The sequence below is a fragment of the Chlorocebus sabaeus genome, chromosome 3 (genome assembly GCF_047675955.1).
Source record: "Chlorocebus sabaeus isolate Y175 chromosome 3, mChlSab1.0.hap1, whole genome shotgun sequence".
Classification (NCBI taxonomy): Eukaryota; Metazoa; Chordata; class Mammalia; order Primates; family Cercopithecidae; genus Chlorocebus; species Chlorocebus sabaeus.
Genome location: NC_132906.1, coordinates 26,974,707 through 28,128,139, shown reverse-complemented (window position 1 = coordinate 28,128,139; position 1,153,433 = coordinate 26,974,707). Strand labels below are relative to the sequence as shown.

The window sequence follows — 1,153,433 nt, the reverse complement described above, 5'->3', positions numbered from 1 at the left end:
TATTATACGATATACACACAGGGTGTACACCCACTGTGATATTAGGAGTGATATCTCCTTTGATATTATGAGTAATATTATCAAAGAACATATATCCACTGTGATATTAGGAGTACTATCTCCCTTAGATATTATCAATAATAATACAGTGGGGTGTACATTCACTGTGATATTAAGAGTAATATCTCCCTCAGATATTACAAATCATATCACAGGGTGTATACCTACTGCAATATTAGGAATAACGACTCCTTTAGATATTATGAATCACGTAATCACAAGGTTTACTCAACTGTGATATTAGGAGTAATATCTCCCTTAGATATTATGAATCATATAATCACAGGGTGTACACCCACTGTGATATTAAGAGTAATATCTTCCTTATATATTATGAATCATATCATGACAGGGTTTACAGCCAGTCTGAAATTAAGAGGAATATCTTCCTTAGATATTAAGAATCGTATCATCACAGGGTATCCCCCCACTGTGATATTAGGAGTAATATCTCCCTAAAGTATTATGAATAATATCACAGAGTGTATGACCACTGTGGTATTAGGAGGAATATCTCCCTTAGTTCTTATGAATAATAAAATCATAGAGTGTACATCCTCTGTTATATTTAAAGTAATATCTCCCTGAGACATGACGAATAATATCACAGGGTGTAAACCCACTGTGATATTAGGAGTAATTTCTCTCTTAGATATTATGAATAATATCATCAAAGGGTATACACCCACAGTGATATTAGGAGTCACATCTCAGATATTATGAATCATATCATTACAGGGTATACACCCACTGTAAATTACAAGTTTTTTCCCTTAGATATTATGAATAATATCACAGGGTGTACACCCACTGTGATATGAGAAGTAATATATCCCTTTGATATTATGAATAATATCATCTACTACAGGCGCCTGCTACCACAGCCGGCTATTTTTTGTGTATTTTTAGTAGAGACAGGGTTTTACCATGTTAGCCAGGATGGTCTCGATCTTCTGACCTCGTTATCCACCCGCCTCGGCCTCCCAAAGTGCTGGGACTACAGGCATGAGCCACCACGCCCGGCCGCCCCTATACTCTTAAGTATGGTTTTATTTCGTTGTTTTGAATAGTTCTCAAGATTTCGGTTAAATTTATATCCAGTCGAATTTCTGTTTTTCTCCAGTAGAATACTTCTCTCATTTGATGATGAAATCCAGCATACTAAATAAACCATAGTAACACCAGTGTTTCTGGGTTCTTCCACGTCCATGTGTCCGTAAGAACACAATCCTTTGTTGACATTTATTGAGTCCTCACTCTCAGCTGGGCACTGCAGAGAGTTTATTAACAAAAAGAGAAGGCGGCTGGCTGCAGAGGCCTGTAATCCCACCATTTTGGGAGTCCAAGGCAGGAGGATCGCTTGAGCCCAGGAGTTTGAGTCCAGCCACACAGTTTGAGTCCAGACAGGGCAAAACCTTGTCTCTACAAATAAATTAGTTGAGCATTGTGGTGTGCATCTGTAGTACAAGCTACTCAGGACGCTGGTGTGAGAGGATAATTTGAGCCCCAGAGGCAGAGATGAGGTAAGATGGCACCACTGCACTCCAGCCTGGGCAACACAGCCACACTCTGTCATAAATAAATAAATAAATGAAGGCAGTGGCTCTTGTTCTTCAAATGCTCCCGTTTGTGATGTGTGAGTGTGGGACAGACTCCATCAGAAATCTTAATAATTTTCTCAACTTCTGCTCTGGGTAAAGACCAGGCCCCTGAGACTGTATTAAAGGGAAGCTTGTCATCCAGACACTTCATAAGGAAACAGAAAACCTCAAGAAAGCTTCCCTCAATCAGTATCACTGTCCATTTTACTCCCTGAGTCATAGCCTGGATGGGTGGGAACCAGATCGTCACTGGACCATCCGTGTGGACAGCACAGGAACTGAGACTGGAAATGAAGGAAGTGAGTCCTTTAGGTTGTTGGTCTCCACGGAAGAGGGGCAGAGGCTTCAGCATCTTACAGTCTCTGCTGTTTCCTAAAATAAACCTTTTTCAGGACAAAGAGCTATTTCATGCTCTGTTCCACTGTCTGTCCATTATTAAGGCAATAGGTCTTTGGCTTCATCTTTGGTGGAGGTGGCAGTGAGCTGAGATCGCACCATTGCACACCAGCCTAGGTGACAGGAGCGAAACTCCGTCTCAAAAATAAATGTTTATACTGATGGCTCAGAATGCAGTGGTCTAGAATGAAGAATGTGGCACTTTTACTAAAGGTAAAACTGCAGATGTGTCACTAGAAGATAGCTCTAAAACGTTGTGGCCTTTTAAGCCAGGCATAGTGGTGTGCACCTGTGGTCCCAGCTACTTGAGAGGCTGAGGCTGGAGGATGGCTTGAGCCCACGAGTTTGAGGCTCAGGGAGCTATGATCATGCCTGTGAATCGCCACTGTGCTCCAGCACAGGCAACATAGCAAGACCCTTTTTCTAAATCAATAATAAAAATTTTAATAATTGTGGTCTTCTTAGTTATTACCAGTGGCTGAGCCACCTTCTTTTCTCCCCCAGGTTACTGTAGTGGCCTCCTCACTAGAGGTCTGGCACTGAATCTGGCCCCTCTGAGTTAATAAGTGAATGTTTGATGTGTCTCTTAAGACTTCAACTCAATCTGTTGACTATAACAGGTATTTAGTGCAACGTAGTTAAGAAAAGCAAATATGGGCCAGGTGCAGTGGTTCAAGCATGTAATCCCAGCATTTTTGGAGGCCAAGGGGGGTGGATCACCTGAGATCAGGGGTTTGAGACCAGCCTAGCCAACATGGCGAAATGCCATCTCTACTAAAACTACAAAAATTAGCCAGGCGTCATGGTGGGCATCTACCCAGCTACTCAGGAGGCTGAGGCAGGAGAATTGCTTGAACCCAGGAGGCGGAGGTGGCAGTGAGCTGAGATCGCACCATTGCACACCAGCCTAGGTGACAGGAGCGAAACTCCGTCTCAAAAATAAAAGAAAGAAAGAAAAGAAAAGTAAAGAAAACAAAATACGATTCTGATCATCACCAGACAGAAACATTTTACTTTATTTGACATGTTTTTCTTTTATTAATCAGCTTTCTCAGGTTGAAGGAAACATTTTCATGAATTTGTTTCCATCCATCTGATGACTAGTTTTTGTTTGTTTGTTTGTTTGTTTGTTTGTTTTAGCTGGAGTTTCACTTTTGTCATCCAGGCTGGAGTGCAGTGGTGTGATCTCGGCTCACTACAACCTCCACTGGCTGTGTTCAAGCAATTATCCTGCCTCAGCCTCCCGAGTAGCTGGGATTACTGGCACCCGCCACCATGCCTAGCTAACTTTTTGTATTTTTAGTGGTGACGGGCTATCACCATGTTGGCCAGGCTGGTCTTGGACTCCTGACGTCATAATTCACCCACCCTGGTGAATTCCAAAGTGCTGGGATTACAGGCTTGAGCCACCGCTCCTGGCAGACCACTAACTTTTGCTGAGCCTCTCCTGCATTCTGTTTTCTTCACGTCAAGCACCGGGCAGCTCCTGGTATGTAGGTAACTTGGTAAGACATGATGCTCTTTGCCTCTGAGGAGCTTACAGAGTGATCAGGACAAGAGATCTGTGAAGAGATCATTACAGCATGACTCTACAAAGAATATGTAATGGGAACACGCAGAGGGAACAATTACCTGTTCTTTCTTGGGATGGGGGAGGAATAGAACTATTTTTTCAGAGATAAACAGCATAGTCTCAACCTAAAGAGACACACATTCCAGGCAGAGGAGGCAATGTGCACAAGCACAGGCCTGGCCAGGGAACAGTGAGCAGTAGGCAGGGGCGGGGGTGAAAGGAGGCTGGGGCCCACAGTGGCGGGTCTCATATGTAGGCTAAGGAAGTAATCCTTTATCCTCTAGGAGCCAAAGCAGCATTCTACATAGGCGGATCTAGTAACTCCAGCAGTAGGGTAGCTGATGGTTTGGCGTAAGGAGAGAGCAGAGACAAGGAAACCAATAGGAGGCTGTGGCCAAGGTCCAGGAGACATTGAGAGTCTGAGATAATGTCTTAAATCTTGTGAAGTGGGCCGGGCATGATGACTGATGCCTGTAATCCCAGCACTTTGGGAGGCTGAGGTGGGAGGATCCCTTGAGCCCAGGAGTTTCAGACTAGCTTTGGCAACATGGTGATACCCTGTCTCTACAACAACAACAGCAAAATAAACATTAAAAATTAGCCAGGGGTTGTGGACTGTGCCTCTCATTCCAGCTACCGGGGAGGCTGAGACAGGAGGACTGCTTGAGTCCAGGATGTCAAGGCTGCAGTGAGCTATGATTGTCGCACTCCACTCCAGCCTGGGCAACAGAGCAAAATCCCATCTCAAAAAAAAAAAAAAATCTTGTGAATAAAGGGGAAATAACCAAGGCCTTCTCAATTCACTGAAAGGAAGATTTATTTCTCTGTACCTTTCAAGAACACTCTTAGTATTAAATGAAGAGGGTTTTTAAAAACGGGTAAAAAAGACCAGCATGGTGGCTCCCGCCTATAATCCCCTATATTCCAGCACATTGCAAGGCCAAGATGGGCAGATCACTTGAGGTCAGGAGTTCAAGAGCAGCCTGGCTGATGTGGTGAAACCCTGTCTCTAGTAAAAACACAAAATGGCTGTGAATGGCTGAACTTTGAGCTTGACCTTAGTGCTTAAGCTATCAGAAAAGTAAATAATGATTCTTATATGCTGTGTCAGAGACTGCTTGTTGTCTTCAATATCTGTTCTGTTTTACTCTTCTTTGGTAATGTAATTTTTTGTTTTTAGCTGACCACGTGGCTATAGGGAATAATGATGGTGATTTTTAACCTCATTTGCAGCTAGATACACTATGTTGTTTATTTCTTCTGGCCCACAGGATGTGAGCAGATGTGTTATGTGTCATTTCCAGGAAGTATCATTAAAGGGTGGGATGTGTACCTTCTTCCTAGCTTCCATCTTCTTATGTCCAAAATGAGAAGGTAATGCCTACCACCTCCGCAGCCACTTGAACCACAGAGTGATCTACAGAATGGATGCAATGCACAGCAGAGCAATGAAATAGAAGGTTTCTTGGTCCCTATCATCATGAAACTGCCCTGCACTGTTCACCATCAGACCTATACAGTAGAAGAACTAAGTTTCTCTCTTGTACAAACCATTTTTTATTTTGCACGCAAACCTAATCCTAACCCTAAGTGACTTAAAATGAAACTTGAAAAGGAACCTAAAAGCTAAGCTTCATTTCAGCACTTTTTAGACTCAAATGATCTCAAAGCCCTTCGTGACTTAACCTTGAGGAGCTTCATACTTACTTGTCCATTTGCTGCTGCTATAATAGAATGCTACAGACTAGGATGTTTACAGATAATTCAAGTTTATGTGACTTATAATTCTGGAGGCTGGGAAGTCCAAGATCAAAGGTCTGCATCTTGTAAGGGCTGCCTTGCTACATCATAACATGGTGGAAGGCAGCACTTGGCAAGGAAGTACATGAGACAGAGAGAGGAATGTGGCTGAACTCCCAAATTAATGAACACACTCTTGTAAGAACAGCATTAATCCATTCATGAGGGCAGACACCCTTATGACCTAATTGACTCTTAAAGATCTTACCTCTTAGTACTCTTACAATGGCAGTTGAATTTCAACGTGAGTTTTGCAGGGAACATTCAAACCATAGCATTCATTTGTTTATCTAGTTTGGAAACACTACCACAATTTGGGAAAGGAAAAAGGAAATAATTGAGATGGCCAATATCACACAGCTTTTGGATTATTGTTGTTTCACCACAAGCTCCAGGAATCTGCCACCCTTGTTGGAGTTGCCTGGGCACGTCCACAGGGAATTCAGAGGTGTCTCATTTCCTCCAGGGAAGCACTGTTCTCCGCCCCCTTGAGCATGGGGGGTGCAAGTTAGGTTGTTCTGAAAGTGAATGTGCTGCTGTTGGCTGTTCTAACATGTCTGTCATAAGAAGCGACAGAGTGAAATCTCATTACTGAGGACTACACTTCTGTAACAAACTCAAGAAGAAATACATTTCCATAAAAGTTAATGATGCTATAGAAAATTTTTTTACAGTGAAGAACAACTTCCATGAATAAATTCTCAACTAGTTCAAAAGAGCAGGAACACAATTTGAAATGCATGATGATTAACAAAACATCAGGAGTTCAGTCTAGGTCCTGCTGCTTACCCCAAAGAAAGCCAATCACTGAGACAATGATTGACTCAAAGATCACCCCAGAGTCAAAGTGGCTGCTGAGGCTCTAGGCATTACCTCTTGCCGAGGAAGAAGGCTTTAATCAGGTGCTGCAGCTGAGAAGATGGAGATCAGTCTCAACTCCATCTCCCTGGACAACTAAAATTAGGGGTTTATATAGCAAGGAAGAAATGTAACAATGTGTAGGAAAATGGGAACTCTTGAGAGGCCTAAGGAAGAAATCACAATGAATGAGGGGTCTGGCATCTTATCGTCTGCATGTGGTGATCTAGTGAGTTTCAGTTCTTTATACTTTTTGAGAAGTCTGGGATCCTTTACTGAGGAAGGAACTCAGATAAAACAAATATAAGTTTCAGGCTTTAAGATGAGAGGGGTAAATTTCTATCTTCATCAGAAAGAACTGTCTTTGGGACTACTGGGTGCGTTTCAGTCCCCTCTTTTATCAATTCCTCATTTTTGGGAAATCTGGTCATAGATCTTTCCGGCTGCTCTTTGGTAATATCTAAGGCAGATATTACTTCTAAAATCACAGGGTATACAGCCTGTAGTGATATTATTCATAATATCTAAGGCAGATATTACTCCTAATATCACAGTGGGGGTACACCCTGTAATTATATTATTTGTAATTTCTAAGGGAGGTATTTATCCAATATCACAGGGGTGGACATCCTTTGAAAATATAATTTGTAATGTCTAAGGGAGATATTACTCCTAATATCTTCTTTTAGATATTAGAAATAATATCACAGAGTGTACACTCACCCTGTGGTGATATTAGGAGTAATATCTTCTTTAAAATGTTACTAAGGTTTTACATGACCTTGTGGCTTCTGCTGTCTTGAATGGCCTTTGACATCCCCTAAGGGAGCTCACTCTAGAGGCCTTCATCAGAGGCCACGTAAAGACAGAGGCTCTGATACCATATTAACCATGTTTTTTAATGTGTCCTGACGCTTTGACATCTAGGGCCTTGCTGACCTTGCCAGGCCTGTCCCTCCCAGGGTTAGCCAATTCCTAGAGACAGTAAACAACTTGCCCATGAGTGTGCTTTTCACACACAAGCTAACCAGTCCAGAGCTTGTGCCCCCAGTTACCTACTCCATCAGCCTTCCACAGGACTCACACACTCTAGGCCACTGCTCCTCTGCCCTAAGCACCCCAGGGCCAGGTACTAGACAACTAGGGACAGCCCCTATACCCAGAGCCTGCTGAAATTACTCAAACTTAATAGCTAACCTTAACCCTGCTCACCTTGCCTCACTCACTCCTTCCCGTGGAAACCACCATAAAGGCTCTGCCCATGTTTTTCCATCACTCCTGCCTTCTCGCTGACCATAGTGCCTCCCTATATGGTGCTGCATGGCACAGCACTTTCCCTTCTCTCGGGATCTGTGAGTAACAAACTCTCTTTTCAGTGGCAATCGACACTTGATCTGTCAGTCTCTCCATACCTGAAGAATAATGCAACCCATATATATTTTTAAATCAACTAAAATTTATTTAATTAAGCATAAAGTTACTTTCACATTTGGCTACAACCACAGTAAATACAGTTCTTGGCATAAGGCCATGGCCTTTAAAATTTAAAGCCTCCCCACCCGCAAAATTACATATATAAAACTCCCACTATTGTTTAGATAATAGTGGATTTGTTAATCAAATTAAAATAGTTATACTATCTAGAATAAAATAAAATGGAAATAATTTACTCATAAGATTCATATTTAAATCGTCCTTATTTACAATATACTATCCTGAGAATTGTAATTCCATTAAGTTTCAATTTGAGCAAAGTGTAATCATTGAAGTAACAGCAGTTACTTCAACTGAAATGAGAACAGTCAAAATGACTTTTGAAGAGAGCAAAAATATTGTCAGTTTTCTTGCCGTGGTTCTGGATCTTCAGTAGCAGGCTCATTTGAAGGCAGACTCAACCCTGAAGGGAACTCGCTCTATCTTCAGAATGTGGGGGTGGGGGGGGGCAAAATCCAGGTCTTGGGGTAAGGTAAGGAGGAAAACCCCTCGGTGGATAGACATTTCTCATTGCAAATGGAGCACGTGGTGTACCTGGGACATCCCTTGGTGGACCTGGGAAATCCCTTGGTGGAAAATAATCTGGAGAAGCTCCAAACATGGTTCCTGGAGGAGGTGGAGGGAAAGGAGGTCCTCTTCTCGTGAACGGGCCCCTCATATCCACTGGCAACAACGGACCTCTAATTGGAGCGAGAGCTGGAGGAACAAAGCCCAGGCCAGTTGCTTCATTTTCAGCGGGGAGAGATGAATCAGACACATTTAAATTACCAAGATTATCTTTGGTATCATTTCTACTGGATTCCATTTCTGAAGGCATTGACCCATCCATTTTATCCGAAGAAGGCATATTAAAACTTTCGAGTTCTGCTGGTCCAGAGCGTCTAGCAGAATTAGAATAAAATGTGTCTTGCCTTTGTGGAGGAAGAGCTGAATCAGGATATGACTGTCCTGGTGGAGGAAACATCATCCTACGGTCCTGTTCCCACGGAGGCGACAGGGGCCCAGTGTCAGAAGGAGCCCTGCGAGGACTGGTTAACCTCTCACAGCTTGATTCTCCTCTTTCATTGGTAATCTGATGGTCCAGGGGGTTCCCTGGGCCTCTTGGGCCTCTTCCTCCTCCCCCTGGAAGCGAAGGTGAGAGTCTCAGTGGACCCTCCGACAAAGTTGGAGGATAGAGAAAAGCTCTCGTTTCAGATGAAGGCCGACCCAGTGGAGAGGGACCATATGAGGAATGCTGTCTGCCAAATGCTGTATTTGGAACATCAAGCGCATAAGGATCTTTTTCTAAAAGTTTCATTTTAAACTCTGCTTCAGCTAATTTTTGTCTGTTGTGAGCATTTTCTTTCCTTAAATCATTGAGGTTTCTTTCAGCAATCCAAGCTGCCAAACAATTACCATCTACTTTTTTCTTATAGGAAATAATCTTCCCTTGATAAAAATGAAGAACTCTCTCAAATTGTTCTTCCAGATCTTTGGCTCGCTTTTTGCAGGTCTCCAGCTCTCCAGTGCCATGGCTGATCGTTTCGTCTACTTTAGAAAGTTTCTCTTCTTTCTCTAACGAGTAATTTCCCTCTACTAGTAATTTCCTGTATAGCTTCATTCTATTTTCTTGATATAATTCTGTCATTACCTTTAGTTTCTGTTGAAGCTTCTGATTCTCACTTTCAAACTGTGTGTTTTCCGACTGCAAAGATGCTTGTTCCGTCTGAAGGTTTTTAATATGCTCTCTGAGTTCCTTCTTGGTTTCATCAACTTCAGATAACTGAATATAAAGTTCGTTTCTTTCTCCTTCTAAGGTTGTTAAAGAATCATTTAACTTAGCTGCACGAATCAGTTTCTTCAAAGCTCGTTTTGGAGGATTATCTAAGTTAGCACCATCTTCTAATTCACCGTTCATTTCGAATTCCAAGTTACCATCATCCGTTATGTCTTCTCCAAGTATAGCACCCAGATCTTTAATCTTTCGCAAGCGTTCAGTCAGAGTCTTGATGTGATTTTCTTTACCATTTAGAACTTGTTCTGCATGTACTTTGGAGTCTTCAAATGTTATTTTCTGTTTATTAAGTTCACTCACTTGTTCTTTCCATACTTCGGCTTCTTGCAAAAGCTGTTTCTGGCTTTCCCGAAGTTGAGAATTTTCATTCAAAGCATCTTGTATTGCTATCTTCAGTTGTTCTTCATTCATTTGAAATCTCTTCAAGGTCATTTTGGCTTCAGCTACTTGGGATTTGAGGGATTTTGACTCATCTTCTAGAGACTGTATCCTTTTGGAAATATCCGCCATCAATTCATCTTGTTCAGAGTGTTTCAATTTCTCTTCTTTTAACTCTTTTTCTAGACACAGTATTTCATGCTCAAGTTCAGAATTGGACCGGTTCAGCTTTTCACAGGTGGCCTCCAAACTTTGTGCTTCTGTTGCCTCCTCCTCAGAGCTGGCATCCTCTAAAGATGACTCTACTTCATAGGCTTCATACTCTTTTTGAACAAGGCTAAACTTTTCAAGTAATCTACATTTTTCTTCAATTAGTCCAGAAAGCGCTTCAGCAAGCTTTTTCTCTCTTCCCGCATAAAGCCAACTCCTAACTGATCTAAAACTTCTCCACAAGAAAAAGGGAGCAGCAAAAAATCCAACGACAGCTGCACATATCACCAATTCCCATGGAAAACCATAAGGAGTCGAATCTGGTCTCCTGCCTTCAGGCAGTGCTGCCACAACCCTGCGTGGCTCCTCCAGGAGCAGCCCCCAGTAAGGCTGAGGGGTAGCCCCGGGCTCCTCCATAGCGCCAAGGCTGCTCTGGCGGTGGCCACCGCAGTAACCCAGGCCGTCCGGGCCACAGTTAGCCGCGAAGAACACGCAGGCTTAGGTTAGGAACAGAATCTGCACCTGGCAACCGGAGCAGACCACTGCGGTTCCGGCTGTGGGGGGAGCTGGGGGACGCGGGAACCCACAGACCTCACAGGCCCATAGAAAACGTACAGTAAAAATATAGCATTAAAGATTTTTTTTAAAAGATATCCTTCTATAGAGTACTTATCATAAATAAATGGAGCTTGCAAGATTGAAAATTGCTGTGGATTAGTAAGTGGTGAGTGAATGTGAAGGCCTAGGGCATTACTGTACACTACTGCAGCCTTCACAAGCACTGCACACGTAAGCCACATCAATTAATTAAAATTGTTTTATTCAATATAAATTAACCTTAGCTTACTGTAACTCTTTTACTTTATAAATGTTTAATTTTTTTTAACTTTTTTACTTTTTTGTAATAACACTTCACTTACAACCACATTGTATAGCTGTACAAAAATATTTTCTTTATATCCTTACTTTGTAAGCTTTTTTCTATTAATTTTTTTTTTTTTTTTTTTTTTTTTTACTTTTTAATAGTTTTTTGTTAAAAACCAAGACATAGACACACACATTAGCCTCAGCCTACACAGGGTCAGGATCATCAATATCACTGTCTTCCACCTCCACATCTTGTCCCACTGGAAGGTCTTCAGGGTTGATAACACACATGGAGCTGTCGCCTCCTATGATAACAATGCCCTCTTTTGGATACTTCCTGAAGGACCAGCCCGAGGCTGTTTTATGGTTAACTTCTAACCGTACACTCTAAAATAATGACAAAAATTATAGTACAGGTTGGTCCAGTGATAGTGGGTTATCACAACTTACAACATTTAGTGTCACTAAAGTTGGTATAAAACCCTCCACTGCTAAATTTAAATGGTTTACAGTTTTTGTGTGTTTTTTCTTTTTGTTTTGTTTTTTGAAAAAAATAGGCTGGGTGCGCTGGCTCATGACTGTAATCCCAGCACTTTGGGAGGCTGATGCAACCAGATCACTTGAGGTCAGGATTTCAAGACCAGCCTGGCCAATATACTGAAACGTCTCTATTAAAAACACAAAATTAGTTGGGCATGGTGGTGCACACCTGTAATCCCAGCTACTCAGGAGGCTGAGGTAGGAGAATCACTTGGACCAGGAGACAGAGGTTGCAGTGAGCTAAGATAGCACCACTGCATTTCAGCCTGGGCAATAGCGCGAGACCCCATCTTAAAAAAAGAATAATATAGTATATACATAAATATCAATTCCTCATTCATGAGGAATCTTGTTGATCATTCCAGTTTCTTCATATTGAGGAGGGACATCCTGGGCAACCTCATACCATGGGTAACTATGTTGTCCCCCAGGAATCACAGGTTAATCTAATACTGTCCTTTTCTTCTGAAACAATCTTTCTTTTTCCAGTCCCCTACTTCCACCAAAGACAAATGTCAGCAAGACAAACCTACCTGCAAAATAAGCTGCAGTCCCATAAACGTGGCCTGATTACCCCAGAAAGTGCAGTAAGAATTACTGTCCACATAGGCTCTCCTAAATTGGCCTTGCTGGAATCTCTCACAAGGTCATTTCAGTCAAAGACCTGGGTAAATAGCCAGTTCATCCACCTGTGTCACAGTATAAAATACAATAGATTCTTATTGAACTTATGCAAACAAACACATTGCCATTAATTAAGAATACTCACAAATAATTTACAAATTATGAAGAAATTAGGCATATAGAGAACTATACCTCAGATTCTGTGTGAGGAAAGCACAATGTATTCAATATACTTAAAGTATACTCAGAGGCAATAAAAGCTCCAAAGAAAAAAAATTCTCCAGGCTCTGAAAAACAAAACAAAAAAAATCAGCAATATTTCAAATGAAAAAACCATTAATTCAGTCCATGCAATCAACTCCTGGTATGCTTCATATTGAGTTAGCAATCTTTATGAACATATCAGCACTTCAATTAGTGTCCTGGAAGTTTTCTCTCTAATCCAATGGCACAGTATACAAAGTTATCAGAAACCTGCATTCGAGAGGCTGAATTTTTCATAAACTTCCCCAAGGAAGAAAGCCCTGGACTGTAGCTGATTATAAGTCACTTTTTGAGAAGGATCAAAGCAAAACTACAATTGTGGATGACTAAAGTTTTAAGACAGCCATAGTTAAAGGCACAGTTAACGAGGGTATTTTGTTATTCCTGTGGCATACAAGTTAACATAATAATAATAATAGTGTGACAACATATATTAAGACGTATCAGAATTTTAGAACTCTCATATCATCCCGGAACTTCAGGAGGCCAAGGTGGGTGGATCACCTGAAGTCAGGAGTTCAAGACCAGTTTCGTCAACATGGCAAAACCTTACATCCACTAAACATACAAAAATCAGTTGGACATCATGACTCATGCCTGTAATCCCGGCTACTTGGAAGCCTGAGGCACAAAAATCACCTGAACCTGGGAGGCATAGGCTGCAGTGAGCTGAGATTGTGCCACTGCACTCCAGCCTGGGCAACAGAGCAAGACCCATCTAAAAAATAAATAAATAAATAAATAAATCCCAAAGGAAGCTGAACACTACCTCTGATTGACAATGCTTCCCACATAATTCTAACATAACAAACAAGTCAAATAAATGTAATATATCCCTCTTGGACTTCAGGGAACCTTATACCCAAAAAAAGTTAATTTGAGGTCAAAAAGACTGAATTTAGAACTTGAAATTTTGCCATTGGAAAGTTTGTCAGAGATGAAAGTTTTGAGACACTTGACATCACAAAATAGGATTATACAGGTCACTATAAAATAGTCATTCATTTAGCAAGAATGATAATACAAAACAGCTTACCCTTTGATAGTGAGGAGACTCAGCTTCCCAAACAATAAGCCCTAATAAAGACAGCATGAGGCCAACTAAGAGGGAGAGACTCTCTTTTTCTGTAGTTTTACTCAAAAATCTCTTATCTCTTACATGAACATTTTGTTGAAGAGAAAACCAAATTTTACCTTTATATGGTATATTATTAATGTTAAAACTAATTTTAATAAAACCTTATAAACAAATCTATCCAATTGTAATCAGTTTGATCATAAGGTAAGATTTCCATAAACTTTTTATAATCTTTTACAATTTTCTATTAAGGAGTAGATTAATGCTCCAGAAAGGCCCAGATGCTGGCCTTGCATCAGTGTGGTTTTGGTGTTAATGTTTAATTTATAGAAAAACTGACATAATTTTTTTTTTTTGAGACGGAGTCTTGCTCTGTCACCCATGCTGAAGTACAGTGGCATGATCTTGGCTCACTGCAAGCTCCGCCTCCCAGATTCATGCTATTCTCCTGCCTCAGCCTCCCGAGTAACTGGGACTACAGGTTCCGCCACCACACCTGGCTAATTTTTTTTTGTATTTTTAGTAGAGATGGGGTTTCACGGTGTTAGCCAGGATGGTATCGATCTCTTGACCTTGTGATCCACCCACCTCAGTCTCCCAAAGTGCTGAGATTAGAGGCGTGAGCCACTGCACCTGGCCCTGAACTAATCTTATCCCTCAAAACCAGCCCTTACAATCTCATGTGCCTACCTCTTCTGCAGTAGTCCCTGAGCCTAGAGAGATTGAATAGTTTTAATTCTGGCCCTGTGTCTTTTTTTTTTTCTGAGATGGACTGTGGCTCTGCCACCCAGGCTGGAGTGCAATGGCACAATCTCGTCTCACTGCAAACTCCGCCTCCCAGGTCCAAGCGATTCTCCTGCCTCAGTCTCCCGAGTAGCTGGGATCGCAGGTGTCTGCCACCATGCCCAGCTAATTTTTGTATTTTCTGTAGAGATGGGGTTTCACCATTTTGGTCAGGCTGGTCTCGACCTCCTGACCTCAGGTGATCCACCCACCTCGGCCTCCCAAAGTGCTGGGATTACAGGCGTGAGCCACTGTGCCCAGCCAGCCCTGTGTCTTTTGAAAGCAGATCACGGCTGGGCACAGTAGCTCATGCTGGCAGATCACGTTAGGTCAGGAATTCAAGACCAGCCTGACCAACATGGTGAAACTCCATCTCTGCTAAAAGTACAAAAATTAGCCGGGCATGGTGGCACATGCCTGTAAGCCCAGGTACTCAGAGACTGGAAGCAGGAGAATTGCTTGAGCCCAAAAGGTGGAGGTTGCAGTGAGCCAAGATTGCACCACTGCACTCCAGCCTGGGTGACAGAGTGAGGCTCCATCTCAAAAAAAAAAAAAAAAAAAATCATTTTGATTGTCAGCTTCTCCCGGGTCTGACAGCAAGGCTTTGACTGGTGTCAATGCTCAAGATTAAGCAGGAGTCGGTGCCTTCTTCAGACCCAAGAGTCAAAGCCCTGTAATTTAACAGCACAAGGATTAGTTAATAGATATTTTTACTGCAGAAAATCCAATCATTCTAACACGTCACAAATTAAAGCACTGTGATTTGGTGTTTAGGAGCTACTGCCTGCAGCACTTCAAACCACAGTATTAAAGTAGTTAGGCTATTCATTGCATATGCCTAATTGCTAGCATTCTAGTGACAGAATTGTGGCTAAAAGCATAAAAAATGTGATAGGTCCTATGCCGAACTTATCAAAGTAAGACAACTAACATTTCTCTCTATCACTAAAATATGGTAAATACAAATACCAGTTTTGGAAATTCAGTATGAGAATAAATAATCTCCTTTCACTTAAATGCTATACAACAAAACAAGCACAAAGTAAGAACAAGCACACAATAATTTCTTTTCAGCTATTTAAAAGAGCATCATTGTCAGGTATGGTGGCTCACACCTGTAATCCCAGCACTTTGGGAAGCTGAGGAGGGCATATCACCTGAGGCCAGGAGTTCAAGACCAGCCCCGTCAACATTGTGAAATCCCGTCTTTACTAAAAACATAAAAAAATTAGCCAAGCATGGTGGCACGTGCCTGTAATACCAGCTACTTGGGAGGCTGAGGCATGAGAATCATTTGAACCCGGGAGGTGAAAGTTGCAGTGTACCCAGATCATGCAATTGCACTCCAGCCTGGATGACAGAGTAAGATTCCATCTCAAAAATAAAATAAAATAAATAAATAAAAGAGCATCATCATACATTTCCAAGATTGGTTTCTAGATACAATACTGTCAACTGACTAGGTAACTTTCACCACTAAAATTTTCAAACCAATGCAACACTTGTGGATATTTTGTTTTCAAGTATACATAGGAAGGCCCATCAGTGATAAACACCTTGGGATCAAAAATCACTAGAAAGTCTCATATTTGTTTTTGTTACTACTTAATCCGAGTCGATGCCACTTAATGTTTTTTTTTTTTTATTGTTTTTTTTTTTTTTTTTTTTTTTTTTTTTTTTTTTTTTTTGAGATGGAGTCTTGCTCTGTTGCCCAGGCTGGAGTGCAGTGGTGCAATCTCGGCTCACTGCAAGCTCTGCCTCCCGGGTTCACACCATTCTGCCTCAGTCTCCCGAGTAGCTAGGACTACAGGCACCTGCTACCATGCCTGGCTAATTTTTAGTATTTTTAGTAGAGACAAGATTTCACCACGTTAGCCAGGATGGTCCTGATCTCCTGTCCTTGTGATCCGCCCAACTCAGCCTCCCTCAGTGCTGGGATTACAGGCGTGAGCCACTGCACCTGGCACTTAATGTTAATAATAGTAAACACAACTAAGGTGGTTTGAAAAAAATCTCAATCAATATAATTTCCGTAAGGACAAGGCCAGTTTTTCCTGAGCATTAAAATTTTGTACCCATATTACTGTTGTTCCTCATTAAAGGAAAACATCTGAAACCAACTCAAATTATTGATTTCATTGAATTACCTTGGAAATAGGCTAGACATGGTGGCTCATTCGTATAATCTCAGCACTTTGGGAGGCCAAAACGGGTGGATCATTTGAGGTCAGGAGTTCAAGACTAGCCTGGCCGACATGGCAAAACCCCGTCCCTACTAAAAATAAAAAAATTAGAGGTGGTGGTGCACGCCTATAATCCCAGCTACTCAAGAAGTTGAGGCACGAGAATCGATTGAACCCAAGAGGGCAAGTTGCAATGAGCCGAGATTGTGCCACTGCAGTCCAGTCCAGCCTGGGAGACTAAGCAAGACAATATCTCTAATATTAATAATAATAAGAAAAGAGTCACCTTGGAAGTAAACACCATTTAAACATTTTAATTCTCACCTATCTTTTCAAACAGCAAAATAAATGTACTATCTGCTCAAACGTTATAAAAAATGACTTTTATTTATTTATTTATTTGCCAAGAACCTTAAGGCTCTCATAGATCTCAAGATCATCAGAGGTAAGCAAAACCAATCAAAACAATTGTTTTATAGTTTAAATTCTGGGATACATGTGCAGGACATGCAGGTTTGTTACATAGGTATACATGTGCCATGGTGGCTTGCTATACCCATAAACCCATCATCTACATTAGGTATTTCTCCTAATGTTATCCCTCCCTTTTAGGTCTTATGTTTAAATATTTAATCCATCTCGAGTTAATTTTTGTATAAGGTGTTTCAGTTTTCTGCATATGGCTAGCCAGTTTTCCCAATACCATTTTTTAAATAGAGAATCCTTTCCCCATTGATTGTTTTTGTCAGATTTGTCAAAAATCAGATGGGTGCAGATGTGTGGTGTTATTTTCGAGGCCTCTGTTCTGTTCCATTGGTCTATATATTCGTTTTGGTACCAGCACCATCCTGTTTTGGTTTCTGCAGCCTTGTGGTATAGTTTGAAGTCAGGTAGCATGATGCCTCCGGCTTTGTCCTTTTTGCTTAGGATTGCCTTGCCTATATGGGCTCATTTTTGATTCCATATGAAATTTAAAGTAGATTTTTCTAATTCTGTGAGGAAAGTAAATGGTAGCTTGATGGGAATAGCATTGAATCTATAAATTACTTTGGACAGTATGGCCATTGTCACTATATTGATTCTTCCTATCCATGAGCATGGAATGTTTTTCAATTTGTTTGTGTCCTCTCTTATTTCCTTGAGCAGTGGTTTGTAGTTCTTCTTTAAGAGGTCCTTCAAATCCCTTGTAAGTTGTATTCCTAGGTATTTTATTCTCTTTGTAGCAATTGTGAATGGGAGTTCACTCATGATTTGGCTCTCTGTTTGTCTATTATTGGTGTATAGGAATGCTTGTGATTTTTTTTTTTTTTTTTTTTTTTTTTTTTTTTTTTTTTTTTTTTTTTTAGACAAAGTCTGGCTCTGTCTCCCAGGCTGGAGTGCAGTGGCACAATCTCGGCTCACTGCAACCTCCGCATCCCGGGTTCACACCTTTCTTCTGCCTCAGCCTCTCGAGTAGCTGGGACTACAGGCACCCACCACCACACCCGGCTAATTTTTTGTATTCTTAGTAGAAACGGGGTTTCATCATGTTCGCCAGGGTGGTCTCGACCTCCTGACCTTGTGATCCACCCGCCTCGGCTTCCCAAAGTGCTGGGATTACAAGCGTGAGCCACCGCGCCTGGCCATGCTTGTGATTTTTGCACATTGATTTTGTATCCTGAGACTTTGTTGAAGTTGCTTATCAGCTTAAGGAGTTTTTGGGCTGAGACAATGGAGTTTTCTAAATATACAATCATGTCATCTGCAAACGGAGATAATTTGACTTCCTCTCTTCCTATTTGAGTACACTTTATTTCTTTCTCTTGCCTGATTGCCCTGGCCAGAACTTCCAATACTGTGTTGAATAGGAGTGGTGAGAAAGGGCATCCTTGTCTTGTGTCAGTTTTCAAAGGGAATGCTTCCAGCTTTCGCCAATTCAGTATGATATTGGCTGTGGTTTGTCATAAATAGCTTTTATTATTTTGAGATTCGTTCCATCAATACCTAGTTTATTGAGAGTTTTTAGCATGAAGGGGTGTTGAATTTTATCGAAGATCTTTTCTGCATCTATTGAGATAATCATGTGGTTTTTGTCATTGGTTCTGTTTATGTGATGGATCATGTATATTGATTAGCATATGTTGAACCAGCCTTGCATCCCAGGGATGAAGCCAATTTCATTGTGGTGGATAAGCTTTTTAATGTGCTGCTGGATTCAGTTTGGCAGTATTTCATTGAGGATTTTCTAATTGATGGTCATCAGGGATGTTGGCCTGAAATTTTCTTTTTTTGTTGTGTCTCTGCCAGGTTTTGGTATGAGGAAGATGCTGGCCTCATAAAATAAGTTAGGCAGGATTCCCTTTTTTTCTACTGTTTGGAATAGTAACAGAAGGAAATGTACCAGCTCCTCTTTGTACCTCTGGCCAAATTCGGCTGTGAATCTGTCTGGTCCTGGGCTTTTTTTGGTTGGTAGGTTATTAATAATTACTACCTCAATTTCAGAACTTGTTATTGGTCTATTCAGGGATTCAACTTCTTCATGGTTTAGTCTTGGGAGGGTGTATGTGTCCATCAATTTACCCATTTCTTCTAGATTTTCTAGTTTATTTGCACAAAGGTGTTTATAGTATTCTCTGATGGTAGTTTGTATTTCTGTGGGATCAGTGGTGATATCCCCTTTATCAGTTTTTATTGTGTCTATTTGATTTTCCCTCTTTTCTTCTTTATTAGTCTTGCTAGCAGTCTATCAATTTTGTTGATCTTTTCAAAAAACCAGCTCCTGGATTCATTGATTTTTTTAAGGGTTTTGCGTCTCTCTATCTCCTTCAGTTCTGCTCTCATCTTAGTTATTTCTTGTCTTCTGCTAGCTTTTGAATTTGTTTTCTCTTGCTTCTCTAGTTCTTTTAATTGTGATGTTAGGGTATCCATTTTAGATCTTTCCTACTTTCTCCTGTGGGCTTTTAGTGCTATAAATTTTCCTCTTAACACTGCTTTAGCTATGTCCCAGAGATTCTGGTACGTCGTGTTTTTGTTCTCATTAGTTTCAAAGAACTTATTTATTTCTGCCTTAATTTCATTATTTACGCAGTAGTCATTCAGGAGCAGGTTGTTCAGTTTCCATGTATTTGTTCAGTTTTGAGTGAGTTTCTTAATCCTGAGTTCTAATTTGATTGCCCTGTGGTCTGAGATGTGGTTTGTTATGATTTCTGTACTTTTGCTTTTGCTGAGGAATATTTTACTTCAAATTATGTGGTCAATTTTAGAATAAGTGCTATGTAGTGCTGAGAAGAATGTATATTCTGTTGATTTGGGGCAGAGAGTTCTGTAGATGTCTATTAGGTCTGCTTGTTCCAGAGCTGAGTTCAAGTCCTGAATATTCTTACTAATTTTCTGTCTCATTGATCTGTCTAATATTGACAGTGGAGTGTTAGAGTCTCCCACTATTATTGTGTGGGAGTCTAAGTCTCTTTGTAGGTCTCTAAGAACTTGCTTTATGAATCTGGGTGCTCCTGTATTGAGTGCATACATATTTAGGATAGTTAGCTCTTCTTGTTGCATTGATCCCTTTACCATTATATAATGCCCTTCTTTGTCTTTTTTTATCTTTACTGGTTTAAAGTCTGTTTTATCAGAGACTAGGATTGCAATCCCTGCTTTTTTTTCATTCCATTTGCTTCGTAAATCTTCCTCCATCCCTTTATTTTGAGCCTATGTGTGTCCTTGCATGTGAGATGGGTCTCCTGAATACAGCACATCAATGGGTCTTGACTCTTTATCCAGTTTGCCAGTCTGTGCCTTTTAATTGGGGCATTTAACCATTTACATTTAAGGTTAATATTGTTATGTGTGGATTTGATCCTGTCATTATGTTGCCAGCTTGTTATTTTGCCCAGTAGTTGATGCAGTTTCTTCATAGTGTTGATGGCCTTTACTTTTGGTTTGTTTTTGGAGTGGCTGGTACCGGTTTTTCCTTTCCATATTTAGTGCTTCCTTCAGGAGTTCTTGTGAGGCAGGCCTGGTGGTGACAAAATCCCTCAGCATTTGCTTCTCTGTAAAGGATTTTATTTCTCCTTCACTTATGAAGCTTAGTTTGGCTGGATATGAAATTCTGGGTTGAAAATTGTTTTCTTTAAAACTGTTGAATGTTGGCCCTCACTCTCTTCTGGCTTGTAGGGTTTCTGCAGAGAGATCCACTGTTAGTCCGATGGGCTTCCCTTTGTGTGTAACCCAACCTTTCTCTCTGGCTGCCCTTAACATTTTTTTCCTTCATTTCAACCTTGGTGAATCTGACAATTATATATCTTGGGGTTGCTCTTCTCAAGGAGTATCTTTGTGGTGTTCTCTATATTTCCTGAATTTGAATGTTGGCCTGTCTTGCTAGGTTGGGGAATTTCTCCTGGATAATATCCTGAAGTGTGTTTTCCAACTGGGTTCCATTCTCCCCATCACTTTCAGGTACATTAAACATACATCCCCTTTAGGTCTTATGTTTAAATATTTAATCCATCTCGAGTTAATTTTTGTATAAGGTGTTTCAGTTTTCTGCATATGGCTAGCCAGTTTTCCCAATACCATTTTTTAAATAGAGAATCCTTTCCCCATTGATTGTTTTTGTCAGATTTGTCAAAAATCAGATGGGTGCAGATGTGTGGTGTTATTTTCGAGGTCTCTGTTCTGTTCCATTGGTCTATATATTCGTTTTGGTACCAGCACCATCCTGTTTCGGTTCCTGTAGCCTTGTGGTATAGTTTGAAGTGCAATCTCCACCTCCTGAGTTCAAGCGATTCTCCTGCTTCAGCCTCCCAAGTATCTGGGATTACAGGCACCTGCCACCACGCCCAGTTAATTTTTGTTATCTTGGGTTTTTTTAAGTAAAGATGGGGCTTCACTGTATTGGCCAGGCTGGTCTTGAACTCCTGACCTCGTGATCTGCCCACCTCAGCCTCCCAAAGTGCTGAGATTACAAGTGTGAGCCACTGCATCCAGCTAACGATTTTTTTAAATAGCCAGGACTTAAGTAAGAAACTTAAAGTTAAATATATAAGTATTTTTTGCCAATAACTCAGAATATTCAGCTAACAACATTAAATTAGTCTCATTTGACAAAGAAGGTACACAAGCAAAGATTATTTTGTTTATTTAGGCTGGGTTCAGTTTTATAACCTTCTATGCCAAACCCTGACACCTCAAAATATCTAGCAGAGGCAAATATAAAACCAAGAAAAAAATGTATGCTGACAATTCTGAAGACATTTCTCCTTTTATTTTATCAATAATTTTAAAACCGGTTTGTTTATTAAAGGTTTAAGTAAGTCATGTGAACTTGAAAAGGACTTTGGACTTAATGTATGAGTGTTTTTTTATTTATAAGCCAATTTGGTAGACACAACCTATAATGTACATACATAAACGTATATAGACATGTATACACATATATAAACAAAGATACAATAGCCTTTGCCTTTGAACTCTGGCCCTGAGATAGCAATACAAATCACCAGTTTATGTGGCTATACTTTGTTTGCCTGGATAGGCAATCCAGTGAAGGCTGTGAACCAAAATTGTGGGTAAAGCAGTTTCCATGGCAATTTGTTTTTTAAAGGCCAGACCTCTCCAGACTCCAAAGAACGCTGAAACCAAACAGCACCATGGGAGAACATCGCATAATAACCAGACCCAAGGCTGGGCATGATGGCTCATGCCTGTATTCCCAGCACTGTGGGAGGCCAAGATGAGTGAATCACGAGGTCAGGAGTTCAAGACCAGCCTGACCAACATGGTGAAACCCCATCTCTACTAAAAATACAAAAATAAGCTAGGTGTGGTGGAGCACACCTGTAATCCCAGCTACTCGGGAGGCTGAGGCAGGAGAATCACTTGAACTCGTGAAGTGGAGGTTGCAGTGAGCTGAGATCATGCCACTGCACTCCAGCCTGGACAACAGAGTGAGACTCCATCTCAAAAATAAATAAATAAATAACCAGGCCCAACCCTGCTTAGAACAGCAGCACAAAAGCCTGGATACACAGAACTCCATCCCACTTTCCCATTCAACAGCAAAATCCAGATTCCAAACAATATTGGGGTCAAACAGTATTACAAAAGAATTTCAGGGTATTGAATTTTAATTTCCCATGGCACGCACACAATCACCAAAACACAATCCAAATGCTACAGCAACAAACAAGCCCCAAGAGTGTCCAAGCTGAAACATTTGGGGTGCTTCCTTTCTATTGGTTGGGCTTGATCAACGTGCAAATAAAATTCCTTTGAAATTTCTAAAATTGAGAGGATCCAATCCTGCTGTGTGGTACCCTCAAGACACTCACTTACCTGGACACACACACACACAAACACACACACACAAAACACACAATTACAAACAAGCACCCAAGAATGTCCACACTGAAAGAGGGTGCTTCTCTCAAGTCAGTTGGGCTTGTTCAACCTGCAAATGGAAATTCCTATAAATATTTCCCAAATTGAGAGGAGCAGATCCTGCTATCTGGACCCACAAAGGACACTATCTTATGTGGATGCAGATGTCAAATTTCGAAGGGTGCTCTTTCTAGGCAATCAGGAACATGTTTGGGGCCAACAGCAGGACCAGGGGGAGACCAAAACTCACCTCCAGGCAAAATTGGGTGGGCAGCTGCTTAGGAGGGCTTCTGAGATTCCTGGCCTGCAGCAGCCAAATCATGAGCGATGTGTTCCTGGTCAGGGAACCAAATTCTGTTACCAAAACAGCAGGGTTTGGTTTAGGTCCTTCTGCTCCCCACACAGAAAGCCAATGACGGAGATGATGAGTACTGCCAAGGAAGAAGGCTTTAATCAGGTGCTATAGCCAAGGAGATGGGAGGTCAGTCTCAAATCCATTTCCCTTACCAACTAAAATTAGAGGTTTATATGGCAGGGAAGAAATGTAACAATGTGTAGGAAAACAGGAACTAGGGAGGAGTAAGAAAGCAATCATGATGAATGAGAAATGAGATCATCTCATTGTCTGCATGTGGTGATCTGGTGAGTTTCAGTTCTTTGATACGTTTTTTTTTTTTTTTGAGATGGAGTCTTGCTCTGTTGCCCAGGCTGGAGTGCAGTGGCGCAATCTCAGTTCACTGCAAGGCTCCGCCTCCCAGGTTCATTCCATTCTCCTGCCTCAGCCTCCCGAGTAGCAGGGACTACAGGTTCCTGCCACCAAGCCCGGTTAATTGTATTTTCAGAAGAGATGGGGTTTCACCATGTTGGCCAGGATGGTCTCCATCTCCTGACCTCATGATTCACCTGCCTTGACCTCCCAAAGTGCTGGGATTGCAGGTGTGAGCCTCTGTGGCCGGCCATTATCAAAGAAATAAAACAAATACAGTTTAAGGCTTTAAGACCAGAGGGGTAAATTCCTGTGTTTATCCTAAAGAACTGTCTGTGAGACTATTGGGTCGCAGATTGTCAGAGAAAACTGGAACACAGACAATGTCTTACCTAAAGAAGAATCACTGTCATTGCTATCTTTTAGAATAGAACTTATTTTATTCTGATTATAAAATGTTATAGAATTAGCCATCAGAGAAACACAAATCAAAACCACAATGAAATACCACTTCATACTCATTACGTTGGTTATAATCAAAAAGGCAGATAATAACAATTGTTGTGAGGATATGGAAAAAGTAGAACCCTCATACACTGCTGGTAGGAATACAAAATGGTACACTGCTTTGAAAACACAGTCTGGCAGTTTCTCTATGTTAACAAAGAGTTAACATATGAGCCAGCAATTCTACTCCTCAGTATGCACCCAAGAGAGATAAAAATATATGTCCACACAGAAACTTGTATATGAAATGTACATAACAGCATTATTCGTAATAGTCAAAACTTTGAAATAATTCAAAGGTGAATGGATAAATAAAATGTGGTGTATCCAAATCAATGGAATATTTTTTGGCAGTAAAAGGAAATGAAGCACTGATACCTGCTACCATATGGATGGACCTTGAAAACATCATGCTACATGAAAGAAGCCAATCACAAAGAACCACATACATATGATTCTAGTTACATGAAATGTCCAAAACAGACAAATATATGGAAACAAATAATAGATTAGTTGTTTCTAGCCGGGTGCAGCGTCTCATGCCTGTAATCCCAGCACTTTGAGGAGCCGAGGCAGGTGGATCACTTGAGGTCAGGAGTTCGAGACCAGCCTGGCCAACATGGTGAAACCCCATCTCTACCAAAAATACAACCAAATTAGCCTAGTGTGGTGGTGCACGCCTGTAATCCCAGCTACTAGGGAGGCTGAGGCTGCAGAATCACTTGAGCCCAGGAGGCGGAGGTTTCAGTGAGCTGAGATGGTGCCACTGCACTCCAGTCTGGGCGACAGAGAGAGACTCCATTTCAAAAAAAAAAAAAAAAATTTGTGGTTTCCTAGGGCTAGGGAGGTTGGAAATGAGAGGTGACTGGTAATGGGTATGGATTTCTTTCTGCTGCGATGCAAATACTCTAAAATTGTGGTGATGGTTGCACAACTCTGTGAATATATTAACACATAAAACCATGGAATTGTATTTTTTTTTTTTTTTTTTTTTTTTTTGAGACAAGGTCTCACTCTGTTGCCTAGGCTAAAGTGCAGTGGTGTGATTACACCTTACCATAGCCTGGAACTTCTGGGTTCAAGTGATCCTCCCACCTCAGCCTCTCAAGTAGCTGGGACTACATGCACACACCACCACCATATCTGGCTAATTTTTATATTTTTTGTAGAGACAGTTTCGCCATGTTGCCCAGGCTGGTCTGGAACTCCTGGGCTCAAGCAATCCGCCCACCTCTGCTTCCAAAGTGCTGGGATTACAGGCGTGAGCCACCACACCTAGCCAAATTGTAGTCTTTAAGTGAGTAAAATGTATGGCATGTAAATTAGATATCAATAAAGCTGTTGCCAAAAACAGCTGTTTATTAATTGTGGAAAGAGAGAGAAAATTACATAAAACTAGTATGGCCTTCTTTGTCAATCTGCAATATGTAACAGTCCATCTCTTATTTCTCCAGGTGATCATTCCACTCCCTTTGAGACCATGCATCCCACCAAAAAAGCCCTGGGCTTGCACATACAGAAGGGAGCCCTCCTTCCGTCACCAGAGCTCCAAGCCGTCACTCTTCCCTGCTTCTGCTCCTGAGGCTGGAACCACAGTGTCACGTAACGCTGGCCATGGAGGTGCAGTGTGGTCAACACAGAGCTGCCCTTGAGGAGGTCACAGTTTAGAGAAACCACTCACATGTCCTTCCACAAAGGACTGCATCATACGAAAGGAAAATTGATATAATAATGTTATTATGCATAATTTGATCTTTTGAGATCATGTCTATATTTGTGTATGTTTATGAAGCCATAACATATTCCAGAAGAATGCAAATACTATATGTATTAGTCTTGAAGGGAATGGTGTAACAAATTGAGTAGCTCAAACAACAGAAATTTATTGTCACATTCCCAGAGCTAGAAGTCCAAAATCAGGGTGTTGACAGGCCCTTCCTGAGGGCCGTGAGAGAAGGATCTGGTCCAAGCCTCTCTCCCTGATGGTGTCAATGGTGATTTGTCCTTGTCTTTACATTGTCTCCCCTGGACACATATCTGTCTGTCTCTGCATCAAATTTCACCGTTTTATAAGGACACTTGTCACATTGGATTATGGCTTACCCAAATGACCTCATTTAACTTGATCATCTACAAAGCCCTTATCTCCTAATGAGGTCACATTTCAAGGAATTGGGTATTAGGACTCCAACATATATTTGTGGGGGACTCAAAAGCCAACCCATAGCACTATTCAAGAAAATAATAAAACAGGCCAGGCGCGGTGACTCACGCCTGTAATCTCACCATGTTGGGAGGCTGAGGCGGGCGGATCAGTTGAGGTCAGAAGTTCGAGACCAGCCTGACCAACATGGCGAAACCCCATCTCTACTAAAAATACAAAAATCAGCCAGGTGTGGTGGCACACGCCTGTAATCCCAGCTACTCAGAAGGCTGAGGTAGGAGAAATTCTTGAACCCAGGAGGTGGAAGTTGCAGTGAGCCAAGATTGCACTACTGCACCCCAGCCTGGGCAACAGAACAAGATTCCATCTCAAAAAAAAAAAAAAAGAAAAGAAAAGAAAATTATAAAACAACATTTTTTTCATGGAACCAAACGAATAGTTTAAGGTGTGAGGAAAAGGGATAAAGCAAGAATATGCTCACTTTTCAAATGGCTTTGATTAACACTGAAGGTATGGTTCTTACCCCTGGATGCCTATAACAGCCCAAAGCCAGGGCCAAATTCTGGACTAGTTAAATTTGAACCTCTGAAGGGACAGGGGGTGAATTCCAGGGAACAGTATATTTTTCTTTTTAATAAACTTTAAAATTTTATCAGCACCACACTTCAACCGATTGAGCTAAACAGCCGCTGAGAAAACTTTTAAATTTTAGAATAGCTTTAGAAATCTAGAGAAATTGCAAAAGATGGCACAGAGAGTTTCCCATATACTCCACACCCATTTCCCCCAAGTATTAATATCTCACATTAGCAAGGCAAATTTGTCACAGTTAATCAATGTTGAAACATTACTATTAACTAAAGCCCATACTTTATTTAGACTACTTTTTTCCTAACATCCTTTATCTGTTCCAAGGTCCCATCCAGGATCCCATATGACATTTAGCCATTATGTCTCCTTAGGCCCTTCGTGACTGTGACAGTTTCTCAGGCCTTTCTTGTTTTTGATGGTCTTAAAACTTTTGAGGAGTATTGGTCGAATATTTTGTAGAAGATCCCTCAGTTGGGATCTGTCTGATGTCTCATGATTAGACAGGGCCATGGGCTTTTGGGAGGAAGACCACAGAGGTGAAGTGCCATTGTCATCACATCATGTCAAGAGTACATACAATCAACACGACTCACCACTACTGATGCTGACTTGAACACCTGGCTGAGATGTCTCCATTGGAAAGTTACTTTTCTCCCCTTCCCATCCTGTAATCCTTGGAAGAGAGTCACTGTGTGCTACTCACACTTTAATCGTAGGCAGTTGTGCTCTAGCTCCTTGAGGGTGGAGTATCTACATATATTATTTGGGATTCTTGTGCACATTATTTGGAATTCTCCCACCACAAGTTAAATAATTAATTAACTTAATTGTATATTTATGTTAGTATGGACTCATGGATATTTATTTATATGTTGGGTCTAATACTATTTTATTAATTTTGTTGCTTGAATCATCCCAGCTTTGGTTATCAGTTTCAATCCTTTATAAAGCTAGGTGATTCCAATGTGCGACCAAGCCTGAGAACCACTGCTTTAAGTAAAACGTTGCTTAGGATTATGCCACCATGAAGGTCCCGATTTCTCTCAAGTTAGGACAAATTCAAACTACAAGTAAAAAAAAAAAAAAAAATCACCCATCTGGGCTGCAGACACTAATCTACACCCACAATGGACAGTTCATTGGGGGTTCCTCCCATTCTCCTCCATTTCTAGCAGAGACTACAGGAATACACAAAATAATACTTGTTTCTTGATTGGGACAAATTTTAAATAAGAGCCTGTAGACTGTTTAAGTTGAGCAGTTCTTGAATCAACAAGCTGAGAGCAGCTCAGCTGCTCAGAAAAAGTTAAGACGGTGAGCCTCTGGTGCCCACGGTGACTAGAAGCCCAGATGTGCATCTGCAGGAACAGGGTGGTCATCTGGGATGCCATTTTTTCCAGCTTGGGAAAGCAAACTTGGCCTCAGTAACTTCACTGCCAGGGAAATCCTCAATACTGACTTCATGTAGGCCAGGACTTGATAGGGTTTCTCCAAGGATTCCTGAACCCTCTCTGCATACGGAAGTAATGACTCAGGAAGTGACTGCTTCGTTATTCTCAGGTAATTACTTCCCCAAGCCGCAGCCCAGCCAAAGGCATAGCTCATTTCTAGTCCTACAATTATTCAGGTTTGCGATGGAGACAGCCAGTCATTTCAATCTTCCAGTAACATCTAATAAAAATGGCTGCCATATGGGTCAGGATGGTTGGTTAAGGAGAACAAATGAAAGAAAGGGAATATTATTAGACCAGCCCTGGCATAAGTTTCACAGGACAGTGGGTCTCAAAGTATGTCCCTGGACCAGTGGTATCAGCATCACCTGATAACTTGTTAGAAATGGCAATTATCAGGCCAGGTGTGGTGGCTCACACCTGTAATCCCAGCTACCTGGGAGGCTGAGGTGGGAGGATCAATAAAACCTGGGAGTTCAAGGCTGCAGTGAGCCATGATTGCACCACTGCACTCAGCCTGGGCAACAGAGGGAGACCCTGCCTCGAAAAAAAAAAAAAGAAAGAAATGTCAGTTATCAGGCCCTGAACCAGAGCTACTCAACCAGAAACTCTACTGGTGGTGGAGTTGGGGGGTGGCAGCAACTTATGTCTTAAGAAGCCCACCAGGTGATTCTGAAGCCCATTCAGGTTTGCGAACCAGTGCCTTAGAATAAATCCAAGCAATGTTCGCAGTTCAAGTTTCCATCTTTTTCTGGTGATTTCATGATGAACAAAATAATGAATCAACCAATCTCAGTGTCTCAAGAGCTCCCAAATCATCCTGGAACAGGGCAAGACCCACCCTGTGTTCCCAGAGCCCAGCCAAGGGCTTGGTACATGGCAGTTGCTCAATATATGTTGGGTCCAAGAAGTAAGAAATAATCAACTAGTGATCAAGTCAACATCACCCTTTTTTTTTTTTTTTTTTTTTTTTTGGTAGAGACAATGTCTTGCTATGTCTTCCTATTATTATTATGTCTTACTGCTATCACTCCAATCACTCCAGATTGCAACTCAGTGTCCCATCCCCACTGGCTGACAAGGGCTTTCCATGGAGAGGCCACCAAGGCCCCTTCCCTGGGTTTCTTTCCCTTAATTGCAGGATAGGTTGTGTTGGTGCAGGGGAGGATGAAAGTGAAGCAACTAATGAACTATTCTCTGTGGCATCTACCCTTGCTAATGACAGAGTAGTCGACAGAAGCGCTCTAGTCACAGGCTTAGTTCTTGCACAGTGTCTCAAACTCAAACACCCATGAGGGCAGGGAGACACCATAAACAATGAGGCAGAGGGCACATGCATTGGCTTAGTCCTGTGAGTTGGGGGAAGTGGGAAGTGGGAGGCCACCAGGTCAGACATTGCCCAGACCCCAACCCAACCACCAAGTGCAGGTGTGCGGGGCAGCCAGTGCTGAGCTGAGCTGAGCTGAGCTGAGCTGAGCAAGTCCCTCTCCACTTCCCCAGTATCCTGTACAATTTCCACGTGTGCTCGGAGGGAAGCAGGTGGCCCTTGCCCCCATCTCAAGGGCAACTACCTCTCATTCACAGGTTCAAGAATGTGGGCTCAGAGTTTCCAAATCATTTCCCAAAAGAAGCCAGCTCCTGCTTGCTCACTCTCTCTCTCCCCCTGTAAAATATGCTGGTTTCAAAGTATTGGCTCCTGTGTATAAAACTATTCAAGGCCATACAAAAGGTATCTGCCAATGGTCAGGTTGCAGCATCTGTTGGAAAAAATGGAATTTTTTTTTCTACTTCATACCCATTAAGAAGGCTATTATCAAAAAGTTGGAAAATAACAAGGAATGGCCAGGACTTGGAGAAACTGGAATCCCTGTGTGTTGTCTGTGGGACTGTAGTACAGCTGCTTTGGAAAACAGTTTGGCAGTTCCTCAAAAGAGTTAAAAATAGAATTGCCAGCCAGATGTGGTGGCTCACGCCTGTAATCCCAACACTTTGGGATGCTGAGGCAGGCAGATCACCTGAGGCTGGGAGCTCTAGACCAGCCTGGCCAACATGGAGAAACCCCGTCTGTACTAAAAATATAAAAATTGGCTGGGCGTGGTGGTGCATGCCTGTAATCCCAGCTACTCGGGAGGCTGAGGTAGGAGAATTGCTTGAACCTGGGAGGCAGAGGTTGCAGTGAGCCAAGATCGTGCCACTGCACTCCAGCTTGAACAACAGAGCAAAACTCCATCTCAAAAAAATAAATAGAATTACTATATAATCCAGTAATTTCACTAGGTATATACCCCCAAAGAATTGAAAGCAGGCACTTAAAGGGATATTTGTACACCCATGTTCATAGTAGCATTATTCACAATACTCAAAAGGTGGAAGGAACCTCAATGTCCATCAACTGATGAATGAATAAACAAAGTGTGGTGTCTACATACACGGAATTTTATTCAGCCTGAAAAAGGAAGGAAACTCTAATTCACACCGCAACCTGGATAAACCTTGAAGACAGATGCAAAGTGAAATAAACCAGTCTCAAAAGAACACATATTGTATGATTTCATTTATATGAGGTGCCTAGAGTAGTGAAATTCATAAAGACGAAAGTAGAAGAGAGGTTGCCAGGGGTTGGGAAGAGGGGCAATGGGGAGTTAGTGTTGAATGGCTTTGAAGTTTCAGTTTGGGAAGATGAGACAGTTCTGGAAACAGGTCGTTGTGATGGTTGCACAACATTGTGAATGTATTAATGCCACTGCTTTATACACTTAAAATGGTTGAAATGATATTTTACCACATATAAAATGGTAAGTTTTATGTTATGTATTTTGCCAGAAATATTTTTCTAAAAAATAGCTAACATTTATTGACTGTCTATACGTGCCAGAGACTATTCTGAATGCTTTGTGTTCTCACCACAAGCCTCTGCCATGATTACGACTATCGCCCCAATTTGTGTGTGGGTGTGTGTGTGTGTGTGTGTGAGACAGAGAGACAGAGAGAGACAGGGTCTCAATCTGTCACCTGGGCCGAAGTGCAGCGGCCCTATCACAGCTCACTGCAGCACTGAATTCCTGGGCTCAAGCAATCCTCCCACCCCCAGAGTAGCTGGTACTATAAGTGTGTGCCACCACACCTGGCTAATTTTTTAAAAATTTTTTGTTGAGATGGAGTCTTACTTTGATACCTAGGCTGGTCTTGAACTCTCAGCCTCAAGCAATCCTTCTGCCTTGGCCCCCCCCAAAGTGTTGGGATCACAGGTATGAGCCACCATGCCTGGCCAAATTATTTTAGAGACAGAGTCTCACTCTGTTACCCAGGCTGGAGTGAAGTGGCGCAATCATAGCCCACTGCAGCCTTAAACTCCTGGCCTCAAGTAATCCTGCTGCCTCTGCCTCCCAAAGCCCCAGGTTTACAGGCTTGAGTCACCACGCCAGACCTTTGCTAAGTTCCGACATATGTATAAATCATGAAGCCATCACCACACTCAAGACAATGAACATACCCATCTCACCCGAAAACTTTCCTCCTGCCCCTTGGTAACCACTGTCTCTGCCCTTTCTATCCCACCTCCTTTGTCTCTTTGTCACTACAGATTAAATATAATCTTCTAGATTTTTATATAAATAAAATCACACTGTACATACTTCTTTGTAATGGAGGGGATCTGGCTCTTTTCACTCCACATAACTATTTTGAGATTCACCCATGTTGTGGTACATATCAACCATTCATTCCTTTTTACTGCTGAGTAGTATTTCATTGCATGGATGTATCGCAATTTGTTTATTCACCTGTTAATTCATGGATATTTGTGCTCTTCCCAGTTTAGTTATATTACAAATAAGGCTGCTACGAACATAGGCACACAAGTCTTTGTGTGGACATATGTTTTCATTTCTCAGGATAAATACTAGGAGGGGAATGGCTGGATCATGCAGTAGGTGTACATTTAACTCTTACCAAACTGCCAAACTGTTTTCCAACATTTAACCATTTAATATTTACACCGGAAGTATATGAGAGTCCAAGTTCTTTCATGTCCCTGTCACAGCTAATCATGGTCAGTCTTTTTAATTTTCACAGTTTCTGTGTGTGGTTTCAGTTGCATTTTCCCAATGACTAATGATGTTGAGATTTTTTCATGTACTTGTTTGCCATTTGCATATCTTCTTTGGTGGAGTGTTTGTTCAAATTTTTTGCCCATTATTAGGTTGTTGTTCTCTTACTGTTGAGTTTTGAGTGTTCTTTATGCAGTCTGAATTCAAGTGTTTTATCACATGTATGCTTTACAAAGTACTTTTCAATTTTTTTCACATTTTTTTGTCAAAAACATGTCAAAAAAATCTTAGGGGCCATGATAATAATTGTGATCTCACTACCTTCATAGTTAAGAAATTTTATTTTATTTTATTTTATTTTTGATACGGAGTCTCACTCTGTCACCCAGGCTGGAGTGCAGTAGTGTGATCTCAGCTCACTGTAAGCTCTGCCTCCCAGGTTCATGCCATTTTCCTGCCTCAGCCTCCCAAGTAGCTGGGACTATAGGCACCCGCCACCAAGCCTGGCTAATTTTTTCTATTTTTTGTAAAGACAGGGTTTCACTGTGTTAGCCAGGATGCTCTCGATCACCTGACCTCGTGATCCACCTGCCTTGGCCTCCCAAAGTGCTGTGATTATAGGCATGAGCCACTGCACCCAGCCAAGAAAATTAATTGTAAAAAGATCTTCAGTGATTTAATAATCTTTCTAAATTAATCTCTAATATATCCACCACAGCAGCATGTATCTCCCTCTTAAGGTGTCTCAGTCCATTTTTGTGCTGCTATAACATAACACCTGAGATAGGGTCATTTATAATAAATAGGAATTTATTAGCTCACAGTTCTGGAGGCTGAGAAGTCCAGTGTCAAAGTGCTGGCATCTGGTGAGGGCCTTCTTGTTGCATCATCACATGACAAAAGGCAGAAAGGAAAGAGAAGACAAAAGGGGGTCAAACTCTCCCTTGTATAACACCACCAATCCACTCATGAAGATGGAGCCTTCATAGTCTTACCACTTCTTAAAAGTTCCACCTCTTAATACTGTTATGATGGCAAATAAATTTTAACATGACTTTTACAGGGGACAAACACTCAAACCATAGCAGGAGGTAATCCAACATGGTGGTTAAGGACTAGCGTTGATCAGAAGAAAAAAAAGTCACACGTAGCCATTTACAAGCTTTTAACACTACATATTAGGAAGGTGCTCAACCCCTAAGCACCTAAAGCACTGCTTCATCACTAGTGGTTTCTTGGAGAGAAATTGCCAGGACACACATTGTTGGGTCTGGTTGCCACTGTCACCCCAAGAGTATCTTCAGGCTGAATCCCGTCCAGCCTCCATCCTGTTTCCCAGTCACCCCAACCCACCTGTTTTTGTGTTGCCGTATCTGTCCTCCAATATGATACAAGTACTGCCTCTCCGACACCTCACTGTGTTCTCATAAGCTCCTTTCTGTGATCTTAAACTCTCCCACATCCTCCATTTCTTCTCCTGCCCTACCTGAAACATGGCTGTCCCCAAGGCCACTGTGGCACTTAGGCAGTGTCCTCATGGCTTGCAGTTGCAGTTTCCAATTTCTATTCCTTCCTCCAAAACATCCAGCTCTTCTGAAGATCAGGTCATCTAATTCCCTTGACCTTCTCCTCCTTGAAGCTGTGAGCTACTTTTTGGCCATGCCCCTCCATGCAGGAGGGACTCGAACTTAGCTTCCTGCTTTCCCCTCCTCCCCAACTCCTACCATGTCATTTTTACCCATTCTTGTGACCTCAGCATTGATTGTTTGGAACCACCTAACACCATGTAGTTGAACCATTCAATGCTCTGGCTTCTTAGGTCTTTAACAGACGTGTCCTCAATGATCTTTTTCACCATTCCACCTCAGCTACACACTCACACAGTCACTTCCTTGGAATCAACAGAATTGAATGCACTTGTGAAATCTTTAAGCATCCTACCTTCTGACCACTACCTCTTTCCTTTCAATTCACTTACTCAAGTGCGTCCGCTACCATACTTCTTCAGCCTGTTCAAAATCTTCAACCCAGTGGCCCACCCCAGCACGGCTTGACATCCATCAGCTCCTATATGACTTCATTCTTCTCCTCGTCTTGCCTAGATTTCATGGGCTGAAGTTTAAATTGAAGTAAAACATGCTTGTAGAAAAGTGTAGAAAAGCAAAAGCTCAGATGAATGAGGAGCAACTGCTTGATGGGTATGGGGTTCCCTTTTGGGGTGAGGAAAATATCTTGGGACTAGATAGAGGTGGTGGTTGCACAATGTTGTGAATACACTAAATCCCACTGAATTGTCCACTTTAAAATGGTTGATGGTCAATTACATGTTATGTGGATTTTACCTAAATTTTTTTTTTTAAAGTTGGCTAGGCACGGTGGCTCACGCCTGTAATCCCAGTATTTTGAGAACTCGAGGCTGGTAGATCACAGGGTCAAGAGATCAATACCATCCTGGCCAACATGGTGAAACCTCATCTCTACTAAAAATACAAAAAATTAGCCGGGCGTGGTGGTGCGTGCCTATAATCCCAGCTACTCAGGAGGCTGAGGCAGGAGAATTACTTGAACCCAGGAGGCTGAGGTTGTAGTGAGCCGAGATCTCACCACTGCACTCCAGCCTGGCAACAGAGTGAGACTGTGTCTAAAAAAAAAAAGTAAACAGTTTGATTAATTACCACACAGTGAATACACATATTTAATCACCACGTAGTTCAGAAAAGAGAACCTTACCAGCACCCCAGAAAACTCCTTGATGCCACTTCCACTTGCAACCTTCTATCTTGCCCAAAGGCAACCACTATTTTGTGTCTGGATTCTTTTGTCCAATGTTTATGAAATTCATCCATGCTATACATAAATTATAGTTCATTCATTTTCAATGTTGTAAATATTCCTTTTTTTTTTAGATTAAGGTAGTTACTTTATTTTGAACAAGGAAGTAGCATAAGCAACTCAGTGCGTGCCCTTAAGGTGGGGGTTCTTCCCCCATATCACTCCCCACCCCAAGGAATAATTTTGGGAGAAAAAAAGAGTTTTCTATCTGGCTACCTGTGTTATCTATGATTGCACCTTCTTATATGGCAGGCACGTCATCATGTCCAGACGAGCATCTAAGGAACTGCATTTTGGGAGCTGAAACTTTCATTTGGGTCTAAGATGAATGCATGAACTAACACAGGGCCATCTCCCCTTCACTATTTTGCATCCTCGTTTAATTTCTGACTGCTTTTCTTCCATAATCTTTTATTCTTTTTTTTTTTTTTTTTTTGAGATGGAGTCTCACTCTGTCACCTAGGCTAGAGTGCAGTGGCATGATCTCGATCTTGGCTCACTGCAACCTCTGCCTCCTGTGTTCAAGCAATTATCCTGCCTCAGCCTCCCGAGTAGGTGGGATTACAAGCACGCACCACCATGCTGGCTAATTTTTGTATTTTTAGTAGAGACAGGGTTTCGCCATGTTGGCCAGGCTTGTCTTGAGCTCCTGATCTCAAACAATCTGCCTGCCTCGGCCTCCTAAAGTGCTGGGATTACAGGCATGAGCCACCATGCCCAGCCATAATCTTTTATTCATTTTTAATAGCTATTATGCTTTTACTTTTCTTTGAGTATCTTAAACATACTTATTTCAAAATCTTTGTCACACTACCCCCTTACTATAGGTAATGTACTCATGAAGAAAGAGAACACCCAGGAGGAGTCTGGAATTGGGAAGCCTGGTCCCTGACTCTTCCCTGTGCATTGAACCCCACAGCCAATGAAAGTAACACCCTCTGCTTCCCATTGGACATGCCTTTGCATGGGCTGTGGCCTGAGGATTGAGTCATATCATTGTACATTATCCCCTCAGCCTCCATACTATCCTATCTGAGGTGGTGTCTACAGTAAATGACAGATTTATGCTCTAGAGCTGTAACTAAGAGTGACAAAACTCAGAAGTTAGGTCCTGATTCAACATTCATGGCTCAGCAAGATTTCTAGTATTACTAATGAAATACACTCTAAGTGAAATTCAAAGGTAGTTAAAGGGGGTTTAAAAAGAGCTATATTGCCAGGGAACTCCAACTTTGGCAAAAAAAGATTGAGTCTGTGATTATACAATTCCGTGTACCATCTATCTGTGGGACATGAGCTACCAAGGCAAAAAGCATGCAGGATCCTCGCCAGTATCCCTGTAAGGGTACTGCAATGGTTTGAATGTTGCTGCCAAAACTCATGTTGAAATTTAATTGCCATGGTAATAATATTAAGAGGTGGGGCCTTTAAGACCCTGTTAGGTCATGAGGGCTCTGCCCTCTTGAATGAAGTAATGCCATTATTGGATTATTTATCTTGAGAGTGGGCCACTGATAAAAGGAAAAGTTCACCACTATTCGCTCTCTCTGTCTCCTGCACTTGCTCACCACATGATGCCTTCTACCATGGAATGATCCTCACTAGAAGCCAGCATCGCACTCTTGAACTTTCCAGCCTCCAGAAACACGAGCCAAGTTATTGGGGGAACCTGCCCCCAATATTTGAGCGTAGGTTCTTTCTATTTTCCATAAGTGTTGGCCGGCTGAGAAATAAAGAGTGACAGTAAAAGAGAGGAATTTTACAGCTGGGCCACCAGGGGTGACATCGCATATCAGTAGGACCATGATGCCCGCCTGAGTCTCAGACCAGCAAGTTTTTATTAAGGGTTTCAAGAGGGGAGGGGGTGTAAGAACAGAGAGTAGGTACAAAGATCACATGCTTCAAAGAGCAAAAAGCAGAACCACTAACAAGGGTCTAACAAAGATCACATGCTTCCGAGGGAATAGGACAAAGGGCAAAAGCAGAACCACTGATAAGGGTCCAACAAAGATCACAGGGCAAATGGCAAAAGGAGAACCACTGATAAGGGTCTATTTTCAGTGGTGCACATATTGTCTTGATAAATATCTTAAACAACAGAAAACAGTGTTCGAGAGCAGAGAACTGGTCGGACCACAAATTTATCAGGGTGGAGTTTTTCCCCACCCTAGTAAGCCTGAGGGTTCTGTAGGAGACCAGGGCATATCTCAGTCCTCATCTCAACTGCACAAGACAGACAGAGCAGCTGTTTATAGACCTCCCCGAAGAAATGCATTCCTTTCCCAGGGTATTAATATTAATATTCCTTGCTAGGAAAAGAATTTAGCAATATCTTTCCTACTTGCACGTCCATTTGTAGGCTTTCTGCAAGAGCTAAAATATGGCTCTTTTTGCCCAACCCTGCAGGCAGTCAGACCTTATGGTTGTCTTCCCTTGTTCCATAAAAATCACTGTTATTCTGTTCTTTTTCAAGGTGCACTGATTTCATATTGTTGAAATACACATGTTTTACAATCAATTTGTGCAGTTAACACAATTATCACAGTGGTCCTGAGGTGACGTACATCCTTAGCTTATGAAGATAGCAGGATTAAGAGATTAAAGATAGGCATAAGAAATTATAAAAGTATTATTTGGGAACTGAAAAATGTCCATATTAAGATGAAATCTTCACAATTTATGTTCCTCTGCCGTGGCTCCAGCCAGTCTCTCCATTTGGGGTCCCTGACTTCCTCCAACACCAAGAAAGCTTCCTGTCTTGTCTTGTCTTGTCTTGTCTTGTCTTGTCTCGTCTCGTCTTGTCTTTTTCTTTTCTTTTTATTCTCTTTTTTATTCTCTCTCTCTCTCTCTCTCTCTCTCCCCCCCTCTCTCTTTCAGGTGAGGTCTTACTTTGTTGCCCAGGTTGGGGTACAGTGGCACAATCACAGCTCACTGCAGCCTCAACCTCCCTGGCTCAAGCAATCCTCCCCCCTCAGCCTCCCAAGTAGCTGAGACTATGGGCACATGACAGCATGCTCAGCTAATTTTTGTATTTTTTGTAGAGACAGGGTCTTGTCATGTTGCCCAGGCTGGTCTTGAACTTCTGGGCTCAAGCAATCCTTCCCTGGCCTCCCAGAGTGCTGAGATCACAGGTGTGAGCCACTCTGCCTGGCCTAAACTCTTTTCTTATGAATGACCCAATCTGTGGTCCTTGGTTATAGCAGCAGAAAAAAAAGAAAATGACAGGTACAACAGACAAGGAAGATCCTCTCACATGGGTGAGAGGGTGGTTATTTTGGCTGACTGAAGAACTCAGCATACTTCCGGAAAATGAGAAAAGGTGATATGGTTCATGCTGTTGACCCACACCATATTTGTTGCTTCTCCACTCCCATTTTCACAACTTTATGGGAGTATAATTTTGAATAATAAACTGCATATATTTGAAATGCACTATTTGATACGTTTTGGTACATATATGTAACTATGAAACCATCTCCACAAACAAGATGCTGAACATTTCCATTGCCATTGAAGGTTTTCTCATGCCTGTCTGCAGTTCATTGCACCTTTTAACCTGTCCCCAGGCAACCACTGATCTACAGTCTAGCTACATAAATTAGTTTTTATTTTCAAGAATTTCATATAAGTGAGATAATATAATACATATTTTTTTGTCTGGTTTCTTTCAGTCAACATAATTACTTTGAGATTTAATCAAAATCAGTTTTGATTTTGCTCAAGTGATCCTCCCAACTCAGCCTCCCAAATAGCTGCAACTATAGGCACGCACAACCCTGCCTGGCTAATTTTTAGAATTTTTTGTAGAGGTGGGGTCTTGCTCTGTTGCGTAGGATGGTCTTGAAATCCTGAGCTCAAGTGATCCTCCTTCCTTGGCCTTCCAAGGTGCTGGGATTATAGGCATTTTGGGTCTCTCGCTTCCAATTCTGGCAGGGGAAAAGCCCGATTTCTTTTTCTTTTATTTTATCAGCATTCTTAGAGCCTCTACTGATCAAGGCCAAATTCAGTAACAAAGCATACTTTTAACTGGCCTATTTAACAAGTATTTTAAAGAGCAAAAGTCTTTTCTATCAACTTCCACAAAGGTATCCAAAGTCATGCTTTTAAACTGGAAAGAGTTCTTAGGGAATTACACAATGGTATGTACAAACCTGAACAGGCTGTACTCATGAGGACAAATATGTGATTTATCTAAGCATAGTAAATACTTCAGAGTTTAGTTTTCAGGGTTGGAATGTCTACTGTAAACAGTAGCAATGACTATCTCTGTAGCAAAATTTCCAAGCATAAGAAGAAATCAAGTTTTTCGAGAGAACATTTGCTCAGTAATACCTTTGCCCTTCTATTTATAGGGTAAAAGAGGGAAGAAATATGAGAAACATGCTTATAATACTTTTTTCTTCCCATATCCTTTTCCTTACCATAAAAAAATGTTCTGTGGACTGAAATTCAAGATCAATGATGCATCACTGAAGCCATGAAGTCCTGCAAGTTTACATCATGGTGATTCAGTGCTCCTGGACTGGCAAACCTTCCTCTCTGTGTGTGAGCCTCCCTCAACAATCCCAGGCCTCTGTGTCAGTACTGCTTCTGAACAACTCACTAGTAAGCCCTTGAAAGAATGCAAACCTCTTTAATATAGTCAAATGAAACAGATTTGTGCTCTGTCAACTCAGTCTTGACTTTTGCCTCCAGATTGTGGATTACTTGAGATGCCTGAAATACATTGTCTTTAAAACTGAAAGGCAGCTCCATCATTTCAAAGCAGATAGTAGAGCGTTTACCAAGAAAAACACAGCCAAAACATCACATTCCAACCCATAGGCAGTGAAGATTAGATTTTCCTGTTATCTTCCACCTGTTTTTGTTGTTGTTGTGGCTTTTTGGCTTGTTTTCATCCCTGCTGTAATCCCTGATTAACTCTTGATTTTTCAGGTTGTTGTTTCACGTATTTTGGCCCACTACTTCCTGCCAAAACTATCTGCTATCTGTACATCTCTAGAGGGTTCTAGCAACTATGCTCTTCTTTTTTATAGGAACTGATTCTTTTTTCTTTTTCCCACCCACTGAGCTGATTCTACTTGAACTCAATGAACTTTCAGTCTCCATGTTTCTTTATTTTAATTAATTGAGCTTTCTATCTAAATTGGCACACTAAATTCTGAACAATCCAGATCTGCATGTTTGGTCTAGATTGGTTAGCCACACTGCAAGTCACAGAGTTAGTGTGGAAAACATATTCCAATTTCTAGACCCTTGTGAAAATCAGAATTAGCCAGAAGCACCAGTTTGTAGAATCATGGACAAATCTGGAAAAACCCAACAATTTGGAGGATGTTTAGTCCCAGATGCACAGGATTGAGTTAGTTCTAACCGACCAGACGCGATGGCACGAGCCTGTAATCCCAACACTTTGGGAGGCCAAGGCAGGTGGATCACCTGAGGTCAGGATTTTGAGACCAGCCTGGCCAACATGGTGAAACCCCATCTGTACTAAAATTACAAAAATTAGTCGGTCATGGTGGCACACGTCTGTGGTCCCAGCTACTCGGGAGGCTGATCCAGGAGAATTGCTTGAACTCAGGAGACGGAGGTTGCAGTGAGTGGAGACTACACCACCCGGCTCCAGCCTGTGCAACAGAGCGAGACTCTGTCTCAAAAAAATAAATAAATAAGCCAGGCACGGTGGCTCACACCTGTAATACCAGTACTTTGGGAGGCCGAAGTGGGCGGATCACGAAGTCAAGAGATCAAGACCATCCTGGCCAACATGATGAAACCCTGTCTCTACTAAAAATACAAAAATTAGCTGGGAGTGGTAGTGTGCACCTGTAGTCTCAGCTACTCGGGAGGCTGAGGCAGCAGAATTGCTTAAACCCGAGAGGCGGAGGTTGAAATGAGCCAAGATCGTGCCACCGCACTCCAGCCTGGCAACAGAGCGAGATGCCATCTCAAAAATAAATAAATAATAAAATTGAGGATGGTTTCTTTGCCTTTATTATTTTGAGAATACCATACCATTCCTCCACCATTTTTTTATTTTCTTTTTTATTTTTCTTTTCCTTTTTCCTTTCTTTCTTCACTTTTTTTTCTTTTTTAGAAATGGAGTCTCGCTCTATTGCCCAGGCTGGAACGCAATGGTGTAATCATAGCTCTCGACAGCCTCAAACTCCAGGGCTCAAGAAATCCTCCTACCTCAGCATCCTGAGTAGCTAGGCCTACAGGAGTGCACCATTGTGCCCGGCTAATTTAAAATATTTGTTTAGAGATGGGGTCTCACTATGTTGCTCAGGCTGGTCTCAAACTCCTAGTCTCAAGTAATCTTCCCATCTCACCCTCTGGAGTAACTGGGATTACAGGTGTGAGCCATTATCCCCAGCTCATTCCGCTATTTTCTTACATCACTTGTGGCTGTTAAAAAAATCTGATGTCAGGTCAGGCATGGTGGCTCACGCCTATAATCCCAACACTTTAGGAGGCTGAGGTGGGCAGATCACCTGAGGCCAGGAGTTCAAGACCAGCCTGACCAATATGGTGAAACTCCATCTCTACTAAAAATACAAAAAAAATTAGCCAGGCATGGTGGTGGGCGCCTGTAGTCCCAGCCACTTAGGAGGCTGAGACAGGAGAATTGCTTGAACCCGGGAGGCGGAGGTTGCAGTGAGCAGAGATCATGCCACTACAGCCTGGGTGATACAGCGAGACTCTGTCTCAAACAAACAAGCAAACAAAAAAATCTGATGTCAATCTGACTTCAATCCTCTTTTTGTGATGTTCTCTTTCTCTTGACAATCTTTTAGAATTTTCTCTGCTTCTTTGAAATTCTTTTTTCTTTCTTTTTTCTCATTTTTAAAAAATTTTTTATTTTTAGGTGATGTCTTGTTCTGTCACCCAGGCTGGAATGCAGTGGTGAAATCAGTTTACTGCAGCCCCAACCTCCTGGGCTCAAATGATCCTCCCACCTCAGCCTCTTGAGTAGCTGAGACTACAGGCATGCATCATCACGCCTGACTAATTTTTAAAACTTTTTGTAGAGACGGGATCTCACTTTGTTGCCTATGCTTGTCTTGAACTCCTGGGCTCAGGTGATCCTCCTGCCCCAGCCTCCCAAAGTGCTGGGATTACAGGTGTGAGCCACCATGTCCAGCCTAGAAAATTTTAATTTTACTATTAAATGTTCTTATCTTTTCTCTATAACCTTTTTAATCTTTCTTTCATCTTTTTACAGTTACAGAAGATCATCTCATTTTTCTTCAAATATTTATTTCTGTTCATTTTTCTTCTTTCTAGAATTCTTATTCCCTGGATGTTAGTACTTCTGTCTTCCACATAACCTAGTTTTTTCTTTATATTTTATACGTCTTTATATTTTATACGTTATTTCCTTCTCTCTTCTGAAAGATTTCCTCCACCTGTTCTTCCAAGTTGACAATCAGTTTTGCAAATTGTCATTTTGTTATTTTTTTATTTTGTTTTATTTTTTATTTCTATCCATTTTGTTATTTATCCATGTGATGTGTTCACTTCAACTATGATATTTTACATATCTAATATTTCTTTTCTATGTTTTCTTGTTCTTATCTACATTGTCATTATCTTCTTTTATCTCTTTTTGTATACTTATTAGGCCATATTACATTATCTATGTAACTGTTTTTATATGCATAGTTGGATTCTGTAATCTAAAATGCAGTTTTTCATTTCACTTAGTTGTGATTCTGAAATCTGCCACTTTGACCTGTGAATTCATGTTTTCCTTTTCTGGGAAGTGCATATAGGGAAAGGCCAGTCCTAATTAGCTCATTCCCAGTCAGCCCCAGTTAGCTCTGAGGGTGGGAATGGATGAAGCCCAGAGGGGAGAAACAAGCCAGGGCACAAGGAAACCACTGTCATTTACTCTCCACCTCACAACACAATGGGGTCAGAGCTTCACTCTGCCTTCCAGGGCACTCAGCATTCTGAGGACACCTTGTTGGACTGTCATTTGCCAGCTCTGGGGGTTTGGTGGGAAGGGGAACTGATACCCCAAGGTAATTCGTCCTCACTTCAGGCACAACTATTAAATTTAAGGTTGTGAATGTGATTTGATGCCCTTATGTGGTATCACTGGGAGGCAAATCCCTGGGTGATTATCCATCACTGGGCACTATTTGCACTAATATTCTCCCCCAGTGGGTACCATGAAATCCCCCTTTTCCAGAAACATCACTTTTTCAAGAATTCCCCTATTCCAATCCCATTCCTTTGTACTTCTTCCCTTGTGATTCTTCTCCCTTCTTTTCTTCTTCAGACATTTGTTAAGGGCCTAATGTGTGTCATGTACTAGGTTGTGAGTCTGACAGGTGTGAAGAGCAGATGTGTTTGAAGAATAAGAAAAATAGGCTGGGCGTGGTGGCTGACGCCTATAATACCAGCACTTTTGGGGACTGAGGCGGGCAGATCACGAGGTCAGGAGTTCGAGACCAGCCTGGCCAATATGGTGAAACCCGTCTCTAGTAAATATACAAAAATTAGCTGGATGTGGTGGCATGCGCCTGTAATCCCAGCTGCTCAGGAGGCTGAGGCAGAAGACTCACTTGAACTCAGGAGGCAGAGGTTGCAGTGAGCCGAGATCATGCTACTGCACTCCAGCCTGGGCAACAGAGTGAGACTCCATCTAAAAAAAAAAAAAAAAGGAATAAGAAAAATGGGAACCAAAATGGAGCCAAGGTTGCAGAACTAAAGACAAATTTGGCCTCCTTTCCCTGGCAGCGAAGCAAGGAGAGGGAATAGCCTTCCTCTGAGGCGGAGCCTATCAAATGGTGATGGGAAGGTGCTCTAGTCAATGGTTCTAATCTCGACCTCTCCTTAGAACCACCTGAAGAGTTTTGTTTTAATCCCAGCATCTAGGCACATTTAATTGGCACAACTATGTCAACTATGTGCCAATTAAATCGTAATCTCTTGAGGTGAACTCACAACCATATATATATACACATATATATGTGTGTATATTCACTTCTTTTTTTTTCGAGACAGAGAGTCTCACTCTGTTGCCCAGGCTGAAGTTCAGTGGCACCTTCTCAGATCATTTGCAACCTCCGCCTCTTGAGCTCAAGCAATTCTCGTGTCTCAGCCTCCTGAGTAGGTGGGATTACAGGCATGTGACACCACGCCTGGCTAATTTTTGTATTTTTAGTAGAGAAAGGGTTTCACTATGTTGGCCAGGCTGGTGTCGAACTACTAACCTCAGGTGATCCACCTGCCTTGGCCTCCCAAAGTGCTGGGATTACAGGCATGAGCCACCACTCCCGGTCCACAAACATATATTTTTTTTAATTTCCAGGAAATCCAATATATATCCACGTTTAAGAACCACTGCTTGGGCCGGGCGCGGTGGCTCACGCCTGTAATCCCAGCACTTTGGGAGGCGGAGGCAGGTGAATCACGAGGTCAGGAGAACGAGACCATCCTGGCTAACACGGTGAAACCCCGTCTCGCTCTGTTGCCCAGGTTGGAGTGCAATGGCACAGTCATGGCTCACTGCAGCCTCAATCTCCTGGGCTCAAGCAATCCTCCCACTTCAGCATCCCTAGCAGCTGGGACCACAGGCGTGTGCCACTATGCCCAGCTAATTTTTTAATTTTTGTAGAGAGGGGTCTCACTGTTGCCCAGTCTGGTCTTGAACTGAGCTCAAGCGGTCCTCCCTTCTCAGCCTCCCAAAGTGCTGGGATTACAGGCGTGAGGCACCGTGCCCGATCTTACTGAGAGGTTTAAATGGGTGAAGTAAGTGAAAGCATCCTGCAGAGATAGGAACGTAGTAGGTGCTCAGTAAATGTGCGTTAAATCTGAGTCTTTCCTGCCTAAACAAAGAAACTTTTCCAGTTTAACCCACCGTGGTCAGTTCAGTAGCCTGAAGATGCAGGCTGGTGCAACCGGATTCCCTCTAGGGCTCCCAGAAACGATGGAACAGCCTTTGTCCACTCTGGTAAAGGGAAAGGGAAAGGTAGCCCCCTTTCCATGCTGTCCATCGGCTTAGGGCGCCCCAACACTTTTCATTCAGCCTTGTCTTTGACGCAACTTTTGAAGTCGGCCACTAGAGGGCGGACTGTCTCCACAACCCGCAGCGGCGCTCGGCGGCGCTCAGCCGCGCTGGCGGGAGAAAACGCGGAAGGCGGCTCTGGCCGCGGGCGGTGCTCGCCCCCTGTTTTCTCCACCGTCCCCGCAAGCCGTTTCCAGGCAGTAATCCCGGGCGGGCGCGGTCCCCTGCGTGCCGGCGCGGCCCCGAGTGTGCCCTGACGCCCAGTGTGCTACTTCACTTACTCCGAACAGTCCTATTGTTCCTCCCAGGTGAGTAAATTAAGGCTCAGAGACAGTAAGCAAATGGCCGAGGGTCACACAGCTGTGGGAATTAAATCTAGGCAGTGACAGATGTCTGCTTGACTTCAAAACCAGCAACACACTTGTGGTCAAAATGAGCCCCAATGCCCAGCCCTCCACAGGAGGGCAAGTGACTTGCAGAGCTACTCAGAGGCCCAGCAAGAGACCCCAGAAGCAAGGAGGGTCAGAACAACGTCTGTTACCCTCCCTTCTCTGCCTGGAACCCCGCTGCCGCTGCCACGCTGCCGCTGCCACGGCCCTGAACCAGTGTTTGCCTCCACTGGTCATCTTTTTTACTGCCCTAACCTAGTCTGAAGATGAAGATGTTAAAGTAATTCCTTTTGTTTTTCTTTTCTCCCCCTTTGTATCCATGAGGATGATCGATTTTTGCAGCCACTCCAAAGGAGTACTTAGGATGATTTAGAAGCGGGTTTTAATTGCTTACTGGCTCTCCATTGAAGGAGCCAGGACCTATTAAAAAAACAAAAACAAAAACAGTGGTAACTACATGTACTCGACTGCTGGTGTCTAGGCTGCAGGGCAGTGGGAGAGGTGTTCCCCCAACACATAGCCTTTCATACCAGAAAAACTAATTTGATGTTCTGTGTCACTGAACTTGTATTTGGAGGCGGTCCAGGGGATATTCTGCAACTTCTTCCAGCAATCACCCATCCCTCCCTCCCTCCATCCCTCCCTCTCATGCAAGGCTCTGTGCTGTGGCTGTGGAGAGATGGCCCCAGCCAGACGTCTCTCCACAGGACATTTGTGATCCAGCACAGTGAAGCTCACTCGCAGGAGAACTGGTACCAAGAGCATGATCAGAAAACACTTTTTTTTTTTTTCCGACAGTCTTGTTCTGTCACCCCAGGCTGGAGTGCAGCAGCACCATCTCGGCTCACTGCAACCTCCACCTCCCGGGTTCAAGCGATTTCTCCTGTCTCAGCCTCCTGAGTAACTGGGATTACAGGTGCCTGCCACCAGGCCTGGCTAGTTTTTTTGTATTTTCAGTAGAGACGAGGTTTCACCATGTTGGCCAGGCTGGTCTTGAACTCCTGACCTCAAGTGACCCTCCCTCCTTATCCTCCAAAAGTGCTGGGATTACAGTCATAAGCTACCGCACGCGGCCAGAAAACATTCTTTATTTTTATTATTGATGTATTTATTTAGAGATGGGGTCTTGCTCTGACACCCAGGCCAGAGGGCAGTGGCATGATCATAGCTCACTGCAGCCTCAAACTCCTGGGTTCAAGTGATCCTTCCACCTCAGCCTCCCAAGTACCTAGGATTACAGGTGTTGGCCGTCGCGCCTGGCTAATCTTTATTTTTGTAGAGATGGGGTCTTGCCCTGTTGCCGGGGCTGGTCTTGAACTCCTGGTCTCAAGCGATTCTCCCACCTTGGGTTCCCAAAATACTGGGAATTAAAGGTGTGAGCCACTGACCCCAGCCGGAGAAGTCTTTCATGAAGGCCATGCTCATGCAGAAGATGCCAATTCTTCCTGGAGTTTGTGTTGTTTGGGCGCGGCAATTTTTTTTTTTTTTTTTTTTTTTTTGAGACAGTCTCACTTTGTCGCCAAGGCTGGAGTGCAGTGGCGCGATCTCAGCTCGCTGCAACTTCCACCTCCTGGGTTCAAGTGATTCTCCCGCGTAGCTGGGACTATAGGCGCCCGCCACCACGCCTGGCTAATTTTTTGTATTTTTAGTAGAGACGGGGTATCACTGTGTTAGCCAGGATGCTCTGGATCTCCTAATCTCGTGATTCATCCTCCTCGGCCTCCCAAAGTGCTGGGATTACAGGCGTGAGCCACCGTGCCTGGCCGGCAGTTCTTTTTAAGAGGAATTAAAGCCATTGAGTAACACATGGGGAGGCTGGGATTCTGTTGCGCTGAACAATCCTGGGCCTGGAGACAAGGCCCTCGGTTTCTGTGTATATGAGATAGGGAACATGGGCTCCTTCCTGGCTCAGCCCATCTCTCATGTCACATGCTGGTGTCATCAACTAGCACAGCTTTGAAACTCCTCTAATCACTCTCCTGCCTGTACCAAAGTTCACAAGGCATAATGCTGTTCGTGGGTAAAATGGGCTGTATTAAGACCCCTGGAAAAGAGATCCCAGGGCTGTGGCAGCCTCCTTCAACTCCCTCTGCCCCCATGCATTTTTTCTTTTGTTTTGTTTTGCTTTTTTGAGACCGAGTCTCACTCTGTCACTCAGGCTGGAGTGCAGTGGCATGATCCTGGCTGACTGCAACCTCTGCCTTCCAGGTTCAAGCAATTAACTGGCCTCAGCCTCCCAAGTAGCTGGGATTTCAGGTGCCTGCCACCAGGCCCGGCTAATTTTTGTATTTTTAGTAGAGAGGGGGTTTCACCATGTTGACCAGGCTGGTCTCAAACTCCTGACCTCAGGTGATTTGCCTGCCTCAGCCTCCCAAAGCACTGGGATTACAGGCGTGAGCCACTGCAGCCAGCCCCTCTGCGCATTTGTTCTATAGGTTAGAGGACGCAAGGAGCCCACCTGCCTCTGGAGCCCTCCCTGGACCCTTAGTTCTTCCATCATCTCTGTTGAAACGTTTCACCACCAAATGTCTAAGCAAATAGTATTGGGTGCCACGGAAGGTTGAGACGTTAGAGAGCTGCTTGTGAATAAAAGTCATAAGAGCAGAGCAGAAAGTCCACAGAGCAATTCGTGTGCCTTGGGTAGGGTCAACTGAATCTGATCCTCAAGCCCCAGCCTTCGGCATCCTTTCCTTGTCCAGCTAAGCTCCTTTTCCCCAGGCTTGATGCCCAATGCCCTGACCCGGCCCATCCAAAGCTGCTTGCAAGAGCAGGGAGACTACAGCATCACAGGCAGACACAGTCAGGTGCTGGCTCTGCCCTCCACGAGCTCTGCGAATTTGGTTAAGTCCTCTGGTCTCTGAGCCCAATGTCCTCACCTATAAACTGAGCATAGCAATATCTAGTGCACAGGACTCCTTCAAGGCATATGAAATAGTGACTATGAAACACCAGCACGTAGTACGCAGTAAATAAAAGGCAGGTATCTTTTGTAGAGTGTTACCATTCCAGGGGTACTGCAATTTTATAGGCAAAAGGTCCAGTCAAAGGATTGACCTCATACAGTGAATTGAAAGCCATAACCAGGAAGGAAAGTGTGTTTAAAGGGATTGGTCATCTTTCTACCGCCATCACATGATAGCAGGTGGGCAGCTACCAGCAAGAAAAGCAGTTTTGGTAACAGAATATTAGAATAATTATTAGACTGTTTGGAATACTGCCTTATATTGAAAAAATTTTAGAATTACGAATAAATTTGGATTTGCATTGGCTCGTTTGGCTCTAACAGTGTTCCCTTTAGGTAGTTCAGGCAGATATTATAATCCCAGTTTAAGAAGTGCAGAAATGGTGGGGTGTGGTGGCTCACACCTGTAATCCTAGCACTTTGGGAGGCAGAGGTGGGTGTATCACAAGGTCTGGAGTTTAAGACCAGCCTGGCCAAGATAGTGAAATCCCATCTCTACTAAAAATACGAAAAAAGTAGCTGGGCATGGTGGCAGTCACCTGTAATCCCAGCTACTCGGGAGGCTGAGGCAGAGAATTGCTTGAAGCCAGGAGGTGGAGGTTGCAGTGAGCGGAGATCATGCCACTGCACTCCAGCCTGGGCGACTCTGTCTCAAAATAAATAAATAAATAAATAAATAAATACAGAAATAAATACAGAAATAAAATAAATACAAAAATAAAATAAAATAAAATAAATGCAGAAATGGGCTCACACAGGTGAAATGACTGCGGGAAAAGACTTAACCCCAGGGCTGATTCCTCTGGATTCCAGGCTCAGTGTGCTTTCCACCATGCCCTCAATTGCGAGTGTGTAATATTGGCAAGCTTAACTGGACCACAGACAGCTACCGTGTGTCATTGTCACACCATGTCCCAGAGCCACCAGTGCAGCTTTCCTCCAAGAGCGTGTCTTGCATTTCACGTGGGGAACTAGGGCAGAATGTGGTTCTTGCCCACAGCGTTACTTTCCAGCCAGCTTCTGTGGAACACATGTGCCCCATGCAGTGGACAGAACAGAACTTTTGATCTTGCCCTGCCCCTTGGCTCCTCCTCCAGCCTTCCCCATGCCTTTGGGGTACAGGATACTCCCAGCCATCCACTTCCTCCTCCCAGAAACCTGGCGCTTCCCACTCTTTCCCTGCTACACCTTGCTACCCTGTCCTTATTCTTCCCCTAACAAGCTGTAGCTTCATCCACTCCCTCTCCACTGCCCTAGTCCTTTCACTTCAGCTTACCTCAGAATCACTGGGGGAGCTTGTTAAACTCCAATGGTAGGGCCCCCCCAGAGTTTCTGATTCAGTAGATCTGAGGTGGGGCCCCAAAATGTGCATTTTTAACAAGTTCTCAATGATGCTGATGCTGCTGGTCTGGGGTCCACCCTTTGACAACCTCAGTCTTAGTAACTGTAATAGCCTCCTAATGCCACTGAACCTCCCTCCAATCTGTTCTCTATATAGTAGTCCGAGAGATCTTTTCAAAATCTAGCTGGATCGGACTTCCTTGCCTAGAACCCTTCCTTGCTTAACCTACTTCACTTAGGAGGGAGACTACGTCTGTCTTCTATCCCAGTGCCTTGTAGATGCTGCACAAAGCTCCCTTGAAATTCATGCCATCAGACGAAAATCCTGCCTCCCTCCTGGTTGCTGTCACCTGCCAGTACCCTGGTCATTCCTCCTTGTCCCTTAAGGACTTGAGCATTGGGCTCGCTGCCTTCATTTTCAACATCTACTAGTGTCACTCTTTGGAGAGTGATCTGTCTAACACCTTGGTCTCTCAGTTCCTTGACCTTTGTGCCTCAAATGATCTTGAGCCTCCTACTCTGGAGGTCACATGCTTGACCTTGTCATCGCCAATGACCGTGTCGCCCCTTATTCTCACTTTCAAGCCCCTCACTTCCTGACCACCTTGTCCTCTCTTTCCAGTTTAGTGGCTCTAATGCTCCCACACCAGCAATTATTTAATCTCATGAAGAACCATGATTCATTGGCCTTGTGAACAGGTCTCAGTCAATTTACGAAGTTAATTTTGCCAAAGTTAAGGACGCACACCTGGACACAGCCTCAAAAAGTCCTGATGACATGTGCCCAAGGTGGTCTGAGCACAATTTGGTTTTGTACATTTTTGGGAGGCATGAGACATCGATCAACATACATAAGATGAACATTGCTTTGGTCCAGAAAGGCAGGACAACGCGAAGAAAAGGCAGGACAACTCAAAGTGGGGAGAGGGCTTCCAAGCCACAGGTAGACAGGAGACAAATGGTTGCATTCTTTAGGGTTTCTGATTAGATCAGATATGCAGTGAGCAGAGGGGTGACTTTGAATAAAATGGGAGGCAGGTTTGCCCTAAACAGTTCCCAGCTTGACCTTCTCCTTAGCTTAGTGATTTGGGGGTCCCAAGATTTGTTTTCCTTTCACAGCCCCTATCACCATCCATCATCTCTTAGTTTTTCACTTCATTCCTGACCCAGCTGAGATTACATGGTACATCATTAAAAACACTTCCTTTCAAATATTACTATCTCTGTGGCTCTCCCTTCAGCCTTGATTAAACCCACTTACTCCATCTCTGTGGCCAAGCAGCAAGAGAAAAACACCAGCTGGGTGAATGGACTCACTTTACATTGAGGCCACAAACCTCCAAGGTCCATGCTCGCAAATCCTATGCACCTCTTGTCTCAGTCTGTTTGTGCTGCTATGAAAAAGCCACAGACTGGGTGATTGATAAGTCACAGGAATTTATCTCACAGTTCTGAAGGCTGGAAAGTCCAAGATCAAGGCATTAGCAAGTTCGGTGTCTGGTGAAAGTGGTTCTCTCTGCTTCCAACACCACCGTCCCTTGCTGCTGCATCGTTTAGAGGGGATGAATGCTGTGTCCCCACATGGAGGAAGGCAGAAGGGCAAAAGGACCCAGCTAGTTCCCTCCAGCCCTTATATAAGGCTACGAATCTCATCCATATGAGGGCTGAGCCCTCATGACTTAACCACCTCCTGTAGGCCCCACCTCAATACTCTTGCATTGGGGATTAAATTTTAACATGAATTTTGGAGAAGACACATTTAAACCATAGCACTTCCCTTCCTAACCAAAACGTGGTGCTGGACCAACAGCACAGGCATCACTGGGGAGTTTGTCACAAATGCAGGAGGCCAGGCCCCACCCAGACCTACTGAATCCGAATCTGCATTGTAACGAAGTCCCCAGGCGCCCAGGTGATTCATTTCCACAGTTAAAGTTTAGAAGCACTGCCCTAGTGGTTTGCTTTTTGGATCATCAGGACAGTCATTCATTCTCGTCTTTTTCTTTCCCGCTCAAACCTTCTGAACCCCTGTGGCCATCACCCTGAGCCTCAGACTCCATTGAGAAACCAGAAGCAGTCACACAAAACCCCTTCACCTTCCAATCACCACATCTCCAACCTGCTTCCATCTGCATCTGCATCCTGCCTTCCCTCCTGCTATTTTATTTCTATTTTTATTTTATTTTATTTTTTTGAGACAGAGTCTCACTCTGTCACCCAGGCTGGAGTGTAGTGGCACAATCTCGGCTCACTTCAACCTTGCCTCCCTCATTCAGGCAATTCTCCTGCCTCAGCCCCCTGAGTAGCTGGGACTACAGGTGCCCACCACCACACCCAGCTAATTTTTGTATTTTTAGTAGAGATGGGGTTTCACCAGGGTGGTCTTGAACTCCTGACCTCAAGTAATCCGCCCGCCTCAGCCTCCCAAAGTGCTAGGATTACAGGCATGAGCCACTGCACCCGGCCCCCTCCTGCTGTTAATACAATGGGAGATGGGGCCCAGCTCTGGTCAGAGGTCATTTCGTTTCATTGGTCTCTGGATTTCACCTCTCTCCTGCATCCCTGAATCACGAGTTGCTCCTTGGCAATAGACACATTCTAGTCCCATCTTGTTCTAGTCCTGTCTTGAAAGACTCTCCTGATCTCGCATTCACTCCTCCTGCCATATATATATGGAAGGAAATATATATGACTACATATATAAATATATATATGACTACAGGCACATGCCACCATGCCTGGCTAATTTTTCATATTTTTAGTAGACATGGGGTCAGCCGCATGTCTACTACTAAAAGGCCAGGCTGGCCTTTAACTCCTGAACTCAGGTGATCCACCGGCCTCAGCCTCCCAAAGTGCTGGGATTACAGGCATGAGCCACTACACCTGGCCCTCCTGCCATATTCTTGTGGTTCACTCCCTCTCTTCATTTAGGTCTTGGTGAAAATGTCACCTCTGCAGAGGGGCCTTCCCTCACACCTTCTGTAAAATAGCACACACATACTTATTCAGCTTGAATTATGTTTATAACTCTACCATCTGGTGTGTCCTGTGTTTCTTTGATATCTGTCTCTCCTTACTGAGGGTAAGTTCCAGGGAGCAGGGACTTTGTTCGAGGCCACATCCCTGAGGCCTGCTGCTCAGTCTTGTTGTGCAGATGAGTGGGAGCCAGCTGGAAATGCCACATACCAGGAAGAAACACCAGGCTACCAAGAAGACAAGGCCACAGAGACCCCTATGTTTGCTAATAGGAGATGGGACCAATAATAGTGTCTTTTTCTCCCTTCATCGCTTTCTTAGGGTCTGTCTGCTCCAAGGACATAGAAATGTGCTTATAGACACAAGGGAAAAAGGGAGGGGGGTGGCTCTTCTAAGAGCAAGCAGGGTCTCCCTGAATCCCTTGCAGGAAGTTCACAGGGGCCTCCCAGGCATTGGAAAGTCACCAGATGGCCTTCAGTGATTCTCCCCTCCCTGTATTCGTGCCTGGTGTGGGGCCCTCCTACACAGGATGGGCTTGGCCTGTGTGTCACCAATAGGATTGTGGAAACAATGGCGTGTGGCTTCTGAAGTTAGGTCTTCAAGGACATTGCAGCTTCTGCCTGCTCCCTCTTGGAGCCATGAAAGCATCTAGAAAGATCACTTAGCAGAGGGAGCTAGTTTTCCCAATAGTGGCCCTCTCCTTCTCACATTGGAATACAGTTTTTATTTGGGCACACGACAATCCAAAATAAAGACAGCATTTTCAGCCTCCTTTATAGCTGGGTGTGGCCATGAGATTCAGGTTCGTACAATGGGTTGGGTGGAAAAATAGTATGTGCAACTCCCAAATTATACCCTTAAAGAGAAATGTCCCAGCCCCTCCTTCCTGGTTCTCTCCCTCTATTGTACTGCTGAGCCCGCGTGGACCACATAGATGAGAGTAACCACCCAGGGCTGCATGATGACTTTCTCTTTGAGACGGAGTCTTGCTCTGTCGCCCAGTAGGCTGGAGTGCAGTAATGAGATCTCGGCTCACTGCAACCTTTGCCTCCCGGATTCAAGTGCTACTCCTGCCTCAGCCTCCTAAATAGCTGGGATTATAGGCATGTGCCACCATACCCAGCTAATTTTTGTAATTTTAGTAGAGATGGGATCTCACCACGTTGCCCAGTGTCTGGAACTGCTGACCTCAAGTGATCCACCCGCCTTGGCCTCCCAAAGTGTTGGGATTACAGGCGTGAGCCACCGCGCCTGGCCTGCATTATGACTTTTGGGAACCCTAAGCACCTTTGCCTTTGTGGGCCCCTTCTTCTGTTAAAAAAAAATATATTAAAATTTTGATTTTACTACTGTATTAGTAAAACGGCAAAAATAATTCAGCCGGGATTTATCATTATATTCATTTTTTCCTTCTGATTCTAAATGAAATTAAAACATTTTCATGGGCCCTAGGCACTGTGTCTGCTGTGCCTCACGGATAGGTCGGCACATAGAAGAGTCCAGGTACTGGGAGGGCCTTCACTGGGCAGGACTCTCCCTTGGAAGAGAATTAAAGGTTTGCCTTTTTTCTAAGTTGCTATTACTTTGGGTCTCTCTGACATCCATCTGAACCTTCACTGGGGACCGGGAGGCTTCCTGTAGAGGTGACATCATGAAGGTTGAATAGAATGTGACCAAGTGGGCGGGGGACAGTAGAGGAGCGTGTTGCTGGCAGATAAAACAGCTTGAGCAAAGGCTGAGAGGAGAAAAGGTGAGAGGAACTGGAGGAACTTCATTGTGGATGGAGCTTAGAATGCAAAGCTGTGTGTGTGTGTGTGTGTCCTTTGATCTCTTCTTGGAGCCACTCTGGAATTTGGCCACACCGTCTAATCTCTTTACCACCAATGTCTGCAGGAGCCAGCCCAGGCATGAATAAGTGAAATGGCCACAAGACAGTGACAGGGACTCTCCTCCCCAAAAGGAGAGTGAGCGTGTATGAGGTCTAAGGGGCCACCACTGCCTGGCTGCTGCCTTTGGCATGTGAGATTGCCAGTTCAGGGGTGAAAGAAAGAGCTACCCATTTTTTCTAGAGAAGCCAGACGTTTACTTGTGAAACTCGTTTTAAGTGTAGGCCATTAATTAAAATAAATAACAGACACTGTCTGCCCTGTGAGTCCCTGAGCCACCACCTGGCACTGTGGCTTGTTGAACCCCTTGGGCCCCTGTGATGGGTGCCACCCTTTTCTCTCCACAGTCTCCAGCGTCAGCAGCTTCGGTTTGGGATGGGGAACAAGGCCAGATTTGGAATCTTTAAAGGGCTAAAACAGCCGTTGCCTGAGCTGTTTTATCTGCTTTGATTCAATCTGGATTAATACCATTGTTCAATCTTATGCCACAAGTTTCAGTGACACTTAATGGAAACTCTGAGTGAAAACAGAAAACCAAAACACAAACGCTTTGAGGATCCAAAGCGATGACTGTGCACATGGAGATGAAGGGGAAGGTCAGCGAAGATTTATGTATTGCTCACCATAATATTTGAGTTAAGTCTGTCTTCTTTCTGTAGCCAGACATCATGTAGTTGGGTTTCTGGTACTTAGAAGGGCAAAAAGCCTTCTTGTCATAGAGTTTAATTTCAATAGTTCTCTTCCAAGGACAGTTGACATGTAACCTTGAAACTAGGCATATTTGTTAGAGAAAATTGCATTTGTTGAAATGTTTGTGGTAAAGAATGTATTTCTTGACCGGGCACGGTGGCTCACACCTGTAATCCCAGCACTTTGGGAGGCCGAAGCAGGCGGATCACGAGGTCAGGAGATGGAGACCATCCTGGCTAACACAATGAAACCCTGTCTCTACTAAAAATACAAAAAATTAGCTGGGCGTGGTGGTGGGCACCTGTAGTCCCAGCTTCTTGGGAGGCTGAGGCAGGAGAATCGCTTTAACCCAGGAGTCGGAGGTTGCAGTGAGCTGAGATCCCGCCACTGCACTCCAGCCTGGGTGACAGAGTGAGACTCCGACTCAGAAAAAACGTATTTCTTAAGCCAGGCATGGCGGCTCACACCTGTAATCCCAGAATTTTGGCAGGCTGAGGCGGGTGAATTGCTTGAGCTCAGGATCTCGAGACCAGCTTGGGCAACATAGTGACACCCACTCCTGTCTCAAAAACAAAACAACAAAAAAAGAATGTGTTTCTTCACTTAAAATGACCACCACTGTGGTTTTTCTAGAAGGTTGCATTTGCTCCCCAGCCTTGTCATAAATACCTGCTGAGAATGACCTCATTAATGTAATTCAATTATTATATAAACTGTCCATTTTCGTATTTAGTTAGGCAAAGTGTGTGGAAGCCTCTTTTCTCTGCAAAGGGAATTTCTGCAAGTAAAGCCAGTCAGGGGCTTCAACAGATTTCTTTTTAAAGCACAAAGCAAACTCCGATCCTCCCATGTCATGTAGATAGTTGTTGAAACCGTGGGGTGTGTAAGAGATTGCTCAGAAAGAGTGAAGACTGAGAGGAAAAGAGAGCTGTGAGAAGGGCCCCAGTGGAGGGGAGCTCAGCATCCCAGAAACCTCTGGGCCTGTCTCCCGCCCCCGGCCCATCCTTTTTAATTTTGTTTAAACTTCAGTTATTGCTGTGGCAATGGGTTCAGCTGATACCCCGGCCATCCCTCCCCTCAGCCTCCTGTCGAATCTCTAGCATCTATTGGGGGCTGGAGATCCTTGTGGGGACCCACTGAGCCATTCAGATTTGTGTGAAAACCTGGAAGTACTAGAGAGTTCTTCACCTTTGGGCACACCTCGAGCAGTTGGGGCTGTCAGACAATGCTGAGGGCTGTTCTCCCCAGCGACTCAGCGTCCCCAGTGGGATGGCGTCCTAGGGCCCACAGCAGTACTGGCTTGAGAATACTGCCTTGAACTCACTCTCCCTCCATCCTGCTTTTACTCAGACACCACTGCCATTCCTGGGGTCCCTTCCTAATGAAACAGTTCTGTCCAGGGCCCCACCAGTGAAGTAGACAGCACTGAGTGTTTTAAACAAAGAGGATTTATTCAGATAAATGGTTACATATGTGACAGAAGAAGTTGAGAAGCCCACCAGGGGCAGGGAGACCCCAGTCAGAAGTCACTGACACCTCCAGGCAGGAGAGACAAAGGACAGGGGTGATGTCACTAGAGCCTAGAAGAAGGCAGAATCACAGCGGTGGGTGGGGGGGCCTGTCCAGCAGGCCCTGGAGCTGCGTCTGGAAGTGCTACCCCCACCTCCAGCTGGTGCCGCACTGGCCTGGCCAGAGTCCAGCCAGCAGCCGGCTGACCTGGGAACCTAGGAGACGTCAGGGATCAGCTCCCTGCAGGAGGCCGTGGAGCAGAGGGAGGGCAAGGAAGGGATTCAAGGACAAACTGGTCTGGACTCGCACGAAGAAACAGGCACTGGGAAAAGGAAAACAAAAGAGACTGAGACTGAGCAGCCGGAGAACTCTAAATTGGTCCAGTTTTTCAAAGTGTGCTTTGTAAGATTAAAGGAACCTTCCTGACTATTACACACACATATATTTTCCTGCTCTGTCAGCTGAGAGGGCCTGGAATTAATGACACCCCAGTGGTAATGACACAGCTAGAGCCCAGCTCTTCGTTCGTAATACCATTCTTCACGAAAAGGAACTAGGGCTTATTGAAGAAATGGCTGACTCTAGGACTGGGTGAGGAAATACACAAGGTGAGCCTGGAGCATCTTTAGTGCCAGAAAGAAATAAACTGTTAAAACAAACAAACTGAACCCCACCCCCAACAATGATTGGGGTATGCCAAAGGGACACAGAAACCAACTGACAGAGCTCCCAGTGGCCGGAGCTGGGGAAATTTGAACAACAAAATAAAGCAGTACTAGGCTGGGCGCAGTGGCTCACGCCTATAATCCCAGCACTTTCGGAGGCCAAGACGGGTGGATTACCTGAGGTCAGGAGTTCAAGACCAGCCTGGCCAGCATGGCGAAACCCTGTCTCTACTAAAACTACAAAAATTAGCTGGGCGTGGTGGCACACGCCTGTAATCCCAGCTACTCAGGAGGTTTAGGGAGGAGAATCGCTTGAACCTGGGAGGCAGAGGTTGCAGTGAGCCGAGATCCTGCCACTGCACTCCAGCCTGGGTGACAGAGTGAGACTTCATCTCAAAAAAAAAAAAACAAAATAAAATAAAGCAGTACTGGATGATGACCCAAAGTATAAAGCAAATATCCATGAGTCCATACTGATATAAATAAATGATTGAATAAATGAGAAAGGATAGACGAATCCCCAGGGCAGAAGAATTCCAAATAATTTATGTTGGTACTCCACCCTCAAGGAAATAGGGTATAAACCACCATTCCTAAAATGTGGGCTGCACACAGTGACTTTCTTCCAAAGCCTACAATATGGAAAGGGGGGAAACGAGCAACTTTATAGTGGAGAAACCTGGCAGACACTACCTCAGCCAGGTGATCAAGTTCAACATCATCATGGTAAGTGATATTGATAGTACGTACCCTTGATATGATGTGATCCCAGTGGCACTTTAACTATCTGGTCTTCCTCCCCAAATCAACCCCAGTCAAATCAGAACAAGAACATCAAAAAAATTACAATTGAAGAACACCCTACAAAATGCCTAACCAGCATTACTCAAAACTGTCAAGGTCATTAAACAGAAGGAAAGTCTGAGAAACCGTCACAGCCAAGAGGGGCCTAAGGAGACATGACAAGTAAATGTAATGTGGGATCCTGGAACAGAAAAAAGGACATTAGGTAAAAACGATGAAAATCTGACATAGTGTGGACTTTAATTAATTATAATGTATAAATATTGGCTCATGAATTATGCCAAATGTACCATACTAATGTTAGATATGAATCATACGGGCACTGGGTGCAGAGCACATAGGAACTCTAGGAACTCTTTGTGCTATCTGTGCCATTTTTCTATAAATCTAAAACTGTTCTAAAATTTAAACTTTGGCCGGGCGCGGTGGCTCAAGCCTGTAATCCCAGCACTTTGGGAGGCCGAGATGGGTGGATCACGAGGTCAGGAGATCGAGACCATCCTGGCTAACACGGTGAAACCCCATCTCTACTAAAAATACAATAAAATTAGCCGGGCGTGGTGGCAGGCGCCTGTAGTCCCAGCTACTCGGGAGGCTGAGGCAGGAGAATGGCGTGAACCCAGGAGGCGGAGCTTGCAGTGAGCCGAGATAGTGCCACTGCACTCCAGCCTGGGCGACAGAGCAAGACTCCACCTCAAAAAAAAAATAAAATAAAATAAAATAAAATAAAATTTAAACTTTTTTTTTTTTAAAAAAACCGACACAAATGTAATTTTTTTTTTTGAGACAGTCTCGCTCTGTCACTCAGGCTGGAGTGCAGTGATGTGATTTCAGCTCACCGCAACCTCCACCTCCTGGGTTCAAGTGATTCTCCCCATCTCAGCCTCCCCAGTAGCTGGGATTACAGGCTCCCACAACAACCCGGGTAATCTTTGTATTTTTAGTAGATATGGGGTTTTGCCATGTTGGCCAGGTTGGTCTCAAACTCCTGACCTCAGGAGATCTGCCCACCTCAGCCTCCCAAAGTGCTGGGATTACAGGCGTGAGCCACCATGCCCAGCCCAGTTGTCTGCATTTCAATGACCACTCACCACACCCATCCATGAGTATGGACTTCTCTCAGCCTCATCTGCTTCCTCAGCTGCCTGCTTTGCCTCAGCTACTGTGTGTGGCCCACACACCTGCTCCCTATCTGGGGTTATGGCTACTCCAACCACCTCCAGACTCAGATAAACAGCCAACCCACAAGGCCTGGGAGCTAACCTCCCTAGCGCCTGCTAAAGAGGCTGCATGACACCACCCAGGAGGAAGGAGTTCTCGACTCCCCATGGGACAAACTTGGGCCAGTAGAGACAAGAGACAGGGCAGAGAGGGCAGCAAACTCCCTCTCCCCTTTTCTCTCCCATGGATCATTCTGAGGTGTGATTTTTCCACACAGCCAGTGTTCCCTAAGGCCAAGAAGCCATTCCTGCCATGAGACCAGGTGTGGTGCTTCGTGGCTCACAGTAAAGTGGTAGCCAGTGTAACATCAGCAAGTTGTCTGGCCCTCCGTTTCCTCATCTATAAAATGAAAGAAATAATAATACCTAATTCACAGAGATTAAATGAAATGATTCATGTAAAACACTTAGGTCAGTATTTAGTATATAGTAAGAGGTTGATAAATATTAGCTATTGTTATCTAGAGCAACCTCTCAATCTTACAACTGCAGCTTATAAGGTTCAGAGAGCCTGAGGGAATTACCCAGAATTACTTAGCAGTCAGTGGAAGAAATAGGATGAGAACCCAGAGGGTTGCACTTTTTATACTTGAATGAACTCAAGAACACAATTGTATTAGTCTGCTCTCACGCTGCTGTGAAGAAATACCCAAGATTGGGTAATTTATAAAGGAAAGGAGGTTTAATCTCACAGTTCCACATGGCTGGGGAGTGCTCACAATCATGGTGGAAGGTGAAGGAGGAGCAAAGGCATGTCTTACATGGTGGCAGGCAAGAAAGCATGTGTAGAACTGCTCTTTGTAAAACCATCAGATCTTGTGAGATTTATTCACTGTCACTAGAACAGCATGGGAAAGAAAACCTGCCCTCATGATTCAATTACCTCCCACTGAGTCCCCCACCCTCCCATGACACGTGGGAGTTATGGGACCTACAGTTCAAGATGAGATTTGGGTGGGGACACAGCCAAACGTATCAATAATACTTACAGACATTACACATTATAAACATAATACATTATAAGTGATATAATGAACATATAACAGTGAAGGCTGGGTGTGGTGGCTCACGCCTGTAATCCCAGCACTTTGGGAGGCTGATGCGGGTGAATCACCTGGTGGTCAGGAGTTCGAGACCAGTCTGACCAATATGGTGAAACCCCCATCTGTACTAAAAATACAAAAATTAGCTGGACATGGTGGTGGGCGCCTATAATCCCAGCTACTAAGGAGGCAGAGGCAGGAGAATTGCTTGAACCCAGGAGGCGGAGGTTGCAGTGAGCTGAGATCACACCACTGCACTCCAGCCTGGGCAACAGAACAAGGCTTTGTCTAAAAAAAATAAAATAAATAAAATAAAATAAAAACATATAACGATGAACATAATACGTTATGAGTAACATAATGAATACAGAACACATAACCATGAACATAATACATCATGAATAACAATGAATGTATAACAATGAACGTAATATTAATACATTATGAATAACCAAATGAACATCTATGACAATGAACAAAATAATGAATATTAATGTTCATAAACTATTGATTTTATATTAACGAGTAGGTCTTGACTTTGCAGCTGTTCCGGTGGGGCACACAGTGTAGACGTCAAACTGTGGTACCCAGAGCCCTCCTTGCAGGCATGCTCAGGAGGAGATCAGTACCATTTCAGGGATACTGGGAAGGTTGTTAATACTCTCTAGAGTCTTTTCTCATCCATAATTTGTTGCCTAAAATTTGACCTTCAGTATTTGTTTTTCAAAAGGCTTTAACTCTTGTTTATGCAAATCCTCCAGGGACAGATAATACTTTGAGGTTTTTACCTAATGGTTAATCTTTTTTGAGGGAGGTGGGGGAAACAGGGTCTTGCTCTGTTGCCCAGGCTGGAGTGCAGTGGCATGATCAGAGTTCACTGCATTCTCAACCTCCCAGGCTCAAGGATACTCCCACCTCAGTTCCCTTAGTAGCTGGGACGACAGGCACACGCTGCCATGCCTGGTTAACTTTTTTCATTTTTGGCAGAGATGGGAGGGTCTCTCTCTATGCTGCCCAGGCTGGTCTCCAACTCCTGGGCTCAAGCAGTCTTCTCACTTCAGCCTCCCAATGAACTGGAATTACAGGTGTGAGCCACTGCGCCCGGCCTTCTAATGGTTAACCTAACACAACTGTTTGTACACAGAAAGCCCTACGGAATAAATACTACTGAGTAAACAAATTCGTAAAAGTGCCTACCTGCACTTTGGTGGCTATGTCATATAATAATGATCCCGTGGGGATAGCTTAGGTGAGACGAAGATGCTTCAGAGTCCTGAGAGACAGGGTCTGAGGAAGAAGTAGGAAGGTCCAGCAATTAGAAAAAAGGTGAAGATGGAGCAAGCCAAGGGTCTGGAATTTTATCTTACTCTTCAAAAATTTTTCCTAATAATGATAGCAAAATTCTCTATTGCAATAAAACTCTTGCAGATATTGTGGATACCTAGGGAACTGAAGGAGTTTCAAATATAGAACTGCCAAGCATGAGGGAACCCCCCTAGTACAGAGGGAGCAGGAAGTGGCATGAAGAGGCAGTGACAAACCAAAAGCAGAAGCGATGGGGGTGTCAGTTCTGCTAACTGCTGCCAAGGAGAAAAGTCCTCAGGGACTAGTGGATATAATCTGGGACAGATCGCAAAGATGCATAGGATTTGGTGTCAGGGACCTTCGCAGGTTAAATGACATGTTCTTCTGGTTATCAACTTAACATAAGGATAAGGATAATGATAATAATAATAGTAATACTTAATTTATTGGGTTGTGTGGATTCAAATATCCATCCTAATTTCTATCATCATTGGTTTCCAGTTTAGATACTGGAAAGTCACTTTACTTCGAAAAGTGTCCTTTTCACAGGAACTCCTTTTGCTGAAATTTGTCTTAGAGTCAATTTACTGCAGGCAAAACCTCTCCATCCTCAGTCCTCCGAGAGGACAGCCAGCAGGCTGGCTCTGGGGATCAGGACCAGGCAGAGCACTAAAGATGCCCACCTTCAAACAGCGGGCTAACACTTGGATATTGTTTTCATGTTATTTGATAATGATTCAAAGGACCCATGTTTGAGTAAATAAATGGGGGAGGAGAGAGAAATCTCCCATGCACAAATCTAAATAATTTCTGTAAACACGTCACCTGTAAGGATGTGCAAATGACTCCCACTCCTAGTGTGGACTGTCATAATGACTTCCTTCCAAAGGGTACAGTGTAGAAAGGGGGACAGGAGAATAACTTTACCGCAGAGAAACGTGACAAACATCACCTCAGCCAGATGACCAAGGTCGACATCAATCATAAGTCATAAATCATGTCAACAATATGTACTCTTGACGTGATGTGATGAAAATGTCATTTTGCATCTGTGATCTTCTTCCCCCAAATCCATAACCCCAGTCTAATTATGAAAAAAATATCAAACAAATCCCAATAGGGGGCCTTTCTACAAAATACCTGACCAATACCTCTCAAAATTCTCAAGATCATCCAAAAAAAAAAGGAAAGTCTGAGAAACTGTCACAGCCAAGAGGAGCCAAGGAGACATGAGGTCTAAATGTAACGTAGCACCCTGGAACAGAAAAACTAAGAAAATTTGAATAATGCATAAACTTTATTTAATATTAATGTATCAATATTGGTTTATTAAATGTAACAAATGTACCATATTAATGTAAGGTGTTAATCATAGGGCAAACTACATAGGTATATGGGAACTCTATTTTATCTGTAATTTTTTTGTAAATCTAAAACTGGCTTGAAAATCAAGTTTGTGTTTTTAAAAGTTTAATAAGAAAAACAAAATTAATTTTAAAACAATAGTGGAAGAGATGTCCCAGTGCCTAATACAATTAATTGACAAATTAATTATAGGGAGAATAATTGTTCTGAAAGTTCAGTAGAGAGAGAGAGAGATCACTTCAGGCTAAAGTTGCCAAGGAATGCTTTATGGATACAGCAGGATAAGAAAAGTCTCACTCTGTAGCACAGGCTGGAGTGCAATGGCGCGATCTCGGCTCACTGGTACCTCCGCCTCCCGGGTCCCAGTTCAAGCAATTCTCCTGCCTCAGCCTCCTGAGTAGCTGGGACTACAGGCACGTGCCACCATGCCCAGCTAATTTTTGTACTTTTAGTAGAGACGGAGTTTTAACATGTTGGCCAGGCTGATCTTGAACTCCTGACCTCGTGATCCACCCACCTCGGCCTCCCAAAAGTGCTGGGATTACAGGCTGAGCCACCCCGCCTGGTCAGAAATCTCTCTTAATGATTGATCAAATGTTTACAAATAAAAATTGCACCAACTATACCTTATGAGTGTTTGCCATATCTGGATTAACTAATTGATGAATTGTTCTATAAGTCCAAAAGTAAATTTAAACACTACCAACACTAGTTAGCTATATGTAAGTACTGGTTTTAGTCCGTCAATTTTGAGACCAGCCTTTGAATGCAAAGGGAACTTGTTCATGCCCTTTCTAAAAAAAAAAATAGAAATTAAAAAATTTAAATTAAAAAATGGGAAACAAAACAAGTAACAAAAAGAACATATGAAACTCTTTGACCAGTCTCTACGTAGATAATTTAATAGGCAATATCTACTTCTTCAAAAAGCAATTAATACTAAAACTATTTCAGGATAATTAAAAGAGATAAAATATGAAGCCCCTTGAGAATTTGCATATTTTTGCATATTCAGTGACCAGAATAATACTGAGCTCTCCTGGTTGAACGCTAACCTTTTTGACTCTTTTCTCAATCTTTTTTACTGCATGTTCCTCTATTTACTCATGAGGATCCAAAACAGATGTGGAAGAGATAAAGAGAACTAAAAGAAACTATTCTGTGCAACACTCTAGAAATGCATCTGAAAATAGAGGAAATTGATACCTTCCTAGTAAAATATAACTTAGCAAAACTGAGCCAAGAAAAGGAAGAAAATCTAAACAGATCAATGCCCACAGAAGAGACTAGAAAAGCAATTTAAATCTAACAGTTGAAAAAGCACCAGGCTCTGGTGGTTTTTTATCTGTATTCTGTTACCCTTTACTGCAGTGCTACTCAGGTAGCTAGTTACAGAACTGTTTGCTACCAGCCTGCAAAAAGTTAAGGAGCTTGCACTGGAACATAAATCAGTATATTGCTTCCTTCATCAACGAAGTCTTTGCTAAAAACAAACAAACAAACTCAGCTAAATAGTACGTTTGAACTAAACAGTATGTTTGATTTATACTTTAGTGCCTGCAGAACACATTTTGAGTAGCATTGCTTTATAAATAGATAATTTCTGTTATGTAAACTCTTTCAGGCTATAGGAAAAAAAACACTAAAAATCCCTAAAACATTGTATGAAGGCGTCTCAATCTAAAAATCTAATTAAGATACTAGCAGAAAAAAAGGAAAGAAAAGAAGAGAAAAGGAAGGAAAATAAATACTCTAGATATTGGAGATCTCACAGAGAACAAGACAGAGTGTTGGCTCGAGGAGATTATGGTTTAGTGGAGGGAGACTGGGCACAGCATAAAAACAAAATGCTGACTAGTACTGCTAAGAAGATAAAATAGGGAAATATGGTGGTGAGTTACTGGAGTGGGGAAAATCCACTTTAGCTGCTGTAACAGAGATCATCATTTTTTGAAAATATAAAAATGTAAATAGTTAATACATGCACTTTGTACAAAATTCAAAAGCTGTAAAAGTCAGGAGAGGCTGCCAATTTGGGGGAATAGGCGGAAATTCCAAATAGTTCAAAAGGACTGAGACACTTGAGAGAAGGAAGAGCTGGGGGTATGTGTTATGACACTTCTGCCCAGCAGCCTTCCAGGTGTGCAGTCCCTAAGAGCCTACAGGCAGGACCTAGTGATATCGCATTCAGAAACAATTTAACTTGCAGGAAACAGTTCGTTGCCAGTTGTTAATTTATTGCTAGATGTTACTGTTTTTTAAAAAATGTTTGGGGGAATTGTTCTTCCTCAAAGTGAGAGATGAACATGTGTATAGGGTATAGAACTATAGCTTTTCTGGGCTCATCACTGAAAAGGGAGCACTGGGAGAAAGAGAAGAGGACCCATAGGCATTGCACACCTACTGTGTACCTGCATTTTGCTTGTGTTGCTTCCCTTCATGCATATTTGGAAGCCTCTCTTCTGAACAGAGCCCCTTATCCCACTGAAGATCTAAACCAAAGCCGCCTTTCACAGGAACCACAGCAAGAGGCAGCCAGTCAACTGCTCCTATGGGAGAGAGAGAGGGAAGGGGCAAAAGAGGGGCAACAGCATGGGCTCTCCAGCCTCAGTTCTCCCGTGTTGCCACTCACTACATTGCCTCCTTGTTGAACCACCTAAAATTCCCCTTCACACCATTTAATTTCCCCCTCCAACAAAGACTCTCTCCTTGACCCAACCTGACTCAAGCTCCTCTGAGCCCTCTTCTCCACTAAGTCTCCACTAAGACCTTGGCACCTGTCCTGTCTTTGGCCTCTCTAGCCCAGTGTGAACAAGAATATTGCTACGTCAGTTTAGGGAGAATTCCCTCCATTTTGTCGTCTGATCACCACTGATACCTGAGCAAGTTCCTCATCCTCCACCTTTGATGTCTAAGTCCTTGGCTTTCCTTCAGTGAGAATCCTGTTAGTTCAGTTTAGCAAGAATCTCTCTACCCTTGATGTCTCCTCCTAGTAATTTTTCACCCACCAACCCCCTCACTCTGCTCCTTGACTATAAATACCCATTTATCCATGCTGTGTTCAGAGTTGAGCCTGATCTTTCTCTCCTATTGCAATAGTCTTAAACAAAGTCTTCCTTACAACATTTCAACAAGTGTCAGAATGACTTTTTGGTAGTACCCCTACACCTTTGTACACCAGAAACCCCTAAAATGAGCCTTTGTCATTGTCCTACCTTCAGGCCAGCAAACTGATCAAACTTGATCTTCTCTGCAAATTTGCCATCTTCCTTTCCCCTTACTGTTAGTCCATAGCATAGCATTTACCTCTCAGATTGTCTATGACAGCCTTTAGCACAACATTCCATTATCCATCTTTCTTTTTTCCTTTTTTTTTTTTTTTTTTTGAGACAGAGTCTCACTCTTGTTGCCCAGGCTGGAGTGCAATGGCATGATACCGGCTCACTGCAACCTCCGCCTCCCGGGTTCAAGCAATTCTCCTGCCTCAGCCTCCTAAATAGCTGAGATTACAAGCACATACCACCATGCCCGGCTAATTTTTGTACTTTTAGTAGAGATGGGGTTTCATCATGTTGGCCAGGCTGGTCTTGAACCCTAACCTCAGGTGATCCACCTGCCTCAGCCTCCCAAAGTGCTGGGATTACAGGCGTGAGCCACCGTGCCCATCTGCTTTTTTTTTTTTTTTTTGTGAGATAGCATCTCATTCTGTTGCCCAGGCTAGAATGCAGTGGCACGATCATGGCTCACTGCAGCTTGGACCTTCCTGGAGTCAGGTGATCCTCCTGCCTCAGCCTCTCAAGTAGCTGGGACTACAAGCATGCACCACCATACTTGGCTAGTTTTTGTATTTTTTTTGTAGAGATGGGGCTTCGCCATGTTGTCTATGCTGGTGTCAAACTGCTGGGCTCAGTGATCCACCAGAGAGCCCCTAGACTGGGGCTTAGCCTTGGAGAATTCTTGACTTCACCCAGGAAAAAATTCAAAGGTGAGCGGGTGGGGTTAGACAGCAATCTTTTATTGAACCGTACTGCTCCTTGCAGGGCAGGGCTAACTCATAGGCAGTGCACCCAGACTCAGCAACATGTGAGCACTTGGAAACTGTATTTATACTCACTTATATCCACTTTTAAGTACACGCAAATTAAGGGAAGGTTAATGCAAAATGAGATGGGTTGTTTAGAACTTTCTTGGAAAGGGATGGTAACTTCTGGGTCATTGCCATGGCATTTATAAACTGTCATGCCACTAGTGGGAGTGTCTCACACTAATAAGCAAGGAGGACAGATTGGGAGCACTTTTGTTGCCATCTGCTGGTTTTGGCCAGTTTCTTCACATTATCCGGTCTGAACTAGATCCTATTTTCGTCAGCAGGGTTGTGACCAGAAAACAAGTCCTAGCAGTCTCCTACCTCACTTCCCCCTTAGAAATTAGATACACTTCCTAATCTTTTTTATTTATTTATTTATTTTTTGAGATGGAGTTTTGCTCTTGTTGCCCAGGCTGGAGTACAGCGGTACAATCTCGGCTCACTGCAACCTCTGCCTCCTGGGTTCAAGCAATTCTCCTGCCTCAGCCTCCCAAGTAGCTGGGATTACAGGCGAATGCCACTACGTCCGGCTAATTTTTGTACTTTCAGTAGAGATGGGGTTTTGCCATCTTGACCAGGCTGGTCTTGAACTCCTGACCTCAGTTGATCCACCTGCCTCAGTCTCCCAAAGTGCTGGGGTTACAGGCGTGAGCCGCCACGTCTGGCCAAAGCCTCCTAATCTTAAGGGGGCTGCAGAGGGGTGAAGGTCCATCTTCTGTAACTACTTCTTGCTGATTTTATGGGCATAGGCCCTGCCTAGTGTTGGCAGTGTAAAAATCTCTGGATACCTGACCTAAGGGGACCAATGGCAGGATGTTTTTCTTTTCCAGGTCAGAAGACCGGATGAGTTGGAAGCCTTGTGCTGGCATCACTTTATGTGGAATCTAGAAGATACAAACTTTACGAGGGAGGCTAAACAAGAAAATTACAATTAAGGAGGAAGAGAAAAATTAATACTCCTATCCCCACCCACAGCATCCTGTTATTTATCTATGTGCTTGCAAAACAACAGCCTTAAGTTTCTAGGTTTATAAATGTAGGTGGTGGTGTGCTCCTTTTATGCCTGTGGGGACTCATAAGACACAAGTTTAATCCTGGACAGGTGTACCCAGCTAGTGACTCTCTGAAGCTTAACATCTGTGACAGTACTTATCAATACCTGATGGGGCCCTTCCATTTTGGTTTTAACTGATGCTCAGGGGGTCTTTCTTTTTAAGTTTTTAGTAATACTAAGTCTTCTGATTGAACCGAGGAGCTTTTTTTTTCTCTGTGGGAAAGGCGAATACTTTATTTTCATAATTTTGAAAGACCTTTTGAACCTGGCCTAAATTCCAAGGGAAAGGCATAGTGAGGCATCTGACTCTCTGTTTCCTGTCATGGCCTGAGTTACTTTTTCCATTTTTTGGCGGGGGGAGGGATTCTCTTTGGCCAACAGACTTAGAGTCCAATGACTTGTAACCAATTAAACATTCTAGGCCAGATGGAAGTGGAGGTGGGTACGTACTCATTAGCCCTTAAAACCCTTTTAAGCAATATAAGAGTCAAAAACTAGCCGGGAGTGGTGACTAACACCTGTAATCCCAACACTTTGGGAGGCCGAGGCAGGCAGATCATGAGGTCAGGAGATCGAGACCATCCTGGCCAACATGCTGAAACCTCGTCTCTACTAAAAATACAAAAAATAGCCGGGCGTGGTGGCAGGTGCCTGTAATCCCAGCTACTCAGGAGGCTGAGACAGGAGAATTGCCTGAACCAGGGAGTCAGAGGTTGCAGTGAGCCAAGATCGCGCCACTGCACTCCAGCCTGGTGACAGAGCGAGACTCCGTCTCAAAAAAAAAAAAAAAAAAAGAAAACGAGTCAAAAAACTAAAAGCCAAAAATAAGGTTATTTGTCAAGGAAAACCACAAGCATAGAATTAAGTTGTATTCAGGAAAAACACTGGTCTCACAGACCTTCAAGACAAAACACCTTAGCATCAGGCCACAGCAACTGTCAGACTGGAGGAGACAAAGTCACAGGGGCTGATGAAAAAGCTGAAGGAGAGAGTTACACAAAGTTGAGAAGTTTTCAAAAGAAATAGGTAACAGAACTGAAAACCAAAATTTCTGGTAATTTAGCAAATGAATACCTAAAGAAAACCCAGTTTCAACACATAGGCCATTTTTTTTTCTTTTTTCTTTTTCTTTTTTTTGAGACAGAGTCTCACTCTTGTCACCTAGGCTGGAGTGCAGTGACACAGTCTTGGCTCACTGCAACCTCTGCCTTCCTGGTTCAAGCGATTCTCCTCCTCAGCCTCCCAAGTAGCTGGGATTACAGGCGCAACCCACCACCCCTGACTAATTTTTGTATTTTTAGTAGATATGGGGTTTCACCATGTTGACCAGGCTGGTCTGGAACTCCTGACCTCAGATGATCTGCCCACCTTGGCCTCTCAAAGTGCTGGGATTACAGGCGTCAGCCACCACACCTGACACATACACCATTTTCTAGAAAGTCCACCACAAACAATTCCCCCATCAATCATAGCCAGCTTAGTCAAACACTAAACTCCCCTCAAAAATTCCCCTTCATGAGCCCATCATGACCCACATAGACCATCCATGACATGTCTGGACCCTCTGACCCAACCTATACCACCTCCCTTCCAAACACCAGTGACTTTATTCTAGGACAAGAATCCACCACACAAGATTCCTCATTATACAAGATGATTTAAAATATGTATATTCCTCCCCACACACACACAAAAAAGTCTTCTATCCATAACTCACCTCACATCTCTCTTTTTTATTCACACATTCCTTAATATTTTGAACCTCCCTTTTAATAATTTCTGAATTGAACAAGTTGTTCTTTTTCACAATAAAGAATATATGTTTTACCTGGCACATTTTATATAAATTTAGAAAGCAAAGAATCCTGAACTATCAGATATTGACATTCTATAGATGAGAACCATTCTATAATTTTATTTATTTATTTATTTATTTATTTATTTTGAGACAGGGTCTCACTGTCACCCAGGCTGGAGTGCAGTGGTACAGTCTCAGCTCACTGCAACCTCCACTTCCTGGGCTCAAGCGATCCTCCCATGTCAGCCTCCCGAGTAGCTAGGACTACAGGTGCATGCCACCATATCCAGCTAATTTTTGTATTTTTTGTATAGATGGATTTTATCATGTTACCCAGGCTGGTCTCAAACTCCTGAGCTCAAACAATCCGCCTGCGTTGGCCTCCCAAAGTGCTGGGATGACAGGTGTGAGCCACCATGCCCAGCCAATTTTAAGATTTTAAACTATACAAAAAGTTCAACATTTAAAGCCATGTTAAGCATTCTAAAGCCTATGAAAATCAGTATTTTATCTAGGCAAAAAGCTTAAAGTTAAATTTTAGATGACACAATATTCCCTTCCAACTAACAAGTTTAGTCTTATTTGTTTAATTTATGAGTGCTGTTTTATTTATAAGCCAATGTTTTTGTTTTGTTTTGTTTTTGTTTTTGAGACGGAGTTTCACTCTTGTTGCCCAGACTGGAGTGCAATGGGATGATCTCTGCTTACTGGAACCTCCGCCTCCCAGGTTCAAGTGATTATCCGGCCTCAGCCTTCGGAGTAGCTGGGATTACAGGTGCGTGCCACCACACCCAGCTAATTTCTGTGTTTTTAGTAGAGGTGAGGTTTCACCATGTTGGCCAGGCTGGTCTCGAACTCCTGATCTCAGGTAATCCACCTGCCTCGGCCTCCCAAAATGCTGAGATTACAGGCGTGAGCCACTGCGCCCTGCCTATGAGTCAATTTGATAGCATGCTAGACACAACACACAGCACACAAATCAAGTGACCTGTGCAAGACAGCTGGATCTGTTATTTATAAAATTGGGACCTGTCTACTTGGCCAAATATTGTTTGCTCCAATAGGTATGGAAGACAGGAAGAGGCAGGGAAGGGGATCTTGTAGCATCAAATAAAGAAGGGAAGGGGCAAAATCCATTGCTAAAGGGGAGACCTCAGAGTCCCTGAGCTGCCAGAGAGGTCACCCAGCAGCAGAGACACGGAAGAAAAATGTTTGGGTGACTGCTTGTCTGCCACTGTGGGAAGCTCTCCATTGGATCAAGGGTCCGGGACTTGATCCAAAGGTTCTTTTTGGGACCATCATCTTTCCTGGCAGATGGTGGAGCTGAGTGGACAGATGAGCAGCCATAGCGCAGGGATTCAAAGCTCTGGCTTACCTGAGCAAGGCAGGTTGTTGAGGCTAGTGGAAGAAGGTTAGTTCTAACATCGACAGGGAGCTTTTTTGTCTCACGAGGGATGATTAAGATATTCTTATTGCTGATTACCCTTTTGCTTATAGTAGGCACACTGATTCTGTCCTAGGGGCTGACAAGTTGGGGCTCTTGTCTAGGTATCCTGAACACCAATGTTGAGACACTTTCTGAGGATGGGTAGCCCTGAGGTCGAAGGGCACTTACAGCATCACCAATAATTGTTCTTTTTGGTTATTTCTTTTGGTCTTTTCCATTTTTGCCCCATCTCTATTGTTATAAACTTTAAAGGCCGTGTTTAAGACTTGGTTCATAGGGGATTGGGGTCTCACTGCTGGTTTGTGTAGCTTCCTCCTAATGTCAGAGCAAATTGAGTAATAAAATGCCTCCCCAGGAGAGCTTGTCCTTCCAGGCAGTCTGAGTCTGTATTAGCATATTTCCTGAGTTCCTCAACCAAACTACCCAGAAAAAGAGTGAGATTTTCATCTTTACCCTGAATTACGTCTCTAACCTTCTCATAATTGAGAGGCTTAGCCACACACTTTGCTCTGCTTTTTCTCTATGGCATAGCAAGTGGGCAACAATGCCTGCAAGTCATACCAAGCTAAAGAACATGGTCAATTTAACAAACTCTTCTATAAACTTTAATGGATTCTCTGAAAATTGGCAGAATTTTTCCTTGCATAGAGCCAAATTAGACACAGAAAATGGCACGTGTATTCTAAGTGTCCTCCCATCTCCATGAACTACCTCCCACAATGGACACAGCTTTGATTTCAGGGCTGATATGGAGCCCCATTTCCGGGGGAACAGGGTGGGCTACTTTCTCCGACAGCAGAGGGTTTAGGCTGGGACTAGTTGGATAACGGGGAGGAGTGCGTGATGACCTTGGGTGGAATCCTGTGTTAGAGAACTGGCAGGAACCCCTCCAAATTGGGAGACTGGGGAGACTCTGGGGAGGGAGTAGGCCTTCTAAGAGAAGCAGCTAGAAGGAGATCCCTTAGGCGTGGCTTCCTGGTGCCTTGAAATAACACTGAGTCAGTAAAGGGCCGTAAAAGCCTGTACATAAGAGACCTCGCCCTATTTTCCTTCTTTTTAATGTTAATTATAAAATAGCATTATAATGTACAGAACCATGTTTAGGCTAGATCTCTTGGTCTTCTCATTTGTATTGGACCCAAGTGCCTCAGCCTCCTGAGTAGCTGGGACTACAGGCACCCGCCACCATGCCCGGCTAATTTTTTGTATTTTTAATAGAGATGGGGTTTCACCGTGTTTGCCAGGATGGTCTCAATCTCCTGACCTCATGATCCGCCCGCCTCGGCCTCCCAAAGTGCTGGGATTACAGGCGTGAGCCACCGCGCCTGGCCGTTTCTTTTTCTTTAAGCCAGAATTGAATTTGCTCCAATAGCCTAAAAGGCATCCTAATGATGAGTCCTTAGGTATACTTAGCATTGTCTCCATGTCTAACAATGATTTCTACTGGACACAGAAGTTCTTCTGAGTCTAGTGAGAGGGAAAGCAACAGGGCCCTTTCTATTTTCCTTTCCAATTTCCACTTCCTACAGAGAAGGTGTAGGTATAGGTAGCAAGGTGTTACAAAAGTGGCTTATAAAGTGAATGAAATGTGACAAAAGAAGTATTTTTATTAAGCAAGTTATAGTGGGAAAAGTGTAAATAAAGTGGCAACAACAAAAGGAAAGGTTGTTATGGGAAATTATAACTTTAGGGTAGAAAATGAGAAACGGCAAGACCAAGAGTCCCCTTAGGTGGTCTTCTACCCCACAATCCTAGAGGGAATGCCAGTGCCAAAAACCCCAGAGTACCTGGGGTGGCCAACAATACCAAATGCTGAAAACCCAGAGTAACCGAGTAGTGGCCAATGAGAGTCCCCACACCCAATGCTGAAAATCCCAGAGCATGCAGGGAGCGGCCAAAGACTAAGTTGGGGTCACAGAACAACATGACTCTGGCATCCCAGGGTCAACAAAACAGGGTACCTCTCACAACCAAGTGTTCAGCCTTAAACAACTGCCCAAATAGAGTTAGCAGGAAGCCAAAGCAAAAACTGCAAAGAAAACATATATTTCAAGGTGGAAATTAAAATAAAATGGCTGACAGAAAAATAAAATCGTGTTGGAGGAGAAACGACCTAGTAAAGGGGCAATAGGGATGTAATCAGGTATGCTATGGGGGACTTTGAATTGACTGTCTAAGCCAAAGGCCTTATTTTCCTGGCTCACCTGATATTTGGGGGATGAGTCAAAAGGGATACTTACCTGTCCACAGGAGTCAAAATAGGGCCAACTGGTCTCTGATGTACGGTGCAGGTGAAGGTTTACTCCCCAGGTTTCCCAGGCTTGGGCAGGCTCGGTTGCTGCGAGGGAATTGGCATGTGATCCTGCAGCCTCCCAGCCAGAGCTTTGAATCCCTGCGCTATGGCTGCTCGTCTATCCACTCAGCTCCACCATCTGCCAGGAAAGATGATGGTCCTGAAAAGAACCTTTGGTTAGTGTTCCAGCTCTCTGCAGCTTTGATCCTTACAGGGCTGACTGACTGCCACATCACCACCTCTCTCTGATTGCCGCCTCTCACCATCTCGCTGGTCACCGTCTTGCCATCTTGCTGTCTCACCATTTCTCCAGCTCTCAAGTATTTCTTATCATTTGGCCTCTTTGCTAATTGCCACTGTCTTGCCATCTTGCCGCTGATGACTGCCATTTCTGCTGTCTCAATGCCACAGTGGTCACTTCCTCCCACTCATTATCTTCATCCCTTTGTGGCCACCTGATGATGCAGGACAGGTGAGCCCCAAGACTGGGGCTTAGCCCAGGAGGGTTCTTGGCTTTGCCCAGGAAAGAATTCAAGGGCAAGCCAGTGGTGTTAGATAGCAACCTTTTCCTGAACAGTACTACTTCTTGTGGAGCAGGGCTAACTCACAGGCAGTGTGCCTAGAATCAGCAAGGTATGGGCTCTCAGCAACTGTATTTATACTCACTTTCAATTATTTGAAAAATTAAAGGAAGGGTTAATGCAAATTGAGGGATGGGTTATTTAGAGCTTTCTAGGAAAGAGGCAGTGACTTCTGGGGCATTGCCAGAGAAAAGGGTGGTAACTTCTGGGTCATTGGCATGGCATTTGTGAACTGTCACGGCTCTGGTGGGAGTGTCTTATGCTAATGAGCAATGAGGGCAGCTAGGGATTGCTTTTGTCACCATCTGCTGGTTTTGGCCAGGCTCTTCACTTTGTCTCGTCTGGAGTAGGTTCTGTTTTGGTCAGCGGGATTATAACCAGAAAACAAGTTCTGCTGGTTTTCTATCTCACTATCACATGATAGGTACCCAAAAAATGCGTGCTGAATTGCATAAATGCTCTCACTTGATCCTAACTTAAGACTAAAGTAGCCATCAGTGTCCCACATTACCAAAGAGGACATTGGTTCAGAGCATTTATGTAATTTGCCCAAGGTTGTTCCACTACTATGGCAGAGCTGGGATTCAAACCCAGGTCTTTCCCACTCCAAAAGGCCACCTCTCTAGAAGTGCTGTTGATAGGGAAGGTCCATGAAAAGAGAGATAAAGTGAAGGGCCTGCCATAAGTGATCGGTGATTTGGCTTTAACTAATGAACATCTTTCCCTTTTTCTCTTTATTTCTTTTCTTCCATTCTAAGCTCTCTTTATTGGAAGTCATTGATATGGTTTAAACAATTCTAGACTGGACAACCAGAAGTCTTAACAACTAGAGAGAGGTTGCATCCCAGAATAAAATTTTATTAGAACTAAATCCTAAATTCAGGCTGACCTGAAGCCATGCGGCAGCCTCCAGACATTTCCCTGAGAATAAACCAAGTTCTTCTCTGTTCCTCACTCCCCACCAAGAGGGCAAAAACAGAGATAAGGTGTCAAAGTCCAAAAGCCTCCTGACTCTGCCCCCACCTTTTCCTGGCTTTGAATATTTGCCCTTTCTCCCCATCCCATCATCCCCTCCATCCCCCTTTAGAAAAATACAGTCATTGTTGAGAATGTGCATGAATTTGACACAACCCTTCCAGACAGAGAGGAGACTCCTTAGCTGGCCTCCAGAACCTGAAGTGAACTTCTGGTGCTTTCTAAACAAGCACACTCTCACATCTCCTAATGGTATCACAGCTAGGGTGTAATTCTCTAAGTGTCAGAGAACTTAAGCATTTCACAAGTTCTTTCAAGTGCAGTTGTTTCTGGGTGTCTGTTCAAACTCTCTTTATCCTCATCCCCTCTGGCTTTCAAGCCTCCCCTAAGAGATAAATATACTCCTCCTATAAAAGCATACCCTTCTTCACTTTCTATCTACAATAACTCCTTGGAAAGCCGAGATCGATCAATCAATCAATCAGACAGTATTGATTCTCTACTAAAGTGCTTTCTTCAGTTTTTTTTTAAAATAAATATTTTGAATAGATGATTCATGCACATTATTAAAATGCCAAAACTACAACCAAAAGGTATATGGTGAAATGTGAGTCTCCCTTCTAGCTCTATACCAATCTGTTATAGATTCAAACATGTTCTGTGCATATTCAAGCTCTTTTTCCCTTTTACACAAATGATAACATAATAAATACTGTTTTCTACCTAATCTCTCTAGGAGATGGGTCCACATCCATTCAGGTAGATCTAAAGATTTCGGTGACTACAGAACATTGTTATTTTGTGATGTACCAGTTGGGTTTGAAGTCAGGGACTCATCAAACCACAATTTAGAAATATCCCTTGATATTATAAAAAATAAAACTTGAGGGGTCAAAATGCTTGATAAGAAACCATACAATCAACAACTGTTTGATTACCAGAGTGCAAAAGACACCTGTAGAGAAAGGATGTGCTCTTCTTGTATTATACATAAAACTTCATTAGACAAAGGTAAGTGTCCCCCAACCCCCTACCTCCTTGGTTTTGGGAACCCGATAGTTTTGGGGCCCTTATAACCAAAGGAAAGAGTGTAGGCTATTCATGTGAGGGAATTAGACACGTTCCACTAAAGAAGAGATCTGTCTCAATCTTCACCTGTATCAAAGTGATAACTGTTTTCAGTTATAGTCATGCACCACATAAAGATATTTCAGTCAATGATGCACCGCATATAGGAGAGTGGTCTCATGAAATTATTATTATTATTATTATTATTATTTTGAGATGGAGTCTCGCTCTGTTGCCCAGGCTGGAGTGCACTGGTGCGATCTTGGCTCACTGCAAGCTCCGCCTCCCGGGTGCATGCCATTCCCCTGCCTCAGCCTCCTGAGCAGCTGGAACTACAGGCGCCCACCACCATGCCTGGCTAATTTTCTGTATTTTTAGTAGAGACAGGATTTCATGGTGTTAGCCAGGATGGTCTCGATCTCCTGACCTCATGATCCACCCGCCTCGGCCTCCCAAAGTGCTGGAATTACAGGCATGAGCCACCATGCCCGGCCATGAAATTATGATACTGAATTTTTACTGTACCTTTTCTTTCTTTCGTTTTTAATTTTTAATTTTTAAATTTTTTTGGAATTTTGCTCTTGTTGCCCAGGCTGGAGTGCAGTGGTGCAATCTCAGCTCACTGCAACCTCTGCCTCCTGGGTTCAAGCGATTCTCCTGCCTCAGCCTCTCAAGTAGCTGGGACTACAGGCGCACGCCACCACACCTGGCTAATTTTTGTATTTTTAGTAGAGACAGGGTTTCACCATGTTAGCCAGTATGGTCTCGTTCTCCTGACCTCGTGATTCACCTGCCTCGGCCTCCCAAAGTGCTGGGATTACAGGCATGAGCCACTGTGCCCAGCCACCTTTTCTGTATTTAGATATGTTTAGATACACGTATACTTATGATTGTGTTACAATTGCCTACAATATTCAGTACAGTAATATGCTGTACAGGTTTGTGACCTAGGAGGGATAGGCTATAGCATTAGCCTAGGCATGTAGCAGGCTGCACAACTAGGTTTGTGTGAGAACATGACGGTGTTCACATAATGATGAAATCTCCTAATGATGCATATCTCAGAACACATCTCTGTCATTAGGTGACACATGACTATATTATGAGTTTCCTTTAGCTATCAATCTTTTGTTCCCTTGTGGGAAGTCTGGGACAGTGAAGTGTTGGGGAAAAAAGTAGGATCAAATGAAATGTGAGGGATGTGAGGGAGAGGGTTCCTAGGTAGGGAGGTGGCCAGCTCTGTGATTGTGGTTTCTAAATCCAATTTGTCACTAAAGGGAACCAGGGCGTCCTCGGATAATCACTGATTCCAGAGTTGAGGCAAGATATGGACATTTTGGGCCTTGCTTGGTGGCTCACGCCCATAATCAAAACACTTTGGGAGGCTGAGGTAGGTGGATTGCTTGAGCCCTAGAGTTTGAGACCGGCCTGGGAAATTTGGCAAAACCCAGTCTCTACAAAAAAAGAACTGCATTGGGAGGCTGAGGCAGGTGGACCACGAGGTCAGGAGAACGAGACCATCCTGGCTAACATGGTGAAATCCCGTCTCTACTAAAAATACAAAAAAATTAGCCGGGTGTGGTGGCGGGTGCCTGTAGTCCCAGCTACTCGGGAGGCTGAGGCAGGAGAATGGCATGAACCTGGGAGGCAGAGCTTGCAGTAAGCCAAGACGCACCACTGAACTCCAGCCTGGGCGACAGAGCAAGACTCTATTTAAAAAAAAAAAAAAAAAAAAAAAAAAAAAACTGCAAAAATTAGCTGGGCATAGTGGTAAGTGCCTATAGTCTCAGCTACTTGGGAGGGTGAGGCAGTGGGAGGATCACTTCTGCCCAGGAGACGGACGTTGCAGTGAGCTGAGATTGAGCCACTGCACTGCAGCCTGGATGACAGAGGGAGACTCTCTCTCTCAAAAAAAAGAAAAAAAAAAAAAGAAAAAGAAAAGAAAAGAAGTAGACATTTTGACATACTAGAAAGTAAGGAAGATTTCAGAGATGACTCAGTTGTGTCCTAAATGCTTAGGTTAGGAACCAATAGAAAGAAACTCACTGTTCAGAGATGGAATAATTCAAGCATCTGTACTGGATTGAAATACATCAAATACGTTAAAATCCATGAGTTTATAATTATACCAGAAAAAAAAAATCCTCATAGGTCACCTTTACAGGTTGCTAGGAAACCAACTCATTACTCTGAAAACTGGTTTAAAAAGGGAAAGAATCGAGCATTTGTCTTTTGTATATGAACTGTATTTCAGGGTAACTAAATTGTTGTTGAGGGAGAGGTCTTCTTTGAGAAGCATTTCAGCTAATAGATGAAGGAAGAATGATAGAATTAGAATATCATAATTTTGCAATCATAGAAATAATGTATCCAAGCACTGGTCATCAATGGCTGTTAAAACTATTAGGGGAAATGCTGATGGGGAACTCTCTAATGGATGGACTAAGATGGCAATACCCAAACCCACTAATTAATCTTAACATTACAAAAATGGGAGAGAAGCAGACATGTGCCGCTAATGAGATGCAAAAACTCACACCACCACCTATGAAATAACTTTGTCGAAATATCAAGCCGGAATTGATCAAGGCTATAGATCTAACAGACACTTTTCAGGAAATACAGGGCTTAGGGAAACAGGTTGAATGACACCACAGGGATGCAATCAGCAAAATTCAGAATGTGGGAAACTCAACAGGACAAATGGCCCAGTTTCTTCAACAAATAAATTAGAAGAAAAAAAAAAGAAAAGAAGGCAGGGTAGCTTGTAAATGAAAAGAGAGCCAATAGACATATTAGCCAACTGCAGGTGTGGATCATGCTTGGATACTAATTTAAACAAATTGTGGAAAAAAATTAGAAAATTGGAGACAATTGAACTCTGAATACTTGTCAATATCAAGGAAGTTTCTTAGGTGTGATAAGGATGTCATGGTTATGTTTTCAAAAAGAAAATTTTTTTTTTGGAGCTACATACTAAAATATGTATGAATAAAATGATACGAAGTCTGGGATGCATCTCAAAATAATCCAGAGAAGTGGTAGAAAACAAGGGAGGGAACAAGGGTTAGAGAGAAATAGATGAAATGGAATTTCCGCACGTTGATAATTGTTGAAGTCTAATGATGGCCCATTACATTATTTTCACTATTTTGTATATCTTTGAAATGTTCTATAATATAAAGTTTTTTAAAAGTGGATATGAGGGTGGCCAGGCGTGGTGGCTCACGCCTGTAATCCCAGAACTTTGGGAGGCTGAGGCGGGCGGATCACTTGAGCTCAGGAGTTTGAGATTAGCCTGGGCAACATGATGCAACCCCATCTCTACCAAAAATACAAAAAAAAAAAAAAAAAAAAAAAAAATTAGCCGGGTGTGGTGGCAGGCGCCTGTAATCCCAGCTATTTGGGAGGCCGAGGCAAGAGAATTGCTTGAACCCAGGAGGTGGAGGTTGCAGTGAGCCAAGACTGCACCACTGCACTCCAGCCTGGGTGACACAGCAAGACTCCATCAAGAAGGAAGGAAGGAAGGAAGGAAGGAAGGAAGGAAGGAAGGAAGGAAGGAAGGAAGGAAGGAAGGAAGGAAGGAGAGAAAGAGAGGGAGGAAGGGAGGAAAGGAGAAAAGGAGGAAGGGAGGAAGGGAGGGAGGGAGGGAAAGAGAGAGAAAGAAGGAAGGAAGGAAGGAAAAGAAAGAAAGAAAGAAAGAAAGAAAGAAAGAAAGAAAGAAAGAAAGAAAGAAAGAGAAAGAGAGAAAGAAAGAAGGAAAGGATTTCTATGACAAATGGGAATAATAATCCCTATTTTCTAACTGCAGGGCCAACAGACAGGTCACCCTTTAGTACTATTTTTCCTTTAGTAGCCAATAATTTAAGGCAGACCATCAGGAACTAGTTCAGGGGAGATATGCTTCTTTTCAAAAACAAAAGGGCCCTCAAACCAAGGCTTGTCCTAGAATCTGATTAGCTGAGGTGTGGGGGGACTTTTCAGGTATCTCAGCAATGAGCAGGGCAAGCACTTGACTGGGTGATGAGGTCATGAGAGAGGCATAGCGGGCTCCCATGTCACCCTTCCCCTCTCTCTCTCAATTCTTCCTGCCTCTTTTGTGCTGCTTTGCCACTCCCAGGAGCAGGGCTACTTTGTATGGTTGTGCAGGCAGTGCACTGTACAACTCCAGGGAACTATAGAATCTGTGTGAATGGAGCCTCCTGGACTTGTGCAGCATGACTGCCTCCAGCAGAAGCCTAGTCTTCTGCGGTCTCTAAGTTTGGACTTCTTAGTCCTAGACACAGCTACTTCCTCAGGACCCAGGCTTTAGTCTCTGCTAAGGTCAATGGATAATAATGGCTTAGATCATATTAGAATTTTTTTTTTGAGATGGAGTCTTGCTCTGTCACCCAGGCTGGAGTGCAGTGGCGCGATCTTGGCTCACTGCAACCTCCGCCTCTTGGGTCCAAGCGATTCTCCTGCCTTAGCCTCCCGAGTAGCTGGGAGTACAGGTGCGTGTTACCATGCCCGGTTAATTTTTTGTATTTTTAGTAGAGACGGGGTTTCAGCATGTTGGCCAGGCTGGTCTCGAACCCCTGACCTCGTGATCTGCCTGCCTCAGCCTCCCAAAGTACTGGGATTACAGGCGTGAGCCACTTTGCCCAGCCTAGATCATATTAGAATCTTTAAGTTGGTATTTGTCTAATATTTTTACTAATATCTTTCTCATAATGGTAAAATGCATTAGTCAGGATAAGCTGACAGACAAGGTCCAGATCTCAGTCGTTTAACATAAGTAACACAAAGGAAGGATGATCTTTTGCTTGTGTCACAATCCAGTGTGGAGTGCGGGAGAAAGAGGATCTGGCCCCTTGGCCATCTGAGGCCTCTGTCAATACCTCAGAGAAGTCCTTCAGTGAGTCTGCTGAAAGTGGGGAAAGGGCATGAAAGGCATCCCCATCTGCATGGCCTCTGACTGGAGGTGACACACATCACCTTCACTCATCGTCCATGAGCAAGGACGAGGAGATAAGGAGAATGTCAAGGAAGGCAGTATTGATGTTTAAGCTTAAGAACAACCAGCTAGTCTCAGCCACAGCATGGGTAGTAACAATGCCTTATTCTAGCTAGTTAAGTGAACGTATGTCCACCCCAGAGTGCTGATGCTAACATAGAAATTCTGGCCTCCCAGAGAGGTGAGGGAGAGGGAGATATATGGCCGGACGCCTTCCTGGTCCTTCTGTAACTCTGGGCAGGTAGACTCCTTACTTCACCGACCGGGTGGTAACTGCTTTCAGAGCAGGAATATTTGGATGGGGAAATATTCAGCTATGTCTCCTTCATGTAAAGGGCTGGAGGCCCAGGGGTTTTTAAATGAAGGGAGGGAGTCCATGGATTTGCTTCAAGCATTTGGTGACTCCCTGGAGACCATATGTAAAATTTTGTGTTCATGTGCAATTTTCTAGGAAGAGGGTCCCTAATTAGGCACATAGAAGACATTCAATAAATATTCCTTCTAAAAACTCACAAAAGGGTCTTTGTTAGTCAGTGTTGTCCAGAGAAACAGAACCAATAGAATGTGTCTATAAAGATATTTATTTTAAAGAATTGGCTCACGACTGTGGAGGTTGGCAAGTCCCAAACCTGCAGGGTGGGCTGGCAGGCTGGAGACCAGGAGGAGCCAAGGCTTAAGGTCTGAAGGCTGTCAGGCCAGAGAATCCCCTCTTGCTCAAGGGGAGTCAGTCTTTTGTTCTTTTCAGGCCCTCAGTGGATTCAATGAGACCCACCCATATTAGGGAGGGCCATCTGCTGTACTCAGAGTCCACCGATTAAAATGTTAGTCTCGCCCAAAAACACCCTCACAGAAATGTCCAGAATAATGTTTGACCATATACGTCTGGGCACTGTCACTTAGCCAAATTGAGACGTAAACTTAGCCATCACAGAGTCCTTGACCCAAACAAAAGGCAAAGGTTAGGAACTACTGTTTTAGGAAGTTTCCGCCATTCTCCCTACTTCTCATCAGCTAGTCTCTATGCCTGGTCCAGCTTACTTACTCCGGTGGCATGTAACCACTCCCTTCTAGCAACTTTCCATCTATTCCACACTGAGAAAATTGGAGCAGGAATACTCAATTGAACGTTTATAAATGTTAAAGAAAGCATTACTTTTCTCCAGGATATTTTTGTTTGTTTGTTTAAGTTTTGACAGAATCTCTAGAAACGTTGCTTAATCAAAACATTTTAATCTTCCTTTTCTGTATGTGTCAGTGATCGTATAATTGGCTAAGGTGTACATCTTTCAGTTTATATTTTACATCACTGCTTCTAGTCATTTGTGTTGAAGAAATCCTCCAGCAAAATGAAGTTCCTTGAAATCACAGATTATACCTTATTTCTTTGCAATTCTCTACAGCGTTAAAAATGCTACTGGCACAGGCACAAACACTCATTAACTTGTGGTGTTGTCACATTCTGTTTTATTTTACTCCACTAACAGTAAACCACCAGCTACCCCTGGTATTAAAAATAACCCACATTTATCTTTCGGGTTGTCACTTAACTTGGACATCTCTACCTTGATTTCACAGAAGGAGCTGCACATACAGAAGACAGAGGCAAGGCTGGGGCAAGAATCATCTTACTTTCTGGTTATTTCTTTGCGTAAGTAAAGTCCAGGGATTTAATGCAGATATTCTCTTCCATCCTCCTTTAGCCTAACTTAATCCTCATCTGAAAAAGTCCAGTGAGGTGGGTTTGCAAGAAAAAACTCTTTCTGCTCATTCTTCTGCAGGGCCCCTACTGGTGCTGTAATGTGGTATGGCTGAGACTTCCCTTCCTTACCCTGAGAAAGAAAGGATGTTCTGTTTCGTGAAGTATTAAGGGACCTGGATAGGTCAGTGCTGCTCTATTAATATAAAATGAGATTATTCACCAGCTGTTGTTTCTTTGCTTTCAGCAGAGCCATTGAAACGTTTGCAAAATAGCAGAGGGTTCCAGATGGGAGGAGCCATTGTTCAAAGTCCAGACCACCCAGCGGGCATGTCAGGTAATGGGCTTCACATCTGACCCCTGCAGAAATTTGATAACACATTAAGGGTGTCATATGATTGGTCTGTACCATTGGGGAAAATACCCTCCTTTTCCTTCCTGCTGACTTCTTTTTCCCCATTATCTTCCCTCTCCTCTTGTAGGACCACAAATCCTCCTAAAAATCTATTCAAAAGAAGTTACTAGATTAAGTTAAAGTTAAACTCAGTTAAAAAGATAGTAAATGTTGTTTTGCTGTCAAATTTGTCTTTTGCAGCTCACAACATGACCTGCTTATGTGTTTGATTTTCAGACCCGTAAGACGTTATCCCCAACGGAAGAAACAATGGCAGAGAAAGGTATTTACGTAGAGCAGCAAGCCCCTCAGATTTAATGTGCATGCAAATCAACTGGGATTCCTGTTCAAATGTTTCAGTAGGTCTGGAAGGGGCCCAATAATCTGCATTTCTAGCAAGCAACCAGGGGATGAGGAACTCTTTGAGTGGCAAGAATGTGGATTGGATGTTGTTCAACTGCTTCTATTTTGTAGCACATCTGTCAATTTGACTAAGCTATAGAAAATACAGGGTGACAAACTTTTCTCCTTAAAACTGAATTCCTTAATGCTTTGTTACAGAAATATATGAGGATAGAGCATTGTTCATTATCCCTTTTTTTAAAAAAGGTTCTTTCTACTGATGATCATTCAACCTTCATTACCATTTTTGTTGCTTTTCCCCTGTGAGCACAGGACACTTATTCTCTATCTGGATCTAGTATACTAAGCTATAACCATCTCTCCCAGGAAATCATGTGTTTGCTGGGAGTGAATTTTCCAGAAGGCACCTTGGCCTCATGACACAGAAGGTCTGATTTCAACTCTGCCAGTGAAGAACTGAGAGACCCTGGACAAGTTGTCTCGCCTTTCTGATCAATTGCTATACCTAAAATAGGTACACTGTGTGGGGGGAAGCGATTAAAATTTTTGAAAACATTTTAATTTTTTGGTTTATTATTATTTTTTATAGAGATGGGGTCTCACTATGGTGCCCAAGTTGGTTCAAACTCCTGAACTCAAGCGATCTTTCCTTGACGGCCTCCCATAGTGCTGGAATTATAGGCATGAGTTACCACTCCCCACCAAAAATTTAAAAAACAGTTTTGAGTGGGAAAATAGAACTATCAACTTCACAGGATTATTTTAAGCTTTAAATGAGATAGTGTATGCAAATTACTTACTATATTACATGAAGTAAGAACTAATCCTCATAAAGTCATGTGAAATGCTCCATAAAGCAGGCTTAAAAACAAACAAACAACCTCTGAAATTTACATTCAGAATTGCTACAATGTTTTCCTGTGATCCATATTGGAAGGAAATCTTTCCAAGACATCTCCCATCCCTGCCTTGTTTAATGGTGTCTCCTGAATTCACTTTAGCTCTTTCCTCATGACTCAGGGTCCCTGTTTTGCAACGAGTGACTGTACTGTCCTAGAACATAGGGATGACCTCAGTGAGGGGTTTTTCTACTGTCCACCCTCCCCTCTCCCTCCTCCACCCACACTCTCACAGCCGTGTTCATAGTTCCATAATAGCCCTTACCACACTGTGGCAAAAATATCTGTTTACTCAGCTTTTTGGCCTGGGACCCCCTTTCTTGGGGCAGGGGTCAGGTCCTCAGTAAATGTTTCCCCAGGCCCCATTTAAAGGGTTGGGTGTCCAGAACTCAGCAGCGTGGCTTGTGTTCAATCATTCCAACACTTTAAAATGCCCCCATGTCCTCGGCCAAGTACTGAAAGCACTGCTCTGTTTTATCTTTTCCAGATAACCAAGGACAGAAATTACATTCCTCCGTAGAACCTTGTAATGGTTTTAAGTAACTGAAGGACCAAGAAGATATTTACTCTTCGGCTAAAATGTAAGCCTAGTCTGTCTTCTTTGCTTTTTCTTTTGGGTCTTTGTTCTGCTTCCATTGACGGCAAGGACATTGGAACCAGACAGCCTTGGGTTCAAATATTGATCTACGCTTTAGTAGCTATCTGACTCTGAGTGAGTCACTTAAATTCTCTGCTACTCGGCTTCCATATCTGCAAAAATGAGATAATTCTCAGCCTGCAGAATTGCTGTGCATGTGGAGAAGCAGTAAAGGTAGAAAGATGAGTAAAACTCCTGTAAGGACGGAGTTTTGATTCCCCTGGCTTTGATAACCTTGCTAGGATTGAGGCAGGAGTAGGACTCTAAAGGGCCTTCCTGAGTAATGTTAGATGGCTCTTACCCAGGCTTCCAGAGCATCGCCTAGTCATAGTTGGGCATTACACTTTGCAGAGCACACAGGTGAGTAGGACACCAAGCTACTCAGGGTGGCTAAGTCTGGTGGTTTTCTTCCCAACAGTCATTCTCTCCTCACCTTTCATCCTTGCTCTCAGAATCCACTTTCCAACTCCAGAGGCTTAAAATGCCAATAAAGTTTGAACATCCCTAATTTCAAAATCTGAAATCCAAAATGCCTCAAAATCCAACGTTTTTTGAGTGTCAACATGGTGCTCAAAGGAAATGCTCATCAGAACATTCAGGTTTTGGGTTTTTGGATTAGGGATGCTCAATTGGTAAGTATGCTCAATTGGTAAGCTCAATTGGTAAGTACTCAAAAAGTAAGCAAATATTTCAAAATCGGGAGGAAAAAAAATCTGAACTCTGAAACACTTCTGGTCCCAAGAAGTTTTTGAGTATTTTGGGATACTCAACCTGAATAACTTTTTTTTTTTTTTTTTTTTGGAGATAGAGTCATGCTCTGCCGCCCAGGCTGGAGTGCAATGGCGCAATCTTGGCTCACTACAACTTCTGCCTCCTGGGTTCAAGCGGTTCTCCTGTCTCAGCTGAATAACTTTTATTATTAGGGCATAAGCATGTAACCCAACCCCAGTGGAGGAGTTTAAAGGTAAGTCTTCTGAGATGTTTCTGTGAAAGTTTTTCCTTTATGAAGTGGGGAGGAGGAATAATGGTCCTCTTCCTATCTTTAGATGTAGCTATGTGTGAACATAATTCCTGGAGCTATGGCAGCCTACTTGGGAAACTCTGAGGATGCAAACCAACATGCTGGGGATAGCACACAGGAAAGCAGAAAGCACATGGGTTGAGTGCTTGATGATATTGTTGGGTCCCTGAATTCACTAAGCCTGAAAATGATACCCCCGGAGATAATAAACATTATTTAAGCTTTATGTAGTTACATATTCCATTATTTGTTACTTCAGTATGCATTCAGCATACAACTGAGACGGCTAAGCTTCGAGGTGTGGGGAGAAGGAGGAGGATTGATGGTAGCGCAGCAGAAAAGGAAATTAGAGAAAGGCCGCTTCTATTGGGTATGCACTATAAATCTCTACTCCACTCTTTTGGGGAAGCCTCAGTCAATTCCACATGGTTCGTGAATACTTCTGGTGTTCATGGATTGTTCTGGGGCACTTGAAGAAGGGTTGAGATCTATATCAAGAATGATGCCTGATGAAAACAGAGGCCCAGCTGGAAACAGCTGCACTTCTGGGATACATAAGAATTTGAGATTATATGCAATAAATGATAGATGCTATTATCACTATATGAAATAAATGACAGATGCTATGATTACTATATTATCCGTATTATCTTAGCCCCTGACTGGTAGGCAGAAAGGAGGTAGAAACTAGATGCTCGTGGGTGGGGATGTACCTGGAGCAGACCCTGTAGTTGTCCTTGAGAAGAAGCCTGTGACCAAGGCTATATGAAGACAGCAAGGGACTGAGCAGCAACTGGCAGCAGCCCCAGTGGATGAGCAGTAGCAGAGCTTCTGTAACTCTACAGATGGGACCAAAGACTGGATCCCAATTAGCGGAACGAAGGTCTGAAATCAGAGCAGGCTCAACACAAGTCTTACTTATTGTTTTGGAACATGGTTTCCTGAATTCTCCCTGACTAGGAAAGAACTGGTTCTATATCTCAGGTTGGGACTGACCTTCAACCTTCCACACAGAAATGAAGTTGCCTTAAGAATGTTACACATCAGCCAGGTGCAGTGGCTCATGCCTGTTATCCCAGCACTTTGGGAAGCTGAGGTGGGTGGATCACCTGAGGTCAGGAGTTCCAGACCAGCCTGGCCAACACAGTGAAACCCCATCTCTACTAAAACTACAGAAAATTATCTAGGCGTGGTGGTGGGCGCCTGTAATCCCAGTTACTTGGGAGGCTGAGGCAGGAGAATCACTTGAACCTGAGAGGCAGAAGTTGCAGCGAGCCGAGATTGCACCATTGCACTCCAGCCTGGGCAACAAGAATGAAACTCTATGTCAAAAAAAAAAAAAAAAAAAAAAAAAAAAAAAAAAAGAATGTCATACACATACCACACATGTAGAAATACATATAAATTCTCCTTCTTTGTCTCGGTCTCTCTTTTTCTCTGTACGTGCATATCTCCTTATCTTAACCTCTCACAAAGGGCCTTGGGTGCTAACCTAACATACCCAGACAGCTACAGGGAGTCCTCAAAGCCAGGGATTTGCTTTGGTCAGTGGGGTATCAAAGGACATAACATACACCATATTTGAACTGAGGCTTTAAAGGGCCATTGGGTATTTTGCTCTTTTCATTCTGCCACGGAGATGACAGGTCTTGCTTGACTGGGGGCTCCTGCTGCAGCCTTGGTCCCCGAATGTGAAAACACATGGAGCAGAAGCAGAGCATTCACTGATGTGATGGCAGACGTGTAACGGCAGAGTGAGGAACGTGGGTTGTTACAAGCCCTTGGGATTTAGGAAGTCATTTGTTACTGTGGTAAAGCTGACTAGTAAATCCAGACAATCACCCAGATTGCCAAGCCGAGGGACATCATAAATTTTTGTTGGTTTAAGTCACTACATTTAGGGTCTTTGTAAGGCAGGAATAGATAGCTGGAGGCTGAGTGACTTCAGACACTGAAAAGGTTCAGGACTCAAATGATGCCCACAGGGTTCAATGTCCCTGCTTCTCTTAACTCCACCTTCACCCTGGATGGGCTATTACTCCAGCTCTGTGCAGCAGACTCCAGCAGCCTTAGATGATGATGCAGTATTTCCAGGCTCATATCTTTCCAGGTTCAAGTCCAATAGAAAGAGAGCTTCTTTTCTGGCCATGCCTACAAAAGCCCTGAGGTTCACTCGGAATAAACAGACAGGCTGAGGTCATGGTCCCCCCCGGTGAGACACTCACTGTGGGGGTGGGGATGGCGGCGGCTGGAGAAGGGAGTGTATCTGTTATGAGTCTTTCAGTTGAAACTCAAACGGCCATTTTAAAAAGGGAATTTATTTAGCCACGTAACTAAAAAGAAGAAAAATTCATGGATGGTTCCAACTTCAGGTGTGCTATGATTTGGAGCTAAAGTAATGTCACTAGGACTCACCTCTTGACTTTTCAAAATTACTGACAGACAAAATTACGGAGATATGTTCCCCACCGGGAATTATGAAAACTAAGGATAAGTGGGTTTTGATGACGGTAATAGGTTCCATTCAAATGTTTGGGTTCTTCATTTAATTTGGTTTCTACAAGTAACCATAAACTATAAGATGTTAGTTTTGATGTATGATCGCAGGTTTTTGTGTAGCAAGGAATCAGTGTCTGGGTAAGTGCATCTTTGTTTCAACTGCCAACAGAGACAAGAGTGTAAAATGGAGCCGGATTGCCCAAGCTCAGATTCTGGCTCTAATACTTATTAGCTGGGTGACCCTGAGCAAATTATTTAACCTCCCTATGCCTTGGTGTATTCATCTGTAAAATGAAAGATGATATTCTCTACCTACCACATAGGGTTGTTGTTAATACATGTGAATCACCTAGAATAGGCTTTAAACATATTAAATGCTCAATGAATGCTAGCTATTATTATTCCCATTTCTACAGAAAACAAATGATTACTAATAAAGACATTTTTCAAAAATGACCATTTTAGATGGCAGGGGTTGGCTTGGTTCAGATTTTTTGCTTAGCAGAAAGACAGGGACTAGAACTGTATTTGCTCATATTGTGCATCAGAAAACATTCTTATATTGTTCTGCTGTGTGTTTTCACCTGCCCCTGCATGTTTTCATCGGTTACTCAGCTGTAGTCTTTCAAGAGAGATATTTGTGCTTCTTTGTATGAAAGAAACCTTACATAAAGCTCAACTAAAGCTATAGGGAGGAGACAAAGCAAAGATTTCTTAGATTAGTGTATTTTGCAATCTAGCTTTGAATAGTAAGGATGAAGCATTGATTTCTTTTTTTTCTTTTTCTTTTCTTTTTTGAGATGGAGTCTTACTCTGCCACCCACACTGGAGAGCAGTGGCGCGATCTCAGCTCACTGCAACCTCCACCTCCCGGGTTCAAGCAATTCTCTGTCTCAGCCTCCCGGTTAGCTGGGATTATAGGCACCCTCCACCACGCCCGGCTAATTTTTTTTTTTGTATTTTTAGTAGAGACAGGGTTTCACCATCTTGGCCAGGCTGGTCTTGAACTCCTGACCTCATGATCCAACTGCCTCCACATCCCTAAGTACTGGGAATACAGGTGTGAGCCACCGCACCCGGCCCTGGGGCATTGTCTTCTATCTCCTTTATCTTCTCATTGCATAATCTTGTCTATTTTTTTGGGCAGGGGGAGCAGGGGGAAACTTGAAAAACTTGACTGTCCAAGTGTGGCATTAGCAATTATTTGAACTTCATATCACGACGAGTTGCAGGTTACTCATCGCTTCTCAGGGTTATTTTTGTTTTAGTTGTATTGTGTAATTGTGGTTGATAAAACAATCGTTTGATTAATCTGAACTTATCCTGGCTCTGGTTGCACACATTCCTAACTGTAATGTGCCCCTCTGTGAGATTGACAGGGATTAAGCTCTGCAGGCACATTATCCACAGCTCTGTCTTTCAGCTTTGGATGTTTTTACACAAAGTTCCATATTGAGATGAAAAGGGGAAGAGTGGGTGGGGCTAGAGAGATGCTTAGATAAGTTGAAATGCTTTTGAAAGGACTGGTATGTATAACTTGAGTAGGTTTTATCTTCAAGTTAAAGTGGGGTAGGAAGATGGGAATTTTGCCTCATTGCTCTTCAAGTCAAACTTAGATTGCTGAGAGACTTCGTGTACAAACACAAGCGTTTGCTGAACATGTTCCTGAATTAAATGTGAGGGACGGTTTGGGAATTAGAAATCTTCTGGGACAGTTTATGAGTTTAAACAGCTACCTGAATCTAAAGTTTCTCCAGAGCAATTCAAGTTATTTCTCTCCTAGAGAAAGAAAAAAACGTGTAAGTATTCTATGACATTTTTAATTTAAATTTTTGGTAGTCTGCAAGGTTTATTGAGTACTCAAGGTATGACGAAGAAAATATTGATATCTAATAAAAGCTTTTTTTTTTTTTTTTTTTTGAGAGACAGAGTCTCGCTCTGTCACCCAGGCTGGAGTGCAAAGGCACGATCTCCACTCCCTGCAACCTCTGCCTCCCAGGTTCAAGCGATTCTCATGCCTCAGCCTCCCAAATAGCTGGGACTACAGGGGTGTACCACCACGCCCAGCTAATTTTTGTATTTTTAGTAGAAATGGGATTTCATCATGTTGGCCAGGCTGGCCTGGAACTCGAGACCTCAGGTGATCCACCTGCCTCGGCCTCCCAAAGTGCTGGGATTACGGGCATAAGCCACCACACCTGGCCTCAAAAGCTTTTTTACTTTGGATCAAAAAGGGAATGTTTGATCCCTAAGCACTAATAATAATAGTTTTATAAAGCAATAAAGTGTGTTGGATATTATTGACCACCACCACACAGGTGTAGGTATATTTGTATTTCTTTTTTCTTTTCTTTTCTTTCTTTCTTTTTTTTTTCTGAGACAGAGTCTCATTTTGTCACCCAGGCTGGAGTGCAGGGGCGTGATCTTGGCTTACTGCAACTGTTGCCTGTGTTCAAACAATTCTCCTGCCTCAGCATCCTGAGTAGCTGGGATCACAGGCGCCTGCCACCACGCACGGCTAATTTTTTGTATTTTTAGTAGAGATGAGGTCTCACCATATTGGCCAGGCTTGTCTCGAACTGCTGACCTCAGGTGATCCACCCACCTTGGCCTCCCAAAGTGCTGGAATTACAGGCATGAGCCACCGCACCCAGCCATATTTCTATTTCATAGTTTAAATATCTGAAGCTTTGAAAGTTTAAGAAACTTCCCATGGTCACAAGTCTAGTAAAAGATTAAGGTGGGAATTGAAAAGATGAAGGTCTGTCTGTTGCTAAACATGTGTTTTATTCTTTCTGGGGGTAGGCATAGAACTTCCTGTGATAATGTTCTATATCTCTGTTACCAATACAGTCCCCACAATATGGTGGCTATTGCACACATAAAATGAAACTAGTGTGACGAGAAACTCAATTTTTTTTTTTTTGAGACAAGTCTTGCTCTCTGTTGCCCAGGGTGCAGTGCAGTGGCGCAATCATAGCTCACTGCAGCCTTGAACTCCTGGGCTTGAGCAATCCTCCCGCCTCAGCATTCTGAGTAGCTAGGAGTGGCTTAAATGTAAAAATTTAAAATAAATTTTAAAAGAACTTTTGTAGGGACAGGGTCTCATTATATTGCCCAGACTGGTCTCAAATTCCCAGTTTTAAGAAATTCCCCGCCAAGGCCTCCCAAAGTGCTGGGATTATAGGCATGAGCCACAGTGCCGGCACTAGAAATTTAATTTTTAGTTACATTTAATTTTCACTAATTTAAATTTAAAGTTAAATAGCCACATGTAGCTAGTGGCAGCTGTATTGGACAGCATAGCTATAGGACATCACACTACCTTGTCTATAAATGCTTAAGCTACCGTGATCTCATGTATAGGACATCTGGGTATCAAAGACAGAAAAATGTGAAAGTGTAGTTGGAGGAAAAAACACATTTTATCCAAAGCAAAGTTACTTTTCTTTTCTTTTCTTCTTTTTGAGATAGAGCCTCACTCTGTCACCTAGGCTGGAGTGCAGTGGCATAATCTTGGCTCACTGAAACCTCTGCCTCCCAGGTTTAAGCAATTCTCTGCCTCAGCCTCCTCAGTAGCTGGGATTACAGGCACCCGCCACCATGCCTGGCCAATTTTTGTATTTTTAGTAGAGATGAGGTTTCACCATCTTGGCCAGGCTGGTCTTGAACTCCTGACCTCGTGATCCACCCACCGCAGCTTCTTAAAGTGCTGGGATTACAGGCCTGAGCCACCGCGCCTGGCCAAAGCAAAGTTACTTAAACTGCAGTATTTAAAGGGAAATAGACCTAAAAGTTATAAGACTCATACAAGTTAGGTAAGAAAAATTTCTTTTAGAAAATGTCTATTGGCCATTTCACTTAAGGATTATTAATGTATTGGCAATGTTGATTATAAGGGACACAGCAATTTGAAATAGGGGGAAACAGTGTGCCCAGAACTCTGTTGTTCACTTTGGGAGACCGAGGTGGGCAGATCACCAGAAGCTAAGAGTTTGAGACCAGCCTGGCCAACATGGCAAAACCCCATTTCCACTAAAAATACAAAAATTAGCCAAGCATGGTGGTGCACACCTGTAATCCCAGCTACTCAGGAGGCTGAGGCATGAGAATTGCTTGAACCTGGGAGGCGGAGGTTGCAGTGAGCTGAGATGGCACCACTGTGCTCCCACCTGGGCAACAGAACAAGACCTTGTCTCAAAAAAAAAAAAAAAAAAAAAAGAAAAGGCCGGGTGTGGTGGCTCATGCCTGTAATTCCAGCACTTTGGGAGGCCAAGGCAGGCAGATCACCTGAGGTAAAGAGTTTGAGACCAGCCTGGCCAACATGGTGAAACCTTGTCTCTACTAAAAATACAAAATTAGCTGGGCCTGGTGGTGCATGCCTGTAATTCCAGCTACTTGGGAGGCTGAGGCAGGAGAATCACTTGAACCCAGGAGGCGGAGGTTGCAGTGAGCTGAGATCACACCATTGCACTCCAGCCTGGGCAAAAAAAGGAAATTCCATCTCAAAAACAAAACAAAACAAAACAAAACAAAAAAAACACACATTGTTACTGCAATTTTCAGTTCTTTCGGCATTTTCCAACCTGGGGAATCATAAATTCCTCAAATAGTAGGGACTGAAGAGAATGTTTACAATGAAACTAATGAACCAGTCTTTTGGATGGTTACTTTCAGGTGTCTCCTGCCTCCTGTTACCTTGTTTTCCAGGAATGACTTTAGAGCTGAATATTTACAGACTGGAGTCTTTAATGCTCCATAATTAGTAAGCAGAGTATGTCTCCTCCAAACAGCAATATGCAAAGAATAAAAAGGTATCTACTTAATACAACTCTAGATGACAAGCCCTTTTTTGTCTGACTTCTGGATTTAGTGGTTTGTCTGAGTCCTCTCCTAGACCTGCTGACTTGACGATAAAAATCTCTTTTCAGTAGAGACTAGCTTTTCACACTTGTTTAATTCTCCCTCTTTTGGTAACCAGTTTACCTAGACCTTTTTTTGTTTGTTTGTTTTACAACTAAATATAACATCATTGTCCTGTGGAAACCCTTTTGTTTATGCTGGATCAAGAAGGTATCTCTAGGTGTTGTGACCCAGACAGGGCACATGGCTCTCCCTCATCTCTCTGTGTGCCTGCCTGCAGAAAACCAAATTACAAACATGGGCCCTGCAATCAAGTTGCATGGACCCTCTCTCCTCCTGACTGTGCAAGAGTTACTTAGCATTTTTTGCCCTCAGTTTCTTCCTGTATAAAATAGGGGTAAAAATAGTTTCTACCTGATAATACTGTTGTGAGAATTAAAAGAAGTAATCCCAGAAAAGGCTTAATGGTGCACACTCAGTAACTGTCATTGATCATTTTTTTCCCCTTATTTACATCTCTACATGTTGGTGATTTTAAAAAATCATTATTTTATTTTTTTCAGTTCCGGGGTTCATGTGTAGGATGTGCAGGTTTGTTACATAGGTAAACATGTGCCAGGGTGGTTTGCTGTTCCTATCAACCTATCGCCTAGGTATTAAGCCCCGCATCCATTAGCTCTTTTCCCTAATGCTCTCCCCCACTCCCTGCCATCCCCCGATTATGTTTTATTTTTATGTATGTATGTATGTATGTATTTTGAGACAAGAGTCTCCCTCTGTCACCTAGGCTGGAGTGCAATGGCATTGATCCTGGCTCACCGCAACCTCTGCCTCCTGGGTTCAAGCGATTCTGTAGCCTCAGCCTCCCGAGTAGCGGGAACTACAGGCACCCACCGCCATGCCCGGCTAATTTTTTAGAACTCCTGACCTCAAGTGATCCGCCTGCCTCGGCCTACTAAAGTGTTGGAATTACAGGCATGAGCCACCACAGCCTATTATTATTTTATAACCACAATCCCCATCTTCACCAGACTATAATATGACTTTTTTTATGCAAAAAAGAAACATGCTCCTCTTTTTTTGGATGGAGTCTCACTCTGTCGCCAGGCTGAAGTGCAATGGCGTGATCTTGGCTCACTGCAACCGCCGCCTCTGGGGTTCAAGCGATTCTCTTGCCTCAGCCTCCCGAGTAGCGTGCGCCAGCACACCCAGCTAATTTTTACATTTTAGTAGAGACAGGTTTCACTGTGTTGGCCAGGATGGTCTTGATCTCTTTTTTTTTTTTTTTAAGAGACGGCGTCTCGCTCTGTCACCCAGGCTTGAGTGCAGTGACGCAATCTTGACTCACTGCAAGTTCCGCCTCCCGGGTTCACGCCATTCTCCTGCCTCAGCCTCCCAAGTAGCTGGGACTACAGGCGCCCGCTACCAGGCCTGGCTAATTTTTTGTATTTTTAGTGGAGACGGGGTTTCACCGTGTTAGCCAGGATGGTCTCCATCTCCTGACCTTGTGATCCGCCCACCTCGGCCTCCCAAAGTGTTGGGATTACAGGCGTGAGCCACCGCGCCCAGCCTGCTCTTGATCTCTTGACCTTGTGAACTGCCCACCTCGGCCTCCCACAGGGTTGGGATTGCAGGCATGAGCCACCGCCCCCGGCTGCTCCTCATTTTTATTATACCAAACATTTTATAGATTCCTCTCCAATGGGTAAGGTTAATGTTTGTCTCTACTTGAGTTTCCACCTAACATTTGTTGAGGCCTCATCATGTGCTATGTACCATATTAGACACAGAGAACCCAAAAACGATTGAGACATAAATGCTTTCCTCCAGGTCCTCATGTTTACTGGACAAGATGATGCAGAAACAGATAACAAATCTGGCATTCATTCAAAGAGGTCACTTCCCAGTAGGTCTAGTATTATCAAAATAACTTCCAGCAGGGATCAGCTGAAATTGGATGCCAAAGGGTTGCTTTTTGTTTTCTTGTGTGGGGAGGGGAGGGTGGATGTTAATAATAGGTTAGATATATCAGACATTCCATCTGCTGGAGTTCATATGGTTTAATAAGGTCATTCATACCTTAATGTGAATGAATTATTTCTTATCTGAGATAATGATTTATCTTAATAACTTTTAATTTAATTTTCTTTTTTTTCAGATATGGGATCTCATTCTGTCGCCCAGGCTGGAGTGCAGTGGTGCATTCACAGTTCACTGCAGCCTCAAACTCCTGGGCTCACGCAATCCTCTTGCCATAGCCTCCTAAGTCTCTGGGATTACAGGCACGAGCCACTGCACCCAGCCTATCTCAACTATTTTGAGAGTGAAAACTTTGGTTTGAGGGTGATTTGGTGGCCTAATGCATTTGAGACAGGGAAGACACCTCGTGGGTTGAGCACAGTGGCAGCTTCTGGAAAATCAGAAGGCCCATGAAGGACTGGATATGAGTGGAAAAAAATCAGAATACTCAACTTCTGGTCCGTTTGACAATTATGATCATTTACTGTCTTTGTACTTCTCATCTATAAAATAGGGAGAGACAGGGGAAGAGACGCTGCTGGACTGGAGTGATGGGCTCACAGTCTCAAAGCATTATGCCTGTGCGAGGAGCCTTCGAGATCACCCAGTCCAACATGCTCATTTCACAAGTGAGCAACTTGCTACTTATATGAAACAACCTGTTCAAGGACACACTGCTTGTTATTGAAAGAACCGGCAAGTTACTAAACTTTCAGGACTGTGTTCATCTCTAAGGTACCATTTCATTCTATATCTAGTATTGTACAATTATATTTTTACATACATGTACTATAATATCTAGTATTTTAAAATTTTATTTATATATGTGTCCTACAATATATAGTAGTATAAAATTATATTTTACATATATGTAAAATCATGTAGATTTTACATATGTGTAAAATCATGCAGAATCATGCATGACCTTGAGACCGTAAGTATATTCTAAATTATGCCCACTACTATTTTAACAGTGTTTATTTTATTGTAGTCTAATTATTTGAAAATGATATTGGAGGTACAATGTGTGTGTCCCAGGCCCATTAGCCCATTATTATGCCTTGAGGTTACCTCATTTGTGTTATCCACATAATTATGTATCAGTGCTTACTGGCCAGACAGTAGCCTCGCTTGAGGTGTCCCCAATTATTTCTGAGGATTTATCTGGTTCTTCCTCTCTGACTTTTCGCCTTACTGCTACAATGCTGTGTCTGCTGCTACTGACTAGCATGGGTCATGAGATGGTTGCCCTGCTAGGCACACCTATTTCCATGACTGGTGCTCCCTGGAAAGGGGACACCCCTTGGAGAGGAGACTTTGCTTTCCTAGAGTCTAAGGACTGTATTTGTTCTTTGGGGAGAGTGGAGGTCTTCATTACTGCTGTTCTAGACATTGGCCACAACAGAAACCACTTGGCTTTGTGTGTCTTTTTGCTTCCATTGTTCCTGCCGACACCACAGACCCTCACCATGCCTTGGAACCAGAGCACCAAGCTCCGCCTGCCCCAGAGAGAGATGGAGATGACAATTTCAACCATACAGGGCTTTCACAGGGATTAGAGATGATGTATACAAATGCCTGGCAGGAATTCAGTAAATGAAAACTCTTATTATTTTAGATTTCTTTACCACTGAGGTAAGAGCACTGCTAGGTAGCTGGGTTGATGCATTTGGATGTCATTTTCTTCAATTTTCAGTATTTGCTTTTTGCTTCAGGTGTGCTTCGAGTGTGGTAAATTAGCCAAAAGGTGATCATGAGGGGAGGAAGGAGTTTACTCATTCACTCATTAATTCATTTGTTCATTCAGCAAACATGTATGATAGAACATGCTGCTAGAAGAAAACACCTGAGACCTGATAATTTATAAACAACAGAAACTTATTTCTTTTTTTTTTTTTTGAGACGGAGTCTCTGTCGCCCAGGCTGGAGTGCAGTGGCGCGATCTCGGCTCACTGCAAGCTCCACCTCCCGGGTTCACACCATTCTCCTGCCTCAGCCTCTGGAGTAGCTGGGACTACAGGTGCCTGTCACCAAGCCCGGATAATTTTCTGTATTTTTAGTAGAGATGGGGTTTCACCGTGTTAGTCAGGATGGTCTCGATCTCCTGACCTCGTGATCTGCCCATCTCACCCTCCCAAAGTGCTGGGATTACAGGTGTGAGCCACCACGCCCGGTCAACAGAAACTTATTTCTTACAGTTCTGGAGTCTGGGAAGTCCAAGACCAAGGTCCCAGCAGATTCTGTGTTTGGTGAGGGCTGCTCTCTGCTTGTTGCTGTGTCCTCACATGGCAGGAGGGATGAACACTGTGTCCTCACATGGTGGAAGAGACAGAAGGGCAACAGGCACTACGGTGCTCCCTTCAACATTTTTTTTTTTTTTGGAGATGGGGTCCTGCTATGTTGCCCAGACTGGAGTGCAGTGGCTGGTCACAAGTGTGATCATAGCCCACTATAGCCTTGAACTCCTGGCCTCAAATGATCCTCCTACTTCAGCCTCGCAAGTAGCTGGGACCACAGGTCCACACTGGTTCCAGTCTCTTTTATAAGAGCACTAATCCATTCATGAGGGCAGAGGTATGATGACTTCATTACTTCCCCAAAGACCCCACATCTTAATACTAGCACATTGGGTATTGGCTTCCAACGTATGAATTTTGGAGGGACACAGACGTTCACACCATAGCAATAGGTGAGAGAGAGAGAGATAAGACTACACAAATTGCAGCAATACAAAACTGTAAGTAAAGTTCTTCTGAGGTTCAGAGGGAAAGATATAACTCCTGGCTGGGAAGATAGTAACAACTAATACTAATATAGCAATTTCAAAGAACTTCCACGTGTATTTTAGAATTTGATTCTCACAAAACCCCAGTGATTCAGGATCCTCACTTATAGATGAAAAGAGGATTCAGGGCAGATTATTGACTTGCCTGGGCTTGATCTGATAGGATTCAGCCCTGAGACCTGAGTTTTCAGATTCTGAAGATCCTTCCACAGCACCATGCTGGGAAAGCTTCATAGAGAAGGTGACCGCATGGGATGAGTATTCAAAGAGGAAGCGATGTTGACAGGCAGAGATGGGGCAGGGCCATCTGAGCAAGTCAAACAGCAAAGATGTAAAAAGTGGAAAGGTTAAGATATGCTTGGAAAAAGGTGAGCAGAACATGTTAGCTGAAGCGTGAGTCACGTGCAGGGCAACCAAAAATAAGAAAAAGTATCAGCCAGGCACGGTGGCTCACGCCTATAATCCTAGCACTTTGGGAGGCCGAGACGGGCGGATCACAAGGTCAGGAGATCGAGACCATCCTGGCTAACACGGTGAAACCCCGTCTCTACTAAAATACAAAAAAATATATATATATTAGCCGGGCATGGTGGTGGGTGCCTGTAGTCCCAGCTACTCGGGAGGTTGAGGCAGGAGAATGGCATGAACCTGGGAGGCAGAGCTTGCAGTGAGCCGAGATCGTGCCACTGCACTCCAGCGTGGGCGACAGAGCGAGACTCCGTCAAAAAAAAAAAAAAAGAAAAAGTATCTTGCACTGTGGCTGCATCACATATGATCTCAACCACTAGACAGTTTATTTATTTATTTTAATATATATATTTCTTGAGATGGAGTTTTGCTCTTGTTGCCCAGGCTGGAGTGCAGTGGTGCGATCTTGGCTCACCACAACCTCCCTCTTCCAGGTTCAAGTGATTCTCCTGCCTCAGCCCTCCAAGTAGCTGGGGTTACAGGCATGTGCCACCATGCCCGGCTAAGTTTTTGTATTTTTTTTAGTAGAGACAACATTTCACCATATTGGTCAGGTTCGTCTTGAACTCTCGACCTCAGTTGATCCACCTGCCTTGGCCTCCTAAAGTGCTGAGATTATAGGCGTGAGCCACCGAACCTGGCCCTAGACTGAGTTTAGAAATGACTTGACAGACAATGGCAGAGGGGAAGGGTATGCTGATTGGGAGCAGAGGTGAAGTCTGGAAGATCTGGAGAAATGAGTCAGATTGCTGTGGAGGGATTGGGGAGGCAGGCGGACTGCCTAGGAGGTGTTAAGGTAGTCTTGTGGGTGGCATGGGAAGAAGAGAGAGATGCCAGAAACACTGAGTGGTGAATTAACATGGTGACTAGTTGAGGGAGTTGAGGGAGAGACAAGAAGTAAAGATGGCTCTTAGCTTGGAGACGTGTCCCTGGAAGAATGGTTATGCCAATAACAGAGTGGTGAGTTTGCAGAAAGAAGCTGACTTAGGAGGCAAATCATGAACTCCTTTTCCCGTCTGTTATGCTTGTGTTGCCTATGGCATACTGCTACCTGACTGACTGCTGGCATGACTCCCCATGCCTTGGGAAGGTGGAGAGCGAGTCAGAGGGTTTGACTGACCCCTGGGCTGAGGACCCTTCCTTCCTGTCTCCCCCGAGACCCCCTAGTCCTTCATACATGTGCCTGATGAATACAATGCTTGGTATATGGTAGACACTTACAATATGTGTGGAAAATAAATTCATTTAAAATAAGAGCTGTCGAGAAGTTTCAGGCCAAGAGTGATGATTAGGGTGAGGCAAAAGAGAAGGAGATAGTTGCTAACAATGAGAAACACCAAATTTGAGTCCCTGGAGGTGGTCAATTCCCAGAGATTAAGGTCTCCAAGGTCTGGTGCAGGCTTGCACTTTTTACCACTTGAGTGGTAAAAAACTTGATGAAGTTAAGGATGTAGAAAGACTGTGGTGTCAGGGTGCCACATTTGTGGATGCTGAAGTTACCAGGGATACTGGCAAATAATAAAAATGACTAAACTAGATCCAGGCAAAAGGGCGGCCCTGCTTTGGACTGGGCGTGAAGAGAGGTGGCATAAGGTAACCTGAAAAGGGAATACCTACTAAAAATAATAGAGACCGAACAACAGTCTGAAATTTTCTCTTACATTTAGTCAAGGAGAATGGCAAACACACAAGTTCTGTTTCCTTAAAACCCAGAGTTGAGCTAATGTATTCTTTCTTTTTTCTTTTTTCTTTTTTTTTGAGACAGTCTCGCTCTGTCGCCCAGGCTGGAGTGCAGCGGCACGATCTCAACTCACTGCAACCTCCACCTCCCTGGTTCAAGCGATTCTCCTGCCTCAGCTTCCCGAGTACCTATGACTACAGGCATGCACCACCACGCCCGGCTAATTTTTGTATTTTTGTAGAGAAGGGGTTTCACCATGTGGGCCATGTTTGGCCAGACTGGTCTCAAACTCCTGACCTCAGGTGATCCTCCCACCTCAGCCTCTCAAAGTGCTGGGATTACAGGCGTGAGCCACTGCGCCCCACCTAGCTAATGAATTCCTTCTAAACTCATAGCTGGCGTGTGTGCGCGCGCGCGCTTTTCCCTTCAAATGAGTGGTTAGACTAAGATCAGGTGTTGCAAACTGAGGACCTGATATTCTGAAGTGACTGAAATGCTTAAGTCTATTAACAAAATGTGAATTAACATTTAAAAATAAAGAGAAAAAGAATCTACCTTTTTGGTGTTCCTTGAAAAGTGGAATCTTCTGGCAACACTGGGCCACGGTCCAATATGACTAGAGTATCTGAAGCCTGTGTTTATCAAGAGGCCACACCCCACCACTCACAAGACGAATGCCCCTGGACATAGCTTTGCCACCAAAGGCTTCTGAGGGCCTCAGGCTCTTTAAGGCCCTTTTGGTTTAAAGATTGTCCTTTTTGATCCCGTCATGGTATATTCCTACCAACTTTTGACTTCAGTTCAATTAAATTATAAGTACTACAACATTACATACCTGCTCATGTCTACCATAGATTCTGAAAATTAATTAACATACAAGCTAATGAAGCTTACCTGCTCCAGAAAGCAGCTTTTTTGTTTGTTTTTCGTTGTTTTGTTTGAGACAGAGTCTCTCTGTGTCACTCCAGGCTGGAGTGCAGTGGCGCGATCTCGGCTCGCTGCAACCTCCGCCTCAACCTCCGCCTCCCGGGTTCAAGCGATTCTCCTGCCTCAGCCTCCAGGCGCACGCCACCACGCCCGGCTAATTTTTGTATATTTAGTAGGGAAGGGGTTTCACCATGTGGGCCATGGTTGGCCACACTGGTCTCGTTCTCTTGACCTTGTGATCCGCCCGCCTTGGCCTCCCAAAGTGCTGAGATTACAGGCGTGAGCCACCGCACCCGGCCGAAAGCAGTTCTTTATCAGTGCAATCCATCCAAATTTCCCTGTTTCATTCCTTCGATGCCCCCGGAGGGAGTGGGAGTGCTACACAGGAGAGTGTGCGGACCAGGGCTTGGCTGCTGCCTGAAGGCTAAGATTATGTGTGGTGGTAGAACAAGAAGTGTTGGGGGCATGGAAATACAGGGACTGCCAGATTGAAGGTTGCAGAACCGGGGTTGGGAGGATGATGAGAAACTGGGCGACACTAAAGCGCCACTTCAACAAGTATTTATTGCGTATCTACGACGTGCTAGGCATTGTTTTGACACTAGAGATTCAGCAGTAATTCAACCAAAGTACCTGCTCTCATTGAGCTGAATTCCCGTGCAGGCAGCCAGGTAACGTACGTAAACACTCGTATCACGTAGATACACATGTACATGTCAGCTAGAAATAAATGCTATTTATAAAACTGAAGCAGAGCATGGACACAGCGAATGAAGGTGGCTGCTATTTGGGAAGACCTCCAAAAAAGCGAGACTGCGAAGCACCCGCGGTTGTTCTTTTTCTGATTTTCTACCTACCCGCAGCGAGGTGCGCTCCCAGAAAGCTCCGCCCTCTTCCTCCTGATAGGGCGCAAGGTGCCAGGGAAGCTCCCCTCTCTTCCCCGCCCAGAGGCGGCCTTGTGGGGGCGGAGCTTTGCGCCCAGCAATCTGAGCGCAGCGCGCAAAAAGCCGCGCGCGCAAGGGTCCCGGCATTCTCCTCGTTCGCACTAGGCGTGGAGAATTACCCCAGGCGAATCGTGGCATGCTGGGAACTGTAGTTGACGACCGCTTCCCCCGCGCCTGAGGGGCGGTAAAAGCCGCCAGGTCCGGCTCCATTTCTGACACCAGACTTGCAGCACTCAGGGGTTGTGGAGTGCCCTAGCAGGGGAAGAGGGCAGGGTCATCCCGAGAACCAACCGGCACGTCCAGCCCGGCGAACGCCCAAGCCGGTCGCCGCCCCCGGTCACGTGTCGCCAGCCTCCACGGGCGCGCGCCGCTCTCAGCACCGTTCCCGCCCCACCCGGCCCGGCAGTCGGCCCGCGCCTCCCCCGGCGCTACTGCCACCTCGCGCTCGGAGGCGTCACGGAACGTGCTCTCCTCTCACCCTCCCCCCTCCTGCTCTCCTCCTCCTCCCCCTCCCGCGCCGAGACTCGCCGCCGCCGCCGCAGCCGCAGGAGTAGCCGCCGCTGGAGCCGCGCGCAGCCATGGCCGAGAACCCCAGCTTGGAAAACCACCGCATCAAGAGCTTCAAGAACAAGGGCCGCGATGTGGAAGTGAGTGTGCTTCCGTGGTCTCGGCCCGCCTGGCCGCGCCGGGCCGGCGACGCGGGGAGGGGCGGGGGGACGGCGCCGGGCTGGTTCTCGTCGGCTTGTGGTCGGCCAGAGTTGGCCGCCGCCTCCCGTCACCGCGGCCCCGGGTTGGGCGGAGCGGGCGGTGAGACGCGGGCCGGGCTGCAGTCATCCTCCGAAGCTGCCGGCGCGGCGACCGGGAAATGCCGGGGTTTTCGGCCCCGTCACGCGGGCGCGGCCTTGTGTCGGCGAGGAGGGGATGTGGAGCTGAGGCGGGGTCCGCGGGCCGGGGCCGCCCGAATGAACGGGGATGCTGCCGCCCCGGCCCGCCGACCGCACAGCCGAGGGGGCGGCCGCTGCTTGCGCCCGCCGCTGGTGCAACCTTCCGCCCGATGCAGCCCCCTCTGCGCCTCCCGCGCGGCTGCACATGGAGCCTCGCCTCTGCCAGTCCCGGCTGCTACCTTCTGCTAGCCGGGCCCAGGCGGGCGGTGGCGGCCCGCAGAGGGGGGTGGGGACCAGCCGGGTAACTGACTTGTTTGAGGGTGATAGATGGGGGAGGGTAGGATGCGCCAGGACCATTTTCTTATATTCCAGTGCTCGTCTTTGGACTAGTCGTGCCGAGCTGTTCTAGCTCATACTCCTGCAACTGCTGGCATTTGGAGCGAGCTGAAGGTGGACAATAGTTTGCCATCTATTGTGTTCAGGCTTCGGAAAAGAGGTTGTTCTGACCTCCGCTCATAGGAGTTGTTTTCTTAGCCTTTCTTGGAGTGGGGTGTGCATAGAGTGATAATTTCTTTGACACGTTTTACTAAAATAAATTGGATACATAGGGTTCATACGTCCTCTTACGTATCTCTTGCTCCAAGCTAGTAGAATTTCCAAGTGGTTGCAAAACTAAACATTCATCGCGGTCACTCAGTTAGTTGCTACTCAGCATGTTGCCATTGTCTCATTAAGGTGACATTAGCAGGTACTATTTGCAAACTCGGCTTGTTGAGGCAGCGCTAGAGGTCTCTCTGCAGCTACTGGAAACAGTAAGTATAATGCACAAACTTCACTGGGACCGTGACCTTTGGATTTGTTAGGGGGAAAATGGTTTTAAGGCCACAGCCTTCTTTTCTAATACTAGCCGACATGATTTGCAGTTTTGTAATTTTTGGTAAGAAGCTGGTGTGATTAAAAGGTGTGTATTTTATCCTATCTTAAGGAAGATTGTGGGGGTAAATACACCATTCAGCGTTCTATTTTGTAGAGAAACAGACAAACTCAGGCCGTTTTTCAGAGCTACAAAATTAAATACTAGTAGGAAAAAACCTAGGTAGATATCCGTGGAATTCCCATTTAAATGAGTCAAAGATCATATATTCTTTCCTGGTCATGGTTAAATATCCTTTGTGAGAAATACATCTAAGCAAAAGTAAAACTTGGGAATAGACACAAGAAATTTTGGAACTGCCTCCTGTTATCGGTCCGCTTGATGACAAGTGCTAATTTTGAACTTTTCCCATTAGGAGTTTTTCTTGAAGCCTACCCTGTTCCAAATAAAAATGTATTGAAAAATACTCATATTGTTTGTACAGAAGAACCAGTAACATTCTTCCTTCTCTTGGATATTGGTACAGGTTTTTGTTTCATTGTTTACCTCTATTATTGTGTTATGGTAGCTCAGTGATACTTAGTAAGGACTCCTGCACATAATAGGTACAAAACAAATATTTGCTGATGATAAGAATGTAACCAGTGACTTTTAGATGCATGAAAGAGAGCATGGTTGCTAAGCCATTCAGCCTGGTGTTGGTCACAACATTACATTTCTCCGGACTCTACAGGGTAACTAACACATGAAATAGACATTCAAATGGTAGTTCTAATGTGGCAGACACTGTGTTAAGAGCTTCATGATACCTTATTTAATCTGTGTAACAAGTGTATGAGTTAGGTGTGGCATTATCCCCACTTTACATGAGGAAAGTATTTTTTGAGACGTAGTCTTGCTGCTTTACCCAGGTTGAAGCGCTCAGGCACTCCTAGCTCAGCTGCAAGCTCAAACTCCTAGGCTCAAGGAATCTTCCCACCATGGCCTCCCAAGTAGCTGGGACTACAGGCAGACACCATCACACCTGGCTAATTTTTTAATCTTTTGTGGAGACGGGGTCTAGCTTTATTGCCCAAGCTTGTCTTGAACTCCTGGGCTCCAGTGATTCTCCCACCTCAGCCTTCCAAAGTGTTGGAACTACAGATGCTAGCCATCGCACCCAGCTGGAACTTTAGGTACAAAACCTCAGTGTACTTATGTAGCCTATGCATGTCACTCAGTGGATATGGGTATTATTTATTCACTGATTGTCTATGGGTATCTATCAATGTTAGGTCTTGGGGATAAGGAATAAGATGCAGTCTGTACCTCAAGGAGTTTACAGTCCAGTGGGGGTGATAATTACAATGCAGAACAACAATTGTTACAGTGTAGTATTCCGAAAATGCATGCCCAAAAAACTACTTGGAGGTGAGCAGAAAGGGAAGATACTCTGGTTGATTTCTAATGAATGAATGGGAGTGAGCTGATTGTGAAGGATGAAAGAAAGGTGGCCAGGCAAAGAGCGGGAGAAGGCCGGTGGAAGAAAGGGGCATTCCAGACCAGAGGGAGCAGTAATTGAAGAGTCCTGAGAGAAATGTAGGAGAGAGAGAGACTGAAAGGTAAACTGGGGTCAAATCTGATGAAGGGCCTTTATTGGGGATTTAGGCATGTCTAAGAGTAGATAACCATGCTTAGTCTTGTCCATTAGAAACATAGTACAACTTAGCTCTGTAACTGAGTAGTTGTGGTTATCAGGCTGTTCTAAAACAGTGAGATGCACTTTGATAAGCTGTGATGCCTATTTTTTCACATACAGGATAGACAAAAGCTGAAACATGTTAGAAATTGTAGAACCAGCTGATACACAAGATGTTAGGTGCAAGAATAAGATACATACTTGTTAAAGAAAATAAAAGGATAGAGTTATGCCAGGGGATTGTGAGTAGAGACAGGGTTGAGGAAGAAAATTTTTTTATCGTTCAACCAAGAGAGACTTTAAGAGATTTCTGGAGAGGAAAAAAAAAATGAGGTTAGTGAATCTTATAGGAAGTATGTACCAAACTTAAAAGGGGCATGTTAACTGGTGAATAAATATCCAGGTAAAAAAGAAGAGTGATTATATTAAAGAGAGGAGACTTCCAGATGGCCTGTGTTGGTCCAAGAATATCTTGTGGCAAAGAGTTGCTTGGAAGCTTTTTTTTGATAGGGAGATCTGAAGGAATTTATTCCAGAGCAAAGAGGAGGTGTAACATGATTAGAGCAATGGAAAGGGTGACAGGGCAGTAATACCTAGAATTCATTTTGGATAAATAGTGCTGCTGTCTGGTCTGCAAGGAAGAGTTTTCCAAAAAATTAAGACTGGGAATGGCTACAACCTGGAATGAGGATTTGATGATGCTGTTCTTCCTCCCTCTTCCTCCTCCTCCACATTCACTTTGTAAAGATCACTGAAGAGAAAGGGGGAAAAGGTTATTCTGAGGTTTATAGATGGAGGAAGGGAAGGAGTAATTATTATCACTGATAGAAATTTGGAGCTTGGGTAGGGGAATGGATTTTGTAGCTAAAACTAGGAAGTACATATTGGAAGGGAAACATTTCCTTTTATTTGTTCTGGAATGTGCTTTTTAAAAAAACAAAACAAAACAGGGTCTGGCTCTGTCACCCAGGGTGGAGTGCAGTGGCCCAATCTCAGCTCACTATAACCTCCACCTCCTCCCGGGCTCAAGCCATCCTCCCATCTCAGCCTCTTGAGTAGCTGGGACTATAGGCACATGCCACCACACCCGGCTAATTTTTGTGTTCTTTGTAGAGATGGGGTTTTGCCATGTTGCCCAGGCTGGTTTCAAATTGCTAGCTTAAGTTATCCCCCTGCCTTGACCTCTCAAAGTGTTGGGATTAGGGACATGAGCCACCATGCCCGGTCCTGGAATGTGCATTTTAATACTAGACCTTTTCATGTAAGGCATTGATTCTTAAAAACTTTTTTCCTGTTTTCAAAGATAACTTGTAGAAAAGTGTGCAAAACAGAAACGTTCTGTTTAATGAATACTTACAAAACAAATGCTCAGGTAACTGCAGTCCGGGTCAGCTTCTCATTTTCTTGCTCCTGTATATCTCAAGGATGTGACATTTTCATTAGTAACAGTAATTAATAGTCATTATTTTAAAAACCTTAACATTTATTGTTTATAGTATACCAGTGCTAAGTACTTTATATAGATTATCTATTTAATCTTCACAACAGTCCTATCAAGTAGGTACTATTGTTATCCCCATTTACTGTTGAGGAAATTTGAGGCCTACAACTCTTAAGTGGCCCTGAGTCTTCCGTTGGGTGTTAAGTGGCAAAGCCTGGACTTATATCAAAGCTTGATGCTAAGCAGCCGGGCGCAATGGCTCACGCCTGTAATCCTAGCACTTTGGGAGGCTGAGACAGGTGGATCACCCGAGGTCAGGAGTTCGAGACCAGCCTGGCCAACATGGTGAAACCCCATCTCTACTAAAAATGCAAAAATTAGCCAGGTGTGGTGTCTCATGCCTGTAATCCCAGCTACAAAGGAGTCTGAGGTGAGATAATCACTTGAACTGGGGAGGTGGAGGTTCCAGTGAGCCGAGATCGTGCCACTGCACTCAAGTCTGGGTGACAGAGTGAAACTCTGTCTCAAAAGTAAACAAAGCTTGATGCTAAAGCCAGAACTCTTGCTTACTGTGCTGTACTTCACCGAAGGGAATCTAAGACTTGACTTGTACAAACCATGCCTGAAAGTTAGTGAATGGGGAAAATATCAAAGAAATATTGACTATCAATCTCAGAAATTGCTATTTCTTTTTTCTTTTTTGAGACGGAGTCTCGCTCTGTCGCCCAGGCTGGAGTGCAGTGGCCAGATCTCAGCTCACTGCACGCTCCGCCTCCTGGGTTTACGCCATTCTCCTGCCTCAGCCTCCCGAGTAGCTGGGACTACAGGCGCCCGCCACCTCACCCGGCTAGTTTTTTGTATTTTTTTAGTAGAGACGGGGTTTCACCGTGTTAACCAGGATGGTCTTGATCTCCTGACCTCGTGATCCACCCGCCTTGGCCTCCCAAAGTGCTGGGATTACAGGCTTGAGCCACTGCGCCTGGCCTATAAATTGCTATTTCTATATTTTAAAACCTTGCTAATAATTTTTGATGAACTTTATTATTAGATTTATTTGCCTTTTTATCTTTTTACTCTTACAAAGTTTTCTTCTTATCAGCAAGGAGCCAGTTAGTTGGTTTTACCAAAAAATGATAATCCATAATGGGCTTAGCACTTAAGCTTTCTGCTTTAGTTTCCGATATTAGGGCTAATATATATTTTCTCACCTGCAAAATTCAGTTAGCTCTACCAGACTTGCTTCTGTCTCTCTGGAACCTCCAATGGTAAGTGGCAGTATCTGATTGTCCAAGTTTAAAACTCTATCCTTGACTCCCTTCTCTTCCCCTCCTTCATCCTTTTCTGTATTAGTCATCTGAAGAACCCTCATGTTTGTACCTGTTACCAACCTTACTTCCACTGCCCCTAGTTTAGACCCTTACCTTTCTTGCCTGAACAAGTATAATAGTGTACCTAGCTCGTCTGTGTTCAGTATCTTCTCTCCCCAGTGTATCTTGTGGATTGATCTTTCTCAGATCTTTCTGTGTTACTTTCCTGTTTATGATTCTTCCCATTGACTTCAGGATAAAAGTCCTTAGCATGCCACACATAGTTATAAGACTCTACCTTTTTTACCTCACCTTGCGCTGTTTCTTATATCTCCTTTGTGCCAGCTGTGATAAAGCTGGAGATGCTTGAGTAACCAGTAGTTTCTTCTTCATGCCTTTGTATATGCTGTTCTTTGTGCTTTCTTTTGGCTCTCTGTTGAGTTGGAGCTCACTCTGGCAACCTATCTCTTCAGTGAGACTCCTTCATATATCTCTGGAACAACAAGATTACAATTCTGCCACACCATATCATTCTGGTTAAAAACAAAAAACAGACCTTTAAAAATTCTCCATGAGGCCTTTCCTGACTTATAGCATACTTGGTGCTATCAGTTCCTATTCTTTTCCTCCTCTCTAGTGTTTTCCTAGGTGAATTTTCCTTCACCTATTTGGGATAAATTGCTGTGATATACAACAAATTCTGTTTGTGTATAGCTGTTCAAGTATTTGGGCTTTGTCGAGAAGCTCACTGAGAATAGATAACCTTGGATGTAACTTGAAACACATGAAACGTAATAGAGAAGAGAGACTAGATGGTATACCTGGAAAAAAGTCTACATTTGGGAATGAAAGGTTCATTATTATTCTAAGACATTAATTTTCTTTTGGTGTTGACTCCATGGCATCGATACTGCTGCCTAGCCCACCTTGAACAGCCTGTTCTCCTATAATGTATTTCTGTAACATGAACTCACTCATACTTGAATGATAAATAAAAGAATGTTAAGGCAGGCCGGGCACGGTGGCTCAAGCCTGTAATCCCAGCACTTTGGGAGGCTGAGACGGGTGGATCACAAGGTCAGGAGATCGAGACCATCCTGGCTAATCCGGTGAAACCCCGTCTCTACTAAAAAATACAAAAAACTAGCCGGGTGAGGTGGCGGGCACCTGTAGTCCCAGCTACTCCGGAGGCTGAGGCAGGAGAATGGCGTAAACCTGGGAGGCGGAGCTTGCAGTGAGCTGAGATCTGGCCACTGCACTCCAGCCTGGGCGACAGAGCGAGACTCCGTCTCAAGAAAAAAAAAAAAAGAATGTTAAGGCAAAATTCATATTAGTTCATATGTGATTTTTAGTGGCATGTTAATGTTTAGCACTCTCAAATAACAGCAGTTGAACATAAAGTACAGAAACACAGTTGAACGGATCAAGTCCAGGAATATGCATATTGGCCATGCACCCGTGTTCTGCCTCTTGGCTCTATTTAACCATGTGCAGTGTCTAAAGGTGCTTACGACCATCTGTCCTATACATTTCCCTCTTTCTTCCTAAGTTTGAAGAGCGTTGAGTGTTTCAAGAATCTATATGTCGTAGAGCAGACAAACTATTTTTTTTGTTGTTGTTGAATTCACTAATGGGGCATATACTGCTTCCTGGTTCTTGGAGTACTCTTTTTCAGTCAGCTTTGCTAAGTCGTCTTCTACCCTTTGAATGTGGTAGGCATGGCTTGGGATTCTGTCTACGATTCTTTTATCTATAGACTGTTTTTCTTGCTCATATCAGCAGCTCCCTTGGCTTTAATCATCATTTCAGTGTGGGGGGACTTAAATTTCATAAAATCATCATCTGGAAATTATTCACATGAGCATCTTTGTAGCTTCTCAAGCTCAAAGTGTTTAAAGCCATGTTCTGCCTTTGTTTTTTCTTTTTTCTGTTTATGGCATCGTCACCCTCACTGTGACCTGAATTTGAAACTTGAGAGGCTTCTTGGACTTCTTTCTCCTCTTCCACATTCAGTCAGATGCCAGTTATGTAGCTTGAATCTCTGTGCTGTCTCTGGATTTTGGCCCTGCCTCTATATTCTGCTGCCTCCAGCCTACTTTAGGCCTTATTACCTGTCACCTTCCTGTTTAAAACTATCTCCAAAGTGGTGTTCTTCCTCTAGTTTATGAGATTTTTCAGTGAGCCTGATGCCTGATTATTTCTCCAGATTCAGCCTTCTTCCCCCACCCCCTTAAGCCCTAGCAACACTGAACTTCTTATATGCTTATACATAATCTGGAATCCCGCCTGCCCCTCCTCGCCAGTGCTATTTCTATTCTCAGGGCCATCTTGCTGACTGGAATATCCTTCTCTGCCTCCTGTTGCCTGGCTAATTCCTACCACTTTTAAATACTCAACTCTGGGTAGGTACCATTCTTTGCTCCTGGAAGAAGTCTGAGTGTATCTTTCTCATTGCAATTAAGATAATGTATTCTAATTAGATTTTATTTTTCTTACTAGATTGTGAGCTTTTTGAGGGCACAGACTATGTATCTTCATTGCCTACCACTTAGTACAGTGGCTAGAACCAAGCAAGCACTAAAATATTCCTTGAATAAATACATCCTAGGCACCACAGACACGATAATTTTCTCATGTATTTTTTAACCGAAACATTTACTCTTTTAGTGCCTTTTTCTACTGCTTCCCAAATCAACTCCAAGCTTTTTATTATGACAGGTGAAGTTCTGGGAGATTAAGGCATGTACATAGTGAATGAATTAGTGATTAAGGCTAATTTATATGGCTAAGTAACATTCCTTTATATGTATGTACCACATTTTGTTTACCCATTCATCTATGGATGAATACTTGGGTTGTTTCCAACTTTAGTCTGTTGTCTCCCAACCATTTAAAAATGCCACTAATTTGTTCAGGTCAGTTTTCTTATATTAAATTGCACTATATGAAATTGCCTTTTTCCAGGTTTGTAACAACAGCCAAGTATTGGCAATTTCATATGGTTTAGCCTAATAGACTGTCCTAATTACTGGGTTTGTCTGTTTCCTTCTGGTGGTGCTTAACTGGTTCGTCTTATTTTTTTTTAATCACCCTTTGGATTTTTTGTTATCTGGCAGTTTTTTAAAAAAAAAATTTTAAATATTTTTGAGACAGAATCTTGCTGTTACCTGGGCTGGAGTGCAGTGACATGATCATGGCTCAAGCAATCCTCCTGCCTCAGGGTCTTGAATAGCTAGGACTACAGGTGCACACCACTGTGTCCAGCTTATTTACTTTTTGTAGTGATGGGGTCTTGCTGTGTTGCCCAGGCTGGTCTTGAACTCCTGGCCTCAAGCAGTCCTTCCTCCTCAACCTCCCAAAATGCTGGGATTGTAGGCATGAGCCACTGAGCCCAGCCTAAACTGGAAGTTTGATTTAAAGGCTTGATTAGCTTCAAGTTAAGCTTTTATTTATTTATTTAAACTTCAGTTGGTGATAGTGTGTACTTCAGAATATATCTCAGTAATGATAATAAGATTCGTCATAGGGTTCAGGTGATAAAGAACAAATAGTTTAATGCCATGAATGTGAAAGTTATTTAACAGTTTGTGAAGTGAATTTTAGTTATTTGGGTGAAATGCTGCATGAACTGGGTGAAATGTGACATGAACTGGATGACATTTCAAGAAGTGGAAAAAAAAGTAACTTAGTATCCAGTAAAGGAGTTACAAAGTGTATTTCTAGAACTTCTAACTTCAGAGTCAGTAGGATTTTCTTTCTATGACTGACACCACTCCTCAGTTGACTTTTTGTTTAGTTAGCATACGGTTTGGCTGTACAGTTGGCCCTTTGTAACCTGTGGATTCGTAGGGCTGACTATACTGTACCATTTTATAGAAGAGACTTGAGCATCTGCAGATTTTAATATCTTTGGGGGAGGGAGCATCTGGAGTCAACCCCCCGAGGATACTGAGGGAGGACTGTATTCTCATTTTCAAGTCTATTCCTTTATCTTGGAGGTAAAGGAATATTAAAAGTATAAGGAGGATGTAGCTATCCTTTTTGCAGTTTTACTATTAAGAAAAATTTTGTTACAGCATAGCCAACATCAGCAGTTAAAATGTGGTAAAATAAATCTTGACTATATTTACTTGGAATTAATCATTCTCGGTTTTCTGGGTTTGGGAGGTTGTATATATACAAGATTTTACTTTATTTTGACACCTGCCTTCAATCGAATATAGTTTAGCTGTTTTCTTGATTCTTGAGAATCACCATTATGCATGTGGATATTGGGTTTTGCTTTTATATAAGTGATGCCTTCAGGTTGTTAGATTAACAGGATTTTGTCCTTGATTTTTATGCTTGTGGAGTTTTTGCTCTTCATAATTTTTTTGGCATGTCCTTCCCTTGCTTTTAGTCTATCAGCTTTCTCTTTGATACTGTCAGCGTGTTTACCTGTGGTAGCCCCTATGTTTCTTTTTATTTGATGCTTTACATATTCTAGTGACTTGGGAAACAGATTATTAAACATTTATTTAGCTTTTTTTTTCTTTGAGACAGGGTCTTGCTCTGTCATCCAGGCTGGAGTACGGTGGCACAATCACGGCTCACTGCATCCTTAACCTCCCAGGCTCAAGTGATCCGCTCAAGTAGCTGGACAGGTGCATGCCATCATGCCCAGCTAATTTTTATGTTTTTTGTAGAGACAGGCTGTTGCCATGTTGCCCAAGCTGATCTCAAACTCTTGGGCTCAAGCAATTCATCAACCTCAGCCTCCCAAAGTGCTGGGATTACAGGCATGAGCCCCGCGCCCGGCCTGTTTAGTATTTTCTACATGCTGTGTAGACATCATTAGGTGCCAAAGATTATAAATATGAAAATATTCCCTGATCTAAGGAAGTTCAGTTTAGTGGGAGAGACTGATACTTAAGCATATGGCTAGTGTACAGTGTGATAAATTCTATGATACAGGTACATAATTTGTAAAGTACTATAAGAGCATAGAAAAAGTGTGACTGTACCTGGGGAAATTTAGTAAGGTTACACAGAAGGTCATACTTGAGCTAGGTCTTGAAGGATGAGTTTGCCAACTCAGAAAGAAAAATAGCATGAATAACAGTGACTGTGTCATGTAGTCTGAAGGCTTGGCATGTTTAAACTGCAGCTGATATGGGGGGTATCATATCCATTCTCCCTGCTTTTGGAAACAGCCTTCTGATTTGGCCTTGGGAAGCTACATTTCTGCCATTGGATATCTCATGGTGGGATTTTTAATGTAGGTGATCCTGCCTCTGGTTAATTAATGTACCTCACACTTTTCTGGCTAACACAAATTAGGCTAATTCTGTCTCTGGCATTTAAATCTTGAGTGAGCTGATACTGAGACCTAATTGATTCATCCAGACGGAAGGACTGTGAAGGTAACCATCCATTAATTCCTGCCGGCTAGATATGTGGGAGTTGCTTACATAGGCTTGATTCTTCAGCTTTGCCTTGGTTTTGTGAATTACTCTATATTCTACCAATAAACTCACTCTTCCCTTTTTTTCTTCTTAAATTAACCCAAGTCAGTTTCTGTTGTTTGCAACATAACTCTAAGGTAATCAACTGTCTTGGTTTGCCTGGAACTGAGGTAGTTCCCAGTATACAGGATGTTCAGTGTTCAAACAGAGAAAGTCCTGGACAAACCTTAACACGTTGGTTGCTCTAATTGAAACAGTTTGGGTGTAAAGATAATGAGTTCTCGGAATCCAAATGTTGTTCAGATGAAAATATTCAGTATGCAGCTGAAAACGGTGCAGAACTAGCTTGCTTCAGTTATGTCACTCAGCAGCTATTCGAACTCTTTACTAAGTGTGAGGGATAAAACAATGAAAATAATGATAACCAGTAATTGTTGAGCACATAACTATGTGCAAGGAAGGCACTGTGTTTATATGAATAACCTTAAATAATCCTCACAAAGTTTACATTATACAGAGGAAGAAAATAAGTTCTTCATTTCTTCATTTTCTTCTTAATTTGTTAAGAACATACGGTTAGGAAGGGGCAGAACTTGCATTCAGTCCCAGATTTCCGACTTTAAAACTCCATGCCCTTAATAGCTATTTTCCTACTTTACCTCAGGGTTCCTGCTCAAGGAATGTGTAGACTAGTATGCAGATTGTGTGAAAGCAAGTAAATATTTCCTGTAATGGAAATACGTACCTAGTAGAGCGGGCACATGGGGAAAGAATCACCTGAGTTGGCCTGGGTGAATCACGGAAGGCTTCATGGAGGTGATGGTGCCTGAGCTGAAAGTAGAAAAATGTGTAGGTATTTGTGGTAAATCTTGGGCAAGCCTGGAAGTAAGAGACAGTGTGATACGTTCTGGGGAACTAAAGTAATTCAGTATTTCTGGCCGGGCGCGGTGGCCATACACCTGTAATCCCAGCACTTTGGGAGGTTGAGGTGGGTGGATCACCTGAGGTCAGGAGTTCGAGACCAGCCTGGCCAACATGGTGAAACGCTGTCTCTACTAAAAATGCAATAATTAGCCAGGTGTGGTGGCGTGCCCCTGTAGTCCCAGGTACTCCAGAGGCTGAGGCAGGAGAATCGCTTGAACCTGCAAGGCAGAGGTTGCAGTGAGCTGAGATTGCACCACTGCATTCCAGCCTGGGTGATGAAGTGAGACTCCATCTTAAAATAAGTAAATAAATAAAAATAGAAAAGAAATATTTGTTCAATATTCAGGTGGAGTAATTGGAAATTTGGGTAGAACAGACAAGAGCTAGATTGTGAAAAACCTTTTCTCTGGGGAACATTTTAAATAGTGAAATAGCCTTGTGCATTTAGGAGCATTGCTTTGGTTATACCATAGGGGATGGATTGGTGAAGACGAGAAGAGAGTTTGGGTGTAACAGCAAACTCTCAAGGTCTCAGGTAGGTGGCCTGACTATAGCATTGGCACTGAAATTGAAAAGCAGAAAAAGTTATTAGGACTAATCTTTTGGCATATTTTACCTTACAGAATAGAGGTTGGCAAGTTTTTTGTAAAGAGCCATAATATTTTTTAAAAGCCTAAATATTAAGGCTTTGAGGGCCATTCTGCTTGTATTGCAACTCTTCACCTGTGCCTTGAGCAGAACAGCAGCCATAGACTGGAGGCAAACCAGTGTGGTTGTATTCTAATAAAGCTTTATTATGGAATCAGTTGGGGGTCTGGATTTGGCTCACAGGCCCTTCCTTCTAGGCTAGTGTGGCCAGTGGTGAAGATTAATAGTTCAAAGCAATGACTAGAGTAAGATGATAATATAGGTGAGGGATTTTAGGGGTAAGAAGGAAAGAGGAGCAGGGGAGTAAACAACCCTGAGGAACCAAATCATATTAGGAGACAAGGTGAAAATGGTGCTGAGGGAGTCTGTAGGAAGCTTAGCAGCAAAATGGTGTATCAGAACTTTAGGGATGAGAGTTTCCTGGAGGAGGGGCAGTAATTGCAGTATCAAATGCTACAGAGAGGAGAGGCATGATGAGATCTTAAAATAAGCCTTTTGTCGTATTTGCTCATTGGGGGCCAGTGAGAAGTGGAAAACTGAGAGAGTGGTGGAGGCTGAAAGCTAGATCATGATGAGCTAAGGAGTGAGTTGGAGTTGAGGTAGTTAGACTAGTTAGAACTTTGGTTTAAATATTTGGTAGTCATAGGAAGGAGGAATCACAGGTTAGCCTGAGGAAGAAGTAGGATTGAAAGAAGCTGTTCGTTGTTTTTTATTTGTTAAGAAGGGTGGGGTGGTGTTGACTGTAGGCTAAACTGAAGAAGCCAGAGCAAAAGAGACCTGAGGACTTGGTTAGAAAAGGAACAAACGACTGAGCCTAGATAGAGTAAGTAGGGAGTTGTTAGGGAAGGCAAGTAAGAGATGTAAGAGGTGTGGAGAGATCTTGAAGGAGCCTCAGGTGGAAAGGACTTGAAGTACAGACAGAAATGAGGATGGGCTGCATTAGGGGTGGGGAAACTGGAACAAATTATACTCAGTGGCCTCTATTTTGTTTGACAACATTATCTATAGAGAATGACGGGTTTAAGAGGTAATACTTGAAGGAAAGGTGTTTCAGGGAAAGCAAACTAGGATTTATATAGGAATGAAGGCCCAGCTGAGGTAAGTACTGTACTGGATTGTTATTTTGGTAACAGTAATGAACAGTTTTCAGTTAATTATATCAGATTTAGCTATGAATGCATTCTGGATTTTAGTTAGAATTGTTAAACCAAAATCAAAGTGTAGAAGTCATATTCAATTGAATTGTTAAAAAAAAAAATGGGGCCAGGCGCGGTGGCTCACGCCTGTAATCCCAGCACTTTAGGAGGCTGAGGCGGGTGGATTACAAAGTCAAGAGATCGAGACCATCCTGGCTAACACGGTGAAACCCCGTCTCTACTAAAAATGCAAAAAATTAGCTGGGCGTGGTAGCGGGTGCCTGTAGTCCCAACTACTCGGGAGGCTGAGGCAGGAGAATGGCGTGAACCGGGGAGGCGGAGCTTGCAGTGAGCTGAGATTGCGCCACTGCACTCCAGCCTGGGTGACTGAGCGAGGCTCTGTCTCAAAAAAAAAAAAAAAAAATGGAACTAGCAGGAACGTTGGAATTTATTGAGTCTAACTCCTTATTCACAGATGTGAAAATTTAAGGCATAGAAAAATAATGAATGCTGTCCACTCATCTAGTTGGTAACCAGGTTTTCTGATTTCAGAAAATCAAAAATCACTTGTTTTTAATTATGTGTTTTAGCATAACACACTTAAAAACAAAAATTCTGGCTGGGCACAGTGGCTCACACCTGTAATCCCAGCACTTTGGAAGACAAGAGGAGGGAGGATTGCTTGAGGCTAGGAGTTAAAGACCAGTCTAGGCAATATAGTGAGACCTCACCTCTACACAAGATTTAAAAAGTAGGCAAGCATGATGGTTCACAACTGTAGTCCCAGGTTGGGAGGCTGAGTTGGGAGGATCTCTTGAGTCCAGGAGGTGGAGGCCACAATGAGCTGAGATTGTACCGTCTCAGAAAAACAACAACAAAAAAACAAAAGCTCTCTTTTATAAAACTTTCAAACATATGTAAAAGTAGAGAGAATAATATATTGAACTCCCATGTGGCATTTTAAAACAATTATAATTTATGGTCGTTTTGTTTAATTTATATCTTGTTAAAAGAAAGTCCTTAGCCAAATTAAAGAGTTTAACTGAGCAAAGAATGCTTTGTGAATAGGGCAGCCTCCTGAGCCACAGTATGTTCAGAGAGACTCCAGCACAGCCAGGTGGTGGAAGATGTATAGACAGAGGTGCAGAAGCAGTCAGATTGGTTACAGCTGGGCATTTGCCTTATTTGAACATGGTTTGAACAGTTGGCCCCTTTTGACTGGCCAAAACTTGGTGACTGGCACAAAAGTAGGTTACAGTCTGTTTACACCTCCATTTAGATACATTTATAGTTCACTATGTACAGAGAAACCTTTAGACTGAACTTCAAATATGTAAGGAGACAGCTTTAGACTAAACTGGATTTAACAATCTCTACCCACTTCTACTCTTCCCTGTATTGTTTTGAAGCATAATCTATCAGTATTATGTTTCATCTGCCAAAATTTTAACATATATGCCTAAAAGGTAAGACATACGGTAGTTTCAGTGTTTTTTCCCCTTTTAAAACATAACCCACAATATGGGTTAACGTGGGTTGTGTGGGCTAAGCAGGTTGATGTGGGTTAATGTGAGTTCTGTGGGCTAAATAGGTTGATGTGGTTAACTTTTAATTTCCAAAGGTGTTTATAAGTTATTATGAGTGGACTTTTTGGAAATAAAGGTTTCCTCGTATTGCAGTATTTTGGAAAGTGATTTTACTAAAAAATAATACAGGCCAGGCATGTGGCTCATGCCTGTAATCTCAGCACTTTGAGAGGCCCGGGTGAGAGGACTGCTTGAAGCCAGGAGTTCTAGACCAGCCTGGGCAGCAAAGTGAGACCCTACCTCTACAAAAAAAAAAAAAAAAAAAAAAAAAAAAATCAGCTGGGTGCATTGTCGTGTGCCTATAGTCCAAGCTCCTTGGGAGGCTGAGTCCCGAGGATTGTTTGACCTGAGGAGATCAAGGCTGCACTGAGCGTTGCATCACTGCACTCCAGCCCACGTGACAGAGCGAGACCCTGTCTCTCATAAAGAAAAAAATAGTATGACAACTGTTTATGTGGCATTTATATAATATTAGGTATTATAAGTAATCTAGAGATGACAGGTTATATGCAAATACTATGCCATTTTATATAAAGGGACTTGTGCATCCTTGGATTTTGGTATTAGGAGGTCCTGGAACCTGTATACTTTCTTTGCATTTCCCATTTCAGAATCACAAAAGGAGTACAGATCCAACTCTTCAGCATATCTTTGTGGTGTTTACAGAGGGTGTTAAGACAGATACTGTTGTTATTTTTCGTTATTCAAAATGATAATGGGGACTGAAAGGTAGAAAGCTGAACAGAGTATGGAGGAAGGTAACTGAGTAGGCATTGAAATAATTAGAGGGATTGGATATTGCATGTGCATTCCTCAACATTTGAATCAGCAAGAAAAAAGGAATTAGGTAGACTGAGAAGGATGAACATGTTGGCTAAATATTGGGCTACAGATTGTAGAGATGCATATATGGGTGGTAGAGAAAAAGTAGAAATTAGCTTTTGTTATCCTCAGCTAGCAGAGAGCAATGGACTATACAGTTAGTATCTTTTTATAAATTTGAACTGACTATAAGTTTGAAACTACTTCTCATGACTATATGTATCTTGATTTTGAAATATATACTTGGGAATGCTTATTGAGGTGCTTTTTTTTGTCTTTAGATTATGTAGAAATAATTTTAGTTAACTTTAGCATGTGGTATTTTAAACAAGGGTCAGAAAAACATCAGAAATGGATAGAAGCATTTTTCAATAAATATTTTGGGAATGGTCCTTGTATAACTTAATTTGTGTACTAATTCATATTATGTATTCACTTATAGTTACATTTCTGCTTATTCTACTTACTAGTAGTTAAAAATTAAGTATTTTTTAAAGGGAAGGGGAAGATGAAAATAAAATTCGTGATTCTAAATAAAATCTAAGCATTCAGATAGATTCACAGATTTTACAGAGAAAATTTACAAGCTGGTAATTCCCAGTTAGGATTATCATACTATTTAATGATAAAATGCATATTTACTCCTGTATAATAAGAATACATTCTATTGGCTGGAATCCTTCAATAGATATGAAAATAATTTAAAATACTTCCTCATTGCTCTTGGGCAATTTAAAGTTACTGTCAGGGACTATGGCTGGTAACAACAGTGTGGTTTTCAGTTATCCGTTAGAGTTCTGGAAACGTTGTTTTTGCTTGGAAGAAAGAATTGATACTTGGATGTTAAAGTTCTGTAGGGGCACAGCTGGGCGTGGTAGCTCATGTGTGTAATCCCAGCACTTTGGGAGGCTGAGGTGGGCAGATCTCTTGAGGCCAGGAGTTTGAGACCAGCCTGGTCAACGTGATGAAACCCTTGTATCTACTAAAAATACAAAAAATAAAAAAATTTTGTTTTCTAAATTTTGTGGATGTGGGGCTAGTGCAAACAAACATTTTTGTGTATCCTGTTGAACTCTTGAAACTTTGGAAAATTTGGAATATTTGAGAGGCTTGGAACTAGATAAATCCAATTTCGGAATACAGAGGAAGAAAGTACATGGGCTATTGTAGTACAAAAAGCATTGTCACTGAATATGACCCACCCCAAGTCAGATTGAACAAACATTGGTTGTACAAACTCTTTTTTCAATATTGTGGAGCTAGAAGGAAATAAAAATGAATGAAACAAGATCCTTGTATTCAAGGGACATATTTAATTTAATAAGGTAAATAATAACTGAAGGCAACTATAAAACAGAACGTGATAGTTTGGTAAGAGTAAAGGAAGTTTGGGAACACAGAGAAAGGATAGGTGTGAATTACAGCCTTAGAGATTTGTGAGGGCTTCTTGGTGGAGATGAACTGGGCCTTGAATGTTTCATGGTTTGACAAAGATTCATAAGTTAGAAAAGCAGAAACAAATATTTTTTAAAGCTGGTTTGTTTGTGACGGTGTACAGCCATATGGATGAACTTCTCCCTAGTTTGTCTCAGCGACCCAGGGCATTAGCATGAGAGCCTGTTAAATCAGTGTTTCCCATCTGGTGCGCTGCCCTAGGGGTGGCCACCCAGGGACTTGGGTGGTGGAGCCTATGTAACCTTGTCCTTTTATCTCAGTATGCTGTATAAATATTTTCTGTGAATGTCGTGATGTGAAAGTGGCTGGGAAGCACTATTTTAACTTACTAAATATTTCTCTCCTGGTAATAAATTCTTCAGTGTATTGTTTAGTGTTTGTCAAAAATAGCTAGAATATTTTCTTTTTTCTTCCTCTTTTTTTTTTTTTTTTTTTTTGAGACGGAGTCTCGCTCTATTGTCCAGGCTGGGGTGCAATGGCATGATCTCCACTCACTGCAACCTCTGCCTCCCAGTTCAAGGGATTCTCCTGCCTCAGCCTCCCAAGGAACTGGGATTACAGGCATGTGCAACCATACCTGTTAAATTTTTGTATTTTTAGTAGAGGCAGCGTTTCACCATGTTGGTCAAGCTAGTCTTGAACTCTTGACCTCAGGTAATCCACCTGCCTTGGCCTCCCAAAGTGCTGGGATTGCAGGCATGAGCCACCACGCCTGGCTGAATATTTTCATAATGAGAACACATTCCTAATTAGTTGTTTTAGTTACCAGTGCAGGAGTCTTCTGATACGTTAGACATAGCTCCATGCAGCAATTAGGGGGCACAGCCAGGTTTATAACTTTCATTCTAAGTTTTTGTATTTGTGAACGTGATGGTATTATGTGAGGACATGATATGTTTGTGGTCATGGCTAAACTTTAAATATAATTTAACCAACATATCCCTCCCTGTGCTTTTCTTTTGGTAAACATAGTAAATACTGGACCTATTTTTGAGAAAACTGTACACTGTTTACAGCAGTGCAGGTATTAGGGAGGAAGGGATATTGGACAGATCTGTTTAGGGTAAAGATAGCCTTGAGAGGAGGTCCAGAGCTCTCTTGTCTAAAAGGCAGAGAAGGGAGAATGAGCAAAAGAGAAACCTGAAAGTTCCGAATTTACAATCCAGAGGAAACCAGGCAGCTGGACATCCAGGCCTAGGTGTTATAGGAGACCTCTAGTTATGACTGCTGCCAGGTGTTGAATTCGGGGTATAACTGTAGATTCTTGGGGCTGTGGCTCATGTGGCTTTAATTAATCTTTCTCTCTTTTTAAAGAATATATTAATTGTATTGAAGTGGTGAAATTGGAGTCTCTGCTGACTTGTATCAAGGAAAAGGACCAAGACCTGGTGTGGTGGCTCACACCTGTAATCCTAGCACTTTGGGAGGCTGAGGCAGGGGGATCACTTGATCCCAGGAGTTTGAGACTAGCCTGGGTAATATGGCAAAACCTCGTCCCTTAAAAAAAAAAAAAAGTTAGCCTGGGTTTAGTGGCTCATACCTGTGGTCCCAGCAACTTGGGAGGTTGAGGTGGGAGGATCCCCTGAGTCTGGGAGGTTGAGGCTGCAGCAAGCCATGATCACTACTCCACTCCAGACTGGGTGACAGAGCAAGACCTGTCTCAAAAAGATGACTATGAATGGGTTAGTCTTGGTGCTGTAGACTTTCAGAATGTGGTTACTTCTTCCTTTCTTTTTTCTTTTGGTGAGGTGGGAATTATGTGGTGCCTAGAGGTGTTTTAGGGACCTTCAGATAATGTATAGCACCTTCCTGCTCTTCTTGTTCAGTTCCTCTGCCTAGTAGACTTCAGCAGTGTAAGTTTGGTTTTATAACTACTGTAAAGTCATTTTTACATGAACTCACCACTTAGTCCTAATAATCATTGGAACATAAAATGAACAAAACATTAAAATAGGTGTCATGTAAATGTTATTGTAAATTTTATTTATTTATAACACTCTTGAAGGTTTATTAGTTTTTGACTGCTTACAATTTTTTTTAATTACAGGGAATATTTATCAGCTGCCCCAAGTGTTGATAAGCAACACAGGTCCAAGTGCATAATATGGTACTAATAGGATAAAAAATTAGGACATTGGTAATTAAATCATAGAAAAAATAATCTCTGAGGCAGACTAATTTAGAAAGGGCTTTAAATAATTTAAGTACTTCTCAGAATAATTAACATTAAAAAATTACAGAAGTAATACACATCAGTATTTAGCATGATGAGTTTTGACAAATGATTACCGCCTTGTAACCACCATTGCAATCAAAATGTAAATATTTCTGTCTTCCCAAAAGTTCCCCCATAGCTCTTTGCAGTAACCCCTTCCTGTCCCTCACCCTTAGGCAAATATTAATCTGCTTTCTTTCATTGATCAGTTTGCCTTTTCCAGAATTTCGTTTAAATGTGGTCACAATATATACTCCTTTTGTGTCTGATTTTTAAAAAATTTAATATTAACATTAATATTTTGTGTACCTAAAGTTCATTCTTCTTAATTGCTGAGTCATATTCATTACATGAATATATCACAACAGTAGGCCATTTACCTACTGTTGGCCATTTGAGTTGTTTCTAGTTTTTGGCAACTGTAAGTAAGACTGCAATGAATATTTGTTTATAAAGCTATGTGTTTGTCTTTTGGATCAATATAAGTCTGTGTGTTTCTCTGTTGGATCAATACCTAGGAATAGAATGGCTGGGTCATATAAGTGTGTATTTAACTGTATTTATTTATTTTGAGACAGAGTTTTGCTTTTGTCACCCAGGCTGAAGTGGAATGGCACGATCTCGGCTCACTGCAGCCTCCGCCTCTTGGGTTCAAACAATTCTCCTGCGTCAGCCTCCTGAGTATCTGAGATTACAGACATGCGCCACCATGCCCTGCTGATTTTGGTATTTTTAGTAGAGATGGGGTTTCATCATGTTGGCCAGGCTGGTCTGGAACTCCTGACCTCAGGTGATCCACCCACCTCGGCCTCCCAAAGTGCTGGGATTACAGGTGTGAGCCACTGTGCCTGGCCCAACAGTATTTAGAAACTTCAAAATTCTTTTCCAAGGTGGTTGTACTATTTTACATTCACCAACAGTGCGTGAATTCTACTTGTTCTACATCCTCACCAAATCTTTGTTTTGCCAGTCTTTTAAATTTTCATCATTTTACTAAGTGTGTAGAGGTGTCTTACTATGGTTTTATTTTGCATTCTTCACATTCTGTTGATGAAGTTGAAGAGCATCTGAAAAATCCATAGCTTACATCATATTAATGGTGTAAATGTAAAGCTTTCCCCCGAGATCAGGAATAAGACAACGGTATTCATTGTTGTTCTTCCTATTCAGTATTGTACTGGATTTTCTAGCCAACACGATTAATTAGGCAAGAAAACAAAATAAAAGATAACCAGGTTGGAAAATAGGAATGAAAACTCACTATTTGCAAATGTGATCTTCTGGATAGAAAATCCTAAAGAACTCACTTAAAAACTATTAGAGCTAATAAATGATTTCAACAAGGTTGCAGGATACAAGATCAGTATGTAAAATCAATTGTATTTTAGTATACCAGCAATGGGCAATCTAAAAATTAAAACAGGCCAGGTGTGGTGGCTTATACCTATAATCCCCAAAATTTGGGAGGCTGAGACAGGTGGGTTGCCTGAGCCCAGGAATTCAAGACCAGCCTGGGCAACATGGCTAGATCCCATCACTACAGAAAAATACCAAAATTAGCCTGGTCTGGTGGCGTGTACTTGTAGTCCCACCTACTCTAGAGGCTAAGGTGGGAGGATCGCTTGAGCTTGGGAAGTCAAGACCACAGTGAACTATAATTGTGTTACTATGATGAGCAATAGAACCTCCAGCCTGGGTGAGACTGGATAAGCAACAGAGTGAGACCCTGTCTCAAAAATCAAAAATGTAAAAAGCTGGGTGTGGTAGCACATGCCTGTAGTCCCAGCTACTTGGGGGCAGAGGAGGGAGGATCACTTGAGCTGGAGATGTTGAGGCTGCAGTGAATGGTGATTGCGCCACTGCACTCCAGCAGGGGTGACAGAGTGAGACCCTGTCTTAAAAAACAAAATAACAATTTCATTATAACAGCATTACAAAGAATAAAATAGGAATAAATTCAGCAAAAGTGTAAGACTTTTTTTTCTTTATCAGGAATTCATTGCTTACTGAAAGTTTATGACTTGTACGCTGAAAACTACAACTTCATTGAAAGATCTAAGTAAATGGGAATATATTTCATGTTCGTGGATTGGAAGAGTTATTGTTAACCTGCAATATTCCCCAAATGACCTAAGAGATTCAATGCAATTTCCCATAAAATCCAAGCTGACTTGCCTTTTTTCTTTTTTTTGATTCTTTTCTTTTTTTCTTCTTTTTCTCCTCTTCTTCTTCTTCTTTCTTCTTTCTCCTTCTCCTCCTCCTCCTCCTTCTCCTCCTCCTCCTCCTCCTCCTCCTCCTTCTTCTTCTTGAAATAAGTTGATTCTGAAATTTGTATGGAATTGCAAAGGACCCTGAATAACCAAAGCAAAACTTGAAAAATAAGAACTAAGTTGAAGGACTCATATTTAGCAATTTCAGAATTTACAGAACAAGCAAACCTATAGTAATTAAGACCGTGTGGTACTGGCATAAGGATAGACATATGGACCAATGGAATAGAATTGAGAGTCCAGAAATAAACTTTCACATTTACCAGTTGTATTTTGGGGTTTTTTTTTCTTTCTTCTTTCTTTTTTTTTTTGGTAGGTGGGTAGGTCAATTGATTTTCAACAAGGGTGGCAAAACAGTACAACAAGGAAATAATCGTTTTGGTTTTCTTTTTTCAACAAATGGAACAAATGACTATCCACATACAAGAGAATATTGGACCCTTACCTCACACAGTATGAAAAACCAACTCAAAGTAGATTAAAGATATACATGTAAAAACTAAAATGTGTAAACGTCTCAGAAGAAAACATCTGTATAGATCTTTGTAACCTTGGCACTGGTTTCATAGTACCACCTTAAAACCACAAGTGACAAGAGGAAATATAGGTAAATTGGACTTTATCAAAATTAAAATATTCTGTACTTCAAAATACGTCATCAAGGAAGTAGAACAGTGGCCAGGCATGGTGGCTCGCTCACACCTGTAATCCCAGCACTTTGGGAGGCCAAGGTGGGAGAATTGCCTGAGCCCAGGAGTTCGAGACCAGTCTAAGCAGTGTAGTGAGACCTCGTCTTTATAAAACATTTAAAAATTCTCCTGGTATAGTGGAGCACATCTGTAGTCCAAGCTACTTGGGAGGCTGAGGTGGGAGGCTCACTGGCGCCCAGGAAGTTGGGGCTGCAGTGAGTGGTAATCACGCCCCTGTACTCCAACCTGGGTGTCAGAGCGAGACCCTGTCTCCAAAAACAAGAAAGGAGAAAAGCAGCCCGCAAATGGGAGGAAAAAATTGCAAATCATACATCTGATAAAGATACTACTTAACCTCCAGAGTTTGTAAAGAACTACAACTGAACAATACAAAGACAATCTAGTTTAAAAATGGGCGAAGACTTGAACAGTTCCTTGAAGAAGGCATACAAATGATCAACAAACACATGAAAAGATGCTTAATGTTATTAGTCATTAGGGAAGTGCAAATCAAAAGCAAGAGATACCATTTCACATACACTAAAATGGCTAAAATCAAACAAATAATAGCATTGGGAAGGATAAGTAGAAATTGGAACTCTCATACACTTCTGGTAGGATGTGCAGCAACTTCAGAAAATAGTTTAGCAGTTCGAAATGTTAATCATAGAGTTCTCATATCACCTAGCAATTTTATTTTTAGATATGTGTCCAAGAGATGAAAAACATGTACGCAAATGCTTGTTATAGCATTATCATAATATCCCCAAAGTGGAAACAACCCAAATGTCCTTGAATGGAAGAATAGGTAGATAAAATGGGGTATGTCCATACAGTGGAATATTATTCAGCAATAAAAAGGAGTAAAGTATTTATACTAGCTACGGCATGGATGAATCTCAAAAACATGCTAAGTGAAGAAGCCAGACATGAAAGTCCATATATTATATGATTCCATTTATACGAAATGTCCGGGCAATCAAATCCATAGATACAGAAAGTAGATTAGTGATTGCCAGGGGTTATGGGAAGGAGCATGGGGAATGAATACTAAAGGGTATGTGATTTCTTTTTGTGGTGATGAGAATGTTCTAAGGTAGTGGTGATGGTTACGCAACTCTGTACTAGAAACCACAGAACTTGTCCTTTTCGGATAAATTTTATGGCATGGGCATTATATCTGAATAAAGCTGCTACTAAAAGAAAAAAGGAAAAATATACCTAATAGTAGCGTAAATTACCTAAGGAAGGCATTTTCAGAATGGAATTTATGTAGTAAAAGTAGCGTGGCATTCTGGCTTCTAGTAATGATATAATACTGTAGAGTTACCCTCCCATAGATAACAATGATAATATCTGGACAAAATATATTAATTTTTCTTTAAAGGTACTGGAGAGTGATCAAAAGCAGACAGAAACTGGAGGAGAGCCTATTCTTAAAACATAACTATCTTGTGAAATTTATGAGTTGGTAGGTTTTTGTCTGAGGGTGCTCTGTAATCCTCCTGCTACTTGGTGAAGAATACCACAGCCTTATTTGCATGAAATGTAAGAGTACAGAGTTCTGGGCTAACAGAACAGCAAGAAACTTAGTCGGTAAATCCTGGAAGAGAGGCAGCTAGAAAAAAAGTGAGTCCAAAAATTCTCATATAAGATCTGTCCAAATTCTTGGCAGTTTTTAAATACTATGCATGCAGTGGTAGCATGTGTGGTACATGTATGTGTGTCACACAAGCTGGGTTCTTGACATTTAGTAGGTAGAACATTAACTCCTAATAGATTGTTTTAAGAAAGTCACAGTTGTGATCCCTAGTGAGAGATCTCAAAATTAAAAGGTGAACCTAAATGCCAGGAGAGGAATATCTAATGGAATGCTAGGAAAAAAAAAAAAAATGTTAACCCAAATGAAGACAGGCCAGCAGAAACAGAGAAATAAAAAACAAATGAGTTGATAAAAAACAAAAATACCATAATGAAATGCCCGATTCCAGCAATATCAATCATTATGTTACATTTAAATTGACTAAAGCACCCCAATTAAAAGGCAGAGATTGTCAGACTGGATTAAGAAGCAAGACCCAACTGCATACTGTCCATTTTAAATACATTTTGCACTATGTAGTGCATTTTGGTTACAGTGCACATTGACTTCTCTGTAGTAGCATTTTTTTTTTTTTGAGACAGAGTCTCTTGGCGTCGCCCAGGCTAGAGTGCAATGGCATGATCTTGGCTCACTGCAACCTCAGCCTCCCAGGTTCAAGTGATTCTCCTGCCTCAGCCTCCCGAGTAGCTGGGATTACAGGCATCTGCCACCAGGCCCAGCTAATTTTTTGTATTTTAGTAAAAAAACTTTTGTATTTTTAGTAGCTAATTTTTTGTATTTGTATTTTAGGGGTTTCACTATGTTGGGCAGGCTGATCTTGAATTCCTGACCTCATGATCTGCCTGCTTTGGCCTCCCAAAGTACTGATATTGTGTAGCAGCATTTTAAATACAAAGACATAGTTTGAAAGTAGAAAGATGAAAAAATATAATAGTGGTATGTACATTTTGCACTAGGTAAGGTAGATTTGTTTGTTGTTGGTACTCACATTGTAACTTAGTAATAAAGCACAAGTTTTAATAAATGGTTTGTACAGGTATACTTTGTGCAGTAACCAAGTCATATTTTGTAGATGTTCTGTAAGGACTTGTGATGGAAGGCACTTTTGCCATACTGTCCCAGAGAGATAGATTGTGATATCCTTGTTTCTTAAGTGGGGACTCTGGGGTTCAGATAGGTTAAGTAATATGTCCAGGATCACATAGCTAGTTAGTGACAGAGCCACTCATATGGTCTTTCCATTGTATAACTCTTGTGGCTTTAATACCTAAGAAGGTACATAGCAATAGATTTTTTTGAAATTTGAATCACATTATTTTTTAAAGAATCTTTAAACTGTACACAATTTGATACTCTTTCACACACATATATACACTGATGAAACCATCACCACAATCAAGATGATGAAAATATAATTTGTAATAGTTCTTTTTATTCTAATTTAATTGATATTTTTCTTTTTTTCTTTTTTTGTTTGAGATGGAGTCTTGCTCTGTTGCCAGGCTGGAGTCAAGTGGCGTGATCTTGGCTCACTGCAACCTCCACCTCCTGGATTCAAGCGATTCTCCTACCTCAGCCTCCTGAGTAGCTGGGACTGCAGGCACCCGCCACCACGCCCGGCTAATTTTTGTGTTTTTAGTAGAGACGGGGTTTCACCATGTTGGCCAGGCTGGTCTCGAACTCGTGACCTCAAGTGATCCGCCCACCTTAGCCTCCCAAAGTGCTGGGATTACAGGTGTGAGTCACTGCGCCCGGCCTAATTGATGTTATTCTTGCGTTAAATTATTTGATGGTATTGCTCTAAAATTTTAAACTCTTGGAACATAATGTCTTGTGTTTAGTCCTAAACCTATACTTTCAGTCCTTTTTCAAGTTCCAGTCAGAACTTAAAAAAAAAAAGAAAAAAAAAATCCTAACTTGATTACCTCTGTAAAGAGGAAAAAAAAGGAATCCCATTTCAGTTCTTTGTAAAGTGAAAAATCTCACTCCCTTCTTAATTTTTAAAAAAAATTCTAGTTGATGTGTTGTAATATTAATGTAATGGAATTTTCTGTCTGCAATGGAGTAAGAATAGGCTTTTTTGGAAGGGTGAAACAAGCTTTAATTTTTGATGTTAGATTTATTAATAAACTTCTCCACCCCCTGCCGTATCTTTTTAAACTGTAACTAGCAGACCAGTGGGACTGGATAGAGGAGGAAGTTTGAAGTTTCCTATTTATTCTTAATTTCCCATACTAGACAAGACTTTTTAGATCAAAATAATGCTTATCTTCCAGAGAGAATGCCATTCAAATAGCAAATTTAATATAATTTCTGGTATTTAGGTTCTAAGTTATTTGATTTTTAGTTACTACTATAGAGAGGCTAAATGTTTCAAATTTTTGATGGTCTCACTAGCACAGGAAGAGAACAGGTTCATAATCCAAAATTATAAAACAAAGGAAGAAATATATCACAGATAATACAAACACCAAAAACATCAGTCTTATGTCTCCTAAGAAATTCAGCAATAGAGGTCATCAGAGAAAGACTATAAAATAAATATTTTTAAGATGATTGAATCATTTTAAGAAGGACCTAAAAACATTAAGAAGTAAAAAGTACTACAAAAATAAACTATTTTGCTAGAAGTGAAAAATAAATCATTAATGTTAAAACCTCAATGGACAGGAGAAGTAATGGCATTTAATACTGGAAATGGAGATTACAACCTGTAGACAGAAAAGGGAAACAAACATTGATGACTGCCTGCTTGGTGACACGAGCTGCTTTTATTAATGTCTATTTTATTTAATTATTGGAACTACTTTTTGAGGTAGTTGAATATCCGCTTTTAGAGAGTGCTGTTATCTACAGATAAGGTAAAAACAGTAAATTAAGTAAGACCAGTGAGGAAAATGATAAACTCAGTTTTGAATGTCTTAAGGAACATGTGGGGTTTTCTGGGGAGTGATCCAGGAGATACTTCAGTTCAGGAGAGAGATCCGGGCTTGAAATTTTAAGCTGCTTAAATTCCCAAGGCTGTGGGACTTGCAGAACACACCAAAATCTGTTTACTTAGAAATATAGCAGTTTACTTAAAGGATGCTGTCTGAAGGGAGCTATAGTTGGAGGGATGATTCACATCTGACATCTGACATTTTATGTCAGCATTTTCAAATCTATAGAGACAAAAAGTAGATTAATGGTTTTGTAAGACTGAGGTGGGGAGCTGGGTGGAATGGGAAGTGACCGCTAAAGGATAAAAGGTTTCTTTATGGCTGGGCGCGATGGCTCACGCCTGTAATCCCAACACTTTGGGAGGCCGAGGCGGACGGATCACGAGGTCAGGAGATCAAGACCATCCTGGCTAACACGGTGAAACCCCCTCTCTACTAAAAGCACAAAAAATTAGACGGGTGTGGTGGCAGGCGCCTGTAGTCCCAGCTGCTCCGGAGGCTGAGGCAGGAGAATGGCTTGAACCCGGGAGGCAGAGCTTGCAGTGAGCTGAGATCGCGCCACTGCACTCCAGCCTGGGCGACAGAGCAAGACTCCACCTCAAAAAAAAAAAAAAAAAAGAAAGGTTTCTTTATGTAGTGATGAAAATATAGGCCAGGCGCGGTGGCTCACTTTGGGAGGCATAGATGGGAGGATCACTTGAGCCCAGGAGTTTGAGACCAGCTTGGGCAATATAGTGAGACCTCATCTCAAAAAAGAAAATATGATAAAATTGATTGTGTTAATAGTTGTATAACTCATTGAAATATACTAAAAACCATTGAATTGTTTAGTTTAGGTGAATTATTTGGTAAGTGAATTATATCTCAAAGCTGTTATGACAAAAAAGGTAATGGTTGCACTTTGATGTATTGATTAATCATAACCTAGAATATATACAGGTGAGCAAAATAATAAATAGTACTGTTTTAGATGCCAGATACAAATATTTTTCTATATTTAAAGATTAACTAGATTTTTCCTTATATATATTCTGTTTATAACATGGAAAAGTTACATATTACTGCACAATTCAGAATTCATCAGGAAACAAATCTGGATTATCCAGAGTTATTAATATGTAATTGGTAATTGAAGCCATGGAGATGTATATGATAACCTAGAAAGGGTTTGTAGAGTAACTAGATGAATAGGCAGAACCTTGGGAAGAGCAACATGGATAGATGAAGGAGGAAGATGAAAGAGGAGGAAAACCAGGAATGTGGTATTATGGAAGTCAAGGAGTTGAGAATGAATGTTCTCCTGCAAAGATACCGTGTAATTAAGGATTGTGTTCCATGAATAGAAGGTTGCTGATAATGTTGGCAAGAGCAGTGCCAATGGCATTTTGGATGGAGTGGACTAAATAAGTAGAAATGAAGGCAGTCTAGACTATTTCAAAAATTATGGTGAAAGAGAACAGTAACTAGTTAGAAGAAAATGTAAAAATGTAGGTTGAGAAAGGGCTTTTTTTTTTTTTTTTTTAAATGAAAGACATGGGCATGCTCATGATACGGGAAATAGAATACTTGAAAGATGGGGGAGAGGAGATGGATAATTGGTGAAGCAAGGGGACAGTTAATGAGAGGATATTAGATTCACTGCACAGCCAACCACCTCTTGCACTGTCATTGTGACAAGATGAAAGGAGACAGGGATGTTGGGATTGGGGAGGAGATTTAGATGTGCACATCAGGAAGTTGAGGGAGTGCTACTATCTGATAGTTTATGTTTTCTCAGTGAATATGAGGCCTGGTCTTCTACTGAGAGGAAGGAGGATTTGGAAGGGGGCTTGAGCAGTAGCTTTTTGTGCAAAATCTAACTAGGAAAGCCTGGAAAGATTTCTAAACAGTAAGCATTGAGATCTTAATTGAGGTTAGAGACCTAGAATTTGTTATACCTATAATGGAGGTTGAGTAATTTGTTTTTTCTCTTGCAACACTTAGCAACTCAGCTTTTGGAGTGAGAATTGAAACAACCCAGGGTTAACTTTTCACCAGGGCAACAGGATAGAAGTACAAGAGTTAGAGTTGATGAAGTATGAGGACTATGTAAGAAGGAAACAAAAACAGGAAGAGCGAGATTCTGTCTCAAAAAAAAAAAAAAAAAAAAAGACCAACAGACTAAAAACTGACAAACTGACTCTTTTTTTTTTTTTTTTTTTTTTTTTTTTTTTTTTTTTTTTGAGACAGAGTCTCTCTCTGTTGCTCAGGCTGGAGTACAGTGGGACCATCATGGCTCACCACAGCCTCAACCTCTTGGGCTCAAGTGATCCTTCCATCTCAGCCTCTGGAGTAGCTAAGACTCCAGGTGCTCAGCACACACCCAGCTAATTTTTTTTCTTTTTGTAGAGATGTCTCATTATGTTGCCCAGCCTGTTCTTGAACTTCTGGACTTAAGCACTCCTCCCACCTCAGCCTCCCAAAGTGCTGGGATTGCTGATGCCCACCACCTTGCCTGGCTAATTTTTGTATTTTTAGTAGAGACGGGATTTCGCCAAGTTGGCCAGGCTGGTCTTGAACTGCTGACCTCAGGTGATCTGCCTACCTAGACCTCCCAAAGTCCTGGGATTACAGGTGTGAGGCACCATGCCTGGCCAGTTTTTAGTCTGTTGCTTTTTGAAGATAATCTGTTTTTCGCTGGCTCCTTCTAGGATATTTTTCCCCTGGGAAAAGAAATCTTTTTATTTTCCCATTTGCAGTTTGCTGGGTGTCTTGAATCTGTGGTTTATTGTTTTTTATCAGTTCTGGAAAATTCTTGGCTATTATCTTTTCAACAGTTGCCTCTGTCTGGAGGAACCCAAACAAATACTGTTTTGTATTTTTTGTATCCTCTGTGTTTCTTACCCTCTCTTCTGTATTTATCGTCTTTGGCCCTCTTTTATTTCATAATTGACAGTTTCTTCTGACCTGTCTTAAAGTTCATAGAATCTCTTAAACTACTTTAAATTTGCTGTGAGAAACATCTGTTGAGTTCTTAATGTTGGTTATATGTCTCACTTAATAATTATTTTTTCATATCTCAAAGTTCTGTTTGATTCTTTTTTTATTTTTCAGATCTGGTCATTTCTGATCATTTCTTCTGGCTTGCTGATGTATTTTAGTTCCATTTTTCTGTTCCTGAAATACTTGCTGTAGTTATTTTATATTGTATAACCTAAGTGTTAATTTAGGTTTAACTCTCCAGCCTGGCATCAGGGGTCAGGACTTAATTTCTGTTCCCAGTATGAATTAGGCAGCTACCCTCATAGTTTTCATTTCACTTAATTACCTTTTATGACTTCTCCCGTAAGTTCGACTTGACTGATCTCTCCTCCTCTTTACTACTTATATGACATCAGCAATGCATTAAAAAATATTTTTTTCTGTTAATAGCCAGGATCCAGTTGTAGTAGAGCAGGTAACCTCCCAAATATGAGGTCTTTCAGAAGTAACATATACTGTTTCTGTCCTACTTTTTTTGTTATTAAGAATATGTGTGTTATTTAAAATATAGGAATTCTTTTTAAAGACACGATACCATTATGACACTTGCTCATGTGATCATGGGGAGAAAGGGCGGCAGTGCTGATTCGAGTCCCGGAATCCAAAGACCATAGAACCTGGAGTTCTGAAAGTAAAAATTACTCTTTGCTCCTCTTTTTGTTCCATCTGGGCCCCCAGCTTATTGAATGCTGCCCACCCACATTGAGAGTGAAACTTCCCCTATCAGTCTACTAAGTCAAATGCCAGTCTCTTCAGGAAATACCCTCACAGGCACTGGGACAGCCCAGTCATTCTCGTCAAATGCCTGACCGCGTGGGTTTTCCTTTCAGCAGAAGAGGGACGAGCTCAGTGCCTTCTGAACCACTGAGGATAATCAGTGCTTTTACCAGCTTTCTGGGTATCCCTTAATCCAGTTAGGTTGACACCTGGAATCAACCATCACAAGGTTCACACATTGTGATTGATTGATTGATATGAGTTCAAAGTCTCCTTTTTAATTTATGGTCTCTTAACCTCACCATCTTTGTCTTTTTCTATGCACTTGATTGTTGGAGAAACTAGGCATAGAGGTTCTCATAATCTGAATTTTACTTTTTTTTTTTTTTTTTTGAAATGGAATCTCATTCTGTCACCCAGACTGGAGTGCAGTGGTGTGATCTGGGCTCACTGCAACCTCTGCCTCCTGAGTTCAAGCAATCCTCCCACCTCAGCCTCCTGGGTAGCTGGAATCACAGGCATGTACCACCATTCCTGGCTGAGTTGTTTTTTGTATTTTTGGTAGAGATGGCATTTCATCATGTTGTCCAGGTTGATGAACTCTTGAGCTCAAGCACTCTGCTTGAATTGCTGGGATTACAGGCATGAGCCATTGTGCCCAGCTGGATTTTACATTTTATCGTGTCTCTTGACATGTATATTGGCCCTCTGTATTTCCTGTAAATTCAAAGTGGAATCTAGAAGCCTTATTAGATTCAGATTATTTGGGGGAATTGGGGAACAAGACTGCATCAAATGTGATGGTTTTCTCTTCCATCAGAAAGGCACATAGTGTCTGACTGTCTCTTTCTGTTATGTTGACAACCACTGAGAAACATTGTCTAAGTCTGTTATTTACTAGGATTTGTAAAATGATGATAATCTGTCATTCCTTCTTTAAGTTAGACCAGGTTGGACCTCTACCAGTCGGTGGCCTGTTAGGAACTGGGCTGCACAGTAGGAGGTAGGCAGCAGGCAAGCAAGTGAAGCTTCATTTGTATTTACAGCTGCTCCTCATTGCTTGTATTACCACCCGAGGTCCACTTCCTGTCAGATCAGCAGCTGCATTCGATTCTCAAAGGAGCACAAACCCTGCTGTGAACTGTGCATGCGAGTGATCTAGGTTGCATGCGTCTTATGAGAATCTAATGCCTGATGATCTGTTAACCATCTCCCATCATCCCCAGATGGGACCTCTAGTTGCAGGAAAACAGGCTCAGGCCTCCCACTGATTCTACATTATGGTGAGTTGTGTAATTATTTCATATTACAATATAATAATAATGGAAATAAAGTGTACAATAAATGTCATGTACTTGAATCATCCTGAAACCACCTGTTCTACTTCCTAGTCCATGGAAAAATTGTCTTCTGTGAAACCGGTCCCTGGTGCCAAAAAGTTTGGTAACAGCTGAGCTAGACTACATCTATTAAGAGAAACCTTCCCCTCATCTATTAATTGGTTAGATTACCCCATGATAAAAGTTGTGTAGAAACAGTGAAATGAATGCTTGATTCTCTCCCCTTATCAGTTTTCAAAATAATTAGGTAGTTCATTATCATCCTTCAATGATGACCATTTAGTTGTTTGGGTTTTTATTTCCATTTACTGGATTTACAGATTGAAATCTATGTGTATTTGAATTCATTGTCTTATTAATAATTGATTATAATTATACTGTCTTTGAACATTTGGAGCCTCTTCATGTTAGCTCCTGAGTCATTTTTACAAGACTCTAGTCTTGTAAATATCTTTGATATTTGGTATGTTAAGATATTGCAGGCTTATCTTATACCTTTTCTGCCCACTGGTCAGAATGAACCAATTCTCTCTGTTTGCTATTGGTGGTATTTTTGAGAGTATTGTCTATGCACTCACTGATTTGGTCATTGTTTCTAGGCGTTGGAGATACACATCTCCAAGTAGACATCTTGGAGTGGATAGATGTAGGATTAAAACAAAATTTTGTGTGTGTACATATGTATATAAATATATGTGTATATGTGCATATTTATATGTATACATATGTATATGTGTATTTATATACATACGTGCACGCATAAACACACACATGTAATGCATATATTGATATTCCAGTTCAAATTCAGGACTATGGGTTTTACTAAACTACCTCTATCATATGTCTGTCTTTGTCCTAGGCCAAACTTCCTGTTTTTTTCTAACACCAGGAATAATAGAATATGACAATTTTACTCATTTGCTTTATTCCACATAGACACATAACAATCTCAGAATAACAATACTGGCAGCGCTGCACCCAGTAATAGGGTTACTCAGAACAGTTTGGAGCTCTCCTGGTAGTTCTCTTTAGGATTGACTGGGGATGCAGGGTTAAATTGCTATGTTGAAAAGTTACATGGGATAGTGTGATTATGCTACCAAATGGATACACATTTATGTTCATTTCTTTTTTTATTTTTAGGGATTGCTTTTCTTGTTAAATTTGATTTTGTCATATACATATGCAGTTTATTTTCATGGTTTTAAAGTCAAGTCCTAGTTTCCTTGTCATCACCTATATATTTATGTATAAAAGAGTCATTGAATGTGATCTGTTTTATTTTTTCTGTTTTATTATACTTTTGGCCTTTAGGAATGTTTGTGGTTTTGTTTTTGTTTTCTTTAGTGCTCTCTTTCTTAGTTATTTTCTATTGATTCCCCATTATGTACATTATTGAAATTAGTTGTGACTTTCTCTTCTCCTTCCTCCTCAGCATCTGATGTATATCCTTTAACATTTTTATTAAAAACTGACCTTTATTTTGAGGTGATTGTTGATTCACATGCAGTTGTAAAATATAACACAGAGAGATCCTGTTTATCCTTTCTCCAGTTTCCCCAGTGGTAACATCTTGCAAGATTCTTATACAATATTTATGTTCGTTGAAGTTGTTACTTGTATCAGCAGTTTGTTCCTTTTAATTGCTATATAGTGTTCCATGGTATGAATGTACCACAGTTTAAGCTGTGAAGGATACCTGGGTTGTTTCCAGGTTGTAGCTATTAAGAATAAAGCTGTTGTAAACATTTGTGTACAGGTGTGTGTGTGTATGTATGTATGTAGATAAGTTTTCATTTATCTTGTATAAATGTCCAGCATGTAGTTGCTGGGTCCTATGGTTGTTACATGTGTACTTTATTTTTTTTTTTTGAGACGGAGTCACGCTCTGTCACTCAGGCTGGAGTGCAGTGGTGCGATCTCAGCTCACTGCAAACTCCGCCTCCCGGGTTCACGCCATTCTCCTGCCTCAGCCTCCTGAGTAGCCGGGACTACAGGCGCCCGTCACCACGCCCAGCTAATTTTTTGTATTTTTAGTAGAGATGGGATTTCACCGTGTTAGCCAGGATAGTCTCGATCTCCTGACCTCATGATTCGCCTGCCTTGGCCTCCCAAAGTGCTGGGATTACAGGCGTGAGCCACCGTGCCGGCCACATGTGTACTTTAAGAAATGGCCAAAGGTGCTATCATTTTACATTCCCACAAGCAATGTATGAAAACTCTCCATACTCACCAGCATTTGATATTATCACAATTTTAAATTTTAGATGTGTAGTAAGATCTCATGGTGGTTTTAATTTGCATTTCAATTTCCCTGATGGCTAATAGCATTGAACATCTTTTCATGTGCTTATTTGCCATGTGTATATCCTCTTCCGTGAAATATTTTTTCATTTCATTTGTCCATTTTCTAATTCCATTGGTTGGTTGGTTAACTGTTGAGCTTTGGGAGTTTTTTTTGTTTTTGTTTTTGTTTTTTAATTCTGATAGTAGTACTTTCTTGGATATGTGGTTTGCGATTTTTTTTTGTTTTTTTTTTTTTTTTTAGTCTCTAGCTTCTCTTTTTGTCTTCTTTACATGGGTGTTCACAGAGCAAAATAGTTTTTTATTTTGATGAGGTCTAGTTTACCAACTATTTCTGTTACGGATCATGCTTTTAGGGTCCAGTTTAAGAACTCTGCCTAGCCCCAGATCCCAAGGAATTATCTCATGGTTTTTCCCAAAAGTTTATAGCTTCACACTTATTTTGAATTAAATTTTCTTTTAAGGTGTGAGGCTTGAGTCAGGGTTAATATTTTTGTCTCTCAGTATCTATCTGGTCCAGCACTGTATGCTGAAAAGTTCATTGACGTCCTCCATTTAACTGCTTTTGCACCTTTGTAGAAAATTAGCTGGATGTATTTGTGTAGGTTTATTTTGGGTTCTCTGTTCTTTTCAGTGTGTATATTCTTCCACCGATATCACACAATGTTTATTACTGTAGCTATGTAGTATATCTTAAAATTGGCTAGATTTATTCTTTCCACTTTGTTCTTCATTTTCAGAATTGTTTTAACTATTCTACTTACTTTGCCTTTCCATATGAACTTTAGAATAATACTTTCTGTCTGCAAAATATATTGCTGGGATTTTGATAGGAATTGCATTAAACCTGCATATCAGTATGAGGAGAATCAACATCTTTACCAAGTTGAGTCTACCAATCTGTGAACACAATATGCCCCTCCATTTTTTCTCTTTTTTAAACTAGAAACAGGGTCTTGCTCTGTCACTGAGGCTGGAGTGCAGTGGTGCAATCATAGTTCACTGCAGCCTTGAACTCCTGGACACAAGTGGTCCTCTTGCCTCTGCCTCCCAGGTAACTAGGACAGTAAACACTTGCCACCATACCTGGCTAATTTATAAATTTTCTGTAGAAGCTGAGTCTCACTATGTATGGTCTTGACCTCCTGGGCTCAAGCAATCCTCCCTCCTTGGCCTCCCAAAGCGTTGGGATTACTTGAGCCATTGTCCACCATTGTTTGTTTGTTTTGAGGCAGGGTCTATCTCTGTCTCCCTGGCTGGAGTGCAGTGGCACAGTCTCCATTTACTGCCTGAGCTCAAGAGATCCTCCTACTTCACCCTCCCCAATAGCTGGAACTACAGGCATATACCACCATGCCCAGCTAAATTTTTTTTGTTTTTGTTTTTGTAGATATGAGGTTTCGCCATTTTGCCCAGGGTAATTTCAAACTTCTGGGCTCAAGCAGTCCACCTGCCCCAGCCTCCCAAAGTGCTGGGATTACAGGCGTGAGCCACCGCACTCAGCTGTTGTTGTATTTTTAATTTCAGTGTCTACGTATTCATTGCTAGTATGTAGAAATACAGTTGATTTTTATGTTATATTCTGTGACCTTGTTGAACTCACTTAATAGATCTGGAAAGTTTGGTATATTCCTTGGAATTTTTAAATCATGTTTTCTTCAAATAAGGGATTGTTTTATTTCTTTTTTTTATTTTATTTTTTATTTTTGAGATAGAGTCTCCCTCTTTTGCCAGGCTAGAGTGCAGTGGCGCGATCTTGGCTCACTGCAACCTCCACCTCCCAGGTTCAAGCGATTCCCCTGTCTCAGCCTCCTGAGTAGCTGGGACTACAGGCGTGCGCCACACCCAGCTAATTTTTGTGTTTTTAGTAGAGACGGGGTTTCACCATGTAAGCCAGGATGGTCTCAATCTCTTGACCTCGTGATCCGCCCACCTCGGCCTACCGTAGTGCTGGGATTACAGGAGTAAGCCACCGCACCCAGCCAGGATTGTTTTCTTTCTTCTGCATCTATATGCCTTTTACTTTATTTTCTTGCCTTATTTTACTGGCTAGAACTTCCTATGTTGAATAATACTGGTGAGAATGGACACCATTTTCTTGTTCTCAATCTAGGGAAACAGTATTCAGACTTTCACCACTAGAATGTTAACTCTAGGCTTTTATTTTTCTGAGTGTTTTTACTGTAAATGGATGTTGAATTTTGTCAAATTTTTATCTGCATTGAATAATATAATCCTTGATTTGTCTTCATTAGCCTATTAGTATGGTTTATATTGACTGATTTTCAAATACAGAACCAGCCTTGTATCCCTAGAGTGAAGTCTGGTAGTATAGTGAATTCTAGTTGGTAACATTTTGATAAGAATTTTCGCATCTACAGTCATTGAGATATGGGCCTGCAGTTTCTCTTCTTCTTCTTCTTCTTCTTCTTCTTTCTTCTTTCTTCTTTCTTCTTTCTTTTTCTTCTTTCTTCTTTCTTCTTTCTTCTTTCTTCTTTCTTCTTTCTTCTTTCCTCCTCCTCCTCCTCCTCCTCCTCCTCCTCCTCCTCCTCCTCCTCCTCCTTCTCCTTCTCCTTCTCCTTCTCCTTCTTCTTCTTCTTCTTCTTTTCTTCCTCCTTGTCTGGTTTTGTTATCAGGTAATTTTGTAATTAGCTTCATAAAGTGAATTGAGAAGTGTATCCCATCTGTTTTTTGGAGAGATTATATAAAATTGGTGTTAGTTCTTCTTTAGGCATTTGGAAGAATTCTCTAGTTAAACCATCCAAACCCTGAAGGGAAGTTTTAAAATTATAAATATAATCATCTTAATAGTTACAGACTTACTCAAATTAGGTATTTCATATTGAGTGAGGTGTGATAGTTCTTGCTTTTTGAGGCATTGGTCCATTTCATCTAAATTGTCAAATTTATGTGTGTAGAATTGTTTGTAGTTTTCCCTTGTTGTTTTGATGTCTGCAAAGTCTGTAGTGATAGTACCTTTTTCATTTCTAATATAATTTCTGCACTTTCTCTTTTTTTTGGCCAGTCTTGTGTTAATTTTACTGATTTTTTTTTTTTTTTGAAGAACTAGGTTTTTGTTTCATTAATTTTCTCTACTTTTTTGTTTTCAGTTTCATTGATTTCTGTTTATTAATTCCTCCTACTTGTTTTCGGTTTGTTTTGCTTTTTATGTTGTAGGCTGTCGAAGCTGGGAGTTTTGATTATTGGTTTGACTTTCTCTCTTTCCTAATGTTTGCATTAGGTACTTTAAATTTCTCTCTCAGCACTGCTTTAACCTCTTTTCTGCTCTACTCTCCTTCAACATCTGATGTGATGCAATTTCCTTTTCTCACCAGTTAATAGTTAATAAGGCAATCAGTACACTTTGTTGTTTTTTTGTTTTTATTTTTCTTGAGATGGAGTCTTGTTCTGTCACCCACTCTGGAGTGCCGTGATGTGAATAGCCTCCTGAATAGCTGGGATTACAGGTGCACACCACCACACCCGGCTATTTTTTGTATTTTTAGTAGAGATGAGGCTTCACCATGTTGGCCAGACTGGTCTCAAACTCCTGGCCTCAAGTGATGCACCCGCCTCGGCCTCCCAAAGTGCTGGGATTATAGGTGTGAGCCACTGTACCCAGCCCACTTACTCTGTATTTCACATACATGTTTTGTCTTCCTCTTGAATTTTGTGTCTACATCGTCAGGGCATGTAGCAGTTAAATACTATATTTTATCCCTTATAACAGTGGTCCCCTACCTTTATGGCACCAGGGACCATTTTCATGGAAGACAGTTTTTCCGTGAATGGCTGGTCGGGGAGGATGGTTTTGGGATGAAACTGTTGCACCACAGATCATCAGGCATTCGTTAGATTCTCATAAGGAGCGCACAACCTAGATCCCTCACATGCTCAGTTCACAACAAGGTTTGTGTTCCTGTGAGAATCTAATGCCAACCCTGATCTGACAGGAGATGGAGCTGAGGCCCTAATGCTCACTTCCTGCTGCTGTGCAGCCCACCTCCTAGTAGGCCATGGACTGGCACCAGTTCGCGGCCCAGGGATTGGGGATCCCTACCTTAGTTCTACAGGTAAATAAATTCATGCTCATCGTCACCTTGTATCAGTGTCTCTCCAGTTATTTTGGTTGTGTGGTGACCGTTCTCTATTAAATTCTTCAGGAAGTGGTCGTATAAACAGTAGTCCTTGAGTTGTGTTCATAACAGTTGTTTTGCCACTTGTATGCTTTCAATTTAGTGGCTTTGACTGGATATAAAGTCCTTGATTCACATTTTCAATATTTTTTGCCTGATGTCCAGATGCATTTTTCTTTTATTTGCTTTTTGGAAGTCCATTAGTTTTACTTGTATATGTCTCAGTGTTGGTTTTTCTGGATGGATTCCCCCGGTACTTGGGTGTACTTTCAGTATTTCAGTTCAAGTCTTCTAATTTCAGGAAGTTTTTCTTGATTTATAGTTTTAAGTATTTGCTCTGTTTCATTCCTTCGGTTTTCTTATTTGAGGACTCTTTATTATATGAACTTAAAGTCCAAGTGCCTTTATTGTCACTTCTTTCTGATAATTTTCACCTTCATTTCTGATTACAGTTTTTTTTCTTTACATAGTCTGTTTCTCTTAAGCATTATCTGTTGCATACTGGCTCTTAAGATTGCTCTTGGCTAGGTTCCTTTCTGAAATACTTTTTTCCTTTATTTCTAATCCTTTTTTGATTGCTAGGACCTCATTTCTGAGTTTTTCTAATTCTGACTGATAATGTTCTTTCACATTTTCTGTCATTTTCTAGGACAGTTTTGATCAGTTTTGTGTGTATGTCTTTTCAGTAGGCTTTCAATAGCATCACTCTGTTTCATATTCTCTCATTTCTTATAGCATGGGCTTCAACGCCGGTCCTTTCCTGTCCATTTTTTGATAGATTTTCCTGAACTTTTAAGAGCAAGAAGTGGGTCAGGATAGTCTTTCTAGTTTCACCATTCAAGATCTTTTTCTTCTGTTGTATGTTACAAGATGATTTTTTTTTTTTTTTTTTTTTTTTTTTAACGGAGGTGGCATTGGCATCCTGTTTTCTGAGGTCTGGCTCTGTTTATTGTAGGACATTGTCCAGGAAGAGGACTTTAGTTCTTTGATTTTGAGTCTAGCTCCATCATACTTTACAATGTTGGTGTGTGCAAAAGATCCCTTCCATTTGCAACTGTTCTCAAGTTGCCTTTCCAAAGTCTCTAGTCATTCATGATTTGGGAGTTTTCTTGTTCTCAGGGTCTTCAGTTACCCCATAACTTCTGCCCTTCCATTTTCTTCTGCATATATGCTGGTACCATATGAGTCCTGTAGCTGGTGATTTAACCAGACCCTCCTTGTATTTGAGAATTTGTTGGAATACTTTGTCTCCCAACCTTGTAGGTGTTGTTTGTTTGCTTGTTTTGGGAACAGGGTCTCTATCACTCAGGCTAGAGTGTAGTGGTATGATCATGGCTCACTGCAGCCTTGACCTTCTGGGCTCAAGCCATTTTCTTGCCTCAGCTTCCTGAAGAACTGGGACCACAGGTGCACACCACCACATCTGGCTAATTTTTAAATTTTTTTAGAGACAGAGTCTCACTGTGTTGCACAGGCTGGTCTCAAATTTCTGGGCTCAAGCAATACTCCCGCCTCAGCCTCCCGAAGTTCTGGGATTACAGGCGTGAGCCATTGTGCCTGGCCCTTTTGTAGGTTTTGTCTGTGGAGTTTGAGTTTGGCTATTCTGATGACATTTTTTTGGGTGGGGCAGGGGATGCCAAGAAATGAAAAAAATCATTGACACATCTTATTCGAGAGAAAGATAACACAGATTTTGCATTTTAAAAAGAATCCCCCGGCTGCATTGTGGAAAATTGATTCAGGGCATGGAAGAAGACTGGTTAGGCTATTTTAGTAGTCCAGATTAGATGATGGTGCCTTACTCTTAGATAGTGGTGGTGGAGCTGGGAGGTTTGAATCCTGTTTTGGTGACTTGTTTGATTTCAAAGGACTGAAAGAGTGAGTAGACAGGGATAGTCTTCCAGGATTGGTCTCTTGCAACTATTTGGATGGTTGTACAGTTTCCTGGCATTAGGAGTATTGACAGGAGAGGAGATGTGGGGATCTTTTTGGTGAGGGTGTTAGGAAGAGAACAAGTATATTAGTTTTAAGCATACTGAGTTTGAAGCCTTAAAATAATCTCTCTTCCAGCCCCTAACATACATATGTACATATTTTAATTGTTTTGGGAGCCTTTTTCTGTCCCTCTGATTATATCTCCTTTTGATACAAAACTTAACATTTACTTTCCTATCTCAAGCCTCACACTTTTTTTTTTTTTGAGACAGAATCTCACTCTGTTGCCCAGGCTGGAGTACAGTGGCACACTCTTGGCTCACTGCAACCTCTGCCTCCCAGGTTCAAGCAATTCTTATGCCTCAGCCTGTTGAGTAACTGGGATTACAGGTGTGCGCCACCATGCCCAGCTAATTTTGATATTTTTAGTAGAGATGGGGGTTTCACCATGTTGGCCAGGCTGGTCTCGAACTCCTGACTTCAGGTGATCTGCCTGCCTCTGCCTCCAAAGTGCTGGGATTACAGGTGTGAGCCACTGCGCCCGGCCAGCTTAACACATTTTTATCACTCATTATTACTCTCATTTCCACTAGACCAGGTGTTGGCAAACCTTTTTTTTTTTTTTGCCAAGGCAGGGTCTCACTCTGTTGCCTAGGCTGAAATGCAATGGCACCATCATGGTGCCCTTTGACTTCCTGTGCTTAAGCAGTCCTCCGTCTCAGCTCCCCTGAGTAACTGAAACTGTAGTTGCACACATGAGCACAATGAGATGCTACCTCTACAAAAAATGAAAAATCAGCTGAGTGTGGCTGTGCTTAAGTGATCCTCCTGCCTTGGCCTCCAAAAGTGTTGGGATTACAGGCGTGAACCACTGCACCTAGCCTGCTAACTTTTCCTTAAAAGGACAAATAGTAAATATTTTAGCATTTGAGGGCAAAAAGGCAAAAATAAGAGCATGGTGTAGGTACTTAGTATCATTTATAATATAACCACTTAAAAAATGTAAAAACCGTTCCTGTTGTGACGTACAAAAACGGCCTGCCAGATTTGATACACAGGCTATAGTTTGCCGATCCCTGTGCTAGAATGTGAATTCTGTACTTGCTTCCTAGTTGGCAAATGTATTGCCCGATGTATTTTAAATGTATTGAGTAAATTTTTGTTGAATGGGTGAATGACTTATAGATTAGGAGCTTAAGAGACAGTGGACTAAAAATAGATACTTGAGAGTGGTCATGAAACAGTAACTGCAGGCATGAGGGTAGATGAGATCACTTGGGAAGAATATAAGGGAGAATATAAGGGAATCCATCTTTTTCTTTAATTTAAACAAAGAGCATAATAAGTCACGACTAACTCAGAGGCACTTAAATCATGTATAGTAGTCAGTACCTCTTCTTAACTGACCTAAGTGAGTTTGGCCATTTACACTCATGATTCTTTTGGGTGAATAAGTGGTCTTTAATTATTAGAGATAGGTGAGGGTAATAGATACTTTCACCTTTGAAGTTTTGCTATTAATGAGTTATATACGCAAGTCTTAGAATTCTGCTACATATATAAACATGCATTAGTAAACAGTCACAAAAGTCACACAGTTTGTTTCATGTGTATAGTACTTTTAGACTGGAGATGACTACCTTGTAAGAAAACTTCAGCCCTAAGCAGATACCATAATGTTCTGACTAGGATTAGGTGATATAGTTCTCTAAGAAGAGATGGAACACAGGATCAAGGGGGTTTCTAGACACAGAAACTTCTCTGAAGTTGAGCTGTAGGGCCTGCCAGATTCTTAGACCCCAAACAAGAATCAAGTGCCTGCATTTCTAGTCAATTCCTGTATCTTGAATAACAGTTCTACTTTAGCTGTAAAAATCTATTTCCAACTTTCCTTATGTAGATTATCAAACCAGTGTCTATAAATCGAGATGTTCATTTTCGAAGCACTTATTACCTGGGAGCTAACTCCTGTTTAGGTGTATTTAAAATGTTAAATTAATCACCACTTAAGTGTGGTTTCCTAATTTAGTGTGGTTCTTCAGAATTTAACTCACCAATTCTTTCTATACAGAAATACCTGAGTGTGAATTAAGATGGTAGAGCAGAAAATCATATTTTGGAGCAGATATGCTACCTGGGTCTTTTTGTTATGCATCATCTTACAATAATTCATAAATAAGTGTTGCAAATATTGCAATGAAAATATTTTTCTTTTCAGTTATAGGAATAATTGGAGTAAATATTCATTTAGGTAAAATTTTTAACAGTGGTAGAGTTCTAATCTTCCAGTGAATAAAGATAGCTTACAGAGTTATCAAATAACATTTCATTAATGTTGGTATTTGAAGATTGTTCGACATTCGTTGTCATTTTTATGAATTTATGCATAAGACATTCTCTCTATTAATAGTACTAAAGTCACAATATGGAAACATACTAAGTATAGAATTAAATTCAACGCTCTTTCTAGTGTTGAACCTTATCAGGCGTAATAGTTTTTATCAGTGTATCATTCCATCACATGAAATGAATATGACTAATTTGAATTTTGTTTGGCAGTTTTGTTTATATTTAATATATATCTGTATTTAAGTGTAAGTTTATATCTAGATTATTTCAGTATACTTAGCAAACTTTATAATTTGAATTTTATGAGATTTTTTTCCTTAAGAAGATCACTGTGGTTGTAGAAAGAGATACACAAGAATTATTAAATAAAATATAGCGTACTGAATCTGGCAGTATATTAAAAGAATAATATACCGTAACCATATAGCCTTTATTCCAAGAATGTAAGGATGTAACCATGCTTATATGTATAATAAAAGAATCCATTATATCAGTATGTGTTGTGGGAAGTCAGGGACCCTGAACAGAGGGACTGGCTGAATCTGTGGCCGAAGAACATAAATTGTGACGATTTCATGGACATTTATTAGTTCCCCAAATTAATACTTTTATAATTTCTTACACCTGTCTTTACTGCAATCTCTGAACATAAATTGTGAAGATTTCATGGACACTTATCACTTCCCCAATCAATACCCTTGTGATTTCCTATGCCTGTCTTTACTTTAATCTCTTAATCCCATCCTCTTAGTAAGCTGAGGAGGGTGAATGTTGACTCAGGACCCTGTGATGATTGTGTTAACTGCACAAATTGTTTGTAGAGCATGTGTCTTTGAACAATATGAAATCTGGGCACCTTGAAAAAAGAACAGGATAACAGCAGTGTTCAGGGAACACGGGAGATAACCTTAAATTCTGACTGCTGGTGAGCTGGGTAGAACACAGCCGTATTTCTCTTCTTTCAAAAGCAAATAGGAGAAATATCGCTGTTCTTTTTCTCAGCAAGGAACATCCCTGAGAAAGAGAATGCGCCCCTGAGAGTAGGCCTCTAAAATGGCCGCTTTGGGGCTGGATGTCTTGTACGGTCGAAGACAAAGGGATGAAATAAGCCCCAATCTCCTGAAGTGCTCCCAGGCTTATTAGGATGAGGAAATTCCCGCCTAATAAATTTTGGTCAGACAGGTTGTCTGCTCTCAAACCCTGTCTCCTGATAAGATGTTATCAATGACAATGTATGCCTGAATCTTCATTAGCAATTTTAATTTTGCCCCGTCCTGTGGTCCTGTGATCCTGTGATCCTATGATCCTGTGATCTCGCGATCTCGCCCTGCCTCCATTTGCTTTGTGATGTTTTGTTATTACCTTGTGAAGCATGTGATCTCTGTGATCCACACCCTATTCGTGCACTCACTCCCCTTTTGAAAATCGCTAATAAAAACTTGCTGGTTTTACGGCTCAGGGGGCATCACGGAACCTGCCGACATGTGATGTCTCCCCCAGACACCCAGCTTTAAAATTTCTCTCTCGTACTCTTTCCCTTTATTTCTCAGACCAGCTGACGCTTAGGGAAATAGAAAAGAACCCACGTTGAATATCAGGGGTGGGATTTTCCCCGATAAGTATGTTAGAGGGGAGATATATATTATTTCAGTGTTTCCCCATAAGGCATGCCTCTTAATAAACTCAGAAGGATATCTTACTTTTTGATACAAAACATCTATCTCAAACTTATTTTTATTTTCATGTTTTTAAGGCCATGCCAATGAATTTACTTTTTAAAAATATGAATCATTAGAGATATAATTCATTGATTGAAGGCATCAGAAACCATCTATGGCTGACTTAAGCAAAACCATAGTTTATTGGAAGAATGTAAGGTAGTTAATAAGGTGAGTAGAGAAATGGAAGAACTGGGAATTGAGCAAGTCAAGGATATAGGCATTATTTACTACCTTGTCCAAAATTCTTCCTTTGGAATTTAATGTGCCTTTTTTTCCCTTTCTCCTTAAGATTCAGAGTTACAGAGGAGATAATTCTGTTAGTGTAGTTGAGTCTCGTGACCTGTTTAAGCTAGGAAAGAGTGAGCCACTTAGGTCCCATTAAGACTTCAGGATGGGAAGGATATAATTCCCCAAAGATGACTGGGTACAATTAGGGCAGGAAAATGGGTCCTAGGCAGCCAAGTCCCACCTTCTACAAAATTAACCAACAGATATCCAGTAAAATACAGAATTTGGCTTTTTAACAAATTGTAGCTCATCATTTAAAGTATAAGATGTGTTAGTCATTGAGATATTATACATTTCTTCTTTCTTTCTTATTTATTTATTTTTTTTGAGACAGAGTCTTGCTCTGTCACCCAAGCTAAAGTGCAGTGGCATGATCTCAGCTTACTTCAACCTCCGTCTCCCAAGTTCAAGCGATTCTTGAGCCTTAGCCTTCAGGAGTAGCTGGGACTACAGGGGCATGCTACTGCACCCATCTAATTTTGATATTTTTAGTAGAGATGGGGTTTTGCCATGTTGGCCCTGGTCTCGAACTCTTGGCCCCAAGTGATCCTCCAGCCTCCTAAGGTGCTGGGATTACAGGTGTGAGCCACTGCACCCAGCCAAGATTAAATTACTTCTAACTCAAATATCTTGAGGTTTTTTTTTTTTTTTTTTTTTTTTTTTTTTTTTTTTTTTTTTTGGGAGATGCAGTCTCGTTCTGTCTCCCAGGCCTGGAGTGCACTGGCGCCACCTTGGCTTGCTGCAACCTCTGCCTCCCGGGTTCAAGCAATTCTCCTGCCTCAGCCTCCCAAGTAGCTGGGATTACAGGTGTCTGCCACCCCGCCCGGCTCATTTTTTTGTGTTTTTAGTAGAGACTGGGTTTTACCTTGTTGGCCAGGCTGGTTTTGAACTCCTGACCTCAAGTGATTTGCCCGCCTTGGCCTCCCAGAGTGCTAGGATTATAGGCGTGAGCCACTGCGCCCAGTTGAGATCTTTATATACTAGCAGTATCCATATTTTGATACATCTGTAATCTTTATTTTTCTTTTCTAGACAATGCGAAGACATAGAAATGAAGTGACAGTGGAACTGCGGAAGGTAAGGTTGATTTACATTTAAATAAAAGTAATTAGATTTTTCTGATGTTAAAATTCTGTGTATCTTGAATAATGAAAATACTGTGGCAAATTCGTGGTCATCCCTAAAATCACACATCACTGGATACTTTATCGTGGTACTTATTTGTAATAACTTTCATTTACTGAGGGTAGTAGGCCCTGTGTGAAGCACTTTACCATCACTGAAATTTCATAACATCTGATGAAGTTAGATACTTTTTCTTTGACATCCTCTTTCTGTGGGCTTCCTCTCCCTTTCCCTGTGTAAAAGTTCTACATACTTGTTTAAGATGCTTTAGATAAATAAATAAAAGTAGAAAAACCTTGTATTTTCGTAACTGAAAGCAACTGTTATTAAAATTTATTATATTTTCTTCCATTACTTTTGGAGGATGTTAGAGTTACCTTCATCAGATTGTGTTTTCTTTTTTCTTTTTCTTTTTTTGAGACAGCGTTTCACTCTGTGCAGGTTGGAGTGAAGTGGTGTGATCTTGGCTCACTGCGAGCTTGACCTCCCGGGCTCAAGTGGTCCTCCCACCTCAGCCGGCTGAGTATCTATGAATAAAGGCACACCACCACACCCAGCTAATTTTGTTTATTTTTTGTAGCGACTAGGTCTCACTGTGTTGCCTAGGCTGACCTTGAATTCCTGGACTCAAACAATTCTCCTCCTGGGATTACAGGCATGAACTATCATGCCTGGCCCAAATTTTATATTCATGTGAACACATTTTATTTGAAACAGATATTTAAATTGCTAATCAAGAAAATAATAGTGAATTCTCTTTCTATACACGTATCTTTTTTTTTTTTGAGGCAGGGTCTTGCTTTGTTGGCCAGGCTGAGGTGCAGTGGTGCAATCTTGGCTCACTGCAACCTCTGCCTCCCAGTTCATGCCGTTCTCCTGCCTCAGCCTCCCGAGTAGCTGGGACTACAGGCACCTGCCACCTTGCCCAGCTAATTTGTTGTATTTTTAGTAAAGACTGGGTTTCACCATATTAGCCAGAATGGTCTCGATCTCCTGACCTCGTGATCTGTCCGCCTCAGCCTCCCAAAGTGCTGGGATTACAGGCGTGAGCCACTGCACCTGGCCTATACACATATCTTTTAAAAAATAAATTTAAAACTTATTTCACATCTTTGATTTTTGTCTTAGGTTAGACTTTTCCTCATCTAATTCACTCCTAAAACTCCTTCCTATATTAAATTACCATCTTGGGCTGGGTGCGGTGGTTCACGCCATCATTCCAACATTTTGGGAGGCTGAGGCAGACAGATCACCTGAGGTCAAGAGTTCAAGACCAGCCTGGCCAACGTGTTGAATCCCTATCTCTACTAAAAATACAAAAATTAGTTGGGTGTGGTGGCATGCACCTATAGTTACAGCTACTCAGGAGGCTGAGGCTGAAGAATTGCTTGAACCTTGGAGGCAGAGGCTGCAGTGAGCCAAGGTTGTGCTACTGCACTCCAGCCTAGGTGACAGAGCAAGACTCTGTCTCAAAAAAAAAAAAAAAAAAAATCAAATTAAAAAAAAATTACCATCTTGAAACTTTTCAGTTGTAGGGAGAAGGAAGGAGGTCTTGATTCTGAAAGTACACATTCTCTTAGAGTCACTAGAAATAGACTTGTGCATTTATTATTTAATAATTATTTTAAATACATGCTTTGCTTCATACACTGGCTAGGTAGCTCTTCAAATCTGTAAAGTTTTAAAACAGTATTGCCAGAAGCCCATTTTAACTACATTCATAAGGTCTTCATCAGAAATGCGTTTAGTTATTCAGCCAAGCATTACCATTTGAGCAATTGTCTCATGGAGATGAACACTAGATAAATAATCACATAACCAAATATATCCTTACAAATTGTGAATGATGCCATGGAGGAAAAATAGCCATGAAAGTTAACAGAGTGAGGTTTTTTAAAAATTGGACATTCAAAGGTGATTTGTCTGAAGAAATAACATTTAAGCTGAAACCTGTAGGATAAATTGGAATTAGCTTATTTTTTCTAAATGTTTAATAAATAACCATATTTTGAATTTTTGCCCATCAGTGTCATGCTTATTGGTATAGTATATAGTTCCTGACATCCATTCTCCTGTACCCTTTCCCCATCCCCTTTTTAAAATTAAATTTTGAAAATACTAAAAGTTGTATTATGTACTTACTAAATTTCAAAAAGTTTGGTAGAATATTTTCTATGTAATTAGCCCAGTAGCTCCAAAATTAGAAAATTAACAAGGAAGATCATTGTTTTGTTTCATTCATCAATGGATTAAAAGCTAATATGATAGAGACAGAATTATTTTATGTCTATTTATTAATGTAATCATCGATCATTTTGTATATTAATAAACATTAACATAAGCTTAAAAAATACTTGTTAATTCCAGTTCCCTGTCAACTCCTTTATGAACACAACAATACCTTGGCAATCATATTTGCAAGTTCTTTCAGATCTTTGGGTCGTTTAGACCAGAGAGATGAGTTAAGCTTTAGCTTAATAAAGTAAGGTGAGTTTTTCCCAGTCTTAACACTTTAAACTTTTTTTCTTTTTCACATTTTGTTGACATACAACATACATACAAAAAGTCCACACATTGTAAGTATCCAGCTTGATGAATATTTGTAATGTGAACACATGTGTGTAACCACCAGCTCCTGGATCAAAAAAGAGAATACCCCAGGGCCTCTTTCTAGGCATTAGTTATATCCAAAGGTAACCATTATTCTGATTTCTAACACAGATTTTTTTGCATATTTAGAACTTTATATAGGTAGAATAGTGTATGTCCTTTTTTTGTCTGGATTTTCATTCACTGAATGAAGATTACTTTCTTTAATAGATGCAATAGAAGTAAAATTGGAATTAAGCAATTAGTATTTATTGCCATCTGTTAACATTACACTGTCCTGCCCCCAGATACGGGCCCTTACTTTTCCTTAACTTTTTGTGCTTGCAATTCCACTTTAAAACTTTTGTATTAGTTCTAATATTCAGAAGCCTCCTCTAGTTTAATCATTTTAGCCCCTCTAATGTGCTTATAAATCTGTGCTACTAATTTATATTTATATTTGGTTACTTGATCCTCCTGTTGTTGTGCCGCCTTCTCTAATTTATAGAACTGAAAATTCTTGCTTGTCAGAGCATATCTTTTTAAATATTCACCTTAGTTGTCTTAGAGCAACTAAGGCGTGAGCCACTGCACCCGGCCTGAAGTTTTAAGACAACTTAGTTGCCTTAGAGCTTGTGCCCTTTCTTTTTTTCTGGATAACATTATTTCCTTTCCAGTTACTATGGTTCCATTTCTGAAAATACTTGTAGTAGGACCAAAAATGAAATTAACTAAAGAAATCTCAAGCAATTTCTTATTTCAAATTTAAGAATTCCCCAAGAAAGCAGTAGAAAGCAAACTTTTCCTGAAACAACGCCTAAAGTTTATTCAGACAAAACTTACTTGATTTTGATGTGATTTTACAGAGATGTGGAGAGCTCTTCAAGAGAAGATTCCTCCACTCTTTATGGTCAGAGTATCTGTCCCTGATTCCAGGCCTTGCTCTCTCTTGCTCCATTGAGGAGAGAATCACATTGTTTTTATTTAGTGACATTGGGATTCTTGAAAACAAAAGAGAGCTAGTCCCCAGAGTGTCATTGAGAAATTGAACTAGTGGATATCATCCGTCAATTATAACTCATTTTACTCCAAGGATATTTGAATATTTCATTTTCCCTTAGATTGTAAACTTCCAAAGTGCAGGTAATAACCACATTCACTATCCATCTACATCCCTCGACCCCAGCCTCCCAAATAACTCCTAAGTCTCTTCCTTAACCCATCTCAAAATGCCTAATCAAATTGTGTCTGTGTAGTTGATACTCATTAAATGCTAATATTCAAGAATTAAATTTAATTATGATCTCTAAAAATATGCACTTATATTTAAGTCATGTATTGAAGTTTTTTTGTTGTTTTTTTTTGAGACGGAGTCTTGCTCTGTCACCTAGGCTAGAGTGCAGTGGCACAATCTCGGCTCACTGCAAACTCTGCCTTCCGGGTTCACGCCATTCTCCTGCCTCAGCCTCCCGAGTAGCTGGGACTACAGTCGCCCACCACCATGCCCGGCTAATTTTTTTTTTTGTAATTTTCAGTAGAGACGGGGTTTCACCATGTCAGCCAGAATGGTCTCGATCTCCTGACCTCGTGATCCACCCGCCTCAGCCTCCCAAAGTACTGGGATTACAGGCATGAGCCGCCGCACCTAGCCTGAAGTTTTAAGACAAATACTTTAGATATAGGCTGTGCTACTCAAAAGTCCTGATCTCTGTGACAAGTTAGGGAGCTTGTGCCAAAATGTAAAACAAGGCACTGCTTCCTTCAAGAGAGTCCTTCTGACAGAAGTAAATGGAAAGATATCCCATGTTCATGGATTTGGAAGAATTCGTATTATTAAAATATCAGTACTACCCAAAGCGAGGTGGTACAGATTCAGTATGATCTCTATCAACCTCTAATGTCATTTTTTTCACAGAAATAGAAAAAAATACCTCTAAAATTTGTATGAAACCACAGAAGACCCCAAATAGCCAAAGCAATCTTAATGAACCTGGAAGCATCACACTAACTGATATGAAAATCTACTGCAAAGCTATAGTAATCAAAACAGCATGATAGTGACATAAACACACACACACACACAACAGTGGAACAGAACAGAGAGCCCAGAAATAAATGCACACATTTGTAGTTGGTTGATTTTTGACAAAGGTGCCAAGAACATGCAACAGGAAAGGACAGTCTTTTCAATAAATGGTCTTGGGAAAACTGGCTGTCTACATGCAGAAGAATGAGACCAGGCCCTTATTTCACACCATATAGAAAAATCAACTCAAAATAGATTAAAATGTAAACATAAGATATGAAACTGTAAAACTACTAGAAGAAAACACGGGGGAAAATCTCCATGATATTGGTCTGGGCAATGTTTTCCTGAATATGACCCCAAAAACACAGACAACAAAACAAAAGCAGACAGATGCAGTTATATCAAATTTAAAAGGTTCTGCACAGCAAAAGAGACTATTAATAAAGAGAGAACCTATAGAAAATATTTGCAAACCATACATCTGATAAGGGGTTATGTAAGGAATTATATAAGGAATTCAACTCAATAGCAAGAAGACTAACCAATTAAAAAATGGGCAAGGGTTGGGCATGGGAGGCCAAGGTGGGCGGATCACAATGTCAGGAAATTGAGACCATCCTGGCTAACACGGTGAAACCTCATCTTTACCAAAAATACAAAAAAGTAGCCGGGTGTGGTGGCACTTGCCTGTAGTCCCAGCTACTCAGGAGGCTGAGGCAGGAGAATTGCTTGAACCTGGGAGGCGGAGGCTGCAGTGAGCCAAGATCACGCCACTGCACTTGAGCCTGGGCAACAGAGCAAGACTCCATCTCAAAAAAAAGGGCAAAAGACCAGAATAAACATTCTCAAAACATAGAAATGGCTAATAGGTATACTAAAAATTGTTCAGCATTACTAATAATCAGAGAAATAAAATTAAAACTACTGTGAGATTTCATCTTCACACCTGTTGATAACCGTTATCAAAAAGATGAAAGATAACACATGCTGGTGAGGATGTAGAGAAAAGAAAACTCTTGTACACTCTTGGTCAGAATGTAAGTTAGTACAGCCGTTATAGAAAAGCAGTATGGGAAAGTTCCTAAAAATAGAACTGCCTTGTGATAAAGCAGTCCCACTACTGTGTATATATCCAAAGGAAAAATGAAACCTGTATGTTGAAGAGGTATCTGCACTCCCATGTTTACTGTATCACAATACCCAAGATAAGGAATCAACCTAAATGTCCACCAGTAGACAAACAGAAAAAGAAAATGTGATATATGTACATAGTGGAATACTTTTCAGCCTTTAAAAGAAAGAAACCCTCTCTTTTGCAACAACATAGACGAACTTGGAGGACATTACATTACCACAAATAGGTCAGGCAAACAAGGCAAATATCACATGCTCTCACTTATACATGGAGTCTAAAAAAAGCTAGACTCATAGAAGTAGAGAGTAGGATGGTGGTTACCAGGGGCTGGGGCCAGGGTCTGGGAGGCACAGGGATTTGGGGAGATACTGATCAAAGTATCTGGGTAGCTGGGACTACAGGTGCTCAACACTATGCTCAGCTAATTTTTTGTATTTTTGGTAGAGACGGGGTTTTGCCATGTTGCCCAGGCTGGTCTTAAACTCCTGAGCTCAAACAATCTGCCTGCCTTAACTTCCCAAAGTTCTGGAATTACAGACATGAGCCACCACACTCAGCTGTGTTTATTAACTCATAGCCATTCCACAGCATATACATACTTCAAAGCATCATGTTTTACTCAATAAATATATAGAATTTTTGTCAACTTTTAAAAAATAATGTGTTTAAAGTAGGTCTTTCTGTCTAAAGAACTGAACTAAACAGTGTGCTTAGTTTCACAATTGATTTACGTTCTGGCACAAGCTCCCCTCCCAACCTTTTTTTGTTACTTTAGACGCTTATCACCCTGAAGGTAAAAGCTCCCTTATCTTGTAGCAGAACTGTAACAAATAGTTTGAGAATTATTAACCAGTGTAAGGATCACACTTCAAATAACAGATATTGATCTGTCAAAATTGAGGATGACAGATAACATCTGTTTATTAATATGCTCTGTTTACCTGGCCTCTGACTCCTTTTGTGTGAATTGTTTTTTCTCTTACCTCCTTGTTCTCTTTCTTCCCGATTTAGTGAGGCTTTTATGCATCAACACTTAAACACATCTGTACCTCCTTTTTTTTAAAAAAATCACATTGTAGACAGAGTTATGTAGGAATTAAGTAACTTGCATAGTCACAAGCTAATAAATGGCAGAGCTCTTAACCATTATGCTATAATGCCTCTCCAAATACATATGTGTTGGTTGAATAATGCTTCGTGGGTTGAGAATAAGCTCAAAACCTGTTACTTGTATTTTCAACTTTTGGCACATTGTATTAAACTTTTTTTTTTTTTTTTTGAGACAGAGTCTCGCTCTGTCGCCCAGGCTGGAGTGCAGTGGCGGGATCTCGGCTCACTGCAAGCTCTACCTCCCAGGTTCTCACGCCATTCTCCTGCCTCAGCTCCCAAGTAGTCTACAGGCGACCACCGCCACGCTGGGCTAATTTTTTGCATTTTTAGTAGAGACGGGGTTTCACCGTGTTAGCCAGGATAGTCTCGATCTCCTGACCTCGTGATCCACCCGCCTCAGCCTCCCAAAGTGCTGGGATTACAGGCGTAAGCCACCGCGCCCAGCTATATTAAACTTGATCTAATCTTTTCTTGATGATTGGTCAGTCAGATAGGCCTAAGTCCCTTTTTTTTTTTTATTTTTGAGATGGAGTCTCGCTCTGTTGCCCAGGCTGGAGTCCAGTGGCGCGATCTCGGCTCACTGCAAGCTCCACTTCGCGGGTTCACGTCATTCTCCTGCCTCAGCCTCTTGAGTAGCTCGGACTACAGGCACCCGCCACCACACCCAGCTAATTTTTTTGTATTTTTAGTAGAGATGGGGTTTCACCGTGTTAGCCAGGATGGTCTTGATTTCCTGACATTGTGGTCTGCCCGCCTCGGCCTCCCAAAGCGCTGGGATTACAGGCGTGAGCCACTGCGCCCGGCCAAGTCCCTTATTTTCGTTAGATTTGGAGGTGAGGCAGGTTTAAGATCCTACATAAAGAAAAAAATCCACCCAAGTGCCCCACTTGGTTGATAAGATCTAGTACTTGTTTTAGTTAATTGTTTGAAATATATTTTAAAAAATACTCTCAATTCCCCCATATCAACAAGCCAGAGAAGAAAAATACGATCATGTCAGTTACTCATTTCTGGTAAAAGGAATAGAAAGGAATTGCCTCATCTTGATAAAAGCACCACAAAAACCTCACAGCTAACATCATACTTAATGGTGAAAGACTAAATGCTTTCCCTTGAGATTCAGAAGCAAGGTGATGATGTCTATCATAACTGCTCTTACTCAGTATAATGCTGGAAGTTCTAGCCATTACCATATAAGGCAAGAAAAAGAAATGAAAGGTATGTAGTTTGTAAAGGAAGAACTAAAACTATCCCTATTTGCAGATAATGTGATTATCTGTGTAGAACATCCCAAGGAATCTATCAGAAAGCTCCTGGAACTAACAGGTGAGTTTAGCAAGATCACAGAATAAAGAAATCAGTCGCATTTATGTATGCTGAACATGCAGAAACCAAAATAAAAAAATACAATTTTTAGACAATTCAAAGAAAATAAAATACTTCCGTATACATTAACAAACATGTACAGGATTTATACAGTGAATATTACAAAATACTGATGAAAGACATGAAACAAGACGTAAAGAAATGGAGAGACATATACTGTGTTCATGGATTGGAAGCCTCAACATAATAATGACATTGATGCTCCCTAAATTGATCTCCCTAAATTGATCCTATTGAAATTCAACCAAGATATTTTGTGGACATAGACAAACATTTAAAAATATGTATGGAAAAACACAGTCTCTAGAATAGCTAAAACTTAACAAAGAAGAAAAAGAGGAAATTACTTCACCTAATATGAAAGGTTATAGTATATAGCTATAGTAATCAATACTGTGTGTTATTGGTAGAAGGAAAGACATAGACAATGGAACAGAAAATATAACACAGAAATATGCCTGCACAAATACATCCAGTTGATTTATAGCAAAGTTACAAAACCAATTCAATGGAAGGAAGGATAGCTTTTTCAAAAATGATGAGCCTAAACTTCACACCTTATGCAAAAATACAAAATGGATTATAGACTTAAATGTAAAGCACAAAGCTATAAAACTTTTAGGAAAAAACATAGAGAATTTTCCAGATCTGGAGAGAGGCAAAGAGTTAAATTTGACCACAAAAGACTAATCCATAAAAGAACAATTGATAAATTGGACCTGATTAAATTAAAAATTTTGCTGTGTGAGAGACCATATGAAAAGATAGAAAAGACAAGCTAGATATTGGAAGAAAATATCTGTTAAACCACATATCCAGTAAAAGACTAGTATCTAGTACGTATAATGAACTCTCAAAACTCAGCAGTAAGAGCCAGATGCAGTGGCATACACATGTATTCCCAGCTACTCAGGAGGCTGGGGCAGAAACAACACTTGAGCCCAGGAGTTGGAGGCTGCAGTATGCTATGATCTTGCTTATGGACAGCCACTGCACTCTAGCCTGGGCAACATAGTGAGACCCCTGACTCTTACACACACACACACACACACACAATAGTAAGAAAAACCAAAACAATCTAATTTAAAAAGATGTGAAGAGTCATTTCATTGAAAGGAGGACATACATTAAATAAGCACATGAAAAGATGTTCAGCATCGTTAGCTATTAGGGAAATAGAGATTAAAGCCACAACTACACATCTATCAGAACAGCTAAAATAAATAGTGACAACACCAAATGCTGGCGACGATGTGGAGAAACTGATCACTCATGTTAGTGGTGGAAATGTAAAATGGTACAGTCACTCTGGAAAACAGTTTGTCAGTTTTTTGTCTAAACATGAAACCTCTGTGTAACCCAGTGCTTACAGTCTGGACATGTATCCCAGGGAAAGGAAAATTTATATTCATATGAGATCTGTACATGCATGTCTATATAGCAACTTTATTTTTAATGGCCAAAACTTAGAAACAACACAGATGGCCTTTAATGGGTAAATAGACATACTGTAATATGTCTACAGTATATCAATATGATGAAATACTATTCAGCAATAAAAATGAACAATTATATAAGCAACAGTTATTGATACAAGCAACAGTTTATATAAATCTCCAGAGAAGTATGCTGGGCCTATGATTCTGTCACAAAAAGGTGATATGCCGTATGATCCCATTTATATAACATTTTTGAAATGATAAAATTTTAGAAATGGAAGACAGGTTAGTAGTTGCTGGGGTTATATAGGGTGTCAGAGAGATGAGAAGGGTGTGGTTTTGCATATAAAAGGTCAGGAGGCATGCATCTTGTGTTTTTGGAATTGTTTACCATCTTGACTCTGGTGGTAGATAACATGAATCTATACAGGTGATAAAATTGTATGGGATGTAATACACACACGCAAATACATGTAAAATGAGGTCTGAATAAAGTAAGTGGATTGTATCAATGTCAGTATCCCAGTTGTAATATAGTTTTGCAAAGTGTTACCATTGGGGTAACCTGGGCAAAGCATACAAGGGATCTTTCCATATTATTTCTTTTTTTTGTTTGAGACAGAGTCTCACTCTGTCGCCCAGGCTGGAGTGCAGTGGCGCCATCTCTGCTCACTGCAAGCTCCACCTCCCAGGTTCATGCCATTCTCCTGCCTCAGCCTCCTGAGTAGCTGGGACTACAGGTACATGCCACCACGCCGGGCTAATTTTTTGTATTTTTAGTAGAGTGGGGTTTCACCGTGTTAGCTAGGATGGTCTCCATCTCCTGACCTTGTGATCCGCCTGCCTTGGCCTCCCAAAGTCCTGGGACTACAAGCGTGAGCCACTGCACCCGGCCCATATTATTTCTTATAACTGCGTGTGAATATACAATTATCTCAATAAAAATTTCAGTTACCAAAAAAGCCTAAGTTAGTATCCAAAAAAGCAACTGTTTGATAATGATCCTGCAGGGAAAAAAGAAACATGTATGAGATTGTCAGTTCTTACATGATTGATGAACCAATAGTGTTATTTTAAAAAATTAGTTTCAATCAAAGTGTAATACACTGAACAGAGTGCCCAAAACGTAAACTTATAAAACTTGTGGGTGAATATCCATGTAGTCATGCAGCAGTAATATCATTTCATAAATGTTAATATTGAGGGGAATTTTCATTGAGTATGTTTTCCTACCTCGTTAAAAACATTTAGATGCAACCAGGGTTGGACTATTTCTAAAATAAAAAAAAAAAAAGAAAACAAACCCCTAGGAACTAAAGCCTAAACTAGATGAGGGTTAAAAATTAGGGTATTATTGGATAAAAACAGATTTAATTACTTATTTCAAGCTTGAAAGGGGGCTGATAAATAATGTAATTATCCTTTTCATAAGATTTAAAAGAAGTGACATCAAACTTGCTCCACAAGTTTAGGTATAGAATTGCAAGCCAGTTTTTCAAGATGGAAAGAAGAATTTGGGAATGAAAAGGAAGTACTTTACGTACAGGTTAATAACATATAGAACTTACTAAATCAAACAATATATTAAGTTGGGTTATAAGAAATTGCCCATAGTTAACTGCTTTGACCTACAAAACAGTTCATGTGGTTCAACCTAGTAGAAAACAAGATCCAAAAGGGCTAGATAAATACACGCATACATGGATAATAGATTAATAATGAATTTTTAAAGGAATTTAAGAAATCCAGCTAATCCATATGTGTGTTTAAGGATTAGTTGGGTATTGAAGTTAGGGAAGTTCCTATAACCCCTGAGCTTCTTTCTCACTTGACAAAAGAGAAGTATACCCTTTATGGATGCTGAATTTATTGTAGTGCAGTTTTCAGGAGGGTAAAAATCTCTAGGTATCAAGTGAAGGGACAGTTTAAGTTATTGGTTTTAATGATTAATCTGACCATTAGAAACCTGCCCAGTGATTATTTTTCCTTGGCTTGTACTTACTTTTGTTGAGTAAAGTATGGGGTGGGTGCGGTGGCTCACGACTATAATCCTAGTACTTTGGGAGACTGAGGCGGGTGGATCACCTGAGGTCGGGAGTTCGAGACCAGCCTGACCAACATGGAGAAACCCCATCTCTATTAAAAATACAAAATTAGCCGGGTGTGGAGGCACTCAGGAGGCTGAGGCAGGAGAATCACTTGAACCCGGGAGGCATAGGTTGCAGTGAGCCGAGATCGCACCATTGCACTCCATCCTGGGCAACAAGAGCAAAAACTCCATCTTAAATTAAAAAAAAAAAAAAGTGAGGTATGGTTCTTGTGCCATAGATATTTTGGTCTGCGTTAGGATGTTTTCAATTTAAATGCAGGGGTTGTTACCTAATGTTTGATAAAAGAAAGAATTTATTAAGAAGCTATAATAGCTTTAAACTAGTATATGCCTAATAGAATCTCTCTCTCTCTCTCTCTCTCTCTCTCTCTCTCTCTCTCTACATATATATATATATATCTAAAGTCAAAATTTGCAAATTTAGAAGAGGAAATTCATCAAAGACATAATCATTGTGGGAGATTGTCTTCTTAGTAATGAATAAACACCAATTAAGAAGAGATAGAAAATTTGAATAATTCACGATTTTTAACTAATGAACACGTGTAAAACCACATATGTATTTGGAAACTGGTTTTGTGGTAGAATAAGCTATAGTTTCCAAACTCTGTGCTGAGGTAACATGGGGCTCCACAGTGACCTGAAAGAGTCTTTGGGATATTTTAATTTTGAGAGAAATACAGCGACATCTTTCAGACACCACAGACTTAGATCTTGAGATAGTCCACAGTTTAAACACTTAAATAACACTATGTTCCTTCTCCAATTATTTTATCTAAGAGTGAAATAATTTTTTCTTTCAATTTATTTGTTTTTCTTTTCTTTTTCCCAAATGAGTACTTTGGCCTACACTGTGGACTGAGAAAGTTTGGGAACTTCTAGTATAAAGAAGGTGTCAGCTAATTTCAGTGTGTTGTACATACGTGTTCTCTGACCACAATATAATTAGAATAAGACAGTTACAAAAACCTCATGTTTTAAAGTACGTCTGAATATATTGAATATATTGAGCATCAAAGAAATCTTTTTTTTTTTTTTTTTTTTTTGAGGCGGAGTCTTGCTCTGTCGCCCAGGCTGGAGTGCAGTGGCACTATCTCGGCTCACTGCAAGCTCCGCCTCCTGGGTTCACGCCATTCTCCTGCCTCAGCCTCCCGAGTAGCTGGGACTACAGGCGCCTGCCACCACGCCCGGCTAATTTTTTTGTATTTTTAGTAGAGATGGGGTTTCACCGTGTTAGCCAGGATGGTCTCGATCTCCTGACCTCGTGATCCACCCATCTCGGCCTCCCAAAGTGCTGGGATTACAGGCTTGAGCCACCGCGCCCGGCCCATCAAAGAAATCTTAATGGAATCTAAGAATGCCTAAAAATGAACAGTAGGAAAACTATTACATGTCAGAACCTGTAGAATACAGTTAAAGTGGTAATTCAGGAGACAAATTTATAGCAAGTAGAGAGAAGGAACAGCAACAAAATACTAGGAATTTTAGAAGTCATATTAATTTAAATACAGCATAAATTTAAAAACATGAGTGCATCAGCTAATTTTTTGCTGCATAATACACCACTCCAAACTATGTACCTTAAAACAATAGCCATTTTATTGAGCTAACAGTTTTATGGGTTGGCGGAGTGGGTTTTCTGGCATAGGCCAGTTCAGCTGTTTTCTGCAGGCTTCCCTTATTGTCTCTGGTCAGCTCGCAGGGTTGGTTGGTGACTAGATGATCTAGCATGGTCTCAGGTAACTTGGCTGGGACTTGGTTGTTGTCCACGCAGTCTCATTCTCCATGGCTCAGTGTTCACAGGATGGTTTCAGGAAAAAAGTAGCAAAAGAGAACCTGTCCCTGACGTGTAAGCACTTTTCGAGTCTGTTTGCTTAACGTCCCATTGCCAAAGTAAGTCACACAGCCATGCCTACAGTCAGTGCGGGACTGGATATGGGAAGGGGAATTACTGCCATTTTTGCAGACAATCTACAATTTAAGTATGAGCAAACTTATGCAAATAGGCAAGGCGCAGTGGCTCACGCCTGTAATCCCACCACTTTGGGAGGCCAAGGCAGGTGGATCACTTGAGGCCAGGAATTCGAGACCCGCCTGGACAACATGGTAAAACCCTGTCTCTTCTAAAAATACAAAAATGAACCAGGCATGGTGGTGCTTGCCTTTAATCCCAGCTACTTAATGAGGCTGTGAGGCAGGAGAATCGCTTGAATCTGGGAGGCAGAGGTTGCAGTGAGCCAAGATCGTGCCACTGTACTCCATCCTGGACAACAAAGTGAGACTCTGTCTCAAAAACAAAAAACAAGCAAACAAAAAACTTATGCAAATAAATTTGGAGACTTATGTGAAGTAGGCAATTTCCTAGCAGAAAAAATTAATTTACCCAGCTGACTCAAGAAGATAACCTGAATAGATCTTTAAAAAAAAAAAAAAAAATCAAAAAGGCCAGGCGTGGTGGCTCACTCCTGTAATCCCAGCACTCTGAGAGGCTGAAGTGGGCAGATCACCTGAGGTCAGGAGTTCGAGACCAGCCTGACCAACATGGAGAAACCCTGTCTCTACTAAAAATACAAAATTAGCCGGGTGTGGTGGCGCATGCCTGTAACAGCTACTTCGGAGGCTGAGGCAGGAGAATCATTTGAACCCGGGAGGTGGAGGTTGTGGTGAGCTGAGATTGCGCCATCGCACTCAAGCCTGGAAAACGAGAGCGAAATTCTGTCTCCAAAAAAAAAAAAAAAAAAAAAAATCAAATTAATACAGCTAAAAATTTAACCTCTCCCACCATCCTGTAAAAGAAAAGGCAGTCTTGCAGGTGGAACTCTGGCAGACATTGAAGGAACAGATAATTCCAGCCTTATTAAATGATTTCAGAGAAGTTAAAGAGGGAACACTTCCCAACTCATTTTATGAAGCTAGCAAAACCATGATCCCAAGCAACAGACCAAGACAGTCTGAGAATAGATACTTTTTAGCCAGTTTCACTTAGGAATATTGAGGAAAAAAATCCTAAATAAAATATTAACAAATTGATTTCAGGAATGAATATTTAAAAAAAAATTCTAATAAAGTTTCCAGGACTTGCAGGGATAGTTTAATATTAGAAAGTCATTTAATTTACCATATTTACAGATGAAAGTGGAAACATAATATCCATTTCAGTAGATGGAAAGAAGCACAATTTGATGAAATTAAGCACTCATTCATGGCTTATAAAGAAAAAAGTTATTAGCAAGTTAGGAATAGGAAGGAGTTGCCTTGCCCAATAAAGGGTATCTACCAAAAAAGACAGTACACATCCTATATAATGATAAAATGCTATCCCCAGATTGGAGATCTGTATATGTAGGAAACTTTAGTTGTATTTATGCTTTATATTTCTTCTATTCCAGAAATACTTGGAAAGGGGGAATAGAGGGAGTAAGATTCCTTAAAGACCTCTGGAAGCTTGATTGATCAAGCTCTGGAAAAGAGGAAAATAGAGTCAAAGAATGAAAATAGAACGGAATCAGTGTTAAAATCATTTGGGGTTGGGGGTTAACTTGTCAATAAACTTTGTTAAAACTTTTTAAATGGATTAAATCCAAGAGATGTTAAACATTTCTATATGTATTGCAAACCATAGAGTGTAACTGTAATTTTTTTAAAATTTTATGCAATTTCAGATTTGTAGTTTGAAGTTCAAAGTTGTGAGAATAGTATAGAAACATCATATACCCTTCACTCAGCACCCAGGTTCCCTAGCATTTTTCATATTTACATTATTATCTTTGTATACATTGTTTTCCTTGAATTGCAAGCATCATGCTTTAATTCCCTTAATACAACAACCTATATTTCATAAAAACAAATAGTTTCTGTTTTTATAAGCACAGTACACTTGTCAAACTAACTTAGGTAAAAATCTACCATTCAATCCATAGAACCAATTTAGATTTTGCATATGGTTCCCAGTTATGTCCTTTATAAATCCAAGATCCAAGCCAAGATCAGACATGGCATTTAGTTGTCATGTTTCTTTAGTCTCCTTCAATCTGGAACTCGTCCTCAGTCTTTATCTTTCATGACTACATTTTTGAAGAATATAGGGCTATTTTTTTTTTTGGTAGAATGACAGACTTGGGTTTTTCTGGCATTTCTCAGGTTATTTATGTTAGGAATACCACAGAAGTTATCTTTTATTAGTACACCAGACCCCAGGAGGCACACAGTGTTGATTTGTTCCTCACTGATAGTGACACCTTTTGTCATTTGGTCAAGAATGCTGTCTGCCAAGTTTTTTCCACTTTAATGAATATTCTGTGGGAAGCCACTTGAAACCATGTAAAATATCACTGCATGGATTTGAATATATATATACACACACACACATATATATATAATGAGATGCTTATAATGTGAGATTATATAATGTGAGATGCTTTAATTTAAAAATATTTTAGAATTGGTTAAGTTACTAAAGAAGTATGCTTATACAAGTGGAAATTGGTAAACTACTATTGATTGACATATATAGACACCAGTTTATTTAATTGTGCTTGCTTATACCCAGCACAAAAATTGGCATGCGGATAAGCATGTTTCTATATACGTATAGAAATAAGTATCTGAATCTTATTTTCTAGTTTATCTGAATTTTAACATCAGTAGTAATGTCTCTTCAGTAACTTTGTTATAATGAAATACCTTGTAAATATAGCAAACATTAGAAGTATGCCTTTTGAAATTTTAAATTGAAAAGGATGTTAGACATTATTTGGTCTCTTGATGTAACTTGTTTTAATTCTATAGAAAAACTAAAAACTTCGAGAAAATCGGTGATTTATTCACAGCTACATGTGTAAAATGGCACAGGTTACTGTAACAAACAATTGAAGTTCAGTGAAATTTGGAAATTGATTTGTTAATAGAGAATTTTTGTTTGTAAAAGCCAGATAGCAAGAGTTTAAATCTGAGATGATGGCAGGTAGGCAGCATTTACGTTCATGAATTCCTACTCCCCACACCTAGCAAGCATATGCAAACCTCAACATTTGAGCATTGGGCTCTTCCCATTAAGGTGGTTTCTTAATAAACTGCTGCAGGTAACCATTAGCCATAAGTAAATGAAAACTAGCATGCCAGTTGAAATATATTTGCTAGACTTTGTAATAATATTGCATCTCCAAATTTAAATCTTTCCTAGAGATTAGGAGGCACACCAACATGGCCAAAACAGTTGGTGCTGGCCAGTGCTCATGCCTGTAATCCCAGCACTTTGGGAGGCTGGAGGCAGGCAGATCACTTGAGGCCAGGAGTTTGAGATCATTCTGGCCAATATGGCAAAAATGCATCTCTACTAAAAATATAAAAATTAACCAGGTGTGGTGGCACACGACTGTAATCCCAGCTACTCAGGAGGTTGAGGCATGAGAATCACCTGAACCCGGGAAGCAGAGGTTGGAAGTGAGCTAAGATTGTGCCACTACACTCCAGACTGTGTGACAGAGTAAGACTCTTGTCTCCAGAAAAAAAAAAACCACAGTGGGTGCTTAATGAAGTGTATGTGTAAAAGCAAGCCAGGTGATTTTGTTACCAAAGCCAGAATGTGGCCCTTGTCATTGGTTTGCAGTATGCACATTTAATTCATATTATCCTTATGTGTTCAGTATTTGTTTCATAATTGCCTAATAAAGTTGAAGTCGTTTTAATGGATTTTTCATTAACAGCAGTCCTTGTGACTTCTTAAGCATTTATTGGTTGCCTTTCAGAACAAAAGAGATGAACACTTATTGAAAAAGAGAAATGTTCCCCAAGAAGAAAGTCTAGAAGATTCAGATGTTGATGCTGATTTTAAAGCAGTAAGTTACCATGTTTTTATAGTGACTTTAAAATAATTTTTATAGTAACTGTGAGAACTTCATTTTTAATATAACACCAACTTTATAATAAGTATATTAACTTTATCAGGTACACTATTTAGTGAATGTGATTTCGCTAATAAACTCTGCTGAACTATGTTTTTTTTTCTTTTTAAGCAAAATGTAACACTAGAAGCTATATTGCAGGTATGTTATTAATTTAATATTCTCATTTTGAAGTATTTTGAAATTGATTTTTTTTTCATTTCTGAAATTTACATTTGGTGTTGCAGAATGCCACAAGTGACAACCCAGTGGTCCAATTGAGTGCTGTCCAGGCAGCAAGGTAAATACTACTTTGTCCAGAGAGAGAATTGTGTCATTCCTCAGTCGTGTTACCTGGTGATCTAGAAGTTAATACGTTGTTATTTCTTTTCACAGTTTGAAAATTATAGCAATTAATTTCTTATATTTATTTTCCTAGAAAACTGTTATCCAGTGACAGAAATCCACCGATTGATGACTTAATAAAATCTGGGATTTTACCAATTCTAGTCAAATGTCTAGAAAGGGATGATAAGTAAGTATAGATTTGACTCCCTATTCAGTTTTTTTCAGTTAATTTAAAAGTTTGGATTATTATTTAACCAGTGAGTTCAGTTTGGTTTTGTACTTACGATGTTTTTCAGTTGTCATATATTTTAATTTAGTTTTCTTATTCTGTGGTCATATTTAGCAGACCCAGAGTGCTTCTCGCTTTCGTTTCTGAAGGATGTCTATGTTTTCTAGGAAATTTTTGTCTGTTTATTGCCTGCTTTATCTCAAATATTTATAGTCTTTGTTAGGATTTTTTTATTAGTAATATTTTAAAACAACCCAAATAATGTTTGAGTCACTCTTTGCTTATGAGTCTATATATAGATTAACATCGTGACTAAGTCAACGTGAATGGTTTCCAGAACTAAGTGGCTCTTTCTTACCCTGGGAATCTTCCACCTGATTACTGATCCTCTGTGTTGTCTTTAACAGAACTTCATCCACGATAAGTTGTCAGACTTTTTGTCTGTAAATTAAGAATAAGGGGACAGGTTATAGTTACCCAGAAGAGAAGAAGTAAAACTCAGTGGCATATTTTGAGGAACTGGTCCTATTTCCATTTTTGTTTAGTGATATCTCAGTGCTGTGCCTTAAACTTCATTAATTTGGATTAACTGGGGAGAATATAAGTTTGAACTCCAAATATATTAAAACAAATGCTTTTTTTGCATTTAAGAGCATCTAGACTGAAACTTGGGATATTTTGCTAAATGTTGTCCAAGGAATTTTCAGTTGGCTAGATAAGAATAGTGGTATATAAATATTGCCACTAAGGGTTTTTAGTATTTAAAAATACCATTTGCTTTCGTTGTGTGCCACAACCTCTCCCATTCTCCACCCCCAGGCCCTTAACACTTTTTAAAATACTATCATGTTTGTTTTCTATAACAGTGTTTATTTAAGTAAATGTAAGTTTTATTTTAGCTGTTGAAAAAAATAAATTCTGGCCGGGGGTGGTACCTCAGGCCTGTAATCCCAGCACTTTGGGAGGCCAAAGTGGGTGGATTGCTTGAGTCCAGGAGTTCGAGACCAGCCTGGGCAATGTGGCAAAATCCCAGCTGTACCAAAAAAAAAAAAAAGAAAAAAGAAAACAAACAAACAAACAAACAAAACCCCACGAAAATTAGCCAGGCATTGTGGCACATGCCTGTATTCCCATCTACTTGGGAGGCTGAGGTGGGAGGATCGTCTGAGCCTGGAATGTGGAGGTTGCCATGAGCCAATATTGTGCCATTGCACTCCAGCCTGGGTAATAGAGCAACCCTGACTCAAAAATAAAATAAATTTTGCCGGGCGCGATGGCTCACACCTGTAATCCCAGCACTTTGGGAGGCCGAGGTGGGGGGTCACGAGGTCAGGAGATCAAGACCATTCTGGCTAACACGGTGAAACCCCGTCTCTACTAAAAAATACAAAAAAAAATTAACCAGGCATGGTGGTGGGCGCCTGTAGTCCCAGCTACTTGGGACGCTGAGGCAGGAGAATGGCATCAACCTGAGAGGTAGAGCTTGCAGTGAGCCGAGATGGCGCCCCTGCACTCTAGCCTGGGCGACAGAGTGAGACTCTGTCTCAAAAAAATAAATAGATAAAAATAAATAAATAAATAAAATAAGTCCTATCTACTTCTACCTTTAGGACCCTCCACTTCTTTTTTTTTTTTTTTTTGGAGACAGAGTCTCCCTCTGTTACCCAGGGTAGAGTACAGCATGCAGTGGTGCAATCTTGTCTCACTGCAATGTCCGCCCCCCGGGTTCAAGCGATTCTCATGCCTCAGCCTTTTGAGTAGCTGGGATTATACGTGTGGCTAATTTTTGTATTTTTAGTAGAGATGGGTTTCACCATGTTGACCAGGTTAGTCTCGAACTTTTGACCTCAGGTGATCCGCCTGCTTTGGCCTCCCAAAGTGCAGAGATTACAGGCGTGAGCCACTGTGCCCGGCTTAGGGCCCCTTGTTTGTGGCCAACTTCTCTTCTTTTTTTTTTTTTTAATTTCTTTCCAGCCTTTTATATATAGACTCATTTGTGTGGGTGTGTCTGTGAAACATAACATATATAATACAGAAAAATATGCTAAAATATATACAGCTTAATGAATAATTATAAAACACAGACCTCTGTAACCACCACCCAAAGCAAAAACAGAAAATTTTCCGTGATTTGGATCTGACTTTATGGATTTGTCATGGGAAGTTGTGTTATAATATAAAAGGCCATATACTTTGGAGCCAGATTAACTGTGGTTCAAATCCAGGGTTTGCTGTTGATGAAAATTCAAGTGGCTTTTGAACCTCAGATATCTCATCTATAAAAATTAGGTGATAATAAGGAATGGAAATAATACATAAAAAGCACTCTGCACGACGTCAGGCTTATAATAAATGTCCATTTGTTATTGCACTCATTCATTTTTTCTATTTCTTTTTTTCCACATGACATCTTGGAAGACTTTCTCTGGCTTTATAATTTTATTTTTTATATTTATCCATTTTCTCATTTGAGTCCCTCATTCCCAGTATTTTGCCAAACCACCTAACCAGCTTAATAACTTTCTCCTTCCAGTCTGAGGCAGCATATACTATCTTACTATTTTTGGTCTTACTGGTTTTTTTACTTCTTCTCTGCCTCTGATATACTATCTTATTTCCTACCTTCTACTAGAATTCATGTACAGGGGAAATTTTAAAAGTTTGTGGAAAAGTGGAATCAAAAGATAATAAAATATATAAACTTGATTTCTCAACATAAGCTCCATCAAGGTCAAGACACTTTTGTAAGTGATACTACCAGCCATTGTCTATCCTTAAAGAACTGAGGGTCCTGGGAATTTAACCATGTCAGTGCAGTCTTTTTCATGATATTAACTGAAGAAAACTAGATGGCCTTTACAGTTTGTTTTTTTAAGATTAGGAAACAAAAAGAAGTCACAAGATGCCAAATCAGAACTGTAAGGTGCATACCTAATGATTTCCTATTGATTCTCTTGCAAAATTGCTCTTGTTTGATGAGAAGAATGAGCAGAAACATTGTGGTGGAGAAAGACTCTCTAGTAAAGCTCTCCCAGGCTTTTTTCTGCTAAAGCTTTGGCTGACTTTCTCAAAACACTCTCGTAATAAGCAGATGTTATCATTCTTTGACCCTCTAGAAGCTCAACAAGTATAATACCTTGAGCATCCCCAAAAACTTTTTAGTCATTAGCTTTCCTCCTGACCAGTCCACTTTTGCTTCAATTTTTTTTTTTTTTTTTTTTTTTTTGGAGACAGAGTCTCACTCTGTCACCCAGGCTGGAGTACAGTGACGCGATCTCGGCTCACTGTAAGCTCTGCCTCCTGGGTTCAGGCCATTCTTCTGCCTCAGCCTCCCGAGTAGCTGGGACTACAGGCGCCTGCCACCACACTCGGCTAATTTTTTGTATTTTTGGTAGAGACGGAGTTTCACTGTGTTAGCCAGGATGGTCTCGATCTCCTGACCTCGTGATCCGCCCGCCTTGGCGTCCCAAAGTGCTGGGATTACAGGCGTAAGCCACCGCGCCTGGCCTGCTTTGATTTTACTTTGTCTTCAGGATCATACTGGGAAAGCCATGTTTCATCTCCTCTTACAATTCCTTGAAGAAATACTTCAGGACCTTGATCCCACTGGTTTAAAATTTTCATTGAATGCTCTGCTGTTGTCTACAGCTTATCTGGGCACAATGGTTTTGACACCTATCAAGGGGAAAGTTTGCTCTACTTTAATTTTTCAGTCATAATTGTGTGAGCTGAACCAATCAAGATGTCTGTGGTACTGGCAATTGTTTCTGCTGTTAATCAACAATCATCCTCTATTAGGGCACGACCAAGATTAATTTTTTCCTCAGATATTGATGTTGTTTGCCACTGTGGACTTCATCTTCAACATCGACTTGTCCCTTGTTGAAAGGAGTTAACCATTTGTAAACTGCTGATTTCTTTGGGGGCATTTTCCCCATAAACTTTTAAGTGCATCAGTGAATTCACCATTATTTCACCCAAGCTTCACCATAAATTTGATGTTTGTTTTTGCTTTAATTTTAGCAGGATTCCTGTTGCTCTCCTCCTAGGGGCTCATTTCAAATTGATGTCTTACCCCTTACCCCTCTTAGTGCCTCAAACTAGATCATGTTCAGACATATATAGGAAGTTAGTGTGAGTTTATTTTGGTGCAAAAAAAATTGAAATCCATGGAGTTCTTTCGTAATACACATTTTTAATGAACTTTTAAAAGTCACCTCATAGTTCTTCTCTGCTACTTCATTTTCTCATATGTTCCATCTTTTTAACCTGTATATATATTCCATCCTCACTGTTTGCTGTATGTCTGACATTTATTCTTCTTAAAACCTTTCGTTCTTGGATCTCTAACCTTTTCTTTTTTTTTTTTTTTTTTTTTTTTTTGAGATAGAATCTTGCTGTGTCGCCGAGACTGGAGTGCAATGGCACAATCTCGGCTCACTGCAACCTCCGCCTCCCAGGTTCAAGGGATTCTCCTGCCTCAGCCTCCTGAGCAGCTGGGATTATAGGCATGCACCATCACATCCAGCTACTTTTTGTATTTTTAGTAGAGACGGTTTTTGCCGTGTTGGCCAGGCTGGTTTCGAACTCCTGACCTCAGGTGATCCACCCGCCTTGGCCTCCCAAAGTGCTGGGATTACAGGAGTGAACCACCATGCCCGGACTTCTTTAACCTTTTGATACTAACAAGCTTGCTTGCTCTCTTCCCTGTTTATAGACTTTTCTTTGAACTCCCTGACCTTTGTCTAATCTCAATTTTTGCTGACTGAATCCCCCCCAACCTTGGTATTCCACTTAAGGGAATTTATACTCTTTCAGCTATCCTAACTTAATAGCAATAATTTCCTTTTAACAGGTCTTTCCTTCATGTGTTTTTCGAGACAGGGTTTCACTCTGTCACCCAGACTGAAGTGCAGTGACACAATCACAGCTCACTGAAGCCTCAAACTCCTAGGCTCAAGCAATTCCCCATCCCCCTTCCCTGCCCAGCCTCCCAGGTAGCTGGGACTACAGGTGTGTACCCACATCTGGCTGATTTTTTATTTTTTGTAAAGATGGGGTCTCACTGTGTTGCCCAGGCTGGTTTCGAACTCCTGGGCTCAAACGATCCACCCACCTCAGCCTCCCAAAGTACTGTGACTACAGGTGTAAACCCCAATATGTCTTTTAATAGGCCTCTCCTACATCAGCCTTTAACCTTTTTAAGCTATTCTGCATACCATTTATTTGAACATTATTTTCTTTCCTCCCCTTTGCAATTCCACATCCTTAGCGTATCTGTGGAATACACTCCTCACTCCCATCCTAAAACACACACACACATGCACAAACACCCTGTTATTTGCTTCTTAGTTAGTTTCAGCTCTCTTGATCTAATCCTTATCATTCCTATACATCATGATCCTTCCATGCATGATACCTTTTTATTTCCAGCTGTCACTGCCTTTCTTTTTAAACGCATCTTTGAGAAGCTAGTTCAGTTGCCACTTTCTTTGTGAGGTCTTCCATCACTATTCAAAAATATAGTGATCTTGTTTTTTCAACAAAATTATACAGCCTTGTAATATCCCTAGTATGTAAAGCAGATGGTGTAATGGAGACAGATGGGGTTCTAGCTTTAAGACCAGCCTAGAGCCTGTGATAGTGGTTAAAGTGAGACGATTAGGGCTTCAACTAGCACTTGATATTAGGGGTGATTATATAAATGTAAGAAATGTTTAAGAGGTAAAATTGACATGATATATTGATTAGATGTGTCTGGAGAGGAAGTCAAAGTCAAGGGAAATAATGACTGACTGAATGTTATAATACCAGTGGACATAAAGAAGCAGGTTCATAGTGACTGGCTTTGGAGGTCAAAGAGATTTTTAAAGTAGAAATGGCTGCTGGGTGCAGTGGCACTTGCCTATAAACCCAGCACTTTGGGAAGCCAAGGTGGGCAGATCACCTGAAGTCAGGGGTTCAGGACCAGCCTGGCCAACATAGTGAAACCCTATCTCTACTAAAAGTACAAAAATGAGCCAGGTGTGATGGTGTGCACCTTAATCCCAGCTGCTTGGGAGGCTGAGACGAGAATTGCTTGAACCCCAGAGGCGGAGATTGCAATGAGCCAAGATGTGCCACTGCACTCCCGCCTGGGTGACAGAGCGAGACTCCATCTCAAAAAAACAAAAACAAAAGTAGAGATGGCTAGCAGGCAGTTGGATTATAACAAGGTGAAATTCAAGGACGAGGCAAAGGTTAGCCATATCATATCAGTCTTAAGAGTCATGAATTTAAGTGGTAGTTATGTGTCTAAAAAGATGTTTTACTGTTTTTTTTACAGTCCTTCATTACAGTTTGAAGCTGCTTGGGCATTAACTAACATAGCATCAGGAACTTCTGCACAGACTCAAGCTGTTGTGCAGTCTAGTAAGTAAATTCCTTATTGTCTGAACTTTTTATTTTTTAATGATGACAAGGAAGTAGAATTTTGTAATAAATTTTATCTTGTAATATTTTTTAAATGATGATTTTATAAGTTACTTTTGATGACCAGTATCTTTTTCATAGTCATTATTAATCTATCATGAAAAAATTTTAATTGTGGTTACTAAAAGAAGAGTAGAGTTTTATCTTTTGGAGTAGACATCATGCTGTGATAACAGGATTTTAAATTTCCATTTCTGATATCTTCAGGATGCTGAATGGCTTCTGCCTTTTAGCCTATGACATTTTAAATTTTACTTTCCTCAAGGTGGGCTAATAATTATTGTTAAATGAAACTGACACAAGCTCTTTAGAAAAGTACTAGATATCACCACGTATGTTGTTTCTTATAGTATGGGACACTTAGCTAACTTTAGGTGTGGTAATCAAGGTGAATTTAAGTAGCATGTGATATGGCACTAAGTTACATTGAATCATATATTGAGAATACCATTCTCACCAGACCCACGGATGGCTCATGCCTCTAATCCCAGCACTTTGGGAAGCTAAGGCAAGCAGATCACTTGAGTTCAGGAGTTCAAGAACAGCCTAGGTGACATGACAAAATCGTGTCTCTACAAAATATTAAAAAATTAGCTTTGCATGGTGGCGCGTGCCTATAGCCCCAGCTATTCAGGAGACAGAGGCGAGAGGATCGCTTGAGCCCAGGAGGCAGAGGTTTCTGTGAGCCGAGATTGCACACTGCATTCCAGCCTAGGCGACAGAGTGAGACCCTGTCTCAAAAACAAACAAAGGCCGGGCGCCATGGCTCACCCCTGTAATCCCAGCACTTTGGGAGGCTGAGGCGGGTGGATCACGAGGTTAAGAGATCAAGACCATCCTTGCTAACACGGTGAAACCCTGTCTCTACTAAAACTACAAAAACAAAATTAGCCGGGCGTGGTGTCGGGCGCCTGTAGTCCCAGCTGCTTGGGAGGCTGAGGCGGCAGAATGACGTGAACCCAGGAGTAATACACAGATACAGCAAAAAAAAAAAAAAAAAAAAAAAAAAAACTACTTAAATATTACTAGGGGAAAATACTGAAATTGATTATTTTTAGGGTAAAGATATTTGCCACATTTGTTCTTCCAGCAAACTATAATTGGGCAGCTACAATATGCCGGGCTCTGTATTTGATCAATTTCTTTGAGCTGAAATCTATAAACTCTTCAACATGTTGCTAGTATAAATATTAGTTTTTCTTTATTACAGATGCAGTACCTCTTTTTCTGAGACTTCTTCATTCACCACATCAGAATGTTTGTGAACAAGCAGTATGGGCTTTGGGAAACATTATAGGTAAGTGGTTTGAAAGGAATCCTGTTAAGAATCTAAATTAACTTTTTTCCTACATTGGCATAGCCATTACATACTATGTTTCCTCTGAATTTAATGTGGGTTGACTCTCTTCTTGCTTCATAAGTACTAACTTAAGATGATACTCTTTGAAAAGGATATACAATTTGCTGTTAGCATTGGTAGGTTAAATTTATGTTCCCCAAATCAAAATCTGGAGAAACAACATTTGATGCCTTTGACTAATGGTGAGGAAACATAGAACATCAGTGTTCCCACATGAGCCATTGCATACATTTCAGACTTTCTCATCCTGAATGTAAGTTTTTTTTAAATACAATTTTCATTTCTGTAGGTGATGGTCCTCAATGTAGAGATTATGTCATATCACTGGGAGTTGTCAAACCTCTTCTGTCCTTCATCAATCCCTCCATTCCCATCACCTTCCTTCGGAACGTCACATGGGTCATTGTCAATCTCTGCAGGAATAAGGATCCCCCACCGCCTATGGAGACAGTTCAGGAGGTAAATGAAGAATTGTAAAGGCCAGATGGTATATTTTCCCTATGTTTGTACTTCAGGAATTCATTTACAGGGGACAGAATAACACATATACTGATTTCATTGCAGGTGTGAGTTTTTTTGGGTTTTTTTTTTGAGACGGAGTTTTGCTCCGTTGCCCAGGCTGGAGTGCAGTGGCGTGATCTTGGCTCACGGCAAGCTCCACCTCCCGGGTTCACGCCATTCTCCTGCCTCAGCCTCCTGAGAAGCTGGGACTACAGGTGCCCGCCACCACGCCTGGCTAATTTTTTTGTATTTTTAGTAGAGACGGGGTTTCACCATGTTAGCCAGGATGGTCTCGATCTCCTGACCTCGTGATCCGCCTGCCTCGGCCTCCCAAAGTGCTGGGATTACAGGCATGAGCCACCACACCCGGTGTGAGATTTTTAAAGTAACATACCGTATTTAATTACTGACCCCTATGAAATAAAAGTTGAGTGTCTAACTAAATAAGGTCAGTTCATCCTATGCTTATTTTTTAATTGATTATCTTCATAAAAAGAAAATATAAAAAATTCAGAGAGAAAAATACAAAAGGAAAACAATCTCAAAGTTTTATTACTGTATTGCATTGTTGGTTTAAAGCTATAAAAGGGGGTTGCTACAGGCAAAACTAGTATACTTACCTGCAAATGTTCTTGAATGAGTTTGCTTTAAGTCCAATTGATTTTTCTTCTTCTTCTTTTTTTTAAGACAGTCTTGTTCTGTTGCCAGGCTGGAGTGCAGTGGCGTGATCTCAGCTCACTGCAGCCTCTGCCTCCTGGGTTCAAGCAGGTCTTCTGCCTCAGCCTCCTGAGTAGCTGGGATTACAGGCCAGCACCACCACACCCAGCTAGTTTTTGTATTTTCAATAGAGATGGGGTTTCACTGTGTTGGCTAGGCTGGTCTTGAACTCCTGAGCTGAAGTGATCTGCTCACTTCACCCTCCCAAAGCACTGAGATTACAGGCATTAGCCACCACCCCTGGCCTAACTCCAATCCGAAAGTGCTGGGATTACAGGCGTAAGCCACCACCCCCGGCTTAATTCCAATTTATTTCTGATAAAATTGGAGTTATTAAAAATGTGACATATTGGCCGGGCGTGGTGGCTCACACCTGTAATCCCAGCACTTTGGGAGGACGAGGCGGGTGGATCACAAGGTCAGGAGATCGAGACCATCCTGGCGAACATGGTGAAACTCCGTCTCTACTAAAAATGGAAAAAAAATTAGCCGGGCGTGGTGGCGGGCGCCTGTAGTACCAGCTTCTCGGGAGGCTGAGGCAGGAGAATGGTGTGAACCCGGGAGGTGGAGCTTGCAGTGAGCAGAGATCGCGCCACTGCACTCCAGCCTGGGCGACAGAGCGAGACTCCGTCTCAAAAAAAAAAAAAAAAAAAAAAATTGACATATCTTTTGTTAAATCTACTAGTTAAAACAAAGCAAAAACTTTTTTATTTACTTTTGATATGTAAATAGATCTGAGTACTTTGCATTATTTAAAAAACCCTACATAACCTTTATTCACTGTTGACTGTACTATCTCTTTTTTTTTTTCTTTTTTTTTTGAGACAGTCTCGCTCTATTTCCCAGGCTGGAGTGCAGTGGCACAATCTTTGCCCACTGCAACCTCCACCTCCCGGATACAAGCGATTCTCATGTCTCAGGCATGTGCCACCATGCCAGGCTAATTTTTGTATTTTTAGTAGAGATGGGTTTTCACCATGTTGGCCAGGCTGGTCTTGAACTCCTGGCATCAAGCAGTCCATCCACCTCGCCTTCCCAAAGTGTGAGCCACCACACTTAGGCAACTGTGTATATGGACATCTTTCTGTAGCACCTGCTACTTTTTGTTGCTGTGCAAAGGTATTTTGTATGATTTCCTACCACCCCCCCGCTCCCTTTCTCCCAGATTTTAAAAAGAGATCTCAGGGGCCTGAATTCAACAAGCAAAGCTTTGTACTTTGTACTGGTTCGAATTTTCTTGACTAAAACTGAAGTTGAAAACTTTAATTTGACTTAAGTAGCTTATTAAATAAAATCGTATTTTTACTTTAAGCAGGTAAGTGAGACAATTATGGCAGTTTTAAGTGTAGCTTTTCTTAAATAGCTATAACTGTATACTTGCATCTCCTTTTCTTCCACTTGACATTTTATGTCATAAAGAAGCTTATTAAAAACAAGTGTTTTTCTTTTAAGGTACATTAACTTCTACCAGATTTATTTGCATATTTTAACTTGTTAATTGAACATATTTCAGTTTAACATTTGAAATATGTTTTTGGTTTTTTTAGATTGAATTTATCAGATTTTCTTTTTCCTAAAAGATTTTCAGGCCGGGCGCGGTGGCTCAAGCCTGTAATCCCAGCACTTTGGGAGGTCGAGACGGGCGGATCACGAGGTCAGGAGATCGAGACCAGCCTGGCTAACATGGTGAAACCCCGTCTCTACTAAAAAATACAAAAAAACTAGCTGGGCGAGGTGGCAGGCGCCTGTAGTCCCAGCTACTCGGGAGGCTGAGGCAGGAGAATGGCGTGAACCCGGGAGGCGGAGCTTGCAGTGAGCTGAGATCCGGCCACTGCACCCCAGCCTGGGCCACAGAGCCAGACTCAGACTCCCTCTCAAAAAAAAAAAAAAAAAAAAAAAAAAGATTTTCAGACAAATTTAACATTGTCTTTCTTGCTCTACAAACCTTATTTACCTGCTTTTTATGTCAAAGTTGTTTATTTTTAGACATATTTATTAACTAATGTTAATTATTGTTTATCTTCTTTCCTCAGATTTTGCCAGCTTTATGTGTCCTCATATACCATACGGATATAAACGTAAGTTAAGAAGCAGCTTAAATGTGGGATTTTGCTCTTGATAGGACTGAAAGGGTTTTTATATAAGTGTCAGCATACATTTTATCAACTTGTCGAGTTTCTACAATGTAGATACAGTTTTCAGAAATAGGGTTAAGCTTAAATTAGGATTATAGCTTAAATCTGTAAGTGGTAATAGCCATACAGCAAAAATGCTCACTTTTGAGAAACTACTGCATATGTAGTTTATTTCTGTCATTATTAAGTAGTGTTTTTAAGCATTAATATTTGTAAAGCAGTAAAACCTCATGAAGCACCTTACTTTTTAAAAAAATCTCACTGGTTCTTACAACAGGTAGGCTAGATATTATCCCCCCCCCACCCCGCCCTTTTATAGAATAAGAAGAAATGGACTCTCAGAGAGAGGTTAAATGACTTATCTAAAGTGGAAGAGCTAGTAAGGGTCAGAGTCAATATTAAAACTGAAGTCTTCTCATAACAGGTCTTGGGTACTTGTCACAAAACCATGCTGCCTTTTTATGCTACAACCTTTTTAGATATAGTATTGAAGAATATATAGTTTTAAATGCAAGGCATTTTTAGATGATTTTTTTTCATTATATTCAGATTTAGTGACGCATTTACTGTCTACATTCTGGCAAGTTTGATACTATCTAGGCAATCAGAAAATTCTCCTAAACCAGTAAGGTAAATTGTTACTCTTCCATGAAGTAAAACAGTGGATGCATTTTGGTGACTAGTGTTGATCCAGTTTCTGTTATTCTAACTAATATCTCTTTCTGATTTGTTGTATATTTGTGTTTTGGTAATCTTATCTTTATTCACATACACGTAACATGTACATACATATGTGTATATGTGTGGCAGAATTGTGAATTGTGTGTAATTTATCATTGGGATGAAGAAAATACATCTTTGCTTACATTTCTCACAAGGCAATCTAATTTGTATATAAAAATTCTATCACATTAGCTCATTTGCAGATTTTAAGCTCTTGGGATGGAATCTTTTAAAGGTAGCTAAAGTCACTTCATGTTTGACACAGCCTAATGTCATTAAAATGAAGTTAAAACATGTTTATATGCTGTCTTATTTCCAAAATGAATATAAAGTAATTTAACAAAAGATATATAAGATAATATCTGTAAAGGAAAAAGTAAAATTTATACAGAAGTTTAGTTGTTGCTGTTGAAAGTTTAGTTGTAAGCTTTCTGACAGCGAAGGTTAAAAGGGGAATAAGCAAAATATCTGCTGTTTGCCTCAGGACTTTCCCCCAGAACATTACAGAATTAATTATAGGCAAATAAAAGCTTTCACCATCTGTTGGTTGTGTTTATGTGAAAACTGGGATATTAAAGTGCCAGTGTACTGTAGTTACAGATATATTGGTCAAGTTTAGCAAACACTCACAAATTGTTCCACCTAAAGCCAAAATTGTGCCATGAATTGTACACTCAGTGATAACACATAAAGAGACCGTGCCCTCTAAGACCTTAACATTAAAAACGTAAAAAGAGTAAAAGGAAAGAACTTATGTCAAGAAATTGCTCTGCTGGATCTCTTTCTGTAGTCTCCTTTTATCTTACCAGTATCCTTGTAAGATAAGTTTTATTCTGTTTTACAAATACAGAGATTGAAACCCAGTGAAGTTAAATAATCTTTCTAAAGTCATACAACGAATGAGAGCCATACCTGAGAACTGAAGCCAGGTCCAAGGCCTGTGCTTTTTCATACCATGATCACATATTCAGTATAATCCATAGGCTCACAGTGAAAAAAAAAAAAAATCATACCATGAGCACTTAAACACAAAACATGGTATGAAAGCCAACAAGAAAAAAAATACGATAGAGGAATGACAAAAGTGCTGTATTATGGAATCACAGACAATTTTGTCTGGTGAAGCAGAAAGCTTCATTGACAAAGTAACATTTGAGACTAGCATTATAAGGAGACAAAAGTAGGGCCAGAGCCAAAGATTATAGTGTTCATAGTTAGCATTTTTTGAGTTTAAAATCAGCCAGGCACTGTTTTAACCACTTTTGATATGTTAACCCATTTAATTCTTACAAAAGTCTTGTGAGATTGGTACTCTCATTATCTCCATCATCTACAAACGTTGTAAAAGAAGCAGAGGTACTTAAGTAATTTGTCTCACATCATATAACTAGGATGAATAGGATCTTGACAGATTGAGAGAAAGTCATTTCAAGAACATGGGGGAAGATACTAAGGACTCAAGAATACATGGAGGGTTAAGAGAATACAGGTAGATAATAACCTAATATATTTGCTAAGGAGTTGATTTGCAGAGTCTTTGATTCTTTTTTTTTTTTCCAAGATGGAGTCTCACTCTATCACCTAGGCTGGAGTGCAGTGGCGCAATCTAGGCTCACTGCAACCTCCGCCTCCCGGGTTCAAGGGATTCTCCTGCCTCAGCCTCTCCAGTAGCTGGGATTACAGTGTACACCACCACTCGCTGCTAATTTTTTATATGAGTTTTTTATTCTATATTAAATAGTTTTAAGTTTATCTTGTAACGAGTACAGAGTCATTGTTTATTTTTTAAATTGTGAAATGATAGTTCTGTTTTATACACATAAAATTATCTGTAACAGACAAATAACACATAAAAGGTATGGAAGGTTTGGAGGGGGGTAAGTTTAAATGTAGGTAGATGTATTTCGCTATCATAATAGGTTTAGGGAAATCGATGAAGGCATGGGCTCTTATTAAATTGCAATAGTAGGAATGGTTAGGGGAGAAAAAACTTTGAGTGTTAGGAAATAGAGTAGAACTTGGAACTTGTTTTTCCTCAGTGGTGGTATTTTACAAAAGCAAAAGACAATACAGATTTTGGATTAGTCAGTATTTAAGGGATTGATGAAAACCTGGGCATTGAATGAGATTGCCTGGGGGAGGCTGTATTTTGGAAGGAGGGCTAAAAATGTAACTGAGGAATTCCCTGCATTTCAGCAATGGCAGCAAGGGAAGAAGAACCAACAAAGGAGTTTTTCAAAGTAGTGTGATGATGGCTGGGCACGGTGGCTCCCGTTTGTAATCCTAGCACTTTGGAAGGCTGAGGCAGGCGGATCACTTGAGGTCAAAAGTTTGAGACCAGCCTGGGCAACATAGCAAAACCCTGTCTCTACTAAAATTACAAAAATTAGCTGGGCATCGTAATGCGTGCCTGTAATCCCAGCTACTCGGGAGGCTGAGGCAGGAGAATCGTTTGAGTCAGGGAGGTGGAGGTTGCAGTGAACCAAGATCATGCCACTGCATTCCCGCCTGGGCAACAGAGCGAGATGCTGTGTTAAAAATAATAATAATAATTAAATTAAGTAGTGTGATAGAAGCATAAACTATGGAACAAAGAGTGGGGAAAAATAAGGCAGAGATTTAATAGGTTCTAGGTAGTATAGTCTTGTCTAAAGAACTACATATCCTTTTTATGTAGCAGATAAGGAGCCAGAGAATAAATGGTCAAATTTTTATTTTGGGTTGATAGCTCAAAGGCTAATATAGCTCAAAGGCAAGAAAATCGCTTGAGCCCAGGAGTTCAAGTCCAGCCTAGGCAACATACTGGGACCCCGTCTCTAAAAATAAAAAATTAGAGACTACAAGTATCTGCAGTTTCAGGGTGCCTAAGACCCAGCTGTAGCTTACCTTCTCCCAGCCTTTGAGATATTGTCATGGAGTCCCCACTGAAAACGGTTAATTGATCTCAGTCTACAATTTCGTTATTAGCTAGGAAAAAAAGTTTTCTGCTAATAATAGTAACCATGTAATAGAGAAATATCTTAAGGCATCATGTCGTTTTGCACAGGATTCTGTTTTGTGGACACAGTTTATTTAAACACACTATTATGGATAGGCATTTAGGCTATTTCCTGAATTTTGCAAATGTAAAAGTATTATACCAAAGACTATTGTGTTTTCATATATTGGAGGTATATCTTCAGGGTATGTTCTTAGAAGCAGGATTGCTGGGTCAAAGAGTGAATGCATTTGTAATTTCGTTGCATACTGACAAATTCCCTACTGTAAGGGTTGTGCCATTTTGCATTGGTATTTGGAAAGGTTTGTATTCTTGTTCTAGTGGTAACTTTTATTCTTTTATCTTTTCTTTTGTACTGTTTTGACAGTTTTAAACAACCTTTTTCGACTCCTTTATCTATTATGTAGTGTATGCAGTGATGCATAGCTTACTGTGTGCATTCAGAAGTGAAAGTGGCTTTCTCAGTATCCTTGCCAATAGAGTGTGTTGTCACATTTAAAATTTTTGATCATCTGATAGGTGAGAAATAGTATCTCAGTTTTACTTTGCATTTTACTTTTTATGAATGAAGTTGAACAATTATTTCATTTGTTTAAGGGCCATTTTAGTTTGTATCTTTGCGAACAGACTAGTCATATTTACTGTCCGTTTTTCTGTAGGATTTTTGGTCTTTTTCTTAGGTTTTAAGAGTTCTTTATATATTAAAGATATTCTCTTCCATACTTAAAATACTTCCCTAGTTTGTCTTTTGTCTTTGAGCATGATATTTTGCCATGTGAACTTTTTGTATATAATCAAATTCATCAATCTTTTTTTAATTCTATCTACATTTTGTCTGAACTATAGATGTTTTATGTTAGAGAAATATCTATACATTCCTTTTTTTGGGTGTTCTATCAAGGACACTAAAAAAATGTGATGAATTTTTTAGTTTCTATAGAGAAAATTCTATTATTTTTCTCCTTAAATCTACTATTAAAACTTAATGATATTTTTAAAAATTGACCCATCCCTGCATTCTTTGCATAATTTCACTTGATCATTATATGTTAGTTTCTTAATGTAGTACATGATTCTGTTTAATATTTTATTTCAGATTTTTACATCAGCATTCACGTAAGTGATACTGGTTTGCAGTTTAGCTTTTGTTCAATTTATTAGGCAATAATTGACATTAATTACAAATGTTAATATTAAATTTAATTATATTAATACAGTTAGTTAATGGTGCTATCATCTTGATGTATTAGGTTTTATGCTTTTATTGTTTTATTAAAGTTTAGGTGTTAATGTTGTGCTTCCTTCATTTTCTGTACTCTGGAACAATTTATATAGCATCGAGTCTACCTGACCTTTGAAGATTTGATAGTTTCCCTCTTAAATCCTTTGGGGTTTTGGTACTTTTTTGTGGAATTAGTTTCATGATAATTTTCTTTATTTTTGATGTGGAAGTTGGCTTGTTTAAGCACTCTTTCTAAAGGAGGTCAGTTTTTATAAACTATTGTTCTAGGAAATTTTTCACTGCATCTATGTTTACTTGCATTAAAGTGTGCAGGGTAGTTTTTATACGGGTTTTGTTCTAATTTATTATTTTAAGGGTTATTGTCATTTCTCATTTTGTGTGTTTGTGCCCCTTCCTGCTCTTTTCTAATTAAATTAGGTAGGACTTTTTCTGTGTTTCTTAGTTTTTTGTGTTTTGTTTTGTTTCAGAGAACCAGGGTTTCAGTTTATTAGCTAGATCTGTGATTTTTCTGTTCTTTATCTCATTAATTGTATATTTTTCATTGATACATCATCATTACCCAAAATCCGTAGTTTATACTGTGGTTCATTCACTCTTGCTATTTTGCATTCTGTGGGTTCAGACACATTTGTATAAATTTTTAAGGCTATGAATTTTCCTTTAATCACTGTTTTAAATAAACCTCATAGATTCTGATGTGTGGCATTTTTGTTTTAACTTTTTAGAAATTTTGTTGAGTTTAGTCCAGGCATTTTGGCTCACACCTGTAATTCCAGCACTTTGGGAGGCTGATCACCTGAGGTCAGGATCACCTGAGCCTGGATGCCTCAGCCATCCAAAATGCTGGGATTACAGGCGTGAGCCACCACGCCCAGCTGGTTTTCATTTTATTAATGTATAATTTTATTGCCTTGTGATAGGCTTATAATGTTTCTGACTTAGGTAATTTATTGTTTTCTTTGAACCTAATGTGATATTTGTACATGTGCAAGTTGTTGCCATTATTGGGGTATAAAGTTCAATATACATTCATAAGAGTTATATCTTTATTTTTTGCCAGTTTGACTTCTCTCATATGACAGTAGTATGTTAAAACCTATTATTAGTATATTGTTGCATATATTTGTGTGTGTTTATTCTCTGCTTTAAAACAGTGATTGCAAGGTTATTTGATTAATAGATGTTTATAATTGTTGTATTTTCATGATAATTTGTGGGATTTAACTTTGTAAGGTATCTTTTTCCTTTTTAATGCTTTTTAGCTTAAATTCTTCTGGTCTTTACAGGATTACAACCTCAGCTTTCTTTTTATCGTTTATTTGGTATACTTTTGCTCATCCCTTTATTTTTAGCCTTTCTAAATTCTTTGTTTTATGTGTGTCTCTTGTATACAGCATGGAATTGAGTTTTGTTTTGAGAGCCAGAGCCAATTTGAAAATCTTTTTTTTTTTTTTTTTTTTAAATAGGTGAGTAGGCCCATTCACATAGGTTGATAGATTGATTTGAACTGTCACTTTGTGAAATAATTTCTGTGTGTTTTTTTTTCTCTGCTTAGCATACTTTTATCTTTTTCAATTTTCTTTTGGTATTTGGGGAGATTTGTATTTTTGTTCTAGTGGTTACCTTTATTCTTACACCTTTTTAATGCTCCTTTTTTACTATCTGTTTTGACAGTTTAAAATGGTATGTTGTTTAACTTCTATCTCTTACCTGTGCAGTGATGCATGAGCTTATTCTATTTTCTCTTCTCTTGCCTCAGCCTCCCATTTTTTAATCTGATTCTAGACTTACCTATTTTGCCAAATTTGGAACATGTTTCGTCACATTTTTTTCAGCTCCTCCTTTCCTTGTAGGGACTCTGAAGACACAAATATTAGATCTATTTTTATTGTGCTGGAAGTTCCTGAGAGTTAATTTCTCTTTAATCTTTTTTTTTTTTTTTCTGTTGTTCAGTTTGGATGATTTCTATTGAAATGTCTTTGGGTTTGTTGATTTCTTTTTCCCCCCTCCATCATGTCAGGTTTTTTTGCTGAGAATTCTCATTTTAAATTTGTTTCAAATGTGTTCATAATTGTTCACCAGTGCATTTTTATGATAGTTACTTTAAAATCTTATCAAGTCCTTGTCAGGTAATTCCAATATCTGTGTCATCTCAATATTGGCATATGTTGACTGTCTTTTCTCTTTTGAGAAATTCCTGGATCTTGGTATGAAGGGTTATTTTCCATTGTAGCCTACACATACTGGTGTTATGCTTTGAGACCCCTGTTTCTAGATAAATCTAGTTACCTGTTACTGCCAGGCCGGGCAGTAGCCAGACTTTGTTCTCACACACAGCATCTGCAGACACCTCCAGCGGGGAGGCCTCCTCACTTCCAGGTGGGAAATGGGCTGGTAGGTGGGCTCTGCTCTTAGGCCCAGCTTCTATCCTCCAATTTTTGAAGTTGCAGTATTTCTATTTTTCTAAAACCTATAACATTTACAAATTCTTTTTCCACTCTTATCTCCATGTTTGTGTTAGTCCTTGATATACAATTAACATATGTTATATACTCATTTATCAATCCTGTTGCTGAAGTTGCCCCAGTCATCTGTTGAATGAAGCTCATGCTCTAGTTAAGGGATCAGTAAAATTTTCTGTAAAGGTTCAGAGAATATTTTAGGCTTTGCAGGCCATATAGTCTCTTCCACTGAAGTGGACTTCCCTCTCCCTTTCTCTGCTCTCTTTTACACAGTCTTGAGGCAAGAGGTCCAGACAAAAGCTAGAATTTAATTTTTTTCTCCTCTTACAGGTAATGGAAATTTTTAGTGTTCTCTGACTCTTAGTGATGCTGAAGGGGTGTGGGTTATATGTGTGGTTTTATTTTATTTATTCATCTATATGCTTTTTTGAAGGGTATGTGAATTCAGGTGCCTGCTATTATTTTAGGGCAAAAAGATGTAATGTCTTCAATTTGGATGACCTAATAGGAAACATCTTGATTTTGCATAAGCTACAACCAGTGCTTATATTCCTCTGTGACAACACCAAGCAATGCCACATACAAGATCTGTGACTTTGAATGAATCACCAGATCTCTGAGCCTGTTTTCTTCTATGTAGTTGCAAAGTTAGGATGGGCATAGGGCATGGTTTATACTCCAGGCTTTTCAGTTGGGGACACATTTCAGGAGATTTTCAAACAATTTTTTCCCCAAATGAAGTTAAAGTGCCAAGTCATTTCTTTTATTAGTTTACTTTAGTAGTCTGAAAAATTGTATTACTAAATATGTTGGAAAACCAGTAGAGTATATAGAAGACCTTTCTGTTATCTTCTGAACTTAAAACAGCATGGTGTGTTGGCCTCATTCTTGTAAATAGTGTTTTTCTATGTGATTATTAGGTAGCTAATTTGTGAGGGCAGGGAGAATTACTTTTCTGCCTGTTTTTAAATGCATCTATCTGATACATAAATGCAGAAGTTGGAATAGAAGTTTTCCCAGTCTTCTGTGTCTCATTTTTTGTGAAAAATGATCTGAGGTAGGCATTGAGAGACAGATAAGGTACTTTCTACTTAGTAGGTTATCAGCTAAGCAGATATTTTTGCCGCTAAGCTAAAACATGAAATTTGCTTACTTTTTCTGTCACTACTCCTGAGGCGTGTTGAACATGTAAAGCATTCAAACAAATATGTAAAATGGTTTTTCTTTTGTGTTTCCTGTAGATTCTTGTAGACACTGTTTGGGCTCTGTCATACTTGACAGATGGAGGTAATGAGCAGATACAGATGGTTATTGATTCAGGAGTTGTGCCATTTCTTGTGCCCCTTCTGAGCCATCAGGAAGTCAAAGTTCAAGTAAGTATTTTTAAATTCTTCTTATTTGTATATAGAATTGTTTGCTATAACCAGTTAACTTGTACAACTAGGCTTTAATTCTATCTGTAAGTGCTTATCTTCCAGATTTCTTCTGCTAGTCCCTGAGCCTCATTTTGTTGATTTCCAAATCTTTATCTCACCCAAATTCGTTGCTGAGTTCCACCCTGTATAGCCAATTGTTCTTGACCCTTTATACATACCATCTAAGAACTCCTTCAAGCTTTCCATGTTTTACTAGACAGAAATGAAACGATCATCTCCCACATACCTGCTCTTCTTCCATGTCTGCTTTCAGTGAACAGCATGGCCTAAGCTAGAAATTTTGATTCCTCCTTGCAATTCCCATTCCATTACAAAATCATTTCAATTCTTCTTATATAGGTTCAAATCTGTCTCTCCTTATGTATCTGGAACCACAGATTTAGTTCAAGACTCTATCTTTCCCCCAAATACTTGGAATAACCTAATTTCATTTCTACTTTCTCTCCCACTCTAATTAGGGGTAGGCACTTGCTAGATCTGTTCATCCTGCTTCTACCAAAGTGACTTTCTAGGTGGAAATGTGTGCCCATTCCAGGCCTTTATTAAAATATATATGTTTTTTTTTTGAGATGGAGTCTTGCTCTGTCGCCCAAGCTGGAGTATGGTAGTGGGATCTCTGCTCACTGCAGCCTCTGCCTCTTAGGTTCAAGCGATTCTCTTGCCTCAGCCTTCAGAGTAGCTGGGATTACAGGCATGCACCATCACACTCGCTAATTTTTGTATTTTTAGTTAGAGATGGAGTTTCACTATGTCGCCCAGGCTGGTCTTAAACTCCTGACCTCAGGTGATCCCCCACCTTGGCCTTCTAAAGTGCTGGGATTACAGGCATGAGCCACCATGCCCAGCCTTAAGAAACTGGACTTCTAACATTTTAATTTAGATTTTTTTTTTTATTTAATTTCCTTTTATTTTTTGAATCTTTTTCCAACCAATTTTCACACAATTTTTTTTTCATGAAGTTTCAGTTTTTCACAAGAGACTATTTAAAATTCAGAATTGCTCTCAGACTGCTTGGTGCTTTGTGAAAGGATGAAATAAGTGTTATTCACGCCTTGCATTTTTACTTTTTCTCAGGATTATGAAAAATACAGAATCAGTCTTATAAGCAAATAAATTTATAGAAAACATTTTATCCCCACCCTAGACAGCAGCCCTCCGAGCAGTTGGCAACATAGTGACTGGCACCGATGAGCAGACCCAGGTTGTTCTCAATTGTGATGTCCTGTCACACTTCCCAAATCTCTTATCACACCCAAAAGAGAAGATAAATAAGGTAAGGCATATAATGTCCTCATCATGCTATTTCTCTTTCTATGTCTCATTTTTAACTGTCTCCTTGTTTCTATTGCTGCTTGTGTGTTTTTCTTAAAAACCACTTCAGTGAAGATGAGAATTACTAAATCACCTCTGCAAATGTTTTTCTTCAACTTTTTTTTTTTGAGACAGAGTCTGTCACCCAGGTTGGAGTGCAGTAGCACGATCTCAGCTCACTGCAGCCTCTGCCTCCTGGGTTCAAGCAGTTCTCCTGCCTCAGCCTCCCAAGAAGCTGGGACTACAGGCGTCCGCCACCACACCTGGCTAATGTTTGTATTTTTAGTAGAGATGGGGTTTCACCACATTGGCCAGGCTGGTGTCGAACTCCTGACCTTGTGATCCGCCTGCTTCAGCGCCACAAAGTGCTGGGATTACAGGTGTGAGCCACTGTGTCCAGCCCTTTTCAACTTTTAATTGCTTCTGGTTGGTGCTGCCCTGATCATCACAGAGTAAAAAACATTTTTAGACTACCTGTGTTTCTATTTAAATAGACTGAGCATAGCAACAATCATTAAATTGTAGCCACTTGAAAGCGCAGACAAAATCTGCCATTTGAATGGGCTGGTATTTTTGTTAAACAAACAGATCATAAAAATTTGATCTCCCAGCAAAATTAGATTGAATCCAAAGATGAGGTGCCTAAATTCAAGGATCATAAAAAATTACTCTTTTTAAGATTTCAAGCTTCATAGACAAGTTTATTATTAATTGTGTAATATGTACTTACTAGTAAAAAGTCTTCATGTCTGGCTTATTTCATCCAGCATGTTTTCAAGGTTCGTCCATTTGGCAGCATGTGTCAGAACTTCTTTCTGTGGCTGAATAAATATTCCCTTATATGTATACACGACGTTTTGTTTTTCCATCTTTCTGTTCATGGACACTTGGGTTGTTTCTACCTTTTCACTGTTATGAATAATGCTGCAGTGAACATTGGCATACAAATACCTATTTGAGTTCCCACTTTCAATTTCTTTGGATAGTAACTGAGAGTACAATTGCTCGATCATTTGTTAATTCTGGGTTTAGCTTTTTGAGGAACCACCAAACCATTTTCTATTGCAGCTGCTTTACATTCCCACCAGCAATGTTACTAGAATTCTAATTTCTCCACATCCTAGCCAACGCTTATTCTCTATTAAAAAAAATTATTGACATCCTAGTAGATGTGAAGTGGTGTCTCATTGTGGTTTAAATTTACATTTAGTTTACTAAGTTTTGTCTGCCTAATATACTACCATCACCCAAACCCAGCAGAACTGATCATTTCTTCTTCGTCATCATAATTATATTTATGTAGTTGCTTGACTATAATTTGACTGTTGAGTTCTTATAGAAAAGTATGGTGTCAAAAAACACATTTTAAAGATACATTTGTTCCAGTGAAGAGAAAGAAGCCAGAGACTTTCAGACTCTGGACCGGTTATTTTTACTATAGAAATTTTTAACAATATAGGTGATTTTTTTTTTTTTTTTTTTTTTTTTTTAGTTAAATAAATGTATTCCATAACTGGAAACAACTGAGAAGTGAGGAAGCTGAGTAGAAGTCAGCAGAGAAAGGTTTCGGCCTGTGGTGCAGTATGTTCTTAAGTGAGGGTATCGTAGGGGTAGAGGAAAATTTCATAGAAATGCTGTCTCGGCTTCAGCAAGCAATTAGTTACTTCAAAAATTTTTTGCCTTCAAAATTTGTTACTTGCATCTTGAGACCATCATGGGACCCCGGAAGCAGAAGTTACCAACTTGATTTTCTTCCCTCAGCATTTTTGTTTGAAACTTTTAAAATCTACAAAAACTGTGCAAGAATAGTATAGTGAACACCCATGTACTCTGAACACAGATTCAGCAATTATTAACAACTTACCACAGTTGGATGGCAAAATAAATTCAGTTGTGGAAGAGGAAGATACACATGTGATACTGACCTATAAACAGCTCACAGACGGGTTGATGACTTCTAAATCCTTTAGTTTTAGAATATTTATGTTATGTAGACCCATGCTAGTTAGATGGTTAATTTCTATGGAATACTTGAATGACTATATCTTGTGAGTAAATGTTTTTAAATTAAAAAATCACCTTTATTAGAAGTAGTTTTTAAGTAGTTTTAGAAATTCAGTTGTATAGTGGCTGGGCACAGTGGCTCACGCCTGTAATCCCAGCACTTTGGGAGGCTGAGGCGGGTGGATCACGAGGTCAGGAGATTGAGACCATCCTGGGTAACACAGTGAAACCCCTGAAAAAATTAGCCGGGTTAAAAAAAGCAGAAAGTCTCTGCTAAAAATAGAAAAAAGTTAGCCGGGCTTGGTGACAGGCACCTGTAGTCCCAGCTACTCAGGAGGCTGAGGCAGGAGAATGGTGTGAACCCGGGAGGTGGAGCTTGCAGTGAGCCGAGATCATGCCACTGCATTCTAGCCTGGGCAGCAGAGCGAGACTCCGTCTCAAAAAGAAAAAAAAAAAGAAAAAAAAAGAAATTCAGTTGTATATTTATTTCTGTCTTTTAGAGGAAGCTAATGGACAGACATGTAAGCTCCATGAATAAAGATTTCTGCTTTGTTCACTTCTGTATCACCATTTCCTAGAATAATGCCTAGCTTATAGTAGGCCTATATACTAATGAATGGATAAATGCCAGGTTATTAGAGCCGAAATATAATTAATGGAAATTTCCTTATTACTTGTTTAAAATGGAAGATTTTGTATACCTAATCAGTTTTTAGATGCAGTCTGTTTAATGTAATTTAGGTGATTTCGTTATTGTCTATATAAAATATATTAAAATAGAAAGGCATTAAAGGTATTATTTTTCAAATAAAGGTGCCCTATATTTTGTTCAATTATAGGAAGCAGTGTGGTTCCTTTCCAACATAACAGCAGGCAACCAGCAACAAGTTCAAGCTGTAATAGATGCTGGATTAATTCCTATGATTATTCATCAGCTTGCTAAGGTTGGTCATATTATGAGTTCACTGAGTCTATTAATCTGTTAATAACCAAGACTTTTTGGATAAAGAGTCCATTTTATGATCTCTTATTTTTAACCTTCAGGGGGACTTTGGAACACAAAAAGAAGCTGCTTGGGCAATCAGCAACTTAACAATAAGTGGCAGAAAAGATCAGGTGAGTTTGAAAACCTGTAACTGTCATGATTGTTAATACTGGAAAGCATGCTACTCTCTTATGTTTAGCAGTTGCTGACTGTGTTGTGTTCTTTTTGGGGAAAAGATAACTGTGTTGCCCAGGCTAGAGTGCAGTTGCTATTCACGGGCGTGACCATAAAGCACTACATCCTCCAACTCCTGGGCTCAAGATACCCTCCTGCCTCAGCCTTCCATGTAGCACGACACCCTGCTGGGGAATAGATAATTATATAAATAAAAATATGTCTTCTCTTTTGTTGTCTAGGTTGAGTACCTTGTACAGCAGAATGTAATACCACCGTTCTGTAATTTACTGTCAGTGAAAGATTCTCAAGTGGTTCAGGTGGTTCTAGATGGTCTAAAAAACATTCTGATAATGGCCGGTGATGAAGCAAGCACAATAGCTGAAATAATAGAGGAGTGTGGAGGTAAGAGTGGATTGATTGAAGAAGAATATTTGAGCACTGGAACTCTGAAACATTAGTTCTTTAAAGTCAACTTAGTAGAAAGAAAATTACTAGAATATGTTGTTTTTAAATGATCACAGTATGTTGCTTTTCTTTATTCACTATGTTTGCATTCCAAGAGGATTTTCCAGAAGACAGTAGTCCATACTTTGCAAAAACTGGTTGTGAAGGTCACTGTGTAACCTTCTAGAGATTGACAACATAGTTTTTTTTTGGAGACAGAATCTTGCTCTGTCGCCCAGGCTGGAGTGCAGTGGCACAAACTCAGCTCACTGCAACCTCTGCCTCCTGAGTTCACGCGGTTCTCACACCTCAGCCTCCCAAGTAGCTGGGATTACAGATGCATACCACCACACCCAGCTGATTCTTGTGTTTTTAGTAGAGACAGAGTTTCACCAAGTTGGTCTCAAACTCCTGACCTCAAGTGATCCACCTGCCTCGGCCTCCCAAAGTGCTGGGATTACAGGCATGGTCCACTGTGCCTGGCCTGACATTGCATTTTAGGAAACACTAATACTTCTCTTGAAGTCACAGTGCGTGACAGCAAATTAAGAGCCCTTGCAACCACTACATAAATTTTAAAGCTTTGTTTAATCCAGCATTTCTTAAACTCCTTAACAATGAAACACTTTGTGTGTTATTACCATGTAATTCTGTGGACCCCACTTTAGTAAATACTATTCATATAGTTGGAAAAGGTTACTGACTTCTGAGTCACTTAGATATTTTGTTTCAATCTCGTAATGGTTCTTATGATTGCCACAACTACATGCCGAAATTACCGTGGCAGTTACTTTGAAATTTTAATGAGAAATAATTGTAATTTGACATACTGTATTATTCTTTAGTAATGACATGTGAAACATATGTTAAAATTCTATTTTTAAATGTACATGTTCAATATGTACTAACATGTCTAAACCTTAGTTTATCATAATGTCATGTTTTAGATTTTACTTTTCATTGACTACTTTATATGAATATTCTATTGTTTGTTTGTTTATTTATTTATTTATTTTTATTTTTATTTTTTGAGACGGAGTCTTGCTCTGTTGCCCAGGCTGGAGAGCAGTGGCGTGATCTCAGCTCACCGTAAGCTCTGCCTCCCAGGTTCATGCCATTCTCCTGCCTCAGCCTCCCGAATAGCTGGGACTACAGGCGCCTGCCACCTCGCCCGGCTAATTTTTTGTATATCTAGTAGAGACAGGTTTTCACCGTGTTAGCCAGGATGGTCTCGATCTCCTGACCTCGTGATCCACCCACCTCGGCCTCCCAAAGTGCTGGGATTACAGGCGTGAGCCACCACGCCCGGCCGTTTATTTATTTTTTAAGAGAAAACAAATGCAGTAGGATCATAGAATACTCAAACCGGGAGGATTTCTTTTTGTTGTTGTTGTTGTTGTTTGTTTTTTGGTTTTTTTGAGACAGAGTTTTGTTCTTGTTGCCCAGGCTGGAGCGCAATGCCTCGATCTCTGCTCACCGCAACCTCAGCCTCCCAGGTTAAAATTCTCCTACCTCAGCCTTCTGAGTAGCTGGGATTACAGGCATGCGCCACTACGCCGGCTAAGTTTTTATACTTTTAGTAGAGACAGGGTTTCTCCATGTTGGTCAGGTTGGTCTTAAACTCCCGACCTCAGGTGATCTGCCTACCTCGGCCTCCCAGAGTGCTGGGATTACAGGCGTGAGCCACTGCACCCGGCCGGGAGGATTTCTTGAGAATAAGTTATTCCAGAGATTTTAAGGAGTCTTGTCCAAGGTGACAGAAGTAGGTTGTGATAGAAGCAAAATTAAAATCCAGATCTTCTTACTATTAATTCACTGCTCATTCTGCTTTTTCAATATTTTAAGATAATTAAAAATTAGCATTGTAGTCAGGTTCATAACCCAGCAAGTTTGAGCAACTTAGAGAATTATTACTCTTCAGCTTTTTATCAATATAGTTACTTCTGTCTATAGGAGTAATAATTAGGATACATATTAATATTTTATAATTGTATAAAGCACTTTGGCAACAATTTCCCCCATTCTTCTGGTTTATTAGTATATAAGGAAAAAAATGCAACTATTTTAAAATAACCTTCAAAAAGACATTTCAAGGAAGAATATTAAAGTTTGAAATTGGTAAACTTGTGTATATGATGTGTGGAGTAAATATATTGGAAATATAAATGAAGGCATTCTATGGTATCTGTTCTGGAAATATTTTCCCCCAGGTTCATTGTGGCTATAGGACATAAGACCTCTATTCATTTTTTGAAGAAAGTTTTTCAAAATTTAAATCTTTCTTTTTTATACCAATTATAAGGTTCTAAAAACTTATTTTGTGGTTATATAAAAGTACTAACATTTGGAAAACAGAAAGATACAAATTACTTTATGAGGCAGTAAGATTAGTAAGATTGGCCGGGCACGGTGGCTCACGCCTGTAATCCCAGCACTTTGGGAGGCTGAGGCGGGCAAATCATGAGGTCAGGAGTTTGAGACCAGCCTGGCCAACATGGTGAAACCCTGTCTCTACTAAAAATACAAAAAATTAGCTAGGCGTAGTGGCAAGAGCCTGTAATCCCAGCTACTTGGAAGGCTGAGGCAGGAGAATCACTTGAACCCAGGAGGTGGAGGTTGCAGTGAGCCGAGATCGTGCCACTGCAGTCCAGCCCTGGGGACAGAGTGAGACTCCATCTCCAAAAAAAAAAGCCAGGCGCGGTGGCTCATGCCTGTCATCCCAGCACTTTGGGAGGCTGAGGCGGGGGCGGATCACGACGTCAGGAGATCGAGATCATCCTAGCTAACACAGTGAAACCCTGTCTCTAAATTAATCTGGGCATGGTGGCAGGTGCCTGTAGTCCCAGCTACTCGGGAGGCTGAGGCAAGAGAATGGCGTGAACCCAGGGGACAGAGCTTGCAGTGAGCCGAGATCTCGCCACTGCACTCCTGCCTGGGTGACAGAGAGAGACTCCATCTCAAAAAAAAAAAAAAAAAAGGATTAGTAAGATTATATTAAAGCAGTGTGGGGGAGTCAGTTCTAGTACTGTCACAAACTTGCCATATAACTTGAAATAAGTCTCTTTACATATTTATGCCACAGCTTCCCTCTGTCAAATGGATTGTTTGGGTGTTTTTTTAGACTGCCTGCCTCAGGGATCCGGGTACCTCACGGGCTTCTAAGAAGGAAAAAAATTAGTGGGATTCTGGTCCTCCAACTAGAACCAGCCCCGTGTTTTATCTGTATTTTAGACAAACCACCATCTTAAATGGGGGAGCAGTGTGTTCTGAGTTCCTTAGGATTTCTGCATGATCAAAATGAGCATGGTTTTGATTAGTATCTCCTTATCAATTAACCAGTTATTTTGATTATTTTATTCTTACCAGGTTTGGAGAAAATTGAAGTTTTACAGCAACATGAAAATGAAGACATATATAAATTAGCATTTGAAATCATAGATCAGTATTTCTCTGGTGATGATGTAAGTAGATATTAAAATAGGGTGTGTCTTCATGTAAATGAAAACCTATACACAATGTAAATTTACAAAGAGTTTTCCTTTTATTACTAGGATGACCTAAGTTTGTACTGTATTTCTATTAGATATTCCATCAGTCACTTTCTCTTAAATACTTTGAAACTTCATTATAAGGTAAAGTTGTAAAAACAGTTCTTGTTTCATTTGTAATCTATTACCTAAGAAGAAATAGTAATTATGTAAGTGCTGTATGTTCAGATAGGTTAAATAAATCTACAGATACAGAAACTTAAGGATGCAGTTTTGAAACGTGTTAAATTTTAAATTGTTAAATTTGTTACTAAAATTACTGATTTATTCGAATATTTTTGGGTGATTAAAGCATTCACATAGAATTATTTGCTAAGAGGTAAAAAGTCAGTTCCACTTACATCATAATGTATGGTATCATAACCTAATAAGGATTTTTTTCTTGTTTTTTTATAGATTGATGAAGATCCCTGCCTCATTCCTGAAGCAACACAAGGAGGTACTTACAATTTTGATCCAACAGCCAACCTTCAAACAAAAGAATTTAATTTTTAAGTTCAGTTGAGTGCAGCATCTTTCCCACATTCAATATGAAGCACCACCAGATGGCTACCAAATGATAAGAACAACAGCAACAAAAGGCTCCAAAACACACATGCCTCTTTGTTTTGATGCTTCTAAAGCAAGCCATGTCTCAGTCACTTTGCAGTTGCCAAAAGTCACTATCACATGGACTGTAAATGCATATGCATGATTTCCTAAACTGTTTTAGAACTCTCCTTAACAATCTCAACTACCCTATTTTTCCCTGTTCCCTGGTGCCACAGGCTGACAACTGCAGTCTCCAATTTAGAATAAATATTCCATAGTGGTGACATGTCAGCTGCCCACTGATACTCCTTTGGAAAATGGTGCGCTGTGGATCAAGACACTTTGGTATGATGCATATACAAGTTGGAAGACTAAAGAGGTGCAGTGTGATCTGAGCCTCCATCATTGTCCTCCACAAACATATTTTCATATTCTTTATGTGGAAGAATAGATTTTAAAGTACAAGCCAAATGATTTTCATTGGTGGAACTGACACAAAAAAAGTAACTTAAAAACAAGGAACTTGGTTATTGAATAAACAGATAAGTTTTAAAAAAAAAAACTGTACTTCATCTACCAGTAATTGATGTGTTTATTATCTGCCTCAGAAGCCAGGGTTGGAGGAAGAACTTTAGATATGGATATTAATGCTTTTGCCATTATACCTAATTTTTGAGAACAGCAAGCCCTATTTGACCACTCTCTTCAGCCTGTGTGTTCCTGCTGTTTTGAAGTAATCAAATGCTGTGCATGGTATTTTACCTGAGCTGCAACCTGTTATGGACTTGAACTTCTGTTTAAGTTGAAAGCAAGAGTCCCTGACTATAAAGGAAAAACAGCAAAACAAAAAACAAGACAAAAAAAAAAAAACAAACTACAAAAGTCTAAAATACCCATTGGTGATGTTTTTTAAAAAATCTTGCTTTCAGCTTTCAGGAGTTAATATTATTTGTTTTAATTTGATAATTGGATATGGTTGATTTATATTGGGTTTAAACTGTGGAGCTTTCATGTTTACTGTAATTTAGTCTTAAAATATTTTTTACTTAGTAACCAGTGCTTTTGATAATGTGGTTGGCAACAAACCAGCAACTATTTAGAAGTGTCATAAGACTTCATTCTTTGAGTATTGGGAAAGTTAATTCAGATCCTACTCTAAAAGCATCTTCACATATTAAAAGATTCAGACAGGGATCTGTGTAGAGGAGTAATTTGCAGTTATTTAACATAAACCTGATTTGCAGTGATCTCTAAGTAATTCTGCAAAATCCTATTACTATGTCAAGTTATTGCTTTTGGTAAATTGTCTGGCCCAGTTATTAATGAAAGAATATGGATTTGAAAATTTTTAAACTAAATAATTTGTGCTGTCACAGAAATGGTATTGTTGCTCTTGTTTACTGGGTATAATTTCCCAATGCATTGATGTGAAGGGATAGAAAATCTAAACTAATTTAGTTATCCATTGGGGGGTGTATGTACTGTGATGAAGATGAGACAGATGCCATCAGAGCTTTGTGAATCAGCTGGGGTGTTTTCACTGATAAACAACACATAGCAGGTGTGCATTCATTACAAATATATGTATCTGCCAAGGTGGAGCCACTTTAAAGAGTGAGTTTTGTCTTGTATCTAAAGTGGATACAAGCGTATGTTTAAACTGCAAGATTTTTACTTGCTAGAGAATCTGTTTTAATATAGTGGTTTGGCCTCTGATTATTTATAGGTTTTATAAATTTTAGAATCAATTTCTCTTTAAGGTGGCTCAGATTTTTCAACTCTTGTGCACATAAAATTGAGTTGAAGTTCATTGTGCCTTTTTTTCTTTATCCAAATTTTGAGTTAAAGCTTCATATGGTAACTGCATCCTGTTTGGACACTATAGTCTAAATTTTTGAAACTGCGTGGTGTTCACTAAAAGTAGGAGTAACAACGTAAAAGCTAATTAAGGTCACAAACTTCGGTGAAACCCTTAAAAGTCCAAATCTTCTTGATATTGTGAACTGTACCCCTTCCAGTTTAGTTTCTTCTGGACTTTCCTTACTTAACTGACAGTTACCTTTTAAAATTTGCACACATTATGATTAAAATTGGGCCTCTACTGTGATGATTCCTATTTCCTCTCATGTTTTAAAGTGCAAACTAACATTTAAGTGAACATTAGCATCAAGTAGTGCAGACATTTGTATGCATTTCCTTGATTCAATTTGTGACCTCACCAGTTTTGAATTGGAATTGCACCATTTCGTAGATAAAGGAAACTAAGTATATTGCTGCACTTTTAAGTTTTCAAAACAGTGTTTAAAAATTGCATTGTTTTTATTTTTTTTTAAACTCAGTTTAAAAAGACTAAAACGTTCTTTCAAAAGAGGCATCTAAATGTGTTCCTAATTTTGTATATGGGCTTAGGTTTTGTAACCAATAAAAAAAGCTGCTATCAAATATGATAAAACATTGAAAACTTATTTCTGAAAATAACTTGTTTGTTTTCTGTATGGTTAAATTTAAATTTGGAATTATTTTTTAAAAATCACAATGGAGGTAAATCATGAATTACTCTTTTATTGTATTTTAATATCTCCTTCACACCATTTTACTGAACTAAACTGAAGTCTGTTCACCTGGCACAGTTAGCCAAACATTCACAGCAAGGTTTTGCAGCAGGAAAAAGGAGGGCATTTATCTGCAGGCAGGGCACCAAACAAGAAAAATGAGGCAGCTCACGCTTAAGACCCAGCCTCCCTCATGGCTTTACAAGCAAGGGTTTTTAAAGGCAGGGGTGAATTTCAGGAAAGCATAAGTTACAGGCAAAATTGTACATCATTACACAATGGTTTGGCCTAAAAAGGTGGCCTGTCTTGAAGCTTAGGGTGGCAGGGGGTGACTTATAGGTCATAGGTGAATTTAAAGATTTTCTTATTTGCAATTGATTAAGGAATCAAAGCTTTGTCAAAAAACTTGGGGTCAGCAGAAAAGAATGCTAAGTCTGCCCCATGGGCGTGACTTCCTATAGGCCCCTCAGGAAGACATTTGAGAACAAAGAATGGCAGTCAGAGCTCAGTCCTCAGTTTCCCCTTCCCTAGCCATTGGATCCATTTGGTGGGGGTCCAGGTTTCTGAAGAACAACTCAGGGACATACGTTAAGATGTTATCTTTAGTTTCTATAAGGAACCAAATATCCGTGACTTCCTTGCTTATTGTTTTAAGCTACTATTACTCTCTTGCTTATCAAGTTGCTTATTTATTCATAGGGCTAGCTAGGTGCCTGGAATTTCTCTTGAAGGAACTCAAAATTTTCTTTTATTTCCATGCTTGGGGGACACCTGGCAGGCCCTTAAGAGGGGTTCTGCTCCATCTCAACTCTTAACAAACCAGGATGATCAATAATAATGCTAGATTTGAGACTATTTTGTGACAAATAAGAATTACCAAAATCTATATTAGTTTCCTAAGCTGCTATTACAAAGTACCACAAACCAGGTGGTTTCAGACAATAGAAATATATTGTCATCCACTTCTGGAGACCGGAAGTCTGAAATCGAGGTGATGGCTGAGCCAGGCTCTCTTTGGGGGCTCTCATGGGGATGACCCTTCCTTGCCTCTTCCTAGCTTCTGGTGGTTCTTGGCAATCCTTGGGTTTCCTTGGCTTGCAGCTGCATCACTCCAGTCTCTGCCTCTGTCATCACATGGCATTTTCCCTTTGTGTCTCAGGTTTAAATACTATAACTTAGAAAAAGCCCATTTTTTTGAGATGATGGTATGATATCACTTCCATGAAACAAAAACTCTTAAGACCTGGCTAACCCTTGAAAACATGTGACTATGGAAAATAGTAATCAGAGCCAACCTAAAAGTTTTAACCTGTTAGGTAAAGTTATGGCACTAAGTGAAATCTTGCATTAATTAAAAGAACAAAGGAGCAGCCACGTTTGAGTGTAGAAATATTTACTTTTGTATAATGCCACTTCGAATTATTTTTTAAATAAGTTGGTATATAAGTAAATGTGATAGTACTCATAGTCTTGCCATCATTTCTTTCAGAAGGGTCATCCTGAAGGGCGTGGTTGGTGGCAGACACCTATAGCTCCAGCTACTTGGGAGGCTGAGTCAGGAGGATCACTTGAGCCCAGGAGTTTGGGAGCAGCCTGGGCAACATGGCAAGACCCCATCTTTTAAAAAATTCTATTTTTATATGAAAAGAAAATGTTTAAAGAAGGGTCATTCATCCTTTCAGGGGATTAGTTAATGCGGATAAACAAGTAAACAAGAGCAACTGACATTCACGAATGTCTGTTGTCTTACAGTGGTGGTTAATTTTTTAAACGCTAGTTAAACTGGGGAAGTTTACTTAACTCTTTTGGGGGGGAAAGGAAATATAATTTCTGTATATGAAGCTGTGGGTATAAATGTTGTACTTGTTTAGATAGCTGAAAAACAGTGATAGAATGATTCTCCAAAAGTACTATATACAATGTGTGGGAAAAGGGATGTGGGAATGCAACCTAATCCCACTGTTTGCCCATAAAATCCCTCAACTAACTTAGGCCTAAATTGTTTTTTTGTTTTTTGTTTTTTGAGATGGAGTTTCCCGCTCTTTAGCCCAGGTTGGAGTGCAATGGCACGACCCACTGCGACCTCTGCCTCCTGGGTTCAAGCGATTGTCCTACCTCAGCCTCCTGAGTAGCTGGGATTACAGGCACCTGCCACCACACCTGGCCAATTTTTTTATTTTTAGTAGAGATGGGGTTTCACCATGTTGGCCAGGCTGGTCTCGAACTCTTGACCTCAAGTGATCTGCCCGCCTCGGCCTCTCAAAATGCTGGGATTACAGGCGTGAGCCACCACACCTGGCCTAAATTGGGTTTTTTTAAACCCTGCACTGTTAACATTTTCGGCTGGATAATTCTTTGTTGTGTGTCATCTGCCCTGTGCAATGTAGGATGTTTAGTAGTATCCCTGGGCTCTACTCACTAGATAGCAGTAGCACGTCTCTCCTCTCCCCAGGTTAAGACAACCAAAAATGTCTCCAGACATTGCCAAGCATCTGGGGGCCCAAAACCATCCCTGATTGTAAACCACTGTCCTAAATCAATTCCTATAGAAAACTCCACTCAAATGAGACAGCCTAAATCATGACTTTTTTGTGTGAACAGTCCCAGGCTTTCCTCAGATGCACAAGATGAAAAAAGGAGATACAAATGTGCCTTTTCTTCATTCTGAGTTTTAGGAAAAATTGGGGGCAGGCCTAACCTAATTTCCCAAATCATATGTAGGAAACTCACCTATTTCAAGGGACTTGGGATAACGAAATAGAAATATGGAGCAACTAGTTACCTCTTAAATTTATCCTGTGGCTAAAATACAGGGTTGTAAAACAATCAAATGTGTTAATTGCCCAAATCTCAACAAGTGTTTTTCAAACACTTCTAGGTGAAAATTTCAAGTTATCTAGGGAAAACTGGAGTTGGACTAGAAAATCATAGCATAGTTTGAAGATCACTTCTTGAAGCATTGTTGAGAGATTGGCCCCATCAGAAAACTTAAAATCATCTATTAAATTATTAAAAACAGAAACTATGGCTGAGCCATGCTATAAAGAAAGTATTCTCTGCAGGGAATTTCTTCTATAGCATCCCCCTTCCCTACCCTAGCAAATTGCCATACACCTTCTTGAGGAATTCTCTTAAACTGTGGTACCCAAAGATGCATGGGGCCTTGTGCCAAATAATGTGAGAAGCCATAAGATAAAGAACATCTTCGTGGGACAGCAACTTTACTAGGTGGTAAGTAAAAGTTTTATTGGTAATACAAGCCAAAGTGTTATAAAGTATACATTTTACATATTTTAAACATAAAATCAGATTTTTGAGGCAGGGTATTTTATGGAAACATTCCTGCAGGAGTAAGTCAGAAGAGCTTGAGAAACAAGGTACTCATTTTGAGGGACCTTTGTTATTTATTGCCTAGCTTTGCTTGCTACAAGATCCTTTCTTAACCTGGGTGCAGTGGCCCACAACTGTAATGCCAGCACTTTGGGAGGCCAAGGTGGGTGGATCGCTTGAGCCCAGGAGTTTGACACCAGCTTGGGCAATATAGTGAGACCTCATCTCTACAAAAAAAATTTAAAACTTATCTGGGCCTGGTGGCACATGCCTGTAGTCCCAGCTACTTTGGAGGGTGAGGCTGTCATACACCTGAGCAGAGATTGTGCCACTGCACTCCAGCCTGGGCCACAGAGTTGTGAGACCCTGTCTCAAAAGAGAAAGAAACTTAAATATCCATCAGTACAAATTAACTGTTTTTGATTGGGAGTAGATGTTATTTCCAGATAGGAGAGGAGACTTAATCCATTTTTTAAATCAGCTTTCTTCTTCTGCCCGAACACACCTTGCATTTCATCCATTCTCATAAAAGTCATTGCTGGACCTGGTTCCTGTCAGCTTGATGCACTCCAAGGATTCCAACGATAAGGAATGTGGTGTGACTGGTTTCTAGGTATTTTGGAATGAATGGGAACATTCCATTATCTGGACACCTGATTCTATTAATGTGGAGGGATTCTTTCAGTTATTTTACCAGCTTCATCATAATTAGATTTGTGATCAAGTCACGCCCTCTTTATCATCAGCTCTCTTTGACCCAAATCGTTAGGCATCTACCCCTTTTCAACTCTAAATATAAGAGTAAATTTCATATTCAGCCTAGTTTTTCTCATGAGATCACATTCTACATATGTATCCTTTCAATGTTTTCAGTCTTATATAAATAAGAATTCTGACTAAGCCTTTAGAAACATTTGAATACTAGGCTGGGCACGGTGGCTCACACCTGTAATCCCAGCACTTTGGAAGGCCAAGGCAGGCAGATCACGAGGTCAGGAGATTGAGACCATCTTGCCTAACACGGTGAAACCCCATCTCTACTAAAAATACAAAAAATTAGCCGGGCGTGGTGGCGGGGAGGTTGAGGCAGGAGAATGGCGTGAACCCAGGAGGCGGAGGTTGCAGTGAGCCAAGATCGCGCCACTGCACTCCAGCCTGGGTGACAGAGTGTGAGACTCTGTCTCAAAAAAAAAAAAAAAAAAAAAAAAAACTCGAATACTGAATACTCTGTCCTGTGCCAGGTACTATGCTATGGCACAGGATACTTGTAAAAATAACAGGAATAAAAAAAAATGACAAGTTTTGACAAATGTTAGAAAAAAATGAGGTATACAATGATATACATAGTAGAGGAAATTGGCTACTGAGAAAGGTGATAACCAGGCTAATGTTGAACCCTTAAAAATGCCAGCCAAAATTTTCACTGATTGTGGTGAAAAGGCAGGAGTTTACTGGGCAGATTGACTGGAAAAGCTTTCCAGCAGTGGAAGAGTGTACAAAGCCTTGTGAGAAGCACCATGGGGCATTTGAGGAAGTGAAAGAAAGCAAGTATAGCTAGATGAAAGATTATAATGGGAAGAAGGATTAACGGGGGAATGGGAAAGGGCTAAAGAGATAGGGAGGGGCCAGAGCCCATAGTCTAGTAAGTCATGAAAAGGATTTTGGTATTCTATATGGAAAATCATCAAGCAAGAGGGATAACAGATTAATAAAGATCACTAGTTGGTAAGGCTAAGGACAGGAAATGTCCTTTGGATTTAGTGATGTAGAGGTCGCTGGTCCCATTCAGTGAGTGAAGCACAGAGACGAGATAGTGAATAGGTCCATGAAATGCATGGAATCAAGAAATACTTGGCTGCTGAGGAGGAGCTGGTGATGCCAAGTTTGGGGGGAGAGAAGTGTTGGGGATGATTTCTAGGTTTCCAGGTTGTAGTAACTGATGAGTGGAAGTAACATGAGATAGAAAAGAGAATCAGACATTGGGGTGCAAAGTGATGAGCTCAGTTTGGGTTTTGTTGAGACGTCCAAATGACGGTCAAGTAGGGCAGTTGGAAATAGTGGTCTGGAGTCCAGAGAATAGGACCAGGCTAGAGATTGAGTTCCCTGCCGGTTTTGCTGGTCATTAAAGCAGAGGGTAAGGATGAGACTGCCTGGATCTGGGGTCTGGAGTGAGAACGGCCTAGGACTGTGTTGTGGAGCTGCAGTAATCACTGGGCATTTGTAGTGGAAGATTCATTTGCAGAGGAAACAATGGCTAAGGAGGCTGTGTTCTTAGAAAACCAAAGGAGGCCGGGCGTGGTGGCTCACGCCTGTAATCCCAGCACTTTGGGAGGCTGAGATGGGTGGATCACGAAGTCAGGAGATCGAGACCATCCTGGCTAACACGGTGAAACCCCGTCTCTACTAAAATAGAAAAAAAAATTAGCCACGCGTGGTGGCGGGTGCCTGTGGTCCCAGCTATTCGGGAGGCTGAGGCAGGAGAATGGCGTGAACCTGGGAGGTGGAGCTTGGCAGTGAGCCGAGATTGCGCCACTGCACTCCAGCCTGGGCACAGAGCGAGACTGTGTCTCAAAAAAAAAAAAGAAAAGAAAAGAAAAAGAAAACCAAAGGAAAAATATTTCAGCGCTGTGATGCTGCTCAGAAGTAGCTAAGAAAACGAACTGCTCTTTGGGTTCACTGATGTGGAGGCTAGTAATCACCTTAGTGAGAGCTGTATCAGTGTGATAGCAGGAACTAGAGTAGAAAGGACTGAGGAGCAGGGTCAAGACATGAAGACAGGGGATCTGATCAGTTTTTTCATTAAGTTTCTATTTTGCTCCGAAGGGGAGGTGGGCAGCATGATCCCTAAAGGGTGATAAATTAGTTACAGGACAGGATCCAGAGCATAGGTGGCTAGATTGGCCATACTCAGTCGCCAGTTATTTAACTGAGCAGCTAGTATATGCCAAACTCTGTAATAGGTGCCAGGGATACAGCAGTAAAAAGGTAGCCACAACCCCTGGCCTTGAAGACTTACATTGTAGTGGCAAGAGATTAGCAATAAGTGCATAAACAAGGATCATTCTATCTGGTGTTAACTGCTATAAAAAAAAAAATGGTATAGAAAGTGACCAGGGGAAAAAGTTCTTGTGTTCAGTGCCAGCATTTTTTTTATAATTGTAAAATACACATAAAATTTGCCATCTTAACCATTTTTAAGTGTGCAGCTCAGTAAAGTATGTTCACGTTGTTGTGCAACCAATCTCCAGAACATCATCTTGCAAATCTGAAACTATCCCAATAAATAACACTCCACTTTTCCCCACGCCCCCCGCCCTCGCCCTGCCCCTGGTAACCACCATTCTTTTTCTGCAAATCGATTATTTTAGACATTTCCTGTAAGGGGAATCATAAGTATGTTTTTGTGAGTGGCTTGTTTCACTGACCTCATAGGGTTGTGAAGTTAAATAATGTAGGTTTGTTCCCGGACCAAACTGGGGGTTGGGCAGCCCAATTAACAAGGTGCAGATGAACCGCGGAAGAAGAGTTTTTATTTCTGCAACCGGTTACAGGGAGAGGGTCTGGAAATTATTGCCAGACCAACTCATAATCACAAAGTTTTTCCAGCGTGTATATACCTTCTAAGCTATATGTCTACGTGTAAGAGTGCATTCATCTAAAGACATAAGTGATTAACAACTTTTTTTTTTTTTTTTCTTTTTTTTTTTTTTTTGGAGACGGAGTCTTGCTTTGTCGCCCAGGCTGGAGTGCAGTGGCCAGATCTCAGCTCACTGCAAGCTCTGCCTCCCAGGTTCACGCCATTCTCCTGCCTCAGCCTCCCAAGTAGCTGGGACTACAGGCGCCAGCCACCTCGCCCGGCTAATTTTTTGTATTTTTTAGTAAAGACGGGGTTTCACCATGTTAGCCAGAATCCTGAAGACCTTCCTCTGGAGCCTCAGTAAATTTACTTAATCTAAATGGGTCTGGGTGCTGGGATGATTACCCTTATTTTGTCTCCTGCTAAATCATGGAGGCTTGTGGAATTCCTCCAGACCCCCAATAAACTTGTTTGTGGAGGCCTGGGGAGTTTCTTCAGACCCCCCAATAAAACTTGTTTAATCCTAAACGGGTCCTGTTAAGAATTCCTTCGTTATCTTGTCATGCTTCAAGGCCCAAGAAAGGCCTAGGCAAAACTTCGTGGGCTTTTGTTACATTCCAGCCTTTGTATATGGGCACTGACTCTTTCAGCTTTTAATATTTAACTTAACCAGTCAATCAGTGCTGAAACAGGTGTGATGGAGGCCTGCGATAGTGAGACCTGGCCTGCCACAGGTGAAACACATCTATGGCCAAGCCAATAGGACTTACCGCTCCTCTCACCCACACTTCTACTTTTCTGGAGAAATGTAAAGATTGTCAGAGTAGGCCACAAGGGCTTTAAGCCGGCTGGTGGCTGAAAACACCCTTGACCCCCCCACCTCCTTGGTAAGGCTTGCAGGAGCCTAATTAAAACCTTTTGCCTCTAAAATTCTGCCCCGGTCTACTGGCAAAATTTCCACTACCTGGGCTTCACTTTGTGGCTTAAAGTTTGAGCCTTGTTAAAAATCAGACATCAAAGGGTGTGGCCCTATTACCATTCCTTTGGGCTTGGTTTGGGAACAGGTTTGGTCGAGGGAGTTGAGCAAGTTGGTGAGCACGTTCCTCCTACGGAACCTCCATGCGCGGGACCTGACAAAACCTCTGGGCTCAGCAGGCTGGCGAGGGTGCGAGGGGGGCAGGGAATCCTCGCGCTAGTCCCGACCCTGCCGAGGAGCCCCGCGCCTCCCCGGACCGCCTTGGCCATTCAGCTCCGCTCCTCTTTGGCCATCCGGCTCCGCCCCTTTCCGGCCAGCCCCGCCCCGTCGTTTCTCTCCCCGCTTTCCTCTGCCGCATGGTCTCGGGCCGCGGGAATCGGGAGCCGGAAGCATGGGCACTGAGTGGGAGCTGGGGGCCGAGGCTGGCGGGTCGCTGCTGCTGTGCGCCGCGCTGCTGGCGGCGGGCAGCGCTCTGGGCCTGCGCCTGGGCCGCGGGCGGGGTGCGGCCGACCACGGGGCGCTCATCTGGCTCTGCTACGACGCGCTGGTGCACTTCGCGCTGGTAAGTGCTATCGCCTAGACCCTTCGCTCCCCATCCTAGAGAGTGGGAGTGGGGGGCAGCAAGGCGGGGTGCAGGGGGTCTGGCGGCTTTCTGCAGCAAGCTGACCGCCCCTCCCCTTGGGGCAGGAAGTCTGCGGGGAGCCGAGAGGCGCCTGGAGGCCGCGGCGCCCAGAGTTCTGATTCCCAGGTCTGTGAACAGAACGCCGCTTGCCTTGTGCTGCCGATTCCTCCACCAAACTTTAAAAAAATTCTGTACGTGCTGTGTTAGTTTAGAAGATACCCAAAGGCTAGAACCTCAGTTTCCTCGGCTTTGTAACCTGCACATAAATGTTGAACTGGAAATAATTGAGAGTAGAGTTGAGGTAATTTTTAAATGCCCCAGAGGGTAGGGTGCAAGGAGAGATGCTTGCTCCAGAGGCAGCAAGGCTATTGGCCCAAAACCCGAAGCCTTTGCCGAGACAAACGAAACACCCGCATCTAATATGTGCCAGGCGCATTACTGAGTTTAAAATTTCAGATCTTTACAGCATCCATAAATGAGTTATTATTGTCTCCCATTTTACAGAGGTGAAGGTAGGCGCTGCAAAGTTAGGTGACTTTCCAGTGCCACACAGCTGGCGTGATTCTGAGGCGGTCTAGTCTGGCTCCCAAGTTTGCACTCTGTGTATCAGTCGAGGTTTTAGGAAATATATGTCCTTAAAGATTCAACCCATTTTATAAAATAGCCAGGAAGGTTGTGTTTAAGGTATTTATATTGAAATGTCCCGCCCCCCCACTACACGCGCGCGCACACACACATTTAAGTTTTTTTAAAACTATGCCCAAATATCTTTTATTTTTGTAAAGTTGACCTTGTTTAGCTCTAGACACACCTGTGGCTAATGTGAAACCAAAGTCAGTAGTATTGAGAAAGCAAGCCGAGTTTTGGGTAATCATCGAGTTCTGTAAATGTTTACGGGTTAACTTTGTGCCCATGACTGATGTTGCTGGAATTCTTTTTATTCTGATAAGCAACATGTAGAGATAAGGGACAGTGAATGTTTTTCTCAACTCCTTTATAGAATTAATTTGTTTTTGTCTTTTTATTTTTTTATTTATTTATTTTTTGTTGTTGTTGTTCTTGAGACAGAGTCTAACTCTGTCCCCAGGCTGGAGTGTGGTGGCACTATCTCGGTGCACTGCCGCCTCCTGGGTTAAAGCGATTCTCCTGCCTCAGCCTCCGGAGTAGCTGGGATTACAGGTGCCTGTCACCACGCCTGGCTAATTTTTGTATTTTTAGTAGAGATGAGGTTTCACTGTGTTGGCCAGACTGGTCTCGAACCCCTAACATCGGATGATCTGCCCACCTTGGCCTCCCACAGTGCTGGGATTACAGGCGTGAGCCACCGCGACCAGCCGAGAATTGATTTTTATTTTTTATTTTTTTTTATTTTTTTATTTTATTTTATTTTTTTTTTGAGACGGAGTCTCGCTCTGTCGCCCAGGCTGGAGTGCAGTGGCCGGATCTCAGCTCACTGCAAGCTCCACCTCCCGGGTTTACGCCATTCTCTTGCCTCAGCCTCCCGAGTAGCTGGGACTACAGGCGCCCGCCACCTCGCCCGGCTAGTTTTTTGTATTTTTTAGTAGAGACGGGGTTTCACCGTGTTAGCCAGAATGGTCTCGATCTCCTGACCTCGTGATCCGCCCGTCTCGGCCTCCCAAAGTGCTGGGATTACAGGGTTGAGCCACCGCGCCCGGCCGAGAATTGATTTTTAAGCTGTCACTTGAACACGAGGTCTCCCGCAGAACAGGGGAGATAAAGCAGGTTGCTAGGCCCAGTTAGAAAAAATGTATAACATAATTTATTATGTATAACAAAATGTATAACATAACAAAAATGTTGCTAGGCCCAGTTGGAGAAAAATGTATAACATTGGCTGGGTATAACTGTATAGCATATCAGAATGTATATGTATAAAAATGTATAACATATTGGACACAGTGGCTCATGCCTGTAATCTCAGCATTTTGGGAGGCTGAGGCGGGTGGATCACGAAGTCAGGAGTTCAAGACCAGCCTGGCCAACATGGTGAAACCCCGTCTCTACTAAAAATACAAAAATTAGCCGGATGTGGTGACGGGTGCCTGTAATCCCAGATAGTCGGGAGGCTGAGGCAGGATAATTGCTTGAACCTGGGAGGTGGAGGTTGTAGTGAGCCATGATCAAGCCACTGCACTCCAGCCTTGGACTTTTCCAAGACTCCAGCTTGGGAAAAAAAAGAAAAGTATATAACATATCTTAGACATACAAAAAGCTGTAAAAATACTTAAACTATATGTGTGTGTTCACCACCTAGTTTAAAACTGTTTATTTTTCAAGCACAGGTTTTTACAGGTAACACGACACACACCTCCTTTTATGCTATTGCCTACCCCAGCTGCAAAGTAGCCCACTGTGTGAATACACCATACCTTAGTTCTCCAAGTCTAAGACCCACATTTTTTCACATATTAGAACAATCAACTATATCATGTAACTACTGTAGGCCATTTGATTGATATTTTAATGTCTCTGAAATTGGGATGTATCTTATATTTGATGAATATGATCACTTAACCAGCCCATATTAGTGAACACATTTTTATTGTGTCCACCACAATAAAATGCATCCACCAACGTCTTTGTACACGTGTCTCAGAGATCAGTGGGGAGAGCACTTGAATTAAGCAGTTGAGGCTGCACGAAAATACATGCCCATGTTGTCTTTGCTTGGGAGTTTATTGCAAGAACACCCAGAAATGTGGGACAAACTAAGACTAAGATGTAGAGCTTAGAGGAGAACCAAAATTACAACTCACTTATTCACTAGAAGATGAGTTGCCTCTCCTTACCCCCGACACTTCTTAAAGAGAGGAGCTCTGTAGGTTTTTTGGCTGCCATCAAATTGAGAGCTATCCTGTTGGACAGTTTCAAGCCAAGCATTCTCAGGGGCAGTTCATTTTCCAGATGTCCAACCAGAGCACAGTCACCTTGGGCCCCAGCACTGGTCATCAGTTCAGCTCGTTATGACTACAGCAGAGAGCAGGCTGACTTCCCATCAGCCTACCCGGAAGGAGCCATGGCAACATACTGGAAGAAGGAAACGGTGGCAGCCTAGGCACTGGTGCTTCATGGGTAAAATTTTATCTCTTCTGCAATCTAAGTATAGCGTTCAGGCATGTCCAGAAACATGAGGCAGTATGTGAATGCCTGTGTATGGAACACATCCTGGAGTCCAGATTGACAGGAGCACAGGGTTTACATAAGGAAGAAGTGGGAGGACCAGCTGGAAAGGTGACAGGTAAGAACTGTATTCTGTAGTGGGAAGCCATTGAAGGATTTCAAGCAGGGAAATCACGTGGCCAAAGCAGATCTTCAGAAAGATAATTTGGTGGTGATGTGTTAAGTCAGAAACTCTAGGGTCCGAGATTTTACCCAACTTAGAAGTTAACAAGATAGTCCCGTTTGATTCCCCAAGGCCCAAGCCCCACGGGGCAACATAATGAAGGCCAGATGTTACTGCCTGTATATGCAGAGGGATGCATTACAAGAAAGGGACCCCAGAACTATGCGACCATCTTGTTGTGAGCTGGTGGTGGCCTGCGCATACTTCTCTCTGGAGAGACCTTATCTTAGGAATGTAAACCTCTGAGGAGGAGAAGGTGAGGTCTTGATCTTTACCACCTAGAACCTCTCTGGAGGGAGCTCTCTCCCAGGTTTACTACCCTGGAAAGGCTCATTATAGAAACATTCTTAAAATTGATGTAAATGGCTTTGCTCAGAGACCCAGACAGTGCAGGATGTGAGATATTCATGGAGAATTGTCTCCCAACATGGTGCAGGTTGGACTGGAAAGGATGGAGTTAAGGGGCAAGAAGATCAACAAAAAGCAACTGCTGTAGTTTGGGGAGTCATTTTTTTTAAAAAAGAGGCAAGCCAAGGTGGTGTTGGAAGGTAAAATGGGGAGGAAAGCTAACTGTGAGAGACTTTCCAGGGGAGAATGTGGTAAGTCAAAGTGGCCACTTGTAGATTGGGGGTGGACATGATGTTGGGCTTAGGGCCTGAGCAACATGGGGAATGGTGAGCATATTAAGTAAGACAGCAAAATCTGGCTTTAGAACTCTGAGTCAGGGGTCCTAGTGTGTGGTTAAGAGAGAATAGTACTGGGCAGTGGCTCACACCTGTAATCAGCACTTCGGGAGGCTGAGGCAGGATTGCTTGAGGCTAGGAGTTGCGAGACCAGCCTTGCTAACATAGTGAAGCCTCATCTCTGCAGAAAAATTAGCTGAGCGTGGTGCTGCATGCCCGTGATCCCAGCTACTCAGAAGGCTGAAGTGGGAGGATTGCTTGAACCCAGGAGATCGAGGCTGCAGTGAGCTATGATTACGCCACTGCACTCCAGCCTGGGTGACAGAGTGAGACCCCATCTCAAAAAGAAGAGAGAGAGAATGGCCAGAAGGCAATTGAAAATATGAACTGAGTTGGAGAGACAGAGTCAGGGCAGAAGAGAGAGTGCTGGGAATTCTTTTCTGAGTTGGGGGAGATAGCAGGAAGCCCCAGGTATGAGTGCTTTTGCTGAGCTGGAGAGGACAGAAGGGTAAAAGAGCTGAGGAATAAGAACAGGATCTTTTAAAATAGCTATCCTGGGAGAGTGGGCAAGACCACGAACCAGGAGGGCGCTGGGGTCCTGGGATCCACAGAATGGAATTTCAAGAACACTGATAAATTGCTGTAGCACCATTAAAAACAAAGAAAGAAAATAAAAGGTGAGGCACCTGGCAACCAGAAAGTCAGTGGTGAGAGTGGGATTGATGGGAGGGAGGCTCCAGAAGCCAAACACTTATAGGCTGGGTAGAGGAGAAGCTGGGCAGTAGATGAAAGTCCTGCAGAAGTTTGGTGGTGGGAGGAGTAAGGGCAGGAGGGTAGCTCCAGAGGCACCTCGGGGCAGGCTGGGGGATCTTGGTTCCTTTGAAGATAAAGGTCTGGGCGAGAGGATGGCCGAGGAAGGGTAAAAGTGCAGGCACGGCGGGCAGCTCTCGCTGTCTGATGTGTGCTTGGCCATGGAGGAGTTTTGAGACGAAGTCTCACTCTCTTGCCCAGGCTGGAGTGCAATAGCATGATCTTGGCTCACTGTAACCTCCGCCTCCCAGGTTCAGGTGATTCTTCTGCTTCAGCCTCCCGAGTAGTTGGTATTACAGGCACGTGCCACCATGCCCGGCTAATTTTTGTATTTTTAGTGGAGACAGGGTTTCACCATGTTGGTCAGGCTGGTCCCGAACTCCTGACCTCGTGATCTGCCTGCCTGGGCCTCCCAAAGTGCTGAGATTACAGGCGTGAGCCACCATGCCCGGGTGCCTTCAGTTTTCTTGAAGGAGGACTGCTTTGCTGTTTTGGTGCTAGGCTTTGGGACAAGATTCTGGGGCGTAGATCTTGGGATCCTCCTTCTATAAGCCTGTTTTTCAATGGGGATGTTTGTCTTTTCCTTAATGATCTATAAGAGGTGTTCATGTATTAGTACAGTTTCACCCACACTTTATTATGCTTTTGGGGAGAAAGGGCAAGAAAGTGTTGTCAACCCCCTTTATTGACTAATCCATTCTTTCCCCACTTATTTGAAATGCCACCTTTATCATATACTGAAGTATTTTATATGCATAGATATGTTTGGGGATTTTTGAATTTAGTTCTGTTTTATGAATCTTTTGGTTCCAGTTCTAGCCACTGTTTTATCAGATATTGAAATTTTCAGCACTATAATGTAGTTCAATATCTGATAAAGCAAATTTCTCCCTACTATTCTTTTTTAAACACTTGAAAACTTATGATATATCCTTCCAAATGTACTTTTAAATTCACTTTGCTGACCGGGTGTGTACAAAAATTAGCCAGGCGTGCGGTAGCATGCACCTGCAATCCCAGCTATTCGGGAGGCTGAGGTAGGAGAATCGCTTGAGCCTGGGAGGCAGAGGTTGCAATGAGCCGAGATCGTGCCACTGCGCTCTAGCCTGGGGGAGAGAGTGAGATCCTGTCTCAAAAATAGAAAATAATTTCACTTTGCCAAGTTCTAATACTTGGTATTTTGATTGTGGTTTTCTTAGCTTTAGATTAGTTTGAGATTAAATGATATTTTTATAATACAGTCTGCCTTCTAAGAACTGGGTAGATCGCAATTTGTTTAAATCTTCTGTTATAGTCTCTTAAAGTTTATTTCAAAACATTTTATATTTTCATTGCTACTGTATTTCTCCTTTGTATTTTGTTTTATTTAATTTAATTTAATTTTTTGAGACAGAGTCTCCCTCTGTCGCCCAGGCTGGAGTGCAGTGGCACGATCTCAGCTCATTGTAGCCCCTGCCTCCTGGGTTCAAGCAGTTCTCCTGCCTCAGCCTCCCAGGTAGCTGGGATGATAGGCATGTACCACCATGCCCAGCTAATTTTAGTGTGTATTTCTATTAGAGAAGGGGTTTTGCCATGTTGCCCAGGCTGGTCTCAAACTCCTGGCCTCAAGTGATCCACCCGCCTGGGCCTCCCAGATTGCTGGAATCACAGGCATGAGCCACTACACCTGGCCTTTCCTTTGTGTTTAGACTGATTATTGTTACTATAGTGAAAGCTGTTGAGATATACCTGTATTTATATAGTTACCAGCCACTTGTCTAAATTCCCCTTTTCCTCCCTCCAGCTTTATTGTTATAATTTATGTATAATAAAACTCACCCATTCTGTGTACAGTTTGGTGAATTTGAGTGATTGTGTAGAGTTGTGTAACCACCCTTGCAATCACAGTACAGAACGTTTCCATCACGCTTCTAGTAAAAGTTTTCTCATGTCCCTTTGAAGAGGATCCCAGTCCCCATCACCAGCCCCAACAAACACCCATCTGCCTTCTGTCCTTAAAGTTTTGCTGTTCCTGTAATTTTATAAAAATGAAATCATACATACAAAGTCTTTATTTAACATAAGTTGCTGTGTAGTGTTCCAGTCTGTGGATGTATCTCAATTCATTTATCAGTTAATGAACAAATGGGTTGTTCCTAGTTTTTGACTATTACAAATAATGCTGCTAATAGATATCTGCATCCAAGTCTGTGTGGGCATATTTTTCTTTCTCCTAGGCCATGGCCTTGGAGTGGGATTCTTTCATTTTAGTAGAAACTGCCAACCTGCTTTCCGTGGTGGCCGTACCATTGTGCGTTCCCACTAGCAGTGTGTGAGAGTTCCTGTTGCCCCACAGCCTCACCAGCACTTAGCATTTTTGTGGTTTTTACTTTTGTTTTTAGTCATTCTGATAGACATATATGACTGAAACTTACCACTCACCCTCATACATGCCACAGTTTGCATTTTCAAATGCAGTACCAGGCCTGGTGCGGTGGCTGAGGCTTGTTTTTTGTTCTTTGTTTTTGTTTTTGAGACGGAGTCTCATTCCGTCACCCAGGCTGGAGCGCAGTGGTGTGATCTCAGCTTACTGCAAGCTCCGCTTCCCAGGTTCATGCCATTCTCCTGCCTCAGCCTCCTGAGTAACTGGGACTACAGGTGCCTGCCATCATGCCCCGCTAATTTTTTTTTTGTATTTTTAGTAGAGGCAGGGTTTCACCATGTTGGCCAGGATGGTCTCAATCTCCTGACCTTGTGATCCACCCTCCTCGGCCTCCCAAGGTGCTGGGATTACAGGTGTGAGCTCAGGCTTGTAATCCCAGCACTTTGGGAGGCTGAGGTGGACAGATCACCTTAGGTCAGGAGTTCAAGACCAGCCTGGCCAACATGATGAAACCCCGTCTCTACTAAAAATACAAAAACTTAGCCAGGTGTGGCAGTGCACACCTGTAATCCCAGCTACTTGGGAGGCTGAGGCATGATAATTGGTTGAACCTGGGAGGTGGAAGTTGCAGTAAGCCCAGATGATACCACTGCACTCCAGCCTGGGTGACAGAGCAAAACTCTAGCTCAATAAATAAATAGATGAATGAATGAATGCGTGCATGCAGCACCAGTTCCTAAACACGGTTCTAGGTGGAGTCTGACCATCATTCAAGGAGCCTGGGGCGGTGGGGGAAGGTGGAAAGAGCACAGGCCTTTGGGTGCAGTAGGTGCACCCTTGAATGCCAGCTTTCCCGATGACCAACTCAGAAACTTGGGCATGCCCCTTTCCCCTGCAAATCCTTTCTGTAATGAGGAGGAAAAGAAGGAAGAAAACTCTGTCTTAGTTTTCTTACCTGTGAAGTATGGAAATAACGTTTTCTTCAAAGGACTGTGAGAATTAAATAAAGCCTTATAACTTAGCGTGGTGCCTCTCAAGCTTGACCATGCACACAAATCATCCGGGGATCATCCGAGATTCTGCAGTGGTAACCAGCTCCCAAGTGATTGCCAGGCTGTGATTCGTTGACTGTATTTGAATGGCAAGGATGTAAGGCACCTGGCACTTGCCAGAGTTCAGTAAATGTAATTCTCTCCTCCTGCATCCTCTTAGTGAATCCTCCTTGCCATATTCCATACCCGGATTAGCTTTTGTCATCCAATCCCTGTGTACTAAAGTGATGATGTATTTGTCCAATTAAGATGAGCCTTGGAAGGTTTTCTGAGAAGTAACAACCTTCTGGCAGAGAAGGGTATATTCTTGAAAAGAGAGAAAAGTGTTTCAAGTCCTAAATCAAACAGTATACTGCTATGTTGTAGGAACCATAGAACTCTTGTAACTCTTTGATCCTGGTAGTTCTGAAAGAGACCAGCGTGGTCTCCTGTGAATGTTAGGTGGCAACTGGCTGCTGAGCAGGTTCCCTCAAGTGGAAATGGTCGTCTCATTAAGCGGGCAGCAGCTGGGCAGCATACATTCATGGAGTCATTAAAGCCTTGTCACCAAAGGACCGTAGGAGGCTGCTGCAGCTGATCCCTCCAGAAACAATGATGTATGCTGTTGCCATGACGTGCAAAAATCCAGTCTGATTAGGCTGAGGTTTTGTGAGTCAGATTTGCAAATGCTAATAAATGTTGACAGGATTTATATACTGATTCTATTCCTGCTCTACTTCATTCTCCCACTCTTGAAAGTGAATGTTGCCCTGTTTTCCCTAGGTCTTCATTCAAACATACTGACAACAAAAAACAGATACATTCAAATACATACTCAGCCTCAGTATGTGTTCTTTTTATTTCTGTAAGAACTTTTTCAGCTAAATTTTTCCTTAAGGATTAGAATGAGTAAATTGAGCATGCTCTTTAAATTGGATATTTAATTATCAATGGAAGTAGCTGGCATAACTTAATGATTTGTTTGATCTGAGCTTTGGCTTATAGCTGTCTTTAAGTCTATAAAATATGTTGTTAAAACCCTTATATGCCTGGGCCGGGTGTGGTGGCTCACCCCTGTAATCCCTGCATTTTGGGAGGCCGAGGCAGGCAGATCACCTGAGGTCAGGAGTTTGAGACCCGTCTGGCCAACATGGTGAAAACCTGTCTCTACTAAAACTACCAAAATTAGCCAGGCGTGGTGGTGTGTGCCTATAATCCCAGCTACTTGGGAGGCTGAGGCAGAAGAATTGCTTGAACCCAGGAGGCAGAGGTTGTAGTGAGCCGAGATCACGCCACTGCACTCCAGCCTGGGCAACAGAATGAGACCATCTTAAAAAAAAAAAAAAAAAATTACATGCCTGGACATCTTAAGAGAAAAAAGAGACTGGCCTTTCTTTATTTGCTATAATTTTAATTTTTAAGCTGATTTTGTTAGCTCAATTAAGTATAGTTCAGTTATGTTTTATAACATATGTCCAGTAGGAACTTTCCTGTATTTTTTAAACGAAATTTTTTGATATGTGGAACTTAAATAAGTATTATGAAATTTTCCTCATCGCCCTCTGGGTTAATAGTAGGAAAATTCATAGCAGGGAGAAAATATTTTAAATATTTATAAGTGTTTATTGATATAAACCTGAAAAATGTCTTGAAGGCTACCATGGAATTTAACAGTGGTCATCTCTGGGAAATGTGATTGGGAGTCAGGAGGGAGAGAGGCTTTTATTCTTTGCTTTGTACCTTTTTATAGTTTTTTGGTTTTTTTTAAACATGTATCATAGATATTTTTACCTGTTTGTTTTGTGGGATTTGTTTTGTTTTGTTTTGTGTTTTGAGATGGAGTCTCGCTCTGTTGCCAGGCTGGAGTGTGGTGGCGCGATCTCGGCTCACTGCAACCTCCGCCTCCCAGGTTCAAGCAATTCTCCTGCCTCAGCCTCCCAAGTAGCTGGGACTACAGGTGCACGCTACCACGCCTGGCTAATTTTTGTATTTTGAGTAGAGACAGGGTTTCACCATGTTGGCCAGGATGGTCTCCATCTCCTGACATTGTGATCTGCCCACCTCGGCCTCCCAAAGTGCTGGGGTTACATGCATGAGCCACTGCACCCAGTCATATGTTTTGTTTTGTTTTTTTAAACAGGGTCTTGCTTTGTTGCCCAGGCTGGAGTGCAGTGGCACAATCTCATCTCACTGCAGCCTCGACCTTCTGGGCTCAAGTGGTCCTTCCACCTTATCCACCTGGGACTACAGGTGCACGCCACCACACCCAGCTAATTTTGTATTTTTTGTAGAGATGGGGTTTCACATGTTGCCTAGGCCCATCTTGGATTCCTGGGCTTATATAATTTTTTTTAAGGTAAAATTTTAAAAGGTATACCACCAGAAGAAATATCAGAAGAGTAAAGAAAAATCCACTGAAATATCTTCGTGCCATAGGCGTTGTGGGCACTGCAGACATTGGTTTAGGGAGGAGAAAAGGCCCCTGATCAGAGGGAGCAAAAGCCTGATTCTGGGCAGCTCCTCTGCAGTCCTAAATGGACAAGAAAGAATTTGCTCAGCATGTGTCACCCAGAGCTGGCATTTGATGCCTGGTCCTTTACCAAGAGGGCACAAGAGAGTATGTGAATAGTGGGAGTTTTTTCCTTTCTGTTCTGGTCACGGCCATCAACTCTTCTTACTCTTCATCCTTTTTGTGCTAGTGTTTATTTTAATCCTCAACACGGCGCCAAACTTATATGAACATTCCCATTGGTTCCTGTGAGGAGGTACATTGAGTTTCAGCACCTCTCACCAGGTTGAAGTCCACCACCCCTGATTAGCGTGCGTGCATGTGTGTGTGTGCGTGCCTGTGCACGGGCATGTGTGTCCATGCACGTGTGTGGGGGCGGTGGGGAGGGAGGGCATTCTGAGTCTCCTGTGGCTGGGAACCGAGGTGCAGTGTTATTCAAGTATCTTTTGCCTGCAGGAGAGCAGAAGATGGAGAGAGAAGTAAGCAGGTTTGCACTGTGGTTTATTGAGACCTGAATAATCAGGCAACTCAAGTACTGTTGAGTGCTGAAACACCAGTGTGTCTGATACAAAAGTGCATCTGCGGGGAAGGAGGTGGCAAACTGCTTGCTTTTGAGGTGTGCCCTGCCTGACACGTGCTGCAGATCTCTGTTGCTTTTTGCCTGTGCTCATTTAGGCTGATCCAGACCAGGACACCCAGGACGCTTTGGGTCTGGAGAGGGTCCTGGAGGAGCTAAGCCTCAGGCTGTCTGGAACCTCAGGTGCTGTGTTTCTTGTAACCACTGTGGTCTGAGTCCCCTGCTCGCCTGTTTCAAGCAGGAAGGCAGGGAGCCCCTGCAACTGCAGGATCCTGAGTCTGGAGTCCAGAAATGCAAGGAGTGCCCTTCTCTGATCCCTTACAGGTGTAGCACCAAGCGCTGGGACTGGCTTTCTCTAGTGGTACCATATTGGAATTTGACAAGTTGCTATGTATCCCCCCAACCATTTGTTTTTGAGAAGCAGGGTCTTTCTCTGTCCCCCAGACCTGAGTACAGAGGTGCAATCATGGTTCACTGCAGCCTTGAACTTCTGGGCCCAACTGATCCTCCCACCTCAGTCTCCTGAGTAGCTGGGACTACAGGTACACACCACTGCACCCAACTAATGTTTTTGATGTTGTTTTGTTTGTTTGTTTGTTTTTGCGACAGTCTCACTCTGTCACCCAGCCTGGAGTGCAGTGGCACCATCTCTACTCACTGCAACCTCTGTCTCCTGGGTTCAAGCGATTTTCCTGCCTCAGCCTCCCAAGTAGCTGGGATTACAGGTGCGCGCCACCACGCCCAGCTAGTTTTTGTATTTTTAGTAGAGACGGGGTTTCACCATGTTGGTCAGGCTAGTCTTGAACTCCTGACCTTGTGATCCACCTGCCTCAGTCTCCCAAAGTGCTGGGATTACAGGCATAAACCTATGTATCTTTTTAAAATTAAGTTTTACTGTGAACAATTTCAAACATTCACAAATGTAGAGAGACTAGTACAGTATCAGTGAGCAGATTCTACATTTTCAAGTTTTGCTGCACTTCCCCATCTGTCACTTTTTCTTCTCTTTTTCTCTTTCCCTCCCTCCCTTTTTCATTGTTATTGCTGAAGTACTGTAAAGTGATCTGGACCTCATGTCACTTTACCTTTATGTAGTAAGTCTGTCTCTAAATAAAGTCAGGTCTTCTTCAGGGACAGGTGCCTGCCGTTCGTGTTATCATAGAAATGACAGAAAAAGAAAAAAAGAAAGAAATAGTCTGTTGTACTTTTTGCTCAAGCTTAACCATATCTCGCCTAACACCTAGTGGAGCCCTGCCTTCCCAATTACAGCAACGTCCTGCATGTGGTCCTTTGCTGTTGACTAGGCACCTTTCATCTGATCCTTAGATCCTCAGTGCTGATTGAGCTCAAACGTGAATCTTAGTTCCAGATGGCTGGATCTCGATCATACATTGTGGTTAAAGACTTTGAAGCTGATAACTTTCCATGTTTATTTGGTTATTTAACATAAAAACAATTTTAAGGGAGAAGAAAAAAGCACTGTACAGTTCATTTAATATAAAGCATGAATTCACAGGAGGAACTATATCTGTCTCCATTCTCTACAATTCTACAGATAATTTTGGTGCCTGGCAAATAGTAGTGTTTTCAGTGGCTTTGATCTTAGGTCTTTGTGTGGTTAGAGCAGATTTCATTCAAAAGCCCCTGAACGGCCTTTTTTTTTTTTTTTTTAAGACGGAGTCTCACTCTGTCACCCAGGCACAGGCACACACGATCTTGGCTTACTGCAACCTCCACCTCCCGGGTTCAGGCGATTCTTGTGCCTCAGCCTCCTGAGTACCTGGGACTACAGGCATGTGCCACCATGCCTGACTAATTTTTTTGTATTTTTTAATATTTGTATTTTGTATTTTTAGTAGAGACGGAGTTTCACTATGTTGGCCAGGCTGATCTTGAACTCCTGACCTCAGGTGATCTGCCCACCTCAGCCTCCCAAAGTGCTGGGATTACAGGCGTGAGCCACCACGCCCGGCCTTTATAATCTTTAACACCATAATAGCAGGTCTCATTCTGAAGCTGGGGCCTCTGCCTCCCACACCTAGTTTGTTCGTTTTTGCATGGAATCTGTTATTGATGAGAGTCAGCTGTGGATGGTGCAGCCTAAAGTGGTGAGCCTGTGTTTGCTGATTTATTATTTGTGAGTTCTGTTAGGGTAAGAGCCAGCCAGTCTCAGAATCACGGAACCTTCAGAGATGTCACCTGGAACTCTGATATGGACACGCTCACCCCTTTTCACCATGTGCTTTTTCTGACTTTCATCTGAATGACCTTCCTGGGGTGGGATGCAGCAGGATTGGCATGGGCTGCAGTGGGAGCGGACAAGTGTGATGATATAGGGAAGGGATACCACCTCTTAGAGTTGTTTGAGGGAAGAATCAGAGAGTTGCTACTGGTGTATGACCTACTTCATGAAGAAAAGCCAAGTGTTTGTTGGTCTGTTTGGCTCCCTTTTTACCTAAAACACAAGGGCAATGTCCTCGTGTAGAACCACTGCCCCTTCCCGGAAAAGCATGACCTGCTATTTAGACAGTGCCAGTGCACACTGACCCACCAGACCTACCCATGTCTGCCGTGGGTCCTATTTTTTAAATCACATGAGAGCATTTTCTTTATATACTGAATGTTTCAACCAAGGACTTTTGCAAGTCACACCTCTGGACCCATGTCATCTCTGCTATCACTGAAAAATAAGAAGAACTAAGGAATTAGGTGGCCCAGCTAATACTACATGATTCAGGGATAGCTGTGGAAAGTCTGGAGAATCAGCCTGGGATTGTCTGTAAAATGTCACTGTATGTGTATTCGGTGTGTATTGCATGTAATCAACCTTGGCCCACCCTTAAGGAGCTTTACTAGTAGGGAAAGAAGAGAAGGAAACAAGTCGTTGTCATGCAGTCTGGTGAGTGATAAGACTCTGTGCAGGCCTAGAGGTGGCACCGAGGAGGGAACTGGGGTTTTACTGGGGTTTTAAAGACCGAAGAGGAGGTTACCAGGCAGCAGGGGAGGGGGAACTTAAGATTCACTGCAGACCCTTTGCCCTTATGATGGGTGCGCAGATCTTGTTCTCAGATTCTTATGAAAATGGCCCCTGCTCTGCTTTACCAAATGCTTTGACTTAAGCAGAATTATTGGTTAATCTTGCCCATGGGGCAGTCTAGCCCACTGGTTTCAAATTCCAAGTGATTATATCTCCATTTTAAAACTTACATTCTTAACAATGAAAAAAACCTCAAAGGCAGACAAAGGATTTGAATAGAAATTCTTCCAAAGAGGTCAATATGTACATGAAAATATGTTCAGCATCACTAGGCAGTCATTGGGGGAAATGCAAATCAAAACCACGGTGAGATACTCCTTCACACCCATTAGGATGACTACTATTAATAACAACAAAGGAAGATAACAAGTGTTGGCCAAGAATGTGGAGAATTGTTGGTGGGAATGCAAAACGGTGCCAGCGCTGCAGAAAGCAGTGTGGGAGCTCCTCAGAAAGCTAAACATTTACCTTAAGTTCCAGCAATTCCACTTCTACATATACACCCAAAGGAATTGAAACCAGGCACTCGAACAGATACTTGCAAACCAGTGTTCATAGCAGCAGACTTACGAGCCACAATAACTCCAAAATGGAAACAGTCTAAATGTCCATCAGCAAATGAATAAACACAATGCAGTGCCTGCATACAGTGGAATATGATTCAGTCTTAAAAAGGAACAAAATTCTGACACATGCTACAACATGAGTGAACCTAGAAGACGCTATGCTAAGTAAAATAAGCCAGACATGAAAGGACAAATACAGTCACCACTGCGTAAGGACGTTTCAGTCAATAAGGGACGGAGTATACCACGGTTGTCCCTTAAGATTATGATGGAGCTGAAAAATTCCTAATGCCTAGAGATGTCATAGCTGTCATAATGTTGTAGTGCAATGCATTACCTTTTCTGTGTTTAGATGCACAAATACTTACCATTGTGTTATAATTTCCTACAGTATTCAGTACAGTAATGCTGTACAGGTTTGTAACCCAGGAGCAAAAGGCTACCCATATAGCCTACACGTGAGGTGAGCGTTACACAACCTAGGTTTGTGTGAATACACTCTATGATGTCCACACAATGACAAAACTGTCTAATGATGCTTTTCTCAGAGCATATCACCGTTGTAAGGCTAAGCATGAATGTTTGGCCTCATTTCATTTATACGAGTTATCTAAAATAGTCAGATTCGTAGATGCACAAAGTAGAGTGCTGGGTGTTGGGCTGAGAGAGGGAAGAAATGGAGAATTAGTATTTAGTGGGCACATTGTTTTAGTTTTGGAAGATGAAGAGTTCTGGAAATGGATGGTGGCGATGGCTGCACACATTGTTAATGTGCACAGTACCCCTGAGCACCACTGTTTGTGCCACAGGGCTGAGCAGGGCAAAAGCTGGACCCACGGGCCTCATACCATCCTCTGGGCTCCATCCCTGTCCTTCACCTCTCAGCCTGCCCACCCAGGCCCAGCTCTAGGCCTGCCTCCCTCTGGAATCTTTCCTCACTGTCCCAACTACAGCTCCCTCCTCTTCCTCCAACCTTTATTGAATTGGAAGTCATTGTTAATACAACTAGACAATAAGCCCTCTGAGGCCAAAACCTGGCCTATTTTAAATTTTTTTTTTTAAGTCCTGACAGTTGCCCAAAAAAAAAAGCCCATTCACTTAGTCATGGTACTCTTTATCCCATGTCTTTCTCTGTTTCTTTAATTAACTTTTTTTGAGGTAATTGTAGATTCACATGCAGTTGTAAGAAATAATACAGAGGTCCCTTGTTTACTTTTCCCAGGTTTCCACGATGGTAACATTTTGGTGGGTTTTTAAAAAATTATCTTCGGCTGGGTGCAGTGGCTCACACCTGTAATCCCAGCACTTTGGGAGGCCAAGGCAGGTGGATCACCTGAGGTCAGGAGTTCGAGACCAGCCTGGCCAACATGGCGAAACCCCGTCTCTACTAAAAATACAAAAAATGAGCCAGGCATGGTAGTGGGCACCTGTAATCCCAGCTACTTAGGAGGCTAAGGCAGGAGAATTGCTTAAACCCAGAAGGCGGAGGTTGCAGTGAGCCAAGGTCATACCACTGCACTCCTGCCTGGGGAGCAAGACTCTGTCTAAAAAAAGAAAAAGTTATTTTCTATTTTGATAATTTTGGTACCAAACATTTTGTAAAACTATAGTATAATATAACCATCGTATGGACATTGATACAGTCCACTGATCTTTTTCAGACTTCTCAGTTGTTGTTTTTTGTGGAGGTGTGTGTGTGTATTAAGTTCTATATAATTTTATCAACTGGGCAGATTCACATATCAACCACAGCAGTCCAGGTACTGAATAGTTCCAGCACTACAAGGATCCCTAGTGTTTTCCTTTTATAACTACACATCCCCCCACCCCACACCTCCATCCCCTTACCCCTGGCAACCACTAATAATGTCCTCCATTTCTAAAATCTATCATTTCAGAAAATTGTTACATAAATGTAACCACAGAGCTGGGCATGGTGGCTCAAGCCTGTAATCCCAGCACTTGGGGAGGCTGAGGCAGGTGGATCACTTGAGGTCAGGAGATCGAGATCAGCCTGGCCAACATGCTGAAACCCATCTCTACTAAAAATACAAAAATTAAGGAGGGCGTGGTGGTGCATGCCTGTAATCCCAGCTACTCAGGAGGCTAAGGCACGAGAATCCCTTAACACGGGAGGTGGAGGTTGCAGTGAGCCAAGATCGAGCACTGCACTCTTGCCTGAGCGACAGAGCGAAACTGTCTCGTAAAATAAATACAGAAATGAAAATGAATGTAATCACTATGTAATCTTTTGGGATCGGCTTTTTGAAGAACATCAGTTTTTAGTTACCACAAATAAAGCTGCTATGAACATTCGTGTACTTGTTTTTGTATAAACATAAGTTTTTATTTTTCTGGGAGAAATACCCAAATGTGGAATTGCTGGGTCATATGGTCATTGCATATTTAGTTTTAGAAGAAACTGCCAAACTCTAGTTTTTTTTAGTGACTATACCGCTTCTATCCCTTCAGAAATGTGTGTTTGTTTCCGTTTTTCTACATCCTTACCACTATTTGATGTTGCCACTATGTTTTATTTTTGCCTGCCTGCCTGCCTTCCTTCCTTCCCTTCCTTCCTTTTCTCCCTTCCTTTCCTCCCTTCCTTTCCTTTCCTTCCTTCCCTTCCTTCCTCCCTCCCTCCTTCCCTCCCTCCCTCCTTCCCTCCCTCCCTTCTTTCCTCCCTTCCTCCCTTTCCCTTTCCTTTTCCCTTTCCCTTTCTTTTTTTGACACAGTTTCACTCTGTCGCAAAGGCTGGAGTGCATTGGCACAATCACAGCTCACTGTAACCTCTGCCTCCCAGTTCAAGCAGTTCTCCTGCCTCAGCCTCCTAAGTAGCTGGGACTACAGCCACACACCACCACACCCAGCTAATTTTTTTGTATTATTAGTAGAGGTGGGGTTTCACCATGTTGGCCAGGCTGGTCTCGAACTCCTGACCTCATGATTCACCCGCCTAGGCCTCCGAAAGTGCTGGGATTACAGGTGTGAACCACTGCACCCAGCCTTATTTTCGCCATTCTGATAATGTATGCAGTGATACCTCACTGTGGTTTGAAGATGTGTGTCCTTGGTGGCTAATGAGGTTGAACATCTTTCCATGTGCTTATTTGCCATCTTTATGTACTTTCCAGTGAGATGTCTATTCATTTCTTTTACCCATTTTCTAATCAGATTACTATTTTTAACTGTCTTGTTTTCTATTCTCCTTTTTATTTCTTTTAGGAAACGCTTATTAGCATGTACTATGTGTTAGCCATTTGGAACATAGAGATACAAGACAAAGAATGACACTTTGTCAAAGTGGCACTCAGAGAACTGGCAGTTTTGGGAAGAGACAAGTGAGCAGGTTTCTGCGTAGGAGGGCACCGACCTCCCAGCAGGAGAATAGTACAATCTTGCTTCCTGGAGGAGGTGACATCTGATCAGCATTTGAAGGCATGAATATTTGTTACACTTGATGTGTATTATGCTGTCTTTACATTTAGGACATTAATACAGTAAAAAATAGGGCATTCTAAAAGTCTCCTCAGGGCATCCTTTATAAGTAATTTGTTGTATGAACTTAATTCAAGGTTAGCAAACACTGAACACAAATGCCATGTTTCTTGGGGATTCTGAGATAGAGATGACAGTACTCCAGATCCCAATGATGTGTGACCCAATGGGAGCTGGGGATTCATAGCGGATAGCTGCTGGTTACAGAAACAAACTTAGTCACATGGGAATTTCAGGAGAGTGAGACATTAATTCTCACTAGGAGGTCAAAGAAGGTTTCTTGAAGAAGGGAGTTGGGACTGGGATTTGAAAAATGAGTAGAACTTCAACAGGTAGATGTAAAAGGAAACGGATTTGTTATAGACTCATAGGTTCCTGCATGTTACTGATTTCCAGTTCCCCATCTTGCTCTTACCCAGAGTTGCTTCTGGGGAAAGGTCTGCAATCTAGCATCAGACTCCACGTCTTACTAATGGGTCCAGTAGAAGAGGTCGCCAGTGGAGGTTGCATTTAGTTTTAGGATGAGATTCACAATCTATAGGAAGGAAGTCTTTCATCTTACAGATAGATGGCCTGAGGCCTAGAGAGGGTCAAATTCAGCCCAGCCCCATTGCCCCACTGGCCAGCCCAGTGGATGTGCTTTGTCTAGAAAGTTCTCAAGCCAAAGCAAGGAAGTGGTATGGATTTCACCCTATGGTTCTGCTAAAAATAAAAAAATTGGATGGTAAGAATAAAGTGTTGCAAAGTAAGTGGACTGGGGAGTACTTATTTGTTTATAAACACAGCTATTTGTCTCATATGATTTTTTTAAATGTCCTTTAAAGGATATGATTTTTGGAGCCTGGCACAGTGACTCACACCTGTAATCCCAGTGCTTTGGGAGGCTGAGGCAGGCAAATCACTTGAGGCCATGAGTTTGAAACCAGCCTGGCTAACATGGTGAAATCCCATCTCTACTAAAAATGACAAAAATTAGCTGAGTGTAGTGTCACATGCCTGTGGTCCCAGCTACTTGAGAGGCTGAGGCACTGGAATCGCTTGAACCCAGGAGGCGGAGGTTGCAGTGAACCAAGTCCAAGATCACACCACTGCACTCTACCCTGGGCGACAGAGCGAGATTCTGTCTCAGAAAAAAAACAAAAAACAAAAAAAAACGACTTTTACATATACTCAGATAAACCACATTTACCAATTAAGCAACTTGCAAAGAATGCCAAAACAAGACAAAATAAACCAACCTCAAAGCCTCTGTTCAGAGATTAAAATCAGTAAAAAGCTGGAAGATTTCATGAGATGGGGAGAAAGGTCTCAATCAGAAAAAAAAAAGTAATTATAAACTGTAGAATAGACATAAGAAAGTCATGGCCCAAATATGAAGCAAACTAAAATGTAGCATGATTTTGAGAAATTCATGAAGAAAGGATATTTTGGGCTAGGCGCGGTGGCTCACGCCTGTAATCCCAGCAATTTGGGAGACTGAGGAGGGCAGATCACCTGAGGTCAGGAGTTCGAGACCAGCCTGGCCAACATGGGGAAACCGCATCCTTACTAAAAACACAAAAATTAGCCAGGCATGATTGCGGGCACCTGTAATCTCAGCTACTAAGGAGGCTGAGGTAGGAGAGTTGCTTGAACTCAGGAGGTGGAGGTTGCAGTGAGCAGAGATCGCATCATCGCACTCCAGCCTATGCTTCAGAATGAGACTATCTCAGGAAAAAAAAAAAAAAAAGGATTTTTCATTTGCAGCATTATCCTTAAATGACACAGGAGTCAGGATGCGGGATCCCTAAGGAAAGAAATTGTGGCCTATTATAGTGAACACTGTTTCCGTAATCACAACATTGTACTGTTAATTGGCTTTTCAGCTTGTAGAATCCAGTTACAGATAAAATAGGGAAGACAAATATGTTTAGAGAACAAGAAAGGACATGTAATCAGTCTTAACAATGCACAAGCAAACTGGACAGAAATTGAGAGTTGGAAACAGGGTGCGGGGAAGCTGGTAGAGGCTGTCTTACTCTTACATGGTTAAGAAGCCCAGAGACTGCACGACATTGATGAGTGAGTGAGCTGAGGTTTTCAGGTTTTAAGTTACAAATTTGGGTAAGTAACAAAATAATACATCAGGAACTCGAAGGACTGGAAACGGGAGGGGAAGGAGTATCTATGAAACAATAGCTTTTCCCACTAGCAGTCGAAGGAAATAGTGTAAGTCTATTATGAAATCACTGCGGGAACTGCAAAGAGACGTGATTGAGAGCGGTGACCGGTGGGGAGGCAGGACCCAGTTTTAATGTCATACAAATGATTGTTTTGTTTAAAAGGAATGAGGAAAAAGTTCTATTGACCAGCAGCAAAATGTGTTCAAAGGAGCAACATGACCATTAGATATCCCAGTGGCTTCTAGCTGTTTTGTTTTAGAAATCTTAGGCAAAGAAGCACTTCAGTGATGGGAAATTACTAAGTGTCATTGCAGATATTTTATTACCTGAATGTTAAATGTAGACTGTAACTGTTTTAAATCTTCCTAAACTTGCCCATATGTACGAGAGGGGGAGGATTGCTCAATGTTGATATAAACTCGATTGCCTTTCTCTTTAAGATATTAGATTTTTTTGAGGTAAAAAAAAAAAGTGAACTTCTGTGAGGTTTTACTCAAAGACTTAAGATCCCTGGAATAATCTAGAGCTTACTCTATTTAATACAATAAACTCTTATGCAAAAATTTCACTTTTTCCGCAAAAGAACACATCTCTGCTTTTACAATCCCAGTCACTGAAAAACAACGTTAATTGTACATTAGGGTGAGACATACCCGTTTCCAAGGTCCGGGTAACCAGGCCCCAGGATCACATCCCACAAGGTTGTGTGGATGTTTCCAGGCTCTGGCCAGGATGTGAGCCATGGAGAAGGGTGGGGGATGGAGCCAGGCACTGCCATGTGTCTACGGTGCCATCCTGTGGTTGTGATGCTGTATTAGAGCATGTCTTCATTTTCTCCTCTCTAGGAAGGCCCTTTTGTCTACTTGTCTTTAGTAGGAAACGTTGCAAATTCCGATGGCTTGATTGCTTCTTTATGTAAGTAATTTAAAATGTTTGTGTTTGAAATGTTGGAGGAGGTTTATTGCAAGTGTGACTGTCAAATAAATGCCTCTATCACATATTGTATCATTTCATTTATATGAAATGTCCAGAAGAGGTGAATCTGTAGAGACATTGTAGATTACTGGTTGCCTGGGAATGAGGGTAGGGGTGGGAGTGTTGGGGGGAAATGAGGAGTGACTGCTAATGGGCACAGGTTTCTTCTTGGGGTAATGAAATGTTCTAAAATTAGATTGTGGTGATTCAAATCTGTGATTATACTAAAACCAATTCTTTAAATAGGTAGATTGTGTGGCATGTGAATTATATCTTAATAAAGCTGTATGTTAATATTTGAGCCTGGGCAACACAGCAAGACCATATCTTTAAAAAAAGATTTTTAAATGAGCCAGGTGTGGTGGTGCACACCTGTAGTCCCAGCTACTCAGAAGGCTGAGGCGGGAGAATCTTTTGAGTCCAGGGGTTCAAGGCTGCATTGAGCCACAGTTGCACCACTGCACTCCAGCCCAGGTGACAGAGCAAGAGTCCATCTCTAAAAAACAATACATAAAATAAAAAATGTTGCTAGTGAGTGGCTGGGTATGGTGGCTCACGCCTGTAAACCCAGCACTTTGGGAGGCCGAGGCGGGCAGATCACAAGGTCAGGAGATGGAGACCATCCTGGCTAACACAGTGAAACCCCATCTTTACTAAAAATACAAAAAATTAGCCAGGCATGGTGGCGGGTGCCTGTAGTCCCAGCTACTCAGGAGGCTAAGGCAGGAGAATGGTGTGAACCCAGGAGGCGGAGCTTGCAGTGAGCCAAGATCGCACCTCTGCACTTCAGCCTGGGCAATAGAGCAAGACTCCCTTTCAAAAAAAAAAAAACGTTGGCAGTGAGTGCAGATGGAAGAACTTGTGGCATTTAACCTGGGTGCTTTTCCCATACTTTTAATATCAACTTTCTTTTTATTGTACATACTTTTTTGTGGTCTTACAGATCCTTTCCAAAAGTCTTCTTGCTCATTGTCAGTCAATTAGCATCGATGTCCTACCATGTACTGTGTCAATACCGACATTTTTTTTTTTTTTTTGCCACTTTATAAAACTGCCTTTCTCAGGATAACTGCTTTCAGCTTTTGCTTCTGAAACTTTGCATCTTTTTTTTTTTTTTTTTTTTTTTTTTTTTTGAGACGGAGTCTCACTCTGTCGCCCAGGCTGAAGTGCAGTGGCACGATCTTGGCTCACTGCAAGGTCTGCCTCCCGGGTTCATGCCATCATTCTCCTGTCTCAGCCTCCCGAGTAGCTGGGACTACAGGTGCCCGCCACCACGCCCGGCTAATTTTTTGTATTTTCAGTAGAGATAGGGTTTCACCATGTTAGCCAGGATGGTCTCGATCTCCTGACCTTGTGATCTGCCCGCCTCGGCCTCCCAAAGTGCTGGGATTACAGGTGTGAGACACCGCACCCATCCTGCTTATCTCATTTCTTTTCGTGACTCAGAAATCTAGCTAGGATCTGTGTGGGGGACTCCTGTTTACCACTAGTGTTAGGAAACATCTAGAGAATTGAGCAGGCTCATTAGTACTTCCCAAAGGAAAAGGTGTCATCTTTGATGCCTCAAGTCCTAGCCAAGGAGTCTGAGTCCCCTTGACCAGAGTTGAGCCATTTCAGATCCAGGGGCCCAGCTGAATGCAGCTATGCACTTTTGATCGGCTGCATTAAACTCTGCTCGGGGATTGCTGGTGAAGCCCAGAGGCTGACGACCCCAGCCTGAGTCATGGCTCCTCCTGCTGAGCGTCCTCTTCTCTTTGCCAGATGCTGTGCTGACACCTCCTCCTCTGGCTGCTCTGCCTGGCATAAGAGAAAGCAAACAGCCCAGATTTGACTCAATCCCATGAAATGCAAATGTCTAACACAGGCTTTCTCCATCATCTTCACATTTACATTAGGCACCTTAAAGAAGTGAAAACTAGCTGGGTGCAGTGGCTCGAGCCTGGAGCCCTAGCTACTTGGGAGGCTGAGGCAGGAGGATTATTTGAGCCCAGGAGTTTGAGTTTAGCCAGGGCAACACAGTGGTACCCTATTTCTAAAAACCAAAATGCAGTAAAAACTCATTTAATGAAGGTGTCCTTTATTTTCATGAAAGTAAAAATCCAGTAGAAAATGTAAAGCAAGTAGTAGTTCCCAGACTCCAGAGTGCCCCAAATCACCTGGGAATCTTACTCAAATGCAGATTCTGATACTGTGTGTCTAGAGCAGGACCTTCTGAGGATGACCTGTGTTCTGACCTTGGCTTCACTGGGATGCAGGGCCGGCCATAAACGTCATGAATACTCAGCGTCTCCTGGTCTCCACTCTCTGGTTGAGGACACAACAGTGGCTCTGGTTGAGGAAATCTACCCTGATCCTTAGTTTGCATCTTTTCCCTGTAAACCTCACCTAAGCCCCGTTATCAGTCACAGAATCAATGGAAATGATCACATCATCAGGCTCTTTAATGCTCCTGTTTGCCTTTTTATTGTTTCAGTGTTTAATAAGCAAAGAGATGGTCAAAGTTTAGCAGTAGAGGAGATACCAGAGGGACTGCCAGAGGGAGATGCCACAGGGAGATGCACTGGGACTGGTGGATTCCAGGGCCCCTTACTGTCCGTCCCCTACCTTCCTCTCAGGCATTCACCTTCCCCACTGTCAGCTCTGCTAAACTGTCTGTAGATTCAGACACACTATATTCTCTCAGCTCCAGGCTTTGCACATGCTCCTCCCTGAAACACCCTTATTTTTCACTCAGATTTGGAGTCACCTCTTATGGTATAAGGCCTGAAATTAGGATTCAGTATTATGTCTGCTTTTTTCTTCTTACTATTATTTTAAACAGAGTCTCGCTCTGTCTCCCAGGCTGGAGTACAATGGCTCAATGTCGGCTCACTGCAACCTCTGCCTCCCGGTTCAAGTGATTCTCCTGCCTCAGCCTCCCTAGTAGCTAGAACTACACGTGTGCACCACCATGCCGGGCTAATTTTTGTATTTTAATAGAGACAGGGTTTCACCATGTTAGCCAAGCTGGTCTCAAACTCCTGACCTCAAGTGATCCACCTGCCTCGGCCTCTCAGAATGCTGGGATTACAGGTGTGAGCCATCCTGCCTGGCCAGGATTCAGTATTATGTCTGTTTTGATATCTGGTGAGATCCAGGGGGGGCCTCAAATGACCAAACGGCAAGTCTCCCTCCCCACTCTGCTTCCACATATAAGGTTCCCTAACCAGATAGCTCCCCCTGTCAAGGGGAGCAGGCGCAGTGCCTGCTTGTCCCCTCAGTAGCAGGTTTCAGTTCCCACCAGTCTGCCCATAGAATTATCCAAACAAGCCAATCACATCCTTTCTCGGGAACCAGGGCTCAACCCACCCCCTCCTCTTGTTACTGCAAAGCCTGCCTCTGTGGGCCCTGCCCGATCACTGTTCCCAGGTACAACCCCTATGTGGCCCTGCATGGCGAGATGTCCTCCTTCCCCAGGCCATGAGTGTATGTGACTAATAAACCTCCTCCATCTCATCTGCCCAGTGTCGGGTGTTGTGTGTTCAGCCATCACCATGGCCCTCAGGCAGAAGTCCATCCCTCACCAACAGGGAAGAGAGGCAGTGATCAAAACACCTCCTCCAGGAAGTCTTCCCTGATGTTCGTAGTCTGGCTTCAGTGCCACTTCTTCCCTGCCCTCGTATTCTCTAGCCACCACTGCCTGGTTTTCAGCCTCACTAAAATGTGGGCCGCTAAGGGCCGACATTTGGTCCTACTTGCAGCTGCATTCTTGGGGCCTACCACAGCACTTCCAAATGCTAAAAAAAAAGACTTGTTGAAGGCTGGGCACGGTGGCCCACGCTTGTAATCCCAGCATTTTGGGAGGCCGAGACGGATGGATCACTTGAGGTTAGGAGTGTGAGACCAGCCTGGCCAACATTGTGAAACCCTGTCTACTAAAAATACAAAAATTAGGCCAGGTGCAGTGGCTCAGGCCTGTAATCCCAGCATTTTGGGAGGCCAAGGCAGGTAGATCACCTGAGGTCGGGAGTTTGAGACCAGCCTGACCAACATGGTGAAACCCCATCTCTATTGAAAATACAAAATTAGCCAGGCGTGGTAGCATGTGCCTGTAATCCTAGCTACTGGGAGGCTGAGGCAGGAGAATCACTTGAACGCAGGAGGTGGAGGTTGCAGCGAGCTGAGATCTGACCATTGCACTCTAGCCTGGGTGACAGAGTGAGACTCCGTCTCGGTCAATCAGTATTAGCTGGGTGTGGTGGTGGGTTCCTGTAGTCCCAGCTACTTGGGAGGCTGAGGCTGGAGGATCACTTGAACCTGGGAGGCGGAGATTGCAGTGAGCCAAGATCGTGCCATTGCACTCCTGGCGAGACAACAGTGAGACTCCTTTTCAAAAAAAAAAAAAAAAGACTTGGTCAATACCTCTTTTTATTCCTGAAGAACTGACATTTTACTTAAGTGATATTTTATTAGATTTAAGTGCTAAAATACTAACTGGTATATTTCACCTTTTGTATGTATATTTAAATTTAGGGGAGAAACGTTTCAATATGACAGTGTTTTCCAGTTAGTTATTGAAGGGCACAGGAGACTCCAGACAGTTGGCTAAGGACAGGTTGCTGACTCTCGGTGGCCTCTCACAGAACATCCCCTCAGCACGTGCCTTGTGTGTTATTCCATTAAATAGCTAATCCTCTTACTGTCCTTTCTCTTAGGACAGCCTTTCGTTAGAAACCTTTGTCCCAGGCCCCGAGGGATCCTTCCTCTGACCTTTATGAGACAAGAGCTGTGTGCTGCTCAGTAGCAGATCATGGGCTCCTCTGTGGCCATCACGCCTCTTCTGGATAATGCGAGATAGTATTAAAGGGGGAGACGAGGTCATCACTTCCATTTTTTTCACTGTAGTCATTTGAGGTCTTAGGACCAGCATGTATTACTTTTACACATTAAGAAAATAATTAAATAATTTTTAATGGCCTCTACAATACCTGGCCATCATTCCAGCCCTAAAAAGACTCTGAGTCATAGTGATCCCAAGAAGAAACCATTCTGATAATGGGTCTGGATGGATCTCTAAGAGCACACTGGCTCCCCAAGCAGCACAGCTGAGACTGTGTGAGGGCCATTGTGAGTCCCCTGTCCCTGTGGGCGGAGACCCCCTCTGCCCACTCTGATTCATTCTGCAGTCCGGGCTCTCTCCTCCCCCCGCTGCCCGCTGTCCCTTCAGCACCTAGTTTCTCTTCTGTTATTAATAAATGTGTTGTTTTGAGACAGGGTCTAGCTCTTGTTGCCCAGGCTGGAATGCAGTGGTGCGATCTCAGCTCACTGCAACCTCCGCCTCCCAGGTTCTAGTGATTCTCTTGCCTCAGCCTCCCAAGTAGCTGAGATTACTGGCATGTGCCACCACGCCCAGCTAAATTTTGTATTATTAGTGGAGACAGGGTTTCACCACGTTGGGTGGGCTGGTCCCAAACTCCTGACCTCAAGTGATCCACCCACCTTGGTCTCCCAAAGTGCTGGGATTACAGGTGTGAGCCACCGTGCCTGGCCAACAAACATGGTTTTTTCTGTTTTGTTTTGTTTTGAGACGGAGTCTCGCTCTGTTGCCCAGGCTGGAGTGCAGTGGCATGATCTCGGCTCACTGCAAGCTCCGCCTCCTGGTTTCACGCTATTCTCCTGTCTCAGCCTCCGGAGTAGCTGGGACTACAGGCACCCGCCACCACGCCCGGCTAATTTTTTGTATTTTTAGGAGAGACAGGGTTTCACCGTGTTAGTCAGGATGGTCTTGATCTCCTGACCTTGTGATCTGCCCGCCTCGGCCTCCCAAAGTGCTGGGATTACAGGCGTGAGCCACCATACCTGGCCATAAACGTGTCTTTTATAAACATGTCCTTCATAGCAAATTTCCCACATCTCCATTATACTTACAGAATTTATATGGAAATTTTGAAGTAAGGAATTACAATGTATTTACCAAGATCATGACTGGAGATTGTCTTTGCAAAATCTGACCATGTTGAATTCTTTTAAAATTCTGCTACTTACGTTGAAGAGGGGGGGGCTGAGGAGGGCGCGTATGTGAAAGCATGCTGGAAACTGAATGATTGGACACCTGTAACCGGCTGCTGTTCTTAGTGCTTGTGTCAGGTGGTGAATGCATTTTGGTCCCAGGGCTTCTCCTGCCTTCCGCTAAGGCATCGTGAAGAACACAGAGAGAGTGGCGATAACTCATTTTATCTCCACCTTAAAGGAAAGAAAGGTCATTTCCATGGACTGTCATAAAAACTGTTGCCATTTGAGTAACAACGTGGATTTTGTCTTTAGGGAAAGAATATGGCAAAGCTGATGCAAGATGGGTTTATTTCGATCCAACCATTGTGTCTGTGGAAATTCTGACTGTCGCGCTGGATGGGTCTCTGGCATTGTTCCTCATTTATGCCATAGTCAAAGAAAAACATTACCGGTAGGTGCCCTTCTTCCGTCCTGCTGGAAGGAGGGGAAACATTATGTGTCCCAACACGTAGGTGACCTTTGGAGTAGGTTGTGACCACATGTATTTGTTAGATAAAAGATAGAAGAATAGAGGCCTGGCACAGTGGCTTACGCCTGTAATCGCAGCACTTTGAGAGGCTGAGGCGGGAGGATCACCTGATCTCAGGAGTTTGAGACCAGCCTAGGCAACACAGTGAGACCCTGTCTCTACAGGGAATAAAAAATTTAAAAATTAGGCATGGTGGCATGTGCCTGTAGTCCCAGATACTTAGGAGGCAGAGGTGGGAGAATCACTTGAGCCTGGGAGGTCAAGGCTGCAGGAAGCCATGATCACGCCACTGCACTCCAACCTGGGTGACATAGTAAGACCCTGTCTCCAAAAAAAAAAACCAGAATAGAAATGAAAATTATTTGATGTAAGATAAGTGTGATGGTGCTACTAGGATCATTTCAGACTTTTCCGAATCAAAAATATGAGAAATATTATTCTAATAACAACCTAGACTCTGTAGAGGCAAGAACGGTGCTAACACTCTTGGATGATTTGCCACCAATACTTTGGAGAATAAAATGGTAATACGTCCATCCTTTTCCCCCCAAATCATTTAAGAAAACTCCTATCCCACTTGACAAAAAGTAAATTAGTTTACATAATTCGGAGTCAGACTTGCAAGATAAATAAGAAATCTTCTCAGAAGCAGATTGTGAAGGGTATGGGGTGGGCAGAGTGCAGAGAGGCCGGGTGCAGTGGCTCACGCCTATAATCCCAGCACTTTGGGAGGCCGAGGCAGGTGGATCACAAGATCAGAAGTTCGAGACCAGCCTGGCCAACATGGTGAAACCCCGTCTCTACTCAAAATACAGAAATTAGCATGGTGGTGGGCGCCTGTAGCCCCAGCTACTCAGGAGGCTGAGGCAGGAGAATTGCTTGAACCTGGGAGGTGGAGGTTGCAGTGAGCCGTGTTGGTTCCACTGCACTCCAACCTGGGTGACAGAGTGAGACTCTGTGTCAAAAAAAAAAAAAGAAGAAAGATTTAAAAAGTATCCATCCTATCAGACTCTGAGAGACTATAAACTCTCCTCCCTTCCTTTTCTTTCCTTAGGGACAAAGTGGCCTGGGGTGAATAGATTGCTATCCTGAGATGAATCCCTAAAACAATGTCAAGTAGGCACAGCTGCATTCAATTTTCCACCATCTTGTAATGAAGAAGTCTTATTTAAAGCTTCCTTCCCCATCCAGTTTTAGAGAGATAGTTGGCAATAAAAATTAAAGTTTTCCTTGGTACCTTGACATATTTTTCACTCCATGACTATGGTTGCAAACTTACTACATGTGCCCATGTGTTTATTATTTCAAACGTTTGTAATATTTGCATTATTGAGCACTTACTTGCCCAGTGCTTGGCTCTTTATCCTCTATCTCACCTAGTCTGCGCTACACTGTTGGAGGAAGGGGTTATTACTCACTCTCCCCTTTTATAATGGCTCTTGGTGAGATTCACAGTCAGGCCTCTCTGTGCTAAGTCAGGTGTCATCTCACTAAATTTCCCTAAGAATGGGTCAGGATCCCTGAGGGTCCTTACTTAACTCTGAGAATAATTTAGAAAGGGCAGTGTTGCTCCCCTAAGGAAAGAATGAGCCTTCATTAATTAGATTGACTTGCCCCCATCAAAATAGCACCACCCAACACCTGAGGCCCAACTTAGGGAGGTTTTCATAGCAAAGACTGTTGATGCTGCCATTACAGACAAGATATCATGACTCTGATGCCAAACTGTGCCAAGCTGGTGGTTCATCCGGGCTTCTTTCTCTCCAACAGGCATTTCCTGCAGATCACCCTGTGTGTGTGCGAGTTGTATGGCTGCTGGATGACCTTCCTCCCAGAGTGGCTCACCAGAAGCCCCAACCTCAACACCAGCAACTGGCTCTACTGTTGGGTTTACCTGTTTTTTTTTAACGGTGTGTGGGTTCTGATCCCAGGACTGCTACTGTGGCAGTCGTGGGTAGAACTCAAGAAAATGCATCAGAAAGAAACCAGTTCAGTGAAAAAGTTGCAGTGAACTTTCAAAACCATAAACACCATTATCTAACTTTATGAGCCAAAATGAATCAAATCTTTTTGTTTGGCCACAATGTGACACATTCCAGTCTACACTTCGATTTTGTATTGGTGCTCCTGAACAACCTTTTTCAAATTGGTTTTAAGGCGACCAGTTTTCGTTGTGTTGTTGTTCAATTAAATAGTGATATAGGGAAAAGAGAACAGATTTGAATTTGTAATAATAAAATGTTTAATTATACATTTTATGGCTCATATTAATTGTTCCACATTAGTAAAACCAGTTATTGTAGAATACTATAGTGTTATATTAATTTTTTATTCCAAAGGACATGTTCTTGCATCATCTTTTAATCTTCTCACTAGTCTTTTTTGATTACCAATGTGAAACCAGAAATGAATTGAAAGCTTCTGTTTTTATATTTATACTATTTAAAATTTGTGAACCCAACAAAACATGAAGATAGGAGCTGGTGAGTGAGCTGACTCCTCCTGAGTAAATGGGTAAGCACTGGGGGCCCACGCAGATAGAGGATTGATTTATATCTGTCCTTTTTCAAGGAGGAAGATTGAAGATGCCTTGCAGAAATACATAATACATTATAATGAAAAGTAAATCAGGAAATAGGAACACAGGGAAAGTGAGAGTGAGAAATAATAAGATGAACATGACATAAATATGCAAAATGCATGCCCTAACCTTCTACAGAATTGAGAGAAGGAAAGCACCAATTTGGCACTTACCCTCAGCACCAAGAGGGATGTGTGATTACATTGTGTTTCAGAAAACACTTGTCTGGGAGATGAATTAGCAGTTCTGTGGTGGCTGGGGAGCAGGTACTTACATTAACTTGTTCAGCGTTTGCCTTTCTTACTGGACTCAAGCTCACAGATCTGATCTCTGCCTTGCCCAGCACATAGACCAGGCCCTTGGTTATGTTGTGGCAGATGCTGTAGCTCTGATAGCTCAGTCTGTGTTCCACTCTCCTAGGTTGGCTTCCTACCCTGCAGAGGCTGCAGGCCCTGGTCCCAGATGCCAGATTGGTTTTACCTTTCAGAAGTACTTGAGAGATTTGGAGGGTGAAAATACAGAGGCCACTTTCTACTGTTTCCTTTCTCTCTCTTTCTCTCTCTGTCTCTCTCTCTCCTGTCTTTTTCCCTCCCTCTCTCTTTCTCCCCACCACCCCCACTCTCTCTCTCTCTTTTCTGTTTTGTGCAGACAAGTAAGGTCATGGAAATGTGAGAGTTTGGCATTAGTATACAAAGTGTCCAACTCCCTGGGGGTCAAGAGGCAGTCAAGGCTGGAGCAGCAGGAATAAAAGGTCTGTGGGCTGAGTGGCCCCAGTGGTGGCCTCATTGGTAGTGCTGCCCTTGGGGGTGGTCCATTCTGTGGTCATCCCGTAGTCATCCTCAGAGCTTAGCCAACCGTCTATATCCTATAACCCAGCAATTTGACTCCTAGGTATGTACCTCACAGAAATGCTTAATATATACACCAAAATGGCAGCATTATTCATAATAATCCCAAACTGGAAACAATCTAAATGAGTAAGTTATATATACATAAATGGATTACTGTACAGCATGCCCAACAACCAGCTGGGCATGATGGCTCATGCCTATAATCCCAGTGCTTTGGGAGGCCGAGACGGGAGGATCACTTGAGCACAGGAGTTCAAGACTAACCTTGAGCAACATAGTGAGACCCTCACTCCACAAATGAAAAAAATTAGCTAGGTTTGGTGGCTACTCAGGCAGTTGTCCCAGCTACTCAGGAGGTTGAGTGGGGAGGATTGCCTGAGCCTGGGAAGTCAAGGCTGCAGTGACCCGTGATTACTCCACTGCACTCCAGCTGGGGCGACTGAGCAAGACCCTGTCTTGAAAGAAAATGAACAACCTTCTGCTACTCATAATAACCTGGAGAAATTTTGCAGGCATAATGAGGAGCAAAAGGAGCCACCAAAAGAATACATATTCTGTGATTCTATTGATGTAAAATTGAAAAACACATAAAATGAATCGATGGTGTTAGAAATGAGGATGGCCAGGCACAATGGCTCACACTTGTAATCCCAGCACTTTGGGAGGGTGAGGAGGGAGGATTGTTTGAGTCCAGGAATTCGAGGCCAGCCTGGGCAATATAGTGAGACCTTGTCTCTATAAAACCAAAAATTTTAAAAATGAAAAATCAAGAAATCAGGATGGAAATTGCCTTTGGGGACAAAATGGGTACAGTGCTGGGAGAAGTCATAGGGGCTTCTGGTAATGTCCTGTTTTTTTCATTTGGGGTAGTTATAATTCATGATAATTCATTTGGCTGTACATTTATAAATTGTGTACTTTTCTGTATATATGTTATACTTATTTATTTATATTGAGACAGGGTCTTGCTCTATCACTGGAGTGCAGTGGTGAGATCATGGCTCACTGCAGTCTCAACCTCTCAGGCTCAAGCGAACCTCCCACCTCAACCTCTCAAGCAGCTGGAACTATAGGCATGTGCCACCAAGCCCAGCTAATTTAAATTTTTGATAGAAACAAGGTCTCACTATGTTGCTCAGGGTGTACTTTATTTTTGTTCATAATATCATTTTATTTGGTAATTTATTCAGTCAGATTTTCTGGTTCATTATCAGTAGTTATTTTTTTCTTCCCCATGGGCTGAACTCAGGCTGATGTGTTTTAACCATAGTCAGAAACCTTGATGAGGAAGTGAATTTTATATCACCTGACACGGTTCTGTGTCACCACCCAGATACCATGTTGAATTGTAATTCCCAGTGTTGGAGGAGGGGCCTGGTGGGAGGCGATTAGATCATGAGGGTGGTTTCTCATGGTTTAGCAGCATCCCCCAGTGCTGTCCCATGATAGAGCTCTCACGAGATATGTTGTAAAGTGTGTAGCACCATCCCCTTTGCTCACTCTTTTTTGCTGAGGCCATGTAGGAAGTACCGGCTTCACCTTGCCTTCCACCATGATTGTAAGTTTCCTGAGGCTTCTCCCAGCCATGCCTCCTATACAGCCTGCAGAACCCTAAGCCAATTAAAACAAACCTCTTTTCTTATAAATTACCCAGTCTCGGGTAGTTATTTGTTTATAAATTACCCAGTCGCAGGTAGTCATTTGTAGCAATGTAACAGTGAACTAATACATCATCCATGCACAACTTTTTATGATTATAACAACTGCATTAAGAAAAATACCTTCGGCCGGGCGCGGTGGCTCAAGCCTGTAATCCCAGCACTTTGGGAGGCCGAGACGGGTGGATCACGAGGTCAGGAGTTCGAGACCATCCTGGCTAACACGGTGAAACCCCGTCTCTACTAAAAAATACAAAAAACTAGCCGGGCGAGGTGGCGGGCGCCTGTAGTCCCGGCTACTCGGGAGGCTGAGGCAGGAGAATGGCGTAAAAACCCGGGAGGCGGAGCTTGCAGTGAGCTGAGATCCGGCCACTGCACTCCAGCCTGGGCGATACAGCAAGACTCCGTCTCAAAAAAAAAAAAAAAAAAAAAAAAAATACCTTCACAGTTATTTAATTTGTTCACATTTATGGGATACATGAGAAAATTTGCTGCCTGTATGTAACGCGTAGTGATCATATCCTCCATTTCTTAAAGTTTATTTTTTTTAATTTCTGGTATGAAGACGTGAAAAATGTCTCCAGCGGTCCTCATCTTCATGACAGCAAATTCAGGACACCTCGGGCTGCTTCTAACGGCCTCCCTGGCGTGGGCGGACAGCGCACCAGCAGGAGCGTCTGCGCGGGCCTTCCCATGAGGGATTACCCAGCATGGTTCCAGGGCTTTGCTCTCTGCTGATCTGGCTCAATCCAAGGGTAAACAGAGTGGAGCAAAATGGATGGGCTGCCAATCCTGCCGGCAGTACTGCAAGCATGATTTCTCTCCATTGAGTTTTTGCTGAGTATCGAATGGGAGAGAAATGGGGATTATACTCTGACAGGAACTTGGAGTACAGATCCACTCTACTGCCAAGTAAGGACATCTAAATGACTTCACCATGAAGTGAGCTGGGAGGAGGGTTGGTGTCCCCGTGTGGCAGTTAAGGAGCCACAGGCACTGTGAGTAGAATCCTGTCACGCCCTGACACAGGCAGGTGGGAGCAAGCAGACTGAGGGAATGCTCTAGTTCATTGATCCAAGATGGTATACTTTCCCCCACATTTTAACATTTTAAAAGTTAGGATGCATTTTACAGTTTATGTGTCATAATTTAGTTGGCAGTGGTTTTTTGTTTTGTTTTTTCTTTTGAGACAGGGTCTTGCTCTGTTGCCCAGGCTGGAGTGCAGTGACCTGATCTTGGTTCACTGGAGTGCAGTGGCCTGATCTTGACTTACTGCAACCTCTGCCTCCCAGGCTCAAGTGATCCTCCCTCCTCAGCCTCCAGAGTTGCTGGGACCACAGGTGTGCACCACCACGCCCAGCTAATTTTTGTAATTTTGGGTTTTTGTTTGTTTTGAAGAGACGGGGTTTTGCCATGTTGCCCAGGCTGGTCTTGAACTTCTGGGCTCAAGCAATCTGCTTGCCTCAGCCTCCCAAAGTGTGCGATTACAGGTGTGAGCCACCACACCCTGCCAGTTTTTTCTTTCCAAAGTACAGTACATCTTACGCTTGACAGCATCTTAGATTCAATGAACAAGGCACTGCTTCAATATTGCTTCCCTCTTCAAGCCTCAATATCTCTAACTACTTGATAAACAGTTGGAATGTATTTTCTTTCTTTTTTTTTTCTTTTGAGACAGAGACAGCCTCTCTCTGTCACCCCAGGCTGGAGTGCAGTGGCACAATCCCAACTCACTGCAGCTTTGACTTCCCAGGCTCAAGCAACCCTCCCACTTCAGCTTCCCAGGTACCTGGAACCACAGGCACAGCCACCATGCCTGGCTTTTTTTTTTTTTTTTGGCGGCGATGGGGTCTCATTATGTTGCCCAGGCTGGTCTCAAACTTGTGGGCTCTGGCAGTCCTCCCGCCTTGGCCTCCCAAAGTGCTGGAATTACAGGCATGAGCCACTGCACCTGGCAGAATTTATTTGAAAAGTCTACATTTTGCTTGCGAGCTTTAGAGATCTGTTACTCTGTTACCTTCTATCCTCTCCCCATCACATTGGTTGCCTGGGAGCCAGCCATAGAAGGCATGCTTTAATGAATATATAAAATGATTCACAATGGGTTATGAATAGCTTCTATTGTAGGGAGTGATTTGTGCAAAGAATCCATCCCTCTTTGGATGTGTCTCCCAAAAAGGATGTATTGGACACTTAATCCCTAGTGCAACAATGTTGAGAGGTAGGACCTTTAAGAGGTGATTCGGTCATGAGGGCTGTGCTCTCAGGAATGGATTAATGCCATTATTGCTGAGTGGGTTAGTTATCACAGCAGAGCGACTGCCTGATAAAAGGATGAGTTTGGCACCCTCTTTCTGTCTCTCTTTCAGTCTGTCTCTCTCTGTCTCACGTGCTTGTGCCCTTTTGCCTTTGCACCCTTCTGCCATGAGATGACACAGCAAGAACTCCCTCACCAGACGCAGTCCCTCAATCTTGAACTTCCCAACCTTGAGAACCATGAGCCAGATAAATCTGTGTATTATAAATTATCCAGACTCAGGTTTTCTGTTACAGCAGCACAAAATGGACTAAGATACCTCCCCAGTGTTGTTTATACTGTGAATTTCCTTTGCAAACTCTTTCTAGATAATATTGGGGCAAAAGTTGGCATAATCTATTTAAAAGTGTTTAAATGATGATGTTTGCTTGTATTTAATTATGTGAGCTCTATAACTCCTGAAGTATTTATACTGGAGCTTCAAGAAAAGTCTATAGATTCCAGTATGGAAATGGTAAAATAAAACCTTCTCAAAGAAAGTTTTGATGGAAATCAAAATGAAAAAGTTTGGAGAAGAATCCTTTGTTCTTCATTATTTTAAAATTATTAAAATCCATGTGCTCTTTTTCTTGTTTGTTGTGAACTCTTGAGTTTGACTCTAAAGAGAAGTTATTTATAAAGAGAATAATTGAGCAAAGCCTTGCATGAGAAAAGGTTAACTGTTGCTATCCTTAATTTTTATTAAATGCCTTCTGGCCAGGAGCAGTGGTTCACACCTATTATCCCAGCACTTTGGGAGGCCAAGGCAGGAGGATCACATGAGGCTGGAAGTTCAAGACCAGCCTGGGCAACACAGTGGGACCCCATTGCTACAAAAACTAAAAATAAATACTTTTTAAAATAAAAATAAATAAATGCCCTCAAGGTTATAGGCAGCAGCTGGCTGGCCTAAGGTGTGAGCCAACCTTCTCCACCCACTTCCTTTTTGAGGGCTCTCCGCCTTCTCTCTTCCTTTTCTACTGCCTCAAGTACCACCTTGAGATCTCCAGACCCCAGACCTAACAAAATCCACTTCTTATCACTGTAGGAAAAAAATCACACCCATTCACTAACATCAAGGAGTTAGTAACTGATAATGATTTGATGTATTACCCTTCCTGCATGTATTTGCATTAAAAAAATTATTACTCAAATTGACATGTTCATTGCTGAAAAATGAAAAATTCAGATAAGCCAAAAATAAAAATGATTACCTCCAGTACCATCAGAGAGAAGCACAGTTACCTGTTACAAAATTAGTTTCTTTTTTTTTTTCTTTTTCTTTTTTTTTTTTTTGAGACAGGGTCTCACTCTGTCACCCAGGTTGGAGTACAGTGGCGTGGTATCAGCTCACTGCCACCTCTACCTCCTGGGCTCAAACGACCCTCCCACCTCAGCCTCCCAAGTACCTGGGACGACAGGCAAGCACCACCAAACCGGGCTAATTTTTGTATTTTTTTATATAGACAGGGCTTCATTATGTTGCCTAACCTGGTCTCAAACCCCTGGGTTCATGCAATAGGCCTCCCAAAGTGCTGGGATGACAGGTGTGAGCCACTGCTCCTGGCCACTGTTTCTATTTTTCAAACCTTTTTCTGTGCATTTATTAACATTCTGGTGAGACTCCTGAAGAAAGATTTTAACTCCCCCTTCCTTCTTCCCCTTTCTCTTCCTTGCCCTAAACTTATCGTTCAGGAAGCAGCAGTTCTACGTGTACACACAAAACCAGCTGTGAAAAGTATGACGGAAAAGGCCCCATTCTTGAGAATTTCATGTGCTTACAGAGACTGATAGATAGCAGTGATCATTTGTTTTTGGAAACAAAATGTTTCCTTAGATGCTGATAATGATACAGATCAAGTTGACATCTTAAAATATCTGCCTGGCCACCTCCCAGCTCTTAAAAAGAGATCAAGTATTTTGATCATGCTACAGCCTTAGGTCGTAGGGGTGTAATCCCTTGTCTTCCAGAAGCCTTCCCTGGGTCCCCGAGGAGTTAGGAGGAAGGCACTCTGAATTCTCAGTCTTTGTCTATGTTACTAAAGTGGCCCTGGGTGGCATTCCATTGGAATTTTTGTATATTCACCTTCCCAACTCCACAGGAACACTTAGAATCCTAGAATCTTACATTACTTAAAGGGGCTTTGGCGAGGTCCAGTTTATAGACAAAGAAACTGAGGCACATGGGTCAGATTACCTCCCCAAGGCCACAGAGCTTTTTTTTTTTTTTTTGAGACAGGATCTCACTATGTTGCCCAGGCTGAAGGGCAGTAGTGCAATCACAGCTCACTGCAGCCTCAATCCTAGGCTCAAGGGATCCTCCCACCACAACCTCCTGAGCAGTTGAGACATATGCCACCATACCTGGCTAATTTTTAAATTTTTTGTAGAGATGGGGTCTCACTATGTTGTGTCAGCTGGTCTCAAACTCCTAGGCTCAAGCAATCCATCCACCTTGGCCTCCCAAATTTTGTGGATTTTTTAATGCTCAAAAAAAATCAGCATAAACACATTTCTGATCACTTGGGTCTATTCATTATACTTGAGTAACCACTGAATTTTATTCTTTGCTTTTTTGTCTATGAATGGTCCTGTTTGTATTTTTCACTGCTTGGACCAAGTTACTCACAATGCAGTGCTTTTTCTAGAGAGGTAACCAAAACAAAGGAGACTCTCAGGGCTCCCTGCTTTTCCACATTTGAGCAACACTACACTACAACACATTGCTTCGTGTTCCCCGCTATGGTGTGTTTGTTGATGATGCATTTTAATAATAAGTAACTTAGAAATTCTGCCTTTGCCTCTCATTTCTAGATACATGGTATTGTGCTGAGAGTGAAGGTGAACAGATCTTTAGCATTTCGTGGTTACCTTTTTGGAGTCAGACTGATTTCAGTCCCTGGGGGGAGGATATAATTTGTAAGAACTGGAAGCAGGAAACGGATTTCATGGGTTTGCCCCTGAGCACCCCTGGTTTGAACAGTTTCTCCATAAATTCAGTCCCTGACCTGACATCTGACCACCAATAGCCATGCGCCCTGTAACACTGACATCTGGTGGCCCTAGAGTAGTAGGACAGAAGTTGGGCGGCTGAGCTGTGGTTTTGATGAGATGATCTTATTCTATATAATAAAACAGATGGCTGTCGCTGCACAGGGGCCACCACCCTTTCCCCAGGACCCCCTCCAGTGACTCACTCCCCTCCGCTCACCCCCCACCCACTTAGCACTTCTGGCCCCAGAGGCCTCCAAGCAGGTCCTGTGTCCTCTGAACACACTCCCTCACCCCCTCCCCCACCCTCCCTCACTCCCAGCAGCAGGCAGGCTCTTGATGGCAGCCTGGGTGGAAGGGAACTGATCCCTTGGGTCTGTGTCCACTGCCATGTTGGCCCGGATTCTGGTGCTGGATGGCCAATGATTTATTGCCTCCCAGGGCAGCAGGTGGCTGGGGTATTTTTAGTGTCTAAAGCATTTAGGGGAAGGGTTGGGAGGGGGTGGGGGCAGCCGTGAGGTCTGAGGGAGTTCACTCTTCCAAGGTTTCTGTTCAAAGCCTCTAGGCGGTGGGTCTCCACCCTTACCTCCTTCATGTCTTCCAGCTCTGGGTAAAGGGGTACCCACTTTCAAAATCACACTTCTGTCTTCTTGCGTCTATGTGCCTTTTTCTTTTTTCTAGTCAGCTCAGAAACACACGCTAGAGATGGTGATCCCTTTGGGATGCCAAATTGTTGGGTATCTAGGAAAAGGACTGGCTGTGACTGGCACCCCATGTACATAGTCACTCCACTCCAAAGCACTTTTCTGCTCATTGCATTATCTGATCCTCACTATAATCTCATGAATCCTATGGACAGGGATTATCGAAGAACCTGCAGCAACAAAAGGTGAGCAGCCTGCCCAGTGCCATGGGGAACAGTGGCAGCCAGGCCGCCTGCGAAGGTTGGGGCGGGCCCCAGAGCCCAGGCTGGGCCACCAGGCAGTGCTGAGTTACAATTGCCCCTTGCCAGGGGGAGACTTGACAAGATGTGTAACTGCCCTCATCCTCAGGCTCCGCACCCTAAAAACTGCGACTCCTAGTGCTTAGCACATAACGTTGTGAGGACAAGCACGTAGTAAACACTCAATAAACTGTTCTTGTCTATTCTAGCTCACATATTTAGTGGCTTTGCATCTGTCCATGGTATAGGCCCTGAATATAGGACAGTCTCAGAACTGTAAAACATGCCAGGGTGCTCAGGGCTAGAGCAGAACAACTGGCCGAAAGCTGCAGCTCCTAAGCCAGGCACATCACAGAGAATAAAATGTAAAAATGTACAAGCTGTGCATCCAGAAGCTTCATCAATCAGACAGCCTGAGACTGGATTTGCGCTCCCTTCACTCTGGAATGACTTGGTGGTGTTAAGTCTGTGATGCCTTGGCCTTGGCAACCCTGTGTTTTCTTTCTTTCCTTCCTTCCTTCTTTCCTCCCTCCCTTCCTTCCTTCCTTCCTTTCTTTTTTTTTTTTTTTTTTTTGGAATCTCCCTGTGTCCCCCAGGCTGGAGTGCAGTGGCACAATCTCGGCTCACTGCAACGCCCGCCTCCCGGGTTCAAGCGATTCTCCTGCCTCAGCCTCCCGAGTAGCTGGGATTATAGGCGCATGCCATGATGGCCGGCTAATTTTTGTGTTTTTGGTAGAGATGGGGTTTCACCATGTTGGCCAGGCTAGTCTCGGCCTCCTGATCTCAGGTGATCCACCCATCTCAGCCTTCCAAAGTGCTGGGATTACAGGTGTGAGCCACCATGCCTGGCCCCCTGTCTTCCGTTCTAAGGACACGTTCTGCCTGTGCTTCAGAGAAGAGGGGTTTTCATCAGCTCCTGGATGGAATAGTGTCGGCACCAGGGAACCCCAACTAGAGACTTAGAGAAATCGGGGAAATGAAATGACCAAGCCTACTGTAGCAGGTGAGTGGGGATAGGCTGTGATTGTAAACTGTCAGCTCCTGCATTTGCCCCAAACCAGCTGGGCCAGAACCCCTGGGGTTCACCTTCCCACAGCAGCTGCCTCTACCATTTCCAGAGCCTGACCAAGGAATGCAACCCAGGATGCTGGGCTGATGGAGAAGGGCTGCTGTAGGTTGGATCTTGGCTTTGCGTGGGCCTGTCAGCACACTACAGGTCTGGGGGCCACTGAGTCCCGCCCCCTGTTGGGTGCCTCTGTATCTTAAAACTGGGCCTCTGCCTACATTTCTGTCTTGTTAACACTTCAGTTTTTCATGAGAGCAGAGCCTGTCTCAAACCTCAGTTCATTTGCCTGTTGGCCCCGAAACCCTAACTAGACCTAGCCAGTGGAAAGGGGTTGGCAGTGGTGGGAAAGATGTGAAGATACAAGGAACCAGGTGCTTTTCCTGTTAGTGCCAGCCCTGACTGATGCCGACCCCTACTCTGGAAAGGATTGTCAGTAGGTCTCTAGTCCATTGTTAAGTTCTGTGTGGAAAGGGTTCCATGATCATGATCAAACACTCTGTCACCATCTCCCCCACATGCTATGACATTCCCATAATCATATTAAGCGTTTTGAGATGAGATGTCCTGAAGTGGAGAAACTTGTTTAGTGTCATTGAATCTAGCATTTCTCAAGCATGTTGGACCAAGGAACCCTCTTTTCAGATCAGTTCTTTACATTCTTCAGAACTAGTGTTTCACAGAACCTACCTTGAAAACAAGGCCTAAACCAGGCCACAGCCACCTCGTGACAGCTATCAGCTGCTTTGACTTGTGGCTGCACTCCACCCCACATGGCAGGCATCTCCTTGGATGCTGAACCCTGCTGAAATAGAACCTGAGGTCATCTCATCACAAGCCAGCACAGCCTGACCCATCTTCCTAGCCCTAATCCCACTCAGCTTTGGCTTCCTTCCATTAGCCACCAGTTTGCCTAGGACAGCAGAAGAGAGGATTCCCCTGTGTGTTCACATCTGCCACACCACCCTCACTATTCCCACCCAGATAATGACGCCTAAAAGGTGCAGCTTGCCTGGGGGCTGGGAGCCCATTGGACAGAGATTTTCTTGCTTCTCACCTTTGAAAATGAGAATTTAATTCTTATTCCCCAAACGCCACTCACACACATTTCCCTTCTTCCCTCCTCCCAATATATTTAGTTAAATGAGTATTTAGTATTTACATTATCGTGACTATGGAAAAATTATCCACAAGTGAGTCATTTAGGATACTGTGATTACATTTTTTTTCAGGGCAACATTTTTGTTTTCCCGAGAGCTGATCATTGCTTTTTTTTTTTTTTTTTTTTTTTCCCTGTTTGCTTAGTTTTCTACATACTTATCAATAATTCAATCCCATCCTCTGTCAAAATGAAAAACTTCCCCGATATAATCAACTAGATAGGTAAACTGTTGGTGGTGATTGGTTGGTTGGCTGGTTGATTTGCAACATCCTTCCTCTAGGAACAGTTAGTCCCCTGGCTCCCATCTATTCTGGTTGCTCTGGAAGCCTCTGCATAGCCATGGTTCTGGAAATTCCTTTGCTTTCCTCTAGTGCTGAATTCCACATTGCCTAGAGGCCATGTCTGCATCTTGGTTCATTCTTTTAAGGGAGCAAAACTACAGTCGCTTCCTAACAGAAAGTCAATGAGCCCTTGCGTGTCCGAGAAATGTCATTATGCTAAGATCACAATTATAGTTTAGGTATAAAATTCTAGGTTGGAAATAATTCTTTCTCTGAATTTTGTTTTCCTTTCTATTTTTAAATAATTTTAGACTTACAGAAAAGCTGCAAAGACACTGCAGAGTTCTACGTAATGTCTTTATGCAGCTCACATAGCCATAGTACAATGATCAGAACTAGGAAAATAACTTTGGTACACTACTACTTACTAAACTCAGACTTCACATATAACCAGCGTTTCCAATAATGTCGTTTTGTTTTTCCATGATCCAATCTGGGATTCCACTTTGCTTTGGTTGCTAAGTCTTCTCAGTCTCTTCAAATCTGGGGCAGTCTTTCTTTGTCTTTCATGACTTTAACAGTTTTGAAAAAGACTGGTCAGTTATTTTTTTGGAATGTCCCTCAATTTGGATTTGTTCGATGTTTTCCTCATGATTAGACAGTTATGGGTTTGGGGCAAGAATACCACGGAGGTAATGTGCCCTTCTCAGTACATCGTGTTGGGTGCTTGATGTTGGTCAGATTTATTACTGGTGATGCTAACCTTGATCATGTGGTGAAAGTGGTTTCTGCTAGTTTCTCCATCATAAAGTTTTTTCCTTTTGCAGGTAATAAATATATTAGTGGACATACTTTGAGATTATGTAAATATCCTGTTAATCCTCAAACTTTTACCAACTAATTATAGCATTCACTGATGAATCCTGCCTGCAACAATTATTACCGTAATGTTCTAATAGTGATTTTCTTTTTTCCTCATTTCTTTTACATTTATTAATTGGAATTCTCTTGTAGGGCAGAGCTATTCCTTCTCCACTTATTTAGTCATTCAATTATTTATTTTTATTAGCACTGACTCATAGATATTTATTTTATCCTATGGGTCACTGGACAATTTTGTGGTTCAAATTGCCCTCGGAAATTAGAAGGCTTTGCTCCATTATCCTTTATTTATTTATTTATTTATTTATTTATTTATTTATTTATTGAGACAGAGTCTCGCTGTTGCCCAGGCTGGAGTGCACTGGCATGATCTCAGCTCACTGCAAGCTCCGCCTCCCAGGTTCACGCCATTCTGCCTCAGCCTCCCAAGTAGCTGGGACTACAGGCGCCCTCCACCATGCCCAGCTACTTTTTTGTATTTTTAGTAGAGACAGAGTTTCACCATGTTAGCCAGGATGGTCTCGATCTCCTGACCTTGTGATCCGCCCGCCTCGGCCTCCCAAAGTGCTGGGATTACAGCCATAAGCCACCGCACCCAGCCCTATTTATTTATTGTTTTAGAGATAGCATCTCGCTCTGTCACCCAGTTTGGAGTGCAGTGGCACCGTCACAGCTCACTGCAGCCTCGAACTCCTGAGCTCAAGCCATCCTCCTGCCTCAGCCTCCCAAGTAGCTGGGACTACATAGGTACATGATACCAGGCCTGGCTAATTATTTTATTTTTTATAGAGACAAGGTCTTGCTTTGTTGTCCAAGCTGGTCTCAAACTCCTGGCCTCAAGTGTTCCTTCTGCTTCAGCCTCCCAAAGTGCTGTGATTACCGGCGTGAGCCATGGCACCTGGCTCCATTATCCATTTTGTTTTGTTTTGAGACAGAGTCTTGTTCTGTTGCCCAGGCTGGAGTGCAATGGCATGATCTTTGCTCACTGCAACCTCCGCCTCTCGGGTTCAAGCTGATTCTCCTGCCTCAGCCTCCTGAGTAGCTGGGATTACAAGCATGTGCCACCATACCTGGCTGATTTTTGTATTTTGGGTAAAAATGGAGTTTTACCATGTTGACCTGGCTGGTCTCGAACTCCTGACCTCAGGTGATCCACCTACCTCGGCCTCCCAAAGTGCTGGAATTACAGGCGTGAGCCACCGCGCCTGGCTCTGGCACCATTATCCTTTAGATTTTAGTGTTGCTATTAAAAAGTTTAATGCCATTCTGATTCCTGATCTTTTGTATGTGACCTGCTTTTCTCTTTTATGATGTTCAGAAAGTTCACAATATTGTGCTTTTGTGTTTGTTTTTTAAAAGGTATTTTTAAAATTGTATGTAATTTTATATTTATACTGTATATTCAAGGTACACAAAATAATATTTTGCTATACTTATCTTGATGTACATAGTGAAGTGATTACTAGAGTCACGCAAATTAAGATACCCATCATCTCACATACTATAGTTTCTTTCTTTCTTATATTTCTTTCTCTTTTTTTTTTTTTTTTTTTTTTTTTGAGACAGAGTCTCACTCTGTCGCCCAGGCTGGAGTGCAGTGGCGTGAACATGGCTGGCTCACTGCAGCCTCTGCCTCCTGGGCTCAAGTGATTCTCCCACCTCAACCTCCTGAATTGCTGGGATTACAAGCACAAGCCACCATGCCCGGCTAATTTTGCTTTTTTATTTTTTGTAGAAATGGGGTCTCACTATGTTGCCCAGGCTAGTCTCAAACTCCTAGGATCAAGCGATCTGCTCCCCCTCAGCTTCCCAAAGTGCTGGAATTACAGGCATGAGCCACGGTACCTGGCCTGTTCTTGCTTTACTTCTCTGATAATTCACGCCCTCTACTTTTTCTCTTTTGTCTTTCTGGAACTGCCGTGATTCTGATGCTAAACTTTTGGACTAATTGTTTGCTTTTCCTGTGTTTTCAGTTTCTATTTTTCTTTCTTTCTTTCTTTCTTTTTTTTTTAGGTAGTGTTTTGCTCTTTCACCCAGGCTGGAGTGCAGTGGTGTGATCTCGGCTCACTGCAACCTCTGCCTTCCAGTTTCAAGCGATTCTCGTGCCTCAGCCTCCCTAGTAGCTGGGATTTCAGGCTCACACTACCAGACCCAGCTAATTTTTGTATTTTTAGTAGAGACGGGGTTTCACCATGTTGGCCAGGTTGGTCTTGAACTCCTGACCTCGTGATCTGCCCGCCTCAGCCTCCCAAAGTGCTGGGATTACAGGCGTGAGCCACCACACCTGGCCTCAGTTTTTACTTTTCATCTTTTTGTCCTACTTTATAAGAAATTTTTGTTTGTCCGTTATCTTCCAATTTTGCAGTGGATTTTTCAGTGTGGAGCCCAAGAGCACTATCTTGTTTTTGAAATATTTTTTTGGCCAGGTGCAGTGGCTCACACCTGTAATTCCAGCACTTTGGGAGGCTGAGGTGGGAGAATCACTTGAGGCCAGGAATTCAAGACCAGCCTGGGCAATACAGCGAGACCCCATCTCTAAAAAAAAAAAAAAAAAATTGTTTTTTATTTAGCTAGGTGTGGTGGTGGTGCACACCTGTAGTCCCAGCTACTCGGGAGGCTGAGGCAGGAGGATTGCTTGAGCCCAGGCATTTGAGGCTGCAGTGAGCCATGATCGTGCCACCGCACTCCAGCCTGGGTGACAGAGCAAGACCTTGTCTCAAAATAAATAAATAAATTTTTTTTCATAGCAATCTTGTTAATCATGAATGTAATATATTTTCTCACTTTTAAGGCTATTTATTGTTTAGGGGAAGTTTCTTTTGCTTCCTGCAATGGTCTCTCTTTCCTCTGAGTCAGCTTTTTCCTGTTTGTTTCTGTCTCCCTCTTTCATGTTGAAAGCTTTTTCTCAGTTTCCTGTTATCCTTTATTGTCCATTTCTGAGTAAGGCATTGAGCAGGATATTCACACTGTGCCCAGGTGTGTTAACCTGAAGGTCATTTGTGAAGGGAAATGTGTGCCTTTACAGTGGAAACATCCAGCAGTCACTGCCTCCACCAAGTGATCAAACTTCGCTTCACTGCTAGTGACCTAAGCAGAAGCTGTCTCCAGATACAATGTGACATGAAGGATAGAAACTTCAGCTCTGTCAGCTGGGTGCAGTGGCTCCCAGCACTTTGGGAGGCCGAGGCGGGCAGATCACGAGGTCAGGAAATCGAGACCATCCTTGCTAACACGGTGAAACCCCGTCTCTACTGAAAATACAAAAATTTAGCCAGGTGTGGTGGCACACGCCTGTAGTCCCAGCAACTTGGGAGGCCGAGGCAGGAGAATTGCTTGAACCCAGGAGGCGGAGGTTGCAGTGAGCAGAGATCACGCCACTGTACTCCAGCCTAGGTGACAGAGCGAGACTCTGTCTCAAAAAAAAAAAAAGAGAGAAAAAAAAAAAAAGAACTTCAGCTCTGTATCTTGCCAAAAGTGTCTGATCTGAATCTAGTCGAGCATTTAGAGCTCCATTCCAGTTTATGGGATTTACAAGAGATAGAGGGACAAGTTAAATGACAGTACAAGGAAACAATCGGACAAATCAGATGTTAGATGCTCATTCCACTAAATGGCCTGGCCTACTCAAAAAGTGAGCATTGTGGGGAAAACAAGAGGTGGGGGATATTCCAGTAAGGAGAATAAAGAGACATGAGAGCCAAATGCAATGTGTGCACATGGAAAAGACATTCTAGGGACAATGTGGGAGGCAAGAATATGGATTCAGTATGAGACAATATTAGAAACTTGTGTTAAATTTTCTTAGGTGTGTCATGGATTTAGTTATGTATGATATTGTCCTTATTCCGTGAAGATAGATATAGGAAAATATTATTATGGCTGCAGTTGATTTTCAAATGGTTCAGAAAAACAATATACGTGGCTACGCGTGGTGGCTCACGCCTATAATTCTAGCACTTTGGGAGACCAAGTCGGGTGGATCACCTGAGGTCAGGAGTTCGAGACCAGCCTGGCTAACATGGCGAAACCCTATCTCTACTAAAAATACAAAAATTAGCCGGGCGTGGTAGCACATGCCTATAATCCCAGCTACTAGGGAGGCTGAGGCAGGAGAATCACTTGAACCCGGGAGGTGCAGGTTGTGGTGACAAGAGATTGTGCCACTGCACTCCAGCCTGGGTGACAAAGTGAGACTATGTCTCAAAAAACAAAAAAAAAAAAAAAAAAGAAAAAAAGAACGGAAAACAACACACATGTATCTAAAGATAAATATGGTAAGGTGCTAACAACTGCAGAACAGAGGGAGTGGATACATTGTACTCTTTGTATGGTTTTTCTGTATGTTTATATTTTTCCATAATAAAAATGTAGGGAAAAAGGGGAAGGTAACAAAAAGCGGATAGAAAGTTGTGTGAGGCCGGGCGCGGTGGCTCAAGCCTGTAATCCCAGCACTTTGGGAGGCCGAGACGGGCGGATCACGAGGTTAGGAGATCGAGAGCATCCTGGCTAACACAGTGAAACCCCGTCTCTACTAAAAAATACAAAAAACTAGCCGGGCGAGGTGGCGGGCGCCTGTAGTCCCAGCTACTCGGGAGGCTGAGGCAGGAGAATGGCGTAAATCCGGGAGGCGGAGCTTGCAGTGAGCTGAGATCTGGCCACTGCACTCCAGCCTGGGCCACAGAGTGAGACTCCGCCTCAAAAAAAAAAAAAAAAAGAAAGTTGTGTGAGCCCTGTGTGTGTGGCCAGGACTCGTCAGTTGGTGAACCAGAAATCCCAGTGGGGACCTTCGGAGGCTGGTGCCACCAGTCTTCTCCCCAGCTGATCAGTACTCCTGGAGAGGGGCTCCCAGCCCCTGCCTGGGTTGTGTAGGCCTCACTGCCAACACATGGGAGCTGAATTCAGACTTTCACTGAATTCTTGTTTTCTTTCTTTTTTTTTTAGACAGTATCTGGCTGTCACCTAGGCTGGAGTGCAGTAGCGTGATCTCGGCTCACTGCAGCCTCCCTCCCTCCCGGGCTCAAGTGATCCTCCCCACCAAAGCCCCAGCCCCAAGTAGCTGGGACCACAGGTGCCCGCCACCACACTCAGCTAACTTTGTTTATTTTTTTTGTAGAGATGGGGTCTCACTATGTTGCCAGGCTGGTCACAAACTCCTGGGCTCAAATGATTCTCCCGTCTCAGCCTCCCAAAGTGCTGGGATTACAGGCGTGAGCCACCACGCCCAGCCTAAATTCTCTTGTTTTCATAGGTGTCTCACCCCTTCCTCAACTGGGAGAAGCTTCCTGAAGAAACCCACAGCCGTCTGCCCAGGAGCAGAGGGCAGCTGCCTGTCTAAGAAAATGGAGAAGGATTCCGAGGGTCTCTTTTCCCCCGGACTTTCTCCCAGTCCTGTTCCCAGGCCCACTTTGGCGCTCCTGACGCTGCCAGCCTGAGGTCTCCTGGGGTTTGGGGCCTTAGGGCTTGCTCATAATGGTGAGGCTGTGTCAAGCGTGGTCTCTGGAGCTGAACCTTGGAGAGATTCAGATTCTGCTGTGTAACCTGGGGCAAATTAAGCCTTTCTGTGCCTAGTCTCCAATATTAGGGTACAAATCATGCTAGCATTTTGGGGGGATTGTGAAAGTTAATATACTTTCAACCCTTAGACCAGTGACTGGCACAGAGTAAATCCCTGAGGCTACACACACACGGGCACACACACACACCAACCCCCAGCAGATGTAGGTTTCTGATTTCTCTGGTCTGTGAGGTCACTTCCCATTTTCTATAATTGTATTGCTATCTCCAGTCTGGTACTCTTTCTTCTGCTTTGTTTGCCTTTGTGGGTTTTGGCTTTTTTTTTTTTTAGTCCCTTTACTCTCTCTCTGGTGAGACATACATATACCATATACATACAGTTATATATACAGTTAAACATACATATACATTCACAGCATTAAGCCACAAGTCTCAATGACTCTCTTTTTCCTTTCTTTTTTTTCCTTTCTTCTTTTTCCTCTTTCTCTCTCCTTTCTTTCTTTCTTTTTTTGTTTTTTGTTTTTTGTTTTTTGAGACGGAGTCTCGCCCTGTTTCCAAGGATGGAGTGCAGTGGCGCAGTCTCGGCTCACCACAACCTCCGCCTCCTGGGTTCAGGCCATTCTCCTGCCTCAGCTTCCTGAATACTGGGATTACAGGCATTTGCCATTACACCCAGCTAATTTTTTAATTTTTTTAGTAGACACAGGGTTTTGCCATGTAGACCAGGCTGGTCTCGAACTCCTGACCTCAGGTGATCCACCTGCCTCGGCCTCCCAAAGTGCTGGGATATGAGCCCACTGTGTTCAGCCAGCTCCATTCCTTTCTTCCTTCCTTCCTCCCTCCCTCCCTCTCTCTTTCACTTTTTCTTTCCTTCCTTCTCTCTCCTTCCTTCCTTACTCTCTTTCCCTCTTTCTCTTTCCCTCCCTCCCTTCCTTCCTTTCCTTCCTTCCTTCCTGCCTTCCCTCCTCTCTTCTCCTCTCTTCTCCTTCTCCTTCCTAAAGATCTCCTTTAGGTAGTGTATTCCTGAACTCACAGGGCACTGAAGACCAAGCCTGGGGAGTGAATGTCCATACTTCTGAGTCCTGTCTGCAACCAGCTCCTAATGTTATCTAGAAAATGCATCAGAAGTGCCCTAAGCTGAGCCTGCTGCTTAAGTGTTCCCTGAGCTCCTTCCCAAAACCTCTGGAGTCATCACTGACTGAGGGGAGGGAAGGGCGTGGGGTGGGGCCACGCCAAAGCTTGTGTAAGAACCTTATGACCAACAGCTGTGGGGGAACAAAACAACCCTCAGGCTTCTGCCCCAACTGCACAGGGTTCTTGGTTCCTAGGGCTCATCCAATTGTCCTAGGGACCATAATCCCATCTCTAAGTGGTAGAAGGGGTACATTTGCAGATGACTTGCTTGAAGAGTTTTAAATCCTGGTTTAAAAGAACAGATTCCCTCCTCTACTAGGGTTAGGCCCACGGAATTTTGCAATCATACTTTCTCGGCCTGGGTCGTGATGCTGTCCTGCATTGGGAGAAACCTCACTCGAAGTGCAGGATACAACTGAGGAAAACGTGGCTTTTCCAATGAAAAGGTGAAGCTACCTTCCGGCTGGTTGTGCCTTGGACCTCAGCATTCTTTGAATGGCAATAAAGAGTTTGTGCTGCTTTATTTCCATTTGCCATTCCCCACCCCACCCCAGATCCATTCTCCAAACTTGTCCACCCTGTTTTACACCCTAGGAGGCCAATCTCTAATGGAGAGACTTGGCCAAAATCTGAGGGTCAGAAGAAGGAGAAGCCGGATTATTATTCCTCCCCTAGCCTAAAGGGGTGCTCCTGGGCCAGCTATAATATTTCGTTCTGTGGCTCCACAGCTGGAGGCCACCCTTCCAAGTGCCTGGAAAAGGTGGCAGCCCCCTAGCCAGGAGGTCCTGCCTGTGTGGATGATAACACCTATTTGGTCCAAATTCATAATGGCCTTAGGCAAAGCTGTGAAGGTCTCGCCCTTTCTCTTTTTGGCAGCATCAGTCCATCATTCTTTCAGGCTCTTCTCAACATTTAGCTTTGCTGCCTTACAAAGGGCTGGATAATTCATTCTCATTAAAAGGTAAATGACTATCTCTGCTGTCCTTCTAGGGATGTTTTCTTTGAAAAGCTGAAGTCCAAGGAATGAAGCACTCATTGTAGTTTCAAAGAGGAGCTGAGTGTGGGATTCAATGTCCAGTCTTCTGAAATCCTTCCTGTCTTTTCAACTTACCAGCCTTCGCTGGAGGACGGTGTATTCGAAGTGCGTGGAGAGGCTCATGCTGGGCTTTCCAATACTCAGACCGCAAGAGCTTTGGTCTAAGGAGAGGGAGAGAAGTCCTGGGATAGAAGTGTTCATTGCAGTAGAAAGGAGGCTGGGAGCTAAATGTCCAGCAGGCTCTAGAATGCTTAAGAACAGTCTTAGGCCCTGCACTTCCTTCGGCCCCCACCCCCACACTTTCCATCAGCCAAGGGACCCTCCTTCCCCCAAAACAAGTCTGGTTCTGGAGAGTTCCAAGGATGGTGGAAGGGAATGTCAAGAAGAGCCTAGGCCCTAAGAACTCTATGCTTCATTTACATTTTAACATCCATCAGTGGGACTTAATATTAATAGCTCTCCCTTATTGAAAGCTAGGCTGTAAGTTAAGGGCAGGAACTGGGTTTGTATCTCCTTCATCTGTATATCTTTTAAACATAGCTCAGTGATTTGCACATAGTAGGTACTCAAGAAACACAGGTCAAGGCCTGGCACGGTGGCTCACGCCTGTAATCCTAGCACTTTGGGAGGCCAATGCAGGAGGATCACTTGAGCCCAGGAGGTGGAGACCAACCTGAGCAAGATGGTAAGACCCCCATTTCTATTTTTTAAAAATCTTCATTAGTCAGGCATGGTGGCCCATACCTGTAGTTCCAGCTACTCAGGAGGCTGAGGAGGCCAGAGGATCCCTTGAGCCCAGGAGTTTGAGAATGCAGTGAACCATGATCACACCACTGCACTCCAACCAGGACAACAGAACAAGACCCCCAGCTCTAAAAATATAAAATACAATTAAACATAAAGAAATACAAGTTGACTAGATGAACACCGTAGCTCACTTAATTCTCACAAGAACCTTGTCAGGTACTTCCTATCATCATTTCCATTCTGCAGATGAGGTAGTTATGGCTTAAAAGGGTTAAATAATTGGCCCAAGGGTACCCTACTGGTGAGGGATAGGGCTGGTGTTCTAGTCAGTTCTGACTGACTTCAAGCCCAGACTCTAAGGCAACACACTCACCTGCATTTAGACAGTGCCAGTTTGGACAAAGAGTGGTCTTGCATCTCCCTCTCTGTAGCAATTCTCTCACAGAAGTATTTTTATAACTCTGAGAAATCTTTACATACATTTCTTTATACCCATTGTATTTTCCTTCCAGGTTAAGCCAGCATGTAACACCACATGAAATTGAAGTTCATGGAATTCAAAGACGAGGTAAAATAAAAATTTGCAAGAGATGTAGTGTGATGTTTATAATCCAGAGATTATTTATAATTAGGCTGCCTCCTTTTATTTGAAGAATTGGAAGTGCTTTTATGAGAACCAGTTTGTTTAGGTTTGCAATTTCATGCTTGGAAGAACCTGCAAAAATATCACTGTGCCCCAGAGCAAGGGGCAAGCAGGAGGAGTCGCTGTCAGCTTCTAGCTCGAGATCTAAGGCAGAATAATGCCATTTCTCAAGGAGAATTTAAAAATATTTATCATCTATAGCTACATAGCCAAGTTTCCTTGGGGGCGAATGTTTCAGAGGAGTGGAAATCAAGACAATGAAGTGAAAATAAAAGGCTTTTTTCTTTTCTAAAATTGTTTTGTGGCCAGGCATGGTGGCTTACCTCTGTAATCCCAGCACTTTGGGAGGCCAAGGCAGGAGGACCACTTGAGCCCAGCAGTTCAAAAGCAGCCTGGGCAACAAAGCAAGAACTCGTCTCTAATAAAAAAAAAATTTTTTTTCTAAGACGGAGTTTTGTTCTTGTTGCCCAGGCTGGAGTGCAATGGTGCTATCTCAGCTCACCACAACCTCCACCTCCCAGGTTCAAGCAATTTTTCTACCTCAGCCTCCTGAGTAGCTGGGATTACAGGCATGCACCACCATGCCCAGCTAATTTTTTTTTTTTTTTATTAGTAGAGATGGGGTGTCTTCATGTTGGTCAGGCTGGTCTCGAACTCCTGACCTCAGGTGATACTCCCACCTAGGCCTCCCAAAGTGCGGGGATTACATGCGTGAGCCACCATGCCTGGCCTTCTAATAAAATTTTTTTTAAAAATAGCCAGACATGGGGGATGTGCCTGTAGTCCCAGCCAGTCAGAAGGCTGACATGGGAGGATCACTGGTGCCCAGGAAGTTGAGGCTGCAATGAGCCATGATTGTGCCACTGCACTCCAGCCTGGGTGACAGAGTGAGAACCTGTCTCTAAAAGTAAATAAATACATAGATAAACAAATAATTGTTTTGTTTTTCCTGAGCCGCTGCTATTATGAGTCATGCGGGAAAGAAACTCCGGGTCACGCTTCACACACTGTGGAAGACTTTCCTTAGTGAGTTCAGGAACAGTCACAGGTGCTTATACTCTTGCCCATGGGGAGGGCCGCAAGTCATGTGCAACTGTGCTCATCATTCCTAACTAAGCGCCCTCCAAAAACCACCTTGAGATTTCCCTTGCTCACTAGGATGCCTTCGAGCTGAGTACCCGTCCTTCACCCATGCCATCTGACTGATCCTAGGTGGGACTGAAAACTCAGAGTCAGGACGATGGGCCTGTGGAGAAAATATTATTAAAAGTAAACCTCTGCCAACCCAGGAAATCTCCTCACAAAGGGAGCAGAGAAAGAAAATTGTTTTGTTAGTGACTAAGCATTCAACTAAAATGCAATGCACATCCCACACAATCCCCTAAGAGACTACAAAGACAGAGACCTCGCCCTTTTATAGAGTCACCCAGAGGTGGCCTATTCCACACAGTTTCTCAAGGTAGACAATAGCTAGTCAGTCTTCAAGTAAGAGGACTTGACAGCCCCATTTGTTGCACAGAGTTCACCACGGGTTCACCTTGTAATTGAGGTCACCATCTATGTTAGGTAATTGGCCTTATCCAAAGGAAAAACAAACTTCTCATAGCTTTAGGACAGCAGGTAGTTTTGCAACTTAGAGCGAGCCACCTGCCAGGTCAGGTTCCTACCCTCCCATTGAAACTCTTGACTACATTTCAAAGGGTAGCCTCCTTGGTCCTTGAAAAAGGTATTTCTAAGTCCTAAAGCTGCCAAGAGGCTTATTTAGCTTCTTAAATTTATTATTTATTATTGTTTTAAAGCACAAGGCCTCTGTTGCTGCCCAGGCTGGAGTGCAGTGATGTAATCATGGCTCACTGTAACTTTGAACTCCTGGTCTCAAGCAATCCTCCCACCTCAGCCTCCAAAAGTACTGGGGATAACAAGCGCAAACCACCTCACGTGGTCCTTATTTACCTTTTTAAAAGATTTACATACATCTCAAAGAGACAGAGGAAAAAACTTAAAATTTGAAGTTTCCTAAAGTAAAATCTCTAAGAAACGGGATCCCACAGTGGATCAGGCACAGTGCATCAGGCGCAGTGACTCAGGTGCAGTGTATCAGGTGCAGTGGCTCAGGCGCAATGGCTCAGGCGCAGTGACTCAGGCGCAGTGTATCAGGCGCAGTGGCTCAGGCGCAGTGTATCAGGCGCAGTGGCTCAGGCACAGTGACTCAGGCACAGTGGCTCAGGCGCAGTGGCTCAGGCGCAGTGGCTTATGCCTGTTATCCCCACACTTTGGGAGGCCAGGGCAGGTGGATCAGTTGAGGCCAAGAGTCTGAGACTAGCCTGGTCAACATGGCAAAACCCTGTCTCTACAAAAAATTAAAAATGAGCTGAGTGGGGTGGCTACTCCACATAGTCTCAGCTACTCCAGAGGCTGAGGTGGGAGGATCGTTTGAGTCCAGGAGGTGAACGCTGCAGTGAGCCGAGATCGCACCACTGCATTCCAGCCTGAGTGACAGAGAGAGACCCTGTCTCAAAAAAAATTAAAAATTAAAAATTTTTTTTAAAAATTGTATTTGTTCTTATACGCCCAAGAGGCAGCAGCAAAAGTCAGCATCTCCACCACTCTATCAGGTCTTGCCCATGTTGACCCAGGTGCTGGGACAGGAGGCACACACTGAACTTACTGCTCCCGTTTGACTTCTCATCTGGTTCCAGGTCTCCACTTTCCACCCCTTTTCCTCCATAGACTAAAAGCTAGGTTGTTCTGGGTGTAACATGTATCTAGAAAGAGCGTGTCTGGCTTCTTCTTGTTTTTTTTTTTGAGACAGAATCTCACTCTGTCTGTCCCCCAGACTGGAGTGCAGTGGCGTGATCTCGGCTCACTGTAAGCTCCGCCTCCTGGGTTCATGCCATTCTCCTGCCTCAGCCTCCCGAGTAGCTGGGACTACAGACACCCACCACCACGTCCAGCTAATTTTTTTTTTTTCTCTTATTTTCAGTAGAGATGTGGTTTCATCATGTTAGCCAGGATGGTCTCAATTTCCTGACCTCGTGATCTGCCCGCCTCGGCCTCCCAAAGTTCTGAGATTACAAGCATGAGCCTGGCCAAAAAAAATTTTTTTTAATGCATGCTGTCTTTAAACAAAATAAAAGGAAATCCTCGAGTGGTAGAAACAGAAGAAAGAAACCACAGCCAAAGTAGTATAAGCTGGAAACCTAGAGCCCACGGAAATTGTAGAGGAGCCAAATTTAGGCTCTAGAGACTGGGCGGAAATTAAAACACCTGTGTGAGAAGAGGACATGTGGCCTTAGGCTGGTCAGGCTGGTCTCAATCTTCTGACCTCGTGATCCGCCTGCCTGGGTCTCCCAAAGTGCTGGGATCACAGGTGTGAGCCACCACACCCAGCTAGAAAATGTTAATCTGAGCTCAGCAAAAAAGAAGAGCATCAGAGAGATGACCCCTCCTTAAAAGAGGGTTAAAAACATTCCGCCCACCGGCCTGGCGCAGTGGCTCATGCCTGTAATCCCAGCACTTTGGGAAGCCGAGATGGGCGGATCATGAAGTCAGGAGATCTAGACCATCCTGGCTAACACAGTGAAACCCCGTTTCTACTAAAAATACAAAAAAAAAAAAAAAAAAAAAAAAAAAAAAAAAAATTAGCCGCGCGTCTCGGCGGGCACCTGCAGTCCCAGTTACTCTGGAGGCTGAGGCAGAACGCCGTGAGTCCGGGAGGCGGAGCTTGCAGTGAGCCGAGATCACACTATGGCACTCCAGCCTGGGCTACAGAGAGAGACTCCGCCTCAAAAATAAAATAAAATAAAAATAAAAATAAAATAAATAAATAAAATGCTGCCCACCAGCTCAGGGAAGTTTGAGGAGGCAAGTTGTCTGTCTTAGAACATAAAGGCAAGGAAAAAAAAAGTCACCTGTCACATATGGAATCCCTAGGGCCCGTGCATTGAATGGTTGCACAGTTCAGATATATACTACCTCTGAGGTCCAGGAGCCCCAGGTAGAGAAACTGACATAATATTTGGTCTAAAATAATTGAAATCCCCAGGATCCTACTAGATACCACTCTGTGGAAATGTTGTTACAGACCAGGGCACATGGGAGTCACACAGGAAAAACGACTCCTACTGAAGATGAGCTCACGATCAAAAATGACAAATCATGCGAGGAAATGAGCCTCCATGAGTGACAGCCAACACATACATCTGGCAGGGTAGTTGGGAGTGCAGATAATGGAACACTCTAAAAGCGGCTATAACCAAATGTGTACCTACCCTTCAAAAGCTGAACCCAGCAGTTCCAGCCCGACCCATCCTGGTTCTTCAGCACTCACCTTCTCAAGTTCATGGCATTCCAGTCCTTCCGTCACGCGGACTCAAAGTCTTGAGCCCTCTTCAAATTCTTCCTCTCTCAACTGTTTTTCTTAATAATAGCTCTCAGTTTTCTCATCTCTCTTCCACTCCCTCCTTTGCTGTGATGGTCATCCAGCTGATTTCCTGCCTTCCCAGCTCCAGGGTTCCCTTTTCTCTGTTTCACCCCCACACTGCCACAAAATTATCCTCCTAAATGGCAAGTCCCATGATTTTTCTTCCTTGACCCAAACCCCTGATTATTGAAATTCAAACAACCCTGCCCAAATTGGACCCATTCCATGTTTTGTTTTCTATCATGATGTCACCCTCACCCACCCCTCAACCCAAGCCTCTGTTGCAAGTACACTTGCTTGCTTATCTTTCTTACACCCCCGTTCATGCTTCCAAGCAGTCTCTTCCCTCTTATTAGAAGGCTCTCCCCATCATGTCTGCTGGCTGAAAGCCTACCTAGCTTCAACCTTCTAGAAGCATGATGTTGTAGAAAAATGCAGCATTAGCACGAAACAGGTCTGATTTCAAATTCCAGATGTTACTTTATAATTCTGTGCCTCAAGCAACAAGAGGTCACAACCTGTCTGAGCCTCAGTTTGTAGTTTTATAAAATGGGAATAATATTTTGCAGAGTTGTGAGAATTAGAGACAGTCTATGTAAAACGCCAAGACCACAGAGCTTGGTCCAAGTAAGTGCTCGAAAAACAGTTGCTGAACTGAGTCTCTCTCCTCACATTTTTATGGGAGTTATGTCTTTACTGTCTCACCTTCCATGAGGCCTGAGGCCTTATCTCATTCATCTTTGCATCCCTACTGTCTAACACAGTGTCTTGAAACATGTCAATTGACAAGTACTGGAAATAACAGGCATGCCTAACCTGGTGTTAGAAGAGGGTCCTGACGGATCTCAGGTTTTAGAAGGGTACTGATGGCCAATTTATACTGCATGACTCCAGAGAGAGAGAGAACCGATCCAGGATAAGGAGGAATATCTAACATTCAGAGCTGTTTAACATGAGAACAGGTGCTAAATATAAGCCGCTTGCCATTAAAAAAACTCAGATTACAGAAAGTGTTTTGGGGTTGGATGAGGGATACAACCACCGCATCAGTGATTCTTAACTTTTGGGAGTCACAGATGTCTTTGAAAATCTGGTAAAAAGTTCTGGATCTCCTTCCCCAGAAAAATGGCCCAGGGTGTAACATTTTACAGATAATTTCAGGAGCTTCATGGATGCTAGGTAGTGATCACCTGATGAACCTTCTAGGATGCTATGGTCAACCTCCGTTTTCCCTATCAATCATGAGACAGAAGGCATTCATCACTCTCATCTGTATCTTCAGAATTCACAACTCCCACCTAAAGCACATGATTCATATTGGAAAGCTCAGTACTTTTGCCACAAACTAAATGCTCTAAAAAAATTTTTTTTGGTTAAATGAATAAATAAAATATTTTATTGATCTGATCTTTAAGGAAAGATATGTGCTACAAGGAGAAAAGAGAAGGAAAAAAAAAAAGAAACTGAGTTTTTGAAAAAGATCAACACAAGATGCCATAAAATCAGGAGAGGCTAATTAGCATCAGAAAAAAAAAAAAAAGAGGATAAATTTTGGATGGCGTGAACTTCCAGCCTCTTGCCCAGGGCTGAGCGTCCCAGGGCAGGGAATGTCTAACCTGCAGACCCCTGCTGTTGTGTGGTCCCTGCCTAGCTTGCCTTCCGAGTGACAATGGCACGTCCCCAGGGGCCACTGGGAAAAATCACTCATAAGGATCCGTGATCCATTGTGACATGTCCAGATGATATTTGAATTTGATTTTTTTTTTTTTCTCTTTTTGGAGACACAGCCTCTCTTTGTCACCCACGCTGGAGTGCAGTGGCACAATCTTGGCTCACTGCAACCTTCACTTCCTGGGTTCAAGTGATTCTTCTGCCTCAACCTCCTGAGTAGCTGGGACTGCAGGCATGCACCACCATGCCTGGCTAATTTTTGTATTTTCAGTAGAGATGGGGTTTCACCATGTTGGCCAGGCTGGTCTTGAACTCTTGGCCTCAAGTGATCTGCCTGCCTCAGCCACCCAAAGTGCTGGGATTACAGGCATGAGCCACTGCATCTGGCCTCAAATTTGATTTTAAAACCTCTTTCCCTATTTGATAATTTAGGTTTCTATTATTATGCAACCAGTGGCTACTCTATCATGATATATTGCTTCAATCACGCTTGGTAACGAGCTATTAAATGAAGTAGGTTGAGATTTTTCTTAGAGTATTATTATTATTATTATTATTGAGACAGGGTCTCACTTTGTTGCCCAGACTGAAGTGCAGCGGCGCAATCTCAGCTCACTGCAACCTCTACCCGCCGGGCTTAAGCAATTTTTCTGCCTCAGCCTCCCAAGTAGGTGGGACTACAGGCACACGCCACCAGGCCCGGCCAATTTTTTGATTATTAGTAGAAATGGGGTCTTGTGATGTTGCTCTCCAACTCCTGGGCTCAAGGGATTCTCCCACTGTGGTCTCCCAAAGTGCTGGGATTACAGGAGTGAGCCACCGGGCCAAGCCAGCATTTCTTGTTTGATAGACTGAGCGTAAGTTTCTCAAGGATCAGCTGGTTCTTCTAGTTTGTATGAGCAAAGATATGCTGCTCTGTCTGGATCAAGATCTCTTGCTGTCTCCACGGTCAGCCCCGCCGGCTCTCTCCTGGAGACACAGGCATCTGCGAGATTTCAGGAGGCTCCGCAGGCTCTGCAGGGCCTCGGGCAGCCCCTCCCCAGTGAGGGCACTGCAGCCCCGGAGCTCCCAACAGCGGTCCTGGAATCTCTCTAGACTCAGCCTGTTTCTGATCTTAAGCAGCGGAAGTGCATCAGGTGCCTCCTGCTTGTTGGCCAGCACCAAGAAGGGGACGCCAGCCATGTTGGGGTCACTCAGGACTTCTGTGAGCTCAGCCGCTGACTCAGGTAAGCGGGCTTCATCTGTGCTGTCCAGGACGTACACGAGGGTATCTGTGCCTTCCAGATAGTCCTTCCAGCTGGCCCTAAGCGGGGCCTGCCCCCCAACGTCCCAGAGAGTCAGTGACACGTGCCCAGGAGCTTCCAGAGGCTCCACGTTGAAACCAACAGTGGGCAGGGTCTCCACCAGCTGGTGGCCCTTCAGCTTGTAAAGGAGCGTGGTCTTGCCCGCCGAGTCCAGGCCCATCATCACCACCTGGGCTTCTGCCTTGTGACCTCTGGAATTCACAGAACCCATAGTGACCACTGCTGAATCCTAGGGGAGAAAGGCCAGGGGCGAACATCAGTTACTGTCTTCTGAAGGAAGACAAATCCATCCTGGTACCGTGGCTCACACCTATAATGCCAGCACTGTGGGAGGCCAAAGCAGGAGGATCACTTGAGCCCAGGAGTTTGAGACTAGCCGAGGCAACAAAGCAAGAACCCACTTTCTCTACAAAAATTGAAATTAAAAATGGAGCACAAATCTGTGCAGGCAAACAACAGAAGAGCTTTTCCAAAATAGGAAAAGTCTTTACAGGGTCAGATTTTAAACAGATGCCTGGGCATCGAAGGAAGTGAGGGTGTGTGAGTCACAATCAGCTAACCTGTCTCTGGGTCAGATAAGAGTGGTCCCTGGGCAGAGAAGATCAGGGGCCTCCTGGAAGACATGGAATGTTGACTCACATTCCTGAGGAGTTAAAGCAAAGAGGCAAAATGAAGTTCCAGTCGGACAGACCTGGTTCAGTAGAAATTACAGGACGATGTCATCCATTCTTGCTGGTCTGTGGCTTCTAACCTGTTCTCCTCCTATAAGCCTAAATGCTGAAATGGAAGCTAAGTTGGGTTCCATGCACAGAGTGAGGACGATGGTTCAGCTCACAGTGACCTCTCTTTAGAGCTTCCCAAGGACCACTGCTGTATCTTGGAAACACAGTGAGGTGTCACTTAATGACAGGGACACATTCTGAGAAATGCTTCATTAGGCAATTTCATTGTTTTACAAAATCATAGATTGTAATGACACAAACGTGGATGGCCTAGTCTACTCCACGCCTAGGCTATATGGTATGGCCCGTTGCTCCTGGGCTACACACCGGTACAGCATTCCTGTAATGGGTGCTGCAGGCTATTGTAACACAGTGCTAAGTATTCCTGTATCTAAACATAAAAAAGGTAGTGATTGCGCCACAACGCTAAGCTGAAAAATAAGAATTTTTCAGCTCCGTTATAATCTTATGGGACCACCGTTGTACACATGATCTGTCGTTGACTGAAATGTCTTCATGCCGTGCCTGACTGGGGCTATTTATAAATACTGTTTACTGGGGGCAAATTTATGAGTCAGAGCAAAGTAGTTTCCTCCACTCTCTTACCAAGGTCAATGACTTCTACGACACTCCACATGTGCTTTATTGTTTGTTTTTGGTTTTTTTTTTTTTGAGACAGGGTCTCACTCTGTCGCCCAGGCTGGATTGCAGTGGCATGATCACAGTTCACTGCAGCCTCGACTTCCCAGGCTCAAACCATCCTCCCACCTCAGCCTCCCCAGTAGCTGGGACTATAGGCATACACCATCACACATTTGTGTTGTTGTTATTGTTTTGAGACAGGGTCTCTCTCTGTCACCCAGGCTGGGGTGCAGTGGCGCAATCATGGCTCATCACAACCTCTGCCTCCCTGCAACCTCTGCTTCCTAGGTTTGAGGGATTCTCCTGCCTCAGCCTCCCGAGTACCTGGGATTACAGCTACTACTACCACCCAGCTAATTTTTGTATTTATATTAGAGATGAGGTTTCACCATGTTGGCCAGGCTGGTATTGAACTCCTGACCTCAAATTATCCACCCGCCTCGGCCTCCCAAAGTCCTGGGATTACCCGTGTGAGCCACCGCGCCTGGTCACATATGTTTTTAAAGGATCCCAAATTTTAAGACATATGACCTGTTCCCAACTTAGGCGATGCCTGGGTGGAACAGAGAAGGGACATCTCAACTTCCGGGGTGGGGGTGGGGGGATATCAGCTGCCCCTGGAGGAGTAGAAAAGTAAAAAGTTAAAATTACCTCTGCGATACTATTAGACTGCGGCTGTGAGATCCTCCGTGGCTCTCCTCCCCTATGGAGTTGTTTTCTGCTGGCCGGGCATGTCCCAAGAGCGACATGGGAAGGAAGCAGAGCAGCCGTTGCTGCTTCTCCTTTTTCTGCTTCCTTTTCCCAGGTGGCTTCGGGGCGGGGCTGGTGTCGCGGCCCCTCCTTCAGCCCTAGGGCGCCTCAGAGCAGTCAAACTGCTGGGCTCGCCGCAGAGAGGTCCCCAGCTCTACAGGTCCTGGCAGAGCAAGGCCCAGTGACAGCTCCATTTTCTAGCAACTCAAGACTTGGTGCCTGAAGGAGGGAGCACGAGCTCAGAGCTGTGTCCAGGCGCAGCCGCCTTCTCTCTTCCCTCAGAATCCTCTGAGCTCCTCGCGGAGAATTCTGACCTCTTCCTTTCAGCGCATGCCTCGAGGTTTTTCTGGTGCCTAGAGATTCTCTGATTTGCTTGGAATCACACATGGTTTGTTGTTGTTGTTGTTGTTGTTTTGTTTTCTATTCGAGACAGAGTCTTGTTTTGTCACCCAGGCTGGACGGCAGCCTCCGCTTCCAGGGCTCAAGCGATCCTCCCTCCTCAGCCTCCTAAGCAAGTGGGATTACAGGCAGGTGCCACCACGCTCAGCTAATTTTTGTATTTTTCGTAAAGAGGGGTTTCACCATGATGGCCAGGCTGCACATGTGTTCTTTTAAAAGCTGCCTATGACCGGGCACGGTGGCTCACGCCTGTAATTCCAACACTTTGTAAGGCCGAAGCGGGTGGATCATGAGGTCAGAAGTTCGAGACCAGCCTGACCAACATGGTGAAACCCCTTCTGTACTAAAAATACAAAAATTAGCTGGGCGTGGTGGCGCACACCTGTAGTCCCAGCTACTTGGGAAGCTAAGGCAGGAGAATCACTTGAACCCGGGAGGCAGAGGTTGCAGTGAGCCGAGATCACACCACTGCACTCCAGCCTTGGTGACAGAGCAAGACTCTGCCTCAAAACAAAAACAGAAACAAAACAAAACTGCCTACATATGATGAAAACATTCTTTAAAAGGTATATATGTTGCAGATCAACCTTTAAAATTGTGTTAATGTAGTGATTAAAGTTACTGTTCAATTTTTTCTTGAATGGTGTCACTGTTTTTCCCAGTAAAAATGACACCTCTAGAAAATGTAATTTTTTAAAAAATTGGCTAGTCGCCAGGCACGGTGGCTCATGCCTGTAATCCCAGCACTTTGGGAGGCCAAGGCAGGAGGATAGCTCGAGCTCAAGAGTTTGAGACCAGCCTGGACAACATGGCGAAACCACGTCTCTACAAAAAATAATAAATTAACCAGGCATGGCGGCATGTGCCCGTCATTCCAGGTACTTGGGACGTTGAGGCCGGAGAATTGCATGAGCCCAGGAGGCGGAGGCTGCAGTGAGCTGAGATCACAGTACTGCACTCCAGCCTAGAAGCAGAGTGAGACTCTGTCTGTCTCTCTCCTTTTTTTTTTTTTTTTGAGATGGAGTCTGGGCTCACTGCAACCTCCGCCTCCTAGGTTCAAGCAATTCTTCCACCTCAGCCTCCCAAGTACTTGGGATTACAGGCACATGCTACCATGCCCAGCTAATATTTTTACTTTCAGTAAGGACGGGCTTTTGCCATGTTGGCCAGGCTGGTCTCTAGCTCCTAACCTCGAGTGATCTGCCCGCTTCAGCCTCTCAAAGAGCTGGGATTACAGGTGTGAGCCACTACACCCAACGAGATTCTGTCTCAAAAAAAAAAGAAAAAGAAAAAAAAATTGACTAGTTAGAAACCACTGATTCAGTAGGTATTGAATTTGGATCTGGAGTCACAGTGATTTAGCTCTTATAACCGGTAATCTTTGTGCTGTTTTCTGCTTTCCCATGCATTATTTCATTAAAATGTCAAGACTCAAGTTGGTTGTTATGACTCTTCCATTTTACAAGCAAAGAAGCAGGCTCGGTTGGGTGGCCGAGGCAGGTGGATCACGAGGTCAAGAGATCGAGACCATCCCGGCCAACATGGTGAAACCCCGTCTCTACTAAAAATACAAAAATTAGCTGGGCATGGTGGCGTGCGCTTGTAGTCCCAGCTACTCGGGTGGCTGAGGCAGGAGAATTGCTTGAACACGGAAGGCGGAGGTTGCAGTGAGCTGAGACTGTGCCACTGTACTCCAGCCTGGCGACAGAGCAAGACTCTGTCTTCAGAAAAAAAAGAAGCAGATTCAGACAGGGTGAATCATTGACTCGTGATCTTGCTGCATTTTATAATTCTTCTCTTCCTCTTTTACCATGTCATGCTACTCACAGAGAAAGTGCCTTGTAAATGGCAAACACTAGATTGTTGTTGTCATTGTTTTTGTTAAGCTACTATATTTTAGCAGGAAGAAGCGATTAGGAAAAATAAACTGAAAGAGTGTTATGTGCACCACTGTGTGATGGTATTGATGCTGCTCTTGGTTTGCTCTTTTCAGTGCCTGTGGTTGGTGATCATCCTTTTTTTAAGGCCAGGGGGTGTGTGGGGAGGAGATGGAAGCAGATAGAGGGCTCCTGGGGTGGAATTATCCCAGGGAAGTCTCAGAGCAATAAAGAACCGTCGTCTGGCGGAGGGCTTGTCATTCTTGCCTACACTACAGGGGGATTGGCTCATGCTGGGACTAAGTCCTGTCCAGGCCCAGCTGCTGAGTCAGCAGGCATCCTGCAAGGGCCCGATTTGCAGGATTGGGGCAGGACGAAGATGACAGCAGGCCAAGCCTGAGGGGCTCCTGGGGGTGGGGGAGCTAGGGTGCTGCTCTGACCCGGTTCCCCAGGCAGCATCAGGGCTAGGTCTGGGCCCCATGGAGGCAGGGAGGGGGCAGAAGCTGTAGAAGCCTTAGCACAGTGGCTTGGAGGCATCATGCCAGGCTGCCTGGGTGACCTATGCCCTGGGTGACACAGAGAGGGAAGGGACACTCCCCTTGGCCTCTAGCCCAGAGCTTGGGGCCACATGGGTAGGCTGCAGGGCCTCTGGAGGTAGCTGCGTGGCACTGACCACAGAATCTTAGACAGGCACCGCCATCCAGGGGCTGGCTGGCAGTCAGGGGTGGATCTGTGAGCACTGCTGAGGAGCACAGGCTCCACCAGACATCAAGGAGTCTTGCCTGAGGGCCAAAGTCTTGTGTTCACCGGGAAACCATGATTGCTTTGTGACCCCAGTCCTGCCCAAAGGCCCTGTGGCCTGAGTTTCTCTGTACACCCCCGACCCTGACCCCTTCAGCTCAACCAGCAGGGAAGCTTTTCATTAGACACCCTGACATGGGGAGGCTCACAAGGGCTACTGTCCCGGGAGGCAGCGCAGAGCAGAAGGTAACAGTGTGGCTTTGATTTGGGTCTACCTGGGGGCACATTTGGCCTCCACTGTTTATTTGCTGTGAACCTCAACCAGAATTTTTCTGCTGAATTTCTCAGTTTCCTTCTCTATAAAATGGGGGTTGATGATGATAATAATGGTACCTAACCTAAAGGGTTATTGGAAGGATTAAATAAGTGAAGACACATCAAGTACTTAGGCCAAAGCCTGGCATCTAGTCCCAGACTAGTTCTGTTAGAGAAGGACAGGAGAGCCCTCGAACGTAGCGGTGTGGCTGGAGAAAGTGACGCTGGTGCATGTGCAAGCCCCAGCACCTTTGTGTGTCTGTGACTGCAGCTTCCAGACCTGGAACAAGGAAAAGAGGCTACACTGACACCAGGAGAGACAAAGGTCTTGGGCCCCACTTCTACTGCCCTAAGAGTGTGAGTTGAGAAATGTACTCCTGCCAACTCATACAGGTGGTCAGGCCTGGAGGAGCACGGCATGCCCATTGCACTCACCAAAAAACAACTTATAAGCCAGGATGCTGCTTCTGACGTTTGTTATGGGATCTGTTTAACCCAAGAGCTGGGCCGGTTTTCTGTGCAGCACAGCTAAGGGAGGGCAGGGGGCCAGGGGCACTCGGAGGATGCACATAGGGACTGAAGGAGTCAACCGCGGACATGAAGTCCAAATGGGTTGCTGGAAGACCATGGAAAGTTGGTGGTTTTTAAGGGGTCATCATGCAACAGAGCCTCGTGGTCCCTTTTCTGCTCTCTACAGATAGGTCCAAAGGAGGAGAGTGCTAGAATAAGAGCTTTATTCTCCTGGAAAGTGCTAGAGAAACATGGATGGAGTCACTTGTCCAGCCCTCCTTTCCCGGGGCTCCATAACGGCCCCCACCTTTTTATCTTGTTGTGACCTCCTCTTGCTCTGGTCTCTCACTTTCTTAACTTGCAGTATGCAAATTAGTAACTTTTTTCCAAGGACTGCCTCTTCTAAAAATCAAATGTTATTTCTTTCTATTTTCAAGCCATCCATACAAAATTCCAAAGGTACAAAAGAGTAGAGCATCAAGGACGTTCTCCTTTCACCCCAGTGCTCCAGCCATGCTGGACCTTTCCTGGGAAACAGCCCACACCATTGGCTTCTTATATATTTTTCCAGAGATATTCTATGCACATATAAGCAAGTAGGGTGCATCGGGGTTTTTTTCATGGTTTTCCTTTTTTTTTTCCCCCCCTCAATAATCACTTACTTTGAGGAATGCAACCTATTGTATAAATCTCTCAGTCAGAAGTTCTCAGTCATGAGCTGTGTTGAGATCAGTGGGAAACAAAGGGGAGGAGAGACAGCCAGGAGCCCTAGGAACCAACCACCTTTCCTACCCACCACCAAGCCCCCAGTGAGTGATGTCCGGGATGGGGCTAGGTGGGGTACAAGTTACCTTTTTGGGTATTGTGGTGAGAACCAATGCTCCAATCATGCTGAAGGTTTAATGAAATTCTCCCAGAAGTTTCCTCCCTCTATGACCATCATGTGTTAGGCAACCCATGGGGCCTTAAGCTGTATATCTGAATTTGGGGTTTTTGCTACAGGTGCAACATATGTATCGGTGATTGTTTACAGGTACTTATGCCCGTGATTCAGCTTTCCCCAGATGTGGAGAAAAGTGGACAGAGAGTACAAGTTCTACTCATATGGGAAAGAGTGGTTCTCAATGGGCACTCTTGGAGAGTTTGATTAGAGCATGCGCCTGACATTGAGTGAGTGGGGACTAGAGATGCTAGACATCCTATAACACCCAAGACTCTTTTGTGCAAGAAAAAAATGTTTCTTAAATTTGAATTTCACTTTTGAATGTCCCAAACATTTATGTAGTAGTTTAAAAAAAACCCACCATTTAAAATGATCCTAGAACCTAATTTTGTTTTACATGTAAATGCAGACTATTTTTGCATGGTTTTCATATACTCTACATTTTCCAGAAACACAACTACTGTGTGCATTGAGGAAAGTTTGCACTTTGTTTTGTTTGGAGCTTTTCCAAGAGCTGCTCATTATTTTGGAAAATCACATCACTGACAGCAGCGCTTTGAATAACAGCATGGCATTTAAGTTGCTGATAAGATGCACCAAAACAGTGATCCGCAGCCATGGTGCTCATGTGGATTCTATATTTAGATGCAAGAATGTGACAACTTCATTAATGTGATTGTCCTGAGCACTTATGTATGGGAACATATATTATTTTATTAGAAATCACCTTCTGTTGGGCAGGGTGGCTCACATCTGTAATTTAAGCACTTTGGGAGGCTGAGGCAGGAGGATCACTTGCCCCACCCAACCCCATCCTGGACATCACTCACTGGGGACTTGCTGGTGGGTAGGAAAGGTGGGTAGTTCCAAGGGCTCCTCACTGTCTCTCCTCCTTTTCGTCTCCCACTGATCCTCAACAAGGAGTTCAAGACCAGCCTGGGCAACATAGCAAGACCCAGTCTCTACAAAAAAATTAAAAATTAGCTGGGCATAGTGGTGCACACCTGTAGTCCCAGCTCCTCAGAAGGCTGAGGTAGGAGGATCATTTGAGGCCAGGAGTTCAAGGCTGCACCACTTGCACCACTGCACTCCAGCCTGGGCTATAGAGCAAAACTCCATCTCTAAAAAGAAATAACTAAACAAATACCTTCCTTTATTTCTTACATAATAGTTACAGCATTACACTGATTGTTTTTCAAGATTGTGTGGCTAGGTAGATTCCATTGTGTATTATTTTCATTTCTAGACTTTACAAATGAATATTGTAAAATATTTGTTACATTAAAAAAGAGTCAACTTGCCCTGTTTCTGGGCTTATCAGTAGAGGAGGACATAGCTGGGTAGAGGAAACTGAGAAGGGACCAAAAGTGGTGGAGACCTTAAATCAGCAGTCATCCATGGTGACAGCCAGAGAGGCCAGCATCTTGCCTCTGAACCAGTGAGCTCTGTTGCTTCATGGTACATGTAGTCTCATTCCTACATGGCACCTGCTTCCGCCTGTGAACTATGGTCTGCTGTGGAGCACAACCCTGCCTTGCCAGTGTGGGCAATGGTTGCATAGGGGGCAAAGGAGCTTGCATGAAAAAGTGTGAGTCCACCACCAGAAAGAACTCCAAATCCATAATGGGGTTGGGATTTTTATGGATGAAAATCTTAATTAGTTACAGGACACAGTAGATGTTGATTGCAAAGATATATTATTTATATCTACAACATATAGATATATTTATTAACTTTATTTTTATATGTTTTAAAAAGTACACATTTGTGGCCAGGCATGGTGGGTCACACCTGTAATCCCAGCACTTTGGGAGGCCGGGGCAGGAGGATTGCTTGAGCCCAGGAGTTCAAGATCAGCTTGGGAAACATAGGGAGAACCCATGTCTACAACTATATAATTTAAAAATTAGCCGGGTGTGGTGGCATTATAATTTAAAGTCCCATTTAATTTGTAGTCCCAGCTGCTCAGGAGGCTAGGGCAGGAGGATTACCTGCACCTGGGAGGTTGAGGCTGCAGTGAGCCATGATTGCCACTGCGCTCCAGCCTAGATGATGGAGCAAGACCCTGTCTCAAAAAATAAATTAATTAAATTAAATTTGTGATTTCTGTGTGTCCTCCCATGCTTTTCCTAGGTATTTGGTTTCAGTGGAATATTGCTGATCTGTTACCCTCCACAGAACTCCCGAGAAGAACAGAAATCTGTCTGCCTCTGCTTTCCAAGGACGCTGACCACAAATAAGGCTTTCATGATAGAGAATGAATCCATAGGAAACATCCTACAAGAAATATTTATCCAGCAAATGGCATGTGGAAGCTGCTTCCCTGTGTTCCTAAGTCCCAGGCTGCGAGCACCACTCGCCTCCCTCCCGGTGTCTGGAGAGCAGGATGTCTTCCAGGTTCATCTCTTCACTGCTGGCGCCCCGTCCTGGGTGTGGGGCTCCTGCCACGGACGACTCCTCGGGGTGCAGGCACAGTGCGGATGCTCTGCATCTTTGCCGCCTCCATTGCCTCTGCACTTGGCTGCCTGGACTATTTTGGCTCCACCCAGCAGCCTTAGTGGAGAGAAAACAACGCTCCACCGTAAGCACCGTCAGCTTCTCTCCTCTTTGTTCCGTTTTCTGGCCAGTTTCTTCAACAACCCGCAGCCCCCTTGTTTCCTGTGGTCTGCTGCACTTGTTTAACAATCAGTGTGCCAAGTATAGCCCGGTTTCATTACAGCTGTGCTCCACGTGGTTGTAAGCAGAGCACACATACACTTTTGTATTCTGATTTTGTTTTCATTTAATTTATATCAAGAATTACATTGCCTTCCTCCTACATAGTTTCTAATAAACATCACTGTGTTGGCTTCATAATTATATCAAGGGGAAATATTATTATCTACTTCTAAAGGCTGCAAAAAAAAATCTGAATTAAAGATTTGGTGAGTGAAGTTTATCTCTTCATTTGGATTATTTCCATGGGCTAGGTTGCCAGAGTTGGGACTTCTGAGACATAAGAAATAACACTTGGCTGGGCGCGGTGGCTCATGCTTGTAATCCCAGCACTTTGGGAGGCCAAGGTGGGCGGGTCACGAGGTCAGGAGTTTAAGACCAGCCTGGTCAACATGGTGAAACTCCGTCTCTACTAAAAATACAAAAAATTAGCTGGGCGCCGTGGCAAGTGCCTGTAATCCCAGCTACGCAGGAGGCTGAGGCAGGAGAATCGCTTGAACCCGGGATGTGGAGGTTTCAGTGAGCTGAGATCAGGCCACTGCACTCCAGCCTGGGCAACAGAGTGCGACTGCGTCTTTTTTTTTTTTTTTTTTTTTTTTTTTTTGAGACGGACGGAGTCTCGCTCTGTCGCCCAGGCTGGAGTGCAGTGGCCAGATCTCAGCTCACTGCAAGCTCCGCCTACCGGGTTCACGCCATTCTCCCGCCTCAGCCTCCCGAGTAGCTGGGACTACAGGCGCCCGCCACCACGCCCGGCTAGTTTTTTGTATTTTTTAGTAGAGACGGGGTTTCACCGCGTTGGCCAGGATGGTCTCGATCTCCTGACCTCGTGATCCGCCCGTCTCGGCCTCCCAAAGTGCTGGGATTACAGGCTTGAGCCACCGCGCCCGGCCGCGACTGCGTCTTAAAAAAAAAAAACAAAAAACAAACAAACAAAACTTTGTGGCTTGTTAAGATTATTCAGTATGTCATCATGATTTTACATGCTTGCTTTTCACTTTTATTGTTTTCCTTCACAGACTGGACTCCCTACCTCCCAGGCCCAAAGCTCCCAGGCCCAAAGTTCCCATGCCTGAGCTCCTCAGCACTTGGAGAAGAGGTGGCAGCTGGGCAAACTGTCTCCAGACCACCATTGTAGGGAGAAGGGACCCGATGCCATGACACTGGTGGAGTGGAGAAAACATTCCCACCACTGAGGAGTTTGCTACGAGGGTTATCATGATAATGATATGACTAGCTACCGTTTACTGAGTTCCTTTATGTTAGGCATTGTATTATACCATTTCCCCCTACAACCTGCTGGGTAAGTAGTGTTATTGCCATTTTCTAAAGGAAAAAATGGAGGCTCAGAGAGGTAACTAGCTTTCAGCTGCAAGTTACAAAACACCTCCTGCAAGTGGCTGAAACAGTGAGATTGTCTTATTCTCTCCTATGACCAGCCTGGCCAACATGGCGAAACCCCGTCTCTCTAGTGAAAATACAAAAAATCAACTGGCCATGGTGGCGTACACCTGTAATCCCAGCTACTCAAGAGACTAAGGCAGGAGAATCACTTGAACCCGGGAGGCAGAGGTTGCAGTGAGCCAAGACTGTGTCACTGCACTCCAGCCTGGGCAACAAAAGCAAAACTCCATTTCAAAAAAAAAAAAAAAAAAGGCAGGAAGAAAGGGAAAGGTGTAAGTGTTTTTGTCTGCTTGTGTGCATGTGTGTGCATTTATTTAATAAAAAAAGGAAATGTTTTCCTAAAGCCTACCAGCCAGTTTCTCCATACATCTTACTGACCAGGAGAATAAAATTACTTGGCTTGGCCAGGCTGGGTCTACCTTCTCTGAGCACATCGCCCCCACCCCCTCTGCCCCCACTGCATGGTATCTGAACAAAATGATGCTGCTTGTAGCCAGAAGAAAGTGGGAAAGGTGTTGGGTAAGCGAAAACGTCTGTTACACTTCCTTCCCAGACATTCCATGGCAGCAGATTCTCTTTTCAGAAGACAATGCTGTCTTCCAAGATCTTCGTCTCAGTATGTGTTAACAGTATGTGTGTGCGTCTGTGCGCATGCACATGCGTGTGGTTGTGTCTCGGGTGCTCCTAGTTTTCTTACTGGTGTAGCATATTCGAGTCAGAAATTAGGCAATCAGAAGGAATGCGGCAGTAGTCATTCTCGGCTGCTATCTCGCACATGGGACGGGGCAAGACAGTGTGAGGCTCCACATACATTAGGAAGAACGCAGGTTGAAGATTTAGATCTGGATTCTAGCCCCCAGCTCTGCTACTTTCCATCTGTGTTGCCTGGGTTAAGTTATTTAATCTTTTTGTTATTATTAATTAGATATCGGGTCTGGCTCTGTTGCCCAAGCTGGAGTACAGTGATGCAATCATAGCTCACTGCAGGCTCAAATTCCTGGGCTCCAACAGTCCTCCTGCCTCAGCCTCCCAAGGAGCTAGGGCTAAGGTTACAGGCACATGCCACCACACCTGGCTAATTTTTAAATTCTTTTATAGAGATGGGGGCTCTCTCTATTTTGCTCGGACTGGTCTTAAACTCTGGGCTTCAAGCAATCCTCCTGCCTTGGCGTCCCAGAGTGCTGGGATTACAGACATGAGCCACTGTGCCTGGCCATTACTTAATCTTTCTAAGCCTCAATTTTCTAATCTGTAAGGCAAGAAGTTTACACTAGGTAATGTCTAAAGCTCTAATATTCTATAATGTAATTTTTTTTTTGAGATGGAGTCTCACTCTGTCACCCAGGCTGGAGTGCAGTGGCACAGTCTTGGCTCACTGCAGCCTCTGCTTCCCAAGCTTAGCCTCTTGCCTCAGTCTCCCAGGTAGCTGGAACTACAGGCATGTGCCAACACGCCCAGCTAATTTTTGTATTTTTAGTAGAGATGGCGTTTCACCACGTTGGCCAGGTCGGTCTCGAACTCCTGGCCTCAAGTGATCTGCCTGCCTCGGCCTCTCAAAGGGTTGGGATTATAGGCATGAGCGCCCAGCCAGTCTATCACATTATTAAACCCAAAAAAACTCTGCTCAAATGCATCTGCATGCCATATGAATGAGGGAGGTCAACATTTTTTCTTGTATAAGAAGAATAAAACATAACAGAATTAGATGTAGCATGTAATGTAAGCAGATTATGGGCTCTTTTGAAATGTCTTTATTTTCATTACAAACTGTGCTTTGAATGATTATGTGTTAAGTGACTGTGTTTTACATTTACAGCACAGCTCATCTTTCAGAATTTTCCTGCTATTTCTGTTTTCTATTTTATTGGCAATGCGTTTCTTTATAACTGAGTGAAGAATGTGGCAAGGCTGGGGAAAATGTTTATGCCTGTCTCTTTTTGCTCTCTCTCCCACTCTGAACAGAAATAGTATCATGGCAGTGCATCTCTTTGTCTCTTAGGAAAATAAAAAGCCAGGAAAAGGAAATAACAGTGGGTGATCTACTTTTGGAACAGCGTGAGAAAGATCCAGAGAATGTTAGTTTTGCATTGAAGCCGCTTAACTTCTACTTTTTCAATATTACAGGAAGTTTCCTAGCATTGAGAGGAAAGAGAAACAGTGACCAGAGACTTTCTCCTAGTATGCAGGAAGGACAGTGTGGAGGCCAAGACTAATGTGGGTGATGAGCTCCAGGCCTGCCTCAAAACAGGAGCTGATGGGAGTGAGTCTCTGATCTTCTTCCAAGGTTGTTTCAATATCCAAAGTAGGTCCTCCATGGCAGCTGCTATTCAATCAGCCACATTTCCTGAACTGGATATTTTTAGTTGGCAGGAAAAAGGAAAACAAACCAAAAAAACCTAACTTGATTAGGAAGGACGTTGGAAGGTCACTTCATAGTTAGAAACTAAGATTAGTGCTTGCGACTTGGCTGTATTTCCCAGATGACTTACTATTTAACCTGTGCATCAATGGGCAAAGTGTTTATTTTGCATGGCGGGGAAGGGAGAAACTTCATCAGCACAGGATCCAGGCCCTACAGCCACGACCAGCTGAGGATTCTCCCTTAAACCCTCAAGAAGTATTCTGATTTGCTCACTCATGAGACTGGAACTGTGCCTTGAAGTAGAGCGTGCAGAGTAGTTCATTCCCACGGCCATATTCCTGCTGGACGATAGAGCTTGGCCTGCACTAAAGGTCTATCAGTATTGCCCCCAATATGCTAAGGCCTATCCTTCCTAAGATATGGTTGTGTCCACGGTCCTCCCCAGAAGGGGCTCTTGTAAGGCTCCCAAGGGAGCGAAATTCAGACTCTGACCCAGAGACTCTCTTCACCTCATCTTCTCCTGGGAGTCTTCATCCAATAGAGGCAATGTCACTCTTTCCTTCTAGAAAGAGTTGTGCTGGCTGGGTGCGAGGGCTCACGCCTGTAATCCCAGCACTTTAAGGGGCCAAGGTGGGCGGATCACTTGAGGTCAGGTGTTCGAGACCAGCTGGGCAACATGGTGAAACCCCATCTCTACTAAAAATACAAAAATTAGCCAGGTGTGGTGGCAGGTGCCTGTAATCCCAGCTACTCAGGAGGCTAAGGCAGGAGAATCACTTGAACCCAAGAGGCGGAGGTTGCAGTGACCTGAGATCACGCCACTGCACTCCAGCCCGGGCGACAGAGCAAGACTCCATCTCTGAATAAATAAATAAATAAAAATAGTTGTGCTTGCTTCTTTGTCAGCTTTTGCATTGATCCCTTTTCACATATATTTATATAAAAATAGTTGTTGACAAAATGATGTAATATTTAGAAGTAAAAAGAAAAAAACTAGGCTGGTTGGTGTGGTGGCTTATGTCTAGAATCTCAGCACTTTGGGAGCCTGAGGCAGGAGGATCGTTTAAGGCCAGAAGTTTGAGACCAACCCTGGTGACTTAGCAAGACTCTGTCTCTATTATTAAAAAAACAAAAACAACAAAACTAGTCTGAGGCAAGGTACTTAATCTTATGTAGCCTCAGTTTCCACATCTATAAATGGGGACAAAAAAATTACCTCTCAGAGGTTGCAGTGAGCCGAGATTCTGGGTCTCCTATGGCCATTCCACCTGGTTATGTGAATCCTCAGAGAGCTGGTATAAAATAAGGACACTATTTTTTAAAATACGGAGAACAAAAATGAGCCCTTGGACATTTAAAATATAACAGCAGAAGTAAATATCTTGATGGAAGGATTAGAAGATAACGTTGAAGAAATCCAGAAAGTAGAGTGAAAAGGCAAAGGTGTAAGAAAAGAAAGAAAATATTTTTAAAATTAGAGACTAAGCAGAGTGCAACAATCAAATAATAGGAGTTCCAGAAAAAGAGAACTTTAAAAATGGAGTGGAGGCTAGGCGCGATGGCTCACGTCTGTAATCCCAGTACTTTGGGAGGTCGAGGATGGTGGATCACCTGAGGTCAGGAGTTCGAGACCAGTCTGGGCAACATGGTGAAACCCCCGACTCTACTAAAAATACAAAAATGAGCCCCGTGTGGTGGAGCACACTGGTAGTCCCAGCTACTCAGGAGGATGAGGCAGGAGAATTGCTTGAACCCAGGAGGCAGAGGTTGCAGTGAGCTTGATTATGCCACTGTACTCCAGCCTGGGTGACAGAGCAAAAAAGCTATTACTGATTAAGCTCTAATCTGTATCATACATTATATCTACATTAATTTATTTACTCCTCCCGACACCTCTGAGAGGTAATTTTTTTTGCTATTTTCTAGCATGGAGCCTGCCAGCCTATTTCTCTCTGGGTCCTATATGCACCTTGGAACAGAACACTGTCTTGTCAATGTGTGCAGTGGTGACATAGGAGGCAGATGAAGGAGCACAGAATGTTTACCAGCATAGACCATGTGTTAGGCTGTAAAACAAGCTCAACAATTATTAAAGAATTGAAATTATGTGGAATATATTCTCACTTGACCACAGCAAAATTAAGGTAGAAATAAATAACAGAAAGATATCTACACAATCTCCAGATTTTGAATTGAATGATAGTAAAAATAGAGCATATCAAAATGTGCGAGTTGCAGCTTACTGACTCAAATCCGTACATTAGAAAAGTAGAGGCTGAGTGTGGTGGCTCACACCTATAATCCTAGCACTTTGGGAGGCTGAGGCGGGCAGATAGCTTCAGCTCAGGAATTCGAGACCAGCCTGGGCAACATGGCAAAACTCCATCTCTACAAAAAACATCTCTACAAAAATTATGCCGGGCGTGGTAGCTCACCCCTGTAATCCCAGCACTTTGGGAGGCCTAGGCAGGTGGATCATTTGAGGTAAGGAGATCAAGATCAGGTTGGCAAACATGGTGAGACCCCGTCTCTACTAAAAATACAAAAATTAGCCAGGCGTGGTAAGAGGTGTCTGTAATCCCTGCTACTCAGGAGGCTGACGTACGAGAATCACTTGAACTTGGGAGATGGAGGTTGCAGTGAGCTGAGATCGTGCCACTGCACTCCAGCCTGGGCGACAGAGCGAGACTCCATTCCAAAAACAAACAAACAAACAAAACCCAAAAAACAAATGAACAAAAAATCCCCCCAAAAACCCACAAAAATTAGCTGGGTGTGGTGAGGTGTGCCTATAGGCTCCACCTTCTCGGGAGTCTGAGGTGGGAAGATTGCTCGGGCCCGGGAGGAAGAAGTTGCAGTGAGCCGATATTGTGCCAATCCACTCCAGGTTGAGTGACAGAGTGAGACCCTGTCTCAAAAAAAAGAAAAGAAGGATGCAAAAATCAATGATCTCAGTGCCAATTATGAAATAAGAGGCAAAAGAGAAGCAAACAAAATACAAACTACATAGAAGAAACAAAATAATCAAAATACAAATAGAAATAAGTGAAATAGAAAAATAGAGAAAATCGGCCAGGTGCAGTGGCTCATGCCTGTAATCCCAGCGCTTTGGGAGGCCAAGGCAGGCAGATCACTTGAGGTCAGGAGTTTGAGACCAGCCTGGCTAACATGGTGAAACCCCATCTCTACTAGAAATACAAAAATTAGCTGAGTGTGATGGTGCACGCCTGAAATCCCAGCTACTTGGGAGGTTGAGGCGGGAGAATCACTTAAACCCAGGAGGCAGAAGTTGCAGTAAGCCCAGATTGTGCCACTGTACTCCAGCCTGAGCAACAGAGCAAGACTCTGTCTCTAAATACATACATACATACATACATACATACATAAAAATAGACAAAATCAACAAAGTCAAAAGTTGATTCTTTGAAAAGATTAATAAATTTGATAAACTGCTATTAAGGCTGTTAAGAGAAAAAGAAAACCATGAAGAATTTTAAAGGAGGTATTGCTATAGACTCTACAAATATTTAAAAAACTGTTAAGGGGTCGAGTGCAGTGACTCACACCTGTAATCCCAGCACTTTGGGAGGCCAAGGTGGGCAGATCACTTGTGGTCAGGAGTTTGAGACCAGCCTAGCCAACATGGTGAAACCCCATCTCTACTCAAAATACAAAAATCAGTCGGGTGTGGTGGTGCATGCCTGCAGTCCCAGCTAGTCGGGAGGCTGAGGGGGGAGAATCATTTGAATCCAGGAGGCGGAGGTTGCAGTGAGCCGAGATTGCGCCAGTACGCTCCAGCCTGGGTGACAGAGTGAGACTCTGTCTCAAAATAAATAAATACATAAATAAATAAATAAAAATAAAAAGGCAAAAAACTGTTAAGGAACAAGTGTTGGTGAGGTTGTGGAGAAATTAGATCCCTGTACACTTTTGGTGGGTACTAAAATGGTGCAGCTGCTGTGGAAAACAGTATGGAGATTCTTAAAAATCTAAATTGTGATATGATCCAGCAATCTCATTTCTGGGTATATATACAAAAGGATTGAAATCAGGATCTTGAAGAGATATCTGCACTCCCACATTCATTGCAGCATTATTCACAACAATATAGGAACAACCCAGTTACCCATTGTATTAGTCCGTTCTCACACTGCTAATAAAGACATGCCCCAAATTGGGTTATTTACAAAGAAAACAGGTTTAATTGACTCACAGTTCAGCATGACTTGGGAGTCCTCAGGAAACTTACAGTCATGGTGGCAGGGGAATCAAACATGTCCTTCTTCACATGGTGGCGGGGAGAGAAGAATGAGAACACATCTAAGCGGGAAGCCTCTTATAAAACCATCAGATCTCATGAAAACTTACTATTGCAAGGATAGCATGGGGGAACCACTCCCATGATTCAATTACCTCCCACCAGGTCCCTCCCATGACACATGGAGATTATGGGAACTACAATTCAAGATGAGATTTGGGTGGGGACACAGCCAAACCATATCGGTATACACATTTCTTTGGAATATTATTCAATGCAATGAATAATACAATGGAATATTATTCAGTTTTTTTCTTTTTTTTTTTTTTTGAGATGGAGTCTCACTCTGTCACCCAGGCTGGAGTGCAATGACATGGTCTCGGCTCACTGCAAACTTCGCCTCCTGGGTTCAAGTGATTCTCTGGCCTCAGCCTCCTGTGTAGCTGGGACTATAGGCATGTGCCACCACATCTGGCTAATTTTTGCATTTTGGTAGAGACAGGGTTTCACTATGTTGGCCAGGCTGGTCTTGAACTCCTAACCTCGTGATCTGCCCACCTTGGCCTCCCAAAGTGCTGGGATTACGGGCATGAGCCACTGAGCCTGGTATATTCAGCTTTAAAAAAGAAGGAAACCCGGGGCTGTGGTTACCAGAGGATCTGGGGAGAGGGACATGGGAAGTTGTTTAAATGTATAAAGTTACAATTGTTCAAGATGAGTAAGTCCAGAGATCTGCTGTACACATATTGCCTATAGTTAACAGTAAGATACTGCATACTTACAATTGTGTTAAAAGGGTGGATCTCAAATTTAGTGTTCTTACCTCAGAAAAACAAAAAAACATAAACAAAGGGACACAAGGAAACTTTGGAGGTGATGAAGTGATGGATATATTTATTACCTGGACTGTGGTTATGGTAACATGAGTAGATATATATGTCCAAACTCACCAAATCGTATACATTAATCATGTGCAGTTTATACCTCAATAAAGCTGGGGAAAAGCTGATAAGGACGATATTATAGAAAACTTCATGCTGATGTAACAAACAACTTAGATGAATTTAATAAACATTATTTATTAAATGAGCTATCTTTTTTCTGACTTGAAGTATCACTGTTATTGTACACTAAATTCATATATTTATATATATGTGTGGGTTTGGATGTTTCTGCCTTCTATATTCCATTCCACAATTCTATTTGTGGATCTTTTGCTAATATCACATTAGTTTAATGAATATCTTTAATGTTTATTGTATTTGATAGGAAAAGTCTCCTGCACTCTGTGTTTTACCTACAAAATCTTGTGGTCATTTTTATGTTTTTATGTACTTTTTTTTTTTTTTTTTTTTTTGAGACAGAGTCTCGTTCTGTTGCCCAGGCTGGAGTGCAGTGACACAATCTTGGCTCACTGCAAGCTCTGCCTCCCAGGTTCAAGTGATTCTCCTGCCTTAGCCTCCCTAGTAGCTGGGATTACAGGTGCACACCATCACGCCCAGCTAATTTTTGTATTTTTAGTAGAGATGGAGTTTCGTCCTGTTGGCCAGGCTTGTCTCAAACTCCTGACCTCAGGTGATCCTCCCACCTCGGCCTCCCAAAGTGCTGGGATTACAGGCATGAGCCACCACACCCAGCCTGTACTCTCTTTTTCATATGAAATTTAAGATCATGTTCTCAAATTTCATTAAACACTTTGGTGGAAAAATAACGTTGGAATTCTAATTGGGGTAGCTTTTAATAGACTGATTTTTGGAGAATTGACATCATTACACAATTGAGACTTCTCATCTAGAAATATGTGTTGCCTTTCCATTTATGCAAGTCTTCCTTTGTATTCTTCAGGGAACTTTCAGCTGTTACACTTTTCAGCTCGATAATTTCTACTGGAGTCATTTTTAGAGTTTTCACTTCTCTATTAAGATTCCCTACATGTTCACTCAGTAATGCCATACTTTCCTTATGTTCTTTAAACATGTGCCTTACTAACTCTTGAACATATTTATAATAGCTGCTCTGAAGTCTTTGTTGAATCCAACATTTGGGCCCACTCTAATTCAGTTGCTAGGGACTGATTTTGTTTTTCCTGAGTATATTCACACTTTCCTGATTCTTCACATGTCTAGTAATTTTTGGTTTAAAACTGGACATTGTAGTAATGTTATATCCACTCTAGATTCTGTTTGTCCTTCTGAGGGTTGTTGCCATATTTTTCTAGTAGGCAGTTAACCTGCCTGCATTTAAACTGAAAAATCTGTCCCCAACAATTTATAGTAGTTGACGTATTGTTCTTCACAGTTTTCTCAGGATCCAGTTGCTTCTTTTTTGGCCTAGTGCCTGGGAGTCTCTCCTGAGCCTGTGTAGTTTAGTGGTCAGCCACAGATTTGGAAATAATTTATATTCGGGTTTTGAAGCTTACCTACTGTACAGCCCCTTGTTTTCTTCCTAAATATCCAGTTACTCTGCCAACCCCAAGTTCTGCCCAATGGCACCTCAAGGTTTTTGCTTTCTGCAAGACCTGACTTTTGTGCACGTTGAGTCAACAGTGCAGCAAACTCACAAATCTCACCAGGAGCAGTTCTGTCTCACAAGGGTAGATGCCTCTCTAGTCTCCGCCTGCTTTTTCACTGGACTGCCTGGGGTCTCTTGTGTGTCTCAGCAGTTTAGCAGGCAGGCAGAGATTTGAGTGGAGCTTATACTCAGCTTTTCAATTCAGTCCTTCTGTGGCTCTGGCTCTCATTTTTACAGGATTTTCCCCTTGAATATCCAGTTGTCTGCTGCCCTAAACTTTATTCTCTGACACCTCAGGCTGGTATGGCTGTGGTTTTCTGCCACCAAAGCTGGAGGGTGTTGGGGAGTGACCCCCTGCTTAGGAGCCACAAACTCTTAGTTTTTACCTGATGCAGTAGCAGTCATTCAAGAGTAAACCCTTCTCAAGAGTCATCTTACAAAAACACCAACAAATAGTTGTTTTTAATAAATTTGTCCAGTTTTTATAATCATTATCTATGGAAGAAATTGCCCAATGCCTTCCATGATACTATTCCTGGAAATTCTGCCCTTTAGTGAACTTTAGACATTTTCTCCATATAGGCTTTATGTATTTTTAAACTTTATTACTAAGTATTTTAGGGTTTTTACTGTTATTGGTAATGGTGCTTTTGTCTAAATATATTTTCTAATTAGTTGTTAATTTTTATATGTCTTTCTTAAATTTATACGGAACTCTTCTTTGTTCCAATTTTTTTTTTAGTGGATTCTCTTGACTTGTCTATGGAGACAATCATATTGTCTGCAAACGATGGTCATGTTTAATTCCTTCCAACATTAGGCCTCCGGTTTCATTTACTTATTGGTCCATAAGTTCTAGTTGAATATTAAATAACACCAGTGACAGAGGGCATACTTTCCTAATCTTTGTCTGTTTTTGTTACTATTGCTGTGAAGCAAATTACCTCAAAACTTAGTGGCTTAAAACAATTATTTTGTTTTGCTTATGATTTTGAGGGTCAGGATTTCAAGAAGGGCTAGATCACATTGTTCTCACTTAGGATATCTCAAGCACCTGCAGTCAGATGTCAGCTGGGGATGAAGTCACCTGACGGTTCACCTAGGCTGGATGTCCAGATGGCTCACCCACGTGGCTGACAGTTGATGCTGCTGTCAGCTGGGGGATCAGTGAGACTATCAATTGGAGTGCTTACAAGATGGCCTCTACATGTTAGTTGGCCTCTTTCCAACATGGCATTCTCGGGGTAGTCAGACCGCTTTTGTAGAGGCTCAGGGGTCCGAGACCAAGTGTTCCAGTGAACAAGTAGGACGCTATGTCACCTTTTCTGACCCAGCCAGAGGAGTCACACTTCTCAGTGTGTATCACTTATTCTGCATTTTATTGGTTACAAGCAAATTGTTAAGTCTACCTAAATTCAAAGGGAGGGTACAGAAATGCCACCTCTCAATGGGTGGGGTGCCAAAGAATTTGTGACCATATTTTGTAAAAATCCATACATCACTTCAGTGGTGATGTTTCTAATGTTTTACCATTAAATATAATATTTTCTGTAGGTTCTTGACAGACATCCTTTATAAGTTTGAGGACCCCTTAAATTCAATTATGGGCACGTACAAAGAAACAGCAGTTGCCATTGGCTTTTCTCATAGACAAAAGAATATAATTCATGGAGAAGAGTTGGGGTAAATTTATATCGTAACATTTGTGAAATCTGGCTACACAGGTGAAGGTTAGTACACAATAGCAAATAATATTTAAAGATGTTATATTATGGTCTGGAATATTTTACAACATAAGTGGGATATTATTTTTTATCAATTGCAATTCAGTTAATATTTAGCAGTAACTGGGCCAGGCACAGTGACTCACACCTGTAATCCCAGCACTCTGGGAAGCCAAGGCGGGAGAATTGCTTGAAGCCAGGAGTTTGAGATCAGTCCGGGCAACATAGTGAGACTCTGTCTCCACAAAAAAAAATTTTTTTTAATTAGCCAGGCATGGTGGCACACACCTGTAGTCCCAGCTAGGCTGAGATGGGAGGATCACTTCAGCCCAGGAGGTAGAGGCCACCAGGAGCTATGATCATGCAAGCAAGACCTTGTCTCTTTAAAAAAAAAAAGCAATATCCATCACATATTGCAAAGAGATGAATAGAGAAAAGAACGTAAGAAATTTCTTACAGAAATAATACATGTATTTTACATGGAACATAGCCATTTTCTTTTAAATAGGGAATCTAGACAATATTCGACTAAATAGCACATTTAATTTCACTAAAGCCTCAGATCCCACTATAGAATCCTGCTGAGCTAGTTTAGATTAGACCATATGGTGAGCTCTTTAAGAAAAAGAAAGTGATCTCTTTCCTAAGCCCACACATACTACTTCAATGATAAGGAAGGCTGATTTGGAACACATAGGCCAAAGAGAAGAATTGACAAGAACCGGAAGATGTGTCCCAGTCTCTAGAGCTGGCCTGAGTCAGGCCATCTGCAGCTGACTTTTCTAGAACAAGGAGTGATGAGGCTCCTAGGGAAGCTGTCACCGGGCCCATCATATCTGGTTACACGGTGATCAGAATGGAGATGACAAATGCTCTGAAGGGAAGGCACAGCATGTCCTAAAAGATTAAAGGTTTACATAATATAGGCTTATTCATATACTTTTGGCCCCTGGGAACCACAGCCTTGGGACATATATACCAATGCTTGCAAAAATGTGGAAGCTGGGGAGGTGAGAAGGTGGTGAAAAAGCTGGAGTGTGAAGAAGTTTGGGTTCCCATAGATACCCCCTTTTGCCCTTTTTCAATTTAACCACAGTCACTGGATTAAATGAATCAATTTAGTTAGGTGGAAATAACAAGTTTACATATCAGTGTAAAAAAGGAACATAAAGAAAAGGATGAAATGGGTTTTTTTTTCACCTTCAAGAACATTTTTCCCTTTTAATTGCTTTCTTACAGTGAATTCAGGTGAGTTATAGTTGACATTTTTAATATAATAGATATGTCAGAGTTTGCAGTGGTAGAAAAAGAAAGAAGTAGTAATAGGACCAAAGAAAAAAAGGGACATCTAATAACTGTATCAGAATATGAGCACCGCTGCCTCCATCCACCAGTCATTAGAAACAAGTGTCAGAAGCAGCAGCAATAGCAGGCCAGGCACAGTGGCTCATGCCCGTAACCCCAGCTCTTTGGGAGGCTGAGGTTGTCAGATCTCTTGAGGCCAAGAGTTTGACACCAGCCTGGCCTACAGGGTGAAACCCATCTCTACTAAAAATACAAAATTAACCGGGTGTGGTGGTGTGCACCTGTAATCTCAGCTACTCGGGAGGCTGAGGAGGGAGAATTGCTTGAATCCGGGAGGTGGAGGTTGCAGTGAGCCAAGATTGTGCCACTGCACTCCAGCCTGGGCAACAGAGAGAGACTCCGTCTTAAAAAATAAATGAATAAATACATAAAAATAGATGCAGCAGCAGTACCAGACTTCCTCTTAGCCACCTGCTAGACCTATAGTCTTGCAAACAACTTCCAATGTCATTCCTGTCTTAATAAACGTAGAGAGAGTTCTGAGAAACGTTAGCCTGGCATGTTAGAACATAGTAAGCTTATAGATTGTTAAAACTCTAGGAAACTGTTAAGTTGTAACTCTCCTTACATGAATGTTTCATCCATTTTTAACAGTCCTTCACACTACCTATTTCCATTCCAAGGAATTCCGCCTTTTTATTTTTTTATTTTTTGTAGAGACAAGGTCTCACCCTATTGCCCAGGCTGGTCTCAAATTCCTGGGCTCAAGCAATCCTCCCACCTCACCTCCCGAAAGTGCTGTGATTACAAGCATGACCCATCACACCCGGCCCTAATTCTGCCTTCTAATCTGGCTTGTTGATCAACTTTTGAGTGAACTGAGATAAATCCTACAAATTGCTGAGTTTGTTTCCATGTTTGTGATGCACTGAAGTAATCCTCTTGTGAATGTGCCTGGATCATATTTTAAACGTTGTGGTCACTTCTGTAGCCGGTTTGGAAATATTGCAATGATTTCAGAATTGGATGAAGAAATGTATCTTGAAATGTAAAACTACTTAAACCTATGGAATACACCTGGTATTAATTTCTCATTAGACAGCATTAAATCTAGGTTAGTTAGTAGATGAACCAGAGGCAACAAAGTAAATGCGAATGAACCTTTAACTGATGCTAGGTTTGGGCCTGCGCCACATGGTGGCAGGCTTGCTCTGTGAAGTACTTCCTCTTCAGGCCCAACAGACAATAGTGTTCCTAAAGGCATAAAGCTTTCCTCCAAGCCATGACTCAGGGACCAAGACTCCTTTCATTCTGTGGCCCCGCCATCTTCAACAAGTGGTTTCCAGGCTCTTTGCAGAAGGGGAAAGAACAAAGAGGACCACCGTGGGAGATCTGTGTGTGATCCCAGGAAAACAAACTTCATCAAGAAACAAGTTTCTTCTTTACTTTCCTTTTTTTTTCTTTTTTTTTGACAGTCTGTCTCTGCCGCCCAGGCTGGAGTGTAGTGGTGCGATACCGGCTCACTGCAACCTCCACCTCCCGGGTTCAGGCGATTCTCGTGCCTGAGCCTCCCAAGTATTTGGGATTACAGGCATGCACCACCACACCCAGCTAATTTTTGTATTTTAAGTAGAGACAGGTTTTCGCCATGTTAGCCAGGCTGGTCTCGAACTCCTGACTTCAGGCTATCTGCCCGTCTCAGCCTCCTGAAGTGCTAGGATTACAGGTGCGAGCCACTGCGCCTTTCAAGAAACAAGTTTTAATGTTTGGATTTAACTACATTAAATCACATTAAACTACATGGTTTAGGAAATTAATTTTTAGAAAGAATAACATAAGTTATTAAGTTGTGAAGATTGTATTTTCTTTATTTTTATTTTTATTTTTGAGACAGAGTCTTGCTCTGTCCCCCAGGCTGGAGTGCAGTGGCGTGATCTCAGCTCACTGAAGCCTGTACCTCCTGGGTTCAAGTGATTCTCCTGTCTCAGCCCCCCAAGTAGCTGGGATTACAGGTGCCCACCACCACGCCTGGCTAATTTTTGTATTTTTAGTATAGACGGGGTTTTACCATATTGGCCAGGCTGGTCTTGAACTCCTGACCTCAAGTGATCTGCCCACCTTGGCCTCTCAAAGTTTTTGGATTACAGGCATGAGCCACTACGCTCGGCCAAGATTGTATTCTCTTTAAAAATGTTACTTTACATGGTATGGTACATGGGCAGCAATGATTTAACCTTTGGTAGAACATTCTGCCTCTAAATCTCAGTATCATCTTCTCCAAAATGATGGGTTTGTATTTACTTAAAGTTCCATAATTATCATACCCCTCTTACAACTAAAAAAGGCTTAAATACTCTTCTTCAGTAAAAGGAATATCAGTCATGTTATAGTAGCTTTTTAAAGAATATGTTTTTTTGAGTTTGAGCCCTGCCATTTATTAACTGTGAGGTATTAGGTATGGTAATCAGCCTATCAAAATTTCAGTTTCTTGCCAGGCATGGTGGATCACACCTGTAACCCCAGCACTTTGGGAGACCCAAGTGGGCAGATGGTTTGAGCTTAGGAGTTAGAGACCAGCCTATGCAACATGGTGAAACTCTGTCTTTACAAAAAATAAAAAAAAATTAGCCAGGCACGGTGGTGTGCACTTACAGTTCTAGCTACCAGGGAAACTGAGAGAGGAGGATTGCTGAAGCCTGGGAGGTCAAGGCTGCAGTGAGCCATGAGCAAGACCCTGTCTCAAAAAACAAAAAACAAAAAACCAAACCAAAACAAAAAACAAAATAAAACAAAAAAACCAGACTTGATTACTCCACATTATATACATGTAACTAAATTTCACATGTACCCATACATTTGTACAAGTAAAAAAGATTTCAATGTCCTCATCCACAAAGTGGTATTAGTTATAGTACATATTTTATGGGGTTGTTAGGATTAAATGGGAAGAAAGTATGTATGGTAGAGACTGGCCAACTGTTCACTAAAGTGTTTCTTTTTCTTCCTGAGCAAACAGTTAAACCACATTTTCCATCTTCACTTAAGTTAGTTGTGACCATGCAACTGAGTCCTGATCAGTGGAATGTGAAAGTGTTAGCAGCAGTGAATCCGTACGGGTCTGTAGCAGCCTCAATTCTTGTCGCCTCAGAAGAAAGAACTTGACCGAGGGGTATAAGGCAGAGGGAGAGACTGAGGCACATTTTAGAGCAGGAGTGAAAGTCTTTAAGAAGTTTTAGAGCAGGAATTAAAAAAAAGTACACTTGGAAGAGGGTCAAGCAGGCAACGTGAGAGATTCAAGTGCACAGTCTGACATTTGACTCTGGGCTTTATACACTGGCATGCTTCCGGTGGGTTACATCTCTTCTCCCAGTTCCTCCTTAGGGGTGGGCTGTCTGCATGCACACTGGTTGGCCAGCACTTGGCAGGGGCCGCATGTGCAGTGTGTTTACTGAAGATGTGCACGTGCTCACTTGAGGCGTTTTTCCCTTACCAGTTGAGTGTTCTAGAGGAAGGTCATATACCGGTTAAACTCTGCCATTTTGCCTCTTAGTTTTCATGCTTGACCCCACTCGCCCAACTTCTGAGATCTTACCAGGAAGCTGGTGATCACCAGTTTCAGGTGTTTTCTATTTATTGGGAACCTGCCTTTCTCTGGCGCTGGCTGCAACCAATTAGTATTTTAGAGAGACAGTTAACAACTGCTGACCATTACCTGATGGTTTCCTGACATTCCTGGTTGTGGTGTGGGGGTGCTCTCCTGCCCTGCTCATGTCTGCCTAACTACCTACTGTAACAAAAGGAAGAGAGGCGTGCTACTTCTAGGCTAAACTCACACACAGATCTCCCATAGTGGTCCTCCTTTTTCTCTCTCCTTCTGCAAAGACCCTGGAAAACACTTGTTGAAGATGGCGGGGCCACAAAATGAAAGGAGGCTTGGTCCCTGAGTCATGGCTTGGAGGAAAGCTTTATGCCTTTAGGAACACTATTAATAGCGTTTCTTTCAGTATTACACACCAGAAGCCTACAGCCCTGAACTTAAAACACAAGCAATATAATGGTCATTCTGTCTGCAGGATGTTTTTAAGCTAGAGAAAGTCTAGGAAATAAAGTTGTGTGTGGAAGCAGGAAAACTCTAAGCTATTCATATATATAACTCACAGAAAGTCAACATCTCGTATTTATATTTGCTACATTTTTTGAAAATTTTAATGGCATATCTAAGAAGGGAAATTAGACAAAATATTCAAGTTGGTGTCATATTGAAAACAGTATTTCCAATTAGTTCATCCTTGTGATTACTTCAGTCCATATTATGATTCATTCAATGGTTTCTCTCAGTATTTCACACAATGATTACCCTTTTTTTTTTTTTAACTCTAATCCCATGACACATTAGGAATTGTCCTTTTTTTCTTTTTTTTTTTAAATTAAAGACTGGATCCTACATTGCCCAGGCTGGAGTACAGCGGCTATTCACAGCCACCATGATAGTACACTACAGCCCGAATGCCTGGGCTCAAGTGATCCTCCCGCCTCAGCCTCCTGAGTAGCTGGGGCTGAAACTGCCTTTGCAAAATTACAACAGTAAAAGAAATCTGACATGGCTGACTCCATCTTGCTTCCAGTCTCACAGGCTGGCTGTCTTCGCTCATTCCTGGATGTGGGCCAAGGTAACTTTGGGGGAAATTTAGTTCATAATTTAAACCATAATAGCCCTCCCCCTAAACTGCCCTTGTAAACCTAATGGAAGGTCAAGTTAGGAGGATGGGAGGGGCCTGGATTCTATTAAGATATAGGCTTAGCTAAAATATTACCAACCACTATTGTGAAGGCCAGAAGATCAGCAACTTCCTCAATTATTCTTGTAGATAACATCACTACTGTAGAACCTACGACTGGCTTTTGAGATGTCTTTTCGGGTTTTTGCATTTTTGAATACAGGCTCATGCCTGTAATCCCAGCACTTTGAGAGGCCAAGGTGGGAGGATCACTTGAGGTCAGGAGTTCAATGACTAATGCGAGTTCAACGACTAAAAATGGGTTCACCTGGACTCATCAACCAGTCCTGTGGCCCCCACCCAGAAACCAACGCAGTGCAGGACAGCTTTGACTCCCTATTATTTCATCTCTGATCCAACCAATCAGCACTCCCGACTCACTGGCCCTGTACCCACCAAACTGTCTTTGAAAAACCCTAGTCTCTAAATCTTTGAAGAGACTGATTTGAGTAATAAAAAAACTCTGGTCTCCTGTCAGCCAGCTCTGTGTGAGTTAAACTCTGTATCATGACTCCCCTGTCTGGATAAATCAGCTCTATCTGGGCAGCAGGGAAAATGAACCCACTGGGCAGTTACAGGACTACAGAAATGTGCCACCACACCCAGCTACCCTTCTTTTTTGAAAATATCTTCCATCTTGGTTCTAACACCTTCTGTTGTTTTAGTACTTTATGCTTATGCCAGTCCCCAGTTTTCTCTAACAAAATTCTACCTCTCTTAAAGCTCAAATTTCATGTATTGAGTCAAAACCTTCCAAGACTTGTAAGGGTTATACCAATTGCAGCCTTTTACTATTTGCTGTCTTCTATCCCAGGTTTTATTTGCAGGTGAGTTTATACAGCTTGCTTCTGTCAAATCGGATTTTAAACTCCTTCATGGGAGGGACTGTCCTGTTTTCTTTGTATTGCTCAGAGAAAAGAGTAAAGTTTTGTGCAAATAGCTGTTGATGACTGACTCATTCACTTAAAAGTCAAGTTTATGAGATTTCCGCAAACATTTTAATGTCTATCTTTCATGGAGTTTTATAAGAATAAAGTGCAATAGCTCTCATAAAGTTTCCTTCACAGATGAATAATAACGTGTATTTGGGGGACAACTATGGCAGAGGCGGTATTTTATAGTCAGTGGTTTGGGTTAAAGGAGTTTTACAAAAAATAAATTAGTGCCTGTTTTCATATTGAAATGAGAACTATTTTATATGTTCTACCAACTAAACTTGTTTTGCTTTTTGCGGGGAGGGGGTCTTTCATCCTATTCACTTTTTTCTTTCTTTTTGCATATTCACTTAAGATAGTTACTTTAAAAATATTAAAATTTATAGCTGAGACCCAGTGTGGTGGCTCATATCTATAGTCCTAGCACTTTGGGGGGCCAAGGCAGGAGGATTGCTTGAGGCCAGCAGTTCAAGACCAGCCTGGTGAACATAGTGAGACTCCGTCATCTCCACACACACAAAAAAAAATATAAAAAATATTTCTAAAAAATTAAAAAGTTATAGCTGAAAAAGTTTAAATTGTATACCTTACATCATAAAGATCTTAGACTGTTTTAACTGTGAATCTTGCCTCTCACCTTTCATTTGATTGCTAGGTACTAGTCTAGTTCCACTCTGTGCTTATCCTCTAAAAATCAGTCATTTCTTTGCTCATCATTAAGCCTCACATACTGATCTTTTCTGCTGGGTTTATTTTTCCTCTTTCTAAACTACATCCTGGCCAGGTGCGGTGGCTCACGCGTGTAATCCTAGCACTTTGGGAGCCCGAGGCGGGTAGATCACTTGAGGTCAGGAGTTTGAGACCAGCATGGCCAACATGGTGAAACCCTGTCCCTACTAAAAATACGAAAAAATTAGTCAGGCATGGTGGCGCATACCTAGTCCCAGCTACTCGGGAGGCTGAGGCAGAATTGCTTGAACCCAGGAGGCAGAGGTTGCAGTAAGCCAAGACTGCGCCACTGCACTACAGCCTGGGTGACAGAGACTCTGTCTCAAAATAAATAAACTACATCCTTCAGGACTTCTTTCAGCAAGGGTCTGTGAGTGGGAAATTCTTCTAGTCCTGGTTTGAAAATGTCTTTATTTTATCCTCACTTTTGAATACCAGTTTAACTAGATAGGGAATTCTAAATTGACAGAAAATTTCCCCCTCCATTTTGAAGATGTTGCATTATCCTCTGTGCATTATCTACTGTTTGAAATAAGAGATCAGCTTTTGGTCTCTTATTTTCTTTATAGGTAATGTGACTTTCGGGGCTATCCTGAACATCTGTAGGACCCAGTTCAAAATTACAAATGGGGGATACCATATATCTAAAAATTTTTAAGTCAGAAATCAAGCAAACAACTTGTTAAATAAAATATGTTCTATCCCCCTTTTTTTTTTTTTTTTTTTTTTGAGACAGAATCTCATTCTGTCATCCATCAGGCTGGAGTGCAGTGGCACAATCACACTTCACTCCAGCCTCAACTTCCCAGGCTCAAGCAATCCTCTTGCCTCAGCCTCCTGAGTAGGTGGGACTACAGGCATGCACCACTACACCTGGATAATTATTTTTTTATTCTCTTAGAGATGGGGGTCTCGCTATGTAACTCAGGCTGGTCTTAAACTCCTGGGCTCAAATGATCCTCCAGCCTCAGCCACCCAAAGCATCGGGATTACATGTGTGAGTTACCACACCCAGCCTATCCTCCTATCTTGACAGATACAGCTTTTTAGTGACTTGGATGGCCATACCTTGAATTTAGAAATCCTAGGAGTTTCATATTGGAACTTGGCAGAATAGGGAGTGATTACCACCGTGGCCCCTTTCCCCTCACCTCATCCCCCTCCATTTCCAATCTTGGCTTCATCTGGCACTGCAAGGGGCTTCACCCACATGCTTGTGGATACTTCTCTTCCAAACTCTGTCCACATTCCCCACAAACAGACAGGCCACCCCATGGCTCTAGGTGTGTGCAGTCTGCTATTGAGGAGGACCTAGGGAAGAGGCCCATGCAAATCTTGGAAGTGGGTTGTTGCTGTCTGGGCATGGAATTCCAGGGTCTTGGGCATTTGGACAATGGTTTGGTGTGAAGAGACAGACTTTGGGTGGGCATCTTTTCTTGATACTGCAATAACATTTTTATTTTATTTTAATTTTTATTTCTTTTTTGAGATGGAGTCCTGCTCTGTTGCCCAGGCTGGAGTGCAGCAATCTCGGCTCACTGCAACTTCCACCTCCTGGGTTCAAGTGATCCTCCTGCCTCAGCCTCCTGAGTAGCTGGGACTACAGGCACACACCACCACACCCGGTTGATTTTTGTATTTTTAGTAGAGGCAGGGTTTCTCCATGTTGGCCAGGATGGTCTTGATCTCCTGACCTCGTGATCCCCCCACCTTGGCCTCCTAAAGTGCTGGGATTACAGGCATGAACCACCACGCCCCGCCCTGCAAATAACCTTCTTAATGGTTCCCCCCCATCCAATCTGTTCTCCACACTGTATCCAGAGAGAATTTTTTAAAAATGTAAATCATAGCATGTTACTCTCTTGTCTTAAAACTCTTTGAAGGCTTCCCATTGCATTTGAAATAAAATCCTTTAGGCTATGCATAGTGGCTCACATCTGTAATCCTAGCACTTTGGGAGGCCAGGGTGGATGGACTGCTTGAGCCCAGAAGTTTGAGACCAACCTGGACAATATGGTGAAACCCTGTCTCTACAAAAAAATTGGTGGGGCATGGTGGCATATACCTGTAGTCCCAGCTACTTGGGAGGCTGAGGTGGGAGACTGCTTGAACCTGGGGAGGTTGAGGCTGCACTGCACTGGAGTGCAGTGGCGGGATCTCGGTTCACTCCAACTTCCACCTCCCAGGTTCAGGCGATTCTCGTGCCTCAGACTTCCGAGCAGCTGGAATTACAGGCATGCGCCATCATGCCCGGCTAATTTTTATATTTTTAGTAGAGACAGGGTTTCACCATGTTGGCCATGGCTGGTCTCAAACTCCTGACCTCAGGTGATCCATTCGCCTTGGCCTCCCAAAGTGCTGGGATTACAGGTGTGAGCCACTGCGCCTGGCCACAGAAAACCTTTTAAAAAGATTACAAAGCTCTGGGTGATACTTAAACATGCCTGACTCTCTGGGATCAGCTTTTATCAGAGCTGTTTCTCTTTCTGGGACACACTCTCCTGCCTGCTTTTCACATGGCTGGCTTCTATCTGTTCATAGTTCTTGACTTAACTGTCACCTCTTCCCGGTACACCTCCTTGTTATCTGCTATCATTGCATCTTGTTCATTTCCTTCAGCGTACAAATGACAAATCTATTTTGCTTGTTTGCTGTCTTCTGCAAACTATAATCTACACTGGAGAGACTATCACAGATAAGGTGTTCCCTGGAAGCCAACCGCGAGATGGAGATTAGCACATAGGAAGTTTACAAGGGGCACTCTAATCAACACCCATTGAACAAAAGGAAATAGGATTGGGCATTAATCAGTCACCATACACTAGCTGCCTGGCACAGGCCAGACTTAGACTGAGGCAGCTCTCTTCAGCTGAAGCCATCGCCAGAGGGATGACAGCTATGACCCAGGCCAGGCAGTCCACAGCTATCCCGATAGCATTGGGATATTTGTCCCTACCCAAATCTCAGATTGAAATGTAATCCCCAATGTTGGAAGGTGGAGCCTGGTGAGAGGTGTTGGGATCACAGGGGAAGGTGGGGTGGGTCCCTCATGAATGGCTGGTGCCATCCTCTTGGTGATGTGAGCTCTCGCTCTGAATTCGCATGAGATCTGGCAGTTTTAAAAGTGTGTGGCATGTACCCCACTCCCTTCACTTGCTCCTGCTTTCAGCATATGACATGCCTGTTCCCCTTTCACCTTCCACCATAACGGAAAAACAGCCCTGTGCTTCCTGTAGAGCCTGCAGAACCGTGAACCAACTAAACCTCTTTTCTTTATACATTACCCAGTCTCAGATATTTCTTTATAGCAATGTGAGAACAGCCTAATACAGCAAGTGTCACTCAGATCTACTTTACTGGTGGGCCTTTCTTCCTGGGGATGACTTGTAAAAGGAGGGTTGGTAGGATGAACTACAGCCTCCCTGTAGCTGGTCTTGAGGCTATAGGTGATATTCATCCCCCCACCCCTCTGCTGTGCATTCTAGATTCTCCTCACCATCGACAAGTCCCTGTGAAGGTTTAGGTGGCTTTCCTAGTGGGGTGACTCAGACTCTCAAAACTGAGGCATTCTGGTCCCTGTTTGCTGTACCTTCTCAAGGTGTAGCTGCTGCACTTGTCCATTTGCCATCGAAATTGTGTAAGCTGGTACTAACAGATGTCCAACTTGATGATCCGGGTATCAAACATATGCCTCCTGCCTCCATTGTGTAACAATAGCTGGACTGCCTCTTGATAAGAGTCAGTCACCCCAACCAGGATCCTTTTCTTGCCTGCTTGTCCTTGGCATGAAAGGCCCAAAGTGCCTGGATGATGATGTGGCTTAAAGTTCAATGAAGACTCTTGCTGTGTTCCCTGGTGGAAATGTTTCCCCTTTGGGAACCAAGACCTTTGACCCTGTGGGCTACATTTGTGAGGATGAAAGCACAAATTCTTTTAGTGGGTCACCAGGACTGATAGCAAGTGGGGACACTGCTGCTTCCACACCATGGATTCCTCTCCCAGGTATTCCTTGGGGATACAGCACTATATAATGGTGACTGACTTCAGGCATTACTGCATCCTGGCGGGCAGTGCTTTAAAAAAAAATTTTTTTTTTTTTTTTAAGTTCTGGAATACATGTGCAGAATGTGTAGGTTTGTGACGTAGGTAAACATGTGCCATGGTGGTTTGCTGCAACCATCAACCCATCATCTAGGTTTTAAGCCCTGCATGTATTAGGTATTTGTCCTAATGCTCTCCCTCCCCTTGCCCCCAACCCCCCGACAGGCCCTGGTGTATGATGTTCCCCTCCCTGTGTCCATGTGTTCTCATTGTTCAACTCCCACTTATGAGTGAGAACATGTGATATTTGGTTTTCTACCCCTGCATTAGTTTGCTGAGAATGATGGCTTCCGGTTTCATCCATGTCCCTGCAAAGGACATGATCCTATTCTTTTTATGGCTGCTAAGTATTCCATGGTGTATATGTGCCACATTTTCTTTATCCAGTCTATCATTGATGGGCATTTGTGTTGGTTCGAAGTCTTTGCTATTGTAAATAGTGCTGCAGTAAACATACGTATGCATATGTCTTTACAGTAGAATGATTTATAATCCTTTGGGTATATATGCAGTAATGGGGTTGCTGGGTCAAATGGTATTTTTGGTTCTAGATCCTTGAGGAATCACCACACTGTCTTCCACAGTGGTCGAACTAATTTACACTCCCACCAACAGTGTAAAAGCATTCCAAGGGTAGTACTTTATCCTCACAGGGTATCACTTCCAAGCTGGCACTTTAGCCAAGCTTTCAATAGGCTGTTCCATTGCCTATAAGGCCAGTAACTTGGGTGGTATGCCATATGAGAGGTCCAGTGGATTCCATGGTCACGTGACCACCGCTATATGTCCTTTGCTGTAAAGTTGGTCAATTGGTCTGCTGCAATGATATGTGGAATGCCACCTTGGTGGATTAAATACAGCATAAGCCCTTGATGGTCATGTTAGATGAGACTCTGCAGGCAGGAAAGGCAAACCCATATACAGACTACCTGCCTCTTCCTGTGAAAATGAATGGCTACTGCTTTCATTACGGAAAGAGTTCAATACGGTCAACTTGCCACCCAATGGCTGGTTGGTATCTTCAAGGGATATTGTTGTACTGAGTTTCAGCAACAGTTTCTGTTGGTGTCAGGGTGATTATGTGGCTGTGACAGTAGCTAGATTAACAACGGTAAGTGAGACATCATGTGGTTGGGCCCATGGATAGCCTCCTTCTTTGCTTCCGTGTCTCCTCTGTTTATGAAACCATTATGTCAGGACTAGGGTGGCTAATGAAAAAGCTGGCTGACATCAACCGACTGAGTCATTCCACTTGGTTATTTAATGCCTCTTCAATGGTAGATGGTCTTGGGACCCGTGGAGGAAAAGGATGGAAGCAAAATTGGCAGAAAGAGAAAGTGGGCTGCAGTGTAATCACAACCAGCCCTCAGTCAACCCTGTGGGGAGTTCCAAAGCTGGACTGACTCTTCGGAGATGTTCCCTGAGGAGGTGAGAGGGTCAGTTTTTTTTTTTTGAGATGGAGTCTTGCTCTGTGGCCCAGGCTGGAGTGCAGTGGTGCAATCTTGGCTCACTGCAACCTCTGCCTCCTGGGTTCAAGCGATTCTCCTGCCTCCGCCTCCCAAGTAGCTGAGATGACAGGCATGAGCTACCACACCCAGCTAATTTTTCATATTTTTAGTAGAGATGGGGTTTTTCACCATGTTGGCCAGGCTGGTCTCGAACTCTTGGCCTCAAGTGATCCCCAGCTTTGGCCTCCCAAAGTCTTGGGATTACAGGCGTGAGCCACTGCGGATTGGGTCTTAACATTCCCACATGGAGGTCATTTGTTGCAGGCTGCCCCTAGAAGGTGGCTGGACCTTGAATAAGGCAAGGTCCTGTCTTTAGCAAGAGTCACTGAAGAAGGCTGTCAGAATACAAGCTTCCCAAAAGCTGGGAGAAAAAATCCTTCAGTCTTAAAGGAGAGATTGGGCAATGCAGCATAACATTTATAAAAGAAAACATTACTATTTTAATCACCAAGGTACACCCAGACCTTATTACAGTGCCTAGCACATAGCAGGCATTCAAAAGATCTTTATGAATAAATACATTACTGAAATATCCTGCTTTCTTAGTTTGAAATATAAAGGGCACATCTCATCCCACCTTACAATATTTTGCTATGAAAATTTCAAAGTTTAGCCGGGCCTGGTGGCTCACATCTATAATCCCAGCACTTTGGGAGGCCAAACTGGGTGGATCACACATGGTGAAACCCCATCTCTACTAAAAATACAAAAATTAGCCAGATGTGATGGTGCACACCTGTAATCCTAGTTACTGGGGAGGCTGAGGCACAAGAGTCACTTGAACCTCGGAGGCGGATGTTGCAGTGAGCTGAGATCATGCCACTGCAGTCCAACCTGGGCAAAAGAGTGAGACTCCGTATCAAAAAAAAAAAAAAAAAAAAAGAAAGAAAAAGAAAATTTCAAAGTTTAAATAAGAGTATAAAGAATAGCTCCTCGATTTAACAACTGCAAACCTTTTGCCATATTTTCTCTTTCTTTATGGACATGGATATATACAGTATTAATTTTTTGTGTGAATCATTTGCAGACCTCATTACACTCTGTCCTTAATTATTCTGGTACACATCTCATAAAAATAGGGACATTCTTTCTTTCTTTTTCTTTTTTTTTTTGAGACAAGGTCTTGCTCTGTTGCCTAGGCTGGAGTGCAGTGGTACAATCACAGGTCACTGCAGCCTTGACCTCCCGGACTCAAGCAATCCTCCCACCACAGCTTCCTGAGTAGCTGGGACCACAGCTGTGTGCCATCTTGCCTGGCTAATTTTTGCTAGAGATGGGGTTTCACCGTGTTGCCCAGGCTAGTCTCAGACTCCTGGGCTCAAGTAATCCTTCTGCCTTAGCCTCCCAAAGGGCTGGGATTACAGGCAAAAGTCACCATGCCCAGCCAGGATATTCTTAATATTACTATTACCACATCTAAAAAAACCCCAGTAATCCCGTAATACTATCTAATATCCAGTCCATATTAAATTTCTCATTCTCTATAGAATATTATTTATAGCTTAAAAAAACTGGAACCAAGGGGCTGGGCGTGGTGAGTCACACCTGTAATCCCAACACTTTAGAAGACCAAGGTGGGAGGATCTTTTGAGCCCAGGAGTTTGAGGTTGCAGTGGGCCGTGATGGTGCCACTGCACTCCAGCCTGGGTGACAGAGTGAGACCCCATCTCTTAAAAAATAAAATTGGAACCAGGATTCTATCCAAGGTTCATGCAATGCGTTTGAATATCATGTTTCTTCAGTCTCTTTTAAACCAGAACAGTCCCCCTCTTTTTTTTTTAACCCCTAATTTTTCAATTTTAATTTTTTTTGAGATGGAGTTTTACTCATGTTGCCCAGGCTGAAGTGCAACGGTGCGATCTCTGCTCACTGCAACTTCCACCTCTGGGTTCAAGTGATTCCCCTGACTGAGCCTCCCAAGTAGCTGGGATTACAGGTACCTGCCACCACGCCTGGCTAATGTTTTAAAATATTTTTAGTAGAGACGGGGTTTCACCATGTTGGCCAAGCTAGTTTCAAACTCCTAACCTCAAGTGATCTGCCTGCCTTGGCCTCCCAAAGTGCTATGATTACGGGCGAGAGCTACCACATCTGGTCTTCCCCCTAAATTTAACTTTTTGAAGAAACCAAGGCTAGAAGGGTTCTTGTCTGCCATTATGTATTTCTCTGATTGTTTCCTCATAGTGTCACTGAGTTTGTCCCAGGTAACTTCACCTTTAATATTCCAAACGATGGAGTCAAGCCCCATCTGAGAATATTCTCACTACTTCCATCATCATCCCAGGGTCACTCTAAGTAGTCTTCAAGATGCATATTAACATTCAGAGGACCAGTCCTGCTTCATAGTCAATTGCAGTCAGAATTTCTACATCTCAGAAGACTAGAGACTGCATATCTCCCACCAGGAGTTGGTAACCTCCTAATAAGCCGTGGTGCCACCACAGCTAAATGCAGGTGGAACAAGGACCACTGCTAATGAATAAAAAGTTAACATTTCACCATCAGCTGACATGGACAGTGAAGAAATTCCATAATTAAGAAGCTCTCTTGGGCTGGGTGCAGTGGCTCACACCTGTAATCCCAGCACTTTGGGATGCTGAGGTGGGAGGATCACTTGGGTTCAGGAGTTCAAGACCAGCCTGGGCAAAATAGTGAGATCCTCTGTCTACAAACAATAAACAAAAGTAGCCAGGTGTGGTGGTATGCATCTGTAGTCCTAGCTACTCGGGAGACTGAGGTGGGAAGAACACTTAAGTCCAGGAGGTGGAGGTTGCAGTGAGCTGAGATCATGACACTGCACTCCAGCCTGGGTGACAGGGCGAGACCCTGTGTCAAAAAATAAAAAATTAAAAAAATAAAAAAGCTATTTTGCCTGCCAAAGGACAAGGAAGCAATTTTATTCATTTTTAATTTTTATTTTATTTTTGAGACGAAGTCTTACTCTGTTGCCCAGGCTGGAGGGCAGTGGCACGATCTCAACTCACTGCAGCCTGTGCTTCCTGGGTTCAAGCGATTCTCCCACGTCAGCCTCCTGAGTAGCTGAGATTACAGGTGCCCACTATCACACCCAGCTAACTTTTGTATTTTTAGTACAGACAGGGTTTCACCAGGTTGGCCAGGCTGGACTCAAACTCCTGACCTCAAGTGATCCACCAGCCTTGGCCTCCCAAAGTGCTGGGATTACAGGCGTGAGCCACCGTGCCTGGACAAACCTTATGAAATTTTTATTAGGTTCTTGACAGGTACTTTTCCCAACATAATCACGCATTAGCATTAAGTGGATTGATTCTCTCCTTCCATATGCTGGAGGTTAAGCCTAGTTTCTGTCTTAAAGTACTACCTGTTAACTGAATTATTTTGCCCTAGGAAAGGTTTAGAGTGCTCTAAAATAATCGTCTTTGGGGCCAGGCGTGGTGGCTCACACCTATAATCTTGGCACTTTGAGAGGCTGAGGTAGGCAAACTGCTCGAGCTCAGGAGTTTGAGACCAGGCTGGCCAACACGGCAAACCCCGTCTCTACAGAAAATACAGATTAGCCCAGCCTGGTGGCCCTCACCTGTGGTCCTAGTTACTCAGCAGGCTGAGGTGGGAAGATCACTTGAGCCCATGGAGGTTGAAGCTGCAGTGAGTTATCGTCATGCCACTGTAGTACAGCTTGAGCAAGAGAGCAAGACACTGTCTCAAAAAAAAAAAAAAAAAAGTCATCTTCTTTGGAACAAGTAATTTTGGTATTTTTAGATAATAATCATAGAAAGCTTTTGAGGTGGGGAAAAAAGGTAAAAAAAAATCACCTTGCATTAGTCCAGGTCAGTTTTATTCTTATTTATTTATAGGGACAGTGTTTTGCTATGTTGTCCAGGCTGATCTCGAACTCCTGGGCTCAAGCGATCCACCTGCCTTGGCCTCCCAAAGCGTTGGGATTATAGGTGTGAGCCACTGTGCCTGGCCTAGGCCAATTTTAGATGCAGAGCCTATGATCTGCCTGATAGAAAGTTATTCAATACAATAAATAACACCAATACCAGTAAATTTGTCATTCTTTCAAGTATATTAATTAACCTTATTAGGTTTCCTTCATCCTAGAGGTAAATGAAGTCATCAAGACATCAATAAAGGGTTTTTTTTTTTTTTTTTTTTTTTTTTTTTTTTTGAGACAGAGTCTTACTCTGTTGCCCAGACTGGAGTAGTGAGGCAATATTGGCTCACTACTTCTGCCTCCCGGGTTCAAGCGATTTTTGTGCCTCAGCCTCTCGAGTAGCTGGGATTATAGGCATGTGCCATTACAGCTGGCTAATTTTTGTATTTCTAGCTGAGACAGGGTTAGTTGGCCAGGCTAGTCTTGAACTCTTGACCTCAAGTGATCTGCCTGCCTTGGCCTGGGCTTACAGGCGTGAGTCACTGCACCTACTTGTTTTTTCCTAAACAAATAGTACTGTTTCATGTCTCACTACCTTTGAACACATTGCTGTCTCCTGGAATGCCTTTCCTCTCTTCTTATCTATTTCCTGTTCAACTGACCTTCTCACGAAGTTTCTCCCTGATTCCCTGATTTGTGGTCCCTGGTTTGTGCTCACTTAGCATCTTGTATCATAATACTTTTCACCCTGTACTGGAATAATGAACCAGACTACACATTCCTTATCAGCAACCATGTCTCATTCAGCTTTTTATCCACCAAGATGCTCCAAGTAAGGCATCTGATGTGCAAGCAATGAGCGCTCAGGACATATTTGATTACTCACACTCCATGCCCTCGTTTTTCTTTTCTTTTTTTTTTTTAATTTATTTATTATTATTACACTTCAAGTTGTAGGGTACATGTGCACAACGTGCAGGTTTGCTACATATGTATACTTGTGCCATGTTGGTGTGCTGCACCCATCAACTCGTCATTTACATCAGGTATAACTCCCAATGCAATCCCTCCCGATGCCCTCGTTTTTCTCCCAAACATGTTTACACCAGTTCTTTTGATCAGGTTGCAACTAAAAGAAACTGATTTTAGCTTCTTTGAGCAAAACAGGCCTCTTCTAGTAAATTCACTGAACTGCCACTACTTTGGACAAACCACTTCATTCAGTGGGTATTAAGGGTCTATCGCATGCCAGGCACTGTTCTAAACCCAGAAGAATCCTATTTCAGAGTTTATAACCTAGGGGAGAAGATAGCAACAGACAATTCACCTCTTACAGGAAATGCGCAGTCTATTTCTGGGCAGTGTGAGGTGTATCAGAATATATATAGTATTCCGGAAATCAGGGAAGAAGTTGCAGCTGACATTGTCTGAATGAACATCAATTGCTAAAAAATGAGGGAAGAGGATGCAGGGAAGACAAGAGTAGGCGGTATTTGACCTGGATTTTGAAAGATGAGTAGGAAACTGATGTGCACTTTGGAGGCTGGTGAAGAAAACCAGAGCCAAACAGTAGTTGAAGTGGTAAAAACATTTTATTCAGGAACTAGTGCAACAGGAGGGAGACCTCAGAATAGATATAGAACTGAGTTCAATTCTCTTATTGCATTAGTTTAATACCATTTTTTTTTAATCATTTTAACTACTGTCTGGCTCTGGCTTTCTTTAAGTGGGGGTAAAGAAACTTAGAGAAAAAGTAAATAATCTAAAGAAAGTTGAGTAGTCAAGGAAAACAAATTATTTGTATCCAGAGCCTAGAGTAATGTTGGGGAAGTGGCAAGAGATGAGGGACAGTACGGCATTTTTTTAGTAATTCAAGTTACCAAAAGTGAAGTTATCTGGTGATATTTAGAAAATGAAATGTTTTTCTGTTTATTCCTAGGAGCTCAAATGGGAAAGGTAAGTTTGAACAAGTGCCTGGAATGCTATGCCAACAAGTTTGAATTTTATACTGCAGCGCCAACTGGGAGTTCTCCGAGAGCTGTACGGTATTTTATAAAGGGACTGTAGTCTTTATAGGTGATAGGCTGGAGCGGCTCGTAGCAGTCCCTCTCCTGGCCTCAGTTTACTCACTGATAACAAGAATCGGGTTGGATCACATGCCCTCTTAGGTCCCGTCTAACCTCGACGGCTGCTTCCGATGTACCTCTGCCTCTTTCCAATACCAGGACCTGTGCCTCATCTCCTCCTTCCTTCTTACCTTTGTCCTGCTGCCACTTTCCCTAGTCCCTGGCCTGCCTTAGGCGCTTTCAATCAGGAGGTGGGTGGCGGGGAGGGAGAGGAGCGTCTCCAGGTAAAACAAACTAGTCCCCGCTCAGCGGCCTTTCGTCCCAGGCAGCACCACCTGGGTGGTGCCTCGGGGCCAGTCGCGCCCCAGAGTGGGCAGAGGGCCAGGTTTCGGTCGCTTTTCCGTCCTAGGTCTCTAGGGGTGGGAGGCCGACCCTCCCCACAGCCAAGGCATCTCGGGGAGCAGAGAAGCAGCCCGTGCCTCGCGCGTTCCTGGTTCCTCAGAGACAAAAGCCTGTGAGTCCCGGCAGCCGCCACCGGATTTCATCGGGACACTCCGGTGGCAGGGCCTCGGGGCGGGCCTCAGACGGCCAATCGGCTTCTAGAGAAGTCGGGTTCTAGGGCCCAAAGAGCAGGGTTTCGGCCAGGGTCGGCCGGTGCGGGCTGCACGGCTGGGTAGCGTCCCGGGCGCGCGCTGCACCGGGTCACGTGAGGCGGCTGGGGCCACGTGACCCGGCAGGCCCCGCGCCCTGGCGCTCCTCCCCTTCGCCGCCGGTGGGCACCGCCGCTCGCTCGCACTTCTGCGCCCATCGGGGCTTCGGAGATCCCTGCGGTCCCGCGGGACGGCGCGGCAGCAGCTGACCTCGCAGGTAGCGTGTGGACGTGGGGTTGAGCTCGCGGAGTCCTCTTCCCCTTCGGCGCTTCCCCTGCTTCCCTTCCATGCAGGCCGGGCCGGGTGTGCCCCGTTACTCCTGCACCTCCCGCCTCCCTCGCTCGGGCTACCGGGCCGTCCTCCTGGGCGCTGCGTCCGCGGCGAGGGATGGGGTCCCCGGCCGGCCCCGCCAGCACCTCAGCTAATGTGCCTTCCTGCGAGGAGGAAGGAAGGATGGGGAGAGGCGAGGGAAAGTTTTCCCTACTCCCTCTCTTTTTTGAGCTGCATGGATTCGATTTTGCTCGTAGCCGAAGTCTGACTGCTGTGGTTGCCGTTTTACTGAGAGGAGACCTCCCTTCTGACTCTCTGTATCCTCTGTCCTTTCCAAGATCTTAGCATCTCTTCTTCGCCCCCTAAGAGTAGTGCTGTCACAAACCATATTCTTTATCGTTTCCCTTTCCGACACAGAATCCACAAAGGTAGGGATTCTGTTAGTGAGGATCTTTATCCAGGCGTGCGGTGAGCGAAGTAAATGACGTTTCCGTTGTCCTGCCTCTGATAAAGTACCTACCTGCTCGGTTTATTTTAAGATGACTTATCGAGCACGTTGTGTTCTGCTCTCATAAGTGGCCTTTTGTTTTTATTTATTTGCATGTAAGACACAAGCCATCTGCGGAACTCTCTGCAGCTGGGGATTACAATTTTATAAAGCAGTCTTGTAATAATGCTTTTAGAAAACCAGATTCATGATTTTCTTTGCCTTTGCCCTATTCTTTTTTTGGGAGGATTAAAGCCGTTAGAGGACAAAAACTGAGTTTCTGAAACTGGTGTGTATTGTGGGCTAATAACATTAAAACGTCCAAGTGTATAATGCCGAAGGAATGGAAAAATGATTGAACCCTGAGGGCAGTTTATAGGTGGTTTAAACTTTATTCATTTCAAATGAACACTGGGTGAATTTCACCCCTTTAAACTGCTTTCAGGGTTGAGGATGTAACTGTGTATTTGGATTCTATTAATACAACAGTTCATCTGTGGGATGGACTTTAATCCATTTAATCCATTGTGTGAATACCAGTCTATTTATTAATACTTTAGACGGGTCCTTTTTCTTCTACCTGCTAGCCTGTTTCTCTTGAAGAGGAAGCATATTCATCTTTAAAGATACTTTTTGCAAGTGATTTTTTAAAGTGTGTGATCCATAGGATAAAGTTCTGTGAACTTCTGAAAATAAGTAACCATAAAAACCCAAAGCTGTCAAGCTTGTAGCTTTTAAAAAATTCTTTGAAAATTTTAAAATTAAAGAGTGCTCATATGCTGCAGCAAGAACTTGGCTCCACCTAATATACGGGAGCTGGGAAGTCAGAAACAGTATCCTCCTATTTCCTGGGAGTCATTGCAGGGTAGATGAAACTGAAGGAAAGTGAAAGACCTTTATTATGATGATGATATTCCTTCTGTGTGTACTACATTAAACAGTAAGTCATGCATAGGAAAGGAGGCTGGGGCCTCACAGAGTCTAGAGTCTAGGCAGGGCATTCGGACACATTTCAAAATTATTCTCTGGTTTTACAAAAAAGTTAAAAATGTTACATATTGGCCAGATGCAGTGGCTTACACCTGTAATCCCAGCACTTTGGGAGAATGAGGCCACAGATTATATGAGGCCAGGAGTTTGAGACCAGCTTGGCTAACATGGTGAAACCCTGTCTCTACTGAAAATACAAAAAATTAGCCGGGTGTGGTGGTGCGCATCTGTAGTCCCAGCTACTCAGGAGGCTGAGGCATGAGAATTACTTGAACCGGGGAGGCGGAGGTTGCAGTGAACCGAGATCGTGCCATTGCACTCCAGCCTGGGCAACAGAGTGAGACTCCATCTCAAAAAAACAAAACAAAACAAAAAGGGGCCGGGCGCGGTGGCTCACGCCTGTAATCCCAGCACTTTGGGAGGCCGAGGCGGGCGGATCACAAGGTCAGGAGATCGAGACCATGGTGAAACCCCGTCTCTACTAAAAATAGAAAAAATTAGCCGGGCGCGGTGGCGGGCGCCTGTAGTCCCAGCTACTCAGGAGGCTGAGGCAGGAGAATGGCGTGAACCCGGGAGGCGGAGCTTGCAGTGAGCCAAGATTGCGCCACTGCACTCCAGCCTGGGCGACAGAGCGAGACTCCGTCTCAAAAAACAAAACAAAACAAAACAAAACAAAAGGTACATGTTGTGTACGTGCTGAAGAATACACAAAAGGGGTATGATGGGTGTTGTCTGAATTTAGCCAGAATAGACTTAGTAGAGGAGATCAGTTAATGAAATAATTATATAAATCAACTATGTGTTAGATAAGATTAAAAAAAAACACCCACAAAAAAGCACACCTCTTTCCTGGGGTAGAAAAACTCACGGGAGACCAGATGGGTACCTTTAAAGACCTATGGTCTCCAGCTTTCTCTGGGCTTGGTCTTACCATCCTGCTAGGTTTCTCTGCTCAGTGCTCTTTCCCATCCTCCCTGGTGACTGCTTCAGACTTCTCCACCATTTTCCCCCCAGTTGCTCCACTCCACTTTTTTTTTTTTTTGAGACAGGGTCTCACTATGTCACCCAGGCTGGAGTACAGTGCCGTGTGATCATAGCTTACTGCAGCCTTAACCTCCCAGGCTCAAGTGATCCTTCCCACTCCCAAGTAGCTGGGAGCACAGGTGCGCACCACCACATTCAACTAATTTTTTAATTTTTTGTAGAGACAGGGTCTCACTATGTTGCCCAGGCTGATCTTTTGAACACCTAGCCTCAAGTAGTCTTCCCGCCTTGGCATCCCAAAATATTGGGATTACAGGCATGAGCAACCACACCCAGCCTCCACTCCATTTTTTATTGCTACCTCCCCTCTTACTCTTAGCAAGAAGCCTAACTCTTCATAAGGAAAAATAGGTAACCTCAGAAGAGAATGGTCCTCAAATGCCAATCAAAACCACGAGATACCACCTCCTGTCCACTAGGATGGGCACAATACAAAAGATAGACAGTAAATATTGGAGAAAGCAGCTCTGTTGTACATTGCTGGTGGGCATGTAAAATGGAGACTCAGCGGAGAGAGAGAATGAGAATGAGAGAACAAGTATGCCTCCAGCATCTGGATTCCTAACTTTTAAATGGCTTTCATTCACATTCACCCTTTCCAAAGGAAGACTTGCTCCTTTCTACAGTTTCTCTTGCACTTATTTATTTATTTATTTATTTAGAGACAGAGTTTTGCTTTTGTTGCCCAGGCTGGAGTGCAATCTTGGCTCAGTGTGACCTCTGTCTCCTGGGTTCACGCGATTCTCCTGCCTCAGGCTCCCGAGTAGCTGCGATTACAGGTGCCTACCACCATGCCCAGCTAATTTTTTTATTTTTAGTAGAGACGGGGTTTCACCATGTTGGCCAGGCTGGTCTCGAACTCCTGACATCAGATGATCCACCTGCCTCAGCCTCCCAAAGTGCTGGGATTACAGGCATGAGCCGCCGTGCCCAGCGCTTCTGTTGCACTTCTGCTTCAGATCCCATTCCCTGCTACTTTCTTAAGACCCTCATTGAGTTGTTGTGTCCTCTCCTTTTTGATCTTTTTACTGGCTCCTTCCCATTAGCTCAAACATGTTCAAGCCTCCAACAATGTTTACATTAAAAAGGTTAACAGAAAACGTCCTGCAACTCCATCACATTCTGTGATTACCATCCGATTTCTCGTTTTTCCTTCAGAGTGAAATTTCTTGAACAAGTTGTTTATACTCATGGTTTCCTTTCCTTCACCTTTCACATACACCTCAACCTGCTGACACCTGGCTTCTTCCTCCCACAACCTCCGTGAAACTGTTCTTATTAAGGTCACTGGTAATTCTCCTTGTTAAATCCAATGGAAGTTTCTCAACCCTTCCCTCGTTTAGCATCTCAGCAGCATTTGACAGTAGCATGCCTCTTGCCTGTGATGCTCAAGTCCCCAGGCCTCTGTAACACTCTGCTCTCCTGCTTTTCCTCCTGGTCTACCTCTTCCTTCACAGTCCCTTCTAGGGGGTACTCCCTGTCCCTTTCCTGTTAGAATTTCTTAGAGTTCTGCTCAAGATACTCTGCTCTTCTTATTCTACTTGCTTTTTTCCTGGGTGATTTCATGCCAGATTTCCAAATCTCCAATCCAGACCTTTCTTGAGCTTCAGATTTCTAAATCTGTCTGTTGGGACTTGTCCGCTTTAATATCCCACAGGTACCTGGAACAAAAGGTCCATAGTAGGACTCATCACCCCTGAGGCCTGCTGTGCTCTCTGCGTTAGTGAGTGGCAGCACAGTTCTCTCTCACTCAAGCTCAGTGTCTGCCTGTGATCTTTGGCTCTGCCTTTCTGCTTATCCAGTGCTCCTTGTCCCATTAAGCCAGTCGCAGAATATTCTTGATTTTCCTTCTTGTCCAGTTTTCTCCATTTTCCTGATGTGGGCTTCCATCCCTTCTTTTCTGGCTTACCATAGCCATCCTGGACTCCCTCTAAGCACTCCTTTGTCGTCTCATGTCTCTATGGTCAGCCAAAGTAATCTTCCATAGACTTACATCTGTTTATGCCACTTCCCTGCTTAAGACCCTTCAGGGATTACCTGGTGCTCTTAGGATAAAGCCTGAGCTGTGTGCTGCAGTCATGCTGACTTTCTTTCAGTTCCTCCACCAGAGCCTTACCTGGCATGTGTGCTTGCTGGTGCAGGCGCCTCTTCTCTTCAGGTAGCTGAAGCGCACTTCCCAATTCTGTTGCCTCCACAGCGTCTGACCCTCCCCATCGGAGACCAGCCACACTTTTGTGAGCATCTGTTTATGTGTCTAGATCCTCTCACCCCATGTAATTTCTGTTGATGTTGGCTCTGTATCCTGTTTACCTAAGAACATTTATTGAATTAATAGTGTATGGTTCTGCCAGTTCATTGCTGGAATTTCAGTTTAGCTTTAGGTCATTACAGGGTACAGTTGATACTTTTCATACAACTGGAGACCAATAGATGAAATCACTTTTGGGATACCCACATGAGAAAGATTCATGAAACCATAAATAGATTTGAATTTGACCCCCCAATTCCAGCCTTGAATTCATTTGGAAAATAAAATGAAGTATTATGTTTTATCCATTTCTTTTTTCTTTTTCAGACAAGATCTCACTCTCTTGCCCAGACTGGAATACAGTGGTGTGAACACGGCTCACTTAGCCTCATCCTCCTGGACTCAGGTGATCTTTCCACCTCAGCCTCTTGAGTAGCTGGGACTACAGGCACACACCATTACAACTGGCTAATCTTTTTATTTTTGAGGAGACGGAGTCTTGCCATCTTGCCCAGGCTAGTCTTGAACTCCTGGGTTCAAGTGATACTCCTGCCTTTGCCTCCCAAAATGCTGGGATTACAGGTGTGAGCCACTTCACCCAGCCATCTATCCATTTCTTTAAACTTTGACCCATCATTGCTTTTTTTGTTCTGTTTTGTGACACCTATTTGTTTGGTGTGACAAAGAACAAAGTTATAGAAAAAACATTTCTAATTGTCGATATTTCTTTTCTGGTTTCCTTTTGAAAACAACAGTATCCTATAAAAGCAATACTTTTATAAGGTCTCAGTCAGATTCGCAACCCTAGATATGTTATTTTTTTCACTGCTCATGCTATATTGCCACTTGGTTCGTTTGCTTTTTGAGCACATGGCTCAGGTTAGACGTGAGATGAGATGAAATGAATGAGGTGAAAGCAGCCCCTTGGATGATGGGGCTAAAGAAATACTTACAGAGGCCGTTGCAAATTGTGCTTCAAGTCAAATAACTTATTAGTGGTTGGGAAATGACAGTTGTAGGGACTTACATTTTCCTCTTAAATTAGTGATGAATTTGAACAAAACGTATGAAACAAAGAGTAGTCATAATCAGGTAGAGAATTCTAAAACACTAGTCATACTGTTCCCTAAATGAAGGTGGGGGTATTATCTTCACTCACCTGTACAGGTGGCTTCAGCTTGAAGGATAACAATCTATTTTGGAGAAGGTACATTCTCAGACTCCTTAGTCAAGCATTCAGGGCATTCTTCCTTTCCCTTTCTTTCTTTCTTTTTTTTTTTTTTTTGAGACGGAGTCTTGCTCTGTCGCCCAGGCTGGAGTGCAGTGGCGCGATCTTGGCTCACTGCAAGCTCCACCTCCCGGGCTCACACCATTCTCCTGCCTCAGCCTCTGGAGTAGCTGGGACTACAGGTGCCCACCACCACGCCCGGCTAATTTTGTTGTAATTTTAGTAGAGACCGGGTTTCACTGTTGTTAGCTAGGATGGTCTTGATCTCCTGATCTCGTGATCCAACCCGCCTCAGCCTCCCAAAGTGCTGGGATTACAGACGTGAGCCACCGTGCCCAGCCTCCCTTTCATTCTTGTAGTGCTGTGTGTTTGCAGAAGAGAGAAGTGGATGACAGCTGTTCTGGCAGCTGGGGCAGTAACAGTATTAGTGTCTCGGCACATCTTCGAAACTTCGCCTATGATTTGCAGCGCCTGTACCATAGAGTGGGTGAAATGGTTTTAAGTTTTATTTTTATTTAAACATGTTTGAGACTGATTCTTAGAGGCTTATCTGGACCTGGGAAATACATTTGGTATCTCAGCGAGACTGAGCATTTGCTCAGTCTCAAAAAGCCCATCAGAATTGTGTGGAAGAAATTGGTAAGAGTAACATTTGGCTGTTTGTACCTTGAGAGGGTTTTTGAATTGCTTTTGCTGTAGCGTAGATGGAAGACGTAAGTTGTAATGTTGTATACCAAAAAGTTTACCCCAAACCCTAGAGCTCTCTTATTTGTTTTTCTAGAAACAAATTTCTAGAAAAAACATCTCTATCTTATGTTTCTCTAGAATTAAATGGATTCAGAAATAAAGATGGTCATACCCTTCAATCTTTTGTGCTCAAATGGGAACGTTTATTGGTAAAAAAGGAAGAAGACTGTGAAGAACACTTGTTCTTCTAGGAAACTGGATGATCTTCACTGAGGAAAGGCTCACATTTTCTCATCTGCTGGAATATGGAGAATTTGGTTTCTAGGATTTTGTGTAATTGTTTTCTGTTATGTACAATTTTTATATAGTCGTCACTAGTTTGCACGTAATTATTTACCATTTGACACATTAACATGTATCTCATGGACCATATACTTGCATAGTACATTCATTTGCTTAATTATTCCAGTTGTATTTGCATTCTAGTTTTCCACTTACTTAGGATCTGACTTTCCATTAGGCCTTCAGTTCCTCAGAGGCAGAGACCATGATTGTATTGTTCTTTATGACGTCCCTGGCATTCTTGGTATCTGGGGTCATTGCAGAAGAAGAATTAATGTATGACTTTAATCAGCTCTCTGTATCCATGGATTCCACATCTGTGGATTCAGCCAACCTCAAATTCCAAATGTTAAAAATTGCATTTGTACTGAACATGTAGAGTATTTTTTTCTTGTCATTATTCCCCAAGCAGTACAGCATAATGACTATTTACCAAGCATTTACATTGTATTAGGTATTATAAGTAATCTGGAGATAATTTAAAGTATATGGGAGGATGTGTGTAGGTTATATGTAAATACTATGCCATTTTCTATCAGGGACTTGAACATCTGTGGATTTTGGTATCTGCAGGAGGTCCTGGAACCAGTCCCCCACGGATACTGAGGGACAACTGGATTTTAAAGTTCACAGTAGCATACAGTAGTGCTTTTTTCCGAGGCCTCTTAGATTTTATCAATAGCTCATTAACTATAAATTTTTTTCGTAAGACAGCTTAGCAACTTAAACTGACAAGTAAAATCATCACCCACTGAGTTTACAAAAATAGGGAAACCTCTATTAGGAATTTTCAGTGTATGTGTAAATACTTTAATTCAAAGTTTTTTGCAATTAAAAATACCATTTTGCATATTAGAAATTGCTGTTTTGAGTAGTTTAAAGCTTCCTGTAGCTTGTATGCTGAAGAATGTTTAGGCTACTTAAAATGATTGTTCCAACATTCAGAGCCCTTCCAGTTTCCTCTGGCTATCAGCTTCCATAATAACGAATGACACAAACTCATGTCATGCTTCTAAAATGACACCAGAAGTGTCAGAATCTTGGTGCTAGCCAATGCTGAAGGATTGCTTACTCTTTTCCCACTGTTTTCCTTAGAAAGCTCTAAGGTCAATAGAGGCCAGACCTAAAGGTAAAATACCCCATTGGTGGCATTTAAAAGCCAGTACATACAGCAATTTAAACTAGCCCAAACAAATACATTCTTGTATTTGTGTCAAATACGTTCTGGTTAGTTGACGTCTGTGTGGAAGCCATGTGCTTACAGATCAACCCTAAATTTCCAGTATTGTTTAATATTGAGACCATTATTTCATCAAAACCAGTTTTCCTGTACTATTTCACTCCATTTCCTGTTTTTAAAAACTCCATAAGCATGTTCCAAATATATTTTTGCTAGATCAGCAAAAAAAACTAAAATAAAATTAACCTTTCCTTAATATTTGTTCCTTGGGGAAAGTAAAATAAATGTGCTCTTAGAGGAATTAAAAGATTAGTTGCTACATTACTTCTTCAGCCTTTCAGTTCTAAATGTAGATTTCTAAAATTGGAAGGCCTGTGTTTGTCCTGACTGAATTTGCTTTCAGAGTATAAAATAAAATAACCTTTTCTTCCTGATGCCACAAGTTCTCTGAGGGACAGTGCCAATAGCTAGGATAGGCCATCCCAGGGAATGGGATATTGATCTGTAGGACTAATGGACGTACTAATGGACGCAATGGGGATACAGGATGTATTTTCAAGTGCCAGAGAAAATACGAAGATCCAAGTGGATTGGCATGTTATCTTTAAGGACGTCACAGTCTTTCTACCTCTGCTGGCATTTTTGCATTCCTCTTTTCTTTCCTTGTACCTTTGTTTTCTCTCTATACAGTAAAAAAAAAAAAAAACATTGATTCACCTAATAATAACATATAGAGAGTAGTAATTCAGGCTGAAACACATTAATACTGTTTTTCAGAAAGTATTTCCTAAATAAAATATGGAAGGCTTGCAGAAAAAATTACTATCTTAGTGAGGTACTTCAGAAGTAACTAAAGATGACTGACATTCTAATTACAGCTCATCATTTTTATAATTATCAATCAAGCCCTGGAAGGATCTGTCATCTTAGCAATTTGTTTGGTCTGGTTTAAATTGCTCTATGCACTGGAAAGTTCTAAGAAGGCTATGTGTCTTTTATAAATGCTCCGTTGAGAATTTCCCTAATCTGAACTTGTATTCTCAAGACATGATTAAAACAGTATAATTTTACTTTTCCAAAAGCATTTTTTAGAACTGAAACCTTTCTGTATTTAGTTTTAGAAATGTATCTTTGAGTTTATTAATGCAGACTTGATAAAAGCCCACAGGATGATTGATTTTTAAAAATTGAGGTAAAAGATATATAGTGTAAAATTTACCATTTTAAGAATTTTTAAGTATACATTTTAGTGACATTAGGTACATTCACATTGTTGTACAGCCATCACCACCATCCGTCTGTAGACTACCTAAAAAATAATTTCAACTTTTTTTTTTTTGAGATGGAGTCTTGCTCTGTTGCCCAGGCTGGAGTGTCACGGCATGATCTCGGCTCACTGCAAGCTCCGCCTCCCGGGTTCACACCATTTTTCTGCCTCAGCCTCCTGAGGAGCTGGGACTACAGGCACCCACCACCATACCTGGCTAATTTTTTTGTATTTTTAGTAGAGACGGGGTTTCACCGTGTTTGCCAGGATGGTCTTGATCTCCTGACCTTGTGATCCACCCGTCTCGGCCTCCCAAAGTGCTGGGATTACAGGCATGAGCCACCATGCCTGACCCAATTTCAACTTTTATTTTAGATTCAGGGAGCACATATGCAGTTTTGTTACATGGGTATAGCGTGTGATGCTGAGCTTTGGAGTACGAATGATTCCATGACCCAGGTAGTGAGCATAGTATCCAATAGGTAGTTTTTTAGCCTGTGTACCCCTCCCTCCCTGCCCCTGTAGTAGTCTCCAGTGTCTATTGTTCCCATCTTTATATCCATGTATACCCCATATTTAATTCCCAGTTCTAATTGACGACATGTGGTATTTGGTTTTCTGTTCCTGTGTTAATTCACTTAGGATAATGGCCTCTCGCTGCATTCATGATTTTGTTCTTTTTTGTGGCCGTGTGGTATTCCATGGTGTGTATGTACCACATTTTCTTTTTCCAATCCACAGTTGATGGGCACCTAGGTTGATTCCATGTCTTTGCTATTGTGAATAGTGCTGTGATAAACATACAAGTGCATGTGTTTTTTTTTTTTTTTTTTTTTTTTTTGGTAGAACAATTTATTTTCCTTTGGATACATACCCAGTCTTGGGATTCCTGGGTTGAATGGTAGTTCTGTTTTAAGTTCTTTGGGAAATCTCCAAACTGCTTTCCACAGTGGCTGAACTAATTTACATTCCCACCAACAGTGTATGGTGTTCCCCCCGCTGTACAGCCTCGCCAGCGTCTTTTGTTTTTGACTTTTTAATAATGGCCATTCTGACTGGTTTAAGATAGTATCTCATTGTGGTTTTGATTTGGATTTCTCTGATGATTAGTGATGCTGAATATTTTTTTCGTATGTTTGTTGCCTAGAACTTTTGCATCATCCCACAGTGAAACTCTGTACCCATTAAACAATAACTCTCCATTCCTACCTCCCTCCAGCTCCTGGCACCCACAATTCTACTTTGTCTCCTTGAATTTGACTGTTCTAGGTACCTCATGTAAGTGGAATCATACAATATTTGTCTAGCTTATTAGCATAGTGTCTTCAGGGTTCATCCCTGTTGTTGTATGTATCAGAATTTCCTCATAAGGGTGAATAATATTCCATCATATGTGTAGACCACATTTTGTTTATCCATTCATCTGTTCATGGATATTTGGATTATTTTCACATTTTGGCTATTGTGAATAATGCTGCTTTGACCATTGGTATACAACTATCTGTTCAAGTCTCTGCTTTCAGTTCTTTAGGGTATATACTAGAAATGGAGTTTCTAGATAATATAATTCTAATGTTTACTTTTTTTTGAGGAATCACCATCTGATTTTCTATAGCAACTGTATCATCTTACATTTCTACTGTCTACATTTAATTTTATATTAATAATTCATTTTTCCAGATTTTGCCTGAAACATTCTGCCACTCTAGGTTATGAATCTAAAGCAAGAATACATCTTAAAACTTCTAACAGCCTAGGGGTAAAACATAATTCAAATAATTGAACTTTTATTTTCATTTGAAATATTTGTTCATTTTATTGGTCACACAGTGTTTGTTATAGAAATTTGGGACTGGCTGAGCGTGGTGGCTCATGCCTCTAATCCCAGCATTTTGGGAGGCTGAGGTGGGTGGATCACCTGAGGTCAGGAGTTTGAGACCAGTCTGGCCAACGTGGTGAAACCCCATCTCTACTAAAAATACAAAAATTAACAGGGTGTTGTGGTGCACACTTGTAATCCCAGCTACTTGGGAAGCTGAGGCACAAGAATTGCTTGAACTGGGGAGGTGGAGGTTGCAGTGAGCCAAGATGGCGCCAGTGTACTCCAGACTGGGCAACAGAGCAAGACTCTGTCCCATCCCCACCCCAAAAAAAAGAAATTTGAGACTATATTTAAAAATACAAAGAAAGCCAGATGCGGTGGCTCACGCCTGTAATCCCAGCACTTTGGGAGGTCGAGGTGGGTGGATCACTTAAGGTCGCGAGTTTGAGACCAGCCTGGCCAACATGGTGAAACCCCCCTCTACTAAAAATACAAAAATTAGCCAGAAATGGTGGCGTACACCTGTAATCCTAGCTACTCGGGAGGCTGAGGCACAAGAATTGCTTGAACTGATGAGGCAGAGGTTAGAGTGAGCCAAGATGGTGCCAATGTACTCCAGACTGGACAACAGAGCGAGACTGTCTCAAAAAAAAAAAAAAAAAAAAAAAAAAGAGAAAGAAATTGGCTACTACATTTTAAAAATACAAAGAAGGCCAGGTGTGGTGGCTCACACCTGTAATCCCAGCACTTTGGGAGGCCAAGGTGGGTGGATCACTTGAGGTCAGGAGTTTGAGGCCAGCCTGGCTAACATGGTGAAACCCTGTCTCTACTAAAAAAATACAAAATTAGCCAGGCGTGATGGTGGGCACCTGTAATCCCAGCTACTTGAGGCAGGCAGGAGAATTGCTTGAACCCAGGAGGTGGAGGTTGCAGTGAGCTGAGATCGCGCCACTGCACTGCAGCTTGGGCAACAAGAGTGAAACTCCATCTCAAAAAAAAAAAAAAAAAAAAAAAAAAAAAGATTAGGAAGTGTATTGTATCTGATTTGTAAGGGGGAAGTGAGGTAGGAGACTGATAGGACTTGTTTTTTGGTCACAATCCTGCTGATTACTTTTTTTTTTTTTTTTTTTTTTTGAGACAGAGTCTCACTCTGTCTCCCAGGCTGGAGTGCAGTGGCCGGATCTCAGCTCACTGCAAGCTCCGCCTCCCGGGTTCACGCCATTCTCCTGCCTCAGCCTCCCGAGTAGCTGGGACTACAGGCACCCGCCACCTCGCCCGGCTAATTTTTTGTAATTTTTAGTAGAGACGGGGTTTCACCGTGTTAGCCAGGATGGTCTCGATCTCCTGACCTCGTGATCCGCCCGTCTCCGCCTCCCAAAGTGCTGGGATTACAGGCTTGAGCCACCGCGCCCGGCGACAATCCTGCTGATTAAAAAAAAAAAAAAAAAAGACGTGGGGATGGCAGGCCAAAAAATAGAATACAAATACAAAGAAAGAAAATGGTGCTACCTGTAATCTCTCCATTGAGATGTATTTTGGTGTATACATTTCTGTATATATTATACTTTAGAAAAATTGTAATCATACAGTACATATTGTTTTTTAACATAGCTAAGCTAACTAAGTCTTCCAGGGTACATTTATTTTTGTGGCTTTGCTTTTAATTTGGGATGTGCACATAGTTTAGCTGTATAACGTGTTTGGGTGGCAGCTTCTGTTGGGATGTTTCCTTGGGGGTGCTTATGATTTGGACAAAGCATAGCACCATGGGAAGGAAGAGAGTAGGGCTACCTTGCTCAGGGTACTTACCAAGGTACGTGACTGTCAGGGAAGGCCTGGGCTGAATAGACCAGTTGAAGGTTCTTCCCATTAGCAGTACCTCCTTCATACAGGAATAGAACACAAACAGAATCACTTCATATCTTCCTATTTGAAGCATCTAAATTATTGTGCAACCCTCTGGAGTGATTATTGTTGTTGTTGTTGTTATTATTTTGAGAAAAGAGTCTCACTCTGTCGCCCGGGCTAGAGTACAGTTGCACAGTCTTGGCTCACTGCAACCTCTGCCTCCCAGGCTCAGATGATCCTCCCACCTCAGCCTCCCGAGTAGCTGAGATTACAGGTATGCGCCACCACACCCGGGGTAATTTTTGTATTTTTAGTAGAGAGAGGGTTTTGCCATGTTTGCCAGTCTGGTCTCAAACTCCTGACCTCAACTGATCTGCCTGCCTCAGCCTCCCAAAAGTGCTGGGATTACAGGTGTGAGCCACCATGCCCAGCCTGGAATGATTATTTAAATGAAATTTGGTTGAACTACATTTATCTACATTTATATTCCTTTGAAATAAAATTCCATAGTTAGAACAAGACTGTTAATACTTTTCTTTCATGTTTAGGCAAATTTAGTAGATGTCATGATATCAGAGCTGTCCTAATGTTGCTGTTCCTTGCAATGGATCCTGCATTTTTTTTTTGTTTGTTTGTTTCTGGGACGGAGTCTCGCTCTGTCGCCCAGGCTGAAGTGCAGTGGCATGATCTCGGCTCACTGCAACCTCCGCCTCCCAGGTTCAAACGATCCTTCCACCTCAACCTCCCAAGTAGCTGGGACAACAGGTGCATGCCACTACTCGTGGATAATTTCTGTATTTTTTTGTAGAAGCAGGGTTTCACCATGTCCTCTAGGCTGGTCTCAAACTTCTAGACTCGAGTGATCTGCCTGCCTCTGCCTCCCAAAGAGCTGGAATTACAAGTGTGAGTCACTGCGCCCGGCAGATCCTGTATTTTTGAGTCATTATTAACTGCACAGTTCTTAAGTCTGATATAGATTTTATCACAGATGAAATACTCGTTAATTTTTAATGATTGCACCAGCTTTAGTTTACTGGATTGATAGTGTATACACATTAATTCTTCTTAAGGTTGATATAATTATGATCCTTAATGTGGTTTTCTTAATAGTAGCAAAAGGTGCCACTGCCCCCAGGAAAATGGAATAATTAAAGACCTCACCACAATAGTCAAATTATAATGAGGATGGTGGTAATTTTGAGTAAATTAGAAAGTTTGGGTGGTATTTACAGTTATACTCCGCTGCCTTAGGAGGGAAATGCCACCCGCCCAAGTTAAGGACCCTGTTCTGTTGTTCTGCATGGCACATAGCCCCGCAGAACCTCTCAGGGAACCTCGTCTGAATTCCGAGGATGCCTGTTCATGTCCTCAGCTGCCCAGGTTGAGCATGGTCTAACGAAGACACACTTTGTGCCTTAGCAGTCTCTAGCCCAAGGATGCACCTTGTATGTTGTGAGCTCCGAGGACAGAGGTCGCGTGTGTTCTCTAGGCCTGCCTCTCAATGGTTGATGCAAAAGTGCAGGAATAGATGACATTCTAGGCAAATCTAGGCAGAAGCATCTTGGGGAATGCTTTTTATTGGGAGAGTGGTTACTTCTCTTTTTTTGAGATGGAGTTTTGCTCTTGTCGCCCAGGCTGGAGTGCAATGGCGCAATCTCAGCTCACTGCAACCTCCACCTCCGAGGTTCAAGTGATTCTCCTGCCTCAGCCTCTTGAGTAGCTGGGATTACAGGCATTTGCCACCATGCTTGGTTAATTTTGTATTCTTAGTGGAGACAGGGTTTCTCCATGTTGGTCAGGCTGGTCTCGTACTTCCGACCTCAGGTGATCCACCCGCCTTGGCCTCCCAAAGTGCTGGGATTACAGGCATGAGCTACCACGCCCCGCCTGGATACTTTTTATATTGGAAACAGTTTAAAGACAGATTCTGCTGTACATTTACGAGGCAAGATAAAGTCAGAAAGAAGTGATGCTGAGGAAGTTCAGCCATTGAAGGGCCAGGACTGATACTCCATAAGAAAAATTAAAGGGGTCTGCTGTGTGACCTTGGCAAGTCCTTTCACCTTTGAGCCACAGTCCTCATCTGTCAGGAATGGTTTACAGTCTCCTCCTTACAAGATTATTATGGATATTAAATGAAATAATGTATGGAAACTACTTAATTAACAGTGTCTATGACAAGGCAGGTTCAGAATAGTTGTTCGTTTCTTCTTTTCTGCCCTTAGCTTTGATTGTCTTGCTGGGGATAATTACTTGCTTCGCCAACATTACTGCCCTTGTTGTTCTTATCTGCTCAAGAAATCCCCCAGCTTCTTCATTATATCTTGAACCTAAAATCACAAATTTCTAGGTTTAGGGGAAACCCAGGCTCAAAACAGCAAATGGCTGTCATACTGACTGATTTTTTTTTTTTTTTGAGATGGAGTCTCACTGTGTTGTCCAGGCTGTAGTGCAGTGGCGTGATCTTGGCTCACTGCAAGGTCCGCCTCCCGGGTTCACGCCATTCTCCTGCCTCAGCCTCCTGAGAAACTGGGACTACAGGCGCCCGCCACCACACCCGCTAATTTTTTGTATTTTTAGTAGAGATGGGGTTTCACTGTGTTAGCCAGGATGATCTCGATCTCCTGACCTCATGATCCACCTGCCTCAGCCTGCCAAAGTGCTGGGATTACAGGCGTGAGCCACCGTGCTCGGCCCCATACTGACGGATTTTAAAAGCAAACCCGAGACACAGGCCTCAGCACTCTTGTTTCCACTCTACCGAGCCTGTTGGGGATGCCTTTTTCTTTTATGATGGGTGTGGGACATGTAAGATACATGACCGGTTTTTTAAATTAACTCTTAAATGACAAGTCTTCGGAAAAATACCTTGTAAAAATAAAGCTTCATATAATTTAGCCATGGATGAAGTCAGTGCGTATAATGCCCCATCATTATGAAGGTTAGCCTGCTCTTGCAGTAGATTACCAAACCCTGAGGGCAGAGTTGCCCACATTTGTTTAATGATTTTAGAATAATTGTGCTGCTGTCAGGAAGTTGTGTGGTTTTGAATGTCATACCTTTTATGTTGTAATTTTAAAGGTGGTGAGTCATATTTTTGGCTAATTCTGTATCATGTAAAATTAAACATTTTGAAGACTAACTCGATATGGTTCATAATTCCAGGAAAATCTGCTTCTGGGTTTTCTTGAAATTTACTTACCTGCTTGTATGGCTTTATATGGCTTGACTTCTTATGACTCCTTCTCCATCTGTTTTGTAAGAGGCACAAGAGGTCGTTTGAGGGGCATCTTGTTTCTTTTTGTTTATTTTATTAATCTTTTTGATATAGGGTCTCCCTCTGTCACCCAGGCTAGAGTGCAGTGTTGTGATCTCAATTCAACTGCAGCCTTGACTTCCTGGGCTCAAGCAATCCTCTCACCTCAGCCTCCTGAGTAACTGCTACTGCAGGCATGTGCCATCATGCCTAGCTAATAATTTTTCTTTTTCTTTTTTCTTTCTTTCTTTCTTTTCTTTTTTTGAGACAGGGTCTCTCTCACTCTGTTGCCCAGACTGGAGTACAGTGGCGTAATCTCGGCTCACCGCAACCTCTGCCTTCCGGGCTCAAGTGATTCTCCTGTCTTAGCCTCCCGAGTAGCTGGGACTACACACAGGCGCCACTACTGCCAGGCTAATTTTTGTTTGTATTTTCAGTAAAGATGGGGTTTCATTCTGTTGGCCAGGCTGGTCATGAACTCTTGACCTCAAGTGATCTACCCACCTTGGCCTCCCAAAGTGCTGGGATTACAGGCGTGAGCTACTGCACCCGGCCCTTTTTTTGTGTGTTTTTTGTAGAAATGGGGTTTTGCCATGTTGCCCAGGCTGGTCTCAAACTCCTGGGCTCAAGCAATCCTTCCGGTTTTGGCTCCCAAAGTGCTAGGATTGCAGGTGCGAGCTACTGCGCCCAGCCTTTATTTTTAAACTTTTAAAAGCATTTAAGATCATCTTACCATGCAAAGAATAGTTATAAATCAAGAATAAGAAAAAGAACAATGATCCAGTAGAAAAAAATAGGCACTTTGCACAAAAGACTGACAATGGGCTCTGAAGATGTGAGTGAGAGGTGAGGAGCGCAGACTCAGGCTTCAGGTTGCCTGGGTGCAGATCCCAATTCTGCCGCTTACAAGTTTGAGCGGATTCTTAAAATCTCTTTTTTCCTCCATTTCCTTATGGGTAAAGTGAGGATTAAATGAATGAATAAATATAAAATTACTTAAAATAGTGTTTGGCACATAGTGCCCAGTAAGTTAGTTGTTACTGTGGAAATGATTCTGATCATTATTTTTTATTTTCAAGACAGTCTTGCTCTGTCACTAGGCTGGAGTTCAGTGGTGCGATCTTGGCTCACTGCAACCTCTGCCTCCCAGGTTCAAGTGATTCTCCTGCCTCAGCCTCCTGAGTAGCTGGGACTACAGGTGCACACCACCATGCCCAGCTAATTTTTGTATATTTAGTATAGATGGGGTTTCACCATGTTGGCCAGGCTGGTCTCAATCTCTTGACCTCATGATCTGCCTGCCTCGGCCTCCCAAAGTGCTGGGATTACAAAGTACTGGGGTGTGAGCCACCCCGCCCAGCCTGATTATTTTTTTAAGTGACATCCAACTCCACTCATCGCAGGGAAATGTCAGTTTAAACAAAACAGATACCAGATACCATGGGAGTATACTGTGTGGGAAAGGTGTGTGTAAACAGGCGCCATCCTACATCCATGGTGATTTTTTGTATGGCCACTACTTCATTAGAAGATTATTTGAAATATTAGTAGCTAGTAACAGTAAAATAGCTATTAAACTTTGACCTAGCAATTTTCATTTTTAGGAATTTATTTTAGAAATTTCTATATAAAACAAGACATGTCAATACAATAATATGCAGGCAACAATGGCAGTATTGTTCTAGCAAAAGATGTATTGACTTAAATGTCTCTCAGTAGGAAACAAGGTAAATTGCTAAATCAATGTAATGGAATGCTGTAGTACCATTGAAAAGAAATGCAGCAGGTCTGTGTGTGCTAATATAGAATGATTTCCCCAATGCACTGTTAAATAGGGAAAAAAAACTTCCATTTATGCTTTTGTTTTTAAAGATACACATACACTATGCATATGTGTAGTGCTTCCATGAGTATACACTATCTCCAGAAGGAATTAGAGATCACTAGGAACAGTGGTGGCCTTTGAGGACAGGGTCAGGGAAGGATGGTAGGGAGACTTACTTTCTTATTCCCTTTTGTCCATTTGAAACAAAAGGTTTTTTTCCCCCATGTTCATGTATTACTCCCCTCTCAAATCTTCTACTTGTCCTCACCAATACCTCCCCCTCCGCCTGCACACACATTTGTCAAGACACTCAAATGTTATTCCAATAGTCTGGCTGTGCAGTGACAGTGAATAGCCTGATTTGACGATGTTTAATCCTCATTGAATTTGTGGTATGATACCTGGGGCTGAAGCTGATCCTTGTCATCCGAGTTGGTGCTGGTGGGAAGAGTATCTCTGGCACATGGGGACAAGGCTTTGGCTAAGCATGCTCCAGCCGCAGGCACCCTCTGTGTGTGCTGTTGAGGGTGCTGGAGCCAGAACTTGGTCTTCACCTGCCGCTTTGGCTGTTTTTAGAGGTCTAAGAAGAGGGTGAGTTGGAAGCACATGTGGAACAGATAAGCACTGACTAGGAAGTGGGCAAGACAAACAGCTAGTGCCCGCGTGTTATTCTCTTGTTGTAGGAAAGGTTTGAAGGTAGAGGAAGGATTGCACACGTGGCTGGGGGAAAGTGAGTGATCCATGTAACCAAAGGTAGTTCATTTATTGTAGAATCAGCTTTTGTTAGCATTTATTAACAGGTCTTTTTTAAAAAAGTTAGCTCAGTGGCTCTTTAATTTTTTTCTGGAATCCTTTCTGTTCCAGCAGAGATGTCGGCTTATTTATAGGACTTGCTTGAAGCCAGAGTCATGGTGGATGTCGGAAAGTGGCCCATCTTCACTCTGCTGTCCCCTCAGGAGATCGCGTCTATTCGGAAGGCATGTGTCTTCGGCACCTCAGCCAGTGAAGCACTGTACGTTACTGACGATGATGAGGTAAGAGTCTCTTAAAACCTACTTTCATTTTAGGGCTTATTTGGGGATTGGTCTTCAAAGTGTGCAGTTCAAAGATGGAGAAAAGTCAGGATATAAATAAAGAGATCCTGAAGTTCAGGAAGACTATGATTTTGATAGTTTCTCTTTTCTCAGTTTCTTTAGTACCGCTCTACTCCACAGCACTCTGAGTTTCATAATATAGACAAACATTCTGAAATGTAAGCAATGTCTGCAGAGGTTGAATTTTTCTTAACAACCGTATCAGTCTCTTTTTACCTCCTGAGCTCTCTAGTTGAAATGTCTTATTTTCAGAGGAGAGAAGGGAGCTTTTAACCCAGCTTTCGGCCAAAAGACTCAGAAAAAAACTATCTGTTTTCTAGGTCTTTGTATTTGGACTGAACTATAGTAACTGTCTAGGAACTGGAGATAACCAGAGTACACTTGTACCCAAAAAGCTAGAAGGCTTATCTGGAAAGAAGATTAAAAGCCTCAGTTACGGCAGTGGACCACATGTTCTTCTCAGCACCGAAGGTAAGGAGGGAACCCATCTAACTTTTCAGTTTGTAAGAAATTGACCGGTTAATTCTATAGGACTATACCAGATAACTAATTTTGGATTGTTTGCTTCTTAATTTCTGAGGGGAAGTACATAAAGCAGGTAAAAGTTAAACACTTCAGGCTAACTCTGGAACAGCTATAGGATGTCTTGCAAATTCGGCAAACTTCTGAGGTTTTCGACTACTTCCATAAAGCTGTGGAAGATTAGATATAGCAAATGAATGGTCCTTCCAGCCTAATTTTTGAGTGGATTTGTGGCTGCAAGGCAACTTTCAGGGTTCCTTTGGTTCTTTCTTTCTCTCTCTTTCTCTCTTTTCTTTTCTTTTCCATCCCTCCCTCCCTCCTTCCTTCCCTCCCTTCCTTCCTTCTTCTTTCTTTTCTTCTCTTTCTTTTCTTTTCTTTTTTCTTTTTTTCTGAAGGAGTCTCTCTCTGTCTCCAGGCTGGAGTGCAGTGGCATGATCTCGGCCCATTGCAACCTCCACCTCCCGGGTTCAAGCGATTCTTCTGCCTCAGCCTCCAGAGTAGCTGAGACTACAGACGCATGCCACCATGCCCCAGCTAATTTTTGTACTTTTAGTAGAGACGGGGTTTCATCATATTGGCCAGGCTGGTCTCGAACTCGTGACCTCGTGATCCGCCCACCTTGGCTTCCCAAAGTGCTGGGATTACAGGCATGAGCCACTGCACCCAGCTGGTACATTTTTCTAAACACAGATGCTACGTGGCTTTCCTTTCTTTGTGTAGTTCTTGCATCTTGAATCGGGAAATCTTCATCTGTTCTCTGGCGTTCATGTGGTTGCCATATTGAAGGAACTGGGGATGCGGGTTGATAGGTTCTTGTCCTTTTTTCTCTGCCTCTTCAAGATCGCTAAGGGAGAGCAGACATTTGGATGTGTGTGTGATTGATCTGTATTGTGGGCACCCAGCGCACTCTGAAAGTTCATTATCTATAACCTAAATGCTTCCTTTTATACTTCAGACACGTTAACTCTTGCTCTCTTTCTTTGAGGTCCTCAGCTTTTTGTTGGATAATTGTCTAGGGTGGCATTTGGGAGACAGTTTGCGTCTCTACCTTTCTTTGTCTAGACTGAGGAATCAATCCCAGCTCCCTAGGATGCTGTCACAGGTTTTAGTATCTAGCCTTCTGAGTGCCTGTAACTCCTAACTGAATCCACTTCAAGTTCTCTGTGTCTTTCTCAAGAGAGCTGTGCAGTCCAAATCTGAGCATCATCATGTGATATGAGTATAACTGGAGTTGAGCATAATGAGGTGATTATCTCACTTTTGCCTTGCGTAATCATGCCTTCTGGCATCACATTGGTTCTTTCTTTCCTTTTTTTTCTTTTGAGACAGAGTCTTGCTCTATCACCCAGGCTGGAGTACAGTGGCACGATCTCGGCTCACTGCAATATCAGCCTCCTGGGTTCAAGCAATTCTTATGCCTCAGCCTCCCGAGTACAATTAGAGGCATGTGCCACCACGCCTGGCTGTTTTTTGTGTTTTTAGTAGACACGAGGTTTCTCCATTTGACCAGGCTGGTCTCGAACTCCCGGCCTCAGGTGATCCACCCACCTCGGCCTCCCAAAGTGCTGGGGTTACAGGCATGAGTCACCAAGTCGGCATTTTTTTTTTTTTTTTTTTTTTTTTTTTGAGGCAGGGTCTCTCTCTGTCCAGGCAGGAGTGCAGTGGAGTGATTATGACTCGTTGCAACCTCGACCTCCTGGGCTCAAGCAATCCTCCCACCTCATTTTGTAATTTTTTTGTAGAGACGAGGTCTCACTGTGTTGCCTAGGCTGGTCTTAAACTCCTGGGCTCAAGTGATCCTTGTGGCTCGGCCTCCCAAAGTGTTGGGATTACAGGTGTGAGCCACTACACTCGGCAACTTTTGCTATTTTGTATGTGACTGTTTTTTCCTCTTTGGAAGCTTTAAGGTTTTGTTTTTTTTGTTTGTTTGTTTGTTTTTTTTTTTTTTTTAAGTATTATGACATAATCATGATTCTGTACTCTGGTCATTTCTGGGAATTTCTTTATTTCTAGAAATTTTTCTTGTAATATTTCGTGAATAATTTCCCTTCTTGGCTGTGTGTAGTGGCTCGTGCCTATAATCCCAGCCCTTTGGGAAGCCGAGGCAGGATGTTTGCTCCAGGCCGGGAGTTGAAGACCAGCCTGGTCAACATAGCGAGGCTGTTTCTTAAAAAAAAAAAAAAAAAAAAAAAAAAAAAAGCTGGGGATGGTGGCACACACCTGTAGTCTCAGCTACTCAGGAGGCTGAGCCCAGGAGTTTGAGGTTGCAGTGAGCTGTGATTGCGCCACTGCACTCCAGCCTTTGTGACAGAGTGAGGGACAGAGTGAGACCCCCATCTCAAAAAAAGAAAAATTTTCTTCTTTGTTTTCTCCTTTATGGAATTTTTCTTAGAAAGAAGTTACAGATACTGGAGTGATCTTCCTACTTTTTTTTGTTTTTGAGGCAGGGTCTGTCTGTCCAGGCTAGAGTGCAGTGGTGCAATCTTGGCTTACTGTAGCCTCACTGCGTGAGCAGGTGGTTCATACCTGTAACCTCCTGGGCTCAAGCAGTCCTTCCACCTCAGCTTCCAAAAGAGCTGGGATTACAGGTGTGAACCACCCTGCCTGGCCTGATCTTCCTCATTTTTAAAAAATGTTCTCTCCCTTCTGTGTTCTGGGAAATTTCTTCAACTTTATCTTAAAACCCTTATGTCAAATTTTTAACATTGTTTTATTTCCAAGTGTTCTTTCTTGATCTCGAACTTGTTGCTATTGTTTCATGGATTCAGCATCTTCTCTTTGAGATTATTTAGAATTACAGGTTATTTTTAAATTAACCTTTTTTTGTTTGTTTTGTTTTTTGAGATAGAGTCTTGCTCTTTTTGCCCAGGCTGGAGTGCGAGGTGCAATCTCAGCTCACTGCAGCCTCCACCTCCTGGTTTCAAACAATTCTTGTGCCTCAGCCTCCTGAGTAGCTGGGATTACAAGTGCACGCCACCATGCCTGGCTGATTTTTGTATTTTTTTTTAGTAGAGATGGGGTTTCTCTATGTTGGCCAGTCTGGTCTTGAACTCCTGACCTCAAGCAGTACACCTGCCTCAGCCTCCCAAAGTGCTGGGATTACAGGCTCGCCCAGGCTCATAGAAACTTGTTATAGGTTTTAATAACTGGTAGACTTAGCTACCTTCTTGCTTTTTTTGTAGGGTTTTCCTATTTATTCTTGTTTGTTTATTCTTCCCATTAAACTTTCTAATCAATTTGTCTATCTCCAGAAAGTAATTTTAAGCTTTTATTGCTATTTAAACTTTATAAGTTTATGTAGGAAAAACTAGAATCTTTATGATATTGAATTTTTCCATCCAAGAACAAGGTATGTATTTCTCTATTTAAGTCTATTTTTCTCTATTTTTCTGTTTTCAGGAATTAAAACACTCATTAGTTTGGACATTCCTTTCACCTGCTGTAACTTTAACACAATATAATTGATCATAGTTTTTGTGTTTTGTACTCTTTCTTTCAGTCTTAAGCCTCATCTTTCTCAGGATGAAATTTCCCATTTATGGTTTCTGTCATAATTTCTGTAGGAGGGAATGCCTCTTGTGAGCCACATGTCACCTGAAAGAGGACTCTGAGTTTGGGTGGACTGTCTTCGTTCTAGAGTAGATAAGTAGAAGTCTCGCCTGATTGCCTGGGGACTGCTGTGAGTGACCAGCAGTGACTAACTGTAATACTTGGATTTCTGCTGTCGCCTTTGAGTGGTGTTGTCGGGCAGATTGTCCTTTATAGGTCAGGATGTTTTATTACCATGGGAAGGATGAGAGGAGAATGCAAACTCTAGGAGACCTGCCCTTGGCCCTCAGGGGTGCTGTGCAAAGAAATGCCTGAAACGATGATGCTTCAAGAGATAACACAAGAAAAGTTGTCTTCGTCAGACTCTCAGAAAAGATAAAGTCATTTTAAAAACAATTTAGACAGAGGAGCTTCCGGGTTGGTGACCACATCAAGGTGCCGGGAGGAGGTGGCATGCCAGGGAGGGCATGAGCGCTCCATGCACACCTCAGCCCCACATACCTTGCCCTGTGTGTCTCCTCCATTTGGCTGCTCCTGAGTGGAATCCTTTAGAATAAGCTGATTATGCTTTCCAGAGATAGTCACAGCAGTGTGAGTGACGATGCCTCCAGGTGTTGCTAGTCCCCAGCCCTCAAGGCATCCCCAGCCTTTGAATCTTCCTGAGATCACACACACTGTGAGGCAAAGACAAGCCATCTTCTTTGTCCCCTGTCCAAATTCCTGACACAGAATAAATGAGCATAAAAAAAGATTGCTTTATGTTAAAAAAAAAAAAAAATCAGCCAGATTTCTTGCCACTAAAATAAAATAGTCTGCTTGAAAGAAGCTCTGAGACTTTTGTTTCCCTTGTAAACAGTCTGACTCTTTCCCCTGTACTTGGTGAGCGAGTAGCCACACACCCTCTGTGGGTTCCCCGTGACGTGGTATTTGGTTAAGCAATGGTAAACATTATCATTATGGTAAACATTTCTTATCATCTGCCTTTTGCTTGGTATCTGTCACAAAAGCTATTGAGATGAATCAAAGTTTTTAGAAAGCCTAATTTTTGTATATGTAAACTTTGACTTTTGGCCACAAAGCTGATCTTCTTTCTATGTTATTACCAAGTTTTTTTCTTTAAAGATTTTGCATCTGTCTATCCCGTTCTGTCACCTCTCTCTCTCTCCCTTACTCCGTCCGTGGTTGCTTAATAGAGAGGAGGGGGCAATGGAAGAGAAATGAAGGCTGGAGAATGAGCTGTATGAAGTTCTGGGGAAGAAAGTACAAGGTTACTATTTCTTTTTGGAGGTGATTCTTTGTGTGCTTTGTGTGTACAGATGGAGTGGTTTATGCATGGGGCCACAATGGATATAGCCAGCTTGGGAACGGGACGACCAACCAAGGCATTGCTCCCATCCAGGTCTGTACCAATCTCTTGATCAAGCAAGTGGTGGAAGTGGCTTGTGGCTCACATCATTCAATGGCTCTGGCAGCTGATGGAGAGGTAAGTATGCTGCTTTTATTCTTTATTCTTTTTATTTTAATGGTAGTAAAATACACATAACAAAATTTACCAGCTTCACCAGTTTTAGTGTATAGTTCAGTGGTGTTAAATACGGTTCACCTTGTCGTACAACCGTCCACAGAACTGTTTCATCCTGCAAAACTGCAACGCCATACCTGGTAAACATTCACTCCCATTATGTCCTCCCCTAGCCCCTGGCAACAACTTTCTACTCTATCTCTTTGAGTTTGATTACCCTAGGTACCTCATGTAAGTGGAATTATACAATGTTTGTCCTTTTGTGACTGGTTTATCTCACTTAGCATAATATCCTCAAGGTTCATCCACTTTGTACCATATGATAGGATTCTCTTCATTCCTTTTCAGGGCTGAATAATATTCCATTGGATACATATAGTAAGTGCCCACATAATGTATTGATAGATTCTTGGAAACTACAACTTTAAGCAAAAAGACATGTAATGAAACCAGTTTTACCATTGACTAATTGATAAAAACAAGAGTTAAGTTTCTATGGTATGTTTCTGGTCACAAAGACATCACCAAACTTCTGAAGACCCAAACCACCTCTTACATTAAACATTGAAATAAATGCAAACTATACATATATTTAACAAAGATTAATAAAAGCGAGTAAGAGATTTACCCAATTTCTGGTGAATCACTGAGTGGGGGCGATCATAGTGGTGGTGGGTTAAGTCAAGGAATAAATGTTTGCAAAGCAGAAATTACAAGGAACACCTCCTACCACCACAGAGTTCAAAAGCAAACAATCACAAATGTGGCAGCTCACTGAGAGTTTTTGACTGCGTTGTTTATTTCAATGCATTTGTATGGTTATTGTCTACTTTGTGAATTTTTTTTTTTTTTTTTGACTCAGAGTTTTGCCCTTCTTGCCCAGGCTGGAGTGCAGTGGTACAATCTCGGCTCACTGCAACCTCCGCCTCCTGGGTACAAGTGATTCTCCTGCCTCAGCCTCCCGAGTGCTGGGATTATAGACACCTGGCTAATTTTTTTGTATTTTTAGTAGAAACGGGGTTTCACCATGTTGTCGAACATGTTGGTGAGGTTCACTCCTGACCTCAGGTGATCCTCCTGCCTTGGCCTCCCAAAGTGCTGGGAGTACAGGCATGAGCCACCATGACCAGCCTACTTTGTGATTTTTTATTTTCTAATAATTTGTATTCATTCATTCATTTTCCAACCCATTTGTTCCAGTTCAGGGTTGCGTGTGGCCACAGCCTCTTCTGGCAGCGCAGGACACCAGGTGGGAAGTAGCCCTGGACAGGACACAGGGTGCACTCATGTATACCTCCACACTCACTCTCACTGGAACCACTGAGATGTGTACCCAGCTTAGACACAACCTAGTCTGCACAGCTTTGGGGTTTGGGAGGAAATCAGAGTACCCAGAGAAAACCCACACGGACATGGGACATGCAGACTCCACAGACAGTGGCCCTGGCCGGGAATTGACATTTTTTCTCATTAGTGTTATAGCAAAATGATGTTGAATAAAATGACGTTTTTCAAGGACCTGCTGTAAACCACATTTTGTTTTTCTATTCAATTGTTCATGGATGTTTGGGTTGTTTCCACTTTTGGCTATTGTGAAAGTCCTCTGATTTTTATGACCATGTTTGTACTTGATGTGGTGTGAATATTGTAGCCCTGCACATATAGCTAAAAACCTTGTGGGAATGCACTCTCTCTCTAGCATAACGTGTATTGTGTGATCAAGATTACACTTTTGATGGCAGTAGAATTCATTCTTTAAATTTTTTTTTTTTTTTTTTTTGTAGAGACAAAAATCTGGCCATGTTGCCCAGGCTGGTCTTGAACTCTTGGGCTCAAGTGATCCTCCTGTCTTGGCCTCCCAAAATGCTGGGATTATAGGTGTGAGCGACTGCACCCAACCTAGAGTTCATTCTTAAGGCAGCTGAGTCCCATGCTCTTTGCTGAGACTATAGCTCAGATGTGTGACAGTGTTCTGTACTTTTTTTTTTTAGTGACCCCATCCTTAAGGTCTATTTTATTTTTCAGTGTATGTAATGAGTTTGGAAAAAATAACTTTACCATCCTTGTAGTAGGTACTGTAACACTTGTTTAGCTCCCAAGTTTGTGCTTATCTTAAAGGTCATTCATCCTATTGATTCTGTCTCCTAATCTTTTATACCATTTTGTTCCTCTCCATTTCCATTGCTTTTCGTCAAGTCTTGTCATTTCCTGCCTAGACTACTGCCATAGTCCCTTCTATTCTGTAACTTTTAAGTTGATCCACTTGTCCAGTCTTGCTTTGCTGTCCCCTTTGGTTTCTAAAATACAAGTTAGATCATACTGTTCCTCTCTTTGAAGTTCCTCAGTGATATTTACAGAGATTTTATTAAGTAGTACAAGTTATAGGTGAACAAACCCAAAAGCTCAGGGAGACCAAGATTTCATGACTGGGATGTACTGGAGCCAGGCATAGCACACAGACCTCATGCCCTAGAGCCACTGTTTCCTAGTCCATTTCTTGGTTAGTAGAACTACAGCCCCAGTGTTTAAACAAGAGACAGCAGCACTGCAAGGGAACGTGCTTTATTTGAGAAGTGCCAGAAGAATGATTGCTGAAATTAGCTCAAACTTGTTAATTTGTGCAGGCTGGATTCCTGCTTTATTTTAATCTTAAGCATATGGTACTTTGAATAATTATACTGAATATTAGTATTTGCATAATTAAACTAGATATTTATGTGAATATGCTTTGAGGAGGTGTTGCAGGTTATTTGTTTGGTACCTGTGAGATGAACCTGTAACACATATTCACCAGAGGGATCTACTGATGTTGCCTTGGCCAGCATCAGACAAGAAAGAATCGTGGAAGCCACACTCAGTATATATGTGGACCACCTCCTGCGGCCATGTGAAGCAGGGTGGGGAGTGGGGTCTTAGACATTTTCCTAATGTTGGAGGAAATTATTTTCTCTACTGCCAACACCTCCCTCCCTAATTCATCTCTCTGTTTATAGTCTTGTTTAGAATGGTTTCCATGGGACCGGGCGCGGTGGCTCACACCCGTAATCCCAGCACTTTGGGAGGCCTAGGTGGGCAGATCACAAGGTCAGAAGATCGAGACCATCCTGGTTAACATGGCGAAACCCGTCTCTACTGAAAATACAAAAAATTAGCTGGGCGTGGTGGTGGGTGCCTGTGGTCCCAGCTACTCGGGAGGCTGAGGCAGGAGAATGGTGTGAACCCGGGAGGCGGAGCTTGCAGTGAGCGGAGATCGCGCCACTTCACTCCAGTCTGGGCAACGGAGCAAGATTCCCTCTCAAACAAAACAAAACAAAACAAAAAAAATGATTTCCATGGAAAACAATGAATATTTGTGCCCAAAGAGTTGAGCAAAATTTTTACATTACTGATACTTATGTGGCATATACCACTTTTCCTATTGATGCCACATTAGTATGTGTGTATGTGTGTGTGTGTGTATACACACACACACAAATTATAGAGGGAATGTAGCATGGTAGTTAAGAGCATAGCTAGACTGCTTGGGGTTAAATTCACTTAGCGCTGCTTACCAGCTTTGGTACCGCAAGCAAGTCACTTTACCTCTCGTGTGTTTCAGTTTCCATGTATAAAATGGAGATGTATAAAGTGGGTACTACCTACTCTAGGGTCACTTTGCAGGATTACTAGGCAGGTTAAATAGGTTAATGTGTGTAAAGCATATAGAACCATTTAGCACATCTTAAGTACTCATTAAGTAGGTTGATTTTAATTTTTATGATTATTTGTGTTGGGGTGGAATTTTCACCCTGACTGTTCTTTCCTTTTCCTTTCTCTTGTAGGTATTTGCTTGGGGTTATAACAACTGTGGCCAAGTGGGATCAGGTTCTACGGCAAATCAACCAACTCCTCGAAAAGTTACAAACTGTTTACATATTAAGAGGGTAGTTGGCATTGCCTGTGGTCAGACTTCATCCATGGCTGTTCTGGACAATGGTGAGGTGAGGTGTCTCCACTCCCGTTTCCCTTTCTACCTTGTTTTTCAATTACATGTCAGTTTCTTCACAAGGTGACTGTATCAGATGGAAGAAGGAAGAGTGCTTTGTTTTGGTAGCTCCATTGAAAGTTAACTGATTACTGACTGAGGAGCTGGAGGTTGCTGCTCAGTATGACTTTTCTAAATTCCAAGATTTACCTGAAAGTAAAGATTCTATCTGTCTAAATTGTATTTTTTGCAAGACCCAAAGAGCCTAATGCCTATAGGTATTTGTTCGTGATTTTTAATGTAATAATAGATTAAAGAATTTAATCCTACCTTTCTCTTCCAATGAAAAAAAGTCAACTGTACATTTTAAAATTAGCTGATGAAGTCCTTGTGGAAGTACCTACCTATATCTTGAATGTTCACAGGAGGAAGCAACTTGCAAAAGCAGATTTTTTGTGGGATTAATTTGTTACTACTATTAACAACTCTCCCTTTAATTACCCCAACTGTGGTCACTTTTGAGCTGATGGCTATTTCTATGAAGTTGATCTCTGGTTGCAACTTCCACTTAAATAGACCATTTACTACCCTATGCATATTTTACTGTATGAAAATTATACAAAGATATGACCCTGGCCACACATGTTTTGGCATCATGCATTGGTGTGCTATGGCAGTAGTCCCCAACCTTTTTGGCACCAGGGACTGGTTTCATGGAAGACAATTTTTCCACGGATGGTGGTGTTGGGGGCATGGTTTTGGGATGAAACCGTTCCACCTCAGATCATCAAGCATTAGTTAGATTCTCATATGGAGCGCGCAGCCTAGATGCCTTGTGCAGTTCACAGTGGGGTTCATGCTGCTGTGAGAATCTAATGCTGCCGTTGATCTGACAGGAGGTGGAGCTCAGGCAGTAATACTCTCTTGCCCACCACTCACCACCTGCTGTGTGGCCCAGTTCCTAACAGGGCACAGACTGGTACTGGTCTGCGGCTCATGGCCTGGGGATTAGGGACCCCTGTGCTAGGATGCTTTACAGTTTATGCATAGACCTTAACTTATGTTAACTTATTTTTTTAAAACTCAATCTCATGATACTTAATGAAGTATCATGAAGATGACTTCAGAATTCCTTGGTATGGCCATTGAATATCCTCCATTCCAGTATTCTCTTATTTTTAAAAATAAGTTTAATTTTTAGGTTATTGTTATATGGCTATTTTAACAAAGTAAAGGAAGAGAAGTGAAAGAGATAAAATAAAAGGTGAATACCTTTTCCTAATCTTGTCAATAGTTTCATACTTATCTTTTTGGATTTTTCCCTTAAACAGTTATATGTGGGTGAGTACAATTATCTTGTTTTAAAAAAATGGGATGATTATACCTACCACAGCTTTTCTCTGCTATTCTTCAGCCTGCTTCCTGCTCCCCTGTGTAGCATCCTTTGCTTAACTGTGTCTATGGTCAGACCATTTATGCGGCTTTCCATCATTATGGCTGCTGAGTTTGGCTTCCATGAATGACCCACATCCAGAGCTCTACTGATGAACTTGTCAGTTTTCTAATTTTTTTACTGTTATAGACAGAGTTGTGGTGATTTTTCTGTGTTACTCTCTGTGTGTGTATCTTTGTACACTTATACAAGTATTTCTATAGAATAAATTCCCAAAGAATTTCTGGGTCAAGAAGTATGCTATTTAAACTATTGATAGCCATTGCCAAATTTCTCTCCAGAAAGTTCATGTCTGTTACACTTCTGGCACTGGGTGAAAGTGCCTTTAACCATCTCCCCCCAGGCCCCTAAAGTCCACTCCCCCTTTCCCCTCCATCGTGTTGCCCTGAAAAGCCCCAGTCTGTGTCTGCCACCCTGCATTGCTGTGGGTCTCGATACCACCACAAATCTTGGGCTTGTAATTTGAGCAAGGCCTTTGTTTGTTCCTGGTCAGTACTTTTTCCTATGGCTGTTTGAAACCTTTAACACTCCTGTCAAACCTATGCCTAGCTCTGTTACTTTCAGCAGATGGGCCTCCTCTCACTCTCTGTATCCAAGGGACCGTTGCGTTCTGGGAAGTCCTCTGTTTTTAATCCTCTTTCCTCTTCTTTCCCTCTCTTGATCCCGCTGTCATTCCTTAGTTTAGAGCCTTATCAGCCTATTTGCTAACGAGAGAAGAAATGACCTCCTAAAGGTTCTTCCTGCCTCTAGCCTTATATGCTCTATCATCTTTCGTACTGTGGCCAGCATTATCTTTCAAAAATGCAAATTAAATTAATATTTCAATGAGAAATTTATAGATGTAGTTTTCCTGGTATGTTTTTTGTCACTTTCCCTCTAAGCTTTTGCTTTTCCTTCCTGTCTTTTTTTGTTGTTGTTGTTGCCAGGATGGAAGGCTGGAGTACAGTGGCATGATCTTGGCTCACTGTAACCTCTGCCTCCCAAGTTTAAGCGATTCTCCTGTCTCAGCCTCCCGAGTAGCTGGGTTTATAGGCATGTGCCACCACGCCCAGCTAATTTTTGTATTTTTAGTAGAGACGGGGTTTCACCATGTTGGCCAGGATGGTCTCGATCTCCTGACCTTGTGATCTGCCCACCTTGACCTCCCAAAGTGCTGAGATTACAGGCGTGAGCCACTGCACCCAGCCTTCTTCTAGTCTTTCTACTACTACTACCACAGATGTGTCCAGCCAGGCCCACCTACTTATCTTCTAAACTAGCTTCTAACACAGTCAGTGCCTTCTGCCTGGAGTGTTTTTGCTCTCCCCATCCTTCAGCTCTGCTCCCCTTCATCCTTCAGCTCTGCTCCAATCTCCACTTTTTGAAAAGTCTTCCTTAATCTTTCTTCCTGGAGCTAAAGCCTTCTTCCTTGCTGTTCTGAAGTGCCTTGATTATATCTATTGTAGCAAATAGATTATATCTATTGCTACTCATCAGCAAAAAATTTGCATGTATCTATTTCGCCTGTTAAACTGCAACCAAAAACTGGTACCTTTCAGAGTGTTCTGACATACAGTAGGTGTTTAATAATTGTTAGTGAGGCTCAACTTCCTCATGTATTAAACAGGAAAGAGTGACTTGCCCCAGACTATGTAACTAGTAAGTCATGGAGTAGAAACTGAGCCCAATTCTGTCATCCCCTTCTCCAAAACAGCTTCTGTTTGGAGATCAGTTGCAGGAGCACAGAGTAGAATATAGGTGTTGGAAGTATCTGATTTGTTTAGATGCACTGGTTTTTTGTCTCTTCCTTCTTACCAGCAGTTTAAAAAACTCATTCTCTCCCTTCTGTCCTCTCTAAGGTATATGGCTGGGGTTACAATGGCAACGGTCAGCTGGGCTTGGGAAACAATGGGAACCAGCTGACCCCTGTGAGGGTGGCAGCTTTGCACAGCGTGTGTGTGAACCAGGTACGTGCGGTGCTCTCTCAGTTAGTGGCTTCCTGGCCACCTTCCCTGCTCTAACTTAGAGAAATATTGGAGGTTGACTCTTTAGTCAGTCTTTTCTGGCAATACTCTGTGCCTTCATCTTCCACCTTTAATATTTTATCTTCCCTAACTTCCCACGAGGAGAAGCAAGACTATGGTGTTGGCAAAACAGCCTCAACAAGTTAAAAGAAACAATGGAAAAATTCAGTAGCCTAAGGTTTAGGCTTTTCTAATGCTTTTTTAATGTTCCAGCAAATGTCAGTCCATCCCTGATGATGAATGGGCATTCTGCAGAAGCTGGCTGTAGCCTTTAAGTAGATGTTCCCCCTGCCCTTCCTGTTTTCCTGCTAATGGTAACCATTTCAATTTACTTGCAGATTGTCTGCGGCTACGCACATACTCTAGCACTAACAGATGAGGGCTTGCTCTATGCCTGGGGAGCTAACACATATGGGCAGCTGGGAACTGGCAATAAAAATAACCTGCTAAGCCCGGCACACATCATGGTGGAGAAAGAAAGGTAACTTGGCTGTGCCATGTCTTGGGACTGTGTGTGCGATGTGGCCTTGGGGCTGTGTGTGGCAGAGCTGTGGTGTTTGGCTTTGTGATTCTTCTGTTTATTAACATTCTTATTTTGGACAAAAGAGGTAAACTTCCCCTTTCCCCCTTCCCCCTTCCCTTCCCTTTTTGGGTCTCTGTCACCCAGGCTGAGTGCAGTGGCATGATCTCGGCTCACTGCAACCTCCACCTCCTGGGTTCAAGTGATTCTCTTGCCTCAGCCTCCTGAGTAGCTGGGATTACAGGTGTGTACCACCATGCCCAGCTAATTTTTGTATTTTTTAGTAAAGACAGGGTTTCGCCATGTTGGCCAGGCTGGTCTTGAATTCCTGGCCTCAAGTGATCTACCCACCTCGGCCTCCCAAAGTGCTGGGATTATAGGCATGAGCCCCACTGCGCCTGGTCTATGCAAAAGTGTTTTGAGTGGCAGCCAGAATGAACATGAGATTGATATGATTCTTATGTAGCTCTCCGAAATAACCACCTGTGATTGATAGGTGTGAATGCATCTTGGTATAATTACTGCAGTCTTGCTGTTGCCCTTTTAGTATGGAAGACAAGTAGGGTCTATGGCCATGTTGATGTTTACGGTGTAATATAAACTTTTACTTTGAGCCAAGTAAAACAACTTTTAAATAAATCTGCTCTTGAAAGGACATTATCTGTTTAAATATTGCTTTGATGTAATGTGTGTTACTGGAATAGATGCTTGATGTTGTTCAGCCTAATTGTAAGGTCTTACCTTCTATGTCCTGGATGCTGACTTCTGATTAGGGGACCTAACCCAAGAAGCATACTACTAAGAAATGTAGTAAGTTGGGCTTGTTTTCCTTTTGGATTGGAACATTCAGAGTCCGTGACCCCTCAGCCAGTGCTTATCAGCCCAATGAGTGTTCTGAGCTCTGGTAGGAGATGAGAGAAAAAGTTACATTTATAAAGAAATGGGCCAGGCACAATGGCGCACACCTGTAATCCCAGCACTTTGGGAGGCATAGGCAGAGGATCACTTGAGCCCAGGAGTTGGTGACCAGCGCTGGCAACATAGCGAGATGCTGTCTCTATAAAAAATACAAAAATTAGCCGGGTGTGGTGGTGCACCTGTGGTCTGGGAGGCTGAGGTGGGAGGATTGCTTGAGCCTGGGAGGTCGAGGCTGCAATGGGCCATGGTCATGCCACTGCACTCCAGCCTGGGTGACGGAGTGAGATCCTGTCTCAAAAAAAAAAAAAAAAAAAAAGGCATTGAAGCCATCCCATGTATTAGGGCATTTTGTCAGTGTCCACTTTCCTCATTTGCTTGGATTTGCTAGTCTGTTTTCCAAGTTTTCCTCGGTGTGATCTATCCTAACTCACAGTGAGCTGAGGACGAGAAGTGGCCATTTGGGAAAGGAGAACAGTGCTCTTGCACTGATCTATTGCTTTTGTTTGTATGACTTGGCAGCTAGTGTATCTGGAACCTGGACTGTTGTTTTCTGAGGCGTTGCAAGCATGAACTTTTAAATTGCCTTGTGTGGTCTTCTGTGGGCTTCTGTGTTCATGAAGTGACATGCATTTTTCTTAAAACTTTTCAGGGTGGTAGAGATTGCAGCCTGTCACTCTGCCCACACGTCTGCAGCAAAGACTCAGGGTGGGCACGTGTACATGTGGGGCCAGTGCCGGGGTCAGTCCGTGATCCTCCCGCACCTCACCCACTTCTCCTGCACCGACGACGTGTTTGCCTGCTTTGCCACTCCCGCCGTCTCGTGGCGCCTCCTGTCTGTGGGTAAGAAAGTGCAAGGCCACCTCCACCCAGGAAGAATGGTACTACCAAGTGACCAGTTTTCCTGTGTCTTTGCTGGTTTTGGGATCTCTTAGAATGTTTTATTCTCTATTAGCTTTCATAGCTTCCCTCAAATTAGATATGCATAATCAAATGTATTCATATATTATAAAGTATTACCGTGAACTTTAAATTTTCACTCATAAGTGTTTTTATTTCAATTGATATCAAATTTGCATAACATGCAATTAACCATTGTGAAGGGTACAGTTTAGTTGCATTTAGAACATTCATAATGTTGTACATCCACCTTTTTTTTTTTTGAGGCAGAGTCTTGTTCTGTCGCCCAGGCTGGAGTGCAGTGGCGCAGTCTCAGATCACTGCAACCTCCACCTCCCAAGTTCAAGTGATTCTTCTGCCTCACCTCACAAGTAGCTAAGACTACAGGCACCTGCCACCACACCTGAATTTTGTATTTTTAGTAGAGGTGGGGTTTCACCATGTTAGCCAGATTGTTCTCGAACTCCTGACCTCAGGTGATCCACCTGCCACCGCACCTGGCCTGCATCCACCTTTTATGTCAAATTCTAAAGTGTTTTCATCTCCCCAAAAGAAAGCCCTTATATGTTAATTTGTCACACTCCATTCTCCCCTCCCCCAGCCCCTAGCAACCACCAGTTTGCTTTTTGTTTCTGTGAGTTTACCGACTCTGGATAGTTCATATAAGTGGAAGCATACAATGTGTGACCCACGTGTCTGGCTTCTTTTACTTAATATTTTTGAGGCCCATTGATGTTGTAATATGTCTCCATATTTCATTCCCTTTTATGACTGAATAATATTCCATTATATATATACACACCATATTTTGTTTGTCATTTAACTGTTGATGGACATGTGGGTTGTTCCCACCTTTGAGTCTCATGGGTAGTGCTGTTATGAATGTTCATGTATAAGTATTTAGGTAACCTGTTCTTAAGCACTTCTGTTATACTAGATTTCTTACAGAACTTGATATAATACCAATCAAAAATGAACTTCCTTTTTTTTCTTTTTTTTTTTTGAGACAGAGTCTCACTCTGTTGCCCGGGCTGGAGTGCAATGGCGCGATCTCGGCTTACTATAACCTCTGCATCCCAGGTTTAAGCAGTTCTCCTGTCTCAGCCTCCTGAGTAGGTGGGATTACAGGAGTGTGCCACCATGCCCGGCTAATTTTTTTATATTTTTAGTAGAGACAGGGTTTCATCATGTTGATCAGGCTGGTCTGGAACTCCTGACGTTACGATCTGCCCACCTCAACCTCCCAAAGTGCTGGGATTACAGGTGTGAGCCACCGTGCCTGGTCCAAAAATGAACTTTCAAAAAAAAGTGAAGAACCGGCTGGGTGTGGTGGCTCACACCTGTGATCTCAGCACTTTGGGAGGCCAAGGCGGGTGGATTGCTTGAGCCTAGGAGTTTTAGACCAGCCTGGGCAACATGGCGAAACCCCATCTCTACAAAAAATAACCAGGAGTAGTGGTGCATGCCTGTAGTACCAGCTACTCAAGAGACTAGGTGAAGAATTGCTTGAGCCTGAGAGGTCAAGGCTGCAGTGAGCTGTGATCACACCACTGCACTCCAGCCTAGGTGACAGAGCGAGACCCTGTCTCAATAAAAAAAGCGAACAGCTTGTGGTTTTTAAGGTGACACATTAACCCTATCTTCTTTCTATCTTTGTCTTTCAACTGATTTCAAATTCTTTTATTTCAGAAAGGCATCAAAACAGAGGTATTATAAAGGGTAGTGCAATTTGGGGTGATCTTTGGTTACATAATCTGTACCTTTTCTGCATGTTGTCTTCTTTAAGAGTCCATTATTGACTGAAAAAACTAGGATGTCTTAAAGCTGAGTAGCCATTTACAAGGTGACTTTAATGTTTTTCTTTTATTTCTTGTTTGTTTTTGCCTTTTTGCTAGCATATTTCTTTTAAGTTGTTCTTTTATTTATAAGCAGAAGGAATAAGTGGGTCATGATGCTCTGTGCTTGAAAATTAATGTAGTTCTTGGCAGTTAAGGTGTTTGGGTTGCTCAGCAATTGATATTGAAGGTTGATTTTCTAAAACATGTCATGCTTAGGTGTGTCAGACAGGTGGAGTTGTCCCATCATTAGGTGACCAGTCATGGGCGTGGGGGCAAAAGGATGCTTAGGAAGAGTTAAGCTTGCCTTAAAGTGAAATCAATCGAACACTCCCTTTCACTTCATTTTGCCATGTTCTTTAGGGATAATAGAGTTTTTCGTTTTTTTTTTTTGTTTTTGTTTTTTGTTTTTTGCTGTGAGTATTGTGATTGGAAAATAATTGGTTCGCTGAATAGGACTATTTGGCTAGAATTGCATGTGTATAGCACACCCAGCTAAAGCACTTCTGTACACATCTTCAGATTTATATGTACTACTTAACCTGGACTTGTTATAAAAGGCTTCCCCCAGTCCTTATATCTTAAAATGGCATAGGCATTCTTTTCAGAACAAATGTCCTAACAATTTAAATGTTAAGTTTGGGAAAAATATGGTCATTGAATATATCCTCCTAGATCGGGGGTCCCCAAACCCCCGGCCATATGCCTGTACTGGTCCATGGCCTGTTATTAACTGGGTTGCACAGCAGGACATGAGTGGCAGTGAGCGAAGCTTCATCTGTATTTACAGCTGCTCCCCATCACTCACATTACCGCCTGAGTTCCACCTCCCATCAGATCAGCAGTGGCATTAGATTCTCATAGAAGCGTGAGCCCTATTGTGAACTGCACATGCAAGGGATACAGGTTGCGAGCTCCTTATGAGAATCTAATGCCTAGATGATCTGTCACTGTCTCCCATCACCCCCAGATGGGGTTGTCCAGTTGTAGGAAAACAAGCTCAGGACTCCCACTGATTCTGCATTATGGTGAGTTGTGTAATTATTTCATTACATATTACAGTGTAACAATAATAAAAATTAAGTGCACAATACACATAATGTGCTTGAATCATCCCGAAACTATCCCCCTCCCCGCCCTGGTCCGTGGAGAAATTGTCTTCCACAAAACTGGTCGCTGGTACCAAACAGGTTGGGGACCGCTGTCCTAGATAACTTCTTTCCCTTCCACCCACTAAAAGTCAAAAGTGTTTTTTCCCTCTCACTCTGTGATCTTAGCCGAGTGTTAGAAAGAAAGTCACATGGTGAATTCACCCGTCTGAGGAGGATTTCTTCTCTGAAAGGACATACTATACTCGTTGCCAGGAGCAAAGAGGAGAAAGGGTCATTTCAGCCTAAGACTGGATGCGGAAGTTGAAGCACTGATGAGAAGTGTGTTTTTTTGTGGATGGGTGGGGGTAGCAATCTAGACTCCTTGACTCTTGGCCCATCTTAGTGATTTGTATTCTTTTGCCCACCAGTGATCCAGGTTACAAGGTCAGCGAAAGCCTGACTTTTGAGAGGTTTTCCACCTTTGCTCCATAGCCAGGAGAGCTCTGCATTGCATGGGGTGGAGGGAGGGCTATCAGTTAAGGTCACAGGGCGTAGGTGAAAGGTAATTCCTTGGGAGATTCTGATGATAAAGCTTGCAGATAAGCTCATTTGTTAAGTTTCAGCCTAGGTTTTAGCTGTCGTCCCTCCTCTAGGAGCTGCTCTGGTAACAACGGGCTACCAAAGGACACAGGTTCATCCAGCCTTGGAAGCTGAGGTCTTTAATTAAGACACTGATTATTAACTCAGCTGTGGGCAGTTGAAAGCTGCTTCGTGTATCCATAGCAGCTTGATTCGATGCCTCGTGAGGATCTCTGGAATTTAAAAAAGTTTCCCCATTAGCCTTTTTCTACTTGTTTTCTTCTTTCATATAAAACACAAGAAAGCATTGCAGGAATTTGTACAAGTGCCTTTACTTCTCCTTGGAATAATACAGTTCTACTTACATATAACCATAACAGCGATTCTTCTCAGGTAAGGGGATCGTGTGTTTTGATGAAACTGTTCCCTGCATTGTTTCTAAGTGAATTTGCTCTGTGTTTAGATAGTGAGTAAGGATTATGCATATAGTGATTTTTAGGGTTAACAGAGATGTTTAGATTCCAGATACTTAGGAAAGAGTTCCTCTGCTTGAGAACGTGACTGCTTAGCATTACCATTTAAGTGGTAAGTTTGTTTCTTGCACCTCCTTGAGTTGGATATGCTGACCCCTTGAAACTGCCCCAAAGCAGAAAAAAGATAGTGTTTCAGTCAAGGAAAACTGATAAATTCTTAGTCTTAGAAGAGAACCACTCGTTTTCAGAGGGGGTTATCATATTATCATGAAGTACCTATCATTTTTTTCTTTAAAAAATATACGTTTCTAATGTATAACTTAGCATATAAGATGGTATTTGGCCTTTCTAAATACCATCTTTTGGTGGTTTTCTTTGGTAGTTTATAGATGCAGGATACTGTGGGGTTTTTTTTTTTTTTTTTTTTTTTTTTGAGACAGAGTTCTCACTCTGCTGCCAGGCTAGAGTACAGTGGTGCGATCTTGGCTCACTGCAACCTCTGCCTCCTGGGTTCAGGCAATTCTCCTGCCTCAGCCTCCCGAGTAGCTGGGACTACAGGCGAGCGCCACCGCGCCCAGCTAATTTTTGTACTTTTAGTAGAGATGGGGTTTCACCATGTTAGCCAGAATGGTCTCGATCTCTTGACCTCGTGATCTGCCCGCCTTGGCCTCCCAAAGTGCTGGGATTACAGGCGTGAGCCACCACGCCTGTCCGGATACTTCCTTTAATACTGTAGAATTGATTTGTCAAATAAGGTATGAACTCTTGAAAAAAAAAAAAAAAACAAGTGGAATTATCCACCACGGTCATGATGATCTTTTTGAAGTCTTTCGAATCTTCAATCTGTTCCTTGAACTTTCCATATTAATATATGTTTGTTGCCTTCAGAGCATGAAGACTTTTTAACAGTTGCAGAGTCACTGAAGAAAGAATTTGATAGTCCAGAAACTGCCGATCTGAAGTTTCGAATTGATGGAAAATATATTCATGTCCATAAAGCTGTTTTGAAAATCAGGTATTTTTGCATGAGCTCAGAGACATCAATAACTTTACTTTATTTTTGCCATTTCTATTTATTTGTTATTCCACGAAATGGGTACTGATAAAAAATAGCGTTGGTAGTAGAGAGAAATGTCACTACTTAATATTTTTGCAGATAGCCTCAGTCCATTTCATGTCAAAGAGTTTTTTTGTGTACACTCATGGAGCGTTTTAGAAAAAGTATACTGTAAGAGTTTAAATATTTGTCTATATATTTGTTTGTTTGTTTGTTTTTTTGAGACGTAGTTTCACTCTTGTTGCTCAGGCTTGAGTGCAATGGCGTGATCTCAGCTCACCGCAACCTCCATCTCCCGGGTTTAAGTGATTCTCCTGCCTCAGCCTCCTGAGTAGCTGGGTTTACAGGCATGTGAATTTTGTATTTATAAATTTTGTATTTATAGTAGAGACAGGGTTTCTCCATGTTAGTCAGGCTGGTCTCGAACTCCCGATCTCAGGTGATTTGCCCGCCTCAACCTCCCAAAGTGCTGGCATTACAGATGTGATGGGGCATTACCGCACCCAGCTTACATTGTTTTTTAAATTAAGAATCTTGTGAATACTCATTTCCGTCGGAAAATTTGTTTACGTGGTTAAAATACGAAACGTTATTGAAAAGTGTATATGCCCTCTTTTAATTAAAGATTAAGCAGAAAACTCTTGTAGTCAGGAATGCTTTGCTTCTGTTTCTAAGGGACATCCAATTACCAATTAAAGTTCTAGGCTGGGCGTGGTGTCTCATGCCTGTAATCCTAGGACTTTGGGAGGCCAAGGAGGGAGTATCACTTGATCCCAGGAGTCTGAGACCAGCCTGGGCAATATAGTCAGACACTGTACAAAAAATAGAAAAAATTAGCCAGGTGTGGTGGTGTGTTCCTGTAGTTCCAGCTACTCCGGAGGCTGAGGTGGAAGGATTGAGCCCAGGAGATTATGGCTGTGGTGAGCTGTGATCATCCTGGGTGACAGAGCTAGATCTTATCTCAAAAATGAAAAAGTTTTTTAGATATAGTTCCTTGTATAAATGTGAGGGAACTATGCATTTATTAGTAACTGTTTGCCACAAAGGTTGCCATTGCAGAAAAAGGCACATAAGATAAGACCATTAAAGTGGCCATTTACAAGTCTTTTTGGAAATTTAGTTAAAAACCTATTGGCAAAGAAATACATTTGAAAGGAACAGAAGGCTGGGCGTGGTGGCTCAAGCCTGTCATCCCAGCACTTTGGGAGGCTGAGATGGGCGGATCACGAGGTCAGGAGATCGAGACCATCCTGGCTAACAGGGTGAAGCCCCGTCTCTACTAAAAAATACAAAAAATTAGCCGGGTGAGGTGGCGGGCGCCTGTGGTCCCAGCTACTCGGAAGGCTGAGGCAGGAGAATGGCGTGAACCCGGGAGGCGGAGCTTGCAGTGAGCTGAGATCCGGCCACTGCACTTCAGCCTGGACGACAAAGTGAGACTCTGTCTCAAAAAAAAAAAAAAAAAAAAAAAAGAAAGGAACAGAAAAGCCCTATGTCATTCCTTACCTAAGGGAGTAAATATCTGAACCACAGTATGAATTGAAAAGATGAACTGGAACTGTTTCTGTCTGTGCACCTGTGGTCAGCCAGTCTATTCTTTTCATGTACAGTTTTCTGACCATGAAATCCATGATTGTTTCTTAGACAACTATTTCCTTTTTACTTCTGAGGTAGAGTAATTTTTTATGTAAGTGAAGCTTTTTTTTAGTATTCTGAATGGATTTTTTTTTTTTTTTTTTTGAGACAGTCTCATTCTGTCACCCAGGCTAGAGTGCAGTGGTGCGATACCAGCTCACTGCAACCTCCACCTCCTATGTTCAAGCGATCTTCCAGCCTCAGCCTCCCAAGTAGCTGGGATTACAATCATGCACTACCACGCCCGGCTGATTTTTGTATTTTTAGTAGAAACGAAGTTTCGCCATGTTGGCCAGGCTGGTCTTGAACTCCTGACCTCAGGTGATTGAATCTGACCTGCCTTGGCCTCCCAAAGTGCTGGAATTACAGGCTTGAGCCACTGCACCTCGCCTCTGAGTGGATTTTGAAAATACTTTTTCTCTTTGTGCCATATCTCACTTTAAAAGAATTTAAAAATATGATTTTTAGAAAGATATAACTATGTTATATGTAAGACATCCAATATTTAGAAATCAGTTTCTCATGCAGGTGGCTTTGTACATGTAAATACAGTGTAGGAGCTGCTCAGGTTTTCTTGAACTAATCTGACTATCCTAGTGAATGTGTTTTATAAATAAGCTTGTAGCAGGCCTGGGAAGAAAGGAAGGGGAGCAGGCAATGCCAAAAAAACAAAATAGGAATGATGGCTGTTTTGACGATGAGTCAGAAAAGAAGAAAAATTGTCAGATAATGAGGCAATAATCAGCTTGATGTAATCCAGTTAACATATAAAACAGTTGTAAGAATATACTTACTACATAAAACAAAAAACAAATGAATCATTTTAATGTTAATATTATAGTCAAAAGTTTTGAACTCTTGTTTGTGAATTTCTTTCACTTTATTGTTTAAAATGCATTTCTGTACATCATTTTAAAAATAACAAAGGAGCAAAAAAATCTTGGGGCCCGTCAAATGGAAACAGTCGTGGAAGTGCTGGGTGCTTTCAGGCTCTGTGCGTACCTATTAGTATTTAATAGGAGATATGAAAAATGAAAGTGAGTGTATGTAAAAAAGGCAGGTACAAAAACCACTTGCATGTGGAATGTTTTTTGGGTGCTAAAGGTCTGTGAGCCTGGTGTGTGCAGGCCCAGATATAGTCGTTAAGAATACTTTATTTATTTATTTTTTTTGAGACGTAGTTTTTTGCCCTTGTTGCCAGACTGGAGTGTGGTGGGGTGATCTCGGCTCACCACAATCTCCACCTCCTGGGTTCAAGTGATTCTCCTGCCTCAGCCTCCCGAGTAGCTGGGATGATAGGCATGCACCACCACACCCGGCTAATTTTGTATTTTTAGTAGAGACATGGTTTCTCCATGTTGGTCAGGCTGGTCTCGAACTCCCGACCTCAGGTGATCCACCTGCTTGGCCTCCCAAAGTGCTGGGATTACAGGCGTGAGCTACCACGCCTGGCCCAAGGATACTTCTAATCTGTTTATCTGATTTTGTCAATTTAATTAGGTAAATTTTTTTTTCTTTTTTTAAAATTGCTGCTGAACAAATAAAACTTTTGCTTTTCTGTTTTAGGTGTGAGCATTTTCGATCCATGTTCCAGTCGTATTGGAATGAAGACATGAAGGAAGTGATAGAAATCGATCAGTTTTCCTACCCAGTGTATCGTGCCTTTCTCCAGTACCTCTACACAGACACAGTGGACCTGCCGCCGGAAGATGCTATAGGTACCGCGGCAGCATTGGGATGGACAAGCCACATGGTCGAGAATATATCCCCTCATGTTCTTAGTCCTGAAACGTAAAAAGCTTCAGGTGTATTGACTTTAATTTGGTGCTTAAAAAAGATTTGAAGTAGATATCTTTAAAAATGGTATTGTGTAGTTATTATGGTTAATCGTTTTGGACTTAGTTTATGACCATAGGCTTTTTTGTTCTAATGTCACTGAAGGACTCTTTTTTCTTTTTTTTTTTTTTAATTTATTTTTATTTTAAGTTCTGGGGTACATGTGCAGGATGTGTAGGCTTGTTACATAGGTAAACAGGTGCCATGGTGGTTTGCTGCACCTATCAACCCATCACCTAGGTATTAAGCTGTGGGCTTATTTTAATTTTCTAATAGTGAAGTATAAGTTGCTAATGCATTTAGCATTTTAGAAACAAAATGAGGACTGAAATTGCATTTTTTGCCCTTTCTTTGTACTATTGAAGAAATTGTATAAATATAGGAGAGGTGTGGAAGTAGAGGAGGCAGACAGTAAGAAAGAGAATTTATTTACTCAAATTCAGACTCTTGTCCACTAAGAAACTTCTAATTTACTTATACACCTCTGTTCACCAAAACAAAATCTCTATGTATGGAAAATAATTATAAATTTGATTAAGCCTTTCACATATCTTACTTTTAGGTCTTCTGGATTTGGCGACATCTTACTGTGAAAACAGACTGAAAAAACTTTGTCAGCACATTATCAAGAGAGGAATTACTGTGGAGAATGCCTTTTCGCTATTCTCTGCTGCAGTCAGATATGATGCAGAGGTAACATAAACAACAAACAGAAACCAAAGCACCCTTAACTCCCTTCATGCTCGTCTCCCCCTCTTCTCTCGTGAGACATGGAAAACGATGAGTCACTTCACTTCTGTTTAGGGAATCAGTGAACCCATTGAAAACTTGCTTCTTAATTCCCTGTTCATTGTTTCAAAAGTCGTTGTTCCCCTACTTCCGTTTCTAAGTAAGACAGGAAACGAACCAAGGTCCTAGCAGCTGTCCTGCAGGTTGGAACATAAGGTGCCACACTAACTGGACTAACAAACAGCATATTTTAGTTTCAGGTCTTTCTCAGTGTCAGCATATGTGTTTATTTCAAGACTCACCTTGCTGTCTTCCCACCTCGGCCCTGTCTTAAGCTGGGGATGCATATATTTGTGTATCTGTACGCTCTGCAGTTCTATCAGTGTCTAATTATAGCTCACAGTTATTTACCCGTTAAGAACTTGCTGTGGACTCCTTTTGTTTTTGCACTGGGTTGAGTTCTTAATCTGGGATTCACAGATCTCTTGAGCCTGTAAATTAATGGGCTTTTGGGAGTCTGAAAGTTTGTGTGCATTTTTTTGAAGAACCAAAGCATCAGACTGTAAGCTCCTCGTGAGTAGGAACTGTCTGTCATTCATCTGCATACCCTATAGTGCCTGGCACATATTAGACACCCGATGATAAATGTTTGTTGAACTGAATGAAGATAGTAACTTAAAGGAAGCATTGAGGATGATCAGTGAGCTAAAGGCAGGTATGGTTGGTTTCACAGATTCAGAGAGAGTAAAAGGTAGAGAGCAATAGCCTTGGAGTTTCAAAATGTCTGGCTAAGGTATGCGTGTAGAATGATACAGTTAGCCTATCCTTGCAAATATTTTGTTGTCATTTGACAAAGCAGAATATCTGGTATCAAGGAGTTTATCAAACGCGTGCAAAGATTTGCAGCTGTGTCCTTTGAGGAATAACAGAGGACAAACTTCATCACACTTAGGGATTAAAGTTGACCGCGATGTTTTCAAAATGTATCCTATTTTTGTTTGAGGCTATATTATGATTATAAATGTTTGATAAGGTCAAATATAGCTGACTTTGTCTGCAGCCCGACTGTGGATGGAATGATGATCAAAGTAAATCATTTCTAATAGAAAATGGAGGTATGGTTTTTTTCCTACCCTTCCTGTGACACCCTGAACCTCTTTATTAGAAATGCTGTTTCTTTAGATTTTATTTCCACCTGGTGATATAATTTTAAATTGGGTCAGTGCCTTTTCTGTCCATTTGGTGACTGGTGTTAGAATCCTCTCTGGGCCTCTCCACGCTCCTCCTCCCTGTTTCCGAGTTCCATACTCAGGATCAGACCTTGCTGACTAACACCAGTGAGAACAACCTGGGCAGAGGCAGATGTCCCAGCTCAAGTTGCTGGAAACTTCTTCCTCATCTTCAGCTAAGATCTGTCCTAGGAAGTTTACAGAAAAAGCCTTTTGCTGCTGCTTCATGTGCCAGCAGGTCATTTCCTTCACTAATTTTCATTTTTCTCTTATTAAGTATAAACAGGATGAAAACTTCCTTTAGAAAGACTCCAAATACATGTGATTCCCCAGAGCCTGTCACAGTGTGGGCACAGAGCTGGCGCTCAAAAATGCATGTTGAATTAAATGAATAAGTGAAAACATTTGAAAATACCTCACCATGAAGGTGTGCTTTGAAAAAATAAATGGCCAGGCTTGGAGCTTACGCCTGTAATCCCAGCACTTTGGGTGGCCAAGGTGGGCGGATCACTTGAGATCAGGAGTTTGAGACCAACCTGGCCAACATGGTGAAACCCTGTCTCTACTAAAAATACAAAAATTAGCTGGGCGTGGTGGTGCGTGCCTGTAATCCCAGCTACTCAGGAAGCTGAGGCAGGAGAATGGCTTGAACCTGGGAGGCAGAAGTTGCACCACTGCCCTCCAGCCTGGGCAACAGAGCAAGACTCTGTCTCAAAAAAAAAAAATTTTTTTTAAATTAAAATCCTATAAATATTACACATTCAACGTAGAAAAATTAGAGAATAGAAGACAAAAAGAAAGAGTCACTTCTTTATTTCCAGGGTATATATATATATATGTGTGTGTGTGTGTGTGTGTGTGTGTGTATTTACAATTTGTATGTAATTTTTTTTTCCTGGTGATACAGGGTCTTGCTCTGTCGCCCAGGCTAAAGCATAGTGGTGTGATCACAGCTCACTGTAGCCTCAACTTCCCGGGCTCAAGCAGTCCTCCTTCCTTCCCAGTCCAGGAACTGGGACTACGGGCGTGTGCCACCACACCCAGCTAATTTCTTATTTTTTATTTTTTGTAGAGACAGGGTTTCATTATGTTGCCCAGGCTGTCTTGAACTTCTGGGCTCAAGTGTCCCTCCCACCTCAGCCTCCCAAAGTGCTGGGATTATAGGCATGAGCCACTGCACCAGGACTCTTTCTAGGGTGTATTTCTTAGGTTGTAATATAAGTTACATAATTGACTAATGTGCTTTTACATTTTATTTCCTTAATACTATAAGATATAGTGAGTATATGAATGAAGTTCTGGAGTACAAAATTAAAACCCATAGCTGGGCACAGTGGCTCATGCCTGTATTCCAGCTATTCAGGATGCTGAAGTGGGAGGATTGCTTGAGGCTAGGAGTTTGAGACCAGCCTGGACAACATAGTGAGACCGCCATCTCTTAGAAAGAAAGCCCTCTTATTGCGTTTGTTAGTTGATTGGAAGCTACTGATGAGTCAGGTTAGAAATTGACTGCAAAAACTATTATTTTTAGAGCTCAGCTTGGAGATACTAGATGACTTTGCCTTCGTTTTGTGGGCCAAACTGCTAGGAAGATGGAGACTACCTGCTTCCAATGTTTATTCTCTTTCTATGAAAGTATCTGAGGTTCCTCCATGCCCCCTTTTGACAAGATAGCTTTGAAGCAAATGTACACACAGTAAAGCAACAAAAATGTACGGACTCAGCAGTGACAGGGAGTTTCAAAAGTCAGTTGATGATTGTAGAGCCCTTGCTACGAACGTGTCATCAAACTGTCCACAAGTTTTATTAAGAAGGACTTGACGAAGGAGCATTGAAATATTCCTTTGGTGCGGACCTGAATAAGTATTGACATCAGGGAGAAAATGTGGATAAAACGTTGTTTCAAGATAGATCAGTCGCACGCTGTAAACTGATTCTTTTCAGGAAATTTTTTGTTTTTATGTGTATTTGAACATTAAGAGAAACAGCTGGGAAGTATTATTTGTTTAACCAGAGTAGAAAACTTTCCAGAAAATCCTGTGTGCTGAGCAACTTGTATCTTATGATCTTGCCTTTGGAGGGGAGCAATAAACGCGAGCCCAGGAATCTAATTCTGAAGTTGATCTGGGGTCTGAGTACGGGACAGCTTGGTGCTAAGGCTTGGTGGCCAGCGTTTTTTTCTTCTTTTTGTGGCCCAAATTAAAAGTCTTCAATCAGCGGTAGGCTGACACATGGTTTTTGCGTAATGAGATAAATTATGTTTTTCCCGTATGGTAGAATGTTTAAGTACATTTTGAAAACAAAACAAAACTGTGATTGGGAATATTTTGTACTTGGTGTGCTATAACATGAATTATAGACTGACAGTTTTGGGTTTTATTTTTGCAGTTACTTTAACAACAGGTTGGACAGAGTTAGGTGTGGTTCGTGATCTTGTGTCATCTGGGATGTGTCTTGGGGGAAGCTGTAATGCCGAGGCACCTGCTCACCCTGGTTAGGTGGTCTTCAAATTATTAACATTCAACTAGTTTAGCTTTGGAGTTTTAGGACGGGGTAAGAACTCCCTTAGAGGCTGCATTAGCATTTTTAAAAATGAGGGTATTAAGATCATCACTTCTCTGTGTTTTTTTTTGTTTTGTTACTAAAGAAAATTTGTGGAAAGGAAAAACAACTTATTTTCAGAATGTATATATTGATTGGAATAGTTTAAGTGTTGAAAGATTTGGAATGATTCATAAATTATTTCAGAAGAGCTGTTTTTATTTTTATCTTCTTTGCTAATGACAATAAATCTGGTATTTTATCTCATTTGCGTTAGAACACTTTATAATCATTCCACCACATAACGTCATAAACAGAGTTTAGTTTCTAATACCAAGAAGACTGTATTAGACCTTCCATTTTTATGCTCTTCACTTCCCTCTTCCATGGGCTGTAAGAGGACTCTTTCATTCTGTCAGGAACTTTGTTCATCTCCTGGTCACATGATCCTTCTTGTCCTTCTTGGAATTGTTTTATTTAAAGCCCAGTTAGAAGTAAGAAGTCAACTAAAACCAGCCCTGTTATAGTTGACTTCTCACTTGGGCAAGAGTTGCATTTTCTTGCCTGTGTTATTGAAGATTTGATCCTTTGCAGAATGAAAGGAACAGATTTTGTAGATTCTTACAATACTAAAGAGAGGTCAAGTCAGAAGGGCATTTGTCTAATTGGCTCATTAAGGGCAAACCGACGGTGGGCACTGGTTGCTAAGTGGTTCTGCTTGACTGTGCCACTCTCTGGTGAGCTTGCAAATTCAAACGTCCCTCACCACGTGCGTTCAGGGCTTCGTTTTACATAGATCTGCCTCAACCAAGGTTTAATTAGTTACTTACACAACCCAGATTTAGATTGTTCTCAGCATTCTCTAGTTTGACTTTTAATGTTTGGAACTTTTGAATATTTATTGCATACCCAGATACCTCAGCAGTTCAAACTAATTGGAGGGGAAGGGAAGGCAGTTTGATAGAACCATTTTCATGAGTGTATAAAGTGAATTGTGATTAGCGGCACCATTTGTATACCTACATTGTGTATAAAACTTTTTTTTTTTTTTTGAGACGGAGTTTCACTCCTGTCTCCCAGGCTGGAGTGCAGTGGCACGATCTCTGCTTATGGCAACCTCTGCCTCTTGGGTTCAAGCGATTCTCCTGCCTCAGCCTCCCGAGTAGCTGGGATTACAGGCATGTGCCACCACATCCAGCTAATTTTGTTTTTTTTTTTTTTTTTTTAGTAGAAATGGGGTTTCTCCATGTTGGCCAGGTTGGTCTCGAACTCCTGACCTCAGGTGATCCGCCCACCTTGGCCTCCCAAAGTGCTGGGATTACAGGCGTGAGCCACCGTACCTGGTCATAGAACTTCTTAAAGTTTATACTCAAGGTATTTGCTGCACAACTAGCTGAATAAACTCACTTTAAACTCACTTTTTCATATACAGTAGAAAGATCTTGAGTTCTACATCAATAGACACAAAACTGATGAGGTTTGATGCCAGAGTTCATTGCACTCTTCCTGCGAATTTGAAATTATGTCATTAAAATTTAATACTTAAAGATTCTTATCTGATATATTACATGATTTAAATAACTTTCTATCGTTATGACTGGCTACTTCCAAAGTTATGTGTGAATAAAGTTTTCTGTTTTTGATAACTAAATTTTAAAATGTGACTTTTATGTCCCTGTGTAATATAATTTAGTCCCGAGAGCTATTTATTAATCATTGTGTGATAATGCGAGGCGTAGTGATTTTTCTTTTTTTTTTTTTGAGATGGAGTCTCGCTGTGTCGCCCAGGCAGGAGTGCAGTGGCGATCTCCGCTCGCTGCAAGCTCCGCCTCCTGGGTTCACGCCATTCTCCTGCCTCAGCCTCTCGAGTAACTGGGACTACAGGCACCCGCCACGACGCACGGCTAAGTTTTTGTATTTTCATAGAGACGGGGTTTCACCGTGTTTGCCAGGATGGTCTCAATCTCCTGACCTTGTGATCCGCCCGCCTCCGCTTCCCAAAGTGCTGGGATTACAGGCATGAGCCACCATGCCCGGCCACTTTTTCTTGAATAATAATCTGAGAGGGAATGCTTTATCCAGTTTCACATTTTAGTTTATTTTAATATATGGAGCTTTTAGTTATGCATTTAGCCCACTGGGAATCTCTGATTAAAAACAAGAATCCAGAGACTGTGCTAATATCCTAAGTGCATTTCAAATTATCTAGAAAACAAACAAACAAAACAGCAGCTGGCTGGTACTCATTAGCTGTGGTTTATCTCTCTTTTTTTGTTTTCTTTTTCTTTTCTTTTCTTTTTTTTTTTTTTTTTTTTTGAGGGTGAGTCTTGCTCTTTTGCCCAGGCTGGAGTGCAGTGGCTTAATCTCGGCTCACTACAACCTCCCCCTCCTGGGTTCAAGTGATTCTCCTGCTTCAGCCTCCTGAGTAGCTGGGATTACAGATGCACGCCACCATACCCGGCTAATTTTTGTATTTTTAGTAGAGACGGGGTTTCACCATGTGGGTCAAGCTGGTCTCGAACCCCTGACCTCGTGATCCACCCACCTCAGCCTCCCAAAGTGCTGAGATTACAAGTGTGAGCCACCACGCCCGGCCTGTAGTTTATCTCTTAATGGTTGTGTGACTGGGTGGGTTTCTGGAGTTTACTCTAGGGTATCTTTTAGCCAGGGACAGGAGGACCCTTAGAACAAGGAAATCATTGTTTGCCGATGTCTGTGCTGAGAGCAGAAAAGGGGTCTCTCCATGTTTGTGTGGGCCCCTTCCACTCTGTCTAACATGCCCACCTCGTGGTGGCTGGAAATGTGCAGTCAAAACCTGCAGTTGAAATGTTGTCAAGCTTCTGGTTCGATAGAACCCAGAGTAATGACCTTCAATTTAGAACTTACCAGCTAGCCAAGTTATAATAAAGTCAAGCTATTTGTGATAAGAGCTTTTAGTGTAATTTCCTTTTATATATTGAGTCTTTGCATGCATTTCAGGTGCCTGATCGATTTAATAAATATATATTCCAACATCATAAGGGACAGATTATATGCAAGTTTGGCAGGGGATGAAAGGGTGGATTAGCATAGGCAGGGATTGATTTTGAAATGGTTCTGGTGTACCACTTGTGGATGTTACTCCCCTGAAGGTTGGTAATTGGTGACTTCTGTTTGTCTGACTGAAAACTAATCTGTGTAAATATACTTCTGTGGGATTGACTTTCTGAGATATTAGTGTGGTGGAAGTTGTAGTAGTATTATTCTTCATGGCTTTAAAAATAAAGTAATTATTAGGAGAGCGTAAAAGTGAATTTAAGGTGAATTTTTTTGGGATTTTCTTTCAGAGCCTCTGCTCTGTCAGCCAGGCTGGAGTGCAGTGGTGCGATCTCGGCTCACTGCAACTTCTGCCTCCCGTGCTCAAGCGATTCTCCTGCCTCAGTCTCCCAAGTAGCTGGGATTATAGGTACCCATCAGCACGCCTGGCTAATTTTTGTATTTCTACTAGAGACGGGGTTTCCCTATGTTGGCCAGGCTGGTCTTGAACTCCTGACCTTCCACCCGCCTCGGCCTCCCAAAAGTGCGGGGATTACAGGCGTGAGCCACTGTGCCTGGCTGGGATTTTCTTTTTAATGTGCCACTTTAGGTTGACCATACCTCTTCATTACCTTTCTGCTTCTTAAACTAACCCACAGCTTCATTCTTTTCTCTGATGTCTTGAATGTAACAAAACACATTCTGTGGAATAAAGTGGCATTCATTCTGCCTTTTACAACAGTGTCTTTGACTATAACTAGATTATGTGATAATCGTACAGGAAATCCTTTCCCCTGTAGATCTTGTGTGTGTGTGTGTACGCACGTGTGTGTGTGTGCACATGTGTATGTGTGTGTGTGTTGAAGAGTCACACTTTGAGTTAGGGGACCATTGCTCTTACTGCGTTGAATAAATAGTATGTGTTTTTGTCACACCTACCTGTGGTCACCTTTTTGCCTAGTTTTAGGTATCTGGCCTCTCAAATATCTTTTCTGGGGGAGGGTGAGAGATTTGGGGTGAAGGGCTTAGAGAGAAGTGATTCAATCAAAGTTGCCTAAAAAAGCCCTTTTTGTTTTTATTTTTGTTGTGTGTGTCCAGGATTTAGAAGAATTCTGCTTTAAGTTTTGCATCAATCATTTGACAGAAGTTACACAGACTGCAGCATTTTGGCAAATGGATGGCCCTCTGCTAAAGGAATTCATTGCTAAAGCCAGTAAATGTGGAGCCTTTAAGAACTGAAGCGCAAGGCTGCTGGGTTCTGTGTGAGTGCTCTGGGGCACTGTTGAGGATGTGTCCGGTTTGTGCTCTACGGGTGATGTAATTCTGCAGGTAAAAGACCATCAGGTTGTTTTTTTCCACATCTGGGACACAGTTGTCTGTGTAAGAACATATCAAGGGTGTATGGCTTTTCTTGAGCCCATTTGAAACAACTCTTGTTTCCAGATAAGTGTATTTTAAATGTGACCTTTCTTAAATTTGGGCTGGTACATGTAAAAGAGTGAAAGTTTAGTCGTTTTTGGTCTTGTTTTCATTTTTGATTAGAGGAACTTCTGAACTTGGAAAGGGGAAGTTGGCAGCAACTCTCCTGGGCCACATATCAACAATGTTCTGACAGCAGGAGCAGTGATAGTTGGGGGATTGTGAGACGAATGGAGAGGCCCCATCGTGAATTAAAGATGCTGACCTGGGGATTGTTAAGTGCTGTCTTAGTTGCTAGCTTAGTAGCCTTACTGTGAAGGAAAAATTAAGATTGTTTCAGACTTTCGTTTGTGTGCTTGTGTTGACTTTTTTAACTTCAAGATATATCAAAGTAATACTCAGTTTAACGTAAGTTAAACCTATTGAAATAATTATGTAAAGATAAATTTTCTAGGTTAGTCAAGATTTCTCTTAAGATTTAAGTGCATAAAGAGTAGTAATCTAGAAGTATCTGTGAAAAGTTGATAATGAAAGAAATTTGATGAAGGTGAATATTTTATAATTTAGAATCTCCACTACTTATCCAACAGTGTTTTATTTCATTAAGGTAGAGCTTGAGAACTCAAGTTCAAATTGTCCCCCTCCTCACCTTCTTCTATAAATGCAAACTTAAGAGGAAAATAATGACATATATACTCTTGCCTTCCTAAATTATGGCTGCTGAATCATATCTACAATATATGACTGGAAGAAGTGGTTCTTCAAGTTAGCCCTCTTACAGGACTTAATGGAATTTGCTTTATCTACTTTAGGTCAAATCCATCACACACTGGCTTATTTGAAACTTTATCATCTTTCACTTTTGGTTTTCCTCTGTTTTTAAACATCTTAGATATAACATTTATCACAATTTCACCTTGAAAAAGCACCCAAATTATGGCGTTCCTGAAAAGATCCTATTAAAAGACGGTAGTTGTTTTGAACTGGTTGTGAAAGGTGACTTTGGGGCGTGAGAGTGTTCAGCTGTGAATTTCATCATGTGTGTCCATTGAGCTTGCTTTAAGAACAATGTTTTGCTTTGCTCTCTGGTCCATGAACTCATTTCCATTGGAGTGAGCTCCCTTAGTGAACTTTGTCTCCTGCTTGGAAGGTCTCTCTTCTGAACCTGGAGCCTGAGTACATTTTCAGAGCCAAATTACAAGTGGGTGAAGACATGCTGCAGTTACTATTTTTAGCAATGTTTTTAAATTTGTGTCTGTTGGGGTGGGAAGGGGAGTGAGGCCTCAAAGATAGGAATTCATTGATAGCTGAAATAGAGACAAGCCTAGTAGCTCCAGCCCCCTTTTCTTGACCATATCACAAGTGATTGAAGCCCAGTGAATTATTCTGTTAGAATTCATTCTACAACATGATAGAACCTCTCTTACTAGGTTCAGAAATGCACATTGATTTGTGCTGTGATGGGTGGTGTTTGTAACAATCACTGTTGTATAGGCTTATGATCTGAGCAAAATGTGAACTTTAGTATGTTTACTATTGCTCTTACTTGAAAAAATTTTTTTTCAAAAAAAGCACAAATTAAAGTAGTAAATTCATATCCATAGATAGTTCATTCATTCTACAAATATTTACCAAGTTCCTAATATAAGTGAAAGACCACTTCTCATATTAGATTACTAAGTCATTTGTGTATGTGTGGCAGTGAAGAGAACAAGTCCTTCAAAAAGCATTTGATCATCTTTATTTTTTTTAAATACACTCTCTTATTTTTCTACTTGGTTTTGTTGTTAATCATAGCAGGATATGACAACTCTTATTTGAACTGATTTTTTCATCTAATATAATAATGGAAGCCAAAGTATTCATATTTCTTAAGATAGCCCTAAATGTACTCTTGAACTTCTTACTGGAACAATGTTTGATACTCTAGTATATAGGCTGTATTTATGTAATATTTAGAATGACATGTTAATAAACAAAGTAACATTAAAACAGGCACGTAGAGTTGTTTTTTTCACTGAAAATCAGTAGTCTGCAGCCCTAAAAAGGAAAGAAATTCTGACACATGGTACACAGAGATGAACTTAAGGATATTATGCTAAGTGAAATAAGCCAGTCACAAACAAATACTATGTATGTGATGCCACTTGTGTGATGTTCTTAGTCAAATTCATAGAGACATAGTAGAATGGCCATTGCCAGTGTCTGAGGGGAGAGGAGAATGGGGAACTTGTTTAATGGATACAGAGTTTCAGTTTACCAAGATGAAGAGTCCTTTAGGTCAGGAGTCCCCAACCCTCAGGCCACAGACCCATATTGGTCCCTGGCCTGTTGGGAAGAGGTCGCACAGCGGGAGGTGAGTGGCAGGTGAGTGAGCATTACTGCCTGAGTTCCGCCTCCTGTCAGATCAGTGGCAACATTAGAACATTAGATTCTTATAGGAGTGCAAACCCTATAGTGAACTGAGTATGCAAGGGTTGAGTATGCAAACCCTGAGTAAGGGTTGCATACTCAGGTTGTATGAGTATGCATACTCAGGTTGCATACTCAGGTTGTATGAGAATCTAATGCCTGGTGATCTGAGGTAGGACAGTTTCATCCCAAAACCATCCTCCCCACCCCCCACTCCCCACCAACCGCCCCAAGCCCACGGTCCGTGGAAAAATTGTCTTCTACGAAACCAGTCCCTGGTGCCAGAAAGGTTGGGGACTGCTGCTTTAGGTGGATGGTGGTGATGGTTGCACAAAAATGAGTGTTTAATGCCATTGAACCATATATTTAAAAATGATTGGGATGGCACATTTTAGGTTGTATATATTTTACCACAACAAAAAAAAATCAGTAGTGTGATTCTTAATGGGTATCAGGTTAAAAATAGGTACACCATGAACATGTCAACTGCTTGATTCTCAACTATACACAAACACATATCATAGAAATCTTTGGATTTTATTCCTGCTGAAAGGTAGTACAGTTGAACTGGCACAGTAGAAAAATGTGTCTGTACCTTTGGGGGTACTTACATGAAGGGAAAGACATATTCTTTATCCTCAAGGAATATATGAATTATTAGGAGAAAGGGAGATAGGTTTAGGAATTAACAACACAATGAGATACTTATAAAGAGCTTTTCATAACAGTCAGTGAGAGAAAACCAAATAGGATGATATGGTTTGGCTGTGTGTCCCCACCCAAATCTCATCTTGAATTGTAATCCTCAGGTGTCGAGGGAGAAACCTGGTGGGAGGTGACTGGATTATGGAGGCTGTTTCCCCCATGCTGTTCTCATGCTAGTGAGGGAGTTCTTATGAGATCTGATGGTTTTATAAATGGCAGTTCTTCCTGGGCTTTGCGTGCTGTCGCTCACCTGCCACATGTAAGACGGGTCTCTTCCCCTTCCGCCACAATTGTAAGTTTCTTGAGGCCTCCCCAGCCATGTGGAACTGAGTCCATTAAATGTCTTTTCTTTATAAATTACCCAGTCTCTGGTATTTCTTCATACCAGTGTGAGAACAGACTAATACAGAAATAGGGTTACACATGACAAGCAGTTAGTTGTTCTGAAGGTAACGCTTGTGTTGGGTAGGGGAAAATATAAAGTGTCCTTTTAGCTCATCTCCAAAAAGTTAGAGGCACAAGCAAAGGCTTAGAGATGGGGGCTAATGAGCCTTCCAGAACTTACCATAATTAAGTTTGGTTAGAATGGAGAAAATAAGCCAGAAATGTTGGCAAGGGGAGTGTGTGTGGGTGCGTGCATGTGTTTTACATTTATTTCCCACAGTGCCAGACATTGTGCTCTCTGCTTCACATTTTATTTACTGTCCATATTTTGTCCCATAAGGTAGGCAGCATTATTCTCAGATTAAATAATTGGATTCAAGTTTTTCAGTAGTGACATAGCTGAAGTTCATACTCGGGTCCGCCTTAGAGGTTGCCCAGTAGCCGGCCTCATGGCCGCGAAACACGTGGTGCTCCATGATGCACAGTTATGTGCTGTGAGTCACAGCTTAAACGTGAAAGTAAAGTGGGGGACAAATGTTTTTTTTTAAATAAAGATCGTGACATCAAAATGATTAGTCAGATAAACTTTGCTAAGATGGCTGGGCACGGTAGCTCACGCCTATAATCCTGGCACTGGAGGCTGAGGCAGGTGGATCACGAGGTCAAGAGATCGAGACCATCCTGGCTAACACGGTGAAACCCCGCCTCTACTAAAAATACAAAAGTTAGCTGGGCGTGGTGGTGCGCGCCTGTAGTCCCAGCTACTTGGGAGGCTGAGGCAGGAGAATTGCTTGAACCCGGGAGACAGAGGTTGCCTGGGGGAAATTATTCAGAGGTTGTTGGATGGGATCTTCGCTTCTCTAGTTTTTAAAATGCTCCACATGATTCTGATGTGTGGCCAGATTTGAAATCTACTGGTTTAGATTTTGTCCCTAAGATATAAGAACTTAGGCTAGAGCTGCCGATACAACAGGAATGGAATGTTCTTTTTCATCTCCTGCAAATATTTTTCAAGTACTTATTTATTACATGTCAGACACCATGCTGGAGACTCAGTTTAAACCCATTTTGAGATGTAATATTATTGCAAGTCAGAGTACCACGGTAAAAAATGAGAACTGTGAATGTGAAGTTTTCAGGGGTCAGACGTGGTAGTGTGGGCATAAAAACCAGAACTGTATATTATTAGGCTGAGAAAAATGTTAACTGTCAATTTTATTTCATTCTTGCATACTCCTGGTAATGTTCTTATTCAGAGTCCAGTTTAAAATTTAGGTATTTGTTTTGAAGATGATGAATCCCAACGTGGTAACTGTGGCTGAAAAGGGATTTTTCAAAAGCAGACTTTGTGACACGAAAACAGGCAAATTTGGTACAAGTATAATCCAAATTTATTATATCTAAGAAGCATCATGGGCTGTAACTAGAATCAAAGGTTAATAACATTTTATGCACTTATTCCACAAACATTTACTGAGCATATTAGGTGCTGGGAATGTGACAGTGAACAAAAAACACAAGTAAGAGTGTGCAAAGAATGATCAAAATATCAACTAGCAAGAACATGGAAGAGCTGCTGGGGCCAAGAGGAGACGACTAGTTCTAAAGATGTGTGGATTTCACAGCCTGGTCTCTGGTTTTGAGCCCGATTGCAATTTAGCCTGACTCCTGGCTTAGGAAATGGTAATCCCTAGTAAGACAGGGACGATACTGATGTAGAACTTGACATAAGATCTCTATTTTCTTGAAAAGAGCACAAAGTTTGTTTTAAGTCCTGAAGTAGCTCAATCTCTTCCTTCAACTGCTGCCGCCTTTGTTGAGATGCATGAATTTTTTTCTCTATTGCTATGAAAAGAATAAATAAAATGATTTCAGATTATTCAGTAGTTTTATTAGAAATAATGTTCCGTTTCTAGCCCCTTTCACTTGCAAGTACAGATACACAATCCTCATGCCTCCGAGGAAAAGGATCCAGAGCGTTATGGGCAGGAGCTGGTTTCTTTATGCCTTCACTTCCTCCTCCTAATTCAGGACAGAATTCTAACATTTATACACAAAGCTGCTCAGTAAACCCTTAAGATTTTGTGCACATTTATAGCAGAACAAGTCCCTTGGTATATCTTTGAAAACTTGAAAATAGTGACTGTATAACCTTCATGATATACTATATCCATTTATTGAGATATAATAATTGGAGAATGTGGCTAGAATACCAAGGTTAAGGACAAATCCCTCCTAAAAATGCGTCCAATTTTTAATGTTACATAAAAGCTTTAGGTTTCATTTAGAAATAGGAAGGCTTTTAATTGTGGAAACTTAGAAAAGCTTAGGAGGAATATACCTAGGCTTTATAAATAACAAATAGTAGTCAATGGCAATGTAATTTTTAAAAGCCTCAAAATCAAACAGTTAAAACACACACATACACAACCTTTATTCAGAATAACTGCATACCTATAGTTAATTTAAAATATTAGTAAGGCTAAATTAAGCAAGTTTTTATCAACCGGGATGTTGAAACCCGCCTTTTAAATTGAATCTCATGCAGTTCCAAGTAGTGGCACCCCCCCATACTACATTATAATATATGTACTCCCACCTAACCCATCCAAGTAGCGATGTGTCACATGTGCCCTTACATGAAAGAAACACACACGGAAGTCCCCTACAAAATAACTCTTTTTAGAAAAAGATATTTAAGGCTGCTTTAAAAAAATATGGATACTGCCTTATAGTAGCAGACATCCTCAAAAGACTATTAAAACAGACATTATTTTTGGTAGATTTTTCAAAGTATTTTTCCTGCTGGTTATAAATGTAGTAAAAAATTCAAACAGAAATGTATCATATAGAAAGTCAAAATGAGAAAGGTTGGCCATGTTGAGACAGGGATATGAACTAATGATTTCTTCCCAGGGAAATCGTACTGTCTTCCTACCATTTGCTGGAGAGACATACATCTGTGGAAACGCAGAGTGTGGAGGGCACTGTGTTGTGCAACTTCAGGGGGAGCCATCCACACCAATGCTGTGTGACTCTGTGCACGGCCTGCCCAGCCATGGGTGGCAGCCTTGATAGAGAAGTCAGACCGGACTCAGAAACAAGTGGAGGTGTAGCCTGTCTTGAGGGCATCTTAACGCTGAAAGGAGGACTCACTCAATAAATGGTTGATATTTAATAGGAAGGTTAAATCTCCCTCCTCCAAACCAAACCAGATTTTCTACCGCAAACATTTCTTGGCTATTCTGGCTTGCTCTTTTTTTTTTTTTTTTTCCTTCTGATGAACTTTAAATCAGTTGCAACCCTCCCTGATAAGAAATTAAATTAGATTTGAAGATTAATATTGGGAGAATTGAAATTTTGACCTATCCCACCAAGCGAGAGGGAGGCAAGCAGAGGGATGGTTTATCATAGCCTCGCCACGCAAGAGCAGAGAAGCCACAGGAAGCTTCACTAGCTCCTGCCTGGGCCACACACAGGCCAAAATATGCTCAAATTTTGGAATCAATTTTTTGTTGTCTCTACTTTTTTAATGAGTTTTTCTCATTACAAAAGTGTTTGTGTGTATATAGAAAATCTGGAAAATATAGCACTAAAAGAACAGACAAAAATCTCTATAATCCAACTACCTACAACCAACTACCGTCTCCACCAGGTGCAGCTTTTGTCTGTGCACGTGTACCTATATGTTTTTTTCCTCTGTGTGGGCAGGGGTCATACTGTTTTTGTAATTGGCTTTTCTCATTTAAGAAAACAATGAACATTCTTCTAAAATATTTTTATCACCTGTATAGTATATTGTTTCAATATGGTGATAAATATTTCTTGACTATGCTGCTCAGATATTATATAACTCATGTACCTGCTTGAAAATTTACAAATGTGTCTTCAAACAATCTGCAGTCAAAAAGTGCACTCCCGATTTCTTCATAGTCTGGAGGGAGAAAAACATTTTCAATATTAAACAGTTTGTATAGGCAGAAACTCCTCTATTTATATGTAATTCAAAACAGGGGAAAGGAAAGAGAGCAGTCATCTGCCATGGAACTTTAATGTTAAGACAGCAGCAGCAGCAGCAGCAGCAGCACAGGGAAGCTGTCAGAAATGTAATTCTTGGCTCTTTTCTCTTCTCCTCTTCCTCTTCCCCCTCCTCTCCCCTCCCCTCCCCTCTCCTCTCCTGTCTTCTTTTCTTTACTTTTTTTGAGATAGAATCTCACCCTCTTGCCCAGACTGGAGTGCAGTGGTGCGATCTTGGCTCACTGCAACCTCTGCCTCCTGGGTTGAAGCAATTCACCTGCCTCAGCCTCCCATGTAGTTGGGATTGCAGGCACGCACCACCATGCCCGGCTACTTTTTGTACTTTTAGTAGAGACGGGGTTTTGCCATGTTGGCCAGGCTGGTCTTGAACTGCTGACCTCAGATGATCTGCCCACCTCGGGATCCCAAAGTGCTGGGATTACAGGCGTGAGCCACTGCACCTGGCCCCCAATTCTTGGTATTTGTACCGAATCAGAATCTCTGGGGGATAGGTCCAGCTATCTGTGTCCTCACAAGCCCTACAGGTGATTCTCAGACACACTGTTTGGGAAGTGCTTGGTCTAGAGGAAATAAATGAATAAAATAATATAATAAATGAGCTTTTGCAAATGTTTACTATCTCACTTTTTGGTTTTGCCCTATAAAAAATAATCCCATTCAAATACACATTTTTTTATATTGTTGCCTACAATATAAGCTGTCCAGCTTGTCCTTGTAAAATAACTATATTTATAATAAAGATTTTAAACTCATGGGATATAAGTTATAAGAAAGCTAAGTAAGGCTGGGTGCAGTGACTTACGCCTGTAATCCCCGCACTTTTGGAGGCCAGGGTGTGCAGATCACTTGAGGTCAGGAGTTCAAGACCAGCCTGGCCAATGTGGTGAAACTCCATCTCTACTAAAAATACAAAAATTAGCCAGGTGTGGTGGCACATGCCTGTAATCCCAGCTACTCCAGAGACGGAGGCAAGAGAAGAATCACTTAAACCCTGGAGGCAGAGGTTGCAATGAGCTGAGATCACGCCACTGCACTTCAGCCTAGGAAAGACAGCGAGACTGCTTCAAAAAAAAAAAAAAAAAAAAAAAAAAAAGCTAAGTAGCTATATACCTGCATATACAAATGGAACTTTGGCTTCCCAAAGAGCTCTTTAAGAAAGAAACTTATTTAACAAAGTTCATCTCTAAACCAAACATCAATCAAAACATTAAAATTCCTTCTTCTATACTTTAAAGTTTGGGTTAACATTATTTTAAAAAGGACACTTGGCTTATTAAGGAATAGAATTTGAGTCAAATCAAAACTAACATAATACTGTTCTCAGATCTTAGCAACAGGAGTGCAGGGCAATGGCAGGGGAGCATATGTGACTGAATCTGTCTCTGAATGGCACGTTCTGTTAGTGGCCAACCTGTAAGACACCTCTGGAAAATGTACCACAACTCTCGGGGCATCAGGTTACTTTTGACTAAATTACTGAGTTTGTAAATTACCCACATCCTGTTGATTTATGAAGCACAGTAGATCTGGTACAATGATTTTATTAAAGAACGAGGTAAAGGGCCAGGCGCGGTGGCTCATGCCTATAATCCTAGCACTTTGGGGAGCCAAGGTGGGTGAATCATCTGAGGTCAGGAGTTCAAGACCAGCCTGGCCAACATGGTGAAACCCTGTCTCTACTAAAAATACAGAAAATTAACTGGGCATAGTGGCGTGTGCCTGTAATCCCAGCTACTCAGGAGGCTGAGACAGGAGAATCGCTTGAACCCGGGAGGCAGAGGCTGCAGCGAGCTGAGATCCCACCACTGCACTCTAGCCTGGGCAACAAGGGTGAAACTCTGTCTCACAATAAAAGAAAAGAAAATAAAATAAAATAAAATAAAATAAAATAAAATAAAATAAAATAAAATAAAAATAAAATAAAGAATGAGGTAAAGAAGAATAAAAAAGTAGTATAGGAAGAAAATGGGCCTTTTTTTTTCCTTGGGTTTGTTTTGTTTTACATCTAGGTCTGGGAGAAGTGTCTATACTTAGAAATATTGCTATTCATCAGTACCTGATTCTGAAGTAGTCTCATCCATGAGTTTTTCTGGAATTGAATGAACTTTGTCTAATATTTCTTCAAGTAAGTAATTAAGAAGTCCTGCTTCCTTGCATTTCTTAAGAAAAGGAACTTTCACAGTTGCATCTAAGAGTAAGACAAACATTTGAGAAGGAAATAGTCTTAGGGCAGCTAATCATAAATTATTTTATGCTTATTTCTTCAGACCTTGCCTAGTGGTGGATGACATACTTAGTAAAATAATATAGCACCTTCACCGTTTCTATTAATTATAATTTCATCATATCTCATTTTTTTTGGCCAGCTGAAACAATGAATGAAATGTTACAAAAAGTAAAAGTGAAAATTTCTCTGCTTACAATAACTAAATAAGTTAAGAGGATTTTTTTAAACATATAAAAACTGTAATTTTTAAAATTTCAATACCTTTTGGGGAACAGGTAGTTTCGGGTTACATGGATAAGTTCTTCAGTGGTGATTTCTGATGTGTTGGTACACCTGTCACCCGAGCAGTGTACACTGTTCCCGATATGTAGTTGAATTAAGGGATTTTAAAAGATTACCCTTAAATATTTGACATAACAGCCCCTGTCACTTTTTGTCACAGTTTGTATGTGTTGCTAGTGGAATGTCTATTTCTTTAAAGAGCAGAGAACTACAGTTACAGGGGTCACAGTGTGAGGGGTGACATATCACTGGATTCTGAGCTCAGGCAAGCCTGTCTGCGTCTTTACTAAGAGGTCTGTCTTTTCTTAATACTGAAGATAACGGACCATTCCAACCTAAGTTATCTTGATATGCTGGGATTACAATAAAGTGGATAGTTACGATAAAGACTTATACTCATTAATTACTACAAGCCTAGAAGAATAAAGATTTAGGCGGGATACCAAGTTTGAAACACGTGGGTTGACATTTTTGTAAGCATTGTAGGCCATATTTGTCACAGACAACACTTAGTGCAAACCTGTGTGTCTACCGTGCTCTTCTTTCAGTTGTCTTACGAATGTATTACATTTCATTGTTTCGGGTGACTAGAAGGAGAGAAAATCAAGATTGCATTACATTGATTTTAATATTGCATAAAATGAAAACCAGTCATTTGCTGTGCATAACTAAATGATAACGCCTACAGTAAAAATCATGCCCTGGCTGGGCGCGGTGGCTCACACCTATAATCTCAGCCTTTTGGGAGGACGAGGTGGGTGGATCACAAGGTCAGGAGTTTGAGACCAGCCTGGACAACATGGTGAAACCCTGTCTCTACTAAAAATACAAAAATTAGGCAGGCGTGGTGGTGCACGCCTGTAATCCCAGCTACTCAGGAGGTTGAGGGAGGAGAATTGCTTGAATCTGGGAGGCAGAGGTTGCAGTGAGCCAAGATCACTCCATTGCACTCCAGCCTGGGCGAAAGAGCAAAACTCTGTCTCAAAAAAACAACAACAACAACAACAACAATAAAAACGCCCCATATTCATATTTAGATGTAAACAGCAAATGTAAAAGCTGATAAGCAACTTCAGCAAAGTCTCAGGATACAAAATTAATGTGCAAAAATCACAAGCATTCTTATACACCAGTAACAGACAAACAGAGAGCCAAATCAGGAATGAACTTCCATTCACAATTGCTTCAAAGAGAATAAAATACCTAGGAATCCAACTTACAAGGGATGTAAAGGACCTCTTCAAGGAGAACTACAAACCACTGCTCAGTGAAATAAAAGAGGACACAAACAAATGGAAGAACATACCATGCTCATGGATAGGAAGAATCAATATCATGAAAATGGCCATACTGCCCAAGGTAATTTATAGATTCAATGCCATCCCCATCAAGCTACCAATGAGCTTCTTCACAGAATTGGAAAAAACTGCTTTAAAGTTCATATGGAACCAAAAAAGAGCCCGCATCTCCAAGACAATCCTAAGTCAAAAGAACAAAGCTGGAGGCATCACGCTACCTGACTTCAAACTATACTACAAGGCTACAGTAACCAAAACAGCATGGTACTGGTACCAAAACAGAGATATAGACCAATGGAACAGAACAGAGTCCTCAGAAATAATACCACACATCTACAGCCATCTGATCTTTGACAAACCTGAGAGAAACAAGAAATGGGGAAAGGATTCCCTATTTAATAAATGGTGCTGGGAAAATTGGCTAGCCATAAGTAGAAAGCTGAAACTGGATCCTTTCCTTACTCCTTATACGAAAATTAATTCAAGATGGATTAGAGACTTAAATGTTAGACCTAATACCATAAAAATCCTAGAGGAAAACCTAGGTAGTACCATTCAGGACATAGGCATGGGCAAAGACTTCATGTCTAAAACACCAAAAGCAACGGCAGCAAAAGCCAAAATTGACAAATGGGATCTCATTAAACTAAAGAGCTTCTGCACAGCAAAAGAAACTACCATCAGAGTGAACAGGCAACCTACAGAATGGGAGAAAATTTTTGCAATCTACTCATCTGACAAAGGGCTAATATCCAGAACCTACAAAGAACTCAAACAAATTTACAAGAAAAAAACAAACAACCCCATCAAAAAGTGGGCAAAGGATATGAACAGACATTTCTCAAAAGAAGACATTCATACAGCCAACAGACACATGAAAAAATGCTCATCATCACTGGCCATCAGAGAAATGCAAATCAAAACCACAATGAGATACCATCTCACACCAGTTAGAATGGCGATCATTCAAAAGTCAGGAAACAACAGGTGCTGGAGAGGATGTGGAGAAATAGGAACACTTTTACACTGTTGGTGGGATTGTAAACTAGTTCAACCATTATGGAAAACAGTATGGCGATTCCTCAAGGATCTAGAACTAGATGTACCATATGACCCAGCCATCCCATTACTGGGTATATACCCAAAGGATTATAAATTATGCTGCTATAAAGACACATGCACACGTATGTTTATTCCAGCACTATTCACAATAGCAAAGACTTGGAATCAACCCAAATGTCCATCAGTGACAGATTGGATTAAGAAAATGTGGCACATATACACCATGGAATACTATGCAGCCATAAAAAAGGATGAGTTTGTGTCCTTTGTAGGGACATGGATGCAGCTGGAAACCATCATTCTTAGCAAACTATCACAAGAACAGAAAACCAAACACCGCATGTTCTCACTCATAGGTGGGAACTGAACAATGAGATCACTTGGACTCGGGAAGGGGAACATCACACACCGGGGCCTATCATGGGGAGGGGGGAGGGGGGAGGGATTGCATTGGGAGTTATACCTGATGTAAATGACGAGTTGATGGGTGCAGCACACCAACATGGCACAAGTATACATATGTAACAAACCTGCACGTTGTGCACATGTACCCTACAACTTAAAGTATAATAATAATAAATAAATTAAAAATATATATATATGTTAAGATACCAAAAAAAAAAAAAAAAAAAACATCAAGAGGTGTTTGACAAGCACCCCTTGTATAAACAGGAGGAGGTGAAGGTTGCTGGCTCATATGAATTTAGTTTATATGTGCTGATGTATAAAAACTTTCAAATCCCCAAAATACTTTCATACATTTTATACATAATAATCCAGAAGTTTATAAGAGCTACAAATGTGGTCAGGTATGAGCCATGCAGCTGGGAAATACTTGGTTCCATAAGGATGTTTGACTGCACCCTCTGCCCGTTTTAACTGTAAGCACCTGTGGGGTCAGATGCTCTCACTAGTTTGGTGCCAGGGAATTTATAGGAGCTCAGAGAATGTCACCTCCTGAAGGTTATGTGCTTGGAACTTCCAGTTTCATTTTCATGCTCATCTCATTGTGATACTATCATCCAGGAATTATCTAAGAGCTTCCCGACTATGGGATTCTTCCTAAAAAGGCAGCCTCAGAAGCAGCCTTAGCTGAGAACACAAATGAAGAATGTTCTACAAAGGCTCTCTGTTCGGATGATTTGGAAAGTACATTTCACCTGACTGACATTCAGACTGGTTTAAATAAGGACTCTGTATGAAGAAATGCAAAGCTATAAAAACTAAGTCAGATTACCTGTATATGATTGCCTGAGAGGTGTTTCTTCCTTCCTCTTTTTCTTTTCACTCCTGAAAACTTAGCTAAAAATATAAACCATTTAAAAATTAGAATCCATAAAGGAAAAGATTACTGTTGGACTACATGAAATATACAACTCATATGCCAAAAGTTTTTACAAAGTCAAAAGATATGGCAAACTAAGTGTTTGCAGCACTTATGATAAAGGGTTAATTAAAAAAATATTATAAGTTTAATGCAAAACAGGTAAATTGAGTAGAAAAATGGGCACATGGGGAACTCTCTGGGGAGAGGGTGCATTGAATAGAAAAATGAACAAATTGGGTCATAGGAAAACAAATATAATTGGTGAAAAGATATGGGAATGCACTCAATTTCACTCATAAGTGAAGATATTCAAAGTAAAACAGACTAATAAAGATGAAGATATTTAATAGATGACATTTGCAAGGGTTTGGTTAAGTGTGTATTGCTGATGCTTTTCCATCAGTAAACACTGATTTAAAGCAGAATTTGTAATAGCACTTCCTGCTGAGTTAAAAGGGTAATGACTGAAAAATGACTGTAGAGGTGCTATTTGGAGAGTGTTGTTTATCACCATAAAATGCAGTTGGCATGACGCAGAACTAAGTCTTCCAACGAGGTCCTGACTCCAGTTCACAGTGACATTGCAGATTTAGTGCTGCTAAGACACTGCTGTTCCACTCATGAATGAAAGTATACCCCATAACTCCAGTTAGCCAGGATCCAGTCTGCCTTAATTAGAACTGAAATGCTAACTATGCATCCTTAGGGAATTTTCACTCAGGGAAGGTGCAGCACTTTTTAAATTTTATCTACTGAAAATTCTTATGGAAGAGAAGCAGTCCCAAGAGTCAAGGCTTTTTCCCATGTCTTAGTTTGGTTCTGTGAGTGTAGGGAGAATGAAAGATACCAGGGAATGGTTCAAAGAGAATAGGTCTTGTTCATAAAGAAGAAAAAATTAGTTAGTTATATCACATAGTACACAAATAAGTTGTCAATTTTCTAGATATGTAAAATTTTAATTCAAGTATTTATATTTTAATTCAATGAGGCTAGAAAATTGGACTATTCCTTATATTACCTAAATGTTTACCTTTCTTTAAAACCCACAGTGCTAAATTTTAGGAACTTACCACTTTGAGTGCTGTTCGGGAATTGAGCATGTTGTTGGCAAAGCAGTCTGAAAAATTTAATTTCAAAGAATTGTAAAATATTTTTATTTACAGTTTTCAAATATCATGTCTATTTTTGTGATTAAAAACATACTACCCTACTTTTCATGATGGCGTCACACTAAAGTTTTTTTTTTTTTAAAAGCTGTTTAAACCTGTGTAAAATTAGTGACCCCCACTGAGTGCAGACGGGAGGCCCAGTTAGATGTCCTTTATGCCCTCAGGGACTTAGGAAGATGATTATGTTCTTTCAAGGAATGAGTACTGATGAAGTATTGTGAACAATACTAGTTCACATACAGTGGTCAGTGGGATTTTACTGTATAAAGAGACCTAAAGACATGCAGATTTCTATCTGACGTACAAGATTCTACTGGTTTTCAACAATAAATAGCACAAAATTGCATGCATTAATTTGAGGAAAAAGTAGTTTTCAATGAAAACAGATATTTGCCCCAGATCTTAGATTTGACCTACAAACGGCCTAGAACTGATTAGTATCTTCCAAGAGAAAGCAGCAGCATAGCAGGCTACGATGAAGAAATGAAGTGAGGCCAGGTGCAGTGGCTCATGCCTGTAATCCCAGCACTTTGGGAGGCTGAGGCGGGCGGGTCACGAGGTCAAAAAATCGAGACCTTCCTGGCCAACATGGTGAAACCCCGTCTCTACTAAAAATACAAAAATTAGCTGGGCGTGGTGGCACATGCCGGTAGTTCCAGCTACTCGGGAGGCTGAGGCAGGAGAATCGCTTGAACCTGGGAGGCTGGAGGTTGCAATGAGCTGAGATTGCACCATTGCACTCCAGCCTGGCCACAGAAGACTCCGTCTTAAAAAAAAAAAACAAAAAAGAAATGAAGTGAATCGTTTTATAGAGCTGCTCAGGCTGCTTTCTTTCTAACCTTTCCTCCTCCTCGGCACCCAGCTTCATCTCCCTTCCTCTCCAGATGGTGTGGACTCTCAGGAAGCAGTGGCCTCCTCGCCTAGGGGAATGCCGTTTCTTCCCGTCTTATACCACTTCCCACCTCCTCCATGCAGCCTTCCCAGCAACACCGAAACAAAGTTAATCTCCTCCCACTTTGATTCTGGTATCTCTGAGCACTTTCACTTCCCAAGTACTTAAATATTTTCAAACATATAAAACAGTGTCGAAAATATCAGGATGAATCCCCATGTTCCCATCCATTCCACAGTGTCAACAATTCTCAACTCAATGCCAAGCTCTTTTCATGTAACCCCTCCTTCTCTGGTTATCCCATGTGCTTCTGTTTGCATTGACCCTTCTTCTGGGCTTCCCACCAGGTGATAACTTCTCTGAGGTTCAATCTATATTTTATTCTTCTTTGTATCTCGTAGCACCTAGCAAGGTGCCTCATGTATGATAAGCATGAAGGTTTAAATTCAGTTTAAAAATGCATAAAAATTCACCTGTTCCTTGAAAAAACAATGCAAGAAGACTATTTTATTGAGTCCCTATTTGTTCTTCTAACGGGTTTTTCAAACTTTAAGCTATAGCAGGGACTTCATTCCTTTTTGTTTGATCTTGTGTTTAAGGTCATTTTAAAGGTCATACCAAAACGAGTTCTTTGGGAAGGTAAATAATAAAAATGAAACTCTGAGACTATAACAACCTATGAGTTTCTTAGAAAATCAAATATAATAAAAAGTGCAGTATGAAATTTACATATTTACACATTTCATGCCTGATTAGCAACAAAATACTTATGGAACTTGCTCAAAATTACATTTAAAATTGTTTAGCAAGCTTCTTTCAATGGTAGGCTTCCCTCGTGTTTTAGAATATATAGCCCCCATACCTGAAGACAACATGGTGGCAAAGAGCGAGGACGCAGAAGTCCTGCAGCCCAGCTCTGCCACTGACTAGCTGTGTAACCTGGGGACAAGTCACTGAGTGTCTCAAGGCCCCAGTTTCCTCCTCTAGAAAGTGAAGATAATAGTATATATCTCAGTTGACTATTATGAGGATTAAATGAGTTAACATTTGTAAAGCACTTAGAACTATGCTTGGCATAAAGCAAGTGGTTATTAAAGAAATAAATAAAATAGTGCCTGGAACACTATGGGAAAATTGGGACTATACGCCCACCGGCAAGAAAAAACAGCAGCCTCTGAATGGAATTTTAAAAAATCATCCGAAGAATGTAACATAGCTCACAAAAATCACATTTTAAAAAATCATGCTCTCCTAACATTGATCTCATTATTCAAGATATTGTGACTAAAATTATATATATATATATATATACACATACATATATATATATATTTCACGTAACCCCTAGGCATCCCGCAAACTGGCTATGTTCTCATTTCAAAACCATTTACATAAAATTAGTCTTTATTTATTTAAAAAAAATAGACTTAAAAAAAAAAATCGCCTTGTCTTAATCTGACCATTCCTTATCCCAATCCCCCAAATGTGGTTTTAAAAATGTTTTATTAAATACTTATAAATTCCTCGAACTCCATCAGACTGTGGAACTGCGTCGTCCTTCTTGGCACAGAAGAAGTGGTAATTCTTGTTACAGTTTTTTAAATCACATCCCACGGTGGCTCCTCTTTTATGACAAAATTTACATTTCTACAGAAGAGTAGATTTTACTGAGTAAGTACCTGTTTGTTGTTGTTTGTTAAAATTCAAAGATATGATTACATGTCATTTAAGTTCCAGGAACCCTGCATTTTACCCTGGCATCATGAGCAAGGTTCCATCCTGTTACAAACATTAGGGCACAGGACTTACATTTGGCTGCTTATTTGGGAATTTTGGCAAAACCTCAGCTAACTGGAATGCTTGGACAGACAGTTTTGTAACGATCTGATTAAAAGCAGAAAATGCTTTTTGTTTCAAAAAAACAATCTCTCTATTTTAAAAATAATTTTCTAAAAAGCAGAGCAGGCAAACTTGTCCAGCTCCAGGCAAGGGGCCCCACTTAGGGGGCCCTTTGAGACAGGCGAGAGTGGCCGCTGGCTGTGCCACTAAGAGTGGTGTGATTTCCCTTTCGGACTTAGACCCTGCCGTGGGTGATAATGTCTGTCTTACAGAGTTGCTATTGAGGATAATGTGAGATAAAGTAAGGGAAACCTCCTTGGAATCTAGGTAGTAGGGCCAAAAATTTAAAAAAATTCTACAACTCTATTAACAGTTTTTTCTTAGTTCAATTTATTTGCTCCCTGCCTTGTATGTATTTATCTATTTGGTATTTTATATGTGAGAGTGGTGTCATGATGGCTAGGCAGTGTGTGGCCACAGCAGCCTCACTGGCTTAGGGGAATGCAGCCAGGAGCAAGGCTGATCCGCATGATACTCTGGCTGAATGACATGGGGGCCCAGTGAACTCGCCTTGCAGAACAGGAGGTCACTCACACCATAGCCCAGAGTCGGCACAAGCAAGCACAGAAATAGTTAAAGGAAATTCAAATATAGGCAAGAAATAAGGTTATGATAAAGGTGGAAATTCAAATAAGAGCATACAAGAACGATCATTTAATTTGGGAGGAGGGTAACTGGCTATGTATATAGGAAAAAATAAAGTTAGATCCCTACCTCACAATATACTCCTGAATAAGCTGCACATGGATTAAAGCTCTAACTAGATAATGTTAAACAAAAAACTCTTAAAGATTAGGAAATATAGGAGAAAAAGCATAGTATGGAGGCAAGGAAGGCTGTCTAAGGCAGGAAGAAAACCCAGAAGCCACAAATGAAAACTCTTGACAGGCTAGGCGTGGTGGCCCATACCTGTAATCCTAGTACTTTGGGAGGCTGAGGCAGGAGGATTGCTTGAGCCCAGGAGTTCGAGACCAGCTTGGGCAATGCAGTGAGACCTCATCTCTACAAAAAAACTTTAAAAATCAGCTGGGCATAGTGGCACACTCCTGTAGTCCCAGCTATGTGGGAGGCTGAGGCCAGAAGATAGCTTGGGCCCGGGAAATCAAGGCTGTGGTGAGCGGTGATTGCACCACTGTACTCCAGCCTGGGCGACAGAATGACTGACAGAGCCTACTATACAAAAATTTTAAACTTCCATTTTTATAATGAGGGCATTAAAAAATATTTGAAAGACAAGGAAAAAATGGAAAGAAAAATGTTCGTAGCATACTAAAGTTTTAAGATTCTGAAAACCTGCAGAAAAATAGTAACTGGCAAATTACAGAAGAAAAAAATACAAATGGCTAATAAATATTTATTCATTTAAAAATACATGAGTATATAGTATTTATTTAGTATGCAGTAGCTACGATGTGGCAGGCACGGTTTTAGGATAAGGGAAAACAGTAGTGGACAAAGCAGAGAAGATGCCTGTCCACGTGAGGCTTACATTCTATCGGAGACAAGGTACAATGATCAAATAAAGCAAAGTTTAAAACATCTCACAAAGTTATATACACATTATATCGAATTAAAATAGGGTGAAGTGACAGAGTGTTACTGGGTCCCTACTTCAGATTGGGCAGTCAGTAAAATGTGTCACCTCTAAGGAGGTGATGTGGAAGCTGAGATCTGAATAATAATAAGAGCTCCCAGATGCAAAAAGGAGGAGGAAAGACATTCTAAGCAGAGGGCCTTGGGTCTTGGCCACAAGAATGAGCTTCTGCATTGGCAAGCTACAGCAAGGACAAGACAGATGGCCAGTGCTGTTGGAGCAGTGAAGTGGGCACGGGGAAGTCTTGGGATGATCAAAGGGGTAAGTAAAGGTTGGATCATGTGGGACTTACACGCCAGAGTAAGGAGTTGGGTTTTATCTTTGTGCAAGGGGAACATAAACTTTATTAACATTTTTGAAAGATCACTCGGGCTGCTGGGCTGCTGCTGGATGGAGAACGAAGGGCTGGGGTAGAGATGGCAGGAGAGACAGTGGGGTGAGGGTCAGTACTAGCTTTAGAGAACAAGATGGGTGACTTCACTATGGTGGATTACTGACGCTGAGAGAAGTGGGCGGATGAATGCAAGATGCATCTAGGAGTTTGTGCCCACGGGCTTGATGTTGGGCTGGGAGGTTGACGAGGAAAAGAGAGTCCTTAGACTTCTGGCTTGGGCAAATGGATAATGATTGTGCTGTTTACTGGGATGAAGAATGAGCAGATTTAGATGGGGAATTTGTGTGTGTGTGTGTGTGTGTGTGTGTGTGTGTGTGTGTGTGTGTGTGTAGGAGATGGAACTGTACTTTTTTGGCCACTTTACTCTGAAATGCTATTGGATGCTCATGTGGCTGTGTCAGATTGGTAGTCCGAATCCTAGGGAGGAGCCTGCTTGCTGAGGGCCCCTGCTGCTCACCCTCAAGGCACTTGCCCAGCTGTACTGAAACCACCACAGCACTGGCCTGTCCCCGCGACAGGTGTGTGCCATGTATTTGCCCACATAGTCCAAGGGTTCCATAAATGCTGTGAGTGGGTAACTATTACCTCAGGTGACTTTCCTCTCTTCTCTCCTTTATCCTCCACTTCCAACCCATCCCAAAGCCTTCCCAGTAGGGAAGTCTGCATCCCAAGGTCTGCAGAAACCCTCAGGTACCTGCTTTCTGCCAAACATTATGCCTCCAGTCAACTGCCCTCATTTCTCAGCCCGGGTCTCTTCATAACTGGATGGCCACTAGAATTTCACACAGATTTCTTTAACTCTATGTCTCCCCACTCAAATCCAATTAGTGAAGAGCAACAAAAATATTCTAGTTGAGGTTTGTCTGCTGCTTTCTAATCAGAGGGGCTCCCTGTTCACCCATCTCATCACACCCAAAATCCTAGGGACGTGGCACTGTCAGCACTAATGATGTCAGCAGCCAGTCTTGCCAAGTATTAATTAGTATAGGGTACACATTGAGAGCAGAATCCACACACTCTTTCTTTTTTTTTTTTTTTTTTATTTGAGACAGAGTCTCACTCTGTTGCCCAGGTTGGAGTACAGTGGTGAGCTCATAGCTCACTGCAGCCTCGACTTTCCAGGCTCACGCAATCCTCCTACCTCAGCCTCCTAAGTAGCTGGGACTACAAGTATATGCCAATGTGTTGGGCTAATTTTTTTTTTTTTGGTAAAGACAGGGTCCCACTATGTTGCCCAGGTTGGTCTCAAATTCGTGGGCTCAAGCAGTCCTCCTGCCTTGGCTTCCCAAAGTGCTGGGATTAGAGGCATGCACCACCATGCCTGGGCCACACACAGTCCATTTTTATTACTTGCTTCAGGACCTACTACAGTATTGTGTACACTGCCTAAGACAGCATAATTTGCAGAATTCCATCTGGACTGTTCCCTTTCACCCTGAACCTTCCATTTCTTCGATTTACAAAATGGGCATCATTTTACCTATAGCTGGGAGTTTACCTAGAGCAGTGTATGTAACACACCTACCACAGGATGCTGCTGATGCTGATGCCTTGCGAAGACTGACTAAATGTCCCCGGTCATTAACCCTGTGGTTGTAGTCAGAGTGTGAGGTGCTCACACTTGCTGTCCTGCTTACTAAGATGTGAAGGGTCCTTGAGAGGAAGTCGCTGCAATAAGCCCAGTGGAATGACTTCTCAGCATTTCTTCCTTCCTGAAGAGCCCCCTTATGACCCATGGGGAACTGACCCCAGCTCCCAGGGTAGACCCTGATTAGTTATGGCCACCCCTAGCAGTTGGTGCAGAAAGAGGGGTGTAACCTAATTAAACTTTTAGAAGGGGGCTTATTCCATGTGTAGGGATGACCTTTCTCTTTCTCTGGATATGAACAAGAAGGTCTGATGCTTCAGTTGCTGCCTGCGGCCACCCTATGACCACAAGGAGACCAGCTGATGTTAGGGACAGGAGGCCAGAGAGGAAGAATCTGGGTCCCTGATGACATTATCAAGCCACTGAATCAACCAGCTTGGAAAGCAGGTGTTTTCTCTGATCAAGTGAAAAAGTAAGCATCCTCTTTGTAAAAGTCTGTTTAACTTGAGCTTACTTCTACTTACAGCAAAAGCATCCTAACTCAGATCACTTTACTGGTGAAGTATATGGTAGTTTAGTTTAAAATATTAAATGTTGGACAGGCGTGGTGGCTCACGCCCGTAATCCCAGCACTTTGGGAGGCCAAGGCAGGCGGATCACCTGAGGTCAGGAGTTCGAGACTGGCCTGGCCAACATGGTGAAACCCTGTCTCTACTAAAAATATGCTTGAACCCAGGAGGTGGAGGTTGCAGTGAGCTGAGATCACGTCACTGCACTCTAGCCTGGGCAACAAGAACAAAACTCTGTCTCAAAATAAATAAATAAATAAATAAATAAATAAATAAATAAATAAATGAATGTTAAGTTGAATTAAGGTTTCCAATACAGTTCCTACTTCTTTCAGTTCTCCAAGAAGATTCTCTATTCCTAGTTTATCAGTCAAATAGACTTCCTTTGGAATGCATCCCCTGAGGCTCTGTTCATCCAGTATAAGAAATAGCATCATTTACACTTACCAACTTCCTTCCTCTCTGGATTTCTTTCTTTACTGATTCCACATCAAAACTTCTATCAAGATTAAGTGGATCATGATCCTCACATTCCACAAGTCCTGAAGAATACAGCTGCATATTGGAAAAAAAAAATCCAGAGTATGCACAAAGTAATATTGAAAGCTACATATCAGAAAATCATACCAAAAGTGGAAAATCAAACCAGGAGTGGGAAATGGACTGGGGGTAAAACAGTGGCAACCTTTGGGGATGGATGAACAGACCATAAGCCATCCCATTTCTCTGGGAATGACCCTGGTTTCCAGGCATGTTTTATACTCTGTAATCCTGACCTCTAATAACTCATTGACCTGGGTGGAACCCTGATGCCAAGCTAGGTCAGTCCGATCCCCTATCCTAAAAATGTGGAATGGGCTTTGAGGAATAGTTGAAGCCACGTGGTCAGAGAAAGTCAGTCTGCAAAGAAAGAAAAACAAGGGCTAGAAAGAGGACATTCTAGGTTCCCAATGGCTTTCTAGCTGTTTCTTACACCCACCTGCATGCCTGCCTTTAGGAAACATGAAATGCTCCCAAAACCTTATTACAAATCCCCTTTTATGTTTAGACCGGCTCAAGTCTCTATGTGCTACTTGAAACCAGAAGAATCCAAATCTGAATTGAAGATCAATATTTCACATTTTATAATCAAATAACAAAAGGGCATGTAAAACCTAAGAGTAAATTTTGGTGACATTGGCATAGGCAAAGATTTCATATAAAAATCAGAAAGCATAAAGAAAAAGTAAGTTGGATTCTATCAAAATAAAAATTGTCTTTGAAAGAGATTGCTAAGAAAACAAAAAGGCAAGCCAGAGACTGGGAGAAAATATTCACAATACATATCTCTGACAAAAGACTTGTATCCAGAATTTAGAAAACACTTACAATTCAATAATAAGACAATTCAATTAAAAGTGGGCACAAAATTTGCATAGACGCTTCATGAAAGAAGGTTTATGAATGGCAAATGAGCACATGAGAAGATGCTCAGTATCATTAACCCTCAGGCATATTAAAGCCATAGTGAGATGCAATGCACATCTACTGGACTGCCTAAAATAACAAGACCCACTGTTGATGAGGATGTGGAGCAAATGAAATTCTTACATGTCATTGGTAGAAATGTAAAATAATGCAATCATTTTTAAAGTTAAACATACACTCACTTTATGACTCAGTAATTCTCGTTCTAGCTGTTTACCCAAAAGAAACATAATCAAACAAGAAAAAGAGATTGAGTGCCCCAAATTAAAAGTAAATAAATAAAATTGTCCTTATTTAAAGATGAGGATTGTCCACATACAATATATCCAGGTAAATCTAGAGACTTTTTAGAACTAATAAGACTTTGGTAAGGTTGCTGGATGAGATCAATAAATAAAAATCAATAGTGTTCATATATACTGATAATAGCTCATTTAAAAAAGGTTTTAGAAAAAAGTAACAAAACAAAAAACAAGCCCAGGAATATGCCTAACCCCAAGATCTATACCTCTACAGATCAAAATTACTGAATAGGTGGGTGCAGTGGCTCACACCTGTAATCCCAGCACTTTGGGAGGCCAAAGCAGGTGGATCACCTGAGATCAGGAGTTCGATACCAGTCAGGCCAACATGGTGAAACCTCATCTCTACTAAAAATACAAAAAATTAGCTGGGCATGGTGGCAGGGACCTGTAATCCCAGCTACTCAGGAGGCTGAGGCAGGAGAACTGCTTGAACCTGTGAGGTGGAGGGTGCAGTGAGCCGAGATCACGCTATTGCACTCCAGCCTGGGCAACAAAAGCGAAACTCCGTCTCCAAAAAAAAAAAAAAAAAAAAATTGAACAATTTGGAATTATGAAAGACCTAAATAAAGACACAAAGACTCGTATACAGATGCTCAGAACTGATCTTTATCATAAGAGCTCCAAACTGGAAATAACACGTCTACCAACAGATGAATGAATAAACAAATTGTGATATATGCATACCAATTAAGTACTATGAAGAATGATAAAGGAACAAGATACAGGTACATGCAACATGGATGAATCTAAAACTGTATGCTGAGCAGAGGAAGGGACACAAAGGAAGACAACAATAGGATTCCTTTCATATGAAATCTGAGAAAAGATAAGACAAATCAATAGGGAGTTGGCGGGTAGGAAGGAATTGATTGCACAGAGCATTGAAGAAACCCTTTGGGGTAATGGATATGTTTATATCTTGATGGTGGTAGTGGTTACATGGGTCTCATGTGGTTACATGTCTCAAAACTTTCTGAATTGGACACTTAAAATGGGTACATTTGATTTTATGTAAAATATGCCAATAAAGTTAACTAAAAAATAGTAGCAAATCAACATCAACAGTATATTGGAGTAAAAAGATCACCGCTGGGAGCGGTGGCTCACGCCTGTAATCCCAACACTTTGGGAGGCTGAGACAGGAGAATCACTTGAGGCCAGGAGTTTGAGATGAGCCTGGATAACATAGTGGAACCCCCATCTCTACAAAGATAAAATAAAAAATTAGCTGGGTATGGTGGTACATGCCTGTAGTCCTAGCTACTTAGGAAGCTGAGGTGGGAGGATTGCTTAAGCCCAGGAGTTCAAGGCTGCAGTGAGCTATGATTATGCCACTCCATTCCAGCCTGGGGAGACCTTGTCTCAAATAAATAAGTAAAAATAAAACATCACCATTAAATGGTGTTAATCTAAGAATGGTTTCACAGCAGAAAAAATATATAAGTACAACACACATTACTAACAGAATGAAATGAAAAAACTTAAGACATGAAAACCAAATGCAACCCCTGAGCGAAAATCTTTTGTTGTAAAAAATGTTATTAGGCCAGGTATGGTGGCTCACATGTGTAATCCCAGAATTTGAGAGGCTGAGGTGGGAGGATTGTTTGAGCCCAGGGGTTGGATACCAACCTGGGCAACATGGCAAAAACCCCATCTCTACAAATAGTACAAAAAAATTAGCTGGACACAGTGGCACATGCCTACAATCCCAGCTACTCTGGAGGCTGAGGTGGGAGAATCACTTGAGCCCAGGAGGTCAAAGTTGCAGTGAGGCATGATGGTGCCATTGCACTCCAGCCCTGGGCAACAGAGTGAGACCTCGTCTCAAAAAAAAAGCGCGCGCGTGCACACACACACACACACTTGTTATTAGTACAACAGGTGAAACCTCAGTGGTTTGAGGAATAGATGGTAGTAGTATAACAAAATTTCCGGATTTTGACGTTTATATTGTTATAGTGTGAGAGAATGTCCTGTGTATTAGTCAGTTCTCATGCTGCTAATAAAGACATACCCAAGACTGGGTAGTTTATAAAGAAAAAGAGGTTTAATGAACTCACAATTCCACATGGCTGGGGAGGCCTCACAATCATGGCAGAAGGTAAGGGGGAGCAAAGCCATGTTTTACGCGGCAGCAGGCAAGAGAGATTTTTGGGGAACTCCTCTTTATAAAACCATCACATTTCGTGAGACTTATTCACTATCATGCGAATGGCATGAGAAAAACCCGCTCCCATGATGCACTTATCTCCACCTGGCTCTGCCCTTGACAAGTGAGGATTATTACAATTCAAGGTGAGATTTGGGTGGAGACATAGCCAAACCATATCACCTTATTTGTAGAAAATACATACTAAAGGCTGGGCACAGTGACTCATGCCTGTAATCCCAGCACTTTGGGAGGCCGAGGCGGGCAGATCACAAGGTCAGGAGATCAAGACCTGGCTAACATGGTGAAACCCCGTTTCTACTACAAATACAAAAAAATTAGCTGGGTGTGGTGGCACGCGCCTGTAATCCCAGATACTGGGGAGGCTGAGGCAGGAGAATCGCTTGAACTGCAGAGGTTGCAGTGAGCCAAGATCGCACCACTTTTCTCCAGCCTGGGGCGACAGAGCAAGACTCCGTCTCAAAAAAAAAAAAAAAAACACCATACTAAAGTCTTCAGGGTAGATAACATATAATTTAATTTAAAATGGTTCTGACCAAAAAAAAAGTTCTTTATACTGTATATGCAACTTTTCCATAAATTTGTAATTTAAAATAAACATCAAATTATGCACATAAAAAAGTAAAATAAAATAAAGCATTTAGCAATGTTTGTGGCCAGAGAGAGAAAAAGAACCCGGATCATTTCAACAGATGCAGAACAAGCATTTTGTAATATTCAATACGCTATAATTTTTAGCAAACTAGAGATAAAGGTAACTTCCTTATTTTAATAAAATGAAATCATTAAGAATGTAAAACATACACAAATTTAATGATAAGATTTTTGAAGTGTCCCATTCATATCAGAAACAAGACAGGGCTCCCAACTTTAATTGCTTGTAATCACCGCTATAATTGAATGTTCTGGAAAAACACAAACAAGAAAAAGAGATTAACGAGACCATCCTGGCTAACACGGTGAAACCCCGTCTCTACTAAGAAATACAAAAAAAAAACTAGCTGGGCGAGGTGGCGGGCGCCTGTAGTCCCAGCTACTTGGGAGGCTGAGGCCGGAGAATGGCGTGAACCCAGGAGGCGGAGCTTGCAGTGAGCTGAGATCCGGCCACTGCACTCCAGCCTGGGCTACAGAGCAAGACTCCGTCTCAAAAAAAAAAAAAAAAAAAAAAAAAAAAAAAAAAAAAAAAGAAAAAGAGATTAAGAGTCCCCTGAATTAAAGGTAAATAAATAAAATTGTTCTTATTTAAAGGTGAAGATTGTCCACATACAATATATCCAGGTAAATCTAGAGAGGTTTTAGAACTAATAAGACTTTGGTAAGGTTGCTGGATGAAATCAATAAATAAAAATCAATAGTGTTCATATATACTGATAATAGTTCATTTAAAAAGCTTTTAGAAAAAAGTAACAAAACAAAACAAAACAAAAAACTTGCCCAGGAATATGCCTAACCCCAAGTTCTATATGTCTACACATAAAAATTATTGAACAGTTTTGAAATTTATAAAAGACCTAAATAATTGGAGAGACAGACTCTGTTAATGGATGGGAAAAAAAGACACATTCATATATTATAATATATAATATATTAATATATAATTATATAAAAATAATATATATAATATTTATATATGTATATATAAATATATAATTGATAATATTAATATAATGTATTATATTGTATTATATTAATATTAATATATTAATATATAACATATTGTATTATATTAATTGCATTATATTAATATATAATATATTGTATTATATTAATATAATGTATTATACTACATATATACTGCATATGTAATATGTTATATATTAATAATATATATGTTAATATATATTAACATATATATTAATATATAATAACATTAATACATTATATATTATAATATGTAAATGTGTCTTTTTCCATCCATTAACAGGGTCTCTCTGATTATTTATATTAATTATTTATAATATATTATAATATATGAATGTGTCTATTTTTTTCCCAAATTCATCCATAAATGCAATGCAATTCCAATCAAAATTCCAAGAGGAATTTTGGTCAAACATGAAATGCTGATCCACAAATTCAAAGTGCCAAAATAACAGCCAAGGCTAGTAGTAAAGCCACAGTGCAGTCATCCCCCAGTGTCTGCAGGGGATTGGTTCCAGGAACCCCCGAGGCTACCAGAATCATGAATGCTCAATTCCCTTATCTAAAAGGCATAGTATTTTCGTATAATCTACACACATCCTCATTTATACAGATGGTCCCCAACTTACAATGGTTCAACTTAACAGTTTTTTCTAACTTTACAATAGTACATACATTCAGTAGAAATAGTACTTCGAATAGCCATAAACCATTCTGTTTTTCACTTTCAATACAGTATTCAATAAATTTTTTGAGATATTCAACCCTTTGTTATAAAACAGGCGTTGTGTTAGATGATTTGCCCAACTGTGGGCTAATGTAAGTGTCCTGAACAGGTTTAAGGTGAGTTAGATTAAGCTATGATGTTTGGTAAGTTAGGTGTATTAAATGGTACAATCTCTTTGAAGAACAGTTTGGCATATTTAGTGAAGTACAAAACACCCCATTCTTATGCCTGACAGTTCTGCTCTTAGCCATACAGCCTACACGAGGGAAATTCTCACATGAAAAGGAGACCTAGACAAGAATGTCCATGACAACTTGTTAGTCATAGAAAACAATACTGGAAAAACTAAATGCCCATTCACAGAACAGTTAATGGTGATATAGTCATGAAATCAAACATCGTATTTAAAATGAAAGAGTTATGTTTACCAACATGGATAAATCTCAGAAATCTGTAGACTTTGATAGAAATTATATCTGGGTAGAAGGTCTATCAGTGTCTGTTATATTTTAAATATTTCATTAAAATATCTATAAAGAAGCTTCTTCAGCACAATTCTTTCTCTTTGTGTATTTAACCACTTACAAATAAAATTACCAGTAATCATAGGTGATAAGTTCTGAAACAGTTCAAAGTCAGAAAAATATGCTCCCCAGGCCGGGCCTGGTGGCTCACGCCTGTAATCCCAACACTTTGGGAGGCCGAGGCGGATCACGAGTTCGGGTGATCGAGACCATCCTGGCTAATATGGTGAAACCCCGTCTCTACTAAAAATATAAAAAAATTAGCTGGCGTGGTGGTGAGCGCCTGTAGTCCCAGCTACTCAGGATGCTGAGGCAGAAGAATGGCATGAACCCGGGAGGCGGAGCTTGCAGTGAGCCGAGATTGTGCCACTGCACTCCAGCCTGGGCAACAGAGCGAGACTCCGTCTCAAGAAAAAAGAAAAAAAATGCTCCCCAATCTTCACCTAAAAGCCCAAACCATGGCCAACTTGTTATTCTCTGTATCCAAAGTGTTGTTTATTCTTGTGTGTCCTACACGAAAAGTACTCATGTACTTTGAAGTATGTTTTCAAGTAACTTACCAAACAATTCTCATGAGCAGCTATATTCTCTGATTGTGCAAAATACAGCACATTATACTCGACATCTTTGGGGCAGAGTGCACATGTCCTTTTTTCCATCTTTTCTGCAACCTGAAAGACACCTATAAGTAACATCCCTGGTGAGAAATGGAAAAGTGGAATTTCTTGGTCTCACTAACTCCTCTTCCAGTCTTAAAGTAGAAGGTAGGGCACTTGTTTTTATGAGAGATTCTTAACTCCCAGAGAGATAAAAAATTGGGGACCCAAGTGGAAAAGCTATTTAGTTTTTATTTTTTAATGTGCTAATAAAAGAATTAATGAGTTCATTTCTAGATGCCTAATAATGAGGATAACTTCTTCTTTTTAAAATGTAGAGACAAGAGGCTTGTTCAGTTGCCCAGGCTGGAATGCAGTGGCTCACTGCAGCCTTGAACTCCCGACCTCAAGTGGTCCTCTCAGGTTGCTGGGACTGTAGGTGCATGCCACCACAGCCAGCTAATTTTTTTTTTTTTTTTTTTTTGAGAGACCGGGGTCTTGCTACATTGCCAAGGCTGTTCTCAAGCTCCTGGCCTCAAGTGACCCCTCTACGTTGGCATTTCCAAAGTGCTGGGATTACAGGCATGAGCTACTGTGCCCGGCCAAAATGAGGAAGACCTTTATTCAAGAAACATAACCAGGAATTTAAATACAGGCAAAGCACTCAAAACACTGCTTTGCCATAGCAAGCTCTCAATAATAATCATCATCATTATTGTCATTACAAATGAAGAAGAAAACAATGGCATATTAAGAAATAGTGCTCTGGTTAGTTATCTATTTTAAAAGTTAGAATCCTAATGCCATACTGTATTCAAAAATAAATAATTCTATGAGAATTAAAGACATAAATGAGCACTGTACTTTAAGTGTGCTTTAATTCAATATTACGATGAGTTAGGAAAGAAAGATACATGAAGGTAGGAAGTAGATTTTTTTTTTTTAAGACAAGGAATGGAAGAAAGGAAAGAAATCTAAGGGAAGAAGAGGTAGGAAGAAAAGGGAAGAGGCAGAGAGAGGGAGAAGAAAGCCAGCTGTTGAGGAGAGCTCCACCCATGTGTCAGTAAGAGGCAAGGTTTTTGAACTGGTTATTTGTATTTGGTCACAATAATTTGTTTAAGATTTTTTTGCCCATTGCAATGCTCATCCTCTTACTTCCTTTGATTTTCTGTAGTAGAAAACAGCTTTTATTTTTAATTTTCAAATTTTAGTTTTGAAACAACGATTTATTTTACCATTTAATGGGGAAAGTTTTCAATTTAGATGAGGTTAACTGCCTAAGTGATCCCTAAGTCTCTTTTGTTATCCAAATCTCTTCTCTGTCTCTTTAAGTTAGGTCTTTCATTTTACAAAGTCAGAAGGCTGCATTTGGAGCTAGCGTTTATTTCACATTTTGATCAGTTTCTTCTTTAATTTCTGTTTCTTGGATTTGGGTCCCACCTAGTGGGGACACAAATTAGTAGTCCCCAGCTTCCCACCAAGCAAGAAAAAAGGGTGAGGTAGAGTGAAAACTGCTCAGATGGAATGAGCTAGCTGTTTTTTTCATTCATGTCTAACAACCAAAAATTTGAGAGCATTTTTTTTTTTTTTTTTTTTTAGACAGAGTCTCGCTCTGTCACTCAGGTTGGAGTGCAGTGGCACAATGATGGTTCACTGCAACCTCTACCTCCGGGGCTCACAGTGATCCTCCCACCTCAGCCTCCCACCTCAGTAGCTGGGACCACAGATATAGGCCACCATGTCTGGCTAATTTTTGTATTGTTTTTAGAGATGGGGGTCCCATTATGTTGACCAGGCTGGTCTCAAACTCCTAGGCTCAAGATCAGCCTGCCTTGGCCTCCCAAAGTGCTGAGATTACAGGTGTGAGTCACTGCACCCAGCCTGAGAGCATTTCTTGTGTTTGAGTCACTATGTTGTGCACTCTAGACCAATTTTGTCCAACAGAAACATAAAACAAGACACAAATGTGAGCTACAGATATCACTGAAAACTTTCCATGAGCCTCATTTAAAAAATCAAAAAAGAGGCTGGGCATGGTGGCTCACACCTGTAATCCCAGCACTTTGGGAGGCTGAGGCGGGTGGATCACCAGAGTTCAGGAGTTCAAGACCAGCCTGGCCAACATGGTGAAATCCCGTCACTACTAAAAATACAAAAAAATTAGCCAGGTATGATGGCACACATCTGTAATTCCAGCTGCTCGGGAAGCTGAGGCAGGAGAATTGCTTGCACCCAGGAGGCAGAGGTTGCAGTGAGCTGAAATTGTGCCACTGCCCTCCAGCCTGGGCAACAGAGTGAGGCTCTGTCTCAAAAACGAAATAAAACAAACAAATAAAAACAAAAAAGAAACAGGTGAAGGTAATTTTAATAATGTGCTTTATGCAACCAAATATGTCAAAGAACGTACATCCATTCAACAGTCAATCTAAAAGTTATTAATTCATTCTTTTGTACAGAGTCTTTGAAATCCAGTGTGTATTCTGTGCTTATAGCATGTCTCAATAGGACCAGCCACATTGTAAGTGCTCAACAGCTATCTGTGGTTGAGAGGCTCCTCTAGTGAACAGTAGAGCAGAGGACATAAAGAAATGTTGTGAGACAGAACTGGTGTCTGCAAGAAGCTAAACAAGGAGACTAAATAGCAATTAGGACAGTAAAATGGCAGAATTAAGTGTCACAAAGTAGTGCAACTGCCAAGTGAGTGGGAAATCCAATACATGCTTAAGGAGGTAGCAGAGGAAGTGCTCCTCACGGGAAGGAGTATTGTCAAGGGCAGGGGCCTGAAGCTGGTACAACCTGGAGAGGAGGGGAAGGTGGGGTGGGGTATGGGGTAGGAGGAACACTGTAGAGGGAAGCAGCCATGTGGGAAAAGGCCCAGAGATCTGAGCTGAGACAGTAAGGCAGCCAGGCTGAGAAGGAGAGGCTGCACAGGAAGCTGGGAAAGGATTTGAGAAACATGTGGTTAAAGGCTGCCAAGGAGGATGTCTGAGCAGGGGAAGCACATGATGACAAAGTTGTTTAAGAAGGTCAATCTTGGCTAGGCGCGGTGGCTCATGCCTGTAATTCCAGCACTTTGGGAGGCCAAGGAGGGCAGATCACAAGGTCAGGAGATCGAGACCATTCTGGCTAACATGGTGAAACCCCGTCTGTACTAAAAATACAAAAAATTAGCCGGTCATGTTGGTGTGTGCCTGTAGTCCCAGCTCTCGGGAGGCTGAGGCAGGAGAATCGCTTGAGGCTGAGGTTGCAGTGAGCCAAGATTGGGCCATTGCACTCTGGCCTGGGCAACAAGAGTGAAACTCTGTCTCAAAACAAACAAACAAATAAACGTATTATCAAGGTACAGTTAGGACAGAAGGTTAGATGATGAGACTGCGCCACTACACTCCAGCCTGGGCGACAAGAGCAAAACTCCGTCTCAGAAAAAAAAAAAAGGTCGATCTTGATAAACAGAAATACTGTGCTCCAGGAAAGGAAGGCAGGATACAATAATTATGTCAATTCCACCCCCAAATAAGTTTTAAATTTAATGTAATTTCAACGAAAATCCAAAGAAGGTCATTTAAAAAACTTGAAAAGGTGATTATTTGGAAGAACAAATGGGCACAGACAGAAAAGAAAACTTTTAGAAAAAAAAAAAAGAGAGGGTCTCTGCCTACTCAACCAAAAAAACATATTATCAGCTGGGTGCAGTGGCTCATGCCTGTAATCCCAGCACTTTGGGAGGCCAAGGTGGGTGGATCACTTGAGGTCAGGAGTTCAAGACCAGCCTGACCAACATGGTGAAACATCGTCTTTACTACATTAAAAAAAAAAAAAAAAAATTAGCTAGGCGTGGTGGTGCATGCCTGTTATCCCAGCTACTCGGGAGGCTGAGGCAGGATAATCCCTTAGACCTGGGAGGGAGAGGTTGCAGTGAGCCAAGATTGCACCATTACACACCGGCTTGGGCAACAAGAGTGAAACTCCATCTCAAAACAAACAAACAAATAAACATATTATCAAGGTACAGTTAGGACAGAAGGTTAGATGATGAAGTCAAAGGAAAGAACACGAAGTGCAGAGAGAAGTGGATCATAATCTGGACTTACGAATGTAACATGCAGTAAGGTGGCAATTCCATTTCTTCTCTAAGGCACTCATGTCCTTAGCCCATATTTCTGTTGAGTTACTATTTTCTTGTTGGTTTTTAACAGTCAGGATATTAACCCTTTGTTAGTCATATATGTGGTCTTTTAACTTTGTTTATAATGTTCTTTGATATACAGAATATTTAAGTGTTTTACTTGATGAAATTACAACAATCATTTATTTTATGATTTCTGCTCTTGGGTGAGATGGACGTAGAAAACACCTCTGTTTTCTTCTAGAATTTTAATTTATTTTAATTAATTAATTATTTATTTATTTTGAGACAGGGTCTTGCCTTGTCACCAAAGCTTGGAGTGCAGTGGCGTGATCATGGCTCTCTGCAGCCTCAACCTCCCCAGCTCAAGTGATCCTCTCACCTCAGCCTCCAAAGTAGCTGGGATTACAGGTACATGCCACCACATCCAGCTAATTTTTAAATTTTTTTGTAGAGAAGGGGTCTTGCCATGTTGTCCAGGATGGTTTCGAACTCCTAGGCTCAAGTGATCCTCCTGCCTCAGCCTCCCAAAGTGCTGGGATTACAGGCATGAGACACCATGTCCTGCCTTAATTTATCTTTAGAATTAAAATATTGGCCTGGTGTAGTGGCTCATGCCTGTAATCCCAGCACTTTGGGAGGCTGAGGCGAGTGGATCACCTGAGGTCAGGAGTTCGAGACCAGCCTGACCAACATGGTGAAACCCTGTCTCTACTAAAATTACAAAAATTAGCCAGGCATGGTGGCGGGCACCTGTAATCCCAGCTACTCAGGAGGCTGAGGCAGGAGAATCGCTTGAACCTGGGAGGAGGAGGTTGCAGTGAGCCAAAATCACACCACTGCACTCCAGCCTGGGCGACAAGAGCGAAACTCCTTCTCAAAATCCAAAACAAAACAAAATGAAACAAAAAAAGAACTAAACTATTAATTAACATGGAATAAATTGTTTTGTAATGAATGAGATGGGAATCTAACTTATATTCATAATGGTTAGCCACTAATTTAAAATCTCCTTTTCATATACTTGGATCTGTTCCTCCTGTGCTTCTGTTTTATTCCGTTGAACAATGCTACACTTAAAATTTTCAATGTTTTAGAATATATTTTAATATTTGACAACACAAAGTCCCCTGCCCTAGGATAAAACTGGGGGAAAAACATCCCAATATTCTAATCACCTCAGACCCAAAATCTACTTTGATAGAATACTGTGTTCTTATTTAAAAGGACACTCAAAACAGACATTAAAACTTGTAAAGTACAGGCTTAAAAAAAGCTGGTGGGGCCAGGAGTGGTGGCTCACACCTGTAATCCCAGCACTTTGGGAGGCCGAGGCGGGTGGATCATCTGAGGTTGGGAGCTTGAGACCAGCCTGACCCACATGGAGAAACCCTGTGTCTACTAAAAATACAAAATTAGCCAGGCATGGTGGTGCATGCCTGTAATCCCAGCTACCCGGGAGGCTGAGGCAGGAGAATCGCTTGAACCTGGGAGGTGGAGGTTGCAGTGAGTTGAGATCGCACCATTGCACTCCAGCCTGAACAACAAGAGCAAAACTCCATCTCAAAACAAAACAAAAAACAAAACAAAACAAAACAAAAGTTGGTGACTCCCCAAATAAAAAGCGATACTATCTGATGGGATATGCAGCTGCCTCTTGTTGCATAAGGGCTGAACATTTTCGCACAACATTGCTTGTTTCTGTGCATTGGGCAGAGCTGTCAAGTCACTGATACGTAAGCTGCACTCCCAAGTACTTGGGTTCCAAGAGTCTCAGCATCTGGGAATACAGAGGTGGTCTGTAATGTCTGCCAACTGGGAATACAGAGAAGAACAAGACAGATATGCTGACAACACTGCTGTGCTAGACCCAGAGTTTGTCTCCAGTGCAGATACATAAAAACACGGGGTGGGACCCACAGATTCTCCCTAGTGGCTTTTTCCTGCTAAATCCCCCCACATCACAGCATCCCAATAGATTTCAGCTCTTCTAGTTCTTTTAATCTTCTAGACTGGAGGAAGCGTGTAATTCTCTGCAGTTAGGGGAGCCACACTGAGGACTTTTACACAGACAGGCATCTCTCACTATCTGAACTCTTGCTATGTGTTATCCGAAACTCATGGACCACATACATTTGGACAGTTTGGTATCCCTCACCATCTGAATCAGGAATTGTACAGATTCAGAGAGGGAGAGATACCTAACGGTGTGTCATGAAGGCTGAAGTATTTTAGGGAAGAGCCCATTGGTTTTCATCGGTAGCTGGCACCAAGAATAGTGATGGCCAGCAGGGCTCCCCAGGCTCCTTTCTAGGGGGTTTAGCAACCCTGAGGACTCACAGAGCCTGACCCGACAAGATTGCAGAATTTTAGAATTCTCACAAATGAAACTGACAGCCAAGAAAGTTTATACAGAATGAAACCACAGAAAGATCACAAGCGAGCACTATGAGAACTATGACTAATTCAAACAACACAGTGATTCTTAGTCTCTCTGGCAATCTGCAGGCCCACTTCAATGTGGAAATGGATTGCCAAGACTCTAGCCTCTACTCTTAAAGCCCTCTGGCCAAAGGCAATCCACCCAGGGCACAGAATCTGGGGTAACCAGGAAGGGTGGCCAAGGAACACATTCTGCCACTAAAGAAATGGGTGAAACAGATGGAATGGGATTCACTAATCCTATCATTTCATTTAGAATTCTCTTCCAGTATAGATTTGTTCTGGGCTGTAACTAATTTATGGTGCTGGTATGGAGAGTTCCTCCTTTTTTCTCCTTTTATCGTTAGTGTTTATTGCAGTTTACTATTTTAGTTCTTCCACTGTTTGCTGGATGTGTAGAAGCTAATTTTATCACTGGTCCAGTGATTGCCTACCTGAACTGGATACAGACCAAAACAGTAGACATTACCTAGAGGCTTGGCAAGGAACTTGGTAATGGCCTTGGAGAATGAATGGCTCCATCGCTTTATCTCAGGATGAAGTGGCTAGATATGACTTTGGCAGAAGTTAAGTGTGACTGAATTTGGTTTCGGTATACCTAGAATTCATTACTGGGAACAGAATGTATCACTGGGAACATCTTTAGAATGTATAAATAGGAATAAGGATGTGTGTGTTATAGAGGAGGGACCATGGAGAACCAAAGGGTAGGATGTTCAACGGACTCCTTTAGGGTATCTGTTCAGCTCACAATGACCCCCAGCAGGCATGTTTGTACTTCATTCCTGTAGACATAGCTGATAGTCCCAGAGGACCTGCCCATCTCTCAGATATATGGAATTCAGGATAGAAGATTTCAGTTCAGATTGGGCTGGTTTCTTAAAGAAGAAGATGTAAAAACTGAGAGGCTGCCAGGGCAGCCATCTTCTATATCATTACCAGGAAAACTGGACCAGAGAAAGACAGAAGAACAAAGCAGATACACTGAGAGATGCAGAAATAAGAGATAAAGGAGAGTGTTGGTTTATAATGGCTTCTCAGGTCCTAGTCCTCAGTCCTTTCTGTAAGATTCTAAAGCATCCGTGCTCTGGGGGTCTGTGAGTCTGGTCATCCTGCTTACTATTAATAAGCATCCCTTATGCTTAAATTACATCAAATTGTTTTTGTAGTACTTGCAGCCAGTATGTGCTTATTAATACTGGAAGGACCATGACCTGATCTGTGTGTGCACATTCACATGTGTATATGTGTGTTTGTGTGCCCATGTGTGTTTAAGAGAAAGGCAATGCTGGCAGCGGTGTGGAAGGTGGACTGCCTTACCCTCAGGGTCTTTCACCTAGTCCATTCCAGTGATCTCTTGTCTTTGTCTCTATTTTCCGTCATGATCCCACTCCATTCTTTACATTACCGTCAGAATGATCTACTGGAAATGTACTACGTTACTGTCAGAATGATCTACCTGAAATATACGAGGTTACTGTCAGAATGATCTACCTGAAATGTACGAGGTTACTGTCAGAATGATCTACCGGAAATGTACGAGGTTACCGTCAGAATGATCTACCTGAAATGTACGAGGTTAGCGTCAGAATGATCTACCTGAAATGTACGAGGTTAGCGTCAGAATGATCTACCTGGTCAGAATTATCTACCTGAAATGTACGAGGCTACCGTCAGAATGATCTACCTGAAATGTACTAGGTTACCGTCAGAATGATCTACCGGAAATGTATGAGGTTACTGTCAGAATGATCTACCGGAAATGTACTAGGTTACTGTCAGAATGATCTACCTGAAATGTACTAGGTTTCTGTCAGAATGATCTACCGGAAATGTACGAGGTTACTGTCAGAATGATCTACCGGAAATGTACGAGGTTACTGTCAGAATGATCTACCGGAAATGTACTAGGTTACTGTCAGAATGATCTACCTGAAATGTACTAGGTTTCTATCAGAATGATCTACTGGAAATGTATGAGGTTACTGTCAGAATGATCTAACTGAAATGTACTATGTTACTGTCAGAATGATCTACCGGAAATGTACTAGGTTACTGTCAGAATGATCTACCTGAAATGGACATCTACCCGCATTTCCCCATCACCTACAGAAGTCAAGCTCCACAGTGTTATATATAAGTACATTCATTCCTTCAACAAATATTTAATGAGAACTTACTATTATTTAATATTTAATGAGTACCTACTATGTCTTACTACTATTACTAGGCCAACCAGTCTAGACACTAGGGATAGAAGAGAGTAAGATGAATTTACATGCCAGTGGTGTGGTAAAGACAGGCATTAAACAAGTTTGTTTTGTTTTCCGGGTAGTGAGTGATAAGTGCTATAGAGAAAAATAGAGCAGAAGGAGGTAGAGAGTGACAGGAGCAGGGGCAAGGGGTGCTCTTTTAGACAGGATGGGCAGGCAAGGTTGAGGGAAGATGTGTATGAGCAGACATCTGAATATGATCGGGAACTGAAAATGGGATGATGTGGCGATGAGTTTTCCTTGCAGAGAATAGCAAATGGAAAGATCCTGAGGCAGGGACAGCTTTGGTGGCTTAGAGGACCTACAAGGTGGCAGGATAGCAGAGTCATTAAGATGGGCAGGAGTCAAATCAGATAAGGACATGGGGTAAACTGTAGGCTGGGCTCACAGGTTGTTGTGAGAGTCATAGGAGACTATTGGTGGGTTTTGAGTAGGAGAATCACATTTGCTTTTTGTTTTTCAAAAAGCATTTTGGCTGCTATGCAGGCCTGCCTGTATTAAAGGCTAGAATAGAAGCCAGGAAAGCAATAGTCAAGGCAGAAGATCATGATGGCGTAGGCTTGGGTGGCAGTAATGGAAGTGGTGAGAAGCAGTCAGGCTCCAGATACAGTCAGGCTGAATACAGAACTGGCTGGCCTGACTGATACATTAGAAGGGGTGTGGGGAGGAAAAAGAGGCCCTGAGGAGCCACTAAGGTTTTTGGGAGGAGCAACTGGATAAATGGAATGGGCTGGTGGTTGAGCAGGTTTGGAGTACTTGAGTAGAGTGGGGGAAACAAGAATTCTCTTTGGGACATACTCAGTTTGAGATCATTTCAGACTTGGAAGAAGTTGGTTATACCAGTCTGGAGTTTGCGGAAGACGTCAGGACGGAATCGCATCTCTCGTGACTCATCTTACAGTCCATATGTACACCAGCGAATGAAATATCCAACTGATTGACTTGTGGTTGACACGTATGATGTTTACGTATGACGTTTTGTGGTTGGTGCCTTTATTTGTGTCATCTTCTCTGCTGGGAACACCCCTTCAACTTTTCCACCTTTGGCTGAGTCTTGCCCTTTAAGGTAAGCCCAGGAAACATGGAGAAACCCTGTCTCTACTAAAAATACAAAATTAGCCGGGCGTGGTGGCACATGCCTGTAATCCCAGCTACTCGGGAGGCTGAGGCAGGAGTCCCAGATACTCGGGGAGACTGAGGCAGGAGAATCGCTTGAACCCGGGAGGCAGAGGTTGCAGTGGGCCGAGATCGCGCCATTGCACTCCAGCCTGGGCAACAAGAGCAAAACTCTGTCTCAAAAAAACAAAAACAAACAAACAAAAAAAAGGTAAGCCCGGGCATCCTCTCCTCAAAAAGCTTACCCTGAACACCGGGAGTCAGGAGTCTCTCATCAGTACCTCTGTGGTTCTGACCTCATTAAAGTTGCCTAGTAGAGTCTCTAGCGCAGGGCCTGCCTAACTCATCTTCGTATGCTCAGGGCCTTGCCCTGAGCCTGGCACACCGTTAGGAGCACTAAACATACGCAAGGGCAGGAACCCGTCAGAAGACCCACCCACTCAAGGAGAGGGCGGGAGAGGACCGGAACGACTGGGGAGGAGGAGACGGGTTCCAGTCACTTCCTCCGTGAACGTGAGACCCCGCTCTTCCCTCAGGGCCGGCCCCTGCCTCCCCGCAGCAGGGCGCCCCTCCACTGTCCTGGTTTACCTGTGAGTGGAGGGGCGCTAGGAGAGTTGACATCGGTTGTGGTGGAAGCACTAGGCTGTCACCCGCGGGAGAGGTAAACCGAAGCATGCCCGCCACTCGTGTGAAACCATGGGCAGTCAGAGCCACCCGTGGAACTGGCCCGGGCCGCGCCCTGTTCTCTGGCGCCCCCCGACACGCACGCGAGTGCCGAGCCAAGTTCGTCCAGCGCAGCCCCGGCGTCTGGGGCCCCGGCTCGGAGTAGGGGCAGGTCGGGGCCCCCAAGAGGCCACGACCGAAGGCAGGCCCCTTGCTCGGGCCCGTTGCCGCCCAGCCCCGCCCGCCCGTCCCCGGGGTACACACCGGTGGGAAGGAGGAGCGCCTCCTGCGCGGGTTGGGCTTCCGGGCTGCCGGCGCCGTCCACCCTCTTGGGTCGGAGCGGCGACGCCTGGTCCATGGCTCTGCTGCAGCTGCGGGTGGCGTCCGGATAGCGAGATCCCGGAAGTGCCCTGGCTGCACTAGGTTTCGTTTTCTCAAATCTGGGCTGTCGCTTTCAGTCACTAGCCAGCCCGGAGAAAGCTGGATGTGCAGATAGGGGTTCTCACGCACACTGCTCCGGATTCAAGTCTAGTCTAAATTTGAATAGCTTAAAAAACCCAAACGCCGGGCATGGTGGCTCACGCCTGTAATCCCAGCACTTTGGGAGACCGAGGAGGGCAGATCACGAGGTCAGGAGTTCAAGACCAGCCTAACCAACATAGTAAAACCCCATCTGTACTAAAAATACAAAAATTAGCTGGGCATGGTGGCGCGTGCCAGTAATCCCAGCTACTCCGGAGACTGAGGCAGGAGAATCGCTTGAACCAGGAGGAGGTTGCAGTGAGCCGAAATCAAGCCACTGCACTCCAGTCTGGGCTACAGAGCGAGACTCCCATCTCAAAAACAACAACAAAAAAACCCCAAATGCCAGGCTTTCCTACTCCACCCCCCACGACTCAGCAGGAGAAACACTCACTCTCCTGAGGATTCCTCCTAAAAACTTTTATCATACTGGCCGGGAGGGCGCGGTGGCTCACGCCTGCAGTTCCAGGACTTTGGGAGGCCGAGGTAGGCAAATCACGAGGTCAGGAGTTCGAGACTGGCCTGGCCAACATGGCGAAATCCCGTCTCTACTAAAAATACAAAAATTAGCCGGGCTTGGTGGCGGGCACCTGTAATCCCAGCTACTCCAGAGGCTGAGGCAGGAGAATCGCTTCAACCCAGCAGATCACGGGTGAGCCGAGATCATGCCACTGCATTCCAGCCTGGGGGACAGAGCAAGACTCCGTCTCAAAAAAAATAAATAAATAAAAATTAAAAATTATACTGAGTTTGGCCTAAATAAGCATATCTTAAAAGGACACAGAATTAACTGGTCTTAAATCCAGTTGCCAGTAGCAAGTCTTAATTTGGCACCCATAGGGTACAGAGCACCATATAAGATGAGGTTTTCAGTGAATCTAACAAGTAGAGAATATAAATGCATATACTTATAGTTAAAAAATAGTTGTTCTGGAAAAAAGACATATAATAGTTGGTGGTTTGCTGAGGAATTAATCAAAGGAAAACTGGAGGTCTCCCACTTTCAGCAGGTTGTAAAGAAGACTGCCAACTAGGGATAGCAGAAGAGAGAAACATTAAAAAGGACAATTTGATTGTCTTGACAACTATGAAATGAATTGCAGAAGAGTGTGGGGTCTGCAAAACAGGGAAGTGAGCAGACGCTAGCAGCCAATTATTATTATTTTTTTGCCCTCCACACAGGAGGATGGAAGAGTATTTCTTGTAGGCCAAAATGAAAGGCCCTAAAGAGACTGACATTAGGGTGTTCCCCAGCAAAATAGCTCAGGTAGGTCACAGAAAAACAAAGAGCCCTTTACCACACACTCAGTTTACAGTAAGCTTTTTGGTGTTCCACACTTAAATATGAGTAGACTACCAAGACCATTAACTCTGAGGAAAGCCTGTAATGTGAATGAGACCAAAACAAACATATAGGGGAAACCAAGAAACAAACTCTGGAGGACACAGATTATGCAGAAAGAATATAGAGATGCATGCATGTGTATGTATATGTGTGTGCATATACATACATAAACATACAAACATCTTTAAGGAGATAAAATACTGCAACTATGAGCCAAAATAGGATGCTATTAAAAAAAAAATTCAGAGAAGGGGAGCTCTTAGAAATTAAAAATATGAGACAATATGAGTCTAGAAAAGTAAAATGCAACAGATGAACTGGAACATTAAATTTAGAAATGGTCCTAGGAAAAGGTCCTAGCAAGAAGATAGACCTGAAAGTTAAGAGAAAAGGTAGGAAAATTAGAGATCAAACTCTGGAGGTCTAACATCTGGAAAAGAAAGAGAGAAGAGATGGGAAATCATTAGTTTCAGACTGAATGATCCCACCAGGCACCTAGTACAAAGGATGAAAATGGACTCTTAACAGGGACAGAACATTGAGACAAAGATAAACCTATAAGCTTCAAGAGAGATAAAAACAGATTATGCAAAAGAGAAGGAACAGAATGGCATTCGATTTCCAGTAGTCACCCTGGAAGCCAGAAGACAGTACATTTTCAGACTCCACAGCAGCAGCACTGAAAGCTAGCAGATGTCTTCAAAACTGGGCATGGAGACCACTAAAGAATTCTATACCTTGCCAACCAAAACAGCAATCAAGTGTAAGGGTAAAATAAAGACATTGTCAAACACACAGAGATTCAAAACATTTACTTCTCATTTTTCCTTTTCAAAAGCTATTAGAAGAGCTTTACCAATATGTGGAAGAGTAAACCAAGGAAAAGGAAAATAATGGGATCTAACTGGAAACAGATCTGACATAAGAGACAAAGTGAATCTCTGGGGTACTGATGGAAGATGATAGCTATGAACAGTCCAGACTAAAGCACATTAAGATTTTAGGAGAAATTTCTCCAAGATAAAACTGACAGAATATCTCATATTCCTAAAGGTCAAATGGATTCCACAGGCAGAGCTCAAGGAAACACTGACTGATCCATAATATTCTCTTTTGCACAAAAATAGTTCCCATACTGATCCAAGTTTTTTTTCCCTCCCACTTCATTTTAGTGCATTGCCTGAAATTCCTGCATCTCTACGGTGAATAAATGGATTTCTCAACTTTCCTCTTCTGTAGGTTGCTGGGCTGTTTTGCTCCTTTCCCTAGCTGTCTGGTTTCCCAGTCTGCTTGGGCTTCCCAGTCCCCTTTTCCAATAGATAGATGACTAGGGCCAAGTAACCTATGGTAAAGTGCTTATTCTTTCCCTTTTTTCTGTTAAAAAAAAAAAAAAAAAAAAAGATTTGCAAATCATGCCCAGGAGATACCAAGGGGCTGTTTCAGATTTCACAATTCAGAATTGTTTTCACATGTGTGTGTGTGTGTGTGTGTGTGTGTGTGTGTGTGTGAGTGCTGTGTTGTTTTTTGGAGACAGGGTCTTGCTCTATTGCCTAGTCTGGAAGTACTATGGTGAAATCACATCTTATTGCAGCCTTGACCTTCCGAGCTCAAATGATCCTCCCACCTCACTCCTGAGTAGCTGGGATTACAGGCACATGCCATCATGTCAGGCTAATTTTTGCATTTTTTGTAGAGACAGGGTTTTGCCATGTTGCCCAAGCTGGTCTCAAACCCCTAGGATCAAGTAATACGCCTGCCTCGGCCTCTCAAAGTATTGGGATTACAGGTGTGAGCCACCATGCCTGGCCTTCTTGTGCTTTTTTTTTTTTTTTTTTTTGGAGACGGAGTCTCGCTCTGTCGCCCAGGCTGGAGTGCAGTGGCCGGATCTCAGCTCACTGCAAGCTCCGCCTCCCGGGTTCACGCCATTCTCCTGCCTCAGCCTCCCAAGTAGCTGGGACTACAGGCGCTGGCCACCTCGCCCGGCTAATTTTTTGTATTTTTTAGTAAAGACGGGGTTTCACCATGTTAGCCAGGATGGTCTCGATCTCCTGACCTCGTGATCCGCCCATCTCGGCCTCCCAAAGTGCTGGGATTACAGGCTTGAGCCACCGCGCCCGGCCTCTTGTGCTTTTTAAGTGAAATTTTTGCCCAGCCCAATTACTTCTGGCCTAAATAAGCCAAGTTTGACTACTTTCTAGGTTTCCTTTTCAATAACTGTATCTCTAACTCTACCTAGAACAAAAATATTCAAGTTCCTCCAGGTTTCTATTCCCTCTTCTCCTATCTTTTTGTATTGAAAGAGTAGAGAAAATCTGTGGAAAAGAAGATTCATTTCAAAGAGTTTGCCAGAATCTTACTTACAGAAGAGGTTCTCCCTCTCTTCACTCACATGGTTGATGGGACAGTGTTTTATGGATCCAGATATTGCTTCTCCAACAAGTGTTAAAATACTTGGGAGTAACCTGCATAAAATTAGTTCCTCAGGTGCTGTTGCCCACCTTGTAGCTCATAATGGTAAATGATTTGCCAGGAATTAAAAATCAATTTTGTAAGTAAAAATGTGCAATTTAGCTCTCCGGCGGGGGGGGGCGGGGGCATGAACTAAAAGGTAACAGTCACAAAACAATTAGAAACAGCTGAGTTCTGTTATGACATTTGTTTCTCTTAATATATAATTTGTAAATAAATTATAAGTTGTACAGTGGTATTTCATGTAAAATATACACTTCTATCCTACTCATGTAAAGTAGCACAGCAGTGAACGAGATACCCTATGTGTATGAAAATGTCCTAATTGTGTTCTTGGAATTTCTAAGTCACACAAATAAAATCTGAAATAAAATATGAACCCCACGACAAAGGAAAACGGAAGGGAATTACCTTGATGGACCTAGACCTTCTTTTGCGTGGCTTTAATTTCAGCCTAATAAGCTAATTTCACAAACAGGCGTTAGCTACATATTTATAATATTTTTTTTCTACATTTATTAACCCCACATTGGCAGAAGATTTCCTTCTCAGGCACAGTCCCAGCTTCATAACCATAATCCCATGTTAGCTCTGTTCTTGCTTTCACATACCTAGAAAGCAGAAATTTGAAAAGAATCATAAAATACCCTAAATAACTACCAATGAACCAAATTATATCAATTTTCATATTAACATTAACCATCCTCAAAAATATGATCTATTCTCTCACCTGACACCCACCAATTAGGAATGACCTTTTATTAAGAATAACCATTTGAGTTTTATTTCAAATCTACTAAAATGTTAAGCAGGAACCTATCAATATGAGGAAGGAAGTATATTTTGCCAACAGTGGGACCCAGTCATGTGTTGAGGCCTGCAGTGTGGAAGTAGCTGGGGAATGGCTCTGAATTAAAGATTATGTAGCACTCTGCATCATTTATCCCGAGTGGAACTGGGTGATACCTGATATCTTCAGTCCTTTCAGGCATTCATTCTAAGTGGGAATAAGAGTTGAAATTTCAGGTGTTCAAAATCTTTTTTTTTTTTTTTTGAGATGGAGTCTCGCTCTGTCGCCCAGGCTGGAGTGCAGTGGCCGAATCTCAGCTCACTGCAAGCTCCACCTCCCGGGTTTACGCCATTCTCCTGCCTCAGCCTCCCAAGTAGCTGGAACTACAGGCGCCCGCCACCTCGCCCGGCTAGTTTTTTGTATTTTTTAGTAGAGACGGGGTTTCACCGGGTTAGCCAGGATGGTCTCGATCTCCTGACCTCGTGATCCCCCCGTCTCGGCCTCCCAAAGTGCTGGGATTACAGGCTTGAGCCACCGCACCCGGCCTCAAAATCTGATTGAATAGGAACAGTTTAGGATAATTGAATATTCTACAGTACCAGATATTTGGGGCTATAGTATATATCTTCTTTAAAATATTTTTCTATTGTAATTATCAGTTTTTGAGACAGGGTTCAAACTCTACCTCTTGGACTCAAGTGATCCTCCCACCCCAGCTTCCCGAGTAGCTGGCCACCACACCTGGCGAACTTTCTGTATTTTTTTTAGTAAAGGCAGGGTCTCGGCACGTGGCCCAGGCTGGTTTCAAACTCCTGAGCTCAAGCAATCTCCCCGCCTTGGCCTCCCAAAGTGCTGGAATTACAGGTATGAGCCATGGCACTCAGTCCTCTATTGTTATTTTTAAAGTCACAATTTCCTCAGAATTAAGTAAGCAAAATCAATTTCAAACCTGTTGGTGAAGAATGCCACCAGTGGAAAATTCCTGTTGTGTGTTTCTACAAAAACATTCTGTACCAAGAGATTTGGGCAACAACTATGCTGTTAAATAAAAATAAACACAAAGGTTAGAAATAGCATAAAGTCTGATGCCTTGTGCTTTTGCATTAGAATACCATTCTGTTTTTAATATATCACGCTGACTTTGTTCTTTTTTTGTTAATGTATAAAATATCACAGCTGCTGTTAATAGTGGGAACCCATTCAGAAAAGCCCTGTTCTGACACTTTTATATGTTACTGTTAGAAATGCAAAAATGGGACAAATCCCTATAAAATATATCAAAATTTATCATTATTATAAATGCATTTGTCTTTTGATTCTGCAATCTCATATCTAGAATTGTATTCCACAGATTCATCTGCATATGTTTCCATGTGTAAAATTATTCATTGAGCATTGTTTTTAATGTTAAAGGTTTGGAAATAACCCAAATATTTACCTAAAGTGGATTGGTTGAATAAACTTTGGTACACAATAGAATTCTATGTGGCTATAAACAAAAGTGTACAAATAAAAAGAATGAGCAGCTCTGGGTATTAATATGGAAAGATTGCCACAATATACTTTTTTTTTTTTTTTTGAGACGGAGTCTCACTCTGTCGCCCAGGCTGGAGTGTAGCGGCATGATCTTGGCTCACTGCAACCTCCACCTCCCGGGTTCAAGTGATTCTCATGCCTCAGCCTCCCAAGTAGCTGGGATTATAGGCATGTGCCACAACATCTGGCTAATTTTTTTTTTTTTTTGTATTTTTAGCAGTGACAGGGTTTCACTATGTTGGCCAGGCTGGTCTTGAACTTCTGACCTCAAGTGATCCACTTGCCTCAGCTTCCCAAAGTGCTGGGATTACAGGCATGAGCCACCACACCTGGCCCAATATACTGTTAATCTGAAAAACAAAGTATAGAACAGTGAATATAATATGCTATGTTTTATGGTAAAACAAACAAAAAAAAAGGGGGTGGGGGGGCGGGAGAAATAAGGCCAGGTGTGGTGGCTCACACCTGTAATCCCAGCACTTTGGGAGGCCAAAGCAGGCAGATCACTTGAGGTCAGGAGTTTGAGACCAGCCTGGCCAACATGGTGAAACTGTATCTCTACTAAAAATACAAAAGTTAGCCAGGCATGGTGGTGCACACCTGTAATCTCAGCTACTCAGGAGGCTGATGGGGAGAATTGCTTGAACCCAGGAGGCAGAGATTGCAGTGAGCCGAGATCGTACCACCGCACTCCAGCCCGGCGAAAGAGCGAGACTCAGTCTCAAAAAAAAAAAAGAATAAAAATGATGACCTAAAGCGAGAAGGTGGAGTGGGGGCATGGGAACGGGAGCACAGTACTTCTCAAGGTATGGCTTTTGTTTTTTCTTTTTTTTAACAATAAGTTTTCACAAAGTAAGTTTAACATGAAGATGTACAGAACCTAATGTTTACTTCACTGTAACAAACAAGCATTTTGGAGAGGAGATATTGTAAGCAACGAGTTTCGCTGCTGAAGACAGCCATTATGTAGCTTCGTTTCAAGGCTTCTAAAAAGATGATACCATTTACTCATATTAGCACTATTCCAGTATTGCTCTGTTGCCCACTAGCTGCCAGCTCCACACATTCATCATGGGATTCATTAATGCCTGTAATCTCAGCTACTCAGGAAGCTGAAGCATGAGAATCGCTTGAACCCCAGAAGTGGAGGTTGCAGTGAGCCAAGATTGTGCCACTGGTGACAAAGTGAGACTCCATCTCAAAACAAACAAACAAACCCCCAAAAACAGTATATTGTGGCAATCTTTCCATATTAATACACCATTAAATCCCTGCAGTATTCTTTGGACATATCTGCCACCATTTAATTTCACTGATAACTTCCTATTCATACATTTTTTTCAACTCAGGTAAATGAGCTTATTTAAATCTGATATATTTAAATACTTTTCTTATACACCATTTCTTATAGTTTTTAAAAAGCAAATGTTTACTATGTGCTGGCACTGTTCTAAGCACTTTATTATAATTCATTAGATTCTCATAACATCCTAAGACAGTTATCATTTGTCCCCATATTACAGAGGTAGAAAATGATGTATCAGAGGTCAAGTAAAACATCCAACAGTATACAAGTGGAGGACTGGAATTCTAACCAGATGGTCTGACTTTAGAGTCTGTTTATCTTATTTTCCTCATAATTATGTTAAGTAGCATAGAAAAACAGTTGTTCAGAAATAGGAATCTCAGCCCTTATACTCACATTAAGGAAGCGGCCGACATTTCCTTCTTTTGTGGCATCCAATAAAAACACATTCCCTTTGTTGAACTTTGTTAGAGAATCAGATGAAGTGTTCTTGGTTTCACTTAGCAATTCTTCATCACAAAAGACCTGCTGTTTTTGACATGCTGTAGATCGTCCCTCTTGGGGTTTCTGTATTTGAACCTCAATTGCCTTTTTAATATTCTGATTATCCAATGTGGTCGCCGGGTTACATCTGCTCCTTGGTGGAGTTTCTTCTCTACATTTAGTTATATCTATCACATCTGATTCAGTCAGCAGATTATCTTCAAAATCATCAACATGGTTTGAACTTGAGTCCTCTAATAGATATTTTGGAAGGAAACATCAGGAAATATACTTGCTGAGCAATAGTGCTGAAATTAACAACACTAATTAGATGCTAGGTGCTTTAATTATCAATCCTTACAATGTGTTAGGCAGGTAGTATTAATTATATAAAGGAAACTTTGAGTCTCTGAGGGATTAAGGAATTCATCTGACCCACAATAATGAGAACTGGGGTAACAAACCCAGAAATGTTTGAATCCCAAAGTCTACCTTCTCTCTACTACGTAAAAATGCCTTTTTATGAATCTACATCTTGCTTCTTCATTACTATATTTAATCTCTACTCTTAATAAAAACTGACTTTCTTCTCTTTAATTCTGGAATCTGCACTTAAGTATATTCTAAACAAATGTAACAGAGTGGTTGTTTTGGAGGCACTCTAGGCCTTTACGCTGCCAATAAAAGGCCTAACCCTGACAGAGTCACCTTCCACAAGTCCCAGCAGTGACAACTGTATTGCTAGGGGTTTTGCACATATTAGTGTTTGGTGTTTTACTAGATGACCATTCAATAATTACACTTTTGTAAACAATAATCCTTTAAAAGCAGATGCACTGCTTAATCGTTTTTCTTATCCAATAAGGAAAATAGTTTTTTGAAAGTATTCAAAAGTATGAATATGGCTGGGCTTGGTGGCTCACGCCTGTAATCCCAGCACTTTGGGAGGCCAAGGCAGGAGGATGCTTGAGGCCAAGAATTCAAGACCAGCCTGGGCAACAAAGTGAGACCCCATCTCTACAAAAAAATTAAAAAAAAAAAAGAAATTAGCCAACAAGGGGGTGTGTGACTGTAGTTCTGGTTGCTCAGGAGACTGAGGTGGGAGGACTGTTTTGAGCCCAGGAACTGGAAGGTACAGGGAGCTATGATCCCACCACTGCACTCCAGCTTGGGTGACAGAACGAGTCGCTGTCTCTCTTAAAAAAAAAAAAAAAGGTATGAATGTATGTCAGATGGAGTAAGTATAAATTACTTATTTTAAAAGAGCCACAAAGCTACTTGGACCACCTAATTCAATGGCACAAAGATATTATACCTGTTTAAAATTAAGGCTCTTAATTTAATCATCACTGTTGTTGCTGGCTGCTGTTCCTACGTGTACTCATATTTTAATCATGGGTTACATGTAAACCATAATACAACTCTGGATTTTTTTATACAAAAAGTATGTAGCTGTTGACTTTTAGAGTACCCACTATATATATTGTAGTACTCAATGAAAAGGGCAAAAGAACCAAAAGCAACGGTATGCATTGTGGCTCACATGCATGATAAAATAAATATAATACACAAAATCCCCTTTCTCGATAAACCTTTTCTATCAAGGAACTGCCATGTCTCCTCCAATCTCCATCCTTTAATATTAGGTGGAGAGCTGGGGTTGCAGGGGAGAAGAGGCAGCAGTGGCTCACCAATTCTTCACAAATGGACATGTCTCAGCAATGTCTCCTTGTGAAGGACACAGTGAAATGCAAAAGTACCAAAAATAAGGTTTGTTCAGTTGTAATATTAACTATGGCAAGGACTAGTAACTCTGAAACACAAGGACTCAGGGTGGCAATATTTTAGCCTTTTGCCAGAGTCATGCTGAGTATGCTCTGTGGCAGTATTGGCTAGGCAACTGCAGGAGAGTGATGTGTGTTTATTTTTAAAGCCATCTACAAAGAGTTTGAAAGTGGCTGCTTTGCACAATGGTTCCAAAGCCATGGACAACACCTGTACACCACAGAGAGTCAGAGTTGTCCGGCTCACCCCTCTTGCCATGCATCAAGTCATTACTGATAATGAGACCAGAGGCCAGCAAAGTTCTTCTGTAGAAGGCAAAATAGCAAATATTTTAGGCTTTGCTGGCCATGTGGTCTCTATTGTGATTATTCAACTCTTGTTGTAATGTTGAAGCAGACAATATGTAATGCAAACTGGCTGTATTCCAATAAAACTTACATTTTATTTTTTTTTGGGACAGGGTCTTGCTCTATCGCCCAGGCTGCAGTGCAGTGGCACAATCATAGTTCACTGTAACCTCAAACTACTGACCTCAACAATCCTCCCACCTCAGCCCCCTGAGTAGCTAAGACCACAGGTGTGCACCACCACACCTGGCTATTTCTTTGTTGTTGCTGAGACAAGATCTTGCTACATTGCCCAGACTCATGGCCTCAAGCAGCCCTCCTCCTGCCTTGGCCTCCCAAAGTGCTGAGATTACAGGCCTGAGCTAATGCACCTGGCCAAAACTTTATTTCTGGACACTAAAATTGTAATTTCATATAATTTTCAAGTGTCAAAATATTATCACCTTCTGATTTTTTTCAACTATTTAAAAATGTAAAAATCATTCTTAGCTTACATGCCATACTGAACAAGTAGAGGGCCAGATTTGGCCCACAAACAATAGTTCGCTGATGTCTTATGTAGACACGTTGTAACCTTTCTGACAAATGCAGCATGTTTATTATGGAATCTAAGAAAATGAGCTACAGGTATTGAGCAAGAGACAGAGAAACAGGCAGAAGAGGTAGGCATTCACAGAAGAAACAAAGCCTACTTTGTGCTCCCTTGGTTTTAGAGGTCAGATGCTCTCGGGGTGGTTTAAATCCATCATTATCTTCTGGAGTGACAGACTCCGAGGAAACAAATTCCTTAAAAAAACAAGGAAGATGGCTTTACTTTCCAGGTCAGGCAAAAGTATTTAGCAGTTAGGCCTCTTTTATCAAGTGTCAGTCATCATAGGCCATATGTACTAGATTCGTTTTGAAAGCCTCAAAGCTGGTATCATAAGGAGTCTTTAGACCATTGAAGCCAAAATGTGTCATCCCCTTTGACTGTGTTCTACTTCTAGGTGCTTTATTAAGCCACAGTTATAAAGACTGTCAAGAAATTCTTTGGGAATTAAAATCTTAATGCATCTGTCTGTATCCCTCAATTCTAATCATCCTCAGTACTGAGAAAGTGTTATTACTAGATTATAAATTTGGCTTCAACTGTAAGTTGTGTAAAGATGAAAAACACTCATTGGCTACTCTACCTCAAAGAAAGGTTAATGAATTTGATAGTGCTTACGCATTGTAGATACTGCAGTCACTTTAAGTAGTAATAATAACTTTAAAAGAGGGGTATACGCTCAGCACAATGCTTGGCAACCAACTAAGTGTTCAATACACATTGACCATGTTATTATTATGAAAGTTCTCAGTATGTGAATGGTCAACATGTATTGAGCACTTAGTTGGATGCCAAGCATTATGCTAAGCAAGTTGCTGATGTTTATCTCATTTAATCCTCCTAACTTGGAAACATATACTATTATTTTTTTACAGATAAAAGAAATGTATGTATGGAGATACCACCCAGCTAGCAGGCAGCAGAGCTGGAGGTTAAACCTGGGTCTGTGTGACACCATGGCCAATCTTTTCATAATTCTCTGACCCTGAGGTAGCTACTGTATCATTACCAGGCAGAGGGCAAATATTTGCATAACACCTAGAGAAGAGTTTTTACTTTTCATCAACAAGCCCTAAAGTAAGCTACCATCATGTCTCTCTCTGTTCTCTTTTCTCTTTCTCTGCTTCTATGTTTCAGTCTCTGACTAATCTTAGTTCACAATGCAAAGGGTACCCTCAGAAGCTACAGTGTAAAATATTGTTTCCTGGATGATTCTTTCCTAAAATTGCATCTCTTCTTTCTCATACATCTTAAAACCTTCGGCCGGGCACAGTGGCTCATGCCTCTAATCCCAGCAATTTGGGAGGCCAAAGTGGGCGGATCACCTGAGGTCAGGAGTTTGAGACCAGCCTGGCCAACATGATGAAAACCCCGTGTCTACTAAAAATACAAAAAATTAGCTGGGCATGGTGGCAGGTGCCTGTAATCTCAGCTACTCGGGAGGCTGAAGCAGGGGAATCGCTTGAACCCAGGAGGCAGAGGTTGCAGTAGGCTATCGCACCATTGCACTCCAGCCTGGGCAACAAGAGTAAAACTCCATCTCAAAACAGAACAAAAACCTCGTTCTCCTTCACCTAAATTACTCTGTCCCTTTTCTTACATATCACTATTAACTCCTGAACACTTTAGCTTCTCCCACAAATTCTCAGAATGGGATACCTATTGGTCTCAGTGGAGCACACTGTCAGATCATGACCAGCATTCTCCTCATACAGCCAAGCTGGAAACACGGCAACTGCCGTGGATGATACTAAGTAAATAGAATATGGTCCTAGCATTTCCACAGTTCACCATACCAAAACAATAAAAGAAATTCTACACACTATAAAGTAACACAAACATTTTGAGCTAAGTAAAGGATAGAAAGGCAATAGTTTATATCTCAGAAGGGCCCCATCAGCTGGGTGCGGTGGCTCACGCTTATAATCCCAGAACTTTGGGAGGCTGAGGCACAACTGCTAGAGCTCAGGAGTTGGAGACCAGCCTGGGCAATATAGTGAGACCCCATCTCTACTAAATAAGAGCCAGGCATGGTGCTGTGCACATGTAGTCCCAGCTATTTGGGAGACTGAGGGAGGAGGATTACTTGAGCCCAGGAGATTGTGGCTGCAGTGAGTTGTGACTGTGCCACTACACTCCAGCCTGGGTGACAGAGTGAGAGTCTGTGTTTAAAAAAAAAAAAAAAAAAAAAATTAAAAAAGAAAAGAAGGGTCCCATCTACATTTTGCAGTTTTTACCATTTTTTCCCCATTGTGTTGAAAAATGGCTGTCTTGGATTCAGGATCTCCAATAACTGAATGATACTGAATTCCTGAAGTATTATCATATTTCGTTTCCCTAAAAAGGAAAAAAAAATTATTCTGTATCACTAAAAATTCTTTTCATTCTCTTTCTTTTTTTTTTTTTTTTTTTTTTTTTTGAGACGGAGTCTTGCTCTGTGCCCCAGGCTGGAGTGCAGTGGCGCGATCTCGGCTCACTGCAAGCTCCGCCTCCCGGGTTTACGCCATTCTCCTGCCTCAGCCTCCCGAGTAGCTGGGACTACAGGCGCCCACCACCACGCCCGGCTAATTTTCTTGTATTTTTAGTAGAGACGGGGTTTCACTGTGTTAGCCAGGATGGTCTCGATCTCCTGACCTCGTGATCCGCCCGTCTCGGCCTCCCAAAGTGCTGGGATTACAGGCGTGAGCCACCGCGCCCGGCCTTTTTCATTCTCTTTATTGAAGTATAGATAATATCCATTATTACATAAATATCCTTAATTATTAGAAATTAACCTAAGTAAGAACATAGATGTTTACTCCTTTCCCCAAAGTAAATATAATCATACTTTAAATAATTTTTGAAGTACATTTAAAAAAGGAAGAGAACCTATGAAAACTTTGCAGATAAAATGATAGAAAATTTTAAAAAAACAGCAAAACTTATGACATCCATAAAAAACCTGACTGAAGTCATATAAGGTAAAATTCCAGAACTGGAACACTGAGGATAGTACATTGGCTACATTTTTAAATGTCCTGGATTTCTCAAAGTGTTAGACTTAACAACTTTGAAGCAAAATGATAAATACAAATGAGGAGAAAAGAAAGAGGGGAAGCAAAATGAACCAATTGATTGATAATTTAGATTTACTCTGGGTTCTTCAGCTGTTACTTACGTAGTAAGCTCCTTGGGATTATTACTGAACTTTGGTGGACATTTCTCAGTTTTAGCAGTTCTAGGATGTGTTTCTAATCCTAATGGGAGAACTTCAACTTCACAATCTGAACACGCAACTTCTAATTTCCTCTTTTTTGAAAATATATTTTTCATAGTATTCTCATTTTTCCCATTTCCATCAATACCATTAGATTTTTCAGTGTTAGCTCTGCTTAGTAATCTTCCTAAAAGGAAAATGTTAAAGAGTTTGAACAACACAGAAGATAACTGCTAACAATAAATAGACATCTCTATTTCTACTCCATGACTAAAGAACCCATACGTTCTACAATGAAGATAAACACATTAACTCATCCTATAAAACTGCTGCAAGACAAAGACCAATGTGATATTTCTTATCTTCCAGTATATGAAAAAACAGGGTATCTAAAAAAACCATCTGTCTGTTTTGGTAAAATACAAAAGAGAAGAGATTTAGCTACAATGATCCAAAACAAAGATATGGATCAGAAAGTACCCTAGAAAATTAGAGATAACCTGTAGTCATAAAATTGTAGCTTTTATGTCTAGTTAAAAAGGCTTTATCATCTGAAACTTACAATTTTTTTTTTTTTTTTTTGAGATGGAGTCTCGCTCTGTCGCCCAGGCTGGAGTGCAGTGGCCAGACCTCAGCTCACTGCAAGCTCCACCTCCCGGGTTTACGCCATTCTCCTGCCTCAGCCTCCCGAGTGGCTGGGACTACAAGCGTCTGCCACCTCGCCTGGCTAGTTTTTTTGTATATATATATATTTTTTTGTAGAGACGGGGTTTCACCATGTTAGCCAGGATGGTCTCGATCTCCTGACCTCGTGATCCACCCGTCTCGGCCTCCCAAACTGCTGGGATTACAGGCTTGAGCCACTGCGCCCAGTCTGAAACTTACAATTTTTAACAAAAGTACCTATTTAAATATGTGGTGATATGTTCCTAGTGTTGTCATATTAAGTTCTGCATAACACTAAAATCTTCAAGTTTATGCATTTTCTTTCAAGGGATTCAATATTATAATTGCCAAGTCCAAATTAATAGCAAGATATTCTTATCCATCATTAGGCCGGAGACATATCTTAGGTATATTTTCTAGCAACAACGATAAAACTAATGATACTTCCTGGACACTGCTTGGCATTTTACAGGTAGCTTTCATCCAACAGTTATTTTGAGAAGTATGAGAGATGAATGTCTAGGCAGGCTGTGTAGAATGTGGATCTGTAAGTGGGGAGTGGTAGGGATCCATATGTGTGACTACTCTGAATTCAGATAACTCTGCAAGCTTTTTCTTGCCCTCCCTGATGTGAACCTGACATTTCTTTTCTTTTCTTTTTTAAGCACTTGGTCATGTAAACAGATAAACCTGATTTTTTCAGATGAGTAATTTTCAGAACCTGGTTGTTCTGTTCCCTGCTGCCTAGCTGCTAAAACTAAGTCAAGGACAATTCCTTTAGACTGGCTCTAAAGCCGTGTTTCCCAAACTTTCTCACATAAGGATGTGCACAGAAAATAAGGGGTTTTGCCTGACATGCTGGAGGTAAATGTGTAAGACTACCGAAGACTGATGTGTTTGGTCCTGGGGGCTGTGGCCCTAAAGAATCAGTAATTGCATGACTGTAACACACTGCTCAGGAAGTTTTGCTCTGCGGCATGGACAACTCTCTGCAGTTCCCAAAATAGAATGAGTTGCCTAAAGTCACTGACTGAATTATAACATGCAGATATTACATAATTAACTTGTTAAATTCTAATAATAGCTCAAAACATTGAATAAGAAAGTTTTTGACTGGTAATCTTTACCTTGGCAAGCTAGTCATCTAGTTTTTTTACTTTTAAAAAGTTTTCTTCCCTTATCCCAAAGTACCTGTAGCCATGCGGACAAAACAAATGTGCCTTGGACATAACAAGCCCTCATACAAAAACCCACGTCATCTCTGAACCTTTCTTTTCTCGAAGAAAGTACCTCCTAAGCATCTCATCTCTTTAGTGCTCAAGTTCCCAGTTCATCTGCCTTTCTCTGATGTTCCTTTTAGATACTGTTACTCTTTACCTTGTTGTAAGCTCTCAATGGCCCTGGCTAGGAAAATGGATATTCAGAAAAGAGGATCCTACCCTAGAATAATTTTAAAATAAACCTTTGCTTTACCTGAATAAATGCAAACAAACGTCCCTCTGTCAATGTCATCTAGGCAGCGTACACCCCATCCCTTCTGCTCAGTTTTGAACACCTGTAGCCTCACTTGAGGACCATGTTGGACAACTCGGTTTTGACACAACTGTCGATTACATTTGCACAACAGGCTGCATTCATAAATGCTGTCAACAAAATATGCAAAAGAGAAAATCAGACACCTCATAAAGCAAAAAGCAGTTTATTGCCACTTCACTGGCACTGACAACTACTGAGGGAAGCAGGCTAAATGTGAAAGCTCTTAGAGATAGGGTGCCTGGGTTCCCATCACAGCTTCCACATTTACTAGCTGTATTATCTTGGATGAGTTATTTAACTTCTCTGTGCTTTAACTTTGCATTTTTAAAATGGAGATTATATGACAGTATCTCCCGTATAGAGCTGCTTTGTGAAGATACAGTGAGTTAGTACCTTGAAAGGTTGAAAATTCCCAATTCTCAAATGAGTTCTAGATAGCGTATTTTTAAATGGAGAAATGGCTGCTCAAAGTAGGCTGATCCTACAGGGGTAAGAGCCAGTCTCAAAGCAGATGAGTGTTCGAGTACACTCTGCATGATGTATGTGTGGTCTCTGACTACCATTTCCATGAACAATATACAGGATTTTTATTCCTTAATAATTTAGATTTTTGGTATTGGAACCAAATTAAACTAGATTTAACATCTATATGATTTTAGACCACAATAAAAGGTACCCACCTTCAAAGATATACACACCCTGCAACAAATCTTCAAGGTACCTTACCCAGTAGGAATCTGTCTCTGTAGTCTTTTATATTTATATCCAGTGGTTATTTTGTCACTTGACAAGGGGGAAGTTTTGGCATTCCTTGCTGTCAATTGAAGACATGCACATTTTGTTCTAAAAGGCAGGCAGTGGTTGGAGAAAGAATGAAAAAGCACCAAGTTAAGTCAAGAGACTGTCTTGATAAAAGTGTAAATGGTGTAATAAAAGATGCAACAGCATTTAGAATAGCTTGGCTCATGAACACTATGAGCTTTTTCCCTACACAGATCTCTTTGAAAGACAATGCCTCCCAAAAGTTTATAAATAATTGTAAACTGCACTGCATCTCTATTTGCTCATAAAATACTTAACTATATGAGTTTAGCTTTTAAAAATCAATTCCTTTAATTTCACTGTTCAGCACAGAAGCTTGTTTGTGAGAATTCTGCTAGTTCTGCTCTTTTACAATGGATAAACTTAAATATGACAAATTTGTAAGGATGTAGTTTTGCAGATGTCTTAAGTTCTCTCTCACTCCAGTGACACAGAAACAGACTGGGGAGATTGACGCTATTATTGAATCCTTTTTTCATACTGTTGCGAGGCAGGAAGCTTGCAACCATAAAACTTTATGTACTTTCCCCTCTATTCAGATGATTAACTAATTTCATAGGGAACCATAATTTGATACAAAGTAAGGAACTTGGGGACTCTAGCTGTATAACTAGGTAAGTGACGGCTGGTGAGCTGGTTAAAATCTCTGGGTCTTAGTTTCCCTTGCTGAACAAGTGACTTTAAGGTCTTTTCCTCTATGATTCTCTTCTGTATTTTCTCTATTAATTCATATACATCAGAATGGTGGCTGCTTGTTTGCAAGAGAAAAGAACAATGACAACAATCAACAAATTCATTAATTTGGATTCTGTTTACAGATATGAAAATCTGTAATTATTTTTTCCCATGTGATTTTGTGTGCAAAGTTTAAAAAGTACAGAAAAATACAGATAATAAACATCCATATTTTCACCATCCAGAATTAGTTGTCAGCATTTTATCTAGTTCTTTTCCCTGTATATATAATTTAAAATATACACAACACATATACACCACATATGCATGGTCTTCTTAAAAAAAGTTAAAAAGTAAAACATTACAGATATAACTAAACTCTCAAGAGATTTAGTATGGCATCCTTTATGCTTTTATATACACATGTATCTACAAACAATACATTGTGTGTTTTTCATTATAAAAAGATTTACTATAGGTATTATTCTATAACTTGCTTTTTTTGGTTCAGTATAATGTTTTTGAGACCCATCCATGCTATATACAAATCTAGTTAATTCCTTTTAACTTTTCTACAGGATTAGGTATTGCTCACTTCATATACAATTAAGTTAATAGTTTTTCTTTTCTTTTTGGAGAAGGAGTCTCACTCTGTTGCCCCGGCTAGAGTGCAGTGGCGCAATCTCAGCTCACTGCAACCTCGACCTCCCTGGACTCAGGTGATCCTCCCACCTCAGACTCTCGAGTAGCTGGGACTACAAGTGCGTCCCACCACGCTGGGCTAACTTTTGTATTTTTGTAGAGATGGGGTTTCGCTAGGTTGCCCAGGCTGGTCTCGAACTCCTGGGCTCAAATGATGTTCCTACCTTAGTTTCCCAAAGAGCTAGGATTACAGGTACGAGCCACTGTGCCCAGCCTCTTGGGACAGTTTAATTATACCTGTTTTAAAATCCCTTTCAATTAGATTCAACATTTATCTCTGATTCCTCAGGTGTGAATTCTCTCTTCTTGTCGGGATTCGTGCTGCCTTCATGGTCCTAAACATCGTTGCATGGGTGCTTTAAATGTTTGTTTGAAATCATACCTTCTGTGGGGTTTAGTCCTTTGTGCTGCTCTACGTTGGGTGCCTTCTCCAACGCTTTGGCTCTGACCCTATTGGTTTTACAGCTATTAACAAGGTTTTCATTAATACAATTCTGGGCCCTGTGAGATACTGGCCTAGTTCCCAGTCTTGTGCAGGTAGGTACCTGTTTCTATTCCTTTGGAGAGCCAAGTCCCCAGATGAGGTAGTTGGGTTACATTTAGAGGTAATCTTTACAAAATAAAATACATATTTTTAAACAGAATAAAACAGTGCAGTGACAGGTTTTCTCTATGAGAGGCCTCAAGGAACTGAGCCAAACTGAGGTAACAGTAGATATAGCTCTCATTTTACACTCCAATTAACTGAGAGGATGGTGAAAACTATTATTATGCTATTTAAATTATTTATCATTCTCTTATTCTTTTTTTGCCAAGTATGGGTAGCTAAATTTGCATTAAATGCACATATAATGCAACACCACTCTGTATCTGTATTCCTACAAATGTATGTGTACTACACACCCTTAAAATGGTTTTCAAAGTCTTAATATATTAGAACATGTTTTCATTTTTTAATGGGATATTAATACTATACTACGATCAAGAAAACACTAGTTATAAGCATCACATTAGCCAGCAAATGATTTTTAAAAGTAAAATGCAACATATAACCCAATGGTTAAGAACATGGGTTCAAATCCTGTCTCTACAATTTGTTCTATGATCTCTCCAAATTGACTTCTCTGAGGCTTAACTTCCTCATGTATAACACTGAGATATTATCTACCTCATGGGTTTTTGTGAAGATTAAGAGAATGAACATGAAGTACTTGTCACAGTGTCTGGCACTGTTAAATATCATTTGTTGTAATGCTATTGATGATCTCTTAATGTATTAGTACTAGATTAAAGGAAATATGCATCCTTGGAAGAAATGTTTCAAATTACCATATTTGGCAAATAATTAGAGGTTTTTTTCCTACTGCTAGTGAGAGCTCATTTTCCCACTGTAGACTTTTTTTTTTTTTTTTTTTCCTGGAGACAGGGTCTTGCTTTGTTGTCCAGGCCTCTGATACAGTGTGTGATCACAGCTCACTGCATCCTTGACCTTCTGGGCTCAAGCAGACCTCCTACCCCACCCTCCAGAGTAGTTGGACTATAGGTGCACACCACCATACCCAGCGAATTTTTAAATTTTTTGTAAAGATGGGGTTTTGCCATGTTGCCCAGGCTGGTCTCAAACTCCTGTGCTCAAGCTGGCCTCCCACCTTGGTCTCCCAAAGTGCTGGGATTACATGCGTGGGCCACCATGCCCAGTCTTACTGTAGACTCTCGAACAGGTTTTAGATAGACAAATTAATACATAACAAGACTTCTTAACAAGTGTCCTTACATTCAGAAGATTTTTTGAAATGCTATGTTTTTCTACTCACATGTCTATGCAGCCCTCAGAGCAGTCACAGGAATCAGTAAACATGCTGGAAAAGTTGGTTAGATAATATGTTCGAGGCCACACAGTCTTTCTGTACTTAAACTGTGGGAGCTTTCTACTGTCAATTTCATTACAGAAAGAAATGGGCACTGATTCCACTCCATTGCTAATATCCACATCAGAAACAACTTCTTTTTGCTTTGGGTAATTCCGAGCCAACTGAACATAGGTATTGAAAGAAAAGTTATCTGTAAATAAAAAGTTACACTCTGTCTCAAGCAGGTAACGAAAAACTTCCTCCACGTTTCGTAGACTCCTTCCACAAGGGGTTTTATAACTCACATGGAGTGCTGAAGAATGAGAGTTTGTCTTTGCATGTCGTCTTTGGAAGCGACATTTGATTGGCAGCTGCAGAGGGTTTTCTCCCTTCAAGTTCAGTGGCATTTTCATTAGACAAGCACCAGAGCAGTCATGACTTTGGTAAGATAAATTCAAAGATGAGTCTTTTTCTCTAAAGTCTACACCTTTATCTTCAAGAGAGAGAATTCCCTTATTTTCCGTTGTTCTGTTAAAATAAATTATTCATTAGCATCTCAAACTTATAGTTCAATTCATTTTTAAAAAAACTATAATTATTTCCTATCTTCTTAGACAATATTAAAATAAGCCAGACTCTAAGATATACATTTTAAGATGTTCTGCAGCCATACAAACATTGTATCTATTTTTAAAACTTTTCTCAGAGAGGAGGTCTTGCTATGTTGCCCAGGCTGGAGTGCAGTGGCCCTTCACAGGTGTGATCACAGCACACAGCAGCCTTGAACTCTTGTCCCCAAGTGATCCTCCTGCCTCAGATTCCCAAATAGCTGGTACAGGCATGCACCAGGTCTGTCTTATACCTGATTTCAGAATACTCCAGGAAGCTGTGATTACAGCTGTAACTTTCTGTTAGGTGTTTCATAGCACCTAGCAAATTTAGAGTTGATTTAGAGCATGCAATCAATAAAGCACTGAAGAAGGTTACTTCTTCAGGCATGCTGGGATCAAGCTCTTTACATGCCAAAAACAAAGGCTGGCTGAAAACTTATTAATTCATCAAGAATCCTTTATACTGTTTGCCTTCAACAATAGTACCAACTGAATTCTTTCCATAATATGTGATCTACCTCGCAATCATATTGATACATCTGAAAAAATGGCAAACTGACAGGAGAAAATGGGGTGGTTATTAATCTAAAAAAAAGTCAGCAGGGTGTGATGGCTCACAATTGTAATCCCAGCACTTTGAGAGGTCAAGGCGGAAGGATTGCTTGAGTTCAGGAGCTCAAGATCAGCCTGGGCAACACAGTGAAACCTTGTCCCTACAAAAAGTAAACAAAATTAGTCAAGTGTGGTGGTGCATGCCTGTAGTGCCAGCTACTTTGGGGGCTGAGGTGAGAGGACCACTTGGGCTCAGGAGGTTGAGGCTACAGTGAACCACGATCACACCATTGCACTCCAGCCTGGGTGACAGAGTGAGATCCTGTCTTAAAAAAAAAAAAAAAATCTGTGAAAAGCTTCCATGTGTTTGCAAATCAGGTTTTAAACTTTCACAAATAATCTGAGTTTTGTTTTACATAGTATGTTCTATCTTTAGGTGTCTGTTACGTATTATAATACAGGTATTTTACAGACGTGTTGTATTTGCTGTATGATATGGTTTGGCTGTGTCCCTACCCAAATCTCATCTTGAATTCCCACGTGTTGTGGGAGGGACCTGGTGGGAGGTAATTGAATCATGGGGACAGGTCTTTCCTGTGCTGTTCTCGTGATAGTAAGTCTCATGAGATCTGATGGTAACATAAGCGGGACTTTCCCTGCACATGCTCTTTGCCTGTCACCATCCATGTTAAGATGTGACTTGCTCTTGCTTGCCTTCTGCCATGAGTGTGAGGCCTCCCCAGCCATGTGGAACAGTAAGTCCATTAAACCTCCTTCTTTTGTAAATTGCCTGGTGTTGGGTATGTCTTTATCAGCAGCGTGAAAATGGACTAATACACTATATAAAGCAGTGCCATCCAAAAAAACTTTCTCCATTGATAGAAATGGTCTATACCTGTGCTGTCCAATATGGTAGCCAGTAGGCATATGTGGCTACTGAGCACTTTTAAATGTAGCTTGCATGACCAAAGAACTGAATTTTTACATTTTATCTAATTTTGATTAATTCAAATTTAAACAGCCACATGTAGCTAGTGGCTACCACATAGGACGTGCAGATATGGAGCTTCCTCATCTTTTCTCCAAATGTATAGTAATCCTTTGAGTAAGTCCACAATTTAATTACCTAGCCTGCAATAATGGACTTTTTTCCATAACACGTAGTATAGGCTAGACCACAATAGTGGACTACTTAACTTACACAGTTATCTTTTAGAACATATACAGTAAACTTATACAGTGATCTTTTAATAACTAATTTTATTGTAATAATCTTTAAGATTACTTATGAATTTTATTGTATGAATAACAATTTCATACGTGTAAAGATATTGTTGCAGAACATATTCCCAGAAATGGGAGTGCTAGGTCACAAGGCAAATGGATTAGTTATTTCACTAATGTTGCCACATTGTTCTCCATTGTGTCAGTTCCTTCAGCAATAAATGAGAATGCCTGTTTTCCTAGAGCTTCATCAATCAGCTGGGTCTGGAAGCTTTTGGATTTCAGAGTCTAACAGGTGAAAGGATGTACTATAATTCATTTAGAATTTTTTTTTTTTTGAGAGACAGAGTTTCATTTTATTGCCCGGGCTGGAGTGCAGGGGCATGACCTCGGCTCACTGCAACCTCTGCTTCCCAGGTTCAAGCCATTCTTGTGCCTCAGCCTCCCAAGTAGCTGGCATTACAGGTATGTGTCACCAAGTCCTGCTAATTTTTGTATTTTTAGCAGAGATGAAGTTTTACCATGTTGTTCAGGCTGGTCTCAAACTCCTGACCACAAGTGATCCACCCACCTTGGCCTCCCAAAGTGCTGGGATTACAGGTGTGAGCCACCACGCCAGCCCTATAAATCTTTTAATGTTGAAAATGTTTGTTTCCAATTTGTCTCTATGTTACTACTTTAATGAACATCCTCATATATAAATCCTTGACCAAATTCCTGATTATTATTTTAAAATACATTCCTTTAAGAGGAATTACTAGGTCAAGAGGAACATACATTTAAAACACTTTTTATTTATAAAATTTCCAAATATAAACATAAGAGTATACTTTTCTCATAAAAAGAGACTACGGTCAGGTGCAGTGGCCCATGCCTGCAATCTCAACATTTTGGGAGGCTGAAGTAGGAGGATCACTTAAGCCCAGGAGTTCAAGACCAGCCTGGTCAACATGGAGAAACTCCATCTCTACTAAAAATAGAAAAAAATTAGTGGGACGTGGTGGTACACACCTGTAGTCCCAGCTACTCAGGAGGCTGAGGTAGGAGAACTGCCTGAGCCTGGGGAGGTCACGGCTGCAGTGAGCCATGATGACTTCGTCACTCAAGAGCTCTGATGGAGATGTACAAGGAGATTAATGTTGTTCTTATGCCGGTTAACACAACATCCATTCTTCAGCCCATGGACAAAGGGGTAATTCTGACTTTCAAGTCTTATTATTTAAGAAATACACTTTATAAGGCTATTAAGCTGCCAGCCATAGTGATTCCTCTGATAGGTCTGGGCAAAGTAAATAACTTTCTGGAAAGGATTCACCATTCTAGATACCACTTGTGATTCATGGGAGGAGGTCAAAATATCAACCTTACCAGGAGTTTGGAAGAAGTGGATGCTAACCCTCATGAATGACTTTGAGGGGCATAAGACTTCAGTGGAGGAAGTAACTGCAGATGTGATACAAATAGCAAAAAACTAGAATTAGAAGTAGAACCTGAAGATCTGACTAAATTGTTGCAATCTCAGGATAAAACTTGAACGGATGAGGAGCTGCTTCTTATGGATAGGCAAAGAAAGTGGTTTCTTGAGATGGAATCTACTCGTGAAGATGCTGTGGACAATGTTGAAACGACAACAAAGGATTTATTAATAGAACATTACATAAATTTAGTTGATAAAGCAGTGGCAGCCTTCGAAAGAACTGACTCCAATTTTGAAAGCTGTTCTATTGTGGGGAAAATGCTGTCAATGAACAGCATCACATACTGCAGAGAACTCTTTCGTGAAAGAAAGAGTCCATCAATGTAGCCAACTTTATTGCTGTCTTATTTTAAGAAATTGTCATAGTCACTCCAACAGTCAGCAGCCACCACCCTTATTAGTCAGTGTAGGGTCCAGCCCTATGGGGCTTTGCGGGTGTTCTCCCCGTGTGCAGAGACGAGAGATCTCAAGAAATAAAGACACAAGACAAACAGATAAAGAGAAAACAGCTGGGCCCGGGGTACCACTACCACCAAGACACGGACACCAGTAGTGGCTTCAAATGGCTGGGCGCGCTGATATTTACTATATACAAGACAAGGGGGTAGGGTAAGGAGGGTGAGTCGTCCAAGTGATTGATAAGGTCAAGAAAGTCACATGATCATAGGACAGGGGGACCTTCCCTTTCAGGTAGCCGAAGCAGAGACAGAAGGCAGCATACGTCAGCGTTTTCTTCTATGCACTTACCAGAAAGATCAAAGACTTTAAGACTTTCACTATTTTTTTTCTACTGCTATCTTCTAAGAACTTCAAAGAGGAACCAGGAGTATGGGAGGAACATGAAAGTGAACAAGGAGCATGACCACTGAAGCACAGCACCACAGTGGGGAGCTTAAGCCTCTGGATGACTACAGGTAGGCCTGGATAATATCTAACCTCCCACAAGAAGCTGGTGGAGCAGAGTGTTCCCTGACCCCTCCAAGGAAAGGGAGACTCCCTTTCGCGGTCTGCTAAGTAATGGGTGCCTTCCCAGGCACTGGCTATTACCACTTGACCAAGAAGCCCTCAAGCGGCCCTTATGCAGGCGTGACAGAGGGCTCACCTCTTGCCTTCTTGGTGACTTCTCACAATGTCCCTTCAGCACCTGACCCTATACCTGCCGGTTATTCCTTAGTTATATTAGTAATACAACAAAGAGTAATATTAAAAGCTAATGATTAATAATGTCTATACTAATGATTGATAATGTCCATGATCATCTCTGTATCTAATTTGTATTATAACTATTCTTATTCTAACTATTTTCTTTATTATGCTGAAACAGTTTGTGCCTTCAGTCTCTTGCCTCGGCACCTGGGTAATCCTCTGCCCACAAGTCTGCGGCCATCAACATCGAGGCAAGACTCTTCACCAGCACAGAGATTAGGACTTGCTAAAGGCTCAGATTATTGTATTTTTTAGCAATCAAGTATTTATAAATTAAGGTATGTGCATTGTGTTTCTAGACATAATGGTACTGCACACTTAATAAACTATAGTATAGTGTAAATGTAACTTTTACATGCACTGGGAAACCAAAACCTTTTTGTGACTTATTCTATTGTGATATTTGTTTTATTGCAGTGGTCCAGAACCAAATCTGCAATTATCTCTTAGGTACATCTGTACACTATTGGTGGGAATGTAAATCAGTACGGACATTATGGAAACCAGTATGGAAGTTCTTCAAAAAATTAAAAATAGATCAACTATATGATCCAGCAATCCCATCACTGGATACATATCCAAAGGATATGAAGTCAGTATACCAAAAAGACAACTGCACTCCCATGTTTATTACAGTATTACTCACAGTAGCCAACATATGGAATCAATATAAATGCCCATCTACAGATGAATGGATAAAAATGTGTATACACACACATATATACACATTCACACCAACAATGAATACTCAGCCATAAGAAAGAATGAAATATTGTCATCTGTGGTAACAATGGATGAACCTGGTAAATGGATGAACCTGGAGGACATTATGTTAAGTCAAATAAGCCAGGTACAGAAAGACAAACATGGCAGGATCTCACTCATATCTGGAATCTAAAAATGTGATTTCATAGTAGACAGTAGAAGGGTGATTATCAAGAGGGTAGGGGAGGGCAGGAAGGAATGGGGCACTGAGAGAGGTTAGTCTTGGTCAGTATTACAGTTAGAGAGGAAGATTAGGCCAGGCACCGTCACTCAAGCCTATAATCCCAGCAACTCAGGAGGAGGAGGTGGGAGGATTGTTTAAGCCTACAAGTTCGAGATCAGCCCAGGCAATATGGCAAGCTCCTATCTCTACAAAAAGTGAAAAAAAATAATAATAAGTCTGGCATGATGGCGTGTGCCTGTAGTCTTAGCTATTGGAAAGGCTGAGGTGGGAAGACTGTGACAGGAGTTCAAGGTTACAGGGAGCTATGATCGTGCCACTGAACTCCAGCCTGGGTGACAGAGTGATACTCTGTCTCTAAAAAAATAAAAGATAAAAAGGAGACAGGAAGAATGAATTCTGGTCTTCTGTTACATAGTAGGGAGACTATAGCAAATAACAGTTTTTTCCAAGATAGCTAGAAGAGTTTAAGTGTTGTCACTACAAGAAATGATAAATGTTTATAGTGATATGGTAATTATCCTGATTTGATCATACCATAATGTATACCTGCATTGAATGTTTGCCATAAATATGTACAATTTTGTGTCAATTATAAATTTTTAAAAAATTGATGATAGTGATTGCTCCTAGAAAGGTAGACAGGGCAAAGAAACCTGTCATGCTGGGAAGTTGAATATAATTCAAAGATACTATAATGTTTTATTTTCTTTTTTACAAAGAGACCGGGGCCAGGTACAGTGGCTCATGCCTGTAATCCTAGCTCTTTGGGAGGCTGAGGCAGGTGGAATGCCTGAGCTCAGGAGTTCGAGACCAGCTTGGGCAACATGGTGAAACCTCATCTCTACTAAAATACAGAAAATTAGATAGGCGTGGTGGTGTGCACCTGTAGTCCCAGCTACTCTGGAGGCTGATGCAGGAGAAGTGCTTGAACCCGGGAGGCAGAGGATGCAGTGAGCCGAGATCACACCACTGCATTCCAGCTTGGGTGACAGAATGAAGACTCCATCTCCAAAAAAATAAAAAATAAAAGAGAGACTGGAAGTACATACAATGGAACATTAATAGCTGTAACTTCTGGATGGTGTAAGTTATATTCCTTTATATATACACTCTATCTTTTAAATTTCTTGAAAAGATAGTAAAAAAATATTGGTGAGAACACAGCGAAATGATTACCGTAAATCCATCACTATCCATGGACTACAATGTACTAATGCCTAATGCATTAAAATGAGGGGGTAGGGGAAGGTAAGGTTACGTTTCCCTAAATAATTTCAATTTATCTAGTGCTTTTGAATACTGTTGGAAAGGACATAACATAGTAAGAAATATATTCTATAACTCAGCTTTTGTTTTTCTTTTCCATTTAATTTCTATCTTCTTTAGCCTAATCCAATTTAGTAATTATTTTTATTCCTTGATTTATTTTATTTCACTCTGTTGCCTAAGCTGGAGTGCAGTGGCGTGATCTCGGCTCACTGCAACCTCCACCTCCCAGGTTTAAGCAATTCTCCTGCCTCAGCCTCCCAAGTAGCCGGGATTACAGATGCCCACTGCCACAACCAGCTAATTTTTGTATTTTTAGTAGAGACAGGGTTTTACCGTGTGGGCCAGGCTGGTCTCGAACTCCTGACCTCAAGTAGCCCACCTGCCTCGGCCTCCCAAAGTGCTGGGATTACAGGTGTGAGCCACCGAGCCTGGTCCTTGATTTATTTTAGTATCCAGTATCTTCTTGTTTTTCAAAGGTGGTACCTGAAACTACTTGTTCCCTATTATTAAGTGTCAAGTTCCTTCTTACCACTTTTTCTTATAAGGAATTATAGTATAATCTGAACTCCGGATATTCTATTTATTTGTCTATCTGAGATACACTGCCCTATTTTCTTCCATTCAGAATTCACTGTAATACATTCCTTAGGCTCTCATGGCCCTGTTCTTGGTTTTGATATAAGTTACTCACTCTTAAGTTACTTATACACTTAAGAGATTTATAGGGATAGTAAACTGTTCTGTTGTCCTTTTCAATTTGACTTAACCAAATAAATATGTTTCAAATTGGATTCTGTAGTATATTATTCTGTAAATATCATTTGAGTTCCCCATTTCGCCTATGAATTTTTTTTTTTTTTTTTTTTGGAGACAGGGTCTCACTCTGTCACCCAGGCTGGAGTGTAGTGGTGTGATCTTGGTTCCCCACAACCTCTGCCTCCTGGGCTCATGCAATCCTCCCACCTCAGCCTCTAGAGTAGCTGGGACCATGGGCATGTGTCACGATGCCCAGCTAATTTTTTGCATTTTTGGTAGAGATGGGGTCTCACCATGTTGCCCAGGCTGGCCTCAAACTCCTGAGCTCAAGCAATCTGCCTGCCTTGGCCTCCCAAAGTACTAGGATTACAAGCATGAGTCACCGCGCCTGGCCTCAGGTATGAAATTTTTGGTTCCTGTTTTGCTCTTTGGAGGAACGGGAACATTAAATATTAATATAGATGACTCAAATTTTTCTTGGAATATGAAGGGATTAATTCAGGATATATGTGAGAGAGAAAGTATCTGGGTTATCTTTAGTTCTTAAATAACAACTAATATTTGAATAGTAGTTTAATGTTCTTTACATAATTTCCTCATATGACACAACAAATACAACTCCAAGTTAGCCACTACTTGGAGTTGTATTAGAACTACTTAGGACTAAAATTTGTAATAGTAAATATGCTGGTAAAACTCGTAATTTGGAATTTACATTTCAAGAAAGTCAAACTAGCTTAAAAGTATTCTTCTTATGACTAATAAATAAAAACTGGGAGATACAAGACTCTAGTTACTGAGCAATTAACACAGAGAAATACATGTTTTACATTTAAGAAGAGTTAGGGAGGAGTGGGAGGAGATCAGAAAAAAAACAGAAAAGAAGGAGAAAAACATAAAAATAAAACACTAGCATGAACCTTAGAAAATATTTTTCTTATCTATGCTTCATTTTACTAAATAGAAGAAAAAAAAAAACCCAACTTACAAGTCTTAAGTATAAAGTAACCTAATTTCATCCCAATTTTATGGAGAGGAGGGTTAACTTCATTTAGGTGTGAAGATACATTACTGAAAAAAAAAACCCAGAAATAAACTAAACCAATTCTATGTACAGTATTGTAAATCTAGTTATTGATTAAAAGTGCTAGAGGTAAATTCAGGTGTCGTTAGTCACCCTGAACATCAAAGTGGAGCACGGCTTAGAGGCTGCCAAATGATTTTGGCAGGCTAAAGTAAGAAGTCATTCTATCCTCTATGACCATTAAGGGGGCATATTTTAAAACAAGAATGTAAACTGTGTTCATCTAAAGAATGCAGTAGGTAAATTTGTTATTTTGCTCAGTCCCTTCTTTGGTCATCCTCTTCTGAAAGGCAGGTATATTAATTTCAGTGTACTCAAAGATGTTGGGTCTTGTACACATACTAGGCTTTTTATACAGTGTCTTTCAAGAATTTAAATTAAGATATTTAAAACAATGGTTGGGTGTCGTAGCTCACACCTGTAATCCCAGCACTGTGGGAGGCCAAGGCAGGAGGATTCATTGAGCCCAGGAGATCAAGACCAGCCTGGGCAACATGACTAGATCCTGTCTCTATTTAAAAAAAAAAAAAAAAATTATATATATATGTATATATGTCTCATGAGGTAACACTTGCACTAGAAGGTTAGAGTTCAGCTGGAGCAGCTATGTTTGGTCATGTGGGAAGAGAAGAAACCTACTGGTAACAGACATAAGTAGAGTTGAGACTGTGTCAACCCTGACCTTAGGTACTGACTTTTGAGTTCCTATTTTAGTGTTCACATGGCCTGCTGTGTTACATTTTCTGTTCTTCAAGACCTATTTTACTTACATATATGTGTGTATGTATGTCTAGGTACATGTGTGTGCATGTTTTTTTAAAAATAATCTTTTGGGTTTGTGTGCATGTCATGTAAAATGCCACATAATGGCTTAAATTTACACCTGTGTCTTTAAGTAGTGGTGCAAGCCCAATGTCACCCAGTATGCTAACCACAGCTGCACGCCTCGTACACTTCTAATAAAGTCCACTACTTAAGCTAGCTTGAATAGGTGTGTACTCCTGACAAACTAAAGTTTACACTTGACCAAAAAAAAAAAAAAAAAATCACAAAAGTATAAAAAGCGTATCTTTTTAATTATTATTTTTAAAATTTTTACATTTACCTATGTCATAACTCACTTATATGGAGTAGAAATTCAGTTCAACTCAAGAATAAAATACTGACTGGGCATGGTGGGGTGGCTCATGCCTGTAATCCCAGCACTTTGGGAAGCTGAGGAGGGAGGATTGCTTGAGACCAGGAGTTCACGACCTGCCTGGGCAATACAGTGAGACCACATCGCTACAAAAAAAAAAAAAAAAAAGTTAAAAATTAGCCAGGTGTGGTGGTATGCACCTGTAGTCCCAGCTACTTGAGAGTCTGAGGTGGAAGGATCGCTTAAGCTTAGGGGGTCAAGGCGACAGTGAGTTGTGACTATGTGCCACTGCAGTCTACCCAGCGAGACAGAGTGAGACCCTGCTGTCTTAAAAAAAAAAAAAAGAAAAGAAAAGAAAAAAGAAAAGAAAGAAAAGAAAAAACCCCACAAAAACCTAAAGCCTGTGTCCTATTAGACCCAAGATTTCATCCTGGGGTTTGCCACTGATAGTTTGTGTAATCTTTTTTGTGAAATAGGGTCTCACTTTGTCACCCAAGCTAGAGCGTGGAGGCGTGATCATGGCTCACTGCAGCCTTGACCTTCCGGACTTAGGTGATACACCTCAGCCTCCCAAGTATCTGGGACCACAGGCATGTGCCACTACTCCCAGCTAATTTTTGTTATTTTTTTGTAGAGATGGGGTTTTGCCATGTTGCCTGGGCTAGTCTTGAATTTTTGGGCTCAAGTGGTTTTCCTGCCTCAGCCTCCCTAAGTGCTGGGATTACTGGTGTGAGCCACCATGCTCAGCCTAATCTTGAGCAGTTTAGCCGGGGCTGAGAATCCCTGGCTTAAGTTATTGACCATTTAGTTTACCAGGCAGCCTATGTGACCACTGGCTGCTAAGAGGGTTTAAGTACTGAAAGTAAAATAAGCAATAAACTTCTGGCCTGCAGAGGAAATATAAAAGGAATTATTTAAACATAATTCCAGTCAAAAATGAAATGCTTCCTTGGAATTCTTAACAGCAAAGGAAGAAAATCCTAAGCCTAATAAGACATGCCCCTTCATCTGAAAGGATCTCAGAAAGCTCAACTCAAAGTTAGGTATAATCTCAAAAAAAAAAGGCCTCTGAGTGTCAATACAGTACAAGAGAGATGGGAGATTCTTAAGGAAATGAAATTCTGATTATATAATCACAAACAGTCCCAAAGAGATGGGAAAACAGTTAAAGAAACCAACTCAATTTTTCTGGGCAGCTCAGATTTTTACAAGTATACATACAAAAGAAGACAGTTAATTATGAATACGAAACATTGGTATGAACCGGTAAGAAAAGTATCATAAAGCCTAGTAAGAACCGAGGTTTCCAAAAATGCTAATAAAACAACAACAACAACAACAACAACAAAACAACTAAAGTTATGCTTACAACAAGAAAATAATCTGTTAGGAGAAAGATAAGGTTAACTGATAACAAAGAGAAGGAAGAGTTTCTCAAAAACAATTCTGCATTTGTCTTTTCCATCTGTAAGTATGGCTCTTAATTTGGAAACAACAAAAAAATAAAAAGAAACTGACGTCTGTGACAAAGAGAGGGTACTAGAACTCAAGTTTATTTAAGCATATAGAAGACTCTACAAATTAAATCTCAAGGTCTGGGGAAAAAAACTTCAAATACGGAAAAATTAAAAATAAAACAGTACTGCCCTGATTTTTTCTGTGACCACTTATCCTCAAGTTCTCACTGCCCTGATTTTTAAAAAAGGAAGGAGGACAGGCTACAGAAAATATAGAAAGGTTAGCTTAACATTGGTCTCTTAAAAATTTCCAGAAGAAGGCATCAAGTGTGTGACTTCTAAATATTTGGAATTTAAAAGGCCAAGACTAGGTGCTGAGTCAACAAGTAGGTGAGAAAAATCCAAATTAACTGAATTTTCTTTTTTGACAAAGTTTCCAATAAGTCTGAATAATGTCTGGCAATGCCACAGAATGCTACGGCAGTGAACCTTGATTTTTCATGACCACCTTGTAAGTGAGAAGTGTAGGCGGGACAACAGTAGAAGTAAATTCACAGTTGCTTAAAGAGTTCTTTCTGAAGCGTAATAGAAAGTGTCTAGTAGTGAGCCAACCACAGGTTTTTATCTTTGGTCATGTCCTGGTCAATATTGTTTTCGGTGACCATAATGAATATTAGAAAGCTTATTTATTTGTACAAGATAAGCTAAAAGGGACAAAAAATATTCCAAAATTCAAAAAGATTTTGGTAAGCTGGTATAATGAATTTAAATAAAAAAATGATACTTCACAGGAATAAACCACTCCTGCATTTAAGTTTAAAATATAATGTCTAAATATATAGATAACTGTTTGGAAGAGAGCTTGTTTGGTGGTAATTTGCATGAAAAAGAACTTTATATTTTAGTGATTTAGACTCAGTGAATTTGTTCTTAAAAACTTATGAAATTTTACACTGTATATTCAAAGGTCAGAATTTCTAGGAAAAAAACTGTTTTGTGAGCTACTGAAATGGCCAATTAAGGAGCTAAAGTGTAAACTTAGCTTTAGAGCATTTTAAAATAATTTTATGGGCCTTTTGAGACCCACTCAAACTGCAATGACATCTCTAGTATTTGTAAATCCAAATCATATGAAACAGTCTATCTACAACTCTCACAGACACGAAATCAAAAAAAGAATTATATATTGAGGTTTTTTTTGGTCAATTTAATATTGAGCTGAAAGAACAAATGAAATTAGGGTATCTTTCTAAAGATACTTTTTTTGTGTTTTGAAACTATGTTCTTTACTCTAGAGAACTTTCAGAAACTTCTCTGTAATTAGTACTTGAAGGGTTAGGCCCAGGTATTATCTACTAAAAATAAAGACTATGTGTCAGACTATCAGATTCACTCTTCCGCAATTCTCCTTTATGCCAAAGAATCTTTACTGAAAGTAATGATAAAATGAGAAAGGGAAGGTCAGAAAAATTTAGTCTATTCATAAGCTTATAAACTTTTTGACACTACTTCAGAGCTCTTATGCATTGTGAAAACTCAACCGATACTGAAAGAAACACTTTGACATTTTTAAATTCTCCAGTATAATCTAAGCACTAAAACAAAAAACAAAACAAAACAAAAAAAACACACTACTTGGTAGGTTTCAGTGTATTAATAAATTACACAAAGACATCTTAAGCTAAACTTGATAAAAAGACTTAACTAGGAGTATTAAATAACCTATTCAGAGACTCAAGAAATTCTATCCTACATAAAATACTAAAATATACAACTTTTAAAGCTTTAATGGGAAAATTTTTTTTTGTATATCTCATCTATTTTAATGTCAAATGATTTATAAAGAAGAAATCTGTAGGAGCAAAAGCATTAATAACAAAGAATTTATATACATACAGAAATGTACAATCTTCTGGAAAGGAATTTCCATATGATGTAGAGGGAAATGCATTGGATTTGTTTTCCTGTTCCTTCTGAGTCACAGGCATATGATCTACACAAAAAAATACAAAGTGAGCAACAAGTATACCAAGTTAAAAACCATTTGCTGTAAGTATCCAAGTAATATGTTCATTGACTAGAGTCTGCCCACATGGATCCCTAAAATTTGCAAACATATTAAGGTTTCAAGATTGAGGCAAAAGATTAAATGTCAATATTTTCAAAAATATTAATAAAATAGGATAAAACACTGAGAACAGAAAACATTTCTACTGTAGAAACTCTAGTTTGGCCTGAACTTGATTTGAAGCTTAACCAATCTTTAAGGTGGACATTGAGTATCCCTGCTTCTGCATGCATTTTATAGAGAAATCACAAAATTCTTAAAGGCTCTATAAAAGTCAGAAAATGAAAAATTTATGTACCTTTTGTTTTCCTATTGCTCTACAACTACTTTGGGGAGGGGATGAAGTATCTGGGTATCTCTTTTGATCTAGTTTTCACATTTCTTCTTTTTTTTGAGACAGAGTCTCATTCACTCTGTTGCCCAGGGTAGAAGGCAGTGGTGTGATCTTGGCTCACTGCACCCCTCACCTCCTAGGTTCAAATGATTCTCCTGCCTCAGCCTCTCCAGTAGTTGGCATTACAGGCGTGCAAAACCACGCCCAGCTAATTTTTGTAGTTTTAGTAGAGACGGGGTTTTATCATGTTGGTCCAGCTGATCTTGAACTCCTGTCCTCAAGTGATCTGCCCACCTGGTCCTCCCAAAGGGCTGGGATTACAGGCATGAGCCACTGTGCCTGGCCCAGTATATATGAGCCACTGTGCCTGGCCCAGTATATTTATTTTCTAATAAAAAAATTAAAACTTACTTTCCCCCTCAAAAAAAGTTTAATAAAAGGATATTGTATTTCAGAGTTGCTCCGTGGCTAACTGAAAAATATCTGTCTTTAATTTTCCAAGTAAAGAAAGGTTTAAAATCTGATAGCTGAGCCAAGCACAAGGTTCATGCCTGTAATCCCAGCACTTTGGAAGGATGAAATGGGAGGATTACTTGAGGCCAGGAGTTCAAGGGCCCCCTGAGCAACAGAACAAGGCCCTGTCTCTACAAGAAAAAAAAAAAAAAAAGTTAGCCAGGCGTGGTGGCGCATGCCCGTAGTTCTAGCTATTTGGGAACTGAGGTGGGAGCACTGCTTAAGCCCAGGAGTTGTAGGCTGCAGTGAGCTATACTTGCACCACTGCACTCCAGCCTGAGTGACAGAGAAAGACCCTATCTCTAAAATAAATGAATAAATAAAAATTTGATAGTTGAAGAGAGCTATGTAAAAATAAAATAAAAATTTAGGACCTTCCAAATTTATTATGCCAAAGGGAAAAGTTAAGCCCTGAAAGATGACTCATGTAACGTGATTTTTTCTTTGGTGCATGATCATTGCTTTCTGACTTCTGTGTTGAGATATTACACATTAACTAGACTCCCTATTCTTTTTTTTTTTAAAAGACACAAGGTCTTGCTCTGTCACCCAAGCTGGAGTACATTGATGTGATCATGGGCAACGCCACACCCGACTAATTTTTAAAATTGTTTTGTAGAGGCAGAATCTCACTATGTTGCCTGGCTGGTCTTGAACTCCTGGACTCAAGTGATCCTGCCACCTCAGCCTTCCAAAGTTCTGGGATTACAAGCCTGAGACACCATGCCTAGCTAAGACTCCCTATTCTTTTTTCAAACTTAGTCTAAATGATATGGAGAAAGAGACCCTTGTGACCACTACCTGTTTACAACAGCATGTTGGACAACTTGCTTAGAGTGTAATCAAAAGTAGCCAATTAAATATCTGTATGTTACCCTTTGCACAAAAATGCTGTAATCCTGTTAACCTCTGTTTTGCCTATATAAATAATCCTCATTTCTCCCCACACCAGAAGCATTTATCTTTGGTATAGCACCAGTCCTCACATGGCTACCCTTACGCTTTGCACCTGAATAAACTCTCTCAAAATTAGATTCTGGGCTGGGCATGGTGGTTCACACCTGTAATCTCAGCACTTTGGGAGGCTGAGGCGGGCAGATCACCTGAGGTCAGGAGTTCGAGACCAGCCTGGCCAACATGGTGAAACTCTGTCTCCACTAAAAATACAAAAATTAGCCTGGCGTGGTGGCAGGCACCTGTAATCCCAGCTACTCAGGAGGCTGAGGCAGGAGAATCGCTTGAACCCGGGAGGCGAAGGTTGCAGTGAGCCAAGATTGCGCCACTGCACTCCAGCCTGGAGGACAAGTACAAGACTTCATCTCAAAAAAAAAAAAATGAGATTCTGACCCTTTTGATTTTAGGTTCACAGCTATAACTGATTAGAAATTAATTTTACGAATTAAGAGCTTGACTTTTCCTCCAGCTAATTTATTTGCATGAGTTATATAAACCTATATTAACAAATATGAGCAAAATAAATGTATATAAGCATAGCTGGAAATAGGATTTACTCAAAAACATGGAGATTTAGTCATTAGATAAAAGAGGAAAGGGAAATAATTTCTCTCAATAAAACACTATCCAATCCTTCATATGGAGACAGAGGAAATATTGAGAGTTACACATCATCAAGAAAAATAAACGTAATTAGCAGTTTGATGACAGCCTGGGGAGTCTAGGTTGGATCCAGGACAGCTTGTTTTGACCTCAACACAAAGTTCTTTTGTTTCTCTCATTCTCAACATTCTTTTTAAAATAAATGCTAGCATGAAACTTTTTTTTTTTTTTTTTTAAGACAGGGTCTCACTCTCTTGCCTAGGTTGGAAGGCTGGAATGCAGTAGTGTGATCCCAGCTCACTGCAGATTTGATTTCCTGGGCTCAAGCGATCTTCCCATTGCAGCCTCTTGAATACCTGGGACCACAGACACATACCACCACAGCCAGCTAATTTTTTTTTTTTTTTTATTATCTGTAGAGATGAGGTCTCATTGTGTTGCCCAGGTTGGTCTCAAACTCCTGGGCTAAAGTGATCCTCCCACCTCAGCCTCCTAAAGTGCTTGGATTATAAGCCTGAACCACTGCATCCAGCCCACATGAAACTTTATTACCAAAGGTTTTCAATCCTTACATTTGCCAACAATGTCAATTACATAACTCTCCCCAACTGTTTACTTAAAAACACTTCACCACTAGCAAATAAATATACTCTTATCTTGATGCATTTGTTACATTTCAGAGGGACAAACTATATAAAAATACGAAATTATAATATTCAGCATTTCTATTGATAAAATTATTTCCTTAAAAGACCCCAAACAAAAACCAACCGACTTTTTGTGGAAAAAAGTTTCTTCAGAATGAAAAGAAATCTTTAGAATTAGTTGTTAACATTTTTCTTGGTAACAAGTGAGGTTAAAAGCCTCTACCTTGCAAAACTAAATATAATCCGTTAAGGATTGTCCAGATGAGATATAGTAGCATAAAAATTATTTTGAATTGAAGACATCTGAGAATGAACAAATATAGGAAAAGGCTTTCTCTGGAGTTCCCTTATCTGTCTAAAAATAGATCCTCCCAAAAAGGAACTCAATTGTCATAAATCCCCTCCCAGAAGTTTCATCAACCAGGAATGATTTCACCTTATCAGGGAGAACAGAGGCAGTCAGTACTATACTCAGACACTCTTACAAATCTCCCACTTATTCTTGTAGGGCCCATTTATCTTTGAAGTCACGTGTTCTTTCAGAAGTGCTCCTCTGCCCCTCCCTTTCACCTATTAGGGTGGTATAATGTGCTCTCAAATCTTACCAGTGCTTTGGGTATTCACTTCTTTCTGTGATGCTCCTGTGAGGCAGGAAATTAAAGAAAGAAAGAAAAATAAAATTTAAAAGAAAGAGAAATAAGCTGTCCCATTTTAGGACGACTTATCCCAGAGGCAGCAACAGGCACAGCCCAGACCCAGAAAAGGTCTTGATAATACTATCTAAGAAGCCAGGACACAAAGAAATGTGCTCTGCGACTCTCCCAGCACTCCCTCAACATAGGGAGAAGAAAAACAAATTTTCCTTTCTCTTATGGTATGAGTGTATAGATTCCTGTTCTCTGTAACTAGTAACTTCAAGTATTCTGTTTTATCTAAACAGTGGAGTGAAGGTCATGAACTGTCTGAGCAGGCCTGAGTTACAGCCACCTGGGTACCATAGTGAAGGTCATGGAATAAGCTGTGCTAGGCACTAGAGAAAAACCTAGATAACAGACATCTGGGCTGCAGGGCAATGGTCATGTGTAATCCTGAGTCATGAACCTGTCACAATTTGATTAACTATCTTTGTTCTGCCTCTGTATCATTGTTTTCGCGCCACTACGCTTCGTGTCACTCTAAGCTTGTTTCTGGCTAGCCCACTCCCTTGTGTATAAAAGTCAAGTGCTGTCTTTGTTCTGGGCCCAGTTTTTGGATGTTAAGTCTGCTGGGTCTGAGTGCACTCAATAAAGATCCTCCTGTATTCACCCTAAGATCTCTCTGGTCCTTCTAATTCCCGCATATAAAATTAAAAGTTGGCCAGGCGCAGTAGCTCATGCCTGTAATTCCAGCACTTTGGGAGGCCAAGGCAAGCAGTTTGCCTGAGCTCAGGAGTTCACAACCAGTCTAGGCAACACGGTGAAACCCTGTCTCTACTAGAACACACAAAAAAATTAGCCGGTTGTGGTGGCATGAGCCTGTAGTCCCAGCTACTTGGGAGGCTGAGGCAGGAGAATTACTTGAACCCTGGAGGCGGTGGTTGCAGTGAGCCGAGATACCACCACTGTACTCCAGCCTGGGCGAGAGAGCGAGACTTCATCTCAAAAAAAAAGAAAAAAAAATTAACACATTTGTTTATGTCTCTTCTCCTGTTAATCTGTCTTCTATGTTGTTACAGCCCTTATCCCCTAGCCACTGAGATAAAATTTTTTCTCCCCTACAATTCTGAGTGTTACTGAAGGATACTGTGAAAGGAAGACTGTTTTCTTCAAGAAACTACTCTTCCAAAGCTATACTATAGCTACTGAAATTGAGGATACTTTTGAATACCAAATGGTTTACTTAAAATAGACTGGTGATGCTAGACTATATTTTCTGAGATTTAAAAGACTTAAGACTCCAAATTATAAAAGACAAAAATCATTAAAATTTATTGACAACATCTAACAGCATTAATATAAACCTAGTAAATATTGTACTTCCTCAAAACTTCAGCAAATGTGTGATAGACTAAGATTTATGGAATGGTGATTGATCCTGTTAAAACAACTTCTCAGTTTTTGTTTTTATAGTCTTAGTACATGTAACATCATAAGAAATATATATTTGGTTTCTGCCCTGGCTCCTGACGTAATTCCTAAAACCCTTCTAATTTCAAGTAACAGGTGTGAGAGGAGCATCTTCTGTTATAATATTTGTCTTAGTCCCCAGTTCCTGACATAAGAACTTCTGAGACCCTTGGAATCTCCAGTAGTGGTAAGAGTGTCTTTTGTATGCTAATGACTACTGAGAGGTGAGGTGTCCCTAGACAGCTTCAGAATGGGGGCTGGTTGTCAGAAAGACCAAGGCACTTCTGACAAAGGCATGGTTAAAGAGTTGGCACTTTCATCCCTACCCTTTCCACCCCCATATCCAGGGAAGAGAAAGTGGCAGATTAAGCAAATCACCAATGGGCTGATGACTGAATCATGCCTATGTAATGAGACCTCCACAAAACTCCTGAACAACAGGGTTCAGAGAGCTTTCAGACTGATGAATGCATCCACATACTGGGAGGGTGGTACACCCCAAAACTCCACAGGGACAGAAGCTCCTGTTCTCAGGCCCTTCCAGACTTTGCCCTGTGTACCTCTTCACCTGGCTATTCATTTGCATCCTTTACAATATCATTTATAATAAACTGGTAATTGTAAGTGCTTCTGTGAGTTCTATAAGCCATTATAGCAAATCATGGAATCTGAGGAGGGGGTTGTGGGAACCTCTGATTTGTAGCCAAGTCAGTCAGAAGTACAAGAGGCCCAGGGATTGTGACCAGTGTCTGAAGTGGGAGCAAGTTGGTGGGAATGAGCCCTTAATCTGTGGGATCTGAGCTAACTCTGGGTAGCACTTAGTGTCAGAACTGAATTAAATTTTAGAACACAACATCCATTGGCGTCCACAGAATACTGGAGAATTGCACGGCATAGAAAACCCACATTTGATGTCAAAAGTTTTGAGAGAAGAGAAACAGTTTTTCTTTAGTATATTCTCTTTGATCCTTCTAAGCTGATTTAGAGCTTGGAAGTCTAAAAGCAATCTAGAAATAAAAGATTTACTCACCATCTTATCTATACAAGAATATATCTTTCAAGTATTGTTCTTCACAGAAAGCGGATATATAGTGTTTTAAAGGTACAATTCTATTTGCCCTCTTTAAAAGAGCAATTTTTCCCCGCAAAGAAGACACACATTTGTTAATTCTTTCCCTAGGATGCTTAGTTGGATGTGCATTTACTGTCTCTAGATGGGTAGGACTTTTCACTTAACAGAGGAAACTGTGATTTATGTAACTTTGAAATGTTGATGTTAGATTTTATTTTAAATTATCTTTAATTAGCTCGACCTATTAAAGTTATCCTGCTTCATGGCAAGAAAATATCAGAGAATACTCTACATTGGGAATAGAGATGTACATACCCTTTATTGATGTTGAACTGTTAATTATAGTTGCTTCATTCACTAGAATCATTGCTTGGATGTATTCTGTTAAAGACAGAAAAACAGCATCACCATTCCTTTATTCATGGTGCCAGCTACTGTGCTGAACAATTTACATATTTTATCTCATTTAATCTTCACTACTCCCTGAGAGGTTAATAGTACTATCTGCATTAGAGACAAAAGAAACTGAGGCTCAGAGGTTAAGCTATTTATTCCAGGACATTCAGCTAGGAAGTAGTACAACTGGATTAGAATCTAGATTTATCTGACTCATGGAGGATTGAGAGGAACATTAAAATGAAAAACAGTGCCAATTTTTTTTGATAAACACATAATAATAATGTCATAAGAACACCCAGAAAGTATTAAAAATAATCTGGAGAAAAATTTGCTTCGAAACCATATGTCCTGATGGATTGAGGAGGATTCCGTCTCAAAGTCTTACGTTCTATAACCAACCAGGGTTAACAACAAACAAATAGAAAAAATAAAAACTTGGATGACTGAACTAACTGCCTATGTAGAACACAAATTTTGCTTTCAGAAGACTGGCAGAGTAAGTTCTGTTTAAAGTAGGCAAAATAAAGTTATATGTACTTTTACACATACATATGAAAAAACTAGTTGTCTCTGAATGTGGAATAATTTTTCCTTGTTATATTTTTCTGTAAGTGTCAAATGTTATGTTACTTTTGCAACATTCCCCTAAAAAAAAGATACATAAGAGAAAAAGTAGTTTGAGATAAAAAGAAATTCAGTAGGTATTATTCAAAAGTAATTATATCCACCTACTTTTACAAACAGCAATATTGGAAATAGAATGACACTATACTGCCAGAGAGAAATATTTAGTATTAAACATATTCAAAGTTTTTATTGCTTCATACCTTTATTGGTGGCAGACCCATCTTTGATCTTTTGTTTCAGTGACTGCAGCACATTTTGTACTTGTTCAAAAATGAAGTCCACTTTTCCATCATCTTCTAGCTCCATCCAGAAAGTTTTTGCATCACCTAAAATTAAAATAAGTGACTAGCCTAAGAGCTAATAGAAAAATACTGTAATTTATCTAAGGAACATGTTACAGAACAATCTACTTGGTTTCTAAATAAGATCAAGACTCATCTGGTCTATCATTTTCCTTGAGGAAAATATTTTAGTAATGTTTCCTTACAAAGAGCTAGAAACAATATGATCTAAGTATCTCACCCATTTCTGTTAATTTTTAAAATATATATTGAAAACTTTAGTGACACTTTCTTGACTAGAAAACAGAAGAAAGACTTCACTGGAGAGTGGTTGTGGGGTATATGTATAGATTGTACATACACTTTTAAAAGTCTTAGGGATATAATCTCCACTGAGTGTGGTTTCAGAATGAGACAACTCAATGGCTGCTGAAATAACTAAATGTCCAACAATATTGTTTTTAAAAAAAGTCTTCTATATGTTTAATTGCATGAAGCAAATTAATATTTAACGTTTTACAGAGAAAGTTACATAAATGAGCCAACATTTCTGATGCCCAGTAAGCTAATACTTGGAAATTTTCTTAAAGAAACAATCCTTTCAAACTTGAAAACACAAGAAAAACAATTATTAGTAGGCAAAAGCTAAATCTCACATCATGTTTAAAAGTAACAAAAATACCTAAAATGCTAAGCATAATTCATTTATACAACGTTACAATGTATAAAATTATTTAAAATTAACGAATAGGGCCTTAAGCAAAGGAGAGACATAGTAATAATTACATTTTAGAAAGGTCACTGGAGTACGCACACGGAGGATTAATGACAGTCCAGATGGCTTACAAAAAATACATTTTCCTTAACACAAGTTAAACCCAGAACCTCCAAGTTTGGCAAAGAAGGGAGAATTTGCATAAGGGGCTTAGATATCAAAGTCTCAATTTCTGCTGGGAAAGTCACCTTTCCCAAAGGGGACTTCTGGCTAATTAGTGCTGCTGCCAACACAGCGGCCTCTGGAGGGGTGTTGTTTTCCTACTAATACTCTGGCCTGATGTATACTATGTAAGACTAAGCTTACTTTTAATTCCCCATAGCACAGCTCAAACAAGATTTCAAGATTTTAAACAAGAGCAATGTGAGAGGACAAAATGGATGAGAACTGGTGCTTAAAAGGCAGGTAGGGGCATGACATCAAAGGCCCTATGTGCCATGCTAAGCATCTTCTATATGGAAAGCTACCCAAGAGGTATAAGGGTCTTATGATATGATTAGTTATGTTTTCCAGAAAGATCACTCAGGTAGCAGTGGGAGAAGTCATGAATGATTTCCACTTTTTGCCTCAGGCAATCATATGGACAATAATGCTATTCATTAAGGTATGAATAAAGGTAGAGGGACAGGTGGCAAATTCAAGTAGTAAGAGGCTCTCTGAACAAACTGGATGCATAGGCTCTAGAGTAAGATCTGGTTCAGAAATACAAATTGGAGTCATTAACATACAAATACTTGCTGATGCCATAGAGTAGATGTAATTCCATAGGGAGAACATACAGAATAAGAAACATCAACAATACAAGGAAAAGGAACTATAGAGACTGAGGTGGAAGAGAAACCCAGGAGAGCAGTATCTCAGAAGCCAAGGAAAGAAGAAGAGTGGTGATTAACAACCTAGGCTTTGGAGTTCAAGTGTAGTTGGGTCTGAATACTAGTTCTGACCCATTTATTAACTGTGTGACCACATCTATAAAATGGAAATAACAAACTGGGCACAGTGTCTCAGGCCTGTAATCCCAGTACTTTAGGAGACCAAGAAAGGAGAATCACTTGAGGCCAAGAGTTCAATACCAGCATGGGTAACATAGCAAGACTTCATCTCTACAAAAAAAATCAGCCAGGTGAGGTGGTACATGCCTGTGGTCCAAGCTACTCAGAAGGCTGAGGCGAGAGGATTGCTTGAGCCCAGGAGTTCTTGGCTGCAGTGAGCAAAAGGGATTAATCTTTCACTGTGGAATTTTACAGAACAATCAGCTTAATGAGAAAAATATTTTTGTGAAGCAGGGCTTTCTCAGGGTGCCTAAAATCATTAGGTTTTTCACCGATAATTAACAAAAATCACTTCTAGGCAAAATTATTTTTCAAAGCACTTCATAGATTATTGTTACATTTCCCTTCACAGATATGAGTCAATACCTCTTACTAGGGATTTATCTTTATTAGAGGTGGACATTGAGATGTATTTTGAAGTATTTTCAAGTATTTTAGAAGTATTTAAAAATAGCCTTTGGTAACATTAAAGCATGCTGGAATCACATATAATTCTGTCCTGTTCTGAAAAAAAAAGCAGTGATGCTAAAAGACAGCAATCAGGACTCAACGAATTTTTTTTTTTCATTTAAAATTGTCTCAGAGGCTAGGTGTGGTGGCTCACGCCTGTAATCCCAGCGCTTTGGGAGGTTGAGGCAGGCAGATCACTTGAGGCCAGGAGTTTGAGACATGCCCGGCCAACACGGTGACACCCCATCTCTACCAAAAACACAAAAAAGTTAGCTGGGCGTAGTGGCATATGCCTGTAGTTCCAGCTACTCGGGAGGATGAGGCATGAGAACTGCTTGAACCTAGGAGGCAGAGGTTGCAGTGGGTTGAGATCATGCCACTGCACTCCAGCCTGGGTAACAGAGCAAGACTCTCAAAAAAAAAAAAAAAAAAAAAAAAAAAAAAGTCTTAGAAATGCCAATACATGCTACTAAATTATTCTGGTAGGAAATACTTAAAATTAGTTATTTAAAAAGTAAACAGAGTAAATGCTCAATCTTGGAACTGATTAATAAAAAGGACATTGGTAATACAATTTAAAAAAACAAAGCCAATCAAAGAAAACACTGAATCTGCTTCTACAGTAAATGAATGTAACTAAGCAATTCATATTTATTTGCTCTAGGTTTTAAATAAATATGTTTTTCCTTATGACATCCTTATTATCTCATATTGCTAGGTTTAATTCTCATTAAAATGTCACTTGTTCCTCATGTCTTCCTTCTTGATCAGAGGTAACCAAACTTTCTGATAAATGAAACTAATAGATCCAGTTAACAACTTCTGTGCACAAGGAGACTAAATGAGTATCACAAGAATCATCTGGATGACTTTGATTTTGACTGTAGACATAGTTACTACAATATAAGCAATTTTAGTTTCTTGCTCCTGATCTTCACTTCTTTGTGCACTGTATGCATGCTCAGCATTATAACCTAAAACTGTAAATATTTCAGTATATTTTATTAGAAGATATTTACAAGGAATACTGGAGCAGGTACTTGAATTGAAGATCAATTCAGGATACTAATATTGCTGCTATTTGCCCCCAGAAATGAAGAATACCACCGGATAACTTCATTATCTGTTCAAACGCTCTTTTTTATTTAGCCAGTAATGACTATTCATTGCAAGACTATAACCATGAGGCAAGAAGTGTAGCAGCCTTGTCATGAACAAAGCCAAGTAAATGGTATAGTTATAGTACGTCTACCAATCTCACTTTAGACAGTCTTTGTAAACAGACAGTGATCATCAATAATACTGATCTGAATCATTTGCTAGACAAGTATTTATGAAATACTTACCAAATACATTAATAATGACCTTAGTACACAGAAACATATATAGTAAGGGGCTTTAGGGTATTGGTCTAGAGGAACTCTAAGGTATCTTTGAGCCTGTGATTAGCAAAATGTGGTCTGTGGACCCCTAGGACTACCCAAATTATTTCAGAGAATAAACAAGGACAAACTATTTAAAAAATAATATTAGGACATTTGCTGTTTTTATTGTATTGACATCATCTGATAGTACAAAGGCACTGGTGAGTAAAATTGCTAGTGTCTCAGCATGAATCAAGGTAGTGGCATCAAACTATCAGTAAGTCATTGTGATCTTCACCAACAATTTCATCTAAGTATATCTTTAATGAAACAACATAAATGATTACAATCATTTGTACAGCCATTATAGTATAACGGCTGTCTCAAGAAAAAATACTAGTGGGATTGTTTAACTTATAAGCTAAACTACCTGTTTTTTTGTTTTTTGTTTTTAAATGAAAACCATTTTTACTTAAAAGAACCACTGATAAAACTATAGTTTTCCAGACTTGGGTGTCTGGCATATGAGCAAAGTCAGCCTATCACCTGAAGGACAAAACTAACAATATTTGTTGCTAATGATAAAATTCAAGCTACAGGACGAAAATGAGAATTTTGAAAACCTTGTATCTGCCATGGCAAACCTGAAAGTTTCTGAAGAGTTAACCACTTTTAAATGAGATCAGTAGCAATAATAACAAATGTGATTTTAAAATTACATGATTAAATGTGTCAGCATTTGGAAGATCTGCATAATTCCCTGAACCAGTATTTTACAAGTAGTCAGTACATGATGTAAAATCACACATGGTAAAAGACCTACTCAAAGTGCAAGATAGACCAATGGATTTTAATGTAACAGTGTAAAAAAACTCAATGATATGTCAGATTCCACATTGCAACTAACCTTTAAGGAATGACTACCTGTTAAGTTTTGGAGTTAACAAAGAAAAATATCCACAATTAGATGAAAGGCTATTAAAATACTCTTCCTTCTTCCCCTTCTTGTCTGTGTGAAGCTTGTCTTTTATTCATTTTAACCAAAGGAAGTATCACAGTAGACTGAATGTAGAAGCAGATATGAGAATCTAACAAGCCAGTTATTAAAGATATTTCTAACAATGTAAGACAATGTTATCCTTCTCACTAATATTTTTGCTTTAGAAAATAGTTTTTATTTATATTTTCAACATGCTGGATTTATTATTTTCTTAAAAATGAGACAATATTTTTTGAAACTTTTCAGTTTCAATTTCTATTACAGTAAGTATCAACACATGTTACCCACATAAACAAAAGCTCTTTGGGGTTTTAAATACTCTAAAGAGTATAAAGTCATCCTGAGACCAAAAAAAAATTGAGAACCACTGGCTTAGATCACAGCCTGGTGAAATCAGTACTATGATCTATATAACAATCCACACATTACAACTACGTTAAAGGCACTCAAACTATTGAGTATGATACTATAATTACAGATGTACGATATTATGCAGTTGTAAAAACCCACAGAATTTTAAAGAGTAAACAATGAACTTTAACGTACGCAAATTTTAAAAATCATTTAGGACGTCACAGATCTCAATAAGGAATGCAGACTATGAAGAGAATCTAACTGTATTACAAACGTATAAACAACTTCACCAAGGGCTGGGTGGAAAAGGTATTGATCTAAGTAACCTTGGAAATGAGTGGAGTCTATAAAAATAAAGGCAAAAGTAACTGCACATACTTACTTACTGTACTCTAGTTGATAAAGTATTTTCCCACCTGGGGATGGGTTAAAATTCTTTTTTTTTTTTTTTTAGATAGTCTTGCTCTGTCACCCAGTCTGGAATACGGTGGCATGATCTCAGCTCACTGCAACCTCTGCCTCCTGGGTTCAAGCAATTGTCATGCCTCAGCCTCTGGAATAGCTCGGATTATACATAAGCGTGTGCCACTTTGTATTACTATTATTTTTTTTTTTAGTAGAGACAGGATTTTGCCACGTTTACCAGGCTGGTCTAACTCCTGGCCTTGGCCTTTCAAAGTGCTGGGATTATAGGCATAAGCCACGGTGCCCAGCCAAGGTATATATACTGGAATTGAACGATTAAGTAAATGGATGGTGGGTGATGGGAACTAAGTTTTTTACTACTGGAGTGGGAGCATACAGATAAGGAGAGGAGACTAGAATGATTCATGTGGTAATAGAGTTGGAAACATCAGCATAATTTCATGTTTAGCTTAAGGCAGACACAAACAGTTACATATAGAAATATCTATAGCCATGAGCTATGTATATATGTGTGTGTGTGTATATACACACACACTTCCTTGCTCTGCCAGCTGAAAGGGCCTATAAACAAGGACACTCCAGTAACAACAAATACACCTATCATCCAGATCTTGGTTTCTAATACCTTTTTCCGATAAAAATATCGACAGGTTATTCAAGAAATGGCTGACTCTAAGATGGGCAAGAAATACACAAGATGAATCTAGAGCAATCTTTGAGAGCCAAAAAAAATTAAGGAAGTGCTATAAAACAAAGACAAATAAAAAATAGCTACACTGATGAGGGTATATCAAAGGGAAACAAGAGCCAACCGAGCAAGGCCTGGTGGTTCACGCCTGTAATCCCAGTGCTTTGGGAGGCTGAGGCGGGTGGATCACTTGAGGTAGGAGTTCGAGACCGGCCTGGCCAATATGGTGAAACCCCGTCTCTACTAAAAATACAAAAATTAGCTGGGCGTGGTGGCACACACCTGTAATCCCAGCTACTCAGGAGGCTGAGGCAAGAGAATTGTTTGAACCTGGGAGGCACAGGTTGCAGTGAGCCAAGATTGCGCCACTGCACACGAGCCTGGGCAACAGAGTGAGACTTCATCTAAAAAAAAACAACAAAAAAAGAGCCAACTAAAAGAGCTCCCAATAGCCTAACCGAGGACGGTTTGAAAAACAAAATAAATAAAGTAGTACTGACTTGTAACTCAAAGTATAAAATAAATAGCCATGAGTCTATGCTGATATAAATGATTAACTGAATAAATAAATGGGGAAGAAGAGATACAGATAAATCTCCCCTGCAGAAATATTCCAAATATAATTAATGTAGATATTCCACACTTAAGGAGGGAGGGCAAAAATCCCCACTCCTTAAGTGTGGGCTGCCTATAGTGATTTATTTCCAAAGAGTATAGCAGGGAACAGGAGAAAAAGAGCAACTTTACAGTGGAGAAATTTGAGAACACCACCTACATTAGCCAGCTCAAGTTCCGTTAATCAAGCTCAATATCAACTCTGAGAAATCATGCTGACAGCATGTTCTCTTGATATGATGTGAGGAAAATGACATTTTACCTCTGAGATCACACTCCCCAAAACCCATAACTCCAGTCAAATTATGGATAAATATCAGACAAAAATTCCAACAGAGGGGCATCTTACAAAATATTCGGATACAAAATCCCCAAAAAATCAAAAACAAGAAAAGTCTGACAAACTATCACAGCTAGGAGGAGCCTAAGTAGACATGACAAGTAAATGTAATGTGGTGTCCTGGATGGGATCTTGGAATGGAAAAAGACATCAGGTAAAAACTAAGGTGAATATACTGTGGACTTCAGTTAATAATAATGTGCCAATATTGGTTCATTAATTGTAACAAATGTAGCATCCAAATGTAAAATGTTAATCACAGATAAACCTGGGTACTAGGTTACTGGAACTCTGCAATCTTCTCAATTTTTCTGTAACACTAAAAGTATATCTGGCTCATGCCTGTACTCCTAGCACTTTGGGAGGCCAAGGCAGGTGGATCATGAGGTCAGGAGTTCGAGAGCAGCCTGACCAACATGGTGAAACCCCGTCTCTACTAAAAATAGAAAAAATTAGCTGGGCATGGTGGCATGCGCCTGTAATCCCAGCTACTCAGGAGGCTGAGGCAGGAGAATCACTTGATTCTGGGAGGCAGAGGTTGCAGTGAGCCGAGATTGCGCCACTGCACTACAGCCTGGGTGACAGAGCGAGACTCCATCTCAAAAAAAAGAAGAAAAAAAAGGTTTTCAAAAAACAGTCAATTTTTTCACAATTAATGATAAAGACAGTCAAAATTGGTGGTATATGAGAATAAACCCTTAATTCCCTCTAATTTAGAAAAGTTTCTTGCAATGCAAAACCTTGACAATTCCACATCAGCTTACATTGTCTATATACTTTTAAAGAGTAACAATGTGTTCTTCAACCTACCATTTTTTTCTCCCATTTCTTGATGTCGTTTATAAATATAAAATTCTTCAAAGTTAGGTTTATCAAATCACTTTGATTGGAGAGTATCACTGGAATCCAACTGTGGTCTCTATGAAATTTGCAGTCCTCAGACAGAATATATCATTATACCATTCTAAACCTGATATACTTTGGTACTTGAATTTTCAAATAGAAATTGTGGCTGAAGAAACTTTCAGAAATGAGTGACAGTCCAACCAAAAGACAAGTCTATGAATCTTCATCCCATGAATATTTGTAGTGGTATCAGATCATTAACATTATCTTTGTAAAAATAAAAAACAACTCCATCTTTTGGTCCACAAATGGATGAAACATTCTGTAAGGAAAACAATAAAAAACAGTGCATATTTGTAAAGGACTATATATATATAAGAAAATAAGATATTGCTATAACAGCTTGATCTTCTAAAACAGCATGAACCACTACAAAAAACATATGTTATCTGGAAAAAATATGTAAAGTATCGAAATTAGAAATATTAGAGAAGGCCCACCCAATCCTATCACCCATATTTAATATATTTGTTAGTATTCACATTACTGACAATTAAACTATCTCCATTTTGTAAGTCTTTTATAAAAACTTTTAAAAAGGGGATAATACTAACTACCTCACAGGTTGTTCTGAGGACAAGACTTAATTACATAGAATAGTGCCTGACATATGAAAGATTCAAGGAATACTGGCAATTATTGTTATTATTTCAGAATGTAGTTTTAAAACAAAATTTGGATTGCAGTATATATAATTTTTTATAATCTTTCATTAAAAACATTTCCTGCATTTCCTCCATCATTAATATTTTAATACAACTGGCTGTACAACATACTTTGGTCAATAACCCATACATTATAGTATATTAAATATTTTAATAATTGAATTTTAATAAAATACTGATTAGTAATATAAACCTCTATATTCAATTATTTAGATTGTTTTCCTTTATAGATTAATTTTTAGTATAATAAATAATGATAAAATAGATATACTTTATACCTATCTCTGGCAATTGCCCTAGGATAACATATCTAGACATAGAATAACAGGTCAAAAATAGATCAACAATTTAAACTCTCAAGATGTTAGCCAAGATACAGTAAATTCTTCTGCCACTTCTACACCAAGCCATGGAAATGTTAGGAGACTTAAAAAATATATATATATAGCCATGCTGAAAACAAAAAGGGAACTCTCTAAGGGCCAAGTCTGTGAGGCCCTTCTGGGGAAAGGAAACAGATGGGAAGCTATAGAGATGATGGCAACCACAATCACAGCAGCAAAACTATGGGCAGGAATCCTCTCAGAGGAGATGAATGCACAACTAAGAGTCCTCAAACATCTGAAGAAGGCTACACTATGAAAGAGACTGAGCTAAAGAAGGAAATCTCATCCACGAAATAACTTACAATTTTGAAAAAAAGTCAATTAGATATCTCGGATATAAAAACAGTTGTTGAAATAAACTCAACAAATGACTGAATGACAGAACAGACTCACATGAAGAGCCAGTTAATAAGCTGGAAGACTGATTTGAGTAATTCACCAAGAACCCAGAGCAAAGAAACAAGAGGAGGCACAAAATTGAGGAAATGGAGAGAGGAGGCAATAATGACCAAGAATTTCTCAGAACTGGAAAACACATAAGCAAACTGAATCCACTGAGTACCAACCAGGATAAAATTCTTAATACACATCGCTAGACAAACCGTGACTAACTTCAGAATATCAAAACCACAAAGTCTTAGATGTTTCCAGAAAAATGTAGACTATCTAAAAGGAAGGTGTATCAGACTAGTAATGAGATTTCTCATCAGAAATGTCAGATGCAAAACGTTAAAGAAAAGTCAGTATGAACTCAGAACTCTATATCCAGCCAAGCTATCTTTCCACACTAAAGATGAAAAAAAAGACATTTACAGACATTCAAAGAGTCACTCAGAGACTGTGAAAGAAATAAGTATCTGATGATGAAAAATGAACCTACAAGAAAGCACTGAGGTATAAGCAGCAATAGTGAGCAAATAAATGAGTAAAACACATTGATGTTAAACATAAACTGAATTTAATAACAAAACAAAAATTCTTAAAGACATAATGAGAGACTATATTCTTTTTTGGAGGAGAGATGGGAGGGATTGTATCAAGATGACAGAAAGCAAAGCAGAAGCATGCTAAATTCTTTTTACAGGGGCCACATCGATACTGACTAAACGTACACTTTGTTAGGAAAACATAAATTTAAGAACTGTGTTGAAATGTAAAGTTAATCTACTAAAAAAAAAAACTGAACAAAGAAAACTTGGGGCTACCCTCAGTTAAAAATAAAAGTGATTCCAGCGCTTTGGGAGGCCGAGGTGGGCAGATCACCTGAGGTCAAGAGTTTGAGATCAGCCTGGCCAACATGGCAAAATCCCATCTCTACTAAAAATACAAAAATTAGCAGGGTGTGGTGGTGCACACCTGTAATCTGGGCTATGGGAGGCTGAGGGAGGAAAAGTGCTTGAACCCGGGAGGTGGAGGTTGCAATGAGCCAAGATCACGTCACTGTACTCCAGTCTGGGCGACAGAGCAAGACTGTGTCTCAAAAAACAAGTGGAAAAATAAAGTATAAAAGATACAAAGAGAAGCATATTAAATAATGACAAGAATAAGGTCAAAATATGTCAGTAATCACAATAAAGGTGAATTACCTATTAAAGGACAGACTCTCAGATTGGATGGCAAGCAAAACCTAGATATGATATTTTAAAATAAGAGACCCACTTAAGTTACACAAAATGTCACAGCAAGGCTGAAAATGAAGAGACTGGAGAAAGACATATCTGCAACTATAAGAAGAAACATTCATATTAAATAAGAGTTGAATATGAAAATCAATGTTGACAGAACAATTCACTGTAAGATTTAATATTCATGAACCTTTATGTACAAATAACATCACTCTGAAATATATAAAGCAAAATTTAAATAAAAGGAAAATGCACAGATCCACAATTTGATAAGAAAGTAACAAATCAAGAAACTGACAGATAAAGTGGGCAAATATCCAGGGTATAAAGGATTTAAATGACAAATTAACAAGCTTAATCCAAAAAATGTATAGAACCCTGCACCCAACAGAAAATACTTCTTGTGGGAGGAAACTGTAGACAAACTTAACTCTCATAAACTACCTGTGGAACGTGTAAATTAGTAGAGGTATTTTGGAGGCAAATTTAGCAAGACCTATTAAAACTAAAAATGCTCACGGCTTAAAACCAAGCAATTCCACTCTTACGTATAATATCCTTGACAAATAGTACATGTGCACAAGAAAACACAAAGATTTTCCTTGCAGCATTGTTGTATGGCAAAAAAACTGGAAACCTAATGTTCTCAAGAGAATGGCAATAAAATGTGCTATACAGCACACATCAAACAAAATAGGATTTAACAAAAAGACCAGTAAAAGAGACAAAGAGAAATATTTTATATTAACAGATCAATTGAGTCATACACTGGAACACTATGCAGCAGCTAAAAGAAACCATCCATAAATAACATAATGACCTATAAATAACATGTACAGGCTGCAAAACCAATGTCAAGAAATAAAGCTACAGAATGATGTACTATGGTATTTTTCCACTAAAAAAATACAAACGTATATATTCACCTATATAGAATATGTAACAGTACTAAAAGGTGTAAGTATTAAAAAACACTTGACAGCTCTGTACCAAAGTCTCCAGCAGGAGAAGGGAGGGAGAGGAGTAAGGGAACATTCCTTCTTCAAAACTTTCAAAGAACGGAGAATTTTTATTATATAGGAACTTCCAAGCAGGAAAAATACGGGAAGCTACTCAACTGTTTCTATGAGATAAATATAACCTTGACACGCAAGAAAAAACTCAAGGTCAAAATCTGCATTGTGCTGTTTATCTACAAGGTATCAATTTTGTAATAAAAGTGTACTTAATTTTTAAAAATTAAGTATATATAAATGTTCAAAAAGGAATTGTTCATTTTAAAGCTTTTTATAGCATATTGTCAAACTCTCTTCCAGAAAGGTTCTACCAATTTATACTTCCACTTAAGCACATTCAGTAATAGTTTTATTTTACTTTTTTTTTAGACATTAGGTCTCATTATATTGCCCAGGTTGGTCTTGAACTCTGGACTCAAGCGATCCGCCCCGCCGGCCTCCCAAAGTGATGGGATTACAGATGTGAGCCGCCGCGCACGGCCATAGCTTTGTTTTTTTTTGGGACGGAGTCTCCCTCTGTCACTCAGGCTGGGGTGCGGTGACGTGATCTCGGCTCAATGCAGCCTCCACCTCCCGGGTTCAAGCGATTCTCCTGCCTCAGCCTCCCGAGTAGCTGGGATTACAGGGGCCCGCCACCACACGCCTGGCGAATTTTTCTATTTTTAGTAGAGACGGGGTTTCACCATGTTGGCCAGGCTGGTCTTGAACTCCTGACCTGAGGTGATCCGCCCGCCTCAGCCTCCCAAAATGTGGGGATTACAGGCCTGAGCAACCGCGCCGACCCATATCTTTGTTTTTAAGCAGCTCTCACAAGCGTTCACACCTGAAAATTTGAAAACAACTGAACGTGCAAAAGTGAAACATGTTTCCTGGAGAAAATCTGCAAAATACAATAAAGTATGAAAGAGAAAATTTAAACACCATCCCATCATCCAGAGACAACTGGTGTTAATATTTCAGAGAGTAAATGGGCTTAAAAAACTTTTTTCCCCTTCTTTTTCATTTTGGCATAATAATTAAGCCAGTCTGCTTTGCTTCAGTGTACGGTCCCTCTTCGTTTCTAAAACTAGGCCTTAAAAATACACTGACCATTTTCTATCGGCTCCTTACGTTTTAATTATAACGACAGAACCACGGGTTAGTCACGCTTCTAAGTATTTCACGTGTTCTTATTTAATCCCCCTAACAGTCATGTGGGTTAAATTGGCAGCTCGTTTGCTGATGAGGAAGCTAAGGCATGTCATACCGTAAGTGGCAGACACAAAATAAGGAACCAGGCAGCATGGTTTCAGAGCCTATGCTTTGGTTACTCCATTTGACCTCTTCAAAGTTACTCCTCTCTTTGGCCTCATGCGTTAATATTTACAGAGCTCACTGCAGCTTTCCACATGCCAAAGAGCACAGTTAGTTACATATCTTTCCTTACCTAATTACTTATTGGGCTGTGGCTGATAGCGAGTTAGACGTGTTACTATCTAATCTGAACTCAGTTATCTTGGATGAATGACTGAACTTGCTGTATTTAAGGGCTCGTGTAATCTTACCTGTGAAATGGGCTAGTGGTTAAACCTTCAAGTTCTGCTTCTGGGTTTTCTACTGCTGTCCATTTCCTGCCGCCCCTTTGACAGCCTCACGTTCCCAGCAGCTTAGGAAGCACCTCATAAAGGCTGCACCCTGAGACAGACAGACAGGCTGAAATGGAGGTTGAGAACTCAGTGCGCCCGCGGCCCCTTCTGCAGCCAGGACTGTACTTGGGTGCCAGGAGAAGAGAGGCTGCAAGGGCTGGGGTCCAGCCCCTGCTCGGGCGGCCAAGGGCTCCGCGGCGTTGTCAGGTCCTCCGACCGCCCGGCTAGAGGAACTGTCGGGGGTCACCCACCGCGGTGCCTTGGTTTCACCTGGCTCCGCTGCGTTTTCTACGCTGCCCGCCTGACCTGAGGAGTGAGCTCTGCCAGCTCACTCCGCGGGTGGGACTCTCCTCTGACGCCAAGCCACCCAGACCTCCCGCGCGCAAGTGCCCTCTGGCCGGGAAGTACTTCACCATTTACTAGCTTTCATCTCAACCACAACAGTCCCGCCTCGCCTCCGCCGGGGATAAGGCACCGCGGAACCTCCGCCGTGAACCAGGCCGACCCACCTAAAGCGATCACTACGTGGGAGGAGTCGGACGCCGGCCGTCCCACCACCCAGCCTGGAGCCCATTGATTGGTCGCACTCCCTACTTGTTCGCGCCTCAGAGACTCGGCGGGCTTACCGTTGGCACCGCAGTGCCGCCCGAGCGCGCCGCCTCTCGATTGGCTGCTAGCGCTCTCGGCTTGTCTCGCGCTCTCTAGCTGGACCAATGGAGTTACTCGTAGTCGAGAGGCCGGCATCACTGGAGTGGTGGCGCAGCTGTTTCCTCCGGTAGGTGTGGGGCTGCCATCTTGTGTGTGGCTGGGACGGGGCTTCTTGGGGGTTGAAAACTTACATAGCGTCTCGCCGTAGTGGAGGGGTCCGGAGAGAACACTGGGGTAGAGGAGAGGCCTAAGGGAGGAGACCCAGCGCCTTCTCACTTGCGGGAAGGATGGGTTTCCTTCCTGGGCCTGAGTCTCATCCCTGGCTAGAGAGAGCGAGGAGTGGTGTTAGTGGTGGTGGTGTGGTGGTGGTAATAGCAAGGATCCCAGGTTTTGGTTTATTGGTCGTTGTGGGGGCTGGGCGGGGTCTTTGATGCCTTAACATTCATTCCTTGGTTCCGGGGAGCTCTTTAGTAATCTTTGTCTCACAAAGATTCTGGCCATCAACCCCCTTTGACAAAGGAGGCTAGCTGATGAACTGCCTGATTGAGAAAGAAGCAAAGCTAGTAATGGAAGGGGAGTGCCTCACTACTATTCTCAGGTTCAAAAGAGACCTCCTCTTCCGTCATTTTCCAGGGAGCGGCTGCTAAACTGTTTGCTCTTCGCGGGGGTTACTCTTTGAGACCATCCTTTGGTAATAGTGGGGGTCAAGTTCTGCATTTGGGCAAGATTGTTCTTTAGCGGGCAGCCAAGCATTCCTACAGCTGTCTTTTTTCCCCCTTCATTTTAAGCTAGAAAGTGGTGGTGTTGCGGAAACGGGACGTGAAGGAAGAATTTTGTCAAATCCTGATTTCCGCGAGAACGATATGTTATAAATCTCTGGGTCTGCCATGACATGCTTGGTCACTTCATGGAGCAGGAGGAGGCTTTGTTAGGGAAAGCACCTTAATTTCTGAGCTCTTTTTGGGTGGGAGGAAGAAGACGGGACTTAACCTCGTTTTCCTTCCTCCTTTTTTTTTTTTTAGCATTGTAATGGACGGCATGCATTGTCTTTCATTTGAGGGGAAAATGTATTGGATCTGAAGAGCAAGCTGATGAAAGGCTAATATTTTGTGGTAGATTTTAGCAGTTTGACTTGCATGAAAAGAAAGCCAATATATTATTGCCTTGAGCTTAGATTTCAGTTATTCAGCATTAACTGATGAACAACCGAATCAACAATACATGATAAAGACATCTCCCATCAGGAATACCAAACAACAAAACAAACAGCAAAATAATTGATGTTTGTTTGTTTGTTTTTGTTGCCCAGGCTGGAGTGCAAAGTGTAATGGAGCAATCTCGGCTCACTGCAACCTCTGCCTCCCTGGTTCAAGCGATTCTCCTGCTTCAACCTCTTGAGTAGCTGGGACTACAGACACCAGCCACCCTGCCCAGCTAATTTTTGTATTTTTGGTAGAGATGAGGTTTCACCATGTTGGCCAGGCTGGTCTTGAACTCCTGACCTTAGGCGATCTGCCAGCCTCAGCCTCCCAAAGTGCTGGGATTACAGGTGTGAGCCACTGCACCGGGCCTAACTGATGAATTTAAAATTAATTTTGGGCAGGGCTCCATGGCTTAACGCCTGTAATCCCAGTGCTTTAGGAGGCTAAGGAGGGAGGTTTCCTTAAGGCCAGGGGTTCGAGACCACCTTGGGGAACAGCGAGACCCATGTCTACAATAAAAGCCAAAAAATAGCTGGGTGTGGTGGCATGTGCCTGTTGTTGTAGCTACTGAGGAGGCGGAGATGAGAGTTTGAGGCTGCAGGGAGCCAACCACTGCACTCAGCCTGGGCAATAGAGTGAGATCCCAACTCAAAATAAATATAAAACAAATTTTTAATTCCTTTTTTTATTGAAGAACCTTGTAAAACCTAAGTTGCAAGAATTCAGGTATTGATAAAGTGGTGTTGATTTGGTAGCTAAAGTACATGTCAGGAAAAGTTATCAAGATCAGCTAAAAGATCCTGGGTGAGAAACATCAATAACAGTAGTAGGTCAGTACTAAATAATAATGCTGTTTAGCATTTAGATACAAATGCTAAAACATTGGTATCTCATTCACTGCATATATTAGATAATATAATTGTTCAATGAGTCAGTAAAAGAATGCAGTAATTGGGAGGTATGGACCTGTTTTTTTTTTAGCCTAATTGAAAAATAATTGTTGAATCTGCTTCCTGGAAAACTTGACTTTCAATTTGGATTAAATTTATTATTGTATCCAATTTAAACATACAAATAATGTTAAGGATAGGTTCGTAATCCTTGGTCTTTACAAAAAAATTTTAAAGGCAGAAAATTTAGATAACTAAGGTGAGTCCTCAAGCGATAATGCTCTATTTGCCATTGTTTTCTTGAAGACACATAAAATCTTTTTTTTTTTTTTTTTTTTTTTTTTTCTGGAGACAGAGTCTTGCTCTGTTGTCCACGCTAGAGTATGCAGTGGTGTGATCTCAGCTCACTGCAACCTCTGCCTCCTAGGTTCAAGTGATTCTTGTGCCTGTAGCTGGGACCACAGTTGTGTGCCACCACACTCAGCTAATTTTTGTGTTTTTAGTGTAGACAGGGTTTCACCATGTTGGCCAGGCTAGTCTCGAACTCCTGACCTCAAGTGATCCGCCCACCTCGGCCTCCGAAAGTGGGTACAGGCATCTTCTTTGTGGTTAAGATTTAAAACTTCAAATCCTTACCTTTTCTTTTGTCCAGCTGGGTAGCTTCAGTCTCCAAAATGCCTTTCCTTTTCATCTTTCTATTCTCACAGTCACTGCCTTAATTTAGCTTCTATTTTTCTTTTTTAAAAAAACATTTTAGACCAGGCATGGTGGCTCACACTTGTAATCCTTGCAGTTTGGAGGCCGAGGCTGGGGGATTGCTTGGGCCCTGGAGATAGAGACCAGCTGGGCACTGTGGTAAAATGCTGTCTTTACCAAAAATACAAAAGGTTAGCCAGGCATGGAGGCATGTGCCTGCAGTCCCAGCTTCTTGGGAGGCTGAGGTAGGATCACCTGAGCCCAGGAGGCTGAGACTGCAGGGAGCCGTGATTGTGCCTCTGCACACAGAACTAGACTCTGTCTCAAAAAAAAAAGTTTTAAAATAAAAAACATTTTTTCATTTCTAGAAGCCAGGAAATAAAAAAAAAAAAATCTTAGTGCTCCCTTAGCAGCACATACACTAAAATTGGAACTATACAGAGAAGATTAGCATGGCTCCTCTGCAAAGATTACATGCAAATTTGCAAAGCATTCTGTATTTAAAAAACCAAACATTTTATATGACATTGTATTATTCACAAAGCCCACACTCCTCAGTTTGGAATTTCTGTTACTTAAGATAGAGGTTTGGCTACTGTGATGGAGAAATTTAAAAATAACTGTGGCCTTAATACAATTTTTTCCAATGGAAAAATATGAGCTGATCAGGTGGCTTTCCTACACACAGCTGTCAGGGGCCCATGCCCCTAGCATATTGCTCTGCCATTCTTAATGCAGCTGTATCTTGAGGACCAAGATGACTGCTTCACATCCTTCTGTTATATAGTACATGCTGAAATTGAAGGGTAAAATGTGTTATGGTAGGGGACACAATATTTGCAAGTGGTAGTAGGGGTAGGATTTTATTTCACTGCCTTAATTTTTTAAAGGTCATTTTTACATTGTCACAGGAAATTTTTAAAGTAACAGTTATATCACTGCTGTTAGGATTTCATGAGCTTTTAATTGTTCTTTCAGGTTCCTGACAGTTATATTGCGGAGAGAGGAGGGTAACTTGTGCCTTTCAAATACTGTGCTTGTGGCCTATATTGTTACTTGCAGTCCTGGGGCCTACTTTGTACTTTGCATTTCTCTCTGTAGAAATGGTTCCCACAGCCAAAAATCACTTTTTTTTTTGTTTTTTTGAAACGTGGTCTCGCTCCGTTGCCCAGGCTGGAGTGCAACGGTGCGATCACAGCTCACTGCACCCTCTGCCTCCTGGGTTCAAGCAATTCTTCTGCCTCAGCCTCCTGAGTAACTGGGTGACAGTTACCCACCACCATGCTCGGCTAATCTTTGTATTTTTAGTAGAGACAGGTTTCACCATGTTGGCCAGGTTGGTCTCGAACTCCTGGCCTCAAGTGATCCACCCAACCTCCCAAAATGCTGGGATTGCAGGCATGAGCCACTGCATCCAGACCACATTCTTTCGAAAGTAATTGATGCTTAGATCAACAGCTTCCTTCTTTTTGTTGGTTTGTTTGTTTTTGAGGCAAAGTCTCCCCGTCACCTAGGTTGGAGTGCAGTGATTGCAGCTTTGACTTCCTGGGCTCAAGCGATCTTCCCACCTCAGCCTCCCTAGTAGCTGGGACCACAGATGTGTGCCACCATGCTCAGCCAATTACAATTTTTTTTTTTTTGGTAGAGACAGGGTCTCCCTGTGTTGGGTTGGTCTTGATCTCTTGGGCTCAAGTGGTCCTCCCACCTCCGTCTCCCAACGTGCTGGAATTATAGGCACGAGCCACTGCACCTGGCCGCCTCCTTGAAATATAGACAGATTTCATTCAATCACAATCTTTTTTTTACTCTGTACAGTTGACCCTTGAACAGCATGGGTTTGACCTATTTGGGGCCTCTTTTACACAACATTTTTTCAATAAATATGTTGGAGATTTGTGACAGTTTGAAAAAACTCACAGATGAGCCACGTAGCTTGGAAATATTGAAAAAATTAAGAAAAAGACATGAATGCATAAAATATATGTAGATATTGGTGTATTTTATTTACTACCATAAAATATACACAAATCTCTTATAAAAAAATTAAAATTTACCAAAACTTACACAAATGCAGATTGTACTTGGCACCATTAGTAGTGGAGAGAAATGTAAAGTGTAAGGATGCAGTATTAAACCATAACTGCATAAATGACTGCAGTCATGGTAAATGACTGTGGTACTTACTGTACTACCACAATAATTTTCTAGGTCTCTCTGGTTGCTATTGTAGTGAAGTGAAGTGCTGTAAGTATCTGCTTGAAAAGCCCTGTGATGCTGATCATCTCCATGTGAGCAGCTCATCACTCCAGTAAATTGTGCATGGCAGTGTACAGTGATCTTGCAGTTCTCACATATTTTTCATGGTTAGTGCAATACCATAAACCTTGAATAACACCATGGGACCCATACAAAGTACCTCTAGTGATGCTGGAAGTCCCTGCAGGAAGCAGAGAAAAGTCATGACATTAAAAGAAACAGTTTAAGTGCTTCATATGTACTGTAGATTAAGGTCCGAAGCTGCTTTTGCCTGCCATTTCAAGATAAATGAATCCAACATAAGGATCGTTGTAAAAAAAAAAAAAAAAAAAGAAGAAGAAAGAAAATTCATGAAGCTGTGGCTACACCTGCAGATGGGAAAATGTTCTATATTTTGCAAAATGCAAAATGTGTTAATAGATTCTTTATGTTATCAGTAAGGTTTCTAGTCAACAGTAGGCTGTTAGTTATTGGGGGAGCAGGAGACTGCATGGGGTAGGGAGTGTACCTCTAATGCCCATTGTTGTTCAAGGGTTTGCTGTACTCAAATTCTTAATGTATGCATATTTTATAATGTGAGAAGCAAAATAACTCCTTGGGAGGCAGGACTCCTTCTGGAGTCTAACAAAGTGTTTTGTATGCAGTTGACGTTTGATAAATGTTTGCTCATTTGAAGTATATTTCAAGTTGAATAAAGAATGGAGTGAGAAGCTGCCAGAGTAGGCCTATTAGGCTTTACATGAAAAGTGTAATCTATACCTTTGGAGAATGTGCTCATCTCTTACAAATCAACAAATAAAAACATCAATAACCTGATAGAAAATGAACAAACTACATAAATAAGCTTATGATAACAAGAACAAATGGCTTACATGAAAAACAATTGTAATTAAAGAAATAATAAAATTATTTCTTAAACCTCTATAAAATAATATAGTATGTGGTACAGTGTGATAGAAATCCTTAGTCACTGTACAAAACTACACTTGTATAACTTTTTTAGAAAGCAGTTTGTCAAAATGCATCAAGAAACAAAAGTTCATATACCTTTTGACTTTTTCTGAGAAGCTTGTAAGGAAGTAGAGATGAAATCAAAGCTTTATAATCACAGTGTAATTTTATACTTGTGAAAAATTGGAAATAACAAATATCTCATGGTAGAAGAATGGTTTTATAAATTATGACACATCCCATCATTATATTTTTCAGTCTTTTAAAAGGAACGTTTTCAAAGGGTAGTGGCATAGGCTACTGAATGACATAGGAAAGTGGTTACCATTTTGTGTTAAATGAAAAAAGTACAGAATAGTCATTGGGAAAATGCAAATTAAAACCACCATCATTGGAAAAATGCAAATTAAAGCCACCATCATCGGAAAAATACAAATTAAAACCACACTGAGATACCAGTACACAACCTGTTACTCAGAATGTCAAAACAAACAATACATTTCCTGGCAAGGATGCAAAACAAGGAGAAACCTTAGTCTTGTTGGTGAGACTGCAACTAGTACAGCCACCTAGAAGACAATTTGACAGTTTGTTATAAAATTAAACATATCCTTATCACATTATCTAGCAAGCCCACTCTAGATTGAAATCTACCAGCAAGATAAGAGAGTTCCAGTAGTTTTTCATCCTTGTCAGCACTTGGCATTATCAGTTAAAATTTTTAGCCTTTATATGAGGTATGGAGGGGTATCTCATTGTGGTTTTGATTTCCCCTTTGATGATTGTGCTTCTCTGATGAAAAGTGAAATGAAAACCTATATTGGCTGCTCTGCAAATATTTATAGCAATTTTATTTGTAATTGGCTAAAACTGGAAACAACCAGATTCCACTAAGAAATAGATTTTTTTTAAAACTCCAGCATGTCCATACAGTAACATAGGAACTTCCTTTTTATTTTCTTTAGAGATGGGATCTTGCTATGTTTCCCAGGTTGGAATACAGTGGCATGATCACTGCTTGCTACTGCCTTGACCCCCCAGGCTCAAGTGAACCTCCCTCCTCAGCCTAAAGAGTATCTGACACTATAGATATGTGCCACCATGCCTGGCTAATTTTTTGTAGACATGGCATCTCTCTATGTTACCCAGGCTGGTCTCAAACTCCTGGACTCAAGTGATTCTCCTGCCTTGGCTTCCCGAAGTGCTAGCATTATAGGCATAAGCCACTGTACCTAGCCTGGAACCTCCTTTTAGTATATAGTTATATAAATATATGGGAAAATGGAATATATATACTAAATTATTATAAGAAAATCATCAAAATAAGCCGTAAAACATTACATGAGGTTATGAAAACATACCCCAAAAATGTGGCCACAAAGCAGATGGAAATGACAATCTAAATATTTCAGAATAAGCTAAGAGAATTTAAGGAAAAGATGAAATCTTTGAAAGAACCACATAAATCAGAAATAAGAATAGCTCAGACATGAGATAGGTAGGAAGTTCTAGCCAGAGCAATCAGGCAAGAGAAACAAAAGGCATCTACATAGGAAAAGAAATCATACTATCTTCGCTGAAGATCTGATTATATACCTGGAAAACCCTAAAGACTCCACCAAAGGCTCTTGGAACTGATAACTTCAGTAAGTTTCAGGATACAAACTCCGTGCAAAAATTGGTAGCATTTCTACACCAATAATGTTGGAGCTGAGAGACAAATCAAGAATGCAGTCCTGTTTATGATAGCCCCCCCCCCCCCCCACACACACACACTCTGCCTAGGAATACCTCTAACCAAGGAGGTGAAAGATCTCTACAAGAACTACAAGACACTGCTGAAAGAAATCATTGATGACACAAAGAAATGGAAAAACACTCCATGTTCATAGATTGGAAGAATCAATATCATTAAAATCGCCATACTGCCCAAAACAATCTATACATTCAGTGCTGTTGAATGTGTAGATTGTTTCAAACTATACTTTGAGGCTACAGTAACCAAAACAGCATGGTATTGGTACAAAAACAGACATATAGGCCAATGGAGCAGAACAGAGAACCCAGAAATAGAGCTGTACACCCAGAGCCATCTGATTGTCAATAAAATTGACAAAGGGAAGCAACGGAGAAAGAACTTCCTATTCAATAAATGGTGCTGGGAAAACTGGCTAGCCATGCATGGAAGACTAAAACTGGACTTCTACCCTACACCACATACAAAAATCAATTCAAGATATATTAAAGATTTAAATGTAAGAACTCAAACTGTAAGAATCCTAGGAAAAAAAAATCTAGGAAACATTCTGGACATCAGCCTTGGGAAAGAATTTATGACTAAGTCCTCAAAAGCAATTGCAACAAAAACAAAAGTTGACAAGTAGGACCTAATTAAACTAAAGAGCTTCTGCACAGTAAAAGAAACTATTAACAGAGCAAACAGATAACCTATAGAATAGGAGAAAATGTTTGCAAACTATGCATCTGACAAAGGTCTAATATCCAGAATCTATAAGGAAGTTAACAAACAAAAAAAAACCCATTAAAAAGTGGTCAAAAGACATCAACAGACACTTCTCAAAAGAACAAGTAGCCAATAAACAGATGAAAAAATGTTCCACATCATTAATCACCAGAGAAATGCAAATCAAAACCATAATGAGACATCATCTCACACCAGTCAGAATGGCTGTTATTAAAAAGTCAAAAAACAACATATGTGGGTGAGGCTGCAGAGAAAAAGGAATACTTACACATGGTTGGTGGCATTGTAAATTAGTTTAGCCACTGTGGAAATCAGTTTGAAGGTTTCTCAAAGAACTCAGAACTACCATTTGACCAGCAATCCCATTATTGGGTGTGTATCCAAAAGAAATTGTTCTACCAAAAAGATACATGCACTCATATGTTCATCATAGTGCTAGTCACAATAGCAAAGATGTGAATCAACCTGTGTATCCATCAGGGTTGGATTGGTTACATATAAACCGTGGAATACTATGCAGGGAAGGAATGCAATAAAGGTTGAAAAACTAACTGTTGAGTACAATGCCCAGTACCTGGATCAGTCATACTCCAGACTTCATCGTTACACAGTATACCCATGTAACAAAGCTACACGTGTACCCCCAAATCTAAAAGAAAACTTGAAATTATAAAAAAGTAAATAAAATTCACCCTTTTCCATGTTTTCAGGGGGAAAAAAAAAAGTGAGATGGCTAGACCATAGAAGGAGGTGCAATGAGAGCAGACAAAACTCAATAAAAGATTAAGAAAAAGGAGACAGTTTAAAATGGTAATTACATTAGAAAGAAACCAAGAGAGCATATACATCACAGAAAGTAGAATAAGAAAAATAGAAAAATGAAGAAAATAAAAAGATTTTTTAAAAGGAGTCAAGAGGTGACAAGACTGGCAAAGAGAGCCAGAATAAATATAAATGGAATTCCCCAAATGTAAGCCAAAGGATTGTGGTGATGTTTATGTAACACTGAATATACTTAATGCTACTTATTGAATACTTTAAAACAGTAAGTTTTATGTTACTTATTTTACACATAAAGTAAGCCAAAGCAATGGACCAGAACAGCTATTAGGACTATAATTCAAGAACGCTTAACATTAAAGTAGGTTTAAATGTAACATATGTTGAAAGCCACCCTGTAAACCTGGAGAAATTAACCCACAACAGTTAACGTTGAGATGTGGTCCTGTAAAATTGCTGAATTTTTAAAAATAAACCTTTTTTGCATTGATGGGGGAAATAAAAAGCAGATCACTTGCAAAGAAAATCAGATTGGATTTTTGGTGGCAAGATTTTATGTCAGATATTAAGAAAGTATTTATTCAAAGAAATAAAATAATTCCTATCTCCTACATTTCAAGAATTCAGGGCATTGACAAACATTTATGAATATGAAATAGTTCAAGGAAAATGGCTATAATTGTTCCCATGAATCCTTCTGAAGGGTATACTAGAGAACAGATTTCAGACAACCAAGAAATGATTGGAAAATCTTCAACATAAGATCTGGTGGTGAGCAAATTGAATATATTTTGTGTGTAGCATCAAGATTAAAAGATGGGGATAATGATGATAAAATAGTATGTAAATATTACATGGTCTGACATTGTAGAAATAACCCACAAAAAAAAATGGGAGGAAAAGAGGAGGGTGAATGAGAAGTAGAATAAGGTTGTTTGCCTCTTAGGAATTTGCTGGGAGCAAAAAGATAGCCCTTGAAACTGACAGGTAGAAGCTTAAACATACTCAGAAGTGCAAGGTAGAACACTAATAAAAATAATACCAGCTGGGCATGGTGGCTAATGCCTGTAATCACAGCACTTTGCGGGGCCAAGGCAGGAAGATTGCTTGAGCCCAGAAGTTTGAGACCAGCCTTGGCAAAATGGTGAAACCTCATCTCTAAAAAAAAATAAAAAATAAAAAATAAATTGCTGGGCATAGTGGCACACACCTGTAGTCCCAGGTACTTAGCAGGCTGAGAGGTCGGAGGATCTCTTGAGCCCAGGAGGTCAGGGCTACAGTGAGCTGTGATTGCACCACTGCACTCCAGCCTGGGCAACAGAGTGAGACCCTGGCTCAAAATAATAATAATATTAAATAATAACCAGCAATTTGCAGGGAAGCTTAAATTTCCCTTTTGAAGGTTTGATAACTGAGTTGGCTGAACTAAACTAACAGTAGATTAACAAGAGAAAAGCCATACAAATTTATTGATACATAAGCATACATTAATAGCTAGCAAAATGTCTGTGGGTATGCAGGGAAATCAACACTGCAGTCTAGCAGAATCCATGGAGAAGTGGCGAGTGAGGTGGAGACTGAAAAAGAGGAGAGGTTGCAGGACCTAGGGGGTAGCAGAATACAGCTAATTCTGAGAAAGAGAAAGCCCCACCCTGAATAGAGAAGTGAGAAGAGGTGTGAGATCCATTAGACGAAATAAGAGACTTGAAAGAAAATGAGACCAAAGAGGTAGTCTCGGGAAAGTACTGCTTCTGGGGAAAGGAAAGAGGGTGACTTGGAAGGATCACCATCTACCTGGAGCCTTGGAGGCTCCAGGAGAAGAGGTAGTAGAAATTAAGAATCTTGGTGAAACATAATAGAAAATAGATAATCATTTCTCCCACCCAAAAAGGAGTCATTAATTAAAAACAAACAAAAAAACACTTTATTAGGTACTATTGACTAAGAAATCCAGTTAAGTTATCTAAATTCCTTGCTTTTGCTTGTACACAACTATATCTGGTTTAGGGAAAATAAAATACTTCAAGATGAACAGAAGATGGCAGGCAACATCCATATAAAGTTACTTTAGCTAGAAAACAAAACGATAGTCAAAACATTTCAACTGGGAGGGGCACAGTGGCTCACGGCTGTAATCCCAACCCTTTGAGAGGCCAAGGTGGGCGGATCACTTGAGCCCAGGAGTTTGAGTCCAGCCTGGACAGTATAGTGAGACCTAGTCTCTACAAAAAATAAGAAAAAAAGTTTTTAACAAATTTTAGTTGATGAAAAGTCTTCCCGAAACATCCAACTGTAGCACTAAAGAAAACTACAGCCCAAAACTACAGCACAAGAATTTAAAATATCCTTAAACTAGCATTTGTAGAGATAAAAAGTCTCAAATCCAAATCAAAACTGCAAAACAAATGGACAAAAAGAGGAAGATATGAAAAGTGAATTTACTGAACCCAGGAAATAAAATGAATCAGAAGAAAAATTGGCTTTTAAAATGAAGTTAAAGCCAGATGCAGTGGTGCATGCCTGTAGTTCCAGCTATTTGAGAGGCTTGAGCCCAGGAGTTTGAGGCCAGCCTGGGCAATATAGAGAGACTCCTGTCTCAAAAAAAAAAAATCATAAAGAAAAAAATGTAGCTAAATTCCAAAGTACATAGAAAAGATTGGACTGAATATAAGAAGCACTGAGAAAAGGTATGCAAACAACTAAGAGAATGAAAATTAAATGAAGAAAGGTTAAAAAGTAATAGAAAGTGATTAATATAGAAGATAAGTAAAAGTAGAGTTCCTAAGAAGAAAAAAACAATAGCAAAGCTAATAGTTAAGCTTCAATCCATGAAAACATTCTGGAAATAAGAGATGACTCCAATCTACATGTTGAAAGGCTCATTGTGTACTGGGAAAATTGATCCAGAATGGTCAGTTCCAAGTCATGTCCTAGTAAAACAACTGGACTTTCAAAATGATGAAGAAAAATTCCTCTGGGCTTCCAGACAGAAAGGAGAGGTTAGCAACAGACTTCTAAACAGCAACATACAAAGCAAAACAGCCATGGAACAACAAATTTAAAGTCTATGAAGGTGTAAACCAAGGATTTTATAACTATGACTCATTCTTAAAAAAAAAAAAACATGGTAAATCCTACTATATTAATAAAAAAGTATTTAAATAGTGAAAAATGCCATGAGCAAAGTCAAAAGGCAAGCAACAAAATGGAGAAAAATATTTGGACTTATATCACAAAGAACTAACCTCCTTGGTGAAAACAACTTCCTAAAATTCTAGGCAAATAAGACCATCAACCCAGTAGGAAAATGGGTCAAAGATATGAAAAAGAAATGCACATGACAGACATATAAAAGATGTTCCAGACTGGGCGTGGTGGCTCACATCTGTAACCCTAGCACTTTGGGAGGCCAAAGCGGGCAGATCACTTGAGGTCAGGCGTTTGAGACCAGCCTGGCCAACATGGTGAAACCCCACCTCTACTAAAAATACAAAAATTAGCTGGGCATAGTGGTGAGCACCTATAATCCCAGCTACTGGGGAGGCTGAGGGAGGAGAGTTGCTTGAACCTGGGAGGCGGAGGCTGCAGTGAGCCCAGATCGTGCCATTGCACTCCAGCCTGGGCAACACAGCAAGACTTCGTCTCAAAAATAAAATAAAATAAAAGATATTCCACCTTCAGTCATATAAGGAAAAATACAAATTAAAGCTATGCTAAAGCGTTTCTCAACAAAATCCAAAAGTTATACAATATGCCCTGTAGACTGTGGGGAAATAGGCACTTTGATACATTGCTGATAAGGATACATAAGCATAAACTGCATGGGAGAGAATAGTCAAAGGGAGGTTAGTCACAGCAGCATATTACTTGCATTTGCTAAAGATCGGACATAACCAAAATGTCCCTTAATAGAGAACTGATTGCATAAACTAAGGTGTATCCAGACAGTGCAACAGTCTCCAGGTAGATGATGCCCCTTCCAAGTCATCCTCTTTCCGTAGAGGTCATAAAAAAGAAGGGAGAAAGTCTCTATATACCAACAGAGAATGATCTGTAGAATACATTAGGAAGTGGAAAAAACAAAGGCATTGAAAAGTATGGACCCATCTTATTTTCCCATTAAGTTCAGAGAGATTAAAAATTTGCTTCAGATTAGCCGGTTACTAAGTAAAAGATTGAGATTTAAACCCAGATTGATGTGACTCCAAAGCCTGTGCTGTTTTTCCTACATTATTGCAGGATATCCATCAAATATCCTGGAGCAAAGCATTCTAAGTTGCTGCTCAGAACGTAAAGATGCAAATCCCAAATCAGTGGTTTATTCATTCTTCATGCAAGAGCAATGCGCTAAAGGAGAGAAGTGTAAGTTTTCTTTTATTTCTGATGGGGAAACAAGCACACACATACACACTCTTGTGATGGAGATAGATTTTACAGAAATTGCCGTTGGTGACTGAAATTGGTAAAGGTGTGAACTAAAAGTGGTGAAGTAGAAAAGAAAAAAATCTAGCAGGCATGGGTTTTCATGATGTTGTTAAAAGCAAGAAACCTATCAAAGCTTCCGTTTATGACCCTTCAGTGTCCTTCTATGTTTTGTGCTATGAAACAATAGAAATATGAAAGAGCTAAAATTTTACTGAATATCTAAGGGGAAGAAAGTATCCTTCAGTCAGGAAAGCCTTCGCACAACCTTTTTGTAAACACCAACCTTTAAGATACTAGTTTAAATAAATTATGTTTCTTCCTTTTGAAGGTGGGGGCTGTTGGAGATTTCAGAGGTACTAGAGCCCCCTTTACCCAAGCCAACGCTTTATACTTCTACTGGTTTCCCTTGATGATAAATATATTTTTCATTCAGTTCAATACTACTGTTTGAAAGGTCTGCCACTTGAAGTTATTGGGATATGAAAATTTACCTGTTTTAATTTGATGTATCAGTATTTGATTATGATGGAAATTTAATTTGTAACTGAGAGTTTTAATTTGTGTTTGTAATTTGTATTGGAAATTTAATTTGTAACTGGAATTTTAATATATAACTGAGAGCAATAAGAAAATATGTTGGATTTGCTATAAAGATTTTACAAATTAATTTTAAAGCTTTTCTTTTTGTCAGAAGCTGTGGTGATCAGTGACTTTGGTGAAGGCTAAGAAGGTTCAAACAAATTTGCAAATGATATACAACTTCTAAGGTAAGCTACTATGATGACTCAATCAAGATTTTAAGTGCTCTTGACAGACCTGTAGACTATACTCAACATCCCAAAATAAAATTTACCAGGAATAAATATAATATTGTATTTAAATTTTATAAAGCAGTTGCAGAAATGGTAGACTGATTTGTAGCAGTATGATAGACTAGAGAGTCTGCATTCCTCCCTCCACCAACCATGTGAAGTACTAGATTCAGTATAAAAAATATCCTTTTACATGAATGGATGAGCCCATTAAGAAAATAAGGGGAACTTTTTAGGGCTAGAAACAAAACAAGTATATCCTGTGAGATAAACAGGTGCTGAAGTCACTGAATACTTTGGGGGCATCCATGGATTTCTGTTGGCATAGAAGCTTTGTGTAAGGAGCAGGATGAGGACTAGAGAAAAAGATCCCTGGGTGCCATATAAAGGTAAGAAGCCTGATCAGAGACCATCTTGCAAAGATATTCAGTTCTGGGTAGACTTACAATCTTCCCTAATAATTCTTGGTTATCAGCTCACATTCACTTGAATTTGGGGCCTTAATTTACACCATGTTTATAGTTTCTAAAACTCCACAAGTGGAGGATTTTAATTTAAATTGGACCTCAGTCTGTAATACTCTCAGGTACCTAGTCAAAACAATAAAAAATCATCCTTGGAGGAATTCCATGGAGGAATGTACTATCAATGCAGTCGTCAAATAATTGTAGTTAAAATTCTAACAAGTAAGCTCATACACATTTTTTTAAAATTATAAAATGTAGCAAGGGGGAAAAAATCAAAACACTAAGAGCAAGAGTCAGCAGAAACAGCAAACAACTGAAACAGATCTATAGAGATTTCAATTATTAGAAATACACATTACATGAAAAAAATATGTTTGTGGCCAGTTGCAGTAGCTCACACTTATAATCTCAGCACTTTGGGAGACTAAGGCAAGAAGATCGATTGAGCCCAGGAGTTCAAGACCAGCCTAGGCTATGTAGTGAAACCCTGTCTCTACAATAAATAGAATTAGCTGGGTGTGGCGGTGTGCACCTATAGTCCCAGCTATTCAGGAGGCTGAGGTGGGAGGATTGCTGGAGCCCAGGGGTCAAGGCTGCAGTGAGCCATGGTCACACCATTGCACTCCAGCCTGGGCAACAGATCGAGAGCTTGTATGTGTGTATGTATGTGTAAATACATACATATGTACATAGTTTAATATGTTCAATAAATAAAATAGGAATTATAAAACATAAAGAGTAAGAGGCTGTAAAGTGATCAGGTGCATTAAAAAAAGAATTGGCAAGAAATAAATACTCTTTTTTTTGTTTTGCTTTTACTCAACTTAGGTATTTTGAGATTTATCCATATTGTCTGTAATGTATATTAATAGTTTATTCCTTTTTATTGCCAAGTAGTATGTCGCTTTATGAATATACCACAATTTGTTTATCTACACATGTGTAGATGGAGATGAATTGTTTCTAATTTTTAGCTAATACAGATAAAGATCCTATGAATCTTCATGTATAAGTTTTTATATGGACATATGCATTCTTTTCTTTTGAGTGAATTCCTAGGAATGGAATGGTAGGTAGATTTTTTTATTTTTTGTTCGTATTTTTTTAAAAACGGAGTCTCACTCTGTTGTCCAGGCGGGAGTGCAGTGGTACAATCTTGGCTCACTGCAACTTCTACCTTCCAGGTTCAAGCAATTCTCCTGCCTCAGCCTCACAAGTAGCTGGGATTACAGAAGTGTACTACTTCTGTGATCAAGTCCAGGTAATTTTTGTATTTTTAGTAAAGCGATGGGGTTTCACCATGGTGGCCAGGCTGGTCTGGAACTCCTGACCTCAAGTGATCTGCCCACCTTGGCCTGCCAAAGTGCTGGGATTACAGGCGTGAGCCACCACGCTCAGCCTTTTTTTATTTTTTAAGAAGCTGCTAAAACTGCCAAAGTGGTTATCAATAGGTAATTGAATAACAAAATTGTGGTATATCTGTACAGTGGAATACTCCTCAGCAATATTTGTAACAAAGTGGATGAACCCCAGAACAATTATGCTATGTGAAAGAAGCCAGACAAAAAAGAATATGTTACACTTATTAAAAATTCTGAAAAATATAAGTATAGCAATGGAAGCATATCAAATGCAGAAGGGACAGCAAGGGAAGGGAGGAAAGGAATTCAGAGGGTCAGGAAAGATTTAGGAGGTTCACTATGTTGATGTGATGATGGTTTCACGGGTAAATACACATATGTCCAAACTTTTTGAGTTGTACACTTTAAATATGTGCAGCTTATTGTTAATTATTTCTTAACAGAACACTTTTTAAATAAATAAAGCCAGAAAATAGAAATAGTGAATAGAGGAGCATGTCTTGATAATAATTCATGTGAAAGGCTTGCAGATTGAGTTTCTATTTGGATTATATGACCATTAAGCCTTTCAGTGCAATACTATGAAAATATGAAGAGAACAGGTATGACACTTGCAGTATTAACAGGAATTACGAATTAGGATTCAAAGATTTGATAACATCAGCAAAGATAGCCTTAGGCAGCCATATCAATACCAGTCTCACCTCCAGATCAGAAACATCCAGACCCTGAGACCAGACAACTCACCTAGAGTGTACTTGAGAAAAAGTTTAATCTCTAGGATAAAATAAGAAATAACTAAAATCATTAACTTCTTAAATTAAGGAGAGTGGGAGTACCACATAACAAACACAGGAAGCTAAAAACCTCTTGAAAATGATTCTTGAAAAAAGAAATGTATAGTTAGTAGGAAGAATTAATTGAAAGAGGAGAAAAACCCAGTAACTTTTTTCCTTGCCCTATATGCCAATGACTGACCAGTGCCCCTTCTGAACGACCCATTCATCTTCTAAAATAGATAATGTTAGAGCACTTTCAATTAGGTTATAACCACCTTGTGTGGGTCTGGGAGCTGTTTTGTCTCTTTTAGGTAATGTTTACGCATGCCTTACTGATTTCCTGTAGCAGATTTTATAGTTAAATTCACAGCATTTATATTATTTATAGTAGTTCCACATTATTTGGGTTATCTTAATCTGCCCAACTATCTATAGCAGTTAGCAGCATGCAAAAGGGCATCTTTAGTTAAGTACAATTTTTGAATTCTGCAACGAAATTTAAATTGAATATCATAGATCAAAGTAAACACCAGGCTGATTAAAAGGAGAATAAGTATTATAGCTGGTAGCGTGTTTATCAACTTTGTGGACAGCTGGTAACTTTTCCATTTTGGAGTGAACAAAACAAAACAAAACACTGAAGAACATTTTATAGAATAGAATTATTATATAACATTTTTTGTACAAATGAACGTTGATAAAACCAAAATAAAAAGGTAACATTAGAAGAAATATTTGAACCAAATAACAGCATGTTTATGAGAAATAAAGAACTTATTAAATATTATAAGAGAAATCTCAAGACTCTAGTAAATTAAATACAGATATAAATTTATAGTTCTCATAAGAAGAAAGTAAAAAACACAAAAAGGAGTGTTCGATCCCACAAGTAATCAAATGCAAATTAAAACAATAAGAGAACATTAGAACATTTTATTTTGTTCTAAATAAGCAAGAATTCAGCAAGGTATTGGGGATGGTGAGGTGTTGGCGAACCTCATGGTATACTCATGCTGATAGCATCTTTAGTTAACTAAACTATGTTAAATTGCTTTTAGAAATCGGCATATAGCAAAGTTCTAAAAATGTATGTATGTTTTGACCCAGTCAACCAATTTGTGGTATTTTTTCCTAATAAAATAAACTAAGTAAGGAGGGAAAAATAATGCATGAAAATATTTTGATAGGATTGACCATGGGAGTGACAAATGGGAAATAACCTAATGTCAGTGATAGTGGGTTAAGCAAATTACTATAGTATTAGTGTTGTCAAAAATGATAACTTTTTGCTGGGTGCAGTGGCTCATGCCTGTAATTTCAGCTACTTGAGAGGGTGAGGCAGGAGGACTGCTTGAGGTCAGGAATTCAAGAGCAGCTTGGTCAACATAGTAAGACCTCATCTCTAAAAAAAATTTAAAAACTTAGCCAGTATGGTGGCATGCCTGTAGGGCCAGCTACTAGAAAGGTTGAGGCAGGAGCATCACTCTAGCCCAGGAATTGAAGGCTGCAATAAGCTATGGTCATACCATTGATTCATGTTTCTTATCTGTAAAGTGGGACTAACATAATAATATTTGCTTTATTTTTCTTTCAAGGCTATTGTAAAGAATACATATATGAACAGTCTGGATATTATAAAATGCTATATAATTATAGTGAGGAATATTAATTTAGCATTTTTTTGTTTACATTTGTATCAAAAACAAATTTTCAGATATCTTTGAGGTAAACCATTTAATTTCTGGAATTTAGAAATATATATTCAAAATATGTGGTTTTAATCATTGACTCATTTATCTTTGCTATGCTTTTTACTTAACTTTTGTGGCAGACCATTGATTGTCTATGCAAAAGTCATACCAACCTCCTACTTTCCTGCTTTCTTTTTATGATTGAGGCAGAAAATGCCAGATACTCATTTTTCTAGACTCCTTTGCACTTAGTGGGTAACTGTTTTATCCTCTTCAGGCCAAAGAGATATAGAAGTTTATTGGAGAGCTCCCTGAACAATATTTTCCCCCTAAGAAAAGAGAAGTTATGTGAAGAAGTTCCCCCTTTCCCTCCCTGTTTCTTTCCTTTCTTATTTGGATGTTGTAAATGAGACTCTTCCTGGAATTGCCAAGCCACTGTAGCAGCCAGCCTCCAAGATGGCCCCCACCACCTCCTGGTATTTGCGCCCTGTGGATTCATTCTTCTTCCATACTGTGCCAAGACTGGTCTGTGTGACCAATAAAAAAACAGCAAAATGTTAATTTTAAGACTAGATTCTTAAAGACATTGCGGTTTCCATCTTTATCACACTTTTGCTGATCACTTGCTCCAGGAGAAGCTAGCCAAGTGAGCATCCCTATGGAAAGGCCCAAACAGCAAAGAACCAAAGCCTCTAGCCAGTAGCCAGTAGTCCTTCTTTCAGCTCCAGTCAAACTTCATGATGATTGCATCCCTGCCTGAGGCTGACATTTGAGTCAGAACCATTTAGCTAACTACTCCTGGATTCCTGACTCTCGGAAACTATGTGAAATAATAAATCTTAAGCTATGTGTTTTAAGCTTACAAGTTTTGGATAATTGTTACACAGTAGACAACTAATTTGATACTGGCACTAGAGGCTGATTGATGCAGTAGACTGTGTCCCCACAGAATTCCTGTGTTGAAACATAATCCCTAATTACATGGTATTTGGACATGGGGCCTTTAGGAGGTGATTAAGTCATGAGGGTGCAGCTGTCATGAATAAGATTAGTGTCCTTGTAAGAGTCCTGAGAGAGCTTGTTTCGCCTTCTACTATGTGAGGATACAGCGAAAAGATGGCCATCTGGGAACCAGGAAGTGGGCCCTCACTGGACACTAAATCTGCTGGCACCTGCGTCTTGGGCTTCCCAGCCTCCAGAACTGTAAGAAATAAATTTATATTGTTTATAAGCCACCCATCTATGTTATTCTGATATAGCAGTTCAAATGAAGTAAGACAAGTGATGTCAACAATTTTTTTTGTGAGCTAGGGTCTTGTGCTGTTGCCTAGGCTGGAGTGCAGTGATGCTATCACAGCTCACTGCAGGCTTGACCTCCTGGGCTAAAGCAGTCTTCCCATATCAGTCTCCCAAGTAGCTGGGAGTACAAGTGTGCACCACCACGCCCAGGTAATTCTTTTGTTTCTTGTAGAGATGCGGTCTTACTGTGTTGCCCAGGGGTGGTCTCAAACTCCTAGGCTTAAGTGATCCTCCTGCCTTGGCCTCCCAAAGTGCTGGGATTGCTTTGGGAACAGTCCCATAGGAGCCATGGTGCCCAGTGACAAATATTTTAAGTGGGCATGGCTTTAGAACTTGGTAGTGGATTAAAGGTGAATGGACATTGAAGACACTGTCAGTGTAAACCTAAAGTATCTTGGAGAAACTGTAGTCTCATGTTTTTGGTGAGGTTGCCAGGAAAGGGCTTAAAGGAAAGTGGGGAGAATCTTGTTAGAAACTGGAGGAAAGGGGATCCTTCTAATGTAGCAGCATAAGCTTTATAAAGCAACACTGTCACCTGTAGTAATGTGGAAACTAGAATGCGCATAATGAACTGAGTACTGTAGCTAAGAAGATTTCCAACTGGACTTGAAGGTGCCACCTGGTTTATGCATAAAGAGTGAGAGGAGCAAGTATGCTAAAGAAAGGATTGATAAACCTGACAGAGCTGAGACTTGATGGTTTTGACCATGTCACCTCTCCAAACAGTAAATGATGCTAAAATTAAGAAATGGCTTCTTCTAAGTGAAAGCGAGAAATAATAATTTTCCTCAACCTTACTAAATTCGTAGTTGGGACAGACTCCTGCAGCAAAAAACAGATGAACAAGAGAGAAACAAGCACATTTAGTAATTGTGCAGCGCAGTTCACGTGAGAGAAAAGTAACTCAAGAGTGGCTTAGAGTGGTTTAAAATCCCAGCTTATAGAAAATCTTCAATAAAGAGCAATAAATTGGCCGGGCGCGGTGGCTCACGCCTGTAATCCCAGCACTTTGGGAGGCCGAGGCGGGCAGATCATGAGGTTAGGAGATGGAGACCATCCTGGCTAACACGGTAAACCCCGTCTCTACTAAAAAGACAAAAAATTAGCTGGCCGTGGTGGCGGGCACCTGTAGTCCCAGCTACTTGGGAGGCTGAGGCAGGAGAATGGCGTGAACCTGGGAGGCGGAGCTTGCAGTGAGCTGAGATTGCACCACTGCACTCTGGCCTGGGTGACAGAGCAAGACTCCGTCTCAAAAAAAAAAAAAAAAAAATTATTTTAAAGAAGCATATTTTAGGGCGAAATATTCTAGTTTCCTTCTTGAACAAGGATCAGATCCAAGGCATTGTCAGGAAAACTAAGGACAAAGTTGAGAGTGTAGCTGTAAAATCCTTTGTTAATATTTAAGAAAGATCTAAGTTTCTGCCTCAGAATACTTTTCAGTTACATGAAAGGGCCTCTAAAGAAAGACTAATGGTGTGACTCACCAATCCATTCAATGAAACAATAGGGCTTCCAAGAAGCTTAAGGGAATGGTCCTTATCCTGCAGCCATTTCAGCAGAATCTCAAGGTAGAGGAGGGCTTATTTGAAAAAGATTTGTGCAGGTGGCTTTTATTTAGTGCAAAGAACCCCAGTGAGATTCCTAGGAGACCCACAAAACTTTAAGAGAAATGTATTTTGAGGATCACTACTAGCTTGGATTAAAGGGGACAGAGAGTACAAAATGAAAAGATGCCTTTGAACCCTCAAACTTCTACAAGCAGGAAGCATGATGAGAAAACTACCCAGTAGAAAGCAAGTGCTACCTTTCATAAAAAAGAAAGAGTGACTCAGAGGGCTGAACTTGGAAGACGGATCCCAGAGCCATGGAGAATCATTTCCTGATGGAAATAGGACTGAGTCTTAACGAATTTCCAGATTTCCAACATTTCCCTCTGTATTTTAGTAACCTGATTCTATGTACTTTCCATTTTCCTCCTTTTTTGAAAAGGATTATCTGTAATGACTCTCTCGACCTCACCAAAAATTGTGTAGGTCAATGAATTACCTTGCCTCTTTAGCCCAGGGATTGGCAAACCTTTTCTGTAAAAAGCCAAATAGTAAATATTTTTAGCTTTGTGCCTGTTTTTGCATAGTTTACCAAATAATTTTGCTACTAGAGCTATGCGTTTTGCTATGTCTTGATTCATTTATTGTATTCCTACTTGGAAATTATTCCCTTGACAATGCACAACTGAACTTTTATACTCATCTCTATATATGTGTATATAGACATATGTATTTTTCTACATATGCCTGTATTTTTGTATATGGATATTTTGGGTAGCAAGCTTTGTAATGATTTCTCCTAGTCTGTTACATTTATTCCTGTAATTTTTGTTTTATTGATTGCATAAAAAGTTTTTATTTTTCATATAAAAATAAAAGTTTTCAATACTCAAATTGATTGTCTTTTTTTCAGTAGTCAAATTTTTCTCCTAAGGTAATATAAATAAATGTTCTCCTGTTTAGTTATTTTTCAGCTTTTCTTAGGTTTACTTTTTTAACCTCCTGAAATGTATTACCATGTGCATTGTGAAATATTAATTCAGGTTCATTCTTTTCTACACTGACGTCTTATTTCAGTACTTATTTAATTGGAATTGCTTTGTGCTTGTTACATTTTAAATTAGTTTTACTACTGAAAAATTTTTGGCTGTGTTTTCTGCTTAATGCATTCTTGTGGATTTTGTCAATCATAGCTTTATAATGGTGTAATTCTGGTGAAATGACCTCAGTACCATTAACTTAAAAATACATAATTTGATATTCCCATTCTCTCATTATAAAATATACATTAAACTTATTTAGAAATTCCTGTCAGAAGCAAATCTCCATATACTTATTTATTCCTTTACTTAATCAGTAATATACTCATGTATTCCTTTATTTTCCATCATTGGAATTTTGTGACTTTTAAAAACTAAATTAGTATTCTGAGAAGTTAATTCTCAAGTTTTAAAATAAATTTTATTTCTTAAAATGATTCTAGATTTACAGAAAATTGCGAAGATGGTGCAGAGATTTCCCATATATCCTACAACCAGTTTATTAACTGTTACATATTAACGTGTTACAATTAATGAACTAATACTGATACATTTTTACATTATCATTAACGAGAGTCCATACTTTATTCGAATTGCCTTGGTTTTTACCTAATGAGCCTTTTCTGTTCCAGAATGCCACGTTACATGTAGTCATCATGTCTCCTTAGGCTCCTAATGGCTGTGACAGTTTTTCAGACGTTCCTTGTTTTTTTTATGACCTTCACAGTGTTCAGAAGTGTTGGTCAAGTGCTTTGTAAAAGTGTTCCTCAGTTTGAACTTGTCTGGTGTTTTTCTCTTTATTAGACTGGGGTTATGAGTTTTGAGGAAGATCTCAGAAGTGCAGTGCCATTTTCATCACATACTGTCAGTTTTCATCACTGTCGATGCTGACCTTGATCACTAGGCTGAGGTAGTATTGGTGAGGTTTCTCCACAGTCAAGTTTCCATCACTTCTCTTTTCATGCTGCTGTCTGGAAAGAAGTCACAATCTATAACTCACACTCAGGGATTGGGGAGTTACGTTCCACCTGCTAATTACTTGGAATTCTTCTGCACAGGAGATTGTCCCTGCTCTTCCATTTATTTATTATTCAATTACTTATGTCAGTATGGACTCGTTATTCTATTTTTAGTGATTCTTATTGTTAATAGAGTGAAGTCTCTCCCTTTTTCTTTCCTGTCACCAAAGAATAAGAATTCCATTGAAGTTATAACTTACAAATTTGCCGAAAAGATTTTTCTGTATTTGTTATTTTAGTTGAATTCCTTAACTTTTCTAGGTCTATAATTGCTTTTTGTTCTGTTTCACCTTATAGATGATGAGCTCTTTAGCAGTTAATGTTTATTTATGTTTGTGTTCTCCATGTGTTATACCTGGCATATAGTTCTTGTTCAATAAATATTGAATAAATGCATTAATAAGGTTGTCGTGTATGGGAAGAGAGTTGCTTATTTGTTTTTATTTTCTGGTTCTTATGAAATTTTACCTTTACAGCAACTTAGGGTTGACTTCCCTTTCTCTCCCACTAAGTTTTACTCTTTTTAAATAAATTATTTTATTTTTTGTAGGGATGGGGGTGTTGCTCTGTTGCCCAGGCTGCTCTGTAACTCCTCGCCTCAAGTGATCCTCCCACCTTGGCCTCCCAAAGTGTTGAGATTATAGATGTGAGCCACTGCCCCGACCCTAATTCTTAATCTTAATTCACCATTAGGTACAGCAGTTCTGCTTGCTTCACTGGAGTTAGGCTTCCAATAGCTGACCTTTATTATTATATTTTGTGATCTGCACAGACATCATCGCTTTAAGGCAGTGGTTCTCAAAATGTGGTCACTGGACCAGCAGAATCAACATCCCGTGGGGACTTGTTTGATATTGCCAATTCTCACCTGCCCTAGATTTATTTAATCCGAAATTCTGCAGACAGGACCCAGTAATCTGTTTCACCTGCTCTCCAGGTGATCCTGATGATACTAACGATTGAGCATCACTGATCTATGGTATAGTCCTTCACAAGTAGCACATCTGTTTCTTCCTCTTTTTATCCTCACTCAAGCCATATCACATTTCTGCATTAGGTCTGTGGATTTTGTTTTTTCCTAGTTTTTATGTATAACTTGGAAAAAGTCTGTATACTGAGAATATAAGGTTAACATTTTCTAGTGTTCTTAAAAATGACGTAGTATCATCTCATTCATCAATTATTTTTGATGAGTCTTTCCAGTATGTTTTTTAATACTTAAAGATTGACTTTTAAAATGCTTTTGGTCTTACTCTTGTAAGAATTGCACACTAATATTAGAGAATAATAAATTTGAGAAGTGCAAGGAATTCATTCTAGTTGCTTCTAATCAATGGTAAGTTTAAGAAATAAAAAAGTGGGGGGAGGGATTGCATTGGGAGTTATACCTGATGTAAATGACGAGTTGATGGGTGCAGCACACCAACATGGCACAAGTATACATATGTAGCAAACCTGCACGTTGTGCACATGTACCCTACAACTTGAAGTTTAATAATAATAAATAAATTTAAAAAAAAAAAGAAAAAAAAAAAGATATGACACCAAAAAAAAACCCAAAAAGCAACAACAAAATAGATTAAACTGGACTTCATTAAAACTAACAACTTTCCTGTATCAAAAGGGCTGCTATTAATAAAGTGAAAAGACAATCTACATATCTGAAAATCATAAAAAAAAAAAAAAAAGAAATAAAAAAGTAAGGGAAGCCAGGTGCACTTACAGTCCCAGCTATTCAGGAGGCTGAGGTGGGAGGATCACTGAACCTAGCAGTTTGAGACCAGCCTGGGCAACATAGTGAGACTCATCCCTCAAAAAAAAAAAAAAAAAAAAAATTAAGGGAGAAATACACTTTAAAGTTTCATTTATTTATTTATTTATTTTGAGACAGAGTCTCGCTGTCTCCCAGGCTGGAGTGCAGTGGCACAATCTCAGCTCACTGTAACCTCCGCCTCCCAGTTCAAGCCATTCTTCTGCCTCAGCCTCCCGACTAGCTGGGAAGACAGGCAAATGCCATTATACCCAGCTAACTTATTGTAGTTTTAGTAGAGACGAGGTTTTGCCATGTTGGCCAGGCTGGTCTTGAACTCCTGGCCTCAAGTGATCCACTCGCCTGGGCCTCCCAAAGTGCTGAGATTACAGGTGTGAGCCACCGCGCCCAGCCAGAAATAAATTTTTAAATGCCGACTTTTCCTTGGGCTAAACTTCTTTGGAAATACTTGACTCTTTCCTTTATCACAAAGTTTATAATTTATAAATTCATAAAGGCATTTACCATGTAAGTGCAGTATCAGTGAAATGTTAATCTGAAGGACCAGAAGATTTTGAGAGGAAAAGAAAATTGTTGCACAGTCAAGCTGTTTCATTGCAGTGTTGACATCTTTTGATTGTCTTTAATCATTCAATTTGAGATCGTATTGGTTCTTGGTATAATAGGTTATCCCTCCCGCACACACATCAAACAAATGGTAAATCTCTTTGTGATTTAATAAGTGATTTTTGACTGAAACTTGGACATTCATGTATTATGGTTTTGTTGTTGTTGTTTTTGTGTATTATAAGACTCTGGGTCTTACTTAAATCTGGGTTTTAGCAGGCACCCTCCAACACTACTGCTGGGGGTGGACAGGGTTGTCTCATTACCACCAGATGGGCTTGGACGTCCAGGTTCTCTCCTTGTTCTCAGTTGACAGCCTGGGGGAGGGGGTTTGCTTGTTACTGCCGGGTAGAGGAGGAGGTTCAGGCTCTCCACTAGGCCTCCACTGGTACCCCGCTCGTTAGGAGGTAGAGGAGTGCCTTACTGCTCTCTGATGGACCTCCACTGACACCATGTGGAGTGGAGGCCTTGGTACTGCTAAGTGGTGGTGAAAGTCCCACTCAACAAGTCCCATCTGGCACCACTCCTGCAGTGCGGGGAGGAGCACCTTGCGACTGATGTGTGGGCTGCAAGTCCAGGCTCCTACAGTGGTCTCCACTAATGCAGATGGGGAATAAATGCATTAATAATGCGTTTGTTATTAATCTAATGATCATGCTGAAGGGGGATGAATGTCCCAACTTTCCCCTTGTTCCCCATTCAGGGAAAGAGGTTGGGGTGCCTCCTCTTGCAGTTGGACAGGGATGGAAGTCCAGGCTTTCCACTTCGTTTTGGCTGGTGGGGATGAGGTAGAGTTTCACTTTTTTCTGTAGTGTTTGTCTGGAGTTATTTATTGCCTAAAAGTTTTCTGTCTTGGTGCCCCTTTCATGTTTCTTTGGTTAGAGAAAGCAGTCTTTTTGCGGGGGCAGGCAGAGAGGGGAGGCAGTTTCTTTGCACTTGGTGTTCCTGGGTTGCTGGCTTCACCAGTATCCAGAGTGGGATATAGAAAGCAAAACTAAGAAAATTCAGGATATCATTACCATGTTTTCTCCTGGGTCCTGAGGTCCCTAGCCAGTTTGCCATCTCTCCACCTTTCAGATCCTTTTGGTTTTAGTTTAAATTTCCTGCACAGATATTTTGCTCACTTGTTCAGATCTTATTCTTTGCCCTTAGATATGATTATTATTTTTTTTCTTCGTGCAGATGTGTTCTTCGCTTGCTAAATTTATTTCTAAGTCCCTTAGAGTTTACTGTTATTTTAAATGTAATACTTTTCTTTCTGCTTTGTAGTTCTACTTATTGATTCTTGACCTTATATGCGGCTATCTTTCAAATTCTCGTAATTCCAACAGTACTGCTGATACTTAGCATTTCTAATAAAGTTAGAACAATGGGTATTCTAGAATTCTAGGATACATTAATTCTATCTCAATAAAGCAAACACATTTTGTATGATAAATATAATGTACATGGCTTTTGGTTTTACTTAGAAGAATAAAGAAAAATATGTCTACCCAGAAGCCCCTACTTGCATTTTATTGTCCAGGACTAAGTCACACTGACACCTTTAGCTCTCATTCCAGCTAGTCTGGAGGCTGAGGCAAGAGCCTGGAAAATTAAGCTTTTGTACTGTTTGGCAAAATGATGAAATAAAGAGCATTTTGTTAGAGAAGAAGTAGAGAATGGATATTGGAAGACAATTAGCTGTCTCTAATACATTCATAAAGTATATAACTATAATTGCAAAATGCTAATAAACCAACCGAGGAGTTGATTTGGGAAACATAAGATGAAAAAGTCAACAAGGTGAGGATAAATGGAGTTGTCTCATTAAAGTATATTTATGCATTATTTTTCAGAACTGAATTTATTTACATAGATAAATATGGCAAGACACTTAATTTATGTTAGCCTCCTTGTCAGTTTGTTGAGGCCTCCCTCCTTTTTTTCTTGACAGTGCTATAGAAATTATAATAAAATCTTGTACATTAAAGAGTATTAACATAATTGTCTTTCATGGATATCTAAATGGATATCTGCAACTTCCTTAAAGTTGTCATCCTCTAAAGTTAATGCATTTAATATTTATTATTTTATGATGGCTGTGATTGAATAATGTGTTTAAAAACTGGACAAATTGAAATAGAATGAATTTAATGAATCCTATTTACTGTTTATTGATTCTTTTGACTTTAGTACTGGGATTGCTGATCTTGGCCCTGGATTTTAGAGATAGCTTGCTCTTTTGCAACTGTGGCATTCTTCTATATAATATGGAATAAAAGAAGGAAAAAAAGTAGTTTGAGCTCTTTGTTCACATTTGGCGGGGTTTGGGGAGGGGAGGGTCATAAAATCCCTGATTAAAATTTTCTAGATTCCACCATCTCTTGCAAAGAATGAACCAAATAGATTAAAACAATAAAGTTTGCCGTTTTTGTTGTTGCTTTGCCAATTGACAGTACAAAAGCTGAATTTGAAAACTGTGATTCAAGCACTGGAGATTTTATATTTTGAATTTCATTTATTCTTCTTCTTCTTCCTATTTTTGGAGACAAGGTTTCTCTCTGTTGCCCAGGCTGCAGTGCAGTGGTGTGATCTTGACTCACTGCAGCCTTGACCTCCCGGACTCAAGCAATCCTCCCACCTCAGCCCCCTGAGCAGCTGGGACTAGAGGCATATGCCACCACATATGGCTAACTTTTGTATTTTTTTGAGAGACAGGGTTTTGCCATGTTGCCCAGGCTGGAATTTCTTATTTTTCAGTGGAATAGAACTTTATGATCGAAAGGAGGAAAATAAGCTTTTGAAGAACTTTTGAAAGACTTGATATTTATCAGATAGTTCTTTGAAAATATTTTGATGAATAAGGGTGGTTCATGCCTGTAATCCCAGCACTTTGGGAGGCCGAGGTGGGTGGATTACTTGAGGTCAGGAGTTCGAGACCAGCCTGGCCAACATGGTGAAACTGTGTCTCTACTAAAAATACAAAAATTAGCCAGGCATGGTGGCGTGTACCTGTAATCACAGCTACTCAGGAAGATGAGGCAAGAGAATCACTTGAACTCGGGAGGGAGAGGTTGCAGTGAGCCGAGATCGCACCACTGCACCCAGCCTGGGCAACAGAGTGAGACTCTGTCTCAAAAAACAAACAAAATATTTTGGTGAATAAAATGTAAATTAATTGAAAACATACGGTTCTCTTCAAATATACATGAGGTGAAAGAGTAAAAAGCACATGGTGAAAGAGTAAAAAGCACATGGCAAAATGATGTTTTTAAAATATGTTTGCTTGGCTGGGTGTGGTGGCTCATGCCTGTAATCCCAGCACTTTAGGAGGTCTAGGTGGGTGGATCACTTGAGGTCAGGAGTTTGAGACCAGCCTGGCCAATATGGTGAAACCCTGGGCTCTACTAAAAATACAATTAGCCAGGCATGGTTACACATGTCTGTAATCCCAGCTACTCAGGAGGCAGAAGAATCGCTTGAACCCAGGAGGGGAAGGTTGCAGTGAGCTGAGATCATGCCACTGCACTTTAGCCTGGGTGACAGAGCCAGACTCTGTCTCAAAAAAAATAAATAAAATGTGTTTGCTTTATTGAGATAGAATTAATGTATTCTAGAATTCTAGAACACCCATTGAAGTGTACAAGTCAGTAGTTTTTAGTATGTTCACAGTTATGTAACTATCATCACAATTATTTTAGAACCCTTTCGTCACCCTGCACAGCAGCTCTGTAACTTTAGCAGTCACTTCCCCTTTCCTCTCAACTCTCCTAACTCTAGGCAACTATGAACCTATTCTATGTCTCTGGATTTGCCTATTCTGGACATTTTATATGAATGGAATCATACAATATGTGACCTTTTGAGACTGGCTTCCTCGTGTAGTGTTTTCACCCGTATTGTATTATGTATCAGAATTTCATTCCTTTTTTTACCAAATAATGTTCCATTTTATGAATGTACCATATTTATCCATTCAGCAGTTAATGGACATTTGTCGTTTTTTTCCCTACTTTTGGGGTATTATGGATAATGCTCTGAACATTCATATATAAGTTTTTGTATGGGTGTATGTTTTCATTTTTCTTAGATATAAACCTAGGAATGGGATTGCTGGGTTATACGGTGACTGAGTTTAATTTCTGAGGAACTATTGGCCTGCTTCCAAAGCAGCTGTACCATTTTACATTTCTACCAGCAATGTTTGAGAGTTCCAGTTTCTCTGCATTTTTGCCAGTGCTTAGTATGTCTTTTTCATTATAGCCATCCTAGTGGGTATTCTCACTTTCTGAGTATTTAGTGTAATGACTTGCAGGGTTTTTTTTTTAACTCAAATTTTACTTTCTGGATTGAAAACATGGGATAAGAATTCTGCCTGTAAGCACTGCTGAAAACTTCTTGGGAGAACATGAGAGGCTGTTACAGTTTTATTTCAGTCTTTCCCCTGATAGAATCTCCCCATCCTCTTAAGCTCCCAAAGGTGTGTTTTATCGTTATTTTCTCTTCCCTTTCCCTGAAGGTTTTTGCTTCTGTTATTTGCTTCTGTTATTTTGGTTCTGTTATTTGCTTCTGCCAGGTGCCTGAGTCCAATTTAGATAATATTTTAATACCATTGACATATTGTTATATTGTTTATTTACATTATAGGACATGTTGGCTTCACTGTAGAAGGAAAATGTAATTTCTATCTGATACAGTAGTGTTAAATAGTTAAGTTGGATATGTTAGTCATATTTGTGGGAATTAGTTGGCGTTTTTGGATGGCCTGGAAATGCATGATTGTTTTCCTCATTTAAAATAGGCAGACTGCAAGTAGGCAGATGATGCAAATAGGAGTAAAGGAAGTGTTCTGAAATTGAATTGCAGCATTGAAATTGAATTACACAACTCTCCTCAATCCCCTAAAATCATTGGCTGGTACACTCAAACACTGTAATTTTGTGGTATGTAAATGATATCCTAATAAGGCTATTTTAAAAATTGGAATATAAAGTGCTCACTATCTCAAAATTAACTATTCATCACTAATCAGGAATGGATTACTATCCGACCATTATCTTAATCAGGAGTGGATTGGGTTCAGATAAGAGCCAGTAAGATTTTATATGCCAACATAAACTGTGAGATCTAGTTTGAATATCTATTTAGGCATCAAAGAGAAACACCAAATTAATATAGACTAACATTTGCTTGTTTCTATGTTGAAGATTTTGAGATTATCAGTTTTCTTTTTCTGGTTCTAACAAGAGCATGAGGATATGTAGGACCTCTTGACCTTCTCTTACATCTTACCTAATTCTCAGTGTGTGTTTTTCCTCCTCAGTAGGCACATTAATAATAATAATCTTAGCTAATATTTATACAGTGCTCACTGTGTACCAGGCACTGTTCTGAGTACTTTATATGTATATATTAATTCATTTAATCCTTATAATAACCCTATGACATAGGTACATTATTTCCATTTTACATATGAGGAAATGGGGGCCCAGAGAGGTTAACTAATTTGTCCAGGCACCTTGTAAGTTGCAGAGTCAGTACGTGAAGTCAGGCAGGAGGCCCCAGAGCCAGTTTTCTTCATGACTGGATGCTCTGTTACATAGCGCCTACAGGTCCAGGGGAAGAGCACTGTCTCCTTGTCAGCATTGTTCAAACTGTGGCTTTCCACTCACTAGAGGGTCATAAAATCAGTTTGGTGAGCTGCAATCCACATTTTCAAAATATTAAATTAATTGGCATAGACAATGTCAGACTGCATCAGATGTGGTAAGAGCAGTTGTGAAACTTTTGCTTTACTTGCATGGATGTTAGCTTGTTACTGGGGTTTTTGTGTTAGCCATATTTTTTATTGTGGGTTGGGGTAAGGTTTGAAAGCACATTCTGGAGAGGGGCAATAGTTCTTCTATTTGGAATTATAGGCCACTGGTCTCTACTTGTTCTAAAGCCAGTAACAGAGTGACATGTTCTACCCTCACTACAACCCAGTTTAGATGCACCTCCCCATCCACTAGCTCACATTCTAGTGTCATTAAAGTTGTTCTGTATGAGGTCCAAATCAGCACCCTTCCTGTGCACTTAAAACTTTACTCAACATGAGGTTATAATGGAAACTCAGAAGTCTGTAGGCTTCACCAATACCATAGTGTAGAGTGTATAGATTATAAATATATCAGAGCCCACATTTTAAATTTTTTAAATTTTTTTTATTATTTTTTCGGGATGTAGTCTTGCTCTGTCACCCAGACTGGAGTGCAGTGGCATGATCTTGGCTCACTGCAACCTCTGCCTCCCAGATTCAAGTGATTCTCCTGCCTCAGCCTCCTGAGTAGCTGGGATTACAGGTGCATACCACCACACCCAACTAATTTTTGTATTTTTTTTTAGTAGAGACAGGGTTTCACCATGTTGGCCAGGCTAGTCTCGAACTTCTGACCTCATGATCCACCCGCCTCGACCTCCCAAAGTGCTGGGATTACAGATGTGAGCCGCCGCACCTGGCCAAATTTTTTATTTTTATTTTTAAAATTTTGAGAGACAGGGTCTTGCTCTGTTGCCCGGACTGGAGTGCAGTGGCATGATCTCGGCTAGCTGCAGCTTCAACTTCCCAGGCTTCAGTGATTCCCCCACCTCAGCCTCCCAAGTAGCTAGGACCACAGGCATCCACCACCACACCCAGCTAGTTTTTTGTATTTTTAGTAGAGACGGGGTTTCACCATGTTGGCCAGGGTGGTCTCAAACGCCTGACCTCAAGTGATTCACCCCCACCTCGGCTTTCCAAAGTGCTGGGATTAAAGGCATGAGCCACACTGCCCAGCAAGCCCACATTTTTTAAAATGCCTACTTAATGGGGAAACAAAGCTGCTTCTTTTTTAAAACAAAATTTCAACTTATAAATGCTATTGTAGAAAATTTGATTGTTACAGCAAATTATAAAGAAGAAAAAAGTAATCTGTAATCTTACTACCCAGAGAAGTGTTAAAATTTTGTTGTATTTCCTTCTAGTCTTTTATCTATATAAAATTATGCATGTCTCTGTACACACACACACAGTTTTGTGTATATATATATAATTTTAAAATGAATTTGAAGTATTAGTCCTATTTCTTGATTTTTACTTAACATATTTTATTATATGAATATATATGGCACTTAAAAATGTTTTTATGTCTCTATAATATTCTAAGATGGTAGCATAATATAATTTATTCAACTATTTCCATTTTGTAGATACTCGGCTTTCCTTTGTAAATAACATTGCAATAACATCATTGAACATCTAGCCATCTCTGACTATTTTCTCAGGATAGCTTTTTGTTAGTAGAATTAGTATGTTAAAAAGCATGAGTATTCTGGTAAGTTGTTTCTAGAAAGGTTCCTGGGGATTTTGTTCTACTCAGCGGTGTATGAGATTCTGTCTCACTACATTCTTCTAGTTCTTATTTAATTTTAAAAACTGTTGCTACCTCTATTTCTTGAAAAGAATGATTCTGTTTTTTATAAAAGTTATACTTCTTTTTACTAAGGCAAATCTTTCATCTGCAGTTTTGACTCTATCCCAATGGAGAAATTGTTAATCTTTTAGTAAGCATGAAGAATTGTATAGAAAATGCAGAATTTGTTTGGAAGAAAAGCATGGATAATTCATTTGTGATGAATGTTGAATCCACAAAGGGTTTATTCAAGTATTTGGAGACGGTTGTTAAATTGCCTTTTAAGGAGTTATGTCCTGGCCATTGGAAGAGTCTCTGTTTTGTTGCGGTTTAAGATGAGTTAGGAATACATACTTGGAACTAGAAGTTGAGATAGAGTTTAAATTTTCTGTTTAAAAAAAGGGAAGAAAAACTTGAAAGGCACAGGGAAGATCCAGCAGGAAATGAATAGGAACTCTTGAGAAATGCTGTGTTGTGTATTGTGACACTTCACTGTGACCTCACAAATAAAAACTTATGAAAGTCAAGAAATACTTGGTGTATCTGGATTTCTTGTAGAAGCCAGTGAAGAGGGTGAGTATTGGTTGAAATGGGACCAAAACGTGTTGGGCCAGGTGTGCAGGGAACAGCTTTTTACCTCTCTCCAGGCTTATTTCTTTGACAACAAATATATGTGCCCTCCCTGTCCACTACTCCACCTCAAAAACTTCCCTATGTATTTCCCTTTTAACCACAAATTTCTTTTCCCCTATTTCCCTACCTTTCTTTCTGTCCCTTTTCTACTTTCATTCCAGTCTTCGAATTTTTGCTAAAAGTATTTTCCTATGCTGGAATATTGTTCGTTTTTCTATCTCACTATATCCAAATCCTAGTACTTTTTCAAAGTGCATCTAAATTCCCATTTCTTAGGTATTTGCTAACAAGTCTTCAGGAAATATGTTGTTAGAAGAATTTATAAAGTCTGTGATTTTTGTACAATTAAAAAAGTCCCATTTCTTTCACTTACTCGTTTTCTTTCCTCACTTTGGTAATCTCTATATTTTACCTTATAAAATAAGGTAAAATATACTTTGGTAAAATATACCTTATAAAATAAGGTAAAATATACTTTGGTCCCTTGCATGTTTCTTCTTCCTTTTGTATGTTCTTCAAAACTTTGTATTCAGGTGTAATTATTTTACATAGATAGCTAAGGGTTTTTTCCCCCTCCCACAAAAGTTGTACAAGCTCCTTGAAGACAGATCTTTTGTCACAGACCTCTTTTGAATTCCTTAGAGAACCTAGTACCACACTAGGCTTCTGAAAACACCAATCAAGAGTTGCTTAATGCAGGGGTCCCTTACCCCTGGGCTGCAGACCTGTACCTGTCCATTGCTTGTTAGGAACTGGGCAGCACGGCAGGAGGTGAGTGGCTGGCTGGTGAGCATTACCACCTGAATTCCGCTTCCTGTCAGATCAGTGGCGGAATTAGAGTCTCACAGAGAGCACAAACACTGCTGTGAACTGTGCATGTGAGGGATCTAGGTTGCAGGCTCCTTATGAGAATCTAATGCCTGATGACCTGAGATACAACGGTTTCATCCTGAAACCGTTCCCTGCATCCCAACCCTGCACCCGCAGGTCCGTGGAAGAATTGCTTTCCACAAAACCATCCTCTGATGCAAAAATGTTGGAGACTGCTGGCTTAATGTAATTGAGTAATAGTGGAGAATTAGTGAGATTTAGGCCTCAAACACACTGGGTATCCAGTGCATATCCAAAAGCCATAATGGACAGTTAATTTGAAAATCAATTGCATGTGTAAATTTTCAGAATTATTGATAACATTGTATTGAAACCAATGACAGCTTTTGCATGTTTATCAACTCTGAGAAACCAAAATATTTAAAATGAAAAAAGTGCTCGTTATTAGATTCATGCAAAAGTAATTGTGTTTTTCACCATTTTTTTAAATGGCAAAGGTAAATTTTATTTATCTGTATTATTAGAATAATACAATAATCACTTTATAGCTTTTTTCCAAGGAGAATTAACATTGTTTTTAAATTCTGATTTGTTTATGTTATCAGTGACTAATTTTAAAATAGATTATAAGATAGCAAAACAAAAACAAAAAACAACACCCTCACCTACCTAAATGTCTATATATAGAGAAGTGGTTAAACAAACTGTGGTACAGCAATATTAAGGAATACCAATTTGTGCTGAACCCCTATCAACTCCAGTGGGGATGGAACCAGGTTCTAGAGGCCAAAGAGACCCAGAGCCAGTGAAGGAGACAGAGGGTTTTTGGGGGAGTTTACATACAGGGGAGAGAGTCCAGTGGCAGCGGGCTGGGCAAGAGAAACAACTGCTTGGAACAGTCATGCAGTTTACACAGCATTTTCACTTAATGCCTTCTCCCTAACCACCTCCACCTGGTAACCTTCATTTAACCCAAAACAAAGGATCTCGATCCCCTCTATGCCCTGTGTTCCATGAGCCAGGCTGGGGGCTCAAATGTTCCTCATAGATAAGGAATGGATCTCCAGCCTATCCCAGATTCCTTAGCTCGGAACTGTGAACTGTATTCAGGGTCATCCTGGGGATATACTTAAGTCAAGTTTTCAGTGCCAAGTGCATCTACTGTGCAACCAAGCAGCATTTTTAAAAGAATGAAATAGAGCTACCAAATGTAGAGAAATCCAAGATCTACTATAAAGAAATAAATTACAATGCAGTGTGTATAGTATTATCTCATTTAAAAATTACCTTGGTGTGTATTCAAACAAATATATATATCTATGTATGCCTGGAAAAAAGGTCTGGAAGGATAGCACTTTGAATAGTGTTTAGCCTTGGGAAGTGGAATTAGAGAAGAGGAAGGTGGGGGATTATCTTTTTTTTTTCCTCAAGATGGTCTCTCTCTGTTGCCCAGGCTGGAGTGCAGTGGCGTAATCTTGACTCACTGCAACCTCTGCCTCCAAGGCTCAAGAGATTCTGCCACCTCAGCCTCCTGAGTAGCTGGGATTACAGGCACACACCACCACGCCCAGCAAATTTTTTGTATTTTTGGTAGAGACGAAGTCTCACTATGTTGCCCAGGCTGGTCTCAAACTCCTGGACTCAAGCAATCCACCAGCCTCAGCCTCCCAAAGTGCTGGGATTACAGATACAAGTCACTGCACTGGACTGGGATTTTAAAACAATTAGAGAAGCATAGGAAATAAAAAATACTTTTTAAATGTATTTTAATGTATTTAAATGGACATTTAATTTAAAATTAAAAGGTAAAAAGACATTTCTAGAATCCGCATAGCTAGAACAGTACACTGGTTTGTATTTTATTTGTAAAACAAAATGCCATTCTGTGGTTACAGTTATTAAAACTTTTTCTGTGATTAATAGTTATTAAAGGAGTACAATCATTTCTCCTATACTAGATCATGTTTTATAAGTCTTCAGATTTGTGGTAAAATATGTTTTATAAATAGAATCCACTATAATTACTGGATGAATTCCACAGAGATTTTTCCATTCAGTAAATTACCTGAATATGTTATATTACCAATGCTATGTGTTTGTTTGCCATAAATGGCTTTGACTCTGAAAATTGCCATCTGAAGTATTTTCATTATTAAAAAGCTTTATAAGCCTATAGAAAGAGATACTTTGAGACTAGTTTCCCTTGACATTTTAAACCAAGTTATTTATAACTCAAGGTTTTCTGTCCCTTCTCTAAGCCTGCTTCTTTCTCTGTCCTTTCTTTCTGTGTTCTCTTTAGATCCTGTTTTTCTTCTTGGCTTCAGAGCACCAGCTTACAAGTTGTACTTTTAAAGATTTATAACAGTAATAATATGATTTTCTAACATACAATTTTTGTATAGTTCTGGTTTCAAAAATTTGTAGAAAAGGGAAAATGTGTAAAAACTTGGAAAATTGGAATATGACACACCTCATAAAAAGAGAATGTGCATCAGTTCTCAACAGGGTGGGAATTGTTCTTTTACTAAAAGGTATCTTGTGTTCTTAACTGACCCGAGCAAGAACTTTTCATGAAAGCACTAGTTGTGGAGAAAACAGAACATGGATCCAGCAAAGAAGGACGGGGAAATATGAGAATTATTAGTATCACCATCTGCCTGTGGTTATGGCACTAAGCCCATGTTGTTGTTATGATGCTAGCTATATATTGAATCTCAGGACTCCAAGATCTGTTTCTTAACCTCATCCTTTGTTATTCCTTAAATTGGGCAGTTGGTGGAAAATCATAGCATGTACAGTATTTCACTTAGTGTTATTATATTGTTTAGACATAAGTGGAATTATATGGATATAAGCGGAATTTTAACTGTTAAACTTAGGATTTGGTGTACATGAGTCACACCTTTTAGCTTTTCTTCTTACTGTATTTATGTGGATTATTTTATTTTATTTTATTTTAAATAGGAAGAGGGTCTCCCTTTGTTGCCCAGGCTGGTCTTGAACTCCTGGACTCAAGGGATCCTCCTACTTCCTGCCAAAATGCTTAGGATTACAGGCATGAGCCACTGCACTCAGCCACATGTGGGTTTTCTGATAAGACCAATTTTCACTCTGCTCAAACACATATTCTCTTACTCTACCTTTGTTTCGTTCAAATGATGGTGAGTCCTGCTTTTCTGAGAAAACTGAGGTAAGCATGTGCTTCCTAACTTCATTCCTCTTTCCCTGGGCAGTCTCTACTCATGCTTTTTCCTCTTTCTCATTTTAGAAAAATATACATTATTCCACTTATGTTCTTGATCCCTTCCATTGTGATCTCAAAGATCATGCCCCAGTAATTATCCCCTTCTCATCTTCTACCTTCCTCCTGTCTGTCCCACTCAATCTACCAAGAGTTGAAAGTTTTTGTGTGTGTGTTTTTTTTTTTTTTTTTTTTTTTAGAGCAAACCAAAACCTCTTCTATTAAGCCCTTCAAGCTCTCCTTCTATTCTTTATATCCAACACTTGGAAACAGTAATATATGTTCATTTCTCTATTACCTCATCCCTAACTTCTTATAATCCTAATCCTATTGTTGTATCAGTTACTACTAAGTCTCCAATCTCCCATACAGTGTTCTAGGCATAGCATGGCAGATTTGGGCTATGTATGCTACCTGGATCAGAGCCAGTGTTACCAGTTTCCCAGAAGGGCTGGCCTGGAGTCCTCTGCCTGCCTCATGCTTTTCTATACTGCTGTGTGCTCTGATGGTCCATGCCTGTCTTTGGTCTTGCTGACTACCAGTCTATGTCTTTAGGGATTTAGGGAATATGAATTCTTAAAAGTCCCTTTCTCTGTGCCAAGTGGTTCTCTAAAGGCCCGTTTCCCACTAATACTTTTGCTTTGTAAGAATTGAAAGTGGGACTTAGAAATTAGACTACAGGGTTGGGTAGTAAGTACTTTTAAATGCTTCTTTTTCTTGAAGGTCTCTTTTCTTTGGTCATACAATAGCATACTTTTCAGTTTCTCCTTTCCCTCTAACCACTGTTTCTTTATTTGCCTTTTTCTTTTTTTTTTTTTTTGAGACAGGGTCTCACTGTGTCGCCCAGGCTGGAGTGCGGTGGTGCAATCTCGGCTCACTGCAACCTCTGCCTCTAGGGCTCAAACAATCCTCCCACCTCAGCCTTTCGAGTAACTGGGACCACAGGAGTGCACCACCACACCCAACTAATTTTTGTATATATTTTTTTGGTAGAGATGGGGGGTCTTGCTATGTTGTCCAGGCTGGTCTTGAACTTCTGGGCTTAAGTGATTTGCCTCCCAGAGTGCTGAGATTACAGGGGTGAGGCACTACACCCAGCCAGTTGCCCTTTTTCTACCAATACCTGTAGATGTTTCTTGAAGTTTTGTCCTTGGCTCTCTTTTTGGTCTCTCTCATACTGCAGTGGCAGGATGGATGACCCCCAGATACATTGCTCTGGTCTGTTTTCTCTCAAAGTTCTAGTTCCGTATGTTCAGCTGCCTGTGGGCATTTGTATCCAGAAGTCTTGCTGGCATCTTGGACTTGTTATATATCAAGTAACTGGCTATTTCATAAAATTTATTTTTCTTCCTGTGGTTCTTATATGTTTTAAATGTATAACCTGCTTACTCTCACACAGGCATGGGAACGCATTGTGATCTTGACTCGTCTCTCAATTACTATCCACATTTTTTCAGTTGCCAAACCTATTCTCTCTTATACTCTTGTAGTCCTTTTATTCTCACTGTCGGGTTACCCTCACTGTCATCCTAGACTACTGAGTTACCTTTAATTTCATCAGCTACTGTTTCTTTGACCTTTCGATTCTTAATACACTGCCAAATTCACATTCATTACAGAAAGTTCTGATCACATCATGGCTCCGTTTTGTCCGCAAATTACTTAGCTCATTCGCCTAGCACTCAATCTCTCCATAATCTGACCCCAACCTGGATTTCTAGTTTTTGTTTGTTTGTTTGTTTGTTTTGAGATGGAGTTTCGAGCCTAGGCTGGAGTGCAATGGCGCAATCTCAGCTCACCACAACCTCTGCTTCCCAGGTTCAAGCGATTCTCCTGCCTCAGCTTCCCAAGTAGCTGGGATTACAGGCATGCGCCACCATGTCTGGATAATTTTGTATTTTTAATAGAGACGGGGTTTCTCTATGTTGGTCAGGCTGGTCTCGAACTCCTGACCTCAGGTGATCCACCTGCCTTGGCCTTCCAAAGTGCTGGGATTACAGGCGTGAGCCACCACGCCCAGTCTAGTTTTTTATACTATTATCATTCACATAGCATTTGCTTCTGGCGCACTAAATTTTTGTTTCTTCTATTTTTTTTTTTTGAGATGGGGTCTTGCTGTGTTGCTCAGGCTGGTCTCAAACTCCTGGGCTCAAGCAATCCACCTGCCTCAGCCTCCCATAAGGGCTGGGAATACAGATATGAGCCACTGGACCTTGACCTTAATACACTTTTTCTTACAACTGTTCTATATTTAAATAAAAACAAATATGTTAATTAAATATAAATAACTCTAAAACCAATAAAGTAAAATTAATATTAATTTGATTCAAAATATAGCACTAAATTGTGGAGGTAGCACTTAATCATATAATTATGTATTTGTGTATTTAGTATTTTACATGTTAGTGTCTTGATTTTTTTTTTGGGAGGGAAATCATGACAAACCAAGTTTTGTGCCATTGTTTTTATTGTTGACAATGAACTCTTTAACCACTAATGTTTTAATTTAATGGACTAATCAATTCAATAATGTGCCTCAAACATTCATTAACTAGTTATAGCACTTATTGCTAGTGAATTGTTATCGTATGAGTATGCCAAGATGAATTCAAAGCCTTATAACACTCAATAACGTAAATATGACTGCTGAGGTGGAGGAGGTAACTTGGAATTCTGCATAGTTAAGCTACCAAAGCTACCATATGTAAGTGATAAATAATTTTCCTACCTTTTTTTTGTATTCAAATAACTGTAGAATCATTGCATATTTAGCATGCCATGATGCCATTTGACCGTAACTTGATCTATATACATCATTTACATTTTTTTCTTCCCCTGTGATTTTCTTAACAGTTGAGACAACTCCGTTGAACTACACCATTTATAGGTTGTTAAAGTCTCTACTTAAAGAAATTGAAGTCTTGTTTTATGAGATTTCTTTCAATTGTGAACTAACAATGTAAAATAGTTTTGTTTTTTGACAGGTAAAATAATTAAATGTTAATATTAGGACTCACTAATGACAGTTATATGCTGACCAATTCATTAGTTAACGGCAAAGAATTTTTTTTTTTTTTTTTTTTTTTTATATATATCATTATGTTACTGTGTTATTAGAACAAAGATTTGTGGTATAAGTGAAGGTGAATATAAGAGCAAAGAAGTAGAGTTAAAATTCTGTAATGATAGATTAGAATTAAAAGTATCAATAAAAACTATTTTTTTGGAGTGACTTTTTTTTCAATTAAGTTATTGTCTTTTTAATTTTCAAAATTTTAATTTTTAGGGTACATAGTAGGTATATATATTTATAGGATACATGAGATATTTTGATATAGGCATACAGTGTGTAATAATCACCTCAGGGTAAATAGGGTATCCATCACCTCAAATATTCATCAATCGTTTGTGTTAAGAACATTCCAGGCCGGGTGCGGTGGCTCACACCTGTAATCTCAGCACTTGGGGAGGCCTAGGTGGGTGGATCACGAGTCAGGAGATTGAGAACATCCTGGCTAATATAGTGAAACCCTGTCTCTACTAAAAATACAAAAAAAAAAAATTAGCTGGGCGTGGTGGCAGACGCCTGTAGTCCCAGCTATCAGCTACTCGGGAGGCTGAGGCAGGAGAATGGTGTGAACCCAAGAGGTGGAGCTTGTAGTGAGCTGAGATCGCGCCACTGCACACTCCAGCCTGGGTGACAGAGCAAGACTCAGTCTCAAAAAAAAAAAAAAAAAAAAAAAAGAATGTTCCAATTGTATTCCCTCAGTTATTCTAAAATGTACAACAAATTATTGCTAACTGTAGTCACCCTGTTGTGCTGTCAAATACTAGATCTTATTCAGTGTATCAAACTATATTTTATACTCATCCCCATTAGTGGATTTACCATCCCCTTTTCCCTGCTTGCTGCCACCATCATTCTCCTCTCTATCTCTGTGAGTTCAATTGTTTAAATTTTTAGCTCCCACAAATGAGTGAGAACATGTGAAGTTTGTCTTTCTGTGCCTGGCTTATTTCACTTAACATAATGTCCTCCAGTTCTATCCATTTGTTTCAAATAACAGGATCTCATTCTTTTTTATAGCTGAATAGTATTCCATTGAGTATTTCCCTTCCCTTCCCTTCCCTTCCCTTCCCTTCCCTTCCCTTCCCTTCCCTTCCCTTCCCTTCCCTTCCCTTCCCTCCCCTCCCCTCCCCTTCCCTCCCCTTCCCTTCCCTTCCCTTCCCCTCCCCTCCCTTCCCTTCCCTCCCCTTCCCTCCCCTTCCCTCCCCTCCCTTCCTTTCCCTTCCCCTCCCTTCCCCTCCCTTCCCCCTTCCTTCCCTCTCCCATCCCCCTCCCTTCCCCTCCCTTCCCCCTCATTCCCTCTTCCTTTCTATTTTTCTTTTTTGACAGGGTCTTGCTCTGTCACCCAGGCTGCAGTGCAGTGGTGCAATCATGTGCCACCAACTCTGGCTAATTTTTATTTTTTGTAGAGATGAGGTCTTGCTATGTTATTCAGGCTGTTCTTGAACTTCTCTGCTCAAGAAATCTTCCTGCCTTAGCTTCCCAAAGTGCTGGGATTACAGGTGTGAGCCACTGTGCCTGGCCCAGATGACCAGATGATTCTTGTTGTACCTTAATGTCCTTTTCTTTCAGACTGAAGAGTTCCCTTTAGCTTTTCTTGTAGGACAGGTCTGGGTTGATGACATCCCTCAGCTTTTGTTTGTCTGGGAATGTCTTTGTTTTTGCTTCATGTTTGAAGGATATTTTCACTGGATATAATATTTCAGGATAAAAGGTTTTTTCTTTCAGACCTTCAAATATGTCTTACTGCTCTTTCCTGGCCTGTAACGTTTCCACTGAGAAATCTGTTGCCAGATGTGTTAGAGCTCCTTTATATGTTATTATTTTCTTTTCTCTTTCTTCTTTTACGATTCTTTCTTTATCCTTGACCTTTCATCGTTTGAGTATTAGATGTCCCCAGGTAGTTTTTTGGGGGCAAAATCTGCTTAGTGTTCTATAACCTTCTTGTACTTGAATATTGATCTTTCTCTAGGTTTGGGAAGTTCTCTGCTGTCTGTTTGGATAAACTGTCTACCCCGATCTCTCTCTCCACCTCCTCTTTAAGGCCAATGACTCTTAGATTTGCCATTTTGAGGCTATTTTCTAGATCCCGTAGGCATGCTACCTTATTTTTATTCTTTTTTTTTTTGACTGCTCTGTGTATTTCAGATAGCCTGTCTTCGGGCTCACTAATTCTTTCTGCTGCTTGATTAATTCTGCTTTTGAGAAACCTGATGCATTTTTCAGTTTGTCAATTAAATTTTTCAGCTCCAGAATTTCTGCTTGATTCTTAATTATTTCAGTCTTTTTATTATATTATCTGATAAGATCCGAATTCCTTCTGTGTGTTATCTTGGATTTCTTTGAGCTTCCTCAAAACAGCTATTTTGAATTCTCTTAAAGGTCACATATCTCTGTCATTCCAGAATTGGTCACTGGTTCCTTATTTAGTTGGTTTGGTGAGGTCATGATTTCCTGGATGGTCTTGATGCTTCTGGATGTTTGTCAGTGTCTGGGCATTGAAGAGTTAGGTATTTCTTCTAATCTTCACACTGTGGGCTTATTTGTACTTGTCTTTGTTATTTTTTTTTTTCCAGACCTCTCAAGGATGAATGTATCTGTCCTTCTTAAGAAGGCTTTCCAAATATTCAAAGGGAATTGAGTATTGTGATCTAAGTCTTTGGTCACTGCAGCCATATTTGCATTAGGTGATATTCAAAGCCCAGTAACGTTGTGACTTGCAGACACAAGGAGATACCGCGCTGGTGGTCTTGGGTAAGATCCAGGAGAATTCCCTGGATTACCAGACAGTCTCTTGTTCTCTTCGCTTACTTTCCCTCAAAGGGAGTCTTTCTCTGTCTCTCCTTGCTGAGCTGCCTACAGTTGGGGGAGGGAAGGGGAGCCCTCTTGTGACCACCACTGTCAGGACTATACTGGGTCAATGCTGGGTCACACCTGAAGCCACCACAGTACTGGGTTATGCCCAAGGCCTGTAAAAACTATTTCTTGGCTACTGCTGATGTTTATTCAAGGCCCAAAGACTATACTATATAGTATATATATACTCTATATATAGTATACATATATATACACTATGTAATGTATATAGTATACATTAGGTTCTTTTAAGTTTCCCCATAGTTCAGGGGTTCTCTGTTCATTTTTATTGTTTTAAACTTTTTTTCTGTCAATGCTTTATTTTGATATGTTCCGTCACTGTGTCTCCAAGTTTACTAATCATTTCTTCTGCAGGGTGCAGTCTGCTATTCATCTCATTTGGTGTAATTTTCATTCCAGAGTTTATAGGGGTTTTTTTCTTGTTGTTGTTTAAAGATCTTAGTTGGCCTTATTTGTGATTCTAGAGTTGGGCAACACTTCATTCCATAAAACAGAATAAATGTTTTCTCAGAAATTGTAGTTTTAATTCTTAGAAATTTGATCTGGATCTTTTTTATATCTGCCATATCTCTCCTTAACATTCTTATCTTTCTAATACCTTCTTGAACTTATGGAAGATATTTTTGATAGTTTTAATGTTTTTGTATACTAAGTCTATTATTTGTGTCATTTCTGACTCTGTTTCTAACGATCGATTTTCTCCTTCTTATGCATTATGTTTTCCTGCTTCTTTGCATGCCTGCTGATTTTTGACTGGATGGCAGATATTGTGAATTTTACGTTATTGTGTGCTAGATTTTAAAAAATTTATATAAATATTTTAAAATTTTACTCTGGGTTGCAGTTATTTGGAAATAATATGATCCTTTCAGAGCTTACTTTTAATCTCTATTAAGAGGGACCAGAACAACCTTTAATCTAAACCCAATTTGGTTCCACTACTGAGGCAATATCCTTCTGAATACTCAACCCAATTTCCTGTAGATTATGAGATTTCTTCACTCTTGCTGTTGGAAACATGGAATGGTATTTAATAGGAATTAAATATACAATCAATCATAAATAATCTTAGTAATTATATGTTTTAAAGTCCTTGACTTGACTTTATGCCTTTGAATACATTGTAAATTGATATAGAGTCTCCCAATTTTAAATTAACCTTGCCGTTATCCTAAGAAACACTTTTTATCAATTCTGAATTTCTTTAATTATACTACAACTCTTGGAGTATAACCCAAGATACTAGACACTTCATACCCTGAGTAATTTAGAATTATTTCCATTTAACATCTCTTTAAAAAGAAGAAATAAAACTCTAAAAATTATAAAACTACTAATTGAAAGAATAATTGGCAGACTAATCTCTAGTCATCTTTGATACCTATTTAATAGGTGCTAAGAAATAACCAAATAACTGTATAATATAGTTAAATTTTAATTCTACTTTAAATAAACCAGATCAAGACATCTGTATTTTAAGGCCGACTTTTACTGACTTATTTTTCTTAAGGGGTATAAACAACTGTTTATAGATATTTACCTTTCACCTTACTTAAGCTCATATTCTTAGAGAGATTTTAATTCTGCAGAGAATAAGAATGTGTTACTTAATAATAGGTCTAATAACTACTTCTGTTCCTTCTGTACTTGGGAGATCCATCAGTAGAAGGGCCTAAGACTTTTGATTAGGGACATAGTGGGAGATGGAGAACCTGAAAGTGTTTTGGGCTAAGGAACTGGAACAGAACTCCAAAGCAGGATCTGACTAGCATTCATACAGAGCCAGCACGTATTCCAAGCTGCATACATTGCCTCCTAATTCCAAAGAATCCTACAAATGCCATCTAAGCCTGCCAGCAATGAGCCCACTCAGCTTTCCACATAATTCCTCATCCCCAAACCTTACAGAGAGTTTCATAATTTTAAGATACTTTACCCTATAATTATATGTGTGTAATAACTTTAATAATTTTTTGTAGCCTTTAGCCTTTGTAATTCTTATAAGAGGTGTTATGCATTCTGACCGGTAATGCTTAGGGGGAAAAAACCTTTCTAATGGCAATAATTACATTTGGTTTGCACATACATGATTAAGCTGCTCTATTGTTTTTGGTGTCAATATTTTTCTATGGTTTTTATAATTTTCCCTTTTATAACTGCAAATTTTGGTCCAAGTTTCAAAATAGACCGTATTAAGAAATACATTAAGTTTTCATAAAATTACACAGTTTAAATTATAAGTACTCTAAAACCTTCCTTGCTTTTTAAATGTTAAGATTAAGTTTCTAATACAAGTACTTGTGTGTTTACTTGCTCTACTTTCTTATAACTGGGAATAGCATCTTCCCTGAGGAGCTAGCATATTAGCAGGTGAATCTGTTATTATTACTATCAACATGCCTTTTTTTAAAAAGAACCTTTATTTACATTTTTAAACAAGATGGTCAAGCCAGTTTAATCAGTTGACAAAACCCTATGTATGAACAAGTATAAGACTTCAGGCAGAAAAAAGTGATGAGAAAAAAATTTGTTTATCTCTGGACTTTTTTCTTTTTTGACCCAAGAATTTATTTTGCCTCAGCTTTACACGCATTCTTGTGACGTTACAGGACTGGAGAGGGAGGAAGTAAAAGAGGGAGCTGTAACTGTGGGACATATCTGAAAGCAAGTGTTAGAGAGGGAGTGGAGGACGCATAAGCAAGCTGGTTTGACCAGAAACAGAACTGCCTGTGACAGATTAAAAGACAAGCAAGGCTTGGAATCTGAGAGCAAGCAGAGAGAGTGGAAATTTACAGCTGCTCTCTGTGAGTGTTCAAGTGATCATTTTCTGGTAACGTTTTCCGGTGGTAACTGTTACTCTTCGAAAAGAGGGACAGAAAGTCAAGACCGAATTGTGGAAACTCTTCTCTCTGCCACGCCTGGTAATGGGAGGCAACCTCTATTAAATGGACGATAAAGGTTACTTCATCTAAAGTGCTCTGAGCTCAAGAAAGAGCTGTCTTCAGCACCTCACCATGTGTCTACGTTTTGTTGCTTAGAAAAGCCTAGGCATTTCTGTAACATTTGGTGAGTATCAACAAGGTTATCTATACTGGTTTATAGAAATGGAATGAATATGGTAAACTTTAGTTTTAATTGAGGTTCTGCAGTTATTACTTATATATTCATTATAAACCATGCTGTTACCTTGTTTTTGTGCATAATGAATTGCTGTTACTAGGAGAGGTTTAAAAAAACTACAAAACAATACTTCTCTGTTGCCTAAGGCACTTGAACCATTACCAACTATTCTGTGTTCATGGAATATCTTATTTTGGAAATGGGTTTTTATTTACAAAGAGTTTCCAAAAATAAAATAGTGGCAGTACAGTGTGCCATTTTTCATGTTTCTTTTTCAACTGCATGAAAATTTGAAAGTTATCTCTTTCTGTCTATTGTTAGTAAATTTTAAATTATCACTGTGTTTTGTATTATAAATTACAGCATTCTCTCATAATTTAAATAAAAATGTTGATACTAGTATTTAAAAGGATATATAATTTAAATGTTGACTGCTTCTGTTAGACCCAATAAGTGACACCTGATTTTTCCTGCTTTATGTAAAATGAATGAATGCACTTGGGTTTCTAAGTAAGGAATAAAAAGCAGTTATTTTGTTATTACAGTTTATACCAAGCTTTCCTCTCATATAATCTTATTCTGTTAAAGAGCTAATATAACCTGGGGGGTGTGTGTGTGTGCTTGTATAAGCAATAGAGCAAGGAAAAATAAACTTAAAAATATCTATTCACATTCCAATAAAACCTTCTTTGTATAATCTTAAAATAGGAGAGTGTATGCTAATTATATATCTCTTTTTAAAGACATGGATGGAGGCATGTAATCATTCTTCTGTAGGAGGAAGAAAGTGTATGTTGTTAACTGTGAAATTGAGTCACTGCATGAAGATGCACCACTCTAAGCAGAGTTTCTAATCTACCCTCTGCTAGCCTCAAGAAATATATAAGTCTTTAGTTATTGATTCAAGTGAATCCTTTAAGGCAAAACAACTGAAATGAGAACTTCTGCAGAGTATTAGTAAACACATTAAAGGGGCTTGTACCCTAGATAGACTATAAAATGGCTGTACTTTCTCTAACATTTCCTCTACGTGTACAGAAACCTGTAGAACAGGTTTTGTTTTGTGGGATTTTGCGAGTTTTTTTTTTTTTTTTTGACTGTTGACCTATGTGTAAGAAGCAGCTCAGCTGGTCTGTGGAAACCTTTTCTGGACTAGTTAGTATCTTGCACTTAAAAGTAAACATCATAGAGATAATATCACAAACTTACTTTTATTTCTTTATAGATTTTCACATGCTCAGTCCTTCTTAGACTGGTGGAAAATTATTTGCATACAGCTTCACACTCTTCAGAATAATTTTTTATTTTAAACTAGTCATTTACTGTGTTACCTTAGTGATGGTACCATTTCCCAGGCCCATAGGAATGTAAATATAGAAATAAAGAATAATGCATTCCCAATTTACAAATGCTTTGTATTTCAGAAGTTTACTTCAGAATCCCTTTTGTGAAGGGATTGTTGGAAATTTAGAACCCATTTTCCCTGGGAAACAGTTTATCAAGTGAGTGTTGGGCATTTATTATAGTTGAGGAATATATTTTACCCATGCTGTAGAAAAACCATTGCTACCTTGAAAAATATAGGAAAGTCAATTCCAATGATGAAACTAAATATAAAATAATTATGTTGGATAAGATATTATTTTTATTTTAAATATAAATGCTTAAAGAAAAGCAAGTTTAATAGGTGGATAGGTATTTGGAAGGATGCTTATGGGTTTTCTGGGTACTTTCGTGAGCTTTCAAGGTTGATTGCACTGTTTTTGAGATCTAATCTGACATTGAAATAAGTGATTTCTCTTTTTCTTGCTACAAGAATATTTCTGGCCATTGAGTTCATACTTAGCCATTCCTAAGGTCTAGCCCAGTGTGTGGCACATAGTAGGTACCTGATAGTAGTTACTGCATGAGGACTAAACTGTTTCTTTGGTTCACAAAATTGAAATGAGTTATTTTCCAAGATATACAAAAAAGGAAAGAGGCTTAGGGGCACACGTTTTTCATTATGAGAAAGAGATGGCCTGACAAGAATTGATTGAATTGTGAGATGTGAACAAAGCAAAAGTAAGATAGGTCTAACTCTGAAGAGAGCAAGAAAAGACCATGGTATAACTTGGTTGCTATCTTGAATGAGTAGGAATGGTGACGAGGGGAGGCAGTTTACAAAGGTATCTTGAGTACATGGAACATTCTAAAGTCAGGTGTCAACTTTAACTCAGAAGGATTCTGTCTTTGTAAATGTTTACTAGGACCCATATGAAGAAATGTGACTTCTTTGGAAAACTTGTCTTGGGTCTATCCAAATTAACTTTATTGGTCCTGAAAGTGTCTCTGTAGTACCAGTATATGAAGTTTAAAAGTCAGTAATGCAATATGCATATGTAATGAAATAATAATGTAATAAACAATATAGTAGATGCAAGTTTCAGTTATCGTGGATGATTTGTAATGGCATAAAAACTCTTCCATTTGGTCAAGAAATACTTTCTTTAGTCTATTTAAAATCTTATGTAAAAAGTAATGATTTTGAGTAGTCCTAAATGGTATATAATAGGTTCTTAACAAATATTTACTGAATGGATGAAGGTAGATTTGGACAATTTTCCATTTCTGGGATATATATATGTGTGTTTACATGCACATATATATTCATAATGTGGCTTAAAGATTATATTTAGCTGATAGTCACATAACAAAGAAAAATCTATTAAAACTATATTAGCATGTCTATTAATTATAGTCAAAGTTGGTATTTCACTAATTAATTAGTTTAAACAGAGATCTTTACTGCTTGTAAGTGAGATAATATACTTTCCAGTTTTGTAACTTAAATGTCTCAAATTTCTAGCAGAAACTCATGTAGTCTCTTCCAACTTTGGAAGGGTGAAAGATTATATTAAATTACTCAGCCAGAAAAACCGAATCAACTTCGAACAGCTCGGGGATAACAGACAACTTTAGCAAAATCACTTTCATCTCTACTCTCTCATGTTAATGTTTTTATAGATTGACAGGTCAAAGACAGGCACAGGGCTTACTGAAGCTATGAAATAGTTGTATTTCACACTATTTGTATAAACCATGCCTTAATATCAATAACAGCATCTAAACAAAATTTGTTATGTGTAATATGTATGTGCTTACAAGAAAGAATGAAAAATGAATTATGAGTTTCCCTTGATAATTCTATTTTTAAAGAGTAACCATTTGTTAATTTCAGTAAGATCCAATGCTTTAATGATAGTTACCAGTTTTTGAGAATACTGACTTAGGTTCAGATCTGTGCTATAAATTGAGATTGTAAAATTCTAACATAAAATTTTCAATCATTGACATTTATTAATAGCTAATAAAGGCAGAAAATTTTGGCTCTGACAAATGACTAAAGCTGTCAACAGAAACATTAGTGTGAACCTAATGAATAAAGTTACTAGGTTTTTTTTTCTGGAACTACAGTAGCCTACTAGTATCCTTAGATAATAAATGTAGTAGTAGTTGTATATATTCCTAACATTATGTGTTAATTATTTTTAAAAATGTATTTCAGTGTTACTGTACATTAGAAATAAAGAGTAATTAACAAGGGACATGAGTTTCTCATTAAAGAGTTTTTCTTCTGATGTAAGTCTGACTGATGCTTCCAGATGAATGGGACTCATAAAAAGCTCCTCACAACTTTTCCATTTCTGTGTAAATTGCCCATTTTTAGAAAATGCCTCTCCCTCAAATTCGGTTAATAAAACTTATAAAAACAAGTTTTTCTTAGTCATTTTGAACTGAGAAAAAGGATTATCCATGCAAGTCATTATTTATACTTCATTGTTTCACTCATATCTATAGGTTTTCAAGTACAAAATTCAGTTGTGGTGCTTTGTAATTACATTTAGGATGTATATTTTAAAATGGAAAAATTGAAGCATAGAAGATACTGATTGGAAGATTCTTTGACATGTATAATATGCTTCATAATGATATGGTATTATTACATATATAATGATATGTTTGTAACTTAACCATCTCTGTGAAGGCAATTCTAAATTACGTTTTTTGGGGGAGAGTCTTCCTGGATACAGTAGCAAATACAGTAGAACTTTAAGGTGCATGTTTTTGTTTTAAGATTTTTGTATAATCAAAAGCACCCATTTTAGGAGAACGGTTCAATTAATATTGACATACGTATGCACTCATCTAACCTCTATCCCGTTTAATTTTTAGAAATGAATCTTACAGGCACAAGTATTTGCCATGTACATTTGATTTCATTTCTTTCTATCTGTGAATCCTATTTGGAATACAGATAAAAGAATACTATCCCTGAACTTTTCTGAATTTTATTTTATTTTATTTTATTTTTTTGAGATGGAATCTCAGGTCTATCACCCAGGCTGGAGTGCAGTGGTGCGATCTTGGCTTACTGCAACCTCTGCCTCCCTGGTTCAAGTGATTCTTCTGCCTCAGCCTCCTGAGTAGCTGGGATTACAGGAGCGCACCACCACACCAGCTAATTTTTGTATTTTAGTAGAGACGAGGTTTCACCATGTTGGCTAGGCTGGTCTCGATCTCCTGACCTCATGTGATCCGCCCACCTCAGCCTCCCAAAGTGCTGGGATTACAGGTTTGAGCCACTGCGCCTGGCCCTGAAATTTTTTTTATGTGGTGGTAGGTTTATTTTAATTTTTTTAGTTTAACAGAAGGTGCCTGTGCCTTAAGTTAAATTAACAAGCTCTTAAGAAATCATTTTGGAAATGTTCCTCTCTAACTCATTGTTGATTGTAAAATAAACTTATGTGAGGAAAAGAAGGTTTATTTTCTAGTTGACTTTCTTCAAATGAGTTAGCGGTTTGGTTATACCTCTGGAAATGTTGAGACTTCTCTTTTGGCTTCAGAGATAAATTTCCCACTCCCTTCAGTTTTCCTGGGAAACCCTTGACATTCAAAACGTTATTTAAAAAAAATTTTTTTTGAGACAGAGTCTCACTGTGTTGCCCAGGCTGGAGTGCAGTGGCACAAACATGGCTCACTATAGCCTTGACCTCCCAAAGTGTTAGGATTATAGGTATGAGCTACTGCACCTGACCTCGAATTTTTATTGAATAGCATAGTTGGAGATTAGATATTAGACATTTTTCCCTTTGAAATATTTTAAGTGGGATAACAACAAGGGCATTTAATGCTCCAAGTGGCTATTCTCCTCTTCCCCTAGGTCCTTTCCCACCCCCTTCCCCTCCACTGCCAACTCTCCTTTCCATTTATGTCACTGAACATATTCAGATGACTCACTTGAGTGGTTGATTTTGGGCCATCTTCAATGGTGCTCACACACAAGTTAGGAATATGAAATATTTTACTGTGTATTAGGAAAGAGAATGCTGCCAAAATCTACTACAAAATCTACAGGGCGTGAGTTCCCTGGGAGCAGAGTTGGATGATCTTTTTTGGCTTTCTCTCCAGAATCTGAGCCAAGTACTACTCTTTATGAAACTTTATAGCCAAAGGAATCATATTTGAATAATGCTTTGAAAAGACAGGCCAGGCCAGGCATGGTGGCTTACGCCTGTAATCCCAGCACTTTGGGAGGCCGAGGCGGGTGGATCGCGAGGTCAGGAGTTTGAGACCAGCCTGGCCAACAGGATGAAACCCCGTCTCTACTAAAATACAAAAATTAGCTGAGCGTGGTGGTGAGCGCCTGTAATCCCAGCTACTCAGGAGGCTGAGGCAGGAGAATCTCTTGAACCCGGGAGGTGGAGGTTGCAGTGAGCTGAGATCATGCCGTTGCACTCCAGCCTGGGCAACACAGTGAGATTCCACCTCAGAAAAAGAAAAGAAAAGAAAAGAAAAGAAAAGACATGACAATCAGATATTCCACAGTTTGAACTAAAAAAAAAAGGTTATTTGTTTATTCATTCAAAATACCATTTAAGAGAGGCATTTCTACTATAAAAGCATTTGCATGATCTATTATACAAGCTTTGGAAAAAAACAGAACATTTGAAGGAAGAGGGAATTAAGCATCCACGAGCAAACTACACTACTCGGAGGCAATCACTGTTAACATTTTTAAATTATTTTTTCTATACATAGGTTTTATGTGTTTGTGTTTTTGTTTGCTTTACATAGTTGTAGTTATGCTACGTAATTTGGGATGCTGTTTTTTATATTAACATTTCTATTCTATTTCACATTCTTTGGAAATATTTTCGTAGACATATTTCATCAAATTTAATAAGTTACTGGTTGTAGGACGTATGGTTACTTTATGTACAACCGAGAAAGAAAAGAACCTGCCTGTTAGTGTAAGGTACCAACAGTTGTAAAACACACCTAAGCTTTCAAGATGTTAAAATGTAAAACAATTGTAAAAAGTTTAAAAGTTTAAAAAATCGGTGACAATAAACATACATATGTTTATTGCAGCACTATTCACAATAGCAAAGACTTGGAATCAACCCAAATGTCCATCAGTGACAGATTGGATTAAGAAAATGTGGCACATATACACCATGGAATACTATGCAGCCATAAAAAAGGATGAGTTTGTTTCCTTTGTAGGGACATGGATGCAGCTGGAAACCATCATTCTCAGCAAACTATCACAAGAACAGAAAACCAAACACCGCATGTTCTCACTCATAGGCGGGAACTGAACAATGAGATCACTTGGACTCGGGAAGGGGAACATCACACACCGGGGCCTATCATGGGGAGGGGGGAGGGGGGAGGGATTGCATTGGGAGTTATACCTGATGTAAATGACGAGTTGATGGGTGCAGCACACCAACATGGCACAAGTATACATATGTAGCAAACCTGCACGTTGTGCACATGTACCCTACAACTTGAAGTTTAATAAAAAAAAAAAAAAAAAAAAAAAAATCGGTGACATATGCTTATGTTCCATCAACTGGGTATGTCACAATTTAATTATTTCTCTCTGTTAGATTAGATAATTCTCAGTTTTTTATGATAAAAAATTGCAGTAAACATTTTTGCATATAAAGATAGTTCCTTATTTTAGTTTATTTTCCTAGGACAGATTACCAGAAATGGAATTACTATAAAGCCAGAGGCTGTGAACATTTTAAGATTCTAGATTCATATTTGCCAAATTATTGTCTAATTTATATCCCCACCAGTAAGAAATGAGAGCCTGTTGCACAATACCATCATTAGAACTGAGTTTGTCAAAACAACAAAAAACTTAGTGACATAATGGACAAAATAGTCTTTCACTTTGAGTTTGCATTTTTTTATTATAGAGAATGGTTAAACATTTACTAATGTGTTTATTAACTATAATTCCTCATTTATGGTTTTCCTTTATCTGTATGTTTCCTTAATGGTTTTCTTAATTGTCTTAAAGAGATCTTTTGTAATGTTATTAGCCCTCCATCTTTCGGATTCATATCACAGAATTCTCTAGTTTGTTGTTTTCCTGTAATTTTTAAAAATTATTTTATCTATAGAAATTCAAATGTATATTTGTGGAATATTTGTATTCATTTGATTTGTTGGTCTTTTTCTTTGAAATTTATTTTGTCACTTTTAAAATTAGAGAAACTATTTCACATCCAGAAATTTGAAAGTCACTTATATTAACATCTCTATCTGGGCTGTATTGTTCATTGATGTGTTTGTTTCTTGTGCTATTACCGTGTTACAGTACTTTATAACACTTTTCATTTCATTTCCTCCTAAGGAATCTTCCTTTTTCAAATTTGTTATTTTTGCTTATTTAGTATTCTTGACTAAATTTAGATACCAAAAAAATTTTTTAGACATTTGATTGGAACTGTACAAACTGTGGACTTCAAGAATAACTGACATTTAAATAATATTTATTCTATTAAAGAACAAAATAGGATGTGTTTTTTTAACCTCAGATCTTTCCTATCTTAATTATATAGGTTTTCTCCACAAGTCTCTTTATTATTTCAGAAAAAATAAATGTGCTCATTATAAATAATGCAGAAAAATACCTACATGAAGAAAGTTAAACCATCACAAACTCATAATTTAGATAAAATATAATTAAGATTAGCTAAGCCACGTTCTAATGGCTTAGCTGAAGGGATGAATAGATAAATAGATGTATACATCTATAAATACAGTTTCTATTTCTCTGTTTTATTTGTTGCTTTTCTATTTCAGGAACAGTAATTATCCTATTTTTGAAATTAAGGTTTTGTAGTTTTTAAAAATACAGATCTGGTATAGATTTTGTACATATTTAATGGCAGTGTGAACAAAATATGCTTTTCATTATGTTTTCTGGCTAGCAATTGCTTAGATGTGAAAGCTGTATGTATATTTATCATGTATTTGACTACTTTACCTAACTTCTACTAATTTCAGTTGTTCATATTTTTATGTATGTAATCATATTGTCTGTTAATTACAATTTTGTCACATCCTTCCCAAATTTTATAGCATTTATTTTATATTTTTATTATTTATATATTATATATTATATAATTATATATTATGTTATATTATTTATATTTATAGCATATATTTTATACTTTAATGCATTGACCACAACATATGGTAATGATAGAGTGATTGTGATGACCTTTGTTTTATACCCCTTCTTAGTAAGAATGCCTCCATTAACCATTATTTTGTAAATTGAGCTAAGAGTTATATCTCTCTTGGTTTTAATTTTATTGGATACCTTTTCCATATGCCACTGAGATAATTTTTATTTGACTTATTGATATAATTTATTATATTCATCAGTTTTCTATTATTAAAAATCTGATTTGGTATTTTATTTTGTAAACACAGCCTTTGATTTTTATTGGCCAGAATTTTACTTAGGGTCTACATTGAACATATTTAAACTGAAAATAATTTAGATCACTTTCCTAGTAGCTCCTGTTCTCATTTCTGTCAGTAGCTGTCTTTTATCTCTTTCCCTACCAGACTCTTGTTTTTTGTTTTGTTTTTGTTTTTTTTGAGACAGAGTCTCGCTTGGTTTCTGTTTCTCCTCCATCTTCCTTTCTCTTCCCCCTATTCCTTCACCATCTTTGTCCTTAGATAATTTTAGTTTGCCCTCACATCTGCATAATTGGTAACGTATAGAATTCTAGGTGAAAAAGCTTTTTCCCTAGAAACTATGTAAACAGTGTTTCACTGCCGTCTGTGGTTTGGTGTGAAGTTACTAATCCTGATTCCACTCTGACAGTCTGGTTCTTAGGTGCCACTCTAGAGTTTTCCCCTTTATGGAAGTTTGTGGGATTTCTCTTTAGAGTTTAGAAATTTCACCGTGTATCTTGCAGTAGGCCTTTTTGCATTCCCGCCGTGTGATAACCATGAGTTTACTTAAATCTGAAGACATGTTCAGCTCTAGGAATTTTGCTTCCTTTTTATTTGTTGATGTATTTGTTACTCTCTCATCAGTTATCTCTGTTTTTTTCTTTTCCTTTAAGAATTTATATTCAATTCGTATTGGCTCTCCAGCTCTACCCTGTATATTTCCAACTTTTCTCTGAATTAGTTACTTGCTTTTCTTTGTATTTTACTCTTCATTTCAGATTTCCATGGCTTGGTCTTTAAATTGCGGATTTGTTTTTCGATTCTATACCCTTCTGCCAATCGGCTATTCTATTGCATTGCATGTTCTTAGTTCCAAGAATGTTTTCTCATTGATTGTTTACTTCTTTTCCATAGCAGCCTGTTCTTATTTTATGGATGTGATAGCATAGCATATCTTTTGGGTATATAAATATAATGTAATTTTTACCATCTCCCCCATGGTTTGCTCTATTTATTTTTATATTTCTCTTTTATATTCTTGATTTTCATCAAACACCTCATGATTCTTGCATGTGATTTATTTATATTTATTAGTGAGGAACTGTACTGGTTGGTATTGGCAGCTGGTATGATCTTTGGCCACCTTAAAGAATTGGGCAAAGTAGCTGGGCACAGTGGCTCATGCCTGTTATCCCAGGACTTTGTAAGGCTGAGGTGAGAGGATCACTTAAGGTCAGGAGTTCGAGGCTGCAGTATGCTGTGACTGTGTCACTGCACTCCAGCCTGGGCGACAGAGCAAGAACTTGTCTCTAAAAAAATTTTTTTAAATATGAAATGGGCAAAGTATAGAATTAGGAAATGTACAAAATAAGAAAGTTAAAAAGCTTGTATGGGCCAGTTGTGGTGGCTCACACCTGTAACCCCAACACTTTGGGAGGCCAAGGTGAGAGGATCTCAGGAGTTTGAGATCAGCCTGGGCAACATACAGAGACCATGTCTCTACATAAAACTAAAATTAGCCAGGAGTGCGAGGCCAGCCTGGGTAACATGGCAAACCCCGTCTCTACTAAAAATACAAAAATTAACTGGACGTGGTGGCACATGCCTGTGGTCCCAGCTACTCGGGAGGCTGAGGTGGGAAGATTGCTTGAACCCAACAGGTCAAGACCGCAGCAAGTGGTTATCACACCACTGCACTCCAACCATAATGGGACAACCTTTTACCAGCTGTCATACTGGTGAAATTTTTAAATTCTGACAGGTCTAAATGTTAGGAAGGATGGGCAATAACTGCAACTAATACTACACAGCTGTGAAAGTATAAATTGGCATAAAAACTTGAGAAAGCAATTTGCCCATATTGAATGAAGATGACCATACCTTTTGTCTCTGCTTTGAATCTATTTTAAAGTGGTGTTTTGTTTTTTGAGACAGAATCTTGTTTTGTCACCCAGGCTGGAGTGCAGTGGCTCAATCTTGGCTCACTGCAACCTCTGCCCCCTGGGTTCAAGTGATTCTTGTGCCTCAACCTCCTGAGTAGCTGGGATTATAGGTGCCTGCCACCACACCCAGCTAATTTTTGTATTTTTTGTACACTGCACCCAGCCTGTACTACATTTTTTATCTGTTTATCTTTTGATGGACACTTAGGTTGGTTCCATGTCTTGGCTATTGTGAATAAGGTTGCAATGAACATGGAAGTGCAGATATTTCCTTGACATACTGATTTCAGTTCCTTTGGATATATACCCAGAAGTGGGATTACTGGATCATATGGTGGTTCTATTTTTATTTTTTTGCATATCCTCCACACCATTTCTTATAGTGGCTGTACTAATTCACCTTCCCACCAACAATGTACTAGAGTTCCCTTTTCTCAGCATTCTCATCAACACTTTTCTTTCTTCTTTTTTATTTTGATTGGCTGTGTCACAATCTATTTACTAGCCAGTTGCTGCATCCAGGACAGGAAATACTCTGGCCAAACCTGGGTCATGTTCTCACCCTTTTGGTGGGGTGAGGTGATGTGGGAAGTATGGCAGACACGTCTATCACCAGAAGAAACCCAGACCAAACAGCTACCAGAGTTTTTCTTCCTTTTCTTTTACTTCTCTGATTCAGTTATTTCTACTTCTATCTTTATTTCCATCCATCTTTTCTTGGAGATTTTTGGGGCAGTTTCCTTTTTAACTTCTTTAGTTGAATCCTTATTTATTTTTATTCCTATATGAATGAGTTATAATTATAGATTCTCACCCTCCCACATGTTCTGCCAACAATATAAAGGCTCCTTTTCAAGAACTATTTCTGATTTTTTAGCATTAATTTTGTTGAGCTCTTTGTGGGCCTCATTCCATCTCATCTTTTTGTTCCATTTTTAGTAAACATACACTGTCTATTCACACATAAATGGTGTATTGGCTAAAGATTTAATTATGGGGTTATAGACTTTCCTTCTCAGAACTCTAGGTTTTCTCCATGGCCTTGGGGCATTTGGTTCATGGAAGTCCAAAACCAACCTGATTTTTATGCTTTCATTTGTTTGTTTTTTAAAGGTCATTTTGTTGGAATGTGATTTGAGAAGGAAATGTTTATTTATTTTAAAAGCCACAAGACACTGAATGTTGGGTCTTATCATGAATCTCAACTAGAAAAATCTTTCGAATGATCAAGTTTAGATTGTTTTTCTGTTTACGCTGTTATATCTTTGATTCTGTTCCATTTTTAATTCCTTTGTTGTTTTTGGCTTCCTATCCTCCCTGCTCCATTGTTGTAACACCTGTTTGTTAGGGGATAACACTCCACTTTCTTCATATTGCTATAAAATACCTATATAGATATAAAGATAAACACACTCTATATCTTTTCTTCATCATTTTAGTTTTTTCAACCTTTTCTTGCCTTCTGGGAAAATTTTGGATGTGTCTGTGTCTCTCCCTACATCGTGAGCCCTTTGAGGCTTCTTTGTTTTATATTTCCTGTTCAGTGCCTAGTACATTATAAGTGTTCAGTAAATACTTTTTGAATGAATACATGCAGACTAACTAATTTTGTACCTTGAAGTTGCCCCAGATCCATTTTCTGTATTGTTATTCTGCTGTATGCAGTTTGGGATTCCCAATCTGCATTTTGGGCGCGTGTGTGTTTATGTGTGTGTATATGTGTGTATTTTCAGTCTTTTACCTTGGCCAGCTCTTTTTTTGTCTAAAAGAGCTTTTTGTCTCCTTTTCTTCTTTTCTTAAATTTATGTCTGTTCTAGCTTTATAGAGAATTAATTTCAGAAGCAACATTTCTTGCCCAAGTCTGTAGGGCATTTATTTCCTTTTCTTGTGTTCCCTTAATAGTAATAATAATAATAATAATAATAATAAAAACAACCTATTTGTTGTTTATTCTGCTTACTGACTCCTGGAAGAGGAAAAATATAACAGGGCCGTTGTCAGTCCACTAACATTTCTGGGCTGCGTGGCCTGCTGTCAGCATTAATGCTGAGGGCAGGTTGATGTGCATGGTCTCAACACAGTTTTCAATGCGTAGGAGGCGTTTATCTAGTGTCAGTCTTCTGGACTAACGTGTGTCTTTTCCTGTCCCCACTGCCTGCTTTGCTGAAATAGTATGTATGTTCTTAAAACTCTGAGGTAGACTTTATGGAAAAATTACTGCCCACCACCTTATCCCCACAAGGCACCATTGTCAGGCCTCTCCATTCCTTTTGTTCCCACCTTAAGCACTTTATCTTTGGCTTTATCTTTATCATGATAGGATACTGGGGGTTAAAGACTCAGAATGGGTGTGGGGCAGTGGTGAGTAACCTAGAGCCCTGATGCTCAATCTTACTCTAAGAACAACTTCATTTTACAGATAGAACAAATGACACCTAGAAGGGGGTGATTAACTTCTTTTGAATCATACAGTAGATCAGTTACCAATCAACTAGAGGGAGTTTATGTGTCTAGTGTTTGTGTAGAAGGTTTGAGTGCTACTTGGCTCATTGCTTAAATGAGCACCAGTGGGCTAAATGATGTGATTGGAGTAGATGCATATATAGTGACCAGCATGGTCGCCCAGAGTGTGAGAAAGGCAGCCTGGAGTTTGCAGGTGATGGGGCAGGTGTTTAGTCTAGGAATGGAGTGGGGCTGGCCAGGGTCTGAGAAGAACTGGGGGAGGCAGGAGAGTTCTGCCTTCATTTACAGGGAGTCTGGGTGCTGGAACTCAAGCATAGTTTAAGAATATGAGTTTTGATTTTCTTCAAAATGTGGATCCGAAAACTGAAGCATAATGATCAGATGAAATTTTGAAACAATGTTAAACTAATCTTATTACAATAAGTAGGTATAGGAAAGTATGAAAATAATTTTTTAAAGGAGATTGTATTGAGGCAGTATACTGTGTGTTATTTCCCCATTATATAACCCCATTTCCCCTAAAATGTTTGCTTTTTCCACTTAATAATAAGCTCCAAAGAACAGATATTGTGTTTTTCTTGTTCGTGGCTTTATCCCTAGTATTTAGCAAAGTGCCTGTGCTCAGTAATTACTCAGATTATTTATTCAATGAATAAATGAACAAACCCATCATCAGATGAAAAGGGGAGATAGTGGGCTGGGTGCGGTGGCTCACGTCTGTAATCCCAGCAGTTTGGGAGGCTGAGGCGGGTGGATCACAAGGTGAGGAGATCAAGACCATCCTGGCTAACACGGTGAAACCCTGTCTCTACTAAAAATCCAAAAAAAAAAAAAAACAAAACCTGGGCGTGCTGGTGGGCACCTGTAGTCCCAGCTACTCAGGAGGCTGAGGTAGGAGAATGATATGAACCCGAGAGGCAGAGCTTGCAGTGAGCTGAGATTGCGCCGCTGTACTCCAGCCCAGGCGAGAGTGCGAGACTCCCTCTCAAAAAAAAAAAAAAAAAAAAAAAAAGGGGGAGACAGCGAATCAGAAAATGCTAGCTAACCACCAGATTGACTTGGAAACCCTGAAAACGTTTTTAATTTAAGTAAATTAGCATTAGCTTGTTACAGTGAAAACCAAGCAGAGTAATAATGGACAAAAGTCATATCATATCTATGATACCGTGTCATAATTTGTACTCTGTTTTGGTGTCAGGGAGTATTTAAAATTCCTACAGTTATATATCTTTCCCTTAGTGCTGTAGAACTACAGGGAGAAAGAGAGCAATTACAGGCATATCTTATTTTATTGTGTTACACCTTTATTGTGCTTTGAAGACACTGTGTTTTTGAAAAATTGAAGGTTTATGGCACCTCTGCATTGAGGAAGTCTATTGGCACCATTGTTTTTGAAGGTTTATGGCACCCCTGCATTGAGGAAGTCTATTGGCACCATTTTTTTTCAACAGCATGTGCTCACTTTATATCTCTTGATACATTTTGTTAATTCTCACAATATTTCAAACTTTTTCATTGTTAGTACATATGTTATGGTGGTCTGTGATCAGTGATCTCTGATGGTACTATTGTAATTGTTTTGGGACACCACAAACTGTGCCCATAATCGATAAATGTTGCGTGTGTTCTGACTGCCCCGTCGACTGGCCGTTCCCCTGTCTCCCTTTCCTCAGGCCTCCCTGTTCCCTGAGACACAACAATACTGAAATTAAGCCAGCTCATAACCCTATAAGTGGCCTCTAAGTGTTCAAGGAAAAGGAAGAATCACATGTCTCTCACTTTAAATCAAAAGGTGGAAATGATTAGTCTTAGTGAGGAAGGCATATCCAGAGCTGAGGTAGGCTGAAAGCTAGGCCTTTTGCATCAGTAGGTTAGCCAAGTTGTGGATGCAAAGGAAAAGTTCTTGAAGAAAATGAAAAGTGCTACTCCAGTGAAAACACAAATAATAAGAAAACAAAACAGCTAATTGTTAATATGAAGAAAGTTTCAGTGGTCTGTGTAGAAGATCAAACCAGACAGACATTCCCTTAAGCCTAGTCCAGAGCAAAGCTGGACTAGTTCTCTCTTCAGTTCTATGAAGGCTGAGAGAGGAAAGGAAGATGCAGAAGAAAAGTCTGAAGCTAAAAGAGGTTGCTCCATGAGGTTTAAAGAAAGAAGCCATCTCCAGAACATAAAAATGCAGGGGAAAGCAGCAAGTGCTGTTCATAGAAGCTGCAGCAAGTTATCCAGAAGATCTAGCTGAAATCATTGGTGAGGGTGGCCACACAAAACAACAGATTTTCAGTGTAGATGAAATACCCTTGTATTGGAAGAAGATGCCATCTAGGATTTTCATAGCTAGAAAGGAGGAGTGAGTGCCTGGCTTAGAAGAAGCTAATACTCATTTCTCATTCCAAAAACCCTAGGGCTTTTAAGAATTATGCTAAAACTATTTGGCCCGTGCTCTATAAATGGAACAACAAAGCCTAGATGACAGCATGGTTTACTGAATATTTTAAGCCTTCTGTTGAGACCCACTGCTCAGAATAAAAGATTCCTTTGAAAATGTTACTGCTCATTGACAATGCACCTCATCATCCAAGAGCTCTGATGGAGGTTTACAAGGAGCTTAATGTCGTTTTCATGCCTGTTAACATCCATTCTGCAGCCCATGGACAAAGGAGTAATTTTGACTTTCCAAACTTGTTAAATAAATACATTTCATATGTTCATATTGTTCTAATAAAAGTTTAAAAAACGAAAGAAATATATTTCATAAGATGCAAGCTGCCATAGTGAGTGATTCCTCTAATGGGTCTGGGCAAACTAAATAGAAAAACCTGCTGTAAAAGATTCACCATTCTAGATGCCATTAACATTTGTGATTCATGGGAGGAGGTCAAAATATCAACATTTTCAGGAGTTCAGAATAAGTTGATTCTAACTCTCACGGATGACTGAGGGGTTCAAGACTTCAGTGGAGGAAGTAACTGCCGATGTGGTGGAAATAACAAGGGAACAAGAATTAATAATAGAGCCTGAAGATGTGACTGAATTGCTGCAATCTCATGATAAAACTTGAACAGGTGAGGAATGTTGCTTCTATGGATGAGCAAAGAAAGTGGTTTCTTAAGATGGAATCTACTCCTGAAGATGAAATGACAACAAAGGATTTAGAGTATTACATAAATTTAGCTGATAAAGCAGTGGCAGGGTTCGAGAGGACTGACTTCAGTTTTGAAAGCAGTTCTACTGTGAGTAGCAGTTCTACTGTGAGTAGCATCACATGCTATAGAGAAATCTTTCATGAAAGAAAGAGTCAAAGTAGCAAACTTTATTGTCTTCTTTTAAGAAATTGCCGGCGCGCGCGCGCGCACGGCAGACATTACATCCAAGAGGAAATAATCCAGGCAAGGAAACACAAACTAATCAAGATGTGTAGTTCTGTGGCTGCCAAGTTGTGGTTTTTGACAGATCGTCGCGTCAGTGAAGACTATCCTCAAAAAGAGATTTTACGAGCACTGAAGGCCAAATGTTGTGAGGAGGAACTGGACTTCAGGGCTGTGGTGATGGATGAGGTGGTGCTGACAATTGAGCAAGGAAACCTGGGTCTGCAGAAAAATGGAGAGCTAATCACTGCCTACCCACAAGTGGTGGTAGAGTACCAACCCCTTGGGTGCAAAGTGATAGTGACATCACTGTTTTGCGCCATCTAGAGAAGATGAGATGCCGGTTAATGAACCGACCTCAAGCCATCCTGAACTGCATTAATAAGTTCTGGACATTTCAAGAGTTAGCTGGCCATGGTGTTCCTCTGCTAGATACTTTCTCTTATGGTGGCTATGAAAATTTTACTAAAATGATGATGAAGCGGAAGTACTGGAGTTCCCAATGGTAGTAAAGAATACGTGGGGTCATAGAGGTAAAGCTATTTTCTTGGCTCGAGATAAGCACCATTTGGCTGATCTAAGCCATCTTATTCACCAGAAAGCACCATACCTGTTCCAGAAGTATGTTAAAGAGTCTCATGGACGGGATGTACGTGTCATTGTCGTGGGAGGCCGTGTGGTTGGCACTATGTTACGTTGTTCAACAGATGGGAGAATGCAAAATAACTGCTCATTAGGTGGTGTGGGGATGATGTGCTAATTGAGTAAACAAGGGAAGCAGCTAGCTATCCAGGTGTCTAATATCCTGGGGATGGATGTGTGTGGCATTGACCTGTTGATGAAAGATGACTGTTCCTTCTGCGTCTGTGAGGCCAATGCAAATGTAGGTTTCATTGCCTTTGATAAGGCGTATCATAGGTCTAGATGTAGCTGGTATCATGGCAGACTATGCTGCCTCCTTTCTACCCTCTGGCCGGCTCACCCAGCGTATGTCCCTGCTCTCCGTGGTGTCCACGCCAGTGAGACTAGTGAGCCGGAGCTGGGTCCCCCAGCCAGCACTGCTGTTGACAACATGAGTGCAAGTTCCAGCTCGGTTGACAGCGACCCCGAAAGCACGGAGCGGAGCGAGAGCTGCTCACCAAGCTCCCAGGGGGCCTGTTCAACATGAACCAGCTGCTAGCCAATGAAATCAAACTACTGGTGGACTGACTCCACTGGTAATTAACCAACAAAACCCTTGTAAAACTTTCTTTCTTTTTTCTTTTCTATTTTTAAAACCAACTTGCAATGCTGTTCATGGAGGATGCTCAGGAAGATGAGAGAAAATTAGTAGGATTAGTTGGAAAGAGTGGGAGATAGATGAGACCTCTGCTCGTAAGATGTTACTTTCATTTACAAATCCTACAAATAGAGAGGCAGAATAGGTGGGATATAGAAAAATGTCAGGCTGTCATAGTTACCCTTTTAAATTGCTAGAAAATTTGTATACTCACAGGCCATGAGGAACAAAATTTTTTTTTTCATGGTCCCTTACTTTTGTTTTTGTACCAGAAAAACCCGGTTTTGCTACAAATATCCGAGTAGCATAACTTCACATTGTGTTGGAAGATTTGTCATTGAGGAAAACATCTGCTTAAATTACAGGAACTTTTGTATTATACAGCTCTGAAAATTCTGCCATTTCCTTATTAACTAGCAGCTTTAATTTGTAGTTTATGAAATCTTGAGGGACTCTTTTACTGGGATTTCTTATTTTTGTTTTTTGTTTTTTCCCCCTTAATTTGTTGGGAGGGTCAAAGTGACTATAACCCGATAAAGACTTCTTAATGACAAAAAAAAAAGAAAAAAAAAAGATATCACCACAGCTACTCCAGCCTTCAGCAACCAACACCCTGATCAGTCAGCAGCCATCAACATTAATACAAGACTCCAACCAGCAAAAAGATTAGGACTCACTGAAGGGTCAGGCAATAAATATTTTTATAAATTAAGTTATACATATTGTTTTCTTAGATATAATACTATTGCAAACTTAATAGACTGCAGTATAGCATAAATATAACTTTTATATGTGCTAGGAAAAACCAAATACACTCGCTTTATTGAGAAATTTGCTTTATTGCAATGGTCTGGAACTGAACCTACAGTATCTCCTAGGTATGTGTATACATGAATGCATTTGGCTTCTTTTTTAAATTCTACTTTAATGCAGAATATTTGGTCATTGATTATTATGCATTCAGAGAATAAGTGTATATTTTTTAAAATAATGGAAAAAAGTGTAATTGACTCAAAGAGTCAGAAATGTCTAGGACATTTAAGGTAGAATCATATCTAAACTGCTGTGCCTTTCTCTTTAGTGAAATAATTCATTCACTATGTCATGGAACTTCTAATAGCAGCTAAGCATTACAGAATACATATAGCTAAACATTATAGAATATATTTATTATTATTATCACTTTCTTTGGTCAAAATATCTAGTTTTACACATCAACTTGGACTCTAAAATTATATCTTGTATAATCCTTATGTTTCTATTGCAGGAAAGATTTTAAACTTTGTATAAAAACTTTCAAGCAAAACTTTAAAAATATTGTTTTAAAAATATCTTATATTTATTTAAATTTGGCATGAAGCTTGAAACTCATTTTAATTTGATCACTTTTAACATTTCAGATTACTGAATTCATGTTATTGAAAATGTATAAGACATATTGGTATAAAAATTTAAGCATATTGGCCGGGCGCGGTGGCTCAAGCCTGTAATCCCAGCACTTTGGGAGGCCAAGACGGGTGGATCACAAGGTCAGGAGATCGAGACCATCCTGGCTAGCATGGTGAAACCCCGTCTCTACTAAAAAAATACAAAAAACTAGCCGGGCGCCGTGGCGGGCGCCTGTAGTCCCAGCTACTCGGGAGGCTGAGGCAGGAGAATGGCGTAAACCCGGGAGGCGGAGCTTGCAGTGAGCTGAGATCCGGCCACAGCACTCCAACCTGGGCGACAGAGCGAGACTCCGTCTCAAAAAAAAAAAAAAAAAAAAAAAAAAAAAAAAAAAAAAAAAAAAAAAAATTTAAGCATATTAGCAGTTAAAGTTATAATTTTTGTTGGCTTATTTGTTTTTAGCATTCCATATTGGAAGAAGAGCTTTCTACACGTGAAAAAAATGCCCTTGTTTAGCAAATCACACAAAAATCCAGCAGAAATTGTGAAAATCCTGAAAGACAATTTGGCCATTTTGGAAAAGCAAGACAAAAAGACAGACAAGGTATGAGCTAAAACAGTAACATTATGATGAAAGTACATGCATTGCAATGCCAAAAACCAATGTAAAAGCTTAATGAAGAATTCAAAATATGGTCTGTGATGTGCACATAGAGCTTCTATAAATAGATTGAAGTTGATTTCAGGTTTTATGAAACTGATTATTATTTAGTCTGTTGGGATGAACTTTAGGTTCATTCTCTAGAGACTCTGACCAACACTGGATCCCTCTAGACTACATAGCTTAAAGATCTAAAAGGTTATACTGGTGTGTAATGTTACATTTACATGAAAGATAAAAAGTTTTTATTTAAAGATTGACGGATAGTTTCTGTTACGGTGAATCTCATTTTCATGTGGTTTTAAGGTGTTATTTAATGGGGCTTCCTCACAGGAATGTTAGTTATTCCTTCAAAGGGATATTGAATCCTATATATCCGATTTCTCTATAAAGTGACTAGTTTATGGCGAGATTCAAGATATCTATAAAAGAAATACACAAGTTCATAGTATCCTTCTATTCTAGTAAATGATACAATCTTGAATTCTACAAGGAGTGCAGAAATAGCTTATTCCAATTCTAGTACACTTTGTAATATTGAGCCAAATCTTGGCCCAAATAGAAGAAAAATGGCCTTTTTTGCAAGTATAAATCTAAATGGTAAAAGGGAGAAAAAAGAAAAAAAAAAAACCCTTTTACACATTTTCATTAGTAACTAGGAAAAGGCCAACTAAAACCACAATAAATTCACATTATGCAACTACTGCCTTGGCAAAAATGAAAAGATGTGATGATATTAAGTGCTGACAAGGATGGAGAGCAATGAGGACTTTTCATTAACTGTGGATGATGACGTATACATTTATGTAACTGCTTTGAAAACCAGTTTATTATTATCTGTGAAATATGAAGATATGCACGTACTAAAATCCTGCAGTGCCACTCCCAGTTGTAAACTCTAGAGGTATTCTTGCACATCTGCGCCAGGAAAAAGGTACAAGACTGTTCATAGCATCGTTGTTAATAAAAACCCCTCAATGGAAACAACCCAATGTCCATGAACAGTAGAACCAATAAAAAAGTTGTGGTATAGGCATTAGTGCGGAACACTGGAAAGTGATAAAAATTAAAGAACTTCTGCCTACATGCAACAGCATAGATGAATTTCTCAAATATAATGTTGAATGAAAGAAGCAAATCATGAAAGGGTAATGTACTAGTCCATAAAGTTGAAAATCAGTGGAACTAAGCTATATTGTTTCAGCCTAAGTTTTCTCATCTATAAAATAGGAATAATAAGAAATGTAAAGACATGTTTGTCACAAGAGATATAAAAGTATTTACATCTGAACTGAAAGGAGCCTTCAGGTGACTCCTGGGTGCTGAAAATGTTCTGTTTCTTGACTGGGTGATGGTCCTAAAGATATCTGCTTTATGATTATTCTTAACTCTCTCTTAAACATACTCTCTATGTATGTTTAAAGCACTCTTCTGTGGATATATCTCACAATTTAAGATGCTTCCAGTCTAGTACATTAAGGATTGCTTCAGTCGGGCTATTAAGGATATGAAAAATTACTTTTTAAAAGTAGTGTCAAAATTAGCCAGGTATGGTGGCGAGTGCCTGTAATCCCAGCTACTAGGGAGGATGAGGCTGGAGAATTGCTTGAACCCAGGAGGCAGAGGTTGCAGTGAGTTGAGATCATGCCGTTGCTCTCCAACCTGGGCGACAAGAGCAAAACTCCATCTCAAAAATAAATAAATAAATAAATAAAAGTAGTGTCACCCAAGAAGCAGAGCTAGAGACAAATAAAAATAAATAAATAATAAAAGTAGCATAATGCTACCATGAGTTATTTTTATGTAATTTGCCTTATTCTACTCATTTCCTTCTTCATTTATAATGATTACAGTATTATACTTAAAAGTAATAAAAGTATATTTCTTTTAAAATATTCAGACAAATTGTTAACTACATTAGTCTGCTCTCCTTTCCTACCTATATTAATTTAAAAGTTTTTTAAATTGAGGTATAATTAACATACCATATAATTCACTATTTAAAGTGTACAATTCATTGGTTTTTAGTACATTCACAAGGTTTTGCAACCATCACCACTATCTAATTCTAGAACATTTTCATCACCCACAAAAGAAACCCTGGAGCCATTAGTAGTCATTGCTTATTTCCCTCTCCCCTAGGCCCTAATACCCACTAGTCTATGTACTTTCTGCGTCTATGGATTTGCCTAGTATTCTTTAAAATATAGTGAGGTTTTTTTTTTTAAGTTTCATAGATAGCAAAAAAGACAGTGATTCTGTATGAGGAATAAATGAATTGACAAAGAAAGCTTATGAGTTTTGACAATTTACAATCGTATACTTGGACCATTCAAAAATCAAAAGAATAGGAATTTGTTGAAAAACCTTAACACAATGCTTTAAATAAAGATTAGCAGCTACTGATAAGTCTTCAAAATGGAATCAATTTAATTTTCAAGAATAAAGTTTATGTTGAATCGTTAGCAAAATTAGACAATGAGTGTGGTTTAAAAGATTATTGGGATGGATGCGATGGCTTATGCCTGTAATCCCAGCACTTTGGGAGGCTGAGGTGGGCAAATTACGAGGTCAGGCGATCGAGGCCATCCTGGCTAACGCGGTGAAACCCCATCTCTACTAAAAATACAAAAATTAGCTGGGCGTGGGGGTGGGCGCCTGTAGTCCCAGCTACTTGGGAGGCTGAGGCAGGAGAATGGTGTGAACCCAGGAGGTGGAGCTTGCAGTGAGCCGAGATTGTGCCACTGCATTCCAGACTGGGCAACAGAGCAAGACTCCATCTAAAAAAAAAAAAAAAGATTATTTAATGTATGTTGACTAAGTAGAAATACCAGAGAGCTTTTTTATGTAAATAAATTTTATAATATTTATAATATTTTCCAAAATGAAAAAGGCAGTGCTTACTGTTTTTGTTTGTTTGTAACTGTACCATCAATTATAAATAAACAGAGCCCAAGACCAAGAAGTGGTTTTTTGAATTATTTGTTTGTTTGTTTATAGCCTAAAAATTTTTATTCTTTTAACTGTTAGCATACTTTTTGGTCACTAGGCTTCAGAAGAAGTGTCGAAATCACTGCAAGCAATGAAAGAAATTCTGTGTGGTACAAATGAAAAAGAACCCCCGACAGAAGCAGTGGCTCAGCTAGCACAAGAACTCTACAATAGTGGCCTGCTGGTGACACTGATAGCTGACCTGCAGCTGATAGACTTTGAGGTAAACCAGGTGTAAAAGGACACCAGTGGTGCTTTTCAATTTGAACATATATCTATCACTATTTCGACTTTTACTTTTCATTATTGCTTTCCATATGTTATTTTTTGAAGTTTTTTCTAAAACATCTACAATTAATCTATTTTTTACAAAAGCAAAAAGCCAAACTATAGTTAAGTTTTATGCAGCTAGGTAGCAAAACTAATGGCTAATAGAAGTAATAATAAGAAATGACATTTGTTGAATGCTTGCTGTATGCCAGGTACAGTTTCAAGCATTTAGCTCATTGAATTCTTAAAACTACCTTTGTGTTTAATACTGTATTATTAGCCCCATGTTATAAAGAACCTAAAGTTCAAAGATATTAAGTAATTTGCCCAAAGTCACTCACTTACTTCAGAGCTTCAAATTCAGACAGTTCTTTTAATGAACATATTATACTAATGATTTAAGAAATGTGTTAATTGCTGGTAATATGTTTATCTCCTTTTGAAAGCAATTATACCTAATTTACCTAAATAATACATTGACTAAGTAAAACAAAAGCTTAGAAATGTAAGTGGTGAATATGTGTAGTCATTTTATTATCTATTGTGTAACTCAGAGGTTGTGATTTTTCAGTGAGAAATGGATACATAGGCAAGTTCGGGCATTGAGGTGACAGAAGTCCTGGTTTGGCATTGTTGCTTTGTTTCTACCACAATACCAATTTTGTTCCTATCGGGTAGGTACTTGGGTCTCCATTCATTCTCAGAGATAGAGGAGATATGCAAAGTGAATTGCTTTTCGTTTTGTTCACTGAATAAGTGGAAGGAAAACTAATGACTGTGATTACCATGATTAGAACAAGATCAGGTCAGGGCTCTGGGGATCTGTGGAAATAGCAGCCCACAGCTCTCTGCACAAGTTAGACCAGGGAAGATTTTTAGCAACTGAAGCAGAGGAGGAGGAGTGCAGAGCCAGGAGGCATGCAGTCCAGTTGTGGCTAGAAGCAAGGCCAAGTGGGGACCCGGAAGGGCCTGGACTTCAGCTCATCCTTTCAGTTACAGCTGTCTTTTTCTTTCTTTCCCTTCCTTATTCAATCTTTGCCTTTGACATTTTCTGACCCATAACCTTTTTCTTTTTCCTCTTGCTTGGCTTGCTCACTCTCCCTCTCCATCTTAGGTCCCATTTCCTTTGAAAGCCAACTATATGTGAAATTATAGTCTTACTGTATGTATATACTTTTCTGTTTCTTTTATTTAATTTAAAATTAGGTATTATGAACACTTGTAGAAGCTGTGGCATAGTGAAAAAAACACTTGACTCAGAATGAGAATTGCTTAAGAGTCCCAGCTCTGCTATTTCATGGTCAGTAACTTAACCTCTTTGAGCTTAAGCTTTCTCATCTATAAAATAGGAGTAATATGAACTTACAGCATTGTTTTAAATATTAAACTAAATAAAAATATATACTATATATGTTGTGTTATATAGGGACACTAAATACAAATGCAAACTGTATACAAATGTCAAGTAGTTGTATTCTTTCATTTCCTCTTTTTCTCAAACTCGAGAACTAAAGTTAAATGTAAGCTGGTTTTTTTTGTTATAACCCTTGATTTTTGTTTTTGTTATAACCCTTAATTTTTTTTAGATTTAGTTGGTCAGTGACTATAAATAGGAAAACGATTCCCTATTCTTATAGTATTATAGTTTTATAAATTTACTATTGTTTTGCTCATTTATCTGAGAACAGCAGCATATTAAGCTACTGTCATCATTAATTCATAAGTATGCTTGAGTTAGTTTATGAGATTAACCCAATTTGCAGTGGAGTGCTGGAAGAAATATGACTAAGGATGGTTATGTTTTGAAGAATGAGTCAGGGATGAGAGGTCGTCAGGTTCAGTGACCTGGAGAAGCCTTGAGCAGCCACAGAACCTCAGGTTCAAAGTGCTCTCCAAGAATTGGGGAGTTAGGGAGGAGTATACCAAAGAAAACCTTTGGGTGTCTTACAACTTTCTTTGGCATTGGCTCAGATAACAAAAGTGGAACGTAAGAAACAGTTATGTAAGTTCCCCTTCTTTTATGTGGCGTAACAAATATAAATTAAAATTTTTGAGAAGAAGTTAATTTAAAAATTATTTTGGAAGTAAGACATTTAGTTCCCTAAAATAGACTTGTACATTATTGTCAAGTAAACTTTTATTCTCTGGAATCCTTGGAGAAAGGAAGTATCTTTCTGAACATTTGAATTTTCCATATAGCTGAAGATTAAGCCTTCAAATGTGGAGTTAAATTGATTACTCTTGTGGATTACTTTAATTTTTAAAATAAAATGTATTCTATACTTGCCTTCCCTCCTGAATAATATAAGTTTTAAAACTGATGATTTAAAACTATTATGAAGATTTGTTATTGTGATAATAAGATAGCAGGCAACTCTTAACTTTGTTTATTCAATTGACGTGACACATACCTAGAACGTAATTATAAGTGAACGTGATACTCCATAGATGCAGCCATCCTCCTTCTCTAGCCCGTAGAAAAGTATATACTTCTTGGTCGAATGAATAAATGAATGAATGAAAAGGAATGAAAGTTTAGTACAGTTCAATTGTAAGCATTTCAACTACATACAGTATTTTCAGGAAGGAGGCGCTTCCTTCCTGCCATTATTAGCCTACTTGTAGAAACCTACTATGTTATCTCTATGAACTGGAGGCATGGATGATCAGCCCGCAGGCGGCAACTCTCCTTCTCAAGCTTAAAGTATCTATATAAGCTAGTGACAGCTTGATAAAATTCCGTCTGACTTCAAACTTACTCCAACGACACAGAACCCCCCACTCCCGTGTCTCTTGGTTCATGGCTTGCACTGGGACAACCACTTCTATGTTACCTTGAGTACTAGGACTGTGTTTGCCATACCTAGTGGCATGTTAGTATGTGAATTGATTGAATGAATGTAGTAATGAGAATGAGAGATCAAAGCAGAGGTAAAAGAATTGGACCAAAAGAAGGTGTCAGGACACACCAGTGAGCCATTTTTTCTGGAGGAATTAGTAAATTGTTTAGAAGATAATTCAAACTCTTTGGAGTGATGATGATATGATTTCAGTAAGTGAATAGCCTCTCCTGGTGCTTCTTTGGAGAGAACAACAGTCATTTGACTGTAAAATTTCTGGTATGTTTTGATAACAGAAAGGAAAAATTATTATTTTAAGGATGGACTACAACTTTTGCCAGATAACCTAGGAGAATGGCACATTCCTTACAGAGAAAAAAAGTGAATTTTTATTTAGAAGATACCATGATTGGCTTTTTTGTTAGTTTGAAAGGCTGAAGTCTCTAGGCAATGTCTGGAAGGAAAAGTCTGAAAGAAAAAAGCTTAGATTTCCTTGGCAGAGAAAAGTAACAAATTTGAGAAATGCCCTCTTTGGCTAAGGTTGATAGGAGTAGGAAATAGAAGAAAGATAGGAGAAAGGTTTGGAGGGAGGGAGAGAGAGGGATCCAGAACCATGACAAAAGGAAGGTGTTCATGGAGAAAGATGATCAGGAAGACTGAGGAACCTTTCATCTTTCATAAAAGTGATCTGTAGACTTCCACTTGAAGGTGTTTCTGCACTGTGCTGTAATTATCCTTTGTTAATCTTAAACCTTTGTAAAGGAACTCTGTAGTAATCATACATGTTGAGGCCGGGCACAGTGGCTTCTGACTGTAATCCCAGCACTTTGGGAGGCCGAGGCGGGTGGATCACGAGGTCAGGAGATCGAGACCATCCTGGCTAACACGGTGAAACTTCATCTCTATTAAAAATATAAAAATTAGCCAGGCATGGTGGCGGGCCCCTGTAGTCCCAGCTACTCAGGAGGCTGAGGCAGGAGAATGGTGTGAACCCGGGAGGCGGAGCTTGCAGTGAGCCAAGATTGCACCACTGAGCTCCAACCTGGGTGACAGAGCGAGAGTCCATCTCAAAACAAAACAACAACAACAACAACACATGTCGAGTGAAGAAGGGATGGTTTTCTATACTTGGAGTAAACTGAGTGTTGAAAAAATAAACAGTTGCTGGAAACAAGGCAATGAATGGGGGTTGAAGGGTGCTAGGAGCAGGGGTTTGGAACCCTGAGCTGACAGCAGTGATGGTGGCTGGCAGCACTGACTTAGACTGGGTGGCAGGGACTGACTCAGGAATCTTTGACAAACCCACTTCTCTGTCAGGAATCCAGAGGAAAGTGGCCCATTGGGGTAGGGACAATACTGGAGGATCCTACTATCATCATGTGAATAATGGCTAGTTAGGAGGTCGGCCTTCGGGTTAAATAAAAATCTCATTACGTAGCTATAAATTTTTATCTAATCCTTTAAGCCTTAAAATTGCAGACAGACAAGAACCATTTCAGCATACTATTATGAGGTTCAAAAAATGATTTGTGACTGAGTTTGCAAGGCTTCTGATTTTTATGGGCTCAGGATCAAACTCAGCTGTGTTTTTTGAGGTTTGGCTACTATTCAAAACACAGCTTTATACTCTTTGATGTTTTGAAACACAACGTGATAAGAGATCAAAGGAGGGAAAATGTATTGCCTATAAGGTCTGATACATTCATTTTAAAGGCAGGTGTGCCTTGCAAAACTAGGGGGTGGATGCAAAGTGAACTGTTCAGGCTGAATAAGCAGCCCCAATAAGCAGAAAATTGTCTTCTGTGGTAACTTAATCCCTAATGATTATTTCTTGCCACATTAAAAAAAAAAAAAAATTAGCAAAACAGGCCCAGTGCAGTGGCTCACGCCTATAATCCCAGCACTTTGGGACGCTGAGGTGGGAGGATTGCTTAAGCCCAGGAGTTTGAGACCCCCCTGGGCAACATGGCAAAACCCTGTCTCAACAAAAAATTAAAAAAAAAAAAAAAAAAAATAGCAGGCCATGCGTGCCTGTGGTCCCAGCTACTCAGGAGGCTAAGGTGGAAGAATCATAGTGGTTGAGGCTACAGTGAGCCAAGATTGTGCCACTGCACTCCAGCTTGGGTAATAGAATGAGACCCTGTCTCAAAAGAAAAAAAAAAAAAAAAAAAAAGCAAAACAAACACTCCAGGATCAACTTTTCTGCTTTTCATTAAGCCATTTTGTAGTCCTACATTTTGTAAATGTTTATCCTCTAACAATCTTTTTCTATTCCCTGGACCTGATTAAAGTGGTCCTTGGCCAGGCGCTGTGGCTCCCGTCTGTAATCCCAGCATTTTGGGAGACCTGAGGTCAGGGGTTCGAGACCAGCCTGGCCAATGTGGCAAAACCCCATCTGTACTAAAAATATAAAAATTAGCTCTGGTCATGGTGGCATGCACCTGTAATCCCAGCTACTTAGGAGGCGGAGGCAGGAGAATAGCTTGAACCCAGGAGGTGGAGGTTGCAGTGAGCCAAGATCGCACCATTGTACTCCAGCCTGGGCAACGAGAATGAAACTCCATCTCAAAAAAAAGACAAAGAAAAAAAAGTGGTTCTTTACCTTTGGTTTTATTACTGTAAAAATATAACAGAAATTGTAAAGCCTTAAAATACCAGCTTTGACTGTACTTCATACATTTAACAATTTGAAATGCTTACTATGCATGTCAGCCATTGATTTTATTTAATTATATTTGGTCTTGGTTTTATTTGATTGTTTATATATTTCGTGCTCATCACTGGACAAATTAAAGAATTTACAATCTCAGGTAGGGAAATACTATGTCATAGAAAATGGAATTTTATGTTATCATTACCCTATTGCCCTCCTAAAATTAATGAATATAAGCTTTAGAAGGCCTTTGTCCTAAAGAGGAATGTAATTTATGGGTGATTAAAAATGGCATTTGGCATCAGGCTCTTAATTAGATGTGAAACCTGTTAGTTATTTGTAATAAAATTAAGACAGTGACCATTAGTTTGATTGTACCAGACATTTTAAGGAATGTAATCTGCATGAGGATGAAGGCTGCTTGCGCTGTGTATAATGTGTTGTGTCTGCCCGCTCTCTGTCCTTTCTGGGGAATGCTCCCTCCTTCTCCACTCACATGGTTACCATGGGAACAACCATTTTGGGTGACATGACACCCTGGACAACACACAGCTGAATGACCTGCAAGTGGATATCTGACCAAAAGAGGGCCAGAGGCTTTCTGCAGGAATTCTGGAACTAGAACTGAGACAGAACCCCAGTATCTAGCCAGGTGCTAAAGATAGTAAAGATAGTTTTTCCATCAGTGGCCATATTTTTCACTATGTGGACTAAAGAAACAGAAGAAGCCAGCCTGCAGAGACAATAGAATGACAAAGATATTGGGACAGTGGGGTAGATAATCTCCCATATAAATTCCAACAGATAGATTTCATGTAATATGTAAATTTAATTATATTTAAATTTTTTTGAGAGCAACTTTGAGCTAGCTTGTACTTTCATTCCCTGTATCTTTCCCAATATGCATAAATTAGTTCAATTTGAATTTTAGTCCCCAGCAAGATCCCTCACTCATCCATTCAGTGGCCACCCCTCACCCTGCAGACTGTTCTGCCTCTCTACTTCTGCTACTGAAATTCAGCACAACCATTTGCTCCCACCCACCTCAACGCCCCCGCAACACACCAGCAAGAATAGAGAAGTCCATGACTTCAGTGGCTATAATTTTCATTTTTTAAAATTATGATACAATTTATAAATAGTAACATTCACCCTTTTTAGTGCACAGTTCTGTAATGAAGAACAGTTCCATACCCCAAAAAATTTTCCTATGCCGGCAGGGCGTGGTGGCTCATGCCTGTAATCCCAGCACTTTGGGAGGCCAAGGTGGGCAGATCACGAGGTCAGGAGATCAAGACCATCCTGGCCAACATGGTAAAACCCTGTCTCTACTAAAAATACAAAAATTAACCAGGTGTGGTGGTGTGTACCTGTAGTCCCAGCTACTTGGGAGGTTGAAGCAGGAGAATTGCTTGAACCTGGCAGGCGGAGGTTGCAGTGAGCTGAGATTGTGCCACTTCAGCCCAGGCAACAGAGCAAGACCTCGTCTCAAAAAAAAAAAAAAAAAAAAATTATCCTATGCCTCTTTGTAATCAGCTCCTTTTCCTGTCCCCAGCCTCTGGCAACCGTTGATCAGTTTTCAGTCCTTATATTTTCACCATTGCAAAAAGATTGGGTAAACAGAATGATATGTATGTAGCCTTTTCAGCCTGGCTTCTGTCCGCATAATGCATTTGAGATTCATCTGTGTCGTTGCCATGTATTAGGAGTCTGTGGCTTTTAGTTGCTGAGTAGTAGTCCATTGCATGGATGGACCACAGTTCATTTATCGATTCCCTACTTGTAGGGTATTTTACATATTTCCAGTTTCTAGCAATTACAAATAAAGCGGCCATAACCACTTATGTATATAGTATTTAGTGTGAACATAAGTTTTCATTTCACTTAGATAAATACCTAGGAGTAGGGCTGTTGGGGAATGTCAACTTTTTGCTTTGTTTTGTTGTTTTATTTTAGCCATTCTAATAAGGGTTTGTGATATCTCATTGTGATTTTAATTTGGATTTCCCTAATGACTAATGATGTTGAGCATCTTTTCATGTACATTTTTGCCACTATATCTCTTCTTTTATGAAGTATCTATTGAGATCTTTTGCCCCCTTTTACTTTTGTTGCTGAATTTTGAGAATTCTTTATATACTGTATAAAAGTCAATGGCTTATGTTTTAAAGTGGGTGTTTTCTAGTCTCTGCCTTCTTTTCTCGTTTCCCTTTTCTCATCTATGCTATCCATGAGGGATGCTCTTTTTCAGCAATTATTCTGGTTGCTGTGACTGCTGTTCACCACCTACTTCTTCCCTCCTTTTCTCTTTTCTTATTTGATTTTAGTTAATACTTCCATATATATCATTCATTCAGCAAATAATTGTGGAGCATTTCATGTTAAAGCTGACTTTTTTGAATTTGCCAGCAAACACAAGGGCTGCTTCTTCAGGTTTGGGATCTTATTGGTTACATTATATGTAACCTGAGAATTGCCAGCTAATTTTTGGCATTTTGGGTCATTTCTGGATGTTGCTTCTTTATTTTCAAAGTTACTTTGAGATTTTTTTTCTTTTTTTCTGGCCACTCCTGAGTCCAGGACTTGAGATCTGGCAACCTGTGGGTTGCAAAAAGCTGGTTTTGAAATAGTTAAGGTTTCACTCCAGTTAGATTTGGCATGACAAATTGAGAGCTACAAAGATTAACGTGTAACATAGAGATCATTATTCACCAGCTTGTACCTGTTTCAGTGTTCTGTAATCCTTTCTATTCTAATCCTTTCCTCTGTTTTGGGAATCGGTTCCTGGTAGCGGAACTTGTTTTTGTTATCCACAGGGGGCTTCCTTTGCCTTTGCACCCATTTGCTAATGAACTAGAAGAATGTTTTCCTATGTGTAAAAGTTGGATAGAGTTCTGTGGAGCTTCATTTCTACTGTTCACTGGAATGCTGTATGGAATGTTCTTGTGGCATTTCACTGGGAAGTATGAAAAACATGTTCGTATGACATTTCAAAGAGGGTTGATATTTATTCTGCAATATTACACTGTAGGGTCTAGAAATTTTGAACAAAACATGATTTCTTTCATTTTAAAACCAATTTATGCTTACAGCTATATCTTTTTTTATACAGCAAATATAGTCTTTAACATCAGTATAGTCTTTAACCATCAGTGGCATGATCTCAGCTCACTGCCACCTACACCTCCCACCTACACCTCTCAGGCTCAAGTGATCCTCCCACCTCAGCCTTCCAAATAGCTGGGGCTGTAGGCATATGCCACTACACCCAGCTAATTTTTGTATTTTTTTTTTTTTTTTTTTTGTAGAGATGGGTTTTCACCATGTTGCCAAGACTGATCTCAAACTCCTGGGGTTCAACTGATCCTCTAGCCTTGGCCTCTCAAAGTGCTAGAACTACAGGCATGAGCCACCATGCCCAGCCTATAAACATTTTTTCGTGTTTTTAAATTATGAGAGCAACTGATTTTGAAGTATCCTTTTCAATTGAAGATTCACTTCCTAATTGGTTTTTGTGTGAACATAAGTTTTCATTTCTCTGTGATAGATGCAAAGAGCACAATTGCTGTTATGGTTAGCTGCATGTTTAGCTGTTTCAGGAACTGCTAAAGTGTTTTCCAGATTGGCTATACTGTTTTACATTTCTACCACAATCTATGAGTACGGTTTCTCTTCATTCTTGCCAGCATTTGATGTTGTTGCTGTTTTTTACTGTAGCCATTTTGATAGGCATGTAGTAATAGTTCATTGTGGTTTTGATTTTCATTTCCCTAATGGCTAATGATGTTGAACATCTTTTATGTACTTGTTGCCATCTGTATATCCTCTTTGGTAAAATGTCTCTTCATGTCTTTTACCCATTTTCTCTTTTTTGTTTATTTTTATTTTATTTTTTAAGTAGAGATGGGATCTTGCTATGTTGCCCAGGCTACTCTCAAACTCCTGGCTCAAGCAATCTGCCTGCTTCAGCTTTCCAAAGTAATTTCATGCCTGGGATTATAGGCACGAGCCACCCCACCCCACCTTTTGTCCATTTTCTAGTTAGATTGTTTGTTTGTTTGAGGCAGGATCTTGGTCTGTTGCCCAGGCTGGAATTCAGTGGCACAATCTCAGTTCACTGCAGCTTCTGCCTCTAGGGCTCAAGCGATTCTCGTGCCTCAGCCTCCCGAGTAGCTGGGATTACAGGTATGCACCACCACACCCGGCTAATTTTTGTATTTTTAGTAGAGACAAGGTTTCACCATATTAGTCAGCCTGGTCTCAAACTCCTGACCTCAGGTGATCTGCCTGCCTTAGCCTCCCAAAACGCTGGGATTACGTGAGTGAGCCACCATGCCTGGCAGATTGCTTGTTTTTTATACTATTAAGTTTTTTGGGCTTTGGTTGGGGGGTTGGGTTTCGGAGAGAGGACATTTGGAGAGCATGGGTTGTCTTTTTTTTTAGACAGTTTTGCTCTTGTTGCCCAGGTTTGAGTGCAATGGCATGATCTCAGCCCACTGCAGCCTCTGCCTCCTGGGTTCAAGCGATTCCCTTCATCAGCCTCCTGAGTAGCTGGGATTACAGGTGCAGGCCACCACACCTGGCTAATTTTTGTATTTTTAGTAGAGACGGGATTTCACCATCTTAGCCATGCTGGTCTCGAACTCCTGACCTCGTGAGAGCATGGGTTTTTATTTATTTCCTTTTTCTCTTTTTAATTTTTGTGGGTACATAGTAGGCAGTGTATATGAGATATTTTAGTACAGGCATGTAATGTGTAATAACCACACCATGGAAATTTGGGTATCCATCCTCTCAAGCATTTATCCTTGGTGTTACTGGATCTTATTCATTGTTTCTATTGTTTTTTGTACCCATTAACCATCCCCATCCCCCATACACATACTCCCCTACTACCTTCCTAGCCTCTGGTAACCATGCTTCTATTCTTGATTTTCATGAGTTCATTTGTTTTAATTTTTAGATCCTACAAATAACTGAGAACATCTGATGTTTGTCTTTCTGTGCCTGGTTTATTTCACTTAACATAATGACTTCCAGTTCCATCCATGTTGTTGCAATGACAGAATCTCATTCCTTTTTATGGCTGAATGGTACTTTATTGTATATAGGTACCACATTTTCTTTATCCTCATTTTGTCATCTGTTTTTGGACACTTAGGTTGTTTCCAAATCTTGGCTATTGTGAACAATACTATTAACAAATATGGGAGTGTAAATATCTCTTTGATATACTGATTTCCTTTCTGTTGGGCATATACCTAAGAGTAGGATTGCTAAATTGTATGGTAGCTCTATTTGTAGTTTTTTTTTTTTTCTTTGAGATGGAATCTTGCTCTGTCATCCAGGCTGGAGTGCAGTGGCGCGATCTCGGCTCACTGCAAGCTCCTCCTCCCAGGTTCATGCCATTCTCCTGCCTCAGCCTCCCAAGTAGCTGGGATTACAGGTGCACGCCACTAGGCCCTGCTAATTTTTTTGTATTTTTAGTAGAGATGGGGTTTCACCGTGTTAGCTAGGATGGTCTCTATCTCCTGACCTTGTGATCCGCCTGCCTTGGCCTCCCAAAGTGCTGGGATTACGGGCTTGAGCCACCACACCCGGCCTCTATTTGTAGTTTTTTGAGGAACCTCCAAATTGTTCTCCATAGCAGTTGTACCAATTTACATTCCTACCAACAGCATATGAAGTTTTCCTTTTCCCCACATCCTCACCAGCAATAGTTGTTACCTGACATTTAGATAAAAGGCATTTTAACTGTGGTGAGATGATATCTCATTGTAGTTTTGATTTGCATTTCTCTGATAATCAGTGATGTTGACCACCTTTTCATAGAAGGCCTGTGTTCTGTAGGTTGTCTTTTCACTTTGTTGATTGTATCCTTCACTGTGCAGAACCTTTTAAATTTGATGTGGTCCCATTTGTCCATTTTTGCTTTGATTGCCTGTGCTTGTGGGGTTTTGCTCAAGAAGTTTTTGCCCAGACCAAGGTCGTGGAGAGTTTCCCCAATATTTTCTTTTAGTAGCTTCGTAGTTTCATAGATCTTAGATAAAAGTCTTTAATCCATTTTGATTTGATTTTTGTATGTGACAAGAAATAGGGGTCTAATTTCATTCTTCTGCGTATGAATATTCAGTTTTCTCTGCACGATTTGTTGAAGATTGTCTTTTCCCCTCAATGTATGTTCTCAGCATCTTTGTAAAAAATGAGTTCACAGGTGCGTAAATTTGTTTCTGGGTTCTTTGTTCTGTTCCATTGGTCTGTGTGTCTGTTTTTATGCCAGTACCATGCAGTTTTGGTTACTACGTAGCTCTGTAGTATAATTCAAAGTCAAGTCATGTGATTTCTTCAGTTTTGTTCTTTTTGCTCAGGAAGGTTTTGGCTATTCTGGGTTGTTTGTGGCTCCATGTAAATTTTGGATGTTTTTTTCTATTTCGATGAAGAATGTCGTTGGTACTTCGACAGGGATTGCACTGAATCTGTAGATTATGTTGGGTAGTATGAACATTTTAACAATATTGTTTCTTTCAATCCATGGACATGAATATCTTTCCTTCTTTGCATGTCCTCTTTAATTTCTTTCATCAGTTTTTTTATACTTTTCATATGGAGATTTTTTACTTCTTTGTTTAAGTTAATTTCTAGGTATTTATTTATTTGTTGCTATTATAAATGGGATTTCTTTTTTGATTTCTTTTTCAGCTTGTTCACTGTTAGCACATAGAAATGCTATTGATTTTTGTATGTTGATTTTTGTATCCTGCAACTTTATTGAATTTGCTCATCAATTCTAATAGTTTTTTTGTGGAGTCTTTAGTTTTTTCCAAATATAAGGTCATATCATCTGCAAACAAGGATAATTTGACTTTTCTCTTCCAATTTGGATATCCTTCATTTCATTCTCTTGTTTGATTGCTCTGGCTAAGACTTCCAATATTATGTTGAATAATGGTGGTAAAAGTTGTCATGTTCCAGATCTAAGATCTGCTACTGTTGTATTGGGATGTATCTCTCACTTTAGTTCTAATAATATTTGTTTTACATATCTGGATGCTCCAGTGTTTGGCGCATATATATTTACAATTGTTATATCCTCTTGCTGAACTGACCCCTTTGTTATTATATAATGGCTTACTTTGTCTCTTCTTACAGTTTTTATCTTGAAATCTGTTTTGTCTGATGTAAGTATAGCTATTCCTCCTCAGTTTTGTTTGTTTGTTTCATTTCATTTTCATTAGCTATTTCATTAGCATGGAATATCTTTTTCCATGTCTTTATTTTCATTCCATGTGTATCTTCATAGGTGAAGTGTGTTTCTTGTAGGCAACAGATCATCTGGGTCTTGTTTTTTTCATCCATTCAACCACTCTATGTCTTTTTTTTTTTTTTTGAGACAGGGTCTCACTCTGTCATCCAGGCTGGAGTGCAGTAGCACAGTCATAGCTCACTGAACCATTGACCTCCTGGGCTCAGGTGATCGTTACACCTCAGCCTCCCAAATAGCCACTCTGTGTCTTTTGATTGCAGACTTTAGTCCATTTACATACAATGTTATTACTAGTAACAAGTAATAACAAGTAGGGGCTTACTCCTGCCATTTTGTTATTTGTTTTCTGGTTGTTTTTTATTGTTTCTTCCTTCTTTTCTTCCATTCTGTCTTTCTTTTAGTGAATGTGATTTTCTCTGGTGGTGTGCTTTAATTTCTTGGTTTTTATTTTTTGTGTATCCATTGTATGTTTTTTTTATTTGAGGTTACCATGAGGCATGCATATACCATCTTATAACCCATTGTTTTAAGTTGATGACAACTTAATACTAATTACATAAAGAAATGCACAGAAAGAAAACTAATAAGAGCCCTACACCTTAACTTCCTCCCCTGCTTTTTAACTTTTTGTTGTTTCTCTTTATGTCTTATTATACTGTTTATATCTTGAAAAGTTGTTAATATTTTTGGTTGGTTCATCATTTAGTCTTTCTCCTTAAGACAAGAGTAGTTTACACACAACCATTACAGTGTTATACTATTCTGTGTTTTTCTATGTGCTTCCTATTTCCAGTGGATTTTATACCTTCAGATGATTTCTTCTTGCTCATTAACATCCTTTTCTTTCACATTGGAGAACTACCTTTGGCATTTCTTGTAGGATGGGTCTAGTATTGATCAAATCCCTCAGCTTTTGTTTGTCTGGGAAAGTCTTTAATTCTCCTTCGTGCCTGAAGGGTATTTTCACCAGATATACTATTCTAGGGTAAAGGATTTGTTTCCTTCAGCACATTAAATATGTCATGCCACTCTCTCCTGGCCTGTAAGGTTTCCACTGAAAAGTCTGCTGCCAGATGTATTGCAGCTCCATTGTATGTTATTTGTTTCTTTTCAACTGCTGCTTTTAGGATTTTTTTTATTTTTTATTTTTTATTTTTTTTTTATGTTGGGAGTTTGAATTAAATGCTTTGAAGTAGTCTTCTTTGGTTTAGGTCTGCTTGGTGTTCTATAACCTTCTTATATTTGAATATTCATATCTTTCTCTAGGTTTGGGAAGTTCTCGGATATTATCTCTTAGAGTAAGTTTTTTACCCCTATCTCTTTTTCTACCTCCTCTTTAAGGTCAGAAAGTCTTAGATTTGCCTTTTTTAGACTATTCCCTAGATATCGTAGGCATTCTTCATTGGTTTTTATTCTTTTTTCTTTTGTCTCCTCTAACTGCATGTTTTCAGATAGCCTGTCTGCAAGCCACTAATTCTTTCTTCTGCTTAATCAATTCTGTCATTAAGAGGCTCTGATGCATTCTTCAGTATGTCAATTGCATTTTCAACTCTAGAATTTCTACTTGATTATTTTTAATTATTTCAATCTCTGTATTAAATTTATGATAGAATTCTGAATTCTTTCTCTGTGTTATCTTGAATTTCTTTGAGTTTCCTCAAAACAGTGATTTTGAATTCTCTGTCTGAAAAGTCATGCATCTCTGTTCTCCCAGGATTGGTCCCTGGTGTCTTATTTAGTTCAATTGCTAAGGTCATATTTTCTTGGATGGTGTTAGTGCTTGTAGATATTTATCAGGATCTGACAGGACAGTGAGATCTAGGCAATCTCATTAATCCTTAATTTCCTTATTTATAATATATATATATACATATTTACATTTGTACATTTTATAAAACATATATTATAAATCCTTACTTTCCTTTTTATAATACGTATAAGGTTGTTGTATGCATGCCAGAAAAAAATTAACAAAAAGAATATGAAATTAAAAAAAATAAGGTTGTTGTGGAAATTGGATAATACCTGTGAAGCTCTTAGCATAAGTGCCTGGCAAAGAGTAAGCACTCAGTATTTGCTGCTGTGAAGGTGGAGGTATAGGTAGTAGGGAAGAGGAGGTACTGATCAATGTGGCAAAGGACATGGTTGTAGTACAGAGAGTGGCATTCATCCCAGGGGAGAATACCCCTGAACTGAATCTTAAAGAACTACAGAGTTCATGAAAAAAGGAAGAGCATCAACAAAGATATAGAACCATAAAATGTTGTGTATATGTGGTGCAGCAATTTGGTGCTAATAGAACTTGATGTAGGAATTGGAAATGATAGCTGATGAGACTGGAAAAGTTGGCCACTGTCAAGTCATTGAAGGTATTGGACTTTTTTCTTTCTTTCTTTCTTTTTGTGACACAAAGTCTTGTTCTGTTGCCTAGGCTGGAGTGCAGTGGCACGATCTTGGCTCACTGTAACCTCTGCCTCCCAGGTTCAAGCGATTCTTCTGCCTCAGCCTCCCAAGTTGCTGGGACTACAGGTGTGCACCACCACAGTTGGTTAAATTTTGTATTTTTACTAGAGATGGGGTTTCACCATATTGGTCAGGCTAGTCTTGAACTCCTGACCTCCTGATCTGCCCCCCTCAGCTTCCCAAAGTGCTAAAATTACAGGCGTGAGCCACTGCGCCTGGCCTTTTTGTATTGGACTTTTTTCTAAGCAAAAGGGAGACATTGAAGAGTTTAAGGAGAGAGATGGCATGGTCATATTTGCATTTCTAGCTAGCTCACTCTGATAGGGTGAGGATGCTTTGAAGTAGAGACAGTAACTGAAGCAAGCTATTTAATAGTTCATTTGAGAGATGACGGCCAGAACTAGGGCCATACTGATTGAGAATGCAATGTCATTGTATTACTATGTTCTCACACTGCTGTAAGGAAATACCTGAGACTGGGTAATTTATAAAGGAAAGAGGTTTAATTGACTCACAGTTCCACACTGCTGGGGAGGCCTCAGGAAACTTACAATCATAGTGGAAGGGGAAGCAGGCACAGACCTTCACATGGCAGCAGGAGAAAGAAGAGTGAACGAACAATGGGGAAAGAGCCCCTTATAAAACCATCAGATCAAGTGAGAACTGATTCACTATCATGAGAACAGCATGGGGGAAACCACTCCCATGATCCAATCACCTCCCACCAGGTCCTGCCCTCCACACGTAGGGATTATGGGGATTACAATTCATGATGAGATTTGGGTGAGGACACAGAGCCAAACCATATCAGTCGTTCTTGTACATATTTTTCATATAGTAAACTCAGGTCCAGTCCAAGATTTCTTTTGAAAAACCAGGCTAGACAGGTTGTAAGGTATATGAGAGTGCAGGTCTTGTCCATGAGGACTCTAAGAAGCCCTATCCATGATTGCGTATCTGGTTCCTCTGTCTCACTGATTCAGTGATCTCTTCTATTCCTGTAGGCCAGATATGATTTGTTATGATCACCTAGATCAAATACTTCCACCTAATGGAAAACCCACCTTTTTTTTTTAAGTCAAGGCACTAGGGTGAAGAAGAGTGAATAAAGTGATAACTTGAAGGCAAAAAATACTAGAAAGTAGATCAAAGAAAAAGGAATTTGATTTTAACCTACATTTTACTAAAATCTTATTTTCTTCATCTATTTTCCTTCCTTATTCATGAAGTTTTAAAAATGATAATCATAATTTTTTTCTTGCATAAAGGTAGACAGTGAAAAAACAAAGAATTCAGTTCTGTTGTATTCACTTTATGTCCTTCTGTGCTCTGTGGGAAATGGACTTCCAGTTGGTCAAATTTCCCCCAGCACAAATCCTGCGGCAAGGAGCTGCATCCATTTTGTAGACTGTGTTTGCATGCACAGCTTGTTAGGGGTCTATGGGAAGAGTAAGTTAACGTTTTTTGCATATTGGAAAGGATGGTACCATTTCTGTGTGTGTATGTGTGTAAGTATATATTCCACATACTATACAATTCATTCATTTAGAGTGTACAGTTTAATTGCTGTTTGTTTCTTTAACAGGGAAAAAAAGATGTGACCCAGGTATTTAACAACATCCTGAGAAGACAGATAGGCACTCGGAGTCCTACTGTGGAGTATATTAGTGCTCATCCTCATATCCTGTTTATGCTCCTCAAAGGGTAGGTACATGGCTTCCTTTCAAGTAGGGCAAAGTTTTTAATTGTTGTTGAAAGTACATAGCATTAATCTCATTTGAGATATGATTAGTTCCCTTTTAGAACTGCAGTCAAGGTATTTGTCTTGCGTGAGGTCAGCCCTCTAGATCTGTCTCTGTGATTACTTAGGCTGCAGCAAAATCCTTTCTTTGCACCTTAATGTTTCTAAATGTTATGTTGCCATTTACTGTCTTCCTTTCCTCCACAGTTCTGCTATTTCTGTCTCTTCCTATTACAGTATTGCTTATGCTTCCCTATCTGCCCTATTCGTAGCTGCCCACTTACCCTTTTCCTGACTGCTTGAGACTGAATGCCGTCAATATACACACAAGCACACACATATATATTCTGCTTCTGGGAACTGAAATACAGATATGAGAGTTTTTCCAGTAGCTAGCATCTGCCAAGGTGAATGTATGTGGGTCTACGGGGAAGCCATAAAAATGAAGTTGAGCTAGGTAATAGAATCCCTGGTTATTATTTTTATGTACACTTATTTATAAATGTTTCTTGGGCATTTGGGGGCTACTCTGAATCATAATGACTGGAGATCTGGGTGTAGCAAAGCTTGAGGACAGCAGACCATCTTCTTCTTCCCCTCATCGTTCTACTCCACTATCTTAAACCAGCACATCTCTTTATTTTATTATATTCCTGTTTTCAATCCTGCTGTTTCATACCTAGTCCATCTCACCTGTGTTCATTTTCTCTCTTGTACATTTTAAATATTTAATTGTATCAAAATAATACATTGTTTAAAAATCAGATATATCAATAAATAGTTCTTTGCCTCTTTCTTTTTTCTTTCTTTCATATATATGTGTATGTGTAGTGTGTGTGTGTGTGTGTATATATATATATATTTTTTTAAGACAGTGTCTTACTCTGTTGCCCAGGCTGGAGTGCAGTGGTGCAATCTCGGCTCACTGCAACCTCTGCCTCCGGGGTTCAAGCAATTCTCCTGCCTCAGCCTCCTGGGTAGCTGGGATTACAGGTGCCCACCACCACGCACGACTAATTTTTGTATTTTTAGTAGAGACAGGGTTTCACTATTTGGTCAGGCTGGTCTCGACCTCCTGACCTCAAGTGATCTGCCTGCCTCAGCCTCCCAAAATGGCAGAGTTACAGGTGTGAGTCACTGCGCCTGGCCTCTTTGCCTCTTTCTTCTCCATTTTTCAGTCCTATTACCCAAAGACAACCACTTTTATCTTTTTTATTTGTTCATTTGTTTATTTGTTCATCATTGTTTTCATCATATATTTACCTCTGTGTTACAAATAATGGGCTTCTACTAATTTTTCATTTATCAATTTTAAGCAGTATCTTTGACAAGATAAACTAGGTGATAGTCTTTTTACTGCCACTATTATTCTATTTCCTTTCCTTTATCTTCCTAATAAACTTTATCATAATTTTAAATTTTAATAATCACATTTAGATTATTATGACTGTGTAGTTATTATTTATTAGTGAGCAAAGTAGTATACTGTGATTACTTTGGTTTTGCATACAAAATAATTGTTTTACTGGAGAATTGTTTCTTCAGTTCTGGAAAGGGAAAGATCCTTGTATCATGTATTAGTTAGGGGATGCAAAGCCTCTATAACACATAGACCCCAAAGTGAAGTGGCCTCACAGCAAGTTAAGTATATTTCTCATGTAATAGTGCAGAGCAGATGTTCTAGTTCATCAGGGGGTTCTGTCATCTTCAGCATGTGCTATCTAAGATCACTTTGTTCATTGCCATTTCAACCCACAGAAAGGTGAAAGTATATAAGAGATTTTATGTGTTTAGAGAATGACAAGAATTCTGGTGTGACTAGAGCTCTGTGTGAGTCAGAGGGAAGGGTGCAGTATGAGGTTGGAAAGACTGAGACCAGATTATGAAGAGCTTTCCAAGTCCTACTAGGGAGTTTGAATGTCATTCTGTAGGCAACATGGAGTCATCCAGGGACTAGACATGAGGAGTTCTGGTGGCAACGTAGAAAATGGCATGGGGTGGGAGGCTGAGATTCCAGCTTGGAAGAGTCTAGGGAAAAGATTATCAACAGAACTTTAATGGAGATACTGAGAATGAAGAGAATGGGTATTTGAAAACATTTCCATTTCTTTCTAATTCAAAAGTAATACATGGTTATTATTTAAAAACTAAAACATTTGAGAAATGTATAATAGAAAAAGAAAGTGCATCCCATAATCTTTCCATAAGAAATCATTATTGACAATTTGGGGACTACACCTCTGGTTTTAATTCTCTATTACAATGGTTATCCCTCTGTTTTTCAACCCAAACTTTTAACTCATTCCTTCACATCCTGTTTTGTATAAACCATTTACTCATTGTTTGCTACGTGCCAGCTATTGTAATGTTTTACTTATGTTATTTTGTTTACTTTCCAAATACTATGAGGACTACTTATTATTATTATTATTATTATTATTATTATTGTTACCATTTTACAGATGAGGAAACTGAAACTCAGAGAGAGTAAGGATATTGCTCAAGATTATACAGCTAATACATGACAGAGCCTCGTTTTCCATGCAGATCTGACACTAAATCCCATGTTCCTTTCCATTAATATACCTTCCATTAAGAAGATTCAAGGACCATTCAAACGTGAAGGGAGAGGGAATTGTTGATGCTCTTGAGGACAGGGTAGTGGAACAGTTGTACCATAATCAGTTTTACCTGTTACCATTTTCTTTCTTTTTTTTTTTTTTTTGAGATGGAGTCTCGCTCTGTCACCCAGGCTGGAGTGCAGTGTTGCGATCTTGGCTCACTGCAAGCTCTGCCTCTGGCGTTCTAGCAATTCTCCTGCCTCAACCTCCTAAGTAGCTGGGACTACAGGTGCGTGCCACCACGCCTGGCTAATTTTTTGTATTTTTAGTAGAGACAAGGTTTCACCTTGTTAGCCAGATGGTCTCAATCTCCTGACCTTGTGATCTGCCTGCCTTAGCCTCCCAAAGTGCTGGGATTACAGGCATGAGCCACCACACCCAGCCCCTGTTACCATTTTCTAATTTAGCACTGAATGCTAGAGATTTAGCCCTTCTTAAAAGTCAGGATTTTTACTGAATTGTCTCTTGTGAAGTCACTTTAAAACCTAGGACATAACTTGATTGGTACATTTATACATCAAACAATAATATTAAATGAGAATATGATAGTAACATTCTATATAGAACCTAAGTTTAACCACAAAGAATATAAGACAAAAAGCAATTGATAGTTGTCTATCAAAGAGAATTATCTGGATATGTGGTATTAAACATGGTAGAAAGGATTTGGAACCCAAGTTTTATGAAAAGATTATAAATAAGGACTTGCTCACTCTAAATGAATTTGTCTTCTGGCTCAGGCAAATGACATTCCAGGGTACTGAGAGAACTTGAGAATGAGGTCACTGAACAGCTCTAGTGATCCATAAAGAACTGTGGCCAGTATGTTCCAGAAGGCTGATGTTAAAATCATAAATTTCTCCCAATTATCCGTTTTTTTAAGTTTACTATAAAAATTTTTAAGCAGTTTTGTTTTGGCAATTATTTTATAGATGGTGCTATGTAGTTCATGTTTCATCACATCAGGAGAGGTACTTTTAGTAATACTAAGACCGAGCAATGGGTTCAGATGGTGACAGTCTAATCCACTATAAAGTTTCCCATCGACCTTAAACTTGTTTTACCATCCATTGATGAACATTGCCTGATTCTGTCATTTCACTAGAGGTGACAAAAAGGTAATTTTGAATTCTGTCATTTCTTTTGTATATTTTATTGGATAAAGTAGTTTTATAGAGAATACTGTCATTCACCCACCACAGCTTCAGGTGTTAGAATACTCTGAAGTACAGTTCATACCAGAGAGGCAGAATAAATGCTCAATTCTTTTCTTTTAATTATCATTTTAGAGAAAAATAAGATATCCTAGGAACTTTCATTGGTGTCTAATGAGTTATTTCCCTTCCTCCCCCTGCCTTTATATATGTTTGTGTGTATAAATATATATATATTTATATATGTACACAGACACACACACTCTTCCAGTATCTGATTAACTAATGGATTGAATGTTTTCTATATGTCTTATTTAGTTCTACACATTTTTTTAAATGCTCAGTTGACCATCTGTGGCCCCTTCTAGGTGATATCTCTTAACACATCTCTAAAATAGTTTGTGAGAGCTTCCTTGCTTTCTGGTGTAACAAGATATGCCACCCAACTTGTACATCTGCTGACAAAGACCTGAAATTTCTACCAAGGATGTTGGTTATTTTTAGAGAAGAATGGTTCTTAGAGACTACAATCTGGATGCTAGGGGTGCTCATTGACACTGGATTGTTATTGCTTCTAGGCCTTTTTGGTAGACAGAATTAACGCATTATTTTATTTATTTATTGAGACAGGGTCTTGCTGTGTTGCTTGTACTAGAATGTAGTGCTGTGATCACAGCTCACTATAGTCTCACTTAGGCTCAAGTGATCCTCCTAACTCAGCCTCCCAAATAGCTGGAACTACAAGTGCATGCCACCACACTTAGCTAATTAATTTTTTTTTTTTTTTTCTTAGAAACAGGGTCCCACTATGTTGCCCAGGCTGGTCTCAAACTCCTGGGCTCAAGCAATCCTCCTGCCTCAGCCTCCCAAAGTGCTGGGATTATAGGCATGAACCACTATGCCTGGCCTAACTCATTTTTAGTCAGCAAATGTTTCTAGATTAGAAACATAACTTCTTGACTATATTGAAGAGGCCAAGTGTTTGTTGAATGGCATTTTACAAAAGTTTTCCAGGTATTTCCTGGCCTTGTTTACTTCTAGCAATAATCACAAAAGTCATTTTTCCCCTTACATAATGTAATCTTTGTTCTTAAATTGAAATATTCTTGCACAAGATCATTCTTCTAACCATTTTTTGTGTAATGATTACTGTAGCTCACTGCTAACTGAGACCATTGCTCTTATATTTTGGCTTTCATTGAATTTGAGAGAGACCTTTCATTATGCTGTCATTATTTGATGGGCATGCCTAGATAGTTGTGTGCCTTCTCCACACTGACACAGTTCATTATAGTCCAGACTATATGATCCAAATTACAGATCAACAGGGAAGATATGATTCAATTCTATAAAGCAGTGATTCAGCATTCATCAGATTAACCTTTAGCCATTGTGGGAAATGCAATAATTAGGCAGGATCCTTGCCATCAGGAAGCTTATCTATGAGTAGAGTAGATTAGGTGAGTTAAATATTGATTCTTTACCAGACCTAAGGATATTAATGTTAGTGGGATTTGAAACTTAACATATGCTTATCTTTTGGAGCATTTCTTTCTATAGCAAGCGATAACCTATCAAAAGTCAATATACTAGAGGGTAGTCAGGTAGAAATGATCTGTGTGAATTATAAATCCCTTGAAGAGTACTGAGGAGAGTTGGGATTCCCTTTATATCTCTGTATATCCTTATGTATTTCTAACTTTAAGAAGTTGTAATCTCAGAATGACAGATGTCAAACTGCTGGGATGAAATGACAAGTGTGCTGATCCAGAGGAGTCTTGGTTTTTTAAAACATTCTTTTGTTTCTCCAGAATAAACTCTCAGTGCATCACAGATGGTTTCAATAAGCTTCACGAAATGAAAGGAAAAAGAGAACTAATTATACCCAAAAGTTGGAGTGGAAACTTTTTATAGATGGTCTTAGTTTGGAAATTGAATTAAGAAATGAGAAAATGTTGGCCAGAGATGATGCATATTTTGTATAAGTCAGAGTTTGACTCTCATTAGAGTAGTATTAAGACATTTCTTCAGTTTGAGGTTCATTAAATTCATTATATGCATGCTTTGTGAACAACATTATACTAGGCACTCTTTGGAGACTGGGGTAGGGGCAGGAGAAAGTAGCAATCAATGACATAGACACCAAATGGAGATGGGGATAGGGGAGGAGAGGAGAAGGTAACAGGATAAGTAAAGCATAGCCCCAACAATTAAATTGATTGTCATGAAGTGAAGAAAATAGGCCTATAGCAATTTACTGCCGTATAACATAATACCGAATGAAAAAAGTGTTAAAGAGAAATTACAGACAAGCTGCTGTATGAGTGTGAAGGGCAGAGAGAATAATCCTGAATCGTAGTGAGTAAGAAAGGCTTCAAGGGGGAGGTGGCATTTGAACCAAGCCTTGAAAGACGAGAAGCATCTCAGTCATGGGAATGTAAGGAGAAGGGCATTTCAATTGAGGGAATGAGGGGCTCCAGGGAAGTAACGAATGTGATGGGAGATGAAACTGAAAAGTTAAGGTTAGGGCCAAATTACAAAAGTCCACACATATCTTACTAATCAATAAATCTGGATTTTAATTGTCCTTCCCTTAGATTCTTTCTCTAGGCCAACAGCCTTTATTTTATACTCTCTTGAGTACTCTATCAATAAATGACAGCGCTTTTCTCCTTTACATTTCAGAACATATACCCCTCTTTACAACATCTTTAATAAGACCCCACCTGATAACTGTTCCTTGTGAGCCAGTAGCCTGAGTTTCAGGTTTTTCTATTAAGAGAAATTACAGGCCGGGCGCGGTGGCTCAAGCCTGTAATCCCAGCACTTTGGGAGGCCGAGACGGGCGGATCACAAGGTCAGGAGATCGAGACCATCCTGGCTAACACGATGAAACCCCGTCTCTACTAAAAAATACCAAAAAAAACTAGCCGGGCGAGGTGGCAGGCGCCTATAGTCCCAGCTACTTGGGAGGCTGAGGCAGGAGAATGGTGTAAACCTGGGAAGTGGAGCTTGCAGTGAGCTGAGATCCGGCCACTGCACTCCAGCCTGGGCGACAGGGCGAGACTCCGTCTCAAAAAAAAAAAAAAAAAAAAAAGAGAAATTACTAGCACTATAAATTGGCATTGCTTATATGCTACAAAGAATCATGACTATCTGAATATATTAGCATTTAATGTTACTGCGAGTTATTCAGGAAATATTCAAATAATATTTGTGAATATCATTCAGCATAAACAGGACAAAAATGAATAAATACCACCCTGGTATCTTTGTTTGCTGTTTCTTCTACTAATATTTGTAAATTTGATATTGGAAAGTAGTCTGTTTCCTCAATTCAATCTTTATTCTTGAATCTGTCTTTCATGAAAATTCTATAATCTTATAAAGAATAGTTCATTACTTATTGTTCAACAAAATGTTGTTGCTAGTAGTTGATGAGTAATAAAATATCTTAAAGTTTTATAGTACCATAAAAGTATCATAAAAACTAGTATTCAGTTGAAATGGTCAATGATATCTCTTTAAAAATATGGTCAAATTTTATTTTATTTTTATATTTTTTGGAGACAGAGTCTCACTTAACTTTCCAGGGTCAAGCAATCCTCCCTCCTCAGCTTCCTGAGTAGCTGGGACTACAGGTGTGTGCCACCATGCCCAGCTAATTTTTTTAGTTTTTGTAAAGTCAGGGTCTCAGCTAATTTTTTTATTTTTTAATTTTTTGTAAAGTCAACCTTGTTGGCCAGGCTGGTCTCGAACTCCTGAGCTTAAGCAGTCCATCCACCTCAGCCTCCCAAAGTGCTGGGAGTATTGGAGTGAGCAGTCATGCCCCACCAGATTTTTTGGGGGGTGGCCCTATACTCTGCTCACTTCCCAGTGTATCACAACTATATCTTTCTTTGTTCTATTCTTTCTATATTTATCACACAATTGTCAACTGTATTATTTCAATACAGGGCTTGTTGTACTTGGGCTAAGCATTATTCATTTTCTTAAAATCTTATCACACACTAGAATATATCTTAAATTTACTTAGAGATTGAATTTGACTTTGAGAGATTGTTGTTGTGTTAGAAATGGAACCAATCTAGTATGCCAGTCCTGAATTGTTTCACACAGTAGATGTTTTGTTTGTCTAACATATTTTTTGCTGTGAGCCATGATTCCACTTAGGATTTAAGTGAGTCAATCAATCCACACCTATTGCATGCAAATCATATATTTATATAGGTCTCCCCTATTTTTTTCCTAAACTCCAGATAGGTGTATCCTACTGCCAAGGAGACACTTCTACTTAGATATCAGCCATCTCAAAACTAATGTGGTCAACCACAAACTCTTAATTTCTTTCTTTCTTTTTTTTTTTTTTTGAGATGGAGTCTTGCTCTATGGCCCAGGCTGGAGTGCAGTGGCCGGATCTCAGCTCACTGCAAGCTCTGCCTCCCGGGTTTACGCCATTCTCCTGCCTCAGCCTCCCGAGTAGCTGGGACTACAGGCACCCACCACCTTGCCCAGCTAGTTTTTTGTATTTTTTAGTAGAGACGGGGTTTCACCATGTTAGCCAGGATGGTCTCGATTTCCTGACCTTGTGATCCACCCGTCTCGGCCTCCCAAAGTGCTGGGATTACAGGCTTGAGCCACCGCGCCCGGCCTAAACTCTTAATTTCTTTACTAACTTGTTCCTCTACTAGTTTATTCATCTTAATAAATAGCACCACCACCCACCCAGTGATTCAAGTCAAAAACATAGGAATCATTCTTGAATTCCTGGTTTCCAAATTTATTCCCTCACCCAAGTCCAGCTACATCATCAGCAAGTCCTGTTGACTCTTCCTCCAAACAGTATCCATCACCTGCCCACAGTCCTCTGTTCTGCTCCTGCCACCCCAGGCCAAGCCCCTGTCCCCTCTCCTGGGTTCTGCTCCCATTCTTATATATCTCCTGCTGTTTTACAGATATTCTCAACAAGAAGCCAGAGTGATCTTTTTAAATCATAAGTTAGCCTTGTCGATTTCTTGCTTTAAACTCTCCAAAGGCTTCACATTACACTTAAAATAAAACCACACTGCTTACCTTAGCTGACAAAGCTGTATCTGATCTGGCCCCTGCCCTTCTCTCCACCCTTGCCTCATTTCACACCACTCACGGTTCTTCCCCTACAATCAAATCATGCAGGCCTTATTTCTCCTTCTCTGTTTCGCTAAGCCTGTTCTTGCCATGGAGCCTTTGCACAGTTACTTCCCTTTGCCTGGAACATTTTGCCCTTTACTTTAGTCTGAAGTAAAGTAACTTAAGTAGTCACTCACACACACACACACACACACACACACACACACACAATTAAGTAGTCACCTTTATAATGTGGCGTATTTCATTGTCATCAGTTTTCACAGCACTTCTCAATATATGAAATTATCTTTTCATTGTTTACATTCTGCCTCATCCCCCCTACCCCCAGCTGTCACCACGTTCATATTTGAGTGTATCTGAGTGTTTCAGAATACACTCAAATTCCAGAATATGTCTGGAATAGTGCCAGGCACATAGTAGATCTTCAGAGCGTATTGAATGAACCGTGACAAGTGGTATGTGTGTTTCCATTAACAGCAGTATTGAAATGGTTCTTTTGATGCTATTAATATTATTTTAATAGGATAACAGAATTCTCTATTTCTCTCTTGTTTACGCTTTAGATATGAAGCCCCACAGATTGCCTTACGTTGTGGGATTATGCTGAGAGAATGTATTCGACATGAACCGCTTGCCAAAATCATCCTCTTTTCTAATCAATTCAGAGATTTCTTTAAGTATGTGGAGTTGTCAACATTTGATATTGCTTCAGATGCCTTTGCTACTTTTAAGGTAATTTTTTTTTCCAAATCAGCTAGGTCAATTTATAGTCACTTGGCCTCTGAAGAGGCAATTTAATTTTAAAAAGCAAGAAATTTTATTTCCTAGCCCTCAGCGTAGCCAGCCTTGTATGATGTGGATCATAAGAGGCATCTGTAAATAGAATGCAGCTCATGAGGCCAGTCTGTCCTATTGCAGGAAAACAGCTCAAACTATTTGTCACAAGCTCACATGGACTGAATTCCAGTATATACGGTTACGTGGCAAGAGGAATATGTAGCGCTCTGTGTGTGGCGTGCTGCCATTTATGTTAAAAACAGATTACGGGGCTTAAGCTTCCACTTAAGGTATATATGCACTGAATACCTCTGCAAGGATGCATAGGAAACAGCAACAGTGATTAATTCTGGGGAAAGGAACTAGGTAGTGAGGGGAGATGGAGAATTACATCTTTGAATGTGAAGGACATCATGTTATTTTATGAATGTAATTTTTAAATGTCCACATGGTGAAACAATAAATTATACTGTCGTTTTTTCATAATCATCTATAGTCTAATCATGTATTATCTACTTTGTCACTATGCAGGAAATCATAGGATGCAGTATATTCACATTGTTAGGTAACCAACTACCAGAACTTTTTTATTTTGAAAAATTCAAACTCTACCTCTATACTTATTAAACAATAACTCCCCATTTCCTCCTCCCTCCAGCACCTGACAACCATTTTACTTTTGGTTTCTGTGTTTTATCATAAAAAAAAAAATACTCAGAGAATATATCAGAAAAGAGTGCAGCTAATTTGCAGACAAACATACCAAAACTTATTCATTTAATGAGTGATGTTACATTCAAGGTTTCTATTTTAGAAAACCAGTTACTTAGGCTTATCATCCTGCTATTATTTAACATATATTGAAGTTGATATCAATGTGTATTACGTGCTCATTTTTCAGTAATGGCAAACTTTTATCTTTCAAGGACAGATAAAAGTTTTGGAAACAAAAGCCTATTTGACATTCCGTTTAGTGTATAAAGTGGGTGATCAAGTTAGCTAGAATTATTTTGGGGGGATAATAATGATAATAAAAATAATTTTAAGATATAAATAGAAATAAAATAGATATGATTTTCTTCAATGTCTACCAAATCAGCTCTGAAGCCATTTTAGAAGAGAAGTTCAAAAAATGTTATAAACTGTCAATGTAACAACATCATTGAAAAAAACAGGTTTTCAGGTCGAAAAAGTAGATAAGACTCATTTAAATGTATATATATGTATTCAGATTCATTTCTTTAAAAGCATTTTAGCAATTTAATTGTTCTATCTACATAACTCCAAATTAATTTATACTTTTTTCAGGATATAGATATGTAACTTTTTTACAAGTTTTCTTAATTGTAATCCATGTATGAATTTTTATTTTTTATATATTATCTTAAATATGTATTTCAATAATATTGATATAGTCCATATACTAATATTAATACATATTCCAATCTTATTACTTTATGAACAGTGATTAAAAGTTGCCTATGACTTAGATGATAAATAGTTCTTTTAAATAGCTCTCCAGAGGTGGAAAAAGGGGAAAGCAGTGGTTTGCTGTGCTGAAAACTGCCTATTATCTGCAGACTAGGAAGTTACCCAGCCTGTTCTAAGAAGGTGCCATAAGTCTGTTGAAAGGTATATTAGCTCACATGGTCACAGAAAGTGTGAGAGAGTGTCAGAGAGTGGTAAAGGGCAGGAGATGTCAGTGGGGCAGAAGGAAGCTGGGACTTAGGGAGAAGAATGCCTGGCAGAGGTGAGGGATGGGGCGTGGTCTCCGTGGAGGCGGAGCCTGCAGCTGGGCCGTCAGAGGGATTTGTTGTGTTGGAGAAGACCAAAGAGTGGTGGGTGGTTAAGGGAGAGGCGGGTCCTGACAGCGGCCTGGGACACGATCTGTAAAGGCAACCAGGCCATCTCTGGAAATACAGGGAGCGAAGGAAAATCTAATCGACAAGAACTCTGGAGGGAGAATACTGTTTGATAATGATGGGAATATTTGGAAGCCACTTGGGGTGGGCTGGGGGTGGATTCCAGGGTAGGCTTAAGCAACAGCAGCTGGTTGTTAACAGCTGCCTAGAAGCAGGGTGAGCCCAGTTAACTGTGGCACTTTTTGAGACAAGGCCTCACTCCCTCACCTAGGCTGGATTGCAGTGGTGCAATCTCAGCTCATTGCAGCCTCGACCTCCCAGGCTCTCGTGATCCTCCTACATCAGCCTCCCAGGTAATTGGGACCACAGGCGCATACCACCATGCCTGGCTAATTTTTGCATTTTTAGTAGAGATGGGGTTTTGCCCTGTTGGCCAGGCTGGCCTCGAACTCCTGACCTCAAGCCATCCGCCTGCCTTGGCCCCTGCAAAGTGCCAGGATTACAGATGTGAGCCACTGTGCCAGGCCACTGTGGCACTTTTGTTGTCATAAGCAGGAGGTGTGCAGTTTCGGACCAGCACTGAATTGCCTGAGACAACAAAGGAAAGCAACCGCAATGCCTCAGGCAAACCTGCAACCAACAAAAGGCCTCTAGCCTCCAGGTTTGAAGGGAAGGAGTTCACAGCCTGCTCCAGTGTCCACAGGCCTCCATTCAGCCTGCCAGCCTCCTATAGTCTCCCTAAGGAAAGCAGGGAAGAGAGGAGGAGCCCACAGGGGAGGTCTGGGTAGACAAAAGGGCCAGGGAAAGAAAGAGAAGGGAAGAAGGGGAATTAATGAGAGGCAGAGTATAAACAGTGGGAAGCTTGGAGTAAGGAAACCGAAATTTCAGGAGAACAGCCAAGTGAGGGAAGGAAGGAAGGAAAAGAAGGAGGAAGGGCTTGGGAACAGATTCCTGGAAGTGACTGCTAGGTGGAGGGAGGGGCGGTGAGGGCAGCATGACTCCAGGCTCAGGAGTGTTGGAAACCCCAGGAGTGGCTGTGTCTTACCCAGGAAGACAAAAATTGTACAGCAGCTAGAGATGAACCCCCCAAAAGGTGGATCTAGAGCTAGTGGTGCGATAGGCCTCGGTTGCATCCAACATGAAGAATGACATTAGATACAAAGGATGATTCCATTTCTTTCTACCAAAATGTCTGTGTTTAAACTACTAAGGAGGTGTTTGCTAATAATAGACACTACAGTCCCATGTTTTTTCCCTTTCCTATCAGATGGCTCTTTGCTGTCATGGAAACAAGTAAATTCATTTTTGAAAAAAACACCAGTAAGCCTTCATATAATTACAAACATAGAACAAATGCCAATAGAGGGGGAAAGCAAATACTTAATATGTATTTCTGAAAATTTCCCCAAAGGTTTTTAAACATTTGATAGAAAAAAATGTACTTGGTAGTAATTTTTTGCTGTCATATATTCAGCCCAATTTAATTTTCAGCAACAATATTGAATCAAAAGTAAATAATGATGTTTTGATTTGTATTTAAGCCAATTTTCCATTGAATTTAAGTCAATCCTTTAAAATCTAAATAATCATAAAAAGTTTTCTAGTGTGCTGCCAGTATTGGAAACACCAGTTTTCTATATTTTACCAAATGCTTATGGTTAATATAATGTAACAAATCACTTTTTTTTTTTTTTTTAAGTAGCTGGTTTCAAAGGGTTTTGTTTGGTTGGTTGATTTACTGGATTTTGACATTGGCTTTGGGTTTTTATAATCTCCTACTCTCATCTTTTTGGTTTTGAGCTCTTAAAGGGACTGTTGCTCAGTTTAGTTATTAATATTGTAACATTGTTAGTTTATGATTTTGGCATAGATTTTTCTACCAAAAGTCCTTTCCCAAAAAAGGATTCCTTACAACCATAATCTCTTTCATCCCTCCCTCTAAAAATTCCCATAATAGAAGTGGTTTGAATTCCGTCTTTCTCTGCCGCCTGGTAAGCTGGATGTCCTTGAGCAATTTAGTTAACCTTTGAGTTTTATTTTCCACATCTGAAATGAAGAAAATCATCCCTTTTTCACGGACTTGTGAAGATCAGAAACTGCATTTGCAAAGTGCTCGGTTCACTCCCCAGCACAGTCAGCCCTCTAAACAGCAGCTGTCACTGGCTCCTCAGCCTTTTATGTCCCTGCAATTGTCTCTCTCACTCCACCCCGAGTTTCTCCCAAGCAGTATTCATTAAAAATATTGATATCAGATTTTCAGCATAATAGTTATACTATGCAAAACGTAGGCCTCTCAAAACAGAATTGTTAGGAGGTAGGATGAAAGAGTACACTATTTGAAATAAGGCTTTTAAATTCTAAATTCTTTAGAGTTTGAACTTTATTTTCCTTCACAATTTTCTGTCTTTTCCTTCTTGGGTAGGATCCTAGCTTTTTTTTTTTTTTTTTTTTCACTCAATTATGTGATCTATAATGCAGCAATTATATTTATCTCTGTATTATATGTACTTAAACCTGTGTGTATGTATATGTGGTTTGTACATACATTTATTGTGTACATAAATTTGAAGGTATATCTATATATCAATCCTATCACACACTGGAGTGGAAATGTGGGTGTGAGAGAGGGAATGTGTGCATTGTTTATTGACTGTATCCATTTTATATATATATATATATATATATATATATATATATGCTGGAGGAATTCTACCCCACCCTATTATGGTTTCCTAATACTGGATTTTTAAGCTGTTTCAAGGTTTGTTTTGCCCTTGGAATTTGAAAATGTTGGTTTTAACCTAACTCCCTCCTGATCCCTTTTTCTTGGGGGTAACACTCATGTATGACACAGGCTTTCTAGGCAGCACTGATCTGTAACCTGCTCTTTTTGTTGCCACTGGAGCTGTGTGCACTGGGCCTGCAGTGTGGGGAACCCAGGCCTCACTTTCAAGGCTGATGACAGTTGAAGCAGGTGGAGAACTCCCACGGGTGCAGCAATCCACAGTGTCTGCTGCAGCCCATAGAGGGGGCTCCCTCTACCCTGGTTCAGCTCAGAAAATTCCTATTACTGCTCATGGGGTTTCTATGATGTAGGGGAGGGGTGCTTGAAAACAGGACACCAATATTATCCTTTACAAAAAAGAGTAGGGACCTCAAAGGATCCTGTGGAACTACCTTAGTCTTTCAAGGGTCCCCTGATGTAGGAACTAGTTTGAATCAAGACCTTTGACAGGGCGGGAATGGAACCCCTGTAAATGGTTTTCCATTTTAGAACTTCAGTTTCAGAATGGTAATGAGTGCTCTGCTCCACCGGGAGGCAGTGGGGGGGGGACCCACGTTTCCAACTGATAGGGCCAGTGGTTGATCAAGTTGTGTGATAGCAATAGGGAATTAAGAGTCACACTTACTATTTTTGAACTTGAAAATTATACTATGCAATGCTTTAAATATTTTACTTTTTAAAAAAATTAAAGTAGAAATAAGTGGGTTTTATTATGGTTGTTATCTACCTTTTCTTTGTGAGGTTATGTTGTGTACGTTCTATATGCTTTTAGGAAATTATAATTAAATATGTATTAAAGTAAAAGAATTTGTTTTGGAAAACTTTTAAATTCTTGTTATGTTTTTAATTAAATTTTTCATGGCACCTAGACAGAGTATTTAGCCTCTAAGCATATAAAAGGGATTAAGTGAGGCTTGTTTTCCTACAACATTAAAGTGAATTAAGGATATAATTTAGGTATGAGTTGAAGACAGTCAAATGTTTCTTCATGCTTTCGTTCAGTTTTCTGCAAGTTTATATCTGCCATAAGATAGGGCTACTCATCTTCAATTTTGAAAGGATGCATTGTGCTACTCAGTAACTTGCACACCACCTCATATCCCATTAATCCAAGAGCGGGAACAATACTGGTTTGACACTGCTAAATGTCAGTCCTATGCTTCCAGTATCCAAAGCGCCTTCATTTTAAAAGTTAAGACACTTTGGGAGGCCAAGGTGGGCGGATCACGAAGTCAGGAGATAGAGACCATCCTGGCTAAAACGGTGAAACCCCATCCCTGCTAAAAATACAAAAACAAAAATTAGCCAGGTGTGGTGGTGGGCGCCTGTAGTCCCAGCTACTTGGGAGGCTGAGGCAGGAGAATGACATGAACCCGGGAGGCAGAGCTTGCAGTGAGCCGAGATCGCACCACTGCACTCCAGCCTGGGCAACAGAGCAAGACTCCATCTCAAAAAAAAAAAAGTTGTCAACTCATCTCAAGTTCCATTTGTTTCACCAGTTAAATTATTTCTATCATAAATCTAACAATATGAATTTGAAACACTAGGTTTAACACTGGGGTTTTTCTTTTCTAACATGAAACAAACTTGTATTTCACATCTTAGGTTAAGCTAGGAATGGAAATAATTTTGTGGTGTAAATGAAAATGTTCTTCTGCAACTTTTATATATTCTTAAGCCTTAGAAAAGAGACATTTGTAATATTAATAGCTATAACGATTTTGTTTCACTTGGTTTTTCTTTTTCTAGGATTTACTAACCAGACATAAAGTGTTGGTAGCAGACTTCTTAGAACAAAACTATGACACTGTAAGTAGAAATCATTTTTAAAGACTTTCCCGCTTTCTCTTTCCCTCCCTCTTAGATCTGTGAGCAATTGCCCTTATGAATTATCCACAAGAGAAATCAATCGTATTCAGCCATACTCCTGATTTGTCTGCCTGGAAACCAGGTGATCAGGAAACTGTATGGAAAATTGAGATGGCGGGAGGTGAGGGCTTTCACCTTTTTCACATCTCTTCCTGTTGTGTTCTGAAGCTCCAAGAAATGACTAGCACCTGCTTGCTTCGATGTTGCTCTTAGGAGGCAGTGGGTAACTCCAAAAGGAAGAGAACCCACCCTCACTAAAATAAATCATTTTACTTGGTTGATAATTAGTCTTACTTAGTAGTAAAAATACCAAAAATATTTTTTATCTTGCAACTTCCTGCCCTGACAGTGAATCCAACTCATCCTTTTGAGATTTGGTTGAACTATGACTCTTTAGAAAGCTTTCCCTAATCTCACCCCTCCCAAAACATACATCTCTCTCTCTCTCTCTCCTTTCTCTCTCTCTCCTCTCTCCTCTCCTTCCTGTACCCTTCTCTCTTTCTATCTCTGGCTCCCTCTTATTTTTCACCTTGTATTATTATGGTGTGTCTGTATCTTTCTGGCTGGCCCTGGCACCCGCTAAGAGGCAGGAATCTTATCTGCAGGACACCGGGTTAAGAGCACAGTATGGACTTTAGAGTCTGCATGCTTGCTTGGCTTCAAGACCTGCCTCCTTACTAACTGTGTGGCCCTGGGCAGGTTACTACACCCACTGCAAAATGAAGATAGTAATAATACCTGCATCATACGGTTGTTGAGGGAATTTGACAAGATTTAAAGTTTTTAGCACAGGACCAGAGTAAGCACTCAATATTAGTTTTTAATCATTGTTACTAATTTCCTAATACCTAATGCAGTGTCAGACATTTGGTGGTGACAGATCCATCCAAGAGCAACTATGCTTTTACTAAATGTATAAGCAATAGAAGCAGCATGATTAAAGTATAATATAGCACAAACCTGGAAGGAAAACTTTACATGTTTTGTTCTAGTGTTGGTTCAGATGCTCTAGCTCAGTGCTGTCCAGTAGAAAGATAATGCAAGCCAGAAATGAGAGCCACTGTGTAACTTAAAATTTTCTAGTTGGCCACACAAAAAGGTAAAAAGAAACAGGTGAAATTAATTTTAATAATCTATTTAACCCAACATATCAAAAATGTTATTCCAATGTACAATCAATATGGAAAATGATCATCGCTTCTCGGTCTTTTGGCTAAGATGAAGTGAAAAATGATCGAGCTATTTTACATTCTTTTTTCATGCTGAGTCTTTGAGATCTGGTGTGTATTTTACACTTAGAGCACATCTCAGTTTGGACTAGCCACATTGCAAGTGCTCAGTAGCCACATATGGCCCTGTGTTGGAGAGCACACATCTAAACTAGGACTTAGGGAAGGGTGGAGTCTCTGATCCTCATCCTAGCAACAGCCAGAGTTATTTTTTACTGGGATTTTTGGCATTTTTACATGTGTTAGTTAATGTTACTACTCTATCCCCATCACCCAGTCTAGTGCCTGACACATAACAGCAGGAATGTAATCTGCTGTCTTAAAGGAGCACTTAACTATTTCTATTATTGATGCCCAAACCAAGAAATTCTAAATGTTTATATATATGGTATGGTGGGTGGATTTCTTTGTCTTTGTCTGTTAAAAGCAAAAAACAATTTCTTGTGTATATGATATTTATGGTAGTAATAAGTAAATTAAGGTAAAGTAACTTTATTGATTGAAATCTTTAGTATTGAATTAAATTACATGTACTTACAAAAAGAAGTACATTTTTGATGATAACTATGACTTTATGCCTTCCCTACAGTATGCAGTGTAGTTGGGCACGTAAGAGGCATATGGACCAGTGGTAGCAAACAAATATCAGTAATAGTCCTCAAGGAGTCTCTGAATCATTTATATCCTAGACAAAAGTTGCAACATACTCCTGAAATGCTGAGAAGGTGTGGCCTTCTCTACCTATCAATAGTATATCTTCACACATTCAAATCACAAATATTTAACTGCTTGTCTTTTAATTATAAGTAAAATAAATTTTATTTTTGCCTGTGTCCTTCAATTTAAGATTAGGAATTAGCAATATAATTATAAAATCAAAAGTAATTTTTATGTCCTCAGGTTATAAAGGAAATAGCCATAGAATCAACTAGAGTATTTGTTTTCAGTGTAAAATGTGAGGGGAGAATGATTTTTTAAATTGATACAAAATAATTATACATGTTTATGGGATATATTAGATATGTTGATATATGCATACAATTTGTAATGATCACATCAGGGTAATCAGGATGCCCAAATATTCATCGTTTCTTTGTGTTGGGAACTTTGCAAATCTTCTCTTCTAGCTATTTTGAAATATACAGTAGATTATTAACTATAGTCACCCTACTGTGCTGTTGAATACTAGAACTTATTTCTTCTGACTGTATTTTTATACCTATTAACCAACCTCTCTTCATCCCCACTCCCTCCTACCTTCCTCAGCCTCTGATAACCTCATTCTACTGCAATGAGAATAATTTTTATTGGCAGAAGCATCCCAAAATGTAAAGACTGAAAGAGGCGGGTGGATCACGAGGTCAGGAGTTCAAGACCAACCTGGCCAAGATGGTGAAACCCCGTCTCTAATAAAAATACAAAAATTAGCCGGATGTGGTGCCGGGTGCCTGTAATCCCACCTACTTGGGAGGGTGAGGCAGAGAATTGCTTGAACCCAGGAGGCGGAGGTTGCAGTGAGCTGAGATCGCGTCACAACACTCCAGCCTGGGAGACAGAGCGAGACTTAGTCTCAAAAAGAAAAAGAAAATTGTCTGTTTTTGAATTTAGGAAATGAACTGTTAATATATAGTTTGGTTGTTCAGTAACTATATATGCTAAATGGAATGTTAAGGAAAGATTCATTAGATGTCACATTTATAAGAAATGAAAGTTTTAAAAGGCTAAGATAATATGGAAAAATCTGCACTATCAACTAATTACTATTTTTTCCTATAGAATGAATGAGGTAAATGTGTTGTGCAGTAACGCTTTGCATTCAGGTATAATACATGACAATTTGAGAAACTAATAAATTCATTCTCTTTGACTCCTTATTTACCTAATTTTGTTTTTACATCCATGTGTCACTTCTTGTGTAATTTAGTCATTTCACAGCTGCTGAGGCTCCTGCATTGGCCTGAATACGAGCTCTGAGAACTCATGCCCCTTCAAACCTTTCAGACTTTTTTGGCTGATATTTCTTTAGCAGTACACCATGAAACTGGAGCACATGGTGCGTGACTCTAAAGTAATAAAGCTAGTGGACTGGGGAGTAGGGTCCTACCATATACATGTATTTGCATTTTATATTTACTGTTCAAATTTATCTCAAGGCTTGTCTGATGCATTTAATGATCCACAAAATTCTCCTTGTGTTTCAGGATAGAATAAATAAGTCATTCATATTAAAGAGTATAATTCCTGTGATTTTAATGTGAGCGACACCTTTGTGTTTTTACTTTTCACTTTATTCTCTATCGGTGATTGACAGCGTGCACAGCTTGCCCGCGTTACACAGCAGCACACATACTCCCCTCGCACTTGACTCTCTGAGGGCTGGGAGTTTATCACCCTCGTCAGTTCCTGATCTCTTGCCCTCCGTCATGGCTGTGCTCCTTCCTCCCACTTCAGTGCTCTCTGAGCCGTGTGCCCACACCTGGTGGAAGTGAATGCTGGGCCTCCCCAGATGTCAGCACTCTGTGTTAAACTGAAGGGCTAGGCCATGTTTGGTGACCATGTTAGGAAACAGGACTTCATGCACCAGTGTCCCCAGCTTCCAGTGACAGCGAAGTGCTCCAGAGAGAACAGTTGGGCCGTCACGCAACAAAGGTTGCCTCGTTCTTTATCTATTTATGCAGCGAATTGAACAGCCTGATTCTTTATGGCTTGCCAAGTGAGGCCTTAAGTGTATTCAATATTTTCCCAAATTGTGGACCCATAGCCACCAGCAAGGCGACTTACATAAAGATTTCTTTAAAATGGCATAAAATGAGTTCTCTTGCAACTTTTACTAGAAGTTTTGTTCAAAATGATTTATTGGAAGGACTCAAAATTACTCGGTTTTTATCTATTCAATTTCTAATTTGCAGAACTAAAATAAAACAGGGAACGATATCTCTTAGAATTCTTGACCTCCCCGCAGTGTCTTCACATGTAAAGAAGGATGGTAAAATGGTCAGAAGTTGGGAATTTGCTCCTGAAGAAGCAAGCAAGCCAGCCTAATATGGAGAATCCACTGCTGCTTTTACACTCTAATGTGTATTTTCTTTTCATTAGATTTTTGAAGACTATGAGAAATTGCTTCAGTCTGAGAATTATGTTACTAAGAGACAGTCTTTAAAGGTAATATCAAATTTCTTTAAGTCAGTGTCCCCGTAAGTTGATATCTCATTAGCAAATGATGGGTCTATTAGTATATGAGCAAACACAGAAAAATTAAAATATCTTTTTTTATAACTTGAGAAGTATTTACTATGTTTTATGTTATGACTGTATTTTATAGCAAAATAATGTAAGTGTCCTGTCTTGCTTTTGGAAGTAACAATGTAAGTGCCTGATAAGTAAAATTTAGAATATTTCTGCTGAGGCCAGGCCTCTTGGCTTACACCTGTAATCCCAGCACTTTGGGAGGCCGAGGTGGGCGGATCTCCTGAGGTCAGGAGTTTGAGACCAGCCTGGCCAACGTGGCAAAACCCCATCTCTACTAAAAATACAAAAATTAGCTGGGCGTGGTGGTAGGCACCTGTAATCTCAGCTACTTGGGAGGCTGAGGCAGGAGAATCGCTTGAACCTGGGAGGTGGAGGTTGCAGTGAGCCAAGATCACGCCATTGCACTCCAGCCTGGGCAACAAGAGTGGAACTCCATCTCAAAAAAAAAAAAAAGACGTAAAATGCAAAAAGTCAACCTTCCCTCTAAGTTTTAAGCACAGCAATTGATAAATTCTTAATATCTGTATTTTTGAGAATAAAATAATTTTTTACTATCAAATTATGTTTATATAGTTGAAATGTTATGGGGCTTCTGTTTTATGGGAAACATTTGTCTCCCAGATTTGTAACATATTTTCCTAAAGAATTTTTTATACTATATTTCATCGCCAGGTCCCGTTCCCTGAGCATTCACGTCAGTCAGTGTTTTCCTGTAGGTTGCTTAAAAGACTTCCACCACTTAACATGACATGTTCACATTATATTTACAGAAGAGATTCTGAAATATGAAACATGGTCATTCCCTAAGAATTAGAAGATACATTTTTTTAAAAATCAACTCTAACAAACAGATATGTCAGAAGACTACATGATCACATATACGAAATTTTGCTTTTCTAAAATACTGCCAGGATTACACTGAAACAGAATCTGGCAAGAGATTAAAAGACGATGCAGCTAGCTGGAAACAAACATAAAATCAATTCTCAATTACCCGTAAATAGCATAGTTTGATGAATTATTGGAGAAGGAGGTGTGAGGGAGGTAATAAGACATTCCATTTAGTCAACAAATATTTATGTGCTCATTCTACAGACATATCATGACAGCCAAGAACAGCTCTGGGCTTCACATTCTGTTGGTGGAAAGCAGACAATAGACAAATAAACAAATAAATCCATAGTTTTCAGATGGTTTTAAGTACTAAAAAGAAAAGTAGGGAAAGGAGGCCGAAAGCGGTGACTTGGGAGATAGGGGTGTGTGTACCAGAGCGGCTAGATGATCAGTGAAGTCTCTGATAAGTTTATCTTTAAACAGAGGGCTAAATTTGTGAAAAATTAAGATGCCTTTGATGAGGGTGTTTGTGTGTGTATGTGTGTGTGTGTGTGTGAAACCCAGTTACATCTGCTACTTGAGGATATGCACCTATTGACTGGCTGTGGAAATGACAGGGAACCCAACAGCGTAAGACCACATCCATTTATGAGTGGCCCTCCCTCCCTCAGTGGAATGGTGCCTGGAAGCAGCCATGTGGCCAAGGAGAGGTGGGAGAGCCCCTGAGGGGAGGGAGATGTGGACTAGAGTTGTATCTCTGCCCTTCAGATCCCACTCAGAATCCCACAAAAAGAATGTTTCCAGCAGTTGATAAAACTGACTGTTTTTAGCGCAGCAACTCATATGATGGTCCGGCTTGCTAAACATCACACTTGTATTATTATTTTTTCCTATTTTTTCTAGGTTTGGGATATAGTGTCACATACTTGTGTTATTTTTTACACGTCAAGATGATGGCATTCATAGAACAATGCATTTGCTTCTAAATTTGGGGTATAATTTTAAACTAAGACAATAAAGTCAATCTGTTTTGTGTGACATTTTTTGTCAATTTACTTTGCCCACCATCCTGCATCAGCCATGACTTGGTTTCCTTTGTATTTGTGCCCTCACTGCGTGTTTCTCAGCCAGCCATCTGGCACTTTTTATTGAGTTTCCCCTTTGTGTAGAAACTCATACCAGGAGACCCATCTAGAAAAAAAGCCCACAGATATGCTGCTGTCTGTGCTGGAGCCAGTAATGATGAGACCAAACTGTGTGTGGAACTGACCTTTGGGCAGAGAGTGACTTCAGTGCTGTGTTCTCCCATGTCCAGAAAGCTTGCTAAGAGCAGATGAAGATAAGGATGTATTCTGTTTATACAGCTGCATACATAAAGAATTCGTTATTTGTAGGACTCCACAAGGATAGCCAAAATGAGATAAGCTTGTCCGTGGTACAATAAGTAGCGGCCCTCGAAGGAAGATGGCAATTGGAGTAGTAAACAGAGGTGATGGTGCTCTGAAGGGCCAGCATATAGGAAGTTGCTCATAAATTCTCCAAATCTTTCCTTTTTTTCAGTGGGGGTCTGTCAGATACTGGATCAAAATTGAGAGATTTGTATGAACTAAGGTGATTGAACCAAATTAGGAGGAAGAAAGCCATTTGTATTTCCTACTTATTTACAGATGCCTCAGCCTACTCACGAGGCATCTTTCCTGTTTTTCATTAATTCACCCAGATATACCGTTTGGCTGTCATTCCTGCCTAAAATCTTTACGGTTAGGCGTCTCATGGATATCTGATTTATAGCATGGTAAAATCAAGCATTGGTGGGACCCTGAAAAAAATGCCTGACAAAATGCAGATAAATTACCTAAGAATGCAGAAAGTATTAAAATGGTTACTGGAGAGCTGGTTTTTTTAATGTTAGATTATAGAAAGAGATGTTGCCAAAATTATTTTGCATCACTCTGTTCAAGCAAACAAAAAGGTAGACGACTGTGAAATAAGTTCATATATAAACATCGAGCTCATTAAATATTGTTTACTCTTTTTTTTTTTTTTTTTGCTAGAAAAATGTTCTGGAAGCTCCACTGATGCAATTTTGGTTTTTCCTTTTGGTAATTAGATCTGTGGTAGCAGTATATTCTATTTTGACACAACGGTGTTTATATATAAATGGATTCTGTAATACTTTTTACATAGATGTTTCATAATTACAGGAAACAAGAGAGGTTAGATTATCATGTAGCAACTTTGTAAGTAATAAACTGTCTTAAGTACTAGGCTATTTTCTGATTCCAAAGTACTTGCTACCTGCTGCCTTTTGTTAATCATATTCTAAATTTTCCTGCACTGCCTTAGGGTGCTTAATTCCTGGTGCCAATAAAGAATAATTAACAGAGAAATTCCTTTTAATCATGTGGCAGGGCTTAGGAATTTTTTTCTTCTGCAGAGGCCTGGCATTTAATTACCAGCAAGAAAGATTATCATTCAAAAGAAGCTTGGTGGAAACTGGGGAATTTTTTGGGCTCTGGTCAATTTCATTAAGACACTTTAGTTTCTAAATAACTTATTTCCACTTGCTGTATGGCTTAACTAAGTACTATGAGGCATACAAAATAAGAATTTTAAAGAAGTAAAATATGTGTGTTTTCCATTTACTTGGTATAGTATTGCTTTATAGTGCTTTGTATTATTCTGGAATGCTGCATTTTGTCACTGTTAATATTAAAATAGATTAACATTTAATGACTAAAAGATTTAGTGTTGAATTAACACAATTAATTGTTTCAGAAAAATTATGAAATTCTATTAGCAGAGGATAGATTGGATAGAATTTATATGTAGGTATTCCCAGGTAATAAAAATTGAAGTGACCTAATCTGAACTTAACTCATAAATATAGCTTCAACAAATGTTTATTATGTGTGTGTAAATTTTTAAAAATGAAATTTTCCTTTTGCTGAAACCTTTTGACATGTGTGTATATGATACATATGTGTCTATTCAGTATTTGATTCTTTCTGTATAGATCTTTAGAAGATAAGTAAGCCTCTTGACAGGCTTACAACCCAGAAGTTTTTTAGTTTTTGTTTTTGCTTTTTGGAGGGTCTGGAAGCCATACCTTTGAAATATAAGCATCTAGGAAGGTAATACTGTTTCCCTGTCACCAGGAGAGTTTAACCGTTTTCCAAACTGCAACTATTTGCTTCTCAGAGAGATAAAAGAAGTTTTATTATTCAGATAAATAGCTAAAACAAATGGTCACCTCAATTGCTAGGGGCATTAGGGTGAACCATGAAAGAATGCACAGAAATGGTAGTCAGGTCCTCCCCTCGTGGACAGGTTACCCTTCAGCTTGAGGATATATGTATGTAATGGATTGTAGCTGCTTGACTGTAATAAGGGACAGTTTTGTCTGTTTGCAGTCTCTTTCAGAGATTAGTTACCATATTGTGCTCTGGATATGTGGGTAGGACTTTTATTTCCCCAACAATACCCAGGCACATCACACAGTTAGGTTGTAGGGATTTGAAACACGCCCTTATGGAGCTTATTCTTTAAACAGGGTCACAAATAACTCTGCACTACAAGGCAAAGCAAAGTCAACTGTAGAGAAGAGGAAAGGCTTTCCCGAAGATGACGTCTGAGCTAGTTCTGAGAGGATGGGTCAGGTTTGAATAGGCAGAGAAGAGGTGAAAGTGTTTCTCAAGATTTTGGAGCTGGGGAAGTAAAGCCACAGAGACAGGAGAGCGGGGAAGATGGAGGAAGGGAGCCGAGGAAAGGAAGCAAGAGAAATGATTCCATATCACAGAGGCTGGGAACGGCATCTTCATGAGTTTACTTTTTTCCTAAATCTATGGGAATCTAGGAATTTGCTTGTTTATTCATTCACTTTCTAATCTAAGTGGAATTGGTAACAAATACTGATTTTTGGAAGATTTCTTTGACAAAATGTGCAGCATGGATTGGATTAGGTCAAGACTGAAGGAGAGACCATTTTGCATGCTGTGGCAGTAGGTCAGCTGAAAGGTAGTGAGGGTTTGAATGAGATTACTGGCTGTGAACATTGAATGAAAGGTGTTCAAGAAACACTTAAAAACAGAAAACTGGTAGTTCTTGGATGGATATTTGATGTGAGGAGCAAGGAAAAGAAAGGAGCTAAGGAAGACTTCAGCTGTCTTCCCAACCGGAGGAGGGTAGCTCTTGATGCCATTAATGAAGAGAAGAAAGGGAGTTGCTTTTAGAGATGCTAAGTGTGACAGTCCAGCAGTGTTCAAGTGGGACTGCCCAGTGGGCAGTTAGAAATGTGGGTCCAGAGTTTAGGAAAGAAGCTGAGACTAGAAATGTAGATTTGGGAGACATCCTCCTAGATGTTACAGTTGAACCCATGGGTATAGATGAGACTGTTGGGAGATAAAAGATAGCAGATCCAAGTATACAGCTTGGAAAATTGCTGCATAAGTAGTGCAAAAGGCAAGGGAGCCATAGAAGAGGTAGCATAGGAACAAGCTGCACAAGGTAAGAAACCAGGAGCAAAGAAAGTTTCCAGAAGGTGTTAGGTTAGCTTTAGAAGCTGCAGAAAGATGAAGCAGGATGCAGATTAACAATTTGACTACATGGTTGCTATTCCATATGTATGAGAATAACTAGTGACCAGCCAATATCCAACAGGGGTCATCCTTTTTTCAGGTTTAACAAATGTTATTTTCATGCATTAAAATAACCTCAGGTTGTCTACTTCTTATATGTTAAATACACAAAAGGTACATCAGAGGCAAGGTGGTGGTTTACTGGCAGCCAGATGCTTGCACACATCTGGGATTCCTTTGATAGACAGTTGGCCCTCAGTTTGATGTGCACTTTTCTTCCCATCCAGGATTTCTGTAACCATGTAACTATGTGTTACTCTCCCAAGGCCTTCAGAAAAAGTCCAGTAAATAGGACATTTGAAAACTAAACATATCTTCTGTATAAAATTATGTTACAGTGTGTTTCAGCCCCCTGGCTGCTGAAGCTTTAGGAATTGCTACAGCAGCCAAGGGGCTGTAATTCTGTTCTCCAGAATTATGGTGAGAAAAAAAAGTTTCTGAGATAGAGCAACAATACATTCAGCTGTGTTGCTAGGGGGTCTTCAACTATTCTTAGTTTGGGTATTTTTATTTTTTGTTTAGGGTAATGCTGTATTTGGGGAACTATTAATTTGTCACCAAAAAATGTTTTGCTTTGCTTTATAATAAAAACTTGCTGCACTTACTAAATTTGATATGGATTTGGGGTCAATTATTTTTTTCTGACTTTATATCAGGTTTCATAATAAAAGTCGGGGAAATGTAAGAGTCATTTAACAAACTGTCTTAATAGTGAACTCCTAGTGTACATTTATGCAGGTAAAGAAGGCATCATTATGGTACCAATTTTGTTATTCCTTCTACCTGAATGCCTATGCAGCAATACATTAGTGGGAAGCAAGATAATTAAAGTAAGTATTGAAAACCATAAATTTGTTTCTGCCTAGCTCTAGGTGAGCTGCATCTAAGACCGACTAACGAAAGGTACTAAGCACTGAGATAAGCAAAACGGTGTGAAAAACTTACTCAATAACTACTGTGTTTATGCCTGTGCTTTAAGATGCACTTAAGGACACTCTAATTTTTTTCCTGACACCATTCTTATGCACATTTATATTTTGTTTTTCAGGAGAAGACGTGAGCTGTATTTTGAGTCAGGTGGCTCTGAGATTACAGCTTTGGTTTTGTGTTTTCCTCTAGCTGCTAGGGGAGCTGATCCTGGACCGCCACAACTTTGCCATCATGACAAAGTACATCAGCAAGCCGGAGAACCTGAAACTCATGATGAACCTCCTTCGGGATAAAAGTCCCAACATCCAGTTTGAAGCCTTTCATGTTTTTAAGGTAAAAAGTACAAGCTCTGGAAACAATGTTATAGGCAATTTTTTTTCCAGTTCCAAATGGCAAACTCCCTGCTCTTTACTGTCTTTCATACTTGAAAGAAAATGAAATAGGCAGTCTTTGTGTTTTGCATGATTTAAATGAAATTTCAGAGTTATGTTAATGAATGCCCATTCATAAAGGTTTGCTGACTAATCCACACATCTAAATATTTTTATTTTTTCACAGAGAAAATGCATGATACTCTTTCCCAAAACTTCTAAAACAATCAGTGATTGAGCTAGATCCCAAACCCTGAGTGTCAGGCTTGAATACTTTGCTTTGTACAAGCACTGTCTCTTTGAACTTTAAATGACACCCTGAAGACACAGCCGGGTACTACTGACTTTATTAATATTATTATTTTTTTACAATGTATTTTGTTATGATAGAAAAGTAACCTCTTTAGACAATAGATTTTATTTTTTATTTTTTGAGATTGAGTCTCACTCTGTTGCCCAGGCTGGAGTGCAGTGGCACGATCTCGGCTAACTGCAACCTCTGCCTCCCAGGTTGAAGTGATTCTCCTGCCTCAGCCTCCAGAGTAGCTGGGACTACAGGCGTATGCCACCACTCCCGGCTAATTTTTTTTTTTATTTTTAGCAGAGCGAGTTTCACTGTGTTAGCCAGGGTGGTCTTGATCTCCTGACCTCGTGATCCACCCTCCTTGGCCTCCCAAAGTGCTGGGATTACAGGTGTGAGCCACCACGCTTGACCCTACAATAGATTTTTTAACAGGTGGGGTAGGTGGGAGAATTCTATTTGTAATTCTGTATTCCCAGCCTAACTATTGTAAACAGTTTAGTACATTTTATTTTCCTGTGCACACGTTCCAGAGTTTTTCTACAGCTGTATTCACATTGTACTAACAATTGATATCCTAATTTTATTACTTAATGCTATACCATAAATAACCATTTTCATTATTGCTGTAAGTAGTTTTTAGAGCCATTATTTTTCTCACCATCATAGTGCATCATTGGGTATATTTCTTCTTGTCATTGATATTTAGGTTATTTTCATTTTTTCCTACTCTTAAGTAATGCTACAATGTGCATTTTATGCATCCAGCTAATTTTTTTTAATATTTAAAATTCTTATCGTATGATAGATACCTAGAATGTAAATAAGAGTTCAGAGAGTCCCAGAATTTTTTTGGTTCTTATTTCTAAAAATCTTTTAAAATTTTATTTATTTTTTAAATTCAGAGACAGGGTCTTGCTCTGTTGCCCAGGCTAGAGTGCAGTGGTGTGATCATGGCTTACTGCAGCCTCAAATTCCTAGGCTCAAGCGATTCTCCCACCTCAGCCTCCTAAGTAGCGGGGACTATAGACACAGGCCACTTCACCCAGCTAAGTTTTTTATTTTTTGAAGAAACAAGGTCTCGCTATGTTGCCCAGGCTGGTCTCAAAATCCTAAGCTCAAGTGACCTCCCTGCCTCAGCCGCTCAAAGTGCTGGGATTGTAACTGAACACAAGTCGGATTGCTCATCACATGCAGAGTCCAATTAACAAGAGGCAGGTCTCGTAAAAAGAAAGTGACTTTATTAGCCAAAACTAATAATAGGAAAGTGGCCAGATTCCCAGCCAATGCAACTACTTTGAATTTTAGGGGCAAGGCCAAGTTTTAAAAAGAGAAAACATGATATGGAAAGCATGTAAAAATTATGCTGAGCTCAGTGTCTGTGTTTCTTGTTCTGGTGGCTGTCTTGGGTCCCAGTCCAGGTGGACAGCAGGCTGGCGTCATCTCAACAATGGCTGGGTTGTTGACTAGCCACCCTGAAGTTATCTCTGGAATTTTGCAGCTGGGTCTCCAAGCTTGGTCTGTCTGACTCAAGATTCAAGTTTAGCCCCTGGAACTTCTAAGTAGGCAGATAATTAGATACCAGCATGCAGTCAGATAAATGTGAAGGGAATATAGACAGTGAGAAAGGGCTGGGACATGGAGTCTATTTTAAAACTAAGGGAAAAAGCTTCTGCAGTTTGCTTCAAGGTTACGTCTTTAAACCCAGGAGAAAGGGAAAAAAACGTTTTAAAATGTATTTTGAAGTTAAGCTGCTTAGTTACAGGATTACAGGTGTGAGCCATGGCACCTGGCCTTGGTTTTTATAAAGTATGTTTAGTGATAGAGTTTGTAAGTCCATAAATGGGAGGCATGGCAGTTTTTAAGGTAATTGTTGCTTTGAAAGGTAAGACAATTTTAGTTGATCTTTCAGCCACCAGATATTTATTAATTTATTTTATATATATATTAAATTAAAGAGATACGTAGGGCGAGGTATGGGGAAAGGGGCATGGAGCTTCCATGCCTTCCCTGAGCGGCCACCCTCCAGGAGTGTCCATGTGTTTGGCTATCTGGAAGTTCCAGCACAGATATTTATTGTCCAAAAACCCATTAGAGCAATTAAAATCCTGAACTAATTGATAAATTCTATTCAGTTCCTTTCAGAATTCCAACTGGACTTTCCCTGGAGTTTGACAAGCTGATTCTAAAATTTGTGTGGTAGAGCAATAGCCTAGGATTATCTATGGCAATGTTGAAGGAAGAAGTAGAGGAATCTACTCTACCAGATATTAAGACTTGTTACGGATTTAGAGTAAATGAAAACAGCGTTGTATTGGCTTAGAAATTGATAAATAGAACAGCAAAACAGAGTAGAGGGCCCAGAAGTAAACCTATATAAATCTGAAACTTGATATTTGATCGTGGAGGGATTATAAATCAGTGAAGAAAGGGTTAAGTATTCAATAAATGTTTCTTGGATAATGGGTTGTCCATGTAGAGAATCTTACCCTGCAATATACAGAGAAATAAGTTCTAGATAAAGATCTGCACTTGAAAAGCAATTTTTTTAACTTTTAGAAGAGAAAATAAGAGGCTCTCTGTATATTTGAGTAGGAAGAATTCCTTTGAAAAGAAATAAAAAATCACAAAACATAATAGAAATTTTTCTTGAGAAAGGGTCTCACTATGTTGCCCAAGCTGGAGTGCAGTAGTGTGATCATGGCTTACTGCAGCACTGACCTCTCGGCCTCAAGCAATTCTCCTGCCTCAGCCTCTTGAGTAGGTGGGACCATAGGCCTGCCCTTACCATGCCCAACTAATTTTGTTTTTATTATTTGTAGGGATGAGGTCTTGCTGTTTTACCTAGGCTGGTCTCAAACTCCTGGCCTCAATTGATCCTCCTGCCTTGGCCTCCCTAGTGCTGGGATTATAGGTATGAGCCACCATACCCAGCCATAATGGAAAATATTTAAAAATGTGACCACACTAAAATTTTAAACTTCTGTTCAAAAAAGAAGTCATAAAGTGAAAAGACAGGATAGAATGTGATATATATAACTGACAGGTCATTAAGAAAAAGACAAATAACAGAAAAATAGACAAAAGATACAAGTTGGTAGTTTGCAGATGAGGAAACCTGATTGGCCAATAAATAGGTGTTCTTCTTACTTGTAATTGTGGAAATGGCCATTAAAATATCAGTGAGATACCACTTGATGTTCTTCATATTGGCAAAAATGTCCAACAATATCAGATTTTTGTAGGATTGGACAGCAGTGGGAACTGTCATACACTGTGTAAATTGGTATAATCACTTTGGAGAACAGTTTAGCAAAATAAACTCTTGAAGCTATGGATACCCTTCAGCTCTGAAATCCATTTTTAGGCAGTTTCTTGGAGACACTCTTGGATGCGTGCATAAAGAGTCATGTACAGTAAATCCTCTCTTAAAATCGTTGATAGGTGCTTGGAAGTGGACTTTAAACAAAACCGTGTACATTACAGCAAGTCCTCGAATAACAATGTTTTGTTGTAAGCTTGATGGGGGAAAAATTGTTTGCCTCATCTGTTGCTTTGCTTAAAGTTACAGTTTCTAAGAACTTATCCACCTTAAATAAGGACTTACTGTATAAAGATGTTTACTGCAACATTGTTTAAAATGGGAAAAGCCATACATGGGCACCAAGGGGAGACTGGGAAAATAAATTGTGCTATACACATACAATAGGCATAATAATGGGTTAAAATAAATAGAGTTATGTGGATTGCTTTGCCTAATCTTAGAAACATTTTGTTGAGTGGAATGACCAAATATTTAAATATGTCATTGATTTAAAGTTTAAAAGCATGCAAGAACACTAAGTGTGGATTCATATATGTGCAGTTAGAGTCCAAAAACATGCATGGAAGCCGGGCACGGTGGCTCATGCCCGTAATCCCAGAACTTTGGGAGGCGGAGGTGGGTGGATCACTTGAGGCCAGGAGTTTGAGACCAGCCTGGCCAACATGGCAAAACCCAGTCCCTACTAAAAACACAAAAATTAGTCAGGTGTAGTGGCACATGCCTGTAGTCCCAGATACTCAGTGGGGCTAGGGCAGGATTGTCACTTGAACCTGGGAGGCAGAGGTTGCAGTAAGCCGAGATTGTGCCATTGCATTCCAGCCTGGGCGACTGAGCGAGACTCTGTCTCAAACAAACAAACAAACAAACAAACAAACAAACTGCATGGGAATGACAAATGCCAAATTCAGGATAGGGGGTCATCTCAGGAGAAGGAGTAGGGGAGAGAATAAGCAATATCATACAGGAGTATCCAATAGCTTTCAATTATACCTGTAATGTTTTATTTAAAAAAAAAATCTGAAGGCAAGTATGGCAAAAAATATTAGATTTTGATAGAGCCAGTGGTGGGAATATGAAGTCAGATATGTTATTCCTGTACTCTTCTGTGTGTTAGAATTATTTCATAAAAAGTTTCAAAAAATGAATGAAATAAAAATAGAGTACTATAGGCCTGGAAAATGCCTACACATTATAAAATGGTAGACTCTCTTAAGACCCTTGGACAGAAGGAATTGAAGAAGGCTGTGTATCATGTCATTCAGCTCCTACAGAAGTTTAAATGAGAATAAACTTCATATAATTTTGTTCAAAAATGCAGTATTATATATAGTAGAAGGAATCAGTGGGTTGCAAAATAAAAATAACCTATTTCCATCCTCTGAGAAGATCAGAATTTGGGTCACCTAATCATTGGACAGGATGAGTATGTTTAAAAATAGTTGACCACTTGTTTACTTGTATGTGTGTAACTTGGCCTGCCCCTTACCCCGGCTATGTTCCTTCCACTGAAGTATGAACTACATTGTTTACTTGCCAAAAATATTTTGTTATTTAGAAAAAAGTAACAGCTAAGTCCTAGGATTATTTTCACATCGTTTAATTAACAGGTTTTTTCCCCCAAAGCACCTTTCGTAGGGTGCGAAGAATGTGGAACCCAGTCCTGAAAATGTCTTTGCTGGATTTTTAACAGCTGACTCTCATTAGCTTGCTAATAGGTTCAACACGTGCTTCCTACTATTGGTGAGCAGGGTAGTGTGGTGGGAAGGCCCCGAAGGAGGTCAAGAGAGCAGGGTCTTTGTTCTGTCTCAGTTGCCAGCAGCCACTTTGGGCAAATCCATCTGGATCCATTTTTTCACTTGCAAGATGAAAGTGTTAGACTTCTAATACTAAGATACTAGGTCATGAGACTTTTGTCTCAGGTCCTGACTCTCCAGAGATGTGCCCGGTATGGATTGAGGGACCCATTATGAGATAATCTTCTCCCTTTCCTTTCCCTGTTAACTTCGATACCAAAGGGCCACGTCGCCCCTTCCCACCAAACCATGTAAGGTGGCAGAAAATGGTCTGTGTCATTTGCTCGCTCAGAGCTGCTGGAACTCAGGCATGGCCAGTGCCAAATATGGCACTAGTCTGTCACTCAGATCCTAGCAGTTGGCTATAATAGCTATTCCCTTGAAAACAAGAAGTTCTATCCCCAGCTTATTCCAGAATATAAAAGTCAGGTTGACAGTTCAGCCAAAAAAGTATGTAGAACAAGAATGAGAATAGTTTCCGTGTGGTCTTACTGGAAATAAGCAAAATTACAGATTAATTTAGTGAAGGACTAACCATGAATTACTCACTTCCTTAAGGACCCACTTTCTTTTTTATTTTTTTATTATTATTTATTTATTTATTTTTTGAGATGGAGGTTCACTCTTGTGGCCCAGGCTGGAGTGCAATGGCGTGATCTCGGCTCACTGCAACCTCCACCTCCCACGTTCAAGTGATTCTCCTGTCTCAGCCTTCTGAGTAGCTGGGATTACAGGGATGCGCCACCACGCCTGGCTAATTTTTGTATTTTTAGTAGAGACAAGGTTTTGCCATGTTGGCCAGGCTGGTCTCAAACTCCCAACCTCAGGTGATCCACCTGCCTCGGCCTCCCAAAGTGCTGGGATTACAGGCGTGAGCCACTATGCCTGACCTAACGACCCACTTTCTAGCACACCAAACTACTATGGTCATGGCGTACCAAATCTAACTCTACTCATGGAGAAAGCAGTTGAGACCAATTGAATTTAGGAAGTGGCTATGAAGTAGTTTAATAATGTTAATTTCCCCTAAAATTATAACAGTATATTGAAAAGTGTACCAACTTCTGACTTAATGTCTCACCAACTACTTTTACATGGTGTCGAACATTCAGCTTTATCGTATCCTCATTTGATCTTATTTTGCCCTTTTGCATATTTAACAAAGCAGCCAAGGAGAAAATGTGAAAAGTAATAATTAAGGCCTCACTTCTCCTTTCTATTTTTAAAAATACTTTCTTTAAAAATTCATAAAACAATCAACTCCATATTTGTTTACAGAAAGGTTTGCAATGGGTATTTCTGGCAAACTTTAGCAACTTCATCAAACAAGTATATAAATATATTACTTACGGCTTTGTTTGATAATCCTGCTACTGAATATTTATAATGTTACCTACTTTAAAAATATTTTTGCAGTAGTATGTAAAGAAAATGAAACCTATATTTAATGTTTGTGAATATTACCTAGAATAAAAAGAATTTAAGTTGCTTTTCCATATAATTTTGGGATAAATGTCTAGTTTCCTACGTAACTTCCACAATTATATGAAATTTGTAGATTCCAAAGATTTGGCTTCCAAAATACCAAAGCAATTGCATTAACAACGTTAATAACATTTTAACATTTTGTACAGAGCACTTTCCCTGACAGAATTCCATGTGATCCTCACGCCAGCTATGAAGTCAGGCAGGTGTGATGTCCCTGTTTCATTGGCGAGGAAACTGCCTGAGAGATGAAGTGACAAGCCTGAGCTCTCACAGACAAGGCTGTCTTCTGCGTCCAAATCCCATGTTCTTTCTTCTACATTGCTCCACTTATATGTGGGGAACTGAGGCTGGTAAATTCGAAATGGCAAAGTGCCTCTTTGCTGTACCTTTATATTTCGTAGAAGCTCTTTGCGAGCAGGAATTTTCCTCTGATTTGTTCTTTCTCTGTTCTATCTCCTAACAGCTAGAAAGGTTTTTGGCCCATAGTGGTTATTTAAGTAATGTCTGAGTAAGTAAATTAATATGTATGTTCTTTTTATAGAACTATTTTTATTTTTATTTATTTATTTTTAATTTCAGACAGAGTCTCGCTCTGTCACCCAGACTAGAGTGCAGTGGTGTGATCTCAGTTCACTGCAACCTCCGCCTCCTGGGTTCAAGTGATTCTCCTGCCTCAGCCTCCCAAGTAGCTGGGATTATAGGCGCCCACCACCACGCCTGGCTTTTTTTTTTTTTAGTAGAGATGGGGTTTCACCAAGTAGACTCCTGATCTCAAGTGATCTGCCTCCCTCGGCCTCCCAAAGTGCTGGGATTACAGACATGAGCCACCGCACCCAGCCAATATGTATGTTCTTAAAGGAAGGAAACTGAGAGCCTCCGTGCCTCTGAACCAGAGAAGGATTGCCAGATAAAATACAAGATGCCCCATTCAATTTGAATTTGAGATGGACAATGTATAGCACTACACGGAACATACTTACATTAAAAAAATTACTCATTGTTCGTCTGAAATAGAATTTCATAGGGCATCCTCTCTTTCTGTTTACTAAATTTGGTAATGCTAGACTGGAGGGACTCGTTTCAGTTTTCAAATACTGGGACAAGAACAGAGTCCTGGGTAGTAATATAGTGTCTTTTAAAAAAATCTTTCTGACAAAATGTTTGACAAGCATCATCAAGTTAAACAGAACTATTCTGACTTGAGAATATATTTAGATCTTTCCTTCTTGGCATATTCCATTCAGAAAGTGAGAATGTGTAGGTCTGGAATCTATGTTTTGTGCAGGCGGCTTTCCCTGGGAAGTCCCGGTCCACATTTCCTTCTGAGGCTTGGAGAATGAGGTCAGCAGTGTGTGTGCTCATCACACTCGCCGGACCTGCCGATGGAGCTGAAGGCCTCCGGGAAGAAGGATTCTGAATGGCTGTAGGATTTGTCCATTGTAGATGAAACCAGGAATAAGCGGCTAAAAGCTCAGTGCTGAAAAGTACAGTATCACAGACCTGGGAAGGAACTAAAATAATTGAGAAAGTGATGGCACAAAGAGCAGAAAAATCCAGGGTGAGCAAGTGATAGCAGAGTGAAGGCCCCTGATGCACAAACCCAGTATTCTCTTCAACTCGAGTCAGATTTCACTGGGATTAAGTTGATATTGACAGCTCTGGGAATCTTGAGGTTGGCCACGTCGTCAGGTAAATGACTTTTCCTTAAGGATCCTAGGAAAGCTCCACAGTTCCTCTGAGGTGCTTACCTGAAGGAGCGTATAGAGAATACAGAGAGGCTCAGCACAGAGAAGCCACAGAGATGACTGAGCTATTTGGAAAACAAGACCTATGTGGAAAGATTTAAAAACACTTATGCACCAAAAAAGAAGACTGACAGAGAAAGTTAACAGTGGTACTTGAGGGCAGAGCACACATCTCATAGAATATCATAATGTAAGCCAACAGCAGCTATCTCAGTAGGCTGTGGAGAGTGACTGTAAGTAAAACCAATTTCCTGAGAACGGGAGTTGTAGACACTGGAATAGGTCACTGAGGATGGTTATAGAATCACCTTTTCAGGGGATCTAATAGGAATCAATTCTTGTTTGCCAAGAATTACCAGTGGGTTATGTCTGAAGTGGAAGGATGAGTTAGCTAAGTTCCTGAGGTCCCTCCCAGTTACAGGAGTCTATTCTTTCTACAATTGACTGTGATAAAGAATATTAGAAGTATGAATTCCTCTTTTTACAGTATTACTAGAGGAAATACTAGTATACTCTTTCTTTGGATGGAGGATAAAATATTTAACCCAAAATAGTTAAACTGAGCTATTGGGTTTAAATATGAATCCTAATAACTTGCATCTGCATAACAGTAAATATTTGAGAAAGCGGTTACTGCTGTATGTGGCACTGCAGTGATTTCATGTTGAAGGAAGAAGCAACTGTAACGAGCAGCTGCTGTGGGCTAGAGACTCTGCTAAGCACTTTACAAGGACATACTCATTGAATATTTTCAAAACCCGATCCAATTTTGGCCACAAAAAGGATGTGGCATTCATAACATGCTACAACATGGGTTAACCTTAAAAACACTGTGCTACATGAAAGAAGCTAGTCATAGAAACCACATATGTTATGATTCCATTTATATGAATGTCTAGAATGAGGCCAAGGTCTAGGGGCAGAAAGTAGATGAGTGCTGCCTAGAGCTGGGAGCATGTTGCGGCGCGGGGGCGGGGCCGGTGACTGCTCATGGGTATAGGGTTTCTTTTTGGGATGAGAAAAATGTTCTAAAATTGATTCTGGTGATGACTGCACAACTATGTGAGTATACTATAAAACATTAAAAAGTATACTTTAAATGAATCAACTATATAGTCTGTGAATTTTATCTCAATAAAGCTGTTTTTAAAAAAAACTTTTAAAAAACCCCAGTGAGATATAATCACTATGCTATATTCCTTTTACAAAACTGCCTACAGGCTTGAATTTAATTCAAAGGTTCAATTCAAATCAACGTGTTCTGTGACTCTAAGGAAGTGTCCAGACATCCACCTTGTATTTGGCTGTCTAAAGGCAACATTAAAATGCTGAAAAAACTTTGGAAAGAGGGCAAAAAACAGGTTCCCATTTCTTTGGTCCACTAGTTTACTTAACAGTTTTAAAGATGAGAAACGTGATTATAGCTTGACCCCAAGCCCCTTTTCCCCTCCTTACCCCTACCTTTAGATAAGTAGTTAAGAACATTTGAACCAAATAGTCTGTCACTGCCACACATGGAGAGGGCGGAGCTGCAGCCATACTGTCCGGCAGTCACTGGAGGAACCATCCAGCACTGCCCGGAAGGCGCACGCTGCACACACAGTCTAGTGATCAGGGATGCTGCTTTAACTTCTCTCAGCCTCACCTGGAGATTGGGGAAAAATTGTATCTTCCTCCCAGAGCTGTTGTCAGGATAAAAGAATACTATTCGTATAAACTGTGTAGCACAATGCCCAGTGCAGAGCAAGGATTCAGCAGACGATATCTATATTTTTAAATGGAGATCATCTCATGTAATGTAAGAAGAATCTACAAGCATTAAAAACATATTATTAAGGAAAAAGTAGGTTACAAAGTATTATGTACAGAATGCAAGCCCAGTTGTATTTAAAATATTTCTACAAATAGCGATGTGCACAAGAAAAAATGCTGCACATACATACACCAGATATTCACAGTGGTTATCTCTGGGTAGAGGAATTATGTCAGTGAGTTTTTTACTTTCTTCTTTGTGCTTTTCTTTATTTCCCTAGTTTTCCACATGTATAACTTGTGTAATTAGAGTGATGGTAAGAATGGTGGCAGTGAGGAGGAGGATTTCATAGGATGCTAGAGGTTTTTAGAGCATCCTGTACTTCCAGGCTGCTGGCCTCCACCACCCTCACTTCCTTCCCAGGGCATTTCTTCCTCCCTTAATGTGCAGTGGGGTCCAGTCTAATTCTGTTGTGGGCCCAGGGATGCTCATAGACACCCAACCAGCTTGTAGATTTAAGGATCAAGTCCTTTCTTAAACAGGAAAAAGTTAATTGTCTCTGATCAGTACTAGCAAGTATTGTGTCAAAATATTCTAAATTATTACTCAGATGTGTAGTCACATGAATAAGGACATGGTTGCCTTATTTGACACTTCGACAGGGTGGGATTTGCTTGGAGTAACTACCACGTAACTGTAACAGGAGCATATACAGAGCATGCCAGGCTTGCAGCACACATCAAAGGCGTGAGGTCAGCACCGCAGAAGGCTAACTTCCCCATACCTTGTCTGGCTCAATCCCTGTTGGCAAAATAGAATTTGAATGAAATTAATGGATATGTGTGTAAGACGTAGATGTTCTATTTTCCATGCAATGCATTCAGTTTTAAAATGGAGAGTGCAATATTTTCAGTCTTCTAAACTAAAAAGATTTGAGTTGTGGTCATGCTATTTGCCTTCCTCTCACCATGCCTGAAAACTCCATAAATCACATCTCTCAGGCATGTTATGTAAACTAAGGGTTATAGGCAATAAGGTGGCATTCTAAAAGGAGAAGTCCTGGGTAGTTTCATTTGTTTGGGGGTGGTTTGAAAATTACATTAAAAAAAATGGGGACAACAAAGACCACCAAAAAAAATTCTATCATGGACATAATATTCAAAAGACTTGGTTCCCTATATCTATGAATTAGAAGTGTGCTTCTTATCATCAGTGGGTTCATCTCAGGCCTTGACCAGTGTCCCGGCTGCCCCAAGGGAATCGGGCACTATTGCATTAGCTGACTCCAATCAGCAACTACCTTTAGAGGCGGCAGAGTTCAGAAGCCATAAAAAATAAAAACAAGAAAAAATTTAAAAATTGGGCACAAACTTAGCATTTTCCTTAGGTTTATGGTACAGTGGATGAATTCAGTGGAATTGAACCAGTGATGCCTGTCTGCAAATTCCAGTACATTTTACATTTATTTTGGTTTGCAATATCAGTTTGTCTATTATAGTTAATCTTTTTTTTTTTTTTTAAGAAAGACTGTCATGAGTTATTTATGTAGTCACCACAAAATGCCAGCCAATTTTTAGCTAAAACTTCACAGTAACTCCCTTGTAAACAAATGCTAACCAGAGCAGCCACGCATTTCTGAAAGGTATTACATAAACGTCAGGCAGTTTGTATAAACAGGCCTGGAGTCCCTTTTTTAAAAAAATATAAGTAACAATTTTAGTTTGTTGTGGTAAAATTCACATAACATAAAATTCAGCATTAATCATTTTAAAGTGTACAATTCAGTAACAGTTAGTGTATTTACGATGTTGTACAACTATCGCCAATATCTAGTTCCAGAACATTTCATCATCCCAAAAGGAAACCCTGTACTCAGTAAGCAGTTACACCCCATTGTCCGTCACCCCCATCCCCGGTGATCATTAATCTGTTTTCTGGCTCCATGAATCTGCCTATTCTGGATATCTTATATTAATGGAATCATACAGTGTGTGGCCTTTTGTGTGGTGTTTTGTTCATACACTTGTTTTCAAGGTTTATCCATGTTGTAGCATGATCCATCAGCACTTCATTCTTTTATTCTTTTTTTATTTTTTATTTTTATTTTTATTTTTTTGAGACAGGGTCTCGCAGTGTCACCAGGCTGGAGCACAGTGGTGCAATCTCAGCTCACTGCAAACTCCACCTCCCAGGTTCAAGGGATTCTTCTGCCTCAGCCTCCCGAGTAGCTGGGATTACAGGCATTTGCCACCACACCCAGCCAATTTTTGTGTTTTTAGTAGAGATGGGGTTTCACTATGTTGGCTAGGCTGATCATGAACTCCTCACCTCAAGTGATCCACCTGTCTTGACCTCTCAGAATGCTGGGATTACAGGTATGAGCCACTACGCCCAGCCCAGTACTTCATTCTTTTAAATGGCCAAATAATATTCCATTGAATGGGTATACCACAAATTTGTTTATCCATTCATCAGTTGATGGACATTTGGGTTATTTGCACCTTTTGGTTATTGTAAACAGTGCTGCTATGAACACTACTACACAAGATTTTGTTTGAACAATGTATTCCATTTTTAGGAAGGGAGTTGCTCAGTAATATGGTAATTCATTGTTTAACTTATTGAGGAACAGCCAATTTTCCACAGAGGCTGTGTCATTTTATATTCCTAGCAGCAATAATTTCTTTTCTTTTTTTCTTTTTTCTTTTTTTTTTTTGAGACACAGTCTCGCTCTGTCACCCAGGCTGGTATGCAGTGGTGTGATCGCGGCTCACTGCAGCCTCAACTTCTCAGTCTCAAGCAATCCTGCTGCGTCAGCCTCCTGAACTACAATGTGCACCACAATGCCCAACTAATATTTTATTTTTTTTATAGAGACAGGGTCTTGCTGTGTTGCTCAGGCTGGTCTTGAACTTCAACTCCTGGGCTCAAGTGATCCTCCCATCTTAACCTCCCCAAGTGATGGGATTACAGGCATGAATCTTCATTTCTGGCCCAGGGTTTCAATTTATCTCCGTACATCTTTGCAATACTTGTTACTGTCAGGGTTTTTTTGTTTGTTTTTTGGTTTTGTTTTGTTTTATTTTGTTTTTGCAGCCATCCTAGTGGGTGCAAAGTGGTATCTCATTGTGATTTTGACTTGCATTTCCATAATGACTAATGATTTTGAGGATTTTAAAAATGTGCTTTTTGGCCATTTGTATATCTTTTTTGGAGAGATGTCTGTTCGAGTTCTCTTCCCCTTTTTGGAATGGGTTTGTCATCGTTGTTGTTAAGTTGTAAGAGTTCTTTATATATCCTGGACACAAGACACCGATCAGATATATGATTTGAAAATATTTTCTCCCATTCTATGTGTTTTTTCACTCTCTTGATAGTATCCTTTGATACACAAAAGTTTTCAATTTTGGTGAAGTTCAGTTTACCTGTTTTTTCTTTTGTTGCTTGCATTTTTGGTGCCATATCTCAGAAACCATGATCAAATCCAACATGATGAAAATTTACCCTATATTTTCCTGTGGAAATTTTGGCTCTTATATTTAGGTCTTTGATTGATTTTACTTTTTATTCAGAGTAAGATAAGGGCTCAGCTTCATCTTTTGCATGTGAATATCCAAATGGCCTAGATTGAGTGTTTTTTGTTTGTTTGTTTGCTTTTTGAGACAGCATCTCACTCTGTTGCCCAGGCAGGAGTGTGGTGGCACCATCACAGCTCACTGCAGTCTCAACCTCCCAGGCTCAATTGATCCTCCCACCTCAGCTTCCCGAGTAGCGGGAACTCTTAGCCAGCGCACTACGGCAGGCACCTGGCTAATTTTTGTATTTTTTGTAGAGAGGGGGTTTCGCCGTGTTGCCCAGGCTGATCTTGAATATCTGGGCTCAGGCAATTCGCCCACTCAGCCTCCCAAAGTGCTGGATTTAGAGGCAGGAGCTGCTGCACCCAGCCTCTGTGTTGAGTGTTTTTGTCCTGAAAAGGTGTGGGATTTTATCAAACTCTTTTTCTGTATCAGTTGAGAAGATCATGGGGTTTCCCTATATTCTGCTAACGCGGTACACTTGTATTAGTTTTCTAGGCTGCCATAACAAAGTACCACAGACCAAATGCCTTAAAACAACAGAAAACACAGTTCTGAAGGCCAGAAGTAGAATACATACACTGTTCTCATTAAGCCTTACTGTTACCTAATGGCACTCAGGTACTGTCATCATCCCCATTTTTCAGATGAAGAAACTGAGGTACAGAGAGGTAAAGTTTTGTAGGATCATACAGCTAATCAGAGGTGGTGCTGGGATTTGGGCCCAGGCTGTGTGCTTCTGAGTCTGCACTGTTAACCATAATACTATGCGGTCAAGTTTATTAACATGACTCAGCCTGTTTCCTTATTAACAGATGAGGATAACAGCTCTTATACTTCAGGGCTGTTGTGAGGGTTAAGTGTTTGATGAGTGTGAAACAGCCCCATGAATGAAGACAACCAGCTGGGAGGGCTATGAACTGGCCACCCATGGTTGTGTGTACAGTTGACCAGAATTAGGGTGATGGGGCAGTGACGAGTCCTTGAATTCAGTTCAGGCACTTTGCCTCCAGCAAGCACGAGTCCCCACATACAGTGACAACAGAAGGCTTTCAGACTTCGTTGTACTGACGCTGCTGCTGTTCTCCAGCACATTCTCTCCACCCAGACAGGCAGAGGTCCTTTTATTACTAGATAACAAAACTTGGCTGGTGGACACACTGCTAACATGTAGGAGAGGTGGAATTTGAACCCAGGTTCCAGGGCCGGCGCCACCTTAGCTCCCACGTTCCCTTACTCATTCTTACTGTTGCTCCCACATCCTGTCCCGCACACCTCAGAGCCTGCAGTGGGACAATTCAGTATTCCTGGAATGCTGCTCTTACCACCACGTGTAAACATACTCTGCCTGACTCATGGACTAGCTCTCATGCCGCCCACACCACGAGCCTTCCTGCTCCAAACCCAGAAATGTAATGTCATCGCCACCTCCTGGGATGGGAGCCTCCGCAGCCTTGTATTCCCCGCATTGGTACTCAACATCCTAGGGTAGTTTTCTCCTTCCCCACAGTTGCTAGGGTGGAGGAACCTTAAGGGCTTAGCCATGTAACCCCCACTGCCCCATAACTAAGCCATTTCATAGTGTGTTCCTTGTAGAGTTGGGCACTGCGCAGCTATGGCACAGGGGTGGGTGGGCAGAGGGGTTGCCAGGCAGAGGCAGGAGGCCAGACCATCACACCAGAGAGCTCTGTAGGGCTCAGAGACACTTTGATCTGCATTCTGGTCATTTAGTCATGTATGTAGCAGTAACTGAGGAGTGTGTCTGTTACAAAATAGTGTACCAGTCAACCTCAGATCATGGTTTCCACCAGGAGTCCACAAAAGAATCTCTGTGGAACTTCATAGAAATACAGAATGCCAGACATCCAGCACAGACCTGCTGAGTTGGCATCTCTGGGAGGTAGGACCTAGGCAGTTGTAATTTTTTGTTTGTTTGTTTGTTGTTTTTTTGAGACAGAGTCTCGCTCTGTTGCCCAGGCTGGAGTGCAGTGGCGCAATCTCGGCTCACTGCAAGCCCCACCTCCCAGGTTCACGCCATTCTCCTGCCTCAGCCTTCTCAGTGGTTGGGACTACAGGTGCCCGCCACCACTCCAAGTTAATTTTTTGTATTTTTGGTAGAGACGGGGTTTCACTGTGTTAGCCAGGATGATCTCGATCTCCTGACCTGGTGATCCACCCGCCTCGGCCTCCTGAAGTGCTGGGATTACAGGCGTGAGCCACTGTGCCCGGCCCGACAGTTGTAATTTTTAAAGCTTCACATACGTGACAAACAGTGACACTGGTGACCTCCAGGGAGGGAAGGTGAGAGGAGGACTATTCACATTTGTCTTTTTTGAATTTTGAACTAGGTAATGATATTATGTGTTCAAAAAATAATGTTTAAAAACCATAAGCTCACTCGTACTATATGTTGTTTATGTTTAAATATCTGTGTAGGAGGAGGATAAGGATTAAAACGTGCCCAGAGATGGTAGCACACTGCTAGAGGTGGGAGGGGAAAGGTGGAAGGTGAGGGTTTGGTTCCATTTGTAATGTTTTATTTGTTTAAAAAGAGACACTTGAGGCACAATGGCAAAATCTATTCAATGTGTGAGGTGGGTATACTGGATTTGTTATGTTATTATCTGTTTGAAAGATTTTATAGTTAAGAACAAATATTGAAAAGTAAAACAAAGTATGAAATGTTCATAGATAGCTCCCATGTGCTCCTAGCTAGTGACTAAGGAGAGCGATGGCAAAGGTGAAGTGCAGGCCTGTGGCGCTGAACAGCAGGGAGTCGTTCTGAGAAACGCGCTCACTAGGCGATGTTGTCTGTGCGGGAACATCACAGAGTGCATTTGCACAGACCTGGATGGTGGAGCCTGCCATGCACCTAGGCTATATAATGTGGGCTATTGTGCCTAGAGCACAAACCTGTACAGCATGTTACTGTAGTGAATACTGCAGGCAATTATAACACAATAGTATTTGGGTATCTAAGCACAGAAAAGATACAGTAACAATATGGCATAAAAGAGAAAAAATGGTACACCCGTATAGGGAACTTACCATAAATGGAGCTTACAGGACTGGCAGTTGCTCTGGGGAAGTCAGGGAGTGAATGGTGAGTGAATGTGAAGGCCTAGAACATTACCGTACACTACTGTAGACCTCATAAGCACTGTTTAGACTACACTACATTGATTTTTAAAAAATTTTCTTGTTTTAATAATAAGTTAACCTTAGGGCCAGGCGTGGTGGCTCATGCCTGTAATCCCACGGCTTTAGGAGGCCAAGGTGGAAGGACTGAGACCAGGAATTCGAGATCAGCCTTGGCAATCATAGACCTGTCTCTACAAAAAACTTTTTAAATTAGCCAGGTGCAGTGGCATGCACTTGTAGTCCTAGTTACTGGGGAGGCTGAGGAGGGAGGATCGCTTGAACCCAGGAGTTCCAGGCTGCAGTGAGCTGTGATGGTGCCACTGCACTTCAGCCTGGGCAATAGAGTGAGACCCTGTCTCAAAAAAATAAATAAATAAAAATAACCTTAGCTTACTGTAACTTTTTACTTTTATAAAAAGTTTATTTTTTGATTTTTTAGAACTTTTTTTTTTTTAATTTATTTATTATTATTAAACTTCAAGTTGTAGGGTACATGTGCACAACGTGCAGGTTTGCTACATATGTATACTTGTGCCATGTTGGTGTGCTGCACCCATCAACTCGTCATTTACATCAGGTATAACTCCCAATGCAATCCCTCCCCCCCCCCCCTCCCCATGATAGGCCCCGGTGTGTGATGTTCCCCTTCCCGAGTCCAAGTGATCTCATTGTTCAGTTCCCACCTACGAGTGAGAACATGCGGTGTTTGGTTTTCTGTTCTTGTGATAGTTTGCTAAGAATGATGGTTTCCAGCTGCATCCATATCCCTACAAAGGACACAAACTCATCCTTTTTTATGGCTGCATAGTATTCCATGGTGTATATGTGCCACATTTTCTTAATCCAATCTGTCACTGATGGACATTTGGGTTGATTCCAAGTCTTTGCTATTGTGAATAGTGCTGCAATAAACATACGTGTGCATGTGTCCTTATAGCAGCATAATTTATAATCCTTTGGGTATATACCCAGTAATGGGATGGCTGGGTCATATGGTACATCTAGTTCTAGATCCTTGAGGAATCGCCATACTGTTTTCCATAATGGTTGAACTAGTTTACAATCCCACCAACAGTGTAAAAGTGTTCCTATTTCTCCACATCCTCTCCAGCACCTGTTGTTTCCTGACTTTTGAATGATCGCCATTCTAACTGGTGTGAGATGGTATCTCATTGTGGTTTTGATTTGCATTTCTCTGATGGCCAGTGATGATGAGCATTTTTTCATGTGTCTGTTGGCTGTATGAATGTCTTCTTTTGAGAAATGTCTGTTCATATCCTTTGCCCACTTTTGGATGGGGTTGTTTGTTTTTTTCTTGTAAATTTGTTTGAGTTCTTTGTAGGTTCTGGATATTAGCCCTTTGTCAGATGAGTAGATTGCAAAAATTTTCTCCCATTCTGTAGGTTGCCTGCTCACTCTGATGGTAGTTTCTTTTGCTGTGCAGAAGCTCTTTAGTTTGATGAGATCCCATTTGTCAATTTTGGCTTTTGCTGCCGTTGCTTTTGGTGTTTTAGACATGAAGTCTTTGCCCATGCCTATGTCCTGAATGGTACTACCTAGGTTTTCCTCTAGGATTTTTATGGTATTAGGTCTAACATTTAAGTCTCTAATCCATCTTGAATTAATTTTCGTATAAGGAGTAAGGAAAGGATCCAGATTCAGCTTTCTACTTATGGCTAGCCAGTTTTCCCAGCACCATTTATTAAATAGGGAATCCTTTCCCCATTTCTTGTTTCTCTCAGGTTTGTCAAAGATCAGATGGCTGTAGATGTGTGGTATTATTTCTGAGGACTCTGTTCTGTTCCATTGGTCTATATCTCTGTTTTGGTACCAGTACCATGCTGTTTTGGTTACTGTAGCCTTGTAGTATAGTTTGAAGTCAGGTAGCGTGATGCCTCCAGCTTTGTTCTTTTGACTTAGGATTGTCTTGGAGATGCGGGCTCTTTTTTGGTTCCATATGAACTTTAAAGCAGTTTTTTCCAATTCTGTGAAGAAGCTCATTGGTAGCTTGATGGGGATGGCATTGAATCTATAAATTACCTTGGGCAGTATGGCCATTTTCACGATATTGATTCTTCCTATCCATGAGCATGGTATGTTCTTCCATTTGTTTGTGTCCTCTTTGATTTCACTGAGCAGTGGTTTGTAGTTCTCCTTGAAGAGGTCCTTTACATCCCTTGTAAGTTGGATTCCTAGGTATTTTATTCTCTTTGAAGCAATTGTGAATGGAAGTTCATTCCTGATTTGGCTCTCTGTTTGACTGTCACTGGTGTATAAGAATGCTTGCGATTTTTGCACATTAATTTTGTATCCTGAGACTTTGCTGAAGTTGCTGATCAGCTTAAGGAGATTTTGGGCTGAGACAATGGGGTTTTCTAAATATACAATCATGTCGTCTGCAAACAGGGACAATTTGACTTCTTCTTTTCCTAACTGAATCCCCTTGATTTCTTTCTCTTGCCTGATTGCCCTAGCCAGAACTTCCAACACTATGTTGAATAGGAGTGGTGAGAGAGGGCATCCCTGTCTTGTGCCAGTTTTCAAAGGGAATTTTTCCAGTTTTTGCCCATTCAGTATGATATTGGCTGTGGGTTTGTCATAAATAGCTCTTATGATTTTGAGGTACGTTCCATCAATACCGAATTTATTGAGCGTTTTTAGCATGAAGGGCTGTTGAATTTTGTCAAAAGCCTTTTCTGCATCTATTGAGATAATGATGTGGTTCTTGTCTTTGGTTCTGTTTATATGCTGGATTATGTTTATTGATTTGCGAATGTTGAACCAGCCTTGCATCCCAGGGATGAAGCCCACTTGATCATGGTGGATAAGCTTTTTGATGTGCTGCTGAATCCGGTTTGCCAGTATTTTATTGAGGATTTTTGCATCGATGTTCATCAGGGATATTGGTCTAAAATTCTCTTTTTTTGTTGTGTCTCTGCCAGGCTTTGGTATCAGGATGATGTTGGCCCCATAAAATGAGTTAGGGAGGATTCCCTCTTTTTCTATTGATTGGAATAGTTTCAGAAGGAATGGTACCAGCTCCTCCTTGTACCTCTGGTAGAATTCAGCTGTGAATCCATCTGGTCCTGGACTTTTTTTGGTTGGTAGGCTATTAATTATTGCCTCAATTTCAGAGCCTACTATTGGTCTATTCAGGGATTCAACTTCTTCCTGGTTTAGTCTTGGAAGAGTGTAAGTGTCCAGGAAATTATCCATTTCTTCTAGATTTTCCAGTTTATTTGCGTAGAGGTGTTTATAGTATTCTCTGATGGTACTTTGTATTTCTGTGGGGTCGGTGGTGATATCCCCTTTATCATTTGTAATTGCATCGATTTGATTCTTCTCTCTTTTCTTCTTTATTAGTCTTGCTAGTGGTCTGTCAATTTTGTTGATCTTTTCAAAAAACCAACTCCTGGATTCATTGATTTTTTGGAGGGTTTTTTGTGTCTCTATCTCCTTCAGTTCTGCTCTGATCTTAGTTATTTCTTGCCTTCTGCTAGCTTTCGAATGTGTTTGCTCTTGCTTCTCTAGTTCTTTTAATTGCGATGTTAGAGTGTCAATTTTAGATCTTTCCTGCTTTCTCTTGTGGGCATTTAGTGCTATAAATTTCCCTCTACACACTGCTTTAAATGTGTCCCAGAGATTCTGGTATGTTGTATCTTTGTTCTCATTGGTTTCAAAGAACATCTTTATTTCTGCCTTCATTTCGTTATGTACCCAGTAGTCATTCAGGAGCAGGTTGTTCAGTTTCCATGTAGTTGAGCGGTTTTGATTGAGTTTCTTAGTCCTGAGTTCTAATTTGATTGCACTGTGGTCTGAGAGACAGTTTGTTATAATTTCTGTTCTTGTACATTTGCTGAGGAGTGCTTTACTTCCAATTACGTGGTCAATTTTGGAGTAAGTACGATGTGGTGCTGAGAAGAATGTATATTCTGTTGATTTGGGGTGGAGAGTTCTATAGATGTCTATTAGGTCTGCTTGCTGCAGAGATGAGTTCAATTCCTGGATATCCTTGTTAACTTTCTGTCTCGTTGATCTGTCTAATGTTGACAGTGGAGTGTTGAAGTCTCGCATTATTATTGTATGGGAGTCTAAGTCTCTTTGTAAGTCTCTAAGGACTTGCTTTATGAATCTGGGTGCTCCTGTATTGGGTGCATATATATTTAGGATAGTTAGCTCTTCCTGTTGAATTGATCCCTTTACCATTATGTAATGGCCTTCTTTGTCTCTTTTGATCTTTGATGGTTTAAAGTCTGTTTTATCAGAGACTAGTATTGCAACCCCCACTTTTTTGTGTTCTCCATTTGCTTGGTAAATCTTCCTCCATCCCTTTATTTTGAGCCTATGTATGTCTCTGCGTGTGAGATGGGTCTCCTGAATACAGCAGACTGATGGGTCTTGACTCTTTATCCAGTTTGCCAGTCTGTGTCTTTTAATTGGAGCATTTAGTCCATTTACATTTAAGGTTAAGATTGTTATGTGTGAACTTGATCCTGCCATTATGATATTAACTGGTTATTTTGCTCGTTAGTTGATGCAGTTTCTTCCTAGCCTTGATGGTCTTTACATTTTGGCATGTTTTTGCAATGGCTGGTACCGGTTGTTCCTTTCCATGTTTAGTGCTTCCTTCAGGGTCTCTTGTAAGGCAGGCCTAGTGGTGACAAAATCTCTAAGCATTTGCTTATCTGTAAAGGATTTTATTTCTCCTTCACTTATGAAACTTAGTTTGGCTGGATATAAAATTCTGGGTTTAAAATTCTTTTCTTTAAGAATGTTGAATATTGGCCCCCACTCTCTTCTGGCTTGAAGAGTTTCTGCCGAGAGATCTGCTGTTAGTCTGATGGGCTTCCCTTTGTGGGTAACCCGACCTTTCTCTCTGGCTGCCCTTAAGATTTTTTCCTTCATTTCAACTTTGGTGAATCTGGCAATTATGTGTCTTGGAGTTGCTCTTCTCGAGGAGTATCTTTGTGGCGTTCTCTGTATTTCCTGGATTTGAATGTTGGCCTGCCCTACTAGGTTGGGGAAGTTCTCCTGGATGATATCCTGAAGAGTGTTTTCCAACTTGGTTCCATTTTCCCCCTCACTTTCAGGCACCCCAATCAGACGTAGATTTGGTCTTTTTACATAATCCCATACTTCTTGCAGGCTTTGTTCATTTCTTTTTCTTCTTTTTTCTTTTGGTTTCTCTTCTCGCTTCATTTCATTCATTTGATCCTCCATCGCTGACATTCTTTCTTCCAGTTGATCGAGACGGTTACTGAAGCTTGTGCATTTGTCACGTATTTCTCGTGCCATGGTTTTCGTCTCTTTCATTTCGTTTGTGAGCTTCTCTGCATTAATTACTCTAGCCATCAATTCTTCCACTTTTTTTTCAAGATTTTTAGTTTCTTTGCGCTGGGTACGTAATTCCTCCTTTAGCTCTGAGAAATTTGATGGACTGAAGCCTTCTTCTCTCATCTCGTCGAAGTCATTCTCCGTCCAGCTTTGATCCGTTGCTGGCGATGAGCTGTGCTCCTTTGCCGGGGGAGATGCGCTCTTATTTTTTGAATTTCCAGCTTTTCTGCCCTGCTTTTTCCCCATCTTTGTGGTTTTATCTGCCTCTGGTCTTTGATGATGGTGATGTACTGATGGGGTTTTGGTGTAGGTGTCCTTCCTGTTTGATAGCTTTCCTTCTAACAGTCAGGATCCTCAGCTATAGGTTGTAGCTGTAGGAGATTGCTTGAGGTCCACTCCAGACCCTGTTTGCCTGGGTATCAGCAGCAGAGGCTGCAGAAGATAGAATATTTCTGAACAGCGAGTGTACCTGTCTGATTCTTGCTTTGGAATCTTCCTCTCAGGGGTGTACTCCACCCTGTGAGGTGTGGGGTGTCAGACTGCCCCTAGTGGGGGATGTCTCCCAGTTAAGCTACTCAGGGGTCAGGGACCCACTTGAGCAGGGAGTCTGTCCCTTCTCAGATCTCAACCTCCGTGTTGGGAGATCCACTGTTCTCTTCAAAGCTGTCAGACAGAGTCGTTTGTGTCTGCAGAGCTGCTGCGTTTGTTATTATTTACTGTGCCCTGTCCCCAGAGGTGGAGTCTACAGAGACAGACAGGTTTCCTTGAGCTGCTGTGAGCTCCACCCAGTTCGAGCTTCCCAGCAGCTTTGTTTACCTACTTAAGCCTCAGCAATGGCGGGCGCCCCTCCCCCAGCCTCGCTGCTGCCTTGCCGGTAGATCACAGACTGCTGTGCTAGCAATGAGGGAGGCTCCGTGGGTGTGGGACACTCCCGGCCAGGTGTGGGATATGATCTCCTGGTGTGCCTGTCTGCTTAAAGCGCAGTATTGGGGTGGGAGTTACCCGATTTTCCAGGTGTTGTGTGTCTCAGTTCCCCTGGCTAGGAAAAGGGATTCCCTTCCCCCTTGCGCTTTCCAGGTGAGGCAATGCCTCGCCCTGCTTCAGCTCTCACTGGTCGGGCTGCAGCAGCTGACCAGCACCGATCGTCTGGCACTCCCCAGTGAGATGAACCCAGTACCTCAGTTGAAAATGCAGAAATCGCCGGTCTTCTGTGTCGCTCGCGCTGGGAGTTGGAGACTGGAGCTGTTCCTATTCGGCCATCTTGCTCCGCCTCCCTCAAAAGGGATTTTCATCGATTTTTTAGAACTTTTTGACTCTTTTGCAATAATACAGCTTAAAACAAACAAGTTATACAGCTGTACAAAAACATTTTCTTTCTTTATATCCTTATTCTATACACTTTTTCTATGTTTAAAGTTTTCTGTTTTTTACTTTTTAAACTTCTTTGTTAAAAACTTAAGACGTAAACCCTCACATTAGCCTTGGCCTACACAGGGTCAGGATCATCATTATCACTGCTTCCACCTCCACATCTTGTCCCCCAGGAAGGTCTGCAGGGGCCATAACACCCATGGAACTGTCACCTCCTCCGATAACAGTGCCTTCTTCTGGATACCTCCTACGGGACCTGCCTGAGGCTGTTTTATAGTTAACTTTTTGTTTAATAAGTAGAAGGCGTATACTCTAAAATAATGAATAGACATATAGTATAGTAAATACATAAACCAGTACCATCGTCGTTGATTATCAAGTGTTATGCACTGTGCATAATTGCATGGGCTTGAATTTTATGTGACTGGCCAGGCAATAGGTTTGTTTACACCAGCATCACTACAGACACATGAGTAAATGCGTTGACCTACGACATCACAAGGCGATGGGAATTTTTCAGTTCCATTGTGGTGCTATGGGACTCTAGTCATATACATGGTCTGTCATTGACTGAAACGTCATGTGGTGCGTGACTGTAGGGATCACCCTCACTAAGAATTAGTGTCAGTGGCTTCTATACATTAATAATATCAGTCACGCATGAAACACGAGTAGCGTGGGTGAGGTCCCTGGCCTGCACTGCTGTAGCGTGGGTGAGGTCCCTGGCTTGCACTCCCGTCCTAAGTATTTGTTTCTTTTTGTTTCAGGTGTTTGTGGCCAGTCCTCACAAAACACAGCCTATTGTGGAGATTCTGTTAAAGAATCAGCCCAAACTCATTGAGTTTCTGAGCAGCTTTCAAAAAGAAAGGGCGGATGATGAGCAGTTTGCTGACGAGAAGAACTACTTGATTAAACAGATTCGAGACTTGAAGAAAACAGCGCCTTGAAGAGCTCCCTAGCCCCTGTCACAGTCATTCGTCTCATTTGTCCAGTTTGTACAATGTGATATGTCAGAAAGCCATCATTCTTGGGAAGACTTTGGAGGTGCCTATTTTTTTCTGTTGTAATTGTTCTGCGTAGATGGAATATAAACATTTGAATGGAAAAAAATTAACCTAGAATAATATATTCATTTTAATCAAGTCTGTGATTATTTATGTGAAATCAGAGCCATTGTATTAGGTGTTGATAAAAACAATTTTAACTTGCAGACGTGAGCCCCTGGGCACCATGAGCCACTAAATGGGAGCTCAAATGACAGGCATCACCAAGTCTTCAAGGAGGACTGAGTTCTCAGGAGAGAACTGGGAATGGGGCCAGGGTGCAAAAGTGCTTTGCCCGTCTGTAGGTAGACACACAGATCGCTCAGGGCACTGAGAGATCCCAGAAGGTAACATTAATGTTTTCAGTCATTGTGTGTCCTTCGTTGCTGCCAATGTCTTTGGACTGTAATCAGTGCATCCATGCCTCCCGGGATCCAGTGCTCCCTCTCAGCTCAGTCTCCCGTCCCTCCCCGTCCTGCATTTCATCCCAACTCCTCAGCGTGGCCTCAGTGGGCGCGCCCAAGCCTCCCGCAGTCCAGGTGAGCAGGGGAACAACTGAGCAGGAACAGGATGGATCAACAAGGGTCATGGGGAATAGGGGACCCACAGGGTGAGCCCTGCTTGCTGGAGAACTGCGAACACGTGGCTCTGGATAGAGTCACAGCTGTTCCATATTGACTTCCAGAGAGTGAGTGAGGGACAGAATATTTCCTTCATAATCATCATGGGTGAATGCTTTCTGCTGTAAGTGTATTTTAGAGTAGGAATCACCGTAGTGGAACGCCCAACAGGTACAAACCATGGGTCCAGGGAGTCTCAGTGAGGAACTTTTATCAATAGGAGGACATAACATTGGAAGGAGAAATGACTCATGTGTGAAAAAATTCTCAGATCCATCAATAAATTGTTTTCAGTTTGTTTTCTAATAAGCTGTCATTCTGTAATTGCCCATCACAGTCTTTAGTGAACACATAGAAAACCTATACTGTTTTGGTCCTGAATAGTCTCTTGCAACCAGGATGATTGAGGTATTAATTCATCTTCCTTATAAAAAGGCATGGAATCAAAAATATTTTAAAAGGCCGTGGTTTCGTTTCAGACATCAAGCATCTAAAAAGGGACTTTAAAGTGATACTTTACAAGACATGAAAGGCACAGTTGTTGATCTATATTTTTTATACTTCAGTTTCTAAATCATGAGTCGTTGCCTTCTGCAGGAACCCTCCCTTTTTACAATACCTGAGTGTTGTGTACTTTCTCTTCAGTCAGGTGTTTCTGTGACCAGAGAGGGAAAGAGAAATGTGTTTTCCACGATTGATCCCCTTTGTAGATTTTGTACCTGAAGAATTACCTGGCAGGGCACCACCCTTGGCTAGGTCCAGGTGTGTGTCTCTCTCTTGCCTGGCATGGACCCCAAGGCAAGTGATGTGGGGCCTGGCGCACCTCCCCGCTTTGGCAGCTGTGGCCTCTCTGACCAGTGCCCTTGCAGGAGGCTGGGCGGAGCAGCCTGATGACCCGCACTCTTTAGTCACTGACGTCCGATTATTTCTATAACATTCCCTGACAGTTCAGAGTCCCTTCAAATCGCACTTTTCTGGTTTTGCTTTTTTAATTAAAAGAGATGAGTGTAAGTATAAAAAATGAAGGTGAAATAACCATTGGAAATGTATTTGATTGCTTAATACTGTTCCACAACATTTTGGGATGTATGTTTTCCTTTGGAGAGTAAGGCCTTATTACTATTCTTTTCTGATAAAGAAAACATTTTATTTCCTTTGGGCTTGCGTTAGCTCTTTCCTAGCAACCCATTATCCCAGCTCAGTACCTTTCAAACAGAACACTAGAGTCTGGGGTTTTGTTGTGATCTAAATTTGTAAGTTATTAATGTGAAAAGCCGAGCAGGAAGCTCACAGATTTGTTTGCACAAAGTTCACTGTAAATACTGTGAGAATTGAATTCTGAAAAGGTCACATTTAGTGATTTCAAAAGCACACATTTAAATGAAGACTGACTAAATAAAAGGTACCACACACTTCTTGGTTGGTTTCATTCCGTTGCATGCTGTGTGGCTGTGTGTGTTCTTGTCGCCATTCCAGGCAGGGAAAGCCTTATGCTGCCCCAGGGCCCCAGCACACCTTCCGGTATGCCCCACCAACCAGTGACCCTGCACCCGTCCCATCTTCCAAGGGACACTAACCACCATTGACTAGGCAGCGCCTACTCAACACTAAATCTACACATCCCACGGTTGATGCCTCCCCATACCTGGAAGTCTTTCCCATTTCATAACTGAGGACATTGAGGTTCTGAGGTGGTTCTGAGTGGTTCAAAGATCCCGGACCTAGTGTGGGATACCCTAGATACAAGCCCACAGTGGCCCGAGGCCAAATTCCTGTTCTCTCTCTCTCTCTCACCTTCATCATCAAGGCTGTGAACTAGGGATGGGCCAGAGCATCAGAAACCATGTGGAACTCTCCCCCACTGCTGCCTGTGAGGTTCCCCAGCTGGGAGGGTCCTAGCGTTAGGCCAGCAGGGACTGAGATCATAATGTTCCTGGACCAGGTTCTTGGCCAGAGCCAGGCATCTGCCCAGAAGTTAGGATTCCTCCTGGAGAAAACACTCAGGAGCACCCACCCCTTGGAAATGTCCCAGACTCTCAGCCTCATGGGTGGGCCTCCTTTGCTGGTTCTAGGGGAGCAATGTGGCTGTCCAAAGAGGGGCTGTGAGCTTCCCACAGCTCCCCTCACTAGCCAGACTGGTTTGTCCGCATTTCCCGTGAGACACAGCTGCTGTGAACCACAGCAGTCTAGAAATTACACAAGACTCAAAGTGATTGTAACAATGTGAAGGAAAATTAAACTCAAAAATTCCTGGAATCATTTTAGTTGTTTCAAAATAGATTTACAAATCTTGCTGGTCTGTTTTATTAGATATTACGATTTTACGTTTTTTACTCGTTTTACCATTTTATCCAAAATATTATACATATGGCATGAATGAGTACCATCGCTCTGTGGGTGTTCTTCCGGAAGGGTTTTAGATATTGCATTGGGGCTCACAATTGGATAAAGGTCTGAAACATACACTATTGGGAGACCCTGAAAAGCTAGACTTAGTCTACCTAAAAAGATTGAACAGGTTGAAGATGGATGTAAACAAGGTGTGATTTCATTTTTGAAACATGGAAACTGCTGTGATGTAGCTGCCATAATGAAAGCACAGCAAAGCTGAGTGTTCAGCCTGGTCTGCACTAACCCCATACAGACATCTCAAGCCTCCACCTGACGAAGGGAAATTTGGACCACAGAGAGGGTGAGTAAATCCCTCCAGATCAGACAGCTAGTCACAGAGCCAGGATTTAGGGCCAAGGCTGACCCCAAGGTCCATGTCTTCGGAAACCAGACTGCAAATTCAGGGCGCTCGGCCTATTCTTCAGCTCTCTGCCCCTGGACAGATAACTATCTCCTCCTGGCCCCCACCAAAAAACGAATCCTGGATACCAGTGCTAAAGAATAACTTACCGGAAAGATTTCGAAAGCTAGATTCCGTTAGGGAAGGTTGGAAAAAATAAGATCACTTTTAGTTTTAGTTCTAATATTTAAAGCTGTAAAATAGCCAAAACATTTATTTAACTAATTTATTCATTTAACATCTGTTGAATTCATTCTTCATGCTGGTTAGGGATGGATCCTGGGACAGGACACCAAGTGACACACCAGAGTTACTGTAGGCGTCCTGTGATCGTGGAAGCTCATGGCGCGGGGGGGATCAGAGGCCTTTTTAAGTCCGTACTGTGCAGCTGGCACTGGGACCGAGTCAGCAGAGAAGAGAGGATAGATAGGAGGTGAGGAGCCAGGGAGGAAGGGCAGATCCCACTGCCGACCCCGAGAACGTGGTGGACCTACAGAAGGGCAGGCACCCTTCAGTGCAGAGCCCCCGCGCTGGGCCCACAGTGGCAAAGCTGAAGGGGGAGGTGCAGGGGATGGGGAACCCTGACAACGCCAGCCAGCTGCCACTACACCGGCCCCGCCCCAGTTCACCTCCCCTCACAGCTGACACGATGTGCTCTTGGGACCAACCCTAATGCATCACCTGCTGGAGAGGGAATTGTGGAAACGAGCTCTTGCTTAGCAAAACAGACATTGCAGATGCCCCCAGATGTGTTCTGCCCTGGGGAGATGCTGACATACACCCTCCTACCATCCTTTCCCATCTCGGAGACGTCAGGTCCCTTTTTCCTTTGGAATGTCATCTACTCATGAGAGGTTTGTGTGAATTAACTAGAACCACATGGACTTTGGGAACGGCCACACCTGGACTGAAATTCTGGCTCCACGGCTAGCCGTTCCCTCTTGAGAATCACCCAGCTTCCAGGAAACAGGCAAAAAGAGGACTTACCTCACGGGATTGTTGTGGGAACCAATGAGGTAAAGTAGGTGACGTGCCGGGTTCCGACTGGGTGCGCCCACGTTAGCCCCATCACCAGAGCCAGGGATTCCCACTGCAGGCAGGGCGGCGGGCACAAAGCGTGGCTGGAAAATGACAAGGCGTGTGCGCTTGTGTCCGGGGCATGTGGGGATGTGAGAGGGCTGGGAGGGAGCCTTGAATGCCCAGCTAAGGGTCTGACTCCATCATTAAGGCGGCTGACTTTTATTCAGGAAGTGACCTGAACACCTGCGTGTCTGGCAGGAACGCTCTGGAGCCGGCCCTGGAGGGAAACAATGAGGGAGGGCGGGATGAGGAACACCTGCTGGTAACAGCGAGCGCGGACTCGGTGCTGCTGTCAGTTCCGCTGCAGATGCTTTAAAGCATTATCAGTCTTCAGAACCACCTTATGAGATGCCTACTGTGATTATCCTGTCAATCTGAATAATAATCAGAGAGTGGCTCTCAAAGAAAGCGGTGTTTATTCAGGAATAGGGCACTGCCACGGGAGTATGCCTGCCAGAGTAAAAACCACGTGTGCCTTCAGGGAGGTGAAGGAAGACAAAGGTTTTTAAAAGGAAAGGGAGGATTATATCATTGCTTTGAAGTAATGATCCTTGGCTACAAGGGTTGATTGCAAGAGGGACACCAGTCCGAGGCTGGACAGGCAGTTACTGGGCAGGTGTCCTCCTAGAAGCATTTTTGCGCAAGATTGCGGTTTTCATAGTCTTCCGTGGTAGTTTTTGTTATTAGGCATTTATGCATGAGAATCTTTATCTTCATGGCCTTCCCGTGGCTCTATTTGTCAGGATTATTTTTAACAAAAGTGGTTCCATTCTGATTGACATCTTTCACAATCCCAATGTTACAGGCGTGGAAACAGGGATGAGAGGGTTGCTCGCCCAGTTACACAGTGAGCAGATGGTGATGCAGGATTCAAACCCAGAGCTCAGAGGCAGCAGCCATAGAACTTAAGAGATACTTAGGATTTACTATTGACCAGGCATAGCTGAACCGTTTCTGGAGGACATGGGCCTGTGGGGTGGGTGACCTGAGTAGAAGATGATGTGCTCCGCCAAGACAGGGAGCCCAGGGGACAGAGGCACACAAATGTCCTGTTCCTGGATATGTCCAGGTGGCCGTTGGACAAATGAGTCTGGAACTCAAGAAAGACGTGGGCCGGAGGCACTGATTTGGGGGTCACTGAGATTTAGGGAGCAGCTGAGGTCTGGGTGAAGAGGAAGCAATCTATTCCTCGCTGTGATTCAAACCTCGGTACCCACCCCTCCTTTCACCTGCCTCCGTTTGTATTTTAACCTTATCTGTAACCTACATCCCACCTCAACCCAGGTGTGGGGGTGGCGGGGCAGCAGGGGGACCCCACAGTTCCCATGTCCTTTCTCCGTGGCAATGTCCATGCTCAGTCTAGGTCTCCACTCAGCCTGGGTTCACGCAATATTGTCCCAAAGTCTGTATTTGATTCACTTAGTTCTGAGGACCAGTCAGTCATTCAGAGGCTTGTAACCCTGTTATCCCAGAGTCCAGGCTGACAGTGTTTTTATAAAGCGCCATCAGGACAAAGGGTGGTTGAACTCCATGCCAGGGCCTCGCTGTGTCACCCCAGCCCCGCACTGGGAGGTCTTGACCAGGACCCCAGCATCAGGGACAGACAATACTTATATAACCCCAGGACTCTTGGGGAAAAGGGTCAAGGCCCTAGGTGCAGATTGGTTCTTCTGCAGGGGAAAAAGCCTCTGCCCTTTTCCCCAGAAACGGAGCATGACATTCCCATGGCCATGACCTGCTGGCCTGGATGAATGAGGCTCTGTGCTACTGAGGGTGTGGGAGGAAGGAAGAGGGTGTGCCTGCAGCTGCCCGGCGGCGTCTGGCAGCACCAGGCGTGTCCTTCACCTTGACCAGGGACCATTTTCAAGCCGAGTGGCTTTGTTCAGTTGTCAATGTGCTGTGCCTATCAGAATCAAGGTGTTAGCACGTGACCTGCAGCCAGGAAACGGGCACCTGGATAAGAAGGCCAGGGCAGGGTGGGCATGACAGTTTCCCTCGCACCTTCAGTTCTCTTCTTGGGTCTTGGCTCTTCTTTCTAATGTCTTCCCAAGTTTTCAGGTAGTTTCTGCACAAGACGTGTGTCACCCATCAAAAAAACACAGCATTTATCCCTCAGCTGCCCCTCCAGCCCCTCTTCTGTCTCTTTGCCCTCCTTCAGGGCAAAACTTCTCCAATTTCTCCACGAATGGGCTGCATCTCCTCACCTGGGATGTACCCCACAAGCTGCCAGTCTCTGGCTTCCCCACCTCCCTGGAAGATGCTCTTCCCAGGGCTATCCAAGGCCTCAGAGCCGCCAGATCCAGTGGCGATTTCTTGTGCTCGTCTGACCCCTCAGCAGCAGGTGACAGAGCTGGTGGCCTCTTCTCAAGGCTCTCTCCTCTCCTGTCACCCAGGCAACCTCACCCTCCTGTGGCCTCTCAGCTCAGCCTCCTCCACCTCACAGCCGAGCACTGTTGTGCCCGGGCTCAGTCTCCTGCGCGTCTCCTCTCCATCTCCCCATCTTCTTGAAAGGCTTCAGATCTGTGGTCTGTGTGTGCCCACCTGTGGCTTCCACCTCTGTGACTCCAGGCCGACTTCGGCAATCTCCAGGCTCATGCGTGCATTCACCTGCTGGCTGGATGCCTCTCAGGCTCCCTCTCTCCAAGGTACAGTTCAAAACACAGCATGTGACTTCCCGTCCCTCCCTGCACCTGGCTTTCCCAGCTCTGCTGATGCCCCTGAAATCCCCCCAGTTGTTCATGCCAGAAACCCAGGAAAGCACGTGAGTCTTCTCCGCCTCTCACCTGCAGCCAATTCATCAGCATTTCTGCTTCTGAGACTTGTGTCACATCTGAGCAGCTCTCTGCATCTGCACGGCCCCCACCTGGACTGCACCCCATCTCTGCAAGTGTCCAAAGTGATCTTTTCATAGGTCACATCTGGTCATGGTTCTCTCCTGCCCCCAGACCCTCTAGTGGCTTCCCTTGCTGCACAGAATCAAACCCAAAGCCCTGACCACTGTCCTTAAAGCACACAGGATCCAGCTGTGCTTTCCTCCTGCAACAAATCCAGCAAGCCTGGCTGCTTCTCCATTCTTCCCGAAGGACCTTTCCCCATAGCGTTCCTTCTGCTGGGAATAGTCTTCCCAGCTTTCTTCACTGGCTGCAGCTTCTCATCCTTGCTCTCTCAGCTTAAATACCCACTTCTGGGCTTCCCAGGCCCAGCACAGGGGCCTCCCACCCCAAATACCAGCTGCCTCTCCACTAGGGTGCAAACCTCCAGGGCAGGGGCAGTGTCTGTTTCCCTCATGAATGTATTGCCAGGGTCTAGCCCAGTGTCTGCTACACAGTAAATGCTCTATCGTGAGTGAATGTATGACTCATTCTTTATAAAGCACAATTTCACTTTCCTCTTTCTCTCCTCACTCGCTGGCCCCCTCACATCTTCCAGGTGATCCTCCTTTCCCTCCCATTGACCGCCCCCCCTCCCCCGCGCTGGGTGGCTCCTGCCATTCCGTCCCCTGCCACTCTGCCCTCGTTCTGCTCAGTTCACTTACATTCCTCTGTCCCCTCCTTTATTCCCTTCAGATGTCACCTTAGACCTTTATCATTTCTCATTTTGAACCAACCAGCAGCCATCCAATTCCCTTCTCCCTCCCTCCATTCCACAGCGATGCTGGAGTGACTGCTTTAAGATGCAAATAGGGGCCGAGTGCAGTGGCTTGTGCCTGAAATCCCAGCATTTTGGGAGGCTGAGGTGGGAGGATCGCTTGAGCCCAGAGTTTGAAACCAGCCTGGAAACTCTCTCTACAAAAATTTTTTAAAAAATTAGCCAGGTGTGTTGGTGTGCACCTGTAATCCCAGCTACTCAGGAATCTGAGGCACAGGATCGCTTGAATCCAAAAGGTGAAGGCTGCAGTAAGCCGTGATTGCGCCACTGCTCCGCAGCCTGGGTGACAGAGACCCTGTCTCAAAAAGAAAAAAAAAAAAAAAAAGCAAATATGTTCGTGTGGCCTCTGCTTAGTCTTTCTGTAGCTCCCTATTGCTCCCCAGAAGTGTTCCTAAGGCCCTGCGTGGCCTCTGCAAACCTCCTACTCCTCTCTCTCCTTGCCCACGGATGCTACAACCATCTGCAGCTCCCCAATGTGCTACACTCTCTTCTGTGCCTCCGCTCTGGAAACTCCAAACCTCATTGAACCCAACAGTGCTCACATTTCCTAGTTTCACTTGTAAGCGGCACCTGCATCAATTTCTGGGACATGCAGCCCTCTAGTGGCTAAAACAAGTAACAGTCTTTACCGTGTTCCTACTGGGCCCTTTCTATTCAACATTATCCATGACTTGGGTGGGACACAAGTAACGCATTGATCAAATGCCTGAGTGACCCTGGTCTCTGAGACCGATGACTAATTAGTGTCTGAAACAAAATTAAAAAGCAGTAGGACAAGCTGCAGTGTTGGGTGCAATCTGACCATGGATTTAATAAGGATAAATGTGAAGTCCCACACTAAGGTCTGCAAACAAAACTCCAGCTCTGCAGGTAGAAGCACGGGTGCCCAGACGGGGTTCTGGTGACCCTAATGCCTTGTTGGGCCACATCGCCTCTTGCCTGGACTCCTGCAGCACCTCTCTGGTGGGAGCCATGGCCACTCTTCCCCACCCCAGTCTTTCCTTGCGTGCTGGTGATCCTTCCTGTGAATCAGGCGCCGGGGGAGCCGTCTAGAGGCGTGCACGCACAGCTGCACCTGGGAAGAGACGCAAGCTGGAAACAGTTGTCAGCACTTTGGTGGTCCTGGGAAAGGATGGCGGCCCTGGAGAGAAAGCAAAGTTAAGAGGTGAGAGGGTCCAGGAAGAGCCGTGGGAGGGGAGGAGAGAGATAAGAAACACAAAAACAGGCCGAGGCTGACAAGAAGGAAGTGTTATGAAGCCGTTAAAGGAGAGTTTCAGGACGAGCTGATGCAGCACACTGACGACCCAGGGCCCAAGCAGGGTTAGGCCACTAGGAGTTGGGGAGCACCGTCCCACGGGGAGGGGGAGCAGAAAGACGGCAATGATTTGTGAAATAAGCAGGAGGAGGATGTTGAGAAAGCTAGCACAGGCTTCCAGGTAATGAAGGGAAAGGAACCCCGTGGGGAAAGGGAAGCTTTTTGAAAGCTGGAGAAATGTATCGCTTAGCAGCTGCAGCATAACCAGCCCCCTGAAATGCAATAACTTCAATGAAACCAATGTTTTTTCCTGAGTCTGTGGGTTGCTGGGAGTCGCCCAATCTTAGCTGGGCTGGCTGGGGTGGCTCTGCTCTGGGTGTTCGGTGATGGCAGAAACGCAAAGTAGAAACACACAGGCTTCTTGAGCCTAACGTTGGAGCTCACATGAGGACATTCCCACCTCATTCTATTGAACACAAAGTCAAGCAAGGGGAAACAAGTTCCACCTGCTGATGGAACTGGCAAAACGTGTGAAAGGGAAGGGTGAAAAATTGGCGGCATTGATGCCTTCTACCATAGGAGACATGCGGAGTTGTAATGGGAAGAAGACATCAGAGGGAGAGACTGGACAAAATGAAATGCATACTGTGCCGGGTGCGGTGGCTCACGCCTGTAATCCCAGCACTCTGGGAAGCCGAGGTGGGCACATTGCTTGAGTTGACCAGTTCGAGACCAGCCTGGGCAATGTGGTAAAACCCCATCTCTACAAAAATTACAAAAATTAGCCAGGTGTGGTGGTGTGCACCTATAGTCCCAGCTACTCAGGAGGCTGAGTTGAGAGGATCACCTGAGCCTGAGAAGTCAAGGCTGCAGTGAGTCGGGATCACACCACTGCACTCCAGTCTAGGCAATGGGAGTGACATCTTGTCTTGAAAAGAAAAAAAATGAAATGCATATTGGGAAAATTATAAAAGGCATTGAATTTGGAGCAGATTCATGTTCTGGCTCTGCCAGTCATTAGCAGTGTAGCTTTGGGTAAGTGGTTTAACCTGCGACTCCATTTCATTATCTGTACAGTAGAAATGCTAATCCCTACTTCACAGTGTGAACATTTAATGAGGTGAAGTAAAAAGTGCTTCACTGTAAAATGCAAACCTAGCTACAATGACGCAGTAAGTTTCCAGGAGAGGTGGGAGGCTGTCACAGGACAGCGGGAACACAATGGCTACTTTCAAGCACTCCAGGGCATTCCTGTGGGTGAGGAGACACAAAGAGGCCTGTGTTCTAAACAAGGTCTGGGGATGGAAACGAGGGGAGTGACAGGGGAGGAGTTTACTCCATAAAAATAACATGTTAATAATGAGAACAGGCCAATGTGGCTTCAGGAGGTGGTGACTTCTTCATCGCTGGAGATGCTGGAGTAGAGTACGGCTGACCTGTCCCTTTAGGGGAGTGTTGAAGAGGAGATGCAACCACTGACCAATGGTTGGATCGATCAGCTGTGCTCAAGCAAGGGCAGCCCACCATCCCAACACACGGGGGGCCTTGTGTTGTTGTAGAAATTTCTGAGTGATTGAAATGGTATTTGATGGATGTGTGCCTGCTAAACCTCTGGCAATGGTCATGCCAGTCCTAATCAATGGCAATGCAATGGTGCTCTGGTGCATAGACACTGGACTATGTGAATTCAGAGCTCCAATCTTGAGAGTCCAAATAAATGCATGATCTATTTTCAGCAAATGTAACCAGCCAGCCCCCACTTTTTTGCCAATGCCTCACTGTGATAATGGAAAAAGTATTTGACTTCAGAAAAGTCTTAGCTATGATTAAACAAGCAAAGTCACAACAGCAAAACATTGTAATCCATTTAAATAGTAAGGTTATACGCAGAGGGTTATAAAACAGTCACAATTACACATGACCAGTATGTAAACGGCTATAATAAGGCTGTCAGGAGCATAAATCATTGATTATTCTCCCAGATATATAACGAGAGCCAACTACTTTGCTTGGAGACACCACAAATAAACAGTACACATTTAATGAACTCCTCGTTTGCTTGCTATCTAAGACAAAAAAAAGGGGTCTTTGGAGATCTCTGTTTTCTTCAAAAACACTGGCCAGGCAGTTTGAACAAATACCTTCCTTTTTTACATCAGCATTCACATTTTCTTGATTTGGGGGCTTGGATCATAGTAGTAGATTCAGTAAATATTTGCTGTTGCTGCTGCAATTGTTTTTCTCACCGAATATATATATATATTTTTTACAAGAAATGCATGTGGCCCTTTTCTCATTGAGGCATTTTTACAAGACATGGATGTCACCCTCTCCTCCCTCTCAGCTTATGCAGAACCTGTGTCATCAAAAGGCAGGGGGAGTGGTTGGCTGCAGAAGGGCTAGAAAGCGGTTCACCCTTCCTGCAGGTGTCTTCTTAAAAGGAATTCTCAGAATTGCCTGCAGGGTCCCTGATGGCATCTGATTCTGGCCCATCCCCAGGGAACAGAGAGGCAGGAAGCACCAGGTTTATTTTATCACTTTGGCATCAACCTCAGCCAAGAAAGGTGAAACCTCCCTGGCCCATATTCATCTTAAAATGTGAGCCTTCCATTCATCAATGAGGGGATGGTCTGGGCATCATTAGACTAGCTATCATGGTGGCTTTCCCTAGCATGTTGAAGATGAATCTTTAAACTTCCAGGAATACCCACCTTTGTGCAGCAAAACAGTTACCCAGAACCTCTCAGACTTGCCAACTAAAATCTGGGTTTGTGGATTTGGACAACTGCAACTTCTTAGGAAACATCATGAGGGCTTCAATTTGAAGGTTCTCAGAACCATCTGCAGTGACTGTTAGCATTGCTATAAGCGTAAGGGAGGTGAAAATTTCCATGAGGAGTAATGGTCTTGGGGACAAAACTCTGCTCAGGGGCCAGGGCATGGGGCTCGATTCCCAGTGGCATTCCCTTCAGTGATCTGCTCCGTCCCTGTGGTGAACGTTACTTCCGTGGTCCCCTGGGAACTATACCTCCTGACTCCGTGTCTTGTGCAGGCCCCTCCACATGGACTCTGGGTGTGGCCATGAAACTGGCCTTGGCCAGTGAGCCATGAGCCAGCATGTTGTAAGGGGGACACACTGGGCCCGTCCTTGTGGAACACTCACTTTCAGAGCCCTGAGCCACCCCATAGAGGTCTGGTCATCCTGCTGGAGAGCCCTGGCCAGCTGCCAGCTGTTTCAGCCATCCAACTGAGGCATCAGAAACCTGAAAGAAGCCCCTTGAATGGTCTAGTCTCACTGTCCCTGCGCCGGCTGGGCCCCTCTCAGCTGACCCACCAGTGGCACACAACTGTGAGTGACCCCAGCCAGTGTTACAGGGAGTGGAGCTGTTCTGCTGAATCTTGCCCAAATTCCTGGCTCATAAAATCATGCAAAATAAAACAGTGGCTTGGGCCACTAAGTTTTGGGGGGTAGTCTGTCATGCAGCAATAGATAACTGTGGAGTGAATGGAAAACTGTTGCCCTCTGTGAAACTTGTGCTTTTTCTGCAAAATAAAACACTTTCCACCAATACCGCAACCAGCATAGAATTTCTTCATCAGATTACACTAAAGCGTGTTCAGCTCAGCAGAAACCATGTACTTTCACAAGGCCACCTCTGCATCAAAAAGAACCAGGAATGGTAAAATTCCTTGTCAACAGAAACACTCATATCTGAGAGTAGAGTATTATTTGCTTTTTTTTTTTTTTTCTTTTTGAGACAGGGTCTCACTCTGTCACCCAGGCTACAGTGCAGTGGTGCAAGCATAGCTCACTGCAGCCTTGAACTCATAGGCTCAAGTGATTCTCCCGCTTCAGCCGCTAGCAGCTTGGGACTACAGGCATGCACCACCACCCCTGGCTAATTTTTAAGTTTCTTTTTGGAGAGACAGGTTCTTACTATGTTGCCCAGGCTGGTCTTGAACCCCTGGCTTCAAGTGGCCCTCCTGCCTTGGCCTCTCAAACACTATAAAATCTTAATTACATCAATAGAAGGAAATTCTGGTTACTAAAAATAATACATTTAATACTTGGCACGGTTTCTCTAAATTCCCCTGCTCTTTATTAAAACTTACTTAATCACATGTACACTTATTGACATACTTTTTTTCTCCCATCCCGACAAGTCACAGAATCTTGAGGCTAGGGGTCCTGGTCCTATTTTTTTTTTTTTTTTTTCTGAGATAGTCTTGTTCTTTTGCCCAGGCTGAAGTGCAGTGACATGATGTTGGCTCACTGTAACCTCCACCTCCCAGGTTCAAGTGATTTTCAAGCCTTCAGCCTCCCAAGTAGCTGGGATTACAGGCACACGCCACCATGCCTGGCTAGTTTTTCTTTTTTGTTTGTTTGTTTTTTTTGTTTTTTGTGTTTTTTTTTGTATTTTTAGTAGAGACAGGGGTTTACTATGTTGGCCAGGCTGGTCTCAAACCCCTGACCTCGTGATCTACTGGCCTCAGCCTCCTAAAGTGCTGGGATTACTGGTGTGTGCCACTCTGCCCAACCCTATTTGCATTTTTAATATGATTGTTCTCTCCTTCCAGAGGTTTCCAAAAGATTTCCTGCTTAAGTGTGTAGGATATCTTTTAAAAAACCCCAAACCAGTAGAACTTTCCGGGTCCACTAAGTGCAGCCCATGGTGCCATCATAATTATAATAGTACCAGATCTCTGTGAAGTGGAAGAACTGACAAAACATGTGCCCGTATTTTTGGGAGGCCATTTCTTTTCTGCATACCTTTCATTCATTTTCATGAATACTTGATGTATGTCCATCTCCCCAACTAGACGATAAGCTCCACAAGGTCTGGGTTTGTGTCTGGTTTTGATCACCACTATAACTGCGCTCCTCACAGTGCCTGGCTCGTGGTAAGCTAAGCCCTCGCAGGTATTTGTTAATGAATTGTAGTATGTTCAAAAAAACAACCTGGAGAGCCTCTGCTGGTTATCACCATGGGTGAAACAAAGTTGGTCAGGAGTTAGGATCTGCCACAAGGAAGCCTCCCGGCTCACGAGCTTCCCTTTCTTGCAACTCAGCAGCATCATGCACCACAGTATTTCAAACTTCTGGCTTAGCTCTCGTTTTTGTTTTTTTTCTAGCATTGTGAATGTGCGCACACACTACACAAGGTACTTCAAGCTGTTCAAGCCACCCCCAGCCACTCACACACGTTAGGCAGAGCCAGGCTGTTTCCATTCACTCCACAGGAAATGAACTCCCCCCAGCCTCCTCCCTCCACCTTCTGTCCTTGGGATACATCCCGGGCCAGGGCCTGTCTGGGTGTGGGTGTCAGTACTGGGATGAACTGTGATTTCTCCCTCATTCATCCTGGCCTGGACCCCGATTTCTGAGAAGTATGGGGTGGTGGGAAGTATTCCAGGAAAGTCCTGGCTCATGTCCTTCTGGAAAGACATGTGCTTTCCCTAACAAACCACTTTGTGCTACGCTCACCAAAGGAGCTCCTGTCCCAAGATGGGCTCACTTCTTTCTTTCTCCTTCCCAAGTGTTACGTGGGTTTAGATATAGACATTCAGAAGCAATAAGCTCATTTATGTGTCACAGTGTCACTAAAGATACAGTTGATGTTTATAGAGTGTTGGTACCATTCATTGACCCAGAAATAAAGCTAACTTGGCCAGGCACAGTGGCTCATGCCTGTAATCACAGCACTTGGGAAGGCAGAGGCAGGAGGATTGCTTGGGGCCAGGAGTTCAAGACCAGCCTGGGCAACATAGCGAGACTCCTTTCTCTACAAAAAATAAATAAAAAATAAACTAGCCGGGCGTGGTGGTGCGTGCCTGTAGTCCCAGCTACTTGGGAGGCTGAGGCAGGAAGACTGCTTGAGCACAGAAAACAGTCAAGGCTGCAGTGACTAAGTCTCCCTCTGTTGTCCAGGCTGGAGTGCAGTGGCATGATCTCAGCTCACCGTAGCCTCTGCCTCCTGGGTTCATGCGATTCTCCTGCTTCAGTCTCCCAAATAGCTGGGATTACAGGCATGCAACACCATGCCTGGTCTTTTTTTTTTTTTTTTTGTATTTTCAGTTAGAGACGGGGTTTTACCATGTTGACCAGGCTGGTCTTGAACTCCTGACCTTGAGTGATCTACCCCCCTCAGCCTCCCAAAGTGCTGGGATTACAGGTATGAGCCACGGCATCTGGCCTGAGAATCATTTTTCTTAATTACTTGATTCCATGCTTGTATTGTCCACTTGACTGTGAGTGTCTTAAGATCAGGAAGCATTTCTCACACATCTCATCCCCGGGTCAAGCAGTGTTTAGCAGTTATTCAATCAATCAACAAATATTTATAGAATGCCTACTGTGTGCCAGGTAGATACTGGGGTTCGGCAGTTTAAAAGCACACACACACACACACACACACACACACACACACACCTCCCTGCCCTCATAGACTTCACCTTCTGAGGCTACACAGTAAACCATCAATGATTATTTATTGAAATCTGACCAGTAGTACAGAAAAAAAAAAATGGCATTATCGTGACTCTCTTAATAATACTGTGGAAATGCCTAGTTTTCCCTTTCTAATCACAGTTTTTCCCACTTGTATGCTTCTTCCTCTCATATCCCATCCCAATGCCTAACAGGCAAATCCACAGACCTGGCAGTATGCCAGGCTATTGGGTCTTACAAAATATTTACTGATTGATTTATAAAATGTTTGGTGTACATGACATGTTAGTAAGAAACAACAAATCCAAGAGCTGAAGCATGAGAGTTAATATAATAAAGCAATTTGGGAGGTAAGCAATCTCAGTGTTTTTATACGGATAAGAATATCTTAACTCATGGTTTTCAAACTAGCCTTAGCTACCTCTAAGTGTACCTCGCCTCGCCTCCCGTCCTAGCTCATGCCCTCCATCTGTGTAGTGTTTATGGCAGTCCTCGGCTGCCTTGTATGATGACTCTGAACTCCCCATGGACCTACACAGGCTGCAGTCACAGCCCTGGCACGGAGCCCATGTTTGGATGGTCCTGCGTGTAATTCTGAGAAACTGGTAGGAAGCCCAGTGAGGCCGTGTGATGTTGTGGAAAGGCAGGGAACAAAAGCAGAGGCAAACCTGACCACCATAGATCCAGGGAGCCATTCTCATGAAGCATCCCAGGCCACTCCCTCTCTAACCTAGGAGAGAACAGAACATGTACCCTCATTTTTGGAATAATTTTCTGAACATTTCTCAGCAAATAAAAATGTAAGAAATCACAGAGAGCAACCTGGAATAGCTGAAATTACCATACTTTCAAGACTTTCAGTATTTATTCTCGAGGTTGGTAAATGTTTTTAAAAGGCTCTTCCTTTTGAAGATCAATGCCATGAGACAACCTGTGTTAATTTTACAGAAGGAAAGATTATATGGGGAGCAGCATTTATTAATGGAATTCTAGGAAGGCTAGTTTCAATAGTCCAGACTCAAATATTTCTTCTCTGTTAACATCATAACCAAATTTCAGGTTCACTGTTAGTGATTTCAAGAGTCAGTGGTATCAAGCAGTGACACTGTCTCAGAATAACACTGTCTTCCTATTGCTACCCAAACTCTGTGATAAACAGGACCACAGAGTTAACATTTACAAAATATACTTTAAACATGGAGACCAAGTCCACTAACTTTATTTTTATGAGTCAATTCTAATTAAGTAAATTCTGATTACTAGAAAGCTTTGGGTATAAATGTGACCTTTTGGTTTGCTATACATTGACTCTTAAAAGATGACATTTATTTCCCTGGAGCAGTTTACTAACTGTCACTCTTATAATTCAAAAGAATTAATATTTCTCAAAAGGTGTGTGATTCCCTGCAGAGGCATGACCTCCTGTGAAGCAGACCCTTTCAAATTGGCTAATATAAAGTCAAGATAAATAGAAATCAGTCCCTGTTGCTGTTTACATTGGTTTAAGTTATTGCTCCCTCATTTTGTGTAATAAAACAACACACTACTACATTATGGAAAACCCACACATAAATCTAAAAGACAAATATTCTTATTAACACCATTTGTATCCTAGAAATAAATTAGCTTCCTTAAAAAATCTTTTCAATTATTCACAAAATCCATCCTTATTTTCTGAATGAACAAGGCTGAATTTTAGAAGTGCAATGAAAAGTTCTTGAGGTTCCCCTGCAGTGTAGACAGTCCTTCTTAGTGGATTCCAAGGCGCAGCTTCTTGTCCTGGTGCTGCTCTTCCTTCTGTGGGATGGGTCTCAACACACCATCTAGCATTGAGAATAACATTAGGTCAGGACAGCTTCATTTCAAACCCATAGGCACTTGTTTCAGCCTTACAGGTTGTAAGAGCAAAACAATGCTTAAGTTATTTCACTTTATTTTATCTTCAAATTCTCAATCTGAATCGAATCTAGATAACTTACTCTCAGGCAATACAGAATCTGGCTTTTAAAAATTGGATTCACATGGGCCAGGTGCAATGGCTCACGTCTATAACGCCAACACTTTTGGAGGCTGAGGAGGGAGGATAACTTGAGCCCAGGAGTTCAAGACCAGCTTGGGCAGCATAGGGAGACCTCATCTCTACAAAAAAATTTTTTTTAGAAACACAGCTGTTGTGGCCGGGCGGGGTGGCTCACGCCTATAATCCCAGCACTTTGGGAGGCTGAGGCGGGCGGATCACGAGGTCAGGAGATCGAGACCATCCTGGCAAAATACGGTGAAACCCCGTCTCTACTAAAAATACAAAAAAATTAGCCGGGCGTCGTGGCAGGCGCCTGTAGTCCCAGCTACTTGGGAGACTGAGGCAGGAGAATGGCATGAACCCAGGAGGCGGAGCTTGCAGTGAGCTGAGATGGCGCCACTGCACTCCAGCCTGGGCGACAGAGTAAGACTCTGTCTCAAAAAAAAAAAAAACAAAAACAAACAAAAAAAACAGGTGTTGTGGCACATGCCTGTAATCCCAGCTACTCAGGAGGCTGAGGTGGGAGGATTGTTTGAGCCCAGAGAGGCCGAGTCTGCAGTGAGCCATGACTGTGCCACTGCACTCCAGTCTGGGTGACACAGTGAGACCTTGTCTCAAAAAACAAACAAACTAGAAAAAGAATTCACTCAATAGTGTATGGCAAGTAATTCATAAAAATTTTTGTTTTATGTTTTTGGTGGGGGGAAGTCCTATTACTAGACTGGAGGAAACAAAATGTACCTCCTAAGGGAGAAGGGGACTATGTGTGGGATAGGGAGAATCTGGGGACTGGAAGGAAGACAGACTTATCTGACTGGGCAGGCTGGGAAAAGAGTATGGCTTCAACCTCTTCCTGGCTTTTGTTTTTAATAGCTTTATTTGTACAATAAATGATACATGTTTAAAGTATACAATAAACAACATATTTGAAGTATATAGTTTGATGAATTATTTTAATTTACTTTTTAATTTGTAATATTTGTAGAGATGGGGGTCTCAGTTTGTTACCCAAGCTGGTCTTGAACTCTTGGCCTAAAGCAATCCTCCCACCTCAGCCTTCCAAAGTGATGGGATCACAGGAAAGAGCCATTTTGCTTAGTCCAGTTTCATGATTTCTGACATAAGTACACATTCATGAAACTATCTCCACAGTCAAGACAATGAATATATCTACCACCTGCAAAAGCTTCCTTCTGCCCCTTCTTCCTATCTTTGGAGGGATTTCCTGCCCCGAGCCTGTGTGTTCTGCCCTGCTGTTTCCTTGTCCTAAGGACAGCTGGGCCTGGGCTCAGACTTGCCTTCCAGAGGTAGATCTGGAAAGCCACCCCTCTCTCTTTCTCTTTCTCATCGTATTATGTACTATTTGAAACAGTCTCTCTCTGTAGAGGTAAAATGTATTATGTAATATATAATAATATATACGTAATATAGATGGGAGTTCTAAAGCCTAACAATAAAATGAACACTCATGAACTTACTGCCCCAAAAGAGTTAAATTTTGTTTAAAACTGAATAAAACTACATGATGTGGGGGGGGGGGGGGGTGCAGATGGAAAAAAAACAAAACATACTGCCGAATCCAACAACTAGAACATTACCAATTCCCATGCACTCCCTCTCTCGTCCCATCCCCTTTCACCCCACTCAGAGGCAACTCCTATCTTGATTTTCGTGTTTATCAATTGATTGCTTCTTAACAATAACTTTACTGTATATACGATATATTAAAGTTTATTTTATTTATTTATTTATATTTATTTATTTTGAGACAGGGTCTGTCTCTGTCACTCTGTTACCCAGGCTGGAGTACAGTGGCACAATCTCAACTCACTGCAGCCTCAACCTCCCGGGCTCAGGTGACCCTCCTCTGTTAGCCTCTGGGGTAGCTGGGACTACAGGCACAGGCCACCATGCCCAACTAATTTTTTGTATCTTTTGTAGAGATGGAGTTTTGCTGTGATGCCCAGGCTGGTCTTGAACTCCTGGGTTCAAGCAATTGGCCCGCTTCAGCCTCCCATCATGCTGGGATGATACAGTGTGAGCACCATGCCTGGCCTACCACATTTAATCAATATATGGTATGTCTTTTTGAACTTTATACAGAAATGGTATCATAATTCTGTAGTTTGCTTTTTAAAATTCAACATTTATATTTCTAAGATTCATCCATGTTGAAGAATGTAGCTCTAGTTCATTTGTTTATTTTCACTGCTATATAGTAGTCCATTGTGGTAATACACAATTTTTTTTTTTTTTTTTTTTTTTTTTTTTGAGACAGAGTCTTGCTCTGTCCCCCAGGCTGGAGTGCAGTGGTGCGATCTCAGCTCATTGCAAGCTCCGCCTCCCGGGTTCACGCCATTCTCCTGCCTCAGCCTCCTGAGTAGCTGGGACTACAGGCGCCTGCCATGACGCTCGGCTAATTTTTTGTATTTTTAGTAGAGACGGGGTTTCGCCCTGGTCTCGATCCCCTGACCTTGTGATCCACCCACCTTTGGACTCCACCCGCCTTTGGACTCCCAAAGTGCTGGGATTACAGGCGTGAGCCACCGCGCCCGGCCACACCATAATATTTTTATCTAATCACCCAAAACAAACATTTGTGTTATTTCCAGTTTTTGCCTTTAAGAACAATATAGCAACAAAATTTTTGTCTCTCTGACTCTTATACAATACGCAAGAGTTTCTCTAGGGCATATATTTATAAAAAATGCTATTTCAGGCCAAGCGTGGTGGCTCATCCCTGTAATCCCAGCACTTTGGGAGGCCAAGGTGGGCAGATCACCTGAGGCCCGGAGTTTGAGACCAGCCTAGCCAACATGGTGAAACCTCATCTCTACTAAAAATACAAAATTAGCTGGGCGTGGTGGTCCACGCCTGTAATCCCAGCTACTTGGGAGGCTGAGGCAGGAGAATCACTTGAACCTGGGAGGTGGAGGGTGCAGTGAACCGGGATCACGCCACAGGACTCCAGCTTGGGTGACAGAGTGAGACTCCGTCACAAAAAAAAAAAAAAAAAAGCACTACTTTAATGCAATCTTAATTTGCATTCTCTGACTACTACTAAGTTTAATCATCTTTTCATGTGTTGATTGGGTGAACTAAGTTCAGTTCACTCACCTTGCAGCAGACCCAGACCTGCTCTTAGATCCCAGCTTATATGGATATTTGTCCTCAGGATAGCTCTGGCTATTGTGTTGACTTACTATTGCTCCTCAGATTCTAGCAAAATGTCTTCTTATCTCTATTTTGTTCTTAGGAGAATATTTCCCTTATTTTCTTGAAAGCCCCATGACTATTTAAAAAGAATGCTTGTTGTGGGTTACCTGGGTTCCATCTGTACGAAGTGGAAGGGCACCTGAGAGTTGTCAGTCACACTGCCTGCCTTCCTTCTGTTTGTCCCTGCTACTGGCACTGAGAAAGCATCCAGCAGCAAGTCCCCCCTCTGGAGTTAGACAGACTGATTTACCCAAAGGTCAAGCCCTAGTCTAACAACAAAGCTGGTGTTGTAACTTTCATCTGTTGATTCTAGTGTCTATTTCTCAACTGAATCAAAAATTGGAAAGGAATTACATACTGTATGATTCCATTTATACGAAATGGCCAGAATAGACTAATCCATAAAAACTGAAAGAGTGGTTGCCTAGGGCTAGGGGGAGGGGAGAATGAGAAGTGACTGCAAATGGGCATGAGACTTCTTTCTTAGATCATGAAAATGTTCTGAAATTATGTTGTAGTGATGCCTGTACAGCTCCGTGAATCTACTAAAAAGCAATTTTATGATAGATGAATTACATATCAGTAAAACTATTATATAATTAAAAAGGAAATAGGGGTATTGTTTATTGAGATAAAACACTTGTTCAAAAATGCATAAACATAAACTTAACCGTTCAGTTGAACTGCCACAAAGCGAACATATGTAACCATCATCTGGGTCAATAAATAAAACACTGCCAGCAAACCAGAAGCCTTCGTTTTGTCCCCTCCTTCCAATCTTGGGGCTTTAACCACAGCATGTCTTCCTTTTCCTTAGTGATCTAGGAATAATAAATCCTAGATACAAGCCCTTTGGTTGATTATAAGTGGCAAATATCTTCTCATATTCCATGGCTTGCCTTTGCACTCTTTTAGTGATATCTTTTTTTTTTTTTTTTTTTTTAAGGCAAGGTCTCACTCTGTTGCCAAGGTTGGAGTACAGTGGTTACAAGCATGGATCACTGCAGCCTCAACCTCTTCATGCTCAAGAGATCCTTCCATCTCAGCCTCCTGAGTAGCTGGGACCACAGGCATGTGCCACCACAATTGGCTAATTTTTGTATTTTTTGTAGAGAGAGGGTTTTGCCATGTTGCCCAGCCTGTCTCAAACTCCTGGCCTCAAGCAATTTACCCACCTCAGCCTTCCAAAGTGCTGGGATTACAGGCGTGAGCCACTGCGCCTGGCCTAGTGATATCTTTTAATGAACAGATGTTTTTCATTGTAACATAGATAAATTAACCTTTTTATGATTCGTGCTTTTTGTATCCTTTCCCTAACATAGGAAATTATTCATTGGCCCCTTCAAACACTGTCATTGAGTATACATTGTTTAACCAGATGTATAGATAGACAGATAGATAGATACATAGATAGATAGATAGATACGGCCTTTTTTGCTGATAAATTTTTAAAAAGAAAGATGCAGTGGATATGTACTTTTTTCCAAATTGCAAACAATACATTTTCTATTTGAATCAAATAAAGCTAATTCAGAACACTGAAAATCAATATATTCACAGAGAAATTATTCTAAGGCTTTTATATTTCTTGATTTTTCAAGGTTAAAAAATTGTTATTATCAAGAAAACTTACAGCAAACTTCCATTTACTTCAAATCCAAATAATTTGATAATATAGTTACTGTTTTATTTTTATTTTTATTTTTAGAGATAGAGTTTTCCCTGTCGCCTAGGCTGGAGTACAGTGGTGCCATCTCGGCTCATTGCAACCTCCACCTCCTGGATTCAAGTGATTCTCCTGCCTTAAACTCCCAAGTAGCTGGGATTACAGGCATGTGCCATGATGCCTGGCTATTTTTTGTATTTTTAGTAGGGACGAGGTTTCACCATGTTGGCCAAGCTGGTCTCAAACTCCTGACTTCAAGTGATCCACCTGCCTTGGCTTCCCAAAATGCTGGGATTATAGGCGTGAGCCACCGTGCCTGGCCTATAGTTACTATTTTGAAATAATATTATATAGCACTCATGTCTAAAATTATGTGCCTAAGGAACTGTAAGACTTCTCAAAGATTACGTTACATTCAAAATATCTGTAGTAGTATACGAATAATAAAGCTTTAAAGACTAGTAATTCATTATGGTAGCTGTGATGATTCTTCATCAGATTATTCAAGTAACCAGAACATTTCCAATCTGGGCAAATGTGGCTTTACTCTAGAAGAATGTATATACCTCATCATTTGGTCCCGATCCATCTGTACTAATTATGCATATTTTTCCTTTCTCACTTCCCAGTAAGCTTTTGTTTTTTTATAGAAGAGCATTGTTATTTACTGTTTCATATGCATTTAATTTATAACGTCAATTTGTGCATAATTATTTGTATTAACCATTAACCTGTAGATTCTATAGGAGTAATTATTAATCGGCACTTTCCATAGCACCTAGCATATGGTAGACACACAAATGTTTATGAACAAATTGAATGGCAAAAATCTAACCTTCAAAAATAATATGCTCCATCTATTAACACAACAATTTTCATCACCTGATCATTAAAATTGACTGTATATCCTTTCTCCTCAGCAACAAAGTTCACCTCAATACATAAATACTTACTTTCTCTCCTTTCAGGCTCATTTTGTTCAAGACCATAAGCTTCTGATGGATTCAGCTGCCACTGTAAGAGTGCACAAACATCTTACTTACTTGTTTAAAAAGGATTTAATACATAGCATTCCCACACATTGATTTTAAATATCAAAATAACTTCTTAAAAATGGAAGAAAAATGGCCAGTCATGGGTGGGTCACACCTGTAATCCCAGCACTTTGGGAGGCCAAGGTAGGTGGATTACCTGAGATGAGGAGCTCGAGACCAACCTGGCCAACATGGTGAAACTCTGTCTCTAATCAAAATACAAAAATTAGCCAGGCATGGTGGCACATGCCTGTAGTCTCAGCTACTCGGGAGGCTGAGGTAAGAGAATTGCTTGAACCCGGGAGGCGGAGGTTGCAGTGAGCTGAGATGGTGCCACTTCAGCCTGGGTGACAGAGCAAGCCTCCATCTCGAAAAAAAATTTTTAAAAAATAGAAGAAAAAGGAGTTAGCATGTTCAAATTAACAAAGCCCTAATAATGCCACACTGAATGATCCTGAATGATGTAACTTCTGGGATCCGAATCAATACTCTTAGAGAAGTTGAAGATTCTTTACATTCATTTTAATTGGAAGTAAGTAGAGGACCAGAGGATTAGAGTGACTTGTCTCAGGTTACACACTAACTACAGGTGGCAATAGAATTAGAACCTGTGCCCAGTACTATGGAATTAACACCACATTGTATTCTAACTCCAGGTCCCAGATAATCTTAAAATAGCTAGAAAAGGCCTAGGTATTAAAGAATGAAAATATGACCAAGATAGGCCAGGCACGGCGGCTCACGCCTGTGATCCCAGCACTTTGGGAGGCCAAGGTGGGCGGATCATAAGGTCAGGAGATCAAGATCATCCTGGCTAACACGGTGAAACCCCATCTCTACTAAAAATACAAAAGATTAGCCGGGCGTGGTGGCGGACGCCTGTAGTCCCAGCTACTCGGGATGCTGAGGCAGGAGAATGGCAAGAACCCGGGGGTGGAGCTTGCAGTGAGCTGAGATCACGCCACTGTACTCCAGCCTGGAAGACAGAGTGAGACTCCGTCTTACAAAAAAAAAAAAAAGAAAGAAAGAAAGAAAAAAAGAAAAGAAAATATGACCAGGATTACTTTGCCTTTTAATGTTGTTATATCATAAACTATTACTTGCATCATATCATATCATTTTATATCATATCATTTATCTCCTCTGATTACCATGTTTCATCTCATTCAGGAATAAATAGGGAAGCCTGAAGATTCTCAGATATTACATAGAATATTGGAGCAGCAGAAAAGAAAAATGGAGAGTAATCGGTATCTTATAGCACAGCCCTTCTTTTCTCAGCTGGCTAGAATCTCTATCAGAATCACTAATGACTTAACCAAAAGGCCCTGCTAGGGCACCAGTTAATCTGATGAGTGAACTGATGCTTATGTGTGACACACAAATATGGATTACCTGGGAGCCTCTTCCATAAGCATCAGTTCACTCAACAGATTAACTAGTTAACATCATGAGCCTTGACGGGGGATGAGATACAGGACAAACATTTTACCATGTATTAAAAGTCCTTGGAAAGGGAGGACATCCAGAACTGGCTGGTCACTTATAGAAATGGGAGGTTTAGGCTAGTACCAAGAAAGAGAGAAGACTTAGAAAGGGTAGGAAGCTACATGAGAAATTACCAAAAAATGTTTACAGTGAGGCATTTTTTGAAAGACATCAAACCACTAAAACCTATTAATTTGGGGAGACAAAGTAAAAACAAGTAACCATGAATTCATGTTTCAAGACACTCATAAAAAGACTTCTTATAACTGTAAAAACTTAGAAACAATCCAGGTGCCCAACAACATGGGAATGGTTAAATAAGTTAGACCTATGGGTTGGAATATTGTGTTAAATTATTTAAAATATTTTTTAAAGAACTTTTAGTGACACAGAAAATACAGCAACATGTTAATTGTGGTATCTATGAGTTGTGGGATAATACACATTCTTTTTTATTTTCCTAGTCTTCTACAATGAGCATATATTACTTTCATAATAAAAATAAGTAATATAACCTAACAGAGAAAAATCCACACATACTAAAGAGAAAACAAAGAATTGAGCACGTGGACATGGATATAGATTGATAAAAATCTATTCTTGAAAACAGTGTTGCCCAGTCCTAGCCTGGTTTGCGACAACACCACAGAATAGAACTACTTATCTCAAGGTCTATGGTAACATATCAAAAAGGAAAGAAAAAATCTTTCAAAATTAATTTCAATTTACCTTAATCTTAAAAACAAATACCAAATTTATTGACACACACTATTTTTGACAATCTAAAAGGAAGAATATAATCATTGCTGAAATTCAGATTTAGAACAAATTCTAGTTCATGTTAATTACTGGCATTTACAAAACTAGGTATCTAGCTAACCATCTACATAATATTTGCAGCCAGGTCAGATGAGAAGGATGAGAAGATGGACAGTTTATCTTCACTGGAGGTAGAACAGAGAACAACCATGAACAGCCTTTGGAACATGTGCCTGAGTGAGGGTACTCCCGGGAGGGTCTGGCCCAACTGGGTGCTTCCTTTCCCACCTCTGCCCCTGAATATCCCCTTAGTCTTCCTGCCTCCTTCTGCTTCTCTTGCCCTATCTTAAGTTCTTCTGATCTCTTCATTCTCTTTACAATTGAAAAGCTATTAAAATCTACCAGTAAGCAAGATATTTCAGAATTCTCCATAACCCATCACTCATAGTCCTGAAGAGCTAGGTCACTTAATCTTTATGAGGAGAACTTGAAAAATCTATTTCTTCATACTCTTCAGGAGGAATGAAGAGACAGAAAACAAAAACACAGAAGTAGAGATTTCTCTGAATAATTGCATATAAGCTTTTATTGAGTTTTACAAAAAAGGTCTTTCCCATCTCTGCCTTCTTTCAGTGCCATGTCAACACCCCTCTCTATTTAAAATGTGATAAACTTTAAATAAAATAATTAGAAAAAAATGACAATATTACAAATGGTAAAAACTTATGATACTTCATATACACATGACAGACACTGGATAGTATGTTTCTATATTTAAAATTATATACATATACAATTATATGTTATATGTCCAAGTTAATCATATATATGTATGTTCTAGGTACCCTGGACACAAACCGATGTATATAGCAGGAATGTAAAGCTGAAATTTATAAACAGTTCTTTTACATCCTTTTTCTTCCCACTGCAAATTCTAGTAGTTAAATGTTACATTAACTCATTCAATGCCAGGATTAAATCATTGGATGTCACAGAAACAATGTACAATTCTGGACAGGATCCTTTTGCTGTATAAAAGCAGTCCCCAACCTTTGTGGAACTAGGGACCAGGTACCGGTTTCATGGAAGTTTTTCCACAGACCAGATGGCGAGGAGTGGGGGATCATCAGGCTTTAGATTCTCATAAGGAGCGCACAACCTAGATCCCTCACATGGGCAGTTCACAATAGGGTTCACACTCCTATGAGAATCTAATGCTGCTGCTGATCTGACAGGAGGCAGAGCTTAAGCAGTAAGGTGAGCAATGGGGAGCAACTGTAAATACAGAAGAAGCTTCCTAACCGGTACCCAGGGGTTGGGGAACCCCGCTATACAAGACATTTCTTGGGCAGCTGATGAACCTTGACTGGAATCTGTAGATTAGTGGCAGTAATGTATCAATGTTAATTTCCTGATTTTTATGGTAGTATTGTAGTTATGTGGTTATTTCTTATTTGAGGAAATAAAGGGTGAGCTGGTATCATGTCAACAACTTCTGGGAAAAAATTTCTTTGTAGTGTTTTTATAACTTTTCTGTATGCTTAAGGTTTTTTCCAAATAAAAAGTTTTTTTGAAAACCAAAATAGGCTGAGAACAGTGGCTCGTGCTTGTAATCCCAGCACTTCGGGAGGCTGAGGCAGGCGGGTCGCTTGAGCCCAGGAGATAGAGATTGCCAAGATGGCGCCACCGCACTCCAGCCTGGGTGAGATAGTGAGACCCTGTCTCAAAACAAAAACCAAAACAAAAGAAGAAGAAAAAAAACCCCACAGAAACCAAAACCCAAATAGTGAAGAGGTATAAAGAGTTAAAAGTTATTGAGTTTTCCATGAACTACCTCAGTACATTTTCGGAAATATCAGATAAGAAATTCTTTTTTTCTCGGGCCAGTCGTGGTGGCTCATGCCTGTAATCCCAGCACTTTGGGAGGCCGAGGCCGGTGTATCGCCTGACGTCAGGAGTTCAAGAGTAGCCTGGCCAACATGGTTAAACTCTGTCTCTATTAAAAATACAAAAAATTAGCTGAGCATGGTAGCGTACGTCTGTAATCCCAGATACTGGGGAGTGGAGGGGGGCGGGGGTAGCAAGGCAGGAGAATCGCTGGAACCCAGGAGGCTGAGGTTGCAGTGAGCCGAGATCATGCCATTGCACTCCAGCCTGGGCAATGAGTGAAACTCCATCTCAAAATAAATACATAAATAAAAAAACAAACAAATAAATATTCTTTTTTTTCTGATTTTTCTCATGAGAAATGTGTGTGTGTGTGTGTGTGTGTGTGTGCGCACCTCCCTTTGTTTGGGGGTGGGGGTGACCTTTAAACGATTGCAGGGGATCCCAACCCTCTGGCAGCAACCAGTACTGGTCCGTGGCCTGTTAGGAACTGGGCCGCACGGCAGCAGGTGAGTGCAGGCTAGCGAGCATTACCGCCTGAGCTCCACCTCCTGTCAGATGAGCGGTGGAATTAGATTCTCATAGGAGCAGAACCCTATTGTGAACTGCGCACCTGAGGGATCAAGGCTGCGTGCTCCTTATAGAATCTAGTGCCTGATGATCTGAGGTGGAATAGTTTCATCCCCAAACCATCTCCCCATCTGTGGAAAAACTGTCTTCCACAAAACCGGTCACTCGTGCCGAAAAGGGTGGGGACCGCTGAAGTATTTTCACCTCTATCCACCACTCCAAGCCAGAAATGAGAGGGAGGAGATAGGTCAGGTACTTTTCTTTTATCAGCCACCAGATGGCACCAAAAGATCCACTGGCTCAATTCTCTACAGAGATGTAAATTCATAAGGCAGGAATCCATAGCTGAACAGTTGCAGTTAGGTAAAGGTTTGCACATATAAATAAACTCAATAATAATAATTTGTTGAAACTCGGCCTGGCGCGGTGGCTTACACCTGTAATCCCGACACTTTGGAAGACCGAGGCGGGCAGATCACCTGGGCTCAGGAGTTCGAAACTGGCCTGGCCAACATGGCGAAATCCTGTCTCTACTAAAAATACAAAAATTAGCCGGGTATGATGGCGGGCGCCTGTAATCCCAGCTACTCGGGAAGCTGAGGCAGGAGAATCACTTGAACCCAGGAGGCAGAGGTTGCGGTGAGCCGAGATCGAGCCACTGGCACTCCAGCCTAGGCGACAGAGAGAGACTCTCTCACAAATAATAATAATAAATAATAATTTGTTGAAACTCTTTAAAAGGGTGGGAAGCATTAACTTACAATATTGCAAAAGGGTACCTAACAACATAATACAAAATACACCTGAAAAAAATGTGCATCTACTTACCGTAAATTTGCTAACACCTGCAAGCTCCCCGAACCTCATGTAAGAGATGTCTGCCTTCTTTTTTCCAACATCTACATCTCCTGCATAGATTTGTTTTATGCCTGCACCTTTAATTAAAGGTACACACTCATCACATGGGCACTTTGTCACAAAAATCATGCTTCTTTCTTCTGGTTTTATTTCTTGACACCTACAAAAAAAATTGTAAAATATCAGAAAGGTCGTTTCTGAAAGGGAAAGTTATTTTTTAGAAAAATCTTTAAACACTAAAATTGAGCTGTTTTAAAAACAGATTTATGACATGAATAATGATCATCAAGCCTTAGACTTACTGAATTACTGAATGTTCAAAATACGTAAACCTACAAAACTGTTATGATACAACTTGAACATGACAATTATTATAACTAAAAATAATTTATTGATTCTAAGTAAGAGGTTCAGTTTCAGATTACAAAATAGATGAAATCAGGAAGATACAGACATCAAAGAAAGAGAGAAAAATCCCCGAATGCTTTCTAAGTAAGTATGTGTTTAGAATACTGGAATTAGATTTGAAACTGATACCTTCTTTAAGAGTTAATCATGTCTGACTAGACACTAACTCATCTTGTTAGACAAATGACACAGCCCTATCTGGTACCTACTGGATATTCAATAAATGTTCACTAAATGAATAATTAAATATTTAAGTTCTGTTTTGACTTATAGTTCCCTTACCCCTTCCCTATCATAGGATAATTTTAAAAAGAAAAGTTTCTATTTGACATATTCACACCTCTGTACAAAATGAAGCAAGTAAATCTGTAATGAAGAGGACAAGGAAAAGAACAGAGGAAATTTTGGGTGAAATTTTGCATGCTGAGGGTAGTTCAGGACTAAGGACTGCCCTCATCTGGGGCTATAAGGACTGGCTTCCGGGTTCTGAGGCTTAGGCAGCTCTCAGCCAGCCATCTTCAATTCCTCTACCGCCAGCCTTCCATATCCATCTTCCTTGTTGAGACTGTTACTTACATTCACCTGGACTAGGGCAACAGAATTCTGTGCATCTAGTCTGTTCAAACAATACTACCTACATAATCTACAGAGTGTGGCTCTGTCAATGCCATTCCATTTCTCCACTGCCTACCAAATGAAGCATAAACTCGAGTCCAGTCCCAGCCTGTCCTTGTGAGCTGCATTTCCCTTGTGTCCACATTCCAACCTAACTGGAATATTCATGCTCCTAAACACACCACGGATTTTCCTACTTCCAGACCATTGCTTATGCTAGAAGCAAGAATGGTCTTCCCTTCCCTTCCATATGCCCCAGTCTAGGAATCCTTTAAGCTCAGTTCAGATGCCAGTTCTTCCCTAAAATCTTTCCCTTGCACTCTCCCATTTGTCCATAGCAGCAGCAGAATGCCCGCAGCACTTTACATCTCCTACAGAATCCACAGCACGAGGTGGATGCTATCTCACATCCCCTACTGCATTAGAAGCTCTCCAAGGACAGGAGCCATGTCTTACACAGTTTTTTAATCCCTTAACCTTAATGGTAAAGGCTGAGAAGTCTTTGTGACGATGATGTAAATTGACAGCTATAATCGTTAACAAAAGTTCTTTTAAAGCAATTTGGTTCATTATAAAGTCCTATTCTGAATACTGCAGGCCATTGTAACACAATGGTAAGCATTTGTGTATCTAAACATAAAAAAGGTAACGTGTGATGTTACAATGGCTACTTCACTCAGTAACAGGAATTTTTCAGCTCTGTTATAATCTTATGGGAACACATTGTGCATGTAGTCCATTGTTGCTCAAAATGTCTTTATGTGGTATGTAACTGTATTAATAAATGTGTGCTCCGGATTTAGAAGACAAAGGAGCTCTTAACATCCAGAAATATGAGAGTCTGAGCAAGATCCCAAAGGACAAACTTCAAGCAGTTTCATATTGGAGAGAGGGAAGGGAAAAAAAGACATGCTCAACAAATGGGAAGGCCTGCAGAGGCGTTAACCTCAGTTCAGGTCATAGCTTCAGGTCCGGCAGGACCAAGCCTTACCAAAGTTATACTTCTGAAAGGAAACTTTCTTGGAATTTGAAAAGGGAAATAAATTGCAATTATAAGAAAATTAATTTCAACCAACACTTGCTACATTTTAAGGAAAAGTACACCAAGAAGGATTTCATACCTAAATGTCAAAGCATTCTGTTCCGCATGTATGATGTATCTGAATTTCCGTATTTCTCTGTCTTTCTGCTTGTCATCCATGTGTGGGAAGTCAGCATACTCAGATCCAACAGGAAAAGCATTGTAACCACATCCTACAAAGTACATGGCACCTGTTCCATCACAACTTCTCTACGAGAGTGAGCAAACCAATGGTTAGTTTCAACATTCTGAAAAGGCACTTTGCAATGTATTTTTGAAGCTTGCCCTCATACTTTGTATAATGAATATTCATTCAATTTTCTACAGTAAACTATCAAAAAATATAATATCAAATCCTCCTACTGCAGTGTGGTCTTGTCAAAGCAAAATTCCAAGAAAGCTGACCACTTCTCTAATCTATAATCCTAAGGAAGTCCTTGTTCTTTGCAATTAATTAAATACTATCTTACGTAACTCACAAATTATTTCATTTGATGCAGATATTACTTCCCAAATAAATTATAAGATCCTGGAGAGCAGAAACCATGTTTCATATTTCTTTTCTATCCCTTCAACATGTTCAAGTGTTCTGTACATAGCAGGTACTCAACAAGTGATGGTTAATTTGTTTTTTTTTCTTTTGAGACGGAGTTTCACTCTTGTTGCCCAGGCTAGAGTACAATGGCGTGATCTCGGCTCACAGCAATCTCCGCCTCTCAGGTTCAAGCGATTCTCCTCCCTCAGCCTCCCAAGTAGCTGAGATTACAGGCATGCGCCACTACGCTCGGCTAATTTTTTTGTATTTTTTAGTAGAGACAGGGTTTCTCCATGTTGGTCAGGCTGGTTTCGAACTCCCGACCTCAGGTGATCCACCCTCCTCGGCCTCCCAAAGTGCTGGGATTACAGGCATGAGCCACCGCGCCTGGCTGTGATTGTTAATTTCTTATGTGCTCTGTGCCATGCTACTGGTTAGCAAGTTGAAAACTTTTAAATACTTTAAACAGAAAACTTCTGTTGTTGGGCTAAAAATGTGCTATTGTGATTTAGTTGGAAAATAAAAAATGCATTTTCATCTTCAGTATTTATTGAACCTCTATTATATGCATATTATTATAGAACTTCTTACTTCAATGGCTTTCTTCTCTTTTAAAGAGAAATAGTAGTTAATATCAATGCTTTATCAATTATTAGAATGAAATATTTTATCAATATTGTGTGTGTAATAGTTTGGAATATACTATAAACTTCATAAATTTCAATGTGTTATAATTACTCATGATAATATCAACAGACTCATTACTGTAGCAGCTTCATAAAAATCATGTAATAGTAGGCAAACAAAAGCCTGCAAACAAAATATTATCTCATTAATAAATCTGTTTGAACATTTACTAAATGTCAAACATCATGCTGATTTATTTATTTATTTATTTAGAGACAGGGTCTCGCTCTGTCACCCAGGTTTGACTTCCTGGGCTCAAGTCATCCTCCCACCTCAGCCTCCCAAGTAGCTGGGACCACAGGTGCATGTCACTATGCCTGGCTAATTTTTTCATTTTTTGTAGCAATGGGGTTTCACCATGATGCCCAGGATTGTCTTGGACTCCTAAGCTCAAGCAATCCTCCCACCCCAGCCTCCCAAAGTGCTGGGATTACAGGCATGAGCCACTGTGCCCAGCCATACTGAGTTTTATATGCGTCATTTCATTTGATCAATTCTTGAAACAACCTAAAGAGTGATACTATTAATATTACTGTTTACAGATAAGGAAACTTAGGACAAGAGTGACTAATTGTCTAGGGTCACAAAATGAGTAAGTAACATAGTCAGAATTCAAGCCCAGGTTACTTGACTCTAAGCCATGTGTCTTTCCATTTCACCGTGCTGCCTGCCGGCCTGCTCTAGAGATAACTAGAAACTGACATTCTCCACAAAATTTTTAAGAACCAGATGTTAAGCCAAAAGGCTGCCGAGCATTCATGTACACACAAATGAGAGTTCCAACCACTGGCTAGACCTATGCTAGGTGCTGGAATACAACTGTAAACAAGACAGAGAGTCCCTACCCTCATGAGCCTTCTAGTCTGGGGAGGGTAAGAAATTGGACAGATAACTTTAACTGTGATGAATGTCACAGACAAGTTGTACAGAGTGCTATGGAATTTCTGTCTGAGGAGCCTAGTATTCTAGTAGGAGTTAACAGTTGGGGTAGAGGTAAGTAGAGTCAAGAGGTATTTTGAAGGTGGAATCCATTGTGCTAGGTGATCGTATGTGTACAGTAACAGATGAGATGGTGACCACTAGCAAGGGAGAAGGTTAGCAGGGAAGATACTGGATGAGTTGAACTTGAGGAGTTTGTGAAGCATCAAAGCAAATAGATTACTTTCTGTGAAGTCCTTGAGGCAAAATGTAGGCTCACCTTTCAGTCAGCTATATAGTTACTAAATATCTCTTGATTCTAGCCTCCTAACCCATCCCCACAACTCCAAGTCCTCATCTCTCTTTTATTAATCTCCCTATTTCCTGTCTAGCCCTACTTCATTCATTTATAATGCAAATCTGTTCAAATCATTTCTCCACTTACAATATTCTTGGACTGCACTGTCCAATACAGTCGCCACTAGCCACATGTGGTTAGTCTAGATTGAGAGGTGCTGCAGGTGTAAAATACACATAGAATTTTGAATATTTAATATTTTTTACATGCAGAATATTTCATTAGTAATTTTTATTGATTACATGATTAAATATTTTCTTAAAATTAATGCATCTGTTTTCCTTTTAAAAATATGGCTCCAGCCAGGCAAGGTGGCTCACACCTGTAATTCCAGCACTATGGGAGGCCAAGGCAGATGCATTACGAAGTCAAGAGATTGAGACCATTCCAGACAACATGGTGAAACTCCATCTCTACTAAAAATACAAAAATTAGCTGGGCGTGGTGGCGCGTGCCTGTAGTCACAGCTACTTGGGAGGCTGAGACAGGAGATTTGCTTGAACCCAGGAAGCAGAGGTTGCAGTGAGCCGAGACTGCACCACTGCACTCCAGCCTGGCGACAGAGCGAGACTCGTCTCAAAAAATATATATATATGGCTCCTAAAAATTTAAAATTCAGTTTGAAGCTTGCCTTTTCTCTCTACTGGTTAGTGCTATTCTATAGTATGTCACTGCCAGGATAAAGTCCAAAATCTTTACATGGGATATAGGGTTCTTCATGGTCCAGTCCAATTTGTTACTTACTCTATGTGCCAAATCAAATGCATTTTCCCATATTCTCTCTCTCACCGCAATCTCTGTGTGTTATTCTCCTGGTCCCATTAACTTGTTCTGTCTGATTATATCCTCCTAATCTTCAAGAACATTAACATTATTAATATTAAGAATATTCAGGGCAGGCATGGTGGCTCACACCTATAATCCCAGCACTTTGGGAGGCAGAGGAGGGTGGATTGCTTGAGGCCAGGAGTTCAAGACCAGCCTGGTCAACATGGCAAAAGTGGTGGTACATGCCTGTAGTCCCAGCTATTCAAGAGGCTGAGGCATAAGAATCACTTGAACCCAGGAGGCAGAGGTTGCAGTGAGCCAAGATTGCACCACTGCACTCCAGCCTGGGTGACAGAGGGGAACTCTGTCTCAAAAAAAAAAAAAAAAAAAAAAAGAATATTCACCAAGAATATTCATGTTATCCTCCTGGTCCTATTGACTTGCTCTGTCTGATGAAATTATCTTATTCTTCAAGAATATTAATATTATTAACATTAATAATATTCACCGAGTATTTACTCATTTTTCCAAGCAAAGGTTCCTCCTCTATGTTCTCATGATACCAGTTATAATTACACTTACATATCAGTTATTTTTTACTTCTACGTCTCCATCACTAAACTATGAGGCCATAAAATGTGATCTTTAATCCCCAGCGTTCACTGTGGCACAGTGCCTAACCTGTAGAGAGTGTTTAACAAATGTTTGCTGAATGAATGCATCTATCTAGAAAATTGTTGAGGGAATGAGCAAATCTTTATAGGTCTTCATAAATGCACCATTACAAAAATATTAATCTTAATGGTCAATAACCTGTAGTGCACCGAAGACTGAACTATGTTTAAACAAAATCCAGGTTAAATATTTAAAGAATTGTTTTCATACTTACAGATTTCCCTTCTGCCCAAATGACTGCCCCAACTCCTGTTTTATGATCCTCTGAAAGATATATGGCATTTAGCTCAGTAAAAATTACGATGTTAGTTTTAGAAATATATTTTTCCAAAAATAATAAAAACTAATATTGAAACATACTTCATAAATGTAGCAGCAATCCTTGATATCTTCACTAATTACAGAAAAGTATTAAACACTTTCAAGTATGGAATATGGGAGCTAGGTACCAAATAACTAGAAAGAGTCACTACCAACTCAGTCACACATACGTATGTGGAGGCCACTAAATGGCAGTGTCCACAGTCAGTTCCCTCAAAGCTGTAGCCAGGACTAAGTGCAACTTCATTGATTCTCCATTAACAAGCCGGTTTCTAAACGACTACTTCTGATAGATGATAAAATTGAATAATGGTTTCAGAACTAATGGATTTTGTGTAATAACTGTTCACAACAACCAAATTTGTCTTTTCTCAGTATTATTTATACTCTAATCATGGAAAATATATCTTATGAAAATGTTCTTACTAAGAAAAAAGTTCAAACTTCTCATACAAACATAAATAAATCTTTATGGATCTATCTATCTATCTGTTGCTAGAAAGTACATGAAGAGAATTCTGATTTAAACAAAATGTTGTCCTTTCCCTGACTTTCAGTTTACCTTGAGGGAAAAAGAATGCAAGTTAATGACATCTTGCCCATTTCTAAATCAAATAGCAGAAGTTATAAACAAACATAAAATTATAATTTCCCTGTAAAACCAAAACCTTTGCAAAAGTAAAGCTGTACTTCTTAAAACCATTAATCTGAAACAGAAAATTAAAAAAAAATAGAAATTCTACATATTAAGGATTTACTTTTTCCTTCTATACAATGTTGAGTTTCAAATTTCTAAGACAAATTACACTAATTAGGAAAACCATAGTATTTATCAAAATCTTAATAAGCGACTAAGGTAGTTAAGTGGCACATTTACACATAGAAAATAACAATTATCTGTGAACTTACCCTAGGGCATTTTCATTTTGGGGAGGATTAACTGAAACTGCGGTTTCACCCTACAATTTCCTAAAAGTGAATCCCTCCAATGATAACATTTTTAAATACCTACTTTCCAGTAAAGGTACAAAGAAAATTTGTGCCACAATTGCATTAAAAACTAGAATGAATGTCTTATTAAAAGGCTAACTTTAAAACAGTTATGATACTCTAATAAAATTTCCCATCTCAAATTTAAGCAAGCTCTGGTTTTCAAAATTATACCACAAAGCATTTGTATAATTTATGTTAAACATGTTTATTCATGATCTCATTTTTACCCTAAAGGTAAAGGAGATAAAATTTCCATTTCTAGATGCAGAAACAGGCAAATAAATATACTAAAACTTAGCCCTCCGGATCCAACTTGCTTGGCCTTTCCTCCACCTTGCACCATGACATAAAGAATTCCTTGACACAGCCTGGCCAACATAGTGAAACCCCGTCTCTCCTAAAAATACAAAAATTAGCCAGGTGTGGTGGTGCATGCCTGTAATTGCAGCTACTTGGGAGGGTGAGGCAGGAGAGTTGCTTAAACCTGGGAGGCGGAGGTTGCAGTGAGTCAAGATCGTACCGCTTCACTCCAGCCTGGGGGACAGAGAAGGACTCCATCTCAAAAAAAAAAAAAAAAAAAAAAAAAGAAATCCTTGACAAAAATTTCCATTTATTGAATGCCTCTTATGTTCCAAGTACTGTGAGAACTGAGGATGCAGTGGTGAGGGAAATTGTAGTCCCTTCCTCATACGACTTACAGTTGGATGGTGAAGGAGAACAGCAACAAGGAAACAAACAGTACTTTATGTGCTGTGCTCTGAAGGAAATGAACAAAGCTGAATGGCAGAGTGCAGGGGATGACTTCCTTCTATAGAGTAGAGGGAAAAGGGATTTTGATGTAAACAAAATTGGGTTCCTTCCTAGACCTTTAGAGTTTAACATGAGTGGGCAAGAATACAAATCAATGGCTTTATGCTCATTTGTAAGGTAAGTGGCAGAAGTTATAAACATAAGATTATATTTGCCTGCAAAACCAAAATCTTTAAAGTTTTATTTATGCATAAATCTAAAATGAAAAAACAAAACCAGAATAAAAATTCTCCCTATTAAGAGCCCCCTTTTCTACCATCAACACTGCATGTTTTTAATGTTATGTTTCTTAGTCACAGAAGCCACTTTTTCTGTTTCAGCCTGGGGACAGACTAAACCTTGTTAGAAGGGAAACAAAAATGTGATTTTTCCATCAGCATGCAGCTCCACTGCCTAGCTAAGGTTGGTTACATCAACAGAACATTCTTTACGACTTGTCTTTTAAAATAGGAATAAATTTTCATCCATATAAAACAGATTTGATGTCACCCAGTACCCAGGCTGGTGACAGATGAGGTAATTTCTCAAAAATCTTTTCATGTCTATAATTTTTACAGAAATTGCTCCCTATGATCTAGTCATTCACAGGGTTTTCTCTGTACAACTTTGAAGGAAAGGTCAACTTATGATCACTGAGTCAAATTCCTGGGGCTCTTTGATCACTGAAAATCAGAGGGGAACTTTTTGTTCTAGAACACAAGTGTGGTTATTTCAGCTCCCAATCCTGTGGTCATGTCAGTGTCCAAGGTGCTCCACAGACCTCTTGCATCAAAATTACTGGATGCTTGTTTTTAAAATTAAAAACAGAAAAAAAAAGAGGCAACTCCTGGCTTCCATGGAAGTCCCCTAAATCAACCTCTCTGAGAGAGGCAGGTAAGACTTAGGAATCTGCATTTCTCCTGAGCTCCACCTTGATTCTCAGGCATACTCATATCTGAGAACCACTGAGTTCTGTTTTAAAAGTTAACTTTTTTGATTATTCCAGCCTACTCTCATCATCAGCACTGTGGTCCAGGAGGAAAGCATAACCTTTAGCTTAGGAAAACACCTAATCTGATGAGAAAGCAAGACATGAAGAGATCACAACTCAGTACTTAAACCAGACAGATAAGACGTGATGCCTTCCTCCTGCTCTTTTTCCCACAAGAGTCTAAACACATTCTTTCCACTTTTTTGCTACCTCCAGGTATTCTAGAAACATACTTTTGGAACTCCTGGCCTCAAGCAGTCCTCCTGCCTCAGTCTCTCAGTGCTGGTATTACAGGCGGGAGTCACCACACCTGGCTAGTAACATACTTTTCATGACATCTCTATGGATCTTCTTTATTCATCATTCAAAAAGCAATTATAAGCAACTACTTTCAATTCATTTTAGAACTCTGTTGTTAGAGGTTTTGGAATTCATTTTAATCATATGTACATTTTTAAATGAAATGGTATCTTCATCTATTAATTAGGGAGAAATGAGGTCATCAAACCAAACTGAATAATGTGAAATTTAAAGCTTTTTTTGGAAGCACACTGTATCATAGGGATATCCACCTTACTGAAGTACCCTCAATGTTAAATGAGATACATATATAAATCACCAAGCTCAGTGCTTGACACATAGTAGGTGTTCCATAAACTGTCATTGTTATTATTTATCATCAAGGAAGAATTACAGGTCCAGAGTCCCTGATTTGAAATCTCTTACATCAAGTTTTTTTGAAGTTTGATGCACTTACTTTGTGGTCAAATCTGACCCAAACTGAGTTATTTATAGCCCTCAATTATTCTGCTGAGAGAAAATATTCCTACTTTTTTCACTCTGTATGCATTAATGTGATTACAGGGTACTGTCCCAGACCCCATTGGGAGTTCTATATAACAGTATATGTACCATATTACCTTTTAAAAATCTGGATTGGGTATGGTGGCTCATGCCTGTAATCCCAGAACTTTGGGAGGTTGAGGCAGGAAGATTGCTTACACCAAGGAGTTTGAGACCAGTCTGGGCAACACAGTGAGACATCTCTACAAAAAATAAAAAAGTGGCTGGACATGGTGGTGTTCACCTGTAGTACAAGCTACTCAGGAGGCCAATGTGGGAGGATTGCTTGAGGCTGAGAGGTTGAGGGCTGTAGTGAGCCATGAGTGCCACTGCACTCAACCTGGGCAACAGAGTAAAACCCTGTCTCAAAAAAATAAAATAAAATCTGAAAAATTCTGAATTCCTTTTCATCTGGCTCCAAAAATTTTGCATAAGGGATTGTGGACCCTTTATCTTTGGATGAAAAGATTTGTTTTATCCATTCAACACACATTGTGTTTAGTGCTAAGGCAAAAATGATTAAGACATGGTTTCTTCCCTGGAAGAGTGCACAGTGGAGTACAGTGAGTGACAGAGGAGTTGCACCCTATTCAGGATTTGAGTTCCATGTAAACAACAACAACAAAAATCACCAACAATTAACCTTGAAAAATCTTTTAAATTGCCCATCAAGTGCATAAGCAGGGCTTTATGTACAAAATTCTGCACAATAGTGGATATATTTATAATATAAAATATAACTATACAGTAGAGTAATAAAGAATATAAATGCAAATGTATACATACTGCATCTTTAAACACTGGAATCATAGCTGGTATGATAAGGTGTTGTATAGGAGCAAGAGGTACTAAGATCCAGTAAAACAACAGCAGATTCTCATCTCCCTCTTACTCTGGAACACAGGCAGGGTTCTGCTGAATTCTAATTAGTGAAGGGTAATTAGCGAATTATAGCTACAACAGCTGTTCCCATTTGTTTTCTGTCTTTTTGAATGGTTTACAGAAAAATTCTTTACAAAGCTGGAGTTGGCAAAGAAACAAATATATAACCCACAATAGAAGATAATTACATGAAACCAGACTTTTACACAATGCAATTGTTTGGGGTCATATAATGTGTGCCTACATAATCAAAATCTTTAATAAGAATTGAGCAATTATTAACTCTGCTGAACATCAGAACACCTTGCAGAACTTCTAGAAACATAGACCTTGGCCATATTTGGTTAGGGACTTGGTTTAATAGGTCTGGGTTGGGGTCTGAGCATCTGTACTTTTTATAAATGTTTCAATGGTGATTCTGATTTGCTGCCAGCTGAGAACCTCCCTTCTGTTGACTACTGCAGACCAGCAGCATCTGTAGAGACCCTTTCTGATGACTTTCTCTTCTTTCTTGGGATAATTTTTAAATCCTACTGCAGTACTCTCCCCAAACAAATCTTACTCTACTGCTCCTCCTGCCTATGTTTATTTCAAAGATGCATTTTAAAAAGTGATCATGATTCTACGCTGAGAAATCTTACATCAGGTAAGATGTGAAAATACTGTTCCATGTTTGGAAATACAGATGCTGTCTTTTACCATAACAAAGAAAAATTCCAAGTAATATTTTCCTTTTCCAAATATACAACTTAATAGAATACAGTAAAAACGTTTGATTTCTCAACTTGCTGATTGAAGACATATCAGCAACTGGAAGAATCTGCAATAATCACCATTCCTTTACCTTGATTCTATTAGTTATTTTGAATTAATGTTAAAGATTTTTAAAACTTTTTGTTAAGTATTCAGTACATCAAAATATTGAAGAGTTAACAAAATGAGTAATTTTGGTTTTCTCCTTTTTCTTTTTTTGGAGACAGAGTCTTGCTCTGTCTCTGGAGCTGGAGTACAGTGGTGCTATTATAGCTCACTGCAACCCCAAACTACTGGGCTCAAGCAATCTTCCTGCTTTAGCTTCCCAAGCAGCTGGGACTACAGGCACGCACCACCACACACAACCATGCCCAGCTAATTTTTTTTGTATTTTTTGTTAGAGTCGAGGTCGTGCTATGTTGCCCATGCTGGTCTTGAACTCCTGAGCTCAAGCGATCCTCATGTCTCAGCCTCCTAAAGTGTTGCAATTACAGGCATGAACCACTGCACTGGGCCTCTCCTTTCTCTTCTTGTCCTACCTTTAGTGGAGGGCTCAAGGAACAGTGAAATCATAATAGCAAGAAGCAGAAAGAAGGGCCTAGATTAATGAGGCCCTGATGTAGAAATGTGGTACTGAATATAAAGCCACAAGGAATCCCAAAACTGCTGGGAGAAAGAGTTGTCTACCTAAGGGACTCACTAACTTCTCTATACTGTATGAACAGCAAAACTTTAGTAACTGAGTAAATGAACTCTACTATAAATGAGACGAACACTTTAGAGACAAATACAACCCAACCAATCAGCCCCAATTTACGATCTATGTAACTCACCAGTTCGATATGCCAATAACCTGGCCTGAACCATGCAGTGCCTTGCAATTTCCTGTGGCAAACTTTGATTGTGAATTTCATTAATCTGTTCTGGATTGCTACAGTAAAATCCGAAGTGTTTAAAGTTCGGCACACTGGAAGCTACTGTGGCCAAAAGTAGGATAAGGTCTTTCATGTTTTGCCTTAGATTGCTAAAGTATGGATTTTCACACAGGTTCTCCAAACCTATAGTCATCAGTATTTGCTTATGCATTTCTTCATTTGAAACCAAAAATAACATTTCATATTCTTTTATTCTTTCTTGTTTACATTCATAATAAAAGTCAGTGTTAGCATCCGGCAATGTTTTTGTAATTTTTTGAATAAAGTCACATTTGTAAGAGGTCTCCTCTACAAACTGCACCATATAACACACCAAAGGCTGAAGTAAGACACACACATGGGCCCGACTGTTTGACTTCAATCTTTCCACTGCTTTGGCATCTAACTTTGCATCTTCAGAACTAGAAGCCTCTGTAAGCAAACTTATTTCTGGATCAGCAGGCCAATATGAAATTCGGTTAACTCCAGCTGAAATACAAAATATGAAAGGTAATTATGAGATACATACTGAATTTAGGGTTTTCATGATAAAATCCACCCTATCATTGCAGTATATCTAGAACCCTCAATATAATAAATGTCTATTACCAAGTCACCTATTATATAGCCTGAAGGTTGGCAAACTACCACCCACAGGCCAAATCCAGTCCACTGCCAGTCTATGTACAGCTCACAGGTTAAGAATGGGTTTTACATTTTAAAATATTGGACAAATCAAAAGAACGTTTTGTGACACATCAAACTGTAGGAAATTCAAATTTCAGTGTCCATAAATAAACCTTTACTGAAACACAGACACACACACCCATTCACTTATATAGTCTTTGGGTGCTTTCGTGTGACAGAGTTGAGTAGCTGTGATGGACACCACATGGCCTGCAAAGTCTAAAATATTTATTATCTGGCCTTTTCAAGAAAAAGTTACCCAGCCTCTAACACAGCTCCTGGGAATGCATTTGTGGAATTACTGGTGTTGTGAAGTGTGATCCCAAAGCCCAGAGCTAAAACTATATACTCAAAGAGTCCTCCATGGTGCCATGGCTGTTTTTAAAAATGTTACAGGGAACAACTAATATTGCCTAGAGTTTTCTATCTGGAATAAATACTTCTTCCATGCATTAAAAATGTTCCTGTCCACAGACTGAGAATTCTTCTGAGAATCCATTCTAGGAAAATATTCTAAATATAGAGAAGAAATCTCATGCATGCACAGCATTCTTTAAAATAGCAAGCAAAAATGTTAAACAAAAAACCAAAACCCAAAAACCTAAATGACCAAAATAGGGGAATGTTTGAATTAATTATGGTCCTTCTCATAATAAAACAGTTATCAAAAATGTCCACAAAGAATTTATAACATGAAAAAATTCTTATGTGATGTTGGGATGGTGCTTGAAGGGCAATATTAACTTTCTAAAGCTCACAAAATTAAAGACAAAACAACAAACTAAACATCATTTTTCAATCAGTGTGACAAAGGAAAGGTTAGTAATGTTTAATATACAGAAAATATTTCAATTCATTAGAGCACATATGAATTGACAAGAATAAGGCCTAAAGAGAGACAAAAAGATATGAACAGACAATTTGTAAAAGAGAAAACATAACAGGATAACAAACGTGAAAAAAATATTTTAATTTATATTTGAAATGGAACAATGAGATGCCTTATACATAGTTAAGTACACAAATGTTCTTCAATTAGTGAACAGTTTACAACAAAGAGACCCCTTTGCTATTATTGCATGTAATTTCAGCTAGGAGAGACTTTTTTTTGTGATTGCACCCAGAAGCAAATAGAAAGATAGCCCACAGAATGTTCTACCCTTCAAAATAATTGATGAACTAAAAAGTCTAAGTTAAACAAATGAACATTCTATCCACTCCCTGGTACTCCTGACTCACTGTGGCTTATGCTGCAAAGCAATTTTGAAGGCCTCAAATCTCATATCAGAGTGTTTCCTCTGGTAGCATTTCACCTTCCCTCAGTTCGAATTCTCATAATCCATTTCCTAACCAGCAGTGATGGTAAACCTTTCATCTAGGCATCTTAGTTGCTCCCAGTAATCCTGATTTAAGAAGAGGGGGGAAATCCTCTTTAGACAGACATTTGTGTATTAGTGGCAAATGCTAAAGCACAGTTTCTCAAATTTTTTGATCTCAGGATTCCTTAACACTCTTACAAATTATTGAGGACCACAAAGAGCTTTTATTTATGTGAAATATATCTACTGATATTTATCATACTTGAAAATTAAAACAAAATTTAAAATATTTATTAATTCATTAAAAATAACAATAATCTGTTATACATTAATATAAATAACATTTGCTTTATGAAAAAAATATTTTCCAAAACAAAAATCTGTAAGAATGAGATTGTTTTAAATTTTTACAAATATCTTTAATATTTGGCTTAATAGCAAAAGGAAAAATAATAGTTATCAGTTTCACTGGAAAATTAAGAAGAATGGAAGGACAAAACTCAGCAGCAGAATTCGTATAGACATTTAAATTTAAATATTAAAAGCCCAATTGAGATTTTCAGGGAGGGTTTGTTTTGCCCTTTGGCCTCATGAATGGGTTTCATGAAGGGTTTCATGAATGGGCTTTGGTGGCCTGTGAACTCTGTAAAATTCTATTCTAAATTTTGCACATTTATTTTGTTCCGGTTAATTCCAGAAGACATTTCAAACATTTTTCTTACATCATATAATAAAAGTACTTAAATAAATTGACAATTATAAAAATAGATCAGTGAAATGCACCTTATATTTTAATAAAAATGTTTTCAGAAATAGATAAGTTGAAAGCTGAGTGTTTGATAGATTCCCCTGTACTATAGGAGTGATAGTTGCAGCTATTGCAATAGTAGTAATTGTTAAATGGATACTAATGAATAGCATAGCATAGTGGGTAAGAGTTTATATGGCACAGGCTCTAGAATCAGATTAAGTAGGTTCAAATACCAGTTCTGCCAGTAACTTAAATAATGTTTATTAATGTTTATTAAATTTAAATAAAATTAACTTGCCAGCAAGTTAAATAATGTCTCCCAGTCTCAGTTTCCCTATTTGTAAAATGGGGGAAATAACGGTAGCTAACTCATAATTCATTATGAATTCAGTGAGTTAAACTTGAAAAGACTTATTACAGTAGCTGGCACATAAAGACTTGATAGTAGTTTATATGGATGCTATCTCATATTAGCATATATAGAATTAATAGTGTATCACTATACCTTTTTTTTTTTTTAATAGAGACCAGTCTGTCACCCAGGCTGGAGTGCAGTGGTGACATCATTGCTCACTGTAACTTCTAACTCCCATACTCTATCAATCCTCCTGCTTTAGCCTCCAGATTGGCTGGGATTGCAGGTGTGCACCACCACACCCAGCTACTTTTTTTTTTTTTGGTAGAGACGGGGTCTTGCTATGTTGCCCAGGCTGGTCTTGGGCTCCTGGCCTCAGGCGGTCCTCCCACTGGCCTCACAATGTTGGGATTGCAGGTGTGGGCCACTGCCCCTGGCCTGTACTATGCTATCAATTCCATATATGGAATGGTATTTTCCCTTTCAGAGCTCTTTAAAGCTCTGCAGAAGATTTACATGTGTTTATAGAGCTAAGAGAAATCAGAGAATGGAAACTGAGTGCGTAATAGAAATTTAACTCTTCATGTTATATAATCATGCATAATTTCTATCTTCATTCTCTGAAGTTGCCTAGAGCACCATCACAGCTAGGAAACTTCCATCATGAATTACCTTATTTCCAAAACCAAGTACCCAAATAATTGTCTCAAGAGGGGAAAGACAAACCTGTTACAAGCTAAAATATTTGGGAATTTGTGTGGCTTGAATAGGGCACCACAAAGTTTTATAATGCCTGATCTAGCCCTGTGCCTAACAGTTTATTTAAAGTCTTAATGCTAATGTTAATTAGTTCCCAGGTGGTTGACCTTATAAGAAAACACTGTGGTATTTTAATGTGGTAAACGTGTGAAGGCCTAGGGCTCAGTTAATCACTCCCACAACTTTGAGCTGTGGGTCTTACTGGTGGAAGGAACTTGAACAGGTCTCCGCTCTTGTCATTAGATATCAGAGAACTGAAATTGGTTGGAATTGTAAGCAGTGAATAGATGTGTTGTTAGAATGATTCCATCACTTATACATTGCTTAAAATTCTAATAAAGTAACTTGCTTTGTAAAAAAAAAAAAAAAAAAAAAAAAAAAAAAAAAAAAAAAATTGGCTTAATAGAAAACAGCTGGATGCTCAAATTTGCAATATGTTGTTTTCACTGAAGGATATGAAAATTATCTGGCCTCATATAGATACATGGTTGAAAAAGGAGTATTTTAACAGCCATTTCAGACACTTGTGAATATTCTTTTTTGGCACTACATAAAAATTTGACAAGGGATAGTTTCTTAAAGGTTAGTTACAATGTAGAATCTGAAACCATATCAATAAACTTTTTGAACTGTTAGGTTAAAGTCCATTGGTCTGTCTTGCACTTAGAATGGCTTTTACTCATGCATGATTTTGTAGCATTGTGCATTGGTCATCCAGAAAACAATGATTTACTGATTCCACAATATTAAAAAAAAAATCCCATTCATTAATATCACCACCAATCCCATCAAAAGAGTCTAAGTGGTGAGATGCTGTCAGGCTCATAATGGAGAATATGAGTTTTCCAAAATTCTAATTTTCACTTGATAACTCAAATTCTATCACTGGCAACAAAAAAATGTCAGTTGTTTATCTGAAAGTGACAGGTTCACTATAGTTTCAAGAAAATATCTGCCAAATATCCAAGTCTAACCACTGTCAGTTCATGATATTCCATTAAAAAAGTAGATAATTCAGTCTGCAACTCAAATAAATCACATACATGGTTTTCCTCAAAGCCATCTTCATACCTTAGGTCTGTAGCAAAAGCACTTTATACCCACCTCCTGTTTCCTCACACAGAATATTAAAAAGATGCAGACTCAAGTTGAGATTTAATAAAATTAATACTTTTTACTGTTTCATCAAGGACTTTATGTAAAACTGGTTTTCTTTTTTCCCTCTGAGTGCAGTGAAGAGTACAATGACTACCAGTGCGGTATGGCACGACTGTTTTGATTAATGATATGGAAACAGGCTGGGTGTGGTGGCTCATGTCTGTAATCCCAGCACTTTGGGAGGCTGAGGTGGGCAGATCACAAGTCAGAAGTTCGAGACCAGCCTGACCAACACAGTGAAGCCCCGTCTCTACTAAAAATACAAAAATTAGCTGGGCATGGTGGTGCGTGCTTGTAATCCCAGCTACTCAGGAGGCTGAGGCAGGGGCATCACTTGAACCTGAGAGGCAGGGGTTGCAATGAACTGAAATTGTGCCATTGCACTCCAGCCTGGGCAACAGAGTGGGACTCCCTCTCAAAAAAAATAAAATAAAAATAAAGATACGGAAATAGTAGTTTTACCTATCATTGTTTTGGTACCATTAGTATGAATGTAGTGTTTTTGTTTTTGCTTTCTGGGACAGGATCTTGCTCTGTGGCCCAGGCTGGAGTGCCAGCTCACCATAACCTTCGCATCCCAGGCTCCAGTGGTCCTCCCACCTCAGCCTCCCAAGTAGCTGGGACTACAGGCACACACCACCATGCCTAGCTAATTTTTCTATTTTTAGTAGTTAAGGGGTTTCTCCATATTGCCCTGGCTGGTCTCAAACTCCTGGGCTCAAGCAAGCCACTTACCTCAGCCTCACAAAATGTTGGGACTACAGGCATAAGCCACCATGCCCAGCCTGAAGGTAGTGTTATTATGAAAATAACATTGACCTCGTGGACCATCAGGAGTCCACAGACCACACTTGGAGAACCACTGTGCTACATTTGCCTTGTAACTGAGGTAACAGCAATTCTAACTAAAGTAATCTAGCTGTAGCATGGGGTTCAGCCATGCTCCCCTCCTAAGATAACTAAATATAATACATAAGCCTAATCTAACATAGCAATTTTGCTTATATATTGTCCAACACCAATATACAAGCATTTCCATTGTAGATCCTTCCTGACTTTCCATACTTCATTATCTTTCTTGTCAGTATCGAATGCCTTAAGACATCAAGCAGTGAACTGCACTCTCCTATTCTTCCCTCTAATTTGTGGCTCCAAGGCTATTAAGACTGCTTTCAGCACAGTTAGCTCAGCACAAAGCACAACTATCTTTTATTCATTTTTCTCCCTTGATCTAGAACAGATCAGCTAACAAATGTTTTGGTTCTTTCACATTCTTTCATTTCTGTATCAACGTCATCATCTGAATCCTATTTTAAACCTTGCCTAATGCAATGGTCTACTAATCAAGCTCCCAATCTCTAATCTCTCCCTGTTCCAATTCAATAACAGCAATAACAAAAATTTCAATCATGTTACATCTTTCTCAAGAATCTTCAATGTCTCCACATTGCCTACAAACAGGAACTGTAGGTCAGTTGAACATAAGTGATAAAACACATGTCCAATCTGCCTGGTTAGTTGGGAAAAGGAGAAAAAAATGCCACCACCACTTTCATACCTATTCTTTTAATGTATTGGTAACTGTAGTTGAGAATATTGAATCCAATCACTACCACAGATACCTACCTGCTCAAAACACTTGTTGCAGGCCAAGAGGTTTCTAGTCACATGACCCATTTCTTCTAGAAGTTCTGCCATTTATAGCTCAAGGCACTGACCTTGACATAGATCTGATCATTACTCTCAAGGCTTTGATGTAAATAAAAACAGCTCTTTCTCAAAGCAGGCCTAGGAACTCTGTTCTATAAGATAAAGTTCAAAGGCCCTACAGTTCTTCAAAGTTCTCCACTATCATTATAATTCATCTGCCACTATTCTCCAAGAATAATTCTCCATTTCAAATACTGACCCTAGAACTTTGCTTCTTACAACTTGATGACTCTATATGCACTGTTCCCCCTGACCAGGAATGTGTTCCTCTTCCTCTACCTATGATGCATCAAGATCAAGTTTAATCCTCAGCCTTTCATAATATGGCAATCTGCAGGGATCACTATTTCTCCTCTGAGACCAAATATCACTTACAACCTGTATCACTGATATGGTACTAGATAATGCATCATATTAAATTGTTATTTTGGCCCCCAAATAACACCTTGAGGGTAAAGATTAGGAAGCACATTAGTTTTTTTGTTTGTTTTTTGATCTGCCAGGATGCCTATGCAACAGGATGCATACTTTTTAAATGAAAGAATGATTGGCATATACCTGGGTGCAAAACAGAATCATAAGCACAGAGAGGTTTAGTGAATAGCCTGGTGTGGATGGATGGCTATACATTAAAAATTTGTGTTCCTCCTTCCAAAATGTAGAGTAGTCACTGAAAGACAGTTGCCCAGTGGGAACAACAGTTCTCACAATGGATGAGAACAGAAATGATGTATGCGACTTCCAGGTCAGGGTTTTAAGAAGCAGGTTCACCCTCTCTACTCATTCTTTCTCAGTCTGCCTCTGGATACAGAGGACTCAAAGCCCTAGAAACGACAACAGCAATGAGACAGAAGATGCCTAGCCCAGGAATCAACCACATGGAGAAAGCTGCCTGCTGTTTAGCAACACATGCGTTGGACTATTATACAAGTGATAAATATCTAGTACCCTAAGCCACTGAAATTTTGTTTTGTTATAGCAGTTAGCATTAGTCTACTCATACACTGAGGGTCATTTAATAGGTTAGTAGACATGAATGATACCAGAATCCATGTTTTCTGATGTTTACTCTTATAATGTATCAAACTGTCTTCAGATATATATTTATATATTTTTTATTTTATTTTTTAGAGACAGGGTCTTGCTCTGTCATTCAGGCTGGAGTGCAGTGGAGCGATCAGAGCTCACTACAGCCTTGAACTCCTGGGCTTGAGCAATTCTCCTGCCTCAGCCTTCTGAGTAGCTGGGATTACAGGTGCGAGCCATAGCACCTGACTTGGAGATATATATTTCTAAATTATCTCTGTGGTATTTAGCAAATGTGTTCCCACCACTGCTCTCAGACAAATGCTCTTTCCTTCTTCTTTTTTTTTTTTTTGGAGACAGGGTCTTGTTCTGTCACCCAGGCTAGAGTGCAGTGGCGCAATCATGGCTCACTGTATCCTCGAACTCCTGGGCTCAAGCAATCCTCCCACCTCAGTCTCTCAAGTAGTGGGGACTACAGGCATGCACCACCATGCCTAGCTAATTTATTTTTTGTAGTGATGGGGTCTCCCTATGTTGCATAGGCTATTCTTGAACTCCTAGGCTCAGGCGATCCTCCTGCCTTGTCCTCCCAAAGTGCTGGGATGACAGGCATAAACCACCATGCCCATCCCAGATAAATACTCTTAATCCCCAACAAACCCTTTTCTGCACTTACCATTTACAATCATTTTCAAACAAGCAGAACATGGTTTTCTGGAAAAATAAAGATCACAGTTTTTCAGCCTTGACCCATGTTTAATAAGAGCAATCTGCCCGGCATGTAAATCTTCACTAGAACAGTGGAGACCAACAATTTTCATGTTTTTCACCACCACAAGACCAGTTCTCTTTACCTACATTAAGATATAAAATAACAACTTATTAGTTATAACACCTATTAATCACATTATGGATTATACTTGAATTATTAATAAAATGGAAGTTTTGTTTAATTCTTTATCTAAACAGAGTTTGTACAAAGCACATTTCTCATTAGATCCAAAAAGCTTCTGAAACTTTAGTGTTGACTTTAGGCCAGAAATTTTCTAAACCTAAGCTCTACTAATCGAACGATTAAGCACGTAATTATCATTAATTTGTTCTAGTGAAAGATTAGATACATTATAACCCAGTAAAGGGCAAGAACTAGGTCAATTTGACTTGTTTCTTATAGCATTGAGTGTAGTACCATTTAGTATTAAGCTTCTAGATGGTAATAAAGAATATAAAGCCCTGATTTTACACATGGATAAGTAAAGCCCAGAAAGTTTACATGACTTTCTGAAAGACACACGGATGGTAAAAGGCAGATGATAAAGCAGAGGTCATCAAATTCTAAAATATTTTAGATATTGACCAAAGTAAAGATAATTCTCAATTTCTTTTTAGAAACTACTGGCTGTATCAATTTTTAACACTATGGCAGTCTAGACTACTATAGTTGGGTCCCACCTCCTACTATAGGTAAGTTATAAAAACAAAAAGAAGGAAGACATACCATCAAGTGTCAAAAAGGATGAGAGAACTTGACGTCAGAGCAGTAAGCGTGAGCTATCTTAGCAGTATTCCACAGAGAAGGTACTGGCTGAGCCTGATTTAAGCCCTGCAGACTGCAGACTGACTGGGGTTCTAAGCACCTCCAGTGGATCTCTTTGAGTGAAGGTTTTGTGTTACTATTGAACCTAAAGTGTCTCAACTTAAGCAAATATTAATCAAAGCTGGTATAACAATATCAGATAAAACAGACTAAGGTTAAAAAAAAAAAAAAAGTCAGTTCTGCATAAGGCACAAAATAATCTATGCTGTTTTCACAGCAAAAGCCTCTGAAGTAAGGAATGTAAACCTGATCCTTGGGCTGGGGACTGACTGTTACATGAGGGGAGCTTGGGCTGAGGAGAGGTTGTCCCTATTCCCCATCCCCTTCCAAAGGGATTTTACCCTATACTTATTCCCCAGTGCAGCATATCTGAAATCACTTTAAGGATCAGACCAAAGCGATATTAACTAGTCAAGTTTCAGTTTCAGTTTTGAGTATAAATGTTTGAGATTATGGAGAATAATTTGTAAAATATCTAAAAAAGGAACAGAGAAGCTTTTATGGAATTCCATTTCTGAGTTAACCAACCATCTCCTAAACTAGAAAGACATTTAAAAAGGAATACAAAAATCTCTGCTTTACAAAATATATACCTAGGAATGTATGTAAAATATGAAAAACCTATCTATATTGGCTTTTAAAATAAGCTTTAAATTGACCTTGAATTTGTGAACACTTTCCTCTCCCTACCAAAACTTCTAGAGTTTTATGCTCCTCAAATGCAAAGTATATATTATTGATTTCTGAATACTTTCAATAAGTTTGTTTGTTTATTTATTTCAGACAGAGTCTCTGTCGCCCAGGCTGGATTGATTGTTTGATTGATTTGAGACGGAGTCTTGCTCTGTTGCCCAGGCTGGAGTGCAGTGGCGTGATCTGGGCTCACTGCAAGCTCCGCCTCCTGGGTTCACGCCGTTCTCCTGCCTCAGCCTCCGCAGTAGCTGAGTAGCTCCTACCACGCCTGGCTCATTTTTTGTACTTTTAGTAGAGACGGGGTTTCACCGTGTTAGCCAGAATGGTCTCGATCTCTGGACCTTGTGATCCACCCGCCTTGGCCTCCCAAAGTGCTGGGATTACAGGCCTGAGCCACCATGCCTTGCCAGTATCATCGTGGAAAAGAAGTAATGTTGCCTCATCAAAAGATCTTGACAGAGCTCCTGTTGTTAAATTGAATCAACATGACCAGTGGAAGTGGCAGCAAGGGAATGATTTCAGCTTTAGATTTTCCTAGTTAAGCAGACAGAAATAAAGCCAGAAAAAAACATAAAAAAAAAAAAATTGTTCCTATTAAGTGAGAAGCATACTCATCAACTTATTTGTTATTAGAACCCCCTTTGGGTCGACTTTATCACTTTTTTGTCTAGAGTCTCACCTTAGAAAATACGTTTTTTTCATTTTGCATTTAGGTAAGGCCAAAATATCAAGTTTGAGACAAAGATTTTTCCATCTGAAACTCAACAAAACAAATAAAAGCTCAAGTTGCATTCCATTTCGGCACTTTCATTTACTGCAAATCCCAGAGGACTGAATCTTTTCAGTGAATCACTGCTCTGAATTTGATTTTCCTTCACTTTGCTAACATTTTGGCAAGTCACCTATGTCACAGAGTTTTACACTAAAACATGGGCAAAAGGGGACAGTCTGTTTTGTATATGTTTTGTACAGGGACTAGTACATTGACTTAAATGGTGATTCACTATTTTTTCCCCTTGGCCTTTCTTAATATGAAAACATGTAAATATTCTGAGACAAATTATTTCTATATTTCTGCTGGGCTCACTCAGAATGAATTAGGAAATCTCTAGGAATATTTATCAAGGTAACTCTTCAAAACATACATGCTTAGTCTCTACTCTGCACCCAATGAATTGGAACCTCTGGAAAACTCAAAAGAATAAAGTAACAAAGAAATACTATACAATATTAAAAAGAACAAGGTTCATCTTTCAAGTCTGCACTTTGATTTTACCCTACTTACCAACTAATAAGTTAACCTATTACTGTTTCATAGATATTAGCAGAAAACATGAAACTTCTGGGTTAGAAACAATGAACTTTATTATTTGCAGCACAGCAGTCAGTATGAGCACCATTTCTGTTTCCCTGCCCTCAAGCCCCATGATGGGTAATACAGATGGGCACAGATAGCTGCCTGGACACAGGGTGGGTAGTGTTATAGGAAAGGAACACTGAGCTTGAGGGTCCTACTATTTCACAGCAGAAAGTAAGAAAGTTTGCTCTTTGTCCTGGAGGAAGACATTACCTCAACCTTCAGGGCTGATCACTGCAAACACAACTCTGAGAAATGACCCAGGTAAAACTCTGGGTTTATTTACTAGGTAAAGTAAATGCAAGGTTAGGGCCTTGCATTCTTGGTATACCCAGCAAGGTGTGTGGAAGTGTGAGAGAACTAAGGGAGAGTATTTCTTAACACATCTATATGAACTCTCAAGAGTTTTTTGTTTTTTTTTTTTTTTTAAGCAAGATGTAGGACATAGCACAGAATAATCCCACCTGTACTTTTTTTTTTTTTTAAAAAAAGGAGTGACATATAGTCTTGTAAATATACAGACCATTTTTAGAAGAGTATTTTAAAAACCCCCTTGAAAGTAGAAATGGAGGCACTTTTATTTTACTTTATAGTATTCCTTTTGCTTTGTCATTATGAGCATATATATATGTGAAATCACAAAAATTTACCTGTCTTTTGTCAGTAGATACTCTGGTCATCTCTTCATTATCTCCTAAGGGTCCATGCTTTCCCTCTTCATTTTTCTAATAATAATCAGATTAAGGAAAAAAAAGATTAGCACATAAGACATATGACTAATTCAACATTCCCATATTTAAAGGCTGGCGTCCTTGGCTTTGACCATTTTTTTTCCATGATGAAACTCTACAATGACTTCCCACTTTGTTCGGATCAAGTTCATACTACTTTACCTAGTAAATAAACCTTTATTTACTTTCCCAGAACATAGAAGGACTGGAAATTGTGATCCGAAAATAAAATTCTGAAGTTTATGGTTTCAGAATTGTGGCAGTTTTGAGTAATGGAAAAGTCCAAAGTGTGGCCACGAATGACTAAAGTGGAATAGAGGTAAATTAATTGGAATAGAGAAGATAAGGAACTATGTAGCAAAAGTATTAGATCGGGACTGTGGTTGATAGGATAATGCCCCACCAGAGATCTCCTTGTCCCAGTCCCTGGAGTCTATGACTATGTTTTGTTACATAGCAAGGAGGAATTCAGGTTGCAGCTGGAACTGAGGCACTAACCACCTACTTTGAGATGGGGAGATTATCCTTGATTATCTGATTGGCCCAATGTTATCACAAGGGTCATTATAAGTAAAAGAGGGGTGTGGGAGAGTCAGTGATGCAACATGAAATACCTGACTGGCCACTGCTGGCTTTGAAGATGGAAGAGGCCCATGAGCCAAGGAAAACAGATAATCTCCACAGGTAGAAAAGGCAAGGAAAGTTTCTCCCCTAGAGCGTCTGAAGGGAATCTGGCTCTGCCAACACCTTGACTTTAGCCCAGTAAGACCCATTTCAGACCTCTTACCTACAGAACTGTATAATAAATTTGTGTTGTTTTAAGCCACCAACTTTGTGGTCATCTGTTATAGCAGCAATAGAAAACTAATACAGGTATATCCATGAGGGGAAAAGTGAAAATTGGAAGTAGAAAGAAAGTTTTGAGGCAGGGACCAAAGTCCTTCATTTATTAGTTCAACAAATACTTATTGAACCCTTGCTATATGACAGCCTAATTGCTCAAGATGCAGCTCTCATAGGGCTTATAATTTATGAAAACAGGAAAGTGACTATCAAGTAAGTTGATTAAGACAAAGAAAGTGGCATAGAATTCTGTGAGCTCCAAAATAGGTGGGATAACCGGGTGTGGTGGCTCACGCCTGTAATCCCAGAACTTTGGGAGGCCGAGGTGGGCAGATCTTGAGGTCAGGAGTTTGAGACCAGCCTGGCCAACATAGTGAAACCCTGTCTCTACTAAAAATACAAAAATTAGCTGGGCATGGTGGCACGCGCCTGTAGTCCCAGCTACTCGGGAGGCTGAGGCAGAAGAATTGCTTGAATCTAGGAGGGGAAGGCTGCAGTGAGCTGAGATCAGACCACTGCACTCCAGCCTGGGCAACAGAGCAAGACTCTGTCTCAAAAAAAAAAAAAAAAAATTGGTGGGATAGTTAATAAATTGATAAAGTTTTAAAGTAGGAATGGGAAACTCTGTAAATGTTGACCTGCTAGTCTTATGAAACAAGTGCTGGATGCTAGAAAAGAAGTTTATAGGAAAACCCATGTTCTGTGAATGAGGTTTCTGTTCAAACAGAACAGGAAGTAGAGGAAGTGATGGTGTCAGTGGAAAAACGGTAAGGATGTGGGTGCTAGTAGTGGTAATAATTATACGAGTGATGATAATAATAGTACCTAACATCTACTGCATGTTTATCATGTACCAGGCCCTAAATTATCTCATTTAATCCTTATAACTTTATAAAGTAGCTCCTATTATTTCCGTTTTACAAATGAGGAAACTGTGGCTGAGAAAGATTAAATAACTCAACCATGGTCACACAGGTAATAAGTGGATATGCCAGATCCAGCCCAAGATCCATTGTCTTAACCATTATGCTACATTGCTTCTGTTCTGGAAAAGTACAGTGAGGGCCTTTAGCATAAGGTACCAGAAGACACAATGGAAAGAGTTAGGAGGCTAGGTGCGGTGGCTCATGCCGTAATCCTAACACTTCGGGAGGCTGAGGCGGGCAGACTGCTTGAGCCCAGTAGTTAGCGACCAGTCTGGGCAACATGGCAAGACCCCATCTCTATTAAATAAATAAGGAGACAAGAACAACAACAACAACAACAAAAAATCACATAGTACCTAACATGTGCCAGGCACTAAGACCTTTACAAATATTAACTCATTCATTTCTCATAAAAGCCTCATGTAGTATATACTAGTAACATTTCATTTTACAGATGAGGAAGCTCACACTGAGAGGTAAAGTTACCCAAAGTTATACAACTAGTAAAAGGCGGAGTCAGAATCTGAACCCAGGCAGGCTGGCTGTAAAACCACAGGCTACTCTAAGACACTAGACTAAGGTGCTGCTCTAATATTTATACTAACATTACAGTATAAGTATTTTCTTATGTTAAGTGAAAAGGGTAGAATCCAGAGTTAAATGATCTCATGTAAGTAAAGAAAATAAGAGAAAAAAGACTGAGAAACAATTTTTAAAAAGTAATTAGTCTCTAGGAGGTAGAATTATGATAAAACTTTTCTTCTGTCCATTTTAAAAATAACAAACATTTATTACTTTGGTAATTCATAAAAATGCTTTTAGTAAGACAAAAGGTTGGTAAAGTATCAAAAGCAGTATTTCCAATACATTACATGTCTAATTGCATCTTGGTGTTTCTATTATTTACTCTGTACAGCAAAAGCAGACTAAAGAATTTAAGTGAAACAATCTTATTACTTTAGCTTAAAGAAGTTTTTTTTCTCTTAATAGGAAAATGTTTGTACTCAACTCTACGAATACCATGTGCAAATAATACTGGAAAAAATATACTATAGTAAATGGTAAAGAAATACTAGGCACAAAATTGGGTAACATTTCAAGGAATTTAATATTTCTACAAGTATAAACACAATGGCAGCATATACTATATGTATATGAAATTTAGATGTATTCTTATTGTATAATTTAAAATAAATAACCCTGTAACAGTACTGAAACTGTCAAATACAAAATTGTATTCCTGCAATGACTGCAACTACCTGCAAAATTATGTGGATATTAACTAGTACAAAAAGGAAAATCCAAGAGAAACATTTAAAATATAAATAAAAAGCATTGAAAAATGTTGCAGCTAATGATTCAGTCTTCAGTTTCAATGATAATGTTTGTACAATAAATAACACTATAAAAGTGGAGTACAATATGCTCCCTTTCATTCTGTATTCTTCCCCCACACTATCATTGGTATTGCTTTTTTACAATGGCTATGATATGAGAACTAATGAAATTATATACTTCTGCTTTATTGACATTAAATAGACAAGTAATTGACAACCTACAATCATGTTCTAAATACTTGGTAAATCTGCCTTTTTTGGAATTTAAAACACATTTTTCTCATATAAACAATGTTAAATATGATAGTCAAGTTCCCAAGCTAACATGTAAAAGCCTATTTCACCCAGATCACTGCCAGAGTAATCCTGAGACTCTCCCTCCCCGAGTGCCTCAGAGTCCCAAGGCCTGTAAGTAAGAACAGAAGTAGAGGCCTACACAAGACCATGGTGAGAGAGTTGTAGTCCTAGGAGACATGGGTGTGGGAGCACAGCTGGAAAGACACCAATGCAGTGAATAGGAGCTGGGCAAGCTCCAGGACCAGGAGCTAAGAATGATAACCTTTCATATAGCCAAGTCAATCCTACTTCCAGGTTGCCTGGCTTTCTGAAGACATGGATGTTCTTTGTTTTGATGCCTTCTGTACTCATTTCTATGTGTTTTAACTTTCCATTTAAAAGGCTTAAATAGACATGCGTATGAGTCAGATTTCTAAATAAGATCTCACATAAAATATTTGAAACAAAAGACATTTCTTTTCATTTAGAAAACTTCCATGGTATCCACCAGATGAAGGAACGAGATGCCAGGAAAACTAAGAGTCATTGGCGTGGGAGAAAACAGAGACTCATAACCCTGATCTTTTGTTAAACATGATATAAAGTTGTATAAAATTTTGTTGCTAATATAGTTTTGAAATTTCCTTGGTAGTATTTTTTTTTTAACAAAATGCTACCTGAAACCTTTATCTCAGTTTTCTCAGATCCACAGTTTTCTCTATAGAGTAGGAGGTAACAGTTGGGTGTGTATTATTTGCAAACAAACTTCAACAGTTAGTTGGCCAATCAATTCCTTCCTAATAGAAACATAGATATCATTTTTCACTAATTAAATATAACTTGTGCCTGTTGAAAAAAAAAACTTAATTTCAGCACAGGATGTGGTGTGTATGAAAAATAAAATAGAACTAAAATGAGATCAAATCCGGATATTTACAAAAGAAAGAATGCCTTTTCAAAATTTGTATTCAATCTCTAATATGTTCAGTTTTTAAAAGTCTTTTCTTTTTCTTTTTTTTTTTTTTGAGACGGAGTCTCACTCTGTTGCCAGGCTGGAGTGCAATGGCATGATCTTGGCTCAATGCAACCTCCGCCTCCCGGGTTCAAGCGATTCTCCTGCCTCAGCCTCCTGAGTAGCTGGGACTAAAGGTGCGCACCACCACGACCAGCTACTTTTTGTATTTTTGGCAAAGATGGGGTTTCACCATGTTGGCCACCATGGTCTCGATCTCTTGACCTTGTGATCTGCCTGCCTCAGCCTCCCAAAGTGCTGGGATTAGTAGCATGAGCCACTGCGCCCAGCCTAAAAGTCTTAAATCTCTAAATATTTGTTTCCAATCTGGTTCTTCAAAATAAATTTTATCTGGAAAAAAAACCACACACACACACACACACACACACACACACACACAAACACAAAATCCCTAACAGCTTGGATATCTACTTTCATAAAATAATACTAAGCTATTAGCAAGTAGAAGGAATAAAGGAACTTCAAAATTAATGAAGGAAATGAAGAGCTTTCTCAGTCATTAGTAAAATGTAGAGCCAGAGTGGGTGATAAGGGTAAGAAATATGAAATAACAATGTATAACATTTTAAATAATGTTTTACTATCTATAAAACACTTTACATAGGAATTGGGGGAGGAAACTACGCCAAGAGATATCATTTTATTATGAGAAGTGAATATCCTCACATCCCGTTAAAATTCCTCAATGCAATTCCTATATCGATAGGATAAAATCTAAACTCCTTTGCAAGGCATACAATGCTTTTTATGATATGATTCCTGTCTACATTGTCAAGCTCCTTTCCAGTCTCTTCCCTCTACCTAATTTCACTTTCTGGCCTGAGGACCACAAATTCTCTCATTCCTCCAAGCTTTTCCATGTAGAGTTCCTTGACTTGGGCAAATGTCCACTCATTCGTCATGTCTCAGTGCAAATATGACCTTCTCTGTGAATCCTTCCTTCACTTCCCCATATAGAGCCTGGCTCCCAGTCTTGCCAACATCTCTCCTTATACTGTGTACTCACTCCACCAGTTCTATTTTAATTGTTTAAATGCCTAGTGTTTCTTCTCATTAGAAAACAAAGACCATGTTTTTTCTGCTTTGTGTCTCCAGTGCCAAGCACAAAACCTCATCCACAGTAAAATGAAAAGAGTAGGTAGTCTCCTAAGAGTACTGTGGGAATTTAAGGATTTATAGTCTTTCTCTGGAAAATCTAAAGCAACCTGTCAGCAGAATTATTGGCAAGTTAGAAACCTCAGCGAGTACATGCAGAATATAACTACAACTTTGTAAGAGTAAAATAAAAAACCTCATGCTTAAGATTGGAAGTACCAAAACATTAACAGTAATGTTGTTAGAGTGATGAGAAGCCATGGGTAATTTTCTGCCCCACCCCTCTCCTTTTACCTCTGTTTTCAAAAATGTCTTAAATGCTCAACTTAACCTAATATTATTTTCCAATGGTCGTGGCCCCCTATAAAAATTAATGCCAACACCCTAAGCTTCCAAAATTATCAAAGAGAAATGATGAGAACCTAGCATCATGCCATTCCATGCATGGAGGAAAATGAGAACCTAGCACCTTGTTGCCCCAAGGGTAGGAGAGAGAAAAGATGTAAGATGTTCATTCTTCCAAATCCAATATATTGGCTTTTATGATTATTCTTACTATACATTTCTGATCTTTTTTTTTTTTTTTTTTCTTTTGAGACGGAGCCTTACTCTGTTGCCCAGGCTGGAATGCAGTGGCGCAATCTCAGCTCACTGCAAGCTCCAACAATTCTCATCCATGAGAATTGTTCAAGTAATTCTCATGCCTCAGCCTCCCGAGTAGCTGGGACTACAGGTGGATACCACCATGCCTGGCTAATTTTTGTATTTTTAGTAGACACAGGGTGATCCACCCGCCTCAACCTCACAAAGTGCTGGGATTACAGGCGTGAGTCACTGCACCCGGCCCACTTCTAATCTATTTTGATCCTGTCTTTCAAGATCCAAAAAGGGAGTACTTCCATCCAACATTAACCAATTAGCATTCATATAATGGTAGATGCTAAAGGGTATATGCTAGGTAAAATAAGACATTGTCTCTATCTCCAGGCAATTTATATATTTCTGTGGCAGAGGGGCAAACTACCTAGATAAAACACCAACAGTATATACAATTGGGGGAAATTATGTGGTATAGATGATAATCTTATTAGCCAAACTGACATATGAATATCATTAGTACCTGATAAACATGGCAGTCTCAGAAAGTATTTTTAGAATGGAAGATGACTTATTACAGCTAGGAATTATAAAGTGTCATGTTAATCAAGAAAGGTAATTTTAAAATCTTAAGGTTTGTTAAGTTTGGTTTTAGTTATGACAGAAACTGGAGCAATAAACTCAGATTTTAAACCATTGCGTTTCTAAGGGGGAAAAACTATGAAACAAATTATACCTGAGATTTTTGCCTCTGGGCTTCTACTGCTGGGAAGAGCTCCATCCAGAGGCTGAGCAGAGTGAAAAGGTTGACTTTAGAAAGTCTTGGTATCTGACCTACAAAAGAGACGACAAACACTTTAAAATGTGTTACTAATGGCGAAAAAGGGAGCCAATCTCAATGCCACTTGGGGGCTGCCGCATAAGCCCAGCTGCTTTCGCATGAGGCGAAGAAAAAGATTAGGGTATAAGAGAGTCAGAAGTATCTTAGCAGGAGACGCTTCAGTCTTAGTCGTGGCTACCTCCTTTTCCACTTAAAAAGTTGGGCACTCTTTCTCCAGCCCTCACCCTGCAGGAAAAAACGGTACAGCTAATACACATAGCTGGGGGGACAACCCAAAGCAAGCTGTGAAAAGTCTTCGCATCTGACGTCGTCGTGGTGCAAGCTTTTCTTTGGACTGTACTGGGGCGTTGCTAAAAGAAAAGCCCGAAAAATGCGCTGACCTTCGACGGTAAAGCAGTCGTAATACAGGAAATACAGGAAAGCGTCACGTGCGGTTAATTTGGAAATCAAGGCAAAAGCGCGCTTTGGAAATATTCAGGCTCTTTGACCTCATAGCCCCAGCTCTACGTCCTGTAAGAAACAAATAAGAGGGGTAAAAAGTCACACTTCAAAAGCCGGTGCGATCGAGCCGAGCGGTTCTGGCGACTGAGGAGGGGACACGCAGAGGGCGGGCAGGAGACATCCAGAAGCAGCAGGGGAGGCAAAGAGGTGCAGACAAGGAATCTGGAGTTCAATGACAGGAGACGCACAGGGCAGGGCGAAAGGTAGGTGGCGGGAGCAGGGTCCAGGACACTCACCGGTCATGCTGCCAGTCTGGGTGCTAACTGACCGCCCGGCCCTCGCGCTCTCCAGATTTTGCATCTGCCCAGCTTCTTTCATCCCAAACCTAGCGTCCTCTGCTGCCAAGGAAACCTCTCCCAGTCAGACATGATCTTGGCCTCAACGTCCCCGCCTCTCGCCTCCTCTCAGCAACTGTAAGGCAACGGCCCACTAGGCGCAGCCAGATGACGCCTCAAGCTTGACCGCCACTTCAGGGCTCCTCGTGTAACGTCATAGAGAGGCGGGGCTGCGACGCCAGAGAGCTGCTCCTCGGCCGGTGACGGAGTTGATAAGCACCGAGTTGGTAAGCACCGAGCTGTAAATCGCTTGAGACCTGTGTTTGGTTGTGTCGTTGGTTTTGCCAAGTAAGGTCACTTGAGGATTTCTTGGCTCGAGGTCCCAGGTTGCGCAGACTCTGACTGCGTCGAGTTGAGATTTTGGTCAGAATGTTAAAGTGGAAACCTACCCCAGGCTGTCATGGTCAGTGTTTTAGAGAACTTCGTGGGTGGGGGTGTGGAGCGGGGCGGTCCAGGATGTTCTGTCAGCAGAGACTGGCGGGTTCTGGGGAACTTAGTGCCGTGGAACCCAGCAGGGACGTTCTGCTTCTCATTAAGAACATGAAGACGTTGAGAGGTGGAATTGTAACAGGGAAAAAGGTGAGAGGAGGCAGTAGGAACTATTTTGTTTTTAATTTCTAATGTCTACTTTATTTCCACAAAACATCTGTATCATACCAGTTGTCTGAAATTGGTTCAGACTTGTTTCATGGCCTAGCACTGTCCAGTAGAACTTCCTGTAATATTCTATATCTGCACTGTCCAATAGGGTAGCCACCAGCCACATGTGGCTATTGAGCATCTGAAATGTGACCAGTACAACCAAGGAACTGCATTTTTAGCTTCATTTAGTTTTAATTAATTTACATTTTAAGTAGTGACATGTGACTATTGGCTACTATTGTATTGGACAACATCACTCTAGACTCTCCTCCTGGAATTCCTATTAGGTATGGGTTAAACCATCTGAGGGTTTAAATTATTATTTTAAAAATATTCCATCATTTTGTTTCTCTGAGCCACATTCTGGCTAATTTCTTCAAATCTATCATTCAGCTTGCTGTTGATTTCTTTGGCTGTGTAGAATTTTTTCTAATTTGCCTGTTCTGGGCTCTTCAGGTGATTTGACTATATCCAGAGAACTCCATTCTGCAGCTTTCCTGAGGTCTAGACTTTGTTGACAGTGCTTTCGTGGCAATGAACACTAAGGCTTAAAGACAGGGCATGGACTAGGGGAAAATATTTGCAAATCACGTATCCAACAAAGGACTCATATCCAGAATATATAAAGAACCATATAAACTCAGAGTAAGTAAACAAACAGTCCAGTTAGAAAATGGATCAAAGACTTGAATAGTCATTTCACCAGAGAAGATATACAGATGGCAAATAAAAATGTAAAACAGTGTTCAGTGTCATTAGCCATTAGGGAAATGCACATTAAAACCACAATGAGATTCTACCGCACACCTATTAAAATGGCTAAAATAACAAGTACTGACAGCACTAAATGCCGGTGAGGATGCAGAGCAACCGGATCTCTCATACCTTGCTGGTAGGACTATAAAATGGCATAACCACTCTAGAAAACAGTTTGACAGTTTCTTATAAAGTTGCACATCTGCTTATCATATCACCCAGCAATGACACTCCTGGGTATTTATCCTAGACAAACCAAAACTATGTTCAAACAAAACTCTGTACATGAATGTCATGGTGGCTTTATTTTTAATAGTCAAAAACTGAAAACAGTCCGGGTGTGGCGGCTCATACCTGTAATTCCAGCACTTTGGGAGGCCGAGGCGGGTGGATCATGAGGTCAGGAGTTCGTGACCAGCCTGGGGAACATGGTGAAACCCCCGTCTCTACTAAAAAATACAAAAAATTGGCCAGGCACGGTGGCTTACGCCTGTAATCCCAGCACTTTGGGAGGCTGAGGCGGGCAGATCACGAGGTCAGGAGATCGAGACCATCCTGGCTAACATGGTGAAACCCCGTCTCCACTAAAAATACAAAAAATTATCTGGGCATGGTGGCAGGCACCTGTAGTCCCAGCTACTCGGGAGGCGGAGGCAGGAGAATGGCATGAACCCGGGAGGTGGAGCTTGCAGTGAGCTGAGATGGTGCCACTGCAGTCCAGCTTGGGCGACAGAGTGAGACTCCATCTCAAAAAAAAAAAAACAAAACTGTAAATAAGCCAAACAGTCCTTAGTGAGTGAATAGAAAGCAAACTGGAGTACATCCATGCCATGGGACACTACTCAGCCATAAAAAGTAATGAGCTATTGATACACACAACTTGAATGAATCTCAAGGGCATTGTGGTGAGTTTTTAAAAGCTAATCTCAAAGGGTTGTATACTATATGATTCCATCTAGGTACCATTCTCAAAGCCAAAAAAAAAAAAAAAAAAGCGATGAAGAACGAATCCATGATTGCCAAGTGTTATGGTTGGGACAAGGGTCTGACTGTTAAGAGGTAACATGACAGAGTTTCTTTGTATTGACAGTTACTCGTATCTATACATCTGATAAAATTCATAGAGCTATACACTGAAAATGCAAAGTGGTACATTCAAAACTAGTAAAACACAAATAAGATCCATACCTGTATTAACAGTATTGTACCAGTATCAGTTTCCTGATTTTACCAAAGTGCTATGAATATGTAAGACATATCATTGCAGAAGCTGGGTGAAGGGTAATATAGGAACTCTGTATTATTTTTGCAACTTTCTTTAAGTCTTAAACTCTCTAAATAACTAGATAGATGTATATATACCTATATATGTTATGTGTGTGTGTGCATGTGTATGTGTCTGTGTGTGTATCTTTGATCCCCAGCAGTCTAGATCTGCCCTGCCCTTCAAACAGTCATTAGTGTTATTGCTCATTAACCTCTCTTTGGACTCCTGGTCTCATTCCATTTTCAGTCCTTTGGTATTTCAGAGCAGTTTAAATACTTGGACTATTTCTCTTACTTTCTTGCTAGCTCAGCCATATTTTATCCTGCATTTTTAGGTATTTGTAGCTGAAATATTTTTCAGACTAGGCTAACTTTTCCACAGTATTGGTGGAATAATTGTTCTGCTATAGAGGAATAAGAGGACTAAAAAGGATTATAAAATGAAATTTTCCCTAAGTGCTGAGAAGTGGACAAGCTCAGAGCAGCTGAGTTCTACAAAGGCCAGTTTAATCAATAAAATGGTTTTTAAATCAATAAACAATTCTATATACCAAGTGGAAAGAGCATGGGTTTTGGTATGAGATAGACAAGCTGTATTCACACTCTAAGCACAGAAGTTATTTACCAGTTGCTGTATCAGTTGGCTTAGACCCAGCTTGTTGTGGGTAACAAATGTGAACCCCCAAAATCTAAGACAGGTCTCAGTTAATTTAGAAAGTTTATTTTGCCAAAAAGTTAAGGATGTGCGCCCGTGACACAGCCTCAGGAGGTCTTGACGACATGTGCCCAAGGTGATCAGAGCACAGCTTGGTTTTGTACATTTTAGGGAGACATGAAACATCAATCAACATATGTAAGATGAACATTGGTTTGGTCTAGAAAGGTGGGACATCTCAAAGTGAGGAGGGGGCTTCCAGGTCTTAGGTAGATAAGAAACAAATGCTTGCATTCTTTTGAGTTTCTGATTACCCTTTCCAAAGGAGGCAATCAGATATACATTTATCTCCGTGAGCAGACGGATGACTTTGAATAGAAGGGAGGCAGGTTTGACCTAAAAAGTTCCCAGCTTGACTTTTCCCTTTAGCTTAGTGATTTGGAGGCCCCAAGATTTTTTGTTCACACAAATAACCATGAAATCTCAGGGGCTTGCCCCAACAAAGGTTAATTTTTACTCATGTTACGTGCTGCTGCTCCTGTGAATTGGCTCTGGGATCCAGGCTAAAGGAGCAGCCTCTGTCCCTTCTTTCTTTTTTCCGCCCTCAATTCCCCTGTATGTGACTCATCTTCCTAGCATGCTAGTTGCTTCTTTGGCTTTCCAGCCCCTTCCTCTGCCTCTGCTGTAATAGCCCCTTCTCTTCAAAGGGGAGGGGAGGGGAAGTTATCAAATGGCTTTTTGACTGAGTTACTCAGGGAAGAAGGAAGGGAGGAAGGAAGGGGCTAGGGAAAGAAGGAAGGAAAGCATGATGGTAAAACATTTATCACAAATTTTCATGAAGCCTACATGATCCCAGGTAGTACGGTGCCTGGCAAAGCACAGGTGCTGAATACTGTTGATCGTCCCTCTCTTTTTCATCTTTCATTTGCCTATTCTCTGTAGTAGCCTAAGTTTTCTTTTACTCTAGGTCCTGTGGATGGGGAATGTTAGTCTTAGCAGTGTGTTTATTAGGACAGAATCTTCTCAACAAAGCAAGCTGATGGTCTGTGGAGTTGGTCATAGGCACTGAATCTGTAGCTGGATCTGCTGATGCTGGTGGTGCTTGTGGAATACCTGGCTTGTGGAAGAAAATGTACCTCACACTCAATTTTCCTCTTGCGTGTAAGAAGGCACTCCATGACCAGTGCTGGAGACACTGGGTTGTAGCAGATAAAGGATTTACCCATAGGGTCACAAAAGGAGGAAGTGGGAGGGAATCTTGAATCCATCTGTCTGAGGAGTTTGGGGCTAGAGTCTTCAGGGTTTTGGAGTGGGCCCAAGTGTGGAGAGTGTTGATTGGTGGAAGAATGCAGAGTGAAGTCATGGGACAGGGAGATGAAGAAGCTGTGTTCTCATGCTCATCCTGTTCTTCTGTGAGGGTCTCCAAACTGGTTGCTGAAATTTGGGTCTGAAAACATCTTAAGTGATCCTTAGACAAAAGCCTTATGATTCTGTCAGAGATCATCTCTATAGGGACAACAGGGATGCAAATCAATTTTTAAACAGTCTTATTGAAGCAGGATATTTCCCTGACCCCTTTGTAGGACTCGGAATAGGGGTGCCCCGTTTACTCAGCCCACAACTCTCAACTCCTTGCGGGAGGGAGCACATGAGCAAATGAGGCAGGAACTGGAGTACACAACCACTGGAATCAACTGGCCACTTCGTCACCAGCAGGAGTGAATGCCACTCATTGAGACTCACTGCTCTCCACCCCTTATGGGAGGGAGCACACAGTGAGCAGGTACAGGAGCCAGGGTGAGCACTTTTGAGCACCAGCAGAAGCAAACTCCATGTGTGCCCCAAGGCAGTGTCTGGTGGGGTGCCTACAACCCCTGAAGCCCCAGAGGGAGTGTTACAGTGGTCTTTTAGCTCTGCCATCTGCAGACAGCTTAAGTGTTAACAACTCTGCAGGCCCTCCCTCTGCCTTTCCGTGTGAGGGAGCTGTCTTCTACCAGTGAGGGCAAAGGGCCAGTGTGACAGCCTTTTGCATCTGCACTTGTGGCTCCTGGGCTCTTGTTTGGCATCCAGGAGAAATGAGTTTGGACAGATGAATTGAAGGATGGTAAAAACAGGATTTTATCGCTGATAAAAGTGGTCCTTAGCAGGAAGGGGAGCTGAAAAGGGGATGTGCTGGGAAGGTAATCTTCCCCTGAAGTCCGGCCATCTCTGGCCAGATTCTTCCCTGAAGTTATGCTGTCAAGCTGTCTCTCTGAAGTCAAGCCACTTCTCTCCAATGTTGAGCCATAGTCTCTTATGTCAAGCTGCTTCTCCTTTCTGCCGGCTGAGTCTGGAGTTTTTATAAGCACAGTATAGGGGGCAGGGCAGTCCATGGGTGGTTTTGGAAAAGGCAACATTTGAGTGGGAAAACAGGGATATAAGTTCTCATTTTGGGCTGCAGTCTCAGGCTTTTTGGCTTGAGGATGGGGTTCGTCAGGGACCTGCCCCTGTCTCCTGGAATTTCTCTGCCTCCTGTCTCCATCATTATGATCTTAATGTCTGAAATTCTATCTCTAGGAACAATGGGGATGCAAATGGTCAGGATCTAGTGACCTTTGGTAACAAGGAAGTGGGCTGAATTGTGGCCTGATTAGTTCTTTTTTTTTTTTTTTTTTTTTGAGACAGAGTCTCACCCCAGGCATGCTGGAGTGTAGTGGCACAATATTGGCTCACTGCAACCTCTGCCTCCTGGGTTCAAGTGATTCTCATGCCTCTGCCTCCTGAGTAGCAGGGATTACAGACACATGCCACCAAGCCTGACTAATTTTTGTATTTTTAGTAGAGACCAGGTTTCAGCATGTTGGCCGGGCTGGTCTCAAACTCCTGAACTCAAGCCATCCACCTGCCTTGGCCTCCCAAAGTGCTGGGATTATAGGTGTGAGCCACTGTGCCTGGCTGATTAGTGTTTTTTTGTTTTTGTTTTTTTGTAGATACAGAGTCTTGCTCTGTTGCCCCAGGCTGGAGTGCAGTGGCACAATCTCAGCTCACTGCAACCTCTGCCTCCTGGGTTCAAGCATTTCTCCTGCCTCAGCCTCCGAGTAGCTGGAACTATAGGCACATGCTGCCATGCCCAGCTAATTTCTTTTGTATTTTAGTAGAGATAGGGTTTCACCGTGTTGCCCAGGCTGGTCTCAAACTCCTGAGCTCAGGCAGTCTGCCCGTCTCGGCCTCCCAAAGTGCTAGGATTACAGGCGTGAGCCACTGTGCCTGGCTGATTTGTTCTTAATTATAACTATATTTCTGTCCAAAACCCAGCATGCCATTCTTGTCAACCCTGTGGGGATGGTTTCAGTTTGGTCATTTTGGGCAAAAAATGTGATTATCACCACCACTCTGAGTCCGGAGACTAAGGTTTCCTAAACAATTCTCAGAAGGCCATTCCTGGCAGCACTTAAACCCTGAGGAAGCAAAGAGAAACCTGAAACAAAATCCAGATGCCCTTCAGGAATATGTGCTTCGTTATGGAGGGCAGTGCTGCCAAAGAGAAATGACTTCTCAGGTTTTCCATATATTGTCCCAAATGGTCTTCTCGGAAAAGTAAACTTGGTGCCATGTTGATTAATGTGCTACAGAGTAAGAAGGCTCAGGCAGCCCTGGAAATGGTGCTCCCCCGAGGTGGGAAGGACTGGTAAGCCCACTTTCCCTTGTTCTCCCAAGCTCTCTACCAAAAGGCTGCCTGAGAGGGGGTGGGCAGAGCGGCCTGGACAGCACGGTCAATGTCCAAGCTCATTTTGGGTCCCTGTTTGTGTGGTGCCTCTGGACTGTCAGGTAGGGCCACCTGGGTTCAGATATTTCTTAATCAGCATCCTTATAGAAGTTCTCTAATTAGACACATTAGAAATCAACAGAAGGAGGGCTGGGTGCAGTGGCTTGTGCCCATAGTCCCATCCCTTTGGGAGGCCGAAGCCAGAGAATTACTTGAGGCCAGGAGTTCAAGACCAGCCTGGGCAACATAGTGAGACTCGATCTCTACAAAACATTTTTTTAAATTAGCCAGTTGTGGTAATGTGCAACTGTAGCCACAGCTACTCCAGAGGCTAAGGTGAGAGGATTGCTTGAGCCCAAGAGTTTGAGGCTGCAGTGAGCTATGATTGCACCACTGTACTCCAGTCTGGGCAACAGAGTGAGACCCCATCTCTAAACAGAAATAAAAAAGAAATCAACAGACTAGAGGGAGGAGTAGGGATGAGAGGATGGATAGAAGAGTGAGTAGGGAGGAAACTAACACTGATGGAATATCTGCTATGATCAGACACCCTATGTAACAATAATGATAATAATAATAATAATAGTATCTTATATTATTGAGTGTTTACTATGTTCCAGGCTCTGTTCTAGGTACTTTATGTTTATTATCTCATTTGCTCCTTCTAGCAACCTTGTGATGTGGGCAATATTATTTAGCTCCACTTATAGGAACCAAGACATTCGGTGACTTGCCCCAATAGACATAGCTTGAAAGGGGTGGGGGCAGGATATGAATGGACATTATGACTTCGTTTAATACCTACAACAACCCACTGATACAGATTTTTATCATCTCCACTATGCAGGTGAGGAAACTAAAACCCTCAGACCAGCAACATCGCCATCACATGGGAGCTTGTGAGAAAAGCAGAATCTTGGGCCCCACTTCAGACTTGCTGAGTCAGAATCTGTACATCCACCACTGAGGTAGGCCAGTGGGCTCCAGCCATTCTCAAACCGGAGTATGTGTAAGAGTCCCTCAGAGACTGTGTTAAAACCCAGATTTCTGGGTCCCAGCCTTAGAAATTCTGAATCAGTGGTTTTTAGCTAAAGTATTTTGGCCCTCTGTAGAACTGCTTTTACCAAAAGCAATTGATACCAAGTAGTTTTTGGTATCATATTATCTGCTGATGTTAACTGATGCCAGAAGCAAAATTTTCATACCAGATTCGAGCAAGTGTCAAAGTTTTTTTTTTTTTTTGGAAAAGTAGTTTTTGTTTTTATTTTTAATTTATTTTTTAATATTATTATACTTCAAGTTCTAGGGTACATGTGCATAACGTGCAGGTTTGTTACGTATGTATACTTGTGCCATGTTGCTGTGCTGCACCCATCAACTCGTCAGCACCCATCAACTCGTCATTTACATCAGGTATAACTCCCAGTGCAATCCCTCCCCCCTCCCCCTTCCCCATGATAGGCCCCGGTGTGTGATGTTCCCCTTCCCGAGTCCAAGTGATCTCATTGTTCAGTTCCCACCTATGAGTGAGAACATGCGGTGTTTGGTTTTCTGTTCTTGTGATAGTTTGCTGAGAATGATGGTTTCCAGCTGCATCCATGTCCCTACAAAGGACACAAACTCATCCTTTTTTATGGCTGCATAGTATTCCATGGTGTATATGTGCCACATTTTCTTAATCCAGTCTGTCACTGATGGACATTTGGGTTGATTCCAAGTCTTTGCTATTGTGAATAGTGCCGCAATAAACATACGTGTGCATGTGTCTTTATAGCAGCCTGATTTATAGTCCTTTGGGTATATACCCAGTAATGGGATGGCTGGGTCATATGGTACATCTAGTTCTAGATCCTTGAGGAATCGCCATACTGTTTTCCATAATGGTTGAACTAGTTTACAATCCCACCAACAGTGTAAAAGTGTTCCTATTTCTCCACATCCTCTCCAGCACCTGTTGTTTCCTGACTTTTGAATGATCGCCATTCTAACTGGTGTGAGATGGTATCTCATTGTGGTTTTGATTTGCATTTCTCTGATGGCCAGTGATGATGAGCATTTTTTCATGTGTCTGTTGGCTGTATGAATGTCTTCTTTTGAGAAATATCTGTTCACATCCTTTGCCCACCTTTTGATGGTGGTGTTTGTTTTTTTCTTGTAAATTTGTTTGAGTTCTTTGTAGGTTCTGGATATTAGCCCTTTGTCAGATGAGTAGATTGCAAAAATTTTCTCCCATTCTGTAGGTTGCCTGTTCACTCTGATGGTAGTTTCTTTTGCTGTGCAGAAGCTCTTTAGTTTAATGAGATTCCATTTGGCAATTTTGGCTTTTGCTGCCGTTGCTTTTGGTGTTTTAGACATGAAGTCTTTGCCCATGCCTATGTCCTGAATGGTACTACCTAGGTTTTCCTCTAGGGTTTTTATGGTATTAGGTCTAACATTTAAGTCTCTAATCCATCTTGAATTAATTTTCGTATAAGGAGTAAGGAAAGGATCCAGTTTCAGCTTTCTACTTATGGCTAGCCAATTTTCCCAGCACCATTTATTAAATAGGGAATCCTTTCCCCATTTCTTGCTTCTCTCAGGTTTGTCAAAGATCAGATGGCTGTAGATGTGTGGTATTATTTCTGAGGACTCTGTTCTGTTCCATTGGTCTATATCTCTGTTTTGGTACCAGTACCATGCTGTTTTGGTTACTGTAGCCTTGTATTATAGTTTGAAGTCAGGTAGCATGATGCCTCCAGCTTTGTTCTTTTGACTTAGGATTGTCTTGGGAATGCGGGCTCTTTTTTGGTTCCATATGAACTTTAAAGCAGTTTTTTCCAATTCTGTGAAGAAACTCATTGGTAGCTTGATGGGGATGGCATTGAATCTATAAATAACCTTGGGCAGTATGGCCATTTTCACGATATTGATTCTTCCTATCCATGAGCATGGTATGTTCTTCCATTTGTTTGTGTCCTCTTTTATTTCACTGAGCAGTGGTTTGTAGTTCTCCTTGAAGAGGTCCTTTACATCCCTTGTAAGTTGGATTCCTAGGTATTTTATTCTCTTTGAAGCAATTGTGAATGGAAGTTCATTCATGATTTGGCTCTCTGTTTGTCTGTTACTGGTGTATACGAATGCTTGTGATTTTTGCACATTAATTTTGTATCCTGAGACTTTGCTGAAGTTGCTTATCAGCTTAAGGAGATTTTGGGCTGAGACAATGGGATTTTCTAAATATACAATCATGTCATCTGCAAAGAGGGACAATTTGACTTCTTCTTTTCCTAACTGAATACCCTTGATTTCTTTCTCTTGCCTGATTGCCCTAGCCAGAACTTCCAACACTATGTTGAATAGGAGTGGTGAGAGAGGGCATCCCTGTCTTGTGCCAGTTTTCAAAGGGAATTTTTCCAGTTTTTGCCCATTCAGCATGATATTGGCTGTGGGTTTGTCATAAATAGCTCTTATTATTTTGAGGTACGTTCCATCAATACTGAATTTCTTGAGCGTTTTTAGCATGAAGGGCTGTTGAATTTTGTCAAAAGCCTTTTCTGCATCTATTGAGATAATCATGTGGTTCTTGTCTTTGGTTCTGTTTATATGCTGGATTATGTTTATTGATTTGTGAATGTTGAACCAGCCTTGCATCCCAGGGATGAAGCCCACTTGATCATGGTGGATAAGCTTTTTGATGTGCTGCTGAATCCGGTTTGCCAGTATTTTATTGAGGATTTTTGCATCGATGTTCATCAGGGATATTGGTCTAAAACTCTCTTTTTTTGTTGTGTCTCTGCCAGGCTTTGGTATCAGGATGATGCTGGCCTCATAAAATGAGTTAGGGAGGATTCCCTCTTTTTCTATTGATTGGAATAGTTTCAGAAGGAATGGTACCAGCTCCTCCTTGTACTTCTGGTAGAATTCAACTGTGAATCCATCTGGTCCTGGACTTTTTTTGGTTGGTAGGCTATTAATTATTGCCTCAATTTCAGAGCCTGCTATTGGTCTATTCAGGGATTCAACTTCTTCCTGGTTTAGTCGTGGAAGAGTGTAAGTGTCCAGGAAATTATCCATTTCTTCTAGATTTTCTAGTTTATTTGCGTAGAGGTGTTTATGGTATTCTCTGATGGTAGTTTGTATTTCTGTGGGGTCAGTGGTGATATCCCCTTTATCATTTTTTATTGCGTCTATTTGATTCTTCTCTCTTTTCTTCTTTATTAGTCTTGCTAGTGGTCTGTCAATTTTGTTGATCTTTTCAAAAAACCAACTCCTGGATTCATTGATTTTTTGGAGGGTTTTTTGTGTCTCTATCTCCTTCAGTTCTGCTCTGATCTTAGTTATTTCTTGCCTTCTGCTAGGTTTTGAATGCGTTTGCTCTTGCTTCTCTAGTTCTTTTAATTGTGATGTTAGAGTATCAATTTTAGATCTTTCCTGCTTTCTCTTGTGGGCATTTAGTGCTATAAATTTCCCTCTACACACTGCTTTAAATGTGTCCCAGAGATTCTGGTATGTTGTATCTTTGTTCTCATTGGTTTCAAAGAACATCTTTATTTCTGCCTTCATTTCGTTATGTACCCAGTAGTCATTCAGGAGCAGGTTGTTCAGTTTCCATGTAGTTGAGCGGTTTTGATTGTGTTTCTTAGTCCTGAGTTCTAGTTTGATTGCACTGTGGTCTGAGAGACAGTTTGTTATAATTTCTGTTCTTGTCCATTTGCTGAGGAGTGCTTTACTTCCAATTATGTGGTCAATTTTGGAATAAGTGCGATGTGGTGCTGAGAAGAATGTATATTCTGTTGATTTGGGGTGGAGAGTTCTATAGATGTCTATTAGGTCTGCTTGGTGCAGAGTTGAGTTCAATTCCTGGATATCCTTGTTAACTTTCTGTCTCGTTGATCTGTCTAATGTTGACAGTGGAGTGTTGAAGTCTCCCATTATTATTGTATGGGAGTCTAAGTCTCTTTGTAAGTCTCTAAGGACTTGCTTTATGAATCTGGGTGCTCCTGTATTGGGTGCATATATATTTAGGATAGTTAGCTCTTCCTGTTGAATTGATCCTTTTACCATTATGTAATGGCCTCCTTTGTCTCTTTTGATCTTTGATGGTTTAAAGTCTGTGTTATCAGAGACTAGTATTGCAACCCCTGCTTTTTTTTGTTCTCCATTTGCTTGGTAAATCTTCCTCCATCCCTTTATTTTGAGTCTCTGCGTGTAAGATGGGTCTCCTGAATACAGCAGACTGATGGGTCTTGACTCTTTATCCAGTTTGCCAGTCTGTGTCTTTTAATTGGAGCATTTAGTCCATTTACATTTAAGGTTAATATTGTTATGTGTGAACTTGATCCTGCCATTATGATATTAACTGGTTTTTTTGCTCGTTAGTTGATGCAGTTTCTTCCTAGCCTTGACGGTCTTTACATTTTGGCATGTTTTTGCAATGGCTGGTACCGGTTGTTCCTTTCCATGTTTAGTGCTTCCTTCAGGGTCTCTTGTAAGGCAGGCCTAGTGGTGACAAAATCTCTAAGCATTTGCTTATCTGTAAAGGATTTTATTTCTCCTTCACTTATGAAACTTAGTTTGGCTGGATATGAAATTCTGAGTTTAAAATTCTTTTCTTTAAGAATGTTGAATATTGGCCCCCACTCTCTTCTGGCTTGTAGAGTTTCTGCTGAGAGATCTGCTGTTAGTCTGATGGGCTTCCCTTTGTGGGTAACCCGACCTTTCTCTCTGGCTGCCCTTAAGATTTTTTCCTTCATTTCAACTTTGGTGAATCTGGCAATTATGTGTCTTGGAGTTGCTCTTCTCGAGGAATATCTTTGTGGCGTTCTCTGTATTTCCTGGATCTGAATGTTAGCCTGCCCTACTAGGTTGGGGAAGTTCTCCTGGATGATATCCTGAAGAGTGTTTTCCAACTTGGTTCCATTTTCCCCCTCACCTTCAGGCACCCCAATCAGACGTAGATTTGGTCTTTTTACATAATCCCATACTTCTTGCAGGCTTTGTTCATTTCTTTTTCTTCTTTTTTCTTTTGGTTTCTCTTCTCACTTCATTTCGTTCATTTGATCCTCAATCGCTGATACTCTTTCTTCCAGTTGATCGAGTCGGTTACTGAAGCTTGTGCATTTGTCACATATTTCTCGTGTCATGGTTTTCATCTCTTTCATTTCATTTATGACCTTCTCTGCATTAATTACTCTAGCCATCAATTCTTCCACTTTTTTTTTCAAGATTTTTAGTTTCTTTGCGCTGGGTACGTAATTCCTCCTTTAGATCTGAGAAGTTTGATGGACTGAAGCCTTCTTCTCTCATCTCGTCAAAGTCATTCTCCATCAAGCTTTGATCGTTGCTGGCGATGAGCTGCGCTCCTTTGCCGGGGGAGATGCGCTCTTATTTTTTGAATTTCCAGCTTTTCTGCCCTGCTTTTTCCCCATCTTTGTGGTTTTATCTGCCTCTGGTCTTTGATGATGATGGTGACATACTGATGGGGTTTTGGTGTAGGTGTCCTTCCTGTTTGATAGTTTTCCTTGTAACAGTCAGGACCCTCAGCTGTAGGTCTGTTGGAGATTGCTTGAGGTCCACTCCAGACCCTGTTTGCCTGGGTGTCAGCAGCAGAGGCTCAGTTGAAAATGCAGAAATCACCGGTCTTCTGTGTCGCTCGCACTGGGAGTTGGAGACTGGAGCTGTTCCTATTCGGCCATCTTCAAGTGTCAAAGTTTTATTTGGCCCAGAGGTTACAAACTTTTTTGGAAAGTCCCAGATAGCAAATATGTTAGGCTTTTCAGACCATTTAGTCTGTGTCACAACTATTCCATTCTGCTGCAAAAGCAGCCATAGATGATATGAAAATGACTGAGTGTGGCCATTTTCCAATAAAACTCAATGAACTCCCCCTCATTTAACTCCTAAATTGAGCGAACCATCGGTGGTGGCAATGAGACCTAGTTCAGAATGTATTTGAGGAACGGGATTTAAATACTTGAAGAGAAAAGGATTCTCTAAAACAGCTAAGTTAGGTACCATATGCCTGGTTAACTTTCTTTAGGGCAATGAAACCATACACTTTTGGGTTAACTGTTTTAAAAAGATTTTATTTTTTTAGAGCAATTTTAGGTTCACAGCAAAATGGAGTGGAAAATAGAGATTTCCCATATGGCCCCTGCCACACACATGCACAGCCTCCCCAACTATTAACATCCCCCACCAGAGTGGTACATTTGTTACAGTTGATGAACCTACATTGACACATCATCATCACCCAAAGTCCATAGTTTACATTAGAATTCACTCTTGGTGTTGTACATCCTCTGGGTTTGGGCAAATGTGTAGGGACATGTGTCTACTATTGTAGTATATCATACAGAGTAGTTTCACTGCCTTAAAAATCCTCTGTGCTTTGCCTTATTCAATCCCTGCACCCTAACTCCTGGCAACACAAGTCTTTTGTACTGTCTCCATAGTTTTGCCTTTTCTAGAATGTCATATAGTTGGAATCATTGCGTGTAGTTGTGGAGGCTAAAGCAACTCCATCTTGGATGCCAATCTGCCATGTTGACTTCTTGATTAACCTCAATTTAGGGAAGGCTGCTATCTTCCATTTTATCTACTGCTCCTTGTGTGAGAGCTTTTACTTACTATAAATCCTGCCCTTAGGTCAAAATGACCTTGACCATAAATTCTGCTGTAGGCAGATTCACATAGCGTCTTGCCTTTCCCTGTAATTGTCCTACACATTCCTTCCCTATGACATGGAAGCCCTGGGTCTGTGGGGGTCATAGTATGGGAATCTAATACCTTGTCTGGCAGCTGCCCAGGACATTGTGGCTTCTCTTCCTAAGTCCCTACTTGTCCCGTCCCGCGGGATCGTCAATGTAGGCCCTAGAAGAGGGAGTGGGAACTCGGGGGGACAAGAGACACGAGAAATGGAGACAAGATAGTATCCTGATCAAGTCTCGTTTATTGGTGGCAGTGTAATGCCTTATATAGACCGGCAGGGGCGGAGGTTGGGCCAGGGCGATGATGGTGGCCCTGTGGTGGGCGTGGCCAGGTAGGTTTCGGTTTCTTCGGTCGGACGTCATGTTGCGCCTGTGCTGTCGGTTGGTAATTTTCCCAGGCGCGGGAAAATGGGTGATGAAGAACCCGGAAGAGCGCCATTTTGTACTGGCGTATGAGACAGCAGAACAGGGAAGAAAGTAAATCTAGGGAGGAGGCATAAAGTGGAAATGTGTAGAGCTCAGGCATCAGTCGTCAGTTATTATCGCTATGGCTGGGCCACGTGGCTCTGGACAGGTCCCCCTTTTTTATTATTTCATGATGAGAGATAGCCCCTCAGGAACTGCGCCTGTCTTAGGTTGGGTCAACTCATCCCCACCTTTTAAGCCCGTCGTGGGATTAGGCAGCAGCAGGGGCGGCCCTCCTGTCTTAGGCTTAATTGGGGGTGGTGTCCTCTTACCCGTCATTGACTGTCCAGTTCAGCTCACAGGGGAGGTGGTCTTATAAGGGCGAATAAGACTCACCATGTTCAGACATCTCAAGGCGATGATAATGGACCTGTATAGGCTTGGCCTGGAAGGCCTCGATTTGTCGTCTGACAAATGCCATAAGCTTATTAAGGATTATAGACCCAAGAGTGAGAAAGAGTAGAAGGGTAAGTAAAGGACCCAAAAATGGTAGGAGATAAGGGAGAAGTCCGTGGAGTCCAGTCCAAAGCGGATTGGCGGCCAGGTCTTTTCTGCATTTTTCTAGCTCTTCTTGTAAGGTCTTTATTTTGTCTCTAACGATCCCGGATTTGTTAGCATAAAAACAGCATCTTTCCTGTAGAGCCAAACAGATCCCTCCCTGTTCTGCTGTTAGTAAGTCTAGACCTCTTCTATTTTGGAGAACTACTTCAGCTAATGAGTCTACCTGATCTTGTAGATCTTGTATAGTACTGGATAAGGTTTGTACATCTGAAATTAATTGATTGGATAATTTAGTATATTGAGTTAGTGAGACTCCTAGGCCTGTAACTCCTTTTGTAAATGCAGTGGTGATTCCCAGGCCGGCCAACAAGGGAATAAATTGTATGGCCCGCTTTGGTCTATATATAAAATGCTCAATAGCGGGGATGGGGATAGGTTCATCTCCAGGGATGATATCAATGTCGGGGAGAAGAGTGGCTAGAACACAAAGCCCTGTCCAATTTGTGGGTAGATAAGTATATGCCATGTTGTTTCCACAGAGGAAAACCGAGCCATTTATAGCACACAAGGGGCTGGTGACCTTGATTATGGAGGTACAGTTGTTGAATACAACGTAGCCTAGATCGATTTCTTCAGTGCTATTGTAAGAGGGTGAAAAGAGGCAAGAAGAATTAGAAAACTTCATTGGTTGAACTAAGAGGGGAGAGATAATTGGACAGGAGTTATTGACCAAGGACTCACCCGAGTAATTGACATAGGATGATGAAAAGTTAGGTATAGCGAGAGGAGTAGGGGGACCCATTTTTAAACAAAGCCAACAATCGTGGGCAAGGCTTGTATTGGACATTTGGAGTAAGTTGTAAGTGGCATTAAGGATATCAAAAGTTTGAGCATCGATCATAAGGTTATCTCTAACCTTAGGCAGGGCCAAAGGGTGATATTGAATTTCAGGATACAGGGCTTTATGAATTTCTTCTAGTTTTTTCTGAACAGTTTTAATTATTGTGGTGTCTAATGGACCTCCCCCATCAGAGATGTGGATAGGGGCTGTAGTGCTCCAGCAAACAGGCTGTCCTTTTTGGCCATTACAAGGAGATTGTACAAGTTTATTGGTGGATCCTAATACTTGTACGTCACTGGTACCTCCAGTTTGTGTTTTTAGTAACGTAGCCATATAGTATGTTTTATTGCCTGATTTGCATTGTTGATATGAGGTGTAGCAAGAACTATGTACAGAGGACTGGAAAGAACTACAGGGGCATTCTTGGAGTGGCCCGCTAGGGGAGGTGTCTCTTGGGGTTGACTTACATTTCCATAGCTGATTTGGCATTAAGTAAGCTGTCTTGCCCGAGCAAGTCACTTGGAAGATTCTGTCTGATGGAGGTTCAGATACTTGTCCCCCGCTGCAGTCACAAGGCTGGCCGTGTTGCTTTCGGATTAGTTCTATTGCTTTACGAGGGTCATCAAAACCTGCATAGACTGTCACTATGTTATATAAAATGATTGTTTTCCAAAAGAATCTCATACTGGGCTTCATTTTCTGAAAAACAAAAGGGAAGAAACTTCTCAGGGAGGATTGTTTTCCCTGGATTGACAATGGTTATGATTCATTTGTCTTACCAATCTTTCGGGCAGCCATCTGGCTGCATCATTTTTTTGTGAGAAAATACATACTGAGCCTCTTCCCCAAACTAAAACTGGGTCAGGGCCATGCCATGAATTATCGAGTGGATCTTTCCATTTAACCATTGCAAACTGTTTTTGAGATTCAGGATGCCAGAAACGGTCGGCAGCAGATTTTCTGTAACTGTCCAAATTTAAAAAATTAAGGATAAAGAGGGCATGATTAAGTATGTTTCTGGGGGTACCCTTCATGGGGTACCAGCTCCCCCCTTTTATTTTTTCGATAGTAGTTTTTAATGACAGATGGGCCCTTTCTACTATACCTTGTCCTTGGGGATTGTAGGGAATGCCTGTGATATGTTTAATTTGTAGGGTGTTGCAGAATTGTAAGAAAGTTTTGGCTATGTAACCAGGATCGTTATCTGTCTTAATTTGTTTGGGTATACCTAAGATGGAAAAGCAATGTAATAAATGAGTTATGACATGTTTGGTGGCCTCTCCTGTCTGGAGAGTTGCAATAATGAATCCACTATAGGTGTCTATGCATACATGAATATATTTTAGTTGGCCAAATTCTGAGTGATGTGTAATGTCCATTTGCCAAATTTCGTTGGGGATGAGTCCTCGAGGGTTAACTCCTAGATGAGGAACGGGTAAATAAGTTATGCAGTTGGCACATTGTTTAACTATTTGTTGGGCTTGTTCTCTAGTAATTTTAAACATAAGTCTTAAGGTCTGGGCGTTTAAATGATGTAGGGCATGTGCTTTTTGTGCTTGTTGTAAATTGTCTGTAGTGACTGTGGCTGTGGTTTTTGTTGCCATGTCAGCTGTTGAATTACCTTGTACTAAAGGTCCCGGTAATCCTGAATGTGCTCTAATATGGCCAAGGAAAAAGGGAGTAGTCCTTTTTTGAATAAGTTGTTGACATTGTAGAAATAGGTTAGCTGTGTCTGAAATATGTTTAATTTGCGGCATGGTCTCTAAGAGGGGTATTGAATGAGCCAGGTAGGCGCTGTCTGTGTAAATATTAAGTGACTGGCAAGGGAAAGCTGATAATGCTGCAATTATGGCTTGTAATTCGACTAGCTGAGCTGATGTATAAGTGGTTTGGAATTTGACAATTGTATTATTGTAGGTGTAAGCAGCGAGTCCTGTGGAAGATCCATCAGTGAAAATTAGTAATGCGTCATTGAGAGGTTCCTTACTGGTAATATGAGGAAATACAAACGCATGAAGTTTGCAAAATTGAATGAGTTTGTTAGGTGGGTAATGGTTGTCAATTGTGCCAGTGTAAGAAGCGCAAGCAATTGGCCAGGCTTCTGTATTTTGTAACAGCCAATGGATGTGTGATTGAGTGTAGGGCTGTATAATGGTAAAGGGTTCTATTCCAAAGTATTTTCTACTGTTTTCTCTTCCCAAGATAATTAGATCAGCTATGGCATCATAATAAGGCAACAAAATCTTTTTGGGGGAGGAGGGCAGGTGTACCCACATAATGGGATTGTTTTGCCAGAATAAACCAGTAGGGGTTATTGCTGTGTTAAAAATAATGAATATTAATGGCTGAGAATAATCAATACTGGTAACAAATTGTGTTGTAATGGCATCTTCTACCCGTTGGAATGCCGTTAATGCTTCTTTGGGATCTACTACTGCCATAACAATGGGCGCAGAAGCCCCATTACGTGTCCCATTATATGGGGGCGGGCGTGAAGTAAAGGGAGGCCAGTCGGGGTTATGATATTTAGCCGCTTCTTCCTCTAAATCATCCCAATTTATGTCTGATTGATCAGGCTTATTAGTTTCTTCCTCTTTTTGAGGTGTTTGTAAAACCAGATTTTTTTTTGTTTGTTTTTGTGTAACATTTCTTTATCTGTTACAGAAGGAGACTTGACTTCCTCATCATCGCTCTCAAGGGAAATGAGATCCTCCTCTGTATCTTGTGGAGGCTTTGTGAGGTTAGAGCGGGAACTAACCTTTAGAATATGTTCTGTTTGAGCGACCGCGGCCATGACTTGTGGATCGGCTTCCCTTTTATCTATCAAATCTTTAATGAGATTCCAATAAGAGAAGGCGGTCACAGGGATTTTTTCTGGCCCAAAAGTATTATAATAATCTTGAAAACAATCTCCTACTCTACGCCATCTTTTAATATCAATAGTTCCTTCCTGTGGGAACCAAGGGCAAGTGTCTTTTACAAAATCAAAAAATTTAAACAAATCATTACCTTTAACCTTTACTCCTCGTATCGTTAAAGCCTCTTTTAATTGTCCTGCATAGATTTGATGTTGACTTAATTCTTGTCCCATTTCGGACGCGTCACTTACCTTCGATTCTGACGCGGCAGGTTCCCGCGGTGATCGGAGGAGTTTAGTTTCACCTTGACGGTCGACGGTTCTTTCGCGTCCTCTTCCTCACAGAATCCCTCGTTTCCAGGCCCCACGTTGAGGTGCCACGTGTCCCGTCCCGCGGGATCGTCAATGTAGGCCCTAGAAGAGGGAGTGGGAACTCGGGGGGACAAGAGACACGAGAAATGGAGACAAGACAGTATCCTGATCAAGTCTCGTTTATTGGTGGCAGCGTAATGCCTTATATAGACCAGCAAGGGTGGAGGTTGGGCCAGGGCGATGATGGTGGCCCTGCGGTGGGCGTGGCCAGGTAGGTTTCGGTTTCTTCGGTCGGACGTCATGTTGCGCCTGTGCTGTCGGTTGGTAATTTTCCCAGGTGCGGGAAAATGGGTGATTAAGAACCCGGAAGAGCGCCATTTTGTACTGGCGTATGAGACAGCAGAACAGGGAAGAAAGTAAATCTAGGGAGGAGGCATAAAGTGGAAATGTATAGAGCTCAGGCATCAGTCGTCAGTTATTATCGCTATGGCCGGGCCACATGGCTCCGGACACCTATTAAATTTTTTTTTGTTTTTTTCCTTCCGTGAAAAACTGAATGTCAGCTTCTTTCTTGGCCTCTTAGCTTTTGTAGACTTTAGGGGTAGATTTCCATAGACCTGCCCATTGCAGAACAGTAGTCTTTTCAGACTGGCTTCTCTCTTAGTAATATGCATTATTTAAGTTTCCTCCACGTCTTTTTGGGCTTGATGGTTCATTTATTTTTAGTGCCAAATAATATTCCATTGCTTGGTTGTACCACAGTTATTTATCTATTCACTTACCGAACAACATCTTGGTTGCTTCCAAGTTTGGACAGTGATTAAAAAAAAAAAAAAAAAAAAAAAAGAGGCTTCTGCAGACACCCATGTGCAGGTTTTTCTGTGTACATATTTTCAACTCCTTTGGGTAAATACCAAGGAGTATGTTTGTTAGATCATATGGTAAGAGTATGTTTAGTTTTGTAAGAAACTGCCAAACTGTCTTCCAAAGTGACTGCAACTTTTTTTCATTTCTAACAGAAGTGAATGTGTAAACCAAAAATAAAATTCTAAGCCCCTCAACCATCTGATTGGACCCCTCCTCTCGGCCAAGGGCATCCAAAGTTAACCTGAAAAACTAATTCAGGTCAACTTTCAGGCCATGATGGGAAAGAAGAGCTGGACCTGCCTCATTATGCCCTCCTCCATTTTGGAATTACTGATAGAATAGAGTCTTTAAGTCTGATAAGAAACTTTTACAATCTATTCTCTCTGAAACCTGCTCCCTGGAGGCTTCACCTGCATGATAAAACTTTGGTCTCTACAACTGCTTATCTTAACCCAGACATTCCTTTCTATTGATTCTAGGTCTTTAAATAATAACTCTTTCAAACAATTGCCAGTCAGAAAACCTGTGAATCCACCTATGACCTGGAAGCCCCCGCTTCCAGTTGTCCCACCTTTCCAGACCTAACCAGTGTACATCTTATATGTATTAATTGATGTCTTATATCTCCCTAAATTGTATAAAACCAACTTGTACCGTGACCACCTTGGACACATGTTCTCAGGATCTTCTGAAGGCTGTGTCACAGGTCATTGGTCTCTCATATTTAGCTTAAAGTAAATCTCTTCAAATATTTTATAGAATTTGACTCTTCATTGACCAACAGGAGCTCTGGTTGCTCCACTTCTCACCTGCATTTGTTATTGTCAGTGTTCTGAAATTTGGCCATTGTAATAGGTATGTAATGGTATCTTGTTTGGGGTTAATTTACTTATTTAAAAAGGCTATAAAATCCTAACACTTTTTCAGTTTCAGCAAGGTAATCTCTCTTTTTACAGGGCTATGCTTCTATGATTTGTGTGCTATTAATTTTAAAAATGTGACAACAAACTTGCATTCCCCCAGAATATCAAACAAGAGTTCCCTTTAACAATGTCCTACTTTTATTCAAGCAGTCATGTTATTTTCTAATAATAGAAAATGCGACTGGGCACAGTGACTCATGCCTGTAATCCCAACACTTTGGGAAGCCAAGGCAAGTGGATCACGAGGTCAGGAGTTTGAGACCAGCCTGGCCAACATGACAAAACCCTGTCTCTACTAAAAATACTAAAATTAGTCGGGTGTGGTGGTGTCATACACTTGTAATCACAGCTACTTGGGAGACTGAGGCAGGAGAATTGCTTGAACCTGGGAGGTGGAGGTTGCAGTGAGCTGAGGTTGTGCCACTGCACTGTAGCCTGGGTGACAAAGCAAGGCTCTATCTCAAAAAAAAAAAAAAAAAAAAAAAAAAAATGTGTAGCAAAAAAATTTAAGTAGTCACTATTTAATCATTTTCCAAGTGTGGGAGAGTTTTTCTCATTGGCTTTATAAGAAAAAGTTCTAGGACATTCATTATGCTTGCTTTAAAGATTGTTGTTGAGGACATAGTTTTCTAGCTTTTAAGATGTCATCTTGGAACACTTGAAGGATTCTCCTGCCTCCTGTGAATCATGTAAACTTCTTAACCATATACCAGGATATGAATTTTATGTCCTCACTTTCCTCCTGGTATAATCTTATTTTGCCTATCCTAATTTTTTGTTAGTTTCTGCTTTCCCCATTTACTTCATGTGTGTTTTATTTTAGATGTTTTTATAAATTGCTTTATATGCTTTTTGGAACACAAATTTATTTTAATAAAAAGAATGTTCAGATTTGAGGACTTTTTAGTTCAAAGTGCCTTGAGGAAGAAGAGGGAGTTAGTATTTGCATACTTATGCAATAATACACATATGTCTTGTCAACAGCTAAAATGTAATTTATTCACATTTACATCGTCACTCATATGACAAAAGCTGAATGTTGTTAGTTTACATGTGCATCACATACATTTCACCTGAGTGACCTAAATAACCTGGACAGTTGAAACTGCCTTTGCAAAGATTATGACAGTGAGGAAAATCTAGCATGGCTGACCCTGTCTTGCTTGTAGGTTCACAGGCTGGCTGTCCTCACTCATTCCTGGTCATAGGCCAAGCTAACCATGGGAAGAATTTAGTTTATAGTTTAACTTGAAAGCAATAGTCTCTCCCTAAACTGACCCTCTCCTTGTCCAGGAACTAAAACTGCCTTTGTAAGTCTAATGAAAGGCCACGAGGTTAGGATTATGGGACGGCCTGAATTCTGCTAAATATGGGCATAGTTTCCATAATCTCTTACTGCCCAGGAGTCGTTGCTCCTATAGATAACATCACTGTTGTAGATCCTAAGATGGATCTTGTGATATGTTTTTCAGAGTTTTGCATTCCGGTAACCAACTGATCTTACCCGGACCCGTGATGCATAACTCAGCTGGTCCTGTGGCCCACACCCAGAGGCAGATTCAATGCATGAAGACTGTTTTCCACACCCCTATGATTTCATCCCAACCAAGCAGCAGCATCCGTTCCCTAGCCCCCGGCCCACCAAATTATCCATAAAAACTCTGGCTTCTGAGTTCTCAGCAAAACTGATTTGAATAATAACTCCAGTTCTTCCAGTTGGCTGGCCTTAGTTAAACTCATTCGTTACTGTAATACCATGTTCCCAATGAATTGGTTTTGTCTGTGTAGCAGGCAGGACCAACCCATCAGGCAATCACACAGTTACTCTGCAGTACTTCTTTCTATTTTGCTTTTCAAACAAATTTCAAATATTATTACATTGAAATAAACTATACAAAATTGCTTTTCCTCACAAAAATGCAATATTTTGTGTATTATTCCTAGGTAAACTACAAAACTTTTATTTTTGTAAGTTTTTTTGCAAAAATAAATCAAGATGCTTATGCATATAAATCAAGATGAGGCAATGAAAAAAAAAAACTCAAAGAATAACCAAAGAGAGACAAATCAGTTGTCAGTGTCCGTGAACTCATGTTCTGTATTGCTTGTAAAACAGAGAGTTCATGTGTGTCTGCTAAAAAGCTGATGGCCCAGTTAGGGTAGAGACACAACAAAGGGGTGCAAGCCCCAACAACACATGTGGGGGCAACAGTGAGGTATCCCTCCATTCAAACTGTAACTCGTTCCTTCCTTCCTCCCTTCTTCCCTTCCTCCCTCCCTCCCCTCCCCCTCCCCCACCTCTCTCTGTCCTTCCCCGCCCCTCCCCTTCCCTCCTTCCTTTCTCTTTCTTTCCTCTCTTTCCTTTCTTTCCTTTCCTTCCTTTCCTTCTTTTCTTTTCTTTTCTTTTCTTGATGGGGTCCCACTATATTGACCAGGCTGGTCTATAACTCCTGACCTCAAGGGATCCTCCCAACTCCACCTCTCAAAGTGCTGGATTACAGGCTGAGCAACTGGACCTGGCTACTGTCCATTCTTTGATGAAGACAAAGTTTACCCTGAAATCCTGTTCAGGTGAGTACACAGTTTCTATCACTTTCTGGTAACTTCCTAAACTATTCCTTATGGAATGGTTTTAGTAGTGCACTTAAAACACAATGTATTTGAGTTGGAAGCTTCATTTTTTTGTATGAATTGTTTTCTCCCTCCTGCACTTCCTCAACATTTATTTCTTCCAAAAACTGATAACTCAAATCCTGGTCATTAGGTCAGTAGATTATAAATGTCATTCCCAAAATGACTTCAATCCCTTCATCATGCCACTGACGGGCATCGCATAGAAATGAAACTTGATACTTTCAATACCATCTTCTTGGAGACAGAGAAGTTTTCAAAGCATGCAAGTTCAGGCTGTGATTATTCAACAGGTAGGACATAGATGGCTAATGGATTTGGTGGGAGGGCTGTAGCCAAATTTACCTTCAGTGACTAAGTGGTCTACATGCAAATCATAGTTTTACTCCCTAATAGTGAAAAACAAAGCATCTTAAAGTATTATCTCAGGTATTGTCAGTAATTTCCGAGTTACTTTTGGAGGCTTTGACTCATTTGTATAGAGTTTGCTTTACGTGTCTATCATTAAATTCAAACCATGTTTTGTATTAAGAGTTATGTTAACCAAGTGATAAGACCTGACCTCTGGTCAGTGTTTGTTGGGCTTATTTTGTGATGCTTACATTCATCTATGCTCACTCTCAGTCTCCATCCTGGGAACACAGGACCTGAAATGATATGTAAACATTAAGAAAGAGACATAAATATCAGGCAGATATCTAGCATCATAAATTGTGGACAGACAGAAGCTCTTTGCCTTTACATCTGTATTTCCACTTGATCTTCCAACAGTAGAGCTCCATAGAAGTGCGTCTAGATTGGTGAGTCACTCTGTATATGTCAGCATGGTGTTACTCCGGCATGTTGAGCTGGAGATGTCCTGTGTCTTAGTATAAGTGCTTTGAGGTGCTAATCTGAGAAAATCTAAGTTTCTGAATAATGTGTTCTACCACTGGGACACTATTTCTAATAATGTCAAAGGCTAGTTGAGATTCTAGGTTATCCTGGTAATCCCTGAAGAACTTCCCAGAAGGTTTCATTTGAACATCATGTTTAGTGGCCACATTAGTGGCTTCGTCAAACCAAAAATTATAATAAAATTCAATATTTTTTTACCACTTCATTTGTGAATGTGATACTATAGTTAAACTGCTGCCTGTCAACAAGATGCCAGAAGTTTGCCACTGGAATTTTCCCCCCAAAGGCTCTTGTTAAGATAGGGCATTTTTTGAGGTGGGCGGATCACGAGGTCAAGAGATTGAGACCATCCTAGCCAACATGGTGAAACCCCATCTCTACTAAAAATACAAAAATTAGCCAGGCATGTTGGCATGTGCCTGTAGTCCCAGCTACTTGGGAGGCTGAAGCAGGAGAATTGCTTGAACCCCAGAGGCAGAGGTTGCAGTGAGCCGAGATCGTGCCACTGTACTCCAGCCTGGTGACAGAGCAAGACTCCATCTCAAAAAAAAAAAAAAAAAAAAAAAAAAAAGACATTTTTAATAACAAACGAAACCAGTGAAATAGAAATCTATTGATGCATAGAAGAGCACAAATGCTCCACAGCTATAAAGCTATTCCATCTAGTGTTCGTGCCATTCCTTATACCATCCATACAAAAAACAAATGCAAGAGCTCCACTTAAATATCAAAAGCCATCATGCCTATCAGTTGAGGAAGGCCCATTTCCTTCAGTTATTACATCTTTCTTGACTGCTCTAAAGAAAGGGCAGATTTAACACTGTGGAATCCTAAAAGCAGTTGGAATGACCGTTAAGAAAAAAGAACAATTTTCTTCAGATACTCCCAGTGTGACAGACATGCTTACGACAAATCCTGACTTTCCAAGAACAGCAAAGTGCCTAGACACCTTGGGACTATTTCTCTAAAAGCCCAGTGGTCTGGATGTTCATTTTGGAAGGAAGCCTGGTGGACACAAATATGCCTGACCACACCACTACTCCCTGATCAGCCCCTACCATGTGTGTATGGAAGACACCACACGTTTTGGGCAGAAAGACTGATTCTTAAAAACAAGTCAATAGCTAAGATATAGAATCAACCTAGGTGCCCATCAATGGATGAATGGATAGGAAGATGTGGTTTATACATATATACATACATACATACATACATACATACATGTATGCATACATTGGAATACTATTCAGCCTTAAAACAGAAGGAAATCCTACCACTTGCAACACCACAGATGAACTTGAAGGACATTATGTTATGGGAAATAAGCCAGGCACAGAAAGACAAATACCACACAATCTCAGTTATATGTGGAATCTAAAAAAATTGAACTCATAAAAGCAGACAGTAAAACAGTTACCAGGAAAGGGAAGCAGGGAGAGATTGGGGCGGTGTTAGTCAAAGGATTCAAAATTTCAGTTAGAGGGATTAAATTCAAGCAATCATGGTTGAGTGCGGTGCCTCATGCCTGTAATCCCAGCACTTTGGGAGGTCAAGACAGGAGAATTGCTTGAGGCCAGAATGGGCAACAAAGTGATACCCTATCTCTACAAAAAATTTAAAAATTAGTCAGGTATGGTGGCGTGTGCCTGTAGTCACAATTACTCAGGAGGCTGAGGGAGCAGGATCACTTGAGCCCCTGAAGTCAAGGCTGCAGTGAGCCATGATCACGCCACTGCATTCCAGCCTGGGTGACAGAACAAGACCCTTTGTCAAACAAGAAAAGAAAAGAAAGCAAATCTATTATACATCGTCGTGACTGTGGTTAACAAAAATAAATTGTATATTTGAAAATTGCTAAGAGAGTAGATTTTAAATATTCTTACCAAAAAAAGTATGTGAGGTATTAGATATGCTAATTAGCTGGATTTAGCCATCCCACAATATATACAACATATATCTATCAAGACATCATGTTGCATACAATAAACATATACAATTTTTATTTGTCGATTTAAATAATTTCTTTAAAAAGTGCTGAGCATAGTTTGGTGCTGCCATTGGGGGCTCAGAATCAGTGTGATGGACCTCACCATTGGATGTCCCACTTTTCCTCACTCCTTCCTGTCAGTCTCAATTACCCCATCTCCAAACATCACTGTTCTGTTGCTAACAGCCCTTCCTCTCTTGTGCCATCCTGTTGAATGCTTTTAACATGCTATTGGTAGGCACAGCAGATAACCCAACTTGTTAGCAACTGTATTTTAAATAAAATCAACCTCATGGACTTGAAAGCTTTATAAAAAGCTATTTTAGGTGCAACAAGTCCCTTTTGTTTAATTCTAGTACATTTCTTTTTTTTTTTTTTTTTTGAGGCAGGGTCTTGCTCTCTTACCCAGGCTGGAGTACAGTGGCACAATCATGGCTCACTGCAGCCTTGACCTCCTGGGCTCAAGTGCTCCTTCCACCTCAGCCTCCTGAGTAGAGTAGCTGGGACTGCAGACAGGCACCACCACACGTGGATATTTTTGTACTTTTTGTAGAGATGGGATTTCGTCATGTTGCTTAGGCTGGTCCTGAACTCCTGGGCTTACGCGATCCTCCTGTTTCAACTTGCCAGAGTGTTTAGGTGAGAGCTACTGTACCTAGCAAATTTCTAAAATATACCCAAACCTACAAGGCTGAGGGAAGTGAGGGATTCACAGAATAATTTATGTAGAGGAGATGACAAATAATTTGGGTCTAACCTTCTTACTTTACATTTGAGCAAACTGAGCTCAGAAAGATTCAAGGACTCCTCAGATGGAGAGTTATTGTTAATAAACTATGTGCAGCAGAGTTTGCATGGTTTGAGTCAACAATCACTATAACATCTTTTATTTTATTATTATTATTTTTTGAGACAAGGTCTCACTCTGTCAGCCAGGCTACAGTGCTGTGGTGCAACCATAGCTCACTGCAGCCTTGAACTCATGGGCTCAAGTGATTCTCCCACCTCAGCCTCTCTAGCAGCTTGGGACTACAGGTGTGCACCACCACACCTGGCTAATTTTTTAGGTTTTTTTTTTTTTTTTTTTTTTTGTAGAGACAGGGTCTTGCTATGTTGCCTAAGCTGGTCTTGAATTCCTGGCTTCAAATGGTCCCCCTGCCTTGGCCTCTCAAAGACTATAAAATCTTGACTACAACCATAGAAGGAAATTCTGGTTACTAAAAATAATACATTTAATGCTTGGCACAATTTCTCTAAATTCCCCTGCTCTTTATTAAAACTTATTTAATCACATCTATACTTATTGACATACTTTTTTCCCCCCCATCCTGACAAGTCACAGAATCTTGAGGTTAAGGGTCCTGGTCCTATTATTATTATTTTGAGACAGTCTCACTCTGTTGCCCAGGCTGGAGTGCAATGGCACAATCTCGGCTCACTGCAACCTCCACCTCCTGTGTTCAAGTGATTCTCATGCCTCAGCCTCCTGAGTAGCTGAGATTACAGGGACGTGCCACCACGCCCAGCAAGTTTTTTTTTTTTTTTTTTTTTGTATATTTAGTACAGACAGGGTTTTACCATGTTGGCCAGGCTGTTCTCAAACTCCTGACCTCAAGTGATCCACCCACCTCGGCCTCCCAAAGTGCTGGAATTACAGGTCTATTCATTTTTATATATAGCCGAACAACTTAAACATAAAATATACTTTGCATATTTTCCTTGTCAAAGGAAATCAAAATGTATATGGAAATTAATAAATGAACATTTAAAGAATCCAACTTAGGAACTGCTACTGGGAAATGTAGCATTTTTATTTTTATTTAGTTTTAGAGGTGGGGTTTTGCTCTGTTGCCCAGGCTGGAGTGTGGTGGCTTGATCATAGTTCACTGTAGGTTTCAACCCCTGGGCTTAAGAGAGTAGTCTGCACCTCAGCCTCTTGAGTAGCTGGGACTACAAGGCTCAATCCACTGCACCTGGCCATTTTCATCTTTATTTAAGAAAACCAGATGCTTCCATTAGCCACAAGAATCCAGTTTTTAAAAATGCATGCTGGAGGAGAACTCAGAATCATATGAATGGGGTTATTATAAATACAAAAAATAGCTGAAGACTTTCAGTGAAAGATAGCATCCTTTGGGAGTAAAATGCTAATGATGTCCCTTAAGAAGCTAAGTAATGAAGTGAATACGCCTCTTATGAGTTGCTGGATTTTTAGAAAATAAATGTTCAGTACTTTTGTTTCATGTTTTAAAAAACAAACAAAAAGACCTAACAAGTGATAGTTAATAGGATATGAACTGAGGACAGAAATGCTAGCTCACGTTTACTGAGGATTACCACATTCCAGATGGCGTACCAAGTACCTTATGTTATTATATGTTACACGTACATTGCAATAGTTATATAACTAAACACTCCATTATAATGCATTATAAAACTGCAGTGAACTTAGTTTTTAAGAAATTGATCTTTTTCCCTGTCCAAAATGTTGCTAACCTCCATTTACATTTAAGTAGTATTTATCAAATCTATTACTACCAGGCACAATGCTAGTTGCTTTACACAGATTTAAATATTACTTCATTATCCTTTATGGTCTCAGTCATCACACAGAGTTACATTTTTTTTAGAAGAAGAACCACCTGGCTGGGAGCAGTGGCTCATGCCTAGAATCCCAGCACTTTGGGAGGCCGAGGCAAGTGGATTACTTGAGCCCAGGAGTTCAAGACCAGTCTGGGCAACATGGTGAGACTCAGTCTCTACAAAAAAATTCAAAAATTAGCCGGGCGTGGTTGTGTGTGCCTGTAGTCCAAGCTACTTGGGAGGCTGAGGTGGGAGGATTGCATGCGCCTTGGAGGTGGAGGCTGCAAGTGAGCTCTGATTGCGCCACTGCTCTCCAGCCTGGGAAAGAGAGTGAGACCCTGTCTCAAAAAAGAAAAAAAGAACCACCCCCTCGTTGTAAATTAATTAGTCATTTAACAAAATTTTATTTCATTCAACCGCTTTTGCAGAAAGAGAAAAATAAAGCCTTAAAAAATGCATAAGTGTACATAAACACCTAGGAATAGGTTAGATACAAATGAAACTGCTTCAGTTTGACAGATTGTCATGACACATTATATTCCAGGAAGTTCTGAATCAGACGCTTTCTTCAGTTTTGTGATTAAAAAAAAATCAAAATAATTACCCATGGTGCAGTGCAGATGCCTAGCACAGGGCGGTAGATGCTTCCCTAACTAGGGCACTGGGGTACAAGCCACAGCAGGAGAGGCTGGCTCTTGGGTGGGGGTACAAGTCAGTACAGTACAGGACCAGCAGCAAAGTCCCTTAACCAACTGCTGAGCTCCCTGCACAAGGAGGCCCCCAAGGCTGGGACCATCTAACCTGCTGTTGCTCAGTGGCCATTTCCTTTCAATTTACCATCTTCTGGCTCCTGCCCCAGCGCTCTCTTGAAAGACACTTTCTAGATTCCTTCCTTTTGCCAAACTCTGTGGTCTTTCCATTGCCTGTATCCTAAGGTTACCAGATTTAAAAATAAAAATAGTGTGCCCATTTAAATGTGGATTTCAGATAAATGATAAATGATTTTAAAATATAAGTAATAGGTACGCCATACTTTTTAAGTGCAGTAGCGTGATCAGAGCTCACCACGGTCTCAAATTCCTAAGCTCAAGCGATCCTCCCACCTCAGCCTTTCTAAGTAACTAGGACTACAGGGGCACGCCACCATGCCCAGCTAATGAAGAAAAGCATTATTTTGTGGAAATGAAATCTTGCTGTATTGCCAGGCTGGTCTTCAATTATTGGTCTCAAGTAACCCTCCTGCCTCGGCCTCCGAAAGTGCTGGGACTCCCGGTGTTTGCCACCACGCCTGGCCCTTAGTATGTCATGCTAATACTATTTAAACTTAAAATATATGTTGTTTATCAGAAGTTCAAATTTAGTTTCAGGCTCTGAATTTCATCTGGCAACCCTACTTCATTCTCTTTGTGTTCCCCGTGGTGCGTGACCCTATGGCCTCCAACCCTCCGTGAAACGCTCTTCCTTCAGGTTGTATCACATGCATCACGCGCTTTTCCTTTTCCGCTCTTCTGCCTGCTTTGGTGACTTCCAGCCAGCGCAAGGATCATTAGAGTGCATCTCTCTGCCTCTGCTTTGATCTTAGTAACTTTCTCCTAGTCGGGGCCGTCTATTTCTATCACTGAAATCAGTGGTTCTCAAAGTGGGATCCTGGAGTTGCGGCAGCAGCACCATCTGCAAACTACACAGAAATGCAAATTCTCAGGCCTACAGTAGCATCATAACTTCTGGAGTGGGCCCAGAAATCTGTGTTTTAAGAAGCCCTCTGGTGTTTCTGATGCAAGCAATAGTTTTTAAGCCACTGGATAAAATGATCATTTCCATGCTGTTGCCTCCCAAATCTTTATGGCGAACCTTGACTTCATACCCAAACTTCTCTCTAGAATTTCAAGGTGGAGTATTTTGGGGAATGTTAATATATGAGAGGAGAAAAAAAAAAAAAAAAAAAACCCATATGGTCAAAAAGAGCTTATATAGTATTGCAACATTTCTTAAAAGTATTTAAAGTGGTCAGGCGCAGTGGCTCATGCCTATAATCCCAACATTTTGGGAGGCCAAGGAGGGCAGATTGCTTGAGCTTAGGAGCTTGAGAACAGCCTGAGCAACATGGTGAAACCTCATCTCTACAAAAAAATTCAAAAATTACCTGGGTGTGGTGGTGTGCACCTGTAGTCCCAGCTACTCAGGAGTCTGAGGTGAGAGGATCACCTGAGTCCAGGAGGCTGAGGCTGCAGTGAGCTGTGATTGTGCCACTGCACTCCAGCATGGGTGACAGAGTGAGACCCTGTCTCAAAAAAAAAAGAAAAAAAGAGCGTTTGACTAAAGGGACCTATCTGCAGAAGCCTGTGGAAAAAGCAACAACAGAACTTTTCCAGCTGGATGGCTTCTTTGGAACCACAAAGTAGTCCCCCTTATCCGTAGTTTTGCTTTCTGAGGTTTCAGTTACCTGTGGTCAACCATGGTCCAAAACTATTGAATGGAAAATTCCAGAAATAAACAATTGTTTTTAGTCGAGCGTGCCCTGGGTAGTGTGATGAAATCTTATGCCATCCCGCTCTGTCCCACCTGAGACATCAACCAGCATCACCTGGGAATTCAATAGAAATACAGATTCTTGGGCCCCACCCCAGACCTGCTAAATCCAAACCCTCTGGGGGAAGCCCAGCAATCTGTGTCTTAACATGTCCTCCAGGTGATTCTGATGCAGGCTGAAGTTTGAGAACCACTGACCCAGAGAATTAGTGTGGGGAATAAAAAGCCTTATAGCCCTTAGTACACAGGTGTGCACTATTTAAAAAGTGTGTGGTGTTTTCCTAAGGCGGCCGGTTGAGTCAGCTTCTCTCCCCTCCTCTGTAGTGTACACCAGAGAGGGACAGGTTGAGTGATTGCCACAGAGCATTCCTGTGGAGCCCATGCCCCGTGCACTCAGAAGAGTAAACGTGATTTCGAAGGCTCCTCATAGAAGACTAGGGGCTCTGTAATAGTTAGGGTTTGGAATCCTTAGAAATTGAACTCATAATTAAATATTGCATCCCATCTATGTTTAAGTAATGCCATTTTAAAAACACTAAACCTAAGCTGGGTGTGGTGGCTTATGCCTATAATCCCAGTACCCTGGGAGGCTGAAGTGGGAGGATCGATTGAGGTCAGGAGTTGGAGACCAGCCTGGGCAACATAATAAAACCCCATCTCTTAAAAAAATTATTTTTTAAAATTAGCTAGGTGTGATGATGATGTGTGCCTGTAGTCCTAGCTACTTGGGAGGCTGAGGTGGGAGGACTGCTTGAGCCCAGCAGGTTGAGGCTGAAGTGAGCTATGATCAAGCCACTGCACTCCAGCCTGGGTGACAGAGGGAGACCCTGTTTCTAAAACAAAACAAAATAAAACAAAACATACTAGACCTGTGCAGCCACTAACATTTGCTTCCATATACTGGCAAATGTCATTATGACATGAGTAGAAAGGGTCAGGAGAGGGCGTGTTTGAATTTTAAACACCATTAGCACGTTGCCTGTGTCTCTTTGAGAACCTGGCACAGGGAACTCTTGGATCGCAGCGGATGTTGTGCAAGAGCTCTTTGAACATTTCCTTCAGAAGTGGAAATGTCTCACGTAAAAAAGAGGAGGAACGTCCAGACAGATAGTGCAAACCTGATGTTCTGCACTTCCATCTGATCTAAATGGTGAATCCATGTTAGTCTAGATGACACAATACACATTTCAAACAGAGAATGCCATTAGAAAGTTGATTGATTTTGACATCATCACACGGACTAGTTTTTCTAGTGTATTGTGTTATACACATCTGGCACTAAGCAGTTGCTTGGTAAATATTTGCCATGGGAATGAATGAAATACAAACCCTCTTCCAAGGTTGGTAGCTCACCTAACAAAAGTGGTTCCCCCTGCAGAAGGGAGAGGGGGCTCAAAGAGAAGTGGCTGGCATGCCAGCACAGTTGGGGTGGAGAGAGTGGCTGGCCCATAGCCTCCATGATTACCACCTGGGTCGGGTGGGTAGGGAGCCCTGGACTGGAAACCAGAGCTCACTGATTCTCCTGCTCCAGTGATTTGCTGACTTGGCCTCCCTTTTCATAGCCAGATGTCAGTGTAAGAACAGACCGCTCTCTGCTGGGCTAGAGAAAAACGTTAGATCTTAGAACAACTTTTTAAACATTTTCCACCATGACCCACAGTTAGAATACATTTTATTTTGTAAACCGGGAAAGACACCAACCAAAACATAATTGAAACAAAAGTTTCACAGCACAATAGTTACCGTACTACATGTGATGCACAATGGACTGTATTCTTGTCTGTGCTGTTCCATTAAAGAAAAATGTGGCACACTTACTGATTTCACAGCCCACTAGTGGGCTGAGACCACACAAGAATCCTGCGGGAAGGGATGGCCTTCAGGCCCTCCATCTCAGGGAACATCTGGGAAGGGAAGGGTGATCCTCCTTATGCCCACACCTGGAAACATGCTTAAGACCCAGGAAAGTGTCATGTAAATCCTTGTTTTCTAGAATCTGAACAAGAAAGCTCAAAAGAGAGGTCTTTGCTTCTACATTTAGAATATTATACATAAGCCAGGTGTGGTGGCTCTTGCCTGTAATCCCAGTACTTTGGGAGGCTGAGGCAGGAGGATTGTTTGAGGCCAGGAGTTTGAGACCAGCCTGGGCAACACAGTAAGACCCCAACTTTACAAAAAATTTAAAAAGTAGCCAGGCACGGTGGTGCATCCCTGTAGTCCTGCCTACCGGGGAGGCTGAGGTGGGAGGATGGTTCGAACCCAGGAATTTCAGGTTACAGTGAGTTAGGATTGTGCCACTGCACTCCAGCCTGGGCAAGAGGATGAGATCCTGTCTCTAAAAAAATAAAATAAAGTATTATATATGTCCCAATAAGGTTTTTTGCTGTGACCTTCCCTAGGGAGGTAGCCACTCCTGACTGCTCCAGAGAGGAGCTCCCATGCGCAGAAGGACTGTGGCAGCTGCTGTACTCAGTGCTACCAAGCAGACAGTTACGGAGGCTCAAGGCTGGCACCACCACTGTGGGAACCCCTACATCAGTGCTCCCCAAAGTATTTCTCACTCCATGAGATTTTACTAAGTGTTCTTGGGGAGGGAAGATGGGGAGTTGGTTCTGTGATAAAATAAGGAGATGTTGGTTGAGACAACTTCTCAGAGCCTCTGACATGCTATGTTGTGTTGTGTGTGTTAAATGTTTAGGGTGTGGTGGGGAAACACAATGTGGTATTTTCCTACCATATTTAAACCCAGAACCATTTTTTCCAATAATCCCTGAAAATCTGCAGAACACAGTTTAGGGAATGCTTCTTGCAGTGACTGCAGTCTGCTTCTTCCACTAGCTAGGAGAAAAAGCAAACTAGAGACTTCATTCCTGCGCCAATTGTGGACCGGGCTGGGGACTGAACTAGGGCTTTGGCTAAGAAAATGAGAAAGCAACAGAACTTTGAGTGCATGTCAGGCAGACCATTGTTATTTATGTATTCATCTTTTGTAGTTTTAACTATTCAAAAGAGACTATGGTGGCCTGTGGCGGAAAGTAATTTAGACACTCACCGAAGCCATCCAAACTGTGGGCTGTGAAGCAGAGACATTAAGTCAGTGAATCAGCACAGCTGCCTCTCCAGCCTCCAAGTCTCAGTGTGACTTGATGTCTATCTGTCATTGTAACTCTGAAGTTATAGCATTTGTCACTTTTCTGGTATTTGTAGATTTAAAGATTCATGAAGGTCTCAGGACAAATTCCTCATAAAAATCAAGAACCTATTGTAATTTAGGTTTGAATTTATCAATCTGAAAGCCCCAAAAAAGGTCCCATGTACCACCTGAAAGCTGTGCCCTGCCCACATCTTGGGGGTGCCATTCATACAGAAGGTGGTGTCAGTGAAGCCCTTTGGAGCTGAGGGACAACAGTAACCCTCTAAAAATATTTTTGTTTTAAACTGTAAAAAACAAAACCAAGTTACAGAGTTGTTGATCAGAATGTCCTGTGAGTTCTCTTTCACTCTTGACTAAATCCATTGGCTGGCGTTTTTCAGTAAGGACAGCATCTTGGCTTGGGAGTAGGTGAGCAACTTAAACACTGGATTCAGACTCCAGCTCACCAGCTCCTGTTTGGGCAATCCAAGACTCACTTCCAAAACAGGAATGTTGATGACAGCACTCACCCCACCAAGCTGAGGTGAGATAAAGCATATTAAATAGCTCTTTACAAATGTCATTTGTAGTCACTGGAGAAAGCCATGTCCTGCTGAGCTCTCTACTCTCAAATGTTGATGCCCAAAGTTTGCCACCCCATGGCCAGTGGCACTGGGAAGGTCCCGTGGGCAGTGTCAAGGAGAAGTGGGTTGCAATACAGTTGCTTAATACTTCTGAAAGAGCGTTTTATTGTGCCTAAACTTTATGATTTGCTGTGATCTGGAGAGAGGTGGGACCCCGAACACTGGAGTCTACCTAGAATTCCTTTTACTTGTAAAAGTTTTTGCAGCCATACATAGGTATTAAATCATTTCTTGGATCAAAACTGTCATTATCCTGGTTCCTTGTAGATGTACTGTTATATTTACATCCAAAACATAAAATACACTCATGATCTCAGAGGTGGCAATTTTGGGGGCAGCATCTCTGTATATCACTTAACTGTAAAATGAACAAACATCCTTCTGAAGAGTAGGAGAATGAGGACTTCATGAAACCATCACGCAGAGCACACTTTGAGATGTGGGATTTCGTGATGGTAAAATGGACATCCCTTAGGAGGTACTTGGGCAGGAAACTAGAAAGGTTGGCACAGTTACATTTCATACCTTGGTTAAATAAATCATGCGGTCTATTTCTTAACCAACTGGCACAACTGCCACCCTCTTTCCATTCTTCTTAACAGGATCTGTTCCTTACTTTCAGTCTTTATTTCTCTACACACCTGTTTTCCCCGAAGTCTTAGAACTGCGAGAGAATCCTGGCTTGGCCATGCTGGTTACCCCGTCGTCTTCATGTTAGCGCTTGTCTCGGTGTAGCCTGCTGTGTCTCCTCCAGTGTCCCCTGCAACTTCCCCCGCAGTGTCCCTGCTTCTGTGTAAGCCTGTCGGCCTGGACTTCCTTGCAAGCAGCAGTTTACAGGCTGCCGCTCTGTACTTCTTTGAAATGAGGTTGTAGAGGATTGGGTTGATAGATGCGCTCAGATAGAAAAGTTGCAGAGCGACGATGTTAAAGTACTGAGAGAAGTACATCATCCGCAAATCTTCCGTGTTTATGTAAATGATTCTGCCAACGTGGAATGGCAACCAGCAAACTACGAATGCCAGAACCACCACCACTGCAATGTAAGACACAGCACCGGGATTAACAAAAGCATTGGGAAGCAAATAACCCCCCCACCCTCACAAGGAACCATCTGCAATAAGTAACAGCAAAATAAATTAGAGAAAACTTCTACCTGGCCAGATCCTCACCCCCCAAAAAAATGACCAGGCTGCAGGACATTTGCTTTAAAACTGCATAGTAGGTTCCTATATGTGTTATCAAGGCTGGACATAAACCAGAAGGAGCAATTTCTCTGAACAAGCCGCCTTGGCAGGCTTCCTTCCACAAACCCACTTCGGAGACAAGTTTTCTGTTCTCTGTTGAAAAGAATTCTACAACAGGTCTGCACAATCTTTACTTTTTGATATGAGCAAGGTTTACTTTAGCCTTCAGCATCACTTAACATTAAATAAAAATTTTTAGCTTAATGAAATCTCCCTCATCTTCTCAAGGGCACTGTGAGGACTCCTCATCTGTGGCATCTAACAGGTGGTTGGATTAAGAATTTCCAACTCTCCTTCCTGGTCTCAGAGGCTCTGGAAAAGCACTGCTGGTTACTGAATCGGATCCGGGGATTCCACCCTCAAAGCCCCCTGGTGTCCCCCAGAGCTCCTGGGGGACAGGACATGGTTTTCTGGGGGTACAGGAAGTACGGGCGTGTGGAGGCTGGAATCGAAATAGGAAAGGGGGCTGGAAGCGGCGCCCAGAGCTGGGCGAGCAGGGGAAGGGGACCCAGCGTTTGGCGGCCCCCGGCGGGGTGGACCGCAGGCAGGCGTCTTTGGAACCGCGGTGGCTCCACTTACGCAGGACGCGGACGGTCTGCCGGTGGCCTCTCTCCCGCCCCGAGGCGGCCCGGCCTCGCAGCGGCCGCCGGCTGCTCCACAGCTCGCGCCCGATGAGCCCATAGAGGATGCTGAGGCACAGAAAGGGCAGGAAGAAGTAGGCGGTGGTGACCCACAGCATGACACGCAGCGCACCCAGCTGCGCGGGGCTTGGCCGGCATTCGCGGCTGAACAGCGCCGCGGCCTCCGCGGTCTCGGGCCCCGACGGCGGGGACGGCGGTGGCGCCCGCGAGAGCCAGAGGGGCGGCGACGAGGCGGGAGGCGAGGGAGCGAGCCGCGCGGTGCCATTGAGGCCCGGGACCACGGAGATGTCGGGGTCCTGCTCGACGCCCACCAGGAACAAGAAGGGCCCAGCAGAGAGCAGCGCCACCGCCCAGAGCACAGCGATGAGCGCGCGGACGCGGCGCCGGGTGACCAGGACGCGGGCGCGGAGCGGGCGACAGATGGCCAGGTAGCGCTCCACGCTGAGCGCCGTCATGTGCAGCAGCGTGGCGTAGGTGCAGCCCTCGCCCACGTAGAGCGATAGGCGGCAGAGCAGCGGCCCGAACACCCAGGGCCGCGAGCGCCAGAGGCGGTACAGGTCGAAGGGCAGCCCGAGCAGGATGAGTAGGTCGGACACTGCCATGCTGCCCAGGTACAAGTTGGTGGTGGTCCGCATGTCCCGGTAGCGCCCGATGAGCAGCACGGTCACCACGTTGCCGCTCACCCCGACGGCGAACAGGCCCAGGCACACTGCGGTCACCGGCACCAGGGCCCCCAGGGGAAAGGGCGAGCAGCGGCGCTCGTCGCAAGGCGGCAGCGCGGCCCATGGCTGCTCCCGCGCGTCCTCGGGGCCGTCGCTGCTGTTCCAGCGGCTGCCCATGGGTGCTCCCAGCGGCCGTCGCGTCCCGGGTCGGGCTGGGAGCCTGGCGCGTGGTCCCGCTCGGTGAGCGCCTCCTTTCCCAGCCCGCACGCTGCAGGCGCGGACGGTCAGACGGCGGAGCGCTGTGCTGCGCTGTGCTGCGGCGCTCGGGAAGCGGCTCTGCAGGGTGGGCACCGAGGCGCTCCCGAGCTGGCTGCGCGCAGTCTCCGCCCACGGCCGCGGCCCGCCCCGGCCCGGCCCTGCTCCCGCGCCCTCTCCCTGGCCCCTGCAGTTCTAGGGCGCTTCGCTCTCCACCAGCTGGAATACCCGGCGCCCTGAGCGCATGAGCCCTACCCCGTCCTGTGAGCGATGTCTTCACCCTAGAGAGCTTCGGTTACTGGACCCAGCATTGTACGGGCGCTTTTGTCGGTCCGGTACACAGGAGACCTTCGAAGGGATCTTGGTCTGGTGGCTGGTAGCTGCCGCTTGATGGTGGAGGCGGGCTCACGGTAATCCTCAGGAAGCCATAATGCTAAATAATAGGAGGGGTGTCTAGACCAGAGTCTGGAGCCTCTCCTGTCTAATCCTGGCTCTATAACCGAGTAACTGCGTTATCTTGGGCCTGTTCTCTTCTGTAAATTCGCGAGTGGTGGAGGGAGCTGACCATATAATTGACCAAATAATTTCTTTTTTATTCTTTTTTCTTTCTTTCTTTGTTTCTTTCTTTCTTTCTTTCTTCTTGAGACAGGGTCTCACTGTCGTCCAGGCTGGAGTGTAAGTGGCGCGATCACAGCTTACTGCAGCCTCGACCTCCCAGGCTCAAGCAGTCCTCCCACCTCAGCCTCCTGAGTAGCTGGGAGCACAGGAGCGCCCATGCCCCGGCTAAATTTTGTGTGTGTGTTTATTTTTGTATAGTCGGGGTTTCGCCATGTTGGCCAGCCTGGTCTCGAACTCCTCACCCCAGGTGATCCACCCGCCTCGACCTCCCAAAGTGCTGGGATTACAGGCGTGAGCCACCGTGCCCGGCCATGACCAGATAATTTCAAGGATCCGTGAGCATGTTTATTTATTATAAAGAACAAGACAAATATTTACGTGGACACTAGAGTACTTTCACATGTGAGATATGTCGTTCTTATGTACAATATGTTTCATAAACTTAAAAAACTAGACTATTTGTCAACACCGGAAAGAACGAAAATTGGGGAAAGGGGCTAAAACGGATGTAAGCGTCTGTTCAGTGTGGTCTTAATAACAATAGCTAACACTGAGAATTTAGATGGATCTGGCCCTGTGCTCTCCATTTAATCCTCATGGCCCTCCTTTCGCCCATGAACAAAGCGGGTCTCGCTTGAAATCAAATAGGCAGTAAGAGGCGGGACTGGGATGTGGGCTCTGGTCGGCCTAATCCCAGAGCTTGCAAGACCGATGTCCCACTCACTGCCCAGCTCCACCCCCTCAGTGGCTTAAATCCTCAACCTCTTTTCTGGACCTGACACCTGGCTTTGCCTAGGGACAAGCTTCTCCTGCAGTTCTCTCTCACATGCAGACTGTGAGTTTGGAGGAGGGACACCTGTCGCCTCCCTCATCGCTGCTGTTTCCAGCGGTCCTAAAACCTAGCTTTGAGTGTGACTTCATCAGACCCCGCCCTCCCCAGCGCTTTACGCCGTGGTCACCCGCAGTCCCTGAGGACCAGGTGCCTGTGTTCTTTCAAGCACTGCATCTGCGGCCGTTCACACCCATGGCGAGTCTTGGAGTGCCTTGGCCTCTAGTTCTTTGACCTCCTTTCCACCTATGACCTTGCTCTTCACCCGATCTCAGCCGCGCCTGTCGACAGACCTTACACCTCACGGCTGCCAGGGCCTGCCAGCCTTCCTCCACCCCTCTTTCCGACCTCCACCCACTCTCTTTTTAGCTCTCTTCCCCTAGCACCTCAGTTCCGGTAATCCTTCAACCCACTGCGACCTCCATCGGCGGCTCCTCCTTCCTTTTCCGGGTCCCTTGCCTGCCCCATGGCTTCACTTTTCTTCCTTTATCCAACGTAAATTCCACGGGCAGTCGCCATCACGCCCACATAGACGCCCTTGACTCCCTTGCTGTTTTCTCCATTGTCAGCCTCGTCCATCCGCCAAGAGCACCACAGCCCTGGTGAGGCCGAATTCCCTGCCTACTCCTTGCGGGCTCCCACATGGCGTTGTTTCGCTTGAAAGCACAACCTCTAGCGGGGTGCTTCGTTCCCCCGGCCCTCCCAACTCTCACCTGACCTCATTCACTCTCCCACTGCCAGGCTACTGGTTTATACCCCCCTCCTCTCTCCTTAGACCCAACACCCCCCACCACCTCCTTTGGGTGGTTTCCTTGCACCCTGTTTCTCTGAAGATGACTACCACACCCCCACCTCCGCTCATGTTTCCCTGGGACAGTTGGTGGTACTTGCAGTTGAAGTCAGCTCTGCCCCTTAAGCGCTCCTTTCTCCTCCAGATATCACTGCCTCAATTCTCTTTCTCTCTCTCTCGTCATCAGTTTTTCTCTTCCGGATCATTTTCATGCAAAACTCCTCAAAGTTGTTTCTGTACTCACGGTTTCCACTTTTTCTTCCTCCCTGTCTCCTCCCCCTAGGCAGAGAAAATGTAATTTCTTCATTTATAGTTGATTTGATTTTCCCCTGTGCTCTCAACAAGAGAAATGAATGCTCTAGCCAGGTAAGGCGTGGTCCAGGCAGACCAGTGAAGCAGCCCCTCTGGGCAGTGTTCAGTTCTCTCAGACATCACGCCTTTCCCCAAGGTGGCCCAGATGTATGGGGAGAGGGGTCAGTGGCTTAAAGCTAGAGGGAGAGGTCCTTATGAAGCTTCATGCTGGCTCCTGGGGTGTGAGGGGCTGGCATTTGCTAGACTTCAGTTCCATGTCCCCTTCCTGCATGGTCACCAGTGGCTCTGCTAGCCTTGGAGGCAGAGGCCTGTGGTTGGTGAAGAGGTGGCTTCTTTCTTTCACTCAGATGATGCTTCCAGGAGCACTCTCCATGGCTGTCATGGGCCGCAAATTCCTGAGTCTCTTTGGTTTTTTCCATTTGCTCCTTGGCCTGATGGTCTACCCCAGCCTCTGCTGAAGGCTCCCTTCTTCCCTTCCCCACCCACAATGGTGGCGCTGAGGCAGGCTCACTGTGTCTGCAGTCAGCATCCTGGCTGTTGTGAATTACTCACCTCCATTCAGGCACTCCCTCTCTCTATTGTATTTTCTCCATATTGCTTATTATCAACTGACATACTATTTAATTTACTTAGTTTTTTGTTTATTATCTATCTCTATCTCCCAACATTATGTGCACCAGAAGGCAGGGCTTTAATCTACTGTGTTCACTGCTGTTTCCTTAGTGCCTGGTACAAAGTGAGAATTCAATAAATATTTGTTAACTTGGAGAATGAATGAGCTTCTGCAGAACCAGGTACCATTGTTTTCTTTACAATTCCTAGCAGTTAAAACAGTGCTCTGATTGCCGTGGGTGCTCAGTAAGTATTCACTGGTACTTCAGCTTAAGACAGAATACTGATATGGAGAGGTGGAGAACCAGTGGGCTTTTTGGATAACATTGCTGTGCTGAGGTTCAAACATAACGTGGCCCTTAGGACAGATCTGAGCTCTTATGATGAGTTGGCATTCAATGTTTTAGGAAGGAATGGGACCAGATCTGTTTTCTACTTTGTGTTTCTGTAGACATTCACCAGCTTCCTGACTTCATAGTTCATCTAGTGAGAAGTTCTCAGTAGACCAGGAGCATGGGCATCTCTCTTTACTCTTGGAGTACCTCTCCGCCTGTAACTCATGTGGGGCAAGAGTGGGTCTAGGTTTGGCCTGGCTGTGGCCTGCATCCCCAGAGGCAAGAAGTTGGTGTCATCAACAGGCTTTTGGCCCCGGGCTGGAGGCCTCACTGGTTGGCTTTTGATGAATGTAGAGGGATGACCTGGATGAATATAAAGCTAATGCTCGCTGTTTGCAAGGCACTGTTCCAAGTCCTTTCATATCTGAATGCATTTCATCCTCCACAGCAATCTAAGGCAGCAGGTTCTTTTAGTATCTCTATGTTAGAGATGAGAAGAGCAAAGCACAAAGAAGTGACCCCAGGTCACCGGGACAGCCAGTAAGGGTGGTGCTGTCCACTTCCAGAGTCCATGGGCATAACCACTGTGCTGGGTAGCCTCTTGCTATATAGACCATGGCACCACCAGCTGCAGAGAATGCTAGGTTATGATCTGGAGTCTGCTAGGAAAGTGTCTTCCAGTTTGTATCTCAGAAACCAGATTTTATGGGCAAATTGAAGATCTGGAAAGTTGTGAGGAGCATTAAAATAGATCCATAACTTGTATAATAGCTTACTTATGGAAGCTTGTAAACACTCCACAGGCTTTACACTCTTTTCCCCACATAAGAGCAGGGCATGAAGTTTGTAGAGATGGGGTCTCCCTAGATTGTCCAGGATGCTCTTGAACTCCTGGTCTCAAGCGATCCACCCTCCTCTGCCTCCTAAAGTGCTGGGAATACAGGTGTGAGCCACCAAGCCTGGCCATTTCATAATGTTTTGAACCAACCTTTTACAATTGGGAAATTTCATGTAAAGTTCTGGATTGTTAGCATGATATCTTAGGCCTAGGCAGACCAAATTCTTTAATAACTCCCAAGGACATCCATAAAATATTGCTGTAAACCAGACACATGCCACAAGCTGAGAGGAGTGGTAACATCCAGGGAGGTGTGGGAGTTTGAGAAGGAAGCATTGTCTTGCAAAACTGGAAGCTGTGGCAGCTCTGAGCTCATGTTCCCCAAAGGCTGCCACCTGCAGCCTGTAGGCTGGTGCCACTCTGTAGGCACCTCACAGCTGTCACCACACACAAGGTATTTGTGGCTTCACACTCGGCCCCTTCCTCATTCACATGACCCACTGGGTCCTCTAGACCCCAGGCACCAGGAAATGGTATCTTTAGTAAAACGCAGAGATAGCAAAGCTGGCCCTGGAAGGGAGCCCCTGGCAGAGAAGTTCAAGGCCAGCTATTTCCCAATCTCACCACATTGATGGGGGACTCAGTCTTTCCTAGGTTTTCTCTTTACATGGCAGGGACACGGCAGGGCAAATTCAGGCAAGACTTTTGTGGAGTGTGGGTTCCTATTACTCTGTGGCTGTTGCTTTAGCACTTTTCTTTTCTTTTCTTTTCTTTTTTTTTTTTGAGATGGAGTCTCACTCTGTCGCCCAGGCTGGAGTGCAGTGGCGCGATCTCAGCTCACTGCAACCTGTCTCCTAGGTTCACATCATTCTTCTGCCTCAGCCTCCTGAGTAGCTGGGACTACAGGCACCCGCCACCATGCCTGGCTAATTTTTTGTACTTTTTTTTGTAGAGACGGGGTTTTACCGTGTTAGCCAGGATGGTCTCAATCTCCTGACCTTGTGATCTGCTCGCCTTGGCCTCCCAAAGTGCTGGATTACAGGCGTGAGCCACCGCGCCTGGCTTGCTTTAGCAGTTTTCTGTTAGTCCTAGTTTCTCCTGAGAGACAGATAGGCTCAGCGCGGCAACAATTTCCAAGGGGGATGGATGGTGGAGAGGGAACAAGCCCTTGGGGGGGTGGGAGGCAAGAGGTTATAGGCCTTATACTACTGGATATGAACATTCTTACTGTGCAGCCGCTGCCATTGGTAAACTGTGAAACTGAAAAGGTAATTTCTTCTTTAAGACCTCTGTGTCATCCTAGAAGGATTAAGAATGAGATAGAGCTGATAACTGGTCTGGGCAGGCCGAATTGTTTAATTGCTCTCAAGGACATCCATAAAATATTCAGTTGTAAGCCAGGCACATGCCACGGGCTGAAAGGAGTGGTAGCATCCTGGGAGGTGTGAGGGTTTGAGAAAAAAGAGACAAGTTGGCCTGTGTCCTTAACAAAATGAACTTATTGACTACGTCAGTTTTATGGACTTGATGCCCAGGATTCTCTAGTCTTGTGTTACCTGTGTATCAGTTTATAAGTTTTATATTCCCTTCTTAAGCAATTCAGGTGAAATTCACATAAAATTAACCATTCTGAAGTGACAAACTTATTGGCATTTTGTGCCCTCAGTGTTGTGCAACCACTGCCTCTGTCTGGCTCCTGAGCATTTCCATCAACCCGGCACCCACTGAGCAGTTACTCCCCATTTCCTCCTCCCTCCAGCTCTGGCATCCACTAATCTGTCTCTATGGATTTACTCATTCTGGATATTTAATACGCATGGAATGTACAATACGTGACTTTCTGTGTCTGGCTTCCTTCATCGTAGCGTGTTTTTGAGGTTGGTCCATATGGTAGCTATATTCATTTTTGAACATGTCAGCGTGTCTCAGTTGTGGTAAGTGGCAAAAACGGCATTTTCATCCTTGGATGAATATTTAAGATGGGCTATTCTTAAGGACTGAGTGTGTGCTCAAAATGGTAGTAAAAGTATCAGGGGATGAAATTCAAGAGGAAAGAAATTAGGGTTTCTCATTCAGTCTGTTATGCTTGTACCAGATTCTTCTCATCTGATTTCTTTCTGTTCAATCCTTAGAGGGCTGTGGCTTGCTTTGCATATGATGAAGTGCTTAGCACAATGCCTAGCAAACAGGTGGTACTCAATCAATAAATGCTATCATAAATGCACTATTAAAGTCCATTAATATTAATTTTGATTTCCTAGAGTTTATACATTTTGGACCAGACAGTAGAGGATAGTGGTCGAGTGAGGGAGCACCAGACCAATCACCTGGATCAAACCCCAGCTTCATCATTGATTAGCCATGAGACCTGTGGCAGAGAGCTCGACTTCTCTGTGCTGCAGATAATGCTTACTAGAGCAATTAAGAGGACTGTATGAGATGCCCAAAGTAAAGAACTGAACACAATGCTTAGGACACATTAAATGTTCGACAGATCCTAAACATAATTATTTGAATGGGTCACGTGGCTTCAAAATCTGTTCGGTTTTGAAACCGTTTTCTCTTGGCAAATTTCCTATAGTAAGTAGAAATGGCACAATCACCCTGTTTATGAGACAAAAAACAGCCATTACAGCATCTAAACATTTGAGGGCACCACTCTTGACACAGAATTTGATGACCACCTTATTGAAATCTTGGTTCTTTTGTTATTTTCTTTTTTCCTCCAAGTTTTTTCTCCCCCCTTAGGAGCCTCAGAGAGAAAATGATACAGAAACAAAAGGGATACATATTCCCAAGGGCATATACTTACAAAATGTATATGAAAATAGAACATTTAAAAACTCTCTAAAAACATGAGGCATCATCTTTTTTGATGATGGGAGTTAGGTTACAGAATTACTGCTTGTTTTAAGTTTGGGGGAACTATTTTCTTTCTTTTCATTTTTTTTTTGAGGTGGAGTCTTGCTCTGTCACCCAGGATGGAGTGCAGTGGCGCGATCTGGGCTCACTGCAACCTCCGCCTCCCTGGTTCAAATGATTCTCCTGCCTCAGCCTCCTGAATAGCTGGAATTACAGGTGTGCACCACCATGCCCAGCTAACTTTTGTATTTTTAGTAGAGACAGAGTTTCACCGTGTTGGCCAGGCTGGTCTGGAACTCCTGACCTCGTGATCTGCCCACCTCGGCCTTCCAAAGTGCTGGGATTACAGGTGTGAGCCACCGCACCTGGCCTATTTTCTTTTAAAGCCTGTTTGCCTCCTTGAGCCACCATCCTGCAGAAATAATCTTATAATGGTGAGAAGCGAGGGATTTGTGTTGGAAAGCAACCCATGGAATGCTCAAACAGGATGCATAAGATTCTATACTCCTATTTCCAATCTACAGAAAAAAAAAAGGTGACATGCAATCATACTGTCAATCAGTATTATACCCTACTCAAACCTGGACTCATGCTTAGCTGCTTCTGTGATTCCTATTTCCAGACTCTCCTTCCGCAGCCCAACATTTTAAACTCTATCACGGTACTTGGAGTTGCGGCAATTAAGAGATGTACATGGATTTTAAAAGCACTGAGTCGAGTGTGGTGTGGCTCTGTACCTTGTGAGGAAATGAATGGGAAATGGCCAGTGGAGCCCGGCCCAACACGGGTGGGAAAAAAGGGAAAGAAGGAGGTGATGGCAGAGTTTTTGAATGCTATCATGGAGGAAACCTTGAAAAAGCAGGTGGCTGAGGCCTGGGGCTGTGGGGCACCATTCAGCCACGAAACCATTGTCAGGGATATGGACCCCTTTCTTCACTGCATGATCCCAACCTTCATCCAAAGCCGACTTCTTGGCAGGGCTTCAGAAGGAACTTATGAACTAACTATAATGATTTATATAAGTTCCAGCAGTCTGATGATTTGAAGAAGAGGGCCTCACATCTCTACTTTAAGGAAAACTCTGAAGATTTCTGGTCCTGGCTTTCTGGTATTTCGAAAATTTACTGGGAACCAACCACTGATGTGTCATGTGCTAAATATGAATTCACTGATGCCCTGCTGTGCCATGATGATGAGCTAGAAGGGCGCTGGATCGCCTTTATCCTGTACCTGGTTCTTTCCTGGGACAGGAGCCTGGGGGGTACCCCGGACCTGTACAACACTGATGAACACTTTCAGCTGAAGCACATTGTCAAGTCTCTTATTCCTTTATGGAAGAAACTGGTTTTCTTTGAAGTATCTGCAGTGTCCTTTCACCAGGTGTCTGAAGTCCTGTCTGAAGTCACGTTTGTCTATAAGTGGCTGGTTTCATGGTCCTTCACTGACTAGGCCTCCCAACTACTTTGAACCCCCTCACACCTTGGAGCCCTCATATCCCACAAGATATGAAATTTTGTATGACTGGATCAACCCTACTTATCTGGCCATGGATTACCAAGTTCAAACTCAAGAAGAGTCTGAAGAAAGTTCTAAAATTTTCCTGAAGAAATTTCTTAAGCCTGAGAAATTTGCAAAGGTCTGTGAGGCCTTGGTGAATGGAGATGTGGAATAGAGCAGCTGAGGTCCCCCTAACAAAAGGTTTTTTTTTTTTTTTTTAATCTCAACTCACTGCAAGCAGTATTTCCCGGGTTCAAGCGATTCTCCCATCTCAGCCTCCAGAGTAGCTGGGATTACAGGCACCTGCCATCACACCCGGCTAATTTTTCTGTTTTAGCAGAGATAAGGTTTCACCATATTGACCAGGCTGGTCTTGAACTACTGACCTCAGGTGACCCGCCTACCTTGGCCTTCCAAAGTACTAGGATTATAGGCGTGAGCCACCATGCCCAGCCAACAAAAGGCTTTATGAGAAAGCTGAGGAGGAAGCTTCCCGATATATTAAAGGAGTGAATGAAGTTATTTTGCTCTGAGGCACTATTCTTGCTGCTCTCCAACTTCACAGGCCTGAAGCTTCACTTCCTGGCCCCTTTGGAAGATGAGATGGATGACAAAAAAGACGAAGCAGCAGCCTCTGCTGCTGATAGAACTGAGGAAGGGACTGGCCATAGCCCTCCTAAGTGAGAGAATAATCAGGCAGCTATGAGCATCAACGGCCAACAGAGCCACGACCAGACAGACCCAGAGTCAGAGGAAAATGAAACAAATAATGAATCAGGTGTTCCCACATGCCAAAGGGAACTGACGCGTTGGAAGACTGGTCACCACACTTCTAATTCGTGACCATATCAAGGCTGATTTTGCCCTAGACTTAATTCTCCATTGTGGCTGTGAAGGCTGGGAGCCAGAATATGGTGGTTTTACTTCTTACATTGCCAAAGATGAAGATGAAGAGCTGCTAATGGTAAATCCAGAGAGCAATTCTTTGGCATTGGTCTACAGAGATAGAGACTCTGAAATTTGTCAAGCATATTAACCACTGAAGCCTGGAACAGAAGAAAACCTTCCCAAACACAACAGGTTTCTGGGACTTTTCATTTATCTATTATGAATGACAGCACTGGGCAGAGCTGAACAAAAACATGATCCTTCATCAATACTGGGAACTCTGGAAGAGCTAAACATGGAGTGAAGGAGAGCTACATGGTAGCTTGCCTGACAGTGTTCTTAAAACTGGTTGTCCTTTAATAGGACTCATAATGATTGTCCTCAACCTAGACCTTGAGCTTGAAGCTATGTACTTATATTTTGATTAAAAAAAAAAAAAAGTTGGCTTTATTTTAAACATTGAGTTCTCCTCTTTCCATACTGGCTTCTTCAGTGAATTTTTCAAGGATTTTTTTTTTTTTTTTTTTATGGTGGTAAAATATTTATAACATGAAATTTACTAGCTCACCCATAAAAAAGGAAAAAAAAAAAAAAAAAAAAAACCACTGAGTGTCCGTCCCCAGGAGGAAGTCCTTGGGATGGAAATTTTAATGGGGGATGAGTGAGAGAATGTTGGATTTTCTGGTGGAAGGCAGACCCAGCAGTGCCACTAACAGGAAGGTTCTGGGCCTCTGGTAGTGGGCGAAAGAAGGTACTGGAAAATAGGGATGTGGGAAAGGCAAGGAGAGGTTAGGGATCTTCTTCCCACTGGGAAGTTTACCTTAGACTCACTGTATTCTTTATATACAGAAAGGAAGTAAGATATTTCATGAGTTGGACAAAATCAAGTCACTAGGATAAAACTTCTAATTTCATTCTTTACTGGGCTTTATATAATAAATATACATCCTCTCATGTTGATGATTTGTATACTGTTGGGAAAAATGTTTTAAGCTCATTGGAAGAGGGGAGACCATAACACTTCATTTTCTTAAACAGGCAGCAAATAATGAATATATATGAATACAATAAACATATCTCAAAAAGAATGATACAACTTTTATTTTCCATGGATTTTAAAGATACTTTTGCTACATAGTTTAGGTATTTTTATGAGCTTTTTTTCATTTGTATGAAGTTCATTCAGCCTTATACAATTTTAAGGTGATATGTTTGGTAGTGTATCTATAATCTTTAAAAAGTTTAGAGTTTTTGGAATGTACAGTATATGAGGTAAAATCAAGATTACATTAAAAATTGTTTTCTCCTCTGCACTAATTTTGCAGTGAGGCTCAAATGGCAAGTATACTATTAAATGACATTTACTATCAAAAATAGGAGGTTCATTTGAATTACTATGAAAAACATAAGCCACTGTAACTTGACACAGTGGCACATTTTACCATTTTAGACATTCAACTATATATAAATCTCTGGGCTATTACACTCAGACTCATTTGTACTGCCAAATGTGGCACTTTAAAGAAATTTCTAGAAAACAATCGCAATCACTGTTGTTTTGGGGGAAGGTTATCACCCTATACATAAGAGATTAAATTTAAATAAAATGTAAACATACAGTATATTATAGTGACAGGTCATTCTTACCACTTAGAAAGGCCAAGTTTATCCATTTCTTTTTTGAACAAGGGTTAATGTTTTTCTACAGCACAGATCATTTGACATAAAACTGTTACAATACATGCCCATTCTATTATAAAAGAAATTCTTCAGAGATCTTCAAAGCACAAAACATACGTTCTTTTTTCAAAGACTGACAGAAGTGCTTAATCACTAAAATGCCAACCTCAGCAACTAAAAATTAGTGATTTGCTATCCTAAAATTCAAATAATAAATTAAAAAAGCTAGTTACAGGTGTTTTACGGATAACAGATGTGCTAAAACAAGAATTGTAGATAGTTTCATTATAAACTGTATTATTACTGGCAGTCATTGACATCTAGGCAAGATGTACAATGTGATACTTGACAAAATTCAATCTGATCATCCAATAACTCACAAATGCAAGCTCACAAAACATTAATGAATTATGCAATTGCAAAGTGCTCTAATGCAACATTAACCACATGCAATCAACAATTTGGAACAGTATCCAAACAGACATTATACATTAAACGTTTAGTTTTCAAGAAAGAAAGCAGCTTGAAGTTTACTGGTGCAAATTAATTTTGTCTTCAGATTTGGTGCCCCAAACAAAAAGGTTAGGTTTGATTATGAATTCTGATGGTGGTGGCAGCAGTTAAGGGAGAAGCAGCAAAAACTTCTGGGAGTTCTTCAAAATTAGCCTATACCCGACAGAGTGAGTGTATGTGTGTAATACATATTTCTACACTTGTTATGTGTATATGTGTACACTTGTTATATGCCATATATGTACGTGTATACCCTTATACACATACAAATAGTTCAAAGGTTCACAAAATAGAAGCCAAATAGGTTTGAAATTCAATTTACTTCTATGATTACTTTCTAAAAAGTATTTAAAAGCACTCAGTTCTTTTCCATGTTCTCAAGACCCGAAGAGGTACTTTTTGAGTAAACATCAAAATATTTTTAGGCTAAGTAAACTGTCTGTGCTTTCTTTAAGTACTTATCTGTGAATTCATGAATATATATTTATAATGAAGAACTCCACATTTATCAAAGAAGCTTTACTTCATGCATACTCTTTCATCCAGTTTTTGTTTCTAAGCCCCTCCAGTTACTCATCATAATCCCACTTACCAAATAATTAAGACAAATGAGGAGGTAGAAATATAGCACTAGATTGCTTTCACAGCATCAGACTTTAACATTTTATATAGCATGTTAGTGTAAATTCTATTCATTCTGATTTTTCACTTGGTAATAATCTTTAAAACAAAAAGATCAGGTTATCACTGTTACACTCATGCCGATTGGTCAAAATATCCATTCTAAATTGTTGCCTCTTAGGAAGTTTTTCTATAAGAAGGCAAGTTAAAAAAAAAAAAAAAAAAAAAAAAAAAAAAGAGAGAGGGAAAGAAAAAAAGAAGACCCACCCTAACAAAAAACCAAAATTGATATTTTTGTGGCTTGCATTCTAATAAAGTGCCAGCCTCTACCTAACAATATAAGCACTGAAAATGGCAAAAATGATGTGCTATAGTCTCAATGCCAGTGCTAAATGCCACTGTTTTTTATAAAAGCAATACAGAAATAATTTTAGTACATGACAAAATAAAATGTAATAGAGTTAAAAAATAAAGTTATATTTTCACTTGATTACAAAGTACTGAATGATAAAGGCAATCAAAATGGAAAAGAAAGCAAACAGCACAAGGATGACGGCAGCACACTGCTCGTCACTCAGTGCCCGTCGGGTCCTTGTGCTTTCCACAGTGTCTCTGTTGGTGCTGGCTGGTGGTTCAGTCCTCTGAGAGATGAAGAGCACTGTGGTGCTGTAGGGACCTACGAGATCCTGGTGTCCCAGAGAGTCTTGGCACTGGCGAATGGCACATACACGGAAGCGATATTCACAGTTCAGCTGAAGGCTGGAATACCGGAAGGAAGAGTCGGGACCTTTGTAAATCTGTTAATAAATTATTGGAAGGAAGAATTACATGTGAAGGCTGGACAGAAAATGTGTTAAAACTGGCTAGTGTGAGAATTGTTTTTGATGTGAAAGCCAGTGAATGCCATTGATTTTATCTTTTAAATGACATGTTAAAAATACCTATCCATTAAAGTACTTATCTGTTTGTTGCATAGGGGCAAGAGAAATTTCAAAAGCGAGGATGTGAGATCTACCCTTATACGGTTCACAGATGAGTTAAGGAGTGCAGATGCCCCAGGGCAGCTAGAGAACAAGCAAAATCAGTCCTCAAGCATTTTCCTGCTTTTCTCAAATGTAAGTAGTCATTTTTTAATGAAATAATTCCATCAAAGAAGGGATAGTGTCTACTTTTGCTTCCCCCATTATGTCTTTATATAACTGATAAATTTCCATCCAAATTTCAAACATATCTGTTGAATGAAATGGCAAATGAATAAGGGGAGCTTTCTATAGGTGCCTACGGCAAATCACTGTATAAACTCCAGACAGGGGAGATCACTTAGAATCAGAGAATAGGACCTCCTCTGCCATGCCTTACAAGGGAAATAAAAAGAATGAAATTCCACAGATTTTCAGGGGAGTGTGCTAGTAATTAACCCATTTATGCCAGAGGTTGCAATTTTTTTTTTTTTTGGTGAAAAATCAGACCTTGGCAATAACCTTGATCAGTTGGATATCAATAACTACCACAAGCTTAGTGTTCCAATAATGGAACACTAGGCATAAATGGGTTAAGAAGATATATACTGGAACTGTTCACCCCTGGCATCCAAGGTCTGCTCCACCACTTCACACTCCAGATGTGATTTGAGACCAACTACCACAGGCATACTAGTAGTTAACATGTATGACAGTTATGAGGATGAAATGAACTAATGCTTGTTAAAGTACTTAGTGCAGTGCTCAGCATGCAGTCACTGCTCAATCTATAGGAGCTATCATTTCCAGTAATGAGCAACCTCTGCCCCACCACTCATTCTGTAATTGGGAAAAAGGCTCATAGGGTTAAATGACTTGTCAGTTGAGTTTCTCCAGCTAGTTGGTGGGCTACAAGTCAGATGAACCAACACGTGCGGGCTTTCAAGTACTTTTAGCTGCCTCAATTGTACCTGTTATAAATCTAATTTTTTTACATATGGCTTTGCTCTCAAAGTAAGATCTCTGTCTCATTTTTCTATCTCCAGAATCCAGCATATAGCAGGTACTTAATAAAAGGCCATTAAATTAGTGAATTATTGGCAATAAATAAAAATGTGGATGCTGATAACAATATATAAAGGAACTTATTGAAAGAAGCTTTTAAGAGAAATCTGAAAGAAAATGGTGACTATGCATTAGTTCTAAGGATGCATAATGTTTCAGGGAGTAGAATGTAGAAATGATCCATGTTTGGGAGATAGTACAGGTTGGGTATTCCTTATATGAAATGCTTGGAACCAGAAGCATTTCAATTTTTTTGATTTGGAATAGTTGCATATTTCCTAGTTGAGCATTCCAAACCTAAAAATCTGAAATTGGAAATGCTCCAGTGAGTATTTCCTTTGAGTGTCATATCAATCCTCAAAAAGTTTCAGATTTTGGGTAGAACATTTTGAATTTTGGACTTTATTTGGGATGCTTCAACCTATAAAAGGATTCACTTAAAACAGAATGTTGTATGAGAAAGCAGTGTAAAATTGTATACATACACTGAAGTAAATTTAGTAAAAATTAAAAATATTTATTTGTCTTATGGATATAATGGATGATTTTTGTCTTTATATTTTCCATGTGTCTTCATATACCATTCCATGAGCCTGGCAGTATTAGGTTACGAAAGAAAAACCTCAACAAATGGCATGAGGGTGATAAATGAAGAGATCTGGTACAGACAGGAAGAATACATTAATTACACTAGTTGGAAATTTAGGTTAATTTAAAAGGGACCACTGTAGGTGTGTGACATTAAAACAGTGTTTATGGAATCCTAATCATGAGGCTGTGTGAAGGACTGAAGGGAGCTGAGTAGGACAGGGATTCTTGATCTATATGTAAAAGTGATGAGGCCCTGATGTAGTTTATGGATTTAGAAACAACTTCTGATTAAGAGTTGATAGGAAAAAAAAATTCATCTAAGAATTTATAGCTTGGAGACCAAGATGATATTGGTGTCCATGACACTGATGAAGTAAAGATGTTGGAGAGGAGATATTGGGAGGGAAGATGATGGGGTCAAGTATTCAATTTTGTATTTCAGATGTGGGAAGACATCTAAGCAGGAAGAGACATAGTTGGCTGTAGATACAGGACCGAAGAAAACAGATTAACTTGCTCAAGCTAATTTCAGATGGTTTATACACCCAAGAAAAGTCATTCAAACAAGCCTCAAGCTTATCCATAAACTACTCAAATGTGGAGTCCCTATTTCCTTTAAATGTGTAATATAATTATATTTTCTTTAATATTAATTTTGCTTCCTCCTTAGAAGGAAACCTACTTATCTGTAAATTACATTTCAAATCTAATTATCATGTCAATTTGCAGATGGTTTAATAAAGAAAAACAATTGCATGCCAGATTTAATCTGACTCTTTGGATCTTTTGTAATTTCAGTTAAGATATTACACAGAGTAGTTACAACAGCACAATACTGGAATAAAACAAATGAATAATCATTTTTTTTTTTAGTGGAAGAGGAAAATATAAGACACAATGAAAACAACCCAGCTTAAAAGCCCTCAGAATTAAAAAGGTTACAGCAAAAAGGGAAAATCAGATGAAATGTATAGCTATTTAATTAGTCTTTGGAGTGGTATAAAAGCTCATTCTTTATAAAAGTTGTAACAAACATTGGCAACTCTCCACTCTATCTGACTGCTATTCTTGCTTTACCAGAAAGCTATCTTTGAAACCTCTTGGCTAGGAAGGTGACACTTCCTCTAGGATTCCATTATAACTTCATGCCTAATGTCATATTTATGGCACTGCATTATGACTTTTATTAATACTATTATTGTAAAAGCCTCCTTATTAGTCTTTCTAGTTCTGCCCTTGTCCTACTGTAGTTTTGACACTATAGTCAAAACAACCTTGTGTCTGATCACATGAATACCCTTGTCAAAATCCTCCAGTGTCTTCTCATTTCACGTGGAGTAAAAGCCACAGTATGGCCTATTACGCCCTACATCACTCCATACCACCTATAGGCCCCTTAACTACCCGACCTTATCAACTCTTCCCTTTGCTCTCTCTATCCCAGTCATACTGACTCCTTTATGTTCATCAGATTTAATAGGCATGTTCCTGCCTCAGCACATCTTCTTGGAACACTCTTTTCCCCATAGTCATCTCCTTTGGGCCATGCTGAAATGTCAGCTGAGTGCCTCAAATGAAATAAGACTCAGTGCCCTCCCCCTCCACTACTCCCTATTTCTTTTATCCAATATTGTTTTTTCTCCATTGCACTTATATCTGACAATATATTGGCATGTTCATTTGCTTATAGTGTCTTCTTTTCCACCAGAATATAAGTAAGCTCCATGGAGGCAAGGGACTTTTTGTTCAGTGCTATATCCTGAGTGCCTGGCACAGAGTTCAATGAATACTTATCAGATAAATACATAATCTGTTCAAGTGTAGTTCATACTGAAAAGATTTGGAATCTTGAGATCTCTGGAATATAATATATACTGAATACATGTTTATGAATTAGAAAGGTAAAGATGGCCAAATCTTACATTGAAAATACATAAAAATTAAAAAAGGGTAAACATATGCATCCACAAATTAATATCTTGGTACATACCTGTTTGAATTCTGAATCTTTTCCTAACATAACTTGAAGACTGTAAATAACTGGATCACCTTTCATTGGTTGTAAACACTCCCATGTAATTTCACAAATGTGATCATTTACTTTCTCTATTTTGGGTGCTGTAGGAAACAAATATAAATAAAATCTGTTCCACTTGATTTTTAATTTGGTACATCATGCAGACACTTGTTTTAATAAAAATCAACAAATATTTAAAATCCACTTATAAACTTGAAATAAGTATCAGTGAATTTTTGAAATTTGCATCCAAAGAGGTTAAAATCAGCACTCTTGTATTCTAAGATATGGGATCTCACTCTGTCACCCAGAGTGGAGACAGTGGTGCAATCATAGCTCACTGCAGCCTCAGCCTCCTGTGCAGCTACATATATAGGCACATGCTACCATCCCCAGCTAATTCAAAATTTCTTTTGTAGAGAGGCAGGTCTCACTATGCTGCCCACGCTGGTCTCAATACTCCTGGCCTTAAGTGAGCCTCCCCCTGCAGTCTCCCAAAGCACTGGGCTTACAGGTGTGAGCCACTGTGCCCTGCTCATAGTCAGCACTCTTCTTAAAGCTAAGAGACACTGAACTAGATGAGCAAACAGAAAAAGGACTCAGTGAAACTCTCAATATTATTAGAAAGACTATTCAAGAAGAGTTCTGCTTCTTCTGTTTAAGTACATGATCCAGGATATGGTTCTAGAAGTCTCTGTGATTAGTCTTCAGAGCAATTAACTTTATAGACTTTTTAGCTAAAAAATAGAGTGCAGCCCTTGCCAGAGTCACTTTAAAATAAGAACCCCTCTAAAAGTAAAAGATAAATATATATACAAGTGTGTGTAAATATGTGTACATGTGTGTGTAAAATTGACTGAAAAACCCACATTAATGAAGAATTTGTTTTGCTTAACAGATGACCAGGCTTTCCTTCTGAAATCTAAATGAATGTAATATCAACAAGTCAAAATGTTTAAACAATCAGAGTTTATAATTTTTTTTCTTTAAGCCAATGGCCTACCTATTCCATTTAGTATTTTTATGTTACATTATTAAAAACATCAGTGACCAAAGCCAGTACTTGTCTGAATATGAACGTGCCAGATAAAACAGCTTTTATTATTGCGTGGAACCCTCAGTAGAGTTGGGCTTGCCTATATGATTTTGTATAACTGGTGGACATATACTGGATGCTAAATTTTAATATTAGTAAACAAAGCATTTAGGAAAATAAAAAAAGTAATTATTGGCCCGGCACGGTGGCTCACGCCTATAATCCCAGCACTTTGGGAGGCCGAGGCAGGCAGATCATGAGGTGAGATTGAGACCATCCTGGCTAAGACGATGAAACCCCATCTCTACTAAAAATACAAAAAATTAGCCGGGCATGGTGGCTCATGCCTGTAGTCGCAGCTACTCGGGAGGCTGAGGCAGGCGAATGGCGTGAACCCGGGAGGCGGAGGTTGCAGTGAGTCAAGATCGTGCCACTGCACTCCAGCCTGGGCGACAGAGTGAGACTCCATCTCGGAAAAAAAAAAAAAAAGAAGTAATTTATTATAAAAGAAAATAACTTCAGGATGTATAACTTACCTTTCAAGGCAGCTGGGACAGATTTTGGAGTAGTGAAAATATATTCTTGGGAGAGGGGACCTTCCCCAGCTTCATTACAAGCTTGAATACAGAATTTATAGGATGTTGACTCATTAAGTCTTTGTACTTTGTATGTATGACATGGTCCTCTGTATAGGGATACAAACCTAAAATGGAAATAACTATTAGATAAACCTTATACTACCTTATGAAAATGTTTTACAAAATAGTATAAACACACTTATTTAGGAACATTATTTAGGAGTGATAAGTTACACCAAAAGTTTGATGCCAGGAACGCTTTGTCACTTAAAATAAATCTCTGTTTTTCATCAGATGAAGAGAAATAGGATATTTGGTAAATTTCCCAATTTGACATGATTTACTGAAAGTCTGTTACTAAATTTCATATCCAACCATAACTGTTTCTTCTCAGGCTTCCAGTTTAGTTTTGTTTCTGAATACTATTTTGTTAATGTACATTTTAAAAGATGCTCAGAGCATCACAATTTTCATTACAAATTATTTCTAACTAAAGTCATATTAATAAAATTTGTCAAGTATGGCATAGAGAGCTGAGCTATGAGATTAAGTTTCTATTTTAATCTTCCTTGTCTTTATCTGAAAAAAAGAGAATTCTCAATTCCCAGGCAGATTTTTAGTTGCCTCGGTGATGTTTTTCTAGAGATTTACAAAAGCAGTATGACAATATATAATTTCCAATACATCATCCACTTAACTGTTCAATGAAGTTGAATATCATATATATTTCTCCTAATATGTTACCTATAAGTTGAATGCATCCCAATATTTTTGATTGGATGTTTGTAAAACTCTGGGAAATTAGAGAATGAATAATGAATGCTCATTCAATGCTAACAGTCTGAAAATTGTAGTCAAGTTAAAAATAAAGAAATATTTAATGACAGGAAGAAACAGTACTTCCAATAAGCAGTAATTGGATATGCCTTGCCTTTTCAATCTCTAAATTTTTTTTTAATGACAGGAAAAAAAATAGTGGTAATACCACTGTTTAAAAAAGCTGAACAATGACAAAATCTGGATCAGGGCACAGCTGAAGTATCATTATGATACCATCCTCACAGCAAGTATATGTAGTTGTGAAAATCAAAGCAAATGAAAGTCATCAAAGATATGAAATTGATTTAATTTATTAAATGTGTGCATTAAAATTAACAGTATCATAAAAGGTTTTATTTATTTTCCACAACCAAAGGCCATGAGCCATATTCATACCCTATAACAATCTCTAGATGCAGCTGAATATTAAGTTGGAAGTTCTATAATAGAATAGAATTTATATTTAATAGAATCTTTATTCTATTATATTTCAACCAAACACTAATTAGACCTATTTCCAGTAAGCCTTCTTGCACTACCCCAAATGTATGCTAGAAAGGGGAGGAAAAAAATTTAAACAGTTAATTTGCCCAGTAATAATAACATATATTAAAGATAAATGGCTATACCAAAAACTTCTATAAGGCAAATAATCTCTTTGTAGCGATAAGGCTACAAAAGATTACATAAAATTCTGCCAAGAACAAAGGCTAACATTCATCAATACATAGATTTTAGGAAATGATCAATAGTGTTTGTTCTGTGTAATGTTCTTACTGGTGATATACTAGTATACAAAATTATTCCATGTTATTTTAAATGTATAAGTATTTCTGATAGAGAGTACTTATGTACAAGCACCATGAACATTCCATTGTTGAATATCTGGCTAAGATACAAACAACACAAAAAAGTAAATCTTTTTTTTTTTTTTTGAGACGCAGTCTCGCTCTGTCACCCAGGCTCTGGAGTGCAATGGTACAATCTTGGCTCACTGCAAGTTCTGCCTCCCGGGTTCACGCCATTCTCCTGCCTCAGCCTCCCGAGTAGCTGGGACAACAGGCGCCCACCACCATGCCTGGCTAATTGTTTTATATTTTTAGTAGAGATGGGGTTTCACTGTGTTAGCCAGGATGGTCTCGATCTCCTGACCTCGTGATTCACCCGCATTGGCCTCCCAAAGTGCTGGGATTATAGGTGTGAGCCACTGCGCCCGGCCAAAAAAGTTAATCTTGGGAAAAACTGTTACTAGTATTCTGAGTCCATCAGATATGGAAATTGTTTCTAATATATTCAGTGAAAAGCAGAAAAGCAAAATTCAAAATTCTTAAAATATTAAAGGATTAACAGCTGTGGGAGGATGTGGCATTGCTTATATGGAATATAATGTGAATAAATAGCCCTAGTTGGCATTAGAATGACTGTTACAAATATTCAGAGTTAACACTGTAATTCAAACACATGATTTAGTACGGCAGTATATGGCACATTATATAGGAAATAGTACAACAGGTACATGAAGATGTAAAAGAGGCACAGAAAGAATCTGAATGAGACAGAGATTAGCAAAGGGACTAGATAATTAATCACAGAATCTAACTGAGATCACACAGTGAAAAACTGAACTGTACTCATTTAGTGTGCAGGCCCTATTGTCAGGGGTGTGGAAAAGACTGAAACATAATCTCTGCCCTCAAGGATCTCAGAGGCCAGAAACAATCATAACAATTTACTATAAAATTGTTTCGGGGCCAGGTGTGGTGGCTTACGTGTGTAATCCCAGCACTTTGGGAGGTCGAGGCAGGTGGATCATGAGGCCAGGAGATGGAGACCATCCTGGCCAACATGGTGAAACTCTGTCTCTACTAAAAATACAAAAAATTAGCCGAGCGTGGTTGGTGCGCACCTGTAGTCCCAGCTACTTGGGAGGCTGAGGCAGGAGAACTGTTTGAACCTGGGAGGTGGAGACTGCAGTGAGCCCAGATTGCGCCATTGCACTCCAGCCTGGCAAGAGTGAGACTCTGTCTCAAAAAAAAAAAAAAATTGTTTTGGTCAGGCATGGTGGCTCACGACTGTAATCTCAGCACTTTGCGAGGCTGAGGCGGGAGGACCACTTGAGCCCAGGAGTTCAAGACCAGCGTGAGCAACATGATGAAACCCCATCTCTACTAAAAATACAAAAATTAGCTAGGTGTAGTGGCCCACGCCTGTGGTCATAGCTACTTGGGAGGCTGAGGTGGGAAGATGGCTTGAGCCCTGGTGGCAGAGGTTGCAGTGAGCCAAGATAGTGCCACTGCCCTTCAGCCTGGGTGATAGAGCGAGACCTTGTCTTAAAAAAAAAAAAAAATTGTGTCCTGCTAGAAGTAAACATTGAAGAGTTTATTTTGTATCCAAGATTAGGTGTCTTTTATCATCATGAAAACAGTAAACGGATTAGAGAAAACAACGAAAGAGTAGCCCATTTATTTTTTTTCTCTTGGTATTCCACCCACAAATTATAAACAGGAAATCTACATTGTGTTTTCAAATGTTTTAAAAACAACACACTTTTGTATGACAATCTTGACTTCATTTTTGAAAACTTACTTCATTAAAAAAATTTTTTTTTAGAGACAAGGTCTCACTATCTTGCCCAGGCTGGTCTTGCACTCATGGGATCAAGCAATTTGCCTGCCTCAGCCTCCCAAAGTGCTGACATTACAGGTGTGAGTCAGCACACCTGGCCTACTTCTAACAGTTACAGAAATTTATATACTTAAGACCTAAGAAACTATATAAAGAAGCAATTAAAAAAACCTACCGTCCATTCTTATCCTCCATCTGAAGGTGGTACTGAATAGAATCGGTTGACAATGTCTTTGGAGTTCCTTCTCCCCATTTCAGCTTAAGGTTCTGGTGGCTAAAGGCAACACATTCCAGACGAGGTGGATCAGGAGGGAGAGGCTTAGTTTTTAATTTTATCATATGGCTGAAAGGACCAGCTCCAAGGCTATTCAAGGCTTGAATTCGTATTCTAAGTGCCACATAAGAAAAAAAGTTTGGTTATGATTGTTTTATTTAAAGTGTCTCTCTGGTCTAGGCAAAAATCAACGTAATATTTAGAGAATACCTGTATGTTGTATCTGGTTGCAAATTGTTGATAATATAGCTTGTAACCTTTCCCACTGTTAGGGATTGTTTATCTCCAAAGTCTATGCTGTAGGAAAGGATTTCCGAACCATGATCACAAGGCTTTTCCCAGCTTATTGCAAGGCATGTAGAAGGTGAATAATGGGGATTTTCTATCTCATCATCACTTATTTCTTGAAGACAGGTCACAATGCCAGGAACTGATGGTGGAGTCACACAGGCTACTACTTCACTGAAAGGGCCTGCACCCACAACACTGAGAGCCTACAAATTAGCAGAGCCTCCGAGTTAACAAAGTCATAACCATGAAAATGCCAATGAAATATAAAACTCTGGATAGAGTTAAGTGATAAAGTACTGATCATCTTTACCTGGACCCTGCAATAATAGGTAGTTGCTGGTGAAAGTCCTTTTATTTCATAATTGAGACCAGGCCCACAGTAACATATCTGCATACTTCCTTCAACTCCTCCCCACTCCAATCGATATTCAGTGACATCTGTTCCATTACTCAAAGGAACCTTTAAATTAAGAAAAGGATAAAGGTCTTAGTCTTGATGCTGATTAAATAGCTTTTGACCAAAAATGTTCTTTACCTGACCACATGTAAAACTAGATTGCTTCTGAATTTCTTTAAAACTTTTAAGCACAATCAAAACCGTTCAATTTTACATTTTTTATTCATTAAGATTATCTGAATTTAAGATTGGTCAAATATATAACTGTTTTGAATTAGAAGTAGAAATATGACTAAGTCACTTTAGAAAGTGTTTTAAGGTACATATACTTCAAATAATTCTATTAATATGAAATGTTAAAACCATACAGACATTTTGTTAAATTTCAAAGGGAACTGAAAATATAATAATCATCACTGATTATTACTATCCACAATAAGTACACTGGAGATGTGTACTGGATAAATATAAGAGAAACAGAATTTACTAATTCCTATGTATGTCTGTTCTGAACAGTAAACTTACCAGTGGCTGAAATATCTCAGTACTGAGACAAAGCCTTTCATAAAAATACAAAGCACATAATGAACAGGAATCTAAATATCTGTAATGCAAATATACCTCACTAAATTCTTCAAAGAGGAAAAAGAAGTCATTGTTTCTCATGTGAATTAAACTAGGACTTGCTCTGTATAATACAGGAGGTAAAAATGAACAGTATCTTTATTCTTTTATATAAACTATTCTAATCACTTAAGAAAGTAGATATAAGTCAATGGAAATTACAATACCTCCCAATTCACTTGTGCACAAGTTGCAGATTTGCATGTCACTTGAGGGGGCTTGCACTGATCTGGTGGCCCAGGGGCTGTAGTAATATCACATTTTTCTGAAAATGGTCCAAACTAGAAAAACAAATGTAACTAGTGTTTTTATTTTTCACCCTTAAATGCCCACTGATTGCACAGAACTGCATATTTAAAGATTCATTAATAAAGTCTTTTCCCTGTGTTTCAAGATTAATTTGGTCATAATTCTGTAAGTATTCACATAAACTAAAAAGACTTAAAAATCATGAGAGTAAAGGTGTGAGAAATTTTAAAGTTTCATTTACTTATAATTTCTTCTGCCCCTTATTTCTTCAGGAACTGGTTTTTGTAAGAAGGGCAGGACATTAGGGAATTAGGTGGGTGGAATAATTCAGAAGAAATATAAGGAGTGAAGAAATTGATACTAACTAAAGGTATGGGAGATGATAGGTGTAAATTATGATTTTAAAATTTTTAATACTTCACGAATCTTTCTTAGGCATTATATTCCATATCAAATTTTACCAACATACTGTTCCATACATTTATATTTATTTTGTACCATAATTTGATTTTTCTGTTCCATGCTAAAAAGCTCACTTTCTCATAATTATTTTTAACATACATTACCTGGAATATTTATTCAGTATTGGCAAATTCCTTCCCTGACACATAGGAGAACAATTACAGAAATTTATAGTCATCAATTTTTTAAAGCTCATTAGCAAAAGAAAAGCCCCAATACACTGGTATTTTCACTTAACAGTGGTGCATCATTATAATGATCAGAAGTAAACCGACCTGTTACTGCACTATATCAGGCAGTTTTGCCAAATGCCCATCTTTAAGAGCTAGGTCAACTTCTTTTTTTTTTTTTTTTTTGAGACAAGGTCTGGCTCTGTCATCCAGACCGCAGGAGTGCAGTGGTGCAAACACGGCTCCCTGCACCCTCGACTTCCTGGGCTCAAGCCATCCTTCCACCTCAGCCTCCCAAGTAGCTGGGACTACAGGTGTGCACCACCATGCTGGGCTATTTTCTATTTTTTACAGAGACAGAGTTTCACCATGTTGCCCAGGCTGATCTCAGACTCCTGGGCACAAGTGGTCCTCGTGTCTCAGAGGGAGGGCTGCTTGAGCCAAAGTGCTGGGATTACAGGCATGAGCCACTGGGCCCAGCCAGCTACAAAAACCTAAGAAACTCAACTTCTCAGAAAATTCTATGAAAACATTCAGTTGTTAACAAAGATTTAATATGAAAATTATTCCAAGTTATTTAAATTATATTTAATTTAGGAAAAAAACATACATTAATCACCTATAAAAATGTTAATAAATAGCAGTAGACTTACCAAAGGGTAGGGATTTTAACGTATCAAGTTTCATGAATATTGGTAATAAACCTTAAGAAGGTGAAACCAACTATTCAATGTAACCATTAGGCCCTAAAAACAACAGTATAATACTTTAAAAATAAAAATTTAAAAAGTTTTTCCAAAAGAAAATAGTTTACTCCTTGACCATACTTATTCAGAGTATCAGTGACTTCAGTTAATGTTAAGTCCTTCATTTTTCCTCCAAATCTGATTGCACAGGGAATATACACCATATTGTATCATCATAATGTCATTGTCATTAAATATCTCAGGCTAATCTTGTGAATATAACTGTTTTATAACAAAGTAAAAAATTAAGGCTACTATATGTGGCAAACAGAAACAAATGTAAATGTTTCCTTTTGTTTACAGCACTGATTTTAGCTAGACTTTAAATGAAGGTCATCAACTGTCTTGAAATAACCTCAACCTCTGGCCATAAATCCACAGTACAAATATGATGAATAAAGTTAAACTATATACTAATCAATTATAACAACTAATACGGCTCTTGAAAACCAATCTTATGAGAAAAGTATTATTGGATATGGTGACAAAATACAGACAAATCTGCACAATCTAACATCTATAAAGGGCAAAATAAAAACTCCAACTTCCTTATAGAAACGATTTCATCTGTGTAATTATAAATGTTAAGGAATCTTGCATTTTATAAACAGAAGATGGACTCACTTTAATTATATCAACTTTAAAATTTATATTAATAAGTTTAAAAAATCTTTCCATAAAACTTTATATAGTTTAAAGCTATACACCAATCTATAAATCTCAGAAAATGGGAAAAAAAAAAAAAAAAAAAAGAAACCTTTTATACTATCACATGTATAAAACAGGAAGTAGACTGTGATTTTGTTTAAGGCAATGCTGGGCTATTTCACAAATCACCACTTCAAATATTTGCACTGCTGAACACTACTGGTTTCTATCATATTCACAATTTAAAAAAATTCAAATGTTTAAAGTCTTCAGTAAACTCCTTATTCACATTTCCATTATATTTCATGGACTCATAGTAACTATATCCTATTAGAAGCAATGAAAAAAACCAAAAAACAAAAAACAAAACATGTAGCTATAGGAAACTGCTAGAGAATATGCTTTAATCTCACATGAATACCACCCAAAAATCCTAGATGGCAAATTTACAAAGCAGAGCAAAATGGTGACACAATGTGCCTGCTTTGTGGAAAGTAATCTTGAGATCATCTTGAAAATAAATATTTCATGTAAAAATCAATGAACTATGGCAGATAGTTTTATTAGTAGTTCAAAAATTCTTAATTTAAAACAATAAATTTGAAAACCCATCAATTTTAAAATTCCAAATACGTTGTTATTATTTTTTGAGAAAAGCCTGTTGCCAGGCTGAAGTTCAGTGGCACAATCTCAGCTCACTGCAACCTCCGCCTCCTAGGTTCAAGCGATTCTTGTGCCTCAGCCTCCTGAGTAGCTGGGACTACAGGTGTGGGCACCACCAATCCCAGCTAATTTCTGTATATTTAGTAGAGACGAGGTTTCCCCATGTAGGCCAGGCTGGTCCTGAACTCCTGGACTGAAGTGATCTGCCAGCCTCGGCCTCCCAAAGTATTGGGATTACAGGCAGGAGCTACTGTGCCCAGCCAAAATTCCAAATATAAACGTGTCATTTAAAAGTTTTTTTGTTTGTTATTTATTTGAGACGGAGTCTCACTCTGTTGCCCAGGCTGGATGCAGTCACATGATCTCAGCTGACTGTAACCTCTGCCTCCCAGGTTCAAGTGATTTTCCTGCCTCAGCCTCCACAGCAGCTGGGATTACAGGCATGTGCTACTACCCCCAGCTAAGTTTTGCACTTTTTAGTAGAGAAGGGGTTTCACCATGTTGGTCAGGCTGGTCTCGAACTCCTGACCTCAAGTGACCCACTCGCCTTGGCCTCCCAAAGTGCTGGGATTATAGGCATTTACCACTGTGCCTGGCCAATATGTCATTTAATAGTATAGACGTACAGACTGCTAGTGGCAGTAAATGATTTACAATAATAAGTATATACAAAAGGTCAGGTGCAGAGGCTCATGCCTGTAATCCCACCACTTTGGGAGGCAAAGGCGGGGGAATCACTTGAGCCCAAGAGTTTGAGACCAACCTGAGAAACATAAGGGGACCCCCATCTCTACAAAAAAGTAAAAAATAAGCCTGGTGTGGTGGTGTGCACCTATAGTCCCTGCTACTCAGGAGGCTTGAGACAGGAGGATCACTTAAGCCTGGGAGGTTGAGGTTGCAGTGAGCCATGATCATACCATTGCATTCCAGCCTGGGTGACAGAGACCCTGTCTCAAAAAAAAAAAAGTCTGTCTACCTGTCTATACACACACATACCTACAAAGGTATCTACAAATAAAGAGTACTGTTACACATGTGATAAGGCAACCTAATAAAACATATCAGCCACACAAATAATTCAGTTTAGTTCATGGGGAGCATGGAAAGGGCCACTAAATGATAGAAATTTGAGGTTTAGCACAACTATTTATAAGAACTGAAGTAATGATTCTGGTTCCTCAAGTCCCATAGGGATTTAAAAAAGTTTTTCATGACAAATGTCATGTTTTTTGCCTCCCTTTTTTGAGCAAGGTTAATTCATGTCAACAACAACAAAATAATGATGCAAAGCTTCACCATTCTAGCATGCTGAATGGCTTTTATTTAAAATAAAACTGTAAATAGTATTATTTATAGTACATTATCAGTACTGCTCTCTGGTAGGCATAAATTTTATCTTAAAATCTGGAATAGCTTTAGAAAAGTCTAAAATGTATATTCTTTGGGAATATGGAAAGTAAATATTTACTTAAGGTGATTTTGACAAATTATCACGAACCTGAAAATATAAATTAAGACGTAAGTATTAAAGATGTGATCTTAGCGTACTGCAACCTTGTGAGGCTGACACGATGGCTTCTTACAGAAAGGAATGACTTGTGTAAGAGCTGCCTAAGTATATAAACTTGATATGTAAGAAATTTAGGCCGGGCATAGTGGCTCATGCCTGTAATCCCACAACTTTGGGAGGCCGAGGTGGGTGGATCTCTTGAGCCCAGGAGTTTGAGACCAACCTGGGTTATATGACAAAACCCCCTCTCTACTAAAAATATGAAAAAATTATCCAGGTGTGGTGGTGTGCACCTGTGGTCCCAGCTACTTGGGAGGCTGAGGTGGGAGGGTCACCTGAGCCCAGGAGGCAGAGGTTGCAGAGAGCCAAGATCACACCACTGCACTCCACACTGACCCTGTTTCAAAAAACCAAACAGAAATAAATTTAAAAATAAGTTTACAGATGTAAATACAGAACCCTTTTGGACAACAGGATATGAAATATAGTATAGTTCACCAAAATAATGGGTATGGGAGAACTGTCAGTTTAATTCTATAAAATTTTAATTATAGAATAGTTCAAATAAATCGTTATTTAGTTGATATAGGAAATTACTGCTTTGTCCTTAGGGAACCTGCTTTATTGCAGAGAGATGAGAGGTGTCATAGCTGAGTGGAAAGAGCTTTGGCTCTGGAGTCTGACAAACTCAGGTTTGCAGCTTACCTCTATCACTTATTAGTTTGTACGACTGTGGACAAAATATTTAGCTTTCCTGAACCCCAGTTTCCTTAGTTGTGAAATGGAGATATTACCTACTTTGTCCACTTTTTGGAGTTATATATTAAATACATACACAACCAGAACAGTTTAAAGCATAAGTTTTTTTTCACTTGGGCAAAAAATCATAATTAGTTGCCAAATGAAAGTAAATGCTACTTCAGCCTCAAAAAACTTCAATCAGCCTCAAAAAACTCAAAAACCTCAAAAACTTCAATCAGCCTCAAAAAACTTCAGTACTTATGATTTTACTTCTACTCTTAAATTGATTAAGTAAACTCTATTAACACTGCCTAAAAGGTAAACTCTAGCCCAGTTGAAGTCCAAAGTGTCATAAACTGTAAGTGAGATCTAAAAATACTGAGATTTCATAAAAATTAAGTTGTGGAATATACTGACTTCTCTTGTATTTATCAATATATGCTTATTAAAAAATTGTAAAATTTGGAGTCATATGTTAAAGCTAAATGGCCAAATAATGGATATGATGATATATGTTAAAATGAAACATAATCACCATTGTGATGATAATTCTACCAGTATAGTCTTCTTACCCCCATTTTGTTAGCTGCACGCAGTCTGAAGCTGTATGTCTTTCCAGGAAGAAGGCTGCTCACTGTACATTCTACTTCAGAACCTTGGTAAACTTCTCTAGGTTCATCTTTTTCTATAGGAGACATTTCCACACTGTAACAGGAAATGGATGATCCACCATCAACCAGAGGGGGTCCTAAAGGTGGAAAGATTGATGCAATTTAACAAGAAGAATACTTTCTGTTCTAACTTAATAATAATTTATTACCAAAATGGAAATTACCCCATCGTAACTGTATTTCTTTTGCTTTGGGTCTACCCTGTAATCTGGGAGGGAGGCATGGGCCAGGAGGCACAGCTGGAGTCTGCACAAGTAAAGATTCAGAGACCTGCCAAAACAAAAGCAAAAAGAAAACAAAAATGCCTCAAAATCAAATAATCAGATTGCTTTTGGTAAGGAAAAATAACATAAACATAAATATTGCACTGGTAATTTGAAATTGTACTTGATTGTCAATGAAAAAGGAATAAAGTTCTGAAAAAAAAATCAAAACCCAATTAAATAAAAATTCAAAATTTTCATAGACAAAGACATGTACTGTGCAAGTACTATATACAAAGCAAGTTACTGAAAATGAACTTCAATGAACCCTTCCTTTCCTTTTCCTTCCATAACTAAAGAAAAACACAACTTCCAACGCAATTTAATGGGCAATATTTTTTATCTTCTCCAAAGGGATCCATAAATCTCTTCTAAGGAGGGATGTTTTAATATACTGTATAAGCTGATTGATTGATTGATTTTTAGAGGTGGGGTCTTGGTATGTTGCCCAGGCTGGAGTGCAGTGGCTATTCACAGGTATGATTACAGCCTCAAATTCTTGAGCTCAAGCAATCCTCCCACATCCAGAGTAGCTGAGACTATACACATTCATCACTGCACCAGGCTTAACTTATTACATTAAAAAATTATCTTTCCTTCATCCTTTCCACCTAAAAATAATTCTGAAATCAGGTAAGCTTTTCCAGGCATTTGACATCTTTCTAGGTATTTGATATTGCTTTTAGTTTCTATGCTATATTTATATTTTTAAAAGCCTTTATTTTCAAAGACACTGTTAAAAACAATGCCACACTGGGCCGGGCGTGGTGGCTCACTCCTGTAATCCCAGCACTTTGGGAGGCTGAGGCGGGTGAATCACAGGGTCAGAAGATTGAGACCATCCTGGCTAAAATGGTGAAACCCAGTCTCTACTAAAAATACAAAAAAATAGCCGGGCGTGGTGGCGGGCTCCTGTAGTCCCAGCTATTCAGGAGGCTGAGGCAGGAGAATGGCGTGAACCTAAGAGGCAGAGCTTGCAGTGAGCCGAGATCGTGCCACCGCACTCCAGCCTGGGCGACAGAGCCAGACTCCGTCTCAAAAACAAACGAAACAACAACAACAAAAAAAACAAAACAATGACACAAACTCAGTGCCATATTCCTTACGTGCAACATATTAAGGTTCGTATTTAACATTCTTTTTAAACACAAAATATTTGGTCATCTTTTTATCAGAAAGCTATCCTACACAAAAATGCTGTAAAATGCTATAGTAGAACAGGATTTTGTGCATGTGTATGTGTGGTTGCTTTTCTTAAATCCAGGGAGATTTTCTTACTGGATAAAATGAAGCAATTGGAGCACAAGCCAGCTGGGCAGGACTCACACTCAGTTTCACATTAGTTTCATTTTCAACAAAATGCCTATATTTCATTTTTTAAAAAGAATACTTTCATTGCATTAAATTCCATTTTGAAAAAAAAAACAACAAAAACAGCCATTATGAATGATCCAAGAAAGCATTCTTAGTTTAATTCATTAAAAAAAAAAAATCACTTGGCCAGGTATGGTGGCTTATGCCTGTAATCCCAGCACTGTGGGAGGCCGAGGCCAGTGGATCATGAGATCAGGAGTTCAAGGCTAGCCTGGCCAACATGGTAAAACCACGTCTCTACTAAAAATACAACAGTTAGCCAGGCATGGTGGTGGGCACCTGTAGTCCCAGCTACTCAGGAGGCTGAAGCAGGAGAATTCTTGAACCCAGGAGGCAGAGGCTGCAGTGAGCCCCGATCATGCCACTGCACTCCAGCCTGGGCGACAGAGTGAGACTCCGTTTCAAAAAAAAAAAATCACTCTTATTAATAAACATACGTCCCTAGAACATTATGTCTTTATATCAATGGTACACTTTAAGTTCATTTTGATTATTGAGTCTCTAATAAAAAAAAATGGCCAACTTTTTTGAAATAAGTAAATATTAGAAAGTAGATTTAAATAGTAGATACTATTTTATGATGTGTCCTCACACACATAATTTATGGAGCAGTAAATCAGTCTATAATTACTTTATTTCTATTGCTGCTTAGTATGGTTATTAAGCATCATTCTCAAATTTATCTTTATAAAATTTTCTCCAATGTTTTCATGTATTTGTTTTTCCAAATCTGAATACCAACCAGACAATAGACATACATTGAATACTTACTGTGAGCTAAGTACGACATTAGAATATTTTGGTCACTATTAAATTAACCAAACAGGTTATAGAAGTTACTTTGCTCCATTTGTGGGTATGTTTCAATATTTGAAGTGGCACCCGGTGATCCTACCCCATTTAGCCAAACTTAATAACACCACAAAAGAATCTACATATAAGTATTACCGCACTCTGTCCTCCATCACTGATGCAGTAAACTCGTAAACGATAGAAACAGCCTGGATTCAGTCGATCACAAAGATGTTCCCTGGTAGCGCCACTGTATATAATTTCCCATTTGTTTCCTGTAAGGTGAGGAATTGTGTTCAATCAGATACTAGGTAATGTTTAACGTTTTGGTATCATGGACACATCAGGTATCCTAGCTTCACAAAGTAAGTATTTACGTAATTTGTCAGAAACAATTTAGGCTTGTTTCGGTTTCCTGGAAATGATCTAATTTTCTTTATGTGTGCAACTTCCTAGACAAGTCTGCATGGCTTCATGGAAGTGAAATATCTCTGTAATTCTGTACAGACTTTGGCCTAGATTGATAATTTACTTTTAATTAAGCATTTTAAATGTGTTTACTGGTCCAGTAATAACATTATAGCACACAAAGAGTACAAAAAACCAGTATCAGAGGAAGTCTAGTCCTAATTAAAAGACATCCTTTTTTTTTTTTGGCAGGAAATAGGTCATTTCATAGAAATAAACACTGCTAAATGTGCGATTCAAGAATAAAGTTCACTAGTCATAAAACTTACTACTAAAACTAGTATGATGTGAGCTAAATTTTAGAAGTTAATCCTTCTCTATCTGTATATAAATCTAACTGAATAAATTAACCTTCAGAAGATTCATAGTATCTAAAGACTTGGTCTAGGTGTATAGAGGCTGAGTAATGTAAACAAATGAGAACAAAAAGAACATGTAAATGCAATGACACAGGTGTACAGCACTCTTACATTTGATTCACTGTATTTCTGGAAATCACAATTTAAAGTGGATCGTAACAGGCAAAATCCTAACTGCTAGAAACAAAGAAAAAAAAATCCAGGACAGCCCAAAGTGAAGTAAACATCTTTTTACAGTGCCTTATGAAAAGCAGGAAGAAAGAAAAGATATAACATAAAATGTAAAGCCATAAAGAATAGAAAGGGACTGGCTGGAATAAATCTATCAGTGTTTAATATCCATTCATACCGTTAGAACCTTCTGCCATCTCCACCACATATTTATTGATGGCCGCTCCGCCATTGTCTTTTGGTGGATCTACCAAAGAAGCAAAGTAGTATTAAGCAAAGTACAAAACAACATAAAAATGATAAAAAAAACTAATAAACAGAATACTAAACTAGGTTTAAAAAAAAATCACCTGCAATGACTTAATACCAGTACCCAACTACTCCATGCTGTTGTCATCCGCTTTCACTTAATTTACCATATTTAAAATAGGGCTCTCTATAACAATTTTTAATGGCTGCATGATATTCCACTTGCTTTATTTATTTTTATTTTATTTTTTTTAGATGGAGTCTCGCTCTGTCACCCAGGCTGCAATGCAATGGTATGATCTTGACTCACTGCAACCTCTGCTTCCTGGGTTCAAGTGATTCTCCTTCCTCAGCCTCCTGAGTAGCTGGGACTACAGGCATGTGCCGCCATGCCCTGCTAATTTTTATATTTTTAGTAGAGACAGGGTTTCACCATGTTGGCCAGGCTGGTCTCAAACTCCTGACCTCAGGTGATCTGCCTGCCTCAGCCTCCAAAAGTGTTGGGATTACAGGTGTGAGCCACCATGCCCAGCCTCCATTTTCTTTAGATGTTAAGGTTGTTTGAAATTTTTGAATATTATAAATATCACTGAAGCATTTTTATTGGTCTGAATTTTTCAGGCAAGGGTCAAGTTTATGGGATCTTTGTTTTTCCATTAGGTATGTAGGTAGGTGGTCGATAAATGTTTGTTTTCAATGAATGGTTTTCATTTCTCATGAGAGCCAGATGACCCAGGTGACTTTAGCTGCAAGTTCAGTAATCTTTCATTTCACACAGTGCTACCCCTGCTCATTATCTTACAGTGGATCGCAAGTTGCTCTTTATAATATCTTAACCTACCATGTATGAGTATAAGGTTTTCCACAAAAAATATACCCAATGAATGACTCTCACATTTCTTTTTGGACTGTCTTGAGTTAACAAATTTACTCAAATATCTTAAAAATTATCTTCATATTCAAATTATTTTAATCAAACACAAAAGTGATAATGTATAAAACATGCACAATATCTTACCCCAAGTTATTTTAAAACTGTGTGAATGTATCTTTCCTTTCACTGAAGGCTTTACAGGTATGCCTGGTTTATCAGGGCAAGTAGTAAATTCTACTACTTCACTTGGATTACTTTTACCTTCTGAGTTGTAAGCAATAACCTGTGATGAGAACACAAAGACATAAAATAACACATTTGATACCTAATGATACTGGCTTAATGAACAAAGTGATAGGAGACAAACAGCTTCAACCAAATGATAAAATACATTTTTTTAGCTTGGAATGGTTTGTTCTTTGAGAACTGCTTGACTCCAATAGATACTTGGCATGTATGAAGAGTATGAAACTGTACTTCCCTTTTTAGAGTCCGTCCTGGGAATACAAGTGTAAAACCTAACATTTTGATACTAAATAAGAATCAAAGGAACAAGCTATAATCTGGTGATTCTTGATGGGCTTTAGGCTTGCTTTGTTTCTTCTTTTAATATTCTTCGTGGGTTTAGAAAGAGGTCCATACATTCTTTGAATCTCCTTTCTTCAAAAGGTGAAGTTTAATCCCCCTTCCCTTCTGTGCGTGTTATAGTTAATCACTCACTCTAACAAAGAGAATACAGCAGAAACGACAGTGTGTGTAACTTCCCTATGGAAAAATTCGTGTGGTAAGGAACTGAGGATTCCCGGAGGCAACCATGTGAGTGAACTTGAAAGCAGACTCCAGTCCCAGGAGAGCCTTGAGATGACTGCAATCCCAGTTGACATCTTGATTACAACCTCATAGAGATCCTGCATTAGAATTACCCAGTTAAGCTGGTTCTCAATTCCTGACCCACAGAAACTATAAGTTTGTTTTCTCAAGCTGCTAAATTTTGGGATAATTTTTTATAAAGCAATAGAGAAATATAATTCCAATCTAGGTATTATTCTATTATAGACATTTAACTATACCTGTATTGTTACATTTTTTCCTCTCCTGAACTTAAAGATCCTCAAGTCCAATACCAAACCATGATCTTTTCTTCTCTAAACCTGCCCCTCTTTTTCTCTCCCCACAGTAAAAAGCTCTACCCATCTATCTAGTTGCTCAAGTCAAAAGTGTCAGAGACAAACCGCCCCAAAAAAGCTTTGTGCTACTTTGTACTGCTGACACTCCCCATAAACCTCTCCATGCTGCCCACCCCTCCCCCTTATGCTCTGCAACTCTTCTCTGTGCGGCCCACCTTTCCCTCTGAGCCCCTTTACATTTCTAAGCCCTTATCTAGGTGCCACAGTGAAGCCAGCAGACTTCACCTATCAGGCCTTGCTGTGATAAGCCAATCCCAATTACAGGCCATTGGGACTACACAAGGGGAGGTCGTGGGAAGCACAAACTTTATCTACACCCACCTGTAAGTTCCTTCATTTAGCCGCTACCACAAACCTCACAAGGTGACATATGGCAAAGTTAACCAACAAACGACCCCAGGGTCTCTCTCCCCAATATAAATCCCTCATTTTGTAAGCTCAGGGCTTCCTCCTCTGTCTGCAGTGGAGCAGCCGGCAGGTTCAATACACTTACTCCCCTGACTTTGGGTCTATTCTTTCTCTTGGCTGACCTTACAAAAAGGAGACATCCTTGATTCTTCTCTAAACCGCATCAAATCTCTCACTATATCCCATTAACTTTACCTCCACTTCACTATTCTTTACAATTACGACCACATTAATGAAAGCCTCCTTTCTCCTATCTTTCCTGAGTGACTGTAATTATACCACTACCTAGTTTCCCAGTGTACATTCCTGCCCTTGACCCCCACCTACTTTCTACACCGCAGCCAGAGGGACTTTATCACTGCTCAGCTCAGAACCCTTTAATGGCTTTCCATCTTACTCAAAATAAAATCTAAATTCCACACCATGCCTACAAGGCCCTGTGTGATTTCATCCTTAACTACCTCTTGAAACTCCACTGCAGGGTCTTTGTGCTAGCAGAATGTTTTTCTGATTTTGACATGTTACTTCCTTGTTACTCAGATCTGTTTAAATGCCATTTCCAAGAAGACTTCCTTAACTACCCAGTCATTCTCTCTTACCCCATTCTATTTTAATTAACCTGCATTGCACTTAACACAATCTATTTGTTTGCTTATTTATTGTCCATTCCCCTCATCAGAATATCTGTTGTAGTATTAGTGTTTAGAACAGTGCTTAGCAGAGAGTAGATGCTCAACTACTGGCTGAATGAATGCCTCATAGATGGGGACTATGATGCTATATAATACCATACACAAGGATATGAATAAATCTACGACCCCAAATAATTCATAGAGCCCCTCAGAACTCAGTAAAGTTTAGTCCAATTGTTCAGTTTTGCTCAGGCTTCCTCAGTCCTCTCACAGTCACATGCATTTTCAGGATGTTTTCTCACTCTACTTCTTTACAAATGAGACTACAAATGGGTTTGAAACACTTCTCAATATTGTGCACAGAATCTACTTAAACCTTTTAACCAGAAGAACAGTCTTCCTAAAAACTATAAAGATTCATTTAATTATGTTTTTAAGGCTCTATATTTCAACATTGTCTCCTTTTACTGTAAAGCACCTTCTAGTCATAAGGGTAATTAAAGGTATAAAGTCAACAAGATAATCTCCCTCCACCCAAATTTTACACATAATCAAAATGTTCATTTAGTGCCTATCACATAAGGAGCGCTGTGCTAGGAACCCTGTGTGATCAGATCTTCGAGAAGTTTAGAATCTTCATGCAGAAGGTAGGCAATATGTGTATCAAAAGAATTGGGCAGGAGAAGAAAGATTACTAAGGCCTAAAATGGTTCAGGAAGGATATGAAAAGGGAAATGGAACTGTTATGGAGTCTTCCTGGGCAATAGCAATCAAAGGGGAAGCTTGGGTAAGAGAAAAAAACAGAAAGCCCTGCACGTAAGAGCACAAGTGAATAGTAAACAGTGAGCTCTGCTCAGGGAGAGATCAGTAGTTAATCTGGTGAGGGAGCTGGTTCAAGTATGGACTGGAAGGTAGTAAATTTAAAAAACTGAATGGAAATATAAAGAACCTTATATCAAACTAAGGAAATTGTTTCTTAGAGGGAAAGCTGTTTTTCAGAAAGATTAATCTAGGTATAGAGGAGAACCTGGATTGGAAGGTGAGAAAAGAGCCTGAAAGCAGTTATATACAGAACATGTTTGGAGACTTAGTATTTCTTCAAGACAGAAACGGCGGATGATATAAGGCAAAAAGATGGTATATCCAACCAAGAGAGGGATACACCAAGAAGACCTAAGGACTTAGCTAGGGCACACTTAGGGCAGAAAAGATAGATCATAAAATGACACCAGACAAGATGAGAGGAAGAAAACATGACTACATACTATGTACTGTAACAGATGCTGACGTAACTGAATTTCAAGGATGGAACATAAAAGTAGTTAATGGAGTCAGATACAAGCTGTTTTGGTTTCTCTTTACCTATAAAAAGACCTCAAACAACAAGGAATAAGCTGAAAGTGAAAGTATCTAAAGGTTCTTAGCTCAAGATGCCCAGACCTTGACCTTCAGAAGCCTTGCTACATCCAAAGTGGGGATTGGAAATAAAAAAAGAAAAAAAAAATCCCAGAAGGCTTGCTACTTGAAAAACTTTCACAGGAAATTCAGGAAACAAAGCATCAGTTTTCTAGTGGCCTAGGGTTACAGTACTGGCCACTTGGCTATGAAGCCTTTGATCGTTTAAAAAAAAATTTTAGACACCAGGTCCTAGCCCAGCCTTCAGTGAACCATTCGATGAAATTAGAATTGCTTAACTCTTAATTTTAAATAATTTTAAAGAATTTTGATTGCTTTGTTGTGCTTTAAAATTTTATTTTTGGCTGGGCGTGGTGGCTCATGCCTGTAATCCTAGTGCTTTGGGAGGCAGAGGTGGGAGGATTGATTGAGTCCAGGAGTTCAACACCATCCCGGGCAACATACAAGACTATCTACACACACACACACACACACGCACACTTTCTCTCTCTCTCTCTCTCTCTAGCCAGGTGTGGTGGCTCATGCCTGTGGTCTTAGCTTACTCAGGAAGCTAAGGTGGGAGGTTCCCTTGAGCTCAGGAGTTTGAGGCTGCAGTGAACTATGATTGTGGCAATACACTCCAGCCTGGGTGATGGTGTGAGCCCTGTTTCAAAATAAATAAATAAATAAAATTTTATTTTCATTCTTCTTTATCATTTACATTTTTTCACTGTTCTAATCTTATTTTAGTATTTTGATTATCCCAGAATTGTCCTCAGTGTAGAACATGGAGCTCTAGTATTTGGTAAACTTGGTCATATTAATAGTTCATTTTACGTTAATCATATTCTTATTGTTTCTTCAGAATAATAACATGCTACTTAGTCATTACTTCCTGGATTGTATTTTAAATATTTTTAAAATATTTTAATTTTTTATAGTTTTTCTCAGTTTTCTAAGATCTCTCTTCAGTGTTCTAAGATCTCTCTAAAATATTAAGATTTTATTTTGATACAACTGTTTGAAAGAGTCTGCAATATCCAGCCAGAAAAGGAAGACAGAGACACAACAATAGGATTTAACGATTCAAAATGCCCTTAAGCTGGGTTCCCCGCACATGGCAGATTTCAAATAAGTGTCTGAGCTCCTAGAACTTCATACAAGCATCATTTTCTACTTCCTGTTTTTTTTTTCCTCCTCTAGATCAGTTGTTTCCAAATTTTGGAAGGATCAGAATTACCTGGAAGTATACCACAACGGATTGCTAGGCCTCTGCCCCCCAAATTTCTGATTTAGTAGATGGAGGTGGAGAGGGGAGGGGCCAGAGAATTTACATTTCTAACAAGTTCTCAGGCGATACTGATAAAATGGCCTGCCGACCACTTTGAGAACTACTGCTCTACATCTTAATAAGCCAGAATATAGCCCTCTTCCTTTTATCCAGTGCTGTGTAAAGAGGTGGCTTTCAGAAATATTGTTTTCCCATCTCCAACCTCATTATCTGGGAGAATTTTGTGCAATAGCCTACTGTCTCCTTGGAGATTCTGACTGTATACTTCTCCCTCCCCTGAAATTTGACAGTGACTACCACAGTGAAACACAGTTTAATTAATTAGTTAATATTATTAAGAGATGAGGTCTTGCTCTGCTGCCTAGGCTGGAGTGCAGTGACACGATCATAGCTCACTACAGCCTTGAAATCCTGGGCTCAAATGATCCTCCTTTCTCAGCCTCCGAAAGTGTTGGGATTATTACAAGTGTGAGCTACCATGCCTGGCAACTTTTACATAGAAAAAAAAAAAATTTTTTTTTTTTTGGAGACAGAGTCTTGCTATATATCACCCAGTCTGGAGTGCAGTGGCATAATCTTGACTGACTGCAAACTTTGCCTCCCAGGTTCAAGCAGTTCTTGTGCCTTAGACTCCCAAGTAGTTGGGATTACAGGCGTGAGCCACCATGCCTGGCCTAAATAGAAATTTGATTGGCTTATAGTAGAACGCTAAGGAATCTGACACATATGTGTATTTGTATGCATTTCAGTCCCTATAATACCATGGTGTTACAAGGTAGTAGAATTTTAGGATTTTCATAAACTTAACAAATTACAAAGACAACTTCCTCTTTAGGAGACCTGTTGGAATGCTTCATTAATGAAGCAAAAATACAACCCAATATCATCACAAAACTGGAATGGATGTGCCTATTTCTCAGGTATTTTATAAATCTTGTAAATATGAAAACCATATTTAGAAATTAAATTGACCTAGATTATATGTTTTTAAAATGAAGCTAATAGCAAAAAATAAAGCATAACAATTATTATGTACTAAATAATCAAATTTCCCATTGCTAAAGACTTAAGGTTCTTAAGAAGTAATAAAATTTATCTTTGCTTTTTAATAGTGAACACAATTTACAGTGGCTTTTATCATTTATTTGAAATGGTTTGATTAAATAAGCACTGGCAGGAAAATTTAAATGTTGAATTTATCAACTAATGAGCATCCTGTTATATTCTTGGGAAAACTTCAGTGCAAATACAGTCTGGCTTATACTAACTGGTATATTAACTAATTCAAGCATGGTTGGCCAAGAAATAGCAATGTATATACTGACCAAGACAAAGAGCAAAATTATATTCTAGAATAATACTATACTAGGAAAAATAAGAATTTCAGGAGTCTTCACACTAGAACAATCTTCAAAGCTTGCCTCAAGTGAGCAAGAATGACATGTAGTCTCCCCACCCTCCTCCTGGAATAATTTAGTACAAAGGCCAATAGGTGGGCTGAGTTAAGGTAAGCCTTTGTGCTGGTGACAGGGATGTCCTGGGTGGAGGCAGCAGCATGTACCCAGTAGGAACTCAAGCACCTTGATCCTGAATAGGACTTTAGGGAAGAGAATGGGGGGGACAGGGAGGGGTTTGATCCAGTAAGTAAATACACTGAACTGGATCAAAGTTTCTCACTGATGATGAAGGAAGTTAGAAATAAGGACAGGGGAAAACTAAAATTAACCTGTGGCACTGGATTAGAATTGAGGGTATCTGGTGTGAACTCATGATTTTTAAAAATACAGAGATAAGAAACACAGACATGTATCTGTGTTGTAACTGTATATTTATGTATATACATGTGTATAAATATTTGTATATGAACTATACCTATACACACATATAGTTCCTAGCTCTGTCCATTGGGAGGGTGCCCAGCAGCAGTAAAACCTCTATGGCAATTAAGTATACTTAGTATCTAGATCTTGATTCCTAAATATCACTGTCCACTAAAAGGATCCTGGTGCTTTGAGAAATGGCCAATTCCAGAATTTAAGAAGGTAAACTTTAAGATGGGACTACAATATCTTGTGCCAGAAAGGAAGGGCTCAAAGAATGAGAGACAAGTCAAAAGGATTCTGAAGCTAGCTTGTAGGGGATCCCAAATCTGGGACAATTTGAGCCTCACAATGATCAAAGCAACAAAATATAACCCATTGAACAGACTTCCATGAGTACCTACTGATATAAATAGGAAGAAGAGAACGTCTTTCTTTCCTTACAGTATAATGACAACTAATTAATGTAGAAAAAATGATAAAATTTTAAAAATCACCACTTGGCACCATCAATCATGGTTATAATTGATTTAGGCAAGAATCACCAATGGGTGTTAAAACGATGGATGAAAGTTTGATAAGGAAGAAGATGCTCACAGGGTACACAGTATTTACAAAACACTTATTAATTACAAACAAAAAACAGTAACTTTATGGTTATTATAAATATGAGAAGAATACGGTAGATACAGGCTTTATCAAGTGACTACCAGTAATAAGACAAATTGAAATTATATGCCACTTGATATGATACATTGAGAAAAACGTAGCATTATTTTCTGTGATATCCCTGCCAACAAAGCATACACTTAGTAACGTTCTAACATTCATATTTTAAAAGATGTTTGGTCACATTACACAAATAAGAGTCATATAAATTGGTTTTTGTTTTAAATATATAAAGTTTGAGAAGCACCACTATATAATAAAGTAAAACAAAAAAGTTCACTAGAAAAGGTCAACATTATATAAGATCTAAAACCAAAGGAGTGAAGTATACACTTGGATTTAAAACAGTAAGAATAGAGACCGGGTGCAGTGGCTCGTGTCTGTAATCTCAGAACTCTGGGAGGCCGAGGCAGGAAAATCGCTTGAACCCAGGAGTTTGAGACCAGCCTGGGCAACACGGTGAAACCTCGTCTCTACAAAATAAGTTAGCCAAGTGTGGTGGCATGCACCTGTGGTCTCAGCTCCTTGGGAAGCTGAGGTGGGAGGATGACTTGAGCCCAGGAAGTTGTGGCTGCAGCGAGCCATGATTGTGCCACTGCAGCAGCCTGGGTGACAGAGTAAGAGCCTGTCTCAAAAAACAAACAAACAACAAACAGAAAACAAAGAACCCCAATGGGCCAGTAAGAATAGGAACAAGGAACAAATCTTTTAAGGGTTTTCAAAGCTTACCTTAAATTTATACTTAGTACTACGTCTGAGATTTTTCACTGTGTAAGCAAGATCTTCTCCGTCATATTTAGGCTTAAAACCATATCCCTGGAAAAGGAAAACAAAGTCTTCATTCAATGTCTAACAATAGAAATATGGGCAATAATGAATATGTAAAAAGACCCAGGTTTCTCTTCATCTTCTACTATGTGCAATATGACTAAAGCTCTGTTGAGTGGAATCCTCACCTTGATGCTTCTGTCTTCAGTGGGTAGACCCGGAAATGCTTATTGAACATTTGGTGGAAGATGAAGCAGACCACTTAGTCTCAGTAAATATAGTAGCCAAGAGAAGACGATCTTTGTGTTGAGGGAAGAGAGGTTAGCGTTGGAGCCAATGGTAACTTCACCATCAGTAAGCTATCCCAAGAACAGAGATTTCCCAGAGACATCGTGCAAGAGCTGAACAGAACTGTAAGTAGTTAACATATTTAACTTGCCCTTAACACATAGTTGTTTAAGTAAATAATTGAAGGGTTAGCTGTGCTGGCAGGTGAGGATGTCACTTAGATTTGGGATTGCTATGTCCAGCACCAGTGACAATGCTTTACAAACTTTCCAAACGTTATCATTTCTTGAATTTAAAAAAATTGAGATATAATTCATATGCTGTAAAATTCACCACTTCAAAGTATAAAATCTAATGGCTTATAGTGTATTCACAAAGTTGTGCAACCCTCACCTAATTTCTAATTTTAGAAAAAGCCTGTCCTTTTTTGGGTAGCAGTCACTTCCCTCCTCCTCCTATCTACTAACATACTTCCTGTTTCTATGGAATTGTCTATATCCATATAAATGGAATCATATAATATGTAGTCTTTTGTAGCTGGGCTCTTTTATTTAGCATAATGTTTTCAAGGTTGATTCATGTTGTGGCATATACCGGTACTCTTTTTATGGCTGAAAAATATTCCATTGTATGGATACACCACATTTTGTTTATTCATCTGTCTGTTGATGGATATTTGGGTTGTTTCCACTTTTTGACTATTACGAATAATGCTGCTATGAACATTTGTGTACTAGTTTTTTGTATGAACACGTGTTTTCAATTCTTTTGGGTATATACTTAGGGGTGGACCAGTGCTATTTTTGACATCTATTCCTTCCAAGTAGCTCTGAAAATCTATGAACTGTATATAGATTTAATAATAGAATATACCCTAACTTCTGGTCAGCTAGGCTCTAGGTAACAGGATGTGAGTGATGCGTAACTAGATTCAGGCTGCACCACAGTTTCACAGGAAACTTTAAAAATCTTCTGTGATACTTTGGGAAGCAGTGTATAAATACATTTAGAGAAAGGCAGACACATATTTCTTCATCTTTTAGAGCTGCTTAGTCAAGAAGGCTGTGATCTTCTCCTCCCCATAATTCCCCTAAAACAGATATAGTTAAAGTGTAGCCTATGTGGTTCCAAAGCACAGACAGACATATATATACACACACAAACAAAACAAAACCTCTTTCACATCAAAAGAAAATACAGAGTTTTCAGGCTGGGCACAGTGGCTCAAGTCTGTAATCCCAGCACTTTAGGAGGATGAGGTGGGAGGACCACTTGAGCCTAGGAGTGCGAGACCAGCCTAGGCAACATAGCGAAACTCTGTCTCTACAAAAAATAAAATTTTTTAATTTTAAAATTAAAATACAGGCACATGGTGGCATGTGTCTGTAGTCCCATCTACTTGAAAGGCTGAGGTGAAAGGATTGCCTGAACCCAGGAGTTCAAGGTTGAAGTGAACCGAGATTGTGCCACTGCACTCCAGCCTGGGCTACAGAGCAAGACCTTGTCGCAAAAGAAAAAAAAGACTGAGTTCTTCATCATGCCTAACCTCTTCCAAACAGTAACAAGCCAAGGCTTCAAAGGACTGGGAAATGAGCTAATTACCGTGGCAATATTTATTGTATTAGGATTAATGCCACACTAAAATGTTTTTTTTTTCTGATTTAAAAAAAATTATACTTTAAGTTCTGGGATACATGTGCAGAACATGCAAGTTTGTTACATAGGTATACATGTATCATGGTGGTGTGTTGCACCCATCAACCCATCATTTACATTAGATATTTCTCCTAATGCTATCCCTCCCCTATCCCCCTACCCCCCAACAGGCCCCGCTGTGTGATGTTCCCCTCCCTGTGTCCATGCGTTCTCATTGTTCAAGTCCCACTTATGAGTGAGAACATGCAGTGCTTTGTTTTCTGTTCCTGTGTTAGTTTGTTGAGAATGATGGTTTCCAGCATAGCCTACCAACCAAAAAAAGCCCAGGACCAGATGGATTCACAGCTAAATTCTACCAGAGGTACAAAGAGGTGCCGGTACCATTCCTTCTGAAACTATTCCAAACAATATAAAAAGATGGACTCCTCTCTAACTCATTTTATGAGGCCAGCATCATCCTGATACCAAAACCTGGCAGTCACAACAAAAAATGAAAATTTCAGGCTGATATGCCTGATGAACATCAATGCGAAAATCCTCAATAAAATACTGGCAAATTGAATCCAGCAGCACATCAAAAAGCTTATCCACCATGATCAAGTTGGCTTCATCCCTAGGAATGCAAGGCTGGTTCAGCATACACAAATCAATAAACATAATCCATCACACAAACAGAACCAATGACAAAAACCACATGATTATCTCAATATACGCAGAAAAGGTCTTTGATAAAATTCAATACCCCTTCATGCCAGAAACTCTCAATAAACTAGGTATTGATGGAATGTAGCTCAAAATAATAAGAGCTATTTATGACAAACCCACAGCTAATATACTGAATGGGCAAAAGCTTGAAGCATTCTCTTTGAAAACCAGCACAAGACAAGAATGCCCTCTTCTCCTATTCAACATAGTATTGGAAGTTCTGGTCAGGGCAATTACGCAAGAGAAAGAAATAAAGTGTATTCAAATAGGAAGAGAGGAAGTCAAATTGTCTCTGTTTGCAGATGACATGATTGTATATTTAGAAAACCCCATCGCCTCGGCCCAAAATCTCCTTAAGCTGAGAATGTTTTAAATACACTATTTAAAATCCATATTTGCACTTACTGAAGTTTCTTCCTCCATCTCTAAAATGTAAGAAATTCCTTCATCTGATGGTGTTCCTGAAGGCTTACTCCACTGTAAGGATAACCAAGTAATTCCAGCCTTTGTTAATACAGGACTTGCTGGCATAGAAGGAGCACAGCCTGAAGTGTAATATAAGACTTCTTCACTAAAACCACTGTTGAAACAAATGGTTTTAAAAGGTGTGAAAAAGTTATTTTTACAGTGAAAGAACAAGTTTGTAACAGATGTAATTTTTTTTGGAAAATGACAATTTTTGATAATGAATTATAATACAAATAATATATCTTGGGTTTGATCTCTTTATGATAACCAGGTCAGATACCAAACAGTGAATTAGTGTTCTACTAAAAATGCAGTTTTGTTCAGATTTGTAAGCCTTTATATCATAATTTGTCCAGTAAATGAAAAAATATATATATTACCTTATGGAAACAATAACACTCATGTACTGGTGTAAATGTTGTAACTTTTAAACACACTTTCATACAATGCCATTTATATAAAATAGAAAATGTAAGTTCTCAGTTGTGTAATTAAATGCACCTGCCCCTAAGGTGAGCAGCGCCATCTCTAGATCAAACATAATTTTAATGACTCTTGAAAGACACTTGGCCTTTCTATTTAAATTGGGTATTTTAGATGTTCTTACAATTCGCCTGACTTTAAACAAAATATTGAAATTACATATGCTGAGGAGCAAAAGAAAAATTTCTTTCTCACATATAAAAATCTAATTTATATCGGAAAATCTTGGAAAGTTGTAAGTTTAATCTTTCCTGTGGTTCCTATGTAACTAAGATAACTCTCTCATAGCTTTTGCTAGACTGGTGAACACATCTTAACCATATCAACACAGAGATAAACTAAACAGAATTTTTAATGAATAATTTGGACAGTAAATAATTATACAATTGAAGTTGACTTGATAATCTAAAAATATTTACATTCTTTTATAAAATACACCTTACCTTGTACCATAGTCATTTCTGGCTGATAGTCTGAATTTACAGCCCATTGCTGGTGACAGTTTAGTAATTTTAAATTGTTTCTGTGAGCCCATGTAACACTGACAAAATTCTCCAGTTCCTTTTCCCTATAAGAAATGGCTGATTATTATATATCATGTACATTACTGCAAAAAGATAAATCCACATGAATTCCTTCTTGACAGTTACATATTAGCAAGTGTATACTAAAAGCCATGGATCTCAAGAGAAGGCTGAGATACAGCACATCTTTTATATGATATAGATCATCAAACACAGAATTAAAACACCAGAAAGCAGGTATCTTTGTATAGCTTCTTGAATTAAGCACTCTCTTTTAGCCAATGTCAAATCTCTGGTTTTAATAAAGAAAACTCTGCAGGTATGGCCCCTACAATCTCCATGGAAGATTATCAGTGGTAGAAATGGGGTGATGATCTTTGACAGGGTCAACTGGCAGTTTTTTTCAACCTATGGAAAAAGCTCTAAGTGAACAGTTTTAAGAAAAGGTCCTTACCATGCCCAAACTTCCAACTAGATAGCTCATACACTTCTTTAAAATAAAACTTTTGGAGCTTCTACTGCTTAGACTAACACTGAAAAAGTTCTAGCAGAGAGCACAGCCCAATTACAGGCAATAAGAGGGAGAGAGAAAAGTTAGGACAACTAAAGAGTTTTAGAAATTTAGAGTGCTAAATAAAACGGGTAAGTTTCACATTCACCACCCATTTTTCTTTATTGTGTTGCTAGAGATGAAAGGGTAGTTAGGGTGACTTCTGCTTCAAAGAAAACCTGTAGACTGTCCTTGACTGCTTTACTGAATGCTTGTTTAGTGGATTCAACTGAGTTTCTAAGTAGAAAATCGTATCATCTCTAAATAATGACAGTTTTGCCCCCAAGCCAGACCCATGACTGTTACTTTTTGCTTTGGTTTCAAGTCATACTGCCTTAAGAATAACTTCTGAAAGAATGTTAAATAAAGGTAGGGATAATTGGCAATCTTGACTTATTTCAGTGTTGCATAAAAATGCCTTTATTTGTTTAGTGATGGTACAAAAATAACTATCAAATAAGAAATTACCTTTCTATTCCTAATCTGCTTTGAGTTTTAACTCGAATGGTAATCAAATACTCTTCCTTAATTTATCAAGATAATATAGTTTTCTTCTAAATTAACGTGATATGTTAATAGGTTTTCTAATTCTCAATTATCTTAGAATTTCTGGAATAAAATCTACTTGGTTGTGCTTTATTGTTCTTTTAATATACTGCCAGATTCCCAACTTATCAATGGAATTTCTTCCACTCCCTCTGGCCCCTCTTCTTAGCTTGGTACAAGCTACAGGGCAAGAGAGAACATAGTAACTGATAGTAAAAACAATGTACTAAACCAGGCTTGTCCAACCTGCGGCCCAAGGGCCACATGCGACCCAGGACAGCTTTAAATGTGGCCCAACACAAATTTGTTAACTTCCTGAAAATATTATGAGATATTTTTGTGATTTTTCAAAAGCTTATTAGCTATTATTGTTAGTGTTAACGCAGGTTGGTGCAAAAGTAACTGCTGTTTTTGCCATTATTTTTAACGGCAAAAACAGCAACTACCTTTGAACAAATCTAGTATTTTGTGTGGCCCAAGGAAGCCAAAAGATTGGACGCCCCTATACTAAACAACGAAGTCCAGTATGCTTGCTGTGGTTGGCTGAGTAATGGCCACCATGAATATCCAGGTCCCAATCCCCTGAACCTGTGAATATGACCTTATATGGTAAGGGGAACCGTACAATGTGACTAAGAATCTCGAGATGGGAGCTCATCCTGGATTATCTGAATAGACCCTACATGGAATCTTAAGTGTTCCTAAAAAAGGAAGACAAAGAGGTTTGAAGACAGAGGAGGAAGAAGGTGATGTGGTGATGGAAACAAGGGGAGAAAAGGCAATATGATGTGGCCATGAACCAAGTAATGACAGCCTACAGAAGCTTGTCAAGGCAAGGAAACAGATTATCTTCTAAAGTTGCTGGAGAGCGCCTGGCCATGCTGACACCTTGATTTTGTCCCAGAGAAACTCATTTTGGATTTCTGAACATTCAGAACAGTAAGAGAAAAATGTACTGTTTTAATATCAGGTTTGGGGTAATTTGTTATAGCAGCTGTAGGAAAAGGAATACACTTGCCTTTAAGGCTGATATGAAAAAAAGTTCCTTTATCAAGGTAGTTACCTAAATAATAGTTTTGATGGTGATTTAGTTGAAAATAGGGAAGTCAGGAATGTTTTCTAAAAACACCATCAATCCACTCATGCACCACACAAAATCATTCATACTTTTTTTGACAGAAGAATATACTTGATGATTAAAATAAATGAAAAAGTTATTTCTGCCTGAAGATACGCACATAATGTTAACCATTTAAAAAGATTCAATTTACTTACTTCATCCCATTCTAATACAAAGTTTTGGATTTTAGAACCATTGTCACTAGGTGCCTAAAACCAACATCAAAAAACAAAATGAAAACAAATTAGTACATTCATAAATGATACTGTGATGATCTAATATAAGGATCTAGATTATGTGGCAGATGTTCTCTGTGACTTGGTTCTGGGAAAATGTTCATGAAAATACAAAAATATATGTATTGTATACCCTATAATCCTTTCAAATTTAAGGAAAGAAATATAGGGAAAGAAAGCAAGAAGCTACTCAAGTCTTCCTGAACACTGAACAATCTCTTTTAGCAAGAACTATTAATAACTTGAGAAAGTCTTTAAAAAAACCATTTTGCTTTCCTTCCAGAGAGTTTTATCAGCTTTAAGTTTGTAGGACTGATCCTGTCATTTGTATTAAAACTCACCTTACAAAATAAATGGAATATTGTATAAAATACCAAAGAGTGAAGAACCAGGGTGCTGAAAGAAGCTCTGGGAGGGCAGTGTCTCGGTTCTCGTTTCTAGACTGAGACTATTGACTTAGCAATCTGTTAATATTTTAGGTGTAAAAGAATGCAGTTCCCTTGGCATTTTATTTCAGTATTTAATCACTCTAAAAATCATGAATTTCAACCTTACTTCCACCTGAATTTTCTTTCTACAATTTCAGCCCATTTCCTCTTTGCAGAACAAATGATCACCCCTATTCTTATTATAACTCCATATATTTGCAGACAATTGACTTTAAGACTCTGGTCAAAATTCTACCATTTTAATTTCTGAAATGATGTTTTACGAACTCTTTCCAGTTTTTACATAATATTGCTAACTACGTAAATGGCAATCAAGGATCATTAAGTTTTTAATACAGACGAACATAGAGGTCTAAATTATTTGTTAAACACTAATACAGATCTTACAATATTAATTTTTTTTTAAATTATAATTTAAAACTGGTTAGCATGGCCAGAATTTGCTTGTTAAGTTAGGGTAATATCTCACTGACTGGCAAAGCAGTTAAAAATGAATATAATGTGAACGGGGCAGAGAAAGAATCTTTGGGAAACTCCAACTCTTCTGATGTAGAGGAAGAGAATCCAAAGAGAGAGATCAAAAGTCTCAGCAGGAAGTGAGGGGTATAAAAAGACATTTTCCAACTGTTAATGACTCCAGACTGCTCTAGTCTAGTTGCTGAGGTCTCTCACATTTACTTGATTAATTTTTCTCTTTTCCAAAAGTGAGGCTATTAAAATGTCCACCTTAACCTGAGACTGAGCCTCTAGCTTTTCTCCAAGTTAGAGCGGATACTATTAAGTGTAATGTGTTTTTTTTACCTTATCTCATTTAGTCCTCAGATCAACTCTACGAAGTACTATTACCTGAACTTTACAAAAGAGGAAATGAGGGCTTCAAAGAACCAAATAAATCGTCCCAGATCACAAAGTCGTTAAAAGTAGAGCAGAACTGAATTTGTTCTACCTGCCCATAAAATCAGTGTTCCTACCCAGTATTCTAGAAGCACATAGTCTGCCTGGGGGAACTGGCAATAAACAGAAAAAGATAATCTTTAGTGAGCTTTTTGTTATCACCATGCTCTGGCAATTCTGAACAAAGTCAGTTAATAAGATAACTCTCTCAATTGCTACCTCCCATGTTAACCCCCATAGGAATGCTTTTAGATTAGGTGAGGTAGCAGTCAAAAGACCAGCTATTCAAGTCACTAAACTACTCTTAGTGACTTTTCTTCATTTTTAATATTAAATAACAATAGTTATTATGCTCATTATGTTCTAGACATTACACCTTGGGCTATTTAGATGCTACCTGTTTAATCCTCCCGACTCTGAGGTATATAATACTATCCTCCAATAACAGTGACAATATCTTTTTCCAACCATGTTGATTATTGTGTGCGTACACAGGGCCATTTCTGGAAAGGTTCAAGCCTGGGAAACCTGTGTGGGTAATCTGAGGTACCACTGCCTACATCTTATATAGGGATGTTAGGATACTGTTAAAGGCAGACATTTCAAAATTGTATTTTAATTATCATTGAAATAAAGAACAGTTGCCTACAGAAAACTTTAACCTGTATAAAGAACAATGGGTTGCTACCTCAACTGCTCTACCAAAGGAAAGGGTCTGAGCATATTCACAAATAAAATACTACTGTAAGTGACATGAAATAAAATTAGTCATACTTTTTTATCACACATGAATATATGTATATATACACAGCTGCTTGACTTACATGTGTTAATAGTACTTTTTGACTACAAAAGTATCTTATATCCTCAGAAGAACTAGAAACTAACAAGCTACAGAACAAGTAGTAAGCCCCACATTTTTAAAAGCTTTCAAAAGTAAGGCTAGCCTTGAGCTTGCTCTCGATGCAAGGACAGATAATTAAATCAAGAGGAATAGTTTCACTGCAAACCAATACTAACAGGATTGGTACCCCATTCTAAGGGATGTTTTGAAATTTTGTGGGGGCTATTTCTGACCTGATCACAATAATGCAGGAGGGGAGAGTCTGGTGGTTATGGGGTGAAGATCAAGAGCGCTAATAGCCCCACAGAATGGGGGACAATCAGTATGATGAGGAATTGTTCTCTTCCTCTAGGACTTTCAAATATCTATCAGAATTGAAGAACCAAATCCCATTTTATAAAGTATTTTTTGTATGGTTTTAACAGACACCAAGTTTCCCAAAATGCAATAACTGTGCAATTTGGGAAAAACTGCATTTAATTTGTTCAGAAATTTACTGAGTCCACACTATTTCGGAAAATCACATAATCAGTGACAATGCTGTCTGTGGTATTTGAATGACTAATTCTATGTATGGCATCTGTCCACTTCATTGTATCTTCTTGTGTAGCTGGGACCAAACATTTATAAATTAAAATATATACTTTTCTATTGAGAATAACTTTATTCCTCCTTTTAGGCAGCATATTGATCTATGAGTACAGCTATTATAAATCTAATTTTTCGGAATATAAAGACATCATGACAAAGTATTACAAAAAGGAGTAATGGGTTAAGAATCACTGTTGTGAATCTCAATGCCATCACATGTGCAATGTAATAAGCACTGTTAATTACAAATCAATCGTTTTTGCTATATTTACATATAGTAAGAAAAACCAGTAACAGTGCTATTTTAAGATACATTAAATAGGCATTTATGTCTTGTATGTAAAGAGCAGGAACAAATTAGAGCTCTTTGTCTCCAGAAACAACTGAAACTTAATACTACCAGGGGAAACAAAGAAACACATGTCCAGTTGGAAACACCCTAAATAATATTCTTACCTTCCATTGCAAAGTGAGTGAATTTTTGGTCCGATTGGCTATCCTTGGTGGATTAGGTATATCAGGTTCACAGCTTAGGGTGGTAAAGATTTCAGCTTCTGAAGGAGTTCCCTTTATAGAATTATATTCTGCCTGGACTCTATGGTGATAAAATAAATAGTTTTACCTTTCAGAATCACTGTATCCTATTTTCAATAGTGTCACCTTTAAGTATTTGCAGATTAGGAAGGTGTCCACTAAAAGTTCTATCAAGAAAATATGACTATCAGAAGTAAAAGGTGACCCTTCCAAAAAAAAGGACAAGTTTTTTTTTTTTTTTCTTTTTTGCTGCAACCCAAAGAAATAATTTAAAATTGTGATATAACTGTGAGTGTACATATATGTGTATTTACACACACACACAAAAATTATTCCTGAAACAATGTTCTCAACTATGGGGAATACACTGATGCTTTCTGTCCTATTTGATTCTATTTCTTTAAAAAAAAAATGCTGAATATAATGCACAAAATTAAATTCATGACTAAATGTGACTACAATCTACAGTTTGAAAAATATTAGGTTGGACAATACTTTGAGTATATCCATAGGAAGTACATTTGAACACTTAGTACTTTAACAGAAATAATCCCAACCACATACACTCTTTTTAAAAATGGGGGTAATTAACTAAATGTGTTATATTAGGCTTCAATTGGGTAAGCCCTAGAGTCTATGAAATTTTAGTAAATTACACTAGAAGAACTGCATAGAGTAAAACATTATCTAAGTTCTTCCTATTAAATGTTATGAAATTCTAGAGTCTTGTATCCCGAACCCTAAAATAGGATGTAGTAAAAATATGTGTGTAAACGAAGTATTTATAATTATTTTATAAAAATTCCAAAAGCTGGGACAAGTTTCCAGCACCAAACTAGATGCTACAGACATATTCTACAGATTCATTCCAAACCCAAAATTCTAGCCCTTCACTGTAACATGAGTTAAATGTTTTTGTTTGTTGAAAAATTTTGATAATTTTACCAACAGAAAAATTGAAGTCTGGAAATTTTTTTTTTTTTTTTTTTGAGACAAGGTCTCACTCTGTAGCCCAGGCTGGAATACAATGGCACAATCACGGCTCACTGCAGTCTTAACCTCCTGGGCTCAAGCAATCCTCCTACCTCAGCCTTCTGAGTAGCTGATGCCACAGGCCTGCATCACCATACTTGGCTACTTTTTGGAATTTTTGTCGAGATGGGGTCTCACTATGTCGCTCAGGCTGGTCTCAAACTCCTGGGCTCAAGAAATCCTCCCTTCTTGCCCACCCAAAGTTGCTGGGATTATGGGCGCACTGCGACCAGCCCACAAAGTCTGCTTTTAATCCAAAATTAATGTTTAAATCATATAATAGATTTTTTAAAAAAATAATTATTAAAAAAACCCCAAAACCCTTATGCTGTATCATATAGAGGCAATCTGTAGGAATTCCTTACTTTGCATGGTAATCCGTGGCTGGCTTGAGATCATTTAAAGTGATATTTGTCTCTTCTCCTCTGGGGAAAAAAGGGTAGTATTTCAATGTCTGGTAAACAAAGCATTTTCAAACGATGTACATTATATACACTATAGTTTAGAGTATTTTATGAAACTACTTCTTTCTTTACCAACTGTAACTGGATTCAGATTCCACTAATATGGAATTTGGCAGCTAGGATATGTACCAAACTTACATGTGTACCTGCATACTACTTTAAAACAGAAGGTAGTGCTAAGCAAATCCGCTGAGTGAGCCAGACTCTTTTTTTTGGAGTGGAGTTAAGGAAGATATTTAGTTTACTGAAGAAACAAAACTATTATCAATTATTTAAAAATCCATTTTGCATAGTTAAAATAAAAAAAAGATGTATTGTTGAAAGAAAAATTGCCAATTTTTTACAAGGAGTCTGCCACTATTTTATTTTATTAGAAAACAATGTGGAACTTCATTTAAAACGTTACACTTTGAACAGATCACCTAAGAGAGAACACTGGAATTAAGCAGGAGTGACTGGAAACATGTAAAACAAGGAAGGAGAGAGAAGTAAGCCTGCTAGGTTGCAATCAGCTGGGAGCCTAGAAAGGTTCTCCAGTGTGGGGAAAGGGTAAGTAAGTGACCCCCAGTGGTCCACATTCCCATCGTGGACTCCTGTATTCTAGTCATGGGAAAGACCCTAGACCCTTGTGGGCTGCAACTAACACAGGGAGATGCCTGGAGTCATGCAAGGCATTGCTCAAGAGAGGGAGCTTACGCTGGGTCCTATACACCTCCCAAACCCTAAGCAGCTAGAACAAGGTATCATATTGAGAGCACAACCCCCAACAGACTGCATCCTGCCCACGGGCCCTACAGTCCCCACATCTCCACATGTCTGGAGTCCCACTGACATTCCCTACCCACAGGCCACCACTGTGACTGGTTGCTGCTTTCAGGACTAAAGCTTGAGCCATTGGCAAAGATCCTGCTGCCCCCAGCAGCGAAGCTGCTGCACATCTTTGTGCACTCCAACGACAAACTTCCTGTCTGCAGCAACTGCAGCTGTGGGCTGCTGCAGCTGGGGCCAAAGCACAAGTGAAGTGGGTATTCCCTAGCTGCCTGCATACAGCTGTTGCCACTAAAAGCCCTCCCTAGTAGCAGGTCTGCAGCGTAGCCACTGCCGCCTTCGCCTGAGGATTCTTCCTTGGGCCTGGGGGTCATCCCCACCCTGCCAACACAGTTAGCACCTACAAACAACACTGGAGGGCCTGAAGACAGGTCTTGGTTCTGTGCCCCCAGTATTTGAGCACACTGTCTGGGAGGCCTGGGGACTACCCAGCCCAGTCCATCACCCGTGCCACACCTGAGCACTCCTCCTGGTGGCCTGAGATTAAGCCCACCCAACCTGCCTTTAATCACTGCAGCAGGTATCCATCTGCATGTACCACCTGTGGACCTGGGGACTGGCTTGCCCAGCCTGTCACAGTCACCACCGACATCAGCATGGATGACTTGGAACCCAGAGGTTAGTCCTAATGCCATTACCCAAGCCATATTGGCTTCCCAGAGGCCCAAGAACCCACCTGCCCACCTGCCTGGCCCACTGCTGCCACTACCAGCACCTGAGCAAGCAGCTGCCTAGAGGCCCAAGAATCAGAATGCCTGGATTTGCTAACACTGGTACTCATGTACAACACCTGGGGGACCAAGGACAGGTAGGCTTGGGCCTGCTGCTGCCACCACTGAGGCCCGAGGACAGGCTCACCTCACATCCCCATCCCCAGCAAAACTTCACTACAGCCTCCACTAACAACTGTACCCTAAGCCACTGTGGAAATCACAGATGCCATAACACTGTTTACAGCAGAAGATATATGAAGACTACACTTTTCGCATGCACCCTGAATCAAAGCCAAAGTGTTCTACCCAACTATAGATGCATCTTCAGGAAAAAGTCTTCCCCTATGAAAGCAAGCTCAAAAAATTGAAAGAAGTGACTGCTATACCAGATGCATGGATATTGACATAAGGACAGAAGAAATATGAAAAACCAAGGCAATATGACACCTCCAAAGAAACACAATAATCCTCCAGCAACAGATTCTAATCAAAAACAAAAATTTAAGAAATCCCAGATAATGAATTTGAAATAATGATATTAAAGATGCTCAGCTGAAATATAAGAAAAACCAGAAAAGCAATACAAATAATTCAGAAAAACAAGTTAGAATATAAGAAATTTACCAAAGAAACACAATCATAAGAAAGAACCAAACAGAAATTCTAGAACTGAAGAATTCATTAAATGAAATACAAAACACATTCGAAAGCATCAACAAAGGACTAGATACAGCTAATGAAAGAATTTCAGAACGTGAAGACGGGTCTTTTGAAATAACCCAGTGAAACAAAGATAAACTTCAGGAGGCTGAAGTGGGTGGATCACCTCAGGAGTTCAAGACCAGCCTCCCCTACAAGGCAAAACCCCGTTTCTACTAAAAATAGAAAAAATTAGCCAGGCATGGTGGTGAGCATCTGTAATCTCAGCTACTTGGGAGGCTGAGGCAGGAGAATTGCTTCAACCCGGGAAGCGGAGGTTGCAGTGAGTTGAGTTCATGCCACAGCACTCCAACCCGGGCAACAAGAGCAAAACTCCATCTCAAGAAAAAAAAAAAAAAGAAGAAGAAAAATGAATGAACAAAGCCTATGTGACATATGGGACACTATAAAGCAATCAAATATTTGAATTTTTGGTATCCTAAATGGTGAAGAGAAAATAAAAGGGTTAGAAAACCTATTTAACAAAATAATAGCTGAAAACTTTCCAAGTCTAGCAAGAGATTTAGACATCCAGACACAGAAAGCTTGGAGAGTCAGATATGAAACAGATATAAATACAAAAGAGTCTTCTGCATGAAATTATAGTCAAACTGTTAAAAGCAAAAAAGCCAAGAAAATTCTAAAGATAGCAACAGAAAAGCATCTAGTCACCTATAAGGGAACTCTTATCAGATTAACAGGATTTCTCTGCAGAAATCTTACAAACCAGCAGGGAATGGGATGATATATTCAAAGTGCTGAAAGAAAAACAGCTGTCAGCCAAGGATATATACCCAACAAACTTACGTTTCATAGAGGAAGGAGAAATAAGGTATTTTCCAGACAAGCAAAAGCTGAGGGAATGCATCACGACTAGTGCAGTTCTGTAAGAAATGCCTAAGGGAGTCTTATACCTGGAACAAAGGGACAATATCTGCTGTCATGAAGACACAAGAAAGTATAAAACTTACTGAACTTACTGATCGAGCAAACACACAAATGAGGAAGAAAAATAACTCAAATGTACCATTACAGAAAAAAAAAAAAGAATGAAACAACATAACAATCAGGTATCAATTAATAAAATGACAGAAATACACCCTCACATATCAATAGTAACTTTAAGGTAAATGGATTAAACTTTCTCCTTAAGGAGGCTGATCCAAGATGGCCGAACAGGAACAGCTCCCGTCTACAGCTCCCAGCGTGAGCAATGCAGAAGACGGGTGATTTCTGCATTTCCAACTGAGGTACTGGGTTCATCTCACTAGGACATGTTGGAAAGTGGGTGCAGCCCAGAGTGTGAGCCAAAGCAGGGTGGGGCATAGCCTCACCCGGGAAGTGCAAGGGGTCGGCGAATTCCCTTTCCTAGCCAAGGGAAGTCGTGAAACACGGTACCTGGAAAGTCAGGACACTTCCACCCTAATACTGTGCTTTTCCAGTGGTTTTAGCAAATGGCACACCAGGAGATTATATCCAAGGGCCTGGCTTGGAGGGTCCCACACCCATAGAGCCTTGTTCACTGCTACCACAGTAGTCCGAGATGGAACTGCAAGGTGGCAGTGAGACTGGGGGAGGGGCGTCCGCTATTGCTGAGGCTTGAGTAGGTAAACAAAGCAGCCAGGAAGCTCGAACTGCGTGGAGACCACCGCAGCTCAAGGAGGCCTGCCTGCCTCTGTAGACTACATCTCTGGGGGCAGGGCATAGCTGAACAAAAGGCAGCACAAACTTCGCAGACTTAAATGTCCCTGGTCTGACAGCTTTGAAGAGAGTAGTGGTTCTCCCAGCACGGAGTTTGAGATCTGAGAATGTAGAGACTGCCTCCACAAGTGGGTCTCTGACGCCCAAGTAGCCTAACTGGCCCCTCCCAGTAGGGGCCGATTGACACCTCATACAGCCAGGTGCCCCTCTGAGACGAAGCTTCCAGAGGAAGGATCGGACAGCAATATTTGCTGTTCTGCAGCCTCCGCTGGTGATACCAAGGCAAACAGGGTCTGAAGTGGACCTCCAGCAAACTCCAACAAACTCCAACAGACCTGCAGCTGAGGGACCTGTTAGAAAGAAAACTAATAAACAGGAAGGAACAGCATCAACATCAACAAAAAGGACATCCACGCCAAAATCCCATCTGTAGGTCACCATTGTCAAAGACCAAAGGTAAATAAAATCACAAAGATGGGGAGAAACCAGAGCAGAAAAGATGAAAATTCTAAAAACCAGAGCACCCCTTCTCCTCCAAAGGATCACAGCTCCTCGCCCACAAGAGAACAAAGCAGGATGGAGAATGACTTTGATGAGTTGACAGATGTAGGCTTCAGAAAGTTGGTAATAACAAACTTCTCCAAGCTAAAGGAAGATGTTTGAACCCATCACAAGGAAGCTAAAAACCTTGAAAAAAGATTAGACGAATGGCTAACTAGAATAAACAGTGTAGAGAAGACCTTAAATGATCTGATGGAGCTGAAAACCATGGCACGAGAACTACGTGATGCATACACAAGCTTCAGTAGCTGATTCGATCAAATGGAAAAAACAGTATCAGTGACTGAACAACAAATTAATGAAACGAAGCGAGAAAAGAAGTTTAGAGAAAAAAGAGTAAAAAGAAATGAACAAAGCCTCCAAGAAATATGAGACTATATGATAAGACCAAATCTACGTCTGATTGGTGTACCTGAAAGTGACGGGGAGAATGGAACCAAGCTGGAAAACACTCTTCAGGATATTATCCAGGAGAACTTCCCCAGCCTAGCAAGGCAAGCCAACATTCAAATTTAGGAAATACAGAGCACCACAAAGACACTCCTTGGGAAGAGAAAACCCAAGACACATAATTATCAGATTCACCAAAGTTGAAATGAAGGAAAAAATGCTAAAGGCAGCCAGAGAGAAAGGTCGGGTTACCCACAAAGGGAAGCCCATTAGACTAACAGCAGATCTCTCGGCAGAAACCATATAAGCCAGAAGAGAGTGGGGGCCAATACTCAACATTCTTAAAGAATTTTCAACCCAGAATTTCATATCCAGCCAAACTAAGCTCCATAAGTGAAGGAGAAATAAAATCCTTTACAGACAAGCAAATGCTGAGAGATTTCATCACCACCAGGGCTGCCTTATAAGAGCTCCTGAAGGAAGCACTAAACATGGAAAAGAACAATCAGTACCAGCCACTGAAAAACATGCCAAATTGTAAACACCATCGATGCTAGGAAGAAACTGCATCAACTAATGGGCAAAATAACCAGCTAACATCATAATGACAGGATCAAATTCACACATAACAATATTAATCTTAAATGTAAATGGGCTAAATGCCCCAATTAAAAAACACAGACTGGCAAATTGGATAAACAGTCAAGACCCATCAATGTGCTGTATTCAGGAGACCCATCTCACATGCAGAGAGACACATAGGCTTAAAATAAAGGGATGGAGGAAGATTCACCAAGCAAATGGAAAGCAAAAAAAACCCGCAGGGGTTGCAGTCCTAGTCTCTGATAAAACAGACTTTAAACCAACAAAGATCAAAAGACAAAAGAAAGCCGTTACATAATGGTAAAGGGAGCAATTCAACAAGAAGAGCTAACTATCCTAAATATATATGCACCCAGATTCATAAAGCAAGTCCTTAGAGACCTACAAAGAGACTTAGACTCCCACACAATAACAATGGGAGACTTTAACACCCTACTGTCAACATCAGACAGATCAACGAGACAGAAAGTTAACAAGGATATCTAGGACTTGAACTCAGCTCTGCACCAAGCTGACCTAATAGACATCTACAGAACTCCCACCCCAAATCAACAGAATATACATTCTTCTCAGCACCACATCGCACTTATTCCAAAATTGACCAAATAGTTGGAAGCAAAGCACTCCTCAGCAAATGTAAAAGAACAGAAATTATAACAAACTGTCTCTCAGACCACAGTGCAATCAAATTAGAACTCGGGATTAAGAAACTCACTCAAAACCGCACAACTACATGGAAACTGAACAACCTGCTCCTGAATGAGTACTGGTTAAATAACGAAATGAAGGCAGAAATAAAGATGTTCTTTGAAACAAATGAGAACAAAGACACAACATACTAGAATCTCTGGGACACATTTAAAGCAGTGTGTAGAGGAAAATTTATAGCACTAAATGCCCACAAGAGAAAGCAGGAAAGATCTAAAATGGACACTCTAACATCACAATTAAAAGAACTAGAGAAGCGAGAGCAAACACATTCAAAAGCTAGCAGGAGGCAAGAAACAACTAAGATCAGAGCAGAACTGAAGGGAGATAGAGACAGAAAAAAACCTTCAAAAATTCAGTGAATCCAGGAGCTGGTTTTTTGAAAAGATCAACAAAATTGATAGACCACTAGCAAGACTAATAAATTAGAAAAGAGAGAAGAATCAAATAGATGCAATAAAAAATGATAAAGGGGGTATCAACACCAATCCCACAGAAATACAAACTACCATCAGAGAATACTATAAACACCTCTATGCAAATAAACTAGAAAATCTAGAAGAAATGGATAAATTCCTGGATACATACACCCTTCCAAGACTAAACCAGGAAGAAGTTGACTCCCTGAATAGACCAATAACAGACTCTGAAATTGAGGCAATAAGTAATAGCCTACCAACCAAAAAAAGTCCAGGACCAGACGGATTTCATAGCCAAATTCTACCAGAGGTACAAACAGGAGCTGGTACCATTCCTTCTGAAACTATTCCAATCAATGGAAAAAGAGGGAATCCTCCCTAACTCATTTTATGAGGCCAGTATCATCCTGATACCAAAGCCTGGCAGAGACACACCAAAAAAGGAGAATTTTAGACCAATATCCCTGATGAACACTGATGCGAAAATCCTCAATAAAATACTGGCAAACCAAATCCAGCAGCACTTCAAAAAGCTTATCCACCACGATCAAGTTGGCTTCATCCCTGGGATGCAAGGATGGTTCAACATATGCAAATCAATAAATGTAATCCATCATATAAACAGAAACAAAGACAAAAACCACATGATTATCTCAATAGATGCAGAAAAGGCCTTTGACAAAATTCAACAACACTTCATGCTAAAAACTCTCAATAAACTAGATATTGATGGGACATCTCTCAAAATAGTAAGAGCTATTTATGACAAACTCACAGCCAATATCATACTGAATGGACAAAAACTGGAAGCATTCCCTTTGAAAACTGGCACAAGACAGGGATGCCCTCTCTCACCACTCCTATTCAATACAGTGTTGGAAGTTCTGGCCAGGGCAATCAGGCAGGAGAAAGAAATAAATGGTATTCAATGAGGAAAAGAGGAAGTCAAATTGTCCCTGTTTGCAGATGACATGATTGTATATTTAGAAAACCCCATCATCTCAGCCCAAAATCTCTTTAGGCAGATAAGCAACTTCAGCAAAGTCTCAGGATACAAAATTAATGTGCAAAAATCACAAACATTCCTATACACCAAAAACAGACAAACAGAGAGCCAAATCATGAGAGAACTCCCATTCACAATTCCTTCAAAGAGAATAAAATACCTAGGAATAGAACTTACAAGGGATGTGAAGGACCTCTTCAAGAACTACAAATCACTGCTCAGTGAAATAAAAGAGGACACAAACAAATGGAAGAACATTCCAGGCTCATGGATAGGAAGAATCAGTATCGTGAAAATGGCCATACTGCCCAAGGTAATTTATAGATTCAATGCCATGCCCATCAAGCTACCAATCACTTTCTTCACAGAATTGGAAAAAACTACTTTACAGTTCATATGGAACGAAAAAAGAGCCCACACATTGCCAAGACAATCCTAAGCCAAAAGAACAAAGCTGGAGGCATCACACTGCCTGACTTCAAACTATACTACAAATCTACAGTAACCAAAACAGCATGGTACTGGTACCAAAACAGATATATATACCAATGGAACAGAACAGAGTCCTCAGAAATAATACCACACATCTACAACCATCTGATCTTTGACAAACCTGACAAAAACAAGAAATGGGGAAAAGATTCCCTATTTAATAAATGGTGGTGGGAAAATTGGCCAGCCATATGTAGAAAGCCGAAACTGGATCCTTTCCCTACACCTTATACAAAAATTAATTCAAGATGAATTATAGACTTAAATGTTAGACCTAAAACCATAGAAACCCTAGAAGAAAACCTAGGCAATACCATTCAGGACACAGGCATGGGCAAGGACTTCATGACTAAAACACCAAAAGCAATGGCAACAAAAGCCAAAACAGACAAATGGGATCTAATTAAACTAAAGAGCTTCTGCATAGCAAAATAAACTACCATCAGAGTGAACAGGCAACCTACAGAAAGGAAGAAAATTTTTGCAATTTACTCATCTGACAGAGGGCTAATATCCAGAATCTACAAAAAACTTAAACAAATCTATAAGAAAAAAGTCAAACAACCCCATCAAAAAGTGGGCGAAGGATGTGAACAGACACTTCTCAAAAGAAGACATTCATGCAGCCAACAGACACATGAAAAAATGCTCATCATCACTGGCCATCAGAGAAATGCAAATCAAAACCACAATGAGATCCCATCTCACATCAGTTAGAATGGCGATCATTAAAAAGTCAGGAAACAACAGGTGCTGGAGAGGATGTGGAGAAATAGGAACGCTTTTACACTGTTGGTGAGACTGTAAACTAGTTCAACCATTGTGGAAGACTGTGTGGTGATTCCTCAAGGATCTAGAACTAGAAATACCATTTGACCCAGCAATCCCATTACTGGGTATATACCCAAAGGATTATAAATCATGCTACTATAAAGACACATGCACACATATGTTTATTGTGGCACTATTCACAACAGCAAAGACTTGGAATCAACCCAAATATCCATCAATGATAGACTGGATTAAGAAAATGTGGCACATATACACTATGGAATACTATTGCAGCCATAACAAAGGATGAGTGCATGCCCTTTGTAGGGACATGGATGAGGCTGGAAACCATCATTCTGAGCAAACTACCGCAAGAACAGAAAACCAAACACCACATGTTCTCACTCACAGGTGGGAACGGAACAGTGAGAACACTTGGACACAGTGTGGGGAACATCACACACTGGGGCCTGTCATGGGATTGCGGGGAGGGGAAGGGATGGCATTAAGTGAAATACCTATTGTAAATGACAAGTTAATGGGTGCGGCACACCAACATGGCACATGTATACATATGTAACAAACCTGCACGGTGTGCACATGGTACCCTAGAACAAAAGTATACTAATAATAAAACAAGCAAACAAACAAAAAACTTTCTACTTAAAAGACATAAACTCACTGTATGAATTAAAAAATGTGACCCAATTATACACTGTCTACAAGAAATTCACCTCACCTGTAAAGACACATATAGACTGAAAGTAAAGGGATGGAAAACAATAATCCATGCAAACAGAAACCAAAAGTGAGCAGGAGTAGCTACACTCAGATAAAACAGACTTTAAGTCAAAAACAGTAAAAAGAGACAAAGTCATTATATAATGATAAAGGGATCAATTCAGCAAGAGGATATAAAAAATCTAAACATATACGTACCCAACACTGGAGCACCCAGAAATATAAAGCAATTATTAATAGATCTAAAGGGAGAGACAGACTCCAATAAAGCAATAGCTGGGGACTTCAATACCCTACTCTCAGCATTAGACAGATCATCTAGACAGAAAATTAACAAAGAAACATTGTATTTAAATGGCACATTAGACCAAATGGACATAATAGACCTTTGTAAATACATTTCATCCAACAGCTACAGAAAACACATTTTTCTTGTTTAATTAATTTTTTTTTATTATTATACTTTAAGTTCTAGGGTACATGTGCACAATGTGCAGGTTTGTTACATATGTATACATGTGCCATGTTGGTGTGCTGCACCCATTAACTCGTCATTTACATTAGGTATATCTCCTAATGCTATCCCTCCCCCATCCCACCTCCCCACAACAGGCCCCGGTGTGTGATGTTCCCCTTCCTGTGTCCAAGTATGATCTCACTGTTCAATTCCCACCTATGAGTGAGAACATGTGGTGTTTGGTTTTCTATTCTTGCGACAGTTTGCTGAGAATGATGGTTTCCAGCTGCATCCATGTCCCCACAAAGGACACGAACTCATCCTTTTTCATGGCTGCATAGTATTCCACGGTGTATATGTGCCACATTTTCTTAATCCAGCCTGTCACTGATGGACATTTTGGTTGATTCCAAGTCTTTGCTATTGTGAACAGTGCTGCAATAAACATACGTGTGCATAGAAAACACATTTTTCTTTACAATATGTGAAACATGAAACATTCTCTAGGGTAGAACATATGTCAGTACAGAATACAGGTCTCAACATTTTTTTTTTTTGAGACGGAGTCTTGCTCTGTTGCCAGGATGGAGTGCAGTGTCACCATCTTGGCTCACTGCAACCTCTGTCTCCCGGGTTCAAGCAATTCCCTTGCCTCAGCCTCCCGAGTAGCTGGGACTACAGGTGTGCACCACCACGCCCAGCTAATTTTTTGTATTTTAGTAGAGACAGGGTTTCACCATGTTGGCCAGGATGGTCTCGATCTCTTGCCCTTGTGATCTGCCTGTCGCGGCCTCCCAAAGTGCTGGGATTACAGGTGTGAGTCACCGTGCCTGGCCGCAAGAAATTTTAATACACTGAAAGTATATCATATATTTTCTAATACTCAATAGAATAAAACTAGAAATCAGTAACAAGAGGAACTTTGGAAACTATGCAACTACCTGGAAACTAAGCAACATGCTCCTGAATGACCACTGGTAGAGGGACGAATTAAGAAAAATAAAAAAAAATTCTTGAAATAAATTAAAATGGAAACACAAAATATTAAAACCTATGGGATACAGCAAAAGCAGTGCCAAGAGGGAAGTTTATAGTAATAAATGTCTACATAAAAAAGCTGAAAGACTCTAAATAAACAATCTAGCAACGCACATCTCAAGAACCTCAAAAGCAAGAACAAACCAAATCCAAAATTAGTGGAAGAAATAACAAAGATTAGAGCAGACAGCCAGGTGCAGTGGTGCAGATCAGAGCAGACAGCCAGGTGCAGTGGTGCACACCTGTAGTCCCAGTTACTTGGGAGGCTGAGGTGGGACGATCACTTGAGCCCAGGAGTTTGAGTCCAGATTAGGCAACACTGCAAGACGCCATCTCTAATAAAATAAAAAGTCAGAACAGAACTAAACCACACTACCTAGACTAATATAGAGAAGAAAGGAGACCCAAATAAACAAAATCAGAAGTGAGAAAGGAGACACTACAACTGATACCACACTTACAAAGAATCATCAGAGACTATTATGGACAACTTACACCAACAAACTGAAAAATCTGAGGAAGTGGATAAATTCCTGGATATGTACTACCTACCAAGATTCAATAAGTGAGAAATAGAAAACATGAACTGACCAATAATGAGTAACGAGATTGAATCAGTAATAAAGAGTCTTCAAACAAAGAAAAGTCCAGGACCAACGGCTTGGCTGACAAATTCTACCAAACTTTTAAGGAATACCAATTCTCCTCAAACTATTCTAAAAACATTGAAGAGGAGGGAATTATCTCTAACTCATTCTACAAGGATAGCATCACTCTGGTACCAAAACCAGATAAAGACACAACAAAAAAAGAAAAAGTACAGACCAATCCCTGATAAACACAGACACAAAATCCTCATCAAAATACTAGCAAACTGAATTCAACAGCACATTATAAAGACAATACACCACAATCAAGTGGGATTTATACCAGGGAATGCAAGGATGGCTTCACATATACAAATCAATAAATGTGATACACCATATCAACAGAATGAAGGATAAAAACTATATGATCATCTCAATAGATGTAGAAAATTTTTGATAAAATTCAGCATCCCCTCATAAAATCTTTCAACAAACTAGGCACTAAAGGAACATACCTCAACATAATAAAGACCACATACGACAGACCCACAGCTAACATCATATAGACAGGGGAAAGTCTAAAAACCTTTCCTCTAAGAACTTGAACGAGACAAGGATGCCTACTTTCACCACTCCTATTCAATATGGTACTGGAAGTCCTAGCCAGAGCAACCAGCCAAGATAAATAAATGAAAGGTGATCAGATTAAAAAAAAAGAAAAAACAAAGTCAAATTGTCCCTCTTTGCAGATGACATGATCTTACATGTAGAAAAATCTGAAGACTCCACCAGAAAACTCTTGGATCTGATAAATAAATTCAGTAAGTTGCAGGATACAAAATCAAAATACAAAAATTAGCATCATTTCTATACACTAATAATAAACTAGCTGAGAAAGAAGCCCAAAAGACAATCACATTTACAATAGCTACAAAAGGAAAAAAAAAAACCCCTAGGAATAAATCTAACATAACAGGTGGAAAGATCTCTATAAGATAAAACTACAAAACACTGATGAAAGAAATGGAAGAGAACACAAACATCCTTAGAGAGAGACCTTAATTCCTGTAGGATATGGGAGATGACTAATGCCCACCTCGTGCTCCCTGGTCAGGCTGCAAATGGAAATAAAACATTCCTCTCAGTAGCAACCATATTTAACTAGAAAACAGTCATTAACACAGTCAGAAACCTTTATGTTGATAGTCCTTTATCCCCTATTTACCCCTTAGGTAGGTTTACTTGTCTCTCTTAAGAAAAATTAATAGAACACAAGGAAATCTCAATAGAGAGGAAACAGGAAATTTTTATAACCTTATGTGACTAGATGAGAGGCACTGGGGCAGTTTCACTTTCCTTTCTTCTTGCCAGCTATGTTTTGAAAAAAGACAGCAAGAAGGCTGATGGAGCCCGTGTTCTGTGCTAATTATGATCATTCAAATGATTAACCATCACCTTTACAGTCTTCTTGGTGCTTAAATAATAACTAACCATTAACTTTACCCTTTTTCATTAGAATAATCAACTTTTATATGAACAGGAAAATAGTTTAATTCAAAACTGTCAATCATAAATGTCACAATTTTAGTTACTGAATCTTTCCAAGGCTTCGTGGTGTGTAATATACCTTTATTTTTTTCTTGACACGGAGTCTCGCTCTGTCACTCAGGCTGGAGTGCAATGGCACAATCTTGGCTCACTGCAACTGCCACCTCCCAGGTTCAAGCGATTCCCCTGCCTCAGCCTCCTAAGTAGCTGGGACTACAGTTATGTGCCACCACTCCTGGCTAATTTTTGTATTTTTAGTAGAGACAGGGTTTCATGGTGTTGGCCAGGCTGGTCTTGAACTCCTGACCTCAGGTGATCCACCTGCCTCGGCCTCCCAAAGTGCTGGGATTACAGGAGTGAGCCACTATGCCTGGCTGTGTGTAATATACTTTTAAACCAAAGAAAGAACTACATAAGTTTTCAAAATGTGATTAAAAACATACTAACATGCAAATAAATAACATTGCTACTAAATTCATTTTACAACAGGACATGAGCTTGTACATGTAAGAATTAAATCCAAGTCCTTAGAGGAGCAGTGTCATACTTCATGAGTTTACAATCATGAATTGTCCATTTTTGGTCATGGGTTCTACATACTTCATGGGTTCTACATACTACAACTTATATTTAATGCATTAAGAATACGTGAATACTGAACCAACTATTAGGCAGCCTACTGGGAAAAAAAAGCTGAATGTGGCCAATAAAAGTGATTATTCTGAAGGAGAGTAGACAGAAATGTGTACCAAGTTACATTTGGACCATTTACATTGAAATCACTATCATTAGCCAACTTAAAGATTGAGAATAAAAGCATGAAGAAGGAAAAATAGAGCAAAATTAGGAATAAGCTCTTTATAATAAACCATTAATTTACACAATGGGAGAAGGCAAAACAACAAATACTTACACATATACACTTTTGTATTTCCCATCTTTTCCAGTACTTGAGATCAGAACTTCATAACCATAGAGCTCTGGTACAGTACTTTCATCTGTTTCACCATTAATGAGGCTGGAAGGTGGTGACCAGGTAAGTACTACTGTCCTTGCCTGGATGTCAGAGGCCTGTAAAAATACAACATTTAAAAGTTCTTTAAAACAACTGTAATGTATACAATGAGCAGTGAAATATCTAATGAGGTTTCAAGATTAAATAAAATGTATCTGTTTATACAGATAAAACGGCTCAAAATATAAACCTGCTCATTGTAAATAATTTGTTGTGGGTTCCACAACAAATGAGGTGGGTTCCACAAAAATTTAAAACCCAGGCCATTCAAAACTATTAGCACAGATACCACATATAGTCAAAAGAAAAAAAACGGGATTAAAAAGACCATTGTAACATATTTAAAAGGGTTCACTTAGAAAGTGTTTTTACAACAGGAAGATGACAAAAACTCAAGAGAAAAAGGAGCAAAGGACATCGACATCCAAAGATACATAAATACAAACGGAAAACATATAAAATGATGTATGTGTGAAACTGCATTCATAAATACACGTAAATTAAAACAAAATCCCAGTTTTCATCTACTGGATAGGGGAAGATTAAAAAGCTAATACTATCTAGTGTTAAAAATGTGGAGAAATGGCACTCTCTAAGCGTGGTATCAGTATATATAAGTTCAATCTTTGTGTACAGCAACTAGTGAATCATCACAAAATTTAAGATGTGTTTGCTTTTTGATTCAGAAATTCTACATCCAGGAATTTTTTTTTCAGGGTAATATCCTATAAACTTAACATATGTATACAAATATACACTTAAGAATGTTCATTGCAGCATTATTAATGGCAAAAAGCTAGAACTAACTATAGGGCACTGACTACCTAAATGATGGCACATAATACAGCCCATAAACACATTATTCTGCAAGTGTTCAAAAAAGAATACGAGGTGGACATACACATGCTAACATCTGAAAATTTCCTCAATATACAGGTGCTATGTAATAGGAGAAAAAAGTGAAGCTGGAAAGCAGTACATATACTGTGATTGCAGTTGAGTTAACTTTTATAAAACTGCACAAAAATGTCTGAAAATGTACTGTACAAATATATCAATTGTTATCTTTGGGGATTTAGTGTATGTGTGGTGAGATGCAGAGAAAGTTGTGACAGAAAAAAACAGGTGGTTTCAATTATGTTTTATATATTTTTATACTACTGAAATAATTTTATGAGTACAAGTTACTTTTACAAGACAAGCCTAATAAAGCGAAAAAAATCTAGAGATCGGGTAAGGTTTACAGATTGGTAAGAAAGGTACCAGATTATATGTAGGCATTTATATAAAAGCTTGCTTTAAAATTATACACGTTTAATGACTACCTTAGCATTTCTAAAACCAAACTAATAACCACTAGGATGACAATTACTCCTATCTTGAATTAAAGTAAAATAAGTAATCTCCATAAAATTGTAATATTCTGTCCTTTTCAATGTTCTCAAAGTCTGAATAAATAAAAAAAAACTATTACTATATTTATTTTGCTTCTGTTAAATCATAGGAAATGTAATACTGTATTCACTATAATACTGTCTTAAAGTCCTGGTACTGTGTTTCATTTACAATGAATTTAAACATGATTCCTTGTATGATCCAGTATACAGCTGGCTATTAACCTGAAACTGAGCAGGTTTTTTTCTTTTTTAAAACAAACTGTTACTATACATGTATGGATACCCATAAGTGTCTCTTGATTTTATGGGATGATCACAGTTGTGTTAAACTTTGAGAACGTGAATAGGACTATGAAAGTGGGTCAGTCAAAAGCATTAACTGGCATCTACTTTAGTAGTAGTAGTAGTAGTAGTCAAAAGCATTAACTGGCATCTACTTTAGTAGTAGTAGTAGTAGTAGGAGTAGTAGTCAAAAGCATTAACTGGCATCTACTTTAGTAGTAGTAGTAGTAGTAGTAGTCGTCGTCGTCAAAAGCATTAACTGGCATCTACTTTAGTAGTAGTAGTAGTAGTAGTAGTAGTCAAAAGCATTAACTGGCATTTACTTTAGTAGCAGCAGGAGTAGTAGGAGTAGTAGGAGTAGTAGGAATAGTAGTCAAAAGCATTAACTGGCATCTACTTTAGTAGTTTTAGTAGTAGCAGTAGTAGTAGTAGTAGTAGTAGTAAAGATGGGGTCTTTCTATGTTGCCCAGGATGGTCTCGAGCTCCTGGCCTCAAGCCACCCTCCCGCCTCAGCCTCCCAAAGTGTTGGAATTACAGATGTTGAGTCACTATGCCCAGCTTGGCACCTACTTTATGAAGCTTACTTTATCAGGATCTGTGGGAATACAGACAGCCGAGAAAATATTAAATATGGAAGCACAAGATGTGTCACTAATTTGCCTGGTGGTACACTGAACTCCCACCCTCTTAGGGTTCTAGGCCTCATCAACAAAATGAGTGGCTGAGTGAGATGAACTGTTTACCAGAGTTACAGAAATAAAGTATTTTTAAAAGCCTTTTATTTGGAAATAAATTTAGGTTTAAAGAAAAGTTGGGAAGACACTATGGAATCCCTGTCTATCCTTTACCCAGCTTCCCCTAATATTAACATCCTATATAACCATGCACTTTTGTCAAAACTAAGAAATTAATATTGGTAAATACTATTAACTAAGCTTTCAACTTAAACTATACTTTTAACTAAACAGACTTCCAAAATACCAGGTTGAATTTAGCAAACATAGTTTTAAAACTAAATTTAAAAAATTTTAAAATACTAATATCAACTTAAAAAAAAAAATATATATATATATATATATATATTTTATTGAGACAAGGTCTTACTATTGTTGCCTGGGCTGATTGCAAACTCCTAGGCTCAAACGTCCTGCCGCGGCCTCCTAAAGTATTGGGATTACAGGCGTGAGCCACTGCACTGGGCCAATTTCAACTTTTTCAATTTGCTTTTCCAGAAAATCTTTTAGTACTAACTCATTCTATTAAAAAGATATCTTATGGCCAGGTGCAGGGGCTCATGCCTGTAATCCCAGCACTTTGGGAGGCCAAGGTGGGCAGATCACCTGAGGTTAAGAGTTCAAGACCAGCCTGGCTAACATGGTGGAACCCTATCTTTACTAAAACTACAAAAATTATCTGGGCATGGTGGTGCATGCCTGTAATCCCAGCTACTCAGGAGACTGAAACCCAAGAATCACTTGAACCCGGGAGGCAGAGGTTGCAGCAAGCTGAAATCATGCCACTGCACTCCAGCACTCCAGCCCTCCAGCCTGGGTGAAAGAGCAAGACTCTGTCTCAAAAAAAAAAAAAAAAGGGTATCTTATTACTTGCACATAAATGTTAAAGTCACAGAAAGAGTGATTTCATTGGGAGAAGATGTGGAAAACTTCGTAAGTGAATTCTGAATTTAATTTTAAAGGATTTGGATGAGATAAAATTTGGTATAAAGAGGTGGGTGATCAATACAGGAATGAGTATTTATATTTCCAAGCTTATAACTGCAATCTGGTAGTCCAAGGCATGTTCTTATGTATTTTAAAAATCTTCTAAAAATGCTGTCTTCTGTTGCTGGTTTCAGGTGAATTATAAAGAGTTGCATAGAAGAAAAAGAAGTGGACACCCACATAGATACCACAAAATTCCTGTGTGAAGACTGAGGTAGTAATTGTGTGTGTATGTGGAGTGGTAGGGGACAGTGGGGAGAGTGGATCCTATAAACTTACAGTGAAATAATAAAGCTTGGAGTATTAATCTGGCATGGGGAGAATGAAAGGTAAAGAAGAAATGTAAGATGATACTGTAACCCAGGAAAACCTGGATGTAAGTGTTTACTGATGGAAACGATGAAAGGAAACAGAAACAAAAGAGATCTAACCCAATTTCTTCTTCATTTTAGAGGAATGAAGAACATGTTAAATTGGATAGACAAGCAAATTGAGAATTTGGTTTTCTAAAGTTGCTACTGAAACATTCAAACTTGGGTATTCTTTAGTGTGTCTCAGGAGATACAGTTCTACAGGAATAGATGAATAATTAGGATTGAAAATATAGATTTGGAAGTAATTTGAACTCTATTTGTATGTTAATGTTAGAAGTAAAATTTGCTTTTATATCTGTATCACTTGATTCTTACAACTACCACCTAAAGTAGGCAAAATAGGCTTAACTATCTTCATTTTATGAAAGGAGCATATTCAGAAAGGTTAAGTAACTTGTCTGAGGTCACAGAACCATTGACTAGGACCTGAATAATTCAGTTATTTTCCTACTACTCAATGATCCCACTCTGAATCTACTTCTAGGTGGTGGCTGAAAACAGATACGATTGTGTAAAAATGTCTAAGAACTGATAAAGATGGTAATAGGAAAAAGTGAAAATAGCTCTTTTAGAAAGTGGCTAGATTATGTACAATATATTTTTTGAGGCAGATTGTGATCCTTGTAAGGTATTCATCAAAACTACCCTTGAGAAAAACTGCACATTGGGTTAAATTAAGTATATATATAGGAAACTAAACTGTTAAAAAAGTTCAAAGCCATATATATTGTATGAATTTTGACAAAGGCTGTAGAAGAAAGAAATGAGAGTATCTAATTTCTGGATTTCCAGAAATATTAAAGTAGAATAAACATCAATGTTTGATCCTTGTCTAGATAAGGGCATCAGGAGGTGAGAGAATAATTCTGAAGATAACTCAAAGGCTGAGCCTAAGGAAACTTGGAGTTAGTAAGTACTTCTAGTAACCACAAAAAGGTAAAGGGAAGGGGTAATGATTCTGAAAGCAAAAAGGTAATGAGTAAAAGGCATGACACATTTAATTTTAAGCACTACTGAAATAAATGGAAATGAAATCCACTGAAATAAATGTCAGTAGATTTTCACAAAAATGCGACTGAGAACAATTTCAAAGAAGAACAAATGAAAAGACAATACTTTCAATATAGTTAATTATTTTATGCATGTGAGGGTATACAATACCATTATTCTCCATTTTCTGAAAGAAGAAACATTCACAAAGGTCAAGTGACTTGTCATGGGTCACTCAACTCCTAAGTACACAGCTGAGAATGTGAGACTAGTGCATGTACCACATTCTCCCCTACACACTGCACTCTGTCACATAATTGAGCTTTTCTCTTTCCTTTTTTGTTCCTCAAAGGTGCCACGTTCAGTGCTTTTCAAATGCTGCTCAGTTTGCAATACTGTTCCCATACTTTCCACCCCTGTCCTCAATGCCCAACCACTACTTTTCCTTCAAATATCTGTACAATAATCCTTCCTTAGGGAAACTTCCCTGATTCCCTATCCAGGTTTAGTCCTCCTATTATATGCTCTGATTGCTCTCTATCTTTTTGTTCTGGCACTTCACAGTTACAATTTACCATTCATTTTGTGATGCTTAGTTTTCTAAACTAAGTCTTGTGGCAGAGCCCGTGTCTATCCTTTGCTTTCCATTCTATCTCCAGCTTTAGCACAGCATCTGTCACTTTGTAAGTGGTCAAATATTTATGGAATGAAAAAGTGAATGAACACATTTAATTTAGTGCTCTAAATGAACTAGAGCATGCAAAAACAACCAAACACACAAAAACAAGCAAAAACCCTGATCTGTGCTTTGTAGCTCACAAATAATTTAATCAAAGAGGAATCGGCATTCAAACTATAAACATAAAGTAAAACAAAGCAAACAAAACCATCAGCATTACTTTAAGTTTTATGATACAGGGCTTACTATCTTATTAAATTACATGTTATTCCTGATGTTGAGTAAGAAAGTCTTTGAATTGGCTTTAAGATTGACTTTCTGTGTATGTAAATTATACATTTATTTATTTATTTACTTTTGAGACAGGTTCTTGCTCTGGCACCCTGGCTGGAGTGAAAAGGCACAGTCTTAGTTCCCTGCAGCATTGAACTCCTAGGCTCAACGGATCCTCCCACCTCAGCATCCCAAGTAGCTGGGACTACAGGTGTGTGCCCCCATGTCTGTAGTATCTGTATTTGTTTTTTGTAGAGACAAGGTCTCAATATATTGTGCAGGCTGGTCTCAAACTCCTGGCCTCAAATGATCCTCCTGTCTTGGTTTTCCAAAGGACTGGGAAAGTGTGAGCCACTGAACCTGGCCTGAAAATTATACTTTTAATATATACTACAACAAGTAAATGCTACTAGCATTAGCTATTAAATCACTCAAACATCAATCTTATTAAGGCTACTAAATTCCTTTTCTAGGAAACCTAGTGATATACACTTGGACATAGAGAGCTCTTGGAAGGATACTGCCTAAATTTCAGTCGTAGCTCTACTACTACTAATTGAAACTCACTGTTGCTTCAGTTTCCTCATTTGTAAAATAGGAAAAATAGTACATATATGGTTGTCACAGGTATTAAATAATGCATATGTGCATTCCAGGCACTCTGAACAGAGACTGATGCTAATCAATTTGTGTTAGCCATTACTATGAAATAATTCTGTGTAAATTTACATTTATTGATATACATATGCTCTATTCTCAAGAGAAAACAGATTAGAATAAAGAAAGCTAGAGCAACCAAATCTATTATTTGGGAGTTGCCAGAAAAAGTAGGACCATAGTAGTCTATTAGATAAGGAACTGGCTTACTCAAACATCCTGAAACATGGCAAGATAAGCTTTAAAAGCCTTTGTGGAGACGGTACTAAGAATAATAACTTTTCCAATTTGTTTTCTTAGAAAAACAAAGTATTTTTGGGGTAACTTAGCATAAAACATTTTACCATGGATGTTTCTGAGAGTTGGGAGAAAGCAGTTTGTTTTATGAACCAAAAAATATTCTTATCAATCTTAAATTGCCTTATTCTGGCTGAAAAAGTCCTATGGCCTACTTCTTCCACCATCTTTCCCCCTTTACTATACTCCAGTGATAATGGTTCTTTCCATCTGTCCAACTCCCCATGCTTACTTACACCCATTCTCCCTCTCCCATTCCTTCCACTTGTGCACTTTTTCTCACTTGTCAGAGAACGCTTCCCTGATTGCTCTATTTAACCTAACAACCTCTCCTAGTAATCTCATTATATTATTCCTATTTCTATAATAGCAATCTTTACTATCACACAGAATTCTGTTTGTGCATTTGTTTTTTATTTATTGGCATACAGTAAGGGATCAATAAATATCTGATGAATGAATGAAAAACTATGTAGCTCTTCAAAGAATCAGGTAATGACACAGAAAGACAGCTGAGGCATACCATATTGAGTGAAAACAGCTTGTCACAGAATACAGTATTATCCTATTTTCATAAAAAGTTAAAAGAAAAAAACTACATTTTGATGGATGAACACCTTATATTAATATACTAAATATAAACACCAATAAAATACATAAGATACTTACCACTGGTTTGACAATGTTGGAAAGAAGTGCTTCAAATGCTTTAGTTTCTTCATTTTTTTCTTAAAAAATAAAACATTTGACTATTAAAAAAAAGAATTTGGATACAATCCCTTCTTCTCCCTAAATATATATTCTGAAACTAGGTTGGTATTTGAGACTTTTCTAGTTCTTATTCCTTTGTTCATACTCAGCAGTTTGTGGCCCTTCAGCATTCATGTACTTCAGTTTTTATTTCTATCTTAACTGTGACTACTAATTATAACACCACTATATATAAATATATCTATATATATTTAGACATGGCTATATCTATCTGAACCAAATTTTTCTTATAGAAAGTATATTGTTATTCATGGTTGTAAGAATATTCTCTCTGAAAAGTTCTCATTTGTCAATCTCATACCTCTTAATAAAGTTAACTATTTTTTTCACGACATGCCTTAGCTATGGTTTCCCAAATTGGAAACGTAATTGGCTTGACTGTAACTTATAGCCACCACTGATAGGCAAAAAACTTTAACTTAATTCTTCCGAAACATCAGTGCTGAAAACAATGATCAGGAGGTTTCAAATAAACGGGAGAACACTTATGTAAATGTTGTTAATATACAGGTCGTGAACAGTTGAGGCAGTTTTTGAAATTTGTTGGTAAGGAATAGAAATTTTAAGGAAAAGGAAGGTAGAAAGAGTCAACATGGCTTATATTTTCATATTTCCCTCAAAGTTGGAAGCATTTTAGTTTCTAGTCGATATTAATTACCTACACTATTTGGTAATAAAAATCAATTTAGATAAGCATATTCAACGACTGATAGAGTTGTGGTTATTGGTGCTTGTGAAATGACATGTTGGTATGGTTCATAGTCATTTCTGATGAAACCTTTAGAACCTGACATGGTCTACCATGCATATCTATGTATTTCTACATAAGCATATCTACGTCAAACAGATAATAGTCAGTATTAAGGAAACCTAAAAGAACATAAATATAGAAACTACATTAGTCAAAGTAAGCAGTAGTTAGAAGTTTAACATTACAATCAAAAGTACTTGGTACTAACTCTACAACTGTAGGCATGTGAAAGACAGGCTGTTAACCCAGCTATATTTTACCTTACTGAGATTGATTCAAGTAGATACAAATAGTAGTGCTCAAAGTTCATATAGTAGGCTTATGCCTGTAATCTCAGCACACTGGAAGGTCAAGGTGGGTGGACTGCTTGAGCCTAGGAATTGGAGACCGGCCTGGCCAAGATGGTGAAACCTTGTCTCTACTAAAAATACAAAAATTAGTTGGGTTTGGTGGCACACACCCATAGTCCCAGCTACTCAGGAGGCTGAGGCACAGGAACTGCTTCAACACAGGAGGTGGAGGTTGCAGTGAGCTGATATTGTGCCACTGCATTCCAGCCTGGGTGACAGAGCGAGACTTGGTCTCAAAAACAAACAAAAACCAATAAAACAAACAAATAAAAACCAATAAAACAAAGTTCACAGAGTAGAAGTCAGAGGTTAGGGGAAGGATCCAAGAGTAACAAGGAGAGTTTAGGAGAAGAGAACTTTTGAAGAAAGAAGTGGAAAATACTCTAGCCTAATTATAGAGTACACAGAGAGATTGGTAAATGATATAACTATTTGCTATCAAGGTTTTACTCAAAAAGAAGGTGGGAGAAATAAAAAGTTTTGATAGGTTAGGGACGGTGGCTCAGGCCTGTAATTGCAGCACTTTGAGAGGCCAAGATGGGAGGATCGCTTGAGCCCAGAAGTTTAAGACCAGCATGGGCAAAACAGCGAGACCCTGTCTCTACTAAAAGTTAAAAAATTAGCTGGGTGTGGTGGTGCATGCCTGTAGTTTCCAGCTACAGTGATCTATGATTGTGCCACTCCAGCCTGGGTGACAAAGCAAGACCCTGTCTCAAAAAAAAACAACAACAACCAAAAAAACCAGTTTTGATTAAAAACCAGTAGCATAGTCTTATCAAAGGCCCAGAATCAGAAGAAAGGAATCTGGATTAATGTTATCTGAGTTTTCCTATCAAACAGAAATTTCAGTCAGTACAATTTATGATATAGATGAAATTACTAATTGAGGTTTTCTAAACTGTCAAAAGCTGCAGCCTGTAATAGTCCATCTGGACCACGACAAAATGACTGAAAGGTTAGAATATACTTTTAGTAGGTTAAATCACGATGAGTAGCATCAATGAGAACATTTCAGTATTTCAAACAGTTACCTTCAATTTCTGTATCAACTTGCGCAACACCTTTCCCCTTCCCAGACTTGGTTTTTGCTGATCCTGTGTTTATACCACCAGCATTTTGTCCTTTTATAAGTCCATTATGTTCATTAATGGGAGAAGGGCATTTCTGGGGTGATGATGGTGGACTGCTCATTTTATCTTTCTGTGTTCCTTGGCGATCCTTCAATTTTTTCTGCAAACGTTCATAGGTTTTACTAGATCGTTCATCTCTAAAGTTGGACCTTCCATGTGTAGAGTGAGCATCTAGGAGGAAATAAAAACCAAAAGTTAAGAAGATCACTTTCTCCAAATAAGTTTATGCCATGAAAAAAGGACAGAAAATAAATTTATCATATAAAACTTTTATAAAATATTTAAAAGAATTTTGCATAACAAAGCAACCTTTGTGTCTCCATAAACTATTAGAACCAAGCTTTGTGATTTCTTCTAATTATATATATATATATATCTATATATCTTATCTCTCTATATATATCTATGTATTATATCTATCTATATATATCTCAAGTAAATTTACAGAGAGATTTCTTTCCTTCTTCTGTTCTCAACTAATTATTAATCTCCACAGAAACAGCTTGGTGGTAACTTATGATTACTGCAGGTGAGGAATGAGACTTGAACTGAGCAGTCCACAGTTTTTTCTCTTTTACTCTTTAGTAACTATTACTTTTCACATCTTTTTGAACCTTAAACACATAAAATAGATAAAAAGAAAACCACTGCCTGCCTAAATTCCCTTATGACTCAAAAAAGCGAATCATCACTGAAAAAAAAGTTAGCAAAAAGAAATGATTTAGACTGTTTAACAATAACAACCTACATACAATGTATCTTCAGATACTAAAAACTCAAAGTTGTGATTTAGAAGAATCTACTCATTCTAATAAAAGTCACATAGTAACATAATTAAGTCAATATGCTCAATAAATATTAATTCAATTATCCCCAGAGTTTTTAAAATTTAAAATTTGTCATGAGAAAAATATTTTTTAAAAGCCTCAGTAAAAAGTTTTAATTTAGCAGTGCCTTAAGAAAATTATTACAGTATTTTTGAAATGAGTATTATAAGGATATGTACAATAACATTAGAATGAATGTGGACCTCTACCCTCATACCATATACAAAAATGAATTCAAATGAATCAATGACCAAAATGTAAGAGATTAAATTATAGAACTCTCAGAAGAAAATACGGTTGCATGACCTTGGATTAGGCAATAGTTTCTTAGATGAGACACCAAAAACATAAGCAATCAAAGAAAAAATTAGATTTCATCAGAATTAAAAAGTTTTTCTGCACCAAAGGATACCACAAGTGAAAAGACAATATGGGAGGAAATTATATATCTGATAAGGAACTTGTGTCCAGAATATGTACACTCTTACCATTCAACAATAAAAAGACAAATATCCCAATTTAAAAAATGGGTGAAGAATTCAAATAGACATTTCTCCAAAGAAAATATATGAATGGGGCTGGGTGCAGTGGCTCCCGCCTGTAATCCCAGCACTTCGGGAGGGTGAGGCAGGTGGATCACAAGGTCAGGAGTTCAAGACCAGCCTGGCCAAGATGGTGAAACCCATCTCTACCAAAAATACAAAAAATTAGCCAGGCATGGTGGCGCGTGCCTGTAATCCCAGCTACTTGCGAGGCTGAGGCAGAAGAATCACTTGAACCTGGGACACAGAGGTTGCAGTGAGCCAAGATGATGCCACTGCACTCCAGCTTGGGTAACAAGAGTGAAACTCTATCGCAGGAAAAAAAAAAAAAAAAGGAAAAGAAAATATACGAATGGCCAATAAGCACATGAAAAGATGATCAACGTTAGTAGCATTAGGGAAAAGCAAATCAAAACCATAATGAGAGAGAAATTTATTCAGGATGCCTATAATCAAAAGACAGACAACAACAAGTTTTGGCAAAGAAACTGAAACCCTCATACATTGCTGGTAGGAATGCAAAATGGTGTAGTCACTGTGGAAAATTAATATAGAATTAACACATGACCCAGCAATTCCACTCTGAGGCACATACCCGCAAGAAATGAAAATACGTCAACACAAAAACTTGTACACAAATGGTCACAGCAGTATTATTCATAGACAAAAAGTGAAAACAACCCAAAGGTCCATCCGCTAATGAGTGATAAAATGTTGTATATCTACAGAATGCAATATTATTGCAGCCATAAAAAGGAATGAAGTACTATTATATGTGAGAACATGAACTTTGAAAACACGACATTAAGTGAAAAAAACCTAGACACAAAAGTCTACATACTGTATGAACATTTTAATGAAATACTTATATGTATATTTATATGCAGTCTAGACTAGGCAAACTCATTCAGACAGAAAGTAGATTATGGGATGTGAAGGAAGAGAGAGTTGGGACTGACGGTTAATATGTACAGTTTCTTTTTTGGGATGCTAGAAATGTTCTGGAATTAGACAGTGGTAGTTAATATAGTACATACTGAATATACAAAACATTGAATTGCATATGTTGCACAATACAGTAAATATATTAAAAACCACTGAAGTGTAAAATGATGAACTGTTAAATTGTCTAAACTACAGCTTGACAGAAAGTTAAGAAAAACAGCAACTGCAATCAATCAGATCAATTAGTACATACTTTAAAATGCTTTATTTTATCTATTATTCAAAATAATAAAGCCACCATGGAGGAGAAAAAAGAATGTATTACAGTAGAAAGAGAAAGAACTTAATCATTGGATAGATCTGAGAGGGTTAAAATCCTGAGCAATTAACTAGCAGTGTGGCCTTGCAGAAATTACTTCACATTTCTGAGCCTTGGTTTCCTCATTTGAATTTTGCAGAATTTTACTGAAGATTAAATGAGATAATACATGCGTGAGCATAGTGCCTAGCAAGGTTCAGGCTCACTAATGGTACTGCTAACAGTGAAATGTTGGATCAGATTCCACTTTGAGAATCCATATGAATTGTGCAAGGAAAGGGCATCATGGAGGTATAGCTATTGGTTAGAAAACCACACTGTCAGTAATTAGCATCCAGTGGTAGAATCTCTGGCTTACAACCTCAAGTACAACATGACTCCTCCCTTTTACCACTAGGTAGCTAATTTGTGGATTTGTGTCCTTCACTTTCCTTCACATCAATGTAGATCACATCCATGTATTCTAATGCATATCCCTACAGAATAACAAGGGGTTTTAACAATGCAAAATAGTAATAATTGTAATACTAGCTTTTTCTTACAGTTCTCAGATTACAAGAAAAAACTAGTATTTTAAAAACTAAGTCATAATTAGCAGTAAACAAAAATAGGATGAGACTAATCTACAGTATAAACTTTTGGTACTCAGAAGTATGTTCCTTGGAGCACAGCATGAACATCTCCTAGGAGCTTGTTAGAAATGCAGAATCTCAAGCACTACCCAGAGCTACTGAACCAATTTGCATTACTTGGGCAATCGAAGTAAGTTTGACAAATATATATGATATGTGCAATATATCCACTATTTACAGGCTGTGCTGTGTAATTTCAATTTTCTATTTGAAGTTATTTCTTCTGCAAATGTACTGAGCATAAGTGACAGGCAATGCTAAGTGCCGGGAAACAATAGTGATTAAAACAGATTCAGTTCTTAGGGAGTTGATAGTCAAATAAGGGAGACAGACATACAAACACACAATGACAAAAAAGAAATTGCGTTAAGTTCTGTGAAAGATACAAACAAGGTTCACTGCTAGAGACTGACAAGGTAAGATCAGGAAGGTTTCTCTGAAAACTGAAATTTAAAGGATAAAGGAAATTTATAGAAAAGGCAGAGAGACCAACATGTACAGAGGGACCAAGGCAAGAAAGAACTTGGAGGTTTTGAAAAACTGAAGATATAAGGGGACCAAGGGAAAGTAGTAGACAAGGAAGTCGGGGCCACAGGGCAGAACACTGCAAGGACAGTTTGCAACCAGAGCTAATTTTGCTTCCTAGAGATCATTTGGAAATGTCTGGAGATATTTTTAGATGTCAGAATATTTAAAATGTTGTGTTGCAGTTGTGTGCTACAACTGTGCTACACAATGGCAGTTAGTGCGTAGAGGCCAGGGACGCCTTTAAATATCCTACAATGCAGAGTTTTGTCCTCTACAATGAAGACTTATCCATCCTAAAACATCAATAGTGGCATGTTTGAGAAACCCTACTCTAGTCTAGGGGAAGGGTTTAGGATTTTATTCTAATTGCAATGGGAAATCACTGAAACAGTTTAAACAGAACAGTCTGATTAATATTTGAAAATAATTACTGTGGCTGAGAATTGATTATTGGGGGCAAGAATGGAAACAAAACCAACTGGAAGGTCATTGTTGCAGTTGTCCTGGCAAGAGCTGATGGTGGATGGATTTGAGTGGCAGTGGGGAAGTAGTAGAAAAAATTCAGAAACTTCTGAAAATAAAACTGATACTAATTGATGTAAGGGTTGGAAAAGGAGAAATCAAATTTGACCATCCAGCTTTCATTTGAGCGAACCAAGTGGCTAGTGGACCACCTACTGAGATGACGGGACAGAAAAAAAGCAAGTCATGGAGTCCACACTTGACATTTCTGTTTAGAAATGTTCTGAAATGCATGAGACATCTGTGTGGAGTTATTGAGAAGGCAGTCAGGAATAAGTCTGGCGCTTAGAGAGGTTTGGGCTGAAGATATAAATGTGAGACCTATCAGTATATAGGCAGTGTTTAAAGCTATGAGACATATTAAGATACTATTTTGTGTTTATGTTTGGTAGCCTACTCTTTCCCCAAATTTATTAACTCCCTGAGGGCAGAGGTTACGTTTTTTTTTTTGTTTTGTTTTGTTTATTTTGAGATGGAGTCTCACTCTGTCACCCAGGCTGGAGTGCAGTGGCACTATCTCAGCTCACTGCAACTTCCGCCTCCCTGCTTCAAGTGATTCTCCTGCCTCACCCTCCCAAGTAGCTGGGATTACAGGCGTGCATGGTGAGGTTTCATCATGTTTGTCAGACTGATCTCGAACTCCTGACCTCGTGATCCGCCCGTCTCGGCCTCCCAAAGTGCTGGCATTACAGGTATGAGCCACCGCACCCGGCCTCGAGGTTATGTTTTTTCAATCCCTCACAGAGTTCAGCAACTGTGTGTAGTGGCATCACAGCCGATAGGATTTAACAATGCCATGGTTATTCCAGGCTGAAAATTTTCTCAGCACCTAGATTGCAGGCCAGAGGAAAAGACCTCTTGTTTGAATGTGCACCACTAAGTAGTGCTGCATGATATGTTACTTCCCCTCTTTGATTTTTCTGTTTACTTACCTGCCTTGAAGGGTGATCATGAGGATAAAGCACCTAACATAGTACTTGAGTAAAATAAAAATGCCTGTTATATTATTATCATGTGCTGTTTCTTTAATGTGATATGATAATGGCATCTATTATATTCAAGCAAAGAATATCCAACTCAATAACAGTGGAATACTTTTAGATGTCTTACCTACATCTCCGTAGACTTGTGAAGACTGATACTGTGGCATATACTGTGTTGTCATGTCTCCAGCTCCAGTCACTGGTGAGTACATATGACGTGGTGGAGGGGGCATCATGGTTGGGACAGGAATGAAACCAGGCAGAGGAGGATGTGGAGAACGGTGGAGAACTGTGTGACCACCAGGGTGAAACTCTGGTGCCTGAGGGACCACGACAACTCTTCGAACACCATTGTCTTCAATAACCTACAACATGAACATAAGATTAAAATTTCTTTCACAGAATATAAGCAATTCTTTTAAAAATGTTAAGAGTAAGGTGGGCATGGTGGCTCATGCCTCTAATTCCAGCACTTTGGGAGGCCAAGGTGGGTGGGTCACCTGGGGTCAGGAGTTCAAGAACAGCCTGGGCAACATGGCGAAACCCCATCTCTACTAATAATACAAAAATCAGCCGGGCATGGTGGCCCATACTTGTAATTCCAGCTACTCGGGAGGCTGAGGCAGGAGAATTGCTTGAACCTAGGAGGTGGAGGTTGCGGTGAGCTGAGATAGCGCCATTGCACTCTAGCCTGGGCGACAGAGCAAGACTCTGTCTCAAAAATTAAAAAATAAATAAATAAAATAAAAAATAAAATAAAATAAAATAAAAATGTTAAGAGTAAGAATTTTTACACCATTAGAAATTTAAAAATTTTGGAGAATCAACATGAAAAGAACTTATTAAATATACTGGTACATATAAATTAGCACCAAACAAAATAAAGAATTAGTTTTTGTTATGCAATTCAATATAAACCTTAAAACACTGATTAGACAAGCTAAAGAATAACATAATAAGTTATGATACTAGATATTTATCCTATGTGCATTTCCTGATGGAGAAATTTTGGTTTAGACACAAGAGGTTCAGGAATCAATTTCTTTTTCTATATTATGACTGGGAGTGGGGGAAAACAAGTTGTGGAAAGACCAAATAGAAAACAAAACAACTGGATCCAGACTCAATCAGACAATCAATGACATGTTAGAATTTAGATGCAAAATTCTTATGACCATGACCAGGACAATTTTACAGCTGATCATTTCAAGGGACACAAATACTGAATATTATTATATTAACTCCTAGTTAGGAAAAATATCTGTGGCTTTGAGGCTTAGAAATTACAAACTAAAAAAAAAAAAAAACAAAACAAAACAGGAATTACACCGTGGGGATAAATTTTTTTAAATGATAAGACTTACTCCCCTGTGAACCTTACTGGAGCTGCAAAGACACACAGGAAACCCTAAAAAATTAAAGGACTTCATCTCAAAATTAGAAATCCCTCAGTAAAATAGGGCCCTTATTCTTTTAGACTTAAATGGTAACTATTAAGGTATAACAAATGGCTAATACCTTCCTCAGCAAACAGAAAATGATCACAATGTTAAGTGCTAATTTAAAGGCAAATCCTGATTTTCAGGAAGGCAAAGTTTTATTATGCTTAGGGATAGCAAATTATTTTATAAATATATGTGCTTGGTAGGTATAGGTATAGGTATAGGTATACTAGAAAACACACTTATCTGGGTATAGATAAGCCTAAATTACAAACATTAAGCAGATTATTAAACTCTCCTTACCTACTGGAGTGTAACATGACTCTTCTAACAGGGGACTAGAAGACCAAATGAATTAACTGTTTTTAATATGCTGGATCTAGAAACATAATGCCTTGTTTTCAGCAAAATGGATGCCTCAGACCCCTTTCTCCCTATTTAACTCAGTTCTGAATTTAAGCCTCAAGCAAGCACATATGATTGATGGGAACTAAATAATATCTAGAACCCTACCTGAAGGGAATCTAGAAACTGCTGATAGCTTTTTAGGTTCTACCCTACAGGAAGGAACACTGGAAGAAGTTTGAAATGGATTTTAAGTGAGCCAAATCACAGTATCTGTCACAATACCCCTTTCACCTTTATCACTCTCCAATTCACAAATCTTAAAAAACTCTCCATTTCCAAGAGGCTTGTACTTCATGTTCATTTAACCTGGTTCTAACCTACCTTCAAAGTCGTATCGTTCTTTTGCAACAAATCCTGAACCATTAACTGCAGTCAGGCTGGTATAATAAAAAGCTTGTCTTCACAGTGACTATACATTTCTATACCCTGTACTTTTGTTTATGCAATTTTTCTTCTTCACTTTGCTTCCCTTTAATCTATAATAATCTTGTCTATCCTTCCAATTCTAGCTCTAATTTTACCTCCTCCACTCATTTAAAACATTATTTTTCAGCAAAACAAACTGATAATTCAAAGAAAGAAAAACCTTAGAATGCTATATTAAATATCTGTGGGGAACTCATACTAACAGGGACAGACAAACACAACCAGTAAGTTATTTAGCATGTTGCAAGGTGATAAATACTATGGAAAAGGCAGAGTAGGTAAGGGCTATCAGAAGTGTTGTCAGAAAGGAGCAGGTTACAGAATAAATACAGTGATCAGAGTAGGCCTTATTGGCAAAGTAAAGCTTTAACAGAAACTTCAAGGAAGTGGGAGGAATTAACCACGCAGAAATCTGGAAGATTTGTTCTAGGCAGAGGGAACAGTTAGAATAAAGCCCCTAAGGTAGAAATGGGGCTGATTATACCCAAGGAATGAAAGGAAGCTGGTGTGACTGCATGAGTATAAAGGAGCAAAGGTAGAAGCAGATGAAGTCAAAGAAATGAAGGGGTGACAGGGTGGTCAGGCACCACGACACAGGCTACTATTAAGGAGCTGGAGTTCATCATTTACTGTCAGTGGAATGGGAAATCATTACAAAGTTTTGGGCAGAAGAGTGATAAAATCTAGTGTTTCTGACTCCTAGAAGATATGTGGTAGGGTCTGGAGACATTTATAGTTGTCACAACTCGGGGAGGGGAAGGGCAGGTGCACTATTAACATCTAGAAAGTAGAGAGGCCAGGAATGCTGCTAAATACCCAACAACACAGAGGACAACAAAAACATCATCCCACCTCAAATGTTTACGTTACTACAGTTGAGAATTCCTGATGTAACCTTATATTTGACAGGATTATTCTGGCTGCTGAGTTGAGAACAGATCATAGCGAGGCAAAGACAAAAGCAGGTAAACCATTCAGAAAGCTACCGTAGTAATCTAGGCAAGAGATGATCATGGCTAAGACCAGGGAGGCAGCAGTGGTGATGGTGAGAAGTGACTCACATTCTGCATATATTTAAAAGTAGAGGCCAGGTACGGTGGCTTATGCCTGTAATCCCAGCACTTTGGGAGGCTGAGGCAGGTGGATCATGAGGTCAGGAATTTGAGACCAGCCTGGCCAATATGGTGAAATTCCATCTCTACTAAAAATACAAAAATTAGCCAGGCATGGTGGCATGCACCTGTAGTCCCAGCTGCTCGGGAGGCTGAGGCAGAAGAATCGTTTGAACTCGAGAGGCAGAGGTTGCAGTGAGCCGAGATTGTGCCACTGCACTCCAGCCTGGGTGACAGAGCAAGACTCCGTCTCAAAAAGAAAAAAAAAAAAAAGTAAAGAAACAAAACAGGATTAGCTGATGATTCCATGTGGGAAGTGAGAAAAAGTAGTTAGGGAAGAACAGTCTTCCATCAATGTGATGAGGAAGGCTGTGGAGTAGAACAAGTTTTTTTCAGGGGAAGAGATTTGGAGTTTCAAGTTTTGTACTTGTGAGTTTGAAGAGTTTATAAGACAACTTAGTGGAAATGTTGAATAGACTGTTAAGATATACTAGTCTGCAACTCTGGAAAGATTGGGAAGGGATGACCAAACGAGGCAGAAGGAAAACTAGGAGAGTGTATAGAGTCTGGAAGTTTGGTGAAGCGTGTCAAGGAGGAAGGACTAACTGTGTCAAATGCTGCTGATAGGTCAAGCTTCCCATTCAGGAAGACTAAGAATCTGACCAATGGATTTAGCAATGTAGACATTACTGTGATCTTGGAAAGCAGTTTTGGTATAGCCATAGGGTCAAAGCCTAACTGTAGTGGGTTTAAGAGAAAAAGTAAGGAGAAGAATTAGAGCTAACTGCACAATTTTAAAATGTTCTGCTGCAAAGGGGAATACAGAAATAGGGTGGTGGCTCATAGGAGTAGTGAAGTCAAGAAACTTTCATGTTTTGTTGTTTTCAGGAGTGAAATTACAAAAGGCTCAAGATACTAATGAAAATAATCCAGCAGAGAACAAGAAACTGATAATGCAGAAGAGAGAAAAGAAAAATGCTAGAAAATGCTAGAAATATGCAGGCAAAAAGGGACGGGTTCTAGTACCCTAGTGGGGGAACCGAGTCTGGACAGGAGCAGGAAAGTTTGTGTTACAGATGTGGAAGTAGAGTTTGTGGGTTGGATAAGAAGGCAGAGCACATAACTGCAGATGTGCAAATACTGGTGGAGGTGTGGGGCTAGGAGTCTGTGTAAGACACCATTTGACTGCTCCCCCACGAACTCTCCCCCAGGTACTACAACCTCAGTGATCTCTCTCTCCTATAATTTCTACTGCATTTATTCTGTATCACTTGTTTGATATTTATAACATTGAAGTGTTAATTTTCCAGATGCATATGTCTTACTCTATAATCTAACGGTTAAGTTTCTCAAGGGACATATATGAACTAGTTGATCCTTGGAACAATGTTGCATACTATTATTATTTCAATTTTTCAGATGGAGAAACTGAGGCACAGAGATGTTAAACAACTTGCCCAGGGTCATATAAGTAGAAAGTGAAGGAGCCAGTATTTGAACTCAGGCAACTTGGCTTCAGATTCCATGTTCTTATCTACTTTGTGGGCATAGAATCCATAGGCCTTCTAGTGTCTTTTTTGTTGTTGTTGTTTACAAGAGATTTGATTAAAAATAAATGGCTAAATTATTTAAGAAATTAAAACCACTTTTCTGTTGAGAAAGAACATTTAAAATGCAAAGATAAGCTTGGGGAGAGGAAAATGGAAAGCTACTATTTAACAGGTTCAGAGCTTCAGCTTTCAGCAAGATGAAGAGTTCTGTGGATGGAGGGTGGAGATGGTAGTGCAATGCTGTAAATGCACCTAATGCCATTAAACTGTAAACTTAAAAAAGGTTAAGATGGTAATTTGACATTATGTGTGTTTCACCACAATTAAAAAAACAGAACAAAACAAAACTCAAACCTAAGATGTAGACAGAGGAGGGGGAAAAAAAAGCCAGATAAGAACTGAGAGTATGGTAAACTCCACTACCTCAAGCAGCCAGTAACTTCAGAGGAAGGCAATAGACTTCAAAACTATTTGCTAAGTCTCCAGGGGCTCAGGTGCTAAGAAATGGTCACCATGTAGAGGTTAGATTTCGTACCAACAGGGTACACCGGTTGTGATGTAAAATAAAATCAGTAAGTTGTGAAAAGGAAAAAAAAGATAAAATATAATTCAAATTTGTCAGTGTTCATAAAAATTAAAATACAGGTAAGGCAATAAAATATAATTAAATGAGGCATTAGCATAGTCTGACCACTTAACCACAGATGCCACCTAATTTCTAAGTAGGCAAAGACATGCTTTTTTTTTCCCTCCTTTATTGAACAGAGACACAATTGAGAAGGGCTGCAGAGAAAGGAAACTGTGTATATTATCTGACATTTTATATTGTGTGTCTTCCTCATCAGAATATAAAGCCCATGATAAATGTTTTGTTTATTGTTTTTCCCCCCAGGACCTGGAATAGTACCTACCACATGGGTTGATGCTCTAAAAGTTATTTGTTACATGAATGATATGATCAGATATATATATGTTCTTTTAACACTAACAGAATGCTACATTTCTTTCTCCCTCTCTTTACACCACCGAAGCTATTAGGGTTCTATGACCTTCTCAATTCCTACAACCTTAGCTTCCTCTCTACTTTTTGCAACCTACTTCTATGGTCTCACCCTGAACCCAGAACTATTCCAACTTTAAGCTCTTAAACAATAATTAGCTTAACTTTAAGCTCAAAACAACTTTAAGCTCTTAAACAGTAACACAGACCATTCATTCAGCAAACATTTATGTGTCTACAAACATACACAACAGTATGTGACCACAATCTCCTTTCTCTCCAGTTCTTATTATATCTCTTCATTCTCATATAAATCTCTTAGGTCTCCCCACCTTATAGTTTCTCACGTTCCCCTGTCTGTCCCTTTTGGCTGTTGTCCCTAAAAGCAGCAAGAAGACTGAGATCAGATTGATTTGCAAAATCTTTGAAAAAACACACTGACCTCACTGCTGCATGGCATCATAAAGGCAAAATGAAACACCAGGCACAGCTCAAAGGAGTAACCTGAAACTTTTCCCAAAGTCCAGATAGGTTCTTTCCCCACATTATGCGATCTACAATTCCTTCCCTGTTAGGCACCCTCTCATTACCATTAACAGCCCACATTCTATTAAAAAGGGAGCCATTACAAGAAAGGCAGAACTTCTGATAGTGCCTTTCAGGAGTCCCATTCAGGTAGTTTATAAACTTCTCTTGGTAAGTTATTAACTTCATCACTGAAATAGCAGAAGTGTTATCCCATCCTGCAATACAATGCTCTTAGGGACTCTAAGTTAGTACTATTTGCCAGTGAATTAAGTTCCTTCTACTCCTGGTGTCACTTGCTTTGTATTTAAGTTTTATAGTTTTATGTTTTGTTCATTTCCTCATTTGATAACTTAATTCCACTAGCACATATTTCTGCCTCTGTGCAGCACATCAATTTCTTAAAACTTTCCTTATTTGTTAAACTGCAATAATAAAGCTCAGTAAGGTTCTGCCTAAAATAAGGACCAAGCAGGCCCCAGAAATGGCTATGGAGGTTATTTATGTGTAAAGTACATAATCTTGGTGTGTGGACTATGTATCATCTTTTCAAATAGTTTGCTTCTTCTGAAGCTTTTTTTCTCCTCTTCTTCTTTTTTTTTTTTTTTTTTCTACTTAGACTTTAAGTTCTGGGATACATGTGCAGAACATGTAGGTTTGTTACATAGGTATACACGTGCCATGGTGGTTTGCTGCAGCCATCAACCCATCATCTGTATTAGGTGTTTCTCCTAATGCTATCCCTCTCTTAGCTCCCCATCCCTCCACAGGCCTGTGTGTGATGTTCCCCTCCCTGTGTCCATGTGTTCTCATGGTTCAACTCCCACTTATAAGTGAGAACATGTGGGGTTTGGTTTTCTGTTCCTTTGTTAATTTGCTGAGAATGATGGTTTCCAGCTTCATCCATGTCCCTGCAAAGGACATGAACTCATCCTTTTTTATGGCTGCATACTATTCCATAGTGTATATGCACCACAGTCTATCATTGATGGGCATTTGGGTTGATTCCAAGTCTTTGCTATTGTGAATAGTGCTGCAATAAACATATGTGTGCATGTGTCCTAGTACAATGATTTATAATCCTTTGGCTATATACCCAGAAATGAGATTGCTGGGTCAAATAGTATTTGTGGTTATAGATCCCTGAGGAATTGTCACACTGTCTTCCACAATGGTTGAACTAATTTACACTACCACCAACAGTGTAAAAGCATTCCTATTTCTTCACATCTCTTCAGTATCTGTGGTTTCCTAACTTTTTAACTGGCATGAGATGGTAGCTCTTTGTGGTTTTGATTTGCATTTCTCTAATGACCAGTGATGATGAGTTGTTTTTCATGTTTGTTGGCCACATAAATGTCTTCTTTTGAGAAGTGTCTGTTCAGATCTTTTGTCCACTTTTTGATGGGGTTGAGTTTTTGTTTGTTTGTTTGTTTTGTAAATTTGTTTAAGTTCTTTGTAGATTCTGGATATTAGCCCTTTGTCGGACAGGCAGATTGCAAAAATTTTCTCCCTTTCTACAGGTTGCCTGTTCACTCTGATGACAGTTTCTTTTGCTGTACAGAAGCTGCTCTTTAGTTTAATTAGATCCCATTTGTCAATTTTGGCTTTTGTTGCTGTTGCTTTTGGTATTTTGGTCATGAAGTCTTTGCCCATGCCTATGTCCTGAATGGTACTGCCTGGGTTTTCCTCTAGGGTTTTTATTGTTTTAGGTTTTACGTTTAAGTCTTTAATCCATCTTGAGTTAATTTTTGTATAAGGTGTAAGGAATGGGTCCAGTTTCAGTTTTCTGCATATGGCTAGCCAGTATTCCCAACACCAGCTGTGGGTTTGTTAAAAAACAGCCTTGTTATTTTGAGATACGTCCCATCAATACTGAGTTTATTGAAAGTTTTCTGTGTCTATTGAGATAATCATGTGGTTTTTGTCATTGGTTCTGTTTATGTGATAGATTACGTTTATTGATTTATGTATGTTGAACCAGCTTTGCATCCCAGGTATGAAGCAGACTTGATTGTGGTGGATAAGCTTTTTCACGTGCTGCTGGATTCAGTTTGCCAGTATTTTACTGAGGATTTTTGCATCAATGTTCATCAGGGATACTGGCCTGAAATTTTCTTTTTTTGTTGTGTCTCTGCTAGGTTTTGGTATCAGGATGATGCTGGTCTCATAAAATGAATTAGGGAGGAGTCCCGTCTTTTTCTGTTTTTTGAAATACTTTCAGAAGGAATGGTAACAGCTCCTCTTTGTACCTCTGGTAGAATTCAGCTGTGAATCCATTTGGTCCTGGGCTTTTTTTGGTTGTTAGGCTATTAATTACCCCTTCAATTTCAGAACTTGTTATTGGTCTATTCAGGGATTCCACTTCTTCCTGGTTTAGTCTTTGGGGGGTGTATGTGTCTAGGAGTTTACCCATTTCTTCTAGATTTTCTAGTTTATTTGCATAGAGGTGTTTATAGTATTTTCTGATGGTAGTCTGTATTTCTGTGGGATCAGTGATGATATTCCCTTTATCATTTTTTATTGTGTCTATTTGATTTTTCTCTCTTTTCTGAACAGTCTAGCTAGTGGTCTATTTTGTTCATCTTTTCAAAACAGCTCCTGAATTGATTAATTTTTTTTGAAGGGTTTCTTTTTGTCTCTATCTCCTTCAGTTCTGGTCTGATCTTAGTTATTTCTTGTCTTCTACTAGCTTCTGAATTTGTTTGCTCTTGCTTCTCTAGTTCTTTTAATTGTGACATTAGGGTGTCGATTTTAGATCTTTCCCACTTTCTCATGTGGATATTTAGTGCTATAAATTGCCCGCTACATACTGCTTTAAATGTGTCCCAGAGATTATGGTATGTTGTGTCTTTCTTCTCATTGGTTTCAAACAACATCTTTATTTCTGCCTTCATTTTGTTGTTTACCCAGTACTCATTCAGGAGCAGGCTGTTCAATTTCCATGCAGCTGTGCAGTTTTTAGTGAGTTTCTTAATCCTGAGTTCTAATTTGATTGCACCGTGGTCTGAGAGACTGTTACAATTTCTGTTCTTTTACATTTGCTGAGGAGTGTTTTTACTTCCAATTATGTGGTCAATTTTAGAATAAGTGTGATGTGGTGCTGAGAAAATGTATACTGTGTGGATTTGGGGTGGAGAGTTCTGTAGATATCTATTAGGTCAGCTTGGTGCAGAGCTAAGTTCAAGTCCTGGACATCCTTGCTAATTTTCTTTCTCATTGATCTGATACTGACAGTGGGTTGTTAAAGTCTCCCATTACTATCGTGTGGGAGTCTGTCTCTTTGTAGGTCTCTAAGAACTTGCTTTATAAATCTGGGTGCTCCTGTATTGTGTGCATATATATTTAGGATAGTTAGCTCTTCTTGCTGTATTGATCCCTTTACCATTATGTAATGCCCTTCTTGTCTCTTGATCTTTGTTGGTTTAAAGTCTGTTTTATCAAAGACTAGGATTGCAATCCCTGCCTTTTTTTTTTTTTTTGCTTGGTAAATATTCCTCCATCCCTTTATTTTGAGCCTATGTGTGTCTCTGCATGTGAGATGGTCTCCCAAATACAGCACACTGATGGGTCTGGACTCTTTATCCAATTTGCCAGTCTGTGTCTTTTAATTGGGGCATTTAGCCCATTTACATTTAAGATTAATACTGTTATGCTGTAAATTTGATCCTGTCATTATGATGCTAGCTGGTTATTTTGCCCGTTAGTTGCTGCACTCTCTTCATAGAGTCAATGGTCTTTACAATTTGGCATGTTTTTGCAGTGGCTGGTACTGGTTTTTCCTTTCCATATTTAGTGCTTCCTTCAGGAGCTCTTGTAAGGCAGGCCTGGTGGTGATGAAATCTCTCATCTTGGCATTTGCTTGTCTGTAAAGGATTTTATTTCTCCTAAACTAAGCTTATGAAGCTTAGTTTGGTTGGATATGAAATTCTGGGTTGAAAAGTCTTTCCTTTAAGAATGCTGAATATTGGCCCCCACTCTCTTCTGGCTTGTAGGGTTTCTGAAGAGAGATTTGCTATTAGTCTGATGGGGCTTCCCTTCGTGGGTAATCTGATCTTTCTCTCTGGCTGCCCTTAACATTTCTTCCTTCATTTCAACCTTGGTGAATCTGACGATTATGTGTCGTGGGTTGTCTCTTCCCAAGGAGTATCTTAGTGGTGTTCTCTGTATTTCCTGAATTTGAATGTTGGCCTGTGTTGCTAGGTTGGGGAAGTTCTCCTGGATAATATCCTGAAGAGTGTTTTCCAACTTGGAGCCATACTCCTCATCACTTTCAGGTACACCAATCAAACATAGGTTTGGACTTTTCACATAGTCCCATATTTCTTGGAGGCTTTGTTCGTTCATTTTCATTCTTTTCTCTCTAATCTTGTCTTCACACTTTATTTCATTAAGTTGATCTTCAAAGTCTGATATCCTTTCTTTCGCTTGATTGATTTGGCTGTTGATACTTGTGCATGCTTCACAAAGTTCTTGTGCTGTGTTTTTCAGTTCCATCAGGTCATTTATGTTCTTCTCCTAAACTGGTTATTCTAGTTAGCAATTCCTCTAACCTTTTTTCAAGGTTCTTAGCTTCCTTGCATTGGGTTAGAACATGCTCCTTTAGCTCGGAGGAGTTTATTATTACCCACCTTCTGGAGCCTACTTTTGTCAATTCGTCAAACTCATTCATTCTCCGTCCAAATTTGTTCACTTGCTGGCGAGGAGTTGTGATCCTTTGGAGGAGGTTTTTGGAATTTTCAGCCTTTTTGTGCTGGTTTTTCCTCATCTTTATGGATTTATCTACCTTTGGTCTTTGATGTTGGTGACCTTCGGATGGGGTTTCTGTGTGGACATCCTTTATCTTGATGTTGATGCTATTCCTTTCTTTTACTTTTCCTTCTAATAGTCAGGCCCCTCTGCTGCAGGTCTGCTGGAATTTGCTGGAGGTCTACCCTGACCCTGTTTGCCTGGGTATCACCAGCAGAGGCTGCAGAACAGCACAGATTGCGGCCTGTTCTTTCCTCTGGAAGCTTCGCCCCAGAGGGGCACCCACCAGATGCCAGCTGGAGCTCTCCTGTATGAGGTGTCTGTCGACCCCTGCTGGGAGGTATCTCCCAGTCAGGAGGCACTGGGGTTAGGGACCCACTTGAGGAGGCAATGTGTCCCTTAGCAGAGCTCGAGGGCTGTGCTGGGAGATCCACTGCTCTCTTTAGAGCCGGGAGGCAGGAACGTTTAAGTCTGCTGAAGCTGCATCCACACCTGCCTGTTCCCCCAGGTGCTCTGTCCCAGGAAGATGAGAGTTTTATCTATAAGCCCCTGACTGGGGCTGGAGCCTTTCCTTCAGAGATGTCCTGTCCAGAGAGGAGGAATCTAGAGAGGCAGTCTGGTTACAGTGGCTTTGCTGAGCTGAGGTGGGCTCCGCCCAGTTCCAACTTCCTGGTGGCTTTCTTTACACTGTTGGGCTGGGGGTGGCGGGGGGAAGACACGGCCTACTCAAGCCTCAGTTAATGGCAGACGCCCATCCCCCATCAAGCTTGAGTGTCCTAGGTGGACTTCAGACTGCTGTGCTGGCAGCAAGAATTTCAAGCCAGTGTGGATCTTAGCTTGCTGAGTTCTGTGGGGATGGGATCTGCTGAGCTAGACCACTTGGCTCTGTGACTTCAGCCCCCTTTCCAGGGGAGTGAACGGTTCTGTCTTGCTGGTGTTCCAGGAGCCACTGGAGTATGAAAAAAAACTTGCAGCTAGCTCAGTGTCTGCCCAAATGCCTGCCCAGTTCTGTGCTTGAAACCCAGGGGCCTGGTGGTGTAGGCACCCAAGGGAATCTCCTGGTCTGTAGGTTGTGAAGACTGTGGGAAAAGTGTAGTATCTGGGCCAGAATGCACGGTTCCTCATGGCACAGTCCCTCACAGCTTCCCTTGGCTAGGGGAGGGAGTTTCCCATTCTCTTTTGCTTCCTGGGTGAGGCGATGCCCCACCCTGCTTCAGCTCGCCCTCTGTGGGCTCGCCTCTGTGGAAGACTCAAAGTCTTACATACTGGAAACTTAAATTAACTAAAAAATGACGAGACTAGATTTTTGTCTTTGGATTACCCTGTGTAATGAAAATGACATGTTTTCTACAGATCATCTTCATCTTAAATTAAGATTAATAATAGTAGCCCACTAGCCTCACATAATCCTTCCAGGAAGACTATAGTTAAAATTAATTTATGTGACAACTACTTATGGGATACCTACTACATTTGAGTTACTGCAAGAACACAAAAATAATTAAAAGGCAGTTCCTATCCTAAGGAACCTAAAATCCTGTAGGAGTAAAAATACATATGCAGTTGTCCCTTGGTATGCATGGGGGACTGGTTCTAGGACTTTCCGTGGAAACCAAAATCTTCTAATGCTCAAGCCTCTGATATAAAATGGAGTAGGATTTGCTTATAACCTACAACATCCTCTGGTATACTTTAAATCATCTCTAGATTACTTATACCTAATATAATGTAAATGTTGTGTAAATAGTTATATTGTATTGTTTAAGAAATATGACAAGAAAGTCTATACATGTTCAGTATAGATGCAATTTTTTTTCAAATATTTTCAATCTGTGGTTGGTTGAATCCACAGATTTGGAACCTAAGGATATGAAGGGCTAACTGTACATAATTATATTAGGTGATATGTATTATAACCAAGAAGTGGTTCAATACCACTTCTGGTATTGAAGTGATCTAGGCCCTCAAGGATCGGTAGAATTTTAGAAGGCAGAAATAGAGAAATGAATAACATTCCTTAGATAACTGCGTTAAGGAAACACCAAGTAAGCATGTGAGAAATGTTTGGCTACAAAAATGGACATAATTGGAAGTGTTAAGAAAATGGTGCCAAGGCAAAACCAGGACAGCACCGTGTAAAGCCTTAAATGTCAAGAAATCTAAATTTCATTGAGTGGACAAGCCGGCTATAGGCTCCTTAACCAAAGAATTGCTATAGGAAGATTATCTCTGTGGCTCTTGGTCTAAAGATATAGAACCTCAACTCGGATGATTATCTGATTTACAAATATTTACTGAGCCCCTACTATATGACAGGCTATATACTCAGCATTGAGGATATAAAGATGAATAAGAGTCTTACATGATCTAGGCTTCTTTCTTCTTACCTCATTCCCTACTATTCTTCCTTGATGAATCAGTCCAGTCATATTGACCTCCTTGCTGTTCCCAGGCATGCTGTCATCTTAGGCCACTTGCACTGGCCATTTCTGTCCAGAATCCTGTTTTCTCAGAGAGATGCATAGCTAACCCCCACCTGTCCTTCAAGACTTGGCTGAAATCTTACCTGCCCAATGAGGCCTATTCTGACCACTCTATTGTAAAATATAACCAGCTCGAACACATTAGATAATTTTCTTTTTTTTTTTTTTTGAGACAGAGTCTCACTCTGTCTCCTAGGCTGGAGTGTAGTGGTGCAATCTCTGCTCACTGCAACCTCCACCTCCCAGGTTCAAGCGATTCTCCTGCTTTAGCCTCCCTAGTAGCTGGGATTGCAAGCACCTGCTACCATGCCCAGCTAATTTTTGTATATTTTGTAGAGACAGGGTTTCACCAGGCTGGTCTCGAACTCCTGACCTCAGGTGATCTGCCCACCTTGGCCTCCCAAAGTACTGGGATTACAGGCATGAGCCACCGTGCCCAGCAAACATTATAGAGTTTATCCACTTTTTATTTTCCTCTCCCCATAAGAATATAAACCACAGAGTGGCATGAGTCTTTGCCTCTTTCAGTCATGGACATATTCCAAGCACCCAAGCGTGCCTGACATATACAAACACTCAATACATATTTGTGGAACACTGTTGAATATACGAACTGTAAGAATTCATAATCTCAGGAAAGAATTAGTTTCATAAGTTTATGAAAAGAGGAATATATGTATCAATAATATGCCATGAAAGCCTAAAGGGAGAAGCACCTGCAAAGGCTCAGGGAAAACTGCTTTCAGAGCTCACAATGAAGTGAAATGAAAAGGGTAGGAGTGTGCCAGAAACAATAAAACAAAAAGGTACTGTAAGATGAGAGAACAGCAGATAACCTACAAGTGCACTGAAAGAACTTGTCTTAATCATCTTTTTATCACTAGCTCCCAACACAGAACTTAGTACGTGGTGCCACTCAATAAATCATGAACTGAACTATGCTAGAGAACAGTCTTCATGTAAGAGAAGATCTGAGAAGGTGCAACAGAGAAGTAGAAAAAAAAAAAATCAGGACAGCATGATGTCAAGGAAATCTGCAGTAAATCTTATCAGTGGTACCAAATTTTACCAGAGGTCAAAGAAGACCAGGCTGGAAAGTAGGCCTTTGGATTTGGTACACAGCGGAGGGCAGTTTTAGTAGAGTAATATAGACAGAATGCAGACTATATCAAGGAGTCAGTGTGCTAAACAAAAGTAGAGATAGTTAGTAGAGACTATTCTGAAAAGCTTACAAGGTAATTGTAGTACATGATCTCATCTCATGAGGAAGGCACTGAGACTGAAGGAAGTTGATTTGCCCAAGACCATGCAGCCAGCAAAGGTTTGAAATAAGATATGGATTCTCCTTTTCTGACTCTAAATCTCATTCCATTCTCTCCTTCCCAGTGCACTCCTTTTGCCGTCGTTCATGTGATTGCGTGCTTCATAGAGTGGGCAGGAAATTCACCCCAATATCCCACCACCAATATTCTGGCATAATCAGGGAGGAAGTAACAGAGGGTCTGAAGAAAACTTCAAGTGTAAATTCAATGCTAGGGAAAGAAACTGATTATTTCCCAAAATAGACTGAGGCAACGAGTGCAGACTATACGAAACCTCAGTAGTGGAAGATATTGAACACCTGCAGATTTTACAGTTTAATTCAGTTTGCCTGTGTTCATAAATTACTATAAGGTCAGAGCTTTCCAGCCATTGTGCATAAAAGGTTACAGGTGTATGGAGATACTGATTCCCCTCATCCCTCAGGGTTGCAGAGCTAAACTCTTTTCTATTGAACACAACATGCCATACAATTATCATCAGTGTCTGAGATTCTTTGTATGAATAAAGTTGGAAGCATTGTTTTGGGTTACATCTGAGCAAATGACTAAATTTTAAAATGTCAATGTAGGCACCTTTACAACCTAAAATATTATTTTTATTTAGTCATATATTTAGGGAGATAAAATTCTAGAATGAATTTTCTTTTGTGACTTAATACCCAAAGACAAAGCCAAATGATGAGTGCTGCCAATAAAAATTTTTCTTCCTTTCCAAACGTACTAAGATACTTGAAATAAATAGATTTATGATAGATACACAACACTTGGTGAGCCTCAGTAATTAAATGGTATTTTTTCATCAAAATCAAAGAGAATAATCACTATTATATAAATATGAAAAGAAAAATAGCATAAAAACATACCTGTGGGGCATATCCAGGAGGCACATAGATAGGAGGCACAGAACCATTTGGAGACATCATTGGAACCTGAGCAGGACCTGAATGGGTCACAGAAATGATGTATTAACCCATGATTGCTTATTGGGCTAAAGTTGAAAACAATTTGAATTACATTTTTCTAATACTTCATCTAAACACTCAAGCCAACAGTAACTACATTTTTATAAAATTTTATATACATTTTATAAAAAGAAATTCAGATGATTGACCTGTTATAAAAATCTATCTTGTAAAGTGCACAAATTACCTTTTACCTACATTTGTGTTTCTTAAAGTTGAAGGGGCAGGGGCGGGGCGGGGGCGGGGGCGGGTGAGAGGGCTTTTTAAAACAGATTAACAGGCTCTCCTACAGATTCTTAGTCAATGGGGTCTTGAATCATTATATTCACTTTACAAATATCCCAGGTGACTCTTATAATAGTGTAAGTTTAGAAACACTGACCTAGAGAAAAATCAAACTAAACTCTGCATATAAAAATCAATGAAAAATACAAAAGGCAAAATTTTCAAAAATAACAGGGACAAAATAAAAAAGCAAGAGGAAGAATAGTTACAAATTTGGAACTTGCTTTGCTAGGGTTAAACCACTGTAATGCGTGACTCATGTCTATGGCAGCTTAAGAACAAAGAAAAATGCCACACGTGTATTACCCAAAGGAAAAAAAAATTTTTTTTTGTTTCTCACACTAAAAAGTTCTAAAAAGGAAAATTCAGCTTCTCTCATTCTACACTTCCTTTCACTTTTACAGTGTTAGGTTTTCCAATTAACTTTTATAACTGTTATCTCTAGTTTACCTTCTCTTTTAACGTTTCTGGGAACAAAAGAAGCATTTGGAGAAGGTGTGTTTTGTTCTTTCTAGGAACTAAAATCTTAGTTGCTTTATGTAACTTTTAAAAAAGTCTCTTACCCCCCTTCAGTTCCTTTCTTCCTGTAACTCTACACTGCAGTGTCCCCTCATGCCCACCGGTTTTTAATAACCTGAAATGAAACCTTTTCAAAGAAATTACTTATTTCTAAGGAAATAAGAACAAAGGTCTGATGAAGAATGTAAAGCGAAAAGGATCTCTTTTATATGCAGAATTATAATCTACCATTATATAATGGCTCTCAGCTTTAAAAGAAATGAAGGAGGAAAAGCTTAATTGTAGGGTAGAAAACAAATAACTTTGTTAATATTATACATACTTCAGAAAACCAGAATAAAGGGCATGGAGGTCACAGCAAATCCGGATTACAGCCATTCTGCCCTTTCTAGGGAAGGCAAGGGGTGAGGACAGAACCACAAAGTGGTGGTAAAATTAGGGCTAGGGAGATGAGAGAGCTAGGAAAGAGAAAAGAGAATACAAAAGAAAGGGGGTATAAGAGGAAAAATACTAAAAAGGAGTAAGGAAAGTGGGGAAAGTGGGGAAAGTGGAGAAAAAAGGGGGAAGCAAGGAGAGGAGAAAGGCAAGAGGGGAGAGAAGAAGGGGACAGCGAGAGTTAAGAGAAGAAAAGGGAGGGATAAGAAAGGGGACAAGAGGCAATTAAGGAGAGAGTGAAGAGAAGACAACAAGGGAGGGAGAGGAGAAAACAGAAGGGTAAGGGGGAGGAGGAACAATGTGGAGAAATGGGAGAAAGCGGGAGGGGAGACAAAAGAAGAGGTGGGGAGGAGAAGAGAAGTAGGGATAAGACTGAAGTGGTTGAGAGACAGTAAGAAGTGTTTGTGTAGAACACTAAATTACACATAAAATATCTGGCTGAAAAGAACTTTTCAACAAGATAGTCTTCCCATCCAAAACAAGCCCACCACCAAATACATGAAGTTGTCCAGAATATTATCTTATTTATATATAGCTAATACTAACTATGTGCCAGGCCTTTTACATATTTTTTTCTCCTCATAATCATTCTATCAGGCAAATATCATCATCATCCCCATTTTCTAGATGTGGACACTGAGGCACAGAGAGGTTAAGCTCCCCAAGTGGTAGAAGTGGGATTCAAAACCAGGTAGTTTCATTTCTAAGGACATATCCTTACCACATTTTTAGTAAACATTAAACTACTATGCAGTATTGGCAACTGATATAATTTGAGGCTTAAGAACTATGCTCTAAAGCCTCTAAGGAAAATTAAAGCCTTTTTTGTCTTTACATCCTTAAAAACATGAGAGAAAGAATAAAATTTTCTTAAGTTTAAGCAAACATTACCTATTAATTTACTGGATAAAACCTGTGAGCTGCTTTATACCTCTAGGCAGAAAAGCTTCATATAAAACTCACCTTTTAGTTCCTATATTTCTAGACTCAAGAGAAATGAGAACTGTTTTAAACTAACGCTGGTTTACTTCCATTAGCTAATTTAAATAAAATTACAATAAACTAACTTCCTGAATCCTTACAGATGGCTTAGATATTATTTATAGTATGTGAAATTCAGCGAGAACTTGACAGAATTCACTGAAAATCATATTTGTAATCTTAATAAACACCATTAGCATTTGCACTTTTACTGTGGGTCCTTTTATATGCTGTCAAATTTAATCCTTAGAGCAAGTCATTAGAACAGGTGTTTTTGTTTTGCCATCAGAGTAATAAGTTTTGCTAATTACATTCAAAATAGTCAAATCACATAATTGCTTCAAGTTGCCCTCCTTTTGCCAGAAACATGAATATATATGTAGTTACAATTCAAACCATTTTATACTTTGACAGCCGCTAAAATAGTTTATAATTTGGTAATACAAAATTCTACTTTGTTTTTTAATTACATCTAAGTGTGATGCTGAAAACAGAAATGTAACCTAAAGTAAACCAGCAGTAAATATATTACTAGAGGTAGCCCAGGAAAAAGACTGATTAACTTACTTCTTTATGAAGTAATCCTTTCACTCTAGCAAGTAAGTTTTTTTTTATCCTGAGGCAGAAATGGTACATGGTTAGATTTTTTTTTTTTTTTTTTTTTTTTAAAGATGGAATTTCACTCTGTTGCCCAGGCTGCAGTGCAGTGGCACTATCTCAGCTCAATGCAACCTCTTCCTCCTGGGTTCAAGTGATTCTTCTGCTTCAGCCTCCTGAGTAGCTGGGAGTACAGGTGTGGGCACCACCAAGCCCAGCTAATTTTTGTATTTTTAGTAGAGACGGGGTTTCCCCACGTAGGCCAGGCTGGTCCTGAACTCCTGGCCTGAAGTGATCTGCCAGCCTCGGCCTCCCAAAATACTGGGATTACAGGCGTGAGCTACTGTGCCCAGCCAAAATTCCAAATATAAATGCGTCATTTAATAGGGTTTTTAAATTATTATTTATTTGAGACGGAGTCTCACTCTGTTGCCCAGGCTGGATGCAGTGGCATGATCTCAGCTTGGCTAATTTTTGTATTTTTAGTAGAGACGGGAGTTCCTCATGTTGGCCAGGCTGGTCTTGAACTCCTGACCTCAAGTGATCCACCTGCCTCGGGCTCCCAAAGTGCTAGGATTACAGGTGTGAGCCACCATGCCCAGCCAGATTATTTTTTAAAAAGACAATTTAACGGTATCATATTTAATGCCTAAAATATTGTTGTGAAGTAACATTCAACACTGAATGCAAACCCCTATTGTATAAACATAATAAATACAAGCATCGATGTTTAGAACTGCAGCATTTACAATATCTCATGTCTGTTGTTATTCCTGTGTCTATAGTAGCAAAACCTTAAAGCCTTGCATATTTAATGATATAAATGTTTGATTAGCTCCTTAGTTCCAACAATACTTCTTAATTTAGAAAGTAACAGAAGATTAACTATAAACTGACTTAAATTTGTATGCAGTGAGGGAGATTTTGTCCCAAGGAAGAAACTCAGATCGTACTGTCAAATGTATACTTGGCACAAGAATAGCAATACCTGAACAATTGTGTATACACCTAGCAGCTCCTTTATAATCTATGTGATTTGAGCATGATTTACCCCAATCATGGAGCTATTAAGCATACATTTCCTATTTCAAAAACCTGCAGAAGAGTCAACAATTCTAACCAATTGTCTCAAGAAATCTGAGAAGCTCCCCACCCCAGTTTCTTAAAAAGTGCCATCACTGACTTAAAGAAGATATTTCATCTAGTATAACTTAAATTCTTCCTTATTTTTCCTTGTTAATATTGATTCATATTTAAGAGTTTTTTTAAAAATAAAATTACAAATTTGTCCAGGAGTTTTAATTCTTAAAATGCAATGTGCTGCTGCTGTGCTACACATTCTCTATAAGCCAGCTTTCACAATGGCTTCCAAATAATCTGATGCCAATTTTCAGATTTCAGCTCTAGAAGAAAAACCTAGTAAAATAAAGATCCTAGAATGGAATACTCTGTGGAATATAAAATTACAAAATAACTCAACACAGTCTAACCTTTTTGTAATTACATGGCAATTTAAAATATTTTTATAGCGATTATATTTAGCATCTATTTTTAAAAACACACGGCATGACTTTAGATTAATACAATGCTTTCTGTCTTAAAATAAAAGCAGAATGTTCGAAAACAGCAAATCTTACCACTCATTTTGTTTTTACTGTAGCAGCAGAGAACAAGAAAATCCAACAAGGAAACAGCGTAGTACACGTTAACAGCTTTAATTGGAGAACGGTCTTTTTTTTTTCTTTTGCAAGGCTGTAAGAGGAAAAGATCCTTTGACCGAGTCACATGATAGTCATCACGTGACCTGCAGTGACCCGGGAAAGGGGAAGGGGGAAAAAAAGCAAACGTTCCCGCTTGCAGGAACGTTTCTGATACAGGAAAAAAAAAATGATTAAATGATTTCTACTGCTGCTGCCCTGAATTTGACCATCTTTCAGATTTCCTTATGAACCAATTCAAAAGCTTATCAAAATATACTTTTCAGAAATATATATTTGATGTAAATGATTCTCTTTGTGTTCACTTTACCTTCAATAACACTACAGGTGCTATCTTCTAATTTTTTACTCATGTAGCCTGCCGCTAATTTTCATTTATAAAATTTGAGATAATATTTATTAATTTAAAAGACTCAGTCTGAAATGTCGTTGTATAACATAATTCTCGATAATTCTTAAGGAATATCCACAATACACAAATAATTGTGTATAGAATATAGGTTTGATAGGCATGTGTCTCAAAGGTGAGATTTATGTTTCAGGCTGTTATTTGCCTCTTAAGAGAATAAAGACTACCACTTTCATCTTTTTTTTTTTTTTAATTTAAGATTTAAATTAAAGTGCAGGTGCTCAGTAGATGGCATTCTTACTCATATCCATGAATCTGAAAAGACAGCCTCAGGTGCAGGTTCAGAATTCTCTATCCAAGAACGAGTAGAGACCAGAAACGAGATCAAAGATGTCCAGTTACAACAGGAAAGAAGAAGAATAACTTTTGGAGATCTTTCATTACTTTATGGTGCTATGTAACTTCAGAGGAAATTTATTAACAGCTAACACAAATACACAGGTAATGATAATGACAGTGGTTTGTAACAAGTTGTACAGTGGAAAGAAAGTGAATTTTGGTATTAAAAGATATACTTTAATAACAACTTCAGTATTTATTAGCAAGGCAATTTACTGCTCTTCTCTGAGGTCTTAGCTTATTTCAGTGACAAGGTTAATCAACATCATAGCATTGTTGTGAGAATGAAATTAAATAAAGCACCAAGTATATTGGTTGATGATACTCAGTAAATAATAGTTATAGTATGTAAAAGTATAATCACCATGTTTTCAAAAATAACCATATAGTGCAGAGTATGTACTAGGCATCATTTTGAGCATTTTACTTGTGTTAACTCACTTAATCTTAACAAGTTAAGTGAGTATCATTTCCAGGTAAGAAAACTGAAGCAGAGTAACTTGCCAAGGGCACAAAGCAAGGAAAAGGCAGGATTATCTAATAATAAGGCTATACTTATCTAATAATAAGGCTATACTTTTCAAAAACTGTAAATTACGTTCAGAGGCCCCATCTCACACAAAGGTGGAAAATAATTGGCAAAGGATACCCTAGAGAAATAGGTCTCAGTAAATACATGTAAGACACCCCAGAGGAGATAAGACAGTAAGGGTCTATTCTTACAAGTGGGGAAGGATAATTGTTAACCTCAAAATTCCTATGAAAAGGCAGGGTTGCCCTGAAAAACGAGACCAAAGGGCAAGGAGTCTCCTGGTATCAACAGAACGTACTCACAAACGTTAGACCCAGCCCCTCTGTAAATCCGACCATGTCTCTCATCTTCAGCCCCTAAACAAAAAGCAAGCCTCTGCAGACCACCTTCTTATTTTTGCTCACATTTTCACACAGCTGTATTTCCATTTCTTGACTGATTATTTAACTTATCATCTCCTTTCAATCGTTTCCATTATGCTCACTAGAAAGTTTTTTTTTTTTTTTTTCCATTATAAATAAATTCCCTTATATCCTCAATCTTTTACGGAGCACTTGTTCCTGTGTTGCCTTGAAATGAAGCCTGGATGTCCTGGAGCACTTTTCCCAGCATGCCCCAGGAGCAGAGACTTTCTATCCTCTCCTGAAGCAGTGCTGGTAGTCTGCAGATACTCCAAGGCTACTTCCCTTCACCACTGTTGTTCCTGTTTCATGCTAAAGTTCCTTCTTCCTTGAGATCACGGCATATGTGCATACAATCCTCTATCCCTTCTCAATGCTTTAAGGCTGAGTCCTCATTTATTGACAACTTTGGTGCTGTGTTCAATTTTGTTCTCCATCCCAACTCTTGTCCATTAGCATGACTTTAATGTCCAAAATCTAGGCTTAAAGTTCCTTGAACTCATGTCTTTCATTGTATTTTTAGTAACCCATGTTCAAAGATACAACCTGGAACTTATTTCTTAGAACTCGATTATCTCATCTTTGAAATCTCAAACTTTCATGTGGCCATGATATCTTTCTTTCATCTCTCCAGTTCTCTTTCTTCTACATTTGTTCTTCATAATGATCTCCCTTTTCTCCTGATCGAACACTGCTTTCATAGCCGGATTTACTTTCCCATCCATGTCTTCCTTTGACTTCCCTATCTCTCGAAAATCTCCAAGTTCAATCAGTCTTCTCTTACACCTGAGTTGTAGAAATCAAGCGGTACTCAACTGGCATGTTTATAAAATTTAGTATCTTCAATCTTAACTCAGCTGTCGGCACTGCTCAGGAATCCTTTCATGAATCTTTCCCTGGTCAATCACTTATCCTGTTTTCTAGGTTGATTATCAGAGATTCTCATTACGCTTTAAGAGCCCTCCCCAACCTGACTTCAACCATATCTTGAAATTGAACTCTTCACGTTATTTGACATGAAACTGAACTCCTGATGTTATGAAACTGAACTCAATGTTACATACAAACTTTTTTCATTCCTTTCCTCTATTTGCAGAAGCAGCATTGTTCCTTCACTAAATCAAAGGTATCTTTCCTCTTTTACTCTTGATCTGATCCTCCACTTGGACTTGGCTTCATTGGTCATTTCTGTCCTGTCAGGCATTTTTGCCTTTACCTTTGTTCAGTCTCTGAACCACTGCATCTGTGCCCATAAACATGGTAAACTTTCACACATAAACCACGCATACCATCCATCTCTGACTGACACATTTTTCCTGCCCTGTCATACCATCCAGCGACCACTCTTTTCTCAGCCAAACTTCTCAAAAGTAACAGTAGCTCCATTTTCTAACATAACTCTATATAACTCTATTTAACTCGATTTTCTAACATAACTCTATATAACATTAACTGTATAATATGACTCTATTTTCTGACCTTACATTCACTTTCACATTTTAAATAAAATTTTGATTATGCAATATTTGATACATACAAAAGAAAATAGTGTAACTCATTAAAGTGACTATTTCAAATCCACCATGCAAGCCAAGAAACAGATCACACCAATACTGTTGCATCCATGTGCTCCTTCACCATCTAATCCATCACTTTGTGCCACTCATGTCACCATTATTCTGAATTTTGAGTTTATTCTTACCTTTCTTTTAAAAATAATTTCCTACAAAAAAAAATCACATATATCCCTGAACAATACTGATTTGCTTGAGTTTTATAAAAATTTTACAGTGTATAGTTTCCAGTAACTTGCCTTGTGCAATATTATGATTTCTAGGACTCATCTATGTAGTTTCATATAGCTGTAGTTTCCTCATTTTCATTTATGTTTCTGTGTAAACAACTATAATTTGTTAATTCTGTCATTAGCTTTTGGGCTCTTTTCCGTTTTTTTTTTTTTTTTTGCTTTCATTCACTTAACAACAAACATATATAGATTATCTACAATGTGTCAGATACTGTTCTGGGCACTAGAGGAAGAAAATAACAACATGGTAAATAACTAAATCATATTCAAGTAAATCACAAAGTATATTTCAAAGTGATAAATGCTATAAAATAAAAAAGAGAGGCTGGGTGTGCTGCTTCGTGCCTGTAATGCTGGCACTTTGGGAGACTGAGGTGGATCACTTGAGCCCAGGAGTTCAAGACTAGACTTGGCAACATAGTGAGACCCTGTCTCCACAAAAAAATCTCAAAAACTGAGTTGGGTGTGGTGGCGCATGCCTGTGGTCCCAGTTATTCAGGAGGCTCAGGCGGGAATCTTGCTTGAGCCTAGGAAGCTGAGATAATAGCAAGCTGTGATCCTGCCACTGCACTCCAGCCTGGACAACAGAGTGAGACCCCATCTCAAAAGAAACAAATTGAAAACAGAGTAGGGTAAAAAGGATTTTAAGTACTAAGACAGGCTGATGGTGAGGGGGGAGACTGAAGATTGCAATTTAAAATACAGAGAACAGTTTAGGTTTCAATGAGAAGGTCACATTTGAACCAAGACTTGAAAGAAGTGTGGGAGTGAGACATGTGGATATCTGAGGGAAGAATATTCTACACAGAGGGAGTAAAGGCCCTAAGGGGGAACATGACTGGCATGTTTAAGACTTAACAAGGACACCACTGTAACCAGAGCATCAAGAGTGAAGAGGGAAAAAAGGAGTGAGGTTAGAGTGATTAAGAGGGAAATGAGTTACACTCTTGTTAAGCCTCATAGGTCACTGTATGCTTTTACTTTGAGTAAATTAAGAGCCATTGCTGAATTTTAAAACATGATCTAAATTATATTAAAAAAATTCAAATGACTTATACACATTGCTGGTAAGAATATGCTACAACCATTTTGCAAAACTGGCAATATCTGCTAAAGTTGAACATATGCATACTCTATGATATAGTAATTCTACTTTTAAGTATATGGACAGTGGAAATGCTTACATATAACACCAACCAAATGATGTAATTTAGAACATTCATAGCAGTACTAATTTTAATAGCACAAAAGTGGATGAAGCATATTTGGGGATGATTAGGTGTTCAGATTTGGACATGTTACATTAGAAACGTCTATTATCATCCAAATGCAGATTTCAACTAGCAGGCAGTTCATTTTACTATTCTGGAGTTCAAGGAAATACCTACCTAGTCTAGAGATACAAATTCCAGAGTCTTTGGTAGATAGGCTTTAAATCAATGAGACTGGATGACATCAACAAAGGAATTAAAGTAGATAGAGAAGACAATCTAATGCTTTAGATAGGAGCATGAACACTGCTGCTATCTATATGTCTCTCAGCCCACATGTGCAAATGTTTCTTTAAGGTACGTACCTAAGAGAGGAAATGCTGTGTCTTAGGGTTTTGTGAATGTTAATTTTTATAGGATAGTGCCACATACTTTTCCTGAGTATATTAATTTATATTCCTACCAGCCAGGCATGTGCAAGAGGTTCTACTGAACCTCTCCATTACTTGGTATTTAGATTTTTAAATTTTTGCTCTCACTTTCATCTTATTTTGTATTACCCAGTTCATGTTTTCCACCTATTCTTCTACTGGGTAGTCTTTTTTTTTTTTTTTGAGATGGAGTCTCACTCTGTCGCCCAGGCTGGACTGGGTAGTCTTTTTTAAAACATAGATTGGGAAGAGTTTTTGTGTATTCAGAATACTAATTCTCTATGGTTACATTGGTTGCAAATATCTTCTTCCTAGTTTATGACTTATTTCTCATATATTTTATGATGTACCAAAGTTCTTAATTGTAATTGAGTCAAATTTACTAATCATTTGATAGTCAGCATTTTGTGTGTTTGTATCCTAAAAAAACTTTCTCTACTCTGTAGTCATGAAGATACTCTCTCTTTATTATTATTTTTAAGTTTACCCTTTCACATAAGTCTTTAAGTCTTCAAGCATTAATTTTGGGGTGAGGTATGAGGAAAGGATCTGATTCCATTTTAATCCAAATGGATAACCAACTGTCCCAGCATTGTTTCTTGCTCCCTATTCCCTAGGACATGTCTCTTACTTTCTGTGGGCACGACAACACAATTAAGATTCTCTTATAGAAGATCTTTTTTTAATAAGAGGATGGTACCCAGAGCAGAGCATCCATTCTACCAAATGACTTGAAATGGAAGTCTCCAAAATCACATTTTTTTTTCTTTTGAGATGGAGTCTCGCTCTGTCGCCTGGGCTGGAGTGCAGTGGCGCGATCTCGGCTCACTGCAAGCTCCGCCTCCCGGTTCATGCCATTCTCCTGCCTCAGCCTCCCGAGTAGCTGGGACTACAGGCACCCACCACCATGCCTGGCTAATTTTTTGTATTTTTAGTGGCGATGGGGTTTCACCATATTAGCCATGATGGTCTGGATCTCCTGACCTTGTGATCCGCCCACCTCAGCCTCCCAAAGTACTGGGATTACAGGCATGAGCCACGGTGCCTGGCCCCCAAAATCACATTTCAACTCACCATAATCAGGCTTTTATCCAGCCCGCTCTACTGAGACTGCACTGGCAAAAGTCACTGAGATCAAACTCTTACTTACCAAATCCAATTAATCTTGCTGACAACTCTCTTAAATATTCTCCCTTAACATACGAAATACTAGTTTCTCCTAGTTTCCTTTCTACCTCCTGATCATACTTTTTCAATTTCTTTAATGGCTTCTTGTCTTCTGCTCTTCCTTAAGTGTTTGTTTTCTTGGGAGTTTTGCTCTTGGTCCACATCTCTTAACCTACATGATCTCTCAAGATGATCTTCTTTACTACTCTCATGAAAAATTATCATTCTGTATCTCATCCAGACTTTTTTCTTGAGCTCTAGATCTATGATACTTAATTTACATAAAACTCAAAACCAGTTATTTTTTCCATCAATAGTCACTCCGCCTCTGTGTTACCCACAATAATCTCAAGACAGAAATGTGAGAATAATCCTAGACTCTATTTTCCCCCTCATCTCAACTTCCACGTCATCTATTTGGGAGTTCTGACAGTTTTATCTCCTAAATATCTCTCAAATCCATATTCTCTTCTACTCCATTGCTATTGCCTTAGCAGCACTAGGCTCTTTCTAGAACTATTCCAGTATTCTCCTAATGGGTCTCCTTGCCCCCAGTCCCTAGCAATCGATACATCTCTCACACTAATGCTAAACTGATCTAAAAAAACCAAATTTCATTGTATCCTCCTCTGCTTATAACCCAGAGACAATTCTTTATTGTGATGCGATGAAGTCCAAATTCTTTACTGTAGCCTACTATGCTTCCACATGAACTGGGTGAGGCCACTCAAGCTGGTAAAATACTAGTCTATCCTTGTCAATACTATGTGAACCACATTTGTTTCCACTGGGATCAAAATGTCTTCAAGTGGAATTTTGTTATTATTTTGCTATTTTATCATTCATTTTATTATAATTTGTTATAGCCTAAACATAGGGCAGCATAAGGTAGTGATGAAGAACATGGACTCTGAGCTAACCCGTCTAATTCTAAAGACAGCTTATAGCTGTGAGACCTTGCAAGTTACTTAACCTCTTTGTATCTTAGTTTTCTCACATGTAAATTGGAAATAATTATTCTATTTCATAGAGATACTATGCAGATTGAGTTCATATTTGTACAGCACTTAGAACAGTGTTTGGTTCACAGTAAGTGATTAAGCAATGTCACCTAAGCACAGTGCTAGTGCTTATATTGACAAGCCTACCTGAAAATCAATAGTTCAGGAATGGTAGTTAATATGTTAAAATGTTATGAAGAAATCCAAACACTTGCTATGACATGCCATGCTATTAAGATAGCTCTCTGCAAAATATTTGAGATAATATTACAAAAATAAGCAGGTACATTTTTAAGTTTGCTAAAATTGTCATATAATTAAACAAGAATGGGAAAATGAAAAATATGCTGGTCACTGCATAATGCATTCCTATAAACTGTAATCTTCTCAATGCATCCTCTGTGTTTATTCCTATAGAACAATTGTTTGATGCATATACTCAAATTAACAAGGTCTTTAGGAAACAAAAAATACATGCATCCTGTATTTTCCTCACTATAACCAAAAGGTCCTTGAATGTAGTGACCACGTCACTAACACTGAGGATGAGAACTCTGTGGCAAATGGGAGAATAGTAAGGGTATGAAGTTAAGTCTTGTTAAGTTTTCTTAGAAGGGTACTGAAGGTAGGAGTCAATATCACCTAAAGCACACAAAAAGCACTGACATTTGGATAGAAAACCCAACATGATTATGCCCTAAATATCTGCTAGTTACATATAACAAAGCAAAATGTACCTATATTTATCTCACTGAAACTACTGTGAAGAAAGATCCTAAACTGTTTCTACTAAGTAAGGGATATTATATGGAAAACAATCAGTGAATTAGTAGCTAAACCCATTCCAAAAGACAATTTAAGGTGATTTAAGACATATGTAGCACCTAAACCAAACCAAAACCCAAGCCATGACAAATTGAAGAAAAGGGGAAATTAATATAGAAAAAACAATAAGAAAAAAGAGTAAGCTTAAAAAAATCAAGAAAACAAAGCTAGGCTTGCTTCATGTCTGTAATCCCAGCATTTGGGGAGGCTGAGGTGGGAGGAATGCTTGAGCCCAAGAGTTAGAGACTAGCCTGGGCAAAATAGTGAGACCCTGTCTCTAAATAAATAAATAAATAACAATTTAAAAAGGAGGGCGGCTAGTCTTGTGCTCTTACTAGAGGATAAGCAATAAAAGCTCTCTGCTCTGTGTAATCTGAAATATGAATAAAATCAGACACCAAGGGGAGGGAGGAGGGGGGAGGGATTGCATTGGGAGTTAAACCTGATGTAAATGACGAGTTGATGGGTGCTGACGAGTTGATGGGTGCAGCACAGCAACATGGCACAAGTATACATATGTAACAAACCTGCACGTTATGCACATGTACCCTAGAACTTAAAGTATAATAAAAAAAAAAAAAAAAATCAGACACCAAGACCACGCTGTCAAGTTGGTTTAGTTAGTTCTTCCCTTCTGCAGTTTAAGTATGGCCCACACTGCCATACAACATGACTCCAATGATTTGTAAAAAAAAAAAAAAAAAAAAAAAATCTAAAGCAGGTATAGTCCAAGATGACTTCTACCATATATAAAATTCAGTAAAGCATCCATAAATGTCTAACTTTTAGCAACATGTCCTCCAAAATAGTTGCAAAATGAACAGCTACAACAGATGAATCAGTTTATTTGCAAAAAGAGATTGTTAGTTATGAGGCAAATTAAAAGTAAGAACAGTTGATTTTGATTTTTTTTTTTTTTCCTGGCAAACCAGATCAGCTGTTTAAGGCTTCTGTTAGATTATCATAATCAGGGTCATGTGCATGTCCAAAAATTTAAAAGGCAGACTCATTCAGCTAAACAAAGAGTGGTTTCAGGTCACTAAGATATAAAAGGATGGGATGTGAGGTGCACACTTCTACTCTTCTATCTATTTTTATCTGATACTTCAAAAGACTGACTCTGACCCTGACTCTGATTCTTGTGGCAGTATTAAGGTGCAGGTTCTGAGTAAGTATCTAAATAATATGTGTTAAACTCATGCACCTTAGAGCTTAATTGACACATGTCCACAGAGTCAAGGGACCAAGGAAAGATCAATGAAATCTGCAACCAGGTGCTCCATGGGAGGGAGTCTATTGCTGGGGAGTGACTGACAATGAAATATGCCAATAGTCTGGGGGGAAATAAGGGAAGTGAGGAATTAGAAACTATAATTTTGTCCTTGGGTACAAATCAAACCTTGTTTCTTCTCCTTTTAACTCTCTCTGATTTGCTCACCCAGGTTTTACCTCTTTTCCCGTTCAGAGGCCTTAGTCAACCTGCATATCTCACCAGACAGTAGCCAATTTCTTTCTTTATAATTTTTCCCTTTACTTATACTAAGATGTCGATTCAACAAAACTTTTACTTTACATTATACATGCTAATAGGAAAGCAATGTGAGGATCAGTCTAAGGCCAAATATGTTTTGGATTGATCTGAGGGGTGAGGGTGCCTGGATAAGGTTAGGAGGCTAGATATTAACCAGAAAATGGTCAATACAGAAGTTATCTGTGTTCTAAGTTAGTATTTCCCAAACATTTGGATTTATGTGCCAGCAAAATTTCAAAACAAATTCTGGGGACTCATTAACCAGCTTTTCATTAGGCCAAGTAAAGACATTAAAAGTTAAGAAGAAATTAAGAACAGATGGAAGGAAGTCTATCCTATATTGTCACATCAATTCATAAAGAGAGGATACCGTAACTTCAAACATTATAAAATATTTAACTTCAGAATTTTTAAAAAGTCTTAAGTGAATAAATTTAACCTAATGAAAAACCACTACATTATCTTTATTATTCCCATTTCTTAGACTGATGAAATTTCCCTACATTTATGGATGAGGGTTTGGGAATAACTCTTAGCAGTAATAGGGACAGGGATTTATCTTTCAGGCTGGCTGAGCTCTGGTGATGGGAAGAAGGAAGAAACAGAGCAGAGGTAGGATAATTATATTATCATCACCCAATCAGGAACACTTCTGAAGTGAAAAAGGGGGCTAAAAATCATTAAAAATACTAATTTGGTATGTTTCTTTATTGACTGACATATTTTAATTACATTGAGGGAGATAAAGTTCTAACAAAATCTATCGAAAAATAAAATGCTTTACTAAAAAACACATAGGCAAGTACATTAAAGAGCATTTAAAGATATTCTTCATATTGAGTATCTGAATATTGAGGTAATATAAACAGAACAATTATTCTTAGTACGTATGTATTTTAATTTCTTACCTATATCTGTCTTTAATTCTTTATCACTGGTATTTAATTGAAAAATTTCAAATAGACATCTTAATTTTTTTAAATAAAATTGCTTACAATGTTGTATTTTATGGTTTATAAACCTAAAGCTGCTGATACCTTCAACTGACTCTTTTTTGTAATATTTTAAGACTACAATATTTATATTAAGAAAAACTGTTTCTAAGGTGCTATCTGGTAAGCTGGGAGCATATCTGCTAAGTGGAGGATATTCTCAGTTCTATTTTTTGTTTCTTATTGAGATGTGTAAATACTTCAAATAAATTTTTACAATATTAAGTACTATAAAAACTTTAAGTACTTTTACAAATCTCACTGAATTGTCTTTATTTTTCTTTTGCATGTTTCACCAAATTTAGACCTTGTTTTTGAGCTCATTATTGCTGAAAGTGTTTACTGCAAAATAAAAAAAAGTACTGCCAAATAACAGTTACAGATTTATACAATACGAAAAGTGATAAAATCATTCAAACTATTTTTTATATATTCAGTGGCAGAAATATTTAATTTCCTCATATTTATTTATTTAACCTATATGCTTCCCACTGGTCCTTCCAGTAGGTGCCTTGGTGACACCAAGCGGCCAGCAAAGACAGCAGCATCAAATACTTCTGCTACTACCACCAGGAAACTGAAAGGAGTTAGTCCCCGGTCCTTTAAATCTAAGCACACTTTCATTGACTGTTAATTAAGACTTGCTCTGGCAAGGGTCAGGAAGACAGAATGATTTATTTTGGTTGTCTAAGATTTAACCACAAGTTAAAGTGAAAAAGAGATGGATAAGCTACTTACTAGAGATCAAGGCGGAAGATGGAAATTCAAAATGGTGGTCAACCAAATCTATCACAACGTATTTTAATCAACTACTAATAATATTGTTTTAAAATGATAAATCCAAGACAAATGTTAAACCAGTTAGGTATCAAGATGAGGCAAAAACCAGACCTGTCTTAGACAAATTGGGATATAAGGTCCCCCTACTAATAAGGAATACCTATTTATTAAGGCTATGAAACACCTGGCAACATTTATTCATATAAGGCAGGCAATTAGTGTAGGCCTTGATCTAGGAACTCACCAAGCTGGTGAGTCAGAACTTGGGAACAGAATAAGGAAGTTACAGAAGAAACAGAAAAGATCAAGGTCATTATTCATGCTTAGATGTTTAGAGACCTTTCTTTTCCTTGGAAATTTATTATTCTTTTTAAAGTTTGGATAAAGCAGAATGCTTAAATTAGGGGCCTAAGTATGATTCAGAATTGTGGATAATTTCATTTATCTGTGTACAAGTAACTGAAAATTTCTATGATTAGATTTGCAACACAATTAGATGTATCAGTGACAAACACTAAGTAGAGTACATTTGAAGAATGACTCATGGTTAGAATCTACCTTTAGCAGTAAATTGAACTGCATATAAATAGAAAACTTGAAGGAGACATGTTTACCAAGCACCTGTTTCTAAACAAGAAATTATTTTTAGTGCACTTGTTTAGAAAGCTGCAGAGGCTGTGATATTAATGTGCACGAATGCAGCAGGTTGTGAACATTACTATTTTTAGTATCAGCCTAATATGAACAATGATGAATCATTCTTTTGTTATTTTAGTAGGAAAGAGTACTTAGGATTTACTGCAGCACATTAGGTTAACTATGTCTCAATAACTGAACACCCACACTTTGACATCACACAGGCAGTGATACAGATCAGTGACGCAAATCCTGTCAGGATCAAACATTAAGGCCACAGATTGAAAAACACTGCTCAAGTGACAAAGCAGGCTAGTCATCTACCATGCAGACTGCATTAAATCAGTACTGCTAATGTCATCACAGGTTGCGCTAGGTTCTCTTTTTACATAATAGCTAAACTTTTTAATTTTAATTATAGATTGCCCATACAACAGTATCTATATTTTAGTTTCCTCACAGCTTCTGTGCTTTAAGGTCTGGACCCTTAGAAACATGTCTTAAGGTTCTACTAGCCATATGAATTATCTGTAAAAAGGTCTCTGTATCTAGGCTTTTTAGAATATCATCTGCAGATATGTTGCCATTTATTAAGTATTTTATATAATATGCTGTGCTTGACAAAATACCATTTTGATTCAGATTTGGAGCACTACACTATGGCCTTACAATTCACTGCAATTTCAGGGTCTTCTTCCCACTAGTCACTTTTTCTTTGGGCCTATAATTTTAAAGCTTTATTAGTCTTTTTGGGCATCAAAATATCAATTTTTTAACGGTTACAGCTGGATAGCTTATGAGTAATCATACGTGTAAGGTTTCAAAATATATTATCCCTGAATTAAACATATCCACACCTAACTGGAAATCTTTTCTTCTATAAAAGGAAGAGAACTTACCCCTGGAGGCTTGACACAGAATGTTCACATCCTGCTGTAGGTTCTTCCAAAAAGAAACTAGGCCTGTACACTTAAAGCATTACCCTTCCTATTAGTTTATGTGGTAAGACTGGCACTTCCCAGGGGAACTGGAAAACCAAATGGAGATCAAAGCTGGAGGCACATCTAATAACCTTTCATTCTGTCATCATTACTCTGATACAGACTAACATGAAAACATGCCAAGGGCCTTTTCCCATACCCTCAGGCTTTTGCTTTGGTGGCGTTTCCTCAAGCAGTGTTGCTTCTTAAGAAAAACTGTTTAAAAAAAATGTAAAAAAGCAAGGGCTTTCCCTCATTCTAAGTTGTTGTTGTTGTTTTAACTGCTAATCATCTAAAAGAAATATTTGGAAAATAAAAACACTGCTGAGACAGTTGTTCTCATAGCTCTTTTTGACTGTGAAATTTGTAAATCATCCTAGTTTCTTCTTACCCTCTACACTGAACCTCCAGGTCTCATTCTTATTACTACAGTTTTGATTATCCCCTGCTTAAAATCCTTCAATGGTTCCCTGTTTCTTTCAGAATAAAATGTGAAATCTCTAGCATGGCATATAATGGTATTTGCAAAGTAGCATATATTTTTAGTCTCATTTTCAGACACTCTCCCATGCAGTCTCTTCTCCAAGCCACCTCTCTAATCACAGCTTTTCCGTTTCCTCTAATCTCTGTGTGCTTGGGCTTTGCAAATGCCGTTCCTTCTGTCTTGAAGATATTTTTCTATTTTTTTTTTTTCCTTCTGGCTAACTTCTACTTCTTCAAGCATCATCTTTTCCTAAGCACTCAACGACTTCCCTATGCTTGCTCAGGTATTCCTACCCTGGCCTCCCACGTAAATTCCATCATAGCACTTAGCATTGCCTTCTTTGTTTTAACTGTGGATTACTTTTCTGTCTGTTGTACTAGGCTGTGAGGCAAGGTCTACGTCTTTCAAATAACTGTCAAGAATGAGTTGTTCCTTAGGACATGAAAAGGGATTTAAAACAAATTATCTCTCCAGGGAAAAGAGCATATATTCAGTGACTGTGTTTTCTGTGTTCTAGCAAGTGACTGAACACAGAAGACTGGACACAAATAAGCGAGACACTTCAGCATATTAAGACTAAAAATAATATTAAAATATTGAAAATGATGGTATTTTACTGTAATGATAAAAGGATTTTCCAAAAATATTTAAGGATTACATGATAAAGCAGAAGGGAATGTCAAAGACAGAACTCTGTTAAACCATGAAGAATGGAAACTGGATTTGATTAAAATTCATTCTTTAAAAGTGAACGACATCTTCCAACAATGGTATCACATGGGTTTTGGGATCACAGAGTCCATTGCTAACTCTACTCAACTCTGGTAGAGTCATAATTTTAACCTCTGGAGCCACAGAGAAAATAACATACCTGTAAAGAAATCCTGTCCTGCAACCATTATGCTATTTTGTGATTCTTATGGTTAATGGTGACGTGTTTGGATGCACTTTAATTAAAGACCATAACCACAGTCAGGAGCACAAGTCACAGTTCTCTAGATACAGGAAGAAACTTTCTGAAAAATGAAATTATGCCTAGTGTTTGTCGCCATAACAGGGGAAAACTTACAGAATGAATCCTAGATAAGGTGGAGAAGAATGATTTTTCTATCTCTATATATCTAGATAGTGTCTAAAAATCACATCCAACATGTTGCCATAAAACGAAGGAACCAGAAAAGATCTTTTCTGTTTCCTAGAACATTTTCTGCAGATGGTACAGTACAAAAGCATATAAATGAGATTATATAAATTCACGGTGGTTTCTTTATAACATTATATAAGTATTCTCTGGACATCCTAGCCTCATCCCAGCCACGCTTCTGGAAAAAAATTACAAAGGTTTGCCCCTGGGTTAGAATGCTTAATTAGTACTTCCCTGAATCAAAAAATGTGGTAGAAGTTACTACAAGGCTAAACTAAGGTAAATCTCTGTGTTTATGATTCAGTTGTCCTTCTCACCAGGATATCCTTCTAATGAAGCTAACTTTGGAGAGTCTGGTTTTTATTTTTAATAAGGAAGGTGACCTTTCTAGACATTCTTTCACAGTGTTAAGAAAATAAATCCTCAAGGTATAAAGATTCTCTGCCTTGAGTTTCTTTTATATTTTATTTTATTTTCTTAGGCTAGTCAAGTGAAGCAGTGGGAGTGGAAAGGAAACAAATAAATCTATAACGGGATATGATCAATTAGTTGTAAACACCACTGCATTCGGACTAGTAGGTTTCTTATCTATCCCGAATGTCAGAATTCTTTAAGCCAGTTCTATATTATGATATGAACTTTAGACATTTCTTTTCTTCCACTCCCTTGATTTTCAGAAAACGGATGGACTATTTGATGTACTGATAACCTTGATATGTCTGATTTTTTGGCTTTTACTAGTTTAAAAATTCACTTATCTGCACCAAAAACACTATGGTATATCACTTTCCTGAATAAGCTTAGGGTCTTAATTTAAAAAAATAACTATACATTTTTAAATAAAGTTGGACTAAACAATTTAAAAGGGGTTAAAACTTCGCTTATATAATTATTTATGAAATTCATGTTGACATTATCAAACTATATGTAAAGTATAAAGAAGAAAAACCTCCTATAATCCTACCATATACTTGGAGGAAATATGCCAAAATTATTTTCCATGGATCTGTATTTTCAATGCAAAAGTAATGTTTTTTCTTATTACAAAAGAGTTAATTTTGTTGCTATCCTTAATAATATATATCAAATAAATGGTCCTGATTAAACCAAACACCTAATTAATAAAACTTTTTAACCTTCCATTTTTGAGAGAAAAAGAATAGAGGAGGCTCACCCTGTAAGTGTCCTCTTGGAAGTATTTTCTAGTCCCTGGATTGGTTTGGATGCTCCTGCTATATGCTTCCACAGTGCCTTTTCTTTTTCTTTTTCAATCACAACACTTGTCTCACTTCATCGAATTCCTTAATCTTCTGTCTTTCCTAGGAAACTGTAAACTTCATGGGGGTCAGGTACAGTCTATGTTGCTTATCACTACATCTCCAGTGTTTTGAAATAGTGATTGCACATATTAGGTTAAAAATTATTTACATAAAGTAATGGGTTTAAAAAGCAACCCCCACGCCATATTCTAATCTAGTTTCAACTCTATCTTCTACATAATCTACAACTATATAGTACAATCAGTATTATTAATACTTACAATGATTTAAGGCACGGAAAGACTGAATTATTTTCAGTATATTCTGCTTACTATGGCTGAATTTGTTATTCTGTAAATATTTTCAGTAAAATGAGTTGGAAAAAGGCTTCTGGTTTTCAGTTAATCAAAAAGGTATTTTACAAGGACATTCTGTGCTTAGGTTAAGGTTTAAAGCACACACTTTTTATGCCTATTGTTATTAACTCTAATAATATCATCTTTAACAAAAATATCTTAAAACCAATTGATTAAGATTTCTTCCCAAAAAAGTAGAATCAAATGGTATTAGTCACCCCACCCCACCTCTGCCATTTAGGGTAATAACAATTAAGGTATTTCTTAAGTATAAATGAAGAAAGAGCCTTTTTCAACCTCTCATACTCAGTGCTATCATTCACTCCTTAAAATTCTTTCAGTGAAATCACCCCTCAAAACAGGATTAGTAAAAGAAATAAAACATGTTCTCTCATTGCTCTGAGGAAAAATTACATCTTGCAATTAAAAGCAAAAGAGGTTCTGTTTGCCCCAGCATCATGCAATATAAATCATGTAAAGCTAAATGGCACTTTTTGACAGGGATAGTCTTGAGGTTCAAAGATAAATTTATGAGTACAGTATTTGGTAAAATAATTTGGTTTTAGCTCTTTAGAAGTTAAGACATTACTTTCAGCATTCAATTTTGAAATATATTAAATATTTCAGGAAGCAAGTACATGGTTTGGAGGAACTAATCATTGTTGAACTATGAGTAGAGTATCGTCTTAGGTACTCTATGTTTGAGAAGTCACTGTAAGGTAACTGTTAGAAGTATGCACTCTGCAGCCAGGCTGCCTGAGTTCAGGTCTCAGCTGAGTCATTCAGTAACTGGTAACTACGGGCAAATTATTAACCTGTGTCTCAATTTCTTTGTATATAAAATGAAGATAATAGCTAGCTGAAAGGGTTGCTGGGAGGATTAAACAGGTTAATCACATGTAGAGTGTTTACAACACTAACTGGTACAGGGATTGTTCAATAACCATTAGCTAATATATATGCTAATTAAATAACAAAGTCACTTTCTCTCCCTTTTTTCATTACTTGAGGATCTATAAGGCAATGTCTTTGCAATTAGAAATGACTAAGTGCTGAAATAAAGACAATTCTATTGTTACATGCCTAAAATAAGTAAATAAATATTTACTGAATTTCTGTATGTAAGGGGCAGTTGTAAGTGCTACGGGGAGGAGAGCAGAGGGGAAGGTAGCCTACAAAGAGTATATTACCACTGTGTCATGGTTTTGTATCATAATCAGTTGAGAAAGGCTGATGTGGGCCTACACATCTGTAGGTTTAAACTCCTCAGTTGATTCCAAGATATCTTGGTGCAGGTAAAAATTATTCTTTAGAAATCAAAAACTTTCATCTGAGTTCTAGATCCACCACTAACTAGATATGAAGCTTTTTATGAATCTCATATTCCTCTCTAAGATTTAAAGTTGATTAATGCAATCAATGCATAAAACACAATCTTGGCAGACAATGAGCACCTAATTACATTATTAAAGATGGACTCTAAGACAGAAAAAAAAGACAAATAACAATATAGACCAATAAATAACATGCCAGATAACAGATATAAGCTTGACAATATATACATTACAAGAAATGAGGGAGTTTTTTGTTTTTTTTTTTTTTTTTAACATTGGAGTGGTCACAAAGAGTCTCAAAACAGATGTAACTAGTATTGGGTTTTGAAGGGCTGGAAAGATTCAGAAAGCTTTCACCCGTATGTGTGCATGCTCCTGTGTGATTTTTGTAAGAAGGAACGATGTGAACAAAGGTATGAAGGAGGTGTGATGGTTAATACTGAGTGTCAACTTGATTGGATTGAAGGATACAAAGTACTGATCCTGGGTATGTCTGTGTGGGTACTGCCAAAGGATTTGAGTTAGTGGGCTGGTAAAGGCAGACCCAACCTTAATCTGGATGGACACAATCTAATCAGCTGCCAGTATGGCTAGAAGAAGGCAGAAAAATGGAAAAAGACTGTTGAGACATTCCTTCTAAGGTGAAGGACATGTTGCTGCATTTGGCCCCTCCTACAACCAAGAAAGAGGCACAATGCCTAGTGGGCCTAATTGGATTTTGGGGGCAACACATTCCTTATTTGGGTGTGTTTTTTCAGCCCATTTATCGAGTGACCCGAAAGGCTGCCAGTTTAAGTGGGTTCCAGAACAGGAGAAGGCTCTGCAACAGGTCCAGGCTGCTGTGCAAGCTGCTCTGAAACTTGGGGCATATGACCCAGCAGATCCAATGGTGCCTGAGGTGTCAGTGGCAGATAGGGATGCTGTTTGGAGCCGTCGGCAGGCCCCCATAGGTGAATCACAGCAAAGGCCTCTAGGATTTTGGGGCAAGGCCCTGCCATCTTCTGAAGATAACTACTCTCCTTTTGAGAGACAGCTCTTGGCCCGTTACTGGGCTTGGTGGAAACTGCACATTTGATTATAGGTCATCAAGTCACCATGCGACCTAACTGCCTATCATAAACTGGGTGCTTTCTGACTCATCTAGCCATAAAGTGGTTCAGGCACGGCAGTATTCCATCATCAAATGGAAGTGATCGAGCTCGAGCAGGTCTTGAGGCACAAGTAAGTTACATGAGGAAGTGGCTCAAATGCCCATGGTCTCCACTCCTGCCGCCCTGCCTTCTCTGCCCCAGCCTGCACCTATGGCCTCATGGGGAGTGCCCTACAGTCAGCTGACAGAGGAAGAGAAGACTGGGGCCTGGTTCACAAATGGTCCTGCATGATATGCAGGCATCACCCAAAAGTGAACAGCTGCAGCACTACAGCCCCTTTCTAGGATATTCTTGAAGGACAACAGTGAAGGGAAATCTTCCCAGTGGGCAGAACTTCAAGCAGTGCAACTGGTTGTGTACTCTGCATGGAAGTAGAAATGGCCACATGTGCAATTACATACTGATTCATGGGCTATACCCAATGGTTTAGCTAGATGGTCAGGGACTTTAGTCCTCTGAGCATCTTTAAGAGAGTTGTTTTAAAGTCTCTGTTTTGTTTCACAGCCCCAGGAGTGATTTTTTTTTTTTTTTTTTTTTAAAGTCTGTATTTAGTAGATCTACCACTGAGTCTTTTTTCAGGAACAATTTCTGTAGATTTCTTTTCTTTCCTTTGAATGGGCAATACTTTTCTGTTTCTTTGTATGCCTTATAATCTTTTTTTGTTGAAAACTGGACATTTAAATCTAATCATGTAGAAACTCTGGAAATCAGATTCTTCCCTCTCCCCAGAGTTGGCTGTTTTTTGTTATTGTTCTGATTTTTTTTTAATTGTCGTAGACTCTCTCCTTGCTATGGATCAGCCTGACATGTACATTTAAGGTCTTCCCAGAGCCTATGTCTTTCCCTGAGCATGCATGGTCATTTTCAATTTTCCCTGTTAAAGCAGATTTGAGACAGAGTCTTGCTATGTTGCCCAGGCTGGAGTGTAATAGCACAATCATAGCTCATTGCAACCTTGAACTCCTGGGCTCAAGCAATCCTGCTGCCTCAGCCTCCCGAGTAGCTGGGACGACAGGCATGCACCACCATGTCTAATTTAAAAAAAAATTTCAGTAGTAGAGATGAGGTCTCACTATGTTGCCTTGAACTCCTGGCCTCAAATGATCCTCCTACCTTGGCCTCCCAAAGTGTTATGATTACAGGCATGAGCCACTGAGCCTGGCCTATGGTACATGTTGACTGGCCTAATCTTTAATGCATGGCTCCCAGACAGGAAAAAAAAAACAACAAAAACTGGGGGATAAAAGGGTGTTGCCCTTTAAATCCCCTGGAAATCACAACAGCCAGGGGGTGAGGTGAGGGGGGCACTTACAATAGAGGGTCACACAATACCAATGGCTACCCATTTCTTTGTTTGTGTCTCTGTGACAGAAGTAGCAGTCAGAGGTCAAAGCACAGACCCCTGATCTGTACAATCTCCTGGATGTGGGTTTTTTTTTTTTCTTTTTTTTCTTTTTTCTTTTTTTTTTTTTGAGACAGAGTCTTGCTCTGTCACCCAGGCTGGAGTGCAGTGGCATGATCTTGGCTCACTGCAACCTCCGCCTCCCAGGTTCAAGTGATTCTCCTGTCTCAGCCTCCTGAGTAGCTGGGACTACAAGCACATGTCACCATGCCCAGCTAATTTTTGTACATTTTAGTAGAGACAGGGTTTCACCATGTTGGTAAGGCTGGTCTCGAACTCCTGACTTTGTCATCTGCCCACCTTGGCCTCCCAAAGTGCTGGGATTACAGGTGTGAGCCAGCATCTCTGGCCTCTGGGATATGTTCTTAAAGAAAGTGGGCAAATCTCTCATCTCTTTTTCTTCTCCTGCCCTTTTCCATTCTCTTCGGCACATGGACGTGGTGGTGAGCCAACCCGGATCATGCATACATTGGCAGTAACCTAGGGATGGCAGGCCAAGGCAAAAGTAACCTAGGCCACTTGTATAACCTATGGAGCAGCACCTCCATACAAGCACTAACTGTCTACCTTTGTACTATAATTTATGAGAAAAGAAAAAAGTTCATATTATTTGTCTTAGTTTTTTATTGCTGTGTAACAAACAGTGGTTTTAAAAAGTACCCATTCATTAGCTCAGTTTTGTACTTCAGAAGTCTGGGTATGGTGTAACTGGCTTCTCTGCTCAGGGTCTCATAAGGCAAAAATCGAAGTGTGAGCTAGGGTGTATTCTCATCTGGAGGTTGGAGGCCTCTTACCAAAAGCTTACGGTTGTGGCAGAATTAAGTTTTGTAGTTGCAGGACTGAGGTCCCCATTTCCTTGCTGGTGGTTAGCCAGGGACCACAGTCAGCTCCCAGAGCCCACCCACATTTCTTGCCATGTGGCCCTTTCTATCTTCAAAGCCAGCAAGAAAACTCTTCCACTTGCTGACTTCCCTCTCATGCTTCAAATCTCTTCCAGAAGAGCCCTGTCTCTCTTCATAAGGACTCGCGTGATTAGGTGAGGTTTATTCCAGACAATATCTCTTTCTTAAAAATCATCTGTACCATGCAATACAATATAACCCAATTGTGAAGGTAAAATTCATCATATTCATTGTCCTGGAAATTATGTAGGGTATATACAACAGAAGGTAACAAGATTGGGGGCCATCCTAGAATTCTGCCTACTACACTATTTAAGCTCTGGTTTCAGATATCTGCTGCTTTAAAAATGGTTTTTGATAAATATAAAAATTTACTAAATTTATTTTTTTTAATTGTGGTAAAATACACATAAAACTTGCCATTTTAACACATTTTAAGTGTATGGTTCAATGTTAGGTACATTTACATTGTTGTGCAACTATCACCACTATCCAACTCCAGAACTTTTTTTTTTTTTTTTTTTTTTTTTTTTTTGGAGACAGAGTCTTGCTCTGTCGCCCAGGCTGGAGTGCAGTGGCATGATCTCGCTCACTGCAAGCTCGCCTCCCAGGTTCACACCATTCTCCTGCCTCAGCCTCCCAAGTAGCTGGGATTACAGGCGCCCGCCACCATGCCCAGCTAATTTTTTTGTACTTTTAGTAGAGATGGGGTTTCACCGTGTTAGCCAGGATGGTCTCGATCTCCTGACCTCACGATCCGCCTGTCTTGGCCTCCCAAAGTGCTGGGATTACAGGCGTGAGCCACAACTCCCAGCCTCCAGAACAGTTTTCATCTTCCAAAACTAAAATTCTGTACCCATTAAATAATAACTCCCCACTCTTCCCTCCCTCTAGTCCCTAGCAACCACTATTCTATTTTCTGTCTCTATGAATTTGACTATTTTGGATGCCTCACGTAAGTGGAATCATGCAATATTTATCTTTTTGTGACTGATTTATTTATCTCACTTAACTGCTACATACTTTTGAAATTAAATATTAATACACATCAAAAAACACTGCTGTGTGCAGTGCCTCATGCCTGTAATCCTAGCACTTTGGGAGGCCAAGGCAGGAGAATCACTTGAGGCCAGGAGGAGTTCAAGACCAGCCTGGTCAACATAGCGAGACCCTGTCTTTACTTAAAAAAGAAAAAAAAAAAAAAAAGACTGAGAAGGAAGTGCTAGTGTGGTAGGAAAAAAAAAAAAAAAAACAGGAGAATACATAAACTGTAGAAGGGCAATCAAGAGAGTAGTGTCCAAGAAGGAGGAAATAATACACTGGGTTAAATATACTGGGTCGAATGCTGCTCTTTCAAATAATACACTGAGGTCAAGTATGATGACAAGTGAGAATTGACCACTCATTCTGGCCACACAGAGGTTACTGGTGACCTTGACAAGAGTGTAACAATCATTCAATCTAGAAGTAGTAGCAGTATATGATCACAATAGTTACTACTGTTATGGATTATTTTCCCATAGTATGAGACTTTTGGAGTCAAGCTGAGTGAAATAAAACTGTGCCCAAACGTGATCTCTTTGGTGTCAGTTTCCAAGTAATTTCAAATACAGCCAACAGACACATGAAAAAATGCTCATCATCACTGGCTGTCAGAGAAATGCAAATCAAAACCACAATGAGATACCATCTCACACCAGTTAGAATGGCAATCATTAAAAAGTCAGGAAACAACAGGTGCTGGAGAGGATGTGGAGAAATAGGAATACTTTTACACTGTTGGTGGGATTGTAAACTAGTTCAACCATTATGGAAAACAGTATGGCGATTCCTCAAAGATCTAGAACTAGATGTACCATATGACCCAGCCATCCCATTACTGGGTATATACCGAAAGGATTATAAATCATGCTGCTATAAAGACACATGCACATGTATGTTTATTGCGGCACTATTCACAATAGCAAAGACTTGGAATCAACCCAAATGTCCATCAGTGACAGACTGGATTAAGAAAATGTGGCACATATACACCATGGAATACTATGCAGCCATAAAAAAGGATGAGTTTGTGTCTTTGTAGGGACATGGATGCAGCTGGAAACCATCATTCTTAGCAAACTATCACAAGAACAGAAAACCAAACACCGCATGTTCTCACTCATAGGTGGGAACTGAACAATGAGATCACTTGGACTCGGGAAGGGGAACATCACACACCGGGGCCTATCATGGGGAAGGGGGAGGGGGAAGGGATTGCACTGGGAGTTATACCTGATGTAAATGACGAGTTGATGGGTGCTGATGAGTTGATGGGTGCAGCACAGCAACATGGCACAAGTATACATATGTAACAAAGCTGCACGTTATGCACATGTACCCTAGAACTTAAAGTATAATAATAATAAATAAATAAATAAATAAATAATATTTTGAGGAAAAACACAGGTAGTAGAAAAGGTAAGAGATTCCCTATATGTTGTATGTAACTATCTACTGAGACCATTTACTCAATTAACAAATATTTATTGAGTGCCTACACAGTGCCAGGAATAAATTTTATTATAACTGAATGTTTCCTTAATTATTCATATATAAAAAGTTAAAAATGTTTAGATATTAAAAAGTTTGCAATGGTCCATAAAGATAGTATGTCTATTGGGTTAATCTTAACCTAAGCAAATAAGTAATGAAGCTAATGCCGATCGTGGCCTTTAGAAAATTTGATTCTAATAAAAATCTGATCATAGCATTCTAAGAAGAAGCAAATGTCTGAGAAATCAAGAGCAGATAGCAAAACCTTTCTTCTACAGAAAAATAGGCTTCTAAATTTCTATTACCTAGAATATAACAACTATTTTTACATAAAAATAATTGACCACAGAATGATCATTTAATTTATAAAACCAACCAACTTCCCCCCTCATAAAAAACACGTTACTATTTTATTTTACTTACACACATTTATTTTATAATTGGTATTAGATATTCAAAATCAAACTAAATGGAAGCTGCCTTAGATACATAGTTCTTAGGAATTAGCTTAAAATCTGTTTAAAATGAAAATCTTCTCTAGTTCTTTTGACTGTACATTTTTGACTCTTGTAGAATATCCAAATTCATTTTTCTTGTCTTTAAAATTATCTAATCTTTCCTTTTTCCCCTGTTCCAAGTCAATTTGCTTCTCTAGCCTCCTCATTTCCTAGCTCTTATCTACTTTAAGTAAGTGGCTTTTTTCCTAAAAGGGAAAACAGGAAGAGAGAATGGTACACAAAATAAAACATTTTATATTCATATTTCTATCTATGTAATAAAATGGCATTTTGTGAGGCCAGCTCAAAAGAAGGCTTAGATCCTTTTACGTTCATTTTAGTCACTAAGCAATATCAAAAGTGCCAGAATACAAGAGGTTTATGAACATTTATTCAAAAGCTAACATAAGATATTTCACACACTCATCTTTCTGGATCTTAATTTCCTTTTGTCATCAGTCATTAAAAATTTTTTTAATCAAGATTTTTGTTGCTTATTTTAATAGCACTCACTAAACTGGCTTAGATTTTATACTTCCAAGAGAATAAATATAACAATGATATTTTATTTATTAGGAACATGAAGAACTGATGACAATTAATTTCCCTATATTTTCCTTTTGAACATAAATATTGCGATTTTCTCTTAAATAAGTCTTATATAACACACTTTCTCTTAAAAAGTTACATTTAATAGCTCTCTGGGACAGCCTGGGACTATTACACAATGTGCTCAGAATGAATCACAGTCATTCACTTAAATTGAAATGGGCTGAACTTATGAATGGATGATCTGTTATAATTCATTTTTACAAACATGACTCATCAATATTTCAAAGCTAGTATTTTGAACGACTCTAATTAAACTGATGTTTTCATATTAAAAAGGAAAGTATAAAGAGCAAATTTTTAAATACAATCATGATTTCCATCAGTATGAAAAATAGTTACCTATGCTTTAAAGAATTTTCTAACGGAAGTTAAGGTTGTTTAAGTAATGTATAAAGGACAAACTTCTCCATGGTTTAGTTTGCTAATTATGAAAAAAGTGAATAGTCACATGGGAATAAAAATCTACTACATGTGGTTTTGACTTGAGTTACTTATACTTTCAGTAGAACTTAGTCTGATTTGCTGTAATGCAAAGTCAGTGCGCAAAAGATAACCGGTGATCTTGTAAAAAATTATTATAATATCAATCTCCATAATATTAAAATATTTTAAAGACATGGTATGTAATTAGTATACTTATGAATATGTAACTATTTGAGAGCTGATAGAAACTTGTAGAATCTAAATTGCCCTAGCCCTTCCTCATTTCAGTATGTGCACAACATGGGCCAGAATTTAAGTAAACTACTTAGGGCTATAAATTAATAGCACTTTAGACTTGTGATGAACCTTAAAAGGCATGAACAATCCCCTCAAAAGAAATAAACCATCTTCTGTAACACTACCATCAAGTGAAGAGCCAGCAGATACATTACCACCTACAAAGATGGATGGGAGAGGCTGGGTGCAGTGGCTCATGCCTGTAATCCCAGAACTTTGGGAGGCCAAGGTGGGTGGATCACCTGAGATCAGGAGTTCAAGACCAGCCTGGCCAACACGGTGAAACCCTGTCTCTACAAAAATAGAAAAATTAGCCAGGCATGATGGCAAGTGCCTGTAATCCCAGCTACTTGGGAGGCTGAGGCAGGAGAATCACTTGAACTTACGAGGCGGAGGCTGCAGTGAGCCGAGATTGGGCCATTGCACTCCAGCCTAGGTGACAGCGTAAGACTCCGTCTCAAGGGGTGGGGGGGAAACGATGGATGGGAAACTGATCACTCTTAACCCTCCTTTGACATCTCCGTTTATTACAAAGTTCTTCTTCATGCCAAGCTAAACTCTGTTTTCTTTTAACTCCTACCCATTGGTTCTAGAACCCAGGTCAATTTACTCCCAGACCTGCGCTTTTAACAATGCACCATTAATTCTGTCACATAGTCTGTTACTTCTTTAAAGTTTTATTGTGATTATAGGAAGAAATGGTGTATGTGTAGTATCTCATGCCTACTGTTACAGTAACTGCAGCAAAAGTTGTAGTGACTATGATATACAAAACAACAGACACAACTTCTGATAAATTTCAGAGGTATTTCTAATATCAAAGCCCTGAAGCATCAAGAGTCATGAGGCTGAGGTGTCTCAGAGATTCCAGGATATCAGAGCAGGTTACTAGGAGTCTTACTTGCATGAGGAATCTGCATTCCTCTCTCTTCCCCAACAAAGACATCCTGAGAGAACAGGGCTTTGCTTATGTTCAAAAAGCCCTGTAATGGCAGGAAGAATGAGGATCAGGTACTTGAGGAAATGAGGTGAGAGCAGAAAAGCAATGAACAGCAGCAGCAATGAAGAAGAAAAGTGGGATAGAGGAGTTGACAGTAACTGCCCCAGAAGCACCAGGCTGGTTACTTCTTGAATGAGGGGACAGTAGAAACAAGAAAGGATAAATAAAACCCTAGTGGCAGAAAAAGCCATATGAGCAACAATGAGGAGAAAACACCAATAACTCCTGAGAAGCTGGTCTGAGCCACTTGAAACCAAAAGGCTAGCAATAGGACTTCCAGGTGGAACGTGATCATACTAACTATATTAGGTGAAGAGGTTCACAATCAACACACTCTAGTACTGTTAATTAGGTTCTTGTCTTCCCTAAGTAGCGTGAGGTATGAGAAAATGAAGGTGATACCTCTTAGAAAACTTGAATTCACATTGATACTTTTTCTACACAAAGAGTCAAATCATAAGAAAATAAGCATAAACCCAGAATTTTTGGTCAAATGATCATCACCCAGGTGATATCTGTGGCTCACCATTTACATATTTAAATCAATATTTTCATACAATTGTATAATCTTAAATGGTGCTCACATTGAAGACTCTGAGGCACTAAAATATCCCCAAGTATGAGAAGTATATTTTTGGTATATAACAGTTGCCAAGGCAAGTAAGTACTTCACACAAAAATATTTTAGCAGTTCATTTTCACATATTGACAGAATACCCATAAGCAAAAGGCATTATTTTAGCATAGATGATAAGAGATGAAAGAGGCAATTTCTGTTGTTAAATAAAATGGAAGTAATATTCCACTTAAGGTTTTTGTACCAAAATAAAGACAGCATTATTGTTCTTGCCCCTAAAAGATTTAGAATGTAGTGGAAATTTCTCTCTCAAGTATTTATTTCATCAGTAGTGGGTATTAATAAATTAACTAGTTGGTATACTATTTATAGGTCTACTATGAGCAATAACCATTCACTAGCTCAATTACTTTATAAAATGTGCCTGTGCACATATAGACTTGTTAAATTTAAGACTCTCATTCAGAGTCCTCATTCCCAGAATTAACTAAAGAGAACTCAGTTTAATAAACAGATTATTCTGGAATCAAAGCGTCTTTAGTTACAATAACTGCTGGAATTCACCTAATCAAAATTATCTTTCTATGCTGGAATTACTTTTATAATATCATCCAACCAGGGAATGAACACATATAAAGGTGGGACGCTGGTATAAGAAACAATTCCATTTTTATACAGCCATAGCTGTTCTTCCCTGTGTCAAAATGTGCTTCCTTAGCCAGGCATGGTGGTGAATGAGCCTGTAATCCCAGCACTTTGGGAGGCCGAGGTGGGCAGATCACCAGGTCAAGAGCTCAAGACCAGCCTGGCCAATATGATAAAACCCCATTTCTACTAAAAATACAAAAATTAGCCGGGTGTGGTGGTACACACCTGGAGTTCCAGCTACTCGGGAGGCTGAGGAAGAACAATCGTTTGAACCCAGAAGGTGGAGGGTGCAGTGAGCCGAGATTGCACCAATGCACTCCAGCCTGGGTCGCAGAGTGAGATGTCATCTCAAAAAAAAAAAAAATCTGCTTCTTTATAACTCACCTGTTTATGTCTAAATTCTGCCCTCTAAGGTGCAGAGATCAATGTATTTCAAGTCGCTGCCCTCTTTTCTAGGTTAAGCATCCTTCACGCATTTCTATAGTGTTTTATAAGGATGATTTCATGCTTCTATGATCTCCTGGCTATCTTCCTTGGGACAATCCCAGTTTGTCAATACTTCTTTTAAACAAGTGAAAAGGATATCATCTAACCAGCATACACCACCATCTGTTTTGAACTTGCATTTGTATTTTTGCAGTCCAAGATTTCATTTGTTTTCCCTTTTGCAAATGGGATTCAACAGATGACTCATATTTAGTTCTAGTTCTGCTAAAATAAGCAAGTTCTATTCATAAAGTTGTCTTCTCTTGCACTGCAGTGGACACTTTCATTTGTTTTAGTGCATAGAATCTGAAGCCCCTTTGTGTGTTTGAGGAGTCTCCTTGGTGTGAGATAAAGACCATCACTCCTACAGGTGCTGATAATTTGGCAGGCAGTGGTGGGTGGCTACACAATTCCTGTTGCAGAAGTGGCATCTGTACTAGAAGCAAGTAATATTGAGTTCTTAGTGGAGGAGGGGAAAGGGTACAATCATGGCATTGCTGATGACTTCCTAATTAGACCACCTCTGTGTGGATGCCCTTTTTACCCTAGTTGGACTCTGATTCTTCACTGTAATATATCCCCAGATTGTGCACTGTCTAACCATGCTGGGGCTCCTACAACCCAAGTCAGGGTACCCCTCCACACAGATGGCCTCCTCACTCTTGTTTGAGCTCTGATTCCCCATGCTGGATCACTGCATTGCATCAGTGACTGCCTCATCCTGCTCAATTTCTTACATGCCACACTACATGCATTCCTGATGATATCCTCCTCAGCCTTATACTCTGACTCCCTATACCAAGCTGCCTTCTTGTATGAATTCCCTCTTCACTCTGCTTGGGCTCTAACTCCCTATACTTGGCTATTCTCTGATGTGATATGGTCCTTACTCAATTAGGGCTCTGACATCCCACTCTGGGGAACTGCAGCTCACCTCTCCCACTCCCACTAGTGCATTGCCTATATTGTTCTGCCTCACCTAAGAGCTTCAGGACTGAGCTATTAGGAAGGAAAAGGAATGAGGACAGAAGGAGTCTCAATATCATCTTAAACTCTTTTGTGTTTTATAGACAAGATTAAGTTTCAAAAAAGGAGCCACAACTAATACACACTATACAGTACCTATGTTTTTAAAATCAAAATGTAGAACTTTATATTTACTCCTATTAAATTTTATCCTATTGGGTTTTTTTGCTTTTGTTTTTGAGATGGAGTCTTACTCTGTCACCCAGGCTGGAGTGCAGTGGCAGGATCTCAGCTCACTGCAACCTCCGCTTGCCGGGTTCAAGTGATTCTCCTGCCTCCGTCTCCCGAATATCTGGGATTACAGGTGTGTGCCACCACACCCAGCGAATTCTTTTATTTTTAATACAGACAGGGTTTCATCATGTTGGTCAGATTGGTCTCGAACTCCTGACTACAGGTGATCCGCCCACCTCAGCTTCCCAAAGTGCTGGAGTTACAGGTGTGAGCCACCATGCTGGGCCTATCCTATTATTTTTGACCTATCATTTCAATATGTTCTGATTTTCTTGAGTTTGACATTTATTAACGTCAGCAACTTTCTGACACTTAAACATTTCATAAACATGCTGTTTATTTTTGTTAAAAACAAATAAAAAGTATTGATTTAAAATGCTCAAAAGAAAGCCCTAGAGAACAAAATCCTGAGTAGCACAACATGAGACAAAGTTGCAGACTGGTAACGGTCTGATGATCAAATTTTATTTCATCTTCCCATAAAGGTACATAAGAAAGTCTGACAAATAAACTTGAGAAAATAAAGAGTGCTTATTCATTTTTGTCCCTCACTGAATACTGAATAAGTGAATGGATGAAGAATATAAGGTCTTTGTTTTTGTAGAAGCCACGTTGCAGAAAAATTATAATGTAGATGTGGCTAATCCATGATCAATGTAATTAGAGACTGTATATCTGATGTAGGTCTTGGGTTCTGTGGTTCCACAGATATAATATATCCCAAAAGGTATGGCCTAATAATAATCTTCTCTATGACAAAATTATGTTCTAAGTCCCACATAATATGTATACACACAGACACACACTATTTACATAAACAAGCGTAAACACAATATATACTGAATATAATCTGACTGATATAATATTAAGTGGCAAAGTTTGAACTCCAACCCAAGTACCCTTCTGCTTAACTACTGCCCTATTAGATTAAAAGTATTAAATAATCATCAATATGTTTGCTTGTCTTTCTAAAACATAATATTTGAAGGAGCCAGAGCATATAAAAATTATTCAAGCATAGCTGTCTGTATATTTTTTGCTTTTCATAATTTTCTCTCTTACATGTAGTGGCAGGGAATCACATCAAAGTAGAAGTACCATAACAATGCAAAACCTCCAGATAGTTAATAAATTCTTACTGATTAGCCCATTTCTTCATTTTGAGGTATCACAAAAGAGAAAAAGTCATACCTGCCTCTCATAAGGAGGGTTTTTAGCTACAACTGTTGTCTATAACAGATCTACTTGCTTGACACATATAAATGCTCAAAAAACATCCGTTTTTTTTTCTCTTCTTCACTCACCTTAAACATTTATTGAGAGTCTCTATGTGCTGGGTGCTATGCAAAGCATCAGGGTTACAAACATATGTAAAAATATCTGCCTTCAATTATTTCTGTATGTGTATCTACAGCTAAAAGAGGAGACAAACTAAAGCAAGGGCTTCACAGAACAGATGATATCTAAAGGAGGAACCAATTTGTTATCAGGAGAGCTAGCTCTACACAGGATTCTTAAGTGTTTACCATATATTCTCTATGAAATATGCTTCTATGACCTTCCTAGTAACCCAAACTTAGAAACCTTGCCTAATTTCCTATTTTTCATAACTCTTCACAAAATAAAACTAAGAAGGGCAGTCTTTAGCACATGCTACAAATATCTATTAATATAAAACCTAAAATTTTCCCCATTCAATAAATTTTTTACATTTCTACATACCAGTTACTAGGCAAAAATACTTAATTTTCACAGTATCTCTCATCGTATAAGACAATCTGTTGACATGCGGTCAAAGCACTTCACTATGAAAACATAAGAACAAGTTAGAAAGTTTCAAAATACCTCTCAATAGAAAAAACCTGAGACAGACTCAAGATAGTATTCATTTCAAAAGTAATCAAGAATTTAAGTTAAAACCAGTAAATAGTGGTTAAAGAAGGGGAAAAAAATGAGGTATGGGTTCATATCAGGAAATACAAACAGATCTAACCAATGACCAGAATGGAAAAGCAGCAAAACAGAAGACTACACTTTTAGATATTTAAGAGTGGTGCCTTATCCAAAAGGACATGAAATAAGGTACAGAACTAAGGGAAGACAGACCTCAAATTCTGAAGAGGACTCAGAAAAAATGGTATGGGACAACAGAAAATGATCAAATCAAAACAACAATGTAGATATTTTTAATTCTTTTCATTAAAAATATGAAAACTGTATTTTTTGAAACAAATATTGAGCCAGGTGCAATTGTCCATGTCTGTAATCACAGTGCTTTGGGAGGCTGAGACGGCAGGATTGCTTGAGCCCAGGAGTTTGAGAGTATCCTGGGCAACATAGTGAGACATCAACTTTATAAAAAATTAGCCAAGCATGGTGGCACACACCTGCAGTCCTAACTGCTCAGAAGGCTAAGGCAGGAGGATCACCTGGGCCCAGGAGTATGAGGCTGCAATGAGCTATGGTTGTGCCACTCCACTCCAGCCTGGGTGACAGAGAGACCCTGTCTCTTAAAATAAAAACAAAAAACAAATAAATGTGGAAAAGTCCTTGTTTCTGGCCCACAGTAATTCTTCCCCACCCCCCACCTTTTTTTTCCTTTTTTTAGGGTGAAGGGAAGAGAGAGAAGTTCAGGAGTGTATTTGAAAGATTACACGTTATTATTTTATTGAACATTTCTAGATGATGTTTGTAGTAGGAAGACTTTTGGTTCAACAGGTACCACATATTTATACAACAATTCCATATTTTATTGCAATTTAGCAATTCCAATCTCTTTGTAGTTATTCAAATAAGTCAAGTCATTCTTTCTTTCTGTTGCTTTTGAACACTTTTTCCCTCTATCTAAAGTACCTTGAGACCCTTTGTCCATCTGGCCAACTGCCACTGTTCTTCGAGAAGCCTCATGTGTCACTTTCTCCTGGAATAAATTTTTCTTTACATGCCTCTGAATGTAATTAGTAACCCTCCTTCTATGCTCCCATAACACCCTATGTATATCTCTTTTTATACTGTAACTGTTAATTTTTCCTTTTTTTCCCCTATGACACTGTTCTTGAATGTCAGGAACTTAGTTTTAGCTTTTCTTTGAATGTCCAGCAACTAGCACAGTATACCTCAGCAGATACTTGAAAAATTCATACAAAAAAATAATTAGCAATTTGTCTTTCCAGAACGTATGCTACATAGTAGAAAAAGTACTATATTGAACTCTGGCCATGACTAGCTGTAACTCACAAAATCTGAGCCTCCAATAAAATAAGGTAATTATTTAGACCTCTAAAGTTCTCTGTGATTCTCAACCTAGTTTTCATTTCTATATATTCTGAACAAGTAATAAAACTACTTTTAAAAGAATGATCTTTAATTCAAATGCTTATTAATTTACACAGCTCTTATCTCAATTTGTTAGGTTTTAATATAGAGATTTTAATGGTATAGTGGCCGTCAGAGAATAGCTTTCCTAACTTGACGGCCTTAGGGCTATAATGATCTATGTTTCTCTCAGCTTCACTGGTATATGATTTTCTTCCCTTAAGAATTTCTCTTTCTCCTTGTTATTCATAATCTCACTTTTTACCTAGATCCAGAGCTAGTCCATGAAGGGGCTTGCCATATGACAGAAACTAGTGATAGCAAAGTGGAAGAAAATGAACTCCAGAAGTTTTCTTGTCTTCTCTTGCTCAGAGTGAAGGCATATTGATTTTACAAAGACTTGACTTCAACTCCAGTTCCCTTGCTCACTACCATATTCCTTCTACCCATATTCCATCTTATAGTTTTGGACAGTCAAAAACACAAAGAGGGGAGGGCCTTCTTATTTTCTGTCTGGTTCCCTTTATTCTTTTCTGTGTTTTTAAAACTTCTACCTAATAATTTTAAAACAGTCTCCAATCTTACAATCTGTCATACGGAGAAAGGAATCTGTTTCCCACTGAAGCAGAGAAATGTGTCCCTGCCTAAAAATACCTTCCCATGGTGGTTAGTCCCTATAACTAAGATACTATTAGTATTACAGGCACATTATAAATTAGATAGGCGTTTTTGATCCTGAACAAAGGTGTCACTGCCACATATAAAATCAATTTAACTGATTTACAGAGGTGGGGTTTAGAGATTGCAGTTACAAATTAACTTTTGAAATATAAGCTACTTATAATTCAGGGTCTGGTTATCCAATCATAAATAACAGTTTTTGTATTCTGAGTCACATTAAAACAGTAATGAGTATCTTTCTCTGCAAATGTGTTAGAAAAGATCAATGCTGTATTAGTTAAAATGTGTCCACAATAAACAATATCTATTGAAAACAACTTGAAAAGCAATGTACAAATAAACCTAGATGTGTGCTCTATTAGAAACTGTACCTCTATGAGGTACACAGAATACAATTATTTTCATAAAAACATAACTGGCAAGTAAAGACAGGCAATGTTTATCACACTGCTTATAAATTACACTGCCTGGTATATTTAAGTCTATAATATGTGAACTCTTCCTATTTGTGAAATTGTCATAACTGCTGCACAAATTATTTAAATTAACTTAGAGAAATTTTTTTAAAAATTCTACTTTAAGTTCTGGGATACATGTGCACAACATGCAGGTTTGTTACATCGGTAAACATGTGCCATGGTGATTTGCTGCACCCATCAACCCATTATCTAGGTTTTAAGTCCTGCATGCTTTAGGTATTTGTCCTAATGCTCTCCCACCCCTTGGCCCCTACCCTCCGAGAGGCCCCGGTGTGTGAGGTTCCCCTCCCTGTGTCCATGTGTTCAACTTAGAGAGAAATTTTTAACTCTCAGATATATAAGGTTTAAATATCAGGCTAAAAGTTTTAATTTTAATTACTGAGCTAATTACTTCTCTGAAAAGAGTTAGGTCTATTTCTTCTTTGATTAAACAGATTGGACAGCCTAGGTAAAATGGGGGAAAGACAGGAGGTTTGCCTGGGCTAGACAGTCTTGCTTTACATCAGTTGTCTTGAAGTAAGTGTTAGAGTCCTTTTACTCTATTCCAGTTTGAAAGATGACAAAGTATACAGACACCTCACCTCTAACGTTCTTTTTAAATTTAATTTTATTTTGAGACAGGGTCTCGCTTTGTTGCCCAGGCTGGAGTGCACTGGTATGACCATAGCTCACTGCAGCTTCAAATTCTTGGGCTAAAGCAATCCTCCAACCTTATCTCTTGCATAGTTAGGACAGCAGGCATGCGCCACTATGCCTGACTAAGTTTTAAATTTTTTGTAGAGACAGGGTCTTGTTATGCTGCCCAGTCTGGTCTCGTATTCCCAGTCTTAAGAGGTCCTCCTGCCTTATTCTCTCAAAGCACTGGGATTACAGGTGTGACCCACTGCACTTCTTCCTTTTTTAAACTCAACCAATAACTATCAGTTAAGTATCCAATATATAGAAAGCCAAGAACTGAAGGGGATACAAAGAAATGTAAGAAATGGTATGTGCCCCCAAAGCGCTTAGACTTCAGTTGGCGAGACTGAATAAAAATTTTATGTTAAACAATACAAAATTTAAATAACTTTAAAAATACAACTAGAAGAAATATTACAAGATGGTGTAGTTATTTGGTAAATGAATGGTGCAATAATTGGTATGATAGGGTTTCACAGGTGATGGGGATCACTTCCTATTAACAATAACACTACAGCACTCACCATCACTTACTGAGTGCCTTACATGTCCCAGGCTGGTTTAAAGTACATTACATGCATATCAGGAATCCTCACAATTATCCTATAAGGTGTACTATTATTGACAGGAATGAGAATTTTACTGATGAGAAATGTACTTACAGAGGGCTGGGTACAGAGGCTCACGTCTGTAATCCCAGCACTTTGGGAGGCTGAGGTGGGTGGGTCACCTGAGGTCAGGAGTTCAAGACCAGCCTGGCCAACATGATGAAACCCCATCTCTACTAAAAGTACAAAAATTAGCCTGGTGTGGTGGCAGGCACCTGTAATTCCAGTCACTTGGGAGGCTGAGGCAGGAGAATCGCTTGAACCCAGGAGGCGGAGGTTGCAACGAGCCAGGATTGAGCCACTGCACTCCATCCAGCCTGGGTGACAGAATGAGACTCTGTCTCAAAAAAAAAAACAAAACAAAAAAAACAGTACTTACAGAGGTTAAGTAACATGTACAAGGTCATGTAGCCAGTAAAACAGCAGAGCTGGGATTTAATCCTAGGTTCTCTCTTTAATTCCAAAGCCAGTCACCTTTTTATTGTTCTCAAATTCACACAGGAAGACGGTTCTCAATTGGAGTCAATTTTGTCCCTCAGGGAATATTTGGGGATATCCAGACTTTTCTATTTCTCATAAATGAAAGAGTGAGGGTGAGTGGCTAGTAGGCAGAGGCTAGGAATTGAACTAAACATCCTACAATTCACACAACGGTCCCCCTGACCAAAGAACTGCCTGACCCAAAAGTCAACAGTACTAAGGAAATGTTCACTAAACAAAGACTTTCCAAAAAACCTGTTAAAGGTGGGACTGGAGCTCAGTCTTGAAGTACAGGTAGGATCTGAATTGGGGGGGCAGGGGGCAGTGGTGATAAGGGTGAATTCTAGATAAGGGAAACAGAACACATAGCACAAGATAGCTTCAAAAGACAGTGAATAAGCCTCTTAGAAAAACTGAAGAAAAGCAATTTGAAGGGGAAGTGGGAACAAGACTAAAAAGTTGAAATGATCTTTTTGAAAAACGAAGACACCTGGACTAGATTTGATAAAGATTTCTGAACAGGGAAGAGACATGAACAATATAACATATCAAGAATGATCAAAATAATCAGGAAACCAGGGCAAAGAGATTAGTTAGAATGATACTGTAATACTTAAATGCTAAGATATCAGAGTTTATGCTTTTGTGTGGTGGTAGTGAGAAAGAAGGAAGAAACCATAGGCATACACACTACTATGTATCATAAATTTTTGTGGTTTTTTGGTCTCAAATGATTATTCTCAATTACCATTCTTACCTGTAATGCACTGAAACTGTCCATCTTCTCTTCTTATTGTAAATGCTTCTCCAGGGTTAACTTGTACCAGAATAACCTTAAAAATGAGAGGAAGAAGTATTAATCAAAACAAAAAAAAAAAGCAAATCAGAACATAAAAATAGTAACAGAGCAGATGTGAGCTATTTAACCTTATGAAACTGGGAAGGAAAATGAGGATTACACATTTAAGATGCTGGTTTGCTAAAAAACTATTACATCACTTTTCTGGAGGTTAGACTTAAGCCAAAAGTAAAGGTAATTAAAAAAGAAAAAAGTGACACACTTTCATTGGAAAGAAAATCAATAAACTTCACTCTGAAACAAAGATGGAGTCAAACCACAGAATATTTAGATCATCTAAGCGAGTTTATCAGTTGCTAAGTATCATGTTTTTCTAAAGACAAAATATAAACTGATAGGTAGAGCATGAGTTGATCATATCTGAATTAGTATCACATCTTAAGTTATATCCAAGAATATGTTAAATTTATTCCACCATTTTAAGTAGTCTTCTTTTTATAATAAGGGTAATACATACCAATTTTACAACATTTGAAAAACAGAGAAAAAACAGAAACCTGGAGAAAAAAAACTAAAGTCCTGCTATCCTAAGATACACATTGTTAACATTCTGATAAACTTATTAGTCTTATTCTGCACAGGATTAATTCCCCCCCTAAATTCTAGACATAAGATATTCAATTCTCTATCCTTTTTAAAGTTCGGTATTATTCAAAAAAGACTTCGAAGTTATTATTGAAAATATTCCATCAAAAGATTACACCATAAACGACTGACCCATTCCTCTAACTTAAGGAATTTAGGTAGTTTTCAATTTTACCATTATTGTGAACAATGCTGAAGTGAGCGTTTTGGTATGTAGTTTTCACCTCTCTACAGCTAGTATTGTTTCCTTGTGATAGATTCCCAAACACAGAATTTTGGTGCTTGTTGCTAAACTACCTTTTAAAAGGGTTTTACTACTTCACGAGGTAACTCAGGAATGGAAAACCAAACATCATGTGTTCTCACTCATAAATGGGAGCTAGCTAAGCTATGATGATGCAAAAGCATAAGAATGACACAATGGACTTTGGGGATGGGGAGAAGGGAGTGTGAAGGATAAAGGACTACAAGTTGGGTACAGTGTATACTGCTCAGATGATAGGTGCACCCAAATCTCGGAAATCATCACTAAAGAACTTATTCATGTAATCAAACACCACCTGTTCCCCAAAAACCTATGGAAATAAAAAGTAACAGAAAGAGTTTTATAATACTACTTCGAATGCCCTCTGATAGTCTATGAGAACACCCTTTTACTACATTGTTTGCAACCCTGAAAATTACAGTTTTAAAATCTTTGCTGCCTTGATAGATGAAAATAGGATATTAAAATATGAGTATCCCTTATCCAAAATGCTTGGACCAAAAATGTTTCCGATTTTGGATTTTTTTTTATTAAGGAGTGTGTGTGTGTGTGTGTGTGTGTATACATATATATATAAAATCAGATATTTTGGGGATAAGATCCAAGTCTAAACACAAAAATCATTTATGTTTCATATATACCTTATACACATAGCATGAAGGTAATTTCATACAATATTTTAAATAATTTTTTGCATAAAACAAAGTTTTGACTGTGTTTTGACTGCAACCTGTCATATGACCTGTCACATGAGGTTGGGTGTGGAATTCTCCACTTGTGGCATCATGTTGCTGCTCAGAAAGTTTCCGATTTTGGAGCATTTTGGTTCATCAGATTGGGGATGCCGAACCTGTACTACTGTTTTAATTTACACTTCTTTGTTATGTCTAAGTTTGTTACTAGCTCTTTTGTAAATTACCTGCATGTGTAATCTTGCCTGTTAATCTTTTAGGTTTTTAAGTGTTTTTAATGATTTGTATGAACCCATAATAATATTGTACTATAATATGTTGCAAATATTTTTCTTTTTGTTTTCTCCCTTTTACTTTCTTGTAGCCAATGTTATTTATTGTTTTCCTTTGTGTTATCTTCTACTGCTTCTATATTTAACTTCACCTACAGCTGTGCTGTCCAATGATAGCCAAGAGTCATGTGGCTATCAAGCACCTGAAATGTAGCTAGTTTGTATGGAGATGTGCTCTAAGTGTGAAATAAACACTGGATTTCAAAGGCGAAGTACATCTAACCAGAGAAATTAAGCAAGAGGCAGAAATAAAGAGCATCCAAAGAAGAAAAGAAGTCAAATTATCCTTGTTTGCAGACAACATGATCGTATTATACTTAGAAAAACCTAAAGACTCCACCAAAATACTCTTAGAACTGATAAATTTAGTAAAGGTGTAGGGCACAAAATCAACATACAAAAATCAGTAGTATTAGCTGGGCATGGTGGCTTATGCCTGTAATCACAATACTTTGGGAGGCTGAGGTGGGAGGACTGCTTGAACCCAGGAGATTGAGACCAGCTTGGGCAATATAGCAAGACCCCACCTGCAATTAAATAATAATTACTATTTTTAAAACTCAGTAGTGTTTCTACACATGAACAACAATCAATATGAAAAAGAAATCAAGAAGGCAACCTAATTTATAATAGCTACAACAAAACAAAACAAAACCTAGGAATACATTTAACCTAAGAAGTGAAAGATCTCTACCAGGCAAACTATAAAACTATAAAACGGCATGGTGCTAGAATAAAAACAGACATAGAGATCAATAGAACAGAACAGAGAACCTAGAAATAAATCTATGCACTTACAGCCAACTCATTCTTTTTTTAACTCTTACTTTTTTTTATCTTTTCACTTAGCCTTGACATGAAACTCAATAACCAATTCATTTTCATCAAAGGAATCAAGAACATATAGTGGGGAAAGAACAGTCTTTTTAGTAAATAGTGCTCAGAAAACTGGTTTTCTATTAGGCAAAAGAATGAAACTAGAGTCCCGTATTTCAACATATACAAAATCAGCTCAAAATGGCTTAAAGACTTAAATGTAAGACCTAAAAATACAAAACTCCTGGAAAAAACATTGGGAAAATACTAAAGGACCATGGTCTGGGCAAATATTTTTTTGTGTAAGGCTTCAAAAGCACAGGCAACAAAAGCAAAAATAAAGTGGGATTATGTCAAGCTAAAAAGCTTTTGCACGGCAAAGGAAAAGGAAACAATCAACAAGGTAGCTGGACATGGTAGCTCACACCTATAATCCCAGCACTTTGGGAAGCTGAGGCAGGAGAATCACCTCACCCCAGGAGTTTGAGACCAGCCTGGGCGACATAGTGAGACCCCATCTTAAAAACAAATAGAAACAAAATGAAGAGACAACCCATAGAATAGGAGAAAATATCTGCAAACTTTCTGTCTGGCAAGGCATTAATAACCGGAGTATGTAAGGCTCTCAAATGACTCAACAGCAAAAAATAAATAAATAAAATAAAATAAATTCAGATTTAAAAACAGGCAAAAGATCTGAGTAGACATTTCGCAAAAGAAGACATACAAATGGCCAACGGGTATATGAAAAAAATGCTCAACATCACTAATCATCAGGGAAATGCAAATCAAAACCAAAATGAGATATTATCTTAACCCAGTCAGAATGGCTATTACAAAAACGTCAAAAAATAACAGAGGTGGGGAGGATGCAGAGAAAGGAGAATGCTCTTACATGTTGGTAGGAATGTAAATTATTATAGCCATTATGGAAAACAGTATGGAGGTTTCTCAAAACACAAACAACAAAACTACTGTATGACCCAGCAATCCCACTGCTGAGTATACATCCAAAAGAAAGGAAATCAGTATATCAAAAGAGATATTTGTATTCCCATGTTTATTGCAGCACTATCCACAATAGCCAAGATATGGAATCAACCCAAGGGTCCATCAATGGATGAATGGATAAAGAAAATGTGGTATATATACACAATGAAATATTTTTCACCCATGAAAAAGAACAAAATCCTAGCTGGGGAACAGTGGCTCACTCCTGTAATCCTAGCACTTTGGGAGGCTGAGGTGGAAAGACTGGTTGAGCTCAGGAGTTCAACCTGCTCAGGCCAGCTTGGGCAACAGAGTGAGACCTCATCGCTACAAAAAATTAAAAAAAAACAAAAAAAAAAACCCGGTATGGGGGCACATGCCTGTAGTTTCAGCTACTTGGGTGGCTGAGGCAGGAGGAATGCTTGAGCTCAGGAAGTCAAGACTGTAGTGAGCTATGATGGCACCACTGCACTCCAACCGGGGCAATAAAGTGAGACCCTGTCTCAAAAAAAAAAGAAAAAAACAAAAGAAAAAAAAGAAATCCTGTCATCTGCAGCAAAATGGATGGAAATTGAGGTCATTATGTTCAGTAAAATAAGCTAGGCATAGAAACATAAATATCGCATGTTCTCACTCATATGTGGGAGCTAAAAAAGTGGAACTAAAGGACGTAGAGAATAGAACCGTGGTTGCTGGAGGTTGGGAAGGTGGGTGTGAGATTGAGAAGAAATTAGTTAATAGGTACAAAATTACAGTTAGATAGAAATAATACGTTCTAGTATTTGATAGTAAATAACTTATAGTTACTACTTTATTATGTATTTAAAAGTAGCTAGAGGAATTGTCGTGTTTCCAAAACAAAGATAAATGTTTGAGATGACAGATATCCCAATTATCCTGATTTGATCATTGGACATTGTATACATGTATCAAAATATCACATGTATCTTTAAAAATACATTAAAAACCCTAAGTCTTAGTATTAAAAAACTCTGGTACTTCACATTTTTATATCGATTACAGTTGAAACAATATTCTGGACATACTGGGTTAAAATGTTATAATTAATTTTTCCTGTTTTTAGTTTTTAAACATGGCTACTAAAAAATTTAACACTACTTATTAGCTGGGCATGGTGGCAGGTGCCTGTAATCCCCGCTACTCGGCAGGCTGAGGCAGGAGAATTGCTTGAACCCAGGAGGCGGAGATTGCAATGAGCCGAGATCATGCCATTGCACTCCAGCCCAGGTGACAATGCGAGACTCTGTCTCAAAAAAATAAATAAATAAAAATAAACTAAAAAAAAACACTACTCATGTGGCTTGCATTATATTTCTATTAGGTAACACTGATCCAGAGGTTTGGTAAGTACTAGTTCCTATTTTTCCTAGTTTTTATATAATTTAATTGATTATATTTATTTCTTTGATGTATCTAAAATTTATCTGAAAGACTCAAAAGTATTTTTTTTCCCTTGAGAGTTAACCAATACAATTTGCTAAATTTAGGATACTTTCTTTTGCTTACAATATACTATTTTGGCCTATCTCACTCATACTAGTATCTGCTCTAACAAAAGTATCTTTGGAAATATGTTTTAATAATTTTAAGCAGTGTAACTTTGGATTTCTGATGGTGTACCTCAATTATTACTCCTCTTGTCAAACGCTTCTTTGATATTGACTAGTGAGAGAAGTGCTATAATAGGGGCAGTAAAATACTATCAAAGCACTGAAGATTGAATATGTAAATTGGTCTGTTACCTGAGCACTTGTGTGTACGTGTATGTATGTTTGTATGTTTAATGCCTTTTTAGAGTATGTAAAATTTAAGCTGAGTCTTGAAGACTCATTAGGAATTGGCTAGGCAAGAAGAGTGGAAGACCTAGAAAAGAGTAAGTGCAAAGCACAAGGACTGGAAATGACATGAAATTTACTGTGTTCAATGAACCAAAAGAAATTCTGGAGTTCTATATGGTTGGAGCATGGGGGTGGGGGAACACAGGGGAAGGGTGAGAAATATAGTAAGCAGTAGATACGAACCAGGTTATGAAGGGCCTTGTGAGCCATTTTAAGGACAATGAAGAGTTTTACTTAAGCAGGGTAGTACCACAGAGGATTAACTCAGGAGGCCACCGTCATCTAGGTAGGTTCCTTTAAAGATATTAATTTCTACTTTTAACTTGTATCATTTCCTTTGTTCTCGTTAGGCTTACTTTGTTTTTTCTAATCTTTTCAGTTGAATACTCATTTCATTCTCTTCTTAATCTACATTTAAGATTATGAGTTTTACTTAAATCAGCTTAACAATGTAGAGTATTTTCAGTACATTTTTTTTTTAACTTTTATTTTAGGTGCAGGGTACATGTGCAGGTTTGTTACATAAGTAAACTGATGTCACGGGGGTTTGTTGTACATATTATTTTGCAACCCAGGTACTAAACCTAGTACCCAATAGTTATTTTTTTTCTTCTCCTCTTCATCCTCCCACCCTCCACCTTCAGGTAAGCCTCAGTTTCTGTTGTTCCCCTCTTTATGTCCATGTGTTCTCATCATTTAGCTCCTACTTATAAGTGAGAACATGTGGTATTTGTTTTCTGTTCCTGCATTAGTTTTCTAAGGATAATGGCCTCCAGCTCCATCCATGACCCTGCAAAGGACACAATCTCATTCTTTTTTATGGCTGCATAGTATTCCATGGTGTATATGTACCACATTTTCTTTATCTAGTCTGCCACTGAGAGGCATTTAGGTTGATTCCATGTCTTGGCTATTGTGAATAGTGTGGAAATGAATGCATGCATGCATGTGTCTTCCTGACATAACAGAACAATTTGTATTCTTTTGGGCATATATCCAGTAATGGGATTGCTGGGTCAAAAAGTAATTCTGTTTTCAGCCCTTTGAGGAATCACTACAATGGTTGATTTCACAATGGTTGATTTATCACTATTTTTTAGATTTTCTGCTATTTTGTTCTTTGCGATTATCTCCTTTGCGATCCGATAACTGTTTATTTATTTATTTTTTATAGACATGTATCACTCTGTTTCCTAGGCTGGAGCACAATGGTGCCATCACAGTTCACTGCAGCCTTGACCTCCCAGGCTCAATCTATCCTCCCATCGTTGCCTCCAGGGTAGTTGGGACTACAGGTGCACACCACCACACCTGGCTAAATTGTGTGTGTGTGTGTGTGTGTGTGTGTGTGTATATACATATATATAATTTTTTTTTTTTTAATAAAGATGGGGTTTTGCCATGTTGTCCAGGCTGGTCTCAAACTCCTGGCCTCAAGCGATCCGCCCACCTCGGCCTCCCAAAGTGCCCAAAGTGCTGGGATTACAGGAGAGCCACCATGCTTGGCCTGTAAAACATACTTACAATTTTGAAAGTAGGCTGAAGGATGCTCCTTTTGCTTTTATTTCCAACACATTTTTAATGATTCTAACAAATCTATGGTTCTTAAAATTTGTAAACCATTCCATCTTTTCCACCCTTTTTCTAATTAGTGATAAAATTTTATAGTGGTGGTGAATTACTGTAGGATATTACTTGAGACCAGCATGTGGATAAAGCACTAGAGTTCCTAACCTGGGGGTCATAGATGGGATTCAAAGGATTTGTAAACAACCCAGATTGGTATATAAAACTTTCTGTAGATATTACAATTTCTGAGCACTGTTTTCATCAGATTTTTAGAGGCTCAAGACCCAAAGTAGATTAAGAACTATTAGGACAGAGGAAATCAAGAAGAAATGATTGAATTAACCCATTTATGCCAGAGGTTGTAAGGTTTCTTTTTGAAAAATCAGAACTTGGCGATGACCTTGAGCTGTAGGATATAAATAACTCCCACAAGCTTAGCATTCCAATAATGGTACACTAGGCATAAACGGGTTAATAAAATAAATCATGGCTAAACTACCTAAATATCTTTGCTTTACATCCACTTTACCCTATGGATACAATGAGTCCTCAAAATTCTGTATTTTGACCAAGCTATTAATACTTGTTGCTGAGGTTATCCAGGCAGAATGCCAAACCAACAATCTGCTCAAAGAGAGAAGGATAAAGAGGGAAATTAGAGAGGGAATTAAGAAATGCAAAAGATACTGCTCTAATGTTATTAGTTGATAGACAAATCAGAGATATTTAAAGAATAAACGTAGGCACATCTTACATATCTTTACATATCCTTGAAGAATAAAGAAAGTATTATAATTAAAATCTACAATAACCCAAAAGCAATTTTTTTTTAAACTAAAAATTTTCAGTTCTTCCCTCATCTGACCTTTTAGCAGAATAGCCAATTAACAGCATGATACAATCCTTTGGCTTTCCAGGTTACAATTTATTACTTCTTTACCCATCTCATCATGTCTGTTATAAGCCAGTCTAGTCCAGCCAAACGTTCCTTCCTGCCTCTACACTTTTGTCCATAAAGTCTTCTCTGAGGTAATTAAAAAATAGACTGTTTTACGAATTAACATGCAAGAATATACAGATGCAAAACAATGCTATTGTCATATGAATGGGTTTGGTGGAGGGGCAAAAAGGAATAGTCATTATGAATATAAGCTTTGAGGGTGGTGGGGGGAAAGAAGAGGGATAGCATTAGGAGAAATACCTAATGCAGATGACGAGTTGATGGGTGCAGCAAATCACCATGGCACGTGTATACCTATGTAACAAACCTGCACATTCTGCACATGTATCCCAGAACTTAAAGTATATATTTAAAAAAAAATGTTGTTTAAAAAATAATAATAATATAAGCTTTGAAGTACCTCTGATCTCAACTTTCAATGTGCTTCACCACTTAATAGCTATTTTTAACTTTGGGTACGTTACTTAAGTCTTTGTTGCCTAGTCTGAAAATGGAGATCTATAATGATTTTGCCACAGGTCTGTTGAAGGATTAACAGATATTATATATGTAAAACATATAGCACAGTGTGACATACACAGTAAGCAGCAGTAAGTGAAGCCTATTATATTTCTTCAGTAAGTGTTTCTTGGGCACCATAAATACCAGATACTCTTTAGGTTATCTAGCAATTAACTATATGGGTGAGAGATCTATTCTAGAGGACTCAGAAGTACTAAAACTACTTTTTTCTATATTGCCTTGAGAGTTTAGTTCAGAAGTCACAAATGAAAAAGTCTTACTATTTTATTCTTTGTCTCTGACTCAAAATCTTATCTACTATGCTTGGCTCCAAATGACTATTTTAATAACCAAAATGAATACAGGAATACATTTTTTTTAGAATTTTCAAAGGTATTTATAATTTGGCATTTTCCTACTCGTCCAACCAGGTCTGCCAAATGAACTGATAGAACTCTGAAAGAACAAAGAATTTTGTCACTGAGATACCCAAAACAATGTACTACAGTACTTATTACATACTCAAAAAATATTTTTTGAGTAGGAGAATAAGCAAATGAATAACATTTGCTTAGCATAAACTTGAATGTTTTTAGAACTCTATCATACTGACCAGACAACTTTAAATCATTTTCACAAGCTGCTTGGCCTTGTACTCTAATTTTAGTATTTCTTATAAATGTCTAAGAAAATAATATTTTTACAAATGAAGAATGATTCTCATATTTTACTATGTATTAAGTTATCAAACTGGGATACAGTCATGGAAATACACAATGTAAACGAAATAAGAGTAAAAGGTACCCTCTGTCCCCTTATTCAAGTCCAGAAACCATCATGTTCAATCATAAAACCATATGTTTATCTTTCCAGAAGTTTATTATGCACACAGAAATACCAGCCTCCCCTAATACACACCATTTTCTTTAAACACAAGATCTTACAAGACATATATATTTAGCAAAAATTCACTGAAATCCAACAATGTAGTATATCTTGTTCTAGGCTGATATAGGTGAACAAGAGAAGCAGAACCCATCCCCTTTAGGATGATACATTCTGATGGAAGAGGGCAATAAACAGACAAACAGGTAAGTAACATAAATTAGGAAGTGTGGTTACGCTGGTGGTCCCCAGTGAATCACACCTCTTGGTATTACATATTGTACAGTCCTCAATACTAACTCTGGGCTTGGCCATGTGACTTGGTTTTCATAAGCACTTAGACACTGGGCCCTGTGACTCTTAGAAAGTTCCCTCCTGGGTTCCTGAGCTACCATGTAAAGAGGGTTCAGATACGCTGCTGAAGATCCCACAAAGATGGGGGGAGAGAGCTGCCTGACCAGCCCATTGCAGGTTTTTAGCTCCTGTTGACTCTATATGTCTTTAAGTAGGTGAGTAACTCTAGGCAAGACCAGTGGAAAGACTGCTCAGTTGAGCTCTGCTCAGAGAGCAGAAATGGAGCAAATAAATGGTTGCTGATTTGAGGCACTAAGTTTTGAGTTGGTTTGTTATACAACAACAGATAACTGAATCAGAAATTGAAAAGTATGATGAATTTTTTCACTCATACAACTTTCCAAAGCAGTATACATACAGACCTACTCATTCATTATAACATATCGTAAGCAGACACAGAAGGTCTCCAGGGACTACAGCAATTTAATAAACATGAACAGTCAGCTTGCTTTATAGCCTCCTGCCTCGCAACCTGTTTTTTCCCAAACCCTGTATGTTATGTGGTCATCTAGTCGGTTGGAATCAGCTACTGACAGACCCCAGCAACTTATAGATGAACCCAAGTGAATTTTCCGCCTCACCATGCTATAAAGTCTCCACCCCAAGAGGAGTTATAGCATCATTATCATTACATGCAACCTATGTGCTGGCATAATGACTGACTGTGTCTGCACCACTTGGGCCCCTCCTCTATATGTGATGATGTATCCTTTCCCTTCTCCACTGACCCATGAAATCTTCCTGTCACTCTCCCTCAGGGAGACACTGCTTTGGAGAATACTCTCAGTGATCTCTTTCCTTGTGATATGTAATAAAACTTCTATTGGTCAAAACCTGCGCTTTTGTGGACACTTGTTTGTTGCTTGCTAGGTGAACAACCCCGCTTTTTTGGGGCGGGGGGCAATATTTCTATATTTATCAGCAATCTTGACTTCTTTTTCCACAGACTACTTTTTTTTTTGAGACACAGTCTTGCTCTGTCGCCCAGGCTGGAATGCAATGGCACAATCTTGGCTCACTGCAACCTCCACCTCCCAGGTTCAAGCAATTCTCTTGCCTCCGCCTCCCAAGTAGCTGGGATTACAGGCGCCTGCCACCATGCCTGGCTAATTTTCGTATTTTTAGTAGAGACGGAATTTCACCATGTTGGTGAGGCTGGTCTCAAACTCCTGACCTCATGATCCGCCTGCCTCGGCCTCCCAAAGTGCTGAGATTACAGGCATGAGCCACCGCGCCTGGCCTCCACAGTCTATTTATTGATATCCTGTACCTGTTTTTCAACTGGGTTGTTTGAATTTCTTCCACTGATTTGTAACAGTCCTTTGTATGCCAATGAAATGAGCCCTTTGCCATAATATGTAACACAGATACTTTCTCCAGTTTTTTCAAATAAAAAAATTTGTTTTGCTACACTAGAGTTTTACATTTTTAACTAGAAGAATTATTGTATCAATATGTTTTCCTTTATAGCTTCTGGGTTTCATTTTACGCTGCTGAGAAAGGAAAAACAGCTCAGAGCAGTCTGAGTTATGTGAGGCATGTAAAATTTATCAGGTTCAGAGAGACGTAAGTATGGGACTTCAGTCACACCCTATGTGCCCATGTCCAGGAGCAACTGTTTACAGATATTTTGTTCCTGACTAACTGACTCACTCATTATCTTCATTTTCTTGGAATTTGTGATACAAGGAATAATGTATAGGCAATCAATAGCTTATGTTACATTAATGTAATTTCTTGGAAACAATTTAGGAATTGCTTCCTTTCATTTCAAAACCTAATTGTAACTGCTGCTAATTGGAGTCTACATTCAGGGCTACTTGAATCCACACTCCTGGGTTACAATCCTCCACCCTGGCCCAAATAAGCCCTACTTACATGAATTTTGCCTCAGTTTCTTCCTTTTAGGTCAACACTATAAAGGACTTTATATTACAAGATTGTTTAAAAAAAAAAACTTATCCAAATGTTTTTAGTATATTTAGAGTTTCTTTCCTTTTAAAAACATATTCACATCTATGCTAAATCCGGAAGTTTTATTTGTATAGAAAATGAGTTATAGATTTGGCTTTAATGTTAGGAAACATTAGCTCATTGTCTAACTTGCCAAAATTTCGTATCTACTGTATTCTCCCACAGTGCTTAGCAACGTAGTATAGTTAAGCAAGAAATGTTCATACTTACTGGATCAAATCCTATCATGTACTAGTTGTGCTGCGGAATTCTATAAATTACTAATAATTTCTGTAACAAAATCATTCACTATATAAAGTTGAGAAAAAGAAATAAAACTAAGAAAACAAACATGACATATATAAAACTGATATTACGTAAAAATGAAGACAAACAGACCTATTTTAAGTTAAAATATCCAGGGAAATAGTAGGAGGTGAAATGTATTCATTTATGTAAAAATCTTTTCTTAAACAGCTACTGTGTGGCACACACTCTTGCAGGTACTGTGGACACCAAAAGAAGAAAAATACATCACAGTCCAAGGCATCAAGGCGTTCCCAGTCTAGGAAGAAAACAGAGAAGTACTCAGCCAATTAACTTATAGTGTAACAAGTGGTATATTAGGAATATGAGCAATGCATTATAAGCATCCACTCAACCTAGGATGATCAGGGAAGATTCCTGCAGGAGATGATAAACTACACAGAATTCAGAGGGACAAGCAGAAGTTTGCAAGATAAAGATAGGAAAAGGAAACTTCAAGGAGAGGGCACACATAATGTGTACGAAGTCATGAGGGTGAAAGAGAATGTGAGCAATCTGAATAATAGGAATTAGTGTGGCATAGCTAACATTTAAGCTAGTTTGAGAAATGTGATGGGAAAAGATAAGATTGGAAAGATAAACAGGCTGAATCATAAAGATCCTTAACTAGTAGGCTAAAGAGTTCAATTGTTAACCTTCAGGCAACACTATTAAACAGGAAAGGGTCATATCCAAAATCATTTTTACCCCAACTTATTTTGAAAATTTTTAAACCTATAGAAAAAATGCAAGAATGGTTCAATTAGCACCCACGTAACCTTCACCTAGATTCACCAATTAATGTGTTGCCACATTTGCCCACACTCACTCTGTTTGCTAAACGGTTTTAGAGTACCTGGTTGGTGTAAGGTTTGACCATTTGGTTAAGATAGTATCTTTCAGATGTCTGTATTAGAAAGGCACAGTTTCCCTTTGATAGTGATAATCAACAGGGTGATAACTTTGAGGCTTTGTGAATATTCTTGTCCCTGGCAATCCTTCAAACAACGGTTTCAGCAATTACTAAATCAATTATTACTATGGGGACTGTAAAATGGTGATTTTAAAACATCATTCTTTTTACATGTATTAGTCAGCATTCTTCTCCAAGAAGAGTCTTTCGCTGGGTGTGGTACCTCATGCCTGTAATCTCAGCCAACTGGGAGGCTGAGGCAGGAGGATCACTTGAGGCCAGGAGTTTGAGACCAGTCTGGGCAACACAACAAGACCTTGTGAGAAGGAAAGAAGGAAAGAAGGAAGGAAGGGAGGGAGGGAGGGATAGAGAGAGAGAGAGACAGACGGACGGACGGACGGACGGAAGGAAGGGAAAGAAAGAAAGAAAGAAAGAAAGAAAGAAAGAAAGAAAGAAAGAAAGAAAGAAAGAAAGAAAGAAAGAAAGAAAGAAAGAAAGAAAGGAAGGAAGGAAGGAAGGAAGGAAGGAAGGAAGGAAGGAAGGAAGGAAGGAAGGAAGGAAGGAAGGAAGGAAGGAAGGAAGGAGAGAGAGAAGAGAGAAGAGAGAAGAGAGAAGAGAGAAGAGAGAGAGAAGAGAGAAGAGAGAAGAGAGAAGAGAGAAGAGAGAAGAGAGAAGAGAGAAGAGAGGAGAAGAGAGAAGAGAGAAGAGAGAAGAGAGAAGAGAGAAGAGAGAAGAGAAGAGAAGAGAAGAGAAGAGAAAGGAAGGAGAGAAAGAAAGAGCCAAGCATGGTTGTTCAAGCCTGTAGTCTCAGCTACTTAGGAGGCTAGGACAGGAGGATTACTTGGGTCCAGGAGTTTGAGGCTGCAGTGAGTTATGATCATGCCACTCTACCCCAGCCTGAGTGACAGAGTGAGATCTCGTCTCTAAAACAAACACAAGCCCCCTCTTTCAATTTTAATTTTTTTTAGTCTCAATATGGACTGACAGATTCTTTTAAAAATCAATGTTATAAGCAATTTCTTAACTATTAACATTTTTATTGAGGTGAAATTCATATGACATAAAATTAACCATATTAAAGTGCAACCTTCAGTGGCATTTGATACATTCACAATGTTGTGCAATCATCACCTCCATGTATACTTCCAAAACATTTTCATTACTCAAAAGAAATTCCGATGCCTATTAAGCAGTCACTCTACATTCTGCCCTATTCCGAGCCACTCGTAATCACCAATCTGCTTTCTATCTTTATGTATTTACCCATTTTGGATGTTTAATATAAACAATATCATACAATATGTGATCTTTTGTGACCTGGCTTCTTTTCACTCAGCACAATGTTTTCAAGGTTCAACCAAGTTGTAGCATACATCAGCACTTTTTTTTTGTCTGTTTGAGACAGAGTCTCGTTCTGCCACCCAGGCTGGAGTGCAGTGGCACAATCTCGGCTCACTGCAACCTCTGCCTCCTGGGTTCAAGCAATTCTCTTGCTTCAGCCTCCGGAGTAGCTAGGACCACTGGCATATGCCACCACACCTGGCTAATTTTTGTATTTTTAATAGAGATGGGGTTTCACCATGTTGGCCAGGCTAGTCTAGAACTCCTGACCTCAGGTGAGCCGCACACCTCGGCCTTCCAAAGTGCTGGGATTACAGGCATGAGCCACCTGCCCGGCCTCAGCATTTCCTTTTTATGGCTAAATAACATTCCATTGTATGAATATACCATAATTTGTTTATCCATTCAAACGATGACACACATTTAGGCTATTTCCACCTTCTGGCTATTTAGAATAGTGCTGCTATAAACATTCATGTACAAAAGTATTTCAGTACTTGTTTTCAATTCTTTTGGATATACACATAGGAGTGGAATAATTGAGTCATATGGTACTTCTTATGTTTAGCTTTTTGAGGAACCACCAAACTTTTCCATTGAGGCTGCACCATTTTATGTGCCTAACAAAAATGTATAAGGATTCCACTTATTCTACATTCTTGCCAGTTTGTTATTCCATTTTTTAATTATATCTATCCTAGTGAGTATAATGTATCTCTTGGTTTTGATTTGCATCTCCCTAATGACTAATGACGTTGAGCATCTTCTCTTGTGTTTGCTGGCCACTCCATCTTCTTCGGAGACAAGTTTTTTCAAGTCATTTGCCTAATTTTAATTGTACTGGCTTTTTCTGTGTAACAGTTCTTTATATATTGTGGATACTATACCCTTAAGAGATACATGATTCCCAAATAGTTTCTATAGGCCAGGTGTGATGGTTCATGCCTGTAATCCCAGTACTTTGGGAGGGCGAGGTGGGAGGATCACTTGAGGTCAGGAGTTTGAGACCAGCCTGGCCAACATGGTAAAACCCTGTCTCTACTAAAAATACAAAAATTAGCCAGGCATGGTGGCAGGTGCCTGTAATCCCAGCTACTTGGGAGGCTGAGGCAGAAGAATCACTCGACCCAGGAGGCAGAGGTTGCAGTGAGCCATGATCATACCACTGCACTCCAGTCTGAGCAACAGAGCGAGAGCTCCATCTCAAAACAAACAAACAACATTTTGTTTCTGTCATTCTACAGACTGTCTTTCACATCTCTGACAATGTTCTTTGGTGCACAAAAATTTATAATTTCAATGAAGTCCAATTTGTCTAATTTTGTTTCTTGTGCTTTCGGTGTCATATTTAAGAATCCACTGTCAAATCCAAGGTCATGAAGATTTACCCCATGTTGTCTTCTAAGAGTTCTATAGTATCAGCTTTTATATTCAGGTTGTTGATCCATTTCAGTTAATTTTTTTGTATATGATGTAAGGCAGGGGCCCAACTTCATTCTTTTGCATGCAGATATCCAGTTGTCCTAGCATCATCATTTCTTGAAGACTATTCTTTCCCCATGGAATCATCTACAGGTACTTGTATCCTGACATGTATCTATCATTTTGTAAGTGCTTTTCAACTTTCTGACATGACAAATTGTTCTGAGCTCACTTTGTACCTCACCTCTGGTCCTGTTATGGGGCGCAGGATTTAGAAACCGGGAACTGAAAGCTAGGTACAAATCTCATTTTTGAAAGATGGCTCTGACAGCAGTATTGAAAAAATGAAGAGTGAACCATTTCAAAAGCAAAGTTACCAATTAGAAGACTGTTAATCTGAATAGTGTGAAATAAATACTAGCTTGAGGAAAAAAGTAAAGCCATAGACAATATATTAAAAGATGAATCCTGAAAAGTCAGCAGACACTTAAACTAGTTTGCTAGGGATGACATAACAAAATACTACAGGTTAGGTGATTTAAACAATAACTGTAAAATATTTGAAGAGATATATTCTGAGCCAAATATGAGAGACCAATGGCCCATGACACAGCCCTCAGGAGATCCTGAGAACATGTGTCCAAGGTAGTTGGGGCACAGCCTAGTTTTATACATTTTAGGGAGACACAAAACATCAAATACATGTAAGATATACATTGGTTCAATCCAGAAAGGCATGACAACTTGAAGGGGCAGGGGGCTTCCAGGTTATACACAGATTTAAAAATTTTCTAACTGGCAATTGGTTGAAAGAGTTATTATCAATAGAAAGGAATGTCTGGGTTATGATAAAGGGTTGTGAAGACCAAATTTTATTATGCAGATGAAGCCAGATAGCAGGCTTCAGAGAGTATAGATTATAAATGTTTCTTATCAAATTTAAGGTCTGTTTTGATGTTAAATGCTGGTCGGCTTCCCCTAAATTCCAAAAGGGAGGAGGGTATAATAAGGCATGTCCTATCCTCCCTTCCCGTCATGCCCTGAATCAGTTTTGCAGGTTAACTTTGAAGTGCCCTGGCCAAGGGGGGGGATCTATTCAGATGGTTGGGGGGGCCTTAGGATTTTATTTTTGGTTTATACTGGGCAACTAGCAAGATCTCATCTCTACAAAGAAATAAAACTAGCTGGGTGTAGTGGTTCATGCTTGTATTCCCAGCTACTTGGGAGGCTGAGGCAAGAGGATTCCTTGAGCCCAGGAGGCCAAGGTTGAAGTAAGCCATGATCGTGCCACTGCACCTCAGCCTGGGCAACAGAGTGAGACCCTGTCTCTAAAAAAGAAAAAAAGAGAAGAGCAAATTTCTCAACTGCCACAGTGAAATACAATGTATTAATATATGCAGAGTTTTACGAAAACAACTATCAACCTAGAAATTAATCCTATTTCTAAACTGTAATTCAAAAAGAAAATGAAATAAAGATATCTCAGGTAAAAATTAAGAGTTTAGCACTAAAAGACCCTCACCACAAATGAACTAGAAAAAGATAAAAAAGTAGAGTGAATAGAAAAAAAAAATGAAGTTAGAAATAAATCCAAATATAAGTATAATATATAAACAGGGTCCTTGGGAAGCAGGACCTCCGAGGGGCTCCGCATTGATCCTGGGTAGGGCCAGGCAACTGCCCTTCCACCTGAAGCAGGGCTTGAGCTCCTCTCTGCCCGTGAGGGGATGCCGCTCTGGGAGAATAAGGCCACCTTGACCATGGCTATGTTGTATGCATGTCATAGAGATGTGAGTCCATCTCTGCCTTCATGTCTTCCTGGGTTCTTACTGTTCTTCCTCCCAGCCTGCCCATCCCATCTGGGGATGAGAAAGGTGAGAGTGCAGAAACATGCACTATGAGAACATGTGCCCAAGGTGGTTTGCGCACAGCCCGGAGCAAGGACATGCATGCTCAGTAAGGTTCAATACTGATTACGAGATTATGTTGAATGAAGTTTAAGTTTAATATCCTCTGTGCAATGTGTGGGGTGAGAGTGGGTCTGATAGGAATAGTCCTGAATGTATCTTCTACCCTCTGATGTCTCCTTTCAGGAACCTGGCATCAACCATTACATTCTTTTTAATGGAAACGAATTATATTTTAATATACTACAGGTTGGACACTACAGATGAACTATTAAAGTTTATAATGTCGAAACTTTCTTAGACCAAAGGCATCTTTCTGTTAACTAAAAATAAAATTCTAAGTGCCCTACCTGACTAAGGACCCTCTTTTAGGCCAAAGGGACCCAACTGAACCTGAAAAACTAGTTCAGACCTTGACGGGAAAGGAGTGGTTAGACATGCCTCATAATACTCTCCTCCCTTTGGAGTTCAGGCACACAACTGACCAGCATTAACATTAAAATAAGAGATCCTAAGACTGACAGAACAGACTCTTTGCAGAAATAAGATACCAAATTCCAACTTGACTCTAGTATAGCATCACATGACAGATAGCAGAGCCCTGAAAGAAACCAAAGTATTTTACCTCAAAATATATTTCTCTGACATATTTTGCAATGGCTCTACAAAGCTGTCTGTTGTGGGGGAAATTTACATTCCAGAGAATCTTATTCCCCTTCCAGGACTTTTTCTGATTCTGAAAAGACTGGTTGAGGGTCTAGCACCTATTAAGGGTCTGAATAGGGAATATTTGCCATCTATTGCCTCTGTGGTGGCCACATATGAGATGTCATCTACATAATAAGAACGTTGGTCTCCACAACCCCTTAACCTAGACGCTCCTTTCTATTGATTCCAGGTCTTATAATAGCTCCTTCAACCAGTAAGAAAATAGCTGAATCCACCTATGACCTATAAGCCACCCCTCAACACCCCTTGAGTTATTCCCCCTTTCCAGACCAAACCATTGTATGCCTCACATGTACTAACTGATGTCTTACGTTTCCCTAAAACATAGAAAACCATGCTACAACCAAACCACCTTGGGCACATGTTCACAGGACATCCCGAGGCTGTGTCATGAGTCATGATCTGTAACCCTAATGAAATAAATTTCTAAACTGCTAGAGACCTGTCTCAGGATTAAGATGGCAGATAGGAGGCAGAACTAGCTTGCACCTCCCACTCAGACAGAACCGTATGTGGAGACTCATATCGTAAACTTTTGCTCCAAGAACTACCACAGGAACATACTAAGAAAGCCGAGAGAATCCACAGACCCTCTAAGGAACTGTGTCACCACTGCAGGCTCCCCAAGATGCCGAAGAACTGTAAGTCTGCTTGCTTTCTGAATGGGGAGGCTCATGATCTGGGGCATGTACTCAGCCCTAGTCACTAGCTGCCTGGAAACAGACTCGGTGCTGTTGGGGGGTTACAGCTGGAGTGAGATTGGCCTTCAGGACTGTGGCCGAGTGGGAGCAGGGTGAGGCCTGTGAGTGCCGGCTTTCCCCGACTTCCCTGGTGACCTGTATGACTCAGTAGAGGCGTCCGTAAACCCCCTGGGAATATAACTTCATTGGACTGGGAACCACACCCTCATCCCCCAGAGCAGCCACAGCAAGCCCTGCCCAAGGAGAGGCTGAGCTCAGACATGCCTATCCCTGCTCCCACCTGGTGGTCTTTCTCCACCTGCCCTTGTAGCTGAAGACAATGGTAGTAATGTCTTGGGAGCTCTATGGCCCTGCCCACCACCTGAGAAACCTGAATACTTAACCAGGTGTCCCTAGGGCAAGTTTGCATCCTCCTTGTAGGACCACAGCTGATGCACTATCGAAAGTGCCACCTCCTGGCTGTAGGCCAACCAACATAAAACCAGCACACTAAACAAAAACACAACCAAAGACCTTCACAGAGTCCACTTTACTCCCCTGTTACCTCCACCAGAGCAGGTGCTGATATCCACGGCTGCAAGACCTGAAGATGGATCATATCACAGGACTCTTTGCAGACACTCCCCAGTACCAGTCTGGAGCCCAGTACCTCCGCTGAGTGGCTAGACCCAGAAGATCAAAAACAAAAGTTCAGCTCTCAGGAAGCCCCATTCCTAAGAGAACGGGGAGAACACAACATGAAAGGGAGCACCCCATGGGACAAAAGAATCTTAACAGCAACCCTTCAATCCCAGATCTTCCCTCTTAACACAGTCTACCCAAATGCGAAGGATCCAGAAAAACAATTCTGGTAATACGACAAAACAAGATTCTTTAGTACCCCCAAAAGATCATACTAGCTCACTAGCAATGGATGCAAACCAAGACAAAATCTCTGAATTGCCAGAAAAAGAATTCAGAAGGTAGATTATTAAGCTAATCAAGCAGGCACCAGAGAAGGGTGAAGTCCAACTTAAAGAAATCAAAAACATGATACAGGATATGAAAGAAAAATTCTTCAGTGAAATAGATAGCATAAATATCAATAAAAAACAATAAAAACTTCTGGAAATCAACGACACACTCAGAGAAATGCAAAATTCACCTGGAAAGTCTCAGCAGTAGAATCAAACAAGCAGAAGAAAGAACTTCAGAGCCTGAAGAGAAGGCTTTCGAATTAACCCAATCCATCAAAGACAAAGAAAAAAAAATTTAAAAATATGAACAAAGCCTCCAAGAAGTTTGGGACTATGTTAAACATACAAAGCTAAGAATAATTGGTGTTCCCAAGGAAAAAGAGAAACATAAAAGTTTAGAAAATGTATTTGTGCAGATAGTCAAGGAAAACTTCTCCAGTCTTGCTAGAGATCTAGACAACCAAATACAAGAAGCACAAAGAGCACCTGGGAAATTCATCACAAAAAGATTATCATCTAAGCATATAGTCATCAAGTTATCTAATGCCAAGACAAAGGAAAGAACCTTAAGAGCTGTGAGGCAAAAGCATCAGGTAACCTATAAAAGGAAAACTTATCAGATTAACAGCAGATTTCTCAGCAGAAACCCTACAAGCTACAAGGGACTGAGGTCCTGTTTTAACTTCCTTAAACAAAACAATTAGCAGCCAAGAATTTTGTATCCAGCGAAACTAAGCTTCGTAAATGAAGGAAAGACAGTCTTTTCCAGACAAACAAATGCTGAGAGAATTCATTCACTACCAAGTCAGCACTACAAGAACTGCTAAAAGGAAGTCTAAATCTTGAAACAAATCCTCAAAATACACCAAAATAGAATCTCCTTAAAGCATAAGTTTCACAGGACCCTGTATAACAATAACAATAACACAATGAAAACAAAAACAAAAACAAAAAAAAACACACAAGATATTCAGGCAACAAATAGTACAACGAATAGAACAGTATCTCACATCTCAATACTATCATTGAATATAAATGGCCTAAATGCTCCACTTAAAAGATACAGAATAGCAGAACAGATAAGAATTCACCAACCAAGTTTCTGCTGTCTTTAGGAGACTCACCTAACATATAAGGACTAACACAAACTTAAGGTAAAGGTGTGGAAAAAGACATTCCATGCAAATGTACACCAAAAGTAGGAGTAGCAGCAGCTATCCTTGTATCAAACAAAACAAACTTCAAAGCAACAGCAGTTTAAAAAGACAAAGAGAGACATTATATAATGATAAAAGGACTACTCCAAAAGGAAAACATCACAATTCTAAATATATATGCACCTAACACTGGAGCCCCCACATTTATAAAACAATTACTACTAGACCTAAGACATGAGATAGACGGCAACACAATAATAGTGGGAAACTTTAATACTCCACTGACAGCATTAGACAGATCATCAAGACAGAAAGTCAACAAAGAAACAATGGACTTATACCCTACAACAGATGGACTTAACGGATATTTACAGAATATTCTACCCAGCAACTGCAGAATATATACTCTATTCATCAGTACATGGAACATTCTTCAAGATGGACCATATGATAGACCACAAAACAACTTTCAGTAAATTTAAGAAAACTGAAATATACCAAGTATTCTCTCAGACCACAGTGGAATAAAATTGGAAATCAACTCCAAAAGGAATACTCAAAACAATGCAAATACATGGAAATTAAATAACCTGCTCCTGAGTGATCACTGGGTCAAAAATGAAATCAAGATGGAAATTAAAAACTTCTTTGAACTGAACGATAATAGTGACACAACCTATCAAAACCTCTGGGATACAGCAAAAGCGACACTAAGAGGAAAGTTCATCGTATTAAATGTCTACATCAAAATGTCTGAAAGAGCACAAATAGACAATCTAAGTAAGTTCACACCTCATGGAACTGGAAAAACAAGAACAATTCAGACCCAAACTCGGCAGAAGAAAAGAAATACCAAACATCAGAGTGGAACTAAATGAAATGGAAACAAACAAAAAACTACAAAACATAAATGAAACAAAATGCTGGTTCTTTGAAAAGATAAATAAAAGTGATAGACCATTAGCGAGATTAACCAAGAAAAGAAGAGAGAAGGCTGACTGTGGTGGCTCACGTCTTTAATCTCACCCTTTGGGAGGCCAAGACGGGCAGATCACGACCAGCCTGGTCAACATGGTGAAACCCTCTCTCTACTAAAAACACAAAAATTAGCCAGGCAGAGTGGCACATGCCTATAAACTCAGCTACTCAGGAGGCCAAGGCAGGTGAACCGCTTGAACCGGGAGGCAGAGGATGCAGTGAGCTGAGATCCTGCCACTGCACTCCAACCTGAGCAACAGAGCAAGACTCCATCTCAAAAAAAAAGAAAAAAAAAAAAAGAAGAGAAGAGAGAAGATCCAAATAAGCTCAACTAGAAACACAACGGAGCTATTACTACTGATATCACAGACATACAAAAGATTATTCAAGGCTACTATGAACACCTTTATGTGTATAAATTAGAAAACCTAGAGGAGATGGATAAATTCCTGGAAATATATAGCCTCCTAGAATAAACCAGGAAGATGAAGAATCTCTGAACAGACCAATAACAGGCAGAAAGGCTGAATTGGTAATGAAAAAAACTGCAAACAACAACAAAAAAGGCCAGGACCAGATGGATTCACAGCTGAATTCTATCAGACATTCAAAGAATTGGTACCAATCTTATTGACACTATTCCAAAAGAGAAAAGGGGAATCCTCCTGAAATCATTCTATGCAGCCAGTATCACCCTAATACCAAAACCAGGGAAGGACAAAACAAAAAAAGAAAACTACAGACCAATATCCCTGATGAACACAGAGGCAAAAATCCTCAACAAAATACTAGCTAACCACCGAATCCAACATCATATTAAAAAGATAATCCACCATGATGAAGTGGTTGTCATACCAGGAATGCAGGGATGGTTTAACATACATGAGTCAATAATGTGACACACCACATAAACAAAATTAAAAACAAAAATCACATGATTATCTCAATAGATGCAAAAAAAGCATTTGACAAAATCCAGCATCCCTTTATGATTAAGACAGCAAAATCAGCATAGAAGGGACATACCTTAAGGTAATAAAAGGCATCTATGACCAACCCACAGCCAACATTATACCAAACAGGAAAAAGTTGAAAGCATTCCCCCTGAGAACTGGAACGAGACAAGAACACCCACTTTTACCACTTCTATTCAACATAGTATTGGAAGTCCTAGCCAGAGCAATCAGACAAGAGAAAGAAATAAAGGGCATCCAAATTGGTGAAGAGGAAGTCAAACTGTTGTTGTTTGCTGATGATATGATCATACACCTAGAAAACCCTAAAGACTCATCCAAAAAGCTCCTAGAACTGGTAGATAAATTCAGCAAAATTTCAGGATACAAAATTAATATACACAGGTCAGTAGGTCTGCTATACACCAACAGCAACCAAGCAGAGAATCAAATCAAGAACTCAACTTCTTTCACAATAGCTGCAAAAATATAAAACACTTAGGAGATACCTAACCAAGGAGGTGATCTCTACAAGAAAAGCTATAAAACACTGCTGAAAGAAATCACAGATGACACAAATAGAAACACATCCCATGTTCATGAATTAATATTACTATACAGAACACTGGGTAGAATTAATATTGTAAAATGACCATACAGCCAATAGCAATCTACAAATTCAAAGCAATTCCCATCAAAATACCACCATCATTCTTCACAGAACTTAAAAAAAAAATCCTAAAATTCATACGGAACCGAAAGAGAGCCTGCATAGCCAAAGCAAGACTATGGAAAAAGAACAAATCTGTAAACATTACATTACCCGATTTCAAACTATACTATCAGGTCACTAAAACAGCATGGTACTGGTATAAAAATAGGCACACAGATCATTGGAGTAGAATAGAAAACCCAGAAATAAAGCCAAATACTTACAGTCAACTGATCTTCAACAAAGTAAACAAAAACGTAAAGTGGGGAAATGACATCCTATTCAACAAATGGTGTTGGGATAATTGGGAAGCCACATGTAGAAGAATGGAACTGGATCCTCATCTCTCACTTTATACAGAAATCAGTTCAAGATAAATCAAAGTCTTAAATCTAAGACTTGAAACGATAAAAACTCTAGCAGATAACAATGAGAAAAAACCCTTTTAGACATTGGCTTAAGCAAAGACTTCATGACCAAGAATCCAAAAGCAAATGCAACAAAAACAAAGGTTAATAGATGGGACTTAATTAAACTAAAAAAACTTTAGCACAGCAAAAGAAATAATTCAGAGTTAGCAGACAACCCACAGAGTGGGAGAAAATCTTCACAATCTATATATATGACAAAGGACTAATATCCAGAATCTACAAAGAACTCAAACAAATCAGCAAGAAAAAAACAAACAATCCCATCAAAAAGTGGGCTAAGGACATGAACAGACAATACTCGAAGATACACAAATGGCCAACAAGCCTACAGAAAAATGCTCAACATCACTAATGATCAGAGAAATGCAAATCAAAACTACAGTGCGACTCCTGCAAGAATGGCTATAACAAAAAAATCAAAAAATAATACATGCTTTTCACTGTTGGTGGGAATGTAAACTAGTATAACCACTATGGCATGGAAAACAGCATGGAGATCCCTTAAAGAACTAAAAGGAAATCTGCTGTTTGATCTAGCAACTCCACTACTAGTTATCTACCCAGCAGAAAGGAAGTCATTGTACGAAAAAGATACCTGCACATGCATGTTTATAGCAGCACAATTTGCAGTTGCAAAAATATGTAACCAACCCAAATATTCATCAATCAATGATGAATAAAGAAAATGTGGTATGTATACACCATGGAATACTACTCGGGCATTAAAAAAATAAAATAATGGCACTTGCAGCAACCTGGATGGAACTGGAGACGACTATTCTAAGTGAAGTAACTCAGGAATGGAAAACCAAATGCATGTTCAGTTTAAGGCATAAGAATGATACATTGGATTTTGGGGACTCAGAGGAACGTGTGGGGGGAGGTGAGGGATAAAAGACTACACATTGGGTACAGTGTATACTGCTCGGGTGATGGGTGCACCAAAAGCTTAGAAATTACCATTAAAGAATGTATTCAGATAATCAAACACCAACTGTTTCCCAAAAACCTATTGAAATAAAAACATTTTTCTTAATTTTTTAAAAAGAGACTTGCCTTAGATAGTTTTTGGTTTACATTCCACAAAGGCGGAAGACTGGGTAGACTCATCATGTGATGATTTTTCAGAGAACAGAGAGAACACTATTACTACACATTAGGTGTGAATCACTCATGTCATACAAGAAAAAAATGTTAGAAAGTAATAGATTTCCACGTAGGAAAAAAAGTTATCTTCCTTAGAACAGATTTATGCTCTAAAAAATTTAAAAGAATATCTGCCTGAAAATGAATTATGGGTGGATAAATATAACCAGAAACTCTGCATGAACTTGATGTGCATAAGATAACTGAAGTTGAAACCTGGATGAAAGTTCGTCTTAGAAAGGCAACCCAAACAGGGTATATCTATCTTATTCATAACAAGTCCTCTTAGATGTGGAAAGAATTACTATAAAAATACTACCAAAGCAGCATGGTATTCAAGAACAAGAGTGGATTAATCCAGTTGTAACAGACTTCCAAAAAGATTGTTTCAAGATGCTTAATTCTGAATCAAGCTGCCTTATATTTCCCTATCAGTCTTAGATCTCAGTTTACAAAGAGTTGTTACTAAGGGCAACAAAGTATCGCAAGCTATATATCCTTGGAGATGATCTGAGGACTGATTAGAACATAATTTTGGTTGAAGATTTACCTGATTAGTTCTGTTGAGATTCTGATACTTTACATGAAGTTCTAAGAAAGAATGTACAGATTGGTCGATGTCCTCTTATATTTATAATTTCAGACAGTCTCAATGGAAATAATCAAAGGTTATTGTTTCCCAGAGTAATTCAAGAAGAGTGTTCTATCTCAAATATTAGCTTCAACCCTGTGGCAACAACAATTATCACAAAATTTCTTAATTGAATACTGACTTTAGATGGTAATAAGAATAAAGGAAAAAGTATCGTCCCTGATAAAAACTTCTCTAGAATTGCTCTGTCAAGGATGTTCTGGTGATATCTGAAGTGTAAGAAACAGCCTCTAGTTTTCTCCTTCAAAAGAAAAGAACAATTTATTTGACAACAGAAAAAAAAAAAAAAAAAAGGACTGTCATTAAAATCAGATGCTGTGCTGTCAAAATCAAAACAAAGAAAACATCCTGACAGGGTTTTTGAAAATCAAGAGGTCCAAGCTATTGGTGGCAAAGTTGTTTCTCTGTTTCTCTTCAGAGCTTTGGGAAAAACTGTATTGTAGAAGAGCATTCTTAACAGAACTAGACTCACCTTTGTTGTCTTCTCATTTAAGAGAGTATGGTATAGGATACATTACTTGTTCAATTTGAGGAAGAGGTAGAAATGTCACACATGCCAGGAGGGTTATTTATTTAATTTATATCTTCACCAAAACTACACAGCTTTTTTTTTTTTACTGAAAGTAGATATCTTGGCTGGGTGTGTGGTGGCTAACACCTGCAATCCCAGCACTTTGGGAGGCTGAGGCGGGTGGATCCTTGAGGTCAGGTGTTTTGAGACCAACATGATGAAACTCCGTCTCTACTAAAAATACAAAAATTAGCTGGCCAGGGTGGCACACACTTGTAGTCCCAGCTACTCGGGAGGCTGAGGCAGGAGAATTGCTTGAACCTGGGAGACAGAGGTTGCAGTTAGTAGAGATGGCACCACTGCATTCCAGCATGAGTGACAGAGTGAGATTCCATTAAAAAAGAAGGAAAGGGGAGAGGAAAGGGGAGAGGAAAGGGGAGAGGAAAGGGGAGAGGAAGGGGAAGGGGAAAGGAAAGTGAAAAGGGAAGTGGGAAGGGAAGTGGGAAGGGAAGGGAAGGGAAGGGAAGGGAAGGGAAGGGAAAATCTTATGAGAGCCGGTGAATTTCTGAGTTTTGCAGATATCCTCATTTGTGACAAGAATACACACTCTTTACTCAGGGTAGTACATCTATAGCTATGAAAGATGTGATACATTTCAACAAATCTTGAGGATTTGCTCACTGCCAAAGGAGAAGGATCAAGTTTTCGAACCTTGCACAAATGCCAGTAGTTTCTAACACTTAAAAAGTACTGAAAAATACGGCCTGGCAACAAAAGCACTTTTTCTGACTTCTGCCTACCAGCTTTATGCTTCCAAACTTCGCTATTGCTATATCTTGTTCTGTTAACCATTCAAATGAGAAATCAAGTTCAGATTTCTTTTTTTTTTTTTTTTTTTTTTCCTTGAGACGGAGTCTCACTTTGTTGCCCAGGCTGTAGTGCAGTGACGTGATCTCAGCTTACTGCAACCTCTGCCTGCCAGGTTCAAGTGATTCTCTTGCCTCAAACTCCCGAGTAGCTGGGACTACAGGTGCGTGCCACCACACCTGACTAATGTTTTGTATTTTTAGTAGAGACAGGGTTTCACGGTGTTGGTCAGGCTGGTCTCAAACCCCTGACCTGGTGATCCGCCCGCCTTGGCCTCCCAAAGTGTTAGGATTACAGGCGTGAGCCACCACGCCCGACCTCAGATTTCTTTGATCCAAGAAATTGGAAAGCTCCCTCTGGAGCAACACTTTGGAAGATTGAAAATGGAAGCCCTACTTGACAGGGAGCATGGAATAATAGACTCTGACAGCAGAGAGGAGGCACAGCTTAATGGAGGACAGCTTTAGACGAAGCTCTGGGTGAACTCACTCAAACCACTGAACCCAAAACCTTTTGAGTTTTTTGAGTCAGAATAGTGGGAATGAACTACCTGCCAACCAGCCTCAGCCCTTTTCATCCCAAGGAGACATGGAAGAAGACACGACAACAGAAGACTATGAGAATGATGGGATATAGAAACCAGTCTGCTAATTAGAATGCTACGTAAAGGATTCATTTTACTTTTATTCAGTGGTTTTGGAAAGAGTTACTATGCTTTTCTGTTAAACTACAAACAATTTGTTAATTCTTCACTCTTACAGTATTTCATTACAAAGAATTGACTCTTCTGTCATCTATATGTAGATGATCAAGTCTTCAGGTCATCTCTTCATTTTTTCTACAGTATTTATTTAATGTTTTGAGTTGTTGAAGGAGAGGGGTCAATGGATATGAAGTGTGCTTGATTATTATGCCAAATATCAGAAAATGTGAAGGAATAATCCAGAATACAAAAAAAATTTTTTTTTGGTTTTTTTTTTTTTACATTTTTAAAAATCTTTTTTTTTTTTTTAATTTATTTATTATTATTAAACTTCAAGTTGTAGGGTACATGTGCACAACGTGCAGGTTTGCTACATATGTATACTTGTGCCATGTTGGTGTGCTGCACCCATCAACTCGTCATTTACATCAGGTATAACTCCCAATGCAATCCCTCCCCCCTTCCCCCTCCCCATGATAGGCCCCGGTGTGTGATGTTCCCCTTCCCGAGTCCAAGTGATCTCATTGTTCAGTTCCCACCTATGAGTGAGAACGTGTGGTGTTTGGTTTTCTGTTCTTGTGATAGTTTGCTAAGAATGATGGTTTCCAGCTGCATCCATGTCCCTACAAAGGACACAAACTCATCCTTTTTTATGGCTGCATAGTCAGAATACAAAAAATTTATGGGGGGTTGTAAATATAAATTATAAAGCATTGTAGAAGGCAATCATTATTATAAATAAACCTGAAGACTTAGAAAAAAAATGGCCAAAGTTTTCCTTACTTAAAAAAAGAGAAAATCAAATTGAATTAAAAAAATTACAAGGATCACATTCCAATCACACTATCATGATAGGCTGTTTTAACACTTATCTCTGTGATTAACAGAACAAGCAGACAAAATATTATCAAGGATACAGAATATCAGAACAACATTATCAATCAGTTTGACCTAAATGACTTTGGAAAGAACCCCGCACCTAACAATTTAAATATATACGTTCATTTCAAGCACATGAAGTGGAGCAAAAAAAAATTTAAGAATGGGCCACATAGAACACCATAAATCAAGTTTCACAAATTTCAAAGAAATTAGTATTAAATGTCTTCAATGTACACATAAGTTAAAAATAAAATAATTTTTTAAAAGCTTAAAAATACGTTTGCAGGCTGGGTCCAGTGACTCACACCTGTAATTCCAACACTTTGGGAGCCAAGGCGGGAGGATACCTTGAGCCCAGGAGTTCAAGAACAGCCTAAGCAACACGGTAAGACCCTGTCTCTACAAAACATTTAAAAAAAAATTGGCTGGGTGTGGTGGCACACATTTATAGTCCCAGCTACTTGAGAGGCTGAGGTGGGAGGATTCTTTGAGTCCAGGAAGTCAAGGCTGCAGTGAGCCTTGATTGTACCACTGCATTCCAGTCTGGGTGACAGAGTGATACCTTGGCTCTCAAAAATCAAAAACATAAAATGTCTGTAAAAGTTGCAATAATTCATAAGTCAAAGAAGAAATTATAATGAATAATAGAAAAGGAACAGAAACGAACTGTAACCAAAACATTCTACAGCTAAACCTTAGGATGCAGACAACACTGTATTTATCAAAAAATACAGACCTCTAAATACTTACAACAAAAATTAACTTTTTTTGACACAGGGTCTCTGTTGCCTAGGCTGGAGTACAGGGACAAAACTGTGGTTCACTGTAGTCTCAGCTTCTCTGGCTTAAGCAATCCTCCCACCTCAGCCGCTCAAGTATCATAGCTGGGACCACAGGCATGTAGCACCATACCTCATTAATTTTTTCTATTTTTTGTAGTGACAGGGTCTCACTATGTTGCCTAGGCTGGTCTTAAATTTCTGGGCTCTAGTGATCCTCTCACCTTGGGCCTCCCAAAGTGCTGGCATTACAGGTGTGAGCCACTGTACCCAGCTGAAAATTAGTATGTTAAGTGTCCAACTCAGTGAGAAAAGGCATAGCTAATCCAAAGAAAATAAAAGGAAGGAAACAAAAATATGAGCAGAAATAGCGAATCAGAAAACAAAGAAATGCTGGAAGATGATAAAATAGTTGTAAGAGTAATCAGAGTCACCAAGATAACAAAGAGTAATCAAAGAAAACCAAGAGAAAAAAAAAAAAATACCTTTTCAAGCCTGCGGGTTTTCCCCCCAAGAAGATACTCAAATTTTGGAGGATTTGATGCAAGTAGATGGCTTTACAATGGATTTTATAAATATCTTTCTATTAACATATAAGTTGTATTTAGGGGAATATTAAAATTATGGTTCTTCTCCCAAGATCTTCATAAGGCTGGCTCCTTTTTACTCCCGTATCTCAGATGTCATCTCCTCAGAAAGATGCTCCCTGACAACCAAATTGTAGGGTATATATACCCCTCACATATATTTTATTTTTTACCTAGTACTTATCATTATCTGAAATTATTTTGTGCAATTATTTGGTTTTATATTGAGTGGTTTCCACTCCACTAGAATAAAAGCTCACTATGAAACCAAACACTTCAACTTGTCTTATAAAATTCCATACCCTAGAGCCTGGCTGATAATAGGTTTTCTTTCTTTTCTTTTCTTTTTTTTTTTGAGACAGAGTCTCACTCTGTTGCCCAGGCTGGGGTGCAGTGGCGTGACCTTGGCTCATCGCAACCTCCGCCTCCTAGGTTCAAGCAAATCTCCTGCCTTAGCCTCCTGAGTAGTTGGGATTACAGGTGCCCACTACTATGCCCGGCTAATTTTTGTAGTTTTAGTAGACATGGGGTTTCGCCATGTTGGCCAGGCTGGTCTCAAACTCCTGACCTCAGGTGATCCGCCATCTCAGCCTCCCAAACTGCTGAGATTACAGGCATGAGCCACCATGCCTAGTCAACAATAGGTTTCCAATAAACTTTTGTTCAAAGAATAAACAACTGCAGAGTGAGGACTATGAAGTGTGTGGAACTGATTAATTCATTCAATCATCAATTACTAAGGTCTTATAACGTGAGGTTTTTTGCTAGATAACTGGGATAGAGTAGAAAACAAAACAGACAAAACTAACTGCTTTCACAGTATGGCAGAGAAACAGTCACAGGATTCAAGTTAGGCCACTGAGTAATACCAACTGAAATAGTTATTTTAGGGAATTATTAGAAGACTAAATTGAAAATATGAGATGAGAAGAAATTAACATACACAGATGAGTATGTTGTATGTACTGTCACCAACATGCCAGATTAAACCAGGACTACTTTGTAATAAAGGTCCCTGTCTAAATGTTAAGCGCACTCACAGCTTTCTGGCAAATAATCAAACTTTTGGCCAGCTCCAGAACACAGGACTCATATATCTTCAAATTCTCTGGATTCCTGTGCTATTTTACATTCATCTGCCACAAATGCAGTGGCATTTCCCATAATCTTGTTATAATAGTACAATATGATAAGCAGAGAGAAGAGTGAAAGGAAAACTACAAATTAACTAGCTATTTTATCTGAGATAAAATATGACAAAAAAAAACTGTTTCCAGCATAATCATAAATGAAATGACTACAAAAATCCTGTAAACCAAGTAACTCTTAGAAGTGTGACAGGTGATGAACCCTGGTAAATTATCCATCACTCTATTATTCTTATCATTGATGTCTCTATTTGCACAAGGGTATATTATAGAGCACATTTTGCAAATATACTCTCATGAAATGATTATAAAGTACTTTATTAGACTTTTAAAAACTAAATCCTTCAATATCTTTAAATTTCATAGAAACAAATAACCATACTCTTAAGTTTGCACTTATCTCAAATGCACTGCTGATCTTACAACTCCCAACCATTTTTAAGAATCAGAGTTCAGATTGGACAGTTTCATTATACCATTTGTAAAAATTCTGCAATATGTTTCTCTCCTCAGTTTCTTTCACTTCCTTCATTTCTAGCAACAGATTTGTTGGCACTTTTAAGACCCTGCTCTACTGGTGTGACACCTAGGAGTTATCCTTTGCCATCGGTAAGTGCAAATGGTGGGAACTTCTAATGTCTGGGTTGAGTATTAGTGTCAATAATGGGTGAGTAGGCAATTGATAAAAGTTATTGTCTGAATATATGCCAACAGTCCAACTTCAAGCATCTTAAACAGAGACGTATACAATTGGCGAGCATTTTTAGTGTTTCCTGAATTTAATTATTCAGTACTACTAATAATTACATTACTTCTTGAATAACAGATAAACATATGCTTAAAACATGTTTTTGGTAAGGTGGCTACTACCAAAGGGCAGATAAGAATTTATCATGACTGCAAATAATTGCTATGCCATGTAGACTTTTACGTTATTCTTACAAGTGTCCTATGATGATACATGAAAATATGTACACAAAACTGTTACATTAAAAAATAACAGGGCCAGCACAGTGGCTCACGCCTGTAATCCCAGTACTTTGGGAGGCCGAGGTGGGCAAATCACCTGAGGTCAGGAGTTCAAGACCAGCCTGGCCAACATGATGAAACCCTGTCTTTACTAAAATTACAAAATTAGCAGGGTGTGGTGGTGCATGCCTGTAATCCCAGCTACATGGGAGGCTGAAGCAGGAGGATCGCTTGAATCCAGGAGGCAAAGGTTGCAGTGAGCCAAGATTGTGTCATTGCACTCCAGCCTGGGCAAAAAGAGCGAAACTCCATCTCAGGAAAAAAAATAAAAAATAAAAAACAAAACAAAACAAAAAAACCAGAGAAAGTATGATAATGAAAATGTTACTGACTAAAGTTATAAATATGCCCAGTATATATGTTAGTTAAGACTACAAAAATATAGAAAAAAATACGATTAAAATTTAATGCTCACTACAGTTCTTAATAAACAATAAAAAAGATACAATGGCTTGGAGAAGTTACAGAAGACGATAGATAAGATTTAAGAGGCTCACATATAAAATTATGTACTCGAGGGAGAAAACTAAGTTTCAAAAAAGCAGACAGCAGCAAAAGATATCTCTGGAGTGAGGAAGGACAAGAGAGCATGGATACCAGAGACAAACAAGCCTGATAGGAACCTCCAAACAAACAGAGCATACAGCTTGGGAAAAGTTAAGAGTTAAGTGATGTCTGAGATATCATTTAGTACAATTCAGATTTTTAAAAAATAAACAGAAAATTATTGGTATTATTCAAAAGACTGGTATTATAGAAAAGATTACGCCTATGCATAAATTATACCTTACTAACTTTGAAAAATATTATTTTACATTCCAATGGTAATACACAATTCCTTGGTCCCCTACTTCAATTTTGCTTAATTTCTGTCAGTCTAAGTTTCTTACATACAAAAGAGAATAAGAAAAATAACAACCTTACATCTGACCCACAGCACCAGCAAAATCTATCAGATGAGAGGATGTGCACCAGATGGAAGGGATGTTGTCTTAGAACGATCCTGGGACTTTTTCAAAATACTGTATATGTATTCAGGTCCCTCTCTGGTGGGTGAAGAATCTATATTTTTCCCCTAACTTCTTGTTCACCTATATTTTGCAAAAAAAATCTACAAAACCAAATTACAGAAAAAAAATAAAGAAAAATGTTTACGAATGGCATCAGTTTTATAGATATAAGTTAACTTTCTCGCCTCATCCCAAAAGGAATATGACTTGCATTCTTCACAAACATTGTCAGGTCTGAGAACAACAAAGTAAACACCTCACATCTCCATTTCTAAAACTTGGTGAAGGATTTAGTAGATACAGTAAGAAAATCAATCCAGAATTCAAAAACATATATTCATGTTTCCAATATTTACAAAAAAGTTATCTTGGCTACTGTATTAATTTGATAGGTTTGCCATAAAAAAGAACCACAGAAATTTATTTTCTCACAATTTTGAAGGCTAGAAGTCTCAGAGCAAGGTGTTGGCAAGATTGTTTTCTTCTGCAGTCTTTCTCCATGACGTGTAGATGGCATCTTCTCCCTGTGTCTTCCCTCTGTATGTGTCTATGTCCTAATTTCCTGTTCTTATAAGGAAACCAACCATATTGGATTGGGGCCCACGTTCTCTTTAGAGGGGGAAAATGATATGGACAGGAGACAGGGAAATAGTGGGCAAAAGAGGGCAGTTCCTTGGCAAAGGCCCCACCCTCAAGCCTGGATACCTGTGGCCCTAAGTGAGAACAGGCATTCCTGCTTTCATGCCCAAAAAGTTGTCTTTTGACCCACTGTACCCCCTTATCCTGTACCCATATAAATCCCAAACCCCAGGCTCCAGAAGGAGATGAGTAGACAAACAGCAGAACAGCATGGCAGAGAAGGAGCACCTGAACACCAAGAATTTGGTGGGGACAATCAGAGAAGAGAGTCTGGCCACTGGACGGCCAAACTCCAGGGGAAGATAATCTTCCCTCTCGGTCCCCTTCCACCTCCCCATCCCTCCTGCTGAGAGCCACTTCTACCACTCAATAAAGCCCCCACATTCACTCTTCAAGTCCTCATTCTTCCTGGACTCCGTACAAGAACCTGGGTGTCAAGAAGGCACCTAAGCCATCTGTGTACGGCAAAGGTAAAAGAGTGCACCGTAGCACACCCACTTGGGCTTTGGGACTCACAGGTACCCACCCGTAGACACTACCGTGGGGCCAGAGCCCAACATGCTTGCTCTGGCTCCTGCACCTGCCCATCTGCGAGCTCCCGCTCCCATAAGGGGTTGGAGCTCTCAGTGGCTGAACAGAGAGGCACACCTCTGTTGCATGTCCTGCGTGCGGGCTAGGGCCAGGGAACTCTCCCCTTTCACTCTGTCTCCAAATACAGTTACATTCTGAGGTACTGAAGATACTGAAGGTGAGGATTTCGACATATCAATTTTGGGTTGTGGCAGGGGGTGAGGGGGAACATGACAATTCTGCACATAACAACCCCCAAGTTACAGAAAGCACATAAACATTTAGAATGCCTAATTCTTCTATTTCTTCCTTATCCAACTGTTCCTTTCTGTTTGCTGTGGTTGATAGCAATAATAAAGGAGAAAATCCTCTGTGCCTTCTATCCTTGAATGATAGTTAATAACATACATTTAGCAATAGTTAGCTAAGCCAAACCATTCATTCCTCCAACCCATGGTTAAAGGTCTTCAAATTACTTCAGCATTCATGGGGTTCTTGTGACGATTAAATGAGTTAACATATAAGTGCATAGGACAGTGACTGGCATATAATAAGCACTATCTATGCACATATTAGCTGTTATTGTAAGTGCTGTATGAGTGGCTCTTAGTATTATTATTTTTTATCAATATAGATCTTTCAATTTTAGGACTTGCCTCTAGCCTAGCCAAGTGGACACACATGAAAGAGAATATACCTAGAACACAATGCTTATGAGAGTTCTCCTGAACTGGTCCAGGATCTTGCATACTCCTTACTTTTCATATTTTCCTATGCTGATCCTTTAGCTTTCCAGATATCCATCTATTCTACTCCTTTCAATGTAGTGTTCTAATGGTCAATAGCTTTACCTTTATTTTCTGGTCTGTGACTGACTTACTATTCTTTGGCACAACAATTAGTTCGGACTTGATTTCTGCTAATATTTTCCTAAACAGGGCTTCTCAACCACTATGACTGTGAACATAGAATTTCTTCTTCAGAAAACTCTACTCATCCTTCAAGATTCTGACATCCTAAAGCAAAGTTATATTATTCCCATTCTAAGGTTCAAAGCACTCTGTACATCCTTCTATTATGACACTTAGCACTAAATTGTATTTAGTTGTTTACAAGATGTCACCTCCACTACAACAGAAGCCTTTCATAAGACTTCAATCTATTTTTACATTTACAGCAACTAAAGTGGTACATTTAGACCTCAATCTGTTTTTGTAGTTACAGAGACTATAGTACATTTACAAAAACATAGGTTGAATAAATGTTCGCTGAATTAACTACTGTCCATCTCCAAATGACTCCTAAATCCTTTCCTCCAGCTTCAACACCAGTGCTGTCTGATAGAACTTTCTGTGATGACAGAAATATCCTATAGCATTTGTGCTGTCTGATATAATAGCCTCTAGTTGTATGTGGCTATTGAGCACTTGAAATGTGATTAGTAGGGATGAGAAACTGAATTTGCAATTTTATTTAACTCTAGTAGTTTAAATAGCCACATGTGGTTAATGGCTACTGTATTAGACAATGTATCCCAGGATGCCCTAAGCTTTAAAATTCCATTTTCAACAACTTTCTGGATTTATTCACCTTGATAAACTGCAAGTACCTCCATCTCACTATGTCTAAATTTGAACTAATTATCTGAGTTTCCTGAGAAGCTAGAAAATCATTTCATTTGAACATCCTGTCAATTCACAAATATGTCTAAATTATTTATACATTAAAGTGCTATTAAATTAACTTGATCATATGAACTTTGAATTAAGCTTTATCTATACTTGGCTATATCTTGTCAATCTGTAGACTGACAGGCTTATATAACATTTCAGCTGAAGTCAAAATAGAAATTAAGATTTGCAAATAAAAGATAATAATATTATCAAACTAATGAATTTGAATTTGGATTTTTAGTTCCATGATGGATAATAACTCAACCTAAGAAAGAATATATGCTTGATACCAGCATACAAACAACTGAGAAGAGTCAACCAATTGCCCATTTAATTCATTTATCTGGCAAACAATTAATGGGCAACTACTATATGTTAGGCACTCTTTGAAGGGCTGGGGATACAAGGATGAATCAGTAAGGGAGACAGTTACAGCCAATTACAATACTAAACAGTATATAGGGTATAATATGTGGTAATTAGAAAATATTTTTTTCCTGTTTAGGTTCATTTGTCTTCATACTTGTTTCCACAGAAATAAAGTCATTTTGACAGAAAAGATAAATCAATTTTGAGTCAGACTATTCTACATTCAAATTCTACTCTATAACTTAATAGGTGTGCAGCTTTTAATTTACCTGTAAACTTTAGTGACTTTTCTACGAAGGGAAATTCTGTATATTCTGTATGTCAACATACTGCCTGACATACGGGAGATTCTTAAAATATAATGAGGTATTATCCCATATATACACATTTATAGACAATGTCTACATATATGTACATATAGTGTATACATTTGCAACTAAGGATTTGTGTTCTCATTTATTTCAGAAAGGCTTATAAGTAGATCTGTTCTTCATTCTCTTACTAATCCTACTAAAAAGTGTCATTACCTGCACATGGGTGCCATGTATCTCATTGAACATATATACATGTGTGGGTTGGCAATAAATCTTTCTTTCTAAAGCCAGTTCTATTAAAAAGTCAGACTTAAAATGTTTCCACTTAAAATTATTTTAAAGAAAAAAATACAAAGATTTTACAGTAATTAGAATATTAGCATTGATTCCAATTTCCAGGTGTCATTTGAGTTTGCATGTTTTTTAACCATTCTACCATTTTTAAAAACTGATATTCAAAATAAGTCCAGGGTATCAAGATTACCAAAGGCGATAATTAACAGTATCACAGCTTAAAGTTGTGTTTTACTTTATTGTTAACAAAGCACTTTCATGCTCATTTACTTTGTTCATTTTAGGATTGAGTTTAAAATATGAATTCACTGTTCGCATAGCTTATATTTGAGCAATAACATGTACCCCCTTAACATGTAACGCTTCCAGTATAAACTGCCTGCATTTGAACATAAACTAACTTATTTTTTTAATAAAATTTCTGCCTTGTCTTAATAAAGTAAGTTTTATCTTAAATGCTGATAGTCTCTTCACAGAAGAATAAGTTTTCTTACATAAACTGCATCAATATATCAAAAGCAATTCATTATGCTCATTAAAACTCGAAAACACAGGCTTTCATAATGCAATTTAGAATTAAAACAATTAGTATCTCACAACATAATAGGATCACGTCAAAATAAGTTACTGAAGTAATTCTAAGTTTCAGAAGTTTTGTGATGAAAGTTATATGGGTAACAAATACTGTTATTTCAAACTCTGCAACAAATTACCCAAATGGTAAGTGTGTGCACCTGTATGAAACAGTCATTTCAACCATACTAACAAATTAACTAAAATATAATTACGTAGAACATTCTTTAAAGGTGAATAATTAGTGTCTGTAAAAGTTATGTTTCAGGTGTCTTACAGCAGTCTGTAATAGCTTTCTTCGTAAGATAGCTTCTGAAAATTTCCACATTTATAATTTCACAAGGAGTGCAGCTGGACTGATCATTCTCAATAAATTCATAAACTCTGAAATTCTATATTCAAATTGTAAAAATTCTAAATATACTAGAAAAACAGCATTTTAAAGACTTCACAAATTTTAACTTCATGGCAATATGCTATAATTATTTTAGCAATAAATGTAATCTATAAGCTAAAATAACTTCATTTATAAATAATTTACATATTTAAAGTATTAGTGTCCTGACAGTTTTAACTACAAAGTGGTTTTTACAATTTTTTTTTCATTTAAATCACAGAATTTTTTCAAAATTAATCTATAACTATTGATTTCATAAAATTATTCTGTGGTAAAAGGTTAATAGTTTTAAGTTTACCCTAAAACTGGTAAATCTGTAGCTCTTATACTCTATTAATCAGTGCCTACATTAAAAAACAGTAATATGATCTTACTCCTTGACCGACAAATACAAAAGATTTAAGTATAAATTATAAAATATGACTGAAGTATTATATCATAAACTTGCTTATCTACTAAACCACTTCTAAAACCCACTTAACTTACTGTTGGTTACATTCTCTGATTTTTTTCATTCAACTGCTGCTTCCACAGGTACCAACAGCTGCTGTAAGATTCAACAGCTTCTTCTCCAGAAATCTATTCCAATTTGTTTCAATTCACTGAATACTAGGTAATTTTCACTGGCAAGTTGGACCTCATATTGTCCTTCGTCTAACAAGTCACCCTTTACAAACTCTATTCTGGTGGCATCTTACGTCATTTTATACTTACCCAGTGAAAATACATGTAGAGAAAGGATGTTAAACGTACAACTGATTACCAGTACACTCACCAATACCTACCTCAAACCTCATTTTCTATCAAATTATCCAATGTACCGTAGGCTTACTGTTGTACGTGACTATATCCAGTCACCATAGCAACCAAATCAACAAAGAACTGCAGTAGCATCTGCTTCTAAATAATCCAATGTCAGTTAACAAGTTAGAATTTAAGAGTATGCTGATTACAAATATATTTTATTTTAAAGTCACATTTTTAGTTATTTTGTTTTTGCTCTGATCTTGGAATATGTCAGTATATTTGCAGTTTATATATGTATATATAAAAGAAACAAGCATCAGTGTACAAACCCCATACACCTAGAAATAACCTATTAATGCTTTAATTCTAAAACTGACTCCACAAATTTAACCCATTTATCAAAGAAAGATTGATAATACTTAGTCTTATAATAACTTATTTCTGGATTGTTAACAATCACATTTAAATTATAGAAACATATATTTAAAATGCAAATAGGCTTTAAAAATATTTTTATTGATATAATGTATATACGATAAAATTTACCCTGTAAAGAGTTATAATTTCATGGTTTTTAGTATACACAAATAATTGTACAATCACTACCACAGTAAATTTTAGAACATTCTCATCACCTCTAAAAGAAACTTCTGCAGACTTTTAAGACTGGCTTCTTTCTCTCAGCATAATGTTTTTGAGGTTCATCCAGGTTGTGGTATATACTGAAGTACTTCATTCCAGTTTATAGCCAAATAATATTCCATTTTACTGATATACCACATTTCGTTTATCCATTTCTCTGTTGATGGACATTTGAATTGTTTCCACTTTTTGGCTGTTATAAATAATGTTGTTCAATTTTTTACATGGACATACGTTTTTGTTTCTCTTGGGTATACACCTATGAGTGAAATTACTGGGTCATAGTGTAACGCTAAGTTTAACTGTCTTAGGAACTGCCAGGCTATTTTCCAAAGAACATTTACCAGTTTACCTTCCCACCAGCAGTGTATGAGGGTTCCAATTTTTCTATATCCTTGCTAACACTTGTTTTTATCTTTTTAATTCTAGCCATTACAATAGGTGTGAAGCAGTACCTCATTGTGGTTTTGATTTGCATTTCCCTGATGACTGATGATGTTGTGAATCTTTCATATGCTTATTGTGCATGTACATAACTTCTTTGAAGAAATGACTTTTCATATCCTTTGCCCACCTTTTTATTAGGTTGTCTTTTTAGAAGAGTTCTTCACACATTCTGAACACAAGCCCCTTATCAGATACAGTTTGCAGGTATTTTCTCCAATTTTATGGATTTTTTTCCTCCAATTTTGTGGATTTTTTTTTGTTTCCTGATAGTAACACAAAACTTATAACACAAAATTATTTGGTTTTGATGAAGTATACTGTATCTCATTTTTCTTCTCTTTCTTGTGCTTTTTAGTTTTTTATCTAGGAAATCATTCCATAATTTAAGATCACGGAGATTTATGCATTTTTATTCTAACAGTCTTAAAATTTAGCTCTTATTTTAGGATTTTAATTGATTTTTGAGTTAGTTTTGTAGATAGTATGAAGTATAGGTCCTATTTCATACTTTTACATGTGGATATCCAGTTGTTCCAGCACCACTTGTTGAAAAGACTATTATTTCCCAGCTGAATCATCTAGGCACCTTTGTCAAAAACCAACTGAACATAAATGTAAAGAGTTTATTTCAGGACCCTCATTCTATTCCAGTGGTCCATTCTCAGGCCAGTACCGCACTGTCTTATTACTATAGCTTTGCAGCAAGTTTTATTTATTTATTTGAGATGGAGTCTCAATCCGTTGCTCAGGCTGATCATGCAGTGGTGAGATCTTGGCTCACTGAAACCTCTGCTTCCCGGGTTCAATCGATTCTCCTGCCTCAGCCTCCTGAGTAGCTGGAATCACAAGTGCATACCACCACGCTAATTTTTGTATTTTTAGTAGAGATGGAGTTTCACCATCTCGGCCAAGCTGGTCTCGAACTTCTGACCTTAAGTGATCTGCCCACTTCAGCCTCCCAAAGGGCTGAGATTACGGGCATGACCCACCCAACCCGGCCTGTAGTAAGTTTTAAAATGGAGAAACACTGAATTCTCCCACTGTGTTCTTTTTCAAAATTGTTTTGGCTATTCTGTGTTTCTTGCATTTCCACATGAATTTTAGGCTCAACTTGTTAATATCTGCAAAGAAGTAAGCTGGGAATTTGGTAGGCAATGTATTGGATATGTATAATTTGGCGGTATTTCACCTTAACAATATTAAGTCTTCTGATCTATGATCATGAGATGTCTTTCCACTTGTTTAAGTCTTCCTTAATTTCTTTCAGTGAGTTTTATGGTTTTCGGTGTATACATCTTATACTTCTTTCATTAAACTTATTCCTAAGTATTTTATTCTTTTTTAATACTGTTGTAAATGGAAAAGTTTTCTTAATTACATTTTCAGATTGTTCATTGCTAGTATATAGAAATACAATTTATTGTTCTATATTGAACCTATATCCCACAACTTTGTTGAACTTGTTTATTAGCTCCAATAGTTTTATAGTGGATTCTTTAAGATTTTCTTTTTACAAGATCATGTTCTCTTTGAATAGAGTTTTATTCCTTTTCCAACCTGGAGGCCTTTAAGTCCTTTAGTTACTTATTTGCCCAGGCTAGGACTTCCAGTACAACGTTGAATTGAAGTGGTGAGACCAGGACATCCATATCTTGTTTCTTATCTTAGAGGAAAAGCATACAGTTTTTCACTATTCCATACAATGTTAATTATGGGGTTTTTTTGCAGATGCCTTTTATGAGGTTGAGGAAGTTCCCTTCTATTGCTTGTATACTGAGTGTTTTTATCATGAGAAGTGTTGAATTTTGTCAAATGCTTCTATTGAGTCTACTGAGATGACCATGTGGTATATTACAATGACAGTTTTATGTATGTTGAACCAACTTCAACATTCCTACTATAAACCCCACTTTGTTGATGTACATGATGAAGTAAAATAGAATTGTGTATGTTGATGGACTTGATTTGCTAGTACTTTGTTGAGGATTTTATATCTATATTAACAAGGGATATTGGTCTGTAGTTTTCTTGTGATGTCTCTGTCTGGTTTAGTTTTAGATTTGGTGTTAATTCTCCCTTAAACACTTAGAATTCACCAAAAAAGCCATCTGAGTCTGGGCTTTACTTTGGGGGCAGTTTTTCTTTGTGGTACAAATTTAATCTCTTTACTTGCTAAACATCTATTGGGGTTTTGTATTTCTTCTTGATTCAGTTTTGGTTTTTGTGTCTTTCTAGATATTCATCTACTTCGCTTAGATTATTTGTTGGCAAGCAACTGTTCATAGTATTCATTAATAATCCTTTCATTTCTGTAAGATCTGTATTAATGTCTACTCTCTTATTCTTTATCTTTCTTGATTTTAGTCATTTTGAGTCTTTTTTTTTTTTCTTGGAAAGCAGCTATGCTCACCACTATACCACCAACACTTCTTTCTTTCTTGATTTGTCTACTTAAAAGGGCTGGCAATATTGTCGATCTTTTCAAAGAGCCAACTTCTGCTATTTTTGATTTTCTATATTTTTCTGTTCTCTATTTCATTTATTTCTACTCTAAGGTTTACTATTTTCTTCTGCTAGCTCTGGGTTTAGTTTTATCTTCTTTTTACAGCTTTTTAAAGTAAAAGGTTAGATAACTGATTTGAGAGCTTTCGTTTTAAACATGGGCTTTTAAGGGTATATGTATTCCTTTAACCATTACTTTAGCAGTATGCCATGAATTTTAGTATGTTGTATCATTGTTTGCATTCATACCAAAGTATTTTCTAATTTCCTTTGTGATTTATTCTTTGGCCTACAGGCTTTGTAGAAATATATTCTTTAATTTATATATAGTTGTTATTTTCCCAAATTTCTCTGTGTTATTGATTTCTAATTTCATTTCATTGTGTTTGAAGAAAATACTTTGTATTATTTCTATCTCTTTAAATTTACTGAAGCCTGGGCAACATAGGGAGATCCCATCTCTACTAAAAAAAAAAATTTAGCCTGGCATGGTGGAGCACATCTGTGGTCCTAGCTATTTGGGAGGTTAAGGTGGGAGGACCACTTGAGCCCAGGAGGCCAAGGCTGCAGTGGGCTGTGATTATGTCACTGCACTCCAGCCCGGATGAAAGAGAAACCTTGTCTCAAAAAAAATTCTTCCTATTGAGGACTGCTAGTTTTATGACCTAGTATATACCCTATAATGGACAATGATCCATGTATACTTGAAAATATTATACATGCTGCTGTTGTTGGGTGGAATGTTCTACAGATGACTATTAGGTTTACAGTGGCATTCATACCTTCCATTTCCTTGTTAATATTCTACCTATTGAAGGCTCTAACTATTATTGCTCAATTGTCTATTTCTCCCATCAATTCTGTCAATCATTATTTCAGATATTTGGGGGCTTGATTGTTAGAGGCAGATTGACCCTTTTATCATTATAAAATATCCTTCTTTGTCTCTAGCAACTTTTCTGACTTAAAGTCAATTATTAGTATAGTCATTTCATTTCTCTTTGGGTTACAAGTTGTCTTACTCTATCTTTTACATTTCAACCTATTTGTGTCTTTGATTTGAAGAGTGTCCTGGGCTGGGCATTGTGTAGCTCATGTCTGTAACCTAGCACTTTGAGAAGATGAGGTTGGAGGATCCCTTGAAGTCAGGAGTTTGAGACCAGCCTGGGCAACAAGTGAGACTCAGTTTCTATAAGAAATTTAAAAATTAGCTGGGTGTAGTTGGATGCATCTGGAGTCCCAGCTCCTTAGGAGGCTGAGGCAGGAGAATCACTTGAGCTCAGGGCTACGATGGCACCACTGCACTTCAGCCCGGAGATAGAGCAAGACCCTGTCTCTTAAAAAATAAAAAGTGTCTCTTATAGAGTGAACATAGTTAAATCATGAATTTTTTTTTTTTAAGACAGAGTCTCACTCTGTTGCCCAGGCTAGAGTTCAGGGGCACAATCTCGGCTCACTGCAACCTCTGCCTCCTGGGTTCAAGTGATTCTCCTGCCTCAGCCTCCTGAGTAGCTAGGACTGCAGATGGGTGACACCACACCTGGCTAATTTTTGTTATTTTTAGTAGACATGGGGTTTCGCCATGTTAGCCAGGCTGGTCTCAAACTCCTGACCTCAGGTGATCCACCAATCTTGGCCTTCCAAAGTGCTGGAATTACAGGTGTGAGCCATTGTGCCTGAGTTTTCATCCATTCTGTCAATAACTGTCTTTTCACTGTCATGTTTGATCCATTTAAATGCAATGTACTTAATGATAAGGTAGGATTTGCCTTATCAGTTTGCTATTTTTCTCTGTTTTATGTATGATAACTTTTTTGTTCCTCAATTCCTCCATTTTTGCCTTTTTTATGTTAAATATATTCTGATGTTCTATTTTAATTCTCCTCTTGTTTCTTTTATTACATTCTTTTGAGTTATTTTCTTAGTAGATGCCCTGGGGATTATAATTAACCTCTTAACTCATAACAATGTTGATCCAATTAATTCCAATTGTATGTAAAAAACAGTGCTCCTCTAATCTCAGTTCCCTCTCCCATCCTCTGTGCTATAACACTAATTACATTTTATACCTTATAAGCCAACCAACAGTGTATAAGTATTGCTTTCTGCAAATTACTTTTAAATCAGACAGAAAAAATTGTTTAAATACATTTATACTGTCTTTTATATTTACTTGGTTATGTTTACTGGTCCTCTTCATTTCTTCGTATCTACTCAACTGTCTTGTGAACATTCCTACTGAATGTAAGGAGACAGTGTTAGAAAAGCATTCACTAACCATTCCTATCGATTAGGTGCTGCCATTTCTGAACTGTTTTATTAGTATCAACTAGATCATTACTTTCCTAGAACCAAGTGTTTTCGAATTTTGAGTTTAAACTCAATGTCCTTTCTTACTCCAAAGTGATAGAGACTGAGATATCAGAAGATATTGAGTCTAGTCTCAAATCTGCCACTCAGAGTGTAAACTGGTTAACTATGAGCCTTTAGTTTGTCCATCTGTAAAAATGTGAATTGGACTATTTTTTTTCTGTATACACTTTCAGTTGTGAATTTCCAAAATTTCATCATACTCATTCTTTCTCTAAAAAAAAAAAAAAAAAAAAAAAAAAAAAAAAAAAAAAAAACTATCAGGTTTACTCCTTTATTTTCTATTTCACAGTTGGCATCCTGTAGACCTACATTACTTTATGTTTGGTGGGGTGGATATATAAGCCAATCAATCCTTTCCCTGCTGTCTCCCCACTCCATTGCATTTAACTATGTAATTAACCAAATAATTTTCCCAAGGATTATTCTCATCTTTTCACTGATCTACTTTTGAAACTTTATTGGTTACCTATATCTTATTACCTCAAATCTAAAACTTAGAATATAACATTCAAAACCTTCCATCGAGGCAGGAAGATCACTTGAGCCCAGGAGTTCAAGACCAGCCTGGGCAACATAGTGAGACTCTGTCTCTATAAAAAAATAAACAGAATTAGCTGGGTGTGGTGGCGTATGCCTGTAGCATATGCCTGTAGTTCTAGCTACTAAAGAGGCTGAGGTAGGACGATCACTTAAGCCCAGGAGACTGAGGCTGCACTGAGCCATGATCACACCACTGAACTCTGGCCTGGGTGAAGAACAGGACCCTGTCTTTAAAAAAACAGCAAAACAAAACAAAACCTCTTAGCAACTACCCTGTCTGTAATGCCTAATCGCATGTCTTTGTTATATTTCAAACACACAGAAAAGTAGACAGTATTGTATCCTTTACTTTCCAGAATCAACTAGAATTAGGTTGATGAATTTTCCTCCGATGCTCTTTTGAAAAAGAAATACAATTTTATTACAGATAATTTTTCCAAACTTGGAGTGTATCATTCTCATTTAGTATTCTTCATACATATGCTTATACACATCCATTATTAGTATATACTGATACTTCGTGAAATTTTTATGTTTATTCATTTATGTCAGTGACATCACATCTTACAAATCCCTTTCTAACCTGCTATTTTACTCAATATTGCATTTTTGAGATTTATCCATAGCACAGATTCATACAATAAAATACTGGCATATAGTATTCTAGTATTCCATTATATAAATCCTCTCAAATCTCCATTTCCCTACTAGTAAACATTTATATTGTTTCCAGTTCTATCATTGTTACAAAATGATGCAGAGAATAGTTTTGCACATGTGCCTTATATATATGTATAAGATTTTCTGTAAGAGAAATATTTAGAAGTATATATACGTGTTAGATTTGGAGTATGCATTTTTTCAGCTTTATTAAATACTGCTGTTATCACTCTCCAAAATGGTTGTGTTAGCAGTATTTGATGGATCCTATCGCTCCACAAGCTTTACTATACTGTCAGGTTTCTTAACATCTACAACCTCATTAAGGTTTTAATTTGCATTTTTCTTCTTTAGAACGTAATTCCAACCTCCTCTCTTCCCCCAAACTTTTAATAAGTCCAATTAATCACCTCAAGATGGGTATTTCCCATACAGGCCCTTTGTGGCCAACTTTATGGCTAAAGTTCTTTCCTTACACAATTAGCACTCATCTGTGTATCAGTTAAGTTTACCAGCTGTTTTAGCTGTAAATGCCAGTTTCTGTATTATATAGGTATATAGACTGTTAAGTGGTCATTAACATGTTTGTGGACGCATATAAAACACTGAAATTGATGCTTACTATGCTTACTAAAGAACAGGTATTTTATTCAGACATTCTAAAGGATTACTTTAGACTGTAATAGATTATTCTAAATCATGCTGAAATCTTGAAAAAAGAAAATACTAAAAGAAAATACTAAAATATACATCTTTCAAATATATCAAGTATTACCCAGGCAATAGTGATGAGAAAAGCTATCTCTTCTCAAAATATATTTTCTCAAATTGCCACATATTGGTTTATAATGTTATAAACCAGTGTGCATAGGCACATTCATATGCTAACTTATAAATCTTCAGGAACACAAATTATAGCAAGTAGTAGTTACCTTAGTAAATACTTACAAAATGGAATTGTATTTCAATTCCAAAAAAGCACTATTTGAAAACTAACCTATTTTAAACCTAATGATTTATGATTTGTCCCACAGCCATGATTCCTCTATCTATCTGTGTGGAGCAAGCACAAGAAAGCTATTTAGGAGATAATTTAAGACACTGAAGAAATATCAGTAGTGACAACAAAATATTTTTTTCTAATCACTTTTAGAAGGAGAGAGAAAAATGGGTAAAATAGGAACTACTACTACTTAAAAATGATTATTGAAAGGAAAAACAACAGTATAAGTGGGTTGGCTAATTTGGGACTCATTAAAACCAATTATTTTTACTAAAGAGCTTCTGCACAGCAAAAGAAACTACCATCAGAGTGAACAGGCAACCTACAGAATGGGAGAAAATTTTTGCAATCTACTCATCTGACAAAGGGCTAATATCCAGAACCTACAAAGAACTCAAACAAATTTACAAGAAAAAAACAAACAACCCCATCAAAAAGTGGGCAAAGGATATGAACAAACATTTCTCAAAAGAAGACATTCATACAGCCAACAGACACATGAAAAAATGCTCATCATCACTGGCCATCAGAGAAATGCAAATCAAAACCACAATGAGATACCATCTCACACCAGTTAGAATGGTGATCATTCAAAAGTCAGGAAACAACAGGTGCTGGAGAGGATGTGGAGAAATAGGAACACTTTTACACTGTTGGTGGGATTGTAAACTAGTTCAACCATTATGGGAAACAGTATGGCGATTCCTCAAGGATCTAGAACTAGATGTACCATATGACCCAGCCATCCCATTACTGGGTATATACCCAAAGGATTATAAATTATGCTGCTATAAAGACACATGCACATGTATGTTTATTGCAGCACTATTCACAATAGCAAAGACTTGGAATCAACCCAAATGTCCATCAGTGACAGATTGGATTAAGAAAATGTGGCACATATACACCATGGAATACTATGCAGCCATAAAAAAGGATGAGTTTGTGTCCTTTGTAGGGACATGGATGCAGCTGGAAACCATCATTCTTAGCAAACTATCACAAGAACAGAAAACCAAACACCGCATGTTCTCACTCATAGGTGGGAACTGAACAATGAGATCACTTGGACTCGGGAAGGGGAACATCACACACCGGGGCCTATCATGGGGAGGGGGGAGGGGGGAGGGATTGCACTGGGAGTTATACCTGATGTAAATGACGAGTTGATGGGTGCAGCACACCAACATGGCACAAGTATACATATGTAACAAACCTGCACGTTGTGCACATGTACCCTACAACTTAAAGTATAATCATAATAAATAAATTTAAAAAAAAAAAAAAAAAACAATTATTTTTCAGTTCCTAGAGAAAAAGCTTTCAGCTTTTTCCCATTCAGCATGATATTAGTTGTGGGTTTGTCATACACGGCCTTTATTGCGTTGAGGTACTTTCCTTCCGCACCTAATTTATTGGTGGTTTTTTTTAATCATGAAGGGATGCTGAATTTATCAAATGCTTTCTCTTCATCTATTGAGAGGTTTTATGGTTTTTTGGTCCTTCATTATGTTGATGTGATGTATCACATTTACTGATTTATGTATGTTGAACCATTCTCACATTCCTGCGATAAATCTCACTTGATCATGGTGTACTATCTTTTTTGATGAACTGTTGGATTCAGTTTGTTATATAGTATTTTGTTGAGGATTTTTGTGTCTATGTCCATCAGGGATGTTGGTCTTTAGCTTTCTTTTTCTGTTGTGTCCTTGTTCAGTTTTGTTATCAGGGTTATGTTGGTCTCATGGAATTGGTTAGGAACAGTTCCCTCTGCTTTAACTTTTTGGAATAATTTGATGAAAACTAGTATTAATTCTTCTTTAAAGGTTCCATAGAATTCAGCAGTGAGGTCATCTGGTCCTGGACTTTTCTTTCTTGGGAGACTTTATCACTAATTCAATCTCATTACTTGTTATTGGTCTGTTTAGGTTTTCATTCTTCTTGTTCCAATTTTGGTTGGTTCAATGTGTCCAGTAATTTATTGATTTCTTCTAGGTTTTCAAATTTATTGACATATAGTTGTTCATGGCAGTCTCTAATAATCCTTTTGTATTTCTGTGGTATCTGTTGTGATGTCTCCTTTTAAATTTTTGATTTATTTATCTCTTTTTCTTCTTAGCCTAGCTAATGGCTAGTCAATTTTGTTTATCTTCTCAAGAAACTCACTTTTGGTTTTGTTAATCTTTTGCATTTTTATATGAAAGGAGAATGTTATCAGTTGAAAAAGCAGAACTCAATTTCTACTTCAACAACTATCTGTACACTTTTTGAAAAAAATCATCTTGCTTTATATTAATCTCATGTAAGGACACATGCAAAAGTGGGAAACATTATCTTTGTTTTTTAGTTGAATGTATTTCCCTATTTATACAGTGCCACTTTCAAGTCATTCTTTATTTCCTCCTTGCTTTAGTCCAAACTATATTACTTAAAGTCAACAACTTCTACAGGATTCTTGAACACAGCAGTTGACTAACTCTTGAGTCACTTAATCAGAGAGTTTGGAATTTAACTGTAGAATATGTAGAGTTTAATAGAACATCAATGCTTTTTTAGACCAAGAATCCATCAAAATTCCAGGACCATTATGTTTCATTTCTTTAAGATGTTTATTTTAGAGTCTGATGATTCTCTTTCATAACAGTTTTAAAATCATATTATGTATATAAAAATACATATTAGAATAGTATTAAAATGCTACCAAATACTTTAGTTTTGTCATATTAGATTGAATTACATGAAAGTATTTCACTGTCCACTTTTAAAATGAAATAATTTTTCAACTAAACAAAATAATTTGCCCAATTTTTATTTTCTTGGAAATATATATAGTTTAACAACAAACAAATGAAATGGTATTGGTCTCAAGTCATTCAGTAAGAATACAATTTTATTATTTTGTGCCAAATATAAAAACTAAATTCTAGTTTGCATTCTTTGTAACTCTGTTCCTGATATTTTACGAACCTTTTTTCCCTTTAGACTATCTTAAAATTTACATCCAATTTGTAAGTCTGATTTTATTATCTCTTAGAACAAGAATCAGTGCAATATTTTATACACAGACAGAACCTGAATATGTGTGAAGTTAATTATTTTCCAGGACAACCTAGCTGAATCTTTATCATAAATTTTTTAAAATGTGTGCTTACAAATATATGATAATTAAGCAAATTTTCAGATCTGAACCTTGAGCATAAGGCTTTTTATGACTAAAGAAAAGTTAATGGGTAAGCACTAGAATTTTTCAAAAGTATTTGATTTTCTAATAAAACGTCACAGAAAGTGGCGTGGTGCAGGCATGTGGGAGAAAAAAACTAACTGAAAGAGGAGAGTAGTTTAATGTTTAAATTCTAGCCTTTCCCAAGTTTCTAAGAATGAGAAATTTAGCAAACTGCTATTTATTTGCCAGGCAAAGCTGCATAGCAGTTAGAAGATGACTAATTTGGGCTATGAAATCTATGACTGCTGGTTTGGATTAGAATTCTGAGGCACAAAATTATTGTCACAAAAGTATAAGCTTTATTTCAACCTCAGTAGTCTCATTCCTAAGGTTTATGTTTACAGCTTAGTGTGTAAGTGATCAGATTTTTAAATGCAAATATTTACAAATTTATAACTTTTTGAACTTAAAAATGTGATCACTTTTTAAAGTTTTTATATTTGATTTTTGGTTATTAAAGTTTTCCTCCTTATTTCCATTTAAACCAAACACAACTTCCATGAAGATGAAGTTTAATCCAAAGTAACATTATGTAAAAGCTAATCTCAGAAACAAACATGTAGAGCTTTGTTTTTAGGTTTGTTTTAGGCAGTGTAAAAAGGGGGAAGCACCTTTACTCCCCTACCCCACTCTGCTTTTTCTGGTTTGTCTTTAGTTTCCGCTGGACAAAATGCTCTGAATGTTTTTGAGACAATTCTCAATCAAGGGTCCAGCAAAGAGCCTGCTATGCGTGAAAGCTTAATATGTATCAACAAAAATGATGAGGGCCCTCAAGTAAGGAAACTTGTTGACCTGTGAAATTCATTGCAAATTTCTGAAGTAAGGATCTGAGTCAGATGAAAAAAAATACCTTCTTTTTACAATTGTTCACCCAGCAGGCTTTGAACATAGTTTTATTCTATACATACAGTCATGTGATGAAGAAACTGATTCATTGTACTTGTTGGTAAATAATAAACACTGTTTTCCAAAGTTTAAATACCAATATAAAAATATAAAATGACACTAGAAAAACGCTATATTAAATAGAGAATTGGTCCTACTCTGATCAAACTGCATTTTTATTCCATAAAAACTCCATTTTGGATGACATCATTAGGAATGACACAGTGTTAACCTCCAAAAATCCATTCCTTCATAACAGTAGTAAGAACACAGACGTAAATTGTCAAAACTAACTTTTTTGAGAACTCTAGAAATTAACCAAAGGCTTGCAACAGTATGTTCAGGGAAAACAGCTAGATCCTGATATGGACAGTGAGCTTTGTGTCATTTTATTTTGCTTTATTTCCTACTCCGTCTACCCAGCTTCATAGAAGCCTTGGAAAAGTCTCAGAATCACAGCAGCAGTAAAAGCCAGCAGGCTAGCAGCCACTGGAAGGGACAGAATGGTTTGGAACACCATATAAATCTCATCTCCAAAAGAACTGTCATATTTGACCTGTCTGGCAGTTCCCTGGAAACACCCAGTCAGTCCCAGGGCTTGTCTTGATTTGTTCTAACTCAAAGCTCCCTTACTGCAAATAACTTTCCCCCTGGGAAGCATGTCTAAAACAATCAGTGGCAGTTGGTTTAACATCACAGTTGGCTTACGGGGACAATAACAATTGGGAAAACAAGAAGCTAACCAAAAACTTGGAAAGGAAAAGCTGCGGAATAAGATGTTCATATGGGGGCTTTGAAAAACTCTAGTGTGTTCAAGTTAAGGTGTAGTATTATATAAACCTACTTTCATTTTGGTACTATATATTAATCATTTTAATACCACTTACATAGGCCTACTCACTAGGGTGTTATATCAGAAATTACTTTTTTTTTTTTTTTTTTACCATATCAAATGGAAATTCCCTCAGTATGAAAAAACTCATTAATTCCTATGGCTTCACTATCCCAACTATTTTGATAATTTCTGTGTCTTTGGTTCAAATCAGATCTTTTTCCTGAAATTTAATCCATTAATATACTGTTTTTATAGTGATTAAGACCATGATAAATGACCAGGAATTTTAAAGACTTAGCTTTGAATCCTGGTTTTTGCCTTTCAGAAGCTATGTTACTTAACCTAGTAAGAAGTTAACACCTTTCTGATTCTTAGTTTCTATGAAATGGAAATATTAAAGCTACTTCTAAGAATTGTCATGAAGATTAAATGAAATAATGCATGACTTGCCTCAGTGTCTGAATACATGGTAAGGGCTCAAACAGTAGCTGCTATTATAACCTCCCAGCAGTGATGGCAAGTTTGGCCAGGTGCCCTGTGTTGGTCAATAAAATGGAATGGAGATCAGCATGTAGTTCACCAGGATACCAGCAACATTCTACATAAGGGCTGGGTCTCAGGTGAAGATTATGTGGTGCACAGCCACAGCAAACCTGTGAAGGACATGCTGTATGAGCAATAAACCTTTTGGTAAACTACGGAGATTAAGAGGCTGTTTGTTACCATAAAATAATCTTGCCTTTTCTGACTGATAAGACTTAACTTAGTACATGGTCTTGCTATCCATTCACATTTTCAAAGAAAAGCCTGGGGAAATTTTTTTTTTTTTTTTTTGAGACGGAGTCTCGCTCTGTCGCCCAGGCTGGAGTGCAGTGGCCGAATCTCAGCTCACTGCAAGCTCCGCCTCCCGGGTTCACGCCATTCTCCCGCCTCAGCCTCCCGAGTAGCTGGGACTACAGGCGTCCGCCACATTGCCCGGCTAGTTTTTTGTATTTTTTAGTAGAGACGGGGTTTCATCGTGTTAGCCAGGATGGTCTCGATCTCCTGACCTCCTGATCCACCCGTCTCGGCCTCCCAAAGTGCTGGGATTACAGGCTTGAGCCACCGCGCCCGGCAGCCTGGGGAAATTTTTATCCTCTCTCTTAGTTTTGTTCTATGACTTGTTCACCAATTTTAACTCCTTAATATTTCTCAAATCGTGTATCATTAATATGACCTTAATTCACGTTTTTTTTCTGTTATTACAATATTTTCTTTCCCTAGCTTCACTCTCCTTAAACATTTTATTCTGCATTAATAACATCAATAAATTTTATTTTAAATGCATCAAATGCCTGATCATAACTGCTTAAATAGTTCTTATTAAATGTATTTAAAAACTCATTTTTTCTTAATCATTTTAATACCACTTATGTAACAAATATACACAGATTACCTCAGTATTACAAAATGTACTTCCAAACTTAAGATGAAGTATTCATAGTATGCATCTGATGTGCTTCTTCATTTCTGTACTTCAGTCAAAGAAACTTAGGCTCAGAAGATTTCACTGAACAAGTTATACCAAATAAGAAAGAAACAATTTTAAACAAATACAAATTTAACCAAAGAATAAGAAACAAAAGGGTAAACTCCACAGTTTAGTTCATGAAGTTAGCACATCTTTGACACCAACTCAGGATATTAGGGAAAAGCCCATTACAGCACAATCTCACTCATGAACACAGACTAAAAATAAAATCCATGAAAAAATATTGGCATACCCCAATCCAGCAATACATTAAAAGAACAATGTATCACAATGAGGTTAGGTTTAACCAGAAATACAGTATCAAACATTCAAAAATTAATGTAAATTATGACATCAAAATTTGAAGGAAAAATATATCATTATCTGAGAAATGTAGAAAATACGAGACTGGGTCTCACTCTGTTGTCCAGACTGGAGCACAGTGGCATAATCACAGCTTACTGTGGACTCAACCTCCCAGGTTCAAGTGATCCTCCCATCTCAGCCTCCTGAGTAGCTGGTACTACAGGTGTGTGCCACCACACCTGGCTAATTTTATTTTTAGTATAAATGAAGTCTTACTGTGTTGCACAGGCTGGTCTCCAACTCCTATGTTCAAGCAATCTGCCCGCCTCAGCCTCGTAAAATGCTGGGATTACTGGTGTCAGCCACTGCACCTGGCTTACGCTTTTGGATCTTATAAAGAATATGTATAAAAATGTATAATAAACATCATGCTTAATAATATGCTGAAAATATTCTCTTTGAGACTAAGAACAAGTCTCAAAATGAGTAAGAGTATAGCGAGGTTGCAGGACATTGAAGCAATATACAAAAATAAACGGTATTTCTAACTCACTGGGAACAGAAAATGATACACACAAACACACACATACAAAAAATTTATAATAGTATACAAAAATGCAAGTGCCCAGGAATAAATTTAACAAAAGATATTAAAGACCTTTATGGGGAAAACTATAAAACTTCATTGTGACATTAAAAACCTAAATAAATGGATGAATACACCAACTTCAACAACTGGAAAATTCAATATTGTAAAGATGCCAATTCTTCCCTCAATCAATCTATAGATTCAAGGTAATCTAAATCAAACTCAGCAGGTGTTGTGTGTGTGTGTGCATGTGTCTGTGTACTGATAAGCTAATTCTAAAATTTATATGTAAATATAAAGGCTCAAGAATACCAAGACCTTCTCAAAGAATAAGGTGGGATGGTTTGCTTACCAGATACGAAGACTTGGCGTATTCTTGGCACAGAGATAATAAAACAGATCAATGAAAGAGAATTAAAAATCCATATATAACCCTACAAATATGTGAGATATGTGATAATCTCTGTAACAATGTATCATAGATACATGACAAAAGTACCATTGTGGAGCAACAGGAAAAGTCGTTTCAATAAACAGTGCTGAAATAATTGTGTATACACATATATGGAAAAATAGTCAAATTGGACCTATGCTTCATACAGTTCACAAAAATCAACTCCAGTGGATTTTAGAATAAAAAGTTCAAGGCAAAAGTATAGTTTTTAGAATATATTTTTAGAAACAGTTTCATTGCCTCAGTACAGGGAATTTCTGTTCATAAATACCTTAAACATTTTTTTTGAGACAAGGTCTTGCTTTGTTGCCGCCAGAGTACAGTGGCATAATCATGGCACGCTGTAGCCTCGACCTCCTGGGCTTAAAAGATTCTACCACTTCAGCCTCCTCAGTAGCTGGGACTATAGGTATATACTACCGCACTCAGCTAAATTTTAAATATTTTTATAGAGAGAGAAGAAACAAAACACTAACTCTGGAAGAAAAGAATTGGTAAATCTGACCACATTAAAATTAAAGACTATCCATCAGAAGACACCAAAGAGGCCAGCTGCCGGTGGCTCACGCATGTAATCCCAGCACCCTGGAGGACCAAGGCGGGTGGATCACTTGAGGTCAGGAGTTTGAGATCAGCTTGGCCAACAAGAGATGGTGAAACCCCATCTCTACTAAAAATACAAAAATTAGCCTGGTGTGGTGGCACACGCATGTGATCTCAGCTACTTGGGAGGCTTGGGCGGGAGAATCGCTTGAACCTGGGAGGCAGAGGTTGCAGAGAGCCGAGATCACGCCACTGCACTCCAGCCTAGGTGACAGAGTGAGACCCTGTCTCAAAAAAAAAAAAAAAAAAGAAAAAAGATATCAAAGAGAGTGAAAAGACAACCAGAACAGGAGAACGAGAGAGAAGATTCACTACACTTATGACTAACTAAGAACTTGTGGCCAGAATATATATTAACAGTTTGATAAATCAAAGAAAAAAAGCATTGTTCAAAATAATCCCAAACTAGAAACCCCCCAAGATGGTCATCAAGAAGAGAACAGATAAATGAATACATTTACTTATATTCACACATAATAGAATCTTACACAGCAAACTAAAAAGAACAAATTTCAACAACAGTAAGGAGGAATCTTTAAAACAATATTGAATAAGACCAGCAAGTCACAAAAGAATAGTTAAATAAAGTTTAATTTATGTAAATATCAAGAATCGGCAAAACTACACTATTGTTGATAGTGAAGTGTATACAGATAAAACTATAAAGAAAAGTCAGTAAGCAATTATCATAAAAGTCAGGGTAGTGGTAACCTTGAAGGAGAGAGGGTGTTATGATGTAGAAGAAACACATAAGCAATTTCTAAGGTATTGGCAGTATTATATCTCTTAGCTTGGCTTGTAGTTGCAAGATTTATGCCTTATAATCATATGCTATATTTTATGCTTATTTTATGTACTTTTCTATAAATATATGTTATACTTCATGATTTAAAACAGATTTTAAAAAGCTGAGGACATGTTCTGTGTTTTCTTAGATTCTTTATTTGTCCATTGGCATCCATTAATCACAGGGCCAATTATATTAATCCTATTTTCTTATTTTCTGTATTCATGTTCTGGCACCTGTGGCCTCACTTGCTGGGGAGAGATGGCCCCTCGCAAGGATAGCCAATTCTTATAGATAACAAAAGGCTTGGCCAGGGGCATACTTCTTATATGCAAACCATCCAATCCCAAGTCTATAGCGCCAACCACCTTATCTAACTTTTACACACCAAGCCAATATTTACGCTACCCCAAATCATCCCGGGCCAGGTACCGGGCTACCAGGAATCACCCTGACCACCCAAAGACAGTCAGAATTATTAAAACTAGCCAATCCAACACTATTTATTTCGCCTTGCCTTTCCTGTGAAAACCCCAACAAAAGGTTTGGTCCAGGATTTCTTCTCACGCCTTCTTCTGCCTCCTGATGAAAACGTGCTGCTTCTAACTTTGGCCCTGCCTGTATGAGATGATACACCCCCTTCTTGGGAAATTTAAGTAATAAAAATCTTCTTTCAATGGCATTAGCCTCTGTGTGCCATCTCTTAAGTTACTTCTGTAAATTAAAATCCCATGGGTACAAATGAGACGGGAAGTTATAAAAATAATTTTTAAAAATTAATGCAATGGAGAAGGTATAATAAAGTATAGTAGTCGGGCATGATGGCTCAAGCCTGTAATCCCAGCACTTTGGGAGGCCGAGACGGGCAGATCACGATGTCAGAAGATCGAGACCATCCTGGCTAACACAGTGAAACCCTGTTTCTACTAAAAAATACAAAAAACTAGCCGGGTGAGGTGGCGGACGCCTATAGTCCCAGCTAATCAGGAGGCTGAGGCAGAAGAATGGTATAAACCTGGGAGGTGGAGCTTGCAGTGAGCTGAGATCCGCCCACTGAACTCCAGCCTGGGCGACAGAGCAAGACTCCGTCTCAAAAAAAAAAAAAAAAAAAAAAAAGTATAATAAGCAGGCTAAATTTTTAAAGCTCTTAACTAAAACTTTAAATGCATTCAATCCTTTTGGAAGGTAAGTAAGTAGAAATTAAGAGAAGATACATTAGTAAACTGATAAACCACACAAGAAACTAAAACATCTGAAATTTTCTTTAGATGGTGGCAATAGAGAATAGAACTGAGCATTCCACTTGTGCTTGAAGCTCATGTTCCATATAACTGGTTTGGAGGTTCTAACAGGGCACACACATTCATACAGGCTTTCCTTCTGTTATCAGGAAAAGATATCTCAAGTCAATCATGTAACAAAGAATGTACAATGGTACAGCCACCTTAGAAGACAGCTTCATAGTTTCTTACAAAGCTAAACACAGTCCTACCACACAATCCAGCAATCATGTTCCTAGGTATTTATCTACATGAATTAAAACTTATGTACACCCAAAAATCTGCACATGAATGTTTAAAGCAGATTTATTTATGACAGCCTAAAGCTGGAAGTGACCAAGATGTCCTTCAACAGGCGAGTGAATCAACATCTGGTCCATCTATACAATGAAGTATTATTCAATAATGAAAAAGAAATGAGCTACTAAGCCAAGGAAAGAAATTATCTACACCATATTGCTAAGTGGGAGAAGCCAGTCTGAAGGGCTACTACATACTGTATTGCATTCTTAAAAACATAAAACTATAGAGAGAAAGTAAAAAGATCAGTAGTTGCTAAGGATTTGGGGGGAGTAAAGGAAGAATGAAAAGGTGAAGCACGGGATTTTTAGGGCAGTGAAACTATTCTGTATGATACTGTAATGATACACAACATTACCCACTTGTTAAGACCTGAAGAACTGCTGTACAACACCAAGAGTGAACCCTATGGACCTTACTTAATAATAATGCATCAATACTGGTTCATTAGTTGTAACGAATATATCTCACTAACACAAGATGTTAATAAATGAGGAAACTGGAGAAGAGGTGGTATATGAGAACTTTGTACTGTCGCTCAATTTTTCTTATAAGCCTAAAACTGCTCTAAAAATAAAGTCTATTATAATAACGAAAAAGGGAGGCAGATTCCATAATCACAAAAAAGGTTCTTAAGCTGCTTGTCAAAATGAATAATAAATGCCTATTACAGTCTCCCTAAAGGCAACACCAGCAGGGACGTCAGGAGAGATTCCCTCTAGTATAATTCATAAGCCAAAAGACCCACTGTGTGTAACATGATACAGTAGAAAATATGTTTACTGTATTAAACCAGAAAATATTAATGAGGAGACAGATAATCTTAATAGCCAACTACAAGAAAGTTAATTTGATCCCAAAAGTAGAAGAGAAATCATTCCATACAGCATAATATTCTAAAGAAAAGTCAAGACAAGGGACAAAATATGTCATCTTGAATTTTTAACATCATGCTTGTGCATGACACTTCCATCTGTCAGGAACAGTCTTTTAGTCTATGGCTAAACAGGCATCAACTAAGTTGTGTCATATCTCCATAGGTAAGTTATAACTTGGCATATCAATAAGTTCTTGTGTTAAAACAAATGTCTGCTGTCAAGTTTATTGCCCTCCCACCTCTAATTATTATCTACTTTGTATATAGTCCCTTACATTCTACCATAGCCATTGGTTCACTCTTTACACTTCATATGCATCCTTCATAACTATCTCCACGTTTTCTGCTTATTATAACTATCTCTATTTATTTAAATCCTGACTGGGATATCTAAAGTTTCTTCAGTCTTTTTTTTTTTTTTGAGACAGAGTCTCCCTCTGTCGCCCAGGCTGGAGTGCAGTAGTCAGATCTCAGCTCACTGCAAGCTCCGCCTCCCAGGTTTACGCCATTCTCCTGCCTCAGCCTCCCGAGTAGCTGGGACTACAGGCGCCCGCCACCTCGCCTGGCTAGTTTTTTGTATTTTTAGTAGAGACGGGGTTTCACCGTGTTAGCCAGGATGGTCTCGATCTCCTGACCTCGTGATCCGCCCGTCTCGGCCTCCCAAAGTGCTGGGATTACAGGCTTGAGCCACCGCGCCCGGCCTTCTTCAGTCTTTTCAACATTTATTGAGTGCTTTATTTAGGATTCAGCAAACATTTACTGAGCTCCTTCAGGTTCATTTCACCCACATAGCTATAACTACTTTAAGATATTATTACCTCAATTTTCTAGAGAAGTAAACATACTCAGAGAAGTTAAGTAACTTGTCTTCGGCAACCAAAATCAAATCCAAATCTATCATGCCAGTCCAGTGTTTTCTTCCACTCGTGTTTAGCTCTCTCCCTACCGAACTACATGCAACCTGCTAGTTAGAATTCAAGGCTTTACCATACACTTCCTGAAATCTGTTTTGTTTGTTTTTAAACTCTACCAAAAAACCTGTCCCTAGGTCTCCTAACTCCACCTGCTCCTTTAAATCTTGCTAATAGGTTCTTCTATTCCCAGATCCTTTCTCTATAGCCATCTACACCATTACTGTTACATGATAGCCATGGTGCCTTCAAGATTTCAAAAACAGTCTGCTAACCAAATTTCCTTCTGGGGGAAGGAGAGAAAAGTCTTGGGATGACAACACGGAGTTATTTCAGCCTGCTGTCTTCCCCTTAACAGAATATACAACTATAGCAACTATATCAATGTACCCTAATTAACTGCTTAATAGATTCTTTTATACATTAGATTATCAACAACTTGAAACTAGCGACTGGCCTGAGGCAACAAATGATAACTGAAGACACTTGGACAACCTCATAAAGTAAATGAATACCTGCCACATCTACTATTTTTGTGAGCAGAAAATCTTAACAGACTTAAATTTGACCATGAAAAGCAAGTTCGTGGAATGAAATTGCTGGGATCAGAGCATGTACAACAATTAAAACCAGGACACAACACTTTTTGCTATGTTTACACAGAACAGAAAAATTTAGAATCCAAGCCAATTGCTATTAATTTTTCAATAATAGCCCTTCATCTTGTAAGCAAATCATAATTACCTACTATAGATACTAAGTTTATAAAGAAAATCTGACTTTCTTTTTTTTAAAGTTTCCCAGGGAGGCAGTATGAGTAACAGGAGCATAAGCTTTGTGTGATGCTGAACAAGTTATTTAAGCCTTTCTGAAACTCATTTTGCTTCAGCTGCAAAATACGGGCAGGTGTTCCTACATCATAGAATTGTTGAAAGAATTAAATGAGATCATAAAGCTCTTAGCACAATGTTTATTACATAATGGGCATCTAAACTGTTCCTTCTCTTCCTCATTTTCATTTATTGTGTTCTTAGTGTTTGTTTCCTCACCTACTGTTAAAATACCTAACATATAAGATAGTTGTGAGAATGAAGCACATTGCCTGGCACATAATAAGTACTTGGGAAAGCTTATTATTCCTATCCCTTTTAGGATTACTGTGGGAATAGTGAAATCAGTGCAACCACAACTTTTAAAATAAAGACCTGAGCTGGGGAAAAAATCTATCAGCTTTTCAGGAATTGTGTATTTACTTTTGGAAGAGAGAGGAGAATGGGAAGGAAAAGACAACGTTTTATTACTACGTAGTAGACAAAACTCATAATTTCATAATGATTTGAAATGATTTATAATAATCATTAAGGTACAAGGCTAAACTCAGGGACTAGCACACTATTTGTCTAATGGAAAACAAAAACAACTTGAATGGCAACTAAATATACACATAAGAAATCTGACCATTAATTCACAAGACATTTTAGAAGAGACTTCAAAAACAGTCTCATTATTTTTATCATCTTATAAAACTGAACAACATTTTGAACTGGGAATTTAAAACACAAAATAACAGGAACTCACTAGTGTGATTTGTTTTAAATTTTGCATAAATATATGTGTATTCAACATAAAGAAATAAATATTTCAGTTTCTTACCTGTTGTGTTCCATCTGCACTTACAATAGGGGCAGACAAAAGAGAAATATCACTACTTAAGATCTGAGTTGTATCCAGTAGTGGTGGATGTTCTGCCATTATCAATAAGACACTAATATACTGAATAACGCTCCAACTCTGAAAAACAAACATATATAGTCATTTGTAAGTACATCCTTAAAATATAGTAAAACATTGTACATTCAAGATGTTTCATTTTTTAACCTAAAAAGATATTCTTGTCAAAAGAAATTCTAGAATACTCTGTTGACTACTTTTTTTTCCAATCAATAAGCCATTTAAGGAAATACATTTCTTACAATTCAAATTACTTTGTTTGTCAAAGTAGTCAGTAAGTTTATATATTAAAGAGAATATCAGCAGGCTCTATTTAAATTCTATGTCTGTCTCTACACCCCTTCCATCTCTATATAATATTTTATTTAACTTAACCACCACTACTTAATCTAAACACTGGGATAGGCACTAAAATACAGTGATTCAGTGAGGCAACTGTCACTAATTTTTTCTATGGGCAGACAAGGTAATTATGAAGACTCAATGCCCCTCATCATCCTATCTGTCTCTAGAAACAACATAAGAATAATAATGATTTTTCACTGATTCCTCAGACAAAACCCAATGGTAGAAAAATCTGCTCAGGATTACTGAAGAACCTTCAAGTTTGAAGTTTCAAGCTCTTATATTATTTATTTTGGTTGTATTACTCTTTTCTAAGTGATACCTATTTACAATAAATCAATAATTTCAATGAAAAAACATACACATTTAGAAATCTTTACCTGTACAGACAGTATCACATACAAAAATAAAAGTAAAAGATAATGTAAGCAATATTTGTCTATCATATACAAAGTTAACTAATAAAACATCAGCAAATTACACTTTAAGATGAGCAAATTGAGTATAATAATAAATACACTGAATCTATATTGAAAATTTAAATAAATATTTTGGAATGTTTACAGCATTCTACAATTCAGTAGTGTCAAGAGGGTTAACTTTTATAAGAGATTAAATTCATGTTATTTATTTAAAATCTTGACTCTGCTGAATCTCACAAGTTGATTTAGCTTGAAAATAATTTTTCATGTAGATATACAACAACTACTATAATGTTTTAAAAATTATTCAGTATAGGTATCTACTTGAAGGTTTCATAATTAATACCACAATAATATAAAATGTGTCATTTTATATTATTTAACTGTCTCATAAAAATGCATATTCTTTAAACATGTTTACATATAAACTAATGCAAATCTAACTTCTGGCATAACTTGTACTGCTATATTACTTAAAGTTCAATAAAATCACTAAGTACTTTAAATCTTGTCTAATAAAGTGGCTCTGTGGAATATACAAAGAATTATGAGAAACAATAAATGTATTATTTCTCCCACTTGCATATCACAACAGTTAGTGTAAGAAACATTTCCAAGAAGCTAATTTGGGATTAACAAGAGAGATTTTGTAGGCAATTCGATTTTCTTAATAAATTTTAAAAAATAAAAACCACTGAGCCATTTAAATTTTGTCATTTTATTCTATTTGCAATATTCTATACACTATGTTCAGCTAAAACTGCAGGCCACCATTATTATTTTAATTTTAGAATGTAACAATGAAGATATAACCACAGTTTTGTTTCAAGAGATGGACTGGTAGTTTTACAAATAGAAATACAGATTTTCTTTTGAATCTTCAAGTTAATTCCAATACTAGTGCTATTAGAGATTGGGTATAGAGCCACATATATTTACCATTCCATTTAAGTCATTACCTTTTTAAAATTTTCAACAGATTGGTCAATTTGCCTAAGGTATTATCTTTCATTTTAGTCTTTTTAAAACTAGGACACACTAAAGTTTCATTTATAAATTGGTTTATTGTATGGCCATATCTATCACACGCAAAGTAGTTGGTTTTATTTAAACTTGCAAATTCAAAACTTTTACCCTGCAACTCAAATGCTGGCATTTAGAAACCAGACATTCCTTTCATTCCTTCTGTAGAGAATACTGTCAGTTTCTTCCTTCAATAAATTACTTCTAATTTTGTTACTACTCACTTTCTACATTCTAGTCTTATCTTGTGACCTCAAACAGCCTCTTAGTTTTAGTTATACACTTATTTTTATTTTTTATAATGTAAAATTTGATGTATTTTTAAAAAGAATAGAAATAACTTACAGCATGTGTTAACGTCCACGGAGTAAATACTTCCCTGCCACAGCCCACTTCAAACTACCAGTGATTTTAAATTGACCTGCAAATTCCTGAATTTTAACAACCAACTTTTGTACACAAGTTAAGATAGCTCCAGCATATCACTGTTGATATGTCAACATTTATTTATGTAGCAATAATGTGAAATATTAATGTCTGGATCAGTGTTGCATGTGGAATCTTGCAAAATACATAAATAAACATTTGCAGACTCTGGGTGAAAAAAACCTGGATATCTTTGTACTATTCTTGCAACTTTTTTTTTTGGTAGGTCTAATATTTTAATTAGTGTCAAATTAAACAATGTTGTTTTAAATGTAAGAGAGGTTGCAGATCTGAACATACAAGGTTTAACCAAAGAAAAGGTCCTAAAAGATAACACAGAAGAATATCTTCATAACCTTGGGACAGAGAAAGATTTCTTAAACAGGATATAAAATACATTTCTTAGAACATAAAGAAAAAATAGATTGGATTTATTTAGAATTAACTGTAATTTCTTTTAAAAAGCTTTAAGAGAATGAAAAGGTAAGTCACAAACTGAAAAAAGATATTTACAACATATACAACTAACAAAGAGCATACATTTTGAATATATACCAGCCTCCTACAAATTGATTTTTAAAAAAAGATAGAAAAATAATAAGAGACTTGAATCTACTCTCCACAAAAACAGAAATGTGGCTGGGTGCAGTGGTTCATGTCTGTAATCCCAGGACTTTGGGATGCTGAGGTAGGCAGATCACTTGAGGTCAGGAGATCAAGACCAGCATGGCCAACATGGTGAAACCCTGTCTCTACTAAACAAAAAACTTAACTGAGTGTGGTGGCCGGTGCCTGTAATTCCAGCTACTCGGGAGGCTGAGGCAGGAGAATCACTTGAACCTGGGAGGTAGAGGTTGCAGTGAGCCGAGATCATGCCACTGCACTCCAGCCTGGGCGACAGAGTGAGACCCCGTCTCAAAAATAAAAAAAGTGGAAATAAAATGAAATGAAGACTATCAACTGATAATGAGGTTATGGAGGCAAACTCATATGGAACAGAAATGAAAATTCGTAAAATCACTTAGGAAAAGTTTGACATTATCTACCAAGGTTGAACATATTCATCCTCTATGACCCAGGTATGATCCAGCTATTAGATTCCTGGTAGATAACAAGAAGGCTCATAGGAGCCATTACTTGTTAATAGCCCTAAATGTCCTTTGTAAATAAACTGTGGCTGTTTCATTCAATGGACTATATGCAGCAATGAAAATTAATGAACTAGTGATACAGGAAACAACATGGATAAATCTCACAAACACAATATTCATGAAAAACACACAGAAGAATACAGGCTGCACAATTTTATTTACAGGAGGTTGAAAAACAGAAAAAAACAATTTATGGTGTTAAGAGTCAGGACAGCGGTTGCCTTTGACAAGGAAGAAAGGGTGGGAACACCGGCAAGGCATGAAGGCAGTTCCTTGGGTGATAGTACTATACTATGTCTGGACCTGGGGGGCTGCTATGTGATGATTACCATTAAGTTATTCACTAAGCTGTATACTGATCATATATGCACTTCTTTATGTATATTATCCTTCAAAAAATTATTTTTAAAGGTTAAAGTTACCACATGATCATCTCAATTGATGTAGAAAAAGCATCTGACAAATTCAACACCTTTTCATAATAAAAAAACACTCAATAAACTAATAGTAGAAGAAATATACCTCAACATAATAAAGGCCATATATGAAAAACCTACAGGAAAGATCACACTCAATGATAGAAGACTGGAAGTTTTTCCTTTAAAATAGGAAAAGGCAAGGATGCTCACTTTTGCTATTTCTATTCAACACAGTACTGGAAGTTCTACCTAGGGCAACTGAGCAAGAAAAAGAAATAAAAGGCATCTAAACTGGACAGGAAGAAATAAAATTACCTCTATTCACAGATAATATAATCTTACAGACAGAAAACCCTAAAGATTACCCACACACACAAAAAAACTGTTAGAACTAATAAGTGAATTCAGCAAAGTTGCAGAATACAAAATCAACACATGAAAATCCATTGTTTGTATATATAACAATGAAAGTTTGAAAAAGAAATTTTAAAAATTCCATTTATAATAGCAACCTAAAGAATAAAATACTCAGGAATAAACCTAATCAAGGAGGTGAAAGCCATACACTGAAAACTACAAAACACTGCTGAAAGAAATTAAAAACACAAACGCAGAAAACACCCCATGTTCACAAAGTGAAAGATTTCATATTGTTAAGATGTCCATACTACCCAAAGCAATCTGCAGATTCAATGCAATCCCTATCAAAATCCCAATAGCTTATTTTGCAGGAAAAGAAAAGTCCATTCTAAAATTCTAGTATCTCAGGGGATCCCAAATAGCCAAAACAATTTTGAAAGAAAACAAGCCTGAAGGACTCACACTTTCTGATTTCAAAACATATTACAAAGCCATAGGAATCAAAACAGTGTGGTACTGGCATAAAGGAAGACAATAGCCTAGTGAAATAGAATAGAGAGCCTAGAAATAAATCCTTAGCATATATGACCAAATAATCTTCAACAAGGGTGCCAAGATCATTCAATGAGGAAAGGACAGTCTCTTCAACAAATGATATATGAAAAACTGGATAGCCACATGCAAAAGAATGAATTTGGATTATATTACACTATATACAAAAATTAACTCAAAATGGATTAAAGATCCAAATGTAAGAACCAAACTGTAGAATTTCTAGAAGAAAACACAGGGAAAAGCTTCATGACTTTGGATTTGGCAACTGTTTCTTGGATATGACAGCAAAAGCGCACGTAACAAAGGCAAAAACAGACAAATAGGACTTAAACTTAGAAACTTTTGTGCATCAGAAGACACAATCAACAGAGTAAAGAGGTATTCTATGGAATGGGAGAAAACATTTACAAACTGTCTTAACTTGGTCTGCTACTAAAAAAGAAAACACACACACAGAGTGTGTAACTGAAACAACAGACATTTATTGGTCACACTTCTGGAGGTTGGGAAGTTTAAGATCTAGGTGCTGGCAGATTTGGTTCTTGGTAAGGATCCTCTTCTTGGCTTTCAGATGGCTATCTTCTTGCTGTTGCCTCACATGAGGGAGAGAGGACACTCTTGTGTCTCACTCTTCTTAAATAAGAACACTAATCACATCATGGGAGCTTCACCCTCACGAACTCATCTAAGCCTATTTTCGGTAATTACCTCCCCAAATCTCCACCTCTTAATACTATCATTTTGGGGGTTAGGGGTTCAACATATGAATTCTGGAGAGATACTAATATTCAGTCTATAATATTCGGCCCCTGACCTTCCAAAATTCATGTCATTTTCATTCTATCCGAACAGCCCCCAAAGTCTTAATTCATTGAAGTATCAACTCTAAAGTCCAAAGTCTCATCTAAGTATCACCTAAATCAGATATGGGTGAAGGTAGAGGTACAACTCATACTAAGGCAAAATTCCTTTCCAGCTTTTGTGAAACCAGGTATGTTACGTATTTGCAAAAGACAATGGTGGGGCAGGCACAGCACAGACATTCCCGCTCCAAAAGGGAGAAATCAGAAGAAAGAAAGGGGTGACATGCCCCAAGGAAGTCCAGAACCTACCAAGGCGAATACCGTTAGATCTTAAGGCTTGAGAATCATCATCTTTGATTCAATGCTCTGCTTTCCATATCCACTGGAGTAACAGTCCTGCCTTTCAGACACTGAAATGGCATCATCACTCCCATGGCTCAGTGAGGTGACCTGTCGCTTCTGCTTGGTGGAGCCCTGACCATGCAGCACCTCTCACAGGGACCTTCCCATGAGGCTCTGCTGCGGGGCAGTCCTGCCCTTTAAAGCTGAGGTGGAAGGAGCCTCGCCCTATGGGCCCATGCACTTTGGATCTGTAGTGGGAGTAGCAGCCCTGATGACTCTGAATTGCCTTTGGAGTCCTTCTCCCTTTTCTGAAATGATCATGCATGTTTACAGCCTTCCTTCATTCTATCCCATGTTCTCTATTTCCTTTAATCTCAGCTGGCAGTGTTTCTAATATAATTCCATCTCTATTCCTGGCTTCAGTTGAGATGGCTGATTAGGTCCATGGTTTACACCCACACTAATCTCCTTAGCAAATGGTCAGCCAGCCACACCTTTGATGTTCTCTTCCAAATGTTCTTTCTCATTTCTGTAATACGGATATGCTGAGAATTTTCCAAATCTTTAAGTTCTGGTGCCTTATTGCTTAATAATTCTTTATTCAATTCATTTCTCTCTCTCTTTTTTTTTTTTTTTTTTTGAGACGGAGTCTCGCTGTGTCGCCCAGGCTAGAGTGCAGTGGCGGGATCTCAGCTCACTGCAAGCTCCGCCTCCCGGGTTTATGCCATTCTCCTGCCTCAGCCTCTCGAATAGCTGGGACTACAGGCGCCCGCCACCTCGCCCGGCTAGTTTTTTGTATTTTTTAGTAGAGACGGGGTTTCACCGTGTTAGCCAGGATGGTCTCGATCTCCTGACCTCGTGATCCGCCCGTCTTGGGCTCCCAAAGTGCTGGGATTACAGGCTTGAGCCACCGCGCCCGGCCCTCATTTCTCTCTTTTTACATTTTACTATAGGTTGACTATCCCTTATCCAAAATGCTTGGGACCAAACTCATAATGAAATATCTTAGGGATGAAACTCAAGTCTAAACATGAAATTCATTTATGTTTTATATACATTCTACATAGACAGAAGGCAATTTTACATAATATTTTAAATAATTTTGTGCATGAAACAAAGCTTTGACTATTTTAACTGCAACCCATCACATGATGGAATTTTCCACTTGTGGCATCATGTCAAAGCTCAGAAAGTTTCAGATTTTTGATATTTCGGATTTTTAAATCAGGGATGCTCAACCTGAATAAGCAGTGAAGAGCAATCAAATTGCTCCTTCAACACTTGGCTTAGAAATCTCTTTACCTAAATACCCAATTTAATAGTTCACAAGTTCTGCCTTCTAGAAAACACTGGAACATAAACATAATTCAGTCAAATTCTCTGCCACCTTATTACAAGGATTGCCTTTTCTCCATTGTCCAAAACATGCTCCTCATTTCCATCCAAGACCTCATCAGAATGGCCTATCATCCATGTTTCAAACAACATTCTGTTCATGATTACTTGTGTCCTCCTTGAAGATGGAGGCTTTCTCTCCAGCTCTCCTCTTTTCTCTATGAGCCCTCACTGGAATTGCCACTAGCAGTCTGGTTGCAGCAATCTCGGCTTTTTTTTTTTTTTTTTTTTTTTTTTTAATGGACACACCTCAAAACCTTTCCAGCCTCTACCCATTATACAGTTCCAAAGCTACTTCCACATTTTTAGGTATCTGTTATAGCAATCCCCTATGTCTTAGTACCAATTACTGTCTTAATCAACTTAGGCTACCATAGTAAAATAACAGTTTGGGTGCTTTAAACAACAGACATAATTTTTAACAGTTATGGAGGTGAAGATGTCCAAGATCAGGGTGCTAGCATGGTTGGCTTTTTGGTAAGAGCCCTCTTTCTGGCTCTCAGATGGCTACCTTCTCTTTTGTCCTCAAGGCAGAGAGCACGCGAGCTCAGGTCTCTTCTTCGTCTTATAAGGACACTAATCTGATCGTGGGGACCCCATGCTCATGACCTCATCTAAGCCAAATTATCTCCAAAGGCCCCACCTCCACATACTGTCATATTGGTGGTTAGGGCTCAATGTATGAATTTTGGGGGGTATACATTCAGTTCATAACACTATTAGATGCTTTCTCACTCAGCCACTGACATAATTCTGAATCTGTTGTTTCCTTACACATGTATTCTGCTAGTTTTCTTCCTTAACCTTATTATTCACATCTGTTAATTCACCTAGATTTGTTATATATATGATGACAACAGCTTAGACCTAGAAACTAAGGTAGATATCTCACGAGAATAAGCTTGGTCTGGGGTTTGAAACTTCAGTTCTTTTTGTCTACAAAGCATGTGGGAAAACGCAAAGCGGGATTACATCTTGGATTACAGAAATAGCATAACTGAAGTGCTGATAGGAAAAATCTGTACATTTAGATTGAGACATCCAATGTCTTTTTTTTTTTTTTCTTGAGACAGAGTCTCGCTCTTGTTACCTAGGCTGGCAGGCGGTGGTGCGATCTTGGCTCACTGCAACCTCTGCCTCCTGGGTTCAAGCAATTCTCCTGTCTCTCTCTCCCGAGTAGCTGGGATTATAGGCACCTGACACTACGCCCAGCTAATTTTTTGTTTTTAGTAGAGATGGGGTTTCACCATCTCTCAAACTCCTGACCTCAAATGATCTGCCCACCTAGGCCTCCCAAAGTGCTGGGATTACAGGTGTGAGCCACCACGCCCTGCCGAAATCCAATGTCTTTTGATGTGGTTTTCTGATGCGTCTAATTCAAAATAAAAACTATAGGTCTCCAGAGCCATTTGTGAAACCACAAGACTATCATATGCAGTTGTTCCTTGGTTTCTACAGAGGATTGGTGCCAGGATCCCCAAAGATGCCAAAATCCACAAAACCTTAAGCTCCTTATATAAATGGTGTAGTATTTGCATATAACCTATGCACATTCTTCTGTATACTTTAAATCATCTCTATATGACTTATAATACCTAATACAATATAAATGCTATGTAAATAGTGATACTGTATTGTTCAGGGAATAATGAAAAGGTCTGTACATATTTAGTACAGATGCAACAATCCATTTTTTTCCAAATATTTTCGATCCATGGTTGATTGACTACGTGGATGTGAAATTCCCAGAAATGGAAGGCTGACTATACTCCAAGGAGTTTTAGTCATTTAACTCTAGAATTTAGGAGTTTTTAAAAATATACATATGAACAAAATGTTACATAAAAATATTAGAATTACAATAGCAACTGTATCAAGATGGTGAGATTATGTAACCATTTTTCTCTATTTCTCAAGGCTTTTTTTTGTAATATGGATATGGTTTATACCACCATCAAAATTTTGATTTAAAAATTAATAGTCTTGAAGAGCCATAGGCAACCACACATATTTGGCTTCTCAACCATCTAAGCACCCTTTCAGTAGAATTTAAATAAATTTTGTTAGAACTTGGACTTTATCCAGATTACTAATTTATCTCATGAACTGATATCCTAAAGTGTATTTTTCCAATGTAGACTTCTATTTCATTTTTAACGTTTGGATTTTTTATCTTCTAAACTTGACTACATTAGACTAAAAACAAGGTATTTGAAATTACCTGTGGTGGAATTTCCTGAGATGAAAGTCATGGGAGTCACTCTGCAAAATTATCTTATCATTTCTTACCAGAAACCTAAAACAAGTATTTCATAGATTGTATTTAACAATAAGAACAGGATATTAGGTTATTTTACATTTTGGGCAAAACTAATTAATTCTTTGAATTACCCTCTTTGATGTCAACTGTACTGCAGAAAAATGGCTCTTAAAAATATAATTACATGCATTATTTCAGTTCACCTTAAATTTCCATATGTTAATGTGAAATTTTATGAAGACATAATAGGCAATCTTGCTTTTTTCTTCTATATTTATAAAAGAACTGCACATTGGTAGAGAAAGTAAGAAAGGAGGAAAATGGTAAGAAGACAGTGCTATCAATCATTTTCAATGACTGATATTAAATTTTTAAAAAGACATTTTATAATTCAAAAGATTTATGCTTAATCCAGTTCCTTGCTTTTCTTTCTCTCCCCCATGCTCACTTTTTTCATTTCTTTGGATATTGGAAGTTTAAAACAGTACAAGATTTGGTATAAAAAAAGGCTACAACTAAGAGTGTTATGCTAAACAAAAAAAAAAAGGCAGTCCTCAATCAAGAAATAGGCTGCTTTGCAGTATTCTGTTAGAAATCAGATATATCTGATAATTTAATGAAAGAAATAAATAAAAAGGCCTTTGACCCTTAGAGTGGCTCATGACTGTAATCTCAGCACTTTGAGAAGTTGAAGCAGGAGGACCACTTGAGCCCAGGAGTTTGAGACCAGCCTGGGCAACAGATTGAGAATTTATTATTGTTATTATTATTATTTGTTTTAAAGTCAGATATAATTGGAAAATACTTTCTCACTGAAACACTGTAAAAAGTGATAATTTCGCTCTCAGATCATGCTGTAAGAGTTAAATTTAACCTACATCTTTCTTAAAGCTTTTTATTGTGGAAAATCTCAAACATACACCAATGTAAACATAATAGTATAATGAACCCCATGTACTCATCACCCAGCTTTAACACATGACCAGTCTAGTTTCATCTATACCCCACTTCCTGTCTTGTAGTATTATGAAACACAACTAGGACATTCCAAAACTTCATTTGCAAATATTTCAATATGTATCTCTGAAAGATAGGCACTCCTTTCTAAAACATAATTACAAAACCATTACCATACACACACTTTAACAATTCCTTACATCATCAAATATGTAGTCAGTGTTCAAATTTTGCACTGTCTTGATAATTTTTATTAAAACTTGTTTGAATCAGGATTTGTATTAGATGTGCACTCTACTATTTGCCATGTCTTTAAAAACCTTTTAATCTAAGTACTATCCATTTGATTGTCATGACTTTAATAATGTTTTAAGAGTAATTTTTTTTATTTCTGAAGACCACATTAGTCTATTTTTTATTTATGAAAAAATCAGTAACTTCTATCAGTCCTTAAAAGTAACTTTAACTGGATCATATAGAGCTGATGAATCTTTTCATCTGGATATATCAAGAGATAATCAATGGAGGTAATTTGAAGAACATCAGCAAGATCACACTTTAATAACCAATTTTAATTTGATTAGAAAAATCTCAAATAGACAATTTCTAAGATTAACAAATGTATTATCAATCTAGTGAAACACAGTTTTCTATATCTTTATTCCTAATTGCTGTTAAGATACTAAAACTTCATTACTATCTACCATTATTTTGCCTAAGAGCACATTCTGGGCACATTTCACTCTCTTGATCAAAAATGTTAAAAGGAGTCAAGGAAGGATTTTATATTATGAGAATTTTTTCAACCTACAGAAAAGCTGAAATAACTGAAGAGTAAACACCCATATACTTGTCACCTAGTTTCTAAAATTGACAGGTTTTAATTGCATGTATTCCTCCAGTGAGGAATATTCCTTCTTTTTTTAACGCACTTCAAAGTAGCAGACATTAGTATACTTCACCCCTAAACACTTCTGCATGTTACTAGCATTCAAAATTTTAGTTCCTTAAAACAAAAGTTCATGTATGATAAAATGTACGAATCTTCATTAAAATTTGTTTTGCCAAATTCCTTTTACCAGAAATGTACAAATCTTAAGTGTGCTATCATATGAGATTTTTAAAAATGAAACTACTATAAGTATCTAAGAATCTAAAGTCCTATTGTTGCTCTAAGATCACAGCTTTCAAATCCTGGTATGTATCAGAATCACCCGCAGGGATTATTAAAACAGATTCCTGGGCCACACACATAGAGTTTCTGATTCAACAGGTGCATGGTGGGGCCCAGTAAATCACATTTCTAATAAGTTCCCAAGTTAGGCTGATGCTGCTAGTCTCTGGACAACACAAATCTAAGAGTAAATAAATTTTTACATTAAGTACTAACTGATAATAAGGATGTAAAGTTGATAACAATGTAAGGTGTATACCTCATTCTGGAAAGCCTCATCCCAGATGTGAATACATTTTCCTTCAACTAGAAACAGATGAAAATACTGACCTAAGGATAAGAAAGTATTTGTAAAGGAATCAAGTTTAACAAAGAATTTTTAATTGCCTTTGGATATTATGGTCAAATCGATATACTAGGAGAGTATGATATACTATCCTCAGATGGAAATTGCTATTTCCTGCAGATTAAACAAAGTTGAAACTTTCAACTTTGTTGAAAGTTGAAATGGCAGAGTAATTAGTTAAGTATATTAAACAAACATGCACCAAGTAGTTGTCATAACTACTTGTTTGGTGCAAAAGTAATTGTGGTTTTTGCCATTACTTTTAATGGTACAAATGGTACTTTTAATTGAAAGCCAAGGGCAAAAACCACCGTTACTTTTGCACTAACCTAATACAATGTGTCAACTACTCTTGATTTTTGAAATAGTTTTGCTGAGGTATAACTGACATCAAATTGCACGTTTAAAAGTGTACAACTGGATAAATTTTGACACATAAATACACCTGTGAAACTATTACCGTAATTAAGATAATGAACCTACCCATCATCTCTCAAATTTTCCTACTATCTGTAAACTGGAGCCTTTGCATTTCCATGAACAATGATGTTGTTTTCATGTGCTTATTTGTCATCCAGGTATATTTTTGGTTGACTATTTGTTTGATTATTTTGTCCATAATACTAGACTGTTTTCTTATTATTGATAGTACTTTATATATTTTATATATATTTTGATAGTGCTTTATATATTCTGGATACCAGTCCTTTACTAGATAAGTGATTTACAAATATTTTTTCTCCCAGTCTGTGGCTTGCTTTTATATTCTCTTACCAATGTCTTTTGAAGAGAAGTTTTAAATTATGATAAAGTACAATTTATCAATTTGCCATTTTATAAATGGTGCTTTCAAGGCTATACCTAAGAAATCTTCACCTAATGCAAGGTCACAGAGATTTTCTCCTATGTTTTTTAAAGAAATTTCATAGTTTTAGGCTTTACATTCTTTCTACTTTCTATTAATTTATTGAGGGGGTATTGAAATCTCTGCTAAAATTGCATATTTATGTACAGACAATCCCTAACTTGTGATGGTTCAACTTACAATTTTTGGACTTTCTGATGGAGTAAAAGAGATACACATTTAGTAGAAACTATACATCAAGTATCCATACAACCATTCGGTTTTCCACTTTTCAGTATTTGATAAATTACAAGGGACATTCAACACTTTATTATAAAATAGGCTTTGTGTTAGATGATTTGTTCATCAACCATATGATAATGTAAGTGTTCTGAGCACATTTAAGATAGGCTAGGCTAAGCTACGATGTTCAGTAGATTAAGTGAATTAAATGCATTTTTGACATATTTTAACAAGGTAGGTTTATCGAGACATAACCTCATCATGAATTAAAGAGCATCTGTATTTCTCTCTGCAAGTTCCAGCATATATTTAGAAACACTCACTTTTTTTTTTTTTTCCTTTTCCTTTTTTTTGAGACAGGGTTTTTGCTGTGTCACTCAGGCTGGAGTGCAGTGGTGTAAGCATAGCTCACTGCAGCCTCAACCTCCCAAGTTCAAGCAATCCTCCCACCTCAGCCTTCCTAGTAGCTGGGACTACAGGCATGTGCCACCACACCCAGCTAATTTTTGTATTTTTTGTAGAGCGGAGTTTCACCACATTGCCCAGGCTGGTCTCGAACTCCTGGACTCAAGTGATTCAACCCCCTCAGCCTCCCAAAGAGCTGGGATTACAAACATGAGCCACTGCCCCCAGGCCAGTTCCTATATTAAATGCATAAATACTTATAACTGTATGCCCTCTTAATCCCTTTATTAGTATGAAATACTCCTCTTTATCCCTGGTATGAATTTTTTGTTCTGTAACCTAACTTCTGGTTTAACTTAGTGATTTCAGTTTTCTTTTGGATAGTGTAAGCATGGTATATCTTTTTCCATCCTTTTAACTTACTTAAAGTGATTTCTTGTAGATGTGAAATATTTGGGTCTTAATTTTTTAAAAAATTGAATCTAACAATCCCTGACTTTTAATTGTGGTATTTAGGCCATTTATATGTAATGTGATTGTTGATATGATTGGATTTATATCATCATCTTGCTATTTGTTTCAAATGTTCTTTGTCCCTTTTCCCTCTTTATCAGCTTCATTTTTAATTATTTCCTATTATACCATCTCCTCTCTCTTGATTTATAGGCTACAACTCTTTGTTACTTGAGTGGTTTCTTTAAAGTTTGTAATATCCCTCTTTTACTTATTACTGTATACTTTTAAGTAATATACTACTTCAGGAATATGTATCAGAACCTTTCAACAATAAATCTGCAATTTCTCTGGGATTTTTGCTATTATTATTGCATATTTTACTTTTACATGTTTTAAACCTCACATTGCCATTTTTTTAGGGAGTTGGAGGGGAGGGCAGGGTCTCTATTGCCCAGACTAGAATGCAGTGGTGTGATCTTGGCTCACTGCAATCTCTGCCTCCTGGGTTCAAGCGATCCTCCCAACTTAGCCTTCCGAGCAGCTGTGACTACAAGCATGTACCACCATGCCTGGCTAATTTTTGTATTTTTTTTTTTTTGGAGAGACAGGATTTCACCATATTGCCCAGGCTGGTCTCAAATGCCTGGGCTCAAGCATTCTGCCTGCCTTGGCCTCCCAAAGTGCTGGGATTACAGGCATGAGCCACCACACCTGACAACTGTCATCATTTTTAAATTAAACAGTCATTTGTCTTTCAAAGACATTTAAATAATAATTTTTTTTCTAAATCGTATATATTTGCCCAGGTAGTTACCATGTACAGTACTCTGAACTCCTTGTGACCAAGTTTCCATGTGATTTAATTTTCCTTCTGCTTGAAGGACTCTATTTAACATGTCTTTTAGTTCAGAAATGAAAGTGATAAATTATTTCAGCTTTTGTATATTTGAAATCTTTATTTTGCCTTTATTTTGAAAGATAGTCTACCTGGGTAAAAAGTCCCAGGTTGACAGTTTTTGAAAAAAAAATGTTTTAAAGATATTGCTTCATTGTCTTCTAGCTTCCATCATTTCTAATGACAGATCTGATGTCACCTTTAACTTTGTCCTGGTTTTTCTTTGGCTGCTTTTAAGATTTCTCTCATGGACTGGGCACGGTGTCTCACGCCTGTAATCCCAGCACTTTGGGAAGCGAAGGTGGGCGGATCACAAGGTCATGAGATCGAGACAATCCTGGCCAACATGGGGAAACCCCATCTCTAATAAAAGTACAAAAATTAGCCAGGCATGGTGGCTTGCACCTGTAATCCCAGCTACTCGGGAGGCTGAGGCAGGAGAATCACTTGAACCTGGGAGGCGAAGGCTGCAGTGAGCCGAGATAGTACCACTGCACTCCAGCCTGGCGACAGAGCGAGACTTCGTCGCCAAAAAAAAAAAAAAAAAAAAGAAAAAAGAAAAAATTCTTTTTAAGTGATTTGATTATGATATGTCTTAGCAGAGTTTTATTCATCTTTCTTATGCTTATTGTGCTTATTGGTTTATAGTTTATATCTATTTTGGAAAATGGCCATTATTTCTTCAAATATTTTTTCAGTTATTGTCTCTAAATTCTATTTTCTTTCTTCTGTGCTTGATTTTGGATAGTTTCTATTGCTATATCTTCATGTACACTAATCTTTCCTTTGACAAAGTCTAACATGCCATTAATGTAGTATATCTTTGACACATAATTTTAATCTAGACAGTGTCTCTATTTAACATGTTCAATCTTTTTGTTAGCTTCTCTAACACTCATAACTGTTTTAATAACTATCATCATCAGTATCATTTGAAGGCCAATTTCAAGTGATTTTTCTCAATATGGTATTTTCTTGCTTCTTTGCAGACTCAGTAAGTTGAACTTAAGGTAAGATAATGTCAACTTTATCTTGTTGGCTGTTGGATATTTTTGTATTTCCATAAATAATCTCAATATTTGTTCTAAGATGTGGCTAAGGGACTAGGACAAAGTTTGATTCTTTGGGACTTGGTTTTACAATGGATTAGGCAAGAACAGAGTTGCATTTAATGTGTAATTAATTTTTCCCCACTACTAATGCAAAACCCTCCAGAGTACTCTACTGAATGCCTTGTAAATTATGAGTCTTTCTGTTCTAGCTAGTGGAAATAGGCACTTCTTCTGGCCCTGTGTGAGTTTGGATACTGTTTTATATACAATCTTTTTAGTTGGCTCTTTCTCCAGCCCTGCATAGTTTCCTTAAATGTATATGTTTATTAGTACTTTGCTGAACACTTAAGGTTTTCATGTCTGATAGCTTTAACTTATAAATTACTACAAGCTTTCTTTTCTTTTCTTTTTGAGACAGGTCTCATTCTCTAAGGTTTTCATGTCTGATAGCTTTAACTTTAACTTATAAATTACTACAAGCTTTCTTTCTTTCTTTCTTTTTTTGAGACAGGTTCTCACTCTCTCACCCAGGCTGGAGTGCAGTGGCACAATCATGGCCCACTGCAGGCTCCTGGGCTTAAGCAATTCTCCCACCTCAGTCTCCAAAGTAGTGGGAATACAGATATGTGCAACCATGCCTGGCTTGCTTACTTATTTATTTACTTATTATTTAGCAAAAACAAGGTCTTGCTATGTTGCCAGGCTGGTCTCAAACTCCTGAGATCAGGCAATCCTCCCACCTCAGCCTCCCAAAGTCCTGGGACTATTAGGCATGAGTCAAGCACCTGGCCATACTACAAGCTTTTAAATTATAAATTACTACATTATGGCTTTTATCATTCTCATATGCAATTTAGATTCTGAAGAAGGTTGTTTCACCCTTTAATGTATAATGATACATATCTGCAGTAACAATATTTTTGGCTTTACCTGTTGCTAAAGTAGGTGTATTCATAAACATTCCAATTTGGCTTGGATGTTACATTTCATCAGTGATGTACTGTTTATGAATTTATGCTTTCAGGTGGAGAATTCTGCAGACAACTATCAAGTCCACTTGATCCAGAGCTGAGTTCAAGTCCTTAATATCCTTGTTAATTTTCTGTCTCATTGATCTAATATTGACAGTGGAGTGTTAAAGTCTCCCACTATTACCGTGTGGGAGTCTAGATTCTTTGTAGGTCTCTAAGAACTTGTTTTATAAATCTGGGTGTTCCTGTATTGGGTGCATACATATTTAGAGGAGTTAGTTCTTCTTGTTGCATTGAGCCCTTTACCATTATGTAATGCTCTTCTTTTTCTTTTTTTATCTTTGTTGGTTTAGAGTCTGAAAAACACGGAACGCTTCATGAATTTGTGTGTCATCCTTGCGCAGGGGCCATGCTAATCTCCTCTGCATCGTTCCAATTTTAGCATATGTGCTGCCAAAGCGCGCACAAATTTATGCTATTTAAATAAGTTATAATGTATTTTCGTTTAAGTGCAATAACATTTTTATATATAGGGCAGTGATTATAGCCATAGTTTTGTAATGCAATAGGTCAAACCATATGAAATTGCCACTGAGGTCAAAAACTTTAAAATATCAACAATTTAACCTAATAAACGTATTCATACACTTTTAAGGAAATCAATAATTTACACAGATTGTTAGCAACAAATTTACTATAACTTATTTATCTTATTCTTCTCCAATCCTACAGCCACTGGAAAGAAGGAAAGGGTAGTATGGGTAGGATGGATAAGCCTCACTCTTTTATGTCCCTTAAGTGAAGAAAGGTTTAAAAGGGAAGGGGGCATTCAGAGCCACCGTCCTTACCCTTCTCAGTCAGACATAGTAAATTTAAATTTAATTCAGCATTTAGGAGATACAGCCCCCATTCTCCCACTAAGAAACTATACCTTAATACTAACATGAAAATTCTGTTAAAACAGACTTCAAAGGAAATCTTGATCAAAAAGATACTTCCAGTCAGGAAACTATGTAAACAAGAGAGAAAGAATTGCTTCCAAGAAACGAACCCCAATCCATTAAAGGACTGATAGTGTGCACACAGATCAGTTTTTCTTTTTTTAAGTAACATCTTATGTTCCACATATAGCTCTAGGTGTCTAGCATCTTTGGAGCACACAGGCTACCCTTTAGAGCTAAAAGGCAACTACACCTAAGACAATCCTATTTTCACTTCCAAATATTTTATTGTCCTTTCTATAAGTATTATACAAAACTGTAGTTTTTATATTATAGATTGTTAACTTTGCTTTTGTAGAACTTCAAATTCTTGGTTATATCTATCAGTATGATTTTTGGACTGAAGATTAAACCTGTAGTTTCTGAATATTTTCTGGCCACAGTAATATACTGGTAACTAAATTCACACAGAAAGTTTGAGTTCCTGTGTAAAAGCTGCTGTATTACTATAACTTAACCATATTAACATGTTTCCTTCACTAATTCCTCCAAAATAATTTTACCATATCATAATAAAATCAAGAAACATTTATTTCCTATAAGTAGATTTGTCTGCAGAATCCAGTAGTCCTTAAAGTAGTCCTTTCTGAGATGACCAGACTCTTCGTTTATAAATCTACAACTACGCCTTGGTTAAAGATTGCCTCTAATCATACTCGTCTTCTTTCAACTTCTTTTAAAAAATCTTCCAGGCCAGGTGCAGTGGCTCACGCCTGTAATCCCAGCACTTTGGGAGGCTGAAGTGGGCAGATCACGAGGTCACGAGTTCGAGACCAGCCTGACCAACATGGTGAAACCCCATTTCTGCTAAAAACTACAAAAAATTAGCGGGGTCTGGTGGCACATGCTTCTAGTGTCAGCTACTCGGCAGGCTAAGGCAGGAGAATCACTTGAACCCGGGAGGCGGAGGTTGCCGTGAGCCAAGATCATGCCACTGCACTCCAGCCTGGGTGACAGAGCGAGACTCCGTTTAAAAAAATGCAAAAATACAAAAGTTCGCCAGGCATGGGTGGCGCGCGTCTGTAATCCCAGCTACTCAGGAGGCTGAGGCAGGAGAATCCCTTGAAACTGGGAGGTGGAGGTTGCAATGAGCCGAGATCATGCCATTGCACTCCAGCCTGGGTGACAGAGTGAGACTCCGTCTCAAAAAAAAAAAAAAAAAAAAAAAAAAGCAACTTAGTTCTCTTTACTCTGTCTTCCTCTCAAGCTTCTGATTCCTCTCTTGACCTCTATCATTAACTGTCTTAAAATATTAGGTTCTAATATTAAAGGGGAGGATCAAAATATTCAGAAATATGGGACTTGAAAAAAACTACATTCAAAATTATAACTTTACATTTAAAAAAGCAAAGTGTTTTTATAACAGAAACTCTGAAAATAAAAGGCACTTTATTTTGTCTTGGTTGGCAGTTGTGGTTACAGAGGTTAAGAATCACTGGTAGAATTCTCACTTCTTTAACCCACTTTAACACTGTTTCAGATCCAACACTATACTGAAATTGCTATTTCTAAAAACACCAATGACTTCAGACACCAACTGGGAAGCTTCTGCAAGTGAAAGGAAGTGCTATTAAAAATTACACAGGGAAAACTGACATAAATCAAAGCTGTCCACCCAGAAGGAATGGGCCTCATCAGGACCAATCATAACAAAGCCTTGCATGTGTTGTTATGTTTGTTATATCACCAAGGCTGCACTTGCTTATACTTGAAAATATACATACAAACATTGTTTTTAACCCTTTCCTGACCCCTAATCCAGCTTCTGTTTCTATGGCTAACAACTGTGGTGTACTCTTCCAGTCTTTTTCTCTGCACTTACTTGTGTATTAGGTTTTCTGGGATTGGTTGTTACATAAGTGAAATCATATACACTGCTTTTGTGTATTGTATTTTTTGTGTATGAATTGTGTCTTTGTGTATGTATTATATTGCATCTTGCCCTTTCATGTAAAATATCTTAAGAAGTACATCTATGTCTATTTCATGTTTTTTCATAAGTATCTAATATTATAGCATAAAGGCACACCATAATTTAACTGTTCTAATGATGACCTTATTACTTCCAGTGTTCCTTCATACACTTTCTCCTCTGCATGGAATAATCATGCAATACTCTCTATTAACGTATGATAGCATTTCTATATTACAGACATATAGAAATAAAACTTCTGGTTCAGGAGAATGTACATTTAAAATGGACAGATACTGCCAAACTTTTCTCCTAAAAAGATGAAGCTATTTATATTTGGTTCAATAATATTTCTTCAAAACTTAACAGGTTACCTGTATTTCTACCTCTGTAAATTTCCTGCTTACATTCTTTCCCATTTTCCATCAGGTTATCTTTTTCATATTGATTTGTAGTTACACCTTATATACCTTGAATATTAATTCTATTACATGTCAAATATTTTATCCCAGTCTATTGCTTGCCTTCCTTTTTAAATGGCATCTAAGTTTGATGTCTCACTTAAAAGGCCTTCTCTACTCCAACAATTTTTTAAATTAACTTTTAAAAGTTTTGTCATTCGAGTTGATGGGTGCAGCACAACAACATGGCACATGTATACATATGTAACAAACCTGTACATTGTGCACACATACCCTAGAACTTAAAGTATAATAAAAAATAATAATAATAAACATTTTTTATTTATCAACATTTAGTCCAGCTGGGGCCGGGCGCGGTGGCTAACGCCTGTAATCCCAGCACTTTGGGAGGCCGAGGCGGGCGGATCACAAGGTCAAGAGATAGAGACCATCCGGCCAATGGTGAAACCCTGTCTCTACTAAAAGTACAAAAGTTAGCTGGGCGTGGTGGTGAGCATCTGTAAGCCCAGCTACTCAGGAGGCTGAGGCAGGAGACTTGCTTGAACCCAGGAGGCGGAGCTTGCAGTGAGCCGAGATCACACCAAAGCACTCCAGCCTGGCGACAGAGCGAGACTCCATCTCAACAACAAACAAACAAAAACAAAAAACAAAACAAAACCATTTAGTCCATCTGAAACTTAGTTTTGAGAGTGTCATGAAGTGGGTATCCAACTATCTCTACTTCAATTAGACAGACTTACTTCAGTTAGACCCTTTATAGACTAGTTCTTCCATTCATTTATCATACAATTCTTCTTTATCCATGGATCTTCTCCTGAATTTATTATTCTATTCCTTTGATCAATATGCCTATTCCTACCCCAAATTCTTATTTTAATACTTGTAATTTTATAATGTTTTGACCTTTGATGGGTATATTCCCATTTATTATACTTTTTTTGAAATTTACTTGACCATTCTTGTGCAAGCTCCCTTCTCAAAACTTGAACCATCAGTTTGTCAAATTCCATTTTTAAAATCCTGTTGAATTTCTGATTAGAACTACATTGACTTTATAGAATAATTTAGTAAAAGCTGCCATTTTTATAGCATTAAGTTGACACATTCAGGAATATTCTTCCATCCATTCACATCTTTTTGCAGTTTTCTTCACATAGCTTTTACACATTTTAAAATCTTAAGTATTTTACAGTTTAGGCTGCTACTTCTTATTACTGTATTTCATAGTTGGTTATTGTTGATATATAAGAAGGCTAATGAATTTTCTAACTTTATTTTATAGCCAGTCAGCTTACTGAAATTCTTAAACTCAAATCATTTTCCATTATCTCATATTTTTTATTTGTATTTGTATTATATTTATTTGTATTTGTAAGCAGTCACATCAACTCTAAATAATAATAGTGATACATTCCCCCTTTCTTTATAGGTTATTTTTCTTGTTCTTAATGTATTGCCTAAGACTTTTGGACCTATGTCATGTTCCTATCTTTTAATGAAACTACTTCTATTATTACTCTATGACATTTGGTGATAATAGCATCTACCGCAGAGAGATGTTGTAAGGCTTAAGTAAACTTAAACATGTAAAGTTTTTTGCAATAGCACCCAGAACATACATAGTGTTTAATACCTATTAATCATATTATCTACTAAGTGCCTTTTATTTGTCAAGCACAGGGTATGCATGCAGCATTGCAGAGGTTAGCAAACTAAAGTCTGTAGGCCCAATCTGTTCTGCTGCCTAGTTTTATAAATGAAGTTTAATAGGAACATGGTCACATCCATTGTTTATAATTTATCTATGGCTGTTTCTGTGCTCCTATAGCAAGTTTAAGTAGTTGCAACTGAGCCCATATGGCCCACAATGCCTAAAATATTTACTGTCCTCTCTTATATTAAAAAAAAGTTGCTGACTCCAGCAGTACTTGTCAAACTCAAGGAGTTCATAGTTGAATAGCTGATTTAGACAAGTAAAAAATTACAGTATGATATATACAACCAGATATTCTGTGGGTATTATAGAAACAATTAACAGTTAAATATTAAAAGGCAGGAAGGACTCACACAGGTGAAAAGACCTGACATATTTTAATTATTTAAAAATATGTATTTATTTACATATCATTATCTCTCATCCCGTTCTGTAAATTTCTAAAGGGGAGAGAGTGTGACATTCATTTTTGTGACATTTGACATTCATATTCTAAGTATCTAGGACATTTTAAATGTTCAACAAATGATGAACAAATGAATAAATGAATGATATGCAGGATGCCTGAGTGACAATGATTAGGCATGTATGTCAAAGTTCTAGATATAAATATGCTATGGCAAGCATTTTACTTGTCATACTATATAGGATCTTTTAATTCTTGTAGAGTCTATATTAGGAGACAGCTACTATTATTACTACACTGTAAAATGAAGGCACCAAGGCTCATACAGGTAAAGTAGCACACTCGTGTTTCTATACAGCCAGTATGAGAAGTCAACAAACAATCCTATGGCTGCCTAATGTGAAACATGTTCTCTATACTATATTACAAAGTTGTAAAGAGGTAAGCAATGTTGACACAATAGGATATTAACAGAGTATGGACTCTCAAAGACAAAGGAAATTATAATTAAGGCAGCAGGAATTGTGTTGTGATTTCAATTTCTAAAACTGGGGAATGATCAGAATAAATTCATGTTTTTTAAATATCCTGGAAGCAGCCTAAAAGATGGTTGCAGGGGCAGTTGCCCCTACATTTTACCCAAAAGCTACTCTATCACACACATTAGGCCAGTTTTAGTAAGGTTCAAGTGATTAAAACAAAATTGCTAACATACTATGGCATTTAAGGAATACCAATGTGAAGCATCGAGAAAAGCTGATCCTAATAATTACTAAAGAAACAAAAAGGTATTTCATAAACTATGAAGGTACTATGCTAAAAATGGTTTTTTTAAAGTATATATTGCAAATGAAAATATTACACGGAAAAAAATCAAGTCATAAGAACAAAGACATAATTGAGAATGTCTGTCTTAAGAAAACCAAAAAAAAAAAAAAAAAACTAAAGATTTAAACCTAATAAAATCACAAATTTTGATTTTTCACTTTTTATTTAAGCAAATCTTAAGAAAAACTGATTTTAAAGTAAATGAAATAACAAATTCTTCAAGTTATGGCTCAACAAAAGTAGCTGCTGTATATGACACATACTTCTACAAAGCAAAGCACATACCTATTTTCTAATAAAAGTGTAAACTGTGATTTAAAGCGTACTTAAATATCTGTTTAGAACCCCTAGAGAAGTAAGATTTTTTCGCCTCCCAAATTACATGTCTGTAGGTTTAGAAGACAATATACATAAACCAATTAAAGTAATCCCTCACTGAAGAAGTAGACCGTGAAGCGAAATCATTTAACTTTTAAAAAGTTCAAATATATATGAAAATATGGATTCTGAGGAAAAAAAAAAATACAACCCTTCTTTTCCCAGCATTTCTGATAGAGGCTGATTAACATACACAATCTAATTTACCAAACTTAGGTAACTTTCACACCAAGGCTTACTTCAAAGTATACATTGCACTTTGTATTTCTAGCAACTAGTCCATAAGAGATCTCAAGAAGTGAGGGAGGAAGAGATATGGAAGTCAATCAGAAGTATAGTTCAGCTGTAAAATGAAAATACCGCCATATATCTGGTAGGTTTGTATAGGATTTTTTAAATAAGCAAGTATAGGGCCTAAAATTCAATGAGCTCAACAAGTAGACCTTATTACTATAAATACAGAAACAGTCTTCCCCTTGAAAAAAGAAAATCATAAGGAATGCACTTTTTGCATATTTTTGCCCCACTATGCAAAGAACAGCTGAAGTTGTTCGACAGAGATGATCAGTTTCCCTTGCAAAAAGGGACAGAGACGCTGGATATGAACTGTACTGAAAGATTAATAAGAATGGAAAATTTGTATATGCATTCTCTTTGCCAAGAAAGATGTTAAAACTTTTGAGTAAACTGAATGTTTACTGGAAACATACTATGTTTACAGAATTTTGGAGGATAAAGCTTGAACTCTGGTCTTTTTTTTTAAAAAAAAAAAAAAAAGAAAAAAAAAAGGCTGTATTGCTTCCAATATAGTAGTATTAATGTAAGCACTTTTATGGTATGTACTTTAATGTTTTTATGGTTTCCAACATCTCTGTGGGTTCTCACAATATCTGCGAGGAAAACAGGATAGATATTATTCTCCATTTTAATGCTTTGAAAACCAAGATTGCAAGAAACTAAACCAAAATCATATAGCTAATAAGTGGTGAAGTTGGAACTCAGATCGACTTTTGAGTTACCATCCAAGGTACTTTATCTCCTGTTTAGCAAACAGAAACAGCTGGAATGGTGAAGCTGTTTCAAGCATTCACAAAAAAACAGGGAGGGCATGAATTTCTTCTTAAAGTAAAATTTAAAAAGTATAAATTGTACTAAGTGACAATTTATGAAGGCTATTATTTAAATCAAAAGGTTTATACTGCCTTAAAATTGTGGTGGTGTATGTACTTACTAAATATGAAAAATGCTAATAATAAACTAAAGTACAAAAGTTAAGTTTCATTATTTTGTTTGGTTGGTTTTAATGTTTTTAACAGGAAGAAAGAAACATCATTGATTCCGTCCAGGCAGCTTCCCATCTTACACATCTGTACTTTCTCCAGCACCTACTACTAACCCCGATATACGGAACGTACTGATGCCTGCTTAATGAAAAAATGCTCTCATGATGTATTCTTGCTCTCTTGATGCCACAAAAAATACAGTAGCCCCAGCCAATTGATTTGTGCAGCCATAGCCTGAGGCATCACTATCCACCTGGTAATGGCATATGAACCACAGTATACTGAAGAAAACAGAACTGCCTTAGAAATACGTATCTATAAATTTAAAAACTTCAGAGATGTTTCATGTAAATTACTTTTCAAAATAACTGATATTTATCTCCTCTAAATCACCATAACTTATCTTAAAAAAATCTTAATTGAAATATTTGTAGAGATCTCTAGGTCTTCCTTCCATGCCTTAATGTGAACATGATACAATCTTTTCTTGATGACTCAAGCTCATCAATGTAAATATCAATTATTAGACTGTTCTATAACACAGTGATTCTTCCTTGAGTACTGCAGAATGTCTGTTTGTCCCTTTATTAACTCATCCTAGACTACTTCTAAAAACAAAGTTCCCTACTGCCTGCTCCCCTGTTGTCACTTACAGACCACCAGCACCCTAGACAAGGTTTTTAACCTGCCAGTTGTGTTTTAAAAAAATGTAAAACCAGCACAGGCAGCTGATATACCTACCCTTATACAAATTCTAAATCAAGCCACTGTGTAGCTATTTTCACTGCAGTAAGGCCTGACTCAAAGGCTTTTCATCTTTCACTTCCTAATTCTGAGACCTATTCTAGGCTCTTGTTAGAAGTCTGGCCACAAAATAACAATTACAGTAGCACTTATTTCTGCATGTTTTCTTTTAGGATAACATAAGGAAAAATATATACATGATAGTCATAAAACGCACCAAACCACCACATAGACAAGATGATACAAGACATTTCACAGTATGGGCTATATGGACAATTACTTTGCCAATTATTACCTAGGAGTCAGCAAACTAGGTCCCCCGGCCAAATCCAGTCCACAGATGGCTTGTTTTTCTTTGGCTCTTGAGACAATGTAAAAATTATGTTTTTGGCCGGGTGCGGTGGCTCAAGCCTGTAGTCCCAGTACTTTGGGAGGCCGAGACGGGCGGATCACGAGGTCAGGAGATCGAGACCATCCTGGCTAACACGGTGAAACCCCCTCTCTACTAAAAAATACAAAAAACTAGCCGGGTGAGGTGGCAGGTGCCTGTAGTCCCAGCTACTGGGGAGGCTAAGGCAGGAGAATGGTGTAAACCCAGGAGGCGGAGCTTGCAGTGAGCTGAGATCTGGCCACTGCACTCCAGCCTGGGCAATCGAGCGAGACTCCATCACAAAAAAAAAAAAAAAAAAATTATGTTTTTAAAAGATTATAAAAAACAAACAGGAACATTCAACCAAGACTGTAAATGGCCTGCAAAACCTAAAATATTTAATTATCTAGCACTCCACAGAAAAAGTTTGCCTACCCCTGATCTAAGCCATATAAACAGACACATACAAGCTATCCATTACACAGAAAGCTTACGCTATTAATATGTCAAAGCTGAGGTATAGTTCTTTCAGTGATAGGTTCCTAATGATACAAACTGTCTTGTCCAGCTGTGCCTATTTTCCTCTTCTGATGCCCTGGTGCTTAAGCTAACATCTCGACCTAACTTTCTTTCTTCGTCCCAATTTCTGTCCTTGGATGCTCTTGGACTACTTATTCTACTACTACTTCCAACTCTGCCTGTGAATCTCTTTTGGAATGCCTTTCTCTTTGTTATCTAAATCGTTTCTAAGTTTCCTCTGACTTCCTCCAAATGCCTTCCAGGATTTTTCTAGCCCTCACTGGCTTCACTTTCCTTTAAATTCCAGTTGGTGTCACACAACTTAATAATACCATATTATATTTTTGGCTAATGATACTATTAGTCTAGTACCCCCAACTAGTTTGTAAACTACTTGAAGGAAGAAAGACATCACACTATGTCTGCATCCCCACTTTAATAACATCGCATCACCCTGTAAGCACATGCCATCTCCCAGAGGCAGTTCTCAATCTCAGAGGAAAAAATAGCCCAAGGACTGGTAAACGGATGATAAGTGATTGGAAAGATCGAAAGATGACACCCACAAAGGAACCTGATGGAAGACCATAGGCTACACAGAAAACTTGAAAGTGTATATTAAAGACAAGCAAAATCACAATAGTGGGAAGATAGAAAGGTAAGAATAAATCTAGATATAAAAAGAGACCACTGAATAATTCTCCGAAATAAGACCAAAATATTAAGAAAATTATAAAAGCTCACAATACATGTAAAAGTACAAAATTTGCCTTTTAACATTAATGGCTACTAATTTCCTTTTAACAAGTAGTTCTTAACATTAATACACATGGGGGCCATATTTCTTCTTTTGCAATGTGATAAAACTGAAGCAGTAAAAGGCTCAATGGAATAAATGTGCACCATATTCTAAACCTTTGGAATTACAATATTGTGAATTTATTTGAAGTGTTCTAGGCATTGCTTAAAAAAAAAAAACAAAAAAAACCAGAAACACCAATCACTTAGTTATCTGGCTAATAAAATAGGAAATCATGTGCATATTCCTACAACATTCTCAAAGACACGATCTAGATTCATTTTCATTCAAAAATGCACCAACAATGTTTTAAAAAAAAAAAACCCTTTTGATTACTTCATCAAATTGTATTTTTAAAATACAGGCAGATTATAAAATACATAAGCCTTGGATGTCATGAACATTTTAAAACATACAAATGTTTTAAAACAGCGCAAATATTATTAAAACTGGATAAAGTATAAATTAAATGCTCTTTGCCTAAAACTACATAAGACAATGAGAATATGAATCATGCATTCCCTCTTTTTTCCGGGGGGTTAAGGATCTCTCAGCCCTTAGCTATGTCTGGCTGGTCAGGGAAGAGGGAGAAATTTTTAAATTAGTAATAAAATATGCTTACTATTATATTGTAGAAATGTGACTAGTAAAGAGTAATCATTAAATGTGTGTTAAAATAAATCAGGTCTCAATTACTCACATGGAGAGAGGAAGTGAAGATAGACGTCACCAAAAGAAGATAATCCTAGAATTTTTTTTTAATGCTTATCATTAATTTGGGAGAAATTAATTACCCTTATAACTATGCTTGCCACTGTTAACCAGGATTTTATTTTTCCTGAGCATTCAATGATTTGGAGGATTCAGACAAAAGGGAAAAAGAGGGAGTTAATTCGGAAGCATACAGGTGGCTAATGGTAGCCAGCCTGGGATAAAACATTTTCCAGTTAACCTACACACAGAAAACTAACAGATGATCTATGAAATGAAACAAGACAATATAGTAAAATTTAAGGTAGTAGTGCTAAAAAATTTAAATATAAGATTTAACATTAAAAATTTAACAAGATATTTCTCCTGTCATCATCCCTTCTTCCCACTAACTGGTGTTATTAGAAAGCAAGATTAGTAGGCTACAAAGCTAAAAGCAACATTTCAGGTTATATTTTACAAAAGATGGGGTAAAAATCCATCATTGTTTTCTGTTGGGCCACCATCTGTCTCAGTGAGTACTTTATCTCATTACTTAAGAAAAATTAATTCAACCAAGAAAATATACAAAAGGCAGGGGATTCAACTCACTTGAACATTTGTAGGTGATACAAGATGACAAGAGTTAGTAAATACGCAAAAACTAAATATTTATCCAAACACAAGATCAGAACCACAAAACTCAATTCGTTTCTGCCTAACATATGGCTCAAACTCCTGAGTGGCATATGTTTAGTACTGCAGCTGGTAACAGCATGGTGATAAAATATTATAGTAAGAGTTCAACTGTTATTTCATTCCTACAATACAGAAGCATACACACTTTGGTTTCAAGAACTAAAAACACGACCACAGTAAGAAGCAAAATAATTACGTTGTTCAGTTTTAAAAACCCATAGTGAACACACAATGATTATACCGTAAAAAGAAAAAAAAAAAAATCTCATCAGCCGGTGACTCTTATAGATGGTCAGACACAAAGGTGTCCAAAGGAACTTACGTAAAAACCTCACAAAAGAAAATCTCGAATTCACAATCTCTAGCACCCCCAGCAAATCGCATTCCACCCTCTCAAATATCCCAAGGCTTGTAACGCCAACAGTTGAATAAAAGAACAATTAACGACCAAATCCATTAAAACAGCCCCTCTTCTGCTCGCAATTTGACAGTGAAATTATCCGTTCATTTTCTTTACCTAACACATGACGTCGTTTCCAAAGCCGTGTCAAAAGTTCGAAGATTCAGGTTAAAACTGGGCGAGGACTGCAGCCTCGAGTCCACCTCCCGACTGAACAGGTGGTTAACTCGCCCCGGGAGAGGAACTGCCAGGTACTGGAGGCAGCCACGCAGGATCAAACACAGAGGGCGGGTTTTCGAGGTTTTAACCCCAAGATGAGCGGGGAAAACTCTCTTCAGAAAAGCGTTCAAGTTCGGCGGCTGCCGGGCGTCCAAAGCCGAAGGCGCGGCGGGTGCTGGGCGATCCTCTCGGAAGGATTCCGCCCCCGCCCCCGAGCCCTCCGGCGCTACGCGGCTCGCCGCGGGGAGGAGGCGGGGGAAGAGGGGAGGGCTGCCCGCGCACCCGCGCCACCTCCCTCGAGTTGGATGCCGCCTCCTTTCGGGCTGGATGGCGACCCCGGCCGCGCCCCCGCAAGCGCGTCCTGGCTAGGCTCGGCCCCGGCAGGTGCCAGACTAGTTGACGGGTCCTGTCCCCGGCCCCACTGCCCCCTGCCCCCTGCCCACAGCGCGCCCACAGATAGGGGTGGCCCGGGTCCCTCGACGGGGCCGAGCCCTGGAGGGTGCCCCGGCCCTCAGTCCCAGCCTAACGGTTTCCGCGGCGCCTCCTCCGGGGCGGGACGGGGTTCGGACGGCTCAGTGTCCCCCGCCTTTCGCGGAGGGAGTGTCCGCGCTCTCACCTCCGACTCACGCCGTTCTGAGGCAGAAGAAGGCGGCTCCTCTGGCGCCTCTTCTTAGGGTTCCTGATCGTTTTCTCTCTACCTCAGCTGCAGAGTCAGCTCTGAGGGCCGCCGCGGCCGCCGGCGCGCTGACTGTTGGGGTTGTTTCCTGGCAGTGACGCCGCCGCCTCAGCCCCTCTCTTCGCTCCCTCTCCGCGTAGCTCCCGCTTTCTGTTTCACCCGAGGGACCACGAACGCCGCCGCCGCCATGCTTACTACGGAGCCGGGAGGAGGAGCCCGAAGTCGGTGCGCCGAGTGCGGCTGCGCGGGCCCCGCCGACGGCGCCCTCGGCCGGGACCCCTAACCCCCGCCTCGAGCCCGCGGCGCCGGGGCTCTTTCACCGGAACGCGAGTACCCGCAGGGCCACCGGCGTGTGGCGGCTGAACGGCCGCGTTCGGCTCCCGGAGCGCCCACACCCTCCTGGGCTTCCGGCTTTCTCCCCAGGCCCGGCTGCGCCTGGCTCGTGGTAGCATCCGCTGTGGCCAGGCTCGGAGCCACACTCAGGAAAAGTGGAGTTCATGGAGGTTCCTAGAGCCACTCACACAATTCTCAATCCACATTTCAAAAGGCTCCCCCGAGACGCACCCTGGCAGCCCCTTTCCGAGGGCACCCGAACTTAAGGCTGGCAGGTGCTTGAAAAGACACTCCCCTCCAAGGACGAGGAAGCCTCTGAAATGGGCTTGGAGGTTTCTAATCCCAAATACTTCGAACCCGGGATCTGGATAGCAAGCAAAAATATTTCGATATTTACTCAGTTGAAAACGTGGGGGGTGGCTTCGTGGTCTCTTCGCCAGCCAAATCGCGTGAAAAACCTCAATTTTTACAACAGCACGAAGACTTACAAGTGAACACAGCAGCGACTTCCTGGAACCTGAAGCAATGTGGGGCGCTGCAATAATGCCTGAGGGCTGCTGACTTAACAGTTGCCGCCGAAGTCCTGGGGAGGGGGTAGTCCTTGGGCCGAGGAGTCCAACCCCAGGAACTGCCCTTTCAAAAATGGTGATGGATGTAACAAGCTGCATGTCCAGGATTTATTTCAGTGTATTAATTGTGCGATCTTTTAAAATAGCTATATTTTTAAAACTGTTCTACAGAAGTATCTTTAAAACGTGCTTATTCTCTATATTCTTAAAGAATACAATGGTTAATGAAATCCTTTGTTGATAACTGACCCTCAAACCGATATCCTGGCCATACATTCAAGTCCCAGAGGATTGCTACGGTGTATAGAATCCCTACTTTGGTGCTCTCCCCTTTTCCCTCTTTGGAATGTTCTCATCACCTCTTCTAAAATCTGTCACTGCTTTTCATCTCCTCATCTGCCTCTATCCACTCTGATCCTTCCTCTTATTCTTTCTGCTTTACTGTATTTTTTACTCTTTTCTCCTTTCTCGCCTGGTTTTCTCTGCGGCTCCAGGTGAAGATTGATGGCATGTTTATATCTACAGCCAGCTAATGAGAGGTTTATTTTCTTCTAGTTGTAAATAGGGCAGTGGTATCTTGAGATATTTTCATTGCTCTTCACTATCAGAAGTTCTTTTCCTGTGAGAGATGTTTCCTTTTCTTAACTTTTAGATTTGGCCCTCTTCCAGACAACTGGCAAGTTGATCTTGGAATAATTGAAGTATAACTGTATATTGTTTCAGAGTATGAGGATTTTATCAGAGTGTGGGTGAATGGGGTGGCTTCCCCCATCTTAATGCCCAACTATGCTTGGTCGGAGACTAAGCTAGTGGTTTCCAAGCTTATCGCTAAGCTAATACTTTCCTACTCTGCTTCCTACTCAGGAGCTTTTTGAAAATAGGGAATCCTGCCATCTACCCCCTCAAAATTCTGATTCCTCTGTTCAGGGAGAGGCCAAGAAATGGCACTTTTAAAAACTATGTCTAAAAAAATGTGTTTGGGACATGCCTACATGTTTTTGAAGAAGACTAACACATAATTTAAGAATGTTGTTGAAGACCTAGAGATTATAATCAATAATATGCAATGCATTTAGGTGAAGTAAAGTGAAAACCGCGGAATTTATGTCCTTTGGAGAGAAGAAAACCCACACGTAAATGACCCTAGCATGTGCACCAGTATGAGTTCTCTGGGAACACAGAGAGGGTCAAGAAATTATGTTGGCTTTGAACAAGTTCTCTTCTCAATGCTTCACTTTTTTTAAATCAATAAAATAGGAGCCATTTTCAATCCTCATCTTTCTTGGCCTCTCAACAATACTCAACACTTTGACCACTATTCTTCCTTAAACATTTCTGCTTCTTTCGACACTGCATTTTCTTGGTTTTCCTCCTTCCTTTACTAGGCACTGCTTCTCCGATTCCTTTGCATATTCTTGCTCCCCTCTCCCTAACCTTTAAATATAACAGTACCTTAAAATTCAGTTTTAGATTCTTTTCTGTTTACACTGTAATCTCTTGGCCTAAGCAGCATCACTCATGCCAATGGCTTTAGTTATCATCTATATGCCAGTGATCTCCACATATATGCCTCCAACCCAGACCTTTCCTCTAAATGCCAAATTTGATCCACTACTCAAAGTTAGACCCTTCCTCTAAATTCCAAGTGCTTCACTGACATGGCCACTTAATATCTCAGAGTTGCAAAGTTCAGTCCAACTGAGTTCATGAACTCTCTAGTTATTCAAATCAAACATCTAGTAGTCAGTCACCCCTGATGTCTCCCTCACCTCCATTCTTCCATTCTCCATGTTTGTTGCAGCACTAACTCTGGGCAATTTTATTTCTAAAATCTAATTGGTCCACTTCTTTCCAATCATCACCAATCTAATTCGGTCTCACTATATACAATCTGGGATCCTCCATTCAGTCTCCATTTTGCAGTCAAAATTATCTTTCTAAAAGCAAGTAAGACTATGTCACTACGCCAAAAAAACTCCTTAAACAGTTTCTCATTGCTCTGGGATAAGTCTAGAATTCTTAAGGCGGCCTACAAGACCATGCTAGGTCTGGCCTTACCTACCTTTTCCGGCCTCATCTCACACCATTTTCACCTCATTTCCTGGGCAAACTTCTTGGTCCTCTTTCAGTTTCTCAAAAATGCTGTGATCCCAACAGCCAAAGGCTCTATGCACATGCCATTCTGTCATTTAGTTATCCTATCTCTTACTCATCCTTCAGGTCTCAACTTGAAAGGGACATCCCTGGGAAAAACATTTCTGACCTCCCAGATACATTGAAGATCCCTTGTTATGTCAGCTCTCTTACCACCATGTACCCTCCCCTCTTATGACTTACCACAGCTTGTAACTACGTTTTGGTATGTGTAACTACTAGGTTAATGTCTGTTGCTCCCCACATTAGGACAAAGACCATGTCTCTTTGGGCCTGCACAGTGTCTCGCACATAGAAGCTACCCAATAGATATTTCTTGAATGATTATTGTCCTGTGAGTTTATTTCCGGGATTCTAGAAGGTTGTTGGGTTGGGAAATTAGATCACTGATCATTTTCAAGAGAGTAATCTTCTGCATGACTAGTGGGAAGAAATGCAGAAATGTGCTGGAAAACAAGTCTCTGTGGGACTCTGGTATTTCTGTATGTCTTGTGAGCAGAGGCACTAACAGCTTTTGTTTTAGACTATATTTTCAAGGAGTTTTGTTTTTTTTTTTGGTCAGACAGCCTTGGAAAATATACATAGTGTCCCCCACCCCACCCTCCACCCTCCAACCCCCGTCCCGCCACTGAAGAGCAGGGGCACTTTTGTTTACCATCCAATATAGTAAAGATAATGTCTTTGGAGGTAAAGGTCAAGCAGGTTTTCTTGCAGCCTATTATAAAAAGATTGGGGATTTCCTAAGCTTAAAGTTTCTCAGGTGTGAGGCAAACTCACTGCAGGTGCATCACTCACCTGAACCACACCATGTAGCTCCAGGTAAGACCTGGGGGCAAGGGAACTGACTGAACATGTCACTGGTACTGCTTGCTGTGCCATGAGTAACACAGCGCTTTGACCCCAAAGCCCACGTCTTCTGCCAGCTTCCATGAAACTATAGCAGGTTAAGTGATTAGCTTGCAAGGAGGATAAAATCTCAGACCCTTCACAGTTCTTGACAAAGTACAGTGGGTTAAAGAGAAAGACAAAGACGATGAAGTCAAACAGCAAGTGGAGACTATTTAGAAAGTTTGGAAAAAAAGAAGTTTGGTGATGAAGAGGAGAGATGGGATAGCAGATTGAGGTGGGAGGGGTGTGCTGACTGAATTCTCTGAACAATATTGGTGGCCCTAACTCCGAACAGATCCAGACAGAACACTATTGCTGTTGTTCCTCTCTTTGGTTAGGGAACAGGTGCAAGTCTGAAAGAGGAGAAGGAGGTGGAAGTGGTTGACCTGGAGGTACACCAGTTAAGGCGGCCAGAGCTTTTTTTAATCTCTGAGAAGGGGTGTAGTATAATGTGGAGCAGGAATGACAGGCTTTGGAGTCAGAAAGATCTGGGCTTCAGTCTCAGCTCTGTTGGTAACTGATTGATTGATCGATCTTGGGCTTGTTATCCAACCTTTCTGGCCTCAGTTCCTCATCTATAAACTAAGGATAAAATACCTACTTTGCAGGATTAAATTTCATAATGTGTGAAGATGCCTAGTATATGCTTGATGCTCAATAAATAAATGTGAGCTACATGATTAGGATGTCGTGGCTAACTGTGATTTGGTGAGGTTGGGAAAATCCAGAACCTTCCTCCACATTTCCAAGGATTCTTGGAAAGGAACTTGGCCAGGGTACACACTTGCTCTGAATTCCTGATCCTGTTCCCATTTCCATCCCACTCTGTGCTTTCCTATGAATGGAACAGCTTCTTCCCTAAAAGCAAAAGAAACAAGACACAGAATAGGAAGCGACTTCACACTGAATGTTGGCCAATCCCACCATAGGGAATTTCTCACTAGCCATCATTCTCTTCAGAGAATGATGCCACTATATTGCTGTGGTCCCTCACCCTAAGAAGAATCTTCTTTACATTTTTCTGAATTTCTGGGACTCCTAAAGCCACCACTCTTTAAAACCACCAGGGGCGGGCCAAGCATAGTGGCTCATGCCTGTAATCCCAGCACTTTGGGAGGCCGAGGCAGGCAGATCATGAGGTCAGGAGTTTGAGACCAGCCTGACCAACATGGGGAAACCCCATCTCTACTAAAAATACAGAAATTTGCTAGGCGTGGTGGCACATGCCTGTAATCCCAGCTACTTGGGAGGCTGAGGCAGGAGAATTACTTGAATCTGGGAGGCGGACGCTGTGGTGAGCCGAGATCGCACCATTGCACTCCAGCCTGGGCAACAAGAGTGAAATTTCATCTCAAAACAACAACAACAACAACAAACACACACCAGGGGGGCAATTCCCAAATTCTTGTTAATTTATTCTTACTCAGAGCAATTTGGCTCTTTATTTTCTGTCCCACTTTTATCCAGAATAACCATGGAACCTTAACTTTATTTCAAAACCAAGATGTTCATTAAAGTGTTTTCCTAAACTAAAGAGTAATTGTCCTTGAGAAGTAGTTCTTAAACTTTCGCATGAATAAAAATCACCTGTGGCACTTATTTAAGGTATAGTGGTTCCACTACATACTCCCTTCTCACCCCAAGATTTGGATTCAAGAATCTGCATTTTATAAACACTCCAAGAGACTCTGATGAGGGTAGTCAATGGGTCATACATTGAGCATCTTAGAGCAACCAGCTCAAACGAGTCAACTTTCACAAATAAGAATGTTTTTCCTCTCTGTAACATAGAGTTAAACTAGAGTTAGCTCAAGTGTTCAGGAAAACTGCTCATGTATGGTCCATGTCTTTTATATTGCTTATTCTTTATAGAGAAGGCAATTAGGAAAGACCAAGGAATTCCCTAATCACAAAATGATAATCCTAATAGTCCAAATTTGTCAATGTTAATGATATGGTTTCAAAGCAATGCTATTGGGGACAGTTACTTCCAAAGGGAAAAGACTTATCTGGTTACTGGCCAGGACTTCTTGAATAGCTTCCGGATCTGAAGGGGCTATACAATAATAGACAGATTATAAGGATTTTCTCTAGGTTGAAAAAATAAAGCTTCTATATTTGTCTTTTGGACTGTCAACAGCTCTTTGATGTTTTTTTACCACTTTAGGATGCTTTGATAATAGCCCTGGGGTTGAACACACCACAATCATTATCCAGCATAACCAGATGACATATGAATCAGTTTTAAAGACAGAAGAAGGAGATAGGCATCTATAAGAATAATGAGGCACAAGATGACTTGGAATTCTAAAAACACTGCCCAACTGCCTGGTTTTCCCTCAAAAAAAAAAAAAAAAAAAAATGAAATTTCAAAATCAGAGCACTACTTTACCAAGATAACAATAAGACTTTAATCTGGACAAAATTAAAAATAAAATTTAAATAAGTTAGGAAATGAAAATTCAGATACTCTAAATCCAGCTACAATTCACCAAACTTGAGAAAGGTCTTCCTCAAATTTCAGAGGTAAATATTTAAACCAAATCACCTTTTATAACTACCAGACAAATCAACAATCTATTCGTGGTAGGTAGAGTAAAGATCAAGTTGCCTTTATTATTTTTAAATATAATGTAAAATTGAAGCAGGCATCTCTGAAATAAAGACAATGACATATAGTAATGGGAAAAACTAGGAAAATCATTTATAAATTGAAGACTTTTAATGAAATAAAATACCAATTTTACTGATTTGAAATTTTTATCTATAAAGTTTTTAAAAATCAAGGCACATCTGAAGTTTGCTTTTATTTTTTCTTTACTGTACATATAAGACATAAACCCAGAATTATTATACCGAAAAAGAACAAAAGCTAAAATTAATTACTAGTAATACTTAGCATTACTAAAAGAAGGTAAAATAAAGAGACCCTTATTTTAAAAATAATGAACTATGACTTTACTAAATAATATTCAGCTTCAAATTAAAGAAGCTAATAGCTTAAAACAATAGAAATTTGCCGGGCATGGTGGCTCGTGCCCATAATCCCAGCACTTTGAGAGGCCAAGACGAGTGGATCACTTTAGGCCAGGAGTTTGAGACCAGCCCAGCCAACGTGGTGAAACCTTGTCTCTACTAAAAATACAAAAATTATCCCAGCATGTTGACGTCTGCCTGTAATCTCAGCTACTCAGGAAATTGAGGCACGAGAATTGCTTGAACCCGGGAGGCAGAGGTTGCAAGTGAGCCGAGATTCCGCCACTGCACTTCAGCCTGGGTGACAGAGCGAGACCCTGTCTCCAAAGAAACAAAAACAAATACAAAAAAATAAATAAAGAAGAAAAGTAAAAAAAAAAAACACAAAAGACAAAAACAAAAAACAAACAAACAAGAAAAGATATTCAAATATAGCCCATTTTCCCAAGCTACAGGAGACTAAGAGTGAAAATAGGGCTGTAGTAAAAGTCTCAAAGAGTATTCATACTTTTCTCTATCCACATTCAGATTTCTTCCAGAAGATCCTAAGAACTCCCAGGGATTTGCTTTGTATTCTATGCCTTGTTTCCTTTGCTTTTAGGGAAGGAACACTTCAAGACACAGTCCCCAGTTACCATCTTCCTCCTCTGGCTCATTGAATTGTTTTCTCTTATTGCTTCCAAAGTCAACAAAGCTCCCCAACTGCAATGCTGTTGGTGCTGAGGCTACCAACCCCTGATTTTTTTTTTTTTTTTTCTTGAGACGGAGCCTCACTGTTGTTGGTCCAGGCTGGAGTACAATGGCACGATCTTGACTCACCACACCCTCCGCCTACCGGGTTCCAGCAATTCTCCTGCCTCAGCCTCCTGAGTAGCTGAGATTACAGGCGCCCACCACCATGCCCACCTGATTTTTGTACTTTTAGTAGAGACGGGGTTTCACCATATTGGCCAAGCTGGTCTTGAACTCCTGACCTCAAGTGATCCACCTGCTTCAGCCTCTCAAACTGCTGAGATTACAGGCGTGAGCCACGGCGCCAGGCTGCCAACTCCTAATTTTAATGGCATTAATGCCTGTACCAAGACACCGTTTTTCACAGGCATCATCTGTTGGTATTGTCTTCAGTTCCAAAAGTCCCATGTACATCACAGTGAAGCATCTAGTTATATTTATTTGTTTGCCGCTCTAGGACTCAGGCATGAGTTCATGGAATAGATAACATGGTTCCATGAAGCCTTTTCCTCTAACCTTGGGCAATTGATCTTGCAGCAAACTTTTCATAGCTTTCTTTACTTAGGATGAATTTTTTCTTCCTCTGCTCTGCCAGTTCTACAGAGGTACTGAAACATGCTCAAATTCTAGGGCAAAAAGCAGTGCTGGCCATGTGCCTGTAATCCCAGCACTCTGGGAGGCCGAGGCAGGTGGATCACGAGGTTAGGAGTTCAAAACTATCCTGGCCAAGATGGTGAAACTCCGTCTCTACTAAAAATACAAAAAAATTAGATGGGCATGATGGGGGTTGGGGGTGCCTGTAATCCCAGCTACTGGGGAGGCTGAGGCAGAGAATTGCTTGAACCTGGGAGGCAGAGGTTGCGGTGAGCCGAGATCACGCCACTGCACTCCAGCCTGGGTGATAGAGCAAGACTCCATCTCAAAAAACAAACAAACAAAAACAAAAAGCAGTGCCACATTTCTTCAAGACTACCAGGACCAGTCAGCCGTGCCTTCTTGTCAGCATAAGTACCAACCATGTGACATCTCCCTCAAGACCTGAGTGCTAACTATATGAGGGACCCTCTCCTTCATATTCCTAGATTATCCCATTTAGTCCCCTGGCTCTGCTGCCCTGCAGGTGATAGTCACCTCTTCCAGCATCCCTCATTTGCTCTTTCAGTCTTCCAACATCTATGTGACTAATTTCTTAAATGAAATTCCTCTGTCTGAAATATGTAGCATGGTTTCTAATTTCTGAAGTCCTAGCCAGGAGTTTGACTAATAGATTTTAACCAGAGAAACTTAAAATACCTGGTTATGGAGACAAAATACATTCATGCAAAAATATATTCAGAGATATAACATTTGACATGAATAGCTCAGCTAACATTTGCTATAGAGCTCAAAAGGACAAGCAATCAGTTGCTATGAGATGATCAAAGATAGCCATTGTGCTTTTAAATTTTAACTGATTTTATTTAATGTTCGAAACAACATTGTGATCAAAGTACTATTAGTCTCACTCTTTGGACGAGAAACATTGCTGTGAGTGGTTAAAATTATATTCACATATGTACAGCTAAGAAAGTGACAGAGCTGGGATTCATACCTAGGCCTGTATGACTCTGACAAAGATTCTTTGGGGCCAAGCCTTATACAGACTTCTGGATTTTCTGCTAAGTCCCTCTGTGCACTTCCTTGTAAAATTCTGTTTTAGCAAAGAACCCTGCTAAGTGACTTTAACAAGAACTCCTGTTCTTGATAACTGATCATCCTTGATATCTGATCAAGTTTCTCATCCTCCACCATCTCTTGGGTGATGTCTAAACACTCTGGTCTGTCTTCAGCAAGAATCCTGTTAGGTCAGTTTAGCCGGAATCACTCTTTTTTTTTTTTTTTTTTTTTTTTTTTTTTGAGACGGAGTCTCGTTCTGTCTCCCGAGCTGGAGTGCAGTGGCCGGATCTCAGCTCACTGCAAGCTCTGCCTTCCGGGTTCACGCCATTCTCCTGCCTCAGCCTCCTGAGTAGCTGGGACTACAGGCACCCGCCACCTCGCCCGGCTAGTTTTTTGTGTTTTTTAGTAGAGACGGGGTTTCACCGTGTTAGCCAGGATGGTCTCGATCTCCTGACCTCGTGATCCGCCCGTCTCGGCCTCCCAAAGTGCTGGGATTACAGGCTTGAGCCACCGCGCCCGGCCCGGAATCACTCTTACACTTGATTTTATCTATAAAGCTTTTTAAAAGTCAAGGCACACCTGCTGACCCCCACACTGCTCCATGGCTCCAAATTCTTACTTGCCCATGCTGTGCTGGGAGTTGTGCCCAATCTCTCTCTCACCAGCTGCAAGGCCCCATTGCAGTAGTCCCTCTACCTATTATGATCACCCTGAATAAAATCCTCCTTATCATACTTTGACAAACATTGTTTGATAACTTTTTCTTTAACAGCTCTTAACACACTCTTTCCATTATTTCATGTTAGCTCAGAAGAGGTGAAATTTAAAGTGAACCTTGAAGAATAGGCTTCAAATAGAAAGATCAGAGTAGAGCACTCTTATAGGAAAGATAGCTAACAAAGGTATGAAAGTGAGAAAATGCCAAGTATGCCTAGGGGTAAGAAATGAGCCAGCACAAACGTTTGTGATGGAAGGCATGGAGATACAGGGCAAAAGAAGAAGTTTGGCCTAGATTGAGAAGAACTTTGATTGCCACATGAGACATTTTGGAACCGCTTATTTTTAATCAGGAGTCAGAGGAGTAAAGTGGCAAAAGTGGAAAAGCTATTTGATATTGTTGTTTACAGTCTCCTTTCGTTATTACTTGTCAAGTCACAGTTATTATCAAAGGCATTTTAAATAAGCAACACATTAAAACAAAACAAACAGGAAAAAATCTTTATAGATTACTACCATTAGAAAAGGAAATTTAACTTTGTATAAATTAAAAAAAAAAAAACAGACATCAAACAAACAAAAACCTTAAAAGGAAATTGATTTTTTTTTTTTTTTGAGGTGGAATCTCACTGTATTGTCCAGGCTGGAGTGCAGTGGCAGAATCTCAGCTCACTGCAACCTCTGCCTCCTGGGTTCAAGCGATTCTCCTGCCTCAGCCTTCTGAGTAGCTGGGATTACAGGTGCCCGCCACAATGCCTGGCTGTTTTGTGTTTTTAGTAGTGACAGGGTTTCGCCATGTTGGCCAGGGTGGTCTTGAACTCCTGACCTCAGGTGATCCGCCCACCTTGGCCTCCCAAAGTGCTGGGATTACAGGTGTGAGCCACCGTGCCTAGTCAGGAAATTGATTTTTATCACAGGAAAAAAAGGATATCTATTCCTTGCTTTAACATAAATCAAAGACCTAAAATAACTGACACAACTATGAGAAATGAAATAAGTACTTTTTAAAGAAAAGTGTTATTATTTGGCTAATCTATCTTTAGGGAATAAAATGAAGAAATATTAAAACGACAAGCCAACAATGCTAAATTGAGAGATACGATAAAGTGGGCCACCAATCAGCCTGTCAGTAAACTATTATGTTCTGTTACAAACCTCTCCTTGAAGCAATTGGATTCAGACACATTATGGGTTAGATAGACTTTTGTGGGCTAATGTAGAAATTCAACTGTCATTTAGAACTTTGTTTCCATGGCAAAATGTCTCTACAAGTTCTAAACAGCAGACTTTTCAAATTAACTGTTGGAATATAACCCATTTGCAACTTGGGGACTGCCTGTGCTTTGAATGTAGATTGTCTATTATAACCAGGGCTTTAACTCCACTGAATCTCAGAGGATTTCAAACTAGTTAGTACCTTTCTTTCCAAATTCAATACCTTATTTGGGAAAGGGACATTTTTAAAAGTAACCTATCTGGTGTGAAGAAAAGGCCAATACAATAACTTTTTTCCAGTAAGGGGCTAATTAATTATAAGGAAGAAAATATTTTGTTTGTAAGAAGAAACATTTTGTCTATAAGAATTTTAAAAATGTAAGTATTTATAAAATTATGTAATGGAAGACAGGATTTGTTTATACTCTTTTTGCATATAGTTTGTCTCTACAATGCAAAAGTAACAAAAAGTAAACATTTGAATCAATTATCCTTAGAATGTCTAGTACTCTTCTTAATAATGACATTTGAGCAGGGCATGGTGGCTCACACCTGTAATCCCAGCACTTTGGGAGGACGAGGCAGGTGGATCACCTGAGGTCAGGAGTTCAAGACCAGCCTGGCCAACATGGTGAAACTCCGCCTCTACTAAAAACGCAAAAATTAGCTGAGTGTGGTGGCACACGTCTGTAATCCCAGCTACTCGGGAGGCTGAGGTGGGATAATTGCTTGAACCTGAAAGGCGGAGGTTGCAGTGAGCCGAGATTGCATCATTGCACTCCACCCTGGGCAACAGAGCAAGATTCTATCTCAAAAAAGAATAATAATAATAATAATGATATTTGGATATTTTAGGTAATATTTTTCTAGAATAGAACTCTAAAAATTGTTTTAGTAATTTTCCATTGGACAATACATGAAAAGTTTCAGGCAAAGACCCGTAAGTGATGCCTGGTATTAAAAATGGTCTATTTTCAAGAGAATGAAATGCTTATTGATCAGGAAAAGGATATAAAACACTTTATTGGATTTCCAGTTAATTTTATGCTTTCAAGTAACTTCTTGTTTCCTCTTTAACAAGAGAATAATTGAGGTAGATTTAGCACAATAAGAAATATCTCTCTCTTCCATACTTTATTGAACATTTTAGTTAAGCTGATTAAATTCAGAGCTGATAGATTTGGGAGGTACTCTATACCTCATGGCCTCTAATGGCCAATAGCATCTCCTCAGTTATTTTGATTATCAAAATCACCCCCTTACATTTTTCAAATGCACCACAGGGGACAGCATTGCCTCACTTGCGGACCACTCTATTAGATGATCTTCTTGTTGGGGTTCTTAATGCGGGATCCACAGAGACTCATATGCTTTCAGAAGGCCTATGAACTTGGGAGGAAAAAACAAAACGTGCGCCTTCGTGTTCAATATGGCATACCTGTTACTTTGTCCAAAGACTATTATTTAATACTCTTTTTTTTTTTTTTTTCTGAGACAGAGTCTTGCTCTATCACAGACTGGAGTGCAGTGGTGCAATCTGAGCTCACTGCAACCTCTGCTTCCTGGGTTCAAGTGATTCTCCTACTTCAGCCTCCCGAGTAGCTGGGACTACAGGCGTGTGCCACCACGCCCGGCTAATTTTTGTATTCTTAGTAGAGATGGAATTTCACCATGTTGGCCAGGATGGCCTTGGTCTCTTGACCTCGTGATTCACCCACCTTGGCCTCCCAAAGCACTGGAATTACAGGTGTGAGGTACCGTGCCCGGCCTTATTTAATACTCTTGTTCAAGTTAAGCAACAATAACCCTCACATTAATATTTCTTTGCCTATAATTTATATGTATTTGATTGCTATTTAGAGCATTAGTAAAGAAGCACATTTATTTTTCTTTTTTAAAAATGTTAACTGTATTTCAATATAATTGTTTTATTTTGTTTTGCGTATTTTATTTTATGCATGTAAAAACATTATTTTTAGAAGTGGGGTCCATTGGCTTTGCTAGATAGCTAAAGGGGTCTATCATACTAAAAGAAGTCTAAAATTCTAGGACTAGGGCCTCAACATCTTGGTATCTTTCTGCCCAAGTTAGCTCCTTAGGATAGGATTAAATTAAGGGGTATGATTATGGATCAGAACCAGGACCTCAATGAGGGAGTGTCCAAGAGAAGCATATGCAGGAAAAAAACAACATAACTCAGAAATATAGTTAGACCGTATTTGTAGCAATATAGTTAGACTAGCATAAGACAGGAATGAAAGAAGGTATTGACAGTGCTGCATACAGTCTCTTTGACCCATTTTCTCTTTTCACCAGGTTAAACCCTGGGTTCTCAAACTTTGGTGTGCATGCCAGTTCTGAAGAGTTTGTTGGGTATTATTGCTTCAACTGAATTGGAATCACTGGAGGTGGAGCATCATACTTGTAGTGTATATGATTCATAGACCAAACTCTGAGAAACCTGGGCTACATATGTACCTCTTGTACAATGTTTTAGTCAGCACCTGATGGCATTTTACTGCTCCATTGCTCTGAAAAGTTCTCTTATTTCATTTCCTTGGTACATTTTTTCTTATCTGTTAAGCCTAGAGCAAAGGTAGACTCCTCCACATTTATGCCTTCCCAAAGCCTTCCCACTCCTTCCATAGTCCTTTATACATTTCTCAATGCAATAAAGATTTTTTTGTATGAAATTATAATTATTTGTTCAAATGTTGACATCACTACACTGAGCTCCTCAAGGAAGGTGGCTATTTCTATTCATTGTAGTTTTCTTCCCACCTACATCTTAGGTAGTTAACTCGAATTGAAAATGAAGAAATTCTCTTTTCACTGAGAATTCTCACAGATTTATTTTAAAATGAATCTCCTGTAGATTCAGACTTCTTAGTTAAATAAGAGTATTACTCATTTTACCTTTTCTTCTCTTAGGTCAAGTTTCTTGGGAATAAATACGTGTACATGCACCTACATATTATAAGAAATGCCCACATTAATTAATGTGGCAGAGATAGTTGCCTCCCATATGTGCATTTCCCCCTTCTTATATACGAGCCATAAAAACAAAACAAAACAAAATAAAAACCTATATTTCCCAGTCTTCTTGCAAATAAGGGCAACCGTGTTACCCAGCTCTGAGCTGTGAACAGAAATTATTGGCTAGGACTTCCAGGAAGATCTCTTCAAAGGAGTACTGATTTCTCTGGTTTGTACATTTTTGTCCTTTTCCCTTTCACCTTCCCCTTCCTATCTGGAACATGGACACAATGCTGGGATGTGAAGTGGCCACACTGGGGCCACAAGGTGATGTGCACCATAGGATGTTGAATGAAAAGATTCAAGGAGCCTGGGTCCTGACTGCTTCGTGAAGCTGCTGACCAACCCTGGATTTTTTTACTTCCCTATTTCTTGTAACTAGATGAAAATGAAACACTGATTCATTTAAGTTACCCTTCCTTCCTTTCTTTTTTTTAATTAAAAAAAAAAAATGTTTAGCACTCAAACAGATTCTGACAGACCTTCCTTCCTTTCTTCCTTCCTCCCTCCTTTCTTTCCTTCCTTCTCTCCTTTTCCCCTCTTCCTCCTTCTTCTTCTCTTTATCCTTGTCCTCTTCTCCCTCTCATTCCCTCTGTCAGGTTTCTGCAGTATAGTGCAAACCTTGACTGATGGTTATTTTGCCATATCAATGTCTAGGGTATTAGTTAACCTATGTTATTACAGCAGAAAACAAACTAAAGAACTGCCTATTATTTGGTTGCTTATTTGACTAAAACAGACTATTCTATCTGGCTTCTCCATCCCTAAACTTACTTAAAACCTCCTCACACTTTAGCCATGTAACTTATCTGATAAAATAAAATAAATGGCTGTATTTTGACTGAGTTTTCTCTGAAATACTTGATGCCCAAAAATATTTCATTAAAAGAAATTGTGTCTCATATCTGCAAATAGGAGATTGATTAGATAAATTATTTTATATTACATAGTAATATATGAATATTAAAAAGGATGCGGTTTGTCTGTTAATTGGCACCGAAAGAGCACCATGACATATCATTAAGTGAAAAACGATTATGAAATAGCATATAAATTAATGTCTCACTTATAAAAGTCATTCATATATGTATGTGTATATGTATATATGATATATACAATATATGTATACACACATATACAGCTACCTAAACAGTTTACTATAGCCTCCAGTAACTAACTGTGGTAGGATTTAAGATAACTTTTAGTATATGTCATGTAATTTTGTATATTGCTTGCATTTCCAAATGACTATGAATATATGATCTTTACAATATCAAAAATAAAAAAATACTTTTTTTAAAAAGTAGAGTAATAGAATGTTCTTACTAAACATAAAACATTTTTCCTAAGAATCTTATTTAATTAAGTAGCACTTTGAGAGGATAAAGCAAAGGACAAAATTTTAAGTCATCAGAAAGCACTTGAGCTCTTGGACTGCTCCCTGGGAGCTCTAAGTTGCCATGGTAAAGTCTTACTGGACCACGATGCTGTGAAGGCCACATATAGGTGCATACCGTACCTGCGTCTAGCCTTCCAGCCACTCCTGCCAATGTACAAGTCAGTAATGGAAGCCATCTTGGACTCTTGAAACCAGCCTCTTGGCCAGCAGACTGCCACCAAATGATCTCTGTCAACTCTACATGGGACAGCTGAATGACCCACCTAAATCCTGACATATAACATCATGATACACAATAAAGTGATTGTTGTTAGGGTAAAACAACTAGAATTCTCATCATTCTCCCATCTTGGTGTTGTGGTTCTACATACCCAGGTACCCTCTTCTAAGGCTGGAGCTTTAGGGTAACTGTCTTGCTTGGTGTCTAGAGCCTGTCTGAAACTGAGGTATCCCTGGCAGAATTTCTCTCTCTTGTTCCATCTATTTTACAAGTGTCCATTTTAAAACCTTTCTACTGTCAAACACAGAAAGCCACAATATTATCAATATGTTTAAGAAGAAAGGGACACTGATTAAAAAATCAATGACAATGTAGTTCTAAATAAAATGTATACTGAAATATACAGTCATCACTGTGAAGATCAGCAGGGCTACTGCAATGCAATGTTTTTGGGTTTTAGGGAAATGGAACGCCCTGAGGTTACATAACAACAGTGGATTTGGAGACACTTTGGGAAAATTCAATGAAATGTAAGGAATACAGCCCTTAAAGTATTTATAATCCAGTTTGGGGGGGCAAATATAGTCAGAGAGCAAGATGAAGATAACCGACAAAGCTTTTGTCTTTTTTTTTTTTTTTTAATTTATTTTTTTTTTTGAGATGCAGGCACACTCTGTTCCCCAGGTTGGAGTGCAGTGGCACTATCTCGGCTTACTGCAATCTCTGCCTCCCGGGTTCAAGCAATTCTCCTGCCTCAGCCTCCTGAGTAGCTGGGATCACAGGCACACACCACCACATTCAGCTAATTTTTATATTTTTAGTAGAGATGAGGTTTCACCATGTTGGCCAGGCTGGTCTCCAACTCCTGACCTCAAGTGATCCTCCTGCCTCAGGCTCCCAAAGTGCTGAGATTACAGACATGAGCCACTGCGCCCAGCCTGAAACTTCTCTCATGTATGCATGTCTCATACACAATACAGGTACAAGTGCCATAGGATTTCGAAAAATGGAAGAGATTCATTGTAGGCTAGCATGACCTAGAAAGTTCCTGGAAAGGGTGATATCCATTTGATCCTTGCAGGTAAAGAGGGAGTCTTATAGGCATACAAGAGGGAAAAATGCCTTCCCTGTTTCAAAGCAGTTCATTGAACTAGAACATCTTTACCTATTACGCCCTTGAAGAATTTTTTTTTCCTACCTCATCATTTAAACACTTTCTCTTAGAGGAAAAACTTACATTATACAAAGTATTGTATATGAGGTATTGCAACTAGCTTCTCAAGAGAGTACAAAGGCTCAAGTAGTATGAAAAACAAATCCTTAAATTAACTTTATCTAGAATCTGTTGTGAAATGTCACATTTATAAATGAAACCAGAGAAATCTGAGATCCTAAAAGGTTTTCATTTTCTTAGTACTTATTTAAGTCTTTCATATATTGGTATTAGTTTCTTATAATGTTGGAAATTAGATGAATCCAACTCAGGGAATAGGAGCAGGATTCTCAGGCTTTTATTTTATTTTATTTTATTTTATTGTACCTCTTCAGCTTGCAGCACAAGGCTGTTCACACATCACATTCTCAGCTCACAGTTGCTGAATGAAGAAATACATGAATAAAGAACAAGGAAGATTCAGAGGAAGAAAATAGCAAAATCTGGTTAGCACATTCCAGTAAATATTTAGGCTGCTAAAATTGAAACCAAATTACCTTGTTTATGAATAGATAACTTCAACTTTTTAAAAAGCAAGTTGCATAATTTAAATGTCTCTTGCTAGTTCTCATTTCTTGATAGATTCCCTGCATTTCTCTAGATATGCTAGAACTGCTTTTGGCTTTAAACTTCCAATATTTCACTGTGACTCAATTTACTCTTTAAAAACAAAGAACTGATTAAAGTTATAAGATCAAACTGGTAGAAGTTATGAGGTCACCATCACAACCTTTAAAATTGATTCGTAATTCAGTAAATATTTTCTTTTCTTTGTTTTCATTTTCGAGGGTTTTTTTTGCAATGAACACATATTTGTTTTGTAATAAAGGGAAAGGAATATTAAATTTTATTTAAAAATATGGTAGATCTTAAAGGATATAAAAAGGGGTTTTAACCAGTTACTCACTGTCCATGGTTCAAGGTGATTGTAGACCAATTATTTTCTCCCTGTTTTCCACTGTCGCTGTACTGTAACATGTGACATTCAACAATTAATTGGATTCGAGTTAAGGGGCTCTCCTGCCCTGCTTGGAACAGATCCTAATAGGTAGTTACTGTATTTAAAACTCTTTGAAGAAGAAAGGTGTTATTTAAGTATTAAGCATTGTTATGAACATCCTGCCTTTTAAAAGCTCAAAGGGAAAGACAAAAGGACCTGTCTTTATTAGTATTTCAAATTAAACTGGGAAGAATAAATTATTTTCATACCATCTAATCTTTTCTACATGCCCCCACCACCTCCACCATAGATTTGATTTCAGTCCAATCTACAGTAGGTAAACCCAACCTCTAATTTTCCTTTTAGTGCTAATAAAAACGTTTATTACAGGTTTTTCCTGAATGTTTGTTTGTATGCACAATCTCAGAGGAATCAGTTTCTGCTAATGAGGTTTAACAATATTCTCATAAGCAGCTCTACTTGCCCCTCAAAATAAGTGAGTAATACAAGGACATGTGGCATTCTGTCTGTGTATTATAAAGCATTTTGCCAAGTCCTTTAACTCTGACATGGTAGTGTAGATTTGTCTGAGTATAATCGTCATTCCTGGAAGAGTCATCAAAGATACCTTTAGAGGTTAGTTACTGGGAAGTTTTTTATTCCTTTTCAGGGAATGAGCAACAGCCTTAATATTATTGCCAGTTAAATTAATTGAATGATCAGACCCTTTGCATGAAGTCGATTTTTATGACTGGTACGTGTGATGCTTATGGGGATCCAGCCAGACCCCATAACTTTTCAACCTCCTGAGTTACAATTCCAAAGGCATTAAGTTGGCCAAAGAGCTCATGATTTGATATAATTGATATTTTGAGGAGTTCAAGTTAAATTTCAAAATGATGTTAAAGTCCCAAATAACAACTTTCAATAACTATCAAAAGTACAATGATTCAAAAAAGAGTATGCCTAAGCAGATTAGAGACTCAACTGAGATGACCATAAATTTTGACTGGATAATTAGAGGATATAATTTTTGGCTCAGTGGGATGTGTTTTGAATTCAACACCAGTTATTTTTGGTAGAAGATAGAGTCCTAATATTTCAAATGAAACAGCACCATGTTCAACTACCTGTTCTAAAACAAAGACTTCTTTCTCTTCATGATATTCCCATTTAGAAGTATGATGTGATAAATTAAAATTTAGACTGTGTATCAAATTGCAAGTAGGAAATTCCATCTTTAATTACTTGAGGAATTAAATGCTTGCAAAACCATGGTTATTCAGAGGGCTATTTTGCCTCCATCTATGTAAATGTAGATTTCAGAAAACCAAACTTCTTATTGCCTCATTACAAGAGTAGAATTTCAGTTCAAAATATTATTTCCTTCTGAATGCATGAGACTTGACAAAGCAGGAATTTAAGTTAAAAGCCTGAACTTATTGTATGCTGGTATTCTTGCAGTTATAACATAGCAGCCTCAGATTAAATGTTTACTATGTCCCTCAAAATGGATGATCCAGAACCTGATGACATCATCGGGGCTATGAGGAGAGTTCATTGCATGATGTTAATATCGGCTAGGAGCCCTATTAAGAGGTTTGGGACAATTGTCTTGAGTCATTGAACTTAGTTTATTAATCATGGAATATAAATGTAAGTTAAGTATAAAAGTGTGGGAAGCCTAGTCTTAAAAATAACTTTAGCTGGGCATGGTGGCTCACGCCTTTAATCTCAGCACTTTGGGAGGCCGAGGCAGGTGGATCATTTGAGGTCAGGAGTTCGAGACCAGCTTGGCCAACATGGTAAAACCCCATCTCTACTAAAATTACAAAAATTAGCCGGGCATGGTGGTGCACACCTGTAATCCCAACTACTTGGGAGGCTGAGGCAGGAGAATCACTTGAACCCAGAAGGTGGATGTTGCAGTGAGCTGAGATCATGCCACTGCACTCCAGCCTGGGTGACAGAGTGAGACTCTGTCTCAAAAAAAAAAAAAAAAAAAAAAAAGGAAACAAAAAAAGAAACTTGAGAGTTCAACGTTCAACTTCATATTCACAGGTGCTCTCCTGATCTTGCACCTGTACTTTGGTCCACTTTCAGATTCACTCTTCTCTTGGAATAACACCTCCACCATCCCCCAGGTGCTGGGTATATTGGCTGCTTTCAGCTCACAGTGTTTCTCACTGGAAATAACCTGCTGCTACAGACAACTGCCTTAATCACAGAACTACTCCCTCTAAGGCAGCTTATGGTCAATGACCGGCTGATATGGGAGTAAGAGGCCTCTTGAGGGGTCATCCCAGCCCCAGAGCTCCTTGTAGGATTGGATGAGGTTTCAATTGCAACAGCTTTGAGGGTCAGCTCCTCTGTTGCCAACTGCATTCTTCACTTTTTTACAGGCCTATCTCTGAGAGCATTCTCCATGTGAATGTTTTGCAATCAACACCTCATCTCTTCCCATTTTCAGGGAAGCCAATTTAAGACAGATGCTGTCATTGTGTACTAGCCTGTTGTATTGGCAGAACATGTGGATTCACAGATGGAACTTCTGGTCAAAAATATTACTACTACCACCCTGCCTAAAGGTTTTTCAATATTATCTTCACCAAACCATCTCCTTGAATTAGTCCTGAAAGCATATGATATGTAGGAAATTTATATCTTTAATTAATATATGAGTTTCCTAGCAGAAAACCAGATAGAAGTTATTCTGCTTTCTAGGTAAGATTGGATGAGCTATAGAAAATGGAGAGGAGAGAAAAAGGCTTTATGAGGCCTAATTGGGAGGAGAAGTTCATAGTGGGGTTCCCTGGTGCTTTATGTATGTGTGACTCAGGGAGGAATGGGAGAAGGGTCACATCAGGGCAGTGGGTACCTGGAGTCAGGGATGCTGAAAAGGAGGCTGTGGAAGGGAGCTAATTGACAATTTTTGCTTTAAGATGACTCTAAAATGAAGCTACTTTAGACCATTACTATCCACACAGAGACATTTCTCTTCTGAACTCCTTTTCCCACTCATTTTGGTGCTCAATCTTATTTTGTCACGCGTCATTTAAATATTTGATACGATATAGGAGAATACCTTTTCTCATACTTCTTTTGAATGCCTTATAGTATTAATATAAAACTATGCAGGGAATAGGGGTTCAATAAGTACTAGTTGAATGAATGAATGAATAAATGAAAGAATGGATAAATGTAGGATGGAAGGAATACCAAGTTAGAAAAGAAAAAAGCATTAGTGGTCCAAAGGTCCTAAAATGTGGATTTAACACAATATTTTTTGGAAGAATCAATGCATAGATAAATTTTGATGTTGACTGAATCTAAATGATATTTTTGAGATGGCACTTATGATCCTAAATTGCAGGTGATCTAAACATCTTGTTATAAGAGATAATGGGCTTCATGTAATTTCAGTACACATCATAGCTCAGTAAGAGTGAAGAGATCTACTGGATAGTTACATGCATTATGTAAACTCTGAGTCATAAATGGCTCCTTTTTGTTCCGGGGAGCCAAGTTACAGAAGCCCCCACTCCTTCTGCCGAACACAGGGTTCTGCCCTGTCACTGAGAACAAAGATGCAGACTGCAGAACACTTTTGTGTCTAGAGGCCTAAATGGCTGTAAAATGACTCCATTTCCAGATGAAATAACCAGGCTCCTATTTCTCTTGGACAAGGTCTCAGTACATTCCTTACTTCCCCTTAATCCCACTGACCAAAATACTCAGGTAAAACATTTCTAGGAATAGTTTGAAATGAAGATAATAATCATTCCCTTTTACCACACTCCATTTTTCCAGAAAAGATAATTTCTTTTTTAACTGATGCTTATTAAGAACACTCTGCAGTTAGTCCTTCCTCCAAATCAAATATCTAACCAAAAATAGTAAAATCAGTCTGCATGTATACATAAAGTAAAACCTGTGAGTGTAATCCTTTGCATATGATTACCCAAAACTGATGTAAATATGAGTGGGTGTAATATTGAACCAAATAATGATCTCTTTCTAAAAGGTTAAAGCATTTATGTTCCTAAGACCAAAATAAACAAAGCTGCCTCCTTGCTTTTGTCTTGCCATAACCCTTAAGGTGGTCTACTGTGACATTATTCATTTGAAATGTGACAAGCTATTCTTAAAATGACACATTTAAAGCCACATTCAATAAATGGAATCTATGCTGAAAGTTATTAATAATTTACAATAGAAAGAACTTAATTACTTAGAAACAGCAGTTAACCTGAAATGCATTTGTTGCAGTCTGTAGTGAGGAAAAACAGAAAGAGCTGGTGATGACAATTACTTACTATCAAAAGCAGCTTCTAGAGAAAAAGGTTTTCCTCAAGAAAGAGTACTGGCCGGGCACGATGGCTTACGCCTGTAATCCCAACACTTTGGGAGGCCGAGGAGGGCAGATCAAGAGATTAGGGGTTCAAGACCAGCCTGGCCAACATGGTGAAACCCTGTCTCTACTAAAAATACAAAAATTAGCTGGGCATGGTGGTGCATTCCTGTAATCCCAGCTACTCAGGAGGCTGAGGCAGGAGAACTGCTTGAACCGGGACCCGGGAGGTGGAGGTTGCAGTGAGCTGAGATCGCACCACTGCACTCCAGCCTGGGCTACAGAGCAAGACTCCATCAGAAAAAAAAAAAAAAGAAAGAGTGCGTCCTCTTTAGCCCATGAACAAATATGGCTAAATTATTGAATTCCCTAAGTTTTCCCCCATCAAATGTTACTGAAATAATTTTGGCCAAGAAAAACCTTGACAATGCTTCCATGAAATATATATTTTTTAAGACAAAATGGTTTTCTGATGAACTCACAATATAATTCAAGTTACTAAATGGATTAATGCTTTGTTTGGAATTAGAAAATATAGCCAATTGTGGCCGGGCGCGGTGGTTCAAGCCTGTAATCCCAGCACTTTGGGAGGCCGAGACGGGCGGATCACGAGGTCAGGAGATCGAGACCATCCTGGCTAACATGGTGAAAACCCATCTCTACTAAAAAATAGAAAAAACTAGCCGGGCGCGGTGGCGGGCGCCTGTAGTCCCAACTACTCGGGAGGCTGAGGCAGGAGAATGGCGTGAACCCGGGAGGCGGAGCTTGCAGTGAGCTGAGATCCGGCCACTGCACTCCAGCCTGGGCGACAGAGCAAGACTCTGTCTCAAAAAAAAAAAAAAAGAAAAGAAAAAAGAAAATATAGCCAATTGTCTTTTGGAGGACATTTTAAAGATAATTTTAGTTTCAAAGATTATCTGAAGACTTTTCTTTTTCTCTGAAGATAATTAGATACTATAACATGTAAGTAAAGTAAAATAAATAAGTAAATAAGTAGAATAAAATAAAACAAAACAAAAATATCATTAGTATTGGAGAATAATTTTGTCTTAAAACATGGGAGATAGAAAGTAGATGTCATGCATCCAAATAATTGAAATAGAAATTGGATACTTTTGTCTGAACTGTAAAGGGACTTTGAATTTGACTGGTAGTATTAAAATGCGTGTTAAATATGGGCATCAATAACTGGAATTGTGTTCATGTTGCATTGTTCCTAACTAGCTTTTGTTCTCAAGCTTATGCAAAGTAAAGTCAACAAAAGATTTACAATTTGTGCTATTCTTGACAGATTTCACCACAAGGTAAATAATATGACAATAATCAGTGAATGTCTAATTGTACCTGAATGCTTTTGCTCCTTGAATAAGATAATGAACTGAGAAGCCCAGGTCTGCAGTTTGAAAAGGGATGCTGATCTAAGATTTTGACAGAATGACTAACAAACTGATAGCTTTGAATTTTTGAGGGAATAGAGAATTTCCCCTTTGAAGGAGAGACCACATTTGCATCCTTAGATATGAAATCTCATACACCTGTGAGGATAACTGGAGTAAATAGATAGGTCAGTATTGATGGTGCATTAATGAGAGCAGGCTTTGAATGGTTCTGAGTGACAGAAGTCTTCAGTATGTATGCCACTTAAAGTTTTTAATCAAATAAGCAATTCAGATGGTTCTATCCTAGAACTTAAGTCTTATTATTTGCCAAAAATTACCAACTTTTGCTTATGTGATTGTTCAGAATTTAATAATGTCTTCTTAATGATAAGTAAAATAAGTTGCTTTCCTTGTTTATGATCTATAAAACGCTTTACACTACTTATTAGTTGTTACCTGAAAAAAGTTTCCTTCTTCGAGTGGCTTTCTACATTTTCTGTCTTTAATCTAATTTCTCTGCCCAGCTGCTGTAATCTACAGCATTGTGGGGATAGATGGAATAATTTCTTATTATTATCCAGAGTGGGGTCTGGATTGAAAATTAGAGAGAAACAAGGGTGCCACATCAACTTCTGGGACAGATTATTAAACACAACTGTGGGACATCTATGGTTATTCCCTTTCATGGTCATTGTTATTCACAAGGTTAGTTTGTGAAGAACCTTTCTTTTTGAAGATATATTCTGAATTACAATATCTCCAAATCTGTGTTGTTATTTCTGATGGTCAGAACTAGGACCATGAACAATGACCTGCTACATCTTATTATCACCTTTGCAGATGATAATAAGATTTAAACCTTATTCACTTTCTTTTTTTTTTTTTGAGTTGGGGTCTCACTCTGTCGCCCAGGCTGGAGTGCAGTGGCGCAATCTCAGCTCACTGCAAACTCTGCCTCCTGGGTTCACACCATTCTCCCGCCTCAGTCTCCTGAGTAGCTGGGACCACAGGCACCTGTCACCACGCCCGGCTAATTTTTTGTATTTTTAGTAGAGACAGGGTTTCACCGTGTTAGCCAGGGTGGTCTCGAACTCCTGACCTTGTGATCCACCCTGCTCAGCCTCCCAAAGTGCTGGGATTACAGGCGTGAGCCACCGTGCCTGGCCAACCTTATTCACTTGTTAAACATGAGCACTGTGTATATGCCTATTCTATACAATAAGCTGGGAACATAAAGATGGTAAGGTGCATCATGAGTTGTCTCTTTCAATTCTCATTTTACATGCCATGTTGCTCACCCGACTTCCAGCAGGGTTTATAAAATGAAGTAATAGGTCTGCAAGGCTAATGTTTGGGGATGAAGAATGAAGCCTCTCTCTCTTAAGGCAAGCACAAGGAAACCTCAAAAAAAAGCACCATTGAACTCATAAACTTACAAATTACTGATGGAATTGGAAAACTCTTCATCTCAAGATGATAATTGTAAGGTATTGTAAGACAACCAGTAAAAGATTCAATTATATGTCCTGTACTCTATTTACTCAGAAAACTATATACATGTAAAATACCAAGACATTATCTTCTCTCAAACCTGACCTTTCTCCCATAATTCTAACTTAGATAACAACAGCATGTGTAGTACCCAAGTCACCACCCCGAGTCTTCAAGTCTTGTCAAGTCCACCACCCAAACATCTTTTGTAATCTGTTGGCTCCTTTCTACCCTCACTGCCATTGCAGTGGTTCGGGTCTTCACTATCTCTTTTCTGGACTACTGCACAGTCTCAGGATTTTCTAACTGGCTCCATTTTTATCCAATGCCTCCACCTTTGGCCCACTCTCCAAGCAGAGTTGTCTCTTCAAAGCACAAATGTGACCATGTCCCTTCCCTGTTTTAGATTCTTCCTTGATTCCTCATTGATGACAGAATGTAGCCCTTCACAAGTGCATCTCATTCTGTCTTTCCGTTTTTATTTCCCATCTGTACTCAATGTACCCAGGTCACATAGTATCCTCTTTGTACTTCTCTGCCCTTAGATGCCTTTCACCTTGTTTCGCTTAAAGATGTTGCTCAGATTTTACATTATCTAATTATTTGGCTGTTTTCTCCAGGCAGAGCACATTGCACTCTTCTCTGTACTACCAAGGTACTTTGTATGTGTTTCTAATTTAATTAATCATTTTATCTTTTAATTATTTGGTTACATTTTGTTTTTCTCTTCTACATACTAAACTAATGGAAGGCAGGGGCTATCTTATTTATCATTATATCTCCAGGCTTAGCACACTGACTGATCCAGAATTGTCACTCAATAGATGTTTGCTGAATGAAGAAATCAGAGTTGATATGTTCCTGAAATTTATTTATTAGGTTTGCATGAGATATGGTATCATCAGAAATGTGCTGATTATGCACAATATTGACCGCAACAACAAAACCAGAATTTTCTTAGTGCTTTGTACTCCGCAGAGGAAAACCATGGGTATACATCTAATTTGCTTGAATTCTGGAGATGAAGTAGTATAATTCCCCAAAATACTGGATGAGAAAATTGTTCATGGCTCAGGAGAACAATGTATTCTTTGACATGAGCCTTGAAAGCTTTCAAAACAAAAATATAAATTCTCCTCGCCTCTGGGCTGTTCTCCCTAGTCTCTTTCCTAAAAAAGATTACATTTTTTTTTTCTGTACACATATTTTTAGAGCAGTCTGTTGTTAAGAAGTATGCTGCAACCTCTACTTAACCTATTTAGATCTCAGTGTTCTTATCTGTATAATGAGGCTAATGGTACTAAGCTGTTCTCCCAGGGATGTTTGATTAAATATGTTTCTTGACATTGCACAGGCCCTGCATACATCAGCAAGTATTTTGAAAATAAAATGTTCTATATGCACAGAAAATTGTTTCATTTGGCATTGTTTTAAAAGCAAGTACATTTCCAAGAGGGAATGTTTGCACCATCCGCAAACATTTCAAAATGGATCTAAGGTAAAAATTGTTATGACTGCAGTGAATATTTTATTTGGGATTGATAAGATAGGCAAGTATTTCAAAACATCTCCACCCATAATTTTTGATGGGAAAAACAAGGCTTGGTGGAACGTAAGCTAATTTTTTCTATGCTCAGAATGCTAGGTATTATAGGAGATTTTCTAATATTTTTCATTCCCAGACAGTCCTCTGTTGTACTGTATATTCTTAGAATGCCTTCTTTGCCACTTCAAGTAGAAATAGAGCCCAAAATTCCTGATGTAATGCTTTGCCCCGGTTTACTTTCCTGTCACTTCTTTTTTTTTTTTTTTTTGGAGATGGAGCCTTGCTCTGTCACCCAGGCTGGAGTGCAGTGGCACAATCTTGACTCACTGCAAACTCCGCCTCCCAGGTTCAAGCGATTCTACCGCCTCAGCCTCCTGAGTAGCTGGGATTACAGGCACGCACCACCATGACAGGGTTTCACTGTGCTGCCCAGGCTGGTCTTGAACTCCTGAGCTCAGACAATCTGCCTGCTTTGGCCTCCCAAAGTGCTGGGATTACAGGCGTGAGCCACCGCGCCCGGCCTCTTTCCTTCAGTTCATACACTGACAAGTACTGCATTGATCTTTTTCATGTGCACAGCTACACTGGCTTGGGTGGACAGGATCTCTTTTTCCACAACCTGAATTTTTCTCTCCATCTGATCTTAGGATTACTTCCACCACTTTTTATGACAACCACAAGTTTCTTTCTCAGGAATAGGTGGACTCAGACAGGCAGAGGGGAGACGCCAGCAGAGAGAGGGGGAAATAAATGGAAACCAAGAGAAAAATTTAAACAAAATATATCCTGGAATGCTTCTGAGATGCTGAAAATGGTAGAATAAATTTATATGTTTTTTATTTTTTTGAGGCCGAGTTTCGCTCGTTACCCAGGCTAGAGTGCAATGGCATGATCTCGGCTCACTGCAACCTCTGCCTCCCGGGTTCAACTGATTCTCCTGCCTCAGCCTCCCAAATAGCTGGGATTACGTGCATATGCCACCACGCCTGGCTAATTTTGTATTTTTAGCAGAGATGGGGTTTCTCCATGTTGGTCAGGCTGGTCTCCAACTCCCAAGCTCTGGTGATCTGCTGGCCTCAGCCTCCCAAAGTGCTGGGATTACAGGCGAAATTTTGACTGTTTTTTGTTTGTTTGTTTGTTTTTGAGATGGAGTCTTGCTCTGTCGCCCAGGCTGGAGTGTAGCGGCGCCATCTCGGCTTATTACAACCTCTGCCTCCTGGGTTCAAGCAATTCTTCTGCTTTAGCCTCCCAAGTAGCTGGGATTACAGGTGCATGCCCCCATGCACGGCTAATTTTTTTGTATTTTTAGTAGAGACAGGGTTTCACTGTGTTAACCAGGATGGACTCGATCTCCTGACCTCGTGATCCACTTGTCTCGACCTCCCAAAGTGCTGGGATTACAGGTGTGAGCCACTGAGCCCGGCCGAAATTTAGACTTTTTTAAACGAAATTATTGAATAATGTTTTATCTCACACCTTCCTTCTTATTATCTTTTCTACACCTGGATTTAGTTGTTGGTAGGTGAATAAATGAATGCTTCCTTCAGTAAAGTCAATGTTAAAAATAACTGCAATCTAGCCTGGGCAAATAGCACATGTGAAAGTTCTGACTCCAGAACTAGAGTTTAGGTTCCTTATGGGATTCCATACCAGCTCTGTAATACCAATTCTGAACTTTTAACAGAATAACATGTTTTGTGTTTTGGTCACTGTTAATTTGACTTTTCTAATTTTACGGTGGAACTGAATCCTAACTGATTGATACAGAGAATTTCTTTCTTCTCTATATTTATGTCTGGGCTGGGTGTGGTGGCTCACTCTTGCAATCTCAGCACTTTGGTAGGCTGAGGTGGGAGGATTGCTTGAGGCCAGGAGTTTGAGGCCGTGGTGCACTGTGATTGTGCCACCACACTCCTGTCTGGGCAGCAGAGCGGCGCATCTTCTCTAAAATACATATATATGTGATATATAATATACATCTCATATATATATATTTTTTTGTCTGAAGGATCCCAATAAGAGGTGGTGATCTCTCCAGAACATGGTGTTCTATTATTTACTTGCTTCTTTTTCCCTATCAAATGAGTGAGAATGAGTTTGGATTTTGATAATCAACTCCTAAACAAGATAAACTTCTTCAGCATTGTACAGTAGGAATTTGCTCTCTGAAAGATATTTATGTGGTTGGCCTCTTTCCATAGGTTTCTTCTGGACCAGGTGTAATTTGGTATCTGGAACACTTTGGTAGGAATGCCTTGCTCTGGGCAGGTGAGTGTCAGACTCATCACGTCATAGTTTTAAGAGAATTTTGTGGGCTAGGGGGCAAGTTCCCAGCCAGCACTTCGAGTGCTAGGTTCAGATCCTACAGAGACAAAGGGCCTGGACTGTGTGTGTGTGTTGTCAGGTCTTAAGCCAAGATAGGTAGAACTGGGCTGTCACTCCAGCTCCCATGCCAGAGGGAGAACTAAGACATAAACCAGTTATTGGAACAGGGCTGAGGCAGAGGTTAAGGAAGAGAAGCAGATCAGAGGGCATCAGAATGCCAGGGCTAAATGACTCCAGTCTGCAGCAAGACGAACTCCAAGGCCCTAATGCATGCATACTGTCTACATGGGGTTCCTAATACATGTATACTGTCTACCTTGGACAGAAACCTGACAGGGATGAAGCTACTGGCAAAAGATCATCATTTTCTGAAGCAAAAATGGGTAGAAGAAAGCCTTTTTTACCTCAATTTTTTCATCTGTAAAACTTGGACTAATAATAACTAGCTTATAGGTATTCCATCATAGATTAAAGTTTAAAAATTTATGTGCAAGGAATTTGCAAACTGTGGTGAGTTATACAAATGTAAATTATTGTGACTATCTGGGGAGAAGGATGGCAGCAATTTAACTGTGCAGTGCAAATCTCCATAACATTTAAGATGAGAGGAATATAATTTTTTTTTTTTTTTTTTTTTGAGATGGAGTCTCGCTCTGTAGCCCAGGCTGGAGTGCAGTGGCCGGATCTCAGCTCACTGCAAGCTCCGCCTCCCGGGTTTACGCCATTCTCCTGCCTCAGTCTCCCGAGTAGCTGGGACTACAGGCGCCCGCCACCTCGCCTGGCTAGTTTTTGTATTTTTTAGTAGAGATGGGGTTTCACCATGTTAGCCGGGATGGTCTCAAACTCTTGACCTCGTGATCCGCCCATCTCGGCCTCCCAAAGTGCTGGGATTACAGGCTTGAGCCACCGCGCCGGGCCCGAGATGAATATAATTTATTCACTTGAAATGAAAGGGGGTAGATTTATGGAATCAATATATAATTAGTAGATTTGTGATCTGGTCAGGAAACTTGTGTCAAAGAGATCCCGTGTTCTTATTTGAGAAACATGCATCTTTCTAAAGAGATCATGTTGTCATAGCTTTGTTTACTTTGTCATCATTTCATGGGTAATATGGCTTATCTGAGGGAAGCCACAATTCATAATAGCACAATTTATGATCCACTAGAATCAAGAGTGACCAAAGTGGGAATTATTGAATATTGTGTGTAGATCAAGACAACCATTAGTGATCAAATACAAGAGTCAAGGTTGCTTGCTTTTTGCCATAAAAGCAGCATTGGGACATACAGGTTTACAATTGTGTTTGTTGTAATAAACTGCATTTTATAGGCAACAGGTGTAGCTGACATATCCTAGATTGTGTGAGGCTGTGCTCTCAGGCTGGCTCTAAAGGGATTTGGAAAGATTTATGAGATTGAGTGACAGCCAAGGTGATTCTTGAAATTGACTTTTTAAGACGTCATTTTGGTGAATGACAGGTTGTAGTTACTAAAAAAATTTCTCATAACAGTGAGGAGCTTGTCTTTAACTGACAGTGAGGCTGTTTAGTTGGGGGGCGGGGGAAGTGCATTATTTAACTAGCGATTGCTAAATTTTGGACATTCAGTGAATCTAATTGGCTCTGAACATGTGGCCTGACTTCCTCAGCCATTCAGAATCACTTCTTCCCCTAGCCAAAGGCCACAGGTTTCTTCAAACAGGGTTGCAATCTGTTCACACTGTTCAAAACAGAATTTGTTCTTAATTAATGTCTTTTCTAACTATAACAATTACTTTGAAGAAAAAGAAATCAGCTATGCTTCAAAGGAAAAGAGAGAGGTGGGGGAAAAAAAGAAAGAGAATTTATTCCATGCTTTTGGCAAATGAGCTTCTTTTTCTCTGACCTTCCCTTTACCAGTCATTCTGCCCAGGGGCCCCTCTTCCCTGGCCGCTCCTCTCCCCTAGGTAAATCATTTAATCTCTGCCCTCCTCTCATGTTTCAGACCAGTGGGCTGCTCTCACCAAGGCTGTCAACATTCAAATTGAGCATTTTCGGGGGAAATAAGGAGTATTTTTTCTTTGATTTTTATTTGCTGTTAAGTACAATATTGTAATAACTTTAAATAAAAAATTAGGAGGAAAATGACCTATAATTCTCCTTAAAATAATTGTTTCTTTTATTTCATTGTTATTCATTCATTTATTTATTTGACAAATATTAATATATATTGAGAGTCTCCTATGGAACAGACTGTATTCTAAACACTGGGGATATATCAGGGAATAAACAACCCTGATCTCATGGAGTTTTCCTTTGAGTGTGCGGAGAGAGAAAATAAAGAAATAAGTAAATCAATCAATCAATCAATATGTCAGATGATACCAGCTTCTAAGGAGAAGAATAAATCAGGGTAAGCGTTGAAATGCAGGGGTTGGGTGAGGAAGCTGTAATTTTCTTTCTGTCTTCTTCCAAACACACATGTCCTTACTCTGTACTTTGTAAGACCATGCATTCTTCCCCCTGAAAAAAATGTAAAAGCAAAAACAAAACAAAACAAAAACCTCAACAAAACCCAATAAATAAAAACCCCAACTCATAAATGTGTATTTGGTGATATGGTCTGAACTTTATATTTTTTCATTGCATTCATGTGACATTTAATGCAACTAATACTAGCAAGAGGCTTGTGCTTTTTGTTTTGTTTTGTTTTTGTTTTTTACTTTATTTATTTTTATTATTATACTTTAAGTTCTAGGGTACATGTGCACAACGTGCAGGTTTGCTACATATGTATACATGTGCCATGTTGGTGTGCTGCACCTATTAACTCGTCATTTACATTAGGTGTGTCTCCTAATGCTGTCCCTCCCCCCTCCCCCCATGCTTACTCTTAAATGGAGAAAATTGGATGAAATAGGCATAGAATGATAATAAAGCATCAAATAAGAGAGGAAACTGGCAAGGAACAGAGGAGAAAAAATTCTAGTTATTAAAATGCTTGCCCTTATATATCCAACTCTGGGAATTTTTGGCAAGACTGGATTCGAGAAACCCTGAGATAAAATTAGAAAAAAATCAAGTAGGATTAAAAGCAGTTTGTTATTTCAAAGTTAACAAACAGTCTTAGCCAACTTGTGCATCATTGATTGTTTCTGTTTTGGATAAAGTTCCTGGGTTCCCTCTTTCATTCTCTTGTCATGGAAAACAGTCAAGGATTTATAAATGGGAAGTCCTGCCTATCTAGAGATGACAGGACTATTAGCAACGTGAGAGATAGAGAAACACCTTAATTGAAGTCTAAAACAGAGGACACTAAGCTCTCATTTTAGCTCTGCCAAGAATCCACTCTAGTTTGGAAATGGGTGCTCCAATTCTCCCTTCGCCTTTTGAAAACAAGTATACTTGTGTGTGGCTACTTTTCATGAAAATAATAGTCATAATTGCTGCATGAGAAATTCCAGAGCCTCCTTTACTATGGGAGCCCGTGTGGACAAACAAAATGAGATCAGCATCTTCAGTAGACAGATTTGGATTTGAATTCCAGTTCCATGAGGTACTCATTGTGTGACCTTAGGCAATTCAATCTCCTTGGGCCTGGCTCCTAGCTGGTGGGACATTTCTGTTGTTTTAAAATATATACGTTCAAGGGCTTAACCTTGAATTAGATTAAACGATATGAAATTGCCATTTTGTAGCTCAAAGATGTTCAAATACCAGCAATTTCATGTGGTATAGACTGGTATATGATGGATGGTCAATTAATAGCCATCATTATTGCCATCTTCATTCAATATTTTAAAGATTTATTTACTTGAAAGTACAAAAACTTTTTTAACTTAAAAAAACCTTTTTAGAGACAGGGTCTTGGTCTGCCACCCAGGCTGGAGTGGAGTGGTAACATCATAGCTCAGTACAGCCTCAAATTCCTAGGTTCAAGTGATTCTCCTGCCTCAGCCTCCTAAGTAGCAATTAGTGGGAACTACAATTGTGCACCACCACGCCTGGGTAATTTTTTGTTTTTGTAGACATAGGGTCTTGCTTGGTTGCCTAGGCTGGTCTTGAAATCCTGGCCTCAAGCAATCCTCCTACCCTGGCCTCCCAAAGCACTGGGATAACAGGCATGAACCACCAATCTTAGCTATAAAATATATATATACACATATATATATATGTATGTGTGTGTGTGTATATATGTATGTATATATATATACACATTTTTTTTGGTTGCAGTCTTACCCTATTGCCCAGGTTGGAGTTCAGTGGTGCAATCTCTGCTCACTGCAACCTCCATCTCCCAGGTTCAAGCAATTCTCCTGCCTCCGTCTCCCGAGTAGCTGGGATTACAGGTGTGCAACACCATGCCCAGCCAATTTTGTATTTTTAGTAGAGACGGGGTTTCACCATGTTGGCCAGGCTGGTCTAGAATTCCTGACCTCAGCTGAACCATCCACCTCAGTCTCCCAAGTGCTGGGATTACAGATGTGAGCCACTACACCTGGCCAAAACATTTATATATTGATGAAGACTTTTAGACATCCAAATAACAGTCATATAACATACTTTATTTTTTTTAAATAACAGCTTTATTGAGATATAATTCACATTTTGTAAAGCATGCCATGCAGTGCCATATTTACAGAATTGTGCTACTATCTAATTTTATAATATTTTTGTCACTCCAAAAGAAACCCTATATCTATTAGCTGTCACTCCCTGTTCCCTCCTCCTCCTAGTTCCTGGAAATTACTAATCTATTTTCTGTGTCTATGGGTTTGCCTATTCTGGACATTTAATATAAATGGAATTAGACAATATGTGATCTTTGTGATGACTTCTTTCACTTAGCATAATGTTTTCAAGGTTTGTACATGTTGTAGCAAGCATTGGTATTTCATTCCTTTTTATGGCCAAATAATTATTCATTATATAACTATACATTACTTATAAGTATACATTTTGTTTATTTGTTAGTTGATGGGTATTCAGATTGTTTCCACTTTTGACTATTGTAATAATGCTTCTGTGAACATTCATACACAGATTTTTGTGTAGATATATGTTTTCAATTATTTTGAGAATGGAATTGCCGGGTCATATGATAACTATATGTTTAACATTTTAAGCAACTGCCAAACTATTTTCTTCATTCTAAATAGCAAAAAAGTGGGTAATTCATGGGAGAAAATGTAAGAGGTGCTTGAGGCTTGTTCCTTGTGTGTTTGTGTGTTTGTGTTTCTTGCCAGAAAGCAAGAAAGCATCCCTCAGTTTTGCACTAATGTGTTTTCATGCAGTGATTATGACCATTATTTTCATGAAAAGTAGCCATATACAAGTATACTTGTTTTCAAAGGGGAGGAAGAATTGGACTACTCATTTCCAACCTGGAGTGGATTCTTGGCAGAGCTAAAATCAGAGCTTAATATACTCTATCTAAGACTTCAGTTAAGGTATTTCTCCATCTCTCACCTTGCTAATACACACACACAGACACACACACGCAAGGAACGTGTCAAAGGTCAAAGGGACACAGGAGGCAACTGAAAGAACGACCAATGGCCACACCTATAATAATTTGAACAGCAAAGGAAACAGCCTAGTAATGAATTGCAACCCAAAATATAAAACAAATCTATATTGACCCATAGTCATCTAGATAAATGATGGAATAAACAAATACATGGAGAAGAAGAAACAAATCTTCTTTAAAGAATTCCCTCCTTACGCAATACTCCCTCCTCCAGGAGGTGGAGCTTGATTTCCTTGGGTGTGGGCTGGACTTAGTGACTCACTTCCAAAATATAGAGTAAGGAAAGGGGAAAAAAGTAACTTTTATAGAGAAACTTGGCAATGCTACCTTAACCAAATAGTCAAGATTAACATCACCAGTTATATGTCATGTTGATATTGTATATCCTTTGATATAACTTGATGAGAAGAGCACTTCACCCATGTGGTGTTCTTCCCCAAGACCCATAATCCCAATGTAATAATGAGAAAATATAAATGCAAATTGAAGGATATTCTACAAAATATCCCACCAGTACTCTTCAAAACTGTTAAGGTTATGAAAAATAAGGAAAGACTGAGAAGACTAAGGACACTCTGACTAAATGCATTTTGGCATCCTGGGTGGGCATCCTGGAATATTAAAAGGGCAGTAATGGAAAAACCGATTAAATCTAAATAAAATCTGGAGTGTAGTTAATAGTAATGGACCAGTGTTGAGTTCTAAATTTTGACAAACGTATTACTGTAATGTAAGGTGTTAACATTAGTGCAAACTGAGGGATATTCAGATACTCTCTGTACTATCTTCGCAATTTCACTGTAAATCTAAAATTATTCCAAAATAAAAAGTTTATTTAAAAATAAACCAATTACATATAAATGCAAACAATACATCTTAATTGAACACTATTTGCCAAAATAAAATTATTTAATGAAAAAAATGTAGTGAGGATAAGAATGGTTATTCAGGTAATTCAGATAAAAGAATTTGTTATTGAGAATGAATGATGAGATTTTTCTAAACTGGTGGTCCACATGGATTAAATTTACCAAAGAATTTCTTATCTTTCTATCAAATCATCTAAAGTTACAAGATTGATTGGTTAAAGCAACTGCTGCTACTGCAGAAATGAAGATTTTTGGCATTTGATCCCCAGCACGGAGCACTTAGGGCACAGTTCTCTTGTCTGCTTCTGTGGATTACCTTATCTCTTTTCTTAAGCAGTATCAGTGTTTACCAAATTAGTGAGTTAGTGTTACATCCAGGAAGATATTTATTTACCCTGGCCTCCTTTACCTGGAGTTGCTAAAATATACTTTACAACTGCTTGCTGGTTGATCTCATTCTTAGTCTAGGACTCAGCTAACACAGGAACAGTGATGATTCCCAAATCCCTATCCTTACCCTCCTCTTGAGTTTCAGCCTCGTACATCTGACTTTTCTGGACATAAATTGGCTGTCCCATTGGTACCACAATGAAAACATTCCCAAAGTCAAGCATTATCTTTCTAGCCTTCATTCCTGTTAAAATTGTTTCCCCACCTGTATTCTTTTTCTCAGTTTTAACAATTATCCATCATTCAGGGCCAAAAAGAAACCTGGGAATCTTCCAAGTGACTTCCAGTGGCGTCTTGCTATAGGCACTTGTTGCTCAATCTCAGCCATGATTTTTAGGTGAAGGACTGAACTCACTGCCTGCTATTGATTTTCTACCTTGACCTTACCTTTTGTTTCTGCCCAGTCTCCCATCCAGCTAGGTGCAATTACTGAAGTTGAAATCATCTATGTAGAAGTGATTGTTTAAGCCAAGGGTCAACAAATGTTTTCTGTAGTGGGCCACATAGTAAATAGTCTAGGCTTTGCAGACCATCTGGTCTGTTTAACTACTCAACACTACTGTCGGTGAGTAGTAGAAACAGCTGTAGACAACATGTAAATAAAGGAGTGTAGCTGTGTTTCAATAAAACTTTACAAAAGCAGGCAGTGAATAGACCAGATTTGGCCAGTGGGCTATCCTTTACCAATGCCTGATTTAAACCATTGCATTGAATGAGATTGCCTATGACAGAAGCCTGAGAAAGCCAGGGGCACAGAATCAAGAGGAAAATCAGCATTAAAGGAGTTGTCTAGGGAAGAGAATTCAGTGAAGGAGAATGTGCAGACAAAGAGGTTGGGAGAAAATTAGGGTATAGATTTCTCCTAGAAGTCAAAGTAGCAATGTACGTTCATCATTATCAAAAACTAAAGAGAGATGAAGTAGGATAAGCTGAAGTTTGGGTGAGTTTGGACATAAGCCATCCTGAGATCATGGTATTTTGTGATAAGGATGAACAGGAAGCTGGAACTAGGGTAACTTAAACTGAAGCCCAATCCCAGGATCCAGGCCATTCAAAGACAATTAGGGGCAGAAGAGGAAGCGTGAAGGTCTCAGGCTAAATAAGAACTAGGGCTTGCTCAGGATGCATGAAGTTTCACCATTACTGGATAGCAAATTTTCTGTGTTCTGGGGTGGTGAGATTGTGGAATTAGTGACCTTATTTTCTAATTAAAAAATGTGAATACAGTGCTAAAAAACATATGGGCCTCGACTTCTCTATAGGTCCTGACAGCTTCAGAGATGAAGTGGCAAGTTAGTGACATCTTTGTAGAAAGAATAGTAGCTACACACAGTGTGATTACTTAGAAGTAGTCTTCTGAGAAGTGATGGGCTGGACCTGTAATCTCAGCCTTTGGGAGGCAAGGCAGGAGGATTGCTTGAGCCCGGGAGTTCAAGATCAGCCTCGGCAACATAGTGAAAACCTGTCTCTCCAAAAAATATTTTTAAAAAATTAGCTGGACATGGTGGTTTTTGCCTGTAGTCCTTGCTACTTGGGAGGCTGAGGTGGGAGGATCACCTGAGCCCTGGAGGTTGAGGCTACAGTGAGCCAAGATCACACCACTGCACTCTAGCCTGGGTCACAGAGTGAGACCCTGTCTCAAAAAAAAAAAAAAAAAAAAAAAAAGTGATTATAGCATAAATCCCAATAAAAAGACTGTTCAAATAATGTATTTATTCTTTAATTCTCATTCTGTAAGTTAGATATCACTATTTACCTTCCAATGAGAAAATTGGAAATAGAAAGTTTCTGGAAAGTTTGATATAATAGAAAAACCAATCAACCAATACCTAACTCTGCCCTCCACTTCCTTCCCCAGTCCTGCTTTTGTGGGAGTGAATAGGGTAATTAGACAATTTTTAAGAATTTAATTCCATGCAATATATGGAAAAAATCCTTTTTCTGTTGTCATTATTTAAGAACACGATCATATTTGGCATGTTAAAATTAGATAGTTTATAGTAACATATAGTCCCTGAATTTACTTTTAAAGTATCTTACTTTTTTGACTATGAGAATATGCTGTTCCTCATAAAGGTATAGAAACTGAAATAATCTCACATGATTAATGGTTTTCTATATAAATGTCTCAGCATTGATTTTAGAAATAATTTTTGAAAGAAAGAGCCGATAGTATTTACTGAAAGTCTTATCTCAAATATTTTATTCAGCATTCATTTCAGTATGTTTTTCAATTAAAAAATACTTGGGATAGAAAACTCATTTTTTTCTTCCCCTTCTTTTTCCATACCCTTATACTTCTGGGACACAGACTTGAAAGACAAGCCACTTCAGAAACATCCTGGGGCTCAAATCATGTTAAATGACAAAAAAAAAAAAAAAAAGCTAAAACTAAAAACAACCCATGACCCTGCTATCTTCTTGTTCTAGGAATTCTGCAAATAGAGTTCTTGGAAAACATGAGAAGCCGATTAGCATTACAGTCCAAGGTCTACTTAAGAGTTAAGAACAGAGACACTGAGAGAGTCCTGTGACTGCTAATTTTGCCTTTTGATCAAGGGGAGTGAGCCTGGTACTAACTGATTTCACATCATTAGTGGGGCTCTCTGACCACACCTCTCTCTTTAATTCTTTCCTGAGTGAATTTGTAATTTGCCTTTGATTTCTGCTGCTAAAACAACAGATTGTGAGGGATCAAAGAGGGTAATGACAAGGAGGAAGTGGCAAGTTAGTGACATCTTTGTAGAAGGAATAGTAAGTATACACAGTGTGATTACTCAGAAGTAGTTTTCTGAGAAGTGACTATAAAATAAATTCCATTATAACACACTCCAAGAGACTGTCCAAGTATTGTATTTAATCTTTAATTCTCATTCAGCCATTAATCTGTTGTTGAGTATTTACTATTCATGAGATTTGGTAAAAAGGGAAGTCCAGAATAATGGATGAGTTTGAGCTCTGGAAGTCAAACAGACCTGTGTTTGAACCCCTGATCCTATTACTCACTGTCTATAGTGGGTTAAATTGTAGTACCCAAAAGATAATGTCCACCCAACACCTCAGAATGTGTGACCTTACTTGGAATAAGTGTTTCTAGACATAATTAAGCTAAGGCTTTTGAGATAAGACCATCCTGGATTAGGGTGGGTCCTAAATCCAAGGGTAAACGTCTTTATAAGAGATGAAAAAGGGCCAGACAGAGACATAGAACAAATTCATGTGAACATGGAGGCAGAGACTGGAGTTACATACCCTCAAGCCAAGGAAAGCCAAGAGCTGCAGACAGCTGTCAGAAGCTAGAAGAGAGGTGTGGAGCCGATTAGCCCTCAAACCCTCTGGAGAAAACCAATACTTCTGCCTATATATATATATTTTTTTTTTGGGGGGGGTGCATTTCTAACCTCCAGGACCGTGAGAGAATAAATTTTTTGTTTGTTTGCTTTAAGCTCTCAAGGTTGTGGTAATTTGTTACAATGGCCCTGAAAGACTAACACACTAGCTGTGTGACTTGGAGTTAACTAGTTCTTTCTTTTTTACATTTAAAAATTTTTATTTATTTTATTTTTCACTGACTCCTGTGTTGTTCAAATTAACTAGTTCTTTCTCTATCTCAGTTTCCACCCTCTGTAAAATGAAGAGAATGAATATTACTTACAGTTATTGTGAAGACTTAATGAGATAATACATGTGAAGTTCTAAGAGCTCAATAAATGTTAGCAATTATGATTAAGGTAGTATGTACGGCACTTACGGGTCAGGTTGAATTTCTAACTTATCAATACTATAATTACTTGAATAATTACCTCCCCTGACTTTTTTGTTGTTGTTGTTTTGGAGATCTTTTTACATTTAAAGGGGAAGAAGAAAGAAAGAGAAGGGACATCATGCATATTAATTGCTCCTCCAATATGTCTCATTACAAAAACCACATGGGCCCCAGAATCTCTGCTCCTATGGCAAGAGCATGGTATACTTTCCTTGAGGGGCTGCCAAAGACTTGCTTAGAGCAGTAAGGACTTGTAAAATGTTGTTTACAGACGCTAATGCCCTTTTACCACACTGGGTCATTTCTGCCTCTCCAAGTTTACGGGAATGTCAACAGTCGTCCAGGGTGAAAATATATACTGGGAAAGGAAAACAAAAACAAAAACAAAAGCCTCAACATATTTAGTCATAAGATTGTGCTTAAGGAGCGACTTCTTCCTTTACTAAGGCCTTTTGTATTATCGTCAATAATAAGTTACAATTTTCTCCTTAAAGTTCTTATAGATTTTTGTTAGATTTATTCATAAATATTTTATTCTTTGTCATTGTAGGTTATTTCTATTTTCACATTATTTTCTAGTTTGCTAAGAAGTATGTTTTAAATGAATGGGTAATGGATTTCATCCAATGCTTTTACTCCATCTATTAATGTATTAATAAAGAATACATGTGTATATTTTTTAATCAATTAATGTGGTGCAATAATTTCTAGATTTACTACTGCTAAACCACCCTTGAAGTCTTGGATATACTTAATTTGGTCATTCATTTATCAAAATAATAATATTGGATGCCTATGATGTTTCAGGCAGTGTTTAAGGTGTTGGGATACAGTAATGATAAGCCTAGAAATCATGACCTTCATGGAGCTTACACGTAGCATTTTACGCACTACTGGGTTCAGTTTGCTCAATTTTGTTTATAATTTCTGCATCCAGGCTCTTGAATAAAATTGGCCCATAACTTCATTGTCTTGTATTTCCCCTGTCTGTAGGGTGGAATATTATTGTAAATGCTGGGTGATAAAACCCAACTGGAAGAGCAACTTGCACGCCAGTCTAGATCTGCTTTAGAACTTTTCCTCCTCTGCTCTCCACTCAAAGTGGACAGGCTTAACATACTTGGTAAATGAGTTGAATTAGCACACTGAAAAGTGAGAAATAGTTGCTTCCAAAATCTAAAAAAAAGGCCCATCAGGTGTTATGACACATTTTTAGTGTTAGGTGGTACAAGAAACAAAAACTCATTTTTCCCTTCAGAGAGACTATCTCGACATATTCTAGATCAGAAATTTTCTTCCATTTCCTAGTTTGCATTCTCTCACATTTGCCCCAGGTTTGTGTTAATATAGTTAGCAAGTCTTTGCTGGGCACAGTGGGTCACACCTGTAATCCCAGCACTTTGGGAGGCTGAGGTGGGCAGATCACTTGTGCCCAGGAGTTCAAGACCAGCCTGGGCAACATGGTAAAACCCTGTCTCTACAAAAAATACAAAAATTAGCCAGGAGTGGTGGCAGGTGCCTGTGGTCCTAGCTACTCAGGAGGCTGAGGTGGGAGAATTACCTGACCCCAGGAGGTCAAGGCTGTGGTGAGCTGTGATTGTGCCACTGCACTCCAGCCTGGGTGACAGAGTGAGATCCTGTCTCAAAAAAAAAAAAAAAAAGAAAACACACAAAAAAAAAAAAAGAAAAGAAAAGAAAAGAAAGGCAAATCTTGCATTCTTTTTGGTTTATAAGTCATTTTCTCTTAGGTCAGACTATGTCCTTTACCCCTTTGAGCATGATGATATCTGATCTTCATTATGAGCCCAGTGGCAACAAGGGGTGTTAAGGTAAGTCTTCAGGACAATGAGTGTCCCCTTATAAGGCACTGCCTCAGATGAGGTTATTACAGGGTATTTAAGCAAGAAACATGTAGTCTACTTAAACATGCAACAGCCAAGCTCCTCCCACTTGCAAGAGAATCTCAGAACGATGACGGGGTGGCAGGGAAGGTGTAAAATTCTCAAGATCTTCTGAACCCAAGCAGATATTCCTATTCTAAGTTTCAAGACTCATTCCTATCCTAAGTTTCAAGGCTCACTCCTATATAATCAATGCCCCAACTTACCTAAGAGACTTAGAGAGGCTGTGAATTCAATTTATACTGTATTTCTGCTGCCTGTACAGTTAAATTTTGTGTTTGGCTTTCAACAATATTGGTCCTGTGGCTGCAAGATATAAGAGATTATCTTAGGGCTGTGATAGAAATTCTTTGAAATCGGTTGCTTAAGCTGAGCGTGTAAAGCCCTGAACTTGTAATTTTCATTCTATGAGTGTCCAGTGCATTCAGAAGAATCTGTTCAATGCCACATTCCTTGTAATTAACATTATTTCATTAACAGTTAAGGGAAGTCTCTGAGAACTGGAACAAGATGAGGATGGAAGTCCTAGCCAGAACAATCAGACAAGAGAAAGAAATAAAGGGCATCCAAATCAGTAAAGAGGATATCAAACTGTCACTGTTTGCTGAGGATATGACTGTTTACCTTGAAAACCCTAAAGACTCCTCCAGAAAGCTCCTAGAACTGATAAAAAGAATTCAGCAAAGTTTCCAGACACAAGATTAATGTACACAAATCAGTAGTTCTTCTATACAAAAACAGCAGTCAAGCAGAGAATCAAATCAAGAACTCAACCCCTTTTACAATAGCTGTGAAAAAATAAAATACTTAGGAATACACCTAACCAAGGAGGCAAAAGACCTCTACAAGGAAAACTACAAAACACTGCTGAAAGAAATCATAGACAACACAAACAAATGAAAACACATCCCATACTCATGGATGGGTAGAATCAATATTGTGAAAATGACCATACTGCCAAAAGCAATCTACAAATTCAAGCAATCTCCATCAAAATACCACCATCATTCTTCACACAATTAGAAAAACAATTCTAAAATTCATATGAAATCAAAAAAGAGCCCGCATAGCCAAAGCAATACTAAGCAAAAAGAACAAATCTGGAGGCATCACACTACCTGATTTCAAACTACGCTATAAGGCCATAGTCACCAAATCAGCATGGTACTGGTACAAAAATAGACACATAGACCAATGGAACAGATTAGAGAACCCAGAAATAAACCCAAGATCAGATGCTTTGTCTGATCTTCGACAAAGCAAACAAAAACATGAAGTGGGGAAAGGACATCCTTTTCAACAAATGGTGCTGGGATAATTGGCAAACCACATGTGGAAGAATGAAACTGGATCCTCATTGCTCACCTTATATAAAAATCAACTCAAGATGGATGAAAGACTTAAATCTAAGACCTGAAACTATAAAAATTCTAGAAGATAACATTGGAAAAACCCTTCTAGACATTGGTTTAGACAAGGATTCCATAACCAAGAACCCAAAAGCAAATACAATAAATGGTTGGGACTTAATTAAACTAAAGAGCTTTTGCATGGCAAAAGGAACCATCAGCACAGTAAACAGACAACCCACAGGGTGAGAGAAAATCTTCACAACTTATACATCTGACGAAGGACTAATGTCCAGAATCTACAATGAACTCAAACAAATCAGTAAGAAAAAAAAATCCCATAAAAAAGTGGGCTAAGGACATGAATAGACAATTCTCAAATGAAGATATACAAATAGCCAACAAACATATGAAAAAATGCTCAACATCACTAATGATCAGGGAAATCCAAATCAAAACCACAATGCAATACCACTTTACTCCTGCAAGAATGGCCATAATCAAAAAATAAAAAAACAGTAGATGCTGGCGTGGATGTAGTGAACAGGGAATGCTTCCACACTGCTAGTGGGAATGTAAACTAGTACAACCACTATGGAAAACAGTGTGGAGATTCCTTAAATAAATAAAGCAGAACTACCATTTGATCCAGCAGTCCCACTACTGGATATCTACCCAGAGGAAAAGAAGTCATCGTACAAAAAAGATACTTGCACTTGTATGTTTATAGCAGCAAAATCATGGGACTAACCCAAATGCCCATCAATCAACAAGTGGATAAATAAACTGTGGTATATTTATATGATGGAATACTACTCAGCCATAAGAAAGGAATGAATTAATGGCACTTGCAGCAACCTGGATGAGACTGGAGACTATTATTCTAAGTGAAGTACCTCAGAAATAGAAAACCGAACATCGTATGTTCTCACTGATATGTGGGAGCTAAGCTATAAGGACACAAAGGCATAAGAGTGTTACAATGGATTTGGGGGACTTGTGGGGAGTGGGGGCGAGGGATAAAAGACTACAAATATGGTGCAGTGTATACTGCTCGGGTGATGGGTGCACCAAAATCTTACAAATCACCACTAAAGAACTTACTCATGTAATGAAATACCACTTGTGCCCCAATAATTTATGGAAAAATAAAAAAATAATAATAATGGGAAATGGTAGATGTTTCTTTAAAGACAGCCAGCTACAATGATTACAGGACAAGCCAAAATAATAAAAGAAAACTAAACACTGAAGAAAAAAAACAATTAAGGGAAGCAATCCCTTGTTTCCCCCAAAGTACTGAATTCATTAAGAACGTCATTATAACCAACCATAGGTGTAATTTGATGAATTGTAATGCCAGTGTATGGATCACTAGTCCCCATGTTCCATTGTCAGGGAGTTTAGCACCACATTCAAGCCCACGGACATGACCAAACCAATCTCCAAATCACATTTTTAAATTTTTTCTCTTCCTAGACCTATTCCTGGGACAAATTCACATATAGTTGGTGTCCACTCAGGAGATGGAAGTCACCTACTTATTTTAACAGATACAATTTAACATAAATAATTATTAACCAAGTCTTAATTTGTTAATTAGGTAACTGAAGAGACAAAAAGGAAACAATGATACATCATGAAGGTACCAACTGCAGGAACAGCTACCATCCCTATGGCTGGGGGATCAAAGGGAAGAAGCTGGAATTACTAAAAGATAAATTTGGAGGAAAAGCCCCCATGCCCCCTTACCCCCAGAGCTGGAAAGTCAGTCCTTTGGGCAGTAGCCAGAGCTTGACTCATGATGTTATCTCTGAACTTGAAGGAGAATCTCTGTGAGGTTGAGACCCAGACCTCTGAGGAGGGGACACTGACACTAGTGTCTCTGAGGGTATACAACCAGGATGGTTCTGCAAATTTTGGAAGAATTGCAAACTGGGTTCAACTGCTAAAGGAAGGGACCTATGTTGCCAAGGTGCTAGAGTGATGCTCACAGGAACAGGAAGTAGACAAGAAGCAAAGAAGAAGCAAACAGAAAGTGCAAGTTCTTTCTTCATCTCCAGCCTTTCAATCTCCTTCGAGTCCAAAATCATATGGCAAAGTCTGACAGAGAGGCAGCTGGAAAAGCAGAAACGTGATGTGCAGGGTCCCGGCATCAGCATCGCAATGCAGGGAATGGAAGGGTGGGTTTGGAGCTGTGGACCAATCACACAGACCCCCTTTGACTCTTTCAATTTTCTTCGTATTCTGAGTTTACGAGAAAGGAAAACAATGAGAGAATGAAAGAAACATTTATTTGCAAACCATTAGAAATAAGTATTTCCTTGGTAGGGGTAGCCATTTATTTGGGAATTCAACGTTAATAAACAAAAATCTTTAAATAATTGTGTTTACTACTTGTGAGAACTGGAATTCATGTTCCAATGGTAGAAATAATGAAATCTAAAAACGTGGGATTAAATGGCTTAATTAGAAGGGAAAATAATAGACAAAAATGCAAATTTCATTTAAGTGTAGAATTTATTTTTTCCTTATTCTATACTTCGCAGGCATTTGACATGCTACTGATTCCGTATAAAATTTTACTGTGAGAAAACTCTTTTAAAAGGTAAAATTCAAATTTAATTGATACCTCATTAGTTACAAGAGGCTGTCTTTCTTTTTACTTAGGATACATTTGTTCCAATGCAATGATTCATAATAGATTCATAGCTGATGAAGTCGACCTTAAAAATAAAGAACAAAATATGGAAACACTTCATTCAGGGATAAGTTTTCTACAGGGTCTAATTGCTAGAATTCTCTGTAATTAAACTGTTGTGAATGTTGACTGAAGTTTTTAATAAGCTGATGTCTAACTTTTCCATGAATATCCTCATTCAAAACAAATCAGATTTAAGGAAAATATTTTTCCCCGGAAACGGCAAGGCATTTCAGAGGAAGATATACTTAAAATGAATTCAAATAATAAAATGCAATACCAAATGCTGCATTTAGCCCTTAATGTGTTTAGTATTTGCAAAGCAGTCTAACAGCCTCTTTCTTTAGCATTGTCATAAATCATAACACAGATGGTGTGTCTTGATATCTTTCAGTCAGATTTCAGTCCTGTGCCACAGAGGCATCCTGCATCAATATGGCTTTTTGGTAAATGGCTTCATTTTGCTGTTGACAAGGCTGATATAAACAAGTTGTGTAATTTACTCTGCTACCAAATAAATCACACGTAAACATTTAAGTTTAACTGTGCTAGCCTGATAGTCTGGCAAGTGTTTTTGTCTACACGGAGAATATTTGACATTTAAACTCAACTCAGAAAAACAAAGGCAAAAGCCCAGGTTTATTCTTTGTGTCTGAGAAGAGGCTTTGTGCAAGCAAAAGGTGATCTGACTATGCCAGTTAAGAGGGTTAAAAAGGCATCTTTCTAAGGGTTTTCTAAGCAAGCTGTTTTAAAGAAATCCTGAGACTTCTGCTAACTGGTAAAGTAAATGGAATTATGGGGTGATTTTGATATAAGCCAGAGCCTGTGACCAAAACCTAAGAATGCTTGTTCCATATTGGTAAATGTATCACTTTTGAACTGCTAGGAGTTAAGTATCTTCTTGGTGTACAAGAGACACAGGACTTCGTATGCCCAGAGTTTCCTACATAATTGAGGAGATACTTTTATCTCTCTCATTTCTTTAGATTCCAAGATGATGGGTGGTGGTGAGTTCAGGGCATATGGAAAGATGCTCAGCCTCATTAGACATTAGGAAAATGCAAATTAAAACCATGATGTGATAACATTTCACACTAACTAGGTTGGCTATAATGAAAAAGATGGGAAATAGCAAGTGTTGATGAGGAAGTGGAGAAACTGGAACCCTCGTATATTCCTGGTGGTAAAGCGAAATGGTGCAGTTGCTTTGCAAAATCATTTGGCAGTTCTTCAAGAAGCTAACCATAGAGTTACTATATGACTAAGCAGTTCTACTCCTAGGTATATACACAAGAGAGCTATTTAGGTTGGTGCAAAAGTAATTGCTGTCTTTTGCCACTAAAAGTAGTGGCAGAAACTGCAATTACTTTTGCATCAACCTAATAAAAACAAATGTCCATATGAAAACTTGTCCATGAATGTTCATGTAGCAGTATTCATAATAGCCACAAGTAGAAACAACCCGAACGTTTACTTATGGATGAATGGATAAACAAAAGATATATCTATACAGTGGAACATTATTCAGCATAAAGAGGAAGGAAGTATTGATGCATGCTTCAACATGGATGAATCTTGAAAACATTTTGCTAAGTGAAAGAAGCCAGACATATTGTCTGAATCCATTTATATGAAATGTCCAGATAGGCAAATCCATAGAGACAGAAAATAGATTAGTGGTTGTCAGAGATACGGGGAGAGTATGGGAGGGGTAATGGAAATGTTCTGAAGTTATCTAGTGGTGATGGATATGAATATACCTTTTAAGGATGAATTTTATGGCATATGAATTACATCTTAATAAAACTATTATTTAAAAGAAAACTGGCGGAGCGTAGTGGCTCACGCCTGTAATCCCAGCACTTTGGGAGGCCCAGGTGGGCAGATCACGAGGTCAGGAGATCGAGACCATTCTGGCTTACACGGTGAAACCCCATCTCTACTAAAGTACAAAAAAATTAGCCGGGCGCGGTGGCGGGCGCCTGTAGTCCCAGCTACTCCGGAGGCTGAGGCAGAAGAATGGCGTGAACCCGGGAGGCGGAGCGTGCAGTGAGCCGTGATCGCGCCACCGCACTCTAGCCTGGGTGACAGAGCAAGACTCCGTCTCAAAAAAAAAGAAAGAAAAGAAAAAAAGAAAACTGAGGCTGGGCACAGTGGCTTGCAGCGGTTATCCCAGCGTTTTGGGAGGCTGAGACAAGCAGATCGCTTGAGCCCAGGAGTTTGAAACAAACTTGACCAAAATGGCAAAACCCCGTCTCTACAAAAAATACAAAAATTAACCAGGTATGGTGGCACATGCCTCCAGCTACCCGGGAGGCTGAGATGGGAGGATCATTTGAGCCTGGGAGGTTGAGGCTGCAGCGAGCCGTGATGGTGCCACTGCACTCTCCCCTGGGAAACAGAGTGAGATGCTGTCTCTAAAATTAAAATTAAAAAAAGAATAATATAAGGAGGTACTCATTCTCAGGCGTCAATCCTGCACTTGCATGAGCCTAAGAGTAAGCGCCTCATTACATTTTGACCCCTGGGTACTTTACTTGCCTTACCCTAGTCCGGACTCCGCTGGTACACTGTGGAGCTCTGCCCCTGGTTGAGCCTTTTGATTCATTTACTCACAGGGCTTCATATTTGTAACCTGCAATTCCCCACACTAGTATCTACTGATTGGCCCTACTCCAAAACCTGTGTTTCCTGCTTGCCAATCCCGATTGAAGCAGGAAGGTGGGGTTTGTGTCTGTCCTGTTCTGAGGTAGCCACAGAGTGACTAGTATGTTGTATGTACTCCAATACATGTCGAGCAAATGTTTTCTCAGAAGCTATCAGTCAATGACTTCCCATTGCTTTCAGGTTAAAATTCAAACTCTTTCCCGGATGGCATGTAAAGCCTTTTGTAACGGTGCCCTTACTGACCTGTTCAATCTCCTCCTACCTTACTAGTTAGAGCTCCCTGCATGATGTCCCTGCTATACTGAAACTTTGCATGTCATGAAATGTTTCATAAGCCCTCTCTCCTCTCTGGCTTTGTATTTGCTCCTCTTTGTCCTATAACATTCTTCCTAAATAATAGTTTGGATCCTACTCAGTCCCTCCTTCCCCCTTTTCAAAGTGTCAGCCTGCATCATAGGCTCAAGGTTCTCCTGACTTTCTGGGACTCTCTCCCTTTTACCCTTCTTAGGCATTTCCCCCAATGGGGAGGATTGCATGTCTAGTCCTGTCTTGGCATCTTCTTCTCTGTGGACTTGAACCAACAGTTACACAATCATTTCTATTCTTTCAGTGTTTTTCACTCCAGAAAGCACACCATGAATCCTAACGTATTTAAATCTAAAGTTAACGTCTTTCTTTCTCAACTCTATGAAGACTTGAGATTTTTAAACTGTGTTCATTAACTCTCCTAACCAACATGTTTACTGGTGACAAATATTTCAACCCTTTTTTGTTTTGTTTAAAACATCATATGATAATATTACTATAGTTTTATGTGATGTTCTTTTCAATTTACAACATATTTACCATTTTCCTTGGTCTTCATTTCTTCCATTGGCAATCACTTTCCTTTGACGTGAAGTATAACCTTTAGAATTTCCTTTAATGAGGACCCTGGTGGCAAACTCTCCCTGTTTTTGTTTGTGTGAAAATATCTTCATTTTGACTTCATTCTTGATGGATAATTTTGCTGGGTGTAGAATTCTAAGATGGCAGTTATTTTCAGTGACGCAAGTGTGGTAGAACTGGAAAGCTAGTGTATGAGGGTTCTTCAGAGGGACAGAACTCGTAGGCTATATTGTGTGTATATATACAAATGCATATATTTGTATATGAATTTATCAGGGAGAATTGGCTCACATGATTACAAGGCAAAGTCCCACGATAGGCCATCTGAAAGCTGGGGAAGAGAGAAGCCAGTAGTGGCTCAGTCTGAGTTCAAAAGCCTCACACCAGGGAAACTGACAGTGCAGCCTTCACTCTGTGGCCAAACGCCCGAGGACCCCCAGCAAGCCACTGACTCAAGTCCCAGAGCCGAAAGGCCAAAGAACCTGGAGTCTAATGTCCAAGGGCAGGAGGAGCAGAAGGGAGCATCCAGCACCAGAGGAAGATGAAAGCCAGAAGACCCAGTAAGCCAGCTCATTCCACCTTCTTCCCTTTGTTTTGTTCTAGCCATGCTGGCAGCTGAGTGGTTGGTGCCCACCCACATTGAGGGTGGCTTTTCCTCTCCCAGTCCACTGATTCAAATGTCAGTCTCCCCTGGCAACAGAAAAACAGACACACCCAGAAACAATACTTTACCAGCCATCTTCGCATCCTTCAATCCAAGCAAGTTGACACCTAACATTAACCATCACAGCTAGAAATGTGCATGTGAAGATATTCTTCAAGCTCAATTTTCACCTTCTTGAACACCTAGTTTATCTAATAGACGTAAGTGTTATTCAAATGGATTAAAGAGGTAAATGGTAAATTTGTTAACCTAATAAAATTACATGTAGGAGAATACCCTTGTGATTCAAAAACACCCACACCATGAGGTAAAAATCAGATAGATTTGACTAGGTAAAAATTAAACACTTCTGTTTAACACAGGACACTTTGATAGATTTAATGGACTCATGCCAAACCAGGAGAAAGAAGTTGCAGTGTCAAAAATCATGAATGTGTCATTATTTGCTAGTCAAAAAGAAAGACAATTTAAAAATGAACAAAGAATATGAATAGAAGTGGGAATGCAAATGGATGACAAATACATGAAGAAGGGCTCAATTTCCTCAGTAATCACAAAAATGCAAGTTAAAACAATAAAATAACACTTTTTATTTGCTCTTTTGGCAAAAATTAAAAATATGGGTGGGTGAACAAATTTCAGTAAGAGATTCCTATCTATTCTCAGGGTGGGAAGATAAGAGCCCCACTGGAACTCCTGTCTAAGGCCAACCTACCACCTGCACACAGACCTCGTCTCCTCAATCCTGGTCAGGGATATTGTCCAGAAATTTTCCTTCTCCTCTCATGCATCAATTTTCTCCTCTCCGCTGGATCATTCTCATTAGTGCTCAAGGAAATTACAGTGTCTTCCATCCTGAAATGATCCTCCCAGAACCTCCAGCTCTCCCTCCAACTACTAGTACCCTTTTCTGCTTTCATTTTCAGCAAAACTGTTTGACAGAGTTTCTTATTCCATGCCATCATCTCTTCTTCTGTCTCTTCCCATTGTCTCTTAAATCCATTCCAATCAGCCTTTCACCCCATCTCTCCACTGGAATAGTTCTTATGAATGGTTCTTATGACCTTACAATGAACACTTAAAGTTCTTATAATGACCCATAAATTGCCAAATCTAAAGCTCACTTTCAGTCCTTATTTGACTGACTCTTTCAACAACATTTGAAAACACATGTCTTCTTTCTTCAGTTTTTAATGACTTCTGGCAGGCTACTGTCTTGCTGCTTCTACTCAATAGCTCCCCTCGAATGGCTAACCGGCCATTTCACACTTAACAGGTACCAAACTTAACTTCTAAATTTTCCACTCCCAAACTTGATCCTTTCTCCATCCTTCCTGCTGCTCATGCCACAAATAGGAAGTCATTCTTGAGTTTTTCTTCATCTCACACCCCACATCCAATCAATTCATCAGCAAATCCAATTGGTGCCACATTCCAAACAAACCCAGAATCTAACCACTTCACATCACCTCACTGCTGTCACTGTGGTCCAAGACACCACGATCTCTTTCCTGGGTTATTGCAAGTGTCCCCTAACTAGTTTTCCTGCTATTACCTTTGTCACCTCCTCCCAGCCCCGTCTCCTGGTTGTTCCTTGACCAAGCCAAGCCCACTTTTGCCTCAGAACCTCTGCATTTGCTGTTCTCTGCCTAGGACAGTTTATTGCCCCTGATAGCCTTATGGCTTACTACCTCCCACATTCAGCTGTCTGTTATAATATCACATTGTCAGAGAGATCTTTAGTCCTAACTCTTTCTGAAGTAGCATCTCCTCCTTCATTCTCATACATTGCTCCATATTTGTTTGTAGCATTACCATTGCTTGTTATCTGACTCCCCTTTCTGCTATGACTTTTTCTTATTCATTGTGTCTTCAAAGCCTAAAAGAGTTCAAGGTACACACTGAAGCCTCTGAAAGTAGTTGCTGAATACATAAATGGTTCCCTAATTTATGAGGAAATCAATATTGCAAAGAGTGTTGAGGTTCCTCTGGATTCACTATCTATGGAAACATCTGTGGTGAGAGGTTTTTCAACTGTGACCAGGGACTTAGAATCTAGCAAGAAGAAATAAGGGCATGGGGCCAAAAAGTAGTGGGCTGGACAAGTGATGGTTAAATAGGTTAAAACTAAACCAGATGAGCCTCACACCAGCCTGCCTGTCTGTGTTCTGTGTATTGGGTGTGACTTCTGATATTCTTCCCTGCAGAACCATGTTGCTGTAACTGTGACCCAGGAATCTTTGATTGCCAGTAACTTTTTTGTGGAGAACTTGGGAGTGCAGCACAGTGGGATGGAGCTGAATTCTTCCCAGTAATAGACTATTTCATATTCCTCTGGTGATGAGATAAAGGACGGACCAGCAGGGAGAGTGAAAAAGGTAGTTCCTTCTTATCGAATAAAGATGTTGAGCCATCTGTCCTTGTTTTTAAACCATTCAATGCCATATCTGGGTGCCATTTAGAATGATGAAATGTTGTTGTAATTCAATAGCTTAAGCAATTACTATTTATGGAGCAGAATAATTAACCTTTTATTGGATATTATGGGAGTAGGGATCGAATCAATCAAAATCAATAAATATTGTCTTGAACAAAGCAATATGGTAAATGTCTTAAAAAACTACAACAGAACCTCGGTCATTGATTCACATAGCAGTTAGCCATTGGGGGACCATTGTGGAGATCTTTGAAAGGCAGGTTATTGCATTTTTGTGTTTCTTATGCTAAGTACAGAGCCTTGAATATAGCAGAAGCTCTGTAATTGTGGAATTGTTTTTCTGGTCTCCCCTGCTGGTGAGGAGTATGTTAAATGCTGAAGCAGATCTGTACAGTGGAGAATGGCTATCTAGAGAGATAGAATTTTGTAATCTGGAGAAGACAAATCATTACACAAAACTTTCCTCCCATTTCTCTGTGATTCTTTCAGAAATCTACATGTCATTCTGATCTACTATAGCCATTCAATGTATTTCTGAAAAATATTTTTCAGTAACATCAATAGGGTTTCCAGAGATTCTACCAAATTCTTTATTGAGTCTGTTCATAAGTAGTAAATAATAAAAATAATAAATAATGAAAAATTAACAACATAAACAAACCACATCTCTAGCCCATTCAACTACCAGAGAAATATTTAAAGAACTATAGAATAGACAAAATCTGGTCTAGTGAAGGGAGACAGAGGCAAAGAAAGGAGGTTGGTTAAGCTACAAATGCAAAAATGGGAGGCTTCCAGCACGGCAGTAGATACCATCTGAATTTTAAAAAGTGTGCCCTGGGGGGGCCACTTAGAAAAAAGGCACTATCCTCCGGCTGATGGAGCCCAGACCAGAGCACATAGCTTGATGAGTAGAGCCAGATCTGGATTTTGTATCACTTCCTACCCTTTCTAGGTTCCCTTGAGATTCTCCTGGCTGGGTGCTATCACATGAAGCTGAAAGTTTGAGTAGACCTAGAGAAATCCCTGATAGTGAGCAGATACTGAAGTTGAAGCTCCCTTGTAGCATTTCTCTTCTAGGAATACTGTACCTGGAGTGGGTAGACTTCAAGTTTCAGCACGTCAGTGTGTCTAACTCAGAGATTTAAAAAAGGATTTCAGCTACTGTCTCCTCTTGATCTTTCTTACTATGTCTTTCCATTAAACTCCTTCATTTAATGCCCTGCTACAGTGTGCATTTTTCCAGTTTCTTTATATGACTGAACAGGTAGCTCTCAATTGACAAACACATGGTTTACTGATGATTGCACACGTACTGAATGAGGAGGCTTTTCCCAATTCAATCCATAAAAACAGGTGTCCTTGGGTGTCTTATACAGAATATTAAGAACTGTTTGACCCAGGAGCCTGAGTTCTTCATGAGACAGACCTGAGTTCAAGTGTTGGGTTTTCTCCTTCCTAACAGTATCACCTTAGGAAGTTGCTTAACTACTGGAACATCACTTTCTTTATCCTGAAGATTAAATAAAAATGCAGACAAATGCTTAGCCCAGGGCTTTGTGCACAGCAGGCATGCAAATGTTAGAAGCTCTTACTGGCATTATCATTATTAGGTTGGTGCAAAAATAATTGTGGGTTTTGCTGTTACTTTCAATGACAAAAATTGCAATTACTTTTAAACCAATCTAAAAGTACCTTGCCCATAGCAGGTCTTGTCTATTAGTCATGGTGTGTACGCATTGCACCCTTCCTTCAGAATACTTTCCCAAACTGGGTTTCAAGCAGCCACTACTAAGTGGAGGGAGTTGTCACATGACAGTGCTCCCATTGTCATCCTTGGCTTGGAGAGTTATCTGTACTTATGCAAATATAAGATAAGTTGTAGGGACAATGGGATAGGGGTGGGCAAGCCAGGAGGGGTCAGAGCTGGGAGCCTGCTCAGGGGCAAGAAAGTCCATTGGGACAAGCAGGAGGAGATGAAGTCAGTGGTATGAATCAGGAGTGTGAAGCCATGATCAGGACCCAAACCAGAGGAAAGAGGGAATCAGAGAAGGAAAGCAAGAAAGGAGTTCAAAGCATTCTGTGACCAAGAGGAGCCTGAATGTCTGGAGTTGAATCTAGGCCCACAGAAAAAGAAGCAGGATGAAATCCCGATAAAGAAGCCCAGGAATAGTGATCCAGGGATGGTGACACAAAAGTGAATCCTCCTAACAGCGTCTCAAGCTGTGACTTGACTTGAAGATAGATTTTGTCAGTCCTCTGACGTGGTTTCTGAGCAGTTTCATAAGCTCTACAACATAAGGCAGGACTGTATTAGTTTTAACCTGTTTTCTCAGACATAGATGAAGCTAGTGTTTATCTAAGGCAAGTGTTCTTTTATCTGTCTGGATCCTCGGTTCCAAAAGGAAACTCTGCACCAGATAAAGAAATCCACGGTGAATTTCCTATGGGCTAGAGATGTGTTTTATTGGTGTTTTGAGTTGAACTGTAATGCATATTCCTATAGACACATGCTCTACTTAGACATCAGGAACAAGTGTAACATTGGTGCAAGGATCTGAAATTTAAAAATTGTAAGGACTGCCTCCTTATGGGCAAATTTAAAAATATATAAAAAATTAAGAACTGTATAATTTCGAATATTTAGTCTCATTGTCCTTGAGAGTTCTAATATTTTTAGTATTCCATCTTGTTTTAAATCCTGAAGAGGTATGAAATTCCTTTGAAAGATCCCATGTTTGGAAAATATAGTTAGCATATAGTATGATTCAAAATGGCTTCTGAATGTTTACTTGGCAATGAACCATTACAAAATAATGTTTCTTGGAAAGAATGATTACAAAGTTTTGAGCTACTGACTTTTGAAGAAGCATTGTAAAGACAATCTGTTCAGGTTAGGCATTGTAATCCCAGCACTTTGGGAGGCCAAGATGGGAGGATCACTTGAGGCCAGGAGTTTGAGGTCAGCCTGGGCAACATAGTGAGACCTCATCTCAAGAGAAAATTTTTAAAAAGATCAGGGTGTGGTGGTGTGCACTTGTAGTTCTAGCTACTTGGGAGGCTGAGGCAGGAGGATTACTTGATCACAGGAGTTAGAAGTTGCAGTGAGCCATGATCATGCCACTATACTCCAGCCTGGGCAATAGAATGAGATCCTGCCTCAAAAAATACATACAATCTGTTCATGTAGAGCAGATGAACCATTTATATATGTCATTTTATGGCTACATAACTTTATCTGAACCTAGCTTATTGAAAATGCAGTTTTGCCACAGGAGGAAGAAAGTTCCCACCTTTGTGTGCTTGTCTGTCTACTGGATAATCCCTTCTTTCACAAACCATTTCCTTCCCTTATAAGCTAATTAGATGGTGTATTCATTGGGGTTCTCCTGAGAAACAGGATACAGTATATGTAAGTACATAAGAGGAGATTTATTATGGGAATTGCCTCGGTCAACTATGGTGGCTGAGAAGTTCCATGATTATTCTTCAAGCTGGAGAACCCGGACAGTTGATGATGCAATTCAGTCTGAGTTTAAAGGCCTGAGATTCAGGGGAGCTGGAGAACCAGGAGCTATGATGTCTGAGGGCAGGAGAAGATGAATGTCTGAGCTCAAGAAGAGAGAGTGAATTTATCCTTCCTCTGTATTTTTGTTCTATTTGTGCCATCAATGGACTGGATGGTGCCCACTCACGTTGATGAGGGCAGTTCCCTTCTCATTTAGTCTCCTGATGCAACTGCTAACCTCTTCTGGAAACAACTTCACAGACACACCCAGAAATAATGTTTGAATAGCTATCTGGGCATCCTTTAGCCCAGTCAGGTTGACACATAAAATTAACCATCACAGATGGCTCTTGGGAATTGGGCAGAACAAGTGGCTTGAGTGTGTCCTAGACTTGTTTGTCCTGCCCGTTCTCAGTCCTTCTCTGTAGCGCAGGGGGCTGACTCCTGAAGTCTGCATTTCCTAGGCTTTCTTATCAACTGGTTTCTAGCTAGGTCTGGCCAATGGGAGGCTTTGGAGGGAGACAGAAGAGCAAGAGGGAGAAGCAATGATATTTCTCCCTTCCCTCTTTGTCTTGACTGTGTTTCTACCAGTGTTTACATCTGTCCAGCTTCACAGGACAGGTCTTGAATGGCCCTGGTTGCACTGGCTCCAAGCTCTGGGAACACTGTCTCTTCCCTTTGTCCTTCCAACCTAGAGGTGGTAGCAGCTTACTGTTGTTGCTCATCTCTGGTTGTAGTTTCACTGTTCTCTCATTTGATTCTCAACCTCCTTCATTACTTGTTAACCAGTGTAATGCATTAAATTCCCTCTATTTTTAATTCTATGTTTCCTGATTGGACCCTGACTGACATAGTATTGTATTCTCTTCTATTTTGTCTATTTTACCAATAAAGATTCAGTGTCCAGGTGGTGTTACCCAAGTGGGACAGGAGTGACATGCAAAGGAATATTTTAATATGTGAGAAGAGGTTGTAGCAAATAAGAACAAAGGTAAAACCATCAAGTCAGCATTTCTTTTTTTTCTCTCCATCCTCCTCATTTTTTCCTCTTTTTCCGTATCCTTTTTAATCATCTCCCATCCCAATGACTTTGAATACCTTGACTATTATCTCTCCATTCACCTCTCTTGCTGCTTCCCCCATTTCCCCCCAGCCCCACCCTGGCTTATCTCATTCTCTAGTTACCCCTGGATCCTGAAACGCAGGGGAAGGGGAAAAGGCTGTGCTGCTAGTTGATGGGGAAGTCACCAGTAAAACCCAACCCTTTAACCTCTTTTCTATTTGTTTCCTGATGTGTCTGATGTATCACTGTGTACTTTACTATTTCCTCTGAAGTCTTTCCATGATTTTAGGGTTAGCATTTTAAAAGAGGAGCTTGTCTACAGGCTCAACTGGGTAAATGTATACTGAGCACCGAAGCTACAAGGCCATCTTCAAAGTACAGTGAGGTTATAAAAGAAAGGATATGTCTTACCTGTAGAGAATGTGCTACAGGTGGGAGAGACCATTCCCTCCCTCTGTTTTCCCCAGGCTGCATTTCCATCCAGCCTCCTTCCTGAATTTGCCATTCCGTAAGGGCACTATTTTAAACTGATTGTCCATAAAACCTTACATTTGCAGACCATTTTTAGTTTATAGTTTATTCATATTCTGAATATTTCATCCCCTCCTCAAATCCTCTTTAGAATAACCTGGGCATAAATGCATACTTACCAGGAACCCCTTCAGACCTGCAGCCTTGGGATAGAGTCTTGGGATAGAGTGAAGAAGATAGTTTGTGCAGCTCAGAGATCTTTAGGGGAACACCTTTCCCTCATGATGCTGATGGCATTATGGGAACAAGTGCTATAACAAGCCCAGCTCAAATATAATAAGTACATTTGACCAAGTGAAAAATTCCTTAATCTATTGCAATATTTTCAGTTTCTTCTTAGTTTCTTCTCCTTCCACCCCTGCTCTTCATTACCATACAATGTCAAGGGAAGATTCTGAGACAAAACCATTTAGGAAGGATATAAACTTACTTTCAAAGAAACTCACAAAGAAGGTTCTAGAAGAATGACTAATCAATTAAAAAAAACAACTGAAGTGTTTAAAGGAAAAAAGTCTCATTATTACTAAGGTTTTACACATTAGAGTTGGTCTCTTCAGGGTTGCAGATTAGAAAATTTCTCTCATAATTATCATATCCATAAAGGTGGTGACCTATTCTGGCCATCATGGAGGTGTGCTGCTCAGATCTCTTTTTCAGAGAGAATCTGTTATACAAAAGGTAGTGGATGGCGTCCAGCTTTGCCACACCTTTGCATCGGCATTCACACCATGGCCATGTTCCCCTGGGTTGCTCCAGGCCAAAGACTGAGCATCGTGGGGAAATAGAGCCTGGCCCTCCTTGAAAGAGCACGCTTTCCTCTAGACCTCCCCACTGGCCTGGCTGCGACTTTCCCAAAGCTGTACCGAAGCTAGAGCCTCTTTCTAGACAACTTCTACAGATATCAGACCTGTGTCTTGGTCTGAAGGCTCTCCCAGCCTCCTCTTGTTCCCTTGCCACTTAATCCTTCATGGGCCTTTTCCTCAATAAGTATTTGTACCCCTACTTCTGTCTTCACACCCACTTCCCAGAATACACAAACCGACCCTGATATCTTCAGATACCAGCATGGAAAATGTCAAGGCTGAACTTTTTGCTGGGAAAAATAAAATGTTAACATCATTTTGTTAAAAACAAAGGCTTAAGTTTCATTTATTGGGTGGGGGGCACCTGAAACTGGATGAGGTTCATTTATTTTTGGTTGTTTTCAGGTCCCAGAGTGCTCTGTTGATCTTTCCTCTGACTGCAGCTTGTGTTGTACCCTCATATGCATAGAGCCCTTAGGCATGGGTTCAGTTCTGCTTTTGCTCAGATTTCAAAAGTTAAGTTATGAGGCGGCATTAGAGGAGAAAACCTGCCAGGTCAGTGCTTTTTGCCCTGAATGTCTCTGTGGTAGATACGAAAAAGAGCCTCTCAAAAATGTCCATGTCCTAATTCCAGAAATCTGTGAATATTACTTACCTTGTAAAGGGATTTTGCAGATGCGATTAGGTTAAGGCTCCTGTGATGTGGAGATGGTCCTGGATGATTCAGGTGGGCCTAATGTAATCCCAAGGGTCCTTATCAGAGGGAGGAAGAGGGGTCAATCGGAAGAGAGATTTGAGCTAAGCTGTTGAATTTGGAGATGGAAGAAGTGGCCAGAGCCAAGGAGTGCAGTTGGCCTTCAGAAGTAGAAAAGGCAAGGAAATGAATTTTTCCAGAGAGCCTTGGAAAGGAATGCAGTTCTGCCAACACCTTGATTTTAGCACAGTGAGAGTGATTTGAACTTTTGACCTCCAGAACTTTAAGAGAATAAATTTATGTTATTTTAAGCCACTAAGTTTGTGGCACCATGTTACAGCAGCAATAGAAAACTAATACAGTCTTGTTCAGGATTGTAATTTTATTTTCTTGGCACATTCTGACACTTAGCATCTGCCCATGGGCTTTGAAAAAAAATCATACCAAAGATATCACTTGGATCTGTCTCTATGTCATCATTTCATTCATTTACTCAAAAATATCAATGTAGCATGGTGATGAGGAGTCAGATTTAAGATCCAGATTGGAACCCTGGCTCTGCCATTCACCGGCTCTGTGGTCTTGGGCAAGCTACCTGGGTTTCAGTTTTCCCATCTTCAAAATAAGATAACAGTCAGCAAACTATGGGCTTTAAGTCAAACGTATCCTGCTGCCCGTTTTTACAAATAAAGTTTAATTGGAAGGCAGCCATGTCATTTATTTGCCTGTTATCTATGGATGCTTTTGCACTATAAGAGCAGGGTTATGTAGTTGTGACACAGACTTTGGTCCTCAACGTCTAAAATATTCACTGTCTTTCCCTTTACAGAAAAAGTTTGTAGACCCCTGAAATAGGATAATAACTTACTTCATGGCATTAAGTTTTTTTATTTTTATTTTTTGACCTCCTGGGGTCTGGTAATTCTCCCACCTCAGCCTCCCAAGTAGCTGGCATTACAGGCGCACGCCACCATGCCTGGCTAATTTTTGTATTTTTGGTAGAGACGGGGTTTCACCATGTTAGTCAGGCTGGTCTTGAACTCCTGACCTCATGATCCACCCGCCTCAGCCTCCCAAATCACGCTGGGATTACAGGCATGAGCCACTGTGACCAGCCTAAAATTTTTTTAAGAGACAGGGTGTTTCTATGTTTCCCAGGCTAAATTTGAGCTCTCAGGCTCAAGCAATCCTCCAGCCTCAGCTTCGCCAGTAGCTGGGACTACAAGCGTGCACTACTATGCCCAGCTTCATGGCAAAGTGCTCAGATGTGAGATTGGTACATAGCAGGAACTTAATGAATGTTAGCTGTTATTGTTATCGTTAGTATGTAATTTGTTAATATCATTATTATTAGTCAATTAATCACCAACTATATACCAGGCCCTGTTAGCCCCCATTACTTCTGCTGTCACTTCCAGGAGACCCCTGACCTCTCACTGAGTCTAAACTACAAGTCTTCCCCTGGAGCCTCTCTGCTCACACCAATGTCCACTTCTGGATTTTGAGCACCCTTGAGTCCAGGCCAGGGAAAACTCTTCCTCCTTATGGGGGAAAGATTGACAAACTCACTGAAGGTATGAGGATATTCTGAATGTAGTCCTCAAACAGCTGCCCATGCATTCTGTAGCCGCATTCATTGGGAGAGATAGGTGAAGTGTGGTTACTCCATCTTACCTGGAACTGGAACCTCTCATCTGCTTAAATATTATAAATTTCAAGGAAGGATGATAATTACTTTGAAAAAAAGAATGTGATTTAGTCTTTGCATTAAATAAGCTTGGTAGAAAGTGTCAGGCCTCTGAGCCCAAGCTAAGTCATCATATCCCCTGTGACCTGCGTATATACACCCAGATGGCCTGAAGTAACTGAAGAGTCACTAAAGAAGTGAAAATGGCCTGTTCCTGCCTTAACTGATGACATTATCTTGTGAAATTCTTTCTCCTGCCTCACCCTGGTTCAAAAGCTCCCCCACTGAGCACCTTGTGTCCCTCACCCCTGCCTGCCAGAGAACAACCCCCTTTGACTGTAATTTTCCACTACCTACCTACAAATCCTATAAAACGGCCCCATCCCTATCTCCCTTCGTCAACTCTCTTTTCAGACTCAGCCCGCCTGCACCCAAGTAAAATAAACAGCCTTGTTGCTCACACAAAGCCTGTTTGGTGGTCTCTTTACACGGACGCGCGTGAAATTTGGTGCCGTGACTCGGGTCGGGGGACCTCCCTTGGGAGATGAATCCCTGTCCTCCTGCTCTTTGCTCCGTGAGAAAGATCCACCTACGACCTTGGGTCCTCAGACCCACCAGCCCAAGGAACATCTCACCAATTTTAAATTAGGTAAGCGGCCTCTTTTTACCGTCTTCTCCAATCTCTCTCACTATCCCTCAACCTCTTTCTCCTTTTAATCTTGGTGCCATCTTTCAGTCTCTCCCTTCTCTTAATTTCAGTTCCTTTCCTTTTCTGGTAGAGACAAAGGAGACACATTTTATCTGTGAACCCAAAACTCCAGTGCTGGTCACGGACTTGGGAAGACAGTCTTCCCTTGGTGTTTAATCACTGCAGGGATGCCTGCTTGATTATTCACCCATGTTTCAGAGGTGTCTGATCACTGTGGGATGCCTGCCTTGATCCTTCACCCTTAGTGGCAAGCACCACTTTCCTGGGGTAAAAGCATCCCTTACCCCTTCTCTCCGTGTCTCTACCCTCTCTTTTCTCTGGGGTTGCCTCCTTCACTATAGGCAAACTTCCACCCTCCATTCCTCCTTCTTCTCCCTTAGCCTGTGTTGTCAAGAACTTAAAACCTCTTCAACTCACACCTGACCTAAAACCTAAATGCCTTATTTTCTTCTGCAATGCTGATGAACCCCAAAACAAACTCGACAATGGTTCCAAATAGCCAGAAAATGGCACTTTCGATTTTTCCATCCTACAAGATCTAGATAATTCTTGTCATAAAATGGGCAAACGGTCTGAGGTGCCTGACATCCAGGCATTCTTTTACACATCAGTCCCTCCCTAGTCTCTGTTCCCAATGCGACTCGTCCCAAATCCTCCTTCTTTCCCGCCCGCCTGTCCCTCAGTCCCAACCCCAAGCATTGCTGAGTATTTTCAATCTTCCTTTTCTACCAACCCATCTGACCTCTCCCCTCCTCCCCAGATTGCTCCACCTCAGGTTGCTCCTTGCCAGGCCCAGCCAGGTCCCAATTCTTCCTCAACCTCTGCTCCTCCACCCTATAATCCTTCTATCACCTCCCCTCCTCACACCCGGTCCGGCTTACAGTTTGGTTCCGTGACTAGATCTTCCCCACCTGCTCAACAATTTCCTCTTAGAGAGGTGGCTGGAGCTGAAGGCATAGTCAGGGTACATGTGCCTTTTTCTCTATCAGACCTTTCCCAGATCAGTCAGCGTTTAGGTTCTTTCTCATCAGACCCCACTAAATATATACAGCAATTCCAATATCTAACTCTGTCCTACAATTTAACCTGGAGTGACTTAAATGTCATCCTAACTTCTATCCTCTCCCCAGATGAATGGGAAAGAGTTTTTTCTCTGGCCCAATCTCACGCTGACAACTGCCAGCTCCATGAGCTAGACCACCAGGAAGGCATTAGAGCAGTTCCCCAAGAGGATCCCTAGTGGAACTATCAGGCAGATTCCCCAGGTACAGCTAGGCGAGATTACGTGATTTCCTGCCTAGTTGAAGGGCTTAAAAAGGCAGCTTACAAAGCTGTTAATTATGACAAACTTAAATAAATTACCCAAGACAAAGATGAAAACCCAGCCCAGTTCATGGCTCGTTTGGCAGCAACCCTGATATGCTTTACAGCCCTAGACCCTGAAGGATCAGAAGGCCGTCTCATTCTAAATATGCATTTTATCACCCAGTCAGCTCCTGACATTAGAAAAAAGCTTCAAAAATTAAATTCCGGCCCTCAAACCCCACAACAGGACTTAATTAACCTCGCCTTCAAGGTGTACAATAATAGAGAAGAGTTGCAATTACTTGCCTCTGCTGTGAGAGAAACCCCAACCACATCTCCAGCACACAAGAACTTCAAACTGCCTAAGTCACAGTGGTCAGGCGTTCCTTCAGGACCTCCTCCCCCAGGATCTTACTTCAAGTGCCGGAAATCCGGCCACCGGGCCAAGGAATGTCTGCAGCCCGGGATTCCTCCTAAGCTGTGTCCCATCTGTGTGGAACCCCACTGGAAACTGGACTGTCCGACTGGCCCAAGGCTCTGACTGACTCCTTCCCAGATTTTCTCAGCGTATTGATCACCTCAGAAGCCCCCTGGACCATCACAGGTGCTTTGGGTAACTCTTACAATGAAGGGTAAGTCCATCCCCTTCTTAAGTAATACAGAGGCTACCCACTCCACACTACCTTCTTTTCAATGGACTGTTTCCCTTGTCCCCATAACTGTTGTGGAATTGACAGGCAGGCTTCTAAACCTCTTAAAACTCCCCAACTCTGGTGCCAACTTGGACAATATTCTTTTTTTTTTTTTTTTTTTTTGGGGACAGAGTCTGGCTCTGTCGCCCAGGCTGGAGTGCAGTAGCCGGATCTCAGCTCACTGCAAGCTCCGCCTCCCAGGTTCACGCCATTCTCCTGCCTCAGCCTCCCGAGTAGCTGGGACTACAGGTGCCCGCCACCTCGCCCGGCTAGTTTTTTGTATTTTTTTTTTAGTAGAGACGGGGTTTCACTGTGTTAGCCAGGATGGTCTCGATCTCCTGACCTCGTGATCCACCCATCTCGGCCTCCCAAAGTGCTGGGATTACAGGCTTGAGCCACCGTGCCCGGCCCAACAATATTCTTTTATGCACTCCTTTTTAGTTATCCCCACTTGCCCAGTTCCCTTATTATGTCAAGACATTTTAACTAAATTATCTGCTTCCCTGACTATTCCTAGGCTACAGCCATGCCTCATTGCTGCCCTTTTCAAAGCCTCCTTTGCATCCTCCCCTTGTATCTCTCCATCTTAATCCACAAGTATAGGATACCTCTACTCCCTCCTTGGCAACCGATCATGCACCCCTCACCATCCCATTAAAACCTATCACCCTTACCCCACTCAATGCCAATATCCCATTCCACAGCATGCTTTAAAAGGAATAAAGCCTGTTATCACTTGCCTGTTACAGCATGGCCTTTTAAAGCCTATAAACTCTCCTTAAAATTCCCCAATTTTACCTGTCCTAAAACCATACAAGCCTTACAGGTTAGTTCAGGATCTGTGCCTTATCAACCAAATTGTTTTGCCTATCCACCCCATGGTGCCAAACCCATATACTCTCCTATCCTCAATACCTCCCTTCACAACCTGTTATTCTGTTCTAAATAAACCTAGCTGACCCCATAGATCCTAAATCCTTTCCCCACTTCCCTTTCCATTCCTTAAAAAACAGTTCCCACATTAGCTCTCCCTAACTCGTCACTCCCTTTTCATTACACACAGCTGAAGTGCAGGGTTGTGCGGTCAAAATTTTTACACAAGAGCTAGGACTGCACCCTGTAGCCTTTCTGTCCCCAACTTGACCTTACTGTTTTAGGCTGGACCCCACTCCCATGACTTTACCTCTCTGATGCACCTGACATTCACTCCATTTCCCCATATTTCCTTCTTTTCTGTTCCTCACCCTAATCACACTTGGTTTATCAATGGCGTTCCACCAGGCCTAATCGCCACTCACCAGCAGAGGCAGGTTATGCTATAGTATCTTCCACATCTATCATTGAGGCTACCACTCTGCCCCCTTCCACTACCTCTCAGCAAGCCGAACTCATTGCCTTAACTCGAGCCTTCACTCTTGCAAAGGAACTATGCGTCAATATTTACACTGACTCTAATATGCCTTCCATAGCCTGCACCACTATGTTGTTACATGGGCTGAAAAAGGTTTCCTTGCTATGCAAGTGTCCTCCATCATTAATGCCTCTTTAATTAAAACTCTTCTCAAGGCCGCTTTACTTCAAAGGAAGCTGGCATCATTCAATGCAAGGGCCATCAAAAGGCATCAGATCCCATTGCTCAGGGCAACGCTTATGCTGATAAGGTAGCCAAAGAAGCAGCCTAGCGTTCCAACTTCTGTCCCTCACGGCCAGTTTTTCTCCTTCTTCTCGGTCACTCCCACCTACTCCCCCACTGAAACTTCCACCTATCAATCTCTTCCCACACAAGGCAAATGGTTCTTAGACCAAGGAAAATATCTCCTTCCAGCCTCACAGGCCCATTCTATTCTGTCATCATTTCATAACCTCCTCCATGTAGGTGACAAGCCACTAGCCTGCCTCTTAGAACCTCTCATTTCCTTTCCATTGTGGAAATCTATCCTCAAGGAAATCACTTCTCAGTGTTCCATCTGCTATTCTACTACCCCTCAGGGATTGTTCAGGCCCCCTCCCTTCCCTACACATCAAGCTTGGGGATTTGCCCCTGCCCAGGACTGGCAAATTGACTTTACTGACATGCCCTGAGTCAGGAAACTAAAAAAACTTCTTGGTTTGGGTAGACACTTTCACTGGATGGGTAGAGGCCTTTCCCACAGGGTCTGAGAAGGCCACCACAGTCATTTCCTCCCTTCTGTCAGATGTAATTCCTCAGCTTGGCCTTCCCACCTCTGTACAGTCCAATAATGGACCAGCGTTTACTAGTCAAATCACCCAAGCAGTTTCTCAGGCTCTTGGTATTCAGTGAAACCTTCATACCCCTTACCATCCTCAATCTTCAGAAAAAGTAGAATGGACTAATGGTCTTTTAAAAACACACCTCACCAAGCTCAATTACCACCTTAAAAAGGATTGGACAATACTTTTACCACTTTCCCTTCTCAGAATTTGGACCTGTCCTCAGAATGCTACAGGGTACAGCCGATTTGAACTCCTGTATGGACGCCCTTTTTTTTAGGCGCCAGTCTCATTCCAGACACCAGACCAACTTGGACTGCACCCCAAAAACTTGTCATCCCTACTATCTTCTGTCTAGTCATACTCCTATTCACTGTTCTCAACTACTCATAAATGTCTTGCTGTTGTTTACACTGCCGGTTTACACTGTTTCTCCAAGCCATCACAGCTGATATCTCTTGGTGCTATCCCCAAACTGCCACTCTTAACTCCTTCTTAAAGTAAATAAATAATCTTTTTTGGCAGGGCTATGCTGAACCTCCTTGGACACTCTCTAATTGGATGTCCTGGGTCCTCCCAATTCTTAGTCCTTTAATACCTGTTTTTCTCCTCTTCTTGTTCTGTTTAGTTTTTCAATTCATACAAAACTGTATCTAGGCCATCACCAATCATTCTATGCGACCAATGCTCCTTCTAACAACCCCACAATATCACCCCTTACCACAAGATCTCCCTTCAGCTTAATCTCTCCCACTCTAGGTTCCCACGCTGCCCTTAATCCTGCTAGAAGCAGCCCTGAGAAACATTGCCCATTATCTCTCCATACTACCCCCCAAAATTTTTGCTGCCCCAACACTTCAACACTATTTTATGTTATTTTTCTTATTAATATAAGAAGACAGGAATGTCAGGCCTCTGAGCCCAAGCTAAGCCATCATATCCCCTGTGACCTGCGTATATACACCCAGATGGCCTGAAGTAAGTGAAGAATCACAAAAGAAGTGAAAATGGCCTGTTGCTGCCTTAACTGATGACATTGCCTTGTGAAATTCCTTTTCCTGGCTCATCCTGGTTCAAAAGCTCCCCCACTGAGCACCTTGTGTCCCCCACCCCTGCCTGCCAGAGAACAACCCCCTTTGACTGTAATTTTCCACTACCTACCTAAATCCTCTAAAATGGCCCCACCCCTATCTCCCTTTGCTGACTCTCTTTTCGGACTCAGCCCGCCTGCACCCAGGTAAAATAAACAGCCTTGTTGCTCACACAAAGCCTGTTTGGTGGTCTCTTCACATGGACATGTGTGAAAGAAAGTATGAGAGGTCAGGATGATCCCCGCATGTCAGGATTTGATTTTGTTTCCTCTGTATATGTCAGAGTGGGCAAATGGTAGACTAATAGTCCAGGCATATTGGGATCTCAGTGACATGGTGCTGGCAGGGAGGAGTTTGATGTAGGAGCAGAAGAAGATGGGGGCTACAGATCTAACAGAGAAGTTTCTTTGGGGAAGTCGGGGAGCACATTAAGGAGAGTTTGGGTGATTTAGTCTCAGATCTAAAGATGGTGTCCTCAAATCTTGGGTTACAGGTATGTGTCAGCCCAGGAGAAATTCATGAAATGGTGTCACGTTTGGGCATCAGGCCGACTGTGTGGTACGGTTCTGAGAGATCTGTTTATTGGATCCAGCATGCCACACAGGGAGCAGTATCTGATCCCCAAGAGAGTTGGGATTCATAGTGATGCCCCCACCCTAGAATGGAGTGGAGTATGAGGCTGAGCAAGAAGGGTCACCAAGAGGAGAGGGATTTGGTTAAGAAGTCCAGTCTTGGCCAGGCTCAGTGGCTCACGCCTGTAATCCCAGCACTTTGGGAGGCCGAGGTGGGTAGATAACTTGAGGTTAGGAGTTCGAGACCAGCCTGGCCAACATGGTTAAACCCCATCTCTACTAAAAATACAAAAAATTAGCTGGGCATGGTGGTAGGCACCTGTAATCCTAGCTACTCGGGAGGCTGAGGCAGGAGAATTGCTTGAACTCAGGAGACGGAGGTTGCAGTGAACCGAGATTCTGCTACTGTACTCCAGCCTGGGCGACAGAACAAGAATCCATCTTAAATAATAATAATAATAATAATAATAATAATAATAAGTCCAGTCTTTTAAGTAAACTTTCCCTGGTGGTAGGGAATCCTGCAAGTTGGGCAGCTACGTAAATACATGGAATATCTCAGACCAGTTAGCAGAAAGGAAGACAGGCTGAGGAAACCTGAGGTCTCACACAACTCTGACTGGACCATCTGTTTTAGAAAAAAGGAAATCTGTACTTTTAGATGGTTCTGATGTGGCGGATCCACAGGTTATACAATGAATTTTCCCTCTCTGTCAGGGTTGGCCGATGTGTCTGAACCACAGGGGAGGGCTGTCAGAGTGATTATCTGTGATGAGCACATGACTGTGAACGGATGAGAGAAAAGGTGGCAAAGGAGTGATTATGTGTCTTTTCAAGGATGTTGAAATTTGGAACCTGATTTTCCCCTTCCACACGTTTCTTCCGCAGGAGCATGCATTTCCCAAGCAATTGCCCAAAATATTGCTTATTAATAGTGGGGTAAGCACTCAACACCCTCTAAAGCAGAGTTCTTCAGTAAAAAGCTGTATTTTCAAATGTGGGAGTCCCCAACAAAGTGTTTGATTCATTTCTGCTGGAAAATAGAATGGAGAAATCTTTGACTATCTGGAATAGAAAAGAACAGATCTGAGTGAGACCTTGGCCTGCATGCCCTAGAGGCAAGCCATCCAGGCTAGTTCATACCAAGGGACAGCAAGGGCAGAAGGAAGCACGGCATGGCCCTATGTCTTTGACAGGGCACAGTAAGCCTGCCTAGTAGTAAAACACAGCCCAGTCAGTATTTAGTCTCTAATCAGATTGGCAATGCTCCTTCCCTTTGGGGAGGAGCTTATAATACACTAAAGAGAAGAATAAGAAATGTGATTGGACACTTCTTCAACTCTGGGAGAATTTGCCTTCCCCAAAGGGAAGAAAGTGATTTTGTATGTTTGAATGGAGGAATTCCAAAGGATATTAAACCATGTTAATACTTTATGGCTTTATAGCAGTAAACACACAGATGAATGTCTTGTCTTCCAGGCAACTTTGAACAGAATCCAAGAACTTCATCTCTAATACCTGTGCTTGCTACAGGAAATTTTTAAAGTGAGTAAGAGAATGACACGACACATTCTTTGATCGGCTTTCTTAAAGCCCTCAAGTAGCCTTAGGTTTCCTCAGAGGCAACTGTGAAACCCTCAAGCTTTTCTGCTCACCACCGCCATGGCCAAATCTGGAAGAATCTGAGCAAAAAAATAAATAATAATAGTAATGAATTACAGCCTATAAAATAAAATAATTATCCAAGAGTCCATATTGGTGCAAATAAATAATTGAATAAAGAATAAATGGGAGAGAAGGGGGCATTCAACCTTGCAGTAGAATATCAGTAAAACATGTAGAAAGAATGATGGAAATAGAAAAATTACTCTTTGGTAAATACCACTGTAATAATTGTTTTAGGTGGGTATTATCAAGGGATGCTAACAGTAGGTGAAGGTATCATGAGAAACAATTATTAGCATAATTTTTAAATATATACCCTTTCAAGATATTCATGATTACAAAGGGAAAGCAGTCATTTTTTAGCAGAGAAATCCAGCAGGCATCTTCTTAATCAATCAAGTGACCAAGGTTTACATCACCGTAGCAAGACATATTGGAATTATCTGTCCCCTGGCATGATGCCTGAAGGTCTTACTTCTGTAGTATTCTCACCAGAAAGCACAACCTCAACCTAATCGTTAGAAAATCCAAACTGAGGGACATTTTACAAAATATTGGCTTATAGTCTTCTTAAAAGACTGAATAACTGTTCCAAATTGGAGAGACTAGGAGATGTGGCAATTCAATGCAATGTAGGGTCCTGGATTGAATCCTGGACCAGAAAAGAAACAACTGATGAAATTCAAATATGGTCTGTAAATTAGTTAATTTCATAGTATGAAATTCAATTTTCTGGTTTTAATAATTGCACTGTGGTGAGGTAAGATGTTAACATTACAGAAAACCAGGTGAGGGCATATGGAACTCCAGATAGTATTTCTACAACTTTTTTCTAAGTCTCAAGTGGCTTCTGAATAATATGTTAGGAAAGAAAAGAGAACCCTTCTGAATTCGGTGAAAGTATTCCTTTATCTTCAGATTTCTGCAATGAACTAAGGTGGAAATTATGCAGAAGATAAAAACATGGCATATGGCATTAAATATTTGTAGCATATATTAGGTATATAATTCGTAATCAACTAAGTATAGTCTTTAGTACATTTTAATAAAAGTTGGACATTGAACATTTGATCAGGAATTTAATGCCCTAATAGGACTTTAAATCTATGGAAAATAATTTTCAACTTACATAATTTTGATATATGGTACCTTTTCTAGAAAAGCAATTCTCCACAAAAGTGAGACTGGACCACAAACAAATCACACTTACCAGAGAGACTGAATAGATTGATAGAATCTGACATTCAGGTAGGTGTTCTTACTATTTTGCTTTTTTTCCTGATTACAAGTTATCATTGATTTAAATGGATACATTTAATTGTTGTTAAAATGTAGCCATCGTAATGAAGTGCTTTTTGGCATTATATCATTATTCAAGAATACACTGATTAAAAATAATAGAAAAGAAAGACATGGCCTAATTCAGTTCTAGATTCTGAGAATAACTTTCAATCCTAAAGTCTGAGAATCAATGGGGATATTCTTTGGGCAAATTCATTACCTGAAAGGACACTTTTGTTCATTCAGAAGCCTGTATTACAGAACCAGGGAAGATGTATAAGAACATGCATGGCACTCCAAAAGGAAATGAAATTGGGCGCAGATGCAATTCCTGTCCAATTTGAGTGACAAATGTATTCCCACCTCCCATGTTATAGAATACCAGTCTACTGATGTTGGAAAGCACAGAAGCCTTAGTACTGGGCAATAGGAACAAAAATGGTGTGATATTTAGGGTGATTGTCAATGTGCGTGCAGATGTAATGTCACTTGCAGAGACTCAGGCCAATATATTGATGTCATAGAAATACTGGTTAATTTTCTTTGGCAACACACCTTTAAGATGGGTAGAAACTAACACTTAGATAGGGCTTGCAATGTGCTAGGTTCTGTGCTGCACACTTCTACATTAAGTCATGCAATCATCACAGCAACTCTAGAGGTAAATATTAATTATAACCCCCACTTTCCAGATGAGGAAACTGAAACACAGAGGTAACCTAACGTGCCAAAGTGGTTAGTAAGTGGTAGAGTCAGAATCCAAATCCAAACAATCTGGCTCCAGGGTTATTCTTCTAACCAGCAGGCTATATCTTGGGTCATTTAAGATTTGCTCCTTTGTGTATTATGTGCACTTTTCTCTGCTGGCCACATGCCATTAATTTGTTGTTGGTTCTGAATATACAGTAATTACAGTAAATATTTTACTGCAAACAATTTACATTCATAAATTATATAAATTAAGTTAATTTCCATAACAACTGTGTAAATTTTAATGTCTCCATTTTGCAAGCTGAGGCTAAGTCATGCTCCTAGGTAAGACAGCTAACACCTGGCCAAGGCAGGAGTTGATATTAGAGAGCCGTTAAGGTGGAGCGCCTGTTGTGTAAATTTTAACGTCTCCATTTTGCAAGCTGAGGCTAAGTCATGCTCCTAGGTAAGACAGCTAACATCTGGCCACGCCGGGAGTTGAGATTAGAGAGCCGTTAAGGTGGAGCGCCTGTTCTTCTGCATTGTGTTCTGTGCTAACTTAGGAGGGTGAGACAGACTGTTATTTTTTCTCCAAATTGGTTCTCTCTTTCCTCCATATCATGGAATTTTTGGTGAATACAAGGCTACCTTGTTTGGATTTCATTTCCCAGATACTCCCGAAGCTAGGTTTGGCCAGGTGACAAGGCTCTAAGGGAATAAGAAAAGTCTACAACCTTTACCAAAAATTTTGCTTACCCTGGATTCCTGTCTGTGGACTAAAGCAGAATGCCAATCTGGCGTAGGCTTGCTAAATTGTGACACCAGTTTTCTTCTGATCAAGAAGTCACAGTTTATAAACAACTGCTCTCTTCTAGCCCATCTGAAGTATTCTAATGATAGGAATGTTTCCTACATTCTGACAAAGATTTTTCAGAAAATTATGGCAGCTTTACTTCTACCATAATATCAACTGGTTCGTGCATCAGAACCAATTATAATTTTCCAAGTGGTCACCTGTACTATTAGGCCAGTATCTAATCATTCTGAGAACAACTGTTGCCTAGCAATATTTTGGTTCGTTAGTTTATGAACCAAAATATTGCTATTCATTCAACTGTGGTTTCCCAGTGATCTGTGTAACTTTTATAATGCATCACTAAAGATTATGTGGCAGAATAGTATTTAATGACACAGAAGGAAAGACGTTCATGATATTTTTTAAGTGAAAAAATGCCTTAGAAAATGATAATGTGTGGGCCGGGCGCGGTGGCTCAAGCCTGTAATCCCAGCACTTTGGGAGGCCGAGACGGGCGGATCACGAGGTCAGGAGATCGAGACCATCCTGGCTAACACGGTGAAACCCCGTCTCTACTAAAAAATACAAAAAACTAGCCGGGCGCGGTGGCGGGCGCTTGTAGTCCCAGCTACTCGGGAAGGCTGAGGCAGGAGAATGGCGTAAACCCGGGAGGCGGAGCTTGCAGTGAGCTGAGATCCGGCCACTGCACTCCAGCCTGGGCGACAGAGCGAGACTCCGTCTCAAAAAAAAAAAAAAAAAAAAAAAAAAGAAAATGATAATGTGTGATCTGTGTCTTAGGATTGTACATCTTATTATATTGAGTAATTACAGATTTTTATTTCCTCTTTTTTGTTGTTTCTCTTAATTTATATTTTTCTCCAAAAAATATATATTTACTTTATTAAAACTATTCAAAAATAAAATAAAAGTGAAATAGGTAGATAATATAGCCTGCTTAGACAACTAAAACTCCAGAATGTAGTGGCCTAAGGAACCAGAGATTTAGTTCTTACTCACATAACAGAAAACAGTGTAAGTTCCAGGTTGGTTGGTAGTAGCTCTATTCCATGCAGTCATTCAGGGACCCAGGCTAACAAAGAACTTGCCATATTGAACAAGTAGCTTCCAAGTCACTATGGTAATCTTCATTCCCACTAACAGAAATGAAGAAAGATCATAGAATAATATGCATGGCAGGTATTTTAGGTCCAGGCCTGGAAGCGGTACATACAACTCATACTTCACTGGCAAGAACTCAGTATTGCCACAGTTAATAACACATCATCATTATTAACCTATGGAGTAATAGCATGGTCCCCAGCTATTCATTCAGGCTAAACAAATGATTGAAATATATGACATTTTATTTTTAATTCTTAGACTGTTTTTTAGTTCACTCTTGGTGCTTCTAAGGGAAATTTATCAGTTTTCCTGTCAAGCATTTTTTCTCCATAAAGAGCAGGGAATTGAAAATATCCTTTCCCCAAAGATCCAGGACATAGTCTGCTGTTTGTTTTTTTTTTTTTTAGCTTTGTAACAATCATATTGATTCAATTTGTTATTATGCTCTAACTAAGTTTCATTTCTAAGCAAGTGGCACCTATTATTTATAGGTTGGGAAAAGAGTTGACATTCAATCTTGTCTCTGGGGTGAAGCTAATGAATTGCAAGATTGGTTCACGGTGAATAAATTAGTTTTGAAACCATGGAATTCAGAAGTTGGTATTTTCTTTCTTTAAATCCCATATTGCTATCTGTGACTCCCTGCTGTTTGCCTTTTGATTCTACAGATCATATGAAATAAGCTCTTTGCATCCTCTGCTCTACCCTTTTTCTTTCTATCTTTTGTTAACTAAAGGATTGGTTTGCTAAATAGTGGGTACGGTCTAAAGAATTATGTGATACTTATTTCCTCTGGTGATGGTGGCAACACATGTCTTCTCATCGAGGATAAACCACAAGTCCTTAAATAACAGCTCCCTCCCATTGACGGAAGTGCTTCCTGCATTCTGACTGCATTATTCTAATAACGTGGGGGGGCAGGCTAAGAAACTTGAAGTTCTAAATCAAGAGAGTAGGAGTGATGGGTGAATAACCTTGAAATTTTAAGGTTAAGAAAAATGAGGCCAGGCGCGGTGGCTCAAGCCTGTAATCCCAGCATTTTGGGAGACCGAGGCAGCGGATTACAAGGTCAGGAGATCGAGACCATCCTGGCTAACACAGTGAAACCCCGTCTCTACTAAAAATACAAAAAATTAGCCAGGCATGGTGGCGGGCACCTGTAGTCCCAGCTACTCAGGAGGCTAAGGCAGGAGAATGGCGTGAACCCGGGAGGCAGAGCTTGCAGTGAGCCGAGACTGTGCCACTATACTCCAGCCTGGGTAACAGAGCAAGACTCCATCTCAAAAAAAAAACAAAAAAAGAAAGAAAAGAAAAGAAAAGAAAAAAAGAAAAACGAAAGATTATGAACCAATTTCGAAAGCTAATTAGCATCTCAGAGGAAAGAGGTAAGAAGGGAAACCAGAGTCTGAAATGTACATCTTAAGCAGAAAAGTCGGCAAAGGTGGGTAATCCAACATTCCAGAGCCTATCAAATCTCATTCTCCTCAACATATCTGTTATTCGCATATTCTCTTTCTCTTCCCCTACTTTCCTTCCCCCTTCTCTGATTTTCACTTTCCTGTCTGTTCTTCTTTATTATCTGTTTTTTTCTTGTACCACCCTCAATTATTTATACACCTTTCCCACTCTATGAGACAGCCACAAAATATTCTAAAATATACATGTCTATTCACAAATATTTTAAGCACCAAATGTCAGTCCCAATGTTAGGTGCTGGGTATGCAAAGATGAACAAGAGGCTCATAGTCTATTTGGTGAGACACTTCTACTCTTTGGGATTATAAAAGGTAGAAAAGATAATTTTGCTAGGGAGAGTCAGGGATGATATCCCAAGAAGGGAGCCCTGGGCTTGAGTCTTCAAAGGTAAGTAGGATTTGCCATGTAGAGAAGGAGGAAAGAGGATTTTGGGCAGAGGAAGCAGCACGTAAACTTACTTTTTCTTTAAAAAACAGATTTTTTGGTACTAAATGAACATGAATTGCCAATGAGAATGTTTCTTCCTTATGTAACATGAGATACGCTAAACTGACTAAGATACCAACATAAGCTTTTTCTAGCCAGAATCCAGTTAGCTAAAATTCCCATTATTTGAGAACATAGACGAGCACCAGGTAATAATCTGTCAAAGGTCTCTGAGTAAAAAGTTTTGTTGCCAAGTTCCTCTGCTTATTGAAGACCCATTCAGCCTCTCAGTCAGAGCCTCTTTATGTGTACTATGGACATCATTCTAGCGAAGCAATCGAAGGCAGCCGTTGAGCACAGCAGTAGGGAAGACTTTAGAATTTGGAGCTATTTCAGACAGGCTTGGTTGGAGTAGTAAGAAGTAATGGCTAGAATCCTAAGGGTATGGAAGGAGTCAGAAAAACTATAAGTGGGCTTAGAAGCTCCAGTCATAGCAGCCTGGGAACATTGAGAGAAAAAGCAAGGAGGTTGATACATGTTAGCTCCACACAGTAGACTAATTGCACTGATGTCCATAATGATGAGAATGGGTCATTTGCAAAGGAGATTAAATTCAGTTCAGTGTGCTCTGCCTTAGAAAGCAGTTTATAATTAATTTTAGAAAGATTGCCACCTAAAGTAGTTGCAATTTTCTTTTGGAAGGTACTACTATAACCCAAAATAGTCTGCTATCCAGCTCTGTTAATTCCTTGCAAGGTTTTATGGTTCTACTAAATGTCACTTTAAAAATTACTACTTACATTTTGGCCTTTTTTAAAACTTAAAAAAAAAAAAAAATCCAACACTCTTTTAACTGCCTTCACTTCCTAACACAAGCAGTTAGCTGACAGGACCAGGAAAAGATACAGACACTCAAACCTTGTTCCTGCCCATCTGAGCCATTGCCAAGCTTGGGGCAGCTGTGAACACATTGGTGAACTAGGTATGCTGCTTAGGAGTGGGGCATAGTTTAAGGGGATGGATCCCATTAAATCAGACAGTTCTACATTTAACTTCAAATAGAAATGTAAAGCATTTTCAAAGCCCTGTTTACTTTGCCCCCAACTACCATTTGCTTATATAAAAGAATCACTGCTAATGCGAAATATCACACTGGCAAGCAGCATCTTAAATCAGAGTGAGTCACTGAAGCCTTGGCATGGCCAACTGAACAAGTTGTAGTAAAACCTGATTTTTAGAGAGTTACATTTTACAAAATGCTTTCAGTTGGGTAATGCCATGTGGGCGTATGAAAACCTTCCTGATGGGAGAGTAGATTGGTAAAGACCGTTTGGTGGAGCAGAGTTCTCAATAGTGGGTGCCTATTAGGATTTTCTGGAGTTTTAAAAATCCTGTTGCTCAAGCCACCCTCAGACTAATTACATCAGAATCGCTGGGAATGGAACCCAGGCAGCAGTATTTTTTTAAAGCTCCCCAAATGATTCCAACATGCAAAGTTGATAACTATTGCTGAAGGGAAGCTGGTAGTACTTATTCCAATTAGGTAGCACGTCCTTTGCCTAGGATGACTCAGCAATGAGTATTGTTAACTATTCATGGGCCGTCCTGGGTAAGCTGGGGTGTATGATCCCCTAACCTAAAATGCAGATGCTATGTTTCCAGGTATATCTCAGAGAAATTTTTACGTAAGTTCATCAAGGAGCATGACTAGGAATATTCTCTGTGGCAATATTTTTGATAAATTGCAAGCCATCTAGCACCTATACCTGGGAAAATGATGGGTAAGACGAATCAAATACATACAAAACAATATGGGTTGATGTTAAAACGGGTGCTAAGGGTTGATGTTAAAACGGGTGCTAAGTGAGAAAAAGTAGAAAATAGAATGTCATATTTAGCACACTACACTTGAGTAAATTAAAAATACATGAATACAAAACAATAATACAGATTTCATAAGGAGGCACACAAAATACGGGGCAAAGAGAGGAGTGAGAATAGGATATGGGGATATATGAGAATGATATATGGGACTAAGAAATGGGATGAGGTCAATGCCTCTGCCTCTACAATCTAAAACAATACCCCCTTGCCTCAAATAACAAAGGTCTGAAGAATGCTCATTTAACAAACATCCCCCAAGTTGTGGGCAACTCGAAGGGCACATGAACCCCCCCCGTCCCACCCCCAACCTAGAGTCATAGATGATAAGAGTTCACACTTGGGCTAGTTCACCTAAACTTCATGCTTCATCTTGACTCTCCAGAACTCAAAGAGGTGCTGCTGTGTCTATTTCACAAGGAAGAAACTGAAATCCAAAAAGTTTAAACAATTTGGTCAAAATAACAGAGCTAGGAAGTAGCACAGCTGACTCTAGCCTGTGACCTCCACCCTCAGGCCTATGGGATTTCCCTGCCATTTTCATTGTTGATTACTGAGCCCAGGGCAACCATTGTCACCTCTTTTTGGTGGTCCTCCATTGGTCGGTGTCTTACCTTGACTAATTTAGGGCCACATAACAAATATTTACTTAGCACTTTTTGGTAGAAACATGCTAGGAAATTGAGGGCAGGGATGTGAAAGGCATTTTTCTTGTCTCTCAAAGAATTTGGTGGGGAGAAAGGGACATTCGTGAGAATTCAGTATGGAGTATAATGTGAAGAGTGATATAAGCTACAAACAAAGGGCTATTGGGATAATTGGTGGAGTGAGATTATTTTCAACCAGGCAGCCAGTGGTTTAGGGGTTGGGTCAGGGAAGATTTTGTAAAGATAGAATATCGAAGGTGGAATTTGAGGATAAGTGTGGTCTCCACAGGGAAAGATGGCAAGGAAGGCTCTTCTGGGTTGAGAGGACAGTAACTGAGAAAGCATAGGGTGGATAAAGCACAGGGTAGGTTTTAAGGATCTGGTTTTGAAGCACACAATCATTGGGAGGCATGCTGTTGAGAACATCTGGACAGGCAGACGGGGGCAAGGTCACTGAGGCTCTTCAGCACTGTGTTTAGGATTTCAAGTGTGGGCAGAGAGGTCTGAGGGATAACAAACTTGTCCCTCCTGAATTAGATCCTGTGTTGCAGCCTGAAGCAGAAAACATCTGATGACTCTTTCCACGTGGAAGAAGAAAGGAGAGCCAGGAGTCAGAGGCCCTGCAGCAAATTATCTCCTATCTCTGGAGGTGGCAGGTCAGGAGCAGTGGCTGTAGGCTCTGGAGGTCTCAGTGACCCAGCATGGCCTGTGCTTGGCTGCCATGATGCCCCTTCTCCATCACAATCTTCCCTCCTGCTCCATGGGACATGTCACCTTCATTCTTGAGTCTCGGTGGCACTGGCCACCTGAACCACTCCTTTGGGGTGCTTTGCTTAATGAATGAATGTTTCCAGCCCCCTGACCTAGGCTATAAATATCTAGAAGGCATGAATCAGTTCTTACTCTCCTTTTGTTTACTCTCCTGCACAGTGATAGACACACAGTAGGCTTGCAAAGAAAAAGCCCTCCTTATTAATTCTATCAGCCTACTTTCTTCTCCACAAAATGACTGAAGGAAGAATATTAATACAGCAAGCTACTTAATCCTTTAAAGATTCCTAAGAAGAAAGTGCTAAGTACTCAAATACTTAGATGTTTTCTTGAAATTAGCATAATTGGTTACATGAGTATTTTTAGCCGCTAACGAGGTACGGAAATCTCCAGAGTGCTAGTGGCTGCTTACACCCACTTCTTGGCCAATATTTTACCAAGCCCTGAGTCATAGCCCTGAAATCAATTCCTTCCTTTACTGCAAAATCATTACAGGGCCAGGGAAAATGATCTTTGTTGTTTAACCAGTGGGGGTGCTGGAAAATCAGGGGACGTTGATACTGAACTTGTGTGATAAGGGTCTGAATGAAGTACACCAAGCAGAGATGTGGAGAACGTGATCATGTTGAATTCCAGCCTGGCTCAGAAATAAACTCAAGGGGAAGGACACTCTCTATAATTCACAGAATTATATGCACTCTCTGTAATTCACAGACTCACAAAATTTTTGCACAATCTCTCAGAGAGTCTTTTCAATCTTTCTTCCAAAATGAACATTCTAAAGATAAAACATTTATGATATAAGAAACTGAATCTGGGTATAAAATGATGTTAATCTATTGCCAAGTTTTTCGTGCCATCCTCCTTTCTGGAAAAAAACAAAAACAAAAACAAAAAAACCTCTGAGTTCAAGAAAATGATGAGAGAGAAAATATTTGTCATGCAATTTTTAGAAAAAGCGCGTAACTGAGGTGACTCCAGTGGGAAGATGTCGCTATTCTCCTTGCCATATCACATATTCCAAAAAATGATAAGACTGTGACAACCAGCAAGAAGGGAATTCAAGAGTTGTAGGGGTGGAAATGGGTCTTTTCTTCCCCACTACACACCTTAAAAGTGGTGCCTTTAGTGGAGGCTCCAATGAAGGGCTCATTTCCCTGTTTGTTTGTGTATCCTCAGGCTTGGTCATGAATTCCCAGGTGTGGTCTGGTATGTCTGAGCCAACACTGCATGACCCAAAACCTGATGGTTTAAATAAGAAGCTGCTTCTGGCTTTTTTGTCTGCAGACAGTCTGGGGGCGCTGGAATACCCAGAACCTCTGTGCTCATCGTCAGATCATGACTCCTTCAGACTTACAGGATTCTCATGCCACTTTCATTGTGAATTACTGAGTCCAGAGCCTGCTTTTATCACCTCTTTCTGGATTGTTCCCCATGGTTCAGTCTCTTGCTTTAACTAATTTAGGGCCATCAAGCAATATTCATCTAGTACTCTATGGGACACACATGTAGGGACTATGGAGGAACAGAGGTCAATCATGGCCCCCGGATATGTTGAGGAGGGAGAGAAGAACGTTCACAAATAATTCAGTACAAGGACCTCTGTAACTCACCTTCCTACCATATGTATCTTCTCTTGCTGGCAGTAGCTTAATAGGTATCCAGGAGGGAAAATTTGGCCCAAGAGGGATACTTTGTTAGATGAGCTTGTGCATGAAGCACATGGAGAGGGACACAGAGTAATGTGGCCCAGCAGTTTGTTTATGTCCCCTGCTGGAGTGTGAGCTTCTTGTTTTGCTTATCTTTTTTGACCCAGGTGTGCAAACAGTGACTGCTTAAAATGGTCACTCAGTAACAGGAGTTGCACGTTGATGAGGAGGAGGATGATAATAATAATAGCCATTTAATGAAAATTTACTATGTGTTGAGAGCTTTGCATACATTATTTCAGTAAGTTACTTTCACAACGCTCTGAGGTAGATACCCTTACTTTCATTTTTCAGATGAGTCTCTGAGGAAGCAGGCACACAACAGTATTTGAATAGTATGTTCTCCATAAGTACCTGTTAGTTGCTGGTTGTTATTATTGTGTAAATGTTAAGAAACTTGCCCAAGGTCACACAGACTCTAACCAGGAGAATGGGATTTGAACCCACCTGCACTGGAGGCTAAAGCCCATGTTCATGAAATGTCTCAAGAAAGGACAGACCATGCAGTTGTTCTATCCAAAGTGCTCAAGTGGACAATGTTATCGAAGGGTCAATTTCCTCCCCTATTGCTACATGTTAACAGAAGAATGACAGCTGAGACAGTCCCTAGATTTTTATTGCACGTTATGGACAAACCAAGGGCTTGCTTTACAGAATAAAAAAGCATTTTTTTCTATGTTATTTCATCCATCCACCCATCCATCCATCCATCCATCCACCCATCCATCCATCCATCCATCCACCATCCATCCATCCATCTATCCATCCATCTATCCATCCGTCCGTCCACCTATCCATCCATTTAGCAAAACTTCATTGAGCACCTACTATGTGCTAGGAGGCTCTGAGGTAGGCACTAGAGTGAGAACATAATATGAGAGATGGTTTTTTGTTCTGAGAAATTGAGAAATTTCCTTTCTTGCAAAGGAGACAGAGGCATGAATCAACAATTTTATTTCAAAGCCCTAACAAGACTATTGATTAGAGTTGTCTAATTAAGAAGTTATGAGGACACAGTATTCCTAAAACATGTGGGATGCTAATTATGAGACTGTTTACAAAAGTCTCTGAAAATGGTTTCAGATGTAAGGATGTGATAAGTTTATATTTTAACAAGAAATGTTTTTGCTATAGCATTTCCTAAGATGATGGTATCACTGTTGCTGTTTAGCTCCTCACAGTGTTTTTGGTTTGGAGAAAGAATTTTATGGGAACCCAATATTCTACCTCGACACTTACTATTTAAAATTTCTTGTTGTCATTCCCTTCCAAATACTTTCTCTCAGCACATTTATTCCTTCAGATATCTTGCAGTCAGCATTTTGGAGACAACTTCCTTTTCAGTTTGGATCTTGGCACCTTGGAAAAAGTGGCTTGATCAAGAAAAGCGCCACATTCCTTCCCCCTATTTTGAACTGCCTATGACTGCCCTCTTAACAATACTTCACATTTATCTTAGCACTTAACAGTTTTCAGAGTGCCTTCCTATACATTATCTTAATTAATTCTCTTAATTACCTGATGAGATAGGTTGGAAAGTATTCTTATTGTCATTTTTATTAGTTCTACTAAAGTAATACATGTGGAGGACAGACAAAAAATCCCATAATAAGAAGTTTACAAAATTAAAAAGAAAAGTTTACTGTTTCCTCACTCCTCTCTATACTACCCTTCAGAGGTAGCCATTTTCAACTGTTTCTAACTTTACCTCTTTTGGCATTTATCTCCATAACATCAAATGATATCATTATGTGTCCATTTCTTGATTTATCAGCCTTAGGTAGAATCTATTGATTCCTTTCCATGAAAGATGAGAAATTTAACTTATTTATATTATCTTTCTCTCTCCTTCTAATTTTTGTTGTCTATATATTTATTTTGTAGTTCTTTCATTAGAAATCTTTATAATATTAAGTAACATAGAACTTAAATCTGTAATTCTTGATGTCTTAACTTTAGAAAATATATATATATTAACTCCATTTATGGAAGATAAATAATTTTTATTCTTATACTTTCCTCTACCTCATATCTCCCCTTTTTATTTCCAACTTCTTTCAACTCTACCATTACTTTGATATTGCTAAGGTTTTTACATTTTGCCTTCTGTCCTATAGCTATGACTAAGTCTTACGTGGTTTTTTCACAAGTTGATTTTACAAACTTAAAACAGGCTTATGTTAGTGTGATTATGAAATTATTATTTACTATAAGTCTAATTAGTGATTCATGGAGGAAATGTATGTTATAACTGAACCTATGAAATTCAAAGGAGAATATTTTAACCATCAAAATCAAATGAGATAAACTTTCTCAAGTAATATTGATTGTTCGAAATTATGCTACAATTTGCTTCACATTTGGACCTCTGGATTTCTCATACAGCTTTTTGTTTCACCTGGTATTTTAAATTGCCTGGCTTTTCTTTTTTGTTATAACGAATGCTGTTGTTTCATTCTGCAGGCATGCCTCACTGCAGTTAAGTGTTGGCATCTGATGGCTTATAGCTGACCAGTTTTCTAAAGAATTGCCCTTGGGCTAAAGGAAGCTGCCTCACTGGGGAAGTTACTCCTTCCCACACAAGCCGGCTGCTGGCTGACTGACTGACACGTGGTGCAATAGAGCAGCTTGCCTCAAGATGGGACCTTTTCTCTGGTGCAATTTGTGATCCCTAGTGCCCTGTGGAGTCAGAGTACAGCTAATATTCAGTTGAGCCATGTTCCTGCTTAGCTTTCTCCCTGTTCTTTATTGTTTCCATCATCCCCCTTTTCCAAAGAGCACTTCCTCAGTAAATCACTTGTAAAAGAATCCTCTTCTCAAGCTCTGCTAGGGAACCCAACCTAAGATACTTGTTGACAGATAGAATATCCTGTTTTCATCAAAACACTAATGATTATATTAAATATATGTGTATTATATTTAATCATATATAGAGAGATATATTTAACATAGTGTTATTAGTATTAGTATGTATTAGTGCATACATATTAGTATGTATTTATATAGAGATAAATATATTAACCTTTCTGTGTTTTTAAAAGGAATTTTCTATCTTCTTGAACGCATTTTTTATTTTTATTTTTTTTAGAATCCTGATTTCCTGATGAAGTTTGTATCAATTGCTCCTTAGGTATACTATGCATCTAAAATATTGAGATTTCCTTAATTACCTCCTTCTCCTGGGTTAGACTGACAAACATATTATATATCTTCCTCTTTCTTGGGTTCCTTTTTGTGTTAACAACATGTAAGTGAAATGTAAAGCAATTTTCATAAATATTGTGAAACGGGGGCAGATTTTTGAGTCATAATGAGTCTGAAAATCTGTTTACACTAACTTTATGATATAACTTGGCCAAACATGTAACTGTAGCCTCAAAATAACTTACCCTCATTCCTCAAAAGCAATTCTCTGTTGTATTTTAGTTTCTAAGATTGCTGATGGCAAATCCAATGTCAGTCTGATTCTTTTGAGAGGTGAAATACTCAGATTCTTTTGAGTGGTGAGGTAAGTAGGGAATCTATTATTTTTCCCTAGAAGTTTTTAGCTTTTTTTACTTTTGAGTTTTTTGAAATTTCATCCATAAGGGCACTCAGTAACCTCTTTCAATCTGAGAACTCCACATTTCTTCAGCTCTAGGACATTTTCTTCAATTATGTCTTTAATTGTTAAAGCTCCTGTGTTCTCCTTCCAGAATTCCTATTAGATGCACGATGTCTCTCCTAGATTTATCTTCCATATTCCTTAACTTTTTGTTCTCTTGGTTTTCTTTAAACATTTTAAAAAAATTATACTCTGTTTTCTGGAAGGTTTTTACAATTTTACCTCTATTTTGGTTCCTCTCTTTTGAACCATTGCAGTATTTTTACACAAATGGAAGGAATTCTTGGCTTTCCATTTATATTTACGAATACAGTGCTAGATCATTATCATGGGGAGCTAGTATGACTTTCCTTTGCCAACTCCATTTTTGCCAGCCTCTTTGGGCATGTGGGGTTCATAAAGACGGAGAAAAATCTGGCATAGTTATTTCAATAGAGGATATTTAATTAATTGTGCTTACTGTCATCCTCAGCCCGCTACTGCTCTCGGAATATGCTTGGATCAATCCTGAGTCCCAGAGGGAGGAACAATTCCAACTCCTATCTCTATTGCCATCTTCTGTAAGGGTCCTGGGTTGTGACTTTCTGCCTCAACATGAAGTTATTTTAACAACTTCAGTGCTCACTACTATTATGGATGTGTCCCCTGCCATACACCTTTATTGTTAACCCATGTAATGTTAGTCAGCTCTCCTGAACCAAAGCTCTATCATTGCCATTTTATAATTCCTGAAATTTGGCACAGAGAAGTTAAATGCTTTGTCAAATGGCTATTAAGTGGTGAAACTAGAATATTGGTTTTCTGCTTTCTAGTCTGGGGGTCTTACCATTTCTCCCCACTTCTTCATCACCTCATGTCCTCTCAGTCTTATCAGTGGAATTCAACACAGCTGAACAGAAATGTTTACACACAGAATTTTGAGCATGTACCTTTGCTCATTAGAGTCACATGTAAGGAAGGACAATGCATTTGTATTTGCATTGAATATTTTCCCTAACTCAATGTCACTTTTACTCTTATTTTTGGTTTTCATCTAAGTGTCAGAGGTAAAAATATTTTGAAACTTTTTAGTTTAAACCCTGTATAAATCATTTTCAGGAAGAGCTTTAAAATAAATTGGTTGAGTGGAGAAAGAAGCACTTTAAAAACATTGTCATTGTGACCTATGAGCATCACATTTATTAGTTCCTAGTTTGGTTCCAATTTCTGAAACCTAGTGCTGGGTGAGATGAAGGAAAGACATATAAATGACTTTTTTTCTGCTGTGGAGTCAAAACATGTACGTTCCTTAACCTCATTTACACCCACCTATATTTTCTCTCTCTTTGCCAGTTTTTGTACCCATTAATACTTTTTTGAAAAAGAAGCTGAAGCATGGAATTATGGCTGTTGTTATAGGACTTGTTAAACAAAGTGGGTTAAAATTTCTCACTTTTATTTTCAGAAAACCATAGTTAATATTACCAGAAGGAAATAGGTACAAAGAAAGAGTTCTTTTTTACTTAGGAAATATGAGGGCAGAGAATAACAATTCACCCATTCAATGAACAGGTATCTATTGGGTAGCTTTTACTATCTCCAGACATTGTTGGAAACTCGGAACAAAAGCTTAGACAAAATGATACGCATATCAGATATAGCCTTTTTCTTCATGAAACATTTAATCTAGTGGGGGAGATAGACATGAATCAAGTAATAGAAATATATAGTAAAGTACGGATGGTCCCCAATTTATGATGATTAAACTTAGGAATTTTTTACTTTACAGTGGTGCTAAAGTGATAGCCATTTAGTAGAAATTGTACTTAGAGTACTCATATAATAATTTTCTTTTTCAGTATCAGTACAGTATTCAACAAATTACATGAGATATTCAACACTCTATTTTAAAATTGGCCTTCTGTTAGATAATTTTGTAATATACATTTTCCGAGTACCTTTAAGGTAGGCTAGGCAAAGCTATGATGTTCAATAAGTTAGATGTATTAAGTGCATTTTCAACTTATGGCATTTTTAATTTAGGATGGGTTTATTGGGACATAACCCCATTATAAGTCTCTAGCTATCATCTGTAATTAACTGAGAGAATTGCCATGAAGGGAAAGTACACACACAGTACCATTGACAGATAGGGGAATATAGGCACGGAAGGCTTTTCAAAAGGAGGAATATTTGAGATGTGTTCTGAAGGTTAGGAGAGCAGAATGGAAGGAGAGAATTTTAGGCAGAGAGAACAGAAGGTATGAGTGTCCCATAGTAGGAATGGGCATGGTGCTGACTGAAAAAAAGCTGAGGCTGGGCATGGTGGCTCACGTCTGTAGTCCCAATGCTTTGGGAGGCCTAGGCAGGAGGATCACCTGAGACCAGGAGTTCGAGACCAACCTGCACAACATAGTAAGACCCTATCTCTACTGAAAATAATAATAAATAGCTGGGCATGGCATTGCCTGAAGTCTTAGCTACTCAGGAGGCTGAGGTGAGATGGTCACTTGAGCCCAGAAGTTTGAGGCTGCAATAAGCTATGATCCCACCACCACACATCAGCCTGTGTGACAGAGAAAGATGCTGTCTTTTTAAAAAGTGCTGAAGAGGCTGGAGACGCAGGCAGAATCCAATGTACCAAGGGCTTGAGGGTTTGGGCACTATGGGGAGGCACTGAAGGGGAGGCCCGACTTGAGTCATGTTCTAAAAACATGTATTGTGTGGCATAAACTGGAGACGGGCAAAAGAGGACCCAGGAGGTCAGTCAGAAGGCCATGTTAGTAGCCTAGGTGAAAACAGTACAAAAGTATTATAAAGGAGATAAAGGAAAATGGATGGGTTTAAGAAGCATTAAGGAAGTAGAATTTCCGGGTCAAGTGGTAGAATTAACTTGGAGAGTGAGAGAGAAGGCATTTGGACATGAAAGACATCTTCTCTCACAGGTGGCTGCACACTGGAGGAAACTTACTATTTCTGGGTATATGGTACTGGAGATGGGTCTGAGAATGGGTCCTATCTTATCAGTTAGAGATAAGAAATGCTCTTTAAGGGGAAGGGAAAGATATTGGAATGAAAGAGATAGGAGTAATATAATCCAAGGTACAACACAAGTGGAAGAGTAGGGTGAAAGGATTAGGGTAGGAGGGAAGAGAGAAATGCGAGTGGTGAGGCAAGAAAAAGAGGTTGAGACTGGATTAAGTGTAAAGATAAGGGTAGGAAAGATAGATGTAGAGCTGTGAATTTATCTAAGAAGTTGATACTATTCTCTACACAGTGAACTCAGGAGATTAAGATTAAAACAAATGGTGCCATGGCTCTAAGGTTTCAAGTCTGGATGGGCAGAAGCGTGATAGTCTATTATCAACAATAAAGAAGTCTTGTTTTTAAGTTAAAGGGGCTGGTAGAACTTTTCAGTAGAATTATTTATCAGGCATTAGTAAATGTATATGACTTGAAGGTCAGGACTGAAGATGTGGATTTGGAAGTCATCCTCAAATAGTTAAAGCTGGGTTGGGGCAGGGGCAAAATTGATGAGATCACCAAGGAATTAAGTGTAGGAATTTCAGAAAATAGAACCAATGCAACAACCTTGGGAAATGTCCTATAGAAAGGGCATAAAGAAAGGTTGTTGATGACAGGAGCAGAGAAGAGCCATCAGAAAGGCAGGAAATGAACAAGAGGAATGTAGTATCACAGCAAACGGGGTGTTTGAGAGTTGCAGGAGAAATAAAGGTGTTAGCAGTGATAAATTTATCACCCTTTGGGTCTTAGGCTAATACTGAAAGGTCTGGGGAGCTGGTCACCATGGCTCACACCTGTAATCCCAGCACTTTGGGAGGCCAAGGTGGGGGGATCACGAGGTCAGGAGATCGAGACCATCCTGGCTAACATAGTGAAACCCCATCTCTACTAAAAATACAAAAATTAGCTGGGCGTGGTGGTGGGCACCTGTAATCCCAGCTACTCGGGAGGCTGAGGCAGGAGACTCACTTGAACCCACGAGGCGGAGGTTGCAGTGAGCCGAGATCGTGTCACTGCATTGCAGCCTGAGTGACATAGCGAGACTCCATCTCAAAAAAATAATAAAATAAAATAATTTAAAAAATAAAGATATGGGGAAAAGCGCCTTACACTTGAAGCAAAGAAACAGAAAAGAGAGGACGAAAAGATTGTAGGGAGGGAGGGCAAGCATCAGAGAAGGTGCTCAGGAAATCCTTTTTGAACAAGGAAGGGTGAACAGTGGACCAACAATTATGTACCTGGGAAGTTCTTGGTGGCACCCCCAAAGTTTTTAATTAATAGCTGTGGAGCTTCCATTGTTTTCCATTGTATCCTAAAGACCATAAAATAATACAGCTGAAATAAGTAATTCACTCTTAGGTCTTTTCTGGTCCTTGTTTGATACTCAGTATAGAGTTATCTTAAAATCTCTCAATCCACTTGCTCAGCAACTTCAGAAATTGCTACAGAAATCACTGATTGGGCTTCCAGTCTTGGTGCAATGGACACACTGATGTCTGCTGCTTCCTTCCACACAGTCTCCTTGGGTAGCACAGTCAGGAGTCACCAGGGTCCTATAAAAGAAGTCATCAGTCAATAGCTAAAGATAGGCCCAATTACAGTACCTGGCAGGCATCTTTCACTCTTTTGGTTAGATTACAGGACCCGGAAAGGACTATCTGGAAGGCATTTGAGATTTCTCTCAGCTTTACAGAGTTTCTTGTTGGAATCATACCCAAAGGACAAGGGTGAGTGGCAGGTTGTCTGCCAGTAGGCAATTTGGTGGCTGCATAAGCTGCAAAATGTATATAGCCACCCACGTTAGACATATTTATATTTAGCTATATATTAGAAATAGAAATATACAATTGAAATTAAAAGAGCATGGCTCTGCGGTAACACCATCCTACCACTCCTCATCAGAGCACATAGTTATATCAGCAAGCCCTCTTGGAAGGGGCACAGACATGCGAGTTAGGAAGACTAGGGTCTAAATCCCTGCTCTGTGCCTACTAATGTGGCCCCAGTCAAGTTACGTCACATTTCTGGGTCTCAGATTCATCATGTAAAAACAGGAAGTACTGTAATTGGACCTATCTTCAGCTGTATACTGATGACTCATGAATCCACATTTTTGCCCAGATCTCGCTCCTAAGTTATCTATCCTTATGTCCAATGGCTTCCTGGGCAATCTCTATGTAGATGTTTCACAGGAATTCAAACTCAATTCTTCTATAGATTACGGCATTTTACCTGCTGAGAGTGGGAAGTGGGGGTGGAGCATTCCCTGAATTCAGGATGGAGAGGCCCTTGTTCACCTTATATGAAGCTGAGGCTGTGTGGGAAGTAAGGGAACACCCCTACCGTCCCTTCTTCCCGTTGTTGTGTGGGGGTTAATAGCGCTTAGCTATTGACTGTGTACTTTTGAGAAGTATATACTAATTTATTTCAGCCTTGGTTTGCGCACATATAACCTGAGGGGGTTGGATAGGACCATCTCTAAGGTCTCTTCCAACTCTAATGTGATTTGATTTTTTTTTTTCATTGAGACAAAGTCTCACTCTGTTGCCCAAAGTGGAGTTCAGTGGCACCCTCACGGCTCACTACAGCCTCTACTTCCCAGGCTCAAGTGATCCTCCCACCTCAGCCTCCTAAATAGCTGTGACTCCAGATGCGTGCCACCACACCTGGCTAATTTTTTGTATTTTTTGTAGAGATGGGCTTTCCCTATATTGCCCAAGCTTGTTTCTAACTCTTGGGCTCAAGCAATCTGCCCACGTAAGCCTCCCAGATTCGGTTTTACTTTGTAGTTACTCCTTTCCTCCTTAAGTCTTTTATGTTTCATTTATTTCTCTCCCTTGACACCCCTTCCCCTCTTTTCTAAGTGTGTAGGTTGGTGGTGAAAAGAAGGTTGAAAAATCTTAGGGAAACTAGACAAGAATGCATGTTATCTGTTCTATACTTGGGTCCTCTATGTATTGACTTCCATTTTCAACTTAAGCCCATGAAGAATAGGCTTAAGTTGATCCTTCAGATATTCTAGGATATTTTCAAAGTGACCCAGATTGAACTGGTTTTTAACTTGGAGGCATTGGTCTCAGTCACACCATCTATTGGCAATTCCATTTTTTTTTGTCAGAAATATTGGCTTTGATCAGCAACTTTAACCAAATGTCTTTATGAAGATACACCATCAAAGGGAAAGAAGTCTATTCAGAATATCTTTCAAACCAAATTTCAGTAACTTTGGTAAACAGTAAGATTTCCATTGGAATGAGGTCACCTGATGGCTCAGTCTTCCTAAGGTGCCATATTAGTACATATCTAGGAATTCCTCTGTCAATTGCTGATATGGCTGATTCCTTGTCGTTGTTCAAAATTCAGCTCAAATGTCATCTTCTCATAGAATACTGCCTTGACCATCCTAGTTAAACCAGTCCTCCAACTGCTTGGTCACTTTACCACATCATTGTTTTTCATTGTTAAAGCATTTATCAGTGCCTGCAATTACAGTGTTCATTTAAATGTTTATTCCTTGTCTTTTCCTTCACAAAATGAAAGTTCAATGGAAACTGGAAGTTTATTCATCTTGTTCACTAATATATACCCAGCAGTTAGACAAGAGCACACACAAAATAGGTGCTTGAGTACATACCATGGTGAATGAATCAACTTTTGGGATGTGCAAGAGTTTACTTAATACACTCACCCAACAACGTCAAATGTCAGGTCTTCCATCTGACTGCTGTGGAAGTGGTTTAATAGCCTTAAGGGTTTTAACACTGGACTAGGTGGTCTCTTATGCAATCTGATATTCTCTGCTTTCCAGCCAAACTATATCGCTATTAGCTAGGTAATGTTATCTATATGGAAATTATATAGATATATTCACACATTTATCTTTACTAAATTTCTTACTGCTTGAAATAAATAATGATCAATAACACTGTTTTTATAAAAAATAGTAGTTTACCTTTTTAAAAAGCTGAATAATCCTTTCTTCAAATGAAAATCTTATGAGGAAGCCTAATACATATAAGACAAAATGAAGTCAACTGAAAGAAGTAAGAATGAGGCAGAAGATGGGGAAGATTTACAGTTTTATCTCCTCCCCGGAAGTGAAACCCTTTTCCTCATGGCAGCCCCTGGAATAGTTTGATTATTACTGAATTATAATAATAAGAAGTAATATTTTTTGAGTAATTAGTAAGTACCGAGTACTTTACATGTATCATCTTGTCAATTCTTATAGCAACCCTATGAAATAAGCATATTGTTATTGTCTGTATTTGGCAAATAAGGAGACTAAGGTTTAAAGAGCTAAAAATAGCTCGCTCAGTATCTTTGTAGTAGTCATTTTCCAAGATAGCTGCCAGTGATTTTCACCTTCTGGTGTTAGTGCCTTGAGTAGTCCCCTTTCACATTAAATCTGCGGTGGACAGTGTGACCAGTAGAACATGGCAGAGTTGATGGGATATAAATTGCAAGGTGAAGCCATAAAGGCATTGGAGCTGCTTTGCTTTCCTGGGTCACTGTGGGGTAAGCCAGTTGCCATGTCATCAAAACACTCAAGTAACCTGTGGAGAGGCCCATGTGAAAGGAAATTAATCTCCCTGCCCATTACCTCCACCAACTTGTCATGTGAGTAAGCTGCCTTAAATGTAGATCTTCCAACCCCAGTCAAACTTTCAGATGACTGTAGCCCTAGCAAACATCTGACTGCAACCTCATGAGAGACCTTGTGCCCAAGACCACCCAGCCAAGCTGCTCCCCAAATCTGACCTACAGAAACTGTGAAAGATAAAAAGAAATAATTATTGCTATCGTAAGCCAGAAAGTTTTAGGGTTGATTTGCTATACAGAATTAGGTAACTAGTTCAGTCTTGCAGACAGTTAAATGGCAGAACCAACGCTTTTAACCCCAAATGTCATTCTAGAACTTATTCTCTTAACCATGAATGCTCTGTTTGCTTACATACTCATTTTTAACACAAAGTTAAAAGTTATTCAAGCATCTCACAAACTCCATGTCACAGACAAGAAAACTGAGGCATGGAGAGGTTAAAAACGTAACTGGTGTTGACCAAGTGTAGTGGTTCACTCCTGTAATCCCAGCACTTTGGGAGGCTGAGGCAGACGGATCACTTGAGGTCAGGAGTTTGAGACCAGCCTGGCCAACATGGTGAAACTCCATCTCTACTAAAACTACAAAAATTAGCCAGGTGTGGGGGCAGATGCCTGTAGTCCCAGCTACTCGGGAGGCTGAGGCAGGAGAATCGCTTGAACCGGGGAGGCAGAGGTTGCAGTGAGCCGAGATCGCACCACTGCACTCTAGGCTGGGCAACAGAGCAAGACTGCATCTCAAAAAAAAAAAAAAAAAAAAAATTAATTGGAGGCTGGGTGGCCTAATTCCAAGACCGGTTCTCTTAGTCACTGTGCTATGCTGATGTCATTATCAGAATTATCCTTCAATAACATTAATCTGGAGATGGAATGTCAAGAACAGAATGAAAAGGAAAGAGCCTAGAAGTGTGCACTTTCATTAGGAGGCTTTTGCAATTATTGAGGAAAACAGTTATTTGAAAGAAACAAGGCCTCTGTCATGCAGAGTAACTACTGAAATATTTCTCAAAATATCCTTGATACCACTATCAGCTACTGAAGATTTGGATGAGCAGGCTCTTGGTGTGACACAATACGATACTTCTTGTATTGCAACAACCTCTTCTCATTGGTAGTCTTCCAGAAGAAACTTAACCATCGTCATTGCCCAACCCAGTCTCCCAAATGATGAGAGTTGAACCAATCGAAGACTGCTTTCAGCATTCGCTATTATGTTTAGTCTCTATTTTCCTGTAGCACCCTAATAATTGTCTTTATATTAAAATATACATGACTGTCTTTGAAAGAGGAAAGATAATGGACCAAGATTTTCTGTCTTTGAAGTAAACTAACGAATCAGTATAATTGGAACGAGAAATCCTGGCACAGGAAGGGAGAACTGATTGTGCTCTGTCCTTGGTAGAATTTTGAGTCATTCATGCAGTATAGTGTCTGGAGAGTTCTAGTGAGTCACGCATTGCTAACTATGGAAGAAAAATGTATTTTCTAAAGCTGTCTGTTATTACTCATGTCTTTCAGTCAGGATCAGCAGATGCTGGTATCCTATTGACTGGTGATCTAATAGAAAGTTTCTCATAGACAGGTCTGACACAATTTCCCTCTAACTCTGATAAATTTGGCACAAGTCCTTTTATTTGGCTTGCAAGATGTTTGCATTAACATTGTGACTTATTTTTGGCTTGGTGTTAGAAGGAGTGTTTAGTAACAAAATGGAGCATTTGGATTTTGTGGCAGCCGGGAGGAATGCTCTTATTTTATAATGAGACAACTGAACAAATGTTCTTGACAGTGATTCATTCCTCATGTGGGAAAAATTTCTTTTTATGTATATTCTCTCTCTCTATTGGACACATAAAGCTGTTTTACCTTCAATATTTAGGCAGAATTTTCAGTGAGCAATTTGGGAACAATATCTGTAAATTACAAAGATAGGCACCTCTACAAAAGTAACCATAGGATTGAATGTTAGGAACCACTTGGGTTCTATTCCTAACTGGGCCAGACTTTGCATATAACCTTGAGCTGTTCACTTAATCTTTTTTAAACTTAGGTTTTCTGTCTGAAATGGACAGAAAATTGCCTACCTATTTAGCTAAGGCAGAAACAATTTCCTGATAGGAAGATGACTCAGCAGCCCACGGCAGCTGTGTAGCCTTTCGTCCTGGGCATATTCGGGGAGACAGAGACAGCCAGAAGACTAGAGACCAGACCACGCCAATGAATCCTGACATTCAGGAAGCATAAAGAGGCTGAGTCATTATGGGCCTGCTATTTGTCAGGCACTGTGCTAAGACCTGAGAGATCATGGCCAACCAGACACACCCAGGGTCTCTGCCCTCATGAAGTTTACTGCCTAGTTTGCTTTGTGTATGTTTGAGGTTATTCAGCAAGAGCTTCTATCATTTTATTATCTGGATCTGAGTCTTTTTTTGAGCATAAGACTATTCAGAATTACTGCCCAAAAAATACAACCCTAGGCGTCTTGTGGGAGAGGAGTTTGACATTGTATGAGGTATTGATAAGATGGGTTTGAAGAGAAGTGCAATGTGTGATGGTGTTATTCCAAAGTTTGACTCACTAGTCTTAATGGGAGCAATAGGTTTATTTTGACATCATCCATTACCTGAGATGAGAGTGTGGGGAGAGTTTTTTAAACATCTTGCATGGACTTTCACATCAGAGTTAATGCCCCTCATCTCCACTGCCTGCAGTGAAGCTTCTTCTCATCAATCTAATGTAGTCCAACTTGGATGATGGTTGATTGGTCTGCAGCAGTTAAATGATGGGTTCTGAATGGGAGAGCTGATCCTGATCTTCTGCGGTCAGAGGCACACCCAATGATGGTGACATGGCATCCTTGGTCTTGCACCACGTTTTTGGTCTCAGCCCAAAAGCGGTTCTTCCCACAAAAGGAAGTTTGAAATGCCCCTCCTCTTGCCACTGTGAGTGTTGCTCCCCGCTGAGGAATGCAGCCACAGGTGCTGAGATTAGGGAGGTGGGAAGAGAGCTGCACCATCACACAGTGGGTCCATCTGCTTCAGCTGATGTCAACTGCCTGGGAGTTCCTAAGTCCTCCAGCAATAGTGGCACATCTGTTTCATTCTAATTTTCAAATTAAAACGGTTCAAAATCCTCTTCTACTTATGATTGGTGTCCCAGAAGCCTTGAAATATCTCTCACGGTTTGAGGAGTTTATAGTTCAAGTCATTTCTGAACCAAAATTTCTGCTTCATCTCAATTCTTTTTCACTTCTCTGCTTATTATCCCCTGCATATGTTGTCCACCCCTTCCCCCTAGCATTACACCCTATTAGGAACTACCTGATTCCTTCTTCCTCTGAAGCCCCACTGATCTGAGTCAGTGGAGGGTGGTTACATCACAGCAAACAACTTAAAACCGATGTTGAGTGCTCCTGATCTTACAAGTTCTTTGACCATTCCTGCTCAAGTAAATTTCTCACTGGCTCTGTCCTTCACAGACCTATTTTTCACTATCTTATTCAACTCCCTTCTTATTCCTAAAGCTCAACTTCCCTCTCACTATATTACTCTAGGGAATTTGGTTCTTTTTTGCCTCTATCTCAAAACTCAGCTCTGGGCTTCATACCAGAGGGCTGGGAGAAATAACTCATTAAGCTACTTAGCTAAACTCATCTGTCTTGGTACACAAAGTGCCCCTGCAGTCTTCCCTTTCATAGGATCAAAGACTTAAGTGTGGTTTCCTTTCTCATGAGTCTCTGTATATGGAAGGCAGTAGGACGTTAGGACTTTATCTCCCTTCTGGAATGATTATGCTACCTCAATGGCCCTGGGCAAGCAGAAGTTGTTTTCCATTTTTGCCACACAAGAATAAAGGCTGCTAGAATTTTGTAAAGCATTTTGGTAAGAAAGTAAGAGTTCCTCAGAAGTCAACTGACAAGGATTCATCACTTCAAGATGCTATCTTGGTCAACTGCATAAGCAAAGACTAAAAACTGAGCATCATGATCTCTGAAATAAGAGGTGGGCATTCCAGCCAGCATGTAGGGCACAAGACAGGGTGGCATGGGCAAGATAAACCAGAGATCTCTGGGTTTGGAACAAGAGGGATCCAATCTTAACTAAAACCAGCCACGCTCTGGAGGAACTGGAGAGCAATTTTAGAATCTCTTCCCTAGTTTTTGTTATTCATAGACATACACATATATATTCAGAGTGAGATGTATGTCATTTGAATTTCTGAATGTTGCTTCAGTCATTAACAAATACTCTGTCTTCAGAAAATCACTGTCTCTGTATAGGTATTACTTGTCTAAAGGGGCAATACCAGATAACTGCATCCTTTACAGAATGCTGTTTTAGCTAGGTTTATTTGTAGAGATACAACGCTATAGTAAGTCCTGAACTTTTTCTGCATCTAGCAGTTTTTGGAAGGAAATATGACAAAGTATAGCATTTTAAAAAATGTTTTCAGAACAACCATATATTCAATGTTCTCTTTCGAATGACGTATAAACATTTTACTATTTTTCTTGTGTCATATGGAGTTTAAGTTCTTTGGAAGAATGGACAGAGATGAAATATGAGGAGGCACAAATATTGGAGTAATGTTATGTTTCATGGCACTTTCCATAGGCAGTTCAGTTCACAGCATGGCTGTTTATTTCCTTCTGGGCCAGCAATAGAGTATCTTTCTGCTGCTTCACCTTTCAACGGGCTCACCAGATTAGGTAGGCCCACCCGGGTTAGTTTCCCTTTTAATTAACTCAGAGTCAACTGAATAGGAACCTGATCGTGTGAGTGATATCTCATCATAGTCACTGGTGCTGCCCACATTCAAGAGGATGGGACTACAACAGGGCCTATATATTAGGAGGTGGGAATCTTGGAGGCCATCTTAGAATCCTGCCTACCATAAGTGGTGACTGTCTTTCAGCTTTCAGAACATATTAGGATATGATCATAAATATTCAAAATCAAATGCCTCACCAGACATCCAGTATCAAACTGGTACTAAGTCTTTTCTCTACAGTGTCTTCCTGATTTTCTTTCTAGAATTTGAAACATTGAACTGTTTTCTGTATTTGATATAGGCTTTCCCAAAATTGAACTAAGGCTGTGTTAGGAAAAGTCAATCTGACACTAGCCATCTGCAGAACCAACACATTTTAAGCAATGATTTATAAATGGGAGCTTGGGGAGTTTGAAGAATACCTAAAACTAAATTAAAGTATTCGAGCTGTAAACTAGGAAGAGTATGGCTGTATTAGTCTAAAGATATAGCTGACTTAGTTGGTTTTTGTCCTAATGCAAGATGGTTTACACAGGGAAATGTACTACAGTGAACTTGGAAAATGGTGAAGCGGAGTTGTTGAGTTTCATGATGACACCCACCAAAATAGTTTTGTTTTTCACCCTGGCTTTCGTTTCCAGATAACTAAGCAACCTTCTCATTCAAATTTGGTTTTGTAAGTATCATGCAGAGAATTTACTGATGCATGGGCATGGGAATTCTGGTACTCTTGATTATATTTTGTGATTCTTGATTATATTTTATATATAAATATGTTTTATACCAAAAAATAATGAACATTCTAGTTTATATATTATTATTGAATTAATTTGATTAATCTTAATCGGCACCCTAGAGCCCAACTCTCCCTACATATACCCACGGAACTGACCTTCTGGCTGTGAAGTTGGGGATTAGACTCTAAATGAGATGACCAAGGACACTGCCATCCCCTGAGACCCTGACTGGCTCCTGGCCTAGACAACAATTCTGTCTCAACTTTCTCTTACTGCAGCAGGTTCGATTGATAACATGCTTTGTGAAGGCAATGTCAGTGACCTTAATGTTCTGAGCCAAAATCAGCTGGTGGCACAGGCTGACAACCTGAATATGTTTTTTAGCTGAAATAAGCAAGTGGTTGCAGCAGTCACCACAGCAACAGTGTGGTTGGAACCCTTGGGAGCTTTCAGCAGAGGAATAAGGGCAGCTGTGAGGATGGCTTCAACTGGAATTAATAGCAACTAACTTTTAGTACCAGCCTTCTGGGAATCCTTTATATTTTTCCTAGTAAACGAAAGTACACATTGTGATTGTTCTTCAACATGAAACCCTTCTCTTGGCTTTTATGCAATACTTCTACTCTTATTGCTCTTCTGGATTTTATAAATGCTAAGTAACTCTTCATAACAGCCTGCAATTTAAAGAGTGGGAGAAATGGAAAAAAAGAAATTGGAGAATTCATTTTAGGTTACAGAAAACCGTAGCTGTTATCTAATTTTCAATTTTGCATTCCTGAATTTTTCATTTATAATCTTACTCACCAGGCTGTACTTATGTACAAATTAAAAGAAAAGCAAAGTAAAATGATAAGGAGAGAAGAACAGTGAACTCAGAGAGTTGTTCTGAGTCTATTCTGTGAAGTCAGAGTTTTGGCCACTTGCTTAGTGATTGCATTTAAAAGTCAATCATAGTTTCACCTGCTTGGTTGTTAAGATGGGGTGATATTGCAGTTATTACTTTGGTAAATGTGAATAAGATATGCTTGACTGGTACTCTGGGAATTGTGCAAGTTGTTAGGGCTTTTATTAATAGGAGGACAGGTCTGAGGATGACAGAAAAGGAAATCCAGAAACAAGGTTTATTGATGGTATTTATCACCATCAGCCGAGACTAAAGTGAGGTACCATATTGGTGAAATAGACAGTGGCCGAGAGGATAGAGCCAAAGGTGATGACTGATTTAAGATTCTAGTGGTTTAGCGCAAATACTAGTGCTTTTTTTTTTTTTGCAAAATCCACCCAACTCCAAAAAAAATTTCATAAAGAAATATGTGTGGATGATACTGAGTTAAAGTCAAACTGACTTCTTTGTATCAGACCTTTCTGAGTCTTTCCTATGTGTTGTGGACTAAATGTTTGTGTCCCTCTAACATTCATATGTTGAAGTTCTTACTCCCTATATGATGGTATTTGGAAGTGGAGTCTTTGAGATGTGATCAAGTTTAGATGCAGTTACGAGGGTGGGACCCCCATGAGGAGTTGAGTGTTCTTATAAGAAGAGAGAGACCAGAGCTCTCTCTTTGCAAGATGAAGACATAGTGAAAAGGTGGCCATCTACAAGCCAGGAGGAGAGCCCTCATCAGGAACCAAATCAGCCAGCACCTTCCTAGCCCCCAGAATGGTGAGAAATAAATGTCTGTTCTTTAAGCCACCCAGTTGATGATGTTTTGTTAGCCCGAGATAAGACACCATACTAATGTTAACCATAAATTTCCAAGAAGGCTGTGCAATATCCAGTGTTTTTCAAACTTATTTGAATAGGAATTGTTTTTCTCAGTGCATCTGAGGGAGGGTGGGGGCAGAACTATCCTTAGGTAAAACAAGAAAGGCGCCTGCCCTGGGATCCATGCTTTAGCGGCCCCAGTAGGGCCTTCCTCTGGCTATGTCCCTTCCCACAGGACCATGGGGGATATTCTCACTCAGAAACATAGTGCCCCTTTAAACATCATGCTCTGGGCCTGCATGAGTTTCTATTCTAGTTTGTCCTCCAAGGAGTGGACTCCCCTTTCATCCAAGCCTTGGTGGGTAACCAAGGGCCAGTTGTTTGCAGGGATTTGGAGACAGAGCTGGATGTAGACTGCCGTATCCACACATGAACACATGAGGCTGTCTTGGTGGGGTCTGGAGCCAAGGATAGGCAGAGAAATGGAATGCCTGGGAATAATTTCACCTCCACCCTCAAGTTCCAATGCAGAACACTATGGAGCCTAAGAATCCTACATTTGAACCTGGACTTCCAAGTTGTTATGAAGGTGTATTTGCCAAGGTAGGAGGTTACTTTAACAGTTTGCTAGTGTGCTCAATAACTTTAAAGTATTTAGATATATGAAATATAGGCCTCTATTGGTACTATATACAACTTCAAGCTCTTCAAACATTAGGAGGAAGCCCAGACTAGTGTACCTAAGGACCCAGGTCTGAAGAGCTTGCTTTAAAGTTCACTCTGCTGATATTTTCATGCACCCCAGATTTGCCCACACTGGATGCCGTGTCAGCAAGGGGGCTTTAGGCTGGGCACACTGGCTCAGCACTGTGGGAGGCTGAGGCAGGTGGATCACCTGAGGCCAGGAGTTCGAGACCAGCCTGGCAAACATAGTGAAACTCCGTCTCTACTGAAAATACAAAAATTAGCCGGGCATGGTGGCGGGTGCCTGTAATCTCAGCTGCTTGGGAGAGAATCACTTGAACCCTGGAGGTGCAGGTTGCAGTGAGCCAAAACCACGCCATTTGCACTCCAGCCTGGGTAACCAGAGTGAAACTCCATCTCAAAAAAAAAAAAAAAAAAAATAGAAGAAGAAGGCTTTGTATGTCAAAGAGAGAGTGAGGATTCCAAACTGTGGTTCTCTCTGATTCTCAGTGTTCTCTTTTGTAAAATGGGGACAATATAAAGCACTTTTTTTCTAAGGTTGTTGTGAGAATTAAATTGAGTAAATAAGTACATTTAGCACAGTGTTTGGCATACAGAAAGTGCTTAATAAATGATAAATTTTTGTTACTACTATTATTATTGATAGTATTATCATCTCGGTTCAAAGTTGAGTGTTTCTGGTTATTAGGCCAAGAGTGGCTCTTGTATAAAAATAAGTGTGTCTTGGCTGGCACGTGAGAAGAAGGCTCAGCCTGGAGATGGTCCCACCAGGCTGCGCGCTTTCTTGGGTGGCCATCACCTGAAGTCCAAGTGATTAGCTCTGCAACTGTGGGAAAGCATCATGCTGCTACCCCATGCAGAGGGCCTGGAGACAGTAAACATGCAGGCCTGAAACCTGCATTTCTAACAAGTACCCAGGTGAGGCTGAGGTTGCTGGTTTGTTTCTACACTTGGAGAATCACTGATCAGGAGCACTGGGCACTGTTTGGAGAGGCTACGCTTGTACTACAGGTCATTGATGTAGGGAAGTGGGTAGAGGGACAGCCAGATGTCAGGATAAAGGTGCTATGCTTCAGAGCTGGCACTGCAGATGAATGTGGTGGGCTTCCCAGCTTAGCCTAGGAACATGGCTTTCAAGTCTCTTGTGTATTTGATGTTTGATGACTGCTTCTCTGGACACATAGTAGGTGCTCAATTAACATTTGTTGAATCAAGTATTGTTCAAACAAGATTTCCAGAGATCAAGAGGTTTTCACAACTACAAAATGAATAGGCATATCTAGCAAAAAGTTAATTTATCTGGCACATCCAGAGAGTGTGATGGGTTTTCCAAGTAACTAACGTCGGGATCTTTTAAAGCATGAGGGGTCTTGGGCAACACTGTCAGTGTAAGCTCTTAAGATAATCACACTTGAAAGGAATCACCCTGTCAGCATCCTTTATAGGCTCTCTTGGGTTATCTTTATTCAAGAGAGAAATTTGAAAATTGAATTTTAATCATGCTCCAAATTAGAAATATAAGGTGCAGCATCAACATCACCATGGGGCTTAGGGCACTGCCCTCCCCAAAGCATAGATCTAACTGCAAGTTACCATTCAAAATACCAACATCATTTTACTTTAGCCGTTTTAGGGCTTCACATAATAGACAGTTATTTTATGCTCACTTAAGCGTATAGCACAGTTGTAGGTCAAATGGAGGTGGTGGTGGTGTTGGCAGTGCATATGTATGTGTCTGCGTGTGTGTTTGCTGTCGGATCAGGGGAAGTGCTCTGCTCGACACAATCATTCAGAGACGAAATCAGATGCAGGCTCTGCCATCTTCAATGAGAGGCTTCCAAGGTTTCCCTGAATGTCAACATTCACGTAGCAGAGGAATAAAGAACACTAAGGATTGTGGAGGGGACCTCATGCTGGTGAACGTCCCTTCCTTTGCTGTGATTTAATTGCATGACTGCATCAAGCTGCAAAGGTGGGGGAGGGGCGGGCAGAAATAGAGTCCCTAGCTGCTCACCCACTTTTTAGCAACAGCTCTACCCCGTACAAAAGAGGAACACAGACTTTTGATATACAGCCAAGTATGTCTGATAGGGATGGAAACCTTCCTGAAATGCATGAGTCCTGTTCCTGAATGATGCAGAGAACATAATCCTTTCTTGAAAACTTAGTACAGTTGTTTCCCAGTGTGTGTTCCTAGTGAACCTAACCCTGTGAGATGCTCCCAAAACAAAACTAAACAAGACAAAATCTTGTGGTCAGAATGCCATAATTACAATTTCCACAAAGGGAACATTTTTGGATGTGAATTGTATTGTAACATATGTGACTCTTAATTCATTTCAGATTACCTAAATGGATGGATTTTTTTTTTTTTTTTTAACCATCACTCTTCTACCTACTTCTCTTCATCTTTCCCAGGTGCCTTTACAGCTGTGAAGTCAGAGAATGAAACATTTTGTGGGTGATGACTTGTAGTTCTGTGCTTCCTTTTTATCTGGCCCAAGTTTTCAATCAAAGGATCAAAAAACAAGCTTCAAGGGAAAGAAGAAACTGTTTTGGGTATTTAATAGTTCTTTGTTGGTTTGCATTCTGCAGGCTATCCAACTCTCTCTCTCTCTCTCTCTCTCTCTCTCTCTATATATATATATATATATATATATATATATATATATATATATATATATTTGTGTATATGTGTGTGTGTTTGTGTGTGTGACAGAGATTCATTCCTGTTGCCCAGGCTGGAGTACAATGGTGTGATCTCGACTCACTGCAACCTCCACCTCCTGGGTTCAAGTGATTCTCCTGCCTCAGCCTCCCAAGTAACTGGGATTACAGGCATGTGCCACCACTCCCAGCTAATTTTTGTATTTTTAGTAGAGACAGGGTTTCACCATGTTACCCAGGCTAATCTCGAACTTCTGACCTCAGGTGATCTGCCCTCCTCGGCCTCCTAAAGTGCTGGGATTACAGGCATGAGACAATGCGCCTGGTCCTAACACTGTTATATTTTTCTAAAGAAAATTTCTTCAGAGTTAGAGAAACTATTTGATACCACGAAGAAAAAAAAAAAAAAAAAAAGACAAATTGTGCTATGGCAGGTGCTTCTGAGCTTGAGTACGTATTTTAGCTTCCTACACATTGCACTGTCTATGATTTAAGAGTTTCAGATGACAGGAAGAGAAAGAAAAGCTTCTGTTCTTTTCTATCAGGTATTCTTAGAAATGCCAACTCATTTTTCTGAAGTATATATAGCACAAGTTAACAAGAAAATGAATCACTTCCAGTACTATGTGGGAACTGTGACACTGTAGTAACACAGCTTACTTTCAAATAAGTGGCTTGAAAGCAGCATTCTCTATTTTTAAAGTTACAATTGGATTACCAAAGTGGGAGAGCAAGACTGTGAAGAGGGCTCTCACCTCAACTGAGTTTAGGGTTGTCCTGAAAGTTAATTGAACACATTTAATAGTAATATATGTAATTGTCACTGTACTGTGTATTAGTCCTTTTTCACATTGCTGATAAAGACATACCTGAGTCTGGGTAATTTATAAAGAAAAAGAGATTTAATGGACTCACAGTTCCACATGGCTGAGGAGGCCTCACAATCATGGCAGAAGGTGAAAGGCACATCTTACATGGCAACAGACAAGAGAGAAAATGATAGCCAAGTAAAAGCATTTTCCCCTTATAAAACCATCAGATCTCATGAGACTTATTCACTACCACAAGAATAGTATAGGGGAAACTGACCCCATGATTCAAGTATCTCCTACCAGGTCCCTCCCGCAACACATTGGAATTATGGGAGCTACAATTCAAGATGAGATTTGGGTAGGGACACAGCCAAACCATATCATGCTGGATGATAATTGGGTATAAATGGTATTCAATCCCACATATGAGTCTGTTTTTCACAGCCAAACCAAGCATTTCTAGAATTCTGGTGATATCATGTCCTGCCTGCCCCTTGTTAAAGAGAATCAGCTCTGGGCTCTAATTAAAGATAAATTTTATTTTTAAAAAACCAAATATTGCAATAGAGGAAAAGAGACTCACTAGTGAACTGAGCTCAATTCCAAATACAGTGTGGACAAGTAGGGATTTATAGCCAAGGACAAGGATGGGGATCAGTGGATGAAAAATTAGTAAGAGGAAATATCAGGGATAAGAGGGATTCTGGCTAAACTGATGGTAGCGTTCTTATTGAAGGCAGGCTGGGGAGATCAGATTCCAATAGTGAGGATGAGGAATTTGATTAGTTATCAAAGATGGGGATTCTTGCTAAACTCACCTAACAGAATTTTTTTGCTAAATCTTGGCATTGTAAAGATGGACACAGGAGTCTGAAGGTTGGAGCATGTTGAGAAGTAGCCTCAGAGGAGCCTGACCAAAGCTGGTCAAGGCGTGTCTTAGTCATCCCTGTATTCCACCTTTCCCCTGCCACAGTTCTCTTTTCTCCAAGCCTTATAACCTATACCTGCGGGCAGTTCCCAGGCCCTGCATCAATCCCAACCTTGGGCAAAAGGAATTGGAAAGATGACAAATAGATTTCAGTGGATGTCTGCTCTGTTTGATTGGTAGTGGCTGCTAGGAGCTCAGAATGAGCTGGGTCTGGGCTCACTCAGTGGGACAGAAAGGCATGGGGCAGGAAAAGGGACTGCAGCCAGCAGCACCTTGGATAGAACCAAGATTTATGAAGCATAAGATTTATACAATTTATACAAATGTATTACCATATGAACAAATTGCCAGGGCCTTGGAAAACACCTGTGGAAAGGAGAGGCCCTAAAGCTTAAGCTTTTTAGTCTCCCAGTAAATTTGCCTTTGATCAAGTCACAAGCATGTCATTCCTACTCTGGTCCATTCTGGTCATATGTTTAATGCACAGAAAAAGAACTGATCATATAAAAATGTACTAAACTTACATTCCCAAGAATTGTAATTACAGATTATTATTGTCTTCATTTTAATTTTTTTTACAATGATCATATGTAAGTTTTATAACTATACAAAAATGGAATCAGCTTTCTACTGTACATAAGTAGTCAAGGGGCTGTTTGGGCAAGAGCAGAGACAGCAGCACCTCTTGGAGACTCAGTGATTGTAATTCTTCTCCTACTGGGTAAATCCTTATCTGTGTTTATCTCATCTAGATGCTTTCATGTGGAATTCTGAAAGATGTTAGGGGCACATAGAAACTTTTTTGGGAATTTTTTAACTTTTAGGATATTGGAAATGTTTAGAAAAGTTGACAGCCAGACTCCAGTGTCATTAATAGTTACTATGTCCCTTCTTTACTCATGGACATCCCAGCATCATTTGTATCATCTTTGGGAACCAGTTCGAATGAAAAAGTCCCGAGATAGAACTCTCAGTCATCCAGTATAAAACAATATGTGATTAAAACTGACAATTGAAATATACAAATAATTCCATATTTTATGTAACTATTGTCATATGTTTCCCTACTTATCATTTACCAGAACTGGAATTTTCCAAGGAGGGAAAAAAATCATAATAACAGTTAACATTCACTGAGCACTTAAATTCGGTGCCAGCCACAATCCTAAGCACTCAGCTAAACTTCATAAAACCCTAGGTCATTGATAATATCGTCCCCATTTTATAGATGGGGGAACTGAGGTACACAGGATCAGGAATTTGGCCATGGTTAAACATCTAGTAAGTAGCAGAGCCTGGATTTGAAATCAGGGAGTCCAGGGCCATCTTCTTTAATACTGAATTATGCCACAGTGGAGTAATATGTAGAAAACCAGAATTCTAGAGCTGGGAAGTCAGATCTTGGATTGGGTATTCTGGGAAAAGAGACATGGCCTAAGACTCATGCAAGGCCTTGAGGCTAGAGCAGGGATCCCTGAGGGGCTGTGAGTGGGCCAGAGAAGGGCCGATGGGTCTGGTAGAAGCTTCAGAATGTGCTGGACTGTTCTGGTGACAGAGGCAGAGTGAATTGGCTGTTTGGTAACATCATCATTGCCTTGTGGGGAAATTTACGCTTGCCTCGTAAACCATTATACTTCAGGTATCCAGTTTTGCTGCCTTTTAAGGAACCCCAATACTCTACCATCATCTTCCTAACCTGTGGCTGCCCAACTTGCTGCAGATTCCTTGATTTCTAGCTGGAATCTTCAAGATATGAATTACGTAAAAATTCTCTTAAGCCTGTATCACTCAAGTTCTTCCCTCCATTCTCCCTGTTCTTCTCCAGTAATCAAGGTATCTAATTATCATCATCATCATTATCCTCATCGTGCGAATGTTTATTGAGCCCTTACTGTACACCTGGTGAGGTATTAAGCACTTTGAACACATCTTCTCATTTAGCCCTCACAGCCACCTTAAATGGCAAATACTATTATAACCATTCTCATTGGACAAAGGAGTGCACTGGATCTTAATGTGGCCACTTGCTCAAAGTCACCTTGCTGTAACTCAAAGAGCTTGTAAGAGGCAGAGATAGGTTTTAAACCCAGAACTGTGTGAGGTGAAGCCCAGGTTCTTAACCCCATATCTTGTATTGTCAAAAGAATTAGTCTGTAAAGAGTTTGAGGCAAGAGCTGAAAAGAAGACATGATAAGTCTAAAGTATTTTCTTACCACTATACAAGTGGCTGCTTCCTTAGAAAACAGTTTGTCCACACTTGAAGTCCAGAGTGCCTTCCTACCATTTGCCTCAGTTATGGCTTTATCATTTAGGATTATAGCCTCAGTTTCTGTCTGTCTCCCTTGATAGGTCTTGAGTTCCTTGAAAAAAAAGATCTATGCCATGTTTTTTTTCAATCCTCTTTTATCTAATGGAAGATCTGGCCCACGGTAATACTGAATAAAATTTTGTTGTAAGCAAGCAATGTGAAAGTTCACAAGTATTAAAAGAAAAACTTCAGCCAAATTAAATTTAAAGGAGTTTAACTGAGCAATGAACGATTTCGTGAATCAGGTAGCCACCAGAATCACAGCAGATTCAGAGAGACTCCAGGGATGACTCGTGGTTAGAACAAATTTATAGACAAAAAAAGGAAAATGACGTACAGAAATCGGAGGTGAGGTACAGAAACAACTGGATTGGTTACAGCTATGCACTTGCCTTATTTGAACACAGTTTGAACACTCAGCAGTGTATGAGTGGTTGAAGTATGGCTGCTGGGATCGGCCAAGACGCCACGATTGGTATAGGAGCATACCTCTAAGTTAGGGTTTCAATCTTGTCTACCTGTTAACTTAGATTGCAGTTCATCCACAAGGACTCAAATACAGAAGTACAGAGTCCTTCTCAGGCCATCAGGCCATATTTAGTTTGCTTTAACACAAGTATCGCAATTAGAATACCTGGCTTTGATAGTTCATCTTGCTGCTCACAGGTTTTGCAATATTGGGCAAAGCATTTAACCTCTCTAGGATCTGTGCCTCTGTCTGTGGGACGTGGGTGATAATATCTGTATAGTGTTCAGAGGTTTAAAGGATCATATGGACATAAAAGCTCTTTGAAATTTGTAGAATACATGACCTAAATGTGAGGTGTATATGTGTATAGCCACTGCTTCCCATGTCAGCGGCTGCTACAGTACCTTCTCTGGTGCAGTCTTCTCATAGCATCCTGGGGCCAGTTGGCAGCTGTCTCAGTTGATTGGTCTCTGCAGCATCCAGCTGTGTTCCTTCAGGGGAGTAGGTGCTACTCATCAGTATTGCCCATGTCGTACAGATAATCTGCTCCATTTAGGGTTGACTGTAACAAAATCGATAGAGCTGAGGTTGATACTCTTTCATGTCGTCTGCCCACGTTTGCACTAGGTCCTAAGGAGATGTTAAATGATCATAAATCTGGGTAACTATTAGGAAAAGGAAAGAAAGTAAGTTTCTACACAGGTTAGGGAGCAGATAATTGGCTCCCTTACCATTGAAGGTTAAGTGTAGTGACTCATCAAAGCACTGTGTTCTTCCTGACAGTCTGTACCATCCACAATTAACCTGGTCTGCTAAACGCAGCAGAGAACATAAAAACCTCAGGAAGCTGACATCTTTAAAGGCTTTTAGAAAGCAATGAATCAAGCATTCAAGAATCTCTTCAAGTTTCACATTCACTTCAAATTCAACATTCTCTTGCTTTCATTTTTTCTTATTATGAAATTCTTCATTTTAGGGAAAAATCTTTCTTTTTCTATTCCTGAAGACCTTATCTTCAATCATAACAAATTCTCTCAAGGTTTTCTGAGGGCTTCAAACACCTAATACCATGTAAAGGTGGAAATGATTTCCAGCTGTTTTCTTTTTACTTTTTCTTTCTTCTCTTTTCTTTTCTTTTTTTTTTTTTTTAAGATTTGTTCATCAGAATCAATGTGATAATTTTACCAAGAGGCCTTTAGCTATAAGAAGGTAACAAGGAGATATTTGGCATAAGCTCAACATTTTCTTTAGCCAGTCATATAAAGAACTATACTCATACTTAGAACCATCATATTGTATATCGGGAAAAAACCTTTTTACAATTTGTTTGTTTGTTTGTTTTGAGACAGAGTCTCACTCTGTTGCCCAGGCTGGAGTGTAATGGTGCAATCTCAGCTCACTGCAACCTCTGCCTCCTGGATTCAAGCAATTCTCCTGCCTCAGCCTCATGAGTAGCTGGGATTACAGGTGCAAGCCACCACGCCTGGCTAATTTTTGTACTTTTTAAATTTTTTTATTTTGAGATGGAGTCCCTTGCTCTGTCGCCCAGGCTGGAGTGCAGTGGCCCAATCTCGGCTCACTGCAAGCTCCACCTCGCGGGTTCATGCCATTCTCCTGCCTCAGCCTCCGGAGTAGCGGGGCTACAGGTGCACACCACCATGCCTGGCTAATTTTTTGTATTTTTAGTAGAGAAGAGGTTTCACCGTGTTAGCCAGGATGGTCTCGATCTCCTGACCTCGTGATCCACCTGCCTTGGCTTCCCAAAGTGCTGGGATTACAGGTGTGAGCCACCGTGCCGGGCCAATTTTTGTATTTTTATTAGAGACAGGGTTTTACAATGTTAGTCAGTCTGGTCTCGAACTCCTGACTTTATGATCCGCCCGCCTCAGCCTCCCAAAGTGCTGAGATTACAGGCATGAGGCATGGCGCCCAGCTGCTTTTACAATTTTTAAAGGTGTTTGTTTTGTTTTATTTTGAGATAGAGTCTCACTCTGTTGCCCAGGCTGGAGTGCAGTGGCACGATCTCGTCTCACTGCAACCTCTGCCTCCCAGGTTCAAGTGATTCTTCTGCCTCAGCCTCTTGAGTAAGTGGGATGACAGCTGCACACCACCACACCCAGCTAATTTTTATATTTTTAGTAAAGATGGAGTTTCACCATGTTGGCCAGGCTGGTTTCAAACTCCTGACCTCAAGTGATCTTCCTTCCTTGGCCTTCCAAAGTGCTGGGATTACATTCGAGAGTCACCATGCCCGGTTGCAATTTTTAAAGGTTCTTTTTGACACAGTGATTCCATTTCTGGTAAACAATCTTGAGAAAATAATAAGAGAGATGGCATTTCTTGTAATAGTGAAAAATTGGGGAAAACTCAAAGGTCTAACATTGGAGAGATGGTTAAATAAATTATTGCTTATTAAATAATTTACTGCTATTAAAAATGATATTTCCAAAAAAGTTAATTACACAGAAACATGCTGGCTAACATAATATTTAGTGAAAACCCAGGTATAAATATTTTTATATCATGGACATCCCCACTAAGAAAATATATACATATCTATATAGAAAGGAGGCTGGAAGGAAACCCACCAATATGTTAATTGAGGCTACCTATGGGTGATGGGAATACATGTAAGACATATTTTTGTTTTAATTATTTTGTATTTTAAAAATTTGCTGCAGTGAGGATATGTGAATTTTACAAGAAAAAAGTACAACCTTAGAAATGCCTGACACAATATTTAGAGTTATTACACTGGCAATTTTTTATATTATGATGGCACATTGAAAGCATTATATTTCTACTAATTTAATTTAATTTTAAAAAATATTCGAGGCCAGGCACAGTGGTTTATGCCTGTAATCCCAGCACTTTGGGAGGCTGAGGTGGGAGGATCACAAAGTCAGGAGTTCAAGGCCAGCCAACATGTTGAAACCCCATCTCTACTAAAAATACAAAATTAGCTGGGTGTGGTGGCGCATGCCTGTAATCCTAGCTACTCGGGAACCTGAGGCAAGAGAATCGCTTGAACCCGGGAGGCGGAGGTTGCAGTGAGCTGAGATTGTGCCATTGCACTCCAGCCTGGGCAATAAGAGCAAAACTCCATCTCAAAATATAGATAAATAAATAAATAAATAAACAAATACTTGAGACAGGGTCTCACTCTGTTGCCCAGGCTGAAGTGCAGTGGTGCTATCTTGGCTCACTGCAGCCCTGTACTTTTGGGCTCAGGTGATCCTCCTACTTCAGCCTCCAGAATAACTGGGACTATAGACAAGTGCTAAAATGCTCAGCTAATTTTTGTATTTTTTGTAGATACAGTGTCTCACTATGCTATCTAGGCTGGTCTCAAATTCCTGAGCTTAAGTAATCCTCCTGCCTCAGCCTCTCAAAGTGTTGGGATTACAGGCATGAGTCACGGTGTCTGGTCTCTACTAAATTTAAAGAATAAAAATAAAGGAATCGAGCAGTGGTGCTCCACAGTCTGTAACCTGCCCTGGACCCCTTCCTAGGTATTTTTATTTCTTTGATTTTGTAGGTCCATACAATCACTTGATTAGGCAGATGACAGAACTTTCTAGAAGAGTTCCCTAAATCCTTCAGACTAGGAAAATGCCTTTGATGTCCCTCATCATTGGGTCCTGCTTAATTCCAAATAGAATAGCCTGGGATTTGGGGCAGGGAGGGCGGGGAGGACTAGTGAGCTGTTTAGGGCAGAATTTAGTGTGGTTATGGTTATGGGTCAAGCACAGGTGTCAGTCACAGCTGCTACTTCTTTGCTCCTTAGTTTCCATATGTCGATTAACTGACATAACCGAGGTTAGCACCCTGGCTGACCCCATAGTCAGCACTCAATAAAAGTTAGCTCTTATTGAACTTCAAAAGGAGTAGAGCCCTTTCATCAACTCTGCAGGCATAAGTTAGAACAATGTCAGCAGGTGTAGCCAACTAGCTACCTTCTTGTTAGGAAGGAAGCAATTAACAGGCTGAGTCTTGTGTTTTGTTATTGGTGAAGGCAGGGAGGGAGTAGGGGTTCAGAAAGCCCCAGAGGGCTGTGCCAGGGAAACAGAGCTGGAGGCACCAGATCAAGGGTTGTGAGACAGTGAGGGTTCAATGATGGAGGGGCAGTTTGAGCGCAGAGGTGGACAGAGCCAGATGATAACTGTCTTGGGGCAGTCCATAGGACTGCTTTTGGAAGTAGTCTCATGGGAAGCATGGGAAGCAGTTGTGGGAGCTGCTTCTGATGGACAAGGAGAGGAGGCCACCACTGTTCCTGTCACCGGGCACCTCCTCTCCAGCCCAGCAGTCAAATGCCCCCTTCTTCTGAACTACCACCCAGGAAAGCGTGAGGAATGGACAGTTCTGGCAATACTGATGAACTTAACCTAAGGAAAAAGCAGGACCCCCACCACCCCTCCCCCAGGGTGGGGTGCCAGGGGCAAGCAGTGGAAAGAGACTCTTCCTAATCTCCCGACTCCTCCACTTTTTGCTGCCAAGGATGACAGATGCTATCACATAGGTTCAAACAGGTGCTCACATGCACTCTGGTGAAATGAAAGGGAAATGTGTCCAGGGTGACAGAAGAAAAATCAAGAATTCGACATTTTGGACTTTGAATGGCTTAGAAAGAAATTAGTTCCCTGAGTGACCTATAAAAGAGAATCCTTGTCGTGTAGGATGGGGGAGTTGAAATTAAAAAGAAAATTGAGGTGCTTTGGTATTACAAGATCGGAGTGTGATTTTTAAAGAAACACAGGAGAGAATATCCATTTCAAAGATCCAGGCAGTTCCCTGGTTATCAGCAATATGTGACTGGCAAAACAAAGCTAAAATCAGTTCTAATCCTCTGGCACCGGACTGGCAAATGAACAGGAAAGGAAAAAGTTGGTAGGTCATGGCTGGCATTTGGCTTGGTTCATATGGGGTGGGGTAGAAACAGATTTTAGCATGGGTTGACTTTAAATAGCCCCTGTTCTAGCTGCCGAGCACTAATTCACTCATTCTCATTTTCCAAGCTGAATTTAAATGTAGTACTCTTCTGCCTCTGTCCATCAACACCAATTGTTTTTCCAATAAGAATCCAATATTGTGGGCCAGGATAATAATCCAGGAAAAGCCTGTGATGGAAATGGTGGATAAAAGGCAGAGGAGAGTGCCTCTACTTAAAATGCATACCCTCCTTTCAGAGGGTTGCAAATTTAGAGACAGGTAAAGTCTCCTTATTCAGGGCCTCCCAGCTCTCCTGCTAGCCTTTCCTTTCATCTAGAACTCCCCCTCTGGCTTGCAATAAAATACTTTGCATTTGAAAAAAAAAAAATGCATCCTATTAGAGACAAACTTCTTTGGGCCTTAAAGGCTTTTTCCAGCTTTAAGAATCTTCTATTAAAATGCAAACATTCAAGGAGGGAGTAAAATCTGCAGCTTTGACAGCCGGATACCTTATCACTGCCCATCACTATCACTTGAGCAGATATTTACTTAGCCCCTTACTATCTGCTTAAGAATTTATTTATTTGTTCCTTCATTTTTTTAAAATTTGAAGTCAGGCTTATTGAGGTGTAATTTACATAGAGTCAAATTTATGATTTTTAGTGTAGTTTCATGCCTTTTGAAAAAGAATATGGCAGTCTAGTAACCAACCCTACAATCAAGTTCTAGAACATTTCTATCACCCCCTGCAAAGTTCTCTTGGGTTATCTTCCCTCCACCTTCAGTCCCTAGCAACAGTGAATCTCTTTTCTGTCCCCATAGTTTTGCCTTTTCCAGCCCTTACTACTTGTACAAATAAAATGCTTTCTGCTCAAAAAATGACCCCAAACTTTATTCAGCTTGGTTTAAAATCTGGTTAACCATTTCCCTTGGGTAGAGGATGATCTTTTCAGACATATTTTCTGATTCAGTCACTAGCCAAGCACCTGATAATTTAGAGGCCAGATTGGAGCTGGGAAATTGGGAAGAGAATCAGCCGGATGGGGAAGAAGCTGGCATTGCAGTGGGTGGGGCCGGAGTTTACCTAGGATTCATCCCTATGCAAACCCCCAAGGTGGGCAAGCCACAAAATACCTTAAACCTGGGCTCCTGTTTGCCCACTCCTTCAACAAACAAACAACAAACACTCAGGCCGGAGGGAAACTGTGAACTCTGTGTTTCCCTTTTTTGGCCTCTCTCTTCCCCTTGCCTCACTCAGTGTCATCAACTCTGGGTTTGGAGGATAAAGGGCAGAAGAGACTAGATTTACTGCCGCATTTCTGGCCTCAGTTACTGCGTAAGTGATGGTGCCAGTAATAAGAGAGAACAGGGAAGGGAAAGAATATAATTTGAGCTTCTACCATATACCAGGCATATGTTATTTCATTTTGTCCTCTCAATAATCGGATGAGCCTCTGAGCCAGAGACCCAGAAGTCCTGTTCTCCTACTCCCTCTAGTCCCTCATCAGTCACAACTGTCAGAATTACACTTTAGCACCCTCCTGAAACTTTCCCTTTCTTTCCTTCTCACTGCTCTGTCTTAATGACCTCATTGTTTCTGGTTAGAATGTTCACAGTTGTGTATTAGGATTCTCTCCATCTCCAGTCTGGTCTTCATTTATCCCCCTTGTGGCTACCAAAATTGTGTTTCTCAAATGCAAATACCATCATATTAGTCCCCTGCTTAAGTTTTCTGTGACTCACTTGTAGCCCCCGGATAAATTCTGGCTCCGGGCAAGCAAGGTCCTCCATTACCCCAATCAGATGCAAGCCCCTCTCCCAGCTTCCTCTGCTGTGCTCAGAAATCTGTTGGTGGTCTCAGGTGACCATGCTAATTCATGCTAATGTTCCTCTCTGCTCCTCTCCTAGCCATGCCCTGGGCTCCTTAATTCATTCTTGTTCTAGATAAAGCTCTATTATCGTTCTCTGTGAGAAGCCTCTCCACCTCACCGAATACATTCTTCACCCCTGCCTTTCTTGTTTCTCACTATATCCTGACGAGCTTCTGTCACAGCCCCTACCATAGTTTACTGCCTTTGAGTGCTTACATCTCGGGCTGGTAAGGACTGTTTTCCTTGCCTTCCTGAAATGCAATTCTTAGTAAATGACAAAGTCCCATTTAAAATTCTTATTTCCCACAAAACGGCTAACTCAAAGAGTTGAAATTTGAACCTAAAAAGCTGGCTGATGTTCAAGCTCACGCCATTTTTACTGCATAAACTCTAGCAGGACATTTGAGAAGAAAGATGATTTTTCTTTAGGGATGTGTTGTGTTTGAGATTCCTGTGGTCATTGAGGTGACTGTGTGTAGTGGGCAATTGGAAAGAAGAGTAAGGAGCTCAGGAAGAAGTTTTAGCTTGGATTTTCAGTAAATAACTGTTTGATAGGCCCTAATCACTGTTACTTTTGGAAGCTCTTCCATATATCATATACAAATATACTTAAATATGTTATGTACAATGTCAGGCCTCTGAGCCCAAGCCAAGCCATCGCATCCCCTGTAACTTGCACGTATATGCCCAGATGGCCTGAAGTAACTGAAGAATCACAAGAAGTGCAAATGCCCTGCCCTGCCTTAACTGATGACATTCCACCACAAAAGAAGTGTAAATGACCGGTCCTTGCCTTAAGCGATGACATTATCTTGTGAAATTCCTTTTCCTAACTCATCCTGGCTCAAAAAGCTCCCCCACTGATCACCTTGTGACCCCCACTCCTGCCCACCAGAGAACAACTCCCCTTCGACTGAAATTTTCCTTTACCTACCCAAATCCTATAAAATGGCCCCACCCTTATCTCCCTTCACTGACTCTCTTTTCGGACTCAGCCCGCCTGCACCCAGATGAAATAAACACCCATGTTGCTCAATAAAGCCTGTTTGGTGGTCTCTTCACATGGACACGCATGACATACAATATATCAGATAATCATACACGACTTAAGTAGACATTTGACATGAATTGTAGGCAGTTGATTAAACATCTATTAATTTCATGTTGCAGTTTTCTTCTCTTTCTCTTTTCTCTCCTTTTCTCCTTCTCTGCCTTTGTCTTTCTTTTTCCTCCTTCCTTTCTTTCTTTTCTTAAATCTTTTCTTTTCTTTTTTTTTTTTTTTTGGAGACAGAGTCTCGTTCTGTCTCCCAGGCTGGAGTGCAGTGGCGCGATCTCGGCTCACTGCAAGCTCTGCCTCCTGGGTTCACGCCATTCTCCTGCCTCAGCCTCCTGAGTAGCTGGGACTACAGGCACCCGCCACTATGCCCGGCTAATTTTTTGTGTGTTTTTATGTGGCCAGGATGGTCTCGATCTCCTGACCTTGTGATCTGCCCGTCTCAGCCTCCCAAAGTGCTGGGATTACAGGCATGAGCCACCGCACCCGGCCAATATTTTCTTTTACTTTGAAAAGATACTGTGCCTTTTGTACATATTGGGTGAAACAGCCCCACATATAGATGGTAGTTGAAGGTCTGGCAGCAGGGAAAAAAGGGGTGATGAGATGGGGGAGGATTAAGTTCCCCTGTAATCTACATCACCACTTAACAAGCTACTCCAAACACATAGAGAATGCAGGTAGAAGAAGTTAGCCTACTCAGCAAACTCAGTATCAAGACAAATCACCTAGCTCTTCCTGTATGAAAATTCTGGAGTCCCTGCTGGCATTGGATAAGTGATATCCCTTTGTCAGATGAGAAGATGGCTGAGAAAACCCAACAAGCACCAACATTTGAATTGTCAGTCAGAGGAACAGGAGTCCGGGGAATGGACCAGAAGGCCAGCCCAGGGATAGAGGTACACAATATAGTAAAGGGCAAAGGGTTTCTAGAAAGGAAAGTCGTCAATAGTCAGAGGGGTTCAGTTAAAAAAAAAGAAAGAAAACGGTTCCTTGAAATAGGCTATTCCAGAGCCACCGGCTCATGGAAGCCAGGCTATCTCAAGCCAACAAACGAAAGGGAACCACGGGAGCAGAGCAAATGTGGGCAATGTTTTAAAGACAACAGAGTATAAAGAGAAGGAAGCAGTGACATAAAGCATAGCTAGATGCAACTGAAGTTTGCTTACTGCCCTAGTCTGCTCACACTGCTCTAATAGAATATCATTGGCTTGTAAAAAATAGACGCTTATCTCTCACAGTTCTGTAGGCTAGGAAGTCCAAGATAAGTATGGCTACAGATTTGGTGTCTGGTGAAGGCTCACTTCCTGGTTCATACATTACCACTTTTTGCTGTGTTCTCACATGGTGGAGGGGGCATGGGAATCTCTCTGGGCTCTTTTTTGTAAGGGTACTAATCCTGTTCATGAAGGCTTCACCCTAATTACCTCCCTAAAGCACCACCTCCAAGTGCCACCAAATTAGGATTACATTTCAACATATGAATTTTGAGGGATGCAAACAGTTAGTCTATTGCTTTTAGTTTTGCAACAGGGAAGCCAAAAGATGCTAAAAGAGGCTGAGAGGAAGGATGAGTGGAAAAGATGGATCATTGTCCATATTCCTAACTAAGGCCAATCCCTTTCCCAACCCCTTTTTTTTTTTTTTTTTTTAAAGACAGGGTCTCTCTTCCCTCCCATTTGATCCCATCACTTCTTTCACTTCTTTCTGCTCAAGGCCGCTGCTTCAGAATTCTCTTTTCTCTTGACTTAACAGTTCTTCTTTTCCCTTTTGCATCAGCGTGCAAACCCACTAAGATGTCTTTCTTTCTTTTTTTTTTTTTTTTTTTTTTTTGAGACGGAGTCTGGCTCTGTCGCCCAGGCTGGAGCGCAGTGGCCGGATCTCAGCTCATTGCAAGCTCCGCCTCCCGGGTTCACGCCATTCTCCTGCCTCAGCCTCCCGAGCAGCTGGGACTACAGGCGCCCGCCTACAGGCGCCCGCCACCTCGACCGGCTAGTTTTTTTTATTTTTTAGTAGAGACGGGGTTTCACCGTGTTAGCCAGGATGGTCTCGATTTCCTGACCTCGTGATCCGCCCGTCTCAGCCTCCCAAAGTGCTGGGATTACAGGCTTGAGCCACCGCGCCCGGCTACGATTTCTTTCATTTTAAAAACAATCTTGAACTCCCATTTCACTCTCAAGCCATTGTCTCTTTCTCCCCTTCCATTCTCAGCAAAACACCTCGAAAGAAGTTTCTTTATTAGTTGCCTCTAATCTTTCATCTTTCTTCTTCTCCTGAATTAACTTCTATGAGCAGTGGTGGAGTGTAGGAATGTGACCACCATTCTATTATAACTTCCCTGTCAAAGTCATCAATGACTTTCAGATGGCTAAATTCAATTGTCAATGAAAAGTCCTCATTTTCCATGACCCATCTGTGGCATTTGACCCACCAGTACCTTCTCATGACATAATCTCTTCATTTGGCCTCTAGGACATCATAGTTGACTGGCTTTTCTACTTCTTCTTTGGCTGCTCCTTCTCCTCTTTTGCAGTTTCCTATCCATGTCCACAACTTCTAAAGATTGGACTATGCCAGAGACCAGTTCGTTCTCTACGGCAAGGATTTTTGTCTGTTTTGTCCATCCCCAGTGTCTAGGATATGCTTAGCAATTAGGATGCTGAATGAATGAGATTAGCAATATCGGAGGGCAGAGGGATCATTGATGGACCAAGGTTCAGAGGAGAGTGGAATGCAGGGAACTCTTTTAACTTTTTAACTCTATATTTCCTTCCATGGTGGTTTTTCCCTGGTGTCATGACTTTAAATACCAGGCTGAACCTCTCCCCAAAACTGTAGACTATATATCCAACTGCCTATTTTAACATCTCATTTGAATGTCTAGTTAGCATTTAAAATTGAGCTCCTGATATTCTATCCCTGTGCCTAATCCTTCCGAAATCTTCCCCATCCCAGGAAAAAGCAGCTCCATTTTTCCTGTTGCTCAGGCCCCTTCACTGTTCTTTTATTCTCATACCTTACATCTGATTTTTTAGCAAATACTGTTGGCCCCAACTTTAAAATATGTTCAGAATCTGATCACTTCATACCACCTCCACTGCTAACTGCCTAGTGACTAAGGCCTTGTTCAGACCACTTTCTTCTTTCTTACTCAGATGTGCTGCATCAGCCTTCTAAAAGGACTTTCTGCTTCCATCCTTGTGCCCTCCATTGTGTTCTCAACACAGCAGCTGAACGATCCTATTAAAATGTAATTCAGATCATATCACTCCTCTGCTCAAAATCCTCCAGTAGTTTCCCGTCTAACTTAGAGCAAAAGCCAATTGCCATGACCTTTAAGATCTCAGTGACTTCATTTTACAGACTTCCTTGGTGACCCTCTCTTGAGTATGCACATTCTGTCCCAGGAATGTCAGACCTCAGGGCCATTGCACTTGTGTCTCCTGCCTGGAATGCATGCTCCCTCACCTCCTTCAAGTTTTTGTTTTAATATCACCTTCTTATAGAAGCTTTCCCTGACCACCCTATTTAAAATCTCAGCATTTTCCCCTTGACCCCTAATTCTCTCTTTACTGCTGTATCTTTTCCCTTAGGGCAAGGATTTTTGTCTGTTTTGTCCATCCCCAGTGTCTAGGATATACTTAGCAATTAGGATGCTGAATGAATGAGATTAGTAATATCGGAGGGCAGAGGGATCATTGATGGACCAAGATTCGGAGGAGGGTGGAATCCAGGGAAGATGAGCAAGGACAGATGCACAAACTACTAAATTCTTGTTTTAAGACTCTGAGCACAGGAGGGAGTTGAGAAAGTTTCTGATACCATCGTTTGCACATTGACTGAAGCAAATCAATACCAGTGTGTCACCTTTCCTACACATTTACATTTTTAAGCCTTTTTATCTCTAATTGTGGTAGGGAAAATCTTTGTCCCTGTGTTAAAGGAATTGCATGCACTGTCAAGAAGCTCAGTGGAGATTTAGAAAGCCCAGAAACCCTTCTTGTTGACCTTGAAATCATCTTACACCTGAGGCAAACCTGATTTACTCTTGAACACATATCATTTTTGAAGCATCAGACAGATATTATTGTTGTTGTTAGTATTACTAAAATTATTATTATAATTATTAGTAGCATGCCTGGCTGTGAGGCTGGACTAGAAGCACTGGTCCCATTTCGTCCTCTTCCATCCCTTAGATTCAAGACTTCGTATCCTAAGGATCCAGAGCCAAAACTGTTGAGCCCTTTTTCCTCCCTGGGTGTACCTTTGTCCCCCTTCAACATGAGAATCCTACTGAGAATCCCAGTAAATAATTCCAACCCCTAAATCACAGATTGTTGTTGGCCTTGGGTCTTTAACACTTAAACCAAGGGAAGGGAGCAATTACATAACTGCTCAAGGACAACTACAGGGGAGAAGGGTGGCAAAGATGGAAGAAGAGAGGATCAGGAAGAGGGCTGGATAACTTGGGGTATGGGCAGGAACACAGGAAGCTTGGCTGTGCTTCGGACAAGTGCACTTACTGGTCTCAATGGTGCTACTGATTCCATGGTGAAAAGGTCGCTACTGCATTGCTGCCTATTGATCCTGAATTCTGGAAAATACACAAAATAGTAGGAGGAAGAAATCAAAGTTTGACTTGGTTATGTGGAAACATTTATGAAGGCACTACATCTTATTCATGGTACTCTTTAATAGTCAATATATTGTGATTTAACTATTTATTTGAATGTCTCTGTCTTCATTCATTAGACTAAAAACTCCTCAAGGTCAGGGACTTTTTCTTACTATCCCTGAAGTCTGACACATTACATTTATGGAATGAATAAATGAATAATTCATAGCAATTTGTGTATATTACTCACCAGTATGGCTTATTACCATACTGTACATCAGTAATTATGTAAATTATTAGATATTGGAAGATCTGGTATGCCCTTTCCTTATGGCAAACATGAATTTTGTAAGTGATCATGTTTCTTTTTCTGCTTTGGTTTCCAGGAGACTCAGGGCCAATTTCTGAACAAATTTTAATAATTGTGTAGCTCCCTATTGCTTCCACATGTGTACCAATCTTCCTCCATCAAATATATATATACACACATGTATATTTCTATAGTTTGTAATAACATATATGTTTTTGAATATATATTCAAATATTTCAAATATTACAAATATTTTCTAGAACAGAATTACATATAAATATACTAATATTTCAAATACTATTTGCCAGATTAATTTTGTTTAAAGTTTTATATAAGTGTAGCCATGAACCTTTATAGGAACTAAGTACATGTGAGCCACACATGACAGTTGGTTTCATTATTTTGTGGTCGTCTTTCATATACTCGAGTCTGCATGGCTTTTGCAACTTGAAAATAAAGAGGAAACATTTGCAGGAAACCAAAGACAAGTAAGCATGTGTCTGCCATGGATAAGGTCAATTCAAGAAGTTCCAGGGGCTTTTAGACTCCATCCTGAATTCATCAATAGGTTACTGGACAGTTAGCAGGTTTCTGCAGTGGATGACCTGCTTTGTCACATAAGGTGACACAAGGTAAATCTTCTGGAAAACTTCATGCCTCAGTTTGTTTGAATATAGGGGTGACAAACAAGAATAATCTGGATGTGTGAAGTAATGGTGGTAGGACAAAACAAGAGATACTAGTAGACACCCAGGATGAGGTTAGAGAGGATTGAGATAATGTAACAACAAAGTCCGGATGTTTTCGTTGTATTTTGTTTATGTGCCATGGGGATCTAAATTAAAGGACTTTTTAATGGACCTGGTTTGGAGTCCGCTAATATGGTTTGGCTCTGCGTCCCTATCCAAATCGCATCTCAAATTGTAATCCCCACGTGTCGAGGGAGGGAGGTGGGGGCTGTTTCCCCCATGCTGTTCTTGTGATAGTTTTCATGAGATCTGATGTTTTATAAGGCAGTTTTCCCTGCTCTTGCTCACTTCTCTCTCCTGACGCCTTGTGAAGAAGGTGCCTGCTTCCCCTTCACCTTCTGCCATGATTATAAGTTTCTTGGGGCCTCCTCCCCAACCACGTGGAACTGTGAGTCAATTAAATCGCTTTTCTTTACAAATTACCCAGTCTCAGGGAAGCTCTTTATAGCAGTTCGAAAACTGACTAACACATCTACTCTAGTAGCTTTTGATGCCAAATAGATTTTGGCCTCGAGGAGTATCCATTTCAGAGAAGAGAATTCTCAGGGTAAGAAGAGATGTCCTTGAAGAGGTCATTCAGACAACTTAGGCTACACAAAGCTTTCTATGGATGTCACTGGGACACCCTGCGATTGCTACTGCTTATCTAAAATCTGTCCAGTGGACCTAAGAAGATTGTATACCTATAATAAATAAACGTTCTTTGATGTGGCCATCCTAATAAAATCCCTTGAAAACATCCCAGATAGGGTTTTTATGTAACTGACAATTTATTACTCCATGCTGCATCTTTTATGAAAAATAAATTTATCTAAACATCTCCTATGTATAAGCAATTATAGTTTCTGTATTTCAGTTTTGAATACTTGGATTTTATCCTGTAAAGATGGAACCCAGAACGATGGTCTAAAATTCATAATTGCATAAAATAGAGATGTATTAAAGACTAATTTCATTTTCATTACTTCTTGTGACCCGTATTTTATTTCTAATATTCTCTCTTATTTAGATGTGCTAAAATATTAGAGAAGTCCATTCTATAGCATGTAGCTGTAAGACCCAAGTATCATTTGTGCTGGTTGTGAGTGGCTGTGCATTGTTTCATACTTATGTGTAAGCTGTATTGTTAATGTAAGGAGGATATGGGGTCAAACATACACATTTAATGTTGGATTTGGATCTTGGAGTCTTCACAAAAATTGAAATATGAAATTTAATCTTTTAGTACTCTACAAAGAAAAAACAATATTGTTTCTAGTAAAAATACAACCTGAATAAAATTTGAAACCTCAGCTCCCCACCATAAAGTTTCCTCCCTTCATTAAAACATGGTTTCTGATCAAAAGAAATAAACTTTGAGAAGTCAATTTAGCTCTAAAGATATCCTGTGGTTTCTTCTTGTATTGTATACATGTTGAATAAGGGCACTTGTTGAAAGGTATTAGACCTAAAATAACAAAAGAAAAATGGAAGATAATTTATCATCTCTGATATTATCTTTAGTTCTTCTTTCCAAAAAAGTTGGAGAAAGAAGCAGTACCTCTGTATCGCACAGAAAATCAAATAGGTGAGTTAGTTGCACCTACCTGGTACATTAAAGTAGCCCTAAAGTCCAGGTTTCCATGGGGCAATTCCCAAGTGAGTGCGTATTCCAGAGAATATACTAGGATTCTAGAGACTCTTCAGATAAAATAACCGGGAATGTCCTTCTAATGGCTTTGGCCGTATGAGATTCAGAAACAAGAGAATGAGAAGCCACCTTTTATCCCATTTTCCTAGTGGCTAAGTGAAGCCTTAAATATTTCTTATTTCTAGCTCTATGCCTAGCACTAGCATTGAAATGGTAACTTCACTTTGCAGTTTGCCCTCTCACTCCCTGAAGCTAGGGCCCTAGGCTTGGTACCTCCCCCTAAATAAATGTTTGAGACTGAGGAGTTAGTGTATTAAGGAAACTGACTTTCCAGTGAAAAGGCAGGGATATCTCCTTACAAATGAATTTGCATTTCCTTTCTTCTCCCTGTTGCCTACCTTGCCCCATCAACTGTTTAGAAATATGTTTAATTTATTTTAAGAAACTATTACAGTTACATGCCACTAACAATGACTTCTCTTTTTAGACTTGAGAAATGCTTGTGTCCCACATTTTAAAGAAAAATTAGTGTCAATTCTCAATTATTCTGGGAATAACGATTTAGTGCAGTGATTCTCTGCTTTCTCAGGCCCAAAGCCTCCCTTTATGTAACACATATTTTGAGATACCCCTTTACTATTCTAAAATGAAACTTGCAGGTAATATAATCTAACTATCCACATAATCACACAAAAAATATAAATTGCTATATAAAATAGAAATTCAAAAAATGTAACTGAAAATAACGTTTCAATATGTAAATGACAAAACTGAAGATAAATTCTACAAATTTCCAGAACATTTCATAGGGAGTGGAACTAATCTGAATGAGAATCACCTAGCACCCTACCTTCTCCAGTGTTAGGTGGTGCAGTGAGTTTAGAAGTGAGCTCTTTGTGAGTTAGGGCAAGTTACTTCTCTTTTCTGAGCCTTAGCTTCCTCATATTTAATGAGGACATGGTTTCACAGGGGTGTGATTTGTATAAATAGAATATTATCACTAAAGCACCTAGTACGATGTGTGGTTCATACTAGGGTTTCAATGAATGCTAATTCTCAACATTTTCTCTATGAGAGAAGTCAAAGTTACTGTGAGTCTAAGGCTTATTTGTGCCCTTTGCAAGGTTTACCCAGTGAGGCATAGTGTCTTTCTACCAGGGGAAATGAGAAGTGGGAGTAATTCAGAGACTGAGCTGTTAAAGAAATGACTGATCTTTATTGCTTTCTTCCTCCTCCCCCTTCCCAAGCAGATAAAATAAATAGGGTCAAATTTCCATTTCTTCTCCCAGGCTGAGTCTTTTCATGCCAGTGGCCTTGTAGTTATTCTGACTACCTGTCACTGGAAAAAAGGGCACTTTGCAAGCTGTTGTTAGGTGGTTGAGAATGAGATTGTGATTTGGAAAAGCAAGACCTTGTGCCTAGCAATGTTTATCCGGGACAATGGTTTATGAGGGTTGGGGAGTTGATGGGCAGAAAGGTGACGCATTTGGAGAGGTAGGTGGAGCTTAGGGGGAAGGACGGAGTGGTAAATTGTCCTTTATTCTGTGCTAATTGTGAAGTGGAAACCAAGGAGATTTTCCTTTTTTCTTTTCCCCACCCCCTCCTCTCCTGATTTTTCTTTTTAATCTCTGAAAAGAATTTTCCAGTTTTTCTTTACTGGTAACCTCCAAATAAAATCCTCTAACATTTTTTTTGGAGGAGATAAATGCAGCTTTCTTAAGGAAGCAACTCAACCTATATACTAAGTTTGTAGTTTGGGAAAAGATTTTTTATTTTTATTGCATTGGGAGGAAATTTTAAAGGTACATTTTTTTTTTCCTGCTCACTTAGAGATTCTCATGAACAATGATGGGTTAGCCATCGTATTTTCATGTTTTAGAAAGCACAGCAGAATGAAGTACTTATTCTGCATAGCAAAATAAGCCCCTTTAAAAATTATCTACAGCTGCAAAATGTCATCTCTTATTTTATACCCTCATAAAGAACCTCAATTGGATAAAAAGCCCATGTGGAGGTGCAGGCCTCCCTGGTTACTGCCTTTTCCAGGTTTCCCTTCCCTGCTTGATTCTCCTTTTTGATAAGAGATCAGGTAACCATGACAACACTGCACGGTGGAAGTCCTTTCATTTTTGTGCTTTACATAATCCTGAAAATAAGTCTGCTATCTGTTTGACACTTGCTTCCCTTCCTTACAAACTTTTTTCTTTAATCTTAGCACAGTATATCCTGAAAGAAACTTGTCACTTCAGAGGATTTGCTGCCACAATGTCACTTCCTATTAGTAGTGAGTTGACTTTGCATTCTCTGAGGCTCAGATTCTCACCATGAATTCTCCCCATACACACTTCAAACTAAATTATAGCTCTATTCTCCAGTTATTGAAGACTAGCAAGACTGTGATGGTTCACTGGAGTCTTTTCCAATTTGAGATTTATACACTCCAAGTCTATATCACCCAGAATGGCAGCCATTGTTATTATGTGGGCCTTTGAGGTTGGGCCTCAAAAGGGCTGGTTTCATAGTGATCATGCTGGCAGGAAACTTGCTATGGTGTGTGGTAGATATAATGCACTGATTTTGCAATTAGCTAAATTTTGTTGTTGTAATAAGATAGCTTGACTTACTACTTCTTGAAAAAAATCAAGACTCTAATATAATATATGAATATTGACAATCTGCTTTAGAAATGAAAATATGTATTATACCTACCTGGAAATGTTAGCATTTTGAACCATACCAAATGATTAGTTTTTTTGTTGTTGTTCTTTCAGTGAAAGATTTGATTCCCTGCTGTAAATTCTAGCGACTTCCACAGTGACGTGTTCTGTGGGCTTCCCTTACAACAAAGGAAACAACTCATTTTCCAACATTAATGGCTATATGAAGATTCAGACAAGTTGAACACAGCATAGTTCTTGATTGGATAGGAAGAAAGCTATCAACAGTGTTAGAATCAGACCATTGTTCTGAAGGCAGACCCAGTTCTTATCTTACCCACTGGCTTGGAGTATGTTTGGGGAAACTGTTATTGATTCAATTTATTTCCATAATGGTTGCGTTCTGCTTCCTCTCAGGAATGCTGATGTATAAGACACATGGAGCTTTCTCCTGTGTGTCTGCCAATTAAGGACTATTGAGTTTAATGAGTCTATTCAACAGCACCTAACTCTCTAGTTTTTATTCAGTCTCCTGGGAGTTGAGGATCAGCGAGAGAAGTACAGAAACAAGCCTGTAAATTTGTTGAATAATCTTTTGTGTGTGTGTATATATATATATTTATTATTATTATATATATATTTTTTGAGACAGAGTCTCAGACTATTGCCTGGGCTAGTGTGCAGTGGCGCGATCTCGGCTCGCTGCAACCTCTGCCTTCCAGGTTCAAGTGATTCTCCTGCCTCAGCTTGCTGAGTAGGTGAGATTACAGGTGCCCACCACCACACCCAGCTAATTTTGTGTATTCTTGATAGAGACGGGGTTTCACTATGTTGGCCAGGCTGGTCTTGAACTCCTGACCTCGTGATCCTCCTGCCTTAGCCTCTCAAAGTGCTGAGATTGCAGGCATGAGTCACTGCACCTGCACCTGGCCCCTTTTGTTTGTGTGTATGTGTGTGTGTGTATATATATATATAGTGTGTGTGTGTATATATACGTGTGTGTGTGTGTGTGTATATATATATATATATATATTTTTTTTTGAGACTTCATCTTGCTCTTGTCCACCAGGCTAGAGTGCAATGGTTCAATCGCGTGATCTCAGCTCGCTGCAATTTCCACTTCAAGCCATTCTCCTGCCTCAGCTTCCCCGGTAGCTGGGATTACAGGCACCTGCCACCAAGCCTGGCTAATTCTTGTATTTTTAGTAGACATGGGGTTTCACCATGTTTGCCAGGCTGTTCTTGACCTCGTGATTCACCCACCTTGGCCTCCCAAAGTGCTGGGATTACAGGCGTGAGCCACCACGCCCGACCCCCTTTTGTATATTTTTAAGGACACATTTGTCCTCTCTAGAATACATGATAGTCCACATGTAATCACGTGACGTGTCATCATATCACTGTCATTTAAAATTACTGGACATTCAAATAACCATTATTCAAAATGACTAGGGTAAGCTTAGGACTTTGGTGTATACTGCAGAGGTTGTGCACAGCCAAAGGGTGTCCAGCAAAGAGTGGGAGCAAATCTGTCCTATTCTGCATCAGCTCAAAGGAGAGTGCCTTTTGCTATAATAATTCCCACAAAGACCCTGGTCAGTGGTGGCCTTGGATAAAGTGCTTTCCATATATCACCATCCATACTCGACCACCTGAATGAACAATGTCTTTGCATCAGGATGCTGTAAGGATAGGCAATATGGGGGCAAATAAGAAGATACGGGGCAGAGGTAAAGAGAAAAACAGACATCTCATTATCTGATGTCAGACTGGCTTTGAACTCCAGATTTGATGTGACCTAGAGGGCAAGGTTTTACCTCTCTGTGATTTTGTGTTCTCATGTTGAAATGGGATAATCCTACCTCACAGAACTGTTGTGAAGAATCATTAAGATAAGGAACATAAAGCACTTGGCAAAGTGCCCAGCAAATAGGAAGGGTTCAAAAAATGTTAGCTATAATTATTATGTTTGTCATTCCCCTCTCCCAACCCTTGGCCCTAATCCTTAGTGTTTACCTGCCACATTGTAGGAGCTGTTGATGAGTTCCATGGCACCACAGGAGAAGAGGGTTTAGAGGCAGGGAAACTAGAGAGTGGGTAATGAATAAGCCACATTGGGATGGGACTCAAAGCATTAAGGGCTACACGAAGATTTAATTTTACCAAAAAGATTCTTTCTAACCCAAACCAGATTGACTTAGGTTTTTGTTTTATTTGTTTTGCATATCACATCTTGTGTTTTTAAAGACAGATTTTTCTGAAGGTAGTTTAGAGCTTGCTTACAATAATTACTACTTGTGAATTCAAAAACTAGAGGGCAGGTTGTATTTACTTCTCTGTCAACAATTACCAAGATTGTTGTTCACATCAAAGGAGGAGCAAGACTTTTGACTTCTGTCCAGTGTGATCATCTGATTCCTGTATCCATTATGGACACAGAACTTTAAATACTTAGGAAAGAGGCAGGACCTAAGCCTTCCTCTGTTCATACTTAAATAAAGCATATTATTTTTCCCTCTTTTACAAACTTTTAACTGGAAACCAGCTGGCTTTGCAAATAGACATTTAGCTGCAATGGTTTTGCATGAATACTCTCTATGCTGTATTTATAATCTATTTAAGCTCTCTAGTGATCGGAGAAAATTCTAGGCTCAGAAAATATGTTTACTTGCTTAAAACAAAATGCCACAATGCCATTTTTCAAAGCCTCTGAGAGCCATTTGCAGCAAATGTGTCTAATTTGGTCATTCTTTGAACTTGCTGAACTGAATTTTTTTTTTTTTTTTTTTTTTGAGACAGAGTCTTACTCTGTCACCCAGACTGGAGTACAGTGATGTGATAACTCACTGCAACCTTTGCCTCACAGGTTCAGGTGATTCTCCTGCCTCAGCCTCCCGAGCAACTGGAATTACAGGCGCCCACCACCATGCCCAGCTAATTTTTGTATATTTAGTAGAGACAGGGTTTCACCATTTTGGCCAGGTTGGTCTTGAACTCCTGACCTCATGTGATCTACCCGCCTTGGTCTCCTAAAGTGCTGGGATTACAGTTGTGAGCCACTGTGCCCGGCCTCGAAATATTATTCTTATAGGAATCTCTAGTTTTAAATCAACTTGTTGTTTTGGACTATAAGAATGGTAGAAGGACCACTGGCCTGGGAGTAGGACCTGGGCTGTAGAGCCGGGTCTGCTTCTAACTGTGATCTTGGGCAAGTCATGCAATCTCTTCCAGCCTCAGTTTTGTCATATGTCAAGTGAGGAGGTTGAACACTTATCTTTTTTTTTTTTGAGACGGGGGTCTCTCTCTTGCCCAGGCTGGAGAGCAGTGGCGTGATCACAGCACATGTGCAGTGGCACAATCTTGGCTCACTGCAACCTCTGCCTCCTGGGCTCCAGCAATTCTCCCGTCTCAGCCTCCCGAGTAGTTGGGACTACAGGCACCTGCCACTACGCCCGGCTAATTTTCATGTTTTTAGTAGAGACAGGGTTTCACCATATTGGTCAAGCTGGTCTTGAATTCCTGACTTCAGGTGAAAACCTGCCTCGGCCTCCCAAAGTGCTGGGATTACAGGCGTGAGCCATGGTGCCCAGCGGAGCACTTATCTTTAAAAGGGCTGTTTCAGAATTTGCGAAGACTGGTGCAAAATAAGAGTGTGGGACCCCTTGTTCAAAATGCAGGAAAAAAGTGCTATTACAGGCACCGTAACACCTTTTCCTTTCTTCCATAGTCTCTCAACTTGTCATAGTGTTTTTAAAAAATGTGCTATTTAATGCCATTCTAAGTTAAGAAAAAATAAAATTTTAAATTAGCATGAGTTTTAGCATTCATCTTTACACTGTGTGATGACAGCCTTAATGCTAATGTAAGAGCATTTAATTCCCACAGAATTACTGACATACGATTTGTGTTTCGTAGCTCTCACATATGTATTTCATTCTTTTTTTTTTTTTTTTTTTTTGAGATGGAGTCTTGCTCAGTCGCCCAGGCTGGAGTGCAGTGGCTGGATCTCAGCTCACTGAAAGCTCTGCCTCCCGGGTTCACGCCATTCTCCTGCCTCAGCCTCCCAAGTAGCTGGGACTACAGGCGCCCGCCACCACGCCCGGCTAATTTCTTTTTGTATTTTTAGTAGAGACGGGGTTTCACCGTGTTAGCCAGGATGGTCTCGATCTCCTGACCACATGATCCGCCCGCCTTGGCCTCCCAAAGTACTGGGATTACAGGCGTGAGCCACCGTGCCCGGCGTATTTTAGTGGAAATGCAGTGGAACAGTGGAATATGCAGAAGAGTGGAAATACTGCACAAAATGAACTCAACTGTTTTCATTCGCTTTTTGATATGGGCACATTCTACCAATGCTCTCCACCTTCAGTATATTGATAAGTAAGGAAAGGCTGGTAGGAAAAGGAACGATGGGTTGCTCTATCTTTCCTTTCCTCTGATGTCATCATTTTCAGGGTGAACGGTTAGCTAATGCAGGGAATTAACAAGAGTCAGGAAGGAAATGTTATGGTTTCCGGGTCATTTGCCTTTCTTAGAAAGCTTTCTGTCTGCATTTGAAGCATGTTCCGCTTCAAACAGGAAGTGTGGCCTCTTGGGGGCTGTCATTCCCCTCTTTGCTCAAACTTAGTCATGGAAATAATATGCTTGTTTTGACTGGCTTTAAATGTCATGGAATTCCCACACATTGTGGGTCACTAGAATTCTGTGTTCATGGGACACGTTGAGTGCTGTATGTCATAGTCATAAGCTAAAGGGGTGGCAAGGTGTGGACACATGTTGCACGTATCTCCTCTGCACATCCATGGGCCTCATTGTCCCGTTGGTCTTCATTTATAAAGCACAAATTCAAAAATGAAATCACTAAGAATATCAAAACGGATGGAAACCACATGTCATGAAGCCTAGGGCAGAGTCTTTCTGAGCTTAGGGCTCTGTGTGATGGTATAGGTCTCCTAAGCCATGAAGCCCTGGTCTTTGAGTCTTTAGATCCCATACACTTAACTAATCTTATCACGACCTTATTCATTCTTGGACATGTTTTATCTTTATAGAGTGACTTTGTAGAATGACTCCAACTTAAGGAGTTGCTGATCTGATCGTGGTATTTAAAACATCAGCTTTATTGGAGTATAATTCACATACATTTCACTTACTGTAAGTGGATAGTTGGATTTTAATTAAATTTCACCACATTCCAGTTTTAGACACTTTCACAGAACTCAATAACTTACTTCATGCCCACTTGCAGTTACTTCCCACTCGATCCCAGCCCATGCAACACGCAGACCATGACACATTCTGCAGCAACCCCTATGGACAAAATGCATAAACTATAATATTTCTGGTTCTATTAGGCAACTGGCCGTTCAGATACAGGACAAAATTCCAAGAATATCGGCTCCTTCTAGTTAAAATTCCCAAGGCATGGGAACTAGTTGGGAAAGGAGTTGGGCCACCGCTGGCTCATAAAAGTGTCTGTGTGGATTTTAAAAGATTGCCTCCTCCAGAAAAAGGCAGCCCCGTAGCTTGGTAAGGAAACTATGGGCTACATTTCAGCCGTCACATTTCCCCACCCTCTCTACCCCCAGCCTGGGGCTCCTTTGCACATACCACCTATAGAAATGTACCCAGTGATCTTGGGAGAAGTATTAGTAATGAGAGCTGGGGAGGATAGCCTAGATCCATCCCACATATAAACCTGGGCAACTTATTAATCTCTCTATCTCTGTTTCCACATCTATACAATGAGATCTGTAGAATTTACCTTGCAGAGTTGTCATGGGGACAAAGTGTGGGATAAAGAAAATGGCATTTAGTCTCCAGTGCCTAGTGCTCACAAATGTTGGTAATTGTTATTGACTAAAAAGTGCTCCAAGGACTATCTTGTACTACTTTAGTACTTTTAGTACTATCAAGTACTACAGTGCTTCCAACACTGTAGCTCAACAGCAGCAACATTCCATGGGTGTTTGGCTCCCTCTTTAACCCTTAAATTCGCAAATGTTTTCAACTGAGTCCATTGATAGACTACAACCCTATCTGTATTTCCAATTTTAGAACAAAAATCAATCAACAGGTACATAGAATTTTATTAAAAAATTTCACTGTATGGGCAGCGTTCCTGAAAGCAGCTCTTCTGTAAGTCAATCCTCTCTCCCTCCCTTCTTTCCTTTTTCACTTTTATTTTACCAGAAAGTTTTGAAAGTGCAGGTAAGTTTCTGGCAGTAGCTAGTTTTTTCACTCTGGCCATGTCATCTGACTTATCTGGGTATCGGTTTCCTTATTTGGTAAGTGGATGGGAAAGATCATAGAGATTCTGAGGATTTTTTCTGGTTTTAAATGCAGTGGTTACCTCACGGGGAGGAGGAAACACCTTCTTACAAAGAAAAGTCACTGTCTATTTAGATACAATTCATTCTCATTACAGCTTTCTCTTCCCTTTTTGAGTATTTGTAATTGTTAGTGGAAAGAGTCAAACTCTGTAAAATATTTGAAGAGATACATTCTGAGCCAAATATGAGTGACCATAGCCCATGACACAGCCCTCAGGAGGTCCTGAGGACATGTGTCCAAGGTGGTTGGGGTGTGGCTTGATTTTCTATATTTTAGGGAGGCATGAGACATCAATCAAATACATTTGAGAAATACATTGGCTTGGTCCAGTAAGGCAGGACAATTTTAAGTGGGGTGGGGTTGGGGAGCTTCCTATGTTTTGGTTTACAATTGGTTGAGTTTATCTAAAGACCTGGGATTAATAGCAAGGAAATGTTCAGGTTAAGATAACAGATTGTGGAGATTAAGGTTCTTTTGAAGTCTCATTGTGGCTGCCCTTAGAGACAGTAGATGACAAGTGTTTCCTATTCAGATCTATAAAAGGTGCTAGACTCTCAGTTAATTTCTCCAGGATTGAGAGGACCTGGAAGAAAAAGATCTAGCTATGTTAATAGAGATTCTTTACAGACACAAATTTTCTCCCATAAAGGATGGCTTTGTAGGGACATGTCAATATATGGCAAAGAAACATATGCTGGGGTAAAATATTTTGATTTTCTTCTCTGTTATATAATATTTTGCTAGAGTCAGATTGGAAAGTAAGTCACGATATATAGAGTTAAATAAAACACATCTGATGAGATTTTATGGTTTGTAGGGTATGACTTCCCAGACCCCTTAGATAGGAATTTGGGCAAGATAAAAAATCAGAGCTTAGTCCTCATAATAAATGTGTAGGTATTTGTAACTCTGACTAAATCCCAACTTTGGTGATTTTGATTTATTATTATTGTTGAGATAGAGTCTTGCTCTTTTGCCTAGGCTGGAGTACAGTGCTTGATCTCAGCTCACTGCAACCTCTACTTCTCGGGTTCAAGAAATTTTCCTGCCTCAGCCTCCCAAGTAGCTGGGATCACAGGCACCTGCCACCATGCCCTGCTAATTTTTGTATTTTTAGTAGAGACGGGGTTTCACCATGTTGGTTGGTCTCGAACTCCTGACCTCAAGTGATCCTCTGGCCTCAGCCTCCCCAAGTGCTGGGATTACAGGCATGAGCCACCACCCCCAGCCTTGATGATTTTGTAGAAGGGAACATCAGAATTTGGGTCCCCCCTCTTGCAGTCTTTGAAAATTGATGGGAAACCACCTTCTGGGTCTATTTGGCATCTAGGTGTTATCATTGAATAGGACAGGTTTGCTGTGGAGGAAAGAAAAAAGGTGAGGAAGAGAAAGGACAATGTCTGCACTGGGCAGGTGATGCTCCCACATGCATACGGGCAGATGGAAGTGCTGGAACCATTTGCTATCCTTGACATCTGAGTTACAAAGGGATTGATTGAATTTACAGCCTTTCCTGGTTAAAAAAAATAATTAATGAAAGCTTTGCCCTTTTTATGAATGATGCCTCTGCCTTTCTTTTTATAATGAGAAGTGATTAAAAAAGAAAGATCACTTGTTTCTAGAGGTGTGAAGCAGATATTTAAAATAATTTGGGTTTAATTCTTCCTTTTTAACACTTTTAAATATGGAATACACAAAAGTAGAATAACATAAGAAGTCCCCTTGTATCCCTCACCCATATTTAACAATTATCACTCTGCCTAATCTCGTTTCATTTGTAGTATCCCCACTATTTACCACTACACTGCAGATGATTTTGCAGTAAATTACAGACATTGTATCATTTCATCTGTAATGTCTTAGAATATATCTTTAAAATTGTATTGGTACATTCTGACATTGCCATAAAGAAATACCTGAGACTGGGTAATTTACAAAGAAAAGAAGTTTAATTGGCTCATGTTTCCACAGGCTGTACAGGAAGCATGGCTTCTGCTTCTAGGGAGGCCTCAGGAATTTAGAATCATGGTGGGAGGTGAAAGGGAAGCAGGCACGTCTTACATGGCCAGAGCAGGAGGAAGCCAGCAAGTGGGGATGTGCCACACATTTTCAAACAACCAGATCTCCTGAGAAATCTGTCACGAGAACAGCACCACCTCCATGATCAAATCACCTCCCACCAGGCCCCACCTCCAACACTGGGGATAACAATTTGACATGAGATTTGGGCTGGGACACAGATCCAACCCATATCAGAAATGTAAATGCCTTTCAACAAAAACACAACTAGAATGCAATTATCATGAGCAGCTGTATCACCTGGAAACTTATTCCTAAATGCAAATTATCTGGCATTAGCACAACCAAGGGATTCAAAAAATCTGGGGGTGGGACTCCACATGCAGCCCCCCGGGTGATTCTGACGTGTAATAAAGTTTGGAAAGCACTGCTTTCATCTTTAGGTTCAACTCCTTCTTCCACACCTCTCTCTTTCTCTGTCACCCTGGAAATTTATCTGTTAAAGAAATTGATCGTATATCCTGTACGGTTTACTATAGTCTGAATCTTGCTGATTGCCTGACCTCAAGTGATCTGCCCTCTTCAGCCTCCCAAAGTGCTAGGATTACAGGTGTGAGTTACCACACCCAGTCTCATTCCTATAATAATATGATAATTATTTATAAAAGAAAATAAATAGCACGTATGCTCACTCCATGTAGACCAATTAGATATTGAAAAGTCAATATGACGGACTACCATCAATTGACAGTATTGGTTACTGTTCTGTTCTTTTGAAAATGTGGTTAAGAAATTTACGTATGTTTTGCTACATATTGGGTACCATGGACACTACTTGGGTGATGGGTGCACTAAAATCTCTACTTTACCACTGTCAGGCCTCTGAGCCCAAGCTAAGCCATCATATCCCCTGTGACCTGCACTTACACATCCAGATGGCCTGAAGCAAGTGAAGAACCACAAAAGAAGTGAAAATGGCCGGTTCCTGCCTTAACTGATGACATTACCTTGTTAAATTCCTTCTCCTGGCTCAGAAGTCCCCCCACTGAGCACCTTGTGATCCCTACCCCTGCCCGCCAAAGAACCACCCCCTTGACTGTAATTTTCCATTACCTACCCAAATCCTACAGAACAGCCCCACCCCTATCTCCCTTTGCTGACTTTCTTTTCGGACTTAGCCCACCTGCACCCAGGTGAAATAAACAGCCTTGTTGCTCACACAAAGCCTGTTTGGTGGTCTCTTCACATGGACACGCATGAAAACCACAATACAGTTCATCCATGTAACCAAAAACTACTTGTACCCCTAAAGCTATTGAAATTTTAAAAAGGAGAAACTAATGTATGTTTCAAAACTTTTGAAACTTTATTTTTGTTACTAAAATTAGAAATATTCCATTTTCAGACTTGACATCATGCTTACTAAATGGAATTACAGACTTTTTAATACGTTGTTGAAAAGCTGACAGGTCCGGTGGTGTTATGGTAAACCAGAAATTCTAGGGACCTCACTCCTGATTTATAGCATTTTTGTGGTGTAAGCAACTCCCCCATGGCCAACTTCCAGGCACAAACGTAACACCATTTGAATGCAGACTTGGGAAGATTCAGGCATAATTTGCAATCAGCAGCTAGAAGGAGCCAGCGCCAGCACAACACTGACACAACCTGTTTAGAATTTGGTCTTAATGGCCACAATAACTTCAGTAGTATAGGCAAAGCCCACTATTTTTCTCTGTCTCTGTGAATCTAAACTAAGGGGCATGTGATGGTTAATGTTATGTGTCAACTTGGCTGGGCCATGGGGCCAGATTTGATCAAACATTATTCTGGATGTGTCTGTGAAGGTGTTTTTTGGATGAGATTAGCATTCCTTATTTATTTATTTATTTGCCAGCCATTTCCAAGGCTGGAAAGAATTGTCCAGCCAGTCCCTTCTCTGCAGTGCTGCTCAAACAGGAAATATTACCATTTAAATCACTGGACTGTGAGTAAAGCAGATACCTGTCATAGTGGGAGTGGGCCTCAGTCAGTTGAAGACCTTAGACTGACTCTGATGAGGGAGAAAGGATTTTGCCTGTAGTCTGCCTTTGGCCTGGAACTGCAGCTCTTCCCTGGGTCTCCAGTCTGCCAGCCTATCCTGAAGATTTTCGACTTGCCAAGTCTCTGCAACTGAGAGCCAATTCCTTGAAGGAAATCTCTCGCCTTAAGACATTAATTGACATTTGTCTCCTTGAGACAAAAACATTAACAGGTTTTTGGGCACCATATTAGTAAGGGTTTTCTAGAGAAACAGAACCAATGGGATTTGTGTGTGTTTGTGTATACACACATGTATATACAAACACACATAGATTGTATATATACAATCTCTCCCTCTCTCTCTGGATTGGTGTGTGTGTGTATGTGTGTATATACATATGTGTGTATGTACATATATACACCCACACAAATCCTATTGGTTCAGTTTCTCTAGAAAACCCTGACTAATATGGTGCACAAAAACTTATTAATGAGAAGTCATATCACTGAGAAAACATTCTGCTGGGAAAGTGATTATTTGCTGTATGGAATTTTGTTTGTGTGGTACAGTTTCTGAGTGAGGATTGAGTCTGACCATTTACTATATTAGTCCATTCTCACACTACTATGAAGAAATACCTGAGACTGGGTAATTTATAAAGAAAAGAGGTTTAATTGACTCACAGTTTGCATGGCTGGGGAGGCCTCAAGAAACTTACAGTCATGGCAGAAGATACCTCTTCACAGGGCAGCAGGAGAGAGAATGAGTGCCGGCAGGGGAAATGCCACATGCTTATAAAACCATCAGATCTCATGAGACTCACTCACTATCACAAGAACAGCATGGCAGAAACTGCCCCCACGATCCAATTATCTCTACCCAGTCCTGTCCTTGACATGTGGGGATTGTTACAATTCAAGGTGAGATTTGGATGGGGACACAGAGCCAAACCGTATCAAGGCCCAGGCCTGTTTTATGTATAGATAGAATAGGCACGCCCTTATGTGATAATATTTAAGGAAGTTTTCATAACCCATAGTAAGAAATATGTTTTTATTGTGACCCAGCAGACACACACACCAGTTTTATGAATAAATCCTTACCCTCATTCCATGCAATGCACTCTGTTGTTTATGTTATACTTATTTTCCATAAGATCACACTTCCATAAAACCTTGAAATTTTTCATGGAAAAAAACATTAGTTATAATGCTAATTTTACATTCCGCTAATAGGTTGGTATCTGCAGTTGGACAAACCCTAATTTAGTGGCCCTTCTCCCCTAAGTACCTTTCTCCTGGCTTTGCTATAGCACTTGAAATTCTCATCTTACTCATATAAAGTGAGGCGTTGGTGGCTCCTGTTAAAGCACAGAGCAGGACAACACTCAGGCCGTATCAGCAGCTAGCATTTTAATGGGATACATAATGCTGATTTTCTCTCCAGTCAGCACCAGGAAAACTGTGCAGATGAGTCCTAGATATGTGAGTGGGCCCCCTGGGCAGCGAGGGGTCCTCATGAAGCTATATCTAGGTCACAGGTGGTCCTCCATTGACTAATTTATGTACTTAAGTACATCCCTGCTGGCACTGGAAAGGATTTAGGATAGCTTACAAAGAAGTATGTAGTACAACAAGGTCAAACAGGTAAAAAATAAATAAATAAATAAAATAAGGCAAAGGGAAAATGGTAGAAGCACAGGATGGAGCCAGGAGCATGGTGAATACATAAATCACATTTCTTGAAATTTTATGTGCATATTAGAGATGAGTTGAGTTAAACATTTCAGGGAGATTGTATGAAGAGAAAGGGTAAAATTATTCACATAATAAAGAAGATAAAATACAAATCCGCCGCTTAGACAAGTCCAAATGCTTCTGCTACTGAGACCGGAGTGGGATTACTCCAGTAGGTCTTCTAGAGAGAAGACTAGGTAATGCAAAAAATAATGTCTTTGTGACAGCTTTGGACTAAATGAAGTGACAAGCTTCAAAAGCCATTTCTGTAACACTCTTCATTTAATGAAGGTCACATTGAAGTGTGTGATTTGGTAGAAATCCTTCTGCAGGTACTCACAATGATGCATCCCAGGTGTGAAGTCACTAGTGATTGGGTTTCATTTAGGGATAAGTTATAAATTATCTCTGTGTTCTCCAGTGCCAGTCTGGTAGTCAGAGATAAAATTTTCATGGGTTCATGGTAAAATGAAAAAAAAAACAATCAGTGAGTAGTGAATTTTTCATAATATTAAATTTCCATAAAACTTTAATTTAAAAGACTCTCTTTTTGTTACATCCTTATTGGTAAAATAAGTTAGCAGCCTATATCAGTAACCATCATTAAAAAAAAAAACTTAAAAACTGGTCTGTGAAATACAAAAATTTGGGAAATCACTGACCTGGAGAATGGAAACACACACAAAATCTTCCATGAATATTATTTTTCTCAGCAGGACTTTTGATATCTTTAGAACTTGCAGCAATATGCTAGAGATTATACTCTTTGATAAATACCTGAAGTGCAGCTCTTTTGTGTTACAAATTTAATACAAAAGTATCTATTTTTAAAAATCAGTGAGTCTTGGGTAGAATTGATATATTGTTATAAAAATTTAGCAACAAGACAAGGACAATATGGACATAGAAGTCACCCCACTGTCCCTCTGAGTTGAGCCAAGGGAAGACAGGACCGTCCTCAGGAACAGTTTTGTAAGTCCACTAACTCACAGATAAATGGATGAGAGATTCCACTATTTTGTATGTCCACTAACTCACAGACAAATTGATGAGAGATTCTCAAGTTTTACACTATTAAGCACTGCTACAATAATTCTTACCTGGAAGCATTTTAAACAGTTAAAATTAAGTGTTCATCTTGAACATTAAACAACAACAATAATCAAAAACTCCAAACAAAAACAATACAGTAGTAATGCCTACAGAATGCTTAACATTGAGTAACTGATCTGTCTTGGATTTCTTGAAAGATTAACAACTACATCTTGGGAATAGATGACATCATCTGACGGACAGGATTGGAAGCCATGTATCAATAGTTAACATTTATTGAGCACTGTTCTAGGCATTTTACATGTAAACACATTTGTTCCTCACAACAACCTTATGAGGTAAGAACTATTATTATTATTATTAACCCATTTTACAAATGAAAAACTGAGGCCAGGAATTGTTAAATAAATGTCACCCAACTGCTAAGAGTTGGAACTAAACTTCATGTCATGGCAGAGTCACCGCAGAGACCATACTCATGACAAGAAGCTCCACTGTCTCCTTACCTGGGTATAAACCTGGACAAAGTTGGAGGGTGGCTGCCAGAAATGCTGCCCTTGGTGGTAGAATAGTTAATATTTGACCACTCTTTCCTAAGCAGATCACAAAGACCACTTTCTTGGAAGGCCACTTTCAGCCTGTAAGAATCAAATCATACCATCTTCAGATAAGAAAGTGGTTATTCTGTTTTCCAGAGTCCTTGGCCTCTAACTCATCTAGAAGTGGCATCAAGTCATTTCAATATGAGTAAAAACAAGGGGAATGGGATGTGGAGTGTGACTCTGGTGCTTGGAACACACTGTCATTCTATAAACAACATTTTATTGGGTTGGTCTGGAGGTCAATCCTGGATCCCTGGCTCATAGAAGACAGTGTGCAGTGGTATCTATGTTGTCTTGGTCCATATCAGACTCTATTCCATTGAGTCAGAGACCTAGAAAGAGAAAACAAGCTGCAAACTGTCTTTTATTATGCCTACCAGATTTCTTCCAGGTCAACAGGAGCATAAGAATGGTCAACCGTGTTAGCTGTGCCAAAAGCCAGCCTTCTGGGCTGGGGGTAGGAGCAGCAGTTGGCTCATCATTAATCTCCCCAGAGCTTAGGCCTCTTGGTTGGGCTTTCAGCTTAGAAGCCCTTCAATCTCTCACTCGACATCCCCCTGTAATTTGTGTCACTTTCATGGTTAAATTGTCACCATGGTGACACCCCATGGCCTTTTGGGTCTCTGGTTTGCAGTAATATGGGTTTTCTCCGGCAGCGAATCAATAGAAGTTCAAAGTATTTACAAGTTAGGAAATCACAGGTGTCCAGAGCTGATAAGGGTCCAGTTTTGGAGACTATTCTCACTGATTTCCCTGAGCCCAAATATTGCGCTTCTATCCCCAACCTTCAGGGCAGAGTTTAATCTCTTGGTTTTAGGCTGCTCAGGAAAAACTCTGTTCGTTTCTACTTTCAGATACTTCTTTCTCAACTCAAACTCTTCTCTGATTGTCTAGCCTTTCTTCTTTCTAACCTGCAGTCTGCAGTCTTTGTTCTTTTTGTACTGCAAATCTTTTGAAGTCTCTTAATTTCTCCTGGGGAAAACAACCTTGTTTATATACAATTACCTGTCCCGTCATTGACATTTCTACATGCAATGGATTATCCACAAGAGGCCAGTGCAAATAGTGAAGGCATTTCACTACAGGGAGCAGACAGAGCTACAGGGGCATAGAGGGCAAAATTGTCAGTCATCATTTTTCCTACTCCAAAAATTGTTACTCTTTACTTGACAGAGGAACATTAAATATTCATGCGTAGACTCATTCAACAAATGGTTATTGGCAAAGCACTGTGCTAAAGCAAGTTATAGAGTTACTTGGGTCCTGCCTTTAAGTACTTTTCGAACTAGTAGGAAAGCTATGGCATGCATGATACAATAGAAATGATTGTATTATAGGTATAAGAGTGACACAGCTTTAAGAGATGTATAAAGTGCTGTGGGAGTTCAGATTGTTTTGCTACTAAGAAATCAGACATGAATCAAAATAAAAGAAGCAGAAATAAGAATTTTAGAGTAGGAGTGAATTTAAAGGTCAACTAGTCCATCTGATTCACTTTACAGATGAAACAAACAGACCCAAATAAGTTTTAAAACATAAACAAGAAGTTATAGAGTTCGACTGTGACAAAATTGGGTCTAAAACACAGGTCTCTGGATTTCTAGCCTGAAGCTATTTTCTCTGTAAGAGTAATTTTCCCCAATAATCCAAGAACATGGGGACCACTTATTGAAAATACATTAGCAATGGCCACCAAAGCTGTTTTTAAAAAACTAGATTCATCATTTTAATTGAAGACATAGAGAAAACAGGAAAGGATTCTTTGGTTATATTTGGCATTGATTGATTTCTTATTGGAAGAACTACATCCAAAGGAGAGCTATGAAAATAAAGGACTAAGAAACGAGACCATAAAAAAGGTTATGGAAATCAGAGTTATTTTGTCTGGAAAAAAATGTTAATGGGAGAATTCAATTCCTTAGCTTCAAGGATCAGGAGGTCCCCAAGCAGCTGTTCTCCATCTCTCCAGACAGTAGAAAGCTGGGGAAATGACTTGAATATGAAGAGGAAAAGATGAAGTCAGATGTAAGGAAAGGTCTCTGATCTGAAGATCTGATCACAGAGATGACGGAAGCTGCAGAGTGCTTTAGGTTGCCTTTCTCACTCAGGCATGGTCCTGAGGAACTAGTCACTCCCAGAAGTTCCGTCTTTCCTCCAGGAAGTGAGGATGGAACCCAAGGCCCTTTCAGGGTTTCTCCCAGGAATTCAGAAGGTTATTCCAACCCCATACCCATGTTCCATTGATCTTATAAATTAGGGGAAAACAAAAGGATACAAATAAAATGTGACACAATATTTCCTGATGATTAGCAAGAGAACAAGATCAGACATTTCCATAAGGCAAGGGTAATGAAACATTGTATATTGTTTTACAAATCGCCATTTTTTAGTCAAGGCAAAGCAAGATTGAGAAGGAACCATGCTTGCCTTTTGAGCCTTTCCATAAAGTTTCCAGAACCTTCCCATTCCTGCTCTCTCCTTTTCTCTCTCCCAAATCATCATCCCTAAAAACAACTCTGAGTTGCTGAAGAATCTCTGAACTAACTGAGAATGTCCTAAGTCCCTGATTCCCAAACCTGGGCATGGAATTATTTAGAAAGCCGAAAATAAAATAGAAAATCCCAGGTCCCATTTCAGAGATTCTGACTTGGTTCGTGGAGAGAGGGAGGCCAAAGCATTTGTGGTTTTGAAAAATCTCTCCAGATGATTCCAAAAGCCCAGGTTTGAGGATAATTAACTTGTGATATTTTTCTCTCCCAGAGGTATTTTCACCTTAACGGGGACATCTTGAAGACTTTGGAAACTTTGAAATCCCCAGATACTGCATCTGAGATGGTGAAATTTCTGAAGCAGGTGGTCAGATAAATAATTTTGGGGGTTTTACTCCCCAGGTTGTTCCATGTGGACTTCAGCTACTCTGCAGACTTGACAATGTCCTTGACTTTGCAAAGGGAAGTGTTGCCATTGCATGGGAGTGACTCTAAAGAAAGGAGCGGAACCCCAAATAACTAGGACCTGTGGCAGCCTCCTTAGGAAAGGATGCAGTGAAATGCGGGACTGGTAACCAGCACATCTGCTTTCAGGGCCCTCTGTTAGGTTGTATATATATCATCTGTTTTTGAGTTCCTGCCTGAAAATTAGAAAGAGAAGATTTTGAGTTGCATATTTCCTATGTAAAGATTGGTTTCCTATTAAGGCTTTTTTTTTTTTTTTCTTCTTTAACTGTACCCCGTGGACTTGTCCCCGTAGCACACACTAATGCAGTTGAAGATGCATAAAATTGAGATCTGCCAGTTTTCTTTCCGTATTTAACCACTTAAAAAAAAAAAAAATTAGTGAAGGATCATGAAAGACAATAAGTGAGCTGCAGAGGATACTGACTTTGAATTGTTTACTGACCCTTGCCCCTCCCCTGATTTCCTGCACTGATCCTCCAGCCCTGACAGATAACCAGAGCTCTTCTGAGAACTTCCATGCTTCATAAGTTGGAGTACTTGAGTATCACACTGACAGGAAGTCAACATTGTTCTAGAAAGGATTTGGTCAGTCTGAACTAGCGGTTCATTAGTCAATGTTAGTAATGCCCAAGTAATGATTACCAACTAGTGTTTGTCCCAACAACACTGTGGCAGAGTCTTAGTTGTTCTTCCAAAATCTCTTCTCCCCTTTTTCTTGTGCACATAACTGCCTGGCTTAAGAATGGACTTCCCAACCGACTCTGTACGTAGGTTTGGCTGTGTGATTAAATTGTCCCCAATGAAATGTGAGCAAATTGAAGTAAGTAACTTCAGCCTTACTTAATTAAAAGAAAAAAAATTGCTTGCCTGGGACTCCCTTTTACTGTGAAGTGAAAAGCCAGCTGAGCTGCGTGGAAGGACAATGCCCTGGGGAGCAGACCAAGGAGGTGGAGGGAACCTGGGACCCTGATGGATCATGTGGAGGGAAGTGGAGCCAACCTGCTGACCTGAAATGCTCCCCTGGAGAGTTTTACATAAGAAATAAACTTCCATTTTATTTAAACCATTGCTTTGTGTGTCTCTTTGTTATAACTGCTGAGACTTTGCCTAATTAATACACATAGTTACAAGATGCCACTTGTATGAAATAGGGCAAAAATAACCAAATAAACTGGCTCTTTTCTTCTACTACAGTCTCAACACAACAGATGTGTGGGGTTGTTTCCCCAGACACCAAGTAATTCTCCAGTGGACACTGACAGAGTGTCCTACAATTTAACTCAATTCTGGTATTAAATGCAGGTAGTACAGACTCCATAGGTTAAGGGCTCAGTCCGGTGAAACTGCCCCCCATTCCCAAACCCTGGTCACCTGGCCCATTTCACATGCCAATTGAAAGCCACTGGTTGTCACTTGTGCTTCTGACCAAGTAGCTATAAATTGGAGATTCCCACTACCCTGTCTTTGGGTTCAATCGTTTGCTAGAATGACTCACAGAACTCAGGGAAACACATTTACTGATATTATTATAAAGGGTACAGATTAATAGCCAGATGGAAGAGGTGCATAAGGCAAGGTATGGGGGAAGGGGTTGTGGAACTTCCATGCCCTCCCCAGGTGTGTCACCCTCCTAGCACCTCCGCATGTTTAGCAACCTGGAAGCTCTCTCAACCCCCATCCCTTTGGGTTTGTGTGGAGGCTTTGTTTTATAGGTGTGATTAATTAAATCAATGGCCATTGGTGATTGATTCAACCCTTAGCTCCTCTTGTCTCCCAGGAGATCTGGGGATGGGACTTAAATTTCCAACATTCTAATCACATGGTTGGTTTCCCTGGGAACCAGCCCCCACCTCCTGACGCTATCCAGGAGCCCCCAGCCACCAGTCATCTCTCATTAGCCTACAAGAAGACACATTAGTTTGGAGATTCTAAGGGTTCTAAGAGCTGTGTGTCAGGCAACAGGACAAAGACTAAATATACATTTCTTACTATAAATAGAAGTTTCACACCACTTTTTGTTTATTTGCTTTTCTAAAAGGGATTATGGTTTTCATGGACACAAAGAATCTTAGCATGTGAAAAGAGTTAAAGGTCATCTTGTCCAACTTTTTTCCCATGTAGGAATATCCTCTACAATATCTCTTCAGGAAGTCACTTACACTCTGTGCCAAATTTTTTGTGATGGGGTCTACACTGCATCACTAGGAGGGCCTGTCCATGGGGCTGCTTTGATTACATTTTTATACCTTTCCCCTTATGACCTATGATGTAGCATTTTGCTATAAAGCGAATTGGCCTGTAAAGCATCTAATTCATCCTTTCCCAAAACATGGCCTAAATAACACCCATTCTAGAAGATAATCCTCAGTGTTCTGAAGCCAAGTAAGTTTGGAAAATACTTATATCTCCTCTTGAAGATTCACACTACATACTAAATATTTTAAGGCTAGAAAAGTTTAAAAGTAGACATTTCTTTCACTTGGTTTAATCCACACTTTATTAAACATAATTTACTGTGAATCAACCCCAGATACTTACTTTTTTTCCTGAATAATATCTATTAATATGTAGAACTAGTATGTTCTGGAAAACACGTTTAGGAAATGAAGATCTAACCTATGACTTAGACTTAAGTGTGCTATTTTGTAAACCACTGAGCAAGTCAACCAGAGACATAAAGGCTCTAACCCTACATGAGATAGAAAAATGTTGGAATTTGTTTATATTGCTTGGTTATTGGATGTTAGCCCAGTTAGTAGTAAACAGGAAATGTTTTTATTTGAGAATATACCAGGAATTCCAGAGACAAAGGAAACACACACCCAAAATAAAATCCTTACCCAACAAATCATAAATGTGTAACTAAACTCTTGCTTCTTCAGCACCTCTTTTGCAGAGCTTCCTAATAGAGCATCCAGTCTTCACTGATAAGAATACTGGGTTTCTCTTCTGTTTAATCTCAGCCTGGCTTACCAGAAAGAACGTGGGTTCTAGAGTCAAACAGAGCTAAGTTTGAATCCCACTTACTAGCTGTATGATGTTTGGGAAGTCATTATTTTTTACTAAGCCTCAATTCCTCTTGTAAAATTGGAGATAAAAATATCTCATTGTGTTTGCAGGGATTAAGTGAGATAAATGCCAGCAAAGCCCCAAGCAAAGCACTTAGCACATAGAAGTTTAACAAACAGCAGTACTATCCCAACTTTTCTGCTCTCACCTCAACCTCTCTCTTAGTTTTTACTGTTTATACCAATTTCAGGTTGACCTTACCATATATTTCATTACTATAGGATGCATGTCCTATCTCTTAGCCAAATGCAAGAAATGTATTTAGCAACCACTTAAAATTAATGGGTATAATTTGACCATCCTTCTGCCACGTAATCTTACTGAGAACTGTCAGATATGAATAGTCGAATCTTCCTTCTTTTCATCCAGTGAAATTTTTGAGTCCCCTTATGGAGACTGCTACAGTGTTCCTTACTGTAATTATATAATTACTTAATATATTACTAATTAATATAGTAATTAGTTAATCTTTGAAAAAGATCACAGACTTGGCCACATTAACATTTTCCAACTAAATTCCTTTTTTTCTTCACTTTAAAGGGTTAAACTATTATCATTGCAATTAAAGTGTGTTTATTTTCCTACAACTGTTTTAACAGATTAGGGCACTAAATGGCACTGAAAGTCAAAACTGTATTTTTGGTAACCCAAGAATTTTTCAGGAACTGAACCAGGTCAGAAGATTAACTAAAGGTTAGATATTAGTTTGAGGTTTCATTTGCTCATCGGATTTGCAAAAGGAAACGTTTTGTTTCTGGCTATGAATGACTAGCTTGTATCACACAAACACTACCCTGAGAATAATTATAAAACTTGATAGCATTAAAAAAAATCTAGCTATCAGAAGACATCAGAGAGCAAGCAAAGCAGCCAGGATTTTAAGGGCCAAGTTTCCAGAGATATCCCTTGATATAAAAACCTGATAAAATTAGGACAAGAAAGAAATATTACAGTTTATTCACATTCATTGTCACAGATGCAAAAACAATATGCAAAGTATTTACAAACAGAATTCAGCATTATATATACAATACATCATGACCAAGATGAATTTTTTGTAGGAATGCAAGGTTGCTTAATATTAGAAAAATTATCAGTGCCATTTTCTACCTTAACAGAATAAAAGCGAAAAAGTATACAGTCCTTTCAAAAGTTGCAGAATAATTATTTGGTAACATTCAGCACTTTAAAGAATTGTAAGAATCTAGAAATAGAAGAGCATTTCTTAAATCTGAAATTTTAAAAATTTTCTGCAGAAACCTAGCGCAGACATTATACTTAATTTAAAAATATTAAAAGTTTTTCTGCTAAGATGAGCAACGAGACAGCAATGTCTGCTATCACCAGGACTAATCAACATTGTCCTAGACATGCCAGCCAATAAAACAAGACAGAAAATAAAAGAAATATGATAAAGATTGTGTAAAAAAAAAAAACCAAAGTCATTATAATTTGCAGATGATATGGTTGAGAACATGGAAAAATCTTAAAGAGAAATTATTGTAATTAGAATTGTAATTCTACAAGGTCTCTGGTCACATCTATATAATAGAAACAAACAACTAGAAATAGAATTTTATAATACCATTTATATGAACATAAAACATTAAATATTTATCTTACACATAAAATATGCGTAAGGCCTCTACACTGAAAAACCACAAAACATTGCAGAAAGAAATTTTTAAAAAAACTAAATAACAGAGTAAAATATCACATTCATGGATTGGGATACTCAATATTGAAAAGTTGTCGCCAGGTGCGGGGGCTCATGCCTGTAATCCCAGCACTTTGGGAGGCCGAGGTGGGTGGATCGCCTGAGGTCAGGAGTTTGAGACCAGCCTGGCTAACATGGTGAACCCCTGTCTCTACTAAAAAATACAAAAATTATCTGGGCATGTTGGTGGGCGCCTGTAATCTTAACTACTCGGGAGGCTGAGGCTGGAGAATTGCTGAAACCAGGGAGGCGGAGGTTGTAGTGAGCCAAGATCACGCCATTGCACTCCAGCCCAGGCTGACAATAGCGACTCTGCCTCAAAAACAAAAAACAAAAAAGAAAAGTTGTCAACTCTCCTAAATTAATTCATCAATTTAATGCAATTCCAATCAAAACCACACAGTGTGTGTGTGTAAAACGACAGGTTGCTTCTCAATTTTATGTGGAACAACTAAGGGTCAAGAGTACTCAAGAAAATCTTGAAGAACAAAGTTGGAAACTTACACCGACATATCAAGATTTATACAATGCTTCAGTAAGTAACAGTAAAGGTGCAAAGAGAAACAAATAGATCAATGGCAAAACAACAACAACAACAACAAAAAATCACAGAGTTCAGAAATAGACTAACGCATATTATGTCATTTTATTTATTTATTTTGAGATGGAGTCTCACTCTGTCACCCAGGCTGTAGTGCAGTGGTGTGATTCTGGCTCACTGCCACTTCAGTCCCTCAGTTCTAGCGATTCTTCTGCCTCAGGCTCCCAATTAGCTGGGACTACAGATGTGTGCCCTAGGCCTGGCTAATTTTTGTGTTTTTAGTAGAGACAGGGTTTGCCATGTTGGCCAGGCTCGTGTCAAACTCCTGACCTCAGGTGATCCGCCCACCTCAGCCTCCCAAAGTGCTGAGATTACAGGCATGAGTCACTGTGCCCGGCCCGTCATTTGATTTGTGACAAAGATTGTTACTGCAGAGCAGTGGGGAAAGTTTAGTCTTTTTGATAAATGATGCTAAGTCAATTGGCTAGCAACACGGAAAAGATAAACATTGATTTCTACATTGCACCTTTCATTAAGACCAACTCCAAATTGATTGTGGACACAGATGTGAAGACAGCATCTGAATGTACAGTTGGAATACGCAAAGACACCTACTATGGGACACCAAAAACATTAAGCATAAAGGAAAATTAAATAGGACTTTATTAAAATTAAGAACTTTTCTTCACCAAAAAAGATGAGAGTAAAAAAGCAAGCCTCAGAGAGGGATATTCCTAATACATATATTTGAGATATCCAGGAGATATGTGTGTGTATATATATGTACACACACATATATACACACACATATATATACACATGTATACACACATACATATATGTATATATATAAAATAACTCCTATAAATCAGTAAGAAAAGATGGGTATTGCTTGGCGTATTACTTGTCTTTTTCCCCAGAAAATGGACAAAAATTTTGAGCAGGTATTTCACAAGAGGATCTATAAATGGCCAAAAGATACATGAAAATGTGCTTAATAAAATTAGTATCAGATAAACACAAATTAGAGTCACGATCACACTAAGGCTGGGTGCAGTGGCTCACGCCTCTAATCCCAGCACTTTGGGAGGCCGAGGCAGGCAGATCAGGAGGTCAAGAGATCGAGACCATCCTGGCCAATGTGGTGCAACTCCATCTCTACTAAAAATACAAACTTTAGGCCGGGCGCTGTGGCTCATGCCTGTAATCCCAGAACTTTGGAAGGCCAAGGTGGGTGGATCACCTGAGGTCAGGAGTTCAAGAGTAGCCTGGCCAACATGGTGAAACCCTGTCCCTACTAAAAATACAAAAATTAGCCAGGCATGGTGGCAGGTGCCTGTAATTCCAGCTACTTGGGAGGCTGAGGCAGCAGAATCACTTGAACCTGGGAGGTGGAGGTTGCAGTGAGCCTAGATCATGCCATCATACTCCACCCTGGGGGACAAGAGACTTCATCTCAAAAAAAAAAAAAAAAAAAAAAAAATTAGCTGGGCGTGGTGGTGTGCTACTCAGGAGGCTGAGGCAGGAGAATCACTTGAATCCAGAAGGTAGAGGTTGCAGCGATCCAAGATTGCACGACTGCACTCCACCCTGGCAACAGACTGAGACTCCATCTCAAAAAAATAAAAAAATTAAAAAAAAATAAAAAAAGATCACATTACATACCCACCAGAATGCCTAAGATTTTAAAAATGGACAATACCAAGTGTTGATAAGGATGTGGAGAAACTGGAATCACACACACTGCTGGTAAAAATATAAATTTGTATATAGTCCTTTAGAAAATTGTTAAGCAGTATCTACTAAAATTGAACATATGTGTATACTCGAATTTCACTACTGGAATTAGCGGTTTTACTACTGGGTGTATGCAGGAATGCATACATATGTCCTCTAAAATGTTGGATATTGGTACAAAAATGTTCATTTTAGGAATATTTACAATAATCCCACACTGGGAACAGCCCAACATCCTCAGTAGCACAACAGACAAAGAACTTTTATTCATAAAGTGGATACTATGCAGCAATAAAAATAACTTACTGCTACAGGTAATATAGATAAATCTTACAAACATAATGTTAAGCAAAGAAGCCAGAAATAAAAGGGGGTAGTAGATGGGGAAGTTATTGGATTACTTATTCAATTTCTTACTGAGGATTCACTCACTTTCTATTTATTCTTATGTGAATTTTATTAATTTCACGTTTATTAGCATAAAGGTAAGTATAATGATCTCTTAAGGGTTTTCAGGTTGTATTGTAGTTGCAGTTTTCACCTGATTTCTCACCTCCAAGAATTCCTTTACACTCTGGGCCACTGTTGGTAGCCTTCTTCTATCCTCCAGTGACATTATAATTTATTCCTCTTTTGTCCTCTTAAAAGTTGTTTTTTTTTTTGTAATTTCAAGGAATTTTGGGAAAAAGGAAAATATATATTTGCCTTTTTCTTCAATTATCTCAACCAGCATCATTTGTGGGTATGTGGTATTTACATATATTAAAACAATGTAAAAGGCTCTAACCAACAGATAGTATTTTAGTGCTATTAATATCTCCTCAATGAAAACTCTTATTGGAAAATTGTTATCATTGACTATTTGCTACTTTTTGTTAAAGTTCTAGTGAAGGAAATCAGTGGGAATTAGGGAAAAAAATTCTGTCATATTTTTGTGAGAGTCCAAATACTATTTATCAAGAAAATATTATTTATCAAGCAAATGCCTAAGGGAATGCTTGTTATTTCATTCAAATTCATATCACTGTGAAAGTACTAAGTCTATGTGGCAGTCATGATTTTATTGTAAATGAATCTGAAGGAAAAGAGAAACCAAGAGCCCTATGACAAATAAGCAGTCAATGGCAGTTACAGGAAAAGTTGCAAATGAGTCAAGGTGACACATGCAAAATATTCTCGCGATCTCTAAGAGACACTGTGAACCTCTGCATCAAGTCAGAGAGCACTTCTTCACAAATATTTAAAGAGTAGTAGCCATCTCAACAGCACCACTGGATGATATAAACAAGCATAAGTGCTTTCACGATTCTGTGGGCAAAAAATAATTTTCTATCTAGAATTCCATACCCAGAAAAACTATCAACCTTCTGTGAAGATAGAATAAAAACATTTCAGACATACAAGACCTCAAAAAATTTATCCCCCATGTATGTTTTCTTAAGAACTTACTGGAGGAAGTGTTTTGCCAAAATTAAAGGTTAAACCAAGAAAGAAGAAGGTGTAGGATCCAACAAACTGAACACTCAACATAAGAGGAAGGTGAAAGGTACTCCCAGGAGAATAATCAACAGAGAGTTCATGTTGACCACTGTCGAACAGATTTTGAGAACACTGGTCCAGCCTGTAACAGATCAGAAGGTCCTGGGAGATACACCTTCAAGAAGATAAAGCTTGTACCACACCTATATATGTTTAAACACACAGGTGTACCTCGAAGATATTGTGGGTTTGGTTCCAGACCACTGCAATAAAGCAAATATTGCAATAACATGAGTCACATAAGTTTTTTGGCTTCCCAGTACATATGCTTACACCATATTATAGCCTTTTAAGTGTGCAACAGCATTATGTCTAATTAAAAATATTTTATTCCTAAAAAAATGCTAACAACAATCTGAGCCTTCAGTGAGTCACAATTTTGCTGATGGAGGGCCTTGCCTTGGTGTTGATGGATACTGACAGATCAAGGTGGTGGTTGCTGAAGGTTGGGGTGACTATGGCAATTTCTTAAAGTACAACAGTGATTATGTTTGCTGCATCAATTGACTCTTCCTTTCATGAAAGTTATCTCTCTAGCATGCAATGCTGTTTGAAAGCATTTTACCCACAGTAGAACTTTTTTCAAAATTGGAGTCAAATCTTCTCAAACCTTGCCAGTGCTTCATCAGCTAAATTTCTGTAATATTCTATATTCTTTGTTATAATTTCAACAATGTTCACAGTATCTCCACCAGAAGTAGATGCCATCTCAAGAATCCACTTTCTTTTTATTTGAGATGGAGTCTCTCTCTGTCGCCCAGGCTGGAGTGCAGTGGTACAATCTCGGCTCACTACAAGTTCCGCCTCCTGGGTTCACATCGTTCTCCTGCCTCAGCCTCCAGAGTAGCTGGGACTACAGGTGCCCGCCACCATGCCCGGCTAATTTTTTGTATTTTTAGTAGAGACGGTGTTTCACCGTGTTAGCTAGGATGGTCTTGATCTCCTGACCTCATGATCCACTCACCTCGGCCTCCCAAAGTGCTGCGATTACAGGCGTGAGACACTGTGCCCAGCCAAAAAACCACTTTCTTTGCTCATCCATAAAAAGCAACTCCTCATCTGTTCAAGTTTTATCCTGAGATTGCAGCAATTCAGTCAAATCTTCAGGCTCCACTTCTAATTCTAATTCTCTTGTTATTTCTATCACATCTGCAGTTACTTCCTCCACTGAAGTCTTGAACTACTCACAGTCATCCATAAGAGTTGGAATCAACTTTTTCTGGACTTCTGTTAATGTTGATATTTTGACCTCCTCTTATGAATCAAAAGTGTTCTTAATGGCATCTAGAATGGTGAATCCTTTCCAGAAGGTTTTCAGTTTACTTTGCTCAGACCTATCAGAGGAATCACTGTTTATGGCAGCCACAGCCTTATGAAATGTATTCCTTCAATAATAAGACTTGAATGTCAAAATTACTCCTTGATCCACGGGCTGTAGAATAAACATTGTGCTAACAGGCCTGAAAAAAACATTAACCTTTTTGTACATCTCCATCAGAGCTCTTTGGTAATCAGGTGCATTGTCAAAGGAATCTTTTTTTCTGAAGAGTAGGTCTCAATAGTGGGCTTGAAACAGTGAGCTTCCTCGCCTCTCTCAGCCTGTAAGCAGATGTGCTGTCATTCAGGCTTTCTTGTTCTATTTATAGAGCATGGGCAGAGTCAATTTAGCATAATTCGTTTTTTCTTTCTTTTTTTTTTTTTGAGACGGAGTCTGGCTCTATCACCCAGACTGGAGTACAGTGGCGCTATCTTGGCTCATTGCAAACTCCGCCTCCCGGGTTCACACCGTTCTCCTGCCTCAGCCTCCTGAGTAGCTGGGACTACAGGCACCCGCCACCATGCCCGGCCAATTTTTTTGTATTTTTAGTAGAGATGGTGTTTCACCGTGTTAGCCAGGTGACTTCATGATCTGCCCGCCTTGGCCTCCCAAAGTGCTGGGATTACAGGCATGAGCCACCACGCCTGGCCAATTTAGCTTAATTCTTAAGGGCCCTAGGATTTTCAGAATAGTAAGTGAGCTTTGACTTCAACTTAAAGTCACCAGCTGCATTAGCCCCCAATGAGAGAGTTAGCCTGTCCTTTCAAGTTTTGAAGCTAAGCATTGACTTCTCCTCTCTAGCTATGAAAATCCTAGATTGCATCTCCTTCCAATAGAACACTATTTCAACTACATTGAAAATCCGTTATTTAGTGTGTAGCCACCTTGATTAATTATCTTAGCTAGATCTTCTGAAAAACTTGCAGCAGCTTCTCAATCAGCACCTGTTGCTTCTCGTTTCACGTTCATGTTATAGCGACAGCTTCTTTCCTTCAACCTCATGAATCAACCTCTTTAAGCTTCAAATTTTCTTCAGCAGCTTTCTCACCTGTCTCAGCCTTCACAGAATTGAAAAGAGTTAGACTTTACGCTGGATTAGACTTTGGCTTAAGGGAACGTTGTGGCTGGTTTGATCTTCTGTCCAAACCACTCAAACTTTCTTTATATCAGCAATAAGGCTGATTTGCTTTCTTATTATTTGTGTGGTCACTGGAGTGGCACTTTTAATTTCTTTCAAAAATTTTTCCTTTGCATTCGTAACTTGGCTGACTGGCACAGGAGGCCTAGCTTTTGGCCTATGTCAGCTTTCAACATGACTTCCTCACTAAGCTTAATCATTTCTAGTTCTTGACTTAAAGGAAAAGGCATGCAACTCTTCCTTTCACTTGAACACTTAGAGGTCATTGTAGGATTATTAACCAGCTTAATTTCAATATTGTCATATCTTTTAAGATAGGGAGGCCGGGGGGGCTCAGTGGCTCATGCCTGTAATCCTAGCACTTTGGGAGGCCAAGGTGGGCAGACCACTTGAGGTTAGGAGTTCAAAACCAGCCTGACCAACATGGTGAAACCCCATCTCTACTAAAAATACAAAAAAAATTAGCCGAGTGTGGTGGTGAGTACCTGAAATCCCAGCTACTCAGGAGGCTGAGGCAGGAGAATCTCTTGAACCTGGGAGATGGAGGTTGCAGTATGCCGAAATCACACCACTGCACTCTAACCTGGATGACAGAGCAAGACTCTATCTAAAAAAAAAAAAAAGAAAAAAAAAAAAAGAGTAGGAAGGCCCACGGAGGAGAGGGAGAGAGACAGGGGAATGGCCAGTGAGTGGAGCAGTCAGTACACGTGCAATATTTATTGATTAAACTCACTGCTATTTGTGGGCCTGGTTTGTGGGTCTCCAAAACAATTACAGTAGTAACACCTAAGATCACTGATCACAGATCACCATAACAGATACAATAATAATGAAAAACTTGGAAATATTGTGAGAATTACCAAAACGTGCCACAGAGACACAAATATGAGCACATGCTGTTGGAAAAATGGCGCCAATAGACTTGTTCAATGCAGGTTGTCACAAACTTTCAATTTGCAGAAAGCACAAAATCTGTGAAGCACAACAAAAATGAAAAGCAATAAAATGAGGTAAGCCTTTATAAGACACAACTATAGGGAGTTTGGGTTGAATTTGTAATTATTCGTAGAAAATTAAGCAAAATAAAAACATGATCATTATTAACTCCAGGGAAAAGAAAACAGAAAGGGAAATTAATTATAATATTCTGCATAGCTCAACTGTGAATAATATTTATGTCATCAAACAAATACCAGTAACTGAACTAAACAAAACTATGATACAGCTACACAGGGAGAAGAGGGGGGATAAAAACTATATGTTTTGTGGTTGAGGTATTTCCTAAAGTTGAAACAACATAATGTTTAGAGATACTGAGGTAAATAACCAAAAGCATCAGCTAAAACGTGCTTTAAAGTAGCTGCCTTTGGGACATAAGAGCAGATTAGGAACCACTATTTTTCATAATAAGTCTGGTAGAGCTATTTGATTGCAACAATAGCACATTGCATGATAATAAAAAGAGAAACCAAATAAATAAGCATGTGAAAATACTTGAATTTTATGTGATCTTGGGCAAGAACTTCATCTCTCTGGACATCATTTGTAAAATAAAGAGAATAGTAACTTTTCATTTTGGAGGATATCTGACCCATTAAGTTTAAGCGTTAAGCTACTTTAAGCTACTCAGAAAACAGAGTTCCAATTTCATAATTAGAAGGGATAATATTGTCATGTAGTTGGATCCCTCAGTTTCCAGGAGGAAACACAGAGAATCTAAGTGATTTATTCACAGGTACTGGCTCATTTATGGCTGAGAACATACTGAGACATAGGTCTCCAGCTCTTGATCCAAATATCTTTTAAAAATTTTACCACGATGCCAATAACAGAGGGCATTTTATCTCTCTTGTGAAAAACAGAGATAAAACCACATAGAACCACATAAAACCAACTTTTGAAATATTACTACTTCCTGTGCTAAAGCCAGATAAGTGGTTTAATTGAACCTCTCTTCTTCTACCCTTTTCACCTCTCTCTTGATAGAGTTGTGTGCCTGCCTCCTATTGCAGCAAAGGTTTAAGCCAAGAAAGACACATTTTTAATATACAGATGAATACAGAATATCACCAGTATTTATTTCTATTGTGTGTCACCAAATCTTCCCTGAGGCCATTAGTAATTTTCCAGACTTATCTCTGCACTCTGAGTTTGCGACTGAATCAATGCTGGGGTTATAACAGAGACACAAAGTGAGTACATAAAGCACGAGATGGTTGGAAAACAATGTTACAGGTGACATTCTGCCCAGAGCACATTCTGTATGCTGTGAACCTCTTCCCCTCCCCCAGTCAATTTGCTATGCTCGCCTACATGCAAATACAAGAGGGAAATCTAAGAGACCAGTTACTAAGGAGACAAAACAGGTGCTCATGTGAGTCATCCTCTCTATGGAGGGAATCTGGGCAAATTTTCTATGATGGAAGCTTTGGTGATGATTAATTCACTTTTGACATCCACATTTCAATGCAAAAGGGCTTAAGAATTAATTTCAAATTAAACCTTTTTTCCCCCCACAACGCTCGGAACTAGGATGGAAGAGGTTTAGGCAGCAGACTGTCAGGTAACAGCAGAAAATGATTCCTGCTTTATTATGTGGGCTGGGGTTACAGGAGAATCCCTGCATTCTTCTTAGGGAAGGAATGAGAGAGGCAGAAGCTTCCAAATGAATAGGCAACTCTGCCTCTGGACCAAGAAAAGCGTGGGTGACAAATCAGTCATTTGCTCCAGTAGAAAGAACTAGAAAAGGGACTGGATGCTAAAGTGATCCTATCTTCTTGTTGTGCTAAATTCTGCAGAACAGCCAGTCCCATCCAGGCACTCAGCCCTGATAAGATAAAGGACATGGGGAGCATGAAGAGAAATGATAAAACAGGAGGGAATGTTTAATTTATTCTTGACCTTCTTTCTGGGAGGCAACAACATGGTAGAAACATCATGGATTTAGCAATCAGACTGATGGTGATTATACCAGCAATGCCACTTAATAGCTCTGAAGTCTTAGACGATGACCATGGACCCTTCAGAGCATCAGCAATATTTGAATAGTGCCTAGCTCACAAGATTGTTGTGAGGATTTGTACACAGCAGGCACCTAAGACATTTTGGGATTTCCTTTTCTTACCCTATGACCTATAATCACAAGTATAGACAGAATCACAGAATCTCTGTGCTGAAAGATAGCATTAGTGATCTAACTTGGCCATTCAGAATGCTTGAAGAAATGCTAAAATCCCTAAAGGAAGTACAAAGGTCTTCCAGCTTCTGCTAAAAATCCTCTAGCAAGGGGAATTTCCACTCTAGAAGGAGGTCCTTGTATACTCTTCTATTAATATTGTAGAAAGCCCTTTACCTATTTGTCTTAATTCAATCCCCTAGAGCCACACAGAACTAGTCTAATCATTTCCATGGCAAGCACAATACTTATTTTCTTCTGATGTGATTTCTTCCTTACATGATATACAACTTTCTTACATCATTCTGATTGCTGTTTCTCCAAGAGGTTATGCCAAAGACTGTGCTCTAGCCACCCAAATCATCTGTTCTTCCTTTTTTTTTTGTTATTATAGTTGGGTAGACTCATCTTTAGCAAAGATAGCTGAAATACCTTCCCCAGCCTCCCACGCAGTTAGATATGAGTACATTGTGGGTTACAGTGGAATGTGAGCAGAAATTATGACTACCAATTCCTGGCCAGCGTCTAAAGCAGTAGATATGTATTCTACATGCCCTTCCTTCATTCTGTCAGTAGTAACCTGGTCTCAGTAGTGCCCCTGTTTCACCCCTATGGTAGATGACAATACTGTGTTGAATGATGAGGCAATGGTCATGGAAAGAACCTGGTTCCCTGAAGGACTTCATGAAACAGAGCTGCCTGTCAGCCTAGGACATCACCTGGGACTGTTACACAAAAGAGAAAGCAACTTCCGTGTTCCTTAAGCCATTGTGTCAATGACTTTCATTGTATCAGCAGCCTAGACTTACCCAACTGATATGGTGTGGCTCTGTGTCCCCTCCCAAATCTCATGTGGAATTCTAATTCCTAGTGTTGGGGTAGGGACCTGGTGGGAGGTGATTGAATCATGGGGCAGATTTCCTGCTTGCTATTTGTGTGATAGCGAATGAGTTCTCATGAGATCTGGTTGTTTAAAAGTGTGTAGCACTTCCCCCTTTGCCATCTCACTCCTGCTCCACGTGGTAAGATGTACTGGCTTCCCCTTCTCCTTCCAGCAGGACGTAAGTTTTCTGAGGCCTCCCAGCCATGCTTCCTGTATAGCCTGTGGAACTGTGAATCAGTTAAACCTCTTTTCTTTGTAAATTATCCAGTCTCAGGTAGTTCTTTATAGCAGTGGAGAAAGGACTCATTTAGAAAATTGGTGCCAGAAGTGGAGTATTGCTATAAACATACCTGAAAATGTGGAAACGACTTTGGAACTGGATAATAGGCAGAGGTTGGAACAGTTTGGAGGACTCAGAAGAAGACAGGAATATACAGCGAAGTCTGGAACTTCCTAGAGACTTGTTGAATGGTTGTGACCAACATGCTGATTGTGATATGGACAGTGAAGTCCAAGCTGAGGTTGTCTCAGATGGAGATGAGGAATTCGTTGGGAACTGGAGTAAAGGTCACTCTTGCTATACTTTAGAAAAGGGACTAGCAGCTCTACCCTAGGGATCTGTGGAACTTTGAACTTGAGAGAGATTATTTAGGGTATCTGGCAGAATAAATTTCTAAGCAGCAAAGCATTCAAGCTGTGGCATGGCTGCTTCTAAAAGCCTATTCTCATTTACATAAACAGAAAAATGACCTGAAATTAGAACTTATATTTAAAAGGGAAGCAGAGCATAAAAGTTTAGAAAATTTGCAGCCCAACCATGTGGTAGAAAAGAACAACCCATTTTCTTGGGAGGAATTCAACGCTACAGAAACTTGCACAAGAAGACCCAAATGTTAATAGCCAACACAATGGGGAAAATGCCTCCAAGGCATTTCAGAGACTCTAGTGGCAGCCCCTACCATCACAGGCCTGGAGGTCCAGGAAAGAAAAATGGTTTTATGGACCAGGCACAGGGCCCTACTACTCTGCGCAGCCTTGGAACATGGCACCCTGAGTCCCACCACTTCAGCTCCAGCTGTGGTTAAAAGGGACCAATGTAGAGCTCGGGCCACGGCTTCAGATGGTGCAAGCCCCAAGCCTCCAACCCTTGGTGGCTTCCATGTGGTGTTTGGCCTGCAGGTGTGCAGAAGGCAAGAGCCGTGGTTTGAGAGCCTCCACCTAGATTTCAGATGATGTATGGAAAAGCCTGGATGTCCGGGCAGGTCTGCTGCAGGGGTGGAGCCCCCATGGAGAATCTTTATTAGGGCAGTGTGGAGGGAAAATGTGGGGTTAGAGCCACCACACAGAATCCTTACTGGGGCACCGCCTAGTGGAGCTGTGAGAAGAGGGCCACTGTTCTCCAGAATGGTAGATTCCTCAACAGCTTGCACTATGTGTCTGGAAAGACTGAAGGTACTCAAAGCTGGTCCGTGAAAGCATCTGCGGGGGTTGTACCCTGCAGAGTCACAGGGGCAGGTGGAGCTACCCAACTCCTTGGCACCTACCCCATGGTATCAGCAAGCCCTGGATGTGAGACACGGAACCTAAGGAGATGATTTTGGAGCTTTAAGATTTAATGGCTGCCCTGCTGAGTTTTGGACTTACAAGGTACCTGTAGCCACTTTGTTTTGGCCAATCTCTCCCATTCGGAATGGGAGCATTTACTCCCGTTGTATCTTGGATTTAACTAACTTGTTTTTGATTTTATAGGCTGGTAAAATCCAAAGACTTTGGATTTGTACTTTTAATGCTGGAATGAGTTAAGACTTTGGGGGACTGTTTGGAAGGCATTATTGCGTTTTAAAATGTGGGGACATGAGATTTAGGAGGGCCCAGGGGCAGAGTGACATGGTTTGTCTCTTTCTCTTCACCCAAATCTCATGTTGAATTGTAATTCCCAGTGTTGGCGGAGGGACCTGGTGGGAGGTGATTGGATCATGGGGCGAATTTCTCCCTAGCTGTTCTCATGATAGTGAGTAAGTTCTCACAAGATCTGGTTATTTAAAAGTGTGTAGCACTTCCCCCTTCACTCTGTCTCCTACTCCACCATGCTAAGACATGCTTGCTTCCCCTTCACCTCCACCAGGATTGTAAGTTTTCTGAGGCCTCTTAGCCATGCTTCCTGTACAGCCTGTGGAACTGTGAGCCAATGAAACCTCTTTTCTTCATAAATTACCCCATTTCAGGTAGTTCTCTACAGCAGTGCGAGAATGAACTGATACGCTAACTAAAACAGGTCCTTCTAAGGTGTTCCTCAGAAATGGGTACAATGATCAAATGGTGTTGCGGTTTCACTGGAGCTGAACACTTACCTTTTGCTAGACACTATCATATTTTATAAATGGAATTCAAGACTAATTATTCTTATGTAGCCATATCATACTGACTTTCAAATGATCTAAAATCCTGAAACTTTTTTCCTGTGTGGTTGCCAGACCATATATCTTCCAACCTCTGCTTGTGGAATTTGTTTCTCCATGTAAAGAAAATTTCTTATATTTATCTTTATTAAACCTCAACTCGATAGATTTAATCAATTATTCCAGTTTGCCAAGATCCTTTTGTTTGCTAAATCTGTCACCTATCTCTTGGTGCTCCTCCCAACCTCCAATGATCCATAGTTTTCAGTATCATGCCAGATATCGCTTACATTTAGCTTAATGTCACCCTTTAATGCTTGCATTAAGAAATAAAATACTATACATTTTTTTCTGCTAAAATGATCCTAGAATTCTCAGTGTTAAAAGAAAAACTTTAGACAAATTAAATGTAATAGTGTTTAATTAAGCAAAGAATGATTTGCAAGTCAGGCAGCCCTCAAAATCAGAAGAGGTTCAGAGCTCCGCTGCACAATGTGGGCAGGCAGCATTTATGGACAGAAAACAGAAGTGAGGTATGGAAGCAGCTTGATCAGTTACAGCTCAGTGTTTGCCTCATTTGAACATGATCTGATCAATTGGCTATCTGCAATTGATGGTAGCTTAGCTGCTGTGATTGGCTGAGACTCAGCTACTTATTACAAAAGTTAAACATTCAGTTTAACTTAGTGTAAAAGTAAATGAAAGTATACTACTTTTACAAAAGTATACTGTTACAAAAATATACTACTAAGTAAATATACTACTAAGTACACTACTAAGTAAGTATACTACTAAGTTAAACATTCAGTTAGTTATGCACTTAGTTAGTAAGGTCTGTTCCACTTCTGAAAGTCGATGACACTGAATTTACTCCAAACGGGACTCAAAACACAGGGGGCATCAATTCCAACTATTTCTAGCAAGTATTATATTATATTAGGGTTTACACTTTCTTCGATATCTGGAGTTATGTCCTCCTCTCCTCCTTTGAAGGTTAACAACAGTATCGCAGGGGAGATGTACACTCCCTGCGATATTGAGAGTAATATCAACCTCTCCCCAACCCCCTTTGATATTAGGAACAATATTCCCACATGGGTGTACACCTCCTACTATATGGTGAGTAATATCATTCTCTCCCTTCGTGGATATTAGGAACAATATCACAGGCTGGGTGTACACTGCCTGCAATGTTGGAAGTAATATCATCCTCTACCTCTCCTGATGTTAGGAACAATATGACGGAAAGGTTGTACACTCTGTGCGATATTGGGAGTAATATCATTTTCTTCTTCCCTGAATATGACGAGTAACATTCCTGGATGGATGTACACCCACTGTTATATTTGGGGTACTGTCATATTCTACCCCCTGGATATTAGGAGCAATATCACAGGGTGTTTGTACACCCATGGCAAGATTGGGAGTAATATCATGCTCTCCCTCCCTGAATATTAGGAACAATGTCACAGGTGGGTGCACATCCCTTGCAGTATAAGGAGCAATATTATCTTCTTTTCCTTTAGCTATTAAGAACAATATCCCATGGTGGGTGGATAACCCCTGCACTTTTGGTAGTAATATCATTCTCTCTTATTCTGGATAGCAGGAATAATATCACAGGTGGGGGTTGCACCCCCCTATGATATTGGGAGTAATATAATCCTCTCCCAATGTGGACATTATCACAGGGGGCGTGTACACTTCTTCAATATTGGTAGTAATATCATCCTCTCCCCTCTGGATATAAGAAACAATATGACAGGCGGGGTGGGCACCCCTCACGGTATGGGGAGCAACGTCACCCCTCTCTCTCTCCCTGCCTATTACGATCCACAGTGGACACATCGCGTGTTCATGATACTGTAATATCATCTCCCAGTCTAGAAATTACAAACAGTATCCAAGACGGGTGTATACCCTCCGCGATATAGGGAGTAATATCATCCTGTCCCCCCAACCCGCGGATATTAGTTACAATATCAAAGAAGTGTTTATAACCTCTGCGATACTGGGAGTAATAACATCCTCTCCCACGTTGAAATTAGGAACAGTATCACTGGGGGCATGTACACCACCTGCGATATTGAAAGTAATATCCTCTTGCCTCCTGGATCATGGGAACAATATCATGGGGGGGTGTACACTTTCTGCGATATTGGGAGGAATGTGATCCTCTCACCCCCCCATATATTAGAAAATATTACTATATATAATAAATATCACATTATATATTTTATATATTTCATATATATCTATTTTATATATTTCATATATACCTAAATATATTTTTATATATTTACCTATATATAAAATATCACATCATATATTAAGGACAATATCACAGGGAGATGTACACCCCCTGCGATATTGGGAATATTATCCTCCTCCCCCCTGTATATTAAAAAAAAATCACAGAGTGGCTGTACATCTCCTGCGATATGGGGAGTAATATCATCTTCTCCCCTTCTGGATATTAGGAACAATATCACACGGGGGTGTACACTTTCTGCGATACTGGGAATAATATCAACCTCTTGACCTTTGAATATTAAGAACAGTATCACAGGGTGGATGTACGCCCCCTGCGATATGGCGAGTAATATCAGCCTCTCTCCTCCATGGACATTAGGAACAATATCCCAGGGTGGGTGTACACCTCCTGCTATGTGGGGAGTAATATCATCCTCTCCCTTCCTGGATATTAGGAACAATATCACAAGGTGGGTGTACACATCTTGCGATACTTGAAGTATTATCATCCTCTCCCCCTCTGGGTACTAGAAACAATATCACAGAAGAGGTGTACACTCCCTGTGATACTGGGAGTAATATCATTCTCTTCTTTTGTGAATATTAGGAGCAATATCACTGGGTGGCTGTACACCCCCTGCTCTATTGGGAGTAATGTCATGCTCTGACCCATGGATATTAGAATCAATATCACAGGGTGGGTGTACACCTACTGTGATATTGAAACTAATATCGTGCTCTCCCTCCCTGATTATTAGGAACAATATCACAGTTGGGTGTAGGCCTTGTGCGATATTAGAAGTGATAATACTGATAATATCATTATTAATCATTAAATATGAATATTATTAGTAGTAACTAATCCAGACTTCTAACATAATGGTATTATTATCAATTAAAATATTAATATTTGTTATTAATCAACATTAATTGCTAATATTTTATTTAGTATTGCTATTATTGACATTAATAGGGTTAGGGTTATATTAATAAGATTAATATTAATAATATTAATCTTATTAATATCAATAATTAACATTAATTTTATTGTGATCACTTTAATTACTGATATTAATAATTAATATTAATTAGTATCATTTTATTTATATTAACAATTGACATTAGTTTTAATTATTAACATTAATAAATACTATTGTTCCTGATATCGGGGGCAGACGATGATATACTCCCAAAATTGCAGACGTCGTACACCACTTGAGTTGTTCCTAATAGCCAGCAGGTAGAGGATGACATTACTCAAAGTATCGCAGTGGGTGTACATCCCTTCTGTGATATTGTTCCTAATATCCACGGGGGGAGAGGATGATATTACTTCCAATATTGCAGGGGGCATAGACCCCTCCTGTGATATTGTCTCTTTAATATCCCAAGGTGGAGAGGATGATATTTCTCCCAAAATCGCAGGAGGTGTACGTCACCCCTGTGATATCGTTCCTAATATCCAGGGGGCGAGAGGATGATATAAGCCTCAGTATCACAGAAGGTGTACACTCCTTAGTGATATTGTTCCTAATATTCGGGGATGAAGAGGATGATATTACTCCCAATACACCGGGGGAGGGGGTACACCAGTTCTGTGACATTGTTCCTAATAGCCAGAGGTGGAGAGGAAGATATTACTTCCAATATCGCAGGGGTATACACGCCCCCCCACCCCCGTTATATTGTTCTGAAGATTCAGAGTGGGAGAGAATGATATTACTCCCAATATCTCAGGTGTGTACATCTTCCTGTGATATTGTTTCTTATATTCAGGGGGGAAAAGGTGGCATTACTCCTAATATCGCAGGGGTTGTACACACCTCCTGTGATATTATTCCTAATATCCAGAAGGGGAGAGCATACACCTCCCCTGTGATATTGTTCTTAATATCCATGATGGGAGAGGATGATATTACTCCCAATATCGCAAGAAGTGTACAGCCTCCTGTGATATAGATCCTAATATCTAGGTGGGGAGAGGATGATATTACTCCCAATATCGCACAAGTGGTAAAACCCTTTCGATATTTTTCCTACAATCCGGGGGGAGAGGATGATATTACTCCCAACATGGAAGAAAGTGTACACCCCGCCGTGACATTGTTCCCAATATCCACGTTGGCAGACCGTGATATTACGCCCAATATTGCAGGGGATGTACACCCACCTTGGGATATTGTTCCTAATATCGAGAGGGGGAGTGGATGATATTACTCCCAATATCGCAGGGGCTGTACACCCACCCAGTGATATTGTTCTTAATGTCCAGAAGGGAAGGGATGTTACTACTCCAGATATCGAAGACGTTGTACTCTCCCCCAGGATATTGTTCCTAATATCCAAAGGTAGAGAGGATTATATTACTCCCAATATCGCAGGGGGTTATACACCCCTCTTGTGATACTGTTCTTACTATTTAGGGGAGGAGACAAGGATATTACTGTCCATATCACAGGGGTGGACAACACCGCTGTGAGATTGTTTTTGATAGTCAGTAGGGGAGAGGAGGATATTAATTTCAATATCACAGGGGACACACTGCCTGTGATATTGTTCCTAATATCCAGGGGAACAGAAATGATATGACTCACAATATGGCAGAGGGTGTACACCCCCTCCATAATATCGTTCCTAATATCCTGGGGGGATTAGAATGATATTACTCCCAATATCACAGGGGATGTACACGACCCCTTTGATATTGTTTCTAATATCCAGGGAGGGACAGGATATTACCCCCAATATTGCAGGGGATGTACACCGCCTCCAATATCGTCCCTCATATTTAGTTGGGGAGAGGATGATAATACTCTCAGTATCTCAGAGGGTGTACACCCCTTTTGGGATATTGTTTTGTAATATCAAGTGGGGGAGAGAATGATATTACTACCAATATAGCAGGGGGTGTACAAATCCCCTGTTATTTTGTTTTGAATATCCAGGTTGGGAGAGGATGATATTACTGCCAATATCGCAGGAGTTGTACACCCCACCTGTGGTATTATTCCTAATATCCAGAAGAAGAGGGAATGATATTACTCCCAATAGCGCAGGAGGTGTACATCCACCCTGGGATATTGCTTCTAATATCTAGTGGGGGCGACGATGGTATTACTGGCCATATCGCGGGGGGTGTACACCACCTCTGTGATATTGTTTTTAATATCCAGGGGGAAGAGGATGACATTACTCCTAGTATCGCAGTGCGTGTACAGCAACTCTGTGGTATTGTTCTTAAACTCCAGGGAGGGAGAGGATGATATTACTGTCAACATTGCAAGGGGTGGACACCTTTCTTTGATATTATTCCTAATATCCAGGGCAGAGAGCATGGTATTAATCCCAATATCGCTCTATACACCCCTTTTTGATATTGTTCCTAATATCGGTGGGGGGGGGGAGTCCATATTAGGACTGGCAATATCACAGAATATCACAGGGTGTGTACACCACCCCTGTTATATTATTTCTTATTTCCAGCAATGAAGAAATTGGTATTACTCCTAAAATGGAATGGGCTGTACACCTCCCAAGAGATATTGTTCCTAATATCCAGGGGGGAAAGGATGATATTACTCCCAATGTTGCAGCAGGTGTATAATCTGCCTGTGGTATTAGTTCCTAATATCTAGGGGGAGTGAGGATGACATTACTCCCATTATCGCAGACGGTGTACACCGCCCTTGTGATATTGTTCTCAATATCCATGGGGGTAGAAAGGGGGTCCCAATATCGTAGGTAGTGGACAACCCCCAGCCCCCCATGATATTATTTCTAATATCCAGGTGAGGGGAGGATTACATTACTCTCAATATCGCAAGTGACGTACACACCTTCTTTGATATTTTTCCTACTATTTACGGGGAGAGAGGATGATATTACTCCCAGTATCGAAGGAAGTGTATACACCCCCTGTGATTGTTCCTAATATCCAGGTTAAAAGAGGATGATATTACCCCCAATATCGCAGGGGGTGGGGTGTACACTCCGCCTGTGATATTATTTCTAATATCCAGGGGAAGAGAGAATAATATTACTCCCAATAGCGCAGGGGGTGTACACCCCTTGTGAAACTGTTCCTAATATCCAGGGAAGGAGCCGATGATATTACTGGCCTTATCGCAGGGGGTGTACACCCTTCTGTGATATGGTTCCTAATATTCAGTAGGGAAGAGGATAACATTAATCCCAATATCGCAGGAGGTCTACAGCCTTCCTGTGATATAGTTCCTAATGTACAGGGAAAAGAGAATAATATTACTTCCAATATCACAGGGGTGTAAAGCCCCCCCTATATATTGTTTCTAATATGCACTGGGGAAGAGGCTGATATTACTCCCAATATCGTAGGGGATGTACACCCCTTCTGTGATATGGTTCCTGCTATCCAGGGGGTTTGTGGATGATATTACTGCCAATAACGTAGGAAGTGTACACCCACCCTGTGATTTTGTCCCTAATAACCACATGGGGAGAGGTGATGTTACTCCCAATATTGCAAGGGGTGTACACCACACCTGTGATATTGTTTCTTATATCCAGGAGGGAAGAAATTAGTATTACTACCAATATTGAAGGGATGGACACTCACCATGTGATATATAGTTCTCAATATCCAGGTTGAAAGAAGATGCTATTACTCCCAATACAACAAGGGGTGTACACTCCGCCTGTGATATTGTTTCTTTTATCCAGGAGGGGAGAAGGTACTGTTACTACGAATATTGAAGGGATGTACACCCCCATGTAATATTGTTCTCAATATCGAGCTTGAAAGAAGATGCTATTACTCCCAATATAACAAGGGATGGACACTCCGCTTGTGATATTATTTGTAAAATCTAGAAGAGGAGAGAATGATATTACTTCCAATAGTGCAAGGGGTGTACAACCCCCCCCCCCCCCGCCCTGTGATATTGCACCTAATATCGAAGGGAAGAGATGATGACATTACTTCCAATATCGCAGAAGGTGTACAACCCCTGTGATATTGTTCCTAATAACTAGTGAGGATAATTACTTCGGCTATCGCAATGGCTGTGCACCAATGTGGTATCGCTCATAATGTCCAGGGGGTACAGTACAATGTAACTCCCAATATAGCAGTGGGTGTACACCCACCCTATGATATGTCTCCGAATATTCAGGGAATCACAGGGTGCCATTACTCCAAATATTGGAAAAAGTGTACAGTCCTTTTGTGATATTATTCCTAATAACCGAAGGGGGCGAGGATGAAATTACTTTCAACATCGCAAGCTGTGTACACACAGCCTGTGAAATTGTTCCGAATATCCAGAATGGGACAGGATGATATTACTCCCCATATAGAAGAAGGGCGAGGCAGGGAGTAATATCACCCCCCTCTCCCCTCCGGATATTACGACCCACCTCGCGGGGGGGTGGACACCCCCAGTGAGGCGGGGAGTAATATCACCCCCCTCTCCCCACCTGGATATTATGATCCAGACCTCAGAGACACTGGAGGGGGTTTGGTGCGTTCCCACAAAATAAGAATTAACCACCCCTGGAGCAATGCTGGTGTTCTGTGGAGCCTGACCTCTGAACACCAGCTGTGGTCATCTGTTAGAGTCCCCTAGTGTCTCTGCCTTACTTGGCTTCAGAGCAAAAATGTTAAAAATTGATCAATGGCCGGGTATAGTGGCTCACTATAATCTCAGCACTTTGGGAGGCTGAGGAGGGAGGATTGCTTGAGCCCAGGAATTTGAGACCAGCCTGAGCAATACAGTGGGACCCTGCCTTTGTCTTTTATTAAAATAAATTGAAATAAATAAATAAGTAAATAAATAAATCGATCAATGACGAATACATGAGAATTCCATTTAGCACCTCTTCCATGTTTATCTGTATAGCTTTTTTTTTTTTTTTTTTTTGAGACAGAGTCTCACTCTGTTGCCCAGGCTGGAGTGCAGTGCTGCAATCACAGCTCACTGCAGCTTTGACTTCCCCAGGCTCAGCTGATCCTCCCACCTCAGCCTCCTGAGTAGCTGGGACTACAGGCATGCCCCACCATACCTGGCTAATTTTTATATTTTTGTAGAGATGGGGTTTGCTCAGGCTGGTCTCGAGCTCCTGGGCTCAGGTGATCCACCTGCTTCAGTGTCCAAAAGTGCTGGGATTACAGGTGTGAGGCACCATGACCAGCCTACATAGCTTCTTTATGTGCATTACTCTGTAGTTGTTATAAAATTGTGTTTTAATACAATTTATTCAATATCATTAAATTATTAAGTAAACAGTTATTAAAAATAGCTACCTGTGGCTTCTGTGGCAGTTTTGTCTTTCCTCACTGACTCAGCCTCTTCCCACTCAGTTTCCCCATTCAGTTTCTACATACTTGTCTCTACTGATGACACAACTGCCATGATTATTTATCAGCATGAAGAATATTTCACCTTGAAAAGATTTTTCTTTTGATGATTCATATACCCAGGACCAAATCTTGTCCTCTTCCTGTGTCCCCTATTCTTGAGAATAACACTATTATGAGTTTTTAATGAGTTTGGGGACTTCATCTAGTTGTGTGAATCATAAACCTAGAATCTCATTTCTGTATCAGCTACCAAGCTCTGTTTACGTTTATACTTCTAAATGTCCCTTGACTCTGCGCACTTTGTCTCTTTCATCTCCACACTGGTTTAAGCTAAGATCACCTCCTAATTGGTTTCATCATCCCCATTGTGAGCCCCTCTAATCTGTCCTACGCACTGGAGCCAGAGTAGTGCTTTCAGTACAAAAATCTTTTTATATTACTAACCCTTTTTCTAAATCCTTGTGCTTCTGCAGTCAGCCAGGCTGCCTGCCAGCAACAGCCAGGCCTGCTGATGGAAAGCCCCTAAAATGACGTAACAGAGAAATCCTAGGTTCTGCAAGAGAGACTCAGATAATCCTCAGCATAATCCAGCAACAATTTCACCATTCAGATATTGGACTTCGGGCCTGAGCCATGTGGGCTGCTGAGTGGCAGAACTGCTAGCCTCACGTGGGGTGGGAGAAGAAATCCTGGAAACCCCATGGTACAGTGACTTTCACATTTAAAGACTTGGTCACTCTGACCAGCGCTGGCCATGGCTGACACCCCAAGACACAGGAGAACCAGAAGGGACACCTGGAAGGTCTTGCACCCCCAATGGTGTCTTTTATCCATGCTATTCCCATGTCTACTCTGAGGTTCCAGAAAGCTTGTGAGGGAAAATGACTGGTGCCCACAGTTTTCATGCTTCCCATTCTCAAACGCAGTCCTGGCCTTCTTGTTTCAATCTAAGAGATCCTTCAATCCATAATTCTTGGGAGAAGACAAACTCCTTGGTGATATGTGTGGCTAGGTTTTCAGGCTCCTGTCCAGCCCACTTCCCCTCACTCTCTCTGTGCTGGCACAAAGACCTTCCAGTTCTTTGTAGTTGCCATCAAAGCTTCCTCCTACCCCAAGGCTATTTTCTTAGCCTTGGGTGCTCTTCTCTCCTCTGTTCAGCTAAATATCCTCCCTTCATTTTTCTGATCTCAGTTCAAGTCTCATTTCTTCAGGGAGACCCTCCTGACCTGCCTAACTAATGAGCTCCCATTTGTAGTCTTGTATGGCCTTCTGCATCTCCTCCTAACTTTGGTCATCACTACAGTTTGTCTTATCTGTGTAGTTCTTGTTAATATTTGTTGTTCCAGGAGAGGAGGGGAATGATTTGTGTATTATTATTTCCCCTGTGTCTAACCCAGTGCCTGGCATGGTGGCACTCAATAAATTTAGCGAGTGAATTAATGAATTTCCTTGTATTTGTTATAAAGAGGAATCACTGCATAATTGGCATTTCTTCTGTTTTTGGGTAGAGTTTGGCAGTCTATCAACAAGTATTTATTGAGCTTGTATGAGGCAGAATATACTTTTCATATTTTTTTAACAGTCCCATGGTATGTGATGTGTGAATGCTGTGTTGTGATTCTAAGGAAGACAAATAAGACATAGCAAATAGAGTCTGATGTCCTTTATCTCCTAATGAGATATGCTACAGTAAGATAAGTAGCCAGAGACCAACAAGCAAGGAATAAAACAACTTCCAAAAAATAACACAGGGCAAGTTATGTGATGTGGTTCTGAATGACAGAAAGAAAGTTATCAACAGCTTCCTCTTCCATCAGCAACTTTATGCATTTTTATCAAGGATTTCTCTGGTATAGACAAGTGCAAAATGACATGGTGACTCACCACAGGTAATACAGAGTAAGCATTACATAATACATCCCAGACCATCAGCAGGAGCTGGTGTAAGTTTTTGTCTCCAGGAGACAGAAAGGCTATACCTATTCAGAAGCAGGGCCCTGGAGAGGGAGGGTCGGCCTTTGTAGGCCTGTGGCACAAAAGAAGTGAGAGTCCTATTCCTATTCTGCAGGTTGATGCTGGCTTAGAGAAATGCCACTGTTTTCACCACTCCTCTGTGTGGACTCCATTACCACGACCAAATGATTGTATAATAGGAAAAGTGGTTCGAGGGGAATTGAAGGCAGCAAACTTGTTTACCAAATGTTAACTTTGGTCCTAATACCAAGTCACTGATAGGTGCCATGTGCCACGATGTGGCTTGGTTTGCCACAGCAGGCACTGTGAAGATTAACCTCAGTGAAGACTCCTGGCAAGGAGGTTTGCCTGGCATGGAAGAGCCAGGAATGAAGACTGGACTTTGAAGCCTTTCCTGATCAGCAGTGGGGCAACAGTGATGTGAATGAATTGTCACCTTATAAATATCTGGTGACTGTTGAATGGCATGTTTGTCTCACTAGAGAAATACCATGCATCTTAAGAGCATTTTTGTGGAGAACATGCTGTTTTGTTGACCTGTAAATCAGAAGCTTAAGAAAAAAACAAAACCCTTATTTGTCCCAGATGTGTACTAGAAACCCAATGTCCTAACCTTAGGAACCAACTCAGTGCCTGGAAAGGTAATGTCTCATTTGGACTTCTTCTGCAGAGGATGGTGATAGACTGTCTTCACACTCCACATCCATGAAATATTTTGCAGATTATGAAATTGATTGGAAAAATAGTTTCAAAAATCCCAAACCATTGGTGATTCAGCCCAAAATTAATATCCTTTCAAAAGATGTGGATTAAACGTGAATAAAGGTAAGCTGGGGGGTTATGAGATACAATAAAAATGTGGGGTTATGAGAATGGTGATATCAAAAGGATTAGTTATGGATTTTGAAACACAAAATCATGGGTATGAAATGGTGGTCATCTGTTGTGTTTGGCAGCCCTACATCAATCTCCTTTCCATTGCATCCTGATTTCATTTAAGGGGATTAGCTTTCTCCCACATGTGTCATCTTAATGGCAGAGAGAGCACATCCCTGACTCTAAGGAAATGGAAAGGAATCCATGTTCCTTTTCCCTGGGGGATGGGCACCTGATCTGGGCTCAACCAATTGAATTCACCATCTCAGGAACTTGAGTTCTGAGCAAGCGCTGAAAGGATGGAAGAAACAGACCATTTGTATCAGGGATGGGGCAGTGTTTGATCAGTCCACTCTGCTGTGTGGCTGTAGCTGTGTTCTTACTGCCTGGTCCTCTGGTGCCATTAGTTCCAGCTAGTTTCCGTTGCTTAATGCCTGTTACTCCAGCCTCCTGTTAATTCTCTGAGCCCTTATGTTTCTCCAATAATTTCCTTTGGCTTAAGACAGCTAGAGTTGATGACTAATATACAGATGATAAATTCGCATAAAGGAGGCTGTTAAAGTGGTAAGAAAAGAAAAACTTCGTCCTCCAATGACTCAGAAATAATCCCCTTGGATTTGTTCATGCCTCAGCCCTGCATTCTGGCCTCAGATCTCTGCCAAATAAGCAATCTCTGGCTGCCTGAGATAATCATCCTATTGTGGTCACCATTAAGGTGGTAACTTCAACTCGCCTAAGATGTGAAATATAAGATAGGGAGAACGGAAGACAGAGATGATAAAGTATAACCCACCCAGAGTATTGATACTTGTGTGTCCAGTGTAATGATATTTAATAAATGCTGGATAGTAAAAGCTCATGTCATGTCACAGAGAATTTGGTATATTGGAGAAACTGACATATAAGTCTTATGCATTTGATTTAAAATGTGTATTTGAATGTAGGCTTCTCATATAAGCAAAAACAGCATAAGAAAAATGGACTTGGCCTATAACCAGTATTAGACTGTTTCAAAGAGCTTAACATTTTAATTCATTCGTTTTACAAAAGCTTCTAAGTATTTGAGGAAGCTACTGCTTCTTCTGGTTGTAAGCTACCCATTAAGGCATTTGAAGGACTTAAACAATGAAATGCATTATTTTTATTAATGAAGCTTAAAATGTTAAAAGGCATTTGATTAACTAATTTTGAAAAGGGGGCTCCTTGTTACAGATGTTTAGAACGTTCAATGTGAATGGATCAGATGCAACAGCCCAATAAAATTTTTAAGTTAAACGTCAAGTCCTTAAGCAAGGTTTTAAATTTGTTATTTAATCAACTAATTTGACTTCTATCCGATAACTATAGTGTTTTCTGTGTACAAGTCCCCTCTGATATCAGAATACTCATGTTGACAGCTCACAGACCTATATGTGAAAGCTCTGGACTGGATTTGGCTACAGTTCTCTCCAAAAGAAATCAGTTTAGGATAACATAGGTGGAGGCTTGGAGAAGGCTGTCTAAAACACAACTTTTCATGTAGAAGACGTTTGGCATGCTGAAAGTTGTGCATCTACTCCTGAGCTGGCATTTATCCTGATGATTGTCACCTCCGCATCAAGTTCCATACCTCTCTCTTCCAAATCAATCTGTTTGGTTGGTTTTGTGGCTACTCCCAAAACTAGGCTCTAAAATTCTCCACTTTCCCAAGGACACAGCCTGTCATTCCTTTCACCACACATGTGCCCCACTTTGCAGGTTTGGAATCATTGTTTGCTGCTCAGGTTTGCTATGAAATAGAGATAGTTTCACTTTCACATCTGTATCTTCAATTTTGTAGCTTGCTCCTGGCTCTCTTTTTAGCATCTATTATAGTGTTGTCTCTTTTTCTCATCTCCTCTCTAAACCTTGACATTTTGCTAAGTTTTGGAATCAATTTCTTCAGAAGTACTTTGTGAGACTGCGTGTTGATGGCAATATTAGATAAAAGAGCACTGCATTTTGTGTTGCATAGCAAAAAAAAAAAAAAAAAAAAAAAAAAAAAAAGGACTCCATTTGTGTATTTTGTAGTATTGTGAGATGAATGAGCTTCCACATAATTGCAGAACTGAAGTGACAGGGTCTCTTCTAATTTTTAAGGCAGCAGGGGAAACAAATTTGGACTAAAATAGGCAGACTGGAGCTGAAAGGCATCCTATTACCTGAGCATTAAGGCAGCCAACTAATCAATCTCAGACAGTCCCGCCAGCTCACATCTTCCAGGTCATCTCTGTCTTATCACTCCATTGTGTAACTCAGGACAATTTATAGCCTGCCTGTGGTTGCTTTGTGTTTATGTTTTTCAGAGTGTGTGCTGAAAAGCTCTAATTCAGCTCATTTTGTTGAGTTCCTCATGTGTGCATTTGTTTTTTGTTTTTTTGCTTTGATTATTTTGCTATAGGGAATTTACTCCGATCTTAGAGAAATGTATCATAGGTAGACTATAATTGCAATTTCATTTGAAATTGATACAAATATGCAAATGTAGAGTGAATGAGGAAGTATTAGATGCATTTGATTTATCCTGCTTCTCTACCTAGGGAAAATCAATCCATATTATTTCTACACACTCAAGATACTCTTACATATATTACAGTACATCTCAAAATGAACTGCCTTTTCACTGAGAGCTTTTGTTTACATAGGGGACATGAACAGTTCAAAAGCCATACTAATAAAATTACACTCCAAGGACTTAGGATAATGTATTCTTTGGGAAAATCATATAATTTTGGTATAAAATTTAAGAATTTTAGCCAGTAAATTAGTTACAATCTTGACAGTGGAAATCTGTATTAAAAAAAAAATTGGCCAGGCACAGTGGCTCACACCTGTAATCCCAGCACTTTGGAAGGCCGAGGCAGGTGGATCACCTGAGGTCGGGAGTTCAAGACCAGCCTGGCCAACATGGCAAAACCTCATCTCTACTAAAAATACAAAAAATTAGCCTGGTGTGGTGGTGGGTGCCTGTAATCCCAACTACTCGGGAGGCTGAGGCAGGAGAATTACTTGAATCTGGGAGGCGGAGGTTGCAGTGAGCCAAGATTGTGCCACTGCAGTCCAGCCTGGACAACAGAGCGAGACCCCATTTCAAAAAGAAAAAAAAAAATCTTCTCATACCTAAAATGTTCTTTTCCTCTAACCTCATGTTATTAGCTATGGCAAAGATTTTAACTTTTCACTAAAAGTCATGTTCTCATCTTCCTCATCTGCGTTTCCTAGCCTATTTGCCTCTAGATGAGGTCATTTGAGAGAAAGAGATGGATGTGTCATCCCCATACCAGGCATTTAAGAGTGAGGGTATGTTTCACACTCTCTTTTCTTCAACAGCAGGCTGCTGGTAGAGGATCCAATGGTGGACTCAAGGCTTTTCTAAAATGGCAGAACCACTAGTCAGAGGGAGCCTGGATCCCTGAATGGTTGTATGGAGCAGAGCTCCATGCTGACACTCATTGGATTGTGATGTGAACAATAATAACACCTATTATTAAACCAGTAAGATTTTAGTGCCATTACTGTAGTTAGTTTGACTTAATTTGACATTAGATAAGCATTAATACCTGCTCAGAAATATGACTGTGAATGCTGATTAACTGGCTGGCAATTCTATGCATCCTTAAAGGTTTTGAGGGTTTTTTCCTCTTTTTCTTTTTTTTATCTCACAACAAAGACTACAAGTCAACATATCAGTGTTTAATACTTCATGGAAGAAACTATCCAGAGATATAAATAAAGTGAATCTTAACTTATTATATAATTTAAAAATGTTTCTTCTTGGTCAATCACCATGTGAAAATGGTCTTCATATCACTAATCAATAGGTAAATGAGAATGAAAGCCACAATACCACTTTGCATCCATTAGGATGTCTACTATTTAAAAAAAGCAAATTGGAAAATAATATGCATTGGTGAAAATGTGGAGAAATTGGAACCCTTGTGTATTGCGGGTATGGATATAAAATGGTATAGCTACTGGAGATAACAGTATGACAGTTCCTCAAAAAATTAAGCATGGAATTACCATACGATCTATTCACTCCATTTTTGGATGTATCTCTAAAAGAATTAAAAGCAGAGACTCAAAAAGACATTTGAACACCCATTTTCATAGCAGCATTATTCACAATAGTCAAAAGGTGGAAGCAACCCAAGTGTTCACTGATGGATGAATGGATAAACAAATAATTCAATTTAAAAAATGAGCAAAAGACCTGACTAGACATTTCTCAAGCAAAGACATCCAAATGGCCAACAAGTATATGAAAAAATGCTCAATATCACTAATCATCAGAGAAATGCAAATCAAAACCACGATGAGGTATTATCTCACCCCAGTCAGAATGGTTATTGTACAAAAGTCAAAAAGTAACAAATATTGGTGAGGACATGGAGAAAGGGAAATGCTCCTACACTGTTGGTGGGAATGTAAATTAGTGCAGCTACTGTTTTTGAAAATAGTATGAAGATTCCTGAAAACACTAAAAACAGAACTACCATATGATCCAGCAACCCCACTGCTGGGTATATATCCAAAAGAAAAGAAATCAATATATTGAAGAGAGATCTACACTCCCATGTTTATTGCAGCACTATTCACAATAGCCAATACATAGAGTCAACCTAAGTGTCCATCAGTGGATGGATGGATAAAGAAAATGTGGTATATATACACAATGGAATATTATTCAGCCATTAAAGGAATGGAATCCTGTCATTTCCAGCAAAATGGATGGAACTGGAGAACTGGAGGTTGTTATGTTAAATGAAATAAGCTAGGCACAGAAAGATAAATATTGCATGTTCTCACTCATATGGGGGAGCTAAAAAAGTGGATCTTGTGGCAGTAGAGAGTAGAGTGGTGGTTACCAGAGGCTGGGAAAGGAAAGAGGTGAGGGGAAGAAGAAAACTTGGTTAATGGGCATGAAAATACAGTTAGATAGAAGGAATAAGTTCTAGTATTCAGTGGTATAGTAGGAAAATTACAGTTGACAGTAATTTATTGTATATTTCAAAATAGCTAGGAGAATTGTAATCATTCCAACACAGAGAAAAAAATGTTTGAGGTGATGGATATCCCAGTTACCCTGATTTGATCATCACACATTGTATACATGCATCACAATATCACATGTACCCCAAACTATGCACAACTATAATATAGCAATTAAAAATTTAAAATTAATAAAATATTTATTCTGTTGATCAAATCCATGTGTTATGGACTGAATGTTTGCGTACCCACAAAATTCATTTGTTGAAGTCCTAATCCACTGTGTGGTGATATTAGGAGGTGGAGCCTTTGGCAGGTGAGTGGGTCATGAGGGTGGAGCCCTCATGAAAGGTATTAGTGCCCTTATAAAAGAGACCCTAGGAGCTCTCTTGCTGTCTTTCCATCATGTGAGAATACTATGCGAAGACAGTAGTCTTCAACACAGAAGAGGGGCCTCAGTAGAACCCAACCCTGCTGACACCCTGATCTCGGTCTTCTAGCCTCCAGAACTCTAAGAAATACATTTCTGTTGTTTACAAACCATTTGGTTGTAGCACTTTGTTATAGCAGCCTGAACTGACTAAGACACCATATGAAAGTATTATATTCCTTTTAGAGACAAACTTTGGGAAGAGATATGGGGAATTCAGGAAGGTACCCCCAAAATTGCAGTCAAACTAATTAGATGGTTAAAAAGAAGTATATGTGTTGTGGGGGTAGGGAGTGTAGGTGAGTGTGGGGTAGACATAGTGACTTGCTTTCAGAGACTAGAATATGGAAAGGGAAAAATAGAAACTTTACAATGGAGAAACTGGGCGAATATGACCTTAACCAGGTGACCAAGGTTAAGGCAAGGTTAAGGTAATGGGTGATACCATGTGGCTGCCGTGCACTCCAAATATGATGTGATGGGAAGGGTACTTCACCTTCCTGATATTCTTTCCTAAGACCTGTAATCTCAGTCTTATAAAAAAAGCAACAGGTCAACCCAGGTTAGGGGACATAGTACAAAATATCTGACCAATACTCCTCACAATTTTCAAGGTCAAGGTGATGAAAAAACAAAGAAAAGCTGAGAAACTCTCACCAGAAGTTTCTTAGTTTCTAAGTGTCTTAATAAGAAGATACTAAGAGAACATGCTGCATGCAGTCCATAACACATGGATTTGATCATCAGAAAAAAAAACACTTTTAAAACTTCTGCACATTATACTCTGGCCAATTGCTCTTTTTCTTGCTACTGTAGCTGTAATTGCATTGTTCTTTTTCTTACTTGGTTATGGTAAGGAAGGTTTAAATTAGCCATGATGCAGTGCCTTTTGATTGAGAAGCCATTAAGGCTTAGAATATTCCATGAAGGCAGTTGTAGAATTTCTTCCAATAAAGAGACTATAAAACCAGGCAGGAGGGTTGGCATGCATTCTCTGTAGGATAATGCTCTACTCCAGGTTTCTAACAGATCTATGGCTCTGTGATTTGAAAAACATTTTTTAAGCCTGAGGTCATGGCTGCTTCTAAAAAATCAATGACTGTATAGGACTCTCTCATTTAGCTTTTTATTTTTACATTCTTAGGTCAAGCTAGTGAGTATAACATTCAGAAAAACGATAGACTGTCCTTCTCAGAGCCATAGGGAGGTAAAAGAGAAATATGGTGCACGTTCTCTTTCTTGGCTGACCCCTTGGGCTTGGGCTTGACCTGCAATACTCTTGCTAACCTGTAATAGCCTCACCATCTGCCAATGCCATCAGACTCCAATGATTCTAAATCTGAATGTGTTCTTTGTTGTAGTCACTCTCAGCAATGTGCAGCCTGTTACAAAGAGCAAGAGCAGGTTCTTAGGCAGAAGGGTAGAGAAGTTTCCACTTGAAACTCAGGTCATTTGGTGAGTCTCATGAGCTTCCTTTCCACGATGAAGGGCATTATTTCTAAATCACAGCCTCTATGATGATTTGTATTAATCATAAGTCAAGAACTGTCCTGGGAGCTTATTCTCCTGGTACATTTTCAAGAAAGGTGGATAAAATTCTTTCATTCTCTTGACTTAATTTTCTGTTAAAAACATGCTTCTGCTGAGAATGTGCAATAGCCTTGGTTCCTATGGATGGAAAAAGCCCTAGACAGGAGTGGATCACTCTGGATAAGAGTAGGTGTGTGTTTACATAACGGGAGTGTTGGACTGTCAGGGGCTTGTGGCTACACATGACACAGTCTGACTTTTTTTACATTGCACCGAGATCTCCTATCCTGCCAAAACAGCATCCCCTGACTATGATGGAAGGCTGATTACAATGCTACTTTGCCTCTAATCAGAGTGCTTTCCCACGGGCTCCCTGGGAAGCAGGATCTATCTTTACATTTTGTCGTGGTGGCTGAGGAGGATGTCTAGGAGGCAGAAATGGGGTTAGCATGCTCTGCTGCTTCCACATGTTCCAACTTGGAAGAGAAGCTGGGGCTCACCATTTCCTACGGCTCTTAATACACAATAACAAAGTAGAAATTAAAATCAGCACCTACCCTCTCATCGCTGCATCTGATTTGTTGCATTATTTTACTTAGAATGGACTGAGAACAGCACAGACACACCAATTACTTAAATGGAGGGTGGCATTTCAGGGTTTGGTTTCACCTCTGAATTTTCTGCCACCCTCCACTCCAGCCCCATTTCCCGATGACGTTCTTCCCCACTCCCCTCACCTTTTTAAAATCACAGATGTTCTCATGAAGTCTGTGGACTTTCGTGGCCCCCAGAGGCTGAATTGACCACACGACGTTGATCATGAACAAGGTAATTTGGTGCCTCTGCTTCTTTTTATAGCTGTATATCCCGAATTCATTCTCAGCTTATACATTTATACCATTCATTGAATACCTACTATATGACAGACACTTTCTAAATGTTACCTCTAATCTTCACAATAGCCCTGCAAGGTAGGTGCTCTTTTTCCCTTGTTGCAGATGAAAATGTCTCCAAGAGGTGAAGCAAGGCCCATCACCTGTAAGTGGCAGAGCCATAACTCCCACCCACATGCCCACTCTCTTTCCACAAAACCATCTTGCACGTAGTTTGAGGATGACAAAAGTATTGTGAAACATGCAGATGTGAGCGGGCCCTCCAAGGTGAACCAGCTAAGACAGGGATACCAGCAGCATAACCTGGTAAGGAGCAAACCAGAGCACAGTCTACTGGTCAGCAAGCCTGCCAGGCTAGTCTCCTGTCGGTTGGAAGTTTCTGATAAATCAACACAGGTTATTTACCAAGCCTCTGCAAGACCTCAAGACTCCAGAGCAAAACTAATCTTAAATATAATATTCACTTCATTAAATATAGATTCCTTAAATCCAGTCTTCATTTCATCTAAACCAGGGATAGCAGCTAGGTATCATCTTGCTTGCAAGTGACAATCATTGGTAATCGCTTTCCAGGACATTGTGTTGAGAAAGACCCTGAGGCCTTATCTGGGCTTTACTGACAAAGCACGATAAAGAAGAGCAGTGTATCTCATGGCCACAGGATTGGGTGAGCAGGACACAGGAATGTGCCCATCTGCTCTGCATAATGTCTGAGACATTGCTCAATATGTTGAATGAAATGGACTGTCCATGAGAAAAGAGATCTTTTTAAGATGCAGCCACAGAACTCAAAATCTTGAAGTAAATGAAACAAAATATCAATACACGAAACCAGAATGCTATTATATTAGGATTCATCCAAATAACTGTACATTTTACCTTTAAGAGCTTTTTTTGTGACTCTCTCCAAAGACTCACAGTCTAGAAACAAAATGCTGGACATTTTTACTCCCTTCATGTTTTATTTCCACCTCATTATCTACCAGCATTATTGAATATTAAAATAGGAAATACAAGTTCTGCAAGCAGAGATGAATGAGTTAAATAAAAATGGCACCACCAGGTGCCAAAATAGTGTCAAAGTATATCAGGTTTGAGAGGCAGCAACAGGAAGTAAACTCATGTAACCAGAACCTGGAGGATTCAACTCTCTTAATGTGGGTCTGTCTTCCACTTTTTTTTATATGTTCAATAAATGTATATGAGCTTGTTCTATGTTCTCTCCTAGGCACCAGGGATACAGCTGTAAACAAAGCCAGCAACGTCCCTTCTTTTGGAGTTTAAATTCTAGTGGAAGGGGACAGGTGATAGATAAATAGGTGATATAAGAAGTAGAAGGGTGACTATTAAATATTTGTTAATTTTTTTTGAGACAGAGTCTCACTCTGTCACCCAGGCTGGAGTGCAGTAGCACTATCTCAGCTCACTGCAACCTCCACCTCCTGGGTTCAAGCAAGTCTCCTGCCTCAGCCTCCCAAGTAGCTGGGATTACAGGCATGTGCTACCACGACCGGCCAATTTTTGTATTTTTAGCAGAGATGGGGTTTCACCATGTTGGCCAGCCTGGTTTGGAACTCCTGACCTCAGGTGATCCACCCACCTCAGCCTCCCAAAGTTCTTGGATTACAGGTATGAGCCACCGCACCTGGCCTAATATTTATTAATTTTATATTATATAAGATATTTAATATTTTTTAATTGTAAGTAGATACATATTTTATAATGTTAAAATAGAGCAATAGACAAGAAATATCTGGGTGACAACTTTTGATCAGGTGTTCGTGAAGACACCTCTAAAGAGGTGACATTTAATTTGAGATCTGAGTGAAAAGGAGCCAGCCATGCAAAAAGAAGAGGGATGAACATTACACACAGAGGTAGCTGCTTGTGCAAAGGCAGAGATGAATCTGTACATTTGAGAACAGAACAAAGGCTGGTGTAGCTACAGAGAAGCAGGAGAGGGAGATGAGGTCAATGAGGATGGAGCACTTCGGGCAGATTCAGGATGGGTTTTGGGGATAGAGTCAATAAGACTTGCTGATGGGCTGGGGATGGGAAGAAAGCACAAGAGGAGAAACAAGGAAAATCCTAGTTTCTGGCTTGAGTATCAAGACAGGGAACTTAGGGCAGGTGCAGGCTTCAGTGCGGGGTGGAACAGGAGGTCTGTTTTGGCCATGTTAAATTTGATATGCTTGTAAGTGAAGTAAGTAGAGGCTGAGTGCATTGGCTCATGGCAGTAATCCTAATATTTTGGAAGGCCGAGGCAGAAGTATCACTTGAGCCCAAGAGTTTCAGACCAACCTGGTAATGTAGTGAGACTCTGTCTCTATAAAAATAAAAATAAAATAAAAAATTAGCTGGGCTTGGTGGCATGTGCCTGTAGTCCCAGCTACTCAAGAGGATGAGGTGGAAGGATCACTTGAGCCTAGAGGTCAAGGCTGCAGTGAACCATGATCGAGCCACTGCACTGCAGCCTGAGTGACAGAGTAAGACCCTGTCACAAAAAAAAAAAAAAAAAAAAAGAAAAAAAGAAAAAAGAAAGAAAAGAAAAAACAAAAAGCAAGAAAGAAAAAAGAAAAAGAAAAGTAAGTAGAAATGTCAATAGCAGTTGGATGTTGGATACACAGTTCTGGAGCACAGAAGAAAGTCAGTGTTGGTGATATGTAATCACTAGATATAGTTGTGAATCTATAGATCGAGAGAGAGAGAGAACCAAATATAGTGTAACCAGATAATTACAGCCATGACACAGGAAGAAGTTACTCAAGAAGAGCATTTAGGTAGAGTAGGAAGCCCAAGATAGATGTTAGGGCCATGCCTGCATTAAAGGTTTACAAGAGGATGAGAAACCAGCAAATAAGACTGCAGTGACCCGTAAGACAGACAGAAAATTAAGAGATCATGGTGTTAGGGAAGGTAACACAAATAAACCAATCTCCTTTCTAGAAGGAGACAGTAGTTAATTATTTCAAATGATGATGAGATAAAAACAAAGATGTCACCAATTAATTTGGGAAAGTGAAAGATGCTGGGGGCCTGGCCAAGAGCAGCCTCAAGAAGGTGGGGGGGGAGAGAATCCCAACCAAATTGGTTTGAGGAGGGACAAGTGTGATGAGGAAATGGAGGCAGTGACCACAGGCAAGTGTTGTAAGAAGTTTAACTGCAAAAGAGAATGCCTCAAGGGAGGGTTTACTATGGGAGCTATTAAAGTGTGTCTGTGTGCTAATGTTGATGCTGTGTGCTGATCCAAAAGAAAGATTGATGTGACTCATTTATCTCTTCCCCTTGCTCCTAAAAGCAGAGTCTTCTGAAAACGATTCTATTTTATGTTAGAGCCACTTCCTTTTCTGCTAGTTTATAACTACTTCAGGGTGGAAAATATATCTAGTTCATTTGATTGCAAAAAATGCTCTGATGTAAGATCCACAGGGCAGGAATTTCAAGACTGCCTTTATCTGTATAGTATCCACTGTGGCTAGCACAGTGATTAGAGCACTGTAAGTGCTCAAGAAACAGTTGTGAAATTGAACTGCTTCTTGAATGAGTGCAGAAACATGTGAATGAATGAATCCAAGTTTCTGTAGGAAAATTGGAATCATAAGCTCTTTCCTCTTTTGTCCTTCCTCATTCTAAAAACTTGTTCTTGAAACACAGAAGCATACTCAAGAAATGCTAAATTCAATGTTTGCCTAGAAGAACAGATTTGTTGCAAAGGAACCCACCTACTCCCTTCTAGTTCCTGGTAGGAGTGATTTTGGGGCTTTTCTCTGTCTTAGAATACCTTTCAGTTCACAGTTTTCTTTAGAGTTTTGGAGAGCTTTTATACTTATCATCTCATCCTTGTATCAGTCCTGGAGGGACAGTAGGACAGAAATTATTATTCCCATTTTAGAGGTGAAAAAACAGAGGCCCAGATTTCATGATCTGCTCAAGTTCACACAGCTCATTGCTGAAGAGCAGGACCTTGACCTCAAATTTCCTGGCTTTCGGGTCAGTGAATTAGTACTTAGTTTCTTAATTTAATTTAAGCTCTTCACCCACATCCTGTGACTCATATGATCCACTCCTGTTTTTATTCCACTTGTTTCATTTCTCTGCAAAGCAATAACAGATCTGTATTTCTCAGGGCAGGACATGGTTCATTAAGCTTCTGCAAAATTTTAACCTTTTCCAAGACTAGAGGCAGATGGAATGAACCATAATGAGGTTGACTTTGTTTGGTGGGAATTGCGGAGTTCGACAGGATAAAGAGCACCCAGCCTGGAGGCCGAATCCTCAAGTGGCATTTAGGGTTTTCTGATACACAGTCTCCCGCAGCAGGCAGACAGGATATGAAGCATTACTGTTTACCTAATCATAGCAGATGTTCTACTCTTTCAAAGGTGAGCAGGAGGCCCCTCCTGCCTTAGAAGGATTGTTGAAATTGAGTTCTATTTCAAAGTGGGTAGAACTGGGAAGTGTTGGTACCAGTCACATATGCCTTGTGACCATGTTATGAGGCAGTCTTGACAAGCAGAGGCCATGCTCCCAAACCAAAACTGTACACAAGAGGCTATTGTATTTCCTTGTAAATGAAATAAACATAAGGATAAACTGATGATTTAAATAATGCGTATCACAGATGCTAAGATTGGATTCATTCATACACATGTCCAGAAGGTACTCTCAGTCATGTGCTGGGTGCTTGGCAGGGCCACCATATGAGCGCAGCAAATTCAATTGCACAAGCTATACGTGTTTATAGACCAGCAGATTAATTAGAAGACTCAAAATGTGAACAACTGGGTTCTATTGCTGCATTGTATCAACTCTGGAAGGGATATGCAGTTCCATTTTTAATCTTTAAACAGACCATTATAATATACAGTAAACCCAAACCTTTGAATTTGTTCTGATTTGATTGTTTAAATGGACTATTTCAGTGAAATAATGATATTGTCTTACAGTGGATTAGAAAAATGTGTATACACTTCAATCTATATTTTGTTTTTTACTTAATCATAAAGGACTTAAATAGAAGAGCTGATTATTACTGAGTTTTGATGGACTGACTCCTTCCTTCTTTCCTTTCCTTCCTACCTTCCTTCCTTCCCTCCCTCCCTCCCTCCCTCATTGAGCACATGCTGTACTCTGTGTCAGACCCTGCTCTAGGTACTGAGTATACAGTAGTGAACAAGGCAGGCATGGTCCTTGTCCTCATGGAGATTACAGTTGAGATGAGGGGATTGTGGTAGATGAGGTAATTTGAGAGACAGGTAGTATAAACAACTAATTATGTAAACAATTAGTTAATTGTACTGTTTATAAGTGATGTGTAGAAAAATAAGGTGCTTGGGCATGAAAGACAGAGAGAAGTAGATATATTCAAAATACATTTACTATAGGAGCGATTAAAGCAAATTGAATCAAGTGATTTATTAGATGTGGGATGGTAGTGGGGATGAGTGAGGAGTCAAGGACAAGGGAAAGGTGGATGGATAGTAATCTATCTGGTTGGGGAAGATGGAGGAGGAACAAGTTTGTAAGTTAAATCTAAGTGAAATGTGTGAGTAAAATTATTATAAATTGACTTCTCTTTTTCTCTTTCTCCCACCCCGCCAAAGAAAAGGAAATATCTGAAAGTCTTTTGGGCTCCCCAAAAGATAACGATCATCCTACTGAGCTCTGCAGCCAGGCTTCTGCACACTTGACTGTAGGAGCATTCTCATCTCACCCCCTTTAGGAGCTGTGGAGGTGACACACTGAAGTGCATGCTATCTGCAGGCTTGCCTTTTCCTGGTTATATCTTATACGGTGAGCTTCCTGAGAGTGACAGTAGGTTTGAATTCATTTCTTGTCTCTCTAAGTCTAGTATAGTTTATGGCATACAGTAGATAACAGACATTATTTGTTGAATCAAATTATAAGACAATTGTATAAATGCTGGCTATCACGAACTTGTGCTTTTTTACACTTGCCTCATCTTCACATGCTCTTCCCTAGTGGTGTTTATTTCCATTTGTGACTCCTTTTAGAGAAGAGGCTGTGTTTGTCTCACCAATGTCAGTGTTGATGTCAAAGCACTTCAGTGTCCAAGTGGATCATCTCCACAGCTCCTAAAGGGGGTGAGATTAGAATGTACATCACAATCAACTGTGGAGAAGCCTGGCTGTGCAGCTCTGTAAGATGATAATTATCTTTTGGGGAACCCAAAGGACTTTCAGATATTTTCTTTTCTTTGTTGGGGGGTGTGTGGAAGAAAGAGAAAAGAGAGAGAGAGAGGTCAATTTATGATCATTTCACTCAGACATTTCACTTGGATTTAACTTACAAAACTGCTCCTCCTCTGTCTTCCTCACTGGATCTCCAGTCTTGATACATAGTGAAGTTTCAAAATATTTGTTAGATTTTTGAGAAGAAGAGGGTGAAATTACTCAAAGTTTCTGAAAGCATTCTGCATATTACACAGATGAAGAAACAACAATAACAAAATGACACTGGTGATAAACCTGCAGAGCCACGGAAGCCTTGCTGAGGCATATATTGATAGAGTATTCTTACTTACCCACAAGCGGATCACTTTTAGATCAGTCAGATTTGATTCAGTTATTAGACTGTGAGTTAATGTTCACAGTTAACAAAAATTTGACTAGTTTGACACATTGATGCTTGAACTTGAAAGAATGTTGACTCTTCTTTATTGGTTTTCAACAGTGTTACAAGGAGCCTTAGAAGTTCTGTGGAAGCCCCAGCAAGCCAATCAGATGGTGTTTTAATCTATTACATCTGCTTTCATTTATAATTCTTTTATTTAAGTGTCTGTAAGATTTCCTTTGACAGATTGAGATTGGTGACGGCATGATGGTTGTCTTTGGGAAACAACAGTTTCATCTCACAGAAAGTACTAAAATCTTTATCAGTTCAAATACCAAGAAGCTACAGATACGTCTGCAAAACACAACACATTTCTAATCATTGGATGTATTATTCTTTTAAAAAAAATCTGCCATTTTTATTGTATTTGTCAACCAAACTGTGACCTCTCTGAAAGCAAAAACATTAATTGTGTGTCTTTATTGTGTTTAGGGCAGTGCCTAGAATGATACTGAATGAATAAATGGATGGATGGATGATTTAACTATTAGAAGAGTGACTGTCACACACCACTAAGACCTGGCACTTAGTAATTGTGTTCTAGTCTTGTTTCAGTAATTCTGTTTTGTAAGACCCTGAATAAATTAATTTTGTATCTCATTATATTAAATATAAAATTAAAAAATAAAGTGTGTTTTGCAGATTAAAAATAATGAGTCACTGTTTCTTGGGAATAGAGGGTGCAAGAGGGAAATTAATTACAAAGTCTTATGTTATTATAATTGTAGTGTTAATTATAAGACATTGCTGCTGTAGATGAAACCAGTCCAGAAAAGGAATTTAATATGAGTTGCTGGTTCAAATCTTGGACCAATATTCTGGGTAGACAAAATTATTATTCACTACTCAGAGGACTTTGGACCAAAGTTTGATGCAATATTGGCTGTGTTACATTTCTGCAAATTCAGTAACAGCGATGACTTAGTAGCCAAAGGAGACATTGAAAACCAAGGCAAGTTTGAAGAGGAAAAGCAAACACAACTGTAAGAAATAAAGGTTTATACCCTAATCCATTGCCATGCTGGTTGAATGTATATGTAAATACATTCAATAGAACTTATCGAGTTGGTTTTAAAGGTCTGGTGCTGAAGGAAATTAGAAATGAGTTACCAAATCAAGGGAGACGGGACATATACATAGAACAAAAAAAGTATTAAGGACCACAAGACAACTAGTGTTCAAGTATATGAGAATTCATGAGGAAGAGAATAATCTTCCCTAAAATATTGCTTGTTACTTGAATTACTTCTGCTTGGCTTTTCAAATAATACAGCCTTTAGTATACATACATATGTAGAGAGAATTTCTGGCAAAAGTACGCATTCCCTGAAGAAGGAAGCCATTCCCATAAACATGAGCTTCCCCTCATTTGTTTGTGGCAGTCAGTTCCACTTTGTTTTCATCCTGGGGCATTAGGACACTGGAAGACGCTTAACTGTCTCTGATTCCGGGCCACAGTTGAATCATCAGAGTGACTGACCTCACCAAACCATGTGTTTTGTATTAAATGAGTGTGTGTGTGTGTGTGTGTGTGTGTGTGTGTTTAGTAATGAGGACTCCTCGGGTCCTCCATTCTTTATTATCCCTACACCTACATTTCACAGCATTTTGCAATATTGAGAATACAGTGTGTCTCTGATATATTAAAAGTTATTACATTTTTAAAATGTAGGATATTAATATAATCTAGAAAAGGCTAAGAATAAAATTGCTGTATACCCCACCTTAAAAATAACATTTAGCTTTCATGTAAATCTTTTTTTTTTTTTTTTTTGAGACGGAGTCTCACTCTGTCGCCCAGGCTGGAGTGCAGTGACTGGATCTCAGCTCACTGCAAGCTCCACCTCCCGGGTTCACGCCAATTCTCCTGCCTCAGCCTCCCAAGTAGCTGGGATTACAGGCGCCCGCCACCTCGCCCGGCTAGTTTTTTGTATTTTTAGTAGAGACGGGGTTTCACCGGGTTAGCCAGGATGGTCTCCATCTCCTGACCTCGTGATCCGCCGTCTCGGCCTCCCAAAGTGCTGGGATTACAGGCTTGAGCCACCGCGCCCGGCCTCATGTAAATCTTTTAAAAATGTAGACATGCTAGTTCAGTTTTCCTTAAACATCTGTATATATGATATGTCTATTTTATACATGTAATTTACATATAAGATGTTTACATATACATATACTTACATAATCTCATCTAACTTAGTATACAACTTCATATTTTTGTATATTTCCTTAATGAGTTTTTATGTTGATGTCCTTACCTTCTACTCTTTCCTAACCCACCCCAGTCTGGGTTCTGCTCTTGCCATGCCACTGAAATTGCTCATATTAAGGCCACCAATGACCTCAGGTGTTTTGTCTGTTTGCTCTGCCACCACAGGCATGGACGAGCTGAGGCCTGTGGCGCCACTCCTCTTCGTTCTTCATGTTCCAGGCACACTGGGCTTGACTTACTTTTTGTGCACGCTGTGTTATTTCCCTCCTTCGGCCTTTCCTATATTTTGTACCTCCTCCTTGGCATGCTCTTCCTCTCAGTTCCCTCCCTGCTCCTTCCCCCAGTTAACCCCTTCTCTTCTTTTAAGCCTTAATACAAATGTCACAGGCAAAGTTGCATTAGATTACTGCAGCTCTGCTCTAAAATACTCGTCAGGCATGTAACCACTAGCTCTTTCTCCCTATTCCTCCCTCCCTCCTTTCCTCTAAGTCGCTTGAATGCAGAGGCCATAATTGTCTTCACCATTAAAACTCAGTACCTACAACAGTGCCTGGCATATAGGAGATGCTGCAAGCTTTTGTTGTTGGATGAATTTATTAATAGTTGCAGTCATGGCATATATATAATTTCATATCCTGCTTCTTTGTACCAAATGCGTATCTCCATTGTAGTTGTGCTGTAATTTTTAATTTCATCACAATTACACATGCATACATATACAAGAATGTTCAAATCAGAAATACACTAAAGATCTATCATTGGGAGAATGAATAAATTGCAGTGTTTTCATTAAATGGAATACTGCAGAGTAATACTGTAAGTCTTGCTACATACAACAACATGAATGAATCTCACAAACATGCTAGTAAATGAAGCCAGTAACAAAAGTGTTTGCATGCGTGCATGTGTGTATATGTATGAATGATATAATACATATTAGTATATTATTACATCAGTGAAAAAGTAATTGTGTTTTTTGCCATTACTTTCAATGCTATTACTTTTAAAAATTAATTCTGCACTGACCTAATATATTTTGTATTGTATTTATTGTATTACCACTGTAATTACTATTGTATATAATCATCAATATTATATACATATAATTCCATTTATATACATTCCAAAATATACGTCACAAGTCAGATACTGGTTATCCTTAGTGGGATGCTGGTGACTGGGAAAGGCCACAAAGGAGCCTTTCTGGGTATGGGTAAAGTTTTATCTCTTGGCCGGGGGTGGTGGCTCACACCTGTAATCCCAACACCTTGGGAGGCTGAGGTGGGTGGATCACGTGAGGCCAGGAGTTCAAGGCCAGCCTAGCCAACATGGTGAAACCCCATCTCTACTAAAAATAAAAAAATTAGCCAGGCGTGGTGGCACGTGCCTGTAATCCCAGCTACTCGGGAGGTTGAGACAGGAGGATTTATTAAACCTGGGAGGTGGAGATTGCAGTAAGCCGAGATTGCGCCACTGAACTCCCGTCTGGGTGACAGAGTGAGACCCTGTCTCAAAAAAAAAAAAAAAGTTTTATTTCTTGATTTGGGTGCTCTTTTATGATGTGTTCATCTTGTACTTATGATTTGTACACTTTTGTCTATTTACATAACACATCAACCAAAAGTTCACTTAAAAATAAAAAAAATCAATATTTGCAGATGTTTTAAAGAGTCAAATAGTTCTATGTTTAAAACAGCATTTCTCTGCTTTCCATTCCTTCATCCTCACCCCATTATATCTATCTCCCAAGAGATAATCTCTTTCAACTTTTAAAAAGTCAGTTCTCTTGGTTTTGACCTCTATATCTCTGAATAACATGCTTGTTTTAATGTCTTAATTTTTCAGTTTTAAGAATTCTTTATTGACTTCCAACATGGAAGCTGGAAACGTGGCTCTTTCTCCTTTGCCCACTCACTATGCACAGGAATATCCTCCCTACCTTCCTACCCTCCCTGTGTAAATTATTCATAGTTTTGGTTTTATTTGTGTTCAATGTGTACATGATATTTTCTGTATCAGAGTTATTTACAGCTGAGCCATGAAATACTTTATGATCAATTTTCTTTTTCTGGACAACTTTTTATTTCCCCTTTTATCTTTTGTTTCTTTGCTTTTCAGAGAATTTCAATCCCAAATGATCTGCTGTTTGCTTAAATCTTATTTCAAGAGAATCAGACTTACTTGTGAAATTATCAATTTCATCTTTTTTTTTTTTTTTTTGAGACGGAGTCTCGCTCTGTCGCCCAGGCTGGACTGCAGTGGCTGGATCTCAGCTCACTGCAAGCTCCGCCTCCCGGGTTCACGCCATTCTCCTGCCTCAGCCTCCCGAGCAGCTGGGACTACAGGCGCCCGCCACCTCACCCGGCTAGTTTTTTGTATTTTATTTTTAGTAGAGACGGGGTTTCACCATGTTAGCCAGGATGGTCTAGATTTCCTGACCTCGTGATCCTCCCGTCTCGGCCTCCCAAAGTGCTGGGATTACAGGCTTGTGCCACCGCGTCCGGCCTATCAATTTCATCTTAAAGAAATCTCTTCCAGAATCTTGTGATCCACTCTAGTCTGGGACGGTTGCTCTCCAGATCTGATTCATAGCTCTTATCCTGAGACCTCCTTTCAAAATTACACTGGGGATGCATGTCACCTTCTTCTAAGTTTGCTTTCTGTTTTCTGGATTTCATGTTATCTTGCTTTTCTTAGTTTATTTCCCTGGTTTTAGTAGAGACCATCCTTCAGTAACTTTTTGAGAAAAGGATACAGAAGAAGTGAAAATGTTGGACCCTCTCATGCATAAAAATATTTTAGTTCCACACTTAATTTTGAAAGTGTCTCTCCATTGTTATAGAATTTTCTGAATAAATATCTGGAAGGCTTTAGCCATTCTTATTTCTTTTTTGTGTATGTATGTGACTTGCTTTTTCTTTCTTTCTTGTAAGAGCTTATCTATGTACCTAGTGATGTGAAATTTCATACGGCTGTGTTTTGTTATGTGTGTATCTAATTTCACCTATTATACTGGTCACTGAGTGGGTTCTTTCGGTCTCAAAATTCAACTCTTTCAGCTCTAAAAATTGTTCTTGAATTATTTCACTAATGAATCATCTTTTCTGTGTTCTCTGTTATCTCTTACTAGAACTCCTACCACTAAATCTCCTAGATTAATTCTCTAATTGTTTTACCTTTAATCTCCAATTTCCTGTTACTTTCCATGTTTATAATATTCTCTTATCTCTCTGAGGATATCAGTGATTTTTCTCCCTCTCCATACATAGTCTTTGTTTTCTGCAAGTTGCTTTTTACTGGGTATTTGTTTCAGTCTCAGCCTTTTAAGCTGATGACTTTGCTCAGATGTCTGGTAATCTTGATCATACCTTAGTAAGTTTCATCATAGCTGAATGACTGGGAACTCTGAGCTTGTGGGTGGGGCTTATTGATTATGAAAAGGTGACCAACAAACCTGGTTTGCCTGAGACTATCCCACTTTTAGCACTGAAAGTTCCATGCACCAGGAAACCCTTTAGTCCTGGGTTGAGGTCACCCTAGTTGTGATCATCTTTATAGGGCAAACTGCTTGGAAATTTTCACTGGGAGCCCAAAGTGAGTGCCTTTAATTCTTTTCCCTTGAGCTGACAGATTCCCTAGAGAATGCAATCCCATTTTCCTGCGTGGAAGTCAAAGCCTTGCTTGTGAACACTCCTGGGCTAGGATCAGGAATGTGGCAGAATTCTCATCCTCCAATCCTACTTCAATTATGACTGGTTTTCCTCATTCACTTATTACTTACTGAGTACATATCACGTGTCAAGCACTGTTTTAAACACTTTGGAGGCAGGAGTGAATGAAACAAACAGTTCTACCTTCGTGAAGCACGTAGGAAGGCCTACAAAAAATGTTTTAGGCCAGGCATGGTGGCTCACACCTGTAATCCCAGCACTTTGGGAGGCCGAGGTCGGGGGATCACCTGAGGTCAGGAGTTCGAGACCAGCCTGGTCAACATGGTGAAATCTCGTCTCTACTAAATATACAAAAATTAGCCAGGTGTGGTGCCAGGCACCTATAATCCCAGCTACTTGGGAGGCTGAGGCTAGAGAATCACTTGAACCCAGGAGGTGGAGGTTGCAGTGAGCCGAGATCGCACCATTACATTCCAGCCTGTGCGACAAGAGCAAAACTCCGTCTCAAACAAACATACAAAATATTTTAAATAGAGTGGTGAAGAAGACCTTACTGACAAGGTGGAATTGGAGAAAGACCTAGTGGACATTGGAGAGCTAGTGAGAGGGGAAACCCTCCGAAGCAAAGGGAATAGGCAAAGTCCCTGAGGCATGAATGTGCCTGATAGTTTTGGAGATGATCAGCAAGGGTATGGATGTAGTTTAGCGATCTAGGGAGTACAGTAGAGAAGAGCCATTCAAACTGCTTTGTAGAGAAAAGACTGTAGGGAAAGGAAGAAAGCTGAGTGTCCATTTAGGAGGTGATTGCAACAATTCATTCAAGTCATGGTGATGTCTTGGACCAGAGTGGAGTCAAATTGGTACTGATATGTGGTTATATTTTCTGGATTTGCTAATACATTGATTATGAGACGACAGAGACAGAGAGGAATCAAGGATGACTCCAAGGCTTTTGAAGAATAGAATTGCCATTTTACAAGATGGAGAAGATTGTGCACACATTCAGTGTGAGACACCCATGGTGTATGTGTAAAGTGCTGGGTGGATATATGAGAGTGGTATTTAAGGAAGAGGCTGGAGATGTAGATGTAGGAGATACTATTTGTAGTCATGAGGTTGAGAGAGATTGTCTAGGGAATAATGTAGATGGAGAAGTGACCCAAGGATGGAATCCTGGGTACTCCAACATCTATAGGTTGCGGACATGGGGAAGAACCAGCAAAGGGTTCAGCAAAGGAGGCCTCGGTGAGGAAGGCAGAGAATCAAGAGGGAGAACTATGTGGAAACCCACCAGAAAAATGTTTCAAGGAAGAGAGAGTAATCAAGTACATCAAGTGTTGCTGAAAGAGCACTCTAATTGAGACCCTTCCATTCATGCAGCACAGGGAGTATGAATTTGTGAGTCTGAAGAGTATCTGTCTTACCCTCTCTAGGAGTGAACCCCCTGTCTTTTGTTAAGATTGGGCAAAAGATAGTCTCCTGGTTGTACAGAAAAGGAGAGGAGATAATGGAGTATCCAATTGCTTCTTAAACTTTTAGCCTCTTCCCCTTATTTTTGTTCCCTTCCCTTCATTCTGCTTTGACATCACCAATTTCTGAGCCTTTAAAGAATCCTATGATATAAATTAGATTGATTCATGCCTTTTCCCACTGCCAGTTTAGGAGTCAGCCTTCTCATATCTGTTAAGTCACATATTATTTGAGAATCTCTGCATTTTTCAAGCTTTGAAATTAAAACTGCTGTTGTCTCTTCTTATTCCAGTCTTTGTGGCTTTAAGCCTTAAAAGAAAACAATCATCTCACTGTCATTTAGAGAGGGAGTAATCATAGATGCAAATATCCAATCCACTTCCTTTACCCGGAAGCCATGACCATCATTTTTAATGGCACAGAATTGTCAACTGCTTGAATATAGAGCATTTTTCTAACTGCTCCCCGATGTTTGGACATTTGGGTTGGTTCCAATGACAAATGCTATTATGATATAAATCTTCTTGCATATAACATTGCCCGTGATTAGGATTTTGTTGTTGTTGTTGTGGATTGATCTCCAGAAGTGCAGTAACTGTGTTGAAAAGTATTAGCATTTGGTACAATAAAAGGCAGTGTAGTGTATGGTTCAGAGTGTAGTCTTTGGCACTGGAGGCAGAGAGCTTTTGTTTGGATCCCTGCTCTGCCATTTCCTAGTTGTTTAAGAAAACTTTAAGAAGTTTTCTTAAGCTCTCTGTGTTCCAGTTTCCTCACCTGTCAAATAGAGATACTAATAGTAGTGTTACTGAGGGGAGGAGTGTGGATTAATACATGCACAGTGACTGAAGCACAATAAATTAGCAGTCAATAAATATTTTCATTGTCATAATCACCATCATGATTGCCAAGTTGCTTTTTAAAAGGGGCTCAAGTTCAATGCCATCAGCAGCTCATGAGGGTGCCCATGTAAACACTGCTTTGCCAATCAAACTCAGCCACTTGTTTTAAAAGGCTCTTAAACAATACTCCATTGAATGCTGCTGTAGTTTTTGCAATAAAAACATGGACTACAGGACTCCATTGTTAATGTTCCAGCCTATGTGAAGAAAATCTTAGCAAATTATTGGCAAATTATGGTATAAGAGTTCCAAATGTGAGAGTCACATCATACATGTATTCAACTTGAGCAAAATCGATTATACCCTTTGGAAGTTGGGAAGGGGGAAAATGAGAGAGAAAAATAGCTATATTTAAATTTACAGTGTTTTTTTTCCTCACCATCCCACTCAATGAATGTATGTGTGTTGGAGATGGAAAGTTGAACTGCTTTTCCTCAGCTGGTCTGAGTTTTAGTGTGACTTTTCTGGTGTGAATGTCTCATGCTGATTGTGGTGCTACGTTTTAGTATGATTTTCTTTTCTTTCTTTCTTTCTTTCTTTCTTTCTTTCTTTCTTTCTTTCTTTCTTTCTTTCTTTCTTTCTTTCTCTCTCTCTCTCTCTCTCTCTCTCTCTCTCTCTCTCTCTCTCTCTCTTTCTTTCTTTTTTTTTTTTGAGACAGAGTCTTGCTCTGTTGCCCAGGCTGGAGTTCAGTGGCACGATCGCAACTCACAGCAACCTCTGCCTCCCAGGTTCAAGTGATTCTCCAGCCTCAGCTTCTCAAGTAGCTGGGATTACAGGCTCATGCCACCATGTCCAGCTAATTTTTGTATTTTTAGTAGAGATAGGATTTCACAATGTTGGCCAGGCTGGTCTTGAACTCCCAACCTCAGGTGATCCACCCTTCCAGGCCTCCCAAAGTGCTGGGATTACAGGCGTGTGCCAGAGCAACTGGCCTGTTTTAGCGTGATTTTCATACCTCACGTCTCCTAGACCCAAGACAACACTGATATTGTGGGCCATTATGAGAGCTGTTATATTTGCATTTATAAGTGATGTTCAAGGATGATTTCAGTCATGTGTGAGATTGCCTTCCTATCCAAAATTTTGTGGAGAAAAATGAGCACATCAAATTTGGTCTGAGACAGCATCAAATGATATTGCCCCAATTTTTTTCTGTTGAGGCTTGTAGTGTTGCTATTAATTAAATGGTTTTTACTGATACTGCACATGGTGCACTCTCTGATTAGGACACCTCTCCCTCTGTTTGCCTGGCAAATGTAGGCCCTTCCTTCAATGCTGAGCTCAAACCTGAAGCCTTCCCAGATTCTTCTTGGCACAGTAGACCATTGTGTCCAAACCACAGTTGTACAGGTCTCTACTAAAGCAGTTATTGAGATTTGTATGTCTGTCTCCCTACTATACTGTGAGCTCCTGTAAGTAGATGCTGTGGTTATTAATTTTTGTAAGCCCGGTGCCTAGTAAAATGCTTGGCATATAGCCAGCACTTCATAAATACTGTTGAATGGATGAATGAGAGATGGAAAGTAAGGTAGAAAGATTAGTATGGCATAGATGTGTCACAATATACAAAAAAAAATTTAAGAATGATAGCTGGCCTGGAAGAGTGGTTCACACCTATAATCTCAGCACTTTGGGAGGTCAAGGCAGGCAGATCATTTGATGTCAGGAGTTCAAGACCAGTCTGGCTGGGCGCGGTGGCTCAAGCCTGTAATCCCAGCACTTTGGGAGGCCAAGAGGGGCGGATCACAAGGTCAGGAGATCGAGACCATCCTGGCTAACACGGTGAAACCCCGTCTCTACTAGAAAATACAAAAATCTAGCCGGGCAAGGTGGCGAGCGCCTGTAGTCCCAGCTACTCGGGAGGCTGAGGCAGGAGAATGGCGTAAACCCGGGAGGCGGAGCTTGCAGTGAGCTGAGATCCGGCCACTGCAGTCCAGCCTGGGCGACAGAGCGAGACTTCGTCTCAAAAAAAAGAAAAAAAAAAAAAAAAAGACCAGTCTGGCCAACACGGTGAAACCTTGTCTCTACTTGACTGACTGGTGCCAGAGGCCTAGCTTTTGGCCTGTGTCAACTTTCAACATGCCTTCCTCACTAAGCTTAGTCATTTCTCACTCTTGATTTTAAGTGAAAGGCATGCAACTCTTCCTTCATTGAACAGTTAGAGGCCACTGTAGGGTTATTAACTGGCCTAATTTTAATATTTTTGTGTCTCTTAAAATAGTCTGGCCAGGCACGGTGGCTCATGCCTGTAATTCTAGTACTTTGGGAGGCTGAGGTGGGCGGATCACCTGAGGTCAGGAGTTCAAAACCAGCCTAGCCAACATGGTGAAACTCCACCTCTACTAAAAATACAAAAACAGTAGCAGAGTGTGGTTGCAGGTGCCTGTAATCCCAGCTACTTGGGAGGTTGAAGCAGGAAAATCACTTGAACCCAGGAGGCAAGGTTGCAGTGAGCCGAGATCATGCCACTTCACTACAGCCTGGGCAACAAAGCAAGACTCCATCTCAAAAAAAAAAAAAAAAAAAAAAAGAAAGAAAACTGGTAAATAAGAATAACTATTAGTTATTGGAGACCCACTAGGTTCCAATAGCTTTGTATACATTATAATCCTCAGAAATGCATAAAATATCTTATGCATCATTTCACATAATTTACTGAAGAGGAGAAGTTAGGCTCAGTGAAGTTTAATAACTTGCCCAGGGTCCCATGGCAAATAAGATGAGAACAAAGGTTTGAACTCAATTTGTATATTACCACTACTCTCTCCTGCTTCCCTGATTCGACACTGCCAGAGGTAGAAGAGAGATCGGGTGGGATAATTAAGAAGCATCCCCTGGATTTGGCTCTTACAAGGTTATTGGGAACCATGCAGATTTCGAGGGGGTGCATCCCTGTGTGTCCAGCTTTATCTCTAATCCTGGTGGCAAAATTCCTGATCACAAAGTGTTTTGTCAGAACATATCTCTTCATTAAGAGAAGTGCCAGAAGACCACCAGGACCCCTAAAGGAAGTCCACGTTCATTACGGAGAAGTGGGTCACAGTGTTGTTAAGGGCATTCAGGCCTGGGACTCATTACTGGGAGAGCTTGGGGACATGTCCTCATGTCAGACTGGATATGACCCTCTAGAGCCAGGTCCCTGAACAGAACTTTTGGTGTGTGTGGGAGGTGCGGAAGAAGAATGTATGTGTCATCTTTTGAGATGAGCTCCCAAGGATTGATGAGAGCAGGAAAAACTGATTTCTGAGCTAGCAAGGATGCATCTATTTATGTAGCATTGGAACAATGACTAAAGTCCACTTGCTTGCTAGAATAAAATATTATGCTGATGCAGTGCTAAATGGAGGCCTGCTAAGTGTGAGTCATGATGACAAACCACTGTAACAAGATGTATTGAAATACCTTCCCATCCTCAAAGTCATTGTTGACCACATTGGTTCCAAAATTTAAACCTCTCCAGTTCCTTTATTTATAACTTCACGAAATCAAATGTAGCAGGTGGTCTTGGCCAAACCTGCATGGTAATTGAACCTGTGGAAACAGAGAGTGCCTCCCCAGATGCCCACCCAGCCATAGAATGATAGGATGAAGACTTCCTTCCTGGTTGAGGAGGAAAAGGAAAGGCTGGAGATGGGCAGGTTCATGGGGGAAGAAATGGAGAGAAGGGGCCACAAAAAGTAGTCAGTGTTCAGGTCCCAGACAAGCCCACACCAGGGACCATGTTTCATCCTCCAAAAGAGGGTCTCCAGGCAGAAACCAAGGCAGCTTGAGCGAAGGCACTTTGTGCAACTTGGGGCCTTTACAGTTCTCCTTCAGGGTCCAGATGATAAAGAACAATGCACAGCTGGGGAGAGGGGCACCAATGCCACAAAGTTCAGTTATCCTGAGGCTCTGTGCAGCCTCCATGGAGAAGTGCAGTGCCCAGGGAGGCAGAGGGAGATGCCCAGGCACTGAGTCCTATTCTCCTGAAGACCCAGCAGCTGTGATGGGGAAGGAGGCCCCATTGCAGGCAGCAGATTCTGATGAGGAGGCTGGATGGAACAGCATAAAGGACTGTCACTGAGCACATGTAAGATACACTGGAAGAATCCCAAATAGATAGGAAGACTGTGTGGGATGTAGTGTGGGGAAAGAGAGCCTACAGTTATGCAATGGATGTTAATGTAATTCCATTTGAAGGTATAAGCTAGTGAGATCTGGAAACAATGGTTGGCATCAGTATGGAGAGGAGGGCTTCAGAATATTTATGAGCCCTTTAGTGAACACTGGAGCTATTCTGGTACATAAAAATAATAGTAAAACCCTATATTTCTATAGTGCTATACATTTTAGAATGAACTTGCATGTGCGTACTCTTATTTGAGCCCCTTACAAGAGGTAGATAAGATTTCCGTTTTGCAGATGAAGAAACTGAGGCATAAAGTAATGAAAGCATGTGTCTAAATCCACCCGGGTTGCATGCACCAGTGCTTGGGCTCAAACCTCAGTCTGTATCTCTCCACATCCAGTGCTCTTTCCACTAGATGAAGTCGTTGCACTGCACAACGGAAACAGCGCCCCTGGAGTTGTGCAGTGCCCAGCTGCTGTGCCTAGACAAGAAAGCCCTGCCCCCAGGCCGCGTGATGCAACAAGAATGGAATAACTAGAGTGTGCTTTGAGAAAGGCCTCCCACTGATACGGACTTTGTGAATGTTGGTTGAAGCCCTTTACCTTTTCATGTTAGAATTCACATTTATTGAAGTAGGAAAACCAGTGATTCCTTTTGGCTTGTATCTGTTTATTGGCTACAACCTAACACGTGATCTGATATATTTTGGATATTTGCCCCTGCCAAACCTTATGTTGAAATGTAACACTCGGTGTTGGAGGTGGGGCCTGGTGGGAGGTGTTTGGGCCATGGTGGCAGATTCTTCATGGCTTGTTGTCCTCACACCATGTGAGACACTGGCTTCCCCCTTCACCTTCTGCCGTGACTGAGAGCTCCCTGATGTTTCAGCAAAAGCCAAGCAGATGCCAGCACCATGCTTCCTGTAAAGCCTGCAGAACCATAAGCCAACTAAACCTCTCTTCTTTATAAATTACCCAGCCTCCGGTACTTCTTTACAGCAAAACTTTTCCAACCTATGGCTCACGTGCTGCATACAGCCCAGGACCGATTTGAATGCAGCCTGACACAAATTCTTAAACCTTCTTATAATATTATGAGACCTTTATTTATTTATTTATTTATTTATTGCCATTTTTTTCTTTAGCACATCAGCTATTGTTAGTGTTAATGTATTTTATGTATGGCCCAAGACAATACTTCTTCTTCCAGTGTGGCCCAGGGAAGCTGAAAGACTGGACACTCCTGCTTTACAGCAACACAAGAACAGCCTAACACTTCGTCTTATTTTCAGAGAAGGAGAATGTGTGTTTCAGAAGACAAGCTTGGTCACTGGTTCTCTAACCCGAGTGCTTAGCAAGCAGGCAGGAATTTAGATAATACCTTCCCTTCCTGGCAGAATTCTGCCTTTCAGCCTATCCTAGATGGAGGTGTACTCCTTCCTCCTTCTTCGTGCCCTCCCTGGTGCTCCATGGCGATTTGTGCCTTTGGGGTGATGCTTTCTGTTGTATCTGAGAGGCATCTGCATGCTTTGCCATCTCTCTCCTGGATCCCAACTTTTTGAGGATCCACTCAGTCATCTCCAAATCCCCACAGTCTGTGCAATCCCCATAGCAGGTACTCATTCAATCAGTGTGAGTTGACCTGAACAGGGATGTGGAATCCACAGCACAGATATCACTTCAGCCTGAGCCTCATCACTGAGAGGCAGGTGACAGCAACTGAGGTTCCTGCCCTGCCAGGGAAAGAGCTGGGCTTCTGCTGAACCCTACCTCTCCCATGCTTCCATCCAGCCCACTGCTCTCCCTACTGGGGAAAATGACTGGGCTCATAAGGATTGACTTCTGTTCTCCTGCCTGCTTTAGGACTCTTGCAGTTTTTGTATTGCTGCCTTCTCCTCCCCATCAATCCCCCTCAGCTTATAGGGCTCTGGGACCTTGTGACGATACCCTCTGCAGGCCCAGGTCTGCTCTTCCCCTGTGGTACCTGTACTGCACTTTGGGCCCCTGGTTCTCTGTTTACCATTCCCCCTTAACATGCAGAATCTCTCCCAGGTCGCACCTCAGCGAGGCTAGACTAGGGCTTCTCAACCTTGGCATCACTGACATTTTGGGCTAGATAATTCTTTATTGTGGGGTTGCCCTGTGCATTGTAGTATGCTCAACAGTGTCCCTGGCCTCTACCTAGTAGGGTCTGCACCACACCCCAGCCCCCCACCAATTTAAGACAACCAAAATTGTCTTCAGACATTGACAACATTTCCCTTGGCAGCAATATTGTACCTAGTTGAGAATGGCTGGATCAGATAATCCTCTTGGATTTTTAAGATGACAACTTCCTACTCTGTTGAACTAATCTGTGCTGACATCCTATTCAAGAAAACTAGAGGACATCCCCAAGGTCGAATGTAGTAGACATCGTTGCAGGGAAGACACAGGGTCAAGCTTGAGGCAACCTGGGAGGCCAAAGAAGTAAAATCAATACTTGATAGGTAAGACCACATGTCTATAGAAGTCATCTACAAGAATCGGTTGCATTCCAAAGCCCAAAACAGGAAGAGATGGACTTCTTTCTAGCCCAGAATTTATCAACTTTAGCATCACTGGATAATTTGATTTGGGGGTGGATAATTCTGTATTGTAGGGCGCTCTCCTATTCATTGCAGGATATGAAGCAGTATGCCTGGCCGCTATTCACTAGATGCCAGTAGCACTTACCCCTGCCACTTATGACAACCAAAAACATTGCCAAATATCCCCAGGGCAGCATAGTTTCCCCCAGGTGAGAAGCAATCCAGTCTAATCAATGCTTCATTAAAGAGAGATGAACAGCATAAAGCCTGGAAATGGAAAGTCCAAAGAGTGGCATTGGGTAGTTTTCATCCAGCATCGGGCAGAATGAACTTGCAAAGTTCATCCATCTCTACTTTCAGATTACTACAGTGAGGATCAGGGCAGCAGATGCCCTGAGGCATAAAGTAATGAAAGCATGTGTCTAAATCCACCCAAGTTGCATGCACCAGTGTTTGGGCTCAAACCTCAGTCTGTATCCCTCCATATCCAGTGCTCTTTCTACCAGATGAAGCTGTTGCACTGCACAACTGAAATGGCACCCCTGGAGTTGTGCAGTGCCCAGCTGCTGTGCCTAAACAAGAAAGCCCTGCCCCCAGGCTGCATGATGCAACAAGAATGGAATAACTAGAGTGTGCTTTGAGAAAGGCCTCCCAGGGCATCAGGAGATGCCCTGATCCTCACTGTAGTGATCTGAGAGTAGAGAAGGATGCTTCAGACATCACAGACCACTGTCATTGGCTATTGTTATCCTCTTGCTTTTTTGTTATTGGCTATTATTATCCTTGCTGCTCACTGTAGTGGATGTTTACATTCATTTTGGCTGTCTAGGATCTGAAACCCCTTTCTGGGGGTGAATTGGAGAAATTCATCTATTTGATGAATGTGTCTGTCCTGAAGACCTGAAAATACCAGACACCCACTTTTCCAGCCTCCCTTACAGCTAGGGACCAGGTATATGACCTAGGCTCAGCAGACCAGATGCATCTATGAGTCATGAGCATCACAGGGAATTCTGTATGGGGACAGAGCAGCAGTAGCATTTTCAGAAAAATCAAGTTTCTCAGGCAGCAGTGGCATGACAAGAGAGATAGCATGTCACAGAGAGGGACAGCAGTGTGGAGGGTACAAGTGCCAGCAGCTAGTGCTCAGCAGTGTTGCCCATATGAACTCACAGGGCCTCCTCTGAAGTGTGATTTGGGATATTGTTCTTGCCTGAGTAGTTGTGAACCTTGTTTTCCAGCCCTCGTGACAGATTAGAATGTTGCCAAATAACTTTTTAATAAATTATTTCTTTGCTCCAATTAGCTACAGTTGGATTATGTTGCTTGCAGTCAAGAACTCTGAATGGTATGAAAATCAGCACTAGGAATGAGAGGCTTGTTTTCCACGGTCTGGACACTCAGAAAGAGAAACTAACAAGTTCCAATTCCTAATCTTCAGTCCATGCTTTAAGCCAATAATTTAGAACCAAAAAAAAAAAGAATAAAGCAAAAAGAATAAACCAACTAACCAAATCAACGGACAAACAAAAGCCCTCAAAATTTGACACCAAAGGATTTTTGAATTATAACATGAGTTGAAGTCACAGCTTTGCCAGATTTCTTGTATGAGAATTCAGGCATTGTTTGGGAAAAAGACTGGAACCCTGAAAGCTGGAATGAAAGAATGTTGGAGCACACTGTAAAAAAGTAAGTATGTTCCCCCATATTTAGAGTATGCTCCACACCAAAATCCCACCGACGCTCTCTTGTCAAGCGGAAGCAGGCTCTCTTTGCACTCTTATGAGGCTATGGCTATTTTGCTTGAAACTTTAAAATGACCTTATCTAAGGTAATTACCTGAAAAGGTTTGACCAATTCTCCTCAAACCCCATCTTCACTCCTTCTCGTTATTTCTACACGTCAAACCAGGGTCAGAACCCAGCGTGACCGGGAATCCAATTACAAAGTCAAACCCAAAAGGAAAAGACTTAATAACTAAACAATTGCAAAATGTTACCAGTTTATATCAGCAAATATTTTGAATACTTGTGGAAACAGATGTGGAGGTACTAAACCAAAAAGTAAAGAATATAACTTTAGATCAAGCTGAATTGATCCATACATTTCATTTGACAGAAACACTGGATTAACTCTACCAGTTAAAAAACACACACACACAGAGCCACAAAAAGCCAGACAGAGGAAAGGGAAGAGAGAATAAGAGAGAGAGGGAATGAGAGACAGAGAGAGAGAGAGAGAGAGAGAGAGAATCTTCCTTTTCTTATAAGGCCACAGTTCTACAGCATTAGGACTCTATTTTTAGGACCTCACTTAACCTTAATAATCTGCTAAAGACTATCTCCAAATGCAATCACATTGGGGGTTAGGGCTTTAACATATGAATTTTTGGGGAACACAATTCAATCCATAGTATTTGGTAAAATTAAAGACATAAATTCCATCATTATGGACCTGAAAAGATATACAGTCAGCCCTCTATATCTGTGGGTTCCGTATCCATGGATTCAACCAGCCACAAATCAAAAATATTTCAGAAAAAATTGCATCTGTACCAAACATGTACATATTTTTTTTTGTCATTCTTCTCTAAACAATACAGTAAAACAACTATTTACATGGTACTTGTATTAGGTATTATAAGTAATCTAGAGATGATTTAAAGTATATGGGAGGATGTATATAGGTTATATGCAAATACTATGCCATTTTATATCAGGGACTTGAACATTCATGGATTTTGGTATCTGCGAGAGGTTCTGGAACCAATCCCTCACAGATACCAAGTGATGACTGTACCTTCACATACCCCTTTGACATTTTGGTCAGTATTAAAAATGAACAGGCTTTGGATAAAGACAGAAAGTTATCGTGACCTCAATCAGGGAGTGATTCCAGTCGCAACTATTCTTGTAGATACGGTCTCTTTACGGAGACACATATAGACATCTCATGACCTGTGGTATGTAGCTATTGATCTCTACCCCCAAAAGCAGAAAACACCAGAGGTAATCTGCTTTTACTTAGTGGGAAGACAGCGTACCTTCAGTGTATTGCCTCTGGGTTACATCAATTTTCTGACCTTGTGCCACAAGTTAGTTTGCAGGGAACTTGCCTCTCTCATCATCTCATAGAAAAGCATGGTGTCCCACAACATGGATGAGATAGATGTCGGGTGAGGAAAAAGTTGCTGTAACCCAATATGTATTGCTGTGACTGAGGATGCCAGCTGTTGGGAGATAAAACCTATAAAACACTAGGCTTGATATGTCAGAGAAGTTTTTTGAGGCTAAGTAGTCTGAGGCACATTGGGAAAACCTTCAAAGTCAAAGACTAGTCACTACATCTTGTAACTACTACCAATGGGGCAAAATAAACTACTTGGTGGAAATGTTTGAATTTTATAGTAAACATACCATGTTTGGGTATTCTGCTTCTACCTATTACTAGTTGAAAGATAAGCACTTTGAGTGGAACCTGGAACAAGAGAATTGTCACTGGTCAAGGATGTAATGGCAGAGTAATAGCGCCCAAAGTATTTGTGGCAGATTGTGATGTCCATTGAGGCCTGTAAAAAGTTGCAGTGGAGTTTTTTCAGGGGATTCCCCTAAGGTTTTGAAGCAAGTAAAGGAGTGATTCACCTTTGAAAAATATCTCTTCACTTGCTAGTAGGTTCTCTTAGAGACTGATGGTGGGACCCCCAAGTAAGCATCCAGACTGAGCTTTTCAGGGTAATTATGTATTATCTTCTCATTCTAGCCGTGAAACAAAGAAGAGGAAGCTGACTTCACTTGTGCATGTCATCAGCCCCTTTTTCAGCCATCCTAAATTTTGTTCAACGGACTCATAAACATAGTGGTTGGGGGTGGGGGTGCACTCCCATTCTCCAGTAAGCATAAAGGGAAGCCATTCCTGATCCTACCTCACAGATGACCTCATGGAAGTCTGCCAGCTAACTTGAGCTGCAGTCTCAGGTTGAGAGATGCTCCCAAATGATATTTGTGATATAATCTTGGGTGAGGACTAACTCTGTTGGCCAGAACCAAGGGGCGAGTGGGAAGTATGCTATCGTCATGGGCACAAAAGCTGGATGCCCCACTTCACAGGTGGACCAGGAGGGCATGGCCTGACAGCTGCAGTTTCTGTCTTTATGGGGAAGGCTTATGGCCTGGGGCAATTTTGAGTTCGGAGTGCAGGCTGCCTGGAACCCAGCTAGCTGCTATAAGCAGAGCACTGTGTGTGTGAAACCTGCCTTGCCAAGTGCATGGGAGCTGAGAGGGGCTTACTGTCCCCTGCTACCCCTTGCTTCCTTTGTGGATATTTTTGGGGAACAGAGGCAGCTGTGCTCCTCCCTGGAACATTACCCTAGCGACTAGAGAACTGCCACTTGACCCCCTTTGGGGCCGCAGCTTGTGCCTGCATGTGGGGAGCCAGAGTGTTGACTTATCTAACCCAGCCTCAAGCCAGCTTTGCCCCTCCACCCCTCCCCCCATCCCCCCAATAATGTAACCCCATGGACAGGTACATTTGGGAGCTCCATGGCCCCACTCATTGCCTGAGACCCCAGAGTACCTTCACTGGCTAACATAAGGCAAACACAAATTCTACCACTATCACTGCAGATGGTGCTCTTTCGCAAACACTACCTCCTGGCTGGAGGCCAACTGGTACAGCCCATTACAACATCTGCAGGCACAATAACGCAGCACTCAGGAATGAGAAAACTTTTGCGCAACTTCAGCTATCGTCATTGCCTGCATCACCCTGGCTAACCAGGAGGTCTTGAGTTGGTTCACATGTCCAGCACATTACTGTTGCAGCTGGCATTTGAGAAAGCTAACACACCAAAGCTATTTATAACCAAGGAAATATCAGAGTCTGCGTCATTCACCTATCACCCTCATCAGAGCTGCTGCTGGTACCCACTACTGGAAGAGTAGAGGGCAGGTCACATCACTAGATCCCACGCAAACATTCTCCAGCACCACCCTGGAGTGTGGCAGCTCCACTGGGTAACTAGACCCAGAAAAGGAGCAGGATCCACAGTAGTCTGGCTCTGAGGGACTGCCATTCCTAGGGGAAGGGGGAGTGTACTACATTAAGGGAGCACCCTGTGGGATAAAAGAAACCAAAGTACAGGCCTCAAGGCCCTGAACTTTCCAATCATGGGAAGTTTCTTTCAGCAGAGACACAGGTACAGTGTTGGGCTCAGTGAGGAAAGTGTGTGACTTTAACCCAACAGTCAGGCAGTTCTGGCTCTTGTAAAGGGTATTGGAGAAGGGGACTTCTCCCCATCACCCACCACTGCAGACACAGCTTGGGCTTCTCCTGTGGGAGCTCTCCCTAGGTGCATCTGTAGACAGCCTTTCTGGAACACTGCATCCCCACAGGATGGGTGCCCTCCAGGTTCAGGCTTGCATGAGAAGTAAAGTCACAACCCCTCTCTACACAGAACATCAGAATTCCTGGAGAGGAAAAGAGGTGACTGTCCAATCAAAATAGCCAGGACACTGTGTCAGGAGTGTGACTGGGAAGCAGATTGTTTTCCTGCTAGCCTGGAGGGAGAACTGTGGTGGCTTCCTTCCTTCCCTCTGAAAAGACCTCAGTGCATTTCACTGAGAACTCCCCCAACCACCTCTGTCAAGGTCGGGACCTCTGCCAACCATTGGAGTATTGCATTTACCCATTTACTTTAGTCACAGCTAGTTTTTAACTATGGGCACTTTCTACTGTCCTGAAGCCAGAATTGTTCAACCCAGTTAATAAAAGACAGAGGGAAATTTTTTTTAAAAGTGCACACCACTGGGGTATGAAATAAGCTTCTTGGAATTTCTGCCTTTCCAGCCTCACAGGAGACGTGAAACTGCTCACACACCCAGCACATCACTACTACAACCAGCATGTGAGAAAGCTGTCACACAAAGATTTTTTTTTTTTGATGCAGAGTCTCACTCTGTCACCTAGGCTAGAGTGAAGTGGCATAATCTCAGCTCACTGCAACCTCTGCCTTCCGGGTTCAAGTGATTCTCCTGCCTCAGCCTTCCAAGTAGCTGGGATTACAGGTATGTGCTTCCATGCTCAGCTAAGTTTTGTATTTTTAGTAGACATGGGGTTTCACCATGTTAGCCAGGCTGGTCTTGAACTCCTGATCTCAGGTAATCCAACCACCTCAGCCTCCCAAAGTGCTGGGATTACAGGTGTGAGCCACCACACTTGGCCAAGATTCTTTGTAACCAAGGAACTCATCCAGAGTCTTCACCACTGAAAGCACTCAGTGCTGAAGCTAGGTGACAATAAACTATAAACATTAAAGTCACATGTTTAATGTGACTTTAAACATGTGACTTTAAAAAAAGTCACATTTTTTTTTAAAGTCCAAAAAAAAAAAAAAGAAATTAGGGGGAATTTCTTTTTTAAGGGGGAAAAAAGAAATTAAAGTCTAATAAAAAATAAATTAAAAATAATTAGAAAAAAGAGTCCACCAAATGAGAAAGAGCCAGAAAAATAATTCTGTAACTATGAAAAAAACAAGATTCTATAAAACACCCAAAAGATCACACTAACTCTCCAGCAGTGGATCCAAAACAAGATGAAATGTTTGAAATAATAGAAAAAGCATTCAAAAAATTATTAAGTGACTCAAGGAGATACAAGAGAAAGGTGAAAACCAACATAAAGAAATTTTTAAAAAAGATTCAGGATATGAATGAAAATTTTTCTAAAAAGATAAATATTTTAAAGAAAAACCAGTCAGCACATCTGGAAATGAAATACACATTTAGGGAACTACAAAATGTAGTGGAAAGTTTTTAACAATAGACTAGACCAAATAGAAGAAAGAATTTCAGAGCTTAAAGACAAGGCTTTTGATTTAATTCTATCAGACAAAAATAAAGAAAAAGAATGAAAAAAATCCAAGAAAAATGGGATTATATAAAACAACCAAATCTAATAATTATAAGTGTTCTTTGTTCTTTAATACAAACTAAATAAATTTGGATTTATTTAAACAGTTTGGAAAAGCAAACAGTTTGGGAAACCTATTTGAGGGAGTAACGGAGGAAAATTTCCTGGCCCTGCTAGAGATTTAGACATTCAAATACAAGAAGCTCAAAGAACTCCTGGGATTCATTGCAAAAAGGACATCATCAAGGCTTATAGTCATCAGGCTACCTAAAGTCAACATGAAGGAAATAATTCTAAGAGCAGTTAGACAAAAACATCAGGTAACCTATAAAGGAAAATCTATCAGACTAATAGCAGGCTTCTAAGCAGAAATCTTACAAGCCTGAAGGGATTGGGGTCATATCTTTAGTCTCCTTAAACAGAATTACTGTCAGCCAAGAATTTTGTATCCAGCAAAACTAAGTTTCAGAAATGAAGGAGAAATAAAGTCTTTCTCAGACAAGCAAATGCTGAGGGAATTTATCAATACGGGACCAGCACTATAAGAAATGCTAAAAGAACCTCTAAATCTTGAAACAAAAAGTTAATACAAACCAGAATAGAAACTCCTGAAAGCATAAAATTCACATGTATTATAAAAAATAACACAACAAAGATAACAAATTCACTAGGTAACAATAAACATAATGACTGGAACAGTACCTCACATCTCAATATTAATGTTGAATGTAAATGGTCTAACTGCTCCACTTAAAAGATGCAGATTGGCAGAAAGGATAAAAAAAAAAAAAACAAAAAACAAACTAAACAGTTACTGTTTAAATAAATTTGGATTTATTTTTCCATATCTATCATTGTTTCTCCATCACCCCATCCATGGTCTTACTGAATGTCTTTTTTTCCATCATGATATCCCATACAACCTTGATTTGGAGCAAGGAACTCATTTTACAACAAAAGAAAAAAGATTAAGTGGTTGAATTCCATGTGGTTTTGTTTTTGTTTTTGTTTTACTTATTTTTACCATGTATCTAATTGCTTAGAAGTAGCTAGATTTAGAGAAAGGCAGAAAGATCTATAGAAGACTCAGCTATTTTGGCAGTAGGGAGGCAACACTTTGCAAGGATGTAGTACTTTCTTACAGGATGCAATATGGGTTCTGGCCATTTATCCCAGGCAGAAATAAATATGGAACAATATATGTATTCATAAATCTCACTACTATGCCTCCTGACCAACTAACAGATTTTTTGCTTCTTGTCCCAACAAGTCTGGACTTTTCTGGTTTAGAAGTATTGATCTCCAAAGCAGGAATGCTTACAGAGAATAACAACAGCTCCTTTGAACTGAAAACTGAGATGCCACATGGTCATTGCCGGTGTCTCATATCACTGGATGAGTAAGTAAAAAAGGAGGATTAATATGTTAGCTGGGGTGATTGATCCTGACTATAAAGAGGAAATTGGTTGCTATTACACAATGGGGCAAGGATCAGTATTACTAGGATGCATCAACCCAATGAACATCTCTTAGAACTGCCATGTTCAATGGTGAAAAGTAAAGAAAGAGTTTATCAATGTCATATATGCAGGACCACCAAGGAATCAGATTTTTCAGGAAAGCAGTTTTGCATGACACCATGGCAAAGAGAAGGTGGGGTGGATAGTAGAGAAAAGCCATAAATACCTATTATACTTTGGGACAAATTGTACAAAAAAAAAGGGCAATAACATCTAATTATGTTTTCTTATAGTGTCATGCTTACATTTTAATGATTTTTCCTCTTTACTTTTTCTCCCATTGTCATACACAGAATGAGTTAATAATAGTTTCAATTTTAAACATAGAATGTTATAGAAATTGTAGAATGTGAAGACAAGAAGACATAGAAATGGATAACAAATATAGGCAAAAAGGCTCAACATCACTAATTGTTAGGAAAATGCAAATTAAAAGTGCAGTGAGATACCATTTCACATTTGTCAGAATGGCTATAATAAAAGATGAAAGATGTTATCTTTTTATTAAACACTTACTTTTATTGACTTGCTAAGTGGTGGTGAGGAGGTGGAGAAAAGGGAACACTTGTATGCTGTTGGTAGGAATGTACATTATAACAGCCTCTATGGAAATCTGCGTGAAGGGTCCTCAAAAAACTAAAAGTAGAATTACCGTATGATTTGGCCATCCCACTTCTGGGTATTCACCCCAAAGATTTGAAATCAGTTTCTTGAAGAGAGGTCTGCACTCCACTGTTTATTGCAGCGCTATTTACAATAGCCAAGACATGGAATCAATCTACGAGTCCATGAACAGATGAATGAGTAAAGAAAATGTGGCATGTGTACACAATGGAATACTATTCAGCCTTTTAAAAAAGAAATATATTTTGTGATTTGTAACAACATGTGGCAACATAGATTGGAGAACATTATGCTAAGTGAAATAAGCCAGGCACAGAATGACAAACACCACATGTTATCACTTCTATGTGGAATCTAAAATAGTCACACTCAAATAAGCCAAAGAGTAGAGTGGTGATTACAGAGGGAAGGGTGGGGGTGGTGGTGATGGGAAAATGAGGAGATGATAGCCAAAGGATACAAAGCTTCAATTAGACAGGAGGAATAAGGTTTTTCTTTGAGATCTATTGCATAGCATGGTGACCATAGTAAATAATAAATATATCGTGCATTTCAAAATCACTCAGAGTAAATGTCCAATGGTCTCACCACAAAAATGATAAGTATTTGAGGTAATGAATATGTCAATTAGCTTGGTTTAACTATTACACATTGTATTCATAAATCATAATATCACTTTGCATCTCATAAATATATGCAACTATAATTGTCAGTTTATAATTTTATTTTATGTTTTTGTTTTTTAGTTCATAATTTTAAAAATTAAAAAAAAGGAATGTGAAGACCCTTCTAGGAAGGGAAAAGGGGCTTATTGAGAGATCTAGGACATGAAGCTGGGTGCAGTACCTGATGAGATTTGGGGCTGTTGCCTTTTTGAGAAGGGGGTGAGAAATTGCATAATTTTAGGAGAGTTGATTGCATTTTGTTAGGCAGAAGCATTTAAAGTATGAAGAAGAGTGTTAATGCTGGACAGAAAAGGGGGTGGACTGTGGTGGGCATTCACCATCCATACTGACCAGACAGTATTGCAGACTCCTCACACATTTCAGTGCACTTGCAGTACCCAATGTCCAGTGGCTGAAGCCCAGAGTCTTCACCACACCAGTCCTGAGGCATGATGTGGGGATTTGCTCATGGCTAAGTTCTTGAACTTGATTCTATAGCCATTCATGATTCCAAATATTGTAAATATAATTTTAATGAATTCATTTTCTACTTAAATCCACCATAGTTGTTTTCTACTGTATGTTACTAAGAATCCTAGCCAATCATCTCATTAAAACTATTACCTTGCCACCATCATAAAGGAAGAGGATTCCTTGGGTAGGAAGCATTCCTTGGGTAGGATTCCTTGGATAGGAATCCAAGCATTCCTACCACTGTAAAGGGATATCTTCCACTATGTATTAATAAATTGACATTCTGATTCAAGCATCGATCTCTTATAAGTTTTGTTAGCATGAATCCATCCCTGCCAAGACTAATGCCCTCTGGTTACACTAATAGAATTCAGTAACTTTTTAACAGCTACCTATGAGGCTCTGGCTTAGTGGTTATCATTGATCCTCCATCTCTTCCCTCTTCATCTCAAAAATCCTGCCATTGTCCACCTCAAGGACCTCATATCTCTACAGGATATTCACATGCATTTCCTCACTTATTTTCCTACAAAAAATGAGGTAGGCAGGCATTTTTGTCTTCAACCCCAAAATAAAAGAACTAAAGAGAGAAGATACAGTCAACCAGCTAGTAAGAAGTGGATGAGAAACCAGAACCCAGGTCTGTGGACTCCTACACTAGCCAGCTTCAGAGTTCTCTGCCTCATTACCTAATCCAGAGAAACCACCTACACAGGGGATGCCTGTGTGTGAAGCCTGGTGCAACCGCACCCATCAGCAAACACCTGTGGAAATCCTGGGAGAGATCCAAGTGGATGAAATTCATTTCTAGAATTGAGGTTTGAGGGTTTCTACACTTTGCGTCTTCCACTTGTTTGTGTTTGTGATGTTCTGAGCCTCCTACATTGTCTTTACTCTGGTGTCTGGTGTCTTTAATTTTTGTTCTCATATAACTTTAGGGCTATCTTCCTCTTAGCCAGATTCAGACACATGTGAATGCAGTGTTCACACTGAGCCTATGTGTAATATGGGCGATTTAACTCTTTCCAGAACATGGGGTAGTGAGGCACACTGTCAGTTGGTTCAGTTGGGTCTGTGTCAGTTAGCGAGAAACTTTTTTATTTGTTCACATATCTAATGTCTATTGCCAAGTAGATATTAGCAAGTTTTGCAGATCACTACAAGGACAAAATTCCGTGAAAATAAACGTTTTATTGAAAGGCTCATTTTCTGAGAGGTACACAGAAAAGGAGTCTCAACTTTTTAGGCTGTTCATTTGTATGCTGTGCACATATGTGGTTTCAGCTCTTTTAAGTCGACTTTTTAATTCCTACTCTATGACTTTGTTCTGAGACCCAATTTGGTCTTCTAACCTGAAATTATCACTTAATTTACCTTTCCACCTCATCTGGAATTTACTGACAGACCCTACTGCTGATGGTGCCCTTTCAGAAACTTAGAAATCCAAAATATTTATTTCCTTGTTTTGCTCTTTTCACAGCAAGTAAAAATCATTTCCAGGGTTTTGTGTATTGTTGATACTTCAAAACCAAAATAAATATGTTTCTACGATGCCTGAACTATTAGTCATCCACTAAAGAGGACAAATCAAGGAATTGTAGTAACTTTTAACCCTTGTCACTCCCCTCATGATGGCAATGCTTGTATTCATCCATTCATTGAATACGCATATATTAATCTACCATCAAGTACTTAATCTCATATAATGCCACTAATTATGTTTAAAAAGTAGACAACATGACCCCTTCTAATCAGGAGCTTGGGCTGTGAGAGACAGCTAGAGTTTAGACATAATATAATGTAATTACAGAAACATGTCTGTATGTATCTGCAGAAATACAAATTGTCTGTGGATGCTGTTTTATTATTTATTAGGTACACACTTTTTGAGAAAAATGTAGAATTTCCTTACTTAGCAGAATTCTTGGAAGTCAGAATAGGCTCAATTCTCTGAGCTGCATGCTGATCACTGACAACGCTTGTTAATATGGCCGTGAATTCTCTATCAACATGCCTGGGGATCCAGGACTTCCTTACTCGGCTGGTGATCTCTTCACATTCCTGCTAACTGCTCTCTTTTCCCTTCAACTCATATAGTTGGGCAAACTTCCCAAATGATGTGGCTGCAGATGACAGGAGAGCAAACCACAGAACCTCATCCCCATGAAATGCAGCAAAACCACATGGCTGTCTTGTTTCCAATCAGAGGGGAGTAATTTCATTTTTCCAAAAACGAAAGGAATCATCTTTGTGAAGGAATGTATTAAAGATCTTTCTGATATCTTCTAGATGAACTGTTTTTCTCATTTACATTAAATATTAGCATTTCTCTTAGCAGCAAAAGTCACAACCTGCACTTTAGATGAACTTGATTGTGGAACACTATTAATTTGAAATCTGAAATCAACATGGGTGGAAGCAGAAAAACTGTATATTCACATCTGAGGATTTTATACCACACACTTTAGGCAGAAAATTTACTAGCTTAAACACAGCCTTAAAGAACCCTAGTACATTCTCCTCTAATACTATGGGTAATATATTACTTTTATTTATGACCTCATCAACCCGTCTTTCCTCTCCTCAAAGCAAAAGTCAAACCATGGAGTATGTAAATGGCCTGTGGTTTACCACCTGAGTCTGTTTCTTTCCAAGGGTTGACTCATGTAGGAAGATTGAATTGTTTCAGACTCGGAACCTATGTTTTTCAAGTAAGAAAGTCTTCTTTTCATTGTTATAGTCTCCCTAAAAATGATGATTGAATCCAGAAATCCTGGGCCTATGCTACCCATGCAGCTGTTAGAGGTTTTCCATGCAGCTGTTAGAGGCTGTTGTATACTACCTGGGAGAATCTCACAGCACATGCCTCAGTTCCAGCAAAGGTGAAGTCTGTCTGTCTACATCTATCTATCTATCTATCCATCCATCCATCCATCCATCCATCCATCCATCCATCCATCTATCCATCCATCCATCTATCTATCTCCGTCTTTTCATTCTCCACTCAAACACGTATTGATCACTTACTTGCCAAGCATAGTGTTAGGCACAAAGATACATAGATGAAAACAGACGTAATAGTGTCATGTGGGAGACAGTGGTAAGTAGACTAATTACAATATGGTATAGCTGTATGTTTTTGATTATATCTTTACCATTATATTTCTAGTCCTGAGAGTGGTGCCTAACACAGAACAGGCACTCAAATACTTATTGACCAAACTTAATGAATAAACCACAGAGGCAAGTGTGGCTGGAGCATAGTGAGTGAGAGGGAGAGCAGTGGATAAGGTCAATGAGATTTCAGAGTTGGAGCTGGGCAGGTGGGGTACAGACTGTGTGAGGCCCCTTGAGGGCTGTGTGGCTTTTACTCTGAGAAAGATGGGAAGCCATAGGAGAGTTTGGGCAGGGAAGATTCATGATCTGACTGAAATTTGAAAAGGATCCCCAGGTTGTGGTGGGGAGAGAGCCAGCAGTGGGCACAGGCAGAAGCAGCGAGAAGTTAGGAGGCTACTACAATCACCCAGAGGGAGATGATGAGGCTTGGACCAGAGGTGGAGGAGGAGGCAATGGGCAATGGTCAAATTGGGATGATTATAAAGGTCTAGCCAATGGGGTTTGCTGATGGGTTGGATGTGGGTTGTGAAAGGAAGAGAAAGCATCAAGGATGAACCTAAGCTGTTTGGGATGGGAAGCCAGAGAAATGAGTCCCATCCTATATCTACCAGCTAGCTCCACACTCTCTTGAGGTTTCTGTTCAAATGTCCCTTTATCAGAAAGGACTTCCTTGATTATGTGTATGGTAATCATTAGGACTATTCATATATATTTGGCTCTCTTGCCTCTTGGGCAAATAGTAGATTGCTTTTCCATGTCCTATTGAATACAGGTGTGGCCATGAGACTCATTTTGGCTAAAGAAATGTGAGCAGATGTGATGTGCCATTTTCAGGTAAAACCTTTAATAGCTGGTGCATGCTTTGCTTCATTTTCTTTCGTCTCTGCTGAGGCAACTAGAAATATTTGCTCAGGCCTATTTTCAGAGTGGGGCTAAGCCTCAGCTGACTTTCAGTGGTCATGAAGCATGAGCTAGAGGCAAATCTTTGTTGTTATAAATTACTTAGATTTTAGAGAGTTGTTTGCTATTGCAACATAACCTAGTCTGTTCTGCTGATACATCATAGTTTACATAAATAAGATGGCACCCTCATCCTCTTCCCCAGATTTCCATCCTCTTTATTTTTGCCATTCCATAACAGTATATATATATTGTCTGTCTTTCATTTTTAGTCCCCTCCATTAGAATAAATACTCTATGAGGGCAGAGACTTAGTCTGATTTGTTCACTGCTTTGTCCAGGACCTAGAACAGGGTCTAATTCATAGCGGGTGCAAAGGAAATACTTGTTCTATGAATAAATGCCAGGGGACATCTGGGAACACTTTCACAGCAGGAAGCATTGATGCTATACCCTGAAAGATGCATAGAACTTTTCCAGGGAGAGGAAACAGCTAGTAAAAAGATCTAGCATATCTCAGGGACTCTAAGAAGGTCAGCACCATTAGAATGTAGGATGAGTTAAGACAACTGTGGAAGAACTGGGGTTTGGGGAGATGGTGTAATGGGAAATGAGACCAGAGAGATAGGTTGGATCCAGCTGATGAAGGACTTTCTATGCCCTACTAATGTGCTTGGGTTTTATTTTTGAGCAATAAAGAGCCTCAGAGTCTTAAAATCAGGAAGTGTCAAGATGAGTTTTGATGCTGCCTGAACAAATTACTTCCAAAGAACAATCTCTGCTCAACTAATATTCTTGTTTCTCTCTGGCTGCTGTAGCTCTGTCACCCTTCATCAAATCATTCATTCATTTTTCCCCCCAACAAATGTTTACTGCTTGCTATAAGCAATATACTATGTAAAGTGTGTGTGGGGGGGAAAAAAAGTAAAAGACAGTCCTTGACTTAGATGTACTTCTCTAACCTGCAGTTCAAAACTAGCACACATAAAGGGTAACTAATTACACAAGCCACGAGCAAAATGCTGCTTTGGGGCTTCTCTTCAGTGCACCCTTTTTTTCCTGTCAGCACAGATACCTCATTCCACAGCTGAACATCTGTAAAGTTCACTCACCATTTCAAACATTTTTTTCTAAAAGAAACCTGCCATTATCATTGTTTTCTTTGTCATCACCGTCATCAAAAAAAAAAAAAAAAAAAAAAAACAGCAAAGGCTAACATTTATTATAGCACGTCACAGTTTACAAATCACTTCAATGTATATTATCTCATTTGATCTTTCCAAGAACCAGATAAGTATAATCTTCACCTTTCAGATGAAAACAAAACTAAATAAAATGAAAACCAAAAAAAAAAAAAAAACAAATTCTGAGAAGTTGTAAATTATCCAAAGTCACATACTCAGAAAGGCCTGGAATCTGGATCACACAGAATATAGATAAGTAAGACATGGTCTATGCTCATATGCAAATTTTCTACCCTGTAGTTTTCCACTCCATTTGTTTCTCCCACAGGACAACTAATATTTTCTGAGTATCTATAACGTTTCAGACACTGTCTTGGGACTGCAGACACAGTGGTTACACACATACACACACACACACACACACACACACACAGTCTCTGCTTTCTGGGAACTTAATAGCAGGCAGTAGAACTTTTAGTCCAGTCTGTACCACAACTGGGGTTTGAGAGGGAACCCTTTCTCTCAAATGTTCCATGGACAGAAGGGGTGCCCTGCCACAGTGGCTCTACGTCTGCAGCAGCCCCTTCTTGAGCTGATGTGTTTTCTTCTGGTTGAGCACAAACATGTTGGGCTCAGTTATTCCTGCCCAGGTCCTGCAGTTGGCTTGCCTCACTAGCTGCTGGATAGTAGCCCTTCCTTGCTGGCAGGGGACATTAAGCTGACAACCCTCAGATGTCCTGACTGTTCCAGGCAACAGACAGAAGCTCCTCAGAAAATCTGTGTTAATTCTCCCTTTCTTCAACACAGCTTCCTCTCTGTGGTCTTGGCAACTTCCAGGGCTAATATGCAGCCAGTTAAGGTGCTAAGCTCAGACAGGGACTAGAAGCACCACAGGCAGCCAATAGGCTTACTATTCTGCACTGAGCGTCTACCTGAATGCATGTTACAGTTTTTACCTTACAAGTGCCTCCCTGTCAGGGCTCAATGCCTCATGTGTTCTCATTTATAAACTCAATATCTCTTGTTCCTTAGTGTGCTTGTCCTCCTGCTCCCTCCATCTGGGCCTAGGCTTCCAGAGGGTGCTACATTCTGTAGGTGCCCAATCAACAATTCCTTGTCACTATCAGGGGTATCATTGATACCCCTGGAGATGTCTGCCAGTGACAACACAGACTTCTGACTCTAGTTTACAAGGAGCTCACTGCTCTGGTACTAGGATACTATACTATTTGTATTCATCAGGGTTTTCCAGAAAAACAGAACCAATAAGATATATATCTATAGATCTATAGATAGACAAATAGAGATAAATATAAGAGGAGATTTATCATAGGAATAGGCTTACATAGTTATGGAGGCTGAGAAGTCCTACAATCTATTGTCTGCAAGCTAGAGAACCAGGAAAGCCAGTGTGTAATTCAGTCTGGGTTCAAAGGCCTGAGAACCAGTTGGAAATGGGGTGATGATGTAATTCCTAACCAGAATCCAAAAACTCGAGAACGAGGAGCACTGACAGGAGAAGATGGATGTCTCAGCTCAAGCAGAGGGTGATTTTTTCCTCCTTCCACCTTTCTGATGATTCAGGCCCTCAGTGGATTGGATCTGCTTTACTTGGTTCATCAGTTCAAATATGAATCTCTTCTGGAAATACCCTCACACATATACCCAGAAATAATGTTTTACCAGCTCTCTGGGCACCCCTTGGCTCAGTCAAGTTAACATGTAAACTTAATCATCAAACTATATAAACTCAAAATAGGAACACAAAATGTCTAACTATGAACTGGCTTTTTGATTGAGAAAGGTCAAATTCACAATGACCAAGTAGGCATGAATTCCCAGATTGCAGAAGCAAAATGACTTCAGATGTGAAGAACAAGACGGAAACAGGTAGTTTGTAATATAAGTTTTGTCTTGAAAAGGAACATTTTAAAGAAATCAGACTCAAACTATTGGTGTCAAAGGTAGTGGAAGATGAGGATCATGAGAAAGAAAAAGTGTATGTGTGTGTGTGTGTGTGTGTTTAATGCAAATTACTGTGCTTCTGATCATAAAAGCCAGAGGAGAAACATCAGGAAGAGCGCAGGACAGAAAGCCTTATAGTCTCTTCTTCTCCCATGGGACACAAAATTAGCAAGAGCAATCAGACCAAATGCCTCTGTGAGAAAACCAAAAGTCAATTAAAAGTTTCTTATACTGATCATGAAGCCAACCACATTGAAACCCCATAGAAAAACCTGTGGCAATTTCCATTCTTTCTCACCAGAATATCCCTCCCACTCCAACATGTGATTGGGAGGAAACCCTCAACTCTTGTCTTCTCCTTGAGGTAAGAAAGGAGTGGAAGGGGCATCAGACCTCCTGATTTTTAGAGATACTGCCCAAGGGACTGATTTTTGTATGCCTAAGACTGCACTGACTGGAATAGGGCACCAGACTGAGGATCGCCAAGAACAATGATCAACTATGCACCAGAGTCAGCAGTACCAAAGATAGACACTAGGTGGAGCGCCAGTACCACTATTTATTGCAGTGTCAGAGAGGCTGCAGTATCACAGATAAACACCAGGGAGAGCTCCTGAATAGATGTTGGGAAACCTCTTGAACCAGATTACACCCACAAGCGGAGGAAAGACTTAAACCCAGAAAATGCTTAAGAAGTTTCCAGAATTTCTAGCCTGGCTGACTGGAGAAATTCCTGTATGTATAAAACCAGATCATAGGAGAGTTGCCTGATTCTTAAAATGCTGAAACCCCAACAACAAAACAACAAAACATGCAAAGACAGAGAACCATGACACTTTTAAAGGAACAAGTTAAATCTCCAGAAACTGACTTTGAAGAAACTGAGATATGTAAATTGCCAGACAATTCAAAATTACTATGTTAAGGATGCTCAATGACTGAAAAGAGAGCACAGACTGACAACTAAACAATTTAGAAAAGAAATGCATGAACAATGTGAAAATATCAGTAAAGATAATTTATGAAGAAGAATAAAACAGAAATCCTGGAATACAATAACTGAATTGAAAAAATTATTAGATGCTCTCAACAGCAGACTTGACTAGGCAGAAGAAACAGTCAACAAAATTGAAGATAGAAAACTTTTAAAAGGTAGAGGAACAACAACAACAACAACAAAAGAGCAATGAAGAGAGTCTAAGAGATTTCTGAGACACCATCAGGTAGAATAACATGCGCATTATGGGAGTACCAAAAGGATAAGAAAAAGAAAAAGTGGCAGAGAATCTATTTGAAAAAATAGTGGCCCCCTGTTTTCCAAATCTATGAGAGAAATGAATGTGCAAATTCAAGATGCTCAAAGAACTCCAAATAGAATAAATCTACACTGACATGCATCATAATCAAATTTTCAAAAGTCACAGATAAAGATAGAATTTTGAAAGCAGGAGGAGAAAAGTACTCATAATGTACAAGGGAGCACCTATTATATTATCAGCAGATTTCCCAGCAGAAACCTTGCGAACTAGAAGAGAGTGGGGTAATATATTCAATGTACTGAAAGAAGAAAACCCTGCCAACTAAGAATACTATGTCTGGCAAAGCTGTTCTTCAAAAATGAAGGAGAAATAAAGACTTTCTCGATAAACAAAAGCTGAGGGAAGCCATAACCACTTGCCTTGCCCTATAAAAAATACAAAAGGAAGTCATACAAATTGATACAAAAGAGTGATAAACAGTTGCAGAAACCCCTATGAAAATGTTAAATTCCCTGGTAATGGTAAATATATCGAGATAAATAGAATTCTGTAGTATTATTATACAGGCGAGTGAATCACATAAATCTGGTGTGAAAGCAAACTAAATATAGTCTGACAAGGATTCTGTACTTTTACATTTGAGTCCTTGTGGATGAACTATAACCTAGCTTAATAGACAGACACAACTGTAAACCTAAGTTAGTAGTATGCAGTTGTAACAATAGCAAAGTCTTGGCCAATCCCAGTGGCCATACTTCAGCCATTCATATGTGCTAAGTGTTCGAACTGTGTTCAAATAAGGCATATGCTGAGCTGTAACAAATCCAGCCACTCTGTACCTCACTGCCGATTTCTGTACATCATTTCCTTTTTTTTTTTTTTTGTCTATAAATCTTCTTCCACCACCTGGCTGCACTGGAGTTTCTGTGAATCTACTATGATTCTGAAAGCTGCCCAATTCACAAATTGTTCATTGCTCAAGTAAACTCCTTTACATTTAATTTGGCTGAAGTTTTTCTTTTATCACTGGTATAGAATAATTTTTAGCAAGCAAAAATGTTATTATAAGTATGTTAATGGATATATAATATAAAAAGGTATTTTGTGTCACCCACAACATAAAATAGGACAGAAATGTAATGCAGTAATGTTTCTTCACATGATCATATATGCAAATGAGTTTATCAATGTAAAATAGATTGTTATAACTTCAAGATGTTTTATGTAATTGCATTGGTAACCACAAAGAAAATATTTATAGAGTATACACAAAAGGCAATGAGAAGGGACTCAAACATGACAATACAATGTGAAAGGAAAATAAATCTTAAGACCCCAAAAATCACTAAGCCAAGGGAAAAGTCAAGCTGGGAATTATGTCAAGCAAATCTGCCTCCTATGTTATTTCTAAATAACATAGCTACAAAGATAAGAAGCTACAAACCTCTCTCATAATTTGCCCATAAGGAAATTCCTTATGGACAAAGGACAGACAGAACTCAGAGTCATCCCTCCAAGGCTCATCTGAGGCAAATGCATATCTGATTGCTTCCTCTGCCCTAATATTTATGTAAAAATGCAGATTCACCTAGCCAGGCTAAATTGGATATTCAGTGGAAGGCTGATCAAGGACTCAAAAGAATGCAACCTTTTGTCTCTTATCTACATCTGACCTAGAAGCTCCCACTTCCAGTTATCCTGCCTCATTGGAATGAACCAATGTACATCTTATGCATAATGATTGATGTCTCATGTCTCCCTAAAATTTGTAAAAGCAAGTTGTACCCTGAATGCCTTGGGCAAATGTCATTAGGACCTCTTGAGGCTGTGTCACAGGCACATCCTTAACCGTGGCAAAATAAACTTTCTAAATTGACTGAGACCTGTCTCAGATATTTTGGGTTAACAACAACAACAACAAATCAACAAAATGCAAAGAAAATAAGCAAGAGATGAAAGAAGTACAAAAAAGCCATAAGACAGACAGAAAATTATTTAACAAAATGGTAATAGTATATATATATCCTTCCCTACCAGTAATTACCTTAAATGTTAGCAGATTAAATGCACTGATTAAAAGACATCGATAGGCTTCATGGATAAAAAACAAGATCCCACCATATGCTGTCTACGAGAGATTCACTTTAGATCTAAGAACACACATAGGCTAAAAGAGTGGGAAAAGATATTCCATATAATGAGAACCTAGAGAGAGTAGAGGTGGCCATACTTACACTAGACAAAATAGACTTTAAGAAATAACTCACAAGAGATGAAGAAGGACATTATATAAAGATTAAAGGGCTGATTCACCAGGAAGATATAACAATTATTAATGTATATCCACCTAACAGCAGAGCTCCCATACGAAGCAAACATCCACAGAAATAAAGATATAAAATTATACAAAGTATTTTTCTCTTACCACAATGAAATAAAATTAATAATCAATAGCAGAAGGAAAACAGAAAAATCTATAAATGTGGAAATTTGACAATAGACTCTCAACCAACCAATAGAGCAAAGAAGAAATCAGAAGAATTTAGAAAATATCTGGAGCCAAATAAAAATGAAACAACATGCCAAAACTTATAGGATGCAGCAAAAACTGTACCAAGAAGAGAGTTTATAGTGATAAATGTTTACATTAAAAAAAAAAGAGTTCAAGTCAATAACCTAAACTTCTACCTCATGAAACTAGAAAAAGAACAAACTATACCTAAGTTAGAAGAAAGGAGATAATAAGATCAAAGTAGAGATAAATGAGATAGAGAAGAGCAAAACAATAGAAAAACCAATGAAACTGAGTTTTTTTAAGATCAACAAATTTGACAAACCATTAGTTGACTGAGAAAAAAGAAAAGACTCAGATACAACTAGAAATGAAAGAGAAGGCATTATAACTGATATCACAAAAGTTAAAAGGATTACAAAAGACTACTATGAACAATTACACCCAGTAAGTTGTATAACCTGGCAGAATTGGATAAATTGCTAGACACAACCTACCAAGACTGAATCCTGAAGAAATAAAATATCTGGACAGGCCTATAACTAGCAAGGAGATTGAAGCACTAGTCAAAAACCTCCAAACCTCCAAACAAACAAAAAAACCCAGGATCAATGGCTTCACTGAAGAATTCTACCAAAAATTCTTTAAAACTAATCAATCCTTCTCAAATTTTTCTAAAGAATCGAAGAGAAGGTAACACTTTCAAACTCATATATTAGGCTAGTACTATCCTGACACCATGGACAAAGATATTAATACAACAAGAAAAGAAAATTACAGACTAAGATTCTTGATGAATATCAGTGCAAAAATCCTCAACAAAATACTGGTAAACTGAATCCAACAGCACATTAAAAAGGTCATGCACCATGACCAAGTGGCACTTATACCTGGAATGCAAGGATGGTTCACCATATAAAAATCAATCAATGAAATATACCACATTAACAAATTGAAGAACAAAATCGTATTATCATCTCAATCAATTCAGAAAAAGCATTTGACAAAATTCAATGCCATTTTATGAAAATAATACTCAACAAACTAGGAAGAGAAGAAAACTACCTTCAAGATATATAATAAACAATATAATAAAATCCATATATGAAAAGCCACAGTTAACATCATACTCAATAGGTAAAGACTGAAGGCTTTTCATCTAAGATAAAGAATAAGGCAAGGATACCCACTCTCATCATTGCTATTCAACATAATACTGCGAGTTCTAGTCAGAGCAATTAGACAAAAATTAAATTAAGCTAAAGGCATACACATTGGAAAGGAAGAAGTCACATGATCTCTGTTCACAGATGATATAATTTTATCTGTAGAAATCCCAAAAGATTCCACCAAAAAACTGCTAGGGCTAATAAACAATTTCAAGAAAGTGGCAGGATACAAAGCTGATGCACAAAAATCAGTTGCATTTCTAGATACATTTTTTTAATAACTTAAATGAATTATGAAAACAATTCACTCATAATAGCATCAAATAGATGCTTCTTTCATGGGACTGTCTTTCAACAGGTTAGATAGAGGAGTAATACCCTGGGGAGGATAACAGAAATGTCAGAGTTCATAAAAGTTCAAGATCTTTTGCATGGTTTCTTTCTCTTGTGTGCTTATACCATTGCAGTTTCAGACTATAGTTATATAGAGAAAGAAGTTATATAAAAATCCATGTGATTCACAATTCTATCATTTTCCTTTAACCTGATTTTATTTGGAAATTTGGCCAAAGTATTTATTGCCTGAATTATTATTGTGTGTATTAACAGCTCACCATGCAGCTCAACCCTTTTCTATCATAGCAGGGGGAGGGTAGAAAGCTAAAACAGACATTTCCAGACTTCCTTGTAGTTAGGCTCCTGGATATGGGTTAGAGTCTGCCAATCAGATACACTCATGGTAGAATGAGGTTTGAAACTGAACCAGGAGGAAGAGAGGGAGAAAAGGAGGAAGTAAGCATTCATTTTGCATTACAAATAAGGCTCAAATTCCCTTTGCCCACTCCCTGCAATCCTGGTCCATTTCCCACCCCAATAATGAAGGTAACCACTGCTATTAGATTGGTCTGTATCCTTCCATTCTCTTTCCATCCATTTTGCAAATGTACATATATGCATATATGCTAATGTTTTAAGATGTGGGTTTTATGTAGTATTTTACTGTATCATACTACCATCTGCTACCTCTACAGCAACATTATGTCTTTGAGAACTTGAAGGGTACACACTATTTCATAGCATAGATACAGTATCACTTTTTAAAATGATTTTCCTTTGGAAGGACATAAACCTAAAAATTGTTTCCAGTTTTCTGCTATCACAAACAATTTTGTACACATGTGCAAGAATTTTTCTTGGGCTAATACTAAGAAGCAGAATTTTTGAGTTGTAGGGTATGCACATTTAAATTTTCATAGATGCTGACAATGTCTTTTAAAAGGGCTGTCACAGTTAACACCCGCACCATTTTTACTGTCTTTTGGTGTTAGTAGAGAAGCTTAAATTTTGGAGTCAGTCTAAGACTGCAAGAGTCATTTACAAGCAGTGCACCTAAGAGAAGTCATTTAACATCCCTAAACCCCTGCTTCTTTACACTCAAAATGAGGATAAGAGTAGTGTCTATGTCATGGAGTTCTTCCTGGGAATCGAGCTGAGGCAAGTAATACTTAGCACAGTCCCTGGCACATAGTAAGTGCAGTGAAAGGTGGCTCCTACTCCTCCTCACCTTCCTTCTCTAAGATCTAAGCTTGTCTATAAATGGGGCTATTCTATTTTAATCTTTGCTAGGTTGAGATCACTTTGTTATTACTACTGTAGGATGTTTCTCCTTTTGAGAGGTGCTGACACATTCTGGGCTGCATTTCTAAAGTGGTCCTCTGAAAGAAACTTTTCTTTCTGAAAGAAATCCATGACATGGATTCCTATCTCATGAAACCACTTAATACTTTTAATTTAATGACGACACTGAATATGTGCATGGGCCATACTCAAATTTTTCCTGAAAGAACCACTTTCCTGTGCACTTAAGGATACTTACACTATTCAAAAGTTTTGCATATGAGAGACTAAAATTAAGTTAATATCTTCAGAATGGCAATTTCCAAATGAAGTGATTTGTGCTTGTTAGCGTGTTCTATTTAAGGCAAATGAATATATGGCTCTCTTTTAGAGGAAGCTTTTAAGGTAACTCAGGTTATCATGGAGTGGAGAGAGAATGTGATTGGGAGTCAAAAATATCCAGGTTTGACTTTCAACCCTGTCTCTTATTACCTAAGGGGTCTTATTAAGATCCTTACTACTTCTGAGTCCAAATACTCATATTTATATTTACCTTGGAAGGTTGTTGAGAAGATTTAATGAGATAATATGTGCAAGTGCTGGGCACATAGGGCATCCTTAAGAAATGTTCATTCCTGTCTATCCTCCCAGTGTTATTTACATAGGCTTCTGAATGCACCATCTATTTATTGAGTACAAGCTATGTGCCATCAGGAACTTCTATAGGCTGTGAGAGAGGGACAGATAAGAGAGACGGTCTCACCTTAAGGAGTTTTTAGTTAGTGAGAAAGCTAGGCCATGGCTAAGTGACCTCAAGAGAATAGTAAACACAATAACATTATGTCCAGGGCTCACATATCCCGATATGAGAAGTCAGAGGAACCTTCACAGAAGTATCTCTTGAGCTGGACCTTGAAGGCTGAGGATGAGTTCACCAAGCAGGGAAGAAGAGCAGGTGGAAAAGCAAAGATACAAACAGCAGGGAGTGTTCTAACACTGATGAGCATTTCTCTTTCATCTCTAAAATGTTTGACCCGACATTCTCACAGTCTCTCCTGTGGCTGGCATCTCCTGTGGTTCAAATGGACATTGGACTCACTAAAGAAGGGCACTGGACTCACTAAAGAAGTCAAGAATTACTAATGTTCATTGCAGACTGGAACTTCGAACTCTATAAATAAGCCCAGCTCTACAAATCTATCTGGAAAATACTTAGTTCACATTTGCTCTTTGTTACTTTTTCAAGAGAGGACTGAGGAAATCATAATGGTGGTTTCTGGCTGGAAATAGGTCCTATCTGTCACTATTGATCCTAAACGATTGTCTCTCTGGAATCAGATTATTTAACCTCATTTCTAAAAGTTGTACTCAGGTGCTGGGTTAGGTGGATGCTGCTAATAACAGCATATGATCAATGATTCTTCCAGCAAACAGAGGAGTAAGTCACCTACTGGGCAGAAAAGCCTGTTCCTCTGTGCCCATTTAATAAAAAAAAAAATTATCCAGAGCACAAATCAATTTGTCATTAAAAGTGGCCATTCTCAGATATAATTCTTACATCTTTTATACTATTTTATAAACTACAGGCATCTGCCAGCAGCTACTGCTGGAACAGGAAAGTTTATATCCAGGCAGAGGGAAAAAAACATGGCAGAAAATGAGCAGGCTGAAACCAATATGAAGAAATGCCGGAAGAAAAAATGCACAATCAACTTTTGTCGTGTATTTTAAAAGAAACTCCAGTCCACTTGTAGCTGAGAAT

The 1,153,433-nt window shown here is 40.2% G+C and overlaps 11 protein-coding genes, 2 long non-coding RNA genes, 2 other non-coding genes and 3 pseudogenes across 47 annotated transcripts; 10 read left to right on the top strand and 8 right to left on the bottom strand.

The window, feature by feature from the left end:
* Nucleotides 1-8,179: 8,179 nt before the first annotated feature.
* On the bottom strand, nt 8,180-10,561 carry LOC103214433 (cTAGE family member 2-like). Of its 4 annotated transcripts, XM_073014560.1 has the most exons (3): nt 10,257-10,561; nt 9,025-10,184; nt 8,180-8,895 (listed from the first exon to the last, which is right to left on the bottom strand). In XM_073014560.1, exons 1-3 carry the CDS (start codon nt 10,559-10,561, stop codon nt 8,180-8,182), a joined length of 2,181 nt encoding a protein of 726 aa, XP_072870661.1. The 4 variants fall into 4 exon arrangements, with proteins under 4 accessions (XP_072870661.1, XP_072870660.1, XP_072870659.1 ...); XM_073014559.1 differs by having other exon boundaries at nt 9,025-10,561; XM_073014558.1 differs by having other exon boundaries at nt 8,180-10,184.
* Nucleotides 10,562-45,298: 34,737 nt separating this feature from the next.
* On the top strand, nt 45,299-101,497 carry LOC103214431 (uncharacterized). Of its 4 annotated transcripts, none has more exons than XR_012092541.1 (11): nt 45,299-45,469; nt 67,179-67,304; nt 68,237-71,033; nt 83,194-83,266; nt 83,562-83,651; nt 83,946-83,991; nt 84,438-84,585; nt 85,458-85,551; nt 86,416-86,571; nt 96,149-96,744; nt 101,028-101,497. It is a non-coding gene; the product is annotated as an uncharacterized lncRNA (long non-coding RNA). The 4 variants fall into 4 exon arrangements; XR_012092552.1 differs by having other exon boundaries at nt 97,470-101,497; XR_012092543.1 differs by lacking the exon at nt 67,179-67,304.
* A 1,452-nt stretch (nt 101,498-102,949) lies between these two features.
* Nucleotides 102,950-199,433, top strand: KPNA3 (karyopherin subunit alpha 3). 2 transcript variants are annotated; one of them, XM_007960416.3, is made up of 17 exons: nt 102,950-103,461; nt 149,573-149,617; nt 167,211-167,300; nt 167,478-167,507; nt 167,594-167,646; nt 167,785-167,880; nt 174,248-174,333; nt 175,604-175,690; nt 176,043-176,212; nt 179,005-179,049; nt 187,774-187,905; nt 189,113-189,241; nt 192,123-192,227; nt 192,328-192,399; nt 192,685-192,847; nt 196,256-196,350; nt 196,834-199,433. In XM_007960416.3, the coding sequence occupies exons 1-17, from the start codon at nt 103,393-103,395 to the stop codon at nt 196,930-196,932; spliced, it is 1,566 nt and encodes a 521-aa protein (XP_007958607.1). In that variant the 5' UTR covers nt 102,950-103,392; the 3' UTR covers nt 196,933-199,433. The 2 variants fall into 2 exon arrangements, with proteins under 2 accessions (XP_007958607.1, XP_007958608.1); XM_007960417.3 differs by lacking the exon at nt 102,950-103,461 and adding an exon at nt 104,423-104,510.
* Nucleotides 199,434-207,647: 8,214 nt separating this feature from the next.
* EBPL (EBP like) lies at nt 207,648-238,367 on the top strand. Its single transcript, XM_007960415.3, has 4 exons — nt 207,648-207,965; nt 229,467-229,536; nt 235,900-236,038; nt 237,887-238,367. The coding sequence occupies exons 1-4, from the start codon at nt 207,795-207,797 to the stop codon at nt 238,125-238,127; spliced, it is 621 nt and encodes a 206-aa protein (XP_007958606.1). The 5' UTR covers nt 207,648-207,794; the 3' UTR covers nt 238,128-238,367.
* A 27,688-nt stretch (nt 238,368-266,055) lies between these two features.
* Nucleotides 266,056-269,413, bottom strand: ARL11 (ARF like GTPase 11). The gene is made up of 2 exons (XM_007960414.3): nt 269,312-269,413; nt 266,056-267,525 (listed from the first exon to the last, which is right to left on the bottom strand). The coding sequence occupies exon 2, from the start codon at nt 267,505-267,507 to the stop codon at nt 266,917-266,919; it is 591 nt and encodes a 196-aa protein (XP_007958605.1). The 5' UTR covers nt 267,508-267,525; nt 269,312-269,413; the 3' UTR covers nt 266,056-266,916.
* Nucleotides 269,414-309,170: 39,757 nt separating this feature from the next.
* On the top strand, nt 309,171-363,462 carry RCBTB1 (RCC1 and BTB domain containing protein 1). Of its 5 annotated transcripts, none has more exons than XM_007960409.3 (13): nt 309,171-309,311; nt 314,461-314,539; nt 328,456-328,622; nt 329,003-329,153; nt 334,070-334,236; nt 338,097-338,255; nt 341,531-341,638; nt 342,034-342,176; nt 343,783-343,973; nt 348,897-349,023; nt 352,264-352,415; nt 353,096-353,226; nt 361,146-363,462. In XM_007960409.3, the coding sequence occupies exons 3-13, from the start codon at nt 328,497-328,499 to the stop codon at nt 361,284-361,286; spliced, it is 1,596 nt and encodes a 531-aa protein (XP_007958600.1). In that variant the 5' UTR covers nt 309,171-309,311; nt 314,461-314,539; nt 328,456-328,496; the 3' UTR covers nt 361,287-363,462. The 5 variants fall into 5 exon arrangements, with proteins under 5 accessions (XP_007958600.1, XP_037842606.1, XP_007958601.1 ...); XM_037986678.2 differs by having other exon boundaries at nt 328,453-328,622; XM_007960410.3 differs by lacking the exon at nt 314,461-314,539.
* A 932-nt stretch (nt 363,463-364,394) lies between these two features.
* PHF11 (PHD finger protein 11) lies at nt 364,395-401,782 on the bottom strand. Of its 3 annotated transcripts, none has more exons than XM_007960407.3 (10): nt 401,624-401,777; nt 390,704-390,825; nt 383,754-383,861; nt 378,776-378,909; nt 376,272-376,318; nt 375,112-375,176; nt 372,035-372,101; nt 371,062-371,193; nt 368,830-368,901; nt 364,395-366,812 (listed from the first exon to the last, which is right to left on the bottom strand). In XM_007960407.3, the coding sequence occupies exons 1-10, from the start codon at nt 401,715-401,717 to the stop codon at nt 366,658-366,660; spliced, it is 996 nt and encodes a 331-aa protein (XP_007958598.1). In that variant the 5' UTR covers nt 401,718-401,777; the 3' UTR covers nt 364,395-366,657. The 3 variants fall into 3 exon arrangements, with proteins under 3 accessions (XP_007958598.1, XP_072870407.1, XP_072870400.1); XM_073014299.1 differs by lacking the exon at nt 364,395-366,812 and adding an exon at nt 366,842-368,106 and having other exon boundaries at nt 401,624-401,782; XM_073014306.1 differs by lacking the exon at nt 390,704-390,825 and having other exon boundaries at nt 401,624-401,782.
* A 4,085-nt stretch (nt 401,783-405,867) lies between these two features.
* Nucleotides 405,868-457,325, bottom strand: SETDB2 (SET domain bifurcated histone lysine methyltransferase 2). Of its 12 annotated transcripts, none has more exons than XM_073014208.1 (17): nt 457,218-457,325; nt 456,511-456,640; nt 451,179-451,536; nt 443,224-443,349; nt 442,313-442,378; nt 439,426-439,461; nt 435,598-435,694; nt 428,881-429,003; nt 421,943-422,506; nt 418,656-418,772; nt 417,867-418,036; nt 415,689-415,914; nt 414,769-414,868; nt 412,635-412,728; nt 409,724-410,064; nt 407,435-407,523; nt 405,868-406,306 (listed from the first exon to the last, which is right to left on the bottom strand). In XM_073014208.1, the coding sequence occupies exons 3-17, from the start codon at nt 451,192-451,194 to the stop codon at nt 406,189-406,191; spliced, it is 2,283 nt and encodes a 760-aa protein (XP_072870309.1). In that variant the 5' UTR covers nt 451,195-451,536; nt 456,511-456,640; nt 457,218-457,325; the 3' UTR covers nt 405,868-406,188. The 12 variants fall into 12 exon arrangements, with proteins under 12 accessions (XP_072870309.1, XP_072870316.1, XP_072870298.1 ...); XM_073014215.1 differs by lacking the exon at nt 457,218-457,325 and adding an exon at nt 457,101-457,164; XM_073014197.1 differs by lacking the exon at nt 457,218-457,325 and adding an exon at nt 457,005-457,107.
* Nucleotides 457,287-598,922, top strand: CAB39L (calcium binding protein 39 like). 6 transcript variants are annotated; one of them, XM_037986682.2, is made up of 11 exons: nt 457,287-457,366; nt 470,739-470,861; nt 471,619-471,691; nt 524,153-524,294; nt 527,401-527,565; nt 544,418-544,536; nt 554,042-554,210; nt 560,652-560,711; nt 565,097-565,162; nt 571,840-571,983; nt 596,615-598,922. In XM_037986682.2, exons 4-11 carry the CDS (start codon nt 524,193-524,195, stop codon nt 596,792-596,794), a joined length of 1,005 nt encoding a protein of 334 aa, XP_037842610.1. In that variant the 5' UTR covers nt 457,287-457,366; nt 470,739-470,861; nt 471,619-471,691; nt 524,153-524,192; the 3' UTR covers nt 596,795-598,922. The 6 variants fall into 6 exon arrangements, with proteins under 6 accessions (XP_037842610.1, XP_037842609.1, XP_037842612.1 ...); XM_037986681.2 differs by having other exon boundaries at nt 471,616-471,691; XM_037986684.2 differs by lacking the exon at nt 524,153-524,294 and having other exon boundaries at nt 471,616-471,691.
* On the top strand, nt 460,426-460,531 carry LOC119620128 (U6 spliceosomal RNA). Its single transcript, XR_005236592.1, has one exon. It is a non-coding gene; the product is annotated as a U6 spliceosomal RNA (small nuclear RNA).
* Nucleotides 518,664-523,054, top strand: LOC103214420 (beta-citrylglutamate synthase B pseudogene; annotated as a pseudogene).
* Nucleotides 598,923-613,935: 15,013 nt separating the features above from the next.
* Nucleotides 613,936-658,791, bottom strand: CDADC1 (cytidine and dCMP deaminase domain containing 1). The gene is made up of 10 exons (XM_007960389.3): nt 658,590-658,791; nt 657,748-657,845; nt 650,824-650,898; nt 647,203-647,380; nt 638,681-639,250; nt 632,490-632,539; nt 628,375-628,544; nt 626,201-626,390; nt 620,588-620,648; nt 613,936-614,555 (listed from the first exon to the last, which is right to left on the bottom strand). The coding sequence occupies exons 1-10, from the start codon at nt 658,669-658,671 to the stop codon at nt 614,482-614,484; spliced, it is 1,548 nt and encodes a 515-aa protein (XP_007958580.1). The 5' UTR covers nt 658,672-658,791; the 3' UTR covers nt 613,936-614,481.
* A 50-nt stretch (nt 658,792-658,841) lies between these two features.
* LOC119620073 (uncharacterized) lies at nt 658,842-710,890 on the top strand. The gene is made up of 3 exons (XR_005236484.2): nt 658,842-658,915; nt 666,600-666,720; nt 710,784-710,890. It is a non-coding gene; the product is annotated as an uncharacterized lncRNA (long non-coding RNA).
* On the bottom strand, nt 690,477-697,448 carry MLNR (motilin receptor). Its single transcript, XM_007960390.3, has 2 exons — nt 696,434-697,448; nt 690,477-695,643 (listed from the first exon to the last, which is right to left on the bottom strand). Exons 1-2 carry the CDS (start codon nt 697,332-697,334, stop codon nt 695,306-695,308), a joined length of 1,239 nt encoding a protein of 412 aa, XP_007958581.1. The 5' UTR covers nt 697,335-697,448; the 3' UTR covers nt 690,477-695,305.
* Nucleotides 697,623-707,448, top strand: LOC103214546 (prolyl 3-hydroxylase OGFOD1-like; annotated as a pseudogene).
* FNDC3A (fibronectin type III domain containing 3A) lies at nt 708,072-929,049 on the bottom strand. 4 transcript variants are annotated; one of them, XM_007960392.3, is made up of 26 exons: nt 928,781-929,049; nt 898,859-898,996; nt 837,216-837,291; nt 796,175-796,251; nt 780,422-780,659; nt 774,898-775,167; nt 772,664-772,722; nt 765,223-765,380; nt 750,949-751,008; nt 749,474-749,612; nt 746,159-746,212; nt 743,707-743,831; nt 742,718-742,892; nt 739,625-739,711; nt 731,638-731,776; nt 730,549-730,617; nt 729,529-729,647; nt 727,108-727,213; nt 726,845-727,020; nt 721,251-721,364; nt 720,373-720,522; nt 719,982-720,265; nt 719,673-719,885; nt 716,012-716,178; nt 714,413-714,540; nt 708,072-710,604 (listed from the first exon to the last, which is right to left on the bottom strand). In XM_007960392.3, exons 2-26 carry the CDS (start codon nt 898,955-898,957, stop codon nt 710,290-710,292), a joined length of 3,597 nt encoding a protein of 1,198 aa, XP_007958583.1. In that variant the 5' UTR covers nt 898,958-898,996; nt 928,781-929,049; the 3' UTR covers nt 708,072-710,289. The 4 variants fall into 4 exon arrangements, with proteins under 4 accessions (XP_007958583.1, XP_007958582.1, XP_007958584.1 ...); XM_007960391.3 differs by lacking the exon at nt 928,781-929,049 and adding an exon at nt 928,063-928,498; XM_007960393.3 differs by lacking the exon at nt 928,781-929,049 and adding an exon at nt 849,479-849,644 and having other exon boundaries at nt 898,859-898,967.
* LOC103214529 (cell cycle checkpoint protein RAD17 pseudogene) lies at nt 856,326-865,845 on the top strand (annotated as a pseudogene).
* On the bottom strand, nt 916,140-916,242 carry LOC119620122 (U6 spliceosomal RNA). The gene has a single exon (XR_005236586.1). It is a non-coding gene; the product is annotated as a U6 spliceosomal RNA (small nuclear RNA).
* Nucleotides 929,050-1,153,433: the final 224,384 nt, after the last annotated feature.

What these genes read in the sequence shown, in the direction of transcription:
- LOC103214433 (XM_007960418.3), bottom strand. Translation starts at nt 10,561, where the DNA reads ATGGAGGAGCCCGGGGCTACCCCTCAGCCTTACTGGGGGCTGCTCCTG.
- KPNA3 (XM_007960416.3), top strand. Translation starts at nt 103,393, where the DNA reads ATGGCCGAGAACCCCAGCTTGGAAAACCACCGCATCAAGAGCTTCAAG. An exon ending in ATCAGGAAGTCAAAGTTCAA is followed by an intron (nt 187,906 to 189,112) that starts GTAAGTATTTTT and finishes TCCCCACCCTAG; the next exon opens with ACAGCAGCCCTCCGAGCAGT. An exon ending in AATAATAGAGGAGTGTGGAG is followed by an intron (nt 192,848 to 196,255) that starts GTAAGAGTGGAT and finishes TATTCTTACCAG; the next exon opens with GTTTGGAGAAAATTGAAGTT.
- EBPL (XM_007960415.3), top strand. Translation starts at nt 207,795, where the DNA reads ATGGGCACTGAGTGGGAGCTGGGGGCCGAGGCTGGCGGGTCGCTGCTG. An exon ending in CGCTGGTGCACTTCGCGCTG is followed by an intron (nt 207,966 to 229,466) that starts GTAAGTGCTATC and finishes TCTCCTCTCTAG; the next exon opens with GAAGGCCCTTTTGTCTACTT. An exon ending in GTCAAAGAAAAACATTACCG is followed by an intron (nt 236,039 to 237,886) that starts GTAGGTGCCCTT and finishes TCTCTCCAACAG; the next exon opens with GCATTTCCTGCAGATCACCC.
- ARL11 (XM_007960414.3), bottom strand. Translation starts at nt 267,507, where the DNA reads ATGGGTTCTGTGAATTCCAGAGGTCACAAGGCAGAAGCCCAGGTGGTG.
- RCBTB1 (XM_007960410.3), top strand. Translation starts at nt 328,497, where the DNA reads ATGGTGGATGTCGGAAAGTGGCCCATCTTCACTCTGCTGTCCCCTCAG. An exon ending in ACGTTACTGACGATGATGAG is followed by an intron (nt 328,623 to 329,002) that starts GTAAGAGTCTCT and finishes TCTGTTTTCTAG; the next exon opens with GTCTTTGTATTTGGACTGAA. An exon ending in CAGTCAGATATGATGCAGAG is followed by an intron (nt 353,227 to 361,145) that starts GTAACATAAACA and finishes GTGTGTGTCCAG; the next exon opens with GATTTAGAAGAATTCTGCTT.
- PHF11 (XM_007960407.3), bottom strand. Translation starts at nt 401,717, where the DNA reads ATGGACCAGGCGTCGCCGCTCCGACCCAAGAGGGTGGACGGCGCCGGC. An exon ending in TCCAGAGAGGAAGGAAGTTG is followed by an intron (nt 378,910 to 383,753) that starts GTAAGTGTAAAT and finishes ACTCTTCTGTAG; the next exon opens with AAATGTAAATTTTGTCATAA. An exon ending in TGAGACTACTTCAGAATCAG is followed by an intron (nt 368,902 to 371,061) that starts GTACTGATGAAT and finishes TTCTCCCTCCAG; the next exon opens with ACTATGAAGAAATCGGGAGT.
- SETDB2 (XM_073014208.1), bottom strand. An exon ending in CCAGAAGATTGTACATTTCT is followed by an intron (nt 429,004 to 435,597) that starts GTATGTATATAA and finishes ATTTTTTTGGAG; the next exon opens with ATGGAGTCTTCATTCTGTCA. An exon ending in CAGAGACAGATTCCTACTGG is followed by an intron (nt 418,037 to 418,655) that starts GTAAGGTACCTT and finishes TTTTGTTGACAG; the next exon opens with CATTTATGAATGCAGCCTGT.
- CAB39L (XM_037986682.2), top strand. Translation starts at nt 524,193, where the DNA reads ATGCCCTTGTTTAGCAAATCACACAAAAATCCAGCAGAAATTGTGAAA. An exon ending in AAGACAAAAAGACAGACAAG is followed by an intron (nt 524,295 to 527,400) that starts GTATGAGCTAAA and finishes TTTGGTCACTAG; the next exon opens with GCTTCAGAAGAAGTGTCGAA. An exon ending in AAGCCTTTCATGTTTTTAAG is followed by an intron (nt 571,984 to 596,614) that starts GTAAAAAGTACA and finishes TTTTTGTTTCAG; the next exon opens with GTGTTTGTGGCCAGTCCTCA.
- CDADC1 (XM_007960389.3), bottom strand. Translation starts at nt 658,671, where the DNA reads ATGAAAGAAGCTGGGCAGATGCAAAATCTGGAGAGCGCGAGGGCCGGG. An exon ending in TATCTACTGACAAAAGACAG is followed by an intron (nt 647,381 to 650,823) that starts GTAAATTTTTGT and finishes ATCTTAATGTAG; the next exon opens with GTAAAGAGAACTGGTCTTGT. An exon ending in CAGGTGTTAGCAAATTTACG is followed by an intron (nt 620,649 to 626,200) that starts GTAAGTAGATGC and finishes GCACTCTTACAG; the next exon opens with TGGCAGCTGAATCCATCAGA.
- MLNR (XM_007960390.3), bottom strand. Translation starts at nt 697,334, where the DNA reads ATGGGCAGCCGCTGGAACAGCAGCGACGGCCCCGAGGACGCGCGGGAG. An exon ending in GCAGACCGTCCGCGTCCTGC is followed by an intron (nt 695,644 to 696,433) that starts GTAAGTGGAGCC and finishes CTTACATTGCAG; the next exon opens with TGGTGGTGGTTCTGGCATTC.
- FNDC3A (XM_007960392.3), bottom strand. Translation starts at nt 898,957, where the DNA reads ATGGCAGAACATCCACCACTACTGGATACAACTCAGATCTTAAGTAGT. An exon ending in CAGTTTTAAAATAACTTGGG is followed by an intron (nt 730,618 to 731,637) that starts GTAAGATATTGT and finishes CTTCTTTGGTAG; the next exon opens with ATCCACCAAAAGACAATGGC. An exon ending in GTGATGGAGGACAGAGTGCG is followed by an intron (nt 727,214 to 729,528) that starts GTAATACTTATA and finishes TTGTTTTGGCAG; the next exon opens with GTCTCTGAATCTTTACTTGT.